At 46.1% G+C, this 1,153,433-nt stretch overlaps 1 protein-coding gene, 1 long non-coding RNA gene and 1 pseudogene across 3 annotated transcripts; all 3 read right to left on the bottom strand.

The window, feature by feature from the left end:
* Nucleotides 1–414,850: 414,850 nt before the first annotated feature.
* CD2AP (CD2 associated protein) lies at nt 414,851–1,045,296 on the bottom strand. Of its 2 annotated transcripts, XM_086926251.1 has the most exons (20): nt 1,044,993–1,045,296; nt 870,696–870,856; nt 837,066–837,219; nt 799,763–799,863; nt 768,815–768,935; nt 749,686–749,718; nt 736,058–736,248; nt 732,059–732,146; nt 727,895–727,989; nt 724,415–724,513; nt 695,122–695,158; nt 687,805–687,867; nt 668,887–669,043; nt 610,779–610,915; nt 546,293–546,405; nt 495,385–495,471; nt 457,815–457,878; nt 457,352–457,772; nt 434,275–434,338; nt 414,851–415,143 (listed from the first exon to the last, which is right to left on the bottom strand). In XM_086926251.1, exons 1-20 carry the CDS (start codon nt 1,044,994–1,044,996, stop codon nt 415,102–415,104), a joined length of 2,232 nt encoding a protein of 743 aa, XP_086782377.1. In that variant the 5' UTR covers nt 1,044,997–1,045,296; the 3' UTR covers nt 414,851–415,101. The 2 variants fall into 2 exon arrangements, with proteins under 2 accessions (XP_086782377.1, XP_086782376.1); XM_086926250.1 differs by having other exon boundaries at nt 457,352–457,878.
* On the bottom strand, nt 517,778–518,863 carry LOC147707034 (uncharacterized; annotated as a pseudogene).
* LOC147707033 (uncharacterized) lies at nt 796,236–798,326 on the bottom strand. Its single transcript, XR_015296436.1, has 2 exons — nt 797,949–798,326; nt 796,236–797,346 (listed from the first exon to the last, which is right to left on the bottom strand). It is a non-coding gene; the product is annotated as an uncharacterized LOC147707033 (long non-coding RNA).
* Nucleotides 1,045,297–1,153,433: the final 108,137 nt, after the last annotated feature.

The raw sequence follows: 1,153,433 nt of genomic DNA, 5'->3' as shown, positions 1-1,153,433 counted from the left end.
CCTTTCCAGTCTTTTGCAGCTACATTTTCAGGCTTTGAGTTAGTATGTAAACCAGTTGGTGTGTTTGGGGGTTTGTTGTGGTGATCCAGATGGTGAAGGTTTTGATGGCCTCCTCTGGGTTTGCGGTGGGGGTCCGGCAGACAGGAGTGGAAGGTGAGTGTTCAGAGGTTCCTGTGGGGGGTGCTGGTGGGGATGGTGGGAGGACTTGTTGTGGAGGAGATGTAGAAGTGGATGACTGAGAAGTCAGTCTAAGTGACTTTGGTGGCATGGCTGTACCTGATCCTGTTTCTAGCTTTGAATGTGGGATCCAGCATGTGTCCAGCGATGTGGGTGGGGTTGGTGACTCTCTGCTATATGCCGAGGATTTCCATTATCCCTTAGAGTTTGGCTGTGTTGATATCAGTGGAGTGTTCCAGATGTAAGTTGTGGTTGCAACAACTTGATATCTGCGCATTCAATTCTGAGATACTCAGATGAACCATTCAGTGTAGTACCTGGGTTGTCTTCCTCAACACCATTTGCAGACATCTGGACTGATGGCCATGAACTTAATTTGTTAAAGCCTAAGGGAGGTCACTAGAAAGATCCGCTGGGGTCTCTACCCCTTAACTTTCATGCCAAAAGATTCAATCTGAGTAAGAAGATTCTCTGAAGGAGCAGAATCTTTTGAACCTACGGGCATGCTGGGAAACCCTAATGTGTGGCTACTACCTGCTGTTTCAAGAGAAGAAATCCCTAACTTTGTTCAGAAGATGGCAACCGCAATGATCTTTGCACTCAATCCATATACTCAAAGTTTAAAGATCACAGGAATCAAAAAGATGGGATGCATCATGTTTTCTGGGTAATGGCTCATCTTGACCTCTATCCCCCAACCCCCTTTTTCTGAGAACTTGTCTAGAAAAGAGGGAATATTGGCATTCTACTAACCTGCAGATAGGTCAATTCCTAGGGTCCCACATGACCCACAGAGCTCACAAAATATTGCCTGGCAAAGCATATATCCTCTGACGACAAGATCCTTTGTGACTCTTTGGCAAGTGCTGATGTGGACCAAATTACCAACTCTGGGCTGAAAGTACAGACAAGTTGTGACCCACACGACTCCCTCAACGTACCTAGAGATACAACGAGTGGGACATGCAACAATGCCAGAGATTATTAGTCACTGTTTATTAGCTGTTATGAGTTCTAGTAGGTGTTTGCTACACGTATGTACACACAACAAATCCACAGTGTTATTTTTAAAGGCTGTAATTTAAGCCAGTTATATTGCAGAGTAATAGACAAATCAATAAAATCATAGTGACAGCATAAACAAGAAATGTAAACATTCTGAAAATTGGAAACATATTATATGCAATCCCCATGTATTTAGTCTTCAGGCATCAACAATATTGCAATAATGAGGGTCAGTATTTCAATAGAATCAACTCACCTGTACTTTATTTATGATTGTCTAGTTTGCAGGGTTGTATGCAAAGCAAAATTAAGTTATGTCTCTGTTGGAAAATATATTGTGAAGATCCAAACCGCCTTAGATTACCTCAGATGGCTTGTCTTTGAGCCACGATGCTGGGCTGTTAACAGCTATTATGTACCATTCCAGGAGTTTATTTTGAAAAAAGTAAACAACATGCACATGATGTAAGGTGATCAAAATAACATGAACATTCTCTTGCACAATCAAGTGAAGATCTAAAGCTTTTCTGTTTTATCCTAAGCAAAACCAAATCAACTGAACTAGATGCATACTGTCAAAACATAAAACAAATGTAATGCATTTAATGCACATTGTTGTACAATAACGAAAATAAATTCATTAGCTATTTCAAATCCACAAATACTTATGCCACCTAAGCAAATGAGCATATGCATGATATAGAGTGGCCCTTAAAAGACACTTAAGGCAGAACATAAACCCATTGCCAAGGTCACATAATCCAACAAGAATGCAATAATCTCACATGCTATTGAAGGCATGCATAAAGTGCCCCTCAGCATAAATGCTTGGGTGCGCTGGGGCCAAAGAGTCAAAAGCACAGGGTAACTCATGGTAGAAGTGCACACTTGTAACACCATGCAGGAGGGATTCCTGCCACAACCATCAGTAAGAAATCAGGGTTTGATAGACTTGTGCATGATGGTTCTACCTATATTTTGCGGGCTGCCATTTTTAGGTCTCGCAAGGCATGCAGTATACAGTATAGTGGGGGGAAGCTCCACCCACTTTCCGAGCATCTTTTTCATCAGCTTAAACTGTAAATCCTGTATTCTCATTGGTTTTGAGCTTGTTAGTCCCTGCTCCTGACAGCCATGTCGTAATTTTTCTCCGTCCATAGCTATCAGCCCTTTTGCTTTAAAAACTCTTTTGTTCCCCTGCCTCCCCCCCCCCTTTCCCTCCCGCAGTTTGTAATTTCTCTGCCCACCACCAGTCCCCCCTCCCGTTCATATGTTCTTGGACGCCCACACTTTTGTTTGCAATGCAATACGTCTCGAGTAAATACGAGTCCTATTGCATTTGTTAATGCTGGTTTTCTCCTGTGATTGGCTGGGAGAGTTTGCACTATATTTTGCCTGACCTGTCCAGGTGGCTACCACAGCCCCCATCGCGCATTGGGAGGGATGAGGGGGCAAGCCACACCAACAACCATTTATGTGTGTAAAAGGCTGCTTTATTGAAACAGGTGCACATCACAATTTTATTAAACTGGCACTTTGCCTTAAAAAACTAAAACCTCTCTAAACATCAATTTACCTGACCCCTTGCCTTTCCTCCCCCCACCCCTACGATCCCCACATGATAAAAAAAACACCCTGCAACACACAATGCATAAATTTAAATAACATTAAATACTACACCATCTTATCACATAGCATTTAAAACTCCTACCCTCCCATGACCTAGAATCCTACCTGCCTTCCTGCAATTGTAACAAACAAACCTCTAATGTAAACTTCTAATGTAAACTTCCAACCTGCTTAACCTTTCCTCGCTCCTGTTCACCAACTCCCCAAACTTAACCATAAACTAACAAACTCTGGCCAAACTTGGCCAACTTCAAAAACAACTCCGCCACCCAGGAAAAGGCGGGAGGGTAGGCGAATACAACGCCTCCCCCTTTTCCTGCCCCCCCACCTCCTAGCCCTAACTCACTGCCCACCCTCCCCCCGCGCCATCTATCTAACCCAGCGAAACTACCCGCTCAAGATTTATGCACCCCCAGAAGCCTGGCCAGTACTTCTCGCAGCTCCAATAAATACAGATCCATACCCAGCCATGAAAGGTGAACTCAGTCGCCCCTAAACAATTTCGGCGCATCATAACGAATGTCCTTATGTCAGATTCTCGAAAAACCCAAATGCCGACAAAACCTCACCTTTTCTACATTCAACTTCCTCCTGGCATTATCCATTGCCCCAGGATTCACTGCACCCCTCCACACCCGACGCGGCACAAACTCAGTCCAGACCACTGAGCACCCTGACCACTGCCTCCTAATCTTCTCCCAAATCCTTCCTCATGGCCCTCATCAACACCAGGCCCGTCTCTCTGACCATGTCATTCTCTCCCAAATGCAGGACCAGGACATCAGGGCACCTACCAGCCCCCAACATCCTGTTCAGTGTTGCCAACAGTTCCCACCCAAGCATTCCCCCTTTCCTTTCCAACACACATTAAACACGTTAGGGTTAAAACCAAGGTTCTCTCCAAAGTAACTGGCACGGCTAGAAACCGGTCCTAGGATGCTTGATTCCGGTCCAGGGAAGACATGGCTTGGAAGTTCAGTCTGGACTGTTCCCATGAGGCACAGGGTCAAGACTGATTTGCATATGGCCATGTCTGAACTGGGGTGGCTTGGTGAGCAAAATAGCGATGGATTAAACCCAGATCTGTGACTGGAGGTGAGTTTTTTGCCATTGCGCAACATTCCATCCATCATCTTGTGTGTTTTGCTGTTGACCCTTAGCTCCCCAGAATTTGACAAGGGCTTGCCCATTCCTTCCTCAGCCCGAACATTCATGCCGGGACCGGCAATACTCCCTAGTGCATGCCACTTTATTGTAATCCCAACATGTGCCTGGGAAACCTGACTGGCCCTTGGAACCTGCCCCCAGCCCCCCTCGGGTGGGGCGGCCCTGAAAGGGCTGATAGACAATAGGCAACCCGCTCGCCGTAAATATGGTCTTACCCAACCCCAACAGACCCATTGTGTGCTGCCACAAATCAGTGTCCAGCTCACCCCATTTTGCCTCGGGGTCCCATGCCATGCGGTCCCTGTACTCCTCGTCGTACAGTGCCCAAGCGTAATCTCCCCCCGTGATCTGGGCCTTCCTGATGACGTCCATATATTTAAACATGGACACCGACCGCTCGGGAAACTTCTCGCAATACACGCTGGTGAAAATTAGGAATGCCACCGTCCAATTCTCGATCGTATGAGGCACTTTCGGCCTCTTCTGGAGTTCATACTCCTCCGCCTTTGAGCTTTCCTTCGCCCTCACTTCCCGGTGCAGGAGTTTTAATATCTCCACATACTCCCCCTTCCAAATGCGCTCCTTGGTCGACAACATCAAATGAGCCCCTAACGGCTTTGTGACCCCCATATACGGCAGTCGCTTGACCTTCAATTCCTTACTCTCAACTTCCACCTCGTCCTCCCCGGTCGCGCCATCAACCCCCCGCCCGAGGGCCCCACACCTGTGTTCTTTTTTATCCACTGGCACTGTACCCACTGGCCCTGCCATCTCCTCACTTGGGTCCGCCCCTTTGTCAGACACTTACTTCCACGTCCGTAACCTGTCCCCCCTACCCCCCCGCACCCACCCCCACTGAGACCATGTGCTACGCCATCGCTGCTCGTTTACCTAGAGCCAGGGTGGTCACATGCCGCTCTCCACTCCTCCGATCCAGGGAAGTCGCTCTCGCCTCCCAAAGCGGTGCCCGGCCCATACTCTCCACCTGGCGCGTGACACCTGCAACACACTATCAACAGCATTACTCGACCCCCCTCCACCCTCACCATCACTTAACTCCCCTACCTCCATGCTATACTCATCCTCAATTATCTCCACCTCCCTAGAGACACAAGCCCCTCCGGCCGGTGGCGCGGACTGCACCCTTCTAGAGACATTAAAAACCATATGCGCGTCGCTTCTCCTCCGGCGTTGCTCCCCAAGCCGTAACGGCCCTGTGGGTGTAGGGGTCGGCAAGCCCGCCTTGGGCCTTCTTTTGCCGGCCGCGACGGGATCCCCCGCCGGTACTGGGCACGCAGTGGGAGGCTCAACCCTCCCTTTGCCTTGATGCCTTAGGGCCGTCCCCAGCCCCGCCAAGTCTGGAACCCCGCAATGCACTTCCTCCTGAAAAACAAACGGCAGGACTGGTGTGCTGGGTCCCTTGCTCTGCGCCCCCGTACCTCCATAGCGCCCCCCCCTGCACCCCCGAGCACCGGCCGCCCACACCCTACCAACGTATCTAAGGTCCACCTATCCTCCTACCTCTTCCTCGTCCCCGCTCCACGGCAAGCCCCCGACCCACACCCCTGTCATCTGAGGAAGCCCCCCCTCGCCCCACTCCTCCTGTTCCATGCCCTCACCGCCCTCCCTCCTCTGCTCTCACCTTCCCCCGCCACAGGGACCCCGACACCCCGCCCTCCCTCTGTGCCGCACACCTGCACATCCCCTGGGCCTCCCTAACCCCCTCTGTTAAGAGGCAAAAACGTCCAAGCCCTCCCAGTCCCTTTCACTGCCCTCCGATTCCACAAGCAACGGTGACATCTCCCCCACATGAGCCCACCAGCCCCCACTTCCCCCAACGCCCCCTTGGCGCTGCCACCCCCTGCTCACCTTGAGCCACCCCGCCGCCTTCCCCTGCAAGGGGGGCCCCTCTCACCTTCCCATCCACCTATGCCCCTGCGATATCCCCCCTGACACCACCCCCCCAACACCTTCCGCTGACCCCCTTCTTCACCCTGGACCGGCCCCTGCCTGAGTGGGCCCTATCTGGGGAGAGGCTCTCCGCCCGCCTCCCGTGCCCACTACTGCCCAACTCTTGACTCTGGTCAAACACAGGTGCCCAGACCTCCCTGCCCACACCACTCGGCCGAGTTTGCTCCCCCTGGACCGCTCTCCTGCACACGGAGCGGTCAAAAATATCAAGAGCTCGGGCAGGAAGGCGCTCCCTGTGCCTCCCCTATGTTGGCTTCCACCCGCAACACAGGACCCCCGCGCTCCCTTTAGGGGCCCGCTCTGCCAGCACCAACTCCCCTTGACCCGCACCCACCTCCCGTCGCACCGCGACCGCCCCCAAAGTACCGGGGCGGTCAGAAAAGCTTAACGTGGGCGGTGGGGAGACGCTCACCGCGCTCCCCCACCCAGACTTCTTTCCGCTCGCGGGCGCACCCCCTCTGCGCTCAAACCGCCTTCGCCCAAGGCCCCGCCCTTTGCACCAGCCCTGCTTGCTCACCTGTAACCTCCCCGTCTTGCGTGGCGGCGAGCAGGCAAAAACGGCCGCCGCCACGCCTGCAGACACTCGCCACACAGGGCGCGCCCCATCCTGAGGGCCCACCAGCAAGTCCATTGGTCCTGCCTCGCTAAGCAGGCGAATAGCCTTGAGCACGCAATAGTCTTCACCAGACATGCTAATAACCGCTCGAATGACACGTTAAGCAGGCCGCAGCCAAAACCCTCAGACAAAAATTCCTGCCACTACAGCTCTCCCAGCCACCAGGTCACCAGAACCTAAAATGGTGGCTGGGTAGGCGCCAAAACCCCTTAAGTAGCCTTGGGCTATCTTTTAAAATTGGGCTGCATTTGGGATATTCCCAAAGTAGCCCAAAGCAACAAAATGGTCTCACCCGTCTAGCCCCCAACCCCCTCCCATTCTGCCCAGGGGGAAGACCTTGCGGTGCTCGGCTGCCCCCCAAAACCCCTTGTGGCAGGAGCCACCTGTGCTCTTCTGTCGCACCAGGAGGCACCGAAAAGCTGCTCAGGGCGCTATGTGTCACTGGAGCCTGTCATTGCAAAACCCAACTTGCACTCTGCACTTTTGGTTGAGGGGGACCACAGCCCCCATCAGGCATCACAACAGGAGCCGCACACACTCTTCCATCATGCCAGGATGCACAGAAAAGCTGCTTGGGGCTCTCGCAGTGCGGGAGCCTGTCATTGCAGAACCCACCTTGCACTCTTCACTTTTCATTGGGGAGACCACAGCCCCATCAGGCATAGCAGCAGGATCCGCCCACGCTCTTCCGTCGCACCAGGAGGCACTGTAAAGCTGTTAGGGGATTCTGCGGCGCTGCAGCCCGTCATCGCAAAATCCACCTTGCACTCTGCACTTTTCGTTGGGGTGACCACAGCCCCCATCAAGCATTGCAGCAAGAGCTGCCCACACTCTTCCATCGTGCCAGGAGGCACGGAAAAGCTGCTCCAGGCACCTGCGGTGTGGGAGCCTGTCATAACAAAACCCATCTTGTCCTCTTCACTTTTCGTTGAGGGGAACACAGCTTCCATCAGGCATTGCGACAGGAGCCGCCCACGCTCTTCCGTCCTGCCAGGAGGTGCGGGAGCCCCGAGCCGGCATGTCCAAGCCGTGCCAAGGGCGGGCCCGCCTATGCCTGTCCGCAGCCGGTAGAGGCTGGGCTGAGCTACCCCTCTAATCTGCTTAATACGAACTCCGAGCCATGGTAAGAGTAAATATAAATGCTGTATAACAGCACAGTCATCTACTTGTTTTTCCCTAGTGGCTTTATCCTTGTTTCAGTCATTTGAAAACGTATATTTGCAGTTGTCACGTCGGGCAGCAAAAACAAAAAGGCTAGACTAAGTGCCTCCATAACGAATTATTTAAAGACCGTAATGGGACTAATTAATATTGAGATTGTTAATGTAGAGCCACGCTTAGCAGCTACAAAGACAGCCCTAACTGCAGTTACAGAAGAAACTAAATCATATGTAGTAGCCCTGGAAACAGAATTGGACATAAACTTGCCACAAAAGGGCATAACGGTCTCAACGCAAAACACTAGTAAAGCACCCTATGGATCAACCATACCATTAGAAATAGTACAAAGTACAAAGTACAAAGCAGTTTATTATGTTGATTATTTAAAATCTTACAATATTACACATCAAAAGGAAAAACAGTAAAAGCTATATTCATATATAAAACCACTTAAAATGACATTGCATCAGCTTTGTAGTCAGTTAAATATTTACAGTAGGTACAACTCGTAGGTTCCTTTTAACTATTGTTAGGAACTTTACAAAGGTAGCATTTAAAATGATATAATTCGAGTGCAGGCACTTAATCAGGGTCTGCCTGCATGTCCTTATGCCTTGTGCCTTGAAAAGAAACTTAAGCAATGCTTTTCTCTCCTGCAAGAGTTCCGGGCAAGTACACAGAAGATGAAGAATATCCTCCTCACCACTATTGCACAGTCTAGATTGCGTTTGGGTTACCCATCTCTTCCACGGTGGAAGGTGACACAGGCCTGGCATTATTCCAAATCTGGCTTTAAGGCGCACCTGTTTGTTTTTTCCCGTCCAGGGTGTTACCAGATATTGTTGAATTTCCTTCTTTTTATAACCGTTTATTGTCGCCCAAGCGTGTTTTCTCTTAGTAAGGGTAGCTTTATCATTTAGAATAGATAGATAGTTTGTAGTTTTATTAATTATTTTCTTAAACAATGACTTGGTTATATTATTTTCCCATATCGACATGACCGCAAAATCCTTTATTGCTTCCCTAAGATAGAGCCCTGCAGTAGAGTTGGTGTCGTTATTTAATTCTCTCCATAACAGGTGCGATATTTCATTTTGGTGGTCATTTTTTATTTAATTCCATACTTTTATAAAATGGTCTTGCCTTGCATATTGTTGATTGGTAAGTCCGAATTCCAACCGTACTTGGGCGGGGGATGCGTTCGCTGGAAGATGAAATAGGGCCCGATATGCTATGATTTTGTTCAGAGTTTCAGTATCCTTACCCATTACCGCTTCACTACCGTATGTAATAGTCGATAGGAGTCTTGCACCAATAATACTCAGAAGAGGGCCGTAGGTTAGGCTGGAAAGTGACTTCTGCACAATTCTGAATGCTGCAGTTAGTGCATTCGCTTTTCTTTGGATGTCCCTTTTTTGTAGTTGGAAGTTGCCCTTTGCATCAAATAACACACCCAGGTATGTATATACCTCTACTTGTTCTAGCTCGGTCTTGTCCATGAACCATTTACTCTTGTATCTTAATTTATTGTTTTTGGTAACAACCATGATGTTCGTTTTTGTCTCATTTATGACCATCCCATTATCCTACGAGTACATTTGGTCCACCTGATTAGACGCTGTAGTCCCACTTTAGTGTGGCTCAAAAGTATGACGTCGTCCGCATACAACAGGTTCGTGAGACACTTATCAGCTAGTTTCGGGGCGGTGCGCATTTTCCTCGTCCAGTATTACAGTTAGGTCGGCAAGAAACAGATTAAAGAGAAGGGAGGCTAGTACACAGCCTTGTTTTAGGCCTTCGTTTGCTGGAATCTCCTTAGATAATGTTCTGCCATCCCCCATCCTCACACTCACCCAAGTGTCTGTATACAAGAGGCGAATCAATTTCAGAAGGGGAGCTAGAATTTTCATTTTCTCAACTTTTTTCCAAAGTAAGTTCCTATTAACGCAATCAAATGCGGATTTAAAGTCTATAAAACATAGATACAGTGGTTGCTTCAGTCTGATTGACTTATCCATTTAGGAGGGCGAGAACCAGTGTGTTTGTTGTTGTTCCTAGGCATTGTATGAAGCCTGTTTGGTTAAGGGGCAATTTCTTGGTTTCCGTCACCCATTCCGATAATTTGGTCAGCAAAATTCTGGCAAACAACTTGGCATCTGTGTCTTGCAAAGTAATTAGCCTATAATGTTCTGCAAGTGCCCAGTTACCCTTTTTAAAAATTGGAGTTATTAGGGATCCTCGCCAAGACTTGGGTACAGTTCCTGTTAGAATTACTTCTACGTATAATTTCTCTAGGATGGTCGCCCATAGTTCTGGGTTTAGAAATAGTAGTTTTAACAGAAAGTACAGACTTGATAACCACCCTGCAAAAAAAAGTAAACAACCATCAAACGTTACAAAAAAGAATCACATAAACAGACACAGCCACTGCCTAAGAAATCGAGTAAGGCCCCAGGGAGTGCATCAAGTCCTGACTATCCCCACAACCTGGAACTTTATTAAAAAAAATACATGGTAAAATTGACACAATTGAAAGAAACCTATTGTCTGAAATTATAAAGATTAAGAGCAATGTAGCCCAGATTGCAAAATTAATTACAGAATCAAAACAACCGGAGAAATCCTCCAGTGCAACCAATTTAAATGCCACAACTGGTAGCAAAGTTACAGAATACAATGGGGTTTGCCTAAAGTTACTAGACCAGGTATACTAGGCCCACCAGATCTAATAGTACAGGGCGGAGATAAAAAAACCCTACTGACATCATGGCAAAGAACAATAGGCACTATGTGCCCCCAACTTCTTGTAAGACAAAATTGACGATAACTAAAAACAAAAATATGGATACATTTCAACCCACTCATCAACCTTTAAGAAAACATCAGAGACCATTACATTTACCACCTGATGCAACAACGTATACCATCATTTTGAAAAATGTGCCAGAGTGGATGGGGTAAAAGAAGGTTGGGGGGGATCTATGACATAATATCGACAGACAGAATATAGACATACAAAAATATCGACACAAAAATATCGACATCAAAAATATCGGAGTTCTATCTACATAATGGTAAGTACAAAAATATCGAAAATAAAATATCGTAGTACCAAAATATCGAAGTTAAAAATATCGTTTTTTTAAATGTATTATTCATAATGTAAAAATAATTAAAAAATACAAATAATTTAACAAATGATAAATATAAACATTAAAACATATTAAAAAAATTAATAACTAATACATATACATTTAAAATACATTAAAAACTCTACATATAAATTATTAATATATATAGTTACTCCACATATTGCAACAGTGGAAAAAGCATTGGATAGCGTAGGGGTAAAAATTACTATTCCCACTCCAGAGGGTGCAACAGTAGGGAAAGCGTTGGATAGCGTAGGGGTAAAAATTACTATTCCCACTCCAGAGAGTGCAACAGTAGAGAAAACAATGGATAGCGTAGGGGTAAAAATTACTATTCCCACTCCAGAGGGTGCAACAGTAGGAAAAGCGTTGGATAACGTAGGGGTAAAAATTACTATTCCCACTCCAGAGAGTGCAACAGTAGGGAAAGCGTTGGATAGCGTAGGGGTAGAAATTACTATTCTCACTCCAGAGGGTGCAACAGTAGGGAAAGCGTTGGATAGGGTAGGGGTAAAAATTACTACTCCACTCCAGAGAGTGCAACAGTAGGGAAAACGTTGGATAGCGTAGTGGTAAAAATTACTATTCCTACTCCAGAGAGTGCAACAGTAGGGAAAGCGTTGGATAGCGTAGGGGTAAAAATTACTATTCCCACTCCAGAGGGTGCAACAGTAGGGAAAGCGTTGGATAGCGTAGGGGTAAAAATTATTATTCCCACTCCAGAGGGTGCAACAGTAGGGAAAGCGTTGGATAGCGTAGGGGTAAAAATTACTATTCCCACTCCAGAGGGTGCAACAGTAGGGAAAGCGTTGGATAGCGTGGGGGTAAAAATTACTATTCCCACTCCAGAGAGTGCAACAGTAGGGAAAGCGTTGGATAGCGAAGTGGTAAAAATTACTATTCCCACTCCAAAGGGTGCAACAGTAGGGAAAGCGTTGGATAGCATAGGGGTAAAAATTACTATTCACACTCCAGAGGGTGCAACAGTAGGGAAAGCGTTGGATAGCATAGGGGTAAAAATGACTATTCCCACTCCAGAGAGTGCAACAGTAGGGAAAGCGTTGGATAGCATGAGGGTAAAAAATACTTCCCACACTACTTCCCCGTTAACACACAACACACTACACATACAAAAATACAATTACTACAAATATCAATTAATCAATTAATAATAATTAATATTATTACATTGATGTAATTATAAATTAACTAATTACCACATATTAATTACCAATTAATAAATAATTACCAATTAATAATTAATTAACAAGATATTTACAAGAATAAACAATATTTAGTAATACAATATTTAGAATTAAAATTAAATAAAATAAAAATTACCAATTAAATAATTAACAATTAATTAATAGATACCAATAAATAAATACAATCTATTCAATTAATTTAATTTAATTATGTCACACCCTATTCCCCTATAAACACAAAACCTACTACACATAAATAAATCACATAAAAAATGTAATTGTAATTTAATCACTTAATAATAATTAATTACCAATTATTTATTAATTAACAATAATTAAAGTACTACTACATTAACTTTAATTAATTTATTAACTAATTATTAATAATTAATTACCAATAATTATTAATTAATAATAATTGATTAATCAAACATATTAAAAAAATATTACTTAATTAATTATAATTAAATTACTTCCCACCCTATTCCCCTATAAACCCACAACCCGCTCTGATACTAAAAAGCAAAATGTACATAAAATTACTAATTTCTACACATACATTAAAAAAATGTTTAATAAACATATAACATACATATAAAAATACACACTAAACAAAATTTCGATATTAGTAACATCGATATATTTGATATCGATATTACTGATTTCGATATTACTTACCTTAATATCAATATTCTGTCTATCGATATTATTGCACATCGATATTCTATACCATCGAAATTAAAACATCGATATTATTGTATATCGATATTTTAATTTCGATATTTTGTCTCTCTACCAATATCATCATGGTAAGAAGAGTGAATTGGGTGGGGAAATCCCCAAAACTCTGTGAAGGGGACTGCATCGTCATAACCTTTCAATATCCAGAAATGGTCAGAGCATTGATTGAAGAACTATGCTCTAGAGGGGCAAAGTCAACAAGGCTTAAAAATGGTGCCATTACTGCAGTTCTCTTAGGGTTTTTCTACAAACCAGGTGTGGAACAATTTAGCCATCCAGTAAATGGACCAATCACAATGGGCAAGTATACACCATTCACATTGACCAACAGATTTTTACCCCTCAGAAGATGCAGTGATTTATACTGACTACACCAGGTTGATGGACATAATTCTTGCTCTATTATTACAACTAACCAAGTATTAGATTCAACCAAATCTCTATGATGGCAACATGGAACATTGCGGTTATTAAAAAGAAACTGACTGATAAAGCATGGCTTGAATGAATAAATAATTGCCAAATAATCTGTATGCAAGAAACCTGGCATAGGGAACCTTTCCATATTGACAGTTTTTCAACAGTTGATACACTAGCATCTCCCTCTCGGAATGGAAGGGGTAAAGGACAATTAGCTGTTTTAGTTTATGTTACATGACCATTAACTCTTAAGAAAGTCTATACTGACTCACCGCAATTTCAATTCTTGTGGCTCTTAACTAGTGACAATCAGTGTTTTGTAATAATCAACCTTTATTATAATGTATTTGATAATACTAGAAACGAAGTCATATTAGCAGTTGAAAAGGAGCTAGACTTATTTATAAAATAAATTAGAAGTGATTGCTTTCTTATCTGGGTTGGGGATTTTAATAGTAAGAAATGAAATATCTTAGAAGGGAAATATTGTGGATATGGGAATGAGTTTGGTGATAATTATTCCCATTTTCAACATAATTTATACAGTGATTCTATCAATGGGGCAATGTCTAAATATAATCTAGAACTTCTGGCTCAATCGACTGCAGAAGGACAACCCCAGTTACCAACTTATGAAGGTCATAAACAGTGCTCAATTATTGATCATATATTCATTTCTGAATCTGGATGGGGACAGAAAGTTAAAATGGAGGTGATGGAAAGCTGCTTTAGTGACCATCACCTGCAAATCTTAACAGTTAGACTCAATTAGACCCCAAAGAAAAGGTTTTGCCTAGCCAATTCCATAACAATGCAAGGAGAGAATGGCATTACTATCAAATGGTCTGGTCCTAACCCAAACGATTTTATGGATAGATTAATGCACAATTGTAAATATGATTTTGAGATCTGTAAAAAGGGGGATTCTTCTGACTGTCATATCATTGGAGCCTCCTTTAATGTTACCTCTGTAATTTCTGGGGGACTGAAAGCCAAGAATAAGAAGAAAGTCCAGAAAAAAGTTAGCTGGTTTGATTGCCAATGCACTAAAGCTAATCAATCGTTAAACAACTACATTAAAGGTTAGGCCCAGAGATAGTGAGTTTATCAAAAAGAAGAAGACGATATATAAACAGACCCTTATTAGAAGGAAAAGGTCGAAATTACCTCAGGCCGCGAATACAAAGGATGCCCCCTTATTCTGGAAGACAATTAATCACCCCTATTTTAAAGATTATTCCGCAGTTAAAATTGAGAGCTTGGTCCAGCCTTCAGAATGGATAAGGTACTTTGGACAGGTTTTTAACCCGGAAAATGAAACCCCGTACTGGTAGATAAAAATGATCTTAATGGTATTTTAGCACAATTAGATAATAAAGAATATATTACCGTTGACTCCCCTAATCTGGCCCTTATTACTCTGGATGAGGTAATATTGGCCCTAGATGGATGTGCAAATGGAAAGGCACTAACCATCCCCAGGCCCTGGTCCTCCTCGACCTCTCCGCCGCCTTTGACACGGTTGACTATTCCATCTTACTCTCTCGTGTCAGGGCGGCGGGAATTGGAGGCTCGGCCTTGGTCTGGCTGTCCTCCTTCCTGAGGGACCGCACCCAGGCAGTGCGCCTGGGCGACTTTTCGGCAGACCTCCAGAAAGTACAATGTGGGGTTCCTCAAGGCTCCTCCCTTTCCCCTCTTTTATTTAACTTGTATATTGCCCCTCTCATTTTTGCCCTTCAGCAAATGGAGGTCTCCGTCTATAACTATGCAGATGACCTTCAGCTTATTTTTACTTTGTCCCCATCCCCAGAGTCCATGGTTAAATTCCAGTCTGTCATGATCTTCATCCGGGACTGGATGAACTACAACCACCTGAAATTAAACCCAGATAAAACTGAGCTGGTTTTGACAGGTGGTTGCTCCAGTCCCTGGACCTCTCTCTTCTGGCCCCCCTCCCTAGGCCCCCCCTTCTCCATCTTCCTCTGTGAAAACACTTGGGATTAAGTTGAACGACCAACTCACTCTGCACTCCCAGGTCAGCCAAGTGGTGTCCTCTTCTTTTCTCTCACTCCGCACCATCCGTAAAGTCTCCCGTTTCTTTTCTTTCTCTCCCTTAAAACTTATTGTCCTGGCGATGGTAATCTCTCGCCTAGACTATGGCAACGCCTTAAACTGTGGCATGCCGGCCTACAGCATGCGCCGACTACAGGTGGTCCAAAACCAGGCTGCCCGCCTGGTCTACAACCTGGCCAAATTCCATCACGTCACTCCGCTCCTCAAGTCCTTGCACTGGCTCCCCAATTGAGAGCGAGCTCAGTTCAAGATGGGATGTATCACTTTTCAGGCCCGGGTCGGCGCTGCCCTTGCTTTCATCTCCTCGGAACTCAAAGGCTACGCCCCCGTCAGGGAACTGCGCTCATCCTCCCAACAATTGTTGACAGTGCCCCGCTTTAGGCGTAACAAGTGGGGGGGGGGCACGAGATTTTCCACACTCGCCCCTCCCTTTTGGAACTCTCTCCCCGCCCACCTTAGATCTTCCACTCAATATGCACTCTTCCGAAAGGAGCTAAAAACGTTTCTTTTCTCAGAAGCCTTCCCTCTATAAACTACCTTTTTCTCGCGTCCCTCCTGATCTTCCTGTCCCTCTAGGTTCAGTACACCACAGTGCCATGAAACCGCCAGGTGAACGTGCGCTCTATAAATACTTTAAACTCAAACTCAAACTCAAGGCACCAGGTCCAGATGGGGTCCCAAAAGACATTTTTAAAACGGACACGGATCTCTGGGCCCAAATTTTACAAAAAGTGTTTAATGTTGTAGCAGGTGGCCTGGTGCCGAGAACATGGACTGAAAATATTATAGTCCTCATTTTGAAGAAGAGTGATAGACCTATGCCAAATGCTATTGCCAAATTTCCCTTCTCGACACAACGTCAAAATTCATGAGCAGAATCCTTTGTGAAGACTGTAAATATGGGCAGCTGAAACCTCAATCCTTACAGAATAACAGTACGGATTGAGAAGGCAGATAAGGACCATTGAACAGTGCATTAACCTGAACCTCATAATCATTAAATATACAATTGCAAATAAGGGCCATTTTCATCTTTGTTTTGTTGACCTCACAAGTGCCTTCGGCCTAGTAAACCATGCGAAACTATGGCAAACTCTGGCTCTCATGGGAACACCAAACGACATTAATGTATACCTTTCACAATTATATAAACGACTGAGTACAAGAGTACGATATGGGACAGAAGGAGAGGGCACTACTAGTATAAGGCAGGCATGTGTCCTTGCTCCACTCTTGTTTTCCTTGCACATAAACGGAGTAGACGAAGGTCTGAAAAAGTTAAATGCTGATACCCTAGAGTTGGTAAAAGTGCTGTCTCCACTTTGCTCTATACGGACGGTGCAGCTCTTTTATCCAGAACCACTAATGGGCTCCAGTGTTTAATTGATAAATTTGCAGAATATATGTAAGAAATGGACCTGGTACCTAATTTGAAAAAGACATTTACGATGGTGTGTGGCAAAGGAAAAGCAAAGACTAGGGTCCACCACGTAAACAGTGTTCCTACTGCAGCAACGCACTCATAGCCCACATTGATTACTGCAACTAAAAATTCACTCGGATTACAGAGGCAATCTATAGATTTCCAGAGAAAATGGGTACAAACCCATCAGGGAAATTCTGACACTACATAGGAGCAAATGCCTTACTGGAACTTTCTGAGGTACTGTGCTTAGGGGAGCTGCTAAGCATTCTATTCTTCAGACTCAAGAAAACATATATTTAGGAAGATTGCTAGCTGTCCCCAACCCTACTCCTATGTATATAGTGAGCCCAAAAAGCTGGCTGTATCTTATATTAATGATTTTATTAGTGTAGCAGGTCTTACTGTCTAGTATGTGATATAGAGTAAGCAGGGTACAAAATGTACCCAGGAAATCAATATGGACTGCCTCGCCCTTGAGTATTGTGAAAAAAAAAACTGGCTGATGTATATTAACAATCTTTTAAAAGAATGCGCTGAAAATATTGATTTTAACAATCCCTTGCAAATACTTGATTATAGTAAAAAATATATAAAAATTGGACCGATAGAATCAAGGGAATGGTTAAGGGAATTTGGGGTTAACTCGAAGCAGTTGACTAAGGCAACCATCGGATCAGGAATACAATGTTAGTTAATTCAGGTCATGAATACAAAACATAGATGTTATCTGACAAGATTAAGAATGGGGCTTGCCCATTTTTTAATTGTTTTTAAAAACAATGGGCAATTGGAAACAAAACCTCCCAAAGTGCCCCTGTGATGGAAAATCAGATCGGACAACTTTGCACTTTATTCTATTTTGCGATTTTTATAGAGATATTAGGAAGAGTATTTTATGTCCATTATTTTTAAAGGAAAGATTGTTTACATATAAAATTGCCTTTGATTATATTTGTAATTTAGTTAATGACAGAGGGCCAGATTTACAGGCCCCTTGCGCTGCCAGTACGTCACTTTTTGTGACACACTGGCAGCTCATTTCTCTGCCCCATATTTACAAGGACAGGAAAAGTCACCCTGCGTGGCTTTTCCTGTCCTTAAAAATACGGCCCCTTCACACGCAGCACTTTGCGTGAAAGAGGCGTTCCATGGGTGTTGCTGTAGATTTTCCCTCGCAACACCCATGGAACTAGGCACATTTCCAGATTTACGAGGAGTCGTAAACCTGGAAATGCGCCAGTATACTATGGCACCCTAGGGGTGACATAGCAAGGCACAACGAGGAGAGATCTTTTCATTTCGCCTCGTTTTGCTTCTCTTTCAATGCGTGCTGCATTCTACAGCACACATAACCTAAATTATCCTGTGCTCATCCTCCTGTGTAAATTATCTGTGCAACACTTCAAACAATTGCACACCGAAAACAACACAAAAAGACACCACACCAGGTTAGAAAAATAGATTATGAGTTTATAAATAAAACAAGACCAAAACAAAAAAACTCCAATGTGTAAAAGTGGAGATATGAATCTTAAGGATTAAATGCAAAAATAGAGCTTAGAAACAAATAGCGCTCAAACAGTTAACTGTGGAGATTTGTTGGTTCCATTGAGGGAAGCACCAGTTCTGAGTGCAGCCTTTCCAAAGGAAATGCACCAAATTAATCCACACTGGAGGGGGGAAGCGTTGATCTTCACCATGCAATGGCACTGATGAATTGGTTTGGAAGCAGTGCTCCTGGATGCATTGTGGCTGTTCTGAGTGCAATGCTCCTATACAGTTCAAGCAACAGCAGTGATGCATCAACCCTGCTTGGACAACAGAGAATGCGCAGGTTCAACTTCAGCAAACCCCTAGGTCCACTTCCAAGGGTCCCAGACTGGTTGAACCACTTGGCACAACATACTCACACGCAGATGAGCCCAAGGGTTGGAACAGGAGGGTTCCAAGTATTTTGGTTTTCTGTGACTTAGGCAATAGGAGGTAATCCAGTATACCCTAGTAGTCACTCAGGGGTTCAAGTGATGCAGCTCCAGTCCTATCACCCATGCAAGAGAACAGCAGGCAGTTGGACAATTCAGCAATACAAGAGCACAGCACAGTAGAGTCCAGTGAAGCAGCAGTCCAGCAGAGTGGCAGCCCTGATGGCAGCACAGCAGTACTTTGTGCTGGCAGACTAGTGGTACACACCTGAGTTGAGAACTCTTAAACAGATATGCAAACAGAAGGAGAGAAAGTGGAGGAAAGACTACGGTGAAGATAGTAAAAATGTTTACAGACTAGCCTTACGCAATTATAAGCAGGCTATAAAAGCGACTCAATCTAACTATTACCAGGAAAAAATCTCTTTAGCTGCCAGTTCCTCCAGGGAAATTTTCAAAATTTTTAAAGTGTTGGTTACCCCTCCCACCCCCGTTATGGACTCAACTATGGCACTCCCGCGCTGCAGGGACTTGGCAAATTTCTTTGCCACAAAGGTTGCAAACATCTATGCATCTTTTCAGGTGACTGCCACAGGTGACTGCAATAGGTCCAACCCCCCCCCCCTGGTACAAGACCTACATACGCTTAATGAATTCTCTCCCCTGGATGGCGACAAGGCCCAATTGATTCTGGGCAATCTGAAATCTGGATCACCTAGTGATGTAGCCCCACCAACCATCCTCAAGCTTGTCTCAGACACAGTGGCCCCTGTGATACAGGATGTGATTAATACATCCTTGACCACTGGGGTAGTTCCACCTATGTGGAAACAAGCAAGAGTAAGAGCGTTATTAAAAAAGCCCAACCTCAATCCCGACGATTGTTCCAACTATCGTCCTATTTCCTTGTTGCCAACTGTTAGCAAGATTGCTGAAAAACATGTCAACTCTCTTCTATCCACCTTCATTGAAGCTAATAATCTGCTACACTACACCCAGACTGGGTTTAGATGTAAACAGGGTACTGAAACGTCCCTTGTGGCAGTAATTGAGGAAACCAGGAAGATTCTGGACGAAGGGAAATGTGCGGCCATACTATTATTAGACCTCAGTGCGGCCTTTGATACCGTTAATCACACGATTCTCGTTCAGAGATTGAGAGATGTAGGTATCACTGGGACCGCTCTGAACTGGCTTAGCTCTTTCCTTTCCAATCGGACTTTCTCAGTGTTTGAGGATGATATAGTTTCAGCCCCAATACAGCTCCAATGTGGTGTTCCCCAGGGGTCATCCCTCAGCCCTACTCTATTTAATATTTACATGAGACCTTTGGCTGAGGTGGTGCAACCTTGGGGAGTACAATTGGTAACATATGCTGATGACACTCAGCTTATCATCTCCTTGTCTGGGCAGGAGACGACTTATAACAATCTCTCCTCCTGTCTTAGCAAAGTCCAGTAATGGATGAATGACTCTTTTTTGAAGCTTAATGGAGCTAAAACAGAGGTCATGATGCTAGGACATAAACCACCTACCTCTGTGGATATGTGGTGGCCGGACTCCCTGGGGCAGCCTCCAACCCCCAAGGAGCAAATTAAAAGCCTGGGAGTGTGGCTGGATCCAGCCCTTAACTTTCAGGTCCAAGCCCGGAAGGTAGCAGGGACTGGTTATGCCCTCATGAGAGCACTCAGAAAGATCCTAGGATTACTTCCCTTTGAGGCTCGAAGGATCCTAGTACAATCCCTTATACTATCACGATTAGACTATTCCAACGCAGTCTATCTAGGGGCCCCTAAAGGGACAATCAAGATCCTTCAGACCATCCAAAACTGTGCTGCCCGAATGCTACTAAATATCCCACGCAGAACCTCTGCCAAACCAGCATTGAAGCAACTACACTGGTTGCCTGTGCAACAACGAATTGAATTTAAAGCAATGACTATTGCTCATAAAGCCCTGCATAACTCCGGAGCAGACATTCTTGCACCCCTGTTTACTCCTTATCAAACATGCAGAACCCTGAGATCCAGTAATAAGAATCTACTGGCAATCCCCAGGATCAGGAGATCGCGCACCGGGGGCAGACGTTTCTCTCTACAGGCGGCAAAGCTTTGGAATAATCTTCCAGATGCTATCCGCTTGGAGGAGAACCATCTCAGGTTTAGAAAAATGCTGAAAACCTTCCTATTCTGCTAAAATTAATGTAGATGACTGGTCCACATAAGCGCTGGGATGCCTCAGGGTAACCATGCGCTATAGAAATGTGTAATCATTCATTCATTCATTCATTCAAGTCCAGAAATGGACAGAATTGGTAGTGTCAGATGTCCAGTACTTATACCGAGTGGTGCCTTTGAAGTGGGGGAGCCCTCAAAGAAAGCTTTGAAGTGCATAGAGGTTCTCTGTTCCAGGCCTGGCTCTAGACACACTACAGGGGATAATCAATCCTTTGTATGGGGACAAGACACAACCTTTCCAGGTATAAGTGTCAGTTTCTCCCTCTCATCCTGCTGAGAATGACCCATCTGCATGCAGATAGCCACTCAGGCAGACCTATCCTTCCTTTGTGTGTGGTTGTCTAGAGAGAATGCAGGAACAAGCTGTCACCCTCCCCAGACGAGTATTCCAGAGACAGGCATAAGGCACCAAGCTGTGACGTAAAAACAGCTTTTTTTATCACCTTTTGACAAGTTGCCACTGTTGAATTTGGCCCCTTTTTCCTAACATTTTTCACTTTTCCCCCTAGCCGTTGACCATGTGTGAGAAAATACCTGCTGCGCAATGGCGTACACAGATTTATTTGTGCTGTTGTGAAGAAATGCTACTTTTAAAATAGATGCCATGACTGTGTGTTGTGCCGCCTGTTTGAAGTGGGTTACCAGTCTAGTTGTTTGTTTCCCAGCAACCCCAGCTTTTGGGGGGAAACCTGGCAGACAGGGTGCTGGACACCTCCCCCTAGACCAGTTAGGACCAGTTTCCCCAGACGCTTCCAGAAGCTTCTGGCATTGTCTGGTAGGTGGGGTGAGGGGCGTATAAATAGCAGAGCTGGGATGCCATGTGCAAGTCTGAGCGGGGACTTGACTGTGAGGGGACATACTGCCAGGAGGTACCGCCACATGGGCCTGTGTGCTGACCCCTGTGCCCAACTATACCCCTCTGCTGTCCACTGGGCTAGTGAGAGCCCCCCCTACTGGAGTGAAGACTACTGTTCCAGGAGGAGAGCCACGTTACAGAGGATGACAGTTGCTAGGAATTGCGGGTGGTGTGTTTTGGGTGTATCTCTCCAGGATGGGGTTAAACTACAATAAGGATTACCTTGGGGAGTACACGGAGCAGAAGGTGATGGATCTCTGCAGAACGAGAGGGATATCCCCAGTAGGCAACATTCTCAGGAAGTTGTCTCTCTATGAGGCCCTCAGGAGGGGGGAACCCTTAGAGCCCTGTGGGGACCTTTCCGATTATTCCTCCGCATATTTCAAGGGTCGATTTGGTGGAGACCAGGAGGAGGAACTCAACTGTGAGGAGGACTCTGAGAGTGAGGGTGCCCAGTCTGTAACCCTGGAGGGTGGTGATACTGACAAAGAGGAAGAAGATGATAGGGCTGAGACTCCAGTAGACAGTGAGGACACCATAGTTAGGGAGTCCCGTGCTGGGTCCAGTTCCGGGGTCATCCTTATCCTGTCCCCAGAAGAGTGGGTAGATAGGAGGGAAGAAAGGGAGCACCAGCTGGCTTTGGAGAAGCTCAGGTTAGAGCACGCCAAGGAGTTAGCGCAGCTGAGGGCGCAAGAGAAAAAGCTGGAGACTGAAAAGGTCCTTGCACAGGAAAGGATGGCTGAGGCGGAGAGGGCCTTTGCCAGGGAGAGACTTGCTCAGGAGGGTAGGTTGTCCCCTGAAAGTGGTTTCAGGGATCTGGATTCACCAGTGAGAGTGGGATCCAGTGGTGGCAGCGAGAGTGATTTCAGTGCGGGAAGTCCTACTCCCAGAGCCTGGGAGACGGTGCCTCATTCCCAGGAAGAGGGGGACAGGTTGGAGTTCAGGGGCAGGGGAAAACTGCCCCACCAGTCCTGGGGGGAGTATGTGGATGTGTGTTGGACCGCACTGGAGGAGTGGATGGAGGGTAGCACGGTGATCGATTGGGAAGGGCTGTTCCATGTAGTTATCAAGGAACACATGCTGAGGAATTGCTTTCCAAGGTTGCCTCACCACCTGTTGCAGTGTGGGTTCTCTGACCCCAGGGAGCTTGCACGGGAGGCAGACCTTTGGGTGAGCGCCAGAGAGTCTGAGGTGGCATTGGGGAGTGATCCTGAAGGGAATGGTGCAGGGATCTCCCGACCCAGGGAGGCCGGAGAGGTGCAGAATAGCCAAGCTAGGTCACGGGGTAGTGAGGGGGTTGTAGGGCCTCACGTCCTATCTACAGGAAGGAGTGAGACGGGGAGGTGTCCCGAGGTGCCCCAACGGCAGTCTCAGGGCCTGGAGAGTTCCATAAGGGAACCCCAGGCTGGGAGCCTAGGCTGTCCTGAAAGGCCATCCATTGAAGGGGAGCCTCTAGTGTCAGGAGAACCAGGGGTGTCTGTAATCAGGGCTCCAGTGGTTCTGGGGACTGCTTAGTCGCAGGGTTTAGATCCTGGGCTGGGATGCCAGATTCTGGGGCTGCCTGACCTGGGGGAGGGGGCACTTGTAATCAAGGTCCCTACCGGTTGGACTTCCAGGGGTACTTCTCCAGGTCGGAGGGTGCGGAACTCTGGGAGGGGGTGTAGAGGGAGGAAAGGCTCACCTCTGGCACCGGCTCAGCCACAGGACTTAGATCCTGGGTAGGGAGGCCAGGGACAGGTACTGCCTGACCTGGCTGGTGGGACATCTGTAAGCAGTGTCCCCCTGGAAATGTCTTCCAGGGGTACTTTTGCAGTTGGGAGGGTGTGGAACTGTGGAAGGGGTGCAGGGGGAGGGATGACTCGCCCCTGGCACCGGTTCAACCTAAAGGTTTAGACCGTAGGTTGGTGGATCAGTTGCAGGGTCAAGGCCCTGGACTGGGGAGAGAGTGGTGTTCAGTAGCGGTCGGCAGTAGGTGTTTCTATAGGGCGGTGACGTGGGCAGGAGGAGGGGCAGGGTGGGGGGAAATAATGTATGGATTACGGAGTTTTACAGGTAAGTAAACATTTAAATACATAAAACGAATTTCGTTGCGCACACTGCATCACCAAATGTGATTTGGACTGGGTAAGAGTGGTCTGCTCAATTCAGACACTCTGTTCATCACCACCCCCTTTTGTAAATCGATTTTGGCCACTATAGGTGTGGCAGGGTATACTCAGACATGAGTCCCTTTCTCACTGCTCCATCAGGATTCAAGCAAGCCGGGCCGAAGAGGCTGAAATGCCAGAAACCGGTCCCCGGTAGCTTGTCTCCTTTCTGGTAAAGAATTGGCTTGGTAGTTTAGTCTGCCCTGTTCCCATGATGCACTGGGCCAGGGACAGACTGATTTGCATATAGCCAGATTCTGAGCTGGGATGGGGCAGTGAGATAAATAATGGTGATGGATCAAGCCCTGATCTTTGGACTGGGTAAGAGTGGTCTGCTCAATTCAGACACTCTGTTCATCACCACCCCCTTTTGTAAATCGATTTTGGCCACTATAGGTGTGGCAGGGTATACTCAGACATGAGTCCCTTTCTCACTGCTCCATCAGGATTCAAGCAAGCCGGGCCGAAGAGGCTGAAATGCCAGAAACCGGTCCCCGGTAGCTTGTCTCCTTTCTGGTAAAGAATTGGCTTGGTAGTTTAGTCTGCCCTGTTCCCATGATGCACTGGGCCAGGGACAGACTGATTTGCATATAGCCAGATTCTGAGCTGGGATGGGGCAGTGAGATAAATAACGGTGATGGATCAAGCCCTGATCTTTGGACTGGGTAAGAGTGGTCTGCTCAATTCAGACACTCTGTTCATCACCACCCCCTTTTGTAAATCGATTTTGGCCACTATAGGTGTGGCAGGGTATACTCAGACATGAGTCCCTTTCTCACTGCTCCATCAGGATTCAAGCAAGCCGGGCCGAAGAGGCTGAAATGCCAGAAACCGGTCCCCGGTAGCTTGTCTCCTTTCTGGTAAAGAATTGGCTTGGTAGTTTAGTCTGCCCTGTTCCCATGATGCACTGGGCCAGGGACAGACTGATTTGCATATAGCCAGATTCTGAGCTGGGATGGGGCAGTGAGATAAATAACGGTGATGGATCAAGCCCTGATCTTTGGACTGGGTAAGAGTGGTCTGCTCAATTCAGACACTCTGTTCATCACCACCCCCTTTTGTAAATCGATTTTGGCCACTATAGGTGTGGCAGGGTAAACTCAGACATGAGTCCCTTTCTCACTGCTCCATCAGGATTCAAGCAAGCCGGGCCGAAGAGGCTGAAATGCCAGAAACCGGTCCCCGGTAGCTTGTCTCCTTTCTGGCAAAGAATTGGCTTGGTAGTTTAGTCTGCCCTGTTCCCATGATGCACTGGGCCAGGGACAGACTGATTTGCATATAGCCAGATTCTGAGCTGGGATGGGGCAGTGAGATAAATAACGGTGATGGATCAAGCCCTGATCTTTGGACTGGGTAAGAGTGGTCTGCTCAATTCAGACACTCTGTTCATCACCACCCCCTTTTGTAAATCGATTTTGGCCACTATAGGTGTGGCAGGGTATACTCAGACATGAGTCCCTTTCTCACTGCTCCATCAGGATTCAAGCAAGCCGGGCCGAAGAGGCTGAAATGCCAGAAACCGGTCCCCGGTAGCTTGTCTCCTTTCTGGTAAAGAATTGGCTTGGTAGTTTAGTCTGCCCTGTTCCCATGATGCACTGGGCCAGGGACAGACTGATTTGCATATAGCCAGATTCTGAGCTGGGATGGGGCAGTGAGATAAATAACGGTGATGGATCAAGCCCTGATCTTTGGACTGGGTAAGAGTGGTCTGCTCAATTCAGACACTCTGTTCATCACCACCCCCTTTTGTAAATCGATTTTGGCCACTATAGGTGTGGCAGGGTATACTCAGACATGAGTCCCTTTCTCACTGCTCCATCAGGATTCAAGCAAGCCGGGCCGAAGAGGCTGAAATGCCAGAAACCGGTCCCCGGTAGCTTGTCTCCTTTCTGGTAAAGAATTGGCTTGGTAGTTTAGTCTGCCCTGTTCCCATGATGCACTGGGCCAGGGACAGACTGATTTGCATATAGCCAGATTCTGAGCTGGGATGGGGCAGTGAGATAAATAACGGTGATGGATCAAGCCCTGATCTTTGGACTGGGTAAGAGTGGTCTGCTCAATTCAGACACTCTGTTCATCACCACCCCCTTTTGTAAATCGATTTTGGCCACTATAGGTGTGGCAGGGTATACTCAGACATGAGTCCCTTTCTCACTGCTCCATCAGGATTCAAGCAAGCCGGGCCGAAGAGGCTGAAATGCCAGAAACCGGTCCCCGGTAGCTTGTCTCCTTTCTGGTAAAGAATTGGCTTGGTAGTTTAGTCTGCCCTGTTCCCATGATGCACTGGGCCAGGGACAGACTGATTTGCATATAGCCAGATTCTGAGCTGGGATGGGGCAGTGAGATAAATAACGGTGATGGATCAAGCCCTGATCTTTGGACTGGGTAAGAGTGGTCTGCTCAATTCAGACACTCTGTTCATCACAACCCCCTTTTGTAAATCGATTTTGGCCACTATAGGTGTGGCAGGGTATACTCAGACATGAGTCCCTTTCTCACTGCTCCATCAGGATTCAAGCAAGCCGGGCCGAAGAGGCTGAAATGCCAGAAACCGGTCCCCGGTAGCTTGTCTCCTTTCTGGTAAAGAATTGGCTTGGTAGTTTAGTCTGCCCTGTTCCCATGATGCACTGGGCCAGGGACAGACTGATTTGCATATAGCCAGATTCTGAGCTGGGATGGGGCAGTGAGATAAATAACGGTGATGGATCAAGCCCTGATCTTTGGACTGGGTAAGAGTGGTCTGCTCAATTCAGACACTCTGTTCATCACCAACCCCTTTTGTAAATCGATTTTGGCCACTATAGGTGTGGCAGGGTATACTCAGACATGAGTCCCTTTCTCACTGCTCCATCAGGATTCAAGCAAGCCGGGCCGAAGAGGCTGAAATGCCAGAAACCGGTCCCCGGTAGCTTGTCTCCTTTCTGGTAAAGAATTGGCTTGGTAGTTTAGTCTGCCCTGTTCCCATGATGCACTGGGCCAGGGACAGACTGATTTGCATATAGCCAGATTCTGAGCTGGGATGGGGCAGTGAGATAAATAACGGTGATGGATCAAGCCCTGATCTTTGGACTGGGTAAGAGTGGTCTGCTCAATTCAGACACTCTGTTCATCACCACCCCCTTTTGTAAATCGATTTTGGCCACTATAGGTGTGGCAGGGTATACTCAGACATGAGTCCCTTTCTCACTGCTCCATCAGGATTCAAGCAAGCCGGGCCGAAGAGGCTGAAATGCCAGAAACCGGTCCCCGGTAGCTTGTCTCCTTTCTGGTAAAGAATTGGCTTGGTAGTTTAGTCTGCCCTGTTCCCATGATGCACTGGGCCAGGGACAGACTGATTTGCATATAGCCAGATTCTGAGCTGGGATGGGGCAGTGAGATAAATAACGGTGATGGATCAAGCCCTGATCTTTGGACTGGGTAAGAGTGGTCTGCTCAATTCAGGCACTCTGTTCATCACCACCCCCTTTTGTAAATCGATTTTGGCCACTATAGGTGTGGCAGGGTATACTCAGACATGAGTCCCTTTCTCACTGCTCCATCAGGATTCAAGCAAGCCGGGCCGAAGAGGCTGAAATGCCAGAAACCAGTCCCCGGTAGCTTGTCTCCTTTCTGGTAAAGAATTGGCTTGGTAGTTTAGTCTGCCCTGTTCCCATGATGCACTGGGCCAGGGACAGACTGATTTGCATATAGCCAGATTCTGAGCTGGGATGGGGCCGTGAGATAAATAACGGTGATGGATCAAGCCCTGATCTTTGGACTGGGTAAGAGTGGTCTGCTCAATTCAGACACTCTGTTCATCACCACCCCCTTTTGTAAATCGATTTTGGCCACTATAGGTGTGGCAGGGTATACTCAGACATGAGTCCCTTTCTCACTGCTCCATCAGGATTCAAGCAAGCCGGGCCGAAGAGGCTGAAATGCCAGAAACCGGTCCCTGGTAGCTTGTCTCCTTTCTGGTAAAGAATTGGCTTGGTAGTTTAGTCTGCCCTGTTCCCATGATGCACTGGGCCAGGGACAGACTGATTTGCATATAGCCAGATTCTGAGCTGGGATGGGGCAGTGAGATAAATAACGGTGATGGATCAAGCCCTGATCTTTGGACTGGGTAAGAGTGGTCTGCTCAATTCAGACACTCTGTTCATCACCACCCCCTTTTGTAAATCGTACCAGGAGGGGTGTCATGTTACAGAGGATGACAGTTCCTAGGAATTGTGGCCCTGTTCTGAGGAGTGCCCATTGACTGCTGATCTTGCCCAGTAGTGCCTCCTGCTCTCCTGCATAGCGCCTCTTGAGTGCTACAACTCTGCTTCGTGGGACCTATTGCCGTGGGAGCGCTAGATATTGGACTGGCCTGTACACCCAGGAGGTGAAGAGCTCTATCTTTTGTCCCTGAGGCTGCTGGTGGGGCCTTGTGCTTCGTGAGCGCCGCATCTACAGTGCCAGAGGAGAGGTAGGAGCCAGTGCCTGCAGCCCTATATTGTAATCCTGCCAAGGCTGTACCGCTTCCTAGCGCCTTGTGGGCGCTATACTTTAATCCACCCAAGAAGTAGAAGGATCAGGGATCCAGAAGCGCTGGGTGACCATGACAAACTGGTTTATTTAAAAACACAGCGGGAGCCAACCCCGCATGATTGCCGCCCTTTCTGATGTTTAAACTACCGCAGTAGCCTACACCGCGTGGTCATCGCTAGCGGATGCCTACCCCGCATTTGTGTGTTTCCGCTAGCGGGTGCCTACCCCGCAGGTGTGCCGCAGTTGGGCTGACTTGAACAGCCAGCGGGAACCCACCCCGCGAGCTAAATGCCAATGATAGCGGGAGCCTACCCTGCACTTTGTAACTACCACGAATCACTGCTGCGGCTCAGGGCCAGAAGGAGAGGAGAGCCGCTGCGCTGCTCGCGGCTGCCCGGCAGACCTGCAACCTGCTTGGCGTGGGCGGAGCCAAGGCAGGAAGTGGTGGTGTGGCCGAGCGGGGCTCCTGTGCAATGTGGGAGCCCCGCGTCTGCAGTGGAGCCAGGTGGGAGCCTACCACGCGCTGGCCCCACGTCAACTGGACATCACCTCCTCCCCCTGCCTGGGGGAAGCCATCTGGAGCCTCGAAGGCTCCACATCGAAGTCCAGGCTCCCAGGAGGGGGTCCGGGTGAAGCCGACGACCGGAGTGAGACGTCCAGAGAGGTTCCAGGCAGGCAGGGACTGCCGAGGCACATAATCGGTGACTTCCCTGCCCGCGAAGGCGTCTGGAGCCTACCCAAAGAGCCTGGTGAGTGGGGCTCATTGGGGAACCGGTGGTGGAGGGGCCTGCCCCTGTTGGTCCTTCCCAGAGGACAGGAGTGATAGTACTGGTCTTCCCAGCTGCCCCGCTTAGCAGTGGGCAGCTGCAGCGTGCAGCCACCTTTGTTCGGGGGGGGGTCCGCGTATGGCCCACACGTGAGCTGGGACACAGTGTCCCAAGGGCCATAAAGCGCAGCTGCAGTGGCTGGCCGCTGCACTGGTTTAGGGGCATTCTTGACTTCAGAGTCCTCAATGTGCCAGTGTTATTGCAACAGGTGGGGCAGGACTTTTTTCAGAGCCCCAGAATGGGACCCCAACTTGACCAGTGCTAGTTTACCCTACACAGCGGCGCCCCAGTTGCGGGCTACTGCAACGTTTTTGTGGGCCACATCATTTTTGTATGCTAGAGTCCGCGAGTAGGGGGCTGCCCAGGCGCAGTAGCGCCAGAAGCTAATCTGCGACTTTGGGCCTCTTTAATCTTAGAGTCCCGGAAGAGGGGCTCCTTTTTCCTCAATGACTGCATTACTGTTAATGGTTTATGCTCCCAGTCATGCATAATGTGTTTTCCTGTCATGCATAATGTGTTTTCCTGTCATGCATAATGCTGTTCCCTCAATGGTAAAATGGTTATGCCTAATGTGATGCATAACATATTGTATGCCTAATGACCTTGCAGTGACACTGCTATGTTCCCATGTGTATGCCTACATGGCTGATTTTATGTTTAGGCTGATGGTTTTGCTCCTAGTGTGCTTACGGCCTAGTATTGACACCCTGGCTAATGAGGGTTAGGCTTATTGTAATGTTGCACCTATGCTATCCTGATTATGCCTCTTATATCTCTATGCCTTTTGGGATGCCACATGCATAAGTCAAGGCCTACTGAAAGCACATACGATGATCATGCCCAATGTGACTTCTGCTAATGTGATGCCTAATGTTTTCCTTCAGAGTATATTGTTGGTGTTCTGCAAAATGGGCTTAGGTCTAATATAATGTGATTTATGCCTACAGGATGGTGCCTGAAGATAATGCTTTTGTGTTTATGGCAATGTTGCCAATGCTAACCTGTTTAGGCCTGATGCTCTTCAGCTAATGGGAAGTTGCTAAGTTCAGAATTTTGCCAGCACTACTGGATGTTGCCCCTCTAAAGTGGATGGACTTTACCTTTATTCTTCACACTTCCATTTATCCTGACTGTACGAGCGATGGTTCTGGCAGCGGCCCGGTTGTCGCTGCCCTGTAAATAGTCCCCGTGTAAAATTGCTACCCAGTGCCAGCTGGCACATTGTATATGCAACTGTGATTACATTCCGATGTGTTTATTCTACAATACACATACTGTTTTTCACCTAATCCGGTGCGGAGTCTCTTTTTTTAGTATGCCTGGGTGTCGCCTGTGATTGCTGTGTGGATGCTTTACACATTTTCTCTGGAGTTTAGCCCGCCCGCTCTGCACCACGCTACCCGTTTCCAACAGCCACTGTTTGGATTCTGGACAGCACTACAAGGAATATTGCGGTGCTGCCCTGCGTGATAAAAAAGGTCAGGAATACACGCTATCTATAAGAGAGGGCACATTCCTGGGCCTCATTCTTGAAAAGTGTTGTGACAAAACAGCTTTGCAACACTTTTCACTGCGCACTACTTGTGACACCATGGATGCGCCGTATTTACAGTACAGCACTACATGTTGCAATCAACGACAGATACATCTGGAATCTAAGACACATCTGTCAGCGCTGAAGTCACGTAATGCTGAAGTTGTGTCAGAATCATGCTGCAACTCCAGTAATGCATGGGGCCAGCCAATCCCTATTGCACTACATCACCCTTGCGTCTGCCATGAGGCAGGCTTAAGGTTTTGAAGCAGTGGTATCCTAGAATTGTGGCAGTAGAATCTGATAGATTTCACTGTACCACTCCTACAAGGCTTTGTTGCATGGGAACGCCCACCCTGCATACATCGTACCTGTTGCAGGTATAAAGTGACATAGGGCTTTACAAGGTCTCGCATATGCCTAGATGCGTCACTTTGTAAATACGACGCATCGTGGTGCAAAATTCACGCTGTAAGAAAATGCTGCACCAGCGGCTTTAAGCTGTCGGACCGGGTTCATGAATAAGCCCCCCTGTATTTTTCCCCTAAGTTGACGAACAATGGCTGCCATGCTCCAATGCAAATGCAAAAACCAAAGTTGATGGATAGAATGCAGAACAATGTCATACATTCACCCCAGTACAGAGATCTGGGCCCAAATCCATCGTTTTTTTGCCCTCCACACCACCCCAGTTCAGACATGGCCATATGCAAATCAATCTGACCCTGTGCCTCATGGGAACAGTCCAGCCCGAACTGCCAAGCCATGCCTTCCCTGGACCGGAAACAAGCTTCCGAGGACCGGTTTCTGGCATTCCAGCCGTCTTCAGCCCGGCTTGCATGAATCCAGTGGTGTGGAGTGCATGGGACTAGGCAGAGTGGGCTAAAGAACGGTGATGGATTAAACCCAGATCTTTTGACTGGGTGTGAGTGTTTGATTGGTTCAGATGCTCCGTCCATTACCACCCCCTTTTGTACCGCTTTTGGCCGCCATAAGTGTGGCAGGGTATGCTCAGATGTGAGTCCCTTGCTCACTTTGCCACTGGATTCAAGCAAGCCGGGCTGAAGACGGCTGGAATGCAAGAAACCAGTCCTCAGAAGCTTGTTTCCGGTCCAGGGAAGGCATGGCTTGGCAGTTCGGGCTGGACTGTTCCCATGAGGCACAGGGTCAGACTGATTTGCATATAGCCATGTCTGAACTGGGGTGGCAGAGTGGGCTAAAGAACGGTGATGGATTAAACCCAGATCTTTTGACTGGGTGTGAGTGTTTGATTGGCTCAGATGCTCCGTCCATTACCACCCCCTTTTGTACTGCTTTTGGCCGCCATAAGTGTGGCAGGGTATGCTCAGACGTGAGTCCCTTGCTCACTTTGCCACTGGATTCAAGCAAGCCGGGCTGAAGACGGCTGGAATGCCAGAAACCGGTCCTCGGAAGCTTGTTTCCGGTCCAGGGAAGGCATGGCTTGGAGTTCGGGCTGGACTGTTCCCATGAGGCACAGGGTCAGACTGATTTGCATATAGCCATGTCTGAACTGGGGTGGCAGAGTGGGCTAAAGAACGATGATGGATTAAACCCAGATCATTTGACTGGGTGGGAGTGTTTGATTGGTTCAGATGCTCCGTCCATTGCCACCCCCTTTTGTACATGCTCCAATGCAGGCACCCTTCCGCCATGGTACAGGATGACTGTGTTGCGGAGTTGATTGATCTTTTGCAGGAAGGGTATTTCCTCTTTCTCTGTGTGCCTCAGAATGTTGCATACATAGAAAAAGGGAGAAAAAGAGGATAAATGAAAACATTTATCCTCGTAGCCCCTCCCAAATGTCAACTTTGGGGTGGAATTAGATTCTGACGTATTCCAAAGTTTTACTGTTTCTTGTAAACCTGGGAATGCTTCAGATTCCATTTGTTTGGCGTGGGAACGCCCACAGCAACACCCATTGAACGCTCCTTTCACACTGTTTAATGCGTGAAAGGGGCACATATTTACAAGTCCGTGAAATGCCACGTAATGTGGCTTTGCGAGGCCTGGTAAACATGCTGTGGCAGATTGTGCTGCTGGAACATCAAACATGTGACATCACAGCTTTGCAAGAGTGCAGCTATGGCCTCATAAAAGAGGCCCTTGTATAATAGAAATACTCTAACAATTCATCTTTGGCAAGGTCAACAACACCATGGACACCCTGCCACTGCAACTTGGAGCATCAAGGAGACCCCCACCACCACCCCTGATATGCATCGCTCACCTGAAAACAGCTCTATTCCCTTTTGGTGACAACTTGACCGGATCCCTTCTAAATACTGACCTCTGTACACCGGAATTTCAGCAGCAGGAAGATGGAGATCAGGAATTGCAGGAAACTAGAGACTCTCCTGAGCTGTCTGTAACCATGGAATAAGGAGAGATGCACAACCATTAAACATTAAATTAGGTTATCTGCCATCTGAGGAGTCTACGCTGAATGGCCACGCAGGGGAGTCATTGTTACTGGGGGAGCATTCAGGGCAAGTACTGGGATCCTGTCTCTGAGTGAAATTTTGCATCTTCGCCGCCGTATGCAGCACATTCTGCCTCTCTTGTTTAACTTTCTCTAGATTGGGGATGGCTTGTAGTTGTGGCGGGGACGCCTGCTCCTCCCACGCTTCTCACTGCGACTGGCTCTGCGAATGACAGCTTGTTGTGCAGACTCTTCACTCCCTGTCCACACATCCTGGCGACCAGTAGATTCCAGCAAGGTCCAGACCTGTTCAGTGGCGTCAAACAATTTTGTGTTACCATCTGAGAACAGTCCTAGCTTGCAGGGAAAAGTAGGGAGTATTTGATAGCCACTCTTGGGGGCATCACTTAACCACAAGAAACAACCCGCTCTGCCTCTGCACCCCATGGTGTAGTCAGGGAAGAAAAGTACTGTGGCGTTATCCATTTTCACCTCCTCGAGCTTGCGTACCACACTCAGAACAGTGTCAAAATCTCAGTCGGAGGCAGAAGAGAAAGGGACTAGGACCTGCCCCCGGCAGCAGACAGCTCGCTGGCACTTGATAGGACCGCTCCAAAAGAAAGAATGGGGAGAGTGCAACTGCTGGCAGTAGATCATGCAACCATGTCTCAGTATATGCCACTACCTCAGCTCATTCTGCTCCTTCAGGCAGACCCACCACCAAGCCAGGAGTGGCCCTCTGCATCCTCAGCTATTCTTTCTAGACACTTCACAGGTGCCATTAGCTGCTGTACCTCCAACGCTGCATTTGGGGAAATTGGGTGGACTTCGGCCAGTTCTTGCTCAATGTCATGTACCTTGTCAGCTAGCGATGATCTACGTGCTGCAGGGTGAAGTCCACTGTAATTTTGTTGATGCGGCTCTTAAGAGAAGTGCATGTTTGTTCGATGTAGGTTTCTATTTTCTCCACAGCCGCAAATACAGAGTCTAGTTTGGCATCTAGGGTGTCTGTTGTGACCTGCCTCAGCGGCCAGCGACCCCCAGCGGCTCGGTCCACTAACAGAGGAGCTGCCAGGTGTTGACATCGCCCCATGTGTAGGGCGCCCATCGTTGCGACAGATGTCTAGGCACTATGCATGAAATGCGGTGCAGTGCAGTGTAGCCATCTGGTCCCTCTGCTCCAGTTAGGTGTTTAGTGGTGTGTCTGTGGTTGAAGTTCCTGCTGGTAGAGAAGACGGGGTCGAACATGTGCAATGTGGGTTGGTGTGGTGAATAGCTGTTTGATTCCGATGTTGGTGATGTTTTCCAGGAAGGAGGAGGTGTCCTGGTCACTGGGGTTGTCCAGGTGAACGTTGAGGTCTCTGAGTAGGATGTAGTCAGTGGGTGGGAGAGCCTGAGGTGTGATGATGTCTACGATGGTTTCAGTGAATGGGGGTCATTAGCCAGGGGAACCTGTAGACCAGAGTGAAGCGGAGGGTGGTGTTGGGTTTGGTCTGGATCTGGAAGTGGAGGTGTTCCATGGTCACAGTTGGGTGATTAGAGTGTGTGGTTAGTCAGAGTTTGCTTTTGTAGATGATGTCAATGCCTCCTCCTGGGTAGTCAGGGTGGTCCTTGCATGGCGACGTTCGGTCTGGAGCAGAGGTTGGTCCAGGTTTCAGTGCAAAAGGTGATGTCTGGAGAGGTGGTGTCGAGGACGTCATAGATTTCAGTGACATGTTTGTGGAGGGTAGCGTACGTTGAAGAGGATGCAGTTGAGCCAGTTGGTGTGCTGTTGGTGGGCTGGGTGGCAAGAGGCACCGGGGTGTTGATGTGGCAGAAGGTGTGGTTGCAGTTTCGGCAGGTGAAGAATGCAAGGGTATTCTTCCGTGATGCTAGATGGCAGGCGGCGTGGCATCCAGGGTTGAGGGTGAGGAGGGTGCGGTGTAGTAGAGGTGGAGTGTCTGAGAGGCAGGGTCACTGGCACTGGGCACTATCCATGCATGGACGGACGTAGACAGGCTTGCCTTTAGCATGTCTTCATCGCACCAGTACAAAGAACAGCAGAACTGCCAGTACTGATACGTATTTACTTTTGTTTATAGATGATGGCACATATTGAAATCAAACAACATGTACTACAGACCTCTATTTCCATCTGAGTCAATCCAACACTTTTTATTTTAGTTGTTTTACATATACCAAAAGCTTCAACAATTTTTTTAATGCTTGCACATCACACCACTATCATCCTCTGGTTCCAATACGTTATTTGTGATCATTCCTCACCTTCTCTCACCCATTCCACCATCTTCATACAACTCCTTACATTCCCATTCGCAACTGTTAACACTCACCACGTCATCCAGCACTCACACTCCCAAAGCCCTTTCAAACAAAACGACGATTTTTTCAAAAACTCAGATTTGGGGGGCGTGGCCAAGATGGCGGAGTGAGGAGACGCTTTCTCCCGGAGCTCCCGACCCAGCCCGGGCCCTGAGCCTTCTGTATAGCTTGTTCTCCCCCCCATCGGCGTAAAACCGAGTGGGGACGATGCGGGAACAGTTTGGGCTGTGTCAGAGCCGAAATCCAGCCTTGGAGTGATCGTAATCCGGCCCGGGGCATTGAGCGACGCAGAGACCGGATGCGAAGAGAAATGGTGTCCTAGCCAAGGCTGACCAGAGCTCTTTCCCCGAAGCACGCAGAAGTCGGCGGCGGTGCAGCGGAAGGCGGTGGGTGCCACGCCTGGGTGCCGAGACAGGACCTGCGGCCCGGAGAGGGGCCTGCTGCCCACGGTGACGACACGCCCCTGGCTGCCGATCCCAACGGAACTTGAGGCCGCGGCTGCGGCCTAGCTGATCGGAGGCCTGCGAGCCAGAAGGGCGGGGTCACTGGACGCATAGGTGGCAAAGGAGTCGCAGCGACAAGGATAGGAACCGAGACCCTCAGGTTGCTGCGGACAAGTCAGCTTCTGGCCGGCTGGTGACTGACCCTGTGCCGGGTGGAGAGACGCCCATAGCCGGTACCTTCACCGGAAGGGGTGCGATAGCCTGCACAGGCACACGGAGACGCCATGTTGGCTTTCGGTGGTGGTGAAGGAACGGACGGCGGAACATGGTGCCCTTGAGAGTTCCTCCGTGGATGGTCGGCTTACTGTAACCAACTGTGGCAGTCGCCGAGGGACGAGCCAGGCCAGAGGAACCGGTTTGAGCAGGCCGTGGTCGACTCCCCACCCCTGGCTGTAGCGTGGCCGGGAGCGATAGCGGCGCCCGGCCATTGAAGTCGCCCCTGGACGCGGGGGGTCCCGGAGGTGCATCCGGCGGCATAGGACAGAGTCATCCTAGCAAGACGAGGCGAGTGGAGCCGCTGCCCAGGTGTCCGGCCGTCGCGGTGCCCGTACTTGGCAGGGCGGCCTTGAGGACAAGATGGCGAGTCAGAAAGGCAATAAACGGAACGACTGCATGCTCCCCGAGATGCTTGGCAGGTCTCAGACCAGGGGTGAAAGTAGTCAACCGTCCCCGAACGCAGCGAGTGGCTCCAATGCAACAGGCGGCGGCGAACCCCCGGTCACTCGGTCCTTTTTGGAGTCGCTTATTGGCACGCTGAGAGACGTCTTTCAGACGCTGAAGCAGGAGGTGGCCAGGGAGGTCCGCGAGATCCGGAGAGAAGTCGACGGTCTTGGCGAGAGAGTGGTCACGGTGGAAAGTTCCACACAGAGACAAGACGAGGAGATCACGCAGCTACAACAGGAGGTGCTGCGTTTGAGGGACCAACAGATGGACCTCCAGGCCCACAACGAAGACCTGGAGAACCGCTCTCGGCGGAATAACATCCACGGAGGAGGGGACGGATGTGGCGGAATACCTGAGGGAGCTCTTCAAGGACATTTTGGGCGAAGCGGCAGACTTTCCGGAACAGATCGATAGGGCTCATCGAGTGGGGCCTCATAGACGCGCGTCAGCCCCGCCACCAGACATCCTGGCATTTCTCCCTGACTTTCCGCTGAAGGAACGGATCATGGCAGAGGCCCGGAAAAAAACCCTCGTTTACGTTTAGAGGACACCCAGTGGCCTTGTATCAAGACCTGTCTGTAATCACCCTCCAAAAACGGAAAGCGTTTAAAATCGCAACAGACTTCTTGAAACAACATGAAACGCCTTACTCCTGGGGTCATCCCTTTCGACTTATTTTCTATTGGAACGGTGTGCTACATCAACTGAGGTCCCTACAGGATACGTGCGAGGTGCTGGGGATCACTGCGGAGGAAGAGGCCTCCACCACACCTCGCAGGAGACGCACCACCGGGGATGGCTGGCACAGGGTCTCGAGGCGCAGAACATCAGCGGCATCCCAACGTCTGAGTTCGCCTACCATCAGGGCTGAAATGGCGAGCGCCATCCAGGAAGCCTCCAGAGACATATTGGTGCACGACGGCGTCGCACTAACAGCGTAAAACTGCTCCGGGGGGAGAACGACTTTGCATTTCTGTTTTTGACGGCTTAGAGCCATGAGGGGCTGGGGGGGGCAGAGGGTGGAAGGGTGTGGCTGGACGTCCACTACGATAAGTTACCACGGACTTGTCCGGACAGGACATGGCTGGGACAATTTCTCTGAAGAAGTTGGGGGTTTGGTGGGTTTGGGGGGGGAAGGGAGGGAGGTGGGACGAGGGGGTCGGGAGTTGGGTAGGGGAGGGGAGGGTACAGTCCGTTCAGTGTTCTTGAGCTTTCCACGATGGCCTGATGGGGAGTCACGGGCAGTTGAGGCCCACAGCCCCCCCCCCCGATACACATGATTCACTGCAAGTTTCATTCTGTTTTGACTCTGGATTGCAACCCTTAAGGTAGTGACCCTTAATGTTAAGGGACTTAACAACCCTGTCAAAAGAAGAGCAGTTCTGTCCTTGCTAGAGAACACACAGGCTGACATTTGTCTTCTACAGGAGACTCACTTGCTTGCGCAAGACTGCCATAGATTAAGATCCCGTACATTTCCCACGCAGTTCTTTTCCTGACCGGGCCCACCGGGGGGTCTGGCGCCTCAGAGACGCTCCGTTACACAAGAAAACTGTCGTGCAAAGAGTTACGGAGGTGATCAGGGACTTCCAAACGCATAATGATAACGCAGCTACCTCGGTGGCGACACAGTGGGCCGCACTTAAAGCAGTGGTCAGAGGGGAATTTATCGCGATTTCCTCGGCGGAGAACAGGGAACGGAGGCAGAAGCGGGACGAGCTCACACAAAAAGTTAGGGAATTGGAGGAGGTGCACCGCCGTACGGGGGCCCCCAGGATTTGGAAACAGCTGAAGGCAGCGAGAAAGCTCCTGTCATCCCTGGACATGGACAGGGCAGAATACGCAGCACTTCGACTGAAACACGCTTACTACACAGGGGGAGACAGGTGTGGCCGCCTTTTGGCGAATAAACTCAGGGTGGCCAATGAACGTCATCGGGTGAAGGAGATTGCGACGGGGAACGACGGACTGGTCACGGGGGACGACCAGATAGCTGAGGCCTTCCGCCGATTTTATGCGGACCTATACACCGGGGAGAGTCTGCGGGAGCAGGAGTCGGAGGACTACCTGGACTCAGTCACACTCCCATCCCTAGAACCATCTCAGATGGAGTATCTCGAGAGGGAGATACGGGTCGAGGAAGTGATTGCTGCCATCTCCAGGCTTAAACATGGGAAGGCCCCCGGCCCGGATGGCTACACAGCGCTCTTCTATAGGACGTTCAGTGTCACGTTGGCCCCTATACTAGCTAAACTGTTTAACTCCTTTTCCGAGCCGGGGGCAATCCCTCCGGATCTCCTACAGGCCTCGATCTCGGTTATCCCTAAACCAGGGAAGGACCGGACCCAATGCAGCCCGTACCGCCCGATCTCCCTTCTGAACGTGGACTTAAAACTGTACACAGGTATTCTGGCGGCGCGCTTAGCCCTTCACTTACCGGGCCTGGTGGAGCCGGATCAGGCTGGCTTTGTCCCTGGGAGGCAGACGGTGGACAACACCAAGAGGGTGGTGCATGTTCTGGAGAAGGCCTCCCGGATTCCTGGAGAGAGAATGCTCCTTTCGGTAGATGTCGGAAAGGCGTTTGACCGAGTACACTGGCCCTATTTGGAATGGGTTATGACGAGGATGGGCATAGGTGAGAAATATTGCACCCTGGTTTTTAACTGTTACCGGTTCCCGTCGTCGGTGGTGCGGGTGAATGGCTGCGGCTCTCGGAGGTTTGGCATCGAACGCGGCACCAGACAGGGCTGCCCCCTATCCCCACTCCTTTTCGCTATATATATGGAGCCACTCGCTCAGAGGCTCTGGCAGAATCCGGACGCCACTGGAGTGAAGATGGGGGGATATGTTCATACGGTCAGCCTCTATGCGGACGACGTGATTCTGACCTTGGAGGAGCCGAGGCGTGCACTGCCTGCGTGTATCAGCGAATTGGAAGCTTTCTCACGGGTGGCTGGATTCAAAATGAATATGAGCAAATCGACAGCACTGGACATCTCCCTGACTCCTGCAACATGGCTGGAGTTGCAAGGCCTTTACCCCATGCATTGGTCGGCTCACCAGGTCCAGTACTTGGGTATCCTGTTGGCACCTACGTTGCAGGCTATGGTGACAGCCAATTATACGGCTTTGACTGGAAAGATTAAAGAGGAACTGGGGAGGTGGAGCAAAAGTTTGATATCGTGGCTCGGGAGAGTGGCAGCGGTTAAAATGACGGTTCTCCCTCAGATACTTTATCTATTTCGGGCCCTGCCGCTGCACCCGCCTAAGGGCTGGTTTCAGCAGACACAATCGATCCTATCCCGTTTTATTTGGCAAGGCCGCAAGCCATGGATGAGGAGAGTTCTCTCCACGTTGGCACCGGAATCTGGGGGGCTGGGAGTCCCTGACTTACGCAAGTATTTTCAAGCGCCGCAGCTTCGATATCTGGTTGAATGGAGCCGATGGGAGTCGGACAAGCATTGGCTATTTCAAGATCAGGCGGTAGCGGGCCGCCCTTTACAAGAGGTGCCCTTTTTGCGTAGGGCTCAACGCCCTCCGAATCTCTACGCGTCTGTTGTAACGCGGGTCCCGCTGAGGGTGTGGGACACTACTAGCACTGCACATGAGCTTACCACGTTCCCCTCCCCGTTTACACCTATTGCAGACAACCCGGATTTCACACCAGCGGTTGCCCAGAGGGCTTTCGCACACTGGCGGGCTGCTGGTTGTAGCTCACTTTTCCATGTGTATGGGCCGGACGGAGTTCTCCCTTTCCGGACGCTTAAGGAAGAGTATGGTTTAGCGGAGACAGATAGGATGCGCTACTGGCAGGTGCGACACTGGGCCTTGCAACCACAGGTGCGTGAGCTGGCAGATAGGAAACTATTGCCGTATGAGAGGTGGCTAGTGACGCGGTCTTCGGACGCTAAGCTCATCACAGATCTTTATAAACTATTACAGCCTCCCCCCTCACACTTTCATAATACAGGTAGGGAACGCTGGAACAGAGAGCTGGAAAGAACGTTGAGCCATAAGGAGTGGGATCAGATTTCATACCGCGCACGACACTCCGCATACCATGTAGGGCTTACTGAAACTTTCACTAAGGTGTCTACGTACTGGTACTACACCCCGGAGCGGTTACACGAGATGGATAGACATATCGATAATACTTGCTGGCGAGAATGTGGGCATCTGGGCACACTGACACATGTCCTGTGGGAGTGCCCGGTGTTGAGCCTTTATTGGAAGGAGGTGCTAGATGAGATTGACACTCGATTTGAGATAGAGTTGCCCCGCTTTCCAGCATATGTCCTGTTGGGCTTGCCCAATGGGCTGATGTATCCTTTGAAATCTCGTAGGGGCAGACAAATTGCAATAGCACTGGGCTCCGCCGTTCAGAACATTCTAATACATTGGCGGACCACCACTGTCCCATCTATCACGGGCTGGTTACATAGGCTGTGGCATGTCCTGGGCATGGAAAAATTATCACTGATGATGGCCGGGGAGGTAGAGCAATTTGGGGAGTTGTGGCAGCCCTTCCATGCATTACTGGCCACCTAATTTAGGGAGCTGACCTGTCCGAGGTACTTGAGGCTCTTGAGATTGACACCACCGCTAGACTTCACTGCTCAATAATCACAGGTTAGATAGAGTTTGGAGATAGTGGGGGTGGGCTGAGCTCAGTAGGTTTAGCTAAGACAGGACACTGGACGGGGGTACTGGGAGGGGGTGGGGAACAAGAAGGGGGTGGGGGAGTTGGGGGGGAACTGTTTCTTTAAAAGGGGAAGGGCACGGACACTTTATTTCTACCTCAGGGTGTTATCTAATGTAATGTTGATGGACGAGGAGCCCACGCAGCCTCTACTGCACTTGCGGGACACATAGCATTTTCTTGAAGAGGGGCTCCCGGGATTGCAGCACAATGTCATTGCTTGAATGTCTTTTTTTTTGTTCTGTGTACCCTTTCAATAAAATACTTTAAACATAAAAACTCAGATGTGTTCCATACAAGCCATAGAAAACATAGCACACAATATATACAATATGTCACACTATTACAAAGGTTCACAATTCTTATGGCCCAAAAGCAGGTCTACGCGTTTCAAACCCCTTTAACTCCTGGGGTTCTCATCAGGACCTAAAAGCTCAATCGTTGTCTAGATCAGCCGATCTAGCAAAATTAATTGTGCCATGTTAGTACTTTTTTGTCTGTTCCTCTCCACTCTGGTGGCGTTACCAGTAATTTCTTCTTGTGGTAACGTGGGTGTTTTTTTGCTCCGCTCGTCCTCACTAACTTTGCTGTCAATTCGTGTCTCAGTCTTGAATCAGCATGGGACGAGTCTCCATACCTCCGTAGTCCGCTTAGTTTCGAACTACCGCGGGATGTAGTGCAAACCCAAACCGCATGGGCAACGCAAGAGATATACAATGTTTTTGCTACAACAGTTGTTCAATGTTTTTTGCACCAATGCAACTCCATTATGGGTGATTTGTTTGGTTTGCATACATTATGCACATACATGAACCCACATCTGGAATTGCCTTTGACCACAGAATTGTCCAAAGTTCTTTGCATGTTTCAAGGTACTGCTCTATAGGTGTGAAGCAATACATTCCTCTAATTTCTATTTCTTTTAAATGCTAAGATTGTTCTCTGTCGCTTAGTTTCTTCATCATCATTAAGAATCTGCCAATTGCTTTTGATGACATTTATTTTGTTGCTAACGTTAGAGAACTGGCTGACAAAAATAATCCTAACCTTCTTTTTCTAATTTTTCTTTACAGTTTTATGGATCATAGAGTCCCTGTCATAGAATCTTTCACATTTGAAAGAGTACATGATCAGCCTTTTCGGATAGCCTCTGTCTCTCAATTTTCCCTTCAGTGTCTCAAAATGTTTATAAAAATCATCAAGGTTAGAGCAGTTACACCGAAGACGGAGAAACTGACTAAAGGGAATGTTGTCGCTTTGAGATTGAGGATGAAAGTTTGAATAATGCAACAGTGTATTCTTATTCATGGGCTTCCACTGCCAAAACCCCACCACATTCTTTAATCGTAATATTAAGGAAATCTACTCTAGTCTTACTATATTGGGAAGTAAATTTCAAATTTGTGTCCCCCATGTTCAACCAGCTAAGAAACCCGTCAGGCTTTTCCATCTCCACTTCCCAGAGGAAGACAATATCATCAATGAGGCGGTACCAGCCCGCTATACTTTCGAAAAAAGGAGCCAATTCATTATAAACATGCTGTCTTTCAAACTCTCCTACATATGAGCAGGCCAAACTTGGGGCACATGTAGCCCCCATGCTGGTCCCCTTTTTTTGTCTGAATAGTTGGTCTTTGAAGAGTAAAATATTATTTTTAAGAATCATTGAGGTACAATTGGTTATGAAATCTTTATTAACCCCTTCCAGATCTAAGTCCCTCATAACTGCCTGCATCAGCCCTAGCCTGTGCTGCAGAACCTGCCACTGTGTCCCCCGGCTGCTTGTGCCACCCGTACCTTGACTGGTGCTGGGATGGCAGGCCAGTGTGTGCACCACCCTTGTGTTGCCATGGCCACCTGAGAGCTAAACATCTGACACTAAGCATCATCATTGGACAAGAAACCCCACAATCAAAAATGTACAATTTCATGCCCCCCATGGGCAAACAGAAGGGTGGGAATTGAGGAGAGGCCCAAACTGCCCAGACATAGGGTGAGGAATACACTACGGCCATCCTCTAGGCGATTCAGGACTTTTGCATTGTCCTCGACTCTAAGATGGGGAATTTCGGGTGGATGTGGCCCTCCTACACCAAGAGCTCTGCAATCCTCCAGCGAGGGTTTCCAAGGTGAAGGGGCACGTCTCAGATCTGAAAGATGCTGTCCATGAGCTTAAAACAGAGGTGACACGTCTGACCGCAGCATCCACAGTCCTTACAACCAGAGTTGAGGATGCTGAAAATAGTAGTTGAAGGAGTAACCTCCACTTCATTGGGTCCCCCGAGTGGGCAAAATATTCAACTCTGGAGGTGGTCCTAGAACAATGGCTCATATCCAGGGTCAACCCTGGCTGTCTGACGAAATGCTTCATAGTCGAATTGGCCCATAGGTCCCTCGCCCGAGGCCTCCCTCCATGGCCCCCCACACAGCCCATGATCACCAAGATTTTAAATAACCACAACAGAGACATAATCCTGAGAGGCCCAACTCACAGACCAATCTAGCTATGTAATGGTGTCTCCGGAGTATACCAGATGGGTTCAGTCCCAAAGCAAGTCATACGACCAAGTCAAACACAAGCTCCGGTCCACAGCACCACAATAAACGCCCACCTGAGTTGCTCTTTGAAGGCAAATGTTACGGGAATAAGGGTATACCCCTTAAAGTCACTGGGACCTGGGTGTAATCTGGTACATAGAAGGGGGGTCCCAGTATAAAATGTATTTAGGAAAGGAGACTAACACAAAATTAATATACAAGAAAAATCCTTACATTTTAGAAGGTACACTGTTGTTTAATCACAATGTTGATACAAGTGGAATCATGCATCATACAAACGTATCATCATAAATTCAAAAAACATTTGTGCCCCAAAGAAAGTGAGGGACAAGCAAGGGGATGTGTGAAGGAGTTTGTGAAAAGATTCACGTCGCAAGATCCAATCTTCATAAACACTAAACGCTGGCTTCATCATAGAGCCAGTGTCAGGTAACACACGATCGCTGCAGTCATACATCAGCACCCATGCAGTCTCCAGAAAAGACACAGAGTCTTTGTTAAACCCAGTCTGGTAAATCAGTGGATGAACATAAATTAGACAATTGCAGTTTACAAGATGGCCACTGCTCTCGCAGTGGAAATGAGTTCACTTGAGAACACCTGAACAGTCTAGCTGTTAAGAGTAGCATGCGCAAGATTAGCTTAGCACTTCAACTGAGATTCAACGGAGTTAGCATCTAGGAATCGTTCCTCCGCGTTTCATGAGAGACAGGAGTAACAGTTATTTTAGTGAGGAAGTGTTATCGTTTTTGTAAGGATTAGGAAACCTCCCTTGACTAGAGGTTTTCACAAGTTTAATTCTGTGAGGAGTTTGAGTTGTCATTCGTCTGAAGTTTAAGGGACTTCCAGCTTCCGAGTCGTCAGAAGAATTATCGGCGAGATGAAAGACATTGGCCTGGAGACTCTCTTACGTTCAGAGCACCCGTTCCGAGAACCCTGAATTGCATCTTGCTTGAAGTAAGACCTTTCCATCCCAAAACAATAGTTGTTGCAATTAAGCGTTGCTATTTAGGAACTGCAAATTATCTCGTCGGCGCTTATCCCGCTCCTTCTCTTCCCGTTGTTCCTTTCCAGTTCCTTTTTGCGCGCATCTTATTGAGGATTTCGCATTTACCGGAGACTAATTCATCGTTGAGAGACTATCACCATTGTGAAATACCATAGTTAGACACCTAAGTGAGATAAATTACAGAAGGAAATATTCTACGCATTATCATACGACAAAGAAGATAATTTAAGTGATTACAACCAAAACCAAAGGTATTCACTTCGGATTGGTTTTCAGTACAACGCATGTTATTACAACGCATGCTTTTACATCGGATTTTTTACAACGCAACTGTTATTACAACGCGTTTTTTTACAACGCATGCTATTACATCGTAAAATAGTGTTACTGATTCAAAAGTACTATTACAACGCATTTTAATACAACACATACCATTACATATTTTTTTTTTTTTTTTGTAAAATAAAATCTGGCACGGGATGCAGGGAAATTAGGGGTTTTGGGTGGGTAAGTGTATTAAAAAACGGGTCATTAAACTACTATAATATTACGAAATCGGTTTATTTATTTAATAAATAATTACCCGAGTATTAAAAAACATATTTATTTATTTAATAAATTAATACCCGGGTATTAAAAAATAATACATTTCAAAGCATACCATTACATATATATTTTTTTTTTTGTAAAATAAAATCTGGCACGGGATGCAGGGAAATTAGGGGTTTTAGGTGGGTAAGTGTATTAAAAAACGGGTCATTAAACTACTATAATATTACGAAATTGGTTTATTTATTTATTAAATTAATACCCGAGTATTAAGAAACATATTTATTTATTTAATAAATTAATACCCGAGTATTAAAAAATAATACATTTCAAAGCATACCATTACGTATATATTTTTTTTTTTTTGTAAAATAAAATCTGGCACGGGATGCAGGGAAATTAGGGGTTTTGGGTGGGTAAGTGTATTAAAAAACGGGTAATTAAACTACTATAATATTACGAAATCGGTTTATTTATTTAATAAATTAATACCCGAGTATTAAGAAACATATTTATTTATTTAATAAATTAATACCCGAGTATTAAAAAATAATACATTTCAAAGCATACCATTACATATATATATATTTTTTTTTGTAAAATAAAATCTGGCACGGGATGCAGGGAAATTAGGGGTTTTGGGTGGGTAAGTGTATTAAAAAACGGGTAATTAAACTACTATAATATTACGAAATCAGTTTATTTATTTAATAAATTAATACCCGAGTATTAAAAAAATAATACTATTTAACATCGATGACTGTAATGACACACCAAAAAATAAATACATAAATTTTAATAAATAAAACGTAGAACTGCTTACATGCAAAATAGAGTTTAGGGGTGGCTAAATATGTTTAAAAATGGGTTCAAAAATTAAAATAATAACACAATACCGATTTAGACCATTAATAAATTAATACTCGATTACATATAAAAATACTGTATACCATGGAATTCTTTAACAACGCAAAAGGATATATATATATTTTAAGAATATGAAGAAGAAATAAGAGTTTCCAATACTCGATAGACAAAAATAATGACCTTACGAAGAAATGAACGCCATTTTAAACACAGCAATGAAAAATAATGTCCATCTACTATTTCAATGCCCTCCAATGTCAACAAGACATTCAAAATGGATGCTAAAACGGAACGAAAGTTTGTTAAGCATACTTTTAAATAAAACAATTTAAATTATAGGTTTCCTCATGAAATGAATCCCCCAAAAAAATGAAAGAAAACAATATAATTTACGAAAAATATAATGCTATTTAAGAAAAGTTATAAATAGACGTAACCCACCATTTTGAAAACAGTTGATTATCAACTAGCAGAGTAATCAGACGTGAAAACCTGACCCTCTGACCTCTTGAGATAAATATCACCGAAAGCGACCGTAGAAGCATTTCTATTTCATAGAACAGTAAGTTATTTAAAACGATTTAGTAAAATGATGTAGGTTAACATATTATTAGCGAAATATTTCCTAAAACTGTTTCAATTTTGTATTAATTAATATAGTAGTATACATTAATTTAGTAATACTTAGAACATAATATGTTAGGTTGATTCGTTTTTTTGTTAACATAGTGAACGGTAATAAGAGTTAAAAATTAATTTAAGAGAAATAAATGTATATAATGAACGAGAAACAAAATATAATTAATTCAACGATTTAAAATATTTCGTGAAGTAATAAACTTTTAAAAAATGTATTTATAGAAACGCCAACATTTCTAAACTAATGAGAGATGGCTTAAAAGTAATATTTCTTAAATTCGTACATCCAAATGCATTATAAACGATTTATTAATAACTAATACATATATTTCAAAAGAGGAACAACAATTACAACGCAACTATTAATCCATTTCAAAAATTTCTTGAAATAATATCTCAGCCAGACCTAACTGGAAAGCAAAAATTGATAATTGCATTAAATAAAGTGGATTATTGAAAAATATTTTCCATATAATTGGAACATTAAATGTATATTAAAAAAATCGTAATCAAATAACTGCTTATAAAAATATAAATGGTTTGTTTAAATTATTTTATTTAATCGAAAATAACAAAGCACGTAAAAAAGAACAGTCTATATACCCCCACTCAGTTCATTAAATAACCTGAAATACTAAAAATAAATATGATTAAACGATAAAGGAAAAACAGTGTAAAGAGTTTGTATATATGTATATATAAAAAAATAAGGTTCCATTCCATCGGAAAAAATTAAAAAGCTAATACAAAATCGTACGATAATGTGCAGTAATATATTATTTTTCAAATTAAAAATGATTCAAAAACACCACATTTAATTTAAACTTGTGAAATTGTATTATTTATAGCCAAACTGAAGAAGTAGCAAAACTCACAGAACGTCGAAAAAACAACCAAAATCGAGAGTATTTTGAAGAATTTTCAAAAAACCACCTTCAAAAAACAATGAATATATATATTGCATTTACAGATTTCATAGCAAATAAAAAACAATGTAGTAAAGATTATAAGTGCAGTATAATAATAACATTTACCATATTTCTAAACATCCTTCAAAGTAAATGTTTTTCCCCCACATATATATATAGAACAGCCAATAAAATGGTACATTTTCTAAGCATTGAACACCTTTTGTACTTGTTTTCTTCACAGCCTACCAAAAACCACTGCAAGGCAGATATCCACAAAAAGCCAGCCTATTCCACAACTACATACAACAGTTTTTCGAAAAGAATCTTCCGAAAGCCAAGGTAATTTTCGTAAATAAACACATCTGCGTATCATATTTCTCAGCAATTAAAAATCATTGTAAAACACATTATAAGTGCAGAAAAATAACTAGAAAAATTATTCAATTTCTATCCCAACTCTGTGAAAGTGCAAGAGTAGGGAAAGTGCAGGATAGTGTCCAAGTGCCATTTACTATTCTAACTCCAGGTGAGTGCATATTCAGAGAAAGTGCTGGTTAGTGAAAAAGTGCCAATTACTATTTCTACTCTGTGAAAGTGCAAGAGTAGGGAAAGTGCTGGATAGTGTCCAAGTGCCATTTACTATTCTAACTCCAAGTGAATGCATATTCAGAGAAAGTGCTGGTTAGTGAAAAAGTGTCAATTACCAAAGTGCATGTGTAGGGAAAGTGCTGGATAATGTCCAAGTGCCAATTACTATTCTAACTCCAGGTAAGTGCCTATTCTGAAAAAGTGCAGGATACTGAAAATGTACCCCTTACTATTCCTACTCTGTGCAAGTGCATGTGTCGGAAAGTGCAGAATAAAGTTAAAGTGCCTCTTACTATTTAAACACCACATCATTGCATATTGAAAGAAAGTGCAGTTTAATGATAACATGTACCATATTTATAAACATGCATAAAGGTAAATGCTTTTTCCCCCACATATATATAGATCAGCCAATAAAATAATACATTTTCTAAACATTGACCACCTTATGAACTTGTTTTCTTCACAGCCCATCAGAAACCACTGCAAGGCAGTTATCCACAAAAAGCCAGCCTATTCCACATCTATATACAACAGTTTTTCGAAAAGAATCTTCCGAAACCCAAGGTAAATTTCCTAAATAAACACATCTGAGTATCATATTTCAGAGCAATTAAAAATCATTGTGAAACGCATTATAAGTGCAGAATAATAACCAGAAAAATTATTCAATTACTATCCCAACTCTGTGAAAGTGCAAGAGTAGGTAAAGTGCAGGATAGTGTCCTATTGCTAGTTACTATTCTAACTCCAGGTAAGTGCATATTCAGAGAAAGTTCTAACTCCAGGTGAGTGCATATTCAGAGAAAGTGCTGGTTAGTGAAAAAGTGCCAATTACTATTCCCACTCTGTGAAAGTGCATGATTAGGGAAAGTGCTGGATAGTGTCCAAGTGCCATTTTCTATTCTAACTCCAAGTGAGTGCAAATTCAGAGAAAGTGCATGGTTAGTGAAAAAGTGCCAATTACTATTTCTACTCTGTGAAAGTGCAAGAGTAGGGAAAGTGCTGGATAGTGTCCAAGTGCCATTTACTATTCTAACTCCAGGTGAGTGCATATTCAGAGAAAGTGCTGGTCAGTGAAAAAGTGCCAATTACCAAAGTGCATGTGTAGGGAAAGTGCTGGATAGTGTCCAAGTGCCATTTACTATTCTAACTCCAGGTAAGTGCCTATTCTGAAAAAGTGCTGGATACTGAAAATGTACCCCTTACTATTCCTACTCTGTGCAAGTGCATGTGTCGGGAAAGTGCAGAATAGAGTTAAAGTGCTTCTTACTATTTAAACACCACATCATTACATATTGAAAGAAAGTGCAGTTTAATGATAACATGTGCCATATTTACAAACATGCATAAAGGTAAATGCTTTTCCCCCCACATATATATAGAGCAGCCAATAAAATAATACATTTTCTAAGCATTGAACACCTTTTCAACTTGTTTTCTTCACAGCCTACCAGAAACCACTGCAAGGCAGATATCCACAAAAAGCCAGCCTATTCCACAACTATATACAACAGTTTTTCGAAAAGAATCTTCCGAAACCCAAGGTAATTTTCCAAAATAAACACATCTAAGTATCATATTTGAGAACATTTAAAAATCATTGGGAAACGCATTATAAGTGCAGAATAATAACTAGTAAAATTATCTAATTACTATCCCAACTCTGTGAAAGTGCAAGAGTAGGTAAAGTGCAGGATAGTGTCCTATTGCTAGTTACTATTCTAACTCCAGGTAAGTGCATATTCAAAGAAAGTGCTGGTTAGTGAAAAAGTGCAAATTACTATTCCCACTCTGTGAAAGTGCATGAGTAGGGAAAGTGCTGGATAGTGTCCAAGTGGCATTTACTATTCTAACTCCAAGTGAGTGCATATTCAGAGAAAGTGCTGGTTAGTGAAAAGGTGCCAATTACTATTACCACTCTGTGAAAGTGCATGTGTAGGGAAAGTGCTGGATAGTGTCCAAGTGCCAATTACTATTCTAACTCCAAGTGAGTGCATTTTCAGAGAAAGTGCATGGTTAGTGAAAAAGTGCCAATTACTATTTCTACTCTGTGAAAGTGCATGTGTAGGGAAAGTGCTGGATAGTGTCCAAGTGCCATTTTCTATTCTAACTCCAAGTGAGTGCAAATTCAGAGAAAGTGCATGGTTAGTGAAAAAGTGCCAATTACTATTCCAAATAAAGTGAAAGTGCATGAGTGGGGAAAGTGCAGGATAGTGTCCAAGTGCCATTTACTATTCTAACTCCAGGTAAGTGCATATTCAGAGAAAGTGCTGGTTAGTGAAAAAGTGCCAATTACTATTCCAACTCTGTGAAAGTGCATGAGTAGGGAAAGTGCTGGATAGTGTCCAAGTGCCAATTACTATTCTAACTCCAAGTGAGTGCATATTCAGAGAAAGTGCAGGTTAGTGAAAAAGTGCCACTTACAATTCCAAGTAGAAAAAAGTACATTTCAAACTTAAAATCAACAGTAAAAGCAAATAAATATTTTTCAAATTATGTTTAAATAAGAAACTTCAAAAATGTGTGTATCTTAAATAGAATATAATTTATATTTCCTTTTTTCAACAGGAAATGGCAAGCCAAAATACTGCAACTTACACCAAATCTCGAAAAGGGAACAGACTCCTGAAACATTGTGGGTATATATACTGTAATGAGAGGCTAAGTGAACCCAGGAGACATTGGAGGTGTGTACAATATTATACCGCCCATTGCAGCGGCAGAGCGGTTACTGTTGGTGAGATAGTGGTAAGAACCACAGAACATAACCACTCTGCCTCTGCAATGGAGATTGAGATACGCGATACTATCAATGAAATGAAAGATATTGCATCCACCTCCAATCAAACTCCTGGTCAGATTTTGAGAGAGGTTGCTCAACATGTCCCTGGACATGTTGCTTGTAATATGCCAACAATCCCAAATTTGCGTAGAATTATTCAAAGAAAAAAGCAGGCAAGTAACACCCAAACTGTTACTCCTCAAACTTTTGCTGACATTGTAATTCCTCATGATTTAACCCTTTCCTTCTCTAATGAACCTTTTCTACTGTATGATAACCAAAACCCTCTCAAACGCATGTTAATATTTAGCACTCCCCGTAACCTTTTTAAATTAGAAAATACAGAAATTTGGATGATGGATGGGACGTTTAAAAGTACGCCCCATCCATTCACCCAAATTTACAGTATTCATGCTCAAATTAATAATAATGTAGTACCTTTAGTATACAGTTTATTACCAGATAAGCAATCAGCAACCTATACTGAGTTTTTATCAGTTATTAAAGAAAAAACTTCAGGAATAAGTCCTAGGAAAATCATATTAGATTTTGAATTGACAATGATGAATGTCATCAACAAATTGTACACGGATACCCAAATTCAGGGATGTTTTTTCCATTTTTCCCAGGCATATTGGCGTAAGCTTCAAAAAACATCCCTGGTTGCTGATTACTCGTCTGATAGCAAATTACAAGTCGAACTTAAAAAATTAACTGCACTTTGTTTTGTACCACCTGATAGTGTAGATGACTACTACACAGCAATTTCAGAGTCAGAATATTTTGTAGAACATGAGGAAAAATTGGCACCCATTTTAAATTATTTCGAAGACACATGGATTGGACGTCTAGGCAGATCGGGTCGCAGGAGGAAGCCACGTTACCATGTGGAGTGGTGGAATTGCTACTCAACCTGCTTAGAAGGTGGTGCAAAAACAAATAATGCCATAGAGGGATGGCATAACTCCTTCAGTCACACGATTGGCAAACACCATCCTAATTTCTACTCTTTCCTGAAAACTTTGAAGAAGGAGCAAAGTTTTCAAGAAATGAGACTTGCTCAGGCATTGTCAGGTATTCTAAACCCACGTCCTTCAAGGCAAACAAAGGAAATGTCTGAGAGACTATTGGGTGTACTACAACAATTTTCGTTGTGTGTGGCTTTGGATTACCTAGAGAATGTTGCTAATATTTTACATTTTTAACTATTTTTTATTTAACTTACTTTCCTGCTTTGCCCTAAATTAATTTTTCAATATTTTAATTCATTTGAAATTTTTTTTTAAATTTTTAAATTATTACTTGTCGGGTTCCCTTTCCTTTTTTAGATTTTTTTTCTCTAAGTACACCTGTTAAAAATAAGAAAAAATGATTTTCTTATCTCTTTCAAAAGAAGAAAACCCTAACATAATAGTTGTTAAAAATCTTTATGACAACTAAAATGGAAATAATTTGCATTCCATTTTTTTTTAAATGTTGTAAACATTCTGAACGTACCAATAAATTTTTAGTTTACAAAATGACACCCCTTTATTTTAGAAAATTGATGCTGGCTTGTGATAAATTATATTAGTAAACTGGTACTATTATAGAAAAAAATATCTGTTTCTTTATTATATTTTGCAAAAATTTCTGTGCTATTTCAAACAGAAATATTTTTTTTAAAAGATAAAATACTTTATTTTTCTAAGCTTAAGTTAAAAGCATTATTTTATGTTTTTTATCAAATTTACCCCTATAAATTTGACTTTTTCATTATTTATTTCACACCAACCTAACTGCAGTATTTCTCGCTAACTAAACAACCTAACTGCAGTATTTCTCGCTAACTAAAAAATTCAAATTGGCATTTTTACAAAAAATAATTACTACTTTCAATGAAAATCCTTTTTTTCCCAATATGTAAACAATTTATTCTAAAATAACGGACCTCGATATCAACTTTCTCTAACAAATCAATAACATCAAAATGTAACCAAATCAATCAATTATGAACATTTTTCTAAATTCTCAAAAAAGCAAATAAACGAAACCTTGCATGGTATTTAAACAACGAACTGTCTTTTAAATTCCAAAAAACCAGTTTTCTCTTATACAAAACAAGCCAAATGCAATCAGTTTTCCAAAACATTGTTTCTAACATTTCCTATCTGTGTTCATCTAATAAAAAGAATCCAAACTATTCTACCACTACACAAAACATATTACGTTCAAAATGTATACAATATAAATCATCACTCTATGTATTTAAACATATTTACCCTTTATTTGTCCCGAAAAATAAACCCGACAATGGTATATAACAGTGAAATGTTCGACGACATGTTGTAATACAATCAAAACAACTATTAGTTTAATAAGCAACCTCTACTTAACCTCTCATTACATTATATATATCTATTTAACTATGTTTTAGTGTAAAATAAGTTCGAAAAGTTTCCTACCTTTAGCGCAGATCAGCTTCCTGCTACTTCCAGCAATCGGAAAATCCAAGATGGCGGCTTGCGTCGACGTTAACGTGAAGACGTCATCCAAAAACATCAAAATAGAAAATGGACAATTACATTATAATCTATTATATGTTTATATTATTTTCAAAATCATTTATTTGTTAATAAAAAAAATAATAAAAATATTTGCAATTGAAATGAAAATATATATATTTTTTTACATTTAATATCATCAATAAACAAAATTTAAATCGAACTAAATGTGGTTTCTACTTTTATTATTTTTATTTTAAACGTTATTAATTACAATAAACACATAAAAAATTATGTTTTTTATCACTTACCTTTTGCCTACCCTTATTTCCTTCTTCTCCCTCCTGCATCCGTTGTTTTAAAAGCATAGCAAACTGTCCCGCGGATCCAATTCAAGACGTCAACGAAATAAATGAAGGACAAAACGCTTCATTGAAAACAATACAAAAGCGTGGGAAAAAGTATAAATATGAATCTATAAATAGTTTTAAAAATATTTTTATTTCATTAAAAATATTATAAACACTAAACAATATTAAATAGATTTACTTATTACTAATGTAACATTTTACAATATTAAATTCTTTTTTTAAATAAAACCTGAGTATTAATACTTGATTTTTTAATCTTCTTTACTTTTTTTAATGATTTAATATTTAATTTAAACTACCAAAAAATAAAGTATTAACAAACATGATATTTATGTTGTAAAAAGTACCTGAATATTAATACTTAAATTTAAAGTTTTAATAAATAATTACCTAAATATTAATACTTCCTACATTTTTTAAATTTTAATACACTAAATATATATATATATATATATATATATCTAAAACAATTAATGAAATTATTAAAAATAAATGTTTATCTTAATACCCCCATATTAATTATTAATAAAAAAATAAATATATAAATATCTATATATCTGTAAAACCCAAAAACTACTAATAATCACTAAGAATTATAAATAAATTAAATAAAAAATAATGTAATGTGATATTTATCTTGTAAAAAGTACCTGAGTATTAATACTTAATTATTTATTTATAATACATAATTTCCTAAATACTAATACTTCCTACATTTATGAAATACTAATACACTAATTCAATATATATATATGTATATCACTTATTAATAATTAAATAAATAAATAATTCTATATATATCTATAATACCCAAAATCTACTAATAATCACTAAGTATTATAATTAATTTTATTAAAATAATAATAATTTTATAAAATAATTATATAAATAACTATCTATCTAGATACACAAAATAAATTAAAAAAATGAAAATACGATGTAAAAACATGCGTTGTAATAGCATTAGCTTTGTAACACCATGCGTTGTAAAAACACGCGTTGTAATAGTAATTACGTTGTAATACCTGCGTTGTAATAGCACTATGTTGTAATAGTTGCGTTGTAATGGATGTTCCCCATTCACTTCACAATAGAAGAGGGGCTAATACTTTGGCAACTGCTGGTAGGATGAGAACCATTAGAGTTAATAAGAATTCATAATTGTATAGTAGGCTGTGTGTTTATATTTATACCCTTCTTTGCATTAGGCACCCACGGAGCAACCAGGAACACTCATATAGAAGATTCCTAGTGAGGGTGGTAGCTGTTGACAGAGTGTCTCTTCTCTTTCTCACATTCCCCTTTTCCCCCCTGTTGGTGACGTTGCTCTATTTAGTAGCGCAGCGGCACCGGTGGGCGGGCATAGGGAACAGGCCCGGCTCCAGGAATTTTTGTTTGGGTGGGCCAAGGGCGCATTTGGGTGGGCCACTGCGGACTCAATGTGTCGCTTCTGGAGGTAGCCTACAAATAGAAAAAACTGTACTCCTGCGTGTGATAGAAGGGGATAACAGGAGATTCTGGGCCCTCCATTATTTTCCAAATCTCTTTCTAATCGTTATCACTCTCAAAAAGTGTTTTGATCCCCATGTAAGGTCCTTTTGATGGGCAGAGGAGGTTTCTGAGGTGGGAATATCAGGCAAGTAACACTACTCAGCCTGCCTCGTTGCCAGCCTTCAGAGAGAATCTCTCTCCATTAATACCTCCATCTGACCCCAGACTCTGCAGTACACTCCCTTCCAGGCCTGATCATCAATTTTCTACAATCTCTCTACCGTGCACCTTAACTCACAGCTAACCTTTGTCCCCAGCCCCATATCAGGCACCACCTGGTTTCATTCTCCATAATCCCACTAAAAAGATTTGTAAAATCACCTTTCAAACTGAAAACCCTGAATATAAGAGTAAATATAATTAGCACACACTTTAAAATATGTTACACAGTGGCCCTAATGACCCAACTGCTAATTAAATAAGCAAAAACATTACAAGGTCTATTATAGCGCCGGTGCAAAAGTATTTATTGGTGTCCCACCACTGACCTCTTACTCGATAGACACTTTTACTACCACCCTCCAACAGTGCACTTCATCTCTCCTTAGCCCCTTTCATTTCAGTCATGACCTCCTCATCAGACTCCCTCCCTACCTGCCCCCCACCAGTGTCCCTCATCACTCCAAAGCCCCTCCCCATGACCACCTCCTCAGACTCCCACACAAATACCCTCCACCAGTGCCCCTCATCGCTCCATAACCCCTCCCCCCATTGACCTCCTCCTGAGTCCCTCACTGCCACCCTCCACCAGTGTCCCTCATCGCTCCAAAGCACCTCCCCCATGACCTCATCGGATTCCCTCATTGCCACCCTCCTCCCAGACTCCTCCACTACCACCCTCCACCAGTGCCCCTCATCTCTCCGTAGCTCCTCCCCATGACCTCCCCCTCCTCGGATTCCCACATTGCCATCCTCCAGCACTGGCCTTTATCTCTCCGTAGCCTCTTCCCCTCATGACCTCCTCCTCAGACTCCCTCCCTACCACCCTCCACCAGTGCCCCTCAGCGCTCCATAGCCCCTCTCCATTACCTCCTCCTCAGACTCCCTCCCTACCACCCTTCACCGGTGCCCCTCATCACTCCAAAGCCCCTCTGCCTCATAACCTCCTCCTCAGACTCCCTACCTACCACCCTCCACCAGTGCCCATCACTCCAAAGCAACCCCCTCATGACCGCCTCCTCAGACACCCTTCCTACCTCTCCACAAGTGCCCCTCATCACTCCAAAGCAACTCCCCCTTATGACCTCCTCCTCAGAATCCCTTCCTACCACCCTCCACCAGTGCCTCTCATCACTACAAAGCCCCTCCCCCATGACCTCCTCTTCAGACTCCCTCACAAACAAACTCCACCAGTGCCTTCCATCTCTCCGTATCTCCACCCCTCATGATGCCCCCCTCGGATTCCCTCATTGCCACCCTCCAACAGAGCCCATCATCACTCCATAGCCCCTCTCTCATATGCATTTTATTTCTTGTACAGCGCTACTCGTAGTCTAGGGTATCACAGTACTGTACATCACACACACATTATGCAGACACAATGATTCATAAAAGTATCCAAATCAGCCTATAGGGAATGTCACATAAGCTAATGAAGATTACCAGGTGTAGGAATCACATCTCATCCATGCTGCTGGGCAATATGTATTAAGAGGGTTGGGTCTGGAGAACCACAAACACAGGATTTAAAGCATACCCCAGTGGTTGGCTGTACTGATTAAAAATTATATCTGCCCAAACTCTGTATTGCAACATTAGAATAATGAAATGCTGGGAAAATTCGACCTAACTAGCAATACAAAAAAAAAATCTAATTATACCATTCTGGTTTGTATACACGTCTTTGATCACACTGGCCTATGTATCAAAGGATCTCTGTGACAAAGGCAGTAACCCACTGAGCTATCCACGTTAACTACAGTTCTATTGCATTTAAATACTACAAACCAAAAAAAGAACGCTCTCCAGCAAGATCAACAATCCCCAAGGTTATTTGGACATTTAGTTGTCGTGCATCAGTGCAGAACCACTCATAAATGATAACAACGATTTAAACACACGATGTAAATGAAATATACAAGGCGTTCTAAGTATGTCTTTCTCACAGATTTAAAAAGCACAATAGACACACATTCTCTTACCTGCTCCTTACGAACTCTGTCACAGCCGGATCAGTTAAACAAACAGCTCAAGGGGTCAGGAAGGTCAGGAAAACGAAACAGCAAAACAAACTCCTCTTTACCAGCAGAAAAGAATTAATTATCCACAAATCCAGTTCCAACGAAAGGCTTTGTCCCCTTTGCAGTGCCCCTAATGTACCTGCACGAGTGGGCGGGGACACAGCCCACCTGCCTAATAGGAGATGCGTGATTGGGGGTGTGAGCCCAGGCCCAATCACGCAACTCCTAAAGAAAGATAACGTTCGAAGAACGTTTTAACTTGCAGTGGCCATATTCTGCTGGCCTTGCTGACGTCACTGCCAGGGCCAAGGGTTATGTTTGGGTGGGCCAGGCCAAAGTTTGGGTGGGCCCGGCCCACCCTCTAGAACCGGGCCTGATTAGGGAACAACGTCCATTCTGCTTCTGCGAAGACCAGAGGGTCCTGACAGCCAGATGAAAACAGTATAAGCTCCAATATGTGGGCCTCAGGGGTGCATGAATTACAGAGCAGACAAAATTAATGGCCGCAAACAACTCACGTGGACCTAGGACTGGGGGCTGTTATTCTGCACAATGGCATGGAAATAGTCGTGGTGTAGGAGGACTCAACCAGGGAGAAATTATTCTGTACTTTAACAAGGACTGAGGTTAGGGTGTAGTGCCCGCAACGCGGTGCACAAGCGGAGTCCGAGAAAGCTCACATGTTGAACCGTCTCTACGTGGGATCTGAAGTCCCAGTCAATGGGGGAAGACTACTCCGCGCCAGCAAGCGGTTAGTGATTACAGCTGGTACTGTGTACAACGGAATGAATCCGGCGTTCTGAGTGACAGTGCGGTCAATCGATTGACCGCACTGTCGCTCAGAACACCGGATTGCCGGATGCCATTGTGCAGAATAACAGCCCCCAGTCCCTGTCCTGAAGAGAACCTGTAATAACGCTGGTTCGAAACGCGTCGACACTTCCACCCTGTGGCAAATCCCAAGGGTGCCCCTAGGATAGAATTTCATCAATCATTCTGGATCCTAGGTGTGCAAACCCGTTATAAACAATTAACCACAGGATTGGTTGACAGGCAGGCATTTCATTCCATCTCCTCCGCCTGTCCCATGGTCTCATATTTCTATGGACTGGTCACATATTTGCTTTTCACCTGAAAGTGTTTTTCATTGTATATAACGGCAATTGATTTTGTTTATTGATTTTTGTATTGTTTTGGTGTGTCCTGTTCACTTATCTTGCTTGATGTATCTTTGTAAGTGTTGTACATTTGTAAATTTTGTAAATTTGTAGATAATGTCATCATGAATTCACTGTCGTAACATTTGTTTTGTTTGTGCCCGTGCTTTTGAATTCTGAATCTAAGTCAAAAAGAAAAAAATAAATTTACTTTGGGATTCGTACCCGGTGGTCACGTGGTATACACTAACTACGTGATTGTAATTTGTTTTTGTTAAAATTCCCTGTCCAGCCACTTTGTTCTGTTTTCCTTGTTGTTGAGATCCGGGCTGGGTAGGTGCTGGATCCAAAACCTTCTCTGTTCTACACTTCTTATCAAAGAGGCGGACCGGTTTTATACTTAAAAGACATATACTGTTTTCATCTGGCTCTATGACGAAGCCAGCGTTTAGTGTTTATGAAGATTGGATCTTGCGACTAGCACTTTTTAACCTCAACCCTTTCTGAATCTTTGCAGGGCTTCCTTCACACACCCCCTTGCTTCTCCCTCACTTTCTTTGGAGCACAAATGTTCTGATGATACGTTTGTATGATGCATTGCACTTGTAGGAACATTGTGATTAAACAACAGTGTACCTTCTAAAATGTAAGGATTTTTCTTGTATATTAATTTTGTCTCAGTCTCCTTTCCTAAATACATTGTATACTGGGACCCCCCTTCTATGTACCTTTGAAGGCAAATGTCACTTCTTTGATGCGCAAGATTACCATTGGAAATGATTAACAGAACAATGTCCACTGCGGCTGAACCCTCCTCTGCAGTAGCCAGACCAAACCACCCTTGGGCTCAGGCTGGAGGTGGACAAGGAGCATGGGGCCCAGCCCAGAAAATATTCCCACAGAGCCATCCGGAATCACCATCATTTCTCCACTGCTTAAGACATGAACAGGAAGAGGGCCACTGCCCCACTTGCACTGGAGAATGATCCTGCTGAACTGTCCTCATCCCCACCAGAAAATGCCCATGACTAACCTTGGTATTCAGTAGATTCTGACCTCTACTGTTATTACTTTACAGAGGAATGCCTACACCACTATATCCTTTTCATTCTCTTAGAGGTCAGGTGCAAGAAGAGGGAGACTTGGAGTATAGTTTCTGTCTATGCTTACTACTGTAAAGGGGAAATGTTTGGGTGACAGATGCTAACGTTGGGGGAAGTATAGGTTGGGGCGGAGATGGGGGAAAAAGTTTTTTTTTTGTTATAATGTTTTGTTTACAGTTATTTCCACAGGCACTACACACAGAAGCTGCACTTCCCAGCACTACATGCCCCACAAACCCATTGAGGTTCGAGCCTGTATTCTGGGTTTCAGTGGGAGACAACCTAATCCCCGCTACAGTCCCGCTGTACCCAACCCAATCAATCAATCAATCAGTGACACTTATAAAGCGCGCTACATACCCGTGGGGTCTCAAGGCGCTGGGGGGGGGGGAGCCGCTACTGCTCGAACAGCCAGGTCTTCAGCTTCTTCCTGAAGGAGAGGTGGTCTTGGGTCAGGCGCAGGTCGGTCGGGAGGGAGTTCCAGGTCTTGGCGGCCAGGTGGGAGAAGGACCTTCCTCCTGTAGTCGCTCTTCGGATGCGGGGGACGGCGGCGAGGGCGTGGTTGGCTGATCGGAGGTGGCGTTTGGGAGCGTAGAAGTTGACTCGGCTGTTGAGGTAGCTCGGGCCTTGGTCGTGTAGGGCTTTGTGTGCGTGGGTGAGGAGGCGGAAGGTGATTCTTTTGTTGACGGGGAGCCAGTGAAGGTCTCGCAGATGTCCGGAGATGTGGCTGGTTCGTGGGATGTCGAGGATGAGTCTGGCTGAGGCGTTCTGGATCCGCTGGAGTCTCTTCTGGAGCTTGGCGGTGGTCCCGGCGTAGAGGGCGTTGCCGTAGTCCAGTCGGCTGGTGACGAGGGCCTGGGTGACGGTCTTCCTGGTCTCGGTGGGGATCCACCAGAAGATCTTCCGTAGCATGCGTAGGATGTTGAAGCATGCCGAGGAGACGTTGTTGACTTGCCTGGTCATGGAGAGGGAGGAGTCCAGGATGAAGCCCAGGTTGCGTGCATGGTCTGTCGGTTTGGGTGCGGTGCCCAGGGCGGGAGGCCACCAGGAGTCGTCCCAGGCGGAGGGAGAGGGGCCCAGGATGAGGACCTCTGTCTTGTCCGAGTTCAGTTTCAGGCGGCTGGTCGTCATCCACTCGGCTACCTCTTTCATCCCTTCGTGCAGGTTGGCTCTGGCGGCGGCGGGGTCGTTGGTCAGGGAGAGGATCAGCTGGGTGTCGTCGGCGTAGGAGATTATGCTGAGGTTGTGTTTGCGTACGATGGCCGCGAGGGGGCTCATGTAGACGTTGAAGAGGGTGGGGCTCAGAGATGATCCTTGGGGGACGCCGCAGATGACTTCGGTGGCCTCTGACTTGTACGGTGGTAGGCGGACTCTCTGTGTTCTCCCGTCGAGGAAGGAGGTGATCCACTCCAGCGCCTTGTCCTGGATTCCGACGTTGCTGAGGCGCCGTACTAGGGTGCGGTGGCAGACCGTGTCGAATGCCGCGGAGAGGTCTAGGAGGATGAGGGCCGCTGTTTCTCCATTGTCCATCAGGGCTCGGATGTCGTCGGTGGCGGCGATGAGGGCGGTCTCGGTGCTGTGGTTGGCTCGGAAGCCGGACTGTGAGGGGTCGAGGGATCCGTTCGTCTCGAGGAAAGCGGCCATCTGCTTGTTGACGGTCTTCTCGATGACTTTGGCTGGAAACGGGAGGAGCGAGATGGGGCGGTAATTCTTGAGGTCGGTGGGGTCCGCTGTTGGTTTCTTGAGTAGGGCGCTGAGTTCGGCGTGTTTCCAGCTCTCGGGGAAGATGGTGGTGTCGAGGGATGTGTTGATGATGTCTCGCAGGTGGGGTGCGATGACAGCGTCGGCTTTGTTGAAGACGTGGTGAGGGCAGGGGTCGGTCGGTGATCCGGAGTGGATGGAGTTCATCGTGCGGATGGTGTCTTCGGTGCTGATCGGGGTCCAGGCGTGGAGGGTGGTGGTGGGGGGTGGTTGTTCGGTCATGGTGTGCGTTGGTTGGTTGTTGAAGCTGTTGTGTATGTCCGCGATCTTGTTGTGGAAGTATGAAGCCAGGGAGTTGCAGAGGTCTTGCGATGGGGTGATGTCGTTGTTTCCTGCGCTGGGGTTGGAAAGCTCTTTGACGATGTTGAAGAGTTCCTTGCAGTTGTGTGCGTTGTTGTCCAACCGGTCCTTGAATGCTGTTTTCTTGGCGGCGCGGATCAGCTGGTGGTGTTTCCGGGTGGCAAGTTTGAAGGAGGTCCTGTTGTCCGGTGTCGGTTCCCTTCTCCAGACTTTCTCGAGGGCTCGGCAGTTCTTCTTGGAGCTCTTGAGTTCGTCGGTGAACCATGGGGCTTTCTTGCTGCCGGGTCTGCTGGGCGGGGTCCTCAGTGGGGCGAGTTCGTCCGCGCAGTTGCTGATCCACTTCGTGAGGTTGTCGGCGGCCTGGCTGGGGTTCGCTGAGCTGGCAGGAGGGTGCTGGCTCAGGGAGGTGGCGAGCTGGTCTGCTGTGATCTTGTTCCAGCTTCTGCGGGCGGTCTGTTGCTGGTGGTGGTGGGTCGTTGTTTTCTTGAAGGTGAAGTGGACGCAGCTGTGGTCCGTCCATTGAAGCTCTGTGGTGTGGCTGAAGTTGATGTCCTTGCTGGATGAGAAGACAGCGTCGAGTGTGTGTCCGGCGAGGTGGGTGGGGGTGGACACCAGTTGCTTGAGTCCCAGGTTGGTGAGGTTGTCGAGCAGGGTGCTGGTGTTGCGGTCGTTGTTGTTCTCCAGATGGAAGTTGAGGTCTCCCAGGAGGATGTAGTCAGCGGAGGGGAGGGCATGTGGGCTGACGAATTCGGCGATGTACTCGCTGAATTGTGTGCGTGGTCCAGGGGGTCGGTAGATCAGGGTGCCTCTGAGGGTGGTGTTCGGGTTGGTGTGGATCTGGAAATGCAGGTGTTCGGCGGTGGTCAGGGAGTTGTCGGTGCTGGTCGTGAGACGGAGGGTGCTCCTGTGGATGATGGCGATGCCTCCTCCCATCTGGTTGGCGTTTCGGTCCCTCCGGACGATCTTGTAGCCCTCTGGGATGGCGATGGCGATGTCGGGAGCTGAAGAGGCGTTCATCCAGGTCTCCGTGAGGAAGGCAACGTCTGGAGCTGTGGTGTCGAGGAGGTTCCAGAGTTCGATGGCATGTCTGTGGATGGAGCGGGTGTTGAGCAGGATGCACTTGAGGTGGGTACTGCTGGTGTTCGGCTTGGTGGGTGCTGGTGCGAGGCAGGTCTGTATGCAGGTGAACTTGCAGGCGTGGCAGCTGAAGGGTCCGTGGGTACGTCGTGGAGAGGCTTGATGGCATTCTGGGAGTCGGCCGGTGTTGAGAGCGGTGAGGGTGGCGGCGGAGTACGTCAGGCGGGTCGGTCGGGGTCTTCGGGGGCCAGGGGTCCTGGCGCTGGTCGCGATCCGGTCGCGGACGGGCGTAGACGGGCTTACCTTTGGCGCTCCTTCGGCGCACAATCGGCGCGCCCGCTGCGCGTGACCGCTGCGCGTCCGCACGGTCGCCATTTAAGGCGAAGTGCGCGGGTGGGCGGAGCAGCTGGGAGGCGGGAGCGGGGAGGGAACAGAAGAGAAAAAGGGGCGGGGCCAATGTCGGTGGCGGGAAGCGAGAGCGGAGGGCGGCGAGGTAGGCGGCCAATCAGGAAGGAAACTGGACACGGCACAGGGGATACAAAGAAATTAACAGGCACAAATTTAGGGCAAAACAAATAAAAACGGCAAAATACGCGAGCAGACGGCAGAAACAGACAAGCACAAATTACGGGCAAAACAAGGAAAACAGCAAAATACGCGAGCAGACGGCAGAAACAGACAAGCACAAATTTAGGGCAAAACAACTGGGAAACCAGAGGGGAGCGACCACGGCGTCAGCGAGGCCGGCGGCGAGGCAGAAGGCAGGCAGAGGGGAACACACGCAGCAGCTGGTGGCCGTGCGGCGCGGGGGTGTCCCACAACCCATGCCATACATTGACCCCTCCAGACCCACCATGACTATGTTCACAGCTATAATGTGGAAGGTCAAAAGGCTGTTGGATCGTAGGGGGCTATCCTGCGATTTCTCTGCAGACACCGCCTCCAGGTGGTATTGCCTCAGGAGCTGCACCTACTGGGGACCACTTGCTCCTTTCTAGCCAAATTCAGGAATGCCAGAGTTTACCACTAAGGATTTTATTGAGGCTCTTGGGGGTAGTGTGAGAAATTGAGTAAATGGTGGACTGGGATGAGAGGCCTGGTCAAGGGAAAGGGACAAGCCAATCCCCAAATGTACCTGTGCTCAAACCCTGGAAGCTTGGCAGAGCAGTCAGGCTTAACTTAGAGGCAATGTATAAAGCCTTTGTCCAACACTTCAAACAGTAAAACAGTTAACACACCACATAAAAAGATCCTACACCAGGTTAGATAAACTGAGTAGCATTTCATAAATAAAATAGAACCAAAATTACAAAAATCCAATCAGTAGAACTGGAAATAATAATTTTAAAAGAATAAAGTAAATATAGTACCAAAAAACACAAAACCTCAACTAGGACTATCTAGTCGCGCGATGGAGTGCAGGTCGGATATAGTCCCAGGTTAATCCTCCTGAATATTGACCTTTTCACCTTCATGCCAAGAAGAATGTTTGCATTGCAGAGAGCCACAAGAAGCAGGGAGAGCATAACAGGATATTCTCTGCAAAGCGTGAAAAGCCAGCCAGCATCGTTGGTGTACCTTGCAGGAGCTTTGTAGTCGCGGTCCCAGCGTATGGTTGATACTGCAGTGCAGAGAGTCTAGCTGATTGAATTTAGCACTGATTTGCGGTGCGAGCAACCAGGTCTCAATGCAAATAGAACCTTTCAGGGTTGCGAATAGTCCAAAAGCTTGATTTCAGCACCCGTGAGCCAAACCAAGGGTTCAGGGCCTGAGATGTGCCACTTGGGGGTCAGGATTCGGAACTTGCTGCAGCTGGGTCCACAGGCTGGTTCAGGATGTTGGGGAGCCTTTTATGTCTCTGACGTTCCGACCAGGAGGCCAGCAGACTAGCCCTGGGAGTCACTCTGGGGTCCTGGGTTCAAGATGAAATTGCAGATCCAGTTTCTTCCCGAGGCAAGAGGGCAGCAGCTCAGTACCGCTGGGCAGCAGCTCCTTTAGAGAAGCAGTCCAGCATACTGGCAGTCCTTTTAGTATCACAGTAGTCCTTCTTCCTAGCAGAGTATCCACAGGTCCAGAAGTGTACTTAACAGTTGGTGTCTGAGTTCCAGTATTTATACAAGTGTGCCCTTGAAGTGGGGAGAAGCTTCTAGAGGCAAGCCTTTGAAGTGCACAGATGCCCTGCCTTCCTGCTCCTGGCACCAGACTAACTACACAGAGTATGTAGCCCATTGTGTGGAGGCAGGACACAGTTTATTTAAGTGTAAGTGGGGATGGGCCCAGCTCCTCTGTGTAGGAAAGTAGGATCTGCTTCTTATGGTTACCCCCACTGTTTGGTTGATGTTGCACTGTTTTGACTAGTCTGACTGGGATACTGCTAATCAGGACCTAAGTCTAGCTGCTTTCTCCTTTAAATTGATATGCATGTACTTTGGTACACTCCAGATTGGATACGGGGGTGCCCTTATCGGTCCCAAGTATATGGTACACATGTACCCAGAGCATAGGTACCCCAGAGCCCTCCCATGGGCTGAAGCATGTAATATGCCACCCATGAGAGGCCATGCAAAATGGAACTACAGGTCTACCACTGCAACATGTGTAAGCTTATTTTAGATATAGGTTCACTGTATCTATAGGTCATTACACTTAAAACGTATAAGTCACCCCATAGCAGGTCTTAACAATCCTAAAGGCAGGGTGCTGTTTTTTTTTACATGAGAGGGTGCCCCTGCATGAGCAGAGGCCCTCTGCAGCCTTTGGAGACCATTCTCCTGGGTTGTCTGTGACTCAGCCGGACATATAGGTAGAGGTGCATTATAACCTCGCCGTAAATGCTATCTCGAAAACAGCTGCGTAGAAACATATCGTGCTTGGTATCAAGCACCTTGGAATCATACCTCCACACCGGTGTTGGAGGTATGATTCCACCCTTCTGCAGCGAGCTTTGTGGGGCCACTGGTCTATCCAGTGCCAGCCTTCTCGACCCGGTCAGCACAAAATGGATGCTGCCGACCAGAGACACATTTCTGACCTCTTGCTGCTGAGCCAAGCTCAAGCAGAAGAAGGCAGCACAATAGGCATCCTGTCACAGGGAAGTGTGACCACCTACCAGGCAGGATTTAGTGTACTGGGTAGGTGTGAGCGGTAAATCCGTTACGCTCGCGGATTTTGGGGATTTTTGGGAAATCCGCAATCCGCGAATTTTGCGGATTTCCCGCAAAATCCGCAAAAAAAAATCAGCGAACGTAACGGGTTCAAAAGTTGAACCCCCACTCATGCAACTATTTTACAATGGCGCCAGCAAGCTGCCAGCGCCGTTGTAAAATAGTTACAAAGTTAGCTTGCACAGGAACCACTAGATAAAACTAAGCAGGTGCTGCTTTATTTTATCTCAGTGCTTCCTGTGCAAGCTAACTTTGTAACTATTTTACAACGGCGCTGGCAGCTTGCTGGCGCCATTGTAAAATAGTTGCATGGCTGGGCTCATGTCAGGTCTGCAGCTCACTCAAGGGACCCCTGCGCCCTTCGGGGCGATTGCATAGTAACACACACATGGTCGCTCGAACTAGTTGATGCTCAAATTCAGTGACTCATTCATTAGCCCAAAAACAATCGTGAGCGTCGTCGAGGCTGGACAGGCGTGCCTTCTTCCCAAATCTACCGTGGAAAATCAGCTGTGATGCTGGATAGGCTTTGCATCCTTGACTTTCACGAGCGCAATACCCGAGCTTCCTTCTCTTCATCTGCTGAACTGATCTTTCTCTGACCTTTTATTCACACAAGAGGCACATACCCTAGGCTACTGGGCACATTGTGTTCGCACGGGTTTCTGCAAGTTTGCACGCGTTTTGTACAATTTCGCAATTTGCAAAATTGTACAAAACCCTCGCGAACTTGCAGAAACCTGTGCGAACATAAAAAAAAAATCCGCAAATTCGCAGGAATTCGCGGATTTTGCGGATTGCGAGTTCGCAAATCCGCAAAATTCGCGAACGCGAGATTCGCAAAATTCGCCCATACCTAGTACTGGGGCTGGGTGGGTGCACTCTGAGAGTGCCTGAAAGTCTATTCCTGGGCACATTTGGTGTCCCTGTGCATAGTCCAGCTCAAACCAGTTCTGGGAGCTGTTGCCTCCTGTTCTGGTGTGAAACTGGACAAAGGACATGGGTGTAACTACCCCTCTGTCCTGAACCTCCCCTAGGAGGGTCCCCCAAATCTATCCAACTCCCTCCAGTGGGTACAAAAGGATTTACCTGTCTGTAAGACTTTAGATTGTACCGGGACAAGATTCTACAAGAAGAAACCACTGACCTTCAACCATCTGGACAATCTGGACTTTGCTGGACATTAACTGGGCCCGACTTCATCTTCCTCTCCATCCAAAACTTTGTCTGTGGCCTTGCTCCATACAGGCTCCATGCAGGACCTGCGGTGCACTAAGGACAACTGAAGAATCTCCCTTGGGGCAAAGGAGTCAATCCCCTGCATTTGCAGGCACTATAACGCAACTGACCAGTCTGCTGCTCCTGAGCTCCTGTGGACTCTGAAAATTTCAGCAACACAGGAGGTGGGTTACAACGGTACCTGAGGTTGATCTGCCCTCTCAGCAAGTTTGAGGCCAGTATCCCTCGTGGGGACTGCATAACCCGCACCTCTGTGCACAGTGTCCATTTGCATCTGAATATGCTTGTTGGCGCTTCCCGGTCTTGTGCATTGGACATTGTGTAGTCATGACCCTGAGCAGTATTTGCACCAAAGAACTCCAGTCTCCTCACACTGAGTGCTCTGTGGGCTGGTACTTTGTAATCTTGCTCAAGGTCCCCTTTCGACTCCTGGTCATTCGGCCTGTGGGTCCTCTTGAGGGTCATCTTGATTTTCTGTTGAGCTTCCCTGGTTGCGCCAGACAAGCCCTGACTCTCCATTGCTTGGTGAGTATCCTGGTCCTTGCTGGTCCACACCGTAACCTGCTTGACCTTCTTGCGTGGGTTGCCTGTTGGTGCTCCAGCAGGACACCGACTACTCAGCACTCGACATCCTTTGTGGGACAGCTTGCATCTGGCTCCTGGTCATCCTCGACATCTCCTGGTCCTCGTAACTGCAGAGTAAAACATCCTTTCTTCGCACCTGAGGCACCCGACATCAGTGGGCATTCGTCTCCCGAGCCCCTGATCACTCTGAAGTGACCCAGACTCTGTTCCCTCTGCTTTCAGGTTCCTTATTTCCAGAATCCAGGCATGGATTTCACCAGACCCTTTTCACATTCACAGCAGCAGTACTTCTTTGCAGCTCTCCATTGAGAGCAACGGTGGTCTCCAACACCACTTCAGACCTATGGACCCACTCCTTTGGGATTGGTAACTCGGGTACTACGGTATCCATGGGTGGGGTGGCTCTCCAACCTCTTAAGTTCCGAAGGGCTTCCTAAAAGTCCTCCTAGAAGGGTCCTTAAACTGTAAAACTGCAACTGCGACTTCCCCATAGAATTGTACAGATCCCGCAGTCATTTTAGCACACTGCGCCCGTCCTCTGGGGGGTCCCTATAAACTCACTTTGGGTGGTTCCTTGGGGTCCCAGCGATGCTACGTGCTCTAGACCTTGTCTTGACCCGAGAAGTGGTTGTTGTACCATTATTTAGTATATCGTTTGGTCTCCCCTGAAGCCCACTGTGTATTTTGCTACTTAGAACTGTTCTATTGATCTCGTATTGTGTGCTTTGTGTTCTATCCTCACGTGGAGGATATTAGAGAGTGTTATATTAATAAATACATATTTTTATATAACTACTGTGTGGTTCTCCTTTTATTTACTCAATATAGGAGGTGATATTCTGGTAAAACAAGCTGCTTTACATTCCTTCAAGATTAAGCCTGAAGGCTGCTCTCTACAGCTACCACTAGGATAGCTTTCTAAAGGTTATCTTTGACCTCAAACATCATAAGGGTTGTTTGGACTGGTGCAAAGTACCCACTTTAATGAGTAGATAGCATATACCAGGTCAACTTCACACACTCTCACCCATCCTGCGAGTGATGGTCAATTCAGCCACACCTAAGCACCCCATTGAGTGTGGCTCACAGCTTAGCTCCCCATTGAGTGTGGCTGTCTAGGAGGAATACACAAAGCCAAGTGTCAGCTACAAATGGCTAAGGTAATAAAATGCCAACTTTCTAAAAAGTGGCATTTCCAGTAGTGCAGTTTAAAATTCAACTTTACCATGTGGCTTGCCAGCTTTCTTGCTGATAGAACTTTCCAAGTCTTTTTCCACTACCTCTGCTTCCAAAACCCACAAGTCTCAATATGGTGTCCCTCAGGGCTCCATCTTGAGTCCCCTACTTTTTAATTTGTATGTTAGACCTTTGGCCACTATTGCGGAACAAGCTTGGCTCACCATTTATTCTTACGCTGATGACACCCAGATCATCTACTCACTTTCCGCCAACCCTCACTCTACTCCTTCTTCCCTATGGTCAGGACTGAACAACATTGCTAAATGGATGCATGAGAACAAATTAAAACTTAATGGGGGGAAGACAGAACTCCTTCTGTTCGGCAACAACACTTCTTTGTGGGGTTCCCATCATTGGCCGCCTCAAATGGGCCCTCTTCCTGCCCCTTCCAAAACTGCCCGAAATCTTGGCATTATCTTTGATGACCAGATGTCTATGAAACAACATGCGGTCAGAGTTGCCTCCACGTGTGTAACCATCCTCAAGTGGCTCAAGAAGATCATCTGGATGCTTCCTCAGGACACTCAAAAACCGTAGTCCAGGCCCTAGTAACATCCAGACTGGACTATGGTAATATTCTTTACCTAGGTACCTGCAAAGAAGTAACTCGTAAACTACAGACGGTGTAGAACATAGCGGTCAGGTTACTCTGCAAACTCACTAATAAATCCTCTACATCCATTTTCTTACGGAACCTTCACTGGCTCTGCATCGAGAGCCGGACAAAGTTCAAGGCCCTATGCTTTATGCACAGGATCAAAACTGGCAGGGCCCCATCTTATCTTAGAACGCTAGTTCAACAATATTGTCCCTCTCGCGCCCTCCGCTCTGCCAACCAGCACAGGTTTCAGGTACCTAGGATCAAGAAAGCCAGAATGGGCAGACGGTCCTTTGCTTACCTGGCTCCTTCCCTTTGGAATTCTCTTCCCCTTTATCTACACACAGAACCTTGCTATCTCAAATTTCGCAGGGACGTTAAGTCATGGCTGTTTAATCTATAGGCTGTCTTCCTCAATCCTGAGTCTCTAACTTGCTGGTCCTCTGCTCTCATCCTGTTCCTAGCGCCGGGAAACCTCTGGGTAGCTGCGCGCTCTATAAACTTAAATATAATAATAATAATGAGTTAGGATTTAAAATTGTGATTCCAGAGACACCAAACATGAACTGAATACCTATTCCCATTTGGAATTTACACTTATAAAATGTAATAAGGTAACTCCAATGTTATCCTATGGGAGAGGTAGGCCTAGCAGTAGTGAAAAACAAATGTAGGAGTTTTTCACTACCAGGACATGTAAAACTTAAAAGTATGTGTCCTACTTTTTAAATACATTGGACCCTGCTCTCTTGGTTGTCCAGGGCCTACCCTATGAGTGACTTATATGTATTAAAAAGGAAGGTTTGGACGTGGCAAAAGATTTACTCTGCCAGGGTAAAATGGCAGTTTGAAACTGCACACTCACAGGCTGCAATAGCAGGCCTGAGACATGTTTAAAGTGCTATTTAGGTGGGTGGCACAATCAGTGCTACAGGCCCTTTAGTAAACACAACAAGATGATGGACGGAGTGTTGAAACTCTTCAACAGCAGGCCCACTAGTAGCATTTAATTTACAGCCCTTAGGCACAGGTGGGGCCACATTACTAGGGTCTTACAAGTAAATAAATATGCCAATTGGGCATAAGCCAAAGTTACCATGTGTTGAGCAGAGAGTAGCAGCACTTTAGCAATGGCTAGCAGTGGTAAAGTTTTCAGAGTCCTCAAGCCAGTAACAAACAAAAGGTCCAATTCACAAAAGTAATCTGAGACAAAATCCTAACTTTACGACTTTCAGTATTCACAAAAGGCATTTAGGAGTAGTAAAGTTAGGATTCCTAACTTTACTACTCCTAAACTGAGACAAACCCCTAATTTTACGACATTTGGTATTCACATAAGGCATTTAGGAGTAGTAAAGTTAGGATTCCTATCTTTACTACTCCTAAACTGAGAAAAATCCTAACTTTATGACTTTTGGTATTTGCAAAAGGCATTTAGTAGTAGTAAAGTTAGGATTCCTAACTTTACTACTCCTAAACGTATAGAAATCCTAACTTTATGACTTTTGGTATTCACAAAAGGCATTTAGGAGTTGTAAAGTTAGGAATCCTAACACAGTGCAGTATCATGTTGGAAATTTGCGCTCATGTGACTAGGAAACTGAATGCTACAAGCTGCTTTGAGCCGCTTTTTACAATCACCGCTCACTTATACAAAGGCTATAAAGCTGTGTACACTTGGAAAAAAAACCAACATTGTTAACAAATGTATTGCACATAGTTTAATTAAGGAAGGGCCCTTACCAGTCTAGCATCATGGTGTAACACAAAACCAATCTGACGGCTGCTCATTACCCAAGCCCCCTGCAATGATTTGTACGCGACACAAAGAGTATCAGGTAATCTTCACAGCGGGAAGCCTTCAGCGACTGAAACTCCACAGCGAGACTCCTCAGCGTGAGGCTTATAGTTTAAGCTCCAGCGAGTTTGTATTGCAAAGCTACGCACTGGTGCACACCCTGTAGTGGAAGAGAAAACACTATTGCAGGGAAGGAGTCCATTGTAAGAACAATAGACAAATGACTACTGTTCATAGGAAAGGAAGAAGAACAACCACAGCCAATCTATTTACATAATAACAAGGGACATTGAAAGAGGACTGGCAAGCATAATTTGCAAAGAAGGAAAGAAATGTCCATTATTACTGAAGGCTGTTTCTTCATACAGTCCTAGCTACATGACAATGCTGACGACATTTGTTATTTTAATTTTTGTATTGAACATGTATGTGAATGTGTGTATTATGGAATGTTTAATAGCAGCACAAATGTTTCTTCAACATTCTGGGCAACCAGTAATATTGTGGGAAGACTGGAAGGATGCTTTTGTGGCATACTTAGAGGTAATGGATGGTGATATTGTAGTCCCCAAATGAAAATTGGTGATACTCAAACATAGGGGCCGATTATGATAGCGGATAATCCGCATCCTCCAGGCCGGCGGAAGCCACCGCCGGCCCGGAGGATGCAGATTATCCGCTGCGGACTGAGAAAAAAGACCCCCCGCCAGACTAGGATGACTGGGGCATCTTTTTTCCGTCTGCCGCTTTTCCGCCGCGGTCGCCTTCCGACCGCTGCGGAAAAGCTCTAACATGGCTGGAGGTGTCTATCAGACACCGTGGCCATATTAGGATGGCGGCGCTCCTATGCCTTTCCACGGCGGCATTTCCGCCGTGGAAAGGCATACAGTGTTTTCTTCGGGGCCCGTTGCGGGCCCCCAGGGGCGAAAGGGGGGTGGGGGTGCACATGGGGGGTACCTATGGTACCCCCTGCCTTTGCATGCATGAAGCGGCAGGCACCACGCGGTGCCTGCCGCTTCGTGCATGCAATGGTAAACATGCATTTTTTAACATTGCGGCTTGTGCTGCTTCAAGCAGCACCCGCCGCAATGTTAAAAATACAGGATGTAAATAAAGTAAACAAAGAAGGGGGTTCCCCGTGGGTAGCTTTAGGATATGGGTAGGTAGTAGGGGGGAGAGACCAATTTGAATAGAAAGAAAGGGCACCCTGCCTCGGGATATAAAGGCCCCAGCTAGAGGGTCCAACAGATATATGTTAAGGGGTGATTAACCTAGGAGCTGACACTACACATAACAATCACATGGTCAAACCAAATAGACTCTACAGTTCATGTTAGAAATATATATATTTTTATTTTTTTAAGATGGCAAGGTTATAAACATTAAATATAATTTTCGTATCACAAATACATTTAGATCATAAATAAGACATACATAGATATGGCTGAATGTGGCAGACACTAATTTGAAATTTACCAGTCACACTAGCAGGTCTAGAATTGAATTTCTAGACATTTGGATTGAACATCAGGATAACATCATCAAAGTATCCTTGTATACAAAACCGACAGCTCGAAACACCTTGCTCCAATATGCTAGCTTCCATCCACGCAGTCAGAGGGACAGTATCCCTTACAGTCAGTTCCTTCGTATTAGAAGGAACTGCACCGACCTACAGGATTTCCTGACCCAGGCAGACATACTTCAAGAAAAACTACGAGTCCGGGGGTACCCACCGAGACTGATTAAAGAGTCCTTCAAACGAGCCAGATATACCAACAGGGAAGCTATGTTCACGGAAAAAGAATCGGAGAAACTAAATCAATTAGTATGTGTAACTCGTCACTCCGAAATGAACCATAAGATCAGGCAAGCCATAAACTCAGGCTGGCATATTTTAAATCTGGAGAATGAGAAAACACACCTAAAGCGCCCCATTTTTGCCTTTAAAAAAAACCAGAATCTAAAAAACCATCTAGTAAGGGGAAAGATACAAGAAACATCGATGAACAAACAAACCACAATGACAGGAATGGACCCAATATATGGAAATCATAAATGTGGGTGATACTGTCAACACTAACACCCGCACGATTTCAGTCAGCCGCAATGCCACCTTGACTAATTGTCGCACTAGCAACATCGTCTACCTAATATTGTGCCCGTGCAATCTCCCATATGTTGGAGAAACTGGTAGAGAATGCCGGGTACGGATAGGGGAGCATAAGTCCAACATCAGAAATCGAAAGATGGCAGCCCCTATAGTGGCTCATTGGCTGGAGAAGGACCACAAAGATGTGGAAATCCGCTGGTTTATCTTGGAAAAGATAAAAGCCAACCCAGGAACTGACCCGACATGCCTCCGAAAAAAACGGGAGGTCTTCTGGATTTTTTACCTGGATGCTGTGGAAAAAGGACTCAATGAAGAGTGCCCTTGGCATCAGGCATTTCTGTAATAATACTGTGGCATATCTAATGTCCTTTGAAAAAAATATATATGGAATGAGAATAGTTGGCAAAAGTGTCATACTTCCTACAACTACGAGCATGGCCTCACTTATAATATGGGAATAATGAGGGTAGCACTACTAGGGACCCCAGAGATATGAAGTTGGCTGCCGTCCCATTTGATGAGATTGAATCTGGGTCTGTATATAGGAGATGGATCATTAATATGCCAGAATAACCTCCTGGGACATCTATAACTAGTGAGTGTATGTAGCCAATTTTATATAATATGACTACAATACGACCACAATATTACTGCATAGTTAATTACTAACAGTTTTCACAAGAGGATCTCATAAGATGACGACAGCCGATTGCCGGTTTAACAAAGATGGCCGCCACATTACTTCGAACACTCTATCTTAAAATACAGTGCACCAGCACCCCATCGGTTTACACAAGATGGCGACTGAGTCCAATGAGGAAGGGACAGTCCGTCATCTATGACCACGCATTTTTACACAGCTGGCACCGCAATCCGAGAGGCGCGAATATGGCGCTACTTAAACAGGACGCCGAAATCAACAGGTGAGAATCCAGTCTCCAGCAGTGGGCCGGCAGATGCGGTCGGCGGAACCCCATCTGAAGGAGACAGTCCTCAGGAAAAAGGTAAGTTCTATAGATCGAGTGCCTTGGAGATTAGGAAGCTTGCACGTGTTAGATAAATTTAAAATATCTCCCCTTTCTTTACTATCCCGCACCTAGGCTCTGCTTCAGTCAGTCTCCTGCGGAGGCAGTTTACCAAGTAGAGAAGGCGCTGCATCGGCCCGTTACCCACGGAGGAAATCAATAAAGTAAAGAAACAATTGAAACCCCGTCTAGAAACGGTTGTCTAATTCACGGAAGGTAACTACTTTGAAGTGCGTGTATTATTATACTGTAAAGGGTCGGGTACATTAGAAATGATCAAATTCCGCTTCCACCCACAGGCTCGCTATATGCCAATGATTATTGTGAACTTGTGTGACCCTTGGGCATTGAAAAAAACACAGCGCTGACGTGCCGGTCTCTCCGGTATGTATTTGAGACATTTGCAGCGCTTTAGTATGTGCATGTGTACTTCAAGGTAACTACCTTGAAGTGCGTATATGAGTATACCGAAAAGAGTCGGTTACATTAGTAATGACATCAGTAATGACCAAATCACGCTTCCGCCCACAGGCTCGCTATATGCCAACCATTATTAAGAACTTGTGTGACCCCTGGGCATTGAAAAAAACACAGCGCTGACGTGCCGGTTATTCCGGTATGTATTTCAGACATTTACAGCGCTCTACTGTGTTCTATTTATATAAAAAAATCAGTTAGGAAGGCGTCGACCATCCAACTCCCTCCCTGAGATCTTGCCGAATAGCCTTGAATCCTCCTAAAAGCATTGGAAGTTTAGAAAAGGGTATTTAATATCCTAACAATAATTAACTGAGATCAGCCCAGAGATCGATAATGGTATAGGCGAATACTTGAAAACTGACCTTATTAGATTTGACCTAATCCTGTTAGTGTTTTGATGTATAAGGATGTTGATCTACCCCCATTACAGGATCCGAATTACTCTGAAGTCCTGTCTATGAAAATCAGTAACAGTGGTGCCCCTGTATAACACGCTGCCATCAGATGCCTGTTATCTCTTAATAACAGAGTGAAATACTCATGCAGGTAAAATATTAGGATATATGTTTGACAAAATAAGCTAACTACTCTCCCTATATATGACTAAAAATGGTGGTTTAGTCTCTAGTTAAGATCCATACTGACTAACCTATGACTAGTATAATAACCTGCCTGTGCAGGACCTTGGGCCTCATTTTAACTATATGGTCATGTGTGTGTAAGAGAGAGAAGTGCGGGTATAGAACATGTACAATGAGAACATGTACGAAAAAAAGAGGTTTATATACCTGCATGTAAGTGGAGATCAATTGTTGTATGAATTATGCTCAATGGTCCATTCAGTGAAGGTTATCATGATGCCTTTCTAGATTCCACGCAATAGGGAATCTATCTCAGGGAGTGTCTCTAGAGGGTTTTGACATTGCACAGCAATCAAAAGGTCAACAGTAGGAACATTGTTCCAATATCTAATATATGGACAAAATGTTTTATTTGAATCATAGTAATCTCTTATATATGTCTGAAATGTTAAATTGTACCAGAACCATGATAAATATATGTTGATAACACAGAATTGTCCAATGAGCACTATATGTATATACATAAAAGTAAAATGAATGTTGTTCTGCTCTCTATCTTTCAGATTTTACCCTTGTGCCCCTTCCAGTATACTGCCCCTAGCCCTGACGAAGGTGCGGCCTCACTGGCCTGTCACCGAAACGCGCGTCGGCTTGTGTCTCCAGGAATACGGTTATTGTCCTAACTACATCAGGACCCGTAGTTAAAATCATCTACCTGGACCAACATCCCGATCCATACAACACATTAACCATCTATGTGTTGTACTCGCCAGGATCAGAAGAATGAATGGTAGAATCAATGGTGAATGGTATAAGATGAGATAGAGTGGGAAGAGATTGAAGTGAGTGAGACAGTGTGTTTGAAGTGTGGCCGGTACTGGGTAGGACTATCTTCCCTTTTGTTGTTGCCCCCATATCTATGTATGTCTTATTTATGATCTAAATGTATTTGTGATACGAAAATTATATTTAATGTTTATATCCTTGCCATGCTAAAAAAATAAAAATATATATATTTCTAACATGAACTGTAGAGTCTATTTGGTTTGACCATGTGATTGTTATGTGTAGTGTCAGCTCCTAGGTTAATCACCCCTTCACATATATCTGTTGGACCCTCTAGCTGGGGCCTTTATATCCCGAGGCAGGGTGTCCTTTCTTTGTATTAAAAAAAAATACAGGATGTGACCGCCAGGGTGGCGGTCACATCCTAATTCGCACGGAGGGACCGCCGCTGCCCCTGCGGATGGTCCCTCCTCCTCTGGGGTGGCGGACGGATGCAGGTCTGTCCGCCATCCTAATAGGCCCCATAATTTGGGCATAGAAGGTAGAAATTGTACTGTCTCCCAATACAGAGGATGATGAGAATAAAGAGGATGATGGTGTATAAGACAAGGCTATCTAAGCCTTAAATGAACATCAGAGCAAAAAACTAAATGTGGTGATAGAGCGCCATGGATTTTTTAAGAAAAGCGAACAAGCAGGGTAAAATATAGAGCAGTATGTTGGGTGTTTATGTGTGCTAGCGGCATCTTGCAAGTTTAGGGACTCGCATGCATACAAGATCAAGTGATTAACCATTCTAGTAGTCTCAACATTCAAGAAAAATTGTTAAGTACAGATAAACCCACATTAGAGAAGACAGTTGCTGTTGCAAAAAAATGAAAGATGCCTCTTCTGATATCTCTGTGTTAAAATCAGAGTAAATCTGTGTTAAAATAAGAAAGTAAAAAGCCTCAAGTCAGTTGTTGTGAAGCAAGCAGTCAAGAGTTGAATGTTGCCACTAAAAAAAGAGATACATGCAGATCAAAGTCTAGTGTTGGTTATACAAGAAGGAACAAACCTCAATGTTTTAGATGTGGGAGTTTTAAGCATGTGGCTACATGTGAAACTTGTCCACTTGCGAAAGCCAAGTGTTATCAATTTAAACTATCTGGGCATTTCTCTAGGGTTTTAAAAGCTAATCTAGATGAGCATGAGGCAGGAGATAGAAGAAGTGAAACCATGATTCAAATTTTTGGGGGGGACTCATCTTAGGATGACAAAATTTTAGTTGTAAGTGTGTCGGATTCACCTAAGCAGTTTGCAGACTGAGATAAATCAACACCAAATACTGAATATTCATGTGACATATGATCCCCCTAAGTGCAATGTAACAGTTGCTGGTGTGAGTGTGGTTATGTGGGCGGAGTCCTGCTCAACATACACTATAATTGATAAAGACACGTACCTTAAATTGGCTGTGTTGCTTTGAGTTTCAGTTACATTTCAAAGATAAAGCCATTCTGGGCAAAGTGTAGGTAGTAGAAAAAGGTCAAATGCTGGTGGGGTAGAGAGATCAAAATAAGTTTGGAATAATGCTTAATCCAAATCATCCAGAACAGACGATAGTAATGAATATAAAAGAGACAGACAAATGTAAGGGGTATTCCCAGAGATGTTTCAGGACAGGGTAGGCAAACTAAAGGGTTTTTCACATTGGATCATGCTCAAGGAGAGTTAAGTTCCTAAATTCCATTAAGTGAGGGGGGCCGTTCCCTTAGCTGTGAAGGAAGCATTGAGAACTGAACTGGATAAATTGTGTTCTAAAGGGATTATTGAAGCAATAGGTCCATCAGAATGTTTGAGTCCCTTTGTATTAGCAAGTAAGGGCAATGGTAAGGCCCCTTTTTTGGAAGAACAGGTTGCAAAAGCTGTGACTGAGGTTAAAGCACGATCCCCACTTGATCCCTGCCCTCACTTTATCTTCTCGCGACTTGTATCGGTCTAATGTCTACATGTTAATTGTATCTTCAGCCTAATTCCCAGCTATATGGAAGGAAACCGTGGTATTTCCACTGTTAAAAAAAGTAGGTTTAGAAATCTATGATCCTGCAAACTACTGACCCATCTCTCAACTACCGTACTTATCTAAAGTACTGGATAGACTGGTCAATAAACAACTGGTCAATTTTTTATAAACTACTGACCTCTTAGATCCCTCTCAGGCAGGATCTAGAGCTGCTAATAATACAGAAGCCACCTTACTCGCCTTGTCAGACAACATTAGATCTTTAGTGGACCAAGGTAAATCTGTTGCACTGATCCTTGATACTGTATCTCATTACCACCTACTGCACATCCTTCATGAAAAAGGAATACATTTAAAAGCTCTTCAGTGGTTCATCTCCTTCCTACAAAATAGAACACAAAAATTCAAATGGGCCCCCTTTTCTTCCAGTTCAAAAACAATCAAATACGGAGTCCCACAGGGGGCCTCCCTGAGCCCCACTCTTTTCATTGCCTATGTCTCCTTCTTAGCTGTGATTAGCATGAAATGGGGCTTTGATATATGCTGCTTCGCGGATGACACAGAGCTGCCAATTGCCCTGGAAGACGAGCATGAGGACACCAAAAGTGATTTCATTAACTGTCTCACTGAGATAGCAATCTGGATAATGGAACAGTGTTCAAAGTTAAATGCGGGAAAATCAGAGATCCTGCTTTTCGGTGAAGCACTCTGTGGTTCCGTGGTTTGCAAACTGGGTTCGATGGTTCCGAACCCGTTCAATAAAGATCATCGGAAATGGACGATTTTGGTGTCAGCAGACCGCAAATGGCGAGTGTAGCGTGTCTGAGTGTTTTCGTATGAATCGATATAGGAGAACACTCAGTATTCAAGGATTTAGCTTGAACCTCTGGGTTCCATTTTGAATACGGCAGCTATTTTGTGTGGTTGCCCTAACATAGGCCCGATGACTGTGGCCAAACGAGTCCTTGAGACACGTACGCCTTAGCTGACTCCTAGGTGACCTGGCCGAACTGACTCCTTGCCCGAGGCTGACCTCGCTGAGCCAGTTCCTTGTTCAGCAGCTGGTCTGATAAAGATCAAAGAGCAGGACATGCCCGAGTTTATGGTACACTGCTCCCATCTTTTCTATCTCCTTTCCAATCTGTTTCTGCCTGTCCTTTACAACATAATCATTGATTTGGGTTGAAGGTTTTTACTATGGGTTTGTCCGGCCTGATCGAACAGGAAACCTGGAATTTGCTTGGTCACTTCTGGTGGGCTAGACAACGGAAGATGGGATTGTCTGAGATTGTCGTCATACGCTACTTTTGAAATGTTGCACTGCCATTGGTCAGTTTGTATGCACCTAATGCTAATTTGGAATGTTGCCTAAGGCTTGATTTTTGGCATAAAAGACCATGCTCCGCTCATTGAAATTGTGCAGTCTCTGACGAACCACCCGTGTGTGCTTCGTAGATCTCTGTTCCTGGTTGCAGCCAATAAACTTTGGTCTTTGACGTCACCAAGAAGTATCCCGTGTCTCTGTTTGCCAAGACAGGGGAACTCGAAGGTATTAGGCGTTCTCCCTGATGCCGCTGGGTTCTAAAACCCGGTCCTTCAGTTGGCGCCCAATGTGGGGCGACTTCAGCGGTACCGGTCCAAGCCAGAGGTTCGTGAGAAGCTTCGTGTGAAAATTCTGGAGGAAGGCCAGCCACTTCATCGACCCCTGTATGTCATCGTGGTCCGAAAGTCTTTGCTGCGAGGTTTCCCGCTTTCCGACGGCTACGAAGGACTACTGCCCTGACTGTCGCCCTGTTTTGGAGCCTTACACGTTTGTAGAGTGAGACGATTGACGGGTCTTCTGGTGACGCCATCGACATTTCAGTTAAGTATAAGCGGAGCGTCTCCTAGTCCTTAGTTTGTTTGGTATCCTTTAGAGGATCGCTTTGATTTGGTACCTGCAGGCCCCAAAGCCAAGGGATTTGTGTATTCACGAGACTATCGTTTTAAGATTCCCCTTGTTGTTTGAAGCTGGACTAGTGAGCAAGATGCCTGGTTTTAGCAGTTTTAGAAACTTGTTTAGTTGTGGTCTATCTAGGGACTCCCGGTTAGAGGATTCGTGTCCTGTTCCTCCGATCGGAACTCCTACATACGAGTTGTATGTGAAACATGGTGTGGGCCCTGTTAGTTATAATAAGATCTGGGTAAAGTATACGAAGAATGACCGTGTCCTACAGTGGCCCCGTTACGGTAGTTTTGAAAGTGAAATTTTAGATAATCTTGAAGTGAAGTTGTTCAAAAAGAAAGCCCGGCCGGCGATGTTTGACTCTTTTCGCATATGGTGCAAAGAAGCCAAACAGAAAGAGATGAAATTAGCGAAGAAGAATAAGAGAGAACGAGGTATGTCAATGGTACAAGCTGCTATTGCGTACAGAGATAATGAAGAAGCACAAGAAAGTGAACAGATGCTTAGAGTGAGGAAGTTAGCGGTAGATAGATGCTACCCAGTTTTGCCGCCTAAAGAGCAAAAAGACGAGAAAGATCTTGCGAAAGATCCTTTAATGTCGCATCTGTTAAGTTCGCCACCACCCTATGCACAGAATGCTCCGGCACCACCGCCACCAGTGGTGGCTGTACAACCTACTCTTGTGATTCCTCCACAGCCAGCTCCTCTTCCGTTGGCTACTGTTCCTTTGGCGCAGCCTCTTCAGGGGCCGCCAACTTTGCCTTCTTCTTCGACTGCTACTTCTATGTCTGTCCCTAATACTTCTTCAGCTCCAATTTTGGATTCTTCTACTACTGTTTCGTCTTCCCTCATTCTCCGAACTACTCCTTCTCCTAGACAGCGGATGACTGCTGCCTTTTCTGGTTTTCTGACTCCTTGGTTGGGACAATTAGGTATGTCTCCTATGAGTGAGCGTAGACAGTCGCGTAGTCAATTGCCTGATATGGACGAACGAGTGGTCTTAGATCACATGGCACATACATGGGTTACGTATACGTCTCAGTACGATCTTGAGGGTATCATGGATGTTTTTCGGCAATGGGAAGCACCAAAGCAACGGTATGTTTTTGAGAGCATGTGTGCGTTCCTCCATGAACAATGGATGGACGAGGTGGGTAAAGCTCCCAAAGAGTTGTTCCGACTGCATTCTGAGTTTGCAAAAGGAACGATTGTGAGTTTTCTCGACATCAAAAAAGCAGTGTCAACGTTATTGTCGTTTCGAAATAACACTTCTACTGAACGGCTGCTCGAGCCTGATTCGTCAGTTAGGAGACAAGTGCGTCAGTATCCGATGCAAGAGGTTCCTCCGGTTTGGAGACCTGCTGATGCAAATGCTGTTCCGTCTGTTGTTGCGCACTTTCAGCGAGTGTGGGTGCATGTTCCTTGGAAGCGTGCTGAAGTTCTAGCTCTTAAGCAGACTTTACCTGATCCACGGAAAAATCCTGCAGGATATTATAAAGAGCTTACGCAAACTGTGAGTTTGTGCGTCATGAATTTGGCAGACATAGACATGTTGTTTGGGAATGTTGTTCCACAGCCCATCTGGAATGTTGTTCGACATACCGATCATGATAATGAGTTGGGTGATTCGTGGGTGAATCTTGTTGCTGCGAATGATAGACAAGTTGGAGGTGCTAAGCCCGAAAATATTATTACTGAACTTCCTGGTAGGATTATTGCTCTTATGAAGACTCCGATGCCCGAAATACGTGTTAATTGGGACAAGTTGTCTGCATGTAAACAGAAGAAAGATGAGACTGTGTCGGATTTTTTCACGCATTTCGAAGAAACTTTTGTCGATCATAGTGGTCAGGATATGGCTACCGAGGGTGGCCAGAGATTATTTGTTGATATGTTTGTACACAATCTTCTTCCTGAGTTGTGCACTAAGTTGAAGGATTCTGAGAGTGCCTGGCCTGTTTCTACGTCGGCACAGATTTTAGCTACGGCACAGTACTATGAAAATAGGCGCAAAGATGAGTTAGAAAAAGCGGATAAGAAGACTAAGGAATTGACGACTAAAGTTCTTCTACAACAAGCTTATCCGCCCGTGTTAATAATCAGCGTGATTATCAGCAGCCTCAGCAGTATTCGAGGAACTCGCAAAGGAATGAGTCTTCTCAACAGCGTTTTCCGTATGGGCCTAATCAGTGTGCATATTGTAAAGAAGAGGGCCATTTTAAGAACAGTTGCCCAGTCTTGCTGCAACGAACGAATGCTACTTCGAGAGTGAGAGGTAGAGGTGCTCAACAAGCGCCTAGAGGTAGAGGTCGCGGACAGAATGTGCGTCCTTTGCCTCCGCAGAATTCAATGAATAGTTTTGACCAACAGCAGAATTCGTATGGTAGGACAACACAGTACTACGTAGATGATTATTACGTCGAAGGTGAGGGAGTGGATGGTAATGATTATTAGGGCAGCCATGGACAAAGAGAGGGAGTTGTTTCAGTTCCAGTAGATCAAAGTGGACCTTATGTTGAAGTGATTGCATCAGGTGTGTCAGAGCCTTTTCTGCTAGACACTGGTGCTACGAAGAGTTCTATTATCCATTCTAAACTCCCTGGCGCACCTTTGTCTGGCTTTAATAATGTTTCTGTAGGGTTTTCTGGCGCCCCCGTTACGAATCTGATTTCTGCTCCATTGTCTCTTTCTGTTGGTCCTCGTAAGTTTGAAGCACCCCTTCTTTTGACTACAGGTTGTAATGAGAATTTGCTGGGATTGGACTTGTTGAAGAGATTGTATGCGACTTTGTACTGTTCTCCGTCAGGAGTACATCTTACCTTGGGTGAGAGTGTGATCTCTCCGATGTATATATCGAAAGACTGTCTTCCATCGGAATTGTCTTTGTTACCAGATTCATTGTGGGCTACGGGTCCGAATGATTTGGGCCTATTAGATATTCCCCCGTATGCTGTGACGCTAAAGGCGAATGCTAAATTACCGCGCATTCCACAATATCGTATATCGAGTGATGGTGAGCGTGCACTTTTAGCGATCATTTATGATCTGATCGACAAGGGTGTTATTGAAGAGACGCGAGGTAATGTGTGCAATAGTCCTGTTTTGCCTGTTCTAAAGAGAACTGATCCTTCACAGCCTCCTGTGTATAGATTTGTCATTGACCTTCGTGAAGTGAACAAGATTGTAGTTCCACAATTTCCTGTTGTGCCTGACATTACTGCGTTATTGACTCTAATTCCGGCTTCTGCTACCTGGTTTTCGGTGATCGACTTGAAGAATGCTTTCTTCAGCATCCCGATTGCCACAGAGAGTAGGGACATCTTTGGATTCACTTTAGGAGGACGAAGTTTCCGCTTTAAGCGTGCTCCTCAAGGCTATTGTGAGAGTCCATTGATTTACAGTCAAGCCTTAAAGATTCAACTTGATTTGTTGGTTTTCCCTGAAAGTGCAGCCCTCATCCAGTATGTTGATGATTTGTTGGTTGCCGCCGATACGGAGGATATTTGCAAGGCCGCTACCGTGTCCTTATTACGTCATTTATCTGAATGTCATCATAAAGTTTCTCTCTCGAAGCTGCAATTCTGTCGACAAGAAGTTACCTACCTAGGTCACCTCTTATCGAAGGAGGGAAGGAAACTGACCCCAGAAAGAATTCAGGCTATTGCGAAAATGAGTGTTCCTATGACACAGAGAGAAGTACGTGCGTTTTTGGGTATTACATCGTACTGTAGACAGTGGATTCCTAATTTTTCCTTGCTAGCGAAGCCTTTGATACCTCTTACTGTTAAGGATACTCCAAATCCTATTCCTTGGACTGACAAATGTCAGAAGAGCTTTTCTGAATTACGCAATGCGTTGTGTTCGGCTCCTGTGTTGGGTACCCCCGACTACAGTAAGCCTTTCACATTGTATGTTCACGAGAGAGAGGGATGTGCATTGTCGGTCTTGACTCAGCAGTTTGGCGATAAGCAACGCCCATGTGCTTACTTTTCGTCGACTTTAGATCCGGTAGCTAGAGCGTTGCCGAGTTGCTTGAGAGCTACGGCGGCAGCGACTGTTTCAATTCGACAGTCTGCTGGTTTGGTGATGGATAATGCGTTAGTTGTTATGGTTCCACATGCAGTGGATACCTTGTTGAATCATACTAAGACACAGCACTTAACTAGTGCTCCGTTGTCAGGGTATGAGCTTACATTGTTAGCAAGTCATGTACACATAAAAAGTGTAATACCTTAAACCCAGCTACATTGTTGCCGATTTCACTTGAGACGGATGATGATAGTGAAGAACAGCACGATTGTTTTCTAAGAACCGAAGAAGAGACGAAAGGGAGAGTAGATCTCCGCGATACTCCTCTTCCTGACTGTGATGATGCCTTGTGGGTTGATGGTTCATGTTTTAAGCTGCCGAATGGTGATACGACTGCAGCATATGCTGTGACGACTTTGCATACGATTGTTGAAGCTGCACGTATCCCATATAACTCGGCACAAGCAGCGGAATTGATTGCACTAACGAGAGCGTGTGTGTTGGCGAAAGGAAAGCGAGTGAATGTATACACGGATAGTCAGTATGCGTTTGGTGTGGCTCATAGCTTTGGACGTTTGTGGCGTGAACGTGGATTTTTGACATCGCATGGGACGAAGATCCAACATGGACAATTGGTGAATGAACTCCTTGAATCTCTTACGTTACCATTGCAAGTAGCGATTGTGAAATGCAGTGCCCATAAAAAGGTTACGGATGATGTTGGTCGTGGTAATGCGTTTGCGGATGAAGTTGCGAAAGAAACTGCTAGAAATGTGATTAGTCGAATGTATGTTGCGGGTCCGGCGAGATGGGTTCCAGAGAAGAGTATGTGTGAAGATACCATTGAGAGCGTGAAATCCATTCAAGGTGAAGCCACAGAGAAAGAGTTGAATGAATGGAGAGAAAGCAAGGGTAGATTGGATTTGAATGGTTGTTGGACTGATTTGTCAGAGCATCAGAGATGGTTGTTGCCTAATGCGTATGTGCTTCCAGTCGTTACAATGGCTCATGGAATGGCACATATTAGTGTGAAAGGGATTTGCAAGTTGTTGGCTCCGGTCTGGCAGAATGTGGGAAATCCGAAATGTGCAGAGAATTTGGTTAAGAACTGTATGGTGTGTTTGGTGCATAATCCTGGTAAGGGAACTCCAACACCAGCTGGTCATTTTGCTCCTCCTACGTATCCATTCGAGGCTTTGCAGCTAGATTTTATCCATATGGAGAGATGCAACAACTTGAAATATGTGTTAGTGGTTGTTTGCTCCTTTTCTAGATGGGTAGAAGCTTACCCCCTTAAGGACAATACTGCTTTGTCCACAGCGAATGCCTTGATAAAAGAGTTTTTCCCGAGGTTCGGAATGCCGAGAATTATCTGGAGTTATAATGGGAGTGAATTTGTGGGTCAAGTTATGAGAGAGTGTGTGAGGGTCTCGGAATTAGGCAGAAATTTCACGCTGCAAATCACCCCCAATCAGCTGGTTTAGTCGAGTGCTATAATGGCACTCTTAAGTTAAAATTGGCCAAAATCCAAGAGAGCACTGGTTTACAATGGCCAGATGCCTTGCCATTAGCACTTTTGTCCACAAGAATGACTGTGCATTCAAGAATGGGTTTGAGTCCGTATGAGGTCGTGTTTGGTCGCCCGGCGAATATTTGGGGCGAACCAAAACCAACGAGGTTTAGTGACCTCGAGCATCCTGTGTTGCTTGACTATTTGCGTGAACTGACAACTAAAATGAGTGTTTTACGCCAACAGGTGCATAACAGTCTTCCACAAGCTTCAGAGGATCCAGGCCATTCTATTGAACCTGGATCGTGGGTTTTTGTACGTAACTTCCAGTGGACCAAGAACGAACAGCCCCGTTGGACGGGGCCCTACCAAGTACTCCTGTCAACAAGATCCGCGGTCCGAGTACGAGGCAAGCGAAACTGGATCCACGGATCCCACACCAAAAAGGCACCTTTGCCCTTGCCATACGATAAGTGGGTCCAGGAGGGACTTGCAGACTCTGAAACAGAAGTTGTCCCACGGTTTATACCGTTCAGCGATGCTCGACCGATTGGAACAAACTCAGAGAAAGAGAGCGACAGGATTTTGCAAGAATCAGTACTTCCTGCAGATCGATTGGACACTACAGAGCCTCACCTTTTGTTCGCTGATCAAGAATTAGCTGGAAAGAATCGCTATCATTTGAGACCGAGAGTTATGGACAAATAATAAAGACTAATAAAGTTTGATGTTTTTTTCTGTTTGCAGGTTAACTCTCCACCAAGGATCTACTCATTTTTGTTTTTCTTGAACCGCCATCCGGTTCTCGCTGCTAGGGTCGCGGTTGCCATCAGTCTTTGGAGTGCAAGCCTGAGACACTAGGTCGAGGGTTCTGTTGGCCCAAGGCAGCCTTCCTGGGTTAGCAGAGGCATTCCTGAGCAGAAACAACCTACCACCGCGGACAGCACATTTAGTTTAGGATGGATTTCTTTGAGTTGGAGAGACCTGTACAGACACTGACTTTTAGAAAGCAAATATGTAAAATCATATCGAAAAAAAGTTTCTTGATACCATGTTTATTTTTAGTACTAAGCTTTGTCATATTTATAGCTGGTTATGTAACATTTGTTTTTAAAATGACGTTTAATCCCACTGTGCAACCTACACCTTCACCTACTATTTCTTCTCATTCTTTTCATCCTTTGCCTGAGCATGAGGTAGTTAGACGATTGGAATTTGCTAACAATTCTTTCATCCAACTTTTGCACCAACACCAGTTAGTGATGAACACGACAAACTGCTGGATTTGTGGTTTGATGCCTCATACAACTGATAAAGGTATTCCCTATTTAGTCTTGCCCTTTAGTTTAAACAGTTCGATTTGGGCTTATAAAACGATGTTTATCTATGCCCATAGTGTCTACCCCCCACCGTTCACTGAAAGATAACCCAAAGAATAGTGCTCTAGTTAAAGGCATTGTCGATATGATTAGAGGGATTATCTCGTATGAAACTATTCCGAGAGATGAGACACTAGCTTACATTGGTTGGAACGTTACTGGATATGGAGTTAGTCTGAGTGTTAACCAGCGAGCGAAGAGTTCTCCACCGATTTGGATAGTGCCCCATCAGGGCCACTATTGTCTGCAGGGCAATGGCAAGAATCCGAAGGCTCAGTTAGGGAAGAGTGTTTGCGCTGAAACTTATGTATTTGCGTCTCAGTCTTCCCCCGCGTTCTTAGCTGCGAAGGGTACCTACTTTGTTTGCTATGACAAAGCTTATACATGGTTGCTCCCGACTTCTCGGGCACATGTTTCGTTTCCTTTCTGTTGCCTCCCACTTTTACAGCTGCGGCAGATAACCATAAGACGAGAGTTGCTAGAGGTGTCTTTAGTCAAGAAGACACTGTGGGACAAGAACTGGGAGATTTCTTTAAGGGTTTTCTGCCGTTCTGGGGACCTATGGCTAACAGTAGGAATATTCGCCAGTTGACGAGAGTGGTTGAGTCCACCATAGTCGAAACTGCAGGTGCCCTTGGTAACTTGACTGCTGAGCTCCAGTCGGATAGACTTATGACACTTCAAAATAGAGTTGCCCTTGATGTCATACTAGCAGATCGAGGTGGAGTTTGTAAGCTGATTCAATCGAGCTGCTGCGTTTTCATTCCAGACAACGCTCCGTCAGTCTTCCAGGCCATTTCCAAATTGCATAAGATCTCCGATTCTGTCCACCTGGACAAAGGAGATTGGTCGTTGATGGGATGGTTATGGGGATTGGTATCCACTTGGGGTTGGAAGATTTTGATGGTCATTGGGATGGTCTTAGCTATCCTTTTCATGTTCTGTCTCTGTGTACAGTGTGCTCCTGCTATTTGTGGCCTTTGTGCTACTTCATGTGCACGAAGACCTGTCCAAAGAGAGGTACTAAGTAGTAGGATGATGCTACAGCAACACATCGATGATCTGATGAATATAGATCCGGATTCAGATTAACATGGGTTTGGGTCTGTTGTCTATGTAAGGCCAAAAGGAGGGTCTGTGGTTCCGTGGTTTGTGAACTGGGTTCGATGGTTCCGAACCCGTTCAATAAAGATCGTCGGAAATGGACGATTTTGGTGTCAGCAGACCGCAAATGGCGAGTGTAGCGTGTCTGAGTGTTTTCGTATGAATCGATATAGCAGAACACTCAGTATTCAAGGATTTAGCTTGAAACCTCTGTGTTCCATTTTGTATACGGCAGCTATTTTGTGTGGTTGATCTAACATAGGCCCGATGACTGTGGCCGAACGAGTCCTTGAGACACGTACGCCTTAGCTGACTCCTAGGTGACCTGGCCGAACTGACTCCTTGCACGAGGCTGACCTCGCTGAGCCAGTTCCTTGTTCAGCAGCTGGTCTGATGAAGATCAAAGAGCAGGACATGCCCGAGTTTATGGTACACTGCTCCCATCTTTTCTATCTCCTTTCCAATCTGTTTCTGCCTTTCCTTTACAACATAATCATTGATTTGGGTTGAAGGTTTTTACAATGGGTTTGTCCGGCCTGATCGAACAGGAAACCTGGAATTTGCTTGGTCACTTCTGGTGGGCTGGACAACGGAAGATGGGATTGTCTGAGATTGTCGTCATATGCCATTGGTCAGTTTGTATGCACCTAATGCTAATTTGGAATGTTGCCTAAGGCTTGATTTTTGGCATAAAAGACCATGCTCCGCTCATTGAAATTGTGCAGTCTCTGACGAACCACCCGTGTGTGCTTCGTAGATCTCTGTTCCTGGTTGCAGCCAATAATCTTTGGTCTTTGAAGTCATCAAGAAGTATCCCGTGTCTCTGTTTGCCAAGACAGGGGAACTCGAAGGTATTAGGCGTTCTCCCTGACGCCGCTGGGTTCTAAAACCCGGTCCTTCAACACCTAATTTGGGACAACTCATGGTGGCCCCGGGTGCTGGGAGCCGCCCCAGAACCTAAGTGAGTTGCAAAAAACGTGGGCATACTCATTGATAATGCACTGACCATGCATTTTCAAGTCCGAATGCTGTGCAGAAAAAGCTTCACTATACTGAAACTACGTTGAAGCCTATTTTTCCTGGATCCCCTTAAATTGTAGAAAGTCCATTACTCATCCTTTATTTTCTAGTAGACTTTACTATGGGAATGCGCTATATTTGGGAATGCCCAAGTATCTTTTCTCCCGACCACAGGTGGTCCAAAAGTTGAGAAACTGGTGGTTTCTGATTCTATGCAAAAAAGACTAACCATGTTGTTGCATGAGGGTCACGTGGGCTTCACAGCCATGAAGTGCAAGGCAGGCATGGATTTCAAGTGGCCAGGAATAGACAGGGACATAAGAGATTGTGATGTGTGCATGAATAATGACAAATCGTTTGTGGTCAAGGAGTTACCCATTATGCAAATAAAATGTACTGTAGGTGGCATGGATGTGTGTGGCCCCTTTGGTCAACGTGAACTGAGAGGCAAATTTGCTATAGTTGTTAAAAGGGGTTCAAAGACAACCAGTAACCAAAGACCCCTTTATGTTGCCCGGCGGTGTCGCCTCTATGACCCACCAATATTAATCAATGAAGAAGCAGGCGCTGGAGACTGGAAGGCAGGAAACGAGGATTTTATTCTCTCCGGAGGAGAACACATCAATTCAGACAGCAAGTATCGTCACGAGGTGCTCTAACCACATCTCTGAGGCCTGGCCTCTTATACTAGGGTTTATGACCTTTATTGCACGTAACACATTCTCGCAACACTTTGATATTTGAAAGAACATCCTCGGAATCTCCCCTGCAGGCCCGTTCCCACATACATTTACAGATGAATTCCCCACCCCGGTCACAACAGGTGATGATTGTCGCGCAGCAGGGCATTCCGCCGATTCACGGAATGCGTGGAGTTGATCGGATCTCATAGGGTGGGGGCTTTGATCGGCTCGAGGGTCTTTTGATGGGGAGGGGAAGCTTCCTACTGTACGGGGTAATAAACAGTATCCGCAGGGCCAGGTGGCGGCCTGGGAACAAGGAAGACAAACGGGGACACAGGGAAAGGGGGTTTGCATCAAAAGGATCTGAGACCATGAAAGGAATGAAGGGAGGTGTCGCGCTGGGAACAGGATGGGATTCTGTGGCGGAGCTGCGCTGAAGAGGGGTTTATGATCCAAGGCATGAGAGAGCGGGGGTTGTCAGCGTGCGGGGGATGCTTGCGAGGTTAGGAGAGAGAGAGAGAGACGCGCCGGCTATCAGCGAGGGGCAGGGAGGCCATGGTGTTTAAAATGGCTGCTGCTTATGCGCAAGGCATGTGAGAGTGGGAATGACCGGTGCGTGGGGGTCTTTCGTGAGGATGATTCTGATCGTAACGGCTAAAATATGGCGGATGTGCATGACGAAAAGTGTGGCATCGGAAAAAGGCAAGATGGCGTAGATAATGTTCACCAAACTGTATTAATTTTCCACAGTCCTCCCTTTAACATTTCCAAGACATCTTGCTGGCCTATTTCCTATCCATACCTATTGCAGCGGTCATAAGTAAGGGAGAGGGGACTTAGGCAAAAGAACTGTACATAAACATCACATTATAAACATCACATTGAAAAATCTCATCATCTAGTAGGCGGGTTCATCGTTAAGTTGGTTGCAGAAAAAGTCATAGTACTGCAATATCAGACTAGAATTATGTAGCGAGGGCGTTGGGTACAGATCATAGATACTTATAGTCTTTTGGAATAGGAACTGGTAAGTTATCATATAAGTAAGTCCTTTTTGTACTCGGCGGGAGCATAGTCAGTCCAATGGTGGTTGGGAGAGAAATGAGATATAATAAAAATAAAAATCAGAGTTCTCAGTGTCTTTGTCCTCTTCTGTTGGCACTGTTAAGCACCTGGATTACAATTCGTTCTGTCAACAGGAATGTTCATGTGGATTGAGTCGTTGGAGGTCTGCGGGCAGGGGTACATTTTGTTTTGTTTCGCCAGACCTCATAGGAGAAATGCGTTACGGTTTTGGAGCAGGTGCATTTTCTTCCGTAACCCAGAGCATAGTTATTAGGAGGCAGAAAAAGGATTGTGATGAAAAGTGCAATTGTCTTTGAGTTGTGGGGTCTGTTTGTTTCTTGAGTCTCTGTGGTGGGTATTTCCTGTTGCTTCCATCATCATCGAGGCGTTCAGCAGCGGGTAGAACCACATACTTCGTTCATCTTCTCTTTAGGGGCGACCCTTGGTGGAGTTCTAGGTCACCGTTCTGAGATTAACATAGTTCGTGGTCTACTTAGTCGGAGCTCCCTCCCTTTTGACGCAGGGAATACCCTTCTCTGGATAGCTCAGTAGGATTTGGAGGAACTTGGAAGTTCAGGTGGAAAGGTGTGTGTGTGAACAGTCCTTATGGTAGGTCGGAGGAGGAGGGGATGGAGCAGGGCCAAGTCGGGAACAGATCAGGGGGACGGAGAATTTGAGACAGGCGGGTCCATAACCAGGTTCAGAGAGCGGGGACTTTTTTGGCACACGTCGATCATAGAGCAGGGGCTTCAGGTCAGCCCTTTCCTTAGCTTTGTCTGAAACAGTGCCTCATCCTGCGACTCCTTACTGCTGTGGTCTCGCCTTGGCCTCCGTCGCTGAGGTTCCACGATCCGCAGTCAGGCCGCGTGCTCCCACATCCGGTCTCTTTCTCCTCCGACAGTGGTACCCTTAAATGAGTTCGAAAAGACAGTCTTTAGAGATTTTGCAGAAGAGGGTAATTACATAAACCTATTTCTCTCCCAACACCAAGCAACTGGGGTAAACATCCGCTACATTGAGATTTGCAGCCAACGTATAAACAATTGATGATGGGTTTGCTGGATTTCCTACAACTTCCCTTTGTGGCTAATTCTTTGGCGTTTTGTTGGTTATTACATTCATTTGTCGTGGTACGAGGTCTGGTACCCATTCATTGCATTCGTCTATTACAGTAGATGTCAGTTCTTCTGGTAGAGACCCATTTCCCTAGTACGAGTCTTGCAAGGCTAGGCCGGTCTTCAGGGCTTTGTATCTTACGGAAAAGTGCAACGTGCTATTCACCATAGTCTGATAGGCATCCTTCTGAGGGATGAACATAGGCTAAACGACTCTCCATTACATCAATGCGTCCTATCTTTTAGCTAAACATCCTATTTTCAACAAGGTTTACTGCAACAAGTTCTTTCAGTTTTCGATCTAATTTTAACTTTGCATACATCTTTCTAACTTTCTATATAGTTTCTCGCAACCTGGCTACTACAAAAACTCGGGGGGGGCTTGCGATAGTTATTAAACTTATCCTTGGGGTGGGTGGGATCTTATGGAAAACAACTAGGAACACAGCGAATTGGAGCAAGGGGCGTTTTTCAGATTCTCGTTCAGGGCAGCTGATACCAAACTGGGGGCATTTTGGGAAGACGGGGGTGTCTCGATCATTTCTTACTGCTTGGGGTATGGAGACAATTTGGAATGGGGAAGGTCGCATTACCACAGACATTTTTTTTTTTTTTTATCATAGAAGCCACTGACAAATAGTTCCCTGACTGTGGGTCAAATTTAGGGAACCTTAGTCGTCTTACCTGTCCCTTTCCTTTTGGCCAATTTAATTTTCATCCATATTTAGCAGAAAAGGAGAGGTAGTAACTAGGCATGGGCGGAAAATCCGTTCCGCTCGCGGATTTTGCGGATTTTCGGGAAATCCGCAATCCGCGAGATTTGCGAATTTCCTGCAAAATCCGCAAATCCGCGAGCAGCGGATTTTGCTCGCACTGCTCGCACTGTTCGCGTGAGTTCGCGCCCCGCGAATAAGTGCGAAATTGCAGAAATATGATCTAAGCAAAACTGAAAGTAACTACTTACCAGGTTCAAAAGTTCAGGCACATCATTAGTAGCCATTTCCTGTAGTGCTTCCTGAGGGGCCCCTCCAGAGTTCAGTTGCCAGTTGAAACTATTATGTGACCCTGCTCTGAACCTCAGAATAGTTACACATATGCCACAAAGGTCATGAATTACAGCTAAGGGAGACAAGCAGGAGCCAGGCTGGAAGTTAAAATCCATTAATCAGCCCCTAATTCATTATTGTCAGTTGGGGCAGGGCAGGTGTTGTAACTAATTTTGCAACAATGAAAGCACTTAGCAAGTGCAAAAGATCACTAATCAGGGCGCACTAAGGAAGCAGGTGCCAGCTAAAAAAATATTCTGTGACACATTAATCAGCCCCAAATTAATTCAGGTCACTTGAGGCAGGGAAGGTGTGCTTTGCTTTGCCGAAAATAATGTACACTGGACAACCAGAGGGTGTGGTGATGAAACAGAGGGTGGCATGGGTGGGCCAGAGGGTGGCATGAGTAGTCAGAGAGTGGCAGTGGTGACAGAGAGTGGCAGTGATGAAGAAGAGTGTCCCAAACAGGTTGGACACGTAGAAACAACAAGTTCGCAAAACTTGCGACCCGACAGGTAAGTTCGCAAATTGCGAAATTGTAAAAACCCTCGCGAACTGGCAGAAACACGGGCGAACACAAAAAAAAAAAAAAATCCGCAAATTCGCGGGAATTCGCGGATTTTGCGGATTGCGAGTTCGCAAATCCGCAAATTCGCGGATTGCCAATCCGCAAAATCCGCTCATGCCTAGTAGTAACGTGGTATCGATACAATTTTATTTAGGACGAATTTGTGCAAATACTTGTGGTATTTGGGGCCAATCAGGAGGTGCACCAGGTTCGCCAATTAGGTGCCAGTCGCTAGGAAGAGGGAAAGTGTGGAGGGGTGAAAGAGAGAGAGAGAGAGAGAGAGAGAGAGAGAGAGAGAGAGAGAGAGAGAGAGTAACAATAGGCCAAATAGTACACGTGTGACATGGAGAATGACCGTGTATTGTTTGGGCTATTCAGTGCATTACCCAACGTTAGACGTTTCGGGTCTGTGTTAGGATGTAGAAAGCATGCAGTTTTGGGACGGAAGAGCATTAGGTCAGGTACAAAAAGGTCGCGCATTGAGTAGGGCGTCTTTTTGTGTCGTCTTGCAGCGTTAGTCCGTTTTTATGCATCGGGCGTGACGTGGCTCCAGATCCTTTACGATACCCTAATCGGGACTCCAATGTAACCTGCAGAGGGAAAAAGGAGGAAAAGGGAGGGGGAACAACATTCGAGCACATCAAATGTACGGGCACGAAAGTCCTTTACTTACCACATACTCGTACTTATCTCCTCGGGATATAATCCCTAGGGTCTTGGTTTCTGAAGTCAAGGGGGCGGGCAGTGTGATAGGTGGTTCATGGGGGGTCCGAGGGTGGCATTATGGATCGTGTGTAGGGAAACGCTAAAAAGAGGAATCAGAGGTGCCTAGCGCGAGGTACCTGGTTTTGTAGATGTATCTGGCCATCGGGATCCTTAAATCATTCCCAAAGCTGTGATGTTCTAAGGCATATCAGTTCTTCGGTCAGCCCTGTCCCTTAGTACCTTCGACCACCATACCTTTATAACATTCTATCAATCACACCGCTTTACTTTACCCATTCTCAGAAGTCGAGGTCCTTCTTCATACGTTAGTTCCTGAGCTTAGTCGCATATTTTGGAGGCAGCGTATCATACCTTTGATTCGATCATCAATCCAGGGCCGAACAACCATTTTTCAGATAACCTTAAAAAAAGAGCAGAACGGTTGCGCACAGAAAAAGCCCTCCCACCAATTCCCACATTTACAAAAGTATGTGATGCCTATTCATAGTTTGGAAAACCTTTATTTGCATAATCGTTCAGTACGTAAAATGTGAGAGTGCAATCATATTTTGGCCGGACATGTCGACGATGGAAGCACATACAGTAGGGAGGTTATTTTGCGGCACAAGAACATGTTAAAAAGGCCTAATTAATTATTTGCAAGTAACTAAAAACGTTTCATTGCGTGATGAGGGATCAGGGGCATTTCAGTTCATAAATGGAAACACAGTCAAGCTCATTGTAATCACATTTCCTAGATGTATACCGTGGGTGTGCATCATAAGCGACGTTATGTACCAGTTACAATAAATATCAAAATAAATCGTTCATTGAAATCAACATTTTTACGGGACCCCTTTCAAATGTTCGTCAAGCGAACCCTCCTCCCTTTTTCATCAAGTGCGCAAAGGTTCGTATATAAATCTTAGTACATCTAGTTTCATTAGCTAAGGAACACCACGAGGCATCCGTTAGTTCCTATTGATACCGGCGCCATTTTGGGCGAGGCCGGTTTAGTCCGGAAGTAGCATCAGGGGCAAAAATGTCTCCCACGATTGACGGTTGGACCAGGGTCCCTTTCGGCAGTTCAAAAAACCTGTGCTAACAGAGGGGCTGGTGGTGTGGACCGTCAATCAAGAGAGGGAGGGAGGTAGAGTCTTTCTTACCGGGTCATGTTGATGTTCAGCCGGAACTTACTCGAGTTCGTTAGCCCATAATGTTCCTGGGTGGTTCAGACGGAAGCTGATGCAGACACGAGAGCACCGCCATCTTGTTGCTGTGCCGTGGTTATTTCATTAGTGATCAATGCAGCTGTTCCCCACCGGAAGCCTGAAGGGGCTGAGGGCTCTTGGGACTTTGGTAGAATCTTCAAAGTCGAGGGGATGTTTGTCGATGGTGGGGGCTTGCGCCCAGGTGGGCAAGTGCCCGAGTTGCAATTTCGGACAAAGTTACTCCAGCGGCCTAGACCCGCCTTCCGAGGGCCCAGACGCCATTTTGAGACCCTGCGGCAGCCGCCCTCCGTCGTATCTTTCAGGAGTGGAAGAAACTTCTTGTGGCGACAAAGACAGAACATCATGCTGTTGGAGCAGGACATTTTGGTTCGGGGCGCCAGGGTGCAGCAGTGGAGCCTTCATCTGGGGAGGTGAGGGAGGCTCGTCCGTGCCGCCTCCCTCTCCCGGCGCATCCCACGCCGTCCCTTTGAATCAGGGGTGCACATGATGACCACCCTACACCCCTGATTCCGACTCTTGGGGGACCATTGTACGTCCGGTGCTGCGCAAGTATGCCCGTCGGACATTGTATGTCCTGTGCTGCGGAAATATATGTGCGTCGGACATTGTAAGTTTTGTGCTGCGCAGGTATATGGCCGTCGCCCGGCTGGAGGACATCGGCGCCGGGCCAGGGCAGGGAAGCCTCCTACCTGTGGAGGCGGGAGAGGCTCGTCCGCGTCGCCTCTCCCTCCCTGCCCACCCTGCATCAGTTCGATGGAGGAATTCGTGATGGCCGGACCAGGAGATACGAGGGAGGGGGTCATTTGCATCCGCCCCCTCCCTACTCGTGGCCCGGGGGACGCCATCCCTGGAAGGGTAGTATGGGAAGACCATTTCATTGCCTGCTTTGAGGAGCCTCCTGTACCTTCTCGCCGGCGATCTCTTTTGGTCTATGGCTGTTGGCAGGCCCCGCCCCACACGTGCTATGTGTTTCGGGTGGGCGGGACCATCGAACTGTTACATTTCGAGGACTTCCGGAGCGAGCGTAATATGTTTTGTATTTCTCCTATTAGTACAGTTTGCTTTAGAGAGTGTTCTACTAGTTATTCTATTTACCGTTGGTTGTGTGTTATCTTTACCGTAATTAAATCCTAAGTTATATAACAGATGCTTGGCTTCCTTGAGTCCTTTCTCTAACGGGGGTTGTTTACACTGGCCTGTAATTGTGTTTGTTTTTCAGAGTGGGGGAGCAACAGAGAGCAATCAGTCCCAGAACTCTAACATGTCATTAAAATTGGTCTGACGAAATCTGTGCCATCGAGCATAATCAAACGGGGTGGTTCTATCTGTTCTGTCTGCACTAGTCTGATTGGTTTTTATCTCGCGCCTTTTCCCTTTCTGCCGGCCTGTTCTTTCTGTCGACCCTCCGTTCTTACCTATGCTCTGTAGAGTCGGGCATTGGGCTTTCCAGTGCCCGAGACATCTACAGAAAGCACATTGGTTTTGTTTTAAATCTGTTCGTCCTGTGCATAGTGTCGGGGGATTACTTTCGGGTCGTTGTGTCCCGGGGTTGTCCTGTTGGCACATCCCTTTACATCGTTCCCTTTTCATGTCTACTCCTCGGAACTGTGCCATCGCTGGCCCTTCCCTTTGCCTACTAGACGTTTGGAGGGTTGTCCGTCGTGTCTCTTCACCCTTTCTGACTTCATCGCTTTCCTTTCGTCGTGTGGCTTCTTTGCGCCACATACCGAGACTATCGAGCATAATAGGTGTTGTTTCATTCCTACGAAGGGTTATTTCTACCGTTTCTATGTTGTCAAGATCGAAGGATCCTATCAGTGGCCACTGACTTTCTCGATCCCTTTTCGTATATTTATGCCACAGCTCGCTATAGGCTATAGCGATCAATCCATGCTTCATGAACATGTCCTTATTAGGGGTGCCTTCCAGCAGAGCCGGATGGTTCATCTCTAATAAGCGGTCCGGGCTAAACAGGCTACTAACCAGTGGGGAGAAGACAGGCATGACGGATCACAATGGGGATAATAGTCAGCACTACCTATCTTATCACTGCGTGCAAAGACTAGACAGAATATTTCTATTCTACGTTGTTTGCAGGCAGTGAATACCTCATGAACCAATCTTGAGCAATCAATGTTAGGTCAAAAATAAAAAATCAATATGGTCAATGGGGAGAATAAGTAGGCTCGCAAAGGTCCGCGTCACCTACCCTTTCACTATCTGCAAAGAGGGGACCTATTCTTCCCTGTTTGCAGACAGAGAATCTCCAGAAAACAATCTATAAAAGTTAATCAATGGGGGAGGGGCAATTGTTCAGTGGGGGAGAAAGATAGGTCCGACGGATGCGTACCTATCCTTCACTGTTTATAAAGGGAGAGCCTGTTGTTTCTCCGTTTGCAGACAGTGAATCTCCAAATAAATTAACAAAAAGTAATACTAGTATTTTCTCATCAATTATCAATCACTTTCGCAATTCGTCGTGTTTACACGACCTTACCCGGACCGCATGGACAGTTTCTTGTCTTCCGAATCCAGCGCCCGATCGTCCTCTTCTCTTCGTACTCCTTGTGGCACTCCTGATGGTTCCCAGTCAGGACCGCAGATCACTCGAGAGAGGTCTGTTCGGAACCAGTGAAGTTCGGATGATCGGCTGTCAGACGAGGGTCTATCGGACAGGGTACCTTCCGATCGTTGCAGTCGTTCACTCTGTCGTCAGGACCTCTCCCACTGGATCCACGAGTCGCTGATGGGCCCCACGCTTGGGACGCCAATTGTTAAAAGGGGTTCAAAGACAACCAGTAACCAAAGACCCCTTTATGTTGCCCGGCGGTGTCGCCTCTATGACCCACCAATATTAATCAATGAAGAAGCAGGCGCTGGAGACTGGAAGGCAGGAAACGAGGATTTTATTCTCTCCGGAGGAGAACACATCAATTCAGACAGCAAGTATCGTCACGAGGTGCTCTAACCACATCTCTAAGGCCTGGCCTCTTATACTAGGGTTTATGACCTTTATTGCACGTAACACATTCTCGCAACACTTTGATATTTGAAAGAACATCCTCGGAATCTCCCCTTCAGACCCGTTCCCACATACATTTACAGTTGAATTCCCCACCCCGGTCACAACAGGTGATGATTGTCGCGCAGCAGGGCATTCCGCCGATTCACGGAATGCGTGGAGTTGATCGGATCTCATAGGGTGGGGGCTTTGATCGGCTCGAGGGTCTTTTGATGGGGAGGGGAAGCTTCCTACTGTACGGGGTAATAAACAGTATCCACAGGGCCAGGTGGCGGCCTGGGAACAAGGAAGACAAACGGGGACACAGGGAAAGGGGGTTTGCATCAAAAGGATCTGAGACCATGAAAGGAATGAAGGGAGGTGTCGCGCTGGGAACAGGATGGGATTCTGTGGCGGAGCTGCGCTGAAGAGGGGTTTATGATCCAAGGCATGAGAGAGCGGGGGTTGTCAGCGTGCGGGGGATGCTTGCGAGGTTAGGAGAGAGAGAGAGAGACGCGCCGGCTATCAGTGAGGGGCAGGGAGGCCATGGTGTTTAAAATGGCTGCTGCTTATGCGCAAGGCATGTGAGAGTGGGAATGACCGGTGCGTGGGGGTCTTTCGTGAGGGTGATTCTGATCGTAACGGCTAAAATATGGCGGATGTGCATGACGAAAAGTGTGGCATCGGAAAAAGGCAAGATGGCGTAGATAATGTTCACCAAACTGTATTAATTTTCCACATAGTTATGGATGACTATTTTTCTAAGCTAAGTGGCCAGAAGTCCAGACTGTCAATAAGGTAAAATCTGATGTAGTGAATGGATTTTTTAGGGAAGTGTTTGCGAGGGAAAGTCATTTATTGGAAATTGTCACAGATAATGGTCCGCAATTTCTTTCGCAAAAAATGACTGAGTTCATGAAATCTCACAACATACCTCATTCAAAGATTGCATTATATCATAATATGGGTTTGATTATTAACACCAATATAACCAAATATTTGGTTTTGAACCCCCCCAAAAAAATGAGTCGCAAACCCGGTGCTGAATTCCGAGCCTTTGGAGAGGGTGGCTGAATTCGACTACCTAGGAATTCGTCTAACGGACTCAATGCACTGGAATTCGCACATTCAAAAGATGATACTTAGCCATAAAAGGGTGGGTGGTGCACACCTAAAGGAGCAATGCTCCTCCTCAACTAAGCCCATCGCCCCAGTAGTGGAGATCTACAAAGCAAGAGGGGTTAGTGCTGCTTTGTATGGGGCAGAGCTGTGGGGCACGTGTAACCTTGAAGCCCTAGCTAGATCAGAGTGTAAATTTTTGAAGGACTTGATGGCCCTCCCGCAGAGCACCCCTACTGTACCCGTTTTAATGGACCTGGAATGCAGATCGATTAAGGACCAAGCCCAATTACGCCCCTTGCCACTCTGGGCGCGCCTGTGGCGTGTGCCCGAGCTGGCCTCATATGCAGAAGCTCTGTCAGAGGTGATGCAAATGGAGGGCTGGTCTAGGATCAAGTGGTTGAGGGACGTGAAACGGTTGCTTGGGGATATTGGTCTCGGTGAGGCGTGGGGGGTCCAGGACTGCCCCCCGCCCCCCAAGGCTGTCCTAAAGAAACTGTACTGGACTTGGATTTCTTGCAAAATATCTACGGACTCTAAACATTGTAAATCGACTTTAGACTTTATGAAAATCAAGGATGTGGTGGTGGTTTATGAACTGTATCTTGATATTATATCTAACCCTCTAGATCGTGCCCTGTACTTTAAATTTAGAATAGGGACGCTTCCTGTAAATGAATTGTTAGCACGTTGGAAAACTCCCTATCAGCGATCTCCTTTCTGTGCGACATGCCTAACGCGCGTTGAGTCGGTTGCCCACCTATTTTTTGAATGTCCGGCCTATCTAGCGCCGAGGCGGCGGTGGCTTAAACCACTATGTAGCCACCTGGGCACTCGGCAACATAAAGTGGCCTTACGTATTTTAATGTCCGACACACGCACTTTGTTCGTTTGTGGTATATCCAAGTTCCTAAAATGGTCTTGGTTAATTTGTTTAAAAAGGCTTGCTTTGTCAATTTAATACTTGTCTTAACTGCTCTTACAATGCTTTTATCATGTAAATTGAATGTGCTTGTAAATATTGTTTTTAATCCATTGTATTATGCTTATATGATATTCTTTTATATCGAAATAAAGCCTTCAATCAATCATAATAGGGAAATAGTTAGTTGGGAGACTTAATAGAGTACTAGGAGAGTGTTTACAGCTGGCCACTAAGAAAAGATTAAAATGGAAGGGTGAATTGAGGAGCATGTTGTGGAATTAATGTCCACACCACATTCGGCAACGGGAAAATGTCCCTTCATGCTCCTTACAGGAAGGAAACCTGCAATAGTGGCTTGTCCTATATGGATGAAAGGTGGAATGGACAAGGGCTATCCGGGGGAAGTGGCAAGAAGAGTGAGAGAGAAGCAGTCTGGTTATTACCAAAGACATAATAATCTATGTGAAGGCGGTCCCCGCAAGCTGATGCTGCAGTGCAAAGAGTTGAATTGATGGAACTTTGCACTAATTTGCTGTGCGAACAACGAGGTCTCAGTGCAAATGGGCCAATTCTACATTCGCAAAGAGCCCACAACCTTTATTTTAATGCTCGCGAGTCACACCAAAGATCCAGGTTCTGAGAGGCACAACTTGAGGGTCAGGAAAGTGCTGCAACTGGGCCCAGGGGTTGGTTAAGGATGTTGCAGAGACTTCTATGTGCCGGAGGTTCAGATCAGGAGGCCAGCCGAATAGCCCTTGGAGTCATTCTGGGGTCCTGGGCTCAGGATGAGGTTGCAGGTCCAGTCCTTCTTCCCAGGCTAGAGGCAAGCAGGCAGCAGGTCAGCACAGCAGGGCAGCAGTTCCTTTAGAGTAGCAGTCCATCAGAGTGGCAGTCCTTGTAGCAGCACAGCAGTCCGTCTCCTGGCAGAGTATCCACAGGTCCAGAAGTGTACTGAAGAGTTGGTATCTGAGGTCTAGTACTAATACACAGTTGCGGCTTTTAAATGGGGAGAAGCTTCTAGAGGCAGGCCTTTGAAGTGCACAGATGCCCTGCCTTCCTAGTCCTAACTACACAGGTTGCGCAGCTCTAAGTGTGGAGACAGGATGCAACTTATTCAAGTGTAAGTGGGGCTGGTCTTCTCTCCTCTCACTCATCCTGCCAGTGATGGCCCATCCTGTAACACCTAAGCTCCCTATTGTGTGTGGCTACCCCCATTGTGTGTGTGACGAATACACAAAGCCCAACTGTCAGCTACACCGAGTCATGTGAACCATAGACAGGCTGCATGCACCAAATGGCTTAGGTAAGAAAATGCCAACTTTCTAAAAGTGGCAAATCCAGAATTACAGATAGGCCTTGAGCCAACCATGTTATCTGTACCTCTTGGGGGGAATGGGTTCTATTAGGATTTATTTGGCAATGTATAGACGCCTAGAGATAGAAAATGTGATAATAAGTCATAACTTTGCCTTTTGTGTGTTACCATCCACTCCCAAGATAACTTGATGTAAATGGAAATTTTTTCGTAATTTTTATTATTGTGAATTTTATTATCAAAAATTACCATTACTGATGTTGGTTAGCATGGACACCTCTATCACAAAAGTATGACGGTTCTCCGTCAAAAAATGTATATGCTATTTGTCAAAAATGTGATATGATGCAATGTGGCGAATAATGAAAACAAGTTAAAAAAATACAATTATAGTAAATGTGATTACATAAATTGATAATAATTATAATAGTAATTGAGATTATGTTAAGTACACCAAGTAAAACTTATAAACGTTTTAATTAATTTATTTTTCCAGAGCTGGTGTTGAATGACCATGCAGCATCATGAAGAAGACTGAAAAAAGCACATCTTGTTCCTCTGATCCACAGCGTATAATTCATTTATGGTCAAATGTCCAACATGGAGTTACGCTGGCAAGCCCGCAAGACTACTCATTGTGGAAAAGTTTGTTAGAGGCAGCTCAAGTAAGAAATCACATTCCACAGTAAGACATTGCGAGAAATTTGAAAAGCCAAGTAGTATATTACAGGAAGTGCAGTAGCCTGTTTACTATGAAGAGAGATTTACAGACTATTAAACGAAAAGCTGAAAAAAGTGTCAGTGATGATGCTGGAAAGTGTGAGTGCACGAGTAAACGCTTAACCAGAAGAACATCATTAAAGTCAAATGTGAATGCAGAAGAATATATATTTTGTGGAAAGATAGAATGCTACAAGTGAATATCTACTTGTGAGAAATTATTCAAGGCCATAAAGCTTATAGTTGACAAAAGGCTTCCGGATTGTGTAACCATTAATTGTGATTCAAAGATCTTAGCAGTTTGTAGTAGGGACATAGTAGATTCAGAAGCCCATTATCATGCATCTTGTTATAGGAACTATACAAGGGTTAAAGCAAAGGAGAAAGATCATGCATCTAGCATTCAAACCAATGATCATTACAAAAATATGAGAGATGAAGCATATGATGAGCTATTTCAATACATTAGAACTTTGATTATTCCTAACAAAGAGGTAATTTGTGTGACGACTCTTACTGAAATGCTTGATTGATGGTATGGTTCTTGTTCAGAGATTTAAAGGAAAGGAATCAAACTTTGGTGAGGTGGCTATGTCTGTCTTGTCCATGGCTTTGCAGGAAGGAACTAGGAGTCAAAGAATAGATGTTGTGTTTGATACGTACAATGAGACATCTATTAAAAACAGCGAAAGTATAAACAGAGGGGAAGAACTAAGGCGCTGTTACAGAGCATTTCACCTTCCCAGATTGTCAGTGGAGGAAATCCCTAAGCCATAAAACAATTCTCATCGCACTTCTTGTTAATGAATAGAGCAAATCAGAGTATTTAGTAAAACTTGAGAATAAAACACTGTTCGCTAACTGTGAAGATGAATGCTAGAAAAACACATCTGAAGGAAGCCATGAAGTGCCCGATCTCAACAACAAACGTGAAGAAGTAGATGGTTGTTTCTTGCTGCATGCTGTACATGCTGCTAATGAAGGTTGGTTGTATGTCGTTACTACGTATTCCGTTGCAATGCATGCCTTTTCCACGCATGCGTTACAACGGAATTCGTTTTCCCCGCATCACCTTTACCACGTCGCTCGTACGTCGTAACGAGGAAGCGGAAGTTTATTCCAGCTTCCTCTCTAACGACGCTGATTTCTTCGGCGCGGCAGGTTTGTTTTTTTATGGGGGGGAGACCTCCCCAACCCCACTTTTTTAATCCTATGCTTTTTTTTTTTCCCAACCGGAATGATTATTGCGTGGTAAAGACGATCGTGGAAGGCATACACGTGGAAAAGACGTTTACGTGGTAAGTGCTGCGTAGTAAACGTTGCGCGTAGTAATGCCTTCGTTGTTAATGATGTTTCCCATGAAGGTTATGAGGAAGTAATGGTAAGCTTAGATGACACCTATGTCTTTGTTATGTCTTTGGGATTTCATGACAGAATCATGGTTGAATTGCTTCTGAAATGTGGTTCTAAAATACGAATGCCAGTCCTTGACATTGTGAAAATAGCTTCAACTCTTGGTGAAAATGTTTGTCGAGCTATGATAGGTCTCCATACGTTTACTGGATGTGACACAGTAAGCGCATTTGCGGGAGAAAGAGAAATGTGTATTCAAAATCCTGTCTGTGAATAGACATACCCAGGAAACATTTTTGCAGCTCAGAGATGAATGGGATATCTCTGAAGAACTAATGGACAAATTGGAGCAATTTGTGGGCTTGATGTATGCACCAAAATCTTCAATTCATCATGTGAATGACTTGAGATATCACCTATTCTGCGCAAAGGAGGGTGACTTATGCAGTCATCAACTTCAAAATTGGGCATCCATTCCTTGCAAAAAAATCATGTTAAAACCAATTCCCCGAGTGGTATCAATGGCCTAAATTTGGAGTCCTGGCTCATGGCCTAAATTTAAAATCCTACTTCACCAACAGTTAGGATTATAAATTGTGATTCCAGAGAAAACAAACATGAACTGGGCATCTATTCCCATTTTGGATGTACTAATATAGAATGTAATAAGTTAACATCAAATATATCATGTGGGAGAGGTAGGCCTTGCAGTAGTGAAAAACGAATTTCGGAGTTTTTCACTACCAGGATATGTAAAACTTAAAAGTACATGTCCTACTTTTTTTTTAAATACATTGTACCCTGCACTCTGGGCTGGTCACACCCTTATGACTTTTATACATTGAAAAGGAAGGTTTGGGCCTGGCAAAATGTTTACTTTCACAAATTAAGTGATGCACCATCACACACCAGATACAAGCAAAACAGCCATATGTCCATAAGTCGAAACAATAAAAATACCAGAATCCAATTTTATGTAGGTATTCCTTTATTCCAATTCTTCAGACATTTCAAACTGTGAGCAGAGGCAGAATGATTCCCATTTTTCTAAGACCACAGGAATTCCCATCCATGTTTTTTTCAGTAGCTTATTGGAAAACCCTTTTCATATTAGCTAACAGAGCAGATGTTCTCCCAATGCCTTGTAGGCCAAAGGCCCTTGGTCAGGGGTAATTATAGTGTATTATGCAAATGATTCCACCCATGGGTTTATGCTCATGTTAATTAATAAATATGATACCACCGAAATACAGAAATATGCTAAATGCAAAATCTATTTGCTGTTATTCCATGCGTAGAAAACACTAGTTGTGACAATAAGTTCTGAGGGTGATGACCTTTAACAAAACATGTGTACAAACAAAACTACACATGAAACTTTCCAAGATGCGTAATCTGTTTGCGCCGAATATGAAACCAATATAACAACGCCATAGCAGATGGGGGGAGGGGGGGGGGGGGCTGGATCCATGACAGCTTTTTAGCATATCACCATTTAGATATACATGGAGTTATCTTAAAAATATGGATCTCCAGGACCAACTTTGGAGAACCCTGATTTAATGCATAGGTAGTGAACACTACAGGAGAAACCAATCCTGTTAGCCCATAGAGTAGGGTTTAAAGTCAAGCAAGTGACTGTGACACAAACCGGATAGTGTAAAAGAAATACTTAAAAAACGCGATATTAAAACTTAACGAGCAAAAAACATGCTGTTACCCCTTTGAAACCGTGCTAATAACCATTAATACTAATAAATGAAATTCATATCTAAATCATATGGAAGTGAAAATACAAATAATAAAATCTGAAAAATAGAATACTGCGGAAGCGAAAACGAAAAGACATACATGATAAACATGAATTCAAAGCTGCTTTACTCTTGTGTTTATACTTGAGTGTTCCCGTTCACATAATCACATACATAGAAAAACATGAAGAAACAATTACTAAATGTTTACATAGCATGACGATACCTCCCGCTGATGTGCCTTCAGCAGCTCTGTATTCCAAGACGGCCTCCAAGATGGTACTAAGATGTTCTATTCTTACGTTCTGGGTGACGACTAATGAAGGGACAGTCCTGAAAATATTTGAAATTATGCTAGAATGCACACGTTATGTTAATCTTGACAAAAGATGGTTGTCAACAATGTACATGGCAAGATTCTGGCGTGTGAACTCATCTCATGTTCCTTTCCCAAATAGTTTGTAAACAATTCACAAATAAATTGGTGCACAGTGGCACAACAGATCAAAGCCGCACCGTCATATGTGCATAAGGCGAAATAATCAAAGAACCAGAATCCAATATAATCCAGGTAATTAATGGTAATCCTTTATTCCATTTCTTCAGACATTTCAAACTGTGATCAGAGGCAGAAATGCCCATCCAGGCTTATTTCAGTAGCATGTTGGAATACACTTTTCATCTGAGTTAACTGTGCAGATATTCTCCCAAAGCATTTCGGGCTGAAGGCCCTCCGCCAGGGGTGGCAGCAGTATCAAAAAGACCCATCAGCAGTCATCAATAATTGTACAATCAAAGACATGAATATACCATGAGCAGAATCTGACATGCACTTCATAGAATGAGTGCTCAAAAACATCAATAAGGCATTCTTCAAATGATTCCACCCCTGAGCTTATGCTCAGTTTAACCAATAAATATTACACAACAGAAATACAAAAATATTTTAAAGGCGAAATCTAAAGGTTTACTTTGCCATGAACTGGCAGTTTAGAACTTCACACACAGAGGCTGCAATGGCAAGCCTAAAACATTATTACAATGCTACTTAAGCATGGTAGTGCCACTTTACCAGGGATATACAAGTGAATTACATATGCCATTTGAGTAAGACAATGTGACCATGTTACCATGTTTCTAGCAGAGAGCACAGGCACTTTAGCACTGGTTAGCAGTGGTAGAGTGTGCAGAGTCCTGAGGCCAGTAAAAATGAAGTCAGCAAAAACAGGAGGTCTGAATGCAAAACGTTAGGGGGAAAACCAGTCCATGGATGTCAGGTCCAACAGGAGGCCATTCTCCTCCACAACTCCTTGCCACTGGTTGCATGTCAAGTGACTCACGAAGCCTCAAGCGTATTTGTGTTGGTGGATCGCTCACTAGAGGACCCCTTATACAACGTGTTATATGTGTGTACGTTCTCCCACAGCTCTCAAACTCCACGCTGACATAACTTAGGGACTTGATCATGTTCCTCTCGACTGCTAGGCTCGTCATGGGGGAGTTTAACATTATCCTGGGTCCCCTGCACTCCCTTAGATCCCCTGGGGCAGCGCTCAGGATGAGTAGGTGCCTGGCCGGCTGGGCCTTGGGTCTAAAACCCTACAATGCCTGACAGGTCTGGAATACTACTACATGCGACTATACACAAGCCTTGGCTGCGCACGGCTCCCTCTTCCATGTAGACCATTTTTTACTATCAGCTATAGACTTCCTTCACACATATGGGGCTCACATCTAAGTCTGGAACCTCTCTGACCGTGCCCCAGTTGTCCTTCTAATGGGGAGCCCTGGAGGGGAAGGGATAGACAAGCTTGGGGTCTCAACGCCTGGTTTCTCATGGACAAGCAGACTTTCTGGGCCCTGGAAACAAATCTGAAAGTCCTCCTCAATACCAACCAGGGGACGACAGAGTCACCCGGGGTGCTCTGGGGGGCTTGCAGGGCTGTCATGCGTAGGAACATTGACTCCTGAATTCGGGGCTAGTCCCACGAGACGCAGACCCGGATTGACCAATTGGGGACCTCTATCCTCCAGCTGAAATCTACAGGTGGGGGTAATCAGACGGAACCCCTTGGCCACCGTCTGGCTGTGGAGAAAGTGAACCTGCAACAGCTATGTTTAGCAAAGGCACGCAGGTTTTGGGAAGCCTCCGCTAGCAGAACATACAAATGAGGGGACAAGGTAGCCAAGCCTCTCCACTGGCTCGCCACAAGGGAATTGGCAGTAAGGATAGTGTCCACTCATTAATATTGAGGTAAACTTTATGCTATACTGCTGGCTGGGCACCTGCTTCACATCCTTGGCCACATGGTCCTCCCAGACCAGTGAAACTTTATTCCCAACCATGACACCAGACACTGTATCCAGAGTCCACAGGTCCTGGCCCAATTTAAAGAGTTAAATGTGCTACCGCATTGATGCTTCTCGACTTTAAGAAGTCCTTAGATGCCCTGAACTGGGGCTTCTTGTGTGAGGTACTGGCTAGGATGGGCATGGGGCCTATGTTCTGCACCTATGCCCAAGCTTTATACGCTGAGCCGCAGGCACAAGTGAATGGAGCGATCTCCCCAAGATTCCCCATTCGCAGAGCACCAGACAGGGGTGCCTCTCTACCCTCTTCTCTTCGCCCTGACTATAAGGTCTCTAGCATCGTGGATATGTTTCGATGCTCAGGTGTGCGGATTCGACTGGGGGATGGCTTTGATGCAGATAATGCTCTACTACTCATGGCCAAAACTGGGCCGCACCTTGTCTCCATCCTTGACAGGTATGGGGTGGCATTGGCACGGAAGGTCAAGTGGTCAAAATCTCTCTTGATCACTCTCAGAGGAGATTGGGAGAACGAGGTTTGCCCTCCTGTCCTACCGATCGACACCTTAGCTGTCGGTACCTGTGAACCCATATGACCTGGGTTCCGAACCTCGCCTGGAGCCTCACCAGTGGCGTCACTAGGGGGGTGCGGGGGGTGCGGACCGCACCGGGTGACACCTTTCACATGGGGTGACACCATCTGGGTATGCTGTGTATGTAACACAGCTCTGCAGCCTCACCGCTCTGCTCTGCTTTGCTTATCAGGAGGAACCCTGAGCCTAATAAAACATTGTGCCTCTCTGACAAGCAGAGGCTAATGTGAGCATTTAAATAATGTCTTCACTTGGATAATGCGTGTCAGTTTTAACGGACAATCTTTTGAATCGTTCTTTGAAATTAATGAGGTATCTAACAGCTTTTTAGCATATGAAATTAATACTGGATAAAAGACGGGCTTTTATGGAATCAAATGGTTGATTCTGAAGAATAAGTGGAATTTTAAATGTGGATAGGAAATGATTACGTACACATTTATAACAAGATATTCATAATTTAATAAGAAATAATTATATAGATATATCGGGGAAGATTAGAAAATGCATCTGAACTTTTTTTTACAGGAAAGTATACTATCTAGATATTTTTCGGTTTCAGTGTATAACTTTAGCAAAGTGTGTTTGTAAAGGCAACACTTATCTGTGGGTATCGTGGCGCTGAAAAACAGACTTCTTGTTACCCAACTCACTAGCACTCATTTTATCGACCTCAAAAGGATGAAAGGTCAAGTAGACAGATGAGATCGGCATTTGAAGAACTGGTCTAACACAGATGTATGTAATGAGTCAGAGCTCTAAAGACAGACATTATGGGGAATACATCTTAAAAGTAAATCCTATTGAGCAGAAGTATTCAACCAAAGAGGTTACTTTATAGTTGGCTAAAAAATGGAGTCCTTCTTTAGCAGAGGTTAAGTATGACATCGGTCCAAAATATATTACATTCAAAAGGCAATGATCTGCCCCCATCCAGGCCCCCCTCCACCCCCCCCCCCTTTCCCTGCTGCGCTCTTGAGGGCGAGTGTGTCTTCTGTGTCTATTTAAACTTATCCTCAGTGACGCGCGCACGAATTCAAAGCGCTTTTCATGAGTTTATTTCAGTCACTTTAAGAAGAGCCGAGAACTGTGAGGGAGAAACCATGGGGGTGGAGAAGGCGACGAGGAAAGGGTTAAAAGAGCAGCAGGCGGGGGAGAGATGGTGCAAGCAGAGGGGGAGATGGTGCAGGCGGAGGGGAGATGGTGCAGGCAGAGGGGGAGATGGTGCAGGCGGAGGGGAGATGGTGCAGGCAGAGGGGGAGATGGTGCAGGCAGAGGGGAGAGATGGTGCAGGCAGAGGGGAGAGATGGTGCAGGCAGGGGGTGAGATGGCGCAGGCAGGGGGTGAGATGGTGCAGGCAGAGGGAGAGATGGTGCAGGCAGAGGGAGAGATGGTGCAGGCGGAAGGGAGATGATGCAGGCAGAGGGTGAGATGGTGCAGACAGAGGGTGAGATGTGCAGACAGAGGGTGAGATGGTGCAGACAGAGGGAGAGATGGTGCAGGCAGGGGGTGAGATGGTGCAGGCGGAGGGGAGATGGTGCAGACAGAGGGGAAAATGGTGCAGGCAGAGGGAGAGATGGTGCAGGCAGAGGGTGAGATGGTGCAGACAGAGGGTGAGATGTGCAGACAGAGGGTGAGATGGTGCAGACAGAGGGAGAGATGGTGCAGGCAGGGGGTGAGATGGTGCAGGCGGAGGGGAGATGGTGCAGACAGAGGGAAGATGGTGCAGGCAGAGGGAGAGATGGTGCAGGCAGAGGGAGAGATGGTGCAGGCAGAGGGAGAGATGGTGCAGGCAGAGGGGGAGATGGTGCAGGCAGAGGGGGAGATGGTGCAGGCAGAGGGAGAGATGGGGCAGGCAGGGGGTGAGATGGTGTAGGTGGAGGAGAGATGGTGCAGGCAGAGGGAGAGATGGTGCAGGCAGAGGGAGAGATGGTGCAGGCAGAGGGAGAGATGGTGCAGGCAGAGGGAGAGATGGTGCAGGCGGAAGGGAGATGATGCAGGCAGAGGGTGAGATGGTGCAGACAGAGGGTGAGATGGTGCAGACAGAGGGAGAGATGGTGCAGGCAGGGGGTGAGATGGTGCAGGCGGAGGGGAGATGGTGCAGACAGAGGGGAAGATGGTGCAGGCAGAGGGAGAGATGGAGCAGGCAGAGGGAGAGATGGTGCAGGCAGAGGGGGAGATGGTGCAGGCAGAGGGGGAGATGGTGCAGGCAGAAGGGGGAGATGGTGCAGGCAGAGGGGGAGATGGTGCAGGCAGAGGGGGAGATGGTGCAGGCAGAGGGAGAGATGGTGCAGGCAGAGGGGACATGATGCAGGCAGAGGGTGAGTTGGTCTATCCGGTAAGTTGTGAGGGGGTGACACCATGAGTTACCCGCACCGGGTGACACCAACCCTAGTGACGCCACTGAGCCTCACCCCCTTCCGCCATACAATTCAGGCTGATCTTGATAGGTGGTCTTCCACTCAATAATTGAACAAATAGATACAGAAAAATGCCCCCTCCGACTGCCCGGCAATGAAGTACATTTCAATCAATATGTCGAGTCCCTGCTGGTGTGCCAGGCTTTGGTATTGCATCGCGTTCCGCGGCTTGTTTTCTAGCTGTTTGCATTGTATTGAGACGGGATTGATTTTGAATGCCACCAATGCATAAAGGTGTGTTGTCATTTGTCTGACTTATGTGCTGACGCTGTTCTCTTTGTACACACGAGCCCACAGTGCAGCGGGCTTTTACTGCTGCCGAGGAGCGCATAACTCTACTTGACATAACATTTCCTTTCACGTCTTGATGACAGGATTTAAAGATCTGCTGACGAATGGCTGCAATATCAGCCACTGCGTGGTCCCTGAGGGGCCTTTGAGGCTAAAGGGCGTCTGGAGCCATTAACCTGACAGGCCCCCGAAGGTGCGTTTCCAATACCGCGCTAGGCCTGTTTGATTTATAAAGACATCCTATTGACATTTATGAACTAACGTAGCCATCAAATTTTATTTATGTTTTTATATGAACATGTTACACAAGAAACATTCTGGGTGACCTTTTCCAGCACGTTCGCATTGTGGCAGGCTGAGTTTCTGTCTAGACGACGTCTTTCTGCCCGAGCTTCTACGGTAGTCGGTGTGTTTACCTGTGTGTTTTATCTCGGTATGTAAGAGTGCGATTGTGAGTGTCTGTCTGTCTGTCTGTCTGTCTGTCCGTCCGTCCGTCTGTCTACCTACCTACCTACTTACCTATCTATCGACCGACCGACATATCTAGCGAGCTGTCTGTTTGTCTGTCTGTCTGTCTGTCTATCACCGAATTCGGTATTTAAAGAGAGTTGTGGGAACTGAGATAATTGTGAGAAGCAAATCAAACACAGTCTGTTATGTAATCGAAACTATTCGAATCTTTCAACGCAAAAATAAAGACATACAGAATCAGGCCAGGAGGGTGAACCATCCCTTGCTTGGCATACCAGTAGGTGTTAATAGGGCCGATTTAAAGGCAGATAATGGGTCCTCGTTAAAACGTGGCAATTTAAGAGTAAAAACCAGGCCTATAAAGGAAAGTCGGTACTAGCTGAGTGACACTAGGGTTGCAGTAGAATCCGGCTTCCTTCCTGCAGAGCTCCGCTGGGGTCCAAGGTCATTGTTACGCCCGGAGGGTGAATCACTAGGGACATAGGGGGGAGCAATTGACTCTGGGGGAGGGGAAGGGTGCTGCTGAGGCACTAAAGAAATGTGGTGAATCAACCCTTGATGAGTCAGGGGTAGCACCTGGATCTGTTTTCCATGGGATTCCGGACCTGAGTGCGAGGTCACTCAATAAGTATTCGGTATCTCGCAGCCAGCACCCTTCTCACAACTCACAGGCCCAACTGGGTCGGCAGCTAGGTTTCCGGCAGGCAAGGGAAGGACTCTAGGGTCAGGTAAGCTGAGCATATCAACCAGTGGTGGGGACACATCCGTAGGATTCTAAATCGTAGGTAAGATATGAGGATGGCAAGAGGGCGTAGAAGAGTATATCTACCAGGGGCTCAACAGGTGTAGAGTCTTCTTAGCCCCTAGTTTGAGAAAGCCGAGCTTGGGGTGAGTATTCTTACAATATCGCAATGGAGCGAACTACGCAGGCTAGGATGGTCAGTAGCCAGACAACAAGGTTGATATGGCTTCCAGTGTACAAGGTGCAGTCTTAACCAAGTAGTATATGGGTACCCATGGAAGGATCTGAGACGGAGGCATATCTTTAAGCACCCATAGAGGACGGTGCGGGGGATGGAGCGAGGCCCCTTAGGGAGGAGGCACCTTTGGCCGTACGAGGACCAGCAGCTCCTTTTGTGGGCAACAGCACAATCGTAGTGGTATTAAAGAGGCCCATCAGGGGTAGCGGGGGGAGGGCGAGTTCAACAGTGACCGACTCGCCCTGTGGCGGAATTTCTTGCAGCAGAAATGGGGGCTACCCCAAATGTGGACTGATTTACTGGACTTTCCCCTTGGAAGGGGTTTTTTATTAATGTGAGCACTGGGCAGGCAGGAGGGGGGACTGACCTGCTGGTGGTCCTGGACCTTTCTGCCCCACCCCGGGATGCCCGAAAATTGAACATTTTGGGAGAGTTTGCCTAGTAGTAGGTATCCCCTGGCAGGGATGGACCGCGATGCTGTGCCCTGGAAGTTATTAATAAATGTATACCCTTGGTTGAAGGTGAGGGCGATGGATAAGGTAAAGGGGCCTGCTGGCACTTGCCATTAACCTTCTGGAAATGTTCATTGGTAGAGGAAGGTCGAGATACTGATGTGTTGCTTACACAATCGATGAACTGTTCATCTGCCCTATATCCTGCTTCTCAAATAATTATGAATGATCTGGCTGATCTTATGAACGGTGTTCTCATAACAATGTATGCTTTACTATGACGAAGGTTGTCACTTATCATTTCATAATAAGTTGTGTCTATGTGATTAAAAGGCTACCCCCTTGGTTAAACCACAATAATGACTTTTGTCCATTTCCTTGGGAGTGATGCAGTGGGGCGCAGCGAGTGGCACGTGTTAGCGCACTATGACAGGTCAGCCTACATGCTTGATCTGTAAGGAACTAAAACTAAATCTGTACCTATTGCTTCATACTGAGTGACCGATATTTTGGGTGGTGATGCTGCACTGAAAACCGCCCAGAATGTTATTCACCCGGCACAGTGTAACCTCGCACTTCTGCACTTCGAACAGGAAGATAGTGTGTCAATTTTTCATATTTATTCTTGATTCCGAGGTGCAAATCTCAAAATATGCAGGAATGTCCCTGCAAAAATTCAACTCCAGTTTACGTGGCAAATTTAATTTGATGGAATAATGTGATATTACCACAGATTTGGAAGATCGAGATGTGGATAGCGGACCACAAAAAAACATGTGCAGCACCTTGTACCGTAAATTACCAATAAATATCAGATACAGAACAGTTTTGTGTGCAAATTCCCAAATGTGCCCTCTGTCCAGAAGCACTTCCTCTCACAAGGGGATATAGAAAAAAAACTGATTGGAGCTGCACCACAACACATCAAAAAAGTCCATGGAGATTATCCATTGAGATTGAGGAGTCATAATTCAATAAAGAAAGTCGCTGCTAATGCAAGTTGTATGGCGTTTCTCTTCTTAATTATTCAATTCATGCAAAGCCATCAGGCAACCTAATTTTAAGAAATATCTTGAACAGAAATCGTAGCTTGGCATCTAATTCTAAGCTTCAGACAAGTAAGCTTGTGCAAATCGTCCGGCGTGATCCAGTGCCCAATTAATTATATAAGGGTTAGAGGAGCGTGTGGTTTGATAGCCAATGACCGATAATAAACGAGCAAGTACAAATAGGACTAGCATATCATGATGGAGACTATCCACCCTAACTAGTACACTTCAGACGGAATGCCGCCCAGCGTGATTCATCCTCTGAGTTAGTCGCTCCCTCTAGGTTTCCACCAGATCATCATTACAGCTCCATCCCTGCCATCTTGAGCCTGCTGCTGCGTGGGGCGCACCCCTCTGCGTTGACTCAGGAGGGTCCTCCTTTGCCTGTGACATCCAGAGGATGCTGTGCCGGTTCTCTGGGCTTCTTTTTTATGGTTAGAAAAGAAGCAGTGTAATTGGGGAACACAGAGACTTTTTGATTGTCAACAGTGAGAGGGACAATGCTCCGTGCATGTCATAGAATAAAGTCTTGGTCGCAGCAGTACAATAGTTGCGCCATCACTGGTCGGGAGGTGCCCCCAGCTCTAGTTGGTGTGCCTGTACTCTGTGAGCTTGTCCAAGGGCATAGTGTTTGGACAGACCCTGTGGTTAAACCACCTCCTGTAGCCAGTCTTCCCGAAATGGGACCACTGACAATCTCTCTACCTGCTCCAGTAGCCCCGCCAATCTGTTTTTATTCTGTCTGACCCTACTCTCTTGTTCTTTGATACGTGCTTTCAGTGTTTTGACCCTGCCTGTTATGATACTCAGATCCAACCCAATGGGATATGAAAGAGGGGCCCATCACCAAAAGTTCAGACTAAACCTGGTGGATCCAATCAGCCATCTTCCTACACATACTGAGTTAAGCCAATGGCCGCAAGTATAGTGTTACATTTTCTTCTGAGGTATGAGCCAAAGGGGCACTACTGCAGGGGACACCCCCTGCTGGTCAACACATCCTCTTTACTGCGCAGTGATCACCAAGTGGTACAAGCTGGCAGCAGGTGCAATCATCCCAGAGGAGGAAGATGGTAGCCACTGGCTGGAGGTGTGGGGCACTCTGCACTGCGATAATGCTATTGGAGGGGCCCAGTATGTGGAACCATGGCTTTAGGCACAAGCCGTAATGTACAACTCGTTAATGCAGGGCCAGGTTAAACAGTCTACCCTCGTTGATGGTGCACTCGCTGTGGAGCAGGAGGAGAAAAGGTACTAAGTGGATACTGGCGACCCTTGAGGGGTGTAAGGCACTCCACAATATAGATAATAGGAGGCCAGGCCATTAAAACAGGAAGGCCTAGCATCTACTGGGGAGATCCTCTCTTGGTGGGACAAGAAGGCAAGGACTACTCACAGGCATCTTTCCCTCCCCACCATTGCCACAGGACAGGTCCCTATTGTGCAGAGGCTGGGTGTAGACAGATCGGATCTGGGTAAGTAGCATGTCCCCCGGCGCTGCTCTCACCATGGAGTGTCACCCGGCAGGGATACAGTGGTGGAAGGTAGGTGAGGAAGTAGTCCACTTCAGCCATAGGAAGCCGCCTGAGGTTCAGCCAGCAGTCCCAACACTGTCATGGCCCCAGACCCTGCAAAGGAAGTATCCTCACTGGCACTTGATCTAGCAGTAGCAGCTGCAGTTTTTGCCTGTTTATGCACTTACAGCCAGAGTCCTTACCAGTGGTCTCAGCGGCTCTCAACCCCAGAGGGGTCCCGAATGGGAGCAGGAAGTGCCCAGCGTTCACAATGCCAATAGGTCTTGCTGATAAGTGGAAAGGCCTCCTTGATGATGGGTGAGTTTAGTCAGCCACATACCTATGCACTAGGTCACTTATCCGTGCACTCATTATGTAATTTATCTTACAAGTTACTCAAACTTCTATTATCCCACTCGCCCATCCACTGTAACACACGCCAATCAATGAAGAATCGCTTTGCTTTCTATTAAAAGCCAGACGTGTTGTCTTTGCCAATGCTCATTAGCCAATGCTAATATCGTCCTGCACTAATCCGTCAGTACAAATCCCATGGTAACTGGCTTGTCACTGCAAAGTCCAGTGAAAAATTGCCCAATCAACAGTGTAAAACTACCCAGTCCTCTGTGCAATACATGTAATCCCATCATAAGCATTTAAGCGGCTGAAAAACGAAAAGTATATGTGCAGGTTTAATACAGAAACAAAGGCTTCAAGGCCCTCTTCTGAAGTAGGCAAACTAACTGTGTAAATGGTGCGTATTTGGTATTTTACGTCATGCTAGCCTCTCCTGGCAAGAGCTCGTTTTACAGGTCTATTTGAGTGATAAGCACTGAATTTCAACCTTTTTGCTAAAAGCGACCCCCAGAGCAAACCGAGTTGTTGCTCTGTAAGTGTGTGCTTGACTTGATAATTCTGAAGTCAAGTGGAAGAGTCTCCTAAGGGAAGCATCTCAAGGTCGCTGTTCAAAGTTTATTAAAACCAAGTGGCAAGACCAAAAGTTCCATTAAAGAACTGAACGCCCTCGAATGCATTAGCACCTTGGGTGACTCTCCTCTCAAGCATTGAAAGCGTACAGTCCAAGTATTTGATGTTTGACCTTCACTTGTGGAAACTGCTTTATAAAGTCTACAGAAGGCCGTTAAGGGGTTATATGAACTTTTTGAAGCATGCTGCAGTCTTGCAGTCGAACCTTTCTCCTTTCTAAACTTAAATCACACAGCAGCAATAGTAATGGTGTAGTAAAACCCACCAGCCGGGAAGCAAGAATGCTTGCCCCCAAACTCTGTTTAGCAAACGCAAGAGCAAAATTAATTAAGCTTAATAATTTTTTTTGTTTTGCTTTTTGATATGACACCAATGTAATTTTCATGAGACATTTAAATATGCTGGGAAGGGCAGATATGGTATTTGTCGTCGCATCAGTGAGTTGGTTTTCACTTTAGGGGAACAGGCAGCATATACATAGGGCAATTCACAGAGGGGTTTACGGCCATAAACCTATGTTTACTGCTGAATATGAATCTTGGCATGTGTTGTGTGTTTTATATGCAGTAGAGAAGTCGGATCCTGCTGGGGGCCATTTTACAAATGCTTTAAATGGAATTGCAATGGGTATGCACAGAGATGGGTCTCCTGCTAACTTTGCCACTGGTATCAAGTTGTACCCAACCTAAGATCCCCAACTTGGGCAAAATCGGTCTTGGGTCGCTTGTGTTCGGGCTCAGAAAGAAATAGCTTTGGCACTTCGGGTTGGGCTGCTTCCAATTGAAGCAAGATCGGAACTCATTTGATTATGGCTGGGCCTAATCTGAGGTGGGTAGAAACAAACGATGGACTAGGATGCGGCCCAGGTAAATTCCAGTAGCTGGGATTAATCAAAAACATTCGATGCGCCATTTTGTAGTTGCTTTCTTTTAAATTGTGTTTGATTGACAGTTTGATGTGCAGGACACCATGAAAGGTTCAGACCGAGAGCACCCCAAGCTCTGAATGGAAAACTAGCAATTCTAGGATCTGGGTCCTAAAAGGAGGTTGTTTGTCAAAATATCAACCTCAGTATCATCGACCTACACATATATCCACTTCAAAGAACCGCCAACCAACATGTTGTCAAGGTAAACATATTTAGGGAACTATAGATTTACTGTTCTTAACTCACTGATATAGGAGATATGCTGATACTCAATATTGCGAAGGCAATAAACGCGGTGCAATATTAAAAACACGACACTGTGGTAAATTATCTACTGAATTCATTTCCCCTTAGTACAGAAAATAAAGGTAGGCTCCGTTAAGTAATAAAACACAAAAGAACAGACCTGTAAATTGTATGTTATGATAGAAGATACCCGACGCTTCGGCATCACTGATTAATCTTCGCCTGAGGCTGATAGAAGCTCGTCGGTCCTGTGCTCCCTAGAGAAAATTGCTGGAATAGAACACAGGTAACTATCCAGGGAAAAACAAGTAAATCATTAGTGAATCTTTTGTTTCTCTAAACCTCCAGTGTGCAGGAATGTTTCAGAAGTGGAGTGGCTCGTCCTCGGGTGATGTTTGCACCAAATGAATGCAATATTAATGAAACATTTTCTTCAACACAATTTCACTAATATTGTCAGAAACTGACAACATATTGAAACAAATTCACCTGGCTGTTAATCTTATTTCATCTTTGTATTTGATAAACGTATTCTATTTTGAAATTGAGTTTTTTGGGTTATGTCTATAATCCGCGAGGTTCTGATTGTTCTATTTAATAAATTGTATGTGGCGATGTATACATTTATCTAGTTTGTGAGAACAATAGGTTGCAATGTATATAGGTCCCCGTTTGTTGAAAATATTTTTTTAGAACTAAAATCATCTTTCATTGCACTTTCTGTGCCACCATATCTATATGAAGTAGGAACCGAATTTGAAATATAGAACAAATGTAGATACATTTGTATTTTAAGTGGCATCTTTTTCACCCTTTTACTGAGGTTTACTGATGTGCTTTATGGTGACTCATGTCATTTCTTGTTTTTGTATTTTTCTAACGTTTAGTTTATTTAAAAAAACAAATATTTCCTATGGGTGTTATGGCCAAATATAAAACCTTTTGAAAGGGAAAGAGAATAGTGTTATATTATCAATGAGATCTAATGTGAGGGCATAAAATATATCACTCAAGTGTAAATGTCTTAGCCGAAAAAGTTTAATATGAAAAAAAGTATCTTTTTTACAGCGAGACATGCACAGTATGGTTTTAAAAGCATATTAAGGCGTCGTGGAATTCCACGGTCATCGGGTTTGTTTTAGTAAAATTTGGGAGCCGTGGGATTTCTTCATTGTACCCTCTAGCTGTTTCAAAGTAAGTTTACCACACACTTGGTCTCTTTTACTACTATTACTCTAATCTCTTAGTAAATGGTAGAGTGCCTCAACAACAGCAGGTGGAAAGAGACTGTCCCAGGCCAAGATAGTGGTAGATGGTGCATTTTAAGCCTCATAAGTCAAGTCAATTATTTATTTATTTATTGAGCATTTTTGATAGACAAACAAGGAGGAGAGAACAATCAAAGAAAAGAAGGGTCTAATAACACAAGAGTCCATTCTGAGATATACATTTTTATTAATAAAATAGAGGATTATTGTCACTGGACGGGGAAGGAATTCTGAGAAAGGAAACGCGTAATAGTGAATTGCAATGCATTGTAATCCGGCATAATCAGATGATACTTGAGCGGGTCTGAAAGGCACCTTAATGGAAGGTTGGGGTTGAGGAGGATGGAAGTTCTTCCCAGGTAATGAGTTCAGAATTCTGCCAGGTTCAACTCACAAGTTCAATAAACAAACCTGAGCTCAACCCCTGGTAGCTACAGCACTGAGGAGACAGGTTCAACTTAACCTAAAGTGTGTATAATATTTACCTGTACCAAAACAACAAAAAAGTGGAAACACAACATAATAAAAATGTTACAGTCAATTTCTAAACATAAAGAAAAATAACACTCTGAGGACTAAAATATAATAAGGTGTGCCTGAGATATGATTATTTTATGTTTTACGGCAAAAAGCACTAAGATAAAGTAAAGCGCTAATTAAAAGACACGTTCATGGTTGACTGGGACCTACGGATGATTTCAGGTCGACCAGGATGGAGCAGTGGTCAGATACACCACAGGGTTATCTGGTCAAAGATTTTTTTACTGACTTAGTACATGATTTAGAGTTTGGAGAAAAGGTATTCCTTCATAAACGTGATGGATATCCCGTCCACCATATCATAAGTGTCAGAGGGCATAATTTACAGCACGCGAAATACGTCCGGGACGCTGACAGCAGAGGACCGAAATGGTGTTGATTTATCAGTTTTGAAATGTACAAATATGACACTGTTTACGTTAATGGATGCTACTTTTGAGGCTACCACCGCAGTGCATAACATTTGTTATTGCATCCTTTCTACTAAGGGAGCTGTTAGAAGAAACTGATAAATTCCGCGTTTTCACTATTTGAAAAATATTCCGTCCATCATCTTGTGTGTTTTGCTGTTCACCCTAAGTAGGAAGGGTATGCTCAGACGTGGGTCCCGTGCTCACTTAGCCACTGGAGTCAAGCAATCCTGGCGAAGACGACTGATAGCCAGAAACCAGTCCTAGGATGCTTGATTCTGGTCCAGGGAAGACATGGCTTGGCAGTTCGGTCTGGACTGTTCCATGAGGCACAGGGTCAAGACTGATTTGCATATGGCTATGTCTGAACTGGGGTGGCTTGGTGAGCAATATAACGATGGATTAAACCTAGATTTGTGACTGGAGGTGAATGTTTTGCCATTGTCCAACATTCCGTCCATCATCTTGTGTGTTTTGCTGTTCACCGTATGTGGGAAGGGTATGCCCAGACGTGAGTCCCATCATCACTTAGCCACTGGAGTCAAGCTTTCCTGGCTGAAGACGAGTGATAGCCACTAACCTGTCCTATGATGCTTGATTCCGGTCCAGGGAAGACATGGCTTGGCAGTTCGGTCTGGACTGTTCCCATGAGGCACAGGGTCAAGACTGATTTGCATATGGCCATGTCTGACCTGGGGTGGCTTGGTGAGCAAAATAACGATGGATTAAATCCAGATCTGTGACTGGGGGTGAATGTTTTGCCATTGTGTTACATTCTGTCCATCAGCTTGTGTGTTTTGCTGTTCACCCTATGTGGGAAGGGTGTGCTCAGATGTGAGTCCCATGCTCACTTAGCCACTGGAGTCAAGCTTTCCTGGCTGAAGACGACTGATAGCCAGAAACCGGTCCTAGGATCATTGATTCTGGACCAGGAAAGACATGGCTTGGCAGTTCATTCTGGACTGTTCCCATGAGGCACAGGGTCAAGACTGATTTGCTTATGGCCATGTGTGAACTGGGGTGGGCTGGTGAGCAAAATAACAATGGGTTAAACCCAGATCTGTGACTGGGGGTGAAAGTTTTGCCATTGTACAACATTCCATCCATAATCTTGTGTGTTTTGCTGTTCACCCTATGTGGGAAGGGTATGCCCAGACGTGGGTCCCCTGCTCACTAAGCCACTGGAGTCAAGATATCCTGGCTGAAGACGATTGATAGCCAGAAACCGGTGCTAGGATGCTTGATTCCGGTCCAGGGAAGATATGGCTTGGCATTTCGGTCTGGACTGTTCCCATGAGGCACAGGGTCAAGACTGATTTGCATATGGCCATATCTGAACTGGGGTGGCTTGGTGAGCAAAATAACAATGGATTAAACCCAGATCTGTGACTGAAGGTGAATGTTTTGCCACTGTGCAACATTCCGTCCATCATCTCATGTGTTTTGCTGTTCACCCTATGTGGGAAGGGTATGCCCAGATGGGAATCCCATGCTCACTTAGCCACTGGAGTCAAGCTTCCCTGGCTGAAGACGACTGATAGCCAGAAACCGGTCCTAGGATGCTTGATTCCGGTCCAGGGGAAACATGGCTTGGCAGTTCGGTCTGGAGTGTTCCCATGAGGCACAGGTTCTAGACTTATTTGCTAATGTCCATGTCTGAACTGGGGTGGCTTAGTAGGCAAAATAACAATGCATTAAACCGAGATCTGTGACTGGGGGTGAATGTTTTGCCATTGTGCAACATTCAATATGTTATCTTGTGTGTTTTGCTGTTCAAACTATGTGGGAACGGTATGCCCAGACGTGGGTCCCTTGCTCACTAAGCCACTGGAGTCAAGCTATCCTGGCTGAAGACGGATGATAGCCAGAAACCGGTGCTAGGATGCTTGATTCCTGGTCCAGGGATTTGAATTTGAATTTGAATTTTAAAATATTTATACAGCGCACGTACACCAAAAGGTTTCATGGCGCTACAGCAAGCAGAGTCCCTGAGGTCATGAATCGGGGAGAGGGAAATGAGAAGAAATTATGAGGGAAAAGCTTTAGAGAATAGAAAGGTTTTTAAGGCCTTTCGAAAGGGCTGGTATTGAGTGGAGGTTCTGAGTTGAATCGGAAGGGAATTCCAAAATATGGGGGCGAGGGTGGAGAATTTAGACCCTCCCCATTTTTTTCAACGAAAGCGAGGAACTGTGAGTAAGTGGTGAGAAGAGGAGCGAAGTTCCCTGGGGGGGGACATAAGGTTTGATCTCTGAGGAGATAAAAGCAGGGGACCGGCCTAGCTGGGCCTGGAAGGCGAGACAGCCCACCTTGAAAAGGGAGCGTTCGCGCACAGGGAGCCAGTGTAAGGATTTCAAGAAGGGAGTGGCGTGATGGGATTTCATGAGGTTGTATACCAAGCGGGCCGCTTGGTTCTGGACCAGCTGAAGTCGACGTACAATGTAGGCTGGCATGCCATGGTAGAGAGCGTTGGCATAATCCAAGCGGGAGATGACCATGGCAAGTACTATGAGTTTCAGGGCTGTGAAGGAAAAGAAGCGGGAGACTTTGCGGATAGTGCGGAGGGATAGGAAAGAGGAGGAGACCACCGAGCTCACCTGGGAGTGCAGAGTGAGTTGATCATTGATTTTTATGCCCAAGGTTTTGACGGAGGAGGTAGGGGGTGGGGGGGGGGGGACCAAGTGAGGAAGGCCAGAAATGAGGGGAACAGGGACTGGAGCAACCACCTGTCAGAACAAGCTCTGCCTTATCTGGATTTAGTTTCAGGTGGTTGTGATTCATCCAGTCCCGGATGAAAAGCATGGTGGATTGGAATTTGGATTTGGAGTCAGGGGAGTGAGAGAGGGAAAAAATGAGCTGGAGGTCATCCGCATAGTTGTATACGGAGACCTCCATTTGTTGAAGAGCGAAGATGAGGGGGGCTATGTACAGATTGAAGAGTAAAGGGGAGAGGGAGGATCCCTGGGGGACCCCGCACACTACCTTCTGTGGTTCAGCCCAGAAGTCACCCAGGCGAACTGCCTGGGTGCGTTCGCTAAGAAAGGAGGACAGCCAGACCAAGGCGGTGTCTCCGATCCCTGCCGCTCTGACACGGGAGAGTAAGATGGAGTGATCCACCGTGTTGAATGCGGCAGAGAGGTCGAGTAGCACCAGGGCCTGGGGGATGTTTGTGTCCATTCCCTCTCTAAGGTTGTCCAGTACTGAAAGCACGACCGACTCGGTGGAGTGAGCCGGTCGAAAGCCGGCCTGGCGGGGTGCCAGGATTCGGTTTGCTTCCACGTAGGTAGATAGTGCTTTGGTGACATGCCGCTCCAGGACTTTCCCTAAGAAAGGGAGATGGGGCGGTAGTTAGCAGGGACAGAGAGATCTGAGCCAGGTTTTTTTAGGATGGGCAGAATTATGGCAGATTTGAGAGCGGGGGTGACCAAGCCCTGGGCCAGGGAGCCGTTAAGAAAGGTGAGAGGGGGTAGCGGACAGTTAGTGAAAACGTGGGCAAGAATGTGAGCAGGGCAAGGGTCATGAGGGGAGCCAGATTTGACCAGAGGGAGGAGGGAAAGAAAAGAATCTGCTGTTAAGGGAGGGAGTGAGTCAAGACGGGCATCTGTCGGGGGACAAGGAGGGTTGCGGAAGGAGGGGGAAGGGGGAGGAATATTGGCCCTGATTGTCGCGATTTTATCCAAAAAGTAGGAGTTCAGGGAGTCACAAAGAGGTTGAGAGGGGGAGGGTTTGAGGGTGGTTCGATCAGAGTATGCGAGTTTGTTGATGATGGCAAAAATTTCTCTGGATTTGTTCTCCGCGACTAAGATTTTGGAGGAGAAGTACTCTTTTTTGGTGGACAAAATGGATATCTTATATTGCTGCAAGAGGGAAGTGTAGTGTGATTTGAGGTTAGGACAGTACTGTCTTCTCCACGCTCGTTCAGCGTGGCGTACCGCAAGTTTTTGTGCCTTCAATTCGTTATTGAACCACAGGTTAGAATCATTAGTCCGTTTGGAGGAGATTCGCCTCAGAGGAGCGATGGAGTCGCATGCTGAGAGTAGCCACGAGTTGATGGAATTAGCTTGATCCGCTGAGGACAGGCCGGACAGATCGGGGCTGGAGGAGGAGAGAGAGGAGGCTAAAGCAACCAGATCTACCCGCCCCCAGGAGCGGGCCCAGATGTTTTTGGGGTGCGAGGGCTTGATAGGCGGCCCGAGTTGAGAGGAGAAGGTGATCAATGAGTGATCAGACCAGGGGCAGGGAGAGATGGACAGGGAGGTAATAGGGCAGTTCAGAGACCAGATTTGGTCAAGCGTGTGCCCTTGTATGTGGGTCGGGGAGTGGACATGCGAGATGAAGTTAAGAGAGCGTAAGGTTTCAGAGAATTCCTTAGAAGTGGAGCATTCGGATGGGTCGGAAGGCCAGAAATTGAAATCGCCTAGAACCAGGACGGATGAATTGTTGACTGCTAGGGAGGCCACCAGTTCTTGAAATCCGTCCAGGAAGGTAGGCGAAGGTTGGGGAGGACGGTACATAAGTAGGCAAGTGAGGGGAGTATTGTAAAATAGAGAACGAGCGACTAAGAAGTCGGACGTGCCTATCGAAGGAAAGCTGATAGGTTGGAATGGTAACTCCTTTCTAGCGGTCAGGGCGACCCCCCTCCGGATTTACCCGTTGGGCGGTCAGCCCGGAGGGCATAGTAGGTAGCAGGAAGAGAGACAAGGAGATTGGGGAGGGAGCTGTCGCCAAACCAGGTCTCCGTAAGGAATAGAAGGTCTGGTTTATGGATATCAAGCAAAACTGATAGTTCGTGGCAGTGCTTAACCGCAGAGCGCGTATTGAGATAGAATATGGTGAGTGGGCCCTGACTGGGTCCGGCTGGAGGGTTAGGACGGGGAGGAGAGAGCAGGGGGGGAGGGAGGGACAAGAGGAGTTGCTGCGGCTGTGAGGTCCAGATTCTTGATATGGATGGTCAGGGAGGCTTCAATGGGCCAGCTGGCCTGAAGAGCGAGTAGTTGAGCCGAAGAATATTATAATGGGCCGGACAAGTGAGGGGGCCTAGGCCCTAGGCGCGTTTGGTCGCGGACGGGCGCAGACGGGCTTGCCTTAAGCGCGCCTTCGGCGCGCAATCGGCGCGCCCGCTGCGCTCGTCCGCTGCGCGTCCGGTGATAGCACATGATTTATAAGAGTTGAGGGAGAGAGAACATGGGCGTGGCCTCCGAGAGGGGGCGTGGCCTCGGCGCTCGCCAAAGTGGCGTGATGGAGTGGCAAAGGTCGGTGACCTCCCGCCACAGCGATGACTCGGCTGCGCGGGGAACCGGAAATGAGCAGGTGAAATTAGTGGTTTTTAAAAGCAGGTACACAAGGTAAAATACACACAATTTTAGCTTTTGTTCAGGATAAAATTGCTTAGGATCCGCTCCCGGCTTCCGCCTCAGGAGGACTCGCAAGACTGGGCAGGACGCTAGTAAGCAGCGTCTATATAAGCGCGCTGAAAGTGGGCGTGGCCTCCGAGAGGGGGCGTGGCCTCGGCGCTCGCCAAAGTGGCGTGATGGAGTGGCAAAGGTCGGTGATCTCCCGCCGCAGCGATGACTCGGCTGCGCAGGGAACCGGAAATGAGCAGGTGAAATTAGTGGTTTTTAAAAGCAGGTACACAAGGTAAAATACACACAATTTTAGCTTCTGTTCAGGATAAAATTGCTTATAATCCGCTCCCAGCTTCCGCCTCAGGAGGACTCGCAAGACTGGGCAGGACGCTAGTAAGCAGCGTCTTTATAAGCGCGCTGAAAGTGGGCGTGGCCTCCGAGAGGGGGCGTGGCCTCAGCGCTCGCCAAAGTGTCGTGATGGAGTGGCAAAGGTCGGTGACCTCCCGCCGCAGCGATGACTCGGCTGCGCGGGGAACCGGAAATGAGCAGGTGAAATTAGTGGTTTTTAAAAGCAGGTACACAAGGTAAAATACACACAATTTTAGCTTTTGTTCAGGATAAAATTGCTTAGGATCCGCTCCCGGCTTCCGCCTCAGGAGGACTCGCAAGACTGGGCAGGACGCTAGTAAGCAGCGTCTATATAAGCGCGCTGAAAGTGGGCGTGGCCTCCAAGAGGGGGCGTGGCCTCGGCGCTCGCCAAAGTGGCGTGATGGAGTGGCAAAGGTCGGTGACCTCCCGCCGCAGCGATGACTCGGCTGCGCGAGGAACCGGAAATGAGCAGGTGAAATTAGTGGTTTTTAAAAGCAGGTACCCAAGGTAAAATACACACAATTTTAGCTTTTGTTCAGGATAAAATTGCTTAGGATCCGCTCCCGGCTTCCGCCTCAGGAGGACTCGCAAGACTGGGAAGATAAGGCTTGGCAGTTCGGTCTGGACTGTTCCCATGAGGCACAGGGTCAAGATTGATTTGCATATGGCCATGTATGAACTGGGGTGGCTTGGTGAGCAAAATAACGATGGATTAAACCCAGATATGTGACTGGGGGCGAATGTTTTGCCATTGTGCAACATTCCGTCCATCATCTTGTGTGTTTTGCTGTTCACCCTATGTGGGAAGGGTAGGCCCAGACGTTTGTCCCATGCTCACTAAGCCTGGTTAGAGCGGCAGACCCTGATAGAGCGGTCTAGCCCGGGACCTGGGTTCAATTCCCCGCCTCGGCGGGTCTTGGGCTCAAAATTCCACGGACCTGATAATTCTCGCCTCGGTGCCTATTCTGATCATAGAGTCCCACTCTGCAACTCTGGGCAATAGCTTGCTTAAACTCCATAATGGCCCCCACAACGCTAAGGATGCCTGGCCTTCACCCTGGGGGTGCCCAGGAGTGGACGCCTCACAGGGAAAGCCAGGACGGGTTCCACAGCGGTATTCGTACAAGCGCCTTGAGACCCTTGCGGGTAAGTAGTGCGCTATACAAGTATCAATTTACATTTACTGGAGCCAAGCTATCCTGGCTGAAGACGGCCGATAGCTAGAAACTGGTCCTAGGATGCTTGATTCCAGTCAAGGGAAGACATGGCTTGGCAGTTCGGTCTGAACTTTTCCCATGAGGCATAGGGTCAAGATTGAATTGCATATGGCCATGTCTGAACTGGGGAGGCTTGGTGAGCAAAATAACGAAGGATTAAACCCAGATTTGTTACTGGGGGTGAATGTTTTGCTATTGTGCAACATTCCGAACATCATCTTGTGTGTTTTGCTGTTCACCCTATGTGGGAAGGGTATGCTCAGACGTGGGTCCCGTGCTCACTAAGCCACCGGAGTCTAACTATCCTGGCTGAAGACGGCTGATAGCCAGAAACCGGTCCTAGGATGCCTGATTCCGGTCCAGGGAAGACATGGCTTGGCAGTTCGGTCTGGACTGTTTCCATGAGGCATTGGGTCAAGACTGATTTGCATATGGCCATGTCGGAACTGGGGTGGCTTGGTGAGCAAAATAACAATGGATTAAACCCAGATCTGTGCCTGGGGGTGAATGTTTTGCCATTGTGCAACATTCCGTCCATCATCTTGTGTGTTTTGCTGATCACCCTATGTGGAAAGGGTATGCCCAGACGTGAGTCCCATGCTCACTTTGCCACTGGAGTCAAGCTTTCCTGGCTGAAGACGAGTGATAGCCAGAAATCGGTCCTAGAATGCTTGATTCCGGTCCAGGGAAGACATGGCTTGGCAGTTCGGTCTGGACTGTTCCCATGAGGCACAGGGTCAAGACTGATTTGCATATGGCCGTGTCTGAACTGGGGTGGCTTGGTAGGCAAAGTAACAATGCATTAAACCCTGATCTGTGACTGGGGTGAATGTTTTGCCATTGTGCAACATTCCGTCAATAATCTTGTTGGTTTTGCTGTTCACCCTACGTTTGAAGGGTAGGCCCTGACGTGGGTCCCAAGCTCACTAAACCACTAAAGTCAAGCTATCCTGGCTGAAGATGGCTGATAGCCAGAAACTGGTCCTAGGATGCTTGATTGAGGTCCAGGGAAAACATGGCTTGGCAGTTTGGTCTGGACTATTCCCATGAGGCACTGGGTCAAGACTGATTTGCATATGCCCATGTCTGATCTGCGGTGGGTTGGTGAGCAAAATAACGATGGATTAAACACAGATTTGTGACTGGGGGTGAATGTTTAGCTATTGTGCAACATCCGAACATCATCTGGTGTGTTTTGCAGTTCACCCTATGTGGGAAGGGTATGCCTAGACGTGGGTCCCAAGCTTACTAAGCCACTGGAGTCAAGCTATCCTGACTGAAGATGGCTGATAGCCAGAAACTGGTCCTAGGATGCCAGATTCCGGTCCAGGGAAGACATGGCTTGGCAGATCGGTCTGAAATGTTCCCATGAGGCACAGGGTCAAGACTGATTTGCATATGGCCATGTTCGAACTGGAATGGCTTAGTGAGTAAAATAACGATGGATTAAACCCTGATCTGTGACTGGGGGTGAATGTTTTGCCATTGTGCAACATTTCGTCCATCATCTTGTGTGGTTGCTGTTCACTCTATGTGGTAAGGGTATGCCCAGACGTGGGTCCCGTGCTCACTAAGCCACTAGAGTCAAGCTATCCTGGCTGAAGACGGATGATAGCTAGAAACCTGTCCTAGGATGCCTGATTCCGGTCCAGGGAAGACATGGCTTGGCAGATCGGTCTGGACTGTTCCCATGAGGCACAGGGTCAAGACTCATTTGCATATGGGCATGTCTGAACTGGGGTGACTTGGTGAGGAAAATACAATGGATTAAACCCAGATCTGTAACTTGGGTGAATGTTTGCCATTGTGCAACATTCCGTCCATCATCTTGTGTGTTTTGCTGTTCACCCTATGTGGGAAAGGTAGGCCCAGACGTATGTCCCGTGCTCACTAAGCCATTGGAGTCAAGCTATCCTGGCTGAAGATGGCTGATAGCCAGAAACTGGTCCTAGGATGCCTGATTCCGGTCCAGGGAAGACATGGCTTGGCAGTTCGGTCTGGACTGTTTCCATGAGGCATTGGGTCAAGACTGATTTGCATATGGCCATGTCGGAACTGGGGTGGCTTGGTGAGCAAAATAACAATGGATTAAACCCAGATCTGTGCCTGGGGGTGAATGTTTTGCCATTGTGCAACATTCCGTCCATCATCTTGTGTGTTTTGCTGATCACCCTATGTGGAAAGGGTATGCCCAGACGTGAGTCCCATGCTCACTTTGCCACTGGAGTCAAGCTTTCCTAGCTGAAGACGAGTAATAGCCAGAAACCGGTCCTAGAATGCTTGATTCCGGTCCAGGGAAGACATGGCTTGGCAGTTCGGTCTGGACTGTTCCCATGAGGCACAGGGTCAAGACTGATTTGCATATGGCCGCGTCTGAACTGGGGTGGCTTGGTAGGCAAAGTAACAATGCATTAAACCCTGATCTGTGACTGGGGTGAATGTTTTGCCATTGTGCAACATTCCGTCAATAATCTTGTTGGTTTGCTGTTCACCCTACGTTTGAAGGGTAGGCCCTGATGTGGGTCCCAAGCTCACTAAACCACTAAAGTCAAGCTATCCTGGCTGAAGATGGCTGATAGCCAGAAACTGGTCCTAGGATGCTTGATTGAGGTCCAGGGAAAACATGGCTTGGCAGTTCGGTCTGGACTATTCCCATGAGGCACTGGGTCAAGACTGATTTGCATATGCCCATGTCTGAACTGTGGTGGGTTGGTGAGCAAAATAACGATGGATTAAACACAGATTTGTGACTGGGGGTGAATGTTTAGCTATTGTGCAACATCCGAACATCATCTTGTGTGTTTTGCAGTTCACCCTATGTGGGAAGGGTATGCCTAGACGTGGGTCCCAAGCTTACTAAGCCACTGGAGTCAAGCTATCCTGACTGAAGATGGCTGATAGCCAGAAACTGGTCCTAGGATGCCAGATTCCGGTCCAGGGAAGACATGGCTTGGCAGATCGGTCTGGACTGTTCCCATGAGGCACAGGGTCAAGACTGATTTGCATATGGCCATGTTCGAACTGGAATGGCTTAGTGAGTAAAATAACGATGGATTAAACCCTGATCTGTGACTGGGGGTGAATGTTTTGCCATTGTGCAACATTCCGTCCATCATCTTGTGTGGTTGCTGTTCACCCTATGTGGTAAGGGTATGCCCAGACGTGGGTCCCGTGCTCACTAAGCCACTAGAGTCAAGCTATCCTGGCTGAAGACGGCTAATAGCTAGAAACCTGTCCTAGGATGCCTGATTCCGGTCCAGTGAAGATATGGCTTGGCAGATTGGTCTGGACTGTTCCCATGAGGCACAGGGTCAAGACTCATTTGCATATGGGCATGTCTGAACTGGGGTGACTTGGTGAGGAAAATACAATGGATTAAACACAGATCTGTAACTTGGGTGAATGTTTGCCATTGTGCAACATTCCGTCCATCATCTTGTGTGTTTTGCTGTTCACCCTATGTGGGAAGGGTAGGCCCAGACGTGTGTCCCGTGCTCACTAAGCCATTGGAGTCAAGCTATCCTGGCTGAAGATGGCTGATAGCCAGAAACTGGTCCTAGGATGTTTGATTGAGGTCCAGGGAAGACATGGCTTGGCAGTTCGGTCTGGACTGTTCCCAAGAGGCACAGGGTCAAGACTGATTTGCATATGGCCATGTCTGAACTGGGGTGGGTTGGTGATCAAAATATCGATGGATTAAACCCAGATTTGTGACTGGGGGTGAATGTTTAGCTATTCTGCAACATTCCGAACATCATCTTGTGTGTTTTGCTGTTCACCCTATGTGGGAAGGGTATGCTCAGACGTGGGTCCCGTGCTAACTAAGCCACTGGAGTCAAGCTATCCTGGCTGAAGACAGCTGATAGCCAGAAACCGGTCCTAGGATGCCTTATTCCGGTCCAGGGAAGACATGGCATGGCAGTTCGGTCTGGACTGTTCCCATGAGGCACTGGGTCAAGACTGATTTGCATATGGCCATGTCTGAACTGGGGTGGCTTGGTGAGCAAAATAACAATGGATTAAACCCAGATCTGTACCTGGGGATGAATGTTTTGCCATTGTGCAACATTCCGTCCATCATCTTGTGTGTTTTGCTGATCACCCTATGAGGGAAGGGTATGCCCAGACGTGAGTCCCATCCTCACTTAGCCACTGGAGTCAAGCTTTCCTGGCTGAAGACGAGTGATAGCCAGAAACCGGTCCTAGGATGCTTGATTCCGGTCCAGGGAAGACATGGCTTGGCAGTTCGGTCTGGACTGTTCCCATGAGGCACAGGGTCAAGACTGATTTGCATATGGCCATGTCTGAACTGGCGTGGCTTGGTAGGCAAAGTAACAATGCATTAAACCCTGATCTGTGACTGGGGTGAATATTTTGCCATTGTGCAACATTCCGTCAATAATCTTGTTGGTTTTGCTGTTCACCCTACGTTTGAAGGGTAGGCCCAGACGTGGGTCCCAAGCTCACTAAGCCACTAAAGTCAAGCTATCCTGGCTGAAGATGGCTGATAGCCAGACACTGGTCCTAGGATGCTTGATTGAGGTCCAGGGAAGACATGGCTTGGCAGTTGGTTCTGGACTGTTCCCAAGAGGCACACGGTCAAGACTGATTTGCATATGGCCATGTCTGAACTGGGTTGGCTTGGTGAGCAAAATAACAATGGATTAAACCCAGATCTGTGCCTGGGGGTGAATGTCCATCATCTTGTGTGTTTTGCTGATCACCCTATGTGGGAAGGGTAGGCCCAGACGTGTGTCCCGTGCTCACTAAGCCATTGGAGTCAAGCTATCCTGGCTGAAGATGGCTGATAGCCAGAAACTGGTCCTAGGATGTTTGATTGAGGTCCAGGGAAGACATGGCTTGGCAGTTCGGTCTGGACTGTTCCCAAGAGGCACAGGGTCAAGACTGATTTGCATATGGCCATGTCTGAACTGGGGTGGGTTGGTGATCAAAATATCGATGGATTAAACCCAGATTTGTGACTGGGGGTGAATGTTTAGCTATTCTGCAACATTCCGAACATCATCTTGTGTGTTTTGCTGTTCACCCTATGTGGGAAGGGTATGCTCAGACGTGGGTCCCGTGCTAACTAAGCCACTGGAGTCAAGCTATCCTGGCTGAAGACAGCTGATAGCCAGAAACCGGTCCTAGGATGCCTGATTCCGGTCCAGGGAAGACATGGCTTGGCAGTTCGGTCTGGACTGTTCCCATGAGGCACTGGGTCAAGACTGATTTGCATATGGCCATGTCTGAACTGGGGTGGCTTGGTGAGCAAAATAACAATGGATTAAACCCAGATCTGTACCTGGGGATGAATGTTTTGCCATTGTGCAACATTCCGTCCATCATCTTGTGTGTTTTGCTGATCACCCTATGTGGGAAGGGTATGCCCAGACGTGAGTCCCATCCTCACTTAGCCACTGGAGTCAAGCTTTCCTGGCTGAAGACGAGTGATAGCCAGAAACCGGTCCAAGGATGCTTTATTCCGGTCCAGGGAAGACATGGCTTGGCAGTTCGGTCTGGACTGTTCCCATGAGGCACAGGGTCAAGACTGATTTGCATATGGCCATGTCTGAACTGGAGTGGCTTGGTAGGCAAAGTAACAATGCATTAAACCCTGATCTGTGACTGGGGTGAATATTTTGCCATTGTGCAACATTCCGTCAATAATCTTGTTGGTTTTGCTGTTCACCCTACGTTTGAAGGGTAGGCCAGACGTGGGTCCAAAGCTCACTAAGCCACTAAAGTCAAGCTATCCTGGCTGAAGATGGCTGATAGCCAGACACTGGTCCTAGGATGCTTGATTGAGGTCCAGGGAAGACATGGCTTGGCAGTTGGTTCTGGACTGTTCCCAAGAGGCACACGGTCAAGACTGATTTGCATATGGCCATGTCTGAACTGGGGTGGGTTGGTGAGCAAAATAACGATGGATTAAACCCAGATCTGTGCCTGGGGTGAATGTTTTGCCTTTGTGCAACATTCTGTCCGTCATCTTGTGTGTTTTGCTGATCACCCTATGTTGGAAGTGTATGCCCAGATGTGAGTCCCATGCTCACTTAGCCACTGGAGTCAAGCTTTCCTGGCTCAAGACGAGTGATAGCCAGAAACCGGTCCTAGGATGCTTGATTCCGGTTCAGGGAAGACATGGCTTGGCAGTTCGGTCTGGACTGTTCCCATGAGGCACAGGGTCAAGACTGATTTGCATATGGCCATGTCTGAACTGGGATGGCTTGGTAGGCAAAGTGACAATGCATTAAACCCTGATCTGTGACTGGGGTGAATGTTTTGCTATTGTGCAACATTCCGTCAATAATCTTGTTGTTTTTTTCTGTTCACCCTACGTTTGAAGGGGAGGCCCTGACGTAGGTCCCAAGCTCACTAAGCCACTAAAGTCAAGCTATCCTGGCTGAAGATGGCTGATAGCCAGAAACTGGTCCTAGGATGCTTGATTGAGGTCCAGGGAAGACATGGCTTGGCAGTTCGTTCTGGACTGTTCCCAAGAGGCACAGGGTCAAGACTGAGTTGCATATGGCCATGTCTGAACTGGGGTGGGTTGGTGAGCAAAATAAAGATGGATTAAACCCAGATTTATGACTGGGAGTGAATGTTTTGCTATTGTGCAACATCCGAACATCATCTTGTGTGTTTTGCTGTTCACCCTATGTGGGAAGGGTATGCCTAGACGTGGGTCTCATGCTCACTAAGCCACTGGAGTCAAGCTATCCTGGCTGAAGACGGCTGATAGCCAGAAACCGGTCCTAGGATGCCTGATTCCGGTCCAGGGAAGACATGGCTTGGCAGATCGGTCTGGACTGTTCCAATGAGGCACAGGGTCAAGACTGATTTGCATATGGCCATGTTTGAACTGGGATGGTTTGGTGAGCAAAATAACAATGGATTAAACCCTGATCTGTGACTGGGGGCGAATGTTTTGCCATTGTGCAACATTCCGTCCATCATCTTGTTGGTTTTGCTGTTCACCCTATGTGGGAAGGGTAGGCCCAGACGTGTGTCCCGTGCTCACTAAGCCACTGGAGTCAAGCTATCCTGGCTGAAGACGTCTGATAGCCAGAAACCGGTCCTAGGATGCTTGATTCTGGTCCAGGGAAGACATGTCTTGGCAGTTCGGTCTGGACTGTTCCCATGAGGCACAGGGTCAAGACTGATTTGCATATGGCCATGTCTGAACTGGGGAGGCTTGGTGAGCAAAATAACGATGGATTAAACCCAGATCTGTGACTGGGGGTGAATGTTTTGCCATTGTGCAACATTCCGTCAATCCTCTTGTTGGTTTTGCTGTTCACCCTACGTTTGAAGGGTAGGCCCAGGCGTGGGTTCAGTGCTCACTAAGCCACTGGAGTCAAGCTATGCTGGCTGAAGATGGCTGATAGCCAGAAACTGGTCCTAGGATGCTTGATTCCGGTCTAGGGAAGACATGGCTTGGCAGTTCGGTCTGGACTGTTCCCATGAGGCACAGGGTCAGGACTGATTTGCATATGGCCATGTCTGAACTGGGGTGGCTTGGTGAGCAAAATAACAATAGATTAAACCCAGATTTGTGACCGGGGGTGAATGTTTTGCCTTTGTGCAACATTCCGTCCATCATCTAGTTTGTTTTGCTGTATAAAACCTGTGGCCAGGTTTTCATCTAGGTATTTCCCCAAGCATTCTCCTTTAGAGCATCTGGGATCAAATCTATGGTGCAGTCATACTATCTGTGATGAAGTAAAGAGTCTGTATTTTTCTGAAAGAGTACATCCTGGAAATCTGCATATACTTCAGGATTTGATTATAACTTCCTTCAGAATTTAGGATGGAGCATGCTACCAACTGATTAATTTGTGGACAGGAATGTCCCAGAAAGCAAGGATTTTTATAGTAATTCTTACATAAAAGGGGTGCTTTACAATTTTTAATCAATGTATTGTTTATGAGAAAGTAGCCATGATGTACTCAACTCAGTGTGAATATCTATTAAATCAGATGGTTTCACAAAGTCCATATTCTGTAGTTAATACTAAATCTGTGGTTTCTTTACATACTTCCCCTAAAGATAAGGGAGTGTAATCAATGCCCTTAATGGGCTCAGCTTATCATTTCTTCTGATAGGAATATCACAAGCCCCTGCAACTTTTATATCCATAAAGGATGCCGGGTATCCTGAATCAATCAATGAAAGCACTAAATAAGTTGCAAAGGACTTGTTTTTTTTCCTGCAGGGTCACCCCCAAACATTTTGCATTCACCCCTTCTGTTTTCTGAACCTGTTTTTGTTTGCTTTTAGGACTCTGTGCACTTGACTACTGCTTACCAGTGCTCATGTGCCTGTGTTCTACCCCTAAATCATGGTAAAATTAGTTTACACCTGATTGGTATATTTAGTTTTCTTCTAAGTCACCCGTATATGGGTCTACGCTACCTGGGAACTGTAAATGAAATGCTACTAGTGGGCAGCAGCATTCAATGTGCCACCCAATAAAGGTAGCCTTTTAAAACCTGTGAAGCAGTTTTTGAACTGCCAATTTGAGCTGGTAAAATAAACATTTGCCGGGCCTAAACCTTCATTTTTAATACATTGTAAGCCATCCTTAAAATAGGCCCTCAACAGCTCATAGGGCAGGGTGTATTGAATTTAAAAAGTAGGGCAAGTGTTTTTAAGTTTACAAGTCCTAAATTTGTTTTTCACAAAAAAGTCACCTTTTTATCACCTTTCTCATGGGATAACATTTGGATGCCTTTGGATAAGGGTTACCTTTTGATTGTGAGCAGGTGAAAATGGCATGTTTGGACTCAAGTTAAATGTAAACTAAAAGCCTCTTTAATGTTAAAGTCAGATTTCAGATTGCAATTTTGAAAATGCCACTTTTAGAGAGTTAGCATTTTTCTACCCTCAACTTTCTGAGGCCTTCTAGGAGATCCCGCTGCCTGAGCCTGTATATTGCTCCCCCATCAGGAAGGTATTTTGGGCCCAGATAGTGAACAATAGGACTTAGGTGTAGCTGGTAGTGGGCCGCCAGTCAGGATGGGAAGGCAGAGATGTCCCCTGCCCCACTTACATTTCAAAGGGTTGCCTCCAGCAAACTCACAAAGAACCTGTGCACTAGCATTTTATCACCCTAGACCTCTTGGAGCCTTGGCAGAAGAAGAAAGGAAAAGGAAGGAAGTTTCCAAAAACAGATGGGATGGACCAGAAGTTTCCGCACTTCAAAGGGTGCCACTAAGTATAGCCTCACTCCACGAAGGGATTAACTGTAAACTCAATTCTGTGAACCTAAATGGTTTGAATATTAGTTCTTGTTTATGTGATGAGCTTATGAATGCATGCCCCCTTCCCAAGCATTCTATGGAAATGTGTAAGATATTAGTCGATGAGGACTTAGACCTATGTTCCGCACTGAGGCTTAGCTTAATAACTTGTCTAATCTGAATATAGTGACTTCTATTCCCTTGGTGTACTTCAACCATCATCTTGACAGGAGTGGAATCAGAGGAGGTGATCTCAGAATTACCCAATATTGTTATTTTTCTGGTGCTTTAATCTACACCCTCCAGGACAATGTTCAAAATGTCTTAACTCTTTAGGAGAAGCCTTAACTCCTCTCTGGTTACAATAAACAAACATAATTTTCCAGGGCAATTTCAATAGACAAGTTGCAAATGAAAATAATTTACCAGCCAAGACCTTAATAGAATATTCATCAATCCTCAATCTATCCCAGCAGGTTAGAAGCCCTACACACTCTGCTGGTCACATTTTGGACCGAATTTTCACAAATTATCATTCACTTCACACTGACCAATCTTAACTTCAGGTTTGGTCAGACCATATCATTATTCCTTTTATGCTGCCTGTTAATTTCAGTAGAATTAGAAGCAGCCATGCAGTTAATGCTGATGAGGGTCAAGGCATGAGTTTGAGTTATCCATGGGAGATTTTTTCCATATTGCAAAGGCCTTTCTCCATGCAAAAGAGTGTTTCATTGACATAAACCCTCTCAATCACTCCGCAACAGTCTGCCAGAATTCTTTGAACAAAAGACTGATGTCATTCAAGAAGGGTTCAGTATTAAAAAGCCAACTTCAGATGAGGTGCTGTAACTTTTGTTGGGGGGATATGTACAGGGAAGTGGGGAAGCGCGGTGTTAGCCTCCTTGACTGAATGGTGCGCTCCGCCACTTCTGAAAAGCAAGGCTGCACCATATTTACAAGAATGTGATGCTGATTTGCCTTTCCCCCTTCGAATGCGCTAAGTTTAGCAACTTATCGCCATCGCAGGCACCCTTGCACCATAGTGCAAGGGTGTCTGCGTGCAGGGGAGGATTGTGTGTGTAGTAAGGTGTCCCTTCCTGCACATAAACAATCCTAAAATGCCATTCTGTCACTTTCATGTGTGCTACTTCATGTAGAAACACCTTCCTGTGCATAAACAAACCATGGCATTTTGCTTTTTCCATGAGTGCTGCACAAGGCAGATCACGTGGAAAAGGCAAAAACGAGGAGAAATAATGCATTTCTCCTCATTTCGCCAACTTAAAGAACAGGATTTACCTGGTCTTAATGTTGGCACCGCCTCTTATGTACGCCAGACTTGTACATGGGGGCAACATCAAAATGAATGGGTAATTTCAGTGGAACGCCAACCACAATACCCACTGCCTACCCAAAATCACGCTAACCATAGCATGAAAGGGGCCCATAAGTACAAGGCAGCGTTAAGACATGTTAAGTGGTTTAACGCTGCCTTGTGTATAAGGCGCAGCCCCTATCGCTACCACAATGTCAGTAAAAATGACGTTGTGGTGGCAGTAGAGTTTGTATATATGCCCTTAGTTTCTACTCCCTTAAACTCTGAGTCTACATTTACTGAGTTCAAGAATATCACACTGCAGTAATCAAAATCTGCTATACAGCATTGTAAGTCTGGCTCACCCATAGATAGCTGCCCTCTGTCAATTCTTAGGAAGGCCATTGACATCATTGATTCTATTCTGAATTCCATTTTAAATCAGTCATTAACATTGATATTAATGCCTGACAGATAGAAGTTGGCAATAGTTAAAACCCTGTTAAAGATGTCGACAGCAGGCCCCAGCACCATGATTATTTAGACCTATTTCCTTGCTCCCTGCTCCAGCTAAAATGCTGAAAAAGCAAGTAAACCTACAAGAAGTGGACTATTTAGAGAGGTCTAAGCTTTTTGATCTCCTCTTATACGATTTTAGACCACAGCACTCCACAGAGTCTGCTTTTCTTAAAGTCTATCAGCCTGATTCATGTACATGCCGTTTTGCGTGTCCCTAATAGCGAATCATAGCGATTCGCTATTGAGGACACGCAAAACGGCATTCATGTAGGAATTGCTACTTAAATAGCGATTCCTACATGTTCTTTATTTGCGAGTAGCAATTTGCTACTCGCAAATACTCCCCAATCATTCCTATGGGCCAAGAGGCCCATTGGAATGAATGGGGATTTGCGAGTAGCAATTTGCTACTCGCAACTGAGATAGCGATTTTAAGGGTGCCAGGGGTGTCCAAAGGACGCCCTGTAGCACCCCTAAAATGCACTTTTGGACAGGTGTTGCGCACACACATGTCCAAAGGACATGTGTGTGTGTGCTACATGCAACTTTGAATGATGCTTTTAAAAGCATTTTTCTGAGTTTTTGCTATTTACCGACAGGTCTGACCTGTCGGTAAATAGCGGCCCCAAAAGTCCAAAATCGCAATTTTGTTGTGTGTCATGAATAGCATTTGAGGAATCTCTATTAGAGATTCCTTAAATGCCATTCCACGCAAATATGCGAATTCTTACATAGCGATTTTTGCATTTGGTATCATGAATACCAAATGCAAAAATCGCACTCGCTAAGGGCCAGATTCTGAGAATCTGGCCCTTTGCGAGTGCAATTTACCTACATGAATCAGGCTGTATGAGTCCATAAAGATTACTGTTGATACTGTTACTAATGCTGTATTTAGTCTTCTTGATCTGTCAACAGTTTTCGGCATGGTGTCACATGATATTCCACTACAGCGTCTTGCCAACATCGGAAACTGCAGCCGTGCTTGAGAATAGTTTCAATATTTTCTTAAGGACAGGAAGCAGGCTATCATGATTGGTCATTATATTTCCGAGGAACTAGTGCTGAAGTATGGGGTCCCCCAGGGCTCGTCTCTCAGCCCACGTTGATGAATGTCTCTGTGTCCCCACTGTTCGACTCATCAAATCTTTTGGAAACTTCACTACCTTATATGCTGATGATACCCAATTGACCCTGCTCTTGGATAAGAAATCCTCTGGTTTCGAGTTACACTTCAAGAACTGTCTAACTCAAGTCATTAGATGGATGAAGTGAAACCACCTGAAGTGTAACATGGAGAAAACTGAAATTCTTTGCTCAGGAAAAACAACCAGTTCTCTGCTATAGACTTGTGGTCGATGGATTTGCTAGTCCACAAGCTCCAAAGGACATTACAAGGGACGTAGGGTTAAATTTAACTGTGTTCTACTGTTCTATCATCAAGTTGTTGCAGTTTTGTGAATCTGGAGGCGAAATTCACAGACCAGTTGCTGCACACGGCCGGGCTTGGCTCCGCTGTGTGTTACTCGGCCGGGCTTGGCTCCGCTGTGGTGTTCCTGGCCGGGCTTGGCTCCGCCATTCCTTTTCCTTCACCGTGGTGTTCCCGGCCGGGCTTGGCTCCGCCGGGGGTCGCTGAGACTACAACCCCCAGCAGCCTCATCGCAATAGGACGCTGCCCACGCAAGCAGGAAGCGCCGGGAGGCGCATAAAGGAGACCACACCGCAGAGCTCTGAGGGAGGCGAAATTCACAGACCAGTTGCTGAACACGGCTGGGCTTGGCTCCGCTGTGTGTTACTCGGCCGGGCTTGGCTCCGCTGTGGTGTTCCTGGCCGGGCTTGGCTCCGCCATTCCTTTTCCTTCACCGTGGTGTTCCCGGCCGGGCTTGGCTCCGCCGGGGGATGCTGAGACTACAACCCCCAGCAGCCTCATCGCAATGGGACACCGCCCACGCAAGCAGGAAGCGCCGGGAGGCGCATAAAGGTGATACGCCTCCTCGTCCCGCGGGACGCGCGCGGGAGCGCCCGGGGCTAAGCCCGGGCAAAGGGCGGGCCCTCAGAGGCCTGAAGAGACTGGACTGGGCCAGGGACTTTACATCGTCTTAATCGGACCTCCAACGTGCTGTGAGCACGTGAGACTTATTTTCATATCTTTTCGACTTTTCTTGTTAGTGGAGTAGAGGTTATTAGTGTGTAAGCTGTATGCTAATATTGTTTATAATGTCTAAATCCAAAATGGATAAGGTCGTGGTGGGTCCCGCCTCTTTGGATAACTATTTGGTTAAGAAAGTAAACCAGATAAACGATGACAGACGTGCCTCTTTGGGGAAGGGCACTGTGATAGTGGACCTACCAGAATTATCCCCAACCACCATGACCCTAGATGTTGAGGCAAACACGAGTGGTGTTACTATTGTAGAACCTCCATTGCCCATTACAGTGAGTGTTGAGGTCCATTCAGATCCGCACGCCCTGTCAAGTGAAGACACCAGTGTGCCGAATGACGCCCAGCCTGAAACTAGGCCGTTGAGAACTTGTAGGACAGCCCTTCAAAAAGAGGCAGGGAAGCATAATAATGCCAAAGTTAAAAAAAGGATGGTAAGGTACCTAATAGTCCTGCCATAACCCCTTTTGTATTTACTGGAACTAACGGTAATGGTTCTAATCTGAACTCTGATCTGTTTGCTTCGCTTATTAACAATCTAGAAGTATCACTAACAGCGAAGATAGAGGAGCTAATTAAACCATTAACCAATAAGATTGAAAATCTGGTAATGGAAGTGGCAAGGTTGGGTGGTCTGTTATCTACACATCAGATTGCAACATCTATTGGTAGTGTACACTCTGGGGAAAAAGGGAAGGAAGTTGTGAAAGCTAATGATCAGCGGAATAAGGGGAAGGGGAATACTGTTGCAACAGCTGCCACTGGGACTGAAACACCTAATCCTTTGGTTGCCCCTGTGGCAACTGTTTCGCAGCTACAACCTAACATAGCCCCTCAAAGTAGTAGAGCCCCTAGACCCCCCAAGTATAACTATTACCTAAATTTACCACTGGATTGTGCACCGTTTGTGGCAGTATTGACCAATGTTCCACCTTGTGGTACCCATCCCGTCTCTCCTTCTGATGAATCCCACGCCTCTTTGAAAACAAATATTGTGGCTTTCCCATTTCATATTCTGAACAGATAATGGCAGTAAGGCGTGTAAATTGAGTGGGTCCTTCCAAAAAGATAGGTTCTGGGGATTGCATAGTTATAAATTTTAAACATCCCCAGCATGTGGCAACTGTCCTTTTGAGAGCTTCCTCATTAGTACATAATGAGAATAGTATATGTGTGCGCCCACTGGGATATTTTTATGCACATTTGTGCAAACCCACACCCCAACAGAGTCTAACCAGGCGGGTGTTTGAACCACATACACCAGTTCAGGACGTACAATTTATATATAACATCACTAATCCCTGTGGTTCAGGTGGCTTGAACGAAATCTACAATAGGAATAATAGTGCTGGTCGCTATCAATATGGGTCCAATGTCAACACACAGAACAGGTACGAAGTGCTATCCGGTCTTGAGCTGTGTGATTGACGGGTGGCACCTGCGGCTCAGGGCACTGTGGCTACAGGTGAATCTATTAACATAGAAAACCCTCAGGGTATAGCGTCTGGATGCCATGTTGTCTCATGGAACATTGCTGGCCTAGGGGCCAAAATGTCTGATGGAAATTGGGTGACCTATATAAAACAATTTATGATCATCTGCCTACAAGAAACATGGGTGGTGGGGTGCGACCTTTTTCTGGAAGGGAACAAGGCCTTCTACATGCCAGCCTTACCATCAATAAGGGGTAGGCCTAAGGGGGGACTTGTAATTTTTGTCTCTATTTTGATACCCTGTGAAGTACGAAGAATTGAATAACAGCATACAGGTGTGATGGGCCTAGTTTTATCCGGAGGTAATTGCCGTGTTGGCATGGTGAATTTTTATAATGCTAATCAAGATAGTGCAGGCATGAATCAAATTTTCATATTAAACTCTTTTGTTTCTAGTTTTATGAAAGATCTGGGCCATAACCTCATGATTATGGGGGATTTTAATGTGCATCCTTGCGTAGATCCACTGAAAAAATGCTTAACAGAAATGTATTGTGAAAGTGCGGGCGGTCTCCACATGGAACATACTAAGGAGGGGGAATTGTGTAATGATTTGTTGGATGACTTTGACCTTTCACTGGCCATGACACTTAGGGACCCGCTATATTGTTTTGATATCCCCACCTTTAAAGGGCACGGCAAGGGTACCTTCATAGATCATATACTTGTCTCTCGGACAATGCAAACCTTCTTAGATTCATTTTGCATTGTCTCAAGACAATTTAGTGACCATAACCCTCTAACAATCTGCCTAAAATGTCCCTGGGTAAAAAAGGGAAATAAGATTAACAGCCAAGGCAGGTTGGGAACAACAGATGGGAGGAGGCGGTTAAAATGGTCAATGGACTCTGCGGATATTCTCTATAAAAACATTGCTGAAAGGTATGCGGAGGATATCAAAGACTGTACCATTGAGGGGGGTGATCCTAGGCAGGTCCTAGCTGCTTATCAAAAGGTATCGGAGAAGGTGTCAGAATTATTATCTGTCCCCAATAAGAACCAGGTGAAAGTAGGTCCGAGGTGGTTCAGCCACGACTGCACTAAAGCTGCACGCAAACTTAGGTCTGCTTTGTCAGCTACCCCGAGGAACCGGGAGAATGTAAAATTATGCAGAAAGGAATACAAGGTTATCATTGCCTCCCGTAAGGAGTTCCTAAGAAGAGAGGCCTGGGAGGAAATACTTGACCCCTTCACCCTGAATAGCAGCACCAAGTTCTGGGCACTGGTCAAAAAACCTTTTTTGGCTGAGGATCCAGGTGACGGACTTGACTGCTGCATAACCAGAGAGGAGTGGGAATGTCATTTCAAAAACCTGTATTACTCAGAGGAACCTGTAACCTTTGATGTTGACTCCCCTGACAGGGGTGGCGATATTAAATTTGACAAAAGCGAGGTTTTGGATGCCATAGAGGGTCTTACAGCAAATAAAGCCCCGGGACCTGACAGAATACCACCGGATCTCTATAAATCTGATCCAGCCCCTGGGCACCCATTCTGGTGGCTGTATTCAATGCTCCCACCATAGTGGGTTGTCCAGGGTCTTAGGGGTTGTCAACTATAGTCCCTGTCTTTAAGAAAGGAGATAGGGGAAGTGCTCTTTGCTATTGCCCAATATCACTAATAGATTCCATGGTTAAGATCATGGAGAGAGTCCTACTGCAGCGTTTAACAAGTTGGTCAGCCGATAACAACATTATGTCAAATTCCCAATACGGCTTCTGTGAAGGCCGTTCTACTATAACTCAGTGTCTTAACCTGTTTCTCATTCTGAACAAATATACTGTTGTACAGAAGGGAGCAGTACACCTTACCTTCATGGATCTGTCTTCAGCCTTCGACTGTGTCAACAGGGGGAGGCTGTGGCAGACCATGAAGGAGAAAGGTGTTGATAGGGGGATTGTGGATTTCCTAGCGGATTTGCACAATGACACTAGAGCCAATGTGAAGTTCTCATCCAATGGGGAAACCACAGGAAACTTTAGTATTAATAAAGGAGTACGTCAGGGCTGTATTCTGGCCCCATTTCTTTTTAATTTTTATATCAATGACTTAGATGCCGTACTTCAGGAGGTAAATTCAGATTGTCCCAGAGTCGGCAGGAGGGGTATTCCTTTACTTTTATACGCAGATGATGCGGTTTTAATCTCAAGAACAGAATAGGGCCTCCAGGCACTCTTAAATGTTTTTAACAACTTCATGACTGATAGGGACCTTAAGGTCAATAATTCTAAATCCTATATAATGCATGTTGGCCGTCAATCAAAAAAGAAGGTCATTTTTAAACTAGATGATGTCCTGATCCCCATCACCCATACGTTCTCATATCTTGGTGTCTTATTTGACACAAAGCTCAGTTGGGCCCCACATGTGGCAAGGAAGAAGGGGGAAATGACTAGAGTAAATGCCTCCATTTTTAACTTTGCCACTAAATTGGGGAAAAAGCCAAATGTTGCCATGACGAAATTATACAATGCTAAATCAATAGCTACCGCAGTCTATGGCAGTGAAATATGGGGCTATGCTAACGGCGAACAGCTACAGATAACTGAAAATAACTTCTAAAGCGTTTGCTTTGTGTCCCAGACAGTACATCGAATTTAGCGGTACATGAAGAGCTGGGAAGCCAGTACTTATCCGACATTGTTGGATTAAAACCATTGGCATGCTGGGTAAAATTATGGTTAAATCAGGAAATTCCTTTAACCCACCAGATAGTGAAAGATCTTGTTTCGCTTGATTATGCAATGTGTGTACCCTGACTTAAATACTTGAAGTCTCAATTTCTGAAGTTCGGACGCTTGAACTTGTTTGAAAACCTGAGTGAGATAGTAAAGGGTGATGTGGCAGCAATTAAGAGGGCCTTTTAAATGGATAGAAGAGCCCAAAGAGAAGAAGTCAAGCTCCTGAAACCTAATGTTAGGAAATATATCATGCTAAGAACTTGTGATACAATGGAATTATACCTAACATGCTCCTTTACCTCCCATGAAAAATTTTTGCTGACACGGTTCAGGTTTAACATCTTTCATCACCTTTTAATCAGACCAAAGTTGGACATTTTTAAGAAAACTGTAGCTCCCTGTGGCTGCGACGGGAAGTCTCCCCAGGACATGCTGCATTTTATATTTTTATGTAGATTTTATGAATACCCCCGTAGACGTTATCTTGTCACCCTTTTAAAGAGATTAAATTTTAATCAAATTAGACCTGCACTCATGTATTTACAACTTTTGCACATTGACAGTGTCCTCCAGGTGCTAGAATTTTTAAAATTAACTATGAGAATAAGAAAATGTTTAGATGAGTGACTATGAATCACCTGAAGTCTGACTCACTAACGCACTTTGTCGTACTTCGGTACTATTTGCACTTTATCTGTGATATTGATTTTGTCTACTTACTCTCTCAAGAAAAGTGTATGATTTATGAATTATTTTCTATTTTGTCCAGATGTTATGGTGTTTTAATTATGATATGTCTAATGATTTTGTGCTTTTATGGATTGAAATATATCCGAAATAAAGTCAAATTGAAATTGAAAAAATTGAATTGAATCTGGTTTTTTCACATCAAATCTCTCAAAAAAGTATTCACGTTTCTTCCTTTTTTGGGCAGGAAGACTGTAGTGAAAGCCCTAATTACTTCTAGGATTGATTATTGCAATAGTCTATGGGTATATGCAGATATGCTATTGATCAACTGGTGTAGAAACTTCCTCGTACGAGCTCCACATGCAAGCTGTGAAGGGTACTCTATTGGCTTCCAGTGGCGAAACGGATCATGTTTATTTCACTAACTATTGTTTTTAGAGCTTTCCATCCAATTATTTCAAATTATCTTTCTGATCACTTCACACAGCACAGTACTCAAAGTATTGTAAGATGTGCCAATGCCAAACTCCTATGGATTCCCAATTTTAGATTAACTACCAGAGGTTGAAAATCCTTTTATTTTCATGAAGCGAATAGCCTGGAATCAGCTCCCTCACGCTCTGAAACAGTTTGTGAATAAAGCTTATTCAGAAAGCATCTTAAGACCTGTCTATTTCCCCAGCCTTTTTATTTCCACCTTGTTTTAAGCAGTGGAGGTGTGATGGTACATGCACTCTAGGATTAGCACCAGGATGCCCCATTGGGGTTACTAATGCACTTTATAAATAACACCTCTCATTTAATTTCGTAAATATTGGCCCTCCTGAGCCACTCATCAGTACACTCCTGGACCTGTGGTCATTTCAGAAGGACTGCCTTGTATCCAGGGGGACTACCCTGCTGCTTGAGGTCTGCCTTGTTCCCCAGAGGATTTTGCTGCTGCTTGAGGCCTGCCTTATTCCCCTGAGGACTTCCCTGCTGCTTGAGACCTGCCTTGTTCTTCAGAGGACTTCCCTGCTGCTTTAGGCTTGCCCTGCTCCATAAGAAGGACTATTGTACCTCCTCCATTCATCCCAGGCTAACATGAGTGACTCCAAGGGTCAGTTGGCAGACCTGCTCTGAGCTACAGGGACACAGCAAGCTCCAGAGGCCTCCCTGCAACTGTCCAGCTGACCTGCTGTAAATGAACCTGTCTGACCCCTGCTGGGCTCTTCTGGAGTACGTTCCTAGGGACCTAGGGACATTTCTCCACTCCTGAGGCGGAAGCCGGGAGATTTATTTGCAATAATTTTTAAATGCACTTCACCTCGCCGCTTTGTTTTTAATAAAACTCATTGCACTCCCTTATTTTAGCCATCTGGCTCACATTCTTTAGCGCCGCATTGAGGATCTTGATTCCCTAATCTCAGCCGATAAGGAGCTGAATTGGGGTCGGGCTTGGAGGTGGCCGGCTACGCACAGCGGCCATCTTGGGAGGAGACAGGTTGCTGCTTTAGTCTGTGGGGAGGAAGCGCTGGTCCCGCGCTGAAGCACATAAATTGAGTCGGCGTGTTTGTTCAGGTCAGACCTAGGGACATTTCTCCACTCCTGAGGCGGAAGCCGGGAGTTAGATTTATTTGCACAAATTTTTAAATGCTCTTCACCTCGCCGCTTTGTTTTTAATAAAACTCATTGCACTCCCTCATATTTTAGCCATCAGACGCCTACCTACACGGAAGCGCCGCGGACGCCGATCCATTCAGCGTACGAGGATAACGGCTGATTCATACGGCCGATCGGAGCACAGAATCAATCAACAAGCACCTTCATGTAGCCCACAGACGATCCTTTACTGGGGCTCCTCAAGTTACCCTGACATCTCCCCCAGGACAATTACTTTTAAGAGGATTCTACTCACCCTGGATCCTAACCCAGCACTCCTTTATCCAGACAACCAAGTCCTGATGATGATCCGAACTACCCCGGATCGAAACGCCGTCGACCTAACAGCCTAAACAATAGGCGCACTCCTTCCTTGTGGCTCTACATTTAAATAAAATTACACGTGCCTACTGTGATATCACACTGTCACATGCGCCGTTGAGCCACTCATAGTAAATTATTTGCACCTTACGCACAGTGCGCCACCAACGCTGTTCACTTTCACTTGCGTCGCCACTTGCACTTTTGTACACGTTTTGGCACCAAGTTCCATGTGGTTGTCACTAATTCAATTTATGCAGTGCTGTTCTTAGCTGTATACCTCCGACCATGGAACTAATGTTACTATATAAAGATGAATAACTATCTTTTGACATAAAAACGAGTTCTCTCCTTCTTTTCTTCCAAAGTAATGCCATGTGCATGCTATTTATAATTGTCTACCGACTCCTACCTTTCAGGACACTGTGTTTCGGTCCCGCGCTGAAGCACATAAATTGAGTCGGCGTGTTTGTTCAGGTCAGACCTAGGGACATTTCTCCACTCCTGAGGCGGAAGCCGGGAGTTAGATTTATTTGCAGTAATTTTTAAATGCACTTAACTCGCCGCTTTGTTTTTAATAAAACCCATTGCACTCCCTCTTATTTTAGCCATCTGGCTCACATTCTTTAGCGCTGCATTGAGGATCTTGATTCCCTCATCTCAGCCGATTAGGAGCTGAATTGGAGTCGGGGCTTGGAGGTGGCCGGCTACGCACAGCAGCCACCTTGGGAGGAGGCAGGTTGCTGCTTTAGTCTTTGGGGAGGAAGCGCTGGTCACGCGTTGAAGCACTTAAATTGAGTCGGCGTGTTTGTTCAGGTCAGACCTAGGGTCATTTCTCCACTCCTGAGGCGGAAGCCAGGAGTTGGATTTATTTGCACAAATTTTTAAATGCTCTTCACCTCGCCGCTTTGTTTTTAATAAAACTCATTGCACTCCCTCATATCTTAGCCATCTGGCTCACATTCTTTAGTGCCGCATTGAGGATCTTGATTTCCCTCATCTCATCCGATTAGGAGCTGAATTGGGGTCGGGGCTTGGAGGTGGCCGGCTACGCACAGAGGCCATCTTGGGAGGAGGCAGGTTGCTCCTTTAGTCTTTGGGGAGGAAGCGCTGGTCCCGCGCTGAAGCACATAAATTAAGATGGGCACTCCTTCGCGCAGCGTACGCGGTAGCGGACGCGCCTCTTAGCGCCGAAGGAGCGCCTAAGGAGAGCCCGTCTGTGCCCGTCCGTGTCAGGACGGGCCAGGGGATAGGAGGATGGGGCCCTTCGTTCCTGAGTAAGTACAGTATAGCGGGGAAGAGCTTTGGTCAGTGAGAGGTTTTGCACCCGCCCTCTGTCCCAGCCTTATTCTATTGAAGGAGGTAAGGACCCTCTGCCATCAATGTAACTCTAATGAAAACGCCAAACCATATTCGTTAGCACTTTTGAACTGTCGGTCCCTCCCAAGGCACGCAACTGAAATTCGCCTGCTTCTAGAGGAGCGTGACCCTGACGTCCTTTTCCTGATGGAAATGTGGCTAACGGAGTCATCTGACCCTGATATAGTTCGGGCTCTCCCCCCCAGTTATTCGATCTGTAGGCAGGACCGCCAAACTGGTCGAGTAGGAGGGGTCGCAATCATTTATAAGACTCTATATGTGTGTCGAACATCTGACAATTCTCTCTCAGAGTGTGAAAGTATGGCATTTTCCATTGCCTTTTCCCCTACATGTACTTTTTCGGGGATCTTGGTCTACAGACCACCTGGAGCACATAGCAGTTTTTGTAATGATCTCCAGGATAAGATCACCCATACTATTAGTAGTACTTCAAACTTCTCCATGTTAGGTGATTTTAATATACAACTGGACATTTTAGAGGCTCCTTCATCGCAAGACCTGTTGGAGGTTCTAGGGATCCTACAACTAAAACAAATTGTGTCTGGACCCACCCACCTACCGGGGCATTTGATTGACCATTTTTTCACCAATCTCAGAGACATTGGTTGTGAAGAGTCTCTTTTTGTCCCATGGTCCGACCATGCACTTCTGTTGTTTTCCTGGACCCCGTCCGACTTAAATCATCCAGTTAAAATAACTAAGAAACTTAACCGCATCTGGTCCAAATTATCCCTGGATGACTGGGTCGCAGCCGTGAAGGTGCTCCCCCCTATCTGCCAGGATAATCCTATTGTAGCTAACGCCTCTTTTAATGAATGGTTAGAGACCACTTTAGATTCCACTTTGCCCAAGAGAGAGGCTTTCCATTGCAGTGGATCAAACAAAATGCCTTGGTATTCCACTGAATTAAAATGCCTCAAACAATGTTGCAAGCGGGCCGAAAGAAAATGGAGGGAAAATTTCTCAGTTGTTAATAAAAATGAATATAGAGTTACTCTAAGAATATATAAGAATCAATTAAAAACCACACAATCCGCTTACCACCAGGAAAAAATTGCTGCTGCGGCTAATAAACCTAGGGAAATTTTAAAAATCGTTCAATCTTTGGTCAACCCTCTCCCCCCCGTTTAATGCAGCCTCTGACCCCCAGAAACGCTGTGATGACCTGGCCTGCTTCTTTGCGAACAAGGTGGCCAACATCTATTCTGGTTTTCTACCAGGCCCACAACCCTGTAGTTCTACTGAGTGTGGTGTTGTCCTTTCTCCTGTAAGAGATCCTGGCTCCCCTGTACTCCTGGACTCCTTTCCTCTGCTTGATCTACCTATAGCAGAAATTCTCCTCGGCAACCTTAAATCTGGGTCCCACTTGGATGTCGCTCCCCCATCGGTCCTTAAACAGGTATCGGTGATTGTCTGCCCTGTTATAAAAGACTTAGAATGAATATAGAACAACGAATGAAGTCTATATAAACTGTCCAGCCGGACAGAGTTTAATAACACAATAGTAGAATTTTACCAATCAATAAGTTACAATATCAAAAAGTGGGACACAGCCTGTGTCCTACTACTGCATCAAAGACAATTGTGACACACATGAACATGAATGAGGCAAAAGCAAGCAGTCTGCATATATTCTAAAAATTGGCAGACATATATTTGCACAAACACACTGTTGTGATATAAATAGTAATCAAATCAACCAGTGTAAACACTTTACACTGGATGATATGTTGTGGAGTATGAATGGGTGTGCATGTGTGTGTTAGAGGTTAGCATATGTTGGTGGTTTAATACACAGGGGTTGCAAAAAAGAAAACTTCATGTGAATGAATTTGTCCATAACGATTGTTGTTTCTTTGTAAAAATATCAAATGTACAATATTCTTGTAAATGAAAAAAATTAAAAAATTTTGAATACAATGTATGTCTTTTAACTTTTTTTGATAGAAAAAATAAATATTCATATGCAAAAAGCAAAAAAGTGTATTCTCCACACCTGAGAAACCTTTCATGAGGCTGTATCAACACTCTGTGCACACTGCTTCTCTGCCCATGAAATACATTTGCCGCGTGCAAGTTTGGAGCACAGTGCCTTTGCACCCATGAAATCGCCATCGGTAAGTACTGTCTTCTGATCTGCATCCTGACACAAAACTAGTGCAGGAGACGGAATGTTTATAGTAGCCACATGAACAATTGAATGTGCACTATATTGGGTCATGTGATGTGGGAGAGAGCGATCTATTGAAGTCAATATTGCATATTTGATATGGCGCACACTGAGAATTTCATAATCGCAATTAGAACATTGGAATGTTGAGAGCTCCTTTGAAGACAATGGAGTGGCTCAGGGCCTTCCAAGTAGGTCGCTTCCCCTCCGCACAGCACTGCCTGTGTCCGTTCTCTCCCTCGCTGCCCCCGTGTCTCTCTCCCGGTTTCCCTTCTGCTCCCCTCGCGGCCCCAGTATCTCTTTGCCTGTTTTTGCCTTCTGTTGCCTAGCTGCCCCTGCATTTCTATGACTTTTCTGCCTTCTGTGCCACTCGTTTCCCCCGTTTTTTTGTGACACTTTGCCCTTTCTCGTGACCTCTGTACCTCTGTGCCACTCGTTTCCCCCCGTTTTCGTGACCTTTTCTGCCCTTTCTTGTGACCTTTGTGCCCTCTGTGCCACTCGTTTTCCCCCGTTTTTTGTGACCTTTTCTGCCCTTCTTGGTACCTTTCTGCCTCTGTGCCACTCGTTTCCCCCCCGTTTTTTGTGACCTTTTCTGCCCTTTCTTGTGACCTTTGTGCATCTGTGCCACTAGTTTCCCCCTGTTTTTTGTGACCTTTTCTGCTCTTTCTTGGGACCTTTCTGTCTCTGTGCCACTCGTTTCCCCCCATTTTTTGTGACCTCTTCTGCTCGTTCTTGTGACCTTTCCGCCTCTGTGCCACTCGTTTCCACCTGTTTTTTGTGACCTTTCTACCCTTTCTTGTGACCTTTGTGCCCTCTGTGTTACTCGTTTCCCCCCACTTTTTGTGACCTCTTCTGCTCTTTCTTGTGACCTTTCTGCCTCTGTGCCACTCGTTTCCATCTGTTTTTTGTGACCTTTCTACCCTTTCTTGTGACCTTTGTGCCCTCTGTGTTACTCGTTTCCCCCCACTTTTTGTGACCTCTTCTGCTCTTTCTTGTGACCTTTTTGCCTCTGTGCCACTCGTTTCCCCCCATTTTTTGTGACCTTTCTACCGTTTCTTGTGACCTTTGTGCCCTCTTTGCCACTCGTTTCCCCCCGTTTTTTGTGACCTTTTCTGCCCTTTCTTTGGACCTTTCTGCCTCTGTGCCACTCATTTCCCCACATATTTTGTGACTTTATCTGCCCTTTCCTGGGACCTTTCTGCCTCTGTGCCACTCGTTTCCCCCTCAATGGATGTGCCCTTTTGCCTTCGGTTTTCTTCGTCGCCCCTTGCCGCTGCGTCCCTGCCCCCCTGACAGCCCATTCGCTGCCCCCACCTCACGCCTCCCAGCTGTTCCTCCCTCTCACCTCCCCATATTTGCCGGCCGCTGCACGGTGAGGAGAGCGACCCTTGACTCTTCCAGGTAGGTCGCTCCGCACAGCACCACCTGTGCCCGTTCTCTCCCTCATTGCCCCCGTGTCTCTCTGCCCGGTTTCTCTTCTGCTCCCCTCGCTGTCCCCGTGTCTCTCTGCCCATTTTTTCCTTCTGCTCCCCTCGCGACCCCCATGTCTCTCTGCCCGTTTTTGCCTTCTGTTGCTTAGCTGCACCTGCATTTCTGTGACCTTTCTGCCTTCTGTGCCACTCGTTTCCCCCCGTTTTTTGTGACATTTCTGCCCTTTCTTGTGACCTTTTGCCCTCTGTGCCACTCACTTCCCCCCGTTTTTTATGACCTTTTTGCCCTTTTTGTGACCTTTTTGCCCTCTGTGGTTGCTGTTATCTCAGTGCACACCTTGGTTTTGAACAACGTTTAAGCAGGTTTTTTTTGGCGCGATCCTTGTCGCACTGTGCCTTTCAGTGCCTTATTAAATTATGAGAATATGTGATGGATAGATCACTAAGGACGCGCTCATTTAACATGAAACTGACAGAGTTTCTTCACACATTTTCATTTATAAGTTTCCGTTTTTTCTTCCACAAATTAATAAGTCTTCAATATTATGGAATCATCAATTTCTTTATTGATTCAAAATTTATACTTTTTTTCAAGTGTATTTAGTCATTCGTTGAAATCATGAATAATTCATTGCGTTTCTGCCCTCTGTGCCACTTGTTTCCCCCTCAATTGTTGTGCCCTTTTGCCTTCTGTTTCCTTCATCGCCCCTCACCGCCCCCGCAACTGCCTATTCGCTGCCCCCGCCTCCCAGCTGCTCCTCACTCCCACCTTCCCACTCATGCCAGCCGCTGCACGGTCGCGCCGCTGGCGCCGCAAGCCTGTATGCGCCCGGCCGCGCCTGGACCGGGCCCAGCACCAGAACCCCTGGCCCCCACACCCGCCACCACTACGATGCCAGCACTCTGCATGCTCTCAACCCCGGACGGACCCACAACTGTTTCAAGGCATCTCCGAAACGCACACACAGTCCCTTCACATGCCGGAACTGCAGCTACATATCTACAACAAGGGGTGGTGAGGGACAGAGTCTCTGAATTAAGCAGAAAGATCTCACCCAGTCAAGAGATCAGGGCTAGATCCAACACCGTTTTTTAGCTCACTGCACCATCCCAGTTTCAGAACCTGGCTGTATGCAAATTAGTCTGTTCCTGTCCCAGTGCATGATGGGAACAGGGCAAACCAAACTACAAAAGCCAATTCTTACACTGGGAAGGAAACAAGCTCCCGGGGACCGGTTTCTTGCATTACAGCCGTCTTCGGCCCGGTTTGCTTGAATCCTGATGGTGCAATGAGCAAGGGTCTCACATCTGAGAATACCCTTCCACGCTTAGGGTGGACAAAAATATTTACAACAAGGGGTGGTGAGGGACAGAGTCTCTGAATTAAGCAGAAAGCTCTCACCCAGTCAAGAGATCAGGGCTAGATCCAACACCGTTTTTTAGCTCACTGCGCCATCCCAGTTTCAGAACCTGGCTGTATGCAAATTAGTCTGTTCCTGTCCCAGTGCATGATGGGAACAGGGCAAACCAAACTACAAAAGCCAATTCTTACACTGGGAAGGAAACAAGCTCCCGGGGACCGGTTTCTGGCATTACAGCCGTCTTCGGCCCGGTTTGCTTGAATCCTGATGGTGCAATGAGCAAGGGTCTCACATCTGAGAATACCCTTCCACGCTTAGGGTGGACAAAAATATTTACAACAAGGGGTGGTGAGGGACAGAGTCTCTGAATTAAGCAGAAAGCTCTCATCCAGTCAAGAGATCAGGGCTAGATCTAACACCGTTTTTTAGCTCACTGCACCAACCCAGTTTCAAAACCTGGCTGTATGCAAATTAGTCTGTTCCTGTACCAGTGCATGATGGGAACAGGGCAAACCAAACTACAAAAGCCAATTCTTACACTGGGAAGGAAACAAGCTCCCGGGGACCGGTTTCTGGCATTACAGCCGTCTTCGGCCCGGTTTGCTTGAATCCTGATGGTGCAATGAGAAAGGGTCTCACATCTGAGAATACCCTTCCACACTTAGGGTGGACAAAAATATTTACAACAAGGGGTGGTGAGGGACAGAGTCTCTGAATTAAGCAGAAAGCTCTCACCCAGTCAAGAGATCAGGGCTAGATCCAACACCGTTTTTTAGCTCACTGCACCATCCCAGATTCAGAACCTGGCTGTATGCAAATTAGTCTGTTCCTGTCCCAGTGCATGATGGGAACAGGGCAAACCAAACTACAAAAGCCAATTCTTACACTGGGAAGGAAACAAGCTCCCGGGGACCGGTTTCTGGCATTACAGCCGTCTTCGGCCCGGTTTGCTTGAATCCTGATGGTGCAATGAGCAAGGGTCTCACATCTGAGAATACCCTTCCACGCTTAGGGTGGACAAAAATATTTACAACAAGGGGTGGTGAGTGACAGAGTCTCTGAATTAAGCAGAAAGCTCTCACCCAGTCAAGAGATCAGGGCTAGATCCAACACCGTTTTTTAGCTCACTGCACCATCCCAGTTTCAGAACCTGGCTGTATGCAAATTAGTCTGTTCCTGTCCCAGTGCATGATGGGAACAGGGCAAACCAAACTACAAAAGCCAATTCTTACACTGGGAAGGAAACAAGCTCCCGGGGACCGGTTTCTGGCATTACAGCCGTCTTCGGCCCGGTTTGCTTGAATCCTGATGGTGCAATGAGCAAGGGTCTCACATCTGAGAATACCCTTCCACGCTTAGGGTGGACAAAAATATTTACAACAAGGGGTGGTGAGGGACAGAGTCTCTGAATTAAGAAGAAAGCTCTCACCCAGTCAAGAGATCAGGGCTAGATCCAACACCGTTTTTTAGCTCACTGCACCATCCCAGTTTCAGAACCTGGCTGTATGCAAATTAGTCTGTTCCTGTCCCAGTGCATGATGGGAACAGGGCAAACCAAACTACAAAAGCCAATTCTTACACTGGGAAGGAAACAAGCTCCCGGGGACCGGTTTCTGGCATTACAGCCGTCTTCGGCCCGGTTTGCTTGAATCCTGATGGTGCAATGAGCAAAGGTCTCACATCTGAGAATACCCTTCCACGCTTAGGGTGGACAAAAATATTTACAACAAGGGGTGGTGAGGGACAGAGTCTCTGAATTAAGCAGAAAGCTCTCACCCAGTCAAGAGATCAGGGCTAGATCCAACACCGTTTTTTAGCTCACTGCACCATCCCAGTTTCAGAACCTGGCTGTATGCAAATTAGTCTGTTCCTGTCCCAGTGCATGATGGGAACAGGGCAAACCAAACTGTAAAAGCCAATTCTTACACTGGGAAGGAAACAAGCTCCCGGGGACCGGTTTCTGGCATTACAGCCGTCTTCGGCCCGGTTTGCTTGAATCCTGATGGTGCAATGAGCAAGGGTCTCACATCTGAGAATACCCTTCCACGCTTAGGGTGGACAAAAATATTTACAACAAGGGGTGGTGAGGGACAGAGTCTCTGAATTAAGCAGAAAGCTCTCACCCAGTCAAGAGATCAGGGCTAGATCCAACACCATTTTTTAGCTCACTGCACCATCCCAGTTTCAGAACCTGGCTGTATGCAAATTAGTCTGTTCCTGTCCCAGTGCATGATGGGAACAGGGCAAACCAAACTACAAAAGCCAATTCTTACACTGGGAAGGAAACAAGCTCCCGGGGACCGGTTTCTGGCATTACAGCCGTCTTCGGCCCGGTTTGCTTGAATCCTGATGGTGCAATGAGCAAGGGTCTCACATCTGAGAATACCCTTCCACGCTTAGGGTGGACAAAAATATTTACAACAAGGGGTGGTGAGGGACAGAGTCTCTGAATTAAGCAGAAAGCTCTCGCCCAGTCAAGAGATCAGGGCTAGATCCAACACCGTTTTTTAGCTCACTGCACCATCCCAGTTTCAGAACCTGGCTGTATGCAAATGAGTCTGTTCCTGTCCCAGTGCATGATGGGAACAGGGCAAACCAAACTACAAGAGCAAATTCTTACACTGGGAAGGAAAAAAGCTCCCGGGGACCGGTTTCTGGCATTACAGCCGTCTTCGGCCCGGTTTGCTTGAATCCTGATGGTGCAATGAGCAAGGGTCTCACATCTGAGAATACCCTTCCACGCTTAGGGTGGACAAAAATATTTACAACAAGGGGTGGTGAGGGACAGAGTCTCTGAATTAAACAGAAAGCTCTCACCCAGTCAAGAGATCAGGGCTAGATCCAACACCGTTTTTTAGGGATATATGATGTTACAACGCGGACTTTTACTCCGCATACTGTTACAACGCGGTTTTTACAACGCGGGTCATGTAACAACGCATGTATTTACAACGCATTTTTTTACAACGCAGGTACCTTTACAACGCGGACCATTACAACGTAAGTATTGGTAAGTATATATTAATAAGAATAATATAATAGTAACTTAATTTTAAAAGTATAATTAAATGTAATTTTAAATAATTTAATTTCCGTAAATTAATTTAAATTTAAATTAATGTTACTTTATTTTTACCCTGTACCCCTGTACCCCAAAAACTCAAAACTGACCCACAACCCCAAAAATAATGCAAAGTAATTTAATTTAATTTATTTGCTAATAAATAATTTAAATTAAAATTAAATTTAATTTATTTTTACCCTGTACCCCCAAAACTTAAAACTGACCCTGAACCCTAAAAATACCCCTTTACCCTAAAACCCAAAACTAACCCTGAACCCTAAAAATACCCCTTTACCCTAAAACCCAAAACTGACCCTGAACCCTAAAAATACCCCTTTACCCTAAAACCCAAAACTGACCCTGAACCCTAAAAATACCCCTTTACCCTAAAACCCAAAACTGACCCTGAACCCTAAAAATACCCCTTTACCCTAAAACCCAAAACTGACCCTGAACCCTAAAAATACCCCTTTACCCTAAAACCCAAAACTAACCCTGAACCCTAAAAATACCCCTTTACCCTAAAACCCAAAACTGACCCTGAACCCTAAAAATACCCCTTTACCCTAAAACCCAAAACTGACCCTGAACCCTAAAAATACCCCTTTACCCTAAAACCCAAAACTAACCCTGAACCCTAAAAATACCCCTTTACCCAAAAACCCAAAACTGACCCTGAACCCTAAAAATACCCCTTTACCCTAAAACCCAAAACTGACCCTGAACCCTAAAAATACCCCTTTACCCAAAAACCCAAAACTGACCCTGAACCCTAAAAATACCCCTTTACCCTAAAAATACCCCTTTACCCTAAAACCCAAAACTGACCCTGAACCCTAAAAATACCCCTTAACCCTAAAACCCAAAACTGACCCTGAACCCTAAAAATACCCCTTAACCCTAAAACCCAAAACTGACCCTAACCTCTAAAAATACCCCTTAACCCCATACATATAACATTTAAAATATAACCATATACTTACCAATACTTACGTTGTAATGGTATGCGTTGTAAAGGTACCTGCGTTGTAAAAAAATGCGTTGTAAAAACATGAGTTGTAACAGTATCCGCGTTGTAATGGATGCGTTGTAACAGTAGTGCGTTGTAAAAAATGCGTTGTAACAAGTAAACACCGTTTTTTAGCTCACTGCACCATCCCAGTTTCAGAACCTGGCTGTATGCAAATTAGTCTGTTCCTGTCCCAGTGCATGATGGGAACAGGGAAAACCAAACTACAAAAGCCAATTCTTACACTGGGAAGGAAACAAGCTCCCGGGGACCGGTTTCTGGCATTACAGCCGTCTTCGGCCCGGTTTGCTTGAATCCTGATGGTGCAATGAGCAAGGGTCTCACATCTGAGAATACCCTTCCACGCTTAGGGTGGACAAAAATATTTACAACAAGGGGTGGTGAGGGACAGAGTCTCTGAATTAAGATGAAAGCTCTCACCCAGTCAAGAGATCAGGGCTAGATCCAACACCGTTTTTTAGCTCACTGCACCATCCCAGTTTCAGAACCTGGCTGTATGCAAATTAGTCTGTTCCTGTCCCAGTGCATGATGGGAACAGGGAAAACCAAACTACAAAAGCCAATTCTTACACTGGGAAGGAAACAAGCTCCCGGGGACCGGTTTCTGGCATTACAGCCGTCTTCGGCCCGGTTTGCTTGAATCCTGATGGTGCAATGAGCAAGGGTCTCACATCTGAGAATACCCTTCCACGCTTAGGGTGGACAAAAATATTTACAACAAGGGGTGGTGAGGGACAGAGTCTCTGAATTAAGCAGAAAGCTCTCACCCAGTCAAGAGATCAGGGCTAGATCCAACACCGTTTTTTAGCTCACTGCACCATCCCAGTTTCAGAACCTGGCTGTATGCAAATTAGTCTGTTCCTGTCCCAGTGCATGATGGGAACAGGGCAAACCAAACTACAAAAGCCAATTCTTACACTGGGAAGGAAACAAGCTCCCGGGGACCTGTTTCTGGCAATACAGCCGTCTTCGGCCCGGTTTGCTTGAATCCTGATGGTGCAATGAGCAAGGGTCTGACATCTGAGAATACCCTTCCACGCTTAGGGTGGACAAAAATATTTACAACAAGGGGTGGTGAGGGACAGAGTCTCTGAATTAAGAAGAAAGCTCTCACCCAGTCAAGAGATCAGGGCTAGATCCAACACCGTTTTTTAGCTCACTGCACCATCCCAGTTTCAGAACCTGGCTGTATGCAAATTAGTCTGTTCCTGTCCCAGTGCATGATGGGAACAGGGCAAACCAAACTACAAAAGCCAATTCTTACACTGGGAAGGAAACAAGCTCCCGGGGACCGGTTTCTGGCATTACAGCCGTCTTCGGCCCGGTTTGCTTGAATCCTGATGGTGCAATGAGCAAAGGTCTCACATCTGAGAATACCCTTCCACGCTTAGGGTGGACAAAAATATTTACAACAAGGGGTGGTGAGGGACAGAGTCTCTGAATTAAGCAGAAAGCTCTCACCCAGTCAAGAGATCAGGGCTAGATCCAACACCGTTTTTTAGCTCACTGCACCATCCCAGTTTCAGAACCTGGCTGTATGCAAATTAGTCTGTTCCTGTCCCAGTGCATGATGGGAACAGGGCAAACCAAACTACAAAAGCCAATTCTTACACTGGGAAGGAAACAAGCTCCCGGGGACCGGTTTCTGGCATTACAGCCGTCTTCGGCCCGGTTTGCTTGAATCCTGATGGTGCAATGAGCAAGGGTCTCACATCTGAGAATACCCTTCCACGCTTAGGGTGGACAAAAATATTTACAACAAGGGGTGGTGAGGGACAGAGTCTCTGAATTAAGCAGAAAGCTCTCACCCAGTCAAGAGATCAGGGCTAGATCCAACACCGTTTTTTAGCTCACTGCACCATCCCAGTTTCAGAACCTGGCTGTATGCAAATTAGTCTGTTCCTGTCCCAGTGCCTGATGGGAACAGGGCAAACCAAACTACAAAAGCCAATTCTTACACTGGGAAGGAAACAAGCTCCCGGGGACCGGTTTCTGGCATTACAGCCGTCTTCGGCCCGGTTTGCTTGAATCCTGATGGTGCAATGAGCAAGGGTCTCACATCTGAGAATACCCTTCCACGCTTAGGGTGGACAAAAATATTTACAACAAGGGGTGGTGAGGGACAGAGTCTCTGAATTAAGCAGAAAGCTCTCACCCAGTCAAGAGATCAGGGCTAGATCCAACACCGTTTTTTAGCTCACTGCACCATCCCAGTTTCAGAACCTGGCTGTATGCAAATTAGTCTGTTCCTGTCCCAGTGCATGATGGGAACAGGGCAAACCAAACTACAAAAGCCAATTCTTACACTGGGAAGGAAACAAGCTCCCGGGGACCGGTTTCTGGCATTACAGCCGTCTTCGGCCCGGTTTGCTTGAATCCTGATGGTGCAATGAGCAAAGGTCTCACATCTGAGAATACCCTTCCACGCTTAGGGTGGACAAAAATATTTACAACAAGGGGTGGTGAGGGACAGAGTCTCTGAATTAAGCAGAAAGCTCTCACCCAGTCAAGAGATCAGGGCTAGATCCAACACCGTTTTTTAGCTCACTGCACCATCCCAGTTTCAGAACCTGGCTGTATGCAAATTAGTCTGTTCCTGTCCCAGTGCATGATGGGAACAGGGCAAACCAAACTACAAAAGCCAATTCTTACACTGGGAAGGAAACAAGCTCCCGGGGACCGGTTTCTGGCATTACAGCCGTCTTCGGCCCGGTTTGCTTGAATCCTGATGGTGCAATGAGCAAGGGTCTCACATCTGAGAATACCCTTCCACGCTTAGGGTGGACAAAAATATTTACAACAAGGGGTGGTGAGGGACAGAGTCTCTGAATTAAGCAGAAAGCTCTCACCCAGTCAAGAGATCAGGGCTAGATCCAACACCATTTTTTAGCTCACTGCACCATCCCAGTTTCAGAACCTGGCTGTATGCAAATTAGTCTGTTCCTGTCCCAGTGCATGATGGGAACAGGGCAAACCAAACTACAAAAGCCAATTCTTACACTGGGAAGGAAACAAGCTCCTGGGGACCGGTTTCTGGCATTACAGCCGTCTTCGGCCCGGTTTGCTTGAATCCTGATGGTGCAATGAGCAAGGGTCTCACATCTGAGAATACCCTTCCACGCTTAGGGTGGACAAAAATATTTACAACAAGGGGTGGTGAGGGACAGAGTCTCTGAATTAAGCAGAAAGCTCTCGCCCAGTCAAGAGATCAGGGCTAGATCCAACACCGTTTTTTAGCTCACTGCACCATCCCAGTTTCAGATCCTGGCTGTATGCAAATTAGTCTGTTCCTGTCCCAGTGCATGATGGGAACAGGGCAAACCAAACTACAAGAGCCAATTCTTACACTGGGAAGGAAAAAAGCTCCCGGGGACCGGTTTCTGGCATTACAGCCGTCTTCGGCCCGGTTTGCTTGAATCCTGATGGTGCAATGAGCAAGGGTCTCACATCTGAGAATACCCTTCCACGCTTACGGTGGACAAAAATATTTACAACAAGGGGTGGTGAGGGACAGAGTCTCTGAATTAAACAGAAAGCTCTCACCCAGTCAAGAGATCAGGGCTAGATCCAACACCGTTTTTTAGCTCACTGCACCATCCCAGTTTCAGAACCTGGCTGTATGCAAATTAGTCTGTTCCTGTCCCAGTGCATGATGGGAACAGGGAAAACCAAACTACAAAAGCCAATTCTTACACTGGGAAGGAAACAAGCTCCCGGGGACCGGTTTCTGGCATTACAGCCGTCTTCGGCCCGGTTTGCTTGAATCCTGATGGTGCAATGAGCAAGGGTCTCACATCTGAGAATACCCTTCCACGCTTAGGGTGGACAAAAATATTTACAACAAGGGGTGGTGAGGGACAGAGTCTCTGAATTAAGATGAAAGCTCTCACCCAGTCAAGAGATCAGGGCTAGATCCAACACCGTTTTTTAACTCACTGCACCATCCCAGTTTCAGAACCTGGCTGTATGCAAATTAGTCTGTTCCTGTCCCAGTGCATGATGGGAACAGGGAAAACCAAACTACAAAAGCCAATTCTTACACTGGGAAGGAAACAAGCTCCCGGGGACCGGTTTCTGGCATTACAGCCGTCTTCGGCCCGGTTTGCTTGAATCCTGATGGTGCAATGAGCAAGGGTCTCACATCTGAGAATACCCTTCCACGCTTAGGGTGGACAAAAATATTTACAACAAGGGGTGGTGAGGGACAGAGTCTCTGAATTAAGCAGAAAGCTCTCACCCAGTCAAGAGATCAGGGCTAGATCCAACACCATTTTTTAGCTCACTGCACCATCCCAGTTTCAGAACCTGGCTGTATGCAAATTAGTCTGTTCCTGTCCCAGTGCATGATGGGAACAGGGCAAACCAAACTACAAAAGCCAATTCTTACACTGGGAAGGAAACAAGCTCCTGGGGACCGGTTTCTGGCATTACAGCCGTCTTCGGCCCGGTTTGCTTGAATCCTGATGGTGCAATGAGCAAGGGTCTCACATCTGAGAATACCCTTCCACGCTTAGGGTGGACAAAAATATTTACAACAAGGGGTGGTGAGGGACAGAGTCTCTGAATTAAGCAGAAAGCTCTCGCCCAGTCAAGAGATCAGGGCTAGATCCAACACCGTTTTTTAGCTCACTGCACCATCCCAGTTTCAGATCCTGGCTGTATGCAAATTAGTCTGTTCCTGTCCCAGTGCATGATGGGAACAGGGCAAACCAAACTACAAGAGCCAATTCTTACACTGGGAAGGAAAAAAGCTCCCGGGGACCGGTTTCTGGCATTACAGCCGTCTTCGGCCCGGTTTGCTTGAATCCTGATGGTGCAATGAGCAAGGGTCTCACATCTGAGAATACCCTTCCACGCTTAGGGTGGACAAAAATATTTACAACAAGGGGTGGTGAGGGACAGAGTCTCTGAATTAAACAGAAAGCTCTCACCCAGTCAAGAGATCAGGGCTAGATCCAACACCGTTTTTTAGCTCACTGCACCATCCCAGTTTCAGAACCTGGCTGTATGCAAATTAGTCTGTTCCTGTCCCAGTGCATGATGGGAACAGGGAAAACCAAACTACAAAAGCCAATTCTTACACTGGGAAGGAAACAAGCTCCCGGGGACCGGTTTCTGGCATTACAGCCGTCTTCGGCCCGGTTTGCTTGAATCCTGATGGTGCAATGAGCAAGGGTCTCACATCTGAGAATACCCTTCCACGCTTAGGGTGGACAAAAATATTTACAACAAGGGGTGGTGAGGGACAGAGTCTCTGAATTAAGATGAAAGCTCTCACCCAGTCAAGAGATCAGGGCTAGATCCAACACCGTTTTTTAACTCACTGCACCATCCCAGTTTCAGAACCTGGCTGTATGCAAATTAGTCTGTTCCTGTCCCAGTGCATGATGGGAACAGGGAAAACCAAACTACAAAAGCCAATTCTTACACTGGGAAGGAAACAAGCTCCCGGGGACCGGTTTCTGGCATTACAGCCGTCTTCGGCCCGGTTTGCTTGAATCCTGATGGTGCAATGAGCAAGGGTCTCACATCTGAGAATACCCTTCCACGCTTAGGGTGGACAAAAATATTTACAACAAGGGGTGGTGAGGGACAGAGTCTCTGAATTAAGCAGAAAGCTCTCACCCAGTCAAGAGATCAGGGCTAGATCCAACACCGTTTTTTAGCTCACTGCACCATCCCAGTTTCAGAACCTGGCTGTATGCAAATTAGTCTGTTCCTGTCTCAGTGCATGATGGGAACAGGGCAAACCAAACTACAAAAGCCAATTCTTACACTGGGAAGGAAACAAGCTCCCGGGGACCGGTTTCTGGCATTACAGCCGTCTTCGGCCCGGTTTGCTTGAATCCTGATGGTGCAATGAGCAAGGGTCTCACATCTGAGAATACCCTTCCACGCTTAGGGTGGACAAAAATATTTACAACAAGGGGTGGTGAGGGACAGAGTCTCTGAATTAAGCAGAAAGCTCTCACCCAGTCAAGAGATCAGGGCTAGATCCAACACCGTTTTTTAGCTCACTGCACCATCCCAGTTTCAGAACCTGGCTGTATTCAAATTAGTCTGTTCCTGTCCCAGTGCATGATGGGAATAGGGCAAACCAAACTACAAAAGCCAATTCTTACACTGGGAAGGAAACAAGCTCCCGGGGACCGGTTTCTGGCATTACCGCTGTCTTCGGCCCGGTTTGCTTGAATCCTGATGGTGCAATGAGCAAGGGTCTCACATCTGAGAATACCCTTCCACGCTTAGGGTGGACAAAAATATTTACAACAAGGGGTGGTGAGGGACAGAGTCTCTGAATTAAGCAGAAAGCTCTCACCCAGTCAAGAGATCAGGGCTAGATCCAACACCGTTTTTTAGCTCACTGCACCATCCCAGTTTCAGAACCTGGCTGTATGCAAATTAGTCTGTTCCTGTCCCAGTGCATGATGGGAACAGGGCAAACCAAACTACAAAAGCCAATTCTTACACTGGGAAGGAAACAAGCTCCCGGGGACCGGTTTCTGGCATTACAGCCGTCTTCGGCCCGGTTTGCTTGAATCCTGATGGTGCAATGAGCAAGGGTCTCACATCTGAGAATACCCTTCCACGCTTAGGGTGGACAAAAATATTTACAACAAGGGGTGGTGAGGGACAGAGTCTCTGAATTAAGCATAAAGCTCTCACCCAGTCAAGAGATCAGGGCTAGATCCAACACCGTTTTTTAGCTCACTGCACCATCCCAGTTTCAGAACCTGGCTGTATGCAAATTAGTCTGTTCCTGTCCCAGTGCATGATGGGAACAGGGCAAACCAAACTACAAAAGCCAATTCTTACACTGGGAAGGAAACAAGCTCCCGGGGACCGGTTTCTGGCATTACAGCCGTCTTCGGCCCGGTTTGCTTGAATCCTGATGGTGCAATGAGCAAGGGTCTCACATCTGAGAATACCCTTCCACGCTTAGGGTGGACAAAAATATTTACAACAAGGGGTGGTGAGGGACAGAGTCTCTGAATTAAGCAGAAAGCTCTCACCCAGTCAAGAGATCAGGGCTAGATCCAACACCGTTTTTTAGCTCACTGCACCATCCCAGTTTCAGAACCTGGCTGTATGCAAATTAGTCTGTTCCTGTCCCAGTGCATGATGGGAACAGGGCAAACCAAACTACAAAAGCCAATTCTTACACTGGGAAGGAAACAAGCTCCCGGGGACCGGTTTCTGGCATTACAGCCGTCTTCGGCCCGGTTTGCTTGAATCCTGATGGTGCAATGAGCAAGGGTCTCACATCTGAGAATACCCTTCCACGCTTAGGGTGGACAAAAATATTTACAACAAGGGGTGGTGAGGGACAGAGTCTCTGAATTAAGCAGAAAGCTCTCACCCAGTCAAGAGATCAGGGCTAGATCCAACACCGTTTTTTAGCTCACTGCACCATCCCAGTTCAGAACCTGGCTGTATGCAAATTAGTCTGTTCCTGTCCCAGTGCATGATGGGAACAGGGCAAACCAAACTACAAAAGCCAATTCTTACACTGGGAAGGAAACAAGCTCCCGGGGACCGGTTTCTGGCATTACAGCCGTCTTCGGCCCGGTTTGCTTGAATCCTGATGGTGCAATGAGCAAGGGTCTCACATCTGAGAATACCCTTCCACGCTTAGGGTGGACAAAAATATTTACAACAAGGGGTGGTGAGGGACAGAGTCTCTGAATTAAGCAGAAAGCTCTCACCCAGTCAAGAGATCAGGGCTAGATCCAACACCGTTTTTTAGCTCACTGCACCATCCCAGTTCAGAACCTGGCTGTATGCAAATTAGTCTGTTCCTGTCCCAGTGCATGATGGGAACAGGGCAAACCAAACTACAAAAGCCAATTCTTACACTGGGAAGGAAACAAGCTCCCGGGGACCGGTTTCTGGCATTACAGCCGTCTTCGGCCCGGTTTGCTTGAATCCTGATGGTGCAATGAGCAAGGGTCTCACATCTGAGAATACCCTTCCACGCTTAGGGTGGACAAAAATATTTACAACAAGGGGTGGTGAGGGACAGAGTCTCTGAATTAAGCAGAAAGCTCTCACCCAGTCAAGAGATCAGGGCTAGATCCAACACCAAACTACAAAAGCCAATTCTTACACTGGGAAGGAACTGCAGCTACACCAGCCACAGAGCCGACAAACCACCCACCAAGAAAGACCTCAACCACCTCCAATGCATACTACTGAACACCCGCTCCGTACGCAAACACGCCATCGATCTCTGGGACCTGCTCAACACAACCTCTCCAGACGACGCCTTCCTGACAGAGACCTGGATGAACAACTCCTCCGCACCTGACATCGCCATAGCCATCCCTGACGGCTAAAAGATAACCCGCAGAGACCGCACCAGCGGAGTCGGAGGAGGAATCGCCATTGTCCACAAGAACAGCATCAGGGTCTCGACTAGCACCGACGACGCGCTCAGCACCGCCGGACACATGCATTTCCAGATCAACACAGACCCCAACTCCACCCTCAGAGGCACCCTTGTCTACCGACCCCCCGGACCCCGCCCTCAGTTCAGCGACTCCATCGCCGACTTCATCAGCACGCACGACCTGACCTCCACCGAGTACATCCTCCTCGGAGACCTGAACTTTCACCTTAAGAACAACAACTACAACAACTCCACAACTCTGATCGATCACCTCGCCAACCTCGGACTGAGACTAGTCGTCACAACGCCCCCCCACTCTGCCCGCCACACGCTCAACCCCGTCTTCTCCTCAAGCCTCCACGTCTCCGTCAGCCACACCACCGAACCCTTCTGGACTGACTACCGCTGCATCCACTTCACCTTCCAGAAACCCACCACACATCACAGTACCCAACAGATCCCCCGCCACTGCTGGAGCAAAATCACTGAAGACCAACTACATGCAAACCTTGTTCTCAGCCCACCCACCGAACCCTCCAACACCGACGTCGCTGCCCACAACCTCAGATGCTTGATCGAGGACTGCGCCAGCACCCTCGCCCGGCTGAAGAAACCCCCCACAGAGACACCAGCAAGAGGGCCAGCTGGTTCATACCAAAACTCCTAGATTCCAAGCAAGCCTGCCGGAAACTACAGAAGAAATGGCACAGTGAACAAACTCCGGACAGCCACGCAGCACACAAGGACGCCGTCCGCAACCACCACCACCTCATCAGGGCTGCCAAGAAGACCTCCTTTAAAGACCGCCTTGACAACAACGGGCACGACAGCAAGGAGCTCTTCAACATCGTGAAGGAACTCTCCAACCAGAGCACCAACACCAACGACATCCCGCCATTACAAGCCCTGTGCGACTCCCTCGCCACCTTTTTCCACCGCAAAATAGCAGACATCCATGACAGCTTCAACACCCTGTTGGATTCCGACCAGCCCGAGCACTGCAGGAACGTAGCATGCACCAGTCCCCTTCCCCTGCCCACTGACCACTCACAGGACAATCACCATGAGTGCGCCAATGAACCTGAAAAGAGGGTGGTAATGTTGAGGAGACACCAAGTCTTCCACCCTTATATAATGGTAGGACACGGCTCCCTCCTTCCTTCACGCTTCTGCACCTATGTACAACAGGGAGAAAGACAAACCCTTCATGTATATATGTTCCACACAGCTAGATCCCAACCCCAATTACCATACCCTGCCACAACAAACACAACCCCTCTTACCAGTGTGAAGCGCAGGCTCTGCTTCGTGAAGGCATAGAGCACAAAAATATGGTACTCAAGCAATGCAAGATAATGTCTCTTATAGCAGATCGCCAGTCGGGAGTAATTGTGATCGTGTCCTTAAAGTATTACAATGTACAACGAGGGGAAAAAAGGACTTGACAGGTTGTATATTTGCCAGAAAAAAAACCCTTCGTATTCGGTAAGTTTGACAAAGGGACAGGGACAGATACGAGATACTCGGGAATGCCGAAAACCCCAGCGTAAAGACCCTGATAAAACAGGGACGTCCTTTTCTCGATTGGCCAATGAGTCTCGGATATTAACCGATTAAAGGAGGCTATGTAAGACAATAAGTCCTGCCTGCCCTGCCGTAATTTCAAGAGCCCCGCATTGCTCGCCTGCATAAACGCATGTTTAGCGAACAGACCCCGCATCAATTCCTTGAACGCTGAATAGTTATACAGCACACGGTCGTCACTTTCCACCAAGGGAATCGCCCACTGGGCAGCGTTACCAGCCAGATATGACAGTGTAAAAGCGACTTTCGCAGAATCGTCGGGAAAGGCACTCGGTCTACACATAAAGTGCAGCTGACACTGGTTCATGAACATCCCGAACTTGTCGCTATCCCCTGTAAACTACTCAGGGGGGGCTAAGGGCACTGCAACAGGAGTTGTTACCGTTACGGCTATAGGATTGCTGCCTCCAGCAGCGCTTTGTCCCGCCCCACCCCCGTACTGAAAAGGTAACAGGCTGTATGACTGGACCCGTCCCCCTGTGTTGCTACTGTTCTCTGGCCCTTACTGCCACCAATTCCTGTTTTAAGCCTACGTTCTCTTGCTGTAACTCCTGGACCTGTGCCTGTAGTGTATGTACTGCCCCCATTATGTCCTGCATTGAGGGACCACCCGTACCCCCACCTAACGGATTCCCATCCTCGTCCATGCTAGTCCGGGCAGTGCTATTTATCGTGGGCTTGATATTCTGTTGGATTCTGACCAGCCCGAGCACTGCAGGAACATAGCATGCACCAGTCCCCTTCCCTTGCCCACTGACCACTCACAGGACAGTCACTATGAGTGCGCCAATGAACCTGAAAAGAGGGTGGTAATGTTGAGGAGACACCAAGTCTTCCACCCTTATATAATGGTAGGACACGGCTCCCTCCTTCCTTCACGCTTCTGCACCTATGTACAACAGGGAGAAAGACAAACCCTGCATGTATATATGTTCCACACAGCTAGATCCCAACCCCAATGACCATGCCCTGCCACAACAAACACAACCCCTCTTACCAGTGTGAAGCGAAAGGCTCTGCTTCGTGAAGGCATAGAGCACAAAAATATGGTACTCAAGCAATGCGAGATAATGTCTCTTATAGCTGATCGCCAGTCGGGAGTAATTGTGATCGTGTCCTTAAAGTATTACAATGTACAACGAGGGGAAAAAAGGACTTGTGACAGGTTGTATATTTGCCAGAAAAAAAACCTTCGTATTCGGTAAGTTTGGCAAAGGGACAGGGACAGATACAAGATACTCGGGAATGCCGAAAACCCCAGCGTATGTTGACAAAAAGCCTTCGCGGAATGACCCAAAACGTCACTTCCGCCTAAATGAAGCAAAGAGGTGTCTAAGCAAAGACGCGCTGAAACGAAGCCGAACGCTTCGTTTACCCCTTGCGTTCCCACTGAAATCCTCCTAACAAGGGAAAAGATCATTCGTACATGTAGTGAACGGGAGCCCCCGAACACACCAAAAACCAAAGGCAAACGCTGGGGAAAGTAAACGAGGGAGGGAGAGGAGAAGGGAAACTCCGGGACCCGTAACTCACTGACTAAAGAGGGGAGGGGACAGCCAACACAGCGGAACAAAAATACTCCTCTCACGAGCCCGTGAGGAAGAACAAAAAAGGACTCCAAGCAGCAGGAACCTTCCTCAAGCAGCAACCAGCAACCAGGATACCAGAATCCGAACAATGGCAATATCAAGCAATGAAGTAAAGGTAGGACCAAACATTTATCCTACTTGCCACAGGTCATGTGATGTCAGAGCATGGTCACTGAAAGGGGACTAGACTCAAACCCTAACAGTATCCCCCACAATGATCCTCCCCACCGGACAGGGTTTCAAGGGATGTTGTCTGTGAAACATTCGAACCAAACGTGGTGCATGCACCCCCCCAGCTGGCTCCCAAGTCCTGTCCTCCTGTGTGTACCCTTTCCAATCCACCAAGTAAAATAGGCGACCCCTTACTCGCTTGGAATCTAGGATAGCCTGAACCTCAAATTCCACGTGTCCATCAATCACCACAGGTGGAGGAGGAGGCAATACCTGGGCCGTGGGTATATCGGGTTTTAGCAACGATGTATGAAATACAGGATTCACCCCGTAGTCTTGCGGTTACCCTGTGCTTCATCGCCACTGGGTTGATAATCTGGATTATTGGAAAAGGACCCACAAACCAGGGTTGCAACTTGCGTGACCACTGCAATCGCAGGTTACGAGATGCCAGCCACACTAAATCACCCAATTTGTATGCGGGAGCAGGAACTCGATGTTTATCTGCCTGTGCCTTCATAGCCGCCTTGGCCTCCAGTAAGCTTTCCCTGGCCAAACCCCAAATGTCTCTCAATCGCCCACACACATCATCAATGGCTGGTACGCGTCCCGTGGGTTGGAAAGCTACCGCTCTAGGATGGTACCCAAGCGAACAATAGAAAGGAGTCATACCCAGTGCGGAATGCAGACTGTTATTGTAAGCAAACTCAGCAATGGGTAGAGCTGTCACCCAATCACAAGATAAAGAAGCAACCAGACACCTCAAATATTGTTCCATCGTCTGATTGGTTCGCTCGGTCTGACCATCAGACTGAGGATGGTAAGCCGAGGATAATCGTATCTCAGTCTTGAGTACCAGACACAGCTCAGTCCAAAAATGAGAAACGAATTGTGCTCCCCTGTCAGATATTATCACAGCAGGTAACCCATGTAACCGCACGACTGATGACATAAAGACCACCGCCATATCCTTTGCCGTAGGGATTTTGGAAAGCGGAATGAAGTGCGCCATTTTGGTGAACAAATCCACCACCACCAATATGGCAGTGTAACCAGAGACAGAAGGTAAATCGGTCACAAAATCCATACTTATAGTATGCCATGGGGCAGGTGGTACCGCCAAGGGTTGCAAGAGTCCTGAGGGCTTAGAGTGTGAGGGCTTGCTGATAGCACAAACAGGACAAGCACTCACATATCCCAGAATGTCACTAGTCATGGACTCCCACCAAAACCACCTCATGCACAATTCCTTTGTTTTCCTTATTCCCGGATGTGCTACCAAGGCAGAGGAATGACACCACTCCAAAACCACATCCCTCAAAATGGGGGGTATGAACAATCTGCCCTCGTGATACAAAAACCCCTCCTTTTCTGTGACCTGGGACATGGACAACCAAGGAGCCAGATCCAATTGGCTCAACCGCTCTTTCACTAAAGCAGGGAAATCCTCCACAGCAAAGGCCCCTATGATCCTTTCTCCCACAATCATAGCCCTACTTTCACTCAAGGAACCTTCTTCCTTCGGATCAACATGGATCCGAGAAAGAGCATCAGATTTAACCTGTTGGGCCGCAGGTCTATAGGTAATGATGAAGTCATATTCATTAAAGAATAAGACCCACCTCATCTGACGAGGAGTTAACGCCCTGGCAGAACGAAAGAACTCTAGGTTTTTGTGGTCAGTGTAGATGGTAATAACATACCTAGCGCCCCATAAATAGTGGCGCCATTCCTCAAATGCCAGTTTAACTGCCAGCAATTCATGTTCTGCCACAGTGTAGTTATGTTCCGCCGGCAACAAGGTTTTAGAAAAGAACGCATTTGGGTGCATATGGCCAGTGGCTTCATCGCGTTGAGACAACACCCCACCTACAACACACAAGGAGGCATCAGTTTCCACAAAAAACGGCAGGGCAGGATCAGGATGCACCAATACTGGCGCAGACGTAAATTGTCTCAGCAATAATCGAAAAGCGTCCTAAGTCTCACCAGTCCAATCAAAGGGGACGCCCTTCCTCAAGAGGCGGGTCATAGGTGCCACTATATCGGAGAAATGCAATATAAACCGCCGATAAAAATTGGTGAAACCTAGAAGCACCTGTATTTGCTTCACAGTAGTCGGCACCGGCCAGGTCTCTATGGCCTGAATCTTCTTTGGGTCCATCCGGATACCTCCCGCCGAGATAATGAACCCCAAGAACTCTACCTCAGGGGTACTGAACTGGCATTTCTCCAGCTTAGCGTATAGGTGATGATCCTGCAATGTTTGTAACACCTGTAATACGTGTTCAGTATGCTCTGCCCCGTTTTCTGAGTAGATGAGAATATCATCCAGATATACTATGACGGTTTGGTCTAGGTATTCGCTGAGGACCTCGTTGATAAAAAACTGGAATGCCGCTGGCGCATTGCACAAGCCAAACGGCATCACAGTGTACTCAAACAGGCCATACTTGGTCTTAAAAGCCGTCTTCCACTCATCTCCGGGCCGAACCCGTACAAGATGGTAGGCGCCCCGCAAATCTAGTTTGGTAAACAGCGTTGCTTTGCGGAGCTATTCCAGTAACACGGAGATAAGAGGAAGAGGGTACCTGTTCTTTACTGTGGCTGTGTTCAAGGTTCTATAATCAACACAAGCCCTCAAAGTCCCTTCCTTTTTAGGAATGAAAAATATGGTCGATGATACGGGCGAGGCGGAGGGACGAATGAACCCCAACTGCAACATCTCATCAATATATCCTTTCAGATGTCTCTCTTCGGGTTCCGACAGCGCGTAAACCTGACTGCATGGCAGCGAAACCCCTGGTACCAAATCGATCCTACAATCGTAAGAACGATGCGGTGGAAGAACTTGGACACATCCCTTGTCAAACACATCGTTGAAAGCCGAGTACTGGGACGGAACCGTTCTCACATCCGCCACAGCACAGGTCAAAGGGTGAAACTGCTCACCTGCCACGAGATAACAATTCCTCAAACAATGCACCGAGTCTAATGTCACCAATCTCTGTACCCAGTCAATCTTGGGGTTATGCTTCTGCAGCCACGGAACCCCCAACACCAACCCAAAAGAAGGGGCATCAATCAAATCGAAAACCACCATTTCCGAATGCCTATTCTCACACAATAAGCGTAGGGGAGCGGTCTGTCGGGTGATGGAACCAGATGTCAGCTCTGTCCCATCGATAGCCCTCACTGGCTCAGGTTGTTATTTCAGGTGACACAGAACCTTCAATTTCTCTGCCATTGAGATGTCTATAAAGTTTCCGGTAGCACCGGAATCCAGCAGCACTGACACAGGGACATGGTTCTGTGCTGAAAGCAGCAAATGGGCGTTGATAACAAAATGTCTTGGGGCTTGATCTAGGGCCCCAACGACCTCATACTGTTTGTTCCGTTTTTCACCCGTACCCCGATCCACCTGTATACAGGCTACCTTTTTCCCAAACCCTGCACCTGATGGCTTCACAGGACATTCCCGTGCAAAATGGCCTCCCTGGCCACAATACAGACACAGATTCTTCTCTCTCCTTCTCTTCTTCTCCTCCGGGGTCAGAGGTCCCCTTACCTCTCCTATTTCCATGGGTTCGGGTGCTGTCTTGCTCTCCCCTACAGACTTCGCCTCTGTTTTCACGTAGCTACTCCGGGAAGATTGAAACCGACTGCGTTCTCCATGCCGTTCCGTCACCCGATGATTCAACTTGACCTAGGTCTATAAACACCGCACAGTCCTCAGGTGGATCCACCACCTGTGACACTATGTCCTTGAGCTCCTCACAAAGACCCTAAAACAACAGGGACGTCCTTTTCTCGATTGGCCAATGAGTCTCGGATATTAACCGATTAAAGGAGGCTATGTAAGACAATGAGTCCTGCCTGCCCTGCCGTAATTTCAAGAACCCCGCATCGCTCGCCTGCATAAACGCATGTTTAGCGAACAGACCCCGCATCAATTCCTTGAACGCTGAATAGTTATACAGCACACGGTCGTCACTTTCCACCAAGGGAATCGCCCACTGGGCAGCGTTACCAGCCAGATATGACAGTGTAAAAGCGACTTTCGCAGAATCGTCGGGAAAGGCACTCGGTCTACACATAAAGTGCAGCTGACACTGGTTCATGAACATCCCGAACTTGTCGCTATCCCCTGTAAACCTCCCAGGGGGGGCTAAGGGCACTGCAACAGGAGTTGTTACCATTACGGCTATAGGATTGCTGCCTCCAGCAGCGCTTTGTCCCGCCCCACCCCCGTACTGAAAGGTAACAGGCTGTATGACTGGACCCGTCCCCCTGTGTTGCGACTGTTCTCTGGCCCTTACTGCCACCAATTCCTGTTTTAAGCCTAAGTTCTCTTGCTGTAACTCCTGGACCTGTGCCTGTAGTGTATGTACTGCTCCCATTATGTCCTGCATTGAGGGACCACCCGTACCCCCACCTAACGGATTCCCATTCTCGTCCATGCTAGTCCGGGCAGTGCTATTTATCGTGGGCTTGATATTCTGTTGGATTCTGACCAGCCCGAGCACTGCAGGAACGTAGCATGCACCAGTCCCCTTCCCCTGCCCACTGACCACTCACAGGACAATAACTATGAGTGCGCCAATGAACCTGAAAAGAGGGTGGTAATGTTGAGGAGACACCAAGTCTTCCACCCTTATATAATGGTAGGACACGGCTCCCTCCTTCCTTCACGCTTCTGCACCTATGTACAACAGGGAGAAAGACAAACCCTTCATGTATATATGTTCCACACAGCTAGATCCCAACCCCAATGACCATGCCCTGCCACAACAAACACAACCCCTCTTACCAGTGTGAAGCGCAGGCTCTGCTTCGTGAAGGCATAGAGCACAAAAATATGGTACTCAAGCAATGCGAGATAATGTCTCTTATAGCAGATTGCCAGTCGGGAGTAATTGTGATTGTGTCCTTAAAGTATTACAATGTACAACGAGGGGAAAAAAGGACTTGTGACAGGTTGTATATTTGCCAGAAAAAAAAACCTTCGTATTCAGTAAGTTTGGCAAAGGGACAGGGACAGATACAAGATACTCGGGAATGCCGAAAACACCAGCGTATGTTGACAAAAAGCCTTCACGGAATGACCCAAAACGTCACTTCCGCCTAAATGAAGCAAAGAGGCGTCTAAGCAAAGACGCGCTGAAATGAAGCCGAACGCTTCGTTTACCCCTTGCGTTCCCACTGAAATCCTCCTAACAAGGGCAAAGATCCTTCGTACATGTAGTGAACGGGAGCCCCCGAACACACCAAAAACCAAAGGCAAACGCTGGGGAAAGTAAACGAGGGAGTGAGAGGAGAAGGGAAACCCCGGGACCCGTAACTCACTGACTAAAGAGGGGAGGGGACAGCCAGCACAGCGGGACGAAAATACTCCTCTCACGAGCCCGTGAGGAAGAACAAAAAAGGACTCCAAGCAGCAGGAACCTTCCTCAAGCAGCAACCAGCAACCAGGATACCAGAATCCGAACAATGGCAATATCAAGCAATGAAGTAAAGGTAGGACCAAACATTTATCCTACTTGCCACAGGTCATGTGATGTCAGAGCATGGTCACTGAAAGGGGACTAGCCCCAAACCCTAACACACCCAGGCAGCCCCAACAGACAGCAACACAACAGACCCTCCGCACACCATCGACCACATCCCCTTGCTAGCCTGGACCAGCATGAGCGTTGATGACACCATGAAGACTATGAGCACAATCCACTCCTGCTCACCGTCACACCCATTCCCACACCAAGGACCCGATGTAGGTAATCTCGATTTACCTACTCTTAAATACCGAATAATACTGATTCGGTATTTAAGAGTAGGTAAATGGGATGTAGGTAATTTATATTTTAAAATTACCGAATTGGTAAGATTCGGTAATTACCGAATCGGTAAATACCGATTCGGTAATTGGGGGAAATATTGAAGGGTGGCAGGGTGTCACTTTGGCACCCTGTTGCACCCCTCAATTGTGTATGGGTGCACATGTTGCATACATACATACCCTAAGGGCATGTATGTCTGCAACATGGCAGCGTTTGAAAAGCAAAAAAAATGCTTTTTCAAGGCTTTTCAAATAACGAATTCTGAAAGCCCTGTAGCACTGATTACAGTGCTACCTACATCGCAAAATACAGATTCGGTAATTTTACTGATTCGGTAATTTTAGACTCGGTAAAATTACCGAACCTGTACTTTAGGTGGCCCTACATCTCATTTTCCAAATACCGGTCGGTAACGGCCGAAATTACCGAATTTCGGCCGTTACCAACCGGTATTTGCCTACCTATATCTGGCCCCAAGTCTTCAACAAGGCAAGCAGCTCCATCGCACCCCACCTACGCATTGTCATAAATCTCTCCCTTGAGACCGCGCCCTTCCCAGAGAGCTGGAAACACGCCGAGATCAACGCCCTACTCAAAAAACGCAAGGCAGACCCAACAGACCTCAAGAACTTCCGACCCATCTCTCTGCTCCCCTTCCCGGCCAAGGTCATTGAGAAAATCGTTAACAAACAGCTAACCCGATACTTCGAAGAGAACAGAATCCTGGACACTTCCTAGTCAGGGTTCCGCAGCAACCACAGCACTGAGACCGCTCTCATCACCACCACCGACGACTTCAGGACCCTGCTAGACAACGGGGAGACTGCAGCACTCATCCTCTTAGACCTCTCCGCCGCCTTCGACATCGTCTGCCACCGGACACTACGTGCACGCCTACACGCCTCAGGGATCCGAGACAAGGCTCTGGAATGGACCCCCTCCTTCCTCTCCGGCAGAACTCAGAGCATCCGCCTACCCCGTTCCGATCCAAAGCCTCCGAGATCATCTGCGGCTTACCTCAAGGACCCTCCCTCAGCAACATTTACAAGGCCCCGCTCACACACGTCGCCCGACAGCACGACCTCAACATAATCTCCTACGCCGACGACACTCAACTGATCCTCTCCCTCACTAAGGACCCCATCACCGCCAAAGCCAACCTCCATGAAGGAATGAAGGCCGTTGCCGACTAGATGAAGATCAGCCGGCTGAAGCTGAACTCGTACAAGACGGAGGTCCTCATCCTCGGCTCCAACCCATCAGCCTAGAACGACTCCTGGTGGCCAATGGCACTGGGTGCAGCCCCGACCCCCACCGACCACGCACGCAACCTGGGAATCATCCTCGACTCAACGCTCTCAATGACCAAGCAAGTCAACACCGTCTCCTCCTCCTGCTTCTACAGCCTCCGCATGCTCCACAAGATCTACAGATGGATCCGAACAGATACAAGAAAGACAGTCACCCAGGCCCTCGTCAGCAGCAGACTCGACTACGGAAACGGCCTCTACGCGGGAGCTTCGACCAAGCTCATCAATCGACTACAACGCATCCAAAACGCAAGACCGGCCCAGTCAACCTCAACAGACGGCTCTCCTTCTACACCCCCAACCGCCAGCTACGCTCCACCGACCTCTCACTCGCCACCGTCCCATGCATCCGAAGAACAACCACAGGCAGGAGATTCTTCTCCCACCTCGCCGCCAAGACATGGAACACCCTCCCACTGAGCCTACGACAGACCCAAGACCTGCTGACCTTCAGGAGGATAGTAAAGACCTGGCTGTTCGATCAGTAGTGGCCCCCACCTCCCCCCCCAGTGCCTTGAGACCCTCGCGGGTATGTAGTGCGCTTAACAAATGACTGATTGATTGAATAGTGGCTGGTATAAGGTTTTGCTCCAAAATTCTAATGTTTATTTATCTGTGTCTCCCGTTTTAATTTAGAACATTCTACCTTCAGTGGCTACACTGGTAGTCAAAGGCCCACTCCCTCATTATAGGTCCTTGTCTGACACTCAGTCCAATAACTCAGATTGAGGGCCTTAACAACTGGTGTAGTCATCGGCATCGGACTACAGTGCTATAGTAGAAGGCAAATGATACCTTGGTATAAACCTAAAAAGAGGTCAACAAGCTATCCACACTTATTCCTACTTATTGTTCCGAATAATGATGGATGTTCTGTAAGAACCAGTTCTACATATCCATTTACATATTTAAAGTTTTTCTAGAGTTCTACTTGCCGCCATTCCAGATACTTCAGAGCACTACAGAAAATAGAAAGGGGGGAGGAGTGAAAGTCTAGTTAGTCAAGAGAGCCTCCAAGCCCTCTTTTCTTCTGAGGGTCTGCTGAGTAGACGCTGGGACCGTTCTGTTTTCAGTTCTTGGTTTGGTTCTGCCCCACAGCTTGGGTACAGTGACTTCCATAGTCTGAGTCCCTGGTCTCAAGAAATGTACTTCCATGCTCTTAGGGTTAGGCATTGTGCGCAGTATAACTGCCAATGCTAAAAGCGGAACCTAGATGAATCCTGACAACTGTAAAGTACAGTGACTATTGAAAAAAACAAATATATATACATATATAACAACTACATTTAAATACATTGGTGTAAGTGATCACGTGATTGTTGAAACTACACATACAATAAAAAGTGAAGACATACTGCGTATGTAAAACTACAAATAAACGTTTTTCTTACATTGTAGATTAGATGCCTTTAACATTAAAAGCTCATCTTAGCTTTGAACTTCATGTTGATTGCCAAGCGGAATGTTTTTTCATGTACAAATACAACTACAATCAGGCTGTAGCGTAAAACAAAATACTAATAATAATAGTGATGATATTACTAAATGATTGACTAGATGTGATGTTTAGCAAAACAGGAAGCAGGATTGCTTTATAATGTAATTAAACATAAACTCGAAAACAATCCTGTGCACAAATGCAAGAAATCTTGAAAATGCTACCTGAATATTCAATCATGTAATTATAACCTCGAATTCACCGGGTATAAATCTCCAGTCTAAGTATTGAGTACCTATTGGTGACCCACAGCCTGGTAATGCCCAAAAGCTAACAATATTACCGCAGTATCAAACAAACAATATGTGCAAAGTGAAGATTCCGTGCAAAGGTGTAGTTTTAAAAAGTATTCATTTTAAACCAGCATGTGTATGTTACACACTGAGTTGTGCTTGAGGAGAAGGCTTGACCTGAATCGATATTCATTAAGTGTAGCTCACCCCATGAACCAATGGACTCATTACCTGAGGAATTGTCCCTTCCTCATACTTGACTCGGTATAAAGGGTCACACAGAAAAGGTGAGTAAAAACGACATATATATAGAAACACTGAAGACGATCAAAAAGAAAAATATAATGATAAGTTTGATCGGGGGACAGGAAGGAACCCAAGTGACGGTCTGCTCGGGGCCTATGAAGAACTCCACAATTAACACATCTGGGCAACTTAGAGGACATGAATTTTCAAAGGGCGTGAAGGTATTATCTGGCTGATTCCATATACTGCCATATCATACCTTGAGCTGCAAATGCAACTCTAAAGGAAATGATGTATATCTTCACAGATGTTTAATCCCTTAGGAGTCTTTGGGTTAAGCTTGAGTATATATTTGGTGTCAAGTTGTCACAATCTCTTCTCGCGATCACCACCTTGTTTATTAAAAGGGACACTATCGATGACAAAATATTGGAGCATGTTAAGATTACTTGCATGCTTTTCATTTATGTGGCCGGCCACCGGGTATGTACTATCCGAATTTACAGTTCCCCGGGGGTGCTGCAATATTCGTTGGTGGACTGGTAGCTTTGTGCTCCCTACGTAGTGAAGTCCGCCGCCACATTGTAGCACATATACCACGTGATCTGTGCGGCATGTATAATGTCCTTTTAGTTTAACAGGGACATCTGAGAAGCCAGTGGTGTACGACTTGGTGTTAATGCCGAACTTGCAAGCACGACATGTGATGCATTCATGGAAACACAAACTAGCTGTGAGCCAATTTTTGTTCATATCCAATTCTGGGCTAGTTCTGACCAGGTCGTTTTGCATAGACCGTACCTTTCTATAGGTGTGCCTGGGCCAGTACGGTGTCTGTAAGTACAATAGGCCATTGGGCATTAATGATGCCCTTTATCGCCTTAGCTTGTCTATTGTAAGTAGATATAAACCTACATGGGACTGTTGTGCTTGCACTGTCCTCTGGATTCAGTCTGTCACCAGGCTGTATCACTCCTTCTGTCATGCCCCTACCCGGTGGTGTTTCAAGTAGTTCTTTTCTATCCCTAGAATTGGCCTTGGCTAGTGCGGAATCTAACAACTTGGCTTGATAGCCCCGTTGTAAGAGTCTACTCCTGGCTGCTTGTTGTGCTGCCACCATAGCTGAAGGCGTGCTACAGGCTCTCCGTATTCTTAGTAACTCGCCGTAAGGCAAGCTCGATGGTATGCTGTGGATGAAAGCTTGAAGCATGCAGCAAGGAGTTTCCTGCGGTTGGTTTGCGATATAACTGGGTTGTAATCTTATTATCCTCAATGATTACTGAGATGTCCAAAAAGTTAACTTTGTGATGATCTATGTGTGCGGTGAACTGCAAATAAGGTCATTGTCATTGATGGTGTTGACAAATGCCTGTGCTTCAAATTTACTTCAGTTCCAAACAATAAATATATCATCAATATACCTCCATATGTGGATCAGGTGTTTTTCTGCCAAGTTTCTATGCCACCCCATGAGTACATGCTCCTCCCACCAGCCCATGTGTAAACACGCGTAGCTGGGGGAGAAGCATGCACCCATGGCGACACCTTGTCGCTGTTTAAACACTTTCCCATCAAACAAGAATAGATTGTTGAACAGACACAAACGCATCATACTGAGTAACATTTTGTAAATATATATACAGGCCTCAAACTTAAAACCAGTCACTGTAAACAGGTTCCACGTCTTTGCATTATTGTACCAAGATTCTGACTTTTATGGTGCTAAAAGAAAATAGGTTTAGCAGAAAATTAACTTAATATAAAACTGAACAAATATGTTTCTAATGTTCCCTTTCCATGTTTTAGTGAACGAGTTACATTGTAGGAGAGCTGAGTCAGGTCAGTTTCTTAGACAGAGGTCTTTCTGTGCTTCCCCATCAAGGCCCTTACTTTCAGTCGGCCTTCAGCATATCTTGTCTCTGACAGCCATAAAATGAAGGTTGAAGGACTTCATTACAGAGAACAACATGCACCAATAGTTTTCCAAGCTTCAGTGATGACATCAGTGGGGCGCCAATGGGATCGTGTGGGAACCATGGGACTATCCTAATGGTTTTTTCTGCGCTCGCATTTGGAGCGTTCGCATGTTTGGGGGCATCATAAGACAGCTTTGCAAACATTTTGCGTGCATTATTTGATTTCCACTTGAACAACGGGTTCATTATTTCAATCACATTACCCATATCCAGGCCCTGCAAAAGAATTCACCAGACAGGAATAATGTGATTTGTGGCTCCAAAACTGAAAGAGAGAAACACATGATCGACTCTCTAATGTGTTGCCACTAGAAATGTGAACACGGGCGATGACGTAAGCAAAGTTGTATTTTGTTTTCGAATGCGTGAAGCAGGAAGATCCTGATAGATTGCCAAAGATAAAGTTTGTCGGGGGACAAAAACAGTTGTTCATCATCCATGGCCCCCCGCCAGCCATGCTTCAGGTCTGTCTCATGAATGGGAGCCATGGGGGCCAAGGTGGACTTGCACGTCCCAGGACCCAACCTCCATGGAGAACTTGACACTGACTGCAGCATAGAGCCGGGAGCAGAGCTGAACCTATTTGCCTTCTTGAGGTCTGAGCTGCACTTTCCCTTAAAGCCCAAGAACCCTGAGAATTCCAATAGAAGCCCAGGTTCACACCAGAACATGGACTTCTGTTGGAATTCTCAGGGGCATATTATCAAGCCAATTATCACCGCTTTAGCGGCAGTTTTCAGCTGCTAAACCGGCGATAATTTTAACGCCGTCCTTGATAATATGCCCCGATGAGAGTGATAGTGCCGGTGAAGCAGGGCGCAGGTATCTAGGTTATGGGTGCCCCTGCCTGAATGCATACCCTAGGGAGGATGGTGCACCACAAAAATAGGGGTAGTCAGAGTCTGCTGCCTATATTCTCCCTGCATACCCCCTTGTAATGCTCCTCAGATTCCCCTCTTCCTCTAGGTGTTGTGTCAAGCCAGGTGCAACTATCTAGTTCAATATTCTCACTGGAGCTAGGGGAGAGAAGGATCTTTTGTTGCTCACTGGGACTGGGTCAAACCAGTTCCAGAAGCCAGGCTTGTGACCTAATTGCAACATCTACATAAAAAAAAGGTCAAAAAGCAAGGACAGTGGTATACGTCTTACAGTTGCCACTACCTCCCCCACCACAGCATCATGAGCTTTATGCTGCTAGAAATAAATCATCTGGATCATAATACATAAACTTAGGAGGACTTTTTCAGCTGAAAGTGTTGCCATGGAGAAACACCAAACAACAAATTGAAGGAAAGAATGCTTGAAATGATTTCAGCCACGGGTAAGCGAGTACGTCTGCATTCCAGACCATTGCTTTCCACCCACCAGACCACTCTAGACAGAGTTCAGCCATATCCAAGTCATCCTTGGCCCTGCTGCGAAAGGAACATTCTAGCCAAAACTTCCAGGCCAGGTGCCCCCGATAGGAACGCAAGCAACTCTGGAGCAGTTTTGATCTACTTATGCCTCAACAGTGAGGTATCGCTTGAGTTCTGTGGCACAGAGAGCATGGGATGCAAGTCTGGCTATACCTGTCGCACTTAGGGTGTGTACTGCAACAAACAGTACAGTGATGGAGGGAATGCTTGGGTTAATCTCAGGCACTGGCAATCGCTCCAGCTGCAATCCTGTAATTATCATGTTCAGTGTACAACTCTAAATGGAGACCAGCCTTAAGAAAATCAGCAGAGTCTCTACTCCTTCAGAAACCAAACCTGTCTGACTAGGTGCCTTCTAGATGCAGGGCCATAGTGAACCCCCCCCCCCCCCCTACCCACACACACACTTTAGCATCTTAAGCTAGGGGCTGCCCCTTCTCTCCAGGGGCTGTGTGCTGGGTTTGACTAAAACATTAATGAGTTGTTTCTCCAATTCAGATACAGGACTCCTCCCACTAAAAGATTTTGCAGAAGATGACTAACAAAGGCCACACAGATGACTTCTGCCCAGTGTGCTTTTTGGGGTGGAAACGTTTGTACATTTATTCATTTTCTGCCCTTTCTACAAAAACCTAAGGGCAAAGTGGATCGCGCCCTTGCGCAGTAATGTTGGTACCAGACAGCGCCTTGAAGCATACAGAATACTCGGTACTGACACAAGAAGAGTAGTGTTTGGTATGGCTGAATATATACTTGATGGCCCTATGGATTAGGCGCTCCAAGATTATTCTAAAACCTGAAAACCACTGACGTGTGAATTCTGTTCTGAACACACTAGGAGATTTCCTTAGTTCTTTTAGGATCTTACGTCGCCCTAGTTCGAGCTGCTACCCACCTAAAGAATAAAAAATATATAGGCAGTTGTGATTTAAAATATTATATTGCTTGATTTGTGTTCTCTCAAAAACCATTTGTAGTATGAACGCTATCCTCTGCCATGTCTAGCCTTTAAATAGAAGAAAAATGAGTTTTTAAGGGGTTTTATTGTTCGACTGTCTTTATTATGTGGTCAACAGCTACCATGCTTTTATTTGTGATTGGATGGTGTGTGTGGTTGTATTTTTAAGTTTATATTGCACCTGTAACTTTAATTGCTAATGCTGTCTGCAAATTGTTGCTGTGGGGATGGCCAGCGTCCCCGGCAGCTTCCAGCTAGCCCTTCTCGTGACAGCTGATGACATGCTGCTGTCTTTCGGGGAAACATTGTGAGCCTGGGGTCGCATCAGTGCCGAACTGATGCTCAAAGATATGTATGATAGTGGTCCCAGTGTGTTACTGGCTTAAGAGTGGGGGGGAGAAAAAGATTCTTAGAAAGCACAACTTATGAAACCACACGAAGGGGAAAAAAACAACATTGTATTACCAATGTTGTTTAATCACATTGAAAACAAATGTTTTAAACAACTTAGCAAAAAACACATTAACCAGGTATCACATTAAAATGTGCGGTGTCAAAGGGAAAAGGGGAGTGGGGGAGAGTTTTTAAGGAGTGGATGGAAGGGAAGGTTAAGTGAAAGTGACAGAAAATCACATACAGTTTTGGTATGTATACATCATATACCAGAAAGTCAAAGTCCACAGTTGCTATTCATATTCGCCATATAACAATTGAGAACACAGTTAATTAATCACTGTCAATTCTGTATTGGCAAATGTTGTGAAGTCGACATTTCGACCCCTATGTCTGTAGGTGTCTTGAACCTTACTGCTGGGGTCTTCCTCAGGACAAGTGGTATGTTGGAAGGGGGGAAGGGGGGAGAAGGGCCGTGACACCTAGGAAAAATGGGGGGGAAAGGTAAGTGCCAGACCGATATTTAAAATGCAGGTAAAAATCAGGGCTTTGACCAGTATTAAAATGGAATTACCATGAATGAAACAGCGGGGGTAAAAGGGATGTTTCTCACAGATGATCAGTGAGAAGAGGCTCCGTGGCTCTCCGAACTCGTCGAAAGTTGGCAGAAGTGAGACGTCACTTAAATGATAAAGGAGACCATTACCCTAAAGAGAATGGGCGGCCGGATAACATTGTTCCCATGTTGCCTAGACCAGCCTCGAGAGCGTTCCATAGAGTGACATCTGATATGCTAGAGCAGGCGCTCGCGGAACATCCCTGCCACCTCTCGGGTGATCTGGAAAGAGACACGGAGGCTCTGCAGTCGTGGTTGATTGAAAGGCTGGACGATCTTGCCCCACTGGCAGCCCCTCGGTCCACGGTAGTACGGCAATCTGCGCCGTGGTTCACAGAGGCGCTGCGGGTGGCTCGCAGCCAGTGCAAGGTTGCTGAGCGGACCTGGCGCCTTCAGTATAATGGGGAGGCCAAACTTGCCTACAGGGCGGCTATAAAGGCCTATCACCGGGACATCCTAGGGGCCAAGAAAGAATACCTTGCTAGGAGGATTGAGGCGGCGGCGAACTCCTGTAAGGAGATCTTCACTGTGGTGAAGGAGTTCACGACCCCCAGTTCCCACTCACCCCCGCCAGTATCATCGGATGCGTGGGCGTGTGATCTCGCCAGTTTTTTCACCAACAAGATCAAGGCGATTCAGGCCTCCTTCTCGGAGAGCGTTGAGGAGGGTGGCTGCGGCCCCGGGGCGGGACTTGAGCTATCGCCCACGCCCGTCGCAGTGCTGACAGATTTTCCTGCTGTCACTAGCGAGGCGTCGCGGGTGCTGCTTGCCAGCCTCAAATCTGGTTCGCCACTTGACCCCTGCCCTGCCAAATTTTTGGCTGGGATGGCGGCGGTGGTGAATCCTCTGGTTAATCCCATCCTCAATGCCTCCCTGAGGGAGGGGAGGGTGCCTAGCACCTGGAAGAGGGCGATGGTTATCCCCCTCCTGAAAAAGCCGGGTCTTGATGCCGAGGTCTTGGCCAATTATAGGCCAATTTCACTTCTCCCGGCTCTGGCCAAGATCACCGAGAAACATGTCCATGGCGTCTTGTCGAGCTTTCTAGAAACCAACCATCTGCTCCATCCTTCCCAATCCGGATTCCGTCCCAACTTTAGCACGGAAACGGCGTTGCTGGAGGTCTCGGAGATCATCAGGGAGACCTTGGATGTTGGTGGCAAGGCCATGTTAGTCATGTTGGACCTGTCGGCGGCCTTTGACACCGTCCCCCATGCGGCGCTCCTCGCCAGGCTCCACGACATCGGCATTAGGGGGACAGTGTTCAAATGGTTCACATCCTTTCTTGAAGGCCGCCGCCAGACGGTCTGGGTCTCCCAGAGCTCCGCCGAGATGCCCCCATTGGGGGTCGGGGTTCCACAGGGCTCTGTGTTGAGCCCATCGTTGTTTAACATCTTTATGTCCCCTCTGGCGGCGGCGGTGGAGGCTTACGGGGCCCAGATCGTGTCCTACGCCGATGACACGCAACTCCTCTTCACATGCGGTAAAGATCAGCCATTTGACGGAGAGAGTATTCGGGGCTGTTTGGGCATGGTATTCGACTGGTTCCAGCACAACAACCTGAAGGCCAACTCTAGTAAGCCGGAGGTCCTATTCTTCGGCTGTGTCACCGACCCTGAGTGGCGGCAATGGTGGCCGTCTGAAATTAGTCCTCCCGCACTGTCATCCTTGGTTGCCAAAAATCTCGGTGTCAAACTTGACAATAAGCTGTCACTGAGAGCTCATGTCCTTGGTCTGGCCGGAACCTGTTTTGGCATTTTGAAGATGCTCCGCAAGTTTCTTCCATTGCTTTCTGCGGAGCACAGGCGGATTACCGTGCAGGCGCTTATTGGGTCCAGGCTCGACTACGCCAATGCCCTCTTTCTTGGCCTCCCTGATTACCTGGTCCAGCGCCTGCAGGTGGCACAAAACTCTGCTGCCCGTGCCATCTTTGGCCTGCATAGGCGATCACGAGCCTCTGGGTTGCTGCAGAAGCTCCATTGGCTGCCTATCCGTAAGCGGATCATGTTTAAATCCCTTACGTTGATGCACAAAGCCTTGTTTGGATCAGGGGCCGGGTATCTACGGCGTAGGCTGGCCTTTTACCGCCCAGCTCGCTCACTGCGGTCCGAATCTCTTTTTACTGCTGTGGTTCCATGTGTGCGGAAGACCTGCACTGGGGGCCGTTCCTTCAGCTTCAAGGCGCCCCAGCTGTGGAATTCTCTACCACTGGCGTTACGCAGTACCCCTAATCTGTTTCAATTTAGGAAGAGCCTGAAGACTTGGCTTTTTAATTTCTAGTTGCCTTTTGGTGGGTCTTTTTCTCTTTCCTGTATTTGTTTTTCTTGTTATGTTATTACACACTGAGCCGCCTGTAGAAAGCGCCGGGACACTCTTTTAGAGTAGCCGTGCACTATATAAACTTATTTTAACATAACATAACATAACATAACATAAATGAAACAGGTTAAAAAAATAATTTCCAAGTAGTGTAGGGCCTGCACACTTACTGCATATAAATGCATTGTGCGCACGGTTCCTATTTTCCAAGATGAAGCCTTTTCAATGGGACTTATCACACGAATTCAAGAGCATGTCCACCCAAATCAATCAAAGGCGTGGACAGAGATTACATCTGAGGAGGAGAGGAGACAAAAACCAGCTGAGAAAGCAAGTCAAGATTAGACTGGGTTAAGATCGAACAACGTTTCAACAGCTTGAGAGACACAGTGTCATGCATGGGTGTGATTCTGCATAAACTTCACGCGAGGGATTGACATAATCAACTGCTTGGGTCGCAGTGAAATGTCAATATATAGTGATTAATAGGAAACTGTATGTGATTTTCTGTCACTTTCACTTAACCTTCCCTTCCATCCACTACTTAACAACTCTCCCCCACTTCCCTTTTCCCTTTGACATCGCACATTTTATTGTGATACCTGGTTAAGGTGTTTTTTGCAATTTTTTTAAAAAAAATTGTTTTTTCCCAATGGGATTAAACAACATTGGTCATACATTGTTGTTTTTTTCCCTTCATGTGGTTTCATGAGTTGTGCTTGCTAAGAATCTCCCCCCCCCCCCTCCCACTCTTAAGCCAGTAACAAACTGGGACCACTATCATACATATCGTCTTGTACTTGTACCCAGGTCCCAGTGATTCCGGGTTTACCCTTTTTTATAATGAACTGATGCTCAAGACAGTGTAATGCTACGAGGACCCGCCTTTGTGCAACCTTTTTGCAAATGTAATGTGTTCTCAAAATGAGTCGATTTTTACTTTTGGAGGGCAGCTTTGAGATTTTATTCTGTGTATTTCTTATTTTGCGACCCCTTTTTAACGTGATTATATGTATGTTTATGGGTGATGTACTTTTAAGAGCCAAGTGATAAAGTTTACAATGATGATGATGATGATTTCAGGCACGGGTGAGCGCTTACGTCTCCATTCCAGCCCATCCTTTTCCGCCCACCAGGCCAACCTAGACAGAGATCAGCCATATCCAAGTCAGCCTTGGCCCTGCTCCGAAAATAAGGGTCTAACTCAAACCTCCAGGCCAAGTGCCTCCCCCCCATAGGACCACACGCAACTCTGGAGCAGATTTGATCTACTTATGCCTCAGCAGTGAGGTATAGCTCAGGTTCTGTGGCACAGAGAGGATGGGATGCAAGTCTGGTTATACCTGTGGCTCTTACTGCAACAAAAAATATTGTGATGGAATGAATGCTTGGAATAGCCAATCGCTCGGGGTGCAATCCGGTAATATTCAGGTTTAATATGCAACTCTAAAAGGAGAGCAGCCTTACAAAATAAGTTTTTTTTTTACTCCACTAGAACTGTCCTGTCTGAAATAAAAGGCTAAGAGTCTGAAATAACAGGCTAGGTGCCTTCCAGATGCAGGGTCATAGAGAGCCCTCACCCCTCCCCCCCCCCCCGACTCTAGCATCTTAAGCTTACACTCGCCATGGGCAGGTATGCTGGCTTTGACTAAAACGTTCATGTGTTGTTTGTGGGAGAGCCTCCTCTGTCTTCAGGTTTGCAAAAAAAATGCTCAGAAATAACACAGTTAAGGAATACAGCTGATATGTATAGTGAAGAAAGCAGATAGAGGAATGATGAATATATAGCAAAGAAATTTGGAAAAATGAAAATGTAAGAAAGAAAACACAAGGATGAGACAAACAATGTAGGTAGACACAAAAAGGAATGAAAGAAAGGGAGAAGGCAGGATGGAAGTAAAGAAACGTGAGAGGAAGAAAAGGTGAAAAGGGTAAAAGAATGAATGGCTGGAAAGATGAAAGGATGGATAGATGGGTGGGTGAAAGGATGGAAGGAAAAGTGAAATAATTAAAAGGTGGAAGGTCAAAAGAATGACAGATGGGGATGATGGAAAGGGTAAATGTTTGCAGGGATGAATGTATCAATAGATTTATTGGTGGAAGGATGGATGAATGAAATGTAGGAAGGATGCATCCATCTCCTTCTTCACTGGCCGAACCCAGAGAGTCAAGCTCCCACCTTTTTCCTCAGAACCTATAGAGGTCAGCTGCAGAGTTCCTCAGGGCTCCTCTCAGAATCCCACCCTTTTCAACATTTACACAGCCCCACTCGCAGCCTTCATCAGAAACCACAGACTCAACATCGTCTCCTACACCGACGACATCCAGCTGTATCTCTCCCTCCCCGACGAACCCACAGCCACTAAGAGCAACTTTCACAACAGGATAAAGCCTGTCACCGCCTGCGGTTGAAGGACAGCTGCCTCAAACTCAACTCCTACATAACCAAAGACCTCATACGGGGCACCAGTCCCTCCGCCTGGGATGACTCATGGTGGCCAGCAGAGCTTGGAATCCCCCACACCCACAGAAAACGCATGTAACCTTGGAATCATCCTAGACTCCTCACTCTCAATGAACTGCCAAATCAATGCCGTCTCATCCTCCTGCTTCTACACGCTCTGCCTCATTCAGAAGTTTTTATGTTGATCCTCACCAAGTCCAGGAGAATGGTCACCCAGGCGCTTGTCAGCAGCAAGCTCGACTATGGCAACACACTCTATGCCAGTAGCACTCAAAAACTCCAAAAGAAATTGCAGGGCATCCAGAACACCTCTGCCAGACTTATCCTGGACATCCCCCACCGCAGCCACTTCTCCGGTCACCTGAGATACCTTCACTGGCTCCTGATCAATAAAAGAATCACCTTCAGGCTCCTCAAGCATGCCTACAAAGTCCTCCACAACACCAGACCTGCATACCTCAACCACACCTCTCCTTCTATACACCCACCAGAAATCTCCGCTCTGTCCAAGTGGCCTGGGCCACTATCCCACGGATCTGCAAGACCTCGGCCAGAGGAAGATCCTTCTCCTACCTACCTGCGAAGACCTGGAACTCTCTAACTCTACATCGCGGGCAATCACCTTCACTGGCTCAATTCAGGAAGGACCTCAAGACCTGGCTCTTCGACTGAATTGCATGTAATGTAAATTACTTTTTATATAGCGCATAAATCACCCGAAAGTTTCAGAGTGCTTACCATAACACAGGCAACAGACATAGGGTGCTGGGCAGAGATTTAATATAAGAATGACTATAACAGCCAGGTTTTGAGAGTTTTACGGAATCTAAGATAGTTGGATTGGGCCCTAATTGATAAGGGCAGAGAATTCCAGGTATCAGGAGCTACTTTGCTAAAGGACCTGTCGCCGTTTCTCACCGTACGTACTCTAGGGACAATTAGGAGCTGCTTGCTGGAGGATCTAAGGGCTTGCGTCTGTACATGAGGTTTGAGCTTTCTTTCAAGGTAGGCTGGCCCTCGTCCATGAATGATCTGGTGCACTAAGCAGCACACTTTAAATTGAATCCGTTTTCTAATAGGAAGCCAGTGCAAGGTCTTGAGAGAAGGGACAGATGGGGTACGGGATGGAGGTCTAACACCAGTCTGGCTGCGGTATTCTGCAGCACCTGTAGCTTTGTAAGGAGGTTTTCATTTATGGAGGTGAGAAGGGTGTTCCCATAATCAATGCAACTTATAATGAGGCCTTGGACTAAAGGCATGCGGGACGAGTGGGGAAGCCACTTGAAAATTTTCCTCAGAGTACGCATCAAGCCAAAGCTAGTCTGCACTATTTTGTTGACATGTTCAGTCATAGATAGCCTGATCCACTCCTCGCTCCTGCCTCGAGTGGTCGCTCCCCTGCCTGCTTGCTGCTGAAAGGCGGTATCGTACTGCAAAGCTGCTTTTGACGAAGTGTTGCTCATTTATTTATTTATTTAAACAGCGCCAGAACTCCATAGCGTTTCAGTGTTGTTTACTTATCTATTTCCATAGCGCAAGGATTCTATAGCGTTTCAGCGTTTATTTATTAATTTAAACAACGCCAGGACTCATTAGCGTTTTTCTCCGCCTGGTCACTGCTTTACTGGATGCTTGCTTGCTCGCTCCAATATTTACCTGCGCATTGTGAAATTGACCTCGTGTGTTATCCCCCGGCGCCCTGCTCTGCCCTCCCCTCCATTTTGATTCTGTTGTTGTTGTTGTTCCCTTGAGCCCGCCACGCCTCCCAGCTGAGCCGCCCTCCCACTAGCAATATAGAGCGCCCTCTGACCTCACAGCGACGTGATCCACTCCTCACTCCTGCCTTGAGTGGTCGCTCCCCTGCCTGCTTGCTGCTGAAAGGCGGTATCGTACTGCAAAGCTGCTTTTGACGAAGTGTTGCTCATTTATTTATTTATTTAAACAGCGCCAGAACTCCATAGCGTTTCAGTGTTGTTTACTTATCTATTTCCATAGCGCAAGGATTCTATAGCGTTTCAGCGTTTATTTATTAATTTAAACAGCGCCAGGACTCATTAGCGTTTTTCACCGCCTGGTCACTGCTTTACTGGATGCTTGCTTGCTCGCTCCAATATTTACCTGCGCATTGTGAAATTGACCTCGTGTGTTATCCCCCGGCGCCCTGCTCTGCCCTCCCCTCCATTTTGATTCTGTTGTTGTTGTTGTTCCCTTGAGCCCGCCACGCCTCCCAGCTGAGCCGCCCTCCCACTAGCAATATAGAGCGCCCTCTGACCTCACAGCGACGTGATCCACTCCTCGCTCCTGCCTCGAGTGGTCGCTCCCCTGCCTGCTTGCTGCTGAAAGGCGGTATCGTACTGCAAAGCTGCTTTTGACGAAGTGTTGCTCATTTATTTATTTATTTAAACAGCGCCAGAACTCCATAGCGTTTCAGTGTTGTTTACTTATCTATTTCCATAGCGCAAGGATTCTATAGCGTTTCAGCGTTTATTTATTAATTTAAACAGCGCCAGGACTCATTAGCGTTTTTCACCGCCTGGTCACTGCTTTACTGGATGCTTGCTTGCTCGCTCCAATATTTACCTGCGCATTGTGAAATTGACCTCGTGTGTTATCCCCCGGCGCCCTGCTCTGCCCTCCCCTCCATTTTGATTCTGTTGTTGTTGTTGTTCCCTTGAGCCCGCCACGCCTCCCAGCTGAGCCGCCCTCCCACTAGCAATATAGAGCGCCCTCTGACCTCACAGCGACGTGATCCACTCCTCGCTCCTGCCTCGAGTGGTCGCTCCCCTGCCTGCTTGCTGCTGAAAGGCGGTATCGTACTGCAAAGCTGCTTTTGACGAAGTGTTGCTCATTTATTTATTTATTTAAACAGCGCCAGAACTCCATAGCGTTTCAGTGTTGTTTACTTATCTATTTCCATAGCGCAAGGATTCTATAGCGTTTCAGCGTTTATTTATTAATTTAAACAGCGCCAGGACTCATTAGCGTTTATCACCGCCTGGTCACTGCTTTACTGGATGCTTGCTTGCTCGCTCCAATATTTACCTGCGCATTGTGAAATTGACCTCGTGTGTTATCCCCCGGCGCCCTGCTCTGCCCTCCCCTCCATTTTGATTCTGTTGTTGTTGTTGTTCCCTTGAGCCCGCCACGCCTCCCAGCTGAGCCGCCCTCGCCCCTCCCCCCTCCACTTTCCATATATGACAGGAGTTCCCGCGCGCAGCGTTCACGCGCAGCGACCGCGCCCAATCCGCGCCGAAGGTGCGCCAAAGGTAAGCCCGTCTACGCCCGTCCGCGCCTGGACCGCGCCCAGCGCCAGACCCCCTGCCCCTCGCGCTGCCCAGCCCTCCCGCATTACCTACGATACCGCCACCCTCTTAGCCCTTAACCCCGGTCGCGCCCCCAACTGCGTCCAAGCCGCTCCTGGACACACCCATGGACCTTTCTCCTGCTACTCCTGCAAATTCAGCGGCACCGACAACATCTCCGCTACGACCACACCACAGATTCCCGACCCCAACCACCTACAATGCATTCTTCTCAACACCCGCTCGGTCCACAGACACGCCATTGACCTATGGAATCTACTAGACACCATCTCTCCGGACGTCGCCTTCCTAACAGAAACATGGATGAACGCTTCCTCAGCCCCAGACATCACCATTGCCATCCCGGAAGGCTATAAGATCACTCGCAAGGACCGTACCGGCCACACAGAAGGAGGAATCGCCATCGTCCATAAGAATTCCATCCGAATCTCAACCAGCTCTGACGCCAACCTCGCCAACTCCGAACACCTTCACTTCCAGATCCACATCAACCCCAAGACCACACTCAGAGGCACCCTCCTCTACAGACCACCAGGACCCCGCGCAAAATTCAGTGAAGACATCACGGACTTCATCACTCCTCACACGCTCCCCTCCAAAGACTACATCCTTCTGGGAGACCTCAACTTTCACCTTGAAAAGATCAACGACCGCAACACCACCACCCTCTTGGGCAACCTCGCCAACCTCGGACTTAAACAACTGGTCACTTCCCCCACCCACAACGCAGGTCACACACTCGACCCCATCTTCACCTCCAGCAATCATGTCTCCTTCAGCCACACTACGGATCTCCTCTGGACTGACCACAGCTGCGTTCACTTCACCTACAACAAGCCAAAACCCATCAACCACCTCCAACCAACTCTGCAAAGAAACTGGAACAAAATCACCATCGACCAGATCTCCTCATCGCTCCTTCTAAACACCCCAGCCCACTCTTCTAACCCAGACCAAGCCGCCGCCAACTTCACCCTATGGTTATCCAACACCGCCGACACCTTAGCACCACTGAAAAAACGTCAAAGCAAACCTGGCAACAAGAAGGCCTCATGGTTCAACGATGATCTTAAGAAGTCCAAGAAACTCTGCCGCTCCCTTGAAAAGGCCTGGAAAAAAGACCCAACCACTAGCACCAAGGACGCCTTCAAAAACGCCACCCGCACTCACCACCAACTAATCCGAAAGGCCAAGAATACAGCATTCAAGGATCGACTTGACAACAACGCCCACAACAGCAAGGAACTTTTCAACATCGTCAAGGAATTTTCCAATCCCTCGGCCAACTCCAACGACATCACCCCCTCTCAAGCCCTCTGCGACTCCCTAGCCTCATTCTTCCACAACAAGATTGCAGACATCCACAACAGCTTCGACAACCAACCCGGAGACCTACCCACCCAACCATATGCTGAACACTCTCCCCCCGTGAACACCCTTAACGACTGGAACCCAATCTCCACTGAGGACACCATCCGCCTGATGAACTCCATCCACTCAGGATCCCCCACAGACCCATGTCCTCACCACATCTTCAACAAAGCAGACTCCGTCATAGCACCGCACCTCCGAGACGTCATCAACTGCTCCTTCTACTCCGCCACCTTCCCGGAAAACTGGAAACACGCTGAACTCACCGCCCTTCTGAAAAAACCAACAGCGGACCCCACCGAACTCAAAAATTACCGCCCCATTTCGTTCCTTCCATTCCCGGCTAAAGTAATCGAGAAAGCTGTCAACAACCAGCTCGCCACTTTCCTCGAAGCCAACAAATCCCTCGACTCCTCACAGTCTGGCTTCCGAGCAAAACACAGTACTGAGACCGCCCTCATCGCAGCAACAGACGACATTCGAACTCTACTGGACAATGGAGACACAGTCGCCCTCATCCTCCTCGACCTCTCTGCAGCATTCGACACAGTCTGCCACAGCACCCTTTTACAACGCCTCAGTAACATCGGAATACAAGGAAAAGCACTTGAATGGATCACCTCGTTCCTCACCGGAAGAACCCAGAGAGTCCGCCTTCCACCATTCAAGTCCGAGGCCACTGAAGTCATCTGTGGCGTACCACAAGGATCCTCACTCAGCCCCACCCTCTTCAACGTATACATGAGCCCCCTCGCGGCCATCGCCCGCCAACACAACCTCAACATCATCTCTTACACGGATGACACCCAACTAATCCTTTCTCTCACCAATGACCCCAGCACCGCCAAAACTAACCTACACGAAGGAATGAAAGAAGTTGCCGAATGGATGAAACACAGCCGCCTGAAACTGAACTCAGATAAAACAGAAGTCCTCATCTTGGGTACATCCCCCTCCGCATGGGACGACTCTTGGTGGCCGGAACCCCTTGGAAAAGCTCCCATCCCGACAGACCACGCACGGAACCTAGGCGTCATCCTGGATTCTTCACTCTCAATGAACAGACAGGTCAGCCTCATCCTGCTTCAACATTCTTCGCATGCTCAAAAAAACATTTCGCTGGATCCCCACCGAAACCAGGAAAACTGTCACCCATGCTCTGGTCACGAGCCGACTGGACTACGGAAACACCCTCTACGCAGGTACCACCGCTAAACTCCAGAAGAAACTCCAACGAATCCAAAACGCCTCAGCCAGGATCATATTAGACATCCCACGCAACGAACACATCTCTGGTCACCTGAAAGACCTCCACTGGCTACCCGTCAATAAGAGAATCACTTTCCGACTGCTAACCCACGCACACAAATCACTCTACGACATCGGACCAGAATGCCTTAACTCACGACTGTCCTTCTACACCCCCTCCCGCCAACTACGTTCTTCCAGCCAAGCCCTCGCCACTGTACCTCGCATCAACAAGACCACCATGGGAGGCATATCCTTCTCATACCTGGCTGCTAGAACATGGAACTCACTCCCCACTTACCTTCGCCTTACCCAGAACCACCTAGCATTCAGAAAGCAACTTAAAACATGGATATTTGACAAGTAATCCTCCTCCCCTTCCTAAGCGCCTTGAGACCCTCTGGGTATGTAGTGCGCTATATAAATTCTTTGACTTGACTTGACTTGACTTGACTTGTCGACTATCACCCCCAGGTTCCTGACCGATGGCCTTGGGGGAGGGCATGGACCGAGAGTGGTTGGCCACCAGTGGTCCTTCCAGAATTTATTAGCTGCTCCAAAAAGCACAATCTCCGTTTTGCTGGCATTAAGTTTAAAAAAATGATTGGTCATCCAGCTGTCTACATCCACCATACACTTTTGAAATCTTAATTCAGTTTCCGCGGGATCTGGACCAATGGTAATCAACAGCTGGGTGTCATCCGCGTAAGATACCGTATCAAAGCCATAAGCCGCGATAACTTTTGCCAGGGGGTAGACGTATAAGTTAAACAGCGTTGGGCTTAATATTGAGCCCTGAGGAACACCTTTATTGTTTTCCTGGTAGCTGGAAGAGTACTTTCCGACTTGCACTTTAAAACGGCTATTGGACAAATAACTTTTTATCCAAAGTAGCACTGGCCCTTCGACACCAATCTCTACCAGCCTCTCCAGGAGAATGCGATGCGAGATGGTGTCGAAGGCAGCGGACAGGTTGAGCAGAACCAGTATGGCAGATTGTCCTATATCCAGAGTCATTCTAACATTATCTATGATTTCAAGAAGTGCAGTCTCGGTACTATGGTGTGCCCTGAAACCGGATTGGGAAGGGTCTAAGAGTTTATTATCCTCTAAGAGAGCGCCTAGTTGCTTATTAATCAGGGATTCCATAACTTTGCCAAACAGAGGGAGGAGAGATATGGGCCGGTAGTTAGGGAGAGGTTTAGGATCGGCCAATGGTTTTTTAAGAATAGGTCTAATGGTGGCCTCCTTCCAGTGCGTAGGGACCGAGGCGTGAGCTAGAGACATATTGAGAGTTTTTGTAAGACTGGAAATCAGAGCGGGTGCAATTTTGGCTATGATCTGCGCAGAAGCAGGATCATCCGGGGAACCTGATTTAATGTTTCTAAAGGTGGTTTCTACCTCTGCTTCCGAGAAAGGAGTAAATTCATATAGGGCTACACTAGAAGGAATCAGATTGGAAATGACATTGATAGCCAAAGGAGCCGGCTGATTCGAAAGCATTGGTTGAGGAAAATGTTTGTGTGTAGCATCTATTTTGTCATGAAAATACACAGAGACTGAGTTAACCCAGTCTTGAGATAGGGTGGGAGATGGCTGACAGGCGGCTGGATTAGAAAATTCTTTCACAATCCTGTATAGCTCTTTCTGAGAATTCACTGCCTGAGTTATTCTGGTTTCCAGATGAGCTTTTTTGGCCATAGCAATTTCTTTCACATATTCTCTATGCATCATTATATAGTGTTATCTGTCGGAAAGAGCTTTAGTTTGCCGCCATTTCCTTTCAACTACCCTAACATCTTGTTTCGTTTTTTGCAAATGAGGAGTAAACCACAGAGAGGTTTTGGACCAGGATTTTGAGGTCTTTAATGGCACGATAGTATCCAATGATGTCACAATAGCGCAATCCAGATCAATAGCTGCAGTATTTGGATCAGTGAAGTCAGTGATCTGGGGTGCGGAAAAATGGGACATAAACAAATCTAAGTTAACCCCTCCGACTCCCCCCAGCGCTTTGAGACCCTAACGGATGATTAGCTGCACTCTATAGGAACCATGATTGAATGAATGATGCATGAAACCTTGGTTAAATAGGTAGGTGGATGAATAGGTCGAAGGGTGAAAAAATGGATGGTAGGAGGATGAAAGGGTAAACGGAACTCTTCTGAAGAAAGTTTTCATATTCATGGTCAGAGATATTGTTCATCTTTAGAGTATTTCAATTTTCTGGCTACTCTCTCGTCCAGATGAGAACACAACCTCAGACCAGTTTTGGCCAATTTAGGTCTGGGATCACTGAAATAATATCGACTGCCAAAATATCGACTTGCCAAAATATCGTGGACAAAATATCGACAGTCAAAATATCGAGTTTGTATCTACAAACAGGTAAGTACAAAAATATCGAGTACAAAATATCGTTAACAAAAATATAGATGTAAAAAATATCGACTTTATTAAAAACAGTGTTAAATTAAATTAATATTAAATTTTAATTACTAAAATATACTTAAAACGACTTAAATTAAATTATAATAATAAAATAATAAATGAAAATAATAAAAATAATTTTTTAACATCTTATTTGTTGACCCTGAACCCTAAAAATACCCCTTTACCCAAAAACCCAAAACTGACCCTGAACCCTAAAAATACCCCTTTACCCAAAAACCCAAAACTGACCCTGAACCCTAAAAATACCCCTTTACCCATGACCTGAAAACTGACCCTGAACCCTAAAAATACCCCTTTACCCATGACCTGAAAACTGACCCTGAACCCTAAAAATACCCCTTTACCCATGACCTGAAAACTGACCCTGAACCCTAAAAATACCCCTTTACCCATGACCTGAAAACTGACCCTAAACCCTAAAAATACCCCTTTACCCATGACCTGAAAACTGACCCTGAACCCTAAAAATACCCCTTTACCCATGACCTGAAAACTGACCCTGAACCCTAAAAATACCCCTTTACCCATGAACTGAAAACTGACCCTGAACCCTAAAAATACCCCTTTACCCATGACCTGAAAACTGACCCTGAACCCTAAAAATACCCCTTTACCCATGAACTGAAAACTGACCCTGAACCCTAAAAATACCCCTTTACCCATGACCTGAAAACTGACCCTGAAATGCTCCTTTACCCAAAATTTATCAATATTATTTAATTACCAATTAATTATTAATTAACAATAACAATAAAGTAAATATATTAGAACATTAGGTGTAATTATTTTAATAATTAATATTATTTTATCAAAATTAATTACTTAAAAATAACACAAAATTATATATATAAAAAATGTACTCTAATTAATGTAATTAACTAATTACAATTAATTAATTAACAATTAACAATTATTTACTAATACAAAATATATTCAAAATTATATTAATTAATTAACTAATTAATATTAATTAATTATCAATTAATTATTAATTAAAAATAATAACAAACATATATTAATTAATTAATTATTATTAAATTACTTCCCACCCTATTCCCCTATAAACCCACAACCCGCTACAGAATTACATTACGCAATTATTATCAAAACAAAATTCATGTAATAAAATATTTAATAACATTAATACACACTATTCACACATATTATTACATAAAAATACACTATAAAATATTATATATTATTAAAAAATCGATATTTTTGCTATCTATATTTTATACAGTCGATATTACTTCACTTACCTGAAAAACGATATTTTTGTAGTCGATATTATGTCCAGTCGATATTTTGTCCAGTCTATATTTTAAACTCGATATTATGTCCAGTCGATATTTTGGAGTCGATATTTTGTCTCTATACCTTAGGTCTGATCACTGAGGTATTGTGTCTATCCTTTCATGGCTAAAAAAACTTTTAGAAAGATATCTTTACCCAACTTAATCCAGCCATTACTGTAGAACAATTGCTGGTGAACTATTATTCCAACATACCACTGTAATGTCAGTATTGAAAAAGATAACCTTAAACTATGACACAATACACATCACATCATTAAAGTAGGAGACACCTGTCTACTTGTACTTATACACTTATCAATGACTTTGAAAACATTTCGTCATGGCAGGTTAAGCTGAACAATGGAACATCGCATTACATTTTTAGGTCTCCTCATTTCTTACCAACAGATATTAAGTAAAGAAGATTAGTAAACTTTTCTCAGGTAAAGCAGCAGTGCCTTGTGGTGTCACCTGATTTTAGTATCTGCCTCATTTCTGTAAATTGAGCAACTGAGCATATTCCTGGAGAAGAAAGGCATTCCTGTGCATCAACAGCACTCAAATCTACCTAAAAACATTAACCATTGAGGTGATTTGTTCCCCACGCACCTGCCTCATAAGACTGTGCAAGTGATGTTGAGAACTTTATCATGTGGAAATCTCAGAATGCAGCTTCACTTTTGTAGTCCCCTCAAAGGAGCAAATTAAAGCTCATTAGTCTGGAAACCCTGAAACTCAAAGGTATCTCTTCCTAAATCTCAATCTTGGTAACATCTCTTGGCTTCACTATGGAAGCCATTTAAAGGGTATGTAAATTAGATCATTTCTATCTGCATGCCCTCTCAGACATCTGCTCATTACTAACCAGCTGAAATCAACATTACACATCTTTGATATCTCCTGAGTGGGATGTAGAATACAATCCTTTTGGAGAGCACTTCAGCCAACCAACACACCGTTGTAAAAGTACACCATTCACCAGCTAAATCATATAACTCCTATATTGCAAGGTCTCCCCTGGTTAAAATTCATAGCAAAGAACAAATTAAAACTTTGTTTCCTAGTTAATAAATCCATCCATCCCACAAATTATGTCTAGTACATCTACTCACAATGTTGGAGCGAAGAGACCCTAAGCAGAACTACCTTGTGAAGCTGGGTATTTACATTCCGAGCTACTCTTGCCGAAAGCAGTCCATTAATCAATCAATCAGTAAATTTGGACAGCGCTTCTTGTAACCTATGAGGGTATTCCAGGTACTAGCAGTGCCCAGTTGATTAGCGAAATAGCCAGGTCTTCAGGCACTTTCGGACCTCTGGAAGGGATGAGAAGGTATCGGAGATGAAAGGGTTGCTTGTCCCAGGTCTTCGCTGTTAGGTAGGAGGAGGAGTGTCTGTTATGTCGAATGCAGAGAGGGGAGGGTTAGAGAAAGGAAAGCAGAGCAAAGGTGTCTGGTTGGCTGATGGAAGTTCAGTCGGTGGTGCAAGTAGGCAGGTCCACAGTTGTGTAGGGCCTTGTATGCATGGGTCAGGAGATTTAACAGGCATCTTTTCTTTACAAGGAGTCAGTGGAGTTCCCTGAGGTTAGGGGTGATGTGGGTTCATCTAGGGAGATCAAGAACATGTCTGGCTTTGGCATTCTGTATGGTCTGTAGTCATCGGAGGAGGTAAGCTGCAATCCCTGTGTAAAGAGCTTTGCCGTACTCCAGTCGACTGGAGATGAGAGCCTGGGTGATAGTGCGTCTTGAGCTTTGGGGTAGCCATTTGAGTACTTTACAAAGCATGCAGGGGATCGAGAAGCAGGAGGAGAAGACAGAGTTGACCCGAGCCGTCATGATAAGCTTGTTGTCCAGAATGATGTCTAAGTTCACATAAGTGTTGAATAGGGTGGGGCTGAGCAAGGATCCTTTGGGTACTCCACAGATAACTTTCTATGGTTCGGAGGTGAAGGCGGACTTTGTGCATTCTTCAGGTGAGGAATGAAGTCATCTAGCTGGGAGCTGCTCCTTGGATGCCTATGTTGTGTAGCCTTGTTATGAGTGTGTGTAAAAGATCGTATCGAAGGCTACTGAGAGGTCTAGGAGATCTGTCTTCAGTTGAGTAGGGAGGGCTCGGATGTCATCGGTAGCTGCTATGAGGACTGTTTCAGTGGTGTGGTTGCTGCAGAATCCGTATTGGGAGGAGTCGAGTAGGCGGTCCCGTTCCAGACATGAGGTGAGATGTTGATTGATGGCTTTTTTGAATACTTTGGCTGGGAATGGGAGCAGGGAGATAGGTCAGTAGCTGTTCAGTTTTCTGGGGACTCCCAATGTTTTTTTAGTAGGGCATTGACCTCTGCGTGTTTTCAGTCCTTGGGGAAGGTGGTTGTGGAAATTGAGGTGTTGCAACAAGGTGGTTAGTGCCTGACTGATTCTGGCTTCACCTAGGTTAAAGATGTGGTGAGGGAATGGGTCGGTTGGGGCCACTGAGTGAACTGAGTTCATGATGGAGGCGGTTTCCTGTGGGGGCGAGCTTGCTCCATTCCGTTATCCGATTGTCTGTGGTGGTGGTTGAAGGGTCATTGTGTTGGATAAAGATGTTGGTGGCCTCGGGCTTGAAATTTCTGTAGATGTTGGTGATCTTGTTGTGGAAGAAGTTTGCAAGGTTGTCTCAGGGGTTAATGTCATTAGTTGCAGCTGAGGAGTTGGAGAACTCTTTGACGATGTTGGAGTGTTCTTAGCTGATTTGGAGCTTATTCAATGTGTGACGCTAAAACCTTCTTCTTCGATTCTCTCAACTGTGTGTGGTAGAGGTTGAGGGCTGTCTTGAATGCGGTCTTGCAGGTCACGTCCTTGCTGGAGTGCCATCTCCTTTCCAGTTCTTAACAGTGTCATTTACTGGTTATGAAGTCTTCAGTGTACCAGCTGTCCTGCTAGGTGGACTTTCTGTAGGTGTAGTTGCCGATGGGAGCAACGCTGTTGAAGCAGTCGGTAATATAATTGTTGATGTTTCTGATTTTCTGGTCTAGGTTGTTGGAGGAGATGGGGTGCGTGGTGTTGAGGGCTTTTAATTAATGTGTCCTTTGAGACTTTGCTCCAGCTGCAGTGGAGGGCGTTGGGAAGACTGCGGCCTGATGTCAGTGAGCTGGTGATGATGAAGTGGATGATGGAGTGGTCGGTCCAGGTGAGCTCTGTGGTGCTATTGTCCCTGATGAAGTCACTGGAGGTGGAGATGGGGTCTAGCGTGAGGCCTGCCGTGTATGTGGAGTCATAGTTAAGTTGGGTGAGTCCGATGTAGTTAATGCTGTTGAAGAGGCTGCCAGTGTTGATGTCATTGTGGTCGTCAAGATGGAAGTTGAGGTTGTTGAGAAAAGTGTAGTTTTTAGGAGTCTATGATGAGGGGGGCGATAAAGACAGTGATGAAGTTGGAGAAGGCTGGATGTGGTCCTGGAGAATGGTAGGCAAGGCTGCTCTTCATGGAGGTTTTGCTGTCTTTTTGGAGTAAGAAGTTGAGGTGTTCCATGGCTGGGGTGATGTCATCATTTGTAATGGTGCCAGGCTTGCTGGTGCGCTTGCAGTAAATCCAGTATTTGTAAAGCGCAAACAATTACCCAAAGGCATCAAGATGCTGGGGGCCTTTGGGAAGATTAAGTGAGCTAATACCCACAGTCACATGGTGCTGGGCTGACCTGCCGGGAAACGAACTGTGAGCCCTGTGTTCTGGAGTCAGCCGCCCTGGCTGCTGTGCAACACATCTTCCCATGGGTGATCTTGTATCCTTTGGGTATTGCAATGGCACTGTCGGGTGTGAAAGTGGGGTCGAGCCAGGTCTCAGTGATGAAGAGGATGTCGGATGTGAGGGTGGAGATGATGTCCTAAATTTTGGCATTGTGTTTGCACAGTGAGGGTGTTTTGAGAAGGACGCATGCGAGTTGGTGTTTTTGTTGGCGTCTGCGGTGTGTTCAGGAAGGAATAATAGGTAGTCTGGTGTTTGTGCTGTGACAGGCGAATTGGCAGTGGATGCAGGAAAAAGGTGCAATCGTGGCGCATGCGTTTGCACAGTGGCAGAGTTTGTTGCAGTGTCTGGGGTCAAGGGTGTAGACCTCGGCGATGGTGTATCTGCTGGGGGGGGGACGGCAGAAGGGACAGGGGCTATGGAGCTGGGTGTGGTTCAAGCGCTGATGGGCAGCCACTACTGACTGCAACTTTCTAACCCTCAATGTCAGAATGAAGCCCTCCTTTTGTGCCTTCATAAAACATCTGAGATCAGTCAAAAAGCCAGGTCTTGGGTCTCATTTGGAATTCTGGGAGTTAGGATGACAATCAGAGGTCGAGGGAAAGGTTGTTCCAGGACCTGGTGGTGAATTAGGAGAAGAACCATCCTACACTGTGGCTTTAGTGGATGCAGGAAATGTGTGCAAGGGAGAGGAAGGCAGAAAGGCAGAGCACAGATGCCTGGAGGGCTGGTGGAAATTCAGGCAGTGGTTGATGTATGATGGTTATTGATCATGGAGGCGTGTGTCAGCATCTTGAATTGGCATCTTTTCTGGATGGAGAGCCAGTGGAGTTTCCTGATGTGGGGGTGATGTGGGTTTGTTGGGGAGGTCGTGGATGAGTCTGGCAGATGAGTTCTGTATCGTCTGGAGTGCCCTCAGGAGTTGAGTTGTGATTCCTGAGAAGAGTGCATTAGAGGGTGTGAAAGCAGGTGGAGGAGGCTGCATTGATTTGACACTTCATGATGAGTTTGCTGTCAATGATGATGCCGACGTTGCAGGTGTGGTCTGTCGGTGTGGGTGTAGGGCCGAGTTCGAGGGTAACCAGGTGTCGTTCCATGGGAAGGTGTTGGTCACAAATATCAGCACTTTGGTCTTGCCATGTTGAGCTGTAGGCATTTGGTCTTCATCCAATCAGCAACACTTGTCATGCAGTTGTGGAAGACGGCCCTGGTGGTGGGGACCTCTGAGAGTGAGATGATGAGATGGATGTCATCTGTGTAGGATATGATATTGAAGCTGTCAGTTCTGACAATGTTGACCAGAGGCGTCATGTAAGAATTAAACAGGGTGGGGCTGAGGGATGAATTTGAGGGATCCTGCAAATGATGGTCTTGGTTTCCAAAGTGAAGGGTGATAGGCGGATTCTCTGGGTTAATCTTGTAAGGGAGGAGGAGGTCTATTTGAGTGTATCTTTCTGGATCCTGCTGTGGTGGAGTCTCTTGATGAGTGTGTGGTAAGATATGATATCAAATGCTGCTGAGAGGTACAGGAGGATCATGGCCGCTCTTTCTTACAGGTCGAGGAGGGTTCTGATGTCATCAGTGCCAGTTATCAGGGTGGTCTTGATGCTGTGGTTGGTCCGGAAACCGCATTAGGAGGTGTCTAACAGGTTGTTTCTCTCCAGGTGTTCAGTGAGTTGATGGTTGAAGGCCTTCCTGACAACTTTGGCGGGAAAGGGAGCAGAGAGATGGGCCGGTAGATCATGAGTTTGCTGGGGTCAGAGGAGGGTTTCTTGAGAATGGTCCTGACCTCTATGTTTTTTCATCCATCTGGAAAGGCGGCCTTGGTGACAGATACATTGAGAATGGAGGTGAGTTTGCAGCTGATTTCCTTGCTCCTGACGTTAAAGAAGCGTATGGGGTAGAGGTCCATGGGTGCTATAGAGTGAATGCAGTTCATGATCCCTGTGGTGCTCTGTTTGGTTAACTGTTCCCATGCGGTGATCGGGTGTTTGTGAGTGGCATCAGTTGGTGTGAGGAGGTTAGAGAGGTTGGTGATTTGGGGTTGGAAGTTCCTGTAGATGTTGGATATCTTGTTGTGGAAGTAATCCGCCAGGGTGTGACAGAGTTCCTTGGAAGGGGGATCATGTTCTTGGTGGCTGGAGAATTCTCTGACAATGCTGAAAAGGTCCTTTCTGTGGTTGAATTATTTTGATGTGGTCTGCCAGGGCCCTCATTTTCTTATCTTTTAGGAGTTGGTGGTATTCGTTGTGGGCTGTCTTGAAAGTGGCTTGGTCTGTGGGGTCTTTCCTACTGCACCATCTTCTTTCTTGCCATTCGTAGTTGTGTTTCATTGTTCTGAGTTCTGTGGTATACCAACTAACTTGTTAGGTGGATCTGCTTGTCTCGGCGGGCATGATAGGGGTGACACTGTTGGCACAGCTAGAGATCGAGGTGAAGAAATTCTAGATAGCCTGTTCCAGGTTGGTTACAGAGTTGTGCTGCAGGGTGTTGAGGGTGTCCTTCCAATGGGTTTCTGTCACTTTGTTCCAACAGTGATGGGAGGAGCTGGAGGGCTTTGTGGTGGTGAATGGGGAGCTTCTGATGGTAAAGTGAATGAAGGTGTGGTCGGTCCAGGTGAATTCAGTGACATGACTGTTCTTGACTCTGTCACTAGCCGTGAAGATTCAGTCTAGTTTGTATTCCTGGATTGTGTGGGGGGTTGGTGACCAGTTGTGTCAGGGTGACCTGCATGATGCAGCAATGGTGGGAGAAGATCAGTCAAAGTGCACCCTCGACTATTTAGGTCCTGGCCAGGGCGCAGGGGGGCGGAAGCGAGAGCAGCAGGGAACAGGAGCAAAGAGAACACAAGAAAGATTCGATTAGCTATACTCAATTTATGAGCCAACAGTTTATGAGGTATTTTAAATGGGGAAATCATCCAAGAGAAGGTGGTACAAGCACCAAAGAATGCAATTTTCTATGCAAAAATCATCCAAGACAAACGTCTGCAAGTTGCCAAGGTGGTACTGAGTTTATAGGAAAAAGTTAACACTGCCTTAGAATGTAGGAAGCTAGTGGCCTTAGAAATCCAGCTCTAGGTGGCAAATTATGCTATTTCTAAAGTGGAGGGCATTTACCAAAAAGGGCTCATGACATAATTTACAAATACCCAACATGAATATGACCTCCATAAAACTATTTTAAGTATCCAAAATTAGGTCACACATAACGGCTGATCTTAAGGGAACAATGACTTTCGGATTAAATCCCTAGAGACAACAAAATGTGAACTGACACACTTGATACCAAGCAGGACTCACACAGGCAGAACATTAAGCATGCATACATCAGGCAAACAAAAACAAAAGTGACAAGAGGAAGATGTGTTGCCCAAAGAAGAGATGAAATGAGAATAGGCTTTGGAAAACCACACAAGGTGCTGTAGGAACACAATATAGGATAACTAAATATCTAGAATAACTATACAATACTGCAGAAAGGTGTGGAATATATGCCAAGGAGGGGCAATGTGTGTGGGTGATGTTGGGTAGACAGGGAAGTGTGGTAAGTACTAACTTGCTAGATCCTGGAAGGGTTTTATCATTAGAAATCTCAGTACTGAAGAGTAAAATGCCGGTGGCATTTCACAACAGAGTGTGAAACAGGTGTGCAGTTGAAATTGAAGCATTTAATTACACTGCACTGAGTAGCAGGTAACTACTTTTTTTAGGGGAGGGGAGTTGCCCTAATGGCTAGGGCGGTCGATCTCGAATCTGGGGAGCCGGGTTCCCTTCTCAGCATTGACGCTGAACATCCTGTGATTCTGGGCAAATCACTTAATCTCCTTCTGCCTAACAAAAATTAATGGGGGATTTTCTCAAGAACGTGTGATAACCATCGCATAAGTTACTTAACGCAACCTCCAACATCGTAGTCTATCGCAGGAAAATGACACTGTGTTAAATAAGTATTCACAACATGGCGGCACCATGTGATAGTCACCAGATAACGCATCAAATGGCCGCGCTAAAATCAACACCACACCACAAAAATGCGAAACACAAACGCAAAGAAAGCTGCAATGAGGCCAAGCGCGATACAAAAAGCTGCGAAAACCAGCGGCAGGCCTGCAAATCCCACACGTCTCACAGGAAAATGCACTATAAAAGCAGAACAAGAAAAACACACCATTAACAATCCATAGTGCGTAGCAACATGGATGCACCCTGACCGAGCGCAGAGGCCAACTCGAACCCCACAAGCCCCACAGACCACCAGCAAGGTACAGTGGGGTAGTGGAAGGCCAGGGAAAGAGGGAGAGGAAGACTGGGTGCAGTCTGCAGCAAAACCAGATCAGCGTTACGGAGGTGACAGAACACTACCATCAACTGACCCACAATTAGACCACCCTGAATGCAGTCGGAGTGTGGAAGAGGCCAAGAGGCACTGGCATGATGTGAAAATCTTAACCAGGCACAACGCCGCTGCCAACAGGAAGGCAGCAACTGTGACAGAAGGTGGGAGCCCTGCACCACAGGAGGAGCTGGAGGAAATGGTGCAAGGAGTCGGGAGTGTGGACACAGCTGGGAGGACCTGACACAACATCAACTGGGTAAGTAAAGACCAGGGACTGGGGGGACTGGGGGAGATGCGCACAATAGCACACATGCACAATGATGTGTAGCATACTGCACACCACAATGACCCTGGATCATGTCCCTCATCCCCGTGGTACACTGCAGCACACACACATAGCAATAACAGCACATCCACATTCACAACAATGTGGTACAATGTGCAACCCTGACACTGCCGAAGAGAGGACACAACTGACTCCGCACACGCACAGAAACAGGCCTACTACATCTGACAGAGCTGGAAACGGTGAAATGGAAATGTACGCATACAACCTCACATCTGTCATGCAGTACAAATGTACACTGTCCCGCATCTAAATCCTGCACCTCCAAAACAGTCACAATTAACATTGACAAACAGTCTGTATGTAAAGAAGAGCAATGCGCCAAATTACATGGCAACACAATGTCAACATGCATCTCCACTTCACATTGCAGAGGGACACACAACACCTCCAGCAGGGCACAGAAGACCACACATCAGTGATGCCAGAGAGGACCACCACACCATCAACACCTACGCCCTTCAACAGCCCATGGACATCCCACGCAACCCACCACCAGGGCAGCCAAGCTACTTAGGGGAGAACCCAGCCCCTGCAACAGACCACACAGCATGCAGCACCCTCAAGCGTGGCTGGCTCACAACACTTCACCCGCCCACACATGGCACCCCAATGCCAGGTGTCAGAACGCCAAAAGGAGGTGGCCGAACAGGTGCGGGTGTGGTCAGAACTCATGGAAGGCAAACTACATCACATACGTTGGTGTCTATTACCCTTCATGGACCACCTACACCCCACAAAGGAGAGGTACACTGCCATAGAGACACATGCAGATGCACATTCCCAGTACAGAACTACGCCCAGGGGCACACACATGTCAGTCACACACCCATGTTGGCTCTGCGTACGACGGCCCAGTATACTCCCCATACAAATTGAGTGGGTGATGACAAAGCTACATGTCCAAGCTCTGACCCGCTGCTTGCGGTGACATGTATGCCTTCACTGTACACAGCACAATTTAATGTAGTAGGGCCCAGGGCCCTCATGCATACAACAAGACCACAGGGACACACGCAGATATTATGTGGAACCTATTGCGGGAATATTCACCCAGCCCCTTTTTTTGGCAGGACCACATGTACATTGACACATGTGCTGGCTCCCATTTGTGGTGCAGGCTGCGTTCCGACTTTACACCAGGTCAGAGCAGGTGTTAATTTCCTGCTGCTAACGCGCATTATTGCATGTTTCGTGGTCTTTTTGCCAATCTGGCTGGTCGTTGAGAATGTTGTGGAGTGATGTTGTCACGGCTTTTGGCACAGGAACGCCTACTCTGCATCTCATTAGCGATAGTTGATGGGGTCATCGGTGGCGATGTTTTTTGCGGCTGCTATCGCAGGTAAAATGGTGTTATGGGCTATTAACACCAGCTTGAGAATGGGGCGATAAATTTATCGCAACTTTGGCAGCGATAAACTGCCGTTAACTGGGCGATCAATCCTTGAGAATATACCCCAATGTGTCCTCAAGTAATACAACTGGTGCTATGTAAAGAGCTCTGATACCCGATACCTTCCGGTCAAGTTTTCGCTATATAAAACTCCTTAAAAAAAACTATTAAGCCCTTAAGGCCAAGCAAATGAGCCTCTTTGTCAAGCTGGGAGACAGTAGGTTGTATGGACTGACTCAAGGTGCAAGGACATTGAGATCTTGAATTATAGTGTGAACTCTGGGACCTGGGAAGGGAGAAAATGGCCACTTGAAGGACAACAGACAGCAGAAGGACGTTTTATCGATTAACTACCCCAGTTTTACCCAAAATATCTGAACGTGCATAGGTGACAGCAAGTCTTACTGTGGCTGGTTTTGGTGCAAGCCCTAACATGGAGAGTGAGACATGTCCATTAAACTACTTCCTGATTACCCAAAGGTAAAGGGCTCTGCTTCCGACCCTCATTCTGTGAGGCCCGGTCTGGCAAACGGGGCTTAGCACTCAAGTAAGCATTATCAATGTATTCCCTGCACACATTTTTACCAGGCAGCACCTGATGAAAGTTGTGTAAAGAAAGTGCAAGATTCTGCTTTTTGCAGCCCTGAATGGAGGACAATCGTGCGGTATTGATGTGATGTACCTAATTCTGACTTGCAGAACTTGCGACAGGGGAAGAAATACCACACCAGGGGATACCTTCCTCTGTATTGTAAATTGCAAATGTATTTATATAGCATTTAAGACCCCTGGCGAGACATTGAAGTGCTTTTTTCAATATTTCCATCTTCAAGTATCCGAGGAGCGGACTTCCATCTTCATACCTTTTCTTTGTATCCCCAGCCGCCCCGTGCCATTATATATTTATATTAAATTTTGCTCACTTGAAGCTGCAAAGACAACATACAACTTCGAAGTCATAGCCATACCGTGAATATAAACTATACCACAATGCTTTGCTAGGGCTCATATGCATATCACGTAGTCCCATGAAACAAGAATTTGCATACATTTAACACACCTGCTTTCATTCTCCTCTGAGTTCTGCATCTCTATAAAATACACATAATGAACCAGCAGAAGAAAATATTGAATTGTACCTCCTGAACTGCAGAGAGCCGGGCTGTGAAAATGAATGTCACACTTTATAATTATTTGTTAGCATGGGCAGCAAATTTAATTGTGGCATTGCATATAATTAAAGGCATAGTGGATGCTTCATTTATTTCAAATTACATGTTACTATTCTAATTATATTAGTAATTGCGGGTGGGTTGGGGGCGAGGAGTGACGCAGCAGGGGCCTGCGTCATGTCACTGACCACTAGCCTAAATTGAGCGGCTGACCCTCGCCATTTTCGTGTCTACCAGAGATGACTTCCCCAAGGAGTAGCCCATCCAACCACTCTTAGTAGGAAGGGGAGACGCAGAGGCGAGTGGATGCGACTGTTTTCTGGTAGAAGTGCTTTTATCACCCTCCTCTAAATCACATCCGCCTAATTCCCCTCGGTCAGTCCTAAAATCCATTTTTATAAAACTTTGCGAGGCCAAGAAGTACCGATGGACCCTCGCACTTTTCCGACGACATTGAACGTCAATAAATCAATACCTGTAACATTCCACTGTGCCAGTTTAAGTGCTAAGGTGATAATGGCCATGGAGTTTTCAACTCCTCCAAACACCAAGGAAAAAGAATAAATGTGAATGTCTTCCATGCAGAGCGATGGCCTGTAAACCAAAAACAAGCATTTGCAATACAAAAGGTCTTGCATTTGCGAGAGTTAGAGCTATTGGCATTCTAAATGACAATCGGGCATATGCATCAAGCAAAGAAATAGAGAATACTTATTTGCGATTTTTAAGGAATCGCAAATAAGGACTCGCTATTACCTATGCATGAGGCAGAATGCGAAAAAAGAAAGAATCGTCAAAAATCGCTAAATACATTAGCAATTTCAAAATAAAGAATCGCAAATGTAGGAAACCCATATTATCGCAATTAGCGAGCTTGCACATTGCGAGATCGCTAATTGCGAGATCGCGAAACTGCAGAGTCGCATTGGGAGCAGGCTGATGACTTCACAACCAGGAAGTCAATCAGCCCATGCTGCTTTCTGTGCACAGAGGAAGTGAGAGCCAGAAGCAGAGTGGGAGGGGAGAGAGGGAAAAATGCAAACCGTGGTTTGCTGACAGCTGAAGACAGCCATAATGTCCCAAACACCAACAGAAGAGGGTGCAGTGGCCAGGAAGAGAAAGTTAAAGTTTAGTGAGGGGGGACTCGAGTACCTCATTGAGGAGGTGGCAAAGAGCCATGATAAGCTCTTTGGGAAGCTCTCACTAAAAGTACCTGAAGCAGAAAAAAGAAGAATATGGAACAGGATCAAGAACAAAGTTAATGCTGTGGGGGTGACACACTTTAATGGGTAAAGAATCTATAGCAAGCATCTGGTATATATGCCAACTAATTTTAGGTGGAAAACAATCAAACAACAGTAGTAACCATGTGGAAATTGTGAAATAACCCAAAAATAAACCAAGGCTATTATTTGATTATTAAAATATATTAATATTTTTTAATGTTATTTATAACTTATTTTACTTGCATATAGATATTTATACATTGGTTTAATTTTTTTCTTTTAGAATAAAGATATACAATAAACTGTGCAATATCAGTCAATAATATCAGTGCATCAATACACCGCAGCATAGAAGACTTAAAGAAAAGATGGTACGACCTGCGTAGCCGTGCCAAGGAGCGGATAGCACAAAGGCTGAAGGAGGCTAAGGGGACCGGAAGAGGAACTTCAACAGTCCCAGACAACACAGCCCTGGACGACTTGGTTGAGGGCACTATCCAGCCAGAAGCAGTGGTGGGAGTAATGCAGCTGGATACATCTAGGGCGGCCAGTAGTACACAAGGTAAGACGCATGAAAATAAACTTATCAATGTATATACTAATTGTGCCCAATCTGTAATTAACCACCAGAATCACAGTAATAATGTCCGGTCCACATTTTACATAGGGACCCACATGCCTTATGGGACTTGTAGGCTGCAGAACCAAATTGGTAGTCAAAATACAAAATTATAAGCCTAAATGCCACAAAAATGCATTACAGTCAGTGATTAGAGACAGTGAGAGCTTAAATGTAAAGTAATTTAATCTGGCACAACATTAGCACCAACACAAAATAATTATGCCCTGTTTCAAAACACAGATTCTGCAGAAGTAGACACTGATGACCGTGAATGTGGAGACAGCACACAGGCTACTGAGAAGGCTGCTGTGTCGACACCTGTGAAACCACCAACCATACCCCAGGCACCGCCAAAACGCAGGGCCACAGTTACACCTCTGCAGCCAATGGAGACAGATCAGGATCATGAAACATCTCCTGAGACAAGCCATCCTAGTGTGAGCCCCATAACTACACCTCAGGCACATGTTCGGATGAGTCGAAGACGCAGGTCAAGAGCCCGCATCGGGGCACAGGAGGCAGAAACTCCCAATGTGTGGGGTGGCGTGGAGTCCCAGATGATGAGGGTGCAGCACCTGCAAGCCAGACATATGGGAGCCATTAATCTGCAAATGACAAAAATGAATAAGAACATATCAGTCATGGCCGAGTGTGTGAGGGAACTGACTACCGCAGTTGTGGAAGGAAACAGACAGACAAACAACACACTGCAGGAGCTGGGTCGTGCGATGCAGGAGGGACACAAAACACAGAGGAGGAGGCATCGCCAGTTCATGATGTCCTTGGCTGGCTATACCAGGTCTAAAAACAAGATATGCTACAGCACTGTATACTCATTTTCTGCTGGGGGAATATGGCTATGTGGGTGCAATCTATGCATCCGATCACATGTGGAAACTGTGCTACTTGGTAGAATTCGAGATGGTGATGTGGTTGTGGATCATAGCAATCATGGCGGCCAGGAAGTATTTGAAGAACCGTGAAAGGGAGCTTAGTGATACATCTCCAGATTCTGCCACTACCCCCTGGAAACTGCCTGACGCAAGTAGGTGCAGGCAACATAGCACCTGGACATGAGTTGGGATGGCATGGGTCCTAAGTGTCTGGTGCTGCATTAGTGGTTCCAATTCAGCTATTAAGTAATGAATCATTGCAGAATTCACCCTGTACTTATCATATATTTGCTCTGCTGTTTGTCCCAACAAAGTGATGCGCAGTCGGAAGATACTCTCCATTATTCTCCTTCTGGCCTGGCCTACTGCATGGATCCTCATCCTCTTCGCAAAAACGTAGAGTGCTGCCATTGTGAAAGGCATCTATGACCTCATGGGTCAGTTGAAATAGCCTTCTGATGATTTGCAGCTGAGTAAATTTCTTTTTTTTTACCACCTGATTGTGATTCCCCTTAATCTGCAATTGCTAAATAGCGATTTTCAAGGAAATTGCTATTTGCGATTTTTCATGCATAGTGTTGTGATTTATTTTAGCGATTCTTTATTTGCTATCGTATTTTTGGTTTATCGCTATCAAGAAATCGCAATATCTTGTTTCCCTATTTTAGCGACTCAGTATTTTGCGATTTGGGAATTTTCGGTTCATGCATTGGAAAATGCTAAAAAGCGCTCGCTAATAGCTATTCGCTATTTTTGAGAGCACTTTTTAGCTTGATGCATGTGCCTGTATGCTCCTAATCAGGAAACGTGCAGAAATGTCCCATGATTAACTGCCCATACTTTGTTTAAAATCGCTGCTATAAAATTCTGAACAATTTGCTTGTAATGATTATGGACAGGGTTTATTTTGGAGGTGGATTAAAAGTGGCCATAGCATAAATTATCCCTTAATTATACACTGAAAGCGCGAGAATGAGCACTGGGACAAGGCAGCACCGCACCATGCCTGCAGCGAATAAAGGAAAGAGTTCTCAAAATGAGTGAGATATCGGCACTCAACAATTCAGGATGCAGCAATTAAGAGGGGCACTGAAGAGAACCTATGGCAAGCAACAGGCGGGTATAAACATGGTGTAAGTTATTACAAAAGGTCTTGCAGACGGTGCATGCGCTGTAGGCTTGATCTAATAAGCTAACTGGGACAGCACTGTCTTTTCATAGGAATGCAAAATTGCTTTCAGTTCTTCACACTGCAATTGAGCGCATGCTACACATATACTTATCTGGATGTATATAGTAAGCAGGGGCGGAAAATCCGTTCCGCTTGCGGATTTTGCGGATTTTCGGTAAATTCGCAATCCGCGAGAATCGCGAATTTCCCGCAAAATCCACGAGCGGAACGGATTGGGTCAAAAGTTCAAGCTGACTTTTTGTAACTATTTTAGAATGGCGCCGGCAAGCTGCCAGAGCCTCTAAAAAATAGTTACAAAAAGTCAGCTTCAACAGGAAGCACTAGTATATAAAGTAAAGCAGGTGCTAGAGTTGAATCTCAAATTCAGTTACACAATCCTTAATCACCCCAAACTTGGGGTGATTAATGACTGTGTAACTTAATTTTACCTTCAACTCAAGTACCTGCTATACTTTATCTATTAGTGCTTCCTGTTGAAGCTGACTTATGGCTAAGGGCAGAAGGGTACAAAGTGGGACAGAGGGCATGAGTTAGGCAGAGGGCAGAAGGGCACAGAAACCAGTGAGGCAGAGGGCAAAAGGGCACAAACAAGAGTGGGGCAGAGGGCAGAAAGGCACAAAAACAAGTGGTACAGAGGGCAGAAGGGCATAAAAAACAAGAGGGTGGCAGTGATGAACCAGGCAAAAAAAACCCGCGAACACGCAAAGCGCCCCGCGAATACACAAAGGGCCAGATGTAGGTAAAAAACATTTACCGATTTTAAAATACCGAATTGTACCGATTCGGTATTTCAAAATCGGTAAATGGTATGTAGGTCCCAACATCTGGATTCGTTACCGAATCCTTAACAATTCTTTAATTACCGATTCGGTAAATACCGAATCGGTAATGCCCATTCATTCCTATGTTTATAACAAGGGGTGGTGAGGGACAGAGTCTCTGAATTAAACAGAATACTCTCACCCCGTCAAGAGATCAGGGCTAGATCCAACACCGTTTTTTAGCTCACTGCACCATCCCAGTTTCAGAACCCGGCTGTATGCAAATTAGTCTGTTCCTGTCCCAGTGCATGATGGGAACAGGGCAAACCAAACTACAAAAGCCAATTCTTACACTGGGAAGGAAACAAGCTACCGGGGACCGGTTTCTGGCATTTCAGCCGTCTTCGGCCCGGCTTGCTTGAATCCTGATGGTGCAATGAGCAAGGGACTCACATCTGAGTATACCCTTCCACGCTTAGGGTGGACAAAAATATTTATAACAAGGGGTGGTGAGGGACAGAGTCTCTGAATTAAACAGAATACTCTCACCCCGTCAAGAGATCAGGGCTAGATCCAACACCGTTTTTTAGCTCACTGCACCATCCCAGTTTCAGAACCCGGCTGTATGCAAATTAGTCTGTTCCTGTCCCAGTGCATGATGGGAACAGGGCAAACCAAACTACAAAAGCCAATTCTTACACTGGGAAGGAAACAAGCTACCGGGGACCGGTTTCTGGCATTTCAGCCGTCTTCGGCCCGGCTTGCTTGAATCCTGATGGTGCAATGAGCAAGGGACTCACATCTGAGTATACCCTTCCACGCTTAGGGTGGACAAAAATATTTATAACAAGGGGTGGTGAGGGACAGAGTCTCTGAATTAAACAGAATACTCTCACCCCGTCAAGAGATCAGGGCTAGATCCAACACCGTTTTTTAGCTCACTGCACCATCCCAGTTTCAGAACCCGGCTGTATGCAAATTAGTCTGTTCCTGTCCCAGTGCATGATGGGAACAGGGCAAACCAAACTACAAAAGCCAATTCTTACACTGGGAAGGAAACAAGCTACCGGGGACCGGTTTCTGGCATTTCAGCCGTCTTCGGCCCGGCTTGCTTGAATCCTGATGGTGCAATGAGCAAGGGACTCACATCTGAGTATACCCTTCCACGCTTAGGGTGGACAAAAATATTTATAACAAGGGGTGGTGAGGGACAGAGTCTCTGAATTAAACAGAATACTCTCACCCCGTCAAGAGATCAGGGCTAGATCCAACACCGTTTTTTAGCTCACTGCACCATCCCAGTTTCAGAACCCGGCTGTATGCAAATTAGTCTGTTCCTGTCCCAGTGCATGATGGGAACAGGGCAAACCAAACTACAAAAGCCAATTCTTACACTGGGAAGGAAACAAGCTACCGGGGACCGGTTTCTGGCATTTCAGCCGTCTTCGGCCCGGCTTGCTTGAATCCTGATGGTGCAATGAGCAAGGGACTCACATCTGAGTATACCCTTCCACGCTTAGGGTGGACAAAAATATTTATAACAAGGGGTGGTGAGGGACAGAGTCTCTGAATTAAACAGAATACTCTCACCCCGTCAAGAGATCAGGGCTAGATCCAACACCGTTTTTTAGCTCACTGCACCATCCCAGTTTCAGAACCCGGCTGTTTGCAAATTAGTCTGTTCCTGTCCCAGTGCATGATGGGAACAGGGCAAACCAAACTACAAAAGCCAATTCTTACACTGGGAAGGAAACAAGCTACCGGGGACCGGTTTCTGGCATTTCAGCCGTCTTCGGCCCGGCTTGCTTGAATCCTGATGGTGCAATGAGCAAGGGACTCACATCTGAGTATACCCTTCCACGCTTAGGGTGGACAAAAATATTTATAACAAGGGGTGGTGAGGGACAGAGTCTCTGAATTAAACAGAATACTCTCACCCCGTCAAGAGATCAGGGCTAGATCCAACACCGTTTTTTAGCTCACTGCACCATCCCAGTTTCAGAACCCGGCTGTATGCAAATTAGTCTGTTCCTGTCCCAGTGCATGATGGGAACAGGGCAAACCAAACTACAAAAGCCAATTCTTACACTGGGAAGGAAACAAGCTACTGGGGACCGGTTTCTGGCATTTCAGCCGTCTTCGGCCCGGCTTGCTTGAATCCTGATGGTGCAATGAGCAAGGGACTCACATCTGAGTATACCCTTCCACGCTTAGGGTGGACAAAAATATTTATAACAAGGGGTGGTGAGGGACAGAGTCTCTGAATTAAACAGAATACTCTCACCCCGTCAAGAGATCAGGGCTAGATCCAACACCGTTTTTTAGCTCACTGCACCATCCCAGTTTCAGAACCCGGCTGTATGCAAATTAGTCTGTTCCTGTCCCAGTGCATGATGGGAACAGGGCAAACCAAACTACAAAAGCCAATTCTTACACTGGGAAGGAAACAAGCTACCGGGGACCGGTTTCTGGCATTTCAGCCGTCTTCGGCCCGGCTTGCTTGAATCCTGATGGTGCAATGAGCAAGGGACTCACATCTGAGTATACCCTTCCACGCTTAGGGTGGACAAAAATATTTATAACAAGGGGTGGTGAGGGACAGAGTCTCTGAATTAAACAGAATACTCTCACCCCGTCAAGAGATCAGGGCTAGATCCAACACCGTTTTTTAGCTCACTGCACCATCCCAGTTTCAGAACCCGGCTGTATGCAAATTAGTCTGTTCCTGTCCCAGTGCATGATGGGAACAGGGCAAACCAAACTACAAAAGCCAATTCTTACACTGGGAAGGAAACAAGCTACTGGGGACCGGTTTCTGGCATTTCAGCCGTCTTCGGCCCGGCTTGCTTGAATCCTGATGGTGCAATGAGCAAGGGACTCACATCTGAGTATACCCTTCCACGCTTAGGGTGGACAAAAATATTTATAACAAGGGGTGGTGAGGGACAGAGTCTCTGAATTAAACAGAATACTCTCACCCCGTCAAGAGATCAGGGCTAGATCCAACACCGTTTTTTAGCTCACTGCACCATCCCAGTTTCAGAACCCGGCTGTATGCAAATTAGTCTGTTCCTGTCCCAGTGCATGATGGGAACAGGGCAAACCAAACTACAAAAGCCAATTCTTACACTGGGAAGGAAACAAGCTACCGGGGACCGGTTTCTGGCATTTCAGCCGTCTTCGGCCCGGCTTGCTTGAATCCTGATGGTGCAATGAGCAAGGGACTCACATCTGAGTATACCCTTCCACGCTTAGGGTGGACAAAAATATTTATAACAAGGGGTGGTGAGGGACAGAGTCTCTGAATTAAACAGAATACTCTCACCCCGTCAAGAGATCAGGGCTAGATCCAACACCGTTTTTTAGCTCACTGCACCATCCCAGTTTCAGAACCCGGCTGTATGCAAATTAGTCTGTTCCTGTCCCAGTGCATGATGGGAACAGGGCAAACCAAACTACAAAAGCCAATTCTTACACTGGGAAGGAAACAAGCTACCGGGGACCGGTTTCTGGCATTTCAGCCGTCTTCGGCCCGGCTTGCTTGAATCCTGATGGTGCAATGAGCAAGGGACTCACATCTGAGTATACCCTTCCACGCTTAGGGTGGACAAAAATATTTATAACAAGGGGTGGTGAGGGACAGAGTCTCTGAATTAAACAGAATACTCTCACCCCGTCAAGAGATCAGGGCTAGATCCAACACCGTTTTTTAGCTCACTGCACCATCCCAGTTTTAGAACCCGGCTGTATGCAAATTAGTCTGTTCCTGTCCCAGTGCATGATGGGAACAGGGCAAACCAAACTACAAAAGCCAATTCTTACACTGGGAAGGAAACAAGCTACCGGGGACCGGTTTCTGGCATTTCAGCCGTCTTCGGCCCGGCTTGCTTGAATCCTGATGGTGCAATGAGCAAGGGACTCACATCTGAGTATACCCTTCCACGCTTAGGGTGGACAAAAATATTTATAACAAGGGGTGGTGAGCGACAGAGTCTCTGAATTAAACAGAATACTCTCACCCCGTCAAGAGATCAGGGCTAGATCCAACACCGTTTTTTAGCTCACTGCACCATCCCAGTTTTAGAACCCGGCTGTATGCAAATTAGTCTGTTCCTGTCCCAGTGCATGATGGGAACAGGGCAAACCAAACTACAAAAGCCAATTCTTACACTGGGAAGGAAACAAGCTACCGGGGACCGGTTTCTGGCATTTCAGCCGTCTTCGGCCCGGCTTGCTTGAATCCTGATGGTGCAATGAGCAAGGGACTCACATCTGAGTATACCCTTCCACGCTTAGGGTGGACAAAAATATTTATAACAAGGGGTGGTGAGTGACAGAGTCTCTGAATTAAACAGAATACTCTCACCCCGTCAAGAGATCAGGGCTAGATCCAACACCGTTTTATAGCTCACTGCACCATCCCAGTTTCAGAACCCGGCTGTATGCAAATTAGTCTGTTCCTGTCCCAGTGCATGATGGGAACAGGGCAAACCAAACTACAAAAGCCAATTCTTACACTGGGAAGGAAACAAGCTACCGGGGACCGGTTTCTGGCATTTCAGCCGTCTTCGGCCCGGCTTGCTTGAAGCCCATAGGAATGATTAGGCATTACCGATTCGGTATTTACCGAATCGGTAATTAAAGAATTCACAAGGGTGCAGGGGGTGTCACTTTGACACCCTCTAGCACCCCCAAAACGGGCATGTGTGCAATGTGGCACACAGACATGCCCTAAGGGCACGTCTGTCTGTCACATGGCACATGTGTACATGCACAGATGTGCATGTACACAGGAATCGGTATTTTACCATGGATTTGTATTCCATGCTAAAATACCGATTCTGTAAGCCATGTGCCAATGGAAAATTGGCTACCCACATAGCATTTTCGGTCATTTTACCGAATCGGTAAATATTACCGATTCGGTAATTATTACCAAATCGGTACTTATTACCGATTCGGTAATAATAACGATTCGGTAAAATTACCGAATATGTGCACCTACATCTCCCTAGCCCTTTACCGATCGGAAACGGCCGAAAATCGGTATTTTCGGCCGATTCCGATCGGTAAAGGGCTACCTACATCTGGCCCAAAGTTCCCAGGGAATACCCGCAAGCACCCGCGAACACGCAAAAATAAAAAATCCGCAAATTCGCGCAAATTCGCAAATTTTGCGTATTGCGAATTCGCAAAATTCGCCCATGCTTAGTATATAGTGCAGACCAAACTACAGAGTAACAGAGCAGTGTACAGGGTGAAGTTTTTTTAATATATTCTGAGGGTAAAAGAGAAGCGGTAATAGGAGTATGCAGCGAGAAGCAAGGTTGCAGTAGGTTTGTTTAGTGGCTGGAAGAGGGGGGCTCTATCTGAGAGGGGGGGGTGCTCACAATCCTTACAGTGGCCAACATCATTCAAAGATGCTGTGAAGTTAATGTTAAGGTCGCAATTACGAAAAAATAAGGTAGATCTGTATGGATAAATTAATGTTTATATAGTGCAAATCTGTCTGTATTTTACTGCAGATGTTGGCACAAGCAGAGGGTGAAGAGGATCTAGATCTTTTTTTTATTTTTTTTATTTTTAAAACCTTTATTTTCAAATCAGTGCACACAGCAATTAAGCCATACATCCCGGAGGCTAGGCAGCATATCATTGACCAGAAGGCCAGTGTACAAGGAGCAAGTTACCAGTACATATCAAGGTTGAATTTTTGTTTTTTAAAGAGTAACAAGAATAAGAAAAGGAAGCACCAGCACTAGCGCTAAGAAACAAGGCAATTAAACAGTTGTGCAGCAGAGCCCGATCCCGGATTCGGCTAGGCCCAGTAACCACAATAATAATCAAAAACAGTACTCGTGTGTAGGACCATAGGGGGAGGGGAAACACAGGATGGCTATGCAATTCTAAACGTGTGTTGGGGTTATAGGTTATGAGGTCGAACGTTCCTCCAGTGGGGCGGTGTCAGGTGGTATGCAGATGTCACCCCTATACTCATTCCAGGCCCCCCATATCTTCTGCCATTTTTTGGGTTTGCCCCTAGCCACGTGCACCATCTTCTCTCGGAACATACACCAATCCATGTTGGCCTTCCACTGTACCACCTTTGGGGCTGTTGCGGCGCCCCACAGCTGTGCAATGTCCCGTTGCGTAACCATATTTCCCAGGGTAACCCATTGGGTTTGCGCATTGTTGTAATCGGTTGGGCCCCAGACATTAAGGAGGCAGCGCCGCGCCTCCGCCTGAACATCCACCCCGGTCACCTCACTCATGATCATGTGCAACCGCCTCCAGTAGGAGGCTATTGCACCACACTCCCAGATAGTGTGCATGAAGGTGGCTATGGCGCCACAGCCACGCCTACAAAGTCCATCCACTGAATGACCCATGTGTACCAATCTGGGACCCGTGACGTAAACTCTATGGAGAATTTTTAATTGTACCAACCGCAGCCTAGCAGGGATAGCAACTTCCTTCGGGGAGGACACCGCACATTGCCAGTCTTCGTCATCGTGCTCTATCCCATCTCGTACCCACTGGTCTCTCACCCCCAGGAGGAGGTCAGTACGTACATTGATCAGTTTTTTATAAATTAGGGAAATAGCGTTATCAGGCATATGGCCGTCCAGCACCCTATCTTCCAAGGGGGAGTATTCAGGGATCTTCCCACCCTCCGGCATAACTGCCAGTAGTGCATGACGGAGCTGGGCGTACCGGAAATATTCCGTTCCGCCCAGCTGGAACTCGGTCTGTAATAAAGCAAATGATTTTATCTCCCCTCTCACTATCATATCTTCCACCTTGGAGATACCTATCATGTCCCACTTGTCGAATCCCTTAGTGTGCCACAGTTTACCCAGTATTTCAGAGTCGTAGAGAGGGGTTGCCATCGTGAGTCTATCCTTCCACCCCTGTGACTTGGTGATCGCCCTCCATATGTGCACCGCTGTCTTCGTTGGCCCCGACATTCGACCATCCAGAGATCTCGAGTACAACGCCCTGTGATACTTCCCATCGTCCAGGAGCCTCCGATCCATGGCATAGCCTGGGCTTTCTGCTGGACCGTAGAGACCGTGATTAAGGGCCGCCAACTGGGAGGCCCAATATTATCTCCGGATGTCGGGCAATGCAATACCTCCGTCATACCACGGGAGCGTAAGCTTCGTAATGGCTATGCGTGGCCTACCATCCCAGAGCAGGGCACGTTGCAAGCCCTCGATCTCCCTAAAGTAACTGGCTGGAACCGGGTCTTGGGTATTTTGTAGGGCGTAGAGGAATCTGGGCAGGGACATCATTTTAAACAATGCCGCTCGCCGAGGGAGAGCGGGAGCCTACGCCAGCCCTCTACGTCACGTCGGAGACGGACGAGAGGGGGAAGCAAGTTATTCATATAGTGCAACTTGGGGTCCGATGAAATGTAGATCCCCAAGTATTTAAAACCCTGCCTCGCGACCTGCATGCCACAGTCCCTTGGAAGTCGAGGCGTCCCTCCTCTCAGTACGTACAGGTGTGACTTCGACCAGTTAATAACCAGGCCGGAATGCCGGCCAAAGAGACGAAGCACATCACACACCACAATAAGCGACTTGCAAGGAGAGGTGAGATACAACAAAATGTCATCAGCATATAACGACACTCGGTCTTCGAATCCAGGGGACCACCGTATCCCGTTTATGTCTGGGTGGTGCCGTAGCCACGCGGCCAACGGTTCAAGTGCCAATGCAAATAGCAGGGGAGACAGGGGGCAACCATGCCTGGTGCCTCTGTGGAGAACAAAGGACGCGGAGACACGACCATTGACCGTTACGTTGGCCAGCGGGCCGGCATATAAAAGCTTAACCCACCCAACGAATTCCGAACCAAATCCGAACTTCGCTAACACTGCCCACAGGTAGTTCCATTCAAGGGAGTCAAACGCCATCGTGGCATCCAGGGACGCCAGGACGGCTGGTTCCCTGAGCATGTGGGCCTTAGCAAGGGCGCCATGGAGTCTCCGCAAGTTAAGGGCAGTGTTGCGGTGTGGAATAAAGCCCAACTGGTCCGGGTGCACTAAGTCGCCAATCGCGCCAATCAAACGGTTGGCCAGCAATTTAGCCAGGATCTTAGGCTCTGCATTCAACAGAGAAATGGGACGATACGACCGGCACAGATCTCTGGGTTTCCCTTCCTTATGAATGACCACAATGGTGGCCAGTCTCTGGTCGTGGGGAAGCATGCCCTTCTCCCGCACCTCCAGAAACATGTTCCACAGGGCCGGGGAGATGACATCGGGTTTAATCTTATAAAGTTCCACTGGTATACCATTGGGGCCGGGTGCCTTACCGGACCTAAGGGAGCAAATGGCGAGGGCTATCTCGTCTGCGGAAATTTCCCTATCCAGGTCATCCCGGTCTTCTTCCGACAGACACGGGAGGTTCACCTCCGCCAAAAGCTCCCCAGAATCGGTCTCGGACTGGTCAGTGACCAAGGTGTAAATGGCCTCAAAGTAGTCTGCGAACGTCTCGACTATGGCCTTCGGATCAGTGACAGTCAAGCCGTCCTCCCCCAACACTTCTGGGACCACCCGACTGGCTCTTTCTTTTTTGTCCAGCCAAGCTATGAGCTTGCCCGCCTTATCCCCGACATCATAGATCCTACCCTGTTGCTCTCTACCCATGACCTTAGCAGCGTCAGTAACAGTAGCTCGATATTCTGACTGTTTAAGTGAGAGAGCATGGAGTAGCTCTGGTGTCGGGCCGACCTCCAGTCGGGAATCAAGATCTTTAATCTCAGCTTCGATACGCGCCACATCCGCATCTCTACGTCTCCGAACGTCAGCAATAAGGGAGAACGCCTCTCCCCTTAAGACCGTCTTGAATGCTTCCCATAGGGTGACAGCCGATGCAACCGACCCCGCATTCTCAGAAAAGTAGAGCTCAATAGCCTTGGCCATGAGTCCACGAGTCTTTGGGTTGCGGAAGTACCATGGGTTGATCACGACCATGCGGTCAGTTGCCTCAATGTCAAAGTCGAAGGACACCCAGACCGGGGAATGGTCCGAAATACCCCTCGCCAGCAATCGGGCCTCAGAGACTGCGGACGCGTGGGCCGCTAGAGTCAGTACATAGTCGATTCTAGAAAGACTACCGTGTGCCCCCGAGTGGAACGAATATTGACGCTGGGTAGGATGCCTAAGCCTCCAGCAGTCAATCAGTCCCATGGTGTCCAAAAAATCGGGCAGCCAGGATTGCGAACTTCGGAGATCTCTGGATGGATGTCTGTCTAAGGTCCCCGAGCAGACCGAATTGAAGTCGCCCCCCACAATAAGTAGCCCCTCGGGTAGACCCAATATGGCGCCTTCAAGGTCTTGAAACGTGTTGTTTTGTAACCCAGGGGGGACGTAAACCGAACCCAGAACCAGGGACCGTCCCTCCCATCTCCCCGAGACAGCAACGTACCGCCCTCTCTCATCAACAACGCTAGAGTTAATCTCAAGGGGGAGAGACGCACGCACCATAATCCCCGCCCCCCGGGATCCCGAGGAGAACCCTGAATGTGCCACCATCTTGAATCCCTTCCTGTTGAGCGCCTGGCACGTATTTCCCACCAAGTGTGTCTCTTGTAACAGAATAACATCAGGCATATTTCTCTTGAACAATTGTAAAACCACCCCTCTCTTAATACGGTCACCCAAACCATTAACATTCCAACACAGCACTTTTAGTTTCCTACCCCCCATCGTCAAATCGTGGGCCCTTTCCGCCCCGGGCCGGCCGCCTAGTTACACAAACAAGAATATCACAGTCTTTGAATTGCCTTGAAAAAGGGAAAGAGAAAGAAGGAAAAGAGAACACACCAACAAACAAACCTCCCCCCACCCTGCACCCCTGCATCAGACTAAAAAGCCCCCCCAACCAGCAGTTTGCCTGTCGCCCCATTAACTACACTACAAAAGAGGAGAAAGGAGATCTCACAGTCCCCCCCCACCACCCTCCATCACGAAAGAAAGGATATACATCGTAAAGTGCAGCAATATAGCATTGGTTGTCGTCAACATGGCCACCGTCCGACAAAGTCATGAAAGTGAGTTCTATTCCTGTTGCTCAAGGCCTCCCGATGCGCCCTACGAGTGTTCCTCCCGTTCACCGTGTCTGTGCGGCAAAGTGTCCAACCAGTCGCTCACCACTTCAGGCAGGTCAAAAAACAGAGCACGGCCATCGTGTTCAATGCGTAGTTTCGCGGGGAATATCATTGAGTTGTTGTTATTGTTAGTTTAGATTTATAGCGCGCCCAATCACCTACAGGTCTCTAAGCGCATTGGAAATAGGTGTTGTTACAATAACTTAGCTTCACTCCTCCGAGAGACACAGCTACAGGACTACATTGCGATCAGGGCTCTTCTGAACAGCAGTGTTTTCAGTGATTTCCTGAACCGTAGGAGATTCACCTCACTGCGTAGCCCCTCAGGCAGCTTGTTCCATAACTGAGGGGCCAAAACAGAGAAGGCTCTCCCTCCCTTAGTACTTCATCCCAAGGTCTCTAAGACGCCTCTTCACTCCCGCGAAACTTTGGCGCTGTCGCTGAACAGCCCGAGTGAAGTCCGGGTAAAAGTTGATGTCCGCATTCTGAAATTTTAGGGGCCCGTTCCGTCTTGAGGCTTGCAGGATAATGGGTCTCGGCGTGGCACCCAGTTTGGGGCGCCCCCCGGGCTTTCTATGGGCCCGCTCCACAGAGAAGAAGCGACTGAGGCCCGCTGGGGCCAGATGAGTTTGCACCAAGTCCTCCACGAACAGATCAGTGGCCGATTCCTCTGCCCCCTCTGTTACTCCGGTGATTCGGACGTTCTGCCGCCTGGCACGTCCCTCAAAGTCCTCCAGCCGCCTCGGGAAGAGTTTGTTGGCCGACCTCAAGTCCCGGACCTCCGTCTGCAGGTCCGAGACATCAGTTGTGAGGCTCGCAGTTTTAATGTCCAACGTTTTGACCCTGTCGTTGGTCTTGCCCAGGTCAGCTCTAATCAGATTAATTTCAATCGCCAGAGTATCAACTTTGTGCGTCAGGACCTCATGCTGTTTGTGCATCTCCGTCTTGATGCCAGATATGGCGCTCATAACGTCCCGAAGTGTAGGGTCCGACGGTCTGAGGATCCCTCCCGATGAGAGTCCTTCGGCCGGGTAGTCGCACTCGGTGAAGTTCTTTGCTGGGCATAGCGAACAATCTTATCAGACTGGGAAAGAGTAGTCTTCCTACTAACTCGATTCGCCGTCCTGTCCAGCTCGCCCCTGCCCGCCATGATGGAGTCGGGGAGCTGAACAAAGGGTGGTACACCAAGGCCACTCCAGCTGAGCAAAGCAATCACAAAGTAAAGCGGCCACCGATATTTTCTCAGCGACGTTCACTCCGCAACTCCGCGTGCTCCGTAGGGCCAGCCTAGCAGGCACTCACATAGCATTTCGATCATGCGTTGCGGTGTCGTCGTCACCAGCCACCACAGAGACAATAGCCCGTCCCTGGCACGGATCTTCAGCAAGACGTAACTCCGTCCAGGAGTGTCGGATTTTAAATCGGACAGCAGGACCCATCTCCGCAACCGTTCACCGACAAGAGTCCACCGTCGTGGACCAGGATTTCAGACAGGATTTATGCGGAGGGTCGGAGGGTCTCCGGAGCTCCGAGCTCACGCGGCCATCTGCCTTGCCCGCGAAGCTCCTCCCCGAGGATATAGATCTTTGAATGAGAATTGAGTTTCACATATTTCCATTTTTGGGCACAAGGAGGTGAATTGATCTATCTAATATGAAATAGTTTTCAGGGAAGCGCCGTTCATGGCTAGACTAGGGCACAAGTGTTGGGCTGCTGCGATATGAGTTGGCTTTGCCAATTCGGAATGTATAACACACCTGAATACAGTTGAAATCAATCAGGGAAAAATTAAGGATTTGGATCTCTTCATTATAAGAGACTAATGAAAGGACCCTGCTTCCATCTCCTTAGCTACCCCCCCCCTCCCTCCCCGGTGCAGGCAGCTCGCAATCTTGGCTTCATTTTTGACAATTCTCTGTCCGGACGTGTTCAAGTCAATAAAGTAGTAGGGTCCTGTTTCTCCAAACTACGTATGCTCCGGAAAATCTTTCCCTTCCTCCCTCAATCTTCTCGTAAAACTGTGGTTCAGGCTCTTATCACTACCCACTTAGACTATGCCAACAGTCTATATGCAGGTGCTCCCCTTTACCTCCTTGATCGTCTGCAAATAGTCCAAAATGCGGCAGCCCGGCTTATCGGTAACATCCCGGCCCGGACTTCAGTCAGAGCCTATCGACAAGAACTTCACTGGCTCCCCATTCTACGTCGCATTGATTTCAAAATACTGATCCTGACATTTCGGGCAATTCATGGATTCGGCCCGTTATACTTGAGAAAACGTCTCAAAATTTCGGCCTCAGTCAGACATCTTAGATCCAACAATCTGCGTCTGCTGATGGTTCCTAGATTCAAGCTTTCTCGGACTGGCGGCAGATCCTTCACCGTCACTGCCGCCAAGCTCTGGAACGGTCTTCCCCTTGACCTCAGGTTTTGCGAATCTGAGCCTATCTTCCGTCGCAAACTCAAAACCTGGTTGTTCACTAAGCAGTAGGATCGGACTCGATCAATTGCGCCTTTCCTAGTCCATCTGTATGATTTGATTCTGGTCTCTCTTTATGGGGATAGTCATGTAATCTAGCGCCGGGACACCTCCGCCGGCGGTAGCTGTGCGCTCTATAAGCTTCAAAATAAATAAATAATCTAGGCGCCTACTACGCCCCACCCAGCATCCTGAGATCCTTGTGGAACAACAAAAGAGTCAACGAGAACAGCACTCCAGAATCTACAGTTATGCTTAGTGTTTCAGTAAAAAACATGCAATAATCTGATTTATCTGGGAACTAGGAAGATACCACCAGCGTTACTGTACATAATCCGGACTCTTTGATGACCTTTCTAGGATACTTTGGTTTCTGCTGTGTTCAAACTTTCCCTATAGTGTGTTACAATATCTAAATGGGGTAAATCTAGAACACCAATAGGCCTGTTAAGAGGGCCCTATAAATTGAGGGGTAACAACCAGATATAGAAATGTTTCCGCAATCAGATTATGCAGTATTACCTTTGGATGTATGGAGCAACCTATGCAAAACAAGTATGGAAGTATTTCTGAATAAAAGGGAAATAATTTGGATATGTGTGTACAGACAAATTAAATACCCTAAGAACAGATCAACCTTTGAAACATCCAGTAGTCTATTCATCCATGTCTCCTTTCTGATCTAGTGTGAGCTATCACTGAATCAATCAATCAATCAAAGCATTTGTAGAGCGCACTACTCACCCGTGAGGGTCTCAAGGCGTTAAGCGGGCTGGTTAAGGGGGGTGCTGCTACTGCTCGAACAGCCAGGTCATGAGAACTCTCCAGAAGGTCAGCAGGTCCTGGGTCTGTTGCAGTTGGATGGGATGGGTGTTCCATGTCTTGGTGGCGATGTGGGAGAATGATCTGCCACCGGTGGTCGTTTGGTGGATGCGTGGAACGGTGGTGAGGGCGAAGTCAGCGGAGCAAATCTGGCGGTTCGGGGTGTAGAAGGTGAGTCGTTTGTTGAGGTATGTTTGTCCGGCATTGTGGAGTGCTTTGTGAGCGTGGGTGAAGAGCTTGAAGGTGATCCTCTTGTTGACGGGAAGCCAGTGCAGGTCTCTAAGGTGGGCAGTGATGTGGCTGTGGCGGGGGATGTCGAGGATGAGGCATGCGGAGACGTTCTGTATGCGTTGACATCTATTCTGGAGTTTAGCCATGGTTCTCGCATAGAGGGCATTGCCGTAGTCCAGCCGGCTGCTGACGAGGACCTGGGTGACCATCCTTCTGGTGGGGATCCATCTGTAGATCTTGCGAAGCATGCGGAGGGTGTTGAAGGAGGAGACGGCATTGACTTGCTGGGTCATTGATAGTGATGAGTCCAGGATGAACCGCAGGTTGCGTGCGTGGTCGGTGGGTGTCAGTGCAACTCCCATCGTGGCTGGCCACCAGGAGTCATCCCAGGCGGAGGGGGTGGAGCCGAGGATGAGGACCTCCGTCTTGTCCGAGTTCAGTTTCAAGTGACTGTTCCTCATCCATTCGGCGATGGCCTTCATTCCTTCGTGGAGGTTTGTTTTGGCGGTGGCAGGGTCCTTGGTGAGGGAGAGAATCAGCTGGGTGTCTTCGGCGTATGAGACGGTGTTGAGGTTGTGCGATCGGACGATGGCGAGCGGTGCCATGTAGACGTTAAAGAGGGTCGAGCTGAATGGGATTTTTTACATGCTCCGCGTCACAAGGGCTTACAGGGACATCTTCTGTTCTATATGAATATTTCCCAAAATCCACATTGATGGCAATTTACTTTTTACCAGGTATTGGCTAGTTCTGTTCTACCAGCATCAGTTTACAAAACAGGAAACCGTGGGATTGTGCTGGCATGTTTCTTTGTCTCTCTGGGACAGAAAATAACCTGTGATGCATCCGCAGCAATCAAAAATGGTTGTTGAATCTTCAAATGCCAGGAGACTGGCACAGATGTGATAAAGTACTTTAACTTACTAGAGGAAACTTTAAGCTTTTGTAATCCATCCAATGCAGCTTAATCCCGTTGCACAGTAAATTTGTTATAAAATAGACAGTTCAGGAGTTTAGGAAAGTATTTAATGAAGGACCATAATAAATTTGCAAGCCAAGGACACTTTGCATATCTCTACTGTAGTAGGCGAGGCTCAGGCTACAATTGGTCAATCTTCTTTAGGACAATTTGGATCCCTAAAACAGACTGAAGCCCAAGAACTCCAATGATTGAGCTAAAAAATACACTTGTTTGGCATAAAAACTGATGGCATGGAGCGCTGGTAAAAGTTCCTCTGGATGTCCCAGCTGCCTCGTCCTCTGTCCTCAAGCCTATCAGAGTAGCATTGATGTTTACAATGTAGCAGATGTCAAGATAATCACAGATAACCTAACTTATGTTAAAAAAAAAACTGCAAAGCCAAAAAGCCTGAAAACCATTGTGGCATTATTATCGTTGGCTATGGAATTATGTTGTGACCCTATCAGGGAGTTTGAGCCTTCTTGCCTGGAGAGGGTCAGGCGATCTAACGAAGTCTCAGGACTTTCGTCATCAGCTTCTACTCTCCTCAGAGAGTCATGGGCACCGGGAACTCACAACAGATACAACAATATCTGGAAATGCTGGTTTCGTTGGTGCATGGAGAGGGATTTGGATCCCACTCAGGCACCTATGTTGATATAGTGAATTTTCTCGCTGAACTCTTCGATAAAGGATTGAGTTATAGATCAATCAACTGTTATAGATGGGCGATCTCTGCTGGTCATGTCCTTATTAACGGCAAGTCGATCGGTAAAAATGTGATTGTTTGTAGGGTAATGAAGAGCATTCGTATAAAAAGACCCCCAAGGCCGAAATATGATTCTCTCTGGGATGTGAATCGGATACTAGATCTCTTCACTTCCTGGCCGGATAATTCTTTTTTGAGCAGAAAGTTTCTTTCTTTTAAACTCGCAACTCTTCTTTGCCTTATCTCCTGTCGTAGAGTTTCTGATGTTAATGCTCTGGAGATTTCTAATAGATCATATAATTTATTTGGAGTTAAATTTGAAGTCTATAAAAGAACCAAGACCATGTCTGATTCAATCTTCTATCCTCGTTTCGATCCTTCTCCGAAACTTTGTATGGTTGATTGTATGAAAGCGTATGATATGACAATGTCTAATCTTCGACCGCTTAATGAGAACCAACTTCTCATTTCCTTCGTTAAGTCTCATAAGGCTATTTCCTTCACTTCCATTGCCAGATGGGTTAAGTCTGATATGTCTCTAGCTGGTATTGATATTTCCAAATTTCAAGCTCATTCTCTTAGAGGTGCCATGGCAAGTAAATCTCTTTGGTCCGGAGGTAAGTTGGATGATATCCTTAAAGCTGCAGACTGGTCTAATGCAAGTACCTTCGCAAGACATTATTTTAAACCAATTGAACACATGTCTAATGTAGTTTTACAGGGCTACCAACATGCATAATGTAGCCTCCGTTCTTGTAATGAAATTGCGATTCTCCTATTAACATGCCTAGAGAATCTAGATTTCATTAAAGACACGGAGGCTCACTTTATCCCTCCCAACCCATCCCTGTTTGGTATTGGGTTTAATTTAACATGATGTTATTCATAATCTTAATGTTATGCATTTTTAATTGTTTATAATTTATTGTTCAATTGTTCACCTGGTTTTGAAACTGCTTACATTGTTTTTTTAGGATACAATTTTCATTGTCCTCTTTCTTTCAGATAACCCTCCTACTTAATCTACTTTTGACGTTTCATCATCAGGAGGTCGTTCATTTGTCTTCTTCTTCTTCAATTTTGCTTCTATTTACTTGGAATCTCCTGGAATCTACTGGATCTACTTTCGCCAAATTTAAAAGAGGCTGATGGTTGTTATGTGTAATGTTTTACTGTATCTCAGTGTTCTTTTTGGAACCTTTATATTGTGATGCGATTGGCTTGGATCTGCAATTAAAAGTCATTGCATAATGTGAGCCTCCGTGTCTTTAATGAAATCTAGATTCTCTAGGCATGTTAATAGGAGAATTGCAATTCTTCCACATAGATTTCTCTCAAACCTGTTGTGAGACCGTTTGTGTCTCTTACGTATGCCAGTTAGGCAGCGGAAAGAGGTAACATATATCTGTTTTGTTTGTGGCATTGTTAATTGCACTGTTGTCAATACACATCCAGAAATCCACACCATTATTTGAAAAAAAGTAGGGTGAAGAAATGATGGAGTTTGATTGGTAAATTAAACTATTGGCTAAGTGTTTCTAGCTATTCTAACAGAAGTGTTTGTTTTATTATTTTATTAAATAGATAAACCTGGCCTAAATTCAAGGAAAGAGGCATCAAGTTGTAAATTTGATAGCCAAAATACCAGTGGAGTAACTTGTTAATCTTGGCTTTATCAAAGAAATTCCCGAATTTCTGGTTCTCTGCTCGAAGCTGAGCTCCTGCAAAGATGTCCCGGCCTCTTTCCTTCAAATGGAGCAACCGTGCTGTATTGGTGTAATGATATCAGATGTCCTGAGTGGGAAACAGTGCCTGGAGTAAACATTAGAATCATTGTGTGTATCTAAACGGCAGGCATCAATCAGTCAAAAGTCCTTTGTCATTGGCATTCCTCAAGGTCATTTTGTTCGGTGCAGTGAGAACTGGATAACCATAGAAACTTTATTTACACAATTCAAACAGCCTCCAGTGTTTTTTGTGTTTGTCTGGTGGACAGCCCCAAATCTTTGGCATACTGGATATTCAAGGTGTTCCATGTCGCACCCGAATCTAACATTTTCTTCATTTTAATTCATGGTTACCTTTACTGGTACAGTCATAAGGTGAGCACCAACCGGTCAGTGCTGACTATTATTAGGAACTGAAGAATGTGAAAGAATGACAGTATGTTATTTAGGCAGTTGCATTTGATTTAGGCGTGTGTGAAATGTGCATAATTGTTTTTGCATAACTAAACAACATTTTGGGAAAATTATGCAGAATTACACAAAATGTGAATGTCTTTGAGAGCTATATTTTAAAATGAAATACATCCACTTATCAATATTTGAGGCTAGTATGCATTTTGTGTACTCAAATAGCAAGAAATACACAAATAACAGCTGCTCGCGTTCTGCAAAATGACACAAATTACGCCAGTGTAATATCAACTTCACTCTGGCCTTGTTTTATGAAGATGATTGCACTGGAGACCTTCTTGCTCCAGTGTAAGACCTTTCAGCCTTAATGTGGTCTTCCCCCAAACATTTTTCCTTACTCCCACCAAATTTTCAGATTTTCTTTTGGCCTTAGGACTCTGTGCACTTCACAATTACTAACCAGTGCTAATGGGTGTGTGCTCACTCCTTAAAACATGGTAACATTGGCTTATCCCCAATTGGCATATTTAATTTACTTACAAGTCCCTAGTAAAGTGATACTACATTTCCCAAGGGCCTGAAAATTAAATGCTACTAGTGGGCCTGCAGCACTGATTGGGTCACCCACCGCAGAAACACTTTTAAACATGTCTCAGGCCTACCATTGCAGTCTGTGTGTGTAGTTTTAAACTGTCATTTTGACCTGGTAAAATGAGCCTTTTTGTAAGGCCCTAACCTTCCTTTGTAGGCCCTTGACAGCCCAGAGGGCAGTGGGCAGTGTGCAGTGTATTAAAAAAGTTACACATGTACTTTAAAGTATTTCATGTCCTTGTAGTGATAAACTATTACATTTCTCATGGTAAAGCTGGACTCATTTATTACAATTGTGAAAATGCCACTTTTAGAAAGTTAAAAAGAAACTAAATACCTTACCTGAACCACTTGCAAAAGTAACTTTATATATAGATCAAGATACTTAATTTTATGATCGCACTGGTTATTACTGTTTCATTCAATCCATTGTAAAACATTAAAAGCAAAAAAACTGATAATTCGTACACAACATTATCCACTGGTAGCAAAACATAAATCTACATACCCTAAATGGGCACAGACAAACAACATACTGAAATTGAGCTATCCCAACACCACTCTGTGTAAGAAATGTTTAGTTAGATAAAACAAATCAGAATAACACAAAAAACCACATTGTCCAGTTGTGTTCATTGCAGAAACATAGTACGGTCAAATGTCCATAGTCCGATAACCCAAGGTCTGTACTCTGTCCTTTCTACCAAGACAGGGGTTGTGGCAGTTCCTTTGTCTGGGAGACCCCCAATTGTTCTGAAATCTGCTCTTCTCAAAAGATCTCTTGTTTAGTACTGTAGTCCCACTTGTCAACGCATTTCAACCCACTTTTGATTTGGGGGTCTCCTCAGGGCATATAACTGGATAAAATGTTGGGTAACTAAAAATCATTTTTTTTTATTGAGAGTCATGATAAGAATGTAAAAGTATTTAAGAAAAAGTGTCAAAATAAAAAAATAAGGTGTAAAGACAGGGGACACCCCGGGAATTGTGCAAAAATATTGGTTACCTTTGGTCCATTGTATTAAAAAAACTTTTTCTAGAATTAAAACTTTAAAGTACAATATTACTAGATCTTTATAGTTGCTGAGCTCATTTATTTCCACATGTATGTGCACTACACTCAAGATCTTGCTACCTTATTATTCACCAGGTTAGCTCAATTCACAGCTTGATTGATCTACAAGAGGCATAGCAGGAAAGCTAAAGTGTTAATCAAGCTGGCGGGGGCTGCAGCACCCTATGTCGAAAGAGATCCCATTTATGAGATTGTCAAGTCACTGTCAAAATAAGAATCACCAAGGGTACGGGAGTGCAGCAATGCTCTTACCCTGAAGATTCAGGATTTAGTGTTTTCTTGGCATCAGCTCATACAGCGGTGACATTAGAATTTGACTACCTTTTTCCTTTTTATGCTCAGTGATTCAACAGTTTAGCTTAACTACCATCATACCATAAGCCTAAAGCAATATTCGTCGATCAAGTACATGGGCTAGCAGATCATGCAAATCCTTCTGTAACAATGGAATAAGTTCCTTTTTTCCTGTAGCCAATATAAACAAATTACTTACCTTCCGTAACCTTTTATTTCGTAGAGACTATCTAGCAAGAGATTCCTTACCGTATAATTTTCTCAGGTGTCAGACTGGATCTGAAAAATCTTGAGTAGTTTTTCTGCACACCGGTTGGTGACTCCATTCTGCTCTGCATCGTCCACGCAAGGTGTGAAATGCATTATGCATCAGTAGGTGCCACTCTAGTGCACTCACATCAGTTACTTTACTTGTCTCTTTCTGCGCCAGAAGCACTGGGCCACGTCAGAAGTCTGATTGATGAGTGTGCAGACACTAAGGGCCTACAGTGACCTTTTTTGATGAAAAGACTGGTTCATAGAAATGAGGAGGCCAAGAGGATGGGTAAGGAATTAGGGGCTAGATAAATGGGTAGATGCATCAACGTTTTAATTTGCGATTCCTTATTTGCGAAAAATAGGGAATCGCAAATAAGGAATCGCAAATGGCTATGCATCATTTTTTTCGCAAAATTATTGTGATTTGGTAAAAATCGCATTTTTTACCGAATCGCATTAAATTTGCGATTCCTTAATTGCGAAATCGCATTTTGCGATATCGCAAATTGCGATTTTACGCACATGATGCATCTCATTGACTCAACTGCCTGAAAGCCAGTACAGCAATCAGGCGCAGCTGCTCCCTAGTTTGAAGGTGTGGTCTGGCAGTTTGCTGTGTGAGCTTTGAATGGAGGTTGCTGCTGCAGTCTGTGCCTTTCTTCTGTCTATGAAAATGGAAAATGAGAATCCAGTTAAAGAGGGGCCAGCTAGAAAAAGAAAAATTAAGTTTTCTGATCAAGAATTGGAAATACTCATTGAGGAGGTGACTGCAAGACAGGAGCAGCTGTTTGGTAAGCTGTCTCTTAAGGTCCCTGAGGCTGTGAAAAGGAACCTATGGATTGCCATACAATCCAAAGTCAATGCAGTAGGAGTGGCACATTGCGATATTAATAATCTCCAAAAAAGGTGGTATGACCTGCGCAGCCGTGCAAAAGAGAAGCTTGCAAATAGAATGAAATCTGCTAAGCTTCCTGGAGGCGGAACACCCAGGGATACACCCAACACTCCCCTGGAAGAAATGGTGGAAGCCACACTTTTGACTGAGGGTGTAGTTGGAGTTACAAACATTGATACATCAGAGATTCCAACTCCTACTGAAGGTAAGTGAATTGTATGTGGTTCAAAAAGTGTGAATGGAGACCATTAATTTTAAAGTGCTGATGTGTGTTCAACATTGTAAATAACTTGGATAACAAATGATGTGACTGAGTCACATTCATCCTCCTAGTAATGTTAATGAACTCGAAGCAGTGCATTGTGGTAGTTGTAGTTCTTTAGACTTAGTACACAAAGGATAACATTTGCATTATACCAAAACATTGTTACAAGCAAATAGTAAAAATGAGACTACATTATTTCAAGTGAAATCATTTGTAAACTTTATTACATATTGTAAGGGTAGTGCAAACCAAAAGTAACAATATGTTTGAATTTTTTTAAATCATAGAGCAACTCCAAGAACTAATTGAGCAGAACTTAAGGGATTTGCACAACCAAGATGTACCTGAAAATCAAATGGAAAATGCTCCCAGTACTTCATCTGCCAATTCACAGCCAAGTAAAAGACAGAGAGTGCGACAACTGCTCCAGACAGATTCAGAAACAGAGCAGAATGTCAATGTAACACCAAGCCAGCCTCAAAGTACTCCTGCAGTCACTGATTCAACAAAGAGTAGGCGAAGGAGACTGCAGCAGTTTAGAATGCGTCGAAGTACTGTGCGTGAAAGTGGTCAAGGTTGGAGAGGGTACCTTCACTGGCAATCTTGTAGAGGACCAAATTTTAAAGGTGCAGCGTCTGCAAGGGAAAGACATTAGGATTATAAAAGGCAAAATGGGGCATATAAGCAAACAAATGGGTACTTTGGCAAGCAGTATGAATACAATGATCAATGTGATGAAAACTGGCCATGAATCAACTGCAATGAAGCTTGACCGTATTGCAAACTCGTTGGAGACAATGTGCACATTGATGCAGAAACATCAAAAGATCAGTGCTAAAAGGCAGGTTAAACTCCTGAACAACAAGCAGGCCCATAACAGGGAGATGACTTCCCTTACAAATTGTACCCGTGCCCTCTGCAAGCAAACCCTATCAACACAGGTACTCCTGATGAAAACTTTTAAACACATTCAAAAAGGTGTGGGGGCTTCCTTAGAGCCATCTGCAAAATCACAGTCCAAGGCATCCCCAGAAAAGCTAATGTCAATGGAGGAGCGGTTTAACAACAGTGCTGAAAGTGGCACATCTGAGCATTGCTGGAGTGGCACACGGAGATGTATTAGGAAGCAGAATGATGCCACTAATGCCAACATGCACACTGGGAAAGTCCTGGGAAGGCATTAGGAGTGCGTGGCCACAAAAATGACATTTCAATGCATCTTGCAGGGTATTCATGTGTCTAATTTGTTTGAAATTCACTGCTTTTTATTTGTACATGCCTGATTTCAAAGGCCTCAATTAAGTTTTTGATACAGTTTAAGTTCCAAAAATATAACTATTCCTTTTCATTTTCAATTAAATTTCACATTGCTTGCAAACAAAGTACTTTTTCAGAGTTTTTCTTACCTCATTTAGAAGTAATGCTGTGTGATGTCTGCCCTTCTCCTTCTGCCCTCTGCTGCCTCTGGTCCATGTGCTCTTGGTTGTGGTTGTGGAGGCTGAATTATATTTGGAGGTAAAACATCGTCCTCATCAAGTTCTATTCCTCTTTCAGTTGCTAGATTATGTAGCATTGCACATGCTGCTACAATTTTACAACAAATGTCTGGTTGGTACTGCAATGCTCCTCCAGTTTTATGAAGAATCCTGAAGCGTGATTTCATCACTCCAAAGGTCCGCTCTATTACATTCCTTGTTGATATGTGCGCCTGGTTGTAGTGCTGCTCTTTCCTTGTACTTGGGTTTAGGTATGGAGTTAAGATGTAAGACCTCACTGCATAGGCACTATCTCTTGCAATGGAAAGCAATGTAAATGTAATGTAAGCATACATGTGTGCAGTTTGTTGAGTGGAATGAAACATTTACCTAGTAGGTATCCATCTCCAAATTCACCAGCAAGCAGTCTAGCATGAATGGCACTATGTCTAAATATAAAGGAGTCATGGGCACTTCCTGGGTAACTAGCAACTAGGTCTGTAATTATGGTTTTAGCATTACAGACAGCTTGAATATTAAGTGAATGGAAGCATTTCCTATTGCGATAAATATATTCATTTTCTGAGGGAGGACAGATGGGGACATGAAATTGAGCCATGTTGTAGAAATCCAGTTTGGTCTTCATTAAATCCTGTTGTGTGCTTGGGAATTGGATATGAAACCTTATTCTTTGTAACATGGCATTTAAAAAGGCATTAAAAAATCTGGAAAGGGAACTCTGGGACACACCACCAGCAATGGCCACTACCCCCTGAAATGACCCAGATGCAAGGAGGTGCAATGAACACAATACCTGCACATGGGTAGGTATGGCTTGTGTCCTGGGTGTTTGCCTCTGCAGGATTGGGTCCAATTCCTGGATTAAATCTAATATTAAAGTGGCATTCAGCCTATATTTCTTAAATATCTCAGCCTCAGTCTGCCCCAATAAGGTTATGCGCACTCTGAAGATTCTCTCCTCTATGAGCCTTCTCCTCCAACCTGCAGCTGCTCTCAGCCTCTGCCTGCGTGCCAAAAAGTAAAGTGCAGCCATCTTGAAAGGCTGGGTCAAGGTCTGAGAGGTCCTTATATGATGTACAGGTGATTGACAGATCCAGTTATACCACTTACTGAAATTAGCACCAGGTTCAAGTTCTTCTAATTTTAGGAATTCCTAATTGCGATTTTTAACAAAATCGCTAATTGCTAATTTTGATGCATTGCATTTTTTCGCAATTTTTCAAGGAATCGTAATTTTAGCGATTTTTTTAGAGAATCGCAAATGATATAGCGATTCCTAAATATGCGAAACACAGGAAAAAAATGATGCATTCCAAAAACATGAATTGCATTCGCAAACGGCCGAATTTAGCGAATCGCACCATATGCGAATGCAATTTTCTTTGATGCATCTGGGCAATAGTCTCTACCAGGTAAGGCTTTACTAAAGGTAAGTAACATGTTTATCTGATAGAGGCTTGTAGCTACAGATTCCTTACCTTAGAATACATACCAAAGCAATACCCCCATGAAGATGGGTCTAAAACATTCCCATACCAAAACGTCCTGGATGACTAACCAGGCCCATAATGATGGACTTAACTGTACGGTCGGTAGTGTTTGGTAAAAGTGTGCGAGGATGCCCACGTTGCAATCTGACAGATGGCCGCAAGCTAATGCTGTGGTCCCAGCTTTGGCTCTGGTGGAATGATCTTGTAAGCCTTCAATGGGTTGTTTCTTGGCCAATGTGTAGCAGATTTTAATGGAGGGTACAATCCATCTGGAGATGGTCTGTATCTGTACAGCTTTCCCCTTCTTTGCTACAGTGAATCCAACAAAGAGCTGACCATCCATCCCGTGTTCTTTGGTGGGATCGATGTAGAATGACAACGCTCTTTTAAGGTCCAGGAGTGGTGTCTTTTCCCTTCCTTCGAGTGGTGAGGTGGAGAAAAGAAGTAAGCAGCGTGATGCTTTGGCCGGCATAGAAAGGTGTCACCACCTTCAGCAGAAAGAAGGTACAGTTACAGAGACCCAGTTTGTCTGGGAAAAAGTTGGTGTAAGGAGGATGAACAGAAACAGCTGTAGCTTGCTGACCAACCTGGCCGATGTGATGGTCACCAAGATGACTGTCTTGATCATTAGAAGTCTTAGAAGGCAATTATGCATGGGTTCAAAGTGTTAACACAATAAGAAGTTTAAAACCAAATGAAGGTTCCATTAGGGCATAACAAAATGTTGGGGAGGGGGAATATATGTTGAAGACCTTTTCACAAAACATGTTACAGCGGACGACTTGAAAAGAAAGGGTTGATCTGGCAACTGCAAGAAAGCTGAAATGGCCAAAAGATACCCCTTAACTGTGCCCAGAGCAAGGCCTGGGTTAAAGACAAAACAAACAGCAACACTTCAGACAAGGGTGCAGTAAGAAGATCAATATGTTTTTCAGTGCACCAAGACACAAACTTGTCCCAACGGCAGGTGTATACAGTCTTAGTGGAGGGATGCCTGGCTGGCAAGATGAGCTTACGTACTTCTAGAGAGAGATCGAAGATACTCAACTGCTGCCACTCAATCTCCATGTATGAAGGTGGAGCATGCACAGATTTCGATGCTGAACCCTGCCCTGTTGTTGCAACATGAGATTCACCCAAGGGGGCAGCCTAATTGGAGGACCAATGCTCATGCTCAGGATTTTGGGATAGCATACTCTTTGTGCCCAATCCAGAGACAAAAAGGATGACCTGGACCGGTCCTTCCTGATCTTCTTCAGAACTCAGGGCAGGAGTGTTTTCATCGGGCGTATTTGAGTCCTGAAACCTACTCAAGACAAAATGCATCTCCGGGCGAGTGCCAATTTGGAAACTCTAAAGTGTAAAAGTGCTGACATTGTGCATTCTTGTGTGGTGAATAGGTTTCCCCAGTCCCGGAAGAGACCTTGCACCTTCTCCAGGTTTAGACGCCATTTGTGATCCACAAGTTATCAACTGCTGAGTTTTCCCACCCTGGGGTTCAGAGATTCCACCAGGTGCTGTACGACCAGGAATATGTCCTGGAATTCCAGCCAAGAGCCTACCCAGCCAAACTTGTTGTAGTACTGCAGCGCAGTTGTGTTGTCCATGAACAACTAAATCAGTCTCCCTTTGATAAATGGAAGGAAGGCTTTCAACGCCAAGTAAATTGCTGTCATCTTCAATAAGTTGATGTGGAGCTGAACTCCATTGGAGATCAGAGTACTCTAATCTCCACCTCTCCCAAATGACTACCCCAAACCAGAAGAGATGCATCCGTCACCACTGTGACATCCGGGTAGGGAAGGGCGAGAGGTGTGCAGCTGACCCGATCACGTTTCATAAACCACCAGTGTAGGTCTTTTGCATTCCCCCCTGATATCAGGCCCAGGACAGAGAGATTCCACTGATAGTGCACCCACTGGGCCTTCAGGTCCCACTGTAGAGCCTGCATATTCCAGCAGCCATGCTTTACTAGCAAGATTCAGGAGGGCAGGAGGCCCAGCATCCTCAATGTCATTTCGGCAAGATCCAGGATAGAGGCTGAAACATCAGACTGGTAGCCTGAAAATCTTGGACACGCTGCTCCCGAGGAAAGGAGTATAATTGTAGTGTGTCCAGAATACCCCCAATTCTGATGAAAGGGAGCCTCTGGGCGGTAGTCAGGTGTCAGTTTATTGTGAACCCTAGTGAATGCAGGAGGTTTGCTGTAGTCTGGAAGTGATTGACAACCGCCTTGGGAGAGCCTGCCTTCAATAACCAGTCATTGAGGTAGAAAAAGACTGGAACCCCGTACTCCGCAGATGGACTGCAACCACTGTAAGAACTTTTGTGAGCACTTGAGGGGCACTGGTAAGGCCAAATGGGAGCACAGTGAACTGAAAGTACTTATGGCCCACCGCAAACCGCAAGTAACATCTATGGGCTAGCTGGATGGGGAGTGGAGATATGCGTCTTGCAAGTTCAACTCCACCATCCAGGCTCCTAGATCAAGGGCAGAAAGGATCTGAGCCAACATGACCATTTTACATTTCTCCTTTGTCAGTAGTTGAGAGGGTGAAGATCCAAAATTGGACAGAAGCCTCCATCCTTCTTTGGCACTTTAAAGTAGTGGGAATAGCAACCACGACCTACTTCTGATGTTGGTACTCTCTCGATGGCCCCTGTGGCCAAAAGAGTCTGCACTACCGGGCAAAGCAGTAAGAGATGATCCTCCATCAGCCGCCCTGAGAACAGTGGCATGGGTGGAGAGCGTTCCTTGAATGGAAGAGCATAACCCTGCAGAAGGATTTGATTTGGATCATCCACTTGTTCAAAATATATTGTTTGATTCTCCTGCCAACCAGTTGCTTGTATGCTGCAAGAGAATGTTAAGGAGGTTTGGAGGCTGTCTGGGCATTCAGGAACGAGGCAGATCTAAAACTTTGGGTCCCACCTGGCTTTTGGAAGCCATGGCCATGAAAGGACTGAAGATCCTGCTGGCCTTGGTGGAAATGAATGTGGCTAGTAGTCCCTACCATAGCCACAGACGGAGTGAAAGGCAGAATTAGGCTTGTGGCGCCATGGTGAGTTCCAACAACCTGGTGTTAACCCTACTATCCTTGAAGCATTCATGATCTGAATCTGCCCTGATGACCTAAAGAGTTTGTTGTGTCCAATGTGCAGTGTATCATGAACTTTACTGCATCCCTGCCATAAGCAATACCATGGGTCAGCAAGGCTTGTGCCTCCTCCAAGACCATGGGCAGCACTTGCGCAACTGAGATCCACAATGTGTGGGTATACTGGCCTAAGAGTCACGTGGTGTTCTCTGACCCCAGTCCAAGGGTGTCTAGTCTCTCGGATTCCCTATCCAGTGGTGTGGTAGGGTATGTACCAGGGTTAACTTTGGATGTTGGGGTCTGCATGACCAGGCCTGTAGTTGTAGGTTGCTGGGTGAGGAAAGCTGGATCCCCAGGAGTGGGGTAGTGGCGGCGGGTGATTGTCCTGTGCAAAGAAGCACCTGTGCATGGCTTGGTCCAAGCCCAGAATAGGACATCATGGTCATTGGTGATACCATGGGTTGAAGCACCTCTGTCAAGAGATTGGTCTTGACCATCACCAAGGTGCAGGACCTCAGCTGCCCTTTGCACCACTATGGCAAAAATGTCCCTTCCTCTACCGCCTCTCTATGAGGCTAGGTCAGTGTCTGGTGAGGTATCCAGACCACAGGGATTAGCAAGTTACTCATTCCAGTTAACCTAGGCCAAGTGTTCCTCAAGAGGATCAGAATAACCTTAAAGATCCTCAGATTCGCCCGAAGCAAATTCCTCACAGGACCTGTAAAAAAAGTAAAGGCACTGTCTCTGACCTGGAGGGTCTTGACCCGGTTGGAGCCAGAGCTGAATAATGCTAGTCCTACTTCGTATCAGAGTCTGGAATGACAATCAAGTCAGCACGACCTGGAACTGCATCACTGGACTGGACTTCGAGGAAGGGGGAGGAGTTGGCCTAATGGCTAGGGCAGTTGACCTCAAATCTGGGGAACCCGGTTTGAGTCTCAGCAATGATGCGGAACATCCTGTACCACTACTGGTGCTATGTTAAGCGCTCTGATACCCGATACCGGGTCAAGTTTGTGCTATTTAAAACTCCCTTTAAAAAAAATGGTTGTTGATTTGTGGCTGGAGTCTGTCTGGATCCAGGAATAGATCCAGATGGCCCAACTGCTGCTATGGGCAAGACCTGGCAGAAATCCAGTAGGGGCACCATCCAAACCCATGGGGCCCAATGGAGCTCCAGAGGGGTCAGCTTGCCCAAAGATGAGGTGCATTGTATCATAGAGTTCCTTCAATTGGATGGGGTTGCTCCAGTTCCAGGACATTCTGGATGGCACTGAGAGTACCAAAGCTCTGGATCTGTAGGGGAAATGTGGGAGCAGGGCCTACACTTGTGGTGTCGTTCCCGTGCCTCGTCCGATGACTTGGCCCAGCATGGTGAAGTCAAAGAGCGTTTTGACTTGTTGGACTTCTTCTTGTGGGACTTACACAACGAAGATTTCGACCTTGACGACGAGCGAGGGGAATAGCTCCGAGAGCAAGACCGGGACCTTCCACGAGACTGGGACTTGGAGTGGTGTGAAGTCGTTAGTGTGAGGGACCAGTAGCATCAATGCATGCTCCCAGGTTGCTTTTTTTTCTCACAGCAGTCAGGGCAGGCTTTGGAGTCGTGGTCCGGCTTCAGACACCATAAGAAAACCAGGTAGGGGCCTGTCACAGACATCTGCCTGTGGCAGGCTGCACAGGGTTTCAAATGCACAGGTTTCTTAGAGGACATCCCTAAGGCACACTGGGAGCATATTTGTTTGAAAAATGTCAACACAAAGCAGAAAAATCAGTCAAAAATGACTGAGGTAGCTCGTCAAGATCTGTTCTGATGGCGCTTGAAGAAAAAAATGGATGTTAGCACTCTGGGGTGGCACCTATGTAGGAACCGTGCATGTCACATTCAGTGCAGATGCCGCATAAGTTGTACCAATTGGCACGACTATCAGTGAGCAGAGGTACTGCTCAAGAATTGCCTGATCCAGTCTGACACTTGTGAAATAGTTTAAAGCAAGGAATCTGCTGCTAGAAGTCTCTATCAGATGATTTGTCAAAGAACCTAATAATCAGAGGTTAAATAAGCAAAAGGGTTTGGCTTCTATAGTTCAGATTGAGGAGCTTGAGGCCTTATTAACAAAGGTAAACTTACATTTTTGTGTAAGTTAACAATTGCTTGCCATTCTCAAAGGTATTTTATGATTATTATCTTTACAACTGCTCCAGCTTAGCCTCAGCATAGTGTATGTACATGCACAGGAAAATACACCTGCAGAGCGTCAGGTTTTGACCCACGTTCCACTTCTTAGCACTGGCAAAGCCCAAAAAATGCTGATCATCAGCTTTATCATTGTGTGCCCTGGATGTAAAAGCTCAGACGTCTTTTTCAATCAAGCTGGTGAACCCTCTTCTCTTTTGATGGGGTGTGGCAGAGAGAAAAAAGCAGACAGAAAGGGTGATGAATGGACACAAATGAAAAGTCCATATAACCTTATGCAGAAAAGAAGTACAGATTTCTAGCACCAATTTCAGGAAAGAAAGTTAGTGATGTACAGAGATTGTACTGACAGCACGAGTAACTCTCTGACATAGCACTCTGAAGTGAATGTGATAAGAAAAAGCTCTTAATTGGTGAGGAGTCATACAGAGCATCTATGCATGAGCTCAAATGGCATGCACATCTGACATACAAGGACCAAGTTAGAGTGCCATCCTGAGGGAGTATTTGGACATTTTTTTCAACAATTCAAGGCAGGATATATTGGACACCATTTAGTTTATCTAGTCATTTAAAGATAGATTATCATCAATGTAGATCCCAAATTCTTCACCACATGGCAAAGAAGAAAGCAAAGTTCATTTGAACACCAGCTATCTGATATGAATAGATTTGTTGCCCAAATGCCAGAACCTCCATCATAGCAAAGTTTAATTTCAGCACATTTCTGTACATCCATTTGGTTGTGCAAGAGAGGCACTTTAAATGTACAGCTGATTCAAGTGCTAATCTATCTGTTTAATGAGCTCCATATCATCCTTGTTCATCATGAAAGAATACTCAAATGCTCAAATTAAATGGGCAAGCAGGGTAACACATATGTTAAAAAGTGTCAGACTTAACAAAGATCCTTCGGGTATTCCATTATTTATTTATTTTTTATTATTTTTATTTGCATTTTATTATGTAACAACAATGCAATCATGTCATCAGCGGTCATCACAACCATCCCTCCCGCCCCCCACCCACCGAGCATCACCATTAAAATCAATATAGTCTCTTTCAGAGCAAGTATCTTCACCAGAGCTATCCCCGGGCCCAAGTCTGTATTGCCACGGTGACCTTCCTTCCGGGGCACCTGTGCCCATGGACCCACCTTCTCCCAATGCCCACTTTCATAGTCCCCCCTCAAGTCCATGGTATTTCCGCCACTTGCTCCAGACTCTGCCAAATTTCTTAGGGCATCCCCTTGCCTTGTATGTGACCCTTTCAGCTGCCATATATAGATCCAGACCTCTCTGCCACTCCTCCAGCTGCGGTGGTGCGGCTACCCCCCATTTCTTTGCCACATCTCTCTTGGCTACCACCAGAGTCAGGACCAGGAAAATCAATAGCGGGCGTGTGAGACCCGCATCATTGGTCATACCCAACAGGACCAGTTTAGGGTCCAGTGGCAGGGAAGTCTACAACACCTCCCCCAGTTCTCTCAGGACCTCCGTCCAGTTGGCCTGTATTATCGGGCAGGACCAGATTATTTGGTAGAAATCCCCTCATTTCGGCCACATCTCAGACAGTTTGTATCTCCAGCTCTTCCCATTTTGTGTAGGCGTACCCTATCAAAATAAGTCCTATAGAGGACGTTGAATTGGATGAGCCTCAACCGGGATTTAATAGCTACCTCTCTTGGATGCATTAAAACTGTATCCCAGTCCACGGTGTTCATTTCTCCCACATTGCCCTCCCATTTGCTTCTGAGGGTACCCAGATCATCGGATATGTTATTCATAAGAGTCCTATACGTGAGTGATACCGCCCTTTCTGGAACTTGTTCCTGTAGGAGGAGGCCCTCTAGAGGTGCATACTCAGGTAGTGTGCCCACTAGGATCACTTCCGCCCGCCAGGCATGCCTCAGTTGTACGTATTTAAAATATTGAGTGCGGTGGAGGCCAAACTCCGCCCTCAGTGCTTGAAATGATTTCAGTTTCCTCCTCGCAATCACATAACCGAGTGTCGAGATCTCTATGTCGTCCCACCGCTTGAACCCCTTCAGTTTGTTTAGTTCCTTCAGCCATGTACAGTGCCACAACGGTGTTTGTCTAGTGGGCCTCTTTTCCCAGCCTACGGTCTTGTTCGCTCGGTTCCAGACTGTCAAGGTGATCCTAGTAGCCGGCAGCAATCCCACCCTCCCTTTGCCCCCATACAAATAATAGTTATACGGACGGGTAGCCATAGTGTGTCTCTCGAGTGAGTACGTGGGGTGTATAGCCGGGGCGTGGAGCCAGTCATTGATCGGCACTAGATGTTCTGCCCAATAGTAGGCCTCTATGTTTGGGAGTGAGATCCCTCCACTGTATTGGTGTCTTTGCAGAGTCATCAATGCCACCTGTGGCTGTTTGCCCACCCACAGGAAGTTTCTCAGTTCCGCATTTATTTCCGCAAACACCCTACGGGGGAGGGGGTAGTACTCGTTTTGGAATGCATATAGGAGCTTGGGCAGTGTCATCATTTTAAACATGGCTGCACGGCCTAGGATTGTAAGAGGAAGCAGCCGCCATCGGTTTGCATCTTCTATGAAATTATGTACTATCCGTCTTATATTCTTGTCATATGAACGGCCGCTCTCCAAGGTAGGTAAAGCCCTCACTAGTCATCTGCAGCCTCTCTGGGAGGTCCGTCCATTGTTCCTGGCCCCGGGGATCGTACAGGACTGACTTATGCCAGTTTATTCGGTACCCTGCATGCGCTACGTACCTTTCCAGCTCTGACAACAGCGCCGGTATCGTAGTTTCTGGGTGTGTTATATATAGGAGGACATCATCCGCATAAAGAGATATTTTCTCCTCTGCGGTTTCCGTCGATCCCAGTTGAAAAACCTTAAAGTCTGTGTTTTGCTGAATTGCTCCCGCTAGCACCTCGATTGTTAGCGTAAAGAGCAGTGGGGACAGGGGGCACCCCTACCTGGTCCCCCGTCCCACCGGGAAGTCCCAGGACAAAATCCCATTTACTTTTACCTTAGCTCTGGGGTCCATGTACAGCAATTGGACCCACTTCCTGTATTTGGGGCCGAAACCCATCGCACAAGGACTCCCGCCAGAAACGGCCAGTGGACAGCGTCGAACGCCTTTTCGGCGTCTAGCGATAAAAGCCAGTGGGGGTCCAGTCTCTGACCCACCTCCTGCAACCAGTTGTGGGTCCGTTTGAGGTTGAATCTAGTGGCCCTTCCCGGAAGGAACCCGGTTTGATCCAGGTGGACCAGGTCCAGTATCACCCATCTCAATCTGAGGGCTAGAATGGTCGCCAGTAGCTTCACTTCTATATTCAAGAGGGAGATAGGGCGATAGGACGAGCACTCATCCACTGGTTTACCCTTCTTATAAATCGGGATTATCGTGGCCATGCAAAGATCCGGCGGCAGTTCCCCTTCTTGTACTGTCCCTTCAAAGAATCCCAGCAGATGGCGGCCCAGTGAGTCTGCTGTTCGCTTAAAAAATTCCGCCGAGAACCCGTTTGGGCCAGGGGATTTTCCCGCCCGTAATTTAGCTAAGGCAATCTTAACTTCGTCTAGCGTGATGTCAGACTCGAGGTCGCGTAGGTCCTCGACAGCCAACACCGGGAGATCAAAGTGCGTTAAGTATTGTAGGGCATATTCCTGTGTCCCTAGGTCCCTGGCTTCATAGAATAATTTGTAGTGCGTAGCAAAAGCCTCTGCTATCTGGGTGTCTGCCCTAAACAGATTCCCTTGGGTGTCTCTAACCTGCTCTTCCCATCTGGCATCCCTTTCCTTCCTACTTAGCCATGCCAGCCACTTTCCTGATTTGTCCCCCACTTCATATAGACGATGCAGGGTCGCCAGCGCCTGTGCTTTGGCCTCTCTCGTGACCATGTCCCTATATTGACATTGCACAACGATCAACCGTCTAAGGGTCCCTGGGGATCTGTTAAGTTGGTGTTCCCTTTCCAGCTCCAGTATCTGGGTCTCCAGTGCCCTAATATCCTTCTGACATTTTCGGGACTCCTCCGCCAGCCTATTCTGTGCCCTGTCTCTTAGGACCACCTTAAAGGCCTCCCAAAAGACTACTTTGGACGCAACGAACCCTCGTTTTTGGCCACATAAACTTTTACATCAGCCCTGACGCCCTTCAATATGGCCGGGTTCTGTAGGTACCAGGCTGTCAGCCTCCAGAACCCTCTTTTCCGTTCCTTCCTCCTCCCCACCCTTACCAGGAGCAGGGAGTGATCCGAGATCCCTCTGGCTTTGTTCTCAGCTAAGTCGTCTATCGTCAGGACATGTCGGGCAAGAAAAATATAATCCAGTCTAGAGTAGACCCTTTGGGCGCCCGAGAAGAATGAATAGGTGCTGACGTCTGGGTGCGACCATCTCCATACATCCGTCAGTCCCAGGGAAGTGATCGTCTTGGAAAGTAAAGTCGGGGTCTGGTCTCTGGTCCTGCCCCCTGTCCGGTCCTGGATCGGGACCATCACGTCATTGAAGTCCCCCCCCTAGCACTTGAAGGGTATCTGATGTACTAAGGAGGATATCCGTGACCCCTTTCAGTGTAGCTACCTGCAATTTAGGAGGGGCATAAGCCGAAACAACCATATACTCCTGCCTTCTCCAGGTGCCCCTCACTCCCACGTACGTCCCCTGGGGGTCCGTCCATATCTGCGCCACCCGGAACGGTGGAATCTTCTTAATCAATATGGCCAACCCCCTTGAGCCCTTTGTGAATCCTGCATGTGCGAGAACTCTGTACTGTCCTCTAGCCAGAAAGCCGCATCTGGTGCCCTGTAGGTGTGTTTCCGCCACCCCTCTCATCCCTCCCTCTCACTTCTGTAGTGGTGGGCGCTCCTCCAACCATTACCACGCATCCTCAGGTTGGTTGAAAAAGTAGGTCTTCTCCTTATAGATGACTTTGAGTTTGGCCGGGAAAAGCAGCATATATCGGCTATGGAGGTCTCTCAACTTAGCCTTCACTGCATCAAAGGAGCGTCTCTGTTTCTGCACCTCCTGACTGTAGTCAGGGAAGATCATTATCTGTGTATTCTCCATACAGATCTCCCCCAGTTTCCTGGCTTCGCGTAGTATCACGTCCCGGTCCCCAAAGTTCAAGAATCGAGCGATGACCGGCCGTGGTCTCTCCCCCACCAGAGGCTTCGCAAGGAGCGCCCGATGGGCCCTCTCAATTATGAAGCAGTTGGAGAATGTCGCTTTGGTAAGGTTTGCAGCAGCCATGCACGCAGGAACTCCACCATATTGGACCCTTCAATTCCTTCCCTAAAGCCAACAAAGCGGAGGTTGTTGTGTCGGGCTCTATTTTCTGCATCGTCCACCTTCCACTGTAGCGGTTTATGTGAGGCCCGGAGCTCCTTCGCGTCTTTCTGCAGGGAGTGGATAAAGTCCTCCGCCTCACCCAGCCGAGTCTCAGCCGTGGTCACCCTCTCCATGAGATTATGAAAGTCCTGTCGCAATAGCATGACCTCGGAGTCCACCTCCCCGATCTTGACCTCTAGAGCTGCACGTGATGCCTATATGTCCTCTCTGGACGCCTGAATGGCCCCCATCAGAAGAGCCGTATCAGAGCATGGACTCACGGCCTCTGCACCTGTTGCAGTTGTGGTGGGAGCCGATGCATAGCGATCTAGTGTGCCCCGGCGTGGGACCTTGGGGGCCACTTCCTTCTTGCCCATCTTGTCTGCCCAGGGCGTCTGCAGGGGTCTGTGGGGGCCGCTCTTGTTAGGTCTCACCTCCTTAGGTCCTGATCCAGGGGCCTGCTCTCTCGCGCCCCTCTGCCGTAGTCGGTCTAGCTTGTCCCCACCACCCCCGCCGCAGGCGATCTCAGGTGTGGCAGGGCCTTAGGTGCCCCTTCTCTCCAGGCCTGGGCCCGTGATCGTCCGGTGGCCCAACCAGTCGTTCGTCCAGGCCGATGGGGGCAGGAGAAGGCAAGCCAGGGGGAGGATGGCTCGGGCACCGGCTGTAAATGCTCCCCTCGCTTCACTTGCCAGTGGCCGTGAGTGCCCTTCCTCTGCCTCCGTCCCCCGCTCTGCTGATGCTCGGCCCCGGCCCCTGGTAGTCCGCTCTCTTTGGGACCCGGTCTGATGCGCTCGCGGGATGCCTCCTCCGGTGTGGGGACTAAGGGGGTTCGGCGCCGGTGTCACTGCCAATTCTTCCTCGTCTGTGACGGGCCAATAGCCCATGGTTGGCGCGGTGTGCCTCCCTCTCTGTGGGACGCAGCCGGGTGCCCCAGGCGTCCTGCGGCCCAACCCGCTCAGGCAGCTGCCCCGCTTGGTGCTAGTGCCTGCCTCCTCCGTCAGTAGGGCCCACCTCCTCAGGACCAGGCCCCGCCGCAGCTCCCACCTGCAAATCGGCCACTCTGTGCTCTGTCCTCGGGGCCCCGGTGACACTCCGCCCCTGCGGTGGGATTTCCGGGCGCCCTGGGCCATCCATTGCTCTCGTCGGCCTCAGGGCGTGCTCCTTGCCGGTCTGTTGCGGGCCTTCAGGGTGCCGCCATTTTGGGGCTGCCTCCGTATGTCTTCAAGGGGCCGGAGCTCACAGCTGGATCACGGGGCTCCGTGGACCCTGTGCAGCGCCCCACCTTCGCTCATGGCGGATCTAGTCGGCTCTTCGGAGCCTCCTTGGCTTGCGACTTATTCGGCCATGTTGTTGGCCACACCCCGGGGTATTCCATTACTGACCCATAAAACAAACAACAACGTGTCAGGTAACTTGGCCTGTGGAGGATAAAGCTGATAATCTCTCCATCAAGATACAAATGGCTCCAAACACTCCAAATAGATGGATTTAGGGCCTGACTTAGAACTTGGCGGACAGGTTACTCCATCACAAAAGTGACGGATATACCATCCGCTAAAATATAAATCCCATTCTTTCCTATGACATTTATATTTCGGCGGACGGGATGTCTATCACCATTCTGACAGAGTAACCCATCTGCGGAGTCTAACAGAGGTGCAGGAGTCAACCTGAAACGTTGTGATCATATCCTGAATGTCCTGGACTCATTGTAGGGGTAAAAAACCTTTGAATTTAAAAGTGTCCAAGATGACAACTATGAAGGGAATCATCTGTACAGATATCAGATATAACTTTGGTTCACTGAGGAAAACTCCAGGACTGGGAATCAAAGGAGGGTGACCATCGTCCAGAAGTGGTCTGCGACTGACTTCAGAGAGCCCACCATGAGCAACCAGTAATTGAGGTATGAAAATATATGTATCCCCAACCTGTGAAGGTGTGCTACAACTAATTCCATGACTTTTGAGAGCATCTGAGTGACTGAGGTGAGGCTAAATGGTAGCACAGAAAATTGTGAATGCTCCCGTATCACAACAAACCAAAAGAAACAAATAAACTACAGGAAGCGGACATGAAATTGTGAGTTCTGCAAGTCAAAAAATACCATCTAATCCTCAGGATCCTATGCAGAAAGAACCTGGGGCACAGTGGTAGGAAGGCATTCAGGAGCCGAAGATCCAAAATCGAACTGAGCTCTCCATCTTTCATGAGAACCAAGAAGTAGGTAGAGAAACACCACTTCCTTTTTTCTGCTGAGGAACTCTTTCTATGGTACTTTTGCCATAAGCAATCAGACTTTCTGCAGGAGGATGGTGGCATGATCTGCTAAAACCTAAGTATGGACCAGTAGAATACAAAGTAGTGACAATGTGTTTAGTAGGGCATAACTTCTTTGAACAATCTGTAGCCTTCACAGATCTGAAGTTATAGATCACCAGCTATGTAGGAAATATTAAATCATTACCCCCTATCGGCTGTGCTTGCTCCTAGAATGAGAAATTAAAGCAGCTTTGAAGCTGTTGCAGCAGTGGCGATGTAGTTGTAAATTGCTCTCCATGGTGATGCCCGCAACCTTGGCCACCACCAAGTCGTCTACAGCTGTGAAAAGTCTAGGTTGGCACTTGCACAGTAAGCTTGGCCTTTGTGAAACCCCTGAATTTTCTGTATTGTTGTTGAAACTGATGGACCACTAAAAGCAGTCCTTGAAAGAAGACTGCAACATATCTATTCCTAAAATATTCATTAGGCATGTCCATGATGGATACCTGCAAGATACCAGAGACGCCTGAGGCACGGGTATACAGGCATGATGCCTAATCAGGATACTGTCAAATAATGTTTTGCAAAATTTGTCAATACATTTTGACTACTATCTGGTGGCACCACAGAAGGGAATGCATTAGGATTTATCTTGCTCCTGGATGCTTGTACCACTAAACATTTAGGGGTCGGATGTTCAGTGAAAAATGCTGCTTATTCGGGGTCAAGCCTATGTCATCTTCCAATGATCAACTAACTAAAGGAGACTACTACAGTTTTGCCCATGAGGTCATCAAACTGTCAATTAGGGCATCATTAAATGGCATCAAGAGCTCCAACGTCGCAGGCCCAAGCTGCATGATCTCCTTCATGAAGTCGGATTTTGTCTTAATACTTGGTTGAACACGAATTTCTGCCACTCTGCAAACTACAACCACAAATGAGGCACTCTCTTTTGTGTGGGCCCTGATGGGGATTCTAATTCAGTCTCAGGAAAAGGGCTGCAAGCAGCTCCGTAAACAGCTCAAAGTCAGATGACAGCCTGCGGAGTAGGCTTCTCGATGCGTGGCTGTTACCCTGTGCCTGGGTAGTGAGAGGGGGACGAATCCTGCTTGGTCTTTTTGCACTTATCATGCCACTTAGATTTTGAGTTACCCGAAGACTCGGAGCAAGACCGGGACCACACACAGGAACTCCCCTGAAATTTGGAGTGGGAGAAGACTTTGTGAAGGGCATAAGATTGATTTATATAGCTGAGAGTAGAGACAGAATATAGAGTACAAAATATCGAGTTGCACAATTATCGAGTAATTAATATTGTGGGTCAGAAATATTGACAGCACGAATATCGTGGTCAAGCATATAAACTTAAGGTAAGTAATATTGGTTTGAAAAATATCGAAGTGTTTAATATTGTTTGCAAAAATATAGCTGTTAAAAATATTGTTTTTTATTATTGTTATATATTTTACTATACCTTTTATATGTATGTGATGTATTGTTTTGTATAAGAATTGTTTGTATTTTTAATTTATGTGCTCACTTTTTAGTAGTTATTTTATTTTTATTTGAATTTTGCGCTTTTAGTTCTGTTGGGTTTACAGGGGTATAGGGTGGTAAGTACTTTAATTATATTAAATTAATTAATTTTGTTGAATGTGAATTTTGCGTTTTTAGTTCCGTAGCAGGGTTTGGGTTTATAGGGGAATAGGGTAGGAAGTAATTTGATTATATTAAAAGTATTGATTCAATTTTATTTATTAATATTTGTTTAATTGAGATGTTATAGTGTTAAATGTGTAAAGTAGTTTATTAATAACTAATTTTAATTAATTCATTGGTAAATAAATATGGTAATTGTGTAGTTAATTTTAGGTGTGTGTTGTGGTGTTTATAGGTGTAAAGGATAGGAAGTGATTTATTTTTAATTTATGAATTAATAATTGGTTGTTAATTTTAATTAATTGGTTATTCATTTGGGTATTTTTTAAATTAATTTTAGGTGTGTGTTGTGGTGTTTATAGGTGTAAAGGGTGGGAAGTAATTTATTTTGATTTGATGAATTCATAATTGGTTGTTAATTAATTTGAATACATTAATTGGTAATTATGCTAATTGTGTAATTGATTTTAGGTGTGTTTTGTGGTTTTTATAGGAGTAAAGGGTGGGAAGTAATTTGTGTTTAATCATATATAGTTGTTAATGTTAATTATTTCATATTTATTTTGGGTATTTGCTTATTTTTGTGTTTTTACTTTTAAAGGGGAAAGGGTGGTTATTACATACATTTTAATTATTTAATTATTAATTGTTAATAGTAAAAGTTTTAAATTTTAAAATAAGTTTTCATTGTGTTTTATTATTTAATAGTTTAATTTAGGTGTGAGTTGTGGATATTACAGTGTTAAAGTATGTGTAGTCAATTAATGTTTATTAGTTTTGTTTAGTAATAATATTTTTTTAATACATTATTAATTATGTAAATACATTTTTTTTAAACAAATTTTATTTGTCATAACGCATATATAATGCATAGCTCCGAAATCCGGAGTCCGCTGCAGGCCTTAATGGAACGACAATAGCATCTCAGACTTTTACAGAAAAACAAACAGCCATCCCCCCAACCCCTCCCCCCCGTTTGCGCTACTGCGCCACTGATTTACAATATAACATCTGAAAAGGACATGCCAAGGTCATCAAAACACTCCGCAGTCATTGCTAATGAACCATCTGTCACATCGTCAGGAGGGCGGCCCTCTCAGGTGGAGGGTCCAAGTCCAGCCCATGGTAGTCGGCCCACCTCTTCTAGATCTTAAAGTGCTTACCGGGTCGCCCCCTGGCGACGAATATGGGTTGCTCAAGCCCCATGCAAAAGTCCATGCCATTCCTCCAGGCGGTCAATGGCGGAGCTTGAGGCCCCTTCCAAGCTTCGGCAATATCTCGTTTGGCCAATGTGAGGCATAGTAATAACAGGTGACGCTTGTACCTATTGTCCCCAAACCCCTCCATCACATGCAGCAAGGCCAATTTCGGATCGCGGGGAGCTCCCAAGCCAACACCTCAGATAAGCACGTGAAAACCCCATTCCAGAATCTATGTAGCACCGAGCACACCCAGACTGTGTGTAGAAGTGTACCCTCCTCTGATCCACATCGGAGACAGTCGGGGGAGCCAATCATGCCCGCCCTCCATAAGCGCTCTCGGGTGAAGTAGGTGCGATGTAGGTATTTAAATTGCATCAGTCGCAGGCGAGTGGAAATTGCTGCCTCCCTCGGGCTCGCCAGGGCTTCTGCCCAATCCTCTTCCTCCAATTCCCCCACATCCCTCTCCCACGCGGTCCTAAGTCTATGTAAGTCAGAGGAACAGTGGTGGACCAATGTCTGATAAATACGTGATATTTTCTTATCCAGTAATTCCCTCATAAACAACTTGGCCTCTAGTGGACTAAACTCGGGGAGGTGCCCTAGGTCTGTCAAGTATGGCGTCAGTGCGTGTCGAAACTGGAGGTATTTAAAAAACTGGCAGCGGGGCATCCCGAATTCGTCTTGTAGATTCTGAAAGAACTTCAGGGAGCAGCCCGACATCACATCACCCAGGGAGGAGATTCCAATCGCGTCCCATCCACGGAAGCCCTGCAGCGCGTCCATGCGGGGCAAGCGACCATTACGCCAGAGAGGAGTCTCTTGAGTAAGCACATTCCACCATCCCATTCTGCCCAGCGTTTGCCTCCAGACGTAGAAAACCACCTGCGTGGCAGGGGGAAGGCACCTCCGAAGCGATGCGGAGTACAGCAGCGTTTGCACAGACGCTGAGCCCATAAGGTGCCTCTCGACAGCGTAGGCCGGGTCGCCCCTATCACCGTACCACCATTCGTTTAAGAGCAACAAGTGTGCTGCTTGGTAGTAAGAGAGTACATCTGAAGTGACTAGCCCCCCGCATAGGAAGATAAAAAACACGTCCGCAACGCCACGCGGGCAATCCCCCCCCTTCCCACAGAAACCCACCCAGCGCCGAGTTAACCTGTTGAAACCAACGGGGCGGATGCAATTGGTACAATAAACGAGGGATCGCAACCATCTTTAAGATGACTGATCTGCCATATATTGTTAATGACATGCGGTACCACACCTTCAAGGCCTCGTGCGTGCGGTCCCATACAGGGGTAAGGTTGTGTTCCCGGGAGGCGGCCGCCTCCTCCGTCAGGTACACCTCCAGGTATTTCATCCCTCCGGATGCCAACTGAAGGCCCGAAGTCCATGCTCCCACCTGCCGCTGAACATCCAGCATCCACAACTTTGACTTGCCCGGGTTCATATAGAGGCCAGAGGATTGGCCGAAAATCTGCAAAATACGCAATAGCCGCAGCCTGACCGATCCAGATCCGTTAGAAAGAACAAGACGTCATCCACATAGAGTGCTATTTTATCAGTAAGACCCGAAGACCACCGAAAACCTTTGAGTTGGGCATCTATGCGCACCCACGCCGCCAGGGGCTCCATTGCGAGCGTGAATAAGTAGGGGGAGAGGGGACAGCCCTGTCGCATACCCTGCTGAACCGAAAGGATCGAGAGACTGCGCCCCCAACCCGTACCGACGCCGTGAGGTAAGTGTACAGCAGCTGTACATAAGCCAGGAAGCGCGGGCCCATATTGAGGCGTCGCAGTAGGGCAAACAAATATATCCAGCTCAGGGAATCAAAAGCTCGGTCCATGTCTGCTAAAAACAACGCTGCCTGTTCCCCCAAACTCCTCCAGGCCGATGTTGCGACGTTGGCACGCCAAATATTATGTTGAGTCGCCCTCTGAACATAAAGCCCGCCTGGTCAGGGTGGACCAGATCTGTTACGTGGGGCTTGAGTCTATTGGCTAGGGCCTTAGCCAGGTCCTTGGCCTCAGTATTGAGTAGCGAGATAGGGTGGTAGGACGCGTAGTTACCCGGGGGTCTACCCGGCTTTAAAAAGACCACCACCTCCGCGTGTCTCCAATCCGGGAGGAGCACACCCCCCTCACACGCCTCGTCCACTACCGGACGGAGGTGCAAACCCAGCTGTACATAGAACCGCCGGAAAAATGTGCACGGAAAACCGTTGGGGCTCGGAGCCTTACCGGTATTCAGCTCACCAGGGCCGTGCCCAACTCGTCATCAGACAGGGGCATACCCAGTTGTTCCCGCACTTCATCCGAGACCGACCGCGGGGGAAGATCGTCTATGAATCGCTGGATCACATCGTCTGTCAAGCATTCCTGAGGCACGTATAGCTCTTCATAGTACGCAGCAAAACTCTCCGCGATTGACAGGGGTTCAAGTACCGGCACCCCTTCCGGATCTAAGATTTGGGGCAGCGGTTGGGCATGAAGTGTGCCCTGACACAAGCGGCGCAGCATCTTGTATGATTTATCCCCCCCACTGGTACACTCTACTACGAGTAGCCAACCAGGCCTGCCGTGCCTCCTCCATCAATACCGCATTATACTGCTGCTGGGCCAACACTAGTTGTCGCCTGGCGGGTCCACCCCCCGCCTCCCGACTCCTACGCTCCAGCGCTTCCAGATCCGCCTCACGTTGCCCTAAGTCTCTCTGCCGCTCCCTGCGAGCCGCCGCACACCAGGAAATATCTACCCCCCGAATGTGAGTTTTAAAGCTTGCCAAAGGGTGATTGGGGAGTCTACGGAGCCCACGTTAGTGACCAGGAAGTGATCTATTTCTTTGGTCATGTGCTCCCTATATTCGTCCCGCAGCAGGTGCCACCCCGACATGCGCCACCTAAACGACTGTCTGGCCGGGCCTATGCTGAACGTGAGGGCTACCGGCGAATGATCGGACAGGGCTCTCGGCAGAATATCCGCTGATAGTATTCTATGTCCCAGCCCCCTTGGAGCAAATATGTAGTCCAATCTGGAGAATGAGTCGTGCACCGTGGAGAAATAAGTGTATTCGCTATGTGGGCCATGCTTATACATCCAGACGTCCGTCAAGTCAAGTCCCGTGGCTAGGACATGCAGTTTAGTGGATGGGCCCCCCACCCCTCCCCGTCAGTCGCCACACTCCTCCATCTATCGCTACCCAGTTCCATCACATCATTCCAATCCCCCCGACAACAGAGTGGGTATCCAGCATGGCGCTCCAAAGGGACATGCAGTGTTGGGGCATACACACTTCCAAGGATCACCCTATCTCCCCCCATCCTGCCCTTTACAAACACCAACCTGCCCTGTGTATTAGTCCAGAGTTTGTCATGTAAATATGAGACCCTGCGGTGTATAAGGATTGCGACCCCCCTAGACCCCCTCGTGAATCCAGAGTGGTAGACGTGATTGAACCCAAACCGTTGCAGGCAGAGCGCAATTGTGAATGAGTCTCCTGAAGCAGAAGTAGATCCGCCCGGCTCTTTTGGCAAATTGGAGAACAGCCCCCCGTTTCACCTTGCCCAACACTCCCCGCACGTTCCAACTAAGTATGCACAGGGAACCAGGGGCTACCCGCCCTCCGTTCTCAGCAGTGGACATAAGAGAATGTTACTGCAGGTGTCTCCCTGGCTCAGCATGCATATAACATGGCAGACATACAGCATCAAAACATACATAAACAATCCCCCCAACCCCAACCCCAACACCAAACCCCAACACCAACCCCCCTCCACCCCCAACCCCGTACCTCCCTAACATGGAAGCACCTGTTGCGGTCGGATCGTAGCCTAGTCCCCCACGGGGGAACAAGAACCACCCCCTCCAATGGATCCCCAAGTGGCAACCCATAACAAAGGGGCTTCACTTCGACCCACCCACGCCTGCTGAGCTAGGCTCCCAGCCCTAAAAAGACTGGCCACCTAAACATCCATGATTACCATACATTCAGTCCTGTGCGGGAGTCCCAGACATCATTTCACTTCCGATTCCTGCTCCGGTGTCGGATCGCTCTGGCGAGGCACGGAGCCAGAGCGCGATCTGTGTCCAGACTTCGATCTCCTGCGACGTCTCTGCTGACTCCTGAGGCCATTGCGGGCCATCGAGTCTCGAGGAGTCCGATTCTCCACCCTGAGGTGTGTTGACAAGAATTTCACTGTTTCATTCGTCCATTTGAATACTTCCTCTGGGGAATCAAAAAACAGCGTGCGGACTTAAAGATAACTCTCAGCCGCGCTGGGTAGAGCAAGGCATACTGAAGCATGAGGCCCGAAGACGGGCCTTTGATGCAAGAAAGGATTGCCGCTGCTGCTGCACCAAACGTGTATAGTCCGGGAAGATAAGGATGGTCGCATTGCCACATGTGAGGGAGGCCTTCACCCTCGCCTGTTGCAGTATAGTGTCGCGATCAGAGTAATTCAAGAATTTGGCGATGGGGCGGAGGAGCTGCGTGCGCAACCAAGATGGTCGCGTGAGCACAGGGCTCCCGAGACCTTCGCAGCCTCCCGCATATATCCTGCAACTAATCCTGATGACGACAACGGGTTATTGAAGACACAACCCAGCTGACATAATAGCTGTTTTCAGAAATCGATTTGGATGCCGGGAGCCGAACTTACGCCACTCCTAATTTTAGTGGCCTTCTCCCTGGACCAGCCTGGGACTCGAGTCACCGTGGTGCCCAGGTGGTGGTTAAACAACAACGGCCAGCGGGAACTGGCTTTCGGTTTCGTTTCTGGATTTTTCTACCTCAGCCTATAACCGCTCAACTTCGGTGGCCCACGGTCTAACTTCACAATCACACTTAGCGCAGGCTGTCTAGCTCGCCTGGTCCTGTGGTTGCCTACTGAGACCCATATTTAGACTCTCCTGGGGCTGAATTGTGAGGAGCCATTTTTACCAGGTCCCAGAGGCCCCTCCGGGGCGCATCACTCAACATGGCGGGCAAACCGGACAGCGAGATGCGGAAGACCAAAACCATGCACCGAGGGGGTACCATCCAATCGAACATTATGGACCGCTATACCCAGCCTAAAGGTACCCCCAGTGGTGCGAGTAGGTCTCTGGAAGAGGCAGGAGATGGCTCGGCTGCAATGGATGATTTGACCCTACGTGATGTCATGGGTGCCATTGCTAGGATGAAGACCTCCATTCACCAACAGTATGAGACATTGGCCCTAAAGCTCGACACGGTGGCGATCGACGTCAACCTGATCAGGACAGACCTGGCAAAGACTAACGAAAAGGTCAAGTCTCTAGATCTAAAGACCGCAAGCCTCATGACCGATGTGTCCGACTTGCAAACAGAGGTTCGTAATCTACGGTCCTCCAACGACCTCTTTGCCCGCCGACTGGAATATTTTGAAAGTCGTATCATCGGGGTCCCTGAGAAGTCGACCGAGTTGACTACAGACCTCCTCGTGGAAGATCTAATTTTGAACCAACCTGCCCCCAAAGGCCTTAGCAACTTTTTTGCAGTGGAACGTGCGCACCGAGTACCGGGTAGGAGAGAGAAACCGGGCGCCCCTCCACGGCCTATAATCGCCAGAATTTTTAACTTTAGGGATAGAGACGCTAGCCTGCAGGCATCACGGGCAGGTGGCCCCACTAAGTTTGAGAACACCACGGGTAGCTTCTACCCAGATTACACCCAGTCCGTTCAGAAACAAAGGATGGGGTTCCAGGGGGTGAAGCGGAGACTGAGAGACATGGGCTTGAAGTACGCGATGCTTTTTCCAGCTCGGCTTCGTGTTGATTACAACAGACGGACGTTCTTCTTTGATCGACCCAAGAGCGTTAGTGACTGGTTTGATACTTTGCCTATGCAGCGAGATCGCTCGGAACATTCTGGAGGCGCGGAAGGTGGCCCGTTGGAACAAGAATGAGGAGTGGTAACGGGTTCCCGAACAGCACACAAAACTCGCAGCTGTGGTTTGATGACTTTTGTACTTGCAATACGTCTGGTGTAATACCCAGAGGTGGCGAGGGGGACGGGACTCTCCCTCCTCCGGGGGTCTTCTTCTTGTAGACTAGTTTAATGTTAGGGCGACAGGCACACTGCAAGTTGAGGTGGCTTTTGAGTCTAACGCAGGGTGCAGGGTGGGGGGATGTGTTCTGTGGTTTCCTTGGGGGGGGGGTTTGGTTCTGGTTTCTTTCGTTTCAAGGCAATGTATTGTTGTGTATTTTGATCTGGGCATTTTGTTCGCTGTGGGGTGGATTCTGCCCTTACTTTTGGGATGGGGGGTAGGGGGTTGAAGGTACTATGTTGGAATGTCAATGGTCTGGGGGACAGGATAAAATGAGGAGTGGTATTACAGCTTCCTAGACGTCTTTCCCCTGACGTAGTATTACTGCAGGAAACACATTTGATCTGCAATACGTGCCATGCCATGAATTGGCGAGGTTATCGTCTAATCGCACACTCAGGATTTACTTCTGGATCTAGGGGGGCGGGTATCCTAGTCAGAAGTTCCCTCCCCCTGGAGTTAGATGACACAATTCTTGATGACAGGGGGCGCTATGCCGCCATCACGGGTAGGTGGGAGGGGAGGACGATCTCATTACTCTCTGTGTATGTTCCACCGGGTTTATAAACAATGACCTTCGCTGATTTGGGAAGAATAGTGTTGGGGCTCCCTGAGGGTATTCTTGTTATGGGCGGGGATTTCAATTCAGTTGTCTCCCGTAGGGAGGACCGCAGCCCCCCCAGGGACCTCACGAGATCACAGTCTTGGTTGAGTGGCTTCTTGGAGACACTGGGTCTGGTAGATTGTTGGAGGCTGATGCACCCGGGACAGACACAATACACTTTTCACTCCGGTGCACACGGTAGTCTCGCTAGGCTTGACTATGTCCTGATGCCGGCTGCACAGGCCACCTCGGTGAGGGAAGTTAGACACTTGGCTAGGGGTATTTCGGACCACTCCCCACTGTGGCTGTTGATGGACATGCAGATGGGCTCCAAGGGTCGAGTGGTTTCGATCAATCCCTGGCATCTTCGTAACCCTAAGACCCAGGCCGAGTTGGTTAAGTCTTTGGACCATTACTTTGCTGAAAACGTGGGGTCAGTGTCCTCTTCAATTTCACTGTGGGAGGCCTTCAAGACGGTTATCCGCGGTCAGGCACTGTCGTTAATTGCTTGCACAAAGTAGAGTAAGAATGAGGAGGTGGTGCGGCTGGAAGCCGAGATAACTGAGCTGGAGGGGGAATTTGAGTTGGGTATTACACATGATAAGTTGCACGTCTTTAGTTTCAAACAGTTTGACTATAGGGCCCTGGTAACGGATGCGGCTAAAGCTATGAGTCGAGAGCAGCAGGGACGGCTGTATGATGTTGTAGACAAAGCCGGGAAACTGATTGACTGGTTGGATAGAAAGGAGAGGGCGAGTCGTGTGGTTCCCGTGATTGAGAGAGTAGATGGAGTGTGTGTAACTGACCCGGTTGAGTGTTTTGCTGAACACTTTCGTAAGGTATATTCACCTGTCTCAGCCAGACCAGAAGAAGACTCACATTTGTTGTTACGAGACATCGCGTTGCCTCGCCTATCGGATCCTGACAGGGATCTGATGGATGCGGAGTTTTCTGACAATGAGGTAGCAGTCGCTATCCGCTCCGTCCGCTCGGGAAAGGCTATGGGCCCAAATGGTATCCCCGTCGAGCTTTACAAGCTGCGTCCGGACAAAATAGCGCTGTATCTCCGTGAAATGTTCTTGGAATCGCGAGAATGTAGTTCCCTTCCCCGTGATCAACGACTTGCAACCATTGTTGTGATTCATAAGGAAGGGAACCCACCGGACCGCTGCACGTCCTACAGGCCTATATCGCTTCTGAATGCAGAACCCAAAATTCTAGCAAAATTGTTGGCAAACCGACTGATAAAGGTGATTAGCGACCTGATACATCCGGATCAGTCTGGTTTCATTCCACATCGCAATACTGCATTAAACCTGCGTCGTCTTCATGGTGTCCTGGCGAGAGCGGAGTCGCTGTGTGAGCCAGCCATCTTGGTTTCCTTGGATGCCACGATGGCCTTCGATACAGTGGAATGGCCATATATTTGGGCTGCTCTTGCAAAGTTTGGTTTGGGCCCTGGCTTCATTGGTTGGGTAAAACTCTTGTATGAGGAACCACTGGCCCAGGTTGTGGTAAATGGTAGGGTCTCTAAGTCCTTTGTTCTCGGGAGGGGCACGCAACAGGGGTGCCCATTGTCCCCACTGCTTTTCGCCCTCGCCTTGGAACCCCTAGCTGCTTGGTTGCGGTAGGAGCCATCGCTTAAGGGTATTCGGTGGACCCCTGATTTCGAGGATCGAATATCACTCTACGCAAATGATATCTTGCTGTATCTCACATCACCTCGGAAGTCGTTGATAGTACTGTTTGATGTGCTTAACTCGTTCGGGAAGAACTCCGGTTTGGTGATTAACTGGACTAAGTCCTGTGTTTATATACTTTTTTATTTTTTTATTTTTTTTAATAACTTTTATTCAGCGCACAGCTGCCCCAGCGAAGGGGCGTCCTGGCGCCTGATCAAGTACCACAACACAACAAATCGCCGCTGAAAAGAGAGGAGATCAGTCAACAGAGGTGAACAAATGGGTTTTGATCGCACGTCTGAAGAGAGTCAGGCTGTTAAGGGCACGGATATGGACAGGAAGGGAGTTCCATACTCCAGCCGCCATAACTCGAAATGAACGACCTCCCATCCTACTCAGTCTGAATCTAGGGGTGCTCGCTAGATGAAGAGATTCCGACCTGAGAGACCGCCTGGGGACATACGGGGAAACAAGACCGGTCAGGGCAGGAGGTGACGAGAATTTCAGGATCTTGAATGTCAGACAGAGTGCCTTGAATTTGATTCTCTGTCTGACCGGCAGCCAGTGAAGGGAGGTCAGAACTGCAGATACAGAGCACCGTCTCGGGAGGCCCACAATGGCCCGCGCAGCGGCATTCTGCACCCTCTGCAGTCTGGTGGCCTCGGCCTGATTAACACCAAGCAGCAGAGCACTCCCGTAGTCCAGCCGAGAGAGAATAGAGGCTTGGACCACCAGTTGCCGAGTAGGGGAGTCGAAGAATTTGAGGACTGGTCTCAGTCCTCGCAGAATACCATAGCAGGTAGCTGCGATCTTCTTTGTATGGCTTGTAAAAGAGAGGTTGGAATCCAGCCAGACCCCCAAGTTCTTCACTTCGGCCGCTGGGATGGGAGTCACCCCCAATTCAGGAGGCCACCATTGATCTCCCCACAATTCCGCTTGCTTTCCTAAGATCAGGACTTCGGTTTTCTTGGTGTTTAACTGTAAACAGTTAATACGCATCCAATTCGCCATGGCTAAAAGCCCTGCGCGAAACCTTGGGGCAGTCACCTCAGGGTCCCCACTGAGTGTCACCGCCAGCTGCGTGTCGTCGGCGTACGATGTCATGGTTAAGCCACTTTGTCTGACGACAGCAGCCAGCGGTTTCACATACAAGTTGAACAAAGTGGGGCTCAACGCAGAGCCCTGAGGTACTCCTAATCCCAGAGGATGGAAAGAGGACTGACCAGGTGGAATGGCTACTTTAAAAAACCGGTCCGAGAGGAAAGAGCGGAACCATTGAAGAGCTTTCCCCTCAAGTCCCACTTCCTCCAGCCTCCGCAACAAAATGTCATGAGACACCGTGTCGAATGCGGCGCTCAGGTCTAACAAGAGGAGCGCCGCTGTCTGCCCCGCATCCAGCACCGAACGCAGATGTTCGCTCATAAAGAGCAGCGCAGTTTCGGTGCTGTGTTGTGCGCGAAAACCATTCTGGCTCTCGTCAAGAATATTATTGCGAGAGAGATGGGCAGACAAGATGGAATTCATGTGTGCCTCAGTGACCTTGGCGGTCCAGGGCAGGAGGGAGATGGGGCGGTAGTTCTCAGGTAGCAGAGGGTCGAGACTAGGCTTCTTCAAAATGGGGCTGACCACTGCTTGCTTCCAGGAGGCAGGAACCACACCCTCAGCTAGTGAGAGATTGATCAGGTCCAATATAGGCTCACGGCATAGGGGCGGGAGAAGAGTAATAAGCTCTGGCTTCAAAGGGTCTAGAGGAGAACCAGATTTCATTCTGAGGCTCAGAGTATCAAACGCCTCAACCGGCAAAGCAGGTAGGGAGGACAGAAGTTTGCAGTCCAGAGCTCTTACAGCCCTGGGCTCGTCACCGGACACAGATGGCATGAACCCTCGGTAGATTACCTGCACCTTCTCCACGAAAAAGGATGCCAAGCTTTCACAGTGGGAGTCCGTGCAGATTTCTAGCGAGGTGGCCCGTTTACCCATCAGATCTTTGAGCACCTTGAATATTAATTTAGATGGGTTAGGGCTGTTTGAAAACTCGGAGGCATAATATGCCGCCCGGGCTTGACAGATAGCTCTGTGATAGATCTTAAGCTGGGTGAAGTACAGTGATTTTAATGTGGGGTCGAAGGATTTCCTCCACGCCCTCTCAGCTTGCCGGCAAGTTCTCTTGAGCTCGGCAAGGGTCTCATTATACCATGGGCTGCGAGTTTTAGCATGACATTTCGACCAACGCAATGGTATAAGAGAGTCAAGAGCAGTACGGACCCAGTTACAGAACTGTTCATATCCCTGTTCCACATTCAACAGGTTGCCCAAGGGCTGTGCCTCCAAGATTTTAAAGAACTCCGCCATTTTGAGCTTACGCCAGTTTCTTTTAAGGGTCAGTCTGTCCACAGGTTTAAATTGTTGGTCATCCAAGGGACATGACACTTTAACCAACAGATGATCAGTCCAGCCCACCGCCATCGGGTCAGATGCCCTAGCCCGAACCAAGGTGGTAAAGAAGGGGTCGAGGATGTGACCTCCTATATGGGTGGGGGCGGTGACTAGTTGGTTCAATTGCATGGCTTCAAGGTCCGCTATCAAAGAGCTGATGGGTAAAGAGGACGTCTGATCAAGATGTATATTCAGATCGCCAACGATGTTAAAGTTAGCACACCTAGTAGCTAACGAATTGACCATGTCAACGAGAGAGGCCTTGAAGACCGTGTCATTCCCTGGAGGGCGATAGATAAGCAGGCCACTAAGAGTGAACTGATGGCTGACAGTGACCTTGAAAGAGGCGCTCTCGCACATCGGCAGATCAAGGGCTTTCCAATCCGCCGGAAAGCAAGATTTTGTCACCATGGCTATGCCTCCTCCCCTAGAAGTACGGTTCAAAGTAGATACCGTATATGTGGAAGGAAAAGCCAGATTTATTATGGCAGAGTCGGCGTCCTGTTACCAGGTCTCAGTGAGAAAAATGAGGTCAGGTGAGTCCTTGTCGATCAGGTCACGAAGGGACTGATGGTGCTTGACCAGTGATCTCACATTAAGGCTCCATATACTAAGTGCTCGCTCAGAGTAGTCAATACGAGTACCTAGGGTAGGTCTTTCAATAGAGCGCACCCCGATGGGGGAATCTAGAGAGAAACTGCCACAAGGGCAGGCATAAGGTCCCGAGAGAGGGAGCACCAGATCATGTGTACAAGCCAAAAGACCGTCCCTAACGGAGAAGAGATCGGCGCGGTTGTACCTGATCGGCGCGATGGAATCCATGGTGAGATGAGAGCAGGAAGCCAGAGTCCTGTGCCCGCACCCGCTACCTCGACGCGGACGAGCGCAGACGGGCAGGACTCTGGCACGACTCCGGCTAAGCGACGGCGTCCCCCTGCGCGTTCCCGCTGTGCGGGAGAGGACGACTTTAAATAGGCGTCTCAAAAGTCAGCTCGAGCGTGGGGACGCTCCAAGATGGCGCCCGCAGGAAGTAGTACTCACCCAACCTAAAATGGCGCCCACTGAAATCCACCCCGGGACCCGGACCTGCCAAATAGCGGTGATCGTTCCACAAATTATGTGCAAGTGAGAGGACTTGAGCCCACACGAAAGCGGTGAGTTAAAAGCAAGGGATACTGCAAATTAAAAGTAGAACCAAAATACAATAAAGGTAAAGTTTAAAAGTGCAGCGCACTGGCAGCGCGACCTGCGCAAATGCAGAAAAAGATCACAGCAGGAAGCGCTCGAGTCCGCCTTAAATAGGCATCTCAAAAGTCAGCTCGAGCGTGGGGACGCTCCAAGATGGCGCCCGCAGGAAGTAGTACTCACCCAACCTAAAATGGCGCCCACTGAAATCCACCCCGGGACCCGGACCCGCCAAATAGCGGTGATCGTTCCACAAACTTACTGGAGACGCTCCCCCTTTGCCACGCTGTTGCCCGATACAGGTAGCGCAGATTGGTTTTAAATATCTGGGGGTCTTTATTTCCCTGGACCCCGCTGTCCGTTATGAGCGTAATTTGCTTCCCCCGCTCCGGCGGTTGAAGTCTGACGTAGCGGCCTGGTGTGGCTTGCCATTGTCCCCTCTCGGACGGGCAGCCCTTTTCAAGATGATGTCTCTACCACGGTTTTTATATGCGCTTCAGAACATTCTTGATCTCATACCGGCGAGTTACTTCCGGGAAGTGGAGAGTTTACAGAGGCAGTTGATATGGGGCGGACGTCCTCGTATCGCCCTTGCTAAATTGACATTGCCTTGGTATGACGGGGGTATCGCACTACCGGATATCAAGCGCTACTACTGGGCCTCCAAACTGGGTGCAATTAATCATGCAATGTATGGCCCTACGCCAAACCCTGCGTTTGAAATGGATAAGTGGCAATTGCCGGGTGGAGACTACAATAGGGCGTTTTACTCCAAGTCGGTCGGAGGGAAACTATCAGGTCCCACTATGATTGCAGTGTGAGTGTGGCAGAGTGCGAATGCGGCAATGGGGTGGTCAGATCGATTGACCCGGGCAACCCCGCTCTACGTAACTGAAAGACTGGGTAGCCTATGGAAGACGAAGGGCGATTCCGGCCCGTCTCCGGCTGGTGCAACTCAAAATCCTACATCAGATTTATATAACTGGCCCCCGTCTAATTCGTATGGGTTATTCTGTGGATGGATTGTGCAAGCGTGGATGTGGCTTAACGGGTACTTTCCTTCACATAGTTTGGGAATGCCCAGAGGTGGAAGTATTCTGGAATCGAGTACATGCAGTTATGGAGGAGGTCACAGGAGTTTTGTTGTTGCCCGAAGCCCGGCGCTGTCTGCTGAATGTCTGGGAACCGACAGATTATAATGCAGCGCAGACTCAATGGGCGACCCTTGGGAACATGATAGCCAAGAGAGACATAGCACAATTGTGGGGGTCCCAAAGGGCACCCACTGTCACAGCGTGAAAGAAAAATATGGACTGTTGCATGTTTCGGGAAAAAACGGTGTATGTGGCCCGGCAGACCGAGGAAGTGGGGTAAAATTTGGAGCCAGTGGAACTCATACCGGGGTGAGGTGTGTACCCCTCCCCTCATAGATAGTCCTGAAATGTCGCAGTCTCCCTCGCCGGACATTCCTAGTATTGTTTAGATCCTTGAAAACATGTGAGTCTGCTTCCCCCCTGCTCCCCCCCTTTTTCTCATTTGACATTAGAGATGTGTATTGACTTGTAATGTGGGTTTTTCCCCCCCTAGAACATGTACCCAGCGATATTGCCTATATTGCCTTGTTTGTTTTTGTTTATTTTATTGTTAATAAACAGTTAAAAAAAAAAAAAAAATTTGGCGATGATCGGCCGCGGACGTGCCCCAACAGGGGGCTTCTGCATCAGGGCCCTGTGGGCCGGCTCCACCACAAAGTAGCGAGAGAGAGCGTCTGGGGGAAGCCAACCCTCCAGCCACTGGGCAAGAAAGCGCTCCAAGCTGTCACCCTCACAGCCCTCCGGAAATCCCATGAAGCGTAGGTTGTTCCGCTGAGCCCGCCCTCCAGCGTCCTCGACCCGCATGGCCAGGCCCTTTTGTATTTTTTCCATGGCCGCAACCTTCTTCTTAAGAATGGACACATTGTCTTCCACCTCTGATATGCGGGTCTCAGTGCCAGTGATACGCTCCACGGCATTCCTCAGGTCCTGGCGGAGCAACGTAACGTCTGAGTCCACGGGCCCGATCTTAGCGTCTAGCATGTCCCTGGATAGGGTTATGGCCAACGCGTCCCACTGCTCCACACAGGCCCCATCTGCTCATCACGTTTCGAGGCCTTTGCAGATCTCACCGGGCAGGCACCGCCAGACCCACCGGTCCGCGGGAGGGTTACCAGCTCCACCCCAAAGCCACGGGGCTCAAACCTCCAGGCAATGGTGCAGCAGCCCCCCCGCCCCCAGTCTCTGGGCCCCCTTGAAGATAGATGGTGCGCCTCAAAATGGCGGCTGCTCCCGCCGGTTCGCCCCAGGGTATGCACTCACGGGTGTTGCTGTGCCGGCTCCCCCGATCCAGCGACGGCGTCCACTTGGAATCAGCCAGGAACTCTGGTGCGCTAAGCCCCTTGTGCACTGGGGCGAGCAGCGCCCTTTCCGTGTCCGCCTCACCTCCCCGCACTCTTCGAGCGCGTCTCGCCGGGAAGCGTGAAAATACAGGTCCCGGGCTTATGCTCCGCCAGCTCCCCGCAGGCCGCTCCGCCCCGCCTGGTCTCCGCACGTTTCCCCGGAGCCGGTATCTTCACCTCGGCCACCACCGGGTAACTCCCTCGGGACAAGCGACCCGCAGGGAGAAGCAGTCACCTTCTGGATGCTTAGGGCAAGGATAGATCCACAGGATACAGATCGGCTAGTCGGAGCTCACGCTCTACATGACCGCCATCGTTGCTGGCTAAGCCACACCCATTTATTTATTTTTAAGTGTTTAGTTGTTGGTGTGGTGTTATAGGGTGGGAAATGAAATAAATACATTTATGTTTTAATTAATTTTTTTGTTTGTAAATATTTGCTACTTTAAAAGAATATTTTTTTGTAAATGTATTTATTATTTGATTTTATATAATATTTGTAGGTTTTCGTTAAATTTAATTGGTATTGTAGTATGTGTTCTTTTTATATGTTTAATTTTCATTTTTTAAATTGTATTTATTAATTATTTGTTAAGTTTTAATCTATATTGGGTTTTTTTTCTAAGTGTTTGCATGTGAATAGTATTTTTTATTCTAGGCTATTGCATTCCCTAGAGCGGGAATAGTAATTTTTACCCCTCTGCTATTTGGCACTTTCCCTACTGTTGCTCTCACTGGAGTTGGAATAGTAATTTTTACTCCTCCGCTATCCAGCACTTTTCCTACTGTTGCTCTCACTGGAGTGGGAATAGTAAATGTTACCCCTTCGCTACCAACACTTTCCCTACTGTTGCACTCACTGGAGTGGTAATAGTAATTTTTACCCTTCTGCTATCCAACACTTTCCCTACTGCTGCACTCACTGGAGTGGAAATACATTTTTTTACCACTCTGTTATCCGACATTTATCCTACTGTTGCATTCAGCGGAGTGGGAATACAAATGTTTACCCCTCCGCTATCCAACATGTTCCCTACTGTTGCACTCTTTGGAATGGGAATAGTAAATTTTACCCCTCCGCTATCAAACACTTTCCCTACTGTTGCTCTCACTGGAGTGGGAATAGTAAATTTTACCCTTCAGCTATTTTATTTATTTATTGGTTTTAAATAGCACCAGCATCACCCCCGGAGGGGTATCGCTGTGCTTTGGATGGAGCTGCTATGCAGGCTGACGAGAAATTTCAAAACAAGGTAGTCTCAAGTAGTTTCCTGAAGCGTGAATAAACAGATCATTGTCTCAGGTGTATGGGAAGCTGGTTCCAATACAGGGGAGCGAGGTAAGAAAAAGATTTCCCACCTAGTCTTGTTTTCCTAACCCTGGGAACTAAGAGAAGTAATTTGTTCCTGACCTGAGGGCCCTGGAGGGATTGTAAGGCTTAAGTTTCCTAGAGATGTAGACAGAGCCTTTGTTATGGAAGGCTTTATAAACAATACAGCAGACTTTGAATTTCACACACTTGCGGATTGGGAGCCAGTGGAGCTGGTGGAGAAGGGGAAGGGAAGGGGTTTTGAACGGAGCATTTGTGACTAGTCGCGCAGCGGTGTTCTGTACCACCTGCAACCTGCTGAGAGAGGACTCATTCGCAGAGACCAGGAGAGCATTACAGTAATCGAGATGGCTCATAACCATGGTCCGAATGAGAGTTTTACGGGTGTAATCTCGAAAAAAGTAGAAGATTTGTCGAAGCAAACCCAACACATAAAAGCAGCTGCCGACTGTGTGGGCGGCATGCTCCTTTAATGTTAAGGCACGATCAAATGTGAATGCCCACGTTTTTAACAAGGTCTTTAGGGCCAGGAGGGGCGCCGAGGGCTGCTGGCCACCAATCTGGGGACCACAAAAGAGGGACCTCCCCAAAAAGCATAATCTCCATCTTTCCTGCATTGAGTTGGAGAAAATTGCTTTTCATCCATCGGCAATGGCAAGTGAAAGGTGGACATAGCCGACGAGGAGGATTTGTGAAAGGAGAAGAGGAGCTGGGTGTCATCAGCATAAGAAATGGGCAGGAAGCCGTAGAACCTGAGGAGGTTGGACAGGGGGGCAATGTATATGTTAAATAATGTAGGGCTCAAACATGAGCCCTGAGGAATGCCCTTGGTCAGTTCCATCGTTGTTGACCAGAAAGGTCCTAGATTTTCAGTCTGAGTGCGAGAGGACAGGAAGCTAGTCATCCACTAAAGGGCAGGTCCTCCAAGTCCAATCTCCTCCAATCTCATGAGCAAGATCTGGTGTGACACCATGTCGAACATGGCAGAAAGGTCCAACAGCAAGAGAATTGTAGAGTGGCCCCTGTGTAAGGTCATTCTGTTGATATCCGTAACCTCCAATAGGTCAGACTCCGTACTGTATTTGGGCCTAAAACCAGATTGAGAGAGGTCCAGTCTGACATTATTTTCGACATGGGGGGATAGATGTTGATTAATGTATTTTTCCAGGAATTTGCTCAAGTGAGATAGTAGAGAAATGGGGAGGAGATTAGAGAGTTCTTCCATAGGGACCTTAGGATTTCCAATTAATTAATTGTTGGCTCCCGGAGGGAGCGATCTTATCGTAGATAAGGTCAATTTTCTGTGAGAAGTACTGGTCGATGTTGTCACAGAGGGCTTGAGAGGAGGTCTCAGGATTATCGCAGGCCTTTGGACTGGTTAAGAATTTTAGTATCTGAAATAGTGTTTTAGGAGCCTTTTCTGCCTTGACTAACTCTTGGGCTATAAATGTTTTTCGCACTCCTTTTATATTTTTGTGGTAGAAGGAGAGGGCATTCTTGAAATTATCTTCGTCTTTTGTTTCCTGGGACTTGCGCCAACGTCTCTCCAGATTTTTGCATTGCCGCTATCCAACACTTTCCCTACGGCTGCATTCACTTATCCTACTATTGCAATCAGTGGAGTGGGAATAGTAATTTTTACCCCTCCACTATCCAACACTTTCCCCACAGTTGCTCTTACTGGAGTGGGATTAGTAATGTTTACCCCTCCGCTATCCAACACTTCCCCTACTGTTGCACTCACTGGAGTAGGAATAGTAATTTTTACTGCCCACTACCTTTTATCACCTGATTGTTTTTATCTAAGCATGTAAAAGAAAATCTTACCAATTGTTGTGTATATCGATTCATTTCTTTTTAGATTTTGGATTTTAGAACTTTTAATTTCATTGTTTTTAAATGCAGTGTTCTCCTTTTCTATTGTAATAGTTTTGAGTAACCACACAAATAAAGCTTCATTCATTAGTACATTTTTACCCCTCTGTTTCCCTACTGTTGCACTCACTGGAGTTAGAATAGTAAATGCAATTATTTTGCTATCCAACACTTTTCATACTGTTGCACTGATTGCATTGGGCAATTTAATGTTAAATATTTTTTCATAGTTTATTGTTTTAATGTATTCTAGATTTTTTTAAATATTTTAAATAATCTATCTATATTGTATTTTTCTATCATTTTAAAGTTTTAAAATAAATTAAACATAATAGTGTATTAATTATTTTAAAGTAAATATATGTATAAATTATTATGTTTGTATTTTTTTTTATTAAATTTATTTGTAATATTTTATATTAAATGTAATTTATTTAGTTAAAATTAATATTAATATTTATTATATATTATTTTATATATATATTTAGGTTTAAAGTATTTTATTCATCATGACACACCAAAACAAATACACATCGTCATAAAGTTTCCAGCAGTACCTGAGGATTCAACAAATACAGAAGCCAACAATCACGGACCGCGATGGTGGTCCAACCAGGCAGGTGAGAGAGTGCATAGGTCCGGTGCGACACAATATTTCCATACAAACACTCCTCCAACTGTCCCAACTCAACTCCCCCCCGCCCTCCCCACCCGTCGTCCAGTGCAGTATCATCGCCCCGTGTGCATAACAAGATCAAAAGTCCTGAGGGAAGGGGAAACCCCACGCCGGTTCATCGGTCCGGTACTGGTGGGCTCGTGAGCCGCAGGAGGCGGAGATATCTGGGGCAAGTAAGTTCTCTGAACTCCATAAGCAACAGAGCATGGAACGGTCGGCAAAGCTCATTGAATTGGGCTATGTCCCCAGCCACCGTAAGGGACATTTTTTCCATGCCCAGCACATACCACAACCTGTGGAGCCAACCCGTGACAGTGGGCGGTGTGGCTGTGCGCCAGTGAATCAAAATATTCTGGACTGCAGAGCATAAGGCAATAGCGATCTGCCTACCCCTTCTGGACTTCAGGGGATACATCAAGTCGTTCGGGAGCCCCAAGAGGATGTATGCAGGAAAGCGCGGAAGCTCAATATCAAAGTGAGAGTCTATTTCATCCAACACTTCCGTCCAATAGGCGGCTAAAAGAGGGCAGTCCCATAAGATGTGTGTGAGTGTACCACGATGTCCACACCCCCGCCAGCATGTGTCTGCTTTACCGTGATCAAATTCATGAATTCGCTCCGGCGTGTAATACCAATAAGTAGTGACTTTAGTGAAGGTGTCAGTAAGGCCCACATGATATGCTGAGTGGCGTGCCCTGTAAGAAATCTGGTCCCATTCCCTGGGACTCAGCGTCCTCCCAAGCTCCCGCTCCCATCTCTCCCTCCCTGGGTTGTAAAAGTGTGTGGAGGGTAGCTGCAGAAACCTGTATAAATCCGTAATGAGTTTCGAATCTGACGTACGATACACCAGCCATCTCTCACATGGCGAGAAAAGCCTGTCCGCTGCTTCTCTGACCTGTGGCTGAAGAGCCCAATGTCGGGCTTGCATATAACGGTGCCTTTCAGTCTCAGGGAGAGAGAATTCCTGACGGAACTGCGTGAATGGAATAACCCCCTCAGGACCGTACATGTGGCACAAAGCTCTACAACCCGCTTGTCGCCAATGCGCGAAGGCGCCCTTCTCCATTCCGGGAGTAAAAGCCGGGTTATCTACCAATGGAGAGAGCGGCGACGGAAACGAGGTAAGATCATATTTCAGGCAAGTAGCGTCCCAAACTCGCAAAGGCTCCCTAGTGATGAAGGAAGCATACAGGTTCTTAGGCCGGTGGGAGCGGTGCAAAAACGGAATCTCCTGCAGAGGCCGACCAGCCACCGCCTGGTCTTGGAAAAGCCAGTGCTTATCCGACTCCCATCTGCACCACTCCACCAAGTACCGCAGTTGCGTCGCCTGGAAGTACTTGCGAAAATCCGGGATGCCCAGACCCCCCGCCTCAGGAGACAAAAGAGATAGGGCCCTGCGCATCCTGGGCTTCTTCCCTTGCCAAATGAACCGGGCCACATCCGACTGCAGCTGCGGGATCCACCCGACCGGTGGCTGAAGCGGCAGTGCCCTGAACAAATAGAGAACCTGGGGTAAGATGGTCATTTTAATGGCAGCAATCCGTCCTAACCATGAGAGAATCCCTCGGTTCCAGCGGGCCAGCTCCTCTCTGATCTTTGCTCCCAAGGCCGAGTAATTTGCCAAAACCATGGCCTGCAGCGTGGGCGCTATCTTGATTCCCAAATACGGTATCGCCTCCGAGGACCAAAGCAGAGGAAACCTGCCCTGCAAATATTCCCTGGTGGCCGGGTCCAAGGAGATATCCAAAGCCACCGATTTCCCTACATTCATCTTAAAGCCGGAGACTGCACCGAAGGCGGCGAGCTCCTGTACACAAGCCGGTAGGGCCGTCCGGGGTGTAGCTAATGTGAAGATGACATCATCAGCGTAAAGGCTGATCGCGTGAGTAAACCCACCCATCCGTATCCCTTCCACAGCCGGGTTGTCCCTGACCCGCTGGGCCAACGGCTCCATGTATAAAGCAAAGAGCAGGGGCAAAAGTGGGCAACCCTGCCTAGTGCCTCTCTCAATAGTGAAGGCCGTGGAAGTATATCCATTCACACGGACCACGGCCGTCGGTTCTTTATAGCAGTTGAGGACCATGGAGCGAAACTTCTCTCCGATGCCAGCCTTCACTAGTACCTGTTCTAGGAAGGGCCAATGTACTCGGTCGAACGCTTTCTCCGCGTCCACCGCCAGCATCATCCTCTCCCCAGGAATCCTAGAAGCCTTCTCCAGCAGATGGACCACCCTTTTTGTGTTATCAACAGTCTGCCTCCCTGGGACAAAGCCTGCCTGATCCGGGTCTATTAGACCGGGCAGGTGAAGTGCTAGGCGACTGGCCAAAATCCCGGTATAGAGTTTCAAGTCTACATTCAAGAGGGATATCGGTCGGTAGGACCCACAGTGTTTGGGATCCTTTCCAGGCTTAGGAATAACCGAGATGGAGGCCCCGAGGAGATCAGGCGGGATGGCACCAGGTTCTGCGAAGGAGTTAAAAAGGCGAGTGAGGACAGGAGCTAGGGTGGCGCAAAACGTTTTATAAAAAAGGGCGGAGTAGCCGTCCGGGCCCGGTGCTTTGCCGTGTTTGAGTTTAGCAATGGCCGAGACCACTTCCTCTATTCCGATGTCCCTGTTCAAATGTTCCGCTTGCAGGACGTCTAAGGACGGCAAGGTGACTGAATCTAAGTAGGAAGATATGGCCGTCACATCCGGCGGATCACCGGTGTAGAGGTATTCGTAGAATCCTCGGAACACCGCCGACATGCGGGCATCCTCCGTCTCCACATTTCCACTGGAGTCGAGGATCTCTTTCACCGACTGGCTCTGCCGTGCAGCCCGGAGCCTATTGGCCAGCAGTTTACCACAGCGATCTCCCCCGTGTAAAAGGCATGGCGCAGCCGAAGGGCTGCGTATTCTGCCCGATCCATGTCCAAGGCTGCCAAAAGCTTCCTCGCCTCTTTCAACTGCCGCCAGATCCTCGGAGCCCCGGTCCTTCAGTGAATCAACTCAAGCTCCCGAACCCTACCGGTAAGCTCCTCCCTTTTGGCCTGCCGCTCCTTGTTTTCCGCCGCGGAGACCGACATGAATTCCCCCCTGAGGACAGCTTTCAATGCTGCCCATTGCGTAGCCCGGGTGGTGTCGGCGTTGTCATTGTGTGCCAGGTAGTCACGGGTTACCTTCTCGATACGGTCCACCACCACCTTCCTATGCAAAAGGGTATCCCTAAGGCGCCAAGTTCTCGAGGGGTGGGCAGCAGGGGGCAGGCACAATGAGGCCTCAACCGGAGCATGGTCCGATAAGGATAACACTCCCATGTCAGTCGATGAGACCAATGTTTTCACTGGCGTTGTAACTAAAAGGTGATCAAGCCGTGCATAGGTCTTGTGTGCATGAGAGTAATACGAGTAATCTCTATCTGTAGGGTGTAAATGACGCCAGAGGTCAAGGAGATCTACCTCCGCAAGCCGCGCCTTACAACCGGCCGAGAATTCCCCGACCTGAGGAGAGCGCTGCGCTGACCTGTCTACCGCGGAATCGAAAACCATATTAAAATCCCCACCAAGAATGATATGTCTGTCAGGCGAGGCAGTGACATCCTCCACAGCCGACTGCAGGAAACGCTCCTGCTTGTCATTAGGGCGATAAAGGGAGCCAATTGTGAACGTGAGACCCCCAACTCTGAACCTATGCGCCAGGAACCTCCCCTTCTGTTCCGCAAGTTTATTAAGATGCACCCCTTTAAAGTGTCTGGCCACCAGAATCGCCACCCCCGCAGTCTTTGTGTTGCAGGTGGAAAAAAACTGGAGCGGGAACTTGTGAGATCGCAGCCTGTGTGTGTCCTGTGCCAACAAGTGTGTTTCCTGAAGAAGGCAGATGCCTGCATGAGCATTTTCTAACAGTGAGAGCACCGCCCTCCACTTAACAGGGTTGTTCAATCCCCTAACATTTAGAGTTAGGACCTTAAAAACGTAAGGAGGCATTGCGGGCAGAGTGCAAGAAAGCGTATGTACAGCGTGCGTAGGCCATGGAAGGTGTGTGTACCCCCCTCCACTCCGGAAACCAGGCAAAGGACAAGAATGAGCATACGAGCCACCCGCCCCCGGTCCTGGCAAACCGCTACATGCTACGAACTCCAGTGTGTCCGTGAGCTGTCTTAAGTATTGGCCACCCCCCATTCCTCGTTCCAACATCCACACCACTTCCCCCGAAGTCAAAACCAAGCGAAGAAGGACATCTGAGATATTAGATTCCCGTACTGTGCACTGGACGACCCCCCCTCACACCCAACACATGTTCCCCCCCCTCTCTCCACACCCCAACAGAACTGTTCCCACTCCCCCAACCCCATCCCCATCCCCCCCAAACTGAGTGAAAAAAAACCATTGTCCATGTCCGGCCTATGAAGGCAAGTCTATGGAAAGTCACCAAAGTGGACGTCCAGCCACCACGCAACTCCCGCTCCCCCCCCTCCCCCCAGGCCCCCAAACCTGCGATTTCAATCAAGTGATGTCGATCTCCCCCCGGAGAGATGCTCAAGCGGTCAACGCCACCTCCTCCGCCGCCGTTTCTCTGGCCACATCTCGTACTGCGCTATCCCTTTCAGCCCGGATAGTGGGCGGATCAGGCCTCGCTGAGGAAGCGGAATGTCAACGACTAGGGACGGACTACCAGCCGTCTCTGGTGATCCGTCTACGGCGAGGAGTAGGGGCCTCCTCATCAGTCGCTGTGATGCCCAGTACTACACAAGTGTCCTGGAGGGAACGTAGCTGATGTAGTGTACCATTCCAGTGAAGAATAAGACGGAACGGATGTCCCCAAGAGTACTGAGTACCATGCTCTCGTAAGAAATCCGTGGCAATTTTGAAGGACTTGCGCTTCTGTAGAGTGACCACCGAAAGATCCTGGAAGAGTGACACGCGGTGGCCCCTGAACTCCAAAGAAGGTTTGGTTCGAGCTACCCGGAGGATTCTTTCTTTCAAGGGGTAGTCCGGCAGGTAGGCTAGGAGGTCGGGAGGGGGCGCCTGTGATCTGCGTCGCGGGCCCACCCTGTGCGCTCTATCAATCCTGATAATGAAGTCGGTCGGCTCATCCAAAATGTATCTAAATAGGTCTTGCAGATAATCCGCCGCGTTCTCCCCCTCCTCTTCAAGAGGAACACCCCGGACCCGGATGTTGTTCCTCCGGGAACGGTTCTCAAGGTCCTCAACATGCGACTGAAGATCGATTTGCTGGTCTTGAAGTCTAATCACCTCCTGCTGAAGCTGTGCGAGTTCTTCGGCCTGAGCATGTCCTGCCTCCTCCACAGAGGCCACCCGCTCCCCCAGGCCGTCAACCTCCCTCCGTACCTCACGCACCTCTCCCGCCACCTCCTGCTTTAGTGCCTGGAAGTCCTCTCGGAGAGTGCCAAAGAGCGATTCAAGAAAGGATCTGGTGACCGGCGGCTCCCCTCCACTCGCCCCTTGAGAGCTGCTCGACTGTCCCGGGGAATGCTGCCCCCTGTCTTGCCTTGCAGCGCCCCTGTTTAGCATCTCCGGCAGAGTACGATCCCCTTTCTTGCTTCCTTTGTTACCGGCCATTTTGAGCAACGGACAGTGCTCCCCAGGTTCCACCAAGGACGTTAACGTCTGCCACCCCACCAGGCCGCCGTCCAGTCGACCCAACCAACTGTCCTGGGCCTCCTACTTGCGTATGCCGTTGCCCACCGATCAGACACTCCTGCGCCAAATGTTCCCTAGGAGATCTGCCCCGGAAGTTAGCCCCAGTCCAGCCAGAGGCCGCGAGTGTAAAGCTGTCCGCTTGGAGCAAGGCAACTCCACCGGGCACTCCGAGCCAGCTCCGTGCACCACCCGCCTCCTCAAGGCCACTCCGATGCTATCCACTCCCACTCAGATCTGCCAGGAGCACCGCTTCGCCGTTCGACCAAGCGTACTCACCACCAGGGCCCCCCGTCGAGATCCAACCATCTGCCTGACAAGCCTCCCAGTAGGTCCCACATGTCGGCCTGCAGCCCCCTTCAGGCAATAACAAGGGGCGGCCGGTAGATCCGCCTCACGTCTACCACTAGGCCCGGCACTGTATCAGCGGCATAGGGCTCACAGGTTGCGGCCGTATCGTCGTATCAGGTCCCCCGCTGGAGGGCTACTCGCTCTTCCGTCCCCCAGCCAAGTTCCACTCTCCGCTCCCATCGGAGGTACCAGGGCAGGGGGAGTGAGTCCTGACCCCTGCCTAGGCCCTCTCACCGCTGCTGTCGGCCGACTCGTCACCCGTAACTACCAGCTGCCCAGGTGCTCCACTTCAGTCAAGGCGGCCTCCGCTCCAGGCCCCCCCGGGCCGTCCGACCGGGTCCGGGCGCCGGCAATCGCAGCAATTCTCCCGCTCACCAGGATTCTCCGGCCAAGTCACACCAGGCCTAACGCGGGGGAAGCCGGTGCCTCGCGTGAGCCAACTGCGCTACTGCAATCAGGGACGTATCCCGCTCCCGGCGGATCACTCTCTGGGCACAAGCGCTCGTCTTCTGTCGGGTTGCCGAGGGGGGGACCGCCGCCAATTCAGCCTCCCGGCCAGGCAGGGCGGGGGCGCAGCCCAGCGCCACTTGGAGCTTTTCGTGCGGCTCCCCACCTGGCTCCGCTCCGTCGCCTGGACCGGCCGCACTCGCTGCACTGGTCACTCCCAATCAGGGCGTCCGTGAACCGGAGCCCGCAGAGACATCAGCCGGACCCGGCCGAGACGCCACTCCGGTCCAGACGGATCTCCTCCTCTACTGCCGCCACCAAGCTCGATCCGCTCCGCAATGCCGGCCCGGTCCCACTTCCGGCCGGAGCCCAGGCCCACGCCAGCCCGGTGTCCGGAGCCTGCCAAATACGCCTCCTGGCTCCTCAATGCGCCTTGGGGTGAAGCTCCGAGGTCCCCCACTCCTTCCGCCGCCAGTAGTGAGCAGCGAGGGGGGAGATCAGTGCAATTAGAGTCGTTTAGGGGCCCGGGCTCGGAGGAGATCGCGAGGAGAGCGACCACTCACTCCGCCATCTTGGCCACGCCCCCCTATATATTTAAATCAATATGTTTTACATCTATATTTTTTACATCCATATTTTTGATTCAGTATTTTTGTACTTACCTGTTTAGGTATGGGAGTCGATATTTTTGTAGTCTATATATTTTTTTGATATTTTGAACATTGATAATTTTAACCTCGATATTCTATCAGTGATCCGCTTGATACCGTGCATTGTGTCCACAATTAAATAATATGGTTTACCTTTTCAATTACCATCACCAGTTGTGGCCCGTGCCGGTAAAGCGCAGTGGGGTGGGGGGGTCTGGGGAGAGTTGACAGAATAGGCAAAATAAATATATTAAAAAAAACATTTACCTTGCGCTTGCCACATTGCCAACTCTTCGATGCGGCGAGCGCAAGTTAAGCTGTTTTATTTATTTATTTTATTTTCCCTATTCCGTCATTTGTCACTTCTAACCCGCCCTGCTTCACAGTGCTTACCTGCAAGGGTCGCCACTGACCATCAGTTACAGGGATAAGCCCTGTACCTGCGCTGGTTTCCCCTTGCTTAAGGCGACGAATCTTTGCCACCGTATTTTGATTCAAAGAGCTACTTTGGCATCTCAAGCAAATTTCAAATCAATTCCAAGGGTTAGTCAATGATGAGAGTTTGGATACATTTTAAAAGCTTTATTCTCATTAAGAGATTTGTAATGATCTTTTTATTCCTTTTTAATCGTATTAGTCAGTAAATCCTTAGTGAGTTTATACAAATCTCATATTTCAAGGTTTAGTTAGAATCAAGTAGACACACAATGCATCAAGCGCATTCAGTAAAGGAATAAAACCCTCTACTAAAAGCTCAGATCAGAATTTCAGAGTTGGTTTAACACAAGAAGAGTTCACGTTTCAAAGGAAAAGAGTAAGATCAAAGGAGCATAAAGTGCAAAGCCAAATTAACGCACACCTTCCTATAAAGAGTAGTTCATGAAACTCAGCTGAGTCTCAGTCATATGGGTGAAAAATCATATGATGCAGTAGCAATCTGTGAAAATAAAGCATCAAAATAAAGTAAGGATGAGCAGAAGCTGCAGAAGCCACAACGGTCAGCCTTGGTAGGTTGAAAGAATTCGGAAAAAGAGCATTGAAACTAACTAGGACGATGCACTACGATATAAAAGAAATTAGTATATGTTGCAGACATTGTCGCAGGTTTCTTCCTCTCTGGAACAATCGCATGGAAGCTCTCCTCTATAAGCAAGTTCAGCTCTTCCTTTCCCATGAAAAAACATGCGGATTGCAGAGCTTTATCACAAGTTAGCAGCAGGCATTCTTACGTAGTTAAGATCTGGAACCATAAACCTCCGTTCCTATAGGCATAGAATGCAGATTGGCCTTCTAAATGCTAAATGTTTCACTGTGTACACAATGAACTATGCCAAAGAAGATAAATGTACCTTGCAAAATACAGTTTAGTCATGAATTTCATTGATTTAATACATACAAGAAATATTATTTTAAATGTGCAACTCTTCTATTCAGGCATTATATGTTAATTATTACAAACAATATGTTGGTTGGTAAATAAAACATTGATCAAAGCCGTACCATTCTGCAGTCATGACACACATTTCTAAGCATGTCACACTAAGGTCAGACTTCTAAATTGCATTTGTGCACGGTTCAGCAATATTAGGTTCACTTCTAGTTAAAGGAAGCTTGCTTCTTAGTATTTCAATGATCTATATCCATAGCTATAACATCCCATTGCAAATTGCACATTCTAAATGCATGCCATTTCAGCTTTGAAGTTTACATTTATCATTGTACAGTTTTTTTAACTGTTACTCTAAATAATTAGCATTTTAATTAGTCGACCTTATCGCAACCTTCACACAAAATCACAAGAGGGATAGAGATAGAGATAGTGTACAGGAGTATCCACTTGGTAGTTATTGATATTGTGAAAGTAAACTTCCTATCACCAGCTGGCTGCATTATCGAGTCATTTTTTTTACCTTCAAAGACATAAAAGTGGAACCGTACTGGGAATAACTCAATCAGCTCCAACATATCACCAATTCAGTCAACAATGATGTACAACAAATTTGAGTTTTGAATGGAGCTTGCCAGACTATACATTATTGTGCCACATTTTTTATACTGTGTTTTTTATTCATTATTCTTGTTTTGTGTATATGTTGTTGAATATGTATTGTATGCCGAAGGGTCATTTTTATTCTTTGTTTTCATTAAATGATTGTTTTAATAAGTTTCATGAATTTATGCAAGGTCAATAAAATTGTAGTACCATATTTTTGAGAATGGCCTTTAGCCTTTAATCTTTTTCTTGAGACAAGCGGTTACAATTGCCTAGATATATATTTACACACATGCTTGCCTGACTACCGGCATGTCATATCTAGTGAAGCTATACATTGAAGCATCCCAAAACCTAATAAATCCCGAATCGATTTTTGATTAAAGGAAATGGTGACAGGTCCCACGGACCACACCCTCTAGTGAGTGCCTCCTACCTACTATTCCTTTAGTGATAATATAGTAGTCTAAAAAAATGAGGATCATTGGCAATGTTATATTGAAAATGTTAAATTCGCTGCTACTAGATATGGGCCACTAAAAAAAATGCACTGACTGGGGCAGGCATCTAAGAGCAACTTTTCTGGATCTCTAAAAAATGACACTTTAGGCAGAAAAGTAGTTGGCCTGACACTCCACCCCAAAAATACAATGCCTGACTTCTACCAATCACTGCACTGGTACAGATTAATGTGTAAGAGGTGACATGGCTCCCATAACCTCGCTTTGCTAATAACCTTGGTGTGCATAATGCGGCAGACGCCGTTAAACCAATCATGCCTTGTAGTGGGCCAGTAGATTATAGAGGCGATAATGATGCAGTGCTAGATTGATGCACTAGAGACACTCTGGTATTGCTGTGTGAAGTGTACAAAGTGAGAGAGACACTATCATATAGGCACTATGATATTATTATACCAAATGCATTGTCAAAGTGATAAAGACACTTCGATGCCCAAGGTGATAGAGATACTTTTATTATGCCGTATGGCTAAAGCTACCAATGCATGCCAATGCGGTTCAGGAAACCTCGTGTCATTAAGATAAAAGCCCATCTTGCTCTAGGGTGCAAGTGATCATAAATGCTTGACTATATGTTTTGGTGATTGCAGCAGTCATCCACAGTTCGGGATCATGCTCGCCCATATGGCTGAACACAGCACAGCGAAGTACAGCAAGTGCCGTCAAAATCTCATCCACCATCTTGGGTGTGGCAGCTGTTTAAGTAGAGGCTCCACCCTTTGCCAACCAATTGCAATTGTGGTTTTTTGAAGAAGTGGTTGCAGTTGTTCCTGTCAGCGAATAAGATTCCAGTGTGCTTAGAGGCCCATCGGACAACCAAGAGAAGGAAGCCCTGCATGCACACGAAGCCTTGCATCACAGAATCACAGTAAGAGGATGATGCCTTTATTGTACGGGATTGTACTAGTGTTTGATTCCAAAGCCTGGTGAACAGTATTAAATGCAGTACTGGTTTACTGAGGATATGTGCTCACTCTTGAGTGTCTCTTGGGCTATAACAAAGAGCTTTTTGACTGTAGGACACACTACGTATTCACGGCCCTAATTGTTATGCTATGTTAGGGGAATTTCTAAAGCGCTAAAATACTTGGGGGTGTCTAGGTGCTTGCAGGATGCACATATGTGGGATCCTGCTCCGATGTAACCTTCCAAAAAGTTTGTACTAAGATTGCACTAATGCAAAGTTCTGAATATCAAAAACATGAATCCCTGTGCTGATGTAATTTTCGAGTTCAGAAGTAGACCAAGACATCGACCCCCAATCCTTTATACCTGTTCAAAAAACAGGATTCTTTCATGTCTGTGGATAGTATGCCAAGTTTGTGGCTGATAAAATGTGAAGAGGTCCAGTTTTCTCCACAGTTAAGAAACAACATTACATATGTAAGTTTCTATGTGTGTTCGACAATAAGAGAGGAAATTGTGTCAACTGCAACCTCGATATTCAGCTAAGCCAAACCCTCATCTCATTCCAAGTCTCCCTCCCCAACACCTTTACCCTTGTCTGGCTGTTCTGAACCCCTGTTATTATATTCAGAGTCAGTGTTGCCGGAGAGTGGGCATATTGACGGTACTGCTCCTTAGGATATAACACTCTTGACAGAATTGCAAGCCTTTACAATTTACATTCCTCCTGAGCAGTGTCACCAAGATGTCTTTCTTAGATGATGTATGTAAAATGGTAGCAGCCATGTACAAAGATGTAGAAGCAGCGAGCTGAAAACAGCCTCATTGGCTGGCCAGGTATCGCAGTTACAGACTCAGGTGAAAACAGGGATTCAAACTGCATCTTCCCTCATGTGTCCAACTGCACTATCTGGGACTGTGCCCACGCCTGTACCCTTAGCAACTCCAGAACATTTTACCGCAGATTTGTCCTGAGTTCAGACCTTCCTCACGCAGCTACACTTACATTTATGGTTCACCCCACAGCCTTCCCTGATGCCCAGTTCCACATTGCCTTCTTAATGTCTTACCTTAGTGGCAATGCCACCATGTAGAAGGTACCATTAGTCAATTCAGATGTTAGATTATTGTATAATTGGAGAACTTTGAAAACATAATTTGAAAAGATATTCAACAGGCGAATTTTCACAGGTTCAGCTGGTCACGAATTGCTGGAAATAAGACAAGGTAATAAGGACCTGGTACATTACCTCACACAATTTAACCAGCATTTGCGCGCAGCGATCACGCGCAGCGGTCGCGCCGAAGGTGCGCCAAAGGTAAGCCCGTCTATGCCCTCCGCGCCTGGACCGCACCCAGCGCCATACCCCCTGGCCCCCGTCCCACCCACCCCGCCCGCCTCCACCCTCTTAGCCCTAAACCCCGGTCGACTCCCCAACTGCGCCCAAGCCGCTCCTGGACACACCCATGGACCCTTCACATGCAACTCCTGCAAGTATGACGGCACCAAGACCATCTCCTCACCCACGAACACCAAACAGAGATCTGACAACAACCACCTAAAATGCATCCTGCTCAACACCCGCTCGGTCCACAGACACGCCATCGACCTTTGGAATCTACTAGACACCATCTCTCCGGACGTCGCCTTCCTAACAGAAACATGGATGAACGCCTCCTCAGCCCCAGACATCACCATCGCCATCCCGGAAGGCTACAAAATCATTTGTAAGGACCGCACCATCCAAACAGGAGGAGGCATCGCTATCGTCCATAAGAATTCCATCCGCATCTCAACCAGCTCAGACGTCAACCTCCCTAGCGCCGAACACCTTCACTTCCAAATCCACACCGACCCCAAGACCACACTCAGAGGCACCCTCCTCTACAGGCCACCAGGCCCCCGTACACAATTCAGTGAAGGCATCACTGACTTCATCACCCCACACGCCCTCCCCTCCGAAGACTACATTCTATTGGGAGACCTCAATTTCCACCTGGAAAAGAGCAACGACAGCAACACCACCACCCCCTGGACAATCTCGCCAACCTCGGACTCAAACAAATTGTTAATACCCCCACTCACCACGCAGGGCACACACTCGACCCTATCTTCACCTCCAGCAAACATATCTCCTTCAGTCACACCACAGTTCTCCACTGGACGGACCACAGCTGCGTTCACTTTGTCTACAAAAAGACCACAACACACAACCATCCTCAACCTACTCTGCGAAGAAACTGGAACAAAATCACCATCGACCAGATCTCCTCATCACTTCTTCAAAACCCCCCTGCCCACTCTTAGAATCCCAACCAAGCAGCCATTAACCTCACTCAATGGCTTACGAACAGCGCCGATCACCTAGCACCTCTGAAAAAACGTCAAATCAAACTAGGCAGCAAAAAGGCCCCCTGGTTCAAGGATGATCTTAAGAAATCCATGAAACTCTGTCGCTCCTTCGAGAAGGCCTGGAAAAAAGACCCAAACACCAGCTCCAAGGACGCCTTCAAAAACGCCACCCGCATACACCACCAACTGATCCGGGCTGCCAAGAAAGCCGCATTCAAAGACCGACTAGACAACAACACCCACAACAGCAAGGAATTATTCAACATCGTCAAAGAGTTTACCAACCCTACCACCAACTCCAACGACATCACTCCTTCGCAAACCCTTTGCGACTCCCTAGCCTCGTTCTTCCACGACAAAATCGCAGACATCCACAACAGCTTCGACAACCAACCCGGAGACCAACCCACCGAACCTGCTGCCGTACCGTCACCCCCTTTTCTGAATCGTTTTGTCCACCATAAGCGTGGCAGGGTATACTCAGACATGAGTCCCTTGCTCACTGCACCATCAGGATTCAAGCAAGCCGGGCCGAAGACGGCTGTAATGCCAGAAACCGGTCCCCGGAAGCTTGTTTCCTTCCCAGTATAGGAATTGGCTTGGTAGTTTGGTCTGCCCTGTTCCCATGATGCACTGGGCCAGGGACAGACTAATTTGCAGGTAGCCAGGTTCTGAGCTGGGATGGTGCAGTGAGCTAAAAAACGGTGATGGATCAAGCCCTGATCTGTTGACTGGGTAGGAGTGTTCTGTTTTATTCAGATACTCTGTCCATCACCACCCCCTTTCCTGAATCGTTTTGTCCACCATAAGCGTGGAAGGGTATACTCAGACATGAGTCCCTTGCTCACTGCACCATCAGAATTCAAGCAAGCCGGGCCGAAGACGGCTGTAATGCCAGAAACCGGTCCCCGGAAGCTTGTTTCCTTCCCAGTATAAGAATTGGCTTGGTAGTTTGGTCTGCCCTGTTCCCATGATGCACTGGGCCAGGGACAGACTAATTTGCATGTAGCCAGGTTCTGAGCTGGGATGGTGCAGTGAGCTAAAAAACGGTGATGGATCAAGCCCTGATCTGTTGACTGGGTAGGAGTGTTCTGTTTTATTCAGATACTCTGTCCATCACCACCCCCTTTTCTGAATTGTCTCAAATTAAGCAACTCATTATCAGTGGCCAGCATGAACATGTGTTTGCAAATAAGCTGCGCATTCTTACCTTAAATGCTGAAAAGTTGTACAGCACCAGATAATCTTTGTCAATAGGGGTATCGCCCTGGAAGCAGCATTACACGTGAGATAAGAGGTGAAGAACGCTACAGTAGCATTTGCAGGGAAGGCTGAGGCATTGGTTCATGAAGACACTATATTGTATGCGGTCTCAGTTGAACTGCTCGGGAACATTCAAGGGTACAGGATTTGGAATTAGTACTGTCAGATTCTCAGTTAGACTACAGGGGTTTATCAGGTGGACTTCCGCTAGCCAGTGGGGGTTAAATTTGGCTGGCTGAACAAGTGGTGAGGGGGTTATGCTATGTTACAGAGTATCTGAGGACTGCAGGGTTCTGGATGGAACATATGGCTGAATTATGCTCCTGATGTAGGGAGGCCCTACGTTGTGGAAGGCCTTAAAGGCCAGCACCAGGGCCTTAAAATACACCCTCTTTCGCAACCAGGAGCCAGTGCAGGGACCTCAAAAGAGGAGTCATGTGTGTCCTAGGGTCAACCATAAGGACGGCCCTAGCTGCCTCGTTTTGTACCACCTGCAGGCGGCCAAATAGGTAATCAGGTAGGCCTAAGTACAGAACATTAACATAGTCCAGCCTTGACGTTATCAGGGCTTGGACCATGGTTTTTCCTGTGCCGAACCGGAAGTAGGGGGAGGAAGTTTCTCATCATTTTCAGTAGGCCAAAACAGGTGCCGGCCACAGATTAAACTTGGGACTTCATGGACATGTCCGCATACAATTTTACCCCAAGATTTTTTGAGGTGGTAACTGGGCAAGCCACAGGGGAGATATCCTGGGGCCACCATTGGCGCTATTCCTCATCCAGGTGAGGTAATATGAATTTTTTATGGTCAATTGTGTCCCCTAACGTAGACCCCAACAGCTCCATGTACGTGCTTCAAGTACATGTATGTTCCCTCCACAACCAGCTATGAAGACGCAAATACATTTGCGTCCAACGTTAACATGTCCTCTTTCAGATCCACCATGAATGGGTCGAAAATTCAGTTCCTAAGTATGCCGTGCCACCGTCTTTACATGGTGCACTTTCACGTTTTCCTGGCTCTGGCGAGCTAGGCCCTGATTTCTGCCATCGAGCCCTTTCTGCCTTCTGCCTCTGAAAGCTGCAGCCTGGATCTGCATCCATGACCCTTACCCTACTCCCTGTGCGGCGAGCGGTGCCCGGCTCGACCTGCTTGCCTGCCAAGACTGTATTTTGCCTTCAAGTTATCTGCTCCGCTCCTCGAAAATACATTCCTGTCTAGTGATTTAGGAAAACATCTTCCCAGCTGCAGAGCAAAGGGCCCGGCCTTTCTGTCTCCGTGCAAGTAATTCATTGCTCCCGTTACCATGGTAGGCCCATGGCCCCTCGCATTACACGTAGACACGTAGTCACATATGCATGCACTAGCAGTCAGCATAGAATAGCCTCTGCCCGAGAGACCTTTCCTTCTAGATAATACAGTTCCTCAAACACAAGATATTAGATATGATTTGGGTTTAGGTTGTTCTGACACGCCAGACTTCTGTCTCCACGTATAGTGCTAAATGTCAAGTCCCCTTCACCCTCCAGTTCCACGTCAATCACACGTCATGCTGCTGCGCGCGCATCTCTGCCATATATCTCTGCTGACACTGCAGGATTCCTCTATGGATCCACCCACCTGTGACACTTTCATGTGACGTTTCTAGCACACACCTCCGTGTACGCCCTCGTGCACGCCTTCTGTTACGTACATGTGTCCCTATCTCTTTTCTCTCAGCTGTTACGCCTTCTGTATCCATCACCATTGTATGCATTTACTATATATATTGTACTCTGTTAATAAAGCATTGTCTATCCCTTCCTGAACCTTCGTGGTGATGGAACATGATACCTGGTTCGAACCAATTCCATTTTATGGAATAAAACCCTTATAAACTCAGATGCCACGGACTCTGCCTCTCATTTCGATTGAGTTATTTTATTGAACTTTACCGCATAGAAATTCCGTATAGGTAAACTTTATTTACCACACAGGCTATGACGAAAAAAATGATTTCGGACTTGTCTGAGTTACATAACAGTTTATTTTGCCTGAACCAGGTAAACACCTTAGTCAGGCAATTGTTTATTTCACCTCCTCTCAGCGCAGGGTCCTTCTCACTGGTAAACAGCCGCCGCATGTCTCCGGCATAGGATATAACTTTTGCCCCTTGTTGCTCTGCCAGGCGTGTCAAGGGAGCCATGTATAAATTGAACAAAGTTGAGCTCAGAACCGAGCCCCGTGGCACTCCGACCCTCATTGAGGGGATAGGGGCCAAAAAAGGGGAAGACCATACTGTTTGCTGATGTCTTTCCAAAAAGGAGGAGAACCACATAAGGACCGTGCCCCCTGTGCCACAGTCCTGGAGTCTGTGCAGAAGTAAACCGTGGGGCACGGTATCGAAGGGTTTTAATATTGTCTGAGACTTCCAATAAGGCAGTTTCTGTACTAAAACTGGCTCTGAACCCTGATTGGCTGTGATGCAGTGCACGGGTTGCCTCTACAAAGTTAGTGACCAGAGTGTTCACATACTTCTTCAAAGCTTGGAGAAGTATGGCAGCAGCGATATTGGCCTGTGGATGCTGACAATAGAGGGATCTGCCGAGGGCTGTTTTAGGAGTGGAAGAATTTGTCCATGTTTCCAACTCTCTGGCATCAATCCCTCGGACAAAGAAAGGTTCAGGACCAGATTAACCGCTGGATTGATCACTTCAGCGATAGAGGCCAATATTTTGGCCGGACAAGATTCTAAGACAGAGCCGGATTTCAGGTTCTTAGGGATGACTCCTGATTTCTTTCCCCAAGGATCACTTGTGGGTTTTTTATCTAACTAACTCAGACTTTAACATCTGATTTTCCTATGTTAACCCCTCCGCCGCAGCGCTAAGGGGGAGGCGGGGCCACGCGGCGGTCCCGTGCTCATGACGGAACCGCTCCATCACGGCCCGCAGGTGAGCTGTGCTTGAGACGGAACGGTTCCGTCACAGCCCCACCCGCTCTTCAGAACGTCCAGCGCAGGCGCATAATTCGCGTCGCGCAGGCGCGGCGTGCGGGCCGTGATGGAAACGTTCCGTCACCAGCACAGCCCACCCGAGGCTTGTGACGGAACGGTTCCATCACGAGCATGGGAGGGGTTAATGCTTGCAATTCAGATTGCACAGCTACTAGAGCCCTGGCTAGATCATCAGCAGTTGTCCCTGACAAAGGACTGTGAAGGGCCTGAGCCACATCCAGGGGATTGAAATGGAATCCCTGCTTCATCTTCGCTCAGGCAGATAATATTTCCTGGGCTTGGCTTTCTGACAAGACTCCAGTCACCTGAAACACAGGAGTATATAGGAGCAAAGAACGTCCACCCTCACCTTCCGAAACCAACTCTAAATTTGCAAAACCCGAAGTGTTGACAGCTAATTCTATGGGGAAAGGGGCCTGGGGAATTAGAATGGGAACGACAGACAAAGATTTATTGTCTTCTGACAGCCAAGTGGGCAGGTCTGGTTATTAGACTTCTCTCAGGCTCCAGATTACTTCAATTTCAGGTTTTCTCTGGAGTCGTTACGGATAGATAGATAGATAGATAGAGTTTTATTTGCATAGTTAATTAAAACCATTGCAATGCAAAATATTTTCAATTTAAAACAAAAGTGTACATGCATAAAACTACTGTCATCACATTTCTTGTATTTATAAATAATTACTAAAAGTATTGCTCTTCGCCGGCGGGTGAAGCTGTATGGTATGTGATTGCTTTTACAGCTGCAATTTTGGCATTTTCTGCTCGCATAACCTCAGATATTTTACTAAGCAGCAGTTCAGTTGTGGATCGGTGGATGCGAAGCATGCCAGTACTGCTTGCCTCCTTGCGCCTACCCCTCGTAAGTTAAATTGTCGTTTTAACAGTGGTTTCCGTTCTTTTAAAAGTTCTTTGCAGGAGCATAGGATATGCAGCAGGTCTTCTGTCGCTGATCCACATAAGCGGCATGTCGAACCTTCTTTCTCCCTTAACCAAGGTGGTAAGTGCTGTATACATGGTAGCAAGCCGAGCCTATATTTCATGTAGCTGATCTTTATGTTTTTTGAGTACCCCATGTTAAAATAATTTTGTGATGTAGGCTTTCCATAGGAGTTTAGAGTCATCCATCCATAGGACCTCTTTGATAAGGCAGCACTGTCCTCCAGCCATGAAAGATGTTTCACTGTCTTGCATACCAGTTTTTTAAAGGTGGTGGCTGTTGTGGGTGTTTCCCAAAGCTGATTTAGCCCCATGTTCTGTAAACTGCTGTTGAGATACTCTGCAGCAGGGGTTGCAGTGTGTAATTGAATCTCCTTCCATAACTGTTCGTTAAGAGTTCCCTGTTCAGCTTTCCACACTGTATCCCAATTGTTGATGTAAGCCCCTAACCTTGGGATTGAATGTTTCTGCAGACCAAACGTGAATCTAATTTGTGCAGGCGATGTATATTTAGGTAGCCCGAAGATGATCCTGTATGCAATTGTTACTATAGAATTAAGTGTTTTGGCATCTCTTCCTTTCTGTGCCTCGCTGCCATAGGTGATTGTTGGTAGCAGCTTTGTGCGGGCCACCTGTGTCAAAGGCAGGTTCGAAGGGCCTTTTAGTTTTGTGTTTAACGTTTTTAAGGAGATAGCTAGCGCTAGGCCTTTATGCCTAATGCTGTGTTTCTGAGCCAGAAATCGTCCGCCTTTATCTAGCTTTACTCCCAGGTGTTTATATTACGTTGTGTCCTCGATTCTGGTCTCTCCCCAGAACAAAACAGGTGACTGTCTCCTTTTTTTCCCAACCATCATGGTTCTGGTTTTGTCCCGATGTATCTGTAAGTCGTTTGCTTTGGAGAAATCATGTGTAGCATTTAAAAGGTGTTGATGCCTCGTATTGGAGACAGCAATAGCAATATGTATCCTATTTTTGGGGCATGTGAGTTACAGCTGATTAATTTCGGGACTAGATTTGCTATAAACAGATTAAAAAGTGTGGGCGCCAGAACGCATCCATGTTTCAGACCATTCTCCCTTGGAATCCGCCTTGACAGGAAAAACGCATTGCCCAGCTTTCTCTGTACCCATGTGTTGGTGTGCAGATTTATCAGCAGATTTAGTAGTGACTGTGGCAGCCCCCAGCTTTGCAGTTTAAGCCAGAGTATGTTCCGGTTGACATGGTCAAAGGAAGCCTTGTAATCAATGAAGCATAGGCAAAGGGGCCTTCTTGCAGATTATGCCTGATCCATAAGCATTACCATGCGGAGTATGTTTGTAGTTGTCCCAACTGATCTTGCGAAACCGGTCTAATGTAATTGTATTGCAGATTTTTCTGTGGCCCATGCCTGGAGCTCCTCTAGTAGTGTACCAGCAAAGAATTTAGCCTCACTCTCTATTAGGGTTACTAGCTGGTAATTTTGTGGTTTTGACTTGTCTCCAGATTTGTGAATTGGTGAGATGATTGAACCTCTCCAAGAGGATGCAAAGCTGTCTAGCTCCCTTATTTCTCCAAATAGAGGTTCCAGCGCTTCTGCCCAAAGGTTTGGCTCTTGTTTGTAGAGAACTGAAGAATTGCCATTTGGGCTGGACGCGCCTTCTCTCCTTCCCTTTCCCTGTTTGCCGTTTGATGGAATTAGTATGGTTTACGTACAGATCCTCTTTGAGTTTATCGCTTCCTAATTTCCAAGATACCATGAGGTAATTTGTAGCCCTGGACTTAGTGGTGGTTTGGGATTCCGACGTTTGTTGTTGTTCTTGAACGTTAGTGCTGTGTTCCGTGGCTTGATGGAAGTAAGACCTCAGATAATTTGCCCATGCATCCTCTGAGCTGTTTGAAGAGGTTCTGTCGTGATTGGGGTGGATACATTTATTTATGGTGCTCCAGAATCTAGCACTATTGTTGTGCTTGGTGTCGTTGTGTAATTTTGCCCAAAGGTCACTCTCCGTGTCTCTTATTGCGTCCTTTTTCAGCTTTTTTAGTAGCATTTTTTGCCTCTTCCGTGATTGCAACTGTGTTTTGTCGTTTGGCTGGCGGTGGAGTTGTCTCATTAGGCGATAAATGGAATTTTTTATGATCCTGATTTCTTAGTTCGCAGATTGTAATATGTGCTTCGTGCTGCTGAATCTCTGCTGGGTTGGTGGTTTAATCTTGATTGCATATGCTTCCATGTTCGTGGTGAAGCATTCCCATTTCTCGACTTCCCCTTGTCCGCTCCTCAAGTCAAAGTGTTGTTTTGCGATTTCCAGCATGTTGCTTTCTGCAGCTGCCTTGAACTTGATTCTTTTGGGATTGATGGCGAGTTCTGATCCTTGAGTTGACCGGCAACGTTCAAGTGTAGATACAGTCGTTCTAAGCTCTATTTCCTGGGGCCGGTGATCACTTTCACCTTTATCACCCAGCTGGAATTATGTAACTTGATGGAACAGATCTAGGGAGACAAAGGTGTAATCCAGTATTGCACTCATTCTCGCTGTGCTGTGCGTTGCTACTGGAGGATCATCTTTGGCTGTTCTGCCGTTGGTTGCTCTTAGGTTACGGTGTTTTCAGTTCCTCGCGGATCAGCTGTCCTACTTTGGTTTGTTTGCATGTCTGTGCCATCCCTTGCGTTGGTATATTCCAAATTGTGTTTTTGAGTAGCACTTCATCGTCTTAGGAGGACCCCATTAAATTTAGATTTAAGTCCCCAGTTAGGGTGAGTTCAGTTGTGGGACTTTCTCTTATGCATGATTCTACAAAGTTACACATTTCCCTGCCGGCTTTGGTTTTCCATTTTGATTGGATATAGGCATTTATTATCATGATGTTAGTGTCCCTTGTGTTTGTTTTGGTTGAGGAAGCAAATAGGTTTACTGCTAATAATCCCAGATTTGTTGAACCAAGGGCGCGGCAGTGTGTACAGTTGTGTTCGCAACAAATTTGACCAAACCTCCTTGTAAATGATAATAATTTGCCCCCTTAATTGCGCTTGTAAAGTACCATAGAAATCCTGTAGGTGAGGGGGCTCAATTAGTCAAGTTTCTTGAAATACTACTATACTGAACGCCCCAATGTAGTTGACAAAGTCGAGATCTGCTATCTTATTTGCAAGCTGTTTGCATTCCATGAGCATATTCAGACAAGCCCTTTTGTCGTTATTATCGGTGACGGGCGGTGGGGTTGTCAATCTTTTTTGTTGTTTATAGTTCTGGCGATCCATCTTATGTCGGGATCCTTATTATGCAACGTTGAGGGAGCGCAACGGCTGCTAGGTTCCTCCAATTCTTGCGCCCTGCCTCTTTGGCAGTACCTTACTGCTCCTTTCAACACAAACGTTGTTAGTTCATTTGTAATCCTCTAATAGTCCCTTGTATTCACCAGGATTAGCATATCTGGATATCCTGGTCTGGTGTAGGGAGCTATGGCAGTATGTTACCACGATTCATGATGTCATGAGGTCCTTCAGAAGAGTATTCTGGGATGAACCATAAAGCGCCTGTGTCCCTCCCACATAGCCTTTGATTATCTAGTTTTCCATTGCTTCTGAGTGGGAGGTCACCCTCCTTCCGTAGGCATCCTGTATCCTTATGGCTCCCATCTGTATGTTCTTGTTATACATTTTGTTCTGATCCTAGCCGTCGATCAGTGCTTCCTAGGTGGCTTGATCCGCAACCAAATTGGTTGTGTTCTCAGATTGTATCAAGGAACTGCTCCAGGTGCTGTTATGTATTTATTAACGTTGTTTGTGTATCGGACGGACCTTTCTGGAGATTTTGACTGGTTCTTATATTATCTCCTTCCATTGCGTTGTTGTTTTCGATCTTCTGATTTTCCAGTATCCCTGAGTTTGTTTTTCTCCCATTGGGGGCTTTTTCACTAGTTTTTAGTGTTCGCGTGTTTCCGGTGTGCCTTTGGTCTTGAGCTAGTTTGCGTTTTTGGATTCTCGTCTCTATTTTTGCTGTAGATTTAGGATGATTTCCAGTTGCTTTCCCTGTTAAGTCGGGCTGTGATGATGCTTCATCTACTGTCTCCCCTACTTGGTCAGCACCTCTTCCTTTTTGCATTCCACTTGGAGGGCTTTGACTCAAGTCTGTGATTGTTTCTGCACTCCTTGTGCTTATTGTTTCCAGCGATGCGGGACTTTGTTGATTTATTTCTTTTTCACCGGTAGAACACCAAAGCGACGGTGAAACCTACTCATGTTTTGAATTTGTTTTTGGTTTAGTCTTTTTCTTTTTTGTGCACGTCTTTCTTTTGCATTTATTTTTTTTTCCCCTTTCTCATCTCCTTGGGTATCTGGCACATGTCTGAATTTTGTTACCATGTTGCTGTTCTCATTTTTTGTTGTGTTTGGCCGGTTATTATGGGTAGGTAGTATTCCTCTGCACTCTAGTTCCATTGAGTTGCTATGACCATTTGTTTACTGTGCGCTATTTGATGCCCTATTTAATTGTCCGAGCATTGATTGGAGGCATCATTCACTGTCTTTTTGATTTGTGAGCATAAGTCGCTCAGCATTGATGGCAAGGAAGCTAATTTATCAACAATCGGGCTGCATCCACAAGTTCGATTGTTAGCTAGTGTATATCCCTGTATCCTTTGGAGAGAAGTATTTAGCGTGCCTACCTTGCCATCAATTGCTACACAAAGACTGCCAAGGTGTTCATTAATGTTCATTGTGTGTCCATTTTGTCCAATTGATATTGTAAGGCCTCTACCAAGAGTTGCACAGTTTTTAACAAGCTTGCCCAGGCATTCCCATGGTCTACTTTTTGTGCTTCTCCTTGATAAACTCTGGATTCTCCATGTATGCAATTGGTTATTTGTCTCTTGTATCCCCTCCACGATAGGAACAGCCTTGTTTACCTTCGGCGCTTCTAGTTTTGAACTAGACAGGGTGTCGTTCCTGTGCTTGTCTGCTGATATGTTTCAAGGAGAACCACCCACTCATCCTTGCCAAGATATGAGGACTGATCAAACTCATCTGGCTCTTCCATGGTTCTTAGTTTTGAGGTCTCTGGCTTATTGTGCATAAACTCTGAACCTGGATTCTCCTTTGAGCTTTCAGCTGTTTCAAATATGTTATTTACCTTGTCCCCTTCATCCATTTGTGTATCTATTTTGGCCCCCGGCTGTAGGTTTCCTTTGTCTGTTTCACGTATATTTTGTATCCTTAATGGTTCCGTTGAGACGCAGTTTCCCACCATCATGTTTGAAATGGTAAGAGAGACTGGGTGTTGAAGCATTTGGAGCGGTTACTGTTGCTGTTTCTAATGCTATTGCAGTTTCAAGGTTAACACTGAGATTGCTTGAGGCTTCCTTGCTGGCTTCCCAAGTTTCCCTTTCTCCCGTTCTCTCTTTCTCCATCTTTCTCTCTGTCCATCTCCAACCATCTCTCTCTCTCTCTTGTGATGTTCCTGCGTGTCCTCCAGTCTCTTCCAGTGGCTGGGAGCTTTGGCTAGTGGAGTGAAGTTGGCCATGTGGAGCTACGATGGGGCTAGCTGGCCCTAGAGATTCCACCCCACCGCCCTTGTTACTTTCTTTCTTTTCTTTCTTTTAACTGCTCACTTGGCGGAAGGGCCGAAGTGGGGTTTTGTAGGCCCGTCCCGGGTGTAGAACTTTAGAGCAATGTGCACCCGCATTTCTTAGAAAACAAAATTTGGTGTCAATTTTGGGCTGGAAGAGGCGATTTTTTGCCGTTTTCCTTTCTGACATAGTTTCTCTTAACGATTTTGTGTCTGGTGTAATATCGGTTATTGATCCCTCCTGCTGCCCTGACAGTCTTATCTTCGCCTGCGGTTCACCCACAGAACCTCCTAACGTTTCAATTTCCTTTTCCTCCTGCTTGCATTCTTAATGGGTGCGGGCCCTCCACGTACGGGTTCTGACCTCATGGTTTTTTGGGAGTATATTCCCTTTCAGGTCCTCTTGTGGGTCCTCGGGTGTACCACTGTTGCATACATATTTTATTCGTGATCCAGAGGCACAATTTAGGTTGAATGGGACCTTGTCCTCCCTAACCCGGCAGGGTTGCCTTGACTATCGAGCCATTGGTGGAATGAGTAAGCAGGGATGCCCAGTTGAATAGGCTTAGCTGGGGACACCTGAAGGGCTCTGGATCTCCTTATACACCGATGACATCCATCTTTATGTCCAAGACCCAGAGATATTGACGTGTATGCTGATGCAGATGTCACAAATCTACAGGGAGGTCTCTGGCATCTTGTCAATTGAAGTAAATTGTTAAATGGGCTGCTGGTTTGGCATTGTGGAATATAGTGACCTCCACTGGATTGCAAGTGGCCACAGACTGCTTCAGGTATCTGGGCGTGCAGGTTTCATGGAATAAACAGCGGATTTGGGAATTAAATCGAACACCATTGTTTGACCAGGTCAAGTGAGAGATGAAGACATGGGGGCTGCTACCCCTTTCTGTGGCGGGCAGAAGGGTCTGTTCAAAATGATATCCCTACCATATCTATTATATGTGCTGCAAAATTACCCCTATGATATCCCAAATGCTTCCCTGTGGTTCCTGTACTCAGCAATTTTGACATTTCTCTGGGCAAGGAAGCAACCTAGAATAGCATTCAGTAAGTGTGTGCTGTCCCCGATTACTTTTGGGTTCCCCAATGTGTGGTTGTAGTATTCGGTAGGTCAAGTGCTACCAATTAATGATGAGCTGCATGCAGAATAGTACAACACTACTTACTCCATGGGCCAAATAAAGGACAGGACCTTCCCGCAGTCACAGCAATTACATTAGTGTGACAAGCCGCCCTTAAGTGGATTGGATGGGATGCTGGCAGCTAAGACCTCTATGTGACACAGCTCATTACTTAAACACGGTACAATTGACTGGCTTCCGGGCATAGGGCCTGATTAGTATTTCTCATGTCAGCGATGTCTGGGAAAAGGATCACATACTTTTGTTCCCATATTTCATGCAGTCATGCAATATGCAGAAGACACCGTTTTATCACCATTTACAGTTACAACATGCATTAGAGGCCCATGTTGAGGAACTCACCGACCTATCCAACCATACCTCACTGGAGTCTAGAGTTGTGATGGACCATGTGGCTGATAAAGGTATATCTCCGATATAAAATACATTAGCAAAAAACACACCAGATCCCATCCTGCAATTAAGGAGCAGATGGTTCCAGGATGTAGGTGTTTTGGTTGCTGTCGCCCTGACGGAGAGCAAGTTGGTCCTTGCTGTGTCCATGTGCTTGTAGCTAATTGAATTGAATTTTTACACAGGGTTTATTAGAACATTGGAATGTTGAGAGCTCCATTGAAGACCAGTGGTGACTCCTCAGCCAAGGCGGAGGAGCGTCGCCCCATTGCTTGAACTGCAAGCTGAATCCAAAAAATAAAATGATAGTAACATTCAATATTATCATTTTGTTTTCTGTATTCTACTTACAGCTGAAGCCAGGGGGCTGGGCTGAGCTGGGCTGAGCTGGGCTGGGCTGAGCTGGGTTCCCCGCGTCACAAAGGTAGGAGTGGTGGCAGCACATAAAGGATGGAGGAAGAAGAGGCGAAGGCGGCAGCCTTGTGGTATAGGTAAGTGCTTTTTAAAAAAATGTATTTTAATTTCCCACCACCTCCCTCCATCCTGCCTCACCACCCCTGTTCGTTGGCAGCCGCTAATGTTTAAGACAATGGATCAGCAGCAGCCTATATGAACTGGCATTGGCCGGCTGCACTCAGCAATTCAAAGTTCAAATAAACACCCTCTGCCTTCCTTTTTCCCTGCCTCTCCAAAACACATGGAGTGGGCAGGGGAAATGAAGGGAAGAGGCTGTGCTGCAGGACACTCCAGAGACTTCCCCCTTCCCTCCTCCTTAGCTCAAAATCACTTGAGCATGGAAAGGATGGTTGGCAATGCTGCTTAGTTCCTGGGTCTAACTGGCTTGGTTGCACTACAAAAAGCAGTTCTGCAAAGCTGGTTAGAACCAAAGTCTGACTTCAGCCCCTTTTCATAGCTGTGAATTTTCAAAAGCTAACAGCCTTGGCCCTGCATGCGGCTGTTAGCTGTCGAACATTCACAGCAACAGCTGTGAACAAAGGCCTCTCAGGGACCATGGGGATTGCACCCCGTGAGGCCTTTGTTTTACTGATCGGGTTGAATGTTCTTAGAACTTTATAATCTGTTGAGGTTCAACTGTACTGGCCACTAAAGGCCCCTTCCCTTGTTTACCCTGGAGTGGGCGTTTATTGGCCAGTAAAGCCTGCTAAGGTGGACTATAAAGCTATATCAGATCATTAGAATGTTGAGAGCTCCATTGAAGACAGCAGAGTAGCTTGGCTTTATAATAACATTCCACCATGTGTCTTCATCTTTCTACCTTTTTAATTTAGAACATTATGTCTTTAGTGGGTGTAATGTTCTAATAGCCTTTGAGCCTTTCTGCCTCTGGCTATACCTTTTGTTAAAGGCCTCTCCATCGGTATAGGCGAGCCGCAGGGCCTTTAACAACTGGTATAGCCCTCAGCAGCGGGTTTAAGGCTATATTATAGCCCATCTCGAATAAGCCAAATGAAATCAGGAATATGCCAATAATGATTATTAGACCTTGCATCTTTGGCGTGGTTCCCCCCTATCTTTTTACCTCTACCTCCTGTATTTTTGATGCTGTGCTGGATTTCGTTTTTGCTGGTTTAGATGCTTTGGACACTCTGCCACTGCTGACCAGTGCCAGAGTGTAAGTGCTCCCTATGTAAATTGTTATCATGATTGGATGTACATGATTGGCATATTTGTATCACCACGAAGTCCCTAGTAAAGTGCACTGGGTGTGCCAGGGCTGGTGATGACAAATGCTACTAGTGGGCCTGCAACACTGATTGTGCCACCCACATGAGTAGCCCTAAAATGGTGTCTCGGGCCTGCCACTGCAGTGCCTGTGTGCAGTCTAGGAACTGCTGTGTCCTCCTGGTCAGTGTCCCCACTGACCAGGCCTAACCCTTCCCTTTTTGTGCACATTGTTCACCCCTATGGAAGGCCCAAGGTACCCCCCTGGGCAGGGTGCAGTGTATGTGAAAGGTAGAGCATGTACTGGTGCAGGTGACATGCTCTGGTAGTGAATTACAGCCATTTTCATTTTTCACTATTGTAAGGCTATCTTGCTCCATAGATTAACATGGGGGATGCTAGCTACAGTGGCTTCCAGCATTTCTTCCCATAGGAACAAGATAGGACATAAGTATCTAGTATCCCTGAACTCAGAATTTAATAACACATCTTTTAGGAAAGGTTGTTTTTAAATCCTGTGTTTGAGAACAGCACTTTTAGAAAGTTGCTGTTCTCTTGTCTGACCCTTCTGTGTGCCTTGGTCTGTTTGTGTATCGACTGTCTGGTTTGGGAGTGACAGGGGCTGGGGATTTCCCAGGAGGCTGGCTGAGTAAGCCCTAGGCTGAATGACTGTATTTCCAACCTGAATGATGGGAGGAGTTATCACCTGGGCCTGAATAGGGCTGTGCCTGCCTGCCACAATGCTGGCTCCACCTCCTTCTAGGCGGCTGACGACCCTGCCCCTCACTCTGAAAGGAAGGAGAAGCCAGGCAAACAAAGTGATCAAGCAACACCCAGAACTGGTTCAGACCAGACTCGGGGCCCACTTGCACAAAGAGAACAAAGACTTTTAGGAGTATAAGTACAGGACCCCTGACAACAGAAAATTAGATCATCCTGGAATCAAGAAGGAACCTCTGCCAAGGAGAAAGCTGAATCTGAAGAAGGAAGACTGTCCTGCGTTGCTCTGCTTGAATGACCTGTTGCTTTGCAGCCAAGGAGAGGTGAAGGACTTTGCTGTTGTGCTGTGTCTCCTGACTTGAAGGAATCTCCAAGGGCCTGGGAAGAGCTGGCTCCCTGTTCTGAAATCCCAGGAACAAAAGGACTTCATCCCCCAGCTTCCCTGAACTCTGCTGAGAGAGTTCTGTCCTTCCTAGAGTGCTTGATCCAGTTGTAGGGCCTCTGGAAGTTGCACCTGTGCTGGGAAGCTTGAAACTAAGCTTGAGAGACTTTTGCAATTGAAAAGTGTTGCATCGCTCGCTTGCGGAGCGCATCCCCGACAGTGCGAGAAGTTTTCCGCCGCTACGAAGGTCGAGTTCGAGCCGTCGCATCCTTCGTTTGCAGGATGCACCAGACCGGTGCGGGAAAGTCTAACATCGCTACGAGTGTCGTCGCAGAGCCTTTCGCCGCTGGGTGAGATCGCCGCACCGCTTGCTTGCGGACCGCATCACGTTGCTGCTAGCATCCTCGCAGAACCATCGCATTGAGGAGCTGCAAGAGAGAGGATCACCACTGGACCGCGCATCGTCGCCCCAGAGATCGTCGCAGCCCCTACAAGATCGTCGCATCGTGCCTTTGCGAGAACAAACTTCCTACGGAACCTACGCACCGGAATCCATACAAGTGGCCTTCCTCCCCATACAGACCGGATTCGCCGCAACACGCCCGCTGCTGCAGCGGGGCTGTCGCATCGCCTCCCCAGGGTCTCAGGAGCAACGCATCGCTTGTTTTCCACCGCACCAGCTTCTGCTTTTGGAACTTTGTCGCAACTAAAGGTACTGTGAGTAAACGTGACGCAACTGTGAACTTTTCACGCATCTGTGGATTATTTTATCGCAACCTAAAGAACTTTTATTACAACCTTAAGAACTCTTTTGAAACCATATTCTTGAACTGTGTATGTTGGATTTTTGTCGTTTTGGTCTTGTGTAGTTTAGATTAAATACCTTTATTTTTCTAAACTGTTGTGGAGTCAGTTTGTGGTGTTTTCAATGTGTTAATGTGAGTGTTGGTACAAATACTTTACACATTGCCTCCTGAATAACCTTGACTGCTCATGCCAAGCTACCTAGAGGGTGAGCACGGGTTATCTCCGAGGGTTTCCTCCTTACCCTGACTAGAAGCAAGGGTCCCTACTTGGACAGTGGTACCTACCTCTGCCAACTAGAGACCCCCAGTTCTAACAATGATTAAGATGTTTATCACACAATCTGGGAATGCCCAGTTATTCGTACTGGTCACGTGTACACAAAAATATCTCAGCTAGTGGGTAGACAGATCAGACTGGATCCCAAGAGAATGTAACTGGGCTTGATGTGCGAGTGGGCAGGGCTCAGGACAGCCAGGATGTTTATGACTCTTCCCATCCTCCACACGACCCCCATCTTGAAAGAATGATCTCAGGGGATGGCATTTTATGTTAACCCCTTCCATGCGGCCGCGATTCCCCTGGTGTGCTGTAAACAACACGAACAGGGGCGGGCCGTGACGAACCCCAGCCGTCATCTGCACTCGAGCACCGTAGTGCATGACGGCTGGGGTTCGTCATCAGCATGGAAGGGGTTAAGGCAGAGGAGTGTGTGTACGAGTCATGGTGGTGTATGAAAAAGTACCGAAGGATATGCTATATGTGGTGGAATCACCAAAAGAGATTTTGTGTGTACATACACAGACTATTAAAAATCATTAAACCAATGATATGGTTGAAATATTTGATATATATTTTCAGGTGAGGGTGTACGGACTTAGTAGAGCAACTGATAAAATATGAACTTTGTAGCTGTCGCCAGTAATTTGTGGTCATATATATGGAGTGGGAATGTTACACTTGTCAGCTGTCATTATCACAATCAGAGGGCCGCAGTACATATTTTTAACTGTGGGGAAAAAAATGTCCAGCCACATAATTTAACACAACATTAGACTGGAAATGGGCAATTATGCACCCTTACAGCAAACCTATATTGTGCTACCTAATAACTTTTGACATCGTAGCTACAAGGTACAAGCTAACATAACTAGTCTAAAAAAATCTCTCTATACGTGCCTAGAGACAATAAAATATGTGGTGCACGACATATAAATAAATTAAAATAAAATAACTGGCGGCCTAAGGCAGCCTGGCACGGTGGAAGTGAGGTCAAACACCATATTAGACTACTATTTTTAGCCCACAAGCCCTTTGGAGCCACACTTCAGCGCACTTAAAGTACAGCTCAATCCCTTCAGCATCTTAAAATGCAGTGTATTTGTGACCAGTTTGCAAACCAGAACAACATTTTCTCGCACCTTTGTTCTAGTTGCCAATTTCTTTGGGGCAGGGTTGGTCAGAAATAGACAATTTGTCACTCGCTTGAGATTCCACCTCCCTTTCTGCCGCACCTTATTTATGGGCTTTCCAGAGTAAACATTTTTCATTCCCAGCATTGCAGACAGCTCACTCCGAAATGATTTCATGTTATTTACACCGTGGGGTTTTTTGGTCTTGCTCCAGTGCATGCTGGGGTTGCGAGCAGCACGGAGTCCCTCATTCTGCCCTATTTAACAGCAGACTGGCAGGTTTCATGCCTCTCTTCAGAAGGATGGTGTACTGAAGCAGACACCAGAGACATAGAAAGAACTTGTCGACCCAAAGCTCTGATCTTTGCCTCTTACAGTATTGAAAATCAACAGGGGGCATTATGTGTTCGTCTCCAGGGAGCAGAGCTGTTATGTCAGGTTAACAACAAAAAGGCCACAGTGGTGGGCAGCTGCGTGGCTAAGGTCCCCAGAGAGAGCATCCCGTCACAAGTGACATTTATAGCTCCATCCATTCAATAAGATACAGAGTGCCAGGCAAGATAAATTATTACAAAATATAAAAGGGAAGGCTTCTCAAAAAACAAATAATTGTTTTTGATTACATGTATGGTAGATTTTTTGAACTAACTCATTCCCATTATCAATATTGACACAAATATGTGTATTTGGAAATTAAATACTACTACTTTTCTTTTTAAGTGTTATTGACTCAAAATATTTGACAACAATACTACATCTATAAATAAAGAAGAGGCCATGTTACATAGCATGCGTTTACAATGCATGCCATTACAACGCGGTCATTACAACGACCGCGTTCCAGGATTTTACCCAGACTACTAAGTCATGTCTCTTGTGCAACACTAAATAACCCTCTTTGTCCACTTGCAAGGGAGCGGCATAGTGCATGACTTCATCCAGACTCCTTCACATAGTTCTGATCCTTGGACTTGGAAAAGCAAGCCAGGCACCAGTAGGGCAGGGATGGAAGGGGTGATCCTACTGCAAGTTAGCAGAGCAAGAGAGTGACAGGTACTCAAAGGATTCTAGTGAATTGGCTAATCTATCAATCAAAATGCATTCATTTATAGTAAACATTGTTTACCACGCATGCGATACAATGCATGCCATTACAACGCAGTCATTACAGTGACCGTGTTGTTACATCGCGTACCATTAAAATGCAAGTTGGAACAACGACTTGCTGTAGGGGCAGAAGGTGTTTGATTTAAAATCCAACACTTTCCCTTCTGTTGCACAGACTGGAGTTAGAATAGTAAATTATACTATTCCAAAATCATGTGCCCCCCCCCTACAGCAATTCATTTCAATGACTTGCGTTGTAATGGTATGCGATGTAACAACGCGGTTAACGCATGCGATGTAGCATAGCTATTCCCCTGGTTTTTCATTGGATGCAAAATCTGCCATTTTATGGCCACGGGCAAAGGATATAATGCACCCAGCACAGACTGCAAGAGGCCAAATGAGGCAGGGAAATAGAGCTATGCTGAGGACTGTGAACAGCCCCCAGTAGCCTGAAGCTGGTTAAACAAACTAGGAAGACAAAGATCCCTCTGAGAAAATAAGGACTAGATATCAAAGAAAGCTGATTGCCACTGCCAGAGCCGGGTTTAGGACAGTGCGACTGGTGTAGTCGCACTGAGCACTGACCTGGAGGAGGGCGCTGTGTTTAGCAATACCTTATGATTTAGGAGCACCTGCTGCAGAGTTCCTTGGGAGTCCAGCTTCCAGGCAGAAATAAAAATGTCAAGATAACTCTTGGTTCTGCTAGAGAGAGAGCAATCACAGTTTTGTCTAGTGACAGCTTTGGCTCGCCATAAAGTAACGCAGAGGGTTAATTTGCCTGCAGCCAAAAAAAACAGATCTGCATTTTATGTGGATAGCAGAGTGGATTAGTGAATCTAGCGCTTTAAAACTAATGAAATGTTTGTCGGAGATTGGTTATGGAGATATGAGTGGCACTTCTGCAGGGTGACAGTGAAGGGAATCCTAGGAGGAAGTAATGGAACGCAGGGGTGCAAAAAAAGATTGTAGCACCGGACTCCACCAGCGCAAAAATCCAGCCCTGGGCACTGCTGACCTTGGTCATCATCACAAATGATTAATAAGACACAGATAGGAACTACAAACCCACAACGCCTTATTCATAAAGTCTTTCTGGCAAAATTCAAGATCTGCTCTCCAACGTCTCCTCCGTAAAGAATCACAGTATTACGCCTTGACATAAACGAGACAGAGGTCTTATACTGCAGCTTCCTCAATCTACTTATAAAGAGTCGTCCTGCAAGTCCAACGCTACCATCCAGTCTCCTGGGTCCAGGGCAGCTAAGACCTGAGCCAGTGTCAGCATCTTGAACGTCTCCTTCCGGAAGAAGCCGTTGACGTTCCGTAAGTCCAAGATAGGGCGTGGGCCCCCTTTGCCCTTCTTGGGTACCAGAAAGTAGTGGGAGTAGCAACCACACCCTACTTCTGGTCCAGGAACGCGCTCGATGGCCCCCTTGGCCAAGAGGGCCGTAACTTCATCCTGCAGAAGTCGCAAATGATCCCCCGATACACAGTGGTTCTGCGGTGGCATGGCTGGAGGAGTCGCCTCTAAGGGGAAGGAGTAGCCCCTTCGGACGATCTGCAGCACCCACCTGTCCGACGTGACAGTGCACCAGTGGAGGAGGTGATGGTGAACCCTGCCACCCACTGGTGTCACATGGGCCTGAAAGCATGGACTAGGAGGGTTTTGAGGCGGATGCTGCGGGGGGAAGGTGTGGACTGACCTCGCCGTTGTCCCCTACCGCCGCCACGGCGGTTTCCACGGCTGCCACCGCGTTGGGTATTACCATGCGGAGCGTGGCTGGCAGCACGTGTGGGTACACCCCTCCCGTGGCCACGAAAGGAGTGAAAGGCAGCCAATTGCTGGCGTGGGGCCGAGAGGCCCAAGGACTTGGCCGTAGCCCTGGAGTCCTTAAAACGCTCAAGCGCATGGTCTGCCTTGTCGCCAAAAGGCGACGGCCATCGAACGGCACGTCCATCAGTGTGTTCTGGACATCGGCCGAGAAATTGGCTGACCTCAACCAGGCGCACCGCCACCGTCGTTGCCATTGCTCTACCCAGTGAGTCAGTGGTATCCAGTCCACACCGGATAGAATATCTGGCTGCATCCCGACCTTCCACAAGGACTTGGCCGAGTTTGGCCCGTACCTCCAACGGACACTCTGGCAGCACTTCTGCGACCGTATCCCACAGAGAGTGGGTGTAGCAGCCCAAGAGGCATGCAGTGTTGGAAGACCGCAGTCCCAGACTAAGGGAGGAAAGGATCTTTTTGCCATACTGCTCATACCTCTTGGATTCCCTGTCCGGCGGAGCCGACGGGAATGCGGTCTGGGAATTGGAGGCCTGGATGACCAGGCTCTCAGGGGTGGGGTGGGTGGACAGGAAACATGGGTCAACCGGGGCCGGGCGGTGGCGTCTGGCCATGTTCCTATCTACGGGCGAACCCGTAGCGGGCTTGGACCAAGTGCCCAAAAGAACGTCAGTTAAGGCCTCGTTAAATGGCAGCAGAGGCTCGGCTGAGCATGACTGCGGCTTAAGGACCTTGGTGAGGAGGTTAGTCCTCACGGCCGTGACAGGGAGCTCAAGGCCCAAGGCCTTGGCTGCCCTCATCAACACCACACTATAGGTTGCCCCCTCCTCCGTAGCCACGCTAGGAGGGGAGACAAAGCCAGTGTCAGGCGAAGTGTCTAAACCACTGGCTTCCCCAAGTTCACCTCCCCAGTCCTGATAAGACTGGCACTCACGTGTCAGAGGGTCTTCAGACCCCTCCCAATCCTCCTCATCACCCATCACCTGGTAGTCAGGGTCAGTAAAGGATGGGGCCGGTTCATGGAAAGTGAACTCATCAAATGGCGTCTGAATCGGCGCCAAGCGGCTCCATTCCGGTGCCGGAACCAGGTTGAGGGAGGCGTCGGGGACGGCGCCGCCCGAGGACGGCGCCGGGGGTGACACCTGTGGGGTCGGTGCCGGGTAGGTCGTTAAGTCCACCGACGACGACCCGGATCCGGAACCGGAACCGGATCCAGCAGGGCCCTGCGGCGCCGGGCCCGAAGGCGCCTGCGGCGTCGGAGCCGAAGCACCCAACGGCGTCGGGCCGAAGCCCCCGACCCGCTAGGACCCTCAGACGGTACCGCTGGGCCCGGAGCCGCTGCGGAACCCGTCGGGGGAGAGAGGGACCTCATGGCCATGAGGAACCGCTTGATCTCCCCCGGCGTCGCGTTAGGCCCAGGAACCGGAGGGTATTAAGCCGGACGCGACGCCTGCGACTCCGACGGAGCTGCCTGGGCGGTGCCACCTGAAACCCCCCCCCCCTCCCAGCTGCATCGCGCGAGCGTCAGGGGGAGTCGGAAGAGCGATGACGTCTCTTCGACTTCTTGTGCTTACCTGACGACATCGACCCAGAGGAGTGATGTCGACTCCCGGAGCTATGATGGCTCCGCTCCCGCGACCGGTCCCTCGACCTCCGTCCGGACCGGGACCTCTCTCGGCGCGGGCCGACTGCCGGAGTTCGAGTCGCTTACGGGACTGCTCCCGTCTAGCTTTCGAAGTAAGGGCCCGGCAGTCGAGGCAGGTCTTGTCGTCGTGGTTGACGCCGAGACAATGGAGACACCGACGGTGAGGATCCATGACCGACATTAGTCGGTCGCAATCTTCACAGGGCTTGAAACCAGGCATCCCTATCGGCACCGATCGGAGTCGAAGACTCGTAAAAGGATGATCAAAAGATCAAAAAAGATTTAGTCAAAAAGTGACTAAGGTACCACTTTTTCTGGATCTGCGCTGCTGGCGCGGAAAAAAGAAGAACTGACGTCAGCACGCGGAGGCGGCGTCTAAGTACTCCGACGACGTCATCACGGCGCCCACGACGCCGACGACGGACGCGGAGCCGCAGACGACGCCTACCGACGCGCAAGGGTACTGCTACGCAAAAAATTTCCGGATCCAGTCTGACGCCTGGGGATATTCTAAGGTAAGGAATCTATCACTAACGTGTCTCTTTCAGATATTAACTTACCTTAAATTCGATTGTTTTGTTGTCTATATTCTGTCTAGTCGATATTATGTCCATTCTATATTTTTGAATTGATATTATTGCTATTCTAGTCGATATTACATTTTTCTAGTCGATATTTTTGTAGTCGAAATTAAAAACTCGATATTATGTCTAGTCTAAATAAACTCAATATTATGTCTACTTACCATTAATATTAATGAGGTAGAGCAATTTGCGACCCCTAGGAATCGCTAGCTGAAACTCCTTGAGTTTCATACATTGTAAATTGCAAATTCCCGATTGCGATTCTGAGAAATTTGCAATGAGGTATTCACAATTTCCTATTTTGATACAATTACCACTAAATTCCTTAAAAAAATATAATTAATAGCTTATAGAAAATAATGAATACAGGCAATAAGACTGCTAAAACCCTGATCTGATTTCAAAAGGGTGCCATATTAGAGACACTGTTGTTCATACCAGCGCAAAAACAACTGCTCAGACCATTTCACATACTCAATGAAATCTTCCAAACATGTGTGGATATTTTCCTTGTAGCACATGAACCATGTTCAGATTTATTTCAGCAACTAAAGAAATTGACTTGGATTTAGACTCTCCCTGCAGTTACACAAGTACACCAATTGTAAAACTGAGAATTCTATTTACCTTATCACCTGTTGACCGCTTCGAAGCGGTGCAGGGGAATTCCTCGCCTGTGCGCGGAACGGACGCCGTCCTTCGCACACACACATACCGAACGGAAGAGGTTGATGTGGATTTCACTTTGTAGGCATGACAACAAAAGTTTAAGATTTAGATAGGTGAGCATAGAAGCAACGTACAGAGGGAGTGATAATAAAAATTACTTGAAATGGATTATACTTAAAAAACACTATGCCAGATAAGTCTACTGAAGAAAACAAAGGTCCTACGCAAATTTAGGAATATAAACCAATGAAATATAGAACACGATAAGTTACTATATATTTTTCCTGTCCAGCCGGACCAGGAATTTATTTTAACTGAAAACACACAATATAATTGAATACAAAGAAAGCAATTACTTAAAGTAGGGCACAGTCCTGTACCGTACTAGTGTAAGAAACACAGTGGTAGAAAAGAGGAAATATGGAAATACAAAGAGAGAATTTTCAGGCAAAGAAAGTGAGCAACCTGGACACTTTTTAAATCAGTGTAGGTAGTGTTCTCCAGAGTACAGCATACACAATGGTACACAGTGGTTACATGTATGTCCACTTAAAAGAGTTGACGTTTTGATCCATTGCTCAGATTAGTAAGGATCATCATCAGGACTAAGAACAAGATTATATTGCCTGGTATAAATAATACGCCTGTTTAGAGAAAGAACAGGGAAGGAAAAAGGACAATAAAGTTTTTAGGAAGGCCAGGATATGAGAAGTCAGCATTTTAAATGGTTTGTACAAACTTACAGTACTCAGAACCGCAGTGAGCCTATTGGTGTTGCAACTCTTAGAGGGCATGTGCACAGGTGAATCGAACCGTGCAATCTACCTGGAACATAAAGTGATAACACATTGTGGCCCACGTTGTGAATTGATTATGGATCGTTTTTTCCGCGTGAACGACGTGAGTGCGAATCGCGGTATTTAATTCAATTCAATTCGGTTCTAGCCTGAAGGTGCACTAGTTGGGACTAAGTCAAATGTGTTCCTTATCGAACCGGTCGTCTATTCGCATGCAGTGGCTAGAGCTATACCCATATTGCTATAGCAGAGTTAGGAAACCATGGGCGTGAGTTTCATGGGCGAGTGGGGTTGAAGGGAGCAGGCTTACCTCAATTTCAGAGGGAACGCAGTGCTAAGGGTAGCATACTGACATCATCAACAAACTGATAACTATTTAACAATAGATTGTTAAACCTAGAATCTACTTACTGGGACTCAATGACGATATCCCATAATATGTGATATACTGAGTCAAGGGATATCTGACTGTTTCTGCTTTTTAAATAAACTGTTTTTTTTAGTGTTGAGACAGAATATAAAGTTGGAAATGTCAACGTACACAGATATCGAGTTGGAAATATTGTGATTCAGAAATATCGACAGCAAGAATATCGTGGTTAAGAATATTGAAGTTAAGGTAGCAATATAGTTTAAAAAAAATATAATGTCATTAATATTGTTTGAAAAATAGTTGTTTAAAATATCAATTTTTTTAATTAGTGTTATGTTTTTTAGTTTATATTTTAAATGTATGTGATGTACGTTTTTTTTATAAGTATTGTTTTTTTTAATATGTGTTGAATTTTTTGTAGGTATGAATTTTATTTTGACTACATTTTGAATTTTCTTTGCTCCGAAGCGGTTTGTGGGTATAAAGGGCAATAGGGTAGGAAGTAATTTAATTATAATAAAATAATGATTATTTTTTATTTATTTCATTTAGATTTTATAGTGTTAATTGTAGGAAGACTTTTCTTTACAATTAATTATTAATTGGTAAATTAATTGATTGATAGTTAATTATTGTAAGTATGTAATTTGTTTTAAGTGCGTGTTGTGGTGTTTATGGGTTATAGGGCGGAAAGTAATTTTTTTGATTGATTATTCATTAGTCGTTAGTGTATGTTAATTGATTGAAAATTAATTTTAGAAATTTTGTAAATAATTTTGGTTGTGGGGTTGATGGGGTAAAGGGTGGGTAGTAATTTATGTTTAATGAATTAATAATTAGTTAATTTATATTAATTAATTACTCAATTTATTGTGGTAATTGTGTGATTTGTTTTAGGTGGGGATTATGGGGTTTATGGGGTTAAGGGTGGGAAGTAATTTATTTTAAATAATTAATTAGTTCTGAATTAGTATTAATTGATTGAAATGTAACTATGGAAATTGTGTAATTAATTTTATGTGCAGGTTGTGGTGTTTTTAGGGGTAAAGGGTGGGAAGTAATTTATGTTTAATTAGTAATTAGTTGTTAATTTATATAAACTAATTAATTGATATTTAATTATGGTAATTGTGTGATTTATTTTTAGGTGTGGTTTATGGGGTAAAGGGTGGGAAGCAATATAGGTTTAACTAATTAATAATTAGTTAACATTAATTTAATTGAAAACTAAATATGGAATTTGTGTAATTAATTTTCGGTGTGGGTTATGGGGTTTATAGGGGTAAAGGGTTTGGAAGTAATTTGATCATTAACGTTAATTAATATTTAATTTGGGTATTTGTTTATATTTTTTGTGTGTGGGGTTTATTGTTATAGGGGTACAGTGTGGGGAGTAAATTAATTTTGCTTACTTTATAATTAGTTGTATACTATTAGTTTTTTAATTGAAAATTGGTTTAAATGGTGTAATTCATTTTTTTACAGTTTAATTTTGGTTGTGGGGACTATAGGGGTAAAGTATGGGAAGTTAAATCATTTTTATGAGTTTTAATTTGTTTTTTAATTAATATTATTTCTTTAACTTGTAATTAATCATGTTGATTAAGGAAGTACACTTTTTTATATTTAGATGTGGGTTGTGAATTGTGTGGTGTTATAGGGTAGGAAATTTAAAAAAAGTTATTTTATGTAATAATTATTGTTGTTTCTAAATAAACATGCTTTTAGGTATTTGTTGAATGTAGTTAACAATGTTTTTAATATTAAAAATATTTGCATTTTAATTGTTAAAATATTTATATATTTTTTAATGTATTTTTCTTTTCAAATATTTTAGTTATTGTTAAAATGTTGATTGTTTTTAATTTTTCTGACTGGAGTGAGAATTTTAATTGTTACTCCTCTGCAATCCAACACTTTCCATACTGTTGCACTCACTGGAGTGAGAATAGTAATTTTCACCCCTCCGCTATCCAACACTTTCGCCACTGTTGCACTCACTGGAGTGGGAAGTTTAAGTTTGGTGATTTTTAATTAGTGTAATGTTTTAATTTATATCAGATTGTTTTTTATTAGATTCTATGTTATTAGTACATATATAAACAGATATTTTTTCATTTTTATATAATTTTTAAATTATTAAGTAAATGAAAATGAATTGTTTAAAGTAAATATATATGAATTATGTTTAACTTTTAATTACGTTTATTTATTACATTTTTTAATTTATACTAAATATACTTTCTTTTTTATATTAAGTTAATTTACCATATTTTATATTTAATATTTTATATGTATATAGAAAAAAACGATATTTATACAACTATATTTTTTCTTTTTTTTTTTTTTTTGATATCCTCATTTGCGTTCATTGGCTCCAAACTGTCAAGACAGAAGACTACCGCAGAGCAGAAAGTCAGGCCGTGCCTCTGTACTGACTCAGCTTCAGCTGGCGGGGATAGCGTAGGAGTGATGGTGAACAAAACCCCTTCAGTATCATCTGGCTGGCCGTGAGATTCTAGCATGCGGGCAACTCTGTTAGACAATAATGCCCGAAATACCGAGGCCCTTTAAGCAACGACAGAACTGTGGCGGAGCCGGAAGGTGAGCCATGTCAGCATTCATCATCGGACCTGGGGAAAAAAAAAAACCCAGGTATCAACTTGCTCTCTCCAGCAGCCAAAATCAAGTTTCGAGATCTGGAGAATTGAAGAACGCCATTCATAGAAGGTAGGTGGCAAAGTGTCTTTCCAGTGTCTACAAATTTCCCTGCGGGCCGCCAGAATGGAATAGAACACTAAGTTGGAAGCAGCATTACGAGTATTTCCACTCAGGCCAAAAATGACTAAGCCAAAGTCAATGGCGACCTGACAATCCAAAATCAAAGACAATTCACTACTTATGGAATCCCAGAATGGAGTGATTTGCAGGCATTCAAAAAACATATGGATGTCGGATGCCGCCACCAGACCGCATCTTGGGCAGGAAACAGGCCCTTTCTGGGAAAATTTTGACAGTCTCTGCGGGGAGTAATAAGCTCTATGTATTGTAAATACTTGGTTCCTTCGGAGCCAAGCAGGCTTAACCAAATCCCACAATACTCTGCATGAGGTTAGCCAAAGTTCTTCCACATCTACTCCTGGCATAGACTCCGCCCACAATTGCATTGGAAGACAAAATTTACCGTCTGATTCCTCTATGATCATGTTATACTAGAGAGAGATCTCTTTTTTTATAGGTGGTCTGTCAAGCAGGCATGCTTCTAGTTTGCTCACACCCCCTAAAGGGAATCTGCTATTACGTGAGGGCAGTGTATTCTGCGCCTGGGCCCAACTTGAAATCTGTAAATATTTAAATCTAGAAAATCTCGGTCCGACTTTGTTGGTGAAGTAGTTCCATGGAAGCAAAGATCCATCAGAAAATAAGTCTCCCCAAGATGTGATACCTGCATCTTTGAGTGGTAGGGCTAAAACATCTTCTGCCCAGGGAGGGGGTGCAGGTAGATCCCAAATTGGAGCTCTGCTTGAAAAATATCCTAGATTTATCGAGTATCTCACTCTGTACCATGTATTGGCCATCCCCTGTAGTATCTTCAACTTTATCTTTTTAAAGAATTTGGGATCTCCAAACTTAAAAAGGAAGCTGGCTTGCCCAACTCCCTCACAACTCAGCAAAGTAGAAAACATAAGGCCCAGGCCTGAATCAGCTGGTATTTTGAAAAGCATGCGTGCATGCGTTAGCTGGAATGCCCATGCAGAAGCCTGAAGGTCTGGGCCCGCCAGCCCGCCCTTCTCCCTCCGATGCCTTATCTTTTTCCAAGCAATTCTTAGATTCTTATTCCAAATAAAAGAGGATATCTCACTCTGCAGTTTTGCAATTAACTTAGGATCAAAAAACAACGGTATTGAGTTAAATAAAAATGTGATCTTTGGCAGTATGGATATTTTAACTAGATTTACCTTCCCCAAGATGGTGAGAGGGAGATGAGCCCATGCTCTCATCAATTTTCGGCACTGCGCTGCTACTTTTGCAAAATTTAGGGCTGCTATTGTGTTTATATTTTTATCTATGACTACCCCCAGATATCTCAAGTTAGCTCTCGATGTCGCGCTATGTGTGTTTAGGTCAACATTCCAAGACATTGACTCTGTTTTCGAGGCATTCACCTCGTATCCTGACACCTTTCCAAACTCCAAGGCGAGATCTATAATCACCGGAAACGCTGTGTTTATATCTGGTGTGAAAATCATGATGTCATCTGCATAAAGGGCCACTTTTTTGGTCCAATCGCAAAAGGCAAATGGAATAATTTGTTGGTTCTCTCTCAGTTTTTGTGCGAACGGTTCTATATACAAATCGAATAATAGAGGGGACAGGGGGCAACCCTGTCTCGTTCCCCTCGTTACCCTGAATGATTCGGACAAACCTCCATTAATCAAAATAGAGGCAGAGGGGCTTCCATACAGCAGTTTTATTGCTCTACGGAATTTAATTCCCACGTTGAACCTCAACAAGGCCTCCGACAGGTATTGCCAATTTACCCTGTCGAAGGCCTTGGTGGCGTCCAAGGTGAGAACCGAGAGGGGCAGAGTCTCCTTAGTCGCCAGATCAATAGCTCCCACCAGGTCATATGTGAGCTCGAACAGCTGCCTCCCCTTTACGAAACCTTTTTGATTAGGATTTAGTATATCTGGAGCTACCTGACCGAGCCTTTTAGCCAATATTGCCGCCAGGATTTTATAATCGCATTTAGAATTGAAATAGGCTGATACGAACCGCAGTCAGATAAGGGCTTACCTGGCTTCGGGATTAGTGTATCGAGGCGCTATCCCAGGATGCTGGGGGTGCCTCTCCCTCCCTCAAGATCTTATTAAACAGTTCCACCATAACCGGGGTTACCACCGATAGCAGGTTTTTGTAGATTTCTGATGGTAAACCGTCTGTTCCTGCAGCCTTGCTTCCCTTGGCTCCCTGTATGGCTGTTCTACCTCTTCCTTCGTTATGTCCCTATCTAAGAATGTACTCTGTTCATCAAACAAAGATGGTAAAGATAGATCTTTTAACCAATTAGCAGCATCTTCAGAGGTGACACTCAGGTCTACCTGATATATTGTTTGGAAGAAATCTTTAAAAGCTTCTCTAATGTCAGCATCATTTGTGAATGTGCCGCAATCAGTTGTCACTGAATCAATATGGTTTCGCACTCGGTCCGATTTTACTTTCCAGGCCAGGAGCCTTCCAGCCCCCTCCCCATATTGGAAATGAGCTAGTTTGCTCGCCTCCCATCTCTGCATGATTCGTTTATCTAATACTGATGTCAATGCATTCTTCAATTCCATCATTTTAGCGTGTTTCAGCGATAGATCATGATTACTGTCATCACTAAAATTTTCGATATCCGCCTGAGTAACTCTAATATTCTCTTCAATAGTAGACACCTCTTCCAGATACAGCTTTCTTCGGTATACGGTCTTATTCTTTATGATCCCTCTTAACGTGCACTTAAAGGCATCCCAAATAACACCCAGAGCTGCTGAACCAGCGTTTATTTAAAAAAAAGCCCTTGCTTCTGATTGTATATGCTCTATATTTTCCAGTGAGGTAAGGAGAGACCGATCAAAAGACCACGTCCTTATAGGGGATTTATCTCCCCACTCGAGTTCCATCTTCATGGCTGAATGGTCAGAGAGATGCGACGGAAAGTAATCTACATTTTTGACTGAGTTAGCCAACTTACGGCTAATTAAGATAAAATCTATTCTTGACCTATGCCGGTATTTAAGATTTCTGAAGGAAAATCCCTGTCTCTGCCCCTCTCTTAGCCTCCAGATATCTATATAACCATATTGATTCATACAGCCAAGTAAACAGTTTCTAGACTTAGAAAGGGGCTGTTGTCTACTTGTCGGAGACTTATCCAGCATGGGATTCAGTACAATATTAAAGTCGCCGGTAATAACGACTGGCTCGGGAAATTGCAGCAGATGGAAAAATAAAGATTCTAACGCAGAAGGATCGTCCCTATTCGGCCCATAGTACCCAACTAATGTTAGTACTGCACCTCCTATCATGACCGCCACAATAACCCACCTGCCGCCAGAGTCAACCTTTTGCTGGATAATTTTTATGGACATGGATTTTTTGAACAGGATAGTCACGCCCCTTATGTTCAACGATTGGGAGGTAGAAACAGAAGTATCCAACCATCTATTCTTCTTGACAAGCTCGAGCATTTCTCTCTCGACTAGGTGCGTCTCCTGCAATATGATAATGTCCGCCTCAACATCCCACAAATACTGGAGAATTTTATTTGCACGCGGTTTGGTTCGAAGACCATTAACATTCCAGGAAAAAATGTTAAGCTTCGTCATAACCCTGGGAATAGGTAATGATAGGAAATACCGCCAACTTATACAAACTGCTACTTATCTGCTGCTTGGAATTAGAATCCCTAGAAAATAATAATAATGTTTGGAGCGCTATTAAAGATAAATATTTTATTGTTTTTCCACCCCACCCCTCCACTCCTCTGTGCCCTCCCAAACCTCCCTCCCTCCCATGGGAAACCCTTGTACTCACTATCCGGAATTACCGGAAGTAAGTGCCCGACTCCTCCCGAGCCCCCCCTGTGAGTGCCACAAATTGTAATTTTTGTGTTCCTTTTCATTCCTTTTTTCATTTTCTTTTTTATCTATATTTTTTTCCACTTTCCCCCCCCTTTTTTTCCCTTTTTCTTTCCTTTTACCCCTTCTCTTTCCCTCCTTTCTCCTCCCCCCCTTTTTTTTCCCCTTATATCTTATGTATTATTTTCATATTATTTTTTTTATCCTTTTTCTTCCCCTTTGTGATATATATATATATATATATATATATATATATATTATTTTTTTTTTGTTTCATGCTAACTCCGTTTCATCCTAAGAAGGTTGATACTTTACCAGAACTTTATTGGGGGAAATCTTTTTAGTGAACTTATAAGACCTATGGGGCCCTATTAACCCTGTAAACCCTGTTTTTCTACTTTCTGCTTCCCAGAGACAATAGCAGTTCGTCTGCAGCCTGAACTGATCATATATTATACATTCTATTGTCATGCATTATTTTGAGGGAAGCAGGGAAGCCCATCTGCACTGTAGCGCCCAGCCCACGGAAAGCATCCATCCTTTTGCCCAGCTCCCATTGTTTGTCGAGAGTAAATCTGGACAGATCAGAGCGTATCTGATAGTTGAACCCTTTGCCTGGTATTGATTTCTGTTTTAATGCTAGGTTCAAGATTTGTTCTTTCAGGGTATATGTGTGGAAATTCACCAGGATTTTCCTTGGCTTGGTTCTCTGTGGGTTGCACCTAAATGGGTCCCTGTGGATTCGCTGAATATCCGTTGCAAGATCTTCATTTGAAAGCTAAAGGTTGAGAGATTCTTTTAGCAACGAAATAGTGTAGTTTTTAATATCTGTCCCTTCAGTTCCCTCCGGTACATTTAAGATTCGGATATTACAACGCCTGGCATTGTTTTCCACAATCTCCAATCTTTCTGATAAAGCAGTATCCTCTCTTCTCAATTTTAATATGTCATCCTGGACACTCTCGGCACGCATAGATATCTGCCCCACCGTTTCTTCTAGAGATTGAGTTCTTGCAGATAGGCCAACAATCTTTTCGTCAAGGGACTCGCAGAAGGCTCTTATTTCTCTTTGATTGGAAGCGGACTCCTCAAAACCTCGCTTAATCTCAGCTGATAGTGCTGCGAACATCAGCTGTATCGAAGCTACGGAGATGGGAATAGAACTGGAATCTAAGGCCTCGCTCTCCTCGTGGATAGGAAACATTCCACCCTCAGTCGAAACAGGGGGTAAAAAAGACCTCGAAGGTAGAGATCCGTCTGATGGCTCTTTACTCTTCCTACTAATACTCTCCGTTTCTGTTGTTATAGTTACGTGATCTTCACCCCAAGTTTCACTTTGAGAAGAGATAGGCAGGGAAGGAGGGGATAAAGCTAAAGTGTTAGCCGATCCTGTAGCTGTAGCATTTATTTCATGGACTGGTGAAGCTGTATGCCCTTCTGCCGACCCCACGTCTGAGTGCAGATGGGTGTCAGCACACGGATCCTGTGGCCTCCCCACTGGGCCATTGGGGAGTTCCTGCATCAGATATAGCTCCAGATCTAGCTCCTGGCTTTGCACTGTTAACGCCATTTTGTTGTTCACAAGCAGTGGTTGTGTGGAACAAAATTCCGCCGGTGAACACTCTTGACCTATCTCCAACACCTGCGGAATCACCTTGAAGTATGAACGTAGAGAGGGGGTAATTTTAGAGGAAGAAGCAGTGGGGGGTTTGGTCGCCTTGTTACACTATCTCCCCCTCTTGGGCTTTACTTCAAATAAAAGGTATGAAGAAGCTTTTTCTAGATTCAAACTAGAGGATAAACGAGTAAAAACTTGGGAGACCCCCCCAGAAGCAGAACCCGACACCTCTGGAGAATCTAATGCTTTTACTGTGCTGCTTGCTGTACCTCTTGCCACTTTCTCCGGTGAAAGTGCCTCTGCTCTTTTACCTTTCTTCTTGCGAGGACACTTTGCCCTCCCCGGACCTTTAGTTAAATCTTTATCCTTGTTTTGGGTTAACTTCTCCTTGAAAGTACTGACTGCTTTCATTGATTTAGAAGGGACCTCAGAAGAAATTGCTTTACACCCTCCCTTCTTTTCGCCATGGTTCCCTTTTACCTCTAATCCAGATATCCCTTCCCCCGGCTGACCGCTTTCAGGTGCAGAGCAAACGCCGGTATTGGAGGCAGGATCCCTCTTACAGAATGCGCTGGTGCCGGTGAAGGAGACCCTTCGGAGACTCCGTACATGCCTGGCCCTGCGGAGCTCCAGGGCGGCCTGATCCGAGTGTAGCAGCGCAGGCTCCCGCTGCTCTCCTGCTCTATCTGGGCGTTTCCGGGTCTCGGTGTCCTCCGCCTCCGCTCCTTCCTTCTTGCTAGGACCGTGGCACATCGAGCCGAAACCGCAACCTCAACTGTGGTCGGAAAGCCAAACAATCTCCGTTAAAATCTCTGTTAAAAGCAACCTGCGACCCAGTCCAAAAGTCCGAGAGTGAAAAACAGCACCAAAGCGGGAGCCGCCGCAAAAGGGGGACACCTGTTTTCTCGCGGGCGGAACAGAACAAGGTAAGTGCTTCGGCACTCACATGGGGCTGGAGCGGAGCACTACGGCAGTCAGCCTACTGCCTCCATGTTTCCCCGCAAAAGTGCATTATTGTCCCACAACTATATTTTTTCATCAATATTTTTTCGCTCGATATTTTTGTACTTACCTGTTAAGTATAGGGAGTTGATATTTTCGATATTTTTTACTTTCATATTTTTTACCTCGATATTTTGTCAGTTAACGGTTTCTTTTTTTTCCATAATAAGGGGTCTATTACGATTTCAGGCAGATGACCGTCTAAGTGTGAGATCCGAACGACCATCGGTCGGAGGTTCCGCACACCTCATCACGATGCAACAGCACATGGTTTGTTCGCAAATTCCCATTTCTCAATGGGAGCTTGCGCTGCGGGTGGAAACCACCTATAGCACATGCTCCTATTGATAAATGGGAGTTTTTACAAATCCCTGCCTTCCACCATGCTGGCATGCTGGCTGCCACATGGTGAAGGAATGTGGTGTTCCCAGGGCCTCTACCGAAGGGCCTGGGGAGAAGGTGTTCCTGTTAAGGGCTCCCAAAGACACTGTCAGAAAGTGCCCTTTAATCCCGAAGGCGGAATAGCCTTCCTAAAGGGATTATGTGGCCTTTTATCCAATACTAAGTTAAGTACGTGGCCATCAATACATTAAGGGCCTTATTATGAGTTTGGCAGTCCAGTGAATCGCCATACTGGTGGTTGCGGTCCTAGCATGGAGAGCTTGGGAATCCGACCACCGTTTTACGAGTTGGGCAGATCGCCTTTGCGAAGACCGCTGTTGAACCACTGAGATCCAGGAAATCAGAGCAGTCCCTATTGTTAACTATAAGACGGGGATATTGTTATCCCAACTATACCACCATAGCTCAAGAGATCTTTGCATTTATATCCACTCAAAACAATTATACATAATAGGCAAACAATAAAAGTCAGAGTTATACACAATTTATTTTAAAATATCCAAAAACAAGTGTCAAATACAGTACCACAGTGCAAAATATTAAAAACAAATTTTTATAGTTTTTGTCAGCACCCTACCAATAGGTCAATGGTGCACACATGATTTAATACACGAAATTACAATTAAAAAAAGCAAATAGCTATTAAAAACAAGTTGTCGACGCAGCGTTTCGGTTTCTATGATGACACCTTCATCAGGACAGGGTTTTTAAAAAAGCGTACTCTCATAAATTAAGAGACGTCTTCCTCTTTAATTAATTTGAGGTAGTAGTCCTTAGTTCGTCATAGGACATCGGGTACACAAATAGTAGTGGACGATCATAATATCTTTTAGTGTCTTCACTATACACTGGATTTTCTTGTTCAATGAGGAAAAAGGAGCCACCGATATGAGGGACCTTTGTATGGAGTTCCCTTTGATATAGGGGGTCAGTCCGTAGTGTAGGCCGTGACTGGATGCCTTCCGGGTTTTTTTTATATAATTAAAACCAAAGTTGCAGATTTGTTTATTCACTCCGCTCGGCGGGGTTTTTTTTTGGGTAAAGTTGATTACCACCTTCTGTATTGTATTCGGCCTCCCTGCTCCTTTTTCACTCGTATTCGTCCGTTCCGTCTTATAGTTAACAATAGGGACTGCTCTGATTTCCTGTTTCTCCTTTCTCCTCGTCCCTACATTGGATCTGTGAGGAGACCTCCCTTTCTACTTTTTTCGGAACCACTGAGATCACCAGCAGACCGACAACCACCAGGTTTGCTGTCGGGCATAGGCAGTCACCATAGGGTGGTACAGGGAAGCAGCACCACGGTGCATATTATTATTTTCCTGTTCCATGAGTGGACCACAGTGGTCCAACCGCCTGCTTCAAGATTGCGGTGATGAAGGATTTGGGCTGCATACTCATAGCTTTCTTGTTCTTCCAGGCGGATTCCAACGTGGATGCCTTTCTTCAGGTCCACCCTTCACAGCAGGATCTGTACCCTGAGGAATACGACCCAGTTTGCAAAGATCTACAGGTGAGTCATTTTCGTGCCATATTCCAAATGTCAGGACTGCCCACATATGGATTGAACCCTGGAAATGGGTAGATGGTATTTTTCCACATGTATCATTCATATGAGTGCATTTGACACATATGCAGTCTAAATGAACACACAGGCATCAATACATTTGGAAAAAGTTCTCACCACAGCTGCAAGATTTCACAGCCACACCGCCGGCACTTTAGGGTCATCTCACAATACAGTGGTCTTTGGACCGCTCGCACAGTGGGCAACTGGTGGGGGTGGACGCAGTCCTCTGGCAGTCGGACAGTTAAACTCATAATAAGTGCATACGTTTGGAAGTGTTTTAGTACTCAGTTTAATGATTATTAGGCAACATGTTCCAATAATTATCTGTACTTTCAGGAAACTCTTTCTCAGTTGGCAGCGCATGAAGCCACTTACTCCCAATTACCAGCCATGCGAGGCAGTGTAGCATTATATACCACAATAAGCCGCTGTAAGAGACGGACACAGCACATTTCAGCTTTTTGGACTCTGGGGGCATCACTTATACCTGTTTCCTTGATTCTCAAGCCACTCTGCAGTTTAAGTACAAACACAGAGGTGAATCTGCCAGATAAAACAAACAAAAGCTAAGTCATAATTAACAATTGGCTGCCCATCGATTGATCTAGACAGCTTTTTGGTATTAGTCTCCTTGCTTTTTAGAGTAATCTGTAGCTAGTTGACTACTAAATCCTTTAGTGTTAGTGTCAATTGGTAATTAAATTTAAATCACAATGTCTTCCAGGCTTCATTGTACATATTGTGTGCATTCACGGTGTAATAGTTGGTGATGATTTTAAATGCATAGACACTTTTTTTTTTAAGCAACAAGGTTTAAACAAAGCAATGGAGCACACAAATGATGGTGGGAACACGTACCAACTACATCCCTTTTTATAAATATGAATACTTTAAAAACATTTTTTTTAAGCTTATGTGGGATTTTTTTGTTAATAAATCGTTTTAAAAATATTGTTAATTTAAAACATTTAAATTAGCTCTTTCTAAAAATGTAGGTAATAGTACTTTATCATTTTTATTTTGTTCTACATTTAAATTATAAAAATTTACATAATATTAAACAAACAAATTGTACTAGATTTATTCAAGTTTAATAAACTATTTAAAATGTCCCTATACTTTGCCATGGGGAGATTGGCAGTGGTGGAGAGCTCCCTATGGTAAAATATAGGGAAATAGAAAAGGATTTATTAAACTAAAATATATTAAACCAAACTAGTTCTATATTTTAAATAATGCAAATTATGTTGTATATTTATAAAAGAAAGTATTACTAACTTAATTTCAAATTTGAAAGGTAATTGTTTTCAATATATAAAATTACATTAAAATGTTTTTTTCAGAATTTTAAATGAAGAAAATAAAATCATACCTGCAGCAGACAAAATATATAGTTTCATTATATAGGAGTAATTGTTCAAAGTGCCGTATAGAATTAAATTATTTAATTGTATATTTTAACAAAAATTAATGTTACATTCATTTCTAAATTAAAAAAACAATAAAATAAGTTCAAATGAAACAAAAATGTTTTATTTGTACATAGTTGTTTTGAGGTTATGCTAAACGTACTTACATTTTTAGCCATTTCAAATAATTTTATTTTATTTAACATTATTTGCTATGGGGTTTATTTTAGTTCTGTCATTATTTTCTGTGGGAGGGTATTGCAGTAGCAGACCACTCTGAGTTGGAGTACATTTACTACTCGTTTGGGCCTTTTATGGCTGTAGTAACTTTAGAAGTGCAGTTTGTGAATAGAATTAAGCTTACTCTTTTGTGGGTGGGTGCACATCTGTCCTTAACCCCCCCTTAAGTGCTGCTTACGACTCCCTAAACCCCACTTATTTTGTAGTATTAATGCCCCATTATTAAACCACTCCCACGTTTCCGAAATGTTTACTAATAAGGGCCCAATTCCGAGCTCGCTGGGAAACCCCTATGGCTGTCTCGCGCCCGTAAAGCTAAAGTGAATGGGAGCCTGTTGTACAGAGCGTGCATAGGATCCCATTGAAGAAAAAGGCATTTCTCTGAAATGGGCGCCCCCTGTTGCGGGGTCGCCTCAGTGCAATCCGCACTGTGCATGTATGTGAAGGGAGGACCCCTCGGTCGCCCCCACTGGCCGAGTTGTAGGGCACCGGGTGAAGGGGGGCCGAAGTCCGCTTCCCATAGCTTTTTTTGATCTGAGGCTCCGACTCGCTCCAGCTGCTCAAAGCGCGCATCGCAATCGCTCGGTTGGAAATCGTACGCATTACGTTGTAGGAGTCTGCCATTTTGGAGTCGCTCAGAAGAAATCGCTGATGGATACGAGTCGGTCGTAGCACGAGGCTTAAAACACATCATACTTGCTCGCTCTTACAGCGGTACAAGTCGGTCGGAAATTGGATGTACAAATCGGATTCGCGATTGACAGATGCGATTCGTAGCCCTTCTGAGCAAGATCAGCATCAGGCCCTAAGTAGTAAACTTACATGTGTGAAGATCTTTTCACAGAAAAGAATGGAGAGGTGGGGGTTTACACTGATAGGTTAATGGATAGCATTGTGTAGTATTTCAAAATGCAGTTTGTGAAAAGGATCGTATGTTTGTCTTCTTGTATATATAATCATTAATGGAGCCTGACATTTATTTTTTATGACCAGGCTAGATTACGAATAGGTTAGCAACTGGTTCAAGTAATAAAATCTATGGCTGAGTAAGAGTTTGGCGCAGTTGCGCCACCTCTATGCCAGCACAGCTGCGCCAAACCCATGCAAGGACAGCCCACTGTATTACAAGTTGAACTTGTGTATGATGGACAGTCCTATGCCTTTCCCATGGCAGTGCCTGAAAAACAGGCACCTCAATGGAAACAGCAAAAAAGTTCCAGCACGGCATGGACGACACCATCCATGGCATGCTTGAGCTTTGGATGTATACAGACAAGGGGGCACATGTTGTGCCCCCCTGTTTGTATCCCCATAGCAGGGGGGCTATGGTGGCCCTGTAGGGCCCCCCTATTGTTCGTCCATGCCAGCCTTTTCATGGCAGGGCTCCCACCATGAAATGGCTGATGGTGGCGTAACTTGTAATATGGTGGTGGCGTAACCTGTAATATGCTTAGCAGGACTGTGCCAGTCCCACTGAGCATCTTACATTGTGGCATAGATGCACCACCTTCAGGGAAAGACTGTTCCCTGGCACAGCCGGTGGTCGTCTGCCGCAACGAATTTCAAAGTCGTAATGCGGCAGACAGCGGACCGCCACCACGAGTCTGGCGGTCGGAAGACCGCCAGACTCTAAATGAGGCCTTCTATTTTAACTGTTTAAAATTTGCATGGGTTTTTGACAAAACGTTTACATATGCTCATACTGCCAATTATTTTGAGCGAAACAGTTGTGGCATATCATATTTAAGACCTCTGTTCTGAAGAAAGCCTGTTGGCCCATTAATTAGTTTATAATGGGCCTAAACATGTTGATAATATAGGGTTAGGAGGGATGTGTTTGCACCCTAATTATCTGGAACTTAGGCATTATTAAATCTTACCCTCGGAAAGCACCATTAAAATAATGTTGTCAATAAGGTAATATCAACAGATGTTGCAGTGCTCCTTTTTACTTTCAGCTAACGGGACAGCGCTAATTAGAAAATAACACAGATGCATATAAAGGTTATCACAACCTCTAAGAGCTCCCAAGAAAGCAGCCTGTCATGAATCTCTATCAGGGCGAGGAGACCCCCATAGAATGAAGCATGCTGTGCCAGTGGGTGAGGATCTCTATTAATGAATAGGATCTACCTGGTGCTATTTCTGGTTATTTGAATAACATCTACTATATTATATCTGGTACTGCTTATTTTCACCAGCCTCCTGTAATTAAGATGACACCACAATATAATTTAGTGACAATTGCCGAACAGTGCCAAAGCTTAGGACAATGTAACCTGGCAGGTGATCTGTTGCAGTTGGCGCCACTTGCATCTACGATGCCCTGCTCAATTCAATGCAATGCATCTATAACAATGCAGTCCTCAGAGAACAACCTAAAAACTATCTATTCTCTAGATAGTGAAGAGCTGTTCAGTTGAATGATTCTTTGAGCTGTTTGAAGCCTTAACAGCCACAAGCACTTTATGAAGAAGACTAACATAACATACTAAAGACACACAGAGAATGCTATTGGTATTTTCTGAAAATGAGTTTTTGTTCTCACCCTACTCATATGGATAATGTAACAAGGAAGTGCAGGGAACACAACAGACTCGGGTATTGATTGCTTTATTTGCCTTGACTGATTTTTGTTCTAACTTTCATGCTAAAAGGATGGCTTTGGGGCTGCACATCAGTTACTGGTTCACTTTGAAATGGAAACTGCTATCAAAGATTATTGATTACCTCCTATTGCAGTATTTGCCATTCCTTGTTCTACATCACCAAGCTGTTCTGCTCTTGCGTGGGACTGTTTGAAACACCAAGGGGCATATTTACATGAAAATGGCGCTGCGCAGTAGCGCAAGCCATTTTGCTGCACTGAGCTGCATCATTTTCAAAACACAGGGATGGGCTGTAGTAACAAGACTGCGGGGCATCCCTGTGCTTGCATCTGCACCTGTGCTAAAACCTCAAAAAAAGGCTGCCTAGCGCCAACGCAGGCACTCTTGTACAAGGTGCAAGGTTGACTGCCCTGCAGAGTTGATTGTGGTTCTGCAGGAAGGGACACCTTCCTGCACACAAACAATCAGTAATGGCGTTTTGATCCTTCTCAAGATCTAAAAACGAGGACCAATAAAAGTATTAGTCCTCATTGTGTCACATTAATGCCTCCTTTTGAAAGGTGTTAGTTATTGGTGCTGCGTCAGATTTACAAATTTTTTTAAATCTGGAGCAATGTCAAAAAGCAATGGGTGTTGCAGGGAACACCCACAGCAACACCCATTGCATACCCCTTTGCCACAGAACCCTGCATTGGAGAATGCCATATTTACAAGGCTATGTTAAGCCACTCGAAACAGCTTAGCGCAGCCTTAAAAGTATGAGCTAGCACAGAGCGCCACAGAAGCGGCAAAACAAAGTGATGCTCTGGTGGCTCTAGGGGTTTGTAAATATTCCCTCCTAACCTGGTCATTCTCTAAGTTAGCACATGAATAACTACCAGGGCAAGTCTTCCACTTGCTGAAGCAAGTGTAAGGTCTGCCATAGACCTAGCATGAGTAGTAGCTACACCAGCTACAGGATTGCATCACACCTCAGAATCAAACACACTGTCAACCTGATACGAGAATATTTATATAAAGTGATGTACATAGAAAGCCTAATAGATGGTAGTTTCAACACACATTGGCAAAGTCAATTGGCTTCGCTGGCCATTGTTGAGTGAGCGGCTTAATCGGCTTTGCCAATACCTGACTGGTTATGTGAAAAGTATAGAAAGAAATGTAACATTGATTTCTACACTTTTTTTTAAATGATTTTATTAACATTATTAACAAATCAGCAATGATGACAATACATAGAGAATCATATAGTAAAATCAGCATATGGAAGTTTACAGCCATGTCCAGTTCAAACCAGCTATACATTATGCAAAGATGTGACAATCCTATCTTTGATACTATCCTCTGCATACCTCCCACCCTCTTAATCTTCATCTGAACTATCTCCATCAGGTTCCGGAAGTGGGTCACATATGTCCCTGCGGTATGTATTCCAGACTGTCCAAATCTTTGTACATTTACGGGGGCTACCTCAACTAGCACATACTGTGCGCTCTGCTACCATAGTCAGGTCCATATCTCGACACCATGTTGTCAACGTAGGCAACGCCGATGCGGCCCATTTCTGTGCGATGTTCCGTTTTGCCACCATTAGACCCAGTGTGACCCACATTTGTCCATGACGGGAGAGATTGTTAGGTTCCCATATGTTAAGAAGGCACCTACGCGGTTCTGGTATCAGGGACACTGCCATGACTTGGGATATTGTTCGCATTACATCCAATATTCTGCCAACGCTGCACATTCCCATGTGGTATGTATGAATGACCCCTCCTCTCCACACCCTCTAAGGCAATATGGGTCTTGTGCCCTGTGTATTCTATGCATGAAAAGTCTTGTGTAGTAGATTTGATGTAGGATTTTAAGTTGTACAAGTCGGAGACGTGCGGGAATTACCATCTCCCTGGGCGAAGCCAGGGCCTCCTGCCATTCTGAGTCCTCAATGTCTCCCAGGTCTGCCACCCACTTGCCCCGTAAGGAGGTCGTCGGGTCTGGCAGATTATTGATCAATTTTCGATAGGTGAGGGATGTGGCTTTCTTTTGCATGTAATCGGTCAGTAGTCGTCTTCTAGTGGGGAGGCCTTGGGGACTTCGGTATCTGGCAGGATCACAGCTAGTAATGCGTGCCTAATCTGCACATATCGATAGGTCTCAGTTGGGCCTAGTTCATATTGTTGCTGAAGTTGGGTGAAAGATATCACCGTGCCCCTTTCCCATAAATCTCCCACTGTGGAGATCCCTAGGTTGTCCCACTGAGCAAATCCTTTGCTGTTTCGCAGTTGTCCCAGTTTTTTTATGTCCCAGAGTGGGGTGAGTTTGGTTATAACCCCTCTCCAACCCAGTCGTGTGTGTGCTGTGTGCCATTAGACAGCTTTGTGTCGCGTGGGTCCCGTTAGTTTCAGTGTTAATCCTTTATTGTAGAGGACTGTTAGTATGTTATGGTCACCCAACTGCGCTCTATCTGCCTTATATGCTGGGTCCTGCTGGGGTGCATGTATCCACTGGTTAACAACCTTGAGGTGTGCCACCCAATAATACAGTTGCATATCCGGGAGAGCTATTCCGCCGTCGTACCAGCTTTTATGTAGCTTTGCCTGCTTTATACGAGCAGGCCGGTGTCCCCAGAGAAGTGTTGACACCTGTGAAGCTAATTGTTTGAAGTATCAGGGTGGGACCGAAAAAGGTGTGTTATCTAGGGCGTAGAGAAACCGGGGTAGGGCCATCATCTTATACAGTGCTGCGTTGCCAAGGAGTGTAAGGGGCAAAGACGCCCAGTGGACCACATCTCTCTTCAGGCGCTCCAGGGGTCGCGCCAGATTCTTGAGATGGAATTCTGCTTCATCTTGGGTGACATGAAGTCCCAGGTATTTAAAGGAACTATCAGCCAATACTAACTGGCAGTTTACTGGCAATTGTGGTGGAGGACCCCTCAGTATGTAGAGTGTCGATTTGGACCAATTTATGGTATACCCTGAAACCCTCCCGAAAGCTTCACAGATGTCAAGGAGCACTGTTATAGAGTGTTCCGGTTCTGTGAGGTACACCAGTATATCATCAGCGTACAGGGAGATACGATCTTCCTAACCCTCTTGCCATCTAATACCTTTTAACAGTGGAGCCTTCCTAATCAATGTCGCCAGTGGTTCCAACACAAGCGCAAAATAAAGTGGCGACAACGGGCAGTTCCGGCGTGTCCCTCTTGCTAATGGTATTTCACCCGACAAATGCCCATTAGCCGTCACCGTAGCCAGAGGTCTCGTGTATAGGAGTTTCACCCAAGCACAAAATTTTGGACCGAATCCCAGATGTGGGAGGATTCCAAATAGATACTGCCATTCCACCATATCAAACGCCATTTTCGCGTCTAATGACAATACCACCACCGGTTCTAATAATGAGGGAGCTCTTGCCAGTGCCCCTTGCAGTTGTCTAAGGTTAAGGGATGTGTTCCTGTTGGGCATGAAGCCTGATTGATCAGGGTGTATTAGGTGTGGCAAGTGTGACGTCAGTCGGTTCGCCAACAGTTTGGCTAAAATTTTAGCTTCTTCGTTCAGCAGGGATATCGGGCGGTATGAGGTGCATTCGGACGGGTCTTTACCGGGTTTTGGGATTGCCACTATTGTCGCAATGCGCTGGTCCAGTGGCAGCTCCCTCCTTTCCAAACTTTTATTATACATTGCCAATAGATGCGGGCTCACGGTCTCCGCTGTTTACTTATACCATTCTATGGGAATCCCATTAGGTCCCAGCGCTTTTCCAGACTTTATCGATTGAATCGCTAACTGTAGCTCTTCAATTGTTGGGGCTGCTTCTAATTCTAAGGAAGCTTCTTGCGTCAGCGTTGGCATCTCTAACGATCTCAGAGACTCCACTACCTCTTCCTCTGTCACCGCTAAGGTTGGTGTGTAGACTATTCGAAAGTAGTCTGCCAGCGTGGCCACTATCAATTCCGGATCTGTCGTGAGTTGTCCCCCCTCTTGTCGTATAGGAGGTATACCTCTGGTGCCACTCTCTCGTTTATCCAGCCAGGCTAACATTTCCCAGTTTTATCGCCCATGTCATATATTCTGTGTTGGGTTGCAGTCAGATTAAGTCTTGCCCTCTCTTGCAGGTGGTCTTTATATTGCTGCTGCTGAAGATGTAATGTGTGTGCCTTGTCTGTTGTGGGGTCCACAGAGTAATCTGTGTCCGCAGCCTGTAGTGTTAATTCTAGGTCTAACAGTTCCTTCTGTTTTGCCCGTTTGTGCCCTGTGATTGACGCTATCGCCTGTCCTCTAAGGACGGTTTTATATGCCTCCCATAATGTGGAGCGTGGCATCACTGATGTAACATTTTCTGCAAAGAAATATTTCGTGGCCTTATGGAGTTCCTTTTTAATCTAATGAACACTAAGATAACCGGGGTTTATAGGGTATAGTCTCTGGCGGGATCTGTGGCAGTAGGAGTAGGTTAGTATCACTGGGGAGTGGTCCGAAATACCACGGGCTTGATATCTACCTCCTCTACATATTCTAGATTGGTACCCAGTGTCAGGAAGGAATCCAGTTGTGATAAACTGTTGTGTACCGTGGAGTGGAATGTGTATTGGGAAACCATAGGGTGTGTGTGCCTCCAAGCATCAATGAGTCCCATCGACCTCCACAAAGCCTTGGAGGCGAGAGGTGCCCGCCTTTAGGGGTCTAGCAGGGTATCGGTCTGTGGTGGTGTCTAATACTGCATTAAAGTCCCCTCCAATAATGAGGTCGTCCTCCGGCAGTGCCAGGAGAAAGTCACTAAGTGCCGGGAGTGCCACTGTGTGAAGTGCCAGTGGAATATATACTGATACAATAACAAGGAGTATACCCTCCCATTGGCCCTGTAGTGCTGCAAACCGTCCCTGGTCGTAGGTTTTAGTCTGAAGGAACATGAAGGAAGAACTTTTCCGTATTAAAATACCTGTTCCTCTTGAGCCCGATGTGAACTCAGAGTGCACTGCCATTTTCTACCCCCATCTGTCCAGCGGCTTTCTTGTCGTCCCTGCGAGGTGTGTCTCCTGTAACAGCGCCAAAGTGGGGCCCTGGTGTTTCAGGGCCTGCAATACCAGACCCCTTTTTATTTTGTCCCCCAGCCCTCGAACATTCAATGTCACAATCTTTAGAGGGGCGGTCGGGGCGTCCAGGGGTGCTCCTAGGACTCTGTCAGGTTGTGAAACTGGTGCCATAGCTGTGGTGTATGGATACTACGTAAAGTAGCTAGGTCTGCTCTCACATTGAATCTCCGGTTAAACATTCCCCTGCTCTATCATCACTGCCTCTACAAGTTAAAATTATGCTAAACAAAATTGGCCCCACTCGAAAACTCCCTTCCCCTCCCAGCCTCCCTGCTTAATGCGCAAAAAACCGCCCACCTCCCCAACTCAGCAGAGTGGTTTTTCTTCACCCCAACCATAGTACTTGCTTGACGGGGGTAAAGAGTCCAGCGAAGGCCTTAGCCCTTCTTCTCCTCCATGGCCCGCCTCAGTCTGATATCCAAGGGCTGTACGATTGTTACACTGTTCGGATAGGAGTGGTCTCCCCGGTAGAATCAGGCTTGGGGGATTATCCCTGACCGGTCATTTCTGCTTCTGACCGTGGTGGGTGGGTCGGGTCCGGGCTTCGTATTGTGTGGTTGCTTGCGTTGTCTTCCTCGTCGTGGTCGCGACGGCCGCTACCTCCGCGTCGTGAGTTATCAACTCGCCGCCAGCCCTCCAGCCAGTCATATGCCTCCTCCGGGGTCTCAAAGAACCATGTTTTGCCCTCTGCCACTACTCTGAGGCGAGCTGGAAACAACATAGAGTAGGGCAGTTTCTGCGCTTCTAGTGCTTTCTTTACTTCCAGGAAGTTGCGTCGACGGCGGGAGACTGCCACTGTGTAGTCCGGGAAAAAGGCAATTGACGAGTTGTTAATCCGAATTGGTGGAGAGACTCTCGTGGTTTGTAAAATGGCCTCTCGGTCGCGGAAGTTAAAGAGTCTAGCAAGTACTGGCCTGGGCGGTGCCCCCGGTTTTGGTCTCCCGCCCGGGACCCTAAGTGCGCTCTCTACTGAGAAAAAACTGGAGAGGCCTTTGGGTTGTAGTTGTGTTTTGACCAACTCCTCAACGTAAAGGGCCATTGTCTGAGTACCCTCGCTTTCTGGTATGCCAAGAATTTGTACGTTGTTGCGGTGTGAGCACCCTTCTTGGTCTTCGAGTTTCTCCGCTAGGTGTTTGTTCTCTACTAGCCGGGACAGGGCTTTCTGCATCTCTGTGGTGTCTGCCACTAAGGATTTCGTTACTATTTCCACCTCTTGTACTCGGTCCGCCATTTTGTGTAAATCCGCACGAAGCAACGTGACATCTGTTGAGATCGCTCCTACTGTGGTCTGGGCGCTCGAGAGAGCCGCCATAATGTCTTCTAGCGTTACTTTTGTGGGTCCCTCCCTCTCCGTGCCTTTATCTATAGACGTGCGACCCTCCTGCCTTGGCGGTGGGCCTTTGTCATAGGCATACTTGTCCAGTTTGGCCTGGGTGATTTGATTCCGCGGGTCTCTGCCTGACATGGCGTCGGTGGCAAAGGGCTTTTATTTGCGACGAATCGTGTGGCAGTAGATGTTGTCACGACACGTGATCTCCTCAGGACCGCTGGCGCAGACTGATATATTGACGCTATCACAGTGAGGGATATTCGCCCAAAGTTGCGTGCTCCCGTAGTGTTCGGATCAGGGAGTGGAGGTCCGCCTCGATGTCTGTGTACAGGCGCCGCCTCTCGTGTATGCACTATTGTGCCAGCTTTATCCTGTCCTTCGTATCGCGTCAGTTGGGCAAGGGATCTCTCACAATATTTAATTTGCAATATAAGTTCTCCACTGTTCCACTATGCCAAACTCTGATTTGTGTAAAGCACTATGTGTGAGTCTCAGGGCTGCACGTGTCGGCAGTGCGTAGGCTTCCGGTCCCTTCTCTGGCGCATTGGTCTTCTCGCAATTATACGTGTCTCCTCCTGATGGTTTGGAACTCCAAAGGGGATGGGGGGGGGTCAAGTAGCGCTTCGCAGGGTGTGCTGGTTCTGTGTCTTTCCCTTACCCACTGTGTGCCAGTTGTGTCGACCATTATGCCCCCTCTATGATCGTAAAGTACGCCAGGCCCCGGCCCCCCTGCAGTCGGAGGGTCGCCCTGGGCCTCATGCAGCCACTTGCACTGTCCGGTTATTCCAGGGCATTGAAGCACAATGTGCCCGCCGTATTCTCTCTGCGCCAGCAGCTACTGGGGGGGATGATCGGTGTGGCAGTATTGGCGTGGCAGCCACATACCTCGTTCCTTTGCAGGCTCCGGAGTCACTGCCTGGGGGCTGCGCCTTTTGTACTTGCACACGCCACCGTTGTTCAGCTCAGGGCCCCCGGGGGAGCAATGAGTGTGCCTCTGGGCGCGGCGGCACCGGACCACCTCTCCTCACCACAGGGCAGCGCTCGCTCTGGCTGCCGCTCCCCTGCCTCACTTGCGGACCTCCTAGCACGTTAGGCCCCGGTCTCTGTGCGGCAGGTAGGCTGCGTCGGTTCGCGCTTAATCTCCGGCACTTCCCGGCATCAGAATCAGTCCAGGTTTTCACCAATGTGCGCCACCCGGACCTCCGCTCAGGCCCGTGGAGTGTCTAAAAGTTGCGGATTAGTGCTCGGATTAACGTGAAGGGCTGTGCCCTCACCGGAGCACCTCAATTAGGCAGCCATTTCGCTAGGCCACTAGCCAAGCACCCCCGATTTCTACACTTTTAAGATGGCTGCCACCTTGCACCTTTTTTCTGAATACCATATTGTTGCCTGATCCTTGGGCACTGTGCATGAGGCCAGTTGCAGCTACCACACCTTTGCGTGTAGAAGCTAGAATGGCACAAACTCTGATGGCTCTTGCCGCATGCTTCCCCAATGTAACACCCCCATAATGAAGTATAATAAATTGTGTGCCAGGGCGTAGCAGACCGCCCCAAGTCTCAAAAGTCCCACGTATTAGCTAAGAATAAAAAACTGCTACAAAATGTTCCAGGAATAGTCCATACAGACTACACATATCTGGGTAATTGCACTTAAAGCACTTTTGCTTACAGTTCTAGATCTGGCTTGACAGCACAACTGTCAACAGACCTTAAATTACCTACCAAAAAAAGAACTTTCAGGAGTACAATAGAGAACGGCTTTGGATCCACCCACATTTTGGTGGGTAGGGGTACATAGTTTGACTGGGCAGAAGTTGTTACTTCCCCAGAAATAGTGCTTCTCCATCATGCAGCTGTGAGTATTTTTTTTATGCATCTGCGTGAGCTAGTAGCAGTATGGCTGCCTAGAGATGGCTCAAGTCCACATATCAAGTATGAAGCTTACAATGGGTTTAAGCTTGACTTTTGGTGGTAGCACTGTTCTGTTAAAAAGTTAGTAAGTCGATCATTTTGTGTTTATTTTTCTCTGGCAGAAGCACAGATCGGGAGGGGTCATTAGAACTGTATTGCTGTTTCCAAACACAACAGCCACACCCCTTTCCTTCCAATCATTAACTTTAGATTTCAGAGTGCAGGTATGTGTTATAGAAGCGTTATGTGATGGCCAGAACTACAGTAATATTTTGAATTCATACAATGCTTTTATTTGATTTGGAATACTAGAACACAACAATTTGCCTGGCCCCAGTGTTCACAAATGCAAAAAGTAAGAAATGTATTAATGGTTGAAATGTGTACAGAATACCAAAAATCTCATGGTGAATCCGTTACCATCAGAGAATAGTTTCAGTGCAAGTCTTAATAAGGAACCAGTCGAAAAAATGGATTGGAGCTTTGTGAAATGTATAGTTCAGCATTATCTTCAACATCCCTGCAGAACCAGAAGTTGGATAATCTGCAAAAAAAAAAAAATAGGTGTAACTGTTTCCAGATGTAGATACACGCTATGAAAAATTAGCTGCTATTACAGCAGCAAGATAAATGTTTGTTTTTGTTTACTCTTAGCAGCATGATTAGTAGCAGAAGATAGATATTATTTGGAGTGTCACGCCTGGATAGGTTTGAAGATTCTTTTTGCCAGCCAGCCGGGTAAGTGTCTCAGAATGTTATTTAGTTGGCTGGAAAGAACACAGGTGCATTGGCAGAGTTGGGCACGGGTCTTCGTGTTGCAATAACAGTATAAGATACATTATCAGAGGTACGTATGTATGCGTCGGTCTAAGCACTGTAATAGCAGCACTGAGAGACACAGTCTGTTTTACATCCCCTTGAAACTGCGTTTTCTTTAATTTGTTGTCTAACCTGTTATGTTCAAATGAATGAGAAGTGAAAGGGAAGGGGGCTCAGGTGGATTTTTAGTGCGAAAGTACAAGATGTCCAGCTGCGTGTTGAAGGAGTACCACATCCAGCATGTAACATTGTTATTGATTTTTTGTGTTGTTTCTAGATAATAAACTTATGGGGGGGGGGGGCTCAGCTTGACTGCCAGACAAGATGTCTTCTTAAATTGAGGGCTCCACGCCCAGCCAGGTAGTTTTTCCAACAACGGAACCCTTTCTTCTTACGTTATACAATATGGGCTGCTGAATCTGCTTCTCTATTACTCGGTGAGCATGAATTTACCTTTATCTGCCTTTTTTCCTGAATTTGAGGTCATAAACGCGCCCTCCTGTATTTGCCTCATAACAACGGTGGCCATTTTACCTTAACACGAGTCTTGTGTGGAATTTGTTATCTCAACCTGCAATGTAATTATTACCTTCTCTGGTGGTTCCTCCTTATTTAATGCCATTCTTGACAATTCTTCGGTTATTGCTATTCATGTCTCCCTTTATTTCGTCATTGACTTTGCTGCATTATTTTACTACTGCTTGCACTTCATTCATGCTCTGTGGTGCATTTCTTCCTGCGCAATAATATAGGAATTGTTCCTTGAAACTTTTGCTGTGAAAACCACGAGGTGTACTGATTACTGTTACTGCTTTCTGAGTGCTTGTGTGCCTTCTCATTTTACAGCCATTCTCTTTATGTCAATGACCACTCCTTGCACTTCCATGAACATGATAGGACTTACTCTCTTACTTCATTCTACATGCTGACAGGAGATTATTAACTACCTTGATTGTGGTGCGTACCTTTTAGAATTTGTTTTGCGACATCTGGTCTTTGAAGTATCTCAGGCAATAACAGGAACAATCTGGACAGATTAAAGAACTCGCCACCTAGTATGAACACGCTTTCTGCACCTAAGAGGTCTTCCTCACCCTCGCCCTCTTCCAAAACTGGTCAGGCCGCATCTAAGTCTAAATACAAATGAGTCAAACAGTATCCACCTTCTCCTGTCCAACCTACTTCACCTACTCCTGCTGTCCAACCTTCTTCACCTATCTCTCTTGAACTCATGCTGGTATAAATAAGTGTGCTTCATCCATTTGTTGAAAAAACCAACACTTTCATACATCTTGATGATAAATGGTAGCAAATGGAAACATGAATTTCAGCACTGGAGCAACGTGCCAGTGATGTGCAGAATGCAGATAGAGGTGTGAAACATTTCAACCCTGGAAAAGGAGATGGTTATGTTGAGATTACACTCCGAAGACTTGGAGAACAGAAACAGGCAGAATAACCTCTTCCCTTTATGGTATCTTGGAAGACCTTAAGGGCAATGACTCAGTTTCACTCTTTACTTTTCCCCCCCATTAATTGTGAGCTTACCGTCCTCCACGGTGTTGACTATACTGAGGACCCATTGCTTGGGTTGGCGTCCTCAACTCATCTACCTCACCTAAACCCAGAGGAGTGATTATTTTCTTTCTTCCATTTGCTGACTTACTTAAAGTCCAAGGAACACATTTTCTGGAAGGGGAGTAAGATTTTAATTTCACAGTAGGTTTCAAAAGTTACAGCGGCTAAACGAAAAGAGTTTCTGGATCTTCAACCACAACTTTGTGCTTTAGGTGCTCGTTTTGGATTGTTCCACCCTTGTCTTTTCAAAGGGACTTTCCAGAACAAAACATCTTCTTACAAATCTCCTGCAGATCTTCAAGACTTTCTTCATCTTCAGTCCAACAGCTCCTTGGATACGTCTGGTCCTTCTGCTAGATGACTAGATCTCAGGAGCCTCCTGAAAGTTTTATCATAGACTTTTAGTTGTTTGGTCTTTTTTGCATATACTATCTTATGCTGTTTTGTTGCGATTGACTAGATATTTGCATGCATTTACTAACCTCTTTTTTCCCTGTTGTCAAGTGTATTGTTGTCTGGTTTTGTTTCATTCATCCATTGATGCATTTTGCCCTTTTGCTGTGCTGTCTTCGCTCTGTTCTGTCATCGACCCCACTTTACAGTTCATCTTTATGAGGTATGTTTCCACAGTTGTCAATGTTTGACATTAACGGTCTTTTCTTTCCTGATTTTCAACCTTCCTTTTTTCTCCTATGTATATTTTAGGTTGTTCTCCTTCTCTACCCTTGCTAGCTTTCCTAATCTACCCTTGTTTGTAGAATTTCTTATCTTAGAAGACCTTTCCTTTGCATATATTGTTATTTGCTTTATCATTCAAATTTATTTCCTGGAATGTCAAGGGGTTTATTATCCCAATAAAAAGGCAGATAATCTTAACACATATAGCTAAACATAACCCTGATCTAGTTCTCCTCCAAGAGACCCACCTACCTGAAGCTCTCAAAATTAAATGTGGATGGGAGAGCTCCATCTTTGTTTCTCCTGTACCTGCAAAAAAGAATGGTGTCATACTGCATTGACATAAGAAGCTAAAGCTAGTTACTACGTCTTAATAATCTGATGCCGATGGATAATTGTTAAACTCATTATCAATGATATCCTTTTGTCTGATTGGCAGTAAAAAAATTATTTGCAATATGACAATAACCTTTTTAGTTTGTTAGGAGACTGCAATCAAATAATAGATCCTTTTACTGATTGTCAGTCTCCAGTTAAATTCATACCCATAAGAAGTAATTCCACTCATTCCTTACTCAACATCTCATGGAGATAGTTTCTAGCTACTTTCCAGTGAAGCCCTGTGTTCCTGAAGGCTGTCCATTATCTCCTCTCTCATTTATAATCGCTCTGAAACTTTCTGCTTAAGCAGACGATCCACTCCTTTTCCTTTCTAATCATGACTATTCTGTTCCTGCCTTGCTCCATGACAATCGTTTTTCCCTTGGTCTCAGGCTAGAAAATAAACTTGGAAACTTAAATCCTTCCACTTACAAAATTTAGTTTTAAACAACTGTTTATAGATATAGGTTTTTCATTGGAATACTACCAAGATCAAATATTTGGGCATCTGGCTTACTCCTTCTATTAAGGACTCTATTAATGTCAATACAATGGATTGTTTGGTTAGGGTTGATAAATGTCTCATTATGAAACTCTCTGTTTCGCTCTTGGTGGGGTCGTCTAGACTCCAGCAAAATGATTTCACCCATTATCTTATATATTTCATCCAGGACTCCAGTGTATATACCTGCTACATTTGTTTAAAACTTAAGATTCAAAAATATCTAAATTCCTTTGGAGTAATAAAAAATCTAGATTTATTTTTACTCTTCTTCAGAAATCTAAGCAGGATGATGGGGTTAATTTTCCAGAGTTTTTATTATACCATAAAATGTTCAGTTAAGACAAGCACCTAGGTGTGCCTCTACATTACAATCTCCATTTACTCCCTCATGGCTGGACACTGAATGCTATTTCCTTATCCCATTATCTCCCAGAGATATTTTGCCTTTCTCCTCTATTTCTAAGGACTCAATTATCACAAGACCTAAAACTAAAGTAGAAATTCAATGGGAAACAGACTTCGTATGTTAATGTTAACAATTTGTTGAAGCCAAAACAGCTGCCCCAGCAACGGAGCGTCCCGGCGCTAAACCTAAACAGTACCTGAGGGGAGGGGGAAAGTCGCAGAAGAATTAGATGACGGAGAAAAGGTGGGTTTTTAGTTCCTTTCGAAAGGTAGTCAGGTTGGTCAGGGTGCGGATATGCAGAGGCAGGAAGTTCCAAAGTTTTGCCCCTAAAACTTTGAAAGAGCGGCCGCCCATTCTGCAAAGCTAGGTTCGAGGGACCGTCACCAGGTGCTGACCCAGCGAGCGCAGGGTGCGCTGGGGGGTGTAGGGTACTAGAAGCGGGCGCAGGAGTTCAGGACCGTCTGAATTAAGAATTTTGAATGCAGTGGTGAGAGTTTTGAATTGAATGCGGGATTCAATTGGCAGCCAGTGTAATTTCCTGATGGTGGCTCTGGCAGAGCACCTGCGCGGAAGGCCAACTACAGCCCTGGCGGCCGAGTTCTGAACGCGTTGCAGGCGTGCTAGTTCTGTTTTATTCGCCCCTAGGAATAGGACGTTGGCATAGTCCAGCCGAGCAAGGATAATGGATTGGATAATAAGTTGGCGGGTTCTGGAGTCGAAGAAACCGAGTATCGGGCTGAGACTTCTCAGTAGACCCACACACGTAGCTGCCACTTTCTTTGTGTGGGACTGGAAGTTGAGTGAGGAGTCCAGCCAGACGCCTAGGTTCTTCACAACATTTTTAGGCACGGGAGTGGGGCCAAGCAGAGAGGGCCACCAATGATCGCTCCAGTGACCGGGGTTTTTACCGAGGGGAAGCATCTCAGTTTTCCCAGCGTTCAGTTGAAGGCAGTTGCGCGTCATCCACTGCGCAACTGCCGCTAAGCCATCCCTGAATTTAGCAGCCGAAGTAGATGGGCCCTCAGAAAGAGTGATGACCAGCTGTGTGTCGTCGGCGTACGACACCAGCGTGAGGTCCCACTCTTTTGCCACTACTGCAAGAGGCTGGACGTAAAGGTTAAAAAGGGATGGACTTAGCGCCGAGCCCTGAGGGACTCCCTGTTCGATGGAATGGGGTTGGGAGATGTATGGCGGGGCTGAAACTCGAAAGGACCTGTCCTTCAGGAAGGACCGGAACCACTCGAGGGCGAGCTCATTGATCCCTATGGCCTCAAGTCGTTTCAGCAGGATATTGTGTGAGACCGTGTCAAAGGCCGCGCTGAGATCCAGCAGGATCAGCGCGGCACTTTGACCGGCGTCCAGAACGCCCCGGAGGTGTTCTGTGGTGGTCAGCAGGGCCGGCTCAGTGCTGTGACCTGGCCTGAAACCATTTTGGGATGGGTCCAGGACGTTATTTTGCACCATGTGATGGGATAGTACTTTATTCACATGGGCTTCTGCCAGTTTAGACGCCCATGGGAGCAGCGAGATGGGTCTGAAGTTTTCTGGCTTTGTGGGATCCAGTGTGGGTTTTTTAATGATAGGGGAGACCCATGCTAGTTTCCAACAGGTGGGAACCACAGCTGAGGAAAAAGAAAGATTGAGTAGGCTGGCAAGGGGGGGGGAGAAAGAAATCAAGTGAGTCCAAGAATTTGGCTGGTCTCATGGGATCTGTGGGGGAGCCAGACTTAACCCGTCTGCACAGTGTAGCAAGGTCGTCAAGGGATATGTCAGGTATTCTTGACAGTCTAGACATGCCAACCGCAGGGTTGAGAGTGTTTAGTGAAGCAGGCTCATCTTGTGGGAAAGTGACGTAGATCTTCCTCACTTTTTCAATGAAAAAGGTGGCAAGGTCTTCACACTGTGTCGAAGAGGTGATACAGGAGACTGGGTTGGAAGCATTTTGGAGGTTTTGAACGAGTTTGAAGATCGTTTTAGTGGGGTTAGGGCTTAGTTTGATTTCCTTTGCATAAAAGGAGGCGCGGGTGGTGCGAATCGCTTTGTGATACATTCGTAGTTTTGATAGGTAGAGGACTTTATCGCTATCTAGATAGTTTTTTCTCCATACGCATTCAGCTTTTTTGCATTCCTTCCGCATGGATTTGAGCGTCTCATTGTACCTTGGGTTAGAAGGGGAACTGCGGGTTTTGGTCCATGTAGCCGGGATTAAGGTGTCAAGCCCTGTGACGATCCAGTCGTGGAAAGCAACATAGGCTGTATTAATGTCACCGTTCTCGTCAGGGGGGTGGAACTCTCCTAAGTTTTTAATTAGGTCCTCTGATGAGAGTTTATGCCATGGCCTTTTGTAGCAGGGATTAGCAGCAGGTTTAATGGGCGGTTTTTTCGCCGTAAGGATGAGTCTGATAAGGAAATGGTCTGTCCAACCCATTGGTTCAGGGGAATCGGCCGTAGCTTCTAAGATGTTGGTAAAAACAGGGTCTAGTATATGCCCAGCAATGTGAGTGGAGGAATGGACGAGAGAGTTTAGCTGAAGGGCCGTAAGATCAGCCAACAGGCTTTTAATGGTGGGGTCAGTAGTGGAATCAAAATGGAGATTAAGATCACCCAATATAGTGAAGTTGGGAGAGGAGACTACCAGAGTGTGGGATATTTCTAGGAGTTCCTCAATGAACCTAGCAGAGGGACCAGGCGGTCGGTAGATATAGAGCCCAGAAAGGGCAAATTGAGGGCATATAGAGATCTTAAATCGTGCGCATTCGCACCCCCAAATTGCTTCTTCCGTAAAGGAGCAATTATATACAGTTCGGTATATAACAGCTATCCCACCGCCCCTAGAGTCTCTGTTTATCATTTTTATGGAGAAGCCATTGGGCAGCGTGAGGTTCTGGATGCTAGTCTGGTCATCATGGAGCCAGGTTTCGCATAAAAACCGAATGTCTGGGTTTTCGTCCGTTAAAAGAGTGTGGACTTCCGCATGGTGTTTAGCAAGGGATCTGACATTCAGTTGGAGGACCAGAAGGGGAGAAAGATTAGGCGCCGTCGTTATGCAGCTAGATAAGCTAGGCTTAGGTGTAGTGAATTTACAGGACTCACAGTGAAGTGCTGTTTGTGGCAGCCTCCGAGCTAGTCGCATCTGATGCTGGGATTCAATGCGAGGAGACATTCTCTGTCATAGCAGATTTTCAGCTGAGGATTTTGTGCAGGGGGACTGGCGAGAGGCGATGTCTTGGCGATGACGGGCGCAGACGGGCTTGCCTTAGGCGCTCCCGCTGCGCTCGTCCGATACGCTTCCTCCAGATGCACATGTTTTATAGGGGGAGAGATGGGAGGGGGCGTGCCCTCGAGGGGCGTGGCCTCAGTAACTGCCAGGTAATGGCGTCAGCTGTTTTGAAGACGAGTGAAAAGCTCCGCAGCACGAAAGAAAGTTAAAACACAAATCAATTACGTGACACTCAAGTGGTTTTAAAAAGAGCAACAAATACAAGCAGTAACGCTCCCGGCTTCCGCCTGAGGAGTAAAGGTGTAGGCAGGTCGCTAGTGGTCAGCGCCTACTTATACCATGGGAGGGGAGCGTGGCCTCAGTAACTGCCAGGTAATGGCGTCAGCTGTTTTGAAGACGAGTGAAACGCGTCTGCGCTAAGCTCCGCAGCGCGAAAGAAAGTTAAAACACAAATCAATTACGTGACACTCAAGTAGTTTTAAAAAGAGCAACAAATACAAGCAGTAACGCTCCCGGCTTCCGCCTCAGGAACCTGAACTATCTTATTCTGGAATATGTTATGGGATAGAAGGACAGGATTTCCAAAACTCTTCTTCCCAATCAATGTTCTTTTTATATCACAGACTTATCGTACTCCCTCAATCAGTGCTAAATGCAGTAGCAGCTGGTGTGAAGGATGAGTGGTTGAGCAGGGAGCGGGAGGGGATGAAGGGAGGGTGGGAAGAGGGAGGGGAAACAGACAACAAATAATTTAAAAGAAATAAAAAGAACGTACCTACCATCAGACGCACTTATCAGTGTCCTCGTTGCAGCGCAGATCCTGGATGCGGTCTCCTTCCTCTTCCTGACGCTTTCATTGGTGCTGACTCAGGTGGAAAGGGAAGGACTTCCTGTCTTGTAAAATGCAAAACCAATCAATCCAGGAGCTACAACACAGCTCCAGGATTGGTTGGGGCAGGCTAGCCCAGCACTCATTTTGAGGCTGGGAGCTTGCGGCTGCAATCCCTTGACTGTTTCTCAGCCTTGGGATTGCAGGCTCTGAAGTGCGCAGGTCAGATTGCCCAGCTCTAGACAGCCGGCCAATCTGACCTGTGCACCGGCCAGGGAATGCATAAATAGCACAGTTCACTAATCAGCCCCACCCAATGACATTGCGTTGTAACAGAGCAAGCCTTGGAAACATTAATAAGACTGTATTTATTACCATTTTATTAATGTGCGTGCCAGCTGCACTTGCAGCAAGCAGTGCGACGCTCCTCCACCACAACAGAGGAGCCGCTACTGGCTAATTCCCCCGCCCCGGCCATCTCTGCCCTCTCTCTCTCACATCCTGCTGAGACCGCTTAAAAAAAACAACTCAGCTAATGGGACTAGTAAGGCAGCAGTAGTGACAGCACTGTTACTGTGGTACGATGTTGACAAAGGCAGTGTGATATATTGAGCAAACTGAGGACAAGACCCTGGTTGAAGATGGAGCAGAGTATTACTCCTAGGCGCAGCCTAAAGGGACATTGCTATTTGCTTCTCTAATCGGAAATTTCTGTGATCTGGTAGTGCAGTAGCGCAGCCTTGTTCAATATTTAAATACTAGAAAACATTTACAGCTCTGCAGCACTTAGTTGGCATTGCTTGGTGTGGAGGACATCAGTTGGGGGGCCACATGCCTACCAGGAGGTGGCACTTTGGAGTATTTTCACCTGGTCTGGCCGGGCCCCAATGGATTGTTTTAGTGTACTGTGGATAAGATGACAATGAAGAAATTGTGCTCTGAGCGTACTATTGTGTCAAATCAGCCCCTGAAGGTAAAACATTAAGTACTCGTAATAAAAGATCTTAGTCGCTACATTTTGAATTTTACCCAGCAATTTTTGATTACTTTGCCAAACCTAACAAAGAGGTCACTGAAGTGGTAGACACTTTTGGTTCCTCATTAGTTCTAGTTAGTCCTCCAGGCCAGCCAATGTTACTTTGAAACCAGTCCTTGGCCATGACTACAGCGACAACGGCTATCTGTTATGAATGGGGTGAGGATGCCCATCCATCTGCTACTCAGCTAATGTCTTCCAGAAAAGAGGGAAAGGCTAGGGGATGGAAGGAATCTGGCCCTGTTATTGAATTGTTGATGCTGACACATGATAGTGCCAGAGAAAGAGATCTGGGACGGTGCCCCTGTGAGAATGCTTCTGTAAATGCTTCCTTTCATCAAGAAGTGGATCTCATCTGACCTCAGTAAACTGGAGGATTTTACACTGCCAAATACAGAGCTGGGTATTAAAAACCTGTTATTGGTCGTGGTCATGCTAAGATTCCCTGACATAGTACCAAGTGAAGGTCTGGGACCTCTCCCTCAAGGACCTAATATACGTCCCTCTATACCAACTCTTTATAGCATCGCTCCCACCATGGGGGATTCTATGGATTGCGAAGCGTTCATCTCATCCAGCGTATAGTCGAAGCCGTCACCTTTTAGCTCTGGCTGGGATGGGATTAACCCCCAGTATTCGTGTAAAGTCTTCAGATATATTGATGGATGTTCCAGACTCTCTAAAAGGTGAACATAATGTGGAACATACCCTAAAAAGACCCAGAGGAAATAAGCAAAATAAAGGTAGGAGTAAGAAGAAAACGGTGCATCATAAAATTTAAAGAAAAGAAAATTAGATTTGAGACCGTTACAGCCATGGAGAATGCTGAGCCAGCTTTATCATGGTCTCCCTCGACTGCGATGTCCAACACTTTGACCATGGCATCTCACATTGTTGATGATCAAAACTCATCTGCTAAGCCGGAGGTGGATATGGATAAAGTTTTTCATGACACCAAGAAAAATGTATCATCACGCCCCATTAATAGTTGGTACTATATAATGTTGCAGGTACTTCTTCAAATACTCTTCCTGGTGATTGGGTCAATGGGAAATGTTCAGACCCTTTCTGTACTGCAGTTAATACTCTAGATGACCAAGAAACAGCTCACAAAGTAGGGTTGGAACATAAGAATATTCAAAGTGAAGATTTTTCTATTCAAAAGGTCCCTGCAGAGAACAATGGTAATATGTTTTCTTACGTTTCGTGCATTGTCAGGCAAGAAGTTCCAGTCTAGAAAGAACCGAGGCCTTCATGTCTACTAAACAATGGGGCAAATGTTCCACGAGGGCATCGTCTAGTTTCTAGAAATGTTTCATGTAATTCAAATAGTGGTCACTTAGGTTTAGATCTTAAGACGAATACGTTGGAATATGTTTTGCTTGATCATGAAAAGTATCCTTTTAATAGAAGTTCTTTCTATTCCATTCATCAGATCATGTGCCCAGTACAAGAGTTACCTTTGGGTCAATGATTATAGTAAATCTAATATTGCAGCACTGTGAATATTTCCTTAAGATGGGTATTGATGTAATCCTGGTTGCGCAAGGAATGGATTTAGATTTCAATACGTTTAAGGAGTTACGGCAGATGAAAAATTGCTATCCGTTGCTGCCAGGGCCGGATAAGGTTATACTGCAAAAAACCCCAAGGATGTTGTCCCATCAATGGGGCAGAGCTATACAAATTCTGGATCCTGTTCAACATCACTTTCAGGCACTAAAGCTGGGGGTGGAGTTAGCTAAATGAAACCGGGTGGCTGGAACTTTGAACAGCAATCATTCTGCACTGTTGGAGCCAGCTCCCTGGAAACAATAAAAAAAAACTGCCAAGCTTAAATAAATTGAATGTACAATAGAATCTTTTTAGAGCCCTTTATTCCAGCATTTATTTGCCTGCAGGAAACTGAGTTTTTGCATAAAAATGATAACATTTTCTCTTGTATGGCAAATCCTGTTTCTAAGGTGCATGCTTTTGGGGGGGAAAGCAATTTTGCTAAAGAAGAATGTTAATTGGAATCATAATGTTTTTATTCAGCCCTCCAATTTATGCGTGGGTCTTAAACCAAAAGTGGTAACAAATGATGGTTCAGGGGGTTCCGCCTAAGGGCCTTCTTATGAGTTTGGTTGTGCGGAAGCGGGACCACCCTGCCAAACCCATGTCCTCATGTCTGGCGGGTGGTTCTTTGGTGTTCCCAGTGCAGTGCCTATGAAATAGTCACCACAATGGGAACGTCAAAAGCAGTATTTGCAATGCATGGACTGCTACAGTCCATGCCATGCAGGTACTAGTATACTTGCACACAGGGGGGCACATGTTGTGCCCCCTTATGTGCATCCACATGACATGAGGAACCAGGGGGCGCTGTAATGCCCCCTTTGTTTCCTTACCACCACACTTTTCATGGCAGTAGCACTGCCATGAAAAGAGTGGCATGAGAAAACTCATAATATGCTTGGTACCATATTGCGGTCTCAATACCGCTCCACCACCACCAGGGATCTTTGATCACTGGCAGTCGATGTGGTCCTAGGGCGACGCGACCACCCTGGTCATAAGAGGGTGGTCTAAAGATCGCCACCACTGCGCCCTCGCGAGTCTGGCGGTCCGTGGACCGTCTCAACCGCTCTTCATTTTAGCATTTTCTATCTTGCCTCTTACTTTTTGCCTTTGACGTTTTATCCCCTTTCTTTTGCCTTCTCTCCTTTTTCTCGCCGCTGCCATCGCAGGGCTCCTCCCCGTCCTGCGTTCTCCCACCTCCCGGCCTGCCCCGACCGAAGGTGTGCAAAAGACAAGCCTGTCTGCGCACATCTGCGACCCGACCAAAGCCAGTGCCAGGGACCCTGGTAATCCGACCGCCAGCACTACAGCTACACGGCTCTCTACGCACTCAACACTGGCAAGTAAAACAACTGCAAGCTTTCCTCACCAATCGACAACCACGGAACATTCACCTGCCACCATTGCTGCCACTACTCCTCCCTCGCCAAGACCAAGAACCCACCTCTACCCTCCTGCCACAATTGCACCGCACCCGAAACGCTGCAATGAATCCTCCTCAACATCCGCTCCCTCCACAGACACTACGCAGAAATCTGGGACCTCCTCGACAGCACTGCCCAAGATGTAGACTTTTTCACAGAAACTTGGCCGAACGCCGCCTCGGGAACAGACATCGCAATCGCAATCGCCATCCCCGAAGACTACAAGATCACCCGGAAAGAACGGACCAACCACCCCGGAGGAGGCATCACTATCGTCCACAAATCCCACACCCGACTGAGCACCAACTCCGACGGCCCCTCAAACCGGATGGAACACCTTCACTTCAAGATACAGACCAACCCGATCGCCACCCTCCGAGGCGCCCACATCTACAGGCCCCCCCCGGACCCTTCACACCTTTTTCCGACTCCATCACTGACATCACCCCGCAAACCATCACCTTCACCTTGCTGGGAGACCTCAACTTCCACCTCGACAACCTCCAAGACCCCAACTCCATCACCCTCCTGTAGAAGATCCTCAATGCCAGACTCAAACAGATCGTACCAGAACCCACAGTCAGCAGGACACATCCTCTACCCCATCTTCACAGCAGGAAACTACATCACCTTCAGCCACACCTCCGAACTCCCATGGACGGATGACCGTTGCATCCATTTCACCTTCAAAACAGCCAACACCTGCAAACATCCACAAGAGCTCCAGTGCAGCAATTGGAACAAGATCTCGGATGACCAGATAAACGCCTTCCGCTCCCTCTACCTTAGACGACGATCCAACCACCGGCGCCCGAACCCTGCACAATTGGATCATTGAATGCGCCAACACCATCGCCCCCTCAAGAATACCACCAACGCACATGACATGAGAGCCAGCTGGTTCTCCACCGAACTCCAGGAAACCAGACAAACCTTCAGACACCCTTGAAAAAATATGGAAGAACTACGAAACCACGGCAGACCTTGACCACTTCAAAGCAGCAACCGCTGCCCACCACAGGCTCATTAGATACACAGTAAGAAAGCACTCCAGGACAGAATCTCCACCCATGCCAACAGCAAGGAACTCTTGGACATCAAAGAGTCCGCCCAACCTAACAGTGAGACGACTGACATCCCCCCTTCCTGGACCTCTGAAACAGACTCAGCACCTTCTTTCATCCCAAATCAAGACCATCTATGACCCCTTCACCGACGACCACCTACAAGCGGAACCCAAACCCATCATTCCCTACACAGTGCAGCCTACACTTGATAGCTGGACTGACCTCACTATCAAAGACACCATGAAGATCATGAAGTCAACCCACTCCGGGGTCCCCACAGACCCTTTCCCCCACCACATCTACCACAGAGCCGCTGACATCATCGCCCCTAGATTCAACGAATCATCAACCGCTCGTTCCCTGAAAACTGGAACACGCAGAGATCAATCCTCCTCGGAAAAAACCCTCGGCGGACTCCACAGACCTCAAAAACTACAGACCTAGCTCCTCACTTCCGTACTAGGCAAAAGTCATTGAAAAAGCAGTCAACAGCCAGCTCGTCTCCCTCATAGAAGAAAACAACATTGACACTTCCCAATCCAGCGTCAGAAAAAAAATCACAGCACCGAAATCGCACTTATCGCCAAGACAGACTACATCCGCGCCCTACTAGACAGAGGAGAGACTGTGGCCCTCATCCTCCTGGACCTCTCTGCAGCCTTCGACACAGTCTCTCACTGCACCCTAGTCTGCAGACTCCACGACGTAGGAATCCAGAACAAGGCCTCGACTGGATCTGCTCATTCCTATCCAGCAGAATGCAACGAGTCAGACTCCCATCCTTCCTCTCGGATCCCACACCAACCACATGCAGAGTTCCCCAAGGATCCTCCATCAACCCCACCAATGTCTACATGGCCTGCTCGAACCCATCGTCAGATCTCACGGACTCAACATTGTATCCTACGCAGACGACACCCAACTCATCCTCTCCCTATTCTATGTACCCAAGAAGAAATGGAAGCAGTCACCAGGTGGATGAAGAACAGCTGCCTACAACTAAACACGGACAAGTCCAAAGTACTCATGGGCCCACAACAGAACACCTGGAGCGACACCTGGTAGCCCCCCGTCCTTGGGAAACCACCCACTGCGCACGCACCTTCGAATCATCCTAGACTCCGAACTCAAAATGGGCCACCAAATCAACACAGTCTCTTCCTCCTGCATCCAGACCCTCTGACTCCTACGAAAGACCTTGAACTGGATTCCCCTCGAACACAGAAAGACAGTCACCCATGCCCTCATCAGCAGGAGACTGGACTACCGCAATGCACTCTATGCCGGAATCACAAAAACCTCACACAAACTACAAAACATCCAGAACGCCTCTGCCAGACTAGTCCTCAACCTCCTGCGCCACTGCCACATCACTCAACACCTGCGGACACTCCATTGGTTTCCTGTCAAGAAGAGAATTACCTTCAAGCTTCTCACCCAGAAACACAAAGCCCTTCACAACACTGGACCTGCCAACCTGAAATACCGCCTCTCGTACCATGCACCCCAAAAGATCCCTCCGTTCAGCCCAGCTCTCCCTCGCTATGGTGCTGTGCATCAAGAAGACCAGAATGGGAGGTCATTCCTTTGCCTTCCTCGCTGCCAAGGCATAGAACAACCTCCCTCTCCACCTCCGACAGACGGCAATACTCTCAAAGTTCATGAAGGAACTCAAGACCTGGCTCTTCTACCGAATGCCGTGAACTTCAGAAATCTGCACCCCACCCACCCAGCGCCTTGACAACCTCTCAGTGAGTAGTTGCGCTTACACCTGTGATTGATTGATTGTGGAGAATTTCAAAACACAAAAGCATTGACATCGCGTGTTCTCGGCAGTGACATAGAGATCAATCCATGGTTCTCCCCATTAAAGGAAGATACCCTGTGCCACCTTCTGGTGCAGTTGACATTCTTGATCCACTAAGCATCATCAGCCGGGATCATCCACCCTGGTGTTTACAGTTTTCAGCAAGTGGTCTATGATCAGAGAAATGTTCTTACGATTCAGCCAGTTCCAAAGGCACAAGGCCTCCAGGTACGGGGTTCAGAAGCCTGCCTGCTTGTTGCAATACCACGAGGTGATGGTGTGGTCCTTAAGGACCTGAACCAGCCTTTCCTTGATGGATGACATGAATGCTTTCAGTGCCAAGCGAATGGCCTGTAGGTTGATGTGGATACAGGTTTCCACCTTAGACTAGAGTCCTCTGATATCCATCTGTAGTAATCCAGTCCAGTAAAATGGTGAAAGTAGATTTATTGTACAGAGGAACACAGTACAGCATCTGCTCAGCAGGACAGGTCCAGTAGTAATACAGTCTGGAATCTAGAACCTTTACCCTTAGTAACAGATTGCAGTACAAGGTTTGTAAGGCAACAATAGGCAGAATCTACTTAAAGAGATACATACATAATTGCATGTGAAATACAACACCATCTCTCCAAGCTGGGCTCTCTAACCCATCACTGTCACATCTTTCACCACAATCTGCACTGCGCAGGGTAGGGAAAAGGGGTTTTCTGCTGATCCTACTGTGGTCCAGCAGCCATCACTGTGGCTCTTTTACAGTCTCTTCCGAAACCTGGATGGAATCTAGTATATCCTTAGGTGCTGGGCTCAGCTGACGACATTTGACTGGTGGAAGGGCGTGTGTCTTAATCGGTGAATACATTTTTAAGACAGAGATAGGGGTGAGTTGGACTCCCTGCTCCCATCCGCCCTTTAAGGTTTCAGTAACACTTAAAAGTATTGTCGCAGTAGACGCCGGTTTTTAAACTTAGAACCATACATCTTAGAAATTATTATATTTTGCTCCACCAGAGAGGGTTGAGATATTTGATGTTCTGCATCCTTTTCATCCTGGATTCCCCCGTCTAAATACCTTGTTTGACTGTTGCTGTATTTGCTTCTAAACAAGTCCTACAAACTTGTATCTGTATATTCTTGTACATCAAGTCCTTTTCATTGGCCTCCATCAGCTCCTCTGTACTTGAGGTACATCCCACAACCTTTTTTATGGATATCCCCGCCCTGAGGAAGGTGAGACCTTCAATCAGTCGTTCCCCGAAATGCGAGTCGGCACTGCATATAAAATCTTCTGTGGACCACACAAAATTTACCTTCTCATTTGTCTTTTTCTAGTTTCTAATTTTGAAGAATATTCAGGAGATAGGTTTTATCACAAAACTAAGATCCTTGTATACAAAAACAGCTTTATTTAACAACTGTTAATGACAAATATGGTCCAGTGTATCAAGCATTGCCTTTACCGCTGCTAGTAAGAATGGATCCCTGAGTTTCTGGACGGAAGAGAATGCGTGTTTATGAGTCTGTTGATATGAATCTGTGAATGAATGGGTTGTTGGGATGTTATTTATTGAGTCTTTTGATTATGTATAAAAACGTATTACTTGATCATTAATAAATATGGATATGCTTTGAAAATATGACTTTTGCATGTCTTGGTTGATAGGCCAGCTTCCTGGGAGTTTATCTATTGGCGACTTGTTAGCACCGGTTTGAATTATACAGGTAGAGACTTTTTGTATTATTAATTTGTACTTCTTCCCTTGCGTCTCTACCTTTATTCAATGTCTGGGGCCCCCTTTGTTTGAGTGGTATTACAATCTCCTCTGATACCTGGATGGAATCTAGTATATTCCTTAGGTGCGGGGCTCACTGAAACGTCAGATGCCACTGAGGAGCTTGAATGTGCCAACTGGTATGATGGATTAGCAAGGTCACAAGAACAATAGGCCTCAGATCCGCCCTCACTGAGACAGAGGCTGAAATGTGCTATATAGCATGATGGACAAGCAGGGTGCAGAAGACCAATAGGCCTCAGAGCATCCTCACCGAGACCCAGGACCTAGCCTGAAACAATAGATCATAGCCTAAATCACATGGACTCCTTGAACCAGATGGAAGGCCAGAAAAGGCACCATATCCAGGATAGCTCTGATGAAAGGGAGCCCCTGCAAATGAGCCACGTGTGACTTTGGCACATTCATGAGGAACCCCAGAGATGCAAGGAAGTTCTATCAACTGGTGGTACTCCACAACTAACTGGGGAAAGCCCGCCTTCAACAGCAAGTCGCAGAGGGAAGACTGGCACCTCTAGAGGTTTGCTGAAACCACAGCCATCATCTTTGTGAACACCCAGGTGGCACTGGTGAGGCCGAAAGAGTAGTTGGAGCTGAAAATGCTCATGGCCCACCTTGAACTGCAGGTAGCACCTGTGGACCTGCAGCAGGAGACATGAAAACAAGCATTCAGCAGTTCCGCTACCACCCAGCCTACTGGTTACAGGGCAGATAGACCCTGCGCCAATATGAGCATCTTGAAATTGTCCTTATGCAGGAAGAAATTGAGGGGGTCAGACAGCTATGATAGGACTGTGGTCTTCAGCCTTTACCATTTGGAAATAATGGGAAGCATCCAGTTCTGACATCCGAGGCTGGGACCATCTCTATGGCGCCTTTATCCAAAAGACCCTGAACTTCCTTCAGCAGAATGGCTAAATGGTCCTTTGATGAGGGCTGAAGTGGTGGTGGGATGGAAAGGAATGGCAAGCCTAAACCTCCCTGGACTACTTGCGGGGCCAAACGGTCTCATGGAATGCAGAGAAATTGAAAGATCCTGCCTCCCACAGGGTGGTCATGTCCATGTAAGGGTAAACAAAAGCAGCTTGGAGGCTGCTGCCAGAGAGGCACAGGTAAAGGCCCACCGGTCTCATTGAGGCAACCTTTACCAAATCAAGACGCTGGTCCTTTTGCCCATATAGACATTGTGAGAGATTACATTGGAATGGAGGTCGTGATGGTGATGTTGGAAGCGAATACATCCAACCAATATGGTCACATCATTAAACTCTAGCATAAAATTGAAATCTTGTGAGTGAAAGACTGCCGCGATCTACTCCCAAAGAACACCAACTAGCAGTACATCCAAGAGGCCGCTGTCATTACACTCACGTGACATGGAACTCTTGTGAGATGACAAAAAATCCTGGTGGAAAGTTTTCCTATAATAAACCAGCACGCTCAACACACTGTTATTCCAGGAATCCCATGCACAGCAGTAGGCGCAGGGCCACTTGTAGCCTTTTTTTCTTCACAGCGGAAACCGGAAGGAAGACAGCCTGTTTGCATTACACATGAGAATGGTAGCATTGGCAGGAGGATTCATGGAGCACATTGAATCTCGCAGAATATTTCCGACAGGCAGGAAGTTAGCTTGGTCTAGAGTAATTGATTGTGTAATCATTGTTTTCAAAAATCGTGGAAGCAACTGGAGCCCGCGCATGAGGATAATGCAAAAGGGCTTTTCGTGGGCAATTAAAGTTTATTTTGTGATGGACATTAAGATGGAAGAGTGGACATTTAAATTCTGGTAAACATTCAGATGAGTCAGGAGACACTGAGCAGTGTTGCTAAATCCCAATACTAGTTTACCCTTGTGAAGAAACAATTTTTTCATTTAAAAAAAAAAAAACCGTAAAGGAGCACTTCTTCATTTGATTGCATTGACACCAAGAATTCTCAAGGCTCATCAGATTATAATACTTTTCTTTTGTAGGTAAAGTGGTGAGTGAACAGTGATCCAGACAATTACATATAATGACAAATACTGTTAAATGATAATATTGCATAATTTCTTTGATCTTCGTTCCAGACCTCCTTCCTCACAGCACCCTCCCAAAATATCTCTACCCCACATCTGGCCACCCCAATACTCTGTGGAATCACCCACCAGTCAGTGCTGCCGGAAGGAGGGCTTCTGGGAGATGTTGTTCGTAAGGATCTTTTGTCCTGAAAGACTGGGAGGTTCGCTGTCCCTGCTGGTCTGAAAGTGGTCTATTGGATCCCCTGCCCTGACAGGCCTGGGCTGACTACTGCTGGGGTCGTGGGCCTGGACCCTGCTTGTACACAAAACCCCTTGTGATGCCTAAACGTCACCTAAAAAGCCAGTGGATAAATCCATGTGCGGCACCAGAGCACCTCACTGGTGCCAACCGCTCCGCCTAAGCAGTTGTTCATTTCTAGCACTGCCCGTATGACATACTTGGCCACGTCCTGGTCTTCCTGAATGGTATGTGCCAAGTTGGTGCGGAATTCTTTTGAGACCACTTTAAAGATTTCAGCAACCATAACATATACCTATCCAGCAAACAGCTTGCGCTGACTGACCTAAGAGGCTAGAGGGAGAGTAAATAAGTAGCTGAGTAGTAGTTAATAGAAAACTCTTTATAAACACACTTGTCTCTTTTGGGGACTATAGAAAGATCATTGAGACGATCTATTCTGCCGGAATGTGGTTTATTAATCAAACAATTAAGCAGAACTTGTACATGTATAAATGCGAGGGAAGATAGGGTACTATGTTGCACATGATGTTGATGCAATATTAGTCCTTTGAGAGCCATATATTAGGCTGAGAAAAGTATGATAAGCCTCTACAAGCTGTTTATTTTTACTCTGAGCGTATGTATGGCGATTGGAGCACAATGACGGCTAGTAGGATGTTAGGAGAGTTAGAACACCACAATAAATGAGGAACTGTTCTACTTTTTCCTTTTTAGAGCGGTGCCTCCTTTTCCCCTGAGCTGTTGCCAGGTGAGGTGGCCTCCTCGTAAATTCTAGGTAAGAATAAGTGGCATATATCTATTATTGGAGAATGATAGATGACAATGTTAATGCCACTATTGTTTTGAGTTTTGAGAACACTTTCATGTTAATGAACCCAAATGTGGCGCATATTTATGCTTTCCTATTTTACAGAGATGCCTCCTGGTATATGGGCTCTGCTGCGGAAGGATTGTACACTCCACACTACAGGTGATTCGGTTGTATCGTCTCCAACCGCTTCAAGTGTACTTGTATTAGTTAATTTCTTAACATAATTTTTCACATTTTGCAGTAGCAATACTTTGGTGGGTCCTGTCGCAGGCACTGGACAGATCGATGTCCGGGTGTGCTGAAAACACGTTGACCACGGTGTAATATCAGACAGCTATTTGGTAAAACGGTCGTTTGCACTGTTTTTAGCTTGAACTGCGAGAGACAATAATAAATATAAGGTCTGTTGTAATTCAATTTTAATCTCACATATCACTGATGCACAGCACATATTCCCTACACATTCAACTGCTCTTATCTGGCAGTTTAGAAAGTTATCCTCTTTTATTTGCTTAATAAAAACATCCTCGGGCTCCCCAATCACTATGATGGGGTTGTAGCCCTTAGTGTCACCAGAGTGACTTTAAGAGGAGACCCATATGATGAAGCATGTCACCAAGTTGGTGAGTGATGGGAATCCGGAAATTTAATGAATATTTCCTTAGTTTTGTCACCTATACATTGCAGTGTTTGTTTTCGAGAATTTATAGTGTTCAGAACATTGTTGTTGACCCTTGGATACTCTAGGTATGTTAGTACTATCAACTATTAGCTGTGGTGACTAAGGATGAGACGTTCACTCTTCATTGTGGGGTGCCTCAGGACTCGTCCTTGAGCCCCACATTATTTAATCTGTATGTGGGTCTGCTGAATTGGTGCAATCATTAGGGTTTCAAGTAGGGTTGAAGTACGATCATATGTTGACGATACTCAAATTATCATCTCCATTAACCTGACCTCAGTGGTGGAGAGGTTCAAGGAGTGTATATCTAGCATTAGCTGCTGTATAGGAGAGAACTCATTGAAGCTGAATCCAGACAAGGGAAAGGCGGCCAGCCCATTGGGCTCCTGGTAGAACTATACCCGATAGGTTTAGACAAGGTAGTTCCGGTTTTAACGCATCTATTTAATAAAATATATCTTTCAGGTAAGACCACCTCTCAAACTTGGCCGGAAGCCACTGTCACTCTGATTTTGAAACCAAATAAAGACCCCTTAACAATCGAGTCTTATAGGCCAATCTCGTTGCTAAACACTGACTATAAGATCTATGCAGGGGTTTTGGCAGTGAGATTGGCTAGAGTCATAAAAACTATAGTACATCAGGATCAGAGAGGCTTCATCCCGGGCAGGCAGCTAAACGAACTATCTTTTCAAGTTATAGCCGCCATTGATGTCGCCACAGATAAGAAGCTTCCATTGACTCTAGTAGCTATTGATGCCGCTAAGGCTTTTGACCAAGTAAATTGGTCATATTTAGGGTTGGCATTATCCGGTTTCGGACTTCTGGAGAATTTTATAGCATCAATTAGGTCTCTATACTCTAGCCCTCGAGCAGAAATTCTCGTAAATGGGCTCCTCACGGACTGGATCTCAATATCCCGCAGAACAAGGCAAGAATGCCCCATATCCCCCCCTTCTGTTCAATCTATATATTGAACCGTTTGTTTGCCAGTTAAGATCAGACCCTCGGATTAAACCTTTTAAAATCGCAGATCTGGCTTTAGAATTTGCCCTATATGCAGATGATCTGCTCATGTTCACCTCTAACCCGGATGAAGCTATCCCTAGACTATTCTAGCAAGCAGAGGCCTTCGGTGAAATCTCGGGGTACAAAATTAATAAAGACAAAACCGAGATTATGCAGTGGAACAGGGAGGTGGCGACCCCAGGAGTTAAACCGTGAAGGAGATATCTGGGCATCCATCTGGCCCAAAATATTACTGAGATATCGAAATTAAATCTAACAAGAGTCCATAAGGACGTTTGTGGCTTACTGCAACGGTGGTCAGGTCTCCAGTTAAACATTTGTGGGAGGGTGACTCTTATCAAAATGATAATCTTACCAAAAATTACCTTTCTCTTCAATTCAATCCCATTTTTTTTTTTGTCCTCATATATGCCACCAGTTTTTATGAGCTCTAGATGGGTCTCGCTGTCGCCTTTTATACTGACATTTCTGTATCCGCCCCGGGGTCAGTATCTAGCGGACAGGGATGTCCCAGAGGTAGGTTGTTTCCTTATCCAACTCCCCTGACATATGGTGGAATACTTCAGGCCAGGGGAGGACAGGACCGACACAATCTCTGGCATAATCATCGGACCGTTTACTTATTAGACCAGATATCACCAGTTTTGACCAGACATTCAACATTTCCATCGCGACCAACCAAGTCCATCTTACATACTTCCATTATGTTTTTTAAACACTCTGCAAATCTGGGGGGGGCGGCTGACTTCCATTCTTTACAATTTTTTCTCCTAGCGATAATAACTACATAGAAGAAAAACTGTGAGTGTAAATTATTAATATTATAATCATAAGGTAAACTGAAAAAAACTAACCTGGGTGTATATAATATGGTTGTTGTCAATACCTCGCTCAGGAAGCCGACTATCGCTTTCCAGTATTCCTGGATCTCCGGGCATTCCAGAAATATATGAATATCATCTGCTGCTATGAGTTTACAGCGGGGCAGTAGTAATTATGTTGCGTCATCCTATATAATTTGGCCGGGGTCCAGTATACTCTATATGCCGTAAATAAATGATTCCGCCTTAAATTAGCAGGTTTGATTAATCTCTGGGATAAAGTAAAGGAGTCTGACCAGATTTTACTGCGCTCTTCAGGGGATTCAGATATTGTGTTCCCCCAGAGGCTTGTCAGTTCAAAATGTAAATTATCCTCTTTATCAGTTGTTAACAGTTTATACCAGAATGAGACTTCTCTAATCCATCCCCCTCCCCTACTGATTGCAGCCAGAAGTCCAGTATCTTCCTCCCGCTGTAAAGTCTGACTTGACCACCAAGCAGATAATTGGTAAAATTTAAATCTAGTCAAATGCCCCTTTGTAAGTGATGTTAGGGAGTTCCAGTCCATTAGGCCTGAGTCTACCCATAAATCCCCCCATTTCAATATTCCAACTGTTCTCAAAGGGAGTGAAAGCTGGTCTTGAAGACACGCAGGGGTGCCCGGAGAGTCCCATATTGGAGTGTTCGTGTGATAGTAAGGAATTCCCAAAATCTTTCGGATAAACCCCCAATTTTTAAGTGCAGTCTGTAAGATCTTAAGACGAACTTTCTTAAAAAATTTCTGGTCGCCAAACTTAAATAAAAAGAAGTCATGGCCATATGGTAAATCGTGTAATAAAGCCTGGAACAAACGGCCCTGCGAAGATGCATCAAGTGTGTTAGCAAGTAACCTAAAATTTTTAAAGTGGAAGGCATGGCAATATGATAGTAAGTCCAGTAGAGCTAGACCTCCAATTTTTAGGCCCCTCCTCAATTTTTTCCAGGCTATCCTGGAGGATTTACCAGCCCAAATAAAAGATCCAATCTTACCCTGAAGGTTGGTAATGTCCTTTGATGCGAAAGATAGAGGGATGGAATTGTAAAGAAAGGTCAATTTGGGGAGTATAGTCATTTTAATAAGATTAACTCGTCCATATATGTTTAATGGTAAGTTGCTCCATCTTGTTAAGGTTTTAGTAATGTCTTTTACAACCGTCTGCCAACTAATTATCGGTATATTATTTAAGTCTTGAGTTAAGTAAATTCCCAAATATCGCATTTTATGTTTCACCCCCTGTATGGGAGTATTGTTATTCCACCCCATTATCTCCGTCTTCTCCTTATTGATCTGGTAACCTGACAGTTTTCCGAATTGCTCTGCCAAATAAAATAGCCTTGGTATATCTTCAGTGTGGTTAGAGGTATATAAGAGGAGATCGTCAGAATATAGGGCAGTTTTTAACTCCAAATTAGCCATCCTAAAAGGTTGAATTGCATTATCCCTTTTGATACCACAAACAAAAGGCTCCATAAAAATATCAAACAAAAGAGGGGATAAGGGGCAACCCAGTCTGGTTCCTCGAGATATATCAAACCAATCGGATAATGCCCATTAACCAATACTTTTGCCGTTGGGTTATGATACAGTAATTTAATACCCCTTATAAACACTGGGGGGAACCCAAATGCAGTCATTGTGGCCCAAAGATAATTCCAATTAACCTGATTGAAGGCCTTGGCCGCGTCTATCGCGACCAAGGCTAACAGGAGACCTTTATCTTTAGCATAATCTATGGCCCATATTACTTGAAAAGTAAGTTCATTTAATTGTCTCCCAGGAATATAGCCCCTTTGATCAGTATGGATTATAGATTTTATTATCTTCGCAAGTCTGTTCACTAAGATCCCGGAATATAGTTTCATATCTGTATTTAGAAGCAAGATTGGCCTGTAAGACTCTATTTTCTTGGGATCTTTATTAGGTTTTGCAATAAGCGTTATTGTGGCTTCAGCCCAAGTAGGGGGGATATTGTGACCATGAATTAGTAAATGATTAAAAAGTGTTGTGAGTGCGGGTAACAGTTGTTCTATGTAATCTAGATAAAGCTCGGCAGGAAGCCCATCTGAACTTGCCGCCTTACCCCGCTTCATTTTCTTTAATTGGTTTAATATTTCCCCCTCCGTAATCTCACTTTCTAGATATCTTTACACCATTCATTTTTAAAGTATCAGATATTGCCAAATTACAGGGAAAAATTGGCTCCTTTATCTGGAACACCAAGACACCAAGAATTTCTTGGAAAAAACTGAGGAGAAGTTAAAAAACAGGAGGGTTAGCGCTACCAGACCTACTTATCTATTGTCATTCTTTTAATTCTAAAAATGTCAGACTTGGCGAATAAGGTGGATGCTTTCTCCTTAGGTCTTCTGTTTCAGGCATTACTACAAGGTATTCCACAAGGGCAAGAACACTTTCTTTTTAAATATGGTGATCCAAAGTTCTACAAAAAAGTGAGGCTTAAGATCTTGGGTGCGGCATTCACAAATTGGGCATACATTAGAAAAAGGTTTGAATTTCGTACTACGCACCCCAGGCCCCTATATGGGATTCTCCAGGGACCCCAGACTGTCTCAGCGATCAGCTATCTCGCCCCCTTAGACTGGCAGGGTTAATATGTTGGTGTGACTTGCAGAAGAATTCAAAGCTTATGGATTGGGAGTCCCTATCTAGTCTGACTGGCGGGACTCTTACCCGGTTTAATGATTACCAATTGTCAGGGTGGTGGGCAACTATTCGTTGGGATTTTGATACACCTAACCCAAAGTTTGATTCAGTATTAAGGAAGGGTGGTTGGAAGAGGGAGTATCTATTTGGCACTGGGCCTTGATTGAGGCAGAGGGAGTGACGGGACCTGAGCTCCAAAAAATTGTGGGGGAGTGCCACTGGTCTAAATTTCAACAATCTAATTGATCAATGGGGGGGGGACTCCTTCACTATGCTGCAAGCAGTGGTCAAATCAGCCCCTCTCAAGAGAAACCACCTTTTTACTAGGTATAGAGCCTATATAACACCGAAAAAAATAGTTAAGATTACTGGCTTAGAACACTATTGTCCCAGGTGTAAACAACAGGCAGCTGATGACTTCCATATGTTTGTAGATTGTCCAATGATAATAAGCTACTGGACCAGAGTACAGGAATTCTTGGCTGATGTACTACACACACAACTGGAGGTCTCCCCGGGGACTATCTTGTTTGGGTTAGACACAGATTATCATCTTAATGACATGGTGTCTAAATTTATCTTTTATGTCATCATCCTGGCAAGACGAGAAATACGTGGGGCCTGGAAAGATGTTAATGCCCCTAAATTCACAGAGTGCCTGAAACAAGTCATCTTCACAAGTGAATCCGATATAGCATGTGACAGTACAAAATATGGTAAGGTCTGGGCGGCCCTGGTGGCTTGGCAGAACAGACGACGGTATTCCAATGATTTCACCTGGGCACTGTTGGTTCTTTTCCTTCAAAGTAACACAGGGTCACCAAGGTAGTGTGAAATGGAGTGGATTAAGAAAACAGTTGCAGCTAGAGGGTCATATCTCCTCCTCTCTCTCCATGGGTCTCAAACATCAGAACCGGTACATCTCGAGTAGAGGGGAGAGGTTGGGATTTCCCATCTAGAACGCCAAAAAATTGTATATGAGGAATACACACAAAAAAAAAAAAGCTGAATCCAGACAAGACAGATTCTTCTGTTTGGGTCCAGGGAACCTATCTTGTGTAACATCTGGTGTACAGAAGCTTGTGGACCTCTCCTCATTCCAGTAAAGGCAGCAAAAAATCTTGGTATTATATTTGACGATGCTTTGACACAGGTCAGTTGTACTACTAGTACTTGTCTTTACATCATAAGGATTTTATAAAAGATCTTTCCTTATATCCCAGTGAAGTTGCATGAATCAGTAACTGCCTTAGTCACCCCTTGGCTTGATTATTGTAGCGCACCATAGCTCAATATTAACAGGTCTTCCCTGTGTAATAAGGCAAGCTTTAGGCATCGACCCCAAGACCACACTCAGAGGCACCCTCCTCTACAGGCCACCAGGACCCCGTGCACAATTCAGTGAGGACATCACGGACTTCATCACCCCACACGCCCTCCCCTCCGAGGATTACATTCTTTTGGGAGACCTCAATTTTCACCTTGAAAAGAACAACGACCGCAACGCCACCACCCTTCTGGGCAATCTCGCCAACCTCGGACTTAAACAACTTGTCACTACCCCCACCCACATCGCAGGTCACACACTCGACCCTATCTTCACCTCCAGCAAACATGTCTCCTTCAGCCACACCACAGCTCTCCTTTGGATGGACCACAGCTGCGTTCACTTTACCTACAATAAGACCACAACCAACAACCATCCTCAACCCACTCTGCGAAGAAACTGGAACAAAATCACCATCGACCAGATCTCCTCATCGCTTCTTCAAAACCCCCCTGCCCACTCCTCAAACCCCGACCAAGCAGCCATTAACCTCACCCAATGGCTATCCAACAGCGCTGACATCCTAGCACCGCTGAAAAAACGTCAAATCAAACTAGGCAGCAAGAAGGCCTCCTGGTTCAACGATGATCTTAAGAAATCTAAGAAACTCTGTCGCTCCCTTGAGAAGGCCTGGAAAAAAGACCCAAACACCAGCACCAAGGACGCCTTCAAAAACGCCACCCGCATACACCACCAACTGATCAGGAATGCCAAGAAAGCCGCTTTCAAGGACCGTCTAGATAGCAACGCCCACAACAGCAAGGAATTATTCAACATTGTCAAGGAATTTACCAACCCCTCAGCCAACTCCAACGACATCACCCCCTCTCAAGCCCTCTGCGACTCCCTAGCCTCATTCTTCCACAACAAGATTGCAGACATCCACAACAGCTTCGACAACCGACCCGAAGACCAACCCACACAACCCTCTGCAGGACCCCCACCCCCCTTGAACATCCTCAATGACTGGAACCCAATCTCCACTGAGGACACCATCCGCCTGATGAACTCTATGCACTCAGGATCCCCCACAGACCCATGCCCTCGCCACATCTTTAACAAAGCAGACTCCATTATAGCACCGCACCTCCGAGACGTCATCAACTGCTCCCTCAACTCCGCCACCTTCCCGGAAAGTTGGAAACATGCCGAACTCAGCGCCCTTCTGAAGAAACCCACAGCAGACCCCACGAACTAAAAAACTACCGCCCTATCTCGCTCCTTCCATTCCCGGCCAAAGACATCGAGAAAGCTGTCAACAACCAGCTCGCCGCCTTCCTCGAAACCAACAAATCCCTCGACTCCTCACAGTCCGGCTTCCGAGCCAAACACAGCACTGAGACCGCACTCATCGCAGCAACAGACGACATTCGAACTCTGCTAGACAACGGAGACAGTCGCCCTCATCCTCCTCGACCTCTCCCCAGCCTTTGACACAGTTTGATATAGCACTCTAATACAACGCCTCAGAAACATCAGAATCCAAGGAAAAGCACTGGAATGGATCACCTCGTTCCTTGCCGGAAGAACTCAGAGAGTCCGCCTTCCACCATTCAAATCAGAGGCCACTGAAGTCATCTGCGGCGTGCCAGAAGGATCTTCACTCAGTCCCCCCCTCTTCAACGTATACATGAGCCCCCTCGCGGCCATCGCACGCCAACACAACCTCAACATCATCTCCTACGCTGATGACACTCAACTGATACTATCACTCACCAAAGACCCCAACACCGCCAAAACCAACCTACATGAAGGAATGAAAGAAGTAGCCGAGTGGATGAAGTACAGCCGTCTAAAACTGAACTCTGACAAAACTGAAGTCCTTATCCTTGGTACCTCCCCCTCCGCCTGGGATGACTCTTGGTGGCCAGAGCCCCTTGGAAAAGCACCCATCCCGACGGACCACGCACGGAACCTAGGCGTCATCCTGGCCTCCTCACTCTCTATGAACAGACAAGTCAACGCCGTCTCATCTTCTTGCTTTAATATTCTTCGCATGCTCAAAAAAACATTTCGCTGGATCCCCACCGAAACTAGAAAAACGGTCACCCACGCACTGGTCACGAGCCGCCTGGACTACGGAAACACCCTATACGCCGGTACCACCGCAAAACTCCAGAAAAAACTCCAACGCATCCAGAACGCCTCAGCCAGACTCATACTAGACATCCCGCGTAAAGACCACATCTCTGGACACCTGAAAAACCTCCACTGGCTCCCCGTTAACAAGAGGATTACTTTCCACCTCCTAACCCACGCACACAAAGCACTCTACGAACTTGGACCCGAATGCCTCAACTCACGACTTTCCTTCTACACCCCCTCCCGCCACCTACGATCCTCCAACCAAGCCCTTGCAACTGTACCTCGCATCAACAAAACCACCATGGGAGGCAGATCCTTCTCCTACCTGGCAGCTAAAACCTGGAACTCACTTCCCACTCACCTTCGCCTCACTCAGAACCACCTTACATTCAGAAAGCAACTTAAAACCTGGATATTCGACAAGTAATTCCCCACCCTTCCTCAAGCGCCTTGAGACCCTCTGTGTATGTAGCGCGCTATATAAATCACTTGACTTGACTTGCAGAGGGTTCAGAACGCGGCGGCGCGGCTTTTGGATGCACTGCCAGATCCTGCTCGGTGGCGCATGTGCTCCCTAACCTCCACTGGCTGCCTGTCAAAAAGCGCATTCAGTTCAAGCGCTGTGTATTTTACATAAGATCTCGATACACCAGGCCCCATTAGGGTTACTCCATTTGTTGGAGCCCTATGTGCCTGGGTTCCCGCTGAGATCTGCTGCCCTTGCGCTCGTCTGCGCACCTCGAGTCTGGAGAGCGAGAACCATCTGGCATTTCGAAAGGCCTTAAAGACCTGGCTTTTCCCCACTCCTGCTATTCAATCTCTAGGTTGTACTCTCAGGCTCCTGTCCCTAGTCTTTGGTTGCGCTGGGACGCCTCGTTGCTTAGGCAGCCAGGCGCATTACAAATCCGAAATAAATAAAAAACTTAAGGTTAAACCGAATGAGTCTGCCCCCCTTGTTCTAAACATTCCCAGAGGCTCTCAGAGACCATATCCATACTCTTCAATGGCTTCCAGTTGGGAAGAGAATTTGCCTCAAGGCTCTGTGCACTCTTTTTTGGCATCGCATAAGAAGGGCCCTAGCCAATTGTATGATCTATTACATGGTACACACCCAGTAGGTCTCTCAGACCCGCTCACCTTAAGATATGATATCCAGATTTAGTAAGGAGTGATGGGGAGGGCGTTCATTTTAAGTTGCTGCTGCAAGTTGTGGAACAAACTGCAGACTTACATTTTTGAAGCAGACTCCTTTAAGTCTTTTTAAAAACATCTGAAAACTTGGCTTTTCTCACTAAAGTGACCTTACTTCTTGGTTCGTTTGACTGTTGATTACTCTGTCTTCCGCCCTGATCGCAGGCACCGATCACATCCGAGCTCTGCTCGACCACGGAGAAACAGCGGCCCTCATCCTCCTAGACCTCTCCGCGGCCTTCGACACCGTCTGCCACCGTACCCTAGTAAAGCGCCTCAGCAACGTCGGAATCCAGGAGAAGGCACTGGAATGGACCATCTCCTTCCTCGCCGGAAGGACACAGAGAGTCCGCCTCCCCCCGTTCAGATCAGAAGCCACCAAAGTCATCTGCGGCGTTCCTCAAGGCTCCTCGCTCAGCCCAACCCTCTTCAACGTCTACATGAGTCCCCTCGCAGCCATCGCACGACAGCACAACCTCAACATCATCTCCTACGCCGACGACACCCAGCTGATCCTCTCCCTCACCAACGACCCCGCCACCGCCAGAGCCAACCTACACGAAGGGATGAAGGAAGTAGCCGAAGGGATGAAGAACAGCCGCCTGAAACTGAACTCGGACAAGACGGAAGTCCTCATCCTGGGATCCTCACCCTCTGCCTGGGACGACTCCTGGTGGCCACCCGCCCTAGGCAGCGCACCCAAACCAACAGACCACGCACGCAACCTGGGCTTCATCCTGGACTCCTCCCTCTCCATGACCAGACAAGTCAACGCCGTCTCCTCGTCGTGCTTCAACATCCTACACATGATACGCAAGATCTTACGGTGGATCCCCACCGAGACCAGGAAGACGGTCACCCAGGCCCTCATCACGGCAACTCCCTCTACGCCGGAATCCCCGCCAAACTCAAGAAGAGACTCCAGCGGATCCAGAACGCCTCAGCAAGACTCATCCTGGACATCCCCCATCGCAGCCACATCTCCGGACACCTGCGAGACCTGCACTGGCTCCCGGTCAACAAGAGAATCACCTTCCGTCTCCTCACCCACGCACACAAAGCCCTGCACAACCAAGGACCAGGATACCTCAACAGCCGCCTCAACTTCTACGCTCTCAAACGCCAGCTCCGATCGACCGGCCACGCCCTCGCCGCCGTCCCCCGCATACGAAGAGCTACCACAGGGGGAAGGTCCTTCTCCTACCTCGCCGCCCAGACCTGGAAATCCCTCCCGACCCACCTCCGCCTGACCCAGGACCACCTCACCTTCAGGAAGCAGCTCAAGACCTGGCTGTTCGAGCAGTAGCGGACCCCCCTCCCCAAGCGCCTTGAGACCCTCCGGGTGAGTAGCGCGCTATATAAATGCTCTGATTGATTGATTGATAGTACCCGAGGATTTTAGTGCGCTCTATAAAACTATATTAGAGGTTCATGTCAAATTAAGTTGACGCTTCTGTGAAAAACCAGGGAAAATACCCAGCTCTGCATCACAAGAAGTTTCCAGTTCACTGGCATCTTTAGGTCCATATAAAAATGGTCCTCATCATATTGTAGAGGAAACTCGTCCCCACCATCATCATCATCAAAAAACTGTCTGGCTCTGGTCATAGTTCAGTCAGAACTTTGTTGGAGCATTGGAGGACGGCTTCTATGCATAGGCCCTGTCAAATGTCTACGCAAAGCTTTCTCAATGAGCCCTCTTTTCCCATCTCTGGCTTATACTACCCACAAGGAAATACAAAGAAATCTCTTAACCCTGATTAAGTCCCTTGTCGGAACGAAATGCGTTGGCTGGGCTGCAGTTTGAGGTTGTGAAGAATAATGAAAACTACTTTTTAAAAACCATTTTATGGCTCCCGCGTTATCTTGGATCTTTAGAAGAATTTGTGAGTTTGAACAACTTGAATTATTATTGGACTAAATGTCTACAAAGGTTTAGGCATGATCTAATAGTTTCTGTGACTCTCCAGCCCACTGCCAGCTTCTTTAGTATCCATGTCAAGTCACTTACCTCCATTTGTTTCCCAGAACCAATATAACGTTTTTTTTGTTTTAAAGTAATCTTTTGTTTCACTGGGTCAATTGCTTTCTTAAACTTGTATCCGCAATGACTGTCCATTAACCATAAACACTACTAATCAGACCAACCACAATACTCTTAATCACAATAAGTGTCTGATTACTTCACACCCTCAGACCAGCTGTAACCATAGATGATCTCTACATGGAGTGTATTTCTGGGATAACAGTGGACATCTAGCTGCAGTATGTTCAGACTAATCCTGCCCAGCTGCTGCAGAACACAGAGTACTTGTGTGGCTATTCTCTAGTTATTCTCATCAGGATTTATTTTTCATAGTTCCACAGCCTTCTGCCGAGCCAACCACATAGACTTTGCTATTTTCTTTGGGACTTGTTCTGTGAGTTCCATAAGAACCTACTCCATGAACCAATCACTGCCGTTTAATCCCCACTCATCAACTCACAGGATGCTCAATCTAACAGTACCATCTTTTGGACCCAAAATTACCTGAACATTTGGCCTTAAACCCATGGACAACAGCCCAGCACACAAGAGATAAATCCCTTTGGGTCAGTTGCTTCTTGCAAATAAGATGAGCGATAAGACTTCATTCAACAGATGAAGAGGAGACTTCACTCAAGAAAATTCTGCCAAGTCAAGCCTGCAACAGTCAATGGGATCTCGACTGAGGCAGAGCAGAACTCAGGCGAGCACCAGCAAATGTGATTGGACTCAAACCCCAGTTTGTTGTTTCACTCCTTAGACTTCCTCACTCACTCACTGCTGAACATGCAGCAGCTGTGGGATCAGAAAGACCCCTCCTCTCTGCACCTTCGAAAGATGGGATTGCTGTTCTATGCAGAGCTTATGACTATAAATGAAGATCCCCGGAAGAAGGAATAGTTACTTACCTGTAGTCCTAGTTCTACTCCAGGGGAATCTTCATTCATAAGCAACCATTTTCACCTTGGAAATGGCAAAGGAATTAACCTAATTTCCACAAATATCCTTGATCCCTAGAAAACAGAGCTAGCTCAACTAACACTGACAATGCATGATAGGATACCATTGGAATGCTATCCCTTAGAGGAGCAGCATTAGATTTCCCCGCCTTTAACCTGCAGCATATTAGGCAACATTGTCCCATCTCCACTCGGCCTTCCTTTACAAAAAAGGTTTATTAAAGAACTTTGTCACTACACTAAAGCTAGGGACCTTATCCTGTTTTTTTCCTTTGTTAATGAAAACGTTACAACCAGCCAATATGGCCTATTATAAATTGTTAACCCCTTCCACGCTGATGACGAGCTGGGCTCGTCACGGCGTAGCCTCCTCGCACGCTGATGACAAGCCCAGCTCGTCACGTAAAGTGCGTTTCGCAAATCCCAGCGTGCGAGCGGAATTCCGCTAGCGCGCATGGTGTTAATATGTATTTTGTCATTTTGCAAAAAATTGTCTTTTCAAAAAGAAACGTTTATTGTATATATTATTAAATAGTACACCAAGTTCCCCCACATTTCAGTGCTAAATACAATATATGATGTACACTAGAGAATAATTAGTTAAAACAAAATGGCTAAAGAATATATAAAAAAAGTACCTTATAATGGAAAGAGCTGCCAACACTACTGATTATGGGCCAAAAAGATACTCCTCAACTGAAACAGGTAGATGCCTGGGCTTTAATACAGAGGAATTACATTTCACACGGTGTATGAAACAGGCTTGTGCATACATCAGATGCAGGTAATAGTAAATTTTGCATGGGGTGTCAACCCTTTTTAGGCCCTTTTTAGCATATCTAAGTCCGTCTGAAGAGTACACCAGTTTCATTTCTCTAAAATCCACAAACGTTTCTTAATAGAAAATGTCCAAATAGCCCGAAATGTGCATCTTTGTTTGAGGGAATGGTACTTTGGTTTGTGCAGATGGGCCGCTATTTGTAGTATTACATAAGGGCATTGTCGTTAGTTCCAATAAACAAGGGTTGCGGATTGAGCCACCTACAATAACTTCCACCATCCTAAAAGGCCAAAGAGAAGTCTTACAATTTAATTTCAGATGTTTCAACTTACTTGCCTGTAAAATGCATCATTTGGAGGCAACAAATTGCATGCCACTGACTGTTTCACACTGTGGGACTGAATCAAAAAGATTTTGATGTGTGTAGTTGTGACATGCTATTGTAGTACTCCTGTCTTAGTAATGAATTTCAGAAGTAAGCCAGGAGCCACACCATTAAACAAATTAGTTTAAAAACTCATCTGCATTGTGGAATTACGTTATGCCTGGTTGTGAAGTCATGTAGTACCCCCAGAAATAACTGCTGTAGGGAGTCAATTTATCTAACTAAGGCAAGATTCATAGCTGCCAAGGTTTCTGATAGCTATGTGTGACATTTTCATAATTTAAGTGTAATTATGAGTGACATTTCAACAATTATGAGTGACACTTTCTTGGGAGCAAAATGAAGCAATGAAGACGAGGGAAACATAAATAAATATCACAAGTTACACCCATTTGAGCAACGTGACTGCGCCATCAAAAGCACATTTTCATAGCATAGGAAGTCAGTGCAACAAAAGGGCCACACCATCGCGGCCACGTTTTGAGAGTGGCTTTGTATGACATTTCCATTGTTTCGATGCACTTCTGAGTAGCATTCAACGATAAATGAGTGAAACTGAGAGTGACACTGAAAAAGCTACAAATACAAGAAACTACAAACTATTGAGCAGTAAAAAGGATTAAAAATGACTTGAAAATAAAGAAAAATTCCCGAAACCCGCTTTCTAATATGACCATTATATAAAAGAGTTGAGGCACCATTGTTCATCTCAGTTAAGACAGTAGGTAACTCTGCTGCATCAGCCAGGATAGACTTGGTGTGAGAACCGCAGCACATCGCTAAAGGAGTGTTTTACAAATGTCACACTCTGTCCATTTAAGCTTGCTGCCGGAAATATTTTTTATAAGAAAAAATCATCAGTTTGTGCACACCCACCTAGTCCTACAAACCTACAAAGAGAAAAAAATCATCCCATATACTGACCTGCTGTCTCGAGTGTGGACGGCACTGGCGGCAGAACAGCAACGGAAGGGAAAGCTGCAACCTGCAACATCTGTGTCTCAGGGGTCAAATCAACAAGATTGTTGTAACATAATTACCTCAAATGCATCCTCTCCTTAGCTACTCAGCCAGGATGAATGTGGTGTCTGCGTGGAATGTTGGAATGCCTGATGAGAGAGATTGGAATGTTGGTGTGCCTGCTTGTGTGGAGAATGACAGTTGGAGAGAGTGGGCTGAGTAGCAAAGATGCTGCTCCTGGTGGGACTTCCTTAAGACCTTCTTGAAACCTGTAACATCTTATTAATAAACCACTACTTGAAAATAAACCTCCTGGCTACCTCTGGTCATCTGTACTATTCATCTTACAACATTCCTTACAACATTTTGGCGACGGTCTTGAAGAAACCCTACTTGTTACAGCCACAAGAATGTAGGAGGTGAGGAAACTTACAATTTTTCTGAACTTTATTCGTACAAGAAACAAAGCAAAGCAACTTTGAAAATAAGTACAAAGAAAAGAACGCCCCCCCCCCCCCCCCCCCCCCCGAGTCCCACCAGTGTCCTCCACCACCTGGACAGCCTGCCCAGGGCGATTCATGTTCCTTTTAAGTCTAAGTTTTCCTGCTTGCTGCGAAATTGTATCTATCTGTTTGGTGCCAACCTTGCTCTGATTTCTACATTGAAGACTGGCAAACCACCGATCTATCTAGACCTGAAATTCTTCTCATGATAGATTAACTGTATTTATTATGCAGCTAACACCATTTGTATTTCTATTTGAAGTAGTGCCATAACGGAGCCTGTGACTAAACAAAGTGGTTGTCTCTAGTACTTCAAGCTACCACGAGTACTTTTTATTAACTGCCTGATTCCTTTTGGGAGTACAGTTTGAAGAATGCAACCTGCTGAGTATGATGCTCCTGCGAGGGAAAAAACGGCCTATTCGACCTATTTCCTTTTATGTGCTTTAATTCGTTTTGGCTAGCTGTGTGCACTTAATTGGTACCGATAGGCAAAGTCGTGTGAGACATTTTATTTTTATTCAGAATTAACTTTGCCTCAGTCCTTCGTGTACAATTGTTGCTAACTGACGTTTTTCAATTTCGAAACACTGCCACGAGCTCAAGCACGCACTTACCTTTGTCCCGTGGATGCGCTCTTAGCCTCCTTAGTGACGTTGTGTGCGCTGCTGATAGGACGTCCTGCTGCTCTGGCGTGCAGTGAACCACCCGGCATACTGTCAACATGCTTGCCACCATTTTGGACTTGTACGTGGGCTCCTCAGCAGCTGTTGCGCACCAAAGTACTGTTTGCCGCTGATCTTCAGGTCTCCCCCTTGGCATTCCTTTCGGATATTATTCCGCAGTAGATCGTCTTCACCTGTTTTGGATTGTGGTAATGAGTCTCTCCACAGGTACTGGTTTTCTGTTGGCAACTTGAGTTATACTTTGGTCCGTGTCTCTTCAAATGTTCTCGTGGGAAAAAGTCTTCACATGTTTTCTTCGAAGATCCTCTGCTTCCGTTTCGGATCGGGTGAGACACCGCTCACCAGCACCTCCTTGCTTTTGTATGGAACTGTTACTGCAGATGATTTCGACATGTGGAACAGTTACTTCAGATGATTGACATGTGGAACAGTTACTTCAGATGATTTCGACATTAATTATTTTGCTGTCGGAGTACTATATGTACCTATTTCTCATTTACAGAACCATGTAGAATGCACTTATGTCTTTACTTACTGCATAATATTGTTACCTTCCTGTTAGACCCGTCTGCTTCTGAGAGTCCCCTCACCACTATGATTTCTTTTGTTCCCCTGTACCTCCCAAAATTTGTCGCTTTTCTTTGTCTACCAGGACCTTTTGTGTGCTGTTTCATGGGGCTGGATGTTCCTTGACGCCCAGTTGTTCACAAGGTTTTTGGCACCTATTTAGAAGGAACCTGTGACATTATAGACTGGGATTGGCAACCTGTATGAATGGCCTCAAAATGGAGGCCATCCATTTTCCTCATGTGAGTGACTCCCCTTGGAGCCTCCATGAACCTTGACCTTTGAAGGTTTTGGCGCCCTTTTACTTGGCGCGCATTCCTGACAGGAATTTCTTTATTTCCCTCAGGTACACAAAATGGCTGCTCTAGAACCCCAGTATGGTGGCTGTTAGGGTCCCAAATACCCCAGAAGTGCCATGTCATTGGCCTAGCCCAAAGAAGGTTCTAGAACCTACTGGCACAAGCCAGCACCTCAGGGCACTGGCTATATAAGGTCCAGTCCCTGGCGGCCATTTTAGATGACCAGAAGACTAGATAGGATAATGATGTTCCAGATCTAGGTGAAGAAGGAGATTCCAGACCTGACACCAGATTGACACCTGCCCTGTTGACCCCTGAGGCGGCTGGTAGTGCAGGCAGTAGAGCAAGCAAGGGTCACTGGCGTGGATCCTGACTGGCGTTCCAATCAGCTGTGTGTGCGGTGACCTCGCTCCTACAGCGCCTGCCCAGCGAGTGACTCGTCACCCGCAAGAGACTGTGGCAGTTTTCGTGTGCCTCCCCGCCTCCCTGCCCCCCCCCGGTGGTGAATTACGACAGACTCGGGTCGTGAGGCGAGAGCAAGTTCGCCGCGACCGAGAACGTCCTCTGTGCCTCCTTGTGACAGGCGTCTCCAGCGAGGAGCTCGGACGTCTCCGAGCTCCACCGGCGTAGAGTGCTTCCTGCGCAGACTGAGGTGAGGTGGTGCGCCGGGGCGGGGAAAGGCCGGCCTTCGTTGGGCGGGACTACTGTCTGTGCCCCTCCCCAGTGAATCGGCGGCTGTAGCTGTGGGCGGGAACCATCCCTGTTTGAGGAAGTCGGAGGGAGGACCGTGGAGCCCCTGAGAACCCGTCGCTGGCGAGAGAAGTGCTGAACCCGACTGAATCGCTTTTCGATTGCAGCCGATGTGAGGTGGGCCCGTTTCTTCAGGTGGTAAGCGCTGTTATAAAGGAACTGTGAACTGGCATTTATTTGACTGAGCGCGAAGATTGTGTGACCTCTTCGGCAGCCCCGTTCGGCAGTCTAAAGACTTGGAACTGGTGCCGCCTGAGTGCTAGCGGTGATAGAAACCCCTAGGCGCGCTTAGACCCCCACCGGCAAACAGATCTCAACCCGGTGGCAGCCGAGTGTAAATGAAGTGTTCACTGTCTTTCCTTGCCTTTTAGATATACGCGCATAACCCCCGTGTGATTCTTAAAGAGTCCCAGCACTCCCTTTTGTGCCCAGAGAAGCCTGTGTACATTAGTGGTGAAAATGTCATAAACTGTAAGAGTTATCTTTCCAACCTGAAATGTATTTACAAATGTAGTGTTCCTGAACTATTTAATTGGTGGCAGCGATACCAGAAAGAATATGTGGTTGTTTATTTAACTGAACCAGTATTTATTCTGCTAAACAGAAAGTGACATTTATGCTATTTATTGAAGATATTTATTCCCGATATTTATTCTATTTATTGACAATATTTATTCCTGATATTCATTCCATTTATTGATGAACTGTACTCCTAAGCTTATTTATTGAATCTATTCCAAAATCGAAACCCAGCAAATTGTGACCAAAAGAAATGTAAATGTGCTTTCCTAATTGATCTCCCATTCACAACAGAGAATTTTTACATAAAGGAATCGTATTTTTCTACAACAGTGGTGTGGTGTCCTTTTTGGTGGTTGTACAAAGAGATATTTTTGGGTCAGAGCCGGCTTAACACGATAGCCTTCACTTGCCTTGACACTTGAGCCAAGCTACCCCCTTTGTGCTGGGCTTGCCAATCGCAGGTCCACCATAAAATTGGTGCTCAGCGGGTGGGATTACGAGCCGTGCTTGTTTTGGACCCCATAATAATTCAGTGTGCGCCAATGGTACACACCCGGTGTTTTCTACCAGCGGACCTCCAATTCAATATTTAGCTTTTTCCAAATTCTCTTCTGGAGGTGGGTGGAGGTGACCCTCAGAGTTCCTATCCTTGTAACCTACTTCGAGGTGGTTGTCCACACTTTTCACTGACAAGATGGAATTCGATATGTCAGAGCTGGAGACCTATACTGTGGCGCAGCTCAAGGAGTTCTGTCAGGAAAGGGGAGTGTTCGTTAGGCGAGGGGCCAAAATAGAGAAGCTCCGCATTAGTCTGCGAGCCTGGGTGGAAGCGCATCCGGAGTGTATGGTAGAGGAGGAGGAGTCAGACAGGGGTACTGTCGTTGAGAGGGCTGCGGAATGTCCCCTAGGGGTGGGTGAGATGATAATCAGCCCCAAGGTAACCTCACAGGAGGGCAGCAGTGCATCAACAGGAGGGTTGTCAGAGACCGAGTTAGCTGACAGAAGAGAGGAAAGACAATTGAGGTGGGAGTTAGCCAAGCTGGAGATGGAAGGGAAGAGGATGGAACACAAGCTCAAGCTCTGAGAGCTCGACCTCAGGACCCATAACATCACTCCAGAGGGTGTAGAGTCTAAGGAATTTGCCAGGGAACTCAGGCCTCACTTACCCAAGGACGTGGTCGCTAGTTATACCGTTGGAGATGACATAGCTAAGTGGCTGGCAGCCTATGAGGTCTCCTTAAGAGCCCATGGGATCCATGAGAAGTACTGGGGTGGTGGATTGTATCGCTACATGCCTCCAACAGGTAGGGATGCCCTATTGGCCCTAGACCGGGAGGATCAGGTAGACTACCCCGCCATGAAGGTGGCGCTCATCAGGAAGTTTGGGTTGACCCCCGAGAAATACCGGCAGAGGATTAGGGGCAGCCATAAACTGAGCTCACAGAATTGGGTTGACTTCCTGGATTACGCCAAGAAAGCCCTGGATGGGTGGGTCCAAGGTAGTGAGGTGGAAGACTATCGAGGGTTGTACAATCTCATACTCAAGGAACATCTACTCGAGAAATGTCTTCCCGAGCTGAGGCAGCACCTGGTAGACAGCAAACTTACTTGCCCCCGTAAGCTTGCTGAGGAGGCGGACATTTGGGTAAGTACCCGAGTGTCCACGAAGGGGACGGGAGGAGATTCTCAGAAGTCCGGACAGGGCGCTCCCCTAAAGAAAGAGGGGGGAGATAATAAGAAACAGGAGTTCTCCAAAGGCCCCCAAAATAACTTTAAGGGGAAAAGTTTCTTCTCCAACTCTAAGGCTAGCCCGCAAAAGAACCCTAATCCTGGCCAGAGTCAGCAGCCAAGGGTTGTCCATTGCTTTGAGTGCGGTGGTGTTGGACATTATAAGGGAGACGTGAAATGCCCAAAGAGACCACCCCCTCCCACTGGAGGAAAGGCCCCGGGAGTTGCTAGTGTAGCGACTCGGGGAGGAGATGCCCTTAGTTAAGGGGAGGGAGTGGGCGGGTGTCACCTTAGTGTCCCTGGGTGATCGGGAGATGGTTCCAAAGATCCAGGTGCCCCCAAATACTACCAAGTATGTGCAATGGGTCACCATCAATGGCCATAGAGGGGAAGCTCTGAGAGATACAGAAGCTAGTATGACTATAGTCAGGAGTCATCTGGTGTCCTCAGAGCAGGTGATTCCAGGCGTACTTCATCCAGCCGCGATGGCTGACGGCAGAATGAGCCACTATCCCGTGGCTGAGGTTCCCTTTGAGTGGGGAGGGGTTGCAGGTTCACTTCGAGTTGCCGTAAGCCCCGCTGTGCCAGTCGATTGTCTGCTGGGCAATGATATGGAGCACAATACTTAGAAGGAGGTGGAATACCGGACTCATTCTGAGATGCTGGGTACACCTGATTGGGCCTGTGTGAGTACCAGGTCGGCGGCTGCTCGGGAGGAGAAGTCGCATGGGTTGGAGCCTGGAACAATGGCCCACCCAGCTGCCGATGAGGGAGCATCTCGAGGACAGGAAGAGCCTGCCTAGATGTCCGTGCCCCGTGAGACGGATAGGCCATCGGAGGAGATGGACCCGGAGTCCGCGGAGGAGGACATGGTTCCGTTGGAGGATCTGCCTATCCCCGCTGAGTGGCGAGTGGAGGGGGGACCATCCAGGGAGGAACTGAGCAAGGGACAGAGGGAATGTCCCACCCTCGAGGGTCTGAGGCAACAGGCTGAAGCCCAGGCAGCAGGTAACGAGTCTGGGAACTATCGTGTTTACTGGGAGGATGGTCTCCTCTACAGTGAGCCCAGGGCGCCAGTGCACGGACTGTCACGGGCCCTGGTAGTCCCACAGTGTTACCGAGCCTTCCTATTAGAGTTGGCTCACGAGATTCCCTTGGCAGGACACCTGGGACAGGACAAGACCTTTGCACGGCTTGTCCCCCACTTTTATTGGCCTCGAATGAGGGTGGCGTCCGACACATACTGTCGGTCGTGTGTGTCATGCCAAGCCAGTGGGAAAACAGGGATGAAGCTGATGGCTCCCCTGGAACCACATCCCGTCGTTGGCACCCCCTTTGAAAGGGTGGGCATCGACATTGCAGGGCCCTTAGATCCACTGACATCATCCGGTCACAGGTTTATCCTGGCACAGGTGGATCATGCCACAAGGTATCCGGAGGCAATACCTCTGAGAACCATTACTGCACCGGTAGTGGCGAAGGCCCTGATGGGGATCTTTACCCGAGTGGGATTCCCCAAGGAAGTTGTGTCTGACAGGGGGACTAACTTCATGTCAGCGTACATGCGGGCTATGTGGAAGGAGTGTGGAGTGACCTACCGGTTTACCACTCCTTATCACCCACAGGCCAATGGCCTTGTGGAAAGGTTTAACAAAACCTTGAAGGGTATGATCAGAAGTCTACCCCAAAGCCTGTGGAGGAAATGGGACGTCCTCCTACCCTGTTTGCTCTTTTCTTACAGGGAAGTGCCGCAGAAGGGTAGGGCTTTAGCCCCTTTGAGCTTTTGTATGGGCACCCTGTACGTGGACCTCTCAGCCTGGTGAGGGACGCCTGGGAAAAGTCTCCTCGGAAAGTTCCCCAGGACGTGGTGAGCTACCTGCTGGCCTTCCGGAGCCAAATGGCTAAGTTGTGGAAGCAAGCTTCTGACAACTTGGAAGCCAGCCAGTCTGTGATGAAAGCGTGGTATGACCACAATGCTCACCCGGTGGAGCTGGAGCCTGGTCAGAAGGTGTGGGTGATGGAGCCTGGAGAGCTGAGTGCCCTCCAGGAGGCCCCTGGAGACAGGCCCCTAAGAGGTGTTGGAGAAGATGGGCAAGGCTACCTACTTGGTGGACGTGAAGACCCCTCGGCACCCACATCGGGTGTTACATGCCAACCGCCTCAAGCCCCACTACGAGAGGCCCGAAGTCATGTTGGTTATGGTGACTGATGGATCAGAGGAAGAGGACACAGAGCCTCTCCCTGACCTTTTTGCGTCTCAAGAAAAGGATGGGTCGGTGGAGGGAGTGAAACTCTCGCCATCCCTGACTCCTGAGCAGCAGGAGGAATGTCGCCAGGTCTTGGGGTCATTCGCTCCTCTGTTCTCCCTTGTCCCGGGTAAGACCCACCTGTGTACCCATGATGTGGACACAGGAGACACCCCACCTGTGAAGTCCAAGTCTTACCGGCTGTCTGACAAGGTGAAGGCCAGCATTCGAAGTGAAGTAGCTAAGATGCTGGAGCTAGGGGTCATTGAACCTTCAAGTAGCCCTTGGTCTAGCCCGGTGGTTTTGGTGCCCAAAGCTGCTCCACCTGGCGCCACACCAGAATTACGATTCTGTGTGGATTACCGAGGACTAAATTCGGTAACCAAAACGGATGCTCATCCGATCCCACGGGCAGATAAACTGATTGACCGGTTGGGAGCTGCCCAATATCTCAGTACCATTGACCTCACTGCAGGGTACTGGCAGATTCCCATGACTGATGGAGCCAAGGAAAGGTCAGCCTTCTCCACACCTGATGGACACTACCAGTTCTGCGTCATGCCCTTTGGGCTCAAGAACGCTCCTGCCACTTTTCAGCGGTTGGTGAACACGATCCTCACCGGGATGGAGTCCTTCTCTGCTGCCTACTTGGATGACATAGCTGTCTTCAGTAGCAGTTGGGAGGATCACTTGCAGCACTTGCAGGCCGTTCTCCAAACCTTGGAAAGGGCTGGCCTGACGATCAAGGCCAGCAAATGTCAGATTGGACAGGGGTCGGTAGTGTACTTAGGTCACTTGGTGGGTAGGGGAAAGGTGCAGCCCCTTCAGGCGAAGATTGAGGCAATCATGGCCTGGAAACCCCCCAAGACCCAGACTGAGGTCCGAGCCTTCCTGGGCCTCACAGGTTATTACAGACGGTTTGTGAAGGGGTATGGCACTATCATGGCACCCCTTACTGAACTCACGGCCAAGAAGCAACCCAGGAGAGTCATCTGGACGGAGGCTCGTCAGCGGGCCTTCGACACTCTGAAACAAGCATTGTGTAACGCTCCCATCTTGAAGGCTCCAGACTTCACGAAGGAATTCATTGTCCAGACAGATGCATCCGACATTGGCATTGGGGCGGTGTTATCGCAACTCAATGAAGAGGGTCTGGATCAACCCGTGGTCTTTCTGTCACGGAAACTGCTTCCCCGGGAACAGAGGTGGAGTACCATTGAGCGGGAAGCCTTTGCGGTGGTCTGGGCACTGAAGAAGCTGCGAACATATTTGTTTGGTTCACACTTCCTTGTTCAGACAGACCACCGACCCCTTCGCTGGCTCATGCAGATGAAGGGGGAAAACCCCAAACTGTTGAGGTGGTCTATCTCCCTACAGGGAATGGACTTTCGGGTGGAACACCGAGCCGGAGTTGACCACGCCAATGCAGACGGTCTCTACAGGTATTTCCGCCTTAGTGTTGAGAACTCCCAAGGGGTTGGGTAGCTCTCCCCACTTTCAGCTGGGGGGGGACGCGTGTTAGACCCGTCTGCTTCTGAGAGTCCCCTCACCACTATGATTTCTTTTGTTCCCCTGTACCTCCCAAAATTTGTCGCTTTTCTTTGTCTACCAGGACCTTTTGTGTGCTGTTTCATGGGGCTGGATGTTCCTTGACGCCCAGTTGTTCACAAGGTTTTTGGCACCTATTTACAAGGAACCTGTGACATTATAGACTGGGATTGGCAACCTGTATGAATGGCCTCAAAATGGAGGCCATCCATTTTCCTCATGTGAGTGACTCCCCTTGGAGCCTCCATGAACCTTGACCTTTCAAGGTTTTGGCGCCCTTTTACTTGGCGCACATTCCTGACAGGAATTTCATTATTTCCCTCAGGTACACAAAATGGCTGCTCTAGAACCCCAGTATGGTGGCTGTTAGGGTCCCAAATACCCCAGAAGTGCCATGTCATTGGCCTAGCCCAAAGAAGGTTCTAGAACCTACTGGCACGAGCCAGCACCTCAGGGCACTGGCTATATAAGGTCCAGTCCCTGGCGGCCATTTTAGATGACCAGAAGACTAGATAGGATAATGATGTTCCAGATCTAGGTGAAGAAGGAGATTCCAGACTTGACACCAGATTGACACCTGCCCTGTTGACCCCTGAGGCGGCTGGTAGTGCAGGCAGTAGAGCAAGCAAGGGTCACTGGCGTGGATCCTGACTGGCGTTCCAGTCAGCTGTGTGTGCGGTGAACTCGCTCCTACAGCGCATGCCCAGCGAGTGATTCGTCACCCGCAAGAGACTATGGCAGTTTTCGTGTGCCTCCCCGCGCCCCCCCCCCCCCCCGGTGGTGAATTACGACAGACTCGGGTCGCGAGGCGAGAGCAAGTTCACCGCGACTGAGAACGTCCTCTGTGCCTCCTTGTGACAGGCGTCTCCAGCGAGGAGCTCGGACGTCTCCGAGCTCCACCGGCGTAGAGTGCTTCCTGCGCAGACTGAGGTGAGGTGGTGCGCCGGGGCGGGGAAAGGCCGGCCTTCGTTGGGCGGGACTACTGTCTCTGCCCCTCCCCAGTGAATAGGCGGCTGTAGCTGTGGGCGGGAACCATCCCTGTTTGAGGAAGTCGGAGGGAGGACCGTGGAGCCCCTGAGAACCCGTCGCTGGCGAGAGAAGTGCTGAACCCGACTGAATCGCTTTTCGATTGCAGCCGATGTGAGGTGGGCCCGTTTCTTCAGGTGGGAAGCGCTGTTATAAAGGAACTGTGAACCGGCATTTATTTGACTGAGCGCGAAGATTGTGTGACCTCTTCGGCAGCCCCGTTCGGCAGTCTAAAGACTTGGAACTGGTGCCGCCTGAGTGCTAGCGGTTATAGAAACCCCTAGGCGCGCTTCGACCCCCACCGGCAAACAGAGATCTCAACCCGGTGGCAGCCGAGTGTAAATGAAGTGTTAACTGTCTTTCCTTGCCTTTTAGATATACGCGCATAACCCCGTGTGATTCTTAAAAAGTCCCAGCACTCCCTTTTGTGCCCAGAGAAGCCTGTGTACATTAGTGGTGAAAATGTCATAAACTGTAAGAGATATCTTTCCAACCTGAAATGTATTTACAAATGTAGTGTTCCTGAACTATTTAATTGGTGGCAGCGATACCAGAAAGAATATGTGGTTGTTTATTTAACTGAACCAGTATTTATTCTGCTAAACAGAAAGTGACATTTATGCTATTTATTGAAGATATTTATTCCCGATATTTATTCTATTTATTGACAATATTTATTCCTGATATTCATTCCATTTATTGATGAACTGTACTCCTAAGCTTATTTATTGAATCTATTCCAAAATCGAAACCCAGCAAATTGTGACCAAAAGAAATGTAAATGTGCTTTCCTAATTGATCCCCCATTCACAACAGAGAATTTTTACATAAAGGAATCGTATTTTTCTACAACAGTGGTGTGGTGTCCTTCTTTTTGGTGGTTGTACAAAGAGATATTATTGGGTCAGAGCCGGCTTAACACAATAGCCTTCACACTTGAGCCAAGCTACCCACTTTGTGCTGGGCTTGCCCATCGCAGGTCCAACACTTCCTAAACAATGTTTAATGGTTTGCTTACAGCTGGCTTGCTGTTTTGTTATTTGGCACCTGGGTTAGTTCTTTTGTTACTCTGCAGTCTTGAGTGTCTTGCATAGTTCTTTGGGTACATTGTGTGTTGGGTCAAGCGTTCTGGGTTAGGTTTTACATGTACAAAGCATTTTTCCATGCTGTGGTGCCTTAGTGAGATTTTAAGTCATGATTAGTTTGTTTTTATGGCAAGTATTTTCTTGGCGCTAGGACTTCTACTTAGGGGATTTATTGTATAGGAGCTGGTCTCCTTATAACTATTATATTCTTTCAGTGTGGGTAGTGCACACCCTTCTCACTGATTTTATTCTCCTTAGTTTTGTGTGTCTAGCAGCTTAGGCCTTACATACTCCTCACTCTCAAATTACCATTTACATGTGCTCATGTATCAGTACGTCTTGTTTTGCTTCTACATACAGTTTTTGAGTTCACTCATTAGTTTGTTGTGCCCAACGGGCAGTGAACCTAGTATGTTGCGCAATGGGCAATGTACCCATCTTTGGTTTTGTTGCGCTATGGGCAGTGTACCCATCTTTGGATTTGTTGCGCTATGGGCAGTGTACCCATCTTTGGATTTGTTGCGCTATGGGCTGTGTACCCATCTTTGGATTTGTTGCGCTATGGGCTGTGTACCCATCTTTGGATTTGTTGCACTATGGGCTGTGTACCCATCTTTGGATTTGTTGCGCTATGGGCTGTGTACCCATCTTTGGATTTGTTGCGCTGTGGGCAGTGTATCCACCTTTAGTTTTGTTGCGCTATGGGCGATGTACCCATCTTTTCTTATGATGGGCTTTGTTCCCATCTTTATGCGCATTTGCATTACCCTCCCGTGCAGGTAACAGGCTTCTCTACTGTGCAGTTCTGGGATCAGCAGGGGTGAACTGCAGCTCTCAGCACTTCATCATGTTCCTACTGCTGCACAAACTCTTCATGCACACGGATCAGTAAGCAGAATTACTACACATAAGGTACCCGCTCTTGATGCACAATAATATCTCACTGCACAGCAGTGACCCGTGCAGTGCAATTAAACATAGCACGGCTATCTAATGTGGTTTTGTAGAACACGTGCACTTTGCAGCTACACGCTCTCATATTGCTTCGTGCACCGTGGCAACGTTACTGCATGCACTTGGACTCCTGCTGAACCCAACTGCTGCCCCCCGGAACACAAAGCCTAGGGCTCTTGATGCAATGCACTGTTCCTGTAGGCTGGTGCTCTCGCCTCGTTGGAGATGAGGACGGCCTCTCTTATAATCAGCAGCCAATGGGAGAGTCAATGGACACGGGTCAGCAGGACATTTAAATTAACAAGCCCTCCCTCTATTAAAAGAAATAAAAGAATCCCAAGACAAGTATATGGGTGATGTTAATAAATAAAGGTGCACGGCGAGTGCTGTTTGATGCTATCCTAGGTGGGATCCTGTTTTGGCTAAGAATTAGGTTTTCATGTGATTATGTTTTGGAAAAATGTGTGCCTATTTTAGTAAATCCACGTTTGATTTTATCGGACTTAACTGGTGCGATAAAATCCCTTGCGTCTGCAGAATTATGTGAAAACATTAGGATTGATTTTTTTCAAGCGTGCAGTGATGATCCTCCCCCCCCCCCCAATCAATCTCCCCCCCTGCTTGAATGACAACTCGCTGTGTGCCCACCTTAAATCGGTAGTCTATATCATGTTGGGCGTACGTTTCCTTCATTAAAGTTCCCAAATTAATAGGCGGCAAGCCGGCCCTACCTTGGTCACCTCACGTGCTCTGACAACACACTAAATGTTTAATTTGATGGACATTATCTGCATTGTGTTACAAATAACGAAAACACTAAGTTAAGTGACAAGTAGCTGAAGCACCTCTCCGACTCCGACACTTGTCCGGGCTGCAGGGGCCAGAAAATAATTCGCCCTCTGCCATAGAATAACTTACCTCTCCACTTCATGGGCGGCCCGGCCGGGCTTTAGGTGCAAGCTGCACAGTCAGTGGTGCCGGAAGAGTACTGTGACCTCTGAGTGGAGCACGTTGAAGCACCAAGCCACGGCCATCGCCGCCTCGGCATGTACAGGCTGTCACAGTGTGCAGCCACTGTGCTTCCAGCCACTCCAGACAGGATTTTGTCACTCACCTCCGCTTCCTGCATCACTCCCGTCATGTTAGCTTGGTAATGACTATTAAGAAAGCACACAATGGCGGCCGGGCCCTGGCAGGTGTGCACACTCAGCAGCAGGCACTGCAGCTCTTCAAGCACCATAATTGCGACAGCGCCACAAATCCCGCCCGAGCCGCGTCCCGCTTCCTTTGAAAAACTGTCCTTTAGAGGCAGGACTTGACGCCACCCCCTCGCCCCCACAGCGCCAGACCACTAATTACACTGGACACTACCGTGCGTCAGGCTGTAAGAACCGCGCCACGGGAAATATTGACTGAAACATTGTTGCATATCAGCCGTTATCCATTTTGGATACAAAATGAAGGAATCGAGGACTGTGAAAATATCCACTTTTCTCTCCAAATAAATCCCAATAAAACCCTTTTGGGATTTCTTATCTATCGTCCTCCCGCCAGCCTAGGAAATTTCGTCAATTCACTGCTAGAGGCCACCATTTCCACGGGCACATCGACCTCCAGCTTTCTCCTTCTAGGAGACTTAAATCTCCACTTTGAGGACAATAAAGATAAAGTTGCCGGAGATATAATTTCGGAATTAAAAGCATTCGACCTCCAACTTAAAAACTTCGAAGCAACTCACTCCAAAGGACATCTTTTAGACCCACTCTTCACCAATCTCCACAATCTAGAAGTCTCTCACCCACACCCCCTCCCATGGTCAGATCACTTCCTTATCCCTTTTATTTGGCAGATCACTCCTGACACCCCCCAGATCCCCACTCCCAGACAACAGGATAGAATTTGGTCCAAAATATCATTCGAAAATTGGATGCAAAAACTAACCCACTCTGCCCCTTCCGCTGATCCCGACCCAAACAAAGCAGATAAAAAATTTAACAACTGGCTTACCTCAACCTTAGACCAAGTCGCTCCCAAGAAAAATCTAAAGAAAAAATGCACTTCTTTTAAATCCCCCTGGTATTCCCAAGAACTCAAGATTCTTCGGAAAAAGTGCAAAGTCCAAAAACGCAAATGGAGGAAAAACTGGGACCCACTTATCAAAGAAGAATATAAAAAATCAATGAATATCTATAAACTAGCCCGAAAGTCAGCTCAGGCCTCCTTCTATGAGGAAAAAATCAAATCCGCCTCTAACTCGTCCCGCGAAACCTACAAAATTTTTTAAAACTTATTAAAAATTCCTAACCCCCCCCTACCCAGTTACCCTCTGTTGCTAGATGCAATCAAATAGCATCTTTTTTTCAGAACAAAATAACAACCATTCTTCAAACTCTCCCCCCCAAATCTGACAAAATCCCCGCAGAAACCACGGCGCGTCCAACGAATGGCCCTATCCTTGACAGTTTCGATCAGATGACCAAAGAAGAATTTCTTAAAACTCTCAGGGATGAAAAGTGGCTCTGCAAATGATCCTGCCCCCATTCATATTCTCAAACAAGTGGGACCCACTATCTCACACCTGGCCACCGATCTCATCAACACCTCCCTCAGCCAAGGAGTGGTCCCCCATAGCTGGAAACACGCAGTAGTGAAAGCCATACAAAAAAAACCAGGTCTCGACCCACTTGACCTCTCCAACCTCCGCCCAATCTCCCTATTGCCAGGGATAAGTAAGATCACGGAGAAGGTTGTCAATCAACAACTATCGGCTTTCCTAGAAGCCAACAACCTTCTTCGCCCCTCTCAAACTGGGTTCCGTCCTGGGCAGGGGACCGAGACCGCCCTTCTTCATGTGGTGGAGGAAGCCAGATGCATCTTGGATTCAGGGGGATCGGTGCTACTGATCCTCCTGGATCTAAGCGCTGCATTTGATACGGTTGACCACGAGATCCTGATACAGCGACTGTCCAACTTAGGAATTAGAAATACGGCACTTCGCTGGCTCACATCCTTCCTTAAAGACAGAACCTTTCAGGTCTGTGAAGGTAATGAGCGATCCGACTTTTTCCCCCTCCAGTGTGGGGTCCCCCAGGGCTCTTCATTGAGCCCCACACTATTTAACACCTACATGGCCCCCCTGGAGGAAGTGGTCACCCCATTTGGTATAAAAACCATCACATACGCCAATGACACCCAAATGGTGGTCTCATTTTCGCTAGAAAGTGCTCAAATCAAAAATCTTCATGACTGCCTTGAAGGGATCTATCAGTGGATGTGTGATTCAAGACTGAAACTGAACGGTTCTAAAACCGAGCTCATGCTACTGGGACCACAAACATCACCCCTCCCCAGCGCAATGTGGCCATCTTGCCTAGGGACCCTTCCCCAACCTAAGTCGGAGCTCAAAAGTCTGGGTTTCTGGCTAGAACAGGACCTTTCACTTAAAACCCAGGCCAAAAAAACAGCAGGTACCTGTGTAGGCCTACTCCGCTCAGCCAGGAAAATTCTCCCTCTGCTCCCTGCACCTTCTCAAAAGCTCCTAATACAAGGGCTGATATCATCTAGGCTAGATTATGGCAATGACCTCTTCCTGGCAGCCCCTGAAACAACTATGAACATCCTGCAGAGAACTCAAAATGCCGCTGCTAGGCTTCTGACAGGCACCTCCCGCAGAACATCAGCCAAACCTGCATTGAAGACCCTTCACTGGCTCCCAATCCGTGAAAGGGTCAAATTCAAGGACCTATGTATAACGCACAAAGCTCTACAAGGTCAGGGTCCCCCGTTGCATAAAACCAGGCTCTTCCCATATAAATCCAACAGGTCTCTGCGTTCCTCCCATGGCAACTTGGCCACAGTACACAAAATTAAGAAAGCCCGTACTGGAAGAAGCCGTTTCTCAGTTGCAGCTGCAATATTGTGGAACGCCCTACCTATCCATATACGCGCAGAAACGAATCACAACAAATTTCGCAAGCTACTCAAAACCCAACTTTTCCCACAATAATCTGTTTATTCCCTTCCCGTTTCTGCTTCCCCCCCTCAGTTGCTAATACAATCCCAGCGCTGGGACGAACCCGGGCAGCCATGCGCTCTAGAAATCCTGTTTTCATTTCATTTCATTTCAGCAGCCTTCACTGCAACACTCAATCCTGCATGACAACGACGCGACCACCACCGGCGGAGCGCTGCTATCTGCCCAACTCACTCCGTGATATAGCATAGTTAGCACTTCACTAAGGCTGCTGAAGCACTATGCATATGTGTGACAATGCATTTCAGTGTGGTGATGCGGATCACCACACTGAACTGCGTTAGAGTCACGTCTGATGCGTGATACTTGGCAGGACTGAAGATTCTTACCCAGCGCGGCTGAACCCGCAAGCCTTCCTCAGCGCGGCTGAACCCGCAAGCCTTCCTCAGCGCGGCTGAGCCAGCAAGCCTTCCTCAGCGCGGCTGAACCCACGACCCTTCCTCAGTGCGGCTGAACCCACGAGCCTTCCTCAGCGCGGCTGAGCCCTCAAGCCTTGACAGGGAGAAGGTTTTTGGTACAGTAAATGGGTGCACTGCCTGTTCATGCGCATACAGTACAAAGTGGTACAGATTTTCAGGTGCTATTCGGCGAGTGGACAAACCTAAACCACTCATGTGAGTAAAGAACTACTACTAACAAGTAAGAGGTTTGCCGAAGCACTCTGGTAAGTAATTACGATTGTACAATGACAATATAACAACACATTCAAGAACACCAAATTGACAGAAGTAACCAAAGTTCCACAAGATGAGTAAATCTTGGATTCTTTAATGAAGATTACAGCCAGCCGACACGTGTTTCATCGCCTTCGCGATTCCTCAGGGCTAGATGGCCGTATCGACATCAGAAGGTCGCTTAGCTGGTGATAATTGCTGGGGGTCGCGTAACTAGTTAGCATGGAGGAGTCTCGTTCGTTATCGGAATTAACCAGACAAATCGCTCCACCAACTAAGCCCAACCAAACAAAGAGCCCTCAAGCCTTCCTCCGCGCGGCTGAGCCCGCAAGCCTTCCTCCGCGCGGCTGAGCCCGCAAGCCTTCCTCCGCGCGGCTGAGCCCGCAAGCCTTCCTCCGCGCGGCTGAGCCCGCAAGCCTTCCTCCGCGCGGCTGAGCCCGCAAGCCTTCCTCCGCGCGGCTGAGCCCGCAAGCCTTCCTCCGCGCGGCTGAGCCCGCAAGCCTTCCTCCGCGCGGCTGAGCCCGCAAGCCTTCCTCCGCGCGGCTGAGCCCGCAAGCCTTCCTCCGCGCGGCTGAGCCCGCTAGCCTTCCTCAGCGCGGCTGAACCCGCTAGCCTTCCTCAGCGCGGCTGAACCCGCTAGCCTTCCTCAGCGCGGCTGAACCAGCTAGCCTTCCTCAGCGCGGCTGAACCCGCTAGCCTTCCTCAGCGCGGCTGAACCCGCAAGCCTTCCTCTGCGCGGCTGAACCCGCAAGCCTTTCTCAGCGTGGCTGAACCAGCGAGCCTTCCTAAGCGCGGCTGAAGCAGCAAGCCTTCCTCAGCGCGGCTGAAGCAGCGAGCCTTTCTTCGACGCGGCTGAACCCCACAAGACTTCCTTAGCGCGGCTGGAGCAGCGAGCCTTCCCCAGTGGCTGAACTCACAAGCCTTCCTCAACTTGGCTGGAGCAGCAAGACTTCCTCAGCGCGGCTGGAGCCACGAGCGTTCCCCTGCGTGGTGGGAGTCATGAGTATTCTCACTGGAGCCGTGAGCGTGGTTTCAAAAACAAGGCCGGAGCCACCATCATTACTTTCCTGAACGTGGTAGGAGCTGCAATTCAATAACGATTGTGGCTGGAGCCGCCGCAACATTTCCCTAAACGGCCGGAGTCACCAGTATCTCTGTTAGAACGTGGCAGGAACCGATGGTCTTTCTTTTTTTAGTGGCAGGAGCCGCTCGAACTATTCTTTAACGCGGCAGACCCGCTAATTAGTATCCACCATGGCAGGAGTCGCCTAAGTTTTTAGGTAACTCGGTAGGTGCCACAATTTGTTTTCCTTTACTTTACTGCAACAGTAAATACTATCAACTGAATCAGACGGAACAGGAAAGAGCAAGATCGTAGCTGCAATTAACAATCCTAAAATCCACCGTTCGGCCGGGTCTTGAGAACATCCTACCGGGGACGCACTTCTACAGAACCGGGGTTGCAGCCAGGCATTGGGAATTACTATCCCAGGTGTAGGGGTGGCTGCGTGCCCTTTGAGGGAGAGTAAAGGAATAAACAAAAAGAGAGCAAATACTGTGATTGATTTACCAAACAATCCCCAATTGAATTGGAACCCAGACTAACAATGACTCAATTGCTAGTCGGAATAGAAATGTATCAAATGTATTTATTTTTATATTCAGAAATTCCTTATTTTTAAACACAAACCAAAAATGACAAAGGACTTTTTACATTTTATATGTATATATATACAAGACAGACAGCGAGTGATATGAATTACAGTGTAGGACAAGGACAAACAGTCAGTGAGTTGGGCATTCGGCTTTCACACATCAGTCATTCCACATTCACACTCGTACTCATTCCATACCATAACAAACAATGTGCATGTGAGAAAAGGTAGAACAGGGGGGAGGGGGTCAAGTGAGCACAGTCTGACTGTGTCTGTCTTGTATATATATACATATAAAATGTAAAAAGTCCTTTGTCATTTTTGGTTTGTGTTTAAAAATAAGGAATTTCTGAATATAAAAATAAATACATTTGATACATTTCTATTCCGACTAGCAATTGAGTCATTGTTAGTCTGGGTTCCAATTCAATTGGGGATTGTTTGGTAAATCAATCACAGTATTTGCTCTCTTTTTGTTTATTCTAGTATTGGACTCTGCGTTACTGTGAATGAGTCAAAGCCCTTTTTTGTTGTTTCATACTTTGAGGGAGAGTGGCACCTTGTATTCAGGATAGGGGTTGGCAGGCCCAATGTGCCAATGAAGTAGGAACTAATCAAAGGACACAGACTCTGAGTATGCTGTAGTAGACCGGAAGTACCTTGCTACTCCCGTCCGTTTATTTATAGCCTTCTGGCCACGCCCGGCCAGAAGGTGATACAATGTGTGGGAGTGCTTCCGGGGCTCTGTGGAGACCCTCGGAGCACTAGAGCGCTACATCCCTTCCCAACTTGTTTTTTGAATAAATCAGTTCAACACTTAACACGCAAAATCAGCGAGTCTTTGATTTGGCCTTGGATTTGGCTTGAGGTTGTAGCGCCACTTTCCCCTCACCGGAGTGTGTTCTTGACTGTCTAATTGTGGTGATGTTGGTGTTGCCACTGAGGTGCTCATAGGCGATTGAGGGGTAGTGTTTTCGGGTCCATCTTCTGTTTCTCCTCTGACTGCAGGCTCAACCGGGGGCTCTGTGTGCCCTTGGGTAGATGGTATGCGTTTGAACCACGAAATGTTCCTAGTTACTTCCTCTCCATCTCTATGCACTGTTATCGCTGTGCCATTGGTCTCCTTAATCAACCAGGGTTCAGGTTTGTAAGGTGTGCGAAATTTGCCTCCTGGTCTCCGAGTTCGAATAAGCACTGAATCTCCGGGATTTCATTCGCTCACTCGAGCTCGCCTGTTCTGACTTGCTCGGTCATTGGTCTTTCTCCTTTGCTCCTGTGTAGCTGTCGGCACATATGGAGCGGGTGTCCAGTTGTCTGCCATGGGTAGCAGATCTCTTCTGGGTCCGGCCAGCATTAGAGACCAGGGAGACCTCTGTGTGGTGCTCCTATATTCTCTGAGGAAATGTTGAAGTGTGTCTTCTGGATCTTTTCCGTCTAATGTGGCTATTCGTAGAATCTTATTAATGGTCCTCATAAATCTTTCCACTTCTCCGTTGGCCTGGGGCCACTGTGGCGTGATCCTGTGGAGTTTTACGCCTATGTTGTGTAGAAAATCTCCAAACTCGCTTCCTTGGAACGGAGGGCCGTTGTCAGTCTTGAGCACCAGGGGAATGCCGAACATGGCAAAGGATTTGATGAGAATTGGTTGGACGTTTGCGAAGCTGGTTGATGGCGCCAGGTCCACAATTGGGTACTTGGTGTGGCTGTCAATTAGCACCACCGTGATTCTTCCGTCCGGGAAGCTGCCAAAATCCAAACTGACCCACGACCAGGGAGATGGAGCTGGGTCTTCAGTTATTATGGGAGCAGGGGCGTCGGGTGTGCTGGTTATTTGACATGCTTGGCAGTTCCGCACTACGGCATCAACACAGGCTTCGAGGTTTGGGAACCAGACCTTTTCCCGCATTTGGGCCGTCATTCTTAGAGTTCCTTGGTGGCCTTCATGGGCCAACGTTGTTGCTTGCTCTTGCAGGGTGACCGGGATTACCACTCGGGACCCCCTTAGTATTAGTCCGTTGTCTGCACTGCTGAGGTCATTGTGAATCCTCCAGAATTGGGTTAGACGTAGGCGGTCTACTTCATTCCACCCACTGACATTTCGCAGGACGTTTTCCCAGGATCCTGCCTGTAACGCGTCTTTGACTCGTTGAATGACTGCATCATTAGCATATTGGGCTACGATGACATCAGATGTGAGCGCTCGGGGGCACGCCCCTCGAGATATCATGTTCACAAACTCCTCCGTCTGCCCTTCTGGGCTCGCTTCGGTAGTTTCACCAGTTGACGGATGTCGCGTCAGGAAGTCTGCAGGATTTTTTGCTCCGGGCCTGTACACAAGGTACATTTGGTATTGTTGTATTTGGATGGCCCATCGTTCGATTCAAGGTGGAGGGTGCGGAGCAGTACCCCTGAATAGTGGTATTAATGGCTGGTGGTCCGTTACCATTCGAAACGGATGGCCGGAGATGTATAGGTGAAAGTGATTACAGGCCCACTTTATTGCCAAGGCTTCTCTTTCTATCTGGGAGTATCTAGACTCTGTCGCAGTGAACACTTTGCTTGCAAATGACAGGGGAGTCCATACTCCGGGTTTTGTTTCTTGTGTGAGTAACGCTCCGAGGCCAACTGGACTTACGTCCACCAATATCTCTGTAAGTTTGGCAGTGTCAAAGTATGCCATGGTGGTTCTGTCTAGTAGGGCCATCTTAACTTGATTGAATGCTTCTTCTTCGGTATGTGTCCATCTCCACAGGTTTTCTTTCTTTGTTAAGTTCCTCAGGGGTTCAGCAATCGTGGCTAGATTAGGGATGAACCTGGTGCAATATTGTGCCATGCCAAGTAAACTCCTCACCTCCGATGCGGTCGTGGGTGCTGGAGCGTGTTTGATTGCTTGAGATTTTCGTGGGTCTACTTTTACTCCTTCTGAATCAAACATGTATCCGAAGAATTCTATGAATTTTCTGAAGGATTGGCACTTTTCTTTGTGTAACGTCACTACATGCTCGGCCAGTCTTTGAAGCGTAGCTTTTAACCTGTGATGGTGTTCTTCGCTCGTTTTGGCATGTATGAGGATGTCATCACTGACATTGAGCACCCCTTGTAGTCCTGACAGAATTTCTTTGATGGTATTTTGAAATATTTCTGCAGCGGATGATATGCCAAAATTTAGCCTCTTATACCCCCTTAGGCCCAGATGCGTTGAGAACGTTGTTATGTATCGGCTCTCTTCTGCTAGCCTTAATTGGTGATATCCCGCGTTGAGGTCTAATTTAGATAACCACTGGGCTCCATTGAGGTCTGTCAGAATATCGTCTACTGTAGGTGTGAGATGCCTTTCTCTCTTGATAGCCTTGTTAGGCATTCTCATGTCTATGCATATTCTTATCTTGCCAGGCTGCCGGGGTTTTTCTGCTATCACCATTGGGGATACCCAAGGGGTCGGGCCTGTCACCTTCTCTAGGACACCTTGGTCCTCTAGCTATGCCAGTTCTTGTTCCACCGCCGCTCAGAGGTGAAATGGAATCCTCCGGTGTCTCAACGCAACCGGCTGTATGGCGTTGTCAATGTGAAGCTTTACTGGTGGTCTTTTAATTGTCCCAAGACCTTTGAACAATGATGGGAACATCTGCAGGATGTCTTCTGTTTGCAGAGCTTTCACGGCATTGGCAAATGCAATGAGTCTGAGATCTTCTTCGGTGTTGCTCCCAACAAGCAGGTCAGCTTCTTTGTCGATTACGTGAAATGTTGTCATCACTTCCTGGTCTTCCGCCTTGACCTGTACTAACATTTTCCCTCGTAGCGGAAGTGGTTCTTGGCTGACATACGTCAGGATTCGCGCTTTGGAGGGTATCAGTCCTGGTCTGGGTTTCAAAGACTTGTAGTGTTGTATGCCCATCACATTTACTGTGGCTCCGGTGTCAATGACTCCGGTCACTGGTGATCCATCGATTTGTATCCGACACGTGGGTTGCGGTCTTCGCCTTCTTTTTAACTCTCTGATGAATGACACATAATCGCATTCGTCATCTTCTTCTGTGGATGAATCATCAAACTGTGGTTGGCGATGTTGTTGTGATTTAGAGCATCGTGATGACTGTGTGTCTTCTAGGGACAACCTCCTGACGGCTCCGGTGGTTGTCTTCTTCCCCGAGAAACTTCTTCCGCGGAAACCACCTCTACAGACGCTCGCAAAGTGGTTTTGCACCCCGCATTTGGAGCAGGTCTTGCCTCGTGCTGGGCAGCCATCTTGATTGTGCTTGTCACGTCCGCAGTATCCGCACGGCGTTCGGAGTTGTGTTCTGGTTGGCCATCTTCCTCGTCCCCCTCGACAGACATTCCGGGCTGCATCTACTCTCTCGGTCTTTATCACGGCTCCAGTGCTTGTCTGTGGATTAAGGGCGGCTTCCATCGCAGTGGCTCGGGCATCTGATAGCTTGTGCGTTCGGGCAAGGATTAGTATTTCTTAGAGTGTGATCCGGGGTTGGCGTAATATTAGGGTCCGTAAATGTTTGCTACGATACCCTTGAATTAGTTGCGCAGTGACTTCTTTTGTTTGGTCATCATCTGGGCAGGTGCTTATTAAGTCTCTTAGCCGCGCATGAAACACATCCATCGTTTCTCCTTCCCTTTGTCTTGACTGTCTGAACTTGAAACGTTCGTAATGGGGGTTCTATTGAGGATCAAAGTGTGCATTTAGTGCTTGGACAGCGGCGTCATAGTCTGTGTCCGCCCCTGTATTCGGCAGGTGCTTGAATAGTTTGTATAGTTCTGTCCCTCCAAAATGCAGGAGTAGTGATCTTTTCACTTAGTTATCTTTTTCTCTGGTGGCAGTAAAGTGGTTGTTTAGCTGCCCAACCAGATTTCCCATCTTGGCGCTGCTGTGCCTGGATCAATTAATTCGCTAAATGGCAGTAGCGCTTGAATTTGGGGGTGAGCTGAGAGAGTTGGGGGTTGTGCTGGGGGTATCACCACCGATGCTGGGTGTGGGGGTGCTGCTTGCTGTGCCCCTCCTGCGGCAGCATTCGGCTGGTTGGACATTGTTGCTTGACTAGTTTCTTTTTTTTTTTCTTATTGCATTTGCTACTGCTTGTCTGCTTGGGTGTTGACTCTTCACCCTCCCTGCAGTGTGTGGCTCCTCTTTAGTTGATTTTTGCTGGTCTGTGGTAGAGCTATCTGTGAGTTACTTTCTTTGCTCTGTTGTATTTGCTACTGTTGTATTTGCCAATGCTTGTTTATTTTAGGCACGTTTTTGTTCTCGGTGCCGCATGTGTCCTCTCGCTGGCTAATCTTGCCTCGCTTCGTGCGTTGGGCTCCCTCGTGCTCTAGACGCCGTCTCTGGACCTCTCTGATCGTTTCGCGCTTCCTCCGTTTATCGCCTCGTTCTGGGCTGGGCTCGACTGCTTCCTCGCATGTGCGTGCCACTGACTCCGCCGGTAGGCCTGTTTCTGCTCAGCTCTTCAGCGCTGCTGTCTTCGCGGTCGGGCACTTCTTCCTGCCGGTGCCCCACGCAGCTACTTGCATACGCTGCTTACCGGTGAGTGTTGATTCTTCCGTGGGCAGTTCCTGGCTTCATCGCTTGCCACACTTGCACCAGATCGTCTGGGGTACACGTCGCCTCACGGTCAGGGTGGATAAGTGTTATCCCACCCTCGTCGCCAGTGTAAGAGTGGCTGCGTGCCCTGTGAGGGCGAGTGGCATCAGGATAGGGGTTGGCAGGCCTAATGTGCCGGTGCAGGAGAAACTAATAAAAGGACACAGACTCTGAGTATGCTTTGTAGACCGGAAGTACCGTGCTACTCCCGTCCGTTTATTTATAGCCTTCTGGCCACAACTGGCCAGAAGGTGCTACAATGTGTGGGAGTGCTTCCGGGGCTCTGTGGAGACCCTCAGAGCACTAGAGCGCTACACCAGGCTCCCCTGCATCACGCCGGCACAGTTGACGTGGATAAAGCAGAGTGTGGATCACCAAGGGCAGGAAGAGCCTGACAGAGGCTGGGCTATTTCCTGAAAATTGCTATGCGAGCATGGGGGCAGACCAGGGGCCACAGCCCATGATCGAACCACTCTGGCAGACATTGACACATTAATTGGCGAAGTTCAGCAGCTGCAAACATCAGGTAATACTAATGGTAAAATCAAAACAGCGAAAGTTCTGGCTATGTTGAAACCACCAAGTTTCCCTAGGGGTACTAACTCAGCCTCAACCTTGTCTGAGAGTTCATGTTTGCGATGAGCCTCACAATCTGGAGGCCAAACTATTGAGCCTGCCTTGTTTTAAATCAAAGCGGTACAAAAGGGGGTGGTGATGGACGGAGCATCTGAACCAATCAAACACTCGCACCCAGTCAAAAGATCTGGGTTTAACCCATCAACGTTCTTTAGCCCACTCTGCCACCCCAGTTCAGACATGGCCATATGCAAATCAGTCTGACTCTGTGCCTCATGGGAACAGTCCAGCCCGAACTGCCAAGCCATGCCTTCCCTGGAAACGAGCTTCCTAGGACCGGTTTCTGGCATTTCAGCCATCTTCAGCCAGGCTTGCTTGAATCCAATGGCAAAGTGAGCAAGGGACTCACGTCTGAGCTTACCCTGCCAACTTATGGCGTACAAAGCGGTACAAAAGGGAGTGGTGATGGACGGAGCATCTGAACCAATCAAACACTCACACCCAGTCAAAAGACCTGGGTTTAATCCATCACCCTTCTTTAGCCCACTCTGCCACCCCAGTTCAGACATGGCCATATGCAAATCAGTCTGACCCTCTGCCTCATGGGAACAGTCCAGCCAGAACAGCCAATCCATGCCTTCCCTGGCCCGGAACGAAGCTTCCTAGGACCGTTTTCTGGCATTTCAGCCGTCTCAGGACAGGTTTGCTTGAATCCAGCCCTAGGAAGCTTGTTTCAGGTCCAGGGAAGGCATGGCTTGGCAGTTCATGCTGGACTGTTCCCATGAGGCACAGGGTCAGACTGATTTGCATTCAACCATTAGAGGTACGCTTTTTAGTTTTTGCAATACGGGCCTAACGATCTATAACAAGACAGACCGATTATAAATGTCTTGGATTGACTATTTTTTTCTCTAAAACATGTTCCGTATTGTCACCTACATCTGACCGCTCAAAGCCACAACTAGATACAGTGACTTCACAGGACTTTAATTATCATGATTCTATGGTCATAAGACTCAATGCTGAAAGCGATGCTCTCTTTATTTTTAGCTTTTTTAGACTCATATGTGGGATCTATATGGACTTTACGAGAACCGTAATTAGATTATTGCAACATTGTTGGTAAGCTTCCTTTAGTATCATACCCATTTAGAACAAAACAGCGCTTTCTGTTGCTGATTACAGGGTCTTTTGACTGTCTAACCTAACACTTGTTACTAACCTATGCTACTGCAACACTACATGCCATGATTGTGGAACTATATTGATCAATTAACACACCATAAGCTGATTAACAGATGCAATTGCTGTTATAATTTCAAAGTTATCAACAGAATTGATTGTTCCACTTTGACCATATTAAGTTGATATTATATTGTTTTATCTTTGCAGTTCCCCTGAAGAAGAGATCTAAAGATCTCGTAATGCATTGGGATTAACATTATATAGCAAATTATAAGTGATTGTAACACTATGTAATTTTTTGTATGTTATTGAATTGATTGTGTTGAAAGCTCAGACGCTTTAATAATACTGTAAATAAATACTGAAAGACAGATTGCAAAGAATAAATAGTTGAGTAAAATCATTAACATTTGCTAAGATTGTCAGACAAAAGACACATACTATAGAGCCAGCCAGTAGGTTAGCACCAGCTGTGCAGGAAGGGTCAAGTGCTTATTTTGTCACTTAAATCTTATTCTGAATTACACAGGAGAATTGCTCCCCCCTCCCAACCTATATTTTTGTCCACCCTAAGCGTGGAAGGGTATACTCAGACATGAGTCCCTTGCTCATTGCACCATCAGGATTCAAGCAAACCGGGCCGAAGACGGCTGTAATGCCAGAAACCGGTCCCCGGGAGCTTGTTTCCTTCCCAGTGTAAGAATTGGCTTTCGTAGTTTGGTTTGCCCTGTTCCCATCATGCACTGGGACAGGAACAGACTAATTTGCATACAGCCAGGTTCTGAAACTGGGATGGTGCAGTGAGCTAAAAAACGGTGTTGGATCTAGCCCGGATCTCTTGACTGGGTGAGAGCTTTCTGCTTAATTCAGAGACTCTGTCCCTCACCACCCCTTGTCGTAAATATTTTTGTCCCCCCTCCCAACCTTGCACGCCCCGTCTTAAACTAGTTTACACTCTGAACGTAACAGATTACCATCAGAAAAACGAGTGCGCAGTGCATCCCCCATATTCATCTTATTAAGTCAGAGCCACTTATCTGTCAACTCGAATGGCATATCGGCCAGGGAAGTGATCCCCGATTCATGGAGGGGGCAGAGATAATAACTATTTTTAAAAAGGGTGATGCTAACAACCCAGCTAATTACAGGCCAATTAGTCTGTTAGACAATGCTCAAAATGTTTTTAGTTGCAAATACTGAACAAATTAACAGAATGGATGGCAGAAAAACAAATACTTACTCTCTTTCAAGCTGGCTTCAGAAATAAAATTAACACCACAGATCAGATTTTTAGATTTATACTATTGTATTGGAAAACTGTGCTTTTACGTAAGGGTATGTTGTACGTAACATTTATTGACCTTAGAGATGCCTTTGATCTTATCCCCCGTTCCAATTTGTGGCAGGTTCTTTCTAATATAGGCGTTCCCAGTAATCTTGTACATCTTTTGAGTAAATTACATGAGAATTATTATGCCCAAGTAAGTTGGCGACCAAGTGGAGAACTGACTAATCGCATTCCAATTGAACGGGGTGTCAGGCAAGGCTGTGTGTTTGACCCCACTTTATTTTCTCTTTATCTAAACAATATGGTCAAGGTTTTGAAAAATTGTTTAAATGACTCTCCAATGCTAAACAGGAAGGTAATGATCCGACTTTTCGCAGATGACTCCCCACTCATTTCAAAGTCTCCCAAGGGTCTCCAGGCCTTGGTTAATAAATTCCTAGGCTTCTGCAATAAGAGGTGACTCGAGCTAAATGTTAACAAAACAAAATTTATGATTTTAGGCAAGGGGATCAAGAAAGGTAAAACAACTATTCGGGTTGGTAAAGACATCCTTGAGAGGGTTGATAATGTTGCCTACCTAGGAGTACGATTTATGGATAGTTTTAAATGACTAGAACAGATCACGAAACGTAAACTTATTATTGAGCACAGGTCAAATGCTATTTTGCGAACACAAAAAAGGTCGGTATCTCATGTAGTATCCCCAGTCATGGAGGAGATTTACTGTGCTAAGGCGCAAGGGGCTTCCCTTACGGGGCTGAAGTCTGGGGTCATGTTTATTTCCATCTCCTGGCACTGGTAGAAAATCGATTTGTTAGGCAAATGTTATGCCTTAACCATAGTACACTCCTTATTCCACTGTATTTAGAACTGGGATTAAAAAGAGTAACATATCTAGTGGCCCTGAAAGTATTGACTTATTGGGTTGGTCTCTGGTATACAACGGAGCTGGCTGATTATAGGGATTCCCTGTGTGAAGTTCTAAATATACCAGGTGCCAGATCACCTCCATGGATTAAACACGTGTATTCGTGGTTGGGAAAGTTATGTCTTTCCAGATTTTGGGCAGATCCTACTAAATTAAAGAACATTGATATACACCTCCTCAAAACTACCTATTGGAACGTTATTAATGAATGTATTTTAAGAAAAAGTTCTGAAGGATCTTTGACAAATCTATTCCACTACTAGAGGATTGCATGGATTTTATACCCTTTGCTTTCCCTAAAAGCCTCTTCATACAGTTTCGTTTGGGGATATTACCTATAAGATCATTTACCCACAAATGGAATCAAGCACAGCCAGTTCTGACCTGCCCAATGTGTAATCTGTGACGAAAATGAATCACATTTGCTATTTTTCTGTCTGGAGCATTCCTCCCCCCCTAGGAGGTGGATTATTCCAATTTGTTGCGAACTGGGGATTGCACAATATCAAATAACACTAAGGATTCTAAAAACTGACCTCTCCCCTAGAACTGTTGTAGCTGTTTGCACATTTTTAGAGGCAGTTTGGTACAAGCGCAATGCAATTTTAAAAATTAGACCAGTGTAAAGATCATGAGTTGCACTTCACCATTTACCTATATCAATGAACTGTCTTTCTTCTTACACTGTTCTATTTGGTGTGATTTTATGGTACTATTTGCAGCCTAGTTTTAAAGCACCTGGCACTATACATTAGGGTCTTTCACTGATGAGTAGATATTATACATTGCTGCTATTATTGTATCTGATTCTGAAGCATTCTGCACTTTAAACATGGACGTATTGCTGCTACTATTGTATATACATAAACATATATATATATATATATATATATATATATTACCTACTGGCGGTCGCCAGTAGGTAGTTATAGTTAGGATTGGCTACCATAGGAAATCTGCAACATTCTAATGTTAATAACTTTGGCGTCGGTTGAGGAATTTGTGTGTAATTTTCCAAAATTTTGGCCAGCTCCGCTGCGCTCCTTCCCTGAAAGTTTCGGGGGGATTCGTGAAGTGGGGGCTGAGAAAAAAGGGGGGTCCTGAAACAGGTTTTCCCTATGTAATTTCCATAGGACTGTCTGAGAAGTCTACAGCCCGAACGGCTGAAAGGAATTACGCCAAACTTGGCAAAATTGTAGGGACTGGTACGCTGATGTGCCTTTGCTATGTTTGAGGTGGTTGCTGCTGGTGCTCGACTTGGCGGGGGTGTGGCAGGTCCGGAGGCAGGTGAATCGGCAGGCTTGGCAAGCGAAGGGTCCGTGGGTGCATCTCGGGGTGGCTCGGTAGCAGGCAGGGTTCTGGCCGGCATTGAGTGCGTTGAGGGTGGTGGCGTCGTAGGTCCGTCGGGTAGTCTTGCATCCGCGGGGACCAGAGGTCCTGGCGCTGGGCGCGATCCAGGCGCGGACGGGCGCAGACGGGCTTGCCTTTGGCGCGACTTCGGCGCACAATCGGCGCGTCCGCTGCGCGGGACCGCTGCGCGTCCGTGCGGTCGCCATTTAAGGCTAAATGGGAGGGAGGAGCAGCTGGGAGGCGGGAGCGGGGAGGGCACAGAACAAAAGGGGGCGTCGCCGCATGAACGGCGGTGGGGAGCGGGGCGGGCAAGGCACAGGGGGACAACAACAAAGATTATACTAAAGAAAATAAAAATACAGCAAAAACAACAAAATACTACGAAAATACGGCAGAACTGCAGGGCAGGGAACAACGAGGCAGGCAGCTAGGGCGGCAAGGCAGACGGCACAGCGAGGCTGCGAGCAGCAGAGAGGGGTGAGGGGCACACACACAGCTGGTGGCCGTGCGGCGCGGGGGTGTCCGGAGAACAGGTCCTGACCCCCTAGGTTTTCTGAGAGGGGCCTAGAAGGACCCTGAAGGGCAAAAAAACCTTTTTTTTTTTTACATTTTCGCGGGGTTAGCGCTGGGTGCATTCCCGGGTACGCTCTCCGGTACGCGCACCCTGAGCGCACCACGGGGAAAACAGTGTAAAAAAATAGAGTGAAAAAATAATGTAGAGTGTTTAGTGGTAAGTTAGTTCTGAAAAGAGCTGTTGTGTTCATTGGGTGTTTTTTGTACCTACAAGTAGGTACCAATGCAGAGTCTTATATTCAAGAGGAAAACTCTATTCCCCTCATCTGTAAAATGCACACCATCTCTCCTATAGATGTCTTGCATGTTGTAACGCAAGTTGTTGTGATAAATAGAACTCATAGCATAGTCTCTGAGGTAAGCAGAAACAGATTAATTTACATGTTTCCTTGCTTTCTCAATCTGTGGACAAAATTGGTTGGACAAGTTCCATTTTTGCCTTTGGCATATATTAGAAAATACCAAGGCAGTTTTTGGAAAAAAGTGACATCAATTGCCCAAAGATGTCCTTTAAAAGCATTTCCAGACCTACCCCAGTCAAAGTGCCTAAGTCATTTCCACCACAGTGCACACATATAAGGTCAGGGTGTGGTAAATGCATAAAGGATTTTATCAATTGGTGACTCCTCAATCCTCTTTGTCAAATCCATACAATGTTCATATTTGGTAAATCAAGATTGTAAATACCTGTTAGTTGCGTATTTTTGAGCCCAGTGAACATAGCTATGACCCACAAACCAGATTCTTGTCATTTTGAAGGTAGGTGTGTGAAGGTAGGTGTTTGATTATGATAAAAAAAGTGTTTGAGAATCAGTGTAGATGAATAAGTAGAAATGATTAGAGCTTTGTTAAAAATCTCCACTGAAAATTAGGGTGAATGCTTTTTTTTTTGAAGAAGTAATTTCAATGGTTGACAAAAAGTCATTTAAAGAAACATTGCATTTTATTAGCTAGTAGATTGAGAGGTCTAGCAGGCTTGAACTTGTGAACTCTGTGCTGGTTTTAGAGGGAGTTACCATGGTTACTTGGTGAATGAGCACTGGGGGGGATGGGTGAATGTTATGTGAGTTTCAAAGTCTTGAAATCTTCAACCAATTAAAATGTGCAGTTTGGTTTTGAATTTGTGGGGGAACAATTTTTATTGGCTATGTGCAAGAATATGGCTCTGAAATCAGAAAGAATCTGTGCCATTATTGAAAGGCTCCCAGTGAAGGAAGCATTGTTCAGAGATTCTGTATAAGAATTTCTGTTGACTGTGACTGACACTGTTTGACATCTTCTAAACCATTTTTAAAGGTGAGTAATGATTCTTTTAAAAAAGATAGAGAGTTTAAAGATTTTTTACAAGTATCATAGTGTGGGTCTCTGTGAATTAAGGAATTATATTTTTACCTTTTTCCATAATGTTAGCTGTGTGTTTATGAGGTAGTCTTCTTTATAAATTGTTTTTATAATTGGATTCAATGCTGGTTTGGAAATTGTGTAATGGTTTAATTGGAGTTGTAAATATGCTCATTTTTATGTAGCACATTGTGCAACCTGTAGCATGGGTGGATGGAGTGAATGTCTGGAGAGGGATAGGAATAGCAGATAGAAAACCATATGAAATGGTGGGGAAATGCATAAAGTATTTCAGTAATGGTATCAAAAGAGATGTAATATAAGATAAAGAGTAATATATTTACAAGACTTTTGCGCAATTTTAGACATGGATGGAAGCAGAAAATGCATGCAGAAAAATAAAATATGTACCCAGACAAAAATATGAAATGCCGTGAGAGATGTTAAAATTGTGAGAGTCTACCTTATAAACACACAGCTATGTCAAAGATGGTGTACGCAGCTTATAAATATGCAGGCAGACAAAGCAATCTTTGACATAGCTGTGTGTTCATAAGGTAGACTCACAGTGATCAGATCTCTCACAGCATTACATATTCTTTTCTGAGTGTATATTTACAAGCTGTGTGCACAATCTTTGACACAGCTGTGTATTTAGAAGGTAGACTCTCACAATGTTAACATCTCTCACATTACATAAGGTAAGGTCATGAGCTTGCCCCATGTGAAAGGATGCATTGCTTGCTGGAAATTATATTTTTTACTACAATTATTTACACTGTTTTTCCCTGTGGTGCACTTGAGGGCCTCATTTATGAGACCATGCGTCACTTATACGCCGCCGGTGCGTCACTTTTTGTGACACAGCAGTGGTGTAAAAATTGCACCTTGTTGAGTTATATTTACAAAGTGACGCATCTAGGTAGATGCGTCACTTTGTAAAGCCCTGTGCCACATTATATGTGCGTCAGGTGTAATGTATGCAAAGGGGGCGTATTGACGCAAAGAAGGGTTGTACAAATGATGCAGTGAAATCTATGAGATTTCACTGCGTCACTTTTAGGACGCTGTTGTGTCAAAATTTTGCACCTGCCTCACAGTAGGTGTAAGACTAACGCAGGCCTTTTCAGTTAGGGCTTGCCCCATGTGAAAGGATGCATTGCTGGAAATTATTTTTTTAAATGGCATAAATTGAGATAGAATATACAAAAAAAGAGACATTTACAAGCTGCGTGCGCAATCTTTGATATAGTTGTGTGTTTATAAGGTAGACTTCTTTATAAATGGTTTGTTATGCTTGGATTCAATGCTGGTTTAGAAATTGTGTAATGGTTTAATTGGAGTTGTAAAAATGCTCATTTTTTGAAGCACATTGTGCAACCTGTAGCATGGGTAGAAGGAGTGAATGTCTGGAGAGGGATAGGAATAGTAGATAGAAAACCATATGAAATGGTGGGGAGATGCATAAACACACAGCTATGTTAAAGATTGTGCACACATCTTGTAAATATGCAGGCAGACAAAGCAATCTTTGACATAGCTGTGTGTTTATAAGGTAGACTCTCACAGTGATAAGATCTCACAGCATTTCATATTCTTGTCTGAGTGCATATTCCCAAGCTGTGTGCACAATCTTTGACACAGCTGTGTATTTATAAGGTAGACTCTCACAATGTTAACATCTCTCACATTACATAAGGTAAGGTCATGAGCTTGCCCCATGTGAAAGGATGCATTGCTGGAAATTATTTTTTTTTACTACAATTTTTTACCCTGTTTTTCCCAGTGGTGCGCTTGAGGGCCTCATTTATGAGACCATGCATCACTTTTACGCCGCCGGTGCGTCACTTTTTGTGAAAGCGGTGGTGTAAAAATTGCACCTTGTTGAATTAGATTTACAAAGTGACGCATCTATGTAGATGCGTCACTTTGTAAAGCCCTGTGCCACATTATATGTGCGTCAGGTGTAATGTATGCAAAGGGGGGGTATTGACGCAAAGAAGGGTTGTACAAATGACGCAGTGAAATCTATGAGATTTCACTGCGTCACTTTTAGGACGCTGTTGTGTCAAAATTTTGCACCTGCCTCACAGTAGGTGTAAGACTGACGCAGGCCTTTTCAGTTAGGGCTTGCCCCATGTGAAAGGATGCATTGCTGGAAATTATTTTTTTTTTAATCGGCAAAAATTGAGATAGAATATACAAAAAAAGAGAGACTTATTTACAAGCTGCGTGCGAAATCTTTGATATAGTTGTGTGTTTATAAGGTAGACTTCTTTATAAATTGTTTTTTATGCTTGGATTCAATGCTGGTTTAGAAATTGTGTAATGGTTTCATTGGAGTTGTAAAACATGTACCTTGTTGAGTCATATTTACAAAGTGACACATCTAGGTCGATACGTCAATTTGTAAACCTCTGCACCACATTATACCTGCGTCAGATGCAATGTATGCAAAGGGGGCGTATTGACGCAAGGAAAAGTCGTAGAAGTAACACAGTGAAATCTATAAGATCTCACTGCGTCACTTTTAGGACACCATTGCGTGAAAATCTTGCATCTGCCTCACAGCAGGCGTAAGACTGATGCAGGTACTTTCACATGGGACTTGCCCGTGAGCGCACCAGGAAAAAATGTTTAAAAAATATATATACATTTAACAAATGTTTTTTTTTTAAATGTATATAATTATACAAATGAATTGGCTTTTAAAAAAACTATGAAATTCACTGAAAAAAACATAGGTTTCACAAACGTTATAGTTGGGAATTCGCTTTTAAAAAACCTTTCAAATTCACTAAAAAAACATAGGTTTCACAATCGTTATAGTTCGGAATTAGCTTTTAAAAAAACCTTTGAAATTCACTGAAAAAAACCATAGGTTTCACACTCATAGCTAGGAATTAGCATTTAAAAAACCTTGGAAATTCACTGAAAAAACCATAGGTTTCACACCAGTTATAGTTAGCTGAACAGTTTACTCATACAAAACCATTGAAATTCCCACGTTATAGTTAGTTTGACTCACTAACTCGCGCGCCCGCAATCCACTGCTGATGATGTCACATATTACATCATTCATGACATGGTCAGTGACATCACTGATGACATCCCAAATGACATCACTGATGACATCATTCATGTGATAATATGATGCATCTCCTCACACTCTAATCTAACCTTTGATACACCCAGTGTTAAATACAAACTACTATTCCTGAAATTAATGACACACCAATAGCAGTAACTACATACGCACTCACTGATTCCTAGGTCTACACACACATCCACTCATTCACCAATACAATCCCTCATACATACAGACACTCATCAAAACAACACTATCATATCCACTCATACACCTATACAGACACTTACATGCTGACACTCATCCACAAAGTTACTCAAACACCTAGTCAGTTATGCAAAGAATCATTCACACTCCCATTTCATCAACTACAAACTTATACACACTAAACCTTACTTATTCAAACATATACTAAAACATACTTACTCTCTTTTACAATCACTAATACAAGTACACATTGATCCATACAGTCACTTACGCAATCACAGGCTCTGGAAAGGGAAGACCACTCGGTCCCCCCGAACGTATGGATGGGTGCCCCGATCCCCCCGGGAAACTATTTTGGGCAGGGGGCGTGGTTCGGCTGGTATGCCCAAAGCGGCGTGGCCGGAGCACGCCCTTCCCGCCCAGAAGGGGTTGTCCTAGACACCCGCCCGGAAGACCGCGCCCAGGTGGGCGTACCCGACGAGGGCCCCCGCCCTCCCGCAGACGGATAAATAGAACGGGAATCCAATGAAGCGGCCTCTTGTTCCAGTGCTCGGAAGGCTGCACCACCCGTTGCTCGTGAGCCCTCGACGGAACAGGCAGCAATTTTGAGAACTTGTAATCTTTGTTGTTTCTCTTTCAGTGTCAGGCGTGTGGAGGATCTAGGACCTTGTTGATCAAGTCTGACGGAGTAACCGAAGGCATGTCTGGCAAAAAAGCGGGAAAGAGCTCCGAGATGGAGAAGATACTACGCACCTTGGTGAACCGAATGGCGGTAATGGACCGAAAACTGGGTAAAGTGGATTCGATCGGTCGGGGTTTGGCAGAAGTTAAGAAACATATAGCAGCCCAGAACAACCTCGGGGGGCGGCCTAAGAAAGTGATAGGACCGGCCTTGCCTGGCGTCGCCCCAGAAGGTAGGGGGAAGCACAGTAAGAAGAGGGCGGGTTCCGGGGAGGGCCCAGTCCCGGAGGTGCCCCCAGCTGGCCCAGTAGCGCGGGTAGACAGCCTGGTACCAGGTCCGGATGTGGGTTTACCGATCCCCGTTGTGATAACCCCGGTTGAGGATGATCAGATGCCCCCAGAACTGGCCCTTCAGTTAGCGGCAGTGTTACCCTGGCTAAAGAAGAAAACAGGGGGGGCAGTGGCTGCGGGGGATCCGGCCGAAGAAGCCAGAATAATAATCGAGCAGTTACGGCAGTCAAGGGAAGCCGGGACGGCGAATGTTCCTTATATTCCCCCACAGGTGGCACCGGGAGTGACGGCGGATGGCCGAGAAAAGACAGCGAACACGGCGGTTGAACCCGGTAAGAACCCATTGCCAATGGTGGGGGAGAGTTCAGTGCCTTCGAGGCGGGAAAGGTTGACCCAGCACATCCCGGCGACCACGAAGGAAATGATATGGGGGGACAAATATATTAATATGTTTTCACTGTTGACCGACCATCGTGAGATAGAGTACGCAAAGACCCAGAAAGATTTATGGCACCCCAGCGTATGGCGGGCCAAGATCGCGGAATTTAGGGTCGACGAGACCATAGCGAACTGGGTAAAGGCCTTTTCTATATTTACAGCAGTAATGGGGGAACGTAAACCCGAAGTGTTGCCCGATCTATCATGTTACCAGAACAGGATCATGGATTTTTATTCAATGTATGGGGGGAATGAATGGAAGGGTTACAATGTTAACTTTCGAAAATCTAAAGAGTTTGATGTGACTTTAACGTGGGATTGTCTCGACACGGTGTCATGGCACAAAAAGCTCTTGCCTGGATCGGCGGGTAGGTCCTCGCCAGGCGGGAGAGGGTCTGGGACAGTTCAACAAAGACCAGCACAGCCCTTTCGAGCAAGCGCCGGTGGGGAATCCCAGCCCAAGACTGGCGGGAATGGGGGCAAGCGTGGGGTTTGTTGGGGTTTCAACAGAGGTAACTAACAGGCCCCAGGGAACATGTAGGTTCCGGCATGCTTGTGCGGGCTGTGGGAACTCCTCACACCCAGAAAGTAGCTGTAGGTCCAAGAGCGGTAGTTCGGGAGGAAAGGGGGGATCCAAGCAGGATTGATGTGTTGCTTGGGAAGCAATCATCTTCACCCATCGACATCATGGCTTTGACTCCCTGGCTGAACAAATACCCTGATCATGTATCCGCCGGGATTTTGAGGAATGGTTTCCTATATGGCTTCAACATCCTGGCGGGGAATTTTCGGGGAAGCCCCTCTTGTAAAAATCAGCTATCTGTTCAACACAACCCGGCAGTAGCAGCCAAGAAAATTACCAAAGAGGTCAAATTGGGACGGGTAGCAGGACCTTTTCCATGCCCGCCAGTGGCGGATTTCGTATGTTCACCTCTAGGAGTGGTTCCGAAGAAAGACCCAGGGGAGTATAGACTCATTCACAATCTGTCGGCCCCGAGGGGGGCCTCGGTGAATGAAGCCATTGACCCGGAAGTCTGTTCAGTTCGATACGCATCGTTTGACGATGCCGTCGACCTACTGGATGACCTGGGCCCCGGTGCTCTGATGGCAAAATCAGACATCGAATCAGCATTCAGGTTGCTCCCTGTACACCTGCGGGACCAGCGCTTGCTAGGATTTACATTCCAAGGGAAGTATTACATGGATAAATGCATGCCCATGGGCTGTTCGATTTCTTGTGCTTATTTTGAAATGTTCAGCTGTTTTTTGGAATGGGCGTTCACCGAGGCCACAGGGCATAGACAGGTGATGCACTATTTAGACGACTTCCTGTTCTTAGGGCCGGCAGGTGCTACGAAATGTGCACAAGCACTGCAGGACTTCTGCATTCTCATGCAGGAGTTTGAGGTCCCATTGGCACCAGGTAAGACAGTGGGGCCATCTACTTCACTGGAGTTTCTGGGAATTGAGCTCGATTCTGTGGAGGGATGCTTCCGTCTGCCAATGGAGAAGGTGGCCAAGTTTAGGGCTTCCTTAATACAATGCCTGGGTAAAGAGAAGGTGACCGTGCACCAGTTACAACAAACAGTGGGCCAGCTTAACTTTGCATTAAGAGTAATACCGATGGCTCGCCCCTTCTCACGTTCCATTGCACAGGCTATGGCCGGCCTTAAGGAGGGACACCACCGCACGAGACTGTTGGCAGAGGTTCGCCAGGATATGTGCATTTGGTTGGCATTTCTAGCGGACTTCAATGGTGGGGTGGCGTGGAACAAACCCCCAGCATCGTCTGATGAACTGGGTTTATGGACCGACTCAGCTGGGAGCGTGGGATTTGGCGCAATCTTTGGTAACCGATGGTCGGCGCAATTATGGCCGACGTGGTAGCACTCCAGTGGCCTAACAGGTAACATTAGGTTCTTGGAGCTATTTCCCATTTGGGTGGCTCTGTTGGCATGGCCAGAAGATTTTAGGGACCGCTCAGTAGTGTTTTGGTCTGACAACATGACAGTGGTCGAGTGCATTAATCAGCAGTCAGCACGCTACAAGTGGATCTTGAGGCTGTTGAAAGAGATTGTATTACGTTGCATGAGATTGAATGTACAGTTCAGGGCAAAACATGTGCCGGGTGTACTGAATAATGCAGCTGATGCACTCTCTCGTTCACACATGCAGGCTTTCAGGGGCTATCTACCTACAGCGGATCTAGTGGCGGCACCGTTCCCCGAAGCACTACGGCTGATCGGTGCCCCGGATTACAGGACCTCGTGGCAGCCAGCTTAGCGCCCAGGACGAGGAAAGCCTATGAGGGAGCGTTTCGTTCATACTGCGCCTTTTTTAGGGCCGGCAGGGAGACATAGCTGGGGGCAGGAGGAATCCTTCCTGGGGTTCTTAGTGGCGCTTCATAAGGAAGGCCGATCAGCTGCAACTGCCAACAGTATAGGGCGGCCATATCATTCATGGCACAGCTCCACGGCATACGGGACCCGACGGGTTCCTTCTTAGTCAGAAAGGCACTCCGCGGTTGGCAGCGCCTTGAGGGTCGCAGACAAGATACAAGGCGCCCGATTGGTTTAGAGAGATTGTCTCTGCTACTAGCAAAACTTGATGAGACATGCTCCTCCCCTTCCGAGGTAGTTCTGTTCCGAGCGGCCTTCGCATTGGCATTCCATGGGGCCATGCAGGTAAGTGAACTCGTGGCGAGGAACAAGAAGGATATGGAGGGAGGCCTATGCAGGGATCACGTTCAAATACGGGGTGATTCAATGCTAATCTCGATAGCCAGGTCCAAGACAGACCAGGAAGCTTTGGGGAGTAGTGTTATTGTGCAGCGCGCTCGAGGGAACCCCAGTTGCCCGATAAGGTATTTAGAGGACTACCTGGCACAGAGGCCGGCGACATGGGGAGGGAGCCTGCTTAGACACAAGGATGGCACCCCGTTGACGAAATTTCAGTTTCAGAGGGTACTGGCACTTACAATTGCTGCGGCGGGCATGAACCCGTGCGATTTTGGGACCCACTCATTCAGAATAGGGGCCGCTACTGAGGCTACGGCTCGGGGTCTGGGTGCGGAAGAATTGAAACAGTTAGGCCGTTGGTCCTCGAACTGTTTCAAGAGGTATGTGCGACTGCACATGTTCTAAAAGACTGATGAAATGCACTCACGCTGGTTGTCTTTTGTTTGAATTACAGTTTCGCAAGCCTGTGACGCGGGGCGGAATTTGGGATCGACCCAACACCAGAGGACCAGCGGTCATGGATCACCGTCTGGAGATCAAGTGGTATGGGTCGTGGGCCACTCATACGTGAGGCGTGCTGGGGACGTATTCATGGCAGGTGACGCGACTCACGCATCTGGGGAATACGGGTTCAGAGTGACCTTCCATGGGAAGGGAGGACTCTGTTTTGACCAATTTCAAGCGTTTGTGGAGGGACTCTTAGGGCGGCAGAGGTCACCGCCATCTGTAATCATAGTGCACTTGGGGGGCAATGACTTGGTAGGAATGGGAAGACGAGTGTTAGTGGAACACATATTGTCGGCAGTCAGCTGGTTGGCTAGGAGGCTCCCGGGGTGCACGATTGCCTGGTCCCACATGATCCCCAGGAGAGTTTGGCGGGGGGTTTCTCTGTAACAGCGTTGAACCACTCGGTAAAGAGGGTCAACAATAAAATTGTGAAATTGTTTTGTTCCGCACATTTGCAAAGCATTCCCCATGGGTGTATTCGGGGTGATCACTATTACTTGAATGATGGGGTTCACCTGTCCAGGGCGGGGAATGATTTACTCATAGGAGACTTCATAGCATGGCTAAAGGGATTGAGGAGGCATGACCTTTAGGAGGTGTGGGGGGGCCGGATAGTCGGTCAACTATCGAGCCTGTGGCGGTAAGGTCATGATCGGTAAGCAGTGATTTCAAGGTCCCTAGGGGGGGAGCCACCCAGTATGGATGGGAGCGCCCGGGGGGAGGCGGCCATTGGCTCCTCCCACAGGGAGGCAGCACCCACTACGGATGGGTCGCCTAGGGGGAGACGGCCATAGGCCCCTCCCAGGAGGGAGACGGCTATATGCCCCTCCTACGAATTTCCCGGGGGCCGGATATCCGCTCCGGCGGAAGAGAGTGTGGGGAAGGGGGAGGGAGTGGGGGGAGTCCACGCTGTCCTTCTTACAGATACCTCACACGGGAACTCGGACGACCTTAAGATGGCATCGAGTGAAGGGGGCCCCCCACGACAAGGGAAGTTACAGTTGGCAACGAGGGTAAAGTCCTCTGCGCATGCGCCACTCACACCGTGATGGCGGGAATTTGGCAGTAGGGATCTGACACCGGTTAAGACCTTGCCGTTGGCCCTTAATGCTAGGATGTACAATTTTATTTTAGAATGTTATGCATTTTCAGGATGCTAGACTCGGCTAGGAAACCTTTGTATTAGAGATCTGTTAAGGTTAGCCAAAGAACATGTCTTCATCAAAATGTAATGAAAGTAAAATTGTACATAATTTATGAAATGTTTTAATTTAAAGTTTTAAATTTTGTTTCATATTTTAATAAATACGGCCGGGGGGGTAACCCCCCCCCGCCTTCCAAAAGCTCAAACTTGTGTCTGTCTCCTCCCATGGGGAATTGGTGTTGGGAGGGGGTGGCGGGCATCCCGGCCATAAGGAATGGGAAGACCACTCGGTCCCCCCGAACGTATGGATGGGTGCCCCGATCCCCCCGGGAAACCATTTTGGGCGGGGGGCGTGGTTCGTCTGGTATGCCCAAAGCGGCGTGGCCGGAGCACGCCCTTCCTGCCCAGAAGGGGTTGTCCTAGACACCCGCCCGGAAGACCGCGCCCAGGTGGGCGTACCCGACGAGGGCCCCCGTCCTCCCGCAGACGGATAAATAGAGCGGGAATCCAATGAAGCGGCCTCTTGTTCCAGTGCTCGGAAGGCTGCACCACCCGTTGCTCGTGAGCCCTCGACGGAACAAGCAGCAATTTTGACCCACCCACCAGCCCCTTTTTGCAATGTTTGTTTGAATAAAGTACTTGTTGGTGATATTCGAATGTATTAAAGAGATACAGTCACAATTTTTACAGCATTGATGTATGCCTTTGATTGAATAGATGTGTGTAGGCCTTTTTTTCCCTTGTAGAAAAGTGAAGGAGTGTATCAAATAATAAATTTTCTTGTGCTTTAGGACTTTTCTCCCTTTGTAGAAATGAGAAAGTGGATGAATCGTCAAGCTGTGGCAGATTAGGAGTTTTTTCTTTCCTTAATAGGTAAACAACTGTCGTATTTATTTTGGTCGGGCGGTAAGGTCATGATCGGTGAGCAGTGGTTTCAAGGTCCCTAGGGGGGGGCGCCACCCAGTATGGATGGGAGCGCCCGGGGGGGAGGCGGCCATTGGCCCGTCCCACAGGGAGGCGGCACCCACTACGGATGGGTCGCCTAGGGGGAGACAGCCATAGGCCCCTCCCAGAGGGGAGACGGCTATATGCCCCTCCTACGAATTTCCCGGGGGCCGGATATCCGCTCCGGCGGAAGAGAGTGTGGGGAAGGAGGGGGGGGGGGGGAACTCGGACGACCTTAAGATGGCGTCGAGTGGAGGGGGGACCCCACGACAAGGGAAGTTACAGTTGGCAACAAGGGTAAAGTCCTCTGCGCATGCGCCACTCACACCGTGATGGTGGGAATTTGGTAGTAGGGATCTGACACCGGTTAAGACCTTGCTGTTGGCCCTTAATGCTAGGATGTACAATTTTATTTTAGAATGTTATGCATTTTCAGGATGCTAGACTCGGCTAGGAAACCTTTGTATTAGAGATCTGTTAAGGTTAGCCAAAGAACATGTCTTCATCAAAATGTAATGAAAGTAAAATTGTACATAATTTATGAAACGTTTTAATTCAAAGTTTTAAATTTTGTTTCATATTTTAATAAATACGGCCGGGGGGGGGTAACTCCCCCCCGCCTTCCAAAAGCTCAAACTTGTGTCTGTCTCCTCCCATGGGGAATTGGTGTTGGGAGGGGGTGGCGGGCATCCCGGCCATATGATGTTTAGCCATTTATATATGCCAACTCTCACATGCACTGTGTTTTATATATGTACTTACATGGACATGTAGCACTGATAGATCCATTCACTCAGCAACTCACCCATGCACACAGTCAACCGCCCATACAGCTGTTTCTACATTCACTCTTGAACCCATATACCTAGTGAATGAACTGGTCACACATCTATGCACAGTCACACACCTCACAGCCACCCACACACATACTCACCCTCACATTCAAATACTTAGACAACCAATTAATAACCCATATAGCCCTTCATATAGCTACTGATCAACACATGCAGCAGCTTACACAACAACAGACATACTGATGCACACATTCAGACAGTTTAGTCACTAACCAATGCATTCAGTAAGACACATTTAATCACTCATACAGTCAGTCACTCACCTACTAAATCCATCATCCAGACACTCATACATACATTCATTCTTCAATATGTTAGACACATTTTAACTTTACAGGAACACACATTCACTGGATGATGTCATCGGTGATGTCATCAATGATGTCATTTGAGATGTCATCAGTGATGTCATCAGTGATGTCACTGACCATGTCATGAATGATGTAATATGTGACATCATCAGCAGTGGATTGCGGGCGCGCGAGTTATAGTGAGTCAAACTAACTATAACGTTGGAATTTCAATGGTTTTGTATGAGTAAACTGTTCAGCTAACTAGAACTGGTGTGAAACCTATGGTTTTTTCAGTGAATTTCCAAAGTTTTTTAAATGCTAATTCCTAGCTATAACGAGTGTGAAACCTATGGTTTTTTCAGTGAATTTCAAAGGTTTTTTAAAAGCTAATTCCTAACTATAACGATTGTGAAACCTATGATTTTTTTAGTGTGTATATATATATATATATATATATATATATATATATATATATATATATATATATATATATATATATATATATATATATATATATATATATATAGATATTGGAGCTTTAATTGCTATAATTTCTTAGCACTATTGCTTGTTTGCTTTGTTATGTTACCCATGCGTCCTGTTTCTTTAGGCGCTTGGGCTTTTAATCACCATTTAATGCACTGCCTACTCCTGACGCGTCATGTGACCAAGCTCCGTTCGCGGAGCGAAAAGCGTCAGGGAGGGCACTTGCTCTGACACACTTGAGAATAAAATTTGCACTGCTGGCACTTTAACTATTGTGATGGTTTTTTGATGATTTAACATCTGACATCTAACCGAATGGTGGAGAGGAGGTCTACGCCCGCTTAGACCGCTGCCAGAAGCGGTTGGGACTTTCGTGTGTGTGTGTGTGTATATATATATATATATATATATATATATAACTGCTGTAGCCCTGATGGTCTATAGTATACTGTTCAAATGGAAAGCCTGGCCTCCAGCATAAAGCCTGTCTGGACCATGTCCTAATTATTCTGCAGATCATCTCTATAGAGCGGATGGGGTTACTCCAACTTGGGAATGCTTCTTGGGCTACGTAACATTTAAATGAACAGAATTATATTTTTTTACTCTAGACACAAATTTGAATCCCAAGACTGAAATATGGGAGAGAAAGCATCTGATATATGCACATTTTCCTGTCTGACAGCTTATCCTTCATTTACAAATATAGACAATAATACCTCGGAATGTGAAACAAATAACATTACTTAATAAAAAATAATTAAACAAAATATTCTGAAAATTGTACATTTTTATTTGCTGAAATTTTTAAAGCATGCAGTATTTTACAGCAACTGTAAACAAATCAATTTAGTGTGCTGCTTTAGAAGCTCTTGTATTTTTGGAATGTTTTTGTATGCAAACACCCGTTTCAGGCAGTAATAACCAAAGACAATAGCATCATATTAGCGTGATACATTTTTTATGGCTAGAAATATTCATAGCAGCTGCATTAAAAAAGATGATTTTGTAAAATCAAGTCATTGCACTTGGTCATTTTATTGCTACAATTAAACAAGGTCATCCACTTTAACACCTTTGTTTGTGGTTAAAATGATTGTCTTCCTCTGTTTACCATTTTCAAGCTTAGATGCGGGCACAGATGCTCCTAGAGGAGGAAAACTGCCACTTTCTGGATTGTCCTCAGAATCTAGAAAATGACTGCCACTTTGCAAGTCTCTGTTTCATTTGGTCAGTTTTGCTCTCTTTACATATCATCTGAATTGGTCTTCGAAAGAGGTAACGGATCACATGTACAAACAAAATATATATATCAAAAAAAAAGACTTGAAGCGGCAAAGTTAAGTCCAGAAACCAAGACTGTCACTCAAACCTGGATTAAGAAGTCAGGAATGGGGTGTAACAAACTTGGTATTGCATCAATAATGAACGTCATTTCCTTTAAGGTCCTCTCTTGTATACAAATCTGTAATCTTGAGCTCTGGATGGGGTCACTTACAAGCACAAAACATTACTAGAATTGAAGAACATTAAAAGAGACAGTTTTTTCACCAAGGGCTTTCTGCCGAGAGCAGTGGCATCATGTACCGTTTCCAGACTTAACGATATGCAGTTAATGGGCAGTGAGCTATAAATAATGTAGTCTTGCAAAAAGATATGTGGGCTAAACTTCTCCACTTTAGTTTGGGTCCAGCCAATCTGGGATGAGAAGATGCAGATTTAATTTTACTCAGTGTCATCTGCTAGATCAAAGATTTAGGGAAGAACCTTAGCTGATTTCTTTAAACTATATTTCAAATGCTTTCTTCCAAAAGTGGTGGGCATACAATGTGGATGACTCGACGGTAGTGATGAACATGGCGAGAATGGATTCATCATTAACAGCAGCAAGTCAGTTTATGCAATGTAGCACGAGAAAGCACGGTCAATGAAGCAGGACATTGAAATAGTACATCTAGTTGCAACTAGCACATTGTACATACCATTCAAAAACTGGTATTTATCTAGTTTTGTTCAACAAGACTTAATGAATTACACTTCTAGATCAGTCCATCTCCAAACCAAATTCCCTCAGAGTGCTTTAAAGTAAAATGATTATATTGTACCCTGAGAATGAGGAATTAAGATGTAAAGTTGGCACTGATCTTCAGGTTGCTGCAATCAGGATCCCCTACAGCCTCTCTTCTTTCTGAGACAGTAGCAGGGCATTTGCCTCTCCCTCACATAAGCAGTCAGTGTGAAGGAAGTAGGGAGGGTGGGTAGGTAGGTGACTAGGCATTACCTTCACTCCCTCTGCTACTCAGAGAACGGAGGAGGCTGAAAAAGCATCTTGAAGGAAGCAATCTCTTGGTGATCATTGCAGTTTTAAAGGTATGTGCCGAATACTGAGTTACAAAAACAATTTTAAGTTGTGTTGGCTAGGTAGGGTAAAAGACTTATAACAAAAAAAAAAAATACAGCGGGAGTGATCCTTCAATTTAAATCAAGTTTATTGTGCAACCCCGCTGAGGCGTCTGTAATTGGTATGGATGCAGCCAAAAATTCTTTCAAGTGTAATTGGTGATGTCAGTGACATAACATTATTTCATAACACACCTGAATACAAAGGGCAGCTCTTGAATACATACAGTTCAGGCAGACACTGACAAAATGTAATATTATCTACAACGGAGCCCAGGCATTGCTTAAAGACTGCATTGATCCAATTAGACACAACTATTTAACATCTCTTCCCAAGAAAAACCATGACACCTGTCAAAAAGGGATACTAACCGTACTATCTTATATATATATATACATATATATATATATATATATATATATATACATATATATATATATATATATATATATATATATATATATATATATATATAAAATATTTTTCATTGCACAACTGACCCCTGCTGCCCATTATTGTAATAGTGAGAACGAGTAATCAAGCACAGGCGTCTTGCCTAATTACAAATCAAACGGCTTACATTATAAATCCCTTGTATTGATCCTCTAGTGCAAGTGACGTGGAAATATTGTAAATAAAAATTATTTAATTAGATTAGTTTAGTTAATACCACTATGCATAGGCATGTTATCTGCTTCCAGCATTAACAGTTTCCTATTGTATGCAATCCCAACTATAAACAGCATTGTATTAATACTTACACTGCAGACATACAGGCACAACAGTGTGTAACCTTGGGCGAGGATGCTAAAATAAAAAAATATACAAACAATATGATCCTATATTTACTTTTTCATGTACAGGAAAAGTATCAGCTATGAGGTTTTCTCGCCTCTTCTACCCCTTCCCCAGAGACTATGTTATGCATTACTTGTAAAGGTACATATACATATATATATATATTTTTAACATCCATTTTATAGTACAGGTTTCTTTAAAATTGCATTTTAAGTATTTAATAAAAATCTTTTAAGAATTTCCTTTTCTTTTTACATAGTTTCAGTAGTAATATCGAGCAAACCTAAAATAAAGGTTTGCAATTCCAGCACAGTAGGAAATAAGGCCCCATTTCTTGGTAAAAACCAAACCTTTGATCTCTACTAAGATATTGTATCCATGTAATCATATGTTCTAACAATGCGGAAAACTGCATCTAATCTCTTAAAGCAACAGCAAGTTGCTACACATAGGCAATTTTCGGATTCCTGGAAAAATCAGGAACGCTGGATGCTTCATGTGGACTGGACTAACTTCTTCAGCTTTTCAATTTCAATCTGAAAGCAGAAACATTGTGAGTAAAAGCAAAGTTAGTATGACATCAGTAATTACAGGTTATTTAACATACTTCAATGAGTAGTCAAACTCTCTACATCTATCTATATATAGATAGATATAGATGGATATCTTTATATATAGATCTATATAAATATATATTCAGAAACGTTATGTGTTATGGTGCTTGCTTTTATAGTACAAAGAAAACGCTTTACAGGGAACCATGAAATATGGAAAATATTTCAGTTACCTAAGAATTACGGATTTCATTATCATAATCAAACAAAGCCCCCCAAACCACACTGCAGAGGTTTAAAACCGTCAAGTCTACTAGGATTGTGTGGCATGGAGACCATATTATGCGGGAAGGTTACACCCAGTATGCAACAAAAATTACAAATTATGTGACATGCCCCTTACTATTTTTATCCATAAACATTTGAGATTAAAACAACATTTTTGGTGAAATATGCAAATTTTTACAAATTAAGTGGCAAATTATGTAGAAAATTAAGTGCCAAAGGAAGTAAATCCATGATTATGCGGCAAACGCTGCAGCCACAGAATTGCCTACATCCATTGACCCTCACCATTAACAATTTAGTCAAGAAGAGTAAAAAAGTCTAAAAAATGTAATTTCAATCAATGCTTGTCCCAAAATATACATGTAATATAAAAAATAAATATGACATCAACCATGAATAACATCGTCCCATATTGCCAACTTGGGGTTTTGGTGACTTTTTCAAATTGCTCCGACTTCTGGTTTAACCTCATGCGCGCTAGCGGTTTTCCCGCTGTGCGCTGAGTTTTTTAAAAACCTGCGTTACATGACGAGCTCAGCTCGTCATGAGCATCGAAGGGGTTAAGATGGCACCATAACCACTCGAAGGCCATACTGGATCATATTACACAGATAGAGATATTACATACAGAAATGTCACAAATCTAGCTATCGGTCGGGCCTAAGGCCAGAGATGCTGCACATTTTCCCCATTTACCAGCACCCACCCTACCCCCTCCACAACCAAATTACCACACTCGCAGCAAATATACACGTTTAATGTATCAGCACCCACTAACAAAACGCACAAACCACCCCTTCCTATCCCAAACTTCCACACATTTGCACCTTCACAGACACAAAATACCTCTTTACCCTATACCATAACCAATCCACTAATCACAACCATAACCCAAACCCACACCATACTTAACTATCTCATTCAGACTCACTAATTACTTCTAACAGACCCCTTTGTCACGTACAAACCTAATCAGCTTTCCACTTTTTCATCCACCAGCACCCTCCTATTCTCTGCACCAAATAAACACATTCACACAACCCTTACACTCCACGACACATATGGCCTATTTTAGCACTCAAATGTAACACAAACACTAGTAACTCTTGTTCATCCACTTACACACCACATCCACGCTTTTCCAAACCACATCACCACACCACACCCTTTACCTTGCAGCTTCCACTTACCAACAATACTTTACATACAACTTTTCAGAAAACAAATACATCACCTCTTCTCACTACTCAAAAGAAAAATCTATAAAGCCCGAGCTGTATCCGCATCACTCTACGGAGCCGAACTATGGGCCTTAGGCAACATGGAGTCCCTGACCAAGGCAGAAAATAAATTCATTAAGGACCTCCTTGCCATCCCGACGAGCACCCCGACTATCCCGGTGCTAATGGACGCGGGTTGCAAATCAATCAAGGACCAGGCCCGCCTCCGTCCTCTTCTGCTCTGGGCTCGCTTATGGAGGGTTCCGGAGTTAAAATCCGATGCAGACGGGCTGGCAGAAGTGATGTGTTCGGACGGTTGGCAGAAGATCAAATGGCTCAGGGACATCAAACACCTACTGGGGGACCTAGGCTAGGGGTCTTGCTGGTCCAACCATTCAGCTCCCCCAAAGGAGTCCCTAAAAAAACTATACTGGGAATGGGCTTCGGCCAAGCTCATCAGCAATCAGCGTCACTGCAACGCCACCGCAGCTTATTTGAAAATAAAAGACGTTGTTGCCTTTGAGCCCTATCTGGACATAATTACCATTGCCATGGACCGGGCTCTACATTAAATTCAGACTAGGGACTTTACCCCTTGCCGACCTCCGTTCCAGGTGGAATGTGTCTAAACAGGAATCACGTCATTGTGCCTTATGTACTGATAGACCTGAAACTGTGGCACACTTTCTTTTTGAATGCCCGGACTATGCGCGCCCTAGATCATATTGGCTTAGACCACTCTGCAGAGAATTGGGCACTCGTCAGTACCTGGTGGCCCTTCGGATTTTACTAACTGATACAACCCCTTCCATTGTTTGTGCCGTATCTAAATTTTTAAAATGGGCCTGGTTGATCCGACTCAAAAGACTGTCTATATCAATTTAATTCTCTTTTAATTAATTTATTCTGATTAACTGTTGCTCTTATCTCTCTATTTTAAATGTAGTCTTTTTCACGATGTGCTGTTTTATATTCTTTTTTGTAATGCTTTTATGATATATGCATATCGAAATAAAGCAATCAACCAACCAAAAGAAAAACATAACACACTCCAGAATAACAAAATCTCACACACACAAATCATAATACTTTCCATCACAAACTAGAAACATACACCCAATCGCACCTTCCTGACTACACAAATAAAACACACCCTAAACCAACTCCACTACCAAGCTTTATTTCCCCCCCCCACACCTAACACACATACAAGCAACTCTTTTAACCACCTCTCATCCACTGGACAATTTAGAACCTCACAACATAATCCACATGCTGCACTACCACCCCTAACTCGTACACCTTCCACCCTAAACAGATACAAACAAAATAAGGAACAAGCCACTATACACAACGTCCCACCTTCATGTCTACTGCACAACAAGGTTACTCTACAAAAGCGAAACAGCTCACCAACTCACTCTCAACCACCATCTCCACCACCTACACACGCAGAACCACCAAAATACCTTCTTAGCTAGCTGGACGATGAACACAATACAGAACAGCTACACTATTGCTATCCTCATACAGCTAATACCAGCAATAATGACACCTATTACAAATCCACAAATACTGCTCACTCTTCTACAAAACAAAGTCGCGCCATCACCAAAGGACAATCTCTGAACTGCCTACTAACAAAATCCTTGATCACTCTAAAAAACAAGCATCACATATATGGCCTTCTTACTGACACACAACCTGATTTACTCTTCATAATCATGGTTGGCAGATGACATGGCTCCAGTGTTACATGAAGCCATTCCTCTAGTTTGTCAAACTATATCATACAGGCAAAAAGAGGAGGTTTTCACACAAACATTAAATATCACTAGAGCGGACAATGTCTCCATACAAGGTTGTGAGGCCCTCTTCACGCGATGCAACCCTACATCATCTTCCTCCGGTAACTTCCTGCCCTTTCTAGACCCCCACCTAGCAATGCAACATTCCCAGACACATCTGAACACAATTTCAAACCTGATAACGCTACACTTCAACCTATGCATTCTTGGTGACCAAACACTTGGTTTGACAAACCCAATATACGCTATCCAAAAACAATCATCAGTGGCCTAGAGGCACTGAACCTACATCAGATCGTCCACAAACCCACACACATCCCTGGACACATCCTAGATGTCATTTTTGTAAATACAGAACCAGTTACTTTTCAAATGATGACTCCAGTCAAGGGCCAGATCACCATCTGCTTGCTTTCCAACATAAAACACAAAGCACCACACCTAAAACCATCTTACATGCATCCACCTATCGACATTGTAACACACTAAAAATAACACAACAGACCAAAAGAAAACAGAAACCTTGGAGAAATACAGAGCTAAAAGAGATTAAACGGCAAATTAGAAATCTCCAACATACCTGGCACAAAACAAACACTAATCAAGTCAAACTTCACCTACAGAAACTCAACAGATTATACAAGTCAGCAATCAAAAATACTTAAGATAAAATATTATTCATACAGAATTCAAAATGCTAAAAGTGCAAATAAAAAATTCCATCAAATCCGCACCAAATTTTGTAAACCAAATTGCCTAGAAGGAGCTTATCCCATTGCTCAAGAATTCACAAACAGGCAAAACATTTCATGACCAAAGCAGACATATTGGACTTCTATTTAACCACATCGCTGCTGTGCATTTCCCCCCACTGTGCTGACTCGTCATTTACTCCATTGTTCATGACGAGCTCAGCTCGTCATCAGCACAGCTCCACTGTGCCTCATGACGAGCTGAGCTCGACATGAGCATCGAAGGGGTTAAAACAAAGAAAAGAAACCAGCACCAACCTTCCCCCCCCCCCCCCCCACACCCCATACCCCCCAAAAAAGGAAGAGTACGCTAACCCAGCCTCTCCATTCCTTATAACAAATATCATACAATGAATTTATTAACCTGGTCAAAGCAAGCAAGCATGCCGGCAGCCCTTCTGACCCATGTCCACCACAAACCTTCAAGAACATTTTCCTAACTACCTTTACTGCCACACCAGTAAGAAGAATCATTAACAATTACTTAACTACAGGAATATTTCCAAAAGATTTTAAAAAGGCTTACATACATCCATTACTAAATAAAAACATGGACCTGCTTAACCCAGAACACTACAGATAATTCCATCATTTCTGACTTTCAAACAGAATTCCGTCTAGGAAGAGGCACATAATCAGTCTGGGACAACCTAAACACAGTTCACTGGAACGGGTTTGCTGCACTACTTCTCTTAGACCTCTCAGCTGCGTAGGACACAGTTGACCATAACTCTCTAACACAAAGATTCTAGAAAGCCAATATAGAGGAGACTGCTCTCGACTGGATCACATCCTACCTTCAAAACAGAACTAATATCATCTATACCCCCTTTCGCATCTAAAAAGTACTTCACAAAAGCAGGCATCCCTCAAAGCTCTATAATCTCACCCAAGCTCTTCAACATCTACATAAAGTCACTGCCGGCACTGATCAATCAATTTCACCTCAGATGTTATAACTATGCTGATGACGCACAAATACTCCTTAAACTGGAAAGCCCAAAAGACATCAGAAACTCACAAATTTTCAGTTGCCTCTGAGCTGTGGATCAGTGGCATCAGTGGACGACATGGAGCCATCTCCAATTGAATGCTTCCAAAACAGAAATATGACCCACTTGTCGCCTGGCGATCGAGGAACACCACCTAAATTATCACAGGAAGTAAGAAACCTCAGAATTACCATGGACTCCAAGCTATCAATGAATACCCAAGTGGACAAACTAGCAAGATCAAGCTTCATTACTATAAAAACTCTGCGACGCACCTTCCCCCACCTCGGATTTCCACACAAAGTGCAGGCTACGATCTCTTGTCCTGTCAAAAACTTGATTACGCCAATAGACTACCACAGATCATCTTTAACAACTATAAAGAGACTACAACGGGATTCAAGAATCTGCTGCCTGACAACTCTTATATATAAAGCCACATGCTCTCATCGTCCCTCCATTGAAGGCCCTACAGAAGATCCACATTCAAGCTACTCTGTATTGCCCACAAAGCGGAAAAGAACCACTCTTCATAAGGAATAATACATTCAACAAACGACCTTTGCTGTGGATTGGCCCCATGCCTTAAAATCCCACCATACAAGAAAAAAAAAACCTAGGTTGCACATCCTTCTCTGTCCAAGCAGCCAAACTATGCAACTCTTTAATCTCAAACATAAGATCCAATGATAACTACCTTATCTTCAAAAGACTACTCAAATGTTGGCTTTTCCCCCACATAACCAGCATACTCAAACATAAATATACAGCATATCCGTCTACATATAATAATTTATTTGGAACATAGATGTGTACCTATATATGTGTATTGCTTAATGTGTATAATAACTATATTTATAAATATAAAGAGTTGTTCTGCTTAACAAATGTACATATTGCACAAGTTACTACTTGTGTAACGATATATCTGTAAGAGACAGTTAGTGATAGATTCCTTACCTTAGAATAATCCCAGGCGTCAGACTGGATCCGGAAATTTGAGTAGTAGTACCCTTGCGCGTCTGTAGGTGTCGTCTGCGGCTTCGCGTCCGCCGTCGGCGTCGTGAGCACCGTGATGACGTCGGAGTACTTAGACGCTGCCTCCGCGTGCTGACGTCAGTTCTTAGACACAGCTTTTCCGTGCCAGAAACACAGAGCTATGCTAAAAACCAACACTGGTGCCTTGAAACTAGGGCCCTGAAAGGGGATGACCCTAACCCTAGATATCGGTTCGCAGAACGGGGAGGATGGGTGGGTCGGTAAGGAATCTATCACCAACTAATGTCTCTTACAGATATATCGTTACACAAGTAGTAACTTGCGCATCTGAAAGAGACATGCTAGTGATAGATTCCTTACCTTAGAATAGATACTCCAGCAATACCAACCCCGGTGGTGAGTCTGCGAACCAATAATCACACCAGAAAGTCCTGGAGGACAGAACGGCCAAAGAAGCCATCCCTCCGGAATTGGCTGTCCAGGCAATAATGTCTTGCAAACGTGTGCAGCGAGTCCCACGTAGCTGCCTGGCAAATGTCCTGCAAGGGCACTCCTCGGCCCAGGGCACTGGTAGTCACCGTGGCCCGTGTGGAATGAGCCTTCAAACCAACAGGTTCCTTCTTAGCCAAGGAGTAGCACGTCTGGATACACAAGATGATCCACCGCGAGATGGCCCGCTTGTGTACCGCCTTTCCCTTCTCGTCGCCCACGTAACCAACAAAGAGTTGGTCATCCACCCGGAACTGGAGTGTGAGATTCAGATAGTAAGAGAGCGCACGTTTTGGGTCCAGACGGTGGAGCCTCTCTTCTTCTCTCGAGGGATGCGGAGGCAGAAAGAAGGTGGGCAAGGTGATGGATTGCCCGATGTGGAAGGCAGTGACTACCTTCGGCAGGAAAGAGGGCCTTGTCCGCAACACAACCTTGTCCGGATGGACCGAAAGGAAAGGAGGTTACAAGATAGAGCCTGGAGATCACTCACTCTCCTGGCAGAGGTGATGGCTACCAGGAAGGCAGTCTTCAATGTAAGAAGACGGAGAGGACAGTTGTGAAGTAGCTCTAAGGGAGCGCACATCAGAAAAGTAAGAACCAAGTTCAAGTCCCACTGAGGCATCACAAAGGGAACAGGAGGGAACGTATGTGTGATGCCTTTCAAGAATCGATTAACAATAGGGGACTTGAACAAAGAAGGTTGATCAGGCAGCCTCAAAAAGGCTGAAAGAGCAGAAAGGTAGCCCTTGATAGTGCCCAGAGTAGAGCCCTGCTGGGCAAGAGAAAGAAGAAAGAGAAGAACCTCAGAAAGAGGGGCAGAGAGAGGATCCACAGCCTTTGCTGTGCACCATGCCACAAATCTGTTCCACCTGCAGGCGTATACCGACTTTGTGGAGGGACGCCTGGCTGCCAGAATGATGTTACAGACTTCAGGAGGCAAGTCAAATGGCCTCAACTGTCGCCACTCAATCTCCAAGCATGGAGGTGGAGACTGGACAGGTTCGGGTGGAGGACTGTCCCCTGCTACCGCGACAGAAGGTCCTTCTGAAGAGGCAGACGAACCGGGGCATCGACTGACATACTGAGTAGCTCGGGATACCAGTACCTTCGTGCCCAGTCCAGAGCCACATGGATGACTTGTGCCCGGTCGCGCCTGATCTTCAGCACTCTGGGCAGCAGCGGTATAGGAGGAAAGGTGTACAAAAGACCGCCACTCCACTCACAACGAAAAGCGTCTCCAAGCGAGTGCCGCCTTGGAAATTTCAACGCGCAGAACTGATGACATTGCGCGTTCTCTTCGGTGGCGAATAGATCTAACCAAGGCTCTCCCCACTGCAGAAAGAGACCTTGTGCCACGTCCGAGTTCAGACGCCATTCGTGATCCATCATGCACCGGCGGCTCAGTTCGTCCGCCCTGGCGTTCAGAGAATCTGCCAGGTGTTGAACCACCAGGGTCACGCCCTGATGTTCCAGCCATTGCCAGAGGCGCAGAGCCTCTGGGCAGAGGGTCCACGGCCCCACCCCGCCCTGTTTGTTGCAGTACCACATGGAGGTGGTGTTGTCCGTGAACACCTGCCCTACACTCCCTCGGACAGAGGGGAGGAATGCCTTCAGTGCTAGACGAATCGCCCGCAGCTCCAAAAGGTTGATATGGAGCCGGGACTCCGCCGGAGACCAGAGGCCTCTGATCTCCGCCTCTCCCATGTGGCCTCCCCAGCCCTGGAGGGACGCGTCAGTCACAACTACGTGCTCAGGTTGGGGAAGGGAGAGGGATCTGCAGCTGACCCAATCGCGGTCCGTGAGCCACCACTGCAGCGGTCTCGCAGTGCCCTCCGAGATCAGGACATGGTCGGACAGGTTGCCCTGATGCTGGGCCCACTGAAACTTCAGGTCCCACTGCAGAGCCCGCATCCGCCAATGGGCGTAATGCACCAGAAGCATGCAGGAAGCCATCAGCCCCAGAAGCCGCAGTGTCAACTTGACCGAAACTCGAGATAAAGGCTGAAAGCTTGGAATCAGAGCCCGTATATTCCGAACCCGCTGTTCGGGTGGGTAAACCCGAAACTGCGCCGAGTCGAGAACCGCTCTGATGAAAAGGAGCTTCTGAGAGGGGCACAGGTGTGACTTCGGCACATTGATGGAGAACCCCAGCTGGTGCAAGAGGTCTGCCATCGTCTGGAGGTGGCTGACGACTGTCTGGGGCGAGCCCGCCTTCAACAACCAGTCGTTGAGGTAGGGGAAGACTGAAATCCCTAACCTGCGCAGATGAGCTGCGACCACTGCTATCACCAGTAACATTTCCAGCTAACTATAACTGGTGTGAAACCTATGTTTTTTTCAGTGAATTTAATAGGTTTTTTAAATGCTAATTCCTAACTATAACTGGTGTGAAACCTATGGTTTTTTCAGTGAATTTCATAGGTTTTTTTAAATGCTAATTCCTTTCTATATCGAGTTTCTAACCTATGATTTTTTTTTTTAAATTTGCGGTTTTGTGTAATTTTTAAGTTTTTTTTTTTTCTAATCTTTTTTTCCTGGGGCGCTCTGGGTGCGCGCTCCAGTAAGCTCTCCGGAAAGCGCACCCAGAGCGCTACTTTCGTTCGTGAAAAAAATATGAATGAAAAGTAAATAATAACGCAAAACATTTCGTACCATACAAATAAAAGCAGTTTTTTTTAATAAGGAAATGAAAATGATTTTGCATTTCCGTGAAACTATCAAGACGTCACTTCGGCGCGCCGCGTAAGCGCCCCCAGAAGTGCCTACGTTCACGCCGCGTATGCGCCCTGGAAGCGCCTACGTTCGCGCCGCGTGTGCGCCTACGTTCGCGCCGCGTGTGCGCCCCCGGAAGCGCCTACGTTCGCGCCGCGTATGCGCACCCGGAAGCGCTCCGGTGCGCGCAGCGTCAGCGCGTCAAGTCATGTGACCTTAAAATAACACTTTTCATTGGTTGCTAACAGTTTGTTTTTACAAAGAATGAAATCCCCACCCATTTCCTTCGCTTCTTCTTTCACTTTTGTGACTGAAAGACCTGTTTTTTGCTCCAGGATCTTTCTTGGTTTACCATGGCTGCCAGAGAATCCAGCAGTGATGAAGAGCCTGCAATGAAGAGCCTCCTCAGCCAAAGGTGAAGGAGCATTTCATTTGGAATTTTTTTAAAATACCACCTAACCAGAAAAAGGTGAATGCTCCAAAAGTGGAGTGCAGGATCTGCAAACAAGTCCTGTCACGGGGTAACCCCCCAAAAAAATACTCTTTTGGGAACTTTACAATGATCCGGCATGTGGAGAGGAGGCACCCCCAGAATTTTGCCCGGGAAAGTGTCAGGGCTCTGGCACAAGAGGTTCCCAGTGATGGGCCTCTACATCCACCGGAGGAGCAACTACTTCTGGGAGGGGGCAATCGCAGGAGCTCGTGCCAAATATTCATCCTGCTTTTAACCCCTTCACTGCGGGGCTAATTTCCCCGCGGTGCGGGGGGGGGGGGCCGCGCACGGCACCGCTGTGCTCATGACGAGCCCAGGCTCGTCATGCAGCACAGTGCTCGTGTGCTCATGACGAGCCTGGGCTCGTCATGAACCCACCCGCGCAATGGAACGCTCAGCACAGCGGGGAAATTAGCCCCGCGTGTGAGCGTTCCACGGCTCATGACGAGCCTAGGCTCGTCATGAGCACACGAGCACCGTGCTGCATGACGAGCCTAAGCTCGTCATGAGCACTGAAGGGGTTAACAATGCTGTCCTGAGATGCAGATACTGCAATCAACTCCTTACCTATGGGGAGCAAAGTGTCCTGCTCATGGTTCGAGCATTGGAGAACCATCACTGCCGTTCCCAGCCCTAATTTGCTTTTTTTTTTTTGCTCCTGTTGAGCAGTTTCCATTCCCTGTTTTTGTTTCGGTTCTTAAAAAAACCATACAGACACTCATACTGATACTAAAAAAACATCTAATAACCCATATACACACACATGTAGCTACTCACCAACACATGCAGGCACTTATACACAAAGTGAAACACTGATACAAACATTTAAATATTTAAACAATACTCGCTAATATATGTATTCACTAAGATACACTTAATAAGCCAGTTAACCAATCAATTTTTTTTAAAAAAACATCCATTAAGACACTTATTTAAACATTTGTTCTTCCATCGACCTTTACATATACATATATAAAACATTTATTTTTCAGAAAGACACACATTCACTGGATGGTGTCATCAGTGATGTCATGAGTTATGTAATATGTGACGTCATCCGCAGTGCATTGCAGGCGCGCAAGTTATAGTGAGTCCAACTAACTATAACGTGGGAATTGCAATTGTTTTAGGTCAGTAAAATTTCCAACTAACTATAACTGGTGTGAAACCTATGTTTTTTTCCGTGAATTTCATAGGTTTTGTAAATGCTAATTCATAACTATATATAGTGCCTCAAACCTATGGTTTTTTAAGTGAATTTGCAAGGTTATTTAAATGCTAATTCCTAACTATATAAGGCCTGAAACCTATGTTTTTTTCAGTGAATTTCAAAGGTTTTTTAATGCTAATTCCTAACTATATAAGACCTGAAAGCCCACCAGGAATCTCCAGTATGCGCCAAGGGGACTGCATTGCAGAGAGGTGTAATGAAGCCACGCCTCTTTTTACACCTCTCTGCAACGCAGCCCCCGTGCATGTTTGAAGAGGGGGAACTAATTTCCCTTGCATACTGGGGGCCCCTGGGTGGCAACTAGCCCACCTGGAACCTCCAGTATGCGCCAGGGGTCTGCATTACAGAGGTGTAATGAGGCTATGCCCCTTGTTACACCTCTCTGCAACGCAGCCCCCTGCCGCGTTTGCAGAGGGGAACTAATTCCCCTTGCATACTGGGGGTCCCTGGGGGCCAACTAGCCCACCAAGAGCCTCCAGTATGCGCCAGGGGGCTGCATTGCTGAGAGGTGTAATGAGGCCACACCCTTTTTTTCACCTCTCTGCAACGCAGCCCCCGTGCATGTTTGAAGAAGGGGAACTAATTCCCCTTGCATACTAGGGGTCCCTGGGGGCCAACTAGCCCACCTGCAACCTCCAGTATGCGCCAGGGGGCTGCATTGCACAGAGGTGTAATGAGGCTATGCCCCTTTTTACACCTCCCTGCAACGCAGGCCAGTGGCGCGTTTGCAGAGGGGGGACTAATTCCCCTTGCATACTGGGGGTCCCTGGGTCATATCTGCCCAAACACCGATATTCCGAACGATTGAAAATTACTTTTCTTGAGAAACATTTGGATTTGGATCATCATGTCCTATACTTTGGAATTTTTGAAAGACTGACTTTGAGAATGCTATAAATTACTCAAGTCTGCCCGAATTGTGTGGGTAAAATTAATACCTAGTCACTTTTAATAAGAATGTACTTACGTCTCGTCTAACATTTGGAAGAAATATTTAGTTATATGACAACAGGATACCGACATAACTTGAAGGAAATAAGAATGCCCTGAAGTTCTGTTGTACAGAACGAAACGTTTCGGCTGGCTGTGGTACATAAACTTAAGGAAAATAAAAGCATTTGAATATACACCAAGATTCAGTGCTTCAATAAGGACTCTAAGTGATATGATTGGACTTATTGTGCAAGTGGTGCTGTGCCAAACTTTGGAATATTCTCCACTACTCTCTCCTACACACTCTCTCTCCTACACACTCTCTCTCCTTCACTCTCTCCTTCACTCTCTCCTAGTCTCACCACTACTCTTGCTACACACTCTCTGCTACACACTCTCTGCTACACACTCTCTGCTACACACTCTCTGCTACACACTCTCTGCTACACACTCTCTGCTACACACTCTCTGCTACACACTCTCTGCTACACACTCTCTGCTACACACTCTCTGCTACACACTCTCTGCTACACACCCTCTGCTACACACCCTCTGCTACACACTCTCTGCTACACACTCTCTGCTACACTCTCTGCTACACTCTCTGCTACACTCTCTGCTACACTCTCTGCTACACTCTCTGCTCTCTATTACTCACTCTCTACCTCTCTACTTCTCTCTCTACTAGTCTCTACCTCTCTACCGCTACCTCTCTACACGCACACATACATATATATATAAATGCATATGCATATATATATGTGTATGTGTATGTATATATATATATATACATATATATATATAAACATATATAATCTGTATATCTATATAAATACATGTATACATATACATATATGCATACAGATGCATGTTATTTACATGAAAGTTTAAAAAACACTAATAAAAGCAACGCTAAAAAGCCACCTCATTACAAACAGAATGGCTTTAACTTAAACGAGGGCGAGATCTATTGCATTTTCAATGCTTGTTTACTTTGGTTCCATCAAGAAGGCATTCAGATGTGTCACACATTTGCCATGAATTCTAAATGTTAGCACTCTAGTTGCTCATTAGATCACTGTAGTAAAGCTACTGCCCACCAGGGAAGTCTGCTACTGGTATTCAAAGTGCATGTTTCAGTCTGCATGTCAGAATTTTTTTAATGAAACAGAAGAGGATTTGAGAAGTCACTCAAAATGATCCCTAATTTTTCTTTCTGAAGCACTAATCATACTTTCTATGGCAAAATGAACCCCTCATTTTGTTCCTTTTTAAATCAAATGTTTTCAGACTTACCACTTCATTCCAATCAAGCTGGCTTCTGGTGTGCCATACTTTTGTCATAAGTAAGACTGTTAGCGCTCTAGTTGTTCTTTAGAACACTCTGGGACATTCTGTCATTGGGATATACTTGGGCTACATCTGGGTGATATTTGGGCTACATTTAGGCTCTTTTGCTTCTGGTGGCCATCTTGGGAGACTGTATCTCAGAATTTTTTAATGAAATTGAAGAGGATTTGAGAAGTCACTCAAAATGTGCCCTAATTTTTCTTTCTGCAGCACTAATAATACTTTCTATGGCATAATATACCCCCTCATTTTGTTCCTTTTTAAATTAAATGTTTTAAGTGTTACCACTTTATTCCCATCATGATGGCTTCAGGTTTGCCATACCTTTGTAATAAGTAGGACTGTTAGCGCTCTAGTTGTTCTTTAGAACACTCTAGGAGGCTGCAGTAGAACACAAAGGAATCAACTGACAGTCTCTGTCCTTGTTGGATGTACATGTTTTACTGAGAATGTCAGACTTCATTCTCACATGACTGAGAAAGATAATGTGAATTTACAGAAAATATGCTTTCAGTTTAGCTTATAGATCCCCTTCCAAACCACTGTGGGAAAATCATGATATATTAGTTTTCTTTCAAACATGATTCATGATATCACAGCAGAAGGCTTTTTCACATGGTAAAATCACCTTAGAACACACTACAATTCCTAAAATGAGCATGGTACCATCAACAAATGATTTATAATGTAACTAAAGTCCTAAAACCCTTTATTAACTACAATGCTTTTTAATGAGGTGCTATCATGTATATTGGTCCCAAGATGGCTGCCAACGCTTCTTGGATGAAGTGCTGACTGCCAATCAGATCAGATGTGTGGTTAGGCTCCGCCCACATATATATATATTTTTTTGAACCTAAATTACACAAAATCCACTGGAGCACATATCTTGAGACATAGCAAAGGCACATCGGGCTACCAGTCCCTACAATTTTGCCAAGTTTTGTGGAAATCCATTCAGCCGTTCGGGCTAAAAGTGAGTCCAACCGCCCTATGGAAATTAAGATGGGGAAAACACGTTTTGGGACTCCCCTTTTATCTCGGCCCAAGCTTCACGAATCCCCCCAAACTTTCAGGGAAGGAGCGGAGCGCAGCGAGGCAAATTTAAGGAAAATTACAGGCAGATTCCTCAACCGGCGCCAAAGTTATTCCCAATAGAATGTTGCGGATTTCCAATAGAAAACAATCCTAACTATAACTACCTACTGGCGACCGCCAGTAGGATATAGATATAGATATAGATATAGATATATATATCCAGTTGAAGGCAGGAGCCGAAACGCGTAGACCGTCCATTTGATGCACTTTCTTTTGCACATGGTGTGTAAATAAAAAACATGAAGGAACCATCTGTTGCTGTGCCGTGTCTTTGTCTACGAACCCGTAGAAAAGAAGAAGCTGTGGTAAAAAATATATATATATATATATATATATATATATATATCTGCCTTCCGCACTCACGAGCGGGTGCTTGCATAACGGGGGTGTACCCGTCATATTTATTCAGCTCCAAGCATCCTACAGATCGTCTAACCTGTTACAGACTGCAGCACTCGCGGGGTGGTTTCCAATAGATATTTATTTGAAACCCTCAGCACATAAACAAGATGCGTTTCGGCGTTCCGCCTTTGTCAATTGTTACACAGTTGGCGCAGCTGTCAATGATATTTAAGCTATACATGCTTACTACCATGGACATAAAAAGAGGACCAACAATCTTAGGCTGAATAGCGCGGCCATTTTGTAACGTGCAATTCACTAAACATTTAGTTACAAGGCAGATACATTATGAATTTACATATTCTAAATCGCTCGCTGTTCTTTAAAACACAAACACAATCCATTATAGCCCTATATGGGCTTAATCTGCCAATAGCAGACACAAAGTCTCCTCCGACGCTTAATCTAGCCCTGGATGGGCCTTATTGCTGTCCAATAGTAAACATTTCAAACACAAATCATATTTACATGCTAGTTCAATTTTCTTATTTCATAATGATTTCCATTACTTATAAAGCGTGATATATAGATATATATATACACACACACAGTAGGGGCAGCATTTTAAGCCTCTGTGCACCCCCCCCCCCGACATTGCCCAGTCCGCATCCCTCCCGCCTCGACATTGGCCATACCGCCTCCTGCCTTGAGCCTCCCGCCCGCCACCCCGATATTGGGCATAGCGCCTCCCGCCTCGCGCCTTGAGCCTCCCGCCCGCCTCCCGCCCCAGCTTTGTAAACCCCCCCCCCCGACTTACCTCATCCGCCGCTCCTCCCTACGCTGGAGTGTTTACCTCTCCACTGCTTGACCACTTGTCAGCTACCTCATCCGCTGTTCCTCCCCGCGCTGCCACTGCTCCTCCGCTTCTCGTCGCTCCGCAGCTCCTCCCGGCGCTCATGTTCTCCCCTCTTCCTGTTGCTGGTGAACTCCGCTCCTCCCCTCACGCAGACGCTCCCCCCAGCGCTCATGTCCTCGCTCTTCCTGTTGCTCGTGAACGACGCTACTTCCCTCACGCATACGTCGCGGCCGGCGCTACTTGCAAGGGACTACTTTATTTTTATTTCTAAATACTTTAAACAACGTTTTATTTTTATTTTTATGTAGCCTATGTCCTTCTGCTTGCCCTGAGGTTTTCTAAGATGTCTTGGGTGTTCAGATTGGTGGTGTGGTTTTCGAGTTTACCTGGCTCAAAAGGTGCAAGTTCTCTCTTTATAATGGTAGTATATATACGCACCTCAAAGAAGCGCGCCATGTCTGCCCGCAATAGGACGTCTGTGTAACCAGCGAGAAGCTTAAAGGGCAGAGGCTGCCACCAGGCACTGGAGCCTGGTTTGGGTCCCCATCGCGCACTAAAGAGGCGTGTGGGGAAATCACGGAACTTACTCAAGGTTTGAATACAGACATCCAAGCCTATGGAGACCAGGATACCTTGCGAACTGAATTGTGGAACGCCCACCGAAGGCAATTAATTAAAGGCTCAAGTAATCACCTGTGACCCAAAGGCCGAAATCGTCGATGTCTGCAGCACCTTTCCCCCGAAGAAGGCCGAGTGAAATGGCCAAAATGCATTGGGACAATTGAACAATCATGCATTCCTTGAATAAATGCCATCATCAACCGTGAAGTTGTGCGACTCCAATTTCTGCTTTTGTGGAAGGGTTTCAAATGTTAGATTCGGCTTCGTCCAGCCGCGGAGTTACGCACCTCAAAGAAGCGCACCATGTCTGCCCGCAATAGGACGTCTGTGTAACCAGCGAGAAGCTTAAAGGGCAGAGGCTGCCACCAGGCACTGGAGCCTGGTTTGGGTCCCCATCGCGCACTAAAGAGGCGTGTGGTGAAATCACGGAACTTACTCAAGGTTTGAATACAGACATCCAAGCCTACGGAGACCAGGATACCTTGCGAACTGAATTGTGGAACGCCCACCGAAGGCAATTAATTAAAGGCTCAAGTAATCACCTGTGACCCAAAGGCCGAAATCGTCGATGTCTGCAGCACCTTTCCCCCGAAGAAGGCAGAGTGAAATGGACGAAATGCATTGGGACAATTGAACAATCATGCATTCCTTGAATAAATGCCATCATCAACCGTGAAGTTGTGCGACTCCAATTTCTGCTTTTGTGGAAGGGTTTCAAATATATATATATATATATATATATATATATATATATATATATATATATATATATATATATATATATATATATATATATATAAAGATCAATTGCTTTGCCTTACGCGTTTCAGACGTTCACTTCGTCCTTCTTCACAGGCTGAGCGACAAAAAATAAATGGTACAGTACAATACAGCCATTAGTGGGCTTCTCGTACATGGCAGACTTTGTTGCACATCAATAAACGCCCCACAGATGGCGAGTGCTTCCTAAAGCTTTGAGCACCTGTGAAACTTGATAAATTACTCGGCAGCTCTTGCACCACCGCAATGAGCAAATGCGGTCCGATCGGCTCTTCACGGAAGTAGCCTTATGCCGGTCCATCTGTGGGGCGTTTATTGATGTGCAGCAAAGTCTGCCATGTACGAGAAGGCCACTAATGGCTGTATTGAACTGTATTAATTTTGAGTTGGCAAAGTGAGTTTTATGATGAACTCTGGTGTTAGAGACTACGGATCCCAGAATGCTAAAGTGTGATCATGTGACCCCGCAACTGAGGGTAATTAAAGGAACTGGTGATGTTATCCTAAATCTCTACCATTTATTTTTTGTCGCTCAGCCTGTGAACAAGGACAAAGTGAACGTCTGAAACGCGTAAGGCAAAGCAATTGATCTTGTGCAGAGGAGGGACTGTGTTGCAGCCTGATGTTACTGAAGTAAGCAGATGGCGAGTGCTTCCTACAGCTTTGAGCACCTGTGAAACTTGATAAATTACTTGATAAATTACTCGGCGGCTCTGCCGGGGGGGGGGGGGGGGGGGGGGATTGCACCACCGCAATGAGCAAATGCGGTCCGATTGGCTCTTCACGGAAGGAGCCTTATGCCGGTCCATCTGCGGCACGTTTTAAGTTAGGGAATTAATTCCTCTCCGGGCCAGAGGTCCCCTAGGGGCCAACTAGCCCACCAGGTACCTCCAGTAAGCGCCACGGAGCTGCGTTGCAGAGTGTTGTAAAAAGGGGTGTGGTCTCTGAACACCTCTCTGCACCGCAGCTCCCTGGTGCATACTGGAGGTACCTGGTGGGCTAGTTGGCCCCTAGGGACCACTGGCCTGGAGAGGAATTAATTCCCCAACTTAAAACGCGGCACAGGTCGTGTTTGCACACATGTCATCTCAGGCCCCACCCCCTTCCTTCACTACTGAGCAAAATATTCCTCTAAAATCAGCCGAACTACGAATTCAGATTTACTCACCTGTTATCAGGAGAGACCTCAGTGCTGCATCTTTCAGCCAGTACTGATCCTGAAAAGTAATTTAAACCGTACTTACCAGTAACTTGAATTTCCTTCTATAGGATATCATTGCCTGATATATAAAATATATATAAATAAAAAAATACATAAAATTAAAAAAAATTACATTTTCAATATTTTTTTAAAAAAAAATTCAATTTATATTAAAAATATGTAATGTAATTTAAAAAATAAAATATCTAAAAATAAATACTTTAAAACAATGTAGTAAATCAGTATAAAAAATGTAATTAATACATTTAAAAATGATCATTTACAAAACCTTAGAAATTCACTGAAAAAACCATATGTTAAAGTTAGGTGGACATTTCACTCATACAAAACCATTGAAATTTCCCCGTTATAGTTAGTTAAGCCAACTATAACTCGCGCGCCCGCAATGCACTGCTGATGACGTCACATATTACATCACTCATGACATCACTGATGATATCTCAAATGCCAGCATTCATCAACACTCGCCAGCCATACAGACAGAGTAAGCACATTTCTGCAGCATGGAGAATCTGCTTTTTCAGGGTCCCTCCAACTCTGATGCAACCCCAAGCCAAAAATGGGCAATCACTGGGCAGCTCAAAACCACTGGTGGAAGTCTACATCAACAAGATCAAATCTGGGGCAGGACAATTTGGTAAGTAATTACATGGACACAAGAACACATTACCAAATCTACTAATTTACATTATACTTATTATAATAGTTGCTTTTCACACACAGTAGAGATGTTGCTGGTATACTACTTCTACCACGTTGTGTTACTTGTTTTTGAGAGAATGACTGACTTTGGTATTACAATAATATATAGTACCGTTCTGATCTACGGATTGCCAAAAATCTTGCCAGTAATATGCACATAAATTTGTAAACAGCCATTTGCTTGTTAAATAACTAATGAGTCTCCAAAGAACCAAATCAACTTACCTCTAAAATATTTCTCATGAACTTTTCTTCTTCTAAATCTCTCTTTATTTTTTCCAGTTCTTTCCTGAAATGTGAAAGTACACAATTTGCAAATGCGAGCAACTGAAAACCATAACAAGTAGTACAACCAGAAGCAACATTAATAAGTAGTACAACCAGAAAGGAACATTAAGAATTGAAACCAGACACTTCACTAAATACAAAAATAAGAAAAAATATGCAGGTTTCGAGTTTACCGGCCAGAAACATTCTGTTTAATAGGGAAGCCTGATGTAATTGTAGATGCAAAAGGTTACTATAGGCCGGATCAAGGAAATGAATGGCACCTGCACTTAGGAACACAAATACATTGATTTACAGGATACAGGATTAAGTAGATGACCATCAAATAATTAGTAATATCCAATATGGCTTTCGTAAAGGGCTGGGGACCATTGATCGATGCTTAAACTTGGTTCTTACAATCGGAAAATACACTAAGGCCAAGGGGGGTAACTTGTACTTAGCATTCGTGGGTTTAACCGCGGCTTTTGACTGAGTTATCCACGAAAAACTTTGGGTGATTTTGGAACGTATGGGAGTGGACCCAGTCTCATTTCCTTTATGAGAATTTTATACCGGGGCCAGGGCCAGGGCCAGAGTTCGTTACGGGGCAGGGGGTGAGATCACTGAAGAGGAGTGAGACAAGGTTGCATCCTAGCACCCTTCCTATTTACCCTGTACATTAACTTAGGGAAGGTTGTGATGGATGATTGCCAGGACCTTTCATTGGTAGGGAAGTGCCCACTCCCTGCCTGTATGTATGCGGACGATAGCGTCCTTATGGCTCGCACCCCGATTAGCTTACAGAAAGTTATTTCTAGTTTCGCTAATTTCATGTCAAATTTGGGTCTCTCAGTCAATACCTCTAAAACCTTTATTTTAAAATGTGAACTAGGATGTAAGAGCGCCCTAGTTCTTTCTTGTGCAAAACCGCCTTGAATGTTCCAATACTTTTTCCTACCTGGGGGTCTTTTTCGATCCTACTGGCTTATGGACAACGGCCATTCACTTTAGGAAATTGTTATCTTTAAAGGCTTTGGCTGCCTTGACTAATTTTAGTAGGAAATTGGGTAAAAGCCCGCCCCAGAATTACTTTTAATTTACAAAGCCAAATGTGTGCTATTGCAACCTATGGGGCAGGTATTTGGGGTCACGTTGATGTGACCACTCTTCAGATAGTGGAAAACAGATTTCTTAGATTTATTGGCCGTTCCGGAATGTGTGTCCACTTTCAATTGTCATATGGAACTTGGTTTACCATATATAACGGACGTAATCCGTATGCAACCAATTCTTCTTTGGTATTGTGTTTGGACTACTGAGCAGACTGTTTTAAATCGCCAAATTGTTACTGATGGCTGCGGACTGGATGGAGTTTCTCGTATTGGTTGGTTTCAATATTTTAGAGATTTATTACGCAGAATGGGCCACCAGGAATATTTTGATGACCTTTCTACTTTAGCCAACTTAGACAAGAAAGAATTTAAACAAAGCTGTTTTCACTTTGTAGAAAATCTTAGATTTAATTCGGAGATCTCCAAAATTACAGTCATAGCCCACCAACACATCCTGATCTCTCCTAAGATGCAGCCCTATTTGAAACTGGCCATCTCTGATTACGACAGATTCTTGCTTACCCGATTTAGGCTGGGCATTATTCACAGATCCCTCAGCTTCCCAGCCAGAAATGACTATTCCAGAGTGCTAATCAAATGTCCATGCGATGAGTCCTCAGCTCCGACCACCATGCATGTTTTATTTTCACCGACTATGCCGCCCTGCTTTTTTGGTCAAACGATCGCTTGGGGATGAACTATTAACTGCATCTATATCTACATTTTTAAAGTCGTTTTTCACCTGTAGAAAGTCTATGTTCAAGTGATACGCGGTTTTAAACATGTGAACCTAATGATTAGCCAATTTACGCTGTAGCCCACCTGATTTTTACAGCGTCTGTATTTTAATAAGTCATGTTTTAAATTGTTTTCGCCTGCAGAAAGTCTATGACCAAGTAAATTGTGGTTTTAAACCAGAGAATCGAATGATCAATTCATGATGATGCACACCTAGTTTTTTATGAATGTACTTTTATATGGTATGTTTTAAATAGTTTTTGTCTGTATGTGCCTTTATGATTATTTCACTAATAGTCAAATAAAGCTCGATTTGAATATGAATATCTCTCTCTCCATCTCTCTCCATCTCTCTCCATCTCTCGATAGATAGATAGATAGATAGATAGATAGATAGATAGATAGATAGATAGATATAGATATTTCACCATAGGTGTCCAACTGCTTAGAAACGCACTCCACTCAGCGAGTAGTAGTTGAGCTTATATAGCGCACAGCTACCCGCAGTGGGTGTCCCGGCGCTTGCTTAGGGAACCCGTCCTTATATTCCCCTGTGTGATAGCCCCAGCAGGTATCCACAAGGTGAAAGTCAGGCATCCCGCCGCGAGGGGCCATTGTGGAGATTAAGCAAGCTATTGCCCAGAGTCGCAGAGTGTGAACCCGTGAGTCGAGAAGGCACCGGAGCGAGAATTATCGAGTCCGTGGAATTTTTAGCCCAAGACCCGCCGAGGCAGGGAATTGAACCCTGGTCCAGGACCGATCTCAGCTTCCGGGTCTGCCGCCTCTAACCCCTGAGCCACACTTCTCCACTTCAAGTACTTCAAGACAATTTAATGGAGGAATCAGCGTTCTCATGCCCGCGTGTATATTGTCTCTTGCCTGACCGGTTTCGGAGCCCCGTGCTCTTTAGTCATAGGCGTGTCCGCAGTGCAATCAGTCATCTCCGTCGGTGAAACCCAAAGCAAGCATGTTTCTCCTTTTCAATAACCCTTGGGGGGCGTTGCCCTTCAGTGGGCCTTTTCTTCTCACAGGTGTGTCACTAGTTCGCTAAGCATGTTGGGACTTGTGGTTTCATTTCGCGGCAGGACATTTCGCGGATTCCGATATCTCTGCAGCTTTAATTTTCATGCTTTTTGCCCTCCAGTGGGCTCCAGGCATGCGAGAGCTGATTAATTTCACAAACGCTGTTGTGCTGCCAAATGGCCAGACTTGGTTCGAGTCCCGCCAGATCCATCATTGATTTTGATGGCGGTGCAATTTCCTGCGGCTGGGACGTGCTGCATACAAACATTTCACCATCGGTGTCCAACTGCTTAGAAACGCACTCCACTCAGCGAGTGCTTCAAGACAATTTAATGGAGGAATCAGCGTTCTCATGCCCGCGTGTATATTGTCTCTTGCCTGAGCGGTTTCGGAGCCCCCTGCGCCTTAGTCATAGGCGTGTCCGCACAGGCACAGCACTTCTAGGCTCACCTTCCAAGCCTTGGACCGCCGCGTGCACGTCCCAGTTGCAGACTTCGCAGGGGGCGCCGGTGTGGGGTGGACGGGCCCTCCACCAAAACAGAGTCACCTCACATATGTGTATATAACAGCATGCCTTGCTGGCTGGGGAATCAATATAGCAGGGAGGGTGAAACTTCCATTCACCCTCAGGCCCCGTAACGCTTCAAGCCCCCCAGCTCTCCAGCTCTCCAGTTGCTGCAAGACCAGATCTGTCCTCCAGTAGTTCTGCCAAGGAGCGCCGGGCTCAACACTTGTGGTCCCCCGTGCCCAGCGATATTACTTTCCTTCGCGGCTCCTAGGAACCGCAACAGAGTCCGATGGGGGTGAGGGGGCCACCACGACTGCCGTGCCAAGCACAGCCGGAGTGCCGTAAATTAGCCGCTTACTGCGGCTCTGTTTCAAGCGGTCCCTCTCCAGAGTCAGTCTTGGTGATGTTAGGAGCCCCTCCGCCGGGGCCCCTCTGTCCCTCGTCTGCCGCTGGGGTTTTCAGCTGCACAAGGCCTCCTCCCCAGCCTTCCGTTGGGTCCAGCTGTTGCTGCTGCATGCGGGACCCCGCCCCAGTCCTTGCCCGATTGCCGCTCCCAGGGTCCCTCAAGGCGCCGCCAAGCGATGCTCCACTTACGTTTTCACAGGGGATAAAAGCTGGATGTGGCGCCTACACTCCTCACCACTGCCCGCAAACCGCAGGGTACTTCTCCAGAGCAGTGGCCGCCACCTAACGGCGTGATCTGTGGCTACTGTTAGTTTGCTGCCGCCATCTTTGGTGAGTCCACGCGTCGCACCAGGCGTCGAAAAAAGCCCCTGTTTCTTCAAACGAGATGGCTTGAGGTTCCCCCCTCAATGCCCCTCAGCTTTAGCTCGCCCTTCGATTTGGATCTCGTCAAGAGAACGGCGATGAGGAGCAGGATATTATAGGATTTCATATGGGGTCAGTGGAGCTCGCAGAAGATGCGGCTACCCGGCCATACTGTTGGCCACGGCTCCATCCCAGCAACCTTATCTGAAATAAATCGTGAACACTAAATAATACAGTGGCAATCCTCACAGATCAAAAATCTTGGTATACACTTTAAAAATAACCTAGAAGACACAAAGAAAATAAATGAGGAGATTCTCCTAAAGGAAATCAAAGAAACCTCATTTGACTGGTCACCAAAAATCACCACCTGGTGGGGTCGCGTGGAGTGTATCAAAATGATGATCGCTCTACAAATAAACTTAATATTTCCATGCTTCCCTTACAACTTTTTAATACCTTCTTCAAAAATATTGATTCTATAATCTCCAAATTCCTTTGGAAAGGGAAGAGGTCTGGACTAGCCCTCAAGAAACAAACATTCTGGAGGCCTTAACCCAAATTCTTTCAAATACCAACTTGCCTTTATAATCAAACAAGCCATTTGGTGGTTCCAAACTAAAACACTAGATACACCACTTTGGGTTCACATTGAAGAATCCCTAGTAAAACTATAAGCTCTAATCTAGTTATAAACAATGAAATATGTCCAGTTAAAACACTTACTATACTCATGGACACATTAACAGAGATCAGGTCACTGGATAAATTGCTACCACACAAATTCCAAAACTAATTATGCGTTCCTATAGAACAACGCAAAAATAAAAGGTGAAGATGTGCGTTCATCATGGACATCATGGTCATCAATTAATGTCTTATTCTTCAAAGACCTAGGCCCACCAACACAACCTAAAACATTTGCTGAATCACAGATCTCACACAACCTTGGGAACACTGAATTCTATAACTTCCCACCACACACAACTGAGACCGGAACTCCCATGCTTTGCAAACTATTTTAAACAGCCCATGCAACATCGACAATCTACAAATCCTTGAATTCTTCCACGACCAGCAAAAGAATCATTTCCAAAACTGAAATAAAATGTTTTAAACCCACTCCCAGTCCCTCACTCTCTGCCTTAGACGATACATTGTGGCAAAATACCCTCAAAACGAAAATGTCCCTTATGCTCTCACAATGGAAGTAATGGATACTGAATAGAGCGTACTGGACCACTGAAAAACTATCCAAATTAGGGCTTACAGATTCAGACATGTGCTGGAACTGCCCAGGCATGCTCTACCACATGGTATTCCAGTGTAGAAATCTCCACCATTTCTGGAATGAGACTCAGAAAACCATAAACACAATATTCAACATTGAGAAATCCCTACATAGGTACCTTGGGCTCCTGGTCTATTCTCACACCCCGAAACTGAGTCACTCAGACATGCATCTCATGAACCTTCTCCTAACGAACAAGTTACTTACCTTCTGTAACGATATATCTGTAAGAGACATATATTAGTTATGGATTCCTCACCTTAGAATTACCCCTAGGCGTCAGACTGGATTCAAATAAATTTTCCTTCAGCAGCACCCCAGCTCGTTGGATCGACTCTGCGTTAGTCGTTGGCGTTGTGATCGCCGGAACAACGTTGTGGTATCTACTTAATGCTGCCCCTGCAAGCTGACGTCAGTTCTTTACAAGACATTCCACGCCAGAAGCGCAGAGCCATGCAAGACACTGACCACTGGTGCACAAAACTAGGAACTTGAAAGGGAGTCCCTTACCCTAGAAGACAGTTCGCAGAACGGGGAGAATGGGTGGGCTGATGAGGAATCCATAACTAATATAGGTCTCTTACAGATATATAGTTCCGAAGGTAAATAAGTTATTCATCTGAAAGAGACTATTAGTTATGGATTCCTCACCTTCGAATAGAAGAGCTGGCCATCCACCCGGAACCGTTTTGTGCGATCCAGATAGATTGAAGTTACAAAAAAGGGGTACACCCAAGAAAGCCACGGGGACTTGGGTAGGAAACAGTACAGTAAAGAATTGGTCCCAGTAGAACAATTCTTGAGAACACACAAAATTAGAACTCATTAGGCATGAATACACTAATACACTCTGGACATATAGAACAATGTTATTTAATCACATTGAAAATCTTTGAATGCTTGTAAATCAGCAAATGACTCAGCACAAATTACTCAAAAAGCTGTACCAAACAAGTGCCCCACGATAGGGGGAGAAAAGGAAAGGAAAAAGGTATTGTGCATCAAGTGAGGGTTGGAAAAGTGTAAAGGGAAAGTAGTGACATTCTATTCATCACATAATTATTTACAGTTAAACACTGCTTTTTTAAGTCACACAGTTAAATGATCAACAATACATAGCCAAGATTTGGAGTAATATATCACATTGAAAAAGCACTCTTGATACAACTGGCATTTGACAATGACACAGTCGATGTTTCAATCCCCAAGAAACAGAGTAGGCTGTTTAAGTCCTAACCACAGGATCTTCCTCAGTAATGAAGAACGAGTTTTTTACCTTTGGTAACGATATATATCTGTAAGAAACATTAGTTAGTTATAGATTCCTTACCTTCTGATATTCCCCAGACGTCAGACTGGATCCGGAAAGTTTTCTTCAGCAGTACCCTTGCGCCTCGGAAGGTGGCGTCGGTCGGCTCTGCGTCAGTCGTCGGCGTCGTGGTGGTCGCTGGGATGGCGGCACTGGAGCTACTTAGGCTCCACCTTTGCAAGCTGATGTCAGTTCTGTACACTACTTTCCACTCCAGAAATGGAGAGTCATGCAAGACACTGACCACTGGTGCACAATACTAGGGCCCTGAAAAGTGAAATACCTTAACACTAAAAATCAGTTCGCAGAACAGGGAGGATAGGTGGTGCAGTAAGGAATCTTTACCTAACTAATGTTTCTCACAGACATATTGTTACTAAAAGTAAGTAACTTGTTCATCTGAAAGAAAGACATTAGTTATAGATTCCTTACCTTCGAATAGATACCCTGGCAATACCAACCCCGGTGGGGAGACTGAGAACTAATCTTACACCAGGAAGTCCTGGAGTACAGAACGGCCAAATAAGCCGTCTCTCCGGATCGGACTGTCAAGACAGTAGTGTTTGGTAAACTTGTGCAGCGAGGCCCACGTAGCTGCTTGACAGATGTCATTCAGGGGAACGCCTCTACCTAGAGCAGTAGTCTCTGCCGTCGCCGGGTGGAATGGGCGCACAGCCCCAATGGGCGCACAGCCCCACTGGAGGCTCCCTATTTGCCAGTGAATAACAGGCCTTAATACACAAAACGACCCATCGGGAGATGATACGCTTGTGTACGGCCCAATCTTTCTTTGCACTCACGTACCCAAAGAGTTGATCATCTACCGGAACGGGGTGGTGCGATCCAGATAGAAGGAGAGTGCACATTTTGGGTCCAGACGGTGGAGCCTCTCCTCGTCTTTTGAAGGATGCGGAGGCGGAAAGAAGGTGGGAAAAGTGATGGTCTGCCCGATGTGAAAGGCAGTGACAACCTTTGGCAGGAAGAATGGACGAGTCCTAAGGACCACTTTGTCCCGATGAACAGATAAGAAAGGAGGCTTAGAGAAAGAACCTGGAGCTCACTCACTCTCCTTGCAGAGGTGATGGCCACCAGGAAAGCAGTCTTGAGCGTAAGAAGCCTCAAGGGACAGTTATGCAAGGGCTCAAAGGGAGCGCACATCAAATAAGTGAGAACAAGATTCAAGTCTCACTGAGGCATAACGAACGAAATAGGAGTAAAGAGGTGTGTTATGCCTTTCAAGAATCGGTTAACAATTGGGCACTTGAAAAGAGAAGGCTGATCAGGAAGTCTAAGGAAAGCAGAGATGGCGGAGAGATAGCCCTTGATAGTGTCCAGAGCGGAGCCCTGCTGGGTCAAAGAAAGGAGGAACAAGAGAACTTCAGAAAGAGGGGCAGAAAGGGGATTGACAACCTCTGCTGTGCACCATGCCACAAATAGGCTCCACCTGCAGGCATACACCATCTTAGTGGAGGGACACCTGGCTGCCAAGATTACATCACAGACTTTGGGAGGCAGGCCGAAAGATGTCAACTGCCACTGCTCAATCTCCATGCAAGTGGAGACTGGACAGGCTCGGGTGGAGTACCGTCCCCTGCTGCTGCGTCTGAAGATCCTCCCAAAGGGGCGCGAGTCGGAGGATTGATGGCCATGTTGAGCAGCTCGGTATACCAGATTCTTCGTGCCCAATCCGGAGCCACAAGAATGACTTGGGCCCGGTCACACCTGATCTTCTTCAGCACTATTGGCAGAAGTGGTATAGGTGGAAAGGCGTACAACAGACCGCAACTCCACTTGTGATGTAAAGTGCACTATATACCCGTGAGGGTCTCCAGGCACGGGGGAAGGGGTGCTGCTACTGCTTGAAGAGTCAGGTCTTGAGTAGTCTTCTGAAGTTAAGTAGGTCTTGGGTCTGCCGTAGTAGAATTCGGAGTGTGTTCCAGATCTTGGCAGCGAGGTAGGAGAACGATCTGCCGCCGGCGGTAGTTCTTCGGATGCGGGGGACGGTAGTGAGGGCGCGGACGGCGGAGCGGAGCTGGCGGTTTGGGGTGTAGAAGGTGAGTAGTCTGTTGAGGTAAGCTGGTCCGGTGTCGTCTAGTGCCTTGTGTGCGTGGTTGAGGAGTTTGAAGGTGATCTTGTTGACGGGCAGCCAGTGCAGGTCTCTCAGGTGGGGTGTGATGTGTGTGTGTCGAGGGATGTTTAGGATCAAGCGGGCAGAGACTTTCTGTATGCATTGCAGTTGTTTCAGCAGTTTGCAGGGGCTCCCACGTAGAGGGGGTTTCCGTAGTCCAGCCTGTTGCTGATGAGGGCCAGGGTGACTGTTCTTCTTGCATCAGTTGTGATCCACCTGTAGATCTTCCGGAGCATGCGGAGGGTGTTTAAGCAGGAGGATGTGATGGCGTTGACTTGCTTGGTCATGGAAAGTGTTGAGTCGAGGATGAAACCCAGGTTGCATGCGTGGTCGGTGGGTGTTGGTGCTGCTGCCAGCGAGGTTGTCCACCAGGAGGAGTCCCAAGCTGAGGGGGTGGAGCAGAGGATGAGGACCTCCGTCTTGTCAGAGTTCAGCTTCAGACGGCTTTCCTTCATCCATTTGGCGACGGCCTTCATTCCTTCGTGGAGGTTGGTTTTAGCGGTGAGGGGGTCCTTGGGAGGGAGAGGATTAGATGTGTGTCGTCGACGTAGGAAACAATCTTGAGGTTGCGCAGTCTGGCGATGTCAGAGAGTGGGGCCATGTAGATGTTGAACAGTGTCGGGCTGAGGGATGATCCTTGGGATATGCCGCAGATTAACTTGGAGGCCTCGGACTGGAAAGGGGGGGGGGAGGCAGACGCTCTGGGTTCTGCCGGCAAGGAAGGAGGTGGTCCATTTCAGACTTGTCTTGGATCCCTGTGTTGTGGAGGCGTTTGCGTAGGGTGCGGTGGCAGACAGTGTCGAAGGCGGCTGATAGGTCCAGGAGCATGAGGGTTGCGGTTTTGCCTTTGTCCAGCAGGGCCCTGATGTCGTTCGTGGCGGCAATGAGGGCGTTTTCGGTGCTGTGGCTGCTTTGGAACCCGGACTGGGACAGGTCCAGGATGTTGTTCTCCTCGAGGTAGCGGGTCAGCTGATTGTTGACTGCTTTCTTAATGACCTTTGTCGGGAACGGGAGCAAGGAGATGGTCCGGAAGTTCTTGAGGTCTCTCGGGTCCGCCTTGGGTTTCTTGAGCAGGGCGTTTATCTCTGCGTGCTTCCAGCTCTCCGGGAAGGTCGCGGTCTCGAAGGAGATGTTGATGGCCTTGTGGAGATAGGGTGAGATGGTGGCGCTGGCTTTGTTGAAGATGTGATGTGGGCATGGGTCTGACGGGGAGCCGGAGTGGATGGTGCTCATGATCCTGATGGTGTTGTCGTCACTGAAGTGGTCCAGGTGAGCGGGGGGTTGCTGTGGTTGGTGGCCGTGGGGTCCGAGGTGTCTATGGTTGTTGGGGAGGTCAGGTTGTCTCAGTTGTCGTGGATGTTGGCGATCTTGCGATGGAAGAAGGTGGCAAGTGAGTTGCAGAGGTCTTGCAATGGTGGGATGTCAGTGGTGTTTGAGCTGGGGTTGGAGAGTTCCTTCACAATGTTGAAGAGCTCTTTGCTGTTGTGTGGGTTGTTGTCGAGGCCGTCCTTGAAGGAGGCCCTTTTGGCAGCTCTGATGAGGTGATGGTGTTGGCGCATGGCATTTGTGTGGGCTTCTTGGTTCTCCGGTGTCTGTTTGTGGTGCCATTTCTTCTCTGGTTTTAGGCAGGCTTGTTTGGAGGTCAGGAGTTCTGCAGAGAACCAGCTGGCATTCTTGGTGGTGTGTCTGTTGGAGGGTTTCTTGACCGGGGCAAGAGTGTTGGCGCGGTCGATCTAGCGCCTGAGGTTGCTGGCGGCGATTTCGGGGTCAGCGGGTGGGCATCGGGCGGTGTTTAGCTGGTCTTCGGTGATTTTGCTCAAGCTGCGGCGGGGGAACGGTTGGGTGCGATGTGGGTTTCTGGAAAGTGAAGTGGATGCAGCTATGGTCGGTCCAGTGGCGTTTGGTGGTATGGCTGAAGGCGACGTGGGGGCTTGCGGAGAAGATGGAGTCGAGCGTGTGTCCGGTGGAGAGGGTGGGTGTCGTGACTAGCTGTTTGAGTCAGGTTGTCGAACAGTGTTGTGGAGTTGTTGTCGTTGGCGTTCTTGAGGTGGAATTTCAGGTCTCCAAGGAGGATGTAGTCTGTGGAGGCAAGGGCGTGTGTGCTCATGAGGTCTGCGATGGATTCTCGTAACTACGGTTGGGGTCCCGGGGGTCTGTTGACGGGGGTTCCTCTGAGGTTAGTGTTGTGATCGACGTGGAGGTGTTCGGCCAAGCTGAGGGTTTCTTCGGTGTTAGTTGAGATTTTGATGATGTTCCTGTGGATGATGGCGATTCCTCCTCCTGGTTTGTTGTTGTTCCAGTCCTTGTGTGTGATCTTGTAGCGTCCGGGATGGCTATGGCTATGTCTGGTGACGAAGAGATGTTCCTCCAGGTCTCCGTCAGGAAGGCGACGTCTGGGGCGGAGGAGTTGAGCAGGTCCCAGAGTCTGACGGCATGCTTGTGGACTGAGCGGGTGTTGAGTAGTATGCAGCTGAGATGGGTGTGGCCTCCGGTGTTGGGATGGGATGGGCAGGACGGGTGTGCGCTGGCACGTGTAGCTACAGTTTCGGCAGGCGAAGGTCCCATGGGTGAGTTTCGGGGTGGCCTGGAAGCAGGTGGAGTTTCGGCTGGGGGCGAGTACGTGGAGGGTGAGGGTGTTGGCGTCATAGCGGCCTCGGGTCCTATGGGGGTTGTGAGGGTCAGGGGGTCTGGTGCTGGGCACGGTCCAGGCGCGGAGGGGCGCAGACAGGCATGCCCCAGGCATGCCATTGGATCGCAGCAGGGTGACCGCACAGCGGTCAGCATTTGTAGGGGACGGGGGAAGAAGAGCAGCTGGGGGGCAGGGGGGAGTCAGCGGATAGGAAACAGTAAACAACAGAGGGCATGCTGCCCTAACTACAAAATACAGGTTAAAAAAAAAGAGTGAAATAAAGTGAAATAACGTGCACAGTACAGGACAAAAGGTGACAAACAAAAGGGAGGAAACCGCAAACAGAGGGCACAGCTGCCCTAACTACAAAAACAAGTTAAAATAGGAGTGACATAACGGGCACAGTACAGGACAAAAGGTGACCAAAGGCACAACCACCAGTCACACTGCGGCAGGACAATACAATCCAGCGGGCTCAGGGAGGGCTCGAACCTTGCAGCGAAGGGGTGGCTGGCTGCAGGACGAGGGAGAACTGCGGAGCTGTCTGGGGGAGTGAGATCCTGGGACCGAGGTCAGAGGACTCACATGCTCACCGCAGCGGCCGGTACTTGTAGGGGACAGGGGGAGAGGGGGGTGGCGGGGAGGGGGGGTGGCGGGCAGCTGGGAGGCGGGAGCGGGTGGGTTCAGTGGACAGCGAAACAGTAAACAGAGGGCGCAGCTGCCCTAACTACAACATAAAGGTTAAGAAAAAGAGTGAAATAACGGGCACAGTACAAAACAAAAGGTGACAAAAAACGGAGGAAACAGTAAACAGAGGGCAGCTGCCCTAACTACAAAATACAGATAAAGAAAAAGAGCGAAATGACAGGCACAGTACAGAACAAAAGGTGCCAAAAAACGGAGTAAACAGTAAACAGAGGGCACAGCTGCCCTAACTACAAAATACAGGTTAAGAAAAAGAGTAAAATAAAGTGAAATAAAGTGAAATAATGGGCACAGTACAGGACAAAAGGTGACGAAAAACTGAGAAAACCATAAACACAGGGCACAGCTGCCCTAACTACAAAAAGCAGGTTAAAATAAGAGTGAAATAAAGACAAAAGGTGACAAAGGCACAACCACCAGTCACACTGCGGCAGGACAATACAGACCAGTGGGCTGAGGGAGGGCTCGAACCCTGAAGCGAAGGGCGGGGCTGGCAGGCTGCAGGACGAGGGAGAACTGAGGAGCTGCCTGGGGGAGTGAGATCCTGGGACCGAGGTCAGAGGACTTGGTTAGATCTAACCAAGGCTTCCACCACTGTCGAAAGAGACCTTGCACCACGTCAGAGTTCCAACGCCATTCATGATCCATCGTGCACCTTCGGCTGAGTTTGTCCGCCCTGGCGTTCAGAGAACCTGCCAGGTGTTGAACCACCAGGAAATGCCCTGATGTTCCAGCTATGTCCAGGGGCGGAGGGCCTCTTCACATAGGGTCCACAACAACACTCCGCCTTGTGTGTTGCAGTACCACATGGCAGTGGTGTTGTCTGTGAACACCTGCACTACTCTTCCCCGGACAGAGGAAAGGAATGCCTTGAGTGCAAGACGGATCGCCCTAAGCTCCAGAAGGTTGATATGGAGCCGGAACCCCGCCTGAGACCAGGGACCTCTGATCTCCGCCTTTCCCATGTGGGCACCTCCTCCCAGAAGTGATGCATCTGTCACCACTGTAAAATCTGGTTGGGGGAAGGGAGAGGGATCTGCCGTTGACCCAATCCTGCTTTGTGAGCCACCACTGCAATTGTCGTGCAGTGCCCTCCGAGATCTGGACACAATCGGACAGATTCCCCTGATGCTGCGCCCACCGGAGCTTCAGGTCCCACTGCAGAGCCCGCATTTGCCACCTGGCATGATCGACCAGCAAGATGCAGGAGGCAATGAGGCCCAACAGCCTCAGGGTCAGCCTGACCGAAACCCGGGATAGAGGCTTAAAGATCGGAATCTTAGCCCAAATATCTCAGGCTCGCCTTTCGGGAGGATAAACCCGAAACTCCATCGTGTCCAGAACTGCTCCGATGAAGAGGAGCTTCTGAGAGGGAATCAGTTGTGACTTCGGCAAATTGATGTAGAACCCCAGCGAATGCAAGAGGTCAGCCGTAGTCTGGAGGTGGGAGACAACTGTCTGGGGCGAGCCCGCCTTCAACAGCCAGTCGTCGAGATAGGGGAAGACTGAAATCCCCTGATCTGCGTAGATGAGCTGCAACTACCGCCATCACTTTCGTGAACACCCGCGGGGTGCTGGTAAGGTCAAAGGGGAGCACAGTGAACTGAAAATGCTCATGGCCTACCGTGAACCGTAGGCAATGCTGGTTGGCCGGCAGGACAGGGATGTGAAAATAGGCATCCTGCAAGTCCAACGCTACCATCCAGTGTTCCGGGTCGACGCCAGACAGGACCTGAGCAAGCGTCCACATTTTGAACTTTTCCTTCCAGAGGAAGCGGTTGACGTCCCTGAGATCCAAATAGGATGCAGGCCCTTGTCCTTCTTGGGCACCAGAAAGTAGTGCGAGAAACAATCATGACCTACTTCTGGGACAGGAACGTGCTCAATGGCTCTTGGGCAAGAGAGCCGCAACTTTCTGTTGGAGAAGTGCCAGATGATTCTCCGACATGGAGTGGTATTGCGGTGGCATAGCTGGAGGGGTAGTCTTGAAGGGGAGGGAGTACCACATTCGGACTATCTGCAAAACCCACCAGTCGACCTGACGGTGCGCCAGTGGGGGAGGTGAAGGCGAATCCTGCCGCCCACTGGCGTTTTATGGGCCTGAAATGTCGGACTAGGAAGGTTTAGAGGGTGCTACAGAGGGGGGGGGTTTGTGGACTGGCAAGCCCGCTGGCCCCCTGAACCGCGACGGCGGTTCCCACGTCCGCGTGAAGCTTGGGCAGCTTGCTGCGGTCCGTGGCTTTGGGACGAACGTAGTGGGGCGCCCCTTCCATAGCCACAAAAGAGGCGAAAAGCACACTGCTCTGGACAGCTGGTGAGGCCCAGGGACTCAGCCGCAGCCTGCGAGTCCTTGAAACGCTCTAAAGCGTTGTCTGCTTTGTCGCCAAAACGGCGACGGCCATTAAAGGGCATCTCCATGAGGGTGTTCTGGACATCTCCCGAAAAACCAGTAGATCTCATCCAAGCATAGCGTCTGAGGGCTACTGATGTGGAAATCCTTCTGCCCAGAGAGTCTGCAGTGTACAGCCCACAACGGATGGCAAACTTTGCGGCATCCCTCCCATGGCAAACAGCTTGGGAGAGCACTGTCCGGGCCTCCTCCGGACATTGGGGCAGCACCTTATTTTATTTATTTTTATTTAGTTTATTTATAAAGCGCACTGTCACCTTGCAGGCATCCTGGCGCTAACTGACTCACGGGCAGACAAGTATCAGACAGGGCAAGACCACACAATCGGTCACTTAGGAAACCAGGTTTTGATCTTTCTCCTAAATGGGAGAAGTTCCGTGGTTTGCCTTATATCAAGTGGGAGCCGATTCCATAATTTAGCAGCTGCCACCTCGAAGGATCTGCCCCCTGCTCTGACCTTCTTAAATCTAGGTACTTTCACCAGCCTGGCCGCTGAAGACCGAAGAGGCCTGGCTGGTGTGTACCAGGTAAATTTCGATTGCAGGGAGGCAGGACCAGTTCCATGAAGAGCCCTGAACACCAGACAGAGGGCTTTAAATTGTATCCTCTGTTACAAAGGTAGCCAGTGCAGCTTTGCAAAGGGCAGCCGGTCCATGTGCTCTTCTAGGAAGCCCCAGAGCCAGCCTGGCAGCTGCTGATTGCATCCTTTGAAGCCTATCCAACAAACTCAGGGGAGCCCAGCAAAAGAGCGTTGCAATAATCCAATCTACTGAGGATTATGCACCTTGCCACTTGAGCACGTGCCTGGAATGGTAAAAGTGGCACAACTTTCCTCAGAGATCGAAGGATAGCAAAACAGCAGGCGGTCGTTTTTTTCTACGAGTCTCCATACTAAGTTTTTGATCAAGCATGACCCCTAAATTACAGACTGAAGCCACAGGCCGTACATTAGTCACTGATTCAGGAGGCCAAAAGTTTTCTGGAAACGGGCGGGAGAACTTATTCCCAGCGCTAAAAAGCACCTCCGTCTTACCAGCATTAAACTGAAGAGAGTTATCCTTTATCCACTGTGACGTATCCCGCAGACAGTTGTGGAAAACTTCCACAGATGTTGAATCCTCTCCCTCAAAGGAGAGGATCATCTGCGTATCGTCAGCATAGTTCATAGTCTTGATGTTATAGGTTTTAATAAGCGAGATCAAGGGTTTTAGATTAAAAAGTATGGGACTAGTTGCTGAGCCCTGTGAGGCACCTGATTGAACACCGATTGAAAAGGGGGCAGAGACACTGCCTGCTGCCTATCCTGTAAAAAAGATCGAAACCACGCCAGGGTACTACCTCTCACCCCAGCCTCAAATAGACGGTTCAGCAAATTCTTATGATTAACCGTATCAAAGGCGGCAGACATATCTAACAGAATCAGGAACACTGTCTGTCCCCACGCCTCTGAAGCTCATCCACGGCGGTCACCAGAGCCGTTTCGGTCCCATGAGCTGGCCGGAAACCAAATTGGTCATTCTCTAGTAATTGATGCTGTTCCAGATGTTTAGAGAGGGTTGCACTGACCAGGTGCTCGACCACCTTTGCTGGAAAAGGCAGCAGGGAAATAGGCCTGTAATTTTTGGAGCAGTCCGGATCTAAAGAGGGCTTTTTCAGCAAGGGGGAAATCACAGCCTGTTTCCACTGTGCTGGGACAGTGCCAGTAGCGATGGATTGGTTGCAAATTAGGCGGAGTGTGGGAAACCATTCCTCCTCATACTCCTTCCAAATTTTGCATGGCACAGGGTCCAGAGGAGACCCGGAAGAGATCCCCCTAGCCAGCCCACGAAATACATCTTCCGTGAGGATTGGGAATTCAAGTAGTGGTTCCCCCAACGCACAGGCTGATTCGTCATCCCTGTCTACCGTTGCCCCAAATTCGATGTCATTAGGGTGACCGGTGTCAGGGGAAGCCTCCAAATCCTCAATAATTTGCTCGATTTTCTCCTTAAAGAATTTAGCCAAGTTCTCACAGAGTCCTTGAGACGGTACAATGGCATTCTTAGAGCATTCAGGGCTAGTAACGCTGTTTAATATATTGAAGATACTCCTGGAGCTATTAGCAGCCGTGCAAATCACGGAGGAATAATAGTCCGCCTTGGATTTCTTAATCACACTTTTATATTCCAAGACTTTGCTTTTCCATAGCATCCTTGATGCTTCATCATAATCCCGCCTCCATCTTCTTTCTGCCTGTTTACAACCCTGCTTCAAATTAACCAGCGTATCGTTGAACCATGGGGCAGAGACATTCCCCTTACAACAACATGTTTTTAAGGGAGCATGAGCATCCAACACCGCCGTGATCCCTGAGCAGAGTGAGGTAGAATTCTCCTAAACTTGCTTGTCCAAGCCAAAGGACTTACTCACATTGAATACCCTGTCCGAGGGATTCAAACGAGCAAGCGCCTTCCAGTCTCTGCACCGAAATTCCTCAATAGCCGGTGGAGCCTTAGTGTAAGCACCCTTAATGATTACGAAAAATTTGACAAGAAAATGGTCTGACCAGTCCGTAGGCAAGATTTCCCCCATAGCCAGCAGGTCAGGGACCGCAAACACCAAATCTAGGAGGTTCCCCGCCTTGTGAGTGGCTCCAGTGACTTGCTGAAAAAGGCCAAAGCTTTCGCAAGATTGAAGTAAGTTGAGTAGACCCAAATCAAAGGAGCCATTGCGCCAAAGATTAAAATCCCCCAGAATGACCAGCTTATGGTGGGACGCTGCAATATTAGTCAGAGTGGCTAAAAGCGCTTGTTGTTGCAGAATGCTGAAAGCCCCTGGCAGTCTATAGCATAACAAACCAGCGCAGACAATCCCAGAGCAAGTCCGGATGGATAACCCCAGCAGCTCCGTTCCCACCGCGGGGTCCGGATCAATAATGTCAATTTAACAAGTTGCATTATAAATAACTCCTGCCCCCCCCACCCCTACCAATAGGTCTGGGAAGATGTAAAAATTTAAACCCAGGAGGGCAAGCACAGCCGAGCTCGACCAGACAGTCAACATGAGTCCACGTTTCTGTCATAAACAAAACGTCCAACTCATGTGTCTCAATCATCAGCTGCGCAACTGTATCCCACACAGAGTGGGAATAATGTCCCAAAAGATTTGCAGTGTTTACCAACTGCAGTCCTAAGCTGGTGGAAGGAAAAAGTTTCTTTCCAAGATGGTCTAGCTTTTTAGATTCCCGTCCGGCGGAGCGGTAGAGAACGAGCTTTTGGAAGCAGAGGCTTGGACCACCAAGCTCTCAGGGGTGGGGTGTTGGGAAAGTAAAGTGGGGTCACCCGGAGCCGGGCAGTGGCATCTGGCGACCATCCTGTCCACAGGAGCCCCCATGTTGGGCCAGGTCCAGGTGCCAAAAAGATGTCCGTTAGTGCCTCATTAAAAGGCAGCAGGGGCTCCGAAGAGCTTGCTGCCGGCTGAAGCACTTCAGTTAGGATGTTAGTCCTAACCGCCCAGTAGGGAGCTCACGGTTGAGGGCCTCGGCTGCCCTCGGTGACACCACTAAATATGATGCTCCCTCCTCCGTAGCCACGGTGGGAGCAGGTAACATGCCAAGATCTGGGGAAGTGTCCTACCCACTGGCATTCCCCAGTTCCTCTCTCCAGTCCTGCTCCAACTGGTCAGTTAAAGGGTCCTGGCGACCCCTCCCAGTCCTCTCCTCGTCATCCTCTGGGGTCCAATTCCCTTGAAAAGGGGACCCCTGGAACGAATAGGGGCCCAAAGATCAAACCTGGTGTCGAATCCGGCGTTGAGGGACGTCGGTCCGGCACTGGTTCCATTCTTGGGAGGAGGATGGGGTCGCCCGCCGTTGGACACGGCTGTGCTGCAGGTGGAAGCGGCGCTGGTGGAGGTGTCTTGATGTAAACCGGCGTCGATCCGGGTCCAGGGCTAGAGAGAAGGGAGTGAGCCCCCCCCCCCCCCCCCCCAGCCGAGTCCGCGGGGCCCGAAGGCGAGCCAGCAGGATCAGGCTGCTGCCCAAAGATGGCATGCATCATTTCGTAGAACGTACGAAGCTGGGCGGGAGTAGCACCGGGTCCCGGAAAGGAAGGAACGCCCAGAGTCGACCCATCAGGCTCCGCGGAGATTCAGGAGGAGTACCGCCCGCGTCCCTCGGTCAATGGTCCGATCGTCGAGGCGCTTTGACTTACCCGACCCGGAGTGCCAAGACTGACTATTTCGACGAATGATTATGGTTCTGCGGCCGGTCCCTCGACCTCCCTCTGGACAAGGACCTCGAACGGCACGGAGCCAACTGCCGATGCTCCAGAAGCTTTCAAGACTGCTCCCGGAAAGACTTTGGAGCCATGGACTGGCAGTTGGAGTACGACATAGGGTCATGGTCGCGCTCCAAGCACAAGAGGCACACGCGGTGTGGATCCGTTACTGACATCAGTCGGTGACAGGAATCGCAGGCCTTAAACCCAGGCATCCCTAACTTGCACCAGGAGTCGAAGACTCAAAACGATTCGACAAAATTCGCTCAAAAAAGGTGTCAAAAAATTACTCCGGATCTGCAGTGGCTGGAGTGGAAAAAGAAAGAACGGACATCAGTGCGCGAGGGCGGTGCCTAAGTTGCTCCAGCGACGTCATCCCGGCGGCCACGCCACCGCCGGACGCGGAGCTGACCAACGCCACCTTCCAACGCGCAGGGGTACTGCTGACAAAAACTTTCCGGATCCAGTCTGACGCCTGGGGAATATTCTAATGTAAGGAATCTATAACTAACATATTTCTTTCAGATTGAGTGGACGGTGCCGACAATGACCACTGCATTCAAAGTAAATGATCGGTGCTAACCATTGCCTGAAGGCAATGGCGATCATTGGAGGCAGGCTGCTCGACTTGAGTAGTGCCAAAGAGGAGAGGTGCTATACTCACAGACTGCTGGGCTGGCAGCAGGTCCTCAATTCCGAGCTTGGAACCGGGGCTATCCCTGGGGGAGAACGCTTCATCTGCAGAAGTAGGTTGTGGTAGATGTCAATGTCCTCAGGACCGAAGCGGTCTGGAATGTCGTCACCACTCATGCATGACAGCTCAAGGCAATGAGCTTGACGGTCACAGAAATTCTTTTTGGTCCGAAATGAATGGCAGACGGCCTTGTTGTGCCCAGGTGAGAGGTCCAACTGACAGACCTGATGGAGGTCCAGTGGAGGGTATTTTGTGAGGCAGCGAGGACAGTTTCTATGTGGTGTCCATTCCATCACCGTTGAGGAACAGTGGAGAGATGCAGCCGGAGATAGAGGTAGGCTCCTAAGGGCAAGGCCCACGTGGGACCACTGTCTATCCGAAACCCAGCTTAAACGAAGAAGCAACTGCTAACCCAGTGCGAGACGAAAAGAAAAGGGTGACTAAATCCAAGAATAATACCAACAGAGGAGAGGAATCAGTGTAGACCGAATAAAGCACAGCAACCATGTCGATCCGGAGCGCGGAAACACACGTCTGATCCAGATGCCAGAATGAAAACAATCTAACAATGAAGTCTATGACCTTGTGCATTACCAGAAAGAGGAGTCGCCGCACTACCTCTTAAATCAAATGGCTTTTTCAAAGAAAAACAACTTGCATAGATCCAGGCCCAACACTAGATGGCCGGAATTTGAACAACATGTGTATCTACAGCCATAAATGCCTCGCACATTATGTAACAGGGCATCAGTATCTAGAGGAACTTGGTTTTCTCTTAACAGCTTTATACAGATTGAACACCGTATGCAGTAAAGGTGCAATAAAGGTTACCCTTTTTGCTGTGGTTGTTAGCAAACGTGAACTCGGCTATTCATGAAGTGTATGGTATAGGGTCAATGTTGCACATAACCAAATTTTGTTTTACCTATACGGCTTGTATGTATGATTGCATTAATGATCCAAACTATTTTGCACTTCATTTCATAGACCTACCCATTTATAGAGTAATGTGTACAAAAGAAGCTTGGAAAATGTCATCAGTAATGTCATAAATTATGTCATGAGGGACGCAATACGTGAGGTCATAAGTAATGCATGGTGGGGGAGCAAGTTCTAGTTAGCTCTTCTAACTAGAACTGGTGAATTTCTCCGTTTCTTTTGTTTAAAGTTTAAAACGTTAATGTCACTGGCTTATTCACCTAACTATAAAAAAAGAATCTTAAGATGGCTACCATGCACAGGTACTTTCGGGGCGCAGTAGACATTACACAAGGGATGGACCTAGCACTAAATAATTGTCGGCGACCCACCCCAAAGAAAGAAAAACGGTGAAAAAAACCAAAGACAATTACAGACCCATCCACTAGATGGTGGAATAATGCACAATATGTGAATCCAGGAAAGGGATTCATGCTGCAAAACATTACTTTACCCTTTGTTTTTGTTCCAGTGAATTTCTAGCATCTTTTCAACATGAAGTAATATTTTATTACCATACATAAAGGCAAACCCATCACCACGGGCTGCAGGGGGATGTCCGCTGGCCCTACAACAAACCCTCCACAAGAGGTCAAACCAACACTGCGCACAGCCTTTACCTGTGCATAGAAAGCAGTTGGAAACAGGGCCGGGCCAACCCACCGGGAGCCAGCACTGTTGCTACTACTAACGTGGAAGGGGAGGGGCAAAACGGGGGAGCTTGTAGGTGATTTGGTGCATGTACATATTCAGCAGCAACTAAAAGGAGATTCATAGACACTGTTCTCAGACCAAGAGAAGACAGGAAAGAACCAACTCGTCTTGGACAGTCACTACAGAAGAAATTGCGCTCAATTAATCAACAATGAATTCACCTCATTCAAGGATTTCAGATTGTTTTTCATCATGCAACTGTAGAGAAAGCATACTGTCAATCAGCCTGGGAAATGGCGGGAACATAGTTGCGTACTGCTATAGTGGAAGTGGTGTGGCAAAACCGGTGGAGCTTGTTGGCAATTTGGCCTTTGCATACTCAGCGGCAATTAAAAAGGGAGAACTGTGGCTTTGCTATCAGACCAGGAGACGTCTAGAAATAACCAACTTGGCTTGGACAGTAACTACAGAAGAGATTGTGCTCCAATAAATCAACCATGGCGTCACCACCATCCAGGTTTCAGAATGTTTTTCAACCCACAATTGTAAAGAGAACACACTCTACATCATTAGAAAGGGGCGGTGGCCTGCCTTCATGGCCTCATTAGGCCTTGGAGACACCATCCCATATGCAATTATTTTTCCCTAAGGGAAGGGGGCTGCGCGGACTCCCCTGACCCCCCTAATGCACCCTCTACAGCCATTTCGCCCCTGGGGACACCTCCCTAGTGCCCAATCGGTTAAGTAAAGGAGGGGAGGGTTGCACGGCCCCCTCACAGGGTCTTAAATGGCCCTGGGGACCCTTATCCTATTTTTTTGTGATGGGCCTCCATCTTAAATAGATGGGTACCCAGGTCCACATACGGGGCACCAAAAACACATTGGGGGCTGCAGGGGGAGCCCCAGTGCTCCCACGGCCCCAGCTCGATCCCCACATGCTGGAGGGGGCTGGCACTGCTCCCGCACGCAGGGAGCACCTATTAATGCTGCTCCCTGTGGGCAGGAGCAATGTTTCGATCTGTTTCACTGCCCGCATCAGTACGGGCATGGAAACATGTCAAAAGTCTGCTTCCAGTTAGCGAGAGCACTTTTAAAGCTCCTTCCAGAGGGAGCTGATTGTGTATGCTCCTATTTGGTGGGAGTTTAAAAATGCTCTTGCCAAGTGGGAGCAAACCCAAGGCTCCCTGCCTATGCCGGTATGGGCAAAGAAACTGTTGTGTACCTCGGTGGCCTCGCAGGGAAACAAAGTGAGCCGGCCCCAGAGAATAGGGTCCCCGGGGCCAATGAAGGCTTAGGGAGGGGGCCATGCTGCCACCCTCCCCTTAGAAAATACAGTGGGTCCGGTGGATGGGATACCCAGGGCTGAATGCGGCTCGGGGGTTGGCCTCGGACACTTAAGCGGAGTGGGGCTGGGTGTCCCCCCACTAAAGGTCGGGTGAGGGTGAACTAAGGGTGAAAGGAAGGAGCGAGGGTGTGCCACCACAACACAAGTAGAAAGGAGAGACAGGTTGGGGGCAGTCACCTGAACAAGGAATGTAAAACATTTATAATACAAATTTGTTGAAATTGTCATAGGTAATAATGACAGACAACATTATTACCTCGAAAATTTCACACAAGATTAATGAAGTTGCCATTTATAAAATAAGAGATAATTGCATACTTTTATGCTTGCCCTGCTTCCCATAATTGTGTAGTCTACCCTCGTTGTTTATTATTAATACAGAACAAAAAACAATAGCCTTCATTAGTTTCAGGTGAACCTCACGATCAACCGGATATACAATTATCAAGGAAACATGAACATAAATACAATTAAATTAAGTGCTTACCCATGTTCCGTTTTCAAGGCTTCAACAATCATCAGCAGTTCACTAATTTGTGACTTGAGGTCTTCCACTACGCTCTTGCTGTCATCTCCGTCTGACTTGACCCGGAATTCATCGATTGAATTAAACAAGTTTGCCCTTGGTGTGGTTGATACAGGTGTTGTAGATGGTGGAAACAATGGTACAGGAGTGGTAAATGAAGGTGTAGAGTATGGCAAAGAAGTCGTAGATGATGGCAAAGAAGTCGTAGATGATGGCAAAGAATGCGTAGATGATGGCATCAAAGGCGTTGACCAGGGCAACAAAGGTGTAGATGAGGGCAACACATTCGTTGAGGAGAAAGGCGTTGAGGGCAACAAAGGTGTAGACGAGGGCAACAAAGGCGTAGACGAGGGCAACAAAGGCGTAGACGAGGGCAACAAAGGTGTAGACGAGGGCAACAAAGGCGTAGACGAGGGCAACAAAGGCGTAGACGAGGGCAACAAAGGCGTAGGATGCAATAATGTTGGAATAGACTGAGGCAATGAAGGCTAGAAGAAAAAAAAAATTGTTTGATCACTTTAATAATTTCACCAGAATAGATTTGTACTAGAAAATAATTCACAAGATCTGTAGGCAGAACCCTGGCATTACGTTTTCTTAAATACTCAAAATGCACACCACGCTTTGGGATCTCTGGAATTTTGTCAATAATACCAGCATGAAACAGAGGACTTAGTTGATTGTACAAGGAAGTAGCCAGAAAATTAAAATTCACCCCACTTTGAACCAAAGCTCTGATGGAACCAAAAATGCAAAACAAGTGAGCATGACCCCCTGCAGAAGAGATCCTGTGTCTCTTCCTTCCACGCATTTATCCATGCCGACTTTCACACTAACCACCTGCTGATATCCACTATTTCGCCAGTACATTCTAGCATCAATTCATTCTTTCATCCAATCTTTCACCATTCCATCCATTCACCCTTTCACCCATCCTCTCACATTCACCCTTTCACCAATGCTTTCAATCATCCATCCATCCTTTTATCCATTTCACCCTCCCACACATCCTTTCAGCTATCCACACATCATTTCACCCACCTATGCATCCTTTGAGCCATACACCCTTTCACACATCCACCCGTTCACCCATCGTGTCATACATCCATCCTTTCACCAATGCTATCACTTGCACACACATCCCTTTACCCATCATTTCACTAACACATGCATCTGTTCTCTCACCCTTTCACCCATACATTTTCATACACCAACCCAGAGATCCTTTCACCCATCCACCATTTCACCCATACTTTCACTCATCCACACATAGCTTCACTCATCCACCCTTTCACCCACACCTGCTTTCAGTCATCCACCCAGCATTCTACCCACCCACCCACCCTTTCACTCCTGCATCCTTTCATTCATCCTTTCAAGCATCCACTAACTAGCCTATGCATCCTTTCACCCATCCCTGCTTTCACCCATGCAGGAATTCTCCCAGCCACAAATTCTGTCACCTACTCTTTCACCCATTCACACATCCTTTCATTCACTAATTCTTTCACTCCCTCATGCATTCTTTTACTCATCCACCCTTATGCCCATCACTTAATGCATTCACCCTTTCACACAACCTTTCACTCACTCACCCACTCTTTCACCCATCTTTTCCGCCACCTATGCATTCTTTAGTTCACCAACCCTTTCACCCACCCATGTATCCTTTTACCCACCAATGTTCACCCATCCTTTCACTTATCCATGCATCTTTTCACCCATCCACCCATCCTTTCTCCCATGCTTTTCACCCACTAATGTATCCCTTTACCCACCTAATCATCCACTCATCCTTTCACTCATCTCCCGTTTTACCAACACATCCATTAACCCAACCGTCCTTACACCCATCCGTTCTCCAACGTACAAATGATTTCACCTACCCCCATCTTTTCAGCCACCTATGTATTATTTCATTCAACAACCTTTTCACCCACCCGTGCATCCTTTTACCCATCACCCTTTCAACCGTTATTACACCTATGCATACTTTTACACACCCACGTTCACCCATCCTTTCACTTATCCATGCATCCTTTCACCCGTCCACCCTTTAACCCAGCATTCCATGCATCCTTTCACCCACACATGCATTCTTTCAACTATCCTTTTCGCACCCATTCATGTATGCATCCTTTCACTCATCCTTCCTTTCAACCTTTCATCCTTCTTTCCCCTTTCAATCAATCTTTTGTTGGTTAATTATAAGCTTTTGTCTGACAGCTGCATACAGTGGCACATAAAAGCCCACACCTGCTGAAGCTGTGCCCAACACCCCTGGGACTGAAACCCATAAACTTGTATTACAAGGGGAAAGTGGATATTGGGCAACAAGAAGGCCTGTGAGACTGAAAGGAGTATGTATAGTAGGTGCACACATTCTTCCACCATGAATAGACGCATGAACTAAGAATATGCAATTATGGCTTAAAATCAAAATCATATCCTAGTGAAAAAAGTGTACAGTTGTTACTATAAAAGCAACCAGCCTTTCTGTTCTGGCAATATTAGTACCCAACAGAATATTAGAAAAATGTCAAGATTGCACGAATAGTCCAGAGTATCCCTGCGTCTGTTCTCCAACTCATTTTCCTTGCTTCCAACTAATATAATCTCAGCACCACAAATAGCCTGTGTGAAGTGCTTAGGTGGACTTACCCATCACCCACATACATTTGATGTACTTCTCTGTAAGAACACAGCTCTGGTTTCCCCAGACAAGCTGATAAGGTGGCCTTCGAAAACTAAGAGATGTTTACAGCTCTTGTCTGTAAAGCCCCTGTGCTCTCTGGTCCCTGAAACCAAAGACTTCTCTCTGCCTAACCTTTGTTACATGAAGGTTAAATACAACTTTCAGTTTTGATGAATGATCAGAAATAACATTTAATATATGAGCCTTAATGCACTTTCATCTACTTCTGCTTCTATAAAGGATAGTTGAATGTTTAAAGTACATGTATGACTGATTATTGCAGCACTTAAAGAAAATATTAAACATGAAATATTGCTTAATGTTTTCGAAAACAATTGTCTAATGCTTGGAAAAATGAGCAAACACATTAGTCTGAAATATGCAAGCTACAGTATCGACCTGTAGTTAAACCAATATTAAACAATATTTAGTGCTATACAGTTCATGAATATACGAAATGCAATGGGGTAGTACCTAAATAAGAAAAACATGATCACTAGAGATCCTAGTTCTTACAAGGAACTGATATTTCCTGCATATCCTTTGTGGAGAGACGCATCTCTTTATTTCAGCAGACCCAACTGTTATCAGAATAATCAGCTCCCTAATCAAGTAGGATTAGAAAATAAACCACATTGGCTTCATTTCACACATTTTCTGCGCAAACTCCAGACACGAACGGAGAAGATCTGTGCATAGTTGGTATATTTTTCGAAAGCTTGAGGAAATGAACACAGTAAAAATAATTACATTTACAAAAGGAGTGTCTTTATTTTGTGCTGAGAAGCAGAATATATAGATATTATAAAAATCAGTTCATAACACACCGTTTTACTAAAGTGAAAAATAATAAGGCTCTTTGAATGTCAAATCAAATGATTCACTTATGAATATTAGAAAAAAAACTACATTTCAGTAAAATTACAACTGTTTGCAAATCAAAATAAAATAAAATATTTAATACTTTCAAAGAATACAAGAACAATTTCTGCTCTGAGTTGAACCCTTCAAAATTCAAATCCATTCATCTCAAGCTTGGTTTTGAGGAAATTTCACATTATGGCTCTCCTTTGTTCATACTTGTCACCTTCCAATCAATACTTTCACATTATTCTGTGCCAACCTGTGAACAAAGGTTCAAGGTAAAGTGGCCATTTCCATTCCCAAAAGCAATTTCGGGCACCTCTTCACAAAATGGCCTGCAATTCCCCCCATCCCCATAGATCTGAACTTTGAAAAGGCTTACCCACTTCTGTGGTACAATGTAGACAGGTGCATCCCAGAAGACGCTACGCACTATGAACACCATGGGATCGATCCGGAAACTGTTGTAGGGATGGCAGTCTGGGAACTCACGGAGTGGTTTGTCCTCTTTTCTTTGTTTCTGTTCTCATTTGGTTACTTGTCCTCCTCCTCCCCCGTTAGCTCTTCAGTGCTCTATAAGCTCTCCTATCTTTTTAATGTCGGTCGAATTCGGAGTCTGACCTTACACAGAGGATGTGTGTATTGCATTGACGAGTATTCTTTAAAAGAATACATAACTATTCTGGTGTTTGTGCTTTGCTATGCACAGTAGATCATGAGGATAATGATGCATGTAAATGACGATGGTCACTTCTTGTATGAATACTATATTCAGAAACCAATAAAGAAATGCTAATACAGAAGAACATGTTTTAAATCATTGAACATTTTGTTGTTAAACCATTTTATTGCTTTTGTAAGCTTATTTAATGCAAGACCAAAATATTTGATTATATTCCCATACTGCCCATGCATTTAATCAGTTGTACAAGTTACTTACCTTCGGTTACGCCTTTCTGGTAAAGACAGGATCTAGCCTCAGATTCTTTTTCTTAGACTCCTACCCAGGCACCAGGCTGGATCTGGAAAGACTTTCAGCAGTACCTCTGCACATCAATAGAGGGCACCACGCGACTCCATAGTAATGTCTCCGGATGGGACATCAACGAAGTCCATATAAGTCCACTTCAGACATTTCTTTTGTGACAATTTTGGTGTCAAGAACGTGGAGCCACTTAGAGAAACAGTCTCTAGCAACAGTGTGCCAAAAAGGGAAAAATCATGAAGCAACAAGTACAGATTGAAAGAACTCTAGTATTATGCAAAGAGGGGATCTTGGAGACAACAGGGTCCTCAGTTCGCAGAGTGGGGAGGATAGGTGGATCGATAAAAAATCTGCAGCTCGATCCTGTCTCTACCAGATAAAGCATTACTGAAAGCAAGTAACTTGTCCATCTGATAGAGCCATCTAGCTGCTGATTCTTGGTCTTAGAATCAGATACCCAAGCAATACCATTCGTGGAGGAGGGGCTGTGAACTGACCTCGCCAAAGATCTCCAAACAGGAGAAGCCAGTCCAAAGATATGAAGGGACCAGACCTTCTGAAAATGATAGGTGAAACCGATGCTCACAAAAAGGCCTTATCTCCAATAAGGACTACAGAAAATGCGTAGAGTTGAAAACTGTGAGACTGTGAAACACAGAATATAACCATTAAAAGAGGCAGCCCCAATGGGGGAAAGAGGGAGGACATATGATTGGTGAATGCAAAGTGATCAAGGACAATAGTCCATAGAGTCCAGGCTCAAAATCAATGCAAGGAGCATAAACGGAGTGCTCAGCCATAGCAAAACACAATGAATAAAGAAAGAAAACAATGAAGGTGGAAAAGCACCGCTAGGAAAACAACAAGAGCAGTAAGGAAACCGCTTTTACAGACAGAACCTCAGAGATACATCCAGGGAATCCTCAGAAAATAAAGACAAGAACAAAGGAGGCTGAAGCTAATCCCAAGAAGGGTGCAGGTAAAATGCAGCGACAACCAAATGTGCAAAACACACACAGATATATTTGATGTAATATATATATTCCTGGTCTACAAGAGATCCATTCAAGTGATAGGTATAAACATGAAGACACATCCAAAGATAACTGTAGACAAGGATAAAGATGCATGAAAAAAACATAGCAATTCATGTAGACACACAAGTCATACAGGGAACAGCAAAAGTATACCCACTCTTCCGAAGGTAACCTACGTCCTCTGCCACTGAGCTGGAGAACGAGAAGTAGATGAACGAGTGCCACTCCAAGAATAGAGGTAACCAAGAAAGGACGGAGATAATACATCCCACAGTCGTGAAAGAGGAGGGTAAAACAGCAACTGAGGTGGAAGTAGAAAAAAAGCTGGGAAATAGCAAACAAATGCCCCATAAGTGTAGAAGTGGAAGCCATCGCCCACAACTAGAAAACAAGGGCAATGAACAAACGTCATGCAATGAGGAAAGATGCCAGCAGGTGGTAGCAGGAGAAGCAAAGAATAAGCAGCATGTGGAAAGTTCACCACAAAAGAGAAGCAGCAGCAGAAGACCGCCAGGGGAAATGAAGGGCTGACTGAGGGCAACAAATAGTTGATTATTGCAATCACACATTGTCCAACTTATGAAAGCAGGGGAAACCGGTAAGAAACCTGACCAATGCTTCATGGACACTTGAGGAAAGACGTTATGTCCCAAGAAGAAGTAATGAAATAGTCACCATAGAAGGGGGGTGGATTAAGTGGAGCCTCATGCAGAAAAAAGACTGTAGGGTGGCAAAATGGCGGTAATGAAGGGAGGAAAAGACAGGAAAGAGCAAGCTAGCAAGAGAACACCAATGCAGACAAGAGTCAAAACAAGGCCAAACAAACTGTCCCCGACAACCCTAGTACAAACAGCTACGACTCCACACCACCACGTCTATCTCTGAACCAGCATACGGTTGAGTCGGCTTGTGCACCAAAATGAAAGGCGACATCAAAAGGCACGCTAGGCAACTCACATCTAAACATTATATTGTATTGATGGACAACATGGCTACAATTACTTAGGAAAATATATGTCTTTTTATTTTAAATCATGTAAAAACACAACATATATTTGTGACAATAAATGACAACACATATGAAAACAATTAAAAAACTGGAGGTGGCAATTAGTGTCTTGAGACACTAATTGCCACCTCCAGTTTTTTAATTGTTTTCATATGTGTTGTCATTTATTGTCACAAATATATGTGTGTCTTACATTCAATAGGTAAGACAAGATTTTACTGATGTTTAATGTTCACCTTGTTTTAAAATTATCTGTATGTTATGTTTTTACATGATTTAAAATAAAAAGACATATATTTTCCTAAGTAATTGTAGCCATGTTGTCCATCAATACAATATAATGTTTAGATGTGAGTTGCCTAGGTTGTTTTTTGTCATACAGTTTATTTCCCTGGCCTAGGAACTATTGTATCCGAATCTTCAGGGGGTCCTTGTTGAATACACGTGACATCAAAAGGCACATCAATTAAAGTAGTTTGCACAGCCTCCAAACACCTTTAAGTAAGTATGCAACTATGCATGCAGACGTAGAGCTATGGAAGAGACTAGGGGTGGGCAGAATTTGCGTAATCGCGTTACGTAAATCTTACCGAAACAGTAAAAAAATCTCAGCGAACACGCAGAAATTTCGCGAACAAGCAGAATTGCTTGTTCGCAATGCTTTTTACCTGTTCGCAATTGCTGTTTGCGTGCTTGAGGGGAAATATCTTGTGAACACGCATTTTGAGAACGCGAACAAGCAATAAAGTTTGCGTAATGCAGAATTTTGGGCAATTTCCCCCCAAAAAACCTTCAAGCGGAACGGAATTTACCCCCCAGACCTAAAAGAGGCCACAGACCGACCAGCAGAATCGGTGTTATCCACACAACAGTGGATGCTAGGAGTGGTAGCTTATTGCCCATCACATACCAGTGGAACAAGCGCATTCCGAGCTTCCTCCGGAAGGGAAGACAAGAGGCATTCCACTGGCTCCCACTCAGAGGACACAAGAAGTGTTCAGAGTGTACAGGGCAGCGGTAGAAGAACAGAAAATCTGCCTAACACAAGCCTCAACTTTGCTGACCTCGATCTCAAGAGGGACAGGAGCGAGAATCTCAATATTTTGGGTGGCCTAAGCAGCCTGAATTACAAACCTCCTAGTAGACGGATATCTAAGGTGACAGGAGGGATCCCCCTGGGCCAGGCGAAGCCTGTGAGAAATAGGGCGATCCACAGGGAGCTCTATTTCAGGTTTAGCCCAAACACCCAGTAAGATATCAACAAGAGAGTCACCAATAGGAAGTACAGGGTCAACGTTCGACTGATAAGAATGCAAATTATAGGGTCTGTTGACTATTTCACAGAAGGAAGTTGTAAATCCAGTATGAACAAAACTTGATTAAGCATGTCCGTCAGAGCGGAACTGGTATCCATAGCCGAGACAGGAGGCTGGAGAAGATTCCAAGGCAGATGCGTGAAACAAGGACAGTAACCAGTTAAGGTGCATAGGGGGGTGGAATGTTCGCCACAATGGGAGGGACACACACCACAATAATGAGTACTCCACAACCATGAAGAAGGTAAGTCTATTGGCAGGAGTGTCAAAAAGCTATGACTGCATCACTATGGGAGCCAGCAGACAAGAGCCTGACGCGGACATCGTAGTCGGCAGATTAGAAGCAACAACCAAAGGTGGGAACCTCTATGGGCTGTGCACCGGCATTGCTAAGGTGTCAGACACATGAGGCCGACCTGAAGCTGGGGAAGAACCCGCCGGCGGGGTCAGAGGCATGACCTCATGAACTTCTGTGGGGCCAGAGGGTACTCCAGAAGGAAGTGACGATCCAAGAATAGAATGAAGAGTTTGAGAATATTGTCTTATCTGGGTCAAAGACGCCCTGGCACCAAGATAGGTAGGGAGATGCGGACGGATCCATGACCAGACACTTCAAAAAAGGGTAAAAACAGTGGTAAGCAACGAAGGTGGGCAGCGCCGCATCTTTGACTGTCGACGCTGAGACGTGTCCCCATGAAGAGACAATACAGATGTGATGTCTAAAAGGGTAAGCTGTAGCCCGCTTGTAAGTTTTAAAAGAGAACACCAAGCCCAGAAGTATAAACTAACCTTGATCAGTCAAGATGATTCTCAACTTTATGACAGCAGTAAATCAATCAAGAGTATTTGTAAAGCGCGCTACTCACCCGCTAGGGTCTCAAGACGCTTGGGGAGGAAGGGGGGGGCTGCTACTGCTCGAAAAGCCAGGTCTTGAGATGCTTCCTGAAGGAGGGATGTCCTGGGTGAGTTGTAGGTGGGTGGGGAGGGTGTTCCAGGTCTTGGCCGCCAGGTAGGTGAAGGATCTTCCTCCGGTGGTGGTTATGCGGATCCGTGGGACGGTGGCGAGGGCGAGGCTGGCGGAGCTGGCGGGTTGGCGTGTAGAACGTGAGGCGGTTGTTGAGGTATTCGGGGCCCAAGTCATGGAGAGCCTTGTGTGCGTGGGTGAGGAGTCTGAACGTGATCCTTTTGCTGACGGGGAGCCAGTGCAGGTCCCTCAGGTGGGCGGAGATGTGGCTGTGTCGGGGGATGTCCAAGACGAGTCGTGCTGAGGTGTTATGGATGCGCTTGCGTTTGGCGGTGGTCCCAGCGTAGAGGGCATTCCCGTAGTCCAGACGGCTGGTGACGAGGGCCTGGGTGACCGGTTTCCTGGTTCCAGTGGGGATCCAGCAGAAGATCTTACGGAGCATGCGGAGAGTGTTGAGGCAGGAGGAGGTAACGGCGTTAACTTGCTTGGCCATCGTGAGGGAGGAGTCAAGGATGAAGCCCAGGTTGCGTGCGTGGTCCGTGGGCTTAGGTGGGGGGCCCAGAGCAGGGGCCCACCAGGAGACGTCCCAGGAGGAGATGGATGGGCCGAGGATGAGGACTTCCGTCTTATCAAAGTTCAGTTTCAGGCGGCTGAGCTTCATCCAGTCTGCGATGTCTTTCATTCCGTCCTGGAAGCTGGCTCTAGCGGAGGTGGGGTCGTTGGTGAGGGAGAGGATCAGTTGGGTATCGTCGGCGTAGGAGATGATGTTGAGGTTGTGCTTGCGTGCGATGGCTGCGAGGGGGCTCATGTAGACGTGTAAGTAAGTGGGGCTGAGCGAGGAGCCTTGAGGTATGCCGCAGATTATCTTGGTGGCTTCTGCGAGGAAGGGTGGGAGACGGACTCTTTGGGTTCTGTCGGAGAGGAAGGAGGTGATCCATGCCAGGGCCTTTCCTTGGATCCCAGCGTGGCGGAGGCGGGTTGTCAGGGTGCGGTGGCAGACCGCGTCGAACGCAGCCGAAAGGTCGAGCAGGATGAGGGTGGCGGTTTCTCCGTTGTCCAGCAGGGTCCAGATGTCGTCGGTGGCCGCGATGAGGGCGGTCTCGGTGCTGTGGTTCGCTCGGAAACTGGACTGCGATGGGTCGAGGGAGCCGTTCGTCTCCAGGAAGGAGTCAGCTGTTTGTTGACGGTTTTCTCTATGACTTTTGCAGGGAAGGGGAGGAGCGAGATGGGGCGGAAGTTCTTGAGGTCTGAGGGGTTTGCGGTGGGTTTCTTCAGGAGGGCGCTGATCTCTGCATGCTTCCAGCTCTCCAGGGAGGTGGCAGATATGAAGGAGTTGTTGATGATGTCCCGAAGTTTGGGTGCGATGACGGAGTCGGCTTTTTTGAAGATGTGGTGTGGGCAGGGATTGGCTGGGGAGCCCGAGTGGATGGTGTTCATCGTGTGGGTGGTATCTTCCGTGCTGACCTGAGTCCAGGCGCACATGGTGGTGGGGGGTGTAGGTTCGGTGGTGGGGTACGTGTTCTGAGCGCCAAAGCCGTCGTGTATGTCGACGATCTCACAGTGAAAAAAAGGTGGCCAGAGAGTTGCAGAGGTCTTTAGAAGGCCGGATGTCATCGTTGCTGGCGTTGGGGTTGGAGAGCTCTTTCACGACGTTGAAGAGTTCCTTGCTGTTGTGGGTGTTTTTGTCCAGTCGTTCTCTGAAGGATGACCTTTTGGTCGTGCGGATCAGCTGGTGGTGTTTGTGGGTGGCGTTCTTGAGGGCTGTCATGTTGTCCATTGACTGGTTGTGGCGCCAGGCTTTCACGAGGTCACAGCAGGATTTCTTGGAGTCTTTGAGATCGTTGGTGAACCACGTAGCTTTCTTGCTGTTGAGGTTGCTGGGAGGGTTTTTCAGTGGAGCAAGGGTGTTGGCGCAGTTGGTGATCCACTGTGTGAGGTTGCGGGCTCCTTCGTTGGGGTCTGTGGTGTTGGTGGGAGGGTTAAGGCGCAAGGAGGTGGTGATCTTGCTCCAGCATCTTCGGGGGGTTTGTTGAGGGCGGTGGTGGGTCGTTTTCCTGAAGTTGAAGTGTACGCAGCTGTGGTCGGTCCAGTGGAGCTCTGTGGTGTGGCTGAAGGAGATGTGGTTGCTGGAGGAGAAGACAGGGTCGAGCGTGTGGCCGGCGTAATGGGTGGGGGTGTTGACCAGTTGCTTGAATCCGAGGTTGGTGAGGTAGTCAAGTAGGGGGTGGTGTTGTTGTCCTGGTCGTTCTCCAGGTGGAAATTGAGGTCTCCTAGGAGGATGTAGTCGGGGGAGGCGAGGGCAAGTGCGCTGATGAAGTCTGCGATGGCCTCGCTGAAGTGAGAGCGTGGTCCCGGGGGTCTGTAGATGAGGGTTCCTCTGAGGGTGGTCTTGGGGTCGGTGTGAATCTGGAAGTGCAGGTGCTCTGCGGTGGCGAGGGTGTCGTCGGTGTTGGTCGTGATGCGGATAATGTTTCTGTGGGCAATGGCTGGTTGACGAGGTTCCTCCGGATGATCTTGTAGCCGTCTGGGATGGGAATGGCGATGTCGGGGGCTGAGGAGGCGTTCATCCAGGTTTCCGTGAATGTCTATGGAAATGAAGACTCCCCATGACAGCAAAAGCACCAGGGAACAGTAACACATCCTGTATGAAAGCAGTAGAGTGAGCACAGTCAGCCCTTTTGCCGACTTTTTCACATGTCACATTTGTCATACAATAAGTGATACCGAGCAATTACTGTCTTCAAAGATCTACATAACCATGACAACTGGGCCCGAAGAAACAAACCACACATTGGGCTTTCATCTTTGGTCTGGATTGTTTCAACAGCAGAGGAGCAAGCTCCTCAAACTAGAGTTGTAAACCAAACGAACAAGTTACTTACCTTCGGTAACCCCTTGCGTCAGCAACATTTGGAAATTCTTTTCGTAGCTTCGCTCCGACGTGTACGACGTCACAGAGGCACGGCATCGCACGAAACTCCGATGACGTCACCGACACCATAATAGGCCCAAGCCGGCGTGATGACGTCAGCTCCGCCCTTTTTTCGTGCCTTCGAGGCACATGGACTGACCGACAACAATAGATATATGCACAGTATACAATAGTCAAGATAACACACACAGTGTAAAGACAATGCATTAATTCAAGTAGAATAAAACACTACTTTTGAGAATAACATATATACATTAAAACATTGCCATTATCTAAGGTATAGAAGAGTGGACAACAGGGAAGCAGGTGGGCATGTGAGGAATCCATAGGCAGATACTGTATCTAACAGAAAAAGCGTTACCGAAGGAAAGTAACTTGTTCTTCTGATAGATACATCTGCCAGTGGATTCCTCATCTTGTGAATAGAGTCCCACAGCAGTCCCCACTCCCATAGGAGGGTGTCCATTCTCCTATACCAGAAAATCCTGGAGGACAGAACGCGCAAAGTGGCCGTCCCTCCTCACCTCGGAATCCAAGCAGTAATGCTCCGCGAAAGTGTGGAGGGAGGCCCAAGTTGCCGCTCTACAAATGTCCTCTACAGGCACACCCCTAGACAAAGCAGATGTTGAAGACTTTGCCCTAGTAGAATCAGCCCTAATACCCTCTGGAGGTTCCTTACCCGCCAGGGAGTTGCAGATCTTGATGCATAGTATGCTCCTTCTTGAAAGTGTGCGCTTGCGCACAGCTTTTCCTTTCTTGCAGCCAGCAAATCCAACAAACAGCTGGCCATCCACCCTGAACTCTCTTGTCCTGTCCAGGTAGAAACTCATCGCCCTCTTCGGGTCCAAGCGGTGAAGTCTCTCCTCCTCCTTGGAAGGGTGTGGGGGAGGATAGAAGGTAGGAAGGGTAATAGACTGTCCTAGATGGAAGGGAGTTACCACCTTAGGCAGAAAAGCAGCCCTGGTCCTAAGAACCATTCGTTCAGCATGAATGGTCAAGAATGGGGGCTTTGAACTAAGAGCTTTAAGCTCACTTACCCTCCTTGCCGAGGTAATTGCAACAAGGAAGACCGTCTTAAAAGACAAAAGTCTCATGGGACACTTGTGCAAAGGTTCGAAAGGAGAACCCATCAGGAAAGTAAGCACCAGATTGAAGTCCCATTGAGGCACAATAAAGGGAGTAGGAGGAAATTTATTTGTAAGGCCCTTCAAAAATCTTAAAACCACAGGAGATTTGAACAATGAAGGCTGATCCGGCAAACAGAGAAATTCCGACAAAGCCGAAAGATAACCTTTCCAATCCACACCAAGTGACAAATTTAGACCATCTGTATGAATAGATTGATTTGGTGGAGTCAAGCCTGGCTGAAAGAATGACATTCACCACATCATGTGGGAGAGAAAAGGAATTCAGGTTGCCCCGTTCAATCTCCAGGGATGAATGTGTAAGGTCTTGAGGTGGGGGTGTAGAACCTGCTCCTCCATCTGAGAGAGGAGATCTGCCCTGAAAGGGAGGCGGAGCGGCGGGCACGAGGATAAGTGGAGAAGATCTGTGTACCACACCCTTCTTTGCCAATCCGGGGCGACCAATATAACTTGGGCCCGGTCTTGGCGAATCTTCCTCAGAACCCGAGGAATCAAGGGTATGGGAGGAAACGCGTAAAGGAGTTGCGAGTCCCAACTCAACTGAAACGCGTCCCCCAAGGCTCCCTGCATCGGATACTGGAGGCTGCTGAATGACGGGCAGTGAGCATTCTCGCGAGTGGCGAACAGGTCCACCTGAGGAGTTTCCTACGTCCGAAAGACACGACGAACTACCTCTGTATGAAGCCTCCACTCGTGGTCGGCTGAGAACTGCCGACTGAGACTGTCTGCACGCACGTTCAGAACTCCGGCCAGATTTGCCATCAGACAAATCTGATGATCCCGAACCCAGGACCAGAGACTCAGAGCCTCTCTGCAGAGACACTGCAACCCTACTCCTCCCTGCTTGTTGACATACCACATCGCGGTGGTGTTGTCAGTCAGGACCTGAACCGACCGACCGCGAAGGGAAGGGAGGAAGGCCTTCAGCGCCAGACGTATAGCCCGCAATTCAAGAAGGTTGATGTGAAGCAACCTTTCCTCTGAAGACCAAAGACCCTTGACCTCCAGATCCCCCAGATGAGCACCCCACCCTAGAGTGGATCATCCGTTATCACTGTGGCCACAGTTGGAGGCAGTTGAAAAGGCTTCCCTTGACACAGGTTGCCTTCCACTCCCCACCAAGACAGATCCGCTGCGGTTTCTCTGGAGATCCTCACAGACTCCCTGAGATCTCTGTTGTGTTGATACTACTGCCTGCAGAGGCACCACTGGAGTGCCCTCATGTGCCAGCATGCATTGTTGACCAACAGAATGCAGGAAGCCATCAGACCGAGCAGGCGAAGGACCTTCAGGACTGGAACAACCGCTCCATTGTGAAATAAAGGAATCAACTCCTGTATGTCGCGAATCCTTTGTGGAGGAGGGAATGCACGACACACAGTAGTATCCAGTACTGTACCTATGAACAGGTTGCACTGGGAGGGCACCAGGTGAGATTTGGGCACATTTATCAAAAAACCCAACCTGTACAACAACTGAGTTGTCACATGCAGATGATGGAGCACCTTCTCTGGAGATTCTGCTTTGATCAGCCAATCGTCCAGATACGGGAATACTGGTATCCCCGATCTTCTGAGATGTGCCGCCACCACAGCCATCACCTTGGTGAAGACTCGAGGCGCAGTAGTAAGACCAAATGGTAGAACCACAAACTGGTAATGTTGCGATCCCACCGTAAGACGGAGATACTTCCTGTGTGACTGCAGGATAGGGATGTGAAAATATGCATCCTGCAAGTCGATTGACACCATCCAGTCTTCCTCCATTAGCGCCTGAAGAACATGTCCAAGGGTGAGCATCTTGAACTTCTCCTGTTTCAGATAAAGGTTCAAGATCCTGAGATCCAGGATTGGACGAAGTCTGCCATCCTTCTTGGGTATCAGGAAATACCAGGAGTAGCACCCCTGACCCCTTTCCTGCTCTGGAACCATTCTTAATGTCTGGATTTCCTCCAGCAGGAGTAACAGATGTTCCTCCGTGCAGAAACCTTGGCAAGGAGGGTAACTCAGAGGGAATTCCCGAAAGGGAAGAGCATATCCATTTTCTACGAGATTGAGAACCCAAAGATCTGATGTAACCGATTCCCAATCCCGTAGAAAATGGGTAAGCCGCCCCCCCCACTGGGCCCACGTGATCCGGAATGGCAGATCTAGGGCTGCTTTTCTGTGGCTGGGGGGTTGGAAGAGGTGGAGGAGGAGGAGGAGGAGGCTTGACGTCCTCGTGGACGAGCTCTTTGCCTACCCCTGTATGTTTTATACAATGGATTCTGCTGTTGCTGCTGCTTCTGTTGACCTGGACGGTAGGGACGAAATGAAGAACGTCCAAAACCCCTAAACCTTTTGGTAGATAAACCTCTAGTCTGCAGCCCCAAAGATTCGGCAGTAGCCCTACTGTCCTTAAATTTTTTCAAGGCTGCATCAGATTTATCCCCAAAAAGACCAATACCGTCAAAAGGCAAATCCAATGACGCAGCCTGAACGTCCGCCGAAAAGTCTGACGACTTAAGCCAGGCAGCCCTTCTAGAGGCAACAGCAGTTCCCATGATGCGAGCAACAGAATCAGCGGTGTCTAGTCCACTCTGGATCACTTTACGTGCAGCCGCCTGCACATCAGCCAAAACCTCATCAAAATCCATCCTGTTGTATTCAGGAATTTTAGGAGCCCACAATCGCAAAGAATCCATCAGGGCATGTATGTATCTACCCATAAGGCAAGTGGCATTAGTCGATTTTAAAGCCATACTTGCTGAAGAGAAACACTTCTTCGCACTCTGATCTTGTTTCTTGGATTCCTTAACCCCAGGCAATTGAGGGAAAGCACCCACAGTCTTTTTTGAACAGGCTGCCTGAATAACCAGACTTTCAGGCAAAGGATGCGAGGATAAAAACTCAGGATCCCCAGATGCAACTCTATACCACCTTGCAACACTTTTAGCCACTGCAGGAGAAGTAAGAGGCTTGCTCCAAACCTCCAAAATAGGTTCAGTTAATGCTTCATTAAAGGGAAGCAACGGTTCAATAACAGAACTTGGGGAATGGAGAACCTCAGTCAAGAGATTGGATTTATATTCCACTGTAGGCAAAGTTATATTTAAAAGTTCTGCAGCCTTCCTCATGACCATGTGGTATGGCCTAACATCCTTTGAAGGGGTATCAGACACAGATGGCAGCTCCCATTCAGGAGAAAGTTCCAAACCACTAGCTTCTCCTAGATCTTCAAAACAGTCCTGCTGAAGCTCACCTTCTTCCATCTCAGCCTCAGCTTCTCTATATCTTTGCTCCTCTATGAGGCGCTGAGCATCCCTTCTGGATCTCTCTTTCAACAGCCGCGCTGTTGGATCCGTGAACGACTCAGACGGAGCCAGTATCGAAGTCGATATCGAATCCGTAGACCCAGGGCACTGTTCTCGAGGTAGACTGAGCCGGCGACGTCGGTATCGACATCGACTACCTCGGCGGTGCAGAGTAATGCCAAGGCGGCGTCGGAGCCGGCATAAATGGCATAAAGGGAACTGGAGCATAGGAGTGGGGAACTTCTAAATTATACGCCAGAGGACACATAGGACCCGAAGGTGCACCAGAGGGGTACGATGCTCTGGAATAGACACCATATATAGCGTTTAAAAACGCAGTGGGGTCTTGACCTGGAGCTGGGAAAGGTGGGTAAGAACCCACAGACTGACCCTTCAGAGGTTCAGGATTCGCCTCCTCTTCCACAGGTGGTCGTGCAATCGAACCCTCATCCAAAGGGACTTCTTCCTCCTCTCGAGCCGGAGACAGCGCCTGAGACAGATTCAGAACCGGAGTCGGCGATTGAACCTGCGACTCCGAAGGCGAAGCCTCACCTTCTGGATCCAAGACCTCTGGTGATGGAGACACTACATCCTTCCCATGCTTCCTCTTTGGCGACTTTGGCCTCGAGTCCGAATCTTTACCGGAGTGATGCCGAGATTCATGCCTTCGCTTCTTATGCTTCTTTTTCGACTTCGAAGCATGACCGGATGACGACTTCGAAAGTAACTCCGATCGTGATCTTGACCTCGACTTCGACCTCGCCCTTCTTGACCGGGATCTCGAAGACTTCTTATCTTTACTACCTCTTAACTTCGCCATTAAAAGCTTAGTCTCCCTCTCTCGAAGCGCCTTCGGATTAATCTTCTTACACGAAGAACAGCGATCGACATCATGGTCCGAACTCAGGCACCAGATACAATTCTGGTGCGGGTCTGTGATAGACATTTTGCCGCACTCTCTACATGGCTTTAATCCGGTCTTAGTCGACATCTTCAGTGAGACATAGAAGCAAGAAAACAGAGAAAACAGTAACAAAGTTAAGAACAGCTACAGAGATTCCCCGAAACCGTTAGCGTCGACGACGCGGAAAAAAGGGAACTGACGTCATCACGCCGGCGTGGCCCTCTTATGGTGTCGGTGACGCCATCGGAGTCGAGTCCGATGCTGTGCCTCTGTGACGTCGTCCACTTCGGCGCGAAGCTACGAAAAGAATTTCCGAATGTTGCTGACGCAAGGGGATATTTACAAGGTGAGGAATCCACTGGCAGATATATCTATCAGAATGATGTTTCATTACAAATTCCCATGGCTCTCTCTTTGATCACCACTCCCTTCCCGATCAATGCTTTCTATTCAGGAACTAGAATACATTATTACAGTTTCCACTCATGTCTAAAAACATGTAGGTGCAGAAAATGATATTGAAGCTGGAATAGTTACATTTGATGTCCATGCGTTGCCATCTAGTGGTCTGTTTTGAAAAGTTGAATTTGTTTTCCTTGAAATATTAAAATCGGAGATCACAAAATAAGCCGCTCTCCTTATCTGTCGAGCCATGCCTCACAAAACGCTGTCACATTTTCATTCTGGTCTTCTGTTGCCCAATCTAATAACTGCGTGCTTGTTATAGTTAAGGTCAGTACACCCATAAGTGGCGACTCAGCAAGTCACTTTTGATTAGATGTAACTTTTCCATAGCACCATGTATGCCCTACACAGTCACATGGTATACGTAGCTTAGATTAGTCAACGGAATCCTTGGTTTACTGGTAAAGTACTATACGAGGGTGCACCAGCTTCGCATCAATGCTTATGCACTGGCTGTTCCACCTGTCTCTTTACCTTTTTCGACTGCAATAAAGTTTTATGACTGTATGAGAAAATCAAACTTTTGACTTAATTCTCAGAAGAATCACATTCCTCAGGACTGCAATTATAGTTCCATTGGCTAATGTTGTGTAAGCAGAATGCCCTAGGTGGACTAGTTTAAAATGCAGATTTCTAGCAATATTGAGTAGCAAGCATAAGATTCAGCTTATTGTGGGTAATGGCCATCTCTTTGCAAAAATTACTGCAATAAACGTTTTTTCTTAGTGTCTGAAGTTCTGACGATGTAACACAAATTACTTTCTTACATAAAAAGATTTTTTAAAAAAATCTTAATTGATGTATGGGTCTTTGGAAAAAGACAGAAAATACATGTCTGATTACCATTAAGAGATAAAGAAAACTATACTTGCGTGTAACATGGTTTGCAGTCTGTAGTGCTGTAGATTCACATGCTGTAAAGTCAATGTATTGGTTGACATAAAATGGCGAGACTACTTCTGATAAGAAACAAAGTGAATTCAAACGACACCTCAGTCTTCGAGCACACGCATAAAGGGTTCCACTGATAAAGCTTGAAGTTCAGCAAATCACCCTGAGGGATGTGATAGCCACAGGAAATCCACCTTTCATGAGAGAACCTGGAGGGGTCACAAATGAAGAGGCTCAAATGGAGGTCCCCTAGACCTTGTAAGGACTATACTGACATTCCAAGATGATATTGAGGTTAGTCTTGGTAATACTGTTCTCTTAAGCCTTTCCAGGAATGCTTTAACAATAGGATGCATTTTCCTGCGAAGAGTCGGAGTCTGTGGCAGCGAGAGAAGCATATGCAAATGTCCTTGACCAGCTTATTGGGCATTGTAAAGAGAATATATCGCATAGCTGCTTTTAAAAGATCTTGTAAAGTGGTCAGGAAAAAAAGATCTGATCCTAATCAACCAAACTGGTTTAGAGAAGGGATCGGAACAATATCGAATATTTTAGCCAACACAATGATAGCCGAAAAATGTAAGCGCACCGTCAGGACTTGAACTTGTGTTTTATAGACTTGCAAGCGGCCTTTGATAGTGTGGACCGGAATTTATTGTGGGCTAAATTAAGAGCTTGGGCGATACCAGAGAGTATATTAAGGGGCCTGGTATTCTATACAGATACCTGGACGCAAATTAAACTAGGGGGTGGATCCCATTTATCGAGAAAAGTGTATACAACAATTGGATTAAAACAGGGTTGCGTCCTGGCTCCTCATCTGTTCAACTTATTTATTTCGGATCTCTCTGGCAAGCTAAATTCCTGTAACTCTCACTGTCCAAAATTAGGCAAAAAACAACTGACACACCTGGCATATGCCGATGACATCGTGCTCATGAGTCTTACAAAAGTCGGTTTATCTAGGCTGCTAACAGTACTTTCAGCCTTCCTGTCAGCAAACAAGCAGGCTCTTAATTCATCCAAATCCAAAACAATGTTAATTACCAATCGTCGCACAACAAACCACAATATCTGGCGAGAAGGAAAACAGCTGGAAAGGGTTGCAAGTTATAAATACCTGGGGTATTATATCGATGATAAGCTTTCTTTAAAAGGCCAGAAAAATTATTTGATACACAGAGCAGGAGCCTTAATATTTGCACTCAGTACTTTGGCAACTAAATTGGAAGGTACATTGTTAAAACCATTACTAACTGATTGCTATCAAAGCCTTGCCTACCCTAGCGTATGCCAGCTTAGCAATGCATGACAAGGCTTCTGTTCTTTTAAATAATCTAATTACTAAAATCTACAAAAAGGTCTTACGTCTCCCCAATTCAGCTTCGCCCGCGCAAATGAACCTGGAATTTGGTTTAAAGAACGAATCATTGGGTCGACTTTACTCGTGCATTAAGGTGTGGTATCAGATCAAGAAGAAAGCCAACGATAATAATCTGAACAAATTTTCATTGCACGAACTAGAAACTCAAAAAAAATCAGAGGCAAATAAATTTCTCTCTAGTGCTTTGGAGTTAACATGCACTGCCAAGCTCTGGGATAAAAATCTGCCATGTCATTCAAACAGGCCTTAAATAAAGCCGCAAAATTTCACTCATTGATCACGGACAAAGAAATTCTCTCTCATGGTTCTCATTCTTGGACTGTGATCAATAGTTACAAATCACTTACTCCAGCGGCATACTTGGATACGACATACTCCGTCTTCATCAAAAAAAGGCTGATGGCCTTGAGATTCGTCAAATTTCCAACTTTGGCCGACGAGCCTGGCTGGAAGCACACTGATTCTGTTACGTGTCGCCTCTGTGGTAACACAAAAGAAGATTTAATTCACATTATATGCCACTGCAAGTCGCTGAATATGGAGCGAAGGTTCTTTTTAAAGAACATGCTTTTGGTTAAGAGACTACGCACTTGCAGGACTGCAGCAATAGGTGGTTTGGACTCAATGTCCCCTTAAATAAACTGTAAGATGGTAAAATTCTTGCTGACTTTTGAAAAAAGCCTGAAAGCAATCTAATACCTGGACTAAATATTTTGTCTTTTTGTCATTTTATATTTATTTAAGTTCTCTTTTCGGAGATGTATTATTCGGATTTTACTACATTTAACGTTTAGTTGATTTTACTCTACGAGATCTTATTTTTAATCCTTGGATGAGTATTGCAAAGGTAATTTGTTATGGTTTTAATTAACTAAACAATAAAGTTTAAATTCATTGTAAAGAGAATGAGGTAGTCGGATGTGAAGGTTTGGAATTTTGTGTTCTCACATGCTGCAAAAAGATCAACTGCTGGCATGCCTAAACGTTGGAGGCAGGGATAGTATCTTGGTTCTATGGGTAAATATACATGTGTAGATGTGAAGCATTACAAAGTCTGTAGACAGAATAAGGAACATATTGGTTCAAAAAAAGAAAAACTGGGAATGTATGAAATCACAGAGCTAGCATCTGGTGCCTTTTTTTGGCTACAATGCGATACCAAAGGGGATGATAGATGGAGCGCTTGAGCAATTCAAACACTCTCCCCCAGTCAACTGATCTGGGTTTATCCCATTATCATTCTTTAGCTCACTCCACCACTCAAGTTCAGGCATGGCCATATGCAAATCAGTCTGACCCTGTGCCTCATGGGAACAGTCCAGCCTGAACTGCCAAGCCATGTCTACGCGGGGGTGAAAAGGTGAAATTACCTTTGGCAGCAACTTTGGATATGTTTTAAGAACCACTTTATTGTGATGAAGTTGTATAAATGGTTCCTGAATTGTTAATGCCTGGATCTCACTTACTCTTCTAAGTGAGGTAACAGCTACTAAAAAGCAACTTTCCATGTAAGGAACTGTAATTCACACTTATGTAATGGTTCAAAAGGAGGACCCATAAATCTGGTCAGAACAAGATTTAAATTCCATACTGGAGAGGGTGGTATTCTGGGAGGAATTATTCTTTTGAGTCCTTCCATAAACGCTTTGATTGCAGGTACTCTAAACAATGACAAATGTCTGTTTTAAAGATATGCTGCTATAGCAGCTAGATGTAACCTGATTGAGGAGTACGCTAAGTTAGATCTTTGCAGATGTAACAGGTAGCATATGATGTTTTATATGGAAACATCTAAGGTGTTGATGTTGTTATTTGTGCAATATACAACAAACCTTTTCCACTTTGCTGCATAACATGCTCTAGTGGTAGGGCGTCTTGCTTCTTTTATGACATTCATGCAATCAGGTGGTAAATTTAGATATCCAAATTCTAATATCTCCAGAGCCAAATCGCTAGATTGAGCTGCATTGGGTCTGGAGGCATAATCTCTCCATGGTTCTGTGTCAGTAGATGTGGGGAGAGTTTTAATTTGTGATGGGGTACCACTGAGAGCTCTAGTAGCGTGGTGTACCAGGGTTGTCTTGCCCACGTTGGTGCTATGAGAATCAATGTGCGAGAATGTTGCTGTAGCTTGCGTACCACTAATGGAATTAGTGGGAGAGGTGGAAAAGCGTACGCAAATTTGTTTGACCAGTTCATCCATACCGCATTGCCTTTGGATAATGGGTGTGGGTATCTGGCGGCGAAGCTTGTGCATTTGGAGTTGTGGTGTGCAGCAAACTGGTTGGCCCCACTTTTGAAAAAAATGGCTGAAGAACTTGATGATGAAGTTCCCATTCGTGTATCTGGACGACTAAACAGATCTGCAACTTGATTATGAACTCCTGGTAGACGTTCTGCTAACAGAAAAATGTTCTGAGGAATGGCCCACCTCCAAATGCTCTGCACCAGCCGGGAGAGCTGTAGGGAGTGTGTTCCTTTTTGTTTTTTAATGTAGTACATTGCTGTTATATTGTCCGTCCGGACTAGTACAGCTTTGTTCGATATGTAATGCTGAAACGATTTTAGAGCTAGAAAAATCGCTAGTTACTCTAGATGATTTTTGTGGAGTAGTTTTTGTTGCAGTGTCCATGTACCCTGTACTGTGCGTCTTTGTAAATGCGCTCCCCATCCTGTGAGAGATGATTCTGTGGTTAGTATCATTTGTGGAACAGGTTCTATAAACGGCCAGCCCTTGGAAAGGTTTTTGGTGTTCCACCATTGCAGAGAGCAATATGTCCGGTCGTCTACCACCACCAGATCTGTTATTTGTTGCTGAGCCTGATTCCACTGACTTGCCAAGCATTCTTGTATGGGGCACATTTGTAGTCTTGCGTACGGTATGCAAGATACGATCTTTCCTATTAGTTGCATGAACACTCGAGCTGGTAGTGAGTATTGTGGCTGCAATCTTTTGATAAGATCCTGCATACTTTGTATTCTTGTTGGGTTGGGGTACGCTATTGCCTTGGAGGTATCTATTGTGGCACTTAGATACTGCTGAGACAGGGACGGTTGGAGATGTAACTTCTTTTGATTTACTGTGAATTCCAGTTTGTGTAGCAGGTCTATCGTTTGATGCATGTGCTGTACACATTGGTTGTATGACTGATTTTATTAACGAGTCGTCCAGATATGGGAAGACATGAAAGTTGTCCTTCTTAAGTGTGCTGCTACTACTGCTAGACACTTTGTGAACACTCGAGGTGCTGTAGTTACTCCGAAAGGGAGTACCTTGAATTGGTAGTATTGACCTTCTAGTATAATCCGTAGGTACTGTCTGTGCGATTGATGTATGAGAATGTGGAAGTAGGCGTCCTGGAGATCTAATGTGGTAAGGAAATTGCCTTTCTTTGGCAACAGTAGAACCTGTTGTAGTGCGACCATATGAAAGTGGTCTGATTGTATGTACAGGTTTAGGGGCATTAGATCTAAAATAGGTTTGAGGGACCTGTCCTTTTTGGGTATGAGAAAGTATAGAGAATAAACTCCTGTGTTTTGAGTTGTTTTGGGACTGGTTCTATTGCATTCTTTTGCAGTAGAGATACCACCTCTGGTCTTAGTAGTATGAGGTGTTCTTGTGACAAAGGACGCTTCCTGGGTAGTATTGTTGGAGGAGTGGAAGTGAGCTCCAGGCAATAACCTGACTGAATTATTTGTCTTACACACCTGTCTGTGGTGATGGAGTTCCAGACAGGTAGGAACTATTGTAACCTCCCCCCGACAGGAGTCGAATGGTCTGGGGGAGGGAAGGGAAGTCACTGTTTGGGAGTAGAGGCGTTGCAATTGTTGATTCCTCTACCTCTGCCCTTATTGTTGTTTCCTCTATACCCTCCTCTATAATATCCCTTACTGGGCGAGGTTTGGTTGGGCGCTTTGTAAGAAGAGGAGGTATTGTCAGTTTGGAAACCCTTAGAGGTGCCCCTCCATGAAGAGCTATGAAAAGAAGGTCTATGCGCTTGATTTGTAAAGCTCCCATGGATTTTGCTGTATCTGTATCTTTCTTCAACTTTTCTAGTGCACTATCGACTGTTGGACCGATAAGGTGTTGCTGGTTAAATGGTTGGTTTAAGATACTGTCTTGTACTGCTGGTTTGAACCCAGAGATGCGTAGCCATGCAGGTCTACACAACAGTACCCCTGTATTTATTGCTCTAGAGGCTGTGTCTGCAGAGTCTAGTGCACAGCGTATAGAGGTATTTGTAATAACCTTGCCTTCCTGTATTAAGTCAGAAGCCCTGGTTTTACATTGTTCTGGCCAGTGTTGCATGAGTGACTCGAACTCATCATAATGAGCTCTATCATATCTTGCTAACAAAGCTTGAGTGTTAGCAATCCTCCAGACATTGGCTGCTTGTGAGATGGTGCATTTTCCTGAAGCATCTAAAAGCTTAGACTGTCAGGGGGTGGAGCATCCCCTGTTGTCTGCGAGTTAGCTCTTTTTCTTGCATTTGACACTACTAGTGAGTCCAATGGCAACTGTCCTTTAATGTATGCTGGATCAGTTCGAGCCACTTTGTACTTTTTTCTAGTCTGGGGTTAATTACCCTGGAGCTGATTGGGTCTTTAAATATTTCAGGTGCATGTCTTACCACTCCATTAAGTATTGGAAGTGTGGTTGTGGTCTTATGTGACAACAGTAGTGTGTCCATTAGGAAGTCTTCTTCCACTGGATCTATGTGCAAGTCTACTCCATGGAAAGTGGCTGCTCTATGAATGAGCTGCGTAAACCCAATAGTGTCATCTGGGGGAGATGGTCTAGACTGGTATGCATCGTCTTGTGGCAGATCTGGTGCATTATAATCTTCCCATGGGTCACCTGATGGCCCAGGAATATCATCTGTGTCAATAATGTTGTCTATGTCATGTTCACTCTCTACCTCCTGTGAGTAGCTATCCTCATCATCCTCATCTTGTGGTATAAGACTATGTGTACTAGATGTTGAATGTACAAGATAAATATCTATTGGCAGGTCTACTTCTGGTGAAGGAATCCTTATGGGGGAAGTTTGAGCATGCTTTTTTAGAGGAACTGGCGGTGGTTTAGGATAGTCCATTTTCCTCTTTTCAGGCACTGTAGTGATATGTCCAGTCTTTGGATTACTATTAAGAGTCTTTTGCTTTGGGTCAGGTTGGAAAAGTCTTCTACTGGAAAATGTTTTTATGGTGCCAATTTATCTGGTTTGGGGCCGAAATGTTTAGTTTTTACAGTGTCTATTGTCTTTGGAGCAGGTTTTGGTTTCGGTTCCGAAGACTTATCTTGTTTTTTCTTAGGATCCGTGCTCTTTGGATCCGAAATGTTTGTTCCCGAGGTACGTTTGGACTCATCTAACCTTGGAGCCGAAGTATGTTTCGGTACTGGAACAGTCTTCTGGTCCACTTTTTTCGGAACCGGGGTGGTTTTTGGTTCGGTAGCTTTGGGAACCTCTTTCGGTGCCGAACTTGCTTTTGGCTCGACCGCTTTCAGTACTGATGGATGCTTTGAAGCCGGTGTTAATTGTGGCTTAATGACCTTCTGCTTTTCGGGACCGACAGACTGACTCGAGCCAGAGTTGACTGGAGGCTTTTTTCTATTCTTCGCTGCCGAGCCAGAAGGCGGGGAGTTGGAAGGTTTTGGTCGGTGTGCACCATGTTCTTCGGCGTCTACTTCGATCGGAGCCTCGTCTATGATGAGGTCTGGTGTCGAGGAAGATGACTGTGCCATTACTCTTCGAGCTTGACAGTCCCTGATGGTTTTCTTGGACAGGAACGAAGTGCAGGCCTCACAGTCTTGACTCTTGTGCTCCGGAGATAAGCAGAGATTGCAAACCACATGAAGATCGGTGTGAGGGAATTTGTGTCCACACCGAGGGCACTTCTTGAAGGGTGTTCTTTCCATGAGCCTGCTGTGGACTTTTTGGCACCAAACCCTGCCTGCCTTCACCTGTTCCAACAATCGCAGCAAACCGACTCGTCCTGCCCCAGTGCATCTGCCAAGAACACTGCTGGGCTGGCAGAACTTCACCAATTGCTAGCAATCTCTCTTAGCGTAGAGTAGCTACTACCCTGAAGTTTGCAGGCACCAAACAGACAACTCTCGTCCACCATTCTGCAGCTCTTCGGTCTCACCAAAGCAGCAGCTGGCCAGGAACAGGTCACTGTGCTCGAGAATGTCAGCTCAGAATCACCACCAATTGAGAAGATGCCAGGACCCACCAGAGCTGCACTGAACCAATACCCAGGGTACTGGACCCCTTGCAGCAACCAAAGTCTAATCCAGACTCGAACAACTCTAAAACCTAACAGACTTTGAGGGAAGTCAGCACCACAGAGACGCACTCTGAGAGTGGCCCAGCTGTCCTCTCAACCGGCAAAAACGACAACCGTGAGTGCCTGTGATGCACAAGCCCAGCCAACCTAACCACTCTGCACCAGAGTGCACCAGCCCGGGTTCCGGAGAACCGATTGTGCTTCCCTGCTCCCAGGGCCTTCATGAACAGAGCTCCCCGTTGGGAGCTCATGGACTTGTCCCTCAGTCACCCTCTGCAGCCTGTTCCTAAGTGCCCCTCTGCGGCCTGTTCCTAAGTGTCTTTGGTGTAGCGTGAAAAGCTTACAACCCGACCAGCACCTCTGCACCCAGATGCTCCAGGGCAGGTAAAGACTAACTGCAGATGGTTCTTTGGACCGTGGACCTCAACCACCTTAAGTCCTTAAGTGGACCTCTAGAAACCTACTGCACGTAACTGTATACAGTATATGCCTTTTTCACAATAGGAAAGGATTGCCGCATAAAGACTTATTTAAGTGAACATTTTACTTACCTGTAAAAATCAATATACTGAAAAGTACTAACTTGATCTTGAAGTTCTTGGAGTTGAAAATTATATAAAAATGTCTTATTTTTCTAAATTGGTCTCGGATTTATTCTGGAGTGTGTGCTTCATTTATTGCCTCTCTGAGTACAAGAAAAACTTAACACTTCCCTCGAATAAGCCTAAACTGCTCGCCAACACTACTGGAAAAGAGGGCATTTCGGTTTCTTATTTGCACCTCTGTAAACCAATAAGGGTTGCCTGGATTCTCTACACAGTGTACCTCGTCTTTGTGCACTATAAATATAGCCAGCTTCCTACAGAATTGGTTAAACGAAACAGTCTGCTTTTAAAGATCGCAGTGACAAGCTGGCAAGGGAAAACATATGTTTGCCAAAATCTGTTTGGATTCTTTATCCAGAAGATTGGAAGGGAAGGAGTTAGTGTTCACCTTACTAGTCGAGGCCTCTACAATAAGACTCTGGAGTGTGGTGCTTGGTGAGAAAATCAAGATCACCGAATGATGGTCCATGAAGTCTGGCCACCTGCCAGATAATAGGTAGGCAAGGAACAGGTAACCATCAGAATATCTGTGAGGGCATCATTAAATGTAAGCAAGGGCTTAGATATCGTCCCATCATGCAAACTTCCCATCGTAACATTTGGTTTAATCTCAATGGAAGGCATCTGTAAATCTAGTACCTCAGCTGCCCTTCGAACTACAACTGCTGATGGAGTACTTTTCATTGGTGGTCCATGTGGTTAGTCGAGCCCGTCTCTTGGGAGGTATCAGGTCCACCTGCGTTTTGAATAAGGCACCATAAGTGTAATGTGGGGAAGCAAGCCATCCTCCTTACCATCAATAACCAAGGGTCCACCAAGTTCTATCACAGGATCATAATCCAGGTTTTAAGTTAAGCCAGTGATTTCCAATGCTTGACACCAGCAATTGTCAACACCGGCACATATGACAGTTTGCCACAATGTGGCGCTGTTTATGTAATTTCGAGATGAGCACAACAGTTGTTCATTAATTCAATATACATTTGTTCAATAAATGGAAAAATGACTAATGCACATGTTACTACTTGTGTAACGATCTATCTGTAAGAGACATTAGTTAGTGATAGATTCCTTACCTTAGAATATCCCCAAGCGTCAGACTGGATCCGGAAATTTTTGCGTAGCAATACCCCTGCGCGTCGGTAGGCGTCGTCTGCGGCTCCGCGTCAGTCGTCGGCGTTGTTAGCGCCGGAATGACGTCGTCTGAGTACTTAGATGCCGCCCATGCGCGCTGACGTCAGTTCTGATACACAGCTTTTCCGCGCCAGATACGCAGAGCCATGATAGAACCAACACTGGTGCCATTAAACTAGGGCCCTGAAACTAGGGCCCTGAAACCTAGATATCGGTTCGAGGAAGGGTGAGTCGGTAAGGAATCTATCACTAACTAATGTCTCTTACAGATATATCGTTACACAAGTAGTAACTTGTGCATCTGAAAGAGACACGTTAGTGATAGATTCCTTACCTTAGAATAGATACCCCAGCAATACCAACCCCGGTGGTGGGTCTGCGAACCAATAATCACACCAGAAAGTCCTGGAGGACGGAACGGCCAAAGAAGCCATACCTCCGGACTTGACTGTCCAGGCAGTAGTGTCTTGCGAAAGTGTGCAGCGAGGCCCACGTAGCTGCCTGGCATATGTCCTGTAAGGGGACTCCTTGGCCAAAGGCAGTTGTTGTTGCCGTGGCTCGAGTGGAATGAGCCCGCAATCAAGCAGGGGGCTCCTTTTTGGCCATGGAGTAACATGCCTGAATACACAAGATGATCCACCGCAAAATGGTCCTCTTGTGTACCGCCTTTCCCTTCTTCGCGCCCACGTAACCAACAGAGTTGGTCATCCACCCGGGACTGGCGTGTGCGATCTAGGTAATAAGAGCGCAAGTTTTGGGGCCAGACGGTGGAGCCTCTCTTCCTCTTTCGAGGGATGCGGAGGCAGAAAGAAGGTGGGCAAGGTAATGGACTGCCCGATGTGGAAGGCCGTGACAAGCTTGGGCAGAAAGGGAGGTCTTGTCCGCAACACCACCTTGTCCGGATGAACAGAGAGGAAAGGTGGCGTAGAAGAAAGAGCCTGGAGCTCACTCACTCTCCTGGCAGAGGTGATGGCAACCAGGAAAGCAGTCTTCAGGGTAAGAAGACGGAGAGGACAGTTATGGAGCGGCTCAAAGGGAGCACACATTAGATAAGTGAGTACAAGATTCAAGTCCCACTGGGGCATCACAAAGGGAACAGGAGGGAACATGTGTGTGATGCCCTTCAGAAATCTATTTACAATGGGGGACTTGAATAAGGAAGGCTGATCAGGAAGCCGTAAGAAGGCGGAAAGAGCAGAAAGGTACCCCTTAAGAGTGCCCAGAGCAGAGCCCTGCTGGGCAAGGGAAATAAGGAAGAGTAGAACTTCAGAAAGGGGTGCAGAGAGAGGGTCCACAGGCTTTGCTGTTCACCATGCCACAAATCTGTTCCACCTGCAGGCGTATACCGACTTTGTGGAGGGACGCCTGGCTGCCAGAATGATATCACAGACTTCGGGAGGCAAGTCAAATGACCTCAACTGCCGCCGCTCAATCTCCAAGCTTGTAGGCGGAGACTGGACAGGTTCGGGTGCAGGACCGTCCCCTGCTGCTGCGACAGAAGGTCCTTCCGAAGAGGCAGACGAATCGGGGGATCGACTGACATGCTGAGTAGCTCGGGATACCAGTATCTTCGTGCCCAGTCCGGAGCCACAAGGATAACCTGGGCCCGGTCGCGCCTGATCTTCAGCACTCTGGGCAGAAGTGTTATAGGCGGAAAGGCGTACAATAGACCGCAATTCAACTCGCGACTAAAAGCGTCTCCGAGCGAGTGCCGCCTTGGAAATTCCAACGCGCAGAACTGATGACATTGCGTGTTCTCTTCTGTGGCGAATAGATCTAACCAAGGCTCTCCCCATTGATGAAAGAGGCCTTGCGCCACGTCCGAGTTCAGACGCCAATCGTGATCCGTCATGCACTGACGGCTGATTTCGCCCGCCCTGGCAATCAGAGAGCCTGCCAGGTGTTGAACCACCAGGGTCACGCCCTGATGTTCCAGCCACTGCCAGAGGCGCAGAGCCTCCTGGCATAGGGTCCACGACCCCACCCTGCCTTGTTTGTTGCAGTACCACATGGCGGTGGTGTTGTCCGTGAACACCTGCACTACACTCCCCCGGACAGAGGGGAGGAATGCCTTCAGTGCTAGACGAATCGCCCGCAGCCCCAAAAGGTTGATCTGGAGCCGGGACTCCGCCGGAGACCAGAGGCCTCTGATCTCCGCCTCTCCCATGTGGCCTCCCCAGCCCTGGAGAGATGCGTCCGTCACAACCACGTGCTACGGGTGGGGTAGGGAGAGGGATCTGCCACTGACCCAGTCGCGGTCCGTGAGCCCCCACTGCAGTTGTCTCGCAGTGCCCTCCGAGATCAAGACATGATCAGACAGGTTGCCCTGATGCTGGGCCCACTGAAACTTCAGGTCCCACTGCAGAACCCGCATTCGCCACCGGGCGTGATGCACCAGAAGGATGCAGGGGGCCATCAGTCCCAGAAGCTGCAGCGTCAACCTGACCGAGACTCAGGATAACGGCTGAAAGATGGGAATCAGAGCCTTTATATCCCAAACCCGCTGTTTGGAAGGGTAAACCCGAAACTGCGCCGCATCGAGAACCGGTCCGATGAAGAGGAGCTTCTGAGAGGGACACAGGTGCGACTTCGGCACATTGATGGAGAACCCCAGCTGGTGCAAGAGGTCTGCTGTTGTCTGGAGGTGGTTGACGACTGTCTGGGGCAAGCCCGCCTTCAACAACCAGTGGTCGAGGTAGGGGAAGACTGAAACCCCTAACCTGTGCAGATGAGCTGCGACCACCGCCATCGCCTTCGTGAACACCCATGGGGCGTAGGTAAGGCCGAAGGGGAGCACGGTAAACTGAAAGTGCTCGTGGCCTACAGTGAACCGCCGGTGGGCCGGCAGGACGGGGATGTGGATGTGGAAAGAAGCGTCCTGCAAGTCCAACGCTACCATCCAGTCTCCTGGGTCCAGGGCAGATAAGGCCTGAGCCAGAGTCAGCATCTTGAACGTGTCCTTCTGGAGGAAGCCGTTGACGTTCCGTAGGTCCAAGACAGGGCGTAGGCCCCCTTTGCCCTTCTTGGGTACCAGAAAGTAGTGGGAGTAGCAACCACGTCCTACTTCTGGCCCAGGAACGCGCTTGATGGCCCCCTTGCCCAAGAGGGCCGAAACTTCCTCCTGCAGAAGCCGCAAGTGATCCCCCGTTACGCGGTGGTTTTGCAGTGGCATGGCTTGAGGGGTCGTCTCGAAGGGGAGGGAGTAGCCTCTCCGGACGATCTGCAGCACCCACCTGTCCGAAGTGACAGTGAGCCAGTGAGAGTGGTGATGGCGAACCCTGCCCCCACTGGCGTCACATGGGTCGAGAAGCACGGACTAGGATTGTTTAGAGACGGATGCTGCGGGGGAATGTGTGGACTGGCCTCGACGTTGTCCCCAACAGCCTCCACGGCGATTTCCACGGTCGCCACCGCGCTGGATGTTAGTCTGCGGCGAGTGGCTGACGGCACGTGTCCTTGGCCACGAAAGGAGCGAAAGGCACCCGTTTGCTGGCGCTGGCCGAGAGGCCCAAGGACTTGGCCGTAGCCCTGGAGTCCTTAAAGAGCTCAAGCGTGTGGTCTGCCTTGTAGCCAAAAAGGCGACGGCCATCAAACGGCATGTCTATCAGAGTGTTTTGGACATCTGCCGAAAAGTTGGCGGACCTCAACCAGGCATGGCGTCTAACCACCACCGTCGTTGCCATCGCTCTACCTAGTGAGTCAGTGGTATCCAGTCCACACCGGATGGAATATTTGGCTGCATCCTGACCCTCCACAAGGGCTTGGCCGAGTTTGGTCTGTACCTCCAACGGACACTCTGGCAGCACTTCCGCAACCGTCTCCCACAGAGAGTGGGTGTAGCGGCCCAAGAGGCATGCAGTGTTGGAAGACCGCAGTCCCAGACTAAGGGAGGAGAAGATCTTTTTTAAGGACTGCTAGTACCTCTTGGATTCCCTGTCCGGCGGAGACGACGGGAATGTGGTCTGGGAATTGGAGGCCTGGATGACCTGACTGACTGACTGACTGACTGACTGACTGACTGACTGACTGACTGACTGACTGACTGACTGACTGACTGACTGAATTGTTTGTAGAGCGCTCGAATGCCGCGGCGTCTTGGCGCTGTGGTGTAGAAGCACAGGGGGGTGTGACTATAGCAGGGAGAAAAGCCATGTTTTTAATGGCTTCCTGAAGCTCATTCTTGGTTTTAGTGAGCGGAGCATGCATGGCATCGAATTCCATAATTTGGAAGCTTGATGGGAGAAGGATTTTCTTCCCCAGTGCGCTTTCTTGATTCATGTCTGGCAGACAAGATCCTGGGTTGCTGACCTCAAGATACGTGGGGGGGGGGTGGAGTATCGGGAGAAGAGTTTAGCGAGGTAATGCGGGCCATTATCATGCAGGGACTTATGGACCAGGCAGAGGGCCTTAAACTGAACCCTGCGCCTAACTGGGAGCCAGTGAAGTACACGAATGTCTTTGGAGGTTGGATGTCTTTTTGGGAGATTCAGGAGGACTCTGGCTGTGGCATTTTGGATGGCCTGCAGTTTAGTCAGTTGTTTTTCTCCTGTGCCCAGATAGAGTGAATTACAATAATCCACCCGTGACATAACTAAGGCTCCCATCACAGTCTTTTGAAGAGTGGGCGGGATGTACGGCAGGATTTTCCTAAGAATCTTGATGCTGTGGAAACAAGCAGAAGTTATCTGGTAGATTTGCGCCCTGCAAGACAGGTCTTTATCCGACTCTCGGGGGTAGGGTGGGTGGACAGGAAACATGGGTCGCCCGGGGCCCGGCGGTGGCGTCTGGCCACGTTCCTATCTATGGGCGAACCCGTAGCGGGCCTGGACCAAGTGCCCAAAAGAACGTCGGTCAAGGCCTCATTAAAGGGCAGCAGAGGCTCGGCCAAGCTTGACTGCGGTTTAAGGACCTCAGTGAGGAGGTTAGTCCTCACGGCCGCGACGGGGAGCTCAAGGCCCAAGGCCTTGGCAGGCCTCTTCAACACCACACAATAGGTTGCCCCCTCCTCCGAAGCCATGGTAGGAGGGGAAACCAAACCAGTGTCTGGAGAGGTGTCCAGGCCACTGGCCTCCCCAAGGTCTCCTGTCCAGTCCTCTTGAGACTGACACTCTTTGGTCAGAGGGTCCTCAGACCCCTCCCAATCCTCCTCATCACCCATCTCCTGATACTCAGGGTTTTCAATCAATAGGGCCGGTGAAAATCTCCAAACGCCGTCGAAAGTGGCGCCCAGCGGAGCCGTTCCAACGTCGAAACCGGAGCGAAGGAGGCATCGGGGCGGCACCGTCCTCGGGAGGCGACACCTGACGGACCGACGTCGGGGGGGGTCGTAAGGTCCACCGGTGACAATCCGGATCCCAAAGAACGTCCAGTGGGGTCCCGCGGCACCGGGCCCGAAGGTGCCGGCGGTGTCGGGACTGTGGGGCCCCGCGGCGCCAGGGCCGAAGCACCTGACTGCGTCGAGGCCGAAGCCTTCGCCCCGCTAGGGGCCCCAAACTGGTCCGCTGGGCCCGAAGGCGCCGTGGAGCCCGTCGGAGGAGAGAGGGACTTCATGGCCATGAGGAAGCGTTTGATCTCCTCCGGTGTCGCGTCTCGCCAAGGGACCGGAGGGTGTGGGGCGGGACGCGACGCCCGCGACTCTGAAGGAGCCGCGTGGGAGGTGTCACCCGAACCCTCGGCCGCATCGCGCGAGCGTCGGGGGAGTCAGAAGAGCGATGACGCCTCTTCGACTTCTTGTGCTTCTTACCCGACAACGACTTCGACCCAGAGGAGTGGTGCCGACTCCCGGAGCTGTGGTGGCTCCATCCTGGCGACCTGTCCCTCGACCTCCCGTGGGACCGGGAACTCTCGCGGCGCGGGCCGACTGCCGGAGTTCGAGTCACCTGCGGGACCGCTCCTGCCTGGCTTTCGAAGAGAGGGCCCGGCAGTCGGAGCAGGCATTGTCGTCGTGGTCGACGCCTAGACAAGTTAGGCACAGGTGGTGAGGATCCGTGACCGACATCGTGCGGTCGCAATCCTCGCAGTGCTTGAAACCAGGCATCCCTACGGCACCGATCGGAGTCTTAAGACTTCGAGAAACGATCAAAAATGATCCCAAAAAGTTAGTCAAAAATTGACTAGGTTTACTGCTTTTTCCAGATCTGCGCTGGCTGGCGTGGAAAAAAGAAGAACTGACGTCAGCATGCGGAGGCGGCGTCTAAGTACTTTGGCGCCCACGACGCCGACGATGGACGCGGAACCGTAGACGACGCCTACCGACGCACAAGGGTACTGCTAACCAAAAGTTTCCGGATCCAGTCTGACGCCTGGGGATATTCTATGGTAAGGAATTTATCACTAACGTGTCTCTTTCAGTTACTGACCTCAGGAGTCCCTTGGCTTTGAGGCTCTGTGCCTTCACCTTGAGTCTCCTGGCACTGAGGTGCTGAATAGTCAAAACCACTGAGGGCGGAGCAGAGTTCCTAGCCTCCTTCAGGAGAGGCTGATTTGTTAAGGAATGGTGCACTCACGGACATTACTTGCATTCAAACCAATGGCATTTTTTAGGTCAAATTCCAGAGACACACTTTACTCTGTATGTTGTTTATGAAGTCAATGCTAGGAGGGAAGACCTTCAATGTCTGCTAGAGCATGAGGACATTTTGCCTGCTTTTCACAGTCAGAGCTTGAAATCAGAGGTGCAGTGTTTGTCCTGGGTTCAGGTATCATAGAAAGGTTCGAAAATTCTTAATCTCTGGTGTCAAACTCAGGCGAGGACACTTGCATTAGGCTCTGCTACTGATGGGTCTCCAGCCTACCGAATAATCAGTCCCCATCTTTCACCCTTCCACAGCTTGGCTGCCTCCAAGAAAATGCTTTGTTGTACAATCCACTACCACAAGACACGACATCCTTGCTGTAGCTTGATGTATATGATGGTGGTAGTGTTTTCAGAAAGAGTTTGCACAGTGCTTCTCGAGGAGGGGAAGAAACCCTTCAGGACTAGATGGACTGACCTCACCTCTAGCACATTTATGTGCCTGTATTGTTCTGAGGTGGACCAAAAGACCTTGCACTAACCTCTCTCCAGGTGGGTTCCAGAGCTGAACAGTGGCCTGCGACTGCAGAGGTCAGGGGGAAACACCCACTTTAAAGATGGAGGGGGTCATCAGCCAACTTAGCTTTGAGACGACAGAGTGGAAACTTGTCCTGTGAGCAAAGAAGCTCTTCGGGTGCTGAAGCCACCTGCCTCCTCAGGCATCACTAAATGAAGTACATTCATCACTTGGTATATGGTTCAAATAGAACTGTGGTTCCCAAAGTGTGCGCCGCGGCACCCTGGTGCGCCGTGAAGGGAAGCCAGGGGCGCCGCGCAGGGTGTGGATTTGGGAAAAAAATATAATTATCCTCAAAATGCAGTTTAACTGCGAGCTGCCAAATTTGGAGCTGGGGAACCGGATTCGACCCTCGACGTCGGCTCAGAATCCTGTGTCATTCTGGGCAAATCACTATCTCCCAGCGCCTACCAAAGCAGAATAAATGAATGTATCCTTGTGTAACGTGACTGAGTTTGCGCTATATAAATTCATCTGCAACGTTGTCTGACTCGCACCCAGGGAACAGCCGCAGGACTCTCGAATCAGGCCCTGGAGCACCAGTTCTTGACTTCCTGAAGCGGCGCATGTGTCATGCCTTATATGCCCTAAAAACAGCGTGTGGGGAGCACTGTCCCCGGTGCTTAGAGCAGACAAATGGAGAACGGGAGCCCATCCCCCTAGAACGGGGAAGCGTGACCACTGGCAACAAAGTCACTTGCCGAGTGGGAACAGCCACTGCATGCTCCTGGGCGTTAAGACTGCACAGCGAGGAACCCTCTGGCGAGAACCCCTCTGCCAGGAGGTCATGGAGCGCCGGGCTCATACCAGAGGGCTAAGGAAGGATCTGTACTCTACCAGCATTCTGCCCTGTACACCGAGCGAGAGGCTGAGTGGGGGCCGCAGCGGTTACCGCAATTCTGACACATGGGACACAGTGAGGTCGCTCCACTGCCTCGACGGTGAGTGCCCTGTCAGTGTGGGCACATACCTGAGGGGGCCTTTGTTGTCTTAGCCTCAGTTAGCCTGGTGGGAAGGAATCCTCCACGGAGGCCCTGCTCGACATTATCCCCTTGCCTAACCTACCGCAGTCATTGTAATAGGGGGCATGTGTACCAGTAGCATACCGGTGGGAGAGCAGTGATTATTACATTAATGTAGGAGGCACCAAGAGGCACTGCACTCTACATGCTGTTTTAGCTACCATAACGGGTCCGATAGAATCGCAAGAGCGCTGTGACCCGGGTTGTTTTATGGTGACGCGATGATTCAAGTGGTTTATTCATTACCTGCTGTAATGTGATGTAGGTTTTCCTCACCATGCCAGGACCTGACTAGAATGGCCTGATGATTTATGTATTTTTACCTTGCATTCATGGAATAGCGAATATCATTTCAGGACCTGCATAATGTGTACAGCCCATAAGTCTGCCATGGCTTAGGTGCATACCAAAGCCAACCACAAACCACATTTCTAGCACTACCTTTCTGCCACAATGTTTGTATATACTGAAGAATTCAATGTGCCTTTTATAGCCCATCTCCCCTCCCCAAGATATTTCACTCATAGGACAGACTGATGGGGTGCTGGTCTGGGCAGACAGCATAGTAGAGAAATTTGAAGCAGTGAAACTCCACTGGGTGCATGGCGGGCTTGGGCTCCCACACCTAATTCTTTATTATGCTGCATGGGGGAGAAGGGTGCAAGGCAGAGGGGAAAAGGTTGCAAGGGGGATGGTGATGAAGTTGAAAAAGTAAATGTGCCCCCCCTCCCCCCCCCCCCAAAAAACATTTCTGCAGATGCCCATGATCCGAGCGCACCCCACGTAAACTTCTTGTAACGCCACAGAGCTCCTTGAGCCTTTCTCTAGCCTGGTTACTTTTAGTGGGACTGCTTTATACTACTCTATGATGGTGTTGTATACATTGAGATGTACTTTATAAGATCTTTGTGATTGCAAATAAAGTTTTATGATAGTGATAGCTACTCTCTGAATCCTACATCACGTCTAGGCTTGATTTTTCATGTAGACCAGGGTTCCCAAAGGGTGTGCCGCGGCACCCGGGTGCGTGGGTAAAAAAATGGTGGGGAGCCACGGCCAACTGTCAATTAGGTCAAGGGAGCCACAGGTCAAAAAAGTTTGAGAACCACTGCAATAGAACCTTGTAAAATCAGAATGTTACCCCAAATATCTGTGATTCCCTGAGGAGGCTGAAAAGATCTCATGTAGGCTGTGGTGTACATCACCCCAAAGCAGAACATCGGCTGCTAGTTGATAAAGAAGCCCAAGTGATGCAACAGAGTCAGTGGGTACTCCAGATGGTTTTACACGAGTGCAAAAGTCCCTGTAGCAACCAGCAAATAATGTAAATATGGAAATAGATGGTTTTCTGGGAGCAGCCACTACCACAGCTAGCACGTTGGTGAAGGCTCGCTGAGTAGTCGCGGGGCAGAACTATGATTTGACAGCACTATGAATCAAAGATAACACCTGTCATCAGGTACACTTTGCACATTAAAATAGGCATTCTGGAGATTGATGGATGCCATCCAATCCCGCAAATTAAGCTTAGGAGACCCAATCAAAAAGACTACATTTATTACATTCTGGACAGGCAGAAACGCTTAATGGTTTTATGTGGGACACATGGCAGATCTGGACAGCTATTTCGAAGAGTAAATGTATTCTGGATCAAGCCTGCAACTCAGACATTTATAAAACCAGGAATCTGTGGCAAGAAGTGTCCATCAAAAAATTATGTTTTGTACATATTCTGGATTGAACCTACTTAACAGCACTAAGCAGTCACCATTAAAGTATGGAGAAAAAAATGGTATCAAAGTAAGATTTACACAGAGTGTAACAAAATTCATGCCATTGGGAACTGTTTGATGAAATCAATACAAATGTTTCCCCACCCTCCAAAAAAAAGGGCATGACAAATCTTTGATACGGATTCATAACTTGCTGATGAGATACATTTTTGAATTATTCATAAACTTGACACCTTACCTTTCTAACATATGATGGCTTTGGTTTGGCACTTTCATTGTCATCCTCTTTAGGCACCTCTGAAACATCCTTTAGATCTGTAACAGGCTAAATATGGAAAAGTCTGTTATTTGCAAGGAAAATTATGCAAACAAAACAGTATAATTTTTCCATGCTGCTCCTGGAAAACCTGCATGTTATTGTGGCCGACTGTTTTACTTTACATTTGCAATATTTTGATCCTCTGTTAATTATTTGTTTTTTTTCTTTATGAATGGACTAGATTCACAAGTTTGCGTGTCTGTAACACAGAAATGATTTTGTCCTTGCTTGGCGTGAGCCTATTGTACTTTCATAATGTTCGGATCTACTGCAACACATTTTTATTAGCACCAAGACTGTTACAAGGAGTAATATGTTGAGGTTGACAATTCATGAACAGTTTTTTAATTCCCTTTTCATTTTTAAACGAGGCTGGTCTGTATACGTAGTTTGTTTTCTCCCAGTACACGTTTTAAAATAACTGCCATAAAATGTCCATTTTGCATTCGAATTGCTGCAAACTTGAATCTCCCACTTATGTCCATCAAAAACAAACTAAAGGGACGGTTGAACAACTATTTTACATATCGTACTGTGCCGATTCTCTGAAAAAAACTGATATTTATATTTCCACTATCCTTGTAGGACAGATGGAAAAACACACAGAAAGGGATTCTTTCACTTATAGTACTTGCCGATGTCCAGTGGTCCATCAATTGTCCTAGCTCCTTATCTGGTAGAGACATAGTCTAGCCTCATATTCCTTACCTTAGAATTCTCCCAAGACTCAATTTTTTAAAACATTTTGTTAATTTATATTATACGCCTGCAAAGATGTTGAAATGGGGTGGGAGTCAGGATGGTAAATGTTTTCGTTGTGGGAGTGATAATGCGGATTGTTTAGATGTGTTTTTCTCTTGTAGTAAAAAAATGTTTTTATATTAATGATATTGAAAAGTTTTTGTCAGAGATCACTGGGATCCCTATTAAAGTTACTGCAGCTACGATCTTATTAGGAATCGGTAGAGATTTAGAAATTGGGAATCCTATGCATAAACATCTCTATCTACTGTTTATGGCTATGGTCGTTGCTCGTTTGTGTGTGGCTGCCCTTTGGCATCAGCCTGAGGTCCCCGCTTTTGAAGGGTGTCGAGCCAGAAAGTAGAATATATATAATTTAGAATTTAGTTTGTATTCAGCTAAAGGCTCAAGGAAACGAAAGACTGGTATTTATATCTGGGGGGCTTTTTTTGAGCATATGAAGGCTTTCCACTAGCTCTATTCATTGGTCTGCTCCGTTACTCACATTTTGCTTCAGCCCAACAGAGTACACAGCATGGCCCAGTGGGTCAGCCTACTTCACCCACTAGGTAACTTTACATTAAGTGACTACATGTTGCTCTTTCTCAAGGAGCACATCCACACACGAGTCAGTTCAATTAAGTGTCAGTACTTCTATTTTTACGGTATTCGTACTTTAGTGTTGCCTTTGAGTTTACAGCCAGATGTAATAGCATATGCTTTCTGCCACTTGTTTTCATTTGGAGCAGGGGGCACATTTCAACTTTGAGTACCTGTCTCCTGCTAATGCTGTTGTAAATACCTCTGGAGTGGCCATTGCTTACCTGACTACTGCGGTTTCATAGCATACAAAGACAGTGTCCATTTGAAACTGTTCTTTCTAAAAATATCCTCTTTTTAATGAGAACAAAATAAAGTGCATTTACAACTGCACTTCTGTATGTCATGCTGGTATATTGGTAAACATTTTAATGGAGGGCTACAGTTATACTTGTAAACCAATTCAGTCTGCATGTTCAGCTTATATGGCTTTCTCATTTGTTTTCATCGTATGTCCTGCACATACAGACATTCAACTACTATATTTCTAATTGAAGCCATGTCATGTATTCAGATTTCCTGTGCTATCAGTCAATTTGCCTATCTATCTCTTTGCCAATTTATCATTGTAAATCTAACTACCTTTGCTACTCTATTGATCGGTCTACCTATACATATCTATCTACAGGCGCAACTGTCTATCTATGTAAACTTCTCTATGTATGCAACCCTCTCCATCTAGCTATCTACGGAATCAAATCGATCAACCGTCTACCTAACACCATCTATCTATACACCCCTATCGGTCTTTGTAAGCCTCTATATTTATCTTTTCAACCCTCTATTTTTAATGAAGAATTGCAAAAACATTACAAAAAAAGCATTACAAAATAGGAGAAGCTGGGAGCCAATGTCATATCAATTGGCTTTTTTAGGCTTCCATGGGTCTGGTTCTAGCCAAGACCTTTTGATTTTTCTCACATTATGTTTATAACAGTTGCTTCTATGTGTTTTTCAGCTCAACTTCATCCACTAGTATGTTGTGTCATTCAAGTTTTTCTTGCACCTACATCAGCATGCACCACGAGACAATAGGTCAGCCCACTTCAGTCTGGCTGACTTCACAGCCAATTATAGCATGCAGCCCTTTTACAAGGAGCAAAGCCACACACAAAGTTGTTTCCTTCATTGCCAGTGACTACTATAGCAATGTGTGCTATTTCGAAACCAACAAAATACTATTTTTTTAGATTGAGGATGGCATGGCAGTTTTTCCAACACAAACGTTTTGCAAAAAGCATGACCGAAAAAAAAAAACCAACTGTGAAAGCCATCTGGCTGGCGGCCAACGCCAGACCGATTGGCTTTGCTACAGCTTGTTTTATGCTCTGGTGAAGGGGAGCGGGTTGAGGTGGTGTTGAAGAAGAAACTTTTCCTGTAAAGCATCTCAATATGTTTGCAGACTGTGTCTGAAACCCGAGCTGAGGTTGAGGAGTCCCCTCTACCGTTGACAGCACATCTGCCCCAATAATGGATGCAGGACACACGGACTGTGAAGCTGCTGTGGTGCTCCTTCAATGTCCTTAATATAAAGCTGTGCAAAGCAAATGGAGGATCTGTAATGTGCCTGATGAGCAGGTGAAAGGAGTACAGCACAATCTAGTTTCTGCCTGGCGATAAGCACCCAGAGCTGCACTTTGGGGCAGGATAGGCGCGAAAAAGCTGGCAAGTACGGAGATCTTAATACACATTTGGGCCAGGAATGGAGTACATCAGCCAAGGGTAGCAGTAGTGCCAGCAGGGGCTCAATTAGGGAAAGATGGGGTTAATGGGAAAAGCAAGAAATACTAAGTGGAGTCTGCTCAAAAGCCCTATTTTGCTTGTATGACTTGTGCTGGTTTGTTCTAGGTGGAAGGAAAGTGAACAGCAAAAACAGTCTTTCCCAATGAAGAGAATTAATCAATGAAGTGGCCTGACCCTAAGCTGTCGTGGCAGGAAACACAATGTGACTGACTCTTGAACAGCCCAATGGATGTCGAAGGCTGACCGAAAGCCCCTGCAGCATAATTTAAGACTATTTTCATTAGGAGTGTTTCCAAACATGAGGCGGTCTAGGCCAGACCTAAAAAATGTAGAAACCAAAAGTTTGCGATTGAACTTTACTCCACAACTTATGACACAAATAGCTTTGTGTTACTCCTCAGGTTGTTGCCATTATGAGCCTCAACCAACAAACAACGCAGATTAAGAACAATTGTTACTTACCTGTAAAGAGTTGGTTATCCAGTATTGGTGTCTTTCATAGTACCTCAGATTTTCGCAGCACAAGAGTGACCACAGAGTCTATGAGGAGAAGAGAGCCTCTGAGGGGAGGTGGGCGGGTCGCATATGAAAGACACCAATACTGGAGAACCACCTGTTTACAGGTAAGTAACAATTGTTCTTCTCCAGTATTAGGGTGTCTTTCATAGAGTCACATGCTTGAATATAGAATAGAAAGCAGTAATAATGAACCGACTTATAAGACCAAAGTATGTGTATATATATATATATATATATATATATATATATATATATATATATATATAGTCATTCAAGTCATACAGTAACATGGTAAACCATAAAGTAGGAGGGAAGACAGAGGCTCACCTTATTGAAAAAGATTGCGAAGCACAGGCTGTCCCACTGCAGTATCTGCTTCATTGATGGCACCCAGGCAGTAGTGTTTTGTAAACGTGTGCCTGCTGGACCACGTGGCTGCTCTGCAGATCTGATGCAGCGGCACACCGGCGAACAGGGCAGTTGAAGACATCGCCCTGGTCGAATGGGCCCTCACTGAAGACTGTAGAGGCTTGCCTGCCATTTGATGGCAGAAAGCGATGGCCGAGGAAACCCAACAAGCAATAGTAGGTTTGGTAACTGGACGCCCTTTATGGAAGCGTCCATAAGCTATGAACAGTTGGTCAGCTTTACGAAAAGGAGCTGTTCTGCTGATGTAAAATTTTAAGCACCTTTTAATGTCCAAGGAGTGCAAGCGCAGCTCCGCTGGAGACCGTGGGTTAGCAAAGAAAGTCTTTAGGAAAACCGGTTCGTTGATGTGGAAATCCGAAGGCACCTTAGGCAGGAAGGTGGAATTAGTACGAAGCACTACACAGTCCGGCTGAAATTGAAGAAAAGGAGGATATATAGTGAAGGCATGAATATCACTTACGCGACGTGAAGATGTCAACGCAAGGAGAAGAGCAACCTTCCAAGTAAGAAACTTCAAGTCTGCCTTGTGTATAGGTTCGAATGGTGCCTTCATTAGTTGTGCGAATACTATGTTAAGGCGCCAAGAAGGAGGAGGGCGCCGAACGGGTGGAAATTTTCGGAACAATCCTTTGAAAAATTGACGTATTAGCCCAGAAGAACAAAGTGAAGAGGAGCCATCCTGGCGGAAGCGGGAAATTATCGCCAGAAAAACCTTCAAAATTGAATGAGACAGTCTGGATTGAGCCAGTTGCAGAAAGAACGGGAGGAGTTGTGCAGGCATGGAACGAATGGGATGGACACCAGCAGCTGCGCACCAATGGAAGAACCTTCTCCATTTAAGCTTGTAGGTTTTAACAGTAGACGGTGCTCTGGCCTGAGCGAGAATGTCTCTGCAGTCTGGCGGAATGGTTAAATGGGCAAATTCAAGGTGCTCAGGTTCCAGGCTGACAAACTCAGAGAGGAGGGGTCCGGATGGCAAATCTGACCCTTGTCCATCATGAGGAGGTCCATCCGAGGATGAAGGATGGACTCGCACTTGGATAGAAGGAGCAGCTCCGAGAACCATGCCTGTCGAGGCCATCTTGGAGCGATCAGAAGAATGTGGCAAGGCTGCCTCCGCATCTTCCACAATACTCGAGGCACCAGAGGGATCGGAGGAAAAGCGTAAGCAAAAAGATTGCACCAATTGATCAAAAGGGCATTGCCCTGTGACCCTCGGTGGGGATGCCAGCTTGCGTAAGATGGGCATTTCCGGTTCTCTGGTGTGGCAAAGAGATCCATCGACGGACGACCCCATCGCTGAAAAATCAACTCTAGTGTTGGTTGATGTAACTCCCATTCGTGGGTCGATGACGTGGACCTGCTGAGGGAATCCGCTAGAATGTTTGAGACACCTGGAAGATGAACTGCGGTGAGAGTGATGTGGTGACTCAGAGCCCAGTCCCAGATCGATTGCGCCAGTTGAGACAAGAGTGGAGACTTTGTTCCGCCCAGCTTGTTTATATAATGCATGCTGGTTGTGTTGTCCGGTTGAATAAGGACTGATTCTCCTTGAATCACAGGATGGAATGACTTGAGCGCTAGAAAAAAATGGCCATCAACTCCAGCCTGTTGATGTGCCAGGCTCTCTAAGGCAGAGTCCACTTGCCCTTTATGGACAGACCTTGAAGATGTGCCCCCTATCATTCCAACGAGGCGTCTGTCGTTAGAGTTAGTTCCGGAGTGATGGAGAGGAACGAAGTCCCTGCCGACAGATTGGATTGCTGCGCCCACCATTTGAGAGCCGCCCTCATGCGAGCTGTGACACAGACCATGTTGTTGACGGAACCAGTGTACTGACGCCATTGTTCATCCAGTTCTTCTTGAATTGGGCGTGTACGTAGTCTGCAATTTGGGATCAGTGCAATGCACGATGATGCCATCCCTAGAAATGACTTTAATAGTCAGACTGAAACGGACTGTTTTTTCCGTAGAAGAGACACCAATTGAAGTATCATTTGCTGACGCTCCTGAGACACAAAAGCTTTTGCAAGAGTTGTATCCAACGTGGCCCCTAGAAAATTCTTGCAGAGAGCTGGATGTAACTGGGACTTTTCGGTGTTGATGGAAAGTCTGAGGGAGCGAAAGACCTCCTGACAAAGGGGTGTGTCCTGAAGCAACTGCGTGCGAGACTGATTTTAGGAGACAGTCGTCCAGGTATGGAAAGTTTTGGACACCCTGGAGATGCAGATAAGCGACCACAGGAGCTAACACATTTGTAAAGACGTGAGGGGCGGAGCGTAGGCCGAAAGGCAGCACTTTGAACTGGAAGTCCTTCCTTCCCATGCGGAATCGCAAGTACTTCTGATGTCGCGGAATAATAGGGACATGGAAGTAGGCGTCTTGGAGGTCGATGGTTGCCATGAAATCTCCATTTAAGAGCAAGCGTAAGATCTCCAACAGCGTTAGCATACGGAAGGACTGGCACTTGCGAGGACTCAACAAGTATCTCAAGTCCAATATCTGTCGCCAATCTCCGTTCTTCTTGATAAGGAAAAAATGGGAATAAAATCCCTTCCCCCTTTGAGACTTGGGCACCTCCTCGACTGCCCCCTTCTGTATCATAAGGCGAATTTGATGGAAAAGTTCATGGATGTGGGCTGGAGGTGGGCCGGAAGGTGGAGTAGGAGGAGGAAGTTTGATGAACTCTAAAGCATGGCCCTTCTCTACAATGTCCAAAACCCAACGGTCCGAAGTGATGGAGGACCATTGAGAACAAAACAGGGAGATTCGACCTCCAACTCTTTGGGGCAAAGGCAAGTCATTGTCTCTTGGGAGTAGATCCTCTGTAGGAAGATTTTCCCATATAGGTCTTAGAAGACTGCTGACGGGAAGACTGTTGCTGGTTATTGGAGTAGCGTTGGTTGCCTTGGTTGTAGGAACGATATTGGTTGCTTCCTCCTTGAAAATTTGACGAGGTGCCGTGTCCACGTGCACCACGAAAGGGCTGCTTCCGAAATTGTAAATTTCCTAAATAGCGGGCAGTGTCGGTATCTTTTTTGATAGACTGTAATGCCTCATCGACATGAGCCCAAAAAGTGACTCTCCATCATACGGCATATCCAGTATTTTCGCCTGCACCTCTTGCCGAAAGGATGTGGAACGTAACCAGCCCTGCCTGCGTAGAACAGCCACTCCAGCGAGCTGTCGGAAACCCGTACAGGCAATATCGATGGCACAGTCAATAATCTCCTCCGATGTTCTCTCACCTTCTTGGAGAAGTTGCAAAGCTTCCGCCTTTGAAGCATCTGGAACAAAAGCCACCAAAACCGTCATGTCTGCCCACATCTGGCGGTCGTACCGCCCCAAAATAGCCAAAGCATTGGCCGCTCTCACTGTAGTGGAGGCCATCGTTGAAAATGTTCAGCAAATAGCATCCAGACGACGACCGTCACAATCTGGTGGAGCAGACACAGACGCAGGGTTCCGAGAACGGCGCTGAGCTGCCTGCGTAACCACCGAATCTGTTTTCGGCTGTCCAATCAGGCACGCTGGACTGCCGATAGGCGCCTTATATTTCTTCTCCAAACAGGGCATCTGTGCCGGTAGTGAATTTGGGGTCTGCATCAACTTCACCCCCTCAGCCCAGATAAAGTCAATAATAGGCACAGTATGGACTTGCTTAAATGGTTGGTTTTTGAAATCATAGAGGAAGCAATCCTCTTCCCTCTGGACTCTTGGCAACTTAAAACTTTGAGCCGCCCTATCCATCAGCTGATGGAAACTTGCTATATCCACAGGAGGAGAATCACCTGGTGTTACCGGCGAGGGAGATAGTGTCTAAACTTGATAATTATCCCAATCCGCCATATCCTCATCATCATCATCGTTGTCGTCATACACCGTCGTGTGTATCCAAACTGACGTTTGTATCTGAGGAGAAGAGGTTGGTAGAGGCGGCAGAGGAGCCACAGCAGGCATTGCAACAGGCGTTAAAACAGAAGGAACCGTAGGTACCTGTGGAAAAGGCGGGAAACGCCTATTATAATCGTCCTAAAGGGGTGGGCCCTTAGAACCTGGGTCCATGAAACAGTACAAAGAAGAGAAGGTCCGAGTTATAAATCAATTAGTTCACAAAATAAGTTCTGTATTACACCATACAGTCAAACACCACAAGTTAATTTCACCGAATGTAACTGAATAATTCTAAAGAAGGAATATACAGTATTCAAATTTCAAATTGCATTTATTTATGCAATGATTTACTTCCGTAGTTTGTTCAACATATTGTGTCTCATATTCAACAACATTACTTCAATGTAATTGTGAATTCATTACATTTAGAGTGCTCTCAGTGAGGAAGGGAAGGGAAGTGCAAAAGTTGTGAGGGACTGGGTAAAGGTAGCGTGACTTTTAAGAACATCGCGTTAAAGTCAAAAAACGCCTTTACAATCAAAGTAGTATAGAAGTTCCCAAGTTACATCACACATAGTTTAAATCAATTCTGTTCTTTGAGTCCTATGGTGTGTTAGGTTGGCGTAGTCTACGCTTCGACCCCCGTGTATGCTTAAGGGTTATTCATGCCTCATGTTGGGGTCTTCGTCAGGACAGTGAATAGAGAGCATCAAAGGACGGTCGCCATCTTTACCGTCATTGAGTGGGCCTGGGCGTTTTCCTGGAAGTTTTTGACAGTATTCCTCATTGGAGAATAGACATCACCGTGTCACGTGTGGTTTCAAAGATCAATCCTTGATTTCAATGCGCGGCGTGCGCCGTTCTCTTTGGCGTGCAACCGCCGCCGTCCGCGCTCGTAGCTACCTCGATGCATCCTTAGAACGGTGCACGCTGCGCATTGAACCCAAGGATTGAATAACCCTTAAGCGTAAACAGGGGTCGAAACTTAGACTACGCCAACCTAACACACCATAGGACTCAAAGAAAAGAATTGATGGTCTTCAGTGGCGAAACTCAGAGTTTAAGGGATAAAATCATATGGTCCCTGGGCATCTTCGAGAAGTGGCAAAAGTGGGCTAGAAAAATAATATTCAACGAATAAGGTGATGCACCGGTCGGTATTAACCATACAGCCTCAGAACTAAAGTGGAAATGGCTGCGTGGTTCCAAGCTAATGGTGTCTGGACAGTATCAGCACTTCAAGATGAGCCTAAGGACTTGGTAAACTGAAGAAAGGCTCTCCAGCCCTGCTTGCCGTCAGTCCCCCTCCAGCCCTGTTGCCGTCAGTCCCCCTCCAGCCCTGCTTGCCGTCAGTCCCCCCTCCAGCCCTGCTTGCCGTCAGTCCCCCCTCCAGCCCTGCTTGCCGTCAGTCCCCCCTCCAGCCCAGCTCGCCGTCAGTCCCCCCTCCAGCCCAGCTCGCCGTCAGTCCCCCCTCCAGCCCAGCTCGCCGTCAGTCCCCCCTCCAGCCCAGCCAGCCGTCAGTCCCCCCTCCAGCCCGCCGTCAGTCCCCCCTCCAGCCCAGCTCGCCGTCAGTCCCCCCTCCAGCCCAGCTCGCCGTCAGTCCCCCCTCCAGCCCAGCTCGCCGTCAGTCCCCCCCTCCAGCCCAGCTCGCCGTCAGTCCCTCCTCCAGCCCAGCTCGCCGTCAGTCCCCCCTCCAGCCCAGCTCGCCGTCAGTACCCCCTCCAGCCCAGCTCGCCGTCAGTCCCCCCTCCAGCTCAGCTCGCCGTCAGTCCCCACTCCAGCCCAGCTCGCCGCCAGTCCCCCCCTCCAACCCAGCTCGCCGCCAGTCCCCTCCAACCCAGCTCGCCGCCAGTCCCCCTCCAATCCAGCTCGCCGCCAGTCCCCCTCCAACCCAGCTCGTCGCCAGTCCCCCTCCAACCCAGGTCGTCGCCAGTCCCCTCCAACCCGGCTCGCCGCCAGTCCCCCTCCAACCCGGCTCGCCGCCAGTCCCCCTCCAACCCGGCTCGCCGCCAGTCCCCCTCCAACCCGGCTCGCCGCCAGTCCCCCTCCAACCCGGCTCGCCGCCAGTCCCCCTCCAACCCGGCTCGCCGCCAGTCCCCCTTCAACCCGGCTCGCCGCCAGTCCCCCTCCTACCCGGCTCGCCGCCAGTCCCCCTCCAACCCGGCTCGCCGCCAGTCCCCCTCCAACCCGGCTCGCAGCCAGTCCCCTCCGGCTCGCAGCCAGTCCCCTCCGGCTCGCAGCCAGTCCCCTCCGGCTCGCAGCCAGTCCCCTCCGGCTCGCAGCCAGTCCCCTCCGGCTCGCTGCCAGTCCCCTCCGGCTCGCTGCCAGTCCCCTCCGGCTCGCTGCCAGTCCCCTCTGGCTCGCTGCCAGTCCCCTCCGGCCCTGCTCGCTGCCAGTCCCCTCCAGCCCTGCTCGCTGCCAGTCCCCTCCAGCCCTGCTCGCTGCCAGTCCCCTCCAGCCCTGCTCGCTGCCAGTCCCCTCCAGCCCTGCTCGCTGCCAGTCCCCTCCAGCCCTGCTCGCTGCCAGTCCCCTCCAGCCCTGCTCGCTGCCAGTCCCCTCCAGCCCTGCTCGCTGCCAGTCCCCTCCAGCCCTGCTCGCTGCCAGTCCCCTCCAGCCCTGCTCGCTGCCAGTCCCCACCAGCCCTGCTCGCTGCCAGTCCCCACCAGCCCTGCTCGCTGCCAGTCCCCACCAGCCCTGCTCGCTGCCAGTCCCCTCCAGCCCTGCTCGCCGCCAGTCCCCTCCAGCCCTGCTCGCCGCCAGTCCCCTCCAGCCCTGCTCGCCGCCAGTCCCCTCCAGCCCTGCTCGCCGCCAGTCCCCTCCAGCCCTGCTCGCCGCCAGTCCCCTCCAGCCCTGCTCGCCGCCAGTCCTCTCCAGCCCTGCTCGCCACCAGTCCTCTCCAGCCATGCTCGCCACCAGTCCTCTACAGCCCTGCTCGCTACCAGTCCCCTCCAGCCCTGCTCGCTACCAGTTCCCTCCAGCCCTGCTCGCTACCAGTCCCCTCCAGCCCTGCTCGCTACCAGTCCTCTCCAGCCCTGCTCGCTATCAGTCCTCTCCAGCCTTGCTCGCTACCAGTCCCCTCCAGCCCGGCTCGCTACCAGTCCCCTTCAGCCCGGCTCGCTACCAGCCCCCTCCAGCCTGGCTCGCTACCAGTCCCCTCCAGCCCTGCTCGCTACCAGTCCCCTCCAGCCCTGCTCGCTACCAGTCCCCTCCAGCCCGGCTCGCTACCAGTCCCCTCCAGCCCTGCTCGCTACCAGTCCCCTCCAGCCCTGCTCGCTACCAGTCCCCTCCAGCCCTGCTCGCTACCAGTGCCCTCCCCTCCAGCCCGGCTCGCTACCAGTCCCCTCCAGCCCTGCTCGCTACCAGTCCCCTCCAGCCCTGCTCGCTACCAGTCCCCTCCAGCCCTGCTCGCTACCAGTCCCCTCCAGGCCTGCTCGCTACCAGTGCCCTCCAGCCCTGCTCGCTACCAGTGCCCTCCAGCCCTGCTCGCTACCAGTGCCCTCCAGCCCTGCTCGATACCAGTGCCCTCCAGCCCGGCTCGCTACCAGTCCCCTTCAGCCCGGCTCGCTACCAGTCCCCTCCAGCCGGGCTCGCTACCAGTCCCCTCCAGCCCTGCTCGCTACCAGTCCCCTCCAGCCCTGCTCGCTACCAGTGCCCTCCAGCCCGGCTCGCTACCAGTCCCCTCCAGCCCTGCTCGCTACCAGTCCCCTCCAGCCCTGCTCGCTACCAGTCCCCTCCAGCCCTGCTCGCTACCAGTCCCCTCCAGCCCTGCTCGCTACCAGTGCCCTCCCCTCCAGCCCGGCTCGCTACCAGTCCCCTCCAACCCAGCTCGCCGCCAGTCCCCTCCAGCCCTGCTCGCTACCAGTCCCCTCCAGCCCTGCTCGCTACCAGTCCTCCCCAGCCCTGCTCGCTACCAGTCCTCCCCAGCCCTGCTCGCTACCAGTCCTCCCCAGCCCTGCTCGCTACCAGTCCTCCCCAGCCCTGCTCGCTACCAGTCCCCTCCAGCCCAGCTCGCTACCAGTGCCCTCCAGCCCGGCTCGCTACCAGTCCCCTCCAGCCCTGCTCGCTACCAGTCCCCTCCAGCCCTGCTCGCTACCAGTCCCCTCCAGCCCTGCTCGCTACCAGTCCCCTTTAGCCCTGCTAGCTACCAGTCCCCTCCAGCCCTGCTCGCTACCAGTCCCCTCCAGCCCTGCTCGCTACCAGTCCCCTCCAGCCCTGCTCGCTACCAGTCCCCTCCAGCCCTGCTCGCTACCAGTGCCCTCCAGCCCTGCTCGCTACCAGTCCCCTCCAGCCCTGCTCGCTACCAGTCCTCTCCAGCCCTGCTCGCTACCAGTCCTCCCCAGCCCTGCTCGCTACCAGTCCCCTCCAGCAACGCTCACTACCAGTCCCCTCCAGCCCTGCTCACTACCAGTCCCCTCCAGCCCTGCTCGCTACCAGTGCCCTCCAGCCCTGCTCGCTACCAGTCCCCTCCAGCCCTGCTCGCTACCAGTCCTCCCCAGCCCTGCTCGCTACCAGTCCTCCCCAGCCCTGCTCGCTACCAGTCCCCTCCAGCCCAGCTCGCTACCAGTCCCCTCCAGCCCTGCTCGCTACCAGTCCCCTCCAGCCCTGCTCGCTACCAGTCCTCCCCAGCCCTGCTCGCTACCAGTCCTCCCCAGCCCTGCTCGCTACCAGTCACTCCAGCCCTGCTCGCTACCAGTCCCCTCCAGCCCTGCTCGCTACCAGTCCTCTCCAGCCCTGCTCGCTATCAGTCCCCTACAGCCCTCCTTGCTTGCTATCAGTTATTTACACCTTCAGCAATGTCCCATGTGGTGCTGGCAGTTTCCACGGCCCGACTGTGATTTTCTGTAATTCTGGGCATCTCTAACACCTGCAGATAGTTTCTATCGTTTCTTCGATTTTTGTAGCTTGAATTCTTTTTCCTCGAATGGTCAGTTTCATCTTCTAATAACTCTTCTTTGTTATCGTGACAGCATTAACTTCGGATTTAGCATCTATTGCACGCAATCCCTGCTACTTTCTCCTAAACAAAGCCACGCAATGTCTCATTCAAGTGCAGTTTGCCAACAGAAAATTCACTGGAGGGTGAAATTCACCTTAAATTTGCTTCTAAAGAATAAGATTCTTCCCTTTGGTAAAACGCTCTGTTGGATCCTCCATATAAACCGCAGACTCCTCACAGGCCACATAAAGAATACAAAGTCTAGCAATTGCTCCTGTGAGCCAGCAGGTGGCATTACAGGCCCTCATCAAGAATACGTTTCTCATCCAGGTGTGGGAGACGTACTGAATATAGGCGCAACCAGTGCGTGGCGAACAGCAGTTTGTTTCCTATTTTTTGCATGTTCTGAAACGCGCAGCATGGCTGGCAAGGCTGAATGTGCACTGGCAGTCAGCAGAGACTGACGTGGTGGCCTTATTAACTCCCCGAAGGCCACTCCGCAGAATCGGGAAGCAGGCAGATGGTGAGGAGTCTGCAGCAAAAGAATAGGTTACCTTTGGGAACAAGTACCAAAGCACCACTGAAGTGCCCCTTCCAAAGAGGTGGGTGCAAGAAGTTCTGCAGGACGGGTCAAGGCTAGTGGAGCCCTCACACATCAATTACTCAAACTGACCCTTTTAGATGTGAAAATGACAAGCACACCCAACAGATTTCAATCCTTTTAACTTTCTTCAACAACAATTCCGGACTTTAGTAGATAATTTTTTTTAACGTCCTGCTTATTACAGGTGTTGGTTTAATTGATTTGTTCGGTTGCACAGCGAGTGCTCCACTATTCTTGACATAGTTTGGGTTGGGTCATTGGCTCACTCCAGGATCTTGCCATGACAGGTCGTGGCAACAGATGTGACAATAGTGCTGAGCACTAAACATATTTTGATCGCTAGGCTTTAAAGGAGGGTGTGTGCGACACCCTCTTTTTAGAAGTTCAGCCGGTTGTCCTGCAAGATCAAACTGGCAAAACGCCTTCCTTGTAAAAGTGAGCATAGATAGAATAGTGCCTCGTGAAACTATGCACAGATGTCCTGGACAAGACCATCACTAGCTGGAGACCGAGTTGTAGTTTTCACTTTAATGAAATGAGAGCTTTGGCCTCCAGGGGGATCCTTCTGGTCAAACAGAACAGCGCGATGCAAGGAACACTCTAGTTTTTGGAGCGCCTTTAACTTTTTTTGCAGAAGGAAAATTATGAATTTCATTAACCCAGTTCCCCCTAGTCCTACTGATATAGAACCAACACACTGTAGGTACAACCGGTACACTGGATGCGGTCAGCACGCTTGATGGACTGCTCCACATGGAAAGTTTACAATCATTTCCGAGAGAAAGCAAGCAAAGAGTCTGGGGGGGGGGGGGGGGGGGAAGGACAGCGAGGTTTAACTGAAGAGGCGTGTGTGGATAAAGCAGACGCAGAGTCGAACAATGCCCCCTACTGGCGCTCAGGGGAACTGCTCAAAATGTTCAAGATCCAGTCTGACGCCTTTGGAATATTCTATGGTAAGGAATCTGCGTCAAAAGGCTCTACCAGTTAGTTTGTTAGGAAACCAAACGAGTATACGGAGGCATCACTGACCAGGCTTGCTTTTCAGTAAGGTGACAATTTGGGGTGACTGCAATTAGAAATAGTTGCCAATGGCAACAGTTTCCGAGTACAGCTGCAGAGACACAAAGGCGCAAGGTTAAGGTGCCCTATGGCATAATGAAGTGAGCAGAAGGGAAGACATGTGAAAGCCCTTTCAAAGCAATGCATCACAACTAGTGATTAGACTCATGAATGGTAATTCGGTAAACAAAGAAAGGCTGAAAGGGTGGATAAGTAGCCTTCCATTAAAGAAGTGTTGGGCCAAATAGAGTAAGAAAGGAGAACAGCAGACCGTTTTTTTTGTTTAAGAAATTTTTATTGAGTTTTAGCAAAAACACAAACAAAGCCATACAATAATACAGTTTTGCCCGTAGAGGGCCGATACGCTTCTCACATTAGTCAACAAAACAAGTACATAGATTGGCGGAAGGAAAGCAAGCGGCCTGGATGAGATCTACTACTTCCAAGGACAGGTCGAAGCCTCTCAATTAGTTCTGCTCAATCCCCCCCCCCCCTCCCTCCCTCCCCCCACACACATGAGAAGGTGTAGATTGTGGAGGCTCGGATGCAGAACATTGCCCTCCTGTTGAGATAACAGATCCTTCCTAAGAGACACATGAAGTGGCAGACAGAAGCTCAGGGACAGCAGTTCAGAGTACCAGACACACTGGGCCAATCCAGGGCTACCGGAATGAGTTGTGCTCAGCCCTGCCGGACTTCTTCAGGACCCACAGGCTTCGGGGCATTGGTGTAAAGGCATATAGGAAGCCGTCTTAAGAGACCCAAAAGAGGGAAACTCCAGAGCACAAAAAGCTGGGCACTGAACATTTTGGAAAGCAGCAAAAAGGTCTACCAAGGGGTGCCCAATCGCGCAAAGATGCCTTGTATCACCTTTGGGTGCAGACATTTCTCATAGTCGTCAAGATGTGCTTGATTACTTCACCTTTACTAATGCAGAGTGATCCCGCTAAATGACCTAGTGGAGTACGAGTCAGGGTCACAACTTCAGTGCTTCAAAAGGAGAGCATGCGACATCATGCCTACATGCTTGGCAGAGAGTTCCAGTAGATTTATTAGATGATGCTGCTGCTGCTGCTCCACCAGAGACCTCTGAGCTGCACATCATCCAGGTAACCTCCTTAGCCAGGATACGGTACACCTGTAACCCCTGTGACTTAGAGGTGCCCAAGTAGAATGGTCTTCCACATGAGATAGTAGCATCCACCATAGACCACTGAAAGCCCTGTGACATACTGAAGATACAGATCTGGTCTAGGAAACCTCTCTAATGTTTAGCCCATGCAGACGCAGGTTGCACTGAATGACTCCATATGTGCCACAGAGCTTGAAGCACTAGCAAGATACATGATGCTAGTTGACTAAGAAGTGTCAGACAAAACTGTAACTTAGCCTAACTGACTCCGACTTCATGCAGAGGTGGAAATAGCTTCAGGACGACTGTGGCGTGACTCAGCCAATGAACGGCAATCTCTGAGAAAGTCGTGATGAGATTTGGACCGAATAGAAACCTCCAGAGCAGGCAATACTGACATTGTGTTTTCCAAGTGATCCAATGCAAGCTGAGGCAAACTGACCTTCAAAAGCCAGTGTCCCAACCTGCAAAGATGGACGGGACGATCACCATGGTTTTCATAAAGAACAGATGGCCTGATTTAAGGCTGAATTGAAAACGTTTAATTCCCACTACCAAGCAGAGGTATTCCCTGTGGGACTGGCACATCAATGTAGGTGACCTACAGTTTCAATCCCGATCCAAGTCCAGCAGCTTATCATCCAGCTTCTATCCTTCTTGTGAAATAGGAAGTGCAGCAAATAGCATCCCATTACCCACCTGCCCCTGGCACTATTTCGTTGGCACCCTTTGCAAGCATCATAAATCCTTCCCTGTAAATGATACAAGTGTTTTCTGGGGCAGTCAGTGTGTGAACTGAGGAAATGTGGGTGGAGGTGTTCAGAAAGTAAAGAGGGCATATAACTACTCAGACAAATTGTAGGACATACTGGTCAGACCTGTTCAAGCTGGTGTACTAGTGTGCAGACACCAAGGTCCTCATGAGGGTTACCCTATATGGAGAAATCTGTTTGTAGAGTGGGGAGGATCGGTAAGGAATCTGCAGCTAGATAGAGTATCTACCAGTAAGGCGTTACCTTAGGCATTGTCTGATAAAGACTTCTAGCCACAGATTCCTTACCTTACAATAGCTACCCAAGCAATATAACTCTCTGAAAGTGGATCTGAAACAGATTTAGAGCAGGAAGTACTGGAGGACTGAAAGGACAATGTGCCAGCCATGACAGGCCAGACTATCCAGGCAATAGTGTTTGGTAAAAGTGAGCAAAGACGCCCAAGTGACAGCCTGACAGCTGACCAGAACAAGAAGTCTGCAAGCTAACAAAGGGGTCGCAGCCTTGGTTCTGGTGGAAAGAGCCAACAAGCCATCTTGGGTTGCTTCTTGGCCAGTGCATAACAGATTTTAATGGAGAGCATTAACCATCATGAGAAGTTCAGTTTCTGCACAAACCTCCCCTTCTTCACCCGACGAACGCAATGAAGAGTTGAATGTCCACATGGAACTCTCTGGTGCGATTGTTGTAGAACAGCAATGCTCTTTTTGGGTACAGGTGGAGGTTCTCTTGCTATTTGGAAGGGTGAGGTGGAGAAAAGAAGGTAGACAATGTGATGGCATGGCCTACGTGAAAAGTTGTTAACACTTTCAGCAAAAATGAGGCACCTGATCTCAGAATCAGTTTGTCTGGGAAAAAAGTTGTGTAGGGTTTGCAAACCCTCATGGCCTATGTAATGGAAATTACAAACTTTGGATTTATGGTCATCAAACTTGCAGAGCATCTGTGCAAGTGCTCAAAGAGAGGGTGCATTAGGAAGGTCAAAACTAGGTTCACGTACCAATGGAGCATGATGAAGGGTTATGGAAGGAACATATGCATTAGTCCTTTTAGAAATGGAGTCCAGACAGATGACATGATCAGGAACGGCTGATTGGGCAACTACAAGAATGCTAATATAACCGAAAGATACCCTTTACTAGTGCCCAAACCAAAGTCTTGCGGGGCTGGCAGAAGAATAAATACCAAAACCTACGACAATGGTGCAGAAAGGGGATCAACATTTTTCATAGCACACCAAGCCACAAATTTGCACCAAAAGCAGTAGTACAATGTCTTGATTGAGGGACGCCTGGCTGCCAGAATTACAGGTTTACTCATAAGGTGCTTGCATAATTTCTGTACTTTGAGGGCAGAGTTATTTTTCCAAGTGCAAAGGCTTATCTATCGGGTCCAAAAATATATTTGAGGGGTCCTCTCACCCACAGCTTATTGTGGCATGGTTCATCCTCGGCGACCCCCCCGCCCCACAGTGGAGTAAGATGGTACTAATCTATAGGACTCAACCAAACATTGGAGTTCTTCGATACTAGCCACAAAGCTTAAACATTAAATTAACCCACAAACGATGTATTGTGTGTGTGTGTTTTTTTTATTACTTATAATAAAGAAATACTCTTTGGGTATACCCTTAGGTGTTTTTAATTCATTATCTGGACCGTTGTCTACTCTCCTCAAAATAATATTAAATAACTCCCATGCTTGGTTGAATTCAAAGGAGTAGTACCATCAGGCTATCCTGTGTAGGGTGCAGCGTCAATTTCTGGATCTCCAAGTACTGGCTTATGGCAACTGTTAATGTGAGGACTCTCAACCAGGGCGAATAGGGTTTCAACAAAGCTACCAAAATCAGTTCAACTGAAGCCCTGTTGAATAATAACAGGCTCCAAAGATCTGGGTTTCAGAATGCTTTTCAAAATGTTACTTTTCGTCTTCTAAATCTGTATGGGTAAATGCAACCCTGTGCTGTCGTCTGATCTATTATAGCAAAAGAGGCCCTTTCATCCGCCGGGGTCTCCAGAGTAAAAGAAAATTCAGATGAAGTACTGAGGTCACTGGTATTCAGTAACTCAAGGTATAGACTTGCATCAAAGTGAGTAAGTGGGTTCTGACATGCCTAAATCAGACATTTTTTAATTGTGAAAGTCAGTTTTGAATCTCTGGCAGGAGTGAGACGCCAAATGGACTCTCACCCCTGGTAAGCTTCTGTTGAAAAGTTACCATACATACCTCCTTTAAAAAGGTCTGCTGCTGTGCAGCTGGGGTTAGAGCCCTTGCACGGCTTACACCTATGTAAGCTGGTGAGAGAAAAACTGTAGTCTGGATATGTCTGGAATCTGTATATGGGTACCTCTGCTGCAGATGGGACCCAGAATAAATTGGTCATGGCTTGTATAGGCATGATCATTTATTTGGTCATGCCTTTTATCCCTTTTCTTTTTGACAAAGTGTATGTCTTATGTGCTTCTCACTTTTTTCCTGAAAACTGCACAAAATATAAATTTTGGATTAGTGTGAGACAGAAAAGTGAATTATATCTCTCTGAGCCAGTCCTATTAAGATCCAGACTTTAATCTACAGTACTGTGCCAAGTAACTCTCTCTACTGGCCATCTGGCAGCTCAAAGCCTCACAACAACAATATTCACTCATAACCAGCAGACTTGACTACGGTAGCGCCCTCTAGGCCGGAATCAACAAATCTCTACTCCACAAACTCCAGACTGTCCAGAACGCTGAAGCCAGGCTTGTCCTCAGCATCCCTTGACAAGACCACATCACTCACCACCTACGAGCGGCTCACAAATGCCTACGAAGCCCTCCACAACACTGGACCCTAATACCTCAACGAAAGAATCGCCTTCTATGCCCCCAAGAGGAACCTTCACTCCGCCGACCTTGCCCTGGCCAAAATTCCACGCATACGCAGAGCCAGAACGGGAGGAAGATCCTTCTCCTTCATCGCGGCCAAGACATGGAACAAACTCCCCCTCAGCATCAGGTGAACACCCAAACAGCAAGAATTCAGGAAGAGCCTCAAGCCCTTGCACATCGGAAGAGGTGCCCGAAATCCCCCCACCAGCGCATTTAGACCCTCACAGGTGAGTAGTGCGCTTCACAAATCCCCGATTGCTAATCCCTCCCACCCAATCAATCAATCAGCCTAAGAAGATAACCAACGAAGTGACCAGCCTTGACATTTTCTTAAAGTGCCAAAGAGTAATAGTCATACCAGCAGTTTTGTAGTGTCAGTAAGAGGAGGGGCTAAGCGAAGAGAATATGCCTTGCCGACCATTCCTTGATTCGGTCATCTTAAAAAATCCCAAACTGCTGAGCAGGGTAGTTGGCCAGTCAGGATAATGCTCCCAGTAAATGCCAGTCAGAAGTACAATCTCTGGAATGGGTAGAAATACCTACCTTCTAGATCTCTCCACACTTAAACACTTGCACAGGGGCATAGACTTAGAAAGAAGATGAACAATCTTGCTGGTGAACCCCCGCCAGGCAGGAACTCCAGACTTGCACTATTTGTACACGGTTTCAAGACCAGTGGCACTGTGTAGCCCACTTAAAATGGTGGACAGTATAAGGTGGACCTGCTTGGGGACTTGAAGGAGAAGGTTCCCTTTGACTTATGTGGACTGGTCCTGATGAGTACCCCTGAAGTGTGCCCCCCTGACGTGTGCTGTGCACACGTGCTCTGCAACAGGGCAGGAGGCTCTGGGAAGTGCAGACTGAAAGTATAGTCTGCCTTGATGTACTGAAACCAGAGATGTTCATGTGCAGCAATGTTAGTGGATAACAGAAGCGCACAAAGGGTCTGGAGCATCGCAACATATCCGCTCCCAGACAATCTTTATCTCCTCGGGGAGGGCCAGCTCTCTGGGGATCAGTAGATGTAGAACTGTCATTGTGCCCTACGCACCAAAACTACAGTTACTTAATAGCCCGTGGAACACTAGGAGACTGATCTCCATGGTTCTTGATGCAAGGGGCACAGACCAGGAGAACACCATTACAGTCACACTTCTCCAGCTCCCCGTGCTCATAAGCAGCAATTGAGGAGGAGTGGGGGAGGGGGGGGGGAGGGGAGGTGGAACATAACAGCAGAAACCGCAAGCTTTCCCTGCTGCGCTACTGCAGGTAAGAAGGAAAAATAACATGCTAACGCACGGATATGTGCTCCAGCCGGTAGGGAGCTGGCCTGACTACCTGGGCTGTGCTCCCATGCAGTCTCAGGAGTAGGAAAAGCTGCAACCACAGAAGAGGGTTGAGGGGGGAGTGGGAAATGGGCACCTGAAAAAGGAAAATGAGCCAGTAGCACACTGTGAACAAAAGCAAATAGAAACAAAATAAAGATATACCACCCTCATTAGTGGCTAGTTCAAAGGATGTACCTGAAGCAGAAAGGTGCCCACCAGAAGCCCTTGGTGGGTTACACAAGAGCAGGTATATTTGGCAGGCGGTGTCGCAGGAAGAACAAGCATTTACAATGAAATGGTCTAGTCTTTGCTAAAGTTAGAGCTATTGGCATTGCAAATGGCATTTTTTTTTAAAAACATGAATAAATGATATTGTCACACACAGAGCCACACACACACAGAGCCACACACACACACACACACACACAGAGTCACACACACACACACACAGAGTCACACACACACAGAGTCACACACACACACACACAGAGTCACACACACACACACACAGAGTCACACACACACAGAGTCAAACACACACAGCCACACACACACACACACAGCCACACACAGCGCCACACATGCACACACAGCGCCACACACGCACACACAGCGCCACACACGCACACACAGCGCCACACACGCACGCACAGAGCCACACGCACAGAGCCACACGCACAGAGCCACACGCACAGAGCCACACGCACAGAGCCACACGCACAGAGCAACACGCACAGAGCAACACGCACAGAGCCACACGCACAGAGCCACACGCACAGAGCCACACGCACAGAGCCACACGCACAGAGCCACACGCACAGAGCCACACGCACAGAGCCACACGCACAGAGCCACACGCACAGAGCCACACGCAGAGCCACACACACAGAGCCACACACACAGAGCCACACACACAGAGCCACACACACAGAGCCACACACACACACACAGAGCCACACACACACAGAGCCACACACACACAGAGCCACACACACACAGAGCCACACACACACAGCCACACACACACAGCCACACACACACAGCCACACACACACAGCCACACACACACAGCCACACACACACAGTAGCCCGGGCCAGAAAGCGTGAGCAGTAGAAGGACACTCATAACAAAAGGAAGCAGTAATTGGTTCAAGCTACACACACACACCCACACACACACACACAGCCACAAACACACACAAAGTAGCCCGGGCCAGAAAGCATGAGCAGTAGAATGACACTCACAACGAACGGAAGCAGTAATTGGTCCAAGCTACAGAAATACATGAAGAGAAAGTGACGCTGGCGTGCACTGACCTAACAGCAGCCAGCAAATGAGTGACGCTGAAGTCAACCAAAGGTAAGCAAGGGTAAGGTCCAAGCCCCTTTTACCCTAACAAAGTCTCACAAGCAACAGAAGAATGTGCCGTCTCGGGCAAAAAATGATTCTACACGTACAAAGTGCTTAGGCTCACGCACACCAACGTCCTTGCTGAGTGAAGGTCGCTGTGCCCCTTGAGCACACTGACATCACGAGTCGCCTGTAATAGGTAATTACAAACGACTAGGTGGGTCATTTTCTTATTATAGGCACGTTCTGACGTAAGAATTAACCTATAATAAGAAAAGAAAATACACTGAAGGGAGATTAAGTGCTCCCACATATTAAAAAAACAAACACTCAGGATGGCATCCTGGTGAGCACATTCTTGGGGCCCCGGTGTCCCTTCCTCGGGGGCGGGGGCTTTGTGTCCTCGCAGACAATCAGGTTCTTGAGGCGCTGGACTCGCTCAGGATCCGGAGGAGGTTTCTGCCTTTGCGCATCTTGACAGTCCCTATTGCCAGGGCCCTAGGTACCCCACCCTGGCGCTGAAAACCTTCGTATTCAGCCAAGTTGTTGAAGGCACGTACCTCAGGAAAAGGCAATGGCACCTTTGGGGAGTAAAGCAGTAAGAGGGGATCAAAACGATCTGAACTCACATCCAGTTGCGGTCCTGGAGGACTGTCCCCTCTCTCTCCAGCTTGGCCAGCACCGGGTGTTCGATCGCCATCCCCATGGAAATGTTCGGGGGGTCCATAGGCCGACTTATTCTATGCCCGACCCCGGGGTCCTGCTTCCCTCCCCAGGCATGGGATCAGATGATGCCCCTGGATGCCCACTTTCGGGGGCCCAGCTCCCATCCCTGGGAACTCTGGCTCCCTCTCTAAAGAGGGAATCAGTGGGGGCCCCAGCATAGCTTCCTGTCTTAGAGAGGGGTTCGCCGGTGGTCTCTGCCCGTCCTCCAACAGGGGCCCTCCATCCTTCTCTGAAGAGTAGGTCGCTGAAGGCCCCAGCGCGGCCTACCCCCGAGACACTACCACAGACCCGGGTTAAGGGCTCATTACGAGCCCCGGTCCGACCGACCTCCCTGAATGACTCGAGCGGGTGCCGGGCCGCGGGTCGGCTCTCACCTGGGCCTCTGTCCCCTGCCCTGGGGTAGAGATCGCTCGAGTCCCTGGGGCGGCCCTCCTCTGGTCCCCTGTCTCCCCCAGTAGGGATGGGGTCACTAGACTCCCTCCCTTGGGCGCTGCCTTTCCTGGGACTCCTGCCCCGGTTTCCTTTCTTCGAGAAGGGGTCACTCGAGTCCCTAATTCCTGCGCGGCCTTCCCGCGGGCTCCTTCCCGCCTCCCTAGACAAGGGGCCACTGGAGTCCCGGACCCTGGCCCGAGTGCGCCCCTCTGCTGGGTCCTGGCTCCATGCAGCCTGGCGCCGCGCTCTCTCCTCCATGTAGCGGGAGAAGCAGCAGCTGCAGGAACCAGGATGCCCACACGAAAAGAAACCGAAAACAAACCAGGCTGAGGGGAGGGAGGAGAGTCAAGCAGGGGGTGTGACTATGCGGGATACAAGCGCGTACTCTTGAGATCGTGCAGCCAAGAACAGTGCGAAAATTTCCTACGTCCTAATCTCCCAGTGATGGCTCTATAAGTGCTGCCTTTCACCCACGCAGTGCGTGGGGAGCTTCACCAGAACATACAGATTAGAAACCCATGGAATCGCAGTGTAGAGAGTTTATGTCGCAGTGACTCTGCAAAGCGATAAGAAAGCAGCGTTGCTCATTTATTTCACAGGTTACAGCAAAGTGAGCAGGTTGGGGCTTTGGGCGTAAAATGGGAAACAATTCTTCGAGATCCGATAAAATGGGTGTCATGATGCCACATAAAAAGGTAGTGGAATACGAGTTAGTCAACTCACACAGTTATTCTTTAAAAAAAAAAACTCTGCCACAAACAAATCGCATCAAGGACCTCGGGCTGAACAAGCGCTCGCCATCTCCGGAAGGCAAGAGAGGAGGCTCCACACCACCATGTTTCTCCAAGGTCCAACAGAAAAGGCTTGGAGAAACGCCCCGCATTTTCCCCATTTTCCAACTGGGGGGTGTATTTTTCTTGCTCTCCTCTTCCCATTCCAGCCAATGGAAAGAGGAGAGAAAGGACATGTAAAAACACGTCCCTCAATCCGAAATGGCTTGTTTAAGCCCCGTACTCTAAAACATACAATCTGACCAGCGAGACTGCGCAAGCGCAGCCAACGCAGGCCGAGACCTAAAAGCTACAGCAGAAAATGCATACCTGTGTTTGGCAGTAAATCCATTCGCAAAAAGAATAGATGGACAGAATGCAGAACATTCAACACTTTCTTTGTTTGTGCCTCTCCGCATGGCGTACACTGGCGTAGACTGGATTGCCGTAGAGTTGCGTAGAGCAGAGGGGTGTGGTGTAGATTAGGATAGCAGGGTGGGGTAGGGTAGAACGGAGTAGAGTGGCTTAGAAGAGGATTAGAGCGCCTTAGGAGGAGTAGAGTGATAGGATGCAGGAGCTTTATAGTATACATAACGATTCTGCAAGAACTGGCTTGAGTGGATTGAGTCAGAGTGAATTTGATTGGCGCCGAGCCGGTCAGAGTGGCGACTGAAGTCACAGATTGGAATGACAGAGTTGAATGGAATAGCACAAGATGGCGTGGAGTAGAGGAATGTGGAAAGGCGTTGCATGGAGGAGAGTGACATGGAACAAAGTGGCATGGAGCAGAGAGGCGTGGCATGGAGTTGCGTAGAGTAGAATGGCGCAGAGTGAAGCAGAGTTGGATAGAGTTGTGCAGAGTAGAGCAGCACAGAGCTGCGTGGAGTAGCTTAGTGGTGTAGCATGGTGGAGTGGGGTAGAGTTGATTGGATTAGTCGAGAGATGTTGATTGGATTCGCGTAGAGTCGTAGAGTAGAGCAATGGATTAGCGTGGCGTAGACTAGATTGAGTGGTGTAGAATGAAGTCACAGATTGGAATGATTAACGTAGGGTGGAGTGGCGCACAGTGAATGAATCAATGAATGAAGCATATTTGTAGAGCGCACAGTTACTTGAGCAAGAGTGTCCCAGCGCTAATAGTCTCAAACTAACAGACCCGACAACCACACCTAGCACTGGAAGAACTAAGTTTTAAGAGATGTCTTAAAAACAGTCAGGTCTGCTTTAGATCTGATAGAAGCCGGGAGTTTGTCCCACGCTTGAGCTCCCTGGAGCATGAAATATCTGCCCGCTAGGAGTATTCTGGGGATAGCAGGCCAGGCCTATGGAGGATAACTTCAGGGATCTGGCAGGCAAGTAGTGGCTGACCCTTGCCCTGAGGTAGCCGGCGCCCCTACCATGAAGGGCTTTAAGGAAAAATACCAGGGCACAGTACAGTAGAGTAGGCTGGAGCAGAGTGGCGTAGAGCTGAGTAGAATGCCGTAGAGTGGCGCAGAGTAGCATAGAGTGTCAGAGTAGTGGCACCCATTAAACTGGATTTGCGTGGAGAGTTGAGTGGCGTAGAATGGAGTGGCACAGAAGTAGAGTGGCACAGAAGTAGAGTGGCACAGAAGTAGAGTGGCACAGAAGTAGAGTGGCACAGAAGTAGAGTGGCACAGAAGTAGAGTGGCACAGAAGTAGAGTGGCACAGAAGTAGAGTGGCACAGAAGTAGAGTGGCACAGAAGTAGAGTGGCACAGAAGTAGAGTGGCGCATGTAGAAGCTTGTTAGTATGTACAACAGTTCTGTGAGTAGATTGTCGTGGAGTGGGATTGAGTTGTGGAGTGGAATACATCTGCAGAGTAGAGCGGCGTAGAGCAGCATAGAACAGACTAGTGGAGAGCAGAGTGGCTTAAGGGGGGTGGAGTACAGTGTGGTGGAGTGGCAGAATGGAATAGCGTAGAGGGGCCTAGGTTAGAGGGGCCTAGGTTAGAGGGGCCTAGGTTAGAGGGGCCTAGGTTAGAGGGGCCTAGGTTAGAGGGGCCTAGGTTAGAGGGGCCTAGGTTAGAGGGGCCGAGGGTAGAGGGGCCGAGGGTAGAGGGGCCGAGGGTAGAGGGGCCGAGGGTAGAGGGGCCGAGGGTAGAGGGGCCGAGGGTAGAGGGGCCGAGGGTAGAGGGGCCGAGGGTAGAGGGGCCGAGGGTAGAGGGGCCGAGGGTAGAGGGGCCGAGGGTAGAGGGGCCGAGGGTAGAGGGGCCGAGGGTAGAGGGGCCGAGGGTAGAGGGGCCGAGGGTAGAGGGGCCGAGGGTAGAGGGGCCGAGGGTAGAGGGGCCTAGGGTAGAGGGGCCTAGGGTAGAGGGGCCTAGGGTAGAGGGGCCTAGGGTAGAGGGGCCTAGGGTAGAGGGGCCTAGGGTAGAGCGGCCTAGGGTAGAGCGGCCTAGGGTAGAGGGGCCTAGGGTAGAGCGGCCTAGGGTAGAGCGGCCTAGGGTAGAGCGGCCTAGGGTAGAGCGGCCTAGGGTAGAGCGGCCTAGGGTAGAGCGGCCTAGGGTAGAGCGGCCTAGGGTAGAGCGGCCTAGGGTAGAGCGGCGTAGGGTAGAGCGGCGTAGGGTAGAGCGGCGTAGGGTAGAGCGGCGTAGGGTAGAGCGGCGTAGGGTAGAGCGGCGTAGGGTAGAGCGGCGTAGGGTAGAGCGGCCAAGGGTAGAGCGGCCAAGGGTAGAGCGGCCAAGGGTAGAGCGGCCAAGGGTAGAGCGGCCAAGGGTAGAGCGGCCAAGGGTAGAGCGGCCAAGGGTAGAGCGGCCAAGGGTAGAGCGGCCAAGGGTAGAGCGGCCAAGGGTAGAGCGGCCAAGGGTAGAGCGGCCAAGGGTAGAGCGGCCAAGGGTAGAGCGGCCAAGGGTAGAGCGGCGTAGGGTAGAGCGGCCAAGGGTAGAGCGGCCAAGGGTAGAGCGGCCAAGGGTAGAGCGGCCAAGGGTAGAGCGGCCAAGGGTAGAGCGGCCAAGGGTAGAGCGGCCAAGGGTAGAGCGGCCAAGGGTAGAGCGGCCAAGGGTAGAGCGGCCAAGGGTAGAGCGGCCAAGGGTAGAGCGGCCAAGGGTAGAGCGGCCAAGGGTAGAGCGGCCAAGGGTAGAGCGGCCAAGGGTAGAGCGGCCAAGGGTAGAGCGGCCAAGGGTAGAGCGGCCAAGGGTAGATTGTCGTGGAGTGGGATTGAGTTCTGGAGTGGAATACATCGGCAGAGTAGAGCGGCGTAGAGCAGCATAGATCAGACTAGTGGAGAGCAGAGTGGCTTAAGGGGGGTGGAGTACAGTGTGGTGGAGTGGCAAAAAGGAATAGCGTAGAGCGGCCTAGGGTAGAGCGGTGCGGCGTGGCGTAGAGCGGCGCGGCGTAGGGTAGAGTGGGGTAGGGTAGGGTAGAGTAGAGTGGCGTGGGGTAGGGTAGGGTAGAGTAGAGTGACGTGGGGTAGAGTAGAGTGACGTGGGGTAGAGTAGAGTGGCGTGGGGTAGGGTAGAGTGGCGTGGGGTAGAGTGGCGTGGGGTAGAGTGGCGTGGGGTAGAGTGGCGTGGGGTAGAGTGGCGTGGGGTAGAGTGGCGTGGGGTAGAGTGGCGTGGGGTAGAGTGGCGTGGGGTAGAGTGGCGTGGGGTAGAGTGGCGTGGGGTAGAGTGGCGTGGGGTAGAGTGGCGTGGGGTAGAGTGGCGTGGGGTAGAGTGGCGTGGGGTAGAGTGGCGTGGGGTAGAGTGGCGTGGGGTAGAGTGGCGTGGGGTAGAGTGGCGTGGGGTAGAGTGGCGTGGGGTAGAGTGGCGTGGGGTAGAGTGGCGTGGGGTAGAGTGGCGTGGGGTAGAGTGGCGTGGGGTAGAGTGGCGTGGGGTAGAGTGGCGTGGGGTAGAGTAGAGTGGCGTGGGGTAGAGTAGAGTGGCGTGGGGTAGAGTAGAGTGGCGTGGGGTAGAGTAGAGTGGCGTGGGGTAGAGTAGAGTGGCGTGGGGTAGAGTAGAGTGGCGTGGGGTAGAGTAGAGTGGCGTGGGGTAGAGTAGAGTGGCGTGGGGTAGAGTAGAGTGGCGTGGGGTAGAGTAGAGTGGCGTGGGGTAGAGTAGAGTGGCGTGGGGTAGAGTAGAGTGGCGTGGGGTAGAGTAGAGTGGCGTGGGGTAGAGTAGAGTGGCGTGGGGTAGAGTAGAGTGGCGTGGGGTAGAGTAGAGTGGCGTGGGGTAGAGTAGAGTGGCGTGGGGTAGAGTAGAGTGGCGTGGGGTAGAGTAGAGTGGCGTGGGGTAGAGTAGAGTGGCGTGGGGTAGAGTAGAGTGGCGTGGGGTAGAGTAGAGTGGCGTGGGGTAGAGTGGCATGGAGTAGAGTGGCGTGGGGTAGAGTAGAGTGGCGTGGGGTAGAGTAGAGTGGCGTGGGGTAGAGTAGAGTGGCGTGGGGTAGAGTAGAGTGGCGTGGGGTAGAGTAGAGTGGCGTGGGGTAGAGTAGAGTGGCGTGGGGTAGAGTAGAGTGGCGTGGGGTAGAGTAGAGTGGCGTGGGGTAGAGTAGAGTGGCGTGGCGTGGGGTCGAGTAGAGTGGCGTGGTGTGGGGTAGAGTAGAGTGGCGTGGTCTGGGGTAGAGTAGAGTGGCGTGGTGTGGGGTAGCGTAAAGTGGCGTAGAGTAGAGTGGCGTAGAGTAGAGTGGCGTAGAGTAGAGTGGCGTAGAGTAGAGTGGCGTAGAGTAGAGTGGCGTAGAGTAGAGTGGCGTAGAGTAGAGTGGCGTAGAGTAGAGTGGCGTAGAGTAGAGTGGCGTAGAGTAGAGTGGCATAGAGTAGAGTGGCATAGAGTAGAGAGGAGTAGAGTGGCATAGAGTAGAGTGGCGTAGAGTAGAGTGGCGTAGAGTAGAGTGGCGTAGAGTAGAGTGGCGTAGAGTAGAGTGGCGTAGAGTGAATTTGATTGGCATAGAGTTGTAGAGTAGGGTGGCAGAATAAAGTGGCGTAGAATAGATTCTCAGATTGGAATGGAGCAGGGTAGCAGCGTAGAGTAGAGTGGAGTAGGGTAGAGTGGCGTAGGGTAGAGTGGCGTAGAGTAGAGTGGCGTAGAGTAGAGTGGCGTAGAGTAGAGTGGCGTAGAGTGGCGTAGAGTAGAGTGGCGTAGAGTGGCGTAGAGTAGAGTGGCGTAGAGTAGAGTGGCATAGAGTAGAGTGGCATAGAGTAGAGTAGTGGCGTAGAGTAGAGTGGCGTAGAGTAGAGTGGCGTAGAGTAGAGTGGCGTAGAGTAGAGTGGCGTAGAGTAGAGTGGCGTAGAGTAGAGTGGCATAGAGTAGAGTGGCATAGAGTAGAGTGGCGTAGAGTGAATTTGATTGGCATAGAGTTGTAGAGTAGGGTGGCAGAATAAAGTGGCGTAGAATAGATTCTCAGATTGGAATGGTGCAGGGTAGCAGCGTAGAGTAGAGTGACGCAGAGTAGAGTGACAGATTTGCGTGTTATTAACTGCAGCGGTGCAGAGTGGCATAGTCGTGTAGACAGGCCTGGCATAGAGGGGAGTGGATTAGTGAAGCAGAGAGTGGTGTTATGGAGTGGGATGGCATGGAGCAGCCTAGAGTGGAGTAGAGTGGCATGGCACAGAGCTGTGTGGAGTTGTGGGGTAGAGCTGCAGAGCAGAGTGGAATAGAGTAAAGTAAAGTAACAGTGTGGACTTGCTAGAGTGGTGTAGAATGGAGTGGCAAATTGTAATAGCATTGGTTGAGTGGATTGGCACAGGGCGCCATGGAGAAGAGTGGTGTGGTGTAGACCAGAGTGGAGTTGAGTGTGTAGGGTCACAATAGTGTGGCGCAGAGCAGAGCGGCGCAGAGCAGAGCGGCGCAGAGCAGAGCGGCGCACAGCAGAGCGGCGCACATCAGAGCGGCGCACATCAGAGCGGCGCACAGCAGTGCGGTGCTGGCCGGAGCGTCAGAGCATGGAGTGGCACATCGTGGAGTGGCGCAGAATATTGAATTATATATAATACAATAGGTTACCAGTTAAGTCAACCGACGATCTATGTAAACTTCTGATGCCTTTGTTCCGATGCAGGAGTTTGTTTATATGTACAATGAGCAAAAGAAATAGTTCCTGAATTACAGCTCTATCAGTGGACAGACAGAAATTAAGTTTAATCAATCTGTGCTTGGTCTATGCTTCACAGAAAGAAAAGGAATTGATGCCTCCCATGCACTGACTACTTAAGAGGCAGCATAAGAGATTGGCAATGAAACAAAGGTTTGGTAAGCAATGGGCGGGCTTTAAGTACTTTATTGTAAACAATACTCCCTCTCAAGGGCAGCAAGTGCAGGCGAGTCCTAAAAACTGCACTTGCAGGATCCTATACAGATCAGCTCAAATTTGTTCTAGTACAAAAAAAGAAAAAAAAGCATAAGCTGAGGACATTAAGTGCCAGCCATGTTTGTTCTTCTGTCTTTTATTTTACCGTTTGAAGATGGTGAGCACTAATCTTGGGGAAGAATATATATATATATATATATATATATATATATTCACTGAAAAAACCATAGGTTATAGACCATATATAGTTAGGAATTCGCATTTACAAAACCTTATTTTACTCACACAAAACCATTGAAATTCCATATATAGTTAGTTGCACTAACTATATATCGCGCACCCGCAATCCACTGCTGATGATGTCACATATTACATCATTCATGACATGGTCAGTGACATCACTGATGACATCACTGATGACATCTCAAATGACATCACTGATGACATCTCAAATGACATCACTGATGACATCACTGATGACATCTCATTTGACATTACTGATCACATCACTGATGATATCATTCATGTGATAATACGATGGACCTCTTCAGACTCCAATATAACCTTAGATACAATCAGTGTAAACAGACACTCACAGACTGTCACTCATCCATGGAGTTACTCACACACCTAGTCAGTCAATCAAAGAATCAATCACACCTCCATTTCCTCAACTATACAGCTATACAAACTTTACTTATTCAAACATATACTAACACATATTAACTCTCTTATACAATCCCTGATACAAGTTCACAATGATCCATACAGCCACTCACACATTCACTGGCTCTTATGCACAGTTATTTATATATGTAAACTCTCACATGTACTGTGTTTTACATATGTACTTACTTTGACATGTAGCACTGAGATATCCATTCACTCACCAATACACTCATGCACACAGTCAACCGCCCATACAGCTGTTTCCACATGCACTTTTGAAACCATACATCTAGTGAATCAACTGCTCACACATCTATGCACAGAGTCATACACCTCCCAGCCACCCACACACACACTCAGTATCCCATACAAATACTTGGGCAACCAATCAATAACCCATATAGTTACTCATATAGCTACTTATCAACACATGCAACAGTTTACAGAACAACAGACATAATGATGCACAAATTAAGACAGTTTAGTCACTAACCCATGCACTCAGTGAGACACATTTAATCACTCACTCATACAGTCAGTCATGCACCTACTAAATCCTTCATCCAGACACTTATACATCCACTCATTCTTCAATATGTAAGACATATTTTAACTTTACAGAAACATACAGTCACTGGATGTTGTCATCAGTGATGTCATCAGTGATGTCATTTGAGATGTCATCAGTGATGTCATCAGTGATGTCACTGACCATGTCATGAATGATGTAATATGTGACATCATCAGCAGTGGATTGCGGGTGCGCGATATATAGTTAGTGCAACTAACTATATATGGAATTTCAATGGTTTTGTGTGAGTAAAATAAGGTTTTGTAAATGCGAATTCCTAACTATATATGGTCTATAACCTATGGTTTTTTCAGTGAATTTTCAAGGTTTTGTAAATGCTAATTCCTAACTATATATGGTCTATAACCTACGGTTTTTTCAGTGAATTTTCAAGGTTTTGTAAATGCTAATTCCTAACTATATATGGTCTATAGCCTATGGTTTTTTCAGTGAATATATATATATACATACATATATAAACATATATCATCTGTATATCTACATATAAATACAAACATAAATGCATGCATACATATACTTATATGCATTTTAGGGTTGTTAGGGCGTTTTCGTGTGTATTATGTTGCTTTTTTAGGGCTTTTGGGTCAATTAAGTAGGGTTCCCGGAGCCTAGGGCTGAGGGGCCGGTTCAGTTTCGTGCGTATTGGTGTTGGCAAGGTTTTGAGGGATTTTGGCGGTTTTTGGTCGAGATTTGGCCGTTTTATGGCTTTTTTTTGTGTTTGCAGGGGGCGCGTATTCGGGTTGAAATTCGTCCCCGTTCCAGTGGATGGATTGGGCTGATTTTTGGTGAGAGGTTAGGGAATCGCTGGAACTAGTGTCCAGCCAAGTTTAAAGCGGATCGGAGCAGTGGAAGTGCTTTAAAGAGCAATTTTTGTGCGGAGTAGCGAATTGTCATGTTATTCAATGGGAGTTTTTGGTGCGCATGGAGAAGGTGAATTTGGGGTGTTCCAGTTGCGCTAGAGGGACGGGGCTTGGGTGAGCTGTAGGGAGAGTGGATCGGCAGGTGTGCCGAATTTTTGGGATTTGTTGGCCGAAGGGAAGGGTGTGCTTGGGCAAAGTCGATTTGGTGAAAACGGTGCGTTATTTACATGAAAGTTGAAAAAACACTAATAAAAGCAAAGCTAAAAAGCCACCTCATTACAAACAGAATGGCTTTAACTTAAATGAGGGCGAGATCTATTGCATTTTCAATGCTTGTTTACTTTGGTTCCATCAAGAAGGCATTCAGATGTGTCACACATTTGCCATAAATTCTGAATGTTAGCACTCTAGTTGCACATTAGATCACTGTAGTAAAGCTACTGCTCACCAGGGACGTCTGCTGCTGGTATTCAAAGTGCATGTTTCAGTCTGCATGTCAGAATTTTTTTAATGAAATAGAAGAGGATTTGAGAAGTCACTCAAAATGATCCCTAATTTTTCTTTCTGAAGCACTAATCATACTTTCTATGGCAAAATTAACTCCCTCATGTTGTTCCTTTTTAAATTGAGTGTTTTCAGACTTACCACTTCATTCCAATCAAGATGGCTTCTGGTGTGCCATACTTTTGTCATAAGTAAGACTGTTAGCGCTCTAGTTGTTCTTTAGAACACTCTGGGGCATTCTGTCATTGGGCTATACTTGGGGTACATCTGGGTGATATTTGGGCTACATTTAGGCTCTTTTGTCTCTGGTGGCCATCTTGCGAGACTATGTCAGAATTTTTTAATGAAATTGAAGAGGGTTTGAGAAGTCACTCAAAATGTGCCCTAATTTTTCTTTCTGCAGCACTAATCATAATTCATATGGCAAAATATACCCCCTCATTTTGTTCCTTTTTAAATTAAATGTTTTAAGAGTTACCACTTTATTCCAATCAAGATGGCTTCAGGTGTGCCATACCTTTGTAATAAGTAGGACTGTTAGCGCTCTAGTTGTTCTTTAGAACACTCTGGGACATTCTGTCATTGGGCTATACTTGGGCTACATCTGGGTGATATTTGGGCTACATTTGGGCTCTTTTGTCTCTGGTGGCCATTTTGGGAGACTGCATGTCAGAATTTTTTAATGAAATAGAAGAGGATTTGAAAAGTCACTCAAAATGTGCCCTAATTTTTCTTTCTGCAGCACTAATAATACCTTCTATTGCATAATATACCCCCTCATTTTGTTCCTTTTTAAATTAAATGTCTTAAGAGTTACCACTTTATTCCCATCACGATGGCTCCAGGTGTGCTATACCTTTGTAATAAGTAGGACTGTTAGCGCTCTAGTTGTTCTTTAGAACACTCTGGGACATTCTGTCATTGGGCTATACTTGGGCTACATCTGGGTGATATTTGGGCTACATTTGGGCTCTTTTGTCTCTGGTGGCCATTTTGGGAGACTGCATGTCCGAATGTTTTAATGAAATAGAAAAGGATTTGAGAAGTCACTCAAAATGTGCCCTAATTTTTCATTCTGCAGCACTAATCATACTTTCTATGGCAAAATATACCCCCTCATGTTGTTTCTTTTTAAATTAAATGTTTTAAGAGTTACCACTTTATTCCAATCAAGATGGCTTCAGGTGTGCCATACCTTTGTAATAAGTAGGACTGTTAGCGCTCTAGTTGTTCTTTAGAACACTCTGGGACATTCTGTCATTGGGCTATACTTGGGCTACATCTGGGTGATATTTGGGCTACATTTGGGCTCTTTTGTCTCTGGTGGCCATTTTGGGAGACTGCATGTCAGAATGTTTTAATGAAATAGAAAAGGATTTGAGAAGTCACTCAAAATGTGCCCTAATTTTTCATTCTGCAGCACTAATCATACTTTCTATGGCAAAATATACCCCTTCATGTTGTTTCTTTTTAAATTAAATGTTTTAAGAGTTACCACTTTATTCCAATCAAGATGGCTTCAGGTGTGCCATACCTTTGTAATAAGTAGGACTGTTAGCGCTCTAGTTGTTCTTTAGAACACTCTAGGAGGCTGCAGTAGAACACAAAGGAATCAACTGACAGTCTCTGTCCTTGTTGGATGTACATGTTTTACTGAGAATGTCAGACTTCATTTTCACATGACTGAGAAAGATAATGTGAATTTACAGAAAATATGCTTTCAGTTTAGCTTATAGATCCCCTTCCAAACCACTGTGGGAAAATCATGAGATATTAGTTTTCTTTCAAACAATATTCATGATATCACAGCAGAAGGTTTTTTCACATGGTAAAATCACCTTAGAACCCACCACAATTCCTAAAACGAGTATGGTACCATCAACAAATGATTGATAATGTAACTAAAGTCCTAAAACCCTCTATTAACTACAATGCTTTTTAATGAGGTGCTATCATGTATATTGGTCCCAAGATGGCTGCCAACACTTCTTGGATGAAGTGCTGACAGCCAATCAGATCAGATGTGTGGTTAGGCTCCGCCCAGATATATATATTTTTTTGAACCTAAATTACTCAAAATCCACTGGAGCACATATATTGAGACCTAGCAAAGGCACATCGGGCTAACAGTCCCTACAATTTTGCCACGTTTCGTGCAAATCCATTCAGCCGTTCGAGCTAAAAGTGAGGCCAACCGCCCTATGGAAATTAACATGGGAAAAATGCGTTTTGGGACCCCCCTTTTTTCTCGGCCCCCCCTTGATGAAACCCCCCCAAATTGTCAGGGGCTGCTCATAAACAAAATGTTCCATTTTCCTGAAGATTTCAGCCAATTCCGTCCACAAACGCCAAAGTTATTAGACATAGAATTTTCAAAAATCCCATAGAGAAAAAATCCTAACTATATATACCTACTGGCGACCGCCAGTAGGTAATATATATATATATATATATTACCTACCTACGACCGCCAGTAGGTAATATATATATATATATATATTACCTACTGGCGGTGCGAAGCGACTCAGTGCTGCCACTAACCGAAAGAGCATGGGCGCATGCGCAACACTGCTCCTCCGCACATGCGCATTCACACGGGAACACCCTTCCCGGTGCACGCAAATGCGGATAGCAAACCAGGGGACCGGACCAAGTATGGGCTTTTTCCGTTTTCCATTAGGGGCTAATTGAGGTCTTTTGAGACTATTTAAACTCGCTCCCTAGTTCACCACCTCACTCGTCGGAGCCGCGTGGAGGGGGAACAAGCCAGACAGCCCTGTGCAGAACCGTGAGTGTGTATGGATGTATGAACAAACCTGAAGGTGTGTGATCTATTTTTACCGAGGTATTACTACCTTTTGATCCATTCCCTTAAATACCTCACAGGTTGCCATATCGGGTAGAACGGACCACGCCCCAACACGCTGTGGCTCATGAGGCCATTGGACCTCTATTAATAAGTAAGCTACGCATTTGGGTCACAAACCATACCCTCTAAGACCTATCTGATATTTTGAATGTGTGTGTGTGTCTCAATCTATATGTAGTTCGTTTTTTTCTTTTTAGGGTTCCTGGACCTTCACTTTGTTCCTTGTTACCCTTCTGTGTATTTACACAGTAGTAACATAAAAATATGTATTATCTTGCTTAGTAGTAAAAATTTTTTTAGGGTTCCTGGACCTTCACTTTTGTTCCTTATGACCCTTCTGTGTTTTTTAGCACAGTATGGACACAACAATATGTGCCATCTTGTTTTACATAACCTTTCTGTTTACAGGTATCCTGAACCGCCAACTGGGCGCAACGGACCGTACATCCAACATAGATAGGTACATTATTCACCATATCTATTTTTGTAGAGCACAATTTTTAATATCTACACACATGTGAGTAAGGTGGGGATAAGTAGTGCATATTCCCGTCCTGAAGAAGGAGTTCCAGTACTCCGAAACATGTCGACGCACTAATTTGGTTGGGTTACCCTAATTAGTAAACCACAACCACTCTAGCACTTTTTTTAATAATACCAGCCGGAGACTAAATAAAAATTTTTTTCAGCACTCACGTGCCAGGTATTTTTTAATTCCTCACTTTTCACCTCACCACTCACATTATTGGTACCTTCACACACCAAACACATAGTTCACTCATAAAGTGCTCCTGCGTAGTCGTGAAGTCGTAGCACGCCGCATTCCGTAGAGGTTTGCGAAGACCCCGATGATGAAGCATGACACCAAGGGGCCTGTTGGTGTGTGAGGGGTATTTTAACAACACTGGTTGCTCCCCACCATTGTGGTAACAACCGCCGTCCACCTAGTGGATTCCTTTTGTTTATGATAGTTGCCAGGGGAGACAGAATCCACTTTTCCCTCTCCATCCCTCCTTTGTTAAAAATTATATGGCACACCTGAAGCCATCTTGATTGGAATAAAGTGGTAACTCTTAAAACATTTAATTTAAAAAGAAACAACATGAAGGGGTATATTTTGCTATAGAAAGTATGATTAGTGCTGCAGAATGAAAAATTAGGGCACATTTTGAGTGACTTCTCAAATCCTTTTCTATTTCATTAAAACATTCTGACATGCAGTCTCCCAAAATGGCCACCAGAGACCAAAGAGCCCAAATGTAGCCCAAATATCACCCAGATGTAGCCCAAGTATAGCCCAATGACAGAATGTCCCAGAGTGTTCTAAAGAACAACTAGAGCGCTAACAGTCCTACTTATTACAAAGGTATGGCACACCTGAAGCCATCTTGATTGGAATAAAGTGGTAACTCTTAAAACATTTAATTTAAAAAGAAACAACATGAGGGGGTATATTTTGCCATAGAAAGTATGATTAGTGCTGCAGAATGAAAAATTAGGGCACATTTTGAGTGACTTCTCAAATCCTTTTCTATTTCATTAAAACATTCGGACATGCAGTCTCCCAAAATGGCCACCAGAGACAAAAGAGCCCAAATGTAGCCCAAATATCACCCAGATGTACCCCAAGTATAGCCCAATGACAGAATGTCCCAGAGTGTTCTAAAGAACAACTAGAGCGCTAACAGTCTTACTTATGACAAAAGTATGGCACACCAGAAGCCATCTTGATTGGAATGAAGTGGTAAGTCTGAAAACACTCAATTTAAAAAGGAACAACATGAGGGGGTTAATTTTGCCATAGAAAGTATGATTAGTGCTTCAGAAAGAAAAATTAGGGATCATTTTGAGTGACTTCTCAAATCCTCTTCTATTTCATTAAAAAAATTCTGACATGCAGACTGAAACATGCACTTTGAATACCAGCAGCAGACGTCCCTGGTGAGCAGTAGCTTTACTACAGTGATCTAATGTGCAACTAGAGTGCTAACATTCAGAATTTATGGCAAATGTGTGACACATCTGAATGCCTTCTTGATGGAACCAAAGTAAACAAGCATTGAAAATGCAATAGATCTCGCCCTCGTTTAAGTTAAAGCCATTCTGTTTGTAATGAGGTGGCTTTTTAGCCTTGCTTTTATTAGTGTTTTTTCAACTTTCATGTAAATAACGCACCGTTTTCACCAAATCGACTTTGCCCAAGCACGCCCTTCCCTTCGGCCAACAAATCCCAAAAATTCGGCACACCTGCCGATCCACTCTCCCTACAGCTCACCCAAGCCCCGTCCCTCTAGCGCGACTGGAACACCCCAAATTCACCTTCTCCATGCGCACCAAAAACTCCCATTGAATAACATGGCAATTCGCTACTCCGCACAAAAGTTGCTCTTGAAAGCACTTCCACTGCTCCGATCCGCTTCAAACTTGGCTGGATCCCCTAACATCTCACCAAAAATCAGCCCAATCCATCCACGGGAACGGGGACGAATTTCAACCCGAATACGCGCCCCCCGCAAACACAAAAAAAAGCCATAAAACGGCCAAATATCGACCAAAAACCGCCAAAATCCCTCAAAACCTTGCCAACACCAATACGCACGAAACTGAACTGGCCCCTCAGCCCTAGGCTCCGGGAACCCTACTTAATTGACCCAAAAGCCCTAAAAAAGCAACATAATACACACGAAAACGCCCTAACAACCCTAAAATGCATATAAGTATATGTATGCATGCATTTATGTTTGTATTTATATAGATATACAGATGATATATGTTTATATATGTATGTATATATATATATTCACTGAAAAAACCATAGGCTATAGACCATATATAGTTAGGAATTAGCATTTACAAAACCTTGAAAATTCACTGAAAAAACCATAGGTTATAGACCATATATAGTTAGGAATTAGCATTTACAAAACCTTGAAAATTCACTGAAAAAACCATAGGTTATAGACCATATATAGTTAGGAATTCGCATTTACAAAACCTTATTTTACTCACACAAAACCATTGAAATTCCATATATAGTTAGTTGCACTAACTATATATCGCGCACCCGCAATCCACTGCTGATGATGTCACATATTACATCATTCATGACATGGTCAGTGACATCACTGATGACATCACTGATGACATCTCAAATGACATCACTGATGACATCACTGATGACATCACTGATGACAACATCCAGTGACTGTATGTTTCTGTAAAGTTAAAATATGTCTTACATATTGAAGAATGAGTGGATGTATAAGTGTCTGGATGAAGGATTTAGTAGGTGCATGACTGACTGTATGAGTGAGTGATTAAATGTGTCTCACTGAGTGCATGGGTTAGTGACTAAACTGTCTTAATTTGTGCATCATTATGTCTGTTGTTCTGTAAACTGTTGCATGTGTTGATAAGTAGCTATATGAGTAACTATATGGGTTATTGATTGGTTGCCCAAGTATTTGTATGGGAGACTGAGTGTGTGTGTGGGTGGCTGGGAGGTGTATGACTCTGTGCATAGATGTGTGAGCAGTTGATTCACTAGATGTATGGTTTCAAAAGTGCATGTGGAAACAGCTGTATGGGCGGTTGACTGTGTGCATGAGTGTATTGGTGAGTGAATGGATATCTCAGTGCTACATGTCAAAGTAAGTACATATGTAAAACACAGTACATGTGAGAGTTGACATATATAAATAACTGTGCATAAGAGCCAGTGAATGTGTGAGTGGCTGTATGGATCATTGTGAACTTGTATCAGGGATTGTATAAGAGAATAAATATGTGTTAGTATATGTTTGAATAAGTAAAGTTTGTATAACTGTATAGTTGAGGAAATGAAGGTGTGATTGATTCTTTGCATGACTGACTAGGTGTGTGAGTAACTCCATGGATGAGTGACAGTCTGTGAGTGTCTGTTTACACTGATTGTATCTAAGGTTATATTAGAGTCTGAAGAGGTTCATCGTATTATCACATGAATGATATCATCAGTGATGTGATCAGTAATGTCAACTGAGATGTCATCAGTGATGTCATCAGTGATGTCATTTGAGATGTCATCAGTGATGTCATTTGAGATGTCATCAGTGATGTCATCAGTGATGTCACTGACCATGTCATGAATGATGTAATATGTGACATCATCAGCAGTGGATTGCGGGTGCGCGATATATAGTTAGTGCAACTAACTATATATGGAATTTCAATGGTTTTGTGTGAGTAAAATAAGGTTTTGTAAATGCGAATTCCTAACTATATATGGTCTATAACCTATGTTTTTTTCAGTGAATATATATATATATATATATATATGTATGATAAATGAAGAATCGGGAGGGGGGATAGGGAGAGAGAACACGTGGAGGCATGGGTGGGGCACGTGCAGTGGAGAGGGGTTTAAAAAAACAAAGTGGGGAAGGGGAAAAACATGGGAGGAGAAACATATTTAAAGAGAGCACCAGACAAGGGTGACTTCAACACGAAAAGCAGAAAGAAAAGCACACTAGAAGGAAAAGGATCGTATGGGGATCAAACAGGAGAAAGAGCAACATTAGTGCGGGTGGTGGGAAAGAAGCACATGGGCAAGAGACCGTTGCGTGGAGTGGGGAGAGAAGCACAAGAGGGAGAGCTCTAGAATACACATACACTCTCATGAAGTGCTTACAAGAAAAAGGTAGCTCCCTAAAGGAGAGCAGTGGAAGAATAGAAGTCAACAAATCAGATGAACTGTAAAAAGCAACAAAATAAGAGTCAGGCACAGGACAGTGAAAGCAAAGCCAACAAATAGCAAGCAATGGGAGGGCATCAAGCCCCTGGTTGTTCTTGGTAAGCACACACCATGTCTTTTACACCCAGACACCTGGTAAGCAGGACTTAAAAACGAGCTTTCTGCCTCAGAAAACTTTGCATACCATGCATCTGTTGCAGCTAAAATATCCACTTTCATATCAGACACTTCCAGTCTTGCTTATTTGATCCCACAAGAAGCATTTCAGTAGAAGGTGCTACTCTATGTAAATGCTCATTTTCTACATGTTCCTTTTTTATTTTTATTGTAAACTATTTTCTATTTTAACAGTTCCCCCACAACAATCTATTTTTATTTAGCTATATTAGACAGGGGGAATTGGTGTGGAAGGAACAGGTTCTGTTACAGTAATAAAAACCTACATTCTAGGACTGATATATAGCTTTTAGAAATGTGGTCAAACTGATGGAGCAAGTATTAGCGCGTTCAGCGACTTGCTTGTATCAAGAACCTCAAATAATGTTAATAAATTAATTCAACTTGTTTTGTCTTACTAATATTGCACTTTTACACTAGATGGGGGGTGTCCCAGTGACGCTTGCCTATGTGTTTACTAAACAGTAATAACGCTTGCTTCTAATATGGTCGCTGCTTTGCGGGAATTTAGTCTGCGCATGCGTCGGTCATACCCATGTGATGTGACGCACTCGCAGTTCTGGAGGGAACTTGTTGCTCATGCGCAGTACTGCTAAAATGGCCGCTTTGTTTTCTCACATGTTCCGTGCTTTCATTGCTGCTTTTGCAAAGCTGTCTTTTCTGCCTAACTCCTAATGCTATAGTTATTATAAAGTAAGTGGTGTAGTATAGCCAATCACGGTATACAGTATATTCATTTTTTTCCTGCATTTCTAAATGGTTTTCGCTTATTTTTCATGTATTGTTCTACGTTAGCCTGGGAGGCGCTTGCTACTCCATATTTGAAGCTCCTATGGTCCCAGTCACGTGATGGGGGGAAATTAACCTGGCCGCAGTGGAAATCAGCCAGCTGGTAGCCAAGACTAAGATGTTCATGAGAAAACGACCAACTAACCAGCAAGACGAAGCTGAACTGTACCTGCACTTGCAACATTGGCATAAAACATACTGTGTACCCTATTGTTTAAGATTCTTATGCCATGGGAACTGGAATGTAAGGGATGGGTACGAAAATGAATATTAAGCCTGAGAAAGTCTAAAATTTAGGAGGTGCAATGACCTAACCTCCTCTTTTGACCAATCAGAATTTAGGGAACCTGTCACTTGCAACATTTGTGGGTGGTACACTGACCCGAAAATAGTATAATTAGCCTAGGTTTAGCTAGAGAAATTATCCAACTTGTCCGAATAGCTGACCTGTCACTGACCCAACGAACTCTATAGGTGATTGATACAGAGAGCTGCGGAGCACTCTGTCCGTAATTGCCACAGACTCAGTCCGGGGTTTAAGTGCTGGCGAAGCACTTTGTGGGAGATTCGAGAAACCCAATCAGGGTTATTGGCAGACTCCTTGCAGAGAGGGGGGTAGCGCAGGCATTGCATCCGAAGCTGCAGGCGTTGGTCGTACCCTTTGGTGAGCCCGGTCCTGATCCAAATCCTGGGGTTATCCTGTCCTGATTGTCCATGAGCTGTACCTGCTCGCCTACTGGCAGCCTAAGTCCTTGAGGGTCCTTTCCCGCCTTTTCCAAGTGACCCGTGGCCAGGGTTAGTCTTCAACCTATCCTAGGTAAATATAACTGAGTGTGGGTGTTTGTCTATCTGAACTTCTCTCTCTTGTCCCGAATAAAGTATAATTGCCTATGTCCTTTACCCTGTTTCTATAAATAAAGTTTACGTGCATACTTGTCTGTTAGCTTGTTCCACTCTCTTCCTACCCTTAGTCAAATGCAGAACCGTTTGCATATATAGTTGTCCATTCTTACCCTCCCTTTAGAGAATAAGCCCATCTGGATAAATCAAATTGCATAAGTTTTGTTTCTTATAAACCGTTAGTGAAAACCGAAAGTCTGCTTTGATTAGTATGTTCCATTTCTTTACCCGCCTTTAGTGAAGTTGTGAAAGTCTGCTGATCTAAAATAGCGTGTTCATTATTTTTCCCTTCCCTTTATTTTCCGATTACTAAATGCTTCTTACTCTCATTCATAGCTATACCATCTTTTTAATTCTAGTTCTAGACAGTTTGACCTGTGTAAATTTGTAGCTTGTGGCATTAGATGACGAAGAGAATTAGATAAGGTGTTGAAAACTTCTTGCGTCTGTGGTTATTATAAAATACAAACCGTTATTTCAAATGTTGCATGGTATTTTGGTGCTATTTACTTACTCCCACAGCTAGCTCCTGATCCATTGTAATTTAGGTACCGGTTACAAGGATTGGTAAGTCAGGTACAAGTATAGAGGAGGAGAAACTGAATTACTGATAATAGTGTGTAGGTTACCTGATCAAATATATATAGTATATATGAAAATCATTTTTTACGGGCCCAAGTGTGCATTATGTTTAGTCGGGTGACCTGCGCGCTCTATCAAAACCACAGCCACAATTCCTTGCAAGGTGAACCACAAAAAAAGTCACTTAATTAACTTGGGCTTAACGCTGCATAGCTTGGCACAAAAAGCAGCTAAATCCATCTTTTTTTTGCTCACCATGTCATTCCAGATTGGACCCAGGCATATGCAAATCAGCCTTGACCCTGCGCCCAATGGGAACAGTCCAGCCCAAACTGCTGTTCGCCCTATGTGGGAAGGGTATGGCCAGACATGTGTCCCTAGCTCACTACTCCACTGGAGTCAAGCTATCCTGGCTGAAGACGGCTGATGGCCAGAAACCGGTCCTAGGATGCTTAATTCCGGTCCAGGGAAGACTTGTCTTGGCAGTTCGGTCACCTGAACTGGGGGTGGCTTGTTGAGCAAAATAACTATGGATTAAACCCAGATCTGAGACTGGGGGTGAATGTTTTGCCATTGTGCAACATTCCGTCCATCATCGTGTGTGTTTTACAAAAAGCAGTTAGGCTTAACTTGGAGGCAATGTATAAAGTATTTATGGAGCACCAAGACTGTAATATAGTGAAAACTGAACAGAAGAAAAACCCCAAACCAATTTAGAAAAAGAGTGTATGTATGTATGTATAAACCATTTTATAGCGCGCTCCGTTACTGGAGAGTATCCTGGCGCGGGTAAAGGAGAGGCAGACAGTGAGACACACAAGAAAAACTTAACTTACACTCTTGAACAGATGTGTTTTCAGATGTTTTTTAAAATCAGCCACTGAGGACATAGAACGTACCTGGAGAGGGAGAGCATTCCAGGCCCGGGCCCCGATCACTGAGATCAATTGGCCGCCAAGTCTTGCTCGTTTGAAGCGGGGAAGATACAATTTGTACAGGGTGGAGGATCTGAGGGTACGTACAGGGACATAGCTGGTAAATCTCTTCCTCAGATATAAGGGGCCTTGATCATGGGAGGCACGAAACGCAAGCACCAGTGATTTAAACAGAATGCGTTGAGCACCAGTGATTTAAACAGAGTGCATTGTAATAACTTATTTGACACTAAATTGACAAAAATCCAATCAGTAGAACTGCAGTTTTGGATTTTTATAGCTTCTAGTGAAAACTAGCACAAGAAAGATCAAAGCGCCAAAGGCGGATATCTAGTCGTGCAGGACAAAGTTGAGAAATATCGCCTACCGTGATTAAGCGCGGTTCAGAAACAACAAGGGGATTGGGCCTAGCCAGCGCTTTCCTTCGGACTTAGAAGAAATTATGAGAAAAGTGTCTGTGAAGGTAAAGTTCAGCAGGGCAAGGCTGCAAGAGCTGTCCGTGGAGGGAGCATCGTCGGATGGCCTTAGGTCAAAGCTGCGGGGAAGAATCTTACAATCAGCCTTAGTCGCCGAAATGGAAGTCGAAAATCTCCAGTGGGACAAAGCAGAGGGCTGTAGCCGAAGACAGTTCCACAAAATCATATACCTCTTCGGCAAAGGACCACTGAAAAGTTTCTGGCCAAATTTCTTACCCAAGTCTTCAGTTTGAGGAATTTGTCATCTGAGCACATTTAGCACCACAACCAAGAGTCCAGGACTGGTGGGACACATCTTGGGGGCTGAGGATTCACTCAGGCTGGGTCCAGGTGTGGGTTTAAGATGGTGGGAGGCTTTTATGACCCTGTGTCTCAGACCAGGAGGCCAGCAATCTAGCAATTGGAGTCCCTCTGGTACTCCTGGAAGCAGGTGAAGATGTAGGGCTCAACAGCACGGCTGGCCTCTGAGGGGTCAAGGCAGGCTCCAGGCAGCCACGCAGTCCTTCCAGGAAGAGCAGCAGTCTGGCAGAGTGCACAGCAGTAGGCATTCCTCTGAGAGCACTTCCACAGGTCCAGTAGTGAACATAAGAGTGGGTCTGAAGGTCCTATAGTTATACCCTGATGCCTGTTTTCTGGAAGGAGGGAGAAGCTTCAGGATAGATTCTTTCAAGTGTATGGAATTTTCTGACTCCCTTGTCCTGGCTCTAAGCTGGCTGCAGTGACAATGCAGGTTTGTTAGGTCTTGATTGCAGAGCACAGACTTCCAGGTGTGAGTGGTGCAGTGCTTAGCTCTGCCCCCCACCCGGCCATCAGATGACCCACTGAGGCACACCTAATCGCTCTATTGTGTGAACGTCTGGGCGGAATTCAAAACACTAGTCAGCTACACCCAGTCATGAGACCCAAGACACGCTGCAGGTACAAAGGGCTAAGGGCAGGGAAATGCAAACTTCCTAAAAGTAAGTATACAAAACAGTGATGGATGGAATGCTTGAATTAATCTCAGCCACTGGTAATCACTTGGGCCGCAACCCAATCCATCGTTATTTTGCACACCATTTAACCTCAGTTTGGACCCGGCTATATGCAAATCAGTCTTGACCCTGCTCCAGTAGGATCATTCCAGTCCGACCTATCAAAGCCAGATCCTCCATGAACAGGAAAACAAGCAACCTAGGCACAGTTTCGCCCTAGTTAGCTTGTGTTCCAGTTCAGGGAGGACCTGCTGGCAGTTCGAGCTGGACTGTTCCCATGAGGAGCAGTGCAAAAAGAACTATTGATGGACAGAATGCAGAACAATGCCATACATTCACCCCAGTACAAGGATCTGTGCCTAAATCCATCATTTTTTTGCTCAACATGCCATTCCAGTTTGGAACTAGCCATATGCAAATTAGTCTTGACCCTGCGCCCAATGAGAACAGTCCAGCACGAACTGCCAGACCAGGTCCTCCCTGGACTGGAAACCAGCATCCTAGGACCAGTTTCGGGGTTTCACTACTATTCAGCCAGAATAGCTTGATTCCAGTGGAATGGAGAGCACGGGACTCACGTCTGAGCATACCCGTCCCACTCGGGGTGACAAATGCCAAAAGAACTATTGATGGACAGAATGCAGAACAATGCCATACATTCTCCCCAGTACAGAGATCTGGGCCTAAATCAATCGTTTTTTGCTCACCATGCCATTCCAGATTGGGCCCAGCCATATGCAAATCAGCTTTGACCCTGCGTCCAATGAGAACAGCCCAGCCCAAACTGCTGTTTGCTCTATGTGGGAAGGGTATGCCCAGACGTGGGTCCCGTTCTCACTACGCCACTGGAGTCAAGCTATCCTGGCTGATGACAGCTGATAGCCAGAAACCGGTCCTAGGATGCTTGATTCCGGTCCAGGGAAGACATGGCTTGGCAGTTCAGGATGGACTGTTCCCATGAGGCACAGGGTCAAGACTAATTTGCATACGGCCATGTCTGAACTGGGGTGGTGTGAAGTGCAAAATAACGATGGATTAAATCCACATCTGTGACTGGGGGTGAAAGTTTTGCCAATATGCAACATTCCGTCCATCATCTTGTGTGTTTTCCCATGAGGAGCAGTGCTAAGACGGATTTAAATATGGCTGTGTCCCAACTGAGGTGGCATGGATGGCGAAAAACAACAGATTGGGATGAGGCCTGAGTGACTGCTACTGGCTGACATTAATTCAAGCATTCCATCAGTCACCCTATTGTTTTTTAACTTTCTAAAAAGAGCCATTTTCAAAAGTGACAAAAAATCTGACTTTTCCACTAAAGAGGGTTTATCATTACAAGTTCATAGGTACCAAGCATGACACGCTACCGGGTCCCAATTATGAATTACAGCTTATTGAATGCAATAAGGAACCCCCAATATTATCCAACGGGAGAGGTAGGCCTCACAGTAGTGGAAAACCAATTTAGGATTTGTTAACTACCAGGACATGTAAAACTTAGTAGCACATGTCCAACCTTTTATTACACAGCACCCTCCCCTATGGGCTACCTAGGTTCTACAAGGGGGGACCTATGTAATAAAAGGGAAGTTTAACACTTGGCAAGCGGTTTTAAGTGACAAGTCGACATGACTGTTTAAAACTGCATTCAGGCTGCAATGGCACGATAAGACATGTTTTAATGTGCTACTTGAGTGGGTAGCATAGTAAGTGCAGCATGCCCACTAGTAGAATTTTATTTACCGCTATAATAAATATGGCAATTTGGTATATGTCAATCAAATCATGTTTACGTGAGTGAGCACAAGCAATTTAGCACTGGTTAACAATAGTAAAGGGAACAGAAATCTAAGGCCAACAACTTTTTTTTTAAATGAAGGAAAGTAGGCAAAAGGTTTGGGGGAAGATCACCCTAAGGCGGTCAGGTCCAACAATAGCCATGGCTCTTTAGTCTCGATTTCCTGGAAATAAACTTTTCTTTAGAGAGACTGTCTATACATTTTTAAAGTGACTCCCAAATATCTATCATGTCTACAAGAGCAGCCAAGGAAACTGCACTCACTGAAACGTAGCTTAAGTGTTACATATTTTGCAGCCCCCTATTTTTTCTACTTTATCAAAAGTTGTAGAGTAATATGTTGAAGAATACCTCTTGCACACTGTTGAGAGAATTACAGAACTGACTTGTCATTCAAAGTTCAGAAAAAGGGGATCTTGGTCTGGAACCTTGTACAATTCCAGATATGAAGTCTTGATGCTACCTACAGTCAAATATCTGTATAATATCCTACTTGGTTGAATTAGCGGAGATACTAAAAAACACAAGGGTCTCAGGGACAGCCCAATGTGGACAGTCACACAGATCCAAAACAACCTTATTGGAGGTGTAGCAAGTATTGTACACTGATAATTGCTCCTCCTTTGATTGGCAATCCATCAAGGGTGCCATGTCCATCTATCTGGACAGAGACACTGTTGGAGAAACAGTTAAGTATGCTACCCTTAAAGATTCCAAGTAGTAGCATTACTTTGAATATTATGTAATGTTCTAGGCAAAAGTGCAATATGATATCTAGAGGGAATACTTCTTGAATAAAGTTGGTTTTTAACAGGAATATCTATGGGTAAGTGTGAGCCTTGGGGCAGTGTCTGATTTAAGCAAAATGTTTTGTTGATGAAAGAGCCCGCACTACTGTACACCTAGGCACAAATAAATTCAGATGTGCTTGCTCCACAGTCAGAGAAATAAGTAGCATACACACCTCTGTATGGAAACTAACCAAATATGGAGGAGGCATTCTTATTGGTAAAAATGTTGATGGCCAAGGTTTATCAGTAAACCTACGGACATTTCTATATTTTGACAGCACACACATCTCAACATTAAATGCATTTACACAGAAAGTCCGACAGACAGGAGGAGATGATGAAATCTGTAATGTTACTGAACTCCTTGATGTTCACACACTCAACTTTGATTGCCATTTGCTAGCTGCTGCTTAAAAAGTAACAATAAGTCCAAAAGCACCAAGATGGAAAGATGATATCTGCCATAGCACCACAACTGCTGACCTACAACTCAGCATGACCTGTTCAAACCTCTCCCTTTTCCTGCAGTAATCTTGCTGCTTTACGTACCATCATTCATGCATCAGGTTAGTCATATGTAATTTATGTGGCACCATTTTAACAATTTTTTTTATCTTCGCCATTCCAATTGTACAGTCCTGCAATGCACATATGGGTGCTATTTATAAATAAATTAGTAGTGAAATACATTCATTTACACCCACATAAGTTAGGCACCCACCAATTACATCCTGCCTTTAGCTGTGCAATCACGATGAAATCCTATGAGAGGAAGTAATCGAGGGAGAGAGATATTTGTGCTCTATATGTAAGAAATAAGTGATATGAAGTACCACCGAAATAAAGCAACTATTAAGATTATCAAACCCGTTTTATTCTCTTTAATGTTATAGTGAACGTAAGATTTGTCATTTGTGTTAATTTTCAGTTCTTTAAATATCAGCTATATTTGATCACACAATGAATTAAAAGAAGGGTATTCTAGTTGAAGAATGGTCTATGTCATGGCATTGTTACAATTTACAAATTATGTACATTGTATGGCTTGGTGGTGTACACACTGATGTTCTTTCTTCTCTCTATTCCACTATTTGTTTCATATCGGGTTTAGCTGGATTGTTTAGATTGTAACATTTACTAGAATAGTGATAGCTCAACAGATAAGATTATTATTATAAATAGGATCTACATTGTCACAGGTCTTAGATTAAGTATGGCCAACGCAAATGAACTGCGGTTACAAAAAAAGAAAACTATAATTATTCATCTCAACAAAACAAGAATTGACATTGGTGTGTTTCTGACCACATACAACCCTGGAAGGGGGAGGGGAGGCAGCCACGACCCTCTAAACCAGTCCACAGTGCATGGAGGATGGGTGGGTCATTAAGGAATCGGAGGCTAGATCATGTCTCTACCAGATAAGGCGTTACTGAAGTTAAGTAACTTGTCCATCTGATGGCGACATCTAACTGCAGATTCCTTACCTATGAATAGATATCAGAGTAATACCATCCCTAGAGGAGGGACAGAGAACAAGACTGCAGGACCGAGTGGGCAAAAAGGCAATCCTTTCGGACTTGACTGAGAAGGCAGTAGTATTTGGTAAACGTGTGCAGGGATGCCCACGTTGCTGCCTGACTAATGTTGAGGGTTGGAACACTTAGTTGCAAGGCCATGGTAGCAGCCTTAGCTCAAGTGGAATGAACCCTTAAGCCTTCAGGAGTCTTTTTGGCGAGAGCCAAAGGAAGGTTGTGCGGTGCAGTCCTCTTCTGCACCGCACAACCTTCTTTTGATCCTATATACCCCACGAAGAGTTGGTCGTTCATCTGGAACTCTTTAGTGTGTGTAAGGTAGAATGGCAACGGTCTTTTTGGGCCCAGACAATGGAGTCTCCGCTCTTCTTTAGAGCGTTGCGGAGGAGAAAGTGGGCAAGGTGACCGATTGCCCTACGTGGAAACGTTTTACCACTTTGGGAAAGAAAGAAAGAGGCCCTAGTATGAAGCTCCAACTTATCTGGGAGATGGTCAGATGAGGTTTGAATGACCGAGCTCTGCAATTCGAAGTTATTGCCACTAAAAAGTCTTGTTTGATCAAAAGTAGCCGGAGGGGGTAGTTGTGCAGAGGTTCGAACGGAGCACACATTAGGAAGGTGAAAACCAAATTAAGGTCCCACTGAGGCATGAAGATAGGAGGAGGAAGGAGCATATGTACAAGCCCCTTAAGAAATCTATTTAAAATCAGGGATTTAAATAAAGGAGGTTGGTCTGGCAGCCTCAAAAAGGCAGACAGGGCCAAAAGGTACCCTTTAAGAGCAGGACTTGAGAGAGGATCAAAAGATCTTTCTGTACAATATTTAGCGAATTTGTGCCACTGGCAAGCGTACACTGGCTTGGTAGAGGAACGCCTGGCTGCCAGAATAACATTATAGACTTCGGGAGAAAGGTCGAAAGCTATCAACTGCTGCACGCTCAATCACCCCATAATTAGGCGTAGTGTTGACACGTTCAGGTGGTGGACCCTCCCTTGCTGCTGCGAAAGAACATTTTTCCGAAGGGGCAGACTGATTGAAGGATTGATGCTCAGCTGGAGAAGCACGGGATACCAGACTCTCCGTACCCAGTCCGGAGCCACAATAATGACTTGACTCTAGTCTCATATGTGAAAAATTCAAAAGGTAAGGAATCTGCAGCGCAGATACATATTGCACTCCCATTGCTCATTAAGTTGTGAAGAGCTTGCCGTCTAACTAGTTTTTGGTCTCGGCTTGGGATACTGAGTCCTTAGTGCCAGGAATCTAGAAAACCAAACTTTACATGCTAGAACAATCTAGGAAAAGTATCAGTGCAATTTCAAAAGTACAAAACTCTTCCCTTTTGTACCATAACATGACACTAAGCATCATGAACATAATTCTAAATGTGTCTCATACAGTTGGTTAAGAGGACGCATAACAATGGTAGATCAAATAAAGTGCAAAAAATGTTTTGGTACAAGATACCTCTAAAAAAGAAATACCAAAAGCATACTCACCGAATGACTGCCATTAAAACGACCCGGCAACCTTTTCCCATGCATTTTGGGTCTATGTACGGTCGGATGTGATAAATTCTCTGAGGTAGGTATTACATCATCAAAACTTGATCCTAAAAAACACAAGCAAAGAACATCACAACACTGCTATGAATACACTGGTTGACAATTATAAATTAGACACATAAATCATTTAAAATTTTGCAGAAAATGAAGGTATTCAATAAAAAATAAAGCTTAAGCAGAAAGGAAAAAGTGCCCAAAAGTATGATCATCCCGACCTAGCATCAGCTGAGATACCCGTAGAATAGCGACACGTGAATTGCATTTAATTCATGAGTTAATCCTTTTCAACATTGTCCAGTAGTGGCACAATTATACCTCCTCAGTTTTGTATATGCCAGATGCTCTATTATTGCTTAGTATCCACACTTGGTATCAACCCTCCTTAATCACATCACTAAGCCCACGCACCAAACTATGTTGAAAAATGGGCTCCATGCATCACACGTCAACATATACAGTCTCTAATGTTTAGTTATTTGTCATGATATTATTCTTTTCTGGTGAACTGGTTATATAATTCATTTCAATGGGTATATAATCCTGTTAAAATAATTATATAGTCCGAACTAAATAAAATTCACCAATTTGCACAGCTAGACAGAAAGTTTCAACTGAAGAAAAGTCAGACTAGAAAATGGAGGGAGGTTGATTACAATGGTTTTCCCTCACTTTAGCATGACCTGTGATTGATTTACACAACACACTACTAGTGCTTCATATGGTGAAGAAAACCATGAGGGTTCACGGTTTCAAGACGCCCAAGAAAACACTAATTTAAGCACAAAGGTCGAGAGCCATAAAATACCAGATTAGAGTGCATACTGCTAATTGGAAATTCTTCGTCAAGAAAGCTCAAAACCTAGAGAACCTTGCAGAAAACTTGCTTTGCAAAATATGCGCATACATTTTATAAACCAAAAAATCCTGTCTGCAAAACAATTTCAAGAAAATTGCTTGCGTATGTCATGCTCCAGGATGGGACAATAGTCCATTGTTGTAAAAGAAGAGTTTATGTACTTGAGTAATACTACTTTATCACTGAAAAGAAAAGAAAACAGATACATGGAAGGCCACATCATAGCTTGCATTTGTGACTGTCGATTAGTCATGGTTTTAAATGAGAACTTTGTCAGGAGGAAGTGGTGACAGAGGGTTATGTAGGACTCAATTCTAATTACTTTTTATACCTAAACCACCAGGTTAATATGTATTTTTTTCCAGGAATACCAGAAGGTAACTTGCTTCTAGTACATGTCCAGTACTCAAGGGGAAGTGTAGATTTAGCACAAATGGAAAAGAAGCTTCACTGCTAAAAAAGTTGCCTTTGTTCTGGAGGCGTGAGTGCCAATACCTCTGGGAGGTTCCTTCTTGGCAAGGGCATCACAGATCACGATTCAGACCACAAACCAACAATACAGTCCTTTTCTGGACTGCTATGCCTTTCTTGTTGCCTATGCACGCAACAAACAGTTTGTCTTTGTACTGAAAATCCTTTTTCATGTCGACAACGCTTTCTAACAAATGTTGGGAGGACAAAAAGAACAAGTATCCATGGTGCTGCCCGATAACTGTTGGCAACCTGTTAGCGCAATGTTACCACTGAGGTAGGCTTGACACATGTCACCTTGATGGACTCCATCAGGTTTGTGTTAAGTGGAAGAAAGGGCTCAGAGATAGCAGAAGTGAGCTGGAATATTTCTGTAAGGAAATCTGCCTTATTTTCTCTATCGGTAGAGGCACTTCCAGTGTTTCCGCTGCCTTTTGCTGTGAAGGACACTACTCCTGCATAGTTTGGCCCTGAAAGGAATTCTAACTTCACTTCAGCTAAAGTATGAAGGTTAAAAGCATTCTGGAGGGTCAAGCGTCTGGTGAGAGGGACAGCAAATTCGCTACCTTACTGCTATAGTTGTGATGTATAAGAGAAGGCATTTGGATGTTATCTGAATCAGTGATATAAATGTCATCAAGCCTTTGCCAGTACACATCTATGGGCAAACTTCTTGCCTGAGCGTCATCTCTATAATGGAACTCTTCCACCAATCTCTGCACCTGCCTTTTTAGCACATCAACCTGCCCTTTGTGTTAGGCACAGACTCCATCAGTGGCCGGCTCTGGTGTAGATGACACCAGCTGAGACCTGAGCGCTGGTGCAGATCCACAGCACCTTGAGGACTGCCTTCAAGTGGACATCACACGTTAACAGGTTTCAGGGAAGTAACCACTGACAGTATCCCATTAGGGGACGTATCAGTTTCAGAGTACACAGAGGCACTGTGGAAGAGTGAATACAATGACGTGTGTGAGATTGGAGGTAGGTGCTGGAAGTCAGGATGAACCAGAAGTGGAAATGGCACCGGAACAGGGGGAAGAGTCTGTTTTTCAGCAGGAGTGAAGTGAACCAGCTATGGCTCTGAGAAGAACATAAAGGGTAGTTGTAGTAATTTCATTCTTATGTAATGAATCTCCCTGGCTCTGATGCTCTAGCTATGTGATGTCATTTAGAATGTTATGGAGGTTTGTACTTTAAGTGAGAGCTGTTAGAGAAGATGAGCTGAGCAGCCAGGAGGCCGCTCCTGGTGGGGCTTATATTAGGAGCTTATATTAAGGCTTACATTGGAACTTACCAAGATTTAACTTGAAGAATAAAATACCATCTACTAGAGCTGTCTACAAGACTTCATTGATTCATACAGTAGTCTTTATGGCTGGCTTTGTGTAGGTCTCCTAGTGCGGTTTGTTAATATTAGCGATAGATGCTGCAACTGTTTTTGAAGGAATCACCTATTGGAAGTGCTGAACAAGTTGGGTTATGACATTTGGGCAAAGAAGTCTCACCTAAAGAAATCATGTAGACCTCAATAAAAACCAGTATTAGAATCCGGAGCATAAAATACACTCACCGAACAGAAGATCTAGTAGCAGCTAATTTTCAGGCTTTATCTACCACTGGTTGAGATCTATTGCAAGAAGGATACTAACCTTTATTTCAAGAATAAATTATTAAATCAATCCAGGAAATATCACAATTGACAGCATTTTATCAACAACTTCATCTGACATCACAACTCAGTTTAACCTAATAACAATTGACATTTGCTTAGCGAGGGATGCTAGACAAACTTTCATATGCAACTTTATAACTGGGGAAGCCATGTTTGCTTTACACAATTGATTGTTTACATATCTATGAATGCACCTATTCATAAAACATAATTTTATCTGGAATAAAAAGCAACATTTTTATAAAGATCTAGTCCCTGATGGACTTCAAACACTAATTATTATTGATTAGCATCTTTTACCATCCCTTCAAAAAGGATGTTTTTTACTAGATGGGGCTTAGATATAAGAAAGTGTAATATATTACTAAAACTTAGTATTTCATTGCCTTGCCTGGCAGACCAACAGCATGGTCTAAACCTGGCTCTAAATCCTAAGAAAGGATACCATTGTACCCATTTCTGATGGTTGTGCTAAGTCTCTTGAGTTTGCTTTGGACTCTATGCCTCATCTTTTCCAGCATGTAGCGAATCCTTGACGTCCTTTGAATTGAATCAAATGCTTGCTTGCACTCTGTGGTACAAAAGGGGGTGGTGATGGACGGAGCATCTGAATCAATCAAACACACACCCAGTCAAAAGATCTGGGTTTAATCCATCACCGTTCTTTAGCCCACTCTGCCACCCCAGTTCAGACATGGCTGTATGAAAATCAGTCTGACCCTGTGCCTCATGGGAACAGTCCAGCCCAAACTGCCAAGCCATGTATTCCCTGGACCGGAAACAAGCTTCCGAGGACCGGTTTCTGGCATTCCAGCCGTCTTCAGCCCGGCTTGCTTGAATCCAGTGGCAAAGTGAGCCCTCTGTGGCACAATATTGCTGGTCTCCCACTTAAATTAGATTGATATAATCTAAAAGGCACTAAATCGGTTTGTCTAAATCACTATCACTGAGTAAGACTCTTCTTTGTCTTGAGAGTCCCAAAAATCATTTAAAGTATTTTCTCAAAGACATCTTCACATTTTTTTAAATTCTAATCCTTTAAATTTTCCCTCTGAATTACAAGAGAAAAACTGACTTTTCTAATAAAACTATTAAAACTTTATTATGGTACACAAATGAGATATAGGACAATAACTGAGCCAGAATTACATTTTTAATCCTTTGTATGTTAGGATTCATGTTTTGGTCTCTAGGGTTCAGGGGTGTAATTGTTTGTTTGGTTATGGATTTGTATTTGCATTTTATTGTTGTTCCACAGTCCTGATTGGCATGTTTTGTATTTTTTTTAAGTGCTAATTAAAAAGTAAATAAATGAAATTTAAATTCTGATACTAGCCCTGAGCTGGAGATTAAAAGATAGGATACATCCTGTGCACATTTTGCCCTTTAACTGGGAGAATGAAGATTCTACACAGTAGGAAGTGTCACTGGCTGTAGCTTCAAAAGTTAAGAAAAATGAGCTGAGCAGGACTTATGGTGAAAAGACCGTCATGATGCTCAACACCAAGACATGGACATAGACAATCTGCAAATAGTGCCACTGACTACAAAGCTTATATACTTCTAAAAACTCTAATCAGAAGCTTTACTCAGTCTTGTTAATCCTTCGATTTATTTGTGGGAGCATTTCAAATGAATGAAACAGAATATAATACAGACGATGGGTGGCTTCAAATAAATATCGAAAAGCACCACTCTCCCAAATAAAATTAACATTTGTATTTCTTTATATTGGTTTGTGAATTAAATAAAGTAGTTCAGATTTTTTAAATGTGTTTGATAACTGCTTGTGTCTGCATTTTTGTGAACTGTTTCGTGGTTCAAAGCAACAAGGATGCTGCGGTTGGAGTCTCCAGCTTCCAGTAATGACTCAATGGGGGTTCCTGGATTCCAATAATGATTCAGTGGGGGGTTTCAGGATTGTTATTGTTAGGGGGCTCATATATAACGCACGACTCACCCGGGGGCATCTCGGCGCTTAAATAGAAGATAACAGGAGGCAGGCAAAATAGGAAGGCAGGTAGAGCGAACAGATTAAAACAAAAAGGCCTTTAGTTGTTTCCTAAAGACCAAACAGGAGGTGCATTTACGTAAAGGCCTCTGGTAGCAAATTCCAAAACTTGAGCGCACCATACAGAAAAACTCTGCCTCCTGTGCGGGTAAGACTGATCCGGGGGTGTTTAAAAGGGCTAAAGAATTAGACCTAAGATTGCGGCCGGAGACCAGCTTACAAAGCTTATTTTGCAAATAACAGGGATCCTTTCCCTTGATTGCTTTAAATGTAAAGCAGCAAATCTTGAAAAAGGACCTTTTTTTCACTGGAAGCCAGTGAAGCTCTCTGAGCAGCGGAAGTGAGGGGAACGGTTTAATACCATGCTTGCTGCCCTGATTTTGATCACTTGGAGCTTAACAAGTAGCGTCTCACCTACTTCTGCCAATAGTGCTTTCCCGTAGTCGAGGCGACTCATGACCATCGCCCTGACCACTGTTCTACGATGTTCTAGCGGCAGGTAGGGCAGTATCTTACGTAGGAGGCGAAGGGTATAGTAGCAAGAGCCTACAGTGGTTTTGATATGGTCCTTCATTGTAAGCATTTGATCCAGTTGCAATCCCAATACAGGATTCAACTAATGATTCAGTAGGGGTTTCCCAGATTACACTAATGATTAGGTGGGGGTTCACTGAAGTCAAAAAGTAAAGAACCACTACTCTAGAGATTTGGAAAATTAGCACAATAATGAAATAGTTTTTCAAATTCCTAACATCTTTTGGGTCGGTGGAGAGCTTTTCAGAAGAGGTTTTACTAAGGCTTATTTGCAAGTATCCAAGAAGATTCCTGGCAAAATAAGAGTAGTTAGGTCCCAATTTAGGGCATAGGCCCAGCAAGAGGGGGTGGCTAGCCGCCATCAATTTTGACAGATAGTTTTTAACAATTTTGTGTTGCTTGACAGCCTCTTAGTTTTATTTTGGCTCAGTGCACCTTATGTTGTCTTCTGATTTCAGGTTCTGCTTTTCTTTTACTGCCTCATTTTGCCTTATTGTGCAGTCTGCTGTTTTCTTATTTTACTCACTGGCCGCGCTGTTTAGCAGCCGTTCGCTCCTTTCTCACCTGTTTCAATGGATACCGCTGTACGCCTGAGCTAAAGGCAAGCCCGTCTGCACCCATCCATGCTGGACTGAACAAGGATCTCTGGCCCTTTGGCCACCCACAGATACTCCTCCACAGAACTCAGAGACCTGGACCCCGGACGACGCAATAACTGCTGCCTTTCATAGCCTTGATCAATGGTAGGACCTTTCATCTGCTGCAATTGTCTCTTCACCTGCAGCTCAGCACCGCCCACCCTCACGGAACCCTCTCACCACACCCACCTCAGACAGTCAGACAGTGGCCACCACAGAACCACTCCATTGCCTGCTGCTCAACGCTTAATCACTCTGAAAGCACACCACCAAAATCTGGACACCAGCATCACCCTCACCCTGCCGTTTCCTTCATTACTGAGACCTGGCTCAACCTCTCTGCCATCCCCGCCATAGCCACCGCAACACCCAACGGATACCAGATAATACACAGACGCCACCAACAAACATGGAGGAGGCATCACCATCATCCACATAGAAACCATCAGTAACACCACCATCAAAGGCGACAACACCTACCATGGAGCACCTCAACTTCCAACTGCAAACCAATGGCCATACTATACTATATACTCTAACTTAAGCTCTGGGTGTCTTGTTTTCTTCGTAATTTTGAAGATTTGTGGAACGAATATTATAATATGTATATATACATACATATATATATATATATATACATACATACATACACATTATATATATATATATATATATATATATATATATATATATATATATATATATTCAATGAAAAAACCATTGGTTTTAGGCCATATATAGTTAGGGATTTGCATTTACAAAACCTTATTTTACTCGCATAAAACCATTGAAATTCCATATATAGTTATAAGCGCTAACTATATATCGCGCACCCGCAATCCACTGCTGATGATGTCACATATTACATCATTCATGACATGGTTAGTGACATCACTGATGACATCACTGATGACATCTCAAATGACATCACTGATGACATCACTGATGACAACATCCAGTGACTGTATGTTTCTGTAAAGTTAAAATATGTCTTACATATTGAAGAATGAGTGGATGTATAAGTGTCTGGATGAAGGATTTAGTAGGTGCATGACTGACTATATGAGTGAGTGATTAAATGTGTCTCACTGAGTGCATGGGTTAATGACTAAACTGTCTCAATTTGTGCATCATTATGTCTGTTGTTCTGTAAACTGTTCCATGTGTTGATAAGTAGCTATATGAGTAACTATATGGGTTATTGATTGGTTGCCCAAGTATTTGTATGGGATACTGAGTGAGTGTGTGTGGGTAGCTGGGAGGTGTGTGACTCTGTGCATAGATGTGTGAGCAGTTGATTCACTAGATGTATGGTTTCAAAAGTGCATGTGGAAACAGCTGTATGGGCGGTTGACTGTGTGCATGAGTGTATTGGTGAGTGAATGGATATCTCAGTGCTACATGTCAAAGTAAGTACATATGTAAAACACAGTACATGTGAGAGTTGACATATATAAATAACTGTGCATAAGAGCCAGTGAATGTGTGAGTGGCTGTATGGATCATTGTGAACTTGTATCAGGGATTGTATAAGAGAGTAAATATGTGTTAGTATATGTTTGAATAAGTAAAGTTTGTATAACTGTATAGTTGAGGAAATGGAGGTGTGATTGATTCTTTGCATGACTGACTAGGTGTGTGAGTAACTCCATGGATGAGTGACAGTCTGTGAGTGTCTGTTTACACTGATTGTATCTAAGGTTATATTAGAGTCTGAAGAGGTTCATCGTATTATCACATGAATGATATCATCAGTGATGTTATCAGTCATGTCAAATGAGATGTTTTCAGTGATGTCATCAGTGATGTCATTTGAGATGTCATCAGTGATGTCATCAGTGATGTCACTAACCATGTCATGAATGATGTAATATGTGACATCATCAGCAGTGGATTGTGGGTGCGCGATATATAGTTAGCGCTTATAACTATATATGGAATTTCAATGGTTTTATGCGAGTAAAATAAGGTTTTGTAAATGCAAATCCCTAACTATATATGGCCTAAAACCAATGGTTTTTTCATTGAATTTTCAAGGTTTTGTAAATGCAAATTCCTAACTATATATCCACTATAACCTATGGTTTTTTCTGTGAATTTCATTGGTTTTTTAATAGCAAATATGAAAAGCTTAAAAATGTCAAGTACGTGATAAATAAAAACATTTTCGTATTTATGCACGCTGATGTGCTTTGAACGCTGCACCCCCCCCCCCTCCCCTCTTTTGTCTTAGTAGTACTCTCTCTTTGCAGATACTGAAGGGTAGTTAACACAGCCCTTTACCCCCGTTGGAATCCGTCGTGGCTGCTTGTCTCTCCATTCGATTGATTGTTGTCCAACTATTTACTGTTTTAGAATTGGTTCTCTTTGGATCATTCTCTATTTACAAACAAGCACAAAGTCGCAATACTCTGTTTAGTCTTTGCAGAAAGTGAAAAATCGTGTAAAAAAAATAAAAGTAATCGAGCAAAATCAGTAGGCCACTAATTGGATCTCTTTTTGACCTCGCTAAAATAGAAATATTAGGAACAACCCTTCATGAGAAATACGAAAATAGTGAGATGAACTGAGCTCCACACCATGAGGGCTGCAAGACAGCTCGGCTCCATCACCCATCCCGCACAAAATAACGACAAACCGTATGCAAATATTAAAAATATAGACAACACACCAGCAAAGAAACAGGGTAAAACATTTTATTAAAAAACTATTTACATAACGTTGGTTTATAAGATGATGTCAGTAGTGGACCGATGTGTGAATAGATCGAAAGCAGCACAAGGCTCCAAGATCCGGATGGCAAGCTCCTGGATGTTGGGTGCCATAGTTTAGAGTTCTGAATTTGAGCCTTTTTGAATGTCTGTGCTTTTTTGAATCAAATTTGCGGCTTGACACAAAGCTGACTCAAGCGTTGCTACTGATGCTATGCAGACCAAAACTGGTTTTCAGTTTGTACATTTTTCTAGATTTTTAATCCAAGTTTGGTTGACTTTGTAGAACGATGGCTTCAAATTTTCAACATACGGTGTGGTGGCGCTGACTGGGAGGGGGCGCTTCGCTCCTGCCCCCTCCCCAAGTAAGATTTTCATACATGAAAGTACGTTAATGGTTTTGGTCCCTGAGATGCTTCGATGTCACTGCCATTCTCAAATAGCATAAGTTCTGGATGTTGGGTGCCATAGTTAAGAGTTCTGAGCAGCGCTTGTAACACTGTCTGAAGCTTATTTCCACCTACTGCAGCTTCACTATTCTCAAAGTAAGTGAATGTCGTTTGTGGACCTGACTGCATTAGAAAACAATGTGATATGTTACCTTCCTAAACAGCTTGACGGAGGCCCCTGAGGGGCGGTGTGATGGCCATGGACTCGGAGAAGACGCTTGGCTCCGACACCCTCCCCAAGTCTTATAGCACTGGTGTAGCCTGAGATTGCCCCCGACATAGGCGGCCGGCTCCCGGGATCCGGCGGAACTTTTTGCCTTTTGATGACTCTTCAATTCTGAACCTTGTCCCATCCAGCTGAGTTGCGCCCACTCTTGCGGCTACAGCGTCTTGCCCACCATCCAGCTGAATTGCGCCCACTCTTGCGGTGCAGCGATAGGCGACTGCCACAGGACTCTCAAAATGGCGGCCGGCTCTTCGGTTTTGGGCCTGGTCCACTAAAATGGCCCTGGGACACCTTTGAACTCGGACGCTTCCCTGATAGGGCTTGGGTCCCATTCTCGAAAAGCGTCCCCTCAGCCGTGAAGATTCTACAAAAGTCTTGAGGGCCTCCGACTCCCGCAGGCTTCTGGTGGGGAGCGGCTGCCATGATTGCTCGTGGAATGGCCACGACGGAGCTACGAGATGGTAGTGGTCTCATGCCGACACCAGCTTTAGTCTGAAACATCCAGAAACACTGTAGACTACCAATTCGATCAGTTCCGGTAGCGCCCCAACATGACCCGGAAGAGAAGAACTTGCCCTCCCCTCTTTGACTGATGGTTCTTGTTGCCTGTCCCCTCTGTTGTCATTTAACAGAACTTTTTGGACTGCTGAAAGGAGTTGTGTTCCGAACGCTGGTTGGTGGAGACATTTTGACTATATTCTTGACCTACGTTGTCGCGTAATGCGTTATATGACACGCCGCGTTACCGCACCCGGAAGTGATCCGCGGCGCGGCGCGCAGCGCGCAACGTAAGCATAACAGGACATGTGACTTGTTAATAAAACTTTTCATTGGTTCATTTTACTTTTGTTAATTTAATGATGAAAAGCTTGGTCATATGACCTAAAAATTACGCTTTTTATTGTTTTCGAACAATATTTTTTTTTCAAACATATGTTATAATATTCCAGGCTAATGTACTTTCCCGGAAAATTTACAACTGTCTTGTAAGTAAAATATATTCCTTTTTCGAGAAAAAGGGCGTTTCTTCCTTCCATAACGGAGCCGTTGAGTAAAAGAGATTCGGCCTGCTATCTTAGTCGCCGATACGCCTGATTATCAGATTCTTATCGATCACTTTATATTGCAGACATGAAAAACACAACTGCCCTTAAGCATTTATCTTTACTGCGTTCCTACATATTATACCTTTTATCCGTCATGTAATTGGACTGCTTTATTTCACTTGCCTTTACTGATTCGAAAACAGTGACTAAAAGTAAAAACTTTACCAATGTAAATACTACTACCGTGTTTTGTTTTAAAAACCTTTATTGTGAAAATGTCAGTATACAAATACGGGCCTATAACCACGTGGGCCGGCCACGGAGCAAACTGAAATCGTATATGATGAGGAGACATTTACACTGTAGAGGAACGTAACGAGCGGGCCATTAGGTTGCAAGAACAAAGGTGTCTAACAGTTGCGGAATCGGTGGACGTACATTTTGTAATTAAAATACGATACAGCCACTTACAATAACATTTTCTAGATATACATTTGCGGGCAAGGAGTTACGAGTCCCATTTATACCGGCGCCATTTTGGGCGAGGCCGGGCAGGTCCAAGATATAGTCAAAATGTCTCCACCAACCATCGGCCAGACCAGAACCCCTTTCGTCCCTTTATGCTACAAGATGGTGTCTTCCATTCAGAAAATATTGTTGGCAGCATTTTGAAAGGTAACAGAAACAGCCATTGTCCTAGTGAGTTTCACATTGTTACATTTAGGAAGAATGTTGAAGAGTAGTATGTGGAAAATCTGAAGCCATTTTTCTACAAACTCTCAATCAGACTTGGATGGAAAAAAAAATCCTGAAGAATGTACAAACTGAAAACCAATTTTTGTCTGTATAGCATCAACAGTAACGCTTGAGTCAGCTTTGTGTCAAGCCGCCATTTTCATTCAATCAATAGCGTCCCCCTGCACACATTCAGGGACCTGGTCGTGTCTTCAGATGAAACGGATTGTAGGAAAAGAAGCAGAAAGGAAAAGGCAAAAAGTTCCGCCGGACCTCGGGAGCCGGCCGCCTATGTCATGTACCACCTTTGGCCACACCAGGGCAATAGTGAAGCTGCAGCAGGTGCAAATAAGCTTCAGACAGTCTTACAAGCACTGCTCAGAAATCTCAACTGAGGCACTCAACATCCAGGACTTGCCATTCGGATCTTGGCGCCTTGTGCTGGTTCCGACCTATTCACACATCAGTCCACTACTGATATCACCTCATAAGCCAACGGGGCACCCCACGCCGACTTTCGGCGCAGCATTGTAGGATGGCCACACCAGTGCGGCCACTTGCTGGACACCACCTCGGTGCCATCCGGATCTCGGCGCGTTCGAGTCACTGTGCCGGAAGAGTGACCGGAACTCAGCTGAACACGCCGTCTTTCGGCGCAGCATTGTAGGATGGCCACACCAGTACGGCAATTTGCTGGACACCACCTCGGTGCCATCCGGATCTCGGCGCGTTCGAGTCACTGTACCGCAAGAGTGACCGCAACTCAGCTGGACACGCCATCTTTCGGCGCAGCATTGTAGGATGGCCACACCAGTGCGGCAATTTGCTGGACACCACCTCGGTGCCATCCGGATCTCGGCGCGTTCGAGTCACTGTACCGCAACAGTGACCGCAACTCAGCTGGACACGCCGTCTTTCGGCGCAGCATTGTAGGATGGCCACACCAGTGCGGCAATTTGCTGGACACCACCTCGGTGCCATCCGGATCTCGGCGCGTTGTGCTGCCTTCGGCCTATTCGCACATCGGTCCGCTACTGATGCCGCCTCACGTGCCAACGGATTTTCTACGCTTTTTGTAGCCCTATGCCGCATAACAGGTCATGTGACTTGTTTATAAAACTTTTCATTGGTTCATTTTACTTTTGGTTTCTTAAAGATGGAAGGCTTGGTCATATGACCTAAAAATAACACTTTTCATTGGTTTAGAACATTTTTTTTTCCCAAACGATGAAAGCCCCACCTTGTTTCTGGATCATTCAGACTGAAGCTGGCGTCAGCATGAAAGCACCACCATCTCGTGGCTCCGTCGTGGTCATTCCGCGAGCAATCATGGCAGCCGCTCCCCACCGGAAGCCTGCGGGAGTCGGGGGCCCCCAAGACTTTTGTAGAATCTTCACGGCTGAGGGGACGCTTTTCGAGAATGGAGCCCAAGCCCTAGCAGGCAAGCGTCCGAGTTCCAAGGTGTCCCAGGGCCATTTCAGTGGACCAGGCCCAAAACCGAGGAGCCGTCCGCCATTTTAAGAGCCATGTGGCAGCAGCCTATCGCTGCACTGCAAGAGTGGGAGCAACTCAACAACATGGTGAGCGAGACGCTGTAGCCGCAAGAGCGGGCGCAACTCAGCTAGATGGCCGCCACCTGGGGAGGCCCGTTCACGCCGCCTCCCCCACCCCCGGGCCGCCGCACGCCAATTTTCGGAGCAGCATTGTAGGATACCAAAACCAGTGCGGCAGTTTACTGGACATCACCTGGGTGCCTGTCGTACATGTTGTGTCAGCCATGTGACACTGGACACAGTCCCATCAACATCTCAACGCGTTCTGCTGCCTTGGGACTATTCGCACAACAGACCGCTACTGACGAGGCCTCCCCCCGCACCACCCGGGACGCCCCACGCTGTTTTTCTGTGCTGCATTGTAGGATCCCAAAACCAGTGCGGCACCCAGGCGACATCACCTGGGTGCCGTCCACAACTCTGCACGTTGTGCTGCCTTGGGACTATTCGCACAAAAGACAGCTTCTAACCATTGTTGCTTTTTGTGTTGAAAAATGTTTAAATGTTTTTAGTTTTTGTTCCGTTCGTTATAGTTAATAGTTAATAAAGTTTTTTAATCTTACTTTGTTGGAGTGTTATCTATTTTTTTAAAAACGGGTGAATGGGGCCTTGAATCGGGTTATTGTCATGTGTGGGCTTTGGAAGTGTGCTGCTGCAGGATCAGACATTTCAAACTCAAATGCACGTTCTATTTCTTACCTTTCCGAAGCATGGAGCGCAATAGCAGGCAGAGAAAGGGTGATGCACGTGTTGAACACTACCTGACCTGGCAAGTTGCTGGCAGTGCCTCCCCGCCCGCTCCTAAAAGAGGGCACACACACACCGCCGCGAGTACTTCACAAATCTTTAAAACACCATGCGCTTGTTCATGAGGCTTAAATGGTTTATCACCTCTTCTAGAACCCCTGCATCGACCCTCTGACGTTTCCTGGAAAAATTACCATGTAACACAATACCAAGCCCTGTCAGCTGAAACCCCCAAGGAATCGTGGGGCATATTATCAAGGGGGTTTATCTCCGCTTTTTTGGCTTTAAAAGCCATGAAAGCGGAGATAAAATTATCTCCCTATTACCAAGCTGTCGCTAACACCAGTTAGTGACAGCTAAAAGGAGATAGCGACCATCTTGGGCCCCGCTTTGCATGTCAGTGATACTTATCACTAATGACATGCAAAGTGGCGTACCAAGATGTTAGCGACTGGAAACAGTCCCTAACATCGCTATCTTCTATTACCAACTTTTGGAGATATTCGCGCTAAGCGCGAATATCTCCAAAATCTAACACCTGCCCTGAGCAGTTCTTAGCCATGTTATCCAATGGGAGGTGGATAACATGGCTAAGAGCATTTGCTCAATAATACATGAATATCGCTGACTTTTCTGCGATAATAGCAAGGTTTATCTGCGATAAAAATCGCCGATGTGCGGCGATAATTTTTGTCTCTAAACAAGTTAGAGACAAAAATTATCGCTAGTTGTTCATAATATGCCCCCGGGTTTTTGCTTGCAGAAATCGGGAGGCGGGAGACTAGCACTGAAATCAGTAGTCACACGCCTGAATCGGGAGGGTTGGCATGTCTGAATTCTCTACAGCTGGGGCCATAAACTACATCCGCAGGGGTAGGTGATAGCCTGGGACCAGCCTGGCATCTAAAATGGATGCCGTGCACGACAAAATTGTGGCATTGGAAAAAAGGCAAGATGGCGCAGCCGCTGGAAGAGATGTATCAACATATATGAGCCTCCTCAGCCACCCTCAGGAAACATAGGGGATTAGGATGAGTCTCCCGCACCCCCTTATACCTAGTAATTTAATTAACGAAGCACAAAATGGCGAATTCCCGTTTCGCTACCAGTTTGCGGCCCAGTTCGCGGCCCGTGAAGCGCTTCTACCGTGAAAAATCATTTTTTTTTTATTTTCCCCACGGGACCCTTTAATAACCCCAACAACAATCCTAGAGGGTCAAGAGGGGGATACCTTGCCCCCTTACAATAAATTCCCCCTTCGTTTTTCACCTCTTCTTCTCTCTCGATCCTACTGAGAGACAAGATGGCGGCCGCTCCGGACTGTCACGCAGCAAAATAAAAAAAAGCTCACGCACAGCCGCTGGAAGAGATGTATCAACATATATCAGCCTCCTCAGCCACCCTCAGGAAACATAGGGGATTAGGATACGTCTCCCGCACCCCCTTATACCTAGTAATTTAATTAACGAAGCACAAAATGGCGAATTCCCGTTTCACTACCAGTTTGCGGCCCAGTTCGCGGCCCGTGAAGCGCTTCTACCGTGAAAAATCATTTTTTTTTCCTTTTCCCCACGGGACCCTTTAATAACCCCAACAACATTCCTAGGGGGTCAAGAGGGGGATACCTTGCCCCCTTTCATTAAATTCCCCTTTCGTTTTTCACCTCTTCTTCTCTCTCGATCCTACCGAGAGACAAGATGGCGGCCGCTCCGGACTGTTTAGAATGTTGACAGACACCGGAGAGCCAATCAGCTTTCTGCGCGCAAAGTTCCGATAAGCGAAAAGTAAGCGGACCGGATCGCTGCCCGGAGCGCTGTTACAGATATATATCTTGATTTAAACGTTAATTTCTCAAAATCCACTGAAGCACATATATTGAGACCTAGCAAAGGCACATCGGGCTACCAGTCCCTACAATTTTGCCAAGTTTCGTGCAAATCCATTCAGCCGTTCGAGCTAAAAGTGAGGCCAAAGGCCCTATGGAAAAATGAATGGGAAAAACGCGTTTTGGGACCCCCCTTTTTTCTCGGCCCCCCCTTGACGAAACCCCACCAAATTTTCAGGGGCTGCTCAGAAACAAAATGTGCCATTTTCCTGAAAATTTCAGCCGATTCCGTCCACAAACGCCAAAGTTATTAGACATAGAATTTTCAAAAATCCCATAGGGAATTAATCCTAACTATATACACCTACTGGCGATAGCCAGTAGGATATATATATATATATATATATATATATATATATATATCCATATATCCATATATCCATATATCCATATATCCTCTAGCACGGCTTGCTAAAGCAAGGGGAATCCCCTGGTGACATACGCTGATGACACCCAACCGGTGATCACCCTGTCAACAAACAATCCCAGCCAGGACAGAAAGAGAAAAATTCAGAGAAGACATTCTGGCCATTGCAGAGTGGATGACGGCCAACTTCTTGCAATGGAACTCTGCAAAATCTGAGATCCTTCTTTTTGGCAAAGACTTCCATCTCTGGAACAATGAATGGTGGCCTCCAGTTCTTGGAGCCCCTCTGGCCCCCAAACCCGCAGTGAAAAACCTGGGCATTATGCTGGACAAAGATCTTACCTTCGAGACACATGCCAAATCTGTGGCAGGGAAATGCTTTGGCCTGCTTCGCGGCCTTAAACCGATACTTGGTCTATTTAATGCCCGACACACGACAGCTGATCATCCAAGCCTCCATACTGGCCAGTTTGGATTACTGTAATGTGCTTCTCCTTGGGTCTAATAAATCGGTGCTAAATCGACTGGAACAGTTCCAGAACGCTGCAGCACGCGCCATTTTTTCTTTCCCCAAGTACAGCCATGTCACTAACCTCCTTTTCCGCCTCCATTGGCTGCCCCTTGCACAACGTGTACATTTCAAAGTGCTCTGTACCGTACACAATATCCTGACCGGCATTGGCCCACACTGTAGTGTAGTTCCTATATTCCCAATAGGCTCTGCGCATTGGAATAATATATCCTGCAGCTTAGACGAAGGACTTAAGTCGACTAGGTCTCCGCTGAATATATTAGACTTAATTGTGAGTGCCAGCTAGCTCAGAGGTCACTAGAAACTTTCTCGAAAGTACAAGAAGGGATTAGTCTCTGACAACCATATAACATGACAACATTGTTTCCCCAGAATGAAACGTATCTCTAGAGATGCGGAAACAATAGACGGCTATTTCACTCAGTCAGATGTGCATGCTTCGTTTCACCAGAGTTGCTTAGAAATAGAGAGACTGGCGTTTTCAATAAAAGTATTTATTGAACAGTCTTATTTCTTAAGCATAAGAAATGCACTGCTACAATTGAAATGCTAGTTAAGAAGTACAAGGCATATTATAGGAATAGTATTATAAAATAGTACTGTAAGAGCATGATATGGTTTCTTAGCCATAAACATAGAATACTTAAAATGTATAAAATACATACAGTGATAAAATAGTGGCTAAAAGTACTCAACTGGTGCTTCTAAAATACGCCTACCACGGGGTACCTAACCTAAGTCTAGTTCGAGGGAGGAGTAAGTGTGGTGTAGCTTAAGTCTAGTAATTTTCTGCCAAGAATCGGTTCCAAGAATTCTCTAAGGGTCTAATCAGCTCCGTACCTTGGTTTTAGAATGATAGAGGTCTTGTATCTCTCTCTCAGGACTCTATCTCCAAGCAACCCGCAAGGGTAGCCTGGAAACACCAGAGCTGGATTTCTCGGCAAGAGAAAAGACAGCGTCTTCTCAGTGCGTCAATTGGAGGGTCGGCTTCCTTCGGCACTTGCAGCAGCAGGGCGTCGGGCAAGTAGTTAGTCGATCTGCTCCTGAACCACTGTGTGTTTGACTGGGCAAATGTAGGCATATTTATACTTTGAAGGTGCTGAGTTTGACCTAAGATTGGATATCATATCATCACTAGTGCCTCAGTTCCTTCAAAAACTCCAGGAGTTCTTGGATAAATTAGAATTGAAGCAGGGGGAAATCCCCGACTGCTGAAGGCTGGCTTTTCCAAGAAATCGTTGTGGACTCTCGGAGTTTAGTGGAAGTAGCCATGCCATATTTGGGCTGCACATGCTAAGATTAAATAAGGTAATGATTCCTATGACTATATAAGGATTGGGTGAATTATACCTATAAATGGGCATGAATCGGGAAAATTACACTAGGGGCCTAGATTACCACATAACACGCATTCCACTATTATGAAGTTCAATAATACCTAAGCACTGAACATATCTAAAGGAAAGTGTTCACAATCCCACCCCAAAATACAAAAAATGCATTTGAATAGGCTTGTTCACATGAAATGAGTATATACTGTATGCAAACGTTATAGGCGTCATCTGAAATCAAGCATAAATCATGAGCATATATTCTCTCATTAAATAAAACGAAAGTACATTCATCAATTGATACCTGAAATCTGTCCCATAGCATCAGTTTTTAACTGAGTTTGTTTCCGAGGTTGAAGCCAAATATTGTTATTTTAGGAAGTTCAAACACGAAATCTTGTTCTCTTAGAATAGTTCTACTTTAAGCAGATTAATCTGTGTCAAAAGTTCTATTTTGGAAAAAGTTCAAATTAGCGGATTGTTTTGAAAAAAGAAGGCCGAATTGCAGAGTTCAGGGAACGCTGTGTGAAATAATCAAAAGTTATTCTCAGGAGTGTCGGGAGAAAACATCAGATCATCTAGGCTGGCAAAGAAACAGTGTACTGTGGTAGGTGAAAGTGGAACCACTTCAGTTAGAAGATCAAAAGTGCAGAAGTGTGGATCATCGCAGTCAGCGTTTGATGCATTAGCAATGTCCGTAGTAGATGGTACCTGTATGCCTGTAGTTTCTCGTATCTCACCCTCAGTTAGACTTGCCGGTGAGACCTCAATGAAAGCAGTCATCAGAATAGGCAGCTGTTGGGGGCAACACAATGCATGAGCCGTTACTGGACCTAGCAAAGCGTCAACATCCGATGGCAGTACTGATGGAAGTGTAAGACAAATGTCCAACACGCATTCCTGTCCGCTAAGCAGGCATCGAAGGACAGGTAAGATGCAATCTTGCCAGATTGGTCTGAACGATAGAAACCAGGCAGTGTTCAGATCTCTTAAATGAGCCAAGCGAAGAATCTGTGAAATCCTCTCACAATACCTCATGGCAATGAGGCATTGTTCCATGGTAGTCTGTGTGTTGCTGTTGGCCGGATTTGCCATATCGGAGCAGAAGGAATAAAAATAGAATTCCTGCTACTAGTCCAAAGATGAGAGGCAGGCCGCCAAATACAGAGTGCACGAAATTTGGAAAAATGCAGAGGACTGCTTCAAATGGTGTTAACAGTCCCGAATAATAGTCTTAAATACATGTGCGATGCCGCTGGTATCAAGACATGTTTAAGAGTTGACTTAACATTTCTGCGAAATGTACTGGGCAGTTTGTTGATAATAATGCATGTATCTCTGCAGAAGACCCTGCTACTTGCAGATCATACGTTTCTCTAGACTAGGTCAGTGGCACATTACTATCGCTGTGGAGGGGGAATGGTGCAGGTGGCACGAGAGGTTATTTGTAGAACCGTCGCAGGCTCCATGCAAATCAATACCCTGGCACAAAAGTGTACCACTCAGTGAGTTTTTACAATTCTTTCCACTAAGGAATACTTCATGTCCCCCATTCCAACATCAGTGTGTGTATGGTAACACCCAGGTCGACTTAATGTATTTTTTACCCAATCTTTTATACAGGCCCGCTGGTATTTGATCCAGACAATTCTGAAACAGGAAAGACGTCACTGGTATCGTAATGGTGCCATGAATTATCCATTCAATGACAGGATTCTCAGAAACTGTTAATTGTAATCTTTCGAGTTTTTCAATGCTCGGCACCGTATATTCTGCTCCTCTTTGTGCCAAAGAAATTTGTTTATCTGTACGGTTAAAAACAGCAAACAATGACGTTGTATTGATTAGATGCCATGGCACATAGCCTGAACGCAGATTTTGCAACGCCCAGTCTAGCAGCATGATAGAACGTAATTGAGACTGACCATGTTGTAACATTAACATGTCTTGTTCTATGTGTTCTACGATGTCAATGGCAGATGACACAATGCTGTCCAAAGAATAAATTCTGGAGGACAGAGTCGTTAACCCATTGTCCACTACAGAGAGGCTTTTTTCTAAATTTATAAGATCAATTTCTCGTATTCTTTCTGCAGTTTCCATTTGCGTCACTTTCCATATTTCGTTATATGCCGCATATATTCCGGACTATATGAAACGTTTTTGCCGTGGTTTGCGGGCCCAGTTTAGAAATCTCGGAAATCATTGCTTTCTTCAAGTAAAGATAAGTGTAGATTTCTGAAGCCACTCAAGGCACAGCTTTCCTACACTGTAAGTCGTTTCTATCCCTGGATGTTGTCTCTGGGAATATCTTTGATCTGGCCTATTCATTTTGAACCCCTGTGTTTTGTTCAGGAATCTATCTTGACAGTTATTTGTGTCTGAGGGCCAGATTAACCATTTTTCCCAATCCGGATTAGTTCGGTTTTGTTTAATTGTATATGGTACGTCTACCTCCTCATCTAAAGTTTATTAATGTCACTTGTGGGTTTAGGTATAGATTGATTGTTTGTTTAACTCTTTAATCGTAGCCAGGCAAAACAAGTCTTCTGTTGAACAGTGTCATTTAAAAACATAATTTGTTCTGGGATGATGCAGGCTCTCAATAAGGCCTCTATACCTTGTACCTGCCAATCTTTAGTGCCCCAGACGGTTTTCGTCTCAATGTTGTCTTTCCAAAAGTTAAAACCTAATGCAGACAATTGAGCATAAAAGTTTGCAGAATAAATTTATTTGGTATTTGTCAACATTGTTTTCATTCCTGTCTTATTTAGATTTTTAAAATAAAACTTTTCTGGATTGGTAACATTAAACCCTGAGAAGTACAAAACTTTTCTTGAAATGTTTTATAGCTGCCTTTTGGCGGAATAGGGCAATGTTCCCATTGATTGTAGTGAAACACATTTCTAGGGCTTGCAGATTTATGCAAATAATGGTGACCATAATGATTAAAACAATACATTTGTTCATAATCTGATGACCCTTCTAAGTAGTCATGTTTTGTAAATTTAGCTGACATTTCTAAATCTTTCATCATGTTGTTAACATCTCAAAGTCCCACTCATCAGAAAATGTACTGGGTGCGACAAAGCCACTCAAAGAAACCTTAAACTGATGTGAAATCTTCAATAATTCCACGGGACCATAGATGTCATAATCAGTTCTGTCCCATGTTATACCCCCAGGTATAGGAACGGCTGTGATGTTCACTGATATGTCTCTTCTTTCACAATGAGATGATTTGTAAGGTTTCAGGACCAAGTTGATTTTCTTACTTGCTGTGTCCATAGTACTATATTTTCCATCAATCATCCTTCCCAAGCTTAACACTAGTACGAGCCAGAGCAGGAGAAAAAATACACCTAATCCAATCCAAAATTCAACCCATGGTGAAACCAGATATGTTTTTTTCCAGTAGATGAAGGAGTTCTGTTACATTATCCTTGAAGTTTGTCTTTGCTGGCTTATCCTCGGGTTCACTGGGATCCTCAGAAAAGTTATCGAAGTTGATAAAGTAGCCAGAAGCTGTTTTGTCAATTGTTAGGATTGCATCAGGATTACTTGAAATCACTGGAGCGGTTTCTTGTTTCGCCATATTTGTATAGTCAGATGTCACATCATTGTAGACAGGCGTGTCTTGACAAACTGTTATTTGGGTTTCCAGAGGTACAAGTTCCTAGCTTTGTTGCATAGTCCTTTTGTCACTGCAGGTTTATCAAAGGTGATAAGTCTTTCAGTTTGAACCTCTTGGATTGTAGCAAGATTTGGTCGTCTGCTACTTCTCGGAAGTCCACTGGGCCTACTACTTATTATCGGCCACATGTTGTGGTTTGACCAGGTCGATGGATACAACTCTGTTCTCCCTTTTACCAGCAAGGGGCGGTAATACTACTGATCTTGTTCCTTGGATTACCAAGACAGGTAACTGCTTTTCTAAAAGAAGGCCCAAATTCCTTCTTCACCACAATTTTCTCTCTGACTAGATCCCCAATCTTTGGAATCCAGACAGGCCTTGCCGGGACAGGTGGTTTTTCTTCAGAGGGCGTTTGCTTCTGTATTGTATTACTCAGACTTCTTGTTTCATTTAAGTCCTGTACAACAGTCAAACGATCTTTGACATCAAAGGGTTTTTGTTCCAACACTGAAGTCTGACAATCTAGGTCTTCGATTATCATTCTAGTACCAAACATTAGTTCATACAGAGTGACTTCACCCAGAGAATTTCTAGGCAGATTGTTAAGACTACCTTGGACACTTATTAGATGTTTGACCCACCAATCACTTGAACCTAATACCTTAGCTGTTATGGATTGCTTTATGTCACGTTTTTTTCCTTCCACTACCGCATTACCCTCAGTATGGAAGGGACTAGAATACCACAATGCAACACCCAAGATAGCCATGGCCTCTTTGTAAGCTCGAGAGCTAAACGCAGGACCCTGGTCAGAATGTAGCGTGCCAATTGCGTATGTGCCGATAAAGACTCGCAAATCCTTTATAACAGTTCTGGCGTCAGCCGAGCGCTGGGGCCACATCCAAATAAATCTTGTCCTAGTAGTTGTGGGACTGCATTCGTCCATTATGACATTTGCAGGTAGATAGTCTAATGCTGTCTAGTAATGGTATCTGAACTGGGCTGGCTACTCTGTAGTCAGGTATCTGGTGGCTTTCGCTGCAGCGATTTCTGTTGCAGTTAGGGCATAAAATTATGAAATTGTACACATCAACTCCCAGTCCTGGCCACCAGTACATCTTTTCTAATTTTACTATAGATTTCAAGATCCCTTGATGTCTCAGACCCTCTCCCATATGTGCTTCGTGTACCAAAGCAGCTCTCCGATTCCTGTTTGGAATTACTCTGTCCCCCACTCCAGGGATTTGAGCAAAAGGAACGGAGTTTGCATCAATTATGTATGTATTTGTGAGTGGATACTTTAGAGGTAATGCTGCATAGCTCCTTCCATTGAGGTTTTTACTGCTAGTACCGTTTCACCATCTATCACTCTTTTCGAATGAGTGATTGTAGCTACGGAAGCCGTTTGCACAGCTGCCTTCGCTGCTTCGTCAGCCAATGAATTCCCTGCAACGTGAACGCCATCACGGTGATGACTCAGTGTATGAATCACGTGAGTCTTCTGTAGTTCTTTCTGTAAAAGAACTACTTGTTCCCAAAGCATTTTATGCTTAATTGTGCCACCTTTTGAATTTTTGAAACAGTTTTGAACCCAGTTCTGCAAGTGTTTGTTGTAAGATTCAACGCAGAAATACGAATCGCACAATATTAGTGTGGGGAATTCGCGATCGGTATTTTCAAGCGCCATCTTGAAAGCTTGTAGTTCAGCTCGCTTAGCTGTACAGTCTCCGAGTGATTGAGTTTTAGTGACCATAGGTCTGAATTTACCTTCGCGCTAGCGACCTTTAACGATCACGCATGCAGCACTATAAGCTTGTTTACCCCGATTGCGGGCTGTGCTGATCCGTCTGTATATATTATACAGCCGTAATGTTCTAGAGGCAGAATTTCAGTCGGCAGAGGACATTCGTATTCGTATTGTAGGAATTCTTGTGTCTTCAAGTAGGGGTCAAAAACCTATTCAACGTCTGTTGCAGCAAGAGAGTTAACCCATTGTATCCATCTCGGATGTAAAGCTTTAGCATTTGGAATGTTCGCTTTCGTCACTGCCTTTAAGGCAGGTACAGGTGTAACGATCATTATGCGCTTACCCTGCGCAAGAGCTCTCTTTTGCTACTGCAGTTTGAACCACTGTGAATTTTTTCTGTTTAAGTGAATTTCATTTCAGCTTGTGTGTACAAGTGTGATTTGTATGCAATTGGTACCTTTTCACCTTCATTAAAGGTCAGGTATGTGAATCCGCATTTCCCTGGGATGACACGGATCACGAGATTGCGCGCATTGCTGCATGTATCTAATTGTGTTTTTGCTAACATCTGTTTGTACTGAACGCAAAATTTCAGTATGTTTCAGAGTCCAATTTGTTGGTTTGAAATCAGGTTTGATTAGTTCATAGAGAGGTTTAACCCTTTCTGCGTAATTTAGAACATAAGTTCTTCCAAAATTCGAAACCTAGAATTGACTAAGTTTTTCAGCGTCTTTGGAGGTTGGAGCAGCGCACATTTCTCAAGAAAGTTTGCTGCCAGGCTTTTGCCTTCACTTGACAACTCTTATCCTAAGAATAGGACGTTGAGGTGGGCAATTCGTGATTTCTTAAAATTGAATTTGTACCCTTCAGAAGCGAACCCAAGTATTATGGTGTTCACTCTTTTCAAGTGCACATCCAAATCATGGTCTGTAAGATAGAGGTCATTGACATAAGATAGTGCCTCATCATCATAAGTTTGTAGTAACTCTGTTACTCTGGCTGAAAATAACCCTGGACTGTTCTTGAATCCCTGGGGGAGACGGCAAAATTGTCGCTGTGTCCCCAAGATTAAAAAAGCGGTCAAGTGCCGACTTTCCGATGCAATGTTTTGACAGAAAACCCATTTGAAATGTCTAATGTAGTTTTATATTTTTTGCGCACAATGTTATTCATCACTGCACTATGTGAATTTTGTACTGCAAAAGTTTTGCAACAAGAGTTTTAGGCATCTGTAATCCAAAACTAGACAATATGAATTGTCTGGCTTGGAGACGGGAAACAAAGGATTGTTCATAGATGAGGTGCATGTTTCAATCACCCATTGATATTCAAGTTGATCTTAGGTCTCCCGGACACTCAGCGGGCTAGCGTTTCAGGAAGACGGGAGAGAGAGTGACGGTTATCTCAGGTGGAGGAGATCGGGATCATCAGAAGGAGCGCGGGGAGCAGCAGAAGAGGGAGCCGAGGAAAGCGAAGGAGGAGGCGTCGGAGGGTCCCCAGATGTGAGAGGAGGCGAAAAGAACCCCAAAATACACTGCGCTAGTATCCGGTAGTTCCCTGAAGGCACAGGACGCCGAGATACCGACGGCTACGGTCACCAGGGACCATAGCCCCAGGCGAGTAACGGGGAAAGAAGGGTGGAAACAGAGGTTGGAGGCATAGGGGTGGTAGGGGTTTTGGCGCAAATAAAGTGCATGGAATGATTCTCACCCTCCTTGTTACCTCCGTTCATTCAACCCACTACCTTCCTTACCTCACTTGTGGTGATCCTAGAAAGCTGGTGAAGGGGAGCACCTTAGAGAAGATAAATAAGTAGGACAGATAAGTGACTGTAGTGTCCTTTCTTTTCTCGGTTTGCCTTGCCCTTTGGGAAGTACCGGCCTGAGTAGCAGAGTGGAAGCAGCATGGACGACGGACTTAGCTTATCCTGAAAGACTGTTACTTAAAAACGAAACTGCTGGATTAAGTGGTTTATTCGTCGTGATGAACATTGCTGCACTCCAACTGTCTGTTCTGAAATAAATAGCCAATACTAACTAATTTATAGAGAACCGTGTCTCAATGCAAGGCCATAAGCCTTTTCTCTATCTATCTTACTTTGGTTAAAGTGGTAAAACCATCACAGTACACTAGCCCTGGTGTCGGCAGTTTCAACTTGAATGCATTCATTCAAGTCCACTGTCTCCAGATGATCGATCAGAATCTTGCGAACTATGGTTACTTCTGCTGCGCTGTCTAGCATTGTCTGAGCCCATTCCCCGTTCTTGAGTTGTGTCCTCAGAATCCTCGGCATGTCTGATCTTCACACTTGCTACCTTCTTCTTGGTGAATTGAGTTCTCTTATTTTTTTGGAACGTGCTGTTTGTCTTTGGACTTCACGCGTTCTTCTTTCTGTTCTGGCCGTCCCCTTCTTTCTGAGGTGAAGTTTGAAAGGTACGAGAGGAACATGTATCATTATCTTGATGTCTATCAGGTTTTCTTAACACCTTGGCTGCAAGGGGGTTTTCCCCTCCTGCGCTAGAGATGCAGGATCCCCATTGTTCATGACAAGGTCAACTCTTCATAAGCACAGCGCAGGTAACACCCATGACGAGTTCCTAGTACCTAGTTCTTCATAGGATTTTTCAATAATTCTGGCAAGCTCATAAGGTTGCTCAGTAATGTCTGTTTCTTTTAATTTCTGGCGGATTGCCACTGATGCTGATTCACCTCTAATGTTGGCTAATAGTATAGCAGAGACCTGTTTGAAATCTTTCAGTAATTTCATACCTAGATTTAAAGCCGGTTCTGGACCGTATTTATTTTGAATAGGTCTTGGAACATCTGGTATTACCGCCATGGACGGAACACCATGTGTTTTAGGAAGATTGAAGCAAAGACTGTGCCCCAAGTGTCACAATCCTCTACGTTTGGTGCAATCCCCATAGGTAAACAGATTGTCAGAATCCTGTGTTTCTCATGAGGCGTTCTATCAGGAAATACCGTCTCTATTTCAGTAATTTTTTGTGCTAACCAGAACAGAATTTGTTCTTGTTTTGCTGGTAGTTTACCAGTGACTGACTGTATAGATTGTGGTGTGATTTTGTTTGTGCTCCGCTGGTGAGGGGTGTGCTGTGGAATTCTTACAGCTGGTTGGACTGTTAATGTCCGCATGACATATTGAACCAATTGTCTATGTATTTTAATTAACTGTTTTAGCTGAGCTAACAATTCTGCATCGGACGTCCTTTCAATGTCTGGATGAGGTGTATTGCTGGCTAGTACCGGCCATGTTGCTCCTGGTCTACCTAGTGGTCCGAGCCTGGTAATGTGATTTTGATGTTGTAGGGCGCCTTTAAACCAGAGCTGATGCTCTTGGTAAGTTAATGGAATTTCAATGTCCTCGAAAGGAACGTATTCCGCTGGAGGTTCCGCTGCTTTGTAGTAGTGGAACTCACCTGTTCCCGCATTAGCTGCTGGAAACTGAATCCATGAATAGAATACCTCTGTCTGCCGATATTCATGTGCCTCTATGACAAAGATTACTCTGCCACCTCTTGCTGATACTCCATTATTTATTAGTTTGTAAGTTATACTTTTCCTTACATTTACCGGGAGTAGTATAGCATCCATATAATTTTCTATGATATTAGCGTCATCTAAGACCGCTTGAGCTGCTGCTGCAGCTCTGTCCAATTCGGTATCATTATCCACCATTTTAGTCGGCTGAGAGTTTGCAGAACAAGTTTTAAGGAAACAAAGTTTAGGTGCACAATATTTTGGAACACTGTATCCTTCAAAGTTGAACAAACCAAAAACGAATACATAGGATTTTTCGTCCTACTCAGTTTTGGCGGATATTATCCTTTCACCCACTCCAGACGTCTTTTGGAGTTTTTACGGGAGAAAAGGGGTCTGTGTGAAAAGCACGACTGAGTTATTTTAGTATCTAGCGTTAAAGTATCGCCTTACCAAACGTTGGGCGCCATGTAGTGTAGTTCCTATATTCCCAATAGGCTCTGAGCATTGGAATAATGTATCCTGCAGCTTAGACGTAGGACTTAAGTCGACTAGGTCTCTGCCGAATAGATTAGACTTAATTGTGAGTGCCAGCTAGCTCAGAGGTCACTAGAAACGTTCTCGAAAGTACAAGAAAGGATTAGTCTCAGACAACCATATAACATGAAAACTTTGTTTCCCCAGAATGAAACGTATCTCTAGAGTCGCGGAAACAATAGACGGCTATTTCACTAAAAGTATTTATTGAACAGTCTTATTTCTTAAGCATAAGAAAAGCACTGCTACAATTGAAATGCTAGTTAAGAAGTACAAGGCATATAATACGAATAGTTTTATAAAATAGTACTGTAAGAGCAGGATATGGTTTCTAAGCCATAAACATAAAATGCATAAAATACATAGTGATAAAATAGTGGCTAAAAGTACTCAGCTGGTGCTTCTAAAATACGCCTACCCCGGGGTACCTAACCGAAGTCTAGTACGAGGGAGAAGTAAGTGTGGTGTAGCTTAAGTCTAGTAATTTTCTGCCAAGAATCTGTTCCAAGAATTCTCTACGGGTCTAATCAGCTCCGTACCTTGGTTTTAGAATGATAGAGGTGTTGTATCTCTCTCTCAGGACTCGATCTCCCAGCAACCCGCAAGGGTAGCCTGGAAACACCGGAGCTGGATTTCTCGGCAAGAGAAAAGACAGCGTTTTCTCAGTGCATCAGTTGGAGGGTCGGCTTCCTTCGGCACTAGCAGCAGCAGGGCGTCGGGCAAGTAGTTAGTCGATCTGCTCCTGAACCACCGTGTGTTTGACTGGGCAAATGTAGGCATATTTATACTTTGAAGGTGCAGAGTTTGACATAAGATTGGACATAATATCGTCACTAGTGCCTCAGTTCCTTGAAAACTCCAGGAGTTCTTGGATAAATTAGTATTCAAGCAGGGGGAAGTTCCTGACTACTGAAGGCTGGTTTTTCGAAGAAATAGTTGTGGATTCTCGGAGTTTAGTGGAAGTAGCCATGCCGTATTTGGGCTGCTCAGGCCAAGACTAAATAAGGTAATGATTCCTTTGCCTCTATAAGGATTGGGTGAACTATACCTATATAAGGGCATGAATCGGGAAAATTACACTAGGGTCCTAGATTCCCACATAACACATTCTGAGCGATAGGTGCTGCCTCTATTACCCGCTGCGCGTCCTGCGCTCAGCTAATCTTATCCTCGCGCGAATTCCACACTTTCAAAGGACCAGATCGGGGTGGGGGGCGCTCCTTCAGGCAACTGGCCCCTACCTTATGGAATTCCCTTCCTCTACGCATCCGTTGCATCGCTGATCATCAGGTCTTCAGACACCTTGTGAAGACTTGGTTGTACTCTTAACTCTAATCCCTTCCTGTTCCTCACTTTGCCTTGCTTCAGCGCTGGGACGCCTCTTTGTCGAGGCAGCCATGCGCTTTAAAAGTATTCTAATATAAAAAAATCGAATCTAATAGCGACTAGCTATTAGGAAGGGGCGTTCCAAGGGCGTCCCCTCCTAGTAGCGACTTTGAACCCTATGTACAAATGTGTTGCGACCACATTTGTGGTCGCAAAATATTTGCAGTTTACCACCATCTTTAAGAGGGTGGTAAACCATTCGCAAACGGGAAGGGGTCCCCAGGGGACTCCTTCCCCTTTGTGAATGGGTGCGTATACATTTTTCCAGAGCAGGCAGTGGTCCCAGGGACCACTACCTGCCCTTAAAAAATGAAACAAAAACGGTTCTTTTTTCTTTTTAATGCATCCCATTTTCCTTTAAGGAAAACGGGCTGCATTAAAAACAAGCATTGGCATAGCCAATAGGTCTCACCTTTTTTCGACCTTATAAGTAAACTTAACCAATGGAGCAAAAAAAAAAAAAAAGTTCAATTGTGTTGGTTAACAACAAAAAAACGGTTATTCAGGGTCAAGATGCCCTTCCTGTTGAATGTGCGCTTAACAAGCGATTTTGGAAGAGGTTGATGTATAAGGTGGCAAATTTGTCGGGCATAGGGATGTAAGCCAATGCACAAGGAATGCAAGTGAGGAGCAACATGAGGGTAGTGCGAGTATTGAAGGTTGTGGGATGTAATGAAAATTGCTTGGAAAGCACCGATGTTTGGACAGGATAGGTGTTTTACAAGAAATGTACGTGGGTTGTGTATTAAAACAGAGTGCTTCATTAGGCTTGTCTTCATATTCATTATTAAGGGTTGGATTCGCGTTATGCAGAATGAAGAGCTAGATTAGTAGCATTTGAATCTTCAATAAAAGTGTTTAAAGATTATAGTTTTTGTGATCATTAAAATCGAGTAGTGTTACCTCAAGAGCACTAGAGCCATGAACAATGTGGGCCATAAATGAATACGATTAACGTAGGTCACAAAAACAGCTTCCTTTTCCAACTGCGCTCCTGGACAGCGTCACAAACCATACTTGCCACACATTCAAAACGCAGCTGTCAACTTGTCACGTTACTACGTCTAACCACGACATGACCTCACTTTTTCGAGACAAAAAGGATTTTGGGAACAACTAAATGGGAGGACGATGGACAAATATAAAAGGTAGAACAGCATTCTTCAAAAAAATGAAAATAGTACTATAACAAAATGACTGCCATATCTCATAAAAAGCGAGTTTAAAACAAAGACATTGTAACACTCACCATGCAAGTGTGACTTGTTTTAGCCCTTGCCTTTAGCTCGCAGCTACATTTCCAGGCGGCCAAACTTGCTTTCTCCACATCTGCACAACCACTCACTCACCTCCCAGCAGCCATGCCTGTTAGCCACCTTATCAGCCAACCCAAGTTGTCTGATGATGGTGAGCGCTGGTTTTCCGTTGCGTCCACTCAGGAGATAACCTACTGTAGCTTGCAATGTACTGCCTGAAGCCATTTTAAGCATGGCGGACAGAAGGTGATACTGGCTGAGAAAACCAAAAAGAGAAACAAAGGACATCCGCTCCAATATAAGACAGCACTGGAAATTACACATGAAAAGGCAGGATCGAGTGCTTAACACTCAGACACGACCTGGAGCTAGCTCAGGATCGGATTGGTGACAGAAAGCTGTTTCTCGATTGGTTGTTTATAAAAAAGACAGCAGAGGGGCGGGTCTGACGTGATGCACACTGCATGGCTCAGTGGAGAGCTCTTTAAAAGGGTCTCAGCAAAAGTCTTCCACATATCAGGGCCGTTGCCAGGTCTCTGAGAACCTTCAAACATCAATACGCGCTCCTAGATAACAAGTTCCATAAAAGGCTGCCGGCGGGGCTGGGGCCGTGTCCAGAGCACAGCCTGGGACGAATGGCTTGTGACCATGTCATGGGACGACGGGCTCTACCCTACAAGAGGGTTTTTCCCAACCCCACACTCTCCCTGCATACAACATCAAATAGGAATGAAGCTAAAGTAACAACTCTAGTCAGTGGGTGCAGGGGGGACTGACGACTGACATAGTTGTGTGTGCGTGTTACAGACACCACCAGTGTAACAAAAAGCGCTGGGCAGTCCTACAGCGGCAAGGAAGGAACCCATGTACCTATAGCAGTAAAGGAAGTAAACATGGAACAACAAGATGGGCAGTGTTAGTGTCAGCTGTACTATGCGGGGAGAGGCCCCAGCCAGGGTGTAGGCTGAGACAGCGAGGGGATGCCAACCCTCCTAAAGAGGTCCTCTTGCCTGCGTGGCGTGAGCAACGGGCCTACCTCAGAGACACAAACATCTGTTGTAGTGTGATGTGACAACACCGAGAGGATTACCACAAAATACGTAAAATACCTTGCACTTTCATGAATGTAAGGATTGCAGCTGGCACCCGGCCACGCTGCTGCTCGCTCCTGTGACCCCCCCCTAGGCCATGGGAGTCAACGTTTAGAGAGCAGGTGGGGCATGCAACCCGCCTTTGGCCAATTGTGGGCTTTCAATTTTTGAAAGCCACTCGCAATAGCCAATCACTTCAGCTTTTCAGCAAACTTGTGCGTGTGGCTTTTTTTAGCCACACGTACGAGTTTGCTAAAAAGCTGAAGTGATTCCAAGAGGTCATTTTCTAGAGCAGCGCATGCATGCTGCGCTAGGCTCGACCTAAAAACTGCTTTATTTAAAGCAGTCCCAGACATGGTGATCTGCTGACCCCAGCAGGATTCATCCCTGGGAGTGCCAGCCATTCCCAATGGGGTCACAAATTGCGACAGCCTCATTAATATGCAGGAGTTATACAATTTGCAGCCCCATTGTGAATTACAAACAGTGCCTCCGACACGGTTGTACTTTGATTTTTGCGAATCGCAATTTAATGCAATATGCGAGCTGCAATCATCAATGGTGGTACATCTGGGCCTTAGAGACAATGGCGCACAAAGATCCCACAGACTGAGCAACCTTCAAATCATCCCTCAACAAATATTATCTACATCTGAAAGACACGAAAAAACATGCCCTGGCAGACCCCATCGAACCAGCTCCAACCACAGCAAGGAACTCCAACATCGTCAGAGAGTTCTCCTGTCTGACAGCCACCACAAACACGACCCCTCCCTCCTCACCCCACCCCACTCCTTCGTAGGAACTCTGCGTTATCCGGGCAGACTACTCCCACAACAAGATATCAACATCTACAACAACTTCGTACGCCAAACCAGAGACCTCCGCAGCCTTCTCAGGCCAATCACAACCCTCCGATCACTGCAGGGGAACAGCTCAATACACAGAGCACCTCAGCCATAATGACCTCTATCCCCTCTGGAGCACCCACTGACCCCGTCCGCTAACCATTCAACCTCAGAAGCAAGAAAATCAGCGACGAGTTTGCCTCTATTCTCAACGCATCCATAACCACTACCACCTTTTGCGATCGATGGAAACGTGCAGAGATCAGACCCCCTCCTCAAGAATCCCTCTGCCAACCCCAGAGATCAAAAATATTACAGCCTTATCGCTGCTCCCTTCCCCGCCAAAATCCTGGAGAAGGTTATCATCAGACAGTTCACAGAGCACCTGGAGAAAAACCACCTGCTGGACACCTTCCCAGACTGGCTTCTGAGCCAACTACAGCACCAAAAGGACCCTGAACGATGCCACTAACTTCAGAACCCTCCTCGACTGGAGACACACAGCTGCTCTGATCCTCTTCAACCTCTCAGCAGCATTCAACACCGTATCACACCACACCCTTATGCAGAGACTCCATCAACTAGGGATGCGGCGATTGAGGCTGCTGTGTTGCCATATTGTATCTGCTCATAAAAACGTTGATAGCTGACTAATAGCTTATTTTTTAAAACGGCTCGTACATTTCTGAATGTTGTGATTTTAACTGTTACTGCTGGCACTTCTTCGTGAGAGCTTCTCACCTGTGTATTTACCGCTCCAGGCCCCGTTCCGCCCCGGCTGAGTGGCGTTTGTGCGGAGGGTCGAATTGCAGAGGGCCATTCTCCGCCTTCTCTCCACCACTTCCGCCCTGCCTTACCCAGCGCAGGTTAGCGGTCTAGTGGTTCACCTCAGATTTGCATAAAATGACGATATGGCGGAAGCGCAGCGGGAGCGCCGACTTCGCGCCGAAGTCGCGCCTAAGTCCAGCCCGTCTGCGCCCGTCCGCGGCCGGGCTCGACCAGCGGCCATATACCCTGCCCAAACCCTTACTTACTCGTCTGCCGATCTACACGCTTTACGACAGGCAGTCCCTCTACCGCCTTGTGCCATTAGGATGGCCCAGGAGTGCGCCATTTTGACTGTCCCTACCTCAAGGACCCCCAATCCTCCTTTCTCCACTCCTAATTCCGTACCCCCGCTTTTCACCTCCCTACTACCAGAGACGAGTCCCCTAACCATCCTATACCTTAACACCCATTCTATGGTGAAACACCAGCTGGAAATCCATCGCCTGCTTGAAGATAGTGCCGTGGATATTCTTCTCCTTTCAGAAACCTGGCTTACAGATGACTCTGTTCCCGATATCCTTGCCGCCATTCCTAATGGTTACTATATTATGCAATCTAATAGCCCAGGGGGCAAGCTGGTGGTGGGGTCGCAGCCATCATTCGCAAAGAGCATATCTTTTCCACCTTGGCTTGCACTCCTATTCCCAACACCCAAACCCTTGTTATTAAACTTCGTTCCACCAGGTCCTCCCTTACTTGTGTCCTTATGTATAGACCCCCTACTTACATGCCCTCCTTCCCACAACAAGCTGGGAATGTTATCTCTCAAATAATTATTAATCATGCTAAAGTCATCGTCATAGGTGACTTTAATTATTGGCCCTCTGACCCTCGGGAAAGTCGACTCTCCGAGCAGTTCTCAGAAATCCTAACCAGCATGAACTGACGATAACTGATCTCTACGCCTACTCACTGTAAGGGCCACATATTAGACCAGTTCTGGACGGCAAATCTAGACATCTTGCCCCCAATGGTAACTCCCTGCTCATGGTCAGACCATTATTTTATTTCCTTTTCAGTAGACCTTTTCATCCCCCACCGCCCCCCTCTCCCAAACAACATCTCAGCCCGTAATTGGAAGAAAGCCAATTGAACTGAACTACACTCTTTTGGCAGCTTCAGTCCCTCTGCCCTCCGGTTCAGCCACCCATCAAGCCTCCATCCTCGAACAATGGCTGGCGGCGGCCTCTAATTCAGTAGTCCCATTAAAAACCATAAAAGCTGTGCGCCCCCATGACGCCCAGCGATGGTTCACTGACCAGCTAAAACTGGATAAACTGGCTCTCCGCCAAGCTGAACGCCGATGGCGCCACAACTATGATCCCCTTCTCAAAATCGAATTTACGACCCTCTTAAAAAATTACAAATCCTCTATTCTAGAGGCTAAAACATCTTACTTCTCCCGTAAAATCATGGAGTCGGCCTCCAAAGCAAAAGATATTTTTTCGATTGTCAATGAGCTCTCCCTCCCCGATTGTGTCACTCTTCCCTCCATGCCCACTCAGGCTCTGTGTGATGAGCTTAATACCTTCTTTCAGGATAAAATCTCCACTATTAAAAATAATATTTCTCCACCCACTTTGTCCCACTCATTCTCATTACCCCTCAAAAATTCCCAGGAACTGAGTTCCAGAGCCTCCTGCACAAAGTCAGTTCTCCCAACGACTGCTGCCCCCCCCATATCCTCCAAGAAATCTTTTTGGCCTGCCCTGACCCCGCTTTGGCTCTTCTTAACACCTCGTTAGCCACAGGAGTAGTTCCAGACTCCTTCAAACAGGCAGTGGGGTTACCAATTCTAAAAAAAGCCAACGCAGACCCCTTAGTTCTGAGTAACTATAGGCGTATTTCTCTTCTTCCCTACCTGGGAATGATCTTAGAGACCTATGTGACTCGCTGTTTGAGCACCTTCATCAAGAGCTCATCTTTTTTGGATCCTCAACAGGCTGGCTTCCGCCCCCTCCATTCCATTGAGGCGGTCATTGCGGCCGTCATGGATACATTAAGAACGGGGGCGGATAATAACATCTCTCAAGCCCTTGTCCTGTTAGATCTGTCGGCGGCTTTTGACACAGTCGATCACTCTATATTGATCGACCGTGTCACTAATGCCGGCATTCAGGGCGTTGCCCTTGATTGGGTCCGATCTTTCCTCGACGGGCGCTCTCAAGCAGTTCACCTTTCCACCTTTTCTGCTCCCCTTTCCTCCTTCTCCTGCGGAGTCCCTCAGGGCTCGGCTCTATCCCCCCTTCTTTTTAATTTATATATGCAACCCCTTATGGTTTCTCTTCGCCATTCCTCTGCAACTATCTATAATTATGCAGATGATCTGCAGTTGATCTTCCCTCTTGATACCTCTTCCTCTTCCCTCACCAATTTCCAAACCACCATGCTTTACATCTCTGATTGGATGGCCCACAGCCAGCTCAAGTTAAATCCTACTAAGACGGAACTTGTCCTGGTGGGCGGACGGGCCAATCCGTGGAATGACAACTACTGGCCCCTCTCTCTCAGCGCCCCCCCCTGTCCTGTCAGCTCTGTGAAAAGCCTCGGAGTAGTCATCTCTGGTGATCGGTCTATGAAATCGCAGATCTCGGCAGTTACATCATCCTGCTTTTTCCATCTGCGCAGGATTCGCAAGATCTGTCGATTTCTCACCAGAGAGGCACTCATTTTAGTCATCTTGGCCCTAGTCATCTCCAGGGTTGACTTTGCAAACATCTTATATGTGGGGATTCCCGCTTACCAGCTCCAGAGGCTCCAACTGATACAAAATCAGGCCGCCCGCTTGGTGTTCCACCAGCCCAAGCACCAGCACGTCTCTCCACTGCTGAGGAGCCTCCACTGGCTTCCAGTGGCCAAACGGTGCACCTTCAAACTCGGATGCACTATTTTTAAAGCTCTTTACAATTTGGCACCCGCTTTTATCTCCTCCAATTTAAAGCGGTATTTACTAACACGTAACTTATGCTCTTCCGCCGACAATCTTTTGTGCATCCCCCAAATCCACCGCAAGAAACATGGTGGTCTACGTTTCTCCTTTCTAGGCCCTTCCTTTTGGAACTCCCTCCCACCCTCCTTTCGTCACTGCCCTTCCTATGAAAGTTTCCGCAAGACATTAAAGACGTTCCTTTTCAAAGCTGCCTTCGAGTAACCATTGACCCTTGTCCGCTGTGTCTGTTATGAGCACCAAGAAACCGTTTCGGTGAACGTGCGCGGTATAAGAATTTTTAACATAACATAACAGGGATCCAGGAAGACACTGTCAAATGGATCACATCCTCCCTCACAGAACGAACCCAGAGAATCCACATCTGCGGCATCCAGCAGGGTTCCTCCGTCAGCCACACCCTGTTCAACATCTAAATGATGCCCTGGCCAACAGTCATAACCCATGGCCTCCACATCATTTCCTAAGCAGACAATATCCAGCTCATCCTTTCACTCTCAGAAGACCCCTCCACCACCAGATCCAACTTCCACAACAGCATGGCAAACATCACAGACTGTTTGATGCTCAACACTGACAAGATGGAAGTGTTGATCTTTGGATACGCCTATCCATTGAACGACACCGGGTGGCCATCCGACCTCACTTACACCCAGAATGACAGACCACACCTGCAACCTCGGCATCATCCTGGACAGCAAGCTCACCATAAAATACCAGATCAACCCAGTCCCCTCCACTTGCTTCCACACCCTTCTCATGCTCTAAAAGATCATCCGATGGCTTCCCATCAACACTAGGAATGTCCTCCCAACTCCTGAAGAAACTCCATACGATACAGAACTTGGCTTCCAGACTGATCCTCAACATCCCCAGATGGACCAACATCACCCTCCCCCCACCTCAGGAACCTGCACTGGCTCACCGTCCCGAAAAGATGGCAATTCAAGACACTGATAAATGCCTACAAGGCCCTCCATGACTAGCACCAGCATGCATCAACCACGGCCTGAACTACCACCAACCCTCATGACACCTTCACTCCGCCTCCTTCGCTCCATCGAAGCCACAGCAGAGGACACTTCTTCTCCTACCTCCCTGCCAAATACTGGAATGACCTTCCCCTCCACATCCTAACAGTCTTCCCTCATGGAACTCAGAAAGGGAGTCAATAGATGCATCTTTTGACGGACTGCTGCAGGACCCTAGCACCATGATACCTTCACATGTGATTAGCTGAACTTGCCTCACAAGTTCTTCAAAGTTGATCATACTTGGAAGACACAGCAGATACATTACCAATCCTGATAACCAAAACATTGTCTCTACAGCCCATTTAATAATATTTACTGAGTTCAATATGAGTCAGAGCTGTGCATGGACTGTTTTGATCCTTTGATCTTTGTGCAGATGCTAAAATTACAGTCCGTCTACACTTTGTTCAGGAAGTAGGCTAGGGCACTGTCTGGTACCTCACATTTATTGTTGTTCTTTGAATTGGTTGCGAAGGCCAAAGACTCTTCATAAGTATATATTTCTGACAAAGGAGACCCAGAACAGGTATAAGGTTCGTCTTGCTTTCTCCTTAAAATTGAATAATAAGTAGGATTTCTCTGACGCCGAAATATAAATTTAAACCATCACCAGGAAGTCAGGAGCAGCCTTTTCCAGTATCATCCAGAGAACCTTGGCTGTCTAGGTACGAAACCACTTCTCAATTTCAGTGAACTACTATCATCAATAAATAACGCATCTCCATCAAGCTCAGCAGGACATCTAGCCCACTCTGTAATCGGAGGAATATGTGGAAGAGGAGGCATTGGTGGTGGTGGTGTTTTAAGAGGCAGTTGTAGGAACAACTGAATACAGCTGTGGAGGCAATTGAATCCAGCCTGTACATGATGCCAACATTGATAAACCTGGACCCTGATGGACTTGGGTTCGGAAGTTTGTTATGAATGTGAAATATCATGTTTTGCAATGACATTAACATATCCTTTGACAGTGGCCAAGGGTAATTATTGTTGGTCATGTGGGCTAAATGTGTTGATCCACAAGGTATTCAATTTTGTAATCATCCTCATCATTGTCATCCGATTCAATCGAGACATATTGAATATTTAAGTCCCCCGGAGTTGAAAGCTTTACTTCCTCTTACTGCTCACCCCTCTTCAGAGTCTTCATCTGGTTTGAAAACCTCCAGATAAGAATGCTTCTGTACCAGATTCGAACTTCTTAATCCTTTAACTTTTACTCCAGAAAAAGAATATTGAAAATTTCTGACTGGGAGTTGTGATAAATCTGGAAAAACAAGCAGTGATGTCAAAGGAACAGTGAAATGGATTGGTGGCATGGAATTAACAGGTGTAACTAACTGAAGAGACTGTTGTAAAAGCAACCAAAGCCAGAACTGATGTCATCAACAGTGAAAACTGAGCTGCAGTTGAAGAAACACCTAGCAGTGCGGAGGACGGTGGAAGGAGCACTGTGGTCAATAAGGTAGCTTTGTGCGCTATCAATTTAGAGGCTTGGTTTTGGAATATCAAATGTGTAGTCTGTCTAAATGAAAGGCTCATTATCAAAGGCTTCTACTTCAACAACTGTGCCTCAACCAATGGTAAGCTCTGTGCCCGTGAAGGCACATGCAGAAGTGTACTAGATCTAGATGAAAATACTTGTTTAGACACTGATGCAGTCTTCTGTGCCCACTGTCATCAAAGCAACTGACGAGATTGTTGTCAATGATGACTAGGTTTTCTCCATCAATGAAACGATTGAGGAGTGTAATCACTTTCAGCACTAGTCTTTTCTTTTTTTTTTTTTAACTAAATATTTGATCCCAGTTGGGAATGTTTGCTTTATTGGGCTACCAGATTATGAAGAGCCCAGCAGGAAATTGAAATATTTTCTCTATTCACTCTCTTTTCTTTGGCTTCTTTTCATTTTTGAAGGAACCAGGATCATCCAAGCAGTTTCAGATGGTTTTGTAGGGGTTTTCTTCGAGTACTTCTTTGGCATGGGTAGGAATTTCAAAAGCCTCTTCTGGCTAGAAGGCAGATATCTGCTCTACTCCTGTAGGAAAGTCAGTGTCTGTCTCCAAGATCTTTTTTGGCAGGGTCAGGCAAATATTGTAGGACATGGTATTGTAATCTTGCTGAAGACAGTTATACAGAGGCCATTCCTTTCCACTCTGTAAACTTGTCTATGACCAAATTTGGCTCATCCCTTCAAAAGAGAGTCTATAAATGACTTCTCAGTTATAGAGGTTAAGATGAGGGAAACAAATTCACTCAATTCACTCCTTGAAAAATGTACCAGTGAAAACGATCCTATCTTGAAATGGTTAGAGCACAGTCACAGAGGGTTCCCTTGTTATTGATGTACATTAAGTGTGGAAGTTGGAGCCTCTGAGGGGAGTGCAGATGCGGGGGGCGTACGGGGGAGAGGGGGATTGTCCCTGTGAATGGCCTAAAATAAGGTTATTAGGTTGTACAGGTACACTGCTATTAAACAGTGGTTATGAGGGTTTCCGGCATGAAAAAAAGAAGTATTCAAGCATGGGAATCTAGAGGATATCTGATGCTCATGAACCGAAGATCTATATGGAAACAGAGGAGAAAATAAACCTGATGCTATCGGAGATAAGCCCCTGCTGTATTGAGACAGCTCAATCCAAACAGAAGGAAATCAACTATAAACTCAAAAAGCATTATGGATTACATATTGTGCTGCGAACGAGTGGGAAATGATGCTACCTTCACTGTGATATCTCACAGGATTGTTCGTTACCGGCAATGCAACTCAATGATTTAGTGAACGGTGAGTTGCCGGATGGTTAGAGTGCATCTGGCTTTCTTTCTCAGGTTGGCACATTGAAAACATTCCTTTGTGTCACGGTACGGATTTTCAGTCACAATTGAATCAGAAAGAGGTGGGCCTTTCCATAGCGAAATAAGAAATCTGTGAAGCTTTCAAAATTACGCAAAACCTGCACTGTACATATCGCCCAGAGGCTTCTGGAGTGGTAGAACAACTGAATGGCACTATCAAATCAAGATTGGGAAAAATGTGTGAATCTACTCAAATGGAATGGCCAGATGCTTTGCCACTTGTTTTGATGGGACTCAGAAGTATTCCAGACCGGAACACAGGCTTGAGTCCACATGAGATACTAATGGGAAGAGCAATGCGGCAAGCATGGGTGCCAGGATACAAACTGATAAGCATATCTGATGACTTGGTACTAGAATACTGCAAGCAACTGGGTGACCAAGTGCGTTATGTCTCACCAGATTGGGGAAGACCCAATCGCCAGACCAACAACTCCAGCACATGACTTGAACCCAGGTGATTGGGTCGTAATAAAGAAACATACTCGGAAGAGTTGCCTTGCACCGAAGTGGGAAAAACCAAGACAAGTAATCCTGGTTACCACAACAGCTGTGAAGTGTGCAGGTGTGCCACGGTGGATCCATGCCAGCCATACGAAGAAAGTGACAGAACCTGAAGAAACTGAGGCTGAAGGTTGTGCAGCTGAGGGGTCTCAATAAATTAGCTGAAGAAGAACAACCGAGCTCCAGTCAAGATGATTGGGTCCCAATAAACGACCTGACTCTAGATCCTATAAGAACAAGAAGACAAACCTACTTAGATGGAGAGTGGGATAGAGAGGACGAGACAGGAATAGAAGAAGAAAATCAGATCATCGAAATCCAAATCAAATCTGATGAGGAGGAAGACCAGATAGGGAAAGAACAGATTATTGAAACTCCTCCAAGAACTCCAGAGCCTGAAAAGGGGCAGATAGAAATCGGAGCTTAAGTTCAAGCGGAAGAAAATCAAAAGTTCGAAGTGCTTGAACAGGATCAAATAGAACTAGACAATTGTGTGCAGGAAGAAGAAATTGAAACAAACCAAAGCCAAATCCAGCATACACCTGAACAAGGCCAGTTTAGCAACCAGGCAGAAGAAACTATTATAAGACCTGGACCTAGTCAGTTAGGGAGTAACAGATAGACGATCTTGAAAAGTTGCCACAAATGAATGAAAATAAAAGAGAGTGTTTGAAGAAAGTCAAATTACCATTCCAGTTAAAAGATTCAGAAGATCTCAAAAGACTGAGACTGCGACTAAAGACTATCGACGAAGAACTTGAACAAGAAAATCAAGACTCCAGTAAAAACTGATCAGTCTGTGATAAAACCCAAGAGAAGAAGTGCCCGAATAAAGAGACTGAATAACAAGTATCAGAGTCCTGAATGGACTTGTCTGGTGTTGGAGGACTTTGAAAACCTTGAAATAAGTGACGAAAGTGAAGAAGAACTGATTACTGATCAGACTGACGAAGAAGCGAAACCAACCTGAAAGTTGCCCAGAGTAAGCAACCTGTGCAAAGTTACAAAGAGGGGTTGAAGCTTCTTTTGAGCCAAAATGCCGGATTCCTCTGTGAATGGAAGACTGAGATGAAATTGTTGTAAAACAGGCTGCAAAGTATGTGTATGTAGTGTAGCATTAGTACTTATACTATGGATAGGACTAACAATAACTATTCCTTACATGAGGAGTAAAGATACTAATTTGTACCCTACTAAATCCGTGACAAAGGACACAGAAGAGCTGCAGACGAAAGATTCACCACAAAGAGTCGACACACAAGCGAAAGCACTTAGCCTTAGACAAACTAGTTTGGACTTAGATGCACCAGATGAGGAAGGACTACATTATCACTGAATTAAGAATAGAACTCATTTAAATGTATTGGCAAATCTTTTAGTACATTACGTAGAAGCAATGGAGATAGTAGACTGTTACGTCTGTATGAAGCTACCTACTTCAGTAGCTGAGGGTGTGACATACCATCACTTGCCACTAACATATGGAATTTCCTGTAGTATTTTAGCTAGTTTATTCTATAAGAGAGGACCTTTACAGTATTATTACTCTAATTCAGATGTGATATTTTCTGAACTTCGTATACGTAGTAATCTAAATCCTGTACATACTAAGAGTGATGTAACACGTTATATGGGTGAATACTTTCTAATTATAGGTACAATAGATATAGGTGAAGCACACAGATAACTTGACATGTTCCTTACACGAACAAGAGAAGATGTTTCTAAATATGGCAGAGAAAAGAAGAGAAAGTTTCCAAAGAAAGGCGAATGACAAAAAGCAGAAAACCCCTAAATGGGCTGAAAATACAGGGAGCACATTAAATGGTGGAGCTAATGCTGCTATGATGCTGGATTTCGAAAAGAAAGGGAAACTTTGTCTTCATAGAGAGAAGACTAGTTATTATAATAACATATTCATTGGTTCCAGTGAATGCAAACACAATTACAAGGTAATTGGAGGTTGGGGTTTTAAAAATGGGTCAGAACCTGTGTTTCCTGGAATTTATTACATATGTGGAAACAAGACTTATTTCAAATTACCAGACCATTGGTATGGAAGCTGTTATTTTGGTATTGTCTTCCCAAAGACATACCATGTAAATGAAGTCGGTGGAAGCAATGAAAATACTAATGGATTAATACGTAGTAAAAGAGAAAGTGTTGGAGAAATAATAGGCGATATATTTAGAGCATTGATACCTACAGTGGGAGTGGCTCTGAATACACACAGAATCTGCAAATTGTCAACAGTAGTAGATCGGTTGTCAAATGACACTGCTGGAGGTTTCCTGATGGTCAGTACTGAATTGGTTGCGATCAGATTCATGGTTTTACAAAATCGACTTGCTCTTGACACCCTATTGGCAAAAGAGGGCGGAGTCCGTAGAATGTTGAAAGCGCAACATTGTTGCACGTATATTCCAGACAAAAGTGTTGAAATTAAGAAGTACGTGAAAAACATAACTAATTTGGAAAGAGAGCTCAAACCACTGGAGGTTGATAGTGCCTGGAAGAGACTAACTGATGGTTTCTCCTCTGTAGGTAGTTGGTTTTCTAATCTAGGAAAGAGTCTTGTGAGTAAAATACGGATGCCAATAGCGGGAATAGGTTTATTAGTGTTAATTATAATAATTTGCTGCAAATGTCGAAAGCACAAAGAGATATTCTGTCAATAGGAGAGGAATAAAAAGAAATGTTGATGAACTCGAATTAGAAGAAATGAATAATGAAATTTATAAAAGAGTGAAAAATTCTCATCCTAATAAAGATGCTGAGAAAAAGCTAAATAGAAAGTTTGAAGAGATTGAAATAGGTGAAATGTGAAAAGTTGGCATCTGGTTCCATTAATAGGGATGATAGTAAATATCATCAAAGAGGGGATAGATGGAGCAAGGATTCGCACGTTAAGCGACTTGCTTGTAATTATGAACCTCGAAAAAACGTTAATAAAATAACCAACATGTTCTTTTTACTAATTTGCACATCTTTCATTGTACAGGGCGACCGAGTGAAGCTTGCTTATGTGTTTATTAACCTTAATACGCTTTCAACCTAAAATGGCCGCTGCTACGTGGGAATTTAGACTACGCATGCCTCGGTCATATCCATGTGACGTATTCAATGTCTTGCAGGTAAAATAGTTGCTCATGCGCAGTAAAGCCAAAATGGCTGCTCTATGTTCTCACATGCTCAAAGGTTGCATTGCTGCTTTTGCTAAGCTGTTCGTTCTGCATAATCCTAAAGCTATAGTTTATTATAAAGTAATGGGTGTAGTATAGAAATTCATGGTATACAGTGAAACCATTTATTCTATGTTTTAAAACTGTTTCTTTTTCATTTCATGTACACTTCGAAACTTGGCCAATTGTATTATGCTGTACTCCATTTTGAATGAAACTGCATCTGCGCGAGATCTGCGAGGCTCCAAAGCAGATTACCTTTGAATCTCCGCCAAGGAGCTGATTGACTGAGAAGATGCTCCTGGGAACCTCACCTCACGAACTCTAAACGAATACAATGTATTTGTAAATAGAACAATTATTGTTATACAAAATAAAGACATAATGAGAACCTGGAATTTAAGGGGCGGGTACAGAAATTTAATATTAAGCCTGAGAAAGTTTAGAAAATAGGTGGTGTGATGACCTAACCTCCTCCTTTGTCCAATCAAACTTTGGGGATCCTTACAATGGCAACATTGGGGGGTGGTACACTGACCCGAAAAACAGTATAACTAGCCTAGGTTTAGCTAAAGAAATTGTCCGACTTGTCTGAATAGCTGACCTGTCACTGACCCAACGCACTCAATAGGTGACTGAAAGCAGAGAGCTGCAAAGCACTTTGCTGCAAGGTTCGAGAACTCAATCGGGGTTATTGGCAGAGTCCGTGCAGAGAGGGAGTAGCGCAGGCGTTTCAACCGAAACTGCAGGTGTTGGTCGTAACCTTTGGTAAACCCGGTCCTGATCCGAATTCTGGGGTTATCCTGTCCTGACTGTTCATGAGCTGCACCTGCTCGCCTACTGGCACTTAAGTCCTTGGGGTTCTTCCCGTCTTTTCCAACTGACCCGTGGCCAGGGTTGGTCTTCACTCTATCCTAGGTAAATATAAGTCTGTTTGGGTGATTATAAATGAATTTGCATTTCCTTTTCTAAATCTCAAATATTGCAAAGCTTAAATTGCATATGTTCCTTTTCCTCCCCCCTGTCTTTTTACATGAGTTTTTCATGTATCATTGAATATTAGCGTGTTCCAATTTTCAACCCACTTTTAGTAAATGCTAAATAATTTCTATATAGTATTTGTTCATATTTCTTATTCTCCCTTTTAGGAGATAAGCTGAACTATCAGTATCTTCCAAATCTTACCTACCCTTTAGTATTTGAGCTTAAATCTAAACCATGAATTCCATAAGTTCTCCTTAAACTGGCATCTGATTTGCGAAAGTCTTTGGGTTTAGCATGTTCCCTTTCTTTACCCTCCTTTAACCAAAAGTTACGAAACATTGTGATCTAAAATTAGCATGTTTCTTGTTTCTACCATTTCTTCAGTTTAAAGTTCTTAAATATTTTATGATTTTGATTATAGTCTAATATGTTTTAACCTTATGCTCATGACATATGATGATGAAGATGATTAGATAAAACTTTGAACCTACCCAGAGTCTGTGGTTATTTCAAATTTTTCAAATGTTATAAAATGTTCTTGAGTACCTAGCTTATAACTCAACTCCCTGATCCCATGTGTTTTTGATTCCTAAGTATCTACATTGCTAGGTTAACAGATATAGGAATTAATAGTATAGAATCCCAAATTATACTGATAACAGTGCGTGACTTAGCCAAGTAATATTAAAGTTGTTGTTATGAAATTATGGGCCCAGGTGAGTATTAGTAAAAATGTCCTCGCTGGGTGACCAGCGCGCTCTATCAGGACCACCAAAATCTCCAGGGTAGGGTTTAGGTTAAGGAAGTTTGGGTCCCGTGGAGCTGGGTGGTGGCAATGGGCAATCGTCCTATACACAGGAGTCCCTGTGTTGGGCTCGGACCAGGTCCCAAGTAAGACGTCAGTGAGAGCTTCATTGAAAGTGAGTAGTGGTTCAGAGGGGGACACTCTCGGTTGCTGCACCAATGTCAAGATGTTTTTTTTGACTGCCACCAAAAGTAGGCTAAGGTCCATAGCAAAGGACACTTCCTCCTGCATAGCTACGGTATGGGAAGAAAACATACCGGCATCTGGAGAAGTGTCCAGTCCAATGGCTTCACCCAGATCCACACACCAGTCCATATTTCCTTCCTCAAAAGGCTGGTATTCCTCTGGGTCCAGCGACCCCACCCTCCTCCCCCCAATTCCTCCCAAGTCCGAGCCTGTAAAAATAGGTCTAGGGCTCTGACCTGTTCAGCCTGACTCCAGTTAACGCTGGTATCAGAGGACACCTCTGAGTCAGGGGTGAGGAGTGGGATGGTGCTGCCAGTGGGCCCGGGGCACATCGGGCACGGGCCCGACACTGGGGAAGGTCGGGAGCAGCCAGAGCTGCTGATGTGAATTCAGAAGGGGACCCTCCCAAACCTGCAGGGCCCGAAGGCGCGCAGGTGGAAACAGGCTACCCAAATATGAGATGCAAAGCCTCATCATTTTCTGAGTTGGGTCGGGCCGCTAAAGCTCCCAAAAACTCAGAGGTGAAGAGCTGTCCCAGATGCTGGCTCAACAGCGAAGACAGGCCTTGAGTGGCAACACTCCCTCGTCTCGATGATCGACAGATGAGATGAAGACAAAGTATGCTTCTATGACTACTTCTTGTGGGACTTCGACTTACCCAAATGGCTCAACGAATTGGAGTGAGCTGAGGCTCTAAGACTGCTCCCAGGACCATCCTCTCGACCGGGACCTCAATCGTCACAGTGTTGCACGTTGAGCCACCAGAATCTTGAGGGATTGCGCCCTCAAGGCCTTTGGGTGGATGCTGTGGCGGTAGGGGGAGGCCTTCGGTTCGTTGTCCAGCTCAAGGCACCACAGGTGGTCAGTGCAGGAGGCCTTGAAGCTGGCCTCTTTAGATGGCATTTCTGTCACACCAGGAGATAACACCTTAAAAATACTTCGACAAACGTTAAAAAAGTCTAGTTAAAAATTACTAAGGGGTAGCTCTTCCAGGATCTGCACTTGCTGGCACAGAAAGAAAAGAATTGACGCCAGCGCACCTGGGTGGTGTCTATGTAGGCACCGCAAACGTCATTTCTGGTGCAGACCGCAATGATGCCACTACTGGCGCGCAGGGGTACTGCTCAAGAAAAATTTACAGCTAGAATTCCCCATCAGATAAACTTATAATATACAAAGGGAACCTATAGGATGAAATAGTTAATTTGTGAAAAGGAAGGATTGTTGCTGTTAATTAAAGCAGTACTCCATCAAAATATAAATGTGATCATTAATCGCACAAAGTGCAGCATTTGATAAGTCGAATGTCTATGGCAAACCACTAGTGAAGACCAGTTTTTAATCATTATAATGTGAACTTTAAAAATATAATGATATAAATGTCCTTGAAAATATGAATAAAAAAAAATTTAAATCCTGAAACGTAAGTAAATCAATATCCAAGAATTTTCCTGTCAATATGAAAAAGCATGCCACTTAATACTGGGACCCGTGCCGAATAACAATATTTACCTTCTAGTGCTATGCCCACAATGATCAAGAAACACTGGATTAGTGGACTACCACTCCTCTTGGTTGAACTCAAACAATCAAAACCAATGGGGTACATGTTCTCACTGGGTATCTACCTACTCTGAGAGGCTTGTAACATTGTGTATGAATGGGCATATCCGGATAGGTTTATGAAAGCAACATTCTCAGCTCCATTTAAAACAAATAAATAACTTTTAAGTCACGTATATTTAGATTTATCATAATGGAATATATTATTTCCCCAAAAATAAAAAAATACTTGCAATTGGATGGTGGGATCAAAATATAGTAGCACTGTCAATATTAGTAAATGCTCTACTTATCTAAATGAGATTTACAATTATACCACAGAGAACAATTATATACACATTTCAGAAACTGAATTGGGAAATAGGCCTAAATGCCTATTAATCGGTACAACTAATATACAGTGTGGATTTCGTTACAGAATGTCATCTTACCAAAATGGAGAGGGTAGGGTAATTTCCTGACACTCAAGAAGGAAAACATGGCAAACAGGAGAGGAAACAAAATCTGGAAAGAAAAGGCAAGGAGAGGAAATGTCTACAAAAAGGATAATGAACAAAACACTTCACAAAGCAGGGAAGAGAAACATTTGTAGAAAGAAATGAATAGAAAGAATAGATAACCATGCTAGAAATATCAGTAGGAAATTGCTAGGGACAGGATTTAGATTACTACATATATATTCTTCCAGGCATACTAGCTAGGGCTGAAGTAAAGGTGAAGATGTATACCGTTAAGGCTATAAACAAAGGTTTAAAAAACACAGGACATGTATGCCAGGCTTATGCAGCATGAATTAACACACTTCATGTCTAGGCTTAGGTTACAAATATTTATAAACTACTGCACGTTTATTGCATCATTAGTGCCACTACATTCTACTACTTGTTAATACAGATTGCAGTCGGTCAGTGTTGCATTTATTATGCAGTCCCAAAGCAGTCTATGTGAAACAATTTATTATCTGTACATTAGGGAAAAACACCAATCCATAGATGCAATTCATCCTTCACCCGAAAGTTCATGAAACAATTCTATGAGACACCAAACAAATAAATTAGTAACTTTAGGTCTCATACGTTTACACCTACAATATCTAACATTTAGTGTTAGCAATCCAGAAACATCTGTTGATTTGGCTGTACAAATCACAGAAATGCAGTGATCAAGCGTAACAGCAAAAAAATCAGCTGATTTTGGATAACTCCTTTGTCATTTTAGTTTTATTTGCACATGAAAAATACTTTCCACTTAGAGAATAGCCTTGCCACTAACCCTCAGAATAGGCAGGTGTCTATAGTAACACTAACATGCACACTTTGTGCTTCCTTTTTTAATTACTACTTTAAGTGAGATTTAGAGGCGAAAAAAAACCTTTTGGAACATCTGGAAAATCCTACAGAGTTATCACTCTTTGGGTGTCCTAAACATGAACAATAGTTTTAACCCTAAACGTTTAACAGCAACAACTACAAAAAATTGAGTTCCCCTATGTTTAAGTGGAATTTTCCCTATCAGAAAGATTTGAAAATCAAACCTGAAAATCATGCTTCTGAAGTCATGAGTGTAACTGAGGCTCATAAAACATTCACAGTCCTGTACACAAAAACATAACCTAGTACAGCAGGTGTACCTTTTGGTTTGATTTTGAAATTTATATTTCGCTCAATTGCCCAGGGTCGTCTAGGCGATGCAGAGTGCCTTTCTAAAAGAGAGCAGTGTTGGGCAGTTTTTTATGGCTAGAGGGAACACGATCCACAGTTTTCCGGTGTTCAGGAGGAAGCTGCTTCCCCTCAATCGAACTTTCCTGAATGTAGGTGTCTGGAGAGGTTTGCTCTGCGCTGAGCGAATCGTTCTACAAGGAGGATACCATGAGACGTGCTGTTTCGGGTACGCAGGTCCTGTTCCACGTACAAGCTTTAAACGCTAGAAATAGAGCTTTGAATTCTGACCTCTTTTTTACCAGGAGCCAGTGGATATTTTTTAAGCCTTGGCACACAGACTGGAACTTAGAAATGTTCAGCAGCATCCTGGCGGCAACATTTTGTACCCACTGTAGTTTAAGCATGTGCGGTTTCTGAAGGCCCAGGTAAAGGGAATTTCCGTAGTCCAGTCTGGCCATTGATCAGCTAGTCACCTGTGTCTTTACTGCATCTGGGGGGAAGAATGGTATCACTTTCCGGATTAACTTTAGTGTTAAATAAACCTGAGAGGAGACTTTATTAATTTGATGTTGAAAGACAAGTCTTTCATTAGATGAAGCCCATATTTTTGACTTCATGGACGGGAGTGGTGAGAGTTCCCATGTCCAGAAGCCACCAGTTCTGAGACCAAAAAGAGTTGTCGGATCCCAACAAGAGAACCTCTGTTTTACTTCCATTAAGCTTTAGGCAGTTTGCTCTCATCTAATTGTCCACGTGGGACATACGCTGATTGAAGTGAGCAGCGGTTTCCTCCAGATTGCTTGAGATGGACACTACAAAATCTGGGTATCTTCCGCATAGGAAACCAATAAAAAGCCAAACTGCCTGATGACATTAGCTAGGGGGTGACATATAGAGTGAACAGAGTAGGGCTCAGTGAGGAGCCCTGCGGCACCCCACAAGTGTTAAGTGTTCTGAATGGGAATCGCTAACCTAGACAAATTGCATCCTGTTTAAGTAGGATTTGATCAGACTTGGGGTTCTTAGCTCCCACCCTTTAGAGCCTTTTGATAAGAATGTCATAGTTCACAGTGTCAAAAGCCACCGATAGATCCAATAGGATCAAGCCGGCCTTTGCACCGGCATCCTGCGTGTAGCGAAGCTACTTAGTTGCCATAACAAGGGCAGTCTCCAGACCGTGCCCATATCTGAAACCGTATTGTGAGTTCTAGCTGGTCTTCCAAGGACACGAAGGCAGTGAGTTGGGAATTTATGATCTTCTCCAGGACCACAGCTGGAAAAGGGATCCTCACAATGGGTCTATAATTATTGTGGTCATTGGGATCCAGATTTGATTTTTTTAATAAGGGGAGGATAGAAACCTTTTTCCACACATCTGGGAAAACGCCAGACCTGAGAATCTCATTGAAAAGTGGGCTGATTTGCTCACTGATGTCATCAGATGCCAGTTTGAAAATTTTAGGGAGGCATGAGTCTGAAGGTGCCCCAGATTTAACTGATCCTACTGTGAGAAGTTGGCCCGATATGCAACGTTCGCTATTCTAGCGACCGCTATGTATCGTTCCAACGACCCTTATGGTGTTTGGTTGTAAGTCAACCTATAGACCAGCTATCCTAGTAGCGTGGATACGAGCAGTCTAAGGCTAAAGACTCGAGAGGGCGTGTTAAGCCAGCTGTTTACCACACATGTACCCCTTGAACACCCAGTGAAAGGACACCACACAAGTGTTATGAAAATAAACAGTATATTTATTAAGAATCACAACAGCCCTGTACTCTTTATGAGGACAGGGTACTTAGCACAAACCAAATCTCTTTAGTAAATACTTCAAGTGCACAGTTTAAAACAAGTGTCCGGGGACACGGAAAGGTTAAGGCAAGTCGGAAGCGAGGGACTCGGGACCCTAGAGTAAGGAGGCTATGCAGGCACCGAAATGCCGAGTTACCTAGCCACGAGGGCTGCGGCTGCACAAGTCTTACAGGCGTCGGGATCTTCGCTGACGAGCCAGGAGCCGGAAGAAAAGGAGTTGCTGGCCGGCGACCAGTGCTGAATAGTTCGTAGAGATCCAAGCCTGGATCGGAGATTGATGAAACCTGAAAGCAGAGGGGACCAAGTTCGTACTACTAGCCAGTAGTCAGAGGGTACCAGGAAGGCACCGGTTGGCCGTCACCTCGACCAGGTGAGTGGGCGACGCTAGGCTCTGCAGTCTCTCGGACCAGGAGGCGTTGTCGGCGACCACGGTGGAGGTGCGAGCTGTCCCACGACGGATGTCGCTGTCGGCGTCTTGAGTGGACCAGGAGGGTCCGGGGTGCTTCTCGAAAAGGATGGAAGCAAGGGCCAGTCTGGAGCAACCAGACCGGCAGTGTTGATTCTCGGATGTCGTCACAGAAGGACACGAGCCAACGGCTAGTGACCAGACAACGTGCTGAGCAGCGAGCAGAAGGGCCCCACGCAGATCGTGGAGATGCTGGGAGACTGCACTTCGGTGCTGGAGCGGCTCAGGGTCGGGGCTTCTCGGACCCCAGAGCACTCACCAGAGAGTTACCTCGATGGTCGTGCTGGTTTTTAAGAGCGTGCAGGTTCTGATGATGGCCGGTCCCTCGAGGTCTCGTCGCACCCACAGATCACAGCTGAGCTGATGACGTGGGTAGAGGTCAGAGGTGCCAGGGAAGCCGGTTCTCGTCGAGCTGGGCCGTCGGATTCCTTGAGGAAGGACTTACAGCAAACCGCAGAGTTCTTAGATGGTGCCCGCTGATGCAGGGTGACTACTCCTTAGCCACAAGGGAGAAATCTTGAGAAGAGTCTTGAAGGTCCTTTCGTAGAAAGTAGTTCTTGATTCAAAGATGATCTAATTTGGAAGGGTCCCCGCTCCGGCCTTTATCCTAAAGAAAGGGGTGGGTACATGACTAGGTCCTGCCCTAAGGGTGGGACCAGGAAGGGGGGTAGTTACGCCCCTCTCCCCCTGCCGGGCTTTCCCCAGGCCAGGGCTGTCGCCCCTGGAACTGGTTCTAACCGGCAGATGCGTAGTGAGCACCGGGGTGCCACTCCGCAGTCACCTTCTCGCCAAAGCCCTACCTACCCAGAATACACAAACCCTGTCTGGGACGGTGCGAACACCGCCCTCGACAGGAAACCCTTTGTCCAAGCGCTCCTCGCTGGAAGGACTCCCAGCAGCAGGAGGTCAGACTCGTGTCTGTGGTGGCAGCATCCATTTTGTGGAGCTGAGGCTTCAGTTAACTTTAACCGGGGTTCACAGTTACGTGCATGTCGTGTCCCTCTAGAAGGGTGGAATGCTAACCTCATCGCCAGAATTGGTGAGAGGGCAGCACCCCGATTCGTATGACACCTTACTCGACATGCCTTGATAACGCGACACCGAAGTTACCGATATGGTACGCGTTATCATGGAACAGCCATTGGATCTTGATTCCGCAAGCTGCAACCGGGCTCGGCTCGGGCCTGAACCTAGCTCACACGAGCCCACGCACTCTGCCTTTAGGATTGTTAAGGCCTGCCATAGGAGTGACTGATAGGAACTCGGGTGTCCATTGTATGGTTAGATATAGGGCTACTATACCTAAAGCAAAGGGTGATTACACGACTTCGCCCCAGCTGTCATGCAGCCAGTTGTGTCAGATTTAGGAGGCCAGCCAGGGGTGGCATAATACATGCTGCAGCCCCTGGCGGCTCTGGGTACACCTATGCCCTGGGTTACAGGGTCTGATAAGGTGGCCCAGTACCAATTGGTAAATGCACCTAGGGCACATATCGTAATTTAGAGAGAGAACAGCCAGGCTGTGGGTCTGATTGGCAGGCCCACAGCCAGAGAAAGTCGTAAACCAGTGAAACAAAAGCAAAAAATCTGGGTGATCATAGGATTGCAGACCCTACTCTCCTACACCTACTATATGTAAAATCTGTTCTACGTTGGGTGAGACAAAGGAATCCAGACTGAACAGGTTATAGGGAAGATATGATGGGGCAATTTATTTGAGGATCAGAACCCTTTTTTTGTTAGGGAATCGAAAATAGACTGCACTTTGTCCCTAAAAAAAACCCTGCAAGTCTATTCCAGAATGCCGCACTGCTATTTTTTATTGGTGGAGAGGGTAGTGTTACTAATTCCTTTAGGGTCGAAAAAAGTATTTTACTAGAGTTGCCAGCCTGCCTAATTTTCTCTGTGAAGTAGCAACTTTTTTTGCCCAGGAGATTTTTTTTTTATATATCCTCAAAGATTGTGTATATAGCATTTTTTGGAATTCCTTGTATTTTTTTCTCCAGTGTCTCTCTGTCTTTCTGCAGAGTTGCTGCTGAGTACATAGTGCGTCACAGAACCAGGATTCTGATTTCTTCATGCGTGTACTAGTGAGGGTTTTTTCTGGAGCTAGTGTGTTTACTGCCGCTTCAACCCAGTTGGTGAAACTGTTAGTTGCTGCGAGTAACTTCGGGCATTTGGTTTGGTTTGGAAGACGCTAGTGCTAATTGCATCTGCTGCGGGCAAATATTCTTCCAATTTCGCCCTTTAAATATCCTGTAGGTGGATTGAGGGAGTGTAATATGGAGAGGAGCTAAGTACAAACAAAATGGCTTAACGGTCTGACCATGGGATTGGCAGAACCTCCTGTACTTTGTTTGGAATTGGATGTAAATATTCCATCTAGGGTGTGACCGGCCTCATGAGTGGAGTGCTTAACCAACTGTTGCATCGAGACACTGGCCAACAATTCTAGTAGAGAGGCTGTATATTGGTTGTTTACATTTTCTAGATGGTAATTGAAATCACCTAAGATGGAAAAATCCTGTGATTCGGTGCTGGATTCACTGATATGACTCTTAAAATTTATTTTTTGCCCCCAGAGGCCTGTACACCAATGGTCCATTAAAAATATAGTTGTCGCTTAGAGTAATTCTAAATGAAAGCAATTCACAGTCAAGTCAGCTTCCTGTTGAGGAGCTTTTCTATCACCATTGTGTCCTTGATAATAATCGCTAATCCACCTCCCCTTTGTCCGGTCTATTGTTTCTGATTAATATGTGGCCTTGAGGAATGGCCAAAGACAGCTCAGGATCAAAAGTACAGTCTGCCCTGGTTTCAGTGTCTATATTGTGTGCTGCAAGCAGCTGTGCAAATTCAATGGTGTGTTTTATCAGAGAGCATGTGTTCAAGAGCAATCGTAAGAACAACTTGTGCGAAGGTGTTTGCAAGTGTGGAGCCGGTTTCGTGCTTGGACAGCTTTTTATCTTGGTTAAGAGGAGGTCTATGTCGCAGTATAGGCAAGCCTTTGGCTCCTTCAATGGTTCTAGCTGCTGGCAATGATCTTTCGTAGGTGAGTTGAGGCCTAGAAGAGTATCTTTTGCATAACTCAATCTGGGACCCAACGTTGGTGGAGAATAGACAGGGGTTATGACCCTGGGCCCGATCCAGGTGTAGACGCGAGCAGATAGGCTTGCCTTTGGCACGCCCACTGCACGCGTCCAGTCCGGCATGCTGCTTATGTAGCAGCGAGTCAGGAGTCTCGCACAGGCACCATCTATAGCCCTGAACCGGAAGTGAAACAAAGTGTATCCGGTCACCTTGCCCTCCACAACAAACAGCACCAGCCGCGGTGGAACAAGGCAGGATCGGAGAACTGCTGCAGACCTACAGGTCAAATATACCGATATCAAATGACAAGTTTGTTTCTAAAATATATTCCTTAATTATTTCAAAGCCTAACAAGTTAAAAAGTTATAAAAGAGCCATGTGCTTGAAATAGAAGTAAAGTGATTGCTTGCCAATAAGAGAAAATAGGAGAAGTCCATTCAGCTAGTAGCTGTACAAATGCAAAAATAGCAGCGTAAATGATTAAAATAGTGGTGGCAGCGCCGTGGTGAAAGTAGCGAACAGGAGATGTGGCAGAAACCTACCGCTGGTGTCCTTTTCACATACTTTTACATGCCTTTGTTAAATGGCATCAAAATGTCTGTCTCCCTATTAGTAAAAGTGCTAAAAGGGTACCGTTTTTCAAAGCGCACTAAGTTGTTAATTAAAAAAGGCGCATTAGAGTATTGAAAGGGTAATACTTTACATACTGCAAAATGACAGTGATTAAGCCACTTAGTGAACTAGGCTCTTAAGGATCTTCAAATATGCGTTAGATAAAAACTAAATTGATAGTGCAACACCAAAATAGCAGTTCTTCGGAAATTCTGTCTTGCCCAAAGCAAACATTTACAATGATGCTAAATTATTCACAATTATGTTTGTCTAATCACTGGACTCAAAATGACAGAACACATTGCTCAATACATCCCAGAGTTTTAGTACTACCTTTGAGATCCACTGCATTGTCTTTGAAGCTATTCAACTGTGGTCAACTGGCTACTTATAAGTTAGGCACAAGCTTTGCTTTATTTAGTTAGTATTTCCAACAGCTATCCCTATTAATTTTTCTCTTGTTTTCTTGGTATTGTCTCATAGCTATTTTATGGTTGATAATATGAAGTTGCATCTATTTTAGTTATGTGTTTAACTGACAAATGCTCACTCATGCATAGATGTATGTAGCCGGTTAGTCCTTCAAAAACACTTAGATGTCTGCAGGGCTTTAGTCACTTAAGTAGCAATACGAAATAAATCTCATCACTGTCCTTTAAACATTAGCCTTGACATATCTTCCTGTCTGCATATTTGCAGAGAGTTAAGCTATGGTAGAAAACATTTTTAATTTAACCATTGACTTAAGGGTCATAATTGATACCATGAACAGTTTTTTTTAATTTTAAAAAGAAATAAAAGCTTAAAAGCAAACTGCTTATTGTGTGAATATCTGTGTTCACAGCTCTCCTGATGAACAGATAAACTACCTTTTGTTTTCAACCAACTAACCAAATTGTGATTCTTTAGTGAGTTTATTTTCTGCTTTTCTGCTTGATTAACGTTAATACCGGCTTTGTTGCAATTGAACGTATTTTGCTGCAGCTGTGTGCTCTATAGCATTCTGTTAATACCAAAACGTTCATTTCACAATCTATCACCAAGTAAAGCTAAATCCAACAAACATGAGCAGACTGCGTGAGTAAACACAATTATGCATGGAAAAGAGCTCAGCAACAATATGGCCTCTTAGCAGTCCACTTGGACTTTAAGGATGCTTGACAAGCATCTTTTGCTGAATTTTCCACTTTCTCTTTGCATAGTTTGCAGTGGTTTGAAAAATGTGATTGTCGAGAGAGCGTTTTCTTATTTGAGAAAAGGAAGGCATACGTGGGAGAACGAAGGAGAGAGATAAATGAATTACTGTCTACTTGCATACATTAGGAAATATTTCGCTCATGTACCATGTGTTTGTTCCACTTTAGCAGATGTCCAAAGAGGGTGGCTAAATCTAGTTTTAAGGAGGACATACTCATATCTAATGAACAAGTGACTTCCCTTCGGTAACAGTATATCTGTAAGAAACATAGGTTAGTTCTAGATTCCTTACCTTAGAATTACCCCCAGGCGTCAGACTGGATCCGGAAAGTTTTTCGTCAGCAGTACCCCTGCGCGTTGGAAGGTGGCGTCGGTCGCCTCCGCATTAGTCTGCGTCGTCGTGGTCCCTGGGATGTCACAGTAGCTACATAGACACCGCCCTTGCGCGCTGACGTAAGTTCTGTACACTACTTTCCGCGCCAGAAGTGCAGAGCAATGCAAGACACTGACCACTGGTGCACAAAACTAGGGCCCTTAAAGGCTCTCCCCACTGTTGAAGGAGACCTTGCACCAACTCAGAATGGAGATAACACTTGTGATGTGATAGGCATCTCCAGCTGAGTTAGTTTGCCCTCATGTTCAGAAAGCCCACCAGGTGTTGAACCACCAGGAATATGTCCTTCTGTTGCAGGCATGTCCAGAGTCGCAGAGCCTCTTGACAAAGGGCCCCCATCTGCTCTGCTTGTTGCAGTACCATATAGCAGTAGTGTTATCCATGAAAACCTGCACTGGCCTTCCTTTGATGGAGAGTAGAAGGTGTTTTAATGCCAGCTAGAATGTCCGCAGCTCCAGAAGGTTGATGTGGATTCCATTGTCTACCATATAACAGAGGTCTCGGATATTCACCTCTCTCAGATGGCCACCCTATCCCAGGAGTTACATATCTGTCACCACTGTCATATATGTTTGGGGAAGTGAGAAGGGTCTGCCTCTGACCCTTTTGCTGTTTGTTAACCACCACAGCAGATCTTTTGCAGTTCCGTCCAAGATCTGCACCATGTCGGAGAAATTCCTCTGATGCTGTGCCCAATGTAACTTCAGGTCCTACTGCAGAGCCTGCATATGCCAAAGGGCATGTGTCACAAGCAGGAGGCCATAAGGCCGAGCAACCTCAAAGTCAGCCTCATGGAAATCGAGGATACCGACTGAAACATTGACATTATAGACAGAATATCCTGGACTCGCAATTCGGGAAGATATGCCTGAAACAGCACAGTGTCTATAACCGCTCCAATGAAAGGGAGAGTCTGAGAGGGTGTCAGGTGTGACTTTGAGACGTTAACCCCGGCAAATCCAAGACGTCCCCCGCAGACTGGAGGTGGGAGACAACAGCAAGGGGTGAGCCCACCATCAACAGGCAGTTGTCGAGATGGGGGGGAAGACTGGCACATCCCTGATCTCCAGAGATGAGCTGCAACCACCGCTAAGGCCAAAAGGGAGATGCAAACTAAAAGTGCTTGGGCCCATCGCAAACTGAAGGTATCACCAGTGGGCAGGCAGGATGGGAAATATGCGTCCAAGTCCAACGCTACTATCCAGTCTCCCGGGTAAAAGGCCGAACAGAACTTGAGCAGTTGTGAGCATCGTGAATCTCTCTTTCTTGAGGAAGAAATTGAGCGGGTGCAGGTCTAGGATAAGACTAATGCCTCTGTCCATCTTGGGAACCAAAAAGTAGCAAGAATAGCAAGCATAACTTCTAGCATCTGCACCATCTGCAAATCAGTCTGACCCTGTGCCTCATGGGAACAGCCCAGCCCGAACTGCCAAGCCATGCCTTCCCTGGACCGGATTCAAGCTACCTAGGACCGGTTTCTGGCATTACAGCCGTCTACAACCAGGCTTGCTTGAATCCAGTGGCAAAGTGAGCAAGGGACTCATGTCTGAGCATACCCAGCCAACTTATGGCGAACAAAGCGGTACAAAAGGGGGTGGTGATGGACGGAGCATCTGAACCAATCAAACACTCACACCCAGTCAACAAATCTGGGTTAAATCCATCACCGTTCTTTAGCCCACTCTGCCACCCCAGTTCAGACATGGCCATCGGGCTGGACTGTTCCCATGAGGCACAGGGTCAGATTGATTTGCATATGGCCATGTCTGAACTGGGGTGGCAGAGTGGACTAAAGAACAGTGATGGATTAAGCCCAGATCTGTTGACTGGGTGTCAGTGTTTGATTAGTTCAAATGCTCCGTCCATCACCACCCCCTTTTGTACCGCTTTGGCCAAGAGAGCCGTCACTTCCTGGCAAGGCAAGGAGAGATGGTCCACCATGAGCCTGTCACAAGCAGGTGCATGGGTGGAGAGGTAGTCATGAAGTGGAAGGAGTATTACCTACGGACAATTTAGAGAACCCATTAGTCTGATGTTCTAGACCTCCATTGGGGCAGGTGAGGACGTAGGCGCGGAAAGATAAGAACCCATTGTCAGCTTGCTGGGGTGACGCCTATATAGGCACCGCACAGGTCACTTCTGAGGCAGACTATGCCACGGAGCCAAACAATGCCCTCTATCAGCGCAAGGGGTACTGCTCCCGAAAAATTTCCAGATCCAGTCTGAAGCCTGGAGATAATATTAAGGTAGAGAATCTGCACCTAGAAATCTATCAGATATAGACACACCATGGCGGTTAGTCTTTGCTTCAATAACAGTCAACTCAACCATCAGCAAAATGAGCATCACAACTAAGTTAGCAACATTGTGTTATGCAAACTAGGGACTTGGGTATCCACCTCACCCTAAATCAAATAAATCAGTTGTGGAGGGAAATCACTGAGATCGTTGCCCAAGTCTGCCAACCAAGACAGAGCTGGGCACAGCATAGTTCCATGAAACTAGGTTTCATGCGTGAGCCACAGACCTACAAATAATTCTACATTTCCTGGAGTATGGAGTTTCGTCGCAGGACACAATGCATGCAGGAAAGACAACAGAATGACAAATTGACAAATGAAGAATACACAGAACAAGCTACCCATTAATGTTTAGGAGCACAATGCATATTCACAAGAGAGAAGGTGAATATTTACTTACTCTAAAACTGGAGACGTGACTTGATCAGCATAAATTAAAAAAGCATGTACAAGAACTTAAATGCAATTCAAAATTAGCTTCCTATGGCGGGTTTTTTTCAGGATATTACTAGACCAACGTTAAATGAACAGTTGGGTAGTGGTGCAGCTACAGTTTATGTAATGAGAAGACATAAGTAGGTAATGCAAATAAAATCTAACAAGGTGTATCTTAAAAGAGATCGCAGATGACAACATACATGATGTAAATGTAAATACTGATGAGTGGCGAAAAAAAACAGCATAACAAAATATGCAAACTCCAGAAAAACATACAGCACAGTCAATAGTGTTACGGCTTGCAGGAGGCATAGCAAACACCTGTAATCTGGTGTATAAAACAGTTTAACAATATTCAGTGATACTGCATCAAGATAGAATCATGTGCTGTAAGTGACAAAAGTAACCATGTCACTATTGATTTATAAAAGAGTAAAATAAATAGTTTAATGTCCTCCAACAACTAACAGTATAAATATATTCTTTATGCGCCAGAATTGTTACCAGGCTAAACAGGCCATGTATCCATGAAGAGCGCAATAACCAATGAAAAAAAGTACTTCGGTTAAAAACACTAACAAGGGATAGAGCAGGATAATATGCAAGGCACGTATAATCCCTTGTGGCTCTTCTGCAACCTCAATTTCTAGTGCCCATCTGTAATTTGGGACCTACACTTTGAATCCAGGAATGCACTTTTAGAAACATTCCAAGACCAGGTTGTGAGGAATGCAAATAAAAAGTATTAAATCACAGTGCTCAAATTCTCATTAACCTCATGGCACAAAAAACTATTTTCATAGAGAGATCTAAGAATTGTTGGGCCGACTAAAAAATACTGAACTTGCGTGTTTTCTTTGTTATTCAACAGGAAAGTAAGCAGCATCATCATCCTTAACTAGTGTTGGGCGAAAGGAAGAATGGGAAAAGAAGAGCAATTTACTTGCATTTGGTCGTCTCCCGTTGTATTTCCTACCCCCTCCCTCCTATGTTTATGCTATGCTTTTGTAACTCATGTAACTATGCTCCAGCAACTGATGTAACTTTGTAACTATGTACTGAAACTATGTTCTTCCTCATGTAAAGCACTCTGATACCTTGGGTCTAGTCAGCGCTATATAAAACTTTTCAAATAAATAAATAAGTAAAGCTCTTTCTGGTGGACACTAACTGCAGATTGCTTACCTTGTGAATACATCCAGGCATTAGACTGGATCTGGAGATTTTTCTCATCAATTTCTCCGCGCACCAGTAGGTGGCATCATGCGGCTCCATGTTTGGTGTGTACCTCCCCAGAAGTGACAAGGCTACAATATAACTACCAAATCCGCATGTCAATTTCTTCATGTTCGCTGTCTGCGCCGTTGGACCTCGAGCCTCCAACAATCAATTGAACCAGTATGCCGATCTCTAAGTGGAATCTATTTGTAAATCACGGACTAAAAGGGTCTATTCCACACAGCGAGGAGGAGGGTGGGTCAATGAGGAATCTGTGTTTAGAGCATCCATTAGAAAGAATTACTAATGGTGACTTGTTCTTCGGATACTTCTCAATTCAGATTCCTCAACTGGTGAAAGATACCAAAGAAATACCGACCCACGCGCGGCATTTATCCAGGCAGTAGTAGTTTGTGAACTCATGCCCATATAGCAGACAAGTAGATGTCCAAGCCTGGAACTCCATGTGCCAGCACAGAGGTGGCAGCTCTGCTCTGGTGGAATGAGCCCGCAAGCCTTATGGAGGAGCTTTCATTGCTAAACCATAGCAGGTTTATTATAATAACAATAATAATATTAACAACAACAACTATAATAATAATAATAAAGGAATTTGTAAAGCGCATGGATAAGCCATCTCTGCCTAACCATACAAAGGACAATCCACCTGGAGATAGTCAGTTTTTGCACTACTCTACCCTTCTTTGTCCCAGAGAACCAGATAAAAAGCTGATCGTCAATCCAATAGTCCCTGGTACAATCAATGTAGAAGCTCACAGCTCTTAAGGGCACATGCATCAAACTCCACATTTGTGATTACCAAATAGCGATTTTTAAGGAATCGCTATTTGGTAATTGCAAATGCCTATGCATGTAGGAATCGCAATAAAATGTGTGATTCCTTAACGTTAGCCAATAGCGATTCGGAAATTGCTTATAGCTATGAACTAATGTTACTCCAGTCATTCCTATGGGCCTATAGGCTCATAGGAATAAATTGTAATGGATTCGCAAATTGAGATTACCAAATTGGTGTATTGCGAATGCAAATCCAAGAGTGCCCGGGGGCCTAAGGGCCCCCCTGAAGCACCCTCTACCCCCAAAAAAAGGTGAGTGTGCACACGTGAAGCACATGTTAGTTTGAGAAAATGCATTTTTGTGCATTTTCCAAAGCATGCACTAATTACAATCAACTTGAAGTTGATGGTAATCAGCATTTCCTAAATGCACAGTTTGCATTTAGGAAAGGCTGCATGCATTGGCAAATAGGGATTTGCAAATTGCGATTCCCGAAATGCTTTCGCAATTTAAGTAATCGCAAAAAAATGGGATTACCTAAATTGCAAATGGAAAAAGATACATGCATCTGAAAAGGCCTTTTTCCATTCCCCTTTGGGTGTATGAGGAGGGGCAAAGACTGCCAGCAGAGTGATAGAGTGCCCGATGTTGAAAGGCGCGACAACCTTTCGGAGGAACACAGCCTTGGCACGTAGCACCAGCTTATCTGGAAAGAAGATGGTATACGGCTGTTGGACAGAGAACTTGTAGCTTACGTACGTGCTGAGCTGATGTGGTCGATATGAGGGATATTGTTTTCAAGGCTAATAATCTTAGAGGGCAACTATGCAATGGGTCAAATGGAGTAGACATTAGCAATGTGAGAACCAAATTCAGATCCCATTGGGACATCACAAAAGGTTTAGGTGGAAACGTGGGTGGGTCCTGCTAGGAAACATCACAGGAGATTTAAACATAGAGGACTGTTCAAGTAACCTTAAGAAAATGATAAGACTGACAAATAACCTTTAACTGTGGTCAGTGCAAAGCCTTACTGGGTAGATGAAAGAGAAAAAGGAAGAATGCCATCATTGGGCTTGCAAGAGCAGGAAATGCCTAGAAGGAAACCACACAACAAGTTTCACCAAGAAGACCACATAGCTTGCGTTGTACAGGGCCATTCACTACTTTAGAAGGGAGACCAAAAACTGTCAACTGTCGTCACTCAATCTCCAAGCATGGATGTGTAAGTTGTGGAGGCTAGGGTGCAGGACACTGTCTTGCTGGTGCAACAGAAGATTCTAAAACAGAAAACAAAATGTCTGCCCTATATGTTTCAATTAAGAGGCTCATAAAGAGTCCTATAGTAATAGCATGCACCACTTCGAGCCCGGATTACCACGGTCGCGGATGTAATATCTGATGCAGAAAAGATTACCCGAAGATCCTCGGGTCTGAATGAAGTTGGCCCGCCTCGGCCGGGCTTTTACATCCCTGGTGTACGCGATGATTATCGACCTCTAGGAAAGAAAAACATTGAAGCCTGAAATACGCTCGAACAGTGCTTGTTTTGCTGCATTTACAGCTGGAAGGTGTTATAAGAAAGTAGCCTGTGTATCGCAGGGCCCGTAGAGCGCCCTTGAACCTGCATTATTGTTCGACTAGACGGTATTTCATCAAAAGTACGAAGAGTGTTCAGCCTGTGCCGCTTTAAATTCAAGAGCTGTCACGGCTGCAATAAATTAAGTTGCTCTGTTGTGGACCCCCCTTCGTATACATGCCCTGATGAAGGTGCCGCCGCAGATCGGGCTTGGCTCCGAAACGCACGTTGGCGTGGTGAACATCTGTCCTGCTAATAATATCATATCTCCCCCCAGCAAGCTGCTGAGAGGATACTGCAGGACAACCTCAGTGTAATTGTCTGCGATAGGTTGTGAGGTCCTTGGATTGTGTGAATGTGTATGGATGAACCGAATGTGTAAGTATGGCCTAGTGAAATGAGTCTGTAAATATGAATGAAAGATGAGAGGGTGCCCAGGGGCTGTGTATTTTTCTTAACTGTAAGTGCAATATTGTGTTATGTATATATTTAAACGATTATGTCTTTGAACACTTTTTTCATCTCTTTGTTATTGTGAAAAATGAAAAAAAAAAATTATTCTGAAGGTGCGTCAAAAATTGTATGTGTAGTTCGTGACTAGTGAGCTTGAAGTGGTGCATGCTATTACTATAGGACTCTTTATGAGCCTCTTAATTTAAACATATAGGGCAGACATTTTGTTTTCTGTTTTGGATTTACTTATCCCCTGCCAGTCTGCCCTTTATCTGCTTCAGGGGGCCCCGAATTACATTAGCAACCGAAGATTCCCCCAGATTGAAGGACTGATAAACAAGGGCAGATTATATGGGCACCACACTCTCCCAACGTAAACCAAGGAAAAAAGGATGACATGGGTCCCATCATTTCTGATCTTCCCCAGAACTTTGGGCAGTAGTGGTAGAGGCATGCAGGAGTCCCGAGCTTCAATCTGAGAAGCATCTCTGAGAAGAACTGCCTTGAGAACTACAAGATGGGCATATTTGGTCATTGTGCATTCTCGGTGGTGGAGAAAAGAAAGAGACATGGTTATCCCCACTGATGGAAGGTGCCCTGTGCCACCTCCAAGTGTGACCGCCATTCGTGATCCTCTAGACAACTTCGGCTAAGGTTGTCCACCCTGGTGTTTAAAGATCCTACTAGGTGTTGTACGATCAGGGAGATGCCTTGACAACTAAGTCAGTTTCAGAGGCGTAGGGCCTCCTGGCACAGAAACCACACCACATTCCAACCCTGCGTGTTGAAGTCTGTTGTCGTGGAAGCAAAGACTAAAGTGGCCTCTGCTGTAGCCCCTTTCCTAATGCCTCAAAATAGTAGATTCTGTTGGTGAAGCAGGTGCAAGAGAGATTTATGGCCAAGAGAGCGCACATTTTAATTGCTTTCTCTGAAATACTAATGTAGAGTCTACCTTGTCTCCAAAGCGACATGTGCCATCAAAAGTGGCAGAATAAAGGGGAGACATGTTTAGTCATCTTGTGGTTCTAATTCTTGGACTTACCAGACGACTTGGAGCGAAATGATGTCGCCTCTCGGAAACGGTCTTGGAACCAAGAATGCGTCCATGTCCTCTATTTCAATCAGGACAAAGCCTTCCAAGCCATTCTACAGGGCGCGGCGACGTAGCGCTTGGCCTTGCAGTCCCAAAAGGCCTTTAAATTCATTCAAGCACATTTGATTCATGACTTTCATGTATGGTGCCGTTATCAGAGACAGACCTTGGATGGTCTGTCACTGACAATACTATGGAGCAATCCTTACAGGAATAGAACCTCGTTACACAGGGAAACATGTCCCTTGCACACTGGAAGGATTATGGGAAATTTTCCGTCAAGTGACAGAAATTACAGTAGAGTGCTCCGGATTCACGTCAGAAAACGCAGAAAGGACATAAGGGACGTCATTTGGTGAGGTCCCGGTTAAACTGTGGCCTCGACAATACATCGAGGTAAAATGGACCAGACAGAGAGCTGCACAACACCACCTACCGGCATGGAAGGAAATTGCTGAAAAAAATCTCCAGATACTTCTGGTGCCTGGGGGTATTTGTAAGGTGAGGAATTTGAGGTTAGAAGCATCCATCAGGAAACACTTTAAGCTTCAAAACTATCAAGAACCATGGAAAAATAAAAATAAATTATTGGCAAATCATTACTAGCCAGCAATATACATGAGAGTTTAAGATGAGATATAGGTTTCACACATTTTACCTGGTTCCTTCGAACTTTTCACAGAAAAGGGACCACCATCAATGGATCGGGGCCTCCAAGAGTCCAGGTCCGGCTTTGGTTTTATTATAAGATCTAGATCTGATTTTGGTCGAATTGCAGGTATCTCTCCATTAGGCCTGTGATAAAAGAACATTTAAATTCATGCTAGAAAACAGACATTACAAATATGTATTTCATGTCGTATACAATAATAGCACATTAACAATATACAGTCAATTTACTTAACAATGCTTTTTGCCACTTGCTTGTAGCTTTGAAACTCAGGAAATAGGTGTGCAAAATTAATTTAGCACATCAAAAGTATAAAAAGCTCAGAATACCTCTTTAGTTTAATACAAGTGAAAGCCAATGTGCACACAACACTTTAGCCATGAAACCAGGATCTGGGGTGCACTCATCTCAACTAATTCAGTGAGAAGTTATTTTGAGAGGTCTTCATTAGCAATGACAAATAAAAACTTACGAAGTGTTAAATATTGAAACAAATTTTCTAAAATCCTAGAGCATTCATTATATGCATGACCAGAGGTAAAGAGAAATACATTGGAGAAAGGGTTACGTTTATCTAAAGAAAAATAGGTCTTTCAATTTTTGTATTGCATTTAGTGAGCAAGTGATTACAAAGAAAGACTTATTTCAAATTAGAGGTTTTATTTTAAAAATGCAAGATCATTTCTCAGATGCCTATAATAAATCATCTTGACACAGAAATTTCTATTCATACAACCATTAACATTAAAAGACGTGTGTTGGACCTGTCGCAGGGATTCCGTGCTCATACAGAACTGTGCATAGAGGCTTGGAACCTCAGTGAATTAGGGTGTGCCAAAACTCACCTTAGTACCCAAAACCCCCCTACCAGACTAGCTACAGTGTCTCATTGCTTATCACAAACTCCCAATGCTTAGACAAACCAGAACATGGACTTAGTACACCTCAGGTAACGTGGAACACATGAACATATACAATAATTTCAATCCAGAACAAGGAGTAAAAGAGGACATGTGCATATTTTAAATATTTATTCAGTAATGCAGTGTTCTCAAACGCAGTATCTTAGCTAATACAAGCAAACATATTATAAGAAACAAAGTAATCAGCATAGTCACTAGTCCATAGAACACAAACGGTGAAAGCATGGTATTATGCTAAAATGAATAGGGTTTAACAAAACCTAATTCTCACCCTCCCTAGCTAGTATATTATATCTAAGAAGGTCTATTTGGGTTTTAGCAGGGCGGGCCCATACCTCAAGTTCTTAGTGGTAAGGGATCACATCTTAAACCAGCTCTCTGCATGCGAGGCACCATCAAGTGTGTGTGTATATGCTCTCGTGCAAAGCAATATAAAACGCGCCTAAAGCCAGAACTTGGCTGCAGCAGCATGTATGTTATGTCTAGGAACGTGCGAAGATCAGACCTGACGAACAACCACTGTGTTTAGATACCCTTGAAGGTTTCTGCACTCACTGTACAGACACCGCTCACCAAGCAAGGCTGATATCAGAGTAACATATTATTCTCGCATGAATCAAAAACATTCTACTAGGCTCAAAGCTAAAGCAACAGCTATGTGTCGTGTGCAAAAGCAGCAGAAAGGTAAAATGGCGTTTAAACTCCTAAAAAGCTCATGCTAACTTAACACAGCATACAGGCTATATATATCTATAGGACAGCAGGTTCACCCCAAAACTTTTTGCTTTTGCCTAGCCTGTTTCTGTAACCTGGTATTGGTGATTTTAGGTCTCTGAGCACTTTTTCACTGAAGTCCAGTGTAAAGTGCGTGCACTCTGAATGCTTGTGTGAAAGTGACCTGCCCTCCCATAGGAATGCATGGAGAATATGTATGACCATGGTAGTTCCTGATGTGTGGGGAGTGCAGGGTCGAGTTTGGTATGTGCGAACTCGTGAGATTGAATGCTGCGCGATGATGTGTGCGGCTTTAATGTGTCTAGTGTTGAAGTGCCGCTTCTAGAAGTTGGTGTGCCGGTGCAGTGAATGTGCTGGCTTGTGATTGGCTGGAGCTGGCTGGTGTGCCTAGCTCCGGGAGTCAGGATGGGTCTGCCCAGGTGGTGAATGGGGAGATCTGCATGTTGATGGCAGGGAGAGGCTGCGCCTGGGACCTGAATAGGGCTGGGCTTTCCATCCACAATGCTGGCTCCGCCCCCTGTGGTGTGTCTGATGTCCCTGACTTACCCTGTGAATAGGCAGAGGGGCTGAGCAAAACAAAGTGCTCATGAACCAGTTGCATCTGGTTCGCCCCTTGCCTGTTCCTTTGGAGACAAAGGATTTGTGTGTATAAAAAGAGGCTGCGACCTCCTGTAAAATGTTCCTGTTTCCCTGACTTGAATCTACAGGGGTGTGCTGCTGCTGGGGCCCAGGGGAAGGCTTGCCTCCCTGGGCCCTGCCCAGCCCCTGTATTGCTGGAGGACTTCTTTCTGGGGTCCCTTCTGCCTGGCCGGAGGATGGCTGGGAGATTTTTCCTTGCCCCAGAAGCCTTGTCCTGTGTTGCTGGTACCCTTCTTGTTGTAGGGGGTCATCTCTGGGGTATTTTTGTGCTGTGTCCTCTGACTTGAAGGAATCTCCATGGGCCTGAGAAGAGCTGGCTCCCTGTTTTGAAGTCCCAGGAACAAAAGGACTTCACTCCCAGCTTCCCTGAGCTCTACTGAGAGAGTTCCGCCCTTCCTGGAGTGCGTGGCCCATGTTGGTTGCCTCTGGAAGTTGTACCCGTGTTGAGAAGCTGGAAACCAAGATTGGAGAGACTGTGCTACAGAAAAGTTATCGCCTCGCTCACTTGTGGGCCGCATCACATCGCTGCAAACGTCGTCGCAGCGCCATCACATCGAGAGCTGCGAGAAAGATCGCCGCTGGATCGCGCATCATCGCCCCGGAGATCGTCACAGCTCTACGAGATCATCGCGTCGTGCCTTTGTGAGAACAAACTTCCTACGGAACCTACGCATCGGAATCCATAAAAGTGGCCTTCCTCCCCATACAGACCAGACACGTCGCAACACACCCGCTGCTGCAGCGGGGTTGTCGCGTCGCCTCCCCAAGGTCTCAGGATGAACGCATCGCTGGTATTCCACCGCACCAGCTTCTGCCTTTTGGAACTTTGTTGCAACTAAAGGTACTGTTGGCTAACAGTGGCACAGTTCTGTCCTGAGGGGCTAGTGAGGGCCCCTGCCACATTTTGCTGATTCCCAGCTGCCAGCAAGTAGTGGGCAGCTGCACCGTTTAGGTTTTCTTTCAGGGGACCTGTTCTTGGTGAACTTAGGAGTGAGTCGCACTCACTTCGCCTCCTACCTTGGCATTCCACAGCTGCGCAGCACTTCGTGCCAGCTGCAGCGTTTAGGCCCTGTTCTTGTGCTAAGCTGCCCAGCCAGTAGTGGGCAGCTGCAACGTACAGGCTTGCGCAGATGGCATACCCCTGACTAGCGCTGCATTGGCAGCGCGCCCTGACATTCTGGACACAGGACATTTGAGCCCCTTCTTGGGATGGCAAGTTGGCAAGGGGGCTAGTTTGTGGATAGGGCGCAAGGCCCTAAATGTGTTTTATGTGCTAGAGTGATGTGGTGCTAGGCTTTGTAATGCATTTAGTATGTTTTGCGCACCCTGTGTTTTATACCTCTAAAACTGTGGTTTATGATAATGAGGTTGTGTAGCATATTATGGTTTATGCTAGTGAGATATTTCACTCTGTGCTTTACGCCCCTAAATGGGAGTTATTCTTAGGAGGCAGGGTCTAATGTATTTAGACTAGTGAGATTGCATAAGGCGTTTATGCTGGTGAGGTTGGCGCAGAATGTAATTTGCGCCTGAGGTGACCGTACATAATGCAGTTTATGATACAGGTTGAGATGGAGTACAGTGATTACCAGTATTTACTGGTTTTAGGTTTATGATCTATTTTCTTGTACCAATTTCTGCTAAGTGTTGATCCTGACAGTGGTCCACGTGGCCCTGTCCTGTGAAAATAATCCCTTGTGAAAATTGCCCGTGCCTGTTGGCACAATGTATATTGTGCGATTACTATCTGATGTGTTTTAAGAAAACAAAAGTTATTTTTTATATAACCTTGTGTGGAGTTCCTTGTGTGGAGTTCCTTTTGTGGTGTGCCTGGGATGTTGTTGCTGTGTGCGTGCGAGCGCAAATGCTTTACACATTGCCTCCGGGATAAGCCTGACTGCTCGTGCCAAGCTACCAAGGGGGTGAGAGCAGGGGTTATCTTGGCATGTGACTCCCTTGCCCTGACTAGAGGTTGTTTCTGCCTGGCTTTGGTGCAAGCCTTAGCCTACCAGAAATCCCAGTTCTAACAACGTGCCTGCCCCCACTGGATAGATTTTATTAAATCATTTACATTGTCAAGAAACCTGGAGTATAACACCAGTATATGTGCCGGATTACGTAACATTCTATCGCACCCTCAGGAGGAGAACTGATATGGGTTAATTGTGCTCTGTTGTAATATCCTAGAGCTACCCACAGATAGTCCAGACATTCTTGCAATACAACTGAAGGGCAACTCAGGTCATATTCTTGACATCTATAATGTTTACGCTAGAGGCACCCGAGAGAGTGAGAGATCAGCCAGCCTATAGGCTCTTGAAGAGCATCTCAACAAAGGAGAGAATCCTTTTATCCCTTGATTGTCGCAGGTGATTTTAATGTGACCGTTGAGCCTCTGGACATGGATGACATCTGTGAAGTCAAGGAGGACGACAAACTTTGGTCAGTTTCTGTTAGAAATGGTATTTCTGGTAGGGTACCACATGCGCCAAAGCCAGGCAGAAACCACCACTCTAGTCAGGGTTACGGAGTTACACTCCTAAAATAACCCCTGCTCACCCTCTTGGTAGCTTGGCCCGAGCAGTCAGGCTGATCTCGGAGGCACTGTGTAAAGCATTTGCACATAACTACAGTAATACCGGGTAAGCACTACAAAAGGACACCATATCAGTTTAGAAAAATATCCAATATTTTTAAATACTTAAGACAAGACCAAAAACGATAAAAATCTGCAATACAGTACTTAAAAATCTTCAGTTATCAAAATAACCTTGTAAAATAGTTCCTTTATGTCGTGAGCAAACAAATCCAATCAGTTCTGGCTGACCGCTGCGTCACGGGCCAGCTACGGTGTCGGAAAGACCCGCAAACAGTACTTTTCAGAAATGCAGTGCATCTTTGACCTTGTTGAGCTTCCGAAAGCACGGCCTCCGCAGGTGTCTGTTCCAGAGGTCGGTGCAGCAGCAGTCAGGGCCCTGGAAGTCACACTCAGCAGATCAAACTCCTCTTTGTTGAAGTCAGGAGCGCTGGCGTCGGATGCTGCGGTGCGAAGTGAGGGTGCGGCGTGAGGTGACTTCAGGCGTCATCGGTGAGACCAGGGTCGCGGTGCCCTCTGCGGTGCATTCAGGACACTGAGTTGGCAGCGGTGTCGTGGACGGCGTTGGGTTGCTTTTTCTTCTGTTGCAGCACACAACACACATCCCCAGTGCTGAGGGCAGAAGAATTTGAAGTCTTTGCTATTCCTGAGACTTCTTGTACAGGGGGCAAGCTTTACCTCAAGCCCTTGGAGAAACTCACACAAGTAGATTGCAGAAAGTTCAATCCAGTTCTTTCACTGCCGAAGGCCAAAGCAGCCACTGAAGGCCAATACAGCAAAGTAGCCGTGGCTTGACTGGCGAAGATGGCGGTCGCGGCTTAATCACGCTCCGACCGGCCATCCAATAGCCTTCATAAATATCATGCTTTCGGACTTCACTTACGAGTGTCCCAGCGTTGGAGAATCGTACAACATCAAGGGAGTTCTCAGAAGCCAGCCGGTGGCCCTACAACTAAATGCCCTGGCCCTAGAGTACAGGCCGAGAGCCACTAATGGAAGGACGGTATCAGATAGAGGAAGAGAAAACAGTTTCATTAGCTGTACCGGCATGAGCCGTATCGACTACATCCTACTTAACCTTAGGCTCTAGCAAATGTTAAAGGATATGTCCGTGGGAAAAAGCATTGATAGCAACCATAACCCCTTAAATCGGAGTCTGGTATCACCCATTCAGTACACCCAGAAATCTCCTTCTAACCAAGGAACTGTATTCAGCCAATGATACACGCCACTTTATATGGTACAAAATACACAGGGATGAAAGCAAACACAAGATATTCAGGAATTAGTTACTTACCTGTACACTATACTTCTCCAGTATTATCTTTCATAGATTCACATGCTTGTATCTTCCCCGTCGTCATGGTGGGAGTCTCACGGTAACAGAATGACCAAAGCAGTATCATGGAGAAGAAAAGCTGTATAGAAAAAGCCCATAGGGACTGTATTGTTTGGTAGCCAGACCTCCTCATTGTTTGGTCCAAAAGTCAGCCAATCAGCATTGCTGCCCTGCCCTCACACTCCCCAGCAGAAACTTCCTGCCTCAGATTTCCGGCCCTAAGTGAGAGACATGGATAAATTACGAGATAACAGGTTCGGCCTGAGAAACTGGGAGGTGGGCTGGCGCATGTGAATCTGTGAAAGACAATACTGGAGAACTATAGTGTACAGGTAAGTAACTAATTCCTTCTCCAGTATTACATCTTTCATAGATTCACATGCTTGTATCGGAGTAGTAAGTAGTACCCACAAGCCTGCAGCGTTTCCAGGATAGAACCCAGAAGTAAGTTCTGCAGCTGAAATATCGTTAGAACATGATCTGAAAATGCACAGGGCAGATAGGAATAAAAAAAAAACAATACCCCTTCTCATACAGTGCACGTTCTTTAAATACATGTATTAAACCATCTATAATAACAGCAGATTATTATATATATATATATATATATATATATATATATATATATATATATATATATATATACACACACATATACTTTATAGAGTATTAACTGAGAACAAAAGATTACCTTATTGAAATAGACGCCTCAGAACAGCTTGTCCCACTGCTGTGTCCTCTTTCCACGCAGTGTTCAGGCAGTAGTGCTTGGTAAATGAATGCACATTCTTCCAAGTCGCCGCTCTGCAGATGTCAGGTAGAGACATTCCTGCAAACATGGCTATCGACGTCGCCATCTTTCTTGTGGAATGGGCATTCACTCTGGAATGAAGTGGCTTTCCAGCTTTTTCATGACATTTAATGACAGCCGATGATATCCATCTGGCGATATTTAGTCTTGACAGAGGGAGCCCTTTTCTCTGTCCTTCAAATGCAATAAATAACTGTTTAGATTTGCGGAATGTTCTTGTTCGTTCCATGTAGAATTTCAAACATCTAGCTATGTCCAAGGAATGCAAAGCTCTTTCTGCTTCAGACGAGGGATTGCTGAAGAAGGTAGGTAAAATAATAGGCTCATTAAGGTGAAAAGAAGTAGGAACTTTGGGAATAAATGTAGGATTTGTCAGTAATATAACTCTATCCTGTCGAAATTGAAGAAAAGGCTCTTCCACTGAAAAGTCCTGAATTTCGCTAACTCTCCTCGCCGAGGTGAGAGCTAGTAGAAGGGCTGTCTTCCATGAAAGGAATTGTAAGTCTGTCTTGTGTATAGGCTCGAATGGTGGCCTCATAAGTTGCGCCAGAACTGTATTGAGATGCCAGCGTATTGGCGGCAGTTGAATGGGTGGAAAAGCTCTAAAGAGCCCTCTGACAAACTCCTTTATCAGTCTATGAGACCAGAGAGACGGCTCATCTGGCATTCTCCTGAACCTTGATATTGCCGCCAAATGCACCTTCAACGAGGCATGTGACAGTCCTGCTTTTGATAACGACAACAGGTAAGGCAGAACACCTTCTGGGGGTACCGTCAACGGATGCAGATTCTGACTAGCACACCAGTGACAGAAGCGTGTCCATTTTGCCGTGTATGTCTTGTTGGTTGACACAGCTCTAGATTGCGATAGTATTTGTCTGCAGTCCTGCGGAATGCTCATGGCTTGGAATTCCCGCTCATGAGGTTCCATTCGGCCATTTCCAAATCCTTTGGGCCAGCGCAGAAAGTTGTTTGGATCTTGTTCCTTCTTGCTTTAGGAGATAAAACATAGTTTTTGTGCTGTCTGTCTGAATGAGCACCGACGAGCTCTGGATTTTGGGCTGGAAAGCTTGAAGTCCCAGAAACACCGGTTTGAGGTCCAACATATTTATGTGAAGCTGTGCTTCCCACTCTGACCAGTGTCCCTGGATCTCCAGCTCCTTAAGGTGCGCGCCCCATCCTTGCAACAAAGCCTCCGTCGTCATCACATATCTGTGATTCTGAGGTACAAAATTCAGACCCTGATTCAAGTTCTTCTGAACCTTCCACCACGACATGGCCACCTTCATACGGTGAGTGATGGTAATCCGATCTTCGAAGGTTCCTTTGGACTGAACCCACTGCTCGTCTAGGTGTTCCTGCAAGGGTCTCATTCGAAGACGGCAGTTTGGAACGAGTGGGATGCAAGAGGACATCATCCCCAACAAGGATTTGTACATCCGCACAGAAGTGAACTTTTTTGTTTGAAGGGATGCTGCAAGGCCCATTATTTTCCTCATCCTTTCTTCGGATATAAGTTTTCGTTTCCTTGGTGCATATCCATGCCCCCAGAAATTGAATGCCCTGCGCTGGAGTCAGAGAAGACTTTTCCAAGTTGGTTCTTAGGCCTAGCCGATGGAACAGGCGGATGCAGCACTGAAGTGACCTCCTGGCTCTTGTGAATGATGGACCCGTCACCAGCCAATCGTCTAGATATGGGTAAATGCAATGCCCTCTTAACCTTAAGTGGGCCGCCAACCGGGGGCCATGCAATTGGTAAACACCCTCAGGCCGATTTGAGGCCAAATGGCAACACCTTGAATTGGAAATGGCGACTCTCCACAGCAAATCTTAAATATTTTCTGTGCTTCCGATGAATTGGAATATGGAAGTACGCATCCATGAGATCCAACGAAGCCATGAAGTCTTTCTTTAACATTAGGAGGATCTCTTGCAACGAGAGCATTCGGAAGGGAATTTTCTTTATGTATTGATTCAGATCCCCCAAATCCAATACCTGTCTCCACTTCGTTGTTTGTTTCTTCTTGATGATGAAGAAATGCGAATAGAAGCCTTTCCCTCTGTGTTGTTGCGGTACTTCTTCTATAGCCCCCTTCTGCAAGAGTGATTCGATTTCCTTTTGCAGCTCCTGACGATGTTGGTGGTGTCTGAGCACCGGGGGATGATCTGGTGGCATTTCCACAAACTCTAGGGTATGGCCTCTGCTTATTACGTCAAAAACCCATTTGTCCGGTGTTATGGACATCCAATTGTCGAAGAAGCGAGACAGATAGTGGTAGTTTTCCGGGATCTGCTGTGTGGGAAGCGCCGGCATGAGATCATTGTCGTCTGTTAGATTGTTGATTCTTTCCTCTATGGGAGGACTTGCCCATAGACTGCTGCTGGAAAGAGGAGTTGGAGGGCCTATACTGATTGTCTGTATTGTATTGCCTATATCCTTGTTGATTATAGGGCTGATATCTGTTGGATGGATATGAAGATCTCTGATTAAATTGACCCCTTGCACCTCTTTTACGAAAGGACCGGAACCGTCCTTGCTGAAGGGATCCCAGCGCTCTAGCCGTATCTGTGTCTGACTTGATACCCTGCAGTGCCTCATCTACATGCTTTCCAAAAAGATTTGCGCCATCGAATGGCATGTCAACAATCTTTGCCTGCATCTCCGGACGAAAGGATGTTGCCTTTAGCCAACCCTGTCTCCGAAGTGAAACGGCTCCTGCCATCTGCCTTAAGGCCATAGAGGAAACATCCATGGCAACGTCAATGGATTCCGATGCTGACTTTGCCCCATCGCTGAGGATAGCAGCTGCCTCTTCTTTCTTATCCTCCGGTAGTGCAGACAGAATGGGTGCCAAATCCGACCATATTTGCCTGTTAAAACGGCTAATTAGGGACATAGCATTGGCTGCTTTAATAGTAGAGGCTGCCATTACCGCAAACCTCTTCCTGGCTCCATCCATCCTCCGTCCTGCTTTGTCTGGCGGCATCATTGAAGTAGCAACCAGATTCTTTGAATTCCTTTACGCCCCCTGCGTCACCACCTACTCCGGTCTCGGGTGTCCTATCAGACAGGCCGCAACAGACTGTGGTGCTCTATATTTCTTTTTGATTCTAGGAACCGAAACCGCGATGGAAGCCGGTGTCTTTAAAATTTTTAGGACCTCTTCCCAAATGCGAGGAATAATTGGGATTGAGCGGGCAGATTTCCTGGCGTCATCCTTGAAATCATATAAGAAACATTCAGTTTCTTTAACCTCCATTTCCAAATCAAATTTTAGCTGCTTTTTCCATATTGTCATGGAATCCTCCAATATCCTAAGGAGGAGAAGTGGTTGGCGGCGGAGTAGGTGAAGAGGCCGACGGCAAAATGTACTCATTCCATTCCTGCCCCGTAGAATCTTGTATAAGTTCACCTTCCTCAGGGTGCTCATTATCATCAGTGTCCGTCAGATCGTCCCTGATCATTATCACTGGTGTTGATCTCACAGACTGCTCATGAGGAGTAGATTGGGTCTTCGGAGGTTGTGTTGTAGTCGGCGGCGTAGATGACGGAGGCGCATTTGCCTCTGGAAAACGACAATAATAGTCGTTAACCATGAACCTCAGGTCAGAGACCAGAGAAACAGGTATGGAGACGGACTCTTCTCACGACTCCTCTCGCGATTCTTCTTGTTGCTCATCTTCCACATTATAGTTACATGTCTCCTGGAAAGATTCATATCTTGTAGATTGAGACTGAGCTCTCTCCTTAAAGGAAAACACCTCCTCTTCATCTGTGTCCTGGCTTTTTATTTTAAGTTGTGAAGGGCTATAGGCCGCTCCAGACGACTCCCACCCTTCTGAATCCTGTTCCAGCAATGAAGATGGGGGTAGAGGCGAAATCTGCATCCACAACGTGAATTCTGCAGATTTGCTTATGGCCGCCGAACCCCTCGACGACTGAAATGAGCGAATGGAGATCAAAGTCTTCGACTGTGGTGATTTCAATACCTTTGCCGCGGAAATTACACTCTTCGTCGATGGAGTCGTCGTCGACATAGCCATCGTCGACGGAGCAGTCGTCACCAAAGCCATCATCGACGGGACAGTCGTCGACGGGGTCTCCGTCGACGACTTAGTCACTGATCCTTTCGTCGACGACGTCGTAGTAGACGGTTTCTTCGTCGACGGGATGATCAAACTCATCGACATAGTCGTCGTCGACACTGCCTTAGTTCCTGTCGTCAACGCAGCTGCCGTCGTCGAAACGGTCATCGTCGACGGTGAGGTCGTTGACGGGGCTGAAGTCTTTACCACAGATTTTACAGCAGAAACCAGGGAGCTGGTCGACGGAGCAGACCCTGCCCCTTTCTGACCTGACGGCTTCTTGAGGGGAGTATAAGGAGAGGTGACACCTCCTTCCCCTTTGATTTAACCTTCTTAGGCTCCACCCTTTCCTCAGAATGTGAGGCCTTTCTCTTTTTAGGTGTTAAGTTAGTAGACTCCTCCCTGGAATTTGAATCTGATGTGGCCTTCTTTTGAAGCCACAACAGCAAACACGCCTCTCTGTCCCTCAGAGTTTTAGCAGAAAAGGTTCTACAATATTTACAATCCTTGGCCACATGCTTTGGATGAAGACAATAAAAGCAGTCCTTCTGAGGATCTTCAGAGAAAAGCCTAGCCTTTCCACAGGATCTGCAAGGCCTGAAAAGCCTCTTTTTAGAGCTTTCAGCCATTATGAAAGAAAATATGTACACACAATACCTTAATCCAGATGATAAGATAGTTGAAACTAAAAGGTCAATAATTCACACAGGAACAGCAAACTGAGCAGAGCTCAGGGAGACTCCTTTCTCACATGAAGGCGGTTGGAATTCTGAGGCAGGATGTTTCTGCTGGGGAGTGTGAGGGCAGGGCAGCAATGCTGATTGGCTGACTTTTGGACCAAACAATGAGGAGGTCTGGCTACCAAACAATGCAGTCCCTATGGGCTTGTCTAAGCAGTTTTTCTTCTCTATGATACTGCTTTGGTCATTCTGTTACTGTGAGACTCCCACCATGACGACGGGGAAGATACATGCATGTGAATCTATGAAAAATGTAATACTGGAGAAAGCAGGACATATTAGTTTATGTGGAAGAGATTGACGCTCAGTTAAAGGAACCAGGAGGGTGGAGTAAGAAAGTGCTATTCGTTCTTGCCATTTTGAGAGGCTGGCCCTGCACTATGTCGCTCACTTGCATTGCCCTAAGCATAAATTGGAGAACAAATCGCAACAAACCTGGTTTCTGAAGGGAGTGTACACTTGTAAGAAACCCGGTGTGAGAGTGCTAAGAAGGTCCTATAAACTATCCATAATAAGAGCGAAAAGAGAGTGGGGTGAGGCCAAGTGGAGACTCATTGGAGAAGCATGAGCCCACAAAGACTCAAAAAGGTTTTGGTCCGTAGTTGCTAGGGGGGACCTAGAGAGTTAGCCTCCATTAGCTAACAATATTTCAGCTTCTGCCTGGCATGACCATTTTAACACTCTATAAGTCCAGACTGCACCACCACACAGGTAAACCCCCCTTGACCTACTTCAAGTTAACACCATAGATCTCTTTACCAAGAATGACATTCTAGTCTCAAATGTTCATCAAAAGCCCCATTCCCGATGGAATCCCAGGCGACCTGTTCCTATGTAACAAAGACAATTGGTCCAACTAGGTTTTGGCACACTCTAATGCCAATCCAAGAGCGCCCGAATTACAGATTCGTGGAAGGGAGCAGAGGTAATCCCCATTTTCTAGAAAGGCAATAGGAACCTCTTGTGCAACAATAGGCCCATAAACCTGATCAACTCCATACAAAAGGTATTTTGCCATACCCTCCTGCCTAAGATCCACACATGGCTAAGTGACAACAACATTTTATCCTCTTGTTCAGCAGATTTCCAGCAGAAAACGGGGACAATAGACTGTGTTCGGTTTTCTCTTTTTATGGTGGAAGACTGTGGTCATTGGGAGGGGGAGTCTTTGTTGCATTCATCGACTTGACAGCCTTCGGACCATGTGCTTCGAAATACTCTATTGCAAGTGCTAAAAGGAATGTGGATGCCCACGGAAATTCTGTCCCTAGTAATATGCCTCCACAAGGCCAACTATGCCGAAGTGCGCTGGGGTGAGCAAGGCCGGCTCACCGATCCTAATCAAATGAACACAGGTGTTCGTGAAGGGTGTGGTTTGGCGCAAACTCTTTTTTCCCTCTTTACGAACCAAGTAGTTGAATTTATATCTTTTACCCCAGCTAATGCACCAAAGCAAGAGAAGGAAAACATTGTAACATTTTTATTCACAGACTACACCTTGTTAGTTTAGAAAACTCAAAGGGGGGGGGGATCTCCAGCTACTCTTAAATAAATTCAAAGTGTTCTGTGACATGCAAGGCCTCAAGATTATTACAACAATAATGAAGTTCATGACGTTAAATTCCCATAAAGCCTACAGAGGGCAACTAAGTATAGGTGGTGACCCACTAGAGCAGGTTGGTAATTTTGAATACCTGGGAATTAAACTAACGGACGCCATGGCATGGAAACCACACATAATTAAGGAGACTATAAAGTACAAGTTGGGGCTCTGACGAAATAACACAGTAACTTATTTAGTAAACCAGTTGCAGTCGCCTTTGAGATATACGACTCCAAGGCGGTGAGTTGCTTACTATATGGGGCTGAGCTGTGGGGCTTTGACAGAATAGATGAACTTTCCACAGCTGAGAATACGTTCTTAAGGAGCTTGGCATCGCTACCCAAGAGTACACCACTCCACCCACTAAAGTTGGATAAGGGCAGGCTATCTATTGCCGAAGTGGCCAAACTATGCCCAATGCTATTTTGGCAGAGACTAAAATCCACTCTAGAACTGTGCTCTTACGTCAATGCACTAGAGGAAGTTAGCTCCCTTGATACATTCAATAAGATAGGCAGGATAAAAAAAAACATAAAATGCTTATTAGAATGCATTGGGTTTTAAGGGCCAATGGAATAACACTAATACCCAACTTCCTCCCATCAAAAATCAAGTGAAAGCTTAGTATTGGGACTGGGTAACCTGGAATGAACTCAACATATCAAGGAGTAGGCTAACAGTGGCATTTGTCGACTTCAAGATGGTGAGATCCCTGGAAAGCTGCCTCGACATTATCCAGACACCGAGCGACAGGAGACTCTACATGCAGTTTAGGTTTGGTACACTTCCCTTGAATTCCTTTATTAAGTACATGGCCACGTAACCAATGTTATACTAAGTCCTGCATTAGCTGTCTTACACCAAACAAATCACCTGCACATGTCCTATTCACCTGCCCAGCATACTCTTCCCCAAAAGCCAGGTGGACTATGCCTACTTGTAAGCAGGTGGGAATCCGCGACCTTGGAGAAGCCCTGGCTATACTGAAATCTGACACAAGACCACTGTTGGCATGTTCACTTGCCAAATTTCTGGTCACATGTGGGGCATCAGGAGGAAAGCTCAGAAGTCTTGTATTAATCCCACATAACTAGTTTTAATAGAGCAATGTTAAGTAAAGATCCTCTTTACTTTTTATCACGGAGCTTGTATTGATGTTCACCAACCAGATCTTCACATCGCTTCTCCAAAACCCTCCTGCCAATTCATCGGACCCAAACCAAGCAGCCATCAACCTCACACAATGGATCACCCACAGCGCCGACGAATTAGCACCCTTGAAAAACCATCAAATCAAGCAAGGCAGCAAAAACGCCCCCTGGTTCAACGATGACCTTAAGAAATCCAAGAAGCTTTGTCGTACCCTTGAGAAAGCCTGGAAAAAAGATCCAAACACTATCACCCGAGCCGCCTTAAAAAACGCCACCCGCAAACACCACCAACTAATCCGGACAACCAAGAAATCAGCATTCAAAGACCGACTAGACAACAACGCCCACAACAGCAAGGAACTATTCAACATCGTCAAAGAATTTACCAACCCCACCGCCAGCACCAACGACATCACTCCCTCCCAAGACCTCTGCGACTCCCTAGCTTCATTCTTCCACGACAAAATCGCCGACATTCACAACAGCTTTGACAACCAACCCGGAGAGCAGTCCACCCCACCCACCTCTGAACCAAACCCCCCTCGAACAACCTCTACGACTGGGACCCAATCACTACTGATGACAACATTCACCTGATGAACTACATCCACTCAGGATCCCCAACAGACCCATGTCCCCACCACATCTTCAACAAAGCAGACTCCATTATCGCACCCCATCTCCGAAACGTCATCAACTGCTCCCTCAACTCCGCCACCTTCCCACAAAGCTGGAAACGCGCCGAACTCAGCGCCCTGCTGAAAAAACCCACAGCCGACCCCACCGAACTCAAAAACTACAGCCCCATCTCGCTCCTCCCATTCCCTGCCAAAGTCCTTGAGAAAGCAGTCAACAGCCAGCTCGCCGCCTTCCTCGAAACCAACAAATCCCTCGACTCCTCACAGTCCGGCTTCCGAGCCAAACACAGCACCGAGACCGCCCTCATCGCAGCAACAGACGACATTCGAACACTACTGGACAACGGAGACACAGTCGCCCTCATCCTACTTGACCTCTCCGCAGCCTTCGACACAGTCTGTCATAGCACCCTTATACAACGACTCAGCAATATCGGAATTCAAGGAAAAGCATTGGACTGGATCATCTCGTTCCTCGCCGGAAGAACGTAGAGAGTCCGCCTTACCCCTTTTAGATCAGAGGCCACCGAAGTCATCTGAGGCGTACCACAAGGATCTTCACTCAGCCCTACCCTCTTCAACGTATACATGAGCCCCCTCGCAACCATCGCGCGACAACACAACATCATCATCATCATCTCCTACGCAGATGACACAGCTGATCCTCTCCCTCACCAAAGACCCAAACACCGCCAAAACCAACCTACACGAAGGGATATAAGAAGTAGCCGAGTGGATGAAGAACAGCCGTCTAAAACTGAACTTGGACAAAACGGAAGTCCTCATCTTAGGTACATCCCCCTCCGCCTGGGATGACTCTTGGTGGCCACCAACCCTGGGAAACGCACCCATACCGACGGACCACGCACGTAACCTGGGCTTCATCCTGGACTCCGTACTCTCGATGACCAGACAAGTCAACGCCGTATCATCATGCTTTAACATCCTACGCATGCTCAAAAAAACATTCCGTTGGATCCCCACCGAAACAAGAAAAACGGTCACCCACGCACTGGTCACAAGCCGGCTGGACTACGGAAATACCCTGTACGCCGGAACCACCGCCAAACTTCAGAAAAAACTCCAACGCATCCAAAACGCCTCAGCCAGACTCATATTAGACATTCCCCGCAAAGATCACATTTCCGGTCACCTGAAAGACCTTCACTGGCTCCCCGTCAACAAGAGGATAACGTTCCGTCTCCTCACCCACGCACACAAAGCCCTCTACGAACTTGGACCCGAATGCCTCAACACACGCCTATCCTTTTACACCCCCACCCGCCAGCTGCGATCGTCCAATCAAGCCCTCGCCGCTGTTCCGCGCATCCACAAAGCCACCATGGGAGGAAGATCCTTCTCCTACTTAGCGGCCAAAACCTGGAATTCCCTCCCCATCCACCTCCGCCTTACACAAAACCACCTATCCTTCAGAAAACAACTACAAACTTGGATATTCGATAAGTAAAATTCTCCCCCTTCCTCAAGCGCCTTGAGACCCTCTGGGTATGTTGTGCGCTATATAAGTGTTGACTTGACATACAAATTGGAGGTCTATACATCATAGCGGACCCTATTGTTCAACTTTGGGCTATTCGTGATTTTTGCTGTCATTGCTCCCATTTGTACAAAATAAATGTTTATTTTAGCTGAATACCATAGCCAATCAAATTTTGTATAATAGATGTGTAAACTACGTTTTTTATTTGATATATTTTGTGTAGAATTATATGTAATGTTTCAAAATGCACTCCGCACTTTTATGGTCAGACGACCGAAATAAAGTTTTTGACTGATTGACAAACATTAAAATTCCAGGTTTATATCTATCATCCACGAAAGGAAGGACAATTGCAAAATGTTCTACTTTAGTCCTTCAATTATGCTCTTAGCACATTTTACCCCATATCCTTGTCCAAATAAAGCTATTTTCAATAGTGCAATCAAGCAAGTAAGCAGTAGAATTTTAAGAGCCTGGCCTGTGCTGGTCAAGGATTCCATAGGTGCGTGTTGCATGTGCTTGTCTTCTTTAGGTCTTGTTGTGAGGGAACCAGGCAATATTCAAAATCAACATTTCCACCGTTTGAGCATGTGCTATTCTGCAATCTGTACTTTAATTTCAATAAAACTAAAACCATATTATGTCCTCTGATTGACAGTTTATTCCATCAGTCTGGTTACACAAACCATCTCTTACTGATAGAAACCAAACTAGCACAAGTCAACAGATTAGTAGATCCATTTCAAAAAGCTGTTTTTCTACTTTTGGCGAATGGAAGAACTTTAGGGATGACAGATAGTCAAACATGTCTCTCTAAACGAATCTGCGGATGCAGAAACCTACAATCATGTATATGCATGCAGTCAATGAAGGGCACCTTAAATGCACACTTATGAGTTATGCTGTCACCCACTGATCAGTTTTGCTTATAATATTCATTATTCATACATTGCAGAGTGTACAGCATGTTCACTACAGGCGACGCTATGCAAAGACCTTACAGCATTCTTATATAGGGTGAGGGCTGGGTCACCAGCAGGCCAGACAGTAGCACAAGACATGCCCCCAGGCTAAGGAGGCTCGGCAGTCACCGAAGGCAGATGGGTCGACTGACACAGAAACGGAGACAGCAGGTACTCAAAGAACTCATCCGCCATGCCAACCACATGGTTTGCATTAAAATCCCGGGTGGAGAATGCAGAGGTCATCTCACACGGCCCACGCGTTCCGATGAATAGGAGAGTGAAGAACTACAGCGCTATTAATCATTGAAGGCCTTCACCTTCTTCTCAGGGGACATAGCCAGAACATGCACCTTTGATGCAACCCCAAGATAGAGCATTAATGGTATTTAGCCCATGCCAAGTGGAGTTAAATTGCTTCATACTGGAGAATACTTAATCGTTGCCACCGCTCCCAACACAGATTTGGCCAACATCCTCTGAAACAGACTGCCACAATTGGTCCTACACTAAACTGATGTCTGCCTCGGTTGTATGTGATTTAATAAAAAAAAATCAGGGAATACCATCACTGAGAAACAAAATGGTTATTTACCAGTAAGAGTTGTTTTTCAGCTTGAAGAATTTTCTAGTTTCACATGCTGTGCATTATTGTGGCATCTAGTGGTTGGGTCCGGAATAGTTCTTTTCTTTTCTTGTTTTCGGTGCTGTCGACCACCATTTGATGCCAGCTACGTCACCCTGTGTGACGTCAGAAAGCGCCCTGGAGGTTGTTTTGCGTGGTAGATCTCTTCAAATTCTTTTTTCGGTTTGTTTTCTTAGTTAGAAGTCCTGTTGATGTTATCTAGATAAGTACTGTAAATCCCTTCCAAGATCCACATCTCCTTGTTTTCCTCGCAGGGGAGGTCGGGTTGGTAGCATGTGAATCCAGAAAACCAGATTATGTAGTGGTTTGTCCCTCCCTAGGGAGGCTATGGTAAGGGAAGACCTTGCGAACAGGTGTTGGAGTACTTTCTGTCCTATTTATGCTTCCTTCTTCATTTATATGTCCACACAGTAATGCTTTGTGAACTTGTGTGGTGATGCCCATGTATCTGCTGCACATATAGTGTCTATGGGCACATTGGCCATAAATGCCAGGGTTGCGCACTTCTTTCGTGTGGAGTGAGCTGTTGGCTGCGTTGTTAATTCCTGGTTAGCGGTGGCATAGTATATTTGGATAGCTTGGACTACACATCTTGAGACTGTTGCCTTCGTGAGAGGCGACCCTGTGTTGGTGTGTACGTAGGCCACAAACAACTGCTTGGATTTTCATGTTTGTTCTTTTCTTTGTAAGTAGTAAAGTAGTGCCTTCCTTCCATACAGGGTATACAGGCTTCTTTCTCCTTTAGTCTTTGGGTCTTTGAAAAAGACTGGGAGGAGGATATTTTGGTCTAAGTGGTATTTGGATGCCACCTTTGGCAGGAACTGTGGGTTTGTCTGTAAAATTACCCTGTCCTTGTGTATTTGCATGTATGGTTACTGTATGGTTAATGCTTGTAACACATTTACTCTCTGTAAGGATGTTATTGCAATGAGAAAGACTGTTTTTAAGGCGATGAGCTGGAGTTCTGCCTTATGCATGGGCTCAAATGGTTTTGTCTTTAGTTAGTTAGCAATTCTTTTTGAACCTTCTAGGAATTTATTTATTTATTTATTTATTTATTTTTACCATTTGTTGAGCGCGCTGTTACCTTTACTGTTACTTTTGCATGTTTTTTCCCCCTGGTGTATGCTAAGATAGCAGCGAGGTGCACCTTTATGCTGGAGTAGTGATTAGGTTTGTTCCTGGTTGTCTTGTCTTTTCTAGCACGCTTTGGATTAGGGGTATTGGAGGAAAGGCATATGCAAATCTCCCTGACCAGTTTAGTGACAGGGCATTCCCTCTTGACAGGTGGTGTGGAAACCTTGAGGCAAAAAAAACTGGAATTTCTTGTTCTTTATTGTTGCAAAGAGGTCTATCGCTAGTGTTCCAAAGAGATTACAGAGGTTTTGTACTTTTTGTGGTTCAGCTCCCATTCGTGGGAACAGTTGTTCTGTCTGCTTAGTTAATTTGCTGTTCGAATCCACTCCTGGAAGATGTACTGTTTGCAAATTGATCGCTTGGGATACTGTCCATTGCCAGATTTCCTGTGCTAGCTTGCTCAGTGGGTATGATTTTGAACCTCCCTGTTTGAGGTACAACATTGTTGTGGTGTTGTCCGTTTGGATCAACACAGTTGTCCCCTGAATGTGTTTCTGAAACGCTTTCAGTGCTAGGAACTCAGTCTTGTTTTCTGAGTAGTTGATGTGTTTTATGGAATCCTGTTTGTTCCATTGACCACGTACCTTCAGCTGTTTAAGGTGTGCTCCCCATCTGCTGAGGGATGCATCTGTAATGATTGTCACACAAAGAGTTGGGGTGGGGGCGTGGCCAAGATGGCAGCATAGAGACGCGCGAAATCGCCGAGCTCCCGTCGGCGGCCTCTAATAGCACCGGCCCAGGCACCTACACAGCAATGGTCTGCACCCCAAAAAGAGAACCGGGCATCCCTGAAGCCATGGTCCTACGGGCGGACCCCCGCACAGCAGGAGAAAGAAGCCCTTTGCTGCGCGGGAGGGCTGCTGCCCTCCAAGGTCTGAGAGGAGGCGGAGCAGAGTCCGCGGCGGGCCGAAGCACCCTTATCACTGGGCCGAGCACCCCACCGGACTCCCTGCGCCGAAGCGCATTGAAGGCAGAGAGCGAGTAGGGAGGCAGAGACCCAGGACAGGCCCCCCGCAGGGGAAAAACGGAGTCCGGGAAGAGGTGGAGGAGCCTCCATATTGGTAGAGGCGGCCGAGTGACGCGACTCCCGGGGAGCCGCATGGGCCACGAGGAGAGCCCACGGACCAGCGGAAAGGCTGGGGCAGAGGCCGAGGCACATCCGGACGACCCCCCCACGACGACCGGGGCTGCACGACATGAGGCGGAGGAGTGGCCGCCATCTTGGTAAAGGTGGGCTGAGAAGCGCAGCCGCAAGACACGAGGCATTGAAGGAACCACGAGGCGACCCGGCATTCACTGGTGAGGCGCATGCAAGGGCCCAGTCCAGCGATAGCGAGGGAGTGGCACATCCAGGGGGCTAGGAAGCGAGAGACAGATACTGCCGGTGGGGGTGTTGGGCCCCACGCTGATTAGAGTGGAGGAGGACCCTTACCATCCTAGTGAGAGGCCGCAGGGGCAGTCCCGACATCCAAGCAGCAGAGGGACACGGAGCACTAGGCAGCGCTGGTGACCGAGGTGAGGAGGAGGATGTAGTGAGGCAGGATCACTGCTGCGAGCTCGCAGCAGAGCAGAGACTGAGTGGGGCCCGACTGGAGCTGGAGGTTGCGGCCAAGTGAAGAGGCCCTACAAGTCTAGAGGCCCAACCGACCTAAACTAGGTAGGTCGCACTGTGCTGGGGACACCCCGGGACGAGCGGAGGTGGCCTGAAGCCACCCAGAAGACGGCAGACCCACCAGGGAGAAGCCACGAGAGCAGCTAGCGGTGAAGGGGAGCGCTCCGGACCGACGAATAGCACCTAGCCCACAACGCGGGACAAGAGGTCCCAGCAAGAGACCCACCTACCATGTCAAATGCGAGGGTCCGCAAAGAAAAGCCAGTTAAAGACTCCCAGTTAAAGACTCATGCGAGAAGGCCCAGACATCTCAGTCGCTCAAAGGCATGACTACGGCCACTGCGCGCCCAGCTACGGGCCCTACGGATAGCACAGAACCCATCACGAAAGCATTCCTAGAATCACTCTTTACTGCGTTAAGGGACGACATCCACACCTTCAAAAAAGAATTTAGAGAGGAACTTAAGGAGGTTCGCAGAGATGTTGACGGGATAGGAAAGCAAGTAGTGACGTTGGAAACGACGACGGACAGACAAGACACCGACATTGACGCCCTCCAGCAAGAGATACTGAGACTCCATGACCAACAAGGGGACCTGCAAACGCACATGGAAGACTTGGAGAACAGATCTCGGCACCATTACATATGGATAAGAGGCGTAAAGGTGACAGACGACGTCAAGGACCTCTTAGTCTTCACAAAGGAACTTTTTAACTACATCCTGGGCCGCCCACTTGAATCAGAGCTACACCTTGATAGAGCGCACAGAGTAGGACCACCGAGGAAGATGTCATCCCCTCCTCCGAACATCCTTGTATGTGTTCAGGACTTTCGTACAAAGGAAGACATTCTGCAGAAAGCTCGGCAGCTGCATCCTATAACCTTCAAGAATCACACTCCGGTCTTGTTTCAGGATCTGTCGGCGCTCACTTTGCAGAAGAGACGGTCCTATAAACCAGTCACAACGCATCTCCAACGACATCAAATACCCTACAGCTGGGGCCACCCCTTCCGCACAGTGTTTAAACCTGATAACAAACGGTACCAAATCTGCTCCCTGCGAGAAGCTTGCCGCTTGGTGGGGATCGACCCGCCGGAGGACAGCGCACCGTCCCGAGCAGAGCAGAGGGGGCGGAGGGCTCGGGTTCCCAGTGGCACCAACAGGGAAGGAGACTATGGATCAGGAAGCCCCCTGCGGCCGACATCAAGGATGAGCAGCGTGCCGAGGTTGAAGCAGTAGCCTCGGATCTGTCCTCGGCCCACCCCAGTTGACACTAAAGGCTTCATCAAACACAGTTGCAGGTTGGGCTTTCCATGTGCAGGCCCGTCGGCAGGAGGGAGGTTCTCTCCGACAGACAGTAACACCCCGAGAGAATACATTCCCGATCACCCCGGAGGGTGATGAACTTTGGACCTCTGGTTTTTTGGGGATTTGGGGGGGGGTTGAGGGTTCTCGGGGGTTTTGGGTGTAGGGGTGGGAGGAAGAGGGGGGTTTTTGGGGGGTTGGGGAAGGGGAGGTTGTCCAGTGCTCAGTGTTCGCTCACAATCCACACTTACTACACCTACGCAGCTCAGTGAGGGCCCGCAGCACCAATACCTCCACACTTTCCCGACTTGCCAGGCCTTGGCTACTAGCATTCCCCAATCCACTGTAGGTGATGCCACCCACCACCCTTAAGATCCTGACCCTTAATGTGAGGGGTCTGAACAGTCTCGTTAAAAGGAGAGCTAGCTTATCCTATCTGGAAAATGCACAAGAGACCCACCTGTTAGCCCGGGACTGCCACCGGCGGTCTAGCGATCCTTGTAGCAAGACAATTCAAAGGGGAGGTCCTCCACAAAAGCACAGAACTTAAGGGGAGGCTGCTAGCATACTGCTTGTCCTTAAGCGGTCTCACATTCACTGTAGGGTCCCTCTACGGCCCTAATGAAAGCCAAGAACGCTTCCTGCACTCGGCCCTTGCGGAGATCACAGCCACACTAGACAGACATATCATTGTGGGGGGCGACTTAAATCTTGTTTTTGACAATGTCCTTGACAGATCAGCTCAACGCACGCACCACGCAGGGGCGCTCTCCACCAGCAGCATAGATCGACGGAAGGATCTAGACCTACATGATTTGTGGCGCACGCATCACCCACACAATAGGGAATATTCATACTACTCTAATGCTCATAAGACGTATGCCATACTGGACCAACTTTTTGCCTCGGGCCCGGTATGCACATTATCTTTATCCACAGAGGTAGGGGTTCTCTCGTTTTCAGACCATGCACCAGTCACCACCACACTCACCCTACCACCAACATCATATCCCCCTAGAGTTTGACGCCTTAGAGATGTGTTATTGCACAGAAAGGATGTGGCGGAACGTATTCAATCGACTATACAGGATTATCTGTCAAGTAATGACAACACCGACAACCCCTGCGACGTAGTGGGCTGCACTAAAGGCGGTCCTAAAGGGGGAATTCATAGATGTCTCATCGGCGGAAAACAGGGACAGGCAGAGTAAGCGTGACGAGCTTACAAAACGCATCCAGGAACTAGAGCAAATTCACCAACTCACCAGGGCCACTAAAATCTGGAAGGAATTTAAGGCAGCACGAATGCAGTTATCAGCCCTGGACTTAGACCGCGCAGAATTTGCGGTGCTGAGGCTGCAGCATGCCTATTATACCGGTGGCGACAGATGTGGCCGCCTGTTAGCCAACAGGTTACGAGTAGTACGCCGACAGCAGAAGGTTAGAGAGATCGCACAACACCGATGGGGTCTCCGCTTCAGAAGACACCGAGATCGTAGACGTCTTACCGAAGAAAGAGAGAGAGTGAGAGTGAGAGTGAGAGTGAGAGTGAGAGTGAGAGTGAGAGTGAGAGTGAGAGTGAGAGTGAGAGTGAGAGTGAGAGTGAGAGTGAGAGTGAGAGAGTGAGAGAGTGAGAGAGTGAGAGAGTGAGAGAGTGAGAGAGTGAGAGAGTGAGAGAGTGAGAGAGTGAGAGAGTGAGAGAGTGAGAGAGTGAGAGAGTGAGAGAGTGAGAGAGTGAGAGAGTGAGAGAGTGAGAGAGTGAGAGAGTGAGAGAGTGAGAGAGTGAGAGAGTGAGAGAGTGAGAGAGTGAGAGAGTGAGAGAGTGAGAGAGTGAGAGAGTGAGAGAGTGAGAGAGTGAGAGAGTGAGAGAGTGAGAGAGTGAGAGAGTGAGAGAGTGAGAGAGTGAGAGAGTGAGAGAGTGAGAGAGTGAGAGAGTGAGAGAGAGAGAGAGAGAGAGAGAGAGAGAGAGAGAGAGAGAGAGAGAGAGAGAGAGAGAGAGAGAGAGAGAGAGAGAGAGAGAGAGAGAGAGAGAGAGAGAGAGAGAGAGAGAGAGAGAGAGACTCTATGCTGTGACGTCCTGATTTCCTTAGATAACCCGTGCACCGCACTTCCAGCTTGTTTAGCGGAACTGGACGCCTTTGCCAGAGTGGCCGGGTTCAAAATGAACACAGACAAGTCCATTGCTTTAGATTTGTCGCTCTATCCCGCCTCGAGGAGTTACCTGCAGAACCTCCTCCCCATTCAGTGGGCTACAGACAGCTCGTAACCTGGGGATTCGGCTGGCACCCACACTCCCCGCTATGGTGGCCGCCAATTACAAGATACTTCGCGAGAAAGTCTGGGAGGAGTTGGGACGGTGGAGACACTTCCCGCTCTCCTGGTTGGGCAGGATTGCAGCGGTCAAATTAACCATCTTACCCCAGATCCTCTACCTCTTTTGGGCCCTGCTGCTACGTCCACCCGCGGGATTGATCCTGCAAACACAGACTGACCGTGCCCCCTTTATTTGGCAGGGTCGGAAACCCAGACAGCGGAGGACACTGGCCATGCTCTCCCCAGAATCCGGGGGTCTGGGAATACCTGTTTGCACAAATACTACCAGGCGGCGCAGTTACGTTACCTGGTGGAATGGAGCAAATGGGAGTCGGAGAAACATTGGCTCTTTAAAGACCAGGCGGTAGCTGGCCGCCCGCTGCAGGAAATCCCTTTTCTCCGGAAGGCCCACAGACCTGCAAACCTCTACGCCTCGTACATCAGCAGAATTCCCTTGGAGGTGTGGGACTCCACTTATGTCACCCAGGATTTTACAACTTTCCCATTTCCGCTTACACCGCTAGTAGATAATCCGGATTTCACGCCAGGTACCATCTCACATTGGCGACCGTCCGGTTGCCGCTTCTTATACCATATTTATGGTCCGGAGGGGGTTCTCTCCTTCCCACTTTTTTTAACAAGAATATGGTTTTTCTGAGGCGGAGCGAATACGATACCTCCAAGTCAGGCACTGGACACTTCAACCTCAAGTGAAGACGAGCGCAGACAGGCGATTTTTGCGTATGAAAGATGGCTCATAACCCGAACCTCGGACACTAAACTCATATCCGATCTGTATAAGATGCTGCAGACGCCACAGACACACATCTATAATCCTGGTAGGGACCGTTGGGAGAGAGAGAACTAGGTAGAGTCCTCGGCCATAAGGAATGGGATAAGATATCTTACAGAGCACGACACTCTGCATACCACACTGGGCTCACAGAGACACTAACAAAAGTAACCACGTACTGGTACTACACTCCAGAACGACTACACTAGATGGACCATAGCAAAGATAATCTGTGCTGGCAGGGTTGTGGGCAGGTTTGCAACCTGACACATTTACTGTGGGACTGTGACCATCTCCGACCTTAATGGACTCCGATCCTTGACGATGTCGACAAACACTTTCAAACGGAGCTTCCTCGATTCCCGGCATATGTTGTCTTAGGGCTCCCCAACGCACTAACATACCCCTTACATTCCTGCAGAGGGCGCCAGATAGCTATTGCTTTGGGTTCAGTGCTACAAAATATCTTGGCACATTGGCGGACCACAACCACACCCACGATCACTGGTTGGCTACACAGAATGTGGCACGTTCTGGGTATGGAAATTTATCGCTCACCATGGCGGGGGAAGAGGACAAATATGAAGACCTCCGTCAACCATTCCGATCACTGCTGGTCACAGAATTCAGAGAAATCACCTGCCCAAGGTACTTGCGACTGCTGAGGCTCAGAGACAAAGGAGACTGGCCCTTAAGGCAGTCGCGGGTAGACTGGGTAGCTGCGGAGATACTTGGGGGACACTAGCACTGGACGGGGGGATTGGTTGGGGGGTAGGTTGGGGTTGGGGGTTCTACCCTTCTTTGCTTATTGTTGGAGGGTTTTTTCTCCATTGAAGGTTACATGACAATAGCCAGTCTTCATCGAGTTAGATTGTACAAGTCGCATCGGGTCCACTATTTGCTCGCCCTTAGGGGGCTTCATAATACCTGACTGAACTGTACATGTGATGAATGTTTGATTACTATGCACTGACTTTAATAAAAAGAGTTAAACCCTAAGAGTTGGGGTTCTGAAAGGTCTGCCTTTTGCTAGGTTGTTGGATGCCCACCATTGTATTTCTGCTTGCAGCCTGTGCATAACAACCACTAGGAACCTCCAAGCTCCCTTTGGCTTGGGACCAGTTGTTGGTCAGCCATTCTTGAAATGGGTTTGTGTAGGCGGGCATGAGGAATGAGTGGTATGCATGATGCCATCATGCCCATAAGTTTCAATGCCCTCCTCACTGTTCGAGACTGACCCTTGTGGTAGAGTGATGTTTCTTGCTTTATTGCCTGTGTTCTCTTTTGTGTCTGGTATGCTCATGCGTTTCTTGAGTTTAGTCTTGCACCTAGGAAAGTCTTTTCTCTTTCTGGCTGACTTCTTGTGGTTTATAGAGAACCATAGATTTTGCAGTGTGTGAATAGCTGTATGACAGTGTTTGAGGCATTTCGGTCTTGTGTTTGGCCTTAGGAGCCGGTCGTCCAAGTAGGGATAACCCTGAATCCCTTCTCTTCTTAGGTGTGCCGCTACTGTGGCTAGGCACTTGGTAAAAACCCTTGGTGCTGACTTGATTCTGAAAGGGAGTACCTCTAATTGATAGTGTGTTCCTCTGTGTAGGAACCTTAAGTATTTTCTGTGTCTTTCGTTCATAGGAATGTGTAAGTAGGCATCCTAGAGGCCTATTGTTGCCATGTAATCTCCTTTTTAGATTTAGGGGATTATTTCTTGTAGCCATCTTGAAGTGTTGTGTTAGGATGAACTTGTTTATGAACCTTAGGTCCAGGATTGGCCTTAGTGATAGGTCCTGTTTGGGAACTAGGAATTATGGTGAATAGTTTCCTTTGAAAACCTCCTGTTTTGGTACTAATTCTATTGCTTGTTTTTTCAGTAGTTCCTTTATTTCCGAATTTAACTGTATGAGTTCTTGTTTGTTTAAACTTTTTGTTGGGATTGCAGGTGGTGTCTTTGCTAGTTCTATGAAATACCAGTATTTCACCAGATTTAAAAACAAATTGTCTGTTGTGATTTTTGCCACTGTTTTGATGAATTGTGATATTCTTCCTCCTACTGGTGTTTGATGTGGGTCCTGTTGTATTTGGGAGTCATTTGAGCAGTTTCCTCTTCCTCTAGAAGGCTGGCCTCTGCCCCTTCCTCGAAAGGGCTGCATGGGTTGTTGCTGCCAACATTAGCATCCTGATTGCTGGCCTGTTTGTTGTCCGTTCCCTTGGCCTAGTTGCCAGTTGCAACATTTGCTGTCATTGGCCAAATGCCCCTCTTCCTGTGGGTTTTCTGTTGTTGAACCCACCTTTTTTGAAGGAACCTTTTTGCTGCAGGGCTCCCATTGCTCTCGATGTTTCATTTTCCATCCCAAATAGTGCTTGCTTTCTTTTTCTGGTGGGGTCCAGTGTTAGAGAGTGCATTAGCTCTTCTTCTGGCCATTATGACGACAATGGAGTCCGGCACAGTGTTGCCCGTAATAGATTAAGAGTCCTTAGAGGAGGCCTTGTACTTTTTCTCAACCCCGGGTGTCACCCCCTTGAGTGAGGTTGGTTCCTTAAAGGCTTCCTTGCCCTGGTCTAGGATGCTTGGTAGCATTGCCAAGTACTGTGTTTCCTTGTTGGCAGGGGCAAGTGTTTCCAGCAGGAAACCAGCATTTTTTTTCCTCTTCGAGTGGTACCCCGAAAGGGTCTGCTGCCCTTTTTACCAGCTGGTTGTAGAAGGCTATATTATCTGGTGGTGATGCCTTCGACAGATAGTAGCATATCTCCTCTTCAGGACTTTTGGTGTCGCGGTCATTCCATGTGTGCTCGAAATTTTCTTAGCCTTCCATCTCTTCTTGAGCGTCTCCATTCCTCTGGATCTTCTTCGCAGGGTTCGGGGGGTGGAGGGGATTAGAGGATGTCCTACTCTTCTGCTTCAGCGTCTTCCGCTTCTTCGGAGTCCACGTTTTCCTGATTGGTGACCAGGACTTTCGGGATCCGGAAGTCTTTAAGTGTCGCGTCTAACTCCTTTTTCTTCTGGGAGGAGCGTCGCCATTTCAGCCTGGAGTCCTTTTCTCTTTTTTCTCGACCTCAAGTGTTCTCTTGGCTTAAGAAACTGGAGACTTTTTCTTTCCTCGAGCTTGCGTCCTTTGACCGTGTCACACTTCCCTATGGGGGTTCGTGTTCGACCCTTATTTTTGGCATCTTATGCGACTTTCCCTCTTCAGTATCCTTGGTAGGGTCCCATGGGGTTGTTTAGATTGAGGCTGACCTTAGATCACCTGTTTACTCAGCGTCGGGCTGCCTTGGAATGCGCCTTTCCTTCGTGGCCCTTCGGTACAGACTGAAGTGCCTGGTGTCTCATCTTATCTGTCTTCTTCTCTGTGTCGGTCACCTTCTTGTGGGCCTGTGGTTTCTCGGAGTCTCCTTCCAGAATTTTGACTTCCGATCCCTTGTGAGTCGACTCTGCTGGCATTCCCTGGTGCTTGTTGTCACTGGACAGGCCCAGGACCTTAAGAGAAATCTTCTTTGTTGTTGGAGACATGGTGGCGTAGTGGGCCGCTCTCTGGTTTAGATGAGTCCTGAAAGTTTTTGGCCGGAACATTGTGCAGGCCTCACAGTCCTTGTCCTTATGCTCCTTCGGTAGGTAGAGGTTGCACACGTCGTGTGGATCGCATTGTGCGAACTTGTGGTGGCACTCTGGGCAGAACTTGAAAGGGGTTTTTCCATGACCCTTACCTCGCAATTTGTCGACCTTAGATGTCTTCTGTGTCAAACCCGGAGTCGTGTTCTTATCTCCAGTTGCACAGTTGATGTTCGGTGTAGTTCACCTGAACTTTTTTCTGCGTTTTCTTTTTTCGGGGATAGCCGGAAAAAATTTCGGAGCTTTCCATCCTGCTTCCAGACCCAACGGCGGAAAAAGAATCCGAAGAAGGCTACCACGCACAACAACCTCCTGGGCGCCGTTTGACGTCACACAGGGGACATACCTGGCACCAAATGGTGGTCGGCAGCGCCCAAAACAAGAAAAAAATAAAAAACAAGGACTATTCTGAACCCAACCACTAGATGGCGGACTAATGCACAGCATGTGAATTTAGAAAAGGATTTACGCTGCAAAACCATTTCATCTAAACTGCTTAATGGAAATGTTCAGAATGAATGGCATTTACATTTTCGTAGAAACAAATTAAAAGAAAGTTTTTTTGTCTAAATTGGCTTTTGATTGCTTATTATGTATAAATGCAATGGTTGCAGGTCTTACTTTCAGATTTTTGTTGCAGTCATTTATTTCAGTGCTTTACTTCAGGGTACATTATTTCATATTTATATCATCTACATTGTCAGACAATTCTTTTGTTATGCTTTTAATTCCCTGAGCCATCACCACTCATAAACATCCTAAATACTCCTTTCTACATCTAAACTCCGCCCATCTCTGAATCCTTAAAACCCCCCACTACGCTAAACACCACCACATCCTGAACCCTAATTATTCCAACACCAGCCTATACCCATAACTGAACCTTAAAAACCCTCACCAGCCCTAACTCCCCCATCTGACCCCTAAACCTCTCAACTCCTTTACTTGCACCCCACCCCTCCCTGAAATCTAGAAAACACCTCAATGATCTAAACACCAATCATCCGTGAGCCCTAAAAAGCCGTCACCACCAACCATCTTGGAACCCTAAAAATCTCATTCTATGCCCAAACGCCAATTATTCCTAACCTTTAAGAACCGCTCATCACCCTAAACATTATCCAACCCAGAGCCCAAAAACCCAACTATAGTCCTAGACCCCACCAAAGTTTAATGTAATTTTGGATTTTCTTTAGAATGATCTTTCCTTTAAAATGCAAAACTGTTCCTCCAATTTTTGATTTTTATTTCCTCAAAATTGGTTTACCAAGATTTGGTTTCCTCAAATGAGGTTTTTATGTTTTCGTTTTACTATGAATTCACCTACTACTATTTGCCTCATCACACAGAGGTACTTGCCATGTTAGGAAAGAACTCTTGTACATCACATGCTTCAAATCCATCACTACTAGGTAGAACTTGGTATGACATCGTACAATGTTGTCATCTTCAATAGACTTGCAAAGGCTTTAACCCCTCCCATGCTGGTGACGAACCCCAGCCGTCACGCCCCACGGTGGGCGTGTGCTGATGACGGCTGGGGTTCTTCACGGCCCCACCCTGTTCTTTTGTTTACCGCACAGCGGTAAAATCGCAGCCGCAGCGAAGGGGTTAAGCGAGACTTAAAGACTTGTCTTGAACATTCCCAGATTTGCTCATTCTGACTGATTTCGTCAATGGCTACTCTTTCATAAAAACCTTTGCAAGTCCTTCAATAATAAAGGAATATATTTGGTCTTCATTTTTTTGTTCTATTCTTTTCTAGCTGGTAGCTATGGAGTCCGCTCTAGCCAATACACTTGCATGATGACTCTAGAGACCCACTGGTCTGGCGTTACTATCACCCAAGCTTCAGAGTATTTCCGCACACAAATTGAATTGAGGTGGAATGAGCAGGGCTAACTTTGTAAATTGGCTAAGCTATTTTTTTAATTTAATTTAGATTCACAACGAAAGAAATGACCAAAGATCATGGAAGAAAGCATTGATTACAATAAAGGGAGAATTATACACCCTGATACAATGGTATATAGGGGCAACAACATATTTATAATCCTGTTATATTAAATAATTGAAAGAGGAACAGAGTGGGGTCTTATATTAAAAACTGAGAGGTGAAACATTTGAGTAAAGTTAAACATTGGTGCCCTAATAGGTACGATCAGAGGCTGGTGCGTCTATGGGTGTTGTCAGGGTTGAGGACAGAGTGACCGTGCCTAGGGAGATCAGATAAGAGCGGAATGGGTAACAGCGTGGCATAGATCTCGCTGATCATGTCGCAGTAAGACATGCTGTGCAGCCAAGCTTTGGTAGTAAGACGTATGGCTCTGCCCCAATGCGGTGCAACCTCCCTTTTTGTTAGTAACAGGGCAATAGCAGCTAGTCTGTGGACGATTCTTTGGAATGGAGAAGATTTTACCCAGCAGTGCCAAAAATGGGGAGGGGGCTAGCGTGAAGGAAATAATCTGCAATAGTATGTCAGATACCCGCGTCCAGTACTTGGCAATGGCGGAGCAGGTCCAGGTCATATGTGGAAAGACTTTGTGAATGGCATTTGGGGCAAAGGGAGGATCTAGAGGGGTCGATTCTGGCAAGCCCAGAGGGGGTGCTGTAGGATCTGTGTAGGAAACGAAAATGGACTTGTTTACGTCTGTGATTGGGAGATTCTCATTTAATTTGTGTGCAGCAATAAACCCTTTCCTTATCAGTGATGGGGTGACCCAAATAAGTCTCCCAGCGCCTACGCACCCATGCTGTCATGACAGGGTTTAGGAGCAGTAAATGCGCAGTATAGCGTGGGGGCTGGGGGTGCAGGGGGCTGGGGGTGCAGGGGTCAGTAGGAGGGCATACGTGACTAGTGTATCATGGAGCTTGGTAAAAAATTAAACTTGTCCATGGCCATAATGTTCACAGATAAAGTATCTGCAGTATGTATCATTGCAGGTCTGTCGTGTACTAGATCGCCAAAGGTGTAAATATTATGTGTAGTCATGGTGCGTAGTACCAGCTTTTCAGACGTTATTGGTAACCACAGATTCGATGAGAAAGGGAGAGGGAGAACAGGGAAATATAAGAAGTTGGGACACAGTATCCCACGGAGATGGTGCCATGCCCAACAAGTGGTAGATTGTGTTTCTGTACATCCATTGGGTCCAGACGAATGCCCTGTGGTAATAGTGTGTTTAAAGGTATGGGGTCTGCCAAGTCCCATTCCTGTTTGATGTAAGGTAGGAGAGCATCAGGTTAGAACCATGAAGGTACAAATTGGGCCAGGGCAACCAGAAAATAGATGTGAAATTATGGGACAGCAAAGCCGCTTCGGTCATACAGGAGATTTGGCAGAGTTCTTAAGATGGTTTTCTTCCTCAACATCTGAAACAAAAAGGCTGATTTAGAGTGTGGGAGGATTGTTACCTTGCTGCCAATACAAGGGGACTGTTAGTGCAATTACAATTGTTGTGTGTACACCTGTCTTCCTTGTGTTACTTTGCAAAACACCTGCTGCCTCGGATTTCTCATTCTTTTTAGTGAAAATCCTTAGTTATAGAAGGATTTGCCCAATACTCCAACGCAGCAAAGAAAAATAATCTGGGGAGGCCTTCAGGGGGTCAACTAACACTGATCTCCTCACAGATAGTTAGGAAGGTTGAAAGGTTAAAATTACTTAGTGAGTGGGCACTAGGTTGCAGAATTTTACTGAAGAAGGTAGATCCCCGCTATGAGGGAATATGCATCATAAATGTATATATACAGAAGGGAAAGGACCACGAATACAAGGAGAATTTGAGTAATCTGAAAGAAGACCTAGAGTCCATTAGTGTTAAGCAACAGAAGGACTTAGTATTGGTGGTAGGTGATTTCAACCATAGATTAGACCCCAGAAGGGTGGATAGTTGGTATAAAGAATTGTTAGAATCCCATAATATTGAAGTAGCACTTTTTCCAAGGGGGGAGCTCTCAAAGCAGGACAAATTATTCAGTCAGCTAATGAGGTCTCTGGGCATGGTATGTGCAAATGGGAGATTTCAGCAAGACCGGCCAGTGGGAAGGACTTTTGTGAGGGGCCAACAACTTTGTCCAATAGATTACTTGTTTTGCCAGGCCTGGTGCTTTGATCTAATTAAAAACTTTGAGGTGATGAAAATGATAGGTAGCGACCACTTCCCTTTGAAGGTAGAATTACACATTCTGAAAAACAAAAATAGAAAGAGGGCTCTACAGGTCCATGTGGACTATCCCAAACGATTAACAACCTGTATTTCGGATGAACAGATAGAAAAGCTCAAGCTAATTCAGCAGTCGACCCCAACAGAAGTAATCCAACCTAAAGCAAGAATTCCTTGGTTTGAACTAACCATAGGTAAGCTGGCAGATTCCCTTAAGAAGGAATTTAAGACAAAAAAAGTCAGAATTGGGCAGACTTGCTGTTAATTAAAACTGGAAACCCTGGTTCGACGAAGAGTGCAGGGTAGCTAAGGCCCTGATAAGATAGAAGGAGAGAAGATTAAGGGCCATGTTTAAAGCGGACCTACATCAGGCACTTCAGCTATCAAGGATAAATTATAAAACATTAATTCGGATTAAAAAAAGAATGTATGAAGAGAAATGTTGGGCAAATATGTTGGAGGTAATTGAAACCAAAGATGTGAAAGGGTTCTGGAAATTAGTCCAAGAAAGCGTGGGTAGGAAAACAGGTTCCTTTGTCTGTGTGGTCCCCGAAGATGACTGGGCAGGCTATCTGAAAGAAATCTATGGAAGATGGCAGACACAAGCAATGCCAAGAACCCTAGATTGGTCACAGGAGAGGGATGATATAAAGGAATACTTTACCCCAAGATATATAATTGAAATTATAGCCAGTTTGAAACTTACACGTGCCGCAGGACCAGATAACCTTCCGGCAGTGATAGTTAAAACTAGTCCAGAATGGTGGGCGGAGTTTTTGGCAAAGATGTCCCTAGTAATTCTGGATACGGAATTGTTCCAGAAAGCTGGAAGGGCGCAATTATAAGGCCAATACATAAAAAGGGTAGCCACAAAATACCGAAAAATTATAGGCTGATATAGGGGAAAAAGTCTTTGCAAAAGCCATATTTAATATATTAAAAGATCGGGCAGAGGAAAACCAGATTATCCCCCCGGAACTGGGTGGGTTTAAAGCTGGCCATTCTATAATTGATCATTGCTTTGCTCTTTGGGCCATAGCACGGAAGTAAATGGAAACAAGGGGCAGGCTATTTTGTTGTTTCGTATACTTCCGTGCAGCCTTTGATCTAGTGGATAGTGAGCTGCTGTGGGAGGCCTTAATTAGTTATGGAATTCAGAATGATATACTGCGGCTGCTGCAAATGCTACAAATGCTCCACACTAAAAACGGTGCCCAGATAATTTTACAAAACAGTTGAGGAAGTGTAGAGGTAATGATAGAATCGCCCTCCTGACTGAACTATATAAACAACAAGATTCTATCAAAGTGCAATGGTGAATAATTTAGTGATGATAGTCCATCTAATAAGTGAAGAAAACTCTCTTGAGATGACAAGACGAGGGCACTATGTGCTTTTAAAATACCCCTCACACACTAAGAACCCCTTAGTGTCCTGCTTCATCATGGGGGTCTTCCCGTCCCTCTTTGATGGGGAAGGAAATATCTCAGGCACAGGACAAAACCTATCTTGCAAATAAAACCTCGATTCGTTTTATGATTGATGCTTGGAATAATGATCAATGCTTCCCCTATATTGATAAGCTACCGGACCGCCAAGTACGAAATGAGGTTTTGAGGGTAAGAATTGGGGTAAACCCCTGTTATATGAATAATCCGGTGAAGCGGGCTATAATCAACAAGATGGGAAGCTGTACTTGCTCTTTAGGGTTCAAATGTGATATGCCGCATATTTTATTTGATTGGCTGAAGTTTTTGGACTTGCGTATTACGTTTTTAAAACCAATATTTATGAAATATGAGATCAAAACTAGGACCCAGGCTGTGACACTGATGACAGAAATGGCCCATTTAGATATTGCCGTGGCTATGGGGAAATATGTGCGAAAAGTGAAGGCATTTTTATATCTTTTTAACAAGTTTTAACATATAGCTATCCGCAAATAGTGGTTTTTTAGATTAAAAATGTTTTTAGGATGTATTATGTGTGTTAATAAAATGTTTTTTAGATACATTTTCATTGATATGTATTGTTTGTAGACCAATGGTCCGAATAAACATGAAATAAACTTGAAACTAGTGATTTCAACGTATCATCTTTTGGGTGAACAAACACTTGCTCTCTGTCTAAAATTATTTGTGACCGTTTAAAAACGCCTCTCAGCCAATAGTGCCATAATAATACTAAAACCTGTACTAAGTTGCCTATCATTATTTATTCCATTTAAGACATCAAGACACACATTTGTTCTTCTTTTGGTAAGCATGGATTTCACCTCAAGTGTAAAAGATAAGGGATCCAGTTTAGATCAATAATTTCCTGGCGGTTGAAGTGGTATTCTATGCAAAACATGTCCTTTATGGTCCTAGCACCCACCTGAATAAGGTGCTTTCCACCCTTTTGTGAATAAACACAATTAGTCTTTCGTCCACAAGAAATAGGCATTGGCTAGGAGGGAAGAAGAGTTATTGCTTTGAGCTGATCTGAGGTCTACTGCTTCGGACTCCTGAGAGTGTGCTCTGACTTTTCATGAGAATCACCACTTTGAAACTCATGAGGCTACAGACAGTGCAATGGGTTGGCGCTCAATGGTTTCAGGTTATGGAGCGAGTTGTCCTGTGGGTGGCTCCCAGAGTAACAGATTTACTAGCATATTGAAACCTAGTGAAAGTCCACCCAAATTGTATGAAAAAACAAGAAAAAAACGTTATTTTGCAGAGCACACTTTCTGTGATACTTAAACCTAGAGTGTATCAATTTAGAGTGGCATTCTATTAATATATTGAATTTGTCGACTTGTACCTTTAATATTAAGGTGTACAATTACTACTTTACTATTTAACAGTTTAATATGGTCACAGTTTTAAACAGTACACCTGCACCATGAGACAAATTAGGGTGCTTTACAGCACAGGATGAGAAAACTCAGATCAGCTGAAGGTATTGTAGCTGGTAATGGATGCATTTAATAGAATATTATAAACCCGAACATAATAGCTTTTGAACAATAAAACATGCGAGTGCAATCGTTTGAAGACCAACATTATTTCAGGAAGACGTAAAATAAGTGAGTTTTAATCCTTACATTAAAGACAACTCTATCCACTATATACAGTTATCTGTAACAAAGCCCTCGATAAGTCTAAGAATTAGATTAAAAAAAACAAAATGATTCACTCGGACTGACAAATTACCTTTTATAGAGAGGGCAGTCACCCAATTATAGAGTTTTGATTCTACACACAATTCTTGTAATGGTCATATTTTTTTCTAGTGTCTTGCGAACTGCGCAGTGCATATGAGGTCACTTGTCTCGAATAAGGGTTGTAATTTGAGAACCAAGAAAATGCACCACAGGACATACTTCACTGGCCCTTCAGGTTAGAAACCGCAACTATTCTTGGCGTTTGTCTTAGTTATGAAATTTAGTTAAGCAAGTAGATGGTAGCAGTTCAGTCGCGAAATGAACCCAAGATAACCTGAAAAAATCTTTTAGTACTCCATCTAGATGTTTTTTGGGTTCACCTTTAGTAGGAGTGTCAGAACCCCATTCAGAGTGTAGAAAATAAAACGACAAATGTAAACATTGCCGGCGCCATCTTGCTTAGTGAGGGCCTTTACGTGCGCGTAAGCAGCAACCTTTTTAGACATTGCGGCCATTTCATACTCTGCTGGTCACCTGTGAGTCACCACGACCTCGCTATCATCCCCCCCGTGCTCTGACCAAGCCTGAACACATGTACCAGGGTTGTAAAACCTTGTCAGCATGACAATGCCCCGGAGTCACTTCCCTGCAACTGGCCACTCAATCCGGTCCCAGGCACTAACCGACACCTGTGGACATAGTTTATTACCCGCACACGGCAGGGCTTGTTTCACCAACAAAGGGGCCTGATCTAGTCAAAGACACGAACCCTTAGATCTGACCGATCCCACGTACTTTTAGATCCTGTCGGAATGTCCAGCTGCGAGATAGCGATCATCTGTTAGATCTGGGTGGAGGGACGATTGCTGCTGGGTTTGTGTGGGAACTAGTTTGAGGCGGGGATTCCAAGGATGTTTGACTATGCAATAAACTGATGCCAGGAATGTTTGACCATGTAATAAACTGACGAAAAAGCATATCAAAGGCCATGCCACAGAGATGCAGTTAAGAGCACCTCCTGACGATAGCCCCTGTGTCTGATGTGATGTGTTTTCCCTCTAGAGAAATAAACCTGTTCTTCGCCTTCCATTTTCCAGCGCCTGCCTCGTTATTTTGATCGCTAAATCTTAAGGTGAACTAGAGGTGGTTTGCACCAAGCGGCATCGAACGTTTTGGGAGTCTCGCTGCTGTTCATCAATTGGCGCACCAACGTCTGGCCCGTCAGCAACACGTGGGTCCGGTGAGAGAGGTCCTAACGACAGAGTGAACATCTAAATAATTGGAGTGCACTTGCCTGAAAGAGACCCTTGTCTGGCTGCTGATCAACTGAACTTCACCGGTTCTGAACGGACCTCTCTCGAGTGACCTGCGGTCCTGACTGGGACCTTACAGGAACACCGCATATTTTTGGAGTGAGAGGACAAACGGGCACTGGAAGGGGACGACGAAGAAACTGTCCATAACGGTCTGGGTAAGGTCGTGATATACGACAAAACTGATTGTCTGATTGTATTGAAATGGTTTGCTCGAATACTAGTATTCCGCTCTTTGAAGTTATTGGTAGTAATGGAGACATTCCCTGCTTGCAAACAACATAGAATAGGAATATTCCCTCTTTGCAGGCAGCGAAGGGCAGGTATTGCGGACCTTTGTACACGACCTATTAAGATTTTTTGTTGACCGCTTGTACGTCATGCCTGTCTTCTCAAAACTGTTTGATTGTTTTGGACCGGACCGTTTATTAGAGGTCAGTTATCCGGCACCCCTAATAAGGACATGTATGTGAAATATGGATTAGGCACTGTAAAGTATAGCAAACAATGGCATAAACGCACTAATAAAGATCGGGAAAATCAGTGGCCACTGACGGGATCTTTTGACCCCGATAAAATAGAAATGCTAGGAATAGCCCTTCGCAGGGAAAAGAACTACGCCAGCCATGCTTGACAGCTATGGTTTGTGGCAAAAAGAAGCCACACAACGAAAGAAAAGATACAAAGCTAGACTAGATAAAGAGATGTGAAAAGCAGCTCACCAAGCTTGTAGAAAGTTAGAAGACATAAAAGAAAGAGAAACTGAAAGAAAAGAACAAGAATCAAAGATTTCAGGCCAATGTCCTGTTAGAACGCCTTTGACTCTTTACCCTGAGTTACCAGCTAAACAGAGAGTAGATGATGATTTGCTATTAGGTCCCCCGATCATCTACATGCCACCTCCTTATGCCCCCACTCATCCTGAAGTACAACGTCAGGAATCCCAAAATGTAGTCGAAGGCAGCACCATTGCCTTGACTTTCATGGCCTCAGCACCAAAAGAGTCTCTTGTGAGTAGTGCCTCATCAAAAGGCGCGTCAGTAGAAGCTGAATCAAAAGAGAAAGGGTTATCGAGGATACCACAATTAAGTAAAGACAAACTACTAAGTATCGATAAAATAGTAAAAACGCTCATAGATAGGAAAGAGACCAATGAGTATATAACAGACATGTGCAACTCCTATGTCGAAAACCACAAGCGACACTTCATTGTTCGCCTCTGTTATCACACACTCACTTCTAAAGAGGAAAAGTACAAAGATGTAGGGACCGAGCGACTAATGGGTCTTTATAGAAAGGTAGATACGTGAGATGAAAACGACTGAGGTAGCGGAACTCTTCTCGTACACACTAGAGGTAGTCCGTCATCTCATCGAACAAGAACGAGTAGTTAAGGATAAGACATCTACAATGACAGGCCCCCGATAGAAAAACCGGATACCATTATGTCAATAAAAGAAGCTGCCCCTTATTGGACCCCCCCTGGAGGACAAGGGAACAATGATGATATAAACCAGCAGGATGCTAAAGGAAGGGTGTTCTACAATTGGGTATACCAGCCATGGGACAGACAAGACATCCTAACATTCCGTAAATCTATACCGGATTTACGTAAGAATCCCACTGCATTTTATACAGAGTTAGGTACCGCTCTAGGATCAACCATTATGACACTCACCGATATCGATTTGTTCTTTGGGCTATGTCTGCCAGCGGATGTGTGGAAACAAATTAGGAAAGTAGACCACACAGAGCTGCTCAGCCATACTTGGGAGCAACTCGGTGTTTTAGATAAACAGCGAAACCCCAGACAGAAACCAGTAAAAGCCATATTAGACCATCCCGACAAAATAGTACAGAAAGTCAAAACTATGATCCGGGAGAAAAAGATAGACTGGTCCATTGTAACCGCATGCCGCCAGAAACCACAAGAGGACGTCTCGGAATATTTCTCCAGATTTGAAACAGTGTTCTCCGATTACAGCGGACAAGACATGTCGAATGCAACCGGACACCACTTGTTTGTCCAAAATTATGTTAAGGGACTGCTACCAGAAGTATCACAAAAACTGCAGACCAGCGAGAGCATCTGGGCAGCATCTAAACCATCGGCCATCCTCCAGATGGCCCAGTACTATGAACACCAGAAAAATGAGATTGATAGAGCCACAGAAAGGAAGAAAGAATTGAAAGAAAGGGTAATGATAGCGCAGCTCCAAGGAGTGAATGCAGGAAGGGAGCAATATAAGGGAGCATACCAACAGAATACTCCTCGGGCGCAACCGGCTAGAAGTAATTCATCGACGCCATATACAGGATGACAAGACTTAGGACTGGATCAGTGTGCGTTTTGTAAAGAGTACGGACACTGGAAATCCCAATGCCCGATTCTGCTAGGAATCGGTAGGGGCAGAGGGGCGAGGGAGATAGCAAATGAACAGAGAGGAAGAGGACATGGTAGAGGGTACGCAAGTGAAGCTAGCAAAGGAAGGCCAGGAAGAGTGAACGCATTTGACCGCCCTAGAGAGAACCAGTGTCAACAGACTGATTACGACAACATGTATGACTTTGCATAGGACTTTGCATGGGACAGCCAGGGGCAAGGGAGGGATCCAGTTGAGCTCTATGTTGACCAACAAGGCCCTTATGTTACCGTAAAGGTCCTGGGCACAGAGTCGCCATTTTTGGTAGACACAGGAGCAACACAGTGCGCTATCCAAACGACTGATTCCAAGGGCACCCTTGTCTGGCTCACATATAACCTCAATAGGATTTGACGGTCCGCCTCCACCAACCCTTTGATCAGACCGATCCCCTTTAAACTTGAAAACAATGTTATCGACACTACGTTCCTTCTCTCTTCCAACACCCCAGATGCCAATATGGGTCTCGATCTACTGAAGCATTTCCGTGAGACTATCAGATGTTCGCCAGACGGAGTACGAGTCATCTTATATGACAATCACCAACACCCGAGAAATAATCCATCCCAACACATGTATCCCATTTCTGAGACAGACACATCCCATCTAGACACTTTACCCTCGCATCTGTGGGCTAGGGCTGATTCAGACGTAGGACGAATGATGATTGACCCAGTACACGTGACAATACGACAAGATGCAACCTTACCGAATATACCCAAGTACAAGATATCGACAGAGGGCGAGAAAGCCTTGACAGAAATCATACAGTCACTAGTAGAGGCAGGAGTGCTAGAAGAGGTAGTGAGCAATGTTTGTAATAGTCCTATTTTACCGATCATAAAGAGACAGGGAGAGGGAGATGGAAAAGCCTACCGCTTCATCATCGACCTGCGGTAGATAAACAAAATAGTAGTATCACAGTACCCAGTGGTTTCTGACATCACCACCATCCTGACCCTAATTTCGTCAACTGCTACCACTTTCACAGTTATCGATCTCAAGAATGCCTTCTTCTCCATACCCATTCACCAAGACAGTCGCTATCTTTTCGGATTCACTCTAAGATCCCGCTCATATAGATTTTGTCGAGCACCCCAGGGGTACCCCGAGAGCCCGAGCATCTATAGCCAGGCGCTCAAAAGACAGTTAGATGCCGTTCAATTACCAGACGGGGTGGTGTTGATACAGTATGTAGACGATATCCTTTTAGCAGCAGACACCACTCCACTAGCCGTCACAGCCACCATCCAACTCCTACACTTCCTTGCAGAAAATGGTCACAAATTTTCTCGAAAGAAATTGCAGTTCTGCAAACCACAGGTAACATATTTAGGTCACCTCTTATCGAAAGAAGGGAGGAAACTCACACCTGACAGGATCCAGGCAATTCTAGACACTCCCGTTCCCAAGAATCAGAAGCAAGTCTGCTCTCTGAATTGCCAGATGCCCTTTGTTCGGCACCTGTTCTAGGAACCCCAGACTACTCCAAACCATTCTTCCTCTACTCACATGAAAGGGAGGGATTTGCATTGTCCGTCTTAGCGCAATCAATTGGTCACAAACATCGCCCTTGTGCATATAGCTCTGCCACCCTCGACCCAGTTGCTAGAGCGTTGCCAGCGTGTTTGCGTGCTGTGGCAGCTGCAGCAGTATCCATACGCCAGAGCGAAGGAATAGTGCTCTCCAATCCAATCACTGTGTTAGTACCCCATGCAGTCGACACGCTACTGAACCAGACCAAAACCAAACACTTGACTAGGGCACAACTGACAGGTTACGAGTTGACCCTGCTAGCACCACACATCACTCTGAAGCGATGCACCACTCTAAATCCAGCCACATTGTTCCCTCTACACGAAACTGGCCCTGGTGTGACTCCCCTGCACGACTGTGTAACCCTCTCTGGCGAACAGACAAAGAGTAGATCTCCGAGACACTGCCTTTCCAGAGCCAGATGGGGAACTATGGGTAGACGGCTCGTGCATCAAACTTCCCGATGGCACCACCTCAGCTGCATATGCCATCACCACAGCCCGAACCATCCTAGAGACAGCCCGCATTGCCCAACGATCCGCCGAAGCAGCAGAGTTTATTGCCCTGTAATGGCCTACTTCTCTGTATGTTTTGGTGCTTCTGTCAGTCACCAGGCCATTACTTACCACATCCTTTCTCAGGATCCAGAAAAACACCACATTTATCAATACTTACCCAAGAAAGGAATAAACACTGACAACATATAAGACCATTGCAGAGGAGCTCGCAAATAACAACAAGTCACAACACCTCCCCATCCGAGAGGGTACGCAGCAAATCACAACACCTCCCCATCTGAAAGGGTACACAGCGCATGCTCCTCCTAGCAATGTATTGGATAGAATAATTAGAATTTAGACATCCCTGATGGGAGCCGATTTCCCTCCTGTATCAACACTTACCCATTAGAGGGGAATCCCCCATCCCTCTGCAAGTACTTGGTAAAAAAGGGCCCCGACCTTCCCTCACAAGGAATACAAATAAATGATATGCTCTAGGGTTTCCTTATTACATGATAATAGGATGACAAGGAAGAAGAAGTAACTAAATATCACAGTAAAAATTTATAGCAATCACCAACACATACATACACATACATAAAACCTGAAAATAAAAGACCTAGTTAGATACAATAAGTATACATGGAACACCTCAGCATCTTATGATCTGAAGAAGGGTCCGTCTCTCTTTCCCTCTCTGGTTGGGTCAGGACTCTGTTCCACAAACACGACTGCACGTCTGAACTGTGATGTATCATCAGACCGCCAAACCACCAGACCAGCATCTCACCCTCTCTCGGACCCCCTTTCTCTAATATAGAATGCAGCTCTCCATCGAAGTTTCTAGCTAACTCTGCCTACAGTTCTCATTGGATTCCTGTACCACCTCGTACCAAGAGCACAACAAGCATCTGGCCAAGCGTTTTGCTATGACTCCAAGATCGAGAGAGTACATTTTTTCCGATAGGAACCGGTCCGCTCTGGTTCACTGCTGGGGAACAACACATGGAAACTAAAAATATAACCTCTCACCTAAAGAGGCTCAGAAGATGGCTGCAGTTTAGAATATGGAGTTGCTCAAGCATAGGCCTCTACTACTTGGAAGACAGAATGATATTAGACCACCTCAAAGCCAATAGGCTAAAGTCATAATTCACCTAACTCAAATAACACTATGCACTTAATCCCTCATTATCCACTATGGAGCACATGTGCACCATCACCAACAACTCTGCACCTCGACATCCCATACCTTCTATTCTTTGGCAAGATTATTCTAATGCAAGACCATCCTACATTAAGGCTAAGGTAACATAGCACACTAAAGTCAGTACACAATGGTGGTGATCCAGGGTCATCACAGATCATCAGACCCCTAACGTGGCTAATTCACTACATGCCCTCACACGAGCATGTATTTTAGCAGCTGGTACGACAGTAAACATAAACACCGACAGCCTTTGGGGTGGTTCACCATTTTGGGCTCCGGTGGAGAGAAAGAGGGTTCCTGACTTCACACGGCACACCCATCCTACATGGAGATCTAGTCTCCGCATTGACAGAAGCAGTCCTCCTCCCCAAGCAGCTAGCAGTGATTAAATGCCAGGCACATAAGAAAGTGACTGACCTAATTGGACAGGGAAACACATTAGCCGACATTACTGCCCAAACCACAGCCCAGGACAGAACCACAACATGAATGTACGTGATCAGGTCACAAGCAGAACAATGGACTGATGCTAGAACAACTGTAAGAGGCACACAGGACGAACTGACTGAATGGGCTCGGGTGGGACTGAAAAACGAGGAAGGCTGATGGAGGACAAAAGGCGGACACAAATGGCTGCTACCTAATGCCTATCTGATCCCCATATTGACCATGGCACATTTACCAGCACACATAGGATCTGCCCCCATGACCGAACTGATCACCAGAGTATGGCATAACAGCAAGATCGCAGAATCAGCCAAACACCTAGTTTGCATAGTATGCCTGCAACAAAACCCAGGGAAAGGGACCGTAGTACCAAGGGGAGGGTTTGGAGTCCCTGATCAACCCTTCGAAGTCCTCCAGATGGATTACATTCAGCTAAAGAGGTGCCATGGTCTAAAATACGTTCTAGTGATCGTGTGCGCCTTCAGCAAATGAGTGGAGGCCAACCCCACCCGTGACAACACCGCCTTAGCTACTGCAAAGGTATTACTGAAAGAGTTCTTCCCCCGATATGGCCTTTGTAGAATTTTATGGAGCGACAATGGCCCCCACTTCGTAGCAGAAGTCATACAGAACATACTGAAAGGGTTTGGGGTAAAGCAAAAGTTCCATACGTTTTCCAACCCCAATCAGCGGGCCTGGTAGAGAGACACAACGCCACGCTAAAACTGAAGCTACCAAAAATAGTCGCCACGACTGGGTTGAAATGGCCCGACGCCCTCCCACTGGCATTGCTGTCAATGCGCTCCACCCCAACCAAACACCGGCTGACCCCTTACGAAGTAGTCTTCGGCAGGCCTATGAACATTTGCACGGCACCAAAGCCAACCTCCAATAATGATGTCCCGGACATACTAATGTCCGACTATTTGTACAAATTAACGAACGAACTAACACTTATCCACCAACAGGTGCAGCAAGCCATACCAGAAATATCCAGGGTCCCAGGACACGATATCAAGCCTGGGGACTTCGTGCTGACACAAAATTTTCAGAGGGCGAAGAGTCTGGAACCCAGGTGGACGGGCTCTTGGCAAGTCTTGATCACCACCCGAACTGCCCTGAAAGTGGAAGGAAAAAGAAACTGGCTTCATGTGCACCACTGTAAGAAGATATCTCAGACACAGACGGCCCCCGAAGAAGTGAACAGCCAAGAAGAGCTCCTGACAAAAGACCGACCAGCCCTGAGTTGCTACCGCTGACAGACACATGAACTGGCAGAGTTTCCCGACCCCATGGTACCATCCAAGAAAGGGTACAATTTGAGATCGACGAAAGGAGAGTGCTCCGACAAGCAGACCACTAACTGAGTCAAAAGTCTCAGAACGGTAGCTAACACTACAAATGCTACCAGGAGAAACACTAGATGAAAGTATGTGGTCCTGCCAGTCGTCGAGCCTCTTGAAGGTGATGGTAGAACCCGGACGACCAAAGTACCACTGCTACGACTCCAAACTTGCCAAATCGCACAATACAAAAACAATAGCCCTCGTGGCAGCATCTCTCACCTGCCTCTTGCTGATGGTCACAGTCTGGATTGTTGGAGAGTGCTCGCGCTTACAGGACAATGTCACCCACCATGCAACCCACCACCAAGAAAGAACACTATCTGGTGTCATTGTCACCACGCCTCCAAGAACGACGCAAAAAATTATGGAATAATTCTTTCGTACAATTATTGCACCAGCACAATCTTGCCGCAAATGCCACGAACTGTTGGATCTGTGGGTTGCTACCTCATGCCACTGAACATTCCATTCCTTTCATCCCTTCACCCTTTTTTGTTCATGGATCTTGCCTCGCCTGGTTAATGCTCCTGCAAGAGAGCTACAAAGAATGCCACATGCGATGGGACAATCAAATAATTTTATAATGAGTTCTGACTGAACAAAGCGAAAGAACATCCGCTCCCTTCTGCCCTCTGACTTCGAATGCAACCTTTCCAATGAACATTCCCACCAAAGAACGAGTTCAAATGCAAGTGTACAACAACCCAGCCAGACCTACCTTCTAAAGAAACAAACTGCTACAACTCTGACAGTGGCCCTATCTGTGGTGAACGTCTCAGGCCTGGTCTGCATCGAAGGCCATGGGACTAAGATCGTGGGTCACAGTTCTTGCCAAATAACGAAGACTCTGAACACTGCTGACCCCTTTTCATTTGTTGCATCACCCAACATGTACTTCATCTGTGGTACCAAAGCCACACCTGGCTATTGGCATTGCTCTTGACATTTTTATTTATGTTTTTTTTAACATAAATAAATGGCATTGTCATTTACAATGCCACTAGCTTTATCTCTTGCAAATGACACACAGAGCCCCCACACCCACACAGAGCCCCCCACACACACAGCCACAGAGAGCCCCCCACACACACACAGCCACACAAAGCCCCCCACACACACAGCCACACAAAGCCCCCCACACACACCCACACAGAGCCTTCCACACAGCACAAGCAGGCAACAGGGGCACACGGAGGCACAAGCAGGCAACATGGGCATACGGAAGCACAAGCAGGCAACAGGGGCACGAAAACGGAGGCACAAGCAGGCAACAGGGGCACACGGAGGCACAAGCAGGCAACAGGGGCACACGGAGGCACAAGCAGGCAACAGGGGCACACAGAGGCACAAGCAGGCAACAGGGGCACACGGAGGCACAAGCAGGCAACAGGGGCACACGGAGGCACAAGCAGGCAACAGGGGCACGAAAACTGAGGCACAAGCAGGCAACAGGGGCACGAAAACTGAGGCACAAGCAGGCAACAGGGGAACAAAAACTGAGGCACAAGCAGGCAACAGGGGCACACGGAGGCACAAGCAGGCAACAGGGGCACACGGAGGCACAAGCAGGCAACAGGGTCACGAAAACAAGCACAAGCAGGCAAAAGGGTCACAAGCAGGAATTGTAATTTAGACGGGGCTGAAGTGGAGAACGGTCAGTAGGGAAGTAGTGCGGCTGGTGCAGTGGTACCAGGCCGAAAGGTGAGAGGGGCTGTCTGCACCCCAGTTTGGACAGTTTCCACTACCTAACAGGGATTGGTGGGAGGGGGGCGTACTTCTTGCTTGCTTTAGGGCTGTTACTTCGGGGACGCAGTGCACGCTCTTGCCTGCTGCCTGCTGCCACCGGGACCAGACAACAGGCAGGGAGATGACAGAGAAGCCAGAGGAACATGTGTAGCCTCAAAAAACAATGCACCAGGCTTATAAGACGGCAGAGCAGCATGTGTGGCATCAAAAAACAATGCAGCAGTCTTACAAGACAGCAGAGCAGCCAGAGGAACACGAGTAGCCTCTAAAACAATGCACCAGACTTACAAGACAGCAGAGCAGCATGTGTGGCATCAAAAAACAATGCAGCAGTGTTACAAGACAGCAGAGCAGCCAGAGGAACACGAGTAGCCTCTAAAACAATGCACCAGGCTTATAAGACGGCAGAGCAGCATGTGTGGCATCAAAAAACAATGCAGCAGTGTTACAAGACAGCAGAGCAGCCAGAGGAACACGAGTAGCCTCTAAAACAATGCACCAGGCTTATAAGACGGCAGAGCAGCATGTGTGGCATCAAAAAACAATGCAGCAGTCTTACAAGACAGCAGAGCAGCCAGAGGAACAAGAGTAGCCTCTAAAACAATGCACCAGAGCAGCCACAGGAACATGTGTGCCTCAAACACAAAGGGCTTATTGCCACTAATTACAAACATTTTAATGAAAGATTTTGGCAGTATGGATGCAACAAATAAATAAACAAAAACTGCGTTTTAGACAGACATCAGATCAAGCGGTGGGTCAAAGAATTTGCTTTACAAACTACTATTGTACAGTAGGATCCGCAGGTCTGTGCACATTCACTACAATTATCACGTAGTCCAAGTGGCCCTGACCCGGAGTCAACTGAATTTCTTGAAGTTAAAAAAATCTCAATACTTGAATCACCAACTATTGGAATGTACAAATAACTGTTTACTTTTGGGCAACAATATATTCAATGCAACTCAAAGATCACCATATTTGCAGCATCTATTGTATTTTTAACTCTTGCCAATCACTTAAGCTAGTACATAATGTGTATTTGCAGCTCTTAAGCACTGGCAAAATCAATATGCCTCGGCTCTGTGACAGATCCATCAGCTTGGTCACTGGCTATTTGTAATGCCGTACAGTGGGGTAATTTCCCCTCAATGCTGTGCAATATGGTTACAAAACAATAAGTGTGATGACACGACTGACATGTCATTCTGGTGATATGTGTATCACGACCCATGCAGGTACCATTTAAATAACAGAGGCACCAATTTCTAAAGGACTGCAGGGGTGGAAGGACAAAGGAGGAGGGGGTTCAGAGGGAAGGAGAATTAAGTGGAGGAGCAGGAAGAAGCTCATGAGGGAGAGAACAGGGTCCCCTCGCACAGAGTGCGAGGGGAGTAAGCGCTTGAGAAGTGGTAACACACAAGGATAACAGCAGCACAAAAGAGTGAGGGGGAGAATGGGAGAAGCGCAAGAGAATGGGGAAGGACACAAGGGGGAGAGCTAAAAACACATCCATTCTCATGGTGTGCTTAATCATAAACAAAAGGGTAATTTCCAAAAAAGGGCGAGCAGTGGAAGGACACGAGTAAGCCAAATCAAAAGGATGGTAAAGAAGCTATGCTCCAAGGGACGTACAAACACAAGATGGAAATGGTAAGCCATAGAATGAGAGGCAAGGAAACGAGAATGACAAACACGCCAGTGAATGATAAGAAATGGGCAAACTTTAAGTTCCCTTTTAATCCCGCAATAGGGCTTTTTCATCCAGACATCTGATCGACCCCGCCGGGATAGGCAAAGCCAATAGGTCTTGCTTATGAGATCTCTTGGCTTTGGCAATGATTTGTAGCCATGCTGTACAGCAGGCGGGAGGGGTTGGGGACACAAGCTGACATATGGGCTAGGAAAATAAGCAGACAACAGAAGTTGGGCAGAAGTGGATGGTACTGCAACTTAACAACTGAAGGGGGCGGGGGGTGATTGACACTAAACCAAAAACTGGAAAATATTGACTGCCAAAATATCAGCAATACATAAACATAACCCAACAAAAATGCTGGTTGAATTAAATTCCCAAATGCAGACAAACTCCCCTTCTATCTATCGAAGGGCTGGGTTGCTGTACCAATTAAAGCTAGTCCCAGCATTTGTCTGGGCAAGAGCCAATACTGGATTTAAGAGCACAGAACACACTTTAGCTGTCAGTGTTACCTTCTGCAGACATTTTTACATTATACCGTGTGGAAAGGGTATATGGTGGTTCTTTACACGGACTTAAAAGTAACACCTAAAACAATATTTACACTGCTGGTGTCTATTAAACGTTAGAAAAAAGCATCAATCAAACCCTACATGATTAGGTCCGCACGGACAATAGTCTATTGGGTACACAGAGAGTGGGTGGCCACATGCGTTCTTTAAACACCAGCCACCGCGGACAAGCTACAATCCGGATATTAAGCAAGACGTGACCGAAGCTGTAATATGGTCTTTGAAAGGAGATGGGACTACATCATGAGTTTCAGTGAATCACTCACGCCAAAAAAAAGAAACAAATCACGAAGGGCCGGTTCACGACAAGGCGTACAAAGAGGCGTATATCCATTGTATTCCACGAAACAAAAACACAAATCCAATTATACATTAATTGTACTACCAAGTGACAAATCCATTTATAGCCAAGCGGAACAGACTACTGACTATGGGGAAATGCAGTAAATATGAGCTGGCGCAGAATTGTCGGGAATATTTATATGCTTCAAAGGTCTTCTGGAACACCATAAAAAAGTATTTTTTCTGGGACAGTTTGTAAACACAAGTTGGTTATCATTGTAACTATTCTCGGTGTCATTTTGTGTCGCAACAAACTCCTTCCCCACACTCAGATTTGTGTCTTGCTTTAACACAAAAACACAAAACCGAGAAATTACATATTTCAAACGTGTTCGCGATTTTTCACACAAATGAACACACAACACTGACAAATAAAATGGACGCCGGAATTCAACAAGTGATTCGTACTAACAACATTCAGCAGGAATCCACTTTCTAAGTCATAACGAAAAATACAACACGAGATGTAAAACGGACGTATCTAATACGGGTCCTGCAGCATCAAAGAAAGCGCCACCAAGGAAATCCAAACCCACCGGTACCCACAAATGTGCACATATAAACAGGCTAGCATTCAAACTACCTTTCGCACAGTCCAACAACTGCACGTCTTGTGTTGATCTGGGGGCCAACAATCTTCATCCACTACCACCACGTACAAGCAGCAGTCTCAACCGGAGAAGCGCAGGAAACTATCCACTCCTTGCACAAACAATCACCAACAGGTTGCAAGACTGTCCAAAGCGATAAAACAAACTACCCAAGGCGATCCCAGCGCCCAACGAAAACACTCAAGCAGCAGAAGAGCCGGCCCCACTCCTCGCAAGAGCCAAGAAACTGGACACCTCAGAGTGAACCCCCAAAACAAAGATAAGGCCGCAGCGGAGGCCAGCACTCACCGGCATCATCCTGGGTCCGTACCGCATTGATGCTCGCTGCGGGCCGGCGGCTCCGGTGTCGAGGCCGGGCTTCGGAGCTGCTGGGAAGGGGGCGGTCTCGGGTCCTGCTGGCGGACGGGTTTGTTTTTCCGTTTTCCTGGCCTCTCGGCTTCCGTCTTTCCCGGGCGGTCGAGGCTGTCTGGCTCGCGAGCAGTTCCCGTTGCTCGTGTTAGGGGCGGGGTTAGCAAGAGGTATCCACGGGGGAGGGGAGGGGAGGGGGGGGGGGGGGGGGGAGAATCGGGACTCGCGCGGGGGTGGTTAAAAAGTACATTTTTTTTAAATAAGAAAACTTACCTGACTGCCTCCCAGCCTGACAAGAATCAGATGTATTAAAGTGAAACTCTTCCGCGTGTTAAACACTTTATTTAATTTTGAAGAGACTTAACAATAGTTTTGTACTAGACTTATTGCAGGATTAGAGCCAAGCCAAGCCAGGTCCATATCTCCGCTCTCCCTGTCAATTTGTTGTCGTGTAAATCGTAAACCAGCAGTAATATCCTGGGAAGGGGATCTGGGATGTCCCTCGAGCCTTCTTTCTTTTTCACTCATCCTCATTCACTTTCTTACGGAACAAATCCACCTGAGAAGTGGCTGCACCGCCGCCCCTCCCCCATTACGTTGCCCTAAAACCAGCAAACATTAATTCTCCTCACAAGGGCTGCGTGAACCACCGTTAGACACAGTTGCTTTGCCATGCAGGTCTTAAGAGTACACAGCTTTGGCACGGAAGTCGAGGAACACCTAATATTCAGCAGTAACTGTCTAAGAAGTACATTTTTACTCAGACACTCTCACACGTTGCCCCTCTGTCGGGGCTGCCTCCTCTCCTTGGCCAGGAATAGCGACCCTTGTCTGCACCCAGCGCCGGCCTGGCTTAGAAGACGCCCGAGTTTATCGTGAATCAACAGGCGAAAGTGTGTGGAGCTCCGGCGCTGCGCTCTTCCGCTCACTTCGAGTCCGGATCCTCTGAAGCGAAAGTGAAACTCGCTGAGGCCTCCACACAGCCAGGGCCCGCCAGCATTTACCATAGTTACTTGTTTTGCTTCAGAGAATGGGACGTAGGCGTAGCAACGACGCCACGCACAAGATAGGCAGTTCTGGACCTCTCTGTAGTTTGTTCGGGTATGTACACACGAAAGCACTCACGCAAGCAGGAAGGCGGGTGCCGGCTCAATGCCGGACCAGATTTGGGGGCGTTCCCGAGGGCTTTTGGGTGACGTAGCCAAAAGCCAAAAAATCTCGGGAACGCCCCCGAATCTGGTCCGGCATTGACGGACAGGCCCGTCTTCCAATGGCTAGCCTCCATTTATGGAGCTAGCCAATGAAAGACGGGGGCCGTTCCTGTCTCCCGTACTATTCTCATTAGGTTTTCGCCTGCGCGAAAAAGATGCGCAGAGCGCAGCTTTCGCCAGGCAAAACCTAATAAAAAGGACTCATCCCACTATGGGGTCCAATGGCAAACAGCCGAGCCATCCGGCACCTAACTCAAGCAGTTGAAACAGCCTTGAACGTCACTGCTGGCATCCTCACCAACAACACAGCTGAGCTTCAGGCGGTCCACCTGGTGGCTTTACAGAACCGCATTGTTCTAGATGTGGTACTAGCGGATTGTGGAGGAGCATGCCGCATCATCGGAGCCAGTTGCTGTACTTACGTCCCTGCCAACTCACCCTCTGTTTTCAAGGCAATTGAACACCTCCACAGGCTGGCGTCAGAAATTCATCAGGAGCCAGAGACTTGGACACTTGAAAGCTGGTTTTGGGGCATTTTGAAAGAACGGGGCTGGAAAATAATGATGATCCTCTTGGATCCAATATTAATATGTGGTTGTTGTTTGGGGATACATTGTATACCACTTTTGTGTTCTATTTGCCTGAACTACTTGGACCCTAAGACTATGGACACTGAGCTCACGAAGATGAGTAATAAACGATAGCGAGATACAGGACATTATGGATATTGAAATAGACTAGCAAACTGGCTGGACTATGTTCAAAGGGAGGACTGTAGAAAATAAAACGACAAATATGAACATTGCTGGCGCCATCTTGCTTAGTGAGGGCCTTTTAAGTGCGCGTAAGCAGCAACCATTTTAGACATTGCGGCCATTTCACACTGGTCACCTGCGAGTCACCCCGACCTCGCTATCATCCCCCCATGCTCTGACCAAGCCTGAACACATGTACCAGGTTCGTAAAACCTTGTCAGCATGACAATGCCCCGGAGTCACCTCCCTGCACCTGGCCACTCAATCCGGTCCCAGGCACTAACCAACCCCTGTGGACATAGTTTATTACCCGCAAACGGCAGGGCTAGTTTCACCAACAAAGGGGCCTGATCTAATCAAAGACACAAACCCTTAGATCTGACCGATCCCACGTACTTTTAGATCCTGTCGGAAGGTCCAGCTGCTAGATAGCGATCATCTGTTAGATCTGGGTGAAGGGACGATTGCTGCTGGGTTTGTGTGGGAACTAGCTTGAGGCGGGGATTCCAAGGATGTTTGACTATGCAATAAACTGATGCCAGGAATGTTTGACCATGTAATAAACTGACGAAAAAGCATATAAAAGGCCATGCCACAGAGATGCAGTTAGAGCACCTCCTGACGATAGCCCCGGTGTTTGATGTGATGTGTTTCTCCTCTAGAGAAATAAACCTGTTCTTCGCCTTCCAGTTCCCAGCGCCTGCCTCGTTATTTTGATCGCTAAATCTTAAGGTGAATTAAAGGTGGTTTGTACCAAGTGGCATCGAAAGTCTTGGGAGTCTCACCGCTTTTCATCAAGAGGACCACACAGCAAGCACGGAGCTCTGGGCCCACCTAGGTGATTGGGTAATTTGCTCCTGCTGTCTCAGGGCCCGCCCTACTGTGGATCCCTCTCAATTGGGTCAAGTGCCGCCTCTTGAACCGGACTCAATTGGTAAAGTAGAACAAGCAGTCAAGGATCCCTCTGAGGAAGTGTAGATACAGATTAGTGAATATGACAACTGAACATGCATTCAGCACCCACAATAAATCAATATCCAGTCAAATACTTATTTTGTATAAAAGAAGTATTTAAATTCTACACATGCAAAGATACAATATTTAATAACACTAACAATCTCCTTGGAGGTAGGCACCCTAGTAGTTGCCAGGTCACAACCCCTCCCCCCCTAGATTACTAAGTTTCCATGTGATAGGTGTGCTGTTATGTCTCACTCACATCTTGCAACATGCAGTGAATGTAAACTACTGGGCCCTATTCGTGGGGCTTCTCCCTCTTGGACTAAGTCAATAAGATGTAGTCAGTTAGCGTTAAGTAGGGTTGCAAAAACCAAAGGTGGTATATCCCCCGGGGCCCAGTTCTCTGCTAATTCGCTCCCACGGTACGAACCCCAGCAGCAGTACAGTGCAGTCCTGGCCCGGATTAGCAAAGTCGGGCTGCACGTTTTCACTCGTGCAGCTCCTGGGAAGCGCTGGCACACTCTCCTGAGCCTCGCTTACCAGTGTTCAGATGAATGGAGTTTCTGCGCCTCCAGTCACATGTAGTAAGTTTTAGTCTTCCTGCCTTGGGGATGGAGGAAGTCTCCTTGTTCTGGCGGGACTTTGACTGTCTCCTCAGTCCTCGGGTCTCCTCAGAAACAAAGCCTTCCTCGTCTAGTTGTAGCAACAAGTTGGAGTCACAGGCAACAACTCGGACTTCCAGACTTAGTGCTTTGAGTGCCACCCTAATCCCTTCCCTTGGCATACGGGGTCACTCCAACGAACCTCACCCTCCACTCACGCTTGCTTCAGGGTGCCTCCACCGCAGGCCCTCATGGCACACGGGGCCGTGTCAATGTCCCGCCCTCTGGCAACATCCCAATCAAGGCAATACAGTTTTGCAGCACGCTGTGCTGGGAGGTGAAGCAGTGTGCTCCCATCCCCCTTCAGTTTTGCAGCACACAACACCACTCCTGGCATACAGAGTCGCCCCTTCAACACCCGATCGATGCACAACTGTCCTTTGCACCCAGAGGTCCCTCCTGGCATATAGAGTCCACAAAGAAACCCATGGGCAAAGGCCTGATTGGTGCGGCACAGTTCCTTACACCTCACTCAGGAGTCCCACACGTCTGAAATGCTCTCTGGATCTCGCTCCTTCCAACAGGCCACTCTCCCTCACGGGCACACCAGTCTTGGTTATCAAGCAGATAATGATGCTCCAGATTCTAGGGCAAATTATCTTGGGTTTTTTCGAGTGATTTCATCTCACCCAGAAAGGAGACTAGCATGCTGGGCTCTGGTCCAGGACACAGGCAGAAGTCTTGCAGAGCTTCCCCTTCTAAGGGAGCCCAGCGGAATGCTCGGCAGATGACAAAGTATGGGGACTCAGACTCCCCTACTTACGTCTTAACCAGACAACAAATGTGATTTAGGGTCTGGCTGTGTTTGAAGCTTAATATTGGGATTCTGCTTCTTTGATATTGATATTACTTTCTTTCATCCTTCCCTCTGAATGATATCTGTCAAAGCAAATATATTCTTCCTAAACTGATTAACACACAACAAGAGTCCGAAGAGTGACCTGAGTTCAAACGGGGATGTAAGCCACAGTGATCTGTGTATCAAAGGTTAATCCCGGGCCCTCAGCCCTACTGTTTATGATTCCCTTATCCACTTCATCTCCCTTATTCTGAGATATGTCCATGCCCTTTCCTTGTGATCTGTCACTGAATCAAAGAGCCCTTTGAAATGGAAAAATAGAGCCTAATTCCCACTCATTCAAGGTTTGTGTCACCCATCTTACAGGAATGAAGCAATAAATCATTCGGGCTGGGGAGATTCTGCCACTCTTCATGTTTAGACCAGGCAGGTCTTGCCTTCCAAAATGGAGCTCATGGTCCTCCTTGCCATGTACCAGTGCAGGCAATTCTGCACTCAGCATACATTCACAACACACTTGACTGTTTAGTATTTTTGTGCCCATGTCCTATGCTATCACCAGCATTTCCACATGCAGCATCTTCACATGGTATGCACACTATGTCCAATACTACAGTCTCTCTGTACTGCACCAGACTGTCTTTTAAACACCCTCTGCCAGCACACACACATTTACCATGTGCTCACTGTTCCAAACTGCACTCTCCATGTAGTGCATTCCCTCCATGCTCACATCCACTCGGCACATGTTTTCACTACACATGCAATTCTACATCCATCTAAGCTAGGCCAAGGGTTAGCTAACACACAGTAGCAGAACGTTTAACAAGCATTTACAATGCAACGGTTTCGCCTTTGCAAAAGTTAGAGCTATTGGCATTGTAAATGACAACATTGTCATTTATGTGTTGGTTTTGAAAACGGATAAATAAATGGCATTCTTATTTACAATGCCAATAGCTTAATCTCTCGCAAATGCCACACACAGACCCACACCTACACACACAGACCCACGCCTACACACACACATACCCACACCTACACACACACAGAGCCCCCCCCCCACAAACACAGAGCCCGCCCCCCACACCCACAGAGCCACACTTATGTCTACTATAGTCAACAAAAACGTGTCCCATCAAAACAAAGATAAAAGGGCTCATGTCAAAATAGAGGATGCTCTCCCAAAACGACTACTCAGTTTTCAAAATTTCAGCCGTTATAGATTGGAAACATGTTTGACATCTTAGTACACGGTACTTCGACTGACAGAACAAGTTCAGGTTGCCCAAAAAAGGGAGGCACCTCTTCGCTTCAGAAATGCGCCCAAAATGACAGCCTCTGGCACTTGTGACACGCTGAGGTCGCGGCCTCTGCAAACACAACAGGTGATGGACCGAATGTGGATCAATGTCACACACTCACCCCAGTCCAAAGATCTGGGCCCAAATCCATCGTTTTTTTGCACTCCACACCACCCTGGGTTAGACTATGGCGATATGCAAATCAGCTCTGACCCTGTGCCCCATGGGAACAGTCCAGTCCAGTCGCGGCCTCAGCAATTAGCATATAAACTGATAGAAAACTGCATGAATTAAAAAGCTTTCCAGAAATGCCGTATGATAGCGTGGAAAGCAGGGTCAAATGCGGTGTCAGCGGAAACAGGCCGCTGTGACAGCAGTGGAAAGAGCTCGGGGGAGGGAGGCTGACAGTGCCAGGAACGGCAGCTCAAGAAACGAAACCTAGTGCCACTGACAGCTACCCACGTGTGAGTGCCGGTGGGGGTGCGGTTATCAACTGGTAAGATCCACGGTCGCCTTTAGGCACACACGTCTGCTATAAGCGCCAGGCCCACTCTCTCTCAGCATTGGCACATGTTTCACGTTTTGTCTGTGTTTCCGCACTGTGTCAAATAAAACTGTGATACCAGATCTTACGTAATCTTGTAAAGAAGCAGATGATATTTACAAGAGTCCTCTAATACTTCCCAAAGTTTTATCTAGATTTCTTAGTGGTATTTACTGTACGCACGGCTGCCTTTACTGTTTGAAGATGCCCTCCAGGTACCAGACGTTAGAAACAATTTCTATCTAAGAACTTGGTAAACAAGTGGGGCCGGAGACACTGACAGCGGGGGGGGGGGGGGGAATGGGCACACGGACAGCGGGAGGGGGGCCGGAACGGGATAAAATAAAGTAGTAAAAAATGCTGCTTACCTGCAAATCAAGGAAAGTGAAATCGCGCAGCCCACCCCTGCAAAGCACACGTTGGAAATGAAACAAACATGCCGAGACAAAAAAAAAAAAAAACAACCGCCCACCGCAGCATGACGTTGTTAAAGGGGCGGAGAGCGAAAAAAAAACAATCGCCGGAACACCCACAAATCTGCTCGGGCAATGACTGACAGATCTCTCTTCCAATGGCTAGCCTCCATTTATGGAGCTAGCCAATGGAAGAGAGAGGCGGGACAAAGCCCCGTACTGCTAAACAAAAGATTTCGCCTACGCGAACACTGCTGCGTAGTGGACGCCAGGCGAAACCTAAAAAGGTGAGTGAGCAAGTTGGCCTCACTCCAATGACACACGAAAAAGACCTGGTTACTACTTCTAATCATCATACGGTGTGCTGCCACCACCAAGTTTGAGATATTTAACTCCTAGTGAAGGCAGTAGGCTTCCACCACTATGAGGATAGTGCTTTAGGCACCCAAGCCTGGTCCAGTAAGACCGCAGTCCATGAGACAGGTCTGTCACGCTGCACACGCATGATCTATGTTCCCCTATGACAGCAAAGTCAGCATTAGGGATCCAGACAATAATACAGTAGGGCACTCAGGACAGGGGTATACCTCTTTCCCAAGAAGAGGACTTTCTCGTCCCTTCAAGGTGAGTGTGCATCTTGACACCCATATAACATACAATTGCATTTAGAAGGACCAAACAGTCCTACATGCTTTTCTTTCTCCTAAACGAAAGGATATTTCAGAAGCTCACAATTATTTGAGATTGTGTAGCTAAATCAAGGAAAAACCTAATAATTAAAATTACCAATTCTAATGTACAAAATAAAAAAAGATATTGTAACGGTCACTTCTGAATGAGAATCAAAGAAATAAAGAAAACCAAACTCTAAATATCATCAACAAGCTGAGCATGAAGAAACAGCTTACTTGGATGCAGGTGTGGGTAAGGCAAGTTTTTCTACACATTTTGGAGGAGGTACAACGGATTTCAGCAGATTAGATGATTTGCTTGGAGGCACTGGTTTTTTGGGTGGTACTTGCGGAGGTACTGGCTTGCTAGGTCTTGGGTCCAAACTTGTTTTATCTTAAAAAAAAAAAAAAAAAAAGCTGTGGTTTGAAAGGATAAAACGGAGACCAAACATGAGAAACAAGAGACCAAAATAGTCTGTGTTTAAGTACAAAATTTGTATGACTTTAGTAGAGGATATGGAAAGCTACAAATTAAGCCAACTACGGATGAAAGAACAAGTTACTTACCTTTGGTAATGATCTTTCTGATGGATCCACCAGCTACCAATTTCTCGCAAATTGAATTTTCCCTGACTCCGCCCTGGAGATGGATACTATTCCAGCAATTGCCCCTGTGCACTGACAGGTGGCACCATCGGACTCCAAGGTGACTTCATCCAGCCTCAGGAAATGACAGTGTGGAACCAAATATAGGTGCAACTGCTGTACAAAGCCATCAACTTACAAAAGAGGCATTCAGGGCACTTAGACAAAGCGTAGCAACAGATTAAAATTATGACAGTTTGCAAAATCTAACAGAGTTAACTATCACATGTAGCAGCAGCGGGGCAATACAACCGGCACTAATACCCCCCACAAGTGGAGGTCAGTAAGAGACCTTATCATGTGCTACCCAAGACAGCACTTTTAATGCAAGGTAGTGCAATCATGGACATTGTACAAGGACAATGCCACACAACATTCAACACAAGTCTGGAACAGAAAAAACGAATTCCTAAATTAGAACTTTCTGTAGTCAGATTTCTATTGGAAGTACTATTATTCATTCAGGCATTGAAGGTTATTGCCCGAGTATATAACTAGAAAAGATATCAAAATTAAATGTATAGATACAATCATAGGAACGTCCGCATTGGACATTGCTATGATTGTGTATCTATACCTTTGAATTTTTTTACATAAAGGAAATATAGATATCAACAATGTGTTGTTCTGGCCAATAACACCCATAACAATATATTGTTTAAACTAAGCACAGCCAACATGTGTTTAATCTTTATCTAAGACTTACTCCCTTCTACTGGAGAATATTTAGAGATCTGTATAACTGTTGTGCTGGTCAGATAATGATTTAGACATTTATGATATGTAAGAACATGTACTCAAGAACACCTGCATCAATGTGATGCCAAGTAACGACCATCCACGGCGTGCAGAATAAATTATCTAAGTGAACGTATAATGTGTAAAAAAGCTCCCTTGATAAGGGATAATCCCTAGGGTCAGTATTTCTTCAATTTAGACTCTTCACAGATGCTGATTTTGACACAGTGATTATTCCTTATTAAGGGGGCTATTTACCCATTATACGTTCACATAACTAATTTACTTTTTTGAGTATCATAAATGTCTACATCGCTATCTAACCAGTACAACAGATATACAGATAATGTCTCTAAATATACTTCAATACCCGTGAGGAAGTCTTGGATAAAGACTAAAAACTTGTTGGCTTTGTTCTGATTAGACAACATACTGTTACGGTTGTGCTTGGACGGAAAAACACACTTAACATCAATATGTCCTTTATGTAGAACACATTGGACATTGCTAACATTGTATCTGTACCTTTAATTTTGAAGTCTATTTATATACTCAGGCAATAACCTATTATGCCTAATAAAATAGTGTTTTCCAATACAAATTCTGACTACAGAAAGTTACGATTTCTGAATAAATTGTTCTTGTGTTCCAGACTTGTGCTAGATTTAACAGAAACTTAATAAAACCTAGAGGACACTCCACAGAATAGGAGGGTGGGCGTGCAGAGAGAAATCTAAAGCTAGATGAGGTATCCCCCAGAAGGAGCACAATGCACTTGCACTTCTGATGAATACTACTAACAGCAGATACCAAAACAGTGTCTCCCAAACAAATTAGGGTATCAGGAGTGGACTTCATACCACAAAATCCTGAAAGTCTGAGTTTGGCAAAATGCCCCATGCTGCAGACATGAGTCATAGCACTAATAATCACTGAAGGTTCAGACACCTTTGTAGCCACCCGGCAGTTGTCCAGCACAATAACACGCCAAGCAAAGGCCATAGTGGCAGCCATGGCTATGGTAGAGCGAGAAGAAAGTTCCTCAGGATGCTCATTCTTGGCCAACCAATAGCAAATTTCTACGCAGAGAAATACGCATCTGGACATGGTCGGTTTCAGGACTGGCCTTTTTTTCATTACACCAATGAACGCGACAAAAAAATGTTCTTCCAACTAGTACCCCTTAGTCCAATAAATATCAAATTTAAGAGCTCTCTCAGGGTCCAACAAAAGAAAGATCTCCTCCTCTTTAGCGGGACATGACAGAGAGAAGGAAGCTTGGGAGAATGCTCAACTGCCCTCATAGGGACATCAACTTCAGCAGAAAGGAAGCAAGATTTTGAAGTATCAGCTTCTCCATAAAGAAGGCAGTACCTACAGTTCACTGCATGGACGAAACCACAAAAAATAAAACACTGACATTAGTATCAAAGAACAGCTACGCTTATGCTGAAAAGATGTGCACAGTAATAAGTAAGACATTTAGTTCCCCATATGGCACTAGTGGAAACACATGTAAGCCCTTTGAAAAAACACAACAGGTAAATTAAACAGAGGGTGGATTAGATAACTTTACAAAGGCCTGAGGGAGATAACAAGAAACCTTCGGAGGTGCACATGGAAAGGATTTATCACACCAAATTCAAGACAAACATACGTGTGTGTGTGTGTATATATATATACACCAGTTATAGTTAGCTGGAAATTTTACTGACATAAAACCATTGAAATTCCCACGTTATAGTTAGTTGGACTCACTATAACTTGCGCGCCTGCAATGCACTGCTGATGACGTCACATATTACATCACTCATGACGCACGGCGTAAGCGCACCCAAAAGCACTCCAGCGCATACGATCGCGCTACGTAAGCGCCCCGTGGCGGCCCGGGGCGCGGAGCGTAAGCGCATCGGGTCACGTGACCTGAAAATAACACGTTTCATTGGTTCAAGATAGTTTTGGTTTCCAAATGATGAAAGCCCTGGTCATGTGACCTGAAAAGAACACTTTTCATTGGTTCAAGATAGTTTTGTTTTCCAAATGATGAAAGCCCCCACCTTTTTCCTCATTCTCACTTTGTACTTTGAGTGAGGAAGACCTGTTTGCAGACCTATTTGTACCTAGAAATGGCTACAGTAGCAGCAGGAGCATCTCAACCACCACCACCACCACCACCACAAGGACCACCACAACACCACAGTGGTGGAGAAGAAGAAGAGGAGGAGGATGAGGATGAGGAGGAGGATGAGGAGAGGCAGTACCTGCCTGAAGATACTACCACCTATAAGCCATAAGCCAAAGGAGCACATTGTCTGGGAGTTTTTTAAAATCCCAAGGGGCCTCAAAAAAGTTAATGCGCCAAAGGTTACTTGTATGATCTGTGGCACTGTACTTTCCAGGGGGAACCCTGCCAAAAAGTATTCTTTTGGCAACAACACCATGATTCGCCACATGCAACGCCGGCACCCAAACAACTATGCTGCGGCAGAGGTCAGAGAACTGACCAGAAACCCTCCCCAATCTTCTCCCAGCACCTCCCAAAGTAAGCAACCCACTCCATCGGGTCCAGAGACAAGGGAGATGGTCCCAAACATCCAAACCCAGTTTGGAGATTTCAAAATAGTTTGCAAATTTTGTGGAAGGACAATTTGCTATGGTGAGCAAAGCATTAAACTCATCAACTGTGCTGGTGACAACCACAAGTGCCAAAAAAAACCTTAATTTTTTCCTGATTTTTTTTTCTCCAGTTGAGCTGTTTACAATTCCCTGTTTTTTGTTTGACCCTTAAAAATAAGAAAAAAATTTAAAATGGTTCATAAAAGCCAAAAAAGTAAAAAATGTTCCAAAAAACAATAAAAAAATATAAAACAAAAATTAAAAAAAACAGTTCTTTTTAGAACTACCTCCAATTTATAAAAAAATGCTAAATTTTTTTAAAAAATCCGTCATTTTTTTCCCCATGGTACGCTCCCCGGTACGCTCCCCGGTGCGCGTACCGGGCGCTCCCCCCGCGCAAATCGAAAAAAAAAAATGTTTTGCCCCGCGGGGCCCTTTTATGGCCCCCCACATCAAACCTAGGTGGTCAGGGGGGGTCTACCCTGCCCCCTTTTGGTCATTTCCCCCTTTCTTTTTGCAACCTCTTGCGTCTCGATCCTACCGAGACACAGGATGGCGGCCGCTCCGGACTGTTTGGTATGTTGACAGACACCCGAGAGCCAATCAGCTTTCCGCTCGCGAACTCGCGTAGCGCGCTGGTACGCACCCCGGTACGCGTACCGGGGCGCGCTTATAGATATATATATTTTTTTTTGAACCTAAATTACTCAAAATCCACTGGAGCACATATCTTGAGACATAGCAAAGGCACATCGGGCTACCAGTCCCTACAATTTTGCCAAGTTTGGTGGAAATCCATTCAGCCGGAGATGGACGCATTTGTACCCAACTCTACCGCAAACCCACTGCAGGAAATAGCGAATTACACGCCTCCAGCAGTCACCCCCGCAGACTTATCAACAATATTCCGTACGGGGAATTTTTGCGGCTTAAACGCAATTGCAGTCAGATTGAGGACTTTGAAAAAGCAGCCAACGAGAGCTTAGAGAGATTCTTAGTGAGAGGATATAATTTGAACCTTCTCCAAGACACCTTAAACAGAGTCAGGAAGGTACCCCGTACCAGCCTTTTTGTCAAAAAGCAAGGCCCCACGACAGAGGGAAGATTCCTTATGATAACACCTTACTCTGCGGACTCCTTTAAACTAAGATCAATTCTGTCCAAGCACTGGCATATTCTAAAATCTGACCAGATTGTAGGGCCTGATGTTCCCAATGCACCACTAATAACATTCAGAAAGGCGAGATCGCTATGCGATCAAATAGTTCATAGTTACTTACAACCTATGGACAAACAACTGGGCACTTTAAAGGACGCGAAAGGCTTTTTCCCTTGCGGAAAATGCAAAGCCTGTTATGCTAGCAAAAGAACACTCACTTATGAGGTTACAGGCTGTAGAGGTGGGAAGAAAATTAACACATTTATGTCATGCCACACTGACCATGCCGTCTATTGCTTAGTGTGCCCCTGCATGTTAAGGTACATCGGAAGCACCATCAATCCTGTTAAGTTAAGGTTATTGGAACATATGCGGGCCATCGCTAATAAAGACTTTTCGTATCTGGTGGCCCGTCATTTTGCCATTAGACACAACAGTGACCGGAATCTCTAGAGATACTTCTGCCTGGATCAGGTAGGGGAGAATCCAAGAGGAGGTAACAGACTTCTTACACTCAGGAGATTAGAGTCTCGATATATCATAGATCTAGAGACTAAGGCACCTAAAGGTCTGAATATGGGAGAAGAACTGGCCTCTCACTTGGGTTGATAATGTTGGATTACAGTATTATATATGTGGAACAGTATAGTATGAATTTTGCACATGTATTACATTCCAGGTAAAACGGGTTTATGATTGTAGCTGCGCCCTAATTATTATTCACACTTGCTTCTAAGAACTGCTTCTGTTTGAATTCACACCATTACTTCGGCAGCCCTGTGAGGCTGCAATTGCCGATCCACGGCAAGATTCACCTGACCTGACTTGTTCACATCTATCATGTGACAATTACCAAGGGATTGTGTTGTGTTTCACAACGATTTGTTCTCACGTCCACACAGTTCGGATTTACTTTGTTTCCGATCAGTTATTTAAATGTGGTTGATTTCCGAGAACAGTACTTGTGCCGATACACGGCTTTATAATTGGTGTAACTGACTAGTTAGCAGTTCGATGCAGTGTTTGTATTACACACTATAAGATGGCGCTTAATGTTGCGTTAGTGGCAAAGTCCTTTGTTTGTTTTGATTATTTGCACAAACCTAGATAATGGTGCCGCATACTGCTTTTCTGATGTGAATACTGACGAAGGGAGTTTACTCCCGAAACGCGTTTGTTCTAAATAAACCCCCTTGCTGATTTACTGCTGTGCTCGTGAGTGCTATTTTCCTGAACCCGACTGGGTATTGTCAGGAATTTGGAGCTGTTTTATGAACGAGGACACCATCGCGATAAAGCACCCGCTTTTAAGAGTGACTCGTTTCTTTGGTGTAACCTGGAGCTTGGATAGATTATATTATATATATATATATATATATATATATATATATATATACATATATACATATACATATACATATATACATATACATATACATATATACATACATACATATATATATACATATATATATATATATACATATATATATATATACATACACACACTTTGTAGACAGAATCTAAGAAAGAAACACAACTCCCAGAGGCCAATCAATCAGACTCTGCTGGTTCTGCACAATCATCTCGTATGGAGGTGTAGGTTGTGAAGTTTGATTGTAGATCCCCAAGTCTTTGTTGAAGTCGTTATGAAGTAGTAGTCTGACAAGGATGACACATGGTCAGACTCAGAAATTCAGAATACCAGACCTTCCGAGCTATCAGGATCAATTGAGCATGATCATTCTTCAGAACCCTAGGAAACAGAGGGGGAATGTGTAAAGCAGACCGAACTCCTGTGGAAGGCAGAATGGGTCTAACATGAAACCTTAAGTTGGAAACTTTAAAACGCAAAAGACTTGATAATGAATACTCAACAGTAGTGAAAAGATCTAGGCATGGACCGCCACAATGGGTAATATGCCTTAAACTACCTGGGTGCAGATGCCACTGGTGTATGGCTAGGTGCCGTGTGCGGACATTGTCTGCTCTGGCATGGAGTGAACCTGCCAGATGGCAGACAGTCAAGGAGATTCCTTACATGTTCAGTAAACGCCATAGCCTCAATGCTCCCTGACACTACACATGTCCTCCGACACCATGCTATTTGTTGCAGTACCACATGGCCATCATGGCGTTCATCAGAGCTTGCATAAAGCTGCCCTTGAAGGAAGGCGAAAAGGCCCTGGAGGCCAGCTGGAAAGCAATCCCCTCCAACAGATTGTTGTGGTGCCTCTGCTGTCTCTCACCCCCACCTCGTCCAGGTGGCCACCCCAGCCTAGAACAGATACACCACGGATCACCGCAGGAGGTAGGGAGGGAGGACACTCTGCCAAAATTCAAGAGGGACTGTCAGTGCAAAGAGCACCCAAGACTATAGCACAGAGTTACTGTACAGATGTTCTAGTGTACATCCTGCATGTGCCAAGAGGCACCAGCATAGGGTGACCAGATTTTGGAAAACAAAAAACTGGGACACTTCATAAAAATAGGACTACAGTTTTACTTCATACGAAGGGCATAGCATGACAGTGTTCATTAACAAAGACAAATGGGTACCATGAACATAAAGGAAAATGCTACTTACCAGTATGCATCTGTTCTTGGCATGTAGAGCTGCAGAGTTACACACTGTGCATAGATCGCCACCTAATGTTGGGCCCGGATGTTTGCAGTTTGTTTTTGTCCTGAAAAGTTCTTTAGAAGTCACGAGATAGGGGACTCCTCCTTCGGACCACATTGCGCATGGTCATCGCTCCATCCTCAGATTGGTTTTCGCCATTAGGGAAACGATAGAGCTTTGCAAGAAAAGGAAGGATGTTCATGTAAGCTGTATCTAATTAAGATAATACATTGAAAAGAAAAGGGTAGCCGGGGGAGGAAACGACCGCATTGGTGTGGTGGATGAACAAGAGCTTATCGTCGAACAGGACCCCCAGGTTTCTGACCTTCGTGACGGGTTCTGGTGGAGGACCCAGCTTGTTAGGCCACCAGGTGGAGGACCACCCTGCGGTGAGGGAGCCGAAGGTAATTACCTCCGTCTTGTCGGAATTTAGTTTTAAGCAGTTGGTCGTCATCCAGGAGCTGATGGCTAGCATTACCCTCCTGCAATCTTGACGCAATTGTTTCACCATCGTTGTGAACTGCTAACACCAGTTGGGTGTCGTCGACATATGAAGTTAGCCTCATCCCATGTGTTTTGAAAACTCTGGCCAAAATCCGACACGTAGATGTTAAATAAGGTCAGACTAGGCGAGGATCCTTGGGGCACACCACATGGGAGAGCGAACACTGGAGAGTCGAAGTTGCCTAGTTTTACTGATTGGGTGCGATTGTTAAGAAAAGAGGCTAGAAGGGCCCTGGCAGTGTGCTTGATGCCTAAGGGAGAGACGCGGTCGATGAGGGTGGCGTGATCGACCGTGTCGAAGGCGGCGGACAAGTCCAATAGTATCAGGACTACCGCGCCGCCTTGATCTAGGATCATCCAGATCTCGTCAGTTGCCTTGATAAGGGCCGTTTCAGTTCCATGGCCCTTCCTGAACCCACATTGAGTGTCATCCAGGAGGTGGTTGTGATCGATAAACTCAGATAATTGCCTATTCATAAGTTTTTCGAAAATGTTTGATGGAAAAGGAAGACAGGAAATTGGTTTGTAGTTTATTGAGGCTGAGGGGTCGAGGGTAGGTTTTTTCAAGAGGCGTTTATTAATGACCTTTTTCCAGACTGAGGGATAGGAGCCTGTGAGAAACATTGAATTACAGATGTTGGTAAGAGAAGGAGTTATGGATTCCAGGATGAGTTTTAAAATGGAAGGTGGGCAAGGGTCAAGAGGGGATCCCAATCTTGTGGAGGAGATTAATTCTGAGATCTGCTCAGGGGAGACGAGATTGAATTTAGAAAAGGTGGGGGAAGTTGTGTTCATGGGAGGGTGGCGATTCGTGAGGTCGGGATTAGTCTGGGAGGCGAAGGCGGATTAGATGGTAGTAACCTTGTCTGAGAAGAAGTTAGCGATAGAGTTACAGAGGGCTTGAGAGGTGTCTGCGTTTGGGCATGTGGGAGGATTGGATAATTTGTTCACTACCTGGAAGAGCTGTTTGGAGGAGGAGTGCGCCAGTGTCTTTCTAAATTTCTGCAGTGTTGTCTTTGGAGTCTGAGCGCCTCTGAGAACCAGGGGGAGGAAGGGGTAATCAGCTAAGTAGAGATGATCTTGGGTGGTGCCAGGGTACTGAAGGCTCTGTGTAACCAATGAGAGTGATTATTGGATGTTAAATCTGGGTCGAGAGTGGAGATTTCTTTAGTATTGGAGAGGGTAGCTATGAGGGGAAGGATGTCTATGTTCTTCAATGCTCTAGTGTGTATGGGAGTACGGGCGCTGGGGTTCAGGAGGTTGGTATTTTGAGTTTGGATAGTGAAGAGAACTGCTGCGTGATCTGTCCAGGCGAGGGGGATGACAGAGAAGAGGGTTATGTTGCGGTTGTTGGTGTCAAGTGGGTGGGTTTGGTCACTAGCTGTAGATGTCCTGCTGCTTGTAGATCGGTTATGAGGGGGGTAAGTGTCTTTGTCATTAAGGGATTCAAGATAGAAATTGATATCTCCTAGAATTGTAAAATCGAGGCTCCTGCTATTGGCTCTATCAAACTGTCTAGAACTGTAAGGAAGTTAGTTCGAGTGCCTGGAGGGCGGTAGAGAAGAGTTCCTTTGAACAATTGGTATTGGAGAGGGCAATGGAGAAAGTAAGCGCTCCACAGCCTGGAGAGTCTACGGTTTCTATTTTAGTTAGGTATAGATTCAGTGATGAAAAGGAGGTCTAGATTATGGCTGGTTAGTAGCGCTAGGATTTCATATTTATGCTTACGGAGGGAGCGTGTGTTTATAAGAGCAGAGAGTATGTGTGCAGTGGGGTGGAGTGAGTGGTGGGGAGTATGGGAAAGATGGGGCCAGTTTGAAGGTACAGACGGTACAGTGTGTAGAAGGTTTATTGGTGCTGGAATCAAGAGTAAGACCGGGACAGTGGAGGCTTTTGTTAGTATTGTTGATGTCTCTAAGCTGGGCAGAGGAGTATGCGAACGCATTGCTGTTTGGTGAAGAGATGAGAGAAACGGGGTGTGTGGCCCCGGGCCCGGTCCAGGCGCGGACAGGCGCAGACGGGCTTACATTTGGCGCGTCCGCTGTGCGTAGAGGAAGGCATGGTCCTTTTATGTTGGTGGAGGTGAGCAGCTAGACTGCTAACCTCCGTTATGACCAGAAGTGAGAGGGGGACCTTTCCGGCTCTGGCCATCGATACCTCCACACAATCTGAATAGTCAGCAGTGGACCGGGGAACACGTCAGGGCACGAGAAGAAGTGGTGAGTAATAAAGGATTAAAACGTGCTTTGTAGGTTTAAAAAGTGCGAGTAAAATAAGCTAGGAAGCCCTTTAACCAGGCGCTTCCGTCAGCGATCTAAAGTGCTATGGTTCACCTCTGGTGGGGCAAATACGTTACCTGAATGGTTCAGCAATACGAGATAGAGAGACAGACGCTTCCTGCTCAGTGACTGCGTGCTCCGTGCGTTTAACTTAATGATTTAATATTAAGTGGTGGTGAGAAAGACACAAAGTTGTTTAGTCTTATGAAAGGGTTGTGTTCTCTCGATGTAGTATAGCAATGCTCTTTTGACATCTAGGGTATGAAGAGCTCTTTCTGCTACTGTCTGTGGCTGCAAAAAGAAAACTGGCAGTTCCACTGATTGATTGAGGTGAAAGGGAGAAATGACCGTGGGCAGCAATTTCGAATTAGTACGGAGAACGACCTTATTATGATTCATTTGCAAGAAAGGTTCTTGAATGGTGAGTTCTTGTAGTTCACTAACTCTCCGTAGAGAAGTAATAGCTAATAGGAACGCAACCTTCCATGTTAAAAATTGTACTTCACATTTATGTAGAGGTTTTAAGGGAGGTCCCATTAGCCGTGTGAAAACAATGTTCAAATTCCACACTGGTGAAGGTGGTATTCTGGGAGGAATAATTCTCTTAAGGCCTTCCATAAAGGCTTTAATAGCAGGCATTCCGAACAGAGATAGATGCTGCCTGTTTTGAAGATATGCGCCTATGGCCACAAGATGTAGTCTAAAAGACATGTAGGGTAAGTTACATCTTTGGAGGTGTAGTAAGTATCCTATGATGTGTTGAATAGACACGTCTAGGGGATTAATATTGTTGTTGTGACAATATATTACTAAGCGTTTCCACTTAGCTGCATAGCATGCGCTAGTGGTTGGACGTCTAGCTTCTTTTATGACATTTATGCAGTCTGGAGGAAGGTTAAGATATCCAAATTCTAGGATTTCAGGAGCCAGATTGTAAGGTTGAGCTGAGCTGGGTCCGGGTGACTGATCAAAAGTCGTGGAGACAGGTATAGTTTTTGGTGCGGTACTACAAACAGTTGAAGCAGTGTGGTGTACACGGCTGTCTGGCCCATGTTGGAGCAACAAGGATTAGGGTCAGAGAATGCTGCTGTAGTTTGCATACTACTAGTGGCATGACTGGTAGAGGTGGAAAAGCGTACGCAAATCTGTTTTACCAGTTCATCCATATCGCATTGCCCTTGGACAGTGGGTGTGGATAACTGGCAGCGAAGCTTAGGCATTTGGTATTTTCATGGGTGGCAAAGAAGTCTATCTGAAGTTGTCCCCACATCTGAAAGAATGGTTGAAGAACTTGCAGATGAAGTTCCCACTCGTGGGTCTGTTGTGTTTGATGACTTAACAGATCAGCTATGGTATTTTGTACTCCTGGAACATGCTGGGCTAGAAGGAATATCTTTTGAGGTATAGCCCACCGCCATATGTTCTCTGCTAGTTGAGAGTAGCAGGGAGTGTGGTCCGCCCTGTTTCTGTATGTAATACATGGCTGTCATGTTGTCTGTGCGGACTAAAACAGCTTTGTTTGATACTTGCTTTTGGAAAGCTTTCAGTGCTAGGAATATAGCTAGTAACTCTAGGTGATTGATATGGAGTAACTTTTGTTGTGGTGTCCACCTGCCTTGCATGGTGGGTTGCAGTAGGTGGGCTCCGCAGCCGGAGAGCGATGAATCCGCTGTCAAGACTATTTGAGGAACTGGCTCTAGGAACGGTCGCCCTTTGGAAAGGTTTTTGGTGTTCCACCACTGCAGAGAGCGATGAGTCCAACCGTCTACCAACACTAGGTCTATTAATTGACCTTGAGCCTGGTTCCATTGACGTGATAAGCACTCTTGAAGAGGATGCATTTGAAGTCTTGCATGGGGCACTATGATAAAGCAAGAGGCCATCATCCCTATGAGTTTCATGAACACTTGTGCTGGAAGGGAGTATTGTGGCTGAAACTTTGTGAGAAGAGCTTGCATGCTGGCTATCCTTACTGGAGTTGGATAAGCTAGCGCTGTTGAGGTATTTATTGTGGCACCGAGGTACTGTTGTACTTTGGATGGTTTGCAGATGAGACTTGGTGTGGTTTACTGTGAACCCGAAGTTGTGGAGCATTTGGATGCTGGCATGGGAGTGTTCCACACACTGGTTGTATGAGAAGGCTTTTATGAGCCAGTCGTCGAGGTAAGAGAAGACGTGGATGTGCACACTTCGTAAATGTGCCACCACTACTGCTAGGCACTTGGTGAATACCCTTGTTGCTGTTGTGACTCCGAATGGGAGTACTTTGAATTGATAGTGCTGCCCGTCTTTTACAAATCTGAGATACTTTCTGTGAGCTTTGTGAATGGGAATGTGGAAGTTTGAATCCTTGAGATCTAGAGTAGCAAGAAAGTAGTTTTGTAATAGGAGAGGAAGGACTTGTTGAAGTGTGACCATGTGAAAATGGTCTGACTGCATGTATATGTTTAGCGGTCTAAGGTCTAGAATAGGCCTTCGAGAGCCGTCCTTCTTTGGGATAAGAAAGTATAGGGATTAAACCCCCTTGTTTTGTTGGTGCAGAGTTACTGGTTCCATTGCACTTTTTTGTAGCAAAGATAACTTTTTGCTTTAATAGTGATAGATGTTCTTGTGACATTGGATGCTGTTTGGGTGGTATGTTTGGGAGGGGTAGATGTTGGTTCTAGACATTAACCCGACTGAATAATTTGTCGCACCCACCTGTCTGATGTGATGCTGGTCCAGGCAGGAAGGAATTGTTGCAGTCTTCCCCCCACAGAAGTGGAATGTTGGGGGGTGGGTGGGAGGGGAGGAAAGTCAAGTCATTGGTAGAGGTGGAGGCAGAGCGGGAATTGTTGGTTATGCCTCTGCCTTTGTTGTTACCCCTATAACCCCCTCTTTGGTAGCCCTTAGTGAATGTGGATTGGCTAGCGGTCTTGTAAGAAGTGGAGGTACTTTCGGAGGAGTAGCCTCTTGCGTTGCCTCTATATGATGAGCGACGAAAAGAACGTCTGGGAGCTTGCAGCTGCAAGGCTCCCATAGATTTAGCCGTGTCAGTGTCTTTTCATCTTCTCTAACGATACATCGACATTCGGGCCAAATAAGTGTTTCTCATCAAATGGCTGATTGAGGATGGAATTTTGTATTTCAGGTTTAAAACCTGAAATACGTAGCCAGGCATGCCTAACCAACAGGACACTAGTATTGATTGCCCTTGAGGCAGTATCTAGGGCACAAAGAATGGAAGTATTAGTGATATTTGTATCTTCTTGTATGAGTTCATTGGCCCTATTTTTATATTGTCTGGTAGATGCTGCATTATGGACTCCAGTTCATCATAATGTGCCCGGTCATATCTTGCCAATTGTGCTTGGGTATTGGCAATGCCCCATATGTTAGCTGCCTGTGACGCTGTTCGTTTGCCGGAGGAGTCAAGGAGTTTAGATTCCTTGTCTGGTGGGGAGGCCTCACCTGATGTTTGTGAATTGGCAAGTTTACGTGCTAGGGGTGCTGAGCCTCTAATGTAAGCTGGATCTGTAGGGGCAGCTTTGCAGTTTTTCTCAATGCGAGGGTGGAAGACTCAACCCTGACTGGATCTTTAAAGACCTCTGTTGAATGCTTAATGACCCCCTTAAGCATTGGCAGAAAGGCAGTGGACCTTTGTGTATTATCAAACATGTCCAATAAGAAATCTTCCTCCACAGTGTCTGTGTGCAAATCGACTCCATGGTATTGGGCAGCCCTCTGGACCAGTAGGTTAAAACCTACAGGGGGAAGGCCTGGAGGGATATACATCGTCTTGAGAGACTTAAGGCACATCAGGGGTGTTATAATCATCCCATGGATTAGGTGACTGAGGGGGGCTATCTTTCCCTACTGGTTCCTAAGCACCCCCACCTGTGTCATCAGAGTCTGTGTCTACATCATCATCTGGGTTAGGGGATGGTGTAGGAGAATGATGTGGTGGAGGAGGTAGAAGAGTATAGAGAAGTGGAGAAGGGACCCTTAATGGAGAGGTTGCAATGTCTCTCTTCTTTGGAGGAGTAGGAGGTGCAGGCGCCTCTAGTGGTCTCTTCTTGGAGCGAAGACAGTTGTCCAGTCTTAGGATCCTTTACAAGAGTATTTTGAGTAGGATCTGGTAGAAAAGGCTCTTCTGTGGATGGCAAGTCCTTCGGTGTCAAAGTTCTCGGTTCCAGAGGTTTTTTGACACCGATTCGGTAGCTGGTCTAGGGTCTTTCGGCTTAGAACTGTGACCTTTTACAATGTCTTTGACCGGGAACTTGTTTTTTTGGTTCCGTGGATTTTTTTTGGTTCCGAAGCGTGGGAGTCGGGACCTTTAGGTAGTTTTTTACTCTGCTCAGAGTGTGGTTTTGATGTCGATGAGCCGGTGCCAGTCTTCACCGCCGAGTGCTTCGGTGTCGAAGCAGCGGTCGGCGTGGATGAGGAAGATGCCTTCTTTTTCGGTGCGGGATCGACACCGGTAATAGGCTGACTTGAGCCCGAGCCGCCTGAAGGCTTATTTGCTGAGCCCGACGGCGGGGCGAGGGAAGCAGTGTCTCGGTGTACACCCGGGCCGAAGGTGAGGGTGTGACCGAAGCCTTTCTGGCGGGTGTCGAGGAAGGATCGGGGTCGACTATCTTACTTACGACCCGTTGAGCTGGAGTAATGTCCTCAACGTCTGAGTCTTCGGCTTCAGAGGAGCTGGCACTTTCTCCAGCATGCTGGCGTTCTGGCACGTTGACGCCCTCTTGAAATATGTCGCCCAGGATCAAAGTGGACGAGCGAGCCATGGTTCTTCGAGCTAGTCGGTCCTGAATCATCTCCTTGGAGCGGAAGGAGGCACAAGCGGAACAGTCTTTGGCCTGATGCTCCGGTGAGAGGCAAAGGTTGCACACCTCATGTAGATCTGTGTGGGGAAAGTTCGACCCACGTTGAGGACAATTCTTGAATGGCGTCCTTTTCATGAGCCAGAGAGAAAGGCCCAGGAAGGCTCGAAGGCCTTCGTCGACGACCAAAATCAAAGACATCGAAGTGGTGAAGAATCGAGTCGATGGGGAGCGCGTAAGAAATACCGTCGAACTGGGTGACGACTGCGCGCCGAAGGAAATTCGGTTCCATACCGGAGCGCAGGAAACACATCCGAGCTCGATGGCGGAAAAAAACAATCTGAGGATGGAGCCGATGCCCATGCGCAATGTGGTCCAAAGGAGGAGTGACCTATCTCCTGACTTCTAAAGAACTTTTCAGGACAAAAACAAACTGCAAACATCCAGGCCCAACACTAGGTGGCTATCTATGCACAGTGTGTAATCTGCAGCTCATATGCCTCAAACATGACATTTTTAAGCCCATTATCTTCCTTGTTAATTTAATTGCTTTCTGGTAAAAGCTGCTAACTTGCTTATAACACATAAAAAAGTGGCTCCAACTGTTTTCAGACACCCTCTCTCAAGACCGAGGCATGTTCCAAATTTGCTGGAATCTGGCAGGACAGCTGGTGGAAAATTGGAACTGTCCCAGCAAATCCGTAATGCCTGGTCACTCTCCACCAGCATGAAGCACAAGGTCAGGAGATCAAGAAGTCTCAGAGCTGTACAGGCCTGAACACAAAAACAGGACAGAAACATCGAGGTAATTTCCTGAATGTCCCATTTGGACCATATCTTGACAGTCCCAGACTCACAACAGGGCAGAACATCTTTGAATGCAACCTTTTTCAGAACAGTCTCTAAATACGGAATTGTCTGCACTGGCTGAAGATAGGATTTCATTTTGCTCATGTAGAACCCTAGGTAATACATATGTAAGGACAAAGACCAGGATCGGGACTTGGAGCAGGTCCACAACCTGGGAGTGTGAATGGCCTCACTTCTTGTGCTTGGTGAGATGGTCTCTTCCACTCCCTGATGGCCTTCAGATACACCAAGGAGCATTTGTTTCAAAACTCTGACTCCAGAGTATATCCGAGGCACCAAAAACATACGTCATGCACATCAGTGACGAACATGTGCTTTCTGCACATATTGGTACAGTTTGAAACTAGTAGCCTCCCATGAACACATTCCTAACACATTGTTACAGAAAAAAAAGTTTTTTTAAGTCTGGAAAGAACCAACAAAGTTTGGGAGTGGAGCTAGGCTTAGTTTCAAAGGGCATTGAAAATAGGAATAGATGTCATCATGCAGGAGTGGTGCCTATGTACGGCTCTGCACAGTCACTTCTGGATGCAAGATGTAAGCACTGCAGAGTCCAAAGGCACCACTCATTAGCATGCAGGAACAACTGATGGAAATGTTTCTAAACCCTTTTAACGCTTGGGGGGGAATTCAAAAGGTGACATGTTGTGGGTGGACCCTGTGTTAATGCGAGCCTCCCCCCCACTGTAAGCCCTCTTTCGCAATCTGTAGATTCTGATAGATAGTCCATTAGAATAAAAGGCATTATTTACAAATGGACCATTTTCTTTTACTGACCCCTACACTATCATAGGTGATAGTTGTGCCCTTAACTGCTACATTGTCACAAGTAAACAGATGGGTTTTATTTGTAGGGTTTGTGCTTCACTTTCAAAAGTTTCAAAACCTTTTAATGAAGTTTATACAACATACAGAGGGACATTATTTGTCAACAAACATTGTAATGGCAACCCAACCTTACCTCACATCCTCCCACCTATCCATCCTTCTTTACCCTGCCATCATACAAACCGCCCAAGAGAAGCTGATATTCCTGCATTGTAGTATATTGAACTTGTATGTTTAATGGTCACCCTCACTTTGTATCCACCCCATCCGCCTGGGTCGACTTCTGGTGGCCGGCAGCGCTGGGAGCTGCACCGCCTCCCACCGACCACGCACGCAACTTGGGGTTCACCCTGGACTCATCACTCTCAATGACCCAGCAAGTAAACGCCGTTTCCTCATCCTGATTCAACACCCTCCGCATGCTTCGCAAGATCTACAGATGGATCCCAACCGAAACCAGATGGAGTGTCACCCGGGCCCATTGTCAACAGCAGGTTGGACTACAGCAACACCCTCTACGCAGGAACCACGGGCAAACTCCAGAAAAGACTTAAATGCATACAGAACGCCTCCGCACACCTCATCCTCAAGCTCCCCCACCACAGCCTCATCACTGCCCACCCGAGAGACCTGCATTGGCTCCCAGTCTGCAAGAGGATCACCTTCAAGCTCCTCACCCATGCTCACAAAGCACTCCACAACACCAGACCAGCATACCTCAACAAACGACTCACCACCTACACCCCGAACCGCCAGCTTCACTACGCACCGCAGACCTCGACCTCGCCACCGTTCCACGCATCCACCAATCGACCACCGGCGGCCGATCATTCTCGCACCTCGCCGCCAAGACAAGGAACCCCCTCCCCATCCATCTGCGACAGACCCAGGACCTGATGACCTTCAGGAGACTTCTCAAGACCTGGCTGTTCGAGCAGTAGCAGCTCCCCTTCCCATCCACCCCTCCCCCCCCTTCCCCACCCCCCATAGCGCCTTGAGACCCTCACGGGTGAGTAGTGCGCTCTACAAATGCATTGATTGATTGAACCATTGTTAGGGATAAAACCTTTTATTCACAAGACTCCTTGTGCACCACGGAGGCCCAGCAAAGTAGAATTTGGGTACCAGTACCAGCGCTGTACCCATCAATCACTCTACATTTTCTGAAGAGTGAAACTGTTCTGGAAAGACTAAAAGCATACCCATACATTAACACTGGAAAGAGGGCTCAAACTACAAGAGAGCTATGCTGACATTTGTGGCTGTAACCTGGGCGGAGAAGGTCCTTTGTTTCTCATAGTTTAAGTGCATTATTTACTCACCTATTAATAAATAGTCCTTTGATTGGGCATTGAAGATACAGGGTGCGTTATTTGTTTTGCCATACTGAATCTGAGTCTTAAGGTCCATTTACCTCATGGAAAACACTGACTGGAGCCTTCGGTACTCGGATGTGGTTAAAGTGAGTTTCGTAGCTATAGAACGTGGAGCATACTAGTAATGTGGCCCTGGCACGCCAGAATCAAATAACATTAATTCTAATGAGTAAATGCAAGTAACATCTTACTGCTCCTAGACCACAAGAAAAGAAAACCCGGTACTTACCATACTCCTAGGGGAGCTTGGCTGTATTTTTGATACATTTTAACCTTTTTATTGTTAATTTTATCTTTACAGGTAGGAGGTTTTAAACCAGATCATAATAGAACCTGAAGAGTTGGCTGCATCACAAAGTGTGTTGAAAGCCAACACAGAGTAGGACGTCTCATCTAATGCATTTATCATCAGTAGGTGGGGTTAGGTCTGAAAGTATCAGAGTACTTTATAAAAACAAGAACAGGCAATGACAACAGGCCTGGCTTATAACTCGAAGGGTATCTTCTGTCACAAATGAGATTAGACACTCAAAAGGTCATCATACATCCATTCTTACGCCCACTGACTAATTCTTCTCCTTACCCAATCACCCATCTACAATAAAACAAATACACAAATTCCCACAAACATATGGAAGACAAATTCAAATAGAAAAAGAAAATACAGTATCACTTAAACTTGGCCAGCAAGCGCAATTCAATAAACTCTCACCTTTTTCTTCCAATGGAGGAGGAAGAGGTTTCTTCTCCCCAATACGATGTTCTGGCTTTGGAACTAGGGAGGGAAAGATTTTTTTTTCTTAAATAGTTCATAGCATATACAATTTGTTTTACTTTTACATGTACAGTACAATATTAGTTTACAGAAACGATCCATGATCAAGTTGATTATCAAATTAATTGCTAAAAGCCATTTAGGTTCTATGGAATACTTTAGGTTGCATGCTTTCGCTCAGCAACCACATCTGAATTCTAAAAATCTCTCATTCTTCACACTATACATAAAAATGCTTACGGATTTGTTTCAGAGTAAACCTTGTTAAAGTGAATAACAAGTCGTATCAAAATTCATGCACCCAAGCTGCACTGTTCTAGAGTCAATCCAATGTCAAAAGTAGCCTAGATGATTCTTGCATAGCATGTAAAGTTCTAGAAGGATGTTACTGGCTTTCAGGGCCACAAATGCAGATTTATCTTTAAGTACTTCTTTTGAAAGAGGGTTTAAACAACCATCACATGTGCCAAGTGTTTTTTATTTACCCATTCAACTGGATTACTCTGAATGGGGATTAAACACAACAGGCTGCATGTTACTTCATAAAAAAGAGCACCTGTTGTAGCCAATGGGTAACTGGAACTATGGTTGACCTCACAATCCAACAGTCCAAAACGAATAGATTCAATATATCTTATAAGGACAAAAATGTCATTTATAAATTGCCTAGTGTATTTGGGTAAAATAATCTAGGTGTGTAAAAGTGTAAGATTGCATGGACTTTTACTGATGCATGATAACTTTCTTACCCATAAACAGGTTGAGTTCAACTCCGTTCAAGGTATGTTCCAAATTGGTAAGAAGACTGCACCTTCTTAATTTGAACCAGACTATTCCTATTAACACATGGTCTGCTTTTTTAGCAATGACTTGAGGAGAGGGTTCTATTTTGCACTCCTGCTCAGGACCTTAGAGCCTCCAGTTTCCCTTTGGGCATTTGCCAAGTAAAGAAAAGGAGATCAACATTATTTAGAGCGTTTAAGCCAAATGTATATCAGTTCAAAAAAGTGTCTGAATTGCTATTTTTGTTATTCAATTATGGATAGGTGAAGATGATCAAAAAATTTGGCATAATCAGGTTATGCTGGTACTGTAGATAGCATTGCATAGCTGCTACTCTTGAATGTTGTGAAATCGTGGATTTTAGAAAAGGGAGGAGAGGTACCTCCACACCCAAATGATCAGAGAAGTGAGCCCTTAAACTTCCCGAAACAAGAGGCACAAAAAGCCATTTTGAATTTGGAGCATGTTCCGAACAATTAAATGCAAAGGTAATGAAAAACTAAATAAATAATTTTTTGATGAATTAATTCTTTTTTTTTTATCTTTGAGCAAGAGAAAGCTCTCTACTGCCATGAGCAAAGTTTAAGTGTTGGGCGCGGTTGTGGTGCTTGAGCATGCAGGCATGCAAGTCTGTAGGTAAGGAGAATGTTTGAAAGGGTAAGTTCAGTGATGAAGTGATAGAGTTCGGAAAGAAACGGTTGTGTACTGATGAGTGAAGTTAGACAGCAGTTGTGTGCTGCTATATCCGTTCTTCAGTAGGAGTAATATATTTACCAAATCTCCACACAACGTTATTGTTTTCATCATACCAGGTATTTCTACCATACACTGATTGTGCAATATTTATTAAAAAGTGTAACATATTTTAAAAACATTATCCTGCAGGCACAAGGGCGAGGCATGAAAAACTCAAGATGGCTGGCCCTCTTTAGCGGCCACCTGACTCTGCTTTCAAATGGTACCGTCATCTAGCCGAAGCTACTACGGTACCCACAGTAGTGCACAAATATGCTACCAAAAAATGACCCATAGAATTAAGAAAAGAAAGGAAAAAATATTCCAGTGAAACAAGGTATATCACATACTAGGTGCTCAAGAGGCAAATACTGAATCAAAGCAGTCCCAAACGCACCATTCCATTATTAAAGATAGCAGAGTATTACCTCAGTCACAATTAAGTCTTGCCAAAACAAAGCTTCACAATATTTTTGTGATACGTAGAAATCAGTTAGAAGAGCCAGAAACAAAGGTATACTATCATAGTAAGTTCATTAAAATATATATGAGAGAGCTATTATTTATACACATTAGGTGCTTCTTATTCATATTATTTTGGGAAGATCTCACCTATCGTTGTATAGGTGTTTCCTCTCTGAAGGGAACATCAGATCCGATACAGCAATTAAAGATAACAGGATACACGAGTACGTGTACCTAGAAAAAACGGAATACTTATTAAGTACTTTTTGCCATTGGGGGAAAATAAACATTCTCTCGAAGTAGCGGGCTTTAACACTATACAGAAACGCCTTTGTGAGTTATACTCGGGCGTATAAGAAATACCAGTATAGCTAATTCCGTTAAAAAACAATGCCCGCATTCGAGTCCGTTCGTGCGTTATACTAGAGCGTGTAAGAATACCAGTATAGGTAGTTCTGTCTAGAACAATGCCCGCATTCGAGTCCGTACCGGCGTTTACCTGTTCGGTTATCGCAGTGTCTCCTCGTCAGCTTCCCGGCTTTCGCGTTCGCGTTCTCTTTGGGTGCCATATTTAAATGTTTAGACGTACACTGCCAACTATTAGCGCCATGTTTGGCGAGTCACGTAACATATAATAGTGAATACCTCTACAATATGATATAATTGCTGCATCATAGTTAATTTATAATTAGGTAAATGAATTATTTTATTATTTTAGGTCATTTATAATCAAGTGTTCAATACATCTATTTTATTATTATTTTACTCCGTATCAGATACTAGTATTTGTTTGAATTTAAAGTAATCAAAACTTAGTTGATATCAATTGTCCCTAGTTTTCGGTTTATTAAATAAATGTAAGATATCATACATTTAGTCCTATCTTTGTTTTCCAAGACCACGCAACGAGTCAGGATACCGATATATATTCTATATTTGTTTGGACATTCCAAGATCTAATACAACATCCTTTTACAGAGTTGTATTACAAGAGATCAAATTTTATAGTTAAATAAATTTAGAACTAATTTCAGTTTCAAAAGGATTTCCGACAATAGCTCACTCGAACCAATGGTTCCAAAAGTAATTACCTGACACTAAACACCCGACCCACAAGATCTATTTCAGATCGTGGTCGGATTAGTATACCTTTATCACGGCTCCTACACCCTAATTTCACCATTCTCTTATTTAAAAAGAACATGCAAAAGATATTATTACAATCAAGGTAAAGGAGGAGAGTCAAACAGAAGCGGAGAAAGTAAACATGCAATATTATAAAGTATAGTTACTCATTGTAAGTCATTTCTTTAAACAATGGCAATCTTAAACATTGAAATACATTATTAAGCAAATTAATAAAAAATACATATAAATTGTTCTGTGTATAACTGTACTATTAATACTTAACAGAAACCATATCTGATTAAGTGTTACACCAATAATAGTAACTTCATATTATATATATTATCGCCCCACTTCAAAATTGGTAAATAGGTCGATTTGCATTCAGTGATCAGAACAAGAAGCAAACATAAATTTACATACTGTTTATATATCTTTCTCAGCTAAGGGCACATCATATTCTATTCAATCCCCTAAAAAATACTGTAGCTCAGAGTCTAAGTTGAGACCATCCTCAACCGCTCTGAGTTTCATGATCCATCTTGCCTCACTACGTCGTAGTTTGAGTACTCTGTTTCCACCACGTGAGTCCATTGTAACATGTTCAATTCCGTGATACATAAATTGATGTCTGCCTTTTTCTTGATAATTCTGTACCATGTGGGAAGCAATGGGATATCTCGTATCCCCGTTTTTCAAGGCACGGAAATGTTCAATCATCCTATCCTTAAGTCTTCTCACAGTACTTCCCACATAAATCTTTTTACATGAGCAAACAATTACATACACTACAAAAGTAGTATCACAGGTAATAACTGACCTAATAATATGTTTGCCTGTATCATTGTATTCAAAGGCTTGTATCTTTTTGTATGCCCATCTGCATGAGCTACATTTTCCACAATAGTAAAATCCTGTCCGTTTGTCTGTTAGCCAATTATCTCTAGATATCACTTGTGGATAACTTGGACTAACTATATTAGCCAGTGTCATACCCTTTCTAAATGTTAAAGATGGCTTCTCAGTTAAAAAGGCAGAAATATCCTTATCATGTTTCAAAAGGTGCCAATATTTGTCAATAATGGAGTATAGTTTGTGACTACCATTACCAAAATTAGTAATCAATCTAATCTTTGAAGGTTTGCATTCTTGATTAATTATAGGTTTATGTTTCAAAGTATCAATACGTTTCATTGATTTGGCTTTACACATCGCTTTTGTCACTATTTTCTTGTCATAACCTCGGTTTGCAAATCTTTGACATGTCTAGTAGGTTGTGTTCAAAATCAAGATCCTGAGAGCATTTCCTACGGGCTCTTAACATCTCCCCGTATGGGATTGCATTAATTTGGCTTTTGGGGTGAGAACTCCCAGCATGTAGTAGTGCATTACAACTAGTTTCTTTACGGTACATCCGACTACACAGTTTGTCCCCATCCACAAATAGTTCAATATCCAAAAAAGTAAGTTTACATTTGCTATAACAAGTAGTAAATGACATGTTAACATCATTTGTGTTCAAATAGTCAAAGAAGCTTTGTAATTCAATAGAGGTGCCCCTCCAGATTAAGAGACAATCATCAATGTATCGTCCCCAGTAATATATATATTGTCTATCCATTGTGCGCCTTTGGTGCCCCAGATCCACTCCGCCTCGAACCATCCCATAAAGAGATTAGCAAAAGACGGAGCAAATCTGGAGCCCATAGCAGTCCCAAGCTTCTGTCTATACCATTTATTGTCAAATAGAAAGATGTTATTTTCTAGAACAATCTTAGTCATTTCCATTATCATTTGTGTATGTTCAAAGTACTCAGCAGATCTTTTGTTCAAAAAACTTTCCATTGCTTTCATCCCCAATCCATGTTCAATATTTGAGTACAAAGAAACCACATCCAATGTGGCAATAATCATGTCCGATTCCCAAGTTACATCATTCATCAAGTTTAAAACATGTACTCAAATATTGAACATGGATTGGGGATGAAAGCAAAAATATTGTGAAGCTTTGTTTTGGCAAGACTTAATTGTGACTGAGGTAATACTCTGCTATCTTTAATAATGGAATGGTGCGTTTGGGACTGCTTTGATTCAGTATTTGCCTCTTGAGCACCTAGTATGTAATATACCTTGTTTCACTGGAATATTTTTTCCTTTCTTTTCTTAATTCTATGGGCCATTTTTTGGTAGCCTCCTGAATTGACTTGTTTGGCTTTATACACTTTTCGTGGTGGAATTGGTTATGGGTAACATAGTATTTCTATTAGTTGGTACAACTAATAATGTAAATATGTTTGGGTTTCAGCCCTGATGAAGTCTGTTGATGCAGGGATTAGCATCAGACGAAACACGTGTTGGCTGAAAGACAATTAAGGACAAATTGTGAATTGGAGTGAAGAAATACCATTAAAGGAGATTGCAATACTGGAATTGTGGAATTTTCATTAACTAAAGACATTACTGTGGCAAGGAAGATATTACTCCTGCACTGAACATAATTGAACATTGTACCGGATTGGTGAATTTACAACCTAGTGATTATATTTGTGGAGCTCAGAGAGATACTGTTTTGTATGTCTATTACCCTGGAGTTCCGGGGTGTCTTGGGTGACTGTTGGTAACCAGTACCTTTCTCTCTTGAAGTTCACTTTTCAGATTTAGTTGAATTTGTAATATATTCCTGTACTTAGAGCTGTGCGCCTGATCTTTGACTTGGTTGCCAAATTAGTTTTAGTGCACAAATATGCATTGCTAAGCCCATGGACGCCCTTGCTGTGCCCCTACACCCCTCACAACTCCTCAAGCCGGAAAAGCTGTGTGCACTTCGTGCACTTTAGTGGGAGGCACTGGCAGTGAAAATCGTATGAACAACCCAGTCACCTGGATGAGGCCTACGTCAGACCAGAGAAAGTTGAGGTGAGCGATTTGGAGGCACTGGATGGAGGCGGTCAGCAATGCAACCAGGATAGCAAGTGACTTTTTTTAGTGCCTCTGAATTGTGGCCAAACAGCAGATGCCGCCAGGGGAGGTAATATTTAGTCCCCCAGAATTCAAGTGTGGCCCCGTCCAATCTGTGGCACAGATGTGCTTACCCAACTGTGGGTTTGAACTATCACCCTGTTCTGGCTCAATGGAGACTTCCCACCTCAGCAGCTGTGTGAGTTGGATTGTGGCCCCATATCCTGAACTTGAAGCTTTAAGATGTGCTTTAACTTCCCGTTTAGGACGGATTGTAGAGAAGTGGAAAACAAAGACTTATTTTTTAACACCTAATGATGAAGTGAATATAAAATGGCAAAAAGAGATGCCCAAGTACTGCCCTAAAGATAATGAGTTGAGAGGTGAAACGACGTCAGACTTAACATTGAAAATCTAGAGACTGCATCTACGGCAGAGGAGGACAAAATGGTCAATCAAAACAAGAAGGTGATTGGAGTGGCTCAGTAAATTATAGCAAAAAGAAAATAATCTCTGGCAGAGAGCCGATACTGCAATATCAGGTGAAGGAATTTTTAAGATGGTGGATGAGAAATTTGCAGTAGACAGTATTTTGAAAGTAATGAGAATTGGAATTTTGGACAATCTGAGAAGTACACATCTTTGTTTGCTGGGAGTTTGGTCTTCAGTTGCAATTAAGGGACTTAAAGCTCAAGTTTTCTCGGTCTGCAGAACTGATGTGTGAACGTGGCATACAACAATTGTTCAGAAGATCCACAGAAGTTACCCCAGACACTCAAGGTGAGAAATGCCTTTGAGTGACACATCCAAGGTGATATCAACATTGGTGGGAATAGGGACTTAATATAGTTCAATGTTCTCTGGTCATAATGTGAATTAAGGAAAAATTGGGAATTGTTGATTTGAATAGACATGCCTTTGCTAGGAGATATTCCTCAATACACAGGTTTAATTCTGAGAATCACAAATATGAGGTTATCGAATGACTAAGCTACAGTCAAACAAATTATCTCAAATAAATATAATACAAAACTGCTACAATCCGGAATAACACTACATAATACTTAAAATCACTGGCATCAGAGGGTGTTTCGCACAGCCACATATCCCAAAGTAGTTATTTACTCAAAACTAAACTATTCTTACATTTAGTGTGCCCATTCTATAAGGAAGCTTTTTTATACTGACCTGCGCTTTTCGCTGGTGGTGGGGGTTTCTTTGGCTTCTAACAAAAGATGAAAAAACAAACCGTTTTGTTACTTAAAATGTACAAGTAGTCAAATGCAAACTTATTTAATCAAATGTTATTCACATTGATATAATTGCTAATTCATCAACTCAACAATGATAGAAATATACAATTCCTTGTTATCTGGCATTTAAATATGGAAACCTTACAATCGAAGACATTCAATAGTATGCAAACTCTAAAATGCAGGTAGTGTGAGCTTAGCCTGTGGAAGTCAATGTTTATATGTGTACCACAACAAAGCTGTGCATGTCAGTTGAAATATGTGATAGATTGTGTTACTGAACCAAATGTACGCAACAGGGTGAGACGAACATGATACTGGTAGTGCAACCACAGACTTAGCCAAAGGCTCGTTAGGACGGTTTAGGAGGGAAACTCACTCCCACGGCTGCGTAGCATGTTGGTACCGCACATCTGGTATGTCACTGATGTTGGTCTATTGTAACCAAAGTTGATAAATCTTTTGATTTGAATTTCGCTGGCCACTTGCTTATGAGAAGGACTGTTAGGCCACTTTGCAAGTCTATAGAAGAAAGGCAGTTAACCAGAACAACTTCAAAGCACCTCAACTGGAAAATGAGGATGCAGTATTAGTCTGCCTTTTAACTCAATAAAACCTATGGTTCTAGGACTAGGCTGTGCAGACAGTTCTCTGGTTAAGGAAACCACCCCAGTCCTGACATGAGACCTTCTAGAAAAAACACAAGAGACCAAGTTCTAAAAAAAGACAACTCCTTGAAATCAGGATTACAAAAACAACACCCAGATGCTCATTAACCCCTTGGCCGTGGCGGTAATTCCGCCGCGGCGCTAGGGGGCAGGAGGGACCGCGCGGCAGGGGACGCCATGCTCGTGACGGAACCACTCTGTCACGAGCCGCGGTGGTCCTGTGCTTCAGACGGAATGGTTCCGTCACGGCCCCGCCCGCTCAATGGAACGCTCAGCGCAGGCGCGGAATCACCGTTGCGCAGGCGCGGGGGCTTGGGCCGTGACAGAACCATTCAGTCACCAGCACAGCCCCACCGTGGCACGTAACAGAGTTGTTCCGTCACGAGCACGCAAGGGGTTAAAGTATCAGGGCGCACATGCACAAAGATAGATCAACTAAACTGAAATATAAGCCACTCATATTTAAAATACTAGTCTGCAGGTACTTAATATGCCCCCACAAATACCTGGAGCAGATCCTTTCCTTAGGGCACCCCTTGCAAAACAAAAGACATTTCGATAATACTGACCATCAAAGGTGCAAATAAAATAAACTATTAGTTGTGATGTTAGAGCATGTGGGGGACATAACACTACCTTTACTGATCACTATCTAAACAAAATTAGCTCTACAACACCTTAACCTCGCTAGCCATTAAATTGTCCACCGTTACCTTGTTAAATGGTAAACCGGCTGAAATAATGATATATTTAATTTGTATTTATTTGACAACATTTATGGTTAAAACTGTACAGAACTTTCCACGTAAGGTCATAGATGTGTCTGCAACGTGGCGCAAAGTCTGAAACTTTTCTCCATATGACTTGGACCTGTGGTACCATGAGGAACTATTGGGTTGTGGTAGTGGAAAAACTTAAGGGGGTGACAGCACTACATTTAAGTGTGATGAATAAACAATGATTATTGTGGTCAATACTCCCACCTTAGAAGGATTGGAGAACTCGCAATAAGTTTGCATCCCTGGGATTACTTTTTGCTAGAAGGAGAATAGCCATTTACTGGCGCTCTCCAATGCCCCTCTGGTTGCTGAATTGCATGAGCAGGCTGTAGTCAAGGAATGTCAACTGTGCAGAGTGAGTGGACAAATATACAGAAAGATCCGGGAAGGGACAATTGATCACCATGTAGCTTCCCTCCCCAAAGAGATCATTATACATCGCAGAATACCCAAATGGACAGCTCGTCGAACGGTAATAGCTCAGTATAGCAGAGAGTTTGCTTCTCCCAGAAACTATTGTGCCATCAACTACAGTAGCAATGCAATTGTGCCTTCAAGCCTACCATGGTAGCCTAAATGTAGCAGTGCAAAAACTGCATTTAGAACTGTCAAAATAAACTAAACAGAACGTACTGGACATCGGATAGGCTTTTCAAAACTACACCTGAGAGACGGCCTAATTGCTGGAACTGTAATTCAGCTGTTGGGGATCTGGCTCATATGCTTTTTAACTGTCCCTCTCTGAAGCTATACTGGGGGAAAATCTTTGATTGTATAGAACACATTTCATATACGTCATACTGGGTGTTCTTGATCCGAACCTAGTTAACGATTATGACCGTCACCTGCTTGACTTATTACTCACTCTGGCCTATAAAATCGTATTGTGTAAGTGGAAGAACGCCTCCGAAGTGTCCTTTAAAATCTGGCAAGAAGGGCTATCCTTTTTAGGAGGAGCGGACAACCCTGTGCTGCATTCCTCCCCCTAGCGCATATCACATAAGAAACTTTGGAAATCCCTAGATGCATAATCATTCTCATTTGATCCCCCGTGAGCTGCTGTAAGTTCTCACAATGTGAATTTGTCATGTACATTATTTTGTGATGGGGTGGAATACTATGTATTATGTACTGGTTTGAAGGACTGGCATTACCCGTCCCCATGCACTGCCACTCTCGCATAATTTCACATAATGTTGAATCTAACAAGCTCCAGGTACCTGAACATGGACACCTTGAATGTAACATTCATTTCATATGTAACAACTGATTGACCTGTCTCTTGATTGACCTGTCTCTTCACTGAGTCGGACCCATTTGTTTACTTTTAATGGACATCACATGCTCATCCGCTTATATTGTGAACTTCGGTATTGTCCTGCCTTATTTTATTTTTCTTTTACGACAGCGCATGTGAGCTCATTTCATGTATTTATTGCATTTTTTGTCTATTCCTTTGCATATATTCTTTTTCAATAAAAAGGATTTGAAATTTAAAAAAAAGAACTGTCAAAATAAACCCTTTTAAATATTCAGTTGTCGCTATGTGTGCAAGGTAATTAAAAGTATCACATGTAAAAATGTAATGTCAACATGTTCTTACAGTGACTAGCACCAGAAAGCTTTTTTCATGTTGGCAAGTCTAGCTGTCCAACGTAGAAAACCAAGTTAAAATACTAATACTATAACTCGGAAATGAGATCAGCTAGAAAATAAAAGGTTATTCTCAACGGTTATTAAAAATACAGTTCAATGGTGAAGTCAGATTTTTTTTTTTTTTTTAAACCTTAATTTTCGGTGTGCACAGTACACAGCGTCTGCCTACAACCCAATCGGGCCGGCCGCTATGACAATAAACATCTGGGTGCCAGATATAGAGGCAGTACATCTAGGACAATGAATAGCAGCTTAGTGGAGTACCGTCACCAAAACACAGAAAAAGCAAAAGGATAAAACCGGTTTCATTTTATGATTTTGATGAAAACATATAACGAACACACCACACAATCACATGGTAGGAGTGATTCTAAGGGCTCAAGGGGAGAGGGCGAGGGAATCAGACTCTAAAGAATATTGCGACATATGTCTAGGGACGGGGAATGGTGAAAAGAGTTACGCAGAATATCACTATAGACAATCATCTGGAACTTCAACTATGGGGACGAAGGGACATCAATAGTATACTCAAGTGGAGGATTGCAGATGTCTCTACGATACGCATTCCATTGGGACCAAATCCTGCCCCACTTCCTAGGACGTCCCCGAGCCTCATAGACCGTCTTCTCCCGAAACATGCACCAGTCCATGTTTTCCTTCCAAGCTGTTATCCCAGGCGGCCTATGGGAGCCCCAGAGTTGAGCTATGTCCCTCTTGGCAACCATGTTACCAAGAGTGACCCAGAAAGTCTGAGCAACTGTACAGTCCGTAGGCTCCCAGATGTTAAGCAGGCAACGACGAGCCTCAGGCAAAAGAGCTATCCCGGTGACCCGTCCCATAATATCATGCACTCTAGACCAAAAAGCGGATACCACAGGACATTCCCAGATGATGTGCAGAAAGGTACCACTCATGCCACACCCACGCTTGCACAGCCCATCGATCGAGTAACCCATTCGCACCAGTCGCGTACCAGTCATGTAAACTCGATGGAGGATCTTCAGTTGAACAAAACGAAGGCGGGCTGGAATGACCACCTCCCTAGGGGAGGCGATAGCCATCTGCCAATCCTCGTCGTCTAATTCCAGGCCGTCCGCGGTCCACGAGGCCCTAAGCTGTACGAGGAGGTCAGCCCTGGTGTTTATAAGTTTTTTATAAATCAAGGTAATTGTGCTGTCAGGCACGTGGCCATCCAGAATCCGGTCCTCGAGTGGTGACGACTGGGGGATCTCCGTCCCCAGAGGGAAGACGGAGATCAAAGCATGGCGCACCTGAAGGTAGCGTGAATATTCATTATTGCCAAGCTGGTACTACACCTTAAGGGCATGGAAGGACTTAACTGTGCCCTTAGACCAAAGATCCTCCACCTTGCTGATACCAATCGTATCCCACTTATCAAACCCTTTCGTTCGCCACAGGCTGCCCAACCTATCAGAGTCATACAATGGAGTCAGTCGTGTCATTCTGTCACCCCAGCCCGTAGCAACATTTGCATCTCTCCACGCACAGCACACTTCGTAGGTCCAGTCGGAATGGCTCCAAGTACAAAGCCCTGTTGAAGTTACCGCCCGGCAAGAGGAACTTGTCCATCGCAAAAGCTGGGACAGGACCAGGGGAGTACGTTACATGGTTGACCGCGCTCAACTGGGAGGCCCAGTAGTAGCGTCTGATGTCCGGAAGGGCTATGCCACCATCATACCACGGCAAAGTGAGTTTAGGCCGGGAGATACGTGCCCGTCCGTCCCAGATCAATTGCCTCTGGAGGCCCTCGACCTCATGGAAATATCTAGAGGGTACAGGATCGAAAAAATTCTGCAGAGCGTACAAAAATCTAGGGAGGGACATCATCTTAAAAAGAGCCGCACGTCCCAGTGGAGATAGGGGAAAGCCGCGCCACCGCTGGACATCCAATTTAAGTCGCCGGAGAGGGGCATGTAAGTTGCGATCATAACAGACAGAGGGGTCCAAGGAGATATAAATTCCCAGGTATTTGAACCCAGTCTCAGCCACCTGGATCGGGAATCTACGGGGTAGTGGAGGAAGCTCCCCCGCTATAACATAAATACATGATTTAGTCCAGTTAATGACGAGACCCAAGTTCTTCCCGAAGTAGGTGAGGACATCAAAAAGCACGTTGAGTGACTTCTGAGGTGAAGTAAAATAAAGGAGAATGTCGTCTGCGTGTAACGAGACACGATCTTCAAGATCAGGGGCCCACCGGATGCCCCTGATCGAGGGCTCCCACCGGAGCCACTCCGCCAACGGTTCCAGTGCCAAGGCAAAAAGGAGGGGGGAGAGCGGACAGCCCTGTCAGGTGCCACGCCCAAGCGGGAATGATCCAGACTCTCTGTCATTAACCACCATCTGGGCCAATGGTTGTTCATAGAGGAGCTTCACCCAGGCAATATAGTTAGGACCAAAACCAAACTTCGAAAGAGCCGCCTAAAGGTAAGACCACTCAATGGTGTCGAAGGCCATAGTGGCGTCCAGAGAGGATAAGATGGCGGGCTCGGTCAGCTGCCCAGCTCTCTCGAGAACCCCGTGAAGTCTACGAAGATTAAGCGCCGTATTCCGATGGGGAATAAAACCGGACTGATCCGGATGGATCAGGTCGCAGATTACTGTTAGTAAACGATTCGCAAGTAATTTAGCCAGGATCTTGGGCTCAGCATTAAGCAAAGAAATAGGGCAATAGGAGGTGCATTGGTCACGAGGTTTACCATCCTTGTAGATGACAACAATAGTGGCCAAACGCTGGTCGAGGGGGAGGAGACCAGCCTCAAAGGCTTCAGTGAACATATTGCGCAAATGGGTCGCCATCTTATCCGGCCGAAGCTTGTAAAGCTCGATGGGCAAACCATTCGGCCCCATAACTTTACCGGAACGAAGGGATCGTATCGCAATAGCGACCTCATCTACCGTTATAGGCGCATCCAAAGCGGATCTATCCTCGTCCGAAACACAGGGCAGCGCAATATCACGCAAAAGCAGGCGGGAGTCAAGCTCGTCCCCATCACTCACCGACCGATAGACCGTCTGAAAATGGTCCACAAAGCACTCCACAATCCCACCTGGTTCAGACACACACTCCCCAGTCAATGGTTTAATCACTGGCACCACACGACTCATTCTCTCAGATTTATCCAACCATGCCAGTAGCTTACTCGCCTTATCGCCCACATCGTAGAGTCTTCCCAGCTGATTCCGGTTCATCATTTTAGCAGCATCTGTCACCAGGGCCTTATAATCAGCCTGTTTTAACGCCAAGGAGTGTAGAACTGCAGGAGTATCGTCACCACCCAAGTCGCTCTCGAGCGAGGTAATTTCCGCCTCAAGGCGTACTAAGTTCTCCCGTTTGGCCTTCTTATCGGCAGCAATCAATGACAGTGCAGAGGCCCTTATTACAGTTTTAAAAGCCTTCCACAAGGAAATAGGGGAAGAGACGGACCCCTCATTCTCGTTAAAGTAACGATCAATAGCTTTGAGAAGCTCGGAGCGCAGCTTAGGATTCCTTAAGTACCAAGGATGGATAGGGGGAACCCTACTCCCACCACAAAAACCTACCGAAACCTCAAGCAACAAGGGTGAATGATCAGAAATGCCCCTGGGAAGATGGTGAACCCCACGTACCAAGGGAGTATGGGCAGACATCAAAGTAATCGATCCTCGAGAGGCTGCCATGCGCTCCAGAGTGGAACGTGTATTGCATTTGAGTAGGGTACAGTATCCGCCAGACATCCACCAATCCGAAAGTCTCAAGCAACTCAGGCAGCCACAACTGAGACGTCGGCAGGACCCTGGGGGGTAGCCGGTCACACTCACCCGAGACCACCGAGGTGAAATCTCCACCCAGTACAAGGACACCATCTGGAAGCCCTAGGAGAGTTCGCCCGAGATCAGCGTAGGTGGTTGCCTGAAGACCCGGGGGAATATAGACAATAACAACTGTGAGCACCTTCCCCTCCCACCGCCCAGAGACAGCAGCATACCGGTCCCTATCATCAAGGGCAACTTCATCTATTTCAAGGGGCAGAGAGGATTTGACCAGTATGCCCACCCCTCTGGAGCCAGATGTGAATCCAGCATGTGCTACCAACCTACAGCCTCGTCTATCAAGGGCCCTACATGCATTTCCTATCAGATGGGTCTCCTGTAACAGGACTATATCAGGGGAGTGACGTCTGATAAATTGGAGCACAACGCCACATTTTATCTTGTCACCCAGACCATTAACGTTCCAAGACAACAGTTTCAAATCAACCCTCCCCCCCCCATCCCAGCGAAGCACCATAACCCCCCCCGCCTCCCCCCCGGAACCCAAAAGCAACAGGATAATAGCAATAGATATTGTACCATGTGAAAAGAACAAACACAAAAACAATAACGAACCCCCCCCTCCACCCCCAACCAACAACCCGTTACAACACCCCCCCACCCTGCACCCCTGCGTACGACTAAAAAGCCACCCCAAACTGCAGTGTGCCTGTAGCCCCTTCATAGAACGCTACACAAAGAACCCCGGAGGAGGAAGGAGAGACCGTCCCACCCCGCACCACCCTCGGGCCTAAGCAATAATAAGTGAATAAAAGCAAAACTCAGCCGGAGAACGTGAACCAAAACCAGACATCAAGAACCAAAATGTCATTCCTGTGCCGATGCACCTCCGTCCGCGCCGCCAGGGCCTCCACTCCCAACATCCATCTTCGGCAGCGAGTCCAGCCAGTCGCCAGCACTGTCCGGTCGATCAAAAAAGAAAGTACGCTCTTGATACTCGATGCGAAGTCGTGCCGGAAACAGCATCGCATACTTGAGTCCCAAGTCTCGCAAGCGCCGTTTCACTCCCTGGAATCCCATCCGCTGACGCTGGACGAGGAGTGAAATCAGGATATATAGAAATTGAACTGTTCTCATACTTCAGTGGGCCATGCCTACGAGAAGCCTGGAGGATAGCGTCCCTATCCCGAAAGTGGAAAAGCCTAGCAATAATAGGCCTCAGGGGAGCCCCCGGTTTAGTCTGTCCACCCGGGAAACGATACGCACGCTCGACCGCAAAGAATTTACTAAGTCCGGCGGGAGCAAGATGAGTTACGATTAGATCCTCCACTAGCAGGTCAACGGTAGTGTCACCACTGTTCTCAGGTACCCCGACTAAGCGAATGTTCTTACGTCGGGCCCTGTTTTCGTACTCGTCCAGACGTCTGGCCATCAGATCATGCGATGATCGCAGGTTGCCAATCTCTGACTGTGCGTTCGCCATATCAGTAACAAGACTGGAGGCCTTAAGGTCCAGGGCTTTGACCCTCTCATTGGTCTTAGCCAAGTCCGCTCTAATGAGGGTAACATCAACGGCCACCGTGTCGATCTTTTAGAAAATGGCCTCATATTGTAGTCCCATATCATCCTTGATCCCAGCGACGGCGCGCATTAGATCCTGGAGGGAGACCTCCGATGTCGCCGCAAGGTCCGTCCTTGGGTCCTCAAGACTACGGCCAGCACCACTGGGGGAACCCTTCGGTTGTGTGTATCGGTCCATAACATTAGTTTGGACGGAATTCCCACGGGTCGGCACCTTCGTCTTGCGCTTCTCAGTTTCAGGTTTAGTTGCCATATTGGAAGCCGCGCCCCGAAGGGCCCCTCTGGACCTGGTGTAAATGGCAGATATCTTTAGGTCGCCAAAGCAAAGTTTCTGTCCAAAATCGTAGCCTGTAAGACTTGGGATATGGCCGGAATGCACAGCGGGTCAGGCCACCGCGGTCCGAAGTCAGGAGTACTTCCAGAACAGTCAATTAGGAGGTAGAAGAGAAACCGAAACTGAAAGTGACAATGACACCGGCGGAAAGGATGTACTTTGACCGCTGTTGTTGAATTGCGTCTCGGCCAGTCAAAGCAGCAGAGACCCCGGTCCCGTCCGGGGGTAGGCCAGAAAGTTGAAGACGGTGTAGAAATGGTTCCCGGAGTCCGATCTCAGTTCAGGAAGGTGTAACAGGATCAGCAAGAGTAGAACTTCAAAAGCCCATAAAAATATTCAGGATAGTATAAGGATAATTGCAAGAGGGCGGCGCGGGTCTCGGGAGCCCTCTGCTCACGCGACCATCTTGGATGCCCGCGTAGCTCCTCCTCCTGAAGTCAGATTTTTAATAAATATTAAGGAAAAGTAACTTTTCTAAAGTTACCTTTTCCTTGCCTGAAGTTCCTGGAGGCTAGTTTGCATTAGCTCTCTATCTTCTCACAGTTGGTAATTAGCCTTGAACAGGTGTAAAATGCCTACCAGGTGCATACAATAGTCTGAAACTAACAAACTAACGGGCAGGGATGATTCCTCTGAATATGCACATTGGGTGCTTTCCCTGGAGTGTTACTCCCTGCTTGAGTGTTAAACTCGAGTTGACAGCACTGTTCCCACCAAGATGCGCGCGAGGGCACGCGCGCACGATGGCCTCCCGGAGCGCGCAGTGTCCTGAATTCAGCGCGCACTCTACGAGACGGCCCTACGAGAATATTCGCGCCTCCGCTTTTAAAACATGAGCAGCGCGAAATCCAGGCTGGAGGCAGAGGTAGAGACATGGTGTTGCAGGAGAGCAAAGCCCATTGTGCTCAAAGGGCTTCTGCTTCAACCCCCTCCCTCCCCCCATCGTGTGTGGACCCCGGGTTGAGACAGCTTCCCGGGCACACAACAGCCGAACCTGAGTACTTCACGGGTCTTTAAAAGACCATTTGCACGTTAATGACCTTTGTCATTTTTTCACCCCTTCATAGTCATAGAGCCCCTGCATCTCGACACCTCCTACTGCTGGAAGAATTAGCCACCTCCTCCCACCCCCCTCATTGCTTGTTTTTCTAGAAACATGCTCTACTGGCAGCATTAGGAACATAGCTGAGAGGGGGTGAGGAGGTAAAGTTTGCTGGCACTCCGCTCGTAACTCCAGCGGGTCATTTTCTTGGGGCAAACATGGCTCAAAGAGGACTCCTCCCCTGACATTCACCAGGTTATCCCACAAGGCAATTTAATTGTTAGGCAATACAGATTATTGCGAAGGTGGAGTTGTGCAATAATCTTTAAAAGTGACCTTAAATACTCCTTCTCCGACCTCTCTATTACAGGCTGTGAAGCTGTATTTTTCTCTCTGACCCGCTCACAAAACTTTGTTGGGTCAAGAGCTCTCATTTATCGTACTCCCTGGCTGGTGTCTAGTTTCCCCATCTCATTAGCAGACATATTGTTCCCGTAGTTCTGCGCTATTCTAATTTGATGATTTTAGGAAATTTTTATATTCATTTTGATGACGCGAATTGCCAGAGAGCTACTACTAGTTCTGAAATGATCCCCCTAAGTTGTGGTGCAAACTTAACAAAAATCTCTGTAGGGATTCCATCCATACCTGTGGGCTTACCATTTGGCATAGAGTTCACCGATAATAACATTTCTTCCAAATGTAAGTGGCTATCTAGTAAATCCCGATCTTCTGTTTCCAACTGATCTGTGGTGATTAAGTCCAGATACGAATCAGGGTTGCTACACTCATCAGCTTCATGATATAAGTTCTGATAGAACTTCTGAAAAGCAATTCTAATACCGGAGGATTCTGCCCTCAGGCCAGCTACAGGATCAATGATTTTGTTTATTAGAGTGAATGATGACTCTTCCCGGGTTCTGACGGCTAATTGATGACCTACCCTTTCACTTAGCTCATATGTTTTTTCTTTCTGGGAATTTGCCCTATATCGTTTTTTCAATTAGAATTTCTGAGATGTAGTTCTTCGCGATTGCTACCCTACTTAATTCAGGATCTACTACCCTGCCCTCGTGTACCGCTTTAATCAAATCCTCCTCTGCATTACATAAATTCTATACAAGTGCTGTCTTTCTTAACCTCCTTTCTTTATTAAACTGAAAAGAAAAGCGCATAGTTTCGCCCCTATTGCAGGCCTTCAGGGTGTCCCACACATCATCTATCGCTGCAGACGCCATATTTTCAGACAGGAAGGCCGTTAGAGGAGTTTAGTTAATTGAAAACCTAACAAGCCAAAGTCTATCATTTTGTGGAGGACAGCTTCCCTACTGCAGTTTAATAAGTTTTTGTTGAAAATGCTTTCATTTTCTATACTATTGCTTTTCAAGGCAGCCTGTGGCTAACAAAGTCTATTTATTAGCAATTTTCAGGATTTATGAGTGTTTTTGCTCATTAAAACACAAAGTTCAAGGGCTATTTGACCTAATGTGTTTTTTGTTTCCTTGCCAATTACAGTGCATGTATGAGTATTTACATTGTTTAGCCTCTATTTTGGGGCTGCATTGGTGTGAGAAAAAATTATATAAGTGCGTACATATATGTGGAGTTATTTATATGTAATTTACATATATATATTTTTTATATTATTTCCGGGGTCCCCGCACGTGGGCGGGAATAGTCAGTGCTTATGCCTATTGATGAGGATTCCCTGGAAGAGAATGAAAGCCTTTCATAAGGTCTGTGTCAACTTCTATTTTACTTTTTCCTGCCTACTGCCGCGTCACAGAAAATGGGTGCAGTCTCACGGTCAGCGTGCAACCAAAACAGAGGATTAACTGAAAAAAAGGGAGATTCAAATTCCTCTGTTGCACTTTTGGCTTAACACTCCTAAATCTTAGTCAAGAGTTTCACCCCAAACAAATTCCATGGCACCAGCCATGGGAAGCCAGGTCTGAATGAGTCTGCTGCAATACTTACGACATGGTTCATCACAAGCATCCCTTCTTGAATGTTCTCCTGCAAATCTTGTGCGTCATCACTAGGCCATTTCTCCATAGGGAGTTTCAAAGGGACCTATTGTAGAAGTCCAACAGCACTGTGACACTCTCCCTCTTCATTTCCATTGCCTAAGTGCTGCACATTTTCCTGACAATTGAATCTAGACATTGTTATCCATATGAGGAAGAACACTGAAGTGTAGGAAGGAGCAACAGCAGGTGATGCTGGCAGCAGATGCCATGATGCAGAGCCTGGAGGATTATCCCTTCTTAAGAAAAAGAGGTCCAGGTATGGAGCCTTATACTTCTTTTTAAAAGTCAACTGCATGACGGACTCCAGCAGAACAAGGGCCAAAGGCAAGAGCGGTCTGGATGATATTCTGCAGGGTAGAGTTTCAAATATCAATTTTACTGGTAATCAGTACAGGGATAGTGAAGCTTGGCTGCCCCCCGTAACTAGAACCTCGTTGAAAGCATTGTCTTCTAAGGGCAGGACTCGAACAGACAGTGAGGCAGGGCAGAGCAATACCTGAAGTAGAAATGATCAGAGGAATGTGATGACTCGGAAGTAGAGCATCTATATCTGTGTTTTCTACTATGTGAACTAAACCTTCTGCTGGATTGCCTTTAATGTCTAGAATGCAAACATTATCTTCTGCAAGATAGGGTTCTAGAGCAAGATCTTCTGCTCCTGCATAAAATCCCTTTTTTGAAGCCTTGGAAGAAGTAGATGGAGGGTGTGTTACAACTGAAGGGATGCTTAACCCCTTCCATGCTCATGACAAGGTCAGCTCGTCATGAGGCACGGTTGAGCGGTGCTTATGACGAGCTGACCTTGTCATGAAACTATAGTTTTCAAGCATTTTCAGCACAGGAGGGGAAAACCCCCTAGCAGCCAAGGTGTTAAAGAGCTGGTAAAGAACAAGATGGTGGTGAACACTGGAAAAACCTCATCTCTGTGGGGGCAGAGTATGCAAAAGCTTGACTACTGGTGTAACCTATCTGGTGAGAGTGTATGTATGTGAGCACACTGAGTCAGAGGACCGTGGTACTATTCTATACATGACCAAGCCATTTGTAAGCCATTCCTAAGAAAGTTCAAGCGCTGAAGGCCAGAAGATGGTATAGGAGAATTGACCTTTATCTTGAAGGAGGTAGAGAAGGCTCGTCAAATTTGACAGTGTGGTAACCTTGGGTGTCAGTGGGGCAGTGGTATCGATTGAGGTCTTGACGGTGAACACCTAACCACTTTCAACATTGGGTGTTTTAACAGACAACTTCTGCGACATACCAGCTCATGACAGTGAACAGGTTGGGACTGCACCTGTTCGACACAGTGACCCTCGACACTAATTGGGAATAGCATTTATTCTTCTGTGGTTGCCTCTCTCTGGGTGTCCTTGAGAGTGAGTGAGGAGGGAGTTTAAGTAGAGGAATTCACCCTCTACTTGCTCCTCAGACTTTTCTGAAGGAGCCATATCGAAGTATGTTTGTATCTATTTGGTATTTCCAAATGGCAGGAGAGCATAATGTCATCAAGGGATAGAAGAGGTAGCTCACTCGTCGATGGTTAATATTTAGTGATGTAGTGTTCTTTAAAGGGGTGCGTTTTTAACTATTTCCGAAACTGGAGCCGCAGTGGGGCAGATCCTAATGGATATGTTGTTCCTGATCCTGGATGTATAGATGGAAAATGTCTGCTGCCTTGTTTTTTCTTTTTTTACACTTTTTAGTCTGCAGTCTGGCGGTATCTAGGCTGTGGGTGAGCAGATAACCAGAGATGGTGAGTTTGTCTGAAGGATAAGCAGTGGTGCACCTCAAGTCCTCTTTGTAAAAGATGTAGATGGTCTTGATGATGTTGGTGCAGACCAGCATGGGGAGTCAAAGGAGCTTCATCAAGATTGGGTTATTGATGGGATATTTCTTCAAGGACTGGAGGAGTCCTAAGACGCGTATAATGCCCTTATGGGGTGCCTGTGTGGTGTCTGGCAGGCCCTGGAGCATAGCGTCTTCACCATCTAAACGTGAGATTACAAGGGCTTGACCAACCAGAACTTGTAAAGTTGTTTTCTGGAAGAAACAGTTTCACTTTCTTCAGAAATGAGAGCTTGTACCAGTCCGTCTTTGTTTTTTTTCGCAATGTGTTCCTTTAGGGCAGGGGTCCCCAAACCGGTCCTGGAGGGCCGGATCCATGCCAGATTTTTTGGATATCCCCATTGAGATAAATGTAGTAATTTAAAAAATCTGGCATGGATCCGGCCCTCCAGGACTGGTTTGGGGACCCCTGCTTTAGGGTGAAGCGGATTTCCAGGGTGAATTCAAGTATCCTGGCATTCAGTGGAAGTTGGTGTTAGAAATAGTCATGCTTCATTGAGCCAGCTTTGTACTGTTTCTTAATCTTGGCAAATAACAGGAATTCTGTCTTCCTAGGAATGAGCTTCCCCTAGGCGATGGACAACGATGTTTAGATGTTGAGCTGGTCTTGTTTGAGGCATTGGATCTTTAAAGTGGAGGTGATTTTCAAGTACAGTTGTGGATCATAGCTGTATTGGTGACTCCTGATGCCGTTATCCGCGATTAGAGCACCAAGAGCCTCCATTTAGTGGCAGAACAGTACATGGTACTCCTAATGTGCCGGCTTTAAGGCAAAATTAATCTGGGGGGCCAGTATGCAGAGGTCATGAGGATCCAATTGTGCGTCTTTCTTGCCACGTAGAGGGTCCTTCACAAATGAAGACATTTTGACAGGAAACATAGAATCCAGTCAGACAAGAAGTGGAAAGGCACTTAGTCCTTGGAGACGACGAGTAAGTTCTTTGGAAAACTTACCACTAGGAAAAATTCCAAAATAGGCTGAGCTTGGTGCTCCAGGGTGCAGTTACCAGGAGCAGAAAATAAAACAGCAGTGTCACCTGTTGGGTATGGTGGGACAACGTGTTAAGCCCTTAATGGCACATTATCAGTTTTTGCTCTCATGTAGATTACTGCATTTTTTTTTAAACAATGACCTTAATTTCCTTTCTAGTTTTAAAAAAATGTGAAAAACTTTTGTGAAAAAACTCAGCGGCCTAACTACTCACTGGGGAGAGTCGCTTTGATTACATCACTCCCACACTTGAGACTCAATTGGCTACTAATCAAGGCAAGATGTATATTCAAAACTGCCTGCATAACCCACAAAGCTCTCTACACTGAAAAATTGATTTGCCTCGCTAACAAACTAACAAAAGCCAGCAAAAAGGGACCCCTTTGAAGCTCTAACACTCTACTACCGATTCATCCCAAATTTAAGAAAGAAAACCATGCAAATGTTCCTTCTCTGGGAATACTCAGAATCTGGAATTCGCTGCGGCAGGATTTATATGAATCATTTCTTCACTTCAGAAAAAAACGTAAACTATTTCTTCTCAACAATTTCCTAAACCCTCCCCCTTAACTACTTTGCCTTAAGCACCCTCCAAAGACCCTTAACACCACTACTTCAGGAAACAATTGTGCCTCTACACCTCCTATTCCAGAAACACTCCACCAAATTTACTTCTAAACAAGATAGTTCACATACCCTGTTCTATGGCTATTAGGGTCACTCTCGACCTTGCTAAGTTAGCATGAGCTCTGCTGCCATGCTGCTTCTTCAGCACATGTTACTGCATGAGTTTATTTTGCAAACCTCTGTGTGTGCTTTTCACATGAGAACTGTCTGCTTTCTGCATTCTCTGCCGCTCCTGGAGTTTAGTCTGAACACGATGTGCAAGGTTGATAAACATGCCCCTTGTTATTCTGTTCTGGTCAGTCCCCAGCACCTAGACAAAACATGATAAACACAGCGGCACTGCTGGAGACTCGTGCTTTGATATTATGAGGATGCATGTTGTTTACACACACTTGGAGGAACACTTTCCTTGGAGAAGAGCTATGCTGTTCCTATGATGTAAACCTACCAGCTAGTCTCTATGGTATGGGGGCTGCTGACGAAGCCCAGAGATCTTCCTTTATATAATAAACCTCAACTTACCAAGCAGAGGGTGGTTAGGCCTTAAACTCCCTTTTCCACTGTCTGTATATGGTGACACCCCCCTTTATATTCTATGGTATTGTAACAATGCTAACTGTTCTAGGTTTATGCATTTTGTAGCTAGGAGAATCTTGTATACTGCATTACAGAGCACGTAGTTAAAATAAACATTTTGAACTATACTGGGACTCAGACAATCCTTATTGTGGACAAGTATGAGTGAGTGAGCGAAAGGGTAGGTCTTGCTACCGCGATTCCTGAGAGAGTCGGGAGTGTTGTGATCTGGGTTGTCTAATCATTTGTAGCTTCGTGATTTAGTAGAACAACAAATGAGACACTATAGCTAGTCAGTTTTAGGATTTTGGGTACTAAGGTGGTAGGAAGGTACAACCCCTATACACCGAGGTCCTGTTTTCCTGCACATAGGTTTGGGTATGTGCAGAATCCCTACAACAACCCTACTGTTATCTTCTTTTATACATCATCACTATGCAATTTTTATTTACTCCAAATGCACCTTGTGTAATTACTGTTGCGCTACCATAACTACCTCCGAACTATCTCGTCCACATATCCTACTGCCTACTGTATTCCTTTATATGTAGTCACTATGTATATGGTATTTTTTATGTCCTCCACATGCACCTCATGGAAATGCTGCTGTGCTAACTCGGCAAAGTGTTCTGATGCTCTTGGGTCAAATTTACACTTAACAAAATGTTATAAATAATAAAAAAATAAAATAAGGTCACGCAGGAATTAAAGGTAAGGGTTGAAAATCCCTGCCCCGCTGTTAAACTCAAAATGGAGGATACAGTTCACACCATGACTTTTACTCCCATGCAAAGTGCAACCACTAAATGCTAAAAACATATTTAATGCAAAAAGATTAACAAAAATGTGACATTTTCTTTAAATGAAGGTAACACCATTACAGTCTTTCCGCGGGCGCTAAAATATAAATAAATTACTGCCTGGGACGTCGGAAGCACTCAGCAATGCTTAGGAGTGCTTGAAATCGCCGACTGCAGCTCTGTGTCTGAGAAAATCGTGAGTTAACTCTGGGCGAGCGGAGGCGACCTGGCGCTCCCAAAATGGCGGCACCCAGTGTGTAGACTGCCCGGAGTGGGTGAAACTCTCTATACTGCTCCTCAGAATATCTGGCGACTGGGGAAGGACTACATGGCACGGAGGACGGGCTGTCACACGGAGTGCTGCACACTGAAACGAGTTATATGAGGAATATTGATGTACGGACCCCCTGCACAGCTCGACGATGGCTGTGATCTAGTGCTCATGAAATGGCGGACCGGTGCGGCGAGGGAGCAATCTGGGCAAATGTACAGGGAGAACGGACATTAGCGGTCAGTAAGGTGTGACGGCGACTAGGGCACAGCTTCAAGTGCTCCTACAGGAGGCATTACGCTTGCTGCTACGGCGATGGTGTCTTTTATTGTCAATGTGTGCACGGTACATGGCGCGCTGCACAAGCTATCTGCGCACCGACCGCCTGCGTTGCTATCTTTGAACTGCCGAGTGGGTGTCCTGAGGAATGCAGACAGCACCACTGCGCATGTCCCCATTGATGATCCAAAAGTACCTACTGCCACGTGTTTATGAGAGTGTGCATACGTGTCCCGCAATACTGAGCGACTCCAGATACCGACGTATCCTGTATGCGGGAGGTCTGGTGAACGGCGGGCATCATAACTCCTCATATCTCGCCCTGAAACCCTCGATGGAGCACTGTTCAGACGAATACCAGCTATTCAAAAGAGTCATGCAGAAGCAGCTTTGGTGATACTGGAGGTGGGTAACTATTCACGACGCACACCGGGGCTTCTTCAACACACTGCGGTGGGGCACACAGTTGCGGACTGCTCTCTCTGGACTTGCTCAAGGGTTCTGCAGTCTACGGAGCGTGCCCACACGATGCAACGAGTGGCCTGCTGCACCGAAATTCGTGATCCTACTAGCCTTACAAAATGGTGCCAAACCCGAGATCTGACGACTTCTAGGCCCCCTCAAGATGGACGTGTTGCCTTTCGAATTACAGCGCCTCTTTTCCCTTGAATTTTAAACTGCTCCATTCCTTAACTCCTTCCATGCTCATGACTGAATCGCTCCGTCACGAGCATCAGTTGAGCTGTGCTCATGACGGAACGGTTCGGTCATGGCCCGCTCGGCGCGAATTCCGCGCCTGCGCTGGACGTTCCATTGAGTGGGCGGGGCCATGACGGAACCGCTCCGTCATGAGCACAGCTCAACCGAGGCTCGTGACGGAGCGGTTCCGTCAAGAGCATGTGAGCGCTGCTCGGCCCCCCCTCCCCCCTAGCACTGCGGCGGAATTGCCGCCGCAGCGAAGGGGTTAACCTGGATCTTCACCTTGTGGCCTGTTTTTAAACAATGCTCCCACCTTGAAAAGCTGTGCTGATTGATGACCCGATGTTTTTGATCCTGAACCTAGCGATCCTCTCCTTTTATAGCTTTGTGGGGATTGATTGTTTGCTCTGCTAGGGTTATTTCAACATTGCTTTATTATAACTCCCTCCAAGCGTAGCAGTGCTGTAATTGTTTGCTTCGCTGGACTGTGTCAATCACCCCACCCCCCCCCCACTTTTTCTTTTGCTACTATTGCCTAGTCTCCTTTGCCTTTGCTATCCCGACTACCCTGTTTCCTACTTGCTTATATTATTTACCTTGTCCTTTTGTTGTTTACCATCCAGTACCTCTGTTTATTTCACCTTGAGATCCCTGGTCCATGCCTCATATTGATTTGGAATTTTATTCTCTCTTTTTGCTTAGGTCTATGTTTTTTACTTTGTTCACAAGCAATTATGTAAAGCAGTATTGCTGATTGTCTACGGCAGGCTCTACAAAATTGTTTGACAAATCTAACGCACGTCCGATAACTTTTGCCTTCTACCTCCCAACTACTGTCTCTCCCACTACCTCCTAACTCCGTCTGACTACCGCTTCCTTCGTACCTACCTACAGGACTCATACTCTCATGTCTCTGGCCTCTTTCTCTCATATCATCTTGTGACCACATTCCTTCTCTTTTTTCTTCTCCTCTGCCGAATCCTCTCCTTCCCCTTTCCTAACACCGCGTCCTTCTACTCCCTTTCCACGTCTCTCCCTCCACAGCTTCAACACACTGCCCTCCCTTGACTTCTCACGTGACTATCTGATTTACCTCTCTTTCTTTGCCCAATACGCCTCCTCCCAATTTCCCTTCCCCCACGCAGGACCTTTCTCTATCTAAACATGGTCCCAACAATACAGCCCCCAGGCAGGAGATACGTGCCTCTGTTCAAACCTTATGCACCTCGTGGAACCTTCCCCCCTCTCCGCTCCTACTCTTTCCAGCTTCTGTCGTCTGTCCTCAGCCCTCACATGCCCTTGCCCTTTGTTCCCCACCCTGTTTTTCTGTAAACCTTAGACAGACTTCCTTTCGTCTCTATGGTTGTCTCTACCCTTATCCTCACTCCCTCTCGTCCCCTACCCCCGCTACTTTCTCTCGCCTTTCACTCCTCCCCTAATTGTATTGCTGATTGTCTTATTTAATGTTTACTTGTTGATCTCTTCTAGTATATTGTTGAACCACATTGTTGCACTTCTTGTCGTCTCTACTATTGTCTCCTACCGCATCCTCCCTTTATTTATGTCTCTCCCTCCGTCCACTCTCAATGTTTTGAAACTGAACTATTTTGTCTGATGCCCGATGGAGCTATGTGCTTTAGCTATAGGGGAGATGGGCCTTGAACTCCCTCCTTGGTCGTCACCTACCCAGTCGGTCTTTAGGCAGACTTCTTTTCGTCTCTCCTTATTGTCTCTTCCATAGCTCCTATCCTCTCTCCCCTGAATCTCTCCCCTTGCCTGCTACTCTGCCTACCCCCTGTCCTTTGTGCTCTTTGACTAAGCACTCCTTCAATCAATCAATCAATCAATCAATCATAGGCATTTATATCGCGCACTACTTACCCGGAGGGTCTCAAGGCGCTGGGGGGGGGGGGGGGGGGGGGGGAGGGGGGGGGGGGGGTGGAGTGTTTGTGCTGGGTCCGCTACTGCTCGAACAGCCAGGTCTTGAGCTTCTTCCTGAAGGAGAGGTGGTCTTGGGTCAGGCGTAGGTCGGTCGGGAGGGAGTTCCAAGTCTTGGCGGCCAGGTGAGTCCTGTTGTCGCTCTGCGGATGCGGGGGACGGCTGCGAGGGCGTGACTGGTCGAGCGGAGGTGGCGTTTGGGAGCGTAGAAGTTGAGGCGGCTGTTGAGGTAGGTCGGGCCTGGGTTGTGTAGGGCTTTGTGTGCGTGGGTGAGGAGCCGGAAGGTGATTCTTTTGTTGATCGGGAGCCAGTGCAGGTCTCAGGTGTCTGGAGATGTGGCTTCGTCTGGGGACGTCGAGGATGAGTCTCGCCGAGGCGTTCTGGATCCGCTGGAGTCTCTTCTGGAGCTTGGCGGTGGTTCCGGCGTAGAGGGCGTTGCCATAGTCCAGTCGGCTGGTGACGAGGGCCTGGGTGACCGTCTTCCTGGTCTCGGTGGGGATCCACCGGAAGATCTTACGTAGCATGCGCAGGATGTTGAACCAGGACGAGGAGACGGCGTTGACATGTCTGGTCATGGAGAGGGAGGAGTCCAGGATGAAGCCCAGGTTGCGTGCGTGGTCTGTCGGTTTGGGTGCGTTGCCCAGGGCGGGGGGCCACCAGGAGTCGTCCCAGGCGGAGGGTGAGGAGCCCAGGATGAGGACTTCCGTCTTGTCTGTGTTCAGTTTCAGGCGGCTGGTCGTCATCCACTCGGCCACGTCTTTCATCCCTTCGTGTAGGTTGGCTCTGGCGGTGGCGGGGTCGTTGGTCAGGGAGAGGATCAGCTGGGTGTCATCGGCGTAGGAGATGATGTTCAGGTTGTGTTGGCGTGCGATGGCTGCAAGGGGGCTCATGTAGACATTGAAGAGGGTGGGGCTGAGCGAGGATCCCTGAGGGACGCCGCAGATGACTTCCGTGGCTTCTGATCTGAATGGGGGCAGGCGGACTCTGTGTCCTTCGGGCGAGGAAGGAGATGATCCATTCCAGTGCTTTCTCCTCGATTCCGACGTTGCTGAGGCGCTGCACTAGGGTGCGGTGGCAGACAGTGTTGAATGCCGCGGAGAGGTCCAGGAGGAGGAGGGCCGCTGTTTCTCCGTTGTCCTAACAAAAACAGGGGGTACCCAATCAACCACTAGGCATCTGGGAGAATATACATTTAGCAAAATACAAGTGATGCCAATGGTGTTCAATTTGAACGTAATTATTTAAGGACAAGGATACCATCAATTATCCCTCTCCACTACACACATTTACAATGACTTAATCCGATGTCCTACTTTTTTGTTCATCTTATGGTTAAATTTCTAAAGAAACACCAAACACATAAGTGATATCGTTTTTTGTTTTTAGTAATCTTTTCAAAAAAAATTTAGGGGGAGTTTTCAGTATTGTAATCATACACATCAAAAATATATAATATCTTTTTTCTTTTGTCAAACAATTTTCAACAAGACATACAGGCAGAAAAACAAGTAACAAAATAACATTTAGACAATTGTTAACCCTTAATCCATGGGTTATGTCTGAAGCCCAATAGCTTACAACTAAGGAAAATTGGAAATGTCTCTTATAACCTTAATTCCTTTTTCGAACACCACAATTGTTTTTGGGAGTTGTTGAAGCACAACTCAATGATTTTTTGGCTTCTCAAGTCACTCCAACTCCTCGAGCATATATCTCATATTACTTCCAAGTAAAACAAAGTGTGTCGAGATCAATAATCAACTGTCGACGCGTTTCGGCCCGTCAAACAGTTTCAGGCCTCATCAGGACAATGGGCAAACAAAACAAGCAGTACTTTACCTATGACAAAAATAAAAAAATACAATAAATAGGCAATAAAATTAATCACATTATCATGACATTTATATACACTGACACAGGCACCCAAGGGTGCCACTACCATTCTAGAGGGAGAGGATCTTTCCTGAGGTGGGGGTCTATAATAAAGTATCACACTAAAATACAATAAAATAAAATAAAATCCAATGTGATTCTAATCAACAAAATAATTATAGTGAAAACCACCACCAAGTGAATACATTAAAAAATACCAACGCCCAAGTCTCTAGTCACACTTCCCTTATAACCTAAATACACCATGTCAACATGCATTGTTTTAATAGTCAAACCAAAGACAAACCGAGCACACCCTCCGTGGGACTCATTACATCACATACCACATTAAATCTGGTAAGTATACCCAGTTTATCGAAATTCTTCTTCGCTTTGGTATATCACACCAAGCATCTCATTTGGCCAATCTTCATATTAGCAAAGCAACCTGCAATATCAACGTGTACACAATCAAAACTAACTAAATCGAAATAGCAAGGTACCATCCATCCTAGCTATTCACCCTAAGGCCAATTATTTATGTGTAAAATAATTCATATTCATATTTGTATCCATGCTTAAAAATGTGTGCCCTGTCCAAAACGGGCAATGTTGACATTGACATCACAGTAATATACTGTAATAATTCTTAGAAGTAGGTCCCCCTATCCCCATTTATTCTGCAGACATAGGAGGCACATGCAGCTATATTCATTAAAATTGTAGAGTGCCTACAAGTCCTCAACATGTCTAACTCGCCACTACTCATTGGCGATGTGTGAAAGCATATCTTCAACTCGAGAATATTTAGAATCTAAAAATGACCAAACATCATGTTACACCCCAACTATAAGGTGTACCTGGCATTGAAATGCGTGAAGAAATCCAACGGTCTGATCTGAACAAAGGTCCGGTCGTAACAACCGACCAACACCGTCAAGCGTCTCCCAGTCACGCCAACTCTTCTCTATAGATTCTTTCTCCCAGTCACCTAGGAACTACCAAACAGCTACGGTTGTCTAACGCGCATTTCCGCGCCAATTTCAAAGTGCTGCAAGTGAGGAGGGACTAAAGCCTAACAACACGACCCAAACTAAGATGGCCGCCACAAAATGCAAAGATCTCATCACTTCTTATGTCAACAGACCTACTTACTGCCAAATAGACAGCCAATGTCGATATACGCAGCCTAAATATATCGTGGGCATGCATGGAATAGATAAATTTAATATACTTCAAATAAAGCTGAGAAAAATAAAAATAAAATTGAAAAAATAAATCAATCGTGATAGCAGCAAAAAAATCAACAATTAATGCTATACCAAATTATCCCAAAGATTATACAAATTAACACCCGTGTGAGACCGTACCCCTCTTACAATCTATAACAAGTTATTTAGCACAACGAATATTTACTACAATATTCCATTAAAAACACATAACATAAAATATGTCCAGACATTTGGCGTAATGGTAATCAATTCATTATATTATTAAGAATTAACACAGTAACACACCACGGTACTCTTCTTCCTACATAGTTGAACCTATACAACTGCTATCCCTTAAGAACTATCAACCTATCAGGGACCACATTTCATCTCTCTCGTTCAAACCAGTTTTAGATGTCTGATATTTCTCAATGAGTCTTGCCTCCAATTGGTTCAGTTTGGTTTCAGTGTCTGTTTTATTTCTGTTAGTAACCACACATAGTACCGACCAGTATATTTCGTTAAATGAGTGGTTAGATGTCTGGTAATGGTCGACCAAAGGAGCCCCCAAGGTCAAACATTTAATTCTAGATTTATGCTGTAAGACTCTCGCTTTAACAGCTTGAGTCGTTTGTCCAATGTAAAAGCGATTACATGGACACCTGATACAGTAAATCAGGTTTCTAGTATTGCAATTGGAAAAATGTTTTTGAGTATGTATGTGTCCATTGATCTTAACCTCTTTGGAATCATTTGTCATCTCACAAGCCACACAATTGTGGCATCTGAAATGGCCAACGATTGGGGGTAATTTAAGTAAATCCCTAATAGTAGTAGATGTTGGTTTTGTGGGATTACTTTTAGCTCTTACCAATTGATTACGCACATTTGAGCCCTTCTTAAAAGCAAAGAGTGGTTTAGGTATCTCAATGTCTCCTAGTAATTTCCAATTGTTTTGGATTATCTTTTTCACTTTGTTCGCTCTAGGATCATATGTTAGTACACAAGTTAATGGAGTGTCATTCTGCTCTTTAATTTTTGGTGTCAATAAAGTCTCTCGGGGCGTATACCATGCTCTCTTGAGTGCCACTTAAGTTAATCTCTTAGGGTATCCGTGAGAAATCAATTTTTCTTTAAGGTGGTTCGCATGTAGAAAGTATTGATCTTTATTGCTACAATTTCTTCGAATACGAAGAAATTGCCCATAAGGCAAATTTTCTTTCAGTGACCTAGGATGTCCGCTACTGAAGTGAAGTAAAGTATTTCGATCCGTCGGTTTAGTATATAAACCGACAATCAATTTCCCTTCCTCATGTTCGATGTAGACATTGAAAAGAGATGGATATATAGCGACACCAACCCATTCAAACATCTATGTGGGCTCTGGTGTCGCTATATAGATGATATCTTCATGATTTGGAATGGGGACTCAGGACAATTGAATGAGTTCCATACTTGGTTGAATAACAGAACCCAAGAGTTCAAATTTACGGTGTCTAGTGATCCCTTTAAAATAAACTTTTTGGATGTCTACATCGAACATGAGGAAGGGAAATTGATTGTCGGTTTATATACTAAACCGACGGATCGAAATACTTTACTTCACTTCAGTAGCGGACATCCTAGGTCACTGAAAGAAAATTTTCCTTATGGGCAATTTCTTCGTATTCGAAGAAATTGTAGCAATAAAGATCAATACTTTCTACATGCGAACCACCTTAAAGAAAAATTGATTTCTCGCGGATACCCTAAGAGATTAACTAAAGTGGCACTCAAGAGAGCATGGTATACGCCCCGAGAGACTTTGACACCAAAAATTAAAGAGCAGAATGACACTCCATTAACTTGTGTACTAACATATGATCCTAGAGCGAACAAAGTGAAAAAGATAATCCAAAACAATTGGAAATTACTAGGAGACATTGAGATACCTAAACCACTCTTTGCTTTTAAGAAGGGCTCAAATGTGCGTAAACAATTGGTAAGAGCTAAAAGTAATCCCACAAAACCAACATCTACTACTATTAGGGATTTACTTAAATTACCCCCAATCGTTGGCCATTTCAGATGCCACAATTGTGTGGCTTGTGAGATGACAAATGATTCCAAAGAGGTTAAGATCAATGGACACACACATACTCAAAAACATTTTTCCAATTGCAATACTAGAAACCTGATTTACTGTATCAGGTGTCCATGTAATCGCTTTTACATTAGACAAACGACTCAAGCTGTTAAAGCGAGAGTCTTACAGCATAAATCTAGAATTAAATGTTTGACCTTGGGGGCTCCTTTGGTCGACCATTACCAGACATCTAACCACTCATTTAACGAAATATACTGGTCGGTACTATGTGTGGTTACTAACAGAAATAAAACAGACACTGAAACCAAACAACCAATTGGAGGCAAGACTCATTGAGAAATATCAGACATCTAAAACTGGTTTGAACGAGAGAGATGAAATGTGGTCCCTGATAGGTTGATAGTTCTTAAGGGATAGCAGTCGTATAGGTTCAACTATGTAGGAAGAAGAGTACCGTGGTGTGTTACTGTGTTAATTCTTAATATAATGAATTGATTACCATTACGCCAAATGTCTGGACATATTTTATGTTATGTGTTTTTAATGGAATATTGTAGTAAATATTCGTTGTGCTAAATAACTTATGTTATAGATTGTAAGAGGGGTACGGTCTCACACGGGTGTTAATTTGTATAATCTTTGGGATAATTTGGTATAGCATTAATTGTTGATTTTTTTGCTGCTATCACGATTGATTTATTTTTTCAATTTTATTTTTATTTTTCTCAGCTTTATTTGAAGTATATTAAATTTATCTATTCCATGCATGCCCACGATATATTTAGGCTGCGTATATCGACATTGGCTGTCTATTTGGCAGTAAGTAGGTCTGTTGACATAAGAAGTGACGAGATCTTTGCATTTTGTGGCGGCCATCTTAGTTTGGGTCATGTTGTTAAGCTTTAGTCCCTCCTCACTTGCAGCACTTTGAAATTGGCGCGGAAATGCGCGTTAGACAACCGTAGCTGTTTGGTAGTTCCTCGGTGACTGGGAAAAAGAATCTATAGAGAAGAGTTGGCGTGACTGGGAGACGCTTGACGGTGTTGGTCGGTTGTTACGACCGGACCTTTGTTCAGATCGGACCGTTGGATTTCTTCACGCATTTCAATGCCAGGTACACCTTATAGTTGGGGTGTAACATGATGTTTGGTCATTTTTAGATTCTAAATATTCGAGTTGAAGATATGCTTTCACACATCGCCAATGAGTAGTGGCGAGTTGGACATGTTGAGGACTTGTAGGCACTCTACAATTTTAATGAATATAGCTGCATGTGCTTCCTATGTCTGCAGATTAAATGGGGATAGGGGGACCTACTTCTAAGAATTATTACAGTATATTACTGTGATGTCAATGTCAACATTGCCCGTTTTGGACAGGGCACGAATTTTTAAGCATGGATACAAATATGAATATGAATTATTTTACACATAAATAATTGGCCTTAGGGTGAATAGCTAGGATGGATGGTACCTTGCTATTTCGATTTAGTTCGTTTTGATTGTGTACACGTTGATATTGCAGGTTGCTTTGCTAATATGAAGATTGGCCAAATGAGATGCTTGGTGTGATATACCAAAGCGAAGAAGAATTTTGATAATAAACTGGGAATACTTACCAGATTTAATGTGGTAGGTGATGTAACGAGTCCCACGGAGGGTGTGCTTGGTTTGTCTTTGGTTTGACTATTAAAACAATGCATGTTGACATGGTGTATTTAGGTTATAAGGGAAGTGTGACTAGAGACTTGGGCTTTGGTATTTTTGAATGTATTCACTTGGTGGTGGTTTTCACTATAATTATTTTGTTGATTAGAATCACATTGGATTTTATTTTATTTTATTTTAGTGTGATACTTTATTATAGACCCCCACCTCAGGAAAGATCCTCTCCCTCTAGAATGGTAGTGGCACCCTTGGGTGCCTGTGTCCGTGTATATAAATGTCATGATAATGTGATTAGTTTTATTGCCTATTTATTGTATTTTTTTATTTTTGTCATAGGTAAAGTACTGCTTGTTTTGTTTGCCCATTGTCCTGATGAGGCCTGAAACTGTTTGACGGGCCGAAACGCGTCGACAGTTGATTATTGATCTCGACACACTTTGTTTTACTTGGAAGTAATATGAGATATATGCTCGAGGAGTTGGAGTGACTTGAGAAGCCAAAAAATCATTGAGTTGTGCTTCAACAACTCCCAAAAACAATTGTGGTGTTCGAAAAAGGAATTAAGGTTATAAGAGACATTTCCAATTTTCCTTAGTTGTAAGCTATTGGGCTTCAGACATAACCCATGGATTAAGGGTTAACAATTGTCTAAATGTTATTTTGTTACTTGTTTTTCTGCCTGTATGTCTTGTTGGAAATTGTTTGACAAAAGAAAAAAGATAGTGTATTTTTGATGTGTATGATTACAATACTGAAAACTCCCCCAAATTTTTTTTTGAAAAGATTACTAAAAAGAAAAAACGATATCACTTATGTGTTTGGTGTTTCTTTAGAAATTTAACCATAAGATGAACAAAAAAGTAGGACATCGGATTAAGTCATTGTAAATGTGTGTAGTGGAGAGGGATAATTGATGGTATCCTTGTCCTTAAATAATTACGTTCAAATTGAACACCATTGGCATCACTTGTATTTTGCTAAATGTTTCTCCGTTGTCCAGCAGGGTTCGGATGTCGTTTGTGGCAGCGATGAGGGCGGTCTCGGTGCTGTGGTTGGCCCGGAAGCCTGACTGAGATGGGTCGAGGGATCCAGTCGTCTCGAGGAAGGCTGCCAGTTGCTTGTTGACGGTCTTCTCGATGACTTTGGCTGGAAACGGGAGGAGCGAGATGGGGCGGTAGTTCTTGAGTTCGGTGGGGTCCGCCGTTGGTTTCTTTAGTAGAGTGCTGACTTCGGCGTGCTTCCAGCTCTCAGGGAAGGTGGCGGTGTCGAAGGAGGTGTTGATAATGTCCCGCAAGTGGGGTGCGATGACAGCGTCGGCCTTGTTGAAGACGTGGTGAGGGCAGGGGTCGGTTGGAGATCCGGAGTGGATGGAGTTCATCGTGCGGATGGTGTCTTCGAGGTTGATCGGTGTCCAGGCGTTGAGGGTGGTGGTGGGGGGCGTCCTTCTCCCCTTGTTGGGGAAAGATCCAATATTTATACTCTGGAATCTCAGCAAACCCACTGAGTGAATCCACTGCGCCAAGGGAGCCACTCACACTTGAGGTATGGTATGGCACCCCTTGCCAAAGCACTCCCTCTCCCCTTTTTGGGGAAGGATCCAGTATGTAGACCTTGGAGTCTCAGAGACCTTTCTGAGAGAGTCCACTGCGTAAAGGGAGCCTCTCGCAATAGAGATAGGAAAGGTTTCCCCTGGGATCACAGCTTACTGGACTTTGGTCGTTGCCTTGACTTGTCTACCAGTTTGTGTCCCCGTCACCCTTCCCCTCTTCTCTCCATGCTGTGACTCTCACCCTCCCCTCCCTTCCTCTTTCCCACCTTCATTATCTGTCTATTTCCCCTATTCCAACCCCACCCTGAATCTCTCACCTTGCCTTCTTTTCCCCTTACGTATTTGTGCTTATTGTTTATCTCAACCTTACAAGTAACTATGTTGCCATGCTCGAAGAACTATGTAACCTTTGTAACGATGTAACCTGTAACTATGATCTGATGCTCATGTAAAGCGCTCTGATACCTCCGGGTCTAGCCAGCGCTATATAAAACTTTTAAAATAAATAAATACAATCCCTAATAAGTACTTACAGGGGAAATGCATGTTCAAAATAGAAGTTTGGTGTTCCTTACTGTTACTGTTTTAACTATGCCAGATTTACCAATAATTATCTCAGGTTAACCATTTTGTGACCATTTTTCTTTAGCTCAATTTTGCGACCTACATTCAAAATGAAATTACATCACAGGGATTCAAAATGCAATATTCAAATCTATTGCAGCAAACAAATCTGTTTTCAAATGTTTTAGGCCACCAACATGAAAACGTGATCGTTTACAAAGCACCTGTGCTGATTTAATGGGTATGAAGACCATCAACTGTGCTCCCATGAAGGAATTTTTTTCAGGGGATGAAGTTCACAAAATGGAGGAATGCCAAAGCAAAATACTTGTAATGAATCAGTGGCATAAAATAGGCCAGCGTAATGCACCATAATAACAATACTGACTTACATCTTTTTCTGCATCTTGTATTATAGCAGCAAAGTTGTCTGGAAAGACTCCCTCTTTACCATTCAGCTCTCCTTTCCACCATCCAACATCACCGGTGTCCTAGTTGAAAAGGTTAACAAGTAAAGTGCTGCTTAACTTTATTATCATCAAACATTTGTAACAAAGACTGAGTACACGTCAGAAACAGATAAGCATTGTTAAATTAAAACACCACAGATCTCTAACAAGTCCAACAGTATAGCACTGTTTAATACAATTCACCAGTAAGTCATTCTGTGCGGTTTTGCTACCATCGCAGTCCAAAAATCAAGCTTTTGAAATATAGCTTCAAAGCAGGAGACTAGTGACAGCAAACAATAGGCCTCACTCCTTCGGATGTCTAAGTGGCAGGTAGACATGGGAATTACCAGGATCTGAAAGCAGATTGTGCTTGAATGATGAACTCTACTAATCTAATACTAGGGAACATCTACTAGTAACACTATGAAACATCGTATGAATAGGGTAAATGAGTACGCAGTTTTACAAGCAGCAGTAGTACTACACAGAACAGAAAACCTTATCTTTAGTAATGGGTGGTTGTGTCTCAGACTGGTATCTCATGTAATTCTAGCTGGGTTTTTGCACCAAGATTTTTCATGAATGTTTTCATCTGTCTACGACAACACAATATCTTCAAGAAACTAGGACATTTGAGCTTATTTATTCTGCAACTTATATTACGATTTTAAGTATAGCAGTGCATGGCCTGGGAGGAGTAGATCAGAACACAGGACTATTAACCATTTCACAAACATTACGTACGCCTTATTAGGATTTATACATTTTGAATCTATTCTTAATTGCAACCCACTTTATACGATTCGAATCTAAGATGCATAGTGCATAGAAAGTGGTGTTTGCCAACAGCTACTTCCACCTAGGGGCAAAACAATGATGAAAATAACAAATGCTTGCCTTAAATTAATCTTCAAAGACACTAATGGTATGTTGCTATTTTCAGCAGAGATGAATGCACCGATTGTTTCTGGTCAATAATGGACCAGGGACTCTGTTGGAATAAAATATGAATAGAAGGACTCCTGACCTTATGAAATTTGATCAGCAATCCTATAGCAGAGGGTAGCAGATTCTAATTGAGGGTAGCATATGCTAATTGAGACTGACAAATAAGTATTGACTGAGACAACCAAGTGATACATTTGGGAATGATCAACCAGTTCGAGTATTTGCAGAGCCTAAACTCTAAGGTAAACTATTTTGTTGCCTAACATGCCTATCATTTTTATTTCTATTGTATGCATTAAAAAGATTTACTACATGAACCAGTTTTATACTAAAATATTAGACAATCTGCACGTAAAGTGGGCTGAGACTTCTGCATTAATACTATTAAATACGTATTGGGTTTATGCTATGTTTTGTTAATGCATTTTATATATTACCCGTGGATGTCTTGGCATTGCCTTGGGAAGGAGCCGGATAGCTGTAAGAATATAGGACATGGCTAGAGGTTGTAAAGCCAGGTTTTGAAAACCTTTCTAAATTGAAGATTTTGTGAATCTTTAGGATTAAGGGGAATTGAATTCAAGATTCTAGGTTTGAGAAACAGAGCAGCACTTAAGTCGATGGCATTTGTGGACTTTACACCATTTACAATAAAAATTTACAGAAAACTTGCTAAAATGGGCGCTCCATGTGATCTGGTAACTTTGATTAGACAATTAGACAATGGAATCTAGGATGAATTGAACAAATCAATAATTGAAAGCTGAAGGTGGTCCTGCCCCTCTTTTTCAATTTGTAACTGTTTGACCTTACATGGAAGAGGAGCACGATAAGCACTTTACCCACCAGAACCCCACAAATGACTCTTGCTGGGCACAAATGTGACATTTCTGTACTAACTGGTGGTATCCTAGAAATTGCCTATCTCTTGGCAGAGTCAACTAGTATTGTTTCACTATTAATATGCGTATTTCGGACCTTTTTCACACCTGACGCAGGGAGCAAATTATGGTTCACTGGGTAAGGCTTTGAAATGATCTCATGATTAAACTTCGAATCATTGTGCATTTAGTTTCTTATTTAAATACACTGGAGCTACTACCAAGTCCATGTAGCAGCAAAGTGTCCTTGTGTGTACAACTACCGCAGAGAAGCATTCAAATGATCAATTAGGCTGCAGGGTACTAAACTAAGTCGGAAAAAAAGAGATAAGTGGAATGTTTGAATCAGTCAGTGGTAATCCACTAAGGTCGTCTTCCAGTCCAAAGTTTTGCACACTCAGATACTCCAGACAGGTAGCATCCTTGTGCAAATCAGCTTTGATCTTACTCCACTAGGAAAAGTGCACCTCCAGCTGCATTTCCTAGGAACAGGGACAAATAGCAAGAATATCGAGCGAATCCACTGCACATGAAAACATTTTTAGGGCATGGTTTTGGTACTCAAGTGAAATTCGGGGAGTTTTACAAATTACAATTTTAGGGGGAAATGACAATAAATGTTGCTTCCTATACCAGGGTTCATACTATTTTTATACGGACATCAAACAAGGATACCAATCAGTTTTGTGCATGAACAATGACACGCCTCAACTGTAGCCTTAGTAGTGGCGATCCAATGTATCGGAGGGAGGAGTCAGATCTAGCAATACTGCCATGGATAGCTAGAAAATGTCCAGAAGGATACCTAATTTCAATAATTTTAAGTCTTTCTGGAATATGATTCTGCGCACTAGTGCTTCAGGGTTGTTTCTAATAATGGGGAACAGTTCTGTCAATGTTTTGTTTGGGGGGGGGGGATCTTTTTATAAACTTTGTTCAGTGACTCAGCAAATACACAACAATGCATACATGGCATGTGCAAGGATAACAGTCCGCATTCGAATGGAAACGATACAGTACCATGGAACAACAATACTCATCAGTCCTGCCCCCCCCCCCCCTTCTCTGGGCTCTGTATTTGCGCCAGGGACCCCAGACCTTCCTCCATTTCTTCACACAACGCCTAGCCTTGTAGACTGTCTCCTCCCCCCTCTGACACCAGTCCAGGTCTCGCTGCCACTGGTCCCACTGTGGAGGCGCCTGAATCCCCCATAAGCTAGCTACATTCCTCTTGGCCACTCCAGCAGTTCTGTCAATGTTAACATCTGCATGCAAGTAAATTGTTGCATGGAAACACAGATTATTAATAAGGGCAATGTCTGTAGAGTTAAATACCAGATTTAATACATCTATGGAGTAGATGATTTGTGACATTTCAATTCTAATGAGGGTCAAAGGAGTGGTCTGAATTGTTTTAGTCACTGTAACTGTGCAGTCCTTATTTTAGGCTACTTACTGGCGTATAAATCACTTGCAACATATCTAAGAGATTGCTCAATACCCACCAATTACAGAAAAAAAACCTGATTAACTATTCATGGCAATATAGTTTAAATGTTCAAATATGATCATACACATTTAAGCAGCTTACCTTACTTATTAAGGTGATTATGTCCCCTTCTTTAAAAGTAAGTTCATCGTCATTTGAACCCTCATAGGAAAATAAGGCCCTGCAGTATTCTTTAGCTGTGAAGTACATTTAAAATTAAAATACTCTCGTCACAAAGACTCAACAATATATACAAGTTTCTGTAAATATTAAGCACAATCAATGGTATATGCATTTCATAAGATTTCACTCTTGTGTTCTCTTTTTACCCATAATAGAAATGGTGAGTGAAGATGATGGCAGAGATTTTTAAAAAAATACTGATTATCTAATTTTCTAAACAGTCATCCACACTAAGCCACATTTGCAAATAAATCCAGATATGTACAATGTGAACTGTCTAACATGATTAGAAAACCTGAACTTGAGGTAGAGACAAAAAAAGTGAAAAATTCAATGAATATTCGGACACATGGCACAATCTATTCATGCTGTAAAGGAAATAGCTGTGCGTGCATGCAGCAAAACTCATTCATCTTTAAAATATATCCCTTTGTGTAATACTCTTTTGTATAAAACAAAGTCATAGATGCTGAACTGAATGGTTTTTTTTGTAGTTATATATGGCGCAATCTCGACCCAAAGGTACTGGAGCGCTTTACATGAGCGCCAGGTACATTACACTAGGTCACATTCATTCGCTTTTAGGCACGGGATGATTAAGTGATTTGCCCAGAATCAATGTGTTAAGGCAACGCCGGGTCTCGAACCTGGCTCCCAGTTCCAGACTCTGCAGCTTCTGATTCTACTCCTCAAGCTAGTAGTACCTGTAAAGGTCCCATTTCACTGACCTTTGTTTTGAGATTAACTTGCATTGGCTCAAATTATACAGGGATTTAAGGGACAAGATTGGAAACTATTTTTAAACAATTACTGTTACCAGTGTTTTGGGACTACAATTTAGGAAGTGGTTGATTTCCAAACTGTTAAATTTGCTTCTGTAATTTAACGAGAGACTTGGAATGCGGCAGAAGTGAAGAAAAACTGACATTACACTAAGTGTCTAGGTGACCATAACAAGAATTACCTCCATGGTATTATTTAGGTGCATCTTAGCTATGCTGGTATCAGTTTTGACAGCTGTAGAATAGAGCATTTAAGTATGTCATAACAACATATTTGAGAAGAAAAGAGTGGCAATGCAGCGTATAAAAGTATAAAACCCCAAGGAACTAAAATACTGTTGAAAGTATCAAAACAAGAGGCAACTGTGAACAAATTACTAAGGCACATGGAGACAAAATGATGTTTCTAACCAAGAGTCTTCAGATACTGTAAGAGTTGTGAATAGAGAAAATGTATTACCTCAATTCTTGAGTGTGTGTAATGGCACATCAATAAATCAGGAGGAGGAAAGCAGTTCTCTTTTTCACTACTCAAGAATATAATTCAAGAGTAAGTTATAGTTGGCTAATGTAACTATGACTGCTCAATTTAACTGGTTTTGTACGAGTGAAATCTGAGCCTAACTATTATGTCTCTTTAATCTTTGCTTCTTCAGTGAGTTTCTAAAGTTTTTTAATGTTCATGTATATATATATATATATATGAAAGTATCTTCTCCCAAAAGAAAAGAGCAGGCACCCGAAGAGGAACTTGAAGAAATGCTTTATTGAGGGTTCTTGTTGGGCGGATGCATTTCGGCGTGTCGTGCCTTCTTCAGCGCCTCCCTCACACAGCGTTTCCTCTGCCGTTGTGACGAGTGCAATCCTGTCTCGTTTAAATTCACCCTGCTCCGCCTCCTGATGATGATGCGGCTCACCTGTGCAGTTCTCCAGTTGCGGACTACACCGACCAGAATGCCGCTGTAGGGTGCATTTTGATCTAGTGAAGCCGGGGGAGGGAAGGCACTCGGGGAACAGGGAAACGTGACAGGCACATAAAAAATCAATCATAATAGTGGCTGGTGGTACACTTGTTCAGAAACATGTCCAACGCCTGCTAAGGAAGGGACACAGATCACGGAAGAGAACTGTTTTTGCCCATGATCACTCATCTTGACTAAATCAAGGGATTAGAGCCGGGGAATGATTTACCAAAAAGACTATATACCTCCCTGACTCACCACAACAAAGGAAGTATGAAAGAACGACCAGGACTGAAAAGCAACATTTGTCCCAAGAGAACACAGAAATATTCTCTCCTAATCACGAATTTAAGTATCAAAGAGGAAACAACACATGACGATTTATGCAACAGAAAAGAAATGAGAGCATGTCCCATAGGTTCAAACGGAAACCCTTTGGGCAAAAAGCGCCTCGGTCTAGTCAACATTAATCAGTCCCTGATGAATGGCGTTAACTAGGGGGCGTACCTCATTCATGAAAGCAAGGCAACGCATGAAGAGGGTGAGACAGGACACTACCTCATGACATCACTTGGAAAGGATCTCACATTGTGCACTATGCCTCATTCACTACTGTAGTGCACAGCATGTGGAGCATTTCAAGGGTCCCACTCAGCCTCATTCACCATAGCTGGGCACCGCGTGATGAGTACTTCATAGGCACTCTGCTCCTCGCTCACTATTGCAAGGCACCTCATGCGGAGGTTGTCAGAGGGCACTACGCATCATTCACTAACACAGTGCACAGCATGCTGAGGATTTCATGGGTCACACTACCTCATTACCCATAGATGGCCACCACGTGATGAGCTCCTCACTCACTACCGCAAGGCATCTCATGCTGCGGTTTTCACAGAGTGCACTATACCTCACTCACTACTGTCGGGTACCACAATATTCTACAGATCATGTTAGACATCACTCACCATCCCTGGCACCACATGCCGAGTAATCTTCACCTCTCGCTACAGCAAGGTACTGCACCCTGGTGGGTTTATCAATCAACATAGCTAGGCACTGCATGTTTCACTGGATACCCTACATCTCAATCACTACAGCAGTCCACCGCATGCTGCAGATCTCACGGGCCACACTGCACCTCATTCACCAGACAGGCACCTCATGCTGAATATTTCTTAAGGTAGACTGCACTTCACTCTCTAGAGAAATACACTGCACGCTGTGGATCTAGCAGCATTGGCTGTACCTCACTCACCACAGCTAGGCACCGCTTGCTAATTCTTTCACAATGCACTCTATACCTTACGAAGAACAGCACGGCACTGCTTGTTCTATACCTTACTCATTACAGTAAGGGACTGTATGCTGAGGATTTCACAAGTCAAACTGTACTTCACGTCATTCACAATAACCAGGCACTGAATCCTAAGCATTTCACAGAGTGCACTATAATTCACTCATTATGAAAATTCACAGGTCACACTATACCTCAATCAACAATACTGGCACCACATACAGATTACGTCACATGTTACGCGCTGCACACCTGCTGAAAAAGACACAGAGCACACTGTACCCAAGCCACTACGGAAAGGAATTACATGCTGAGAATTTCACAGACGCAACTGTACCTTATTTACAACAGCTCAGCACTGCGTGGTGAAGATGCCAAACACACACGGACTTGTGACAATGTAGCGCCAACCTCAACCGGTCTTTCTGCCAGGGGAATTAACACACTTCCCACACCCAGGCCATTGTCCCAGCACTGGAACCAGTAGGTCTAAGTTGCCCAAAAGTATTCAATCATAATGCTGTGATGGGGCTAGAAAGGTTTAACTTTGAGGGAGAGCGAGCATGAATAAAAGACATTTCTATAACACTCCTTTATCTCAACAGAAATAATGTGGCAACTGAATGACAGGAATACTTTCAACGTAACTTTCGGCCAAGGCTTTGCCTACACCTGAAGAATTTAGAGACTGCAGAGATCTCCTTTATCTAAACTAAGGAATGAAAAAAGTTTCAGTAGCAGACTCCGATAGAGTGATAAGCAAGCTACACAAGGCCTTATAACATGCACTGTGAAGTAATGCGCAATTTGTCTAGACGTTATGGCTGCATTTTTTAATATAACACGTTTTTTCAGTGATTATACACATATCTAGAACATAAGTGGATGCACGAAGTGGAATATGCTATTCATAATCACTGCTCAGCATGGTGGAGAGCAATGATTCATTGAGGAGCAAAGCCTCGAGTAGGTGGCCATGCCACCTATGCCCGTCTAATGTATAACATTAAAGAAACATGCACAGGAAGCAGACAAAATGCCTCACCTTTTGATTTTGCATCGGTGTCAGCTTTTCCTACTTCTATACTAAATGCATTGGCTACTTTAGGACCCGGTGGTTGGGTAGGCAATGGCTGAAAATATGCAAAGAAAACAAGCAAATACTTTAATAGCAGAATCATTGAAGAAATGAGAACACAACATCCACCACTGTAATTATGCAGCTACATGTGAACTGTTAAGTTGCAACCCAAAAGATCTACCAATACAGCCTTAACAAATTCTACTACTTTGAACACACACATCTAGCTGGATGCATTAAGAAACATGAATCATTTAGGCTGAGGCACAGTGATAGCAAGTACACTTTAAAGCAAAGCCACAACAGAATAAGCAGCTCTTCAAGCACATCATTCGCTAAAATACTTGCAATATTAGATCTCCATCACGAGTATACTAATTCAATTCATTAAGAAAATACCTGTGACCCTGTGCGGGTATCGAAAGATCTTTTCTGAATACTTTTTTTTTTTTAATACAAACCGGACAGCACTATTTTGTACTCTGTTATTTTCAGTACTAATGTGAAATATAAAATCAACTCGTTTTTTTTCAGGAAGAAATTGTGCACTATAATTTTAAGGAAGACCACTGAACAGGTCACTCAAAGATCAGGGCAGCAATAATCAGTTCATTTTGAAGTGTCAGCTAGAGCGTGTAGTGTGGTCAATATATTCCATCCATTTGCAGGCTTGATCAGGGAGAGGATTAGTTTATGGTTTTTATGAAGCTATCCCTAACCGGAAACTAAGATTACATTTAAGTATAAAAAAATTCTCTTTCAATACCAATTGCATCAAGATGCAACTAAAGCATTATTTATTCTCCCGGATAGTAAATGGTTTATATTTTATCAACCTAAATTGATACGGTACTGCTTTTCGATAGGTTTGAATCTACGTAGAGATAGAAGTCTCCTTTGACATGATCTTAAAGTGTTTATGTGTCTTTGTACAGAGTAATAAATAAGATTATGTATGGAGTGATGGACAGCATCTGAGCAAACACTGATAGCAGTATGCTAAATGTATAAATTCAGATCTATAAATATAATTGGGGTGTAAATTAACTTGCAAAATCCACTCTGTAGCATGCAATAAGGACAATCCACTTTTAATGTGGAAAGAACACTGACTGAGTAACTTATAGTTGTTCAAAGTTTCAGCTACCAACCCATATAGAACATCACTACCTGGTGCTACTTGATGCATCAGGTTACTCTTTCAAAGTGAAGGTAGTATAAATATCTGAAAATGTGATTTGGTCTCTCTTGCCAATAGGATCAACAAACACGATGCAATATGCATTTCAGTTCTCCCAGAACTCAGTTTACTCTCTCAATGCTCCCATACCATGGTGCGCAGGATAAACAATCCTAGCACAAGTGGAATTGTACCATTTCTCCCTGCTGAGGAGTTCTTAGAATTGTTTTAAGACTCTAAACATGGAGGTGAGGGGTAGGAGTGTTCCTCTTCAAGCTTCTGAAACAACCCTACAACATTATGCATCAGAAACCCGAGTCTACCTTGGCTGAGAAAGGGTTGAAACTATCAATTGCAATGAGATTTCATTAACATGAAATTAATTCCTATGCCATTTAACTGCTTTCTAGACCACTGTAGATCTGTGGCTTAGCATAGTCTACAGTTTGCAAACCTTGGTCAAGAAAAGCAAGGAGGATATTTTTTATGATAAATGCGGCATAATTCAACTTTTTGCTCACTGTTTGTTACAGATTTACTCTCTACTTCCTGGACTAGTTGATAAGTCATTTGCAATGAGATGGGGAAAACGGTTCAACGATCATACTCTACTTCCTGCACTGTCTGTATACCACCAACATCAATCCCAATAAAATTAATGTAATTTACCACCTTTCAGGGGTAATCTGTCCTTTGATTAAATGGTCAGAGTTCATTCTAATCTTCCTCCAACAATATTTCTTCGAGGACTTCTCCTTTCACTGATTTAATTCCAATGATACAGCCGTCTCTCTGCTCTACTACTCTTTTCAAAGACCTCATATTTAAGGATTGATTTAGATCTAATAATTCCTTAGGAAGGTGGTCTCTAGTTTGAGACCCAATTTTCCAATTCTGCAAACCCTCTGATAAGTTCATTCATTTCCTAATACCTTTCTTGAAGGTTTTGTTTATTATTGCACCAAAAAGACCTAAACACTGGGTCTCTAATATTGTTAAGACTATCCATTTATTTGCAATCCTTTTCACAAGAGCAGGAGATCAACTGCTGTATGGGTCATTACAATGAGACTATGACATACATCATAAATGATTGAGGCTCTGCAAAATGAAATTTATGGGAGACAAAGAAATGCCTTCTGGGGTAATTCAAAGACATGAATGAAGACAGACAATTTTCCAAGAATCTTAAACATTTATGGCACCAAAACCTTTTTTTTTCTAACCTGAGATTACCATGCACACATACAAGATGCTACACTTCCTGGCACATCCAAAACCCTACCTCCAGACAAAGCATTCAGAAGGTTTCTTCTTTGATTAATTTATTTGGGGTTTTAAGGTCCAAGATGGCCCATACTCTTCTTTTGGATGTTCTTTTCTTTATTAGGAAATAGAAGGAACAGATGCCTTTGATATTTTTATGGTAACATTTTTTTCAACAAATGTGTTTTTATCAGTGTCCTAAACTTTTTGAACAGCCAAATGATCAGGAATGATCATTATAGGTAATACCCTTGAAAAAGAATACATGAACCCAAGACTGAATGATTGAACAAGTGAGATGAGAGCTTGGAGAATGATGGCTCCTCTAAGTTGGACAGGACCAGAGGCTTGTATGGCAGTACAGATGTTCCTTGTGAGTAGGGCTCAACAATTCAAAGAGTGCATAAAATGAGGACCTGGGACATTGCGACTAAAACTTTGAGTGTTGATGTTCCGAACGTTCAATATAGGCACAAATGTGGTGCCTGCTTACATCTATGTTACACATGCAGGGCCTGCACCCACATAAACTAAAGTAATAATAATAAATCTTTATTTGGTTAGTTAAAAATATAACCATAAAACCTATCTAAGTTGTTTAAAAAAGTAGTACCTTCAACGAAATGTTACTTGACAATTAATACAAAGCTCTTACACCAGTGCTTACTGGCAGCACGAAATTACAGCAAAATGCCGGAAAATAGGTTTCAGTGTATGGGTAGGGCTCAGGGTTGAACTTTTCTTGGTTGAAAATCTTGCATTCAGGCCATCACCTCCACCCTCCACGGAGCACTTTTCCTGTCAAGCCTCTCCAAACGATACACAAAAAACAAGCTATTGGCTGATACGTATGTATATCTAGAAGAGGTTTTTACTACCAATGAACACCTCTTTTCATCGAATTTAGTACCCGCACATAAGACCTGCCACAAAACTGACAAAGTGATAACTTCAACAGCAGGTTTTTCCTTAAGTCCATCTTTGATATTAGAACTTGTGCCCATTAAACTTTTAACTGATTTGACAAAATCCACACTTACAACTCGTGACTTGAATGCCAAAGTAAACCAAATTAATATGTAGTAGGTATGTCTTCCCTCAAAAGCTCACAAAGTTAACCACCACTGAGAAATATTCCGGACTATATGCTACCAAATCACAAGCAGTGCTGGAACCAGGTGGTTTCTTTAAGAAAGAGCATCCATAACACAGCTATCAAACTACACTTATAGTGTGGATCTTCAGGTCACCTAGGGTAATGCAGAGGTTACTGGCCTTTTTTCTCCATCTCTGGAAGCGCCCAACCTTAAAATAAGCAATCTAGCTAAGATTAAATCGCCAATGCACTTAAGCGAGAGTACAGACTAGTGTACACCAAGCAGAAGGCGGAGGACAGGAAGTGGGCTGCCTACACCGGACTCTAATTTTGGAAAGTGGACAGAAGCAGTTGAAAGACATACATAATTATCTTTTATTGTTGGGTTTTTAGATTCCAATCATTACTATAGCCTGCATACCTTTTCCTGTTTTTTGTCTTCGACATCAGAACTGGAAATCCTAGTTTTGAGTTTAACACCACCTTCTTTAAAAATATCTCCCAAGCCCACTCCTCGAATCTTCTTTGGCTGTGTCTGAGATGCAGATTCAAATCCATTTCCCGGTGATAGCACTGGAGAGACAGGAGAGTTCAGACCTAAAATGCTAGTCTCTACAAAAACAAGTAAAAGAAAAGATATTTTTTGTTAAAGCCCAGTTGATATTAGAACACAAATTAGAGCTACAAACATCTTCACATCCAGTAACACTTTTCTTAATGAAATAATATGATAAAATTATGGTTTTGACCAACAAGAAACATTGGTGCTGGATAATACTGACCGCATATTTGTATTACCAGAAGACAATCTCCGAAAAAGAAAGCACTTGCAAAAAAGAAAAGGATCTCTTCGAGGTTTTCAAAGACACGTACCACCCTCCCAGCTTGAAGTGTGAAACAAGCCACCCCAATCTTGATAAACATGGGGGCACATACACATGATTAACAGAGGGTGGACGGTGGGCACAGTAATGAAAGGCTTCAGCTGTTCAAGATGCATTACTCATTGGCAGCAAGTGCAGAAACTCAGTGTAGTCTATATTGATTCTACCAAATTACAGAGAGAGCCCTGAACTTCAGCAGTTAAGAAAATAGACCTGATCCAGACTCATCAATATGTTCACTATGTTTACTACAGAGAGGCATCCAAAACAGTCTGTCAGCCTTCAATATATCCCTTTACAGCCTCAAATTCTTGTATGAGTGATTCAAATTATTAGACTACAAGTATGTGTATAATAATAATGTTAATTTGCATCTATTGATTACTTTTAGCATTAAGAACCACTGCAGGTGCATCAAAGCACTTAATATGTAACATTATGGACATGAAAATTTAGCAATAGGATCAGCTTTTAAAATGGGCAAGCTGGGTGCAGGGCGCCAATCAGAGGAGCAAAAAGATTTGCCTGCATAAAGGTCCAGCAAACAGCCACGCCCCTATCTTGGCTTCAGTGAATCGGTTTGAAGTGCTTTTAATCGTTTTTAGGTCGAGCTGGTCCAGCGAAGCATCTATTGTTACTCACTTCCTGGGAATGTGAGACAGGGGATGGGCACGCGGCGATTTCACCTCGTGGGCGCGCACGCCCCCCAGCCCTGCGCCGTGCACATCTCTTGTTCCACATTCCCAGCAAGTCAGCCTCTGGACTCTCTCAATCACGCGTGCACACACACAGCCACACTCACGCATGCACACACACACAAACACGCACACACAGGCAGGCGCACACACACACGCACACTGCATACACACGCAGGCACACACTCACGCACGCACACAGCCACCCCCATCCCCAACCTGGCTCTTTTGTCGCGACTCCCCTGGTATCTCTGCCGTATCACCTGGCACACGCGCGGGCTTCCCTCACTCATGGGAGCCCTGCACTTGTTGTACAATAGCTAAGAAATTTAGCCGTGCACGTATACCAGACCACAAACTCCAGTCTCAGCAAAACCCCCATTCTATGTACTCACGGGTCATTGCTGGCCGTGCTCCAATGTTTGCAGACACCGAAACTACGCTCTCTCGTACTCTTCTGACGTCACGGATTGCCGCCGGACCGACTAAGCGCCGTTTACTGAAAAACGGTTTCACTCCGCTCTCGAGACCCTACACCCTATTGGTTAACTGGACACCACGTGATTCGTGCTTGTTTAAAATGGGCGCATCAGACCTTCTTCCTAATACTGCCTAGTGACTGGGTTATGTATACATCGTAGGCCTGAGCTGGATTGACTTTAGGCGCTTTGCGTTTGGAAGTAGTGACTGAACAAGTGCTCAGGAAAGTTGAGTTTTGACCTTTTTTTTGAAGCTAAGATTCGAGTTCAGTGGACGCTCCATGGTGTGGGTCCCTGGGCTGGGAAGTGTCTGCTTCCTTCCAAACTGCCCTTGTGCTTTGCAGCAGGTTCCATAAAATGAGCGCTAGCACTGTTTTTTCCCCTTGCTTATTTACGATGGTGCCATCCCATGGAAGTGTAGTGAGGCAGAACATGTAGAACACGACTGAGCGGGCAGGATACGGTGAAGGTGGATTCCCACAGCTTCTGTCGCTCTTCTGTTTTTTTACTTATGTTATGTCACTGTGTTTATAAAGCACGGCGCACACAGCCAACCAGAGCAGTCGTCTACCGTTGATCTGGAGAACACCTCTAGAATGGATCCAGAGTGTAATTGTAAAGGTGCATATGGACCCATGCCATGGCCCCAGAAGGAAGCTCATTGGGATAAACCTTTCTGCTTGATTAAACAGAGCCGCGTTATCGCTTCCGTTTGTGGGGCGGTGTTCACATGTTCAGCTGCACACACCGTGAGGTTTAGTCGGTTTTATCATTGGTGCGGCAGGTGCAGCGCGTCGGGGCCCACTAAACCCTGATTCTTGCTGGATTGCATTGTTCAAACAGCAGCCAGAGGGTCCATTCCCACGCTAAGGCATGCACAAATGCACAGTTGTGTATGCAGATCTGTGTTAGCACACCACATGTAGAACAGTGGACTTCGGCAACGTTTAAGTAGTTGAGGTTCCTCCACCCAGCTGCGTAGGGATTGTTGTGTATTCTTTCAAAGATAAAGACTCTTCAGAGCGAATTGCATTGATTAAGAATGTATCCTTTCTTTGTTAAACTGGATTCTGTTTGATATTGTGTTCCAGCTTCGGATTTTTTTTCTTCTGCCCCTACTAGGATTTTCTGATGCCTACTAGGTATGAAAAGACTGGGAAACAGAAGGCGTCTGGTCGATGACTATATCCAAAGTAGAGGGCCCGACCTATCGCATGGACTAGCTAGATGTCCTTACGAGTAAAGCTAATGCTTTTTGTAAGGAAAACCCTCAGCCACCGAGGTTACCCCTTGGTGGCAATGGCATGCTTAATCATTCGGTTCCTTCCCATTCCGCTATGGGACGAGGCGTCCTGCTACATTAAATTAAACAAGAGCACTGATTGATATGAAGCAGATTTTCCAAGTGAGTGATGGAGGGAGGAGTTCTATTTGTGGGTTAAAAGTACCTGTCTGGTGGCTGTATTTACTTTGTCAGCCCCAGTTGGTATGATTAAAATCTGGGAAAGATGTTAGGAAGTATATGGTGGGTCGGGGGTTAATGGCCCCACCTTCCTCTTAGTGTCTGGTCTTCATTTTCTGCCAACCTTCCCTGAGGAGTCGTCAGGACGGTATATTTCACTCCCTGAGAGCATTCCTTACATATTTATGAAGTGCATATCAATCACAAAATCTGCTTTAAAAATTAAATATATACATCTAATTGGTGTCTGTTTCCCTGCTTATTAAAAATAAAAATAAAAACTTAGTGCTCCATAGGTCTGCGGATGGGAGGGCGGGCCTGTAGTCGCACTGTCATAAAGGTCCCCGCCAGGCCCATTCACCTACTTAGCCGTCATCTGTTCCTGCATATTCAATCTGGTTGGTGATGCACGTGCACACAGCCAGCTGCCGTTCCTTGTTGTTTGAGGCTTAGCTACAGCGGCTTCGTGCAGTGCTGGTTTCTTTCAGCCGCTTTTCCAGTGCTTAATTTGTGACAAAAGAGGTGCCAGGGCTATTAGGCGGCAGCTTTAAAAAAAATATTTGGTGTCAGCCTGCCTAAGAAAGATCACAAATCGTACAATTGGGGATTGCATGTTGTTTAAAGACAAACAGTTACAAAATCTGCACTTGCATTTATATTATTTTTAAAGGTAACTTAACACGAAATCAAATGTGCCCAGACAGCGTGAGATTTTTTTTTTAAACAAAATCCAGAGACAATTTTGGAACGCGTGTCTGTAGGCAACTTTGTAACACTTCACATGTTTGGTTTTTACACTGCGCTCAACGCAGCATACACTCCAAATACCACTTGGTGCCACATAATTACACGCCACATAATTACACTGCACTCAATGCAACATACACTCCAAATCACACTCAGTGCCACATAATTACACTCCACATAATTACACTGCACTCAATGCAACATACACTCCAAATCCCACTCAGTGCCACATAATTACACTACACTCAATGCAACATACACTCCAAATACCACTCAGTGCCACATAATTACACGCCACATAATTACACTGCACTCAATGCAACATAAACTCCAAATACCACTCAGTGCCACATAATTACACTCCTATAATCACACTCGTCCCAATAAAATACAATGAACATAATCTTCACAAAAGTTATTTACAAAAGTTTAAGCTATTGCCATTATAAATTACAAAAACTTTTATTTAAGTATTAATTATTTTAAAAAAATGAAAAGCCATTGTTATTTTTAATATCAATACATCTAAGTCACGTAAATACAACACATATCGCATTACAAATGCTATAGGTGTCACATTTGCAAAAGTTGAAACTATTGGCATTGTAAATGACAAAGCTATTAATTTAGCTATTTTCAAAACCAACACATAAATAAAAAAATTGTCATTTACAATACCAATAGTTCAAAATGTCCTAATGCGAGACCTATTGCATTGCAAATGCTTGTTAATATCTGTAGTCGCTGGTGGCTAGCACCATATGAGGCCCCAACTTTAAACTCCATCTACTGCTCACTCCCTGCTACCAAACATCAACACCCAACAAACATCTTACTACCAGTCTGTGGGTGCTAAGTTGTTGGTGATTAAGGTAAGTTGGGGGAGGTGCAAGATGTGTGTTCAGGGGCAAATCACTGCTTTGATGTAGCCAGTCAAGGACTGACCTGTGAAAATGTGCTGCAGCCTCCATTTTTTTTAAATTCACCAGCAGTAGTAAGATTGGCACATTTCTTTATACGCAGTGTGCTAATGGGGCAAACTACGGCCCTGAGTAACTACATACCTAAATCACATATAAGTGACAAATTGTTTAACCTCTTAAGAAGTACACCCTATCTCTACAACATGGAGGATGTGAAGTTCACGCCCTTGCATTAAGGGCACAGTTTCGCCCTGGTAGTCACACCAGAAGGATTCCCTTGTTTTGCTCTGACTTTAGGCTGTAATTGGAGTGCTGCCTTGCAGACCAACATTTATTTTTTCCAATCTCAACGATGCACAGCGCGCCATGCATACTGATAATACAGAAACTGAAACTGAAAGCAGCCAGAGTCTAAATACTCTGGCTGCTTTTGGTGTGATTGGTGTTCAGGCGCATATCCCAGCCCCAAGCACCAATCTGCACAGGATAGATATCATAGGAAGTAATTGGGGCTGGGGATTGGATATGGAGAGACTTACCTTTCCAGCAGTACAGATCCTTAGTGGATCCCTGCTCAGGGACTGCCCAGCATAGTGGTCCACAGGCAGTGATGCTCCCACTAGCCACAAGGGATGAATCTTAAGGGGATGGAGGAGCCTAGAATGGCCACCTGCCCCCAATCACCAATGGGCCAAAGTCTTTCTGCTCCGCCAGGGAAGGGTGACTGAAGAGGATGACACCTAATCATGCTATGCCAGTGGTTGAATTAAAGAAAGTGACCTGGGAATGCAAAAGGCGTTTGTGCCTACTCCTTGCACCCCTGGGGCCCTAGGGCGTTGCAGGTGCTTGTGTGGGCCCTTCTACAATATGGATCACTCGGACTCATATTTTGTGCCTGTGTGATCATAAGGTGGCATTCTCAGGCTTAACAGAAATAGGCAAAAAGAGCTGTTGAATGGATCACTGATTGTGCACCACTTAGATCTAACAGCCAGTAGGAAGAATTGGGGCCCCAGGATCCCCCTGGAAATTGCCCTCTTCAAAGAGGTAGTCGACCTTTCAAACCACAGCCCTGTCCTAAACGGAGCTTTCCTCTGTGGCAAAGCAAACTGTCAGAGATCGCGCCTGGGCAGAGAACCTTTCTTTTTTTTTTTGCAAATGTCCCGATTTCGGTGGGGCACATTTAATTAAGGATGTGCCGCAGCACAAACATGGACAGTAAGACCAATGTGTAACTCAGTCCTCAGCCTGAACACTATAGTAATCTCCATGCCAAGTGGGAGGATATTTGTATTCTTTTGGGCATAGATTTGACATATGGACTGACAGAGTGGGTAACCAGCCTTCCCATTTTTCTTCCCCCCCAGATTGCAGAAAGGTATCTGGTGCCCAGTATAGGGACCGGTGACACTACATCCTGATGCTCCACTCCATTCATTGTTCATTCACCAATCTCTGGAGGATGACTGCAACATTTTGGTCTGGGGTCTGCCGGCACCCAGGGATCCGTACAAATCCCGAGCTTTTCGGAGCTTTTCTGATACAGAGAACCAAGGGAATCCTGGCTGGTGCAGCTTGCCTGGATGCCAGCATGTTTTCTTACTCAGAATGCCCTAAGAACATCGATGTAGTTTCTCCATATTTATAGGACAGGCATCTCAGGAACTTCCAGTCAATGGCGACAGTCTCGCCACCCTATGTTCCCACACATTTCGACCAATAATAACGCTACACCACCATGTAGGGGGTACATCGAACCATGTCATAGACCAAAACTATAATCATGTAACCACATTGACTTCACATAGTGAAAGTTTTGATTAATTCCTGTCACAGTTAATAGTACTATCACACAAGTGTGTTACCGTTATTAATTTGGAGGGGGTGCATCGAACCATGTCATAGACCAAAACTATAATCATGTAACCACATTGATTTCAAATAGTGCAAGTTTTGATTAATTCCTGTCACAGTTAATAGTACTATCACACAAGTGTGTTACCGTTATTAATTTGGAGAAGTGTAGGAACCCTTAGTAGGAGGATTTTTTGTCATTTACTGGGCATTCCAGAGAGATAGATCGATATATACATCTATATATATATATATATATATATATATATATATATATATATATATATATATATATATATATATATATATATATATATATATACACACATACACACACATACCCTCGCTAGCACTTCCCCTGCACAGCCGATCTAAACGCTGTCGCGGGCCGCCATTCCTGGTGACATCACTGTGGGGAAGCCTGGTCAGGCCACGCCCCCTCGACAATTAGGCCACACCCCTTCTCCATCTTCCTACTTATATCATGTGCCTTCCACGTCCGCGCAGCGGACGGGCGGAGCGGGCGCGCCGGCCAAAGGCGAGCCCGTCTGCGCCCGTCCGCGCCAGGACGGGCCATAGGGCACGCCATGCTGACCATCTCATCAGATACTCCCCCCAAGCACTCAGAGATTTACAGAGTTCTGCCACACTACCATCTAATATGGTCTTGCAGCACATCTTTGCTGCTCGTATCTCGCGTCTTGACCAATCCCTTGTCGGCGGATGTCCATCTTCAACCACGTCGACTAGGAACTCCACATCCATTAGGGTATCATACCTGAACACTCGCTCGCTAATAAAACATTCTGAGGATATTTTCATTCTGCTTTCCAGCTCCAATCCAGATATTCTCCTACTCACGGAGACGTGGCTTACTTCAGAATCTTTACCAGATATTTTGGCGGCTCTCCCCCCTGACTACTACATTCTCCACGCTGACCGACCTGGCGATCAGCCCGGTGGTGGGGTAGCGGCCATCATATCCAAACGCCTTAATTCCATTTCCTCCTATTCTCTCCCCCTCCCAGAGGTGGAGAATCTCCTCATTAGTGTGCAAATGAATACTGGCCCTCTTACCTTCCTCCTATTATATCGGCCCCCACACCCTATGCCATCCTTTTCCTCCACTATGAATGATCAATTGTCTTCTCTCCTCACATTTCACTCCTGCTTCGCTATCTTTGGGGACCTAAACTACTGGTTTGGCGACACCAATGCTGGCCCTCATGCCACGGAGCTGTTTGAGACTCTGAGAGATGTGAACCTCGTCCAACAGGTCTCTCAACCCACCCATATCAAGAGACACATTTTGGACCAGATTTGGACCTGCAATCTGGCACTGTCCCCACCAGACATATCTCCATGCGCCTGGTCTGATCACTACTTAGTGGATACCATCATCACAGTTGACGGCCAGACTCCTGCCCCTCTGATGGCTGGTGGCTCTTCCCGTAAATGGAGCTCATACGACTCCCAGGGCTTCCTCACCGCCCTGGCCGACTCATGCCCATTCATCCATGATCCTAACGACATCGACGGAATAGAACGAGATACTGCCTCCTGGCTAGAGTCGGCTAGCGACCGATTTGCCCCCCTAGTCAAATTCCCCTGTACTAGACATCGGAACTCACAGGTGGTTCTCCGACGATCTTAAAGCCCGGAAATTAAAAGCACGCCAGTTAGAACGCATCTGGAGACATGACTATTCGGACTCAGCCAAACAATCCTATCTGGCCGCACGTAAAGATTTCAAAACAGCTATCCGTTCTGCCAAAATGGAACACTTCGCCAACAGGATCTCCCAGGCAACTGATAAATCTAAGGAGGTATTCAGAGTTCTGAATGAGTTAACCACAGATGACAGAACCCTTCCTGCCCAGACCCCCACTCAGGAGGCCTGTGATACTCTGAACTCCTTCGTAGACAAATCTCAAAAATCAAAAACAAATCGATCCCTCCACTACCCCAACCGCCACTACCGGATAATTCCTCCCACAACCCTTTGACCCTCACCTCCTTCCCTGTTCTAGATTCCACCTCCTTGTCAGAATTAGCCATTTGTGTGAAATCTGGTTCTCCGAATGATTGCTGCCCACCTTCTTTCCTGCGGAGTATCTGTCTCAACCTACCAGACACTGTCTTACATCTAATGAACAGATCTCTCTGCAGTGGCATCTGTCCTACTGCCTTTAAGGACGCCATTCTGGTACCTCTCCTAAAAAAAACAGGGGCGGACATGTCGGAGCCGTCAAATTATCGCCTCATCTCACTCCTTCCTTATTTTTCCAAACTCATGGAAGCCCATGTCACCCGCTGCCTGTCCAGCTTCATAGAAACCTCCGGCTATCTCGAGCCGAATCAGGCCGGCTTCAGACCTGCTCACTCCACTGAAGCCGTTATTCTGGCAGTTCTTGACACACTCAGGAGCGGCGCGGACGCGGGAATTCCCCAGGCCCTCGTCCTACTGGATTTGTCGGCCGCGTTCGACATGGTGGATCATAACATCCTTCTCCACCGTGTCGAGCAGGCAGGCATCCGGGGCGTTGCTCTTGAGTCGATCAAATCCTTCCTTATGGGAAGAACACAGGCGGTCCGTCTGGGCCCCTACACTGCTAAACAAACCCCCACGTCCTGTGGTGTCCCCCCAGGGATCTTCCCTCTCCCCACTCTTCTTCAATATTTATCTCCGGCCACTCATTCAGTCACTCTCGAAATGGGACATCGTCACCTATAATTATGCTGACGATCTACAAATCATTTTTTCCCCTCAACTCACCACATGCTGTTAAAAGCTTTCACGGAGCCATGATTCACATCCAACTCTGGATGAACCAGAACCAACTGAAGTTGAACCCCGATAAAACTGAGCTCCTTCTTCCTGGGCTCAGCCACGTTTACTGGGGTCCACAGTTCTGGCCGCCAGAGTTTGGACCCCCCCCGCCCACCCCTGAAAAAACAGTAAAGAGTTTGGGTGTCATCATTGACACCGAACTGTCCCTCAGAGCTCAAGTTGGAGCGGTGGTTTTCTCCTGTATGTACCAACTCCGGAGGATCCGCAAAGTCCGTTACCTTCTTCCCCCTGCGGCACTCACCAAAACTGTCATCTCATTGGTACTCTCCCGCTTGGATTTTTCTAATGCCATCTACCACGGCCTACCGTAGTATCTTATACAACGCCTCCAAGTTGTCCAGAACCAGGCGGCCCGCCTGATTCATGGCACCCCCAGATGGCAATCAGCTAAGCCTTTGCTTACGTGCCTTCATTGGCTCCCAGTCGATCGTAGGGTTGCCTTCAAGGTGGCATGCCTCACTTTTAAAGCACTTCACTGCCCTGGCCCCGTTTTCTTAAAATCTCTCATTCGCCCTCACTGTCCCACACGCAATCTTCAATCAGCCCACCGAGATCTGCTGATCACCCCCAAGAGCAAAACCAAGAGATTCGGCGGTCGCCGCTTCTCTCACCTGGCTCCCGCACTTTGGAACCTTCTCCCTCTCCCCATCAAATCCTCCCTTTCCCTCCTGACCTTTAGGAAAATGCTGAAAACCCACCTCTTCCCCACCTCTGGTTAGATCTCGCTAACTCTGCTCCCTCCTCATCTATTCTGTCTATCAGCGCCAGGAAGCTTCGGTGTCAGCGCGCTTTATAAAAAGCACTTAACATAACATAACACATACACAATCATTACCTATTGAATTTGTCCTCATTTTTGGCTTTCAAATGCAAGTCAGTGTGCAAGAAGGAAAACATTTCAAACACCCTCAATCACATGATATCATGGGTAACTCAAATTGTTGCACAAAAAACTATTCCTAAACAGATTATCTTAAGCACATTTAAAAAAATGCATAGATTTTCTTCATACCCATTGTAGTTTATTGCATTTTAAGCATATGAACTGATGCATGGTCAGTAAACAATGAAAAATAAGACACTGAAGCACGGTCCATCTTTCTGGGTATCACATGTGTTTGGACAAACAACAAACCCTATGTATCCCTGTAACCTAAAAGAATCTGATGGATTCCATGATATGTTATTTTTTATTAGAATGGCCTTAGAGGGGAAAATATTACAGATGGAAAAATGTTAACTTATTTAAATTTTTTCCTATTTTTTTGTTTTTTATTTCAACTATTATTTTCTTTGGGAAAACCATGAGTGACCTACACCAGTGGCCATTTGCTGAATTCCGATTTTTGTCTACTTCTCACAAATTTAGAGCATTCCAGACCCACTTATGGGTTTCACAACTCTTCACTCAAACTCCACGTAGACAAAATGTGAAAATTGGAAATATTGACAACTACTTAGAAAATTGTAAAACTTTTTACATTTTCATATTTACAAATCTGTTCCTGAAAGGATCTCAACATGTGGGGAGTTAAAGGATGCACTTTTGGCCAGAATATCCATTGTGGAAAAAACATTATGAAGACTTAAGCGTGAACGATCACAATATCAAAGAAAGAGCTTAGCTTGGAGGGTGATGTACAAGGTTGGGGGTTTGGACTCGCACAGAGGGGTGTTACAGAATAAAATCAAAAATAAAAGTAAATTTTCTTAGTAACGTCTAAAAACATGTGCTACCATACACCCCTGTGGCGGATTGGTGTCACTACAACGCATGCTTTTACATCGCATGCCTTTACAACGCGGTTTATACCACGCAGTCCATTACAACGCATAATGCTTTTAGGCGCTGGATAGTGAATTATTTAATTTACTATTCCAACTCCAGTCCCCGTGGATAGCAGGGAAGGTGTTGGATAGTAAATTAAATATATTCCCTATCCTAGAGCGCCCCCCAGCGCAATGCGTTGTAATGGTTTGCGTTGTAATGGTTGCGATGTAATGGTAGTGCGTTGTAAAAAATGCGTTGTAAGTGATGTTCCCCCCTGTGGCTGCTTCTAGGTGCACAGAAACTGGATCCACTGATACAATCTGAGTAGGCCAACAAATAATGTCCTGTTTACGTGGACAGCGAGGATAGTATGTGAAATGGACTCACTTGTATTAGCAATGTGTTTCCTGGAGTTTATTAAAAACAGAAAAACTTTTTGTTCTATGATGCTACCATATATCTGCAACTTGCTGGCCAGGCCTATAGCGTTAGGGTATCTCTTTCTCTGAGCAAGCTCTGCAACATCCCCATTAAACTGTGCGGTAGAAGCTTTTTAGGCAAAACACTATTTAATATTTGACTGTTTATAACATTTGAAATTTATAATAGGTAAAATCCTAATTTAGATGTATATTTTACATGTATTGCTCTCTCCTAATGGATATTATATTGGAGAATACATTGGAAATGTAAAGAATATTACTTAAAATCAAAACAATGATAAAATGTGAAAGTTTAAATAACTCATTGAAGTTCTAAACTGGTATAGGATCAGCGAAGTAGATAACCAATATTGCTGTAATACGGATTTATTTATGGATTTGAAGGACAAAGGGTGGTAATATTTAAAACCTGATTAAGGTAAGTTACCCAGAGTGAAAATACTCCTGCTTCTAACCGCTGGGTTCTAAAGGAGATTGTATGTTTATATGCTGTATGTTTGTTCCTGCATTTTTTGAAAATATTTTATAACTACCAATACCCTGAGAACCTCTTTGCCCCCCTCCATACTACCTCAAGGAAACTACTTTATTGGCCAGATAGGAGGCAGTAAAACTACCACCAGCCCAATCTGTACAACGTGATCTTAACTCTATGGGAAGCTGGTAAAGGCATTGCATGTAGCATATCTGGTGAGTTTAATAGGCTGTTACCATTCAACCTGCCCTGCAACTGTATAAAGAATTGCCCACAACTAGGTGGGAAGATCTTGGAGACCACACCAAGGATGTGCCAGACTCGAATGAAGAAACAAGTAGTGTTTAAACCAGGGTATGCAGATTGAAAGGAAAGATTTGGATTTTTTTTACGAGAAAACAGAATGAATACTGAAATTTGCGCAAATGGCCAATATCTGAACTTGAGTGTACAAATAAAGGTGAGCAATATTATGTATGAAGAACATTCTTGATAACTGGCAATCTGAAAGGGCAGCTGTGGAATATGGGCTTCAAAATAAATACGAACCTGCTAGGAAGATTAAAGTAGATATCACATACAAGAGGAAATTGACAAAACCTCCAGATTCCACTTCCACTCTACATTTCAACTCTAAATGCATCATCCATAAATGAATGGCTAGTATACATTGTCCCGGTTTTCTTCCTATTTCATTCTCCTTCAAGTGTAACTTTCTTTACTACAGATTAGGACAGTTTGTAAAGTGTTGGAGTTATTACAACATCACCAGTATTGACTTGTGTGCTTTATAAAATAGAAACCATTTACAAATAAGATTGTGAACAGTAATTAGACGGACAAATTTGATCCATTTAAGCACAGATACTCAGAGTTAAAATCTTCCTTCTTCGGACTCCTTTTCTGAAGGAGGTGTTATGTTTGCTTCTGCATTCTATCTATCAATCTCTTTTGGAAGAGCTGTGGGTGCATAACCTTCCTAGAAAGCAATTATGTTTCACATTTTACCTAATTGTGCATTTCTGTAAGGGTATGCATTAAACAATATCAGTGAAATTATTATCTAGATAAGAAAAGTTATTGAGAAACAGTTACAACCTTCATGCTGTATAATGGATACTGATAACTACATACCAAAGCCTATTGCTGCACATTTGTAATTAATCAAATATTGTGTTGCTAGGGTTATTTTATTATGTTTGGCAGTATATCCACAGCAGTGCACTCAGGCAAGTATTTTCCATTTAGTCTGCACTGGATTTTTATTTAAAGTGTTGTGTCAACTTTATTACATTCCATAACAAACAATCATTAGTATTGTTTAAAAGAAAAACGAAATGAATGCTTAATTTGCATTAGGACCCACAGTTGCTCAACCACTATGTATAATTTCACAACGTGTGCAAACTTATCGAATAAGGCAGGTTTAGGAAGACAATTTGGAGTTAATTTGTGGGGGCCTCACCTGAAGTGGTGTTGCTGGTTCTCGTTGCCAGATCTGCAAAAACACAAATAATTACTAATACACCAGAGACGAATGAGATGAAACAAGGTCTGTAGTACAAAAGTTAAAGAAAGATGAAATATTAATTTGCATACTAAAAAAGGGTGGTGAAGGGGTGACTATGGCAGACATTTTTTAATATAGCTAAGTGCAATAAAAACTATACATAAGTAAGGTGTAGTTACAGAAGATATATGAGCTGAGAATAGCCAGGTGAGAAGCCTTAGCATAAAAATAACCCAAGTCAGACAGAGTGGTATATGCACTGAACTATATTTTAGCAGGAGTAAGTGGAAACATGAAATACAGAATCAAGATGAACCAGGAAAATAAGAGTGATACTACTGATATTAGTAAGAGATAACTTGCAGAGCTGAAGTTTAGTCTATTGTGATAGAGCATAGAGAGAAGTTATCTAACTAGATTATATTTAATTGAATTGTTTGGAGAATGCATCCCTCACCCAGAAGAGTACTTAAAAAGTACTACACGCAATAGCATATTTCCAATAAACAAAATACAAAACAACGAAGAAAGAAAAAAAAAAACTTACAGCACACAAAGAAAAAGTTACTTACTTTTAATAATGTTTTATCTGGGAGAAAGACTGTCCAGTCTCAGCTTCCTTACCGTAGAATATTCCTAGATGTCAGACTGAATCCGGAAATTTTTAGCAATCCACCATGCAAGCCGTTAGGTGGGGATGTTCAGCTATGCGTGGCATTGTTGCAATTGTCAGCGTCAAAAGGGACGTGCGTAGTACCTACATGGGCGCCACCCCCAGTGCGCTGACCTCAGTTCTTGACTCTGTTTTCCGCACCATAAGGGCGGAGGTAAGCTTACTAGGAATGACTAGTAGGTCTGTGAATTTCTAAAGGATTTCTAAATATGATAAGACAGTTCCCAGAGTGAGGAGGTTCGGTAAGGAATTTGCTTCAATAGAGTCTCTACCAGATAAAGCGTCACCGAAGGTAAGTAACTTGTTCATCTGATAGAGACTTCTAGCCGCAGATTCTTTACCTCAGAATACATACCAAAGCAATTGCTTTCCAGTGGTGGGTCTGTGGACTGTTTTAACTAAGAAGTCCTAGTGGACCGAACAGGAAAAATTCTTATTCTTGCAGTCCAGACAGACGAAGCAGTAGAGTTTAACAAACATGTACAACATTACCTACGTTGCTGCCTAAACAATCTCAAGGATTGGGACTCCTCTAGCGAGTGCAGTGGGTGCAGCTACAGCTCAGGTCGAGTGAGCTTCTAAGCCCTCAGGAGGCTGTTTCTTATTGCGTAGCAGATCTTAATACAGAGGATGATATACAGAGAGATAGTTCTTTTCTGAATTGTCTTCTCTTTCTTTGCCCCTGCAAATCAAACAGAGCTAATCATCCACCCAGAATTCTTTGTAACGATCAATATAAAATTATAACTCTTTTGGATCAAGGCGGCAAAGTCTCTTTTCTTCTTTGGAAGGGATGGGGGGAAGAAAGTTGGGGGGCAGAAGGTAGGCAGAGTGATGCTTTGCCAGACGTAAAAAGTTGTGACCACCTTTGGTAAAAAGGATGCTATAGTTACAAGAAGTCTTGGAAGAAGTAAGTATAGGGAGGGTTAATTGAAAGTACCTCCAATTCGCTAACCCTCCTGACAGATGTTATCACCACAAGGAAGACAGTTTTCAGAGTTAGGAGCCATGGAGGGCAGCTGTGCATCAGCCTTAAAGGATAACTTACTAAGAGGGTGAGAACTGAAGTCAAGTCCCATTGGAGTCTAATGAAGGGTGTGGGAGGTAAGATATGCTGAAAACCTTTACAGAATCCAGTCACAACAGGTGACTTAAACAGGTAAGGATAATCCGGCAACCATAGAAAGGCAGAAATGGCATGCCAAAGCCATGGATATCAGGGAGTGACCAAAAAGAAGAACTAAGATGCAAGCTAAGCAACAAAACTGTCCCATCGGTAGGGGTTGATGGTTTTGATAGAAGATGCACCTAGCTGCCAGAATGACATCACATATTTCGGCAGGGAAATCAAACATCCTCAACTGTCACCACTTAGTCTTCCCGAATGAAGGTTGAGAGTGGACATGTTCAGGTGCAATACCCTACTCTGGTTGCTGCTCCAAAATGTCCTCACGAAGGGGCAGCCTGAGTGGAAGAAAGTCTGGAGTGACTAACATGACTTGGACCTGGTTGTTCCTGTTCTTCAGAACTCTGGACAGGAATAGTATCTACTGGCTTTGCACATTTGTAGGCAGCGGTGAACAGATCGAACCAAGGTTCTCCCCAATCTTGGAAAAGGTCTCATACCACCTCCAGATGAAGATGACATTTGTGATATGGTAGACATAGATGGATTTTCTAATCTGGCAATTAGAGAGGTAGCCAGATGTTGAACCACCAGGAATATGTCCTGACATTCGAGCCATGTCTAAACACTTAGAGCCTCTTGTCATGGGGTCCACAACCCGACCCAGCTCTGCTTGTTGCAATATCACATGGTTGTGATGTAGTGCGTGAACACGTGAAATAGCCTTCCCTTGATGGAAAGAAGGAAGTATTTCAATGACAGACGGATCACTCTCAGTTGCAACAGATTGATGTGGAGCGGAATCTTTGGCGGAGACCAGAGTACTGTGATCTCCACCTCTCCCAGGTGGCCACCCAAACCCAAAAGTGACACATCTGTCACTATTGGGAGCTCTGGGTGGGGAAGGAGAGAGAGATTTCTGCTGTAGACCCAATTGCAGTCCTTCAGCCACCACTGAAGGTCCTTTGCAGTTCCTTCCGATATCTGGAACAGGTTGGAGAGATTCTAGATGTTGTGCCCACTGCATCAAGTCCCACTGCAGAGCCCACATATGCTGACTGGCATGTTTTACCAACAGCATGCAGGAGGCAGTCAGACAGCACCCTAAGCGTCAGTCTAACCGAAACACCTAGCAAGCCTCCCTGAAGAACCATGCTCAAGATAACCATGAAAGAAAATCTTACCACACTGTTCTATATCATGGAAATCATGAATGCCTTTCAGCAACAGGGAAGTGCACTTAGCGCACTAAAACAAGCCGTAATAACTACCATACTGAAAAAAACATAACTCAGACCAATAAAAGTCATCAAACAATTGACCCATCTCAAATCTCCCCTTCATCAGCAAAATTCTGGAAAACAGTGTCACTTGGCAATCACAAGCAATTGCTGCATGACCATCAGGTTTCAGACTCAAGATGGGCATGGAATGTGCATTAGCAGATTCCGGGAAATATGTTGCATCTTACCTTGATCTTAAAAACTCTCAAATTCTTATCCTACTCGACTTATAAGTGGCATACAACAGTACACCACAAGTCCCTGCTTACATAATGAGAAAAGGGAGCGAAGAATAATGGAACCACACTTTGGTGATGTAACAGTTCCCTTCAAACGGCTGCCAGCAAATCAAAATTAGTTCATACGACTTGTCCTCAAGACCCATCAGCTGTGGAATTGCCCACAGATCTCCTTATTCCCACTACTGTCCAATATCAACACGAAACCCTTGGTACAAATGATATCGGTCAACCAGCTCCAATTCCAGATACATATGCAGAGGATATACAAACCCATCTCAACCATGGTGACCTACCAAAACAATAATATTTCAGGTCTGAAACGTCTCTAACACTAGATGAAGGACTGTAACCTTTAGCTAAACAGCTTGAAAATCTTAATCCTGATAACTGGCAAGACCCATTGCAGGCTGCTTCCCAGTCAAATGGCCAAGGGAAATAGGTGATGCTCCAGCTCCAATTCAAATGGTTAGAAATCCTCGAATCTGGCTTCCGAAACTCCTTTCCTTTAAACAACAATTGGCAACTGTAGTCAAAAGCATCACCCACCACCTCATCATCATAAGGATCGCCCCTCTACAGTAAAGAACCAGGACAGGACTAAGAGCGCTGGTCCTATCTCAGCAAGACTATTGCAACACTATCACACAAGAAGAATCTCCAAACCATCAGAGGATACCAAATCAAGCAGCCAGAATCTATCTGTCTCAGTGAAAGAGAAACAGTCTGACAGGACCATTTACATAACTTTGAAAATTCTCAATGGCTCCTGGCGGAACAGTGTGTCAAATTTAAACACCTATGCACACTTTCAAATCATATGAGAGTAAAGATCTAAAATACCTACTAAGCGGGGGGAGGAGACGCGCCGGCGACCAAGATGGCCGCTTGAGCACCGGCTCCGCCGGGCACCACATCCTGACTCGCCATCCGGCACATTATCCTGAGCCCAGTCCCTACCATCTGGTGGGGGACCCGCTCCTGAGCCACTGGGCGAAAATCCGAACGATTTGGCCGCTTGGACGACTTAAATTAATCGTCGGGAACTTTTGAGGCCTATTGGGTGCGCCACAGGGACCCAGCGTGTGGCACTGCCCGCTTTGGAGTTCAACAACAACGGCGAGAGGGACCGGAAATGTGCGGTGACATCCGTCCCGTGGAAGTCGCGTCCCACTCGAGTGGCCCTCGGACCCCCATCTCAATCCTACTGACTCTGCACATCTACGCCACTATGGGACAACCTGTGACTACGCCGATTGCCCTTGCGAAATAAGGGTTTATCCGGCTGGCGGAGTTGGTGGTCGCACAGAAGCTAAAATGGCAGCGAGGGGGGATCCCGAGAAGCCACCTCCAAAAACGCTGAGGAACACCAAACCGGTCCAGTCCAATAGATTGGAAAAGTACAGTTTCTCTAAAGGGTCCCCGGTGGACGAGAAGCGCACGCAAATGAGCAGCCATGATGATGGCTCGTCTGGGGCAGACCCGACATTGAAGGACCTGATGGCGGCGATCACTGTCCACATCGAGGTGGGCCTAATCCGAGCGGACCGGACTAAAACCTCGGAAAAAGTCAAATCACTCGAGATTAAAACATCGAGCCTCACGGACGACGTGTCGGATCTCCAGTGAGAGGTGAGGGAGTTGAAGGAGTCTCGGACCTAATTTGCTCGCAAGCTGGACGAAAATGAAGGGCGGGCGAAGCGCAACAACGTCCGTATCCTTGGCATACCAGAGAGATCAGAGGGGCAGGCCCCGGATTTATTCGTGGAAGATCTCATCCTGAACCATCTAAAGCCCAAGGGTCTCAGTACCTTTTTTACCGTGGAGAGGGCTCACAGAGTTCTGGCAGCCGCCTGAAGACAGGGGCGCCCCCTCGCCCTATGATCGTCCGCATTTTGAACTTTCGGGACAGAGACACTATTCTTCAGACTGCGAGAACCACTTGTCCACTGGCTTTTGAAAACGCGTCCCTCCTTTTTTTCCCTGACTTCACCCAGGCTGTTCAGAAACAAAGGCAGAGTTTCATAAACGTATAAAGAAGGCTGCGGGCCTCGGAACTCAAATACTCTATGTTGTTCCCTGCCCGCCTCCGAATAGGACGCGATGGCAAAGCCTGGTTTTTTGATCACCCAGACGCGGCATCGGACTGGTTGGACCGTATCCAGGGGCCTGGTACCGAAGGAGACACCCCGATGGAAAACGAGGAACAATGATCCTGTGTTGGTCGTTGCAGTTGAATAGGGTGGCAAGGGAGCTGGTTTGAGGGGGGAGATCTCTTAATCCCCGCTGACTTTGTTAATATTCTGGGAGGGTTTTATTGGCACTGATGGGGGTTCGTATGCGGGTTGGGATGGGGTGGGCTGGTGGCCTGTTGTAAGGTCCTCCTCAGTTTTCTACGTTTAGATTTTGTAGTTAGTTATGGGGCGACAGGCACACTGCTGGTTGGGGATGTGCAAACGTTTCATGCAGGGGTGCAGGGTGGAAGGGTGGAGGGGTGGGGGGTTGTGTTGTGGGGATTTTTGTTCTTTGATTTGTGTTTTGTTTATGACCTATGCTTGCAATGGATGTCGAGTAATGCTTTAGGATTTTCCGGAGACGAATATGGCGTCAGTTAGACGGGGTTTGGTTGTGTCGGTCCTCAGTTGGAATGTGAATGGCTCGGGAGATAAGATCAAACGTGCAATGGTGGGACAGCTGATCAGGCTCCAGTTGCCAGATGTAGTCTTACTCCAAGAGACTCATCTCATGGGAAAGAGATGTATGGTGCTACACAGAGGTGGGTATAAATTGGTCCCCCACGCCGGTTTCACCTCAGGCTCTAGAGGGGTGGGGATACTAGTTAAGAATTCATTTCCGCACACCATACGGGCTACCTGGTCCGATAACCGCGGCCGGTATGTCGGTGTCTCGGGGCTGTGGGAGGGCAGAACAATCACGTTCCTTTCAGTTTATGTACCCCCCTCACTGCAGACAGACTTTTCGTGACCTGAGTAGGATGTTCTTGTCGTTACCCATTGGCATCATGGTGATTGGGGGAGATTTTAATGCAGTCATGGACGTTGAACTAGATAAATACCCCTCCCGTGTGTTGCCCCCCCTCTGGTAGGTGGTTGTCTGAGTTTGTTACTGGAACGGGCATGGTGGATGGGTGGAGGCTTCGGCACCCTGTGGACCTGGAATACACGCACACATCTGTGGCACACCACTCTTTCTCTAGGATTGACTATGTTCTGTTGCCTGCGTCACAGGCAGCATTTGTCCAGGAAGTGCGCCATCTGGCCTGAAGAGTGTCTGATCACTCTCCGATATGGTTGCAGTTGAGAATCGAGCCTGACAATGTTGCTAGGGTTGCACCAATTAGTGCTTGGTGGTTGAGAGATCCCGCCACCAAAAAAGAGCTGGCACGTGTCAGATAGCTACTTTAGCGAGAACTCAGGGACAGTCGAATCTGACTGCACTCTCTGGGAGGCCTACAAAACGGTGGTCAGGGGGAGGCCCTCTCCCTAATCTCTGGGCAGAAGAAGAGCAGGGCGGAAATTGACAGGGTTGAGGCGGAGCTACTGGCGAAGGAAAAGGAGGTCTCCACCACGAGGGACCCGGGCGGTGAACATCGCCTCAGTCTCCTTCGGGACGAGTTTAAACACCTAGTGCGAAAAGGGGCGAGGGAACAACACGCTAATACACAAAGTAGAATCTACAGCATGGAGATAAGGAGGGGAAACTAATAGCGTTGCTAGAGAAGGGAGACTGGGGGTCGCGTCTGGTCCCAGAGCTACAGATTGCGGGCTCCGGGATCACGGCGGATCCGCAGCACATAGTGGACGAGTTTACCAGCTATTATGTGGAGGTCTATACCTCAGCGGGGCTGCACACGGTGGAAGAGAACGCGGAGGTCATCCGGGATATCTGAATGCCCGTTTTATCTGCCGAGGATCGGGAGTTTCTGGAGTCCGATATCACAAATGACAAGGTCGCGATGGCTATCTGTGGGGTACGCTCCGGGAAAGCCTCGGGCCCGAATGGCATTCCCGTTGAACTCTATAAACTTCATTCTGACCGCATTGCTCCTTTCATGAAGGCCATATATCTTGAGAGCAGGGAAAATGGCATGCTTCCCTATGACCATTGTATAGCTTACATTGTTGTCATATACAAGGACGGTAAGCCGCGTCAGGAATGCTCCTCCTTTTGCCCAATCTCTCTCCTAAATGCAGAGCCTATAATTCTGGCCAAACTCCTCGCGAATCGGCCAGTGAAAATCATAGCTGCACTGGTGCACCCGGATCAGTCCGGTTTTATGCCGCGACGCAATACAGCCCTTAATCTTCGTAGACTCCATGGGGTGGTGGCAGGTTTGGCTCGCATTCATGAGCCAGCTGCGCTTTTGTCGTTGGACGTCACCATGGCGTTCGACAGAGTGGAATGGCCTTATTTATTTGGGGTGTTGGAGAAATTCGGGTTCGGTCCAGAATTAATTCGATGCATCCGTCTCCTGTATTCCGCGCCGCTGGCTCGGGTGGTGGTCAACCACAAGTCCTGTGACTTTCAGCTTGGGAGGGGCACCAGGCAAGGATGTCCCCTCTTGCCACTACTATTTGCTCTGGCACTGGAGCCGCTTGCGGCCTGGGTAAGCTGGGATAGATCGATCAAAGGGTTACGCTGGACTTCGGAGTGGGAGGACTAAATTTTGCTATACGCGGACGATATCCTGATGTATTTGACCTCCCCCCGACAGTACCTCATTGTCTTCATGGATGTCTTGCCGATCTACAGTAGATATTTGGGGTTCGCCATTAATTGGAAGAAGTCGGTCCTATTTGTGTTGAGCGGCGACCCCCCTAGAGTGCCAGAAACCTGCCCGGTAAGGGTGGAGCAGGAGGGTTTTCATTATCTTGGTATCTACATCTGTCGGGACCCTAAACAGCCTTTCGATGCTAACCTGGTTCCTGCCTTGGCCAGACTCCGCCGAGATATCGTAAAATGGAAGGAACTGCCACGCTCCCTACTGGGTCGTACGGTTCTGTTTAAAATGATGGCGCTACCGCGGTTCTTATAAGCTTTACAGAATGTCTTTGATCCCGTGCCTTCCTCTTATTTTATTGAAATAGAATCGCAGCGTCAGCTTCTCTGGGCTGGGAGGCCGCGGATTGCGTTATCCAAATTAATGCTGCCCTGGTACGACGGTGGGATTGGATTACCCTGCATCAGGAAATACTACTGGGTTTCCCAACTGGCTCCCATCAAACATGCGAAAAATTAAAAAAAAAATAATAATACCTACTTAGCCTTACCTAAACTTACACACCTAGCTGGGTTCTTAGATCAAGCAAAGTTAAAGCATGGGCTGGGTACAGACACAGTTAGGCCTGCTGAACAAAGTACATTAAATCCAGGTTGCAGAGCATTATGAAGTCCTGCGCAGACAATGCTTTGCGCAGACGAGGTTATGATGGGCTGCAATGCGAAGTCCTGCCCTCAGATGTGGCATGCAGCAGCGATTCTGAGGCGCTGCGGGGCGATGCATCGCAATGCCTTGGTTCTGCGGGGACCACAGGTGGTGCTGCCCCAAAGGTCCAGGACTGGGGCAGCACCACTTGGGGGGCTGGGGGGGGCAATACTCACTGCAGGCAGAGTTAAGGTGATGAGTTCAGGAGTGCAGCCAACTAGCCCTTTGAGTCACTCGGATTCTCCTGGGTTCAAGATGCAAGTCCAGTCCTTCTCACATAGGTAGTAGTCCTTCTTGTAGGGCAGCACAGCAGTGCTCTTCCACAGGTCTGGAGGTGTACTGAAGAGTTGGGTCTGAGGGTCCATAGTTATACTTGGTGCCCAGCTTTGAAGTGGGAGAAGGATATAGATGTTTCCTGCCTCGGCACCAGCTTGTCTCACAAAAAAGCATGCCTGGTTAAATACTAAGAATAACAAGAGTTAACTAGGAATTAACACATATATTGTGTGTATTTATGTGTATGAGTGGTGTGGTATCTCAAGAGAGATTCTTTCAGGACAAGAACCCTCACTCACCGAAGACGACATGCTTGCACTTCACTTGGGTCGAGGAGATTTTATAGGTTACTAGACCTGCAGGTCTAGTGCATTTTTAGGTCTTGAGGCGTAACAGCGCGTCAGCGCTGTGTCTGCCAGGAGATCTATTGTTACTGAGTGTGCTTCCCAGGAGACAGCACCTGGCCGCGCGCATCTCGCGATAGGCGCAGGCCACGCGCGCGCGGCTGTCTCCTGGGAAGCGCAAACACACAGGCACACCTCCCCCTGCACGCATGCGCACACACATACACAAGCGCACATACACGCACAGAGAGACATCCCCCCCCCACCCCTCCGCCGTCGCACACACAGACACACACACGCACACATACATACATACAGGCATCCCCCTTCCCTGAGGGCGTCACAGAAAGGACACAATCATACTTGCGGTGCCGGGTGCCCTCCTCCCCGGTGTGAGCCGCTCCTTGCGGGCTGCCGCCGGGTCCTCCGCACTCCTTTCCCGCTACTATCTCCCAGGGCTCCGTCAGCCGGGGCCCGAAGCCGCCACCGCGATCCCAGCCTGCACCGCGCGCGGCCGGAGGGAGGACCTCCAGCAATCCCATCGACCAGCGCGCGGCGGGGACTCCGCCTATCACTTCCTGCTTTCCTCTATGATTAGCATAGATAGCAGCCGGCATGAACATACCAAACGCATTTCCTGCCACGGTTTGTATCAATATTGTGCCCAAATGGCGACTTTCAAGTCGGATTGCTAATCACATCCACAGTTCCCCATTTATGATTATTGGATTGCTTACCTAGGCCTATGTTGGGATTTACGTGGGGTTATATGTTATGTGCGAACGATGCTTGTGATTGAACTGCTGAGTAAGTGATTCATTGTCCGCTGTCTTAACGTCATATTTGTAAATTGCTTCAGTGTCAGAATGAGTATACCATGTCTCCTTTAATAGCACAGTGCTGCAGGTAACGAAGCAGATGGCTTTGACCCTGCATCATACACTAATAGGAGTAGTAGCATTTCTTTAGCGGTGACCTGTAGATGGCACTAGCCACCTACTTACCGAAATTAAATGTAGCAATAGAGCCACAAAGCTGCAGAAAGGTGATGAAAAGATTGTGCTGCCTAATCATTCAGATATTAGATGTTCCCGTCAACACATTATTCCGTGAAGTTTTTCTTTACGAAGTTTGGAGGACGGCATATTAATGTACGAGTGCGCGCTTTCCTGCTGTATTGCTTGCCATTCCGGGGCTGACAGGGTAAACTTTGAAAACATTGCAGCTTTTGAGCTGCGGTACTTCAGGGTGCTAGCAACGGGTGCACAGGAACCCTTTGTGTTAGGCCTGTGCAGCCCAGCCCAGCAGCTGCCTGCATGGACCTCCGGAGCAGCCACTAGGGATTTCTTTCTGCCGAAAATTGTCTGCTAGATTCCAACGCATGGTTTGGGAGACCAGAGTGGAGGGCTGTTGGACTGCGCACTGTACGATGAGAGAATCGCTCTGCTGAAACAGGACACCTGGGGGAAATAACCTGTCCCACCTGTTGATAACACTTTGATATCTTGTCAGCATGACTGCAGCACCGATCCTCCACATCCCCACTGCTCTGTCGTTTCTATTAAGTGGGACTCTGCACATTCCTGCACGCCCGCCCCGTACTAGTTGTATAAAACAGTGTTGCAGAACATGTCATTCCATTGTGGGCATGAACTCTTAAAGCAAGTATTGATAAGAAATACACTGAGTGCCCACGTGGGGGACTTGCCTTTCCCACTGCAGTAGCTTGATGAGGTCTCTAATTTTTCAATCTTTTTCCATAACTCCTTATCCGGAAGTGGCTCGCGTTTTGATAGTGCCAAATCTAAGCATTCCAAGAATAACTTTTCCGTTGGATATAAAACCGGTGATTTCCAGCTGCACACCACTGTCAATGACGGGTCTGAGTTTGGGGGATCCATTTACCAGAAAGTGAGTGACAATCTGGACACTGCAGTCAACCTAGCTTGGACAGCAGGCAACAACACTACTCGCTTTGGAGTAGCGGCCAAGTACTAGCTGGATCCGTCTGCTACGGTCTCTGTGAAAGTAAATAACTCTAGCCTAGTCAGTGTTGGTTACACCCAGACCCTGAGGCCAGGTGTGAAACTCCCACTCTCTGCAATCGTAGATGGAAAGAACTTCAAGGCCGGAGGTCACAAGGTGGGGCTTGGCCTGGATTTGGAGGCTTGAAGGGGGCCCCCATTACAGCAAGCAGATAGGAAGCGATTTGATGAATTTGGCCTTAACAATGCATTTTTTGAAACACGACCGCAGCGTTTTCCCCGCTCCTGTGGATGGAACCGGAACAAGCTGTATTTTTATGTATTTAAACCATGGCCTGTTAGCTTGTTTCTAGTTGAATTGGTGGTTATCGGACCCTGGAAAAGGCTGACCCTGTCCCCATTATTTAAATGTCTCGTACTGCACCTGCCCGCAGGAATGGATTGGACTTTCTGAAATGTTGAACGGTGTACACCATTATTTTATTGTCTCCAATATTGATGCAAACCATATCATTGGATGTTTTGGAAAAAAAAATACACACATTTTGTTATGTCACCTTTGTCCAAAATACTTTTGGTATCCTGCAAATGAACCACCTAGGAATAAAAAATTACACCTGTACCTTACATCATGGGGCAGACTGCATAAATGAAACCAGCGGCACCGATCGCTTTTGTAAACAAGCGGGGGTTGTGTAAGCGCGCGGGTGATGTCAGCGGTGCGGCCGTCTGGGCTTGGAGGCTGCTGGAGTGCGAGACGGGCGCAAGGGCAAAGAGTTGCTGGTGGAGCAAGGAGTTATACGGGGGGCATGCGGGCAGCCGAATGAGGGAGCCGGAGCCTCAGGAAGACGCGCGGGTGGATAGCAGGGGCGCCTCCCGCTGCCGCCAGCAGCCATGGCGCGGGCACTAGCTGTGATCCCTCTGGACTTTACTTGCGAGACCTACACAGGTAAGGAGAGCTGCGACCTGCGGATGGGACAGATCTGGGTGCTGGGGAGGGGTGGGGTAGGTGAGCCCTTCTCAATTGTGCTGGTGTGCTGTGATAGACTAAGGGAGCATTTCGGGGCGCGTTGACGGGCGTGGAGTCGACAGTGGAAGAAGGGGGAGGGAAAGTGAAAGTGACTGCAGGAGGTTCCAACTCCCCCCACTCCATCCATCCCCTCCATCCATCCATCCATCCATCCATCCATCCATCCATCCATCCATCCATCCATCCATCCATCCATCCGTCCGTCCATCCGTCCATCCGTCCATCCGTCCATCCGTCCATCCGTCCATCCGTCCATCCGTCCATCCGTCCATCCGTCCATCCGTCCATCCGTCCATCCGTCCATCCGTCCATCCGTCCATCCGTCCATCCGTCCATCCGTCCATCCGTCCATCCGTCCATCCGTCCATCCGTCCATCCGTCCGTCCATCCATCCATCCATCCATCCGTCCATCCATCCCCCACTCCATCGCTATCATCTTGCAAATCATCACATTGTCATATGCAATGCCAATAATCAAACTTTAATGCTGCGAGACCTATTGCATTGCATATGCTTGTTTATGATTTCTCGAGCCCTGACACAGTACATTGAAAAAAAAAGAGACATGGTTTGCTCATGTAATTGATTAAAGTAATATGAAGTATCATAAAACAAGGAAGTGCCACGTGGGTAACTCTAGGAGTCATTTTACCTATTAAAAAGACAGAAAATTACCACTCCCAAGCCACTGGGTAATGTCCCTGCCACAACATAAAAAGAAATGGAACCGACAACAATAGGGAGCGGGGAAAAACCAGCATAAAAACTCAATTACTCATGAGAATACTTCAAAAGCCATTCTACTTCAATGGTCCATTTGACATGGGGTATTACGAAGTAGAGATCTATTCCTTGTATATAAAGAGTATGTAATGTTTACGTGTAAGGGTCAAGAGCTCTTGGAGTACCAGGGAGTCTGTCACGCCATTCTAATAAGAATGCCCAAGATCACCAAGATGTTTCTCTATTATAACAACTGTAGCATCTGTTAGTTAAAGACTTTGAAAGAATTAATGCCTTCAATTCAATTTGAAATTATCGTATCGATGATCACCCACAAACTTAATGTATTGCCCGATGTAGTGTCAATGCGCTGGTGATCACCGTTGTGTCCGTTCAACAAAATCTTAAAAGGATAAATTGCCTTAGATCATCGAAGGCATTAATTCCTTCAAAGTCTTTATCTAACAGACGCTACGGTGGTTATAATAGAGAAACATCTTGGTGATCTTCAAAAAGACAATTCCAACCCTGATGAAGTCCATGTTGGACGAAACGCGTTGGCTGGGCGGATGCATTTGACTACAAATAAAGAATAATTGAAAATAAGAAATCTCAAGACTCCTTGCACTCTATTTTTGCATGTATTTTGTGGATCTCATAACAATTTGTATTATTTGGGAAAAAAGATGTTTAATTATATGTTCTTGCATAATTAATGAAGGTATTACGTTCCATTGTATGCTCCTTTTCCAAACCTAATTACTTTGAAAGAAAGACTTTTCTCCTATATTTGTGACTTCTTAGCGGTGGAGTCACGGGAAGTTGAGCATCTCTACTATACATACAGGAGAATTAAATACACTGCTGCAGCCCCTATTTCCTGCACTGCTGTTTGCATAACTTCAAGCTACACGTAATCATGTAAACCAGGCAATATCTCTGGTGCAATAGGTTTAAAAACAGACAGCCCTGAGCTATAAGCAGGGCATTCGATCAACAAATTGAGACCCCATGCTGATAGCTTGGGCTGGCTGTCTATCCACATTTCTTTGTTGAGGCTACGTAAATCAATGTGCACCCTCAAAGTTCAATTTTTCTTTCTAGCCTCTAATGGAGACAACCAAAGGCATGATTCAATGGGGGTCGATAACCCCAGGCTCACACAGATTTCAACTCCTCCGCTAAATACTCTCTCACACTGAAAGGAACATTTTGCAATTTGAGCAGGTTGGGGTAGCATTTTCCTAAACTTTGATTTCATGTCCGACTCATTAGATGTGGCCCAGCTTGTCAGAAAACTATTTTGTTAGCTTTGGTCCAAACCTTCATCTCATCACTCAAAACCAATACATGCTCCTTGCTCTCTGGTCTTGTCATGCCAAACCACCCTTGGAGTTACCACCCCAAAATCTTCAAACCTTTCTTGGCCACATACACCTTTGCCTGAATAACGTGATTTTTTAATTTAAGATGCATTTAAAGTACCCATCTAATTCAACTTTCCTTCCCTTGTATGACAGAGAACTTCCGTCAGTGTTTGCCGACCCATTTTTCTTCAAATAATTCCTTAGTGATCATAGTCATTCTTGCACCAGAATCGACTAACAAATTCTAATCTTGACCATCTACATTAATAGTGGAATATGGATCAACAATTCTCAGACTCCTCCTTGACCACTAAAATCAAATCCTTCATAGCATTAACTGTGCTTTCACATGTTTCATATTCCTTCTCTTCCTGGTTCATCCTATTTATGTTTTCCTTGGACTGACCAACTTTAGCAAAGTGTTCCTGTTTACCGCTTCTGCAACATGTTGCATTTTTTGCAGGACAAGGATGTTCATAAGGGAAATGCGATGTAAAACCACACCGAAAACAAACAGTTTTTGGATCTAACGAATTTCCCCTTTCTTACATTCTAAAAGGAGGAATTTTTTTGTTAGACTTAGCATTCATTTTTTACTGACACTTTTTACTAAACCAACAGTTTTCTGCAAAGACAGATTCTTAAGTTTGAGCAACTGCTCTTGGATTTTATCTATATATCATATAACAATTTGGTATCTTACCAACTGAGACGTGAAACCTTCAAACTCCCATTGTGCAGTCAATACCTGCAAAGCTGTAACATGATCATCAATGCCCTCGTCAGTCTGTTGTTCCCTAGTAAAGAACTTGTGTCTCAAAACAGCCAAACTTGGTTTTTCATAAACTGCTTCTCCAATTTGGAAAAGGCATACTGGGATTCATCCACCTCATCCTCTCCATCTGTAGCTTCCAACTGTGGCACATGTTCAAGGACAGGCTGCTTCCTCAAACCCTAAATTGTGTTCCTATATGAATCTTTCCGTTCGGTACTAAATCTGTTCCGACCAACTGCTCCTAGATAGTTGGTGCCACCAGGAGCTCAAGCTGGTTTTAACAACAACATTCCAATGGAACACAGAATATGTCGTAATATCATCTCAAACATTAGGAATACCACATTTATAATTAAAGAGAACTTTAAATTACAATTCCGTAGACACCAAACGTGATGTTCCCACCTGCTCCCACAATTGAAAGTTTTCTTAAATGTAATAAAATAACCCAATGTTATCCTACGGGAGAGGTAGGCCTTGCAATTGTGAAAAACGAAGTTAAGAGTTTAGACTTTTTCACTACCAGGATATGTTAAAATTAGAAGTGCATGTCCTACTTTATTAATACACTGCACACTCCCGTATGGGCTGTTAAGGGCCAACCCTATGGGTTTCCTAAGTATTAAAAAGAAAGACATATGCCTGCCAAAAGTCTTATTTCACCAGGCCGAAATGGCAGTTTAAAAATGTAAACACAGACTGCAATGGCAGGCTTGGGACCGGTTTGAAAGGCTACTTAAGTGGATGGCACAATCAGAGATGCAGGTCTACTAGTAGCATTTAATTTACAGGCCCTGAGCACATGTAGCATCACTTTACTAGGGACTTACACCTAATTGGCACATTTCCTTATAAGCCAATTTTACCATGTTTAAAGGAGAGAACACTATAGCACAGGTAAAGCGTGCACTCTGCCCAAAGGACAACAATAACAGTTCGGAAAACAGGAGGGTTAAGGTAAAACGTTTGGGGATGAGCCTGCTGAGAAGGCAAAGAACAACATCAGCCCAACCGGATGTCTTAAAAAACCTGAAAACAAGTCTTAACAAAGTGACTGTAAGATATCCAAGGAACAGCTTTTCCTCTTTCGAACTCAGGGTCCCCTGTAAGAGACTACTCCTAGCCTGCAGATGTGCAAGTACCTTTAAGAACCTCTGGTGCTTAAATGCACTACAACAGATGGCACTACTGGAGAAACCCAACACATCTATAAAAGAAACAGCAGTAGTAAGTAAAAACATTTGACAGGATTGTGCTTAAGAAATATTATAATAACAGTAACCACAATATTATGAATACGAAAAGCTGTCAGGAGCTGGAACACATTTGGAAATAAGGGCATGAAAGAGTTTATAATAAAATCTAAAGGATAACCAACTGTTGCATGGAATGAAGAAACACCAAGAGAAGAAATACTTCAAAATGAGGGAACTTTTAAAGGTGCCCAACATAAAATCCTAAATGGTATTGAGAGTCCCACAGTGAGTAGATGTTGGACAAGGCAGACATTTTTAGTTCACATTAGGTGTTGCCTGCATTCTGGGGGATGAAAAAGCCAATGACACAAAATACACAGTGGACCGGAGTTGGAAAAGCAAACTTGCAAAAAACTTTTTTGAGATGAAGGAAAACCCTAGATGAGGTTTCTTCAAATAGTAGGGCAAATAGAATAGCAAGAAAAGTATTGTGATTTACTGTCTCAAAAGAAAATGTGATCAAGGGTAATAACCAAATAAATTCCTCCAACCATTTAACGTGCTCATGGCATATCCAGCACCTAAATGGTGCCCAATTTAGTGCTACATTAAGATTTATTGATCAGAATAGAGAAGATGATAGATTTTGAAAAAGGTTTATCAGGTGTCACCTTGCATCAACAATCCTATATTTACTGAGTACATCACAGTAGGAGGCAGTTGCCGGAAACCAAGATGTTATCTATTGACAAGTCCACTATTTGTTTGCATTTACCGCATCGCAAAACACCGAGGAGAAATAAGCAAGGTTTGACTTTGGACTTTAGTAATGTAGGCACATCACTGTTTATATTGAGTTTAGTGAACCTTGCTCATTCTACAGAATATATATATATTTGTTCTAATGGTATATGTCATGGTACCTGTTAGAGTCTGTCACCTAAAACAAAACGACAGACAGACAATTCCCTCATCTATCCAGCTTGCTTTGTCTCATTCCACCCGACAGGCTCACATATAGGCCTATGTACTTAATGAAGAGTAGAATCTCGAAACCCATGCTGTTGCGTTTGTTTAAATCACAGGCCACTGCATATCAGCATAATGCGTGCAATATTGTTCTACACCAGACAAAAATCAATCAAGTGTCCCTTTTCGATCTCTACATGCACACTTTTCTTTCTCCATAAGCAGCATCAGTAAAAAGTATACTCAGCCACTGCCCTCCTCCCTTTCCATGTAACGTCTTTGCGTGAAACACACAAACACCATTTATTTCTCTTCCACACATATACACTCTTGTGGACCATATCAAAAACGTATGGTGGGGCTTTAAGCACACACTTTGCTTACCATTAGTTGGCTTCATACTCAATGGCTTTCCTTGTTCTTTGTGCGTTTGTCCCTCCCCCGGAGCATAGCGGTGTTACCTTCCTTTTCACTGGATGACTTCTAACCTTCTACTGCTCACTTTTAAAGCACTGAAAGTGTGTGTTGTCTTGCGCTATTTTGTGCTGCGCTCTCCCAAAAATACACCCACGCCCACATGGTCCGAGTTGCTCCACAGTCCCAAACATGCTCTCTTGCTAGTGTGCTGATTCTCCTATTGGAATACGTTCCCCCACCTTATACAGTCTATGTTGTTCCCTTCTCCCTCAAATTCCATTGATCTCCAACCCCATGCAGTATATAACAAAAGACGTTTTTAATATTTTTGGTGGGCCAGCAGCTGCCAGGACTTTCATAAAGCGCTTTCAGACTTGTGCAAATTCATTATTTTCACTTACTGTTCCAAGTGGCATGTGCTACACTGAATTAGTAAATATAAAAAATACAAAGGTTCCTAGATCAGGACGGGTACGCAAGTCTACTCGCCTATGGAATGACACACCTGCCAACAGCGTCATGACGTTAGCTCACTTTATCTCACTTTTTTCTTTTTGGCAATGCTGCACAGCATCACCGAAACATATTGGTAATACCAATTGCTCAAAAAAGGAAGACGCGGACGATGAACTTCAGGCCTAGGGAGGCGCATGGTGCCTGGCATGATACAAACAGTTACTGGAGGCTTACTGTGATTACGTGCACTGGGTTAGAGAGGGATAAGGGGTGGGTAGGGGGATTGTTGGGTATCTGTGGGAGGTGGGGGGGTCGTTCCTTTTTTATTGATTGGGTTTGCAAAATATTAATACATGTGTTGAGATTTGGCAGCGATCTCCTGACTGTGGAGAGCTGTGTATATGCCTTTACCTGATCAATCAATAAAAATGTGTTGTGAAAAAAAAAAAAAAAAAAAAAAAAGGAAGGCACGTTGGATCTGCCAATGTATTTGAAACAAACATTTTGCCAACGATAGTGTATCCTCTTTTTTGCTCCTTCGCTTATGTGGGTAGGCGGAGAAGAGAATCTGGATTACACTATGAGGAAATCCAGTAGAAGGCTTTTGCTGCTGGATAACAGCTAACAACACAGTAGAGGAAGAAGCATGGGAGCAGAGGGGAGTAATGCCATTTGACCCAAAGATGGGATACATACCTAGCCGGTATGGTTTTGAAAAAGGGAACATACAAATTTACCCAAGAGAATCATACTACATTAGTACACACTATTACTTCACCTGAATCGTCAAGGTCTTCTTGTGTTTCAGAGTCATCTATCAGGTCAATCTCTTTCACAAAATTTGACGGAAACAATCCGCTCTTCCCATTAAGTGTTCCGCTCCACCAGCCTTCCTCTACCTACAGAAAGTAAAAACAGGATTTTCTGGAACTGTGATAAAGGTTATGTAAATTTCACCACCTTAAAATACAGCTATTTGGAGTATACAAGCTTAGAAAAGATCACCCAATATGGAAACAATATTTCATGATAAGCGCACATAGGTAAAGTTATAACGTCTCAAACATCAAGTAAATCACTACCAGAACACTTTGGCCACCATTACCAGTTATCGGACAAATGGGACAAATTTTCCCATCCAAAGAATTACTGATACCAGAGGTTGGAGGCGATGGAGGTAGTCCGGGACCAGTTACTGCAGGTTAAGGAAATGCGACCCTGTTCGAGTTAAACCCCTTGGTCTGCTTCTCCTTGTAATTCAAAGTAAACGTTGAATGGTTCTGCTGTGTTCCGATTTTGTTAACAACCCCATCGGAGTTAAGAGGTCACTCTTAATGAGCGATTCTGGCATGGTCTTAAACTGATTATAAAAATAATACTGGGAATGTTGAGAAGGATTTTGGACACGAAAGTTTAAAAAGAAAACCCTAAAAAATAATGAGGATGCCTCTGGGCCCCTCACAACCTGGATACATAATGCTACAGACTACAATGTTTTCTGTTGGGTATCGCAATTTTTGTATGAAAAAAATATATTTGATGTCTAAAATGTCACACCTATGTCTAAAAACCAATGTATGGCTCGAAGGAGTAGGAGCGTGGGCCTATCTTGACATCAACATCCCCACAGTAAAATTATTAAAATAGACAGCACACAACAATTCCATTCATTATTAAGTATTCAAAGTCATACACCCAAATTAAACTGATTTCTTCTTAGGCGGCTGTCATAAACAGAAATATTTAACAACGTGACTTGGTGAAAAGGTGACACAAAGTGCAAAAGTGCTCGACACAACACTATATTATATATAGCAATTCACAAACTACCGGTCATCTTTATATCAAACAGTTAAACAAACAACCTTTCTCATTATTCATTGTTGTAAGGATGGCTGGCCAAGAACATGGACCAATAATATAGTCGTCGGCGTTTCAACCCTGTATGTATGAGTTAATGGATACACATCACTGCGGGTCTTCCTCAGGACTAGTGAGTAGAGGACAGCCTAAATGCAACAAGATTATTTGCGAATCAAGACTCCCCCAATACAGGATGGAGCCCACGGAAAAGATCAACAAGTATCCACACAATTTATAGTAAGGAAGGGGGAAATTTAACAAAATTACCATTTTGTAACTTAAGTCAATATCCAATAAATATGAGAAAATAGACTCATCCAACACACGATGGATCCCACAGCAAGGATTAAAAATCAGCCACACGAATTTCTTCAAAGAAAAGGGTAGGGCTTTCAGTGGTGGGGGAGGGGTTATTTCAACAAAATTACCATTTGGGGACTGGAGTCAAAATCCACTATATATATTGTTTTACAAACTCCACAGTATCCCCAGAGGTTTCATCAACAACTTTTCAATACGAATAAAGTCATCCTGTGGCGCTGACACCATACATATTTTATTCACTCAAAGAAATTGTGATACCCAACAGAGCGTATAAAGAAAACCCAGCAGAGTAAATGCTAGTCTCACAAACTCTGATACAGTACAGACCCTGAAAATGCACAAGGGCACCATAGGTGGGTTCTTAGTCAGAACATCCGCAAATGCTTCTTGCTCTGTCTGTTTTAGGGTATATGAAAAGTCACAAACTGCTGACCAGTCTATCATGGTCAGAACCCAAACATCCATGCATTCGTGACAAAGAATCTCCACCAACACTGGTTGATTTTTGACAAGCTTATTATACAACATTTTTGGGAAAAACAAGGACTGCCTGCTATTGATCCGGGACACTCTTCTGTACCTCTGACTGGCTGCAGTGTGGGCTCGAGAGGTAAGAGCTGGGACAGAGATGAGCAGCCAACACACACTTCTAGATCACGCTTCCAGGTCTGCGAAGTTAGCAGTGGCACAGGGACCCACTGAGGCTGTAAACAGCAAGCAACATACGAGAACTACCTGAGAGGACAGGCAGGGCCCCAGCCACGCTGGCTGGACTCCCTCATTCGGAAGGTCTATGGGTCATTGCGACCGGGCCTGGTTTGGTGGCGTCAGATGAGGGGGCTGGGCCAAGTAGGAAGTGTCACAGACAGTACCGCAATGCAGTGGAGGAGAGTGTCACCCCCATGAAGGACGTTGCACAAGGACACAGGTGAGAGGGGTCTACACTATGAAGTGGGGTGAACAAGGTTTGAAGGTCACCCTGTGGGATTCCCCCCCACATATTTCTCCTCAATACACATACACTGCTGGGACAACAAAACACTTCAGACTACTATCATGCTTTCTCGCAGTTCATCTAGAAAGCCTCCACCCCATTCTGGGAATGGCAGTGGGTTGAAAAGCCTCTGCTCCCCTCTGGAAATGGCAGAGGGTCAGCAGTTCAACAGCGATGAGTGTTACAAAAAAAAAAAGAATAACCAGTGCTCACTAAACAACTGGACTTGAGTTGTAGGACTCAGCGAGACGCAGGTGAGGGTGCTCTTGCTGGCACTAGTTTCCTCATCTACAGAACACCAGACCCCGTACAGATAAAGGCCCATGTCAAGGCGAGTGAACTCAGGTAGCACGGACCATTATAAGGAGGCATCTGGACACTATCAAACCTGGAGGAGATGGGGGTGTGTGGCCTGTGGCGAAGCAGAAGATGTTAAGACATGTCATCTACACTTCCATAGAATCCACACAGGTGCAGCACTTGGCCAGATGTCTCAGCATGGTGAAAGAAAAGCCAGGCACATTTCTTAAAATCACCAACCAATCTTAAAGTAATCTTGCTCACCAAAAGTGCCCACAGAAACCGTCCAGCAATGGGGGGCCCAACACGGACCCAAAGGAGCTCATCAGTTTGTCCACCCTCTGTCATTGAAATGACTGTTGAGGCAATTTAGAGCTCCTGACCAGTCCTGGACTCCCTAATCAATTTCCAAATCTGCGGGCCCAAGGTAAGCCCTGCCCCCTCCACTGCTCCTAACAGTTTCAGAAGACAGTGGCATGAAATAACACCTGACCTTTTTATGAATAAATTTAGGTAAATAGGAATCAAGGAATATTGATGATGGTCTAGCACACTACCATAATACTGTACATATAGATAATTTGGCCCGTCGCGTAAGGAGAAATGACTAAAAATTTGGAGAGATGCTGGCATCACTTCCATGATCAAAATCGACAGATTTAGGAGACCTCTTTAGCTCTTTATCATAAGAACTTAAAAAACGCCCGTAGAATTCACATTGGTTCACAACTTAACCAGGCAGGGAATGCTCCTAAAGAGTTATACCAAATCCTTAAATCCTTCACTAACCCAAAGGCCTGCAAAAATTACTCGCCTCCATCCCAAGAATTGTGTGATGAGATTGCTAATCACTTTGAGCATAAAATCAATCTCATCTATGATAATTTACTAAAGATAGGAGCCCCGCGAATGATACATCAAATTTCTGTCCTTTGACCGTAACCAACGGACATCTCTTGGAATGTTTTACACCTCTTACCGCAGACATAGTGGAGACATTACAGAGTAGCTAAATAAGGGTCACCCAGGGATGTTATCCCAGCCAGGATCTCCTCACTACTGTACAAACAGCTGGCTCCAGTTATCTGCTCAATACTCAACATCTCTATGAGTGAGGGTCAACTACTTCTAGAATGGAAAGCCACACAGATAATCCACATTCAAAATAAGGCTAATGCCCCAGTAGAGGATCTATCTAATTACCGCCAGTTTCTCTTCAACCACTTCTGAGTAAACTATTAGAAAACCATAACAAACAACTCTCTGAATATATTGAATCCACAGGATGCCACGATTCCTCACAGTCCGAGTTTAGACCAACGTATAGCACAGAGTCAGCACTAATTGCTGTCACTGATAATATAAGATACTCCCTTGACAACAGCCAGGCAGTATTATTGGTGTTGCTGGATCTGTTGGCAGCCTCCAACATAGTATCCAATTCTATTCTGCTCATGAGACTCCTGGAGATTGAGATCTGTGAACAAGCCTTCCAATGGTTCATGAGTTTCATTACCCATCGGACACAGACCATTAATCTCGGCTCCTTCCGCTCGTGAACTATGGAACTAACCAAAGGAGTGCCTCAGGTTTCTTGCCTTAGCCCTACTTAATTTGATATGTATGTAGCTCCGCTGGCAAAGCTTCTCTGAAAGCTTGGCTTTACGCCAATTTCATATGCTTATGACACCCAACTTTTACTGTCATTTGAAAAAAACTAAGAATGCACAGGCCTCCTTTTCAGAAGGTATGACAGCAATTGCTTACTGGATGGCAAACAATTTATGCCAGGAAAACTTAGATCATGCTTTTCGGGGATGTCCCAAAGGTCCAGTCTCCAGAGTGGAGGCCACCCGAATTAGGAGCTGCCCCTGCCCCCAAGACTGTGGTCAAGAACCTGGGCATACGTTTAGACCAAAAACTGAAGATGAAAGATCAAGTCTCAACTACTGTGGATTTCTGCTTCCATATGATAAGCCTCTTGCATAAGGTATTTCCTTTATTTCCCCTCATCGTGCGAAAAACACTTGTTTCAGGCGCCAGTGATAAGCCGCCTGGATTACTGAAATGGCCTCTTAATTGGGGAATGAGAGTCTTCACTAAACAGACTGCTGGTAGTTCAAAATACCGCAGCTCGACTTGTCAAGAACTTACCTGGCAGAACAGCCCCTCTACCCCTCCATCCAAAATATGCTGTATTGTGCAAAAAGCGTTAAATGGTAAAGGACCTGGTTATTTAGTTGAAAAACTCATCCAATAGCATTCTGTCAGACCTCTTCGATCAGGATAGAAATATTTGCTCCTTATTGCCAGTTTCAAGAAATTGTGTATGGGTGGGAAAGTTTTCTCCTATTTAGCCCTCTAAAACTGGATTCAGCTACTGGTCCGTCTCTGGAAATGCCCTGATTATCTCTCTTTTAGAAAACCTCTTAAGACTGAGCTCTTCTAAATTGTCCACATATGGTCTGCTCTGACTGTTGCACGCCCCAAAGCGTAGAGATACACCTTAGAGGGTGATTTTGGTGCTTTACAAATCAATAAATAAATAACTGATGCATTTGCATTTACCAAATGCAGTTGATACAGTCACAGGGATGAAAGGCCAAATCTCCAATCTTGAAGACACTGTGAGAAGATTAGAAAAGTAACTAGCCCACCTATTGAAGTCATCCTCTCCCCCCCCCCCTCCCCCCCCCACCCCCTGTTCTTTGGTTGTGGCATCCATTTTAGTGATCCCCATTGCAAGGGAACCATAGAACCTGAAGAGACCCTCACCAGCCCTTCCTCACAATATTAGAAAGAGAACTGGGAGAATTAGGAGCAGCGGGCATCTTTGATTGGGCTCACGTTCACCAGCCCATCCTCATAATACTAGGAAGTGGACTGAAAATCAAGGTGCGGCAGCAGTCTTGGATTGGGGATTTGCTCACCCAAAACAGGACTGATGGCCATGTTAGAACGAATCAGCTGCTTAGCAACTGTAACCCATCGCTCAAACACCTCTCCTCAACAAACCCCAAGCACAACCCCAAATGAAGAATTTGGATCCTTACACACTTCTCACAAACCCCAAACACAACACTTCTGAGAACTGTGTGTAAGAAATTGGCTCTTCATACACTTAGCTCCCAGGACGTCTGACAGGCGAGGAGCCCTCGGACGAGACTCAGTGGGCTGGGATTCGATTACTGTGCCCAGCAACCGGTCACTGCTCTCTCTAGATATTCAATTTACGCGGTACAAGGATAAAGCGGCTGTCCAAATTTTGCCATAGTGTGCGCGGACACTCCTGACCTAGCTCAGATGCCTTGTTGTGCAACTGTTGTGCTGCATCTACCCGGCACCAACTACCCATCTGAAACTTCACAGTCCAAAATCCTTCCCCATAACGCCTCCCAACCTATCCACCAAAGCAGCTAAAAAGCTCTAAAAAACTGATTAAACATCAGCCCAAATAGCTCATCGCGGACCTCTACCAAAACACCTCAAAAGGCCCAAAGAGAATTACTCATCTTTTACACTACCCATACTGCAAAATGGATCGCAACCCTCACAAAATACCTTCACTACAAAAACCACCAACACCCTGTACGGGCACAAACAATCTCTGACTCGCCCACATTCAAACGGAATACCATCCTAAACATCTTTAAAAACAGGACCATCAGGATTCAAGGCAATGATGCCAACCTATGCACCTTTGAATCCATATTCCCTACACTAAAAACCACCATATCTCTCAGCAGCAAACCTCTTACCCGGCAAGCTATTCACCCCCTCAGAATATACAAAATTAAACACCCACGAGTAACACCACTAGCTCCATAGCACACCACTCACCCCCCGAAACTCTCATAAATCACAAAGAACTAAGCAACATCTCTAACCGCACCAGAATCCCCAACTCTCTTCCCCACTGACAACCTAAGACTCCAGACAGCCTTACCCCTTTCAACACTAAGCAATCCACCCACACTCCCTCCTCCCTAAAACTAAGACCAATGTCCATGCTTAATGAGCGATTAACGCGCATAGAAAATCAACTTTAACATTTTTAATTGCACAACAAACCTAAACATATGTGCAAGTCCTACCCACCCCCGACCTACAAGCCTTAGCACACAACTCATAAGTCACAGACTTGTAGCCGGACCATTACACATTTAAATAAAGCTCTGAGCCCCAAAAGAACGACCGAAATGCTGTTTTTGAGTGAGGCGACGAAGCTAGACAAATCTTACAACGGGCACCTAATAGACAACCCCTGTGATTAAATCCAGGTTATCACGGAACGAGGGCAAAATCCCACTCCAATCAGAACAATCAGGCCCCCAGCACACCTCCTCAACATCACCTTGACCTCTTCCCCCAAGATCTTAGGAAAGGCAGTGAGGTGAAGTGCATGATCAAATTGCAGATCTACAACCAAACATGATACAGAATTTGCAGAGACAATCCTGAGCCACAACATCGATATCGCATTCATTACAGAAACATGGCTAAATGAGTTCTCTTACCTGGTCATGGACACACTAGTCCCACCGGGGTTTTCTATCATAGGGAAAGACAGGAAGGACTGCTACAATGGAGGCATCACCATTATCCACAAGAATAACTTCAATGTAAGTGAAACAGATACTTTCTCTTACACTGAATATATCAGTACACCCATTACGATGGAAGACAACAGCACAATGAACGGTCACCTTCTCTAACAACCACCAGGTAATGTACCATCCTTTGGTGAACAGCTAGCAAATATGATATCTCACTGCTCACTTTCACACACCAATATCATGCTTGGTGACGTCAACTTCACCAGAAAGATAACAGCAACACTCTAATCCAGTACTTAAACCACCTCTTTTTCAGCAAGAAGCTCTCCCACCACTGCAACGGTTAAACCCACAATAAAGGTTAAGCCCCAATACTTTATAAATAAACAAACCCTGGATGCTGCAACAGTTCATGAAGAAATCACTAACCATAGACTGCATCCTGGAAAGGGGCGACCACTCGGTCCCCCCGAACGTATGGCGGAGTACCACGATCCCCCCGGGAAGCCATCTTGGGCGGGAGGCGAGTCTCGGCTGGTATGCCCGAAGCGGCGTAGCCGGGGCGCGCCTTTTCCCGCCCTAGAGTGGGTTGGCCTAGACACTGACGCGGCTGGCCACGCCCTTGGGGCAGGCAGGGGCGGGTTTACGCCCGCCCTGAAGACGGATAAAAGGAGAAGCAAGATCAGAAGGCATCCTCTTGTTCCTGTGCTCTGAAGCTGCACCTCCTCGCTGCACGTGAGCTCGAGACGGAACGAAGAGCCAATTTTGACCCACCCACCAGCCCCTGAGGACAGCAAGTGGTTTTTTGAATAAAGTTGATGGATAACTCTGATTTTCGTTTACAGGTTGTGGTATTATCGTGATGATTTTGAGTATGTAATAAAGAATGGTCGATTTGTGTTACGTTTCGCAAATAAAGAAATTCTGCTTTAGTGTTCATTGGTAAGCATGCTTTGAATAAAATTGTAGTTGCTACTGTCTTTTTTAGTTTAGTCATTTAGTTAGCATTGTCGTATTTATTTTGGTCGGGCGGTAAGGTCATGATCGGTGAGCACTAATTGGAAGATCCCTATGAGTGGGCGTCACCCAGCACGGATGGGAGCGCTCGGGGGAGGTGGCCATTGGCCCCTCAACGGGGAGGCGGTCCCTTCTAAGGATGGGTCGCCGAAAGAAAAGGAAAGGCGGTCAAGGCCCCTTCCTGGGTAGGAGGGGTTACAGCCCCCTCCTGGGGAATTTCCCGGGGCTAGGACGTCTGCGACGGCAGATGTGGTAAGTTGTGTGGGGTTTGGGGGGGGGGGTCTACGCTACCTTCTAGATACCTCACACGAGTCCTCGTACGACCTCTAAGTGGCGTCGAGTTTTATTGGGGCCCCCGTCAAGTCAAGGGAAATTGGTAATTGCACTTGAGGTACGCCTCTGGGCCGCCACTCACAAGTGAGGGCGATATTTCTGGGTTAGGGATCTTGACACCGGTTACGACCTTGCCGTTGGCCCTTAAACGTTAGGATGTACAATTTCAAAATTTCAAGTAAATGTTTTGAAGGATGTTAGTTCGGCTAGGAGAACCTTTGTATTAGAGAATCTGTTAAGGTTAGCCAAACATCGCAATGTGGTAATGAAATTGTACATAATATGAAACTGTTTATTTAATGTTTTAATTTTGTTTCATATTTTAATAAATACGGCCGGGAGGGTCACTCCCTCCCGTCTTCCAAAAACTTCAGAACTGTTTCCGGTTTCCCATCCTTGGGGATTGTGTTGAGGGGGTGGCGGGTATCTCAGCCATATTCCTATCGACTGGTCGGACACCCACCTGATTTTATTTCACAACAAAAAAGTCTCCCATCCCCCCACCCCCCCCCCCCCCCCCCAACTCAACCCAACTTCCACCCAAACAATACTCCAGTGGATGAGAAACTTAAGGCAAGTACCTCTTATGGAGTATAAGGTAGAACTGGCCAGACGCAGGGCAACGTTAAAGGAGGAAACATGGAATGAGTTAATTGAGGTGAGAACTCTGAAGAATAGTTCCAGGTACTGGAATATAACAAACAGCCCCTTTTTTAGTGAAAATGTAGGAAACGCAATGGGCGCTTACATTACAGAGAAGGATTGGGTGCTTCATTTTTAAGTCATGTTTCAGTGTCCCCCTGACATAGTCCCCCCAGATGTGAGGCAGGGAATTCAGCACTTGTTTTCAAGGAAGAAGAGGTTAAGAAAGGTATTGTTGGGTTGTCACACAACAAAGCCCCAGACCCTGATGGTATTCAGTCTGATCTTTATAGATCCGACCCAAATCTTTGGGCACTTGTCCTCACAGCAGTTATTATTGTCACGGTAACCCCCCCCCCCCCCCTCCACCCTATTCTTGGGCCACCTCCACCACAGTGCCAGTATTTAACAAGCATTTGCAATGCAACAGGTCTTGCGTCAGTTAGAGTTAGAGTTATTGGCATTGTAATACAATTTTGCTTAATGTTTTTGTTTTTTGTGTAGTGAATGTATGTGACAGATAAAGAGCTGTGTGTATATGTGGAGTAAGTATGTGTATTGTAGCTTATGTTCAGTTAGTGCAGGCGGCAATAGGTGCATGTAGCAGTAGTGTAGCAGTATTGCGCAGTGTTTAAGTATTGCAATGAATAGTTGCTGTGATATAGCATTTGTAGCATTAGCAAGGGTAGCCAAAATTTGTTATAGTATAAGTTGTAGACAGTGTAGTGTTGTAATAAGTAGTAATGTGTTTCTGTATATTAGTATAAAGTGTAGTATATTTTTTTGAGTGCTGTAGGCATGAGTGTTGCATATTATTAGGTGCTGTGTGACAATTGCTGTGGTGACATCCATTGTGATAGGCAAAAAAAAAAGGGAAAGCTGAGAGCGTACAAAAATGCCTAGTTCCAAACCACTGCTTAACTAACATCCACAGGGTTACAGTGTTTCCCAAGAAAAGAAAGCTTTGCAAGCCCCACAGTGTATGTACAGTTATCCAATAAGTGAAAACTGAGGCAAACCCAGCCAATGAGGAGCAAGGACTCCGACAGGAAGTTCACTAACCAAACATACACAGTCACGTGACTCAGATCAGTGCTCCGCAGTTAAGCCTCACAGCTCAAGGTCTCCCACTGAAAATCTGCCCTTGAATGCGGCCCACCTACTTTTAGGAGGCCTCCGCAACCCCACTCAAACCGAAGGTGAGCCACAAAGTATGCGTTGCACTCCTGCTGCCGTCACAGTTCTTCACCATGCTCGAGGCAGTACAGCGTATAAAGAGATAACATGGTCACGCACATCTCAGCAAAGGCCCAACAGTCACAACAGCACCCGCAGTTAAATGCTGTCATACCAGTGCCAGTAAAGAGACTCACATACACGTCTTGTTTCACTGATTCCTCACTCCAGGTCACGAAGTGCAGTCTTCTTCACCCTCGCTGCCCCACGATGCCATTTCAGGTCTTGAGTTGACACGAGATGGTGCAGGGCACACACTACTCTCAGATCACACGTCTATTTTGGTACGCTGACTGCCCTTGGGTCTTGACGCACAGTCTTCCCCAATTCACATGGTAATTACAAGATAAAACAGCCGTATTTACATCCGTGGGTTAATGTTGTTCGGGATCTCTGAACTTATGTCTTGTGCGCCCGGTCAGATCATCGCCAAAATTGTAATTATTGAAGCTCACACTCTGAATACCACTAAAAGGTTGGGTTTATTGTAATGAGGAACGTTGCGCCGCTGATTGCAACAACGCAGGAGTGCTGTATATTAAAACATCGCACCACTGATGTAAAACATGATTCTAACAAAAACACGCCATGACGACAAACGTCATGGAGAGGTAATAATTGGGATACCACAGCATAGATACTACTTAAAAGCCACAAACAAACAAAACAATTAAAACGCTCTGCTGTTTCCGAAAGGGGAAGCGAAATGTTAATGTTAACGGCAGGTATAAAATGAAACGCTGAGGTTGTGTAATCGGCATGCGCTATGGAGAGCTATAGTATAGAGCAGAAAACAGTGCCGCTGTTGTGCAAGATAAATATGCAAATCATGTTTGTGAGGAACGTTGCGCATATGTCACACCCTGCAAAATCTCTAGTCCGGGTGGGCAAGGCAAAAGGAAGACAGGGAGGGAACAAACAAGCGTCACTTCCAGTAAAAAGCGAGAGTTTATGATAACCAATAAAAAGCATGGGTGGAGCTTCCACCCCACTTCCAAATAACCCAGACAGAAAACCAACGGCAATAGATCTCGCAAGCGGTCAGCGCATGCACTGCAACGCCAGGCTAGATCTCGCAAGCGAGCAACGCATGCGCTGCAACGCCAGGCGAGACCTAAAAACGCCCCTCCCACCGTTCCAGAACAGGCCCCCACCATTCCGGCCCACTGGGAAAACGGCCTGTGCCTGCTATGGCCAGTCCGGCCCTGGTATTACTCAGCGATTAGGTGGCATAAAATCATTTATTTCAAGGAGTTTAAAGTAGGCACTTTACATTTTCCCATACAGTCTTGCTTTTTTATCAGAAACATTTTTAAACTACTAAATTAGGCTGCATGGAGGATGATGATTGTGTATAAAAGGCGTGTGCACCAGGCACTTTTGTTCTTTCTTAAAAAAAAACGTTGTAACGGAAGTGGATGGGGGATGATGCGTTTGGTAAACAAGTGAAAGATTTGTAAAGTTTAACATAAGGAGTTGGTATTAGACACTGTACTTTTATATAAAAACTGGTTTTCAAATGCAATATTTTTAGTATTGTAAGAGGGTAGATTTAAGGGTGCTGGAATTGATACATGCCTGGATGATAATGATTGTTAATAAGAAAAGGCACTTACAATATAATTAGCAGTTACAATATCACTGCGTCTTTCAGAGATTACACAGCACACTATCTGTCCTTATTTAAGTTAATTATGTACGTAGTTCAAGTTACAAGTACATGCATTTTGCACTTTTTTCGAATTACTTTGGTATATTATAGATATTTGGTGCTTCCATTTGTATTTAACTGATAAGACAGGCGGAAGGTAGATTGTAGAAGGTACTCTATTGAAATAAATGTGATGTCTGGTAGGAATTTTATTACGGAGGCCTCTGTTTTAATTAACAGAGTGTAGTGGGCAGACAGGAGTCCTGAGGCTTGTTATTTATGTGATCCAAAAGAACGAATTGCATTCGTTTTTCGTTATCCCTTGTATGGTATACCTTATCTAAACTTGAAATTAACTTTAATTTTAAACGTCAGCGCACAGATTTTTAGATGTATAGTACTATTAATTCCTTTTACATAGGTTATCGCATTTTTTGTATTTTTTTTTTTTAAATACATGTGTTGATTGCCATGCTTGTTTTGCCAAGCCGGCAATATATCCAACAAATACATTTCATTTTTTTAACGAAGTTATTTCACTTCAAGTGAATTCACAAACTCACAATCAAAGTAAGCCAACGGAGAACGAGGGATCTGATTACGACTCGCTACATAGATTTAAGCGACAGAAGTAGGCTGCCCTGTGGTGAGGTGTAGGTAAAGAAGCCTGCACCTTGTTACTACTAAGACAGCTGCTCTGCTTATTGCTAGTGTTGTGTTATAGGACAGCTATGGTAGCTGTCCACGTGGAAAGAAGCACTGTGATTGGTCCCGGACAGACCAAGATTAGTTTAAATGAGCAGCAGTTTGTCATGTTGACACTGCACGAGGAAAGGTATACCTCACACACAACGCCTACATGCATGCACACACACTCATCTTCCCATCTACACTTCACTTCCATAGCCCTCTTCAGATACACTTCTTTGCTTGCCGCTACGTTCAGGGGTCCCATTATTTCCTCTTGGAGATGCCCCTTGCCTTCTCATAATCTGTTCCAAGCTTCGCCAAAGACCGCCCCTCCATACCGGGCTGGTTCTAGGCTAAACCATCACTACCCAGGAGCCAGGGGAGCCACGTGCAGAACGGCACCAGATTGACCCTAAAACAAGCAACGGTTGCACAACCGTATTGGAGAGAGCATTGCCAGAAAGGGTGAGAGAGCGTTGCCAGAAAGGGTGATTGCCCCATTGTCGCCCCCTTGAATGCCAGCCCTGTTTGTTCATTGACCTGCATTCACTCACGCAGAATCTGCAGGGCCACAGGGAGCTGGTCTACCTGAAAAGGGGTTTCAGCTGGAAGGGGTCTGCCTTAGCTGATCATGCGCATCTTAGGCAGTCTAATGAGTGGATGTCATTATAAAGGACATTTTTCCAAAATGAAACCTTGGCCTTACATTCATCAGCATCGCCAGTCTGCTGAGAGATACCACACATCTGCACTTCCATCAGCAGCACATCTCAAAGCAATCACGGATGTGAAGTCCTATAGCCCGACGCCCTCGATATATTGTATGGGGTCAAGGGCAACAAGTTTTCATGTTGGACAAGTAGGCCCAACCTCTTGCAGCACAAAGCCTTTGACTGCCAGTTGGCAGTGCATTATGGATCAGGGAAGGGCATTGTCTGTAGTTAAGGTAATATTTTTGTCCATATGTTAATGCTGTTCAAGCTTGTATTAATGGTTCATTAACTGAAAGCCTTTATTATCAGGGTGAGCGTGTTAAGTAAATGCTGCAAGCTCTGACTGCACTACTGACTGAGGTTCCAGTACAAAAATGCGTACACATGTTTCAAAGTTTAGCAGTTTGAGGCTGTGTAAAATGGTCCCAGAATTAGCTTATTTGATGCAAATATTTGCAGAAGCCTGAAACTAAGATTGATGATTCTTTGCTTTAAAAATAAAATGTTCATAAAAAAATGAAATCAGGACAAAAAACATTTTGCTTAACTACTGTAAAATTTCAAGTACCATTTCTTCGCAGCATCATTTAGTAACATGTGTTAATGCATGCTAGTATTTCCCAAAAATATTCTTAATGGAAAATCAGTGTAACCAGTTTCAATAAGATTATGAGAAACAAAAATAAAAAAGCATTCGCAAGGCCAGTAGGCCTGAAATTGTTGGTCAGTTATTTTGTTTTGTCCATTTGTGACATCTTTTGACATGGTTTTTGTAAAACCTTATTGGTGTGGGCGCTGCCGGGCCCTCACCATTATAACAAACATTGGCAACAGCAAAAATAGTTTTTGGTCCCAAAAAGCACACACTGCCACAGTAGTTACTGGCACTGAAGAAAACCACTTTGTATGCTGATATGCTCCTTGTGAAAGAGCAGAATGATGTTACTCACAGTGAAGCCAGCGATACAAAGAGAGAGACTGAATTTTAATAAACGCAAAAGGTTATGGTCAAAGCAAGACCAAATTAGGGGCCCAATTATTAAAGAAAGTCTCAAAGTGCACCCATGGTATATTTCCTTGCATTAAGTGCAGCTATACGGCTTTCGTGGATTCCCAAGAATTTACAGAAGTGGAAAAATAACTATTACTCCTAGAAAATATTTGTGAACTGCATTTTAGCATGAGCAAACATACATGTGTAGATTTGCTCATGCAAGAATCTGAGTGTTTGCAAGTTTACTTTCCCTCCAACCAATTTTTTTTCCCAACTCTGGAAGAAGATTTACATCTGCCATTGTCGGGAGTACATTTCTAACATTTCTCAGTACAGGAAAAGATTAGAGAAGAGTTGTTGAAACCCCTTAAAACAAGCAAGTTAGTAGGTTTGCACAAACTCAAAAGGAACTTTTTCTTACCACTACCTTCAGCCCAGGTATGTAGATCTGTGGAAACGTGGCAACATAAGGGGATTGCAAGTATTCAAACCCTACTATTGTATGAGGCCTGGCATAATCAGAGAGGCTATATCAAAGCGCTTATATATTGAGACTGCTGCCATCATTTGTCGCCGCACTACATGGCAACAAAGGGACAAGTGGATTTTGTTACAGGACAAGTAGAGTTATGAAGCTACCTGTCTTATGGACAAGTAGATATTTTATCAAATTCCACACCTCTGAAGCAACATTCACCCCTTCAAGAAAGGCTCTGTTCAATCAAAGCGAGGGTGCCACATAAGCACTGATCATATACATGAGGATGTAATCACAGGATGTAGGCCTGGTAGCCTGGGGTCAGGAAGAGCAATACGAACTGAAAACACCAAAGCTGTTCCATCTGCTCCAGGCATCAACCCCGGGCAAACACGATGGCTTCATTCTTTAGTAGAAGCTCGCAGTGGGAGCTTGTGAGCACGCGGTGGGAGTGTGTGGTGGGAGATAATGAGGCAGAGGAGATGCCATGCCGATGCTCATCGCCTGTCCATGCGCGCACATGGTTGGTCTCTCTTCGCTCACCAAACCCACAATAGGCTCGCCAAGGCAAAGCAGCGCATGCGCTGTATTCGCTAGGCGAGACCTAAAAAGGGTAATGAAGATAGCACTCATTGTTAGAGACCAATTTATTTGTTGGATTCTGTGGTTAAGGTGGTGGGCCATGTTCTCCTAGACAGACTGACTAGCTGGGCAGAGGATAATGATATTTTAACTGACGTCCAGTACGGGTTCCGTTCTGGGCGCTCTAGCATAGCCCAGTGCCTTAACTTATTTATGATTCTTAACAAATATACAGTTGCCCGTACCGGTACCATCTATCTGGCCTTCATGGATCGGTCATCTGCGTTTGACCACATGAACAGAGTTAAGCTTTGGTAGACCAAGCTGTCCATCGGGGTAGATGGTGATATCGTTCATTTCTTGGAGGACCGCCATAGTGACGCAAAGGCTGAGGTTAGGCATTCACAAGATCTTATGGTATCCCACCAGTACTCAATAAAATGGGGAGTATCCTAGCACCTTTCTTGTTCAAATTGTATATTAAGAAATTGGAAAAAGTGTTACTGGTGACAAAGGTAGATTACCCTCAGGTGGATCGGCGTGGCCTGCCAGATTTAATATATGTGGACACAGTCCTTATGTCCCGGACCGCAAGAGGGTTGCAAACACTGCTCAACTCCTTTTCCTCTTTTATGGTGGATTTGGACCGGTCAATAAATGATTCCAAATCCTACATGATGCAGGAGGGACCTCGTTCTAGAAAGCTTCATTGTTCTATGGTTAGATCTGCCCACGTTCCCCGTACTTAAGTCTTTCTGTATCTCTGGGTCCTGATGACCAGTTGAAATGGGGGCCAAGAGGGGAGACCTAGTGTGCGCTAATACGGCCATTTTTAATTTTGCTTTAAGACTAGGCAGGAGACAGATTGTGGCACTCCTGCAGTTATATCAGGTTAAATGTTTTACTAAAGCTTCCTATGGTAGCGAAATATGGGGTTATGTCGCTATGGACAAATTAAAAGTGGCTGAGAATATTTTCATGAAATGTCTTGTGTGCCACAGGAACATCGAATATGGTGGTACATGAGGAGCTGGGGGTGTCCTATCTTTCCGACCTGTTGGCCCTTCACCCTCTAACATTATGGTTGAAGCTCTGGTTGAACAAAGGATCCTCCTTAAGTAAACTGATCCTGAAGGAGTGCATGGCTCTTGACAATGTACACCACATTCCGTGGCTTTACCATAATAGACAGTTGTCTTTGAAGACTGGGAAGAGCCGACTTATTCACCAATTCAAATTCAGTTACTAATTAAGACTTTGGCTGGGTGTGGGAGACTTTTTATACTCAGAGGCTACCAGATAGGGAAGAATGTGAACTGAGGAAACCTAGTCATCAGAGACCAGGGGGGAGGGGGGGGGGCAGCAGTGCTCATACTGCTGGACTTATCTGCGGCATTCGACGCGGTCAATCATTCCATTTTGATTGACCGTGTCAGAAACTTGGGCATTCAATCCAGAGCAAAGAACCTGCTTGCTTCCTTTCTATCTGGCAGAACACAGGCGGTAACGCTAGAACAATTTAAGTCTGCTGAAAAGGCTTTACCCTGTGGGGTCCCCCAAGGCTCATCCTCAAGTCCGACACTTTTTAACATCTATGTGTCGAACTTAGCAAGAGTTATTAAAACCTACCGGATGAGCCTTACCACCTATGCTGATGACACATAGTTGGTGCTCGCCATCAACAATGATGGAGAAGAGTTAGCTGCATGCTTCCAAGAAGGCATGCTAGCGATCAAAGATTGGATGCCTGTAATTGCCTTAGGCTCAATTCCGAGAAGACAGAGGTGGTCATTTTCAGGAAAATTTCCCCGTTATGGTCGTCAGTCTGGTGGCCTCCATCACTTGGAGCTTTACCAAGTCCCGTCCTAAGGGTCAGGAACTTGGGAGTCGTCTTTGATGAAATGCTGAATTTTGTCACCCATGCAAACCAAACAGCGTCCACTGCATTTCATAAGCTTAGGCTTATAAGAAAAATAATCCTGTTCCTTCCAGAAAGTGATGGAAAAACTGTGGTGAGTTCATTGGTACTCTCCTCACTGGATTATTGTAATGGCTTATTTGCCAATGCCCAAACCCGGGTGGTCGCCAAACTACAAATTATTCAGAATGCGGCGGCAAGACTGCTTTCCAGGACCCCCAAATTTAAACCGATCAGGCAAATAATTAGGAACTACTACTGGTTGACGATTAAAAATCGGATTAAATTTAAAACTCTATGCCTAACATTCAAAGCGCTTCACAAACAAGGGCCGAAGTTTCTTAAAGAGCAGCTCATTGCATACTGTCCTACTAGACAACTAAGATCCGCGACACAGTATCAACTAGTGGTACAAGGACTGTCACCTGGGGTGACAGACATTTCACGGTTACAGCTGCCAGACTCTGGAACTCCCTTCCGCTAACGATTTGATCAACTCACTCTTCTCCAATTCAGGAAATTGCTGAAGACCTGGTTGTTCGACCAGTAATTCGCCCGCTCCTAACCACCACTGACAGAATCTTCCTGCTTTTTCTTCTGAGACATTAACTAAACTTATAGCGCCAAGACGCCCACGGGGAAATCGCTGCGCTTTATAAATTGTAATAATAAATAAATGAATAAATAGTGTCCATTAATTTATTATTTTGAAAACTGTACAACCTACTGAGCCATATCTCTTAGGACCTCTTAGTGCCTATGAGCGTTTCATATTGACCAGGTTTCGTTTTGATCTTTTCAACCTTATGTTGGCACAGCCATGTGGATGTAGTAGAGGTCAGATCTTAGAGTCCTGTGGTTGCGATGGTAAGTCTTCACAGGACATGCTTAACTTTTTAATGTTTTATTATGTGACTACTCTGACAACTTTTATCATCCCAATTTTTAAAAAAACAGGCGTTGCAGGTGCGACCAGCTTTTTTTATTTCTTTTTTCACAATTGTTATCTGGTAATACGGTCTTTTTTGTTCTTAATTTTTTTTAATCAGCGGTGAGGCTTAAGGCATGCTGCGATTAACTGAAAGTGTCCTTTAATGATGGTATAATATTCTATTAGTGCTACGCAAACAAATGATGGATGGAATGTTGAATACATCATACACTCACCCCTATTCAGGAGAGATGGGTGAAATCCATCGTTCTTTTGCTCAGCATGCCACCCCAACGAGTTTAGACCCAGCCATATGCAAATCAGTTTTGACCCTGTGCCTCTTGGGAACAGTCCCGACCAACTGCCAAGCCAGGTCCACCCTGTACCGGAAACAAGCCTCCTGGTACCGGTTTCTCTATACTACCCTTCATCAGCCAAGTTAGCTTGAAACCAGTGGCACAGTGAGCAAGGAACCCACATCTGGGAATACCCATCCCATATAGGGTGAAAAGTGCTACGCAAACAAATGGACGGAATGTTGAATAAATCATACAGTCACCCCCAGTCAAGAGATCTGGGTTAAATTCATTGTTCTTTTGCTCACCATGCCACCCCAATTTAGACCCAGCCATATGAAAATCAGTCTTAACCTTGTGCCTCATGGGAACAGTCCTGTCCAAACTGCCAAGCCAGGTCCTTCCACATCCTAGGACCGGGTTTTGTGTATTCATTCTTCATCAGCCAGGCTACCTTGAATCCCTAAAAGGGAGGAGTGAGCTTCGGTGGAGCGGGAGCTCTACTGTGAGCGGGAACACTCACCGTGTGCAGCAGTGAAAGCCCGCAGGCGCCCTGTTCCAATCTGCCTCGGCCAGCCCGGATTGTGCTGCCACCAGCGACCACGCCATTGCAGGACTCCCATCTCCTGGCGGCATGCACGACGCCACCGCGAAAAGGGAGGAATGAGCTCCTGCGTCGCGGGACGCACGCAGGCGGCACCGGGCGAAGCCTGGGCCAAGGGTGGGCCTGTCTGTGTCAGTCAGGGCCAGGAAGTGGCAGGGCAGGGCCACCCCCCTTGGTTGTATCTTTCGGGGTCTATTCTTTGAGGCATAGGTAAGAACATTACGGACTCAAACACTGTTTTACCGTTCTACTGGCAGTGCAGCTCCTGAAAATATTTGTAAAGTGAGTTTTTTTATTTGCAAGTTACCATATCTTTAAGTTCCAAAGAAGATATTAGTCTGTCTTACAATGCAACACTCTTTCTTGGGGATGATTACTGGAAATTCCTTAGTACAACCTTCTAGTCATAGATTTCCATTTCTTATCGTAACCGGTCTGTTTTCCCTTAAACAGAGGCATTTAAAGAATAACAGCAGCAAGTTCCTGTGACTGTACTTAGATTCCCTTGTCTCATTCCTCTCCCGGTCGAATGGTTTTTTACCTATTTTACAGGAATTTCCTTGGTATACTCATTAGCCTTTGATATTGGTGGAATTACTGGCAGTATAATTGAGAACTATGGAGAAACTCAAGAGTACAGTAGGCACTTTAGACGCCTTTCTGACTAGAGCGGAGTCGCTTCTTACCCATGAGATCCAGCTAACAGAACGGCGGCTCTCACTTGACTCTACTCAGTCTCCATTGACCAGGAAAGAATCCAATATTCCCCTAACACCCAAAATTACCATCCAATGTAATGATAGTAACTCCTCCTTGGCTAAACAACCCTAACACCCACTGAACCAAGAAAGGGATACTGATAATAGTTTATCTTTAGGGACAAGACCTCAAACCCAGAAACAAACTAAAATGACCAAAGGGAATGTAGCGAGAACTAGACAGAAGGGTGCAAAGGGGGGCAAGGATTGTAGGAACATAGGAGGCCTTGGTTCTAGTCATCAAGTACTTGTTCAAGTAGAAACACAAAAAGATGTAATTTCAAAATCTTTTGGTACTCAGGTAGAAGCAGCTAATTCCAATCCTAATGAGTCTGCCTCAGGTACTCAGGTAGCCTTGGAAGATGTTGTTAGAGGGATGCTAGAATCAAAGATCAGTTCAATGATGATCCAGGTAAGTACTCTCACCAAAGAAAGATTTGGCCGCATGGAGAAAAAAAATTGAGCAGCAAAAAAGGGTTACAGGGACTATTAGTAATTCATTAGATAAATTATCACCCCGCTACGGTACAAAGGGTACCAGTCCCCCTCATATGGAGGGACTCCGGCCCTCTAATCCGGAGAAAACATGCGGGAGACCAAGAGAATTACAAATAGACATTTTACCTTCATGTGTTGTTGAGGATACTGAACTTAAGGATCCTACTAGGGATGGAGAGAAGAGTAGACTAGGGAAAGATAGATGAAACGACTTCCATAAGATGATTGAGCACCCTTGCCCAGATATATTAGATCTACCACTTTCCTCTATGTAATAATTCTAACTGGGGCCCGCTACTAAAACAGAGACAGAGCGAATCTTGGATTACTCTCCGTAACAAAGTGGTGGACTGGATGACCAAATTCAAGAATTTTAGTCCCCAGCACATTAATGAAATCCTGATGGTCCGAAGAGTCGGGTGGGTCGGCGCCTCGGCAAAGACCATCCCTGGTGACTGCATTGTTATAAACTTTCGACGCCCTGAATGGTCCGATCTCTTTTAAAGCACAAGGAGGAATCTTCCCCTCAAAGTTCAAGCATTTCTGCCCTCCCCCTGGGTTTCTTTTATAAACCAACCCTCAGGCCTAGAGGAGTAGGAAATGGCTCAATCTTAACACCTAACATGTTTGAGGCATTATCCCCTCTAGATGCAGTGGACTGACATCCAACCCACCCTGCTAGAAGTATGTTCAGCTCGAAGAAAAGACCTTGTGAGATTTATTTAGAAAATTCCCCTAGTTGCCTCCCCCTGGGTTTCTTTTATAAACCAACCCTCAGGCCTAGAGGAGTAGGAAATGGCTCAATCTTAACACCTAACATGTTTGAGGCATTATCCCCTCTAGATGCAGTGGACTGACATCCAACCCACCCTGCTAGAAGTATGTTCAGCTCGAAGAAAAGACCTTGTGAGATTTATTTAGAAAATTCCCCTAGTTTGTCTCAAATGGTGGAGAAGAGGGTCTCATTATTATCAATTCCTACTTTGAATCCTACTATGGTCTCAGCAGAGATGGAGCAAATATCTCTTTTAGTCACTACTGGTAACAGCTCCGTACCACAGAGTTTGGGCTCTAAAAATAATCTATGTTTAAGTTCTGGTATTAGTGCAGATGTTATCCCTCTAGTTCAAGCAGGAGTTTCTGCTATATTCAGTTCCTATGAAGAAAAAATCCTGAGAGGGTTGCCACTCAGTATCGTTTTTTCGAACATTGCTGGCTTACGGTCTACTGTCAATCACGACAAGTGTCTTACCTTCTCGCGGACCTATAGCATTCTCTGTTTCCAAGAAACGTCGGCCGTATCATCTATTCATTTAAATGGTTATAAAACCTACTTTTCACCCGCGATTCAGTCTTTATCAGGGCTTGCAAAAGGAGGTCTGCTGGTATAAATATATCTCCAACCTATTTTCAATACGGGAAATGACTGCCTTAAAATTGGAGGCTAACTTTCAAATAATTATCCTTGATATTAACAAATTGGATATCTTTGTCTTAGTTAACTTTTACAACAACTTACAGCAATCCCAGCTGATTGACACTCTTAAAGAGATCCGCTACATCCTACTGGAAATTAATAACAAATATCATAGGAAAAGAGCTTCTGTTATCTGGGGTGGCGATTTTAATCTATCCCCATGTGCCCACAACGATAATATAACCTGTGGCATACAAGACGAGAGAGATAACAACCTAATCCATTTTTCACACACACAGAGTGGGGCCTGTTTTAATGAGACGATATTTATTCTCCAATTGGTTCTGGCTAACAAATTTATGTCACCTATAGTTCCACTTACCCCGAACTTTAATGGTAGAGGAGCCTCTACTTGCATGGATTTTATCTGTGTGTCAAGTTGGCGACACCCCTTATTATGAATTTTAAAACACACGGTTGTGCCTTTAGTGATCACTTTCTCAACCCTATTACTCTTGGGGCGAGGAAAGACCAATCAAATGAGATCACATGGTGAAGAAAATTTGGTCTTGAATAAATTAAATAGTAACTCGCTCAAGTGGGAAAACGCTGAACTGGTTAAGATCACCGAGGAAGTCGTTAAGAATTCCATGAAAGCCATCAATAAATGTTTGGATCACTCCTCTACTCCTCAGGAGATCTTAGATAACTTTATGGTTGTAACAAAAATCAGTAAAGGAAGCCCTATGCATTCAATCTAAAGGGAATAAGAGAAAAAAGGTGGGCTGGTTTAACAGTACTTGTACTAAAGCACACTAGAATTCAAAAACCGCCCTTCATAACCCAGTAAGAGACAAGCGAGAAATAACTCAACTTAGAAAAATCTATTATTCTGCACTCAGACTAAGGAAAACTGAATTGAAACAGGAGCTATGGGCTGAACGCCATAAGAGTTGCTTAATGAAAGATCGCATTGCTTTTTGGAAGGAAATTAAATCCCCATTTCTGTCCGGACATGGAGAAACCAGTAAAATAGCAATAGCTATTGACGAATCGTCCTGGGTGAAACATTTTTCCCAGATTTTCGGACAAACTGCCAGTGCATCGATAGCCCAGAACCAACCAGAGATGAATAGTTTTTGCACGAATCCTCCATTCACTCCTCTAGTTTTAGATTTTACGCAGGCTGAAGTTGAACTTGCCTTAATGGCAAGTAAAGGGGGTAAAGCACCAGGCCTGGATGGGGTTCCGGTCGACCTCTACAAATTTAAAATGGACCTGTGGATGCCAATCCTGCTTAGGGTTTTGGAAGCAACTTGTAAAGTCGGACTGCTGGACTCATGGTCAGATTCCATCCTGGTCCGGTATTCAAAAAGGAGATTGTCAAAGCCCATCGTGTTATCGTCCCATTTCTTTATTGGATTCTCTGGGAAAAGTTGTTGGGCGCATTATATTCGAGCGCCTACAACATTGGGCCAACGACAAAAAGGTATTATCGGATCTCCAGTATGGATTCAGGGAAGATTTGGGTACCACTGAGCAAGTTTTAAATCCGACTTTATTAACGGGCAAATACGTGAATGCTAAACCTGGGAGATTGCATATGGCTTACGTAGACTTAACATCAGCCTTCGACTGCGTAAGCCACTCGAAACTGTGGGGCATTTTAATAGAAATGGGTGTTGATCTCTCACTAGGTAATTTCCTACAAGAAATGTACTCTAATGCCACAGCCAGAGTGAGATTTGGAGTGGGAGGAGAGCTGCGGCGCCGTTTAGGGTTGAGCGGGTTGTCAGGTAGGGTTGTGTCCTGCCCCCCTACCTTTTTACCCTTTATACAAATGGCTTAGAAGAAGCCTTGTTGGAGGGGTGCCAGAACCTACCTCTGCTCCAAAACCGTACGATACCCGCTCTCTTCTACGCGGACAACGCAGTGATTATTGCCTGTACGCCCCTGGAACTCCAACGCTCACTCAACAGATATAACACCTTCATGTCTAATCTTGACTTAAAAATTATCAAAAAAACTTTTATAATGAATGTAGGTCCAAGGCATAAAAAACTAGACATCTTTATCAATAATTCCAGGGTGGAGAATACAAATTGAACTGGATAGTCCCAATTTGGCTTTATTAACTGAAAAGGTAACACCCATTTTTGAGACAACACTTAGGACTATAGGGGATGTATTTTTGAAGAAGGGGTGCGCGGGGAGGAATACGGCACCACGGAACCCCAAGGGTAAGCAGGATTGGTATACACCTACTTGCAGACAGGCAAAGTCCCTCTTGATAAAGGCTGTCAAAGGCAAATCCCAAACTCAGATCCAGACAGCCAGGAAAGAGTATAAGCGAATATTAGCATGTGCAAAAAAAGAATGGGAAGAAGAGTACTGGCATACTTTAAAAGAGGCTAGCTTAAAAAAAGACCCAAAGTGCTTCTGGGACACATTTAGAGCCAGACATAGACCAGACAGTGACCTTATTACATGTAACATCTCCAGTCAGGCGTGGGTTAATCATTTTGCAAAGCTATATACTCGCCAATTAGGCCCCAATACCACCGATGCTTCTAATGCTGATCAGGGTGGGGACTCGGCCCTAACTTCGATCCAAATGGATTGGGAGGTCCTTTCTGAAGAATCTGACTTTACAATAAAAGAAGTGGAGTATGCGATAAGTACCATCATGCCCCAAAAAGCGGCTGGCCCGGACGGCATTCCCGGGGATCTGCTGCGGTCAGACATTCCAAAATGGGGGAAATTAATTCACTGCCTGCTTATTGCCATCTGCAGGGGTGCTTCGATTCCGGCATCTTGGAAAGGGTTGCGTTTTAGCTCCCACCGTTTTCTCTCTATATATCAACGGAGTGGTTGAGCACTTTCGGAAAGACCCTTCAGATGAACCAACCCTGGCGGGAGAGCGTATACCCACCCTTCTCTTTGCAGAGGATACGCTTTTGATATCCAAAACCCCAATGGGCCTCCAAAAACTCCTTAATAATTTTCAGTCCTTCTGTTCAGATCGGGGCCTGGTAATTAATACCGACAAGATGAAATACCTTGTGATGAATCCCCCAAAAGGCTGTATGCCCTCCAAAATTGAATGCTGTACCTTTGGGGAGGGTAGAAGTATTCGACTATCTAGGGATTCGTCTGTCACAACATGCAATGGGCCCCTCATTTAGACAAAATGCTGCTAACCCACAAGAGGGTAACAGGATCTCTTCTGAAAGAACAGCGCTCCTGTGCAATTAGACCTACAGCCCCTGTCATTGAGATCTATACAGCAAAGGGGGTTAGCTCTGCTCTCTAGTGGGCAGAATTATGGGGCCCATGTATTACCAATGAACTGCCAAGATCCGAGAGGAAGTTTTGCAGGGCTATTATGTCACTTTCTCAAGGCAATCCCATTGTCCCATTAATGCTTGATTTAGGATGCCGCCCCATTGAAGATCTAGCCACATTTCGGCCCCTTCTGTTATGGGCGCACTTGTGGCGAGTTCCGGAGCTCGCCAAATATGCGCAAGGGCTTTCCGAAATTATGGCATCACCAGGGTGGCATAGAATCAACTGGCTAAGAGACATGAAAGCTCTTCTATTTAACTTGGGCCTAAGTGAAGCCTGGACAAATAGATCTTCTCCCCCAAAGGCTACGCTTAAGAACCTTTACTGGAACTGGATCCTGACCCAACGGAGTACCAACTGCTCATTGGGCAGACTCACAGAGGATTTCCTGAAATTCAAGGACCTACCAATTCGGGAACTCTATTTAGACATCATTGAGATACCATTTGATAGGGTCCTTTACTTTAAATTTAGAACAGGAACTCTTCCTCTGCGTGCTTTTACATCCCGGTGGAAACCACCTGCTCAAACTATAGAGTCGTGCCCAGTGTGTATATCCAGACCAGAGTCAGTGGCGCACTTTTTGTTTGAATGCCGGGAGTATGCCCTACCAAGAAGGAAATGGCTCAAGCACTTGTGCCGCCAGCTGGGGACCAGGCGCCACGAGGAGGCTTTACGCATTCTAATGTCAGACTGTCGCACCTTGTATGTTTGCACTCTTGCTAAGTTCCTTTCATGGGCATGGTCTATTAGAACTAAAAGGCTTAAAGCAATTGTTTAATTCCTTTTTAACTAATTATTAATGAAATGTTTCTTTTATATGAAACCTGAAACTTTTTTAACTAATTGTATTTAAATCGATGTACTTCCCTTCCCCCTTCTCTCCCATTTATTTAAATGAACCTATGTATTTTATTGTGTAGCTTTTATGATAACTTTTTATCAAAATAAAGCCTTTTTGACTTGACTTGAATACAAATACATACCCTTATCTTGGAATTTTAATAGATGACAAAGGCTCATGGAGAAAAGCTATAGAAGCCAGAAAGTTGTCGTTTTTAAGGTCAACCATGGCGTTAGTAAGTTTCAATCAGAGGCTAGGAAAAAGACCGCTGGTTGAGATGATCCGTATATATATCAGGCAAAATGTATTAGCACTGCTATTTATGGAGCAGGGGTGTGGGGCTACATACAGGTAGAAGCCCTCCAAAAAGTGGAGAACAGTTTCCTGAGGTTTCTCCTCGCTGTTCCGCAAGGCACTTCGACCTTTGGCTGCCACTTTGAATTAGGCTTGTCTTATATCACTGACACCATAAAAATGCAGCCAATCCTGCTATGGCATCGCCTTTGGTCATCTACCAAGTTAGTTTTTACCCAAAGTCTCCTGAAGGACTGCCTCGCACTTGAAAACTCTGTTAAGATTGGTTGGCTCCGATATGTTAAGAAGTTCCTGCACGATTTGGGCCTAGAAAAATATTACTACAATCCCCCACTAATTGCAGAGCTGTCAAGAAAAAAGTTAACAACCCAGGGCCTGTGTCACCTAGTGGACCTGCGTCTGAAGTCAGCAAAACCTTGGTTCAATTCATTGTTGATTCAATCTTCTGTAGCCATTCAGCCTTATCTAACCTGGAATTTGAATGGTTATGATAGGTTTTTGTTGACTCTTTTTAGGTTTAACATTTTCCATCGATTGGTTTCCTTTCCAAAAATCAATGACTGGTCAAAGCTGTTATCCCCTTGCCCCTGCGATGAAGTCTCAACCCAATCCTTAATACATCTGACCCTTTTTTGCAAATGTTATGCAGAACCAAGAGAGCGTTGGCTAGTTACAATTTTAAAAAGTTTAGGTTTACGTCTGTCGTCCTGCTCTTGTGGTCCTTCAACTCATGGATTCTGACTGCTTGGCATTAAATATTGTTAAATTCTTAAAATTTTGTATTCGCCATAGGAGTAATTTATAACAGAAGATCGAAGCACTTTCAACTTTGCTCTGCTGTACATATTGTCTGGTTTTTAGTATTAATTCTGTATTTTAAGCTATTTTATCTAGATTGAGTTTTCTTTTTAAAAAAATGTTGCATCAATTGTCACAAATGTAATTAGCTTATATGTATGTACTTTTATGTTTTTTCTTAATTGAAACCAAATAAAGTAATTTTTGACTTTGACTTTGAATCCAGTGGCACAGTGAGCAAGGGACCCACGTCTGGGCATACCCATGTCACTGGAGTGAAGCTATCCTGGCTGATGAAGTCTGAAACCGGTCCTAGGATGCTTGTTTCCAGTTCAGGGAGGACCTGGCTTGGCAGTTTGGGCTGGACTGTTCAGATTGGATGCAGGGTCAAGACTGATTTGCATATGGCTGGGTCCAAACTGGAATGGCATGGTGAGCAAAAAAAACGATGGACTTAGGCCCAAATCTCTGTGCTGGGGTGAACATATGACATTGTTCTGCATTTTGTCCATCAATTATTCTTTTTGCGTTTGTCACCTCAAGTGGGACAGGTATGCCTAGACATGGGTCCCATGCTCTCCATGCCACTGCAGTCAAGCTATCCTGGCTGAGGGCTGAAAGCCTGAAACCGGTCCTAGGATGCTTGTTTCCAGTCCAGGAAGGACCTGGCCGATCTGGCTAGGCTGTTCCCATTGGGCGCAGGGTCAAGACTGATTTGAATATGGCTGGGTCCAAACTGGAATTGAATGGCAAGCAAAACAAATTATGGATTTAGGCCCAGATCTCTGTACTGGGGTGAATGTATGCAGTTATGCATTCTGTCCATCAATTGTTCTTTTTGCATAGTATTCTATTAGGCATGCCCTTGACACATACAGCCCAGTTAGGGATCTTGTGCTTATTCCCCTTTTTGCTTTCTTTTTTTAAAGATCTATTGTATATGGACTTCATAATGCAACTGTATGTACTGTAGGTGATTTTTAAGCTATTTTTATACAAATATATCGCATTTGATTACATTCTGTACTATGTACTGTTTTAGATTACTTTTATGGTTTTATGCAAAAACTGAATAAAGTGTATTTGATTGATTGAAACACTGTAATGTAACCTACTTCTATAAGTAACCAAAAGTGTAGCTGCACTCCAATTCCCATATTAAAACTACCTGCCAGTGTTTTCTAGCCAGTAAAGAGGAGCAGCTGAGTGGTCACTCCTCGACAATAGTTTAGGAAGAAAGGGGCCCCTGCCTAATTGGATGAACCCTGGCAAGGAAACAGCATGTGGGGGTAAAGAAAGAGCAAATGTGCACCGGGCTATGTGCCTGGTTGAAAAAGGGAGAGAAAACTAACCAACTAATGACTAGAAACACTCTAGTGTTAATTTATTATGATATTTTATTTCTATAACATCTTTTTTTCATAGCAATTATTTTTCTTAATTCATTATAAATACAATTTACTATATATAAAAAGGACAATACATGTGCAAATGGTGAGATAATAAACAATTAAATTAATTATTGTAAAAAAATACAGAAGTACAGAAAAAGGAATGCACCTCTATTTTTTTACAATAATTAATTTAATTGTTTATTATCTCACCATTTGCACATGTATTGTCCTTTTTATATATAGTAAATTGTATTTATAATGAATTAAGAAAAATAATTGCTATGAAAAAAAGATGTTATAAAAATAAAATATCATAATAAATTAACACTAGAGTGTTTCTAGTCATTAGTTGGTTAGTTTTCTCTCCCTTTTTCAACCAGGCACATAACCCGGTGCACATTTGCTCTTTCTTTACCCCCACACTCCTCGACAATATACAGTACAAACCACATTGATGAAGAGCTGTGTCCATCATTTTTGCTTAGCCTTTATTGCCACCGTGCTCTCGCAGATGTGTGCAAGTCAATGTGGTCAATTTTACTAAACGTTTAATGCAATACATTAACCATCTGAGCATTAAACACTTTCCGTAAAGGCGAGTTCTACAAGAAGAAGTATTTGCCATGTGCTAATAACTAAGAAACGTGACATCAGTACTAGTAGCATTGCAATGAGGTCAAAAGAATAAGAAGGAGATGAGAAGCAGGGTTGGCCAACGGTGAACAGCGAAAGAGCCCGAGCTGCATCGGCCTCCAAAAATCCAACAACCCTAACTGATGACCACAGAATCCACGAACCCAGCACAATGTAAACAGAACAATAGTCTCTATATACAGAAAATTCCAAGTAGTTTATAGTGCAGTGAATTCAAATTATTATACATTAAATGTACAAAAAGTGAAAATACACAGTAATCATCCCCAGAAACACAGCAATTAGGCCCGGGTTAAATACACAGCAACAAACCCGGCAAGGAGGTGCAATAATAACACGTCTGCTTCACTGCTTGCATAACAGATAAATGTTACAAAACGAACTTCTCCGTGCACTGAAAACAATTCCCAAGGACTCATCTACAGTTTGGAGGGGTCTTAAAATACTTTCGTTGCTGAAAGAAAATCTAAATGCGGAGTAGGAGCACCCGGAAGAATTTCCTCTCCCGCATGGATAGCCGGAAAATACAGCCGACCGTTGTACCCCGAATTAAGACTGTCCTCCAGAACTAGGGGTATGTCTAGTTCCCGACAGACTCTAAATGAAGCCCATCGAGACGAGTAGTGCTCAAGCAACCGTTAGCATTAGCGATCAATGTAACTAACGCAGCACCAAGGGCGGCCTTAGGCATGTGCAAGCTGTGCACCTGCACAGGGCCACCAAACCCCAGGGGCCGCCACGCCAATATATATCCTTAATGTAATCCTCTGAGGATGGATACATATTTGCGTGGCAGGGATTTGGCAGCCTCTGGCTCTGTTCCACTTCCGAACACCCTGACCCAAAACCCCCCCACCCCAACACCCCCTCCCACCCCCCCACCCCCCCCCCATCACTGGCCTCCGCCCCCGCCCGGACACCCTCTTCCGGGGCCCCCTACCTATGCTCCCTGCCCAGGGCCACCATGAGCCTAGAGCCGCCCCTGGCAGCACAGGCATGATCAGACTGACTGTGAAATCATGGTTATAACCGGTTTACCGGTAGACTCGGTGAAATCAGTCTAATCAGTAGCTTCACCCTGAACATTCATGTTCCAACTAATTTTCTTCTATGAAGACTTTCAGTCTAGTTTATGCATTTATAAAGTTAGAAACACAGCGCAATTTGGGATTGACACGTGCGAACTGCAAGTCCCAGTACTGAACGCAACACGTGGACTCCGTATTCTTATCACATACTAACCTGGGGAACCTGAGAAAGCAGTAAACACCTCGGCCACATCCCCGCGGCGCCCCGGCGGAGGGCGCGGGCAGCACTTCCGCACTCACGACCGTCGGCTCAGCACTTTCAAGCAGCTCTCAATGCCGAGCAGACATTTTCAGCCTCACGAAAAAATACTCTTGTAAAAAAGGCATGCTTTCTTTTATGGCGCCCGGCCAAATAAAACATCACGGTTTACCTCCAGACGATAATATATAGACTTCAAATACTTAAACGAACTGTCAGATGAGCTTAGGGGAGAACCCGTAGTCTGCATTGACAACTGAAATCACGTGAAAAGTGATAAAAGGCTCAACCTACCTCTCCGGTGATGTCGACGACGTCGCCCACTTTAAGTTCCAACTCGTCCTCGTTCTGCGGACCATAGTCGAAGAGAACTTTACACTGCCGGACCTTGGCTTCTGGGGAGAACGACACGGTAAAGATATTGTTTGCACATTTGAATCCATAAGACATGTTCAAACTCTTGCTAAACGTTCTCCCACGAAGACCGGCAAAACATAAAACTGTGCATAAATGAAACAGACCGGCAAAACATAAAACTGTGCATAAATAAAAGTATCCCCCGTCAACCCTGAAACCCAACAAGTTGTTCTGATTTCTCGCTCCTTCACTCTGCTCGTCACCGCCGCTGTCACACAAGACACACCTTTGAGCGCAAATAAGTCATCAGGTGGATACGGGGAGCCAATCAATGAGGGGGCCCTTAGCAAGCCACAGCACGGCTATAATTAGAAGAAACTGTGGGTTATAGGTTGAAGTTGTGTGCACTGGCAGGTCACGGATTCTCTAGTGTATCTCCCTTTCTCATCATAGGCAAGAATGTCTTCAGATTTCAGATGAAGCAGCCCCACACGCCACAAATAAAGGGTACAAACGGATGGCAGGCAGCTCAGAGTTCTATTTTTTTGATAAGTAAAAAATGGTGTTACTCTCAAAGAGGAGCTGTAGGCATCCCTGTTCCATCCATGGACTATTAATGGTCACTGAAACGTAGCTTCCTCCCATTACAGCATTTAGCACGGGACAATGTGTCACCTCACTTCCACCACTGGGCTTTTTTTCTCGGAGCAATGGCATGGGACCTAATCATATGCACATTTGCTTAGAAAGGACTGGAGAGCATGTTGGTGCCAGGACTAGCGAGCCAATGGCAAGGTTTTGTTTTCGTTCCCTTTTTTAATAATTCTTTTTAAAAAGTGATCCCTACATCTCTAGACTATTTCTTCAGATTGCAGTAAGTACAAGCCATTAGTAATTTTTCACATTAATCATATGTGCATTAAAATAAAAAAGGGTTTCACTCATTTTAAGTACGCCAGCCTGCTTAGCAAGAGCTATTGGCTTTACCAATGTTTTAGCAATGTTGTACACCAGAGTGGCTGATGTGGGGTAAATGAGTGTCGTAAATTGGAGTAGAGTGGTGTGTTATGGAGTGGCACACAGTAGCGTACAGTAGAATTGAGTGGCATGGAGAGGAGTGAAGTGGAGTTTCATGGAGTAGCATACAGTGTTGTAGAGTTATGGAGGAAGGACAGTGGAGTGGCAAAGAGTGTCATAGGAATACCTAGTAATGTTCTAAAAATTATTTGTGACTTAATTTTTTTTTTTTTTATTTTACAAACCTACGGCTGGAACTACTGTAGCAGCTTGCAAAGGCCAGATCTACTGGCTGTAGATTCTACCACTTCCATCTCTAATTTAGCATAGTTTATTGAAGTCCTGATTTTGAAAAATAATGGATCACTTTTAACAAGCCAATCTGAAAGGGTAAGAACTTTGTACGTGGTATTTCTTAACTAAAATGAGGTTCAAGGTAGAGCTCTTTTTTATGGGTTGTAAAGGTGTAATGTGTTGTCTAGTAGAGGAAGGTAACCCCTAGACAGAACAATATGTATTGAATGATCAATTGTTACCATATATCTATTGCATAATTAAAGCACCTCAACATTCCATTATACCACGGATTATAAACTTCCACATTCAATACAGTCCGAATTTTATTTTATTGAAAAGGTTTCCTTCAAAGATTAAAAACATCAAATATTACAATTGTAATCAAAAACAAGTAATTAAAAAACAGTTAATACAATGCAAGAAAAAATTGTTCAGCCCCAATTACAAATACCGTTCTGAACCAGCATAACATAGAAAACAACATAAGACATCACACTTTGTCAAACACTATTGCACAGCTTTAATATTTTCAAATTTAGCTCACAAAAATGGAAATTTAGCGGCATTATTGCAGCACTTTATTTTACTAGCAATCATTCTTTTTCAGTCTTAAATTAATAGAAACTGTTTTCGCAGAGTATTCCACTTTGAAATAAGCATGTTTACAGTGCCTGCAATTCTAGGGAAGCACAGCTCCAATCCTAACCTCGTGCGAGGGGCCTTATTTTCCCTAGAATGTTTTAGCGCCCATGTACCCAGCCCTGCTGGGGCACCTCTGCCTTCTTGACCCATGAGGCATGACACCTCTTCATCAGGCACCATAGGGCGCAGAATGGTAGTTGGCGGAGGTGCACTGCCACAGATTGGTTGAGAGAACTATGCCAGGAAGATGCAGCTGTCCTTGGGGGCTGTTTACTAACAACTTTTTCTACGTTCTCATAACGGATTTTTTAAATCATGCCTATTACTTTTCAGAAAAACACAATTAATAAGAAATGAATAAAGTACTTTGTATATAAAACAATGCGAAAATGCCCACTTTGTCTTGATTACATGTTATACCAAGTCTCTAGTGCCACCATCATGAAGTACAACAAAAAAAAAAAAAATCTGGATTGAGGTACAATTTCGCATTACAATTTTTTAACCTTATGCGACTTGAGTTTTCAGCTTCAAGTATGTTTAGCTCAAAATAGGTATCATGTCTTAGAAACCTAGTATGTAGTTCAAAGATCAAAAGTCTGAGAGGTTAAGAGTTTTAAAAAACAGGTTTATTCATTTTATCGACACTGGTGGACCTGGTGTCGCGCAAATACCACCATTCTAAAGTGAAAATCAGGCACATGCCCTGGTGTTTGCTGCCACGTGCCAGAATACATCATTCCCTGCTCACATCTATTGTAGGTGGCAGGTCCAGTATTTAGAACTACACAACATAATATTTGAAGGGGCAGAAACCTGTGGCCTATGTCGGAACTAAATGGGCCTGTCAAGACACTGTTCAAGTACAAAACGTAGTCAAGCAGATGGAAAGGATGCAGGAAAAATGTTAAGAGGCCCATTTCTGTATGTCACACCATCACACAGTCCTGCTGAATATTTAGTTAATTGCTCTTTGCATTCTGGGACCTGTAGATTCATATTCCCATTAGACATGTGCACCTCCAATTAATCATGTGTAAGTTGCTGTTGGCTAAAAACTAGACTAGTTAATGGGATCCCACATGTAGTGGGGTCTCGTAACAGTTTTTATGTTGTCCTTTAGGCACTAGTCCTTCCTAACAACAGGGTTCACCTCCTCTCTTGCGGCCCCTAGTCCCACGCTCCCCCCAATAAAGGGCAGAGCTCAGGAGGGTCCACCTGACTATACAAGTGGCTCACAATTCATTCTTGCACAGTGAAAGCGTAATAGCACATCCAAAAATTGTGCTAACATTCCTTTCATTGTACCTTATATGTCCTTAATTGGCCCAGGACCAAACACATTAGGGTGAAAAAGGTCTTCTTTGTGCTTAATGAGAGCTTGTGGTAGCAGGTGGGGCCCACTGGCACTCATTCGTGGGGACCGAAACTGCCAATATCAGACAACACTGAACAAGAGACGGAAAGACATAAAAAGTGGAAAGACGAGTTAAGAGAAAGTTGGAAAAACATTAAAAAACAAAAAATGGGAGAAAGCAGTATGAAAAAGAACCTGCAAGATAGATAAGCGGCACAGAGTGTATCATTGTGGATGAAAGAGGCATGAGGCGGAATCTAATGTCCAATGTCCGTAGCCCGGACATTGGAAAACGTTGGGCCCTGCACTTATTAGATTACAAATTAAGTAACCACTGCTGGTTCTGAAGTGATCATTACTCATTTTATCAACCTCTGCAGGATGAGTGGATATGGTCAGGGTTTTCTTTAGGGTGGTGCAACTGGTGCAGTCGCACCTGGCTTTTACCTGGGCAGAGGGGGCTGTGTTTAAAAAATATTTATGGGTTTAAAGCACTTGCTGAGAATGCCTTGCACGTCCACTAGTCAGCACAAGCTGCAGAGTTCCTGACAAGTACAGCGGCACTGTTGGAGCATAGTAGCCGGGCTTAATTTGAGCCAGTCATTTCCAGTGCTGTGTACCATCAATCAATCATAGTATTTATAAAGCGCACTACTTACCCGTGAGGGTCTCAAGGCGGGGGGGTGGGGTGGGGTGGGGGGGGGGGGGTTGGGGTGAGGGCTGCTGCTACTACTCGAAGAGCCAGGCCTTGATGAGTCTTCAGAAGGTTAGTAGGTATTGGGTCAGGGCCAGTCGTAGGTGGGTGAGGAGGGGGGTTCCAGGTCTTGGCAGCGAGGTGAGAGATCTGCCGCTGAAGGTCGCTCTTCAGATGCGGGGGCCATGGCGGGTGGGGGTGTAGAAGCAGAGTCGTCTGTTGAGATACGCTAGTCCGGTGTTGTGGAGTGCCTTGTGTGCGTGGGTGAGGCGCTTGAAGGTTATCCTCTAGTTGACGGGGAGCCAGTGCAGGTCTCTCAGGTGGGGTGTGATGTGGCTACGGCGAGGGATGTCGAGGATCAGGCGTGCAGAGGCTTTCTGGATGATCCGTTTCAGGAGTTCTGCCGAGGCTCCTGCGTAGGGGGCGTTCCCAAAATCAAGCCTGCTGCTGACGAGGGCCTGGGTTTCTGTTCTTCTTGTTACAGTGGGAATCCACTTGTAGATCTTGCAGAGCATATGGAGGGTGTTGAAGCAGGAGGAAGAGACGGCGTTGACCTGCTTAGTCATGGAGAGGGTGGAGTCGAGGATGACCTCTAGGTTGCGTGCCTGGTCGGTGGGTGTTGGAGCAGTTCCCAGTACAGTCGGCCACCAGGAGTCATCCCAAAGCCGAGGGGGTGGATCCGAGGATGAGGACCTCCGTCTTGTCTGAGATCAGTTTCAGCCGGCTGTTCCTCATCCATTCGGCGACAACCTTCATTCCTTCGTGGAGGTTAGTTCTGGCGATGTGGGGGTCCTTGTTGAGGGAGAGGATCAGCTGAGTGTCATCGGCGTAGGAGAGGATGTTGAGGTTGTGCAGTCGGGCGACGTGGGCGAGCGGTGCCATGTAGATGTTGAACAGCGCTGGGCTGAGGGAGGAGCTCTGAGGTACGCCGCAGAGGACAATGGCTTCGGAGCGTAAGGGAGGACGGGGGAGGCGGACGCTCGGTGTTCTGCTGGAGGGGAAGGAGGTGGTCTAGTCTAGGGCATTCTCTTGGACCCCTGCAAAAAGAACAATTGATGGACAGAATGCAGGACAATTTCATACATTCACCCCAGTACAGCGATCTGGGCCTAAATCAATCGTTTTTTTGCTGTTATGTTAGTTAGTTTGTAAAGCGCTCAATTCACCCTGAGGCATCTCAGCGCTACCTAGAAGAATAGGATCCTGCGAATGAAGCACAGAAGAAAAGCTGGAGTATATTAGAACAAAAAGGCTTTCAGCTGTTTTCTAAAAATACCATAGCTAGGGATTGCTTTCAGAGCCTGGGGGAGCTGGTTCCATTATCTTGGGGCAAGATATGAGAAGGCTTTGCTCCCAGTCCGGGTGAGACTAATTCGAGGAACCCAAAGACCCAGCAAACTGGATCCGAGTCTCCTAGAGGGACAGTATTTGAGAAGTTTTCTTTGTAGATAGAGAGGACCTCTGTTGTTCAAGGTATTATAGGTTAAACAGATTTTGAAAAAGGATCCCTTTTTCACAGATAGCCAGTGTAGTTCTATGAGCAGCGGAATCGAAGGGAATCCTGTAAGACGGTTTAGGATCATTCTCGCTGCTGTGTTCTGAACCACTTGTAATTTACTGAAATAACAACGGGGGGAGGTAGAGTAAAAAGATAGGATTCCTACTCCACAGGCACTGATAATTAAACAAGGAGAATCCTACTTCCAGTGTACACCACAGGGTGGGGGACACTCAGTGTTGTGTAAAATACCCCTCACACACCAACAGGCCCCTTGGTGTCATGCTTCATCATCGGGGTCTTCGCACCCCGCTAAAGGGATGCGGCACGCTGCGTCCTGCGACTACGCGGGAGCGTTGACAAGGTTGATTATGTGTGGTGTGTGTCAAGTGCAGGTGGGGGAATATATGTGAGTGAAGGGTGTGGTGAAAAATTAAAAAGTACCTGGCTAGTGGGTGGTGTGAAAAAACTTTATTCAGAACCCCTAGCTGGTGCTATTAAAAAGTGTGCAAAAAGGCGAGGTCAGTTGTCTTAATTAGGGACAGGACCTCTGGTGTGCGTCGACATGTTTCGGAACTGGTGTTCCTTCTTCAGGACGGGGCACAACTTCCCAACCCTACTCACGTATTTCTATGTAAAAAATGTTATCTTTCTATTTGAAAAGTGATAACAATCTCCCAGAGGCTAACAGTGTGCCTACAGCGGTATTTGTCGGTTCATGCAATTGCATGCCCTGCAAAAAAGAAAAACCCAAATTGAGTTTGGTTATCACATAGGATTGGCTCAAGCAGGTGCAATCACCCGGAGCCCCACACTTTTAAATAAACCTGTAAGAAAAGGGACACACATAACACACAAACATAGAGAACACACTTATAGTTTTTGTATTTGTTCTGTCAGACATACTCGTAATCACTGTTGTATATTGCATCATGAGCATATCCAGATCATCAAGGTAGGTAGGTGGATCCACAATCTGTGAGGGTAAAGAGTGGTTTTCAGTGTTTTTACTCTATTTACTCACAGTTCAACTCCATACTGAAAACGGGATATCTGGGAGTTGTTTTCTGTAATATACTCACAAAATCCGCCTGAATTGGCCTCCTTCTACCACCCTGTGCTGCTCCGCTGTCAATGCGTTAGCCAGCAAGCATCGTGGTATATATTGGCCATTCAGGTGTTGTTGGATTGGTTAATTGGCGGACATAGGCAGTAGACCATATATGGGACATCCGTGTCACAGCCTATCGTGAGCACGTTCCCGGTCTAAATGTTACATGTATTGGCCATGCCTCCTCTTATTGGTTAATTACCGGGTTGTTTTACAGACCAAATAAGGAGTATCCGCGTCTCTGCCTATCATGCGCCCGGACACGGGTTCCTCCTGGCGAGTATTGCTTGTTGAGCATGCCCGGTAGAAAAGTGTTCCGTTGCAGACGCGCGCATGCGCAAATCGCATTTGTCCCGGTTTGTATGTTCACCGCGCATGCGCAATTAGACGGATAGTCATTATTTCTTTCAGACACATTGCTGGGGGTCGCGTAACAATCCAGTTTACCGTGTGCCTCGGTAGTTGACTTGTTTGTTCATTTTATGGTTTCAGGCAAAGGACAAATAAAGTCTATGAGACGGTGGATACATACATTGTGAAGGAGCACTGTAGGGGTCATTTTGTGATTTCATTAATTCATTCTCCATGATGAGAAAAACATTAATTTATTCTCCATGATGAGAAAAACACCTATTTGATCCATGTTTGTTAGTCCCTTCTTTTCATGAAACAGACAAAAGGCCCTTTTCTGTATTATAATCCTATTGTTTATCCAGTGACTTGGCTCCATGGAATATCGTAATTGAGACCTATGATGTGGGTTCCCAAGCGAAACACCCATCGTTGTTCCTTTTGAAACAAGCCTGTTTCTGATGTTAAACGTTCGATTACTGTCCAACGTAGATCATTTATGCAGTGTTGGTATTCCAAAAAATGTGATGCCATCTTAGTAGTAGTCTTTTTACAGCGTATATTGCTTTTGTGTTCCCCTATCCTCACTTTGACAGGGCGGGTGGTCATACCTATGTATTCTAGGCCGCATGGGCATGTTATCATGTAGACCACGTTTTTAGTATTGCAATTAGAGAATTGGCGTTGTTCCCATGACGTGCCATTCCTAAAGGTTAGGGTTTTGCTTTTCTGAGTTTGGTGGCAACAACTGCAGTCACCACAGGGGAAATGTCCTTGGACCCCAGTCACATTCTGTCTACCAGCGGGGTTTTGTCGTGGTCTAGTATGTACCAACATGTCTTTAATGTTCCTGCCCCTTCGGTGTGCGTACATTGGTTTTTCAAAATTCAGGTCTCCACAATTTAGTATTCCCCAATGTTTGTTTATGACTTTCGATACCTGATTTGATATGGATGTGTATGTTGTAACACAAATAGGTCTTTTGCTTGCTCCCTTGTCTTGTGGATTATCCTCCAGGAGTGCCTCCCTGTGGTTGTTCCTTGCACGTTTCATTGCCTTATCAATGGTTTTGACAGGATATTGTCTCTGTATTAGTTTGGTTTTTAGATCTTTGGCCTGTGCATTAAATTTGTTCAGTTCCGTGCAGTTTCTTCTGAGGCGTAAGAACTGTCCATACGGCAGGTTCTCCCTCAAGTGTCTTGGGTGGAAACTGTCGTATCGTAGTAGACAGTTCCTTGAGGTGGGTTTAAAATGGGTAGTACTCTTCAGCCTTCCATCCTCAGTGTATATATTCAGATCCAGAAAGACCATTGATGTGTTGGACATTGTACTTGTAAATTTTAAATATTCATTCTGGTTGTTGAGCCAAGTTACAAAATTCGTGGCACTGTTTACATCCCCATTCCATATAATGAAGATATCATCTATGTACCGTTTCCAGGTGTTAATCTGGGAACGGTACGGATTGTCTTCATGTAGGATCCTGTGCTGTTCCAGGTGGTGAACGTATAGTCCCGCTAGACTTGGAGCAAAAGTACTACCCATGCTCGTTCCATGGGTCTGTAGGTACAAAGTCTCTTTATATTTGAAAAAATTGTCTTTCAAGGCCATGGTGATACATTCCAGGACTAAGTTCCTCGGTGTCTGGTACTTCCATATATTACTGAAGAGCACTTCCTCTATGATTTGTAGAGTCTCCTCGTGAGGCAGGCTAGTGTATAAGCTCTCCACGTCGAGGCTTAGTAGGAGCTGTGTCGATGGATCAAATTCTTTTTCTTCCAGTAATTGTAGAACCGCCTTTGTATCTTTCAAATATGTGTTTGTTGATTGTACCATTGGTCGGAGAAAAGCATCCGAGAATTTGGACAGTGGCTCCAGAATAGACCCAATCCCGGAGACGATCGGTCTCCCAGGTGGATTGTTGATGTTTTTATGGATCTTCGGGATGCAGTAGAAGTATGGTATCCTCGGAGTTGGTTGTTGTAGGAAGTCCGCTTCCTTTTTGCTGAGCCAATCATGGGCTAGACCTACTACCATTCCGCCAATTCGGATCCGAAGTCCTTCCGTTGGGTCTCTCCCCAGAATTTTGTAATTCCGTTCATCCGATAATAGGCGTTGGCATTCGTTATCATATGCTTCAAGGGTTTGCAATACTATCGCTCCCCCTTTGTCTGCTGGTTTTATCACAAGCTCGCCATTATTTGTTAGTTCTCTCAGGGCCTTTTGTTCTTCACCGCTGGTGTTGTGAAAAACGTTCTTTCCTTTCGTATTCAGTTCGTTGACCTCAGTGGTCACTGCCTTCTCGAAGGTCAGAATCTCTGTAGGGATTGTAGAGTCTGGTGGGGTAAAAGTTGACTTCAATTTCAAACCCGTGTCGGTTTTTTCTTCTAGTAAAGGTTTGTCTTTGAAGAAAGCTTGTAATTTCAGTTTCCGGAAGAAATCCTGTAACTCCATGTTGAGTTTAAAGATATCTAGTTTCTGTGTTGGTACAAACCCCAGGCCTTTGTTGAGAACATTCTTCTGTGTCGTTGTTAATGTCAGGGGTGTGAGATTCACAACTAGGTCCCTCTCTTGTAATTTAGCCAGGAGAGTCTCTCCCACTTTTGCCAGCAAAGCATTGCCATAGTCCAAGCGACTAGTTACCATAGCCTGCACTAGTGTCCTACAATGAAGGGTAGGCATGAATGGAAGTATTTTTCACAGGAGTCATAGGCTATAGTAGCATGAGCTGGTCGTGGCCGCAATGTGGTCCTTCATGGTCCAAGTCCGATCCACTTTTATACCCAGGTTTTTTATTTACTCAGAGTTTGGGGGTGGGAGCAGAGCCTAGTTGGGCTGGCCACCAATCGTCTGACCAAATGTCCGAGGCTTTCCCAATTAACATAATCTCTGTTTTTTCTGGATTTAATTGAAGGCACCATGCCATATGCAAATCAGCCTTGACCATGCGCCCAATGGGAACAGTCCAGCCCGAACTGCCAGGACCGGTCCTCGTTGGACTAGAAACAAGCATCCTAGGACTGGTTTCGGTCTTTCAGCCCTCATCAGCCAGGATAGCTGGACTCCAGTGGCATGGAGAGCATGGGGCCCAAGTCTGGGCATACCCGTCCCACTCGGGGTGACAAATGCAAAAAGAACAATTTATGGCTTGGCCTTTCAGGCTGGACTTTTCCCATGAAGCACAGGGTCAGACTGATTTGTATATGGCCAGGTCTGAACTGGGGCGGCGGAGTGATCTAAAGAAAGATGATGGATTAATCCAGATCAGTTGACTGGGGGGTGAGTGCTTTCAATGTTCCACACTCCGTCCATCATCCCCTTTGGTTTTGCTTTCCTCTCTTGGATCCCGGCGTCGTGGAGGCATGTGCGTAGGATGCGATGGCAGGCCGTGTAGAAGGCGGCTGACTGGTCCAGGAGGATGAGGGCCGCGGTTTCTCTGTTGTCTAGCAGGGTCCTGATTTCATCGGTGACTGATGAGGGAGGTTTCGGTGCTGTGGTTGCTGCGGAACCCAGACTGGGCGGGTCTTGAGATCTTTGGGGTCCGCCTTGGGCTTCTTGAGTAAGGGATTGATCTCTGCGTGCTTCCAGCTCTCCGGGAAGGTAGGTGTCTCAAAGGAAATGTTGATGGCCTTTCGGAGATGGGGTGCGATGGCGGTGCTGGCTTTTTTGAAGATGTGGTGCGGGCAAGGGTCTGACGGGGAACCGGAGTGGATGGTGTTCATGATCTTGATGATGTCGTTGTCTATGTTGGTCCAGGAGAGCAGGTGGTTGGTGCGGATGGTGGTTGTGGGGGTGAAGGTCTCAGTGGTTGTCGGGGCGGTCGTGGCGTTGAAGCGGTCATGGATGTCTGCGATCTTCCGATGGAAGAAGGTGGGCAGTGAGTCAAACAGTTCTTGCTAAGGTGAGATGTTATTGGTAAAAATGGAGAGGTGTGGTTCACTGGTTAGAGGCAGCAGACCCAGAAGCAGAGGACGGCCCGGGACCAGGGTTCAATTCCCGACGCGGCAGGGTCATAGACCAGGGTCAGCGGACTCGATAATTCTTGCCTCGGTGCCTACTCCAACCAGGGATCACACTCTGCAACTCTGGGCATTAGCTTGCCTCATCTCCACAACGGCCCCCCACATACGCCGGGGATGCCTGGTTTCAACCTGGAGATACCCAGTAGGGTCAATCTCACAGGAAAAGCCAGGACGGGTTCCCCAGCGGTTTACAGCGCGGAGATACCCCATGTGGGGCGATTCATGCGCTTTACAAGACATCATTACATTGGAGTTGGAAATGGGGTTGGAGAGTTCTTTCACGATGTTGAAGAGCTCTTTGCTTCACCTAATTGTCAACATCCGCAGCGATGACAGTCTGCCACATATTGGTGACGTGGTACCGCACAGTGTCACATCCTATGCAAAGAGTAACTGTCACATAACTTCTAGTGGATCGGAAATGACAGGCACACACAGCTGCAAACTATGCTGAACCAGTCAATATTAAAAAAAAAAACGAGTCCAACTATGCTCAGCAAGCGCGCACAAGGCCATGAAACTGTACCCCTTCAACCACACTCACACTAACCTTACCATTTCCTTGAAGGCAGAGAAGACTTATAAAAGTTAGCAATGGACTTGAGCCCATTAGGAAGCAACTATTTTACGTCTGCACAGCGGCACACAGTGACGTGTGCAACCAATAAGATGCAATCATGTTTTCCTTTCTTCTGGGAGACCCTTTTTAGCGGCCACAATAACATATCGGCCATCGCGCTAATCAGCAGAGTTAGCGATTTTTACGTGAATTGCGAAATGCTGGAGGGTCGGACGAACCTCCACTGATGGCCTGGGGCCACTAGTAGAGTAATGATATAGGCTCTTTGTATTTTTCCATTTCCGTCATGTTAGACCCCAGTCCTGGGCTGCTGGTGCTGCCCAGGACTGGGGTCTATATTAATCAACAGGGTAACCCAGTGATGTGCAGAACCCGGGGAATATGGTGTTAAACGAGCAGTGGTTCTGCCACAACACACGAACTACAATGAACTCTTCTTCTATCCCCTCTTATGGTGGAATTTCAATCAATGTTACACACAAGGATTTGCCTAAACACTTATTAGAAAAAACAAACTAATTACACTATTTGAAGTGTATTTAAAGTTTATAAGAAGAAAATCATATTTCGACACGGAACAGGACATATACACATGAAAAATTATGCAACTGTATCTTTTGCATAAGTGAAACACAGAGGAAGTGAGGTGTTTTATACATATGTTCCAATTGTGTTGTGATATAACAATTACCACATATAAAATAAATACATTTAGGCACAGCATGAAAAACATGGTGAGGGTACTCAGTGTGACCTAGAATTTTATCCTTCCATTTATGATGGTCAGGTTGGACTGCAACGCTTATAATTACACGTCGGCGTTCCAACCCCTTTGCATTGTGTGCGATTTGGGAACATCAACACAGGGTCTTCATCAGGAATATAAAGGAATCTCTGTGCATAGCCTGCATGAGAGGAAAGATGGTTGTACTTTAGAATCATGTTTTTAGACATTTATATGTGGAAATTAGTGTAAAGGCTCTTTTTTACTGCTAACCTTGTGAGTTGGTACCAAGTAAATAACGAATTGAATGCGGCCTGTATACATATATGGCGTCCTCCTTAGCTTTCTCTGTTAAGTGCACATTGATAAATCAAGAGGGCATGCACAGATTGCTCCCAGAACATCTACAACAATACATAATCTCCCATTATTAAAAAAGTGCGTCACTTCCTCATTTTAGATATGGGCGATTGTTGAGGACAAAGTAAATAACCTCACCAACCTCCGGCATCATGCGCTCAGAGTCATCAATACATTTTCTGCAACTGTAGGGGCAGACAGCCTCCGTACGACACATGCTTCTATGTATAAAGTGTGGGGAGGGGACTTGTGACGTTTTGTTGGGACATCTTCATGCACACTGACACAGGGGGACATTTTCTTCACTCTCGCTCTCAATACTTCTTTTAAGTCACTTTACAGAAGGGTCAGAAGGGTGCAATACAGTACTGCTATAAACTCAAAGTTGAATGTAAATGGGCTATTAGATAAAATCTAAAGGGAGCTGTTATGTCCTATGCTACGCGACACTTCCCAGATATCCTGTTTTTGCAAGAATCACGCTTAATGGGAACTAACTGTGGATTCCTGGACAGTTATGGATGCATGTGGGTGTTCCCTGCAGGGTTTACCAGAACTTCCCAAGACATGGTTATGCTTTTACACAAATCCCTCCCTCTAGAGGTGTCAAAGGGTCATTTGAACAGGTATGGTGAGTATGTGGTAATAGAGGGTGCGATGGAGGATACCCCATGGATGCTCTGCACTATATTTCTGTTCCAGCATAACGCTTGGGCTCGACGATCTAGGAAAATATCATTCCCAGATGACTGCATGACAGTAGCCGGCCAAGGTGTTTGGTGGTTAAAATGCAGAGAGACTGTGGATTCCCTGAGGGACACCATTACTGATTATTTGGAGTTCAATACTTCTTTGGTTTCTTTCCCGGGTGGCCTTTGCAAGGCCTTAAGTGGGATTCCTTGGGTAAGGCTCCTCTTGTGTTAAGCAGAGGGAAGGAAACAGGGAGAGAGTGATTGTGGAACTTCAAAGCAGCCTGAGGGGAGGAGAGATGCTTTGCACAGCTTCTTAAGATGCTTACACAAACTGCTTTACACAGTAAAGCTGGTTTGTGCATATCAAAGTACAGAGAGCATGAATTTGGCAACAAAATGAGTTAGCGCCTATACTGGCTTGCTCTAAAGAAGGATGGTATTAAAATAGTATCTAAGCTTATTATATGGGTACACTCAGACTGCAGAGAGTTAGACATAACTCTCATTTTGGACAATGTTCAAATGGCCATCTCAGAATGCCAAGAGGAAACCCTCCAAGATCTAACGGACTTCCGGTTGAAATAGATCAGTAATTTTCCGCTCTACAATCACTTATTTTAATTAATTTGTTTGTGAAGGTAGAGGGCGAGGTTCAGCTGCCGGAGCATCTCAGGAAGGCCCCAATAACTCGCCAGATAAATCTCAAACGAATGTCCGTCTTCTGGTCCTATCCTGCTGCTAAATGCCAAGATATAAATATTGTGTAAAAATTTTGTTACCAAGCTGAGCAAAGTAATACCGATTCGCAGAGAATATTGGAATGAGTTCATGCAGGGTAGAGGCATGAGGCACTCCCTGTAGGGGTCCATGTTGGCCTGGCAAGGGCCTCCAAGCTGTTGAGCCCAGCGACTTGGATTTCAATCTACTATGAGAAACCATTCAATATGGCGCATTGGCTTATTTTGTTCCAGGTCCTGGAGAGGACAAATGTGGGTCCGCACTTTCTCACTTTTGCTCTTATCATGGAGCCTTTAGCAGAATGGATTCGCAGAGATGTCCAGTTAACAGGATCCTGCTGGCCAAACGGCCACAAGGATAGGCTTGAGTAGTAAGTGGATGAATTGCTTGTTTTTGTATAGAGCCCACAGACCTCTGCCAAAAGATTTGAGATGCTGCGTATATATGAAGAAGCGTACGGGCCAAAGGTCAATTGGCCCAAATTCGCATATGTGCCCATTTCAGGCCCTCTTCCACAGCAGAACTCTCACAATTCAGGGTGGCCACCTCAGATTTTAAATACTTGGGATTGTATATTTCACGCAGCCAGCATGAAGCTCTGGGATTAAAAAATGCCCCCTGGAGCCAGCACACTCAAACTGATCTGAAGGCTTGGATCAATTATCCCTTTCTCTCTTGGGCAGGACTGAGCTTTACATGATGGAAGGCCTCCCACACTACCTCTATGTTTTACAGAACTTCCCCTTTATCTCTTGCCCATCTTCTTTGCAGACACCATCCATACTTACTAGCTTTTTGTTGTCTGGGAAGCCTCTGTGGATTTCATACACAAAGTGTACTTAGCATATGAATGAGGGTGGGTTGGGGGGTTTCTGTTAGTTGTGGCATGTCACACATCTGCTGATGTCTGATTCGTGGGACCATATTAGCATATCGAACCTTGGAGACATCTGGGTTTAGGGTCATATCAAATCCTAACCGCAATTAAGTGAGAAATCTCAACTGCATAGGTCTCAAATTTAAAAATACCTGCAACTTCGCCACGCCCTTGCGAAGCATGAGAAGACCCCAGAATTTAATCCCCATAAATTTAAGTTAGCGATGGAACCTCTGTGTTGCAAGGGGATTTCTAGGTTATAGCGGTCCATACTGTCTAACATCCCTGTTTTGCGTTTCAAACTTTTGTCTACTCCTGCTTGTGAAGCAGCAGTTTAGAATGTTGGTCTTTTGTCATTTTAACTGGAGGGCTGCAGAGAGAGCAGCACCAGAAGACTGTTGTTTGCTGAAAACAAATGTGCTCTAAATCTAGTGTCCCTTTTTGTTGCATCAAACATAACAGACACTATACATTTTTTATGTTCTATTCATGTGCCAACAACTTTGAAACGAAACTGAAGTAAAATATATGAACTCCCAGTGTGGTAGGCTGTTCACCACATGGAGGTGCATCTACAGCAGAGAGAACGTTTACAACGAGAATGTTTTTGGGAAATGCACTCAATATCTAAGGGTAAACTGTTGGGGGACGTGCCTGCACGGTCTTATAAAATTGAGGGAACTGCATGTGAACTTTAACCTTTGTGCCGGTTTAACAAAAAATTATTAGTTCCATTATGTTGCTACATTGTATAAATTCAATAAATCACGGACACTAAATACTGCTTGTACTCTACTTGAGATTAGACTTTTCACCTAAATGACAAATTACATTTTCGATTTAAATGCATTTCCATTTTAAATGTTTCTACTCATTTGGTGTCTTGTTATAAAAGAATTTCCTTAAATATCCATGACTTTGTTTCCTCCAATATGATTTCTATGTTTTCGTTTTTCTATGAATTCGCATTTCAGTAGTTAAGCAGTGGGGTGTTTGTCTAATAGGGAGTCCCCTCTGTGCATTATATATGGTTCTGAGGGCTGTATTTGTTTGCAAACAATAATATAAAGAATTATAAAAATGGTCATACTTCTGTAGTAGGGTTTTAAACAGTACGTCTGAGAATGATGCATTAATGTTAGCCACCGACAATATATCAGAGCAAGCTCCAGTGGAAATATGACCAAGCAGCATCTGATTGACAGCCACAGAAACAAACACTATATTCAGATCATCTGTGCGCCAGTCCTTATTTAATAATTCATACCATCACAATTAACTCATTCTCTCTTCAGGTGTTATCCTTAACAACATTCCAACTGAAGTCCAAATCAGTTGAAATCAAGGATGTGTGTCAAATGAGTGTGGAAATGCAATCAACAACAATTTAGATGTTATTTTTCAGATTCAGATGCTCTCCGAATTATTTGTCAGTCACCTTTACATCATTTATTTCCCTCAAGGGTCAAAATAAAATCTGTAAATTAATACTGTAGCAAAGTGCCCTTTTTGTCATTGTCACCCACACTGTTTGCCACTGGTGCTGTTGATTTTCGGTAAAATGATTTAATTGTATCACAATTGGTACACACTTTAGCACTTCTGTGAGTCCCTAGCAAATGGTACTCCTGGTAGCTAGGGCGTGCGTACAAAAGAGCATCCCTAAGGGCTGCAGCATGTATTATGCCTCCCTAAGGGACCCCTATTCACATTACATGCAGGCTGCCATTGTAGGCTGTATGACGTGGTGCAAACTATGTGTGAAAACAAGACAGGGCACACTCACTGTGAGCCATGAAAGTCACTACATATAATATATGTAAGTCACCCCTACAGCAGGCCTTGGAGCCGTAAGGCAGTGTGCAATATATTCTATGTGAGGACATATCTGCATGACCAAATATGCCACTGTGATGTCTAGTTCTATTACTAGATATTGCAAGTGAGCAGGAAATAAATCTTACGGTATGCACTGGTCATTACGAGTTTCCCAGCTACATGATGGCTTTACTGAAACCTATGGTGTTTGGTATTAAACACCTTATCTTAATAAATCTCTGTTACCAGTGCCAGATTTATTATGACAGACACCCAGATGGCAATTTAGAGGTGCCCCCTAAAAACCCTACCAGTATCTAATGTGCCAGCTGACTGGTATTATCCATTCTGCCACCATAGACACATTTCTGACCCACTGCAGGTGAGACCCTGTGCTCTCGGAGGTCAGAAACAATGTGTGCTATGGAGAAAGTTGTTCGCACCTCCTCCAGCAGGACAGCTAGTGAATTAGCAAAAGTTGCCTTAAGTACGCGACCCTGGCTTCCCACATACCTGGGAGATGCCAACCCCTCCCCTGTCGCCCATTTGGCACCAGGACAGGCAGGAAATTAGGTATACAGCAGGTGTGTTGCACGTTCAGGCTAGTCACACCCCTAAAAGAGGCGAAGGGGGGGGGGGGGGGGGGAGCGGGGCTACCCGATGTACTCCACAAAAGAAGAGTTTTACTATTTTGCTTATGGTACAATTAGAAACTCTGGGACAGGATTATGCAGACTCCTCACAGGAAGTGGTCATTTGGGGGTATAGTTACCCTAGGGTTAAGTAGCCCATTGGCTACTATCCTTCACTCCCATTAACAGTCCTAAATGTAGTATTTAGGAGCCCCTCTGACACCAGGAACTCTGATACGTGTGCATAAAAGGAGGAAGTCCAAGAAGAGCCGCAGATGTTAGAACTGTGGGCCAGGACCTACTTGAAGCAAAACCCTGCCTGGCTGCTGCTCTCCGGACAATCATCGACACAAACTTGTTCAGAAGTGGAATAGCCTTCCCAAACCCTTGGAGGTCTGCACAGCTCAAGACCTGAGCCTCCCTCCCCACCACGAGTTCCACTGGACTGTTCCCCCTGTACCCACCTGCAACCTTAATCTTACAGGTACTTTGCCCACTGACTTAAGTGTGTAGCGTTCGGGGCTACCATCGCATACAGCACATGTGCACCCGGACACCCCGGAGCAGTTAAACTTGTACTCCAGGTGCTTTATTGGACCTTGGCCTTACTTACTCTAAGTCCAGTCCTGTAAGTCGTCTGTAAATGTACCTATGCAGTGAATGTTCCTCTCATAGGATAACATTACCGCATTAGACGCTCATGCCGTAAAAAAACACTATACCTCAGCAATCTCCAAAAAAGATATCACTATTGTGAATAGTGTGACACATTTACATTCCATAAACAAAGTGATTGCTCACAGGAAACCAGTCCAGTCTAATAAACTGCAATTTCATTTAATATCAAGTGACAATGTTTCTTTAAAATAGTAGAAACCTAATAATCAAACATGTAATCCAAAACACAGATATATGTCCTTTTACAAAGATCTTGATGGCGTTAGTCGATCCACGGAGATCCTGTTCATAAAGCCTTCCTGTTGGCAATGATGAATACAGCCGACAGGTTTCATAACAATTGTAACTTTGAGGCTTATTATACGAAAAAGTGTAGGCCCTAAGGGTTTGGATAATCCAATGCGCAAATATCTTCCTGCTTAAAAAGCAGGAGTGGGAGAGCAAGAAATTACTTCCAGTCGGAAGGAATCTCCCCAACAGAGATTTGTAAGATTTATTCATCTAATAGTCCTCCGACCGTGGGAGTGTACTCTCTATATAGCGTGTTTCTCCCACATTCGAAATGATGGCATGTGCATAAAGGCACAGTTGCCTTGTTTAGCGGTCTTGTCAGCAATACGGAGAAAAGGTGGAGGCTATGATAGGCCTCTCTCTAACTGGCGTGGTAACCGTGTCACAGCGTGGAGTCTCCAAGCAGGAAGAGATTAAATCATATATTGCTTGGAATTGATGTGCTATCCTGCATACCATCACTACCTTTCTTGTTCATGCCGTAAACCTGACAACGATCATTTTCTACTGTTTCTACTGTAAAAATTGCTAACATCTAAAATACGTACCTGATTCCGATGTCCTTGGTGTCCAAAATCATATAAAAATCTGAATTATTTTCTTCTCGAGTGTGTGTCATTTATTGACTGTGTACAACAAATGCTTACAACTACCCTCTTAAAAAGCCTAAACTGTTCGCCCACACTACCACAACATGAGCATTTGGGATTATTAATTTAAGCCCTGTTAGACAATAAGGATGGTCTGGGCTTTATACACAGGATACCCCATTTTGGTGCACTACATAAAAAGACAGCTTCCTGCAATTACTTTTATGGTGCATAAGTAACATTTTTCACTAACCAAACCATGTTCTCCAACTTAAAACGGTATCAATGCATTTCAGGAGTACTTAACTATTTGAACTTTTGAATATTGTTCTCCAAAATGAATTTATGTCACTAAGTGGTTATTTTGAAAAAAATATTTCGTTGTTACAGCCATCAGAAGGTTCTGATAGTACCTTTCTCTGGGTCTCTACACAAAAGAATGCAAGTATAAGAATCTGATATCACTATTTTGACTAAACTTTGTGTTTTGCAGAAAACTTTTTCCATTGTCTTTTTTGGCGTTTGCCATAATGAAGGTGGCAGGATTTCTTCTAGTTCTAGGACATGTCTGTCTAAAGGTAACACATATTTCATCCACATCTATTGTACTTTTTGTTTCAAAACAGAACTTCAGTTTGTGCTTCGAAATAAGCTGTCTCAGTCTTGGCTGAGCTTCCTGTTGTGGGGAGGAAGTTGCAGTCTTGTATTGTGATGCTCGGCTACCAAAGACAAGTTTTGAATTAGATGTTCAGTTATTGAGAAAAAACAGTTAGAAAGAGTGTTAGGGTTCCGACTTAAAAGCGCAAAACCACTTAAATGTGCACTTTTATTTTCAGTGATGTTCTAAGATGCCTTAAAATTCACTCTCATCCTCCTCTGTAGACAACCATTCCTTTCACTCCTCTGAGATTTGACACTACCCATGGCGCCTACCTCTACTCCTATGGCTGTATAATTTGGTTTCTACAAATCAGAAACGGTCATTAAAAAAAAATTTGTGATTAGGACAGCAGAAAAAAAATTATCGCCTTCATTAGCGATTCAAATGTAATTTTCAGGATTCTCTGGATCATGATTTTAAACAGATACAAAAGTGTAACTCCTCAAAATATACACATATATTTTTTTTTAACACATACCTCCAAGACTGATAAACGGATATACACCAAACTGATGAAAGCACACTTTGGGTTCTACTATCAAACCAGGTTTGGTGTAAAAACCATTCAGGACACAAAACATTAAGAAACCAATGGATAGAAGAAAAGAATTGTGTACCCCACCAGCTACTGATAACTGGATCTGTACTTGTTCAAGTAAGATGGTCATAGTGACATGGACTACTCAAGGGAGTAGTTGGGAAGGACTGGGAGGACGCCATACCACTTTCACTCAGGTCCGAGTGTGCGGAACCCAGGATGAGTCTGTAAAGGTTTAAGTTTCCTCTTTGGATTAGGAGCAGGCTACTGAAATGCAGATTGGAGGAACTAGTTTAGAGACATTTTTATTTTCTAATAAATGTAAACGTGAAGTAAGAAAATTTGCAGAGATATATCTTCATTGAATATTAGGTTTGTGAGCTGTTGCGCTGTATACGGATGAATAGGTTTTTCATTAGTACTATGAATGCTTTGGGGGGCGTGGTTTGGACGCCGAAGGAAATGGCGGTCTAGAGCTTTTCTCCTCCCGTAATGCGGCCTCGTCTATGGGATTGGAACCTCTTCCACTAGCCCAAATTCGGATCCACTCCCAGAACTGTGAATCTGGGAGTGAGGAGCGTGAAATTAGCTGACCTTCAGGCATGGAGGTGCTCGAGGGACTCCATACTTTAAAGGGAACCGGAGCGCTCCCGCCTCTGGCGCTGGCGGGAGAGCGAGCGTACGGCACCCTCTGCAGCCGTCGGACCGGGTAGCTCAATGTAACCGCGCACAGGGGGCCCTGTGCGTCAGAGTCCGGCAGGGTGCATAACGGATCTCTGGACCTCAGCAATGCACGCTGGAGTACGTTTTGAACTTATCCCAGTCACCGTGGTCCGATCTATCTCTCACACGGAGCCTTCTCAAGATGGCGGACGCCCATATTTACAGCCGTGCATCGTGGACGACGAGCTAAATCTCCACTGTATCGGACTCTGTACTAATTTGGCACAGCGGAGTGTACTTCCCGAAATCTGATTGCGAGCATGATTCAGTAGTGTATGTTGCTGTAGGGTTGCGTGTGACTGACGGCCCATCATGTGAGGCGGTCTTGCGAACATTTTATTGCACGCAACTACTGGAATCACCGTTGTGCATGCTGCCCTGGAGTCGCATGCCCTGTATGCTGAGCCAAAATAAAATGTGACCTCAATATAAACTGCGCTGCCATTCTGACTGTCTGCCTGCTTACCATATCTGAAAAGAGCGCCCAAAAAATGGAGGGCGCTGCAACTCACAACCAGAAGAGCAGGCGTTTTACACAATAGCTCAACCAATCCAGGTGGTGTGTACTACATAGCGGTCCAAGGAAGCATCTGAGACGCTTTTACCCAGAGGAATGATTTTGATGGCCTAACCAAACCGAGGGCAGGAATGCTATCAACAACATCAATGGGTGTACATCTCTGCTGAGTGTTCTGCTGTTAAATATAGGACGCTGCACTGACCGTCGCTGTGGAAGGGTGTTTAATGTATCCAGAGCTGACCTAAACGAAGGAAGTGAGTTGCTACTGAGTCCACCCCACGACTACTGGTCACTGTGCACACTTATCAGGGGGCAATACCCTTCGAGGCACATATAGGACAGTCTGTCCTGTTACCGTCACTTGTGTGTACGTCAAGCTAGCTGCTCGCATTCTATTGTCCAGCCACACCCTGTTTTATTACCTCTCAGCTGCTGTTGGTCAGCTGGCCATGCCAAAATATATATACCCACAAGCTAACGAAAAGGGTACACATAAGTCCCACGATCTTACAGCTACGGTTCTCGCAAACCAGCAGCTATAGTCCAGAATCGGCGTAATGGAGACCAAGGAGCAAAAAAACCTGAAAAGGGTCAAATCTGACCACTCAAACCCAAGCTCACCCATTAAAAGCAAGAAAGACACTAGTGAAGCAATAGAAATGATCCTAAGCAGATTGCATGAAGTGAAAGACCTAGCCAAGTCGACTAAGGAAGAAGTAGTAGCAATACGACAAGACATACGAGATACCAATGCACGACTTACAGAGACGGAGTCACGGATTAGCCCATTAGAGGATATAGAGGTCAAAACATGTGCGGCTCTGATACGTCTGAACATGGCCAGCTTCCTTGTTGTTTGGTCCGAGGCTGAGTTGGAAGACATGAACCGGGGGGGGGGGAACCTCCGCATTTTCGGCATACCAGAGGGATCCGAGGATTCACAGAGCTCCTGTGTGCCATTCCTGGAATCATGGTTCACACAGGCCACCAACTTGACTTTCGTTCACCCTTAGAATTCGACAGGGCACATAGAGTACCGGGGAGGATCACTAAGACCCAAAAAGGTCCCAGACCTATCGTATGCAAGCCCTTACGATACCAGCATGTGGAGCAGATCCTTGCCTTTTTTCGGAAACACAACCACATCTTATGGAAGAACGCCAAGATTTATATCTCGCAGGATTACAGCAAGGAGACAGTGGATGTGAGGAAAGCGTTTCTGGTGCTCCTCCCACAGCTGAAATCAAAGGATTACCAGTTCGGCTTCGTAGGACCAGCGAAATACAGAGTGATCGTACAAGGATCCCTTCACATCTTTTCGGATCCTATGAAACTCAAACGAATGCTGGATGACCTTGAGGAACGAGATTTGGACACCAACAATCCAGATAACATGGCAGCCTCAGCCTCTGGCTACAAATAAGTATCCTTTGCTTAAAGCCAACTATGTAAGGCACTCTGTCTGATATTTTGATATGCTATGGCCAATGGAAAGACTTTTAGGATCATGGCGGTGGCAGGTTTGTTCTTGTTGTTTTTCATATGGCACAATGGTGCTACTGCCATTTGGATGAATACCTATTGGTGCCTTGCCGAGCTTTGCCTGCAATCCGACATGGTGAATTAATCACCGGGATTTATGCAGGTTATTGACTATGTTATTGACTATATTGACTATTTCGTCACACGAAATGATAGACTTAAGGCACCCTATTGTTCTGAACTACTACTGTGTTACATACTTTATACCGCTGTATTTGCGACTTTATGTTCCAAATGGGGATGATGGGTTGTATGTCGCTGGGCGATGTGTTACAATCCATACTTGAAATGCTGACCTTTTTGCAGATTTGTAGGATATAGCAGGATAGATTTTATATATATATATATATATATGAATATAACCAACAGAAACCTCCGAGTAGGCTGCCCCCGACCCTTCAGGGAGTCCTCATAGACGAGCACGGAGACGCTCGCCACTTTAATGTCCAAACCAAAGCCAAGAAAGCTTACAGAGGCCCATTTCAGGAAGAGTAGCTTTAATCCAAGTACCACTGTATACATACTCCTACAGGTCCAACATGTTTCGGCGACATTGCCTTTATCACGGACAGTAGTGGTCACAGGTTGCCTTGCTGTGAGCGTATTTAAATGTTTTTAAATGTTATGTGTTTAAATACGCGCAAGGCAAGGTATAATATATATATATATATATATATATATATATATATATATATATATATATATATATATATATATATATATACATATATACATACACACACAACATGCCCAAAGCATTGAAAGGGAACACGACTGCGCTCGGCCATCCGGCAGTGAAAATGCAGGCTGCATCTCGGCTCCAAATATATCCTTTAGCCAACGCGTTTCAAGGCACTGAGCCTCTTCTTCATGGGCCGCTTTTGGAACACAGGCTGACACTCCGCATTTAAATGCATTTCCGGTGTTTTTTTTCATGTTCGCCCTCCATGGGCGTGTGCATTTCAAGGTTTGTATTGATGCATGATGGGTGATGGTTCACTGCCGGATGGCCGAGCGCAGTCGTGTTCCCTTTCAATGCTTTGGGCATGTTGTATAAACATTTCTTGCACGGCCGCCCTGCCGTGGAAAGGAGAACCATCGTCAGCTGGACAAAGGCAACTCCAGTTGATTGAGGCTTTCAGTCACGAACGACTCGAGACTTTTACAGCACTGTGTTCCATATGCTGATTAAGGCTGAAAATACTGTCCTTGAAAGTAAAAGGTTTGAACCAACCCATAAAGAGGCAAAAGATACTAGACTATTTGCGCAGACAGAAATGGGATATTGTTTTGTTGCAGGCGACCAAACTTGATGCTAAACAATTCTACATGTTAAGGAATAAATACTACTCTGAGGTGGTGGGAGCTGAGGCGGTAGGTAAGAAGAACAGGGTACTAGTGTTGATAGCAAAAAAAATCTAAAGTTGAACTTCTTTCATCAACAGCAGATGAAAAGGGCAGATGGGTTACAGCTAAGCTGAGCTGAGACAGCACGGAATTCTATGTTATCAACATTTATGCTCCTAACACTAGCAATCTAAAATTCTGGGAGGACCTGGCTAAGCAGGTTGAGAACATTCCAGATTCGGCTGTACACCTATTGGCTGGGGATTTTAACCTTCCCATGGACCCTACCCTAGATAGGGATTCACGGTGCAACTTCAAGCCGAACAAATCACACAAAGCATTTATTAACTTATGCAACCGTTTCCACCTTGTTGACGCGTGGAGACTACAAAATCCCACAGATCGGGACTACAAGTTCTATTCCTCCCTACATAACTCTTATTCTCGGATCGATTACATTTTTATCACTCAGAACGGGGTCCCGAGGATAGACGATACGTCAATAGAACCAAGAGTTATGTCCGATCACTCATGTATTTCCCTATCCATCACCAACGTAAACCTTCTTCACCACAAACGTCATGGCGTTTGAATGATGAAATACTGAACAAAGAGCAGCACCGGATCGCTATCCAGTCTGCTAATAACTCATATTTGGAGATGAATGAGAGGGGGGATACCTCCGACCTCGTTCGATGGGAGGCCCTGAAAAGCACGATTAGGGAGGTATGCATTAAAATTCGATCAGCAATGAACAAAGACCATAACATGAAATTAGTAACACTAGAGTGTGAATTATTGGAGCTAAAAAGTAAACACCAGATGACAGGGAGAACACGACACTGAATGCGATGGCTAACAAGAAGTATGAATATAATAAAATTGTGAGTGAAAGGGCTGGAGTATGGTTAGAAAGGAGACGTAGGTTTAAACTCTGTGAGTCAAATAAAGCGGGCAAAAGCATGGCCGCGTACTTAAAATTAAAAGTTCAGAAGAACACAATCAATGTCATTAAGGACACTTCAGGGGTGGTTCCCACTGCAAGGGTGGCTCTTTCTCCTCCTCTTTGCGATTGCAACAGGGAACGAGACAAGGGTGCCCCTCTCCCCGTCTTTGTTGGCAATCGAGCCATTCCTTTACCACATAAGACATAACTATGCTATTGCCGGCATTCCATTTCAAGACTGTACTATAAAACTAACCGCCTATGCAGATGATGTGCTTATTATGTCGGAGAAAGCAGATGAAGCTATCCCCGCACTCATGGCTACCATCAATGAGTTTTCTAGGGTCTCGGGTTACAAACTAAACAAGGATAAAACTGAGGTCAAACTCCTAAATAACATTGGCAATAGAGACATCCTTGGAACTTCCGGCCTTACTTGGCAACCACACTGTTTTAAGTACTTAGGACTTGATTTTGATAAAGACCTAATCTCAACTTTAAGAATCAATGAGGAGCTAACCCTGAAAAAGATCTCCTCATTATTAGACGGGTGGTCACCCAAGTTTCTTTCATGGTGGGGTAGGGTGGAAACCCTTAAAATGATGTCCACACCTCTGGTGAATTATCTGGCCAGCATGCTCCCCATGACATTTACGGATGACTTCATCAAAAATGTGGATAAACTGTTTGGCTGATTCCTGTGGCGGGGGAAGAAAGCCAGGGTATCACTGAAAAAGCTGCAACTGGCAAAAGAAAAGGGCGACCCGGGTCTTCCCTCGTTCAGAAATTATCAGACAGCATTCCTCTGCAAGCAGGGAGCACATTGGTTGGTAGACTCCCCATCTTATGTCCCAATGTGGTTAACCATTGAGAAATCTATCATTGATCACGCGCCTCTACCGACCATCCTTACCATGGATCTAGCTCATTTGCCTCACTCCAAGTACATCATGCTGAATACCAGGCGAGCTTTGTTAAGGCTCGACTAGACCCATAAAACTAACTTAACAATAAAAAAATCCACGTTTATGGCCCTTTGGAGAAACCCCCTTTTTAAATCGGAATGCAAAACTCTCTTTTGGGACTCATGGTCTAAGAAAGGCATTAACATGGTTACGGACCTCTATGAGGGAACACAGCCCCTTCCTTTCTCGACTCTACAAGCAACATATAACCTGTCACCCATGGACTTATCAGTTCTTGAAACTGAAGGCCATCATCTCAAACCGCAGCCTTGCCCCTAGCACACCTTGGCTTGTGACCCACTTACCACGCCTAGTTCATGCTGGCCATTTCGTCTCTAAAGTGTATAAGCTTCTACTCCCTCTCTCCAGGAAATCACACAGACAGTCAATTATCAGCATGGGGTACTCTGGCGCGCACTCATTTCGGAAGCCTGGGTGCTCCAAACCATTAAGGGGTTCCACATACACTTCTATGGCTTCCCCTTCCAACTGACCCCCGCCCCACACCCCATTCCCTTCTCTGGGCAGGAGGCATACTTGATCCAGCAGGAGATTCAGGAACTTCTGGAAAAAGGGGCAGTGTGTCCTACTCGAGCCCACCACACAGGTTTTCTGAGCAATCTGTTCATTGTCCAGAAACAGGATGGTGATCAGCGACCCGTGATCAATCTCCGGGAGTTCAATGAGTGGCTGGTCTACCGCCACTTCAAGATGGAGGGTATCTACCTCCTTTGTGACCTCGCTGTCCCGATGATTGGGTGGTCAGGATGGACCTAAAAGACGCGTATCTCGCCATACTAATTTCTCCCCCGCATCGCTGTATCCTCCAATTCCAATGGCAGGCCAAACTTTCGAGTTCACCTCTCTGTTTGGTCGGTCGTCAGCTCCTTGGTGTTTCACCAAGGTTCTGAAACCGGTGATAGCACGCCTCAGAGCGTCAGGGATATGGCTGATAGTCTACCTAGACAACATGCTTTTGACGGACCAGTGCCCTAGAGCACTATTGCACCACCTTCAGCTGGCGGTCCATCTTTTAGAGTCCCTGGATTTTGTAATCAACCAGGTGAAGTCCAGTTTAAGCCCTGCACGCATTGTTTCTCAAGAGTTTATTTGAAATGAAATTTGCTCTGGTGTTAATGTTAAATCTGACATGGTGGCTGAGCAATAAGATGAAGAAAGGAAAGCATAATCCTCGCCTCAGAGTCCTTTATAGAATTGAAACTTTACTTCACGTTAGCAAGGAAATTTTTAATTCGTCAATTTAGTAGGGAGTATCCTGACGAGGCTTGCTTAACTATTGTAGGGGATTTGAATGCAAAGGTGTGAGGAGTCCACCAGTCACACAAATGATTCAACGCAAGGCTAACACTTTCTTTATTTGGAAGTAGATAAAACAAGTTCCTCTTTGGAGAGGTGATAATAGTTGTGCATAATAAGAAAACAAGTTACTTACCAGTAACTACAGTTATCCAGTATTGGTATCTTTCATAGATTCACATGCCTGAATCATTCCCCGTCACGGGAGTCCCACGGTAATAATATATACAATAGCAGTGCCTTAGAAAATTATTGGTAGTAGGCTGAAAAGACTATAGGCCCCAACTAGGCCCAAAAATTAGCAGCCCATCTACCTCATTATGTATAAAGAACTGAAACAGGAGTTCCACCAAATCAGCTTTCCGCACCCTCTAGAATCTTCCCAGCTGAGGCAGTTCTCCTCAGATTTTCCCAGCACAAGTGAGAAGTATGTATCCCTAATAAAGAACTGCCTTGCTGGGGAGGAGGGTGGGTGCACGTGAATCTATGAAAGATACCAATATTGGATAACTGTAGTTACAGGTAAGTAACTTGTTTTCTTATCCAGTATTGGGGTATCTTTCATAGATTCACATGCCTGAATCAGAATAGCAAGCAGTAAAGCCATATCTGTCCTTAGCGGAAGGTGGGAAACAAACCGTAATTGTACATATCCCCCACATAACCGGAAGGTTATAGAGCACTAAAATGTAAATATACATATATGCAGAAAAAACCTTCATAGAATATCGTTCATAATAAAGAAAGCATTTGATAAGCAGAACATTACAGTAAATCATACATATGTTTATAACATCAATATAATGTGAGAGACCTTTGAAAAATCTAACCTTAATGAAGAAGATGCTGCAGCACCGCCTCTCCATCTGCTGTATCATCCTGTAATGCCGGCTGCAAACAGTAATGCTTTGTAAAAGTATGGATACTCTACCATGTAGCAGCTCGGCAAATGTTATCCAGCGTGACTTCAGCAAATAAAGCTGTCGACGCCGACATCATTCTGGTGGAATGTGCTCTGACCTTTCTGACTGAAGGTCTATTAGCCTTTTCATGACAGAATTGTATCACTGAGGATAACCATCTAGCTATAGTTGTTCGTCACAGCTTGTCTTAGCGTGACCTGTAAATCAACAATAAATAGCTGGTTAGATTTTCTTATGTCCTTAATTTTTTTTAAGATAAAACTTAAGACATCATTTGACATCCAGAGAGTGCAGGACCTTTTCTGCCGGTGTGACAGGATCCGAGAAAAAGGTCTTCAACTTTACCAGCTGGTTTAAGTGAAATTGAGACAGTACTTTTGGAATGAATTTCGGATTGGTTCTCAATGTGACATAATCCTTTGAGAATTGGAGAAAAGCTTCTGAAATGGTGAAAGCCTGAATTTCACTAACCGTCCGGGCTGAAGTGAGAGCTAGTAAAATAGCCACTTTCCAGGTTAAAAATTTCAGTTCAGCTCTATGAACAGGCTCGAAAGGTCTCCTCTTTAATTGGGACAAGACAATATTGAGGTCCCATTCAGGAGACAGAAGTCGAATTGGAGGAAAGGCTCGGAACAATCCTTTCAGAAATTGCTTTATCAGTGAAGAACAACATAGTGAAGGCTTGTTCGAACTTCTTCTGAATCTGAATATGGCGGCAAGATGTACCTTAATAGAAGACAATACCAGGCCCGCCTTGGCTAGAGAAAGTAAGTAAGGTATAATATCCTCAGTTGGAGCTTGAAGAGGATGGATATTATTTGCTTCGCACCAACAAAAGCGTTTCCATTTTTAAACGGTACGTTCTGATAGTACTCTGAGCACGGGCTTGAGAAGGTATTGCTCTACAGTCTTCAGAGATTTGGAGATCTTTCAACTCTAAGAAGTCAGAAGCTATGCGTGCAAGTGCAGCGATTGAGGATCCGGGTGCAGAATCTGACCTCCTTCCCTTGACAGCATGGAAAGAGTCGACTTTAGACGAATTGGCGGTTGTTGAGATAACAGGAGCAGTTCTTGGAACTAGTACTGCCTCGGCAAGCGAGGAGCAATGAGGAGAAGAGTGCAATGTTCCCTCTTCATCTTCTGAAGAATCCTTGGTATTAACGGTATCGGGGGAAAAGCGTATGCATAGATTCCTGACCATCTCATGGACAGGGGATTCCCTCTTGACCCCGGTCGTGGAAATCTGTTGGCGTAGTACAGGCATCTGCTGTTTTGTTGTGTCACAAACAGATCCAGAGTTGGTGTGCCCCAACTTCGGAAGATTCTGTTCACCTGTTCCTGTTCTAGCTCCCATTCGTGGCAACCTGTGAGGGATCTGGTTGTCGGCTAAGGAGTTTTGAACCCCCTTTACATGCTCCGCTCTGAGTGTTATGCCGTGTTGTATAATCCACTCCCACATCTCTTGAGCTTCCTGCAATAGGGATAGAGATCTCGTTCCCCCTTGCTTGTTTATGTAAAGCATGCTGGTGGTATTATCCGTACGCACCAGTACTGATGAATTTGCAATTCTAGGAAGGAACGCTTGCAGAGAAAGGAAAATGGCTCTTAATTCGAGACTGTTGATGTGTTTCTGCCGATACTGATGAGACCATCGGCCTTGAATCTGGAGGTCCTGAAGATGGCCTCCTCATCCCTCCATTGATGCATCCATAGTCAGAATGAACTCCGGGATAGTTTGAAGAAATGTGAGGCCCGGAGACCGATTGCTTTCTTTCGACCACCATTGGAGAGCTTGCCTCATTCTGGGAGTCACTTTTATGCGATCGTCCAAAGATCCTCCTATTGTTGCAATCCCTCCTGCAGTGGCCTCATCCTGAGTCTTGCAAAGGGAACTAGGTTGATTGCTGAAGAGCACATCCCTAGAAGAGACTCATATGTCCGGACAGAAAGTGACTTTTTTGCTGAGATCTGCCTTGCCAGTCTTCGGAGTCTGTCCTGACGTTCCGGAGACAAGAATGCTTTGCACTTTTGAGTGTCCAGTGAAGCTCCCAGAAAAGTTAGCACCTGTAGAGGCTGCAATTGTGACTTCTTTGCATTTAGAGTGAGGTCTAGATTTGAGAATAGATGAAGGACGCTTTTGACCGCCTGTCTTACGATCTGTTTTGATGGTCCTTTGAGCAGCCAATCGTCGAGGTATGGGAAGACCTGTATCCCCTGGGACCTCAACGCTGCAGAAACTGGGGCCAGGCATTTGGTGAATATTCTTGGTGCAGACTTCAGCCCGAATGAAAGCACCTTGAATTGAAAGTGGACGCCAGCCACTGTGAATCGAAGGTATTTGCGATGTTTGGGGTTTATAGAGATATGGAAGTACGGGTCTTCCAAGTCCAGAGAAGCCATAAAATCTCCTTCGTTGAGACAATTGAGCACATCTGTCAATGTCACCATGCGAAAGCTCTGTTTCTTCAAGAATTTGTTGAGCTTGCGCAGATCCAGAATCTGGCGCCACTCTCCCGACTTTTTCTTTATTAGGAAGAAACAAGAGTAGAATTCTCTTCCCTTCTGCGAGAATGGAACCTTCTCTATCGCATTCTTGCGAAACATGTTTAAGGCCTCTTTGAACAATAAGTGAAGACAAGGGGGGTGGGCCTTGGGCGGAGTCATAGGTGGTTTCTTTAAGAACTCCAAAGTGTGTCCTCTTTCCACTAAGTCGAGGACCCACCGGTCAGATGTGATGTTCCGCCATTGATGGTAAAAGGCAGAGATCGCCCCACAGGGAGGAAAGGATATTGGACTGGCGTCTGATCTAGCTCATTGACGTTTGTTTGCATCTCGTCCTTGATTTTTTGCTCTTCGTCTCCCTCCCTGACGAGAGAAATTACTGGAGGTAGACTGTTGGTACGATGACTGGTAATACGGTTGCTTGTACTGCGATTGGTATTGCCTGTTCTATTGATTATTGCAACTTCCTCTGGAAGAAAATCCACAACCTCTTGCTCCTCTAAAAGAGCCTCTCTTGTATTGCAGGTTACCAAGCAATTTTGCGGTGTAAGTATCGGTTTTGATGGAGAGCAAGGCATCATCTATGTGCTTACCGAAGAGCGAGTCCCCGTCGTAAGCCATATCGAGGATTTTTGTTTGTACCTCAGGTCTGAAGGAGGTTGCTCTGAGCCAGCCCTGGCGTCTGAGCACCGCAGCTCTCGCTAACTGACGGAAATTAGTATTTGCAATGTCTAGGGCGCTATTATTTCTGAAGCCGCCCTCTCTCAAGCAGTATCTTGCGAGCCTCTTGTTGACGATCCTCCGGTATAAATTCAATGAATTCAGACCGCTCCGACCACATCTGTCGGTCATAGCGGGCAAGAATCTCAAGAGAATTCGCTGCTTTGATAGAGGATGCAGCATTGATGGAAAACTTCTTGCCTATTAAGTCCAATCTTCTGTCCTCTTTGTCCGGCAGCGTAGAGATTGGAGTGGATGGATTTTTGGACCGCTGTTGAGCGGCTTGGGATATCACAGAGTCCGGACGTGGGTGGCCTACCAAACAGGATGGAGTTTCTGGCAGTGCTCTGTACTTTTTCTCAATACGAGGAAGTACTGCAGGGATGGAAGCGGGTGTCTTCATAATTTTAAGACCTTCCTGCCAAATAAAGTCTATAATGGGTATGGCCCTGGTAATCCGCCTATATCCTTTAAAATCGTGTAAAAAACAGTCAGACTGCTCAATGGTAACTGGTAGTTCAAACCTTGTAGCAGCCCTTTTCATGATATTATGAAATCCGCCAATGTCCTCCGGCAGAGAATCAGAGGGTTGTGGCAAAGGAGGCGAATGCATGGGTATTACGTAATCATCCCACAGATCCGCAGGAGTGTTGTCTTGAGGCAGCTCCCCTTCCTCTCTTTCCTCTTCATCCGAAGAGGAAGTATTCCGATCCTCTTGTGGTGCGGAATCTGCACTGTGTCTAGGTGACCCTGGAGGCTGCGGTGGAAGAGGGGCAGGTACGTCCACTGGTACTGGAGGTACAATTGGCGTGGACAGTGTCAGTGGGAACCTTTGGCGATAGTCTGCCAACAAGGCTTGCAAGTCCTGAATCAACGAAGGAGGGAGAGGACTTGTCTCCTCCGAACGTGGAGGTATGTAAGGCTGTCTATAGAAAGGTGTAGACAGGTCCTCCTGGTAGTAATGTTCTTGAATATCTTACTCGTCCTCTTCATCCTGGCATTTTATATGCAACTCGGATGGATGGCGTGCAATCCCAAAGGGACCCTCATTATCTCTGTCATCCTCCTCAGAATCCTCCTCCCCCACATATGTTTCAAAAATCTGCGATGGTAGCAGTGGAGAAATATTGGAGTAGTCTTGCCTATGATAAGTCTTGCCTATGATAAGTCTTGATCTGAAAAGGAGTATAGGCCACAGGTGAAACATTAGACTCCTGAGGTAGAACAGGCCAGGGTCTTGTTGGCGGAGTCTTGGTTATAACTGGACTCCTTGTGGATTTAGGAGTCTTAACAAGCTGCGTTGAATGCGGCTGGCTTATTGGTGGAAGTGCCTTCGATGAGCTCGTCGTCTATGGATTAGTCGTCGACGGTGGTACTGTCGATGGACTTTTCGTCGACTGGGCCGCCGTCGATGGGGTCTTCGTCGACGAGGCCGCTGTCGATGGGGTCTTTGTCGATGGGGGTCTTCGGCGATGGGGGTCTTCGTCGCTGGGGGTCTTCGTCGCTGAGGCCGCGGTCGACGGGGCTGTCGTCGACGGGGTCGTAGTCGACGGGGTCGTAGTCGATGGGGTCGTAGTCGATGGGGTCGTAGTCGATGGGGTCGTAGTCGATGGGGTCGTAGTCGATGGGGTCTTCTTCGATGATCCTCTTCGTCGACGATGATTTTGACGTCGACGACGGGGTTTTTGTCGTCGATGACTTAGTCGACGAAGGGATCTTCGTTGATGCAGTGGTCGTCGACAATGATTTTGCGTCCTTAACCCCTGAAGATCTTTTAGAGGAAATCTTAGCTGATACAATAGGTGAGGTAATGGCAGATGTAGATATCGTCACAGAAGAGCTTGAGATGGCAGAAGTCACAGAGACTGTGTGAGAAGACACCAGAGAGACAGTCTTAGCCTGGGTTTTACTCACAGTTTTAGATGAGGATCCAGACGGAGAAACTGGAGATTCAATAGGAGGAGAGGATGACCTCATTGAGGGTTCAGACACTCCATGAGAGGATTTGTGTTGTTTTTTCCTCTCAATAGAAGAGCTATCCCTCCCAGGATCTGGCTCTTTTGCTGGATGTTGAAGCTTTGTCCTCATCTGTGGAAGATGATTTAAGCCAAAGTAGAACCCTTGCCTCCCTGTCCCTGATAGTTTTGGCAGGGATGGTGCTGCAAATCCTGCAATCCTTCACAATGTGAGCGGGATGCAGGCAGTAGATGCAGTCCTTGTGCTGATAATCTACATGGACCCTCTTCTCATCACAGGTCCTGCAGGCCTTGAAAAGAGCTTTCTTCTCAGACATTCTGAAGAGAAAAGTAGAAAACTGAGTAGGCACTCAGGAAGACTCCCTTCCACACGACTGCGGTGAAAATCTAAGGAGAACTGCCTCAGCTGGGAAGGTTCTAGAGAGTGCGGACAGCTGATTGGTTGGAACTCCTGTTTCAGTTCTTTTTACATAATGAGGTAGATAAGCTGCTAAGTTTTGGGCCTATAGTCTTTTCAGCCTACTACAAATAATTTTCTAAGGCACTGCTATTGTATACATTATTACCGTGGGACTCCCACCTCGGCGACAGGGAATGATTCAGGCATGTGAATCTATGAAAGATACCCCAATACTGGATAAATAAAAGTTCTACTTAAGGGAAGTATAATTATGGTTACTACTTTTAAAGATCTTGCCGCCAGTATTATGTCGTTATTAAGTCATCGATTTTATTAGAATTCGTACATTACTGGTAATAGTAGCGAGAAGGTTCAAGTCGTTCAAAGAACCGATACGGTCCCCTTGTGAGAAAAGAAAAAAATCTGATAAAGGTCTTCGATTTTCAGGGAAATAAATGTTCTCAGTGCTCATGTCTCTGGACCAGGTAGGTCCAAAGTGTTTATCCTTTATGAAGAAGATTTTATTACAGACAAAGCATGCAGATGACTTGCAATGAAGGACAATACCAACTATAGGCCCACCATGATCACTGTCAGAAAGTATTCATCAAAGATTACTCTCATTTATTGGAAATACATACTTCTTGTTTATCTACAAGATGGGGGATATAAGAGACCCCTGCAACAGCAACAGAAAGTGTGTTTGGGCATGAGCATATTCCTTCACATCACCCTTGCTAGACTAATCTGCTGGAAAAGATCCTGCATAAAGAAAACACAGCCTTAAGCACACGTGGAGCAGCAGAAACCGACCGGATATAAAAATGCAATGAAGCATTAAAAAGTGCAAGGTCTATTAACGTAGGTCTCATGAAATTCTCCTGAAAACTAGCATTTGTGGAAAGGGTGCATCCTCCTGGATAGATCACACAGGAAACTAAACATGGTGCAACTGTGCATGGATTTCAATCCTTTTTTGGTCCTGTCCCATAAAAGTACCACAGCGAAGTTCAGGCACTGTTCCAACCAATAGGTTACTGTCCGTGCTTAATTTGAGCAGGAGCTTTCAGGTGCTCAGCACCTGCACTTCTTTCACTGGGCCGGGTCTACAATTTCATACCCTGCAGGTGGTGGTCTCAATATTAATTGTTCAAATTCAAAATAAAAAGAACATACATTGCATGGTTTCTGGCTGGTAAATGTTCATAGACAGGCCAGCATACGCCTGTCCAGGCAGGCATGATTGTGTATCACCAAGTTAGTGATGTCATCTCGCCGAATGTCATCTCGCCGATCACAAATCCAAGAAGTCATCGACAAACTATGTCTTGCATTGTATTCCCAGAGTCTGCTGCACCATGCCACTGCCACTGCCTGAGCCTAAGCCTCCCATTGGATAATTGCAGCTGGGGGCTGGCTCAAGACTGAGTTGAAGCAAAGAAGCTGCAAGAGCGCATTTGGAACTTGGGAGTGAGGGCTCTATAGGAAGAATAAACAAAAGTAAGTGTAGACTTTCCAACTGCTGTGTAGCCAGACAGAGTAGCATATCCTGCAGCCCTGCATTGCTACTCTCCTCAACGTGCTAGATGCGGCTGTAGCCCAACACCACTTTTGTGCGCCATGGCTGTCACCTGTAGAATGTGTGCGCTGCACCCCAGCATGGTAATTGTTGAGCGTGTGTGAGTCCAGTAGGCACCACAGCCATACTTGCCGGCATTGGCAGCATTACGGCTGGGGACAATGCCTGTGCTGTAGCAGGGTCACAGCATGCTGAGCAGTGGATGTCAATGCCGTCGCCTTCACTGGACCTATTAATTACAGGCAGCACTAGTAGTGACATCACCTTCTGAGCTCGAGCAGCTACCTGTTCTGCAAATAACCCAGTTATACTGCACAGATTAATATATGCAAAAAAAGAATTTTCATTTGGTGTACATTTTGTTGTTGCATCTGTGTAGGTAAGAAAGTAAAACACTTGTCATTTTCCTCTTCTTTAGGAAAGACAACAGGAAAAGGCAGAGTTCAAAATAACAGGGATATGTACAGGCTGACAACAGGGGTCACAAGCAGCTGTGTTATAGATAAGAGTGAACTGGAGTAAAGAGGAGAAAGAAACAACAGGAGAGGAGAGAGATAAGACAGAGCTAAGTAGAAGAAAAAGAGAGTAAATCAGATACAAAGATAAAGAAGCCATGATGTGAAGAAGAGAGCTTTAAGAAGAGAGAAGATAGAATGAAAGGATATAGAGGACAGGAGAGAGGGGAAAAAGCAGACAAATGATAAAACGGAGACACAGCTAATCACTGCTAGAAGAGTGATCGTAAAGAGCCAAGATCGGGGGGGGGGGGGGGGGGGGGAAGCAGAGCATAGATAAAAGTGAAGAGGGAAAAGGGCAGGGTTAGAATGAATAGAGGGCAAATCAGAAATGCAGGGAATAAGGTAACTCACCAGGTGTGACAAAGTTGATAGAAAACAATTAGAGAGGTGAGAAGCTAGAATCTTATAGCAAAGACGCAGGGGACAGTCAACAGATCAAGGTTTGAAGATAGAGACTGAGGCAGTGAGAGTGTTGAAAGTGGGGCTCACCGGAGGAAGAAGTGAGCTTTGGCCTCCTTGGCAACATTTTTAGCACCTGCACCTTTTTTTTCTTTATTACAAATTAAGCACTGGTTATTGTTTCTGCTGGCAAGCTCCGACACAGAGTTTAAAAGAGTAGGAGTCACTGAGCGCTTCTACCACCGCCCCTTTAAAGGTATAGCAGCACTACTGAGGAGTTTTGACTACTTTTTAAAGCTTTAGCGTCCTGCTGAGAAGAGCTAAACTATCCCTGGAAAGGTACCCACTACTAATGTGTTTTAGAACGTCATAACATTAGTTATGACTTGAGGTCTCATTAAAACATGAATGTCATGCTGCTTCGAGTTCGAACTGCTGCCACCCAGGAAGCAAGAGCCCATTCCTCAAATAGTTACGGGGACTCCGACACCGGTCACCCCGGTACCGTATGTTGAGAACTGGCTACAGGCTATGATGCATCACGGTTTACAGATCCTTTGAAAAATGCAAACCTCATTGACTAGGATGGTCTACAAAACACATATTAAGAGTAACTGGTCTATCAATAGTTTGTTTTACACTGGCCATTACAAGTGTAAAGAACATACTTAAGCAATTAACAAAACACAACTTACTTTTCTTGGAGCTTTTAGTTTGGGGTTGAGGCTGAACTCCTATTCGCAGTACGCCATAGGTACTCATTCGCTGAACAAGGCTTGCAACATTTCCAGGCTTTTCCCTCTTAACTGGAACATTTCCATCACGGAGATCCAGGTCTTTCTTTATTTCCTTTAAAACAAAGGGAATACATTTTAGTATGGAAAAGGGAATACTTACTTTTTTTTTTTACTGCTTTATTTACTAATGGTTTAGTAAATTTTCTGCAAACATTCTGATATTTTATCTCCTTTCCATAACAGTACTAATTTCTACACTAAAATAAATACCAAAAAGAAAGCAAAGACACTTGTAGCAATCGTTCATGACAGCTGGGTTAGACATTAGAATATCTATAAATTTAGTTAAATAAAATAAAAGTTATATATTATGATGGAGAAAGGAGGAAAAATAGGTAAAAATCTGATATAGATTCTTCCCAATCACACCAGAAGTCCACTGTTCGTAAACTATCCCACACTAAACCTACACCCACCAAACATCCTCTAGCCTTTAACGTCTTAACCGCAGCAGGTTTTCCCCCGCGGTGCCGGCTTTCTGAAGAGTGGGCGGGGCTCTGTCAGCCGATGGCAGCCCGCAAGGGGTTAAAGGGATTCCGCGGACCATAACCAAATGCCACACTCTTCATTATCTCCATGTGCTTCAAGCCAGACAAATCTGCAAGATGGAATCTACTCACAGTGGTAAATGCTTCCAAATACACGCACCGGACAACGCTAACCACTACCATCACAAAACAAAACATACATAAAGCTTTATCGACGATACAACCATCAACAATCAGACTACAGTCTGTGACTGAATCCTTCAGACAAGGCCGTAAAGGCGTGCAATCTTAGTTAGCACTGCAAGGCCATACTAATAGCAATCAACACTATATTTTTGTCTTCAATGAGCAATCATGGCGGCTCTTTAAACAAGCATTGAAAATGCAATATGTCTCGCCTTGATTAAGTTAAAGCCATTTGCTTTGTAAGGGTATTGTATAGCAAAGCAAATGGCTTTGACTTAAAGGCAAGACCTATTGCATTTTCAATGCTTGCTCATCTTACATTCTACCTCAAGGTGCAAGTGTACAAGGAGTAACAAAGTGTCAATATCTTCGAACGGCTTAGAACCCCATTCACAAAACCAGCAGAGCGGGAAACCTGTTGTGAATAAGGTTCCTGGAAATTAGGAGGACGCACATGGTTAGATTTACAAAACATTCACCTTTTTGGGTTGAAGTCTGCATCTCTAGATATAGACAGAGACTCACTCAAAGAGTAAGTGCCTTCAGAATGGGGTGGGTTCAGGGTTTTACTTGCAGCAGGGAAGGGTCAGGTTCTCAGTCACTGCAGAGGCCCAGGAGCCAAACCTTGGGCCATTAACTTTAAAACAGACCGATTAAGGAAAAAAGATTGGTTAGGTTTCATTATTTTCTTTCTCTCCAATTTCAGAATCACATGAAAAATACTGTGCCCTTCATAACTGTAGTTATCATAATCTCAAATGTACATGTTTACGAACTGGGCCCACCTTTGTGCACCTATGTCTAGCGCCTGGATACTCTCTCGGGTGATTAGTGCTATACAAATCAATTTAACAGAACACACTGGGGCCCTTAACAATACATTTATCAGCACCTGCCATAGAAGTCACCTTGCAGAACAGAGGATGCCGGGAAGCCACGAGGATGCACAGCACAGCAGCTTTAACGGGCCTCGTGCTTAGTAGAGACACTGCACACCTTGCAGCCCAGATCTATAGGGGCAGAGCTGACGTCATGGGTCCTACTGTTCTGATGTCACAAGGCAGATTCTCTCTTGGAACAATATCGTCCAACCACCTCTTTCCATACCGCTTCACTTCAGCGGGCCCAGTGATTCTAAGCTACAGCACTCGATAGGTTGTGACATATTAGTCTATTCCCATTATAGGAAAATCATAACTATAACTCCCAGAATCCAATGTGCTCACTGAAATGCACCACAGCATGAACACTTTACAACACAAGCATTTGCAATGCAATAGGTCTCGCATTTGATAAAGTTAGAGCTGATGGCGTTGAAAATAGCAATTTTTATTTATTTATTGTTAACACTGGAGTAATTATATTTGCATCGCGTTATTGCCATTGGAATAAAAAAGGCAACTTTAAAAAACATTGCCATTTTTAATGTGAACAGCTCTAACTTTGTCAAATGTGAGACCTATTCTTGAGCTGCCTCCATAATTTCTTTCATTTATTTAATTCGAGTAAAAACAACCTTCTTTTAAATAAGCAGATAAAACATGTCCCTGCTTGCTGGCACGCAGGCCACATACTTTGTAAAGGCTAAGAGTTATAGGGAAGCAGTGTGCAAAAAATAAGGGGGAATAACTTTCTTATAAGGCCTTGTTTGATTAATTTGTGCATATGTTACTGGTGGTCTTCCTTTTGTTTTTAAAAGGAGTGAGGGGTGACAGGATGGAGGGAGGGGGTGGATTACAGAAAGTGCAAAGAAGAAGGCGGAGAAGGAAAAAAATACACGAGGAGACAGCACTTCATCTGGGTTTGCACAAAGTGCAAAATGTATTACCACTCCCAAAGCTAATCACAAGATTAAGCAGAATCGAGCTCCGATGAGGTGGGAAACAATTGTCTAAACAGATAGCAAAGGCATTAACATTATCCCAGAGACGCACATAACAGCCTTGTTTTTACATAAGTAGAGGTAGAAGTCGGGTAATGGAGAGAGTGACAAATATTTGTGCCTGTACATATTAAAAATTGTATTGCAGTACCACGTATGCCCCAGAGCTTGAAGCTTGCGGTATCACTTATGCCCGAGAGCTTGAAGCAGAATATTTTGTCACTTGTGTGAGATAAAAGGATAAAATGGAGAACAATAGATTCCTTTTCCTGCTTTGGAGCTAAAACTCAACTCCCTCATTTAAAAATGTGCTTCTTGGCTCAACCACAAAGCGGCAGCCTTCTGATTTTTCTTTGAGAAATCCCATTTTTAGCCACAATGAAAGGAAGAGAATTAGGAACCTCCATCCAATTACAAAAGTATAAGGAAGAAAATGGTTAAGATGCCAACTATTGCGAATGCAAACTTGAGTCTCCAAGGGTCGTAGAAAGCATGATCCTGCATTAGGTATGGTTGTGTTATTCTTCCCCCCCTCCCCTTTAAGTTGTTAAGTAATTTTTGTAGCCTACTTGCTCAATTCCTGTGTCTGTTCTTGAAGATTTACTCCCAGTTGTTTAGGGTATTTAGGAGAGTAGGATCTGCTTACTATGGTTACCCCCACTTCTTTTTGCTGGTGTTTCACTGTTTTTTGGCTTTAGTTTGAGTGGGGCCCTGCTATCCAGGACCCCAGCCTAGCTGCTTCCTCTGTAAATTGATTGCATGTACTTTAGGTACACTCCAGTTTGGTTACTGGGTTACCCTTGTGAGTCTCTAGTATATGGTACCTTAGGTACTAAGGGCATAGGTACCCCAGAGGCCTACCAGGGGCTGAAGCATGCATTATGCAACCCCTGGCACAGATCTGCTACTGCAGTCTGGTTAAGGTGGTGCATGCATCCCTTACGAAGATATAGATTACCTATATCTACCTTTAATCACCGACACATTATTATTATTATTATTTTAGAGTTTTCTATAGCGCGAACTTGAACCGATTAGGTTATCAGAGCGCTTTACATAGCACCAGTTCCGTTACATGTTATCACAGCAGTTTACATAGAATCAGTTACGTTACACATTTCAGGAACTTGAACCGATTAGGTTATCAAAGAGCTTTACATTTAAACCTATAAGTCACTCCTATGGCATGCCTTAACAATCCTGAAGGCAGAGTGCTTGGTTTTGTGTGAGAGGGTGCCAATGCATTAGCAGGACCCCTCTGCAGCTTTCGGAATCTATTCTCTGATGCGGTTCTGTCATCAGCCAGACCATATAATCTTAAATGCATTATAAGCTTGCAGCAATGCTAACTTTGAAATGGCTGCATGGAAACATATCGTGTTTGGTGTCAAACACTTTGGAATCCCACCAACCCCCACCAGTCCTATTGGCGGGGGTAGAATCCCAACCTTCTAGAGGGAGAAGACATGTACACACTAACCTAACCGGTAATAGTTTAAAAGAGCCCAAGCATCACAAAATGGATGCTGCAGCCACAGACACAAGTCTGACCTCCTGCTGCTGGACGAAACTCTGGCAGGGGAGGCCTGGACAATAGGTTTCGTGTCACAGCCTTTGCCTGCAATGCTGATCATTAAACTTAGCAGTTTTCATGAAAATAGAAGTTTTTTATTTTTAGGAATACTGTCGGTCAGCCCTCTGCTCTAAGCTCCTGACGACAGGGGGGAAGGGGGAGAGAGAGAGATGAAGCACGGAGGTGGACAGGAGGGGTTGGGGAGAGGAGGGCGGATGGGGTGGGATAGGGAGAGGAGGGGGTGGTGGTGGGGTGAGGGGAGGGAGAAGGTGGGGGGAGGGGTGGGAAAGGGAGGGGAGAGGTGAGAGGTGGGCCTGAGGGTGCAGCATAACAATCCAGCTACAAAGTGATAAAAAAACAGCACTCTGCAGATGAATATCTTTATACTCATGTGAGGGGCGTAGTTCAACTACAACCCCTTTACACAGTAGATCTGCTAAACAAGCATTAGAAATGCAATAGGTCTCGCAGCATTAGAGTTAGTGCTTTTAGAATTGTTTATGGGTTTTTTTGTAAATCTTTAGCATGAGGTTGAGGGTGAGTGAGGGTGGGTGAGGGGTTGAGGGTGGGTGAGGGGTTGAGGGTGAGGGTGAGGGTGAGGGTGAGGGTGAGGGTGAGGGAGGGTGAGGGAGGGTGAGGGAGGGTGAGTGAGGGTGAGTGAGGGTGAGTGAGGGTGAGGGGTTGAGGGTGGGTGAGGGGTTGAGGGTGGGTGAGGGGTTGAGGGTGGGTGAGGGGTTGAGGGTGAGTGAGGGTGAGGGGTTGAGGGTGAGTGAGGGTGAGGGTGAGTGAGGGTGAGGGTGGGTGAGGGTGAGGGTGAGTGAGGGTGGGTGAGGGTGAGGGTGAGTGTGAGTGTGAGTGTGGGTGAGTGTGAGTGAGGGTGGGTGAGTGGGTGAGTGTGGGTGAGGGTGAGGGATGGAGGGTGAGGGGTTGAGGGTGAGTGAGGGTGAGGGGTTGAGGGTGAGTGAGGGTGAGGGGTTGAGGGTGAATGAGGGTGAGGGAGGGTGAGGGGTTGAGGGTGAGGGGTTGAGGGTGAGTGGGGGTGAGTGAGGGTGAGGGGTTGAGGGTGAATGAGGGTGAGGGAGGGTGAGGGGTTGAGGGTGAGGGGTTGAGGGTGAGTGGGGGTGAGTGAGGGTGAGGGGTTGAGGGTGAGTGAGGGTGAAGGTGAGTGAGGGTGGGTGAGTGAGGGTGAGTGTGGGTGAGTGTGGGTGAGTGTGGGTGAGTGAGGGTGAGGGATTGAGGGTGAGGGGTTGAGGGTGGGTGAGGGGTTGAGGGTGAGTGAGGGGTTGAGGGTGAGTGAGGGGTTGAGGGTGAGGGGTTGAGGGTGAGTGGGGGTGAGTGAGGGTGAGGGGTTGAGGGTGAGTGAGGGTGAGGGGTTGAGGGTGAGTGAGGATGAGGGGTTGAGGGTGAGTGAGGATGAGGGGTTGAGGGTGGGTGAGGGTGAGGGGTTGAGGGTGGGTGAGTGTGAGTGAGGGTGAGTGAGGGTGAGGGTGAGTGAAGGTGGGTGAGGGGTTGAGGGTGGGTGAGGCTGAGGGGTTGAGGGTGAGGGTGAGTGAGGGTGAGTGAGGGTGAGAGGGTGAGTGAGGGTGAGTGAGGGTGAGTGAGGGTGAGTGAGGGTGAGTGAGGGTGAGTGAGGGTGAGTGAGGGTGAGTGAGGGTGAGTGAGGGTGAGTGAGGGTGAGTGAGGGTGAGTGAGGGTGAGTGAGGGTGAGTGAGGGGTTGAGGGTGAGTGAGGGTGAGGGGTTGAGGGTGGGTGAGGGGTTGAGGGTGAGTGAGGGGTTGAGGGTGAGTGAGGGTGAGGGGTTGAGGGTGAGTGAGGGTGAGGGTGAGTGAGGGTGAGGGTGAGGGTGAGTGAGGGTGAGTGTGAGTGTGGGTGAGTGTGAGTGAGGGTGGGTGAGTGGGTGAGTGTGGGTGAGGGTGAGGGATTGAGGGTGAGGGGTTGAGGGTGAGTGAGGGTGAGGGGTTGAGGGTGAGTGAGGGTGAGGGGTTGAGGGTGAATGAGGGTGAGGGAGGGTGAGGGGTTGAGGGTGAGGGGTTGAGGGTGAGTGGGGGTGAGTGAGGGTGAGGGGTTGAGGGTGAGTGAGGGTGAAGGTGAGTGAGGGTGGGTGAGTGAGGGTGAGTGTGGGTGAGTGTGGGTGGGTGAGGGATTGAGGGTGAGGGGTTGAGGGTGGGTGAGGGGTTGAGGGTGAGTGAGGGGTTGAGGGTGAGTGAGGGTGAGGGGTTGAGGGTGAGTGGGGGTGAGTGAGGGTGAGGGGTTGAGGGTGAGTGAGGGTGAGGGGTTGAGGGTGAGTGAGGATGAGGGGTTGAGGGTGAGTGAGGATGAGGGGTTGAGGGTGGGTGAGGGTGAGTGAGGGTGGGTGAGGGTGAGTGAGGGTGAGTGTGAGTGAGGGTGAGTGAGGGTGAGGGTGAGTGAAGGTGGGTGAGGGTGAGGGGTTGAGGGTGATTGAGGGTGAGGCGTTGAGGGTGAGTGAGGGTGAGGGGTTGAGGGTGAGGGTGAGTGAGGGTGAGGGGTTGAGGGTGAGTGAGGGTGAGGGGTTGAGGGTGAGTGAGGGTGAGTGAGGGTGAGGGGTTGAGGGTGAGTGAGGATGAGTGAGGGTGAGTGAGGGGTTGAGGGTGAGGGGTTGAGGGTGAGTGAGGGTGAGGGGTTGAGGGTGAGTGAGGGTGAGGTGTTGAGGGTGAGTGAGGGTGAGGTGTTGAGGGTGAGTGAGGGTGAGGGGTTGAGGGTGAGTGAGGGTGAGGGTAGGTGAGGGGTTGAGGGTGAGTGAGGGTGAGGGTGAGTGAGGGTGAGTGAGTGGTTGAGAACTGAGACAGCACCCTATAAAAACACAGGTCATATGGTCCCATACGTGCAAATGGAAATCTCACATGTCAGAAGAGTGTGCAGGCACCCAGGCCATTTTGGAAAGGGGTGGTGGGGAAACAAACCACTATTTACAAACGGGGAGCAATGTGCGTGCTCAACACACCCACCCCATCGGCCAAGGGTGCAGGATTCGCTGTCAGCCTGGAAGCAGGAGGGAGGTGGCGCCTTTAAATCTCCTGCAGCCTCCATGTTGTCAGATTCCAACTCAATTGACATTTTTCCTGCGTCAGAAGAAAGGTGGGGAATGGGGGATGGAGGGAGTGTTTCATGAGACCAGCCTTTGGCCACTAGGCTGCGGCCGCACACATTATCCCGGAGCTTCTTAGTGAGTGAGTAGCAGTAAGTAACTAAGTGTAATGTTGCTTACTTCCACCAAATGAGGACCAGTACCCAGGTTTGTAGGTTTGCAAGCCAGTTATGTATTCATAATTACTGTACGCAGAAACAGCGCCGAGTGTGCATACAGCGCTACCGCTCCGGGCACTCTCGCGCACTAATCCGCTGAGGCGTGTTGCGTCCATTGGTATGCCCACTGTGTGTTGCCTAATGGCTTTAGAAAAGCAAGGATGTATACTACGGGTCCTTCAGTCGCAATTCATTTTTTTTTTTAATGGTTACATTTCTGTACACTCTAGCAAAAAGTGGTGTGAGGTATACAGTAGTGATCCAACATTGTTAGAAGCAGTGGTATGACGTAGTAGCTATCACAGTCTACCGTACAATGAAAGTTTGGCCAACCTTACTGAATAACGTGAACTTTAGAATTTCATGCGTGACATCTTCAAACGCTGGCAGATTGGGAAAAATATGAATGTTTTCCAGAGTGATCCCCACCTTCATGCGTCTGCGGCAATGCTGGAGGCCCACCATACTTATTCAAAAATGTAAATTGAAATTGGATTTCAGAAGTTAATTGCCTGTTTGAAAAGTCTGCAATTATCATAAAATACGCTAGCAATGAAGCGCATTAGCAGTTAGAGGGTGAGAATCATTTGAATGGATTTCATACCACTTCTCATTTTAGAGAGCTGCAACGAGACTGAAACGTATTAACCCGCAAATGTCCCATGCCGCCCTTGTTGACGCTGCTGGCTCTTGATGGTAGCTGATGTCGATTTAACAAGGAGCTGTGGTTTCTCATTGTGCATCGGTACTTGGCCGCATGTGGTATGGCCTCGTAGGTGCTAGGAATGCCAAAGCATTCAAAATGAGGTGGCACTCCTCTAGATCAGCAGTTAGCACAGGCTCACAAATTGCTGCATGTATGGGATGTGTAGGAAGGCTAATAGGGTATAGGCTTCAATCTGGGAATGGGGAATCCAAAAGCGTTACTTCTATTAAATCGCAAAATGATGGCTTTAAAGAGGAGACGTCTACTTCAAGACTTTAGACTAGCGTGATGCACCACGTTGGGTGGTTGGAAAATGACACGAAACATACTAGATCACTGGTTCACACTTCTCCATAAGCAGTGCTCTTCGCTATGCTTGGAAGACGATCAGAGTAAAGAAACAATGTCAAATATGACCCTGCACCCACTGTCATTTAAGCAAAGTTAGCTTCTTCAAATTTGTAGAGTGGGAAAGTTAAGACTGCCCAACTGCAGAAAAGGTTGCCAGCTTTAGAAGGTAGAAAATCTGGGCCATTTTCGCAAGTTTTTCAAAAACTGGTAAATGGTTCGCAAGTACTGAAGACAAGCCGGAGGGAAGAGAGGGGAGGGGGGAGGAGAAATGCGACACGGCGGGAAGGGGAGGGGGCGGAACGGGGGAGGGGGCGGAGAGGGGAGAGGTGCGACTTTATATCCGAATTTTCCTCACATTTGAAATGCAGTTGACAGCCTGGGTAAGAAGCAGAATGTGCTGATGGTTGAATGTTGATCAGTGGTGGTGGAAGCGAAGGCCAGGAATTACCTTGATTTCAGAAACAGGAACAGAACCGAAGACTCCAGGGTGGGAGAAAGCAGGGCCGCTTCATTCCTGCAGCGGAAAATGAAGTTACTTGGTTATTGACGTCCACAAAGACTCCAGTTAATTTTTAAAGCATTCCTGTGTGCCAACCGTAGCTGGGAGGTTAAGAGATCATGGCAGACAGCGCAAGGCATCTGATGGCGGGGTAGGATTCTCGAATCCGAGTCCATCACTTTGTTCCATCTTTCAAGAGGACCATTCAGATCGGGGCAGACAATCGGGCAGTGTTTGGAATCCACCTAGCGAACACACTGGGATTGTTCATCCGGCCCACTGGGAGGGTACCTGTTTAAGGCGAACACATTGCTTGCATTTTCAAAGGTCAGGCAAGCACCGAGTGAAACAGGCTCTGCTCACATTTGTGGCATTGCCGCACGATCAGAGTAAAGAAACAATGTCAAATATGACCCTGCACCCACTGTCATTTAAGCAAAGTTAGCTTCTTCAAATTTGTAGAGTGGGAAAGTTAAGACTGCCCAACTGCAGAAAAGGTTGCCACCTTTAGAAGGTAGAAAATCTGGGCCATTTTCGCAAGTTTTTCAAAAACTGGTAAATGGTTCGCAAGTACTGAAGACAAGCCGGAGGGAAGAGAGGGGAGGGGGGAGGAGAAATGCGACACGGCGGGAAGGGGAGGGGGCGGAACGGGGGAGGGGGCGGAGAGGGGAGAGGTGCGACATGGCAGGCAGGCAGGGGAGGAGAGGAGGAGGGGGGAGGAGAGTAGGGGAGGCACGGCCTAGCGGCCGTGCAATCAAGTAGTGAGGGGGCGGAGCTGGGGGAGGCTGTGGAAGAGAGTAGGCAAGGCGACACGGCGGGAGGGGGCGGAGCGGGTAAACAAAGACGGACATGCACGCGCCCGTGACTTTTAAGGTCAATGCGCATGCGCATAAGCTTAATGCGCATGCGCATTGACCTTAAAAGTCACGGGCACTGCAAGGAATCGCCACGATTCCTTGCAGTGTGGATAAAGAGTGGATAACTCGCAATACTCTCGCCTTGCTCGATGCGCATGCGCATCGACAGGCGAGACCTAAAAAAGGGGCTGTCAGGGGGCACATCAGTGCACCCCCAAGGCCAATAAGGAGCCACCCACAGCAGCATGGGCAGGATCCTCAACACGGTCCCAGCTTCCTGCAGCGCTGTGCTTCTAGCTAGGAGAGGACTGAGGTGGGTCTTCCTCTTAATCCTGGCCCTGCTGCTCTGTCTGGCTCCTCATTGGGAATCATGCCTGGCTGGTTCCAATGTCCAGCGGCGGATTCCTGCTCTGCTGCAGTCATGGAGCCTTTGGATTGCCAGCAAAGGAAGACCGGCAAGTAAAAAAAAAAAAAAAAAAACAGCGTTGTTTCTCTGTCCATGTGTGAGTGAAAGTGTGTTTGTGAGTGACAGGAAGAATGAGATGGAATGAAAGTGCGAGTGTACATTTTGCATGTTTGAGTAAGAATAAGAGTGAATCAGTGTGAAAATCAAGGAGTGTGAGCTTGAGTATGACTGAGCTAGAATAAGTGAGTGCGTGAGGGGGAGATTGTGAGAAGAAGAGGTAGCAAGTCAGGGGTACCGCTGTTAATGTTACAGCAGGTGCAGTTGAACCAGTGCCCAGAGACAGGATGAGCCTAGTGAAAGAGGCTGACGTGCATGAAAAAAGGTACGGGAACCTATGAAGAGCGTAATGGGGAGGTTCTGCAATTTGAGGGCAAGGCAAGCAGCAAGTATGGAACAGTTAGTGTAAAATTAAAAAAAGATTGGGATCATCATTCCCAAGCTATCCCGCCAACTTCAACCACTGCGTGAAACCTATTTTTTAATGCAAAGCACCTGTACCCCAGAAGTTAAAATCTGAGCCTGTGCTCACCAGTAACTGTGAGAGACGGTCGGTGATTGTGCAAGAGTGTGAGTGTGAGAGAGAACATCAGGGAGTGTGTGAGAGTATGGGTATATTTGTGTGCGAGTGACAGTGAGTTGGAGGAGTGAGTATGAATCAGAATGAGTAAATAAGAGTGTAAGTGAGTGAAGAGTGATAGTGAGTAAGCGAATAAATGTGCTTGTTACCATGTTTAATGCTCGAGTCTGCTGCTTGTCATGACATACTCTAAATACGTTTTGGCTTCTTAGGACACCTACGAGAACTTGCTGTCGCTGGCATATTGAAATACATTTTTGGAGTAAGGGAGGGCTGTTGAAAAATTAAGGGCTTGTCATACAGGTTGTAATTTTTGCCTTACGTGGAGGGGGTCACCGATGCCAAAAAGATGGTGTTGGTATATGGGAGGCAATACTTGGCAGCCATGGCACATTGGGTGTGGGAGGTCTGGTAGGGGGCGTGCAAACCTTTAGAAAATGCTGACATACTAAGGGTCTCATTTTTAACATATGGGTCACATAGGATACATGAACAGTAGCAATAAAAAACTTGTAGTACTCCCATACTGTATATAATTGTTGGCACAAGGTGGTACCCATGACAAAATGTTGGCATTGGCACACAGGAGGACATTCTTAATATACGTGGTGCACCTAGGGTAAATCTTGAAAACAACGAGGTGAAACTGTGGCAAGTATTACGTTCCACCACTTACAAGGATCGTCAGCCACCACTGGTTCTATTACCATCTCATTTTCTTATCTTGACAACTAAAAGAATTTGCCATGACTTGTTGGCACAGTTCTAATAAAAGGATTCGTTTTTAGACAGGCAATGAAGCAATGTATACAAACCTATAGCCTTCAGGTTACACTAAGTAACTAGTATTTACAAGCTATTTATTTTTATAGTTTTTCGAATCTGTGATCTGCATCTCACACAGGGATTCTACAATTCCATTAACTACATGAGCATGCAGGGATTATCCCTTGAGAGCTGATGGGTGCAACGATTTCTGTAGATGGTGCTTTAGCACCGTATACTATCTTACAATGTGATCAGTTTGCCGCCATACATTTTTATCATGCCAGTTTTACTATGCAGCATTGCTCAGCTTGTTAATGGATTGCTGCTAACATGTGCAGTGATAAAAGGTTATAAGGCTGAAATGTGCCTTCCATGCTTTTAAGGTTCATAAACGAACTACCATTAACTTTATTAATAATAACATCTATCAAATTATAGCACTCAGAAAAAGGTAGAAGTGTGGTTTGAAACACTATAAAAAATATTAAAATTATTGAACACATTCTTACTATATGCAAGTTTAGAGCCAACGTTTAAAAAAAATACAAAAAATGTATTTGTAGAATATAACCCAACTAGGCTTTACCCCTTCCACTGGACTCTGCCACGGTCCTAATTTGTGGGTTCTCTAAGCTGTTTTCCATTTTCTAGCAATGTACTAAATTGTTCCACAAAATAAATGTGTCCAGTAGAAACTGATCATAGCAAAAGGAGAACACTGCTAAAGTTCTCACAGTCACTACTTGTTTTAACTACTCTACAGGCCTAAGTTGGACTGTGTTGTCTTAGGAAGACCTGGCCTTTGAAAGTTGATTGCACCTCAGTTTTCAAACGAGTTTTTATGCCCTTTATTTAGATGTCTTTATCTTACACCCTTTATTCTTTGTATATGTACAACATTGTTTTTTTTTCAGTGAAAGACAACCATGGATCGAGAAAACAGTTAATAAATGCAATACAAATTCCTAACAGGGAAACCACCTCATGGCTGAGGTCTTTGCAAAAGGAGGAACCTCTATTCACTATTAAAGCCAAAGCAAATGGAACCTCTCTTCTGCTGCAAATTCTCACCCACCAGTTTGACAGATAGTACCCTAATGCAATGAAACGAAATACTTGGCAGCTACCTCAAATAAAATATGTTTAAAGTGTGTGCCTAAGGGGCTGTTCAACGACTTTTGCTAACCTAGGCCAAAAGAAATCTGATACCCAACACTCTTGCATGTCCCGCACAAATTCCACGTGGCCCTTTGCTATGGTTTGATGAGAAATCTTACCCTGCATGTTTTGTTGAGAACATCTTACATGCAGTGTAGCATGCAGTGTCATGGGTGGGTGCAAGTTACAAAGACCAATGTTGCTGGTGTTATTATTGCTCTGGTCGTGATATTGTTGCATTCCACAAAGACCTTGAAAAGCCTTGGCCAATATGAGCAGCTCTCATTATCCTCCAAGTCTCGGCCTGGAGGTAAGAGAACTGGTTTTACTAATAGTCCATGGGGAGATCCCAAGCCCTCTTAACTGCACCACTGAAAGGGTCAAGGCTTGCTTGGCACATCAGGAATTTTCTAAAATTGTTTGGGATCTCCTTTAGAAATGCCTGAAAATTAATATTTTTGGGACATTGTTTTAAAGGACCGATGCTAAAAATGCACCTTTTTACCATATTTAAAAAAAAAAAAATCTCGGCTGTACTTCAACCCCCTTGTGTTTGCTTCACTAACTCGCACCTAAAATCACGGTTTCCATTTTACGCCCCACTGCATCTTCAAACTTCACCAGCTGCCTGCGTATAGATTACATAGTGCAAGTAAAAATGCAGTCACTTGCATTCATACTTGTCCACACCTGGCTGGTCGAACCAGACCCAGTGCACCGCTGCGTATGTACCAGTGTATACACGCTTTATTTAGCTCACCAGCTAGGCCTTCCAGGAAGAGGGAGGCTAAAAGTTAAAGATGTGTTTACGGCTTTGCTGCATGATGCAAGACCTAAGTGACTGCTCAAGGCCACATACAGCAGGGATTTTCTGCACCTAGCCAGAGCAACACTTAATTAATGTACCAGATAGGTAAGAGTCGCAAGCAACACGGAAGGACCAGCAAACAGAAGAGCCGGTTCTTACGTCGAGAGTACAGCGATATATGTTACTCTTTCACTCTCTAAGTACACATACACAGATTATAGTGGGAGATAGATGAAACCTATTATAATATATGCAAGCAGAAGCCTTTGGTAGTCGAAGGGAAAGAATAAAAAGAAATTCAAGGGGGCAGGGAACTGTTAAAGGGCAGAAAAAGCATGTGCGATAGGAGTTTGGCAATTATTATAGCGAACGGTAGTTACAATGAGCACGACTCTTCCTCAGCCCTGACCTTACAGTGATGGCGATCCCTCGTACTGAAAAGAGCCCGAATTCAGTAAACGGACAAAAAACATTTCCGCCTCTCTGGAGGCAGAGCAATTAACCCTGCTGGGGTCTACCATCTTGAGTGTTACAAACTGAAGGCTCGTGAGGTCGGATGCGGCAAACATTACAAACCATGAGGAAGGAAACCAGGACTGTTGTGAGGAAGAAAACAAGGACTGTTGTGAGAAAGACATCTGGTCAAAGAATGGGTGCAGCAATTAAAGGAAGAAACTGGAAACGTTTACGAAAGTTCAAAGTTCATTTTCACCTACCTATTCTTAAGCAGGGTTGATTTGGTAATTGAAAAGAGAACACTATGTAAAGGGTATTAAAACAATGAGTCTGCTCTAAAATGTTTACTTCTCAATAACCCTTAAGATCTGATTCGATCTGGTCCTCAAAAGCATCTTTCCACTTCTGCCTTGAGGTTTCACTGGCAGTCTCGAGGTTCCTACATTCAGAAAAGGGAGACTATTACGAGCTCGAAACGTAATGCATTACATGATGTTTTGGGAACAACTGTTTATTTTTATGAATTTCATCTCTACTGACGGGCACAGCGTTTTTAAAAAAAAATTTACGAAAATATGGGTCCTGGGTCAGATCCTTTTAAACTTGTGCATTTGCAAATCACACTACCTCGGACTCACTAGCTATGCCACAAACGAGGTGCTAGAAGTAGCTTAGATTCCTTGCAGAAAACCAGAGCTGGCGCACAGATGCAACACTCCGTCTCCTCAAGAGACCACCATAGCCAATGGGCTTTGTTTTCACCTGCATGCAGTAAAACACGTTTTCTGGATCTCAGACGGGCAGGGCACCTTTGTGTTGGTAAAACCAGGATTACAATATATTCAATTAAAGCCAACTAGGGACTTCCAGATTATTAATAAGGTGGTACAGGACAAGGCTGCACATGTCATCAACATAACTAACTTGTGCCACACACTCAATTTGTTCACTTTTCATAAGAAATTTAAGATGTGGCTCCATTTAGCATGTCTCTTCAAACACATGCCAAGAGCCCTCTGAGTGACACTCCTGCTTAACAGAGCGTAACCCTTGCATGCAGACCTGGCAGTCGACTGCATGGTCTGATTGAAGCTTTATCAGTATCACCTAGTGCAAGACTCCAGTCGAGCCTTTTTGCCCAGTTAGTCAAGGCACAGCTGGCCATAATCAGGTCAGCACCATACATTCTAGTTACTGGAGCACTAATCTCCATTGCCGTCCGACATCGAGAATAGTGAGCCACTTATGTCCCCCACCCGGCCTGTGTCGCAGGGCGCTCATATGACTACCGTTTGCCAACCAAACGTGTGATAGAGACTGCCAGTATAAAATAACTAAAGTATACAGACCTAGGTTGCTTCTGTTCCATTACAGGGAGGACCTGGTCTGGCCGTGCGGGCTGGACTGTTCCCACAGGAGCAGGGTCAGGACTGATTTGCATATGGCTGGTTCCAAACTGAGGTAGTAGAATTGTTTACAAAATAACAATGGATTGCACCCAGAGTAATTATCGGCGGCCAGAGGCGCAACTAGAGCCAAATTTCTGGGGGGGGGGGGGGGGGGGGGGGGGGGGGGGGGGGGGCTAAGAAAAAATTTCGGGGGGGCTGAACCTTTCATCAGTAGGCAGCGTGGGGCTGCAGTGGCTCTTAGAAGGGGTGAAACAACTGCAAGGCCTAATTAACATTCAAATGGTCTTGTAACGACCTGTGAAACGTTCGGGTGCGGCTCTGTGTGTGCCCAGGATCTGCCTCATCCCGGGCTGCCACACACAACGGGGGGGGCAGGGGGGGTTGCGAGCCTGTCGGCGGCTAACTTTAAAGCATTCCATCCATCACTTTTTTGTATACTTTAGTATTGTACTGTAGTTGCATTTATATATTGGTTACTACCCATGATGAGGCGTTGAAGCCCTTTTTTTTGGCAAGTAGCGCGCTACTCTAGCACCCATAAATGATTAGTGGTGAATTAGTATAATGAAAAACGAAAGTAATTTGAGTGGTGGACATGTTAGTCAGTTATCTGGATTGAGAAGGTTAGTGGAGGGATAGGAGAGGAAAAACGTTTTGCATTTATATAGCGCTTGCTACCCATGATGAGGTGTTGAAGTGTTTTTGGCAAGGAGCACGCTACTCCGGAACCCATAAAGGATTAGTGGTGAATTAGTATAGTGAACTATGAAATTAATTTGAGTGGTGGACATGTTAGTCTGTTATTTAGATTGAAAAGGATAGTGGAGGTATGTTTTCGAGCTCATAGCAGGGGGAGGCTTAGGATGAGTAAAAGGGAGGTGAAGGGGAAGAGTCGGAGGGAAGGGTTTAGAAAGGCTTGTTTTGGAGAATCTGAATAGTAAAATAGGTATGAGATGACGCAAGGAGGGGTAGGGGAGGGAAGAGTCTAGAAAGGGTTACTTTGGGGATCATAGTAGTGGTATTGGGATCAATGAGAGGGGGGAGGCAGAGGATATATAGAGAGAGGTATAGGGTGAGAAATAGGGTAGTGCATTGGATATGTTGAATTCGAAGAAAAGTAATAAATATATAGATACATAAGTACATGAAAGTTATACAGATGCATAAAGGAAGGCAGTATATGTAAATTAAAGATGCATTAAATATTTCTGGCTTTGAAGTGTTGTACTTTTAATTTTATTTATATATATTTTTGTAATTAATTAGTGAAGCAATTGTAGATAAATAGTTATGAGAAAACATTCACTTATTTTATGAAGTCACTCATATTCATGTTAATCTAGAATAATGTAACTTAATATGTTAAGTTTGTAAGCATAACTAATGAATATCTATATTTTATTAAACATAATTCTACACATTTATACAAAGCAACACACATAGGTACATATCTATAGTACAAATATCTGCTTATGTACAGAGGAATATGCTGTATATTCCTGTTTGCGTATGGTGGTTATGTGGGGAAGAGCCAATTTTTTTGTAGTTTTCTGAGGAGAAGGTGGTTATCCGTGGTTGGGGGTAAACAGTTCCATAGTTTGGCTGCTTGAACAGAAAAAAGGATGCGCCACTCATGTTTTTTTTCTTGTACGTTGGGATTTTGAGGCGAGGTGCCACTCTAGAGCGGAGGTTCCTTTGTTGAATGTGTTTGGTGATTTTATTCTTGATGAAGAGCGGTCCCGTTCCATGTATCACTTTGTGGGTGATACAGGGCAGCTTGAATGTAGATCTGGCAACCGGTAACCAATGCAGGACTTTCAAGGCAGGGTAGATGTGGTCTTGTGGTTTTATATGTAATAGTAGTCTGACAGCCAAGTCCTGAATCCGTTGTAGTCTCTTCATGGTCATTAAAGGTGATCCTTGGTAGAGGCTATTGGCGTAATCAAGTTTGAACAGAACAAGGGCGATAGTGGCCTGGACCTTGTATGGAAATCCCAAATGGGGGAAGATCTGCTGCAGAATTTTTTATGTATGGGCGTTCAAACACGGTAACACTATTAAAAAGGCTGCCAGAAATATTCTTAGGGAACATCCGCACATGGTGATACAGTATAGTGGAGTCAATTATCAGTAAAAGTCGTTGGGATGATGCTCCGGGGCAGAGCAGCTCTTCCCCAAGGACTTTATAAGGAGAACCCGTTCTACTGGGCAAAGAATTTGACACCTTTATTTAACCATGTTCTGGTGAATGAAAACATTCTGGATAACTGGAGGGGTTCAATTTCAGCCCCTATTTATAAAGCTGGTCAAACTATGGACCCAGCCAAGTACAGGTTAATTACATTAATGGACTGTGAGTCCAAGTTTCTCGTCAAATGTCTGTTGGCAGATCTAACGACTTGGGTGGAGGCTAATAATCTGCTGTCATTAAACCAATCCGGGTTTATTAAACGTCTGAGTAAGTCTATGAACATCCACACGATGGCACTAATATTAGAATTAGCCAGGCAATGCTCATTGAATCTCTAAATGTGTTTAATAGATTTTCAATCCGCTTTTCAATCCGCTTTTGAAACCGGAATATCATTTGGAATAAGCTAGCAAAACTGGAGATTTCACCTACTCTCTCGAGTGCGTTTCAATTATTGTACACAGATACTTTGACAAGAGTTAAGTTGGGCCAAGGCACACCATCAATCCTGGAGACTATTGTAGCTGAAACAATGGTTCGAAGCATGTTTGTAGAAAGCAAAGGGGCTAGCTTTCGCAACTGCCTAATCAAGTTGGTACATGATCCAACCACAGCGGATACTTGGCTGGTCATTGAGAGCTCCTGGTCGATCTTAATACCAAGACTCTTTACGCTGGGGCATGGCTTTGGGGTAGGTCCACGTTCTTGGGGCCAGAACAGATCATTCCAGGGTGAGGTGATAGTTGAAACTACTAAGACCTCCGTTTTATCTGGATTGATTTTTAGCAGGTTCGACGTCATCCAGCTCACTGTAAACCGCAATATCTTTTGGGCCATGGACTGGGCCGATGTTGTATTATCGATACTCAGCAACAGCTAAGTATCATCGGCATAGTTAAAAACTTTACAGCCCATGTTTACCAAAGAGTCTATCAGTGGCTGCAGATATAAATTGAATAGGAGTGGCGAGAGTGCGGACCCTTGCGGGACTCCACATTCCAGGACGCCTACATCAGATACACGATCTGCTAATTGAATCCTCTGCGTCCTCCCTAGCAGGAAAGACGTTAGTCATTTGAGAGCTTGTTCTTTTATCCCAGACATAGCTAGTCTGTCCAGGAGCAATGCATGGCTGACAGTATCAAACGCCGCTGAAAGGTCTAAAAATATCAGGGCGCTTGGTTTTTTACTGTCAGCCATGCATCTAAGCTCATCCAGCACCGACAGCATTACTAATTCGGTGCTATGTGGTTCTTTGTAATCTTTGGTCTAACTCTGCTCCGCGAGGCATCCTGAAGATGGGAGGTGGGGCACAAGGATCAATGAGGGTGGGGGGTTAAGACTCCTAGTATCTTGCGGGGATGGGGTGGAGGGGGGACTACTAACATGTTGTTATGCTCACCTAAGTTACTCATGATGATCTGAATATCTGTTCTCCAGTATTAGGGGTGTCTTTCATAGATTCACAAGCTTGAATATTCCCAGTCGTCGAAGTGGTGAGTCCCACGGTACATAAAATAGTAATAATGCTAAATTATATATATATATATATATATATATATATATATATATATATATATATATATATATATATATATATATATATATATATATATATATATAAAAACATAATACATAATAAAAGAAGAGGTAAATACAACTGAAAAACCTCCAAAACAATTCCTACATAGGAATGCATAGTAAAGAGAAAAAACCACTAGTAACACATTAGCGTCATTATGTTAGTCCAAACTACAGCCAATCAGGCGCAAGCACCCTCTAGAACCTTCTCCTCAGAAGCTCCAGTCCTCAGATTTTCTACCGCACGTCGTGTGAAGGGAGTCTCCCTGAGCTCTGCTCAGTTCTTTGCCTCAAATCTTCTAGTTCAAGTTTTCTCAACATGTCAAGTCAGAAGTCTTTATTCAGACCTTGCTCTTCTTGTGGGAAGCTGCGTCTTTTTGATAAGGACCCCCACCAGAAGTGTATTTATTGTCTCTACCCTGAGCATGAAGTTGGCAGCTGCAAGTTCTGTAGAAGTTTTTCTTCAAAGACTCTGAAGGACAGAGAAGGCCGACTTCTCATTTGGCTCCAACGTCTAAAAGACAAGGATTCTGCTCTGTCAGATGCAGAAAGTTTTTAATCTGGTCCTTCTACAGCAGCCTCCAAGCGTGGTAGTGTGCAGGATATTCCTTCTCCTTTCCTCAAAAAGAAGAAACTGGCCCTGCCTCTGACCTCTGTGGTGTCTCCTACCACTCCTATCGCTGCGCCCACGAGATCTGGTTCTCAGGCGTCTGCTGCTGCCTCTAGGAGTGTTTCCACGCCTCTTAAGGCTCAGTCGTCTACGAGCGTTCCGACTACAAGATCCGCAGTGACGCGGACGACATCAGCTTTTGCTTCGTCGTCGACAGTCTCGTCGTCAGCCTTCACGTCAACGAGAGTTTCTTTGCCTTCTCAGCCTGTCTCGTCGACGATTCCCATCACCTCGTCCGCGAAGAAAATTTCCTCGTCGACGAAAGCCACTAAGAAATCTTCGTCGTCTACTAAGATAAAGTCGATGATGACAGTACCGTCAACGACTACGTCGACGATGGATCACCAGTCGACAGTAACTCTGACGGCGACTCAGTCGACGGCCATACCGTTGACTATGGATTCTTCCAAATTGTTTTCGTCGACAGCCAAATCAACACCGTTGACAATAGCGTCGAGGGCACAGTCGACGGTGGCACCAGCTTCCTTTGCCTTGTTGCCTTTAGTGCCTTTGAAGACTTCAGGATCCTCTGGCACTACTGATCTTTCCCAATGTCGCAGTAAGGCTCCGTGCCACCAGTTATCTGCTCCAGAGCTGCATCCACCTTCTCCAAGGTTTGCCACTACCTCCGAGTCGGACACTGATTCTGAGAATAAATGTGACGCTTTTGGGGCAGCCCATAGTCCCTCTGATTTGATCATCAAATGTCAGGAGTCTGGCACTGACGAAGAGGGCAGAGACCAAGAGTTACCATTGTCCTTCATCTCCAATCTCCAGCATATGCTGGATGACTACAACCATCGTTACCCAGCAATGCCACAAGGTACTCCTGTGCAATCTCCTGCTCCCGTTGCACTGCCTCCACCGTCTCTTCCACCGACTTTGCCGCCCACAACTTCTCCCCAGGTTCAGACGTCCATCAGAATTCATACGACTGTGTATCTGCAGGATGTGGATGATGAGGCGATTCCAGAACGAGAGGACGGAGCGGTCCCTGAGGATTCGGACGAGGATGCAGGCGAACCCGGTATGGCAGAGTGGGACGAATACCGAATGCAGACGCCCTCTCCTCAGCCAGGAGACTCTGGTGATTCAACTCCAGTAGATATCGCCAGTTTTCATCTACTAATGGATAAAAGCGGCTCAGCGTTTCAAGTTACCTAGAACACTACGTGAGGAGGACTGTTTCCTCTACGATTTAAAAAATAAGCCTTACGAACAGGTCCACACGATTCCAATAATCGATTTTATTTGGAAGGAAGGAATTAAACTCATGCAGTATGATGGTGAATCGCTATTCGGATCTCACATAGATGAAGCTCTGGAGTCCATTAAGAAGGACACAGATACGGCAAAGTCATTGGGCACGTTGCAATTCCGGAAGCAGACCTTTTGGGGTGGGCGCGGACGCCGCACTTCTTCCACTTTGAGGAGGACAACAGTACCGCTCCTACAATCAGGGCAACCAGCATTACGCATCCAATCAGCAGCAGTCCAATCGTCAGCAGTCCTCCAAACCCTATAGGGGAAAGTCCTCCTATCACGGATCCACTCCTAAGCGCCAATGACTTTTGTCACCCTCAAAGTGTTGGAGGTCGAATCTCTGTTTTATTCTCAGTGGTCCTCCATCACCTCGGACCGCTGGGTTTTAGACATTGTACGAAAGGGTCATACCTTAGAGTTCGTCAAGATTCCTCCTCGAACTCCACCACCTGGCCCGTCTCCTCCACACCTCAAGGAGCTTTACCATCAAGTCCATCTTCTTGTTCAAAAGGGTGCAGTTGAAGTGGTCCCAGTGCCTCAAAGAGGAGAGGGGTTTTACTCTTGATTCTTTCTGATACTCAAGAAGACGGGAGATTGGCGACCCATTCTGGATTTGAGGGCTCTCAACCAATTCCTCAAGAGCCAATCTTTCCGCATGCGGACACTACTGGAAATCCTGCGTCTTCTATCCAGCGGGGATTTCATGTTCACCATAGACCTTCAAGACGCGTACTTTCATGTCCCGATTCTCCAACAGCATCGCCAGTACCTGCGTTTCAAGGTGGGGCAAACGCATTATCAGTTCAAGGTCTTGCCCTTTGGACTTCGATCAGCTCCTCGTGTGTTCACGAAGGTACTGGCTCCTGTGGTGGCTCACCTGCGTCTCCAAGGCGTTCAAATTTTTCCATACTTGGACGATTGCCTCCTCAAATCTCAATCCCACCATTAACTATGTCAAGACACTCGTCTTTGTCAGCAGGTGTTTCAGTCCCTGGGGTTGGCCATCAACGTCGAAAAGTCACAGTTTGCGCCACTGCAAACCAGAAACTTCTTGGGAGCTATCCTAGACACGAGACTATCAAAAGCGTTCGTCTCGCACGAGCGGCAACAGAAGATCCTTCGTCTGGTCTCCCTCATTCGAATAAGACAGTCTGTTTCTGCTCGGACATTAAAGTCGTTTTTGGGGATGGCATCATCTTGTATCGCACTGATCCCAAATTGCGGACCCGTCCCATTCAAGAGGAACTGGACGTACAGTGGCGTTAGGTATCCGGGTCCTTCAACGACCTAGTAGCTGTCACAGCCCGCATGATAAAAAGTTTACATTGGTGGGTGCAGTCAACCAACCTGGCGACGGGGACGTCGTTCCTCGTTCACTCACCAGATCTCATGCTCACGACGGACGCCTCTCTGGAGGGCTGGGCGCTCAACTCCAAGGCCTATCTATCAAAGGCAAGTGGACTCGCCCCAACGCACGTGGCACATCAACAGGCTAGAGTTGATGGCGATCTTCCTAGCGCTCAAATCGCTCCTACCTGTAGTTCACGGGGAGTCAGTGCTTATCCAAACGGACAATACCACCAGCATGCACTACGTAAACAAACAGGGAGGAACCAAGTCTCAACGTCTGTCTCGCTTGGCCCAGTCAATCTGGGATTGGGCTCTCCATCATCAGATCACCTTGACGGCGGGTCCATCTGCCGGGCGTGTCCAACATCCTGGCGGACTCTCTAAGCAGGTCCACATCATCGACACACGAACGGGGAACTGCACCAGCTGACTCTGGATCTTGTGTTCCACAGATGGGGCCGCCCAGCTCTAGACCTCTTTGCAACGCCAGAAAATCCAAAATGCCCATCCTGCGCAAGTTGGCATCCCCACCCGGTTCTTGCGTGAATGCCCTTTTGATCAATTGGTGCGATCTATTCGCTTACGCTTTTCCGCCGATTCCTTTAGTACTGCGGGTGCTGTGGAAGATGCGGAGGCAGCCCTGCCACATCCTATTGATCGCCCCGCGTTGGCCCAGACAGGCATGGTGTTCGGAATTGCTTCTGCTGTCCCAGTGCGAGCCCATTCCTCTGCGTCCTCGTCCAGACCTCTTGACGATGGACATGGGCCAAGTGTGCCATCCGGTTCCCTCCACGCTACAATTGTCGGCATGGAGCCTGAGCACCTTGAATTCGCAGACTTAAACATATCTCAGGAATGCAGGGACATCCTCGCTCATACTAGGGCTCCGTCTACCATCAAAACTTACAAACTCAAGTGGAAGAGAGTCTGTCATTGGTGGTTGGCAGCAAATGTCCATCCAATCCATTCTACTCAGGGGCAACTTCTTCCGTTCTTCTTAAGTTTTGCTCAGTCGGGACTTTCACATGCTACCTTGAGAGTTTTCCTAGCTGCAATATCTCGCTTCAGACACGATGGCTCTTCCTTCCTCTGTTCGTCCAGAATCATGCGCCAGTTTTTCAAAGGGCTCTTCCGAAAGTTCCCACCTGTTCGGCGCCCTCCTCCACCATGGCACCTCAATGTTGTCCTATCTCAACTTATGAAGTCAGCATTTGAACCTATCCGTAGGGCGGATATCAAGTTCCTCATCTGGAAGGCTGCGCTGCTTTTGGCTTTAACTTCATCTCGTCACGGGAGCGACCTTCTCGCTTTCACTATCAAGTCACCTTATCTACAGTTCAAACCGGACGGCGTGGCACTTCGCACAACCCCTCTTTCCTACCTAAAATGCCTACGGATTTTCATTTGAATGAGCCTGTGTTCCTAAAAACTTTCCTTCTGGACCCAAGGTCTCCGGCGGAACAGCGCTTGCATTCTCTGGCCATCAAACAATGCCTTCAATTTTACATTGCCAGAATAGCCCCCTTCCGCAAGTCCGATCAACTGTTCATTGCTTATGGGTGGCCGCGTAAGGGGCAGCCAGTTACCAAACCAACAATTGCCCGTTGGCTTTCTTCAGCCATTACCTTCTGCCATCAACAAGCTGGCAAACCATTGCAGTCTTCAGTGAGGGCTCATTCTACGAGGGCGATATCTTCATCCACCGCCTTGTTTGCCGGTGTGCCACTTCATCAGATTTGCCGCGCAGCGAAATGGTCCAGCAGGCACACCTTCACCAAGCATTACTGCTTGGATGCCATCAATGAGGCGGATACCGCAGTGGGACAGGCAGTGCTTAGTCATCTTTTCAAGTAAGGTGATCCTCTGTTCCCTCCTCCTTTGTGTTTTCCTGTGGTTGCTATAAATGCTTACATGACTGTATTTTTACTGTCTTTGGCTTTTTCCATATGTGCCTAGCAATCTCAGCTCTACGGAGGTTACTGCTCTACTCTATTCAAGCATGTGAATCTATGAAAGACACCCCTAATACTGGAGAAGAACAATGGTTACTTACCTGTAAACAGGTGGTTCTCCAGTATTGGTGTCTTTCATAGATTCACATGCGACCCACCGTTCCTCCCCTCAGAGGCTCTCTTCTCCTCATGCACTCTAGGTCTCTTTGGCGCTACGAAAATCTGAGGACTGGAGCTTCTGAGGAGAAGGTTCTAGAGGGTGCTTGCGCCTGATTAGCTGTAGTTTGGACTAACATAGTGACGCTAATGTGTTACAAGTGGTTTTTTCTCTTTACCATGCATTCCTATGTAGGAATGGTTTTAGAGGTTTTTCAGTTGTATTGAACTCTTCTTTTATTATGTATTATGTTTTCACACACACACATATATATATATATATATATATATATATATATACATATACATACATACATACATATATATATACATATATATACACATATATACACATATATACACATATATACACATATATACACATATATACACATATATACACATATATACATATATATATTTAGCATTATTGCTAATTTATGTACTGTGGGACTCCCACTTCGACTACAGGGAATATTCAAGCATGTGAATCTATGAAAGACACCAATACAGGAGAACCACCTGTTTACAGGTAAGTAACAATTGTTCTTTCTGTTGCAAGTTTCAAAAGTTAGACGTCTACACTGGGGGGCATGGCACTCTTGGTGGCCACTACGAAAAAGTGGAACTCGTGTAAACATCCGATTTGAAACAAATCTGCTACTATTTAGGTAAGTCTCGAAGATGTTGTGCTCCTCTGCCACTGTGCTGATCAGAAGTGTTGCTGCCGGCACTTGTTATCCACTAGTAACGGTCTTTTATGCCAAGATACCCTATGGTTTCACACTTCGATAAATAAACAAAAACATGAATTCTGTGTATAATGTTCTTTCCCTGCTCTATTCATCAGACTATTAGTGATCCTGACGGCCTTGGAAATGGTTTACAAAGCAGCGCATCGAGTTCAACACACTTTTAATATTAAAAAGTAATTATAGTAGATTATCCCTTAAACACAATAGCAATAAATGACTCCATTAATTTGTGCTGCTGAATAATTTATCTGAAAAAATGTTCCTCTGCTCTTCTACAACTACGATGCATCCCGTTGTGATCCATTAAACTTTCGGCCTATAATGCGTGTGAAAGCTGAGAAGCAGAGTGCTTATGTACCGCAGTGATGCCTTAAGAAAAGAGGGGCAGGCACTGCCCTAGAGGGTAGAAGTCTGCAATTAGAGTTAAGTGTAGAGGAAGGCAAGAGAATATGTAATGTGCAGTTATGAGGCAGTACTTGTAGGTGGAGTTTCCACACAAGTCCGAAGAGACACTTGTCGGCACCACTGACGTGAGGTGGGTGGGTAAATCTCCAAGAAATCGCAACAAGAGCTAGCCGCTTTAAGATCAATCACTACAAAGATGTGAGCATGCAACGAGCAAAATGTATGAGGACAGGCCACAAGTCCGAATATGTCTTCATCATGAACAACATGGCTTGAATAGGAAACTGCATTCTGAAAGGTTCCCTGGGAAGGAATTTCGCCCATTGCTTACCATTGGCTTTGTGGCTTGTAACTCAAAGTTGCTTGCTTTCTATTTGCTGGCTTTATTTGAATTAAAGCTGTCCAGTCTGAGTTTGTCCCTCCTGTGACCAACTCTTCTTTACTGTATCCTTCAGAGTAATGTCTTTCTGTAAACAGGCCTTTAAATATCGTACCTCCTCCACTTAACCCCCTCCACTCTACCCTCAACCCCCTCCACTCTACCCTCAACCCCCTCCACTCTACCCCCTACACTCTACTCCCTACCCCTCTCTATCCCACCCCTCTCCACGAATATACCCCACTCCAATCCACACCACTAACTTTTAGCCTGCTTCACAGCAGTCACACTGGTGTACAGCATGGCTAAAATACATTGCAAAGCGAATAACTCTCAGTAGGTGATACCTATTGGCTATACCAATGCTTGATGAGTGTTTTTACCCAGATACAACAGGTTGTCTCCGTTGCGACAGCGCAGGTGTGCTGCCTCCAAGCCCAACCAAAAAATGATCACATAAGTGTGCAACTGGTCAAGCTCTCCCGGCTCCCATTCATGGCAAAGACCATCATCAGTACACCTGTCCTAGATCAACAGTCCTACATACAAAACAAACTGGCTAAACGTAATCTACTCTTTGAAATGCCCAAAAAAAATCTGGCACGATTGCACTTGCAAAGCCTCGGGGTTCTCGAACTCAACCGGATAGAGGTGAAAATGTGCTGCAAAATGTACTAGTTGGAATCGTTCATGGGTGATAACTTAAACCCTCATTAACCACCCGTGAATGGTCAAGGAGGCTGACCATTTTAATAGAGTTAAAAAAATAAAAGTTTAGCAAGATATGCCTCCGCTGTGCGATTACCATCCTGCAAATCACTTCAATAGGTCACACACCAACTTGAAGTGAAAACGAAAGAACGTTTTAGTAGCCACCTACTCTTTTCTTTAATTCTCTTCATTCAAACAGTATCAAAATACCCAGGTTCTTAAACTCTGAGGTGACCACCTCCTTTGGCAGCAGTGGTAATGTCTCACTATTGCGTAAAATCCAGAAAGGACACAAAGATTTTGACATTAATAAGAAAACGCTTACAAGGGGATACCAGACCTTATAAATACTTCTCCCTGTAAATACACACACACAGCTCAATAGACAAAATCAAATTCAAAAGGAATCTGCCTCGGGGCTTGCGCCAGCAGAACGTACCTAAAGCCTCGCCTTACAACTTAAAATACCTTATAACAGCAAGAACCACTATAAGCAATCAATTACATGAATTATTTCTTAATGGCCTAGACAACATCCCAGCACCAACAGCCTCAAACCACAGAGCACTTGGAAAAAGCAGACAAATACGTGAACAAAATGCTACTACCATATTTGAAGAATTCCCTTGAACACACCCAGTTTTCTAATTTTGTGGAATGAAAATACTGATGAACAGATCAAGTGCTAACATGCAGAAGCGCCTGCCTTGTACTACGCATGCAGAAACGACCCTTTCTTCCTCGGCATATCACAATCCTACAGCACACTTCCGCCCCTGCCTACGAGGAACACAAACCAAAGCTTGAAAAATATCCAACCCATTTTCATGAAATTACAGCAGTTCATTCAAAGAGAACTTTTTTCTACGAGGCCACTTACTAACCAAGTAAAGCCATTTTATAGTATTTGTCATAAAGTATTGTGAAAGCACAGTCAATGTAAAATCTGCACATCAACACAAAAAGCAAAGCCAACTTTAACAAACACAAGGCGTTTTAATTAATTTGCTGGCACCAGGTGCCATGAAATGCAGCCAAACAGTCAAAAAGAAATCAGGCCACGTTAACATTTATGAATTGCTATTCTGCGACAAAATGCGCTCTCTAACATGGAGTACTGGCAAACAACTTCATACGGTACAGAGAAGTATTACAGAGAAGTAGAAATATCATGGTACAACATAACAGGGTCAACTATCAAAAGAAAATATTAAACTGGTTAAACTAAATAGCAGATTTAACACTACAGACCAAAGGAAAGTCATAATTTTAGTCCTGCAAACCACAATCAATTCGACCCATTTACTTCCCATGCAGTCACTACCCTGGCATGATCAATGCACCAAAGTACAGTTTTTAGGTCTTGCATGTGCTGCATGCACTCTTACTCGCAAAAGATACTGTAAACAATAAGGGGCTTGCAGGCAGCCCATTGCTTAACATTCGTTGGCTTCATTGTCACTTTTATTTGCGGTCTTCTAACTGGCCAGTGTATGCTGGCTTCACTTCCTGTTCTTTCAGCTGGAGCATGGACCAATTACTGATCGCTTCAGCTGGATTGCTGTGCTTCCACTGATGTCATTGTGCTTGAGGCACTGATTGTATTTTTCAGTCTTTTCAGAACTTCTTGCCATTTGTAGCTCGGTTTTACTATGTCACACACACTTCTAAGAAGCCCTTTCCTCCTTTGAAAAGGATGCCTATTGTGACAACAGATGTTAACTGCTTCCAAATGTATTTTCACTAAGACATGAACATAGCCACAACTGCTTTCTTTATGCTGTAAGATTTTTGGCCTAATGTCTTTTTTTCCCTTGTTCACACATGGGGAGATTAACTGATTGGCTCGGAATCACAGGAGGGTTGTGCCAAAACCTAGCAAGCATCGACAAAGCCAAAATGTCTCAGCTTTGAGGCTATAGGCTGTGCCAGTGTCTTTTGTTAATGCTGTAGAGCATTTGCATGGACGACATTGGCAATGATTTGTAGCCAAGAAGTATAGCAGTGTGGCAACTGTGCAGCATAGCTAAAAATGATTTTACAAAATTAGGATGCATACAGTACTTAGCTGCATCATAGCACTTTTCAAAATTAGTTTTAGCCACACTGCTAAGCATCTGCACAGCAGTACAGCATGGCTACAAAACATTGCCAAAGTCAATAGCTCAAATATGCGAGACCTATTGGCTTTGCCAATGCTGGTTTGAGATGTTTTTTTAGGAGTAGTGGCACTGTTGTCACGTCAACTTTTCCTCAGCAGATAACGAGACAAGCAAGGAACAAGTTCTTATCAGAAAAATGTACTTCAACTCTTATGCTCCGAAGTGGCACTGTAACAAGCCACAAATAAACCTCTTCAAAGCCAATAGGTCTGGCCTCAGCAAGTGTGCATTTTTATTGATGGATTTAGTTATTTTCAAAAGAAAGGAATTCACAAAGAATATTTGGCAAATATGAAGAAATAAAAATAAAGGAGTGAAGACCAACCCAGGCGGCTGTGCGTGTGATAAGGCCAAATGCCGACACTTAAAGTGCACGTCAGTCAACTGATTAAATGGATGGACTTCCCATGCTGTACTGGGAAGTAAAATGTAGAAGACCGTCATATGGTTACTGCGTTTATATATATTGGGTTAAGTTAGCATGAGTTTATTAAATGTTTAAACACCATATTTTTCTTCGGCTTCAGTTTGCACACGACACCTAATTGTTATTGTAGCTTTCAACCTAGACGAAAGATGTGATTTATTTGAGAATAATATGTTATTGCTCTGATATCAGTCGTGCTTGGTACACTTGGTACAAATGTCTGCACACTGAGAACTGTACCCTCTAAGGATAACCTAACACAAGGTTGCTGAAGGCCTGATCCTCGCACCACATTAGACATAACACAAATAATGTTGCTGCCAACATTGGGCTCTACTCGGGTTTAAGATAGAGTTACAGGGAATGAATCAACACACTTGATGCTTCGCATGCAGAGAGCTGGTAGCTGTTGATGTGATCTGCTCCTACTGACCATTAGAGGTATGGGCCCGCCCTGCTAAAACCCCAAATGAGACCTTCTTAGATATAATATAATCTGCTAAATAGGGTGCGCGAAATATAGATGATACAGAATTTCTATAGATTTTGCATTATATTATGCTATCACCGTTCGCTTATTATGGACTAGTGACTATGCTGATAACTCTGATTTTCATAATATGTATGTTGATATTATATAAGATACTGCGTTTGAGAACCTTGCATTGAAAAATAAACATTTCAAACTTGCACGTGTGTTCTTTGACTCCCCGTTTTGGTTTGTACTGATTAAATAACGAAAGAGTGTTCATGTGTTCCACGATACCGGAGGTACTCTAAGTACATGTTCTGGATTGTCTAAGTCATTGGGAAGTTATTACTACCGATGAGACACTGTAGCTAGCTTGGTAAGGGGATTTCTGAAACTAAGGTGAGTCTTGGGTCACCCTAACTCACCCAGGTTCTAGATCTCTGTGCACAGTTCTGTGGGAGAACGGAAACCCTGCTACAAGACAGCTGAACTGACCGATTGAATGTATAGAGCAGACAGAAAGCTCTAGTATACAAGTGTGTACTTTTTTGAAATTCTTTATTTTTTAAACAAGAGGCTGGCGAAACAACTAAAGCAGACTCTAAACCGGACCTAAAAATAAATGCATACATTTAAAATTAGTCTACACACACTGGCGGCTTTCCATTCCGCCTAGGAGACCTGCAATAGGGAACTTCAACCATGGTGTCCATGAGTTTGCTTTATCAGAGATCGAAGAAGTAAGTCCTTCCGAAATGAATCAACGTTTAAGTGAAGGAAGGATTCCATGGACAGGCCATTGGCGAACACTCTTGAGTGAGACCCGCTTAGAAGCTTGTGCATGACAGGGAAGCATCGAGGTTTTGCCTCCAACCCTGGACTGCTGCCCAAAAGCAGTCACAGCTTTTGGGTGCTTGAAATGCGGAAGAATAAGTAGCCCTCTGCATTTCTCCAGCAAGACAAAGATCTTTCTTTTGGAGAAACTATTAATATTGCGCTAGTAGGTGTCCACTCTTATCAGTATAATGGAGTGAACTCCTAGACCTTTGTCCTGTGACCAGAAGGTACATGATGGATCCTAAACAGCCTACAGCACCCGGGAATCTGACCAGAGCACCAAAAAGGTGAAATCTGGCAAGATTACCACGAGTAAAGCTTGCTTTTGACTCCAGGAGCCAGATTCCGGTCGAGAAGTGTAATGTTCGGTCTGCTCTGGCTTGCAAACAGGATCATGATGCTTGCAGAAAATAAAAAACACACGCTCTCCCTAGCACAAGCATAAATGCTAGAGTATGTGCCTTCGCTTGGTAGCACTTAGCAGTGAGAGGCAAAGGCCCTGTATGGAACCTTGGTTGTCTCCCACTGTCAGCGTGTAAGAAGTTAAAAAAATCCTTTTTAGTTAGTAGGCCAGATTGATATTACAATTTGTCAGTATTTGCCCCAGCCAAACACAATCTTAATGGTCCTAGAACGCTCTGGTAACGGACCTGTGAAAGATGCCAGCAATCACCCTTATATGTAGGGGCATTATACATTGATCGACTGAGAATAACATGCACGGAACCCATCTGTTCGTCAGAGACTAAATATCTTGTTTCTACCCACTCAGTTAATTTAATTGCTAATTACATAGAAAACTAAGTGAATCTAGTAGTGATCACAATCTGCTGTAACTCTGGAAATGACCTGGTCACTTTTTACGTCTTGTCTTAGGTGTTCTGGTGTTAGACCTATTGTGGATAGTACCAACACTTACAGTGGGCTTTGGACCAACACAGCAATTGCCATTGGTTGGCTTTTTGTCAATTTTATTTTGCCTGCTTCTTATTAGGTAGTTTTCTTTCCTCATCTTGTGTTGTCAATCCATTTACTCAATCACAGATTTTTTACTATCCTTAAGATTTGATGCCTTGCATGTTCCATTGTTCACTTTCTGAAAGATACTGGTTTCTTTCCATTCAGCACTATATGCGAGTGTATATTTTCTCAATTTCCCTCGTGTCATACAAACATCAGAAAAAAGACTTTCGCAAGGCCAGCCAAAAGGTGAGACCTAATGGCTTTGACAATGCTTGATAAATATATAGAAAACCAAACTACCCTTCTAGGAATTCACTGTCACGTTATTTTCAGTATAGAGTGGAAAGGCTGAAAGCCCACCAGTAAGGGTTTACTTTAATAAAGAACCTACGGTATCATTGGAGTCAGGGGCTTTAAATATTTCAAATATTCAATTATCCTTGTTGTTGTCCCACTTTTCAGTCTAAAATGGCAACATTCAGAACTGGTCATTGATCCACCTCTATAGTTACTAAAAATGCAAGGCTGGAACACCACCCCGAGTGGGGATGCACTGATCCGAAACATACAGTTTTATTTGTGCTATGTTGTGCAGTTTATGTTAAATGAGCTCTTTGATGAATGATTTAGTCCTTTACCAATCAGAAGCATTGATCAAAACAAGTGGGGGGTCAGGGTGGATGGCTGTGGCGAGGGAGCACAGGATAGCAGATTCATCTCTCAGAAAAACTACATGCACCTATTGTCCAAGGAGGACTTCCTTGAGAGGGGTGGGAGCGGAGGGGGGTGAGGAAAGGTTCTGTATTACAGAAGCAAACTGATATCGTTCACCAGCAACACCACACTGTCGCTGTGGCCGCTTCAGTGGAACGACATTATCTACAACTTCAAACATGATCAAAGGGCAATCTCCTGGGAACAGACAAACAACCAACACAATACTTCTACGTGAGTCATGTGTTCTTTGACTCACGTAGGCGTCTCGACCCTTTCTCCGTATATCTACTGTTTTTCAACCTTCTCATTCCCATTTCTTCACATTTCTAACAGGCCTTTTGATAGTTTTCGCTTTTATCCTCAAACTATGCCCAGGCCTTGAAAAAGTGGGGCTTATAAACAAAATTGCACTGTTTTGTCATAATCCTGAATGGGATGCGAGTTATCAATGAGGGACAAAAGGTGTCGTAAGGCATCTAGCATGGTGTTGTCATACACTGAGCGACCCCCAGTGTCCTTGCCCTTCTCGTCCTTTACAACAGGGGTACCTGCTCAATTAGGAAACAAAAGCTGAAGTTTAGACAGTTTTCCCATTCATGTGTCTCACCTAGCTTTCAAATTCAGCTGACAATCTTGCCAGCAACCACTATCAGGGCAACTATTTGTTGGTGCACTGGTGATTCTTCTGGGTACGTGCAGTGCCACACTAGACCACATTATGTTTGAAAGACCAGTGCTTAGCTGCTGGGGAATCTTTGGCAGTCTTGGAGAATGGATTTAAAATAAAATAAATACAAATAGAATGTTCAATTCTGGCACTGAGGTGTGTGGAGCTACTTAATTAACACAAGAGAAACATAATTCCCTGCAAAGCCAGACAACAACTGGCTCCGTAAATCAATTAAGACCTAATTTTATAGACGATAGGATTTGCCTTTAGCCTTCGTATTGTCAGTTTCTGTGAACCCCTTTGATACCAGCAGGTGGTGTGTTTCTGTGCTATATAAACATAATGGGCAATATAATCAAGGAATTTGATTTTGCTGTTAATTACTTGGTACAAAAAGTGACCTGGTACAATAGACTTGCCTTAACAAAATTGTCCGGAAACATGCCTCTCCGCCCATGAACTTCTCCTTCCATCCATCCTTCCTCTTCTAGTCTTTTCACGTTCTTTATTATTTCACCAACCCGTATTGTTAGCTCATCCTCGTGTACTGCTTCGTAGTCATATTCCACAATATATTCAACTAAATGGAAAGGAAACAATATATATATTTTAAATATTATCAAGGTACATGTGAAATCACAAGTCAAATAATTTCCACATCGTGCATTTCGATTTAACTTTTTTTAATGCATCTCTAAATACCACGCTTCTAAAGTTTCTAAGCGCTTTAAATAAGAGATGTAGCTTCCACAATTAATAATTTTTGTCCCATTTTCAGACTATGAAATTTCAGTCTTTCCTGACGCCTAGTTACTTATTTTCCTCAGCACATAAAAACAAATCTGAATGTGAGACATGGAAACACCCTGTTTGAGACCATGAGAGCACTTCCACTTGGACCTTAAGTCATGCCCCTTAAGTGCTTACAGCGTAAAGCACCCACACACGAGCTCTTGCAGGGGTAAGTTTAGTTTGGGTCAAATCTGTAATGTTTTTGGGCAGGAGGTGGAGTCGAAAACTTTTGTTTGAGGCAATGGTAGACCATAAGCAACTTGTGAGGCAGAATCCACAGCGGACACCTTTAATAGACGGTGCAATGCCAATCTCTGGGGTTCAACCAATCAGTAGATTAGTGGAGCACTACTGGTCACCCGTGAGGGGATCCAGGAGTTGAAGCTGGATAGTGCTGTGTTTGTCACGTTGACTAAGAGCTTGCATGGCATGAGAACTCCTTAAGGATCGTGGGAGCCTATTTGAAGGTCACCGCTAATCCTTTTTCAATAATCTAGCCCACTATGTGCTCTAGGTGGCAGGTGTTTACAATCCGCGACAAAGTTCTGACCAGGATAGGTGCGATGGAAACCTAAGAAAATAAATATTCTATCTCTCAATTTAGCTTGAAATCGAATGCTATTGAGAAACAAAACTCTAAAAAGGTAGGCATTATCTATAATCACAGGGAGAGAAAAAAACACTTTTATAAATGAGTTACCGATTTATTGCACACATAATAAGGAAGTAATTTGATTAATGTGAATTCTTTCCTAGCAGAGCGTTTGCAGCATCTTTCATATCTCAAAGGCTTCCCTCTCGATCACCGATTAACTTTACGAAATAACATAACTCCGCCTTAACAATTTAGCAATGATGTCCAATCCTCAGTTAATATTTTCAAGCATCTTTGCTAGCAGGATATACTCCCATTATACAAGGCGAATTCTTGTATTAGCAAGTTTTTTTTTAAACCAAAATATTCCATACATTTGCCTACTCAGTGCTATACATTTTGAACAAAACATCTTACGGTGGACAACCCAGTGTAGTAATCAACTAAGTGAACTAAGAACATAAGAAATACAGCAAAGAGACCAGAAGAGCGCAGCTTATTAAAAACGAGCATTTGGAATGCAATATGTATCGCATTCGTTAAATGCAGACCTATTGGTTTTGCAAATGGAAAAGAAATGCGGCGTCCGCCTGTCTCTGGTTTTTTTGTGTGCAACTTTTGTAGCAATGGCGGCATGCCATGCTTTAACTTTAAATGTTTAAAGCAAAAGCGTGGTATGCCTCCATTGCTACAAAAGACAATAAATTGAAGAAACAAGTTGCGCACCGCCGTTTTCTCCATTTATTTACTATTGTAGCAATCGCAGCGCGTGTGCTTTACATGTTTAAAGCTAAAGAGCCATTGCTATAAAAGTAAATAAAAGGAAAATAAATGCGACATCCACCGCCTTTGTTTTTTTATTTATTGACATTTGTAGCAATGGCAGCACGCCAAACTTTAGCTGCTTACAGCTAAAGCGTGCCATGCCGCGATTGCAACAAAAGTCAATACATTGTCGTGCAGGGAGATGGGGCATGCCAGAGAGAACAGTAAATACAAAGTGTAAAGGTCTGTAAAGTTATCAAGATACAATGCATTATGCCAGCAGAACAGCAACAGGGCAATAAGGAGGGCAACAATGATGGAAGGGAGTGACAGCGAGAAGGCAACAAATGGCCAGAGATAGCCAACCAAAATAAAAATTGTGGAGGTCTACTGGGAGGGAACCAAGCTCACAAAGGTGGGACATACATATGTATAGTATTGACCAACCAGAGTAAAGGAATATAGAAAGGCAGACCAACTAACCAACCAGAAGAACTGGGAGTGCTGAATGCCCATATCCTGAATACAGCATGTCTTGAAGAGACATCACAAGCACTGCCTAGGCGAGACCTAAAAAACTGCACGCCTGTCTCTCAATTCTTCATCCACCACACTGCTACGAGCTGCATCTCAGAACACAATAACTGCACCTCTGTGGACATGGAAACACTTACCAGATGGTAGAAAAACAATGACAGACACCGTACACAGTGTAGATTGCTACATATGTAGGCAAGTGCTTCAGTGCCCCCAAACGAGTCTAAGCGCTATACAAATGTCGCAGTACACTACGCTAAACTAGATTTGAACTTTGCAATGGGTGGTTCAGGCGAGATGTTTGAGATTATAAGGTCATTTTTAATGCAGTTATATTAAACATAACACGTTAAGAGTCCTCGAAGGGCGGTGCATAATAAAACATGTTGCACTTGGTCGATGCTGCAAAGACTAGTTCACACATACTGCTTCTGAGAGACATTTTCAAGATGCTCAATGTGATAGTGGTTACTGAGCAAACTGTGAAATGTTGACAAATTGGGCAAAGAACAGAATTTTGAGGAAGCGGGTAGAGGGGAGGAGGTGGCAGAGTTTAGGTTAAGTTGAAGTATTGACTGAAGGAAGCAGTCAGGGATTGTGAGGGGCTGAAGGGGGGCGGGGCTAGTCAGTGGGGTGAAGGGTTGGGTATTATGGGATCTAGAATTTGTGACTGAAGAAGCAGCCAGGGGTTCAGAAAGAGTTCCAATGCTCTAGGGAAGGTGGGGGTTGTCCTGGACAGGATCAACAGGGTGTCAGTATTGAAGTTAATGGTTTTATCCAAGAGCTGGAAAGAGAGGGAAGGCCAGGGATCAGACAATTGCAGCAGAGCCACTTATGGAGGTCTACAGTAGTGCAGGACTGCAAAGTGGATTTTGTGAATGCAGAGTATGTCAGAGGTGGTGGTTTAAAAGAAACACGAGAAGGTAATTTTATGGCACGACACGGAGGCCATATTATGCAAATCTCCTTTATTACTACAGCTCGGCTCAAGAATCGAACAGAACTTTAGTGAACATTCTGAAGAGATGAAGAGTCCCTCTATGACCAGGTATCTTCCTTCTTTGTTGCTGCTGCTCAGAAAGATAAGTACTGCCTCTTCAGGCTTAGCACTTTACCTGTGTTTTTGCGCTTTTCTACCGCGCTGTGTGTGTGACTATTATATGCGTAAGGTTATGTTGTCTTGTATGCCTTTTGAGGGATGAATATCGATGTGTTGCTTCTAAACTTTCAACAGTGACTATATAACCATATAGATCTTTACTCACGCTTAATCCTAACTTCTCTTGTTAATCATTTACTGGGTCTTGGTACCCTTCGCTTCTGCGCTCCACCTACTCCTCCTCCGGTTTTATTTTAAACCGGTACAGTTTACTTTCGCCTCGCATTCGCGTCCAAAACTCTGTTTTACCCTCCCCCCCCCCCCTCACCCTCCCCCCGCATGTAACCGGTCACCCGCCGCTCACGGCTCCCCGACTCACCTTCCCATGCCTCTTTCCTCAGCGAAATGGACGCGATGGCAGTCTCTTCTCTCGCCCATGGTGGCAATCCGCCTTTGAGGAAAAGCCCTTAGCATCCGTCCGCGCACGCTTTGTTGCGTGCGTGACGGACAATTTGTGCCTTCAACTGTCAATTTCATAGTCTTAATACTGGGCGACCTGTTGGCTTACACAACGTTTATTCAACTCATTTTTTCGAAGTCCCGACCTCATTCTCGTTATTTCGGACCCCCCCCCATTTCATTCTCTATCATTTTGGCTATCTCTCGACCTTATCTTCATTATTATTTTTTTCCTTGTCATTGCTTATTAATTAAAAAAAAAAAAAGTAAGGGCATATCTAGACAAGGTCTACAGCCCCATCTCAGCCAGATATTGACAAGAAATTAGAAGAACTCGTCAATAAGGCTCTAGAGAAAGCACTAGGGTCTATTGACGACAAAATAAGTAAAACGCTGGGGTCCATTTCCAACCTATCCTCTGCCCCCTCTACAAGTAAATCAGATGGGGCATCTAAAACTAATAAGAAGAGGGTCTTTAGAGCGAACCAAATCAAAAAGGGCGCAAAGAGGCCCCAAACCTCCATTTCTACGGGCCTAAAGGGCGCTGAGAGGATTGGTGCCTCGGGCACCCCAGGTGGGCATCATGAAGGCCCAGAGCTTCCCATCCACATTGACAGCGACGTGAGCTGTGAGGAAGAGATTGAGCTGTCATGCTCCTCTGGCTTAATACGGATGTGGACGATGATCAGATCAGAGATTCTGGGAGCTTGGAAGAGGCTTCTAAGGCCTCAGGGTCCAATACTATACTCGTGGACCCATTTGGGGACGAAATGTTCGACCCTTTGTTAAACACGCTCTGTCCCCAGAATGGACCCCTTCCCAGCACATTGTGTACTACCTCTCCTTCTAGCTAAGAAGGGAAATACCCAAAGAGGTCAGATCTAGGCTTAGATCTGAATGCCCACGCCCTTCATTTCCCCACAAGATTGCTGTGACCCCGGAATTAGATCCAAAAGTCGTGGCTTTCATAGCCAAAAACAACAAGGACCCTAGGAAGGGGTTGGACAAAGGATTGAAATCCGGTCAAGACCGCCTTCTTGACGTCATAGGTCCACTCACCAAAATTTTCGAGATGACCGAATCCGCCTACGTGGAGAATAATCAGATTGATGTTAAAGAATTCAGGGAGTGGGTACAAAGGGCCATATGCCTTGTTGGCAATGCTAGTTCTGCCATCTCCACGGAGAGAAGTAAAGGAATACTGCTAAAAATAGACCCCAAACTTGTGGAATTAGCCAAAAGGGATGGAGGTGCAGACTCCCAGGGCCTCCTCTTTGGCGAGGATTTTATCAAAGAAATGGCTAAATATGTGAGCGCTTTTAGCTCAATCCAGAAATCACAAAAAGAGATTAAAAAAAGTGTACCAAGATAGAGTTTTTACCAGGCCCGGGAGAATGCGGGGTTGTTTCCCCGGCCTCTGAGCACAATCCTCAAGACCCTTCTTCAACCGTGGTGGAAGATTTACCAACAACTATGGCTCCAATCAGTTCTATCCGCAGAGACAGAGGAACCGCGGACTCACCTTCAGAGGCGAGCGTAGACAACGCTCCTTCTCATCAGGTAGGACCCTTGAAAGACCCTTCAGATACCCCTCCAAAAGGTGGGAGGGAGGCTACGCAAATTCGCTGGGATTTGGAACTCGGGACAGTTGGGTCTTACATACAGTAAGGGGTTACAGAATAGACTTTACAGGTATCCCCTCCCAGACAAGATTCCCTCGCGAGATCACATTCTCACACAAGGACAGAGATCTAGTCTCCCAAGAAGTGATAGAATTATTGAAAAAAGGGGCTATAATCAAGAAAAACGGTGGGTTTCATCAGCAATGTTTTCCTAGTGGAAAAGAAAAACAAAGAGCAAAGACCTGTGATAAACCTGAAAGACTTAAACCATTGGGTAGTTTACCAACACTTCAAAATGGAGGGTATACACCTCCTAAGAGACATCTTGAGAAAAGGAGATTGGCTCACAAGGTTAGACTTGAAAGATGCCTACTTGACAATACTGATCTGGGAACCCCATCAAAGATTCCTCCAGTTTACTTGGCTAGGAAAGCTCTACCAATTTTGCAGTCTACCCTTCGGACTATCGTCTGCCCCTTGGTGCTTCACCAAGGTACTACGTCTGTAACCGCTTGGCTCACGGAGAGAGGGGTGAGATCATATACCTAGACGATATCCTTATAATGGCCCAATCCAAAGAGACTGCGTCTCTTCACACAAACCTAGCGATTCGACTCCTACAGCATCTAGGTTTTATCATAAACAAGAAGAAATCTTGTACGGAGCCCAATCAGACAGTCCCTGGGCTTCACTGTAGATACACTGAAGGCAGAACTGAAATTGCCTTCCGAAAAGGTCAGGAAACTCAGGAAGGCGCTGAGGAAGGCACTCGCAAAGAAGACCTTCCCACTAAGAATCCTGGCGAGGATAGTGGGCCTCTTACCCTCGACAATCCAAGCTATCTTCCCCGGACCCCTCCACTATCGAGCAATTCAGAGACTGAAGGCGAGTGCTTTGAGATCGAACCTTTCTTACTCCCAAATGGTGTCCCTAGACCAAGAGTCGAGGACGGAACTCCTCTGGTGGCTGAAGAATGCGGAAGCATGGAATGGCAGAGCCATTTTCGGAGAAGGACCGGATTTAATAATAGAATCGGATGAGAGCTTGGAAGGATGGGGGGAGAGATGTGGGGACTACTCAACAGGTGGACGTTGGACCACCCAAGAAAAAAAGATTGCATATCAACTGCTTAGAATTACTAGCAGGTTCATTTGCGATTCGGTGCTTTACAATGAAGGCAGCGAAATAATGTGCGACATTACGGATGGACAATGTCTCATCTGTCTGCTATGTCAACAAACTGGGCGGACCACACTCCAAGGGCCTCACGGACCTGGCGAAGGGATTTTGGGAATATTGTTTGAACAAAGGTATTTTGGTTATAGCGGAACATATTCCAGGGTTAAGCAATGGTGTGGCAGACTGGTTCTCGAGGAATTTTAGGGAGTCCAGCAACTGGAGACTAGACAGACAAACGTTTCTAACTATCCAATCTATATGGGGTCCTTTCGGAACAGACCTTTCAGCAAACCGCCTCAACACACAACTGGAGGAATTCTTCAATTGGAGGCTGGACCCTCAAGCTCGGGGAGTAGATGCCTTCCTCCAAGATTGGAAGGGCTTGAAGCCCTATGCCTTCCCGCCTCTTGCATTGCTTCCCCGTCTTCTCCTTCATGCTCGACGCTACAACGCGAACATAACTAAAGTTACTCCCCTTTGGAGATCACAAGCCTGGTTTCCAGTCGTTCTTGAAATGAGCATAGATTTTCCAATCCTGATAACCTGGTTCAGAGAAGTACTTTTGGGTCCAGAAGGGGACGTTCATCCCCTCATAGATCAGGGCCTTCTAGATTTGACGGCATGAAAGATTTCAGGAGACAATGGCAGATCCCGGGGCTTTCGGCAAATGCTTTCAGACTCATCTCTGAGTCATGGGCTCCGGGTACAAGGAAAGCATATCGACTGGGATGGAACAAATGGGTTTGCTGGTGTTTTCAACGGGGTCATAATCCCGTTTCAGTTGATCTAGTTCATGCTATTAATTACCCGTCTGAACTCTTCACTTCGGGACTCTCTTATAGGACCGTCAACGTCTACAGATCTGCAATTTCTGCAGGGCACTGCCTTGTTAATGGTCTCTCCGTTGGACAGAATTTGTTAACTAAAAAAATTATGAGAAGCATGAGAGTCCTTAATCCTCCCATCGCTAAAAATTCCGCCCTTTGGGATGTTACACTGGTACTTCAAACCTTATCCTCCTGGGGAGAAAAATCTTCTCTCTCCATGAAACGTATCTTTTAAGTTGACTGTTTTATTATGCCTGGTTTCTTTCAGAAGAACCTCTGATGTCAAAGCTTTAGATGATATTTCTAGCAGATCCTTTTAACCAGATGGTGTATGTTTCTATCTTAAAAAAAAGAACCAAAACTATGTCTTCTATTTTTTTACCCCTTCTTTCCACAGAATGAAAGACTCTGCGTGGTTAAATGTCTGAAAGAATATGAGAGAAGGGCTATTAATCTGAGATTTAACAAGTCTCAATTATTAATTTCCTATAGATTTCCCCATAAGAGAGTTTCTTCCCCAACCCTGGCAAGGTGGGTAAAGGGGGTTGTGTGAAAGCGGTGTGGATACCTCTATCTTTGGGGCTCATTCCCTCAGAGGCGCATCAGCTTCTAATGCATATTTTCTTGGTGGAGGATTACAGGAAATTCTTAAGGCAGCGGACTGGTCTAATGATACTATGTTTAAGACTTGTTATTTTAGACCAATCTCTAATGTGATTGATAATGTTCTTAATGCACTTTGAACTTGCATAATATGGCCTCCGTGTCGTGCCATAAAATTTAGTTTTTCACAGCCTGCTGGGCAGAAAATCTGGATTTTATTATGGACACGGAGGCTAATATTATCCCACCACTTTTGGTTTGTATTTTGAACCCACCCTATTCTTGTTACAAATGTTACGATAGTATTCTTTTTTCAGAATAAGAATTTTCATCCCTCTGGACTGAGATTTGGGAAACCTACGAATAGCGGCATGTTTTTCTTCAAGTTGAATTTCTTTCTTCGCAGCCTGTCAAAGAAGGAAGATACCTGGTCATAGAGGGACTCTTCATCTCTTCAGAATGTTCACTAAAGTTCTATTCGATTGTTGCTGCTGAGCTGTAGTAATAAAGGAGATTTGCATAATATTAGCCTCCGTGTTAATAATAAAATCCAGATTTTTTGCCCAGCAGGCTGTGAAAAATCTAAAGTTTTTTTCAAAATGTTATTTTCTTGATTATCTCAGAACGAAGAGAAAAATGCAACAACCCAATATTGGAGAGCAGAGTGACAGAAGAGCTTTAGATAACAGAAACATTAGTCTCAGGTAGTTACAGTGATTATCAAGCAATGCGCACATCATCATTGATAGACCACCTGAGGCGGGATGAGGTGACTGGTAATCAGCCCCGCCTGTAGCATCACTAGTTGCCAAGTTCAAAACTATGAATGGGATTCTGGCCAGACCATTTTTGACACTTCGCAGTTTTGTTTACAGTTCATAAAGGGCACCTTCAGTAGAATAATGGAACCCCCTGTCTTGGAACCAGTGTTCAGAACTTAATGGAGCATTACACATCCCTCGCCTACGAGAGAGTTATTGGCGTTATCAATGTTTTTTAAGTGATGTTGTACAGCAGCACGGCTGTTCAGCATGGCTGAGAGTAAAAAGAAAAGTGCTATGCTGGCGGAAGGCAACACAGAGGGCGTGTGTGTGTGTGTGTGTGTGTGGAGGGGTAACATGGACAGGGCAAAGGAGGGGTGGGGGGGGGCACACCATCCTTCATCTGACACCCACTGCTCCCAGTGGCAATCCCCAAATTTGATGTACATTTATAAGAACAAGTGCCATCTCCCACTGAACCTTCTAATACAGCGTCGAGAGTACTGTGATAGTCCCCTATGCCACATATTGTGCAGATACGAATGTCTTCGGAAGACTGAACTTATCATATGCTTAGCAATGTGCTTCTTATTACCAGAGTAAAGCCACCTGTGTGATGACATTTGACAGAAAGATGCCATCAATTAAATAGCCCATGACAAATATCGACCTCATACTTTTTACATTCAACATAACATTTGCAACTCAGGCAATCGCCAACCTCAACAGCAAGAGATTGCTCCCGTTCCATGGTAATTGCAAATATATACTGTATGGTTTGTTCAAATTGTAAAGTACTTTGAGAAACAAGGAGAGTGGCTCCCCTACTCAAAAGGGACAGCGCACCAATAGACTCAAAAGTAAAATATCTATTCTTCCTTTTGAGATACTTCAAAGCATTCATACATAAACAGATACCCGCAACAGTCATATACAGTCACCAACACCTCATCATGGAAATCCAGCAATCATTTGTTAAAAACATACAATTAAAAAAGTCCCAAAATACATTCAATATACCTCAAAAAACTTAATATATTGAACTTCTGTAAATTATCAAAATGCCAACAACCCCTGGAAAGGAATGTAATGAGACACTCCAATGCGTCTTACAGATGTTAATTTGCGATAACAGACAGCACATCAGAGGAATTAATTCTCTGTCTTTGGTATATTTACGGTCTTTGACAAAATTAACAGAAATTCCAGTGTCAATGTGTTTCGGTGGATTAAATCAATCTGACCACCATCAGGACAAACAAGTAATTCAATGTTCTCCTTTCCGTTTAAAAAAAAACAAAAAAAGGATTTTTCCATATAACCTATTATATAAAAGAAATGAGAAAAAAATTTCTTCACACAATAAGAAACCTATTGCATTACAATAATCCCATTCTCACCTGTTCAGTTTGTGACTAACAAAAACAATGCGTGAATCTTAAATCGAAAACGTGTTACTTAAACACAATTTAGTGTAAAAACCACCACCAATAAGTGCTCCAACATCCCTCAGTGAGTTTACCCCACTCTTGCCTCCAAGCCACTCTCACCACCACGTGTAGCCTGATGTGCAATAATGCTCTTGCATACTTTTTTTTAACCCCTTGGCTGCTGGCCCGTTTCCGCCGCTGTGCGGTAAACAAATGAACAGGGGCGGGCCATGACGAACCCCAGCCGTCATCAGCACACGAGCACTGTAGTGCATGATGGCTGGGGTTCATCATCAGCATGCAAGGGGTTAAAGCAATTTACCTGTGCCAAAGCACTTAGAAACAGGACATATTTAATAGAGGCCAATTGTTTACTGATGGTTTTCCAACTGTATATGGCTGGTGCAGATATCTGTTTATGTATGCATGCTTTGAAGTATCTCAAAAGGGAAACTGATTTTTGACTTTTGAACAAATTGTAAAGCACACCAATGCTGCGAGGTGCTGTTGTGCTACATAAAAATGTCAAAATAAATCCCACAGCCATGTGCTCATCAGCAATGAAGTCTAGTCCAGGAATCCCAGCCATAAACTAAGTTGGGGGCTTGCAAGAATTAGTCCATTAGTGTAGGTTATAAGCAGAAGGTTTATGAAGACTTAGTTACAGGTAATTAGGATGGTAAGTTTCAGATAAGTAGCTAGTAAGTAAATAGCAAATAGTCCAACCAGGAGCAGCATCCTTGCTGTTCAGCCCACACACCTCAACTGACCCTCTCAACCACAGCAAGCACTCCAGCATTCCATTACATCGCCAAGCACTATAGTATACAACTAGATCACATGCCTACTGGCTGAGCAGAAGGGAGCAGGTAACTAAGGGAAAGGATGCAAAGTAAAGATTCAAGTCACAACAATTCCCCAGCTGCTGAAATGTTATGGTGGTAATCTGCTACCAAGTGCCCTTGACTGAGTGTAGTCTTTTGAGAATCCTTGTTTCTCACATATTACAATTGAGTTTGGGCCCGCCGGGCGATGTCAGCCTTTCCAATCTTGGCTTGTGAAGCCAGAGCCATGAAGTTAAAATCAAAACAGAGTGAAGTGTGTTTGAGTAATCATGTGTTAAGCTGCAGGTCAGGGACTGGAAGGACAACACTTGTATAGTGTGTCCAATCTCTGTGGGGACCTTTGCTAGGATTTTGTGTTTCAACATGTAGCAGGGCCCTGGGGGTGCTGCGGGAGCGGATAACCACATATATATTCTTCATATCATTCGGAAAAAAGCTGGTTTCTGATAGGTACTCTGCTGGAGGACAGGCTCTTAATACATCTACAACCTCTATAGCTGAAGAGGGTCCGTCATGGCCGCCTCAATCTTCATTTCTGGGGTACTATGCGTAGGTCGGGGTAGAACGCCTGCACTACCATGCTGATGTGCATCCGATTATTAAAGTCGCCCTTGACGTAGTACAGAATATCTTGCTTATCTCGTTTTCTCACAAGCAAAGCTAGTAAGCGCCCAAGTTAGTCCATTTCATCTCATGACAGACTTCACTAATCCAAGCATATACCTTCCCGATATATTCAGCCGGGAAAAAACGCACTTAAACTCACATGAACACCATTGGTGGGAGAGGAGGGTCATCAATGGGGCTCAGCAGAACAATTTAAGGGCTATCTAAGCATTTCATACTATTCCCATTTCATACTACTTCCATCCAGTATGCTTTAAAATTCAACTGCCACTGCGAAACAGGGCTGATTTGATCTACAATTAACAGGCAAAAAAGTACTCAGTTGATTTTCAAAATTAGTTTGCCATACGCACACCAGGATATGTTAACATACCAGAACCAGTTCACCTAGTAATTTTATTATTTTAATTTACTTTGGATATATTTCACAAGATCTTCGAGAAACCAGGTGTGTACTGGTCCTTAAAATACTAACTGTTGAAAATCAATAACATGCTTGTCAGAAGTCAAGCATGATTTCCCCCTAAATTTAGTAAAATTCTGTTCTCATTTTGGCTTACATTCACTACATTGTCAAAACACATCAGAATAGATTCAGAATCATGTGAGTGCCTGCAATGAACAAGTGAATTGCCTTCTGTAAAGCTCTTTCTGGTGGATACTCTAACAGCAGATTCTTCACCTATGTGAATGTTCCCCAGGAGTCCGACTGGATACGGAAAACTCTAAAGCAGTACTTCTAAATACTGGGGAAGGTGGTGTTCTGTGGCTACGAATAAACGTTCTTCTGGTCAATTCTCGTCAGCAAGAGCCACATATAAGCGCCACCCATGAGCAGATGTCAGTTTCTTTCACAGGTGTGTTTATGCCCTAAGATGAAGAGCCCATCAGCAAATTAGTACGACCAAAGTGAAGCGCTCGAGCGGGACAGTTTTAGGTGCAAAAGATTGCATTTCACAGAACAGGGAGTGAGGGCAGCAGTGAGGAATCTGCAAAAAGAGCCTTATCGAAGGCAAGTAATTTGTTGTTCTTATGGATTCTTCTAACCACAGATTTCTCACATTGTACATTGATACCAAAGCAGTACCTCTTCAAGCAGTGGGTCTGTGGAATGGATCCAATCAGATCGTCCTTCAGGACCAATAAGATGAAATGCCCATCCAGACAGACCAGACTGTCAAGGCAATATTGCTTTGTGAGCATGTGCACTGATGCCTGCATAGTAGCCTAAAGGGAATTCCAGCAGCTTGATTGATATCCAGGATTGTGTGCCAATGCAGAATTGGCAGCCTTAGCTTGAGTGGAATGGGCCTTAATCCTGAAGGTGGCTGTTTCCTAGCTAGTGCTAGCAAATTTTATTGCAGAGGAGTAGCCACCTAGATAGTCCTTGCCTGCACTGACCTACTCCTGAGAAGCCCAAAAACAGCTCATCGACCACCCGATGATCCCTTGTACGATTAATGGGGAAACAGACGACTCCAAACGGTGGAGTGTCTCTCCTCACTTTATGGGGTAAGGCGGGGCAAAGAAAGCTGGAAGGGCGGACATGAAAAAGGGTCACTATTTTCAGGAGCAATTCAGCTCGAACCCTCAGCACCAGTTAATTTGGATAAAGGGTGGATAAGGTGACTGGACCGAAAGTGCCTCCAGCTTACTTATGCAATGAGATAGTGTTATCTTTACCAAAAAAACTGTTTTCACAGGTTTCAAAAGATCTAATGGGAACAATGTGTTGGCTCATAGTGGGTGCACAGGAAAAAGTGTAAACCAAATTGAAGTCCCACTATGGTATCACAAAGGGCTTCAGCGCGAATATGTTAACCCTTACGCAGCCTCACCACTACATATCATTCGAACAAAGAGGGCTGATCTGGCAACTGCAATAAAGTTGAAAGAGCTGACAAGTACCAATTAACAGTGCCCTTTGCAAGTTCTTGCTGGACAAAACATAAATCAAACAAATCATCCAATATTTTGTCCTTTAATGGGTCCATCTGGTGGTTGCCACACCAAGCCACAAACGTCCCCCAGCGCCCGGCATACACAGACTTTGTGGAAGGGAGTCTACCTGCCAAGGTAACATTAACAACCTTAGGAGGAAGATCAAATGGAACCAACTGCAGTCTATGAAGACGTCAGGTGTGACGTATGCACTTTGACAGTGAACCCGGACGATGTACGTAGGTTCGCTGTCATCTGGAGATGATTTACAACTGCCTGGGGTGAGCCCAAATCCCTCTTTATGGCTCCTTTGGCCAAAAAGGCCTGCACTTCTTGCTGCATAACAGTGTGGTCCTCAGTCAGAATCTCTGGTGGGTGTGGAAGATACTGCTAGTTAGAAACAAATGGGAGGGTGTAGCCCCATTAGACAATTTAGAGTACCCATCTGTCGGATGTAAGAGCCATCAAATGGCATAATTATTAAGGATACTTGGAAATCCTCTGAGAAGCCCATAAGAACTCATCCAACCACACGTATACCAGCTGTCCGACCCAAGCAATCGTTCGTGTCCAAGTAAGATAACAAATTCCACTGCATCTTGGCTGTCAGTAATGGTTTCGGCTAAAGACACCCAAAGGTTGTTGGGGCCATCGTTAAGATCGAATCAACCATAATCTAAAGGGTATGAGTGTAGTGACCAAGAAGATAGCTGGCAGTGATTCAATGTAGGGCAAGGCTGGCATAAGACAACACGTGCTTGCCAAAGGTTTATATGCTCCCTGGATCCTCTCTGATTAGAAGAAAAAGCTTGAACAAGATTGATGATGCTTTGCTTTCAAAATAGGTTTTTGAAGAAAATGCAACAACAAAAAAGTTTTGCTAAATTACTGTGAAAATGTAGGCATCATTTAATAAAATGTGTTGATGCTTTCTAGTATTTCCCAAAAATATTACTAATGGAAAATCATTGTAACCAGTTTAAACAGAATTACAGGAAACACAAACAAACACGGATTGGCAAAGCCAATGGGTATGAAAATGGGGATCAGCCTTTTGGTTTTGTTAATGGATATCTTGTTTTGACATGGTGTTTGCAAAACATTATTGTTGTGGAAGCAACCGGACCTTTTTGTGTGCTAATATGCTCCTTGTGAAAGAGCAGAATGCGGTTCCTCACAGTGAAGGAAGTCGGTAAATAGAGAGATGAATAAAAACAAATGGTCTTGGTTAACTCGAGACCTAAACAGGGGCCTCATTCTTAAAGAGTCACAAAGTGTGCTTTCATTAGTGCACATTTACGGCTTTCATTAATTCCCAACAATTTACAGAAGTAGGTGTGGAAATCATACTACTAGCAAATATTTGTGAACTGCATTTTTGCAAGAGCAAATATGAATGTGTAGATTTGCTCATGTGAACATCTGCTGAGAGGTAATAAGTTCACTTATCCACAAACCACTAATTTCCCCAACCCTGTTAGAAGTTTTATTTATGACATTGGAAGGAGTAAAATGCCAATATTTCTCTCTATAGTAAAATATAAAGGACAATGCTAATGAACACCCACAAAACATGCAAGTTAGTAGGTATTCCCAGACTCAAAAGGGCATTCCAACCATCGAGAACTATTGCTAACTGCTACTTCCAGCCCCATTACGTAGAGTTGCAAAAATGTGGCAAAATAAGGTAATTGCTAGTATTGAAACTATTTTGGTATGAGCTCTGACATAATGAGAGGCTATTATCAGACCTCTTATATAGTTTGTTGAGATTATAGAGATTGTAGTCAGAATAAGTCGCTGCACTATGTGACCCCAAAGAGACAAGTAGATTTTGTTACAGGACAAGTAGTTTCATGAAGCAACCTGTCCCATGGACAAGTAGATATTTTATTAAATTCCACACCCGGATACGTTTGGCTTTGTAGTCAGGTGGAGGTGTAGGGAAGACACTAGGACTGGTAGAAGTCTGAATCTCCAAACTCCATGGTAGGTTTGGTGCATGGCTGAGACGAGTTCAGCTCAGAGTCAGAGACTGCTATTGGGTGTGGATCCTCCTCTGGAACCACTGTTATCAAAGGAAACAGCCAAGAGTCGGCCCCAAAACGGGTGTGAACCCGATGTGGGATGGAGAAGCAAAGACTGCACAGAGGGCAAAGCCACCAGCCCAGCAGGCATCTGACTGGAGACCTCTGTGGCTCCTTGGGGCTCCAAGGTAAGCCGGAAGGAGCTGGAAGCACGTTGAAAAATGTGCAGCATTGTTTCAATAGAGGCCTAGGTTAGCTGCAAAGTCACTGACAGATCTAGGTTGGGGAACTCTGGACCAGACTCTGAAATGGCTCCTCAGGAGTTCGGGTGAGACACTGGGTGGGACATTGACGCCCTGGAGCTTTTTCTCGAAATTGAGAATAGTGTGAAGAAGCAGATGCTTGCTTGAATTGTGAAGGTGTTTCTTCTTTGACTTACCTAAGGAATTCTACTGTATGAAAATATTAAGGGAGCATGACCTTCCATTTCAAAACGACCGGTCGTGGAGTTTTGCAGTGGTTTGCGACAGTATGTGACAGAGCTTCACATCAGAGTCTCTTATGATCTCCATGTGCATATGGGTGCATTTGTCGCAGGGCCTAGAGTCATAATCCGATTCAAAGCACCAGAGACATACCTGGTAGGGATCTGTCAGACAGCGGCAGGTCGCAAGCCCGTTCTTTTTAGGAGGGAACATTTCCCTTTCAAACTGACGATATTCAAAATTAGGATAAATCTGGTCATAAATGAAAGGAGTAGAGCTCTGGACCCACGTCTGAAGGCATGTAAAGAAAAGAACTGAAGCCAGTGAGCATGGGGGAGCACTTACATGCCACTCCGCTAGTCAGATCCAGAGCAGAACGACGTCAATGTAGAGTCACACACCACCACCTATCACCGCACAGTATTACTGCCTTGGAGTTTCCCAGATCCAGTCTGACGCCGGGGGAATAACAGAAGGTGAGGAAACTACAGTTTGAAGTATCCATCAGAATTCCTTTTTTGGCATACACTTTTCCTAGTGCGGCAAATAAACTTGGATGATAAATGTTTGGTGAAAGAAGCCCAAGTGTCAAGCTCACCAAGTAAATCTGTTCAGAAGCCCATACAACCAATCTCCATAAATACAGCAACATCCTTGTGCCAGATAGTGTAGTAATATGGTTCCTGCTCCAGCTTTTTTGCAGCCTGGTTTTGTCACAATTATTTTTTTTCTTTTCTCTTCAGGGTATTCCACAGGGAGTTACACATGCTAATCATTCAATCAAGAGTGAATATCTGTGATTAATACAATGCACATTAAGTTTATATTATTCCCTTCTGCAACAGGATAATTAAGTTTCTTTGAACATATTCACAGTATTTAATCTAAACACCGACTGTTCTGTTTTACATTATTTGTTACTAAATTCTGTAGAATTTTTAGATTGTTAATTATGTGTCTTGTTTATTGTTGTTTTCAAATTAACACAATCTCGCAGAGTGGAAATAAGTGAAAGGGCATCAAGCCACACTCTGCTAATTGCTTATTTTAAGAGTTAACAATAATGAAAACTTTTTTTTAAAAAGGGGAGCACAAAAAGCTTGATTGCTAAACTTTGGGCAGGTGGTCTCACCAAAGAAGAATAGCAGGCTTATTATATTAAACATAAGCTTTATTGTTCAAACATGCACGTGGGTGTAAACCATTTCTGAGACTCGAATTCGCTTTTATTTTCTGTTGTGCTAGAGTTAGCTTAGAAGTAGCAGAATATGGTTGGATTGCTATCAACAGCAATTATGATTGAGTTTTCTCTTTTAGTTACTTATCGAAGCATTACTGCTGCCACATTGTCTTAATTGTGGTTACAATTGAATTGTGTGGATCAGGGTTTTGATTTTAAAATAAACCTTTAAAATGTTATCCTTGATTATAGTGCACTGGAGTGTTCCCTTAATTAAGAGGGTTTGGAGTTCCATTAACTACCCATGGATTGTCTCATGTAATTCATCATTAACTGAAACATCTCACTAAAATTTTGCTCAGTTTGTGGAGTCCTTAGTGACAGTGGATCTAGAACACATAACTTTGTGATTCTACAGCGATCTAGAAAATTAATCTGTTCTGCAGTGATGGCCTGAAATCCATAGTCAAGAGTCATCAGACCAGTTTTTCAGATTTTGAATAACCATACTTTCAGTCCACTTGCAGGCCATCTTTCAAAGAGGCTATCTTCCTTAAATAGGATTTTTCACTGATCTACATCTCACAGCATAACAGCAATGTCACATATTGGCTCAAGGTATTGAAGACTTTCCTCATCATAGGAGGCTAGGAAGATTTTGCACAGTAAGGTGCGCAGCAAAGAAGGCCTGCATCACCTCAGTGATTATTGGATGAAATCTAAAAACTCACAATCTTAAAGTCTAACTATTGGAAATGGCCAATAGTTAACCAAAAGATAATGGCCTCAGTGTACTGCCAAGTTAAAAACAAACCTTGATAAAGCCAATATGTCCGGCTTTGACTGCCAGCCTTTTGGCTTGGTCAATGGTTATTTTGTCCTGATTTTCGCCTATTATTTGGGGTAAGCTGCCAGGCCCTCATTAAGCTACCACAAAAAAGGGAGGAGGAGGTGGCGGTGGTGGTGGTGGGGGTAGGGATAGATATATATATCCATCCAGTGCTCAATTATGGTGCGGACGTTTCTTGTCCCCTAAGGGTGCCGAGTGAACAAATGCATTTATGCCCATCCAGGGCTTAATAATGTTTGGCTTTTTTATCCGCAGTTGATTTATAACATTTTATTGTGCAAATAATAAGATTCAAATGAGATATAAGGAATTGCACTGATTAGTAGTGCGGTGTATTCATTCTCTCAATTAATTTTGAGCACAAAAGAGAAGAATAGGATTTGTTTTTCTTTTTTGTTAGATTGTTTATTTAAAAGTGAACAATAAGTTTTAAGTCTTAAATTCATGATTGTGGTATTGATAAGGAATTAATTTTGCCCCCTCTTGTTTCACTTGTGGCACCAGCACATAATGTTTTGATTTTGTTTACTATGTCTATTGAATGACCCGGAACTGCTTACTTAGCACCGGATATAATGTTTGCGTTTCCCTTGATGCACTTTTGTTCAGTCGTAAAAGAATGTAAGCCGAAACGCATCCTGTGAAATCTCAGAGTAATAAACTACAACCGAGCATCTTAAAGTGTGCAGTCCCTTCACTTTGCGCTGAGGAGTGAAGTTGCGAGCCAGATATATAACACACGAGAGAGGCTGCCCTTCAGTGAAGACTCCTCCCACGAGAGAGTTACTCCTTGTAGCTTGCAGGCTGCAGTTGGTGACAGCTTCCTACTTAAATCCTACATGCCCGCGAGTTTGGCTTTGGATGTAGGATTTCACTGAAGGGCAACCTCTCTCGCGTGGTATATAAGCAGCCAGTCAGGTCGCAAAGACGCCCCGCTGGAGACAAGCGGCTCTGCAGTGCTTTAAAATGCAAAATTCAAGACACTGTGAGAATGGGAGAGTCCAGTCTTGTGGGACATGGGGATGCCAGGAGGAGCAGTTTTCCATTTTTATCGACCCATTGGGGATAATAAAACTTTTATAACACGACTTGCTGTGATTCAAATAAAGAAGTTCCACAATGGCTGCTGTAGCCTAGTTTGTGCCAGTGAACAAGGACCGAGTACTGTCCGAAACGCGTATGGCTTTGGATGTAGGATTTAAGTAGGAAGCTGTCACCAACTGCAGCCTGCAAGTTACACGGAGTAACTCTCTCATGGGAGGAGTCTTCACTGAAGGGCAACCTCTCACGTGATATAGATATATATATATATATATATATATATATATATATATATATATATATACACACACACACCAAATAATGCCCAGCATTTGAGGCCGCACAACACTGCGATGAAGGAAACATCCTTATTCAGAAGAAACCGGCAACTTCCGATTCCGTGATACATCCTGTAGCCTGATGCGTTTCGATGGACTTTCACCATCTCTTCAGAGGCCTCGTGAGAGAGAAAAAATGACGTGCATGACTCGCCGCCCCTTGCCTTCTTAAGTACGCAGTAACTTAATTGGCTTCCCGTTTGCCGATATTGTTGCATTTTGGGCAGCGTAGTCCATTTAAGCACTATTTATCCCCTCCAGTGGGTAACATGCCCACGATTATTTGCAGGATAAATGTTTTTCAAGCCCTCCATTAGGCTTCCCGAATCTGACTTTGCCTGCTAAATTACAAATCACAGTACCATTTACAGGGGGAGGGTTCCCCCTGTCCGCATCCATGAGGTTCTTAGGATGGTGCGATCCCTCTACAGCCTGTAGCAGCCGTATAAACATGTACCAAAAAATGCCCAGCATTTGAGGCCGCACAACACTGCGATGAAGGAAACTATTACAGGGCATCTTTTGGAAAACAAATAACACGGCAGCCAGGCTGTGGAAGACTGCACCTCCATCAAAAGAAATATGGGGCTGAGGCTTTGAACTTTTCATTGCGCAAGGAAAGCACAGTGGATGTTTTGAAATACAAACTGGATTTGATTCCTGAGGCCCACTGGAGGGCTAAAAGAATGGTTTTAATGTGCTGTCATTGAGGCAGAAATCACAGAACCCACTGGAGGGTGAGAATTACTTTGCACATACTTCGAATCCCAGCATGCAGCACCAGCACAAATCAACAGACACCCACCGGAGGGTAATTAACTATTTAAAATGCAGAGGGGACGAGAGGGTGTGTGAACTGCCAGCATGCCTTTGAGAAAGGAGCAAGTTGCTCTGAAACACGTCAGGCTACTAGATTTACTGGAAAGAAAAAGGCCAGTTTTGAAAATAAAAGTTCATGAAGAATACATCTACTGTGAGTGCGTCTTCAATTACGAGGCATCTTTTGGAAAATTATATATATATATATATATATATATATATATATATATATATATATATATATATATATATATATATATATATATATATATATATATATATATATATATATATATATATATCCAGATAAATCAAACTTCCTCAAAAAAGAGAACGGACCTCATCAAAAGGCAGATTTTTAATAAATTGAGTTCTGCATTAGCAGCATTACGCGGTTCGGCACAATAACTGCCTTGATCACATGATGCGCATTACTGGTCTCACCATGTTTTTATACATCCGTTTTTTCCAAACTTAACTAGTTACTCCTTTTTTTCTTTTTTATGTTTACTCTTAAAGTGACAGGTGCCTAAAGTACTTAGTTTGACATAGACAAACAAAATACTGTTTGATAGTACTGTACAGCGCCTTGAGACCCTACGGGTATGTAGTGCGCTCTAGAAATGTCTTTGATTGATTGATTGATTGTTTAGACTTTCAAATGCCAATAATATCTATGCATTTTAACAATATTGGTTTAAATACCTCAAAATCTTGAAGCATTGCTATTTGATATTGATAGTAAGTTTTTGGTTACGTCCAGGTATAAATACCCGGTCATTGCAGACAATCATTTGACAAATGAGTATCAAAAGTTGCTAGTGCAGTTTACAGTGCATATATATAAAACCTAATTAATTGAAGCCTCGATTCTGCCAAACTTTCCTTATTTAAAACCCATGCAAGCAATATAAATATGGTGTATAAAAATTAATAAAATCCCTTCTAAAAGACAGTGTAAAAAATGTGTATAAAAATTTTTTACTATCTTATCTAAATGGGCTTTGTAGCAGCATAATATTCTTATCGCCTTAATTTTTCGCCTAATGGCTGACCAATGATGTTCTACTTTTGTGTCAAATTAACCTCTTACCTCTCCTTCATTCTCTTAGTTATACAGTTTTTGTTTAGTTAATTGAGTAATCTGCTCGATTGTATCCTTTGGACCCTTATTACTAAAGGCAGGTGTAAAGCTCTTCAGTGATGTTATGGCCTCCTGATTGTTTACTGTCAAGATCTAGAATATATCTGGTTTCCAACCTTCGGAGTGCCTTTTCCCTGTCCCCTCCTCGTTTATAAGGTGGGATGGCATCAATTAAAAAATATTTCAGTTCTTTAAGGTTCGCATTGTGCTTTTCCCCAAATTGTCTCGCTACTGGGTACGTTGTGTCTTTGTTTTTAATAGCTCTAATATGCTGTAGTATACGTTTGTCTCACTGTAGAATGGTGCTCCCTACATAGTTAAGGGCACAGAGACACTCCACGAAGTCTGATTTGAAGGTTAGAGCTTCCTCAATGGGTCTTTCCATATCACTGAAAGGAGTAACATAAGATGTTTAATTTACTCCAAATTGGCATGCTTTGCATGTCCTGCAACGAAAGAAGTCTTTTCTCTGTGAAAGCCAGGTGTTTTTGGTTTGTACAAAGGGGTCATTTGTAACCAGGACATCCTTCATTGATGTAGCTCTGGTGTAAGTTATAGAGGCTCGCTTGGGGAGAGTATGGCCAATGATTGGATCATCTAAAATTAATGGCCATTTTTTTTCTAAAAATCTTCCTTATTTGCTTGCCTCGTTTGCAGTATTCAAGGATAAATACATCAAAATGTGGAAGATTCTTGGGGTTGTTTGTCCTTTTTGATGTTCTTTCCTATCAGGTTTCTTCTTGCCTGTTCTCTGCTTTTCTTAATGGCCTGGTCTATACATTTGTTCGAATATCCCCTAGCTCTGAATCTACCGGCACAGGCTTGTTGTGCCAGGTTTAGGTCTCTTACTGGCTACAGATTCTTTTTAAGCGCAGCATCCCCCATAGGGGATGCTTTGAATTAAATGGTGCGGATGAAAGCTAACTCGCGTACAGTATCGCATTGCCAGCGGTAGGCTTTCTATGTAATTTAGTTTCAAGTCTGTCCTCTTTGATATAGATTTCTACGTCTAAAAAATAGATAGGTGTTGAACTAATACTGGACGCAAAATGCAAATTGAGATTTGTATGATGTTATTTCATTGTTCTTCACCACTCCTCAGTCATAACGTGTTTCGGTCACCAAGTGACCTTGATCACATAACGATAATGCTTTGTGGCCATTCTTAAATACCAACCTATTATGTGACGTAATTTCCTAGACATAGTGAACAGAGTATACTTTTTACAAAGTTGCTGCAGAGGTGCTCTAGATGTTTCACCCCCGTGGGGACACTTATAATTCACTGACCAATTCATAGATATTGATAAATAGTAAATGCACCATGTGGGGTATAAATAAATAAATAAATACATATTTAAAAAAATATACATACCATTAGTTAAAATTGTTCAACCATATCTATATTCCTAAAACCTCTGCAGAAATACTTATCCATATGATCTACATTTTGGCCTGATAATTTATACCTGCTTGAATGCTGTAAGAAATCCTTCTACACTAAGTTCATATGATGTTTATTCATTCAATACATTAATATAGCGTGCATTGATCGTTTTAAAAAACTATAAAATTGGAAATTCTGTTATAAATTTGAGCATTTACCACCAATATAAGGTGCAAAATTTGCCTGGGCAATAAAGTGCTGTTGACTTTCCACTTTTTAAAGTGCAAATTGCTCTAAAGGGGCATAAGTGCTACATAGTACAAAACTAGTGTCACCATAAGAAAATCCTTTTTGTTGTTTACAAAATCAAATTTTTCTATTTTTAAAAAAATATATGTTCGGGTTTTTATATAAATTAAGTTAATATACAAGGCGGAATGCTATGGACCAAATGGAATTTTACTCTTCTACAGCAGAATTATAAAGATATTATAGTGTGGTGCTGCAAGTTATATTTAATTTTATTTCTAAAGCTGTGCCCGAGTACTGATGTGATAAGAAGTTCCTAACTTTTGTCACTGGGTAAATATCAATATATTCTCTCTAAATGGGATTAGAAGCTCTCTATCACTTGCTCCGAAGATATTGGGGTGTAATTAAATGTAGTTGTGCAGATCTTCATTATTGTTCAACCCAAATGGTGTTTTGCTGTCTAGCTCTAAAATCATGCGAGTCTCGAGCTGACGTAGCATTCTCTCTCTGTTTCCACCATATCTGAGGCTAGGGACAGAGTCAATAACGAAGTATTTTAAGCAGTCAAGTTTGTTGCCATGTACTGCCTTGAAATGCCAAGCTACAGGATATGAGGCATCATTGTTTACTATGGCCCTTAAATGCTGCAATATTCTCAGGTGCACTTGCAGCTACCCACAAGTGCACATGAGTACATACACTGCAAAGTCAGTCCTGCAGTTAAAAAAAAAAATATATATATATATATATATATATATATATATATATATATATATTCTCAGGTGCACTTGCAGCTACCCACAAGTGCACATGAGTACATACACTGCAAAGTCAGTCCTGCAGTTAAAAAAATATATATATATATATATATATATATATATATATATATATATATATATATATATATATATATATATATATATATATATATATATATATATATATATATATATATATATATATATATATATATATATATATATATATATATTCTCAGGTGCACTTGCAGCTACCCACAAGTGCACATGAGTACATACACTGCAAAGTCAGTCCTGCAGTTAAAAAAAAATATATATATATATATATATATATATATATATATATATATATATATATATATATATATATATATATATATATATATATATATATATATATATATATATATCAAGAAATCTTCAGACCTCCACTGAAGCGGCGAAAGAAGACGGACCCCACGATATCCAGGCAGGTTATCTTTATTCATAAGCCTTCAAAATGCAACGTTTCGAGTACTAACGTACTCTTGTTCACACACCACATTCGTATTTGGGATTTTCTTTTATGCTGTTGGTTCTGACCCCACCTATGGGCCACACCTACCACACGTGCATCACATTGTCCAGCCTGTGGCCTGGATTAAACAATTTAAAGCAACACTGTGTACATATTTAAAATCACAGATGTTGGACAAAGTTGCACTAAAAGCATTTAAGATCAATAGCGAAAAACAATGCCGCTGATGTCAATTTCATCACAGTAAACACCAATACATGGAAATTGATATATATTGCTGTATTAATACATTGCTAAAATATGTATATATATATATATATATATATATATATATATCCATTGTCGTCTGTGGCACTTACGAGGTCTATATGGTGTGCAGATGTGCTCCTTGTTATAGTCAGACCACAGCCCCACACTGTAGTGTGGTAGAAGACTAATGGATGCGGATGAACACACACACACACACACACACACACACACACACACACACAGACACACACACACGGACACACAGACACACAGACACGGACACACAGACACGGACACACAGACACGGACACACAGACACGGACACACAAAAGTAAAGTAGCAGACTCATTTCTTTATAATCTGCAACTACTGACACACTCAGTCGCCAACTATTGAGTAAAGACATTAGAACTTGACTATTATAAGTTATTACAGTCGAGTTCCAATGTTAGAAATGCATGTTGCCAGAGTATCAGCAGTCGAGGTGAAAGGCAGGTCAGAACACGGAGCACAACTGAAGCAGCTGTTTTAAGGTTTTTATTCTGCTCGTTTTTTATTAGCTTACAATGACAAGCAGAGAGAATGTTTATTTTTTGCACTCATTACAAAAAAGCATAATATTTTTCTGCATCTTTCTACACATTTTGAGATATTGTAGCTTCCTTTTAAAGAAAACTGAACTGAACTTTTTCTAATAGCTGCTTGCAACAAATAACTAACATTTTTGATGTGTTTCCTTTTCCACTAGGTTTTACTTTTATTCTTCATATTGTGCAAACATGCTCGCTCTTTCATGTGATAGAGCTATGCACCAAGGTTTTAAGTGTTTTGTGGGAAAGGAGATTGTGTGACCATATATTACATGGGATAAAGTACCCTTTGAAGTACATAAAGATATTGAAAGTCATCTCAGCGTTCCATAACCTTATAAAGTAACTCTACCTTGTTTCTCTAGGTGGGTATGAAACTCCTCAGTAACTTGCAGCAATATCCTTATAAAGGGAGGACGAGGGGTACTTATATACACACACACATCATTTGATTTTACTGTATGTATAGAAATGTATTAGCTGGGGAGGCTGTGAACATGGCAGCGGCCGGCTAAGCGGCCACTGCGAATGCGCCCTCTCATCATCTTTCACCATAGCTTCAATAACAGCCGCTCATATAAAACGCTATCCTCTGTACTTTTTAGGTCTCGGCTAGCGTAGGCTGGGCACATGCGCCGTCTCAATGGCGAGATTTAATGTTTTATAATAAGTTTCACTAGTGAGGGTTAAGCCCCTCCCCTCTTTTGCATTGGCTGGCGTCACCGTTCATGCTAACCTGTGGCCAGCCTTTGGAAAAGAGCGTCCTCTGATATACACTTTTCTCTTTGTAGTCCGTCCCATTCGGACAGACTTCCCCGACTTACTGCTGGAGGAAAAGGTTTGTTATCTTCTTTATGGGTCCAAACAGATGGCAAACCACCGTTTAGACCTATTGTATCTACTAGAGGCAGCATTCACGAACCCGTGGGAAAACTACTGGATAAACACTTGCAACCGTTGGTCATGAAAACTCCATCATATATCCGAGACACCACTCACTTTGACCATACTCAACGACACCATGACAAGAGAGAACAAAGATTATTGGCTATGCACAGTGGATGTAAAGTCCCTATACACTTCCATCCCACGTGATCTTGGCTTGGAAGCAATCGAAAATTCTCTGCTCAACTCTGACATAAAAATGAACTTTCAAACCTTTTTGATGGAACTATTGGTTTTTACACTTTATCAGAGCTATTTTGTTTGGGATGACACCTGCTATCTCCAGCTCAATGGAACATCGATGGGCAATTGTGCTGCCCCAACGTATGCAAATCTATTCATGCATTACTTTGAACAACAAAACATACTCAATCAATCTGATTGGATGGACTGTGGGAAATTATACACCCGCTATATTGATGACATTTTTATCTTTAGGTCAGGTCCTCTCAATAAATTGTTGAACTTTCTATCTTACCTCAACACTATCAATGACCGAATACAATTCACTTGGGACGTGAATGACAAAATGGTTTCTTTTTTGGATGTACAGGTGAAATTAGAGAACAATAAAATCATCACGACCTTATATCGGAAAGAAACAGATCGGAACAGTATTCTCCAGTATACCAGCTTTCACAGACTGAATTTGAAAAATAACTTACCATTATCCCAACTTATGAGGATTAAACGCATTGTCTCTGACCCTGAAGATTGCAAAAAACTTCTAGAAGCAGAATGCCGAAGATTTCAAGAACGTGGTTACCCTGTGGAGGTCATCAAGACAGTTCAAGACAAATGTAACTCAATGAAAAGAGAAGACATGTTGGTCTCCAAACCTAAAGAACCTAACAAACGAGCTATTGTGATCTCTAAATACTCTACCTTGAGTAATAAATATCGACAAATGATTATGAGACATTGGCACCTTCTAAGCAAAGAACCAGACATCAGAGGATTATTTGAGCAACCACCCATGTTCGCGTACACACGAGGACCCAATATCAAAGAACTGTTGACCAGCTCCACTGGAGAAACCAAAACCATGACATTCAAAGGTTTACAACCCTGCTACAACTGTAGCAATTGTCATAATGTCATGAAAGGAAACATTCTGTATCATCCGATGAAAGGCAACAAGATCCGATTGAAAGTCAATGCAACCTGTAACACTGAAAGTGTCATATACTTACTCAAATGTCCTTGTGGTCTTACTTATGTTGGAAACACAGATAGAAAAATTCGAACTAGGATCTTGGAGCACAAGAGTAACATTCGGACACACAACAGTAAATCTACCGTAGCCAGTCACTTTCTGGAATACAGACATAATGTAGCCCAACTACAGTTTACGGTGCTTGAAAATGTAGCACACACCCAAGGGGTTAACCACAAGAACAAACTCCTGCAGAGAGAATTTTTGGATTAGTTACTTGTGCTCTATGCAGCCGACAGGGTTAAATGACCGGATGGAATTTGTATGCTATCTTTAATGTCACCTGATATACTTTTGTTATGTTTACTTTTTCTTCCAGGATGCTGTTCTTGCGCATTTCACAGTTTACATATTTGGATGGTCTTTATATTCTCACATTCTTTATTTCTTATTTTTTCTTATCACATGTACCACAGTTTTATTAAGATGTGCCATGACAGTCCCTCAATCTTTTTTTGTTCTGTTCTTTAAGTGCATGCCTATTCACCGTTTTGGTTATTCTTCACGTTGGTAACCTGTTCCAATATGGCCCCCACCATTCCTTCTTACTATGTAGTCCTTTTCCTATGACCATACATCATTACCAGCTACCTTCATTAACCTCCAGCCGCTCGGTACTGAGACCGGCTTTTGAACACACGCGAGGTTCGCGTGGTATGAGCAGTGGTTGAATGCAAGTCTAAACGCCGCTTTAACTTTCACTATCTTGTGCATGTTGTTTGATCTTTCCTGGAACTATCACTACTGATTTACGAATCTCACACTAAGGAGGTGCGCATGCTGCGAGCAGATGGCCATATTTCGGTGCGATAAACGAAACATGTTTATTTACCATTTTGTGTAAGAACGCTTTGAAAACATGACTTCACCACAGCGCGCTATTACGTTTTAAACGTTTGTCACCTTGATCAACTTCGAGTGTACTCACTGCGCGTCACACTGGGTGCTTTCTTTATATAATTACACTTCGGTTTAGCGCGATTTCACTTAGAGGTGAAGGTTTGTTCATTTATTCTTGTTGACCTGATACTCAGTTCACGAATTCCCTGATTTTTGGTTTATCCTGGAGTAAGGTGCATGATTAGTGATTTGTTCTTGTCACACTGGATGGTGGTGAACAACAATTGTTTGTTTACTCTGGATGAAATTATAACGTGCCCCCATAATTCAGACCATATATTTGCTTTTTGTTTAGATGATTCCCCTGACGAAGGACTATCACAGTCCGAAATGCATTGGGATTGATCATGTGGAATGATAAATGTTTTGGATTGGAATAAAAAACAATGTTCATTGGAATGAAATTTGCAATTCCATGAAGAAATACAGAACTTGTGTAAATCCATAAAGAAAAACTTTAACAAACTTCATTTAAGCCTATTGGATTATTCATTGAAATACCTAATTGGTAACATTATAGCGGTGCGCAGGGGGACAACCCTCAATGAGGGTTGCTTATTGATCCAAACAGGTGGCCCCATAAAGACGATAATAAACATTTTACTGCAGCAGGAAGTCATGTCGAGCCCGTCCAAGTGGAACGGCAAAAAGAGGAAACCGTACGTCGCAGTGGGCGCTTCTTATTCTTTACTTTTCGTATAATCGCGGCACCTGCGCTTTACTTGTAACATTAAAAGTAAAAGCGCAGGTGTCGCGATTATAATACATTTTAGAGGCCTGCATCGTTAATTCCAAACCACATACACAGTGCACAAGTCTTGTTTCCTATCCATACAATGTCAGATGTACAATTCAGTCGTAATTTGCTTTTCTCAAAGAAAGGAGATTCTGCAATTTACAGAAATAGTTCAGGACATTCTGGGGCGTTTGCTTCCGGGGGAATAGGGCGGTGCGTTTCAATGATATTTCGAGCCACCATTTCCGGGGTGTAGCCCTTTCTTTCAATAACCAATTGTAGGCTTTATGCTGAGAATGAGCTACGGCTGGCTGCTCCCTTCGGTTGCTGCCATGCACTCCGGCACATACAAGGTTTCCGATTGACTTTCAATGTTTACAGTTCTAGAAGTGAAGTAGTCACTAGCAAAATCGGATTGACAGGATTTTTAAGATCCTCCATCTGGAGGTAAGTTCTTGAGGTGGCAGAGTCGAGCACATTTATTATGTGGCACACACCACTAATTTGTTAGTTAACATGCTATAATGGGATATGATTGGTGTATTGTGGGAGTCCATTGGATTGAGAGAAGGCTGTAGGAGCGCTAAAGGAAATATAACCAACGCCAATCGTTGTCTTTTTTTGTATAGTAAAACATGTGACATTTCTATGGTTTCTATCTGGTTAGAGTGCCTTTCTACTGTCAAGTGTATCCCACTTTCTCGCAAATAAATCTAAGCACTGATCGGTTTGAGCGCCCCTCTGAATTTTCTGTGGAATTGATAGTGGTCTTTGTAGTGTCTAAGTCACTCCAGTTTGCCCCTTCAGACCACTTCAGTTTCTCGCCGTTAGCCATTTGCGCCATTTTCTTTAAAAAAATTCCAAAATCCTCCAATTGCCTTTTCATTCTTTTTGCATATACTTGTATCGTCCCTTCACCATGCTTGCTCTCATACACATCCACCCTCTTCCCCTGCAAATGCAGCATTTTATTTTCTTTAATTTGGTGCTGTCAGTATTTCGACAGTTGTGTACCTCCTTTACATTCTTTCACCTAAAATGGTCTTTGCAATTAGGCTTTAACAAGTGTCACAATTGCTGTGTGCTCTGCAATTCGGCTACCGATTGGATGGTCATGTAGTCGAAACAACTTAGTGAGCAAACCGACAGGCACAATCAAAAACTCTCGCTTAAGACTCTACTCCAGAGCTTTCATTCGTTTCCCTACATGAAAACCCACCACAGCCTGAAATCACCAAGCCTCCTACAGCTGACTTAGTAGGTAGTATGCGCAGTATAACAATCACATGGGGGGAAAGCATATGGTATTAGGGAAGGTTATATGAAGCAAAACATGTAAAGAGGGCCTGCATTACTTACATGGATTACCTTAAGGGAAGGATATACCACTGTTTTGTGTGAATTGTGATCATAAGGAAGAGAGAGGGCAATATACAGTGTGGGTGAAAGCAGACATTTGGAACTGTGAGAGTGAAAAATGAGAAGAGAAAAGCAAGCAAGGGTCAGCCAGATGAGAGGAAATCAAAAACAGATTGATTAATAAAGAAAAGAGGACCACAGAGGATAATGAGACAGAGAATGAGGTATGCAAGAGATACAGAAAGATGCTGAGGATGGCAGACAGAAGGAAGAAAATAGAAACAAGCATTGGAAATGCAATAGGTCTCGCACCATTAGAGTTAGTGCTTTTAGAATTGTTTATGGGGTTTTTTTGTAAATGTTTAGCATTTTCGTTTCCTGTAGCCAATGCTAAAGTATTACAAATAAAAAAAGCCATAAACATTTTTAAAAGCTCTAACTGAAATGGTCTGAGAACTATTGCACTGTGTGAGGGTGAGGGTGAGGGTGAGGGTGAGTGAGGGTGAGTGAGGGTGAGTGAGGGTGAGTGAGGGTGAGTGAGGGTGAGTGAGGGTGAGTGAGGGTGAGTGAGGGTGAGTGAGGGTGAGTGAGGGTGAGTGAGGGTGAGTGAGGGTGAGTGAGGGTGAGTGAGGGTGAGTGAGGGTGAGTGAGGGTGAGTGAGGGTGAGTGAGGGTGAGTGAGGGTGAGTGAGGGTGAGTGAGGGTGAGTGAGGGTGAGTGAGGGTGAGTGAGGGTGAGTGAGGGTGAGTGAGGGTGAGTGAGGGTGAGGGGTTGAGGGTGAGGGGTTGAGGGTGAGGGGTTGAGGGTGAGGGGTTGAGGGTGAGGGGTTGAGGGGGAGGGGTTGAGGGGGAGGGGTTGAGGGGGAGGGGTTGAGGGGGAGGGGTTGAGGGGGAGGGGTCGAGGGGGAGGGGTCGAGGGGGAGGGGTCGAGGGGGAGGGGTCGAGGGGGAGGGGTTGAGGGTGAGTGAGGGTGAGTGAGTGAGAGTGAGGGGTTGAGGGTGAGTGAGTGAGGGTGAGGGGTTGAGGGTGGGTGAGTGAGGGTGAGGGTTTGAGGGTGAGGGGTTGAGGGTGAGGGGTTGGCGATTCTAAGGTGGCCCCTTACTGCAAAACTGGTTGCGGAAATCCTGGTGCATGAGCTGGACTGCTGCTGGGGCGCATTGGTGCTGTTACAAGGGTGTAAGTGCAGCAAAATCACCCGATTGAGCGCTGGGCGCTGCGCATCTAAAATGACGGCAGCGCACTGAGGGGGAGACTTCCACCGGCTGCGGCAACGGGAGATGTGCACTTTGTTTGTGAGCGGCTGGGAGGCGATTCGGCGTGCAGACTCACAGCGGAAAACTGCGGAGGCGGCAGTCCTGGGGGAGAAGTCTGGAGGGCGAGATCGCCTTAACCTTCCTGTGGTGCACTACGCTCCCAAGATGGCAGTTATGGGATGCGGGCGGAGGCCTGATGCCGGCGAAGGTGAGAGGCAGACCGAGGCGGTGAGGCGAGGAGGTGCTGAATGCTGGAGTGGCCGCTGGGACACGCACCTTGCGCCCTGACCTACAGCATTGAGAGGTGAGGTGGCAGCGCTGTACCGATCCTGCTACGCAGCAACAATGGTGTGGAGGCACCGAGGAACGGAGGCTGACTGGTGAGGGTGAGGTGTTGAGGGTGAGGTGTTGAGGGTGAGGTGTTGAGGGTGAGGTGTTGAGGGTGAGGTGTTGAGGGTGAGGTGTTGAGGGTGAGGTGTTGAGGGTGAGGTGTTGAGGGTGAGGTGTTGAGGGTGAGGTGTTGAGGGTGAGGTGTTGAGGGTGAGGTGTTGAGGGTGAGGTGTTGAGGGTGAGGTGTTGAGGGTGAGGTGTTGAGGGTGAGGTGTTGAGGGTGAGGTGTTGAGGGTGAGGTGTTGAGGGTGAGGTGTTGAGGGTGAGGTGTTGAGGGTGAGGTGTTGAGGGTGAGGTGTTGAGGGTGAGGTGTTGAGGGTGAGGTGTTGAGGGTGAGGTGTTGAGGGTGAGGTGTTGAGGGTGAGGTGTTGAGGGTGAGGTGTTGAGGGTGAGGTGTTGAGGGTGAGGTGTTGAGGGTGAGGTGTTGAGGGTGAGGTGTTGAGGGTGAGGTGTTGAGGGTGAGGTGTTGAGGGTGAGGTGTTGAGGGTGAGGTGTTGAGGGTGAGGTGTTGAGGGTGAGGTGTTGAGGGTGAGGTGTTGAGGGTGAGGTGTTGAGGGTGAGGTGTTGAGGGTGAGGTGTTGAGGGTGAGGTGTTGAGGGTGAGGTGTTGAGGGTGAGGTGTTGAGGGTGAGGTGTTGAGGGTGAGGTGTTGAGGGTGAGGTGTTGAGGGTGAGGTGTTGAGGGTGAGGTGTTGAGGGTGAGGTGTTGAGGGTGAGGTGTTGAGGGTGAGGTGTTGAGGGTGAGGTGTTGAGGGTGAGGTGTTGAGGGTGAGGTGTTGAGGGTGAGGTGTTGAGGGTGAGGTGTTGAGGGTGAGGTGTTGAGGGTGAGGTGTTGAGGGTGAGGTGTTGAGGGTGAGGTGTTGAGGGTGAGGTGTTGAGGGTGAGGTGTTGAGGGTGAGGTGTTGAGGGTGAGGTGTTGAGGGTGAGGTGTTGAGGGTGAGGTGTTGAGGGTGAGGTGTTGAGGGTGAGGTGTTGAGGGTGAGGTGTTGAGGGTGAGGTGTTGAGGGTGAGGTGTTGAGGGTGAGGTGTTGAGGGTGAGGTGTTGAGGGTGAGGTGTTGAGGGTGAGGTGTTGAGGGTGAGGTGTTGAGGGTGAGGTGTTGAGGGTGAGGTGTTGAGGGTGAGGTGTTGAGGGTGAGGTGTTGAGGGTGAGGTGTTGAGGGTGAGGTGTTGAGGGTGAGGTGTTGAGGGTGAGGTGTTGAGGGTGAGGTGTTGAGGGTGAGGTGTTGAGGAGTGAGGTGTTGAGGGTGAGGTGTTGAGGGTGAGGTGTTGAGGGTGAGGTGTTGAGGGTGAGGTGTTGAGGGTGAGGTGTTGAGGGTGAGGTGTTGAGGGTGAGGTGTTGAGGGTGAGGTGTTGAGGGTGAGGTGTTGAGGGTGAGGTGTTGAGGGTGAGGTGTTGAGGGTGAGGTGTTGAGGGTGAGGTGTTGAGGGTGAGGTGTTGAGGGTGAGGTGTTGAGGGTGAGGTGTTGAGGGTGAGGTGTTGAGGGTGAGGTGTTGAGGGTGAGGTGTTGAGGGTGAGGTGTTGAGGGTGAGGTGTTGAGGGTGAGGTGTTGAGGGTGAGGTGTTGAGGGTGAGGTGTTGAGGGTGAGGTGTTGAGGGTGAGGTGTTGAGGGTGAGGTGTTGAGGGTGAGGTGTTGAGGGTGAGGTGTTGAGGGTGAGGTGTTGAGGGTGAGGTGTTGAGGGTGAGGTGTTGAGGGTGAGGTGTTGAGGGTGAGGTGTTGAGGGTGAGGTGTTGAGGGTGAGGTGTTGAGGGTGAGGTGTTGAGGGTGAGGTGTTGAGGGTGAGGTGTTGAGGGTGAGGTGTTGAGGGTGAGGTGTTGAGGGTGAGGTGTTGAGGGTGAGGTGTTGAGGGTGAGGTGTTGAGGGTGAGGTGTTGAGGGTGAGGTGTTGAGGGTGAGGTGTTGAGGGTGAGGTGTTGAGGGTGAGGTGTTGAGGGTGAGGTGTTGAGGGTGAGGTGTTGAGGGTGAGGTGTTGCGGGTGAGGTGTGAGGGTGAGGTGTTGAGGGTGAGGTGTGAGGGTGTTGAGGGTGAGGTGTTGAGGGTGAGGTGTTGAGGGTGAGGTGTTGAGGGTGAGGTGTTGAGGGTGAGGTGTTGAGGGTGAGGTGTTGAGGGTGAGGTGTTGAGGGTGAGGTGTTGAGGGTGAGGTGTTGAGGGTGAGGTGTTGAGGGTGAGGTGTTGAGGGTGAGGTGTTGAGGGTGAGGTGTTGAGGGTGAGGTGTTGAGGGTGAGGTGTTGAGGGTGAGGTGTTGAGGGTGAGGTGTTGAGGGTGAGGTGTTGAGGGTGAGGTGTTGAGGGTGAGGTGTTGAGGGTGAGGTGTTGAGGGTGAGGTGTTGAGGGTGAGGTGTTGAGGGTGAGGTGTTGAGGGTGAGGTGTTGAGGGTGAGGTGTTGAGGGTGAGGTGTTGAGGGTGAGGTGTTGAGGGTGAGGTGTTGAGGGTGAGGTGTTGAGGCTGAGTGAGAGTGAGGGTGAGTGAGGGGTTGAGGGTGAGGGGTTGAGGGTGAGTGAGTGAGGGTGAGGGGTTGAGGGTGAGTGAGGGTGAGGGTGAGTGAGGGTGAGGGTGAGGGGTTGAGGGTGAGTGAGGATGAGTGAGAGTGAGGGTGAGTGAGGGGTTGAGGGTGAGGCGTTGTGAGTGAGGGGTTGAGGGTGGGTGAGTGAGGGTGAGGGTGAGGGGTTGAGGGGGAGGGGTCGAGGGGGAGGGGTCGAGGGTGAGTGAGTGAGAGTGAGGGGTTGAGGGTGAGTGAGTGAGGGTGAGGGGTTGAGGGTGGGTGAGTGAGGGTGAGGGTTTGAGGGTGAGGGGTTGAGGGTGAGTGGGTGAGGGGTTGAGGGTGGGTGAGTGAGGGTGAGGGTTTGAGGGTGAGGGGTTGAGGGTGAGTGAGTGAGGGTGAGGGGTTGAGGGTGAGGGGTTGGCGATTCTAAGGTGGCCCCTTACTGCAAAACTGGTTGCGGAAATCCTGGTGCATGAGCTGGACTGCTGCTGGGGCGCATTGGTGCTGTTACAAGGGTGTAAGTGCAGCAAAATCACCCGATTGAGCGCTGGGCGCTGCGCATCTAAAATGACGGCAGCGCACTGAGGGGGAGACTTCCACCGGCTGCGGCAACGGGAGATGTGCACTCTGTTTGTGAGCGGCTGGGAGGCGATTCGGCGTGCAGACTCACAGCGGAAAACTGCGGAGGCGGCAGTCCTGGGGGAGAAGTCTGGAGGGCGAGATCGCCTTAACCTTCCTGTGGTGCACTACGCTCCCAAGATGGCAGTTATGGGATGCGGGCGGAGGCCTGATGCCGGCGAAGGTGAGAGGCAGACCGAGGCGGTGAGGCGAGGAGGTGCTGAATGCTGGAGTGGCCGCTGGGACACACACCTTGCGCCCTGACCTACAGCATTGAGAGGTGAGGTGGCAGCGCTGTACCGATCCTGCTACGCAGCAACAATGGTGTGGAGGCACCGAGGACGGAGGCTGACTGGTGGCTGTGAGGCGTGAGACTGCTGACCGGCGCTGGGTGCTGGTTGAGGAAATCGCAGGCGGCGCAAGATTAACTGAGACACGCCGTCTGACTCTCTGAGGCTCCTTACTGCAGAGCAATACTTGTGGGAAAATAGAAGTGTTTCCCTTTCATAACGGACTTGCTGGGGCTGTATGGCAGAGGGGGAGACCACGAAGGCTATGGCGGAGGGAAGAGAGGGGAGGGGGGAGGAGAAATGCGACACGGCGGGAAGGGGAGGGGGCGGAGCGGGTAAAATAAACAACCAAACAAGACGGAGGGAAGAGAGGGGAGGGGGAGGAGAAATGCGACACGGCGGGAAGGGGAGGGACAACCAAACAAGACGGAGGGAAGAGAGGGGAGGGGGGAGGAGAAATGCGACAGCGGGAAGGGGAGGGACAACCAAACAAGACGGAGGGAAGAGAGGGGAGGGGGGAGGAGAAATGCGACACGGCGGGAAGGGGAGGGGGCGGAGCGGGTAAACCAAGACGGACGTGCACGCGCTTTTAAGCTCAATGCGCATGCGCATTGAGCTTAAAAGTCACGGGCACTGCAAGGAATCGCCACGATTCCTTGCAAGTTGGGGAAAGAGTGGATAAGTCCCAATACTCTCGCTTGCTCGATGCGCATGTGCATCGACAGGCGAGACCTAAAAAGGTAGAGGGAATAGAATGAGAGAGGCAGAGATGATTGGCAAAGGTAGTTGAAAGGAGGGAACAGATGGAGAAAAGGCGAGCTGAGAGAGGAGTTTAAACAAGCATTGAATGCAACAGGTCTTGCTTTTGGGTAAGTTAAAGCCATTTGCTTTGCTAATGGTACTGAATAGCAAAGCAAATGGCTTGAACTTAATGAAAGGCGTCCTATTGCATTTTTAATGCTGGTTTTCTCTGAGAGCAGACTAATGCCCCCTCCCCATCCTATGCTTTCAGACAAGAGCAAAGCCAGCTCAGCGACTGAATGGGAGTGTGTTTCTACTTCTGTCTCTAAGTAGAGAAGGGCTGCGGGGAGAGCCCCCTAACACGAGTGAGTAGGCAGAAACAGAACAAGACCAGGAGAATCAAGTCGACTTGTCCAGCATAGTGTGTGTGGGGCCCAGTACAGTGAATGCAATCTACTCAGCTTTGGGAGGTTCCCAGACCACGAATGACCCAAGAAGGCATTAATCTTGAGTCCAGGAAGCTGGCTCCCAACCAGAGGTACAAGAGAGGGAGTCCAGCTCCAGGAACATACTTAAAGTATTTTTTCCAACCCTCTGAATACTTTCAAGGAGCCTAATAAACCTGAAATTATAAATCCAAACACACTACCGCTCCCTTACAAAGCAAACTAAGGTGAGATTTGGGCAGGTTTGTAATCTCTGAAACTTGGGGACAAGCTTGACGAACTTGCCTCCAGAACAACAGCATTAGAAAAATTCTTGGTTAATACGTCCCAGGTAGTCGAAAAGAACACACAGGATCTCACCTTAGCAAAGCAGCAGAAGAAAGCACAAGTGATGCTTGCGTGACTGAAAAAATAAATGGCAAATGTCCCGAAAGGCGCAGGACTCCCAGATATTCTAACATTTGCCCTCCGTGTAATCCAAGAAAGACTCTTTGGGGGTACGCCACAAGAAGACTGGAGGCAAATCATGCATAGGGAATTAAAGGGATTAAATCAAGGAAAAGGCAGAGTTTAATTCTCAAGTTTTTGAGGAGGAAATAGTGTTTTCTGGGCAATATTCGATTCAATCAGCAATTTGCACTATACAAACCAGTAGAATTAAAGAGGTAGCAATTTTAATTAGAAGCAACTCCAGAATTCAAACTTATACGGTCAGAAGAGAACGAGAAGGGGTGGTGGGTTATTGTGGAGGTAAGGATGGGCTCCACGCAGTTAACAATTGTTGGCTATTACAGGCCTAACTTTGATGACCCAGACCCCCTGAGGTGGTTATTGACTAGATGAGTGGATTGTTAAAGCATTTAGAAGTCTTTGAAGAGGTGTGTGCGTCTTCAACTACTCTTTCCTGAATTTAATGCTGAAATAGAGCAGCTCGGATTGATATGAAGATGTTGTTCTAGATCCTTGGTGCATAGATGGAAAAGGCCTGCTGGCTTTTTTCTTTTTTACACTTTTTATTCTGCAGTCTGATGGTGACTTGGCTGTGGATGTGTTGAGAACCACCAGAGATGGTGAACTTGACTGCATGATACGCAGAGGTGTGGGTAGTTTTGAAGATGGTCAGGGCCAGCAAGTGGAGTCAATGGAGTTCCATGAGGATGAGAGTGAGTCGCAAGGCCATGAATGAGACGTTCTGTGGGATGCATGATGCCCTTAAAAGGCACCCATGTGGCATCTAGGAGGCCAGGGAGCAGGGTCTTTCCACCATCCAGATGCTAGAGAACGAGGGCTTCACCAGCAATTCTGAAAGAAAGGTTTTTACTTCCTACAGAAAGAAAGCTGGTACCAGGCAGTCTTTGCTTTTGGAAAGGTGTTCCTTACAGGCGAGGATGGTGTCCAAGGTGAATTCAAGTAACTTTGGTAATTAGAGAAAGTCGGCGTTTGAAACGGTCAAAGTTCAGGTCATTCAGCTAGGTTTGTGCTGCTTCTTTTTTGTGATTCCTGCCAAATAAAGCGAATTCTGTGTTAGTTGAGTGGGATTATGTACGAGTGGGGGTAGCAGGATTTTCTAGATTTATAGCTTCATTGCTTTGAAGATAAACTTGCTCTAAATGCTGGCTCTTCTTACTAATTTGAGGTAGAGGTCTCATTTGATGTTGGTTGTGTGGTATTCGCATGTGGTGCCGGTTGCTTTGTATATGTGTATGCTGTGGCATTGTATAGTGCAGACCTTGCTGGAAAGCAACAGAGTGCTGAATACTGGGCACAGCCAGAAAACCATTCACTACTGCTTACAAGTAGGCTCTGTAATTTAGGTTCGTACTGTAGGGGAGCTGCTCAAACGGATGGTTTGCACTCATTTTTGTGAATCAGGGTGCAGATAGTTTGGTTCCAGGTACTAGTGCAGAAGGGGTGGAATTAGATCACAGGTATAAGCCTGGCTTGTTGATCTGTTGGAGTGAGTGAGTGCAACCGTGGGAACGAGACACAATAAGACGGAGAATGAGTGTGCCAGTGAGTGCAAGAGAAAAAGAAAGAATGAGTGACCGAGAGCGAGAGACTGAGTGAGTGACTGCGAGTAAGAGAGCGAGTGACAATGAAGGAGAGATAGAGAGTGATTTAACTGGAGCTGGGGTCAGGGGAAGTCAGTAATGCATGACAGATGGTATTCCTTGTTGGAATGCAGGTTCAGGTTTCAGTCACACAGCACGTTCCATACTCCACAGGTGAGAAAAGAATAAGTCTTTGGTATCGGACTAACCTGTTCTGCTCTTACGCAACTGCCATGTTTCCCAATTACGAATTACCATGCAATCTACTATCACTGAGCAAACATGGATTAGAATAATAACCAGCCGGTACACCACACGAAAGGCGTAGTGCGTTCACAACAAGTCGAAGACTGCATAACATGCCGAAACAAAATAACTCTACAGTTAACATACACCATCATCCGTGGAACTCTGCTTCAGGGTAAGAATGAAGGAATGTGAACATTTTTCGCTTTAGCCTTCCTTCCAACCTTATCTGTTATCATAGAATAGCTATCTTTGGAAGGCTGTGGTTGTTTTTAGCTTTATACAAACAAGCTGCCACAAGGTCGCGTGTTAAAAGTACGCAAACATACACAGGCCAATGTGTTAATGCAATCCCATTAACGGCATCGTCCTGGATCATTTATCAATTGGAGCCACAATGGCGTGTACCGGTTGCTATCTCAGCTGCAACGGTTGGCCTTACAAATTGTTACACTGAAATGGGGAGGAATTGTTCACATACAAATATATCCGGGGATTATTGTACGAGCAGTTTTTCACCATTTTGGGAAACCAATAATCGGACAAGTTCTACCTGCTCTGAGGTGGAAAATGCCTGCTGGACTGTTGATGGGGGCCTTTGCAACGAGGGCAAGAGTAACGGGCACGCTTGTGTCTGTCCGGAGGGGGGGACGTGGGCATTAACACACCAGGGCGACAGGTGCACCTGATCGTCAACGTTACCTCGCTGTTTAAATGCTTTAGTACCGGCAACAACAGTACCAGAATCATAACACTGAACAGGAACAGGAACAGAAGACAACAATGCAAGCACATGCCACGATTCCTAATGCAAAGGACGGGTCCATCCTTGAATACAGAAGAGCAGGCTTCCTTCCCAAACACAGCAGGCCCACAGCAAAGGCAGCGGCAAAGGGAGCTTCTTGGCATAAACTGCGGCAAACCACAAACATGGCACATGGTTTGCTGCCAAGTTGTTCCATGGTAAAACCATGTTTTACTATAGAAAAGTGTCCAAGGCCAAGACATGGGAGCTCTTCTGTATATTCACTGAGATGGAGAAAGATCAGGGCCTCTGCTTGTATATTCACTGCGAACAAGCAATAATAGGACTGCAGCCTGGCCGTTCACTGCAAAGGTGTAAGAGCAGAACCTCAGTTTCATTTTTACCACCAGGAGCCTCTGCCTGTAAACTCACTGTAAAGGTGCAAGACCAGGACCTCTGCGTGCATGGTCACTGTGAAGGTGCAAGAACAGGACCTATGCGTGCACGGTCACTGTGAAGGTGCAAGAACAGGACCTATGCGTGCACGGTCACTGTGAAGGTGCAAGAACAGGACCTCTGCGTGCACGGTCACTGTGAAGGTGCAAGAACAGGACCTCTGCGTGTTCAGTCACTGTGAAGGTGCAAGGACAGGACCTCTGCGTGTTCAGTCACTGTGAAGGTGCAAGGACAGGACCTCTGCGTGTTCAGTCACTGTGAAGGTGCAAGAACAGGACCTATGAGTGCATGGTCACTGTGAAGGTGCAAGAACAGGACCTATGCGTGCACGGTCACTGTGAAGGTGCAAGAACAGGACCTATGCGTGCACGGTCACTGTGAAGGTGCAAGAACAGGACCTATGCGTGCACGGTCACTGTGAAGGTGCAAGAACAGGACCTCTGCGTGCACGGTCACTGTGAAGGTGCAAGAACAGGACCTATGAGTGCATGGTCACTGTGAAGGTGCAAGAACAGGACCTATGCGTGCACGGTCACTGTGAAGGTGCAAGAACAGGACCTATGCGTGCACGGTCACTGTGAAGGTGCAAGAACAGGACCTCTGCGTGTTCGGTCACTGTGAAGGTGCAAGAACAGGACCTCTGCGTGTTCGGTCACTGTGAAGGTGCAAGAACAGGACCTCTGCGTGTTCGGTCACTGTGAAGGTGCAAGAACAGGACCTCGGTCTCATTCACTGTGAAGATGCATTAATGACCCGTGTGTTTGCTATGAGACCATTCCAAAAGTAATAAACGTGTTCATTTTGCAAAGAGGTTTGACGCGTGCTTAACTCAACTGAAGTCATGCAGGACTACATACCTCTTCCACAGAAATTTCTTATAGGGATGGTGCTTGAAACAGCTTTAGCGACTATTTCTGGTCTCCTTTTTAAAGCTTCCGTTATGATGTGTGTAAGTAACATTGAGACATTGTAGCTGCCTGCCATGTCAGAGTGTGGTTGGCCGATAGTTTCTTCTTGTCGCCTTCATACAAAATAAAATGCTTGGCACAACTACAAGGCTTGTGTTTTATTTAATGAAAAACCCAAATCACCAGTAAAAGACACAGAGGTTTTTTAAAATTTAACATTTGTATTGCATGCCTATGGCTGGCACATTTCAGTGGCCACCTGTTTTATGTTTTACGTCTTACCCAAAACCTACTGTGGGTATACAAAGAACTTAGAGGGTTTACAGCTGGTACATCACTTACCACTGTGTAAAGAGCCACTACATTTAAGGGTTTCCAAGTACAAGTTTATTCTGTCATAGGTAACAGGTGCTCCCAGCTTGGCGGCAGACTCTCACACTTCAACATTCTAACACGCACTCCCGAGGGCAGAGTGGGCTGTACCAAGGAGGGAGAGGGGAGAGGGGTGGGTGAAGGGAAGGGAGAGGTTACAACACACCTTCCCCCTTAAGGAGAAAAGAAAAATGAGAGTATGCGAAAGGAGGGGGAACGAGGAGGCGAGAGATAGGAGGAGAGGTGGCATGGAGGCAGGGAAGAAAAGAGGGGGAGAAAAGAGAAAGGAAAATAGAAGCTGGATCAACGGAAACATTAAATCACAAACAGAGAAGCAATCAGTTAACCTCAGTGAAGGAAAAATTTAAGCTGTAACCAAGAAACATTAAACAACAGACTATGGTGCCATCTCGTTAACCTCAGTATAGGACTGACAATGGATGGTATTGAGCAATGGGTTCCTTTGGTCAGCTAGGTCCCGCACAGAGTCCTGACCTTACTCGCAGAGGCTGAACATCCTTATTTTACAAATGGATGTTGACGGTTGTGCCGATCCTTAGGGGTCCTCTTTTACCTCCTCGCCGTTGAACTTCTGTAACTGCGGGGTAGGTCTAGTGACGTAGGCACCAGGCAGGAAAGGGTGCCACCTAACTTTCCTCCTAGGATCCTCTTGGCGTGAACAAGTTTACAGTTTCTTCCAACTTGAAGTTGAGAACTCCTCTATCAGTCTTTCCATCCCCCTCGAGGAGGAGGATCTTGGCGGCAACGCTGTTTCCTCCCTTGGACAGTATCTGGGGCCCGGACACCCCCCGCTTGTTCCCTCTGACAAGATAAGTCTCTCTCTCACTGTCATCCCCGGTGACTGGTCTGGTCCCTCTACTACTCTCCTTTCCTTGGCCGTAAGCAGAGTCCTGACCATTAACGAACTCCATTTCAAAGAACTCCGGAACTTTAGCATCAGTCTCTGCTGTCCCCAGTCGGTCATCCTGCTCGTTTCCTTGACTCTCCTGGCAGAACTCAGAGGTGCTTCCTGGGTCATGAATCTCCTGCATACTACACAAATTATCAAGAGGGCCCTTCTTCCCCGACAGGCCTCTCATTGGGGAACCTTTTAGTATTTTCTGCATTTCCCTACTCTCATACTCCCTCTTACCACTGTAAGGCCTTTGAAAGAATTTGGCTCGATTCTCACTCTTATCCTCAAACGAACTTAAGCCTACTTGTCTATTCTTTCTAACATATTTCACATATTCTACCCTTATTCTAGTCCTGAACTCAGCTGATGGGGTACTTTTCCTCTTCTCCCTGTGATTAAAGTGTTCACTCTTACATTTTATTTTTTCTCGCTCCTTAGTTGCACTGGTTGTGCGCTCTCCCTTACTCTCGAACTCTCCGTTTTTCGCACCTTCCTCACCACTGCCTTTTCTCTCGCATTTCTTTTGTAATTCTCTTTCGTCCACCCAACCTTGGCAAGTTTCTAGTTTTTTCCTTGGATTGTCCTTTGCTACATCCTTTCCCCATACTTTATTGCTTGCCGCATCTTGCAAGACCTCCAAACCCTTAGACATTGACGTGCGAGCGATCCGTGTTTCACCCTTAGTTGCATCCGTGCTACTGATCAGTGCCGGATCATCTTTGAGTCCTTCTCTTTCTCCCATAAAAGTTATTCTCAATTTCTTTTGATCCATCCACCCTAGCATGGTGGGTCCTCCTTCAGCTGTATATCTATTACTAGTTGTCTTACTTCTCTTGTACATTAATTCCATGACTATGTATACTTTCACTTTAATGTCTTCCCCTGTGTACGTTTTCAGGCATGTGTTGGCCTCCTTCAATTTGTTTCCACATTTTTTTACACATTTGTTATTCCACTCCCTCAGGGTTACCAGACTATTAAGAGGCCCAGATTCGGAGCTTCTTTCTGTCGTTACTTCCTCTATGAAGATGGTACACACCGGGTTCAATCCGCTCACCTCAACTCCCTCTTTGGTATCCATTCCTTCCTTGTACACTTCATCTTTTATTTCTTTAATACACAAGGCTTGTGTATGATGTGCCTTCAACACCTTCAACATGTTCTCATAAATATTTCGGGCAGTACCTTTCATGTCCACCTTTTCCCTTTCGTGGTGCTTTTTCATTTCTCCCGTTCCCAGACACTTAAATAATTTTTCCACCTTTTCCTCTGGTGTGAGAGGTGCTTGTTCTTCCTCAAAAACTGATGTATAATCCTCCAAATCTTCTTTCCACTCACTCCATTACCTCCTTAACGACTCAGAGTGAGAAAAATCACCCATTTATATTGTTTTCCCTCTTTTATTTCTTTCCCTGATATTCTAGTGAGTGGTGCTATGGTGTTTTGTCACCAACAAGATGGCCAATCGGTGGCTCCTAGTACCAGAGGTTTGTTCCCTCAAGCCATGGGGTTAATGAACAGACGGTCTGATTTTCTGCTTTACCTTAAATGCACTAAAGGTGTCTTCTAAACACTCCTGTATGCTAATGGTCAAAGTACCCTGGTCACAGATCAACTGAGAATGCAAAGCTCTCCCACGACGTGCTTCCTCAACGTCTTTACCGAGCACTATACTGCGGTTCACTGCACTCCCTGCTCCACCGAGATATCCTCACGCAGTTTCAACGCGTTGCCTCAGAACGATTTCTAGCTCGGAACCAGAGGTTAGCCCCTCCCTCTGTTCCTCCTGAATCTCCTCACGCGGCTTCAACTCGCTGCCTCCGTTCCGTTCCGTTTTCTGCGTGGCAACCAGGGTTAAAATCCTTTCCTGATCCTTCCAGACATTTCAAACGGCCACAGGGGTACCCTCCTTCCCTGTTCCTCTCAGATATCACCAATGACTCAGTATGCTGCCTCAGTTAGTTTTGACTCACGGGAACTAGTGTTCACTGCACCCTCTGTTCCTCTTGGATCTCCTCACACTGCTTCAATTCGCATTTTCAGTTCTATTTGCCACAGGGCCACAGGTGTTACACACCTTCTCTGATCCTCTCAGATATTCCAGACGGCTCAATGTGCTGCCTCAGTTCGTTTTCACTCACAGGAACTAGGGTTCGCTACACCCTCTGTTCTCTCTGTTCCTCTTGGATCTCCTCACACTGCTTCAATTCGCATTTTCAGTTCTATTTGCCACAGGGCCACAGGTGTTACACACCTTCTCTGATCCTCTCAGATATTTCAAACGGCTCAATGTGCTGCCTCAGTTTGTTTTCACTCACGGGAACTAGGGTTCGCTGCACCCTCTGTTCCCTCTGTTCCTCTTTAATCTCCTCACACTGCTTCAATTCGCATTTTCAGTTCCGTTTACCCCGGGACCACAGGGATTACACACCTTCCCTGATCCCCTCAGATATCACAAATGACTCAATCGGCTGCCACTGTTAACTTTCTCTCACAGGAATTAGGGTTCGCTACACCCCTGTACTTCGGGTGTGTCCTCACACCTATCACACGCTGTCACCAATTCCTTTCAATAATCACTTCACACTGGGTTCCGCTGTACACTCCTCCCAGTGTTTCCACTGCTGTCACTCACCCTTGTCTCGTGCGTCGCACGCTCCGCCTCGGATAAATCTACTTCACAGAAAGAGAAATGCGACTATTTCCTTGCTCTGCACCCTTTCTGCTCCCACAGCTTCCACAGCTCACCTCTTAGCCTGGTACGAATCCCTCAGGTGCTGACCAGTCTTGATTCCTTGCGCCTTCACCTCTGGGCTGCGGAGTCCTCTGTCTATTTCTCGCTTGCAGAACAGGAACTTCCTGTAGTCGACCTTGCGGTTCCTTAACGCAAGAGCACTGTTCCTTTCTCTCCCAATTGTGTACTGCCTCTCCCTCCGTGAAAGGCAAACACCACACGATGCCGTATCTAAACTTTTACAGGGGAGATTTATTCCGCTGACATTTTTTTTTTCTTGAGAATAAAAAGATTCTCCGCTCAGCCTTGGCTCCCGGTCGGTAACCAGTCTGGGTGAAGCCTGCCCCCTTTAGTCACCGGGACGGCTTGGTCAGAGAGCACTGCTACATTCGGAATCCGTTTTCGACCCCTCAGACATCGCAGACAAACTATGCCTGCACAGCGCTGCCCCCAGCAGTCCCGCTCCACACCAATAGCAGATGAGCCTCCTCACTTGCTCCACTTCAGCATCAGCTTTCACTGTTGTGGGAAATCCGTGTTCCGCTGCCGGACCATTCATTCACCGTCACTTCACACCCAGCTGTCCCGACTCTTCTTACGCTGGTTCCCGCTATGCTGCTTCCTCCACCGCGGAATGCTCCCAGGGAGCACTGGTTACCAGATCCACAGACGGTTGTCAGACCTCTATTGAGGAAGGAACATTCCTCTGCTCCACACGGCACCCTCTCACCTTCACCGAGGCTTCACACCCGACTTCCTTTTCTTTCTGTAGTCGAGAATTTCACGTCCCCCCACGGGAACACCTCGATGATACAGCCTGGGTTACCGGTTTGTCTGTTGTCCTGTGATCTTCAATATCAACTGGTGAGTACTTCATTTAAATTCAAAATTCCGCACAAGCATCAACTTTTCCAGGGGGGAAAGCACCCAACTGACCCTGGCTCAGCTCCTCGTCCTCGTCGCCAAGAAATGTAGTAAAGAGCCACTACATTTAAGGGTTTCCAAGTACAAGTTTATTCTGTCATAGGTAACAGGTGCTCCCAGCTTGGCGGCAGACTCTCACACTTCAACATTCTAACACGCACTCCCGAGGGCAGAGTGGGCTGTACCAAGGAGGGAGAGGGGAGAGGGGTGGGTGAAGGGAAGGGAGAGGTTACAACACACTGGTTGGCTTTGTCAACGCTCATTTGCTTGCTTCTTTTTCAAAATGTTGTCTTGTCCATTATGTGTTTGTCCCTCCTATGGAGAACAGCATCTTTACAATACTTTTAATTTAGTGACTTGTATCCTTAAGCAGCTCACTTAGATGAAACTATTTTTTTTCATTTTTGTTAAGCACTTCATGAAAGTGCATGTGTTTTCCAGCTCTCTCGTGTGTTCTTTTATAAGCACTCACAAGAGTGCATGTTGTGTTTTCTAGCACCTCTCCCTTTTACATTTCTCTCACACGTTCTTAATGTTGCTCGCATGTGATTCTCCCTCAACACTCCATGTTGCTCTCATTTGTGTGATTCTTTTCAACTCTTCCCCCCCACCTGGCTAGATTTTTACTTTAAAAAAATATTCACCCTCTCACCCCCAGCCACCCAACTGCTCCCCACACCCTTTGCAGGTATTTACATTATTAGAGGGAGGGGGTGGTGGCCTGGTAGTTGCCATTAGCTGGCAGGCATCTCAAAAGGCCTCAGAGGTTTTTTTTTTTTGTAAACAAATATTTTTTTTTTACCAATACAAGAGCTGGCTCCCATCTTAGAATTTTCCGGTTAATTTAAAAAAAGAAAATCGCGGCTGCATCCTGGAGCTGGTGTGCACATGCATCGAGACGTATGTATACATACCACATATGACACGTGGTATGCAATGTATCATTGCGCCTACCATCCCATTTACCCTCAATGTTTTGCAGTAACAGCAGCACATGCTTTTTACCGATGCTGCACAACATCAGCATATAAGCATTGGCAAAGCCAATAGGTTAACAAAGACATGACCCACTGACTTTGCCACAGCTTGTTCTGTTTTTGGAGCATAAGCTTGCTATTAAAAATAATTACTGCACCAGTATGCTCAGAACAGACCTACTGGCTCTGCCAATGCTGGTTTTACCTAGACGAGCTTGCCCGAAGCATAGTTAACTAGAAAGCATATATTGTGAAGCGGTGTTAAACAATTTCAGGGAAGAGTTTCACAGAAGGCCACAGAAGAGTCAGCCTGGTCAACAGAGCAGAATTTCTAAATGCTGAAATCAAAGTTGCAGTGTGTTATGTAGTATCGTGTAAACGAACACCTTTCATAACCATCACACCACCGGCACCAGCGATGGCTCTGAGGTTTGACACTACCGCCTGTGTTTACTACCATTCGTCTTAACTAGAAATGAAGTGCAATTCTGTGAGTGGGGAAGGGCAGTGGGCGTCCAGTGTAGGGGGCTCGGCCTGTCAGGAGGAACAAAGGAGATAAACAAGGCCAGTGTTAGTGCTCAACTGAAAGGTGCTGATAAGGATCATATTAAGCCGAACTTGGGACTTCAGGGCAAAGGAGTATACCATCACAGTCTGTCTGGGAGGGGTGATGGGAGGTAGGCACCTGGAGTGTATCCACCGCTCTAAATACAAATGAACTAAGCCAGAGTCTCGCTACACTCCGGTCATTTGCCATTGATCTATTTTATGTTCTGCACTCCCAGGCCTCCTCGTGACAGCTCAGGACCTATTCACTTTGTTGATTTACTCGTCAGTGTCTGCAAAGAACACCCACCTGACCTCCGCTCACTGCTGAAGAGCAGTGACCTCCACCGCCCCAGCCAATCCTGCACAGCGGCTTCCAGTCCGGAAGTTGAAGCAGAGCGTTGTTGGACCTTCTCTGCTACTTTCCGCAGGGCTCCTACTATCACTGTGCTGGGCCACTGAAGGCATCACACTAGTTTCACAGGCTATGGCCCTGGACCTACCAGAAGGGCTACAATAGTACAACTTCTGTGCCTCATTTTCAGGAATGGAGTGGTTCCACACAAACTTTAAAAAAGTCTTGCCACAGGCGAGACTTTTTGTCTGTTCCGTGGTCATGTGTTTGCAACACGTATAGCCCAGGCTGGAGTTAATACGTCAGTAACCCACAACAAAGTTAGAAGGGAGTGCTGCCCAGAAAACTGTCCCAGTAGGAAGCACTGCCCAGAGAATAACCATCACTTTTGTTGCCCACACTCAAGACTTCATGTAACATGACAAAATTCCAAGAATAACCAGTCCAAGAATCGCAAAGAACCAACCGGCCAATGTGACTACACGAAAGGTCAGTGGAAGTACCAGGTTTTAAGACAAACGTCAACTGAAGTCCCATTTCAGACCAAAGGAAGTGCAGGCTGCCTAGCAAAGGTGGCTTCCAGGCAGGAAAAAGGTTCCCATCTTGCTCACTGTAATACCCCTAAAAAAAAAACACAACACTTCTAGGCAAGTCAAATGTAGAGGAGACTCAAGCTTCGTTATATACTGGAGCTGACAGTTCTCATGTAACTCGTAGGGCGCGATGGTAGTTCCCTTGGAATATGCAGTCTGGGGACTCCCAGCAAGAACAAGGAGTCTTTAACATACAGTATGGAGTGCCAAGAAATTTCCGCCACACGTGAACGAGAATAGGCTCAGTGGCTAACTTCATGACATTATTCCACCAATAATAGCAGCATAATTACTAGGCGGCAGTATGCAATTACGAGACAACCAAAAACCTCAACTCGTAGCCAGAGTATTAAGTAATTTCACAGTATAACGAAAAGACAATAATTACAGACTATTAATACAGACATAAGATCCAGAACAATTACACCAATTCCCGCCACCCTATGAAGGCTGTAATCTAGGCATGACCGAATGCAACAAGGACTTTCACTTAAGCACCCCTCCATTAGGTAGAATTAAGGACCTGTTCACAATTATGTACCATGAGTGGAAAAATAAATATATCAATAAATAAAAATAGGCATATGCCATACTATTGGGAAACAGAATCTGTACAGCAACGCAACACCCATGACACCTAAGATTACAATTAACAAAGTATATAACAGTATACTAATGAGTAAACTAGTGAAATAATGAGTAAACTAGTTAGTAAACTAGTGATAAAGCTAATTATACATGTAATTACATTTAAATAGTGTGAGCACCCATGATGCAAGGCTCCAAGCCTCTTTTTGCAGGTCATATAATGCGCAACATTTCAGACATTCTAGGAGAGCCCTTCAAAAACGACTGCCCTGGAAGAATTTCAAGACGTCAATGAAACTTGCTCAGACATACGGATGATGGAAACGCTACATACAGCACTTTTGCATCTCCGTTAGGACACTCTGTATTCCTCGTCGGCTGCTGCAGGTCACTCATGGGTAGTCATAAACCTTTCCGGTCCATATGGACGTCAACGTGGACAATCAACAACTTGGTAATAACCCCTCAAGTTGTTGAATTCGGGCAGACTAATGGCGTGTCACAACGAGGGTTTCCTTTGGCTCATAGCTACAAATTTCCTAGCACTAACGTGGTTTGCTCACAAACTTACAAACTCACAATCTTGGAAAAAATCACATTGGTCACTCAGGCTGTTCACACTCCACTTACACCTTCAATGCAATGAGTAGAAAGTTAAACCCAAACTCAAACTACGCAATTTTCTTTAAAACGACAAAATATCAATGTATTCATTACCATGTATATAAGAAGAATTTGATACAAACAAATCTAAAATCAACAATCTATTACACAAAAAATTAAAATGTCAAACTACATAAAGAGAGTACACATAAGAGAAGACACCAGACTTTGTCATAACACACACATGTGATAAAACAATGAAAACCAACTAGAACCCGATGCTGCTACAATTGATTGGTAATCTGTGGCTCCAGCAACTACACGGATTGTGTAAGAAAGCGTTGACGCGTTTCGATGGAAAGAAAATTATTGCACCATCTTGGTCAAGACTGAGTTTTGAGACTCTTGATTCATAATGTTTGTCCCAAAAACAGTTTTTAAAACCCCTAAAGTTAATTAAGGCAAAGAAGGACCTCCTTCGAGATTCAGGCAATGTTGTTACTTGTTTTATTGCCTAATGGGATGACGATTCCGGCCCTTTGTATAATGAAAAGACATCAGTCCCAAATGTTTTTGCTTCTTTCTAATGTTGGGACACCATATTATCCTTCCTGTAGATTTGTCCAGAATATTGACTTTGGGATGAATCTCAAGCACAAGTCTTGTCGCTCTATGTTACTTGACTCTTATATAACGTAGATGCCGTCTCGGTCTATGATCGGGTCACTGTCGTGCGCTGTACGTCACATCTATCTTTCCTGTCAGTTCGATGCCAAGACTAATGGTATGGACAGCGTACCACAGGGCAGGGGTATCAACAGTGGCATCACCTATACCACCATCCCTTGAATACACCATAGGGTTTACCGCCGTGTCCCAACATTATATTGCTGAGTATCTAGTTGATGGGCTAGGTGTAGATGTGCTTGTCGAGCCCTGCCATCTTTCTGTTCCTGCTGCTGACTTCATGACTCTACAGACTAGGCGTAGCAAAGGCAGTGCCACGTGTAGCTGGTGGTGCCCTTGGCTACCACCAATTGATACCCATGAAGAATGGGAAACATGACTAATAATCAACCCAGCACCTTTACAAAAAGACAAACTGATGGAGAAAGAAACCCACAGATCGGTTTTGAAATTCCAGGCTCAGAGAATGAACACAGATTTTAAGAACCGTTTGTACATTTAGTTTAGCCAGTGGCGTCACTAGGGGGGTGCGGGGGGTGCGGACCGCACCGGGTGACACCCTCACACGGGGGTGACACCATCTGATTGCGCCCCCCGCCCCCCCAGCAGGCCTCTGTACATGGCACCCCCTGCACCGCACCCGAAGGCCTCGGAGGGACTCGATCCGCTTTAAAAACAAAAGCGAACCGAGATATTTTCTCACCTATTCGAATTAAATGTTCTCATTAGATAAAGTTTAAAAAGTGTAGTAATGAGGGGCCCCCGCCATTTATATGGAAAAAGACACAGTGCTAAAGAGGGGGGGGGGTATTATCCGCTTGGAAATTAGCTTTTACTTTAGCTGTTACATATCGTAACATTCTCACGTCTACAAACTCGCTGGTGCCTTGTACACAGATTTCTTTTTGCATCTTGAAAAGCTTTAAAAGAGAAACCACATGAAAGCGGCAGAGAGTGGGTTTAATGTGCGAGAGAGAGGGAGCTAGAGGGGGTAAGAAGACAGAGAGAGAGAGAGTTAGAGTGAGAAAGACAGAGAGAGAGGGAGCTAGAGGGAGCAAGACAGAGAGAGAGGGAGCTAGAGGGAGTAAGACAGAGGGAGACAGAGGTAGCTAGAGGAAGTAAGACAGAGAGAGAGAGAGAGGGAGCTAGACAGAGAAAGGGAGCTAGAGGGAGTATGATAGAGAGAGAGGGAGCTAGAGGGAGCAAGATAGAGAGAGAGGGAGCAAGACAGAGAGAGAGGGAGCTAGAGGGAATAAGAGAGATGGAGGTAGAGGGAGCAAGACAGAGAGAGAGGGCGCTAGAGGGAGTAAGACAGAGAGAGAGGGAGCTAGAGGGAGTAAGACAGAGAGAGAGGGAGCTAGACAGAGACAGAGGGAGCTAGAGGGAGTAAGACAAAGAGAGAGGGAGCTCGAGGGAGCTAGAGAGAGAGAGCTAGAGGGAGTAAGACAGAGAGAGAGGGAGCTAGAGGGAGTAAGAGAGAGAGAGGGAGCTAGAGGGTGGAAGACAGAGCGAGGAGCTAGAGGGAGTACGACAGAGAGAGGGAGCTAGAGGGAGTAAGACAGAGAGGGAGCTAGGGGGAGTAAGACAGAGAGAGAGGGAGACAGAGGGAGCTAGAGGGAGCAAGAGAGAGGGAGCTAGAGGGAGCTAGACAGAGAGAGGGAGCTAGAGGGAGTAAGACAGAGAGAGAAAGGGAGCTAGAGAGAATAAGACAGCGAGAGAGGGATCTAGACAGAGAGGGAGCTAGAGGGAGTAAGATAGAGAGAGAGAGGGAGCTACAGGGAGCTAGAGCGAGCAAGACAGAGAGAGAGGGATCTAGAGGGAGTAAGAGAGAGAGAGGGAGCAAGACAGAGAGAGGGAGCTAGAGGGACCAAACCGGAGAGAGAGGGAGCAAGACAGAGAGAGAGGGAGCTAGGCGGAGCAAGACAGATAGAGAGGGAGCTAGAGGGAGCAAGACAGAGAGGGAGCTAGAGGGAGTAAGAGAGAGGGAGCTAGAGGGAATAAGACAGAGAGAGAGGGAGCAAGACAGAGAGAGGGGGGGCTAGAGGGAGTAAGATAGAGAGAGAGTGAGCTAGAGGGAGTAAGAAAGAGGGGGCTAGAGGGAGTAAGACACAGAGAGAGGAAGCTAGAGGGAGTAAGGCAGAGAGAGGGAGCTAGAGGGAGCAAGACAGAGAGAGAGGGAGCTAGAGGGAGTAAGAGAGAGAGAGGGAGCTAGAGGGAGTAAGAGAGAGAGAGCGGAGGTAGAGGGAGTAAGAGAGAGAGTGGGAGCTAGAGAGAGTAAGACAGAGAGAGGGAGTAAGACAGAGAGAGAGGGAGCAAGAGGGAGTAAGACAGAGAGAGAGGGAGCTAGAAGGAGTAAGAGAGGGAGAGAGGGAGCTAGAGGGAGCAAGACAGAGAGAGGGAGCTAGAGGGAGTAAGACAGAGAGAGAGGGAGCTAGAGGGCGTAAGGCAGAGAGGGAGGGAGCTAGAGTGAGTAAGACAGAGAGAGAGGGAGCTAGAGGGAGTAAGACAGAGAGAGGGAGCTATACAGAAAGAGGGAGCTAGAGGGAGTAAGACAGTACCTAGCACCGTACATTTCCGAAAGAGGTAGTCCATGCGGTAAGTCATGAGGGGGTGACACCATGAGTTACCCGCACCGGGTGACACCAACCCCAGTGACGCCACTGAGTTTAGCATTTATTTAAAAGCACATAGCCAGTGTAGAACGCTTTTATGATCCACAGCAACCCGGGCAAGAAGAGAAAACAGCAAACATGGTGGGTACGAAAACCTCAAAGAGGGGATGTAGGTAAAGTGGAAACGGAAAGGAGATGGAAACAAGATTATGGTGGAGAAGAGGGAGATAAAAAATAAAATTAAAATAAAGGGGGTTGTAAAAAGTTAAGAGGCACAGAAGGCCCCTGCCATCCCATCTCTCATAAGAATAGGGTAGGTGGTTGGGAAACGTACATAACATTAAGCATTAAGAGGCAGAGAAGGCTATAGTGCATGAAACATCCAATGCCAGACAGGCCTTTAATCTCACTGGGCATTTCCCCAGTAGCCCGGCAGCTGTTAATGGCTGGTATAGAAAGCACAGGGATGCTACTGGTGGCTCTGTCACTTTCACCAGCTCCCCAACTGAGCAACTACAAGAAGAAAGTGGGGCTGGTTTAGGCTTAATTTGTCAAATAAAGAGTGCCAGTGCACCAAGGTCTGCTCAGAAGGTTGCATACAATGCATTTTAACGTCGGCGCACTTAATACCAGGGATGCATAATCCTAAATTCGCCCCGGCCTCTTTAATCCACTACCAGACACTCACTGCCTGTTTATTTCAATCTTACAGGTCCCTGCTTTCTCCATTCTTGACAGTTTTTCCGTCTTTCCTCTTTTTAAGTTTCTCCTCTCTTGCTCGCGGCCCCCACCGGCTCAAATTAATCACTACACTGGTTTGAGAATGTTTGGCTGGGTTGCTTTTGGACCCGTAGCACTGAAAACATCTTAACTTGAAATGCATCCGAAAGGACGGATCCGTTTAAACCGACCAGACAATAACATATATTCTCAGGAAAGCACATATTCACCTTCAGCAGTACAGTGCGACTCGATGTCAGTTATTTTGACTCTGAAAGATTAAAGATTGTGTGGCAAAAATAAAAATTTCCGGTCTACAATGTTCCACCTCCCCCATCCCCCAACTCATGGTACACCCTAGGGGGCTTTAAAATTGAGCACACAATAGATTATCAAGTCAGACTTACTGTCTTTGTCACGACAACATTATTCCAGGTGGTTTTGACCGACCAGTAAACACAGTTCTATAGTCCTTCAACAACACTATGGCTTTTCCGACTGCTTTCACTAACATTACACCGTGGGCCCTTGTGGCCTGTGGCTTGCTAACTGAATTGGACAAGTGACCCCTTTAAGTCAAACAAAGCTCTTCTATATCGTGCCCGCCTTTTCCACGAGGAAGGAGAAAATATTCCAGCCAAAAATAAAAGAAAATAGATTTTTAGGCTTTCTGGATTTTAGTACAATATGCAAAATGAAAATAATCCCTTTGTAGATTTTCATGAAAAATAGCACCCCTGACTCCAGGTCACCCCCCACGCCTCCTCGTGTCTGACCGAGTCTCTGCCCTCTGCTCCGCCGCTGCCAAGGGGTCGCCCCTGGTATCCGGTACCTGTGTTTTTTGTCTTTCCCCCACTATACTCGCTGTGGCCTGTATTTTATTTGTATCGTTGTATTGTATTGTATTGTATTTTCAGGTGCTCCCTGAAGCCCTCTGTGCCCCCCCCTCCTGGCTTCCCGCAGCTGCTCCCCTGCGCCCCTTTTCCCTTCTGGTTCCCCTGCCCTCGCCCATTGGCCGCCCCGCTCCCGAGCTGCTCCTCCCTCCCAACGCTGCCTCATATGGAGGCCGCGCGCAGGGCCGCGCCGCTGGCTCGCCAAAGGCAAGCCCATCTGTGCCCGTCCGCGCCTGGAACACGCGCCCCCGCAACGCCAGACTGCACTAAGATACCAGCACCCTCCACCCACTCAACACCGAACGAGACCACCCCTGCTACCGGGCCACCCCGAAGTTACCCCAAGGGCCCTTCACCTGCCGGAACTGCAGATTCACCAGCATCCAACCCTCCAAACCACCAGCGAGAGAACCCAACCACCTCCGCTGCATCCTCTTCAACACCCGCTCCGCTCGCAAGCACGCCATCGAATTCTGGGACCTCCTGTACTCCACCGCCCCGACGTCGCCTTCCTGATGGAGACCTGGCTGAATGCCACCTCAGCACCAGACATCGCCATAGCCATCCCACAGGGCTACAAGATCTCCAGCAGAGACCGCACCAACGGAGTGGGAGGAGGAATAGCCATCATCCACAAAGACTCTATCAGAATCTCAACTAACACCGATGACACCCTCACCACCGCCGAGCACATGCACTTCCAGATCCACACCGACCCCAACACCACCCTGAGAGGAACACTTATCTACAGACCTCCCGGACCCCGACCACAGTTCAGCGAAACCATTGCAGACCTCATCAGCGCCCACGCCTCCGAGGACTTCATCCTCCTCGGGACCTGAACTTCCACCTCGAGAACAACAACGCCAACTCCACCGCCCTGATCGACAACCTCGCCAACCTCGACTCAAACAGCTCGTAACGACACCCACCCACGCCGCTGGACACACGCTGGACCCCATCTTCTCTGCAAGCCCCCACATCTCCTTCAACCACACCACCGAACCCCACTGGACCGACCACAGATGTGTTTACTTCACCTTCAGGAAACCCACCACACACCACAGCTACTGCGCCGCTGCTGGGGCAAGTTCACTGAGGACCAACTGACTACCACCCTCGCCCTGAGACCACCCACCGACCCAGACACCGCCGCGACCAACCTCACACAGTGGATCAATGGCTGCGCCAACACCCTCGCCCCTCTCAAGACCTCCACAACCAACCACACCAACAAGAAAGCCACCTGGTTCACCGAAGACCTCCAGATCTCCAAGCACACCTGTCGGAAGCTGAAGAAGAAATGGCTCCACGACCGAACACCAGACAGCCACACAGCCCTCAAGAGCGCCACCCGCAGACACCACCAACTCATCAGGACTGCCAAGAAGACCGCCTTCAAGGACTGCCTAGACAACAACACACACAACACCAAAGAGCTCTTCAGCATCGTGAAAGAACTCTCCAACCCCAGCTCCAACAACAACATCTCACCATCACAAGACCTGTGCGACTCCCTGGCCACCTTCTTTCACCGCAAGATCACCGACATCCACGACAACTTCGACCCCCCGCACCCACCACCGAGTCCACCACCCCTGGGACTACCACCCGCACCAGTCGCCTGACCGCCTGGTCCAGCGTCAGCAACAAAGACACCATCAAAACCATGAACTCCATCCACTCCGGATCCCCATCGGACCACTGCCCTCACCACATCTTCAACAAAGCCAGCACAACCATCGCACCCCACCTCCGGAAAACAATCAACTGTTCCTTTGAGACCGCAACCTTCCCAGAAAGCTGGAAGCACGCTGAGATCAACGCCCTTCTGAAGAAACCCTAGGCAGACCCCAAGGACCTCAAGAACTTCCGGCCCATTTCCCTGCTCCCATTCCCAGCAAAAGTGACTGAGAAGATTGTCAACAAACAGCTAACCCGCTACCTTGAAGACAACATCCTGGACCCTTCCCAATCCGGTTTTCGCAGCAACCACAGCACCAAGACCGCCCTCATCGACCACACTGACGACATCAGGACCCTGATGGACAAAGAAGAAACAGCCGCCCTTATCCTCCTGGACCTATCAGCAGCCTTTGACACAGTCTGCCACCGCACCCTATCATCACGCCTCCATGACGCTGGTATTCAAGAGAAGGCCCTGGCCTGGACCACATCCTTCCTCTCAGGCAGAACCCAGAGCGTCCGCCTCCCACCCTTCCACTCAAAAACCACCGAGATCATCTGCGGCGTCCCACAGGGATCCTCCCTCAGCCCGACGCTGTTCATGGCACTTCTGGCCCACGTCGCATGACAAAATAACCTCAACATCATCTCCTATGCCGACGACACCCAGCTGATCATATCCCTCACCGAAGACCCCCACACCGCCAAAACCTACCTCCACAGAGGAATGAAGGCTGTAGCAGACTGGATGAGGGACAGCAGACTGAAGCTGAACTCGGACAAGACGGAGGTCCTCATTCTCGGACCCAACCCATCAACCTGGGACGACTCTTGGTGGCCCACATTGCTAGGCACAGCCCCGGAACCCACGGACCACGCACGCAACCTGGGGGTCATCCTCGACTCCACTCTCTATGACCAGGCAAGTCAACGCCGTCTCCGCGTCCTGCTTCAACACCCTCCGAATGCTCCGCAGGATCCTCAAATGGATCCCCCTCGACACGAGAAAAACCGTCACCCAGGCCCTCATCACCAGCAGACTAGACTAGACTACGGGAAGACCCTCTCCTGAGGAACAACAAACAAGCTCCTGAGACTACTACAACGAATCCAGAACGCCTCAGCTCGACTGATCCTCAACGTCCCCCGCCGCAGCCACATCACACCCCACCTGAGAGGCCTGCACTGTCTCCCCGTTAACAAGAGGATCACCTTCAAACTCCTCATCCACGCACACAAAGCACTAGACAACACCAGACCTACTTACCTCAACAACCGACTCAGCTTCCACACCCCCACCCGAAGCCTCTGCTCAGCCAACCTCGCCCTCGCCACAGTCCCTCGTATCCGGAAAACCACCAGCGGCGTCAGATCCTTCTCCTACCTCGCCGCCAAGACCTGGAACACTCCCCCTACCAGCCTACGACAGACCCAGGACCTGCTGGCCTTCGAAGAGCCAGGTCTTGAGGAGTCTTCTGATCAGTAGCGCCCACCCCCGCACCTTGAGACCCTCACGGGTATGTAGCGCGCTTAAGAAATGCAGTGATTGATTGATTGACCCCAACCTGTTCTAATACGAGTTTGTTTTGAAATAATTATAGTAGCTCTACGGCAAATGGGGCGACAGAAAGACTACACAAGCTGGTCCTCACTACAAACCACGCCTTATTATTTTTTAATAAGTTGGTACGTTGTTTACTTCGGAAAAAAAAGGGACTGGTTGTAAATGAGCATGTGACCAAAAGAGAACACGGTCCAGCAGTCGAAAACCAGGAGTTTTCAAACTATTTAAAGAGAAGAAGGAAACAAGTTAGCACGTTAAAGTCAGAGTTTTTATTTATTTTTAAATATGTTCCTCTAGCACCAAACCAGACAATTATTTTCCTCATTTTTACCGTGCTGTGCTTTTTAAGTTTCCGTATAAAAGTCGGTTTTTCCTCCATATTTCTATTAAACTGCTCTTTATCCTCCGAGGTTCTGTAGTTTTTTTTGTACGTGTTCCTTTAAGCACGTGCAAGAGATGGGAATGTGAAATTGTGCACCAGTGCTGCCCCTAGCTTCTCAAGTGGCTGGATTGTCGGTCACCTTGATTTCCAGCTGGGCTGTACCTTGTTCGTACTTCCTGATGTTTCAAGGGGTTTTCCCCAGTCAATCTGTGTCTAAGTAGAAATGCGTTGAAAGATAAGGGCACGATTGCACAAGCAAGTGGTGGGCATAAAGGCTAAATACAATGATGCACACCCGAAGGTCCTCTAGTACATTTAGATGCAAGTTATCGCAAACTGATTTACAGATAGAAAATGATCTGTGAAAGTAAATTCTATTCTTTCATGAAACTCCGCCAGCTACAGTTACGGGGCAGCTTGGCAGAGAAGAAACCCCCACCATTATGTAGACAGGTCTCAGTCAATGAGCTGCTGTGAATAAATCCCAAACTATCAAAGCAACGCATTAGTCATGACACTTCACACACTTCAAACCTTTTACAGAAACACTTTGGGTGGATAGCATCTATTACATCAATAACCCAGACCATCACCGCATACCACCTCACAACTGTACGCATTAGGCGTCACATGTACGGCCATCAGGGTTTTGAGACTCGGAAAACATTATGTACAACAGTGTCTCAGACACTTTGTGATTCCCCAAAAAGACCACCATGCCGGTGACTGCTTTTGTTAAATAATTGCAAAAAGAACAGTTGATGGACAGAATGCAGAACAATGCCATACATTCACCCCAGTACAGATATCTGGGCCTAAAATCCATCATTTTTTTTGCTCATCATGCCATTCCAGTTTGGACCCAGCCATGTGCAAATCAGTCTTGACCCTGTGCTAAATGGAAACAGTCCAGCCCGAACTGCCAGGCCTCCCTAGACAGGAAACAAGTATCCTAGGACCGGTTTCAGGCTTTCAGTCCTGATCAGCCAGGATGCTTGTTTTGAAATGTTGGAGCCCCCATTCACAAAGGAGAAGGGGTGCCTTGGACACCTTTCCATTTGCGAATGGCTTACCACCAATTTCAAATTGGGGGTAATCTGTGAATGTTTTGCAGAACATTCATACATACCAGTGTGACTCGCTATTAGGAAGGGACACTCTTTATATGCCCCTTGGTAATAGCTACTCACATACACTATTTTACGTGTCGGTAATAGGTTACAGACTCGAAAAACAGGGGTGGTACTAGAGGTGGCTGCTCCATGTGGGCGGAGGAGCGTCGCCCCACTGCTTTCTCACAATGCAAGAAGCAGAAACATAAAATGGTATTATAAATACCATTTTATGTTTCTGCTTCTCGCAGTCCCAGAAAGCAGAAGAGTTTGTTGAAGGCGGGCAGGTCTGCTCGAAGGCAGGGGAGGAGTGACTTGCCCATTGCTGCGGGCCCCAACTGTTTGGTCGGCCCACAGGGGCGACCAAACCAGTCATGCACACTCTCCCTTATCTTCATGTAGGCTGCATGCACACTACATAGAGAAAATGGCCTCCCCATAGACGCATGGGTGGTCGGCGTCTCAACCAATCACAATGCTGCCATTGTAGCGTTGTGATTGGCTTAGGGGAGGGAAGCTGCCTGCTTCATGTGCCGGAGGCAGAAAAGCAGGAGCAGACCCAGCGGTGAAGACGTGGGATCCAGGAAAGGTAATTTACAAAATAAATAAAAAACCACCCCCCCTCTCCATGCGACCCCCACCCTTCCCTTGCGACCACTCATTTGTCCCCCACCGGAGAGCCATGCCGGCCGCAACTTGTTGGTACATAGCAAAATGGACTGTTTATGACCAGTAATAGGAGTCTTACATTTGGCCCAATATGCTGTAACACCAGCCAAAATAGTCCAGAAAGGCCAGAAAATGGATATCACAGCTCTGCAGCAGCATATAATACCCTACACTTACATACATGCAGCCTCCATGAGCCAAATGATGCCAAATAACAAAGCAGGCATAGAAGGTCTTGGCCAGCCTCTACAACTATACCCATAAAGCTTCGAACACATCTAATCATCAACAAAAATACGCAAACCGATTAACGCTTACTACAAATCACACACTTCACTCTGCGATGGACAAGGAGGCACCAAAGCAAGTGGTACTGCAAAACCATACCAAGAGCAGAAAGCAGGTATATAGATACATTAAATTGAATATATGAAACAGGGCTGAAGTGTGACATTGATATAGTGGGAATTCCTAAAATGGTTTTCCTAGCGCATCTGAAGTTCCATTCCAGATTCTAGGAATTTCCACACTAAATTAATCAGGTAGATCAATCGAAGAGAGATCACATTTTTAGATGTTGTAGTGCAATTGACACATACTGGTATCCATACTTGTGTGTACAAGAAACCTACAGATGGAAATACCACCTTGCCTTTTCAGAGTTTCTATCCTTTGGTCTTGAAGCAACATTTATAATTTTCCCAGTTCACTCGTCTGAAACGGAAGACATTGGACCCAGATGATTTGAGATGAGTTTGCCAATCATGCAAAACCAGGTGTCAAAACAGAGGATATCCTCAGGCAAAACTGGACAATTCCATACAATGGGTACAAGCCATCAAAAGGGAGACTTGCCTCAAGAAAACTCTTAAACCTAATTCTAAGAGGATGGTTTTGATCAAAATGCTATACAAAATTACAGGACATCAAAAGCATAATTAACAGACAATGGGAAATTTTACAAACTGAACTAGACTTTCAAGGATTGTTTCGTGTAAACCATTATTTGCATATATAGTCGCTTTAAGAACAAACAAATTCTCACTACCAACATAAAAGGCAAACTATCGCGGAGCTCAAAAATGCCTCAACTGCATTCACAGCAATTGCGTAACTTTGGGCAACATGATCTCATACCAGGAAAGGAAACATTATCAAGATCAAACATTCGGCTGATTGCAATGTCAAGAATCTTGTATGCTTTCTAAAATGTCCATGTGGTATGTTATATGTTGGTAAGATGGAAAGAAAAATTAAGACTAATAACTGACAACAAAAGTAACACCAGGAAACTAGGACAAGAATACAACTGTGTCAACCTATTGTACTGATTAAGGTCATAATATATCTCAAGTGCATTTTCAGAATCTAAAAGGAAAATGCTACTTACCAGTATGCATCTGTTCTTGGCAAGTAGGGCTGCTGACATATATATCTTAGCATAGATCGCCGCCTAGTGTTGGGTCCGGATGTTTGCACCTTGTTGTCTTGGAAGAGTCTTCGAAGTATCACAAGATAGGTGACTCCTCCCCTCGACTACAGTGTGCACGGGCATCTTCTCCATCTTCAGATAGTTTTTCGCCATTGTGGCAAAGATGGAGTATAGAAAAGTAGTATGACCATGTAAATGTATGTTAAGTAGGTAACCCTGCAGCTGTGACAGGCACCGGGGAGGAGGGTGGGCGATATGAATGTCAGCAGCCCTACATGCCAAGAACAGATGCATACTGGTAAGTAGCATTTTCCGTTCGAGGCATGTGGACTGCTGAATTCATATCTTAGCATAGACTGTATAGCAGTTTCTCCTCTAGCGGTGGTCGCCTGTACCAGCTGCAGTGGTTTGAAAAAGAGTTTTAAGGACAGCTTGGCCTACAGCAGCTTGTTGCTTAGCTTGCACTTCAACACAGTAGTGTTTTGTGAAAGTGTGTATGGTAGACCATGTAGCTGCCCTGCATGTTTTCTAAAGGAATATTTCCTAGGAAAGCCATGGATGCCCCCATTTTGCGCGTTGTGTGCTCTTGGGGGAACTGTTGAAGTGTGCTTTGCTTTTTGATAGCATATTTGAATGCATTTAACGATCCATCTGGCTATGCCGGTCATGGAAATGGGATTACCGTTATGTTGTGGTGAAAAGGCATCAAATAGTTGCTTTGTCTTTCTGAATGATTTTGTTCTGTCAACGTAATATAGCAAAGCTCTTTTAACGTCTAGTGTGTGTAGAGCGCTTTCAGCTACTGATTGCGGGTTTTGAAAGAAAACTGGCAATTCTATGGACTGATTGATGTGAAAGGTGGAGATAACTTTTGGCATAAATTTAAGTTTGTACGGAGTACTACCTTATCGTGGTGTATTTGCATGAAAGGTTCCTGAATGGTTAGTGCCTGTAGCTCCCTCACTCGCCTGAGGGAGATAATGGCAAAATAAAAAAGCCACTTTCCATGTTAAGAATTGTAGTTCACATGAATGAAGTGGTTCGAAGGGAGGTCCCATGAGTCTGGTAAGTACTATGTTTAGGTTCCAAACTGGAGAAGGTGGATGCTTTGGAGGGATAATTCTTTTAAGTCCTTCCATGAAAGCTTCGATAGGTGGTATTCTAAACAGGGAGACATGTTGTCTGTTTTGAAGATATGCTGTTATAGCAGCAAGGTGTAGCCTTATTGATGAGTATGCTAGGTTACATCTTTGAAGATGTACCAGGTAACAAATTAAGTTTTGGATGGAGGCATCTAATGGATTGGTTTGTTTATTATTACAATAAATTACAAATCTTTTCCATTTAGATGCGTAGATTGCTCTGGTAGTGGGACGCCTTGCTTCCTTGATAATGTTCATGCAGTCGGGAGGCACGTTAAGATATCCGAACTCTAAGACCTCAGGAGCCAGATCGCTAGGTTCATCTGATTGGGATCTGGGTGCCTGATTTCTCCATGGTTCTGTGTTAGCAATTGTGACGAAAGGTGCAGTCTTTAGTGGGGGGACTACAGAGAGTTCCGGGAGTGTCGTGTACCAGGGCTGTCTTGCCCATGTGGGAGTAACCAGGATCATTGTGAGTGACTGTTGCCTTAGTTTGCGTGCCACTAATGAAATCAGTGGCGTTGGTGGAAAAGCGTACGCAAATCTGCCTGACCAGGTTTTTCCATATCGCATTGCCTTGCGACAACGGGTGTGGGAACCTGGCGGCAAAGGACGGGCATTTTGAGTTTTCGTTTGTGGCAAACAGATCTATTTCTGGATATCCCCACTTTTGGAAGAACGGTTGAAGAACTTGCGGGTGAATCTCCCATTCGTGTACTTGTTGACTGTCGGCTCAGTAGATCTGCTATCTGATTGTCTATTCCTGGGAGATGCTCTGCCAGGAGTTAAATGTTTTGTGTTATCGCCCACTTCCATACGCGTTGTGCTAGGTGAGACAGCTGCAGAGAGTGTATCCCTCCCTGTTTTTGTATGTAGTACATGGCTGTCATGTTGTCCGTCCGGATTAACACAGCCTTGTTGTACAAGTGTTTCTGAAAGGCTTTCATCGCTCGAAATACTGCTAGTAACACTAAGTGGTTTATATGTAGTGTTTTCTGTTTGACTGTCCAGAGACCTTGGACTGTGTATTGAAGGAGAAAGGCTCCCCAACCGGTCAGTGATGCATCCGCTGTTAATACTACTTGTGAAACTGGCTCTTGGAACAGTCGCCCCGTGGAAAGGTTTAGTGGGTTCCACCACTGCAGAGAGCTGTAAGTGCGACTGTCTACCAACACTAGGTCTTTTAATTGTCCTTGAGCCTGGTTCCACTGCCGTGCTAGGCATTCTTGTAAGGGACGCATGCGAAGGCGAGAATGAGGGACGATGAATATGCAGGAGGCCATCCTGCCTATAAGCTGCATGAACACTCGAGCTGGTAGAGTGTTGTATCTGAAATTTTAGAATTAGAGATTGTATGTTGGCTATCCTGGCTGGATTTGGATATGCCTTCCCCACAGAGGTATTTACTGTTGCTCCCAGATATTGTTGTATGTGGGAGGGTTGCAGATGCGACTTTGGGTAATTTATAGAAATCCCTAGACTGTGCAGTAGCTGGATTGTCTGTGAGGTATGGCTGGCACACTGAGTGTATGATTTGGCTTTTATGAGCCAATCGTTGAGGTAGGGGAACACATGGATGTGTTGCCATCTGAGGTGTGCTGCTACTACTGCTAGGCATTTTGTAAAAACCCTTGGTGCTGTAGTTACCCCGAAGGGGAGAACTTTTAATTGATAGTTGTGACCTTCGATTGTGAACCTGAAGTATCTCCTGTGAGCTGGATTTATAGGGATGTGAAAGTATGCATCTTTGAGGTCTAATGTAGCAAGGAAGTCACCTTGCTGAAGCAGTGGTAGCACTTGTTGTAAAGTGATCATATGGAAATGCTCCGATAGTATGTATTGGTTCTGAGGTCTTAGGTCCAATATTGGTCTGAGGGATCAGTCTTTTTTGGGATGAGGCAGTATAGAGAATATACTCCTGTCCCTTGATGTTGAAATGGGACTGGCTCTATGGCACCTTTTTGTAGCATGGAGAGCACCTCTTGTAACAGCGTGATGTGTACTTTGGACATTGGACTGTGTTTGGGCGGTATGTTGGGTGGAGTAGAAATGAGCTCCAGGCAGTAACCATACTGGATAATTTGTCTCACCCACCTGTCTGTAGTGATGGAGTTCCAGACTGATAGGTATTGTGTTAATCGCCCTCCGACTGGTGTTAAATGGTCTGGAGGGAGTGTGAACAAGTCACTGGTTGGTGGTGGTGGAGGCTCTGGTGTGGTTACCACCACATCCTCTGCCTTGGTTATTGTTCCCTCTATAACCTCCTCTATTGGAGCCTCTTTTCAAGATGCTTTGTGTAGTACTTTTAAATGAGGAAGAGGCCTGGGATGTGTTGCCTCTGCCTAAAAAAAGAGGAGCGAGGAAAGGAGCCTCGAGAGTGTTGAAATTGAAGGGCACCCATGGACTCAGCAGTGTACGTATCTTTTTTCATCTTTTTTAAGATGGTATCAACTGCAGGGCCAAATAAGAAATCCTGGTTAATGGGTTGAATGAGTATGGTAGACTGCACTTCATTCCTAAAACCAGAAATGCGGAGCCAGGCATGCCGGCGTAGTAACACACTAGTGTTGAGACCTAGCGGACGTATCCGCTAAATCAAGGGCGCATTTTATGGGTGCACTGATGATGAATTTCCCTTCCTGTATTAGGGCATCTGCTTTTGCCTTATAGGGTTCTGGTAGGTGTTGTAATAACCCTTCCAGTTCATCATAGTGTGCCCTGTCATAGCGTGCTAGGAGAGCTTATGTATTGACAATTCTCCATGTATTAGCCGCTTGAGAAGCTACTCTTTTGCCTGAGGCTTCTAAAATCTTTGACTCCTTGTCTGGAGAGGGGGGGAGGGGGGGGGGGGGCATCACCTGTTTGCGAATTCGCTCTTTTCCTAGCGTTAGAAACAACTAGAGAGCCTAGAGGTAGCTGAGCCTTGATATAAGGGGGGTCTGTCTGTAGCGGCTTTTTTCTTGAAATGAGTACACGCGCTATAGCTGGGTCTTTAAAGATGCCTGATGCATGCTTTAGTACTCCCTTTAACATAGGTAGTATATGTACAGTCTTTTCTGATGTTGGGACGGTGTTCAATCAGAAATCCTTCTCTATAGGGTCAGTGTGCATGTCTACGCCATGATACTGGGCTGCTCTGTCTACTCGCTGGTTAAAAGCGACAGTGTCGTCAGTAGGAGATGGCTTTGTGGGGGTATGTGGAGGGATCGGGTATGGGTTGTGTATCATATGGGTCATCAGGGTCATTCTGATCGTCCCATGTGTTATCCTGGTCTCCTTGATCATCAGGGTCTATAAAATCCTGATGAGGATCTTCACCCATGTCGTCTCCCTCATCATAATGTGGAGGTGTAGGAGAATATGGAACATAAGGCATGTTAGGAATGAAAGGAGGTTTAAAAGGTCTTGAAGGGGATGTCCCAAAGTCTTTTCTCTTAGGGGGATCAGGAGAAGGAGCTCCAGTGTCCAGTCTTCTCTTGTTTTTACTGTAAACTGCTATATGTTCTGTTTGAGGTTCTATATACGGCCTATTTTGGCCTGGGCTCACTGGATCAGGATGAAAAAGTTCTTATTCTACTGTCCGTGGCTTTGGCGCCGAGATTTTTGGATTGCTCGCTTTCTTGTCCTTATGTTTCCGTGGAGCTGTATCCTATCTCGACGTGTTTTGTCGGCTCGACAGCTGTTTCCCGGTCGACGATCTTGTTCGACTCTACAACCTTTTTCCGTTCGGTTCGACAACCTTTTTCGGTTCGACAACCTTTTTTGGTTCGACAACCTTTTTTGGTTCGACAACCTTTTCCGGTTCGACAGTCTAAGGATTGACGACTGTCTTCGGATCAATGGTCTTTTTCGGTTCGACAACCTTTTTTGTGTCGATGCTCTTTTTCGGGTCGACGACTTTTTTGGCGTCTGTGCCAGTTCTTGGCTCTGTGGCCTTTTTTGAATCAGTCTTTTTGGAAAGTGTTTTACTTGGTACTGGTGTACCGTGAGGCTTAGGTGTAGTCTTCGTAGTCGAGCCGGAAGGAAGGGCTTCTGAAGCTATGTTTCGGTCTCGGCTAAGGCTTTTGGGCAATGCTTTGACCGGAGCATTGGATGGAGGTGGAGGCAGGGTAGGGGCTTTGGTACTCACGGTTTGCCCCGGTGTGATCTCGTTATCGGAGTCCGACTGGTCTCCTGCGGTGACTAGCTCTAAGTCGGAGTCCGCTGCCTCAGGAAGTTCAAGTTAGTCCTCGAAAATATTTTCTGGTTCTGGTGCCTGCCACTGCATCTAGTCGTGCAGCTCTTCGGTTCTGGATAGTCTTCTTCGACCGGAACTGAGCACAAGCTGGGCAGTTTTCTTCGTTGTGCTCCGGAGATAGGCACCTGTTGCATACTGTATGCTTGTCGCTATGTGGAAATTTGGATCGACATTGTGGGCATCTTTTGAACTGGGTCCTTTCCATTGGCAGGAGGCCCACGTGGCGTCGAAAAGGCCTAACGGCCTGCCTCAATGACCGGATCTAGATGGAAAGAGTTGTCGAGTCTAGTGATTCCAAGCGGAAACAATACAGAAGAAAGTAGAAGGTTTTCAGCCTTTGAATCTTGGAAAACTTCAGTCTCGAAGTTGGAGTTGTCAAAGTGCATCCGAACCCAATGGCGGACAAAAATAATCTGAAGATGGAGAAGATGCCCATGCGCACTGTAGTCCAGGGGAGGAGTCACCTATCTCACAATACTTCGAAGACTCTTCCAAGACAACAAGGTGCCAACATCCGGACCCAACACTAGGCGACGATGTATGCGAAGATATGAATTCAGCAGCCCACATGCCTTGAACGCTGTGTTACCACATTTGAAGGATCAGCAACTGTACAAGACTTTTGGAAAGAGGATTATTTTTGATTAAAAAAATTGGACACTGATTAGCCGAATAGCATGAACGACAAGAATTTCCCTGCTTTTTTTAATAAAGCTCTAGGTATATAGATGGTGAACACATGAGTGATATCTATTTGTTTTGCCAGACTGTATGTAATCCAATTTGTTTCATGTTTACTTCTTTTGAATCATCTGATTTAGAGGATTTGTTTTAAGTTCATACATAGTTTATGTCGTGGCGTAATTGCACATTATTTGAGGTGTGTCAGGATTGTCACTTATGCGTTTGCTGCATTGTCTATTGGCTAATTTCGACTATTGATGTCACTTGTGGTTTCTGGTTTGCTTTTTTACTAAGATATGGAGAGACCCTCCCAGTTCTCCAAGGGTGGTGGAGGGTTTTCTTTATGCACCGTCTGTTCCAGTGGGTGTGATATTCCGGGCGAACGTGAGCACTTCCGGGAGCATGCACTTTGAGCACAAGATGCATCAGATGTACCAGTTTTCTACTGCCAACTTCAGTACACTCCCGGTTTTAAATTCAGTTAAGGGCTCACACGGGTGCACATATTCGAAAGCATGGTGGAGATCTTGCATATGATGGGATGTTTTGGAGATAGCTTTTCTAGAGTAACACATATATTCTTTTTTGTTATAGTTTACCCCGATGAAGGGTTTACAACAGAAAGTGCATTGGGCCATTTAAATTAATGGATCGAATCATTGGATTCCATTGATTAATATGAATGGTGTGTGATGTGTGTGTGTGTGATGTGATGTGAAAGGCATTTATAAAGCGCAAGATACACTATATGTATGCACACTGTCTGGTATAGGGATGATTGAGGTGGGGTCTCAAGGATGATCAATATCATTTGAACAACAATTTTGTGTTGCAAATCATCATTTGAAGAAATCAATACATTTTAAGTTGGCAACAGCAAGCTTCCGCTTTTCTTCAACATTTCATCGTTTGAAAAATGATTGATTTAACCCACGGGTCAATAGTCAGTGAGTCTTGGGACTGGCAAGTGGGGGCACTGCCAGCAATTCTTTCATTGAATTTCCCCGGGGCCACAGGTTCCTATCAAGCCTAACTGGGAAGGATATTCTCATCTTATAAACTAAAAACCATCTACACTTAAGCTAAAACCTCAACTTTATTCTGATGGCAACAAGGTGCATAGTATCTTTTGTCGTGAATATACAGATAAGGAAGAATCTAGAGATTAACCGAACTGCAGAGGAAAATAATTTCACCACAAGAGCATGCAGGTACTGCTCTAATCCTGCAAACAAAACATACACATTCGCATATTTAGAGAGTGAACATTTTTTAGCCATAAAAAAAAGATTCAATCCATTTACTTCTCCTGGTTGCAATCAGCAAATGGGCTCCATCAAGGAGTAGCTATCTGCAGAAGCCCACCAAAAGCCCACTACCCATAGTGCATAGTCACAGACAGGGGAAAAGTGGGAGCACACAGGGGAAGAAGAGTGTGTGGGAGGAGCAAAAGAACTAGAATGAGACACACTGGAAAGATCCAGCAGGGGCAGAAAGAGAAGGTTGCAGCTGTAAGAATAGTCCCCCACGCAGTTCAATTAAAGAACTTCAAGTGGAACTAAAAGGATATTCCTCAACAGCCAATAGCATTAAGTGAAATATAAAAAGTCCACAAGGCACAGCCAAGACACGACTGACAAACGTTATGTTATGTTAAACCTTTTAATTGAGCACACACACCAACAGTTTGGTGCTAGGGCATGATCAGACAATGAAACTGCTCAGTAACAGGTTTACATAAAGAAACAGGTCTTCAGATATTTCCCAAAAAGTATGAGAGCAGGTTCTAAACTTATGCTTAATGGGCAAGTTCTATAAAGCAGGCGGTACAAAAGGGGGTGGTGATCGACGGAGCATCTGAACCAATTAAACACACACTCAGTCAACAGATCTGGGTTTAATCCATCACAGTTCTTTAGCCCACTCTGCCACCCCAGTTCAGACACGGCCATATGCAAATCAGTCTGACCCTGTGACTCATGGGAACAGTCCAGCCCGAACTGCCAAGCCATGCCTTCCCTGGACCGGAATAAAGCTTCCTAGGACCGGCAGCTTTGTTCGCCCCAAGTTGGCAGGGTATGCTCAGACGTGAGTCCCTTGCTCACTTTGCAACTGGATTCAAGCAAGCCTGGCTGAAGGCGGCTGTAATGCCAGAAACCGGTCCTAAGAAGCTTGTTTCCGGTCCAGGGAAGGCATGGCTTGGCAGTTCGGGCTGGACTGTTCCCATGAGGCAAAGGGTCAGACTGATTTGCATATGGCCATGTCTGAACTGGGGTGGCAGAGTGAGCTAAACAACGGTGATCTGGGTCGATATATTACAGGGGTGGACATTGACCACGCACCACTAGTAGGACTCCTAGGATATGTCAAAGTAGCCCCCCGCTGAACTCCAGCTAGTCGCAATGTTGTTGTTGCTGGCCAAGCTCAGAATAGCAATGCACTGGGGAAACACACGGGCCCCTCCATGGACTCCTGGATCAAAGATGTTACACTCTGTCAAGAACAACTGTCCACATTCTGGGAACTTATGATCCCCTGCCTCTAGACCCCAAGATATTTGGGCTCCATTTCTAGACTGACTTAGACCAAGAGAATCAACCACCCTGGCCTCGCAGGTACCCCCTGGAGGGTTATTTGCCCAACCGATCCTTAAGTGTTGTCTATTGCATAATCTGTAGTCATCCTGTGCTCTAGAAATGGGTGAAATTGGTAGCAGTCAAGATCACCTATATTGTCAGTACCATCGATTTGATGTTTTATGTAACGCATGCCCATGTTATTGAGTTTTACCATGCGCCCTACAACCTTTAAATAATGCAGTGATGGTTGTGGCCCAATACAAATCATGTTAACAAGTCACGCACCAAATTGTTATGCTGGCTTTTTGTTGTTTAAGACACACTGTCAAAATGGCTATGTAACCACGTGGAATGTGTCTTTAAAATACCAATAAATAACGTTTTTGTTTTTTTAATTAAGACACCCAAATGTTGAATTTGATGGAAACCCTGAAAGTAGAAAAAAACTAAATTTGTAAATCAATTTGCAACTGGATGCTGCAAAAATGTTTAAAAAGAAAAAAGTTTAAAACACAGAATGTGATTGCTGAGGCCATGGCAGTGGTAAGGACAGTTAGGATCTCAGCTGAAGTGTGTGGGTGCATCTAACGCCACTGTGGTTCATATCTTGGTGTATTCATAGACGTGAGCTAGCAGTGGCTCCTTAAATATCCCACATTGTGAGAACTCTGAAGAGGGGGCTTCCTCAAACATGTACTAAGAACAGCATTCATCAGCCATACTGAGTTTACCTAAATACGTCCTGTTCCACAAGCACTTGCAATGTAATAGGTCTCGCACTTGCAAGAGTTTAAGCTATTGGCATTGACAATGCCTTTTATTTATCGGTTTTGCTAAATAACAAATAAAAGGCATTGTCATTTACAATGCCAATAGCTCAAACTCTTGTAAATGCAAGACCTATTCAAGGAAGTGACTGCCATTGTCCGGGGCTGCTCGGAAAGTGAAAGCACGCAAGGTGCGCTGAATGTTGCAGGAAAGCCTGTTGTGGCTGCAGTAGTAGAAACATTAAAGAAAATAGTGCTTAAAGACTAAACAAGCATTTGCAATGCAAAAGGTCTCATTTACGCGAGTTTAAGCTAGGTCTTGCATTTAAATGCGTGACAAATTGCAATGCAAATGCTGGTCATATAGATGCAATCTGATCTCTATAAACACAGTGTTCAAGGCCTACTCTACCTCTTCCACCTTAATGAGGAATATTTACATATCCAAAACACACGCACTTCGAAGCTACCGCACACACTTACACCGCTCATACCCCCTTGCTATTACAGAGGTACACACAAGTGACACAATCGTACACACATCTTTCCTGCAGGTGTCAAATTGATGCTATGCCTCCAATTGTAGCAGTGAGAGATTAAAATTAGAAGTCCAGGTTTGCGTAGTAAAAAAGCCAAATATAATTAAAAACGATACACACGATAGCCACAATATCGGCTACGTTGAAGCTACGCAGTACACATCTCTCATGACTCTAACAAATTCACCCAAACTATGTATGCCCCCACCATACATAGATCAATCATCTCACTAGAAGCAAACATGCATACCATTGTCATCATTATATACAGACTCTTTCAATGATCTCCCACTACACACAGCTCAAATCCCACACATGGCCTAGTCACCTTAAAAGTGCTCTTTAAATGCAATTACAAAACATTACTGTGGAGTGGCGGCTTCGTGCTCACCCTTCCATACCCTTCACCCTACCTACTACTACTACTACTAACCATGTTGCACACATTGAGAAGGACGGGCTGGTTGGCCATGCTCTCCGCCCAGTGCTGTCCAGTTCTCCTCCCCGGGCTCAACCCTCCGCCAGGTCACAATGGGTGCCAGCGGGGTTAGCGGAGCCCACTCCAAGCGCCCAAGATCCGCGTGTACGTCCGAAGATCCACGTGGCCACCTCATTCCCAGAGGTTGCGCCGCTACAGGTGGCTTTGTGACGCTCGCTGTCTCCACCGCCCGACTCCCAGTCCCACCAGCTAGCTCAGTCAGGTAGGCACTGGCAGCTGATGCTCGACCCCAGCTGCTGTTCGGTGCTCTGCTACCTCAGTCTGCTTGGTGAGAAGGTGGCGAGCGGCCCGTTTACATAGATAGAGGATCCTAAACTCAACTGAGCCGTAATCATCGTAGAAAGAGGACTGTGAGGGAAAAACTACTATAAAGAAAGAAAGGCAAGATGGGTACTCTCACCATGCTGTGTCCGAGTCAGCCCTGTATCCGCTAATTAGGTCAGCTGCATAAATGTAAAGTGGCGGGTCCCGGTTATGAAAGACCCAGTCAATCCCCGGTTATGAAAGACAATGTGGGCCATTCCTCATGGAAGGTTACAAATGAAGACAAGGCGGTACTAAGGAGGGACTAACAAACATTAACAAATCAGAAACCAGCATTCACGAAGGGCAAGGACACAAACTAATGACAAATATGGGCTGAGAGTGGGAGGGGCGTCTGTTCCATACTCTAATATAGCATGCCGCAGAGCAGCGCACAACCTAAAAATGCTGTTATTGATGTCAAGCACAGGGGCTGCAACTTACCAAGACTTTAGATCTTTGCAAAAACAAATCCATTGACGAACATTGCGATACCAGCTTGCAAGGACCATTCTTTCACCAGAAAGAGGTCAAACAGCACTTGTAGCCCCACCCCCTCACCTGTTGCACCCCTCCAACACTAGATCCATGCACTCTGTGGTTCCCTTGTTTAGGAAACCGAGCAGGTAAACAACTTCAAGGTTTACAAGCAAAGGCAAGGATCCCAAATCAGTGCAACAGAGGAAAACTGAAAATCACTTCTTCTTAAACTCTACTCTTGACATCATTCATTCCCACGGTGCCAAGAAGGACTTCACTATTTTTGCCTTTCATCTCAGATTAGCACAAGGACTCACAGTCCCTCTTGTAGAACCACCTCCTCCTGCAGGCCACTAGGTGGTAAATGTTGTGCTTCGTACACATCTACATAACAATAACACTTTTGATGTTTCATTGTAATGCTAAGGACATTTTCCAAACAGTGAAGCAGAAAGGACTTTATGCTTAATGTAGAAACTATCCAGGGATGTTTTATAAAAATGAAAATATTGTTTTCTCCTTTTGAGAGTAAGGCTGTCCAAATGCTGTAGGCCATTAAGACTATCTTTCCAGTCAGGGGGGATGGCTACGGAGTACCACGCCTCCGTGTAGCCTCCAGTGACTCGTGACCTGTGACCCCCGCCCCCAGGAATGGCGGCAGTGAGACGCTTACGGATTCCTTCCCTGCCGTAACCTGCTTTATGTCTGTTCCTGCAGCTCTTCCCGAAATAAAAGCGATGGTAGCTGCATTTCTTCGTGAGCCTAAAGAGCGGGGGAGAGAAAGCGCTCGTAATGGCAGCTGCATTTCATCATAGCAGCGCGTCTCAGTTTTTGCTCCGTTTGTGCTGGTGGGCAGCGTGTGATACTTTGAAGAGCCTTGGGAGCTTGGAGATGGTTCAGGGGACGAGACGACACTCTTTCCACCCAGAAATTCAAGGACACAGCTACTGCAGAGGAATATATGCGTACAGTCAACTAAGGGAGCAACGTGAGCTCGTGGAGATTTGCTGTGAATTTTGTGGTGAATCGAGGGGTGAGGAGAGGAGAAAAATAGAGAGAAAAGACTTATTGCTGAGTAAAAGCCTAGTGTAAGGGGGAGCTAGAAAGGCAATTGTGCGATGGGCAAGCCCCAGAAAGAGGGTGAAGGGGCTATTAAAACTGAAACGGCTGCCCGCCAGAAAACAAGGACCCATCTAGCCTTAGCCAGGGAGGCGTCACCCAAGGCAAAGGGCAGAGAGAAAGATAAAGATAAAAACAGGGAGGATAACTCAGCCGAAGATACTTCGTTAGAGACCTCTGAAGATGAGCATACCCAACCCTTGTCTCCCCCACAAATTGAAGAACTGAACGAAGCAACTGTGGCTGGTGAAAAGGCTTTAAAACAGATCTGCAATACCTGAAAGAGAAGCACCAGCATCCACCTCAGTCAGTCCAGCCCAGGAGGGGGGAAAAAAGGATACTACTGGAGGGAAAGAGATGAGGGATTACCCATTATTTTCAAAGAGATCTACTCCAAATACTTTGCCCATACAATCCCCCATAGCTTCAACTCCTGTCACCATACCAGCTGATAATCCACAGGCGAAAGATCGAGGTGCACAATGTCGGACAAATGCAACCAAGTCACAGTGCCAAGAACAAGGATCAGAGATATTGCAATCACCCCTACTACTTTTGAAGGAGATGGCTGAGGAAGGAGAGACTATGCAGGATTCCCCCCAAATAGCGAGTCCTCAAAGCAAAGCACTGGGGGCGGAAGGGGAAGCTACACAGCTGAGCCCCAATTGGAGAAGCACAACCACCAACGCGGACATCATGATGGAAAAGGCCAGTCTCCCTGAAACCGAGGCAAGATACCAACTGGATATACGGGAAATGCTGAACTTGATCCTCGATGAGATCCGCGAAATAAAAAATAATCAGCAAGTGGAGATCGCGGCCCTACATTCAAGAACGGATACATTTGAGGAAACTATGCTGGTCTTCCCAAACAAATTGCAGGAAGCGGAGATAAGAATTTCTGCCCTCGAAGACCAAATGAACCTGGCTATGGGCGAATCCAAGGAGGCAGCTAAGAAGAAGAATTTAAAAGAAAATAAGCTGGAGGAGCTTGAAACTCACTCTCGAAGATCCAACCTCAGGATCGTGGGGGTTCCAGAAGGGATAGAAGGCTCCAAAACTCTTCAGTGGGTTAACTCTTTTATTCAGCAAACAGTACTACCGGAATTTGAGGGGGATTTGACTATTATGAGAGCTCATTGGGTCCTGGCACAGCGCTTTGCGAATTCAACATTTTCAAGAACTATTCTACTAACTTTGCCTACTTCCGGATCAAAGAAAGGATTCTTTCTAGAGCTTATCAACAAAAGCAGTTCTCGGTGTCTGAAACAACAAAAAGCCGGATATTCTCAGACATGACAGCTGCCGCGGCAAGAAGATGAAAAGAATTTGTCAAAATCCTGCATCTATTTAAAGCAAACTGGACTCAAGCCTCGATTGCGCAGCAATCTAAGCTCAAGGTCTTGGTGAAGGGAAAGTTTTTTTAGGTTCACAGACTTAGAAGAGGCGCAATCTCTTCTCAAGAAGATTTCTACAGGGGCCAGAGTCTGAAAGAAAAGGGCACATGCTGGCCCGGCCCCCCACATTACCAGAGTTGACCCTTTATCAGAGGAGGTCAAGCAGAATTTTGCGCAATCGCTTTCACGCCTGCTTGTTGTTCCTGGTGTCAAGCAGTCATATTCTCTGCTCACCCAACCTCCCCTTGCACATGCTGACCCGGCCAACCGCATTACCAGAGTTGACCCTTTACCAGAGGGGGTCAGGCAGAATTAGGAAAAGAACCTGGACAAGAGGGGGTGAGTTGTCGGTGAGCTGCTGGGGGGCAGAACGTCAGACAGTAGCTCAATGAGCTTCCTCTATGCAGCGTGGCTATCTGGAGGCTGGTGCAGCCTGCTCTCTGCAGAGGGGCTGGCAAGCCCACGCATGCGCCTAAAGCCGGAGCTAACTCACCCAAACAGACCCTGGGGTGCACTCACAAGGTACCCAGAGTATACAGAGTGTGCTGAGCAAACTGAATGCTGCAAGAGCACACTAAATACGACAACCTCATTAAGCCATTGTGTCTCTTGAGAGCTTGCATTTCAGCAGGTCCTCAATAGTGTATTTAAAGGGCCCTACGGGTCAACACAGACTCACGCACCACTCCCAGCCCTCTCACTCCTCTCAGCGCCCTAGCTCATCTCGCCTGGAGGTTTCCATGTATCGCTGCCTAGCCAAGCTGTTTGAGTGGCACCAGGGAGAAACAAGAGACCAGAGCGGGTGATCTTGCTGCTGTGCTGTTGTAGCCAAAATTAAAACAATACTTAACTCACAAGCCAACAAACCAGAAACACCTTGCTGCAATGCAAGCTTCCACAAAAGCTTCTACAGACTTCTATAAGATCCAGCTACACTCAGTACTCACTGCTTTGGAGATTAGAATCCAAGGAAAACCGGAATAGGAGCCATGCTCATGCCCTCTCAGATCTCTTTATCTGCTCAGTCTCACGCGGTGGAGTGTTCATCACAGGCTCCCAGGGTGGCCACTGGTTGCACAAGATTTGGCCCATCCCACGCATTAAATATGATACTAACATTGTAATTGAAAGCCATATTGATTCCTCTACTGGAGGAGCAAACTTACAAGAGTTCCCGTGCACGCTCTCTCAGGATGAGATCAGGAAAGTCTTGGCAACCACCAGCCCACAAAACCCAGAAGCGCTCATCTATCAGGGACACAAACCGAGGGCTGAAATCAGCTAAATCCTCCGACGGAAGTATGCCTACTGTGAGTTCCCCAGTGTTCATGGTGACTTTCTTTGGGAAAGACGAGTCAAAACAAACATTTGCATTTCTAAAAGACCCCATGGCAGCAATTTATGCAACACTGGAGGAAACACCAGGGTTGCCTCGCCCTTTAATACTACAAAAATTGGACCTAGAAACTGAAAGTTACACACTTGGCTTACTAAATGAACTAGGCATAACAACGGTCTCTTAAACAAGTCCACGGCAAAAGTCAACACAAAAGCCTGTTGTCACCAAAAGAAAGTCCCCCACTCCAGCGTTCATCTTTAAATCAAAAGTAATTCTGATAAAAGCACAGATTCATGCCCCAAACAGATCGCATTCCACTCCATGTATAGCCAGTGTTAAGTCCTCAAATTAAGTAAACGAAAGAAACGCTGGCTTCTGTGTCACTGCTGATGATGTTGGACTAAACTGTTCATGGTCTCGCTTGATTTCAATCTCAAATATGGACCTTTGGAATTTAGAACATAATTGCTAGATGACAAATACAGCCCTGAATTTCTTCCCAGCATGAGAACAACAAATTCAATTGGAGCAAAGCAAGTGATAACCTCATATAAAGAAAGAGGCGCCGACCCAGGACAATCACTAACTTAAACAAGCATTTGGTCTCGCATTTACGGGAGTTTAAGCTATTGCATTATAAAGGACAATGCCTTTTATTTATCTGTTCTGCCTTTCATTAAGTTAAAACCATTAGCTTTGCTACACAATACCATTAGCAAACCAAACAGTTTTAACTTAATCAAAGGGGAGATCTATTGCATTTTCAATGCTTGTATTCTGCTCCTATCCATGCCTGCTGTTGGTCACTGTGGAGTGTACTTGCTCAGACTGTAGGCATGTTAAACATAGGACAATAAACAGCCCTGAGCACAAGTAAAATTTATGTGAAGTTTTCTAACATGCTTCCTACACTTCCAGCACAGCGGTGCTTTTTGAGAAATATCTTCTACACGAGAACTGTCCCCGGTGCTACCAGACAAGTGGTCTGACTGATACTCCCTGCAAAAAAGGTCTGTTCCTAGTGTTTGCAGCACACAGGCCTCTCCCAGATCCTCCTTGCACGTAGTCCCTGGTTCCCCTGCGCACATGGCCTTTCGTGGATCACCGCTGCTTGATGCAGAGTGGTAGTCAGACCTAAATCTGCCGAGGCGCAGTACCTATCAGTGCTGTGAAAGTGACAGAATCTGTATTACTTCAAGAATTAGGAGCACTTCGACAAAATCCAACAAGCTCTCACGTTTCAATTTACATACCAGAGTTGCTCAGCAAACCATGTTTTTTTCTTTGCTTTCTGAGATTCATATTTTTTCTGATATCATTAGAAAATTTGGACTACAAGTCCCTCAATGCAAAGAAACACCACAGTCTGAATTCGCTATTATTCATGCATTGACCTTCACAACTGGAGACCTTCATCTAGACTCCTAATTTCGTTTTCATGTGACGCTGTTCACAGCTCGTCACTAGGTCTAGAGGGGTCTTTGAGGCTTGCCCGGTTTTATCCCTCCCTGTGGCTAGGCCAAAAAGTGCAACGTCACTGAATGACAGACTCCCGGAACACAGGCTGAAGCCTAAAGCGCCTGGCCTGTGTTCATTAAGGGAGGCTTCTCCAAGTCACGTAGAGCTTGGTTTTACATTGTTTAAGACCACATTGGGTGAGGGCTATAAACAAACAAGCCCTTCGAAACATGTGACAGCTGGCACATGCGCAGTACGGAATGTGTCTTTCAAACACGCCTGTCTGTCTGACACTCAGAATGAACTAGGGTAAGTCAGACAAACAAACCGCATCTCAGTGGCGTCAGTAAAAACCAGGAAATACGAGCTGGAAAGTTGAGTGAGGCGTTCTGACGCTCCAATTAACCCACCACCGCAGAAGTATGCGAACTTAAAAAGTAATTATACTCATTACATCACAGGATTCTGATACAGGTAAACTTCCACCATGTCTTTGTCCCTACTGTGGAGCATAGCCTGTTTACTATATTCTTTCTGTAAGAAGGCCTTTACATTTTATTTGCCATATTAGCTGTGCATTCAAAGACAGAGCATCAGGCTTTTTCTTCCGAGGCAGATTGGTGTTTACTTTTCTTTAACTTCAAAAAGATAGTCTTGGACAGTTCCCGGTCTGAAAGAAAAGGCTTTTTTCAAGCATTTCTGCCCTCGAGCAGAAACAGGAAGCACCCCCCAAACATTGTATCACTCTCTGGCCAGGCATGGCCAGAGAGCTTAAATAAACGGACTGGAGTCGCTCGGGACGTCCGGTCCAGACCACTATAGCACTGAGTTGACCTCATTCATTACTGATGCATGCCTGTGTGCTCCATTAGGCCTACCCCTATTTACAAGCCCCACACTGGCTGGCGACGAGGGTGGGATCGAGCAACAAACACCCCGCCGCAACAACCCTGCTAGCCAGCGCTGGTTAAGAAGCGACATGAGAGCGAGCCGCGTCTCACCTTGGCGGCAGTCGCAGGGAGGCAGCTGAAGTCCCGCGTCGACAACGGTGAGCCTGGTGAGCGGGGCACACCCGAATTGGGAGGAGAACGGAGCGCAGTGAGGCACCGAGGGGAGCTCGTGTGCATCGCGCACGAAGGCCAGTCCTCACGAGAGCCTGTTCCCGCATTGCAACGCTCAGCAGCCCAACGGAGACTGCGCACATGCGCAGTAGGAAGCAACGCGTCACCAGAGGCCTTCACGAGCGCGTGAAGAACCCATCGCTCCAACTGCCCGCCACTACACGTAAGGAGCACCGGAACAGAGCGGAGGGGAACCTCCCAAGCGCCATATACACAGCGCATCATTGCAGGAGGGTAGTACCCAGCTAAAAGGGGAAAAAAAAAAGAAAAAAAAAAAAAAAAAGAGGATACATAATAAAACAAGCAGTGGCAAGCACAAGGAGAGAGAGGACCTAGGAACATTAAGCAGTGGCAAATGCAAACATCTCTCACAGAGGACATACGCCAGAGCGTAGAAATATAAAACAAAGCAAGCAAGCAAGGGGGCACAACAAAGACAACTTGGACAGTCCTAGTACAGAGGGCGCCAGTCAAGAACAGCGGAACACATAGGAGCGTGCCGCACACCAAAGCAAATCAGGTCTATCCAACCAGCTTCAAATGCAGGGCAGGGACAAGCAGCTGCTCCTGCCCAACCGCCACCTCCACCAGCACACTCGCAGATTCAAGCGTTGCCGCATTTTAGTGAACTCATTGAACCATCGACCGCCGCCTCGCGGTGGGCGCACTGGGTTGGGCGCCTAAACAATTATTTCATTGCGACCAGGGAAACAGACGGGGCAGTGAAGAGGTCATTACTCTTGCACTTTGGAGGGGACGAAATCTACAAGTTATTTGCACACCTCCCAAATACTGGCGCAACGAAAGATTACGACGCAGCCGTGAGAGCCCTGAATGCCCACTTTGACCCGCAGCTCAACTCTCATTATGAACGCTTCAAGTTCAGGCAATCCAGGCAGAGGGAGGGAGAGACAATGGACGCTTTTCACGCCCGGCTCAGGGAACTAGCAAGCACGTGCCCGGAAGATGACCAGGCGAAGGAAGTCACCGCGCAGCTAATCCAAGGGTGCCGCAACAAAACCTTTAGGACACTCATACTCAGGCAGCCTCGTATCACCCTAGATGAGATCTTACTCCTCACGCAGTCACTGTCTGATGTTCGCGCAACGGCAATGGAAGCCGCATTGAACCAACAGGCCGAGCCAAGCGCCCACGTGAAGACAGAACGAGTGGACGCGGTCCGCACACCAACTCGAAGCGGACGAGGACGATGGTCAAACAGAATGACACGACGTACTCCGTGTGGGTACTGTGGCAAAGAGGAACACAATCCAGACGGATGCCCCGCGAGAAGCAAGACATGCTCTAAGTGCGGAATCCCTAACCACTTCGCAAGTGTATGCCGAGGAGGATTCAGAGGCAGAAACACCACAGGGAAGAAGTCGGTGGCAGGCACAGTGATACACCTATCGCTGGAAGAACCAACGACATCACGATCTACGAAGACACCATCCCGCAATTATCAACGCCTAGATGACTCCTCGACCGAGGTAGAGGGAGATTGTTACTTTGTGTCATTCGCGAGTGCCCTCAAGCGACTAAGACGGCCACATCCAAAATGTAGCATTGAAATTGACGTGTCACCGGTGAAAGGCCTAATTGATACCGGAGCCACGGTGAACGTTATGGGCCTGCAACACTACAAAAGCCTGAAACCCCGGCCGCAGCTCACACCATCCAAAATCCGGATCCTGACATATGGCAGCCAGAAGCCACTACCTCTCCGAGGTAAGATGGTTGTCCAGGTGAAGTCAGAAGACAAGGAAATCACAACAACATTTCATGTTGTAGACCAAGAAGAGGACCTACTGGTGGGAATCCACACGGCTGAAGACCTCCAACTAATAGCATTCGCTAATGCAGTCAAGATGCTCCAGACGGATGACATACTGGAGCTTTTCCCACAACTATTCGAAGGGCTGGGCACCATCAAGAAACAACCGATGAAGCTACACATCGACAAAGCAGTGCAACCAGTAGCACTACGACACCGGCAGATCCCATTTCACCTGAGGCCGCTAGTTGAACGAGAACTGATGAAACTAGAGCAGCAAGGCGTAATTGAAAAGGTGTCGGGCCCTACTCCCTGGGTATCGCCCATGGTCATTGCCGAAAAACCAAGGCAGCCAGGCAAGATCAGAATCTGCACTGATATGCGGATGCCGAACAGGGCAATCAAACGAGAAAGGCACCTCACACCAACAGTAGACGACATCCTGACTGATCAGAATGGCTCACAGTGGTTCTCAAAACTAGACCTCAACGCTGGCTATCATCAGCTGAGGCTAGCGGAAGAGAGTAGGTACATCACAACTTTCTCTACTCATCTTGGACTCCGCCGGTACAAGAGGCTCAATTATGGCATTTCATCAGCCGCCGAAATATTCCAGAACACAGTAAAAGAAATATTGTCGGTCCTCCAAGGTGTGCTCAACGTGAGCGATGATATCTTAATCCACTCAAAGACAGTTGAAGAACACCATCGGCAACTCAGGGCCACGTTGCAGCGGCTAGCGGAGCATGGCGTAACTCTCCACAAGGAGAAATGTCAGTTCTTCCAGAGAACTATCGATTTCTTTGGGTAGGTGTTCAGCGCTGACAGAGTCAAAGTAGACCCCCGAAAGTCACAAGCAATCCGAGGTGCCCCTTCTCCGACAACAGCATCTGAAGTCCGAAGTTTCCTGGGGATGGCGACTTATTGTGCAAGATTCATCCCGAATCTAGCAACCATAGTCGAGCCGCTGCGTAACCTCACCAAAAAGGAAACCCTGTGGAGATGGACCTCGGCTGAAAGCGAAGCATTTGAACACATCAAGTCAGCGTTGCTGGACAGCACCATGATGGCCTATTTTGACACCTCCAGACCCACCGAAATACTAGTCGACGCCAGCCCTGTTGGCCTAGGAGCGCTAATCACTCAGGAGACGGAGCCCGGCACATGGGCCCCGCTAGCATTCGCGAGCAAGGCCCTCAATGCAACGGAGTCACGATACTCGCAGATCGAGAGAGAAGCACTCGCCATAAAATGGGCCTGCAACCATTTTCACCTTTATGTAAGCGGACACCCATTCCGGGTAGTAACTGATAATCAACCGCTCCTACCATTATTCAAAGGGACTGTGCCACATCCACCTCCTCGAATAGAACGTTGGGCGATACAGGTACAACAATAAAAGATGGGCTTAGTATATCGCCCTGGAGCGAAAAGCCCCGCTGATTTCCTATCCCGTCACCCTGCCCAGATGAATGAACCAGATGCTGATCAAGAAGTAAAGACGGAAGAATTCGTTAACATGGTGTCCCAATAGGCATGTCCCCGAGCAATGTCAGTTGACATGATCAAGGCGCACCTGGACGCCGACCCCATCCTCGCGAGAGTTGCTCAAGCATTGGCCAGTGGTTAATGGGAAGGATTCCTCAAAAACGTCCAAGGCTGGAGTGAAACAAAAAGAAACCGATTGGCACAGTTCTGGAGAGTTTATGATTAACTCAGCATCGCGGAGAATGGCATTATCCTGAGAGGGTCGAGAATCGTCATCCCCATGGAACTGCAAGAACAAGCCATGATACTTGCGCATGAAGGCCACCAAGGCACAAAGAGGATGAAGTCCAGAATGAGGGAGAAGGTGTGGTTTCCTAATCTAGAAGAGAGTGTTGACACCGTGGTTCGCAACTGCAGCTCCTGCCAACTCACCAGAAACTCCGAAAACCCAGTGCCCGTCATCACGGAGGACCCATCGCCATGGTGTGGGTGAGCCTTGACTTTGGGAGCTTCCCTGATGGCAGAGTCATCGTGGTTTTAGTAGACAGCTACACCAAGTACCCGATCGTGGAGGTTGCCCCATCAACAAGTTTCACCAATGTGCAACCCATGCTGGACAAGTCGTTCGCACTATTTGGAATACCGCAGGTGATCGAGACAGACAATGGGCCCCCATTCCAATGTAGCGAGTTCAGAGACTTTGTAGGGAACCTCTGGATCAAACACCACCGGATCACAACCCAGTGGCCCCAAGCCAACGGAGAGGTAGAACGGTTCAAGAGGACAATCAAAGCTTCCTACGTGAATACAGGAGCACCCCGCACTGCACCACACAACGTTCTCCATGGTCACTCATGCTGGCCGGCCCGCGGCAAGATCTGCTGCCCATTGCAACCTCTTGGACCGCTGAACCGTACGACCCAGAGGCAACACAAGAGAGAAGACGCCACAACAACGACCAAGCTAGCCAGAGAGCTCGCCCCCGGATGTTGACCCCAGGGGACTCGGTACTAGTACGCACCAGGCGACTTGGTGGTAAATTCCGTACCCCCTATGAGCCAGGACCATGGATTGTAAAGTCAACAAAGGGTACTTCTGTCACCGCAGAGAAGGATGGCGAGACAGTCACGCGTAATGTGGCATGGTTCAAGCAAGTACCACCGGCTGCTCAAGCATCTCCGCCAAAGGATGGGCCGATGAACACCAACACTGAATGGACTATCTTGGATGGGAGTACCCAGGAAATTTTCGGTGAGCAGTCCTGTGCAACCCGCCAGCTCAGGTGTGGAGAACTCCCCCGGGTCACGCGGTGAGGCCCGTCACCGACCATATCATCTCAGGCCAAACCCTTGACCCAGCCAGAGATTTGCAGACTTTGTGTGTTAAATTGTTTAAAGTTTTTAATGTCAACAAATGACTGATTTGGGATGAGATGTAGCGCTCTAGCGTTTCTGCCCTCGAGCAGAAACAGGAAGCACCCCCAAACATTGTATCACTTTCTGGCCAGGCGTGGCCAGAGAGCTTAAATAAACGGACTGGAGTCGCTCAGGACGTCCGGTCCAGACCACTATAGCACTGAGTGGACCTCATTCATTACCGATGCATGCCTGTGTGCCCCATTAGGCCTACCCCCATTTACAAGCCCCTCAAAGCACACATTTAAATATCAGCATTCATAAAACACAAATAAAACACCTTTTTTTGTAATTCTGAAGTGTGCTGGAAACAAATAATTTAAGATGATCAAAATAAATAAATACACTAGGCGAGACCATTTCCAAACATTGTTTATGCGCAATATAGGTTTATTAGTGAAACTGTATGCAAATGGAATGGTCATTTCATTTGAAAATGTGTGGTCTGTAATGGCAGTGCACTACCACATGAAGAATTGTGTAATGCATACTCCATTCTGCGCCTCTCTGTTCTGCACCCTTCCACGAACTTTTATCACTGCTAAACAGCAGCCACGCTGGTGTACAACCAAGCACACTGCAACGCAAATAGCTTTTGCGTTGGCGAGACCTACTGGCTGTGCAAATATTTATTTTTTTGGTGACGTCTATATATGGTCTTGTTTTTATTTTGTTGCCTCTGAAATCGTGACACAGTTCAGATGACCGATTATGTTGATATCATTTAGTGATTAGCCTCTCAGCTATTACACATAGTTTATTTTCCTTTGGAATTTGACCCGTTGAAATTTACCTGCAGAGAATGATGTTCTTTGCTGTTTGACACTCAAGATGGCGGCCTTAGCTGTAGCACATGACAATATGAGTTTGTATCTAGCTTGATTACACTGGATGCAACGCATGGTTTCGAGAGTCTATATTTTGCCCCTCTTCTCTTGATACAGATCCTAAACAAATATGGTGTTGTCGCAGAACACAGGTGCACTAATGCGGATGAATATGAAGTACTCTCCGTTCTAGAGTTATTCTGTTTAACAGCTGGTTTCAGGATAGGGTTGATATTGCTTGTATTGGAGCCATTTCTTTATTACGTTTATCAGGCTCAATTTCATTTATAGTTTGGATAGATGGATTTTTTCTTGCATTTGCTTATTTTAGCTGTTTGCGCGACTTCATTTTGGAGATTTAATTTCATGACAAGAGAATGGTGAGTGCGCTAACATTAGTGGTGGTCACAGGGTGACTGTTTGTTTATGTCACCTTTGCAGGATGCCGTCAGCACTATTAAAATATGGTATTGCACTTTATTTAGAACAACTTTAAAGACGTATGCCCCATATATAATTACTGGTGGAGCAGTTCCTTGAATATTGGTTTTGTTCTGTGCAGTTATTAATGATATTAGTTATTAAAACCTAGAAGATTTGTTTGTTGGAATGGGGAAGTCTTGCATAATCGCAACAGCTTGTTTTTGAGACTTCACCCACTCTTGGGGGAGGATTTTCCTTTAACTACTTTCACCTTGGGTGCTGGCATCACAGCAGGATGACCTATGCACATGGATATGACCTATGTATATACTGAAAATTAGCACCATTACACTTAATTCAGTAAGGCCTTCCTCTCAACTGTGAGCTTTTTGTGGCACTAGGTTACAACTCTGATGATGGTTTCCATTGGTACAAAATATCGTAGTAAATCTTTTTTTTTATTTGTACTTTATGTATTTATTCTACCACTGAGGAAGTCGATGGGGAATCTTTCCAGCTATGAAACATGATTTGGCTAGAGTTATAATTAACTTTAACAACAATAAATTATTCTAATAAGATCATTGAATACAACTTCAAATTGTTGCCTGAGCACTCAAAATAATTTCAAAAGTTTGATTTCTTGGACTTTCTGCTATTTGAGGAGTTCATGGCGACAACGTCTCCCCATCACCCCAAAGCACCCTCCGACAAGTTTGATTGTTAGAGATATAGGAGGACATTTGGTAACTCTTGGATACTGGGTTTGTGTGTGCCGCTAATCCCCCCAGCCACCAATCCTTTGTGTTATTAGAAAACAATGAAAATGTGAAACCGGATTACTTTTTATTTTAGATCTTCTGATTGACACATGATTGTGGCTAGAAAATGATCACAGCCCTTATTCCAATTATCACTGGGAAACATTTTTTAAATTACAATTAGAACAATGGAGCTGCCGCATGCAAAGTTATTACTCAGCAAATTTTACTAAAAAAAATAAAAAAAATAATCTGAACCTGCCACCAAAATCAGGAAGGTTGGCATACATGGTTACACCTAAAGTGTACTTGCAAAAACAAGCCAATAGCTGAGGAAGACTGACCCAAAGCAATCTGTGTATTGCATGTTCTGTGTTGTCTTGAGGTATCGCCTGACAGCCTGGCCAGACGGTAACACCCAGTAGAGTGGAGTGATGTAGAGTAGAGTGATGCAGAGTGTTGTAGCGGTGGAGTGGAGGGGTAGGGAGTATAGTGTTGTGAAGAAGTAAGAAGTGTCACAGTGGAGTAAAGTGGCACTGATGGATTTCAGTGGAGTGGGAGCTTGTACAATAGAGTGGCAGAGAGTGGATTATTTTTGTGGAGTGGCAGAGTGCAGTAGAGTGTCGTGGAGAGAGTACAGTGTTATGGAGGGAGTACAGTGTTATGGAGGGAGTAAAGGGTCAGAGTGGAGTACCATAGGTCGGAGTGGCACAGTATGTCAGAATGGAGTACAGTGTCGTAGAGTAGTGTCGTGGCGTGGAGTACAGTGCCATGGAGTGGACTGGCATAGAGGGGAGAAGAGTGTTGTAGAGGAGAGAAGAGTGTTGTAGAGGGGAGAAGAGTGTTGTAGAGGGGAGAAGAGTGTTGTAGAGGGGAGAAGAGTGTTGTAGAGGGGAGAAGAGTGTTGTAGAGGGGAGAAGAGTGTTGTAGAGGGGAGAAGAGTGTTGTAGAGGAGAGAAGAGTGTTGTAGAGGGGAGAAGAGTGTTGTAGAGGGGAGAAGAGTGTTGTGGAGGGGAGAAGAGTGTTGTAGAGGGGAGAAGAGTGTTGCGGAGGGGAGAAGAGTGTTGTAGAGGGGAGAAGAGTATTGTAGAGGAGAGAAGAGTGTCGCACAGTGGAGTGGCATAGAGTGGAGTGGTGTGCCGTAGAGTTAAGTGGCATTGAGTGGTGTAGAGGGAGCTGTGCAGAGTGGGGTGTTGTAGAGTGGACTGGCGCATAAAAAAGTGAGCAGTGGAAGGACACAAGTAATGCATCTCTCCTCCAGGCGAGAAACAAACACACTTAGGGGAAGGAAGCCTACAGCAGCTGACCAATAAAGAGCAAGCAAATTAGACAATGAAGCCAGCCAATGGTAAGCAATGGGTGGTATCTATGCCCCACTATTAGAAAACATAGTCTCGAAGAGACAGCATATTCTCTAAGAAGAACCTAAAGATTGAGGTGCTCTCACAACTTTCATCCAACTCTTCAGAAGCAGATGGTCCATATGTATCTGCCACTTGCTTGCCCTTCGTGGGTCTGTGCCCTTCTTCAGGACCTTGTTGCTCTACATAGCACTGCCTACAACGGCTTCACTTCCGTCCATATCAGTTTGCATGTATGTGATGGGATAAGTTGTCACAGGGTTGAAAATATCCTGATTAGGATGTTCAGTACACAGCCCTGATATTCTACGTGCCACATTGGAGGGCGGGGGAAAGGGTTGGGAATGGAAGCCTTTACCACTTTGAGTCTTTGCTATGCCATCATTTGAAAGAGTGCAAACGTATTTAATCTGCTGGTCCATCACCTGAATGTCCAAGCGTTTAGCCTACCAACTGATAATGGAGAAACAGTTCAAACTGATAGTGAATAGGGACAGAGAACGTAACAGAGACCAATTGAAAAAAGGCTATGAGAAAATGGCAGAGAAAGGTTGGGGTGTGTGCGCGTACGTGTGCCTGGGAGAACGAAAGATAACTAGAAAGAGGCTTCGGGATAGAAGGGCGGAGAGAAGACATGACAAGATGAAGAATGGGGGGGGGGGGGGGGGGGGGAGTGGTGGAGGGCAGAGGATGTGGCTTAATGCCCAGTGTGGTCGACTTTGGAACTGCAGAACCATGTCTGAGTCCCAGTTTAAGCTCAACAGCTTGTGATTCGGACTACACTCCCCCTCACTTCCCAAAAAATGAGGAATTGTGTAATGTAACTGATGCTGAATGTACAGTACTACAATGGGGCCAGTTCCTGCTATAACTAAGTTTGAGTCAGATGATGCTCAACCTCCTGTGATTCTAACAAATGTATGTTACCTAGTGCAAAGTAATTGGTGCAAAATGTAAAGTGATCCAACGTACCTAGGACCGAGTTCTCACTATATATAATAACAAGCAAGCAAGGTTAAAGTAAACAAGCATTTGCAATCAATAGGTCTCGCATTTACAAGAGTTTGAGCTATTGGCATTGTAAATGACAATGCCTCTACGTGTTTATTTTGAAAACAAACAAAAGGTATTGTCATTTACAATGCCAATAGCTTAAACTCTACCAAATGTGGGACCTTTTGCATTGCAAATGCTTGTTATCATGCTGCTGTTAGAGGGAGAGGTTGTGGTTCAGCGGTCGGAGTGCCCGACTCTGAAGTTGGGGACTAGTGTTTGAGCCTCTGTGAGGCTCATTCCTTAATTTTTAGCAAAACTTTTAATCTCCTGCCCAGGATCTAGCAATTTAAATTATAAATAAACAGTGATCTCTTTGAGAGGCGGGCATACAGTGTTGGGAGGTGGGGAGAGAAATTAAAAAAAGCCATGCAAAGGGCATGGATGGAGGAGGGAGAGGGAAAATGGAGGAAGCTTCTATAGATTTCTCGAATTAACACAGCGCTCGCTTCGCCAAGCGTCCATGCAGCGGGGGTGAGGGGGCATATTTAAAAGTTATATATTTCGTAAAAGCACGCTTCAAATACCAAAACAAAAAAAACAGACTGCATTGCTAAAGCTGGCGTCCCATCAGTGCTCTTTAGATTAATAAAACAAAGAGTTCTTCCCAAGGGCTAATGCAAGCTATACAGTAAGGACACTGTAAAAGGTCCAGTCCTTATGGGAGGTTACACCTGAAGACAAGGAAGTATTAAGGCGGGACTAATAAGCCTATTAACAAATCAAGCCAACATTCACAAGTCAAAGCTGCCAATTGAAAATATGGGCAGGGAGTGGGCGAAGATGCAATTCCATACCCGAATACAGCATGCCTCGCAGAGCAACGCATGTGCTGCTTAGGCTCGACCTAAAAAAAAGATAATGTTGCAAAAATAGAGTTGGGTGAGCAGTGCAAATGAACAAATGAAACAAATGAAAAGTCGCACCATTGTTAAAGTCCAAACACGGCATGCTGCTCTACAAAAATAAAAGTCAAAGTTGCAGGAGAGCGTGTTGTGCCTGCAACAGGATATAGAAGAAAGTCATGTAAGAAAGTAGTGCTCACAGATTAAATAAAACAAACAAATTAATTACACATGTAAGCAGGGCAGTCCTCGTGGGAGGTTGCAACATGAGAAAAGGAGGGATTACTAAGCCTATTAACAAATCAAAGGCCACCATTTACTAAGGTCAGTAACAGGAGCCAATTGAAAAGATGGGCAGAAAATGGGCGGAGGTTAAAGTCCATACCTGAAAACGATGCTGGTATCCAATGTCATAGTCCCAAAGCGCGGTAGTGAACTGCAAAATAAAATGTACTTCTAGGCCTTCTGACTTTTTTTCTTGTAAGCAGGCTCAGGTTAAACGATCCCCTGGGTGAGAGGGCAGAGATAGCCTTTCAGATGCAAAAACAAGCATCTCTTGCAAATGGGCAAACATTAACACTAGTTGAAAAATCAGCATAATAAAAGAACCTAATTTACCAGACAGAGAGAGCAATAGAAGCAAATCCTGTCGAGAGACACAAGCAAAGGAAAAACAAAGCCAACATTATATGTAACTGAAAACCCGGATTAAAAAAAAGATTTTAACATAAAAATTGTCTTCTACTTTTTTTGTGCTTGCACTGCTGGCAACTACTTCCAGCCGGTTCTCATGCCGGTTTGTTAGATTTTTTTTTGTTAGGGGGGAGGGGGACCTAAATAACGGGGGAGCAGATGTTTGAAAACAGTAATTTAATTAGAACACGAGCAGCGGACAGACACTAGGGGAGAATCAACAGATGCCAGATTCCAAGGGCAGACTGACGTGATGCTTAGGTGGTGCGCTGATGCAAAATGGTGGTGGTGAATTACGTTTGGTGCTCAGATGGTGACACTATATGGTGTGGATTGGAGGTATGTTGTGGATTGTGGTGTTTTGGAGATGAAATATGTTGTTTGGTGGGTAATTATGCCGTGTGTATTGGAAATGTGTGGATTTGAATTGTGTGGCCTGGAACTGTGGTGTTCAGTGAAATTATGCTCAGTGAAATTGTGTCATGGTGTGGAGTGCATTTTGCATTAAGTGCAGGGTAATTGTGCAGCATATAATTATGTGGCACTGAGTGGTATTCTGTGGAGTGTATGTCACATTCAGTAGAGTGTAATTATGTGGTGTGTAATTATGTGGCACTGAGTGGTATTAGGAGTGTATGTTGCCTCGACTGCAGTGTAATTACGTAACATAATTAATGCTAATGAGTGGTATTGTGTGGAGTGTATGTTGTATTCAGTAGAGTAATTGTGTGGTGTAATTATGTGGCACTGAGTGGTATTGTTTGGAGTGTATGTTGCATTGAGTGCAGTGTAATTATGTAGCATAATTATGTGGCACCGAGTGTTATTGTGTGGAGTGTGTTGCATTCAGTAGAGTAATTATGTGGGGTGTAATTATGTGGCACGGAGTGGTGTTTGGAGTGTATGTTGCATTGAGTGCAGTGTAATTATGTGGCACTGAGTGGTATTTGGATTGTACGTTGCATTGAGTGTAGTGTAATTATGAGGTGTGTAATTATGTGGCACTGAGTGGCATTTGGAGTGTCTGTTGCATTGAGTGCAGAGTAATTATGTGGCGTGTAATTATGTGGCACTGAGTGGTATTTGGAGAGCTTGTTGCATTGAGTGCAGTGTAATTATGTGTCACTGAGTGGTATTGTGTGGAGTGTGTGTTGCATTGAGTGCAGTGTAATTATGAGGTGTGTAATTATGTGGCACTGAGTGGCATTTGGAGTGTCTGTTGCATTGAGTGCAGAGTAATTATGTGGCGTGTAATTATGTGGCACTGAGTGGTATTTGGAGAGCTTGTTGCATTGAGTGCAGTGTAATTATGTGTCACTGAGTGGTATTGTGTGGAGTGTGTGTTGCATTCAGTAGAGTAATTATGTGGCGTGTAATTATGTGGCACTGAGTGGTGTTTGGAGTGTATGTTGCATTGAGCGCAGTGTAATTATGCATCATATAATTATGTGGCACTGAGTGGTATTGTGTGGAGTGTATGTTGCATTGAGTGCAGTGTGATTATGTGGCCTGCAATTATGTGGCACGGAGTAGTATTTGGAGTGCATGTTGCATGGAGTGCAGTGTAATTATGTGGCACAGAGTGGTATTTGGAGTGTATGTTGCATTGAGTGCAGTATTGGACGCTAACTGTACAATTTACGCATAAATAGAAAGATAATGGTGTGTCGGTTTTTAGTAGTTCCATTTTATGATTTTTGTTGTTATGGGTGATCGACTTAATCAACAGCATGATAACTATTTGCTTTCTGAAACAAATGTAAATACTAAGTCATACATGCATTTGTACACAAAGGGCAGAGCATAGGCTCAACGGAAAGTGTTCATAGCAAGTAAAAACACTTGGACAACTACTTTATTCAAATATAGATGAGTCTTAGTTTAAAAGATAGGAATATATGGAAATCCGGTGCCAACTTATTGGTAACAACCTGTTAAAACTCCTGCAGAGCACAGCGTTAAAAAGCTAAGCCCTAGCTGCTAAGAAGTTAATAAAAATTCCCTAATGTTTCCACGTTCTGCGTCTTACTCAAAGCACTTGCAAATGCAATTACTCATCCTTTCATGGCCTAATGTGTCCTCCAGCATGCAGTGTGACCTTGGTATCCGCATTAAACGTGTAAATGTGGTTCGGAATGCGTATCAAGGCGTTACCCACTTGCTACAGGGATTTAAGACAAAGTTCTGCAATCAAAGCTGGACGTGGGGTGGTGATGCGGGAGAACGTACAACTTGGGAGCTGCTTACACGAGATAAACATTAATCTGTTTAAAAAAAAAACAGTTGAAACTTCATGTCCAACACAAAAGTAAGGCAGAATCGTTTTTCTTCAAATTAACTCCCAGCGTGCTACTGCAAAACGTTTGGTTTGCCGCAATAAGTGCCATTGTGCTGTTAGTACACTGGCACCGTTTTTACTGCCTCCACTATAGACTTCCATCGCCCGACAACAAGCACAAGTGGGCACCATGGCGTGGCGGATAAAAAGCAGAAATAGAAGTCTTTCAGCAGTAGTGGATATAAAGGAATAAACAAACCGGTCTAGTGGCAGTCACTCTAGGCAACACCCAACTGTTAGAGAAGCAAACCTGAATGAAAGGCCATAAAAACAAGCAGGAAGTGGGATAAGGGAGGGGGTGGCAAATGGTGATCACTTTTGCTGCCGCTTTGATGTTCTCAGTGGCCACGTGGTTCACTGAGAACATCAAAGCGGCCGCAAAAGTGATCAGCAAGCAGACAAATGGTGAGCGCGCCCGGCGCACATGTATGGTACCCGATCCGCACTTTGGGAGCACCTTTGAATGCCCCATACTTAATATCTCCCCAAAGCATCACTAACGCGGTGGCTTAGGCGAGACCTAAAAAGCGCTATCGACTAGCAGCATTGGCCCAGACATAGCAGGTTTTTTCTGGGTTTTTTAAAACTATGTTGCAACGTAGCCCACACTGCTTTTGAATAGGTTTAAAAAAAAAGGGGGGGGGGTATAGGGTGAACAAAAAGAAGGAGGCACAGGGAAGGAGAAAATACAAGACAAGGTGGGGTAGGGGTAGAAGAAATAGTACCTTAAGCACATTAGGCGCAGTGGAACAGGCACTGATTAAGTTTGATCAATCTGTTCTTGGTCGCTGCTTCCCTGAGATGAACTTAAGTGATGTTTGGCCTGCACTGGCCAATCAGGAGGTAAGAAAGAACAGTGAAACAACAGAAGTCAACAAATGGTGAGCAAAGGGCGGGCTGCAAGCCCTTTACTTGAAACAATAGTGACTCGCAAGCGCATGCTTTGGCAGGCTTGACCCTGAAAATGATTCGGCAGACAGAAGGTGACGAGCGATTATGTGCTACAGGAATAGGAGTATTTTAACCAATATTCCTAACTTAAATATTGCTAGAGGATGAAAAAAAGTATTCTGGTATGGAAACACCAGTACAATATCTGAAGTGTGAGGCAAATAACTTAACATAAAAACGTGAGCATCAACTTCCACCTCTTCATTGAATCCCTAACGTGGCGCACTCAGCTTGCTACATAAAAGGAATCATAATGGACATAAACTACTGCATCTTTCGTTCTCTGGCAAGCATGAATACACCCAGCATCATTTGTTCAAGGTGGATTGGCCGATTTGTATTCACACCGTAGATCCTTCTGCTGTGTTTCGGCTTGTAACAATAGCAACTTGCCATCAACATAAACAGAACTACTCTCCCTGTACAACAGAGGTAAGCACTTGCGGATTCTGAAATGGAGAATTGTCACTCATAAGGCTAAAACGCAGAAGAACGCAGCGCAGGTGAGAAGAAACATCTGAAAAAGGAAGCCAAAAAAGGCGCTGGATGGAAAGTCATAACTTAATGCCCTCCACTCAGCCACATATTGCAAGGATTAAGTCTCAAGAGCAGTCAAACTTGGTCGGAATGTCTACAGGCTAGAATAAAAAAAAAAAAAAGAAAATATGTGATCAAAATGTTTTAGTTTAAAACCTGTGGACATGTTGAGTTAAGCCCAAATTAAGGGCCAATGCTCTCTTAGTACAGCCACTAGCATATCCATTACACAAATTCCTGTTAACATAAGGCTGACATGACACTCTCAGGCATACAAATAGAAAGAAAACAAGGATTGGCAAAGACAATAGTTCTAGCCTATGTAACTTCTATTGGTTTAATCAATGTTTTTTAGCCATATTGTACAGAAGAGCGACTGCTGTGCCACATGACTGAAAATACATTTTAAAAAGAACTACACTATCTTCAACGCAGGCCATGGCATAGCAATTTTCTTTTTCTCTCAATCATGCTGCAGGGCAACCACACTCTACTATCTATGTCAAACTTTTTAAGCCATGTAGTACAGCAGCACAACATTTGCGCAACATAGATAAGATTTTTTTTTGTAAAGTTCACTGCATCATAGTTGGTTTTTTTATTGATTTTTCAGTAATGCTGCAAAGCAGATCCGCTGCTGTATAACATGGCTAAAAAACATTGACAAAACGAATAGATCTTGCATAGGCAGAACCTAGAGGCTTGGTCAATGCTTGTTTTTATGGTGGCTTGAGCAAGAAACCATGCAGATGGGGCATTGGGTAAGCAACAACGCGGGAGACGGGTGAAGGCGATGGGGCAGGCAACAATGTAGAACATGGTTTCTGTGACTGGGTGAGCATCACAGAACAGGGCTACAGCAACAAAGGCTGGAGGGGATGGAGCAAGCAAAGTCTTAAGGGGCAAGCAAAGAAAACAAGCATTGGAAATGCAATAGGTCTCGCATTAGGAAAGTTTGAGCTTTTGGTATTGTAAATGACACTTTTTTTTATTTAGGTGTTTGTTTTGAAAGTAGCAAAATTAATAGCTTTGTCAGTTACAATGTCAATAGTTTTAACTTTAGCAAATGTGACACCTATAGCATTTGTAATGCAATGTGTGTTGTATTTACGTGACTTAGATGTATTGATATTACAAATAACAATGGCTTTTAATTTTGTAAATAATTAATACTTAAATAAAAGTTATTGTAATTTATAATGGCAATAGCTTAAACGTTTGTAAATAACTTTTGTGAAGATTATGTTCAGTGTATTTTATTGTGACGACAATCCAAGAACATTGCATTTGCACCTACACACACAGAGCCACACACATGTAGATGTGGTGGTGGTGGATCTGGGGGATATGGTGGTGGTGGTGGATGTGGTGGTGGATGTGGTGGTGGATGTGGTGGTGGATGTGGTGGTGGTGGTGGTGGTGGTGGTGGTGGAGGTGGTGGTGGTGGATGTGTTGGTGGTGGTGGATGTGGTGGTGGTGGTGGATGTGTTGGTGGTGGTGGATGTGGTGGTGGTGGTGGATGTGGTGGTGGTGGTGGATGTGGTGGTGGTGGTGGATGTGGTGGTGGTGGTGGATGTGGTGGTGGTGGTGGATGTGGTGGTGGTGGTGGATGTGGTGGTGGTGGTGGATGTGGTGGTGGTGGTGGATGTGGTGGTGGTGGATGTGGTGGTGGTGGTGGATGTGGTTGTGGTGGTGGTGGTGGATGTGGTGGTGGTGGTGGATGTGGTGGTGGTGGTGGATGTGGTGGTGGTGGTGGATGTGGTGGTGGTGGATGTGGTGGTGGTGGTGGATGTGGTGGTGGAGGTGGATGTGGTGGTGGAGGTGGATGTGGTGGTGGTGGTGGATGTGGGGGTGGTGGATGTGGTGGGGGTGGTGGATGTGGTGGGGGTGGATGTGGTGGGGGTGGTGGATGAGGAGGTGGTGGATGTGGGGGTGGTGGATGAGGAGGTGGTCGATGTGGTGTTGATGTGGTGGATGAGGAGGTGGTCGATGTGGTGTTGATGTGGTGGATGAGGAGGTGGTCGATGTGGTGGATGAGGAGGTGGTCGATGTGGTGGATGAGGAGGTGGTCGATGTGGTGGATGAGGAGGTGGTCGATGTGGTGGATGAGGAGGTGGTCGATGTGGTGGATGAGGAGGTGGTCGATGTGGTGTTGATGTGGTGGATGAGGAGGTGGTCGATGTGGTGGATGAGGAGGTGGTCGATGTGGTGTTGATGTGGTGGATGAGGAGGTGGTCGATGTGGTGTTGATGTGGTGGATGAGGAGGTGGTCGATGTGGTGTTGATGTGGTGGATGAGGAGGTGGTCGATGTGGTGTTGATGTGGTGGACGTGGTGTTGGATGTGGTGGACGTGGTGGTGGATGTGGTGGTGGTGGTGGTGGATGTGGTGGTGGTGGATGCGATGGTGGATGCGATGGTGGATGCGATGGTGGATGCGATGGTGGATGCGATGGTGGATGCGATGGTGGATGCGATGGTGGATGCGATGGTGGATGCGATGGTGGATGCGATGGTGGATGCGATGGTGGATGCGATGGTGGATGCGATGGTGGATGCGATGGTGGATGCGATGGTGGATGCGATGGTGGATGCGATGGTGGATGCGATGGTGGATGCGATGGTGGATGCGATGGTGGATGCGATGGTGGATGCGATGGTGGATGCGATGGTGGATGCGATGGTGGATGCGATGGTGGATGCGATGGTGGATGCGATGGTGGATGCGATGGTGGATGCGATGGTGGATGCGATGGTGGATGCGATGGTGGATGCGATGGTGGATGCGATGGTGGATGCGATGGTGGATGCGATGGTGGATGCGATGGTGGATGCGATGGTGGATGCGATGGTGGATGCGATGGTGGATGCGATGGTGGATGCGGTGGTGGATGCGGTGGTGGATGCGGTGGTGGATGCGGTGGTGGATGCGGTGGTGGATGCGGTGGTGGATGCGGTGGTGGATGCGGTGGTGGATGCGGTGGTGGATGCGGTGGTGGATGCGATGGTGGATGCGGTGGTGGATGCGATGGTGGATGCGATGGTGGGTGTGGTGGTGGATGCGATGGTGGATGTGGTGGTGGATGTGGTGGTGGATGCGATGGTGGATGTGGTGGTGGATGTGGTGGTGGATGTGGTGGTGGATGTGGTGGTGGATGTGGTGGTGGATGTGATGGTGGATGTGGTGGTGGATGTGGTGGTGGATGTGGTGGTGGATGTGATGGTGGATGTGATGGTGGATGTGATGGTGGATGTGATGGTGGATGTGATGGTGGATGTGATGGTGGATGTGATGGTGGATGTGGTGGTGGATGTGGTAATGATGGTGGATGTGGTGGTGGTGGTGGTGGATGCGGCGCTGGTGGTGGATGTGGTGGATGGGGTGGTGGATGGGGGGGTGGTTGTAGTGGATGGGGTGGTGGTTGTAGTGGATGTGGTGGTGGGTGTGGTGGTGGTGGTGGATGCGGTGGTGGTAGATGCGGTGGTGGTGGATGTGGTGGTGGTGGTGGATGTGGTAGTGGTGGATGTGGTGGTGGCTGTGGCGGTGGATGTGATGGTGGATGTGGAGGTGATGGTGGAAGTGTTGGTGGATGTGGTGGTGGTGGTGGTGGTGGTGGTGGGGGATGTGATGGTGGATGTGGTGTTGATGGTGGATGTGATGGTGGGTGCGGTGGTGGTGGATGTGGTGGATGGGGTGGTGGATGCGGTGGTGGATGCGGTGGTGGATGTGGTGGTGGATGTAGTGGTGGTGGTGGATGTGGTGGTCAATTGCACCTACACACACAGAGCCACACACATGTAGATGTGGTGGTGGTGGTGGATCTGGGGGATATGGTGGTGGTGGATGTGGTGGTGGTGAATGTGGTGGTGGTGGTGAATGTGGTGGTGGTGGTGAATGTGGTGGTGGTGGTGAATGTGGTGGTGGTGGTGAATGTGGTGGTGGTGGTGAATGTGGTGGTGGTGGTGAATGTGGTGGTGGTGGTGGTGAATGTGGTGGTGGTGGTGGTGAATGTGGTGGTGGTGGTGGTGAATGTGGTGGTGGTGGTGGTGAATGTGGTGGTGGTGGTGGTGAATGTGGTGGTGGTGGTGGTGAATGTGGTGGTGGTGGTGGTGAATGTGGTGAATGTGGTGAATGTGGTGGTGAATGTGGTGGTGAATGTGGTGGTGAATGTGGTGGTGAATGTGGTGGTGAATGTGGTGGTGAATGTGGTGGTGAATGTGGTGAATGTGGTGAATGTGGTGGTGAATGTGGTGGTGGAAGTGGTGAATGTGGTGGTGGTGGTGGTGAATGTGGTGGTGGTGGTGGTGAATGTGGTGGTGGTGGTGGTGAATGTGGTGAATGTGGTGGTGGTGAATGTGGTGAATGTGGTGGTGGAAGTGGTGAATGTGGTGGTGGTGGTGGTGAATGTGGTGGTGGTGGTGGTGAATGTGGTGGTGAATGTGGTGAATGTGGTGGTGAATGTGGTGAATGTGGTGGTGAATGTGGTGAATGTGGTGGTGAATGAGGTGGTGAATGAGGTGGTGAATGAGGTGGTGAATGAGGTGGTGGATGAGGTGGTGGATGAGGTGGTGGATGAGGTGGTGGATGAGGTGGTGGATGAGGTGGTGGATGAGGTGGTGGATGAGGTGGTGGATGAGGTGGTGGATGAGGTGGTGGATGAGGTGGTGGATGAGGTGGTGGATGAGGTGGTGGATGAGGTGGTGGATGAGGTGGTGGATGAGGTGGTGGATGAGGTGGTGGATGAGGTGGTGGATGAGGTGGTGGATGAGGTGGTGGATGAGGTGGTGGATGAGATGGTGGATGCGATGGTGGATGCGATGGTGGATGCGATGGTGGATGCGATGGTGGATGCGATGGTGGATGCGATGGTGGATGCGATGGTGGATGCGATGGTGGATGCGATGGTGGATGCGATGGTGGATGCGATGGTGGATGCGATGGTGGATGCGATGGTGGATGCGATGGTGGATGCGATGGTGGATGCGATGGTGGATGCGATGGTGGATGCGATGGTGGATGCGATGGTGGATGCGATGGTGGATGCGATGGTGGATGCGATGGTGGATGCGATGGTGGATGCGATGGTGGATGCGATGGTGGATGCGATGGTGGATGCGATGGTGGATGCGATGGTGGATGCGATGGTGGATGCGATGGTGGATGCGATGGTGGATGCGATGGTGGATGCGATGGTGGATGCGATGGTGGATGCGATGGTGGATGCGATGGTGGATGCGATGGTGGATGCGATGGTGGATGCGATGGTGGATGCGATGGTGGATGCGATGGTGGATGCGATGGTGGATGCGATGGTGGATGCGATGGTGGATGCGATGGTGGATGCGATGGTGGATGCGATGGTGGATGCGATGGTGGATGCGATGGTGGATGCGATGGTGGATGCGATGGTGGATGCGATGGTGGATGCGATGGTGGATGCGATGGTGGATGCGATGGTGGATGCGATGGTGGATGCGATGGTGGATGCGATGGTGGATGCGATGGTGGATGCGATGGTGGATGCGATGGTGGATGCGATGGTGGATGCGATGGTGGATGCGATGGTGGATGCGATGGTGGATGCGATGGTGGATGCGATGGTGGATGCGATGGTGGATGCGATGGTGGATGCGATGGTGGTGGATGTGGTGGTGGATGTGGTGGTGGATGTGGTGGTGGATGTGGTGGTGGATGTGGTAGTGGTGGATGTGGTAGTGGTGGATGTGGTAGTGGTGGATGTGGTGGTGGTGGATGTGGTGGTGGCTGTGGCGGTGGATGTCATGGTGGATGTGGAGGTGATGGTGGAAGTGTTGGTGGATGTGGTGGTGGTGGTGGTGGTGGTGGGGGATGTGGTGGTGGTGGTGGTGGTGGTGGGGGATGTGATGGTGGATGTGGTGTTGATGGTGGATGTGATGGTGGGTGCGGTGGTGGATGGGGTGGTGGATGCGGTGGTGGATGCGGTGGTGGATGTGGTGGTGGATGTGGTGGTGGATGTGGTGGTGGATGTAGTGGTGGTGGTGGATGTGGTGGTCATTTGCACCTACACACACAGAGCCACACACATGTAGATGTGGTGGTGGTGGATCTGGGGGATGTGGTGGTGGTGGATGTGGGGGTGGATGTGGGGGTGGATGTGGGGGTGGATGTGGGGGTGGATGTGGGGGTGGATGTGGATGTGTGGGGGTGGATGTGGGGGTGGATGTGGGGGTGGATGTGGGGGTGGATGTGGGGGTGGATGTGGATGTGGGGGTGGATGTGGATGTGGGGGTGGATGTGGGGGTGGATGTGGGGGTGGATGTGGGGGTGGATGTGGGGGTGGATGTGGGGGTGGATGTGGGGGTGGATGTGGGGGTGGATGTGGGGGTGGATGTGGGGGTGGATGTGGGGGTGGATGTGGGGGTGGATGTGGGGGTGGATGTGGGGGTGGATGTGGGGGTGGATGTGGGGGTGGATGTGGGGGTGGATGTGGGGGTGGATGTGGGGGTGGATGTGGGGGTGGATGTGGGGGTGGATGTGGGGGTGGATGTGGGGGTGGATGTGGGGGTGGATGTGGGGGTGGATGTGGGGGTGGATGTGGGGGTGGATGTGGGGGTGGATGTGGGGGTGGATGTGGGGGTGGATGTGGGGGTGGAGGTGGTGGTGGTGGTGGTGGGGGTGGTGGATGTGGGGGTGGATGTGGGGGTGGATGTGGTGGTGGTGGATGTGGTGGTGGTGGATGTGGTGGTGGTGGATGTGGTGGTGGTGGATGTGGTGGTGGTGGATGTGGTGGTGGTGGATGTGGTGGTGGTGGATGTGGTGGTGGTGGATGTGGTGGTGGTGGATGTGGTGGTGGTGGATGTGGTGGTGGTGGATGTGGTGGTGGTGGATGTGGTGGTGGTGGATGTGGTGGTGGTGGATGTGGGGGTGGTGGATGTGGGGGTGGTGGATGTGGTGGTGGTGGATGTGGGGGTGGTGGATGTGGTGGTGGTGGATGTGGGGGTGGTGGATGTGGGGGTGGTGGATGTGGGGGTGGATGTGGGGGTGGATGTGGGGGTGGATGTGGGGGTGGATGTGGGGGTGGATGTGGGGGTGGATGTGGGGGTGGATGTGGGGGTGGATGTGGGGGTGGATGTGGGGGTGGATGTGGGGGTGGATGTGGGGGTGGATGTGGGGGTGGATGTGGGGGTGGATGTGGGGGTGGATGTGGTGGTGGTGGATGTGGTGGTGGTGGATGTGGTGGTGGTGGATGTGGTGGGGGTGGATGTGGTGGGGGTGGATGTGGTGGGGGTGGATGTGGGGGTGGATGTGGGGGTGGAGTGGGGGTGGATGTGGGGGTGGATGTGGGGGTGGATGTGGGGGTGGATGTGGGGGTGGATGTGGGGGTGGGGGTGGATGTGGGGGTGGGGGTGGATGTGGGGGTGGGGGTGGATGTGGGGGTGGGGGTGGATGTGGGGGTGGGGGTGGGGTGGATGTGGGGGTGGGGTGGATGTGGGGTGGGGTGGATGTGGGGGTGGGTGATGTGGGGGTGGGGGTGGATGTGGGGGTGGTGGTGGAGGTGGAGGTCGATGTGGTGTTGATGTGGTGGATGTGGTGGTGGTGGTTGTGGATGTGGTGGTGGTTGTGGATGTGGTGGTGGATGTGGTGGATGTGGTGGTGGTGGATGTGGTGGATGTGGTGGTGGTGGATGTGGTGGTGGTGGATGTGGTGGTGGTGGATGTGGTGGTGGTGGTGGATGTGGTGGTGGTGGATGTGGTGGTGGTGGATGTGGTGGTGGTGGATGTGGTGGTGGTGGATGTGGTGGTGGTGGATGTGGTGGTGGTGGATGTGGTGGTGGTGGATGTGGTGGTGGATGTGGTGGTGGTGGATGTGGTGGTGGTGGTTGTGGATGTGGTGGATGTGGTGGTGGTGGTTGTGGATGTGGTGGTGGTGGTGGTGGTTGTGGATGTGGTGGTGGTGGTTGTGGATGTGGTGAAAGTGGTGGTGGATGTGGTGGTTGTGGATGTGGTGAAAGTGGTTGTGGATGTGGTGAAAGTGGTTGTGGATGTGGTGAAAGTGGTTGTGGATGTGGTGAAAGTGGTGGTGGGTGTGGTGGATGCGGTGGTGGATGAGGTGGTGGTGGATGAGGTGGTGGTGGATGCGGTGGTGATGGATGCGGTGGTGGTGGATGTGGTGGTGGATGTGGTGGTGGATGCGGTGCTGGTGGATGCGGTGGTGGTGGATGCGGTGGTGGTGGATGCGGTGGTGGTGGATGCGGTGGTGGTGGATGCGGTGGTGGTGGATGTGGAAGTGGTGGATGTGATGGTGGATGTGATGGTGGATGTGGAAGTGGTGGATGTGATGGTGGATGTGATGGTGGATGTGATGGTGGATGTGATGGTGGATGTGATGGTGGATGTGATGGTGGATGTGATGGTGGATGTGATGGTGGATGTGATGGTGGATGTGATGGTGGATGTGATGGTGGATGTGATGGTGGATGTGATGGTGGATGTGATGGTGGATGTGATGGTGGATGTGATGGTGGATGTGATGGTGGATGTGATGGTGGATGTGATGGTGGATGTGATGGTGGATGTGGTAATGATGGTGGATGTGGTGGTGGATGTGGTGGTAGTGGATGTGGTGGATGCGGCGGTGGTGGTGGATGCGGTGGTGGCAGATGTGGTGGATGCGGCGGTGGTGGTGGATGCGGCGGTGGTGGTGGATGCGGTGGTGGTGGTAGTGGTGGATGCGGTGGTGGTGGTAGTGGTGGATGCGGTGGTGGTGGTAGTGGTGGATGCGGTGGTGGTGGTAGTGGTGGATGCGGTGGTGGTGGTAGTGGTGGATGGGGTGGTGGTTGTAGTGGATGTGGTGGTGGGTGTGGTGGTGGTGGTGGTGGTGGTGGGTGTGGTGGTGGTGGTGGTGGTGGTGGATGCTGTGGTGGTGGATGCGGTGGTGGTGGATGTGGTGGTGGTGGATGTGGTGGTGGTGGATGTGGTGGTGGTGGATGTGGTGGTGGTGGATGTGGTGGTGGTGGATGTGGTGGTGGTGGTGGATGTGGTGGTGGTGGATGTCATGGTGGATGTGGAGGTGATGGTGGAAGTGTTGGTGGAGGTGATGGTGGAAGTGTTGGTGGATGTGGTGGATGTGATGGTGGATGTAGTGTTGATGGTGGATGTGGTGGTGGGTGCAGTGGTGGTGGATGTGGTGGTGGTGGATGCGGTGGTGGCAGATGTGGTGGATGCGGCGGTGGTGGTGGATGCGGCGGTGGTGGTGGATGCGGTGGTGGTAGTGGTGGATTCGGTGGTGGTAGTGGTGGATGCGGTGGTGGTGGTAGTGGTGGATGCGGTGGTGGTGGTAGTGGTGGATGCGGTGGTGGTGGTAGTGGTGGATGCGGTGGTGGTGGTAGTGGTGGATGCGGCGGTGGTGGTGGATGCGGCGGTGGTGGTGGATGCGGCGGTGGTGGTGGATGCGGCGGTGGTGGTGGATGCGGCGGTGGTGGTGGATGCGGCGGTGGTGGTGGATGCGGCGGTGGTGGTGGATGTGGTGGTGGTGGTGGTGGATGTGGTGGTGGTGGATGTGGTGGTGGTGGATGTGGTGGTGGTGGTGGTGGTGGATGTGGTGGTGGTGGATGTCATGGTGGAGGTGATGGTGGAAGTGTTGGTGGAGGTGATGGTGAAAGTGTTGGTGGATGTGGTGGATGTGATGGTGGATGTAGTGTTGATGGTGGATGTGGTGGTGGGTGCAGTGGTGGTGGATGCGGTGGTGGTGGTGGATGCGGTGGTGGTGGATGCGGTGGTGGTGGATGCGGTGGTGGTGGATGCGGTGGTGGTGGATGCGGTGGTGGTGGATGCGGTGGTGGTGGATTTGGCGGTGGATGTCATGGTGGAGGTGGATGTGTTGGTGGATGTGGTGGTGGTGGTGGTGGATGTGGTGGATGCGGCGGTGGTGGTGGATGCGGCGGTGGTGGTGGATGCGGCGGTGGTGGTGGATGCGGCGGTGGTGGTGGATGCGGCGGTGGTGGTGGATGCGGCGGTGGTGGTGGATGCGGCGGTGGTGGTGGATGCGGCGGTGGTGGTGGATGCGGCGGTGGTGGTGGATGCGGCGGTGGTGGTGGATGCGGCGGTGGTGGTGGATGCGGCGGTGGTGGTGGATGCGGCGGTGGTGGTGGATGCGGCGGTGGTGGTGGATGCAGCGGTGGTGGTGGATGTGGTGGTGGATGCGGCGGTGGTGGTGGATGCGGTGGTGGATGTGGTGGTGGATGAGGTGGTGGATGAGGTGGTGGATGAGGTGGTGGATGAGGTGGTGGATGAGGTGGTGGATGAGGTGGTGGATGAGGTGGTGGTGGATGTGGTGGTGGATGTGGTGGTGGATGTGGTGGTGGATGTGGTGGTGGATGTGGTGGTGGATGTGGTGGTGGATGTGGTGGTGGATGTGGTGGTGGATGTGGTGGTGGATGTGGTGGTGGATGTGGTGGTGGATGTGGTGGTGGATGTGGTGGTGGATGTGGTGGTGGATGTGGTGGTGGATGTGGTGGTGGATGTGGTGGTGGATGTGGTGGTGGATGAGGTGGTGGATGTGGTGGTGGTGGATGTGGTGGTGGTGGATGTGGTGGTGGTGGATGTGGTGGTGGTGGATGTGGTGGTGGTGGATGTGGTGGTGGATGTGGTGGTGGATGCAGTGGTGGATGAGGTGGTGGATGAGGTGGTGGTGGATGCAGTGGTGGATGTGGTGGTGGTGGATGTGGTGGTGGATGCGGTGGATGTGGTGATGGATGCGGTGGATGTGGTGATGGATGCGGTGGTGAAGTGGTGGTGGATGTGGTGGTGGATGCGGCGGTGGATGCCATGGTGGATGTGGTGGTGGATGTGGTGGTGGATGTGGTGGTGGATGTGGTGGATGCGGTGGTGGTGGTTGTGGATGTGGTGGTGGTGGTGGTGGTTGTGGATGTGGTGGTGGTGGTTGTGGATGTGGTGAAAGTGGTGGTGGATGTGGTGGTTGTGGATGTGGTGAAAGTGGTTGTGGATGTGGTGAAAGTGGTTGTGGATGTGGTGAAAGTGGTTGTGGATGTGGTGAAAGTGGTGGTGGGTGTGGTGGATGCGGTGGTGGATGAGGTGGTGGTGGATGAGGTGGTGGTGGATGAGGTGGTGGTGGATGCGGTGGTGATGGATGCGGTGGTGGTGGATGTGGTGGTGGATGTGGTGGTGGATGCGGTGGTGGTGGATGTGGAAGTGGTGGATGTGGAAGTGGTGGATGTGATGGTGGATGTGGAAGTGGTGGATGTGATGGTGGATGTGATGGTGGATGTGATGGTGGATGTGATGGTGGATGTGATGGTGGATGTGATGGTGGATGTGATGGTGGATGTGATGGTGGATGTGATGGTGGATGTGATGGTGGATGTGATGGTGGATGTGATGGTGGATGTGATGGTGGATGTGATGGTGGATGTGATGGTGGATGTGATGGTGGATGTGGTAATGATGGTGGATGTGATGGTGGATGTGATGGTGGATGTGGTGGTGGATGTGGTGGTAGTGGATGTGGTGGATGCGGCGGTGGTGGTGGATGCGGTGGTGGCAGATGTGGTGGATGCGGCGGTGGTGGTGGATGCGGCGGTGGTGGTGGATGCGGTGGTGGTGGTAGTGGTGGATGCGGTGGTGGTGGTAGTGGTGGATGCGGTGGTGGTGGTAGTGGTGGATGCGGTGGTGGTGGTAGTGGTGGATGCGGTGGTGGTGGTAGTGGTGGATGGGGTGGTGGTTGTAGTGGATGTGGTGGTGGGTGTGGTGGTGGTGGTGGTGGTGGTGGGTGTGGTGGTGGTGGTGGTGGTGGTGGATGCGGTGGTGGTGGATGCGGTGGTGGTGGATGCGGTGGTGGTGGATGTGGTGGTGGTGGATGTGGTGGTGGTGGATGTGGTGGTGGTGGATGTGGTGGTGGTGGATGTGGTGGTGGTGGATGTGGTGGTGGTGGATGTCATGGTGGATGTGGAGGTGATGGTGGAAGTGTTGGTGGAGGTGATGGTGGAAGTGTTGGTGGATGTGGTGGATGTGATGGTGGATGTAGTGTTGATGGTGGATGTGGTGGTGGGTGCAGTGGTGGTGGATGTGGTGGTGGTGGATGCGGTGGTGGCAGATGTGGTGGATGCGGCGGTGGTGGTGGATGCGGCGGTGGTGGTGGATGCGGTGGTGGTAGTGGTGGATTCGGTGGTGGTAGTGGTGGATGCGGTGGTGTTGGTAGTGGTGGATGCGGTGGTGGTGGTAGTGGTGGATGCGGTGGTGGTGGTAGTGGTGGATGCGGTGGTGGTGGTAGTGGTGGATGGGGTGGTGGTGGTGGATGCGGCGGTGGTGGTGGATGTGGCGGTGGTGGTGGATGTGGCGGTGGTGGTGGATGCGGCGGTGGTGGTGGATGCGGCGGTGGTGGTGGATGTGGTGGTGGTGGTGGTGGATGTGGTGGTGGTGGATGTGGTGGTGGTGGTGGTGGATGTGGTGGTGGTGGATGTCATGGTGGAGGTGATGGTGGAAGTGTTGGTGGAGGTGATGGTGAAAGTGTTGGTGGATGTGGTGGATGTGATGGTGGATGTAGTGTTGATGGTGGATGTGGTGGTGGGTGCAGTGGTGGTGGATGCGGTGGTGGTGGTGGATGCGGTGGTGGTGGATGCGGTGGTGGTGGATGCGGTGGTGGTGGATGCGGTGGTGGTGGATGCGGTGGTGGTGGATGCGGTGGTGGTGGATGCGGTGGTGGTGGATGCGGTGGTGGTGGATGCGGTGGTGGTGGATTTGGCGGTGGATGTCATGGTGGAGGTGGATGTGTTGGTGGATGTGGTGGTGGTGGTGGTGGATGTGGTGGATGTGGTGGATGTGGTGGATGCGGCGGATGTGGTGGATGCGGCGGTGGTGGTGGTGGATGCGGCGGTGGTGGTGGATGCGGCGGTGGTGGTGGATGCGGCGGTGGTGGTGGATGCGGCGGTGGTGGTGGATGCGGCGGTGGTGGTGGATGCGGCGGTGGTGGTGGATGCGGCGGTGGTGGTGGATGCGGCGGTGGTGGTGGATGCGGCGGTGGTGGTGGATGCGGCGGTGGTGGTGGATGCGGCGGTGGTGGTGGATGCGGCGGTGGTGGTGGATGCGGCGGTGGTGGTGGATGCGGCGGTGGTGGTGGATGCGGCGGTGGTGGTGGATGCAGCGGTGGTGGTGGATGCAGCGGTGGTGGATGTGGTGGTGGATGCGGCGGTGGTGGTGGATGCGGTGGTGGATGCGGTGGTGGATGTGGTGGTGGATGAGGTGGTGGATGAGGTGGTGGATGAGGTGGTGGATGAGGTGGTGGATGAGGTGGTGGATGAGGTGGTGGTGGATGTGGTGGTGGATGTGGTGGTGGATGTGGTGGTGGATGTGGTGGTGGATGTGGTGGTGGATGTGGTGGTGGATGTGGTGGTGGATGTGGTGGTGGATGTGGTGGTGGATGTGGTGGTGGATGTGGTGGTGGATGTGGTGGTGGATGTGGTGGTGGATGAGGTGGTGGATGAGGTGGTGGATGTGGTGGTGGTGGATGTGGTGGTGGTGGATGTGGTGGTGGTGGATGTGGTGGTGGATGCAGTGGTGGATGCAGTGGTGGATGAGGTGGTGGATGAGGTGGTGGTGGATGCAGTGGTGGATGTGGTGGTGGTGGATGTGGTGGTGGATGCGGTGGATGTGGTGATGGATGCGGTGGATGTGGTGATGGATGCGGTGGTGAAGTGGTGGTGGATGTGGTGGTGGATGCGGCGGTGGATGCCATGGTGGATGTGGTGGTGGATTTGATGGTGGATGTGGTGGTGGATGTGGTGGTGGATGTGGTGGATGCGGTGGTGGTGGTTGTGGATGTGGTGGTGGTGGTGGTGGTTGTGGATGTGGTGGTGGTGGTGGTGGTTGTGGATGTGGTGGTGGTGGTTGTGGATGTGGTGAAAGTGGTGGTGGATGTGGTGGTTGTGGATGTGGTGAAAGTGGTTGTGGATGTGGTGAAAGTGGTTGTGGATGTGGTGAAAGTGGTTGTGGATGTGGTGAAAGTGGTGGTGGGTGTGGTGGATGCGGTGGTGGATGAGGTGGTGGTGGATGAGGTGGTGGTGGATGCGGTGGTGATGGATGCGGTGGTGGTGGATGTGGTGGTGGTGGATGTGGTGGTGGATGCGGTGCTGGTGGATGCGGTGGTGGTGGATGCGGTGGTGGTGGATGCGGTGGTGGTGGATGTGGAAGTGGTGGATGTGATGGTGGATGTGGAAGTGGTGGATGTGATGGTGGATGTGATGGTGGATGTGATGGTGGATGTGATGGTGGATGTGATGGTGGATGTGATGGTGGATGTGATGGTGGATGTGATGGTGGATGTGATGGTGGATGTGATGGTGGATGTGATGGTGGATGTGATGGTGGATGTGATGGTGGATGTGGTAATGATGGTGGATGTGGTGGTGGATGTGGTGGTAGTGGATGTGGTGGATGCGGCGGTGGTGGTGGATGCGGTGGTGGCAGATGTGGTGGATGCGGCGGTGGTGGTGGATGCGGCAGTGGTGGTGGATGCGGTGGTGGTGGTAGTGGTGGATGCGGTGGTGGTGGTAGTGGTGGATGCGGTGGTGGTGGTAGTGGTGGATGCGGTGGTGGTGGTAGTGGTGGATGCGGTGGTGGTGGTAGTGGTGGATGGGGTGGTGGTTGTAGTGGTGGATGGGGTGGTGGATGTGGTGGTGGGTGTGGTGGTGGTGGTGGTGGTGGTGGGTGTGGTGGTGGTGGTGGTGGTGGTGGATGCTGTGGTGGTGGATGCGGTGGTGGTGGATGTGGTGGTGGTGGATGTGGTGGTGGTGGATGTGGTGGTGGTGGATGTGGTGGTGGTGGATGTGGTGGTGGTGGATGTGGTGGTGGTGGATGTGGTGGTGGTGGATGTCATGGTGGATGTGGAGGTGATGGTGGAAGTGTTGGTGGAGGTGATGGTGGAAGTGTTGGTGGATGTGGTGGATGTGATGGTGGATGTAGTGTTGATGGTGGATGTGGTGGTGGGTGCAGTGGTGGTGGATGTGGTGGTGGTGGATGCGGTGGTGGCAGATGTGGTGGATGCGGCGGTGGTGGTGGATGCGGCGGTGGTGGTGGATGCGGTGGTGGTAGTGGTGGATTCGGTGGTGGTAGTGGTGGATGCGGTGGTGGTGGTAGTGGTGGATGCGGTGGTGGTGGTAGTGGTGGATGCGGTGGTGGTGGTAGTGGTGGATGCGGTGGTGGTGGTAGTGGTGGATGGGGTGGTGGTGGTGGATGCGGCGGTGGTGGTGGATGCGGCGGTGGTGGTGGATGCGGCGGTGGTGGTGGATGCGGCGGTGGTGGTGGATGCGGCGGTGGTGGTGGATGTGGTGGTGGTGGTGGTGGATGTGGTGGTGGTGGATGTGGTGGTGGTGGTGGTGGATGTGGTGGTGGATGAGGTGGTGGATGAGGTGGTGGATGAGGTGGTGGATGTGGTGGTGGATGTGGTGGTGGATGTGGTGGTGGATGTGGTGGTGGATGTGGTGGTGGATGTGGTGGTGGATGTGGTGGTGGATGTGGTGGTGGATGTGGTGGTGGATGTGGTGGTGGATGTGGTGGTGGATGAGGTGGTGGATGAGGTGGTGGATGAGGTGGTGGATGAGGTGGTGGATGTGGTGGTGGTGGATGTGGTGGTGGTGGATGTGGTGGTGGTGGATGTGGTGGTGGATGTGGTGGTGGATGCAGTGGTGGATGAGGTGGTGGATGAGGTGGTGGTGGATGCAGTGGTGGATGTGGTGGTGGTGGATGTGGTGGTGGATGCGGTGGATGTGGTGATGGATGCGGTGGATGTGGTGATGGATGCGGTGGTGAAGTGGTGGTGGATGTGGTGGTGGATGCGGCGGTGGATGCCATGGTGGATGTGGTGGTGGATTTGATGGTGGATGTGGTGGTGGATGTGGTGGTGGATGTGGTGGATGCGGCGGTGGTGGTGGATGCGGCGGTGGTGGTGGATGCGGCGGTGGTGGTGGATGCGGTGGTGGTGGTAGTGGTGGATGGGGTGGTGGTTGTAGTGGATGTGGTGGTGGATGTAGTGGTGGTGGGTGTGGTGGTGGTGGTGGTGGATGCGGTGATGGTGGTGGATGCGGTGATGGTGGTGGATGCGGTGGTGGTGGTGGATGCGGTGGTGGTGGTGGATGCGGTGGTGGTGGTGGATGTCATGGTGGATGTGGAGGTGATGGTGGATGTGGTGGTGGATGTGGTGTTGATGTAAGACTGGTATAATGTAGGCATTTAAGAGAGTGGGGTTACATCATGGTGCCCGCGGAGGCAGCACACACAGCCTGGTGACACGAGAGACAAGGAGAAACACGGCCGTCAAAATGAAAGTACGGCCGGCTGAGGGCATTGCTGTGGGGAGGGGGGATGAGAAATGCGACACGGCGGGCAGGGGAGGGGGCGGAGCGGGGAGAGCGGCTAAAGTTGGGCACTGTAGTGTGACGGCCTCCCGTCCTGTTTGTCCAGCAGCAATGAGGATTTAGCAGTCTTTCACGGACGTAGACATGAACATGTGCATTAGGAAATGTGTTAATGAAAACTAAAAGTGATAAAGCTAGACTACTGGAAACGTTCACCCACGCCATTTTGACAATTATTTTTCTTCACGACAAAAACAGAAAGTCTGCAACTTAACTTCTAGGTCAACAAGCACACGTGTGAGTAGTTTCTAGATGCAAAATCACCTTTTTCATTTGCAGACTTAATGCAAACCATGATTCAGGTACAACAGATCATATAGAGTGAGGGGCTTCTTTTCCAATTCAAACGCTTCTTGTCAACTGTGCACGTAAAGCACTGTTTGGGTTACACTGCCAAGACTCCAGCATGATGGCAACATCTTTACTACTGCTGGAGAAAAATTAACTATGAAGAAAAACGAATACCAGATCACATATGTGTCCCGCTGCCAATTTCAAAATGAATCTAAAGTTAGTACCCACTCTGTGACGGGAACATTGTCCCAGTATGAGAGTCTATCTGCCATCTTCTGGACACGGTGCTACAAATTATGTTTGGAGCCTCCGATGAGCCATGACCATAAATGTCACCATAAATGCGTGTAACGACAAAATGGCACAGGCATACAAGCCGGCCGGCTGAGGGCATTGCTGTGGGGAGGGGGGATGAGAAATGCGACACGGCGGGGAGGGGGCGGAGCGGGGAGAGCGGCATGAGGGTGTGAAGCAGCAGGGGAGGAGTGCTGCTGGCGATTGACTGGCGATTTGATGATGTGCACGCGCATTTTAGGTTAATGCGCTTGCGCATTGACCTAAAAGCCACGGGCACAGCATCAAATCGCCAGTCAATCGCCAGTCTAGGTAAAGCTTATTTAAGCCCCTATAGAGCTTCGCCAGCTATGCGCATGCGCACAGCAGGCGAGCCCTAAAAAAACCTTGTAAACTGTACGAACAGTGTAAAGACACACTGTGCCAATGGAAGCAGTACTTGGGCCAAGCTCAAGGGGAAAGACAAACAAACAAACAAAGAGGTCGTGAAGCCGGCACATGCTGACCAAGAAGAGTCAACAAATTAAAGTGACGCAGCCAACCAATGGTCAGCAGTGTGCAGGCTCTGAGCCCGCTGTAAACTAAATGTCTCGTAAGCAACAGTGCATGGATAAACAGAACGTGGTCCACTTACCAACCCTGGGCAAAATCCTCCTCACACTGATCGAGCATTGTGTTTAGTTTACAATTTTTTGAGTAACTCGTAAAATAGAATTATGGTGCCAAAATTAACACCCAACTATCAGTAACTAGCTTTTGATCAAGTCTTCAGAGAACTAAAAGTCTTAAGACTTCACTGAAAATATTTTAGCCATTTTCACAGTACAATGCGGACAACATTATAAGATAAGAATATTCAACTGTGTCAAAAAGGATTTCCATAATTTTATGTGGCACATACAAAAAGCAGGCCTTACCTTATTCATTTGGCCGCAAAACAAAACAGAATCACAGTACAGCGATTACTTTCAAAAGTAGTACAGCAACCACATCAAAGGGCAGAGATATCAAGGTGTGCCATTTCTTTTAATAGACTTGGCTTTCAGGAATTTACTTGGCAAAAACTTTATTGAAAGGCTTGGTCAAAGCAAACAGGATCTCCCAGAACCAACTGAAAGCTACACTATTAGCAGTAAGTGGTTGATACAGGGTGAAGTAAACACGTGTCGATTAGTGCAAGATAGAGCAATCTGAACATACTTACGACCACTTTTTGTGCAAAAGCATGATGAAGATAATCTATTTTACCCAATGAAGAAGCATATTTGTCCTTATAGTCTTGGACGAAGAAGAAAAAAGCATGACCTCATACTATCATTTGCAGTGATGAAAAACACCTACTAAAAGAATAAAGAAAACTATATTAGCTTGGGTCTAAGCCTGGTGGATTTCTCATAAATACAGAGATGAATGAAGCAGCTTGGTGTGTGGTTTATTTATTTGCAATTATCTGCAATTCCATCCTAAGAAAGATGAAAACTACTCTGTTGATGCTGAATTTTCAACAGTGCTTTAAATGGGCCGGTACTGAGTTCCGGCACTTCTTCCGCCTCGGAGTACCAGAACTTCTGAGCCCAGGGAGAGTACCAGTATTTACTGCAACATGTTGAGATTTCCCAAATAAATGGCCATCGTGTGAGCATACACAGCATGTCTACTCTGCAGTAGATGCTCACATAATTAGGATTTCACACGGACAGCGACCATCATCTTGCCATCAGCAAAATATGTGAGGTCACCACCCCATTTCTGTGTAGAGGAAAGGAAAGAAAACCATCTAAAATGCAGTTTGCAATGGCTTTCCCTTCTTTCTTTGCCATATAGCAGCAAGAATAGTCGGCATGGAGCCATCCAGGAGCAGCACCTGCAGAGCAGTCTTCCCTCCATTGCCAGCGAGGGATTCAGATTCTGGCATCCAGCGCCATCTGGAATCCAGGATCAGATTCCTGCAGTTGCCCCCCCCCCCCACCCCCCCCCATCCCCCTCCACTTCCCCTCCTCCCATTCCCCACCAGCTCCCTTGCCCCCGCTACACCCTACTCTCCCTCCAACCCCATTCCCCACCTCAACCCTCATGCCAACCTCCACACTATTCCCCATCTGCCCCCTCCACCCCACCCCCTCCCTCCATCCCCCCTCTCCCACCCCTCCTCCACCCCAACCCCCTCCACTCTCCACTCTCCACTCCCACCCCTCTGCCCCCACCAAAACCCCTGCCCCCATGCCCCCTCCAGTCTTCAGACCCCTTTCACCCAATCACCCCTCCACCCCCCTGCCCTGCTACTCCACCTACACCCCTATCCCCCTTGCTCCCTCCACCCCATCACAGCTACTTGCTCCCTCCACCCCATCACAGCTACCTGCCCCCTCCACCCATCTGCACTTCTCCACCGTCACCCCTCCTCCACCCTATGCACTCCCTGTCCTCCTCCACTACCACCTCTCCTCACCCCTCTGCCCCTCCACCACTACCTCCATGCACCTCTCTCCTCTTCAGACCCTCTTCACCCATCACCCCTTGCTCAGCTCTTGCCCCTCCACCTCTATCCCCCTTGCCTCCCCCGCCCCATCACATCCACCAGCTACCTCCTCCTCATACCCACTCAAACAACCAACCCCCTCAACATCCACTCACATCCACTCCCATCCACCCCCTGTCCCCTTCCTTCAACCCCTGATCACCTAACCCCTGATCCCCTACCCCCCTCTCCTCTGGCCCCAGTATCAGGAGGAAAAAAAATGTTTAACCTAAACGGTAGATCATCCTCATCTTCCAAGACAGTGCCCGAGCGATTTCTCAAGTAACAGTACGTTTTGCACTAAGCTACCTCTAGGTACCATATGGAAAGGATAGGATTGTATGGGAACAATACAAGAGAGTGCTCCTAGTGATGCATGTTGGGTTTTTACATAGAACCTCTGTACGCTACACATCTCGGATCCCTAGTAAAAAAAGACCTAGGCCTTGTAATAAAATGGCGGCTCACAATGAATAGCAGCGGCCTTAAGGCCAAGATTACGGTGTGACTATTTAAGGCAATGTATGTCACCCTTTCAATTCAGTGGGATGATGCTGCTGCTACGAGGGTCAGGATAGCTGAAGAAACTCATTCTAAATCAACATCTTTTCGCAACGCATCTCTTTGTTGTAACTGGTGCTCAATAAGTTGCGCTGACCGACCAATCTGAAGACAACCAAAGTGGACGTCTTGAAGATGACAAAAAGCTCAGTGAACAAAACCGCCTGAAATCTGCCGGAGCATGTATGTGTACACTCAGAAGGAATGCGACAGAGGGTGGGAGTTCCTTGTGTCATCTGTAGATTTAGGTTGACAAACATTTTAAGGATGGAAAACATAGCAGTTTAATTCTTTAAATAGAGGGTAAATTCACAGACAAAGCCTCTACATAGAACACTAGCTGAACTAAACTAGGTCCAGGCCGCTAGACAGGCAGTACAAATAACACAATATTTCTGTTCAATTCTCCCAAGGGACAAACGTAGAAAAGCAAGTAATGGTTCCAAAGTCCAAGCAGCTGAATGGCAGCAGCTGCTGCTGAAATAAGGCTAAACACCTGCGTGGAGGTAGAAGCAGAATAACGCTGTTTCCCTGGGAGGAAGTTTCTTACAAGTTCAAGTGGGGGAGAGGATGTGGTCTAATGTCGACCTCAAATCTGGGGAACCGGGTTACAGTCAGTCTCGGCAATGACGCTGAACATCCTGTGATTCTGGGCAAATCACAAAATCTCCACATATCTAACAAAAACAAATGTGTCAATGTGTAATGTAACTGGAGCTCTTGTAAAGAGACCTGATACCCAATACCTTTTAGGTCAAGTTTGCGCTACATAAAACTCTGGGGAAAAAAGGGAGGCAGAGGCAGGGCAAATGGACCAAGACAGGACAAATTAAATACATAAATGTCTGCCCCATGGAAGGGGGTTCAGCATCCGAGGGCTTGAATCTCTAGCGATCAAGTCAACAGACTCGTCTTTGTCAAGTTAAAGTCATCCAGTTGAGTCTCTATCCCTTCTCAAGCATGAGTTTAGTCTGCATCTAAAAATCATGTTGACTGGGTAAGAGTTAGGGCTGAACCAGACCACATTATGCTATTCCTTAAGCATGCACCACGATACATGGGCAGCTCGCTTACTGCATTAAATGTCTGCTCAGTATCCCACGTCCAACAATCACATACATCACTAAATGCACAACATAATATTCTAGATCAGCACACTGTTCCAAAGTTCTGGTACAATGTAGCAAACTGGCTCAGTATGAGCTTCCTTCTGCTGGTAAACACTAGAGTGGTTTGAACACCATAAATCAAATGCACCTTTTCTACAATGCATGGAAAGTACTACCTCAGCCAGGAAGATAGCTCGAAGATCCAGAATGAGAATGTGGAAATGGTAATCACCCTTTTATTAGAAAGATCTTTGAATGAGCCCTATTGAATCCTAAGTCCAATAAGATGACGGTGAGGTAGATCGATTAAATTCTGCACGCATTCAATCTGCTTGCATACATTTTACTCATGTGAGTGGAGCACCTTTCTGAGTAGCGTTCGCTTATAGGTACAGGTCCCAATTAAAGCAAGCCTGAGGCTTCCCAAATTCATCATGGTCGAAATACCCACAGGACAGCCTTTAGTAGCTGCAAGACTTGTAAAAGTAACATTTTCCAGCTTACTCTTTATTCGTGCTTTTAATCATTAAAATGGTTTGCTGATCTAACAACTGGCTAGCAACGTGTGTTTTATTTACAGTTCGCTCTTCAAGACAGGATGCACTGTCTGGGACTATCATTCAACGGTTACTTAAACAAGTAATACTTTTTTCATCTGCATCAATTTGATGGTAGAATACCACCGGCCATTAATACCAACTGCACCTTCGAGTCGGTCGATCTGTATCGAAGCTCCACTGAAGCAGTAAAACCAAGCCACACACAACAAAAATTAGAAACTCCAATCTTCGCCCTCATACTGGAACCACTTGCGGCCTGGGTGCGTAGAGACGTGATGGTGCGTGAAATGCGCTGGGCAAAATGGAGTTGAAGACCGCATATCACTATATGCAGACGACATTCTGCTCTATCTAGCATCCCTATAAAGATCGATCAGGGTGGTGTTGGATATCTACGAATTTTGGCAAATATTCGGGGTATGCAATTAATTGGAACAAGTCAGTGTTGTTTATGCGGAGAGGCGATGTGCCTCGCCTACCGACAGACTGTGCGATAACGGTCGCCAAGGAAGGTACTCTACTTGGGGATTTTTATCACTTCGGACCCAGCCTGTTTTTATAGTTCGAACCTGGCCGCCCCTATGGCTAGATTGCGAGCGAACGTGAAGCACTGGCAGACCTTGCCCTTGACACTTCCTCGATTTCAAGATGTGCTACACAACTGTCCTCACAGAGACCCGGGCTCGTACTTCACAGCTGTTAATGGAGAGGTCTGCACGCTGCTATGGGATGGTAGGGCCCCTATGATTGCAAGGAAGTAACTGACAAAAAGATGGTACGATGGGGGCATCGCCCTCCCTGATCTACAGCGATACTACTGGGCAGGCCCAACTGGTGACGTCAATCGCTGGATAGATCAGCCCCCTCCCCCCCTCCCCCAGATGACCCAGCGTACTCTCTCGATGGATCCCAAACTGACCTTTCTGGATACCTGGGGGACTTGTATGCCACAGGTAGGAAACATAAGGGGAAGTTCTTCGAACCGACAAAACACACACAAGAAATCTGGCGTACAGTTACCTCTCGGTTTGGTTGGACAGGCCCTCTCTCCCTAGCCACACCACTGTGATTTACTCCAAAACTGGGAATGCTGGGCTACCAGCCCGGATTTGATAAATGGGTTCTGATCGGGGTGTCTACAGGGAGGGATTTGGTTAAAAAGGGGGCAATACTGACATTTAGTGAGCTCCAGAAGCAGTATCAGATGACACAGGGAGAAATGTACAGATATATACAAATGACGCATGCGCTACAGACAGCGTTCCCATCTCCCAAATCAGGCATACGCTTCAGACAGCGTTCCCATCTCCCAAAGACATACCGGAGTCGTCACCTCTAGAAGATCGCTTGCTTGATGGGCCGCTCGACTCAAAGGCAATATCTTTGACATACAAGAGGCTGAGTAATAACCTGCCAGACGATTTCCTGAAGCTTAGGGAGCGGTGGCAAAGCAGCATAGGACCTATAGAGGATGAAGACTGGCAGTCGGCGCTAATGTCCCCTCGCGCTGTGGCAATCACACAGAGATTTAGACTGATTCAGCTTAGATTACTCCACTGATCATACATGGCAAGGACTGTTCTAGCTAGGATAGAGTCTAGGCCCGATGATCGCTGTCTAAGAGGTTGTGAACAGAAAGCTACATTGTATCACACGTTGTGGTTCTGCCCCATGGTACGTCCCTTGTGGGAGGGAGCCATGACTTGTATGTGCACAGCCCTGGGGAAAGCTATTGTACTGAACCCATAGTTGGGGATATCAAATATCTGGGAAGCTTCGGACCCGACCGAAGTCGAGCAACAATTCACTACGCTAGGATACACACTAGCAAAGAAAGAATTGGCTAAGGGATGGGGGAGTGTAAAGCCACCTCGTATCACCCTGTGGGTCACAGAAATGGATAGATGTATGCTGGCAGAGACAGAGGTATATAAGGCTTGGGGATGCACCAAAAAATGGGACATGAAGTGGTCAAAGTGGAATAAATACAGGGGAGATCTTTGTGTGTCGCCTACTGTTGAAATGGAGATGCGTAGACAGGAGAGACTTGTAGAGGATGTGTAAGGTGCACCCATGATTAATGTTTTACAGGATCATATAAATTGTAAATTGTTGTGTCTTGTAAAGCGCACTGCTACCCGGAGGCCTCGTAGCGCTATAGACCGCTGGGGAACCCGTCCTGGCTTTCCCTGTGAGATAGTCCCTCCTGGGGGTCTCCAAGGTGAAACCAGGCATCCCCGGCGTTTGTGTGGGGCCGTTGTGGAGATGAGGCAAGCTAATGCCCAGAGTTGCCGAGTGTGCTCCCCGGTCAGAGTAGGCACCGATGCGAGAATTATCAGTCCGCTGATCCTGGTCCAAGACCCTGCCGCGTCGGGAATCGAACCCTGGTCCCGGGCCGTTCTCTGCACTCGGGTCTGCCGCCTCTAACCAGTGAGCCACACCTCAGTATATGCCTGAGAACATATACTATGTTGTCCAGTCATGTACTGTATGACTGATTTAAATCAATAAACAAAGTTTAAAAAAAAATTAGAAACTCCATACACATTTTAGGGATTAGGCTTGCAACTACCTACGGTGAGAAAGAAATCCATGTTTAATGCACCAGAATCCCACTGTTAAAACTTTTTTTTATTAAATATCCATACTGTGAGATCCAAGCCATAAACGAGCTCTAAATGAATAGGTCATGTGTGATTTCGAATGGGTAGAGTATGGGTAAAACCAAGGACCAGCGCTCACTTTCAGCACCATAAAATTGTGACTTGTAATAAGGCACTAAAGATATTCATGTCCTAACATGGAATTATAAATTTTGAAGACCTTCTTGTACAAGTCTTTTGGCCAGGAATCTCTCCAGCTTTAAATTTTACTGAATATAACCATAAGTAACAACAAATTAAAAAATAACTTTATATGCATTTTTAGAATTGTATATTCTTTCGCTCCTGTATGGGGATACCACTGAAATAAAGTAGTTGGGCATACTACTAAACCCACAGAACCTCTGCCTGTACTGAAACACTGAACAACCATCCAAATGTATCCAATTTGTGCAGGTAAATCAACAAAATCCATAATGTAGGAAGCCAAATATAGGCAACTGGAAACGTAGATTTCAAGGTGTTCCTGCATGTACCTCCTTCTCCTAATGGACAGATGGCAGACTACCTCACTTTGATAATTTGTCTCAAAAAATAAATTCCTGCTGGACAAGGGGGTACCTCAGGGCTCCTGTCTGAGCCCTACCCTTTTTAACATGTATGTAGCCCCTTTGGCGAAGATTGTCCAATCCTTCGGCTTCGAGATAATCTCGTATGCCGATGACACGCAGCTACTATTTCCCATACGAAAAAACATCATGGACGAGAACCTCAGTTTCTCGGGTGGTATGCTAGCGATTGCAAATTGGATGAAAGAGCGGTGTTTACAACTCAACCCCGGGAAAACAGAGCTTATGCTCTTAGGGAAGGACGTCCATTTTTGGACGCCGGAATGGTGGCCCTCCCAGTTGGGAGAAGCGCCTACGCCGTCCCCCTCCGTGAAAAGCTTGGGAATCCAGTTGGATGCCTTGCTCAATATGAAAGATTATGTTAAAAACATAGCAGGGACATGCTACTATAACCTACGCCTATTACGGAAAATTATTCCCTACCTTCCACTAGAACATCGCCGAACTCTTGTACAGGGAATGGTAGTGAGCAGGTTAGACTATGGTGATGCCTTGTTGGCAGAAATAGGCACCACCACAGTGGCAAAACTACAGGTTATACAGAACACCACCGCCAGAATGGTTCTGAATGCGCCGTCTGGATCACCTTCCCTTCCTCTACTCCGACGTTACACTGGCTCCCTGTCCAAAAGAGATCTATTTTCAAGGTATGTTACCTCTCCTTTAAAGCATTTAGAGGCGAGGGGCCAGCATCTCTCTATAATAAACTTTCTAAACAAGCAAATGAACGTAACCTAAGATCTAATGACCGAGCCTTCCTGAAGATTCTGCGTATTCGGCTAACCCGTACAGGCGGCAGAGCCTTTTCATATATCTCCCCCAAATATTGGAATTCTCTTCCACTGGCTCTACGGCAATCTAGCTCTTACATGCTTTTCAGGAAACAATTAAAAACATTTTTATTTTAATTTGGCCATGCTATAACCCTTTTTCTGTCTATGTGTGCGGGACTTCCATTGGTAAAGCGCTGAGATGCCCCTGGGTGAGTCATGCGCTATAAAAGAATCCATAACATAACACAACACACATAACAAACAAGGATAGCTATGTGGGAGCGCACAGTCTCACACTATTTTGCATTGATGTATATCTCAACTTGAAATGTACTTTTCCAGTTGCTTATATTTGGCCTCCTACATTTTGGATTTTGCTGATTTACCTGCACACTATTGGACTGGATCAACAGATGGTGTATACACTTTAGTGCAGGTCACTTTCTGGACAAGATGTGACCAATTTGGGAGCTTGTGTTTTTCACTTTATCTAATCTTGAATGAAGAATTTGGCCTGAAGAAGCAGAGACAACATTCCGCGAAACAGGTTAGCTACTTCAGTGCAATGGCTACTAGCTACTTCATTGCTAAAATTATTATTGGTTAGCACTGTGAAACAAATTAGTTTTGGTTAGCTGAAGTCTTTAATTGTGAGAACTTGTTGGCAGACTTCAGTTCTTTCATTATTGATGGGTATATGTTAAATGATATTGGACAGTGAAATTGAATTGATTGTGTTTATAAGCAACCAAATTAAGAAATATCAGATCAACAATTTTTCTTGGTGGTTTATATTGTCCTATTTAAACTCCCCACTACCCTCCTTGTATTCAATTAACTTTTTGTCAACCGGATAAACGGACATAAATGCGTGAGGGTGCCGAGGCATTTCTCAGTTTATTCAGTTTTCATTACGTTAAAATGGCCAGATGCCAATTAGCTTCCAATTCAGTTAAAAAAATGTGTAGGATTTCTATGTTTTTCCTCAACTGGATACCTCACCCCCTTATTGGAGGGTGAAGGTTTCACAGGGTTGGTGTAATAGCTTTCTGGTAGTACCGTTGAAAGTATAGTAGACAATCATTTCTCAACTGCCCTTTACTAAGGCCCATTCTTTACATATATTACTCAGAGCAGTTTGGATGTGAGCGAGATGATGCATTAGGTATACAAAGTTGTAGGCAGACACGCCTTCCTCCTCCTACTTGTATGCCCCCCTTATTTTTCCTACACTGGGCATGTGTAGCAATCCTGTTTCAATGCATCACTTATGAGAACAATACGGCTCAGGTGAGTTAACATGCCACAAATGGCTGCAGTGATCTGATTGTCATGGAATACTTCCCGTATTGATTCGGAGGTTGATAACGAAGTACCCTTAACTTGGGTAATAATAACTCCTGTTTAAATCCGTTAGAAACTGAGTGCAGTATGAAGTGACATGCTAAAAACATATTATATTTCATTACTGGTCCACTATTTTCCCTTCAAGTTCCACCCTCTTCCCATGTCATTTCTAACTAAGTCGGGAAGTTTAGATTTGGTAACTCCTGAGAAGTTTTTCTTCCACTTCTTTTACCCTTCCTTCCTAACTTGGGGGAAAGGTGGACTTGAGACTGCAACCTAAAGAGGTTTATGAAACGCACCAATGCATTTTCACCAACATTTGCAGCTTTTTTAAACAGCAAAAACAAACTCCTTTCTGATAAGATACTTTGTGGCTCACTGGTTAGAGGAGGCATACCCTGAAGCAGAGGTCAGACCCGGGACCAGGGTTCAATTTCCGACGCGGCAGGGTCTTGAGCCCAATTGTCCACGGACTCGATAATTCTCGCTTCGGTGCCCACTCTAATCACGGGTTCACACTCTGCAACTCTGCGCGCCCCCCCCCCCCCCCCGCCCCCCCCCGCGCGGCGGGATGCCTGGCTTTCACCTTGGGGATGCCCAGTACGGGTTATCTCACAGGGAAAAGCCAGGACGGGTTCCCAAGGCAAGCGCCGAGATGCCCTAGGGTAAGTCGAGCGCTATATACATACATATGCTACATACATACATATGCAAACCATTACACAAGGTTTAGAAGTGCTAAGCTGTCAGGATTGGTGCGTCACTGTGTGACTAATCTCTATTGCTCCTAAGTCACAGAAGCTCACAACACTCATTTGCTCTAAGCCACATTTACATTGTGAGAGTTGGCCAGCAGAAACAAATCTGACTGTGTGGCCATGGAGACCCTCCTGTAAAACAGTGGCTACTGGTGATCAAGACATTTGTGTCTACAACTATGTCACAGTATTCTTGTGGATAAGAGAAAGACAGGAGTCATTTTTAATCGAAAATGGCTACAACAAACGCCAAAAGAAACACTATGGGAGGAGAGGAGCATTATTTACATCAAACTCAAATTAGACTCAATTAGGAGACATTACCACTCATCCTCTATTAGAAGACCGTCTTCCCCAAAGATTGCTCAAGAATATTATTTTAGGAATTATGCTCAGCATCCTTCAAGTTGAACAACCTGTGAAAGTAAAAGTGGTATAAAGGTCAAAGCCCCAACAAAGAAGATTCTACACCTGTCTGCCAGTCGAGAATATTGTGTGCCACACGAGTGTCTGCTGAGCTTCACTTTAAAGGGTGAATCCACCAATAATATCTAGCCTGGGGCAGATATTCATGACAGATCGACTCTTTCCAACTTGTTGGTGCTGAGACCATACCTTCTCGGATATTTTCGACTATGAAGCCACATGAACTCACAGAATTAAGCATCTTTCTACCACTATATTGCAATATCCTTTTGTGTGAGAAAAAATAAAATGTTAAATACTTTTAATAAGAAAAATAAGGCAAATGCAAAACGCCACTATTGTTAGTTATTTGCTTGAGATTTGTTCCACTGGAGTGCAAATCACTAACCCAAAGAGATCATACCATGCGTTTGTGACATACTTTGTGTCCCTCGGGGAGGGTCAAGAAGAACATTGTTAAGGAAATACAGATGTTAATAAATATTAATTATGCCCATCTAAAACAGATTCTGCCAGAGGACGGATAGCTTGCATTGGACGTACTGCGGTATCCCAGTACTACACTTTTTGAAGGCCTGACACTGAAATCTTTCAAAAAACAACCTAAGGCCGGACATTGAGTGAGAACAATGTGGTTAGATAGGTCAGGAAAGGCTTTGGGAACACTGGAACATAAAATATTATTTGTCAGTACATAAAACAAAAAGGCATTAGAGGTGAGCACATAATACAGATAATATATGTTCAGTGAAGCGCGTTTACAGAGTGCAACCTTTATCAAAAGAACGAATCAAGTGTAAATAAAATAAGTTATTAACTTGAAGCTCTACACCAATGTCTTCTAATGTAAAGGTTTCAATCAAGAAGTGACTCATCACAACGGGAAGGTCCATCCTCTCCTATTTCTGTATAAACCTGATTTATATTTATAGGTCTCCTCCTGAGGGTGCTAAGTGGCAGCTCTTTAAATCGTGACTCTTTTTGCTCACTGCAGTATGGCTTGCCGATGCCCGGGAAATCCCAGGTTTCTGTAGGAGCACACCAGCACTCACCAATGACATCTGGGTTTAATTAGCTCAAGATACAAAGAGGTAGGGAAAGTTTAATCAGTAACAACTAATGGATGAAAAGTCATCAAAAAGGCAATATTTATGTAAAAACATAAAAGGTTAATAAAGTACCAACTATATAGCTGACGGGAAGGGTTAACCTAGTGAAGGGGAAAGAACATGGCTAATAAAACATTTATTTATTCAACGGAGCATAGGCTGGATTTGCCTGAATCTACTTTTAATACAAATCATTTAATATAAACAACCACTGTGCAAAGGCAGGACTTTGCCATTTGACAACCAGGGCTCAACTTCCTGATCAAGACTTCAACATAAACTTCCATGTTCACTTCCACAATTATTTTTGCTTGGTTTCTATATCCAATCGAGGCACCGCCTGCATTAACCAATGCCTGAACTTCCATCAACCATCTAGAAAACTACGTTCCATCTCCCTCTCACTTGCTCATACTCCCCACATCTACCGAAGCAGAAGTGGAGGACGCTCCTTCTCCCACATCGCAGCAAAGACCTGGAACAGGCTCCCCACACAACTCCAGACCATCACCTCACTTCAGAAATTCAGAAGGCTCTGGCTGTTCAAATAAGCCTCCAGGACCTGCAAACGTCTGTATACCCTATTCGGTGATTAGGTGTGATTTATAGATCCTGACTGATTGATATCTGAAATAAAAATGCTAGTGCTGGGCTGTGGGGAAAGCCAATTCTTCCAAAACATTTACAAATTCATTTCTCCAAATTCTGCATGATACTGTCCTATATACTGTATGGTAAAGTAGTAATTTCACTGTTTATATTTTAATCTTTGATAAAAAGCATTTAAGAAACTTGGTGGATGACTGAGAATATCTGAGCAATCTGCTAGTCAGATGCTGGATCTCTGATCTAGCCAGTTCCTTGTGGTCTTGAGTCCTACTCTTGGATTAAATCGTTTTTTTTAATCTGAAGAATTATCTACTCTAGTGAGATCTCTCAATATCCAGAGACCAATACAACATTCTGAAAGAAGTAACCCTAAGTGTTCTTAGCTAATACCCATCAGGGGCTCATGCTTTTGCATCCCCCAGTTCAATGGGGCAGCACAATCTGTGCAGACGCAGCTCAGACGGTGGTGGTGCTGGCAGTTTATCAGCTCTACTCTCAGCCTCCCACCTTTACCCCCATCTGCACCAGCACTATTGGATTGTGGGGGTCGTCAATCGGCATGCCGCGCTTTCAAGGCATCAAGGCTGCTGCTGCCAGGGGACCGGGGTTAGGAGACTAAATAACAACCATCACCACAGACAGCGTGGGGCGTATTTGCGACTCTCCCATAGAGATGGATGTTTACAAGGTCAAGGACTGCGTTTTTCCCTCAACCCTATCTTATGGACCTCACACTACATGTGATATAGTATCGCAAAGAGCTGTCCACCCACCCAAACTGAAGACACCCAGAACCCACAACAGAGACTCGCTCCACCTACCAGCCACAACCTAAAAGGAAATGCCAGTAAAACTGCTACAAAGCCCTTCCAGAAGGACCCTGCCTCCAGCATTACTTGTAATACTTGCAAATTGGGACATACAGCAGCAGCAATCCAAACAGTTCCCCATCAGTCTGAGAGACTGCAAAAAAAAGTGTGAACACTCTGGATCTTCCACTTGCAGTCTGTCCTTCTGTTGTGGTTTTAGCTGGTGTGGAGTGGTGTGGCTCACTGGTTAGAGGCGGCAGACCCGAGAGCAGAGAACGGCCCGGGACCAGGGGTCGATTCCCGACGCGGCAGGGTCTTGGACCAGGATCAGCGGACTCGATAATTCTCGCATCGGTGTCTACTCCAACCAGAGATCACACTCGGCAACTCTGGGCATTAGCTTGCCTCATCTCCACAACGGCCCCTCACAAACGCCGGGGATGCCTGGTTTCACCTTGGAGACTCCCAGCAGGGACTATCTCACAGGGAAAGCCAGGACGGGTTCCCCAGCGGTCTATAGCGCTACGAGGCCTGCGGTGCGGGTAGCAGTGCGCTTTACAAGACACACAATTTACAATTTACCACTTGTAAGGGCTGGTCAGAGATTTCTTGGTAGGAACTGTGCAACATATGTGTTGAATGGTTTAGTAAACATAAAAGTTTTAGTCTTGCTCATAGCAAAAATATATTGATAGTAAGGAAGGTGGGATGGGTTGACCTCTCCGAGAAAATCATCAACAGTGATTTTACTGTGTTTAACTTTAGATGGCCTCCTCATTGTACACAACTTACAAAATTGCCAATAGGATACCAGCAGTCTCAAAACGAATATCTGTTGGCTCCCATTATTTCTATAAACCATCGCCTATGAGGGCCTTTGCCCCATCCCCCACTCCATGCAAATGAAAAGGTTTGCAACCCTAGAGGGTCTAGATGGGCTTGATTGACTGAGGTACACCTCCTGTGGCAGGCCCAGCTTGGTAATCAATACCTTTACCTCAGAATCAGACTTGCAGGCTAAAGCTGGCCCAGAATAACTGGTAATCAGAATTTTTAATACGTAATCATTCGTAGCGGGAATGTAGCTCGGTCACACTCAAAGCGGCTTTGTCCGGATTGGATTTCTTTCGTCAACCAGTATGTCTAAGAAATGAGGTACATATTGATGGTTTTGTGTGTTGTTACAACCAAGCATCTCCATCGAGGTCCGGGCTAGAGATAGGGGCGTTGACAATATGGGTTAACATTAAAGCAGAAGACAGTGTAATGGTCCTTGAGACAGTCTATGCCAACTACTTGACAGTGAGGTATAAGTCAGGTTTAAGATTATATTTAACACATTTTTATAATAATGATTGTACTGGCACACTCAACACCAAATTCGTATCTTTATTTAAACATACATCTTCACTCCAGAAATGTGTTAATTACCATGGTCAGTCAGAAAATTTTATAGGGCTGATTTTAAAGCAAGACTGCTCCGCCTGCAATTTTACAGATGGCATTTCTGTACCAAATAGCTCTGATGCAAAAGGGCGCGAGTTGGTACCTCCTCTGGTAGACCAAGATTTAGTGAAAGTTATGAACATTATATATAGTGGCACCAAACCACTCCCCACTTTTAAGGTCGGAGGTTACAAATCCTCAATTGATTATATTTTTATTTCTTCCAACCATGCATCTCTTCTATCACATGGCAAAGTGATCCTTTCTTCTCATAGTGACCATGACCCCATTGAAGTGTCTTTTATTATGGCCTCAAACCCCGTGTATAATAAGGGGATTGATGCCTGCCATCTTGACCCCTCATGCGATGGACTTAGACTAAAATTGGAGCAGTAGCCCCAGAGCAATTATTTAGGAAAGTGATTGGTGAAAACCTTCCACTGGGGAAGGCATGCCTTATCGAGGCTGATAATGTTAACCCTGCAGTTGTTGCCTTTACCCATCTCCATACTAAAAATCAAAAAAGATCTTATGGTTCCAACTAATCCACTGCCAACCAGGCCGAGATTGTTTAATCAGGAGTGTTCTACAGCAAGTAGACAGCTGTGATGTGCTCGTAAGGCATCGCCAAGGAACTCCTAGATTGTGGCCGAATCACAAATCAGTAACAGCAGGTAATCTCAGCCAGGAAAGCAGGACTACTAAACAGACAATGGTATTTGTTAGTTACAGCAGCCAAAAATAAGAATAGCAAACTCTTTTGGATCGCAGTTAAAGAAACAAAGCAATTGAACATAAGAGACAAAAATTAGCTGCAACATTACCAGCAGGGACTGGGAGGCACACTTCACTAGTGTAAAAGCCCAGGGTCAACCCAATGCAGATACTTTACCCGAGCCTAACTTTGCCTTAATACAAATAACCATAGATGATGTTGAGATGGCAAGGCTCTTGGCCCCGACAGGGTCCCGTAGATCTTTTAAAACATAACCCAGTTTTCTGGGCACCCTTATTACTAAATGTTTAACAATCATGCCTTCCCCCGAACCCCATACATGGTCAAACTCCATAATTGCGCCTATGTTTAACAAGCATATACAATGCATCGGTCTCGGCATTGCAAAAGTTAGAGCTATTAGCATTGTAAATGAACGCGAGGTTAAGGTCTTGACATTGTAAATGACAAGGTCTTTTATTTATGTTTTAAAAACCAAAACATAAATAAAAGTTATTGTCATTTACAATGTCAATAGCTGAAAGTCGCATAAATGCAAGACCTATTACATTGCAAATGCTTGTTTTCAAATGTTGGCAACTACGAATTTAATTAACTGTCGTGGACCATTGCACTCTTGCAGTGTCAGCCATTATGTCGGTTGTGGTTAATCGGTGCTAAAGTGTACATGCGGCGGATTCACCTCCACTGCCTGAGAGTGGGCAAGTTAGATGTAATATGCAACTAGTCCAGCACAGAATGTTTTTGAAAAGAAGCACATAGTGCCGAAAACGGAAAGAGACAGGTAGTGTAATCGAGGAAAAAAAAAAAGTAGACTATACAGGGTATAAAAGGATAGAGAATGGGAGACAGACAATGCGTGAGAGGTGCCTGTGGTATTTTTAGAGACCCTCTGACTTAGTCTTGCCAACCCTGCTTAATTTGAGCCAGTGGTTTCCGGTGCTCCACGAAGCACTTAATTGTCAGCACTGGTGCTTGTGACAGTCTGCCACATGGCGGCGCTGTCTGGCGGCGCTGTCTGGCCAATTTAGAGATGACCACAACAACAGTACATTATTAATTCAATATATATCAAAAATTACTTACCGACCAAGCCATTCTTATAGGTTTGGCAGCCTGAAATAGTCCAGATTGACACACTTATAAGGGGTTTGATGTTAGTAGTTGTGTTGTTAAAAGCATTGTCAATGCTGGCAGGGGAAATGTGTATGGCAAACTACAGTAGCCTCCTGACGAGTGCCCTTTCACTTAATTTTTTACAAATGAAAGCCCTGGCACTTTTTTTTTTACAAATTAAGCACGGGCGGTGTTTGTGTGTGCACGGCAGCGGTGGTGTCCGTGTGTGCACGGCAGCGGTGGTGTCCGTGTGTGCACGGCAGCGGTGGTGTCCGTGTGTGCACGGCAGCGGTGGTGTCCGTGTGTGCACGGCAGCGGTGGTGTCCGTGTGTGCACGGCAGCGGTGGTGTCCGTGTGTGCACGGCAGCGGTGGTGTCCGTGTGTGCACGGCAGCGGTGGTGTCCGTGTGTGCACGGCAGCGGTGGTGTCCATGTGTGCACGGCAGCGGTGGTGTCCGTGTGTGCACGGCAGCGGTGGTGTCCGTGTGTGCACGGCAGCGGTGGTGTCCGTGTGTGCACGGCAGCGGTGGTGTCAGTGTGTGCACGGCAGCGGTGGTGTCAGTGTGTGCACGGCAGCGGTGGTGTCAGTGTGTGCACGGCAGCGGTGGTGTCTGTGGGGTGAGTAGATGAGTGAGGGAAAGGGTAAAGGTATGCAGTGCGAGGAGAGGAAGGGGAAAAGAGAGAAAATGGCAGCAAGGTGAGTTGGAAGGTAGTGGGGGGGTTGGTTGGGGGATGGGGGAAAAACACGAGCAACAAAGAAGTCACAGAGTAGGTGTTAGGACTGGATAAGAGCATAGCACGTGTGGTAGCATTAAGCGTTATGTGCCTACACGTGGTGCATGACTGCCACTTAACAGAGTTTTAAAGGACGACCCTTACAGAAGAGGAGCGGACCGTGCGAAGGACGCTAGTGGCTGTATTTTGCTGTGTATATAAGGGATGTTGGGAAGGGGTAGTGCGGCTCCTCTCCACCAAGAGAAGGTGGGCCCTATTGCTGGTTCAATGACAATCCCTCTGCTGACCACGAAACAGGAAAGGCTATCAGCCGGTGGCGATTACTGCCAGACCCCAGCGGTGTCACAAATAGTCAATATACCCCATCAAAGATATGGGCAACCAGATCCTTTTAAAAAATGGGCCTGCTCATCTAATAGATCAGAGAAATTTGCCAATGTTGGGTTGATAAGGTACCACGGTTAGCAAGGAGTCACTCATGCTGCGAAATGGAAAAAGTATATATTAACAAATTCATATACAGATCACATGTAGTCCGCGATCTTTTAACTGATTTCCGTAATGTGTCATCGTATCTGCAGGTCGCGGTATAGGATGGTGTTTTTCTGTTCTCAAATCTTTACTGAATTCAAAATTAATATTTTACTGTTGCGATCCACATGCACCTTCCTAAAGCTTTTCATTAAACGTACCGTCAATCAATGCAGACATTCGCATAACCCTTTGCGGAAAAGGGAGCGCAATATATGCACCGAGCTGTGGCCACCTTTTTTTTTAAATCTGTTTTATTGATGTTAGTCATAACGTCGGCATGAATCACATAATACATGTAGTTGTATGGCATGAGTTTGATACAATACTTTTTCAATAATTCCACAGTAGTACTCTTAATAAATTGGCTGACAGTATCTAAAGAGCTGTGGCCACCTTTGATGCAGAATTTCACAACTAGTTTTTTCCCTCCTCCTGCTGCTTTAGGGAGGGCCCAGTGGGCATGGGCGACATCACCGCTGTCAGAGCTATAATTCCAATAGCACAGTGACAAAGCAAGCGCAACGTGCATCTTAAAGTAAGCAAGGACATTAGCTCCTCTGTTGGGTAGTAAGAGAAGGCTAATACCTGGCGAACTGGGCCTGGTGTCACTGACCTGCTGCACTGCCGATAGCTGCGTTTCAAAAATACCCAACATTTGTACAGAATGCTCGATTTTAATGGGATGTAGCACAGTGGGTGACTAAATACTGCTCAACTCACGAGCTGTCAGTTGCTGGTGTTAATGAAGCAGGAGCGTGTTCAGCACTGTTTCTTGTAGGATTCTTTTGTACAGGCACACACTTAGTACAGAAAGTTAGAATGTAATCCTACACTTTTTCAAACTAATCATTGCCTGCTGATACGGTACATACAAAACAGTGTCACATCATGAGGCACGGACCAAAAAAAAAAAGCATGGCTGATGATCAGTGCCGCGCGCCTCTCTGCAGACTCCCCCTGCATTCCACAGAGGCGCGCGACGCGATCCGGTCAGCCCTGGAATGCTGTGGACAAGACCTGGCCGCGCGCAAACGTTATCCTATGGGAAAACACTGCTCGCAGCCAGGTCTTGTCTCACTTAGGTGTTCTCAGACTGCTGAGACGCCGACAATAGTTCTCTGGCGAGACCGCGCTTTCAGCGCGTTACTAGCCGAGACCTAAAAAGGAGGACCGCTCTTTACCTAGTTGTGATAGGGCCATATCACTACTTGAAACCACCCTAAAAATCTTTAGTCGGGTCCTATACAACGGTATAAAGAAGTGGGCTAAATAGAAGTCTATACTTTATCCCAACCAGCATGGTTTTAAAGCTAAAGATGGCACAGTTGTGCAGTGCTTTAACCTGATAATAGGAAAATACACTATAGCCAAAACATCACCACTACATCTGGCTTTTATGGACCTTTCCACCACTTTTAAGTGCATAAATCACTCAAAGCTGTGGGCTATTTTAATATCCCTAGAATTGGATAAAGCACTAGTGCACTTTTAGTTTACTTGCATAGCGGCATGAAAGTGCTAATTAGAATGAATACCCAGGGGCAAGTATCTGAAAATGTTGGCATCCCGAAAGGTGTGAAACAAGGATGCATTTTAGTTAGCTCAACTTTTATTTTTTTAGTATATAAAAAGGACCTTCACCCATTTTTACTCACCACCACCTCAGATGTCCGGAAAATTAATGGCTTTCCATTACCAGCATTGCTGATGATGCAGAGTTTATGGCCCACACTCCCAAAGCGCTTTGACAGCAAGTAAGCGGCTCAGTAAACGTTATGCACTATTTAGATCTGCACACAAATTTTAACATATCTTTCAGAATGTCTTGCAGCCTAACAAAGCATCAACAGAAATCCTTGAAAGTGGGCGATTTATCTCTTCAAGGTACAAGCACCGTTTCTTACCTTGGCATGATTTTTTTACAGTGGCTCCTGGCAAACCCACATAGTTGGAGCAAACTATCCAGAGCTATTGGTTCACTACTTAGCCTACCTTGCCCAAGGAAGGGGAGGAGCTTCAGTCCCCATATTGAATATTTTTCAGTCACAAGGCCTCCCAAACTCCACTTAAGGGACGGATGTCTGGGGTATTAATGAATGCCTCCAAATCCAATCTGAAGAGAACAGATTCTGTTGAAAAAAATTGGGAGGTACCAATTAGGAGCTCAAATCTTGTAAGCCACAGTGAATTGAATATTGCCCATGTCGAGGATTACATTAGTGCTCGCCCACTACTCCAATGGTTAGCAATTTCGACAATATGGAGGTAGATCTCACTAGAGAGATTATAACAGACTGCTTCTTTTGTGGCAAAGATAAAAACATTCTGTGGCTGGCGTATGTAGAATCCTGTATGCATAAGCTAGATCATCAACAACTTTTAGGGAATCCGGATGACCCTCACGCCATTAGTAAAAGACAGCTGTGTTCTGCCTAGTTTTAATTTACACATGTGAATATAATGAAGAAAGAGCTTGATAAATCAAGAGTGATAGCTTATCAAAATATGATTCCTGATGGGGTTGCGCCAATTCAAAAGGTACTTGACAAGTCTGATTGGGCACTGGGAGCGTGGTCTGCTCTATCGTTTTAGGGAAGGCACAGACAAATATCTGTTAAGCTTCCCCTTAGGCTTTCAAGCAAATTCAGACTCCCGTCCCAGGAGGGGATCTGTCGAAGAGCCAAGTTTTGAGGTTTCTATTGAAGATAGGGAGTGATGTTGCCGGTCTGAGGTGGAGCAGTAGGGCTTTCCAGGCTCTGGCCGCGAGAAAGGAGAAGGAGCGCCCCCCCGATCTGGTCTTTCTGGTGCGGGGTACTGCGGTGTAGGAGAGCTGGGCTGATCGTAGGGTTCTTTGGTCAGTCCATAGGTTCTGACGATGGGGGCGAGCGGACCTATGTAGTCGTTTTAGAGTGTAGGGCGGAAGGAGGATCCCTGGGTGACTCCGCAGGTGGTAGATGTGGGGTCCGAGAGGAACAGATGAGTCTGACCCGCTGCGTTCTGCCGGAGAGGAAAGCGCGAATCCAATTGAGGGCCTTGTCTTGGATCCCTGTGTCGTGGAGTCTGCGTATTAGGGTGCAGTGAGACCGTCGAACGCTGCTGCGAGGTCGAGGAGAATGAGGGCTGCTGTTTCTCCTTTGTCCAATAGGGTGCGGATGCAGTCTGTTGCAGTGAGGAGGGCGGTTTCTGTACTGCGTTTTTTTTCTGAAGACGGATTGGAAGGAGTCGAGGATGTTATGCTCTTCGATGAATGTGGAGAGTTGGCTGTGGATGGCTTTCGCAATTACTTTCGCTGGGAAGGGGAGCAGGAAGATGGGTCTGTAGTTTTTGAGGTTGGTGTGGTCCGCCGAGGATTTCTTCAGGAGCGGGCTGATCTCGGCGTGTTTCCAGTAGACGGGGAACGAGTCGGTTGCCAGGGAGCGGTTGATGGTGTGGCAGAGCAAGGGTGCGTTGATTTCGGCAGCTCTGTTGAAAATGTGGTGGGGGCAGGGGTCCGTGGGGGCCATGGAGTGGATGGACTTCAACGTCTTCAGTGTGTCTTCTGTGGTGAGGGCTGCCCAGTTGTAGATCGCTTGCTTCAGGGTGTTTGGGTGGTTGGTGAGGGTGCAATGTGTTGGTTGTCTTCATCAAAGTTGTCGTAGATGCTCTTGATTTTGTGGTGGAAAAAGGTGCAGAGTGTGTCGCAGAGGTCTTGTGAGGGAGGGGTGTTGATGGACTAGCAGGTGGGTTGGGCAGACTCCTTGATGATGTTGAAGAGGTCTTTGCTGTTGTGTTAATGAGTGGAGATTCTGTCTTCAATCGCTTTTTACCTCGTTTTTCTTCAACGTCTTCAGTGTGTCTTCTGTGGTGAGGGCTGCCCAGTTGTAGATCGCTTGCTTCAGGGTGTTGGGGTGGTTGGTGAGGGTGCAATGTGTTGGTTGTCTTCATCAAAGTTGTCGTAGATGCTCTTGATTTTGTGGTGGAAAAAGGTGCAGAGTGTGTCGCAGAGGTCTTGTGAGGGAGGGGTGTTGATGGACTAGCAGGTGGGTTGGGCAGACTCCTTGATGATGTTGAAGAGGTCTTTGCTGTTGTGTTAATGAGTGGAGATTCTGTCTTCAATCGCTTTTTACCTCGTTTTTCTGATGAGTTGGTGGTCGGCATTGGTGGCGGCTACACACATACACATATATACACTTACACATGAGATCAGGCACACAAGCAAACATACATTCACGCACAGCTGCTGGCACGCACACAACCACAGACATACACATGCACTCCCCAGCACATAGACAAACAGAGAAGGGGCGAGCCCATGATTACAGACTCCCTTTTCTGTCTGCAACTTACCAAAGGCAAGCCCACAAGCTTCCACCCAATCAGAAGCCAGAAAAGGGTTGAAGGTACAAAGTTAGACCTTTTTTGTCAGCTTCTATTAGATCAAGAGGGAGTGTGATTGACAAGCCCTGAAGCTACATTATCTGACATACTGCACTGCCTGATGCTAGTGCAGCATGGCTTTGTCACTTTGTGATGCCCAGCTGTAACAGCCTGTGTCTGACAAATGTGCAATACAGCTAGTGGAGCCCTCTTCTGCTGACAAGGTAATATTACAGCTTTTACATGCAAATAAAGGATAGTGAAATAGTTTTGCCGAGCAAAAGTGGCAGAGCGAGGCAGTGTTTTGGTGCCCTAACAGCCCCTCTGCACAAATATACATAGTTTGTAAGAGTTACAGTGCTCAAGTCGATGATTTTCAAGCTACGAACCGTGCACAGACATGTTAGGATTTGTTCTTAGAATCTGCCGGTTTCACAAGAGCTCTGAAGTGGCCTCTGAACCCTATGGTGTCTTTACGTGTCTTATTACTTAAAAAAGTTAAAGAAATGCAAACAAATGGTACAGGCTGCTCCTTTAAGGCATTAGGATGTTAGTATACAATTTAGAAGAGGACCAAGCATTAGTAAAGAATATTTGGCTTATCTTACAGTATGTAAACCAAGGAGATGCAAGAGACTTGGTGTTCTCTCATTCTGCGACATTTAAGGGTACTGCCAAAGCAATCTTGAACAACTGGTTAAAGATGAGGCTCTGGCCCATAGGCAGTTGCAAATAAACCAATCGGTAATAAACTTCAACAGAATGTGGGCATAAAGGGTGCTGCCAAACTGCACCATAGACGCACTGTACCTTAATGATTAAGTTAGCAAGAGCACCCAGATTCAAAAAAAATATATTTACACACACACACACAAGTTATCAAGTTTGCAATATATAATGACAATACTGTAACCCACACCCTGACTTTGGACCGAAGTTCATGATCTTTGTGTTTATAACAAACGGATGGATACCAGGCCAGAGGTATACCAAAGAAAACCTGCATAAAACACCTAGTCTCAGTCATGTTAAGTACTGGGAATTGTACTTAAGCTAAAATCAAATGCCCCTCCCCTTTCAACTCGTTATAAACAAACAGTGACTGTAGTGGAATTCGATGAAATTGACCGGGTCAGTAAGCTCAAGCTGGTTTTAAAAAAACGAGCAGCAAGGAACAAACCCATCGTGGGGAGTTAGAAGCAGTACATTAAATGGGCCGTTACTGTCAGGTACTGAGTCGTGGCATTTCTTGATTTTGAGAGGGAGAGTACCTGCACTTTTCAAGAGACACTCAATACTTTTATAGGGGTGGGCGGGATTTGCGTAATCGCGTAACGCAATCGCTGTTTGCGTGCTCGGGGTAAACCTCGCAAACACGCATTTTGAGAACGCGAACAAGCAAAAATTGTCAAGTCGCGGAACGCAGAATTTTGGGCAATTTTGCGTTATACACGGAACGCGAAATTACCCAAATTCCACTAGTGGAACGGAATTTACCGCCCAGGCCTATACTTTTAATTGGAGTGTCCGGCACTTCTCAGAAACTAGCAGGTACTCTAGTACGGAGTTGTTGGGGATTGGTTAGTGGTAACAATATCACAACCATACCAAGCGCACAGCTGATGTTTACGTTGTTTCCCCCTCTTCAATAATTATTCTCATTCAGTTTGTGTTCTTGATTCTCATATTTATTCTGAGATTTAGTTTCACGTGAATTACATCAACTAATGTAACATCCTATTCTTGTTGCTAACTTAGCACAATATTTTCCAATGCATTAAACTCAAAATCAAAAAAAAAATTCTAATACATTTGTAACAAATCAACGACGATTGCTGAATTTGTTGGCCCGATGCATTTCGGGACCAGCGTCCCTTCTACGGGGGCCTCTGTGAAAGAAATAATATGTAAATTACTTTCTGCTTTCTATCCTTAGATATGCCACTACTCACGATTAAGTACCACACTCCTTTGTTGTAATCAATTCATAACTCTAAATGCATTGTAACAAACAGTGTCAGCAAAATGCATGATATATCAAATCATGTTGTTGTTGTCTTTAAATAAATACAGTGATAAATAAATACAGTGATCATATCTGTACATTTCCTGAATCAAGTGCCACACTACTTTGTTGTAATCAATTCATAACTCTAAATACATTGTAACAAACAGTGTCAGCAAAATGCATGATATATCAAATCATGTTGTTGTTGTCTTTAAATAAATACAGTGATAACGCAACTCATATCTATTAATTTCCTGATGTATAATTAAATGCACTGCACAAACATTTATTGTCCATTGATTTTGCATATGGTGAAAAAACTCACTCACGTGTGTGTTTGCAATCGTCTATGTTAACCTCATATTCTAGATGGTGGGACTGACCCAACATGGCAACCTTTGAAAGTATAGCAAGTACTACTGGAAATCGCGCTGATACTAAAACATACACCGATCAACAAGCGGCAGAAATATATTCACTTATAAAAGCCACGAAATCCTTTGAGTCCCACCAAGGCTCCACAATTCAACAACTAAGACAACTGGAATTCATCATGCGTCGTGAACTTAATCAAAGACTCCACGCATCAACATTAATCCAATATCATAAAAATCAACGTATCCCCAGAGGTTTAAGACTTGCAATTAAACCTCTTCTGTTCCGACTCCAGCATAATAAAAACTTCATGGACAGATGGTACGCGGTGCTAAACAAATGCTCACTAGACCTCATTCTACTAATTGTGGAGGAATTATCCAAAAATATAAAAGAACTTGAAGAGATATTCAATCTACAACAAGATCTATCTAAATGTATGGATGGAGAAGAATCGCAGAATGAATTGGATTTAATGAATAAAAAATTGGAACGCTATGAGATAGATTTGCAAGAAAGGAAATTAAGAAAATTTAAGCGGGATACTATCGATTACCGTTTAAACGAAGTGTACACATGGGCAGAAATGTATGCACAACGTCGCCCAACTTCCAAAAAACAATTCACCTCATCTGAAGAGAGTGTGGTGTCAGATGGAGATATATCTACTTCCAGAGCTCCAGTACAAAGAAAAGAAACATCAAGTACAGTCAAAGAAACAGCAACAACATCAGCTACACTACTGACATCAGTAGTCACACCACCTACAACAACGACCACTGAGGCTTTTTTAGAGCAAGGCCAACAGGCGTCAAAAGCTCCGGACCCAACAGCAAAAGCGGGAGGAAACCAACAAAAACCAGGAGAGGAAAAACCAAAAGAAAAAACCAAACCCAACCTACGCAGCGGGAAAGTATAGTGATCAACATCTCATCTATACAACTGACAAACCAACAAATGAAAGTCTTGGATAAAGGCACATCCTTTGTCCCCACATATCAATCTAATCTGGCTGAAACAGAAATAGCATTCTACAAGTTCATGAGAAATATCAGACTAAAACACTTTTTTGCCAATGTCATTATTGAACAACAACCCCCAGCTAGTAAGGAATACGTGGAATTCAAACCCAAAAGCAATTTTGTAGCTCCAGTTTCCCACACAACATTGGATTTATTTGAAAAACTAGTGCTGTTGGATATTCACAAACTTGACTTTCAAGCCAAGCAGAAAACAAATTTTTCAAAAAAAGAAAGAAACACTTCAAAAACTATCTAACCAGAAGGAATTAACGTTCCAACGAGCTGACAAAGGGGGAGCCCTCATCATAATGAACACTGAACATTACCACAAAAAAGTTATGGAACATCTAGCCGATGAAACAACCTACCTGCGTTTGGAGAAAGACCCAACTCAAGAAATAATGCAAACTCTTGGAAAAATCTTGAATCATGCTAAAGATATGGATTGGATTTCCACTAAAACAGAACAATTTTTGAGTAAACAAAACCCCAAGAGACCGCATTTGTACATGTTACCAAAAGTACATAAGAACCTATACGACCCTCCCTTCAGACCCATCGTCTCAGGTGTAGGATCATTATTTGAACCATTGGGTACTTATATTGATTTCTTCCTTCAGAAATTTGTCTTAAACTGGAAAACCACCATTAAAGACACCACAGATTTTTTGAATCAGCTCAATAATTTGGATCTCAACAACAGTCAACATTGGATTATGTGCACGATCACCTAAAAATTATGAATAAAACAGATAACACCAATCATAAGGGGATGCGTAAGTGTAATAACTGTGTTCACTGCAACAACGTTATGCAACAGGATTTTGTAACCCACCCCAGAACTGGAGAAAAAAAATCAAACTTAAATTCACTGCTGATTGCAACTCAAACTTTGTATTGTACTGTATAAAATGCCCATGTGGCCTAATGTACATAGGCAAAACAGAGAGGAAGTTAAAAATAAGGATAGGAGAACACAAAAGCATGATACGGAACAAAAACATGAAATCTAATCTAGCAGCCCACTGGATAACCAACAATCACAACATCTCACAAGTTCGATTCATGGCCCTAGAAAAAATCAACTTAAGAGAAGGAATGGATTGTCAGAAACTTTTATCCCAAAGGGAAGTCATGCTAATCAAAAAATTCCAAACAATGGAACCAATGGGTCTAAATGATAAATTAGATCTAGGATGCTTTCTATGATAATATGGAACTAACCCAAAGGGGATATCATCAGGATATTTGGATGCTAAGACAGCTGCTAACCAATTCAGGGAAATAAAGCAAGTATTTTTTACTAAGACTTGGGCTATATATTGTAAATCTTAAAATTGTCGATTGATTTTCGTAAGCAATATATCTCCTATACTGTGTTTTATACAAGTCCAAACATTGTATTGATTCTACTAACCAACTCAGGGAAATGATGTCATGATTATTAATCTTTTACAAGGACTTGGGCTATATATTGTAAACTTCAAGATTGTCGATTGATATTTCTTACACTGTGTTTTATACAAGTACAACACTGTATTGTGTTAAACACCTTGATATAGTATGGCTTCACATTCATAGGCATATGGTAACAACTTATATCCAGACTGCCCGCATTTCCAAATTAAAAAACACAAAGAAATTCAGAATTAGGAATCTTTATTATTCCCCTTTCTTTAACATGGACGACATGTCATTGACCATGTTTTCATCCCGTTTTTTTCAAATAATAAAAATAGGAGTAAACTTCACTCCATGATTGTCTACAGTCGCTCCTGCAGCATGCAGTTGTATATATCTCTCACTAGATTTCTATTTAAAGACAGCATGAATATTATCTTTTCGCCCGTTTAAGTTGATATAATCATTACAATTGGGAGCATTCTCGCTATATTTAGACCATTTAAATATGGCCGACACACCGCAACCGCAATGTTTAGTCCGTCTTTTACTCAAGCGACAGTCAGTTATCGCGTTAATTTAAACCATATTCGCGAGTCCGTCAATTTCAGTCACCGATCGTGAGGCAGAGCTAAGGAGGACTTTTTCGAACGCATTTCTTAATATTACCGTTAAGCGCATATCAGCTTGAAAATCGGCAACATCTAACCCTAGCCTTTTCTTCAAAACCTAGTACTTAATATGGGTTTTACATTGCTTTGCAGATACCCAGTTCAGAAACACGAACAGCAGGTAACTTTCGGGTTATTTTTACCGCCATTAATCAGATCATGACAACAGCACAGAGTCCCTTATGGATGTTGCTCTATGTTTATTACAGAATAGAAATTCGGATCAGTCCCACCATCTAGAATATGAGGTTAACATAGACGATTGCAAACACACACGTGAGTGAGTTTTTTCACCATATGCAAAATCAATGGACAATAAATGTTTGTGCAGTGCATTTAATTATACATCAGGAAATGAATAGATAGGAGTTGCGTTATCACTGTATTTATTTAAAGACAACAACAACATGATTTGATATATCATGCATTTTGCTGACACTGTTTGTTACAATGTATTTAGAGTTATGAATCGATTACAACAAAGTAGTGTGGCACTTAATTCAGGAAATGTACAGATATGAGTTGTGTTATCACTGTATTTATTTAAAGACAACAACAACATGATTTGACATATCATGCATTTTGCTGACACTGTTTGTTACAATGCATTTAGAGTTATGAATTGATTACAACAAAGGAGTGTGGTACTTAATCGTGAGTAGTGGCATATCTAAGGATAGAAAGCTGAAGGAATATGCTACTTACCAGTATGCATCTGTTCTTGGCATAGAGGGCTGCAGAGTGGTACATTATGAATAGATCGCCATCTGGTGTTGGGCTCGGATGATTGCACTTTGTTTTTCTCTTGGAGAGTCTTTTGTCTCTTGGTGACTCCTCCCTTGGTTGGTAGTGCGCATGGGCATCGGCTCCATCCTTAGATTGTTTTGCCATAGTAGGGTTAGATGGAGTAGTATAGTAGAATACAGATAAGAGTGCCCATGTAAGTGTATCTAAATAAGATAATGTTGGAACAGACACAGGTTTCCGGGGAGGCTGGGAGGGCATGTACCACTCTGCAGCCCTCTATGCCAAGAACAGATGCATACTGGTAAGTAGCATATTCCGTTCGAGGCATATGGGCTGCAGATGGTACATTATGAATAGACTATACAGCAGTTCTCTCCCTAGCGGTGGTCGCCCGTGTCTGTTGCAACTGTCTGAAACAATGTTTTTAATACTGCTTGTCCCACTCTAGCTTGTTGTGTTGTGTGCACATCTACACAATAGTGTTTTGTGAAGGTGTGCGGTGTAACCCAGGTAGCCGCTTTGCATATGTCATCTAGTGGAATGTTCCCCAGAAATGCCATAGATGCTCCTAGTTTACGTGTAGAGTGAGCTCTAGGAGGAACAGTTAATGTTCTCTTTGCCTTTAAGTAGCATATTTGAATGCATTTTACAATCCATCTGCCAATGCCCGCTTTGGAGATGGGATTGCCTTTATGTGTGGGAGAAAACGCAACAAATAGCTGTTTTGTCTTTCTGAAAGTTTGTGTTCTTTCTATATAGTACAATATGGCCCTTCTAACATCCAGTGTATGTAGGGCTCTTTCAGCTACTGTTTGTGGTTTTGGAAAGAAAACCGGTAATTCCACTGACTGATTGATGTGGAATGCTGAAATAACCTTCGGTAAGAATTTTGGGTTTGTTCTAAGAACCACTTTATTTTGGTGTAGCTGCATAAATGGTTCTTGAATCGTAAAAGCCTGCAGTTCACTTACTCTTCTAAGTGACGTGATAGCTATGAGGAAGGCTACCTTCCATGTGAGGAATTGTATTTCACACCTATGCATAGGTTCAAATGGTGGCCCCATTAGTCTGGTAAGCACTATGTTGAGATTCCAGACTGGAGAAGGTGGTCTTCTTGGTGGAATGACTCTTTTGAGTCCTTCCATGAAAGCTTTAATTGCTGGTACTTTAAACAGTGACAGATGTTGCCTGTTTTGTAGGTACGCCGCTATGGCTGCTAGATGAACTCTGATAGAGGTATATGCTAGGTTACATTGCTGTAAGTGTAATAAATAGCAAATGATTTGTTTAGTGGATGCGTCCAGAGGGTTGATGTGCTTACTGTTACAGTGTATAGCAAACCTCTTCCATTTTGCTGCATAGCATGCTCTGGTGGTAGGACGTCTTGCTTGTTTAATGATTTCCATGCATTCTGGTGGTAAATCTAAATACCCAAACTCTATGACCTCAGGAGCCAGATCGCTAGGTTCAGTTGTTTGGGATCTGGGTGCATTATTTCTCCATGGTTCTGTGTAAGATGCATGGGTAATAACCTTAGCTTTTGATGTGGTACTTGTGAGAGTTGTAGCAGCGTGGTGAACCACGGCTGTCTTGCCCACGTGGGTGCCACTAGTATCATTGTCATTGAATGTTGCTGCAGTTTCCGAACCAGTAATGGAATTAGTGGTAGAGGAGGGAACGCGTAAGCAAATCTGTTGGACCAATTTATCCACAGTGCATTGCCCTGGGACCTTTGGTGTGGGTACCTGGATGCGAATTCTTTGCATTTTGCGTTCTGATGATTGGCAAACAGATCTATCTCTGGTTGCCCCCATTTTTGGAAGAATGGCTGTAGTATTTGGTCGTGCAGCTCCCATTCGTGTACTTGTTCTGACTGTCTGCTTAGGATGTCTGCTATTTGATTTTGAACTCCTGGTAGGTGTTCCGCTAACAGGTAGATCTTTTGAGGAATGGCCCATCTCCATATGTCCTGTGCTAGTCTGGACAGTTGGAGAGAGTGTGTCCCCCCCTGTTTTTGAATATAATACATTGCAGTCATGTTGTCTGTTCTGATCAGGACTGCTTTGCCTGTTATTTGCATTTGGAAAGCTTTTAGTGCTAGAAATATTGCTAATAGTTCTAGGTGGTTGATGTGCAGTTTCTTTTGCTGCACACTCCACTTCCCCTGTACTGTGTATCTGTCCATATGCGCTCCCCATCCGGAGAGCGATGCGTCCGCTGTTATTATCACTTGTGGAATTGGCTCTAGGAACGACCGTCCCTTGGAAATGTTTTCTGTGTTGCACCACTTCAGAGAGCGATACGTCCGGTCGTTTACCAACACCAGATCTGTAATCTGACCTTGAGCCTGATTCCACTGTGTCGCTAGAGACTCTTGTAGTGGGCGCATTTGTAGTCTGGCATGTGGTATTAGCAGTATGCAGGAGGACATCATGCCTAATAGTTGCATAAACACTCGTGCTGGTAGTGAGTGTTGTGGTTGAAATCTTTGTATTAACCCGACCATTGTCTGTACTCTGATTGGGTTGGGGTATGCTATTGCCTTTTCTGTGTCTACTGTAGCCCCCAGGTATTGCTGAATCTGGTTTGGTTGCAAGTGTGATTTTTTTTGTAGTTCACCGTGAACCCTAGGTGGTGCAGCAATTGAATTGTCTTCTGTGTGTTGTGAAGACATTCTTCCTTTGACTTGGCCTTTATTAGCCAGTCGTCCAAGTATGGGAAGACATGTATTTGTTGTCTTCTTAGGTGTGCTGCCACCACAGCTAGGCATTTTGTGAAAACTCTCGGTGCTGTTGTGACACCGAACGGAAGGACTTTGAACTGATAGTGTTGTCCTTCTAACACAAACCTTAGGTATTTTCTGGGGGCTTTGTGAATTGGGATATGAAAGTAAGCGTCTTTTAGATCCAGTGTAGAAAGAAAGTCCCCTTTCTTCAGTAAAGGGAGTACTTGTTGGAGCGTGACCATGTGGAAGTGCTCCGAATTTATGTAAGCATTGAGAGGTCTGAGGTCTAATATTGGTCTTAGGGACCCGTCCTTTTTGGGGATCAGGAAGTATAGAGAGTATACTCCTGTGCCCTGTTGATCTTTTGGGACCTTCTCTATTGCATGCTTTTGTAGAAGTGCTAGCACTTCTTCTCTTAACAATGTCAGATGATCTTGACTCATTGGACGCTGTTTGGGGGGGGGATGTTTGGTGGGGTAGCTGTGAGTTCTAGGCAATAACCATGTTGGATAATTTGTCTCACCCACTTGTCTGACGTGATGTTTTCCCAGACGGGTAGGAACTGTGATAGACGTCCCCCGACCGGTGTTATGTGGTCTGGGGGGAGTTCTATGAAGTCACTGTTTTGGTGTTGAGGCGTTGCGGTTGTTATTATTTCCGCGGCCTCTTCCCTTATTGTTGTTACCTCTGTAACTGCCTCTTGAATTACCTCTGGGTGATGTTGGTGTGAAAGATGTGGATTGCTGATTCGTTCCTGTGTTCTTTGAGCCCCCTCTATAGGTGGATCTACGAAAGGAACCTCTGTGTGTTGGCTGTTGCAATGCTCCCATTGACTTAGCCGTTTCCGTATCTTTCTTCATTTTTTCTAATGTCTCGTCTGTGCTTGAACCAAACAATGTCTTCTGATCAAATGGTTTGTTCAGTAGGGCTGTTTGTACTTCTTGTTTGAATAATGAGATTCTAAGCCATGCGTGCCTTCTTAGCATGACACTAGTGTTAATCGACCTTGCTGCAGTGTCTGCTGCGTCTAATGCACATTTAATGGAAGTATTGGTTATTATTTTACCTTCCTGTATTAATTGGTCTGCCTTCTTCTGATGTTCTTTTGGGAGATGTGTGAGAAGTTTTTCTAACTCATCGTAATGTGCCCTGTCGTAACGTGCGAGTAGTGCTTGTGTATTGGCTATGCGCCAGCTATTCGCTGCCTGTGATGCTACTCTTTTGCCTGATGCATCTATTAACTTCGACTCTTTATCTGGTGGAGGAGCCTCTCCTGTAGATAATGAGTTTGCTCTTTTACGAGCGTTTGAGACCACCAGCGAGTCTAGAGGTACATGCCCTCTAATAAATATCGGGTCCTTTGGAGCCGCTTTGTATTTTTTATCGATTCTTGGGTTTAACACCCTGGCTCTCACTGGGTTTTCGAATATTTCCTCTGTGTGAGTAAGAAGACCCTTCAACATAGGAAGAGTACCTGATGTTCTCTGTGCATTAGGTAGAGTCTCTAACAAGAAATCCTCTATCTGAGGTTCTGTGTGCATATCTAGTTTGTGATATTTTGCTGCCCTATTAATGAGCTGCACAAACCCTGTGTTATCATCAGGTGGTGAAGGCTTTGAGGGATATAGCTCTGGGTCGTTGTCCTCATCTGACCCTACATCATAATTTTCCCATGGATCCTCCTCATCTGGGATAGTTTCGTCATCCCCTTGAGGTTCTCCCTCCCCTAGATCATTGTCTACATCTGACTGAGGTGTAGCTGGTCTTGGTGTGGAAGGTGTAGGAATATTTGGCCTATTGTGAGGAATAGGAGAAGAGGGTGTTACTCTAGGACGAGGAGAAGCAGGAGGAGTTATATTCGTCCCCATTGTTCTCTTTTTTGAAGGAAGAGGTTTATCTTCTGACTGTTCACTCTCTCTTCTTCGTGACCACCTTTCCAGTTTGTGGATCAATAAACAAGATCTTTTGTTTGGGATCTGTCTGTTGCTCCTGAATCGGTACCGAGGGTCCTGGTTCCGAGAGGTGCTTTTGTTTTCGATCGTCAGATCTTGTTGTTTGACACCGAATGTCTGCTCGATTCCGACTTTCTTGGTATCGAGTGTCTCTTGGGCGATAAGTCATATTTATGTTTCGACATGGAATGTTTCGATACCGAGTTCTCCTTTGTATGTAGCCTCGGTACCGAAGTCGATGTCGCCCTTTTCTCGGATCCGACATGGTGGGAGTCCGAGTGTTTCGGTTTCAGTTTCGGTTTCGTTGCCGGGCCCGAGGGCGGGGCGTCGGAAACTTTTTTCAGCGGTTTGACCGGGCCAGAGGGCGGGGTCGTTACCGCACGGGGTCGGTTTTTCGGTAAGGGGACGTCGTCACTCACGGTTTGTTGCTCGATGAGTTCTTCAACCTCCGACTGGTCCCCTTCCGACCCCGACTGGTCCTCCTCTTCCTCGATTTGTTCGTCTCCGAACAGCTCCGGGATCGCTTCCGCCTGCATTCTGGAAACCTCGTGTCTTCGAGCTCGGCGATTTCTAATCGTTAGCTTGGAGGAGAATGCTGCGCAGGCTTCGCAGTCCCTGGATTCGTGTTCAGGCGATAGACAGAGGTTGCACACCTCGTGTAGGTCCTTGTGTGGGAACTTAGCACCACACGTTGGACATTTTTTGAATGGAGTCCTTTCCATGGACTCCGGGCTTGACTGCGTCGAGAAAGGCCTCCTGTTCTTCGACGTAGATCCAAGTTTTTCTCTTCTATTTTGAATTTGTAACGCGTCGGAATGGAAATGGACGCGTTCGAATAACAATACCGTCGAATTGGAAAGGGAATACGCGCCGAAAATCACTTTCTTCTGAAGTTGATCTGGAGCGTCTCGATCTTCATCCGAACCCGATGGCGGAAAAAAACAATCTAAGGATGGAGCCGATGCCCATGCGCACTACCAACCAAGGGAGGAGTCACCAAGAGACAAAAGACTCTCTAAGAGAAAAACAAAGTGCAATCATCCAAGCCCAACACCAGATGGCGATCTATTCATAATGTACCATCTGCAGCCCATATGCCTCGAACAGTAATTTACATATTATTTCTTTCACAGAGGCCCCCGAAGAAGGGACGCTGGTCCCGAAATGCATCGGGCCAACAAATTCAGCAATCGTCGTTGATTTGTTACAAATGTATTAGAAATTTTTTTTGATTTTGAGTTTAATGCATTGGAAAATATTGTGCTAAGTTAGCAACAAGAATAGGATGTTACATTAGTTGATGTAATTCACGTGAAACTAAATCTCAGAATAAATATGAGAATCAAGAACACAAACTGAATGAGAATAATTATTGAAGAGGGGTAAACAACGTAAACATCAGCTGTGCGCTTGGTATGGTTGTGATATTGTTACCACTAACCAATCCCCAACAGTTTTGTTAATCTCAGGGACAGGCAGCCCAGAGCTACCAAGCAGCACGCAAAAGAAGGACAATAAATTTGATGAAGGATATCAGTCAAATTATTAAACAAAAACTAACAGGAGTGCTTAAGACCTATCCCACATTTTTGAATATCACTCTAGTACGGAGTACCTGTTCTGCTTTTCCATTCAAGCACTGGTTAGAGGAAACTCTCCCATCTGCAGAGGTAGACATTAAATGTCCCTTATTCCACACTGGTGATGTGTAGAAAGAAGGATTGTTCATCACGCCATCAAACTAGCTACTTCTGCCCGATACAACATGGTGCCAAAAAACAAGATACAAAGTGACTCCTCGTGCCTGCTCCGGTGTCACGCTGGATACAGTTATTGCAATGTCGCAGGCGGCTTATGTCCAAGCAAGCGTGGTTTCAGCCTTCACTGCAGAAAATGATTTCATTGCACGTGAGAATGCAGGAGGAAGAGACTCTCGGAGGAGACCGAGGTACTTTCTCGTATCACCAGGTCATGGAGCAGTCCTACCAGAGCCAGCCCCAGGATCCGCTCAGAGGCCTGTGTGCAGCCATGATCCCAGACAGGCTCGTGGCAAGCTATAAATAGATTCTACTACAGAGGAGGTGACCTCATCTTTGGTCAGGGGAGGCGGATGAAATATTCATTTGATCATAGAGTTTGTAGGCAGCGAATTTTACACAGTGAATTACCACTAAAATGTAACCAGTGTAGCAATACACCAACGGCTCGATCGGCTGAAGCAGTTTTTTGTTGTTTACAACATCATAGCACAACTCTACAGGACCAACATACACCATTGCAAATACAGTGGGTCCTAACTTTAGCAGTGTAAATGGTGTCCGAAAGCCTGCAGCTAGAAAATTCTAAGGCTAGAGAAACCAGGCCAGAGACATAAGTTTGAGTAATGCAGCAGTGACTTATAGTCCTGGCTGAATCTGGTTTTATCTTTTTATTCAGTCACACCTTCCCAGCAAAAATAGCATTGTTTTTCAAAAAGAAGCCCCGAGATCCTCGAAGCACCCAACTGCCACAAGGGCACAGGTAAATTCCGCCGTCACCCTCCTAAAAACCAAAACCACCGACAAACAGGCACGCATCCACTTTTCATTAACAAATGTGGTGAAACCCTTCCTCTTTACCAAAAGCAACATCCAAAGAACATCAGCAGGCAGGCTAGCAAACAGAAAGCACTGGCAGACAAATGTTTACAGCTAAATATTTCACAGGGTGCACTAGGAATCATGTCAACACAAACCCAAGCCATTAAATGCGGTCCTTTATTCCGAAGAAGGGGAGTTCACCATTCAAACACATCAATTGTGTTTTCGCTTTTGGTAGGCCAGAAGATTTATGGGGAAAACAGGATATTAGAAATAGTTAAACAAGTGTGTTATATAGAAAGATTACTCTAAAAATATATATTCACACTAACAGTACTAAAAGTGCTAGCGCGAGCCTCCGCACAGCATAAATAGTGGTGCTCAGTACTACAGAGCTGTCCCTTGTCCTTAACATACCTGGCGCCGACTTCCTCCACTCGTGACGTCTTGAGATGTGGTGGCAGTGTCCGTTTCAGTGCAGACCTATGCATAGGCTAGTTACATTAACAGGCCTTTCACACCGGAGGTGGTCCATTAATTAGCAGCAATTCCATTTAGAAGAGTACCGGTTTTTGATGTGTCCTGCTTCGTTTACTTGCCTTTTACCTTGTTAAACGAGGGCATTTGCTACTGGTTAATCAAACGAGTTAACCTGGAGCCAGCAGACACAACGGTCGCCTGGTGCCGGTCTGTGCATTGTACGCAACAGATGCAGGCGCCACCCATGCTCAGAAAACCACAAAAGGACTCCATGAACTGTACTTCCCACACGGCGCTTCCAGCAGCTCACAGTCGATACATTGCTTCTTATGGTACTTTTGGTATTACATCATAATACTAAGTCTAAGCCTTTGCAATTCTCTAGAATGACTAAATGGTATGGCTGTGCATGGGTTTCCACTTTAAAAGTTACAACATCCTTCTTAATTGAAGCAAATCTCACAAATGTCACAAAATTGACGGGTTACCAGCATTAATATAAACAACTACAAAAGGTGTTTAATACTTTTACATGTTTTAGCCCCGATGAAGTTGCATGAATATACCTACGACGACGAAACACGATTTGGCTCTGGGTCTAAAAAGATTAAAGAACCGGATTGAAGAAAAACTGATTACTTGAAGATGTTTCTGGTTTACCTTTAGGACAATTGTTTACGATCTTTTTCCTAGAAATTAACCATATATGTGAGAGTGTGTGCTTGGGATAAAGGAACTATTAGGCATGCATATGATTCTGCAATGGCCACATTCTCTGGAGAACCCCTAGAAACTTTGTGTGAATTACTTTTAAAATGTCAGATTCGCTCTAAACCCGGATGAATCCCACAGAAGCAAATGTCCAACTTCTTCCAAGAATATTTTATGAATGATGTCAAAGGATGGCATAACAATCTAGCAATAAACATTACTATTTAATATATAGACCCACATCCCTGCCCAACTGAACACAGTTTTGTGCCATGATGTGAAGCAAAGTCTATAGGGAAATCTGGTTTTCCTCCTAATTGTGAAAGAACACCTCCTCCATTGTACACACTGGCATCGACAGCTATAAACAATTTTTAGGGATGTAGGATTGAAATTCCGGCAAATTCACAATACCCAACATTTCCTCTTCTCATTCTATTTATATTTCTGATATGAGAAAAAAAAAAACTTTCAAAACGTATAGTTGTTGATATAAACCTTTAACCAATTTGAGCAGAACTCTCACTACACTACAAATAGTAGCTAATGCTCGTCCTTAAGAAATGGCACATTTACTATAGGGGGCACCATACTAGGGCATGGTTTTACATCGTACTCTTATGCCCTAAATGTCCCAATTTAAACTTCTGAACCTGCACTGGTCTTCCTAGAGTGTCATATCCTTTCCTTCTACACTAGTATCAAGAGCACTGCCCAGGATGACACCTTCTTAAGATCATCTCTCCCAAAGACCACAATGCTGTCCTGGGAGGCAAGGACACCCAGATTCTCGGAACAAATGGTGCATCAAGTTCTGAAAAAACAACAACAGCCCAAGAGGCATTTTTTAAAACGAATGACAAGTACAGTGGTAGGGCTATTCTGGTTAGTTTCACCTGGTAGCCCATTATTCTTAAATCCAACATGGACTAACAGCTAGTGTAGCCCAGCAGGACTATCAGTGCACAGAAAAAGGTTATCTGCGTACACACATTACCTAGTAGAGACTATGAAGAACAATGCGAAGATATGATTTGCCATTAGTCTTATGGATCTCACATAAGCAGGTTCACAACACCTCTTACAAGAACTTTCAACCCCTTCCATGCTGGTGACGAACCCCAGCCGTCACGCTCCACGGTGCTCGTGTGCTGATGACGGCTGGGGTTCGTCACGGCCCGCCCCTGTTCGTCCGGCGGCCGCACACGGGGGAAATCGCGGCCGCACGGAAGGGGTTAATGAGACTTGTTTGACACACGATTTCTTTTTTCTTTTTAAACAAACCATACGGCATTTCTATTGGGACACTGCTACAACATCCACATTTCGGAAGGACCACTGGTCAGAGGGCAAAGTACTTGAAAATGTAACCATTCAGGTTGTTTCGCGATTGCTTCCTGCCTATATCCCGCTACCCCTTTCTATTATCCAGAATGAATGAATGAATGAAATAGGTCTTGTTGGGCGCAACTTTAGCCCCAAAGGGCATCAAGGCGCCAGACATAACAGCATGAACAGACATACTCATAACAGAAATCTTTAAGCACCAGGACCAGGGTTTACGAGTAAGAGTGTCGGAAGAGCCATGTTTTCAGTTGTTTACGGAACACCCCGGGAGGGGTTGAGAGGCCAGTTCTGGAGGAAGGCAGACACCTAGGTTTCATGCAACATTTTACATAAAAGTAGAATTTAATTCTGAAAAGTAACATCATCGAAGCTAAACATGAAAAATACTGCTATTAAAGACAGTGGTCATGGCATTTAATAAAACACAGGTGGATTTTTCAAAGAAAGCAAGAGAAGTTACATATTAATCATTTAATTTTGGAAGATATGGAATCACAGGTTTGCAACTTGAAACAAGCAGAAGTAAAAATCAGATCTGTGCGTTCCCGACCACATATAAATCTATTATGTAAGAGCAATTTACTGCAATTATGTTTCCAATTTGGATAGTTCCATCCTACGCTACATTCTACCAACCAAATCCAGTCACACAATAACAAGCCAACCGCCAGGAAGAATTGCATTTCTACTCATTTATTTATTTATTTATTTATTTATTTATTGCATTTGTAAGGCGCACAGATACCCACAAAGGGTTTCCCGGCGCCAGGCCTATGGAACCAGAGCTGTACAAAAGCAGAAACGACTAGAGACCAGATTATTTATTGAAAAGCCAGGTCTTAATGCTTTTCCTGAAGTTGGCAAAGTTTTCTTCCTTTCGTATAACAAGAGGAAGGGAGTTCCAGAGGGTCGGTCCCAAAAAGGAAAAGGACATCCCTCCAACTCTAGCTAGTCTGAATCTGGGCACTGCAAAATTCGCTGCATTTAAGGAGCGGAGATTGCGTGTGGGGAGATAAGGCCTAACCAGTTTTTGCAGATACTTTGGTGCGGTACCTGCCTTTATTTTAAACATATAACTCAGGGCCTTGAACCGTACCCGGTTTTCCACCCTGAGCCAATGTAAGTCCTTGAGGTGTTTAGAAATCCTCGCTGTTCTGGGGATTTTGCACAACAGCCTGGCTGCAGAATTCTGGACAAGCTGGAGACGTCTGATAACAGCTTGATTGGAACCCAGGTAAAGGATTTTACCGTAGTCAAGCCGTGATGTAATGAGGGCATTGACTACGGTCTTCTGGGTGACCGAGGGCAGCATCCATATAATCTTGCGCAGCCATTTAAGAATTGTAAAGCAGATGCCAGCTACTTTATTGGCCTGTTGTTTCATCGATAATGTGTCATCGATGTGCACCCCTAAGTTTCTAACCTAGGTAGCTGGTGTAGGAAAAGCACCCAGGGATGGCGGCCAATGAGTGTCCTTCCAGAGGTCCCTATTTTTACCTAAGAGAAGAATCTCAGTCTTTTCCCCATTGAGCTTCAGCTGGTTATTTGACATCCAGCTGAAGACTTCACGAAGGCCAAGTTTAAGCGCAGATGGAGATGAAGGGTCAAATTCTGAGAGAGAAAAAATAATCTGCGAATCATCCGCATAAGTCATTAATTCTAAGCCAACTCGCTCAGCTAAGTCAGCGAGGGGACGAAGGTACAGTTTAAAAAATAGCGGACTCAGAATTGAGCCCTGAGGCACGCCATGGGGCGAGCTGAAAATGTCCGACTGAGCCCGAGATGACGCGATCTGGAAGGTAAGGTTGCAAAGATAGGATTCAATCCAGTCCAGCGCTGCCCCTCCGACACCATCCTCACCCAGCCTGGCAAGCAGCCTGGAGTGAGAGATGGTATCGAAGGCCGCACTAAGGTCGAGCAGGACAAGTGCAACCGTTTGCCCATCGTCCAAGAGCACCCTAATCTTCTCAGTGACTCCCAGAAGGGCGGACTCGGTGGAATGTCCAGCCCTAAAGCCTGACTGGGAGAAATGGAGCAAGCCGTTGTTTTCCGTAAATGTGCTGAGAGCACTGTGAATATGCTTCTCCAAGATTTTTGAGAAGGCAGGAAGTAGGGAGATAGGACGGTAATTGGCTAACACCTCAGGGTCGGCGGTAGGCTTCTTCAGCAAAGGGCTCACCATGGCGTGTTTCCATGCCGCTGGAACTTTCGCAAATCGAATAGAGGCATTGAGTGTCTCAGAAACGATGGTCAGGGCGGGGTCATCCAACTGGCTCAGAATGCTGATAGGGAGAGGATCACATGGGGAACCTGACTTGATGGAGGTAGCTAGAGATTTCAAAGTGTCCAGCGTAATAAGAGGCCAAGACTCAAGCCCACACCCTCCAGTTGTAATCGGAGGAAAGTCCTCTCTGTCATCCTTAGTAGGAGGATTAATGTTAGTGATGATGGTCTCAATCTTTTCCACAAAGTAAGTGGCCAAGTCTTGACATTTCTGGGTAGTAAGAGGACATGCAGCAGCCATTGAATTGAATTAGCTCCAGCTAGTTCTTTCACCGTATTAAAAAGGGTGCGTGATCTATTTGCAGCAGTATTGATGGTTTCCGTTACATAACAGGCTTTAGCTTTCGTGCAGGCCGAATGATAAAGATTTCTAGCCTTGCGATAGGTCTCTTTTTTTAAAGGGTCATAGTGTTTACGCCATTGTCTTTCAAGCGCCTTACACTTAGATTTTTCTATTTTAAGACTTTCAGTGTACCAGGGAGCAGGTGGGCGATGAACATTCCCTCTACACCTAGCAAGGGGCAGGCAAGTATCAACCGCCTTCTCTAACCATGTATGAGTTACAAGCGCGTTATTATCCATGTCGCAACCCAAAACAGGGGGAGATTTCTTCAATGCAATCTGCAATTCAGTCAAATCCAACCTTTTCCAATTTCTCATGAGTCGGTGGGCGGGTGGAACATGAGTGTGTGGGTTCTCTGAGGGTAATACTAAAAAGTGTTAGAAAATGATCTGACCAGCAAATGGGGTCGGTTTTTAGCCACTTTAGCTCCTTTATATTCGATAGGACAGGGTCTAACAAATGGCCAGCTTTGTGCGTAGGGCCCTCATTTCACAGAGTCATATTAAAAGCGGCAAGGTCCTCAAGGAGGTTCGTAACAATAGTGTTTGATTTATCCTCCAGGTGAAGATTTAAATCTCCCAGTATGGTTAAATTTTGGGCGTTGAGATGGTGAGATGAAATTGGCAAGATTAGCAGCCCAAGCATTACTATTTCCAGGTGGCCGGTAGATTAAAAAACAAGAAAACATAAAATTAGGGTTAAGTGAAATTTAAAAAAATGCTGCTTCGCAACCAGGTATGTCAACCAATTCAAGGTAGCACTTAAAATCCCTGTTAAAGATCACAGCAATGCCACCCCCTACTTGTCTCACTCTGTCCACTCTAGCAGTGGCATAGGTCATGGGCAGGGAGGCGGCTACATCTGGACCTGCACTTTCGTGTAGCCAGGTTTCAGTTAAGAACACCGCATATGGTTTTTCATCAGATAATAGATGGAAAATATCTAGTTTATGCTGTGGTAGGGATCTACAGTTAACAGTATAGAATGTGAAAACACGGGGATCAAGGTCAGAGGATTGAGTAATTGCACTATAACTGATTTTAACCTCAGGATGAGGCTGAAAATTACTCATCGCTCACAGTACATCACATCGATATGAACGGGAGTTGCAGTGAGGGCAACATACATAGCTAGAATTACTGGTGGCACCACATAGAGGCAGGAGAGGACTCTCTTATGGAACCATAGTGGCAATAACCTGTAACACCCATCCAACTATGTCACAGTGCAACTCCCCTCCCACTAGGTCAGCGGTCTACAAACTTTGAAATGCTAAGCCCCTGGCACCAAACATTTTTATATCAGACCCCTCCCAATCTTTTACAAAAGGAAAAGACAATATTATTGAACAAGTTAGCAAACCGGAAAATGATTGCCCCTAATGTCAGTTTCTCTGCGAATTTATGGACCAGCCCTCCACAAAGTGGGATGAGTTATATTACAGAATATGGGTGGATGCTCAAGATATCAGAGATACTAACTTGGGCAGGTTGACAGATGAGTTCCGCTTGCACAAGACAGTATATTGTCTTGAACCCTATCTGGACTTCATCAGGAAACCCAGAGATAGGGCACTTTACATTCAGTTCAGAATGGGAACTCTTTCCGTTCGTGAACGTACATCTAAGTGGAAACCACCCAACCAAACACCTGTTGACTGTCCATTTTGTACCGGTGTACCTGAAACTATCCCGCATTTTTTCTTTGTATGTCGCGCTTATAGCAAACTTAGGTCGAAATGGTTAAAACCTATCTGCCGTCAGCTTGAGACCAAGAATTACTCTTCTGCCCTCAGAATTTTTAAGACAGATCCTAACACCACCCTAGTTTGAGGGGTGGCCAAATGCCTTAGTTGGACGTGGGTGGTCAGACTGAAATACTTACGCGGACCTTATAAGGCGACCACTTTTTAAGATCGTCGTGAGGTACACCTCTCGTACGCTCATGACGAGCTGAGCTCGTCATGAACGCAAAGGTTTCCGTTAGGCGTCAGCGCACGGCGGAAATCTGCACCGCATCGATGCGGTTAACTATGTCCAAAACTGTAATTGGTTTAATATATTTTTATCATTCTTGTATTTTTGTCAAAATGCTTTTTAATGTATGTCCCAAATGAATTGTGATTTTAATTGTAGATGTGCTTTTTAAGATATTTCATATCGAAATAAAGCTTTGTACTACTACTACTACAGAATATTTGATTATGCAGTAAGCTTCACACAAAAAGAATCTTATATCATGGCCCGATGCGGAAGATTTGTACAAACTAGAAGGAGTGCTATGTACTCTGGCACAGCCTCCTGACCTAGCCCTCGAACTGTCCAAAAGCTGATACTGGATTTTAAACAAAGGCCTTCGAAAGAACATTCTCATACACAGTCACAAAGCACAAGCAATTTACAAGCAAAAGAGTACCAGCGAAAAGAATGGAAACCATAGTAGTCTTGGTGATTTGAAGGCGCTAGCAGGGTGACATTCTCTTATGGGACCAGCCAAAGGGCAAATACCAATTGCAAACATGATAAGAAGCCCCTAGTCAAACAAACGTCGACATTTAACTATTGCACTTTCCCAGATTTTTTTTTTTACTTCTTTTCTTTACCGCTATGAATTGCGATGTCTTTTGATGTTTTATTGTAATGCAATGGTTTTAATTAGCTTATGCAAACAAATAAATAAATTACAAATTCAAGTGCAGTCCTACGAGGGATGGGGCGACTTTTCCTAAAAACAAGGACAACTGCTATAGAAAGAAGCCCAAAACAAACTGAACCCTCATGATGAAACACATTGCCATCAATATGTGGGTTAATCTTCTTTTGGGTATTTTTATTAACTGTTCAATTAAATTAAAATCATTACAGTAAGAAAGAATAAAACTGGTGAGTAAAACAATGATCACATTAAAACTATAAAAACTGCTGGTAAAAAAGTTTTTGGTTCAAGTAATATATCCCCTCTCTGCTACACCCACTCGGACCGCCAGCACCGGGTCTTTATCATAAGTCCTTACACCAAGTTTCTTAGACAGCTTCATAGGCCTTGTGGTGGTTTAATCCTACAGCAGTCTGGATAGTTCTCCTTGTCCCTTCCGTTTTGAGCCATTGATGTGAAGCGATTTCTGTAGGGCGGGTGGATAGAATCATGGCTCTTCCCTCATTTGAGGGGAGGCTGCCTTGATCCAGTTATTGTACCACGCTGGTGGCCCTAGTTTGTTTGTGATCGGTTGCTGCCTTTAAAGCCATTCTAACTACCTTTGCTATGGCATTGCAGGGCATTCTCTATATGTGGGCCCTGTTGTGCAGATCTGAGAAAGTAATCGATTGAACCAGAAAGTTTGTTTTATCAGTATAAGGCTGTGTTGAAGATGCCTTGGTGATGTTTTATTTAAATGAACGGGAGTGCCTATGGATTTATTTTTGTGTTTAGAAGTGTACTCAAACTTAGTGTCCTCAACCTATTCATCATCATGTAGGCCAGTGTGCTGCGATGCCTTTTCTTGGGCCCATAGTGGGTCGGGAACTACTGGGATTCAACCGCGACAGCTTATATTGTTTACCACTGTTATCTCAGGAACACAATACTGCTGGACTTCAAATTAAATGCAAAGACCTCCATTTTAGTGCTGGACTGTCTAGAGTAATTGTAAGGATTTAGTTGAAAGGAGAAGCTGAAGTCAAATTATCTTAACACCCTCCGAGTATGATGATGCAGAAAATAGACCTCTGTGTGCTGTCATTTTTAGGGCTCGCCTGCTAATGCACTTGCGCATTGCTGGCGAGAGATATTGGGGCTTAACCAGAGCTTAACTATCGGGCGATTTCATGCAGTGCCCGTGAAAAGCGCGTGCACATCAAAGCCATCTGCTTCCCTCCCACAGCTTCCCCCAGCGTGCGCTCTGCCTCAGGCATTTCTCCTCCCCTAATTATTCACGGCCGTCCGGCCGTACTTTCACTTTTACGGCCGCCAGGCCATGTCTCGTTCTTTCACGGATTCCATACACATCCTTCAAGATTACAGCCAACATTTCCCAGAGCCCTAAACAGAACGAATCGAGACTGCCACTTTTTCACAACTGTGAGGAATGTGCTAATGTTGCTGGAATAGCGAACATAATCACACTTATAGTGCCATTGCGCCCTTCCTTCGTGTAGTCTATTTCCCTTCAGCTCCGGATTAATTATGCAGACCATGTCAGTGACTACACCAGAATCTATTCTGCTTTTCATATACTAAATATATCGGTATATAGAATGATGTTAAATCTACAGATTGAAAAAATGCAAAATATTTCTCTGTGCTAAAGCATCCCGTTACGTTGAAATTGTTCTCTTTTCTGCAAAATTCTCACTATCTTTCTGGTCTATCTTGGTCTCTGCTCTCCTCCCCCTATTCGCCTCCCTGCCGTCTGTCCTCTGTCTCTGCATCTCCCGCTCTCTGTCTGCTGCCCTCTGTCCTTGCAATCCTCCATCCATCTCGCTGCCCCTGCTGCTGTTTCCCTTTCTCTGCATCTCGCCTGCTCTCTGGCTGTCTCCAGTGACGTGATCCGGTCTCTCTCTCTGCCACACTTAGGCTGCTCTCTGACTGTCTTCAGTGACCTCTCTATGTCTCTGCTCTCCCCTCTCTCAGCCGCCCTCTGTCTGTCGAGGCTGCTCTCCGACTGTGTCCAGTGGCCTCTGTCTGTCTCTGGTCACCCCTCCTCGCCATCACACACCCTCACACCCGACACACCCCCTCATCCTTACCCCGACACACCCTGTCACCCTCACAACCCCCTCACCCTCACAACCCCCTCACAACCCCCTCACCCTCACACCCCCCTCACCCTCACACCCCCCTCACCCTCACACCCCCCTCACCCTCACAACCCCCTCACCCTCACACCCCCCTCACCCTCACAACCCCCTCACCCTCACAACCCCCTCACCCTCACAACCCCCTCACCCTCACACCCCCCTCACCCTCACACCCCCCTCACACCCCCCTCACCCTCACACCCCCCGTCACCCTCACACCCCCGTCACCCTCACACCCCCCCTCACCCTCACACCCCCCGTCACCCTCACCCACCTTCACACCCCCCTCACACACCGTTACCCTCACTCACACACCCTCACCCGCACACCCCCTCACCCGCACACCCCCTCGCACATCCCCTCACCCCCACACCCACCCTCGCACACCCACTCACCCCCACACCCACTCACCCTCACACACCCACTCACCCTCACACACCCACTCACCCTCACACACCCACTCACCCTCACACACCTTCACTCACCATCACACACCCTCATCAGCATAGCATAACAAAACAAAGCATAGGATAGCAAAACAAAACCTAGCATAACAAAGCATAGGATAGCAAAACAAAACCTAGCACAACAAAGCATAGGATAGCAAAACAAAACCTAGCACAACAAAGCATAGGATAGCAAAACAAAACCTAGCACAACAAAGCATAGGATAGCAAAACAAAACCTAGCACAACAAAGCATAGGATAGCAAAACAAAACCTAGCACAACAAAGCATAGCATAACAAAACATAAAGCATAGCACAACAAAACATAAAGCATAGCACAACAAAACATAAAGCATAGCACAACAAAGCATAGCATAGCACAACAAAGCATAGCATAACAAAACATAAAGCATAGCAAAACATAGCATAACAATACACAAAACATAAGATAAAACAAAGCATAGCAAAACATAGCATAGCAAAGCATAGCATAGCAAAGCATAGCATAACAAAGCATAGCAGAACAAAGCATAGCAGAACAAAGCATAGCAGAACAAAGCATAGCAGAACAAAGCATAGCAGAACAAAGCATAGCAGAACAAAGCATAGCAGAACAAAGCATAGCAGAACAAAGCATAGCAGAACAAAGCATAGCAGAACAAAGCATAGCAGAACAAAGCATAGCAGAACAAAGCATAGCAGAACAAAGCATAGCAGAACAAAGCATAGCAGAACAAAGCATAGCAGAACAAAGCATAGCAGAACAAAGCATAGCATAACAAAGCATAGCATAACAAAGCATGGCATAACAAAGCATGGCATAACAAAGCATGGCATAACAAAGCATGGCATAACAAAGCATGGCATAACAAAGCATGGCATAACAAAGCATAGCATAACAAAGCATGGCATAACAAAGCATGGCATAACAAAGCATAGCATAACAAAGCATAGCATAACAAAGCATAGCATAACAAAGCATAGCATAACAAAGCATAGCATAACAAAGCATAGCATAACAAAGCATAGCATAACAAAAGCATAGCATAACAAAAGCATAGCCTAACAAAACATAGCGTAGCATAACAAAACAAAACATTGCATAGCCTAACAAAACATAGCGTAGCATACCAAAACAAAACATAGGATAGCAAAACTAAACTTTGCATTAAAAGCAAAACATAGCATAGCAAAACATAGCATAGCAAAACATAGTATAGCAAAACATAGCATAGCAAAACATAGCATAGCAAAACATAGCATAGCATAGCAAAACATAGCATAGCAAAACAAAGCATAGCAAAACAAAGCATAGCAAAACAAAGCATAGCAAAACATAGCATAGCAAAACATAGCATAGCAAAACATAGCATAGCAAAACATAGCATAGCAAAACATAGCATAGCAAAACATAGCATAGCAAAACATAGCATAGCAAAGCAAAGCATAGCAAAGCAAAGCATAGCAAAACATAGCATAGCAAAACATAGCATAGCAAAACAAAGCATAGCAAAACAAAGCATAGCAAAACATAGCATAGCAAAACATAGCATAGCAAAACATAGCATAGCAAAACATAGCATAGCAAAACATAGCATAGCAAAACATAGCATAGCAAAACATAGCATAGCAAAACATAGCAAAACAAAGCATAGCAAAACATAGCATAGCAAAACATAGCATAGCAAAACATAGCATAGCAAAACAAAGCATAGCAAAACAAAGCATAGCAAAACAAAGCATAGCAAAACATAGTATAGCAAAACATAGCATAGCAAAACATAGCATGGCATAACAAAACATAGCATAACATAGCATAGCAAAACACAATACCACTCAGTGCCACATAATTATATGCTACATAATTACACTGCACTCAGTGCAACATACACTCCAAATACCACTCAGTGCCACATAATTACACGCCACATAATTACACACCACATAATTACACTTAACTGAATGCAACACACTCCCCAAAATACCACTCAGTGCCACATAATTACAAGCCACACAATTAAACTCTACTGAATACAACATACACTCCTCATAATACCACTCAGTGCCACATAATTACACTGCACTCAATGCAACATACTCTCCAAATACCACCCAGTGCCTCATAATTACACACCACATAATTACACTCTACTGAATGCAACACACTCCACACAATACCACTCAGTGCCACATAATTACACTGCACTGAATGCTACATACACTCCAAATACCACTCAGTGCCACATAATTACACTCAGTCAGTCAGTCAGAATATCTTTATTCGACTTATTCCAAGTCATACAAAGAAAAAAAAACAATAAAACATGACATAGGATACATGCGTAACCCCACATTTTCCTAAAAAGCATCAAACTAGATGCGCATTTAAAATACTATATACAGAATTTAAGAAAATACATTTTTTCAGTTCATGTCAAGAAAAACATGGTAACCCTTTAAAATTGCTAAGGCGAAATTTGGCCAGCAGCTTTCACCCTAGCAGCGGCCACTAAAAAGTTAGCAATGCAGAAGGTTGTGCGGGGATTTGTCAGAAGCTGTAAATAGAGCAGCGCCGGGCGTACCTGTGTGAATCCCGCTTCTTTCAGGATGGGGGCAAATATTTTTTCCTCTGCTCATGATACAAGCTACAAAACATGACAAAGTGCATTGTGTCCTGCACCGAAAAATGATCACAACTACAAGGTGGGGCTAGGTCTGGCTTCTGCCAGCACTTAAAAGAGCCTAAGTAGTAATGTAGCAGGTTAAACCTGAACTTGGTTAGTAAGAACCTGTGATAAGGGAATGTAACGAAACTAAGATAAGGTGCGAGAGAGGGTACACTAATCAAAAGGTTGTGTGCCCTAACTGTTGGCTTCAGCAGTTCAACTTCCTCGCGTCACGCTTCCTTCCTTTCCCTGAATGCCTTTTTTATAAAGCCAATGTCCAAAGCCCTGATTTTTTCTGGGCATGAAAAAAGTTCTGGGCGACCCAATTCTGGGAATGATTTAGTTAAATAGGCCAGCCATGGGATACTGCTATATTTGTCTAATGATAAGACATCTTTCAGTATTTTATGGTTCAGTGGAAGGTCTTCATTCAACCACATTTTCAGCCATAGAGTCAGGGGCGCTAAGCTTAGTAAATCTGACAAGTAGGGTAAGCCCACCTCTTGATGGATAGAATAAGTTGGGGTTGACTGGGGTACAGAGAGAAGAGATCTAATGAATCTATTTTCTGCTCTCTGAATAGGGTCAAGATTTACATACCCCCACAAAGTAGATCCATATAGTGTGATGGCCACAGGCTTACACTTGTAGATTTTTAGAAGGGCTTCCATGGGCCTAGCTCCCAACTTACCCGCAAAACCCAAGAGCGCTGAGGAAGATCTGGTTACCGACAACCTCTTTGCTCTTATCTGTGGCCCCCATGTTCCCTTTTGATCAAACAATACACCCAAATAGGGGAATGTGGTTACCTTTGAAACAGGGACCCCTCTGCAAAAGAATGATTTATGTATTTTTTTGGTACACTCACGCCCCATTACCATCGTGTGTGATTTGGAAACATTAACCTTCAGGTCCAAATTATCCATAAAAGAGCCGAAGGCATCCAGGAGGAGCTGGAGTCCAACACCAGTGCGGGCGATCAACACTGCATCATCCGCGTACAGGAGTGCCGGAATTTGTACATCTCCTGCGCGCGGGACGTCCGCATCCTGGCCACGCAGGTGTGCCCCCAGGCCATTAATGTAGATGGTAAAAAGCGAGGGGGCTAAAATGCAACCTTGCCGTACCCCCTTTAGAGATTTAAACAGTGGAGTACATCTGCCATTGTTTGACACTCGTACAGCTGCAAAAAGCTCCTGATGCAAAGTGGCCATGAACGTGACCAAAGCCTCATCGATGCCCATCTCCAACAGGATCGCCCATAGTTTTGACCTATTGACAAGGTCGAACGCCGATGAAAGGTCCATAAATGCAAGAAACACGGAACCCTCCTTGGCCACCGTGTACTTAGAGATGAGTAAATGCAGATTAATACATTGTTCAATGGTCCCTTTTCTCTCTCTGAAGCCATATTGCAGTTCAGACAACCCGCCACAACCCTCAACGTTCTCCCTCAATCTAGATAAGAGGACTCTGCCCAAGATTTTTATGGTTGAGTCCAAGAGGGATATGGGCCTATAAAACGCTGGATCGTCCCGCCGACCTTTATTTTTAAAAATGGGAACGATGGTAGATATGGCCCACGAAGCGGGAGCTGAATTGCCATTAACGGCATTAAACACATTTGACATAACCTCAGCCCACAGTTTAGGTGAATACATGAAAAAGTCAGCGGGGACTCCGTCGGGACCAGGTGCCTTATGTTTAGTGGTTGCCAGGAGAGCTTTTTCCACTTCTTGAGGATTAAAGATGATAGGATGTACATCTATGTTGGGCAGTGGGCCTTTTTTAGTTCCTTCATCATCGCCCCCGTATACGTTTTTGAAAAAGGACAGCCATGTTTCATCGGTAATCGGTAATTATTGCCATCACCTGCACCGCAGCTGAAGCCCTGACTGCGCCTGGTATCGTTACCATTACAAGCGCTATCGCGCTCAGAAGCTTTCACTCGCGCAGCGCTTTAAAATTCTTTTTTGCCATTCATAGAACTGTGCCTGTTGCTATTGTATTTTCCGCATCCCGCTCTGTGACACACAGCCTTTAAAGCTTACCGCGTGTATCTGATCTTCAACATCAGCGCTCTGTAACTGATTGGCGCTTCAGAACCCTCATTGTAAAATCACATTTGGCGCTCTGTGTTAATTACGTGCACCTCATTGCTGCGCTGTGTTTAAACATTAAGTAATCTCTAAGTGGCGCTTTGGCAGAGGTATTGTGGTGAAATTGTGTGCCTTTAGCTGCCTGTTGACGATCTTTGTGCTGTGCCCTCGCTGCAGCGTTTGCTTTCACTTTTGCCCTCCATTTTGTGTTCTCTTCTCCCCTGACCCGCCTCTCTGATCCCGCCTCCCAGCTGACCCTCCCACGCTCCGCCCCCTCCACTCTCCATTTATGGCCACATGCCCCCACGCGCAGCGTCCACGCGCTTCGGACACGCCGAAGGTGCGCCAAAGGTAAGCCCGTCTACGCCCGTCCGCGCCTGGACCGCGCCCAGCGCCAGACCCCCTGCCCCTCGCGCTGCCCAGCTCCCCCGCACTACCTACGATGCCGCCACCCTCCTAGCCCTTAACCCCGGTCGCGCCCCCAACTGCGTCCAAGCCGCTCCTGGACGCACCCATGGACCGTTCTCCTGCCTTTCCTGCACATTCATCGGCACCGACAACATCTCCGCCACGACCACAGCACAGACTCCCGACCCCAACCACCTAGAATGCATCCTTCTCAACACCCGCTCGGTCCACAGGCACGCCATTGACCTTTGGAACCTACTAGACACCATCTCTCCTGACGTCGCCTTCCTAACGGAAACATGGATGAACGCTTCCTCCGCCCCTGACATTGCCATTGCCATCCCCGATGACTATAAGATCACACGCAAGGACCGCACCGACCATACAGGAGGTGGAATCGCTATCGTCCATAAGAAATCCATCCGCATCTCTACCAGCTCCGACGCCAACCTCGCTAACTCCGAACACCTTCACTTCCAGATCCACATCGACCCCAAGACCACACTCAGAGGCACCCTCCTCTACAGACCACCAGGACCCCGCGCAAAATTCAGTGAAGACATCACGGACTTCATCACCCCACACGCGCTCCCCTCCAAAGACTACATCCTTCTGGGAGACCTCAACTTCCACCTTGAAAAGATCAACGACCGCAACACCGCCACCCTCTTGGACAACCTAGCCAACCTCGGACTTAAACAACTGGTCACTTCCCCCACCCACATCGCAGGTCACACACTCGACCCCATCTTCTCCTCCAGCAACCATGTCTCCTTCAGCCACACTACGGATCTCCTCTGGACTGACCACAGCTGCGTTCACTTCACCTACAACAAACCGAAACCCATCATCCACCTCCAACCAACTCTACAAAGAAACTGGAACAAAATCACCACGGAGCAGATCTCCACATCGCTCCTTCAAACCTCCCCAGCCCTCTCCTCTAACGCCAACGAAGCCGCCTCTAACCTCACCCTTTGGCTATCCAACACCGCCGACACCTTAGCACCATTGAAAAAACGTCAACACAAACTTGGCATCAAGAAGGCCTCATGGTTCAACGATGACCTCAAGAAGTCCAAGAAACTGTGCCGCTCCCTTGAAAAGGCCTGGAAAAAAGACCCATCCACCAGCAACAAGGACGCCTTCAAAAGCGCCATCCGTACTCACCACCAACTGATCCGAAAAGCCAAGAAAACAGCATTCAAGGATCGACTTGACAACAACGCCCACAACAGCAAGGAACTTTTCAACATCGTCAAGGAATTTTCCAACCCCACAGCCAACTCCAACGACATCACCCCCTCTCAAACCCTCTGCGATTCCCTAGCCTCTTTTTTCCACAACAAGATTGCTGACATCCACAACAGCTTTGACAACCAACCCGGAAGCCAACCCACCCTACCACCAGCTGACCATCTTCCCCCCGTTAACACCCTTAACGCCTGGAACCCAATCTCCACTGAGGACACCATCCGCCTGATGAATTCCATCCATTCTGGATCCCCCACAGACCCATGCCCTCACCACATCTTCAACAAAGCAGACTCCATCATAGCTCCGCACCTCCGAGACGTCATCAACTGCTCCTTCAACTCCGCTACCTTCCCAGAAGATTGGAAACACGCTGAACTCACCGCCCTTCTGAAAAAACCAACAGCAGACCCCACCGAACTCAAAAACTACCGCCCCATCTCGCTTCTTCCATTCCCGGCCAAAGTCATCGAGAAAGCTGTCAACAACCAGCTCGCCGCCTTCCTCGAAGCCAACAATTCACTCGACCCCTCACAATCTGGCTTCCGAGCCAAACACAGCACTGAGACCGCTCTCATCGCAGCAACAGACGACATTCGAACTCTACTGGACAATGGAGACACAGTCGCCCTCATCCTCCTCGACCTTTCTGCAGCCTTCGACACAGTCTGCCACAGCACCCTTTTACAACGCCTCAGAAACATCGGAATCCAAGGAAAGGCACTGGAATGGATCACCTCGTTCCTCACCGGAAGAACACAGAGAGTCCGCCTCCCACCATTCAAGTCCGAGGCCTCTGAAATCATCTGCGGCGTACCACAAGGATCCTCACTCAGTCCCACCCTCTTCAACGTATACATGAGCCCCCTCGCGGCCATCGCCCGCCAACACAACCTCAACATCATCTCTTACGCGGATGACACTCAACTGATCCTATCTCTCACCAAGGACCCCAGCACCGCCAAAACTAACCTTCACGAAGGAATGAAAGAAGTCGCCGAATGGATGAAACAAAGCCGACTGAAACTGAACTCAGACAAAACAGAAGTCCTCATTTTAGGTAAATCCCCCTCTGCATGGGACAACTCCTGGTGGCCGGAAGCCCTCGGAAATGCACCCATCCCGACAGACCACGCACGGAACCTTGGCGTCATCCTGGATTCTTCACTCTCTATGAACAGACAAGTCAGCGCCGTATCCTCTTCCTGCTTTAACATTCTTCGCATGCTCAGAAAAACATTTCGCTGGATCCCCACCGAAACAAGGAAAACAGTCACCCATGCTCTGGTCACGAGCCGACTGGACTACGGAAACACCCTCTACGCAGGTACCACCGCTAAACTCCAGAAGAAACTACAACGAATCCAAAACGCCTCAGCCAGGCTCATATTAGACATCCCACGCAACGAACACATCTCTGGTCACCTTAAAGATCTCCACTGGCTACCCGTCAATAAGAGGATTACTTTCCGACTGCTCACCCACGCACACAAATCACTCTACGACATCGGACCAGATTGCCTCAACTCGCGACTGTCCTTCTACACCCCCTCCCGCCAACTTCGCTCTTCCAGCCAAGCCTTCGCCACTGTACCTCGCATCAACAAGACCACCATGGGAGGCAGATCCTTCTCTTACCTGGCTGCCAAAACATGGAACTCACTCCCCGCTTACCTTCGCCTCACCCAGAATCACCTAGCGTTCAGAAAGCAGCTTAAAACGTGGATATTTGACAAATAATCCTCCTCCCCTTCCTAAGCGCCTTGAAACCCTCTGGGTATGTAGTGCGCTATATAAATTTTATGACTTGACTTGACTTGACTATCTTCCGAAAATAGGGGCTGTTTGATGATCTCCCAGAATCTCCTACTGTCCTTCAGTACTGCCGCTGAAAGGAGATTATCCCATGTTTCACGTTTGATGGTATCTTTGCGATTCTTTATGGCTGCCTTGTAAATTTTCCTTAAGTCTCAAAAAATCATCAGATTTCCTTACTGCCTGCTCCAGCCAAAATGTTGGAATCACATCTCAATCATCATCTGACTGCTTTCCTTGATGCCTCTGGGTTCCTGGACCAGTCTCAACATGGCTTTCGAAAATTCCACAGTACTGAGTCGGCCCTTACAGTAGTGACGGACAATATACGATCAAAGGTCGACCAAGGCCAGACCACTTTTTTGGTCCTCTTAGACCTGACCGCCGCCTTTGATACCCTATCTCCCTCGACTTTAACTGCTCGTCTGAGGGAGATAGGGGTGGAGGGTCCTGCACTGAGCTTGCTGTCCTCTTTCCTTGTTCAGAGAGAACAGAGGGTCAAGCTAGGAGAGTTCCTCTCCTCTGTTAAGCCTGTGCAATGTGGGGTTCCACAGGGGTCGGCCTTGAGCCCGACCCTCTTTAACATTTATGTGGCCCCACTTGCCAGACTAGTAAAAGCTCAGGGGATGGAGGTGGTGTCATACGCCGATGACATCCAGATCATGGTGTCCCTCTCCCACTCGGTGAGTACCTCAGCGCTCAGCTTCAGGAATTGCATGCAAGCTGTCTCCGACTGGATGATTTTAAACGCCCTGAAGCTGAACGGAGAGAAAACAGAGGTCTTGACCTTTGGAAAAGATCAAAACAGCTGGTCCAATGAATGGTGGCCTCCCTCTCTTGGAGCTTGTCCCGTACCGTCAAATTCCGCCCGGAATCTTGGCGTGATTTTTGACACCTCTCTAGACATGTCACTACAGGTCAATAGAACTGTTTCTACCTGTTGGGGAGTGATCAAAGTACTTAGAAAAATCGCCCACTATCTTTCCCCTCAAGCTCGCAAACAGACCGTGGTGGCCTTAGTTACATCACGGCTGGACTATTGTAACGCCCTGTATGCAGGCATCAATAAAGGCCTCATCCAACGCCTCCAGTCCATCCAGAACGCGGCTGCCAGATTTGTTCTGGACCTCCCTAACACCGCTTCTGTCTCTCTTGCAAGGAAGAGTCTTCACTGGCTCCCGATTCAGTCTAGAGTCTCTTTTAAAATCCTATGCCTAGTCTTCAGTGCCCTATCCGACGGCAGCTCTGAGGCCATAAGTTCCCTTCTGAGTCCCTACGCCCCCAGCAGAAACCTTCGTTCTGCCAATAAGAACCTTCTCACCGTCCCTCGGACAAACAAGGTTAGATGGGGCGGAAGAGCTTTTTCATTTGTGGCCCCTAATTTATGGAATGCCCTCCCCTCTGAGATCAAATCTCAACCCACCATGGTTCTCTTTAAGAAGGCTTTAAAGACGTGGTGTTTCATCAAGGCCTATCATTAATCATGCTCTCTGACCGTATCATTTTATTTGGTTAGGCGCCTTGATGCCCTCTGGGGCTAAGTTGCGCGATATAAATCTCGTTTCATTCATTCATTCATTCATCTTTAACCCTAGGAACAGATTTTAGGGCCGCCAACAATTCTCTGTGGGCTTTCGAACATGCAGAGTCGAACCATCGCTTATGTCCTTGGGCTCCCTGAATGGGTTTGGCTAGAAGATCCTTAGAGACCTGGTCGCATATTGCCTCATAAGCTGCTACTATAATATTCCCTTGAGTGCCCGGATTTCTACAGAGCTCTACCTGGGCTTTAATTTTAGGGAAGCATTTTTCATAAAAGTTTTCCGGGATCACTTTAGCCCACTTCACTCGTCTGTCTTGGTCAGAAGTCCTCAGGGGATGTGCCAGTTTTGCGGTTACTGGTGGCGCCCCATATGAGCTCCCCAAGCCACTTCGAGTAGTACTGGGTTGTGGTCACTGTAGTGTGTTGGAGCTGTACGGTAGGCCGTGGTCCGATTTAGAATGCCTGGTGAGACAAAAATATAATTTATCACTGTTCCATATTGGGCGCCAGTGAAAGTTGGCTTTCTCAGGCCACAGTCAGGTTCGTATAAGTCATAGTTAGCAAGTAGATCTTCAAGCTCCTGGCCCTCTGCAGAATGTTCGAAGTGAGGTCCCTGTAAGGCTGCATCATCGGCCTCATTGACATCTCTCCCCTTGCAGGCTAATTTACATAAATGAATATTAAAATCGCCTAATAAAATAAACTCAAAAACTAACTTGATATTCTGTGATACTGAGTTTAAAATACTGTCCAGGCTGGCGATGTTACGACCGCTGTATTCACTGTTCCTAGAATCATAAAAGTTGACATATAAAGTCCTGCTATTTTTATTGATCACCCTTTCGACCATTAAGATGTTATCAGAATCAGAGCTGATCTGCCTATAGCTACCTTTTAGAGCCAATGAAAACAAAATCACCAAGCCCCCTTTAGCTCTGCCCGCTCTGCTAGGGACTGCAGGTTTAGTAAAGCTGGTGAACCCATCCCACCACAGGTTGTTAGATGTGTCCCAAGTTTCTTGCAGGGCAATGATGTGGTGCTTTGAAACAAAGCTCAGCCAAGCATGATCCTGGCGTTTTGCATTTAAACCTGCTACATTCCAGCTTATAATCTTACAAGAGTCAGTGGGTAACCTTGATTCGTTTACGCCCTCTGATTCTCCTTCAGCTGTTTGTTGCAATAATGGTCCCTCGCTAGTTTCTGCTTGACGGAGGCTCTGTGTATCCTCTCCAAACGTACTCATTTTGACACAAGCCGCAAGCCGAGAAAAAAATCGGTTGCTGGTCGCGATTTATTGACACTTGGGACTCTGGCACTACGTTGGGAGTCAGATGACTAAAGTATTCAGCAGTATTGAGACCACCACTTATTAATAATGGATTGTTCGGCACCTCCCTTTCTTGATCGACTTCTAGTTCAAGTCAATCACAGGTATTTAAATCAGATAAAGGAGCAAACCTATTTCCAGTACCAAAACCCCACTCAAAGGGAGTAGCTACCTGGCCCTGTCCATATGGAGCCGAGTTCCACATAGGTTGTGGAGTATTTGGACGTGTCAAGAACTGATCGTTTCTCAGCCAGTGTGTGGGCCTAATGCCCAGAACGCTATGGTCATAACCCAGGAAGCCAGAACCCCAGCCGTTTACTCTTGGCTCTTGTGCCAAGGCAGGCCTGATGTTTAACTCATTCGGGTAATTGAATCTTCCTGGCTCCCGGTGTGCTATAGGCTGGGACCAGTCATTAGGACGTCGAAATCTGGTACCCCCTCCCCAGCTGCTGGTTTTAGTATATCTTTTATAACTGGGGAATTTGGGTAAGGTGACAAACTGAGTCTCAAAGAAAAACTTTAGGGTAAGAGGAATAATAGAACCACTGCGACGTTGGGGTGGGAAAACATTGCTCAAAATGTCTGGGAGGACCTCGGCATTAGCAAAGTTTAGAATAACGCAATCCCCTTTAAACTTTTTTGGCTTACTGCCAATTCAAGATACCCTCCAAGACATGACGATATCCCCTGCCAATTTATCAAACCCCTGTTCTGTCATGTGCATATTGTTAGTGAGCCAATGTAACGCTTTATCTTTTAGATCCTGATTGGACTCTACTTTATCTTGTGATAGGACAGGGACATTTGCCAGCACCAAAACTACCGGTGAGGCTTCCAAAATGAATTGGGCTGAAGCATCCTCTTGGTGTATTCCCGCTGTAGCGGCAGTTGTGCTGATACGGGAGTCTACAGCATCTACGTCCTGTCCAAATGCAGGTAATGATGGTAATGGTGGCGGAAGCAGCGGCCCTTGCTGGATGGGTTGCGAATTACTTTCGGTTGGAGTAACCTCCTCGTTCGTGGGTATTACATTTGTAACGAGGGAAGATAAATTTTCTACCTCGTCAGCCAACTTGCTATGTACCCCACCCAACTTTTTGACCTTGGATGTTAGTTTATCCAGTTTCCCGATCAGGGGTTTAATTATAGTCCTGATTTTGATGTCTATCATGTCTTGGATCCTATTAAAAAGGTCATCATCAATAATGCTTTTTGACTCAGTATCAATATCTAGATCTGCGTATTTCCCTACCCGTCTAGGGGGTGGGGTAGTGGCCTTTTTCCTACCTAGATGTTTTCCCCCCCGTTTAGCTGCGGATTTTCTGCAAGCTCTAACAGCCCGTGTAGCGGGCTGCAGGGGTTGTGGGGCTTCGTCCCTATCAGCTATCTGATGGTGTGAATCATTGATAGCGTTGTCTGATAAGTCTATTAAATCTAGTCTATCTATTGGAGGGTCAGAGTCATCAGCATCCTCAATACCATAATCTTGAGGATTCGAAACTGCTGGGTTTAGTGGAGGATTTTCTAGCGGTAGTTCAGATGTCGCTGTACTTAATACGCTTGTCGAGGGACTTTCTGAAGGCAGAATAGGTGATTGGCTCAAGCCAAGAGATTGCCTTCTCTTATTGTTAATGTCGTTGACCACTTGTACAAGATACGAATCTAAAGTATTCACTGTCTCAGCCGGGGCAGGTACCCGTTTTTTCCCCATTATTGGGGCTGTAGCTATAGAGAGCCTGCAGAAAGCTCAGCTCAGATAGGTTCGATAGAAGTCAACAATATGAAGTGGTATGGCTGACCATCAACGACGAAAAAATGGCAGGCCAATAACGGCAATACAGTATTATACACAGGATTTCAAACTGGGAAAAGTACCTTAGTAATCAGCCGGTAGATGTCAGGGGAATGGCCTTGCCTGGCCTTTTCGTGCCTCTGAGGGCCACAGAGGGCCCGCCCTTTGCCCGGGCTTCGCCCCGGGCGTCCCGCGAAGCTGAGGGCTTAGTGATTTTATCCGCCCCTCCTGGCGCCTTGGTCAGGCATCAGGGAACGCGCCTCCGCCGCAAAGGCTGCCGGGACCTGTAGTCCCGGGGCGGCGGTGGCCCACATAATTACACTCTACTGAATGCAAGAAAAACTCCACACAATACCACTCAGTGCCACATAATTACACGCCACACAATTACACTCTACTGAATACCTCAAACACTCCACACAATACCAAACAACTGGGAAACGCGTGGGTCGGCTGAGGAACGAGATAAAATCGTCGTGGACAGACTATGGGCAATAGTCTTTGAAATATAAGACGTTGGGATCTATCAGAATCCGATAAAAATATGATGTTATTATGATGAGGCTGGGTTAACAAGCCTGAATGAGAAATGACTATATACTTCAAACATTTCACCTATTGACACTACGACAATTGCTTTGCTGAACATGATTCGAAGCTTGATCAGTCACTATTGAACTACGAGTGTGTCTCTTTGTTTGCGTACAACTGGATTATTATTTATCGTCAAGGGACACATTGTCTACGAAAATTCCACTATTTCCAGGTCTTTTAGCTATTACATTAAGCCTTGAGAAAGCCCTGTGGGCGAAACGCGCGTCGGCTGTTACAGTGATTCTTGTGAACTTGTGGAAATTAAAAAACAGACCACAAGACAGAAGATCTGACTGGACTACTTGATTTTTTTGCTTCATTCTATTGAGATATTTATGGATTTATAGGATACAGGGCATTGAGAAACTGCTGACTTGCTTGGAGAAATACCTATGCGCCCTCCTGTTTGGAAATAATGATATTGGTGTGCTTAGGTATTCTGTGTTTTCACTCTATCTATCGCACTCACTCTATCTATCTATTGCATCACCACAGCATCACTCAGCACCACCAGAGCATCACTCGGGGGCACCACAACATCACTATGCGCTACCACAGCATCACTGATTGCCACAGCATCACTCGTCGCCACCACAGCATCAATCTGTGCAACCATTCAACAACTGGTTCAAATATGTTCTCTCAACGTTTCAAGCTTTATTACAAATGTTGCAAAAAGATGTTAATATTTCACTTCTGTTCTTGGATTTTCGTCACAATAAAATACACTCAACATAATCTTCACAAAAGTCATTTACATAAATTGAAGCTATTGCCATTATAAATTACAATAACTTTTATTTAAGTATTACTTATTTTTAAAAAATAAAAGCCATTGTTATTTGTAATATCAATACATCTAAGTCACGTAAATTCAACACATATTGCATTACAAATGCTATAGGTGTCACATTTGCATTGTAAATGACAAAGCTAATAATTTAGCTATTTTCAAAACCAACACATAAATACAAAATTTGTCATTTACAATACCAATAGCTCAAGCTTTCCTAATGCGAGACCTATTGCATTGCAAATGCTTGTTAAAGGAGCCTTCCAGTCGATGATGGCAAAATGCCTCAAAATCTCAGAGACGTCATTAAGCAACACAGTATTGTAGAAAACTTCTTGCTGGTGATTGTTAGTGATGCTGTAATGGGTAAAGAACTTTGGTTATTGCTCTACCCGAAATAGGCCCTTGGACCTGCTGTGGGCGAGCAGTAACTCTTGCATCCTTTTCGGCACCAAAGCCCTGCATTGTGTTTGCTCTAATGTCTACTATGTAATCTGCGTGCCCATTCTGAGGTGGAGTTGCAGAATAATCCGAATACAATAAAGGCAGCCACCAGAGATAAACACGGAAGGTAGCCTCAGTTTGATACTCGAGACTACAAAAGGCCTTCACAGCGGGGGATCTTCGGAATAACGCCGCAGTGCTCTAAACCACTGTGGACAGTTGAATGCACTGAGCAACTACAGGAGGGAAGTACACACAGACCCACACGGAAAGATTTCAGAAGTAGCTGCCCTCCGAAGAATCTAATAAACTTTCGTGAAATAAGGGACTGTGAAAGAATTATCATTAAAATTCAGAGAAAGATTTTTTTAGATTTAATGTCCTGAGAGCATTAAAGAACAGACTGTCAACAAACCAACTTCAGTGCACTGTGCAACAACACATGCAGCTTTCCGCTCCACAGGAGTGTAGACGCTTTGAGGGAGGGTCAAGTAATGTCACTGCTATTTACATAGTAAGAACAAAACTGTAAAGCTAACTATTTCGTTTTCTGGTATGGCTGTACAGTTAAACGGAAAGTAAAGACTACAAAAAGGCTATTTGCTTAAAGGCAGTTCTTAGTCCTTTAAAATCCACATTTTGCATCTCTTTTTGGCAGTTCAAACCCCACGCATTTTGGTTTTTTCATCTTGGCTGGGAGAGCGATCATGTCGATGAATAACTTCAAGCCAGACTCCATCAAGGCAATTTGTTTGAGTCGGTCTTATGTAGATAATTAATCCATGCTCCCTCGCAGTACATTCTGGCAGGGACAGCGGGCATTGTTTCAACGTGCTCTCAGCGGTCTAGTCGGCCAGGAAGTGAGCCGCTGGAAAGACAACACTGTTTGCCAAGGACAGGCGCCTCTGGCTTCTGCAGGCCGAAACTCACACCAGCCTTCTTCTCTGGGGCCAGGTGTAAGATTACCGCGTCATCTGCTCATTTTATGTGTCACCAAGCACTGACAACGTCGCCTACCTCCGTAGAAGCAGCTTGTTTTCCCTGCTTGTGATATTTTAAAAAACGGTAAAATGCTACTACATGCCCTGCAGCTGAAAACGTTACTCTCGCCTGAAGCTGTCTTTAGGTGAATTTAGAAACCCGATTGAAAGCACATCACTTAAGTATAGTGGCTGTTGCTTGAGGTGTTTTCTACAGAGCCACGCGTGCGGCATTACTTTTCTGCGCGAACACACACCGTGGTCTCTCCTATGCGTGATTAGTGAAGGTTAGATGTGAATATATAAATAACCTGACAAATTTCTGAGCAACTCAATTGTGTGTGTTTTGCCTGGGACTGTGGTACAGGATACTGTTTGGGTCGCAGGCAGTTGGGAGTCACGCCACAAATAACAAACAGGCATCACTTAAACTATTCAGAGTGGGCTAACAAGAGATCAACCACTTGTTTGCCAAGACTGCAATTATTCACTCCCAACTGTCAGTGGGAGTGAATAATTGTATTTATGTATGTTACCCATTAGCGGGCACCTATCTGTGCAAGTTTCTGTTTACACCTACTCATGTTATCAAGTGTGCTGGCAAAATTGAAAAGAAATGAAGTGTGCAGGCAAAATTGAAGAAATTTCACGGTGAGAAAAGTGCGCTTGGAGAAAAGCCTGAACTGAGCGAGGCAGCGAGCTCCACGTAATCACAGCCGGTCCCCGGGAGACATGTGCGGGTGGATGGATGGGAGAGCGGCGGGGCAGGCCGAGCACACCATCGGGAGCCTTTACTGTGGGTAAACAAACAGCACTTAACAGGAGGCCAGTAGGCACGGAGGAAATACTTCATCCTTACTTACTACCCCCGTTATTACTCTAAGCTTATCTCCTTTCCAGCTCGTGGCCCCTCCCCAAAGAAAGATTAACTCGCACTAAAAAGCTCTGGTCCGCCCAGCCCTGAATCCCATCAGGAGTATCATTCCAGATTACTCTTCACCGACATCTAACGCCCCTCCCATCCCTATAGACGAGACCAGTATCTAAAGTTCAAGGGCTAAACACCACCCACGGAGCAAGGCTCCGGCCAAATCCACACCCATCTGCTGACCCACCCAGTCCATGCTCTCTTCCATCCTTCTCCAGGGTTTGAGCCACCCCCCCTCCCCATTAAGATCAGATGTATCCTTCCAAAATCCGAGGCTCCCTCCAAAGTTGTATCTTCAAACCCCCACTAACTGTGCTTTTTAAGTCATCCTCTCGTTATATTATTTTGTTTTTTTAATTGCGATTTTATATAGTTGAAACCATCAGTTAACTCTGCCTGTGCTGTGAACGCAATGACTGCCCGACATTTTCCTATATTCCGAATATACATCCGCTCCCGTCTGTGCTCTTACCCATGCTGCTAGCGGGCACCGTCCCTTCGCCAGCCTCCTGCCCTCGGTGCTGCCCGCTCCTTCCTCCAAAGCCCCAAGCCGGGCGGGCTCAGAGCTCCGTGCGCGGCTTCCTAGATAGGGAGACACAGCCCATCCGTGGCTGCCCTGCTGACAAACACCACCTATGTCCCGTCGCTCCCGTGCCCCGTCGCTCCGGTGCGTTCCAATCACCAACCAGGGCCGCCGTCAAAACTCCAGCGGGAGACTCCACCAAATCCCGCGAGATCTCCTTCCCTATGTCATTTCCATTCTCCGCTTCTCAGTCGAGGTGGAGCCTGACCCGAGCAGAGGCGTGGCGTCTGCGGGTGGGCGGAATCTTGAAGAGCATGAAACCCAGGTTACCCGAGGTAGGACAGGACCGGTGGGTTGTTCGCGAGCTAAATGGGCGGGGCCAATAAGAAGGGGCCGAGCTTTCTCCAATTGTTATTGGAAACACCCAACACAAGCTCCGTGAACAGTTTCCTTTGTGGGTGGATCCTATCGCGGAAAGGCGGGGCTCTAGTGCGTGACGTTGTAGGCTAGGCGAGTTCCCGATAAACTATGAGATGCTGACAGAGGCAAGGGTATGGATGTGTATATTTTTTCCACCAGCAGACATACACCCTGGCTCGTGGAATAGGGGGCGTGGTATTTCTGAGTGGATGGAGTGGAACTTCTCCGGTCCACTTATTGCTTGTTATTGGCATTATAGCGGCTGTGTTATTATAGTGGCGATAAACGCGTCTGCCGACAGTTGGGATTTAGCGAGAGTGCCCTGTGGTGACATAGTTGCCAAAATTCATATTTCTTATCTGTGATCTAGCTTGATTTAACTGTGCGCATGAGTGACATTGCACTGTCAAATGTGTGTCACCTCGAGTGACACTTCATTATCTTCACAGATAAAACCAAACATTGACTTCCACGTTCCACATGAAGAAATACATGTCACAAATTACCCACTTTTGAGAAACTCAAAGCTATGAAAAGCTTTCAAACGAACAAACTTACAATATCACCATACTTGCAGGTCTGAGTGACATTTAATTAGCAGCTCGACCATATATTTTTTATTTAGTGTCAAAATAAAGCAGCTTGGTGATAGATGTAAACTGACTGCAGAAAATGCATAGACTTATCGCTCAAATAAGGACACTCCACACGACTCTGCTAAATAGCATAAAAGGTCACTTTTATTATTAGGACAGCCAAAAACAGACTCCGCAACATTACCTTTATTCAACAAACACCTTGTACAATTTTCCCAAAACCTTTTTCCCAATTGTATATATCTCCATTCCCCAATGCTTTATTATTTGCCAACAATCCATAACTTGTTTCATACCAAACCAATATTATTTCCAACTTTCCTTTTCCTTCCCACCTACCCTCCCAACCCCCCCCCCCCATAGAGAAAGGATGAATCCGCTCTAGATTATCCTATCCCTTAAGAACATGCCACCCAAGAAAACCCTCAGAGTTTTCCTGCCCCACCCAACCTCTTAACACATCACCAATTGTTGCCTATGTGCATATATTTCTTCTCTCTTTTTTGTTCAAAAGTTTTTGTTTTTTTAAAATCATATTTCTTTCTTGAACACCATAAATCCACACAGCACAAGTTGGCCAATGCATCACGTAGTTCCATGAGGTAGTATGCTTGCCCCATCTGTGACAGGTGTACACCATCACTTCTGAGTAAATGAAGCATTTCGCTGGAAAAATGCTCATGAGCCAGAACAGTTATGCAGAAAATTTTTAAAGCTCTGTTCAACTTGCGGCAAGCTTTTTCAACAGCCGCATGTACTCGGGCACCTCTCCATTGATGTCTATAAACAAATTCAGTCCAAACCACCCTAGTTCTCACCCAATTGGCTTTAATTACCGCCAGATCCAGTTCCAGTTTCATAAGTCTTTATTTCGGTAAAATTAACCATAAAAGACATCACAGAATAAAACACAGAATGAAACATTAAAAACCAATATAAAACATGAATTACATAATACACGGTACATCACTAACTGTTCAATAATAGAAATAATAATGGTAATGAAAATAATAATAATAGACTGTCAGACTAGCTAATGCTATGTATATATTTAAGTCTAATTAGCCAGGACCAGCCTAGAAATTCGGCTACTGCTATGACCGCCGGGAGGGAAGTTACTTCTGGCAAATCTTTTTTAGCAATTTTTTCCGTGGGCCAACATATGCAGGGCATACGAAAAAAAGATGACTCACAGTTTCCTTCTGGTCTTGACACCATGGGCATAAATCCCCTGCACCCCCCTTCCATTTGTGGGTAAACGACCTCAAGGGTAACGTTCCTGCTCTGAATTGATGGAAGAGTTTTCTGTCAGTGCTCTTTGATATGGCATCCCAGTAGTTCTCCAAGCTTGTATCTACTTTATGGCTCAAAAATCTACCAGAGAGGGTTGTTGAGCTGTGTTCCATAATCAGTCTATGTCTATAAGCGCCCCAAAACTGGTCTTTGAGATCCTTTTTTCCGGGGAACACACTGGTCCTAGGGTCGGACCATAGCTGAATAAGGCCCAAATCTGACAGGGTGGATTTGATCGCTTTAAACCAAGGGAGATTACCACTACCCACTATTCGTCTGAGGTCTTCTATACCCTCAGCAAAGGAGGCCAATTCAGGAGTTACCCAAATTCTCCTCCAAATTGGATGATTCTCAATTTGACTAGTTCCCCTATTGGATAACAACCCAAGTCCAACATTAGAGGAAGCATGGGGGTCGATTGAGGGAGACCCACCAAGTTTCGTCGAAATTTATTTTGAATTTTCTCAAGTTGGGACAAATTGGCGTAACCCCATAGGTCCGCTCCATAAACAATTGCCGATCTAATCTTAATATTGTATATTTTGAGTGCTGGGCATTTCTAAACTCACCTGCAGTGGTGGGGAGCCGTGAGGGGAACGGCCGGGCAATCCCTTCAGTATTCCAGCCGTGAGGGGAACGGCAAACTCAAAGGAGACACAGGGACTCTCCTGGCCAAGGCGGGCGGTGATATCCTACATTTCCCAGCAGCCCCGGTCCTGGCGCGCTCGTGACGCTCCCGCTGCGCCTGGAGGCGCCTCAAGACCGCGGAGCGCCGAGCGGGCCTGGGGGCATTTCTAAACTCACCTGCAGTGGTGGGGAGCCGTGAGGGGAACGGCCGGGCAATCCCTTCAGTATTCCAGCCGTGAGGGGAACGGCAAAATCAACAGAGACACAGGGACTCTCCTGGGACTCTCCTGGCCAAGGCGGGCGGTGATATCCTACATTTCCCAGCAGCCCCGGGTCCTGGCGCGCTCGTGACGCTCCCGCTGCGCCTGGAGGCGCCTCAAGACCGCGGAGCGCCGAGCGGGCCTGGGGGCATTTCTAAACTCACCTGCAGTGGTGGGGAGCCGTGAGGGGAACGGCCGGGCAATCCCTTCAGTATTCCAGCCGTGAGGGGAACGGCAAACTCAACGGAGACACAGGGACTCTCCTGGGACTCTTCTGGCCAAGGCGGGCGGTGATATCCTACATTTCCCAGCAGCCCAGGGTCCTGGCGCGCTCGTGACGCTCCCGCTGCGCCTGGAGGCGCCTCAAGACCGCGGAGCGCCGAGCGGGCCTGGGGGCATTTCTAAACTCACCTGCAGTGGTGGGGAGCCGTGAGGGGAACGGCCGGGCAATCCCTTCAGTATTCCAGCCGTGAGGGGAACGGCAAACTCAACGGAGACACAGGGACTCTCCTGGGACTCTCCTGGCCAAGGCAGGCGGTGATATCCTACATTTCCCAGCAGCCCCTGGTCCTGGCGCGCTCGTGACGCTCCCGCTGCGCCTAAAGGCGCCTCAAGACCGCGGAGCGCCGAGCGGGCCTGGGGGTATTTCTAAACTCACCTGCAGTGGTGGGGAGCCGTGAGGGGAACGGCCGGGCAATCCCTTCAGTATTCCAGCCGTGAGGGGAACGGCAAACTCAACGGAGACACACGGACCCTCCTGGGACTCTCCTGGCCAAGGCGGGCAGTGATATCCTACATTTCCCAGCAGCCCCGGGTCCTGGCGCGCTCGTGACGCTCCCGCTGCGCCTGGAGGCGCCTCAAGACCGCGGAACACCTCCCGCCCCGCGGGACGCGCGCGGGACGGCGCAGGGCTAAGCCCGGGCAAAGGGCGGGCCCTCTGTGGCCCTCAGAGGCACAAGGAGGACGGGACGGGCCACCACACTTGGTTCCATCACAGGAGGAGGTACAGTCTATCCTTCCAATCTCTACCGTTTTGAACTGTTTACTGTTGTCTTCGGGAACCTGTCTCCCAACTACTATGTCCATCTGGGAAGAGCTGAATGTCCTGTGCGCACAAACTATGTCCCGGAGGTATCAACCCCCCCCATAGTGGGCAGAGACACTGAGCAAGCAATCTGTACTCCCCAGGCATCCCCCGAAACAACCCTCTCTCAAATCAATATCTGCTGCCCCTCTTTATCCGCCCCCAACCCAGCCTTATTAACGTTGGATAAGGCTGAGACTCGACCAAATGACTCTGTATCCCCCCTTCAATCGACCCTACTGGCCCAAATCGAGCGACTGTTAAACACTGCTCTATCACCACTGGTTGCAAAAATCAATGATTTGGGGGACAGGCTGACCAGGATCGAAAAAACTGTAACAAGGTCCTATCCACTAACTGGAAACACTGCTATACCCACACGCTCTACCCTCACTAACACCCATGAAAGGCCTATGAACAATGCTCCCAGGATACTTCAAACTTGTGACTCCCCTTTTACTCCACCAATTCTAAGTGGTCGTAATGCTACTCTTAATCCCGAACATGCCCCTCACAGAATTCCTATGATCTCTCTAGAAAGAAGGCATCGAATTGATCTACCCCCCGAAGCCACCCCATACGTCACCGTTCTCTCTGGGGTCCCTGCACTCAGTCCGGGCAAGCGTGAACTACACCAGGACCTACTGAATAAAGCCATCTTTTGGCTCAAAAACAATAGACCGTTACCATCTGCGTTAGATGGCGGGATACTGAGCGTCAGGAGGGTGGGGTGGCTTGGTCCTCTGCCCAAAGATGTTCCGGGGGACTTGATTTTAATTAAATTTAAGCACAGGAACATTGCCCCCTATTTACGATCTACCCAGCCCAAAGTTGGAGATGGCCCCATCTGTATTTGGGACCTGCATGACTTTTACCCTGGTCCCGAGCACCGAATCACCATAACACCTGGTGAAAAAGGGGAACTCTGGGTATCTTGGGTTATTATTCTGAATAGCTGATTTGCTAAACTGTTTTAGTTTGTTTTAAATTGTCTGTTTTCTTTTAATTATGAAATGATTTGTTGAGTTATTTTTGCATGTATGTATTTCTTTCTGCTGCTTTTATGGTTTTAAACTCAAAAGCCGAATAAAGCTCACTTGGAGTGCTGGGCTCACTCTCTTGCTTAAGGAAGATCTCTGCTCCTTAACCAGTGTCCCACTCAGCTGTGAGAATTTTAATGACAAAGCATCAAGCTGAGCAGACCATCTTAATCTATGGTCTAAAACCACCCCCAGGCAAGTCATATCATATACCTGTTCCAAATTTACACCATTAAGATTAACCTGTCCCAATCTTGGTCTATTTTTTGTTAAGACCATAAACTTGGTTTTGCTTGTATTAACCTGTAAGTCGTTGGCATCACTAAATTCTATAAATTTGTTAAGTGCCAATTGTAGCCCCTTTTGGGTTTTTGAAAGGAAAAGCGTATCATCCGCAAGAATTAAAAGCGGAACCTTCATACCACCCAAGCTAGGAGCATCTGTGGGAGTGTCCAAGAAGTAATCAACGACTCTATTGATGAAAAGGAGAAAAAGGGTTGGGGCAAGGACGCATCCTTGGCGGACACCTCGGGTCACTGGGAACTTTTTGGTGACTTGGCCCTGCATGCCCCAACGGACCTGTGCGTAATTCTTCTCATGGAATCTTATAATTAGATCCAACAGGTCCATTGGCACACCCATTTGAGACAGAGCCTCCCACAATTTTGTTCTTGGTACCAAGTCAAAGGCGGACTTAAGGTCCACAAAGGCCGCATAAATCACACCTTCACTTAAGACCACCACCTTCCAATAGATTAATAAGAATCTTAGGATCTGATCTATTGTGCTTACACCCGGCCTAAAGCCGGCCTGCAGTGGTGATAGAATAGACTTTTCGTCCATCCATGCTATGATCTTAAATAGCACCATCCGAGAGATGATTTTTTGGATGGCGTCTATGAGACTGATTGGACGGTAGTTAGTGGGCAGGGAGCGATCCCCCTTTTTAAAAATTGGGATGATTTCCGCCCCCTGCCAGGAGTCTGGTATTGGGGCACCATCAGGTACCGCATTAGCTATCTTCAGTATGTAAGGGACCCAAGCTACCTGGTCTGATTTAAAGAGATCTGAAAGGATTCAGTCTATGCCAGGAGCTTTCCCACCTTTGGTCTGGTTTAGGGCCAGCTCCACATCTAGACGATCAAAGAGAGGATCATGACTCAGGGTTCTTATGGAGACCTCCCGTAACCTAGCAGCAGGGACTACTATAGAACCAAGATTGCTAAATTGAGCCCCGAAATGTGCAACCCATCCTTCTTCAGCTACATAGTTGGAGGGAAGTTGAGACTCATAAGAATTCCCCCACTTGAGAACTTGCCAGAACCTCGATTGATTGGAGGATAAGCTTGCCTCATAGAGATCCTGCCAAAATGTATCCTCCCAAGCCAACTTGGCCTCTTTCTGGCAACTTTTATATTCATGCCTGGACTTACGTATGCCGGCACTGTTGCGCGATTTAAGTGCTGCGAGTAAGTCATTATGGGCTTTGCGACAAGACTGGTTATACCACTTTCCCCCTCCCAAAGGTGTTTTTTTTTCTCCCAGATTTGTTATTAATTTTTGTAAAAAGTGATTTCAAGAAAAGGAAAAGGTTATCGTGTAGCCCGCAAATTTCAGCTGGCTCAGACGTTGTCTTCATGGCGTTCAACACCTCCACCACTTTCCTTGAAATTAAGCTTAGAGTCGCCGGTTCCTGAGCTACTCTACTCCACTGTACCCTTCTGCTGTCATTCTCCAGGAACACATCTGCTGTAGGACAGTTATGGGGAGCTCCCAAGCGGTGATTACTATCTAGAGCTAACCTGAGTGCTAGGGGGTTATGGTCACTTTCTGGGCGATCCTCCACCATCATATCGACTAGAGAGACTGACTGACTGACTGAAGTTTTTATTAAGCGCTCGAATGCCGCGGCGTCTTGGCGCTGTAGAATAGAAGGTGATGCGAGACAGATCAGGGCAGGGAGAACAGCCATGTTTTCAGGGATTTTCTGAATCTCAGTTTGGAGGCTTGTGAGCGAAGTTCGACAGGCAAAGAGTTCCAGAGTTTGGAGGCCTGATTAGAAAATGATTTTCCACCCCAGCGCACTTTCCGGATTCTAGGCACGCAGACCAGGTCTTGATTGGCCGATCTTAGAGTTCAGTTGGGCACATAGCGGGGGAGGAGTTTGGCCAAATCATCTGATCCTTTTCCGTAAACGGCTTTGTGGGCCAAGCAGAGGGCCTTAAACTGGACTCTGCGCTTAATTGGCAGCCAGTGCAGCTCTCGAATGGCCCGGGAGGTGGGGTGACGCTTAGGCAGGTTCAGGAGAACCCTGGCGGCCGCGTTCTGGATAGCCTGCAGCTTGATCAATTGCTTCTCTCCCGTACCGAGATAGAGAGAGTTGCAATAATCAACCCGAGACATTACTAGGGCAGCAATGACAGTCTTTTTTAAGGTAGGTGGAATAAAGGGCAAGATCTTTCTAAGTACCTTCAGCATATGAAAACAAGCTGAAGTGACTTGGTTCACCTGCGCTGTGCAGGAGAGGTTTTTGTCTAGTAAGAATCCGAGGTTTCTAACCTTCTCGGCTGGGGTAGGACAACAGCCGGCTTCCGGGGGCCACCATAGCGGACTCCATATCGAGGGCTTCTGACCGAATTCTATGATTTCAGTCTTCTCAGTATTTAAATCCAAAGAAAAAAGTTCCACAGCGGATCTGCTCGTTCGAATCCGTCATGGGGACATTACAGTAACAGGACGCGTGGAGTATTTGTGGTAGCAGCTTATTAAGGTCTGCGCACGTGCCTGTCTTTGGACGCCAGAAAATCTTACATTATTTTTTGGAATATTACCTTTTTGGACTATCGTGCCTTTTTACCCATAAACGCTTGAAGTGTTTATAATATTATCCGGATATCAGAACTTTGATATCGGCTTCTGTACTGTTTCGGTCAAACATATTTATTGACGTCATTCCGTTGCCTCAAGACCTAATAACATCCTTGCCCTGACGAAGCTCCCATGGTTGGCCATGGTTGGGGAGCAAAACGCGTTGGCTGTCTTATAAATAAAAAAATAAAAAGAAAATATATTTTTGATACTACGTGGTCCTGGTCTACTCCATATTTGGTGCTGCCTCCATTTTGTTTCTAAATTCTCAGTATTTAATTTGAGAACATTTTGGCTCATCCAGTTTTTTACACTGAGAAGGCAATTCCTGAAACGGCCTGCGGTTGCTTCAATGGAATCGGAGACCGGCACTATGATTTGCGCGTCGTCTGCATAAGACACTAATCTCAAGCCATGGGATTTTATCAGTTTCGCCAAGGGGGTGACATATAAATTTGAACAAGGTTGGTGATAATGCCGACCCTTGTGGGACTCCTCCGGGAAGAGTAAATTCCTCTGATTTAAGTCCATCCCAGTGGACTTGTTGGATTCTGCCTGTCAGAAATGATGCTAGGAGGGCTAGAGTGGCATCGGAGATGCCCAGATTTTCCAAACGACTCAGTAGGACCGAATGATTGACGGTGTCGAACGCTGCGGTTAAATCAAGTAATATGAGGGCCGTTCTTCCACCGTCGTCCATGGTCTTCCTGATATCCTCTGTTGCCATGATCAGGGCTGACTCAGTTGAATGGCATGCTCGAAAGCCATGTTGTGTAGAGTCAAGAAGATTATTCTTCGTAAGGAAAGTCATCAGTTCTAAGTTCATGGCTTTCTCGAGGATTTTAGCTGGCAGAGGCAGACAGGAGATGGGCCGATAGTTTTTAGTTTCGGCGGGGTTGAGTGAGTCTTTTTTCAGAATCGGGCGGATACAGGCCTTCTTCCAGATTGAGGGGAAGGAGTTCGAGCATATAGCCTTGTTTAGTAGAGAGGTCAATACTCCAGTTATAGCTAATGGAATAGAATGCAGAATGTGCGGAGGGCATGGATCCAATGGAGAACCTGATTTCATCTGTAGGAGAAGGTCCCCGACCTCCGACTCCTTTAGCATAGGAAACCTGGGAAAGACAGGGAAAGTGGGAGGTGAAGATTCCTCAGTGTCCACTACCGGGACCTGGGTAGGAGTGACCGCGATGTTAAGGCTGGTATTGGAGTTGGTGGCTACGGTGCCGAGACCGTCATAAACTGCCTGTACTTTGCTCTGGAAAAAAGCAGCAATATTCCCGACAAAGTTCTGGTCCGGTGTAAAAATAGTGTCTCGCGGGGTTTTTGCCAGAAGGTTAACAGTCTTAAAGAGCTCTCTGGCAGAGTTAGGGGCTTCTTGGATTCTGGTGGTGTAGAATGTGGATTTGGCCTGAATAATCGCTGCCTTATACTCCTGCAGAGCTTTGGAGTATTCGGCCTTTTTGAGAGCGCAGTAGTTGGACCGCCAAATGCGCTCAGCTTTGCGGCATTTGAGTTTGATTAATTTCAACTCAGCTGTATACCACTGGGCGGTGGCCAACCGTTTCTTAGGCACTCGGGACTCCAGAGGAGCTAGCTCATCGGCAGCATGAGCAATCCATCTGTTAAAGCTGGAGGCTCCAGTGTCGATGCTACATTGCTCAAATGTTGGGGGGTCGTTGGCAAGAGCCACTGCTAGCAGATTTGAGTCTAAGTTTTTCCATGAACGCTTGCTTTCCGGGGGCAGGAAGCGTCTTCTGTATCTTGCAGAGTCATTAAATTTTAGATTAAAGAAGACAGCCCTATGATCAGACCATGGGACAGGCAAAGTGGAGGAAACTTTTAAGTTATTGTTGTTGGTGAAAATGCCGTCAAGAGTATGTCCTGCAATGTGGGTGGGCTTACGTACTAGTTGTGTCATGTCAAAACTAAGCAGGTTGTCAATGAGAGTTGCGGAATCAGAATCGTTAGTAGCTTCGAGGTGAAAATTAAAATCTCCTAGAATTGTAAAAGTGGCGGAGTCCGTGGTGGATTCCAGATATGTATGGAGAGCAGTGATGAAGGGAGCTTTTGGCCCTGGGGGTCTGTAGAGCAGCAAGCCAGCAAAAATCAGACGGTTGTTACATTTGAGAGAGGACCAGTATTCTACCTTGATAAGAAAGTAGTCAATCCTACTCGTCCTATGTCCATTATCAAAAGTGTGCTTCCCTTGTTTATCTGATGGGGTTCGCCCATTAGCGGCTCTCAATCCCCATTCTAGGCAGAATCCCAGCCAATGTAGCGCCGCTTCTGTCCCTTTCTTGATAGGAGATATTTCTAATGGCGGAATCTTCCAAAGTTTGTCATCTTCTGCCTGGAAGTCCATATCTCTTTCAGAAAACGGCTCAAAAGTGCAGTTGAGATCGCCTGCCAAAATAACAAAGGATTCCCTTTCGATTTGATTAAGTATTGACTCAAGTTCATTGAATATGCCAGTTGGGCTACGTCCGCCTGGGATACCTCTAGCATAGACATTTATAATGACTATCGTCTGGGCGCCTGGATTTGAGAGCTTAAGCACAAGAATATCAGGATTAGTAGAACCAGTAACATAGACCTCCTGAGGGTCTACCCACTCCAGTCCTACAAGCAGGTTTATAAAAATTTAGGAACCCAGGTAGGAAGATGGGATCAATTGCCCAGGTCTCTTGGAAAATCAGGATATCCTGATTATTCACCAGCTCCACCCACTCTTCAATTTGAAGCCTACTTCGCAGGCCAGCTATGTTCCACGAAATAAGTCTCAATGATGATGGGTGGTTAGCCGAACCCGACCCTGCGGAAATGTTAGTGATAGATGATAAAGGGTTTCCCCCCCTTGGACTTGGAGGAGCCTGTGATGGTACATCATCCCTCCTGGGTTGTAGACAGGTTTTATCGTTTTTATCCACCCTGCTAACGACCAACTCAGCTTCTTGTGATCCATCTTGAATCCCTCTATATGTGCTAAGCTCCTTCTTTCCATCCTCTAAAGCCAACACATCCTGGCCCTCGACCTCATCTACTGCCAAACTCTCACCCCATTTCCCTCCACTAAAATCAAGCTTCTCATTCCCTATATTAGAAGACAATACATTCTGTGCTTCATCAAAAAGGGGTACTGGATCTAGGGTAGTAAGAATACCCGTACAATCTTGTGTGAGCTCTAATTCAATGGACGGCAGAGCAAGTCAGTCATTTAAATCCAACCCCAAAATGGGTTCATATAGATTATACAGCGGGATATTCCAGTACTCGTTATAGTTTGTCTGATTGGAGTAATTGTTTGGTAAGGGGAAACGTCTGGAGGGATATTGGCGTGCAGGGAGGGGGAGAGGAGTATTTAGGATATTGGTGTGGCGAGGAAAAAGTGGTGTACAGTGAGCTAAATTCTGAGGGTTAAAGATTCTCTTGGTTCTTGGATGAATAGGGGGTCTAAACAGGGCCTCTGGATAAAAATAGCTCAGGTTTCTTGTTAATACTCCACCCTCGTTTTTATCTGGATACCAGTCGCTTATGTGTGTGACGACTCTGTGATCCTTAAAATTAACTATCACAACGTCACCTTCAATATGTTTTGGTCGGGGACCCACCCAGTTGCATCTTCTTACAGAGATTATATCTCCATTTAAATGGGCGGGAAGGGGTCTGTTATTTCTCAACCAAAAGATAACTTTATTTTTCAGATTGTCATTGTGTTCGAAATTTCCGTTATGAATAGGGGGAAGACCTGTTAAAAGGATCACGAAGTTAGCTGACTCTAGAGGTAAGTCTACTGTGGTCCTACGATTTGAAGTGGTTCTTTTAGTATTAGCTACCCCCGGGAACATAGTAGGCTTAATCGTAGGAGGGGGCGGTTTATTCGGAACCAACAATTTCTTCTCTTTGGCTGACTTGTGTACACCCGTTTGCTTAGTAGAAATAGGGGGGGCACTTTTATTATTTGATGTTAAGTTTCCATTAATTTTGTGTGAACTACTTTGGTTCGATGTAGTTGAACTTAACTGGCATTTAGGACGGGGCTGGTCTCTCGGTTTCACAGGATCAGGAGTTGTGCTCGAGTGGGCAGCTGCCAAAAGGCAATCCATTTTTTCCCCCAAAATTCTAACTCTCTCCATAAGTGGGAGCATATAAGATTTTAGAAGCTGTTCAAAGAGTTCCATTTGCTCTTTATTGGACACAGATGGTGATTCTCCAGGGAGGGGTGGTAATAGTTGAATGCCTGGTAAAACATCACTCACTAGAGGGCCAGCTGGTTTAGTTTTGGGGCCTACTGAAGGAAAAGTAGTACTCAATAAATGTTCCCCTTTTCTTTTTACCCCGCCTTTTTTCCTCTTTTTCCTTGGGGGAGAGTGAGATACCATCTGTGGTTTCTTAGGATTGGTTTTGGTCTTATTAGCAGTGTGTGATGCAGTAATCTCAGTAGATTCAAAAATGTCGATTGAGTGAATAGAAAGGGTTGATTGGAGTTGCATGTCTGGAATCGGGGGAGCTGAAGAGTTTAGGTCAATGAGACTATTAGAAACAATGGGAGGACTAGTTGTATACTCATTACTAAAATTAACTGAATGAACAGGGGTTGTACTATGATCTTGAAAAATTCTGGGTATAAGGTCGGTACTGAATAGATCTGCATCTACATCCGACCTACCAGTACTACCCAATTCTTGAGAAGTAGATACATTGTGGAGAGTAGTCAGTGGTTTCTTTTTTAGTTGTTCTATAGAGCGTATACGCTCTGCGCGTTTCTCCGCTAACAGGAGTTCTTTGTCAATTTCTTTATTTGCCCTCGCGAAGTATTTATCCAGGGGACCAAGGATGGAAACCCCAACACTAGAGGGTAAGGAACTAGGCATGTCTATAGGCATCCTTGATGCTTAAGGTACCCCAGAAAACATCAAACCTTTAACAGCGATGAACAAGTTAAAGGAAAATTTTAGGGACCAAGCCCCGCCCAGCCTCCTTCAGCCCCTGACGGCCACAGACGGTCCCGCCCTTGTCCCGGGCTTCTCCCGGGACGCCCCCGCGCCCTCCCGCGCAGCCGTGTCCTAATCGTGTTATGTAGGGGTGGGGAGGGATCGGGGCGTGGCCAGCAGGGAGAGCAGACCAGGTGTGCTATGGTCAGTGCAGGGACTCCTGGGAAACGGAGTCCCTGCTGCTCGGCTCACAGCCCTGCCGCAGGTCTTTCTGTGCCCCTCACGCTCTGCTCCAAGTGCAGCTGAATACCCTCCTTGTACTGCGATGCGGGACCCGCGAAGCGGGTCCGGCGAGCAGTCTTCAGTCTAGGGGGGTTAACGGTAGTCAGGAAACAAGTGGCAATCACATCCTACACCAAACAGCAACAGAGGTCAATAGGGTCCCACGAAGGCTCAGGAAAGCGCTGTTTTTTCTTCTTGCAAGGGCGGGGGGCGTGGCCAGCAGGGAGAGCGGACCAGGTGTGTTCTATGGTCAGTGCAGGGACTCCTGGGAAACAGAGTCCCTGCTGCTCGGCTCGCAGCCCTGCCGCAGTTTTTTCTGTGCCCCTCACGCTCTGCTCCAAGTGCAGCTGAACACCCTCCTTGTACTGCGATGCGGGGGCGAGCAGTCTTCAGTCCAGGGGGGTTAACGGTAGTCAGGAAACAAGTGGCAATCACGTCCTACACCAAAAAGCAACAGAGGTCAATAGGGTCCCACGAAGGCTCAGAAAAGCGCTGTTTTTTCTTCTCGCAAGGGCGGGGGGCGTGGCCAGCAGGGAGAGCGGACCAGGTGTGTTCTATGGTCAGTGCAGGGACTCCTGAGAAACGGAGTCCCTGCTGCTCGGCTGGCAGTCCTGCCGCAGTTTTTTCTGTGCCCCTCACGCTCTGCTCCAAGTGCAGCTGAACACCCTCCTTGTACTGCGATGCCGGACCCGCGAAGCGGGTCCGGCGAGCAGTCTTCAGTCCAGGGGGGTTAACGGTAGTCAGGAAACAAGTGGCAATCACGTCCTACACCAAACAGCAACAGAGGTCAATAGGGTCCCAAAACAGTTATGCCCATAGCTGTGCAGAACATTTTTAAAGCTCTGTTCAACTTGCGGCAAGCTTTTTCAACAGCTGCATGTACTCGGGCACCTCTCCATTGATGTTTATAAACAAATTCAGTCCAAACCACCCTAGTTCTCACCCAATTGGCTTTAATTACCGCTAGATCCAGTTTCATTTGTTTAATTAGGTCGAGTCCTGACAATTCCACCTGATCGTTTTCACCAAGGTGTATTATTAACAGGTCTGGTATTCCCCAAGCCGCAGCCAATTTAGACAGCAAGGGAAATAAATCCTTCCATTTCATTCCCCCCACACCTTTCCACAGCACTTCATGTTCTTTGCCATACAAACCTAACCCCCGTCCACAGATTTGCTGTTCAGCAAAAACTGATGCCCATTTAACTATGGAATGTCCCACAATCCAAGTCCTCTTTTCCGAGGGAAATCCAAAACTCGACCTGTGATACAAAAACCAACATTACTACTATACACACAGCGACAATTGTATTACAGTCTCACATATCTGTAACAACAGTTAGATTTCCAACATCCTATGCGTTGTAATTCTTCCTTCGCCCAACCCAATCTAGCGGTTTCCGTAGCCCCGCCTATTCTAAAGGAGTGAGTACCAAAGCATTTTGGATTTTTCCCCACCAATGACAGAGTTTTTCTCAATACTGCCAAAAATTGAAAACAAGTCAACAGGTCCCCTTTCTTATGACAAAAAATTGTTCCAGAACAGAAAACTTTGGACTGTAGGAATGACCCCCACTCCTCAACGGGGCAACAACCCACCACCCCACTCCCTCCCAATCTTACCCACGTCCCACTCCCTGCTTGGTCTGTCTTTGACTGTCTCAGCCTGATCTGTAACATTTTGTCCCCAAGGATGTGGATATCCGACGTCTGGATCCCAACTTGGGGCCCGATGTAGGTGGCCGTTTCAGGCCATTTACCGACCGGTAACGGCCGATTTCGGCCGTTACCGACCGGTAAATGGCCAATCGGTATGTAGGGGCCTAAATCCAAGGCCACATGTAGGTAAATCTACATTTACAGAATCAGTAAAATTACCGATTCGGTAAAATACCGAATCGGTAATTTTACCGATTCTGTAAATTCCATATGTAGGTGGGACTCTTCTGAGTTCCAAAGGCCTTAACGAATCGGTATTTTACCATGAAATCCAACTTCATGGTAAAATACCGATTTCGGTGTGCATGCACATGTGTGCATGCACACCTATGCCATGTGGCAGGCAGACCTGCCCCTAGGGCTTGTATGCCTGCCACATGGCACCCAATCCTGTTTAGGGGGTCCCAGGGGGTGTCAAAGTGACACCCCCTGCACCCTTGTGAAATTCGGTATTTACCGATTCGGTAAATACCGAATCGGTAAAGCCTATTGATTCCTATGGGCTTTGAAGCCCATAGGAATCAATAGGCTTTACCGATTCGGTATTTACCGAATCGGTAAATACCGACTTTTACCGATTCGGTAAAAGGGAACATCTGGATTCCCTACATACCCACCCCTCACATTTACTGATTCTTAATTACCGAATCGGTAAAATTCGGTAATTTTCGGTAATTAAGAATCGGTAAATGTTACTTACCTACATCTGGCCCTTGGTTCCTTAAACCAAGTAGGTCCTAAATGCAGAACGCTCCAAAGAAAAGCCACACCATACATAACCTAAATCTTACTAACTCCCATTCGTTGTAACAACAACCAGGCAGGACTCCTAAAATCCGCCGTAACAAGTCAAATGTAATAGGGTCCCTCAACTGTTTTGCATGCACTTTGCTTTTTCCAAAACCTTTCAACATCTTCCTCAAAAGGAAACCTATCTGAACCGTCTTCCCCAACAATAATTGGCTGTAGAATGAAATACCTGCAAGCTTGCCTGAAATCGTTGTATGGGACAAACCTTTGTCCATCAAATATAATACAAAATCTAACATAAACTGTTCGCTCTCCACTGCTGTACCGTCCTTCTCACGATCCGAAGCATAACTTAAAAAGTCAGACCACGCTTGCTGGTAACTCCTTCTCGTGGACTCAGCTATAGAATGCTCAACCAGCTCCGCAATCCTCACTCCCCCAGGTCCCAAATGGCCGAAGGGATCGCCGTCTTGTGTCTGTCTGCTCTTGGCGCCAACTCCCGGAAACTCTGCCAATTGCAACGAGATAAAGCGTCGGCAATTGAGTTGTTCACCCCAGGAATATGTTTCGCCTTGAACACAATATTCAACTTAAGGATTCGCAACATGAACGCCCTTAACAAGTGTAGAACCTTCACATCTTTTGCTCGTTGCCCATTGACCAGACTTACCACCGCCATGTTATCTATATGGAACAATACACAGCGATCCTTGAACTCTTCACCCCACACTTGCAATGCAACCAAAAGCGGGAAAAATTCCAGGAAGGCGATGCTACGACCTTGTTCTAACCAATGAGCCGGCCAAAGCTCCGCGTACCAACGCCCTTCCCAGAATAACCCAAATCCTTTGGCTCCCGAAGCATCCGAGAAAATCTGGACCTGCCACACCGTGTCTTCGTCTACAAAATTGACAGACACTCCATTAAATTCATCCAAAAACTTCAACCAAATGATCAAATCCTCCTTTACTTTGTTCGTCAGTCTTATGTGATGATGGGACAATGAAGCCCCCGCCATTGCAAAACCAAGGCGCCTGCAAAATCTTCTACCTGCTCTAACTACTCTACAGGCAAAATTAAGGTAACCCAGAAGCCTCTGGACCTGACGTAGTTGCAACTTCTTTTCGACAATAATTTCTTGCAGAAAAGACCTTATCTCTTGCACCTTAGCCAAGGGCAAACGAGCCACCATTGCTGCGGTATCGATCTCTATACCCAAGAAGACTAACTTCGATGTCGGACCTTCCGTCTTGTCCGCCGCCAATGGCACTCCAAACTCACCTGCCATTTCTTGAAAACAAGCCAAAACCTTGTCACATTGCCCACTTCCTGCCTCACCAACAGACAAAAAATCATCCAAGTAGTGACAGACTGCTGCAGGCCCAGACCGACGAATAACACACCATTCCAGAAATTTGCTAAAAGTTTCGAACAGAGAACAGGAAATAGAACATCCCATTGGCAAAACCCGGTCCACATAATATGCATTGTCAAAGTACATGCCCAATAATTCAAAATCCATGGGATGGATGGGTAACAACCGAAAAGCTGCCTGAATATCACATTTTGCCAGTTGAGCTCCCGTACCAGCCCTGCAAACCATCTGTAAAGCATAATCAACTGAAGCATAAGACACCGCCGTGTCATCAGTCGAGATGAAGTCATTTACTGATTTCCCCTCCGGTCAGGACAAATGATGAATAAGCCGGAACTCACCATGGGCCTTCTTTGGAATAACTCCCAGAGGCGAGACCATCAAATTTGGCAGGGGACAATGTGAGAAAGGACCCACTATTCTACCCAATTCCAGCTCTTTCTGCAATTTTACTCGCACCACATTAGTCAATTCCTTTGCTGATTTGAGGTTATCAGCCCAGAGCAAAACGCGAGGACCTTGATATCCAATACGGAAACCTAACCTAAAACCCCAGATTAGTTTAACTGCAGCCTCATTATCCGGGTAGGCCTCCAGACACTGCAGCATCGCTTGAAGCCTAATTGGGGTAGGAGCCTTTTGGTATAAGTGGTGGCAGTGTACCTCGTCCCCTCTGTCCCCTCCCATGGTCTCCCTGGTGTTGATTAGGAAAGCACTGGAAAATGGCATGTCTACCCCCACACTGTGCACATTCGTCATTGAATTTGCAATATTGGCACACACAGGAGCCTTGATTGAAGCCCCAACAAGCTCCTGTGGTAGGCAACTGTCCTCTCCCAAATCCACCCGCACCCATTGTGGTGGGACACTGCAGAAAGGGCCGGTAAGTTATTGGTAAGCCACTGGCCGTATGTATCGTGTTTGTGGACGGGTGCCCTGACAACCATTGGAGCCACAACTCTTGATCCACCTCCCCCCACGGTTTATCATTAAAGAGACTCACCCTGGCCCGGAACTCTTCATCGTAATTCAACCAAGCATAACCTCCCGCCTGTAGATGCGCCCTCCTGATGATATCTACGTATTTAAAAAGTGCCACTGCCCTCTCTAGGTAATGCTCACAATAGACACTAGCATATATAATGAAGGCAGCCGTCCAATTCTCTATTGTTTTAGGCACCTTTGGGCGGCGGGACAATTCCAGCTCTTCCTCCTTAGAACCCTCTCTAGCCTGCAGGTCTCTATGTAAATGGCAGAAAATATCCACATAATCGTGGCTCCAAATCCTCTGTCTTGTTCTTTGCGATAAGTGAGTGCCCAAGGGCATGGCCGCACCCATATAAGGCAATTTTGTACGACCACTCCCTGGATTCTCACTCCGCAAAGAACTACTTACCGATTACACCGGGCTCACCCCTCCCTCCTTTTCTTTCTGACCCCCAGACCCCAATGTTGACTGTTGCGTATCCTGTGCCACTGTGCCCAAATCTTGACCTTTTGCCATCCCCACATTTCCACCCTCCACAGGCCCCACACATGGGCCACTTGCCAAAGGCCGTGTCCACGCAGCCCACCAGTCTGCCTTACCTGCTGGCAGCTGCGAAGCCCTTTGATGAAATTCCTTCAGACCATTACGCTGATGATGTCCGCCATGCTTCACACGATCCGAAGAGAGAACCGCTCCAGATCTCTGAAATACACTAGAAGAGGTGAGAAGACCTTCCCCCCTCCCCCTAAACTCCTGGCCGCCCAAACCAGCAGCCGCCTCCTTAGACACCCAAGCCCTTGAATACATCCTATTTTCTTTGTCAAATTCGTCATAATCACCACCATCCACATCTTGGAATTCAGTATTCTCAAAACTAGTGCTCGGCATAGAGCCATTTCCAATGTCGACGTCATAATTTGTCACCTCAGACACAGGCCTCTGTGTAAAGCGCCCGGCCGAGGACCCGAAATCCGCACCAGATTCGCTTTGGGTAACCCGCCCTGACCCCAAAGCCGCACTTTGCTTCGCTGTGACAGGAATAGAACTCTGTACCACAGAAGCGTGACCAGAGCCCGTTGCAAAGTTCCCGCCGCTCCAGCGAGGAACCGCTCTATACCTACCTTTTACCTGGTCCATTGGATTACCAGAGAACTGCTTCTTGCGCATATCAGCGTGGTTCACCCAAACCCACTGCCCTTGCTGTGGACCCATATCAGAATCGAATTCCACACGTGGATGACGCGGGGGAGGCCTGGATTCCGGAAAGAACTCAAACCTCTCACTGTCCTTGCTGCCAACCCCACTCCCACTCTGGCCCTCTGCCCAACCAGGATTTTCCTCACTTTGCTGGTCCTACAAACCACCCCCAACCGCCTGAAAGTCATATGTAACGCCAGAGGAATGGGGCTCCTCATAAAAGAAGTCTGCGTCACTCAAAGCCCGCGGGGGGCCTCTAGGCTGAGGTAACAAAACCTCTTGACAGTCTGAATATGCACTCTGCATATTTTGTTCATTCGGCGCCAGTTCCCCACCCATAGCACCTTCAAACTCAACAGCTTTCAACTGTCCAAAATCTTCCTCTTCGCTGTCACTGGAATAATCTACTAATGTATTCTTCTGACCCCTGAAGCAAACCTCCGGCGCAATGTCGATTCTATTGCGCACCTTGGGTACAGTATAGCTCGTTGGGGGTACTCCTCCTGAACATGACGCTTCCGTTTGCAGAAAAGACACACCTGACGCCTGTGCCATCTTGTCAACTCCTGAACTGCTCTCACTGAAAGTAGCCTCTTCACTTAACTGCACATGACGCACTCTAGTATCTAGCGCAAAACTGGCTCTACCTCCTCGCTTTCCTGTCCTCTTCCTGGCTTGAGGTTCAAAGACAAGCTGACCTCCCCTCACAACACAAGGAGCTGAGGGGGAACGCGGGGGTGGGGGTTTCTTCCCTCGGCTACCCCTGCCTGAGGAGCGCGCTCTCCGTGGTCGCCCAGCTGGCATTTTTTCCTCACACAAAGTCTCTGTGGAACTTCCTGCTACAGACATGTAAGCAGCGACAGCGCGACCCACCCCTTCTGCTGCTAGGCGACGAGGACACTTCACCTCGACAGAACCCTCCACCACAGCACCTGGGCGCAATAAATCAGAGCGCCCAACAGCCACAAGTGCTCTTATTGCTTCTCTGGCAATATCCTCCGCCAACATGGCTCGAATATTCTCTCCGCCGACGAATAAAACAGCAACGCAATGTAAATAGCTAAGCGCTGACAGGAATTCCTCTCAGCTGACAGGCAAAAACACGACGCCACCGCTCCTTCACTCGAGTTGAGTGACGTCGCACCTCCCGCTCCCTCCCCGCGCCTGTACAGCCCCTCCCAGATACCCAAACATCCAATCAGAGCGCATGGGGATATCCCATCGCGCGAAATACCTTAGGGGGACACCGGCTCATGCCAAGTCCCCCTGGGACCCATTGTGATAAATGTGTTTCTTTTATTTTTATTGTAGTTCATTGTAGTTCTTTTATCCTTGGATTAATATGGACAACATGGTTTTACATCACACAGAATGTTATGCTTGTAATTTGGAATGTGTTTGTGGGGAGTTCAGGTTTTATTGTCAGAGAAGTGGTTGGAGCTGTTCTGACAAGACGCCCAAGCTCATACACCTCCTTAATATTTATTTAATAAATAAGAATTACATTTATTCAGCCTCCTCCGCTCTTTACATCGGCGACGAGGTCTTTTAATTAATTATTTACGGACCACTGTGTTATACAAGAAATCCTTAAGCAATTTTAAAAAGAGATGCTGAAGAAGATTTGAACCTACCAATCTCGGCTGGTTTCAGGTTTTATTTTCTGAAGATGTCACTCAGCTGTGCTTTATTCTGGATTTGAGGTACTGTTAATTTCTTTTGGTTATTGGATAACCGCTATCGTGAGCTCAAGCGATTTTCTGTATGCGCGCTCAGCTGGTTACACTCAGCCTCTGTGACGCAGCAGATCACGGTTGTTAAGGAGTCCCTGATCTACATTGATAGAGAGGCTTGGAACACATACTGGGGTCGGAAGCATTTACGGAAGGACGTAACGCGGCGGCCATATTTGTGAAGTTCCGAAATTCTTCAAAAGCTCAACACGCAGGTTGAAATTAATTTGAAAATTAAAGAGCATGATTTATCTTCTATTAATTGCGAATTCAGTGATTCGCACACTTTAAATTTTACAATCTCATACTGTTGAATACTCATTTCTTCAAAGTTAAAAGGTTCTAACTTTACTAAGGGATTTACACAGCGATCAGCTGTTTTGTGCATACATTTTATGAGCGATACACAATAGAGTTGTATTTTGAAAGCAATTCACAAAGGGTTGTCAGTATTCTGCTGCAAAGAAGTTACAGCAAGAAATCTCTCAATTTGTGTGTGCATAAAGTGCATGTTATTTATACAAACTGCTACAGTGATATGCACACTTGCTTATTTTAAAGTGCACATTACATCATCTTTTCAACTGTGATTTGCACACATGTTTAAAAAATATTTAATTTACAAGTCTGTTGCAGTGATATGCACACTTTATTGTATTAAGTGCATGTCATATCTAAATTACAGCTGTGATTTGCACACAAACAATCTTGTTTGAATTGTATGCACACTTAATTGTTTTTGCAATCAAAAAGTTCCTGCATCTAGTTGTTTTGAGTTTATTTTAAGTTGTTTTACCATGGCTTCTTCTCAAATTTGCAATCAACCATCCATATTTCTTGAAATTCCTGGAAAACCTAAATGGCGTTTGAAGAAATGGCTGGAAACTTTTGAGAATTACATTGTTGCTATTGATGCTACAAAATTTTCGGCGGAAAGGAAAAAATCTATTCCTTTCAGTTTTCTGGGAACAGCTGCAATAGAAATTTTAAAGAACCTTGTGCCTATAGCGTCACCAAGTGAAGAGGGTGATGGATGGAATGTATTTAAAGAAGCTGTAGCCAGACTGGAAAAACAATTTGAAGATGAGCCAAATGTCATGATTGAGAGGCATGCCTTTCATAAAAGGAAACAGTCCACTGATTAATCTGTGGAAGATTATGTGGCAGCTTTAAGAGTTTTGGCTGCCAATTGTGAATTTGGAGCTTATGTTGATCTTTCCATCAAAGATCAATTTGTATTCAATTGTGCACCAAAAAAAAGTACAGGAACGACTTTTAGCTTGTTGTAACCCTACTTTGGCTGAAGTAATAGATTTAGCTAAGGGTATAGAGAGGTCAATTGAGTCATCCAAAGTTATTGCTGCAGAAGAAATTAAAAGTTCTTGTAATTCCTCTATTTGTGCTGTTTAAATGCGCAATAAGGGTAATTTTAAAACAAGTAGAGACTTAAGTTGCTTCAGGTGTGGTTCTAAAACACATTTGGCGAATTCTCATGAATGTCCAGCTCTTAAGAAAAAGTGTTCTAAGTGTGGGAAAATTGATCATTTTTTTTCTTTTTGTAAAACACCTAGGAAAAATCTTAGTTCCAATCCTACGGTTAGTAGTGTTTCTAATGTTGATGATGATTTGCAGAAATTAATTATCACAATTTATGATGATTCATTTAATGCTAACATCAATAGTGTCACTCTTCCTTTCAAAGCTCCTTTAGGGACTGTTTATGTGGGCAATGTTGCTTTTGCGGCTATGGCTGATTCTGGTTCCCCAGTCACCATTTTATCAGATGTTTTCTTTTATGAAAATTGGAAAGGTGTCAATTATACTGTGTCAGATATTAATCCTAAGGCCTTTGACAATTTTGACATCAAAATGTTAGGCTTCTTCGAAGATTCTTTGAAATTTGAAACTCGCATGATATTTACTAAAATCTATGTGGCAATTGATGGTAAAAATATTGTTGGATGGTATGATTTAGGAACGCTTGGAGTGAATTTATATCCAGGTTCTAAACATCCTATTCAATTAAGAGATATTTCCATCAATAATGTTTCTTTAGAGAATCCTTGGTTTTCCATTCTTCACAAGTATAAGAACCTTTTTGAAGATGTTTTGGGAGAAGTCAAGGGATTTTCACATAGAATAAAACTCAAAAAGGGAGCCTTACTGTTAGATCTGGGGTCTCTAATTGGCAGAGGTAAGTACCTTAGACCAAGTAGGGACCCTTGCTTCTAGTCAGGGTGAAGGAATACACACAGTAGATAACCCCTGCTCCCTCTAGGTAGTTTGGCGCGAGCAGGCAGGCTTATCCCCAAGGCAATGTGTATAATAATTGCACTCAACACAACAATAATCCCCAATCCACCACAAACTGAGACCACACAGGTAAGTATATTTTATAAAAATATATACCTTTATCTAGTTTCAGCAAGGTAAATCAAGCAGTTGCACGATAATTACTTCATTAAGAATATGTAGTACTTAATTTTATGGTTGCAGTTAGTTTCAGGAAGTTCTTGTTAACTAAACGGTAGTCTCAGGTCTCTTAAGAATCAGTGTTCAAAATAAGCAATACTGATTTATTTCAGGCAAGTGTGCTCTCAAAAACGAGCATTCAAAACACTGCCCACGTGTAATCTTACTTGTGGGCTTCAAACGCTGCAACTGCGCTTCTACGCGAGGCCCGAGGACTCTTTCTTTCCCCAGGTGCAACCTCGCTCCTTCTTGTGCCTCAGGCGCACCGTGCCGTGCAGATCGCACGCGTCCCCGCCCCGGCCGGTCCCCTTTCCACTCCCGCCCGCTCTCGACAATCCAACGAGCGGCGGGGGAGGTGGTGCTGCTCACCTTGTGGGGGACGGCTGGCCAAGGGTGCGGGACGCTCTAGGTTCTCTCCGCGAGGTCAGGTCAGTCTGCCCCGGTCCCGGCGGTGATCACGGCAATTCCTCGGCTCTTCCAGCCGCTTCAGTCAAGGCAGCCAATCCGGTCGCGGCTCCCGTGACGAGCCCCTCTGAACGAGAGGCCGCCGACCAATGACAGCGCGGCCTCGCCGATGACGCTACGCTCCACCAGCCAATCCCGTTGCGGCTCTGGTGAGGGGGCTCGGCTCTCTCACCCAATCAGAGCGCGGCGGGCTCGATCTTCGAAGCGTAAACACCGGCAAGATACGGGGCACTTCCACGGGGGTTACTGACCCCGGGCTGCGACGGTGACACGGCCCACAATTGTTTTGCAGCGCTCCTTGCGCTGGAGAGGCCCATAAGTCTCCGGTCTGTACCACACACGTGTCGATGAACACGTCGATCTTGGCCACACAGCAGGCTGGGTCAGCGCGGCGCCCTCGCTCAAATTAGAGAGCAGCCAGTGCGCTAAACAGTCAAACTGCAGGGTTCCACGATCTCTTCGCCACACAGCAGCTTCAGGGGGGGCACAGCAGAATCTTGTAGTCCTTGGGCAACCTTTATGTCCCTGGGTTGCAGACAGGGGGCCAGCTCTTCTCAGGCCCTTGGAGATTCAAGTTGCAGACACAGCACACAACAAAGTCTGGGCAGTTTCAAGGAGGCAGGGTCACAGCACACAGCAGAGTCCCTTTCTTCTCCTCTCCTTCAGTTGGATAGCAGGATAGGTCAGCCCTTAAAGCACACAGCAAGGCAATCTTCCATCAGCTCCTTCAGCAGTCCTTCTTCTGGCAGAGGTTCCTCTTGATTGTAGAATCTAAAAATCTGTTGTCAGGGGTCCTTCTCTTATACCCCCAAAAGCCTTTGAAGTCCTTTGAAGTCTTTTGAAGTCTTTGTGCAAAGGGGGCCCTGAGCCCAGTCCAAACCAGTTCTGGGTGTTGCTGGGGCTCTGGGGGTTTCCTGGCTTCCTTCTTCCTCTCAGTATCAGGGACAGAGGTGACAGTCGCCCAGCAGGAGGTGGAGCCAGCTTTGTGGTTAGGCAGGCACAGCCCTTCACTATCAGATGCTATCTCCTCCCACTTCCCTTGCAGCAGATGCTGCCTTTCATCCACGGGCTGGCTCAGATAACCCCCTGGGGGCTCTGCAGACCCTGTCATCCTCAACCCAGACAGTAAATCCACAAACAGTCCCAGGCACACAGAAAGGTTAGACAAGAGAACAGCCACTTTCTAAAAAGTACTATTCTCAAACACAGAATTTAAAAACCACCTTTCCTAAGAGATGTGTTATTAAATTCTGAGTTCAGGGATATCATACACTTATGTCCCATCTTGTTTCTATGGGAAGATAGGCTGGGATCCAATGGGACCAGCCTCCCCCATGTTACTCTATGGAGCAAGATAGCCTTACATCAGTGAGCACACAAAATGGCTGCTGCTCACTACCAGAGTATGTTACCTGCACTAGTACATGCTCTACCTTACCCATGCACTGCACCCTGCCCAGGGGGGTACCTTGAGCCTTCCATAGGGGTGACTGATGTGCACAGACAGGGAAGGGTTAGGCCCAGCCAGTGGGGACACTGGCCAGGCGGACATGGCAGTCCACTGACTGCACACAGGCCCTGCGCTGGCAGGCCTGAGACAACATTTTAGGGCTACTTATGTGGGTGGCGCAATCTGCGCTGCAGGCCCACTAGTAGCATCTGTCATCACCAGCCCTGGCACACACAGTGCAGTTTACTAGGGACTTCATGGTGATACAAATATGCCAATCAGGTATACCCAATCAATATGACAATTTACAGAGGGAGCACTTACACTCTGACACTGATCAGCAGTGGCAGAGTGTCCAAAGCATCTAAATCAGCAAAAACGAAATCCAGCACAGCATCAAAAATACATGAGTCAGAGGCAAAAAGATGGGGGAAAAACCACGCCATGGATGTCAGGTCTAACACGTGTCCCCTCCAGCTGAAAGTGGGGAGAACTATCCAACCTCTTGGGAGCCCTCATCACTAAGGCGGAAGAATCTGGACAGACCATTAGCATTGGCGTGTTCTGTACCAGGGCGGTGCTCCACCGTGAAGTCCATCCCATGTAGGGAAATGGACCACCTCAACAGTTTTGGATTCTCACCCCTCATCTGCATTAACCATCTGAGGGGCCTGTGGTCGGTCTGAACACGGAAGTGAGTCCCAAACAGGTAGGGCCTCAGCTTCTTCAGAGCCCAGACCACAGCGAAAGCTTCCCTTTGGATTGCACTCCATCTCTGTTCCCTGGGGAGTAGCCTCCTACTAATGAAAGCCACTGGTTGGTCTCTACCCTCATCACTGACCTGTGAGAGTACTGCTCCCACGCCTTGCTCTGAAGCGTCAGTTTGCACAATGAACTCACTTGAAAAGTCAGGTGCCTTAAGCACCGGTGCTGTGCACATGGCAGTTTTGAGGGTGTCAAAAGCAGTTTGACAGGCCTCAGTCCAATTCACTTTCCTGGGCTGATTTCTAGATGTCAGCTCTGTCAAAGGGGCTACAATGGTGCCATAACCTTTGACAAACCGTCTGTAATACCCGGTGAGACCTAAAAAGGCTCTCACCTCAGTCTGGGTCTTGGGGGGTTCCCAATCCAGAATAGTATCAATCTTCGCCTGTAGGGGCGCCACCTGGCTGCTCCCCACCTGGTGTCCCAAGTACACCACAGATCCCTGCCCTATCTGGCACTTACTGGCCTTGATAGTGAGGCCTGCCTTCTGCAGAGCCTTCAACACTGCGCAGAGGTGTTGCAAGTGTTCCTCCCAAATGGAGCTGAACACAGCAATGTCATCCAGGTATGCTGCGCTGAATTCCTCCAGCCCTGCTAATACCTGGGTGACCAGTCTCTGGAATGTGGCATGGGCATTTTTCAACCCAAAGGGCATGACACGAAACTGGAAGTGCCCCTCTGGTGTTGAAAATGCTGATCTTTCCTTGGCCCCCTCAGTTAAGGCAATCTGCCAGTAACCTGAAGTCAAATCAAAGGTGCTCAGGTACTGGGCAGCTCCCAACCGGTCCACCAGCTCATCAGCTCTGGGGATGGGGTGCGCGTCAGTCTTGGTGACCGCACTGAGCCCACGGTAGTCCACGCAGAAACGGAGTTCTGGGGGGCCACCAGGTGTAGAAGCTTTCTTAGGCACTAAGACCACTGGGCTAGCCCAGGGGCTGCTGGAGGGCTCAATTACCCCTAGCGCTAACATCTTAGAAACCTCTTCTTTGATGCTAGCTCTGACCTTGTCAGCCACTCTGTAAAACTTCTGTTTCACAGGCAGGTTGTCTCCAGTGTCCACATTGTGGACGCACCAGTTGGTGACACCTGGGGTCAGGGAGAACAGGGGGGCGAACTGACCCAAGACTTGGCGACAGTCCTGCTGCTGCTCTGGGGTCAGGGTGGGTGAGAGTATCACACCATCCACTGACCCATCTTGCTCCTTGGTTGCCAGGAGGTCAGGGAGAGGATCACTATCCTCTTCCCCTCCAGCATCTGTAGCCATGAGCATAGTCACTTCTGACCTCTCAAAGTGGGGTTTGAGGCGGTTTACATGCAACACTCTCAAGGGCTGCCTGGGAGTCTTCAGGTTAACCAAGTAGGTAACCTCGCTCTTGCGCTCCACCACCTCATATGGCCCAGACCATTTGTCACGGAGCGCACAAGGCTCCACTGGCTCCATCACCCACACTTTCTGACCAGGTTGGAACTCCACGAGAGAGGTGTTCTGATCATACCATCTCTTCATTTCCTCCTGGCTAGCCTCCAGGTTCTCTTGAGCGAGCTTCCTGAAGCGCTTGGTCTGGTTGCGGATGGCCAGCACATAGCTGAACACATCCTGAGGGGTTTTCCCACGGGATTTCTCCCACCCCTCCTTCACCAGAGTGAGAGGCCCTCTGACAGGGTGGCCATACAGCAACTCAAAGGGACTGAACCCTAAGGATTTCTGAGGCACCTCCCTGTATGCAAACAACAGGCATGGTAGCAAGACGTCCCACTTCCGCCTCATGGGCTCCTCTAGGCCCATAATCATGCCTTTCAGGGTGCGGTTGAATCTTTCAACCAACCCATTTCCTTGCGGATGGTAAGGAGTGGTGAACTTATATGTCACTCCACACACCTCCCACAGAGACTTCATGTACCTAGAGATGAAGTTTGTACCCCTGTCAGAAACCACCTCTCTGGGGAACCCCACACGGGAAAAGATCCCCATTAAGGCACGGCCCACCACAGGGGCTGTGACTGTCCTGAGAGGGACTGCTTCCGGGTACCGGGTGGCATGGTCCACCAAGACCAGGATAAACCTGTTGCCTAGGGCTGTCTTGGGGTCCAGGGGCCCCACGATGTCAATGCCCACCCTCTCAAAAGGGGTGCTCACCACAGTAAAGGGTTGGAGGGGTGCCACGCACTTCCCTCCACTCTTGCCACTGGCCTGACAAGTTTGGCAAGACTTACAAAAGGCAGCGACGTGCTTCTTCATCTGGGGCCAGTAGAAGTGGGTGACAAGCCTGTAATAGGTCTTGTCTTGCCCCAGATGTCCTGCGAGAGGCACGTCATGAGCCAGACCCAGTAGGAAGTTCCTGAAGCGCTCGGGTACCACCAGCACACGGGCTGCACCGGGCTCAGCGAACTTAGGCTCACTATAAAGCAAGTCATCCTCCGAGTAGATCAATGTTCCTTGGACCCCAGGCCTGCTGCCTGGTCTGCAGCCTGCTGCCGCACACCAATGAGGGAAGGGCACTCCTTTTGAGCTTGGCAGAATTTCTCCCTGGAGGGACCACCATCTTGCTGCCACTGGGACAGCTCAGGCAATTCCCCCAGTTCGGCCACCTGTTCCCCTGTAGGTTCCAGGGCACCCCCCTCAGGTTCTGCTTCCTCCTGGACCGTGGGAACAGTGGGGGCTGGTTTCCCGCGCCCTCTACCCCTTCCTCTCTTGGCAGGTCCCTGGGCCATTGTTCCAGGCTCCAGTTCTGCTAATCCACCCTTACTGGCTGCCATTGCACGCGTGGTCACACAGATCCACGCAGGCACGCCCAACATTTCTAAGTGAGTCCTGTGATCCACATCTTTCCATGGAGAGCTCTCCAGGTCATTACCTAATAGACAATCTACCGGCAAGGCATCACTTACCACAACTTCCAATATACCGGAGACTCCTCCCCACTCAAATGGAACACGTGCCAACTTGCAGAGGCACACTGAACTGTCAGCTGCCACCACAGGACGGAGTACCTTGGGAATGATCTGCTCTTCAGACACCCATTGACACCTGACAGATGTCACACTGGCCCCTGTGTCTCTCAGAGCTTCTATCTCCTTTCCATTGATGGTCACCTTCTGCCCATATTTCTTAGTGTTTAAGGGCAGCAAGGTTTCTTGGGCCATCTCTTGGTCTCCTAAAGAGACAAGGGTCATCACTGCTAACCCCTCCTCTACACTAGAAATCAAATCCCCCCCCAAAGCTACACTAGCTAATGCCCCAGTTGGAGCACCAGTGGGTGCTGGAGGTTTCTTTGGACATTTGGGGGCACTGTGCCCCACCGCCCCACATGTAAAGCAAGTAGGCGGGGGCCTGTTGTCCTGTTTGCCCTTATGGGGCCGGGACTTCTTAGACTTGGGGGGTTGAGACACTTTCTCCTGGGAACTATTTTGGGGCCCTTTAGAAGACTCCTTTTGATTACCCGTGTCCCCCCCACTCTTCTGCTGGGGACCCTGTCCACCTTTGGCTGGGGTACTTACCACCCCCTTGTGAACCCTGGTGCTAGTCCAGCGGTCTGCCTCTTTAGCAAGCTCACTGGGATCAGTTAACTTGCTATCTAAAAGATGCTGGCGCAGCTCTGGAACACATAAACTACTTAAGTGCTCCTAACTAATCAAGTGACACAACCCCACATAATCAGTAACTTTGCTGCCCTTTATCCAACCTTCCAGTGCACGCATGTACATACTGACACACTCCACCCAAGTACTTGAATCAAGCTTCTTGAAGTTCCTAAACTTCTGGCGGTACTGTTCGGCAGTGAGCCCATACCTGAGGCACAAAGCCTCCTTCATAGCAGGGTAGGATAAAGTACCTGCTGCTTCTAAGGGTGCCAAGACATCCCTCCGAGAGGCCTCAAAGTGCTTCCACAAACCTGCCCCCCAACTCTTCCCAGGCACTTCATTTATCTTTAGGGCAAGTGCATATGATCTAAACCACGCATAAATATCCTCACCCCTCTGATAATTCTGTACCAGATCTTTTGATATGTATACCTTACCCGCCTGTACTGGTTGTGCGCTGCCACCATTAAGACTGGACCCCCCCTGTCTTTCTTTAAGGTCCAGCTCCCTCATGCTCACCTCATGAGCCAATTGAAGTTTCTTCTCCTCCAAAGCGAGAACATTTCTTCTCTCCTCCGCCGCCTTCTCAGTTTCAAGGCGCAGTCTCCTCTCAACTGCTTGGGCTCTGAGTTTAAAAAGCTCAATCTCATGAGCCCTAGCTCTCTGGTTATCCTCCAGCTCCTCTGGAGAAATGATCCTACTGGAGTGGTTGCTGCCAACCCTAGACGCTGGCCTCCTCACTTGCAAATCACTGGATACAAAAGCATTCTCCTGTGTGCCTCCCTCTCCAGTAACAACTTCTTGATCACCATGTTGGGCCTCCCACCAGGCCCTCAGAGCTTTCTGTAGCTCTTCCTTGTTTGCGCTGCCCTTCACTGGGCATCCAAGCTGTTTGCAGAATTGCTTCAGGTAGTCCTTTTTGTAGTTGAACAACTCCTGAATTTCAAATTCCAATTCCAATTCTACTCTCACGCTTGCCGCTTTCTGAAACATGATGCTTCCTAACCTTTTCAACAAAAAGGTTTCACCAAAAAGAAAAAATCTTGCGCAACCTGTGCTGCTAAACTAGACTAGTGATGTACAAGAAATCACTGCAGGTCAAGTGCAATTATTAGTTCAAAATCCGCACCGCTGTCCAACAATGTTAGATCTGGGGGTCTCTAATTGCCATCGGTAAGTACCTTAGACCAATTAGGGACCCTTGCTTCTAGTCAGGGTGAAGGAATACACACAGTAGATAACCCCAGCTCCCTCTAGGTAGCTTGGCATGAGCAGGCAGGCTTATCCCAAGGCAATGTGTATAATAATTGCACTCAACACAACAATAATCCCCAATCCACCACAAACTGAGACCACACAGGTAAGTATATTTTATAAAAATATATAACTTTATCTAGTTTCAGCAAGGTAAATCAAGCAGTTGCACGATAATTACTTCATTAAGAATATGTAGTACTTAATCTTATGGTTGCAGTTAGTTTCAGGAAGTTCTTGTTAACTAAACGGTAGTCTCAAGTCTCTTAAGAATCAGTGTTCAAAATAAGCAATACTGATTTATTTCAGGCAAGTGTGCTCTCAAAAACGAGCATTCAAAACACTGCCCACGTGTAATCTTACTTGTGGGCTTCAAGCGCTGCAACTGCGCTTCTCCGCGAGGCCCGGGGACTCTTTCTTTACCCAGGTGCAACCTCGCTCCTTCTTGTGCCTCAGGCGCACCGTGCCGTGCAGATCGCACGCGTCCCCGCCACGGCCGGTCCCCTTTCCTCTCCCGCCCGCTCTCGACAATCCAACGAGCGGCGGGGGAGGTGGTGCTGCTCACCTTGTGGGGGACGGCTGGCCAAGGGGGCGGGATGCTCTAGATTCCCTCGGCGAGGTCAGGTCAGTCTTCCCCGGTCCCGGCGGTGATCACGGCAATTCCTCGGCTCTTCCAGCAGCTTCAGTCAAGGCAGCCAATCCGGTCGCGGCTCCCGTGACGAGTCCCTCTGAACGCGAGGCGGCCGACCAATGACCGCGCGGCCTCGCCGATGACGCTACGCTCCACCAGCCAATCCCGTTGCGGCTCTGGTGAGGGGGCTCGGCTCTCTCACCCAATCAGAGCGCGGTGGGCTCGATCTTCGAAGCGTAAACATCGGCAAGATACGGGGCACTTCCACGGGGGTTACTGACCCCGGGCTGCGACGGTGACACGGCCCACAATTGTCTTTCAGCGCTCCTTGCGCTGGAGAGGCCCACAAGTCTCCGGTCTGTACCACACACGTGTCGATGAACACGTCGATCTTGGCCACACAGCAGGCTGGGTCAGCGCGGCGCCCTCGCTCAAATTAGAGAGCAGCCAGTGCGCTAAACAGTCAAACTGCAGGGTTTCACGAACTCTTCGCCACACAGCAGCTTCAGGGGGGGGCACAGCAGAATCTTGTAGTCCTTGGGCAACCTTTATGTCCCTGGGTTGCAGACAGGGGGCCAGCTCTTCTCAGGCCCTTGGAGATTCAAGTTGCAGATACAGCACACAGCAAAGTCTGGGCAGTTTCAAGGAGGCAGGGTCACAGCACACAGCAAAGTCCCTTTCTTCTCCTCTCCTTCAGTTGGATAGCAGGATAGGTCAGCCCTTAAAGCACACAGCAAGGCAATCTTCCATCAGCTCCTTCAGCAGTCCTTCTTCTGGCAGAGGTTCCTCTTGATTGTAGAATCTAAAAATCTGTTGTCAGGGGTCCTTCTCTTATACCCCAAAAAGTCTTTGAAGTCCTTTGAAGTCTTTTGAAGTCTTTGTGCAAAGGGGGCCCTGAGCCCGGTCCAAACCAGTTCTGGGTGTTGCTGGGGCTCTGGGGGTTTCCTGGCTTCCTTCTTCCTCTCAGTATCAGGGACAGAGGTGATAGTCGCCCAGCAGGAGGTGGAACCAGCTTTGTGGTTAGGCAGGCACAGCCCTTCACTATCAAATGCTATCTCCTCCCACTTCCCTGGCAACCGATGCTGCCTTTCATCCACGGGCTGGCTCAGATAACCCCCTGGGGGCTCTGCAGACCCTGTCATCCTCAACCCAGACAGTCAATCCACAAACAGTCCCAGGCACACAGAAAGGCTAGACAAGAGAGCATCCACTTTCTAAAAAGTACTATTCTCAAACACAGAATTTAAAAACCACCTTTCCTAAAAGATGTGTTATTAAATTCTGAGTTCAGGGATATCATACACTTATGTCCCATCTTGTTCCTATGAGAAGATAGGCTGGGATCCAATAGGACCAGCCTCCCCCATGTTACTCTATGGAGCAAGATAGCCTTACAGCAGTGAGCACACAAAATGGCTGCTGCTCACTACCAGAGCATGTTACCTGCACTAGTACATGCTCTACCTTACCCATGCACTGCACCCTGCCCAGGGGGGTACCTTGAGCCTTCCATAGGGGTGACTGATGTGCACAGACAGGGAAGGGTTAGGCCCAGCCAGTGGGGACACTGGCCAGGCGGACATGGCAGTCCACTGACTGCACACAGGCCCTGCGCTGGCAGGCCTGAGATACCATTTTAGGGCTACTTATGTGGGTGGCGCAATCTGCGCTGCAGGCCCACTAGTAGCATCTGTCATCACCAGCCCTGGCACACACAGTGCACTTTACTAGGGACTTCATGGTGATACAAATATGCCAATCAGGTATACCCAATCAATATGACAATTTACAGAGGGAGCACTTACACCCCGACACTGATCAGTAGTGGCAGAGTGTCCAAAGCATCTAAATCAGCAAAAACAAAATCCAGCACAGCATCAAAAATACATGAGTCAGAGGCAAAAAGATGGGGGAAAAACCACGCCAAGGATGTCAGGTCTAACACTTACCTGTACAGCATAAGGTTCGAATGGTACCTTTGGGAGTGAGAGATAAACTTAAATTACATCTTGATGATTTGTGCTCCCAGGGTATCATAGAGCCTACTGACAGTTCTGAGTGGGTTTCGACGATTGTTATCGCTCTTAAAAAGAACCAAGACATCAGATTATGTGTAGATCTTCGATCGCTTAACAAAAATATTGTAGTGGAAACTTATCCTTTGCCCAGAATACAAGAAATGCTGGCAGCTGTCAATGGTGCAAGATTTTTTCTATTATCGATCTAAAATCTGCCAATCATCAGGTAACTCTTGAGGAAAATTCAAAGGACCTTACAGCGTTTATTACTCTGTTTGGTTTGTATAGATTTTTAAGGATGCCTTTTGGACTGGCATCAGCTGCCAGTGTTTTCCAGAAGTTAATTGAGAGTTTATTTCATGGTTTGAAAGGTGTTCAGTCTTTTCAAGACGATATTTTGATTTTTGCTAAAACCATTGAGGAGCATAATTCCATTTTGGAAAGAGTTTTAAACACTTTAAACAACAAAGGCATGACAGTTAGCAAAGAAAAGTGTACATTCTTGGTCAATGAAATAAACTATTTAGGACATAAAATCACTCCTGATGGTATTTTTCCAAAAGAGGACATCATTAACAACCTGGAAAATGCTAGTAAGCCACAAGATAAGGATGCATTACGCTCATTTCTTGATTTAAGTGAGTATTATGCTAAGTTTGTCAAGGGCTATGCTTTTGTTGTTGAGCCACTTAGGCAACTACTTAAGAAAGGATCATGGTTTTGGTGGACAATTGTTCATGATGAAGCCTTTGGAAATGTGATTAAACTCATTGCTAAGGCACCTGGTCTTAACACTTTTGATCCTGAAGGGAAATCATTTGTTACTGTAGATGCAAGTACTATTGGATTGGATGCAGTTTTCACGCAGATAGTTGATAGAAAAGAAAGGTTAATTTATTTTATATCAAGAGGTATTAGAGGGGCTGAAATTCATTACAGCACAATTGAGAAGGAGGCTCTAGCCTGTGTGTGGGCTGTTGAAAAGTTGAAGAATGTTTTGTGGGGAAGACCTTTTGTTTTGGTGACGGACAATAAACCTCTAGTTTATATAATGGATGGTGTGAGAAGCGGTAAGGCTTCATCTAGATTAGTTAGGCTAATTGCTAGCCTGCAGGAGCTTAATTTTGAGATCCAGCATATTCCAGGGGGATATTATTTTACTGCAGACTGTTTGTCTAGATTACCTCCAATTAATGATTCTTATGATGAAGTTGTGGATCAACATGAATGTGTGGTAGCTGCGATCGATGCTGTGGAGTCTTGCAATTTTGGTATTGATGAAAACGAATGGAATGATCATGCCATCAAAGACAGTCTGTTGGCCAAAGTCAAATTTCATGTTATTAATGGATGGCCATCGGTAAAACATTTACAATTAACTCTGAGAAGTTTTGCACAGGTTGCTGAGGAACTTTCTATTGAAAATGACATTTTATTAAGACAAGACTTATTTGCTCCTCCAGCTAGTCTTAGAGATAGGATCATTTGTTTAGCACATTCAGGACATCCAAGTGTGTCTGGAACAAAGAAATTACTTAAGTGTCATTATTGGTGGCCTGGTTTGGATGCTTCTGTCGGAAGGTTTATTGATAATTGTTCAGTGTGTGTTAATTCTGATAAACACTGGAAAGTTTCTACTGAACCATTGTCTATTGGACATGGCCCTGTAGGTCCTTGGGAAAAGCTTTCTATTGATTGTTCAGGACCTTATGAGTGTCTTGGCAGAGAAAAAAGGTTTTTAATTGTCCTTATTGATGATTTTTCTAAGTGGTTGTACTATTCTTTTGTTGAGCATCCTACTACTGATGAGGTCGTATGTTTCCAGGATAACATATTCAGGATCGAAGGGGCACCTGACTCCATTATGTCTGATAATGGTGTTCAGTTCATTTCCAGTAAGATGCAAATGTTTTTGAAAAAAATTGGTGTGTCTGCAAAAAGGGCTCCTCTTTATAGTCCTTGCTCCAATGGTCAAATTGAGAGAGCAAACATATTTTTCAAAGAGGGCATTCAAGCTGCTTTGGAAAGCAAACTGGATGTGTTTGAATTTTTAAAGGAAAAGATATGGAGATATCATTTAACTCCTAATTCATGTTCAGGAGTTTCTCTTTATATTTTAATGAAAGGTAGACAAGCGAGATCTTTGTTTATGCCTCTATTGAGTAAAGGAAAGGATTTCAGAAATGATTTTGAAACTTCTGTTATTAAAGCCAGAAACAACATAGCTACTGCTCGCATGTCTGGAAAGTCTTATCATGATGTTTTTCACCATTGTAAAAACGAAAGTATAAAAGTTGGTGTTTGGGTGAGAATTATTAAACGTTCTTTTACACCCAAAGGTATCTCAAAATTTACTGTACCTTTTCTAGTTGAGGATGTCACTGAGTCCACTGTTCTGCTTAAGGTCAAAGGGTTGTGGAGCAAAAGTTCAGTGGTTATCCTCAAACCAGGTCAAGAACGTTTTTTTTGAAAAAACGGAAGATGGTGATGATATTTGTTTTGATGATGTATTCTGTGGTCCATTACAGACTGAGCAGATTGTTCATTCTAGTGATGGTCTTGGGAGTGCTTTACATTCAAATATTGATCCTGATTTGGATTCTTCTGTTTCTGATTGTAATGTTGGTGCAAGTTAATCTGAACATGATTTACATGATTCCTATAAAAGAACTGTAAGGTTGCCCAAGAAGCTGGATGATTATATTGTAGACTAATTTTGTTTTGCTGTAAAAAGATACATGTGGTAAATGTGTTTCTTTTATTTTTATTGTAGTTCATTGTAGTTCTTTTATCCTTGGATTAATATGGACAACATTGTTTTACATCACACAGAATGTTATGCATGTAGTTTGGAATTGTTTGCGGGGAGTTCAGGTTTGATTGTCAGAGAAGCGGTTGGAGCTGTTCTGACAAGACGCCTGAGCTCATACACCTGTGGGTCCTTAATATTTATTTAATAAATAAGAATTACATTTATTCAGCCTCCTCCGCTCTTTACACTTATGAACGTTAGTAGATGGCAATACTGTCTCGCTTCTTAAAAATCTAAAATAATGTTGCTTACTGTGAAGTAATTACACTACTCGGAAGTTGAACATTGTGCTCTGTTGCCATGAAGTGATCAGAATAATGTTAAATGGAATTTGTATTTACACAACACCCTACTCCTCCCCTTGCCCACCCCAGCCTTACCTCTGTAATGGAAACAAAAGCCAACTTATGAAGCAATGAAAGGAGGGTATGTACGCCTGATCCACTGAGTACTACCCTGCCTTACGTTTTTTTTGTTTTTTGTGTGCAGTTTTATATAACATGAACTTCACTCAAAAGTTTTGAAGCGCTTTAAATGCTCAACAGTTACATTACACAAGATCATATTCATTGTTTTCCAGACACGGAGAGATTAAGTGATTTGCCTGCAATCAAATGATGTTGTGCCAGCGTTGAAACTGTAACCAGTTTTAAAGTGAACAACTCAAACGTTGTAGGGAATTATGCATCACACTCAGAGGCACTGAAATATTGAGAGTAACAGGGGTGATAGCGTGCAAGCGCTAACGCCGCCCTGTCATTGGGATTGTGTGGGATAATATTTGTATATACAGTAATGAAATACTGGAGGTAGTGTGGAATGTACAATCTGTGATGAGGGGAGGGAGAATGTGTGACAGGGTGATGGAATCCCCGGTGGACAGTTGGCAGAGACACGGGGTACTATGTTGATAATGCGATGCAGCGCACGCAACGAAAATCTTTTCACTTATTTAATTCTTTACTTACGTCCGTTCATTCATATTCTGGTGTTTACTATCCCCCACTCTGCCCCTCACCCTCCCCACCTCACCGCCCCACGGAACTCCCTCCACGGGCCGCTACTGTGTTGCTGGCCTGGAGACAATTACTAACTTTTGTGGCCAGGGTCCCTAAGCACTCTCCAAGGGATGATTAGCTGGCCTCCTGTCCACGAGATCCCTAGGACGGAAAGGATCTCTCTGTTTCCAAGAGATCATAAGGACCATGCAGGGTGCGATGGAGAAGGTTGAAAGTTATCGTCGGCTGGGACAAGGCCCGTCCCAACATTTGCAGAAATCACACTGTTCAGAGGAGTGTACTCGTTAAGATCAGCAGCCCAACTAGGGTTCCATAACGTGAGGAGCTCGAGGAGTACTGGGGAAGTTTACAGAGTCTAAGGGACCCAAGCTTGCAACCAGAAACCTGTGCTAGCTCGCACTTTGTAGCATGTGTTGCGCAAGGAGTGTTGGCGGGTGTATCCTGAGTCCGCAGGACCCAAGCCGGAAACCTGGACTATATCTGACCTCCAAATCTGGAAGACGACAGTGCCTGCCATCGCGTTTTCTGTCCGAGGTCACTGGCTCCCTCTCCCCAGACCCACACCACAAGGTACTCTGTTGTTGGTAACATCATAAGTGGACCCACGTAGTCTCGTTGTGTCTTGTGTGCACCCACAGCTAGCTGCCTGGAGAAACTGGCTCACACCTCCATCTGGTCGGAAAGATTTCTCCAATGGTGTCACAGTGCTTTGCTCCTGTTTGCCCTGATGGCCTAATCTGGATGGACAAAAGTAAGTAACTGTTTACTTCCGCTTTAGGTGGCCCGACAATCTAATTAAAGTATTTCCAGTGTGTGTCATTGGCCGGTGTAGTTTGAGTGGCTGAGGGACTGGGTCATAAGGCCTAGTCAAAACCTGTGATTTCCTGACCATTACAACTGTACAGGGTATGCAATATTTGGGAATGTTGTTGTTAGACCTGGCACCTTGGCGTGGGTCTCCCATTCATGTTGTTCTGTTGCCTCATGTGTTTTTGCTGGTTATAGATGCTTTGGGCACTGTGCCACTGCTGTCCAGTGCCACAGTGCAAGTGTACACTTTGGAAAATTGATGTATGGATTATTGATTCCATGATTGGTTGGTTTGGTTTATTTGACAGACACTAGTACAGTGCACTGAGTGTGGAACAAGAACAAACCTCTCCTAGGTATCACATCAATATCTCGGTAGTATATCCTTCATTGAATATATATCAACATTGTCCCACAGCAAAAATTATTTAGAAAATATTATTCTTTTTTATTATTTTCTGACATAAAAAATATAATCATAACAAAAAGACGTCATCAACATACTCATTCTATATGTACAATATTTTCAAATGTACAAATATAATATATACAGTAGCCCCCAAAGAAAGTAACAAAAAGTGTCATTCATTCATCTGATCATACCAAGCATCCAAACATTCATCCAAAATCTACCAACCACAACTAAGCCACAGTAAAGAAAATGATACAAAACATCACAGTGAAAAATTACATAAGTTTACACACACAACATAGCAACATGAAGAGGGCGCCGACGAGCGTTTCAAAAAAGGACCCATGTCCACAGTTCCTTCGTCAGGGCGCAGTAGATACAATTCTTGGTTGATGTAACTTTTCCTTTAAATGTTGCAAAATAAATCAACAAAATAGAATAACAACAAGGGGGCTCAATCTTGAATTTGAATCAAACATGATAGTATCATCATGTGTTCCGCTAGAATCCAAAAATAAAAGGGCGGTAGACTTGTACCACACAGAATGGTCGTGCTAAGTACCCTGATCCTGAAAACTGTTCCTTGAAAGTAAAAGGCCAAAACCCATCAATGAAGTATCCAAGATGAGGTAAAGAGCGGAGCGAATGCCCCAGCAGGGTGCACAATGGCCGATGTCCTAATGCGCTATTAGAAAGCAAACAATCGTAGCACAGGGTAATCACTTCAAGGTTGACTGACGGGGTCCAAAAATACACCTCCGTGGGATTTCATAAGCGATAAATAAATAAAGCGGATCCCCGACTGGCAAGACGTCCGCAGGCGGTACGAATAGCTCATTCATCACTGAGTGTACCCAGGGCTGCTGGTGGGCTTGCAGCACTGGTTGTGCCACCCACAGAAGCAGTCTGTGAAAGTGTGTCTCAGGTCTGCCATTGCAGAGCCTGTGTGCAGTCTGATACTGTTTTGTAAATTCTACCGTACACAGTAACAACACTGTGCACTGTGCAATATGGTCGCCAATGGACCCTCGTTATATCTCAACAAAATTAACGTGGTATATCAAAAATGCAAAACGTAAACACAGTTGTACTTGTAAAAAAAAAAAAAAAGGATTTCAGCACAGCCAGATTGGCCCCTGAAGAAGGGACACTTCTGTCCCGAAATGCATCGGGTCGCTACAAGAATTCTTGCTAATATGTGACTGTATTTATACATATGAATTAATGCAAGGTCATACTGTAATGACACTATGTGGTTTTTTTTTGAACACACATGTAAATATGTTGGCTATGTACTAAACGGCTTGGTTTTGTTTGTCAATAATTACCTGTAAAGATATACATTTACAAGTACAACTGTGTTTACGTTTTGCACTTTTGATGTACCGCGTTAATTTTGTTGAGATATAACGAGGGTCCATTGGCGACCATATTGCACAGTGCACAGTGTTGCTACCGTGTACAGTAGCATTTACAAAACTTTACCTTTCTACTCTTGTTAGACAGTAAGGCTTCCACTGTGGCACCATTGTATTTAATCAGTTTTATTGCTAGATAATTGTTTACTATTGCTTCACGGTTTGCGCTTCTCACTATATAACTGTCAGTCTGGTACTGCCATATTCACTGGGCAAGTGCACCCACTTGCCAGTCCCTAAACCTTTCCTTTTCTGCATATTAGTCATCCCGATGGTAGGCCCAAGGGTAAGGTGCATCTTAGGTAAAAGGTAGGACATGCCCTGGTGTGTGTGGCATGTCCTAATAGTGAATTACAGCCATTTTCTTTCACTATTGCAAGGCTAACTGTTCCCCATAGGCCAGAATGGGTAGTTTGATTATTACATCTTTTAATCCTAACTGACTCAGGGAACTAGGTAAAAATTCGAGTTTAGTATGCCTGAACTCAGAATGATAAAATACATCTTTTAGTGAAGTTGGTTTTAACATTCTGTGTTTGAAAATACCACTTTCGAAAGTAGGTGTTTTCTTGTCTAACCATCCAAGCCTGCCTCTGCTAGGTTGTGCATTCCTTATCTGGAGTTTGAGTGGCAGGGGTTGGGGGATTCCAGGAGACAGGGTGAGTCAGCACAGGGCTGAATAGAGAGATCTGCATGTAGATGGGAGGGAGGAGTTGTACCTGTAACCTGAATAGAGCTGTGCCTTCCATCCACAATGCTGATGTACCTGGCCTGCACTGTGAAAGGAAGGAAGGAGTCTTGTCAACAAAGTGCTCCAGGACTGACCAGAACTGGTTTGGACTAGGCAAAGGCCTCTATGCCTTCAGAGAACAAAGAGAAAATGGGTATAAAAGGGGGGACCCAGATCCCAGAACTTTTGGGAAACAAGAAGAAACCTTTGCTGAGGAGAGGCACCAGAGAGACTGAGGAGAGACTATCCTTAAGCACGAGGGATTGGCCTGCAGTGGTTGCCTGACTACCAAAAAGAGGAGAAAGGACTTTGTGCTACTTTCATTCACTTGTGAAGTATCTCCAAGGGCTTGAGATAAAGCTTGCCTCCTGCTGAAGTCTCAGTGACAACAGACTTCACCCACCAGCTCCCCAAGAGTTCTTGGGAAGTGCCTGCAGTTGTGTTGGGCTTTCTGAGGGACTGCGTGTCGCAAGGAGCTGAAGGCATGACTCACGCAGAAAAAGCGTGTTGCTGCTGCTGCCGCTGTCTCTTCGCAATGCAGAAGCACCTCGCATCGCCGGAGAAGAGGATCGACGTTGTACAAGACGCCGCCGCATCATCAGAGAAGCGTGTCTCCACCGCAGCCGCTGTCGTCGCATCGCTGTGAAAGCGTGTCACCTCTTCAGCTGCTGCATCAGACGCCGCTGCATCATCGGGAAGCGTGTCGCATGGCCTATCATGGTTCAGAAGAATCGTTGAGTCGCCGCACGGTCGTCAGGCATGCACACATCGTGTCGCATAAAGGAGAAGATGCCATTTTTGTTCATTGCACCGGATCTTCATCGAATCGCCATGGAAGAGCAGTAAGAAACCGATGCATCACCTCCCACGTCGAGAAGAACCAAAGCATACAACATCACCGTTCTTGGGTGTAAGGAACCGACGCATCACCTTCCCTGCAACACTTTCATTGTATAGCATTACGCATCCAAAGGTACATTGAACTCGAAGTGTCGCATTTTACATTTTAAGAGAACTAAGCAAGCTGGGAGTAGCTGTACCTAAAAAAATATATGAAACAAGTGGAATTGAAGTACTCAACCGTGGTCGGCCATTGTTTGCTTTTTTTGCTTTTTGTTGTGAGGCTGGTGCTGTGCCAATACTTTACACTTTGACCCTGAGGATAAGCCTGACTGCTCAGTGCCAAGCTACCAAAAAGTGAGCACAGCATATTGGACAAGTGTATCATATTCATCCTATCTAGGGCAGTGGATTCTATCTGGCTTCGGGGCGTCCCAGTCCAAATAGAACCTGCGTGGTCAAAATGAGGCAGGCGCCTTGCCGGTAAAACAATAACAGGCAAGGCACTGGTCCCCGGAACCAATCAGAGCTGATAAGGGGACACGCCTGTCTGCCAGGTGGGAAATTGTTTGTTGTATTTATAAAACACTGTATTTCATGAATTTACCCGCAATGGGTCAGCACTTCACTCGAGCAGAGTTACTTCAATGGTCTGTAAGTTGTTTCTATCTTTATTTAATTAAAATTGATCAGCGACCTACGTGACAGCGCAATCACTAATATCTTGCAGTCTTTAAACACAGCGCACCTGAGGTTCGGGAACACAACATTTTGTGTAACTAATGCAATTTAGTATGTTGATGCGCACACTAGCTCTAAAATGAGACAGTCTACCCCCTGATGCTTGGTAGTTTGCAGGGCTGTGGTCAGATATTGAAATAACAACAAGCTGTGCAATTGCCACCAAAACATTTATATACAGAAGTTGTAAATTAACACAACACTAGACATGCCTGTCTTAGTGAGTGTTTGTCAGGGTGGGGGGCGTCGACTTTGCATCAACCTTCACTCTTTGAATAATCAGTAGCCAATACAAAGTAAACACATCATTAATAAACCATTTATCTCATGGGGCAAACAGGAAATGAGCAAATTAAGCAATTTGCAAACTACAGTGCCTTTCGGTCCATAAACCCTCTGGCCATTCCGTCCTCCTCGTTCTTCACTGCACAGCAGCCAAGATAAACTGCAAGAACAACAACAACAACCACAAGGTGATTGTTAGAAATGGGATTTCTGGTAGGCTAGGGCACGGGCCAAAGCCAGGCAGAAATCTCCACTCTAGTCAGGATAAGGGAGTTACACTCCTAAAATACCCACTGCTCACCCCCTTTGTAGCTTGGCAGAAGCAGTCAGGCTTATCTTAGAGGCAATGTGTAAAGCATGTGCACAGAACGCACAGTTATACAATGTATGCACTACAAACCGACACCACACCAGTTTAGAAAAATATCCAATATTTTAATATAATTAAAACAAGACCAAAAACGACAAAAATCCACAATACTATATGAAAAAAAATCAGTAGTTACCAAAATAAGTTTAAAACAAAGTTCCTCGATGTCGGTAGCTCCGTCCGGGGCGACCACGGCGTCGTGAACAACAAATCCAACAGTTCTGCTATGTCGCGTGGTCGCAGGCCATCTACGGTGTCGGGAAGACTCGCAAACAGTACCTGTGAGAAATGCAGGGTGATGAGGCCCTTGAAGTCACTCGCATTGCAGGTCGAGCTCCTCTCTGATGGAATCAGGAGTGCTGGCGTCGGCAGGTGTCGAGTGCTGCAGTGCGAAGTGCAGCGGTGCAGCATGTGGTGCCCCCAGGTCGCAGTGCGAGCAGCAGCGTCAGATGGCGTCGTCGGTCAGACCAGGGTCGTGATGGGAGATGAAGGCGGTGCTCGTCATGGCGCTGTCGTCAGCTGACGAGCAAGAGTCGATGGTGCCGGCTTCGGTGGGCCAAGGCTGCGGTGCGGGATGAGGGCGGTGCTTCGTGTGGCTTACGAGCGGTGCCTGTGAACCACGGTGCAAGCAGCCGCGTCGAGATGGCATGGAGCATCATCGTCGGGGAAACCAAGGCGTCCTCGTGAAGCTAGGCGTTGCGGAGTGCGGTGCCCACAGGTCGCGGTGCGAGCAGTGGCTCAGTGGTGGTTTCAGCAGGCATCGCCAGTGAGACCATGGTCGCATTGTGGCGGTGCTCTCTGCGGTGTCAAGCCTTCGGCGTGAAGCAAGGCGGTGCGGAGTGCAGTGCCCACAGGTTGCAGTGCAAGCAGCAGCTCGGTGGCGGCATCAACAGGCGTCGTCGGTGAGACCAAGGGTGCAGCGTTGCGGCGGTACCCTCTGCAGTGCCTTCAGGACACAGATTAGGCAGCGGCGTCGTAGACGTCGGCGAGGTGCTGTTCTTCTGATGCAGCACAAAACACACAGTCCCCAGTGCTGCGAGCAGAAGAGCTTGAAGTCTTTGCTGTTCCTGAGACTTCGTGAACAGGGGGCAAGCTCTACCTCAAGCCCTTGGAGAGACTCACAAATTAGGTTGCAGAAAGTCCAGTCCAGGCCTTTCACTGCCCAAGACAGAAGCAGCCACTGCAGGTCAGCCCAGCAAAGCACACAGCAAAGTGGTAGTTCCTCCTCACAGCTTCTCCAGCTATTCTTCTTGGCAGTCTTCTTGATCCACATGAGTTCTCAAGTTCAGGGGTCAGGGACCCAGTATTTATTTTCAAAACTCCTTTGATCTTTTAGGCAGAGGGTGTCTGTGCCCGGCCAGAAACAGTTGGGCCTTCTCTAGAGTGAATTCCTGGCAGGAGGTGGAGACGGAATTTGTCAGAGGCAGACCAGGCCTTTTGAGTTGCAGGGAATTCTCCTCCCCCTTCCCCCATCGTAGCCCAGGTATATTCAGCCCTTTCCTGATCTACCTAAACTATCTGGAACCCCTCCGGCCCCCCAGCCTTCTGTCATCCAAAACCCAGACAGGCAATCCACATTCCAGCAGAGGCACACGGGATGACTGAGGAAGAAAATACCCTGTTAGACCTGACATCATTGGCCTGAGTCTCTCCTCCATTTTTTCTGTTTGCCTCCTCTGTTTACGATGTTTTTGCTGGTATATTGCTTTGGGCACTGTGCCACTGCTGATCACAGTGCAAGTGCTCTCTATGTTAAATTAATATTGATTGGATTCCATGTTTGGCTTATTTGGTTTACTGTCAGTCCCTAGTATAGTGCACCAGGAGTGCCAGGGCTTGTAAATACAAATGCTAGTGGGCTTGCAACACGTATTGTGCCACCCACAGAAGCAGCCTGGTAAAATGTGTCTAAATGTGTCATTGTTAGACCTACGTGTAGTCTGGTACTGTCACACGGGCTGCGCAAGTACACCTACTTGCCAGTCCCCAAACCTTCCCTTAACTTCATGTTAGTCACCCTATGGTAGGCCCAAGGGCAGGGTGCATTGTAAGCATAAGGTAGGACAAGCCCTGATGTGTGTGGCATGTCCTAATAGTGAATTACAGCCATATTTGATTTTCACTATTGTAAGGTTACCTGCTCTCCATAAGTTAGAATGGGCTGCCAGGGTTATTAAGCGCTATAATCCTAGCTGGCTCGGGGAGCATGGTACAATGTCGAGTTTGGTATCCGTGAACTCAGGGTTTAATAACGCATCCGGTTGGGTGGATGGTTTTTGGACTCTGGGTTTGAAAATAGCACTTTTAGAAAGTGGCTATTTTCTTGTCTGACTATTACCGGTCTCTGCTGGTTTGGTGTGTGTGTGACAGGAGTTGTGTGGCTCCAGAGGTCTGAATGAGTCAGTGTGGGGTGAGTGAGGCATTTGCATTGAGAGTAGGGGAAGAGTAGCTCCTGATAGCCTGCCCTGCCTGACACAATGCTGGCTCCACCTCCTGCCGGGTGACTGATGGCTCTGCTCCTGCCAGTGACAATACTAGCTCCACCTCCTGCTGGGCGGCTGAGGACCCTGCTCTGCACAGTGAATAGGCCAGGTGCCTCGGCCTGGCTACACCCACAACGAACCCAGGATGAGGGGAATTCCCCTGCATGGACAAAGGGATCAAAGCAGAAAAGGGGTATAAGAGAAGGACCCCCAAACCAAAGAACTTAGATCAATTCTGACAAGGAACCCTGAACCAAGGACAAGAAGCCTGCTGATCCAAGGACTTGCCTACCCCTTCTGCCAGAGTGCTGTTTGCTGGGGGGAATCCTGCTGTCACTTCTTTATTTTTGCCAAGGAACCAGGAGAGAAGAACTGAGTGTGTACTCTCAAACTTTGCCAAGGAAATCTCCAAGGGCTGGAAGAGTGCCAGCCTCCTGTTGAAGTCCCAGGGTTAAAGGACTTCACCATTTGCTGAAAGTGCTTGTTGCTGGAACCTGAAAGTCCAGCGCCTCTGAAGAAATCCAGCAATCCCGACGCCGACGGACGCCGCCAAATCCAGCTCGACATCGTGAGTGCAGCTCCCGTGCCCCGCATCTTCGACGCCGGCCGCTGGGCCCGATCGATGCTAGTAGCGAAGCCGCTGCCGACGCCTCGACCCCGAGCCCTCTCGACACCGTGAGCGCTGCTCACTCTTGCAACATCGACATCGACGACGACGCCGTATCCTGCTTCGCCTCGTGAGCGCTGCTCCTGCCTGACATCTGTCGACGCCGCTGCAGATCGCCCCGACTCCGAGGCCCGATCGACGCCGGGACACCTCGATGCCGTAGATCATCTTTTCTTCGTTTTCCAAGGTACTGTGTTGTGGGGGTCTGTTTCGGCTCCGGGCTCGACGTAGCGCTTCTCGCGGTCGACGCCGAACCTTTGGATTAACTTTGCCTCGACGTCGTGTGACTCCTGTGGGGGTTACAATGTTGCCAAGAACTGTGATTTAAAGAAGAAGAGTTGCTTTTGTTACTAAAGACTTTGTGCTAAGAAGAAACTACACTTGAACTATTATTTTTTCCTTCCAAGAGTATTAAGTATTAAGATTGTGGTATGTTTTTGTCGTTATTTGGTCTTGTGCTAAGCCTTATATAAACATCCTTATTTTTATAATACTACTGTGTCGTGTCCATTTGTAGTGTACTCACTTTATTACTGTATATGGAGATAAATGCTTAACGCACTGCCTCTGAGATAAGCCTGTCTGCTTTGCCAAGCTACTAAGGGGGTGAGCAGGGGTTATCTAAGTGTGTGATCCCCTTGCCCTGACTAGAGGAGGTGAGTCCCTATTTGTCAGAAGTGTATACCTCTGCCAACTAGAGACAGCCAAGTCTTACATTGGTGGGTCAGCGGTGAGGATTTGAACTCTGCATTTATGACCCATGTGCAGTGATAAGTGTGCGCTACATAGTGAAAGCAGACCATGGCGCAGCCACAATCCGTTTTTTTGGTAGGATATTCTATTTTTGTTCTCCGCTTTCCTGAAGCTTGATTTTTTTAACACTGCCAGTTTTGACCATGAGTGATGCCGGAGTCAGCTGAAATCATTTTGCAAGCAGTTTAAAGTTCCTATCACAGGCCTCTCAAGGAAGGAAGAATTTCTCAAAGCATTGGAGGCCTGGTTAGAGGCCAGAGATCCCTCTGATCCGGTGGTGGTACCGCCAGGGGAAGGGGATGAGGAGGTGCCAGTGAATGGGCCCGAGTCCTCCCCCAGTAGCAATGTGTCCTCTAAAGGTCTTTCTCCTGAAGAAAGAGAAGAAAGGGCGAAGGAGCGAGCATACAACCTAGAAATGGCAAAACGTAAGATAGAAGGGCAGTTGGAGATAGAGAATGCAAGAAGCAGGAGAGAAGCTGATATGGAGATCAAAAGGTTGGAGTTTGAAAGAGAAAAGTTAGCTTTTGAACATGAGAAAATGGTGAGGGAGATGGAGCTCAAAGCAAAGAGTTTAGAATTGAATCCCTCTGGTGGCAGAATCCCATCTGTGCCTGCAGAAAGTAGGTTTTATTTTCCTGAAGATGTTATCAAAGATTTTCATAAGAATGAAGATATTGGCCAATGGTTTAAAGCGTATGAGTTAGCATTGTTGGCCCACCGGGTCCCTGAGAAGGATTGGGGAGCGGGGTTGTGGGGTTGCTTTGTGAATGAGGGGAGAGATACCCTGTTGGACATAGTACAGACAAGCCTTTAGAGAATGTAAGAAATTGCCTGGTACTACGTGGGTTGAATATGTGTCATTTTTTTGCAGAGCCATGGATGGTTGGGTAAAGGGCAGCAAAGTGGAAAGTTATGATGCTCTTTATGATTTGTTTGCTTGGGAGCACTTGTCTAATAACTGTTTTCCAGAGCTGCGCCAGCACCTTATTGATAGCACGATATCTAGCCCTAGAAAACTTGCTGAGGATGCGGACCGCTGGGTCAGTACCAGGGTCCACAAGGGTCCAGTGGGAGACTCAGCCAAAGGTGGGCAGGGTCCCCAGCAGAAGAGTGGTGGGGACAAGGGTAAACAGAGGGAGTTTCAGAAAGGACCACAAAGTAATCCCCAAGGGAACCAAGGGAAGGGTTCCCAGCCTCCCCCAGTGAAGAAGCCAGAGGGCCCGACAGGTAAACCTGTTCATAGGGACCCAATGACCTGCTACGTTTGTAAACAGGTGGGACACCGTTATTATGATCCCCAGTGTCCCATGAAGAACTGTACTGCACCACCACGTGCAACCCCCCGTCAGATGTCGAGTGTAGCCCTGGTAGGGGAGGAGATGGTTGCCCCTGGTGGGAGGGGTCCCGCAGAGATATCCCTGGTCACTTTAGGAGACATGGAAATGGTCCCTCCACCCCGCTGCCTAGTAACACTAAGAAATATAGGCAGTGGGTGACCATTAATGGCCATAGGGTGTAAGCTCTCAGAGACACCGGAGCGAGTGTGACAGCTGTCAAGTGTCACTTGGTGTCCAGAGAGCAGGTGGTCCCTCATGCATTCTACCCTGTTATAGCTGCTGACAAGTCCCAGAGAGAGTGTGTGGTAGCTCAGGTTCCCTTTGAATGGGGGGGGAGTTTCAGGTACTCTTCAAGTTGCTGTAAGGCCCACCATGCCTGTTGATTGTCTCCTGGGCAATGGAGCGAAAGGCGCATTTGAAAATGTTGGGTGTGCCAGAGTGGGTGTGTGCAACCACTCAATCGATGACAGCAAGTAAGGGTGTTGATGGGGTCCCGGAGCCTGAAAGTATGGCCCAGGACCCAGCTGTAAAGAAAAGAGGTAGGGGGCGCGGGAAACCGTCCCCCATAGTTCCCACGGTCCAGGAGGAGGCAGACCTCGAGGGGGATGCCCTGGAACCTACAGGGGAACAAGTTGCTGAACTGGGAGACCTGCCCGAGCTGACCCACTCGCAGCAGGATGGTGGTCCCTCCAGGGAAGAATTTTGTGCAGAACAGAAAGTGTGCCCTTCTCTTGGGGGTATGAGGCAGCAGGCCTCAGCCCATACAACAGGTGATCAGTCAGGATCACATTTGGTCTACTGGGAGAACGATCTCCTGTATAGCGAGCCTAAGGCTGCTGAGCCTGGGTCAGCCCGTGTGCTGGTGGTTCCCCAGCGCTTCAGAGCCTTCCTACTGGGTTTGGCTCATGACATTCTGTTAGCTGGACATCTGAGGCAGGACAAGACCTATGACAGGCTTGTCACCCATTTTTATTGGCCTCAGATGAGAAGGGATACAGATATCCATTGCAAACCTGTCAAACTTGCCAGGCAAGTGGGAAAAGCGGAAGGAAGCAGAAGGCTCCCCTCCAACCTTTTCCCGTCGTCAGTACCCCCTTTGACCGGGTGGGGATTGACATTGTTGGGCCACTGGACCCCAAGACAACCCTGGGCAACAGGATCGTCCTGGTCTTGGTGGACCATGCCACACGGTACCCGGAAGCCATCCCTCTCAGAACAGTGACGGCCCCCGTGGTGGGACTGGCACTGATGGGTGTTTTTTTCCGTATGGGGTTCCCCAGAGAGGTGGTGTCAGACCGGGGCACCTACTTCATTTCCAATTATATGAAGTCTCTGAGGAAGGAGTGTGGGGTAACCTACAAGTTCACCACTCCTTACCACCCTCAAGGTAATGGGTTGGTTGAGAGATTCAACCGAACCCTTAAAGGCATGATTATGGGTCTTGAAGAATTAATGAGGCGTAAATGGGACGTCCTCTTGCCATGCCTGCTGTTTGCTTACCGCGAGGTGCCACAGAAGAGCTTTTTTATGGACACCCGGTAAGAGGACCTTTGAGTCTGGCCAAGAAGGCTGGGAGCAATCTCCCAGGAAACCTCCCCAGGATGTATACAGTTACATGCTGGCCTTTAGGAACCAGACTAGGCGCTTCAGAGATCTTGCTCAGGCAAATCTGGAGGCCAGCCAGGAAGAGATGAAGCGGTGGTACGACCGGAATGCCATTCTGGTGGAGCTTCATCCTGGTCAGAAAGTTTGGGTCATGTCCCCTGTGGAACCTTGTGCGCTCAAGGACAGGTGGACTGGACCATTTGAGGTTGTGGAGAAAAAGAGCGATGTCACCTACTTGGTGGACTTGAAGTCTCCCAGGAACCCCTTGAGGGTCCTGCATGTCATCCGGTTAAAGCCCCACTTAGAAAGGTCCGATGTGGGCATGCTCCTAGCTACAGATGCTGGAATGGAGGAGGAGAGTGAGCCTCTTCCTGACCTCCTGTATGCAAAAGAGCAAGATGGGTCAGTGGATGGTGTTGTCCGCTCTGACACACTGACCCCTGAGCAGCAGCAAGATTGTCGCTAACTGTTGGGACAATTCCCTGATCTGTTTTCCTTACCCCTGGTGTCACTCAGTGGTGTGTCCATGATGTGGACACCGGGGACAACACTCCTGTGAAGCACAAAGCCTACAGAGTGACTGATGAGGTCAGAGCTTACATCAAGGAGGAGGTCTCAAAGATGTTTGCCTTAGGGGTGGTTGAGTCCTCTAGCAGTCCTTGGGCCACCCCAGTGGTCTTGGTCCCAAAGGCTGCAGCGCCTGGTGCTTCACCAGAACTTCGGTTCTGTGTGGATTACCGAGGACTCAATTCAGTCACCAAGACTGACGCGCACCCCATCCCCAGAGCTGATAAGCTCATAGATCGGTTAGGGGCTGCCCGGTACCTTAGTACGTTTGATCTAATGTCTGGCTTTGGCAGGTCGCCTTGACTGATGGGGCAAAAGAGAGGTCAGCATTTTCCACACCAGATGGGCACTACCAGTTCCGGGTTATGCCCTTTGGGATGAAGATTGCCCCTGCCACCTTCCAGAGGTTGGTCAACGAGGTATTGACTGGACTGGAGGATTTATGCGCTGCCTACCTGTGTCGAAATTTAGTATTGTAACTGAACATTATCTGCGCCATCTTGCCTCTTCCCCAACTTCGCACGTAAAAGCGCACGGCAGCCATTTTAAGCACCATGGCTCTCTCTGCCCATTTCCGATCATCAGCGCGTCTCTCTGGCACCGCAAGCACCCCCTTTGCACGCTGACCGCCCCCGCTCTCTCATGCTTGGGCCATAAAACTTCTCCTCCTGCGCGACTTTGCCTCTGAACCACATCCCGTGCCCAACCGACACCTCCCTCCATCCCTTTCATGATCACACATCCTTTGATAAACCCCCTTCCTCTGTGCCCGATTGTCCGAGCCGATCCCAGGCCATCACCTAGCCCTGTGGATGCAGTTTATTGCTCCCTACTGTAGGAAATCACCCCTCTTCAAAGGAGCTACGATTGATCAAAGCCCCCACCCCATGATATCCGATCAGTCGCACGCATTCCGGGAACCAGCGGAATGTCCAGATGCGTGATAGCCATCACCTACTGTGATTGGGGTGGGGACTTCTACTGTAGATATGTGTGGGAACGGGCCTGAAGCGGGGATTCCGGGGATGTCTTTCCGTATGTCACAGTATTAACAAGAATGTGTTTCATGTAATAAAGCCATAAAGTTGTGTATAAGAGGCCAGGCCTCAGAGACGCTGTTAGAGCACCTCGAAACGATACCTTGTTGTCCGATCTGATGTGTTCTGCTCCGACGGAATAAAACCTTGTTTCCTGCCTTCCAGTCTCCAGCGCCTGCCTCTTTGTTTGATAATTATCGAGTGGTATGAGAGGCGACTAACGCCGGGCAACACTTAAAGGTTACCTATTGAATCAGCGTACCTTTCACACCTGGACGACATAGCAGTGTTCAGCGCCAGCTGGGAGGAACACTTGCGCCACCTCCAGGAATTGTTGTTGGCCCTGAGTATAGCAGGCCTCACAATCAAAGCCAGTAAGTGCCAGATTGGGCAGGGTTCAGTGGTGTACTTGGGGCACCAAGTAGGGAGCAGCAAGGTGGCCCCCCTGCAACCCAAGATTGATACCATCCTGGCTTGGGCACCACCCAAAACCCAAACTCAGGTGAGAGCCTTCTTAGGTCTCACGGGTTACTACAGGAGGTTTGTCAAGGATTATGGCAACATTGTGCACCCCTTGACTTCGATGACTTCCAGGAAGCAGCCAAGACTTGTGATCTGGACTGACGCCTGTCAGACGGCCTTTGACACCCTGAAAACTGCAATGTGCACAGCACCCATACTCCAGGCACCCGACTTTTCTAAAGAGTTTGTTGTCCAGATGAACGCTTCAGAGCATGGCGTGGGGGCTGTTCTAGCTCAGGTGAAGGAAGAGGGACAAGACTTACCTGTAGCCTTCATCAGTAGGAGGTTACTTCCCAGGGAACAGAGGTGGAGTGCGATAGAGGGAGAAGCATTTGCTGTGGTCTGGGCGCTGAAGAAGCTAAGACCCTACCTGTTTGGGACTCACTTCCGGGTTCAGACAGACCACAATCAATCAATCAATCAACCATAACGCTTGTATAGAGCGCTACTCACCCGGAAGGGTCTCAAGGCGCTTGGGGGAAGGGGGCCTCTACTGCTCGAACAGCCAGGTCTTGAGTTGTCTCCTGAAGGCGAGGTGATCCTGGGTCAGCCGAAGGTGGATGGGGAGGGAGTTCCATGTCTTGGCCGCCAGGTAGGAGAAGGATCTGCCTCCGGCGGTGGCTCTTCGGATGCGTGGTATGGCGGCGAGGGCGAGGCTAGCGGATCGTAGCTGGTGGGTGGGCGTGTGGAAGGTCAGGCGGTCGTTGAGGTACTTGGGGCCCAGGTTGTGGAGAGACTTGTGTGCGTGGGTGAGGAGCCTGAACGTGATCCTCTTGTTGATGGGGAGCCAGTGCAGGTTCTTCAAGTGGCCGGAGATGTGGCTGTATCGAGGGATGTCTAGGATGAGTCGGGCGGAGGCGTTCTGGATGCGTTGTAGTCTTTTCTGTAGCTTGGCTGTGGTTCCGGCGTAGAGGGTGTTTCCATAGTCCAGCCGGCTGGTGACGAGGGCCTGGGTGACCGTCTTCCTGGTTTCGATCGAGATCCATCTGAAGATCATGCGGAGCATGCGGAGGGTGTGGAAGCATGATGAGGAGACAGCGTTGACTTGTCTGGTCATTGAGAGGGAGGAGTCCAGGATGAAGCCCAGGTTGCGTGCGTGGTTTGTCGGCTTGGGGGCGGTGCCCAGGGCAGGGGGCCACCAGGAGTCGTCCCAGGCGGAGGGTGATGGTCCAAGGATGAGGACTTCCGTCTTGTCTGAGTTCAGTTTCAAGCGGCTGTTGGCGATCTTCTCGATGACTTTGGCAGGAAAAGGGAGGAGCGAGATGGGGCGGAAGTTCTTGAGGTCGGTGGGGTCCACTGTTGGTTTCTTCAGTAGGGCGCTGAGCTCGGCATGCTTCCAGCTCTCCGGGAAGGTGGCGGTGTCGAAGGAGGTGTTGATGACGTCTCGGAGTTGGGGTGCGATGGTGGAGTCGGCCTTGTTGAAGATGTGGTGGGGGTAGGGGTCAGCCGGAGATCCGGAGTGGATGGTGTTCATTGTGCGGGCTGTGTCACTGCGGTCCAGGTGCGGAGGGTGGCAGTGGGGTGCGTTGGTTTGATGGTAGGGTGCGAGGATGGTGTGTCGAAGCTGTTGTGGATGTCGGCAATCTTGCGGTGGAAGAAAGAGGCGAGGGCGTCGCAGAGGTCTTGTGAAGGGGCGATGTTGTTGTTGCCGGTGCTGGGGTTGGAGAACTCCTTGACGATGCTGAAGAGTTCCTTGTTGTCGTGGGCATTGGTGTCCAGTCGATCCTTCAGTGATTTCTTCTTGGTGGTGCGGATGAGCTGGTGGTGCTTGCGGGTCGCGTGTTTGAGGGCGGTCATGTTGTCCGTGGTCCGGTCGAGGAGCCAGGCTTTCTCGAGGGTGCGGCAGGTCTTCTTGGAGTCCTTGAGTTCGTCGGTGAACCAGGGGGCCATCTTGCTTCTGGGTTTGCTGGGGGGGTTCTTCAGTGGTGCGAGGTTGTCGGCGCAGGCGATCAGCCATTGCTTGAAGTTGCGGGCTGCTTCGTTGGGGACCACTGGCCCCTCAGATGGTTGATGCAGATGAGGGCTGAGGAACCCAAAGCTGTTGAGGTGGTCCATTTCCCTACAGGGGATGGACTTCACGGTGGAACACCGCCCTGGTACAGATCATGCCAATGCTGATGGTCTGTCCAGATTTTTCCGCCTTAGTGATGAGGACTACCTAGGTCAAGGGTAGTTCTCCCCACATTTCAGCTGGAGGGGACACGTGTTAGACCTGACATCATTGGCCTGAGTCTCTCCTCCATTTTTTCTGTTTGCCTCCTCTGTTTACAATGTTTTGCTGGTATATTGCTTTGGGCACTGTGCCACTGCTGATCAGTGCCACAGTGCAAGTGCTCCCTATGTTAAATTAATATTGATTGGATTCCATGTTTGGCTTATTTGGGTTACTGTCAGTCCCTAGTATAGTGCACCAGGAGTGCCAGGGCCTGTAAATACAAATGCTGCTAGTGGGCTTGCAGCACGTATTGTGCCACCCACAGAACCAGCCTGGTAAAATGTGTCTAAAGGTCTGCCATTGCTAGACCTACGTGCAGTCTGGTACTGTCACGTGGGCTGCGCAATTACACCTACTTGCCAGTCCCCAAACCTTCCCTTAACTTCATGTTAGTCACCCTATGGTAGGCCCAAGGGCAGGGTGCATTGCACGCATAAGGTAGGACAAGCCCTGATGTGTGTGGCATGTCCTAATAGTGAATTACAGCCATATTTGATTTTCACTATTGTAAGGTTACCTGCTCTCCATAAGTTAGAATGGGCTGCCATGGTTATTAAGCGCTATAATCCTAGCTGGCTCGGGGAGCATGGTACAATGTCGAGTTTGGTATCCCTGAACTCAGGGGTGGATGGTTTTTGGACTCTGGGTTTGAAAATAGCACTTTTAGAAAGTGGCTATTTTCTTGTCTGACTATTACCGGTCTCTGCTGGTTTGGTGTGTGTGTGACAGGAGCTGGGTGGCTCCAGAGGTCTGAATGAGTCAGTGTGGGGTGAGTGAGGCATTTGCTTTGAGAGTAGGGGAAGAGTAGCTCCTGATAGCCTGCCCTGCCTGACACAATGCTGGCTCCACCTCCTGCCAGGGGACTGATTGCTCTGCTCCTGCCAGTGACAATACTGGCTCCACCTCCTGCTGGGCGGCTGAGGACCCTGCCCTGCACAGTGAATAGGCCAGGTGCCTCGACCTGGCTACACCCACAACGAACCCAGGATGAGGGGAATTCCCCTATATGGACAAAGGGATCAAAGCAGAAAAAGGGGTATAAGAGAAGGACCCCCAAACCAAAGAATTTAGATCAATTCAGACAAGGAACCCTGAACCAAGGACAAGAGGCCTGCTGATCCAAGGACTTGCCTACCCCTTCTGCCAGAGTGCTGTTTGCTGGGGGGAATCCTGCAGTCACTTCTTTATTTTTGCCATGGAACCAGGAGAGAGGAACTGAGTGTGTACTCTCAAACTTTGCCATGGAAATCTCAAAGGGCTGGAAGAGTGCCAGCCTCCTATTGAAGTCCCAGGGTTAAAGGACTTCACCATTTGCTGAAAATGCTTGTTGCTGGAACCTGAAAGTCCAGCGCCTCTGAAGAAATCCAGCAATCCCGACGCCGACGGGCGCGGCGGACGCCGCCAAATCCAGCTCGACATCGTGAGTGCAGCTCCCGTGTCCCGCATCTTCGACGCCGGCCGCTGGGTCCGATCGCCGCTAGTAGCGAAGCCGCTGCCGACGCCTCGACCCCGAGCCCTCTCGACGCCGTGAGCGCTGCTCACTCTTGCAACATCGACATCGACGCCGACGCCGTATCCTGCTTCGCCTCGTGAACGCTGCTCCTGCCTGACATCTGTCGACGCCGCTGCAGATCGCCCCGATTCCGAGGCCCGATCGACGCCGGGACACCTCGACGCCGTAGATCATCTTTTCTTCATTTTCCAAGGTACTGTGTTGTGGGGGTCTGTTTCGACTCTGGGCTCGACGTAGCGCTTCTCGCGGTCGACGCCGAACCTTTGGATTAACTTTGCCTCGACGTCGTGTGACTCCTGTGGGGGTTACAGTGTTGCCAATAACTGTGATTTAAAGAAGAAGAGTTGCTTTTGTTACTAAAGACTTTGTGCTAAGAAGAAACTACACTTGAACTATTATTTTTTCCTTCCAAGAGTATTTATTAAGATTGTGGAATATTTTTGTCATTATTTGGTCTTGTGCTAAGCATTATATAAACATCCTTATTTTTATAATACTACTGTGTCGTGTCCATTTGTAGTGTACTCCCTTTATTACTGTATATGGTCATAAATGCTTAACGCACTGCCTTTGAGATAAGCCTGTCTGCTTTGCCAAGCTACCAAGAGGGTGAGCAGGGGTTATCTAAGTGTGTGATCCCCTTGCCCTGACTAGAGGAGGTGAGTCCCTATTTGTCAGAAGTATATGCCTCTGCCAACTAGAGACAGCCAAGTCTAACATACCCACTTTCTAAAAGTGGTATTTTCAAAAGCAAAATGTAAAAATCACCTTCACTAAAAGACGCATCTTTTGATTCTGAGTTCAGGCATACTACATTTTCTTTTCTTACCGAATTCCCTGGGCCAGTTATGCTAATAAGATGTAATAAACAATCCTCCCATCCTATCCTATGGGGAACTGGTAGCCTTGCAATAGTAAAAAACGAAATTGGCTGTAATTCACTATTAGGACATGCCGCACACACCAGGGCATGTCCTACCTTTCACATACATTGCACCCTGCCCACAGGGGTACCTTGGACCACTCTGAGGGATGTCTGACATATAAAAAAAGGGAATGTTAGGGACCGGCTAGTGTGTGCACTGGGGTAGTCGACATGGCAGTTAGAAACTGCGCGCAGACACTGCAATGGGCAGTCTGAGTTACTGTTTTCAGGGCTACTCACATGGGTGGCACAACCAGTGCTGCAGGCTCCCCGGGGAGCATTTTATTTACCGGCCCTGGCACACACAGTGCATTTTACTAGGGGCTAACTGGTAAATCAAATAACTAATCATGGAAACATCAATCCATAACATAATCAACACAAAGAGTGCCTGTACTTTACCACTGATAGGCAGTGCGCATAGTGCGCATAAACTTTACGCCAGCAAAAACAGGTCAAAACCGGGAGGTCATAAAGCAAAAACTCTGGGGAAACACGTCAAAAGAAGCCAAGTCTAACAGTGATGTATGCATACATGTCAACAGAACAAATCAGACAAGAGACTCCAGATTTTTGAAGTAAAACATTGCTTTATTTTAGATGTCCCTCTCCTAAAATTGCCTCAGTTGCAAAATAAGCCAATGGAGAAATTTAATTCCCCCGATTTTTCAAACAAAATCTCCCACTTTCCAGTTTAAAAATGTTTACATGTATGTGGATAGAGTGCTTTTCTTCTTCTCAGCCCCAGACAACCACTCTGGGCCTCTTTCCAGTCCATAATTTTTAACCCACCATGCCACTCCAGACAAAGGCCTACAGTATCTAATGATTTAATTCAGTATTACCCTGCTCCTCATGGGAAAAGTTTGTCTTGAGACCACCTGGAAAGGACCCCTCCAGAAGAAACCACAAGCAGCTCCAGATGGGTTTCAATTTACTTAGCTATCATCAATATTGTTTGATGTCAAGAGTCGCGCTAGGATTGGTTAGTTATTGCTGTGCCCTGTTTCAGATTGGTGGATATTGTTGTTTGCAACACATGATTGAATAGAGCAAGCTCGATTCAGGAAAATGGGAATTGTACTTAACAAACCTGTTTTTGCATTTATTAAGGACAGAAAATGCCACCAAAGGCACGTCTGCTTATGATATGGCCCCATTTGTTTCTGGGTTAAACATTGGAACAGGATCACTTCAGATGACAAGAACATGGAAATCCCTTGAATGTTACCTTTAACTAGAGGTGCCAGAATTCAGCGCAAGGTCGGAGAAGCAAAGTGGGCACAGCTCTGAGCTCCGAGCAGACTGAGCGGGCCACCCTGTGCAAAGTTTCTTTGAGCCCGCAGCAACTTTTCCAACTCAAGGAGTGCAAAGGTTCACACATCCCAATAGATGTGCCTCCTTCCGCATCTGCCAGCAGCGCTCTGGAACTTCTGTAGCACATCAGTCGCTGCCTGGCGGGAGTGGCCCGTACAATGAAGACAGCTCCGCATCCAACCCACTCGGCTTCTCTGGCAATCACAGTCTCTATTCTGAATTGGAAGAGGGGTTTAGTCGCAACGCGGAGACCGGCAGTTGCATCAGGGCAAGACAAATGCCGGGAGCTACTCTGGAAAACATGGGCAAAACATCCCGCTGTGAGCAATCGTTCCCTGTACTCGGATAACTGGATGCAAAAAAAAATCAGAGATGGTACAAGATTGTCTAGCAAGATCCCAACATAGCGGTACAAAAGGGAGTGGTGATGGACGGAGCATCTGAGCCAATCAAACACTCACACCAAGTCAACAGATCTGGGTTTAATCCATCACCGTTCTTTAGCCCACTCTGCCACCCCAGTTCAGACATGGCCATATGCAAATCAGTCTGACTCTGTGCCTCATGGGAACAGTCCAGCCCAAACTGCCAAGCCATGCTTTCCCTGGACCGGAAACAAGCTTCCTAGGACCGGTTTCTGGCATTCCAGCCGTCTTCAGCCAGGCTTGCTTGAATCCAGTGGCAAAGTGAGCAAGGGACTCACGTCTGAGCATACCCTGCCAACTTATTGCGAACAAAGCGGTTCAAAAGGGGGTGGTGATGGACGGAGCATCTGAGCCAATCAAACACTCACACCCTGTCAACAGATCTGGGTTTAATCCATCACCGTTCTTTAGCCCACTCTGCCACCCCAGTTCAGACATGGCCATATGCAAATCAGTCTGACCCTGTGCCTCCCGGGAACAGTCCGGCCTGAACTGCCAAGCCATGCCTTCCCTGGACCGGAAACAAGCTTCCTAGGACTGGTTTCTGGCATTCCAGCCGTCTTCAGCCAGGCTTGCTTGAATCCAGTGGCAAAGTGAGCAAGGGACTCATGTCTGAGCATACCCTGCCAACTTATGGCGAACAAAGCGGTATTTTTATTTATTTTTATTTTATTGAATTTATATTGCGCTCAGCTACCCGCAATGGGTTTCCTGGCGCCAGGGACAGACTGAAGAAAGAAAAACAAGCAAGTGCAGAAGAAAAGATCACGAACAGGGAAATCAGAACAGAAAAGTCTTCAGCTTTTTACGAAAAGCCAGAAGATTAGTTTCTGTTTTTAAAGCCAGTGGGAGAGCATTCCACATCGTTGGTCCAAGATATGCAAATGAGCGGCCTCCCATTTTTGCCAGTCGGATTCTTGGAATCAAAAGATTGCCATTGTTAGATGACCTTAAAGAACGGCCAGGTAGATAAGGCTGGGCAAGGTTATGAAGGTAAGTAGGAGCAGAACCCTGACGGATCTTAAACAGAAAACACAGAGTTTTAAAAGTCACACGATCTGGAATTCTCAGCCAGTGCAGGTCACGCAAAGCTTGCGCTGCGGATGTTCTCCGTGGAACATTGCGCAAGAGGCGGGCAGCTGAGTTCTGTACCACTTGGAGTTTTTTAATTGTTGCTTTATCCGCTCCAAGATAACGCACATTGCCATAGTCAATGCGAGACATCACAAGGGCCTGGACGACAGTTCTTCGAGTGGACTCAGGCAGCATCCATAAGATCTTCTGCAGCCAGCGTAAGGTGTTAAAACAGACTGCAGCAACCTTGGTTACCTGCTGCCTCATCGAAAGTTTATCGTCAATCAGGAAACCGAGGTTACGAGCAACAGGCACAGGGGTGGGCAGAGGTCCCATATCACAGGGCCAGTGTCTAGAGCCCCACAGATCTTTGTGCTTGCCTAGTATGATAACCTCGGTCTTATCTCCGTTGAGCTTCAGCAGGTGGTCTTGCATCCAAGTTGCAACGCGAGATAGGCCAACTTTAAGGGCAGAGACTTCCTGAACCCTGCTGCGGTACAAAAGGGGGTGGTGATGGACGGAGCATCTGAGCCAATCAAACACTCACACCCAGTCAACAGATCTGGGTTTAATCCATCACCGTTCTTTAGCCCACTCTGCCACCCCAGTTCAGACATGGCCATATGCAAATCAGTCTGACCCTGTGCCTCCCGGTAACAGTCCGGCCTGAACTGCCAAGCCATGCCTTCCCTGGACCGGAAACAAGCTTCCTAGGACCGGCTTCTGGCATTCCAGCCGTCTTCAGCCAGGCTTGCTTGAATCCAGTGGCAAAGTGAGCAAGGGACTCATGTCTGAGCATACCCTGCCAACTTATGGCGAACAAAGCGGTACAAAAGGGGGTGGTGATGGACGGAGCATCTGAGCCAATCAAACACTCACACCCAGTCAACAGATCTGGGTTTAATCCATCACCGTTCTTTAGTCCACTCTGCCACCCCAGTTCAGACATGGCCATATGCAAATCAGTCTGACCCTGTGCCTCATGGGAACAGTCCAGCCCGAACTGCCAAACCATGCCTTCCCTGGACCGGAAACCAGGAAGCACACACACCCTGCCAACTTATTGCGAACAAAGCGGTACAAAAGGGGGTGGTGATGGACGGAGCATCTGAGCCAATCAAACACTCGCACCCAGTCAACAGATCTGGAAATGTCTGAAATGGAGTGGTAGAGTGGGCTAAAGAACGGTGATGGATTAAATCTAGATCTGTTTTGTACCGCTAAGATCCCAACATAGCTAGGCCTACATAGGTGTGTGTTAGCACCCCACAGTTTCAATCTCTTCATGGCGGACCTTTCACCCACATTACACTAAAAATAAACATCTGGAGGTAAATGTGGCAAAAGCCAAAACAATGTTGGTCTGCACTCACCCGTCTCATGGTGAAAGATTTCTCCTAAACGATACTCGGCTTGAATCAGTAACAAACTACAAATATTTGGGCCTACACCTTAATTCAAGAGGAACATTCGGACAGCAAAAACAATACATCATGAAAAAGGGTTCTGCCTTAATCTACGCCTTTATCACCTTGGCAAAAAAACTGAAAGGGCCTTCTTTTCAGCCACTCCTAACAGTTTTCGCCTCCAAGTTATTACCAACTATCCCTTTTGCGAGCGTTGCGATGAGAGGCCGGGATGTAGCAACAGTGGATAAAATACAGACTAACACATTTAGACAATTATTTAACCTATCCCAGAACTCATCTCCAGCACAAATTCGCATAGAAATTGTCCTCATCAAAAAAGATCTAGGCAGAAGACCAACACCAATAAAAAACTGGTACAAGATCAGCCATGCTCAAGACACCCTAAACTGTGCCTTAAGGCCAGCTCTTCAAAACAACCAGCAATCAGAACATCAATAATATCTGCTCACTTCCATCAAACTACTGAGCTTAATAGAACTATGGGGCTCATTAAGATGTCAGGCGGACTGGAGTCCGACTGCCATCCTGGAGTAAACCAGGACCATCTGCCATGTGTGTGGTGGTCCCGCACACCCGATCAGGATGCGTCCGCCACCACGATCCTGCATTATAACATTGCGGCGATGCTACTGACAGCAGCACTTGCCGCAATACGAAAAGGCTGGGTGTTGCATTTCACAGCACTATGTGGCAGGCACCACACAGTGCCTGCCACGTGGTACTGTGAAATGTAGTGGGGTGCCATGGGTATCCCCCCAAAATGCACCCTCACCTCCCCCCTACAAATAGGAGGCCCACAACCAGCCCCCGTCACCAATCCCCACCAGCTTTTCCACGGCGGCATTGCTGCCATAGAAATGCCGGCTGTAGCCAGCATTATGATTTGGTGGAAAGTGCCGCTACCATATCTGGCCATGAGGACCATCCACCAGGCAATTTGTGAGATTGCTTTTGGCGGACCATTGGCGGACAGACTTTGCGTCCACCATGATCCTCGCGCAATTCGTCAGCCATCGTAATGTGGCGGGGGATAAGCGCGGTACGATTGCGGTAGGACTGCCACCGCATGGCTGGCAGTGACGGGCCTTCTTCAATCGTAATCGGCCCCTATGGACGACAAGCATGCCATATGATGCTTTCAAAAGGGGAATCAAGAGGGCCACAAAACTGCTATCCTGCCTAGAAGACAAAATGAAATTCAGTGCCTGCTCCCATGCATGGATGGTAATAAAGCATTATAACACACTGTCTCCCGCGTCATACTTGTCTATTCCATTCTCTGCATGTATAAAATGCAGCTTCCTGACCCTACACATGAAGAACATATCAGCCTTAGCAACCAGACCAGTATGGAAATACATCGGTACGACAGAATGTAGGCACTGTACAGATAAAGAAGAGGACCTCACTCATTTGATCTGCATCTGTCCTCGCCTGAGTATTCCTTGGTTACAATATTTAAAGAAAAGCTTTAATTATAATCATATTCTGCATGCAGGAAAGCTATAAGAGCGTGCTTTAATCCTGGCATCCACAGCGAAACTCCGTACAATAGCTCTTTGTGAAGAGCCTGGTGCTGGATAACTTTACCACATCATATCACCTTATAACAACGGCAAAGGGAGGTCCACAGTGTCTTGGCTACTTCCAATGTGCTTTTACAAACAGGACATGAAAGAAAAATAATGCCAGAAGAAGGTCAGCTTATTTTGCACTAATTTTACTGCGCCATTCTGTAGCTGGCATATTATGAATGTACGTAACCCCTTAAGTGCGGCGCAGAATCCGCCATGTTGCGGACGTTTCCGTGCGCAGGCGGGCCGCGTCAGCCAACGGAGGTAGTGCTTGCGACGGCCGTCGGCCGACGCACTCAACGTACGGGTTAATATGCACTTTATCATGCTTAGTAATAGGAAGTACAACAAAATTCCTCGTCTAGTGATAGCAAATATGCGCTAGACAAAGCAGAAGGATTCTCTGTGGTTTTTCAGGCCTCACAACTTTTAATGCTTGCCTATTTTTGCACAAACATGCAACAAAACCGGATCCACTAGCTTGTTTTAAGCAGCAACCCAGCATGCGATAAATTTTTATTTCTGCATATTTTGCACAAACGTGGCTAGCCCACCAGCTTATTTTAAGCTTCACCCAGTAGGAAACAAGCTGCATGGCCCGACAAAAGTTTTCTTTTTAGACTCACTTTTTATAATATTAATACATTGTAAAGAACCAAGTATTAATTCTCTAATATTGTTATGGCTTCAATGAACTGAAACAATAAAAATTGCCTTTACTTGAACTGGAGAAAGATTGAAGAATTTGAGACAAGTGAAGTCTGAAATGAAACCCCAAACTAGACCTGCCCAATTTGAGGCATTGAAAGCATACGCTACACATGAAAGGGAATGAAAGAGGGTAAAGACTTGATCAGATATACTGTTATCAGTTGGTTGGAGACAATTCCATACAGTGAGCATGGTGTGAGAGTATGATTGAAGGTGTAGGTGTGTATCCTACTATCATGGGAGAGAATGAGGAGATGGTAGACAAGAGAGTTAGATTAGAGATCCACAAAGAGAGAAATATACAGGATCAGCTAAGGATTAAGAACAGAGGTTCTAGTTTAATTTATTAAATTCAAGACCACCTCCATATCATGTTGCACCATCTCCTGTAGGGCCACAAACACCCCAGTCGCAGGGGACTGGAAGATAAACAGCAGGTGTAAATGAGGGTGCAAGTGTATCTGCTGTAGTGAGTGTACCAGAAGTAGATATACTTTCTCAGTTATCAAGCACATCTACTACTGCAGCTGTCTACCTGCTGTTACCTCCATTTTAATCATGGAATCACAGCCTCTCCGCAGAAAAAAAGTGGCCAAGAAATTACGATATTACAATTAGAGACAATTTGAAAAGATGCTGAAGGGTATGATTGGCATAAAGAAACTGGAGTTTGTGCTTGGTTTACACCAGGAGCATAGTTCTTAGATACATCAGATGCATCATAATATGACGTGCTGGCAAACAAAATCTGTGGACGATATCCTTTAGATTGCACAGGGTTTTTGTGATACCCAGGAAACCAAACAAAGAAAGATTAAGGAAAGGTACATGGTGGTACAGACACATTTGGCTTAGAGAACTGGACAGATGAGGTCTTCCATGGCAGATTTAGGTTTTGATTCCATTCTGTGAATTAAGATGGGGGGCAAGGAGTTGGTGTTCGAGGTGGTGGTCATTATTCGCCAAACAGTGAATGTTATACCTCACTGATATAGACATTTTGCTGATAATTTGATTTCGAATGTGAGCATTAGTGTAATGAAAAAGAGCATCCTGTGTCATATTTATAAGAAGATTGTACATTGTAAAAAAGAGTGTAAACTGAATCCTAATTGAGTACTGAATGAGGCTGCTATGGAATCTCAGTTTCAGAACATGAACGTGATGTCTCAGAATTGGGTGATGCATTCGGCAGACCCAGCACAATTGAACCCTGTGCAAATTATGCAGCATCTGAGGCCATATATTCCAAAATGCCACAAGCACCAATGTTGCAATAAAATCTACGATACAAAGGACTTAGGGACATATGTACGAAAACAAATTACAAACGAAAATGGAGCTATTCGCAGAATTAGCCACTTCGGATCGCAGAAAAGCTTTTTGATATGTACAAAACACAATTTGTGACTCTGTAACATATTACTGAATCCCAATTTGCATTTAGCGATTCAGGTATTTGGAAGGGTCGTGTTTAGGGCGTTCCTAACAAATACCACAGTGGTATGTATGAACGTTTTGTGACCAAGGGATACCTTGGCTGTGGACGTTTGCTTCGCCTGTTTTTAGCCGCTGGTATGCTGCTGTGAGCCGGGGTGCACACCTACACCTCGCCGGACCCGCTGCGTGGGTCCCGCTTTGTACCTGGAGTCTGCGGGAAGGACTGCGACGTGGGATATCTGAAGGGGCTGCTGGAAAGCTGACTGTTGGGGGAAGCAGTCAAGTCAAGTCAAGTCATAGAATTTGTATAGCGCACTACATACCCGGAGGGTTTCAAGGCGCTTGGGAAGGGGAGGAGGATTACTTGTCAAATATCCACGTTTTAAGTTGCTTTCTGAATGCTAGGTGGTTCTGGGTAAGGCGAAGGTAAGCGGGGAGTGAGTTCCATGTTTTAGCAGCCAGGTATGAAAAGGATCTGCCTCCCATGGTGGTCTTGTTGATGCGGGGTACAGTGGCGAGGGCTTGGCTGGAAGAACGTAGTTGGCGGGAGGGGGTGTAGAAGGACAGTCGTGAGTTGAGGCATTCTGGACCGATGTCGTAGAGTGATTTGTGTGCGTGGGTAAGCAGTCGGAAAGTGATCCTCTTATTGACGGGTAGCCAGTGGAGGTCTTTAAGGTGACCAGAGATGTGTTCGTTGCGTGGGATGTCTAATATGAGTCTGGCTGAGGCGTTTTGGATTTGTTGGAGTTTCTTCTGGAGTTTTGCGGTAGTACCTGCGTAGAGGGTGTTTCCGTAGTCCAGTCGGCTCGTGACCAGAGCGTGGGTGACTGTTTTCCTTGTTTCGGAGGGGATCCAGCGAAATGTTTTTCTGAGCATGCGAAGAATGTTGAAGCAGGAAGAGGATACGGCGCTGACTTGTCTGTTCATTGAGAGTGAAGAATCCAGGATGACGCCTAGGTTCCGTGCGTGGTCTGTCGGGATGGGTGCTTTTCCGAGGGCTTCCGGCAGCAAAGCACCGGCAGGGCTGCGAGCACTGTAGCAGGGACTCAAATTCCCAAGAGTCCCTGCTCGTTCAGCCCGCAACACCTGGGCCGCTCTCCCTGCCGGCCACGCCCCCCGCCCTGATTTAACAACTCTTCAATTCTCCCTGCCTGTGGGATACCTTGGCTGTGGACGTTTGCTTCGCCTGTTTTTAGCCGCTGGTCTGCTGCTGTGAGCCAGGGTGCACACCTACACCTCGCCGGACCCGCTGCGCGGGTCCCGCTTCGTACCTGGAGTCTGCGGGAAGGACTGCGACGTGGGATATCAGAAGGGGCTGCTGGAAAGCTGACTGTTGGGGAAGCCGCAAAGCACCGGCAGGGCTGCGAGCACTGTAGCAGGGACTCAAATTCCCAAGAGTCCCTGCTCGTTCAGCCCGCAACACCTGGGCCGCTCTCCCTGCCGGCCACGCCCCCGCCCTGATTTTAAAACTCTTCAATTCTCCCTGCCTGTGGGATACCCTGGCTGTGGACGTTTGCTTCGCCTGTTTTTAGCCGCTGGTCTGCTGCTGTGAGCCGGGGTGCACATCTACACCTCGCCAGACCCGCTGTGCGGGTCCTGCTTCGTACCTGGAGTCTGCGGGAAGGACTGCGACGTGGGATATCTGAAGGGACTGCTGGAAAGCTGACTGTTGGGGGAAGCAGCAAAGCACCGGCAGGGCTGCGAGCACTGTAGCAGGGACTCAAATTCCCAAGAGTCGCTGCTCGTTCAGCCCGCAGCACCTGGGCCGCACTCCCTGCCGGCCACGCCCCCCGCCCTGATTTATAAACTCTTCGATTCTCCCTTCCTGTGGGATACCTTTACTGTGGACGTCTGCTTCGCCTGTTTTTAGCCGCTGGTCTGCTGCTGTGAGCCGTGGTGCACACCTACACCTCGCCGGACCCGCTGCGCGGGTCCTGCTTCATACCTGGAGTCTGCGGGAAGGACTGCGACGTGGGATATCTGAAGGGGCTGCTGGAAAGCTGACTGTTGGGGGAAGCAGCAAAGCACCGGCAGGGCTGCGAGCACTGTAGCAGGGACTCAAATTCCCAAGAGTCCCTGCTTGTTCAGCCCGCAACACCTGGGCCGCTCTCCCTGCCAGCCACGCCCCCCGCCCTAGCTCTACTTAAACATCCTGAAAGACCGCTGCGCGGTAGCGCGCGGGAGCGCCCGGGGCGAAGCCCGGGCAAAGGGCAGGCCCTCTGAGGCCCTCGTAGGCCGGAGGAGGGTGGGCTGGGCCTACCCTTTTACTTTTGCTTCCCCACGTGGGGTCCCTAAAACAACTGTTGGACATGGCTCTGATTCCCGAGGATCCCACTACTGGAAAGCCGGGGGGTCGAGAAATGGGACACTGGACAATTACTTTTCCAGGGTATCGATCGATGGTGATAGGGAAAGCTTGTTGGCAGAGCACAGGGCTGAGCGCCGACGCTCTATTGAAAGTTTGAAAAATAGGCCTCTTGCCGACCCCACACCCCACTTCGTTGCCCAGGAGGGAGGAAGCCCAAGTAGTAATGAAGACCTATTATCAATGGATAGTGTCCCATTGCTGTTGCGGGACTGTACCCCCACTCCTTGTGTTCTTGCTGACCAGATTGTTTGTGCTTCCCCCCTTCAATTTCAAGCTGTTCGCCTGTCGACTTAATTACCCAGATCCCCACCCGTGCTAAGCTGACAAGGATGAAGCCAAAGCATCTAGCATTGGCGAAAACCCAAGGCCCACCCCCTAGTAAAAAAAGACGGAAGATGGGGGGAGGGCTGCTCAAATCTAAAACTAGCCATTCTGATTTTGGTAAAACTACAAAGCCCGTTAATAAACCTGTCTTGGCGCCAGTGGAGGTGCCAGAAAGTCCCTCAATCTTGACATTACCCCCAGTAATTGCACTACCTGCCACGGATATTAATATTACTGAGCCTGACCCTACCCTTGTGGAGCCACTACTGAATGTAGTATCCACCATAATTCCACAGGGGAATTTGGAATACTTAATTAGATCTCTTCTCCAGCCCATTATAGAGAGTTTAAAAAGGGTGGAGATTAGACTTACGATCCTAGAGACCGCCATAAGTAGTAAGGTTATTCCTCCCAAGGCCCAGTTAAATGTGGCTGCTCCGTCCACAATTTCAGCTATGTTACCTTCTACTAATGTCACTAAAGCCACATCTCAAATTACTAAAGGTATTCCACAGCCCTCTAGTAGGGGCGACTCTACCCATCAAAAGCCACAGCCACTAAAGCAGGTGGGAGCTCCGGTTAGTGAACTGTCAAGGGGTCTGGCAATAGCCCCCACAGGGATCACACAGGAGGAACGGGGAAGTGCCAGGCACACTAGAGCCACAGTGAACAAAGGGCCACAAGTGGAACTACCGCCACAAGCTGTGCCATTTGTGGTTGTTCTAACGGGGGTTCCACCACTATCAGACAATAAGAGAGAAGGGTTTGCCCAGCGAAAGAATAAAATCATGCATTGGCTGGGTACTTATAGACCTATTGCACACAACATTGATGGCGAGATAGTGCACGTTAGGCGACTTACCTGGCTGGGTAGTAGATGTAAAGACATTGAGGGCGATCTGGTGGTAATTAACTTTAGAGACCCGCGTGCAGTGGATGACATATTAAATTGGCCCAGGGGAAGTGGTGATAATTGCATTACCCCTCGGGCCCTGACATATTTTTACCCTAGATCTTTGGTCTTCCCCCCATCCTTTCCAAATGGGCTGATCCCCGCTCATTTAAATCCCCTGCCATTATACAATATTAGGCAAGCGCCTCAAGACCAATACCCTGCACAAGTGGTCGATCCCTTCGGGTGGAACACGGTACCCCCGAGATATAACAGAAACACCAGTAGGAGAATGGACCATTTGAGACCGTTTACACCTCTGGAGTCAGGGAACAGGTTTTCTGTGCTAGCAGGTATGGAAGACTGCGATTGAAGATCACAGCTGAGGGTACACATGGGTGATCGATCATGTGATGCTAGCCTAGGGGGTACAGCCCAAGTGGCTTCAAGCGAAGCCAGTTGTCATGATACGGGGGACCCTATACTAGCCAATCTCATGGGTAGTAGTGTAACCACAGCCTCAACAGAGTTAGTGCGCCCGGGTTTCAATGTTGGTAATAAGTAGCCCTAAATCTAACTAAAGATGCGGAGGGCAGTCCAAAGCCCATTGTTCGGGGGAGGAGTGGGAACAAGGGCCCCCTGATGCGACTGATATAGGTCATAGGGTTGTTCACTTGTTATCTTGGAATGTGGCGGGGTTAAAAAGGAAGATGGCTTTAGCGGAATGGCACACTTTCATTGGGAAGTTCGATGTGTGTCTGTTCCAAGAGACTTGGTGTTTGCTCCCATTACACAAATCAGGGTACTCAACCTTCTTCTCCCCCGCCACAAGCTGTGGGAAGGGCAGGCCAGCGGGAGGTTTATTGGCCTGGATTAAAATTGATCTGAACTGGGATGTTATTAACAATAATTCAGCATGCAGGGATATCCTACATCTCTCATTTAGGGGACAAAATGAGGGGAGTAGGTTTGACTTATTTAATGTTTATTCCAGAGGGACACCGGGGGATACAGCCTCGCCTACTCTAATGAGTCTAGATCTGGCACTAGCCAATTGTCCCCCATCATCTAAAATTATAGTGGGTGGGGATTTTAACTGTACATTTGAGCCCCTAAGTGGGGATGATCCATTGGGCATTGAGGAGGAAGATTCTCGATGGTCCATTCCAACTTTGTCTTTAGCCCCAATCAGAAAATCGTCAGCAAGGGCAATACAAATTAATGCACTTACCAGGGAACATAACCTAAGAGCACTGAACGGTAGGACTATGTCTGACCGTGCTGGCGCGATGACTTTTAATAGGCTCACTGGTCCGTCAAGAATCGACTATATCTTACTGGACGTAAAATTGTGGAGGGACCTGGTAGATATGGAGGTGGTATGTACACAGGACAGTGACCACAATCCCCTTTGTACCAAGTTAAGACGGGGCATCTCAAATGGATGTGTGAAGAACGTTCCCTTGAGGATAACCAATGAGGTCATCCCTTACAATGGTAACCGTAGGCTGAAATGGGACAAGGCCCAACTACAGGAAGATCAAGTTGTGAGTATTAAGTCACAAGTGGCAGATCTGACTGCGGAATTGATGGCTCTGGAACTGGGAATGGAAAATGTCCAGGAGTCGCCTCTTGTTTTTGCCACAGCATATAAAAATACAATAGAAGTAGTAGGCCAACACTTTTTATCAAAGGGGAAAAGAGGAAGAGTAAATAATATATCTTCTATACCCAGCAACCCTTGTGTAAGCGATTCGGTGCTGGCGGGATTAACAGTGAAGGGCAATAGACGGGTCTTGGTGATAACGGGTTTTATTGTACTTAATAAATGGTCCGAACAAGTCTTTCTCAGGACGGGGGTTCTCCTGGGGGATCTGCTACGGGACCTCCGTCTTCGGCGGTGTTCGAGTTGCGACGTCCTTCGATAGCCGGTCAGGCTCCGTCGGGCTGTGGTATCGTCGGGGTCCGTCGTGGCCTCGCCTCCTCCCAGGGACCAGTAAGAAAACAAAACAAAGGGCACTCGTGAGAGCGATGTCCGGCTAAGTAAGCCTGATTAGGGAAAGGGAGTGAGGAGTCAAACCCACGCGTGCTCCCGCTCTTCTGTACCAGTGAAGGGGGCGTGATGGGTGTTAAGTGCTCGGGATGGGGAAACTGGGACCCAGGGATATCGGCTAAGGTACCACAGGACCTCCCTTTCCTCCCACCCAGCCCCTGAGACGATTACGCACCTGTACGAGCCACGCACCTCCCCCGGGTGAGTGGCTGGGCGACACGTGGGGTTGTTGGCCTCCTGGCGTCTCTTCGTCAGTCAAGTCTCCTCGTCCTCTCCTTTGCGCGTCTTCCGTCTCCTTCGATCTGCTCTCTCTTCGTCCACTCTCCTCTTCCTCCCTCCAGGTGTACAAGCACACCTCGTCGTTCCGGACTTCCTCTTTTGATGGCGTGCCGTCGTTCCGTGAATCCGCCCACATGTCGGCACCTTGATAGTTAAAGGGCCAGTCACTCTCCGCCTCCTGGACCACAGCAAAGTCCTCCCCTGACCCTCGATAGTCTGTCTGCTGAGGGATAGAAGAGGGGTTAATGCCATCACGTTGCCGAGACTCAAGCATAGGTCCCGAACCCTGAACGGGGAGCCAAGCCCCGGCCACCCCGTTACACCTTGGTACACGGTTCAGTGCAGGGAAAAAAGGAAAGAGCTTACAGCTGCCCTGCTAAAAAAAGATCCCTCACTAGTTAGAGCGGCTAGGAAGGATTATGCAAGGGTAATGGCACTGGCCAAACGAGAATGGGAAGAACAACATTGGAAGGATCTTAATTCTGCAGTTAGTAAGAGGAATTCCATGTTGTTTTGGGAGCTTATTAATAAAGCTAGGCAGAAGAGCTCTCAACCACTAGCGACCCACATAACAAGCCAACAATGGTTCTCCCATTTTTCTGCACTGTACGGTGGAGTTGAAGAGCCCTCTTGTCCCCCTCTAGCCTCGGCTAGAAGGGACCAACTCCCACTAGTGTTTGAGGACCCATTCTTACCAGCGGAGCTAGTAGTGGCAATCAGGCATTTGACCCCGGGGAAGGCGGCAGGCCTGGATGGGATCCCAGGGGACCTCCTGTTAGAAGATCCTAGTGCTTGGGCTAAACTTACTGCCCTTATAATGAACCTGATCGCCAAGGGGCAACCTGTGCCAGACTCTTGGAAGGGGGCAGAGGTCATCACCGTGTTTAAAAAGGGGGCCAGAGATGACCTTGCCAACTACAGACCCATTAGTCTGATAGATGTGATTCAGAAGGTGGTTGGCAGGGTCATTATCTCTAGGGTGGGAACCTGGATGGAAGAGAAACATGTCCTGTCCCATTTTCAGGCAGGATTCCGCCAAAAGGTAGGCACGATGGACCAGGTCTTTCGTTTTTTTGCTATCTATTGGAAGTGTGTGACCATCAACAAGGGTAGTCTCTACCTCACTTTCATAGATCTTAAGACGGCATTTGACCTGGTCCCCCGGGCAAGGCTGTGGGACACGCTAGAGAAGATGGGCTTTCCCGGGCCTCTTTTGGGCTTGATTGTAAGGCTTCACGAGGGGAACTACGCAAGGATTAGATGGGGCACCCAGGGACAACTGACAGATAGGGTGCCCGTGATGAGTGGAGTCCGCCAGGGTTGTGTCATGGCGCCGACCCTCTTCTCTCTCTTTGTGAACGGTGTGGTGGACCATCTGAGAGAGGAAGAGGCAGATGCGCCAACCCTGGCGGGGGAAAAAACACCTACTCTGCTCTTCGCGGATGATACCATACTGATCTCCAAATCCCCAGTGGGACTCCAAAAGCTTTTGCACCGCTTTAGCACCTTTTGCACAGATAGAGGTCTCATCATCAATACCTCTAAAACTAAACTTATGGCCCTCTCTCCCTCCAAAAGATTTAGGAACAACTTCACGCTCAACGGGACACCTTTGGAGCTGGTAGATTCCTTCAACTATTTGGGGGTTCGGGTTAATAGTCGGATGAATTGGAAGGACCACCTGGCCAAAATGTTACTCAGCCATAAAAGAGTGTCAGGGGTGACCTTGAGAGAACATCAGGAGTCGATGAGCAAACCTGTGGCACCGGCTCTGGCGATCTATGAGGGACAGATTCTACCGGCCGCCCAATACGGCTCCGAGCTGTGGGGGTTTGAGAATGTTTTGGAGTTGGTCTCAGCTGAAAACACATTTTTTAGGGACTTGGTGGCCCTCCCTGTCTCCACCCCGCTAATCCCTTTACGGCTAAATTTAGGCAGGCGCTCCTTTAAAGATCTAGTGCGATTGCGCCCACTATTATTTTGGGTACGGCTGAGAAGGACCGAGGAGCTTACAAACTATGCTGCTGTCTTAGATTAACTTATTTTGCTCAATACCAGTGATAAGATCAGATGGTTGAGCAACCTGAGACAGCTGGTTGTGCATCTGTGCTTGAGCGACGTATGGACTAGCCAAATGCCACCCCCTAAACTGGTGATGAAGAAACTCTACTGGGACTGGGTTCAGGCAGAGGCAATGCATAGTGGTGCTGGGGGCTTGCTCACGGAGCGGTTCTTAGAGTTTAAATGGTCAAGAAAATTGGAATCTTTCCTAGACCTTATATCAAAGCCACTGGATAGAGCACTTTATTTAAAACTTAGGTATGGCACCCTCCCGGTGCATGACTTCACTTCGGGGTGGACCAACGTTGGCGGTTTGTCAAACCCCTGCCCCTGTTGTGCTGCCCCGAATGAGTCTGTGGCGCACTTCCTCTTTGCTTGTCCCGCATATAAAACTGCCAGGAAGGTTTGGCTAAAACCACTATGCAGGGGGTTGGGTCTTAGATGCCACAAAATGGCCCTACGAATACTCTGCACTGATACGTCCTCCACCCTTATGGTCTGCGGGGTAGCTAAATATCTGGGTAGTGCTTGGCTGACACGTATGAGGAGGATGAAGCCCCGTCCCACCCTGCTTAACACCTAGACGGCCCTTTTTAGGATTCTTGATGATACTTTTGTAGTGGTAAAATGGACCCCACCAGTATGCAAGGGGACAGTTATGTGAGATCACAGGCATATTTGGTTGTTGAGCCTTACCATACTATGTGTATTGTACATTATGCACACTCTTGATGGAATTTTATTGATGAGGTATCTCTTAATGTATTTTTAACTTAAATATGTATGCTATAAACTGTATACTTTTATGGTGAAATTTTTACCGAATAAAGTTATTTCATTCATTCAGATTAAGGAAAGGTACATGGTGGTACAGACACATTTGGCTTAGAGAACTGGACAGATGAGGTCTTCTAAGGCAGATTAAGGTTTTGATTCCATTCTGTGAATTAATATGGGGTGCAAGGAGTTGGTGTTCGAGGTGGTGGTCATTATTCGCCAAACAGTGAATGTTATACCTCAGTGATATAGACATTTTGCTGATAATTTGATTTCGAATGTGAGCATTAGTGTCATGAAAAAGAGCACCCTGTGTCATATTTATAAGAAGATTGTACATTGTAAAAAAGAGTGTAAACTGAATCCTAATTGAGTACTGAATGAGGCTGCTATGGAATCTCAGTTTCAGAACATGAACGTGATGTCTCAGAATTGGGTGATGCATTCGGCAGACCCAGCACAATTGAACCCTGTGCAAATTATGCAGCATCTGAGGCCATATATGCCAAAATGACGCAAGCTCCAATGTTGCAATAAAATCTATGATACAAAGGACTTAGGGCCATATGTACGAAAACAAATTACAAACGAAAATGGAGCTATTCGCAGAATTAGCCACTTCGGATCGCAGAAATGCTTTTTGATATGTACAAAACACAATTTGTGACTCTGTAACATATTACTGAATCCCAATTTGCATTTAGCGATTCAGGTATTTGGAAGGGTCGTGTTTAGGGCGTTCCTTACAAATACCACAGTGGTATGTTGAACGTTTTGTGACCAAGTTACGGCTGCAAAACATTCATTTTTTTACTGACACTACAAAGGTGGTGGTAACCGTTTGCTTTTGTGAATGTTGAAACTATCATATTCTAAGACCACTGCTGACTCTAAAACGTAAGCGTTTCATTTAAAAAAAAAAGGAAAACAGGCTGCATTGAAAAAGAAAAATTGCTTTATTAAAACGCATTCACAGACATGGTGGTCTGATGACCCCTGCAGGCCACCATCCCTGTGATGGCTGAAATTCCCTATGAGTCGCAAAGTGCGAGTTACCTCATTGGTATTCACGAGGTCCGTGTATTGCAACCTCCATTATCAATCTCTATTACTAACATGTACATTTGTGTACATTAGGAATTGCGATTACCTAATTGCGATTTGCAAAGAATCACAATAGGAATTCACAATCCCTAAATTCTGTATATATGGCCGTAATTTTAAATAAACTCCTAGATTTCAGCTGTACCTTTGATAACTTATGTCATGGTCCACCTGCTTTTCGCTGCTTCTTAAAGTCCCATTGAACTTTGCCCTAACCAATCACAATGACGGTGCCTGAGGGCGGTGGAGGTTTGCTTCCTAGGTGCAGCCCTAGAGATAGAACAGAGTGGTCCATATGTTGAATGTGAAGTAAATAACCACTCAGTATAATTTTTGATCAATACAGGAGCTTCCTGCTCCACAATTCGTCTGATGGAGGTTTGAAACCTTCATATCAAACAAGCAAACAACTAATCAAGTTTAAGCAAATGTCTCTGAAAATACTGGCCCTTTTGAAGATACCCATGAGTTTATAATATCTGAGACATTTTTTATTAATTTGTCAGGAAGGGATTATTTGTGCAAGATGAATTGCACAGTTTTCTACACACAGATGGAGAAGCATTTCAGACTCAAGACGAAGACGCTGACTTAAAAACAAAATCATAAGATTCAGATGTCTGTTTGTTCCTGCTTTGACAAAGGAAGACTTACGTCCTTATTTAAAATGTACTGTAAGGGAGGAGGTTTGGGATTTTACAGGCAAGGATATTGGACTGCTAAAAGATGTTGAACCAGTGAAAATAAAGGTTAAAGCAGATACAGTTTAACTACACATGCCCCAATATAATCTCTCTCCAGAGGCAGTGTCTGGAATGATCCCAGTGATGGAAAAAAGAAATCGGGGCATCATAAAGGAGGTTATGGGCAGCTCCTGTATTTCACCTATTATGGGATTTCGAAATTGGAGAATAATACAGGGACTTGGACAAGGTAATAAAATTGTTTTCCTATATGGTCTTGGGGTACAGAATCCTGCTGTATTCCTTCTTCAAATAGCATCAGATACGAAATGGTTCACAGTCATAAACATGTGCCAAGCATCTTTTTTCTTTGCCCTGCATTAAGACAGTAAATTTTGTTTCACATAAAAAATGTTGAACAAATTTCTCGTTTTGTATTGGGGTTCTCAGGGATAAATAGATAGTCCACCGATCTTTACTCAAACATACATATGGATCTGATAGAGCGCAAATTGCTCTGTCGTTTGTAGGGGTGCATTATAATCATGGGCAGTTCGCACCCGCATATAATCTTTTATCCTGTTAAAATGTGTGCTATTACGATGTGTACTGTAATAACGTGAACGGTGAAGTGATAGATCTATTTTCGTATGCCGTGTCGAAATCCATATTTCAATTACATGATTGGATGAAAACCATAATGTGAAGAATTCTACATGTGACTAATGAACATTTAACTCGTTTTCTATGTAACATACTGATAAATGTGTTCAGTAATAATGATTAAGTTTGCATATGTGTGTTTTACGAATTTACGTGCTGTTTCTTATGTTGGCTGAATTTTGTAGACCCGACGTGTATTTTTCCCTGAGGGCTCTTGAGTCAAATCAAATGCAATCAAATGGAGGGCTACGACACAACTCTGACATATACGCCAGGACAGGTCAAAAGGTTCAGTACATTCACTCTCTATTCTATATCTGACTGAAGCGCTGACCCTCTGATGCAGGACAAGAAGAAATTCCACCAATGGATGGGGCAGGCCTGTCTTAGATAAAATGCTCCAGGGTTTAGATCTATTTATAGGGTCAAAGGCACTACTAAGGTCCATGAAGGCCACGTACGACAAACCTATCTTAGCAATCATGCGCTTCCCTATTAGAAGATGTAAATTCCGGCCCTGTCCCTGAGTCCCTAGACCTTCTCCAATCCCATATTGCGCAGGGCTAAGTATATAATTTTGCTGCACCAAATCCTCAGTCTTATGCAGAATAATTCACCCCACGATCTTAACCACAGAGTCCAATAATGATATTGGCCTATAACATTGAGGGTGTTGCCTATTACCTTTTATGAAGACAGGAACAATGCTGACAGTTTACCACGAGGCAGGGATTTTATGGGAGACTACAGAATTTGAGACAGTAGTAATTATAGGTGCCCTTAATGGGATATTCACCTTGTAGAGTTCCATAGGGACCCCAATGGGACTTGGCGCCTTTTTAGACATTTGTTGGACAAAGGTGAGAGTAGAAAGGGCAAAGAGCTATTTATGATGTTTGCATCTGCCGCAGAGAGGGCAGAGAACTTGAAAACCCATCCTTGAGAGAATATATTGTGCTTAAATGTTGTGTGTGAGGAGTTGTGGGGTGTAAACCTGATCTTTGCCAGGTGAGAAATGTTTGGGAACAATCACTTTAACCAAATTTTGCTTAAGTTCAACAGAAGTTCCATCTGCTTTCCGCCAGGACAGTATGACCCGAAGTTTATTTTGATCTGCTCCTGCAATGACACTTCACCTCAGGCGTTGTAGCACTTTACTCTCTTTTGTAAATACTTTGAGCCTTTCAGACAAAGATATCTAATACCCATTTTAAAAAGCGAGGGTTTCTGACAATATAGACCAGCATTTTATTTTCTGTGTATGTTGCCTGACCTAATTGTATGCTATTGTGTGGGGGGCATTTTAAAGAATGCACTGTGCTGGAGTAATATAAGAAATCTCTACCTCATTCAAAATTTGTATGTATTTAATATTTGCTGGACTGCATTTTTATTCTGATTTTGAATGTTATTTTATGATTATTTTTTGAATAATCAAATAAAGACAGAATTGAATTGAAATACAAAGAACTAACACTAAGCAGAATTCCTTACCTTAGGCTAGCAAACACGTGTCATAAGCAGGTTATGGTCCACCACAGATTGAATTCCAAAGTATGGGATGCAGCAAATTAATTCATTACATTCTTTCACACAAATCATCAAGGTTTAAGGTGTTCACTTATCAAATCACTATCAGATCAAGTGGTTGCAATCTTCTATGTACCCACCTCTAGTTTGATAGTGCTTCATCAAATGACAGAATGGGACTAACTGCAATAAATTATAGAAACCTGTTAAGGATAACTTTACTGATGAAACGTGTCTTTAGGTTAGGCTTTTTTCCAAATATAATTTCCAGAATCATTTTATCTCTAATGCAAATTGACAAACAGCCTTGTTATCAAGATTTTTTTAAGTATGCACAACATACGTTTGATATTTGGTTAACTTTGTATTGATTTTTGTAATCACTATAAGTCGCTGATTTATGGAAGTTCATGGACACAGGCCCTGGAAGGCATACGCGACTACAGTAGAGAACCACACATTGTAAGCATATATTGCAGTGAGGTAACAGGTCTTTCTCCATGGCTGTCATTGTAGCATGCAAGTTCTATAGTACATTTAATCAAATGACATATAAAGTAACTATATAAATGACAAATATTAATTTACTTGTGAGGCAGTGTAAAATTGTCACCTGTAGTGACATAATGATTCATATAGACGGAGCTCAGATTATATTAGAAGGTAACAGATCCAAATCCATCGTATTCCTCTTCACCTCTTGGTCCATCTTGACCATTCCTACCTCTAATGCCTGAGTCCTTTCACAGATGTCTAACTTAGCCTCTAGTGTGTGACAAACTCCCAGAATGCCTTTCAGATTTGCATCCGAGATTGCAAAACCATTCTACATATCCTGATGAAGGTCTATGAGGATCTGTTCTACTGTGTTCAAACTCACTAGGGATAGTGTTGGGGCAGACAAACTTCTCTCTATCTGCACCAGTGTTGTTTCTACCTGACATAGTGAACTTTCCAACATCCAGGACCTGATCATCTAGATTACTCAGCAGCTGATATCTGTTCTCCACTGAAACTCTGAATAATGCCTTGGGGCCCAGACTCCCTCCCTTCCTCCATTTGTGACCAGGGAGGGGTCAGTAACCTCCTGAGGTCCTGATCGATCAATAGAGGAATCTTTCAGACCTTTGACAATATCTCCTATAGTGTTATGTTTCATATAGGTACCCCAATATAGGCTCATGTAGCAACTTCACCTTTCACCTATATTTTCCCCTACCATTACAGTGCATAACGGTTCTTGGGACAGAATTTTTCCTTATTACGGTACAGCTCACAGGACGTGGGTTTTCCCTGAAAAATAGCCTCATCCATTATGCATGAGGATTCTTGGAAATTCAGCAGGACTCAGCAGGACTACCACCTCCTACATAATAACTATGTACAAGGGTCATTCCTTCCGTCATCCTAAGTCCGATATGACACAGCAAGGTAGAACCCCGGAGGGTACTGCTTTGGGTATATAAACACCATATCTTGCTCAGGTAGTCAGAGGAGAAAAGGACTTCCATGCCAGCACACTGACATGAGATGCTGAGGTTCCTGCAAGTAGACACTCCAGCTCGCAGTGGTCTAGCATCCCTCTCGAGACCAAGATGGGGTCCCACAGTCTTTCACTTCAGGTAATGGGTTGAATTTATACTGGAGGGATTCTTGGCTTTTACACCTACATAAATGCTAGGTACACCTAGTTAGGGTCGCATCTTAGAGTACACATTTTAATGTCATTTATTTTAAAGCTACCTGTATTCATTGTTTTATAACTATGGTATAACTATGGTAGAAATCTAACATCTTTTTACTCTGTTGGTGCTTATAATCATTTATATCTGTTACTGTCTAATGGTTGTTTCAGCGCACCTATTTTACACTAGAATGCGCTGGTTCACTAAATGCTTATTGAAAAACATCCAAGAACAAAAAGGAGACACGCTTCTGTCTCCGTTTAGCTGCACAACCTATTTTTATGAATTTAATGAATTAAGTGGGAGCTGAAGATAGCAGAGCGGTGGAAGTAATTTACAGCTCAGATGTAGTTATGTGACTGAGATAACTAGTGCCACGAAACCCCCGAAGAAGGGATTTTTTTCCCGAAATGCATTGGGTGACTGAAAATAAAACGTGGGAAATGGAAACATGGATTCTCCTGTGCTTTTTGCAAGAGATTAAGGATTCAATATATGGATAGAATGGATTGAAGCGAAAACAGAGTAAAGTAATGATGAAATTAATGGTGAAAAAGTAGAGATATTGAAGCTATGGTGTACGAATTTAATTCATTAAATTCATAAAAATAGGTTGTGCAGCTAAACGGAGACAGAAGCGTGTCTCCTTTTTGTTCTTGAATCATTTGCAGTGCGGATGGGCGAAGCGCAGACAGCTGGCACGCCGAAAATGAGTAAAAAGGAAATGGATAGAAATGTTTGGACTAACATGAATGAAGCAAGGTGTGCATCTTTCCCACTACTTTCACTATTGAAAAACATCCCCATCATTTATTCTGTATCTCTCTGAGACCAAGTGAGCACGAGTGTCTGAGCAAAAAGTATCGCACTGTTTCCACGATCGGGATCAGGGTTGTCATGTTCAATAGTTGGCAAGAACTATTCTCTCCTTAGTAAGAGGAGTTTCTAGTGGCACTGTGAGCTAGCTGGTATACTGGCTAACATATCCGGTAGGGGTGTCTAAAATCAGTCTGACACCGATCCTATAGTTTATGTTGTCTAAACGCACAGTTCCTAAATAGGTTTATAGGAACTAAATGACATGGCGTCTCCAACGTTGGTTTGGTATTTATTTAACAGTCAAATCTGAGTAGTTCAGTTGTGTTATTCTCTGAGACCCCTACTCTCATTTTTTCGGAGACGTCTGGAGTGGGAAGGGAACTATCTGCCACAGCTGAGTAGGCATATCCTATGTATTGGCTGTAAGGTTTATCAAGCTTGAAGGACAAATTGTTCCTATAGTGCATAAAACCTTATCTCAGTTTCCTTGAAACTCTTCCTTGAGAAACCTTTATCAATATTGGCTGATGAAGGATCCGCTGTGCGAGCCAACGTGCTGTAGTCAGGGAGGAAGGTGAAATCAAGATTTCAGAAAATGTTAGAACTGCCCGTATCCAAAAGCTAACAGACTACGTAGACATAGCTAGGAGTGGGACAGTAACCTTCAGGATTGAGGCTCACGAGTCATATAGAACAGAGGTATTCTATTCATTGGTTAAATTCCCACAAGCAGATGCTCATTCTTACACTGAAGATGAAACACCAGAGGAATACTGTCCGTATGAGGACATTGAAGTTCCGCTCACCTACCAAGAGGAAATAAACTGGTTTAAAGATGCCCTCCTCCACACAAAAGACAAAGTAAGACTAGGTCCGCTCGGATGAGATGGAGCCACTTGGCCTGTCCTAGCAGCTTATACACCACATTCAGACATTGACTCAATGCCAGTGGCAGACTTAACTACTTAAAAAAGAAATAATAAAACTATACAGAAATGTGACACAGTTCATGATGAGAATACTCACACTTCAACCAACACGGGCTACGCAAACAGGAAAAATTCAGGGATCTACAACTAAAATTACACCACAAACGCTACACGCAGTTTGAGTAAAATGCCCACTAAACATGAGCAAATGCCATTCTGGATGGCTCAGAAAATAATACAGCTAGAGGCAGTATTTCAACATACCAGCCCTCAAGAAAAACACAGAATGCTAACAATCTGCTTGCCAATGGGGATAGCTCCCCAGATAGAGGATTGTACCTCTTGGGGTACAATTTTCACTGCCACATATACAAGAACTCATGGTATCCCTTTATTAGCAGTAATACCAGACGTATTATGACAAATACAGACTGAGTATGGAGCAGAACCTGCTCTGAACTTAGGGATGACATTATCAGGTAATTTTGTCCAGGTATCAGCACTAATATTAGCAAATATAAAAGGGGAGACAGCAGCAGTGGCAATATGCCAACCCCTGAGGGATTTCACTCCTTTACAACAGGAACGTGAATTACCTAAAACTATTGAAGACTCCTATGCTGAATTAGATAGAAATAATTTGGGAGCTAGAGCAACAAAACCTCAACTAATGGGTGGTCCTGAAAAGGATAAGACCAAGCAAGCACCTGATTCTTCCAAGAAGAAATGGGATAATAACAATAAAAAACAAAAGTTTAGAGAAAATAGATCTCAATATAGGGGTGGGTCTCCTCAACAAGAGCTCTCTGCAAGGAGATAAAACCTTAGGAATAGAGATAACATTAAAAAACCTGACAGGTATCAGGATACTGATACACGTTCCTCTTGTTCCTTTCAGGGTTCACCAAGAAACTCTGAGAGGGAAGGACGGTCAGAACACAGACAAGAAGAGCGTACAAAGTCCAGAGGCACACCACGCACATCAGATTATGCCTTCTAGAAAGAAGAGAAGCCAAAATCAAAACCTCAATTTAAAAAGAAGAAAGTAGCAGGTCTTAAATGTAGACATGCCCAGAATTCTGAGGACTCAACATCTGAACAGGGAATGGGCTCTTACAATGCTAGACAGCGCAACAGAAGTAACAATAGCTCGCCAAACCTGGTGGAATTTCTGGTGAGAGCGGAGTTGAATGAACATATCACGGTGGAAACACCTGATATAAGGATGAGTGTAACTGACAAAAGTGACTAGGCTGTTCCTAAAGAAGAAAGAAGGGAAAGACAGGGTCACAGGAAGGGCAGGGGTAGTGCTCAGTGGAGGGCTACCCTGGGTATCCAATATGTTGGATTTAATGGCCTCACACACCCTTGCGAGTGTCATGCTTCATCATCGGCATTGCTCCTCGTTGGGCAGGCAGTGCAATGCCCACCGGGCTCACCTCATAGAGGGGCTCTTTGGCGGAGATCTTTTATCCAACTGCCTATGGGTGAAGTGAGGGTGAGGGGCCAGAAGGGAAGGGATAGTGTAGATAACTACCTTACCTTCACCATTACTGCCTCTGAATCCAGGATAGCGTTCCTGGACCTTACCATCAGACTAGAGGGGGGTAAGATCGATACCACCATGTATCGGAAGCCAACAGATCGGAACAGTCTACTCCTCTTCACGAGCCACCACCATAGGGCTTTGAGACTGAACCTTCCCTTTGGCCAGTTCCTGCGGGTTAGGCGCAATTGTACCAACCTAACAGATTACAAAACTGAGTCCACCATCCTATCCCGTAACCTGAAAGAGAGAGGGTATCCAACCAGGGAAATCAACAAGGCACGCAAACGGGCACAGAATAACCACAGAGGGGCCCTGCTGGAGTATAATACTCCAACCTCCCAAGACAATGATCTCTTGACTTGTGTGACAACTTTCTTGCCAGTCTCAAGTGAAATCAAGAAAATCATAAAGAGACATTGACAGATCCTCAACACAGGAAACCTTAACCTAGCGATCCCCAGGTTGGCTTTCAAAAGGTCCAAAAATATCAAGGACATTTTAGTCCACACCAGGCCCAAACAAGTTGAAACCCATAGGCAAACAACACTCTGGCAACTGCCACCGGTAAGGGGACACTACCCTTGTGGCTCCTGCAGTGTATGCCCCTTCACCAGTATTACCAAGTCCATTCAATTAACAGAGACATTCCTGTGGGAACTCCGATGCCATACCAACTGTAACACCCCCAATTGCATCTATCTACTCAGATGCCCATGCGATCTACAATATGTGGGCATGACCACCCGCCCTACCAAGATCCGCATCTCGGAACATAGAAGCAACTTTCGTTGCAAATAAACTAACACCAAGATGTGCAGGCACTTTGTAGACCAAAAACCACACTGCTGATTCCGTGAGATGGCTCATCTTCGAGACACCAAGTAACAAATCCAAGCAGAACTTGATCCAGAAGGAACAAAGGTGGATACATCGGCTATCCTCAGATAGGCGGGGACTCAATGAGGACATCCCGTGGAGTGCGCTATAACGACTGCCTTCCACTAACCTCTCTACTGTAACTGTAAGCACACCACCACTAGGTTTCCCACATAACCCCGTCTCCTGCCTCATCTGGCGCGAACTATAAGTATTTAATCTTGTGACACATGTGTTTAAAAGCCTCCAGATTAATGAAATTGTTTCATTACAATTAGTTCCCATCTGATAACTGGCAACCACTCGCTTCTGTGTGAACTTCGGTATGCATTACACCAATATCAATGACTACTGGTCCTTTCCAAGATGGCCCCCATGGTTACGTCCGATCCAACGTGACACACAGGGCGGGATTACCTCTAGCGCTGACCACGCCCCAACAATCATTTAACAGACCGTCATGCATTGACCCAGCACTATCCGGAACCCGGTAGCGATGGGTAGGCACGACGGGCACTGACTGAGGCAGTGAGAAGTAAGTGACCTCTCCTTAGCTAGACAATGACGCTACGATTGACACACGGGTGTGCTGCTAACACACCGCTGTTCCTTAAACTGGTGAGGTCCCCCTTTAGTCCGACTCATCAAGCGTTAACTCTTTAACGCGATATTGGCAATGCGAGAGAGCTCGAACTGTCATTAGTCTAACGCACAAAGCCCTAAACTGCTTAAAGCGATTTTGGCCCTGCGAGGGAGCACGAACTGCTGGAGACAGCTAGAGAGCTCGAACTGTCATTAGTCCGACGCACAAAGCGTTAAACTGCTTAAAGCGATTTTGGCCCTGCGAGGGAACGCGTACTGCTGGAGACCGAGGCAGTGAGAAGGAAGTGGTTGTCTCCGTAACTATGCACAGACGTTTACTGGCGAGGTTCCCCATCAGTCTGACTCAGGGAGCGCTAACCCCTTCACGCGATATTGACACTGCGAGGGAGCGCTAACTGCCAATGACCTTAAGCACGCTACCTGAAATTCTGAAGCCATCAACAGAGGGTGAGCAATCACAGTCCTATCTCCCCCTCACCTGTCCAATCAACAGTAAATACCAGGACAGACGTTCAGGCAGCCGCTCTACGCTAACCCCCCAACTCTATATTGACACTGCGAGGGCGCACTGACGGCTTGTGACCGATGGTACGCCGCTATAAGTTCCTAAACCTACAACAGATGGGGAGTAACCACAGCCCCTCCTCCCCCGCACCTATCTTTCAAGCGGCAACTACCAGGGTTGACTAACATGCAACTCCATGACCGGCACTTACACATTCAGTGCCTCCTCATTTAACGAACAATGCGCTGGTTATTCTTGAACATGGGAATATTTTAGTTTTGGGATCAACAATCTCTTAGCAAGCATCCCACATTGATATTGAGGCTCACGAGGAACATTAAACGGCGATGACACATGTTTTCCAACTTACCGCCCGTTACCTCCTTTTTACTTATTACAACATCAGCAGGCACTTGTTCAATACAAACAAACCATTCAGCTTGCACTGTTGCTTGTTTTCCTCCATAGCCTTAAACCCCTATGGTTCCCCCCCTTGATGTCAAACCTACCGGGTGCTGTTGACACCTATACACCTTGACCATTAGGTGAGTAACATGCCACCCTAGCCATAGGATGCTGTACCAGGGACTCTGAAGAAACTGCTGCTGTTTTTAATTTTTAATTTTTAATTTATGTATGCTGTGTTTTGTTGAAGTGTGATATAAGTCAATACATACTGGTCACTAATCACCACTAGTATGTCACTGCTAGTATGTCACCTTATCCACAAAAACACTGCTTGTTCACGGTCACAAAAGGGCACTTGTTGTTACTGAACTATGGTAACGATTTCTTTTGTCTCCCCTAGGCAAGAGCAGTACCATACAGGTAGTACAACTGTAAATATCAACTGACACTTTACTAGGTCATGTTTTTTCAGAGATAGATGTAAATTAACTAGGTCCTGAAGAATCGCAGCCAGTGTGCAAAGGCGAGAAACATGTTGACCTCTCTGATAAGCGTGGCTCAAATCCACCCGAGTGACTTACCACACTCACCTATAGTTACTCAGTAAGAAGTCAGCCGGACAGTGGAGAAGAATAAACAAGGTATTTTATTAGGCCACAAACTCCCATATGAGAGGGCCCTGTCCGACCTCACCCCTAAGAGTGCGCCGAGAGGACTGACTCATATCATCACAGCAATACATTATAACATGGTACAGCGAAGCAAAACACGCCCCTTCTGGAAAAATACTGAACCCCAGAGAGAGGAACAATGGCATCATACAAGAGGCATCTGCACCTGCACAGGCAACATTTGGATATCTCTGCCCAAGGCCGCGGAGCCGGGCCTCAGCGTCTCTGGTGCATGAGAACATTACTGATAAGGAACTTGTTAGTTTCGGCCACAGCTAGCTAAGAAACGAAAAACTGCTGCATTAGGGTTTTTCTATTCCTACAGGAGGGGGAATGAGCGAGTGCGACTCGCAGGCACAGTGGAACACTCCAAATGGAGGCACACAAGCTAAGCTAAGAAAACTGAATATCGTCACACACATAAATGAATAACCACATGAAGAGTAAAATAAACGCAAAGGCATGATTATATACTTCGTTAGTTAGACACATGATGCTAACTTGCATATGTAAATGTTAATGGGCGGGGCATCAGAAAATGAAACCTATCAGACCCTCCTTTTAGCATCATTTGGCTAACTGGGGCGTAGCCTTTATTAGCTAAAAAGGTAGCGCCTTTACAGTCAATTCTAGGGGCGAGGAACACTTCAATAAAAAATATCATCATCAATAAGCATCAACCAAGTAATATCAGGAAGCTCAATCGCATTAGAAGCAGGATATTGACCATTCACTTTTCTTGGGAGCCGTAAATTGCTAGCACACATTGAGCAACAAGGGGGAAGGTAATAAATGCAAAGGCAGCATGTCAGTAGCACACCCACTATTCCTACAATCCCCATCAGTATTTTCCAACCCCACAAGGAGAAAACACCCCAGAGCCACCCCTGTAGTGACCATGTCCCAGTGTCCTGATGAAGTTCAGTCGCTAGTCTATGAAGTTTCTGTACCGCCAAGTTAACAATCGGGGCTGAATCAGGAATACATATGCAGCAAGACGTCCCGATGATGCGGCAGGCTCCACCCCTATCAGCAAGGATGACGTCTAACACCATCCTGTTTTGGATCGTAAATAATCTCAAAGCCTGCATCTCAACAGACATATTAGCAGCAATGTCTGCTTCAGTGTTAACTACTTTCTCCATTACCCTCGATAATCTACGGATGGCCCTACTGTTAAATATTGGACCCCAGAATAACAGTAGGCCCTTAGAAAAATCTGTCCATTGCTGTAGTGAGGTGTCAGTCTGATCTACATCCTCAACGTGGAGCGCCCTCCTTGTACGCTGCTCCGGCAGACTGGTAAACATACGATGAGTCTTATGATAGTCGGAGGGTGCCACATACACAGGTGGAAGCAAATAGGCCAGATAACAGATCCCACCCCAACCCTCAGGCAGCCATAGGTAGCCATTGTCTGCGCAGACAAAGTAGATATTTGGAGGTGTTACTAGAGAAGGACTAAGGGGCTGGCGAATCGATGCAGTCACATTGCAAGAGCTATTCCCAACCTTTATAGGGCCCCTCCTTATAATGCAAAAGAGTGGTGAAGGCACCACAACCGCTAAGGGCATCAAAGAATGACTGCTACCGTTCTTTGTTGGGGGGTGTCTATATGACAGAGAGGAATTCAACTGTAGAAAACTTTCCCGAAATTTGTCAGTGTCATTTGGAGTCATGAACCACCCCACTGTCTTCGAACATGTCTCCAAAAATGTTTGATCAAAACGTCCGTCGGTGAACAGCTGTCCAAGAGAAGAAGAAGGCATAGGGCGTACTCGCATTGTCATAGTAGATCCCCTATTGGGTAGTCGGGGAGATAGAAAATCGGGTTGCTGGAAATATTTCACCATACCAATCAAGGTGTACCACCCCATACAACTATTTACTGGTGACAGAGAAAGTGCCAGAAATCTATCTTTTTTATAAGCAGCAGAAGGTAACAGCCCACAAACCCAACAATCGGTCACATTATATACTGCATGAGCATGATGTAGAGTCTTGATAAAAACATTATCTCTATAACCTTTGCGTAAACATTGTTCACCATAATCAACAGTAATCATGTTATGTTCGGGGATGGCAGAAGGTGTGGGAGCAAACACATGTACAGGATAGACTTTGTCCAGAAAAAACAATATTCCAAGGACCAGAATAAATGCGATAATCAGTATTATGATGGCCACAATTTTTCCTTTGCGTGGTAAAGCCAACCATGGGGAATCAGGCTCTGCTCTACGATGAGCCGCGAAAGACTGCTCCTCATCGAGGATGAGACGGCCAAAGGGGTACATTTCCTTAACTAAAATCCAAAAAATAAAACTAAACTAGAAAAAATAGTCCCAGGCACTCCGAAACCGGCCAGAGGGGTTCTTCAACCCTTAAAAAGGGATCTTCGTCCCTGTGTCCGTTAAAGCCTCACAGGTAGACTTCTATTGTTCATTCCCTAATCCCTCGTTGGAGTCGCACAGCTGCAGCAACTCAGGAGCACTAATCTGGGCCCAGACACAGCTCTAATGTCTAAAATCTTCGGCCAAGCACCAGGGCTCTTACCAGTCCATCCCTATCGCTAAGCTATTCTGTGAGACATTGTCCACACCTCTTCCTGTTCCAGCGCCCTATCTAAGCCCTTCTTCCAGTGCTCAGTCCCTCATGCCTTTCTCCTCTCTGGGCCGCAGATTATAACGAGTGCTCCCTCGCACTTCAGGATCTGTGAACAGAATGGGGAGGTCTTTGGCAAGGACTGCGTCCTCTGATGCCTGGTCTCTTTTCTCAGTGGGAACCTCGGAGCTTGCAACAATTTTTTTCTTTCTCTTTACTGTACTCAGCTCCTCTCCCCTCAGTGAAGCATCAGAGAAAGGTGTGTATCTTGGTATCACTTCACACTCTTGGTCAGCATTGCCGTCTCTCACCCATTTGTCATACGGTAATGGCAGTGGAACCTTCTTTACATGAGAGGCATGCGTCCACGCCTTTCGACCCTCCACTCGAAGTGCGGTACGGGTGGTCAGGAGCACCTGCCTCGGCTCCGACCACCTTGGTTCCAGGCAAGACTTCCGTCGATACTTCTTCACCACAACCCAGTCCCCGGGTTGTATGGCATGTTCGGGCCCCTCCAGCAACGGCTTCAGGGTGTCTGCTACCTGCTGATGAATAGAACGAAGATCTTTAGTCAAAGCATACAAGTAGTCTATCAACAGAGGGTACTCAATCTCTGAAAAACATTTTGGTCTCGGTACCCCCCCAGATATTAGTGGGGCAGCCAAAAACCACCTCGTGAGGGGAGACACCCGTTTTGGAGTTAACTGTCACTCTGGTAGAAAGTAAAGCTAAGGGAAGGGCATCTGGCCAACGGAGTCCTGTACTCTCTTGTATTTTGGCCATCTTCAATTTGAGTGTTCCATTGAATCTCTCCACTAGACCCGCGGCTTGAGGGTGCTGGGCTGCATGGAACTTTTGAGAAATCTGCAAACCCTTACATATCTGTTTCATCAATTCAGCAATTAAGGATGTGCCATTATCGCTCCAGATCACTCGGGGCAGGCCATATCGGGAGAAATACTCCTTTATCAACATCTTAGCTGTAGAAATGGCTGTGCAATCTTTTGTTGGGAAAGCCTCCACCCACCTGCTAAAAGAGCATACAACCACTAAGACATATTTGAGGTTGTTAACCCTTTCCATTTCAATATAGTCCATCTGAATCACCTCAAAAGGGAAGGGAGGGGGAGCGAAATTGCCCACTGGGACAGGTGTTCCTTTTCCTGGATTATGCCTTAAACATACCATGCACTATTGCACTAAATGAGTAGCCACTTTAGAAATATTCTTGTTGCTCCACACTGGGTCTAATAATTTGCATATACCCTTGGCACTAATATGTGCTGGCCCATGAGCCATTGTCACCACTGAGAGGACATATGCGTCTAGGAGTAACCATCGTCTTTTGTCTGTCACATCCGTCCAACATTCATCAGAGACCAATCGCCCCCCACCATCCTTCCATGTCCTCAATTCATCCTCAGTCGCCTTTTCTTGCATGTTCTTCACACTCTGCACAGTATCTGCAAACATATTAACATCTGGTACCCATCTAGCTGGTCCTGCCACAAACATCCATGGGAGTTTCGTCCTAGCTGTCTCCTTAGCTGTCTGGTCTGCAAACGCATTTCCCCGTCCTACATCATCAACCACCGCTTTGTGTGCACTACACTTTATCACAGCTAGTCGTCTGGGTAGCGTCAATGCTGTCAGTAGTCGTAATATCAGTGGGCCATGCTGAATTCTCTGTCCATGTGATGTCAAAAACCCCCGCTCTGCCCACAGTCGCCCATAACTATGAGCCACGCCGAAGGCATATTGGCTGTCAGTGTAGATATTCACATCCAGTCCTTCACTCAACTCACACGCTCGCATCAAGGCTATTATTTCTGCGGCTTGGGCCGAATGATATGGAATCCTAGAAGTCTCCACTACTGTCTCTAATGTCGTAACTGTATATGCTGCCGTCGACGTACCGTCTGCAAGTTTAAAAAAAGACCCGTCAACATACAGTTCCCCATCAGGATCGTCTAGGGGTGTATCGGTCAAGTCAATTCTCCCTTTCGTCTCTTCCTCTGTCCGAAACAAACAATTGTGTATTTCATTGTCCTTTGTATCTGATTGGATGGGTAGCAACGTGGCTGGGTTCAGAGTGGCACATCTTTTTATCGTGACATGGGGTGCGAACAAAGTCATTTCGTACCCAGTAAGACGAGCACTAGTTAGGTGCTACGTCTGCGTTCTGTTCAATGGAATGTCCACAGCATGCGGTACCATTACTGTGAGGTCTGAACCCAACACGAGCCCTGCCGATTGTCTAATAGAGACTGCAGCAGCCGCTGTAGCTCGTAGACAGCTCGGCAGCGCTCTTGCCACATTGTCAAGCATAGCAGAGAAGTAAGCGCAAGGTCTCTGTTTCCCACCAAAACATTGTGTTAAGACAGACAACGCGCAACCTTCCACCTCATGCACATAGAGTACAAAAGGCTTCTGGTAATCAGGAGTTCCCAAAACAGGTGCAGAACACAAAGCTGTTTTTAGTGACTCAAAAGCTTCTTGGCATGCTGGGGTCCAGGGTAGGGGTTCGCGCACCTCTTTATTAGTCAGATACAGTAAGGGTTTAGTTAGTAAGGCATAATTGGGTATCCACTGGCGACCATACGATGTTATGCCCAAAAACGCGCGTACCTCTCGCTGCGTGTTAGGTACAGCCATGTTAGTTATCGCCTTTATGCGCTCCGGTGTCAACCTCCTCCCCTCCTTCGATAGGAGATGACCTAAGTAGGTTACCTCCTTTCGACAGTATTGGAACTTAGGAAGGGACACCTTGTGCCCCTTATTAGCCAAGTGATGTAACAATTTGACCGTAGCATCCCGACAGCAATCCTCGGTGTCTGATGCAATGAGAAGGTCATCCACATATTGTAATAGAACATTGCCTGCAGGGAGTTCTATATCATCCAATTGAGCTTTCAATGCTTGACTATAAATGCTGGGGCTCTCTGTATAGCCTTGAGGAATTCTACAAAATCTAAATCTGCGGCCAGCCAATGAGAATCCGAAGAGGTAACGGCTATCTTCATGTACGGGAATACTGAAGAAAGCATTCTTCAGGTCCAAGACAGAAAAATACTTTGCCGATGGGGGAATCATCGTTAAAATCGTAGTAATATCGGAAACTACTGGATACTGGGGCTCAACCACTTTGTTAATATGACGCAAATCAATCACAAATCTGTAAACATCAGGGGCATCATCACTAGCATCAGCAGACTGTCTTTTAAGGATCGGGAGGATAGGACTATTGCACCTGTTAGAGTCCGTTTCTTCCACAACCCCTGATCGAATCAAATCTTGTATGATCTGCAAAAGAGCCTTCTCACCATCTCTAGAGATCTTATATTGTGGTATCCTCGGTAATCGGGCTCCTACCTTAACCTTGATGGACACAGGGGCAATATCCATTTTTCCCACATCAGTATCACTGTTGGCCCACAGACTCTCGGGGATCTCACTAAATTCAACCGGCAAGGGCTCATCTTTAGAAAAACACTGTTGTACACGCGCAACAGTAAGGCCTAATGTGATGTATACACCATCTGGTGAACAATAAATAGTGGCATTAAATCTCTTCAACAAATCCAAACCCAACAAGTTCTCACCACAATTTGATGTCAAGAGGAAAGGAGAGTCAACAGTAAATGTGCCTATCGTTAGGGCAAGAGGCCTAGAGATGGGGCTAATCACCGGAGTACCTGAAAACCCTACGGAGACATTATTTTTGCCAGACAGAGCCGCCCCTGGGACCTGAGAACGTGCCACTGAACTTTTTGTAGCACCCGTATCCACTAAAAATGTTTGAGGGGACCCCAACAAATCCGCAGTTACATAGGGTCCCCGTTGATCAACATCCACAGAAACTGGTCCCTCGCTCTGTCCTACGCTGTCCTAGTTATGAGAAAATCCGGCCAAGTCATCCATTGTATAGTCATCATTGTAATACTGTCCACCTTCCCTCTGAAAGTGTTGTCGATCCCTATTTCCATCAAAACAATTTCCTCCTGGTCTCCTTACACTATCAGACTGCCCGTCATCTCTTCGAAAATCACCTTGACCTTGCCCTCTGCCTCGCTCCGCATTTGACTGAAACTCCGGGCAGTCTCTCCACCAATGCCCTTCCTGTTTGCACTTCGCACACTGATTCTGACCCAAACGTTCTCTCTTCTCACCCCTTCCGGAACCACTTCCCCCTCGTCCCGCTACAGTAGAGGAGGCACCTCGACCCCTAGACACCTGCTGTAACAACACTCTCGTCTTCAAGTCCTTGGCCTTCTTCTCCTGTCTATCCTTGTTCTCATTCTTTCTATGTTCGTAATACTAAGCCATGCTTAAAATGCCAGAGGGAGTGGACGTCGTCCAGGTACTCTCAGACGCTTGCAACCTAGCCGATATTTCCGGTAACAGGTTCATCACGAACCTGTTAACGAAAAGTCGTAACCCTCCATCTTGTGAAATGTCCTGTCCACTGAAGTCCATAAAAGTCTCCTCAAACTGAGTAAAAAACAGCTTCATCCTTTTTCTGTCTACAGGCTGTCAACTTATCCCAGTCCACCTTCTTTGGGGGAATGAGAGAATGCATATACTTAATAATCCGCCCCGGCAGCGCTAAAATCTCAGCCTTCGGCTTCCCCTCCGGCTTTGGCTCCTTGTCCCAATCCTGCAATTCCACCCAGGTACCACCTAGTTCCTCCGCGTGATCAGTGCCCTTCACCTGTCTCCATACATCCACCGGAACTAACAATCCAAAAAATAATTCAATGTCCGCTAAAGACATAACAGTCGAGGATGCTGCTTCTGTCAATTCTTTATAATAGGCAGTCGGATTTTTCCTGGAGTCGGGCAACTGAGCTTTCAGAGCTAACACCTCACTCCTCTTCCATGGCGTATACACCCACTGTTCTTGGAAGTGAGCATCTACATGAGCCCTAGTGACAGCATTTGTTACTGGATCTATCACTTCGGGGGCTTCGGGGTGAAAAATTGGATGTACCTCACGCATTGGATGTATCCCAGGAAAATGGGTTGTACCTGCAGATGGTAGTTCATATTTATACTCCAATAAGGATCTTAAACTTCGCATCACCTCCCGTACCCCAGTGTTAGCCCTATAAGCTCCATTCTTTATGTCATGTAGAATTGCGGGTGCCGCTCCTCCATACCCCTGCATAGCATTATCAATGTCGTCGACATATGCCACAAAGCATGCTGTTGCATCAGAGGTTCATAATCTTTCATTGTGGACCAAATGTCCTCAAACGAATAAATATTATTCCTGACCCACTGACAAGCTTGATTAGCCACCACCGTTTTTTCATCTAAGCCAATTGTAGAGCGCGTAAGCAGTTTTCGCACCTGAGAGAGCAACCCACTCCCCATACCTCTATTCGGTGTTGACAACCCATGACTGGGAGTAGCGCTAGCAGAGACAGCGGGAAGTGCGGAGGGAAACTGAAAGGGAGCGGGTGAACTTGCCGCAAGCAAAGAAACAAGGGGTGCCGGCAATGATGGGGAGGCAGAAGACGATTCGCCGGACAAGTGGGGAGCACTCGCTTGTGGATCCAAAACCCCACCAGAAGAAGCCGAAGCTGGCAACGTGGGATACAATGACTGTGGGGCATAGGGGGGAGGGGGCCGAGTATTCAAAATGTCTTCCACCTCATCCTGATCTTCCTCCCTCACCACATAACTTTTATTTTCCTGTAACCTATACAGCCTATCTGCACGCTCAATCCGCTGTTCGTTCTCTTTCTTTGTGTGTTCCCGCGCCTTCTGTGCCATCGTCTGCGCCGCTCTCTTCTGGGCCTGCTTCTCCTCCCTCAACTGACGCTCTCTCACTTCCTTCTGCCATATCCGTAATGAATCAAACATGCTCTGACGACTACGCCTAGCAAACAGTCTGTCTTGTAAGTAGTCTAATTTTGCTACATCAAAAGAGCCTGTCAATGGCTACTGCAAATCCACATTGCCCTTCGTATATTTGTGCCACAAAGTATTAAACAGAATCAGGGTCAATCCATGTTTCACATACATATCAAAATTCGGAGAGCCCTCCACCTCAGCCAACCTAGCATCCGAGGCGCGGCAGCAGCATCCGAAACACCGCAACTTACAGAAACACGGCATCTTCACACCAACAGAGTTACACCCTATCACAAGCTCTCTCGCATCTGCTCACTAATTTCCCACTGCACAATCGCTCCTAACACGTACATACATATATTTTTATACATCAAAACCAAAACACACATATATCCTATACATCAAAATCCTGCCAAAAACGTGTTGTCAAGATGGGACAAGGCCCGTCGACCAAGTCCTGGGGAACCGAGACCCTACCGCAGATCGAACAGTATACTAACTGTTCTGAGGTTGAGGAGCACATCCGCCACCCGGGCGGCACTACAGATTGCTGCGCACTTTACCACGGGAGACCCAGGACCCGCTCCCAACGAACCACACACACTTGGGGTTCGGGTGAGTCCCTGAATCTGCCCGCAATGAGCCACGCCTCCACCGCAGTACCACCCGGTCGGATGACCACAACAAACGTCCACCCAACCTCCGCCAAGTCTGTCAGAGCACCACTCGCACTCTGAGTTCCCCGGAGCACACTAGCCCCAGGAGCGCACCGGCTCCTCCAACCGTTAAAGACACACCGGTCTCTCGGAGCACCCCAGCTCCTTCAAGCAACAGTCGGACCACTCACCTTCCGTATGCGGTACCGACCTCTACCGTTCTCCACCTCCGGCTGCCAGGACCAACACGGTTAGCTCCAAAGTTCCGCCCTTCCGGACCCCGGCGCAGGATCCCAAACCGGGACCTCTCCCGATCAGCAGGGTGGGGCAGCACTGCGAGAACCAAGCTCGGCATCAAAGTGGGTACCCAGACCCACCATGCCGACCAGAGGGTCCCCGCTCTTCTGCTACCCACTTACGGGTGAGAAAGATCCTAATCGCGGGGTTCCTATTTGGGCGCCATCTGATAAGCGTGGCTCAAATCCACCCGAGTGACTTACCACACTCACCTATAGTTACTCAGAAAGAAGTCAGCCGGACAGTGGAGAAGAATAAACAAGGTATATTATTAGGCCACAAACTCCCATATGAGAGGGCCCTGTCCGACCTCACCCCTAAGAGTGCGCCGAGAGGACTGACTCATATCATCACAGCAATACATTATAACATGGTACAGCGAAGCAAAACACGTCCCTTCTGGAAAAATACTGAAACCCTGAGAGAGGAACAATGGCATCATACAAGAGGCATCTGCACCTGCACAGGCAACATTTGGATATCTCTGCACAAGGCCGCGGAGCCGGGCCTCAGCGTCTCTGGTGCATGAGAACATTACTGATAAGGAACTTGTTAGTTTCGGCCACAGCTAGCTAAGAAACGAAAAACTGCTGCATTAGGGTTTTTCTATTCCTATGGGAGGGGGAATGAGTGAGTGCGACTCGCAGGCACAGTGGAACACTCAAAATGGAGGCACACAAGCTAAGCTAAGAAAACTGAATATCGTCACACACATAAATGAATAACCACATGAAGAGTAAAATAAACGCAAAGGCATGATTATATACTTCGTTAGTTAGACACATGATGCTAACTTGCATATGTAAATGTTAATGGGCGGGGCATCGGAAAATGAAACCTATCATCACGATATGCAATGTAGTCCTGGATCGTGACGTGGAATCCGAATTTCCTTCGATCACTGGCTACTCACTGTTTTTACTTGTGGCAAGGGAACAACAGAATAAATTGATCTCCGGTACCTTATGCCACATTTTAATCCCACTTATCTACACTATCCCTTCCCTTCTGGCCCCTCACCCTCACTTCACCCACAGGCAGTTGGATAAAAGATCTCCGCCAAAGAGCCCCTCTTTGAGGTGAGCCCGGTGGGCATTGCACCGCCTGCCCAACGAGGAGCAATGCCGATGATGAAGCATGACACTCGCAACGGTGTGTGAGGCCATTAAATCCAACATATTGGATACCCAGGATAGCCCTCCACTGAGCACTACCCCTACCCTTCCTGTGACCCTGGCTTTCCCTTCTTTCTTCTTTAGGAATAGCCTAGTCACTTTTGTAAGTTACTGTCCCTTGGGGCTCTGACTTTGGCTGGACCTTCCATTCTCAATTTTCCGTGAATGGTAATCTGAGCCCTTGGATCTTCACCTGATCCACCACCTCCCCTGTTGTTGACATATAAGAATGAGTGTCCCACATAGGTTACAAAGATAACACCCCAAATGGAGGGGGACAAACCTAGGACAACTAAAGGTCTCTTTTGGGATAACCTGACCTTTGGCTATTACATCCTCTTAGCTGAGAAGGATTGGCCGTCTGAAATTGTTATGGATTGCCCAAAGGGAGAAACAGTAATTTTACCATCCTTTTAAGAACTCGTTCCAATTTACTTAAAATATACATATGCGCAGGAGTGGGTGATAGCCCTTGCTCCAGCACTATATCGCAACCATGTTGGGTGGGATGCTGAGTCGCCACACCATGTAATCCCAGTAAAAACTAGTCCAACTCCACGGAGACAGTACCCAATAAAATTAGAAGGAAAAACAAGTCAGGGAGATCTTAGATCAACTTGAATACCAAGGTGTAAATGAAACTTGCACCTCCTCCATGAACAATCCTTTGTTTCCTGTAATACAACCTGATAATTCATACCATCTAGTTTTAGACTACATGCATCTAAACGGATGCACTAAAATATTTGCAGTACAGAATGCACAAGTGCCGCATTAATAAATAACATTGTGCGGAAAAAATACAAAACAACACTAGATATCTCAAATGGATTCTTCTGCCAAAATATAGGGCCTGAGAGAGCAGGTATTTAACTGCATTTTCTGAGCTAGGGTCTCAACATCAATTTTGTTGACTCCCCCAACGGTATATGAATAGCCCCAAATTGTTTTCTACAAGGGTAACAGAGTTACTTCAAAATTTAGATGAAGAAGCATTGTCCTATGTAGATGATATTTATCTGACAGATGATTTAAAGGATCACTTAGGCGGGGTGAGCAACATAATTTTGGGATTCACCTCTGAGGGCTACAAAGTCAACTTAAAAAAATCTAAAATAGCCCACCTCGATGCCCTTTTTTTCAGAAATGAGTAATCAAGTGAAGGGAAAAGCCTTGCACCTAACATTTTTAGAAAACTGTGTGCTGCTCCAACCTCCGAAATCACTGAAAATTTTACAATCCATATTGGGATTTTTAAATTTTGGGAGAACATACATTTTAGATTACGCAGAAAAATTAAAACCTTTCTACGACTTAATAAGACCTGATTTTTCAGTTAAGCAATGGACAAAGGAACACGCTGATATCCTTAGTTCCCTACAAACTGACATGATGGCTTCAAAACACTTACAGACACGAGTAAACGTCCGCAATCTGGTGATCTGTGTTATAGTTGGTCAATCTGGGTACACTTACCTAACCTTCAATGAAACGAAACGATACCCAAAGCATCCAAACCAAACTTGTACATAAACGCTGAAATGATCTTTGCTTCTACAGAAAAAAACCCTGACAGCAGTACAGAGCGCTGTAGTAAGAGAAAGAGCACTGGCTCAGGGGAAACAAATAATTGTCGTAACTCCAGTAACAGCCTTAGAGGCTGTTACAAAGGAAACCGTTCCTAATGCTAAAGCCTTACATACAAGATGGATACAATGGGCTTATTTGCTCACTGCAACAGATGTAAAATACAGATATGACCCTAGTCTAAAGACCCAGGCATTCCTGTAATATGAACAAGAATATCCTCTCCCAAATGAAATAATGCCTTTAGATCAGTATGAATACATTATTTACACTGACAGATGTGCTCAGCCGGCCATAGGAAGTAAACAACAATACAGCGCCACTTGTGCAATTGTAAAAGAACGTATGCAGGATGGCAAATTCCATTCCAGTGATACGAAGACACAATCTTTAGGAGACTGCACGGCTCAGCTGGTGGAACTAAAAGCCCTATTACTGGCACAAATAAATACGGGTCGAGAATTCCCCACACTGATTGTGTTCAATTCTTCTGATTGTGTTTAGTCGTACAATGAATATCTTCACTCCTGGGGTCAAAATGGGTTTAAAGACTTAAAAGGTTGCACAATTAGGCATAAAATGCTATGGGAACAGGTAGCTGAGTTGAAAAACGAAATACCAAGAGCTCATGTGACACACACACTGAGTCATCAACGTGATGGCGTTCACTTTGAAGGGAATTAATTGGATGATGAAGCCACTAAGGGGAGAGTACGTACTGCTGCCGCAGCTGCAATCACTCGTTCAAAAATGAGAATAGAGAGACATATAATTGTTGCTGTCATTGCTTCCCACAAAAACAGCACAGCCTTACTGAAAGGATTTCCACTCAAGTACTCCTACAAGGTAGATGCGAACATCATTCCGTATGCTCAAATTCCAGGAGTGGGGGATAGAGTAATACCAAACAAGGGTCGCAGATTGGGTTTAATACTAGCTGCACACAAGGGTCTAGGTTCTGCACACAAAGGGATTACCGCAACAGTTTATTTGCTGAAACAACACTATTGGTGGCCTAATTTAACAAAACAGTCTTAAAATACGACATCTGTCAGCAGCTGAAGGGTTCCACCGTAGCATGCCCAGCACAGACACCATTACTAATATCAGACAGCCCACTCGCATGTGTCTATTTGGACCACTGCTGCCTCCCACAATCAGATGGGGCTTACAAGTATATCTTGGTGGCAGCGGATTCATGCACTAGATTCCGAAGGGTATGGCCCCAGTGCTCGGCTGACGCTCAAACTGTTATAACAGATTTGCAAGTCTTTATAGGGACATACGCAGTTGGCACATTACATTCTGACCATGGCCCCGCGTTTAGCTCTAGGGCTTACAAGGAAGCCATGGAAGGTTTGGGTGCAGCATTGCAGTACTCCTCTACGTACCATCCAGAGGGAAATTTGGTTGTGGAGAGGAAAAACGAGGGTCTTAAAGCAATCTTTAACAGCAATACCATTAGTTTCAGGAGGTAGTTGGGTCAATCAATTATACAGGTTCTAACAAGCCCTCAACAACATGCCAAGAAGTTCTCTAGGGGGTGTCACTCATTGTAAGGTCCTAATATGGGTACCTGATCTCGATTATGAAAGCGCAGTGGCGGATAAAAAACCATTTGATATCAATAAACTTTTGGCTGTTTTTAACGATCTGAATGTATCCCGGGCACTACTAAGCAACGTGCAAGTAAAACGCATTGCCAATGGGGAAGTCAAATCAGTCACGGCAAGACCTGTCTGGATCCCAAAAGTCGGGGATCTGGTCAAAGAGAAGATTGAGGATAAGAAATAATTTGGGCAATTACACAGAAAGCCTGTACCTGTCCTGGCAGTCAAAGGAATAACAACAGTACTTCTTCCGCCTCCTGCCGGCAAAAAAAGAAAAGAAATTGGTCTCCATTGATCTGATCAAACCACACTATGTGGCCGATACCGACTAGTAGGCCCTGTGCGCTCCTGGATAGCTGACACTCTCCTCTCGCTACCATACAGGAAGTTCAGACAGCAAGACTCTTAACATTCGAAGAGTAACCAAAACAAAATGATGGAATTTCCAATAATGAAATGGAACGTTTTCCTCTTGAAACAGAAATTCAAAGCACGAATGAAAGGCAAATTTTCAATTCGGCCTAATACCGATGTTTACATCAATATGCCTTGACAAGAGACACCTGCCATTTCTACACAACCTGCTGAGCTACCAAAGATTGATCAAACTGCATCAGCGCACTTCATCGATTTTGATGCCTTCTCTCTTGATCCCAGTGAACCTGAACGCCAGTTCCAGTTTCCTGTAAGCGACAAATTTGTGAATTCTACACTTTTCTGAAAAAGACTTACTTAGTTTCACCATGGCTCCAGCTCTGGGTCAGAACTAGAATATTGTTTTTTCTGTTAAGGATTGGCCGAATAACTGTTTTTTGCTTACTCATAAACTGAAAATATCTCCAAGAACGCTCCGCAGTATCAAATGTGAACTTGGTCTTGGTCTCATTGTAAACAAAGAGACCTGCTTTCCGTGAAAATTACAGCCGTTCCAAATCCTGATTATATAGTTTAGGACAAAGTTGATTATGATCTATTGGGCCCCAATGAACTTTTGAAAAGACCACATTTATTTAAAATTTCTCTAATTGATATCATTACCTCCAGTACATTTTCTGATGATTGGGATTTTGAAACTGTGAAAAATATGTTGTCTGATTTAGAAAAATCCGCTGCATTTTCAAGCATTGAAAGTTAGAGGACATATCTAATTTCGATAATATGTACTATCACCATCATTATGGTCATCACTTTTTACACAAATCCAGTATCCCATGAAATATCTTCACATACCACTAATGGATACATTGCCCGACACCACCAAAAGGTAGTTCAAAAACATTTGCATAGACATTTTTGTATTTTTCTGGGTTTAACACTTCTGACTCGACCTCATATTACTCTATGGGTGCAGAGACAGAATATTGAGTAAGAAATATCGACTTGCAAAAATATTGTCGCAAAAAAATATCGTGGGTCGAGAATATCGACAGACAAAATATTGTGGTCAAGAATATCAATTTTAGGTAAGTAATATCAATGTTAAAAATATCAAAGGAGGTCATTTTGATGGCAGGAAGTCCGCCACCGCCAGGCTGGCGGTGAGGACCACCGGCCCGGTGGTGGCGGACTTCCCGACATCACCCTTAATATTCCCCCCGCCAAATTTGGATGGAGGTGGGAATGGGAAACGTACCGCGGCGGACGGATAGACCGTCCGCCGTGGTCCCACAAGGCAGTCCTTTTCCGACCGCATTGTGGGACCTGGTATCATGGGGCAATGAAGGCGTTGATGCCTGTCTTTTGCGGCGGAGTTCCCGCTGCAAAAAGACAGACGGAGAATGCCTTTGTAGGCCCGTTGCGGGCCCCCACGGGGGTGGGGTGGAGTGCTGCACGTGGGGGGTACCTAAAGTACCCGGTGCATTTGCATGTACAAGGTGGCAGGCACCGCACGGTGCCGGCCACGTTGTACATGTAAATGCAAAACATGTATTTTTACATTGTGGCGGGTGCTTTAATGAGAGGATAACTTTGGATTTCATTGTTTTTTTTTGGAGCATCAGATAACATTAATTGTGAGTGCTTCATACTCCTCATTCTCTGAAGCCCCCCTCTGGCTCCTCTAGCACTGCCGCCCACTTCTAATATTAGAGAGAGCCTGCATCTACTTTCTAGGGGTAACCACCTTTCCCTACACTCAAACACTAACAAGATAACCCAATCTGAGCAACTGCCTTGGCTCTCCTTGCAGTCTCTTGAGCCTTATGCTCTTTTAAAGGATGTCTCCCACTCATGATCATTAATTGCATTCTTTATGTCTTACACAAGCACAGGCTTTAACCCCTTGCATGCTGGTGACGGCTCCCGTCCGTCATGGCACACAGTGCTCGTGTGCTGATGACGGCCGGGAGCCGACACGACCACGCCCGCGATCGGAATGTGCCGCACAGGAGCGGAATTCCGGCTGCGGGCAAGGGGTTAAAGCAAGTGCACCACTTGCTCTTTCCATGCAACCAAATGAGGCTCCTGTCTGTGAGCACAGCCACCCTCAGGCGCGCCCCAGCTTCTTTCACTCCTCAGCAGGATGCAGCATCGGAAGTCAATCAGCAGCCCCCTTCCATCCAACTCCTCTTCTTTGATTGTATTTTTCAACGTCATTGGGCTGCCTGCACCGGTGCTGACTCTACCCACTCTCATCCCAATCACAGCAGCTGCCGGAGCCCTCCCCATGCAGCAGCAAAGTTCCCCAACAGCCCTGCAGGTCCCCCAGGAGGCATGAGAACCTTCAGCCCCCCCCCCCCCCCCTTGAAGGCTAAGCAATATTTATATTGGAATTGTTATTTAATTTCATAATGAAAAATAAAATAAATTGGTTTTTAGATTAAGAAAAAAAAGTATTTTGTCACTCTCTTTGTAATTCATAATCAAAGCATTCACTTTTCAGCATTATTGTGAAATCCATTTGTAAAGTAGATCTAATGAATGTAGTAAGGCAAAGTAATGAAACATGTTAAGGAAGCAGTGTTAGCAAACTTGAGGGTAACTTTATACATAATTTATAATGTCATTAATCTGAAATCCAACACTTGCATTAGTTACTATTCATCAAAACATTCATCACATACTTATACCAATTGAAAATAACATTTAATTAACTTATTCAAGCATGGAAGTTGGATTATGAATAGGTCATTAACTTCTTAGGACCCAATTACGATAGTGGTTGGACCCCGTGTCGGAGCAGGAACTGTCCGACAATGAGTTGGCGGTTCCGCGCTCCCTATTAGAATATGACTGCTGTGCAGGCGGTCCTTAAATGCATTTTTCTAGTGCTGCTTAGGAAAAGAGTTGCAGCACAAGCCATACTAGATAAATGCATTTTGTGCACATCCATGCACCGTGTGCCAGGCACCATATGGTGCCTGGCACATGGTGCATGGATGTGTGGGGGGATCTACATGTGCGCCCCATAGCTGAGGTTTACGGAGGATGAGGGCCCTTCTAGGGGCCCTCAAATTTGCTTTCTGTGTGTCTTTACATGGCAGTTGAACAGCCATATACAGTCGGAGGGAAATAGACATCAAAATCCTTACAGCGGTGCCTTTAGAGGCGCAACCCCCATTGTAGGGATTACGGTCCAACCGCCACCCCAACTGGCTCTATGAGCTTGTTGGAGGCAGCAGTCTTTCCCCCCCGACCAAATCACTTCGACCACTGGCATTGTAATCCAGCAGTCGGATTGATAATCTGGATGTTGGGTGGCTTACCACCTACGGCCTGTCGGTGGCAGTCTGACCGACATCCTAATTGAGCCCTTAAAAATGAAACAATTACTGCAGTTTATTAAGTAAATGTGTAACAAAAACATGTTACTTCGCAAGCAATCTTTTCGTTTGCCATTCTGCTGGCAAATTAAATGAAGGATTTGTAATGTAAACAGCCATTAAGCAAAGGTTAAGTCAAAATGTAAACAAAATGTACTAAGTCTAGTCAGCCTCACAAAACAGAAAAGAGGGTTAATAATACTTCAAAGCAAAACGCTGCTACAGGAGGAAGAATGGAAAAATAAATATTTTAGCAACATGGTTTAAAATGTTGTAAATAATCCTGAAACCAGCAGGAAAAATGTCTTGTATCTGACAAGAATAGCATCTAAGTAAGCAACCCGCCAATAAACACAGGGCTTGTAAATGTATGCATACATCATGGCAACGTACCTTCAATTTGGCGGTGAATTGGTTTGTTCCTCCTCTTCAGCCATAGCCAGGTCCACTCCAAAGTATTCCAGAAATATTGGCATGGTTGCAGATTCGTAAGATTCGTTTTTTACTACAACCTCCCATTTCGAAGCTCATTTCCGCCAACTCTTTGTGGAGGTGTACCATCCATTGTTATGTCAATGGATAGTGAAGTCAAAATACGGCACGCAGAGTTTTGGGCGCTTTAACTCCACCCGCCATATCTGCTGGATTACTCTATCAACCCGGGAAATAAACAGGGCCGGACTGGGAACCAAAACCGGTTCTGGCAAAGTGCTCGCACCCCCCTCTCCCGCCGGGGAGGGGGGGTGTTGGGGGTGCCGCCGAGCTCTTTGCTCTTTGCTCTTTCTGCCGATTTTGTTACTGGGATGATCAAAACCGGCCTTGTAACAAAAACGGCCCCCAGGTGCCCAAAACCGGCCCCCACCCGTGCGGCTCACCGGGGGATTGCCCAGTGCCAGCTACGGCCAATCTGGGCCTGGAAATAAAAATGTCCGGAGACAACAGAGGTTTGGCAGAGTTTGGTCCATCAAACTGCCAAACTCTAAATCAGGTGAATGGACCTCCATGACGGAGGATGGTGTTTCAGATGATTTTTGGCGGAGATACCACATCTCCCAAGCTCTAAATCAGGCTCTTAACGTGAATTGTTATAGTTTCAAAAATCATCTGGGGGGGGAGGGGTGGGTTTAAAGGTGTTTATATATAATAGTATTAAAATGACAATAGATAACATTTAGGTGAAGATTATTGCATTTATTTAGCATTAGTTCATGTATGCCCCGATTTACAAATGATTGGTGCTGGTAGCAACCCATCTTTTCAATATATAATTATTTTTCATGGTCCTGCCTCTCTGCACACATGCAATTCATGTTCCAGCAACCCTGTAAACATTGCTAAGAGATGTAATGTCACTTTCCCAAGTACAGAATGATGATTTTTCTGTTTGGGAATGTGTAACACAATATGCCACTGAGAGTGAATTGTTTCCTATTGGGGTCACTGTGGCTTCTCATGATAACATGCCCATGTATAATAAGTAGAAACATTTGTATTAACAATTTTTGGTGGGGAGAAATCCTGGGAACCGCATTTTGTGAATATGTGAGATAGTGCTGAAATAATGTGATTTCAGAAACTCCATCATCTTTCTTTAACTTCATTTGTCCAATTCATGTGATTTCATGTAGCTGTATCATTTTAAGGTTTTATTGTATTTTTTAGTATAAAAGAAGTATCTTTATGAGGGGGTGGGCTTGCTTTCCATGATCTTTAGGAGGAGTGACTCCTTCAGTCTAACCTCTTATTTATAACTTTGATTTATTTCTAGAGCTAAAGTGTACTTGGTTCTGCTTGTTCAATTCCCATCTTTTATTCTGAGCATCATACCATTCATTGCTTGATTTAAACGACTAATTGACTGATTCTATACATTTCATTTTGCTTTCTCTAATGATTTAACCTTTAATAAACCATTATGGTTTTAGTTTAAATTCTTTTCTCATCTTCATTGTAAAGCCTAATGTGCCTTACTGTTTACATTGTAATTTGCTTTGAATATTGCCCAATTGAGGAGCAACACAATCTTTAGGGGATTATCATTACTCCCGGTCCATCAGAAGTGCTTTAGCAGGGCATACCAAGCAATAGCACAAACTTATGTTTAAAGTTGTGTGCTAGTAACATGTAACTTTATTTTCTGGTACTCCCACTCTATAGGGGATACTCATGTGGTAGGCATCCGCTTGGTGGGGTGCTGGAGCATGCTGATCGTGCTGTGATCGCAATTGGCCAAGTGATCAATGGACCCACGTCTGGGCATACCCTGCCAACTTAGGGCGAACAAGCAAACACAAGGAGATGATGGACAAGGAGATGCTGAAATTTCACACACTCATCCCCCGTCACAGATCTGGCTTGAATCCATCATCGTTCTTTGGGTCACTTCGCCACCTCAATTGAGACACAGCTACATGCTAATCAGTCTTCTTGACACTGTGCCTCATGGGTCCAGAATGGTTTCAAAAGACCACATCCCTGAACACAGAGCTGTGATACACATTTTTTAAACTTAACTAAGGAAAACAGCTGATAAGGATCACATTAACCATTTTCCACTCAACGCATCAACCAGGTTTTACAGTACCTCCAGAAATGGTGCACTTCCCCACCTGGGGAAAACAATGTAACAATGTTGTTCAAAGAAAAATGAGAAAACAAAAGTAGCGCGTCACTGGCAAACTCTGCGAAGTGGTGCTAATGTGTCTGGTGTAAATAAAATCAATCTGGCCACTTTGCAACAACTCAGTCTTGATTTAGTTATTTTCCACATCTTTAATCTTTTTTTCTCTCCGTCTCGAGATTGCACTTTGAAATCTAAAAATATTACGACATTTCCAGGGTTTCTTTGTTTTTTGGATCCATTTCACAGTGGAACGAATGAAGGAAAGCAGCCATCGCACGCCAACACAACCTTAATGTCATCTCCTACGCCGACGACACCCAGCTGATCCTCTCCCTCACCAACGACCCCACCACCGCCAGAGCCAGCCTCCAGGAAGGAATGAAATACGTTGTGGAATGGATGAAGCTCAGCCGTCTGAAACTGAACACAGAAAAGATGGAAGTCCTCATCCTGGGTCCTTCCCCTTCTGCCTGGGATGAATCCTGGTGGCCCCCTGCCCTGGGTACCGCACCCAAGCCAACGGACCACGCACGCAACCTGGGCTTCATCCTGGACTCCTCCCTCACGATGACCAAGCAAGTCAACGCCGTCTAGTCTTCCTGCTTCAACACCCTGCGCATGCTCCGAAAGATTTTCTGGTGGATCCCCACCGAAACCAGGAAGTCGGTCACCCAGGCCCTTGTCACCAGCCATCTGGACTACAGGAACACCCTCTATGCTGGGACCACAGCCAAACTCCAGAAAAGACTCCAGCGCATGCAAATCGCCTCTGCACGACTCATCCTAGACATCCCTCGCCACAGCCACATCTCTGCCCATCTGAAAGACCTGCACTGGCTCCCCGTCACCAAGAAGATCATGTTCAGACTCCTCACCCACGCACACAAGGCTCTCCGCGACATGGGCCCGAAATACCTCAACAGCCACCTCACATTCTACAAACGATCCGCCAGCCTCGCCCTCGCCGCCGTCCCTTGAATTCGCAAAACCACCGCCAGAGTAAGATCCTTCTCCTACCTAGCGTCCAAGACATGGAACTCCCTCCCCACCCACCTACGGATGACCCTGGACCATCTCTCCTTCAGGAAACAACTCAAGACCTGGCTTTTCGAGCAGTAGCGACTTCCCCCCTCCCCGCGCCTTGAGACCCTAGCGGGTGAGTAGCGCGCTTTACAGATTTGTTGATTGATTGATTGATTGATTGATTGAAAGGAGAGGAAATAGAGGGTAAGAGCCATTTCTTGAAGTCACGGTTTTCATTCAGCAAATGAGGAGGAGAGAGACAGAGACAGAAAGAGAGGGAATAAGAGGAAGAGGAAAAATGAGAGGGGGGCCGCTGACAGCAGCAAAGCAGGAAAAGTGGGCACTGTCCTTGTCTTCTCTGAGCAAGAAGGAAAAGATTGAGTCATTTTCCTTCTCTGCCGACCCTCTCCCCTAGCCCGAACGGCCAAGAACAACCAAATATGATCTGTTGGCCTTGCCAATTTCTGCCGGCTTGGGACGCATTTAAAAAAAAAAATAAGGAACGGATTCTATTAAATTGAAAAAGTATGGGCACGCCATGCCCTGCTGATCCTTTCCCCTTCGACCACTGCTTGAAACCCATATCTGTATTGCAATGCACCTTACTCTCAAGTAAGACCAAAAGAGTTCTCAAGGAAGAGCGCGTAAACTCTTAGGTTGATTACATCATATTATGCTGACCACTATTCAGGAAACAAAATCATGTCTAAAATATCGTGTCTAAGCACAGCCATTTATTGAAGAGTGATGCAGTAATACCAACAGCATCTCAAACAAACCACTGATCACTTACCGAAAAGCCAAATCATTCAGAGAGAGGCTGGCCTAAAATGACCCAAGGAGCAGGAGGACACCGTGGTTGAAACCTAGCAGAGGTTTCCAAACGATCAATCAGTGCAAGGCCTGAAATAATGGGCATAACATTACTTCGGTACACACACCTTTTGGTAAGGAACTGAATATACCAAAAATCTAACCTGTAGGAATGGAATGCATATGTGATATACATGCCTAAATGTCAGTGCATATAGGCAGCACGATCCTACAGCATCACAAGCAGGTACAACAACATTTAAGGTCCAATAAAATCATGACAAAAGTTACCCCATAGCCAGACAATTCTGGAAGGAATGCCAAGGCAATACTGTTTAACTGAAATATTCAGTGATTGATAAGTTCCTAAAAGCTCTAGAGGAAGTAACAGAGAGGATAACCTCAGAAGATTAGAAGCACAGTATATTTTAAAACTGAATTCATAAGAACCCATATGCCTAAATGTGGGTGGTGAACTCCATGTATATATTTAGAACTATTCATCTCTAATTGAATGTAGGGTGAAACTTTCTGATATACTTTTCAGTGATCATTTTGTTTTTAAATGTTTGTTATTGCAAGACCTGCCAATGGAAGACAATAGAGTGTCTGTCTGCAATGAAGACTATAGGGTTTTTCCAGACAACATGAGTTGTTTTTTTCATTTGTTTTGCATCAGCATTTTGTATTTTAATATTTGTTTGTAACCTTTGAATCAGAGTTGTGGTGCGGTTGCCCACTGGGACTGTTTTACGATAGTAATGTGTATTG

Source organism: Lissotriton vulgaris, chromosome 6 (assembly GCF_964263255.1).
Source record: "Lissotriton vulgaris chromosome 6, aLisVul1.2, whole genome shotgun sequence".
Taxonomy (NCBI): Eukaryota; Metazoa; Chordata; class Amphibia; order Caudata; family Salamandridae; genus Lissotriton; species Lissotriton vulgaris.
The sequence above is the reverse complement of the archived record's forward strand: the minus strand, read 5'-3'. Positions and strand labels throughout refer to the sequence as shown.

What these genes read in the sequence shown, in the direction of transcription:
- CD2AP (XM_086926250.1), bottom strand. An exon ending in TTCCGGACAATTTTGTTAAG is followed by an intron (nt 837,220 to 870,695) that starts GCAAGTCTATTG and finishes TTTGTTTTAAAG; the next exon opens with GAAATAAAGAAAGACCTGGA. An exon ending in TCATGAGAAATATTTTAGAG is followed by an intron (nt 415,144 to 434,274) that starts GTAAGTTGATTT and finishes TTCTGCTTTCAG; the next exon opens with ATTGAAATTGAAAAGCTGAA.